At 40.2% G+C, this 1,153,433-nt stretch overlaps 24 protein-coding genes and 3 long non-coding RNA genes across 36 annotated transcripts; 16 read left to right on the top strand and 11 right to left on the bottom strand.

The window, feature by feature from the left end:
* Positions 1-114,369: 114,369 nt before the first annotated feature.
* LOC131677622 (uncharacterized) lies at positions 114,370-116,628 on the bottom strand. 3 transcript variants are annotated; one of them, XM_058957518.1, is made up of 4 exons: positions 116,362-116,628; positions 115,438-116,289; positions 114,903-115,381; positions 114,370-114,583 (listed from the first exon to the last, which is right to left on the bottom strand). In XM_058957518.1, exons 2-4 carry the CDS (start codon positions 116,269-116,271, stop codon positions 114,370-114,372), a joined length of 1,527 nt encoding a protein of 508 aa, XP_058813501.1. In that variant the 5' UTR covers positions 116,272-116,289; positions 116,362-116,628. The 3 variants fall into 3 exon arrangements, with proteins under 3 accessions (XP_058813501.1, XP_058813500.1, XP_058813502.1); XM_058957517.1 differs by having other exon boundaries at positions 115,438-116,628; XM_058957519.1 differs by having other exon boundaries at positions 114,557-114,600; positions 115,438-116,628.
* A 1,600-nt stretch (positions 116,629-118,228) lies between these two features.
* Positions 118,229-119,817, top strand: LOC131677623 (NF-kappa-B-repressing factor-like). Its single transcript, XM_058957521.1, has 3 exons — positions 118,229-118,981; positions 119,044-119,471; positions 119,557-119,817. Exons 1-3 carry the CDS (start codon positions 118,298-118,300, stop codon positions 119,744-119,746), a joined length of 1,302 nt encoding a protein of 433 aa, XP_058813504.1. The 5' UTR covers positions 118,229-118,297; the 3' UTR covers positions 119,747-119,817.
* Positions 119,590-121,004, bottom strand: LOC131677625 (uncharacterized). Its single transcript, XM_058957523.1, has 3 exons — positions 120,632-121,004; positions 119,819-120,578; positions 119,590-119,726 (listed from the first exon to the last, which is right to left on the bottom strand). Exons 1-2 carry the CDS (start codon positions 120,852-120,854, stop codon positions 119,821-119,823), a joined length of 981 nt encoding a protein of 326 aa, XP_058813506.1. The 5' UTR covers positions 120,855-121,004; the 3' UTR covers positions 119,590-119,726; positions 119,819-119,820.
* Positions 121,005-125,732: 4,728 nt separating this feature from the next.
* LOC131677619 (serine-rich adhesin for platelets-like) lies at positions 125,733-128,337 on the bottom strand. The gene is made up of 2 exons (XM_058957515.1): positions 127,866-128,337; positions 125,733-127,744 (listed from the first exon to the last, which is right to left on the bottom strand). The coding sequence occupies exons 1-2, from the start codon at positions 127,940-127,942 to the stop codon at positions 126,262-126,264; spliced, it is 1,560 nt and encodes a 519-aa protein (XP_058813498.1). The 5' UTR covers positions 127,943-128,337; the 3' UTR covers positions 125,733-126,261.
* Positions 128,338-137,328: 8,991 nt separating this feature from the next.
* Positions 137,329-151,241, top strand: LOC131677618 (uncharacterized). Its single transcript, XM_058957514.1, has 2 exons — positions 137,329-137,572; positions 150,358-151,241. Exons 1-2 carry the CDS (start codon positions 137,457-137,459, stop codon positions 150,662-150,664), a joined length of 423 nt encoding a protein of 140 aa, XP_058813497.1. The 5' UTR covers positions 137,329-137,456; the 3' UTR covers positions 150,665-151,241.
* Positions 151,242-161,761: 10,520 nt separating this feature from the next.
* LOC131677617 (myeloperoxidase) lies at positions 161,762-165,267 on the bottom strand. Its single transcript, XM_058957513.1, has 6 exons — positions 164,804-165,267; positions 164,575-164,728; positions 164,359-164,501; positions 162,967-164,297; positions 162,355-162,910; positions 161,762-162,293 (listed from the first exon to the last, which is right to left on the bottom strand). The coding sequence occupies exons 2-6, from the start codon at positions 164,724-164,726 to the stop codon at positions 161,929-161,931; spliced, it is 2,547 nt and encodes an 848-aa protein (XP_058813496.1). The 5' UTR covers positions 164,727-164,728; positions 164,804-165,267; the 3' UTR covers positions 161,762-161,928.
* An 8,173-nt stretch (positions 165,268-173,440) lies between these two features.
* LOC131677616 (nuclear pore complex protein Nup133) lies at positions 173,441-177,444 on the top strand. Its single transcript, XM_058957512.1, has 5 exons — positions 173,441-173,727; positions 173,789-174,482; positions 174,557-176,366; positions 176,426-176,964; positions 177,025-177,444. The coding sequence occupies exons 1-5, from the start codon at positions 173,582-173,584 to the stop codon at positions 177,382-177,384; spliced, it is 3,549 nt and encodes a 1,182-aa protein (XP_058813495.1). The 5' UTR covers positions 173,441-173,581; the 3' UTR covers positions 177,385-177,444.
* Positions 177,445-188,861: 11,417 nt separating this feature from the next.
* Positions 188,862-192,860, bottom strand: LOC131677615 (NKAP family protein CG6066-like). Of its 2 annotated transcripts, XM_058957511.1 has the most exons (6): positions 191,823-192,860; positions 191,618-191,762; positions 190,886-191,488; positions 190,736-190,806; positions 190,539-190,667; positions 188,862-189,800 (listed from the first exon to the last, which is right to left on the bottom strand). In XM_058957511.1, the coding sequence occupies exons 1-6, from the start codon at positions 192,669-192,671 to the stop codon at positions 189,657-189,659; spliced, it is 1,941 nt and encodes a 646-aa protein (XP_058813494.1). In that variant the 5' UTR covers positions 192,672-192,860; the 3' UTR covers positions 188,862-189,656. The 2 variants fall into 2 exon arrangements, with proteins under 2 accessions (XP_058813494.1, XP_058813493.1); XM_058957510.1 differs by having other exon boundaries at positions 190,886-191,762; positions 191,823-192,859.
* Positions 192,861-200,783: 7,923 nt separating this feature from the next.
* On the top strand, positions 200,784-222,855 carry LOC131677614 (attractin). Its single transcript, XM_058957509.1, has 6 exons — positions 200,784-201,441; positions 208,840-212,001; positions 212,062-212,188; positions 212,251-212,337; positions 212,406-212,487; positions 220,923-222,855. Exons 1-6 carry the CDS (start codon positions 201,158-201,160, stop codon positions 221,075-221,077), a joined length of 3,897 nt encoding a protein of 1,298 aa, XP_058813492.1. The 5' UTR covers positions 200,784-201,157; the 3' UTR covers positions 221,078-222,855.
* A 6,993-nt stretch (positions 222,856-229,848) lies between these two features.
* LOC131677612 (uncharacterized) lies at positions 229,849-232,400 on the top strand. The gene is made up of 2 exons (XM_058957506.1): positions 229,849-230,824; positions 230,885-232,400. The coding sequence occupies exons 1-2, from the start codon at positions 230,158-230,160 to the stop codon at positions 231,640-231,642; spliced, it is 1,425 nt and encodes a 474-aa protein (XP_058813489.1). The 5' UTR covers positions 229,849-230,157; the 3' UTR covers positions 231,643-232,400.
* Positions 232,401-232,494: 94 nt separating this feature from the next.
* On the top strand, positions 232,495-234,442 carry LOC131677613 (uncharacterized). Its single transcript, XM_058957507.1, has 2 exons — positions 232,495-232,510; positions 232,781-234,442. Exon 2 carries the CDS (start codon positions 232,829-232,831, stop codon positions 233,462-233,464), a length of 636 nt encoding a protein of 211 aa, XP_058813490.1. The 5' UTR covers positions 232,495-232,510; positions 232,781-232,828; the 3' UTR covers positions 233,465-234,442.
* Positions 234,443-248,403: 13,961 nt separating this feature from the next.
* Positions 248,404-411,249, bottom strand: LOC131677609 (E3 ubiquitin-protein ligase RNF19B-like). 2 transcript variants are annotated; one of them, XM_058957501.1, is made up of 9 exons: positions 410,861-411,249; positions 328,610-329,588; positions 313,333-313,999; positions 311,712-311,993; positions 311,550-311,647; positions 250,811-250,979; positions 250,509-250,683; positions 250,128-250,440; positions 248,404-250,070 (listed from the first exon to the last, which is right to left on the bottom strand). In XM_058957501.1, the coding sequence occupies exons 2-9, from the start codon at positions 328,820-328,822 to the stop codon at positions 249,507-249,509; spliced, it is 2,481 nt and encodes an 826-aa protein (XP_058813484.1). In that variant the 5' UTR covers positions 328,823-329,588; positions 410,861-411,249; the 3' UTR covers positions 248,404-249,506. The 2 variants fall into 2 exon arrangements, with proteins under 2 accessions (XP_058813484.1, XP_058813485.1); XM_058957502.1 differs by having other exon boundaries at positions 313,360-313,999; positions 410,861-411,248.
* LOC131677610 (uncharacterized oxidoreductase dhs-27-like) lies at positions 274,069-296,333 on the top strand. Of its 3 annotated transcripts, none has more exons than XM_058957503.1 (7): positions 274,069-274,122; positions 294,193-294,345; positions 294,406-294,612; positions 294,686-294,871; positions 294,936-295,064; positions 295,119-295,591; positions 295,654-296,333. In XM_058957503.1, the coding sequence occupies exons 1-7, from the start codon at positions 274,084-274,086 to the stop codon at positions 295,793-295,795; spliced, it is 1,329 nt and encodes a 442-aa protein (XP_058813486.1). In that variant the 5' UTR covers positions 274,069-274,083; the 3' UTR covers positions 295,796-296,333. The 3 variants fall into 3 exon arrangements, with proteins under 3 accessions (XP_058813486.1, XP_058813487.1, XP_058813488.1); XM_058957504.1 differs by lacking the exon at positions 274,069-274,122 and adding an exon at positions 284,904-285,047; XM_058957505.1 differs by lacking the exon at positions 274,069-274,122 and adding an exon at positions 286,984-287,423.
* A 6,339-nt stretch (positions 411,250-417,588) lies between the features above and the next one.
* On the bottom strand, positions 417,589-420,078 carry LOC131677608 (zinc finger protein 32-like). Its single transcript, XM_058957500.1, has 4 exons — positions 419,878-420,078; positions 418,628-419,250; positions 418,479-418,562; positions 417,589-418,411 (listed from the first exon to the last, which is right to left on the bottom strand). The coding sequence occupies exons 1-4, from the start codon at positions 419,898-419,900 to the stop codon at positions 417,897-417,899; spliced, it is 1,245 nt and encodes a 414-aa protein (XP_058813483.1). The 5' UTR covers positions 419,901-420,078; the 3' UTR covers positions 417,589-417,896.
* Positions 420,079-424,896: 4,818 nt separating this feature from the next.
* On the bottom strand, positions 424,897-1,017,542 carry LOC131677603 (uncharacterized). 2 transcript variants are annotated; one of them, XM_058957497.1, is made up of 8 exons: positions 1,016,320-1,017,542; positions 923,544-923,656; positions 892,928-893,139; positions 814,721-814,856; positions 784,601-784,734; positions 498,840-498,914; positions 495,573-495,699; positions 424,897-428,629 (listed from the first exon to the last, which is right to left on the bottom strand). In XM_058957497.1, exons 2-8 carry the CDS (start codon positions 923,608-923,610, stop codon positions 428,466-428,468), a joined length of 915 nt encoding a protein of 304 aa, XP_058813480.1. In that variant the 5' UTR covers positions 923,611-923,656; positions 1,016,320-1,017,542; the 3' UTR covers positions 424,897-428,465. The 2 variants fall into 2 exon arrangements, with proteins under 2 accessions (XP_058813480.1, XP_058813479.1); XM_058957496.1 differs by having other exon boundaries at positions 1,016,336-1,017,542.
* On the top strand, positions 512,649-513,432 carry LOC131677606 (uncharacterized). Its single transcript, XR_009303401.1, has 3 exons — positions 512,649-512,742; positions 512,798-512,944; positions 513,003-513,432. It is a non-coding gene; the product is annotated as an uncharacterized LOC131677606 (long non-coding RNA).
* LOC131677605 (uncharacterized) lies at positions 520,573-521,497 on the bottom strand. The gene is made up of 3 exons (XR_009303400.1): positions 521,378-521,497; positions 520,955-521,194; positions 520,573-520,879 (listed from the first exon to the last, which is right to left on the bottom strand). It is a non-coding gene; the product is annotated as an uncharacterized LOC131677605 (long non-coding RNA).
* On the top strand, positions 697,119-770,896 carry LOC131677604 (uncharacterized). Its single transcript, XM_058957499.1, has 2 exons — positions 697,119-697,270; positions 769,730-770,896. Exons 1-2 carry the CDS (start codon positions 697,256-697,258, stop codon positions 770,327-770,329), a joined length of 615 nt encoding a protein of 204 aa, XP_058813482.1. The 5' UTR covers positions 697,119-697,255; the 3' UTR covers positions 770,330-770,896.
* LOC131677600 (uncharacterized) lies at positions 784,884-798,800 on the top strand. The gene is made up of 7 exons (XM_058957494.1): positions 784,884-785,210; positions 785,309-785,466; positions 796,152-796,220; positions 796,336-796,434; positions 796,497-796,657; positions 796,807-796,912; positions 797,186-798,800. Exons 1-7 carry the CDS (start codon positions 785,126-785,128, stop codon positions 798,722-798,724), a joined length of 2,217 nt encoding a protein of 738 aa, XP_058813477.1. The 5' UTR covers positions 784,884-785,125; the 3' UTR covers positions 798,725-798,800.
* LOC131677602 (alkaline phosphatase-like) lies at positions 825,311-842,175 on the top strand. The gene is made up of 3 exons (XM_058957495.1): positions 825,311-825,719; positions 825,782-826,463; positions 841,505-842,175. The coding sequence occupies exons 1-3, from the start codon at positions 825,336-825,338 to the stop codon at positions 842,116-842,118; spliced, it is 1,680 nt and encodes a 559-aa protein (XP_058813478.1). The 5' UTR covers positions 825,311-825,335; the 3' UTR covers positions 842,119-842,175.
* On the top strand, positions 1,009,578-1,010,009 carry LOC131677607 (uncharacterized). Of its 2 annotated transcripts, none has more exons than XR_009303403.1 (3): positions 1,009,578-1,009,690; positions 1,009,752-1,009,823; positions 1,009,880-1,010,009. It is a non-coding gene; the product is annotated as an uncharacterized LOC131677607 (long non-coding RNA). The 2 variants fall into 2 exon arrangements; XR_009303402.1 differs by having other exon boundaries at positions 1,009,578-1,009,695.
* A 75,112-nt stretch (positions 1,017,543-1,092,654) lies between the features above and the next one.
* LOC131677599 (cyclin-dependent kinase 2) lies at positions 1,092,655-1,094,571 on the top strand. 2 transcript variants are annotated; one of them, XM_058957492.1, is made up of 2 exons: positions 1,092,655-1,092,951; positions 1,093,352-1,094,571. In XM_058957492.1, exons 1-2 carry the CDS (start codon positions 1,092,818-1,092,820, stop codon positions 1,094,145-1,094,147), a joined length of 930 nt encoding a protein of 309 aa, XP_058813475.1. In that variant the 5' UTR covers positions 1,092,655-1,092,817; the 3' UTR covers positions 1,094,148-1,094,571. The 2 variants fall into 2 exon arrangements, with proteins under 2 accessions (XP_058813475.1, XP_058813476.1); XM_058957493.1 differs by having other exon boundaries at positions 1,093,382-1,094,568.
* Positions 1,094,572-1,094,669: 98 nt separating this feature from the next.
* LOC131677597 (heat shock protein 70 B2) lies at positions 1,094,670-1,096,972 on the bottom strand. Its single transcript, XM_058957490.1, has one exon. It carries the CDS (start codon positions 1,096,771-1,096,773, stop codon positions 1,094,848-1,094,850), a length of 1,926 nt encoding a protein of 641 aa, XP_058813473.1. The 5' UTR covers positions 1,096,774-1,096,972; the 3' UTR covers positions 1,094,670-1,094,847.
* A 3,429-nt stretch (positions 1,096,973-1,100,401) lies between these two features.
* Positions 1,100,402-1,102,498, top strand: LOC131677598 (heat shock protein 70 B2-like). The gene has a single exon (XM_058957491.1). The coding sequence runs from the start codon at positions 1,100,411-1,100,413 to the stop codon at positions 1,102,334-1,102,336; it is 1,926 nt and encodes a 641-aa protein (XP_058813474.1). The 5' UTR covers positions 1,100,402-1,100,410; the 3' UTR covers positions 1,102,337-1,102,498.
* An 18,049-nt stretch (positions 1,102,499-1,120,547) lies between these two features.
* On the bottom strand, positions 1,120,548-1,122,783 carry LOC131677596 (heat shock protein 70 A1-like). The gene has a single exon (XM_058957489.1). The coding sequence runs from the start codon at positions 1,122,570-1,122,572 to the stop codon at positions 1,120,647-1,120,649; it is 1,926 nt and encodes a 641-aa protein (XP_058813472.1). The 5' UTR covers positions 1,122,573-1,122,783; the 3' UTR covers positions 1,120,548-1,120,646.
* A 7,866-nt stretch (positions 1,122,784-1,130,649) lies between these two features.
* Positions 1,130,650-1,132,907, top strand: LOC131677595 (heat shock protein 70 A1-like). The gene has a single exon (XM_058957488.1). It carries the CDS (start codon positions 1,130,841-1,130,843, stop codon positions 1,132,755-1,132,757), a length of 1,917 nt encoding a protein of 638 aa, XP_058813471.1. The 5' UTR covers positions 1,130,650-1,130,840; the 3' UTR covers positions 1,132,758-1,132,907.
* Positions 1,132,908-1,146,599: 13,692 nt separating this feature from the next.
* Positions 1,146,600-1,148,679, top strand: LOC131677594 (heat shock protein 70 B2-like). The gene has a single exon (XM_058957487.1). The coding sequence runs from the start codon at positions 1,146,609-1,146,611 to the stop codon at positions 1,148,532-1,148,534; it is 1,926 nt and encodes a 641-aa protein (XP_058813470.1). The 5' UTR covers positions 1,146,600-1,146,608; the 3' UTR covers positions 1,148,535-1,148,679.
* The last annotated feature ends 4,754 nt before the right edge of the window (positions 1,148,680-1,153,433 follow it).

Below are 1,153,433 nucleotides of genomic sequence, written 5' to 3'. Positions count from 1 at the left end.
ACGTGCGTCGTTGGTTGCGCTCCTTAGGTCAAAGTGGTTGCGACTTCTTTTTCGGTGAATATTTTATGACATGGCCACACCTGGTTGATGGCTGCTACCAGCACTACCCTACGGTATATACTACAATACGGACTTGATGGAAGTAAAATAAATTCTAAAGACCAATCCAGTCAGCTCGGTTTTGTGTGGAGGTGTTCCGAGCAAAGATCACAAACCATCACGTCCGTAGTATGAAACTTCGGTTCGTCTCATCTTTCCACGCACCGCCCGCGCAGGACGATCGTAGCTGCAAGTCACTGTCTGGACGTGTTTGTTATCCCGTACTCGAAGGCGGCGAGACGTGACTTTTTTGGACAAGTTATAGTTACTCTCAGTTGGACGAAGAAAAACGTTCAACTTTTGAAAAAAGAATGAAAGCACATCCCATAATTTGATTTATGATGTCGTTAAACTCGCCGCTGGAGAAGCTACCACTTCTTTCGTCGAGTCGTTGAAAGGTTCAGGTCAGGACTGGGTGGGTGACATTCCTGGGCAACGAAATTGGAATGTGTTTGAATGATTTTGGGACGTTGTCCGATAAGTAATAACTACCGAGAAGGTGATGAAGCTTATCAAACACCCACAAAAATACAACGCGAATAAATCAATGAAGAGTTTTATATCATAAGATTCTAACTATTTTGATGAATCAAACATTCGAGCCTATTAATGATCTATATTATCAAACAAAATGGTTATTAAAGAAACAGAAGAGTGAAATATACCAAGTTCAACACCTACCTAATGTTCAAAGAAGATATCCGTGCCACCATTCAGCCATTGTTCAGATATCTGTACACAGCAATCAACTGTTCTACAGCTGTAAACAGATTGACTCTCGCTCCTTTGAATTCCTGACTAATCCGCGAGCATTCCGCAAATAGTTCTACTCAGAACATTCCTCGGACGGTATTTTATTGCACTTAATCCTACACAGAACGGCAATTCAAGAACCGTGCGTTTGTTTCTCTTTGCTTTGCCCCATCTACCTGATCCCGTACTGGCGTTACAGCTTTAATCCACTTAACCAACAGATTCAGCGGTGAATTGAAATTTTCTGAATTCACTACCCCGCCGCAGGAATGACACTTTGATTAACATCCTTTCTTTCACCAATGATTTTCTTCGCAATATCCGAGAAATATGCGCGCCAATCGATACTTTGAACCACTCCTTGATGCAATCGCTTCGTTGATTTTCTCTATGGCCTATCGCTTGTTTTTGCCCCACGGGACAGGAAATCCCACACAAGCAAATATGTCATCCATTAGGCGAATAACTTTCTTCCACATGCGACCAACCACCGACACGATTGTTGACACACTTTTGCTTTGAACTTCCTCGCAACCTCCGATCACTCTCACTGGCTACCTGAGGATGTCGTTATTTTTGACACTTCCTTTTCGGGCTCTGCTCCGCCGATCGAACACTTTCTTTCGCCTGGGGACACAGCCTCACTCAGCACATTTCTAAGCAGGTCAAATCTCACTTCGAACACCCTAAACGAACCGGGAAACACCTGTCGTCTCGAGTTGACTTAGCACTTGTTTCGACAGAAACACCAGCGGCAACCTCACCAAGTAACTATAGGTACCGCTTCATTCACTTCCAGCAGTCGCAGTTGATAATCTTCACGGTTGTTACAAATTGCTACCTAACCCACCAAACCTTTGCAGTGTTCACATGTTCCCTAAAGTTGACATGAAACAGGTTGTTTGTATTCGACAGGTTCCCTTCTTCTTCCGGAAAATGTACACTATATACGCGCGACCACAACTGACACAAGGCTCCACGACCCGAACCGTATTCAAGCTCAAACCAGACTGAAAGGCGATTCGACAACCTGGCGGCAAACCACAGCAGACCAGTTTTCTTTACTCTCACCATTCATGGCAGTTAGTTTGGATGGCGCACCGCAGCGGTAGCGGCAGTTCGCTGGTGACTTCAATCATGCTGCACTCGCTCTTCGTGTCTTTCTCTCTTCTGATGGCTCGTTCAGGTAACTATTACCAGTGATGCCAGGGGGATAATTGCGCTATACTTTGATTAAAATAAATTAGCTCTTTACGAGACTAGGACAAGCTAGAAAATAGTTGGAAATTATTACTTACTGTGGATACTTATGGGTCATTCCATGACAGATTTGCAACCACAATTTTGATTCCTTTCTTGCATTCTTTAGCAAAAAATAATTGACACGTATTTTTTTTGTTTTGGCTGAATATCATATTTTTTTCAAGTTATTAGTTTTTGAACTTTTGAAGTTCATAAAATTGCACATTTTTCAACAACTGATAACTGGAAAACGATTCGGTATATGGAAAAAAATAATAAATAATAAATAATAAAAGATGCGTTTCCAAATGAGTTTACCAAAAAAATTCACAAAAAAATATTTTTTGATATATAACTTATGAAATTTGCAATTATTTGAGACAAATTGAATTTTTTTAAGTTGGACCAAATTATTTTTACTTATTATTTTCTTTGAATATTAAGAATCATGTTAAAAAGTTTGTGTAAGAATTTGGGAGCGGATATCAAAATACTTTGCGACATATTACAATTATAAACATAAAATAAGGCAATTTAACACTAAACGCCCAGTGATAAGCCTTTTATAATTGAAATATCTCGTAAAATACTTCGAGTTCTATTCTGAAATTTTCACATAATCTTCTTAATACACTTATTATATTAAAAAAATGTTTTTAAGGCGATTTAAAAAATGCTTCTAACACTTGGATACCACCAAAAAAGTCTTAAATTTGCATTCCCTGTCAGATTTGCAACTACAATTTTAGTTCCCTCCATTTTTTTGAATTTGATATGCTTTCCAAGTTATAAGTTTTGGAACTTATAACATAAATTTAATAATTTCATAAATTTAATAAAATTGAACATTTTTCAAATAACAAATAACAAAAGTTGCATTTTCGCATGATCTCACGGATTTTTTTTTTAAATATTTGTTCTGCAAATGTTAGACGCAAATAATTTTTTAGGGCTGCACCAAAAAAAAATTGTTTTAGCTATTTCAAATAATTTATATTTATATTGAGATTGTGCGTGTAATTGTATCGAGATTGTGTGAAAATTTCAGAATGGAACTCGAAGTATTTTACGAGATATTTCAATTATAAAAGGCTTATCACTGGGCGTTTAGTGCTAAATTGCCTTATTTTAAGTTTATAATTGTAATATCTCGTAAAGTATTTGGATATACACTTTCAAATTTTTACACAATCTTTTTAAAATGATTCTTAATATTTAAAGAAAATAATAAGTAAAAAAATTGGTCCAACTTTAAAAAATTCAATTTGTTTCAAATAATTGCAAATTTCATAAGTTATATAACAAAAAAAAATTTTGTGAAACTTTTTCGGTAAACTTATTTGAAAACGCAACTTTTTCTATTTAATATTTTTTTCATATATCGAATCGTTTCCGAGTTATGGTAAACTTCAAACGTTCAAAAACTAATAACTTGAAAAAAATATCATACTCTGCCAAAACAAAAAAAATACGTGTCATTTATTTTTAGCTAAAGAATGTAAGACAAAAAATTGGAAGGAATTAAAACAAGAGTCCCCTGGGACGGGGACTCTTGTTTTACACAGCTCAGACAAACGATAACATAATTCATCGGGAGAAATCTATGCCGCATCGGCACAGCACTATCATCGACATTTGCTTGAAATTATTTTGCAAGCGGATTTTTTCCTGCAAAATAACATCAACATTGGAAGGGAAAAAGAAGATTGTCTTCGCATGTCCCGTCCCAGACCAAAACCATCTGGAAGGCTTGTTAGCATCAAATATATTTAAATGTACCAGGACATCGCTACCCGCATAAATCTATACCATATGCCAACCATTGCATCAAACGTTTGAAAACTATTTTCAATATGATTCGTTCAACAATAGATTAACCATTGCCTAGTATAATATCGAACATAACCAGAATCGTTTTTCCATACTTCAACCATACAATCAACGGGTTGTTAAGAACAGTCGCTATACCAAAATGTACTGCTTTCCATATACATTTTGACAACATACCATTCAAGAACCATGCAGAGTATGGTGGCATGCATATTTTGGGTCTAGCGATAGATAAAATTCACATTTCAATTCTATCGATTGGTGAATGATGACGATTACGTCATCTTCTGAAGAAAGCTCTCGTTGGACTGACGCTTTATCTAATTGAGCTATTGCCGTAACATTGTAAGTCGAGGATTTTTGACCATCATAAACTACAGATTTTTGGAGCAGAGTAAACAGATATACGAATAACAACCCGTATAAATAAATACCATTCTAGAAATCCTCGGAACCATTTCCAAACTATTCATATAATACTCACCATATTGGAAATACTACTGATATATGCCACCATTATAATTGAACTGTTATACTACCCATTTTAGTTACCATTTCCAATACTTTCCGTGTATCCTATATTGAAGATTTGTATACTACATTGTACTTTTGTGCCAGAGATTAATATTGCTCTAGTGGGCTTTCCCGCATATTTGGCGACCATTCCTGTACGATCACCGAAATGGTATTTGGACTTCAAAAAACTATTCCCTGAAGTTTCCTCTTATAATTTACGAAACGATAAACCAACGCTACCGTTAATCATATTGACTATTCCACTTATGGTCAGCGCTACTTGTACCATTTACCGAATAGGTCGTTAAGTAACGTTACCATTCAAAAATGCCGATTTCCTCGAACAAATTTTAGGGCATATTATAAGAGGAATGGTGATCTTATAATCCATTTTTGTGGTACTACATTGCTATTGGATTATATATAACAAGCTACATTAAACATTCTGCCATAAACTTTTCTTTACCATGCTACACGATTAGTATAATCTCACACTATACACAATTGATTTTCTTTACAATATGACAAATCGTGACGCAAAAGAAACATACCATACCACAAATCGTTTCGATCATTTGGTGTATTGTGACCACAGATAACCATTTCGCGAATAGTACAGTTATGGTTTTCTAGTGGAACTATGCTATGGGCAAAACATGATGTGTGTGTATATAATAAACTACTTTATCGACACTGTCAAATGCGGCAGATGTAAAAAGATCTTTATAAATGTTTGTTTGTTTCTGATTCACCCAAGAGCCTCTTCCCCCTCATCAGATCGAATAACATTTTTATTCTATCGCTTTATGGTGATCTGTGATTGGATTGCATTCGTCCTTCCATGTTAGGTAGTTGACATCTTGTGGTGGTGGTACTGCCGCTTTTACCAATTGAGCTATTTCTGTAATCTTGTGGAACGTATTTTGGTCTTCATAATAATCTAGGCACAAGTGGTTTTGGGAAGAGGGTAAATCGACATGCTGTATCCTTATAAGCTATTCATGATTAGGAATGACCATGATAACAAGAGCTAAAAATAACGGACAATATCGCATATTGTTGGAACATTATTCAGATTTTTTCTTAATCTTTCTTTACTTGGTTTAAGAGAAGGTTTGGGAGTCTTTCGGTGATGTTGAGCGGGGGTATTTGTTTATATAATTTATAAACGGTTGAATCTGGATGGTTAGGCAAATCGAGAATCTAAATGATACATGCGATATTCGAATTGACCGCGTCTCTGCTAGTCCTGATAGGTGTCGCAGCTTCCAGTAGCTGTGTACTTACGATGCTGAAAAGACTACGAAAAAGGTAATACATCCACATTGATCGACTTGAGGAAAAGGTATAAGCTCGGTATTAGAGAAAAGGATTTCTAAAATTAGCCATTCTATATAAATCAATCCTAAATTTGTGAGGCTATTTCCTATTAACAGAACTTCTAAAACGCCAGTGTTACGATGTCATATATTCTGTCATTTACGAGAAATGACAATTACCATTTTGCTGAATGCTCTTTTAAACAATATCTTTGCTATCTTTCAGTTGGATTTATAGAATTGTTGCTCTAGATGAAATATGAATTGATCTAATCGACCTTTGCTGAGTAAAACATTATTAACAGCCTTGTGGATTTAATTCACCTTTTACAGAAAGGTATGAAGCTTGAGCTTTGGTCCAAGAACGAAACCTGTATGCCAAAAATCAAATTTTGACTAATCTTGTTTCTCGATAATTTTTTTTTATCCTGCCTAAACAATCTGATTTCTACTTGGTAAGAAAAAATAATAAAAAAGTAAAGCACTTTAGTCGTGGATAAATTATTGAATTTATTTTCCAATAAATATGTGCAATAAACAAAGATTCGTTATTTCATTTTAACAACACATTCAATTTAACATGAAGGATTACTGAAAACTGTAACCAAACGATTTGACTTGAGGTAAACATTATGGTAATCTTGTATGGAGATTTTAACTATACACGTTTTTCTTTAAAGGAAACCTTTCAGAACCATATGACAACGACTACTATCATTGTGGCTTCAATGTAAATCGTTTCGACATATTTTTTATAGTCCAGCCGAAGCGCTTCAATTCTTTTTTAACATACAATATTATATTATAACCATTCTCTATATTGTAGCAATAATTCGTATCTTCATTCTATAATTTCATATAATTTTACAAAAAGAAGCATTTATGGTAATATCATAAATAGACCTTAACGTATATGGTTACCATAGCATTTATGGTTTTTGTATAATATGGAGGATTCCAGATAAAGTTTTTATTTATGCGGGGTCTTATAATTCAGCCACACTTCTCAGAGTTAGAATCAATCTCAACATTCCAATGCAATCATTGGTCGTGTTTCTGCTCAGCGCTACGATGAAACTCATCACAAGATTTTTGTGGAATTCTATGCAAGAGTCGGATGGTATGCTGCCCAGGATTTCGATAGATTCTAGTGGTATTCTTAACATTATTCTGAAGAAAAGCTTCTTAAAACCTAGTGGAATCCATCTTAAATTGGCATTCTTCTGAAAATTCATGCGGTGTTTTGTGCACCTTGATCTAGATTCTGATATTCAACATTGTGATAAAATTCTGCTCAGAATTTTTAGGTTAACTAGCTCATGAAATCCTGCTCAGAATCTGATGGTATCTTTATCAGTATGTTGATATAGCAGGTTGCCTCAAAAATATTAGGTTTCATAAAAATTCTGAGAAGGATTACATTGACAGATCAGAATTTAATAGAAGAATAGTAAGTGTGCAGTGCGGTGAGACTCCAGTTTTAGTGCCACAAGCAATAGTATACAATTTTTTTTTCAATTCGTTTATTTGATAAGGCAGGTTTGCGTTAGCTTAAAGGTGCCAATTTTGTTTTGTTTTACATTTTAAATTACTTAAAACTAGGGGCTTACATATTGATTTTTGAAATTAAACTAAGGCTAATTTATAGCTATACATATACACAAGGGGGTAGTATAATTTTCGTAAGATTAGAGGGGTCATTTAGTTTTTATGGCAATATGGTTTGACATTTTTAGCAATGAGATTATTGGAGCAAATAATGTTTAACTAAGGGGGAAAATTTTTACGACTATCTTAAAAGTAGAAATAATTAGAGGGCGTGATTAAATTTTGTAAAGATTCGGAGACATTAATTAGAGTTATTTTATGTGGTAGTAGAGTTGGGCATTTTCAACGAGATCATATAATATAATAGTTAAAACTAGAAAAGGCAAGAAGAGCTAAATGCTTCATGAAGATATTTGGGGGGAAGGGGGGGGGGGGGGAAGGGGTGTTACTTCTGTGTATAAGAGTCAGGGGAAGTAGGGTGGACAAACATGGCAGGGGGAGAACATTATTTCAGTTTCAGACTTCGGGAGATCAACGGATGGATTACAGAATCAGGGTGGTCTTCATCAGGAAGAATCATGTACTGGGACGCCGGGTGGTCGTTCTCGAGATGGCAGGGGTTTCTCCAGACGATTTCGTAGTGCGGCTCAGATGTTGATCGGCTACATTTCGAGTTGTGCGTGTGATGTTCGTGCTTTAGGTCCCGTGTTTGTTGGCTCATTCGACAGGGATGTTTTGTGTCGCCTTGGAGTCGCATCAAACCATCGTTGCACGCCCAGACTATGTGCTCTATATCGTGATAACCGTCGCCACAAGCGCAGATACCACTCTCCACGAGCCCAATACGTCGGAGATGTGCATCCAGCGTGTAATGGTTCGCCATGAGTCGGGACATCACACGAATGAAGTCACGACCCACATCCATCCCCTTGAACCAAGGTTTCGTCGATACCTTAGGGACTATCGAATGTAGCCACCTTCCTAGCTCCCCATTGCTCCACGAGGTTTGCCAACTTTCGAGGGTTCTCTGATGAGTAATACTGAAAAATTCGTGGAAGCAAATTGGTCTTTCAAAAACGTCACCTTCAATGGCACCCACCTTAGCTAAGGAGTCCGCCTTCTCATTGCCCGGAATGGAGCAATGAGAAGGGACCCACACCAAGGTAATCTGGAAAGATTTGTCAGATAAAGCACTCAGTAGCTCCCGTATTTTCCCCAAAAAATACGAGGAATGCTTTCCATGTTTCATCGAGCGAATAGCGTCAATAGAACTCAGACTATCCGAGACGATGAAGTAATGGTCTGCGGGTAATGTGTCAATGACTCCAAGGGTATACTGAATAGCAGCTAGTTCTGCGGCGTAAACTGAAGCAGGGTCACTGAGTTTGTAGGAGGCGGTGAACTTTTGATTGAAAATACCGAAGCCAGTGGACCCTTCGAGGTTTGATCCGTCAGTATAAAACATCTTAGAACAGTCGACTTCTCGGAATTTATTATAAAAAATATTTGGAACCACTTGTGGGCGTATATGGTCCGGAATTCCAATAATCTCATCTTTCATGGATGTGTCGAAGAAAACAGTAGATTCAGAAGTATCTATGAAATGCACACGGTTGGGATTGTAAGAAGAAGGATTAATATTTTGCGCCATGTAGTCAAAGTACAGGGACATAAAACGGGTCTGAGAATTGAGCTCAACAAGCCTTTCGAAATTTTCAATCACCAACGGGTTCAAGATATCGCATCGAATGAGCAATCGATATGAGAGTTCCCAAAATCGATTTTTCAGCGGGAGAACGCCCGACAGGACTTCGAGACTCATCGTATGGGTCGACTGCATGCACCCTAAGGCGATACGCAAACAACGATACTGAATTCTTTCGAGTTTGATGAAATGTATGTTCGCGGCGGATCGAAAGCAGAAGCATCCGTATTCCAGTACCGACAGTATCGTTGTTTGATACAACCTAATTAGGTCTCCTGGGTGGGCACCCCACCACGTTCCGGTTATTGTACGAAGAAAGTTGATCCTTTGCTGGCATTTCTGTTTCAGATACCGAATATGGCATCCCCAAGTACCTTTCGAGTCGAACCAGACCCCTAGATATTTTACTGTGAAGACCTGAGCTATAGTTTGACCCATTAATAGAAGCTGTAGTTGTGCTGGTTCACGCTTCCTAGAAAATACAACTAGCTCAGTTTTCTCCGTGGAGAATTCGATACCCAGCTTAATAGCCCATGCAGACAAATTGTCCAAGCTATTCTGTAATGGTCCTTGTAGATCGACAGCTTTGGGTCCCGTAACAGACACCACGCCATCGTCTGCAAGTTGTCTTAACGTGCAGGAATTGTCAAGACATTCATCAATGTCGTTGACGTAGAAATTGTATAACAGGGGGCTTAGACATGAGCCCTGGGGAAGGCCCATGTAGCTAAATCGTGATGTCGATAAGTCACCATGCGAAAAATGCATGTGCTTTTCCGACAACAAGTTTAGTAAAAAGTTGTTTAAAGTCGCTGAAAGACCATGCTGGTGCAGCTTCTCTGAAAGAATGTTGATAGAAACTGAATCAAAAGCCCCCTTTATATCTAGGAACACTGATGCCATCTGCTCTTTACTAGCATAGGCCATTTGAATTTCGGTTGAGAGCAACGCAAGACAATCATTCGTCCCTTTGCCTTTGCGAAAGCCAAATTGTGTATCTGACAGTAAGCCATTTGCTTCGACCCAATTGTCGAGGCGGGATAGGATCATTTTCTCGAACAACTTCCGGATACAAGATAGCATTGCGATCGGTCGATACGAATTGTGGTCGGAGGCTGGTTTTCCTGGTTTTTGGATGGCGATGACCTTCACTTGCCTCCAATCGTGTGGGACAATGTTAGCCTCAAGAAACTTATTAAATAAGTTCAACAAGCGTCTCTTGGCAGAGTCTGGCAGATTCTTCAACAAGTTGAATTTGATTCTGTCTAACCCTGGGGCGTTATTGTTGCATGATAAGAGAGCAAGTGAGAACTCCACCATCGAAAAAGGTGTTTCGTTCGCGTTATCGTGACGGGACGCGGCGCGGTAGATCTTCTGTGCCGGAGCGGAATCCGGACAAACCTTCTTGGCGAAATCGAATATCCAACGGTTTGAATATTCCACGCTCTCATTAGTACTGTTTCGATTTCGCATACGTCGGGCTGTTCCCCAAAGAGTGCTCATCGATGTTTCTCTCGTTAATCCGTCGACGAACCGGCGCCAATAACCGCGTTTTTTGGCTTTCATCAAACTCTTCATTCGCTTGTCTAACGTCGCGTACTGTCGAAAACTAGCGGGTAACCCGTCGTTCCGGAAGGTCTTAAACGCGGCGGCCTTCTCTGCGTACACGTCTGAGCACTCTTTATCCCACCAGGGATTGGGAGAACGTTTTTGTATGTTCGCGCCGGGTACTGGCTTAGTCTGAGCTTGATTCGCGCTGTCGAGAATCAAGCCAGCCAAAAAGCTGTACTCTTCCTCCGGAGGAAGTTCTTGAGTAGATTCGATGTTGTCGGATATCGCGGCAGCATAGCTCTTCCAATCGATATTTCGTGTGAGGTCATACGAAATATTGATTGTTTCCAATGGCCTTGAGCCGTTATTGATTGAGACTACGATCGGCAGATGGTCGCTACCGTGGGGATCAGGATACCTTCCACGCGCATTCTAACTTTAGCGAGGTCGAGCAAAGGGATAAATCTAATGCGCTTGGGCGCGCTGGTGGGGGAGGAATCCGTGTCATTTCACCCGTGTTTAGAATTGTCATGTTGAAGTTGTCGCAAATATTGTGAATTAAAGAGGAACGGTTATCATCATAAAGGCAACCCCATTCCGTACCGTGAGAGTTAAAGTCGCCTAAAACTAGTCGCGGTGCAGGCAGGGATTCTATGATGTCATGTAGCCGGCGATGCCCAATCGCGGTGTTGGGGGGAATATATATGGAAGCTATGCAAAGATCTTTGCCTTTGGTTGTTACTTGACAAGCGACAACTTCAATACCTGTTATCGAGGGAAGGTTAATTCTGTAGAAGGAATAGCGCTTTTTGATCCCCAAAAGCACTCCTCCATAGGGGGTGTCTCGATCCAGGCGAATAATATTAAAGTCGTGGAAGTTGAGATCTATGTCGGAAGTTAACCAAGTTTCACATAATGCAAATGCATCGCAACTCAAATTATTTATTAAAATTTTGAAGGAATCGATTTTCGGAATGATACTTCTGCAATTCCACTGTAGAACAGTGATCAAATCCGTGACCTCGTTCGATGAGTTAGCCATCGAAGGATACAATCGCTGAAAGGAGGGGCCATTTAGCAGTCAACTGCTTCAAAAATGTTCTTACTGTAGGGAGAAAAGCTAACATAAGACTTTTAATAGGATCAGTTATATTGAATGTTTTTATTATCCAGTCCACAATGTCCGAGAGTTTGATAATTCCAGTGCCGCGATTATTCTCGAACTGAAACAGAGGAACACTTGGGATTTTTGATGTTCCGGGAAGTGCTGGGAACTCCTTCTCTGAGTTTAATCCTCCGAGACCAGGAGCTAATTGCTTCGGTTTGGTTGCAACACTTCCAATAGATGTGACTTTCTGAGTCCCGTCAAGGGATACCTTCTGGCCTTTACAACGAACTTTAGGAGAGGAAATGTTCCTCCTCTTCCTATAACTTCTAGGCGCCCTAGTAGATGTTCCCTCTTGTGGGTCATCAGCCTCGCCCTCGTTAGGAGGCAAGTGAGCATAGATGTTTGTTGAGGTTGGTGGTGTAGCTTTCTTTAGCATTTCTGCAAAAGAACGTTCGGATCGTCCAGCAAGGGAACGTTTTAGTTTATCCCCGCGTAGTTTGTACGCGGGACATGCCGAGATATCATGCAGATTCTCTGCACAGTAAGGACACTTCTCAGCATTCTTACTGCACGAATCATCTAGATGATTCTCCCCGCATTTTCCACAGCGGGCCTTATTGCTACAATGGGTGGCTGTGTGACCCAATTGTTTACACTTTGTGCAATTCATGACCCGCGGCACAAACAGACGCACAGGCAGACGAACCTTGTGCAAGAGGACGTAATTTGGCAAAGCGGTACCAGCGAAGGTCAACCGATAAGAGTTTGATTGGGGGTACGTTTTTGAACCATCCCCCGCAACTACTACTGAGTGCAAATGCTTGCACTCGAGTATTTTCACTGGCTGAAGTAAGCGGTCTCTGAAACGGCCAACCCCGTACTGCAGCAGATCCTCGCATGTCAAACTGTCATCGGTGACAACGCCTTCAGACTGTACTTTCACAGCTGGAATATACACGTGATAGTCCTTCGTAAAGTGCTCGCAGCAAGCAATATCGTTTGCCTGCTTTGAGTTAGTCAGCACGACCCTCAGCCTGTCTGAGCGGACCTTTTTTATTTCGATCACAGCCGAGAACCGTTCCGTTAGGTCTTTTGAAATCTGTAATAGATTCAGCGATTTTGTTTTGGGCCGAAAGAAGACCACAAAGGGACCGGTCGAGAGCTCTGGATATTGTTTGGGTCGGGGGAGAGCCTTAGGAGTCGACTCGATTTCCATTTGGCCATCCGGGGAGGAAGCCATCGACACCGTCAACGCACGGGGTCAGCACCCGCGCAGACGGGAAAAAGCCGTAAATGTATCAAAAAGGTAGATTTCACTTATCTGTATACTCGTTTCCCACGACGCACCAGTCCAGCTTAAATAGCTGGTTATTGTTCAATCCTCGCTTTACGAACAAAAGGTTGAGGAATGTGGCCTAACGGTTAACACACGCACAAAAGAAAATAAAAGTCCAAACCGAAGAGGCAGAGAATGGCAAAATAACCTTGAACGCGGATTACTGCACTGTTCTTTTTCCAACAGACCGAAAACAAAACACTTCTATCTCGATCGAGCGATGCGTAGAGGAATAGTATACAATTCTTCAATGTAGAATACACGGTAGATATTGGAAATAACAGTTACCATTTAATAGTTTAATAGTTAAAATATAATGATGGAATATATCAGTAGCATTCCTAATATCGTGAGTATTATATGAATAGTTTGGAAATAGTTCAAAAGGTTTCTGGAATGGTATTTACTTATATTGGTTGTTACTTTATATTTCTGTTCAAGTTGAGACACGTTCAATTCCATAAAACATCAAGAGAGTATCCCGTGAATCTGAATTCGATAATTTCATGTATATTATGTATGTATGTATGTATGATGTGTAACTTTCTTATATCATTAACGCTGCAAAACTAGCAACGCTGCTTAAATTTAAAGTTCCCTACGTGGTTGCGAGAGAGCTCGCTTCGAAGCGTTTCCGCGAGAGGGTAAACATAACCCAGAACAACAACACACCGAAACAAACCGGTTTTTGTGCAACTTTCTTTTGCTTCGGTCACGTCACCTCACCATCTTTGCTTTGCTTTGCTCAGCATTTATGCTCTTTTGTTTACCTTCCGTCGTGGTATGAGTTCGCCTGTATAGCATCGCGCCCATCGCACACCTGTACGATCGAATCAACAACGGTAGAACGAAATAATTAACGAAAAAGTGAACGCAAGCGCTGGGGGGACTTGTGGACGAGTCTCATTATTAGCACGACAAAGGTTAATTTGAAAGGCACAAAATGACCGATGATTTTATACTTATTTCTCATTAGCTAAATGATCTCATATAACATAACCTTGCAAACCATAATCGATTGGTATCCATCATTTTGTACCGACTCGAACCGGTGAGATACGGTTCTCTCCAATAGTAGCTCTAATTGAACAATCCGAGGCATACCTACATCGTACGCTAATCTGAATGTGAGCACATTCGTCAACTAAAGCGGAGAGAAAACCGGTTTCGGAGCTGTACAAACTTAGGGATCTTGAGAAACCGCAAGAATTTAGACTGAGAAGCTCAGATATTGGCAGGTCCACCGGATTAAGATTTGGTCTGCACGGGCTATTATAACTAGCGGATGATAAATTTGGGACGAAGTGCATAATAGTGCAAGCAAACGACGAAAAATAAAAGCAGTGCTTATTGACTACAGGGAAGGGTTATTTTATAGCGGAGCAAAAGTCTGAGATTCAGATATTTGCCACCAATGCCCACACGATCTAATGTTAATTTTATGCTTGCGTATGGTAAAAATGTCAATATCAGTCAGCGAACGGTTGTATTCTGCTACTACCCTATACAAACGGTTGGTTTCAAAATCGTCTTTCGTTAGACCAACTTTGGACGACTTCCAAATAACCGTTCATCGGACTTCCATCATTGGACCCAAGTTTAACCCTTTGCGAAGCGATTTTTTTTCATTGTAAATGCTGTTATTTTTAGCTTTAAATAGGTTTTCGGGGTCGCTGATTCTGATTCTGACATCGAAAATGTAAAATTCAAAATGGCGGATTCAATATGGCGACTGTGGTTGGCTAAATTTCATGTTTTTTATATTGGCCTAAAACGTCTTACAATGGGGTTTCCGGGGTCGCTGATTCTCACGCCGAAAATGTAGAATTCAAAATGGCGGATCCAATATGGCGACCCCGTTATACTGAGTGTAACAAAATTTGCAAATTTCGTAAGCAATGGTTACCATTTTGTAGGCTCCAATTTTCGAATTCTGGCATCAGAATCGTAATCAGCGACCCCAAAAACTCTCGTAAATCGAGTTTTATGCTCATTGTAACAAAATTAACAAATCTCACCCTCTTGAATTTTCAAATTCTGTTATCAGAATCGTAATCAGCGACCTCAAAAACCACATAATCTATTTTTATGCTAGTTATCCCTGTCTATCAGAATCTTTTATAGACCAACATAACAATAAACTCCATTTTTGAATATTTTGATTTTTTTTAAACTGACCTACGAAAAATTCTGCAAAAAAATTATTATTTAGTTCAATGATTGAGATACCTAGGACTTTTAGTTCAGACTCACCCGATTTTCTTGTATAAAAAGCTAGATTCTCGAGTTGTAATTGTTTATAACTAAAAAGTAATTAACCAATTCACATAATTTTTTGTACTAGCTGTACTTTTTACAACCCTAAGAGTTGATTAAAAGAAAGAATTCGTATTTATATGTTAACGCTAACTAGAAATCCAATAAAAACATAGAAGTAGGTGGGACGTATACGTCCCACTGCGTAACAAAAGGTTAATGAATTTGAAACAATTTTTTAGGCTTCTCAGTGGATACATACAGTAAAACGGTATCAGACATATCTAAGTTCGGCGAAAGATGCAACGGCGTAAACAGGAACAAACAAAAAAAACTGCCAAAAAACAACAAGCTGAGTAATGTCACTTTCAGTTGGAGCTGAGTATGATTCTAGCTCAAATGAAGCGTACCCCAACAAACAACGAAAACGGTACTGCCGGAAGTGATCCGGAAAAGGAAAGTACCAGCAGGTGAAGGACTAGTTAAATAACCAGAGGATGAGTGATATGAACAACCCGCGCGGAGATCCGCACGTTGCACATCGGGTAACTGCACCGGAAGGCTAGGCTACACAGGACCGTATTTTTTCGTCCAACTTGTCGAAATTGGCAAGAACCTGGCAAAAGTTCGTCTGCGCTGTCCAAAGGCTATACACGCTTTCTTGATTTTGAAATCAATGTGAGCAGGCCAATTCATGGAATCCAATGTGTGCAATATTGTTTAATATGTATATGTGAAAAGATAATGAGGTTTTTACGCGCAGCAAACCCGAAGGTTGGAAATCCAAGCTCAATGAGTTTCTTTAACAAGCCATCGGCTACCAAGTTTCATAACAAAGGCGATAGAACGCAATCATGAGGACAACCGCATATACTCAACTTCCACATGTCTGCCTGCCTTGGTGACGAGCAAAGATTGCGGTTACTAAGCATTGCGTTTATCTAACCGGAGATACATGCAGATATCCCATGACCGCGCGTCGCTTCTAGAATAGACTGGAAGGACACATTGTCAAGAGCACCCTCAATATCTAGGAAGACACTCAAGCTAGATTGCTTAAGCGAGAAGGCTTTCTAAATGTTGTAAACAACATCGTGAAGCAGAGTGATCGAGGATTTCCCATACTGATATGCATGTTGCATTTTGTGCAGTGGATATTCAACTAAACCAACGTTACTGATGTGATGATCGATTATTCGTTCCAAATTTTTCAGAAGGCCTAAAACTCTTGGCTTCTTCATAGCTTGAGCCCCCCTTTCAATATAAATCTAACAGTTATTTCTCGCTATGCTTTCGGGATATACCAGGTAACAAGACTGCAAAGCATAATCTTTTTCAACATATGTTTGAGAATTTCAAATCTCTAGCAGTAGCACAGGAAGTATTCCATTTTTTCCGGGCGATACTACCCACTTGACCGATTCAGTGGTAGCCATTGTGCGTGCTAACGCCTACGAGCCCAACTCACCAGAATGAGATGTGTAAACATTGTTCAGCTCAGCATCGATGCAATCTGAAAAGTGTGCGTCGAAGAGACAATTAAGAACATCTTTTTTGTAAGTCACATAAACACCATCTCTGGTTTTTAAGAAGTTCATCTGAAAATGTTTCGATTTCGAGAGAATTTCATTTAATCCGCTTGCCTCGTTCAGACTAGAGATATTAGTGACCGACAGAGTTGCCAGTCTTCTTGATACATAGTTTTCGCTTTTACACAAAATAAATTTTAACTTTAGCTTTCTTGCCACATTCTGAATCGAAATGTAGGTTCGATGCTTGAATTTGTGTACTTCCTGATCATCTTCGGATCTGCGGATACAGAAAAATGTGTGGTTACGATCTATTTACCGATCCATCGATTTAAAACTTTGTGTTTTCGAAGTGAGCCTCCAAAATTATCTTACACACTTTTTCTTATTCCGAGCCGTCACTGTAACCAATTGACCAATATTAACACATTACACATTAGTCTATAAATTAAATTCAGTCAAATGTCAAGCCATTGAGTGTCCATTTGTTTTGAATATTCTTCGTATACAGTATACACCGTTACAGAAAACCACTAAAGTAAATCAATAGCTGTCTTATGAGTCGACAACCTTAAGTAAAAGTCGAGTTGCGGTACCGTTTCCTTAATTCTTTTCCGATGATTTTTCCTATCTCCAATCAATGCATCAACGAAGGTGGTCCTTCTTCGAGACAGCGTAAGATTTCAGACCCACAAATTCACTCAGGTCAGTACGAATGCCTTAAATGGGTCATTCAGCAAAGTCATAAATTGTTTTCGCAAAAAAAGTGTCATTTGCTCCTAGCTCACGCATCACGTTTGCCTTTCTTGTACCTTTTCTTTTAGTGTGTATGGACACACACACATGCCAAAACCTGCACAAATCACCGGGCTGCTCAATGAAGGAGAAAAAAACATGAATGAACCGTTTTTTGCCCTTGTTTTGCTGGATTATGCAACGCGCGACGCGTTCGATTGGATCGCAGACCGCGAAACGTGCTAACTGAAGCTTGTATATTTGGTCGGCCGTATGACAACGTGATCCAAGTGTCAACATCGAGACAATTCAAAAGTGTTGCTGCAGCTCTCTAAATATTTATAACATATATGAAAAACCCAAATATTTCAGAACTTTAATTTGCATGAATAATTTGCATGTAAATATAACTATATGTAAAAAGTACTGTAACAATATCCGCCGTCACACGGGCATTCTGAAAAATTAGATGGCCATACGGAAAATAAAGATTAAGTTCACAATAAGAAATAATACTGTTCGATTATTTCTTCGAACAAAGCTTATGAAATACCTTTTACTTATTATGTTCAACACCCCTTTCGCCTTTATGTGATTATATTTTTAATCTACAAAAATATCGCACTAATGGGGACTTCTGACGAACTCTAACTATGGCGTTTACTGCCACTTTTCTTACTGTCATTTCAACATTCCGGATTTCTCGTTGGTTGTGTTATGGCCAACGTTGACAGATGGTTTTGTATGACATCGGAATAATTTTAAATTACACCGATATGAAGCTAGAGGCAGACCACTGATGACGCATTTAAAAAAAAACAGAATATAACTTTCCATCAAAAACTATGTATTTTGCGTTGCGTGTAAAACGTCAAAACCCTGCAAGAACCCTAAGAGAAGAGGAGACAATCGCGTAGCTAATTTGACCCATTTGTTCCACTCCTAACCTCAATATTGAACCAGCTTCTGATTGGTCGTTTTGCCAGTCAAGAGCGTTTATAATATTTACAAACGGGATGAAAAACAGTGTTGCTGAATCTATTCCAGCTCCTTTCCAAAAAGGAGGATAAAATTAAGAGGAGCAAAAAGCCTGTTGTCGTCTCTTCTCTAAGCAAGAGACTAGCTCTACATCCAACAAAGCATCGCTCGAGTAAGACGTTTGTTGCACAAGTTTTTCCGGCGAGGGAGTGCAAAGTTGACGCAAAATGGAAATGAAATAATTCTTTTTTTTCAAATTGGTTGCAAATTTGTTATATATTCCTAGAGTGATCTGCCCCAAGGTATGAAACTTCTGTCTGCAAACCAAAGGTTACACACAAGTTAGTTTAGTTTTAATATGTAACATAAATTCACTGAACTCAAAACGTCCATTGGATCACTTCTTCTCACGACCATCCAAGATACAGGAGGTCTCCGCGTTTCGTTTGCAAAATGGGTAGTGCTTTTTCGGTCACCAATCGGCATGACAGTTATGGGATTATTCGCTTGAACCTGTTATGCTGTGCAGCTCTCGCTCCATTCACTTGATCCCAATATATCCGATGGCGGTGTTCGAAAGGGTCTTCGAGCTAAAGTTTCTTACGGGTAAACTGAACTACAGGTAGGCTACACTTTATGCATCGGTTTTGCTGTCGATGAATAGTGGCGTGACTGATGGGCTCGGCGGAACCAGTACTGCGATGGGTTACCGCAGTTGACCAATGAGTGACTAACCGTAGCCTATTGCATTTCACCAGAACAAAAGCCGTATTGTACTGCACGATTAATTACAATCTGTCACCGGACCGGGTGAGAAGTGCCTACAAAATGCAAAATAAGTAGTGCTTGACTTCGACACCGCGGCATAGTTGTCGTTGGGGTCAATTTTCGTTCCGCGTGCCGGCATGTCGAATGCCGAACGAGTGATGTAACCACGTGCCAGTCAGTAGCGTTAGGTAGCACACCGGCGACAATGGTCTCCCCTGACGCATAGACAAAGATGAATGTATTTATTTTGGGGGTCCGTAAAAGGCTTCGAGTGGATTGGCCTGTTGTTCCTCACGGCGGCGTCGGCATAGTGACCTAGATTTTTAGCGATCGCATTGTCCAGATGTGGGCAGAGATGGTGCACAGTAGAAGAAATGAAAACAAAAAAAAAACTTCCACACGAGGAATAGACAATAAACGGTGTACTTCGTTTCCCTTCGCTATGCTTCCTCGCCGGGGTCTGTGGTCGAGGTTTGGTCTGAAATCAATTTTCCCATTGTTCGCGTTGTTCCGTGTACCTACTTCGAAGCCTTTTAAACTCTACGATGGACGATGAGTTGCTGCTGCAACAGCGAAGAGCTACTGGCAATAGGGAAAACAGTGCGAACAATAAACGATGATAATAGTGATAATTATCATCTCGAGGTATTGAGGTGTGAATATTTACAAGTTTCGCAATTAACAAATTTTTTGCAATCGCAAATTGTGCACTAATTTTCGAGTTAAAGTTTCGCGCTTTTAAAAAAGAGGTCGTTAAACTTATTGAACACGTGCATTGACGCATTAATTTTCTGATTCAATGTTTGTTTAGTTTTAGAGCGTTCATATAGTCTTCCAGAAAGATTTTTTTCCTGAAACGAAAATACTACCATGTGATACCTGAGCGTTTCATTAAACTATAAGTAGTAAACTGAATAATCATCTCTGGAATTGTCGATGGATTGATTGGCAATCAGTGATCTAGACCTGCGAATTGTAATTAAGTAACCATTTCAATAGATGTTTAACCTCTGACATATCACGATTGTAACGTTTTATATGGGAAATTCCAGTGTGACCTTACTAATAAACCTATAACTCCGGAACCAAAAGTCAGAACTAAATGAAAGTTAAAAGCCGTCCATGGGAATACTGTATCCTTTATTTGTAATTTTTTCCAGTCTCATCAGGGCTGTTTTAATGCTCTTTACAAAAAACACCCACAATACACTAAGTGCAAGGGTTTAGACAAGATAACGATCGTAGTAGAACTAAAGGATGCACAGATCGAGCAGTGCAAATTGGATGCTCCGACGACTATCCGGATTTGCAAATCTTATGGAGCAACTCAAACGGCCGCGATTCGACTACCGGTGGCCGTAGCTAACAAACTTGCGGCAACCGGGAAGATAATAGTCGGTCTCCGCGAGTCATCAAGCGGATGGAGCTTCAGATGCTTTGACCTCGAACATCAGGCAAGAAACTGCAGAGGCCCGGACAGATCTGATCTGAGTAGAAAATATGGCGAGAAGGGACATATTGCTAGAGACTGCATAAAGCAACCGAAGTGCTTGCTCCGCCTAAATTAGGGCGGCAAGGACGACATGACGGGAGGCTTGTTATGTCCAAAGTATAAAAAGGCAAAGGCAGGCCAACAATGATGGAGATAACACAGCTTAATCTCAATCATTGCGACATCGTACAGCAACTGTTGTGGCAGTCAACAACAGAAACGAAGTGCGACGTTGCAATTATTGCAGACTTGTATCGAGTTCCTCACGATAACGGCAACTGGGTGGTGGATAGTGCAGGGATTGCGGCAATCCAAGTAATGGGCAGTTTCCCTGTTCAAGAGGTGGTGGATAACACACACGAAGGTTTCGTGATCGCTAAGATGTATTCGTCTGTAGCTGCTATGCTCCCCCAAGATGGACTCCAGAACAGTACAATGGACGCACTAACCGTCTCGTTAGTCGGACGAACACCGGTTGTTATAAGAGGAGACTTGAACGCTTGGGCCGTAGAAAGGAGTATCAGGCTGACGAGCATAAGAGGTTACAGATTGTTGGAAACCTTGGCGAAGCTGGATGTAAGACTGCAACGAAGGTTCCGCGAAGTAATGGGCAGTTTCCTTGTTCAAAAGGTGGTGGATAACACACACGACGGTTTCATGATCGCCACGATCAACGATATATTCGTCTGTAGCTGCCATGCTCCCTCAAGATAGACACCAGCACAGTACAATGGAGGCACTAACCGTCTCGTTAGACGGACGAACGCCATTTGAGCCAATATATTCTGATTCCTGATTGGGCCGTATCAGGCGAGAGGTTACAGATTGTTGGAAGCCTTGGTGAAGCTGGATGTAAGACTGTGCAACGAAGGTTCCGCTACCACATTCCGTAAAGACGATCGAGAATCCATCATCGACATAACGTTCGGTAGTCCTTCGCTGATGGATGACTTGAATTGGCGAGTTAGTGCGCAGTACACACATAGTGACCACCAAACGATCCACTACACCATTGGTCGGCGAAAATTTACGGTAACGCCGAGAGTGAGGACTGGCGAGCGGAAGGTGAAAATATAGGACTTCGACAAGGATTTTTTGTGGGAGCATTTCGTGCTGACAGCGTCACTCCAATTTCGAGTACCGATAAGTTATCGGAAACAGTAGCGAGGGCATGTGATGTAACAATGCCGACGAAACTGGAGCCAAGGAACTACCGGCATCCGGCGTACTGGTGGAACGAACAGCTCAGCATCCTCTGGGTTGCCTGCCTAAAAGCAAGACAACGCATTCAGAGAGCATGATCTGAGGCAGTCAGAGAGGAGTATAAGGTAGCATTCCGGGCGGTCAGGGTCACTTATAAACGCGATATAGTGCTAAGAAAGTCCACCTGCTTTGCAGAGAAGTAGACGTTAAGCCCTGGTACAATGCATACCGTGGCGTTATGGCCAGGATCAAAGGTCCATTGACGCCAGTCAAAATATGCGCCGACAAACTGAAAAATATCGTGGAGGGTCTTTTTTCGAAGCACGACCCAACCGCATGACTGCTTACATCATACGTTGATGCAGACGGTGAAAATGCTATCGCAGTGGCAGGTCGGGTTCTGAAAAGGGATATCGACGGTGGACGCCATTCGCACAGTCATCGCGAGCGCGGAGAGAAAAGAGAAAGTGTAAACGTCATTGCGTCGTGGTAACGAAAGACGTCATGAAACGCTAGCTGGGAGGCGATCGCCGTATCGCTGCACAGAATGCGGGTTCCGGACTACCTGTGCAAGGTTCTGAAAAGTTACTTCTAGTGGTTACGACTATACTCTCCGAGCTGCAGAGGTAGTGGCGAAGGCTCCAACAAAGTAGCGCCATGGGCTAGAACGCCGTCGTGGAACCACAAATCGGGTTTCAGGAAAAATTCCACCGCTGGGGTACTCTCCGATGGTGTAGACTACATTTACCGCCGGGGACCGGGGGGAGTAGTACGCGACGTAGCACCGGGTTCAGGCCGTCGGGGCGCCGGCGAACCAGACGTCAGAAGTCGTGAGTAGGCTAAATCCACTGCCGGGGATTAGACCGAGTAGAGCGCGCCGAATAGCTAGCAGTGGGTCGCCAATGAACCGCAAAATACGCTGCATCCGGAATCTCTGGATGGACCTCAGCACCTACTGGTTGGCCCGTTGAGTATGCTAGGTCCACCGCCGGGGACTCGACCGAGTAGCCAAAGCTAAATGGCTCACAGTAACGAACATCGGTATCGGGAGCAATCAACCGCTGGGAAATTCACGATAAGGTAGATTCGCCGCCGTGGACTACCCGACAGTATCGTGACGAAAAGAGGAGCTAATTGGCTCACGAAACAAACACTGGTAACGAAAGAAATTCCGTTGTCAGGGAACTCTCATTCGAAGTAGGATAATATCTGAGTTGATCTCTATAAAGCTGGGAACTATATAGCTCAAGGAAGCGGGTATCGGTATCGGGGAACTATCGGTCGGAGTAGGTTGAGTTCAGCGTTGGGTACTATCCAAATAGATCGTGATAAGGCCGGAGCCGAATGACTCATGGAAACATGAGCTAAATGGCTCGAGGAGTCAGCACTACTAAACGGCGTACGGGGACGTGAGCTAAACGGCACGGCGGCGTAATAGATGGAGACAAGAATAAAGAGATAAATCGAGAGTTAAATCAAAGCTCATAGGTCGAGCCAATCCATGAATTAAGTGAGGCTCCGAGATAGAGCAGAAGAAAGAGGTGCGACGAAAGCACCACCCCCCCCCCCCCCCCCCCCGGAAGTAATACCTTGACGTAGTTCCGTGGGGAAGAAGGGCGTGAAAAGTAAGGATTGCTTTTCGTGGTTAGGCACGAACGCGAGTTGTGAGTCCCACATAGTGCACAAACAGACATTTACCGATCTTGTCGAACTGAGTCGAATGGTATAAGAGACTCAGCCCTCCGGGCCACGGCTAAGAGGTCGGTTTTCAGAGTGATTGCATAGCCTTGCTATAGGAGAAAGGCAAGAACCTTAAATTTTCGTCAGTTTCAGAAATAAATTTATATTGCAAGTAAATTGAATTAAATTTAAACACACCTAGGTACAAATTGAAATGTTAAATGCAGTTACGATCAGAACACGCAATAGTATTGTTTCGGTACGCCGAATTACACACGAAGAAGACTTTTACTGTAGGTAAGCTAACAATTAAAACCTAGAGAAGAATTCACAATAAATTAAAATTTCAGCTTAAAGCTCACTGCATCAATAAACCGAGTTTGCTAAGGAGAAGTTCGATCCTTCGTTACCGTAACAATCTTACTAGCGAATTCAATTACCGATCCTCAGTCCTTATATAAGATTCAACAGTCCAACAGTCATCATTACTCTCAGGCAAGACCAGGTGTATTCCCAACGCACATAAAATGCCTTGAGTATTAGTTCCCTAGTTTGTCAAATAAAACTAAACAAACAAAAAAGTAGTTTACTCAGTCCAAGTAAATATCAGCCCGATTGCATCACCCTACGCGGACATGTTCCGTGACAATGCCATCAAATTAACGAACATTCAAAAATGCATTCGACAAAAAATGTGCCATTTTGAAAATAATGAAATCAAATGGGCCCTACAAATTGGGTGAAATTTCGATGCAAAATCAATTTTTTGATAGTATTTGGCATTGCAAAATCAAATTCAGATCCCATCTATGGGTTTCGTTTTTATCCCCTATATTTAAAAAAAATACTACGGACGACCCAATTGACCGATTTTAACGAACTAACCAGCAACAAAATTGTCGTAAGGAACGCAATTTTTGGAAAAAAGTTCTTTAAAATACTTTGAAAACATTAAAAAAATCATTGAAATACAAGAAATTTACATTTTCCAATGAATTTAAAAAAAATCTTCCATAAACTCTATCTTGCACTAATTGCAACCGATTGATGTATAAGTATGTACATGTCATCGCTTTGCATTCAAAGTTATACAAATGTTTCCTCGGCGGCACGGTGTTAAGCAATAGGTGTGGCCACGGTTTGCTGGTGTTGGCAACCAAAAATGTGTAAACAATCCAGAAGGTGGACGTCATACCGTTCACACGATTTAATGGGAGCGGAACGAACGGTTTGACGAAAGCAAATCGATTTATTCTGTGGTCACTCACACCACTAAGCACTAAATCTTCAATACGACGCAGTGCCAAAAGTAGTAGGGTGATGAGCCCATTTTCGCTATGTTTCTATTATCACCTTACCCATTTAAAGCCGTTGATTAGAGTAGTGTCTACCATCTTTGTTCCACTCATTGATTCAAATGGTAGCGCAACAATAGGGGCACTCGATTCGAGTTTTCGTTGCGCTCAAACACGAGAATTACACTGTTTTCAGCGTATTTGTGTTATTATATTGGTTCTTAACAACGAAGCAAAGTTGTTGATGTCCATTTTTACGCATTCCATTGATTGTAGGCCGAGGAATTAATGAATCAGTGAGGCACCCTGCTTAGTATGGTGAAAATAGGCACTTTACCCTACTTAATTAGTTACTTTAAGTACCATTAGATGGATTCCATGAGAAAACGGTCGACCGCAAAATATGACCATCGTCGATTCGAACGAAACATTACATTTGTGTTCGGTTTATGAATCTCCATGATTTTTTTCTGGCAATTTCAATATTCTGATACAAGAGCAATTTTTCAAAAGGGCGTAGACGTTTCTACGGGCAAAAATTGCATTTTTTTTTGTTCGATTACACTATTTTATACAGTAAAACTATCTGAGAACGAAATACAGGTAATGAATACTTCTGCACGAAAAAAATATATACTGAAAAAAGGTTGTGTTATTTTCACAAAAATTTATGATAAAAATTCAAATTGCAAAAAAAAACCATTTTTACTATTTTTTTTATATTTTGTCAACAAAAATCTAAAGAGAAAAGAAACATTTTGAATGTAATTTCATGATGGAGAAATTATCAACAAAAAAGTTTTTCTAGCAATAACTTTATACATGTTTTTAAATTTCATACTAATTTACATACAAAACTGTAATTTTATTACAGAATATAATTCCAAGTATCATTTTAAATCAAAATGCATTTAACAAATATCTTCCAAAATGCGATAGTTTTCGAGATATTTGCAATTTTGCTCAAACAAAAACAATTAGTCAATGTAATTATGTCCTTTTTAAAAGTTATTCGCGTTACCCCATCACAAATTGTCAAAAGTCTAATGTTTATCATTTTAAAGACATAAAAGAAGCTTTTTCAGTGTATTTGGATCATGGAGAAACTTTTAATAAAAAAGTTTTCATTACAACTTTTGACAAATTTTTATAATTCATACTATTTGCAGTCAAAAGTACAATTTTATTTTTGAATATGATTGTTTTATTACGACCTTTTCAGAAGTTATTCACGTTTCTCTATCGACAACAATTAGTTTTTCGTAAGACCCATAACATTTCCTATAACTTTCCCATTGACATCAAGACCTGATCAAGATGTGCCTGTACGTCGCTCGGCACAATTTGTTAATTTTACTTCGCTAACGCTGTTTAAAGTGTAGTTACCTTCTATACATGTTATACTGATTGCTATTCGTTCGATTGACTCACCGACTGCAGTTTTACGCCAAATTGCCGATCGTCGGAAAAATAGATTATTTCTTTACAATTCCATCAACCAACGAACGCGCGTTATAGCTAGCAGAAACAACCCAGTCAAAAAGGGCAAGTTGCTGGCTAACGGGGGGCTATTTGCCAACTCGGATGCGCTAATTGCCCTTCAATTATCCAGCAAATTGCTGACAATTAGGTGGTATTTCAAATGCAACATTTGGGCGATTTGCCGCCGTCATTTTTTTGCCGCCCAACCCGCCCTTAAATCGCCCACGGAACGCGCCATTTAATCGCCCCTAATTGCCTAATATGAAAATTAAAAATAATACTTATTTTCGGATTCATTATCTACTCACATATACTTACCAGTATACTAGGTAATCACCATAAGAAGAATCAACGGTGAAATTGGTATTGCACACCAAAACTTATCACAATCTGACGTTCATCAAGACTTTAGGTCAGAGATTTTGTTCCACTATATTTACACACGATTCCACAATTTCTCACATTCGTTGGCTAAATGAAGTGCACTAGACAAACAAAATACAAGCGAGAACAAGCCAATTGTTTAAAAAAACTATTTTAAGCTTAAGCCTAACATGAACCGCCATGTTTGAAATACGCAAAAACAACCAAGTCCTTTTCAGCCGCCCGAAAATTTGAAATCGCCTTTAAATCGCATTCGCGAATTGCATTTGTTCCTAGGGGCAATTAGCGCAGGCGAGTGGAGTTAAACGTCAAACTGTTTAAATCGCCTGACCATGTTCGTCCGCATTTTTTTTGACAGGGAAACAAACGATAGACAGTGCTAGAAGATGCAACAAACATCGCAATATTTTTTGGATGAGTACTCCATACGCGGATATAATAAGCGATGTTCAGAATTTTGGAGCATTCCGCGATAAAAGACAGGCTATATCTGATGCTGATTGTTTTGTTCCTATACGTGCTGTTTCTGTTGCTGTGCACACAAAATCGCAAACGGATGAAAACAATTCGAATTATCTCGAAGAGATTAGCAAACTGAAACAACAGATTGCAGACATTCAATCGTTGCTGAGATTTCCCGATTCCGTCCCGACGCTACATCTGCACTGGAAAATTCTCCAGATCTGTCGTCTTCAATGTCATCAACCAAACTATTGCAAGGCACCAGTATCGTATCAAAATTTACGCACTCTTCGACGAAGAAAAATTCTGTTTCATCTCGCTGCTGGCTTTTCTTCACACGAATAAAAAACACTGTTAGTGAAAACGAAATCACCGCTATGGTTGCGGAGGCATTGGGGAGTGATGATGTCATCGTAAAAAGGTTGGTGCCTGAGTGGAAGGATGTGGCATCAATGCCTTTCATCTCCTTCAAGGTGGGAGTCGACTCGAAGCTAAAACGGATTGCATTGGCTCCAACTACTTGGCCTCACGGAATTTGTTTCCGGGAATTTCATGAGCAGTTCAGCGTTTGGAGTCCATGATGACGATTGTTCCATGTTTCAGTTTTGTTAATGTGATTAGAGTTGAATCGAGCTTATCTTTTATTTGTTCTTTTGTAATGTGTACCTAATTAATTTTGTGTATTGTAATTGTATCAAATTTAGGTTAAGTAATAGTCTGTATGGTGACTCACACCAAAGACGAAACAAATAAACATATCAAGACGATATTGTAAACCGTTTGAAAGCTATACAAAAACAATCAAAATATGATTCAACCATAGGATCTGGTGATTAAACTACATAGTTGATTTCGTGAACTGAACGATTTACGAAAACCGTGACGAAGTTCCTGAAATTATGAATAATAAACCTCGTATTCATGAAACTATTTGTATTTTCAAAAATAATATATACATGGCGTTACATTAGAATGGTTGGTCGGGTTACTGTTGTTGTTCCCTGGAAATGTTTAGTTTTTGTTGTGATTCTTGTTCATGATTTGGGAATACACAGTCGACAGTCAAACGTTGTTCATGATTTCAAGAGCTTATTCGCGATTCTTGTGAATTCTCATGACGTTAGCGAGATTAAAGTTCATGATTTCAAGATCTTAGTCGCGATGTTCGTAATTTCCATTCACGTTATCGTGATATTTTAGTCATGAGTAGAGTGCTTCATGTTCACGATTTCAGGATCTTTGTCACGATTTAAAATATTTTCGGCACGAGTTGTGTGATTTAAGTTCATGATTTCAGGATCTTAGTCGCGATTTTTGTAATTTCTGTTCATGTTATCGTGATATTTTAGTGGTGAATAGATCAATTCATGTTCATGATTTCAGGATCTTGGTCACGATTTTAGATATTTTTGTCACTAGTTGTGTGATTTGTGTTCATGATTTCAAGATCTTAGTCACGATTTTCGTAATTTCTGTTCATGTTATCATGATATTTTATTACTTTCAAAGAGTAGTGTAACTAATGTTCATAATATCAGCAGTTTTATCATGGTACACGTAAATTCTCTTAGCCTTATCGTGATCTATTACCTTTTCGTTACTAATGGTTTTTTTACTCGGAATAACGTGACAATATGAACTGGATCATTAAAATAAGACTCATTCGCGATATCTGGTTCTGTAAACTATATCACGCATACTATTTTGGGTTCTCAGAGCAGTTTTCGTTTTCTGTCCAGACATCACAATGAACCTTATCAAATAAATAACGATGTTCGAGGTTCTTAAAGTTTTTTTTTATATCTACTGCTCGTACCTATTACTGGTCGCTAATAGCTGGGTATTTCAAAAAAAGTGCATGGAACAAAAATGATTCCACGAATAATACTCCAACTTTTGTAATAGAGTTTACGTAAAAATTTCATTGCCATGTTGCATGAAATTGTAAATGATTAGGGACATCTTCTAAATATTACAAGCACGCCTATAGATACTAGATACATCGTAAATCATGTACTGGGAACCATGAACCAGTTCACGAATACATGAATAATATTTTATGATTTCGTGAACTTTTTCACGAAAACGAATGATAACTTTTGACTATTAAACTTGGTATCATGAATCAGTTCACGAATATATGAATAATATTTCATGATTTCGTGAACTATTTCACGAGCACGGATATTGGATCGTAACTAACATATTACGAATCATGAACCAGTTCACGAATACATGAATAATATTTCATGATTTCATAAACTATTTCACGAGTACGGATATTGCATCGTGACTAGTATGTTAGGAATCATGAACCAGTTCACGAATACATGAATAATATTTCATGATTTCGTGAACTATTTCATGAAAACGAATAGTAAGTTGTGACTATTATACTAGGTATCACGAACCGGTTCACGAATACATGAATAATATTTCATGATGTCATGATATTTGATGATTTTGTGAACCATTTCACGAGCACGGATATTGGATCGTGACTAATATATTAGGGATCGTGAATTAGTTCTCGAGGATTGAATGGATTCATGAATAAAATTCCTAATTTCGTGAAATAGTTCACGAAAAAATAGCCAGAATATTTTGATTTTGTGAACTATTGTTCCTATAACTATGAAAAAAAATCATGAGTCAACCTTTGGTTTTATGAATAATGTTCATAAAGTTGTGAACTAGTTCTTGGCGGAAACCGTGACTGAAGTTCACAAAAACACAATCAAATATTTCCACTAATGAAAGCGTTATGCGGGAGTTAACGAAGGGAAATTGAACATAATTATAAAAGCCATGATTTTTGGTCATGGTCCTGTTTTCGTAACGTAAAAACGCGATTGTTCCAGAATTCATGGCACTTTATTCACGATTTTGGGAACAATTTTTTTCCGTGTAGTATTTAAAAAAAACAAAAGGGTTAAAAAGGTCAAATGTCCATATTAGGGCCAAAAAAATCCATCCATCCATAATTGCCATTTCCCCTAGTTTGGGTGATCCGTTTTAGAAATTTTGACTCAGCTGCATAACCAAGATGGTTTACTTTCTAAGACAGCACTGTGAATGGATCACCTAATAAAAATAGGTGATGAGGAACGCGAACGAAAATTGTTGATCACCGCCCAATATGAAAAGGGGGCTTCGAGAAGTGAAAAAATTATGTTTTAAAATGCCCAATTGGTCATCAAGGGTTCGAAAGATCAAGTTATCTCAGTAGCTCTCTCGTCACGTTGATGAGAGTGTGCAGGTACTAAAATACATCACAATAGTCACAGTAGAAGAACGCAGTGATCTCACACATAACAGAAGGTAAAAATTAAAGCACCATTTTTCTTTATTTTCACACAGCGAACTACTCAATAATTGGAGAGGCCTTTAAATCTATTGGCTCTACACAACCAGTACATTAGGGCTGTACTGCCATATCCGCAAACGTAAGTAAAGAGAAAGAGTCAACACTGGTACCGTTGATTTTACTGCTGCGCCGGAAGGAAAATCATCCATCGGTTTAGTGCTATTATGGGAAACTGATTCCTTCCTGATTTCGTGGTATGCAATCTCAGTAAGTTTCAGCAGCTCGGGCAGTAAATACAGCGAGCGGTCCTAGTATGCCCAACGGGATAGAAAGCAAGTGAAAGAATAATTGTTGGTTATTAAATTAGATAATTGACGCAGTAGCAACGCCGCGACGGATCGTATTATGCATGAGTGATGGCGAAGGGCGGAGTCTTTCCGTGCTATTTTAGAAGGCGCCTGGCCGGAATTTGGCGCTCGGAGAGAAAGATTGATTGACCTAACACAATGATTATGGCGATTTATTACTTGTCAAAATGATTACTCCACGAAACGATACGGGAGTCAGGGAATCAGTAGCGTGTTGATGCACCACTTGACCGTTGGTAGCTGGTCAACGTTTTGCCGATCCTGATCTTCAATATAGGTAATTGTATTATAGAAGATAGTAATTTTGCAACAGTAGGGGGAGTGCGATTGTTATTAGTTTGGTAGTAAATTATAGGAATCACAAATTATAAATTTTGAATTCGAACAAAAATAGGCGACACTCAATTATGCTATTATTGTCCAAGCTACAATGTACCTAGTTACTCTGCACAATTCTCTAGAACCATCCCAATAATAAATTTTTGAAACATAAACTACGTGTGTAGATTATAGGCCCACCTAATCAAGTCTTTGGCTTTGAGACACGACAAAAACCTGAATCCCTCTACTTGTAACTAAATGCACTGTGGCAGCTCGGTTGCCAAAAGTGGGCAAAAGCAATTTAGCTATTCAGCTTGGTCTCGTCTCACTAATTCAACTGGAGTTAATCTAATTCACCTTATTGGTGAAATCCAAGGAATCGACGAACACAGCGAAACCCTTTAGGCCAAACTATGCGGTGCAGCAGGTTTCGTTCTCGCAGATTCGAGATTCCTTTTTCCGCCGTTGCTCCTCCGAGCGCTTTGCAGCCCGCGAATGGCAGCTCACTGTAATGGATTGGATTGGTATGGTGTCACAGCTTGTTACGGATTTGGCTCGGAATTGCATCGCTCCGGTACATATATGCAAATTCAACATGGCGAAAGAATGCAAACACACTGCATGCATGCAAACTATGTGCCGCACTGGGTTGGGGATGTTAATTTCAAAAGTTTATTAATGTTGCTAGTTCAATTTAAAAAAAAATTAAATTAGTTCGAACCCACCATTATAACTAAATAGGTTTAATCAGTTTGTTGAGAACTAAAACATTTTAGTTAGCTACCTATCTGCAATCCTGAACATCCCGAGCTCTGTAGGGCTTTTGATGCACTCAACAGTAGCAACTCTGGCTGTGTAACCAGATTAGAGAAGGTATCAAATGCAATTACCGTTGTTGCTCCCATCAGGTGGCCATTTTGGGGAGAGCTTCGAGTGTTTGCGCGAGTAACAACAGCAGCGTCGCGGAAAATGCCCCATGTATACCTACCGTCCGTTACCTCGACCACCAGCCAGATCCTGCCGTTCGGAGATGACATACCAATGATTGCGCTGTTTCGGTCTCCTCAGAGCAGCAGCAGCTCAAGTAGTACTCAACGCATGCATGGCGTAATAATTATAACAGGTTTTTGATATGTACCGAGCGAAACGAAGCTTACACGGTAGTAATTAATTTGTCAACTTTAACACTTAACCAGTTCACACTGAGATGAACGGTGCGATCGGGTCGTGGTGGATGAGGACGATTTATTATGGGTTGAGTGCGTTTGGGGCTAATTAAGGTATGGTAGTGGAAAGCATCGTGTGAAGATGCCTGGAGTGATGTAACGTAAGTATGTTACGAAGGCACTGCCCGAGGGTTATGATGGTGAAAGTTTCAAATAACTGCGGGGTACTATATGTTCGAACATTTGCGGCACAGCTCTCGAGTAGGATGCAGAAACTAGCATGACTGGAGGTGACATAGGAAATGATGTTTGGTAGACTAGAGCGAGTTTTCGCAGAATTCAGCTGATCAATAATCATCTATTTAATTAAATTTTTAACATCGAAAACAATATCCCTTTTACATTTTTTATAAAAAAAGTAGTAGTTTGCATGATGTTGTTTGTGAGAAGTTGGCTGGTGTAGGGGGTGACAGAGAGAGAGAAAGAGAGAGAGCATGTGTCCGTAAACTAAAGCATTTGATTGAGGTACTCACCCAAATAACCAATAAGCATTATAACCTAGCCTAATATCTGCTTTAAATCCACATATAAAGAAGTCTCAAAAAAGAGCCGTGAAGCCCTAAATACTGATGTAATGCTGGTATTAAGCAAGAAAATACGAAATATAGTGCTATTACTATGCAGAGATTGACAGCTCGTTTTTGCAGCAATAATGCTATTATATAGCACCAGCGTACAGATGTCAAATTTGAAAGCCTAGTATTGGCACTACTAATGCTATTAGAAAGCTTCAGTTGGCTGTCATTGCCCGCCGTGGTTTTAATACCATTTCTTATGTTTCCTTTATGTATGATTAGCAAAAAGGAAAAATTCTAAAATATAATGTTCTGTTTAAAGCCGTAATGCTTTGTAACAAATATCCGTGATGGGTTTTCGTTCTCACATGATATGAATATTTTACGAAAATTACCTTTAGTAAGTCTCGAACCTTTAGTCTTGCCTTGTTCTTCACGGTAAGTGCGCTACGTTTGCTGACTGGACTATATTGCATATGTTCGATTGAAATGAAATATGCTGAAAATAATCTTCAAGAAGAGTTGCATAGCGAATAAACCCACAATATCATTATATCGGCTTTCTATTTGCTCTATAATGGCACTAAATGCACATGTAAAGCTTACATGCTTTAAAGATCCTTGAAGCATGTTCGCGTTATATCAGCTTTATATGCGCATATAGAGCAAGTGATAATGCTATATTTCCGCTGTGCATTTATGCATTATTGATGGTAATATAGAGCTTTATTGCATCGTTAATACTGTTGTGGAATTTCAATGCAACATTAGTGCAAATGTATAGCCAATATAGTGCAATGGCTTAATGCATATGGTTACTAGGGCAGTTCATTTAGCAGGAATTTTAACTTTTTGTACCTTGTACATTGTTGGGTACAGCGTTATCTCGCCAATGTCGGGCGTATCGTAGACCTCCTTCTTTGTCGATCTTGGGTGGCGTCCCTCCAGTTCCCCTGTACGTTCAGGGATCTCAGGTCCTCTTCCACTGCGTATAGCCAACGTGTTCGTGTCCTCCCACGAAGTCGGCGTCCTCTTCCTGGCTTCCTGCTGAATATTGTTTTCGCAATTCTTTCTTCCGACATTCGTACCACATAACCAGCCCATTGCAGTCTACCGTAATTTATCTGTTTAACAAAATCCGCAGTTTTGTATACTTGGTACAACTCATTATTCATTCGTCTATGCCACATTCCTTTTTCAGATATCTCGCCGAATATTGTCGGCAGCACTTTACGCTCGAAGACTCCGAATGCTCTCCTAGCTGCTTTCCTCGATGTCCACACTTCATGGCCATAAAGTGCGATAGGGAGGATCAGTGTCTTGTATAAAGCACATTTTGTTGGCATTTGCAGGTTGCGAAACATAAGCTGGCTACGTAGACTGTAAAAGGCCTTGTTGGCAGCTGCAACACTCCTTTTTACCTCACGGGAAACATCGTTGTCACAAGTCACAAGTGCACCAAGATAAACAAATTCTTCGACCACTTCAAACACGTCACCATCAAGCACTACATCGGAATACATACCATCTAGAACTCATTACCTGCGACCATGTACTTTGTTTTGGCTGAGCTGATGACTACGCCTATCCTCGCTGTCTCCCTCTTAAAAGGCACGAAGGTATCTTCCGCTGCTCTACGATCGATTCCAATTACATCAATATTGTCCGCAAAACCAAGAAGTATGTGCGACCTTGTTATGATTGTTCCGTTCCTTTGCACGCCATCTCTCCCGGTAGCTACTTCAAGAGCAATATTGAACAGCAAATTGGCCTTGCTTCAGTCCATCGCATACTCCAAATACCATCCGATTTTGAGCCATCCAACGCCGCACGTATCAGTCTAATCAGTTTCGCCGGAAAACCATGTTCTGACATAATCTGCCATAGCTCATTTCTTTTCACTAAGTCGTACGCCGCCTTAAAATCAATGAACAAATGGTGGGTCTGCAAGTTGTACTCCCGGAATTTATCTAGGATCATCCGCAGGCTGAACATCTAATTCGTCGTTGATTAGTCTGCTAAACAGAATACGCAACAGTATTTTGTACGCCGAGCTCAGGACGGGACAGTATTTTGTACGCCGAGTTTCCCCTGTAATTGGCGCTCTCCAGCCTGTTCCCCTTTTCTTGTAGATATGGCAAATGAGTCTATCCAGCCAACAAAAAGGTAATTCTTACTGCCACGTGCACGCCAACATTACGCGGTTAGCGACCCAGGAGCCCTGTGCTCAAGAATCAGCACTACCTGAAAAGAACTCAAAGTAATCGATGCGATGGCTTCGTACAATCTGGAAAGTGTGTCAAAAAGACAGTTGAGTACTACATCTTCATTAGACAAGGTTTCACCATCAGCAGTTCTAATCAAACTGATATGAAAGTCTTTCGCTTTCGAAAGTAACTTATTTAATCTACTAGTCTCATAGAGACTTGAGACATTTGTGCAGAGGCTTTTCCAACCACTTTGCTCAGAGGATCGAAGGGCATTTCTGAATGCTTTGCGAGCTAACTTAAATGCCTCTGACCTGTCCCTGCGTCTGCGATTCAAATCTCTTCTACATAACTTTTTTAGTCGAACAAGTTCAGTATTCCACCAATGTGTTCCTCTAGAAGCAGTCGTAACTCGAAGCGGACAGGCCTCTTGGTATGCTGCTAGGTTACTCGCAGACGAGTTGAACTTGCTTTAGGCTTACTCGCAGCCGAGTTGAACTACTTGTGAGTTTAACTTTCCTACTGTTTGTTTTTGTTATTGTGCTGTTATTTTTCCCACCCTTCCAATTCTACTTCCTTCCTCCTTCTTCTCCTTTCCTTCCGCTCAGTAAATGATGAAAAGACACAGCAAGGCACACATCCCCGACTACATACGGGGAACGTGCCATTTGAGCCAATATATTCTGATTCCTGATTCTTAAAGCACGACACTCCGTGTGCGACTGGCATATTTTAGTACTGCCAACCATTCAGTCCTCGGCACGGAGAACACCTTGGCTGGAGGACTCCCATTCTTGACTGAGTTACTTCAACCCGCCGGTTGCCACACGGCCTCTAGGCTGATTTTGTCCGGAGATAATAGACGGTTATCAACCTCCTAGTGGACCACAGCCTTTAGACACACGGAAGGTAGAAAATGAAGCGCAGCAGATCAGCGTTCGCATTTTAGCACGAAGCTCAAAAACGTATAGCATTTCGGGGATCCAAACTTTCGCTTCGTTGCAGATACCGCAGACGTTTTTGGTTTCCAGTTTGCAGGAAAAGTATACTTACCTGGCTGGACTACCTCTCGATATCAGTTCAAGACTTCTGATTGGCCTGGACTACGCCAATTTTGGGCACGTAATCAAAAATCGTGAAGAAAGGCGAAACGAAGCAACCGACGTCAATATCCGCTTAGGGTGCACGATATACGACAATCATACCGGTAACGGATACACCGGCGAACACGTAAACTTTCACGGTGTAGGAAGATGTGAGTGTAGACTGGAGAATGATGACGATCTTCGCAAAGCGATGAAATCTTACTACACGCTGGATAGCACGGGAGTCATCAAAACCAAACAGGCTGCTTCTTTCTAAGGAAGATAACCGGGCAAAGTCACTGTTAGAATCCCCAACCCGTCCACTGCATAACCACTTCGCATTCAGCCTGCTCTGGAGATACGATCACGTTCGACTTCCGGACAGTGAAACGATTGCTTTCAACAGATGGAAATGTCTCGAAAACCATTTCAGCAAGGATACAGTATTAGTCGAGGCTCTTGGGCAAAAGATCCAAGAACATGTCAAGTGGGAGTATGCGGTAACACCAGGGAGAAGATTCACCAAGAGGGTATGAAAGACGAAGACCAACATCGCCACCGCTTCTTCTGAAAAGGTACCAACGAGGCCAGTATCTACGTTACTTTCTGTGCATGTTGTTCACCGAGCACTGCATAACATCAAGAACATGAATGCAAGTCGGTTCAAGCAGGACCATCAAGAAGCGGTCGATGCAATCATCAAGCAACACTGCATTGATGATATGCTCGTGAGCACTGAGACGGAGAAAAATGCACAGGAAGTCAAAAAGATTCACTAGCGAGCGGGGTTTGAAATTCGAAACTAGATATCAAACTCCGCTACGGTTATGGCAAAACTGAAACAGACAACACAGGAGGAGAAGAACCTAAATATAAATGACGAAGCTACTACAGAAAAGGTGCTCGGAATGTGATTAAATAGGACGACAGACCGATTCACTTTCCAAATATCCTCCCGTTACGATGAAAATCTGCTCTTCAGTTGAACAAACGCGAAGTTCTCCGCACATTATCAATGTGCGGAGAACTTCGCGTTTGTTCGACAGAAGAGCAGAGGTGTGCGATCCATTGGATTTAATTGCATACCTGTTGATGTTTTCGAAGGTTCTTCTGCAAGAAATATGGAGAACATCGGTCAACTGGGATACACCTATAGAAGACACGCAGTTCGAGAAATGATTAAGGCGGAGGTGGAGATGCACATATTTGTGGATGCAATTGAGAACGGTTTCGCGGCAGTCGTCTATCTTTGATTCCGCTCACGATTGAAAGCTTTGGTAGGAGCGAAAACGAGAGTAGCGCCATAGAAATTCCTGTCCATCTAGAAGTTCAAGCGACAAGCAGCCTTACTTGGCGTCTGATTGGCGGATACAATAATGGCATCACTGTCCATCACGGTTGGCAAGCGGTACTTCTGGACAGATTCCAAGGATGTGTTATACTGGCTGAGATCTGCCCACCTGTGATATAACCCATTCATTGTGTTTCGCGTCAGTGAAATTTTGGATTCGATTAAAGTTGGCGTTTGATCCCGACTAAGCAGAACGTCGCCGATGAAGGGACGAAGTAGACACGTATTCCCAATCTATCGCCGGACAGTCGCTGGTTCCGGGGACCTGAAGTACGAACACGTCTGGCCTCCGCTTCCTAGGTTCGGGAAACCGACGACAATAGAGCTTCGTCCACATCTACTTGTTCATATTGGAATTATGGATCCTATTAAAAAGCCGCTAGAATATTCTAGATGGGTCACCCTTCTCCGTTGCACGGTTGTCGTCTTCCGGTACGTCGACAACTTTCACGAGATAAGAACAACGTGTCTTTGAACCGGCAACGTGTCGGAAGTCTGTATCGATGAGATCGCCGTGCTAGTCGCAAATAACCCTGCGAGAGATCAGTGGACGAAGATGATTGAGAACAATCCGCTGATCCGTTGCACTTTCCTCGACGAGAATGGAGTTACTCGTGCCCAAGGTCGAACAAAAGCCTATACATTTACCGAACCCGTTATTCTTCCTCATAACCATTGCATGACACAGCTGATTATTGCCGACATTCATGAACGTTTCAACCACCAAACCCACTTCACAATCATATGCGAAGTTCTATAACGCTACCGTATTCCTCATTTGAAAGCCACCTACCATGCGGTCCGGAGAGAGTGTCAGCAGTGGTGCAGAAACGATCGAGCAAAACCGCAACCTCAAGCGTTGGCTGATCTTCCACATTATTGTCTGACCGCTTTCATGCGGTCTGCTCACCTACTTGGGGGTGGACTATTTCGGCACGATTCTGGTTATGGCTGGACGACACTTGGAGAAAAGGTGGGGAGTTCTCGCCACTCAGGCAACCACTCGCGCCCTCCATCTGCAGATCACGCACACACTGACTACCGACTCTTGCGTAATGGCAATTCGAAACGTCATGGATAGGAGGGGAGTGCCGGCTGTCATCTACAGCGATTCCGGAACTAACTTCCAAGCTACAAGCAAGATGCTCAAGCAGGCGATCAAGCAGCTCGAACGTCTGATCCGCAGCGTGAAGCTGAATTTAGCCAAGCTACAATCCAGTAGACTACCTACCGGCTAAGTGACCGCGTTGATCGAGGCCAGTGGTGCAAATTTTCATTTTCAAGTGCCAATCCCTTAATCATTCACTTTCAAGTTGGCGGGATTTTCGTAACCAAACCGTACGTCTTCATTTCAAATTGATGCTTTTTCATTCATCAACCAAAGCTGTCATCTGCTCTGTAGAGGCCAGTTTAGGTTAAATGTTGGCATATTTTGCGTTTTCAAGCTTACATGAACAGTAAGAAGTATGTTCAGAGTAGTTTTGCTTGAAAAACCTAGTCAATATCCCAGTACAGAGATATTCACAGGGTCAATGAAAACGAAAATGAATGGAAAATGATTGAGCAGCTCGGCTGTTTGAATGAATGATGCAAGCGAAAAACTGCGAATTGAACACAGTAGGGCATGATTTGAGATTTGTTCTTCCTTCAAGTTCAAAACAACCTGGTGAAAATTTGCAGCTCTGATCGAGGCAGAAGACATTGTCAACTCGCGACTACTGACCGAAATTCATCGTGGATAACGACGAATCGCCGTGCTAACACCTACCTGTTTTCTGTTAGGATCAGTAAACGGTCGGAGGTCGTAGGTTCTCTTCGAGGACAGTCCGGTACGTAGATGGAACTGTTAGACTCAATCACCACAGATCATGGCGGACTTATTCTGGAAACAGTGGATTCGTGACTATCTACCCATGATCACACTCGATTTCTGCACCATCAAGACTTTTTAATCAGGTTTACCAGTGCAGCCGGTTTAAAAGTTAAGTTTTGGTGAAGAAATCAGCCTAAAATTGACTTATTTGGTTTTTGGCGTAAGTACCAATAGCTTATTTAAGACTTTATTTGTGGTATCCAAAGGGGAAAACTGATCGAAATGGTGAGTGAAGCGAAAGCAATTTTGTGAGAAAACAAATTTCCTCAAAGGCAGAGACTGACTACGACCCAATTGTTTTCGCTTCACTCACCATTTCGATCGATTTTCTCCGTTGGATACCACCAAAAAAGTCAAAAAGAAATGATAAAATTTATATTCATTATTCATATTCCAATTTTTATTGTTATTTTTGCTGTTTTTATTGCCAAAAATCTGACAGATTCCGAAGACAATTTTTTCGGTAAATTGGTGGTACGAAAATTAACAAAGCAGTTGAATTAGCCATTTTTAGTTGAAACGGTCAAGACAAAAATCAAAAACGAAAATATTCATTTTTTCGATTGCGAGATTTTCTGTGTGATAAGCGTGAAAAAATCCCCAAAGAATCAAATGATTTCACACTCACATGACGCCTGCGCCTCTCCAACGAGCTGCGGTAGCAAAATCACTTCCAATTACTTCAACTGAGCATTCCACGCATTGATCACGTCTCGTAAAACGGCACTAAATATATTACATACCATACTTTCCACGGGTACAAGCGCGAAAATGTCTGGCCATTACACAGTTGCTGCAAATGTCATGTGCGCCCAACTGTAAATGTAAAATGTCTTCCAAATTGCCCGATCATGAGTAAGTATAACAATGTAACACCCATGTGTAACGGCTTTGGCAAGTGGCGGCAACGCATTTCACAGTTCCATAACCGTCACTATAACTCAGAAAAAAGTTAATAATCATGATGTAATTTACATATTAATTGGCAATTTATGCTTGACGATTCCATCTCGCGTATTTTTTCTTTCATTCAAAACTAGCTGTCTGACGGCGAGCACGCAGCAAATCCAAACATGGCAGATTATCCACTAGCTAAGACTCACGCTAACGCGTGTGCACACCAGAATGTGCTCGCGGCCTGATATTGATCTGCAAGTACAAAACTAGACCAGAACAGGTTCCGATTCGGCGAAACTCGGTAAGCGGCTTATTTCAAATATATTTGTTGAAACTCAAACTCACACACGTTCGGCTTAGCCGTTAAGAAGTTCTAATGTTTATAATTACCTGCTCGGAGGGTAGGCTTGAAAATCAGCAAGAGCTTGAAAGCGACAGGTCCAGCAGTGGTGTATCGCCTTGACACCATTCCTTTACTTTTCAACGCCTCGTGACACTGGACTGCGGGCGGAGATCGAGCCAATTCGATACGGGAATCGGAATTGCGGCAAGTATGTTTATTTGGAACATGGGCATGGTTGGTGCTGTCGACACACTTCCAGAACTGAAATTATTGTTACACTCTGGTGCTAGCTGTTTTTTTTCCAATGTTGCCCTAAAGCAGGGAACCGTCGTAGTGCGTGGTGCTCGAGAAAAAAATTCATAGGCGTGTTGCAACAGTTTATTTACAGCCTAGAACTTCAAACAGTTACAATGTAAGGCAAAAAAGGCCCTTTATTGATCGGTAATTTGAGCATCGCCGAAGAGTTGCTTCATCTCAATAAAGTTGCAGTGCTGTGAGGCATATTTCGGACCGTCTACCATTTACTAGTGTTTAAAACGATATTCAAACTGGATCCCCCGGCGCGGAAATGTGTTGCAGCCAGTGAGCTCTTAATATGTCCATTAAAGAGAGCAGGGCGATCGTCGAACGACGATAAACAGGTCCACGTTAAGGCCATATACCCATACTTGAAAGGCGTTTCCCATGTCATGAAAACATGACATAGAGCACTGGCTCTCGCTGATCTGGAAAATCCGATGTAAGGCCTTCACACCATCACCACTTCTTGAATGTGCGAATGCATGTTGAATCGGTTTGAACTCTCGTATGGCAGGACGTAGCGCCGCCGATCGGGTATTACGTTTGACCATTCTACCAGGTCCTAGAGTTATTGTTAATGTACATATAACGATGCCTCAACAATGCTACTAGAAGAATTAGGTGTTCAAACAAAATAGCAGCAAAGTCGAGCTATGTGAACTAGTTGTTACAAGCAGTCGCATCCATTAGACATGTACTTCCATCGGCATACTCAGTATACATTGCCTTTACCTGATGATATATCATAAGGTCTTTGATAGAAGTAGATAGGAAGACCGTCTTAAGACGGTAGTAGGAGTAGGCACACGCCATCTATTTTTTTCCGCTTGCATTAGACCAGTCACGATATATCTCGAAGTTTACGACAAGTGATGTGAATTACGGTCTCCAATATGTTTATGTCGCATTACATTTTGCTTTGTAGAACAGTTGGAATCTGAGAGCCAAAGGCATCGACCATAGTCTCCGAGCAGTATTTTTTGCAATTAGTTGCCCAAATGGTGCAGTGAAGGATGTAATAATCAAACATTTGTCAACTTCAACGTGAAGCATTTTTCCATTGCGCATTGAAACACACCCAAGAACTCACCCCACTACGCCACGGAACAACAGAGCAAAATTTTGCTCACACATCGTAAAAATCCGAACACCTAGCTCGCGAAATGGTTGAATGTGAGATGTATTCTATTCGCGTCATCGAAGGTACGGTGTCGCCATCTACAAAAGTTGTGCCTGTGGGTGATGCAAATGTAAATAAATGATGTTAATTTTTCGTCAGTTGTCAAATGGACCATTTTCAAATTTTCAAGAATATTGAATTAAGTAAATAAGTGAAAGGGGTTAAATAAACTTCCGCTAAACCTTTCTACTAAGCCACCAAACCTTTGTCAAAACTTATTCGCAGTAAATATGAAATAAGATTTCACGTTTTAGCATAGATTTTCCTCTTGGTTAATCGCAAATTGTGATTTTTAATATACAAATATATTGAAACGTGATTTTAATGGTATGAGCCAATAGAGCTTCAGTCCAATAAAGCATAACGGATATAGTTTGGTAGTTTTTTGCTAGAGAACGTGAAGAAAAGTTCTTATAAACTGGTCGAATTTCACTGAAAGAATAACTATTAAAGACACTCGTGGTGCTGAACAGAAGTATGAAAATCTGCCCAGCCAAAAACTACCAAGATAGCGTTCAACTGCTCAAAATCCACCCGTGTTTCTTTCAAGCAAACTATATGCAAGTATGTAGTCCTAAAATCTTATTCGCCATTACTGTGATATCCTCTTCGTGGTTAAGACATCCGTCTGCGGGGTTAAAAACTGCAGAAAACCACCCGAATAGAAATATACAGTAACAAAACCATGGTTTTCACTGTGACAGTACAGTAATTTTACAATAATTTACAGTAAATTCTAGTGTTTGGCTACAATACAAAAACAATAAACTTTAACGTTTCTACAGTAATTTCCAATGTAAAATCGACTTTTACAGTAAAAAAGGAGGTGGTTATGTAACTTAACATTAAAAAAATCGATTTATTTTCCATGCATTTCTTTCTCTAAAACATTAAAATTTATTGTGAATTTATTGTATCAATTTTTTGCTGAACGCTAAAGTTGATTGTTACATTAAATTTTATTGTAAATTTACTGCGAGAACACTGCGTCCAACAATGTTGAAACAGTGATAACTATAATATTTATTGTTTTATGATTGTTTGTAGGGTAAATGCTATTGTAAAATTCTATCCGGGCTGCACATCAGTATATTTTTCATTTTGTTCAATATAACTTGTATTTTTTACACGTTTACCATAACTTGGATACACATTACTTTTCAATCTGTGAATAAAATTTTGGGTGAAAAAGCGAATTTTCAATGCTTTTTATCATTTTGAAAACTTATTTGTTTTTTGCGTTACAAAAATGCGTCATGTTGAGGACGCAAAATAAACATATTCTACGACATTTTTTACTCGTTTCTTTACCAAATTAGCTCGTTTGATGATTTTTGTTTTGATTTGTACTAACAATTTCATATATTTATGAAAAAACCGTTGAAAAGGGCACGTTTAAAATTATTCATTTTCCATTTGTTTACATGAACTTCATGCACACAAGCTGTCAAACTCAGCTTCGTAGTGACGAATTGTACATCACTGACTAAAACAGATCGAACGCAATACTGAGATGCAGTTCTGTTTTTAGCACTTTTTGGTACACATTTAGAACAGCTCAACTATTCTGTTTTGAGTTTTCCGCAATTTGAAACACTAATAGAACACTGTTTCATGTATTTTCCATAGGTCTGTGTAACGACCGACAACAGAAAAAAAACAATATTTTTCACACTAGTGATAAACAATAACAAAATCGAGGAATCAATGTTTAAAACAGATGGCTAAATCATCGCATTGGGAACACTGTGTTCCAGATGTATTTTTTACAGGTTCAAATTATCAGACGGCTTGTCATTTTGTCACAGATTTACATCACAGCATTGCGAACAGTCTCAGGTACCAAAAGTTGAACTATGTTCGAAGTTCACATGACAACTTGCCAACATGTTTTCTACATCCTTCGCGGTTGCACAAAAACAATTGTTTTTGTCATTATTTTTGTCAAAAGGTACATAAAAACATGACAACGCAACACAATTTTCTACCTTTCGGACACATTTTAAGCTCCCCGCTAGTTTTGAGTCATCTTCGATTCGCGGCTTTTTTTCGTGTAAATACCAGAGGTGTCCGACAGAGAATGACATTTACTTCGTTGTGTAATTTATTGACAATCAGGGCGTATCTCGAATCAAGTCATGTATGAAATAAAGCAGTGCTCTTCGCTACACAAAAAAAAACAGATGCCTCAGAGTTTGCGTGAATCGTTGACGACTAAAAAGTCTAAGTAAAGAAATAATTTACCGCGAAAAAACTTCCACAGAAAAAAATTATTTCAGCTATCCTCCTTCGATAGAGGTAATATCCTCGGGCGACAATTCGGAATTAAGCTAACCGGCGGTCGAGTGCGCAATTAAATGTTGGCAGTTTCTCATCATCAAGGACCCAGCAGGTTTTTCTTTTGGCGTGTCGCGCTTGCCCGAATGCTAAGTCGTAAAAAGTGAAACGAAAATTAGCTACCAGTTGTTTGCATTTTTGTCCTAATCACATCGTTCCGTAAAGTGTCAACGGTGCCTCGGGCTGACCGAAAACTGCACAGTGAGACATCCAATGGTAAAATACTCGCCGGTTTAACAGCTAACAGTATCGTGTTAAATGCCACTGTAAGGTTGCCATAACATTTTTGTTGTAACTAGGACATACATATTTGTGAGAAATGCATAAAATGTAAAATGACATTGCCTCAGTGTGGAGTTTATGGAAAGCGCAACTCTTCCAGAAGAGCTTGACTGAGTCGAATCTTGCGTTTTGTTTTAGACAACATAGGTACGAAAGAGACGCAAAACTCAAAAGTACCTAAATTTAAGTTATAAGAACTTGTTCTTTGGTACCTAAATTTAAGTTATAAGAACTTTCTTTGCTTATCAAATTGTATGGCTGGTCGTCATTTTGAAACCGATTTACAACAGCTCGTTTTAAATATTTCACAGTTTGAAACACAAGTAGAACACTGATTCAAACATTTTTCATTGGTATGGCTGACGACTGACAACAGGGAAACTACAAGTATCATATAAACGATAAACAATAACAAGATCTGAAAAACAAGGTTTAGAACGGATGGTTGGACCCCGGAGAACAGACGTTCATCTCGGGCGTAAAAGTTGTGTAAAAATTAACGGCTTATTCAAAGGTAGTTGGCTGGTGATTTTGACTAAAACGACAATTGATCACATAGAGATTTCAAAATCCTTGAAAAAGCTATGCCGCTAGCTGACATAGACTAGTATAGCGGAGTTTACACAAGGTTTATCAATATATTTGTTCGATCATGGATGTTCGTTCTCTATTGTTAAAGCGTCGCACTTCCCGAATAGAAATATACAGTGATAAAACCATAATTTTCACTGTGCCAGTAACGTAATTTTACAATAATTTACAGTAAAATCCAATGTTATGCTACCATACAGAAACAATTTAACGTTTCAACAATAAATTTCCATGTCTTTATTAGACTTTCACAGTAAAAAGGGAAGTAGTTATGTATCTTAACATTGAAAAAATCTATGATTATCCATACATTTTTTTTCTCAGAAACCGTGAAAATTGATATAAAATTTACTGCATCATTTTTTCGCTGGACAGTAAAATATATTGTTACCTCAGGTTTTATTGTTAATCTACTGCGAGAACTGTACGTCGAAAATGTTGAAACAGTATTGCACAGTTCACACTAAATCGAACTGTACAGTTTGAAAGCGTGATGAATCAAAAGTGTGATCAAAAGTGAAAACTGCCAAAAACAAACTTCTTCTTACCTTTGCTATCGCGTAGGTTGGCATGGTAGCCAGTCTTGCGGTTTTGCCTTTCTCAATAGAAAGGTATTGCAATTGCTCTGAAAACCGACTTTTTAACGGAGGCCCGGAGGGCCGAGTGACATATACCATTCGATTCAGTTCGTCGAGTTCGGCAAATGTCTGTGTGTGTATGTATGTGTGTGTGTATGTATGTGTGTGTGTATGTGCGTCTGTGTGTGTGTACGCGAACACAATCTCACTCACTTTTCTCAGAGATGGATGAACCGATTTTTACAAACTTAGTCCCAAATGAAAGGTGCAACGTTCCCATAGGCTGCTATTGAATTTCTAATGGATCCGACTTCCGGTTCCGGAATTACAGGGTGGTGAGCACGATCACGCAGAAAATGTCGATTTTAATAAATTCTGCAATGAATGTATAAAGGTGAAAATTTTTCCAAAATATGACCACAACTGCTTCGATTTGTAGTATTAGGTCACTAACATCCATTCAAAGTCTATTTGGCCACATTGGCCACCATCATCGGTTCCGGAAGCCCCGGCGGAAGTATCTAAATTCAGAATAACAGTCACATCGGTTTCTCGAAGATGGCTAGACCGATTCGACTAAACTTGGTCTCAAATGAAAGGTATTGCGTCCCCGTAAATGGCTATTAAATTTCATCCCGATCCGACTTCCGGTTCCGGAGTTACAGGCTGTGGCGTGCGATCACATAGCAAATTGTGATTCAAACCGATACTCCGATAAAAGCAAAAAAGGTAAAAATTTCGCTAAAATGTCTCTCAAACAACTTAAATTTGCTGTTCTAGGTCACCAACAGCCAAACAAACTTTCGTTGACTACATTGACCACCATAGACGGTTCCGGAAGTGCCCGGGAAAAGCGGCCATCTTTCAAAATTTACGAACTCACATCAGTTTCCCGGAAATGGTTTGGCCGATTTTCACAAACTTAGTTCCAAATGATAGCTATAATATCCCCACAGATGTGTATAAAATTTCATACGGATCGCTTATATGGGCATGGAAATATAGACTAAATCGTCACGTCACATATGAAATTCCCATATAAGCCGGAACTCAAATTTTTTTTCAAAGGGGGGACCCCATGAAATTTCAGAAATCGAATTCGTATTTTTGATGACAAACGTCTTTAAAATGCATGAAACGTCGAGATTTTATGTTATTTCGAAATTATTTTTTTTTAGATCGACTTTTTGGGACCTTTTTTCAGTTCAATATTACCGTGGCTGTTTTTTCTTTTTCAAAATTTTAGATCTCGAATAATGATTTATTTTCCTGTATATAGTTGTCATGTGATGTATAATAATAAAATGTAATATTTGCATTTAAAAGTTTTTAATGAATATAAACAACGCACACATTCTCGTGATTCATGATTGAGAAAGGCACAATTGCACCGCTAGGTGGATTAAAATAGGTTTTTATAATATATTTGATCGAAAAAGTTAACAGTTTGTCGATTTCATATCATTTTATTTGGCAGCCGCGAAAAAAGTCTGTTAAGGAAGTGCATCAAAAATCCAACTTTCAAAGCAATAATCAATAATAACCAGAGATCCTACAATTGTTCGAACATGACGAAGCTTGATTCAGCTAGATCACGAAACGAGAATATAAAATGCGGGTCGCTCAAAGATATGATGCCATTTAACAAAAACTAACAAAATGTAAACAGATCAGTATTGTGTTACTATGTTTTAATTGCCGCAAGGTTCTACTGTATCGATTTTGTTGGCTATTTTCGGCAAATTTGAGATTAAGAGAAACGAAAGCAATGAAATTGAAAGACAGATAGGTATTCTAGAGCGAATCAGTTATAAACTTAGAACGGAAAACTAGAACTAGGCAGGCTCATATGGGCATGATCGAAAGGAAATGTGAAGAATTCTTTGCCTTCTGCAGAGTAGGAGTTGGGCATTGCACCCAAGTCTACCGCATGGTCTATGGTAGAACATAACTCATCATCATGTTTTACCGCCGGCGCTCTACTACCATAGTAGGCACATTGCCTAATGTAGCAATATGTTGCATTGTTCTCCAAGGAGAAAATTCTACCAAAACCATTTCATGCATGAATGGAACAAAACCCAACTTTAGTAAGTTAAGGAATTTGTGTTTCGGCTTAGTTTCATCAGAATCTACTACTGACCTAGCACCAGAGAAGCAAACAGAATTTCTTCTCTTGCGAGATGTCGAAATGGAGTGATGGTGTATTTGCAAATAAATACAATGTTACCATTCTTTTATTAGCGTATATCCGGTACTAAGTCAGCGCCAGATTCTGATGAGCTAAAGTCCTAACGCTACTTTCTAAAGATAGGCTTTATACCATTTAATCACACTGAGCCAAAAAATCATATACATTTGAAGTGAAAAAGCACGTAAATATTATAAATTATCAATCACATTAGATTCATGTGCAGCAATTGCGATGCATTTATTAAAATCAGCGAAATTAAATGAATTTCTTTCCATCAAAATAGAAATTCGTAATGCATTTTGCGTTGCGTGTAAGACGTCAAAACTCTACCAAAAAACAGCCCTACATTCAACAAAACATCGAACAAAGGGGATCAGCAAAGGACGATTGTTAAACAACTTCGAGGGAGTGCAAAGTTGATGCAAAAATGGAAAATAAATGCATTTTTTCTAATTTGATGCAAATTTCTTATACATTCCTAGAGTGATCTGCCCCTAGATCACGACCGGAGATATTCGAACACTTTATTGCAGATATAAACGTAAATTCAATCGAGTAGGGTGATGAGCCTATTATCGCTTTGTTTCTATTTTCACGCTACCCATTTGAAGCCGTTGGTTAGAGCAGTGTCTGCCATCTTTGTTTAACGCATTGAGTCAAATGGTAGCGCAATAATAGGGGCACTCGATTCGTGTTTTCGTTGCGCTCAAACACGAGAATTTCACTGTGTTCAGCGCATGTATGTTATTATCTTGGTACTTAACAACGAAGCAAAGCTATTGATGCCAATTTGCACTCATTCCATTGTTTGTAGGCCGAGTAATTAATGAATCAGTGGGGAGCTCTCCTTAGTATGGTGAAAATAGGCACTTCACCCTATATACAAGAAGAGTAATATCAATAAAACGAAATTGCATTTCAGAATGCGAAAATAGAAACAAACTGTAAGCATTATAGGAACAAACGAAAACTGCGACGAAGTTTGCTTATTTTCTCAAAACTCTCTACACAAAGTATGCATCGTAGGAGAAACAGTTTTATTTGAAGATAATTATGCGATTAATTATAAACAAATATGTAAATATAATATGCATTACATTAAAATCCAATGCCTACACTCAAAAAATAAATCATGTTACTTCTACGTGAATTCATATGTGATTCTCATCCACTGCTCTTTTCACGTAAACTCTATAGGGTGGTCCGGTATATTAGAGTCAGTTTCAATATCTGATTCATCATGTAAAAGTTAAATGATTTTTACATAATTTGCAACAAAAACTCACGTAGAATTAATATGAAGCCGAACATAATAATAACATGAAATGAAACGTGATTATTACATGAATACAAATGTAATAATTATATAACACGAAACGTAGAAATTACATGAAGCCAAACGTAGCAATTACATGAAACAGCATGTACATTTAATGAAGGTTTTTAATATTTAGTTTATTATTTCAATGGAGATGTTTTCGATTATTTTTCGTTGTAAGTAATGAAAGCAGCATATAATAAATGAAGAGAAATCGTATTTATTATCTTTAAACTTTAAATCTTGTGTGCTGCCTCCTGGGATTTTAGCTTTTCCACAATAAACTCTCCAACTTCGTCGTGCGATTCGATGAGCACCTGGATGTGTGTATAACAGAATATTCACGATAGGTCACGGGCGCGTAGATTCCGCGAATGACTACATCGATCGACCACTTCCCGCACCACGGTAAACAGCTTCCTTTGATTCCGTTTAATTCACCCATTACTGCGAGAGCTTAAATAGTGAAAAACGCGACATATGAAAATTTATGTCCACTTTTGTTCACAGCCTACTTCAATCTCTTTGAGTAATATTTCTGAAATTTATGCAAAAACATACTTATTACATTTTGAACGACATGAAATTATATAACAAGTAAGTTATACTTACAGCGACGTACTTGCAAAAATTTATGTGCTGCATTCAACAAATTCTTAATCACATTGTCATTTCATTTTTTCACATAGAAAATGTACGTAAACTGGGCTTCGATTACAATATTCGCATCACTTGAAGATTATGTGTCAATCACATAAAGCCTACATGGTTCCATATGATGATTATAGGAATCACATGATGTATGTTGGAATTCAAAAAATATCCATTTACGTGGTTTTTCACATGAATTTAAAGTGATTTATTTTTTGAGTGCACATATTTATTCTCCGTCCCCCACATTTTTTAATTACATTAGAAAAGCATATGAATGCTATTTTAAATGCAGCTAATAAACACATGAAATTCACATAGAAAAATATATGGATTTAATCTAAAAAGTATCTGACATTCCGATGAAAAGTATATGAAATTCATTTGACATATACATGCAGTGGACACTGATTTAAATTATGTTGACAGCTAAATTTTCTGTGTGTAACATGTAATATTTACGTAAAAAGTATTTAGGAAAATATTTATGTTGATGTTTTTGCATGTGATCGGTAAGTGATATTTTTTGCAGTGCATAAAATGGAGCAAAACATCATTTTCTGTCATGTATTGTCTATCTCGAGATAATCTAGCATTTCGTCGAATTCTTGCTATATGGGATACACACGAGTGCGATCGAAACAAAAACAAACGTCAAAACGTTTTCTCACTTGCACTGATGCGAACTAGATGGGCGCGTAACTCAACGCACGAGGTGGTGGTGCATGGCTGGACAGTCGCAATGTGGATTTAAGAAAAGATTCGCAATATGCATTTCGGAATAAAATTCTCGACAAACATATGATTACGGCTGAAAAGCCAACTGTCAAAGTTCTCTTTGAACGGAAGTTCCGGCCAAACCGTTACTCGCCAATCACAGATGTTGGTAGTAAACAAAAGAGAAAAGTTTTCTCTTTCATTAACTGCTGTGAACTGTGTTCGACCAGTAACAGTTTGTCTGGAATTTCCTATCTACTATCAGGCTTTTAAGCCGTAATCATATGTTTGTCGAGAATTATCCTTGAAATTGTTTTTTTTCGTATCTTCTTACACAATATGCTAGATAAAGCCATTGTCTGTCGAAAGGTACTGAAGTACTTGTGGAAAATTACAAAATAACACCGTAATAATCGAAAGAGTATGTAAACAAAGAAAAGCTCTCATTTGCAGTTTCGCTGTTGACGATGAAAGTTGAGTGAGAAGAATGCATGCCTCACAATTGCGCCAATCAATTTTCGATTATGTCCGTTACCGAACAAAACGTGAATGTTCGGATGGCACATAAGAACCGTCGCAGTACCTGCAAATGCTAATCAAAATCTCGTTTCGTGATTGCTTATATCATCGAAGAATACATTTTGCCGTTGGTTATGCTATAAGTGTTCATAGACCAAATTATGTTCTGAAAACAATTTCTATTCAGTTGCTTCAATATCAAAATTCAACTTTCATGTGTTTCTAGTGAAAACTATAGCTTGCGTATGAACCATTCTGAGATAAGTATCGGATGTTTTCCGAATCCAATATCTTTATCTTCACTTTCAATATTCTAACCAAAGCGGGAGTTCAATAGATTTCAACATAGACAACGAACCCTCAGCTCGAACTTGCTGCTACTTGCCTGGAAATACCACCAGTGTAATATCCCCACTTCACGAATACTTCGGAACATGTGTTCACCTGTTCAGCTCGCATGTCTCTTCAACGAAAAACGATGAACAATCGAGAGCCTCTAGTCGAATGTTTCATCACGATTTTCTACAAAAATTTCTCAACCGAAAACATCGTCAATCGAACCCAACCGGGGCAACAGGCTTATAAGATTAAGTGCAAAAACTCGCCCCACTCGGCAGAACGTTTGAGAGGGAAAAGCCAAACCTCTCGCCGTTCGTGCTTGTTCATCTATCGCCGGCCCCGAAGCGATGGTGCTCTCGTCGGAGGCGGGTATGGAAAAATTCACATGATCAAAATGATCATAGGCACCTGAGCTGCTGCCGCACACCACACCGTACCAGCACTCGAGCGTGGAAAATCGCGAATTATGTAGAGATGCTTTGCCGAAGAAGCGCTCATAACTGGCAATAGCTGCTTAACATTTCACGATCGATTGTTTGCGGGTTCAGCGTACGAAGCCAGTCCAAAAAGGATGAACACTTGAATGTTAATGAGAAATGTTTGGATATGGATGGTACATTGAAATTGACACGGTCGACGATTTGTGTTTGGATTCAATTACGTTGAACGGCAAAGATCACTCTTATTTTCTACATACATGTCCCATGGGTCAGATCTATATCAATGAATACTATCATGAACATGGTCTAATCTGCTACAAACCAAACACGTGAACGGTTCGATGGAAATGTTTCAGGACTCTCGCACTTTCCTACTCAATTTTTACCAGACAGTTTAAAACGCAAGATTTACAGCACTCACAAAAAAACCATATCACCCTACTCGCAAATAAATTTCAATTAAACGTCGGAGGTATAACTCATGCCCGTCTCCCGAAAGATCAGGTAAGCGACCGCTTCCATTCAGCCGAACGAACTCCAGTATGTACCAGTCATTGATTTCACCACCTGACCACCCGACCTACGGAGCAGTGCAGTGCCCGCTCAAAACCAGGGCGAAAATATGTTAATTCAACACAATCTTCGAACCTCGATCTTATCGATTGGCTGCAAACGCGCCAAAACTAATCTAGGCGCAAAATTTATGATCTTTCCCGGGCGACGATACAACCCATGTTTACCTGCGGCTACCAATACGGTTCCGCGAAGGTTGAATTGAAATATACGACCAGTTTTGGTGCGAAATGGCGAAATAATTCCATCACTCGATAGGCCAAAAAATCTGAGGCGGATTCCGCACGGATTCGTGCCGAAGCACGGCCACATTTTTTTTCCTTTGGAACTACATCGACCCACCACAGCCGATTTGTTGCAGAAAGAGTAAACGAGTGAGCAGGGGCGAGCTGAATGGATTCGATTAAGAAATTAATTAGCGGCTGATATCAGATGACGATCTTTTTTCCCAAGCGCGACTTGGACGTACTAAATAAGCTATCTAATTTGAAACAAAAATCAATTAACGCGAGGTAAGATATGACAGGAAGTCGATAGTAGCACGTGTGTTCCTCATTCGGTTTAGTATAAGGTTTTAATTTGGAAACTGCGCTCGGGCTGGGCAAACCGTGAGGTAAACTGGTTATTGACGTATTTTATTTGGCAAATGTTTTCCTTGTATGCAGATGCATGAAACCTTAATTAGTCCCCCCTCAAATATCAATCTGTATTCCTAATTGAAGTTAGTCTCAAAGTTGTCACCATGCTCATTTTCTAACCGCGCCTCAAAAAAAAGATAATCATTTTGTCCTGACTGATATGATATGAGCAAAGCAAAGTTTATTCGACGTGAAAGAAAAACGTCATATCACGCAAACGTCACTATCGGATGCCGTATGAGTCACACACAACATGACCTTCCCACATCTGTAACCTGTCACTTCCATTTATTAACATTGACACCTACAAAGCTAGCATTACCAACTCATTCAACTCAAGCGGATCCCACAATCAAGACCAAACGGAACCAACGCCTCGCTTCCAAAGTAACTGCTCTGCCGGTTTTCCAGTCAATGTCACCAGTACTTACTACTGTAACGAAACACTCAGCTACTACCGCTTCTCCAGTAAAAATGACCATACCGACCAAAAAACTGCATAAACTTTGTACCACTGATTTATAGCGTGGTTGGGTTGACAAAAGTACCTACCCCTAGTGTGTAGAAGTTTTTTGCTTCTCAGCCGAAAATAAGTGCTACTAAGTGGTCAGTAAACAGCTTGTTGCTAAAGAGTGACTGTTACAATGGCGTTTGGGGTAAGTTAACCGCCTGTCCCATAGACTTACCTTACTTAGATTGAGCACCGAAAGCCTTCTTCTCGAGAGGACACCTACTGAGGGGAAAATCCCTGACCTCCAACATAAAAGCTTTTGAGACACCATACACTAACTGACTGATGGTGGCTGTTGCAGCAGTAATCGGTTGGAATATGTTTAGTGCTTTTTTATAATTTATGTTGCATCATTGAAGTATGCGTGTTTGGTGTGTGATTGCGTCATTTTAAGCATTTTAAGCATTCTACCTAACTTAAAGCGTGTGGAGTTTACGAACATCACATGGCCTGTGAAATTGCTTGTGCTGTGGGTTTCGAATAGCTCCCAAACGTAGGCAATAATACTAGAAAAAATTATCTTTGCGTGTAATACGTAGAATCAAATCCAACTACAAGCTTCAACCAAGCTCTAATAATCAAGGCCTTCTGACGCCCTTGGCGGAGTCTCGGTTAGGCACCCCTTTGGTGTTTACTGGTTTTCGAATAATAATTTAGTGTGTTCTTGGAAATGGTAAACTTATTGTGACATCTGCTATGACTTCTTTTTACATAGTTTATAAAAGAAATAAAGATTTCAAGGCTCTGTTAGGGCAAACGTGCTTGGCAGGGGCCAACTCGGCCAACAACACGCTACGGGCCGGCGCAGGTAAAATGAAAAGATTGAAACTTGTGAAATTTGGCTACGCTACTAGCCTGTAAGTGTTGGCCAGCCCCAGCTGTGAGCCACACCACACATCCATGATAGAACAAAAATATTTAAAAAACGTGTGTAAACATTTGAATTGATATACGATAAACACTAGCGCCGCCACACCAACCTATCCCAACCATCCGTCAAATCCATTCCGGAACTGGTTCGAAATCCTGAATGGATTCAGTATGGAATTTTGCTCAAAGAAAACAACCGATTCAGACTCTATCAGTTGATGTATTTGAGCTGGAATTCATGCTGGAAGTCCGAACCAGTTCCGGACTAGTTTGACTGAGTAGAGGAATATCCGCTGTCAATTCAGTCGAACTCAGCCACAAAAAACATGACGACAGTAGTGCACCTGGTTTGAATATCCCAACTACCTTCGAAACCGTTAGAGATTTTTACACAAGTTGAATCTGTGTGTGAGCAGTGTTGAGACTCCCTGAAACCAATACCCCAGGGTCGGCACGCTTATCCGGGAGTTTTGCTGGTAGCAAGTAAATGCCTGATTAGCCGATGCAAACTCTAACTTTATTATCCTCACTTTCCCTTTTTCTTCTATATCTTCCACTTTCCACTTCTTAATTCTATCTGACCTTTTTCACTGCTTTACCACCTGACTCTCCTCCTACTATCGAACTCCCGATCTCCTTTTCGCCGCGTCTACGTCCTTTACCGTCCGCTAGACTGGAACCGATGAAGTGGTGGCGATTCGTTGGGTTCCACTAAGGTTGGTTGCAGCCTTGGTCCCAGGCTATCTGTCGTGGGCAAGCCGAAATACCCGGAACAATGGCGTGGCGTAATGTAATGGCGTACCACCTAGGTACTGCGCGTCCTATGAATTTTAAATCAAAACTGCGGGGTACTGTGGGTAACAGAACACGAAGCGTTTAGTAACCTGACGAGATATTCGTGGTTTTTATGGAGAATGACGATATCTTGGAACTTTACCTGTTGTCCACTTATTATTTTCGGGATAGAAATTTAACTTTTTATAAATTTTAGCTCCAAGAGCTGCTCTTTTCACCAACTTTACTGTTCGACGCTTTCCGGGTAAGTGATCGACCTTTCCCGTGATGATTGGTCGAAGCGAGCTAGAGCAAACTCACTCATTCCCCTTTGGCCAATTCTATTACCCCCGTCTGCGGTATATAACGCGACGCCCAATCAGATTGATCGCCACCCCACACGGTCCTTCGCCTACCGCCACCCTCTTTTAGTCAATGACATCTGGTGGTGGGTTTTGAAAGCTGTGATGGTTGGATGCTGATGGTAGTGTCTATCAACTGTGAGTCTAGTGGAAGATCGGTTCACAGCAAGCACATCAAACGAACACAAACATTTCCTGCTTCATATTTTAAAACTTATTCGACTATTTAAAAAACGCGGTAGTATCAACAATCTTCAAGGTAGAGTCTGTGGTATTATAGAGTCCCGTACAGAGGAATGCGCAACACTGCACGAGTTACACAGTGGAGTGAATTGAAAACCTACTGTTTCGTGGCTCATAGCACTTTATTCATGATACTATTCCAAGTAATTTATTTTACATTGGTACAAAAAGTATAATAAACTAAATTCAGTGTCTTGTTTAGGCGATTGAAATTTTTTGCCATGATATTATTTTTCTCAACACTAATACCACAGAGAACAGACGTCCATCTTCAGCATTCAACTTGTGTAAAATCTCTAACGATTTCGGAGGTAGTTGGCAACGCTACCCACTGAGACGTCCAAAAAAATTGTTTCAAAATCGTTCAACACGAGTCCAACGATGGACGTTTGTTGAACGGTTATTTGGACGTTGTCCAGTTTGGTCCAACGAACGTCATTCATTGGACAATTTTGAAACCAACCATTCTTAGAGGGTATCCAAACCAGGTGCGCTACTGTCATGTTTTTTTGTGGCTGAGTTCGACAGTAATGACAGTGGTTATTCCTCTACCCAGTCAAGCTAGTCCGGAACCGGTTCGGACTTCCAGCATGAATTCCAGCTCAAATGCATCAACCGATAGAGTCGGAATCGGTTGTTTTCTTTGAGCAAGATTACATACTGAATCCATTCAGGATTTCGAACCGGTTCCGAAATGGATTTGACGGATAGTTGGGATAGATTGATGTGGCGGCGCTAGTGTTTATCGTATATTAAATCAAATGTTTACACACGTTATTCTTATAAAAGAAATGTATAGAATTCGCTTTTTAAATATTTTTGTTCGATCTTGGACATCTGTTCTCTGTGCTAATACTTTTATTGCATGTTCTCCGAAAGAAGAATGTTTTTTACTTTGCACGATAGGTAGCCATCTGACTGTTCGATAGGTAGATTTGGCTTCACTCTGTGCGGGCCTTTATATTTGTTTATTTACATAAACAACGCCTTTGGTTCAAGGAAGAGACTTCCGACGCTTACAAGCCTTGTCAGCGAATATACCGCGGTGAATATGAAGTTAAGTGTCAATAAAACAATCCAACCGGTACGTAATCCATTACAATGTTTAGGTTTAGACTTTAGGTTCGAAGAATGAACAATTTAAATATAATATAATTCCACTGACACAAACTGGATGAACTGGACGCTAGGTATTTGAAGGTGGACGGAGGAGTTTTCCGAGAGAATGTACGAGCAGATCGGTTAACTGAGCAGACGGTTTATTAGAGAACTCTACCTGATTTCACGGAGCTCGTTCGAGTTTGACTGTTGCTCAATTAATGGTAATTCCAGCCGCAAATCTTCAACAGTATTGCGAATCTTTTCTTAAATCCACATTGCGACTTTTCAGCCATGCGCCACCGGACCGTGCGTTGAATTACGCGCCCATCTATTTTGCATCAGTGCGAGTGAGAAAACGTTTTGACGTTTGTTTTTGTTTCGATCGCACTCGAGTGATTCCCATATAGCAACAACTCGACGACATGCTAGATTATCTCGAGATTGATCTCGAGTGTACATTGTTTTCTTTTGTTAACCACTACTGCTACTTGCTGATGACATTTCAAGCGATTTTGACGTTGTCGGTGGCAAAACGATGTTGCCTATGGTTAAACTCTGTATGTAGAGATATGAAAGTCAGTTACCTGGGTAAAAGGAATTTAGAGCTTTTTTATTTGGATCCACCAGGTAACTGACTTCCCTAACTCTACATACAGAGTTTGACAATAGGCAACATCGTTTTGCCACCGGTCGATGGGGGTCAGTTTGACAATGTCAAAATCGCTTGAAATGTCATCAGCAAGCAGCAGTAGCAGTTAACAAAAGAAAAGAAAACAATGTACACTTTCGCTGATTTGATGCCTACTAAAGTGCTCCTCGCCCGTATTTAGTACAAATTTCGGTCATTTTGTTACAAACAAAATTCTTATGTTGACTTGACCATAATATGACGTCATGTCACCCTCTTGGGATCCACGCAAACGATCGAAACATAAACAGAAACGATAATAAAACGTCAATACACGACTATGAGCAGGCCTCATTCGTGTTTCGACTTACATAACTAGAAACAAGTATTTTAATATACAAGTATTTCGACATAGATCTTTCATTAGGGCTTAAATCGCAAATGTAAACAAACAGCGTTTTCGCTATTATGACATTATGCGACAAAAATACTTCAAGATTGAGGTGAAAATTAGTTAAAATGGTTTTTAGTTCGATTTATAATTAAAGAAAACAAAACGGCGAAACATGCATTTTCTTCGAGTTTTCGACTTAGGCCCTTATTCTCGTATGGAATATAAAGGCTAAATTTACATTTTTTTACAGAATCGCGCATACGGTTATTGTTCACAAAATTATTCTTTAAACGGCGGTTCTATTATATAAATGATAAGCAATATCTACTATGATCATGTCTACTCGATAGTTGTTGCACATAAACATTCGAATATTTCGATATTTTCATGTAATTCGAAGAAAAGATGCACGCGCCCTTTCATTTACATTCGATTTCTATGCGCCCATTTGCTGAGCCCTATTAAAAAGTATACTGTCAAGCTCGCCCATTTACCCAGCCCTACCCAGCAAGACAGAGTCAGTTTAGCCCATTTACCGCGCCCTTCTGAAAATTATGTACACAGTTTAGCCCTTCCGCAAATGGTGGTTGCTGAAGGGCGAAATCACGACTGGGATGCGAATTGGGCGTAAGCATTTTTTTCTACCCACTAAAAGCACATAGGAATTAAATTCCTTGTTATATTGTCATAAGGTTTAACCAAAGATGCTTCCGGAAAAACATGGTCATAAAGTCATGAATACCTACAATAAAAACTACATTTAGAAAAGCATCGCCGAATATTGAAACTGATTTTTCTCCATTTGAGTACATTGCGACTTAGGCCCTAATGAAAGATCTGTGTCGATTTGTGTATACAGTGTGTGCTGTTTCTGTGCGGAAAGTTAGCGTCGGCTTCGCAGTCCCGAAAACCTGGCTATTCAAAGACATATTCACTTTATCTTGCCCTGATTCGCTTCATTTTTTTAAATCTCCCCTAATTTCTGTCTCTTTCTTCGAATTCTACTATTTTTACTTTTCGAATGCGATTCGTCGTCGAAAACTCTGGCTTCCGTACAAAACCATACACATTGAACTCGGTCCGAACAGATCTTTCGGATCAAAGATAATGTGAACAGACACTGAAGAAGTCGTCAAGAAGTTGACGAAATACGTAGGGTAGACGAGCCCTTATTCATCTCATTAGTCAGGATATCACACTATTTCGTTGATAACTCGACTTAGAGTTAGTGGATTGCGCTTAAATAGGTATCATCATCTTTGCTTCGTTCCTAAGAAGTAGTACAGTTTAAAAAAATTTCCTGGGAAATGTAAAATACTCGCGTTTGAGCGAAGCCAAAAGTCGAGCACAACGTACCCTTGTTCATCCTACCATTTGAGCTAATGCGTTGAATAGAGATAGCAGATACTGCTCTAACTAATGTGTTCAAATGGGTGAGATGAATAGAGGTGCTAAGATGAATTAGGGAGCAGTTACCCTATATCTTAATTTAATAAATACAACCTGGTGGAATACAAAAGAAAAACTTTCTCTTTATTTTATATTTAAAAGTAATCCGCTAGGTATTCTAAAATTTTGAAAGGACTGACAAAGAAATATTCAGCCGTGACAGATATCTCGAAAGTTGTTTTACATTTTTTTGTAATGAAATTATGTTTTTGTTTGTTGTTTATTGATGTTCTCCGGAGTTCGTCCGAAAGTACCGTGATATTTGCGCAGGAAGAGGCCGCCTTGGGGTTAAGTACTTTGTTCGACAAGCCGCGGGAAATCTCTCCACAACCCGGCATAGTGTGGCGGAGGACCTGCTGGTGCTTTTCATCTGGTTTGCTGCGACGTTAGATGCCGTCGTATAGCACAACATCCTTGATGAAGAATATCAACGCTTGCTCCTGGACAGGGTCGTCCGTGAGCATGTCTCTGATCGATCGCGGCATGTCGTATTGTCGTAGGTTTTCGGGTTCCTTACAGTTGGATCTGCTCGAGAGTGCGTGTTACAAGGGATGCGTTTTGGGAGAGGGTTGTTGACTATTCTGTATACGTGGTTCAACCTGGTGTGATCGCCGTGAAACTGACCTCTGTGAAGTTGGCCGGAAAATTCGCGGAAATTCGATAAACTAAATTTTAATCGTTTGGTGGTCGTTTGGTGGTGATTGGTAGTCGGTTTTTAACGTTTGGTGGTGGGCGGGTAATTAATAAAAAAATATTAAAAAATTAACGTGAAGTTGGCCGGAATAAAATGAAACATCATTATTTCACTACCAAATCTATTCAGATCGATAGGAAATCGTTTGGTGGTCACGAATATGCAATTTTTTTGGTTTGGTGGTGAATAGTTAGTTAGTTATTCGCAAAAACAACAAATCGAAACTAACAACCAAGCATCTCCATTAAAATTCTTATTGGAGGAAGCGCATGGTGTTTCGTATTTTCAAAGCTTTACAACACGTGCTTTCACAAACTGTTTGTAATGCTAAATTTTCTTTATATTCAAAAGCATATATACCACCGTTGTTTGCATATTCATCCCGTTCCAATATCACAGAATATGTGTCAATTATGCGTTTCGTAAATTGACTGTCTACGCGAGGGTCAAAGGACTGAGTCGTGTTATTGCATCCGCGGTTATAACGTCCGAATGGAGTGCGTCGCAACGTATGGGACATTATGACGCACAGGCATGTATTATAATATCCGAAAGTAAGAATGTGTCAAAAGATCCGAAATCGTTCTTGTTGCAAGTCCGAAACGATACTGCGTCAGTATGTCTGGGATCCTATAATGCATATAAATGTTATGATGTAAAGTTATTGTGTTGCAAGGTCTGGGAATAAATGGCAAACTCATAGTTTCGAATGTAATGTTACATAAGAACTGCGTAATAACACGGGGATGTTTCATAAAGTCTGTGACGTTATGAAAACGAATATGCGTCATGAAGTGCTGGACTGTATGGCACATATGATTTAAGGATCGTATTTCGTTATCAAAATCCTGGACACTGTATCGTACTTTTACACAGCAATAAATATGAATTTTATGTTAGACGTCATTCCAAACTTGATACAAATTACCAAACCATTATTCACAAAATGACGAGACTTGCATGCGCAGTTGCATAAAATTCCAATTATTTTCATTTAAAGTAAAACTGCGAGATTTTAGAAATAAAGCGATATGGTAAATCAAATCAATCGTTAAACTATATCATTTTTTATGATCGTATATATCAGGGTTACACTGAGCGACTATATTCGTAAATCTGGCACATATAGGTTTCGTTCAAACACAAATATAAGCAATTCTCCAGGTAAAGTTTCTATTTTAATTGCGAGTATTTTATAAATACCACGAAACGACTTTGGGAGGCTTAGTACGAATCGGGCTTATTAATCGAACGATTTTTTTGATGGAATATTTGAGAAAGTTTCTAATATTGTGCTAGAGAGCGCCATTTTGAAACAAATGTATTCCAAATAATTAGATTTTTGTTAGTAATAACACTTAATTAAAACAAGTAAATTATCATTTTTATGGATCCGCTGTATAGTATCTTTCATCATATATCTTTCTTTAAGTGAGACTATCAACGATGTTTGCTTAATCGGTGTCTGAATTGTAAAATATGCGTTGGTCAAATTCGGACCTGATACGAGATCGCAAAAAAACCGTTTGAGGGGATAGTGTGCGAAATCGGTCAAGCTTTCAAGAAAACATTAGTTATTGCAAATCGATTGACAGATTTCAATGTTACACTTCAAAAAATTATGAATCTTATCGTTGACGTAATTTCAAACATGACACAATTTAGCAAAACGTAATTCACGAAGTGACGAAATATAACCGTGTTCCATTTAATCTTACATGAAAGCTGTATTTTTCATGCGCAGTGCTATAAAATTAAACTTGTCAACATTTAAAGCAATCACCGTATGTGGAGTAAGATTTCGTGATTTAGGAAAGTCATCATCATGTAAAATGAAAATCGAACATAAAACTATGTCATTTTTATTCTCGAATATGTCAGGGTCAGGTGATGAAAATACACACGATTTTTTTAGGTATGTAGCTCGTAACTCCATTTTTAGATGATTTGGGTCAGCTCCTACTTTTATTGTATATTTACTATAAAGTTTCACATATCGAAGAGAACTTTTCACTTCCGGACCAATTGATCAGACTTTCGCAAAAAAAACAAATATATTAAAATCTGTTGACATGGTCGAATCACTCAGTCCCCCTACAAATTGTTTGTATGTATTCAGATGAAATTGTTATTTAAATTAATTGATTGTTAATTCAAATCTACTTAATAAATAATTAGATTGTTTGATGAAATGCACGAAAAACTTCGTTATATCTATCGTTCGTAATATACACGAGAAATGTTTGGGTATTTTATCAAAGAATTCGTACAATTAACGAAATCGATTCATTATCGACCAACGAAATTTTTGTTGTACTATTTACGAGCTACTACTACTAAACTAACTTCAAAACTCAATTTTGATAAATTTTACGATAGAGTTTTCGTGAACATTACGAATAACATTCACACTATTAGCGCAAAAGATTCGGAGTCGACCCATTTTTTCTTCAAATGATCTTATTGCAAACCATGGAAATAGTTTTAACAATAATTATTAACTGGCCCATTCTAGTACCAAAAAAATAGTAAGCATTTTCCGACACAATCTATTTTTGCTATTCTCATATAGAAAGGCTATGCAATTGCATAATTTATTGAACTAAATTTTAATCGATTGCTGGTTGTTTGATGGTGATTGGTAGTCTGTTTTTAACGTTTAGTAGTCAGCGGTTAATTAATAAAAAATATTAAAAAATTAACGTGAAGTTGGCCGGAATAAAATGAAACATCATTATCTACCAAATCTATTCAGATCGATATGAAATCGTTTGGTGGTCACGAATATGCAATTTTTTTGGTTTGGTGGTGAATAGTTAGTTAGTTATTCGCAAAAACAACAAAGCGAAACTAACAACCAAGCATCTCCATTGAAATCCTTATCGGTGGAAGCGCATGGTGTTTCGTATTTTCAAAGTTTTACAACACGTGCTTTCACAAACTGTTTGTAATGTTAAATTTTCTTTATATTCAAAAGCATATATACCGGCGTTGTTTGTATATTCGTCCCATCCCAATATCACAGAATATGTGCCAATTATGCGTTCCGTAAATTGACTGTCTATGCGAGGGAAAGGACTGAGTCGTGTCATTTCATCCGCGGTCATAACGTCCGAATGGAGTGCGTCGCAACGTACGGGACATTATGACGCACAAGCATGTATTATAATATCCGAAAGTAAGAATGCGTCAAAAGATCCGAAATCGTTCTTGTTGCAAGTTCGATACGATACTGAGTCAGTATGTCCGGGACCCTTAATGCATATGAATAATTGGATGTTATGATGTAAAGTTATTGTGTTATAAGGTCTGGGAATAAATAACGCACTTACAGTTTCGAATTTTATGTTGCATAGGAACTGCGTAATAACATAAGAATGTTTCATAAAGTCTGTGACGAAACGATTTCTCATGACACAAATGTAATTGCTAAACGGTCGTCTATATGTCAAATAAGAATCAAACTCAATTTTTTCCATCAATTCCCCCAAAAAAATTACAGTGATTCTATTTTTTTTTGTATAAATGCCACCACTGATTGATTGTGAAATTTAATTATCGTGATATTTTCAATTCAATTTTATTACCCTCTGGAAGTCGCTGATGTTCGAAGACGATTTTGCTAGAGTTTCTGAACATGGTGTATTCAGTGAAATAGTATGTACGTATGGCTGCTGATGGGATAATAAGGGAAAGTTAGTTCGATTTATTTTTTAACACTCTGCACTCATTAGCACCGAAACATCTGGTTGTTGAAAATTTACTTTATATTAGCTCTGTCATGGCTAAAAATAATGGTGTGGATATTAGAAAAAAATTAGCTATAATCAAACATTTGTGGCTGATCGGGAGTCTATCGTTGCATCTCTAGAGAAGATAACACTTGGGCTCGCGTAAATTCTGTTGCTTTTCACAAGCCATTTTTTCTCAATAACTAATGCGTACATTGTTTATTGCGTAAACATCCAACTCTGCGAATAAGACATTTTGTGTAGTATTATAAAGAGATGATCATTTTTACGAACAGTTTTGCAGTTTAATCCAATTTCAAATTGATTAATATACAATGTTTACAAACTGTCAAATATATGCTGGATTTATAATTTTGTTTTAAGTTGGAGTGGACTCATAAATAACTTTAAGTAAACATTGTATTTCGATCATAGATTTGCATTTTATGTGAACTTTGTACAACAGAATATAATTTTTGCTTGCACTATTTGTAATTTTGATTTAGTCTGTCATTATTTGTAATTTATTTTTTTTACGGCGCCGGTGGTTGAGTGGTAAGAGTGACCGCCACTCATTCCAGTTGTCCTGGATTCAATTCCAGCCGCAGTCGTTGACATTTTTCTGAGGTGAAAAAATATGTGGTCACGACTTCCTTCGGAAGGTAAGTAAAGCCGTTGGTCCCCGGTCCATGAGTTGATGGATCGATATCTAGTCCAGATAGTGAAGTCACCTCTCTGGTGTCGGTGTAGAAGAACTAGAATCCAACTTCTATCCTTACTAACAGAGTATCCTCCTCCCGTGATACTTATGGAGTGCGCAGTAGTATATACGGCCTCTAGCAAAAGCAAGTATCGGACTAACCATTCCTTCCCTTTCCTTCTGCGATCTACGTTCGGGCCTGGCCGGCACCGGTATTGATCAATACCGCAAATGTTAGGATAACCAGGAGTTGCACATTGAAAGATGTTTTCGCTACTCCCAAACATAATTATCTACTAATTCTCTGTGCAACTTCAGCTAGTCCAGATCGATAACGGAGAAGCAGCCAGGGGTGATCGCACAAGCTCAAGCTTATTATTTGTAATTTATTTTAAGCAATATGAAATACGATTGCTGGTTTGCTGAGATATCGCGAATTATTTCTGGTCCATTCTAGTACTACAAACAAGGTCTTTTTTCTTTTTTTTTTATTTCGACTATGTTAGTCACATTTTCTTTTTTACGTTTCAACGACATTCAATTAGCTAGAGATTACTGGGTAGGGAAAGTTATGAAACTTAGAGCCATAGTACTCAAGTGAGAGCAAGGATGTGAAGTGAACAGATCGGAAAACTAGAAGTGGCAGGGTCATTAGAACAGGCTTATTATCGTAAGAGCTTAATTTTTGCTTTCTGTTAATGAGGGTCGAGCTTAGGCAGAATAACTACGAATCACCCAAGTTCACTAACATGTGTCCTGATAAAGGTAGACGTATCTATCTTTACCGTGACAACATTGCTCTCAATTGAGTACTATTGCTCTAAGTTTCATAACTTTCCCTACCCAGTAATCTCTAGCTAATTGAATGTCGTTAAAACGTAACAAACAAGGTCTGCATTTTTAAACAAAATCGATTTTTGTCATTCTCATATAGAAAGGTTATATAATTGCAAAATAAATTGAATTAAATTTTAATCGATTCATGGTCGATTGGTCGTGATTGGTAGTCGATTTTTAACGTTTGGTGGTCAGTGGGTAGTTAAAAAAAATATTTAAAAATTAGCGTGAAGTTGGCCGGAATAAAAACGAAACATCATTTTCTTACTACAAAATCTATTTAGATCGACAGGAAATCGTTTGGTGGTCACGAATGTGACATTTTTTTGGTTTGGTGGCGAATAGGTAGTTAATTATTCGCGAAAACAACAACGCGAAACAAACAACCAAGCATCTCCATTGAAGTCCTCCTTGGAGGAGGCGCATGGTGTTCTATATTGTTCTAAGTTTCACAATACGCGCTTTCACATACTGTTTAAATTCGTTACACTTATATAAAATTTAGTCACTTATTCGTCGACACCTCCTCTATACTCAATACAGTTTGCCAATTTATTCTACATAGTCTAAGTTTAACTTCTTCAAAGTCGGTTTTATGGTATTCTGGCACTTCCTCATACTCGTCGTCCGGGGAAGAGTTTTGATGAAAGAAACTTGAACATTCGATTGTTGTATGAAATACTTTTTTTCCATAATGGAGTTAAAGATGTATTAACACAGAAGTGAGTAAGAGGCCTAAATATGAATTTTGTTTATTTTTTACATGGTTCATTTGGTGCAAGCAAAATTCTGATATTTTGTCAAATAAGTGAAGTGTTTCATTTTCGCCTACGACTGGGAGTATCATATATTCGTTTCAATGTCTACGATGAAGTTAATGTTAGGTTGATTAAAGTCGCTCTTAATATGCAGTTTTACTTCAGGTTTCATGTTTGACATGACAGTTTTTACAGTTTTACAAAACAGCTCGAATAATTTTTAGGTGGAAAATACACAGAGGCGAGTATGTGTACTTCTCCTGATATTACTGCTTTTGCCCATATATGTTCAAATTCTATGTGTTTCGTGGTTTCTATTTCTTTTGAAGAAAAATCTGCATTTATGGCTATGAGGACTCCTCCTCCAGACTTTTTCTGACAAAGAGACAAATTACGGTCATGCCGAAATACATTAAATTGATTTCCAAAATTTTCTTCGCTTCTTACGCTTTCATCCCAGCTATTTTCCGTTCCAAGAATTATATTAAAAGAGGAAGAAATTATTTTTTGATGGATTTCTTTAATTTTCGCTGGGTTTTTCATTCGATTAAAATTTCAGCAATAGACTAAAATTTTAATAGAAGTCTGTTGGGGATGCGAAGAAGTTTTGGGAATATATAAATTACTTACATTTATGTTTTCTTCCTCTATAGCAGGCGTCGTTACTTGCGAAAATCGACATTCTAAATTTATGCGTAGCTTCGCGGAGTTGTTGAAGGCGGCGAGTTCTTTCGCTTGACAAAATTTTTCCATAGGAGTCATTGTCTGTTGCTGCTTCGTCTGAATTCAGCTCATATTCCTGATAGACTTCGATGAATATGCGCCGGAGATGGTCAGGAGCGGTCTGTAGTCCTTCGGACGCGAGCGTCATTTTGATACTGGTCGGCGTCATTCCTCCCACGCAAATACAGGCGTACAATGTTCATTATTTTTGGTTCGCAAAGTCTGGCCTTTAAGAAGCGTTTCCATATTTTTTTGGTTCCAATGAAGCGCCAGCCAGATGTAATTTCAGAGTCGATTTCCGCCACTGATTGTGGTTGTTGCGGTAAGGCGTCTAGCTCTTCAACGAGACTAGCATGGAATTCTGACATTTGTTTTCTTTCAATGAAGGTTTCGGTTGGCAAGGTCTTCATCCGCCTAAAAAGTCTTACGCTGCGATGCTACATGGTGATTTGCTATTTCGTATTTCTTCTATATGTGATTCCATGATGTCAATTTTGGACTCTATATAAGTAAAGGCCTTTTCGAAGCGTTGTTTGACGCTTTGTTGATGTCAGCCAAAAGAGAGTCATTGTCATGCTCATTTAGAAGTGATGACATACGATTGATAATTTTAGTAGCGGAATTGCAGGTCGTAATGTTGGAGTATTTTATGTCAGACAATCTACACGTTTAGTAATTGTTTCGCTTCCCGAGTAGCTGATCTTACAGGACATTTCCAAATCAATATCAACACAATTCGTCTGCAGTCGTTTTTACCGTGTATCTATAGCGGAACGATTTTTTGGTTCTACTCTGGGCGAGATGAGAAGGTAGACTGACCTTAACTAACTGTTGAATAAAATGGTTAATTTTTATATTTTTGTATTGTTATAGCACGTACTAGTATTTTCCCTCTAAAAATGCATTGTGTTGAGATAGAACGGTGATTTTGGGTCTCACCAAAGATGCGTGTGATGTCTATAAGAACCCAATTATAATGTGCGAAATAAAGAAATCAAATCAGTTCAGCTCATGCGACAGCAGCAGTGCTCAATTGCCTACTGTACTCACAGTTATGTTATTTGCGTCTGATTACTGTGTTCTGTGTTTATATTGTTGTCACGTCCCACATATTCTCACAGTTTACTTATGTAAATAGAAAATCTTTTTGATTTGATAATTTTAAACGAGAATTTTGAGCTGCATCTGCTACCTTCTCATTTTGCTTACAACAAAAGCCAAAAACTGCTCCACCGCCACCAGCAAGTAAATCAATCCATGTGTTGCTTTGTCTGCACAGTAGAAGCAAAATATTATATTCCAAGCTACTGTGTCGAAAAAAAGAGTGACGATTACAAGCAGAAAGTGGCTTATTGCGGTCAAAATATATTCATATTTACTTTTTGAGACGTTCCTTAAGATCTATTGTTAAAAGTACAAATGGAGCTGAAGATGGCCAATGTTTACGCCATACAATTTCACCATGTTAGACATAGCGTGCTGATTATGTTCCAGATCATCAATGAAAGCGTTTGTTTCGCGAAACGAAATATATCCGCTCACTGTTTGAATACAAATTCTAAATCCCTCCGTGGGTTGGAAGCATTATTCCTGCTATTGTAGCACCTGCAGATCCTTTTTTCCTTACCCCTAACCTTACCACTTCCCCAATCCTTCCCATCAGGGAAATGATGAAAAAACGATTCATGGCAAGGCACAGATCTCCGATCTACATGGGGAATGTGCCATTTGAGCCAGACGCTGCTGATTCCTGAATACCGACAAATTTAAAAACTTATAACTATGGCAATTTTACCCTATTTTGATATCGCGGAATAAGAAGCTGTCGAAATTCGCCGGTCTGGCACGCTATCTGTAGATGTGGCAATATGAGTCAACCGGAGTCTAATAGAAACCACGGACTCACGAGTTTCCCATGGCTGAAGAGATACTAACTCATATTACACTAGAGGACTTAGGTTTAAAAGGGCCCGGCAGTAATACAAGCCTTGGGGCCTGACGCGGCTCTCGACGGCCTTGGCAACGAATCAAACGATTCAAAGTAGTTCACGTCACAATGCAAGCGACGGTTGTTGTTTCATATGCTTTACCGACATTTGAAAACATTTTCTTAGATAATTAGTACGATATTCAACTGAATGAATAACATGGATATTTGAATGAATATTTTTTCTATTCACTGCTAGTCGCATCAGGTTCATTTACAGCCGTCAAAAAAGAGCTTCGATTATTTTTAATTCTGATTAGTAATATAATTGTAGATGAATAAAAAGAATTATCTTACATCTCTAGTATTATAATTCGTCTAAGGATAAACTCACAATATCATAATAGGGTAGTAAGGGACACTATACACGAAATGTGGAGAGTGCGGCATCGCGCCTGACGCTGGAACTCTCATATTCATGTTCTAAAAATTTATAACACTGTTTGCTATACTCCGGTCTTCCATAGAGCTGAAAGGGTTATTAGGGTTTATTAAAATCAATCCTGCATCAATATTCAATATTTGATGAAATCATTTTTATCAATTACGACAAGTTTCGAAAATACTGTGAAATGGTTTTTGTCAAGAAAAAAACTACAGGGGCGAGCTGTAGACGAAGGACTATACTACTTAATGTAAAATATTTATTTTCTTAGAACATTTATAGTAATAATAAATCAAACATATTTCTTACGTATGGTTTAATCACAACCAATCAACATCGAATATTAGATATTGAACCAAACCTTCTTGGTTATCAGGTCATTTCATTTGTAGTAGGTGATCGAATCCGATTAAACTTATTTAAGAAGATCTGAAGAAAGAAGACAGAAAACTGTGACCGAACTAATATCTGGAACTAAATCTTTATAGCATAAGATTAGCTTGTAAAAACTTTTCCATTGTGTGTGGTAAAAACCCGGACCAGTGAAGAAAAATCAAATTTTAGACAATATAATCACATTTCATGTATAGACCAAGCATTCAAATTATATTTTGTCATTATTGTAACTTTCCTAAAGTACGCATACAAATATAGCGAATGCAGTCGTCTTAACAGTTATGTGTCCAACAAAAACAACACCTTTAACAGGCCAACGAGGGTACCCGGGTACCCACAAATTGAAATGCTCATAACTATGGCTTCCCTCAACCGATTTGGACACTTTTAGATATTTTGCATTCAGGAACTCATCCACTTTTTGATTCTGTACAATAGAACCGGAATAATGGATCTGGTTTTTGGTAATCCGAATTTCCTGGAGTATTGTTCCAGTACTAGGATATGATTTGTAAATTTGATTAATGTACTAGCAATATGTGTATCAAAACTCTTCAAATTGTCTCGGAAGTCTGTTTTTTTTGTTACGGGACCCTATGGCAATTTGAAAAATGGAAATGGAATGGAATGGCCACTCACGGCCCCGCGGGAACCTGCTCCGGAATGTCCGTTCCGGGGACAAATCACCAAATGGTTACAAAATCACGAGATACAGCCTACTGATGCAATTCCAAGAATTTTGATACCATTATTGCTAGTATTCCAAATTGCAAATAATACCTCAGCACTGGAACCTGCTTCCGGAAACCCAGGTTCCCGGGAATCGAATGAAGTAACCCGATTCATTTTTACCAAGGCCAAAAGTGGATGAGTTCCTGAATCCAAAACGGCCAAAAGTATCGAAATCGGTTGGATATTACGTTAGTTACGGGCATTTAGTTTTTTAGTTTAGTGTTACGTAGTAAAAAATGCAGGAGCCCCTTCTCACTTCCACCCTTACTATATCAACAATATTATTAACCCAAAAGCTTGACTTAGTGAAGTTCTAAGATGTCACAAAGTTTAAATTTCCAGCTATGGATAAAACATAAAAATTTAATTAATTGAAACTTACAAAGGTACCCGGGTACCGCATCGGACACACAACGGTTAATTATATATCGAAACTATAATTATACAAAAATCGAAAACAATTTTATATATGGACAAGATGCGTTTTTGCAACGTTTTGCCTTTCTCAATAGAAAGGTATTGCAATTGCTCTGAAAACCGACTTTTTAACGGAGGCCCAGTGGGCCAAGTGACACATACTATTCGATTCAGTTCGTCGAGTTCGGCAAATGTCTGTGCGTGTGTATGTATGTGTGCATGTATGTATGTGTGTATGTGCGTCTGTGTGTATGTGACCAAAAATGTCACTCATTTTTCTCAGAGATGGCTGAACCGATTTTGACAAACTTAGTCTCAAATGAAAGGTGCAACGTTCCCATAGGCTGCTATTGAATTTCTAATGGACCCGACTTACGGTTCCGGAATTACAGGGTGATGAGTACGAACACGCAGAAAATGTCGATTTTAATAAATTCTGTAATGAATGTATAAAGGTGAAAAAATTTCCAAAATATGACCACAACAGCTTCGATTTGTAGAATTAGGTCACTAATATCCATTCAAAGTCTATTTTGCCACATTGGCCACCATCATCGGTTCCGGAAGCCCCGGCGAAAGTATCTAAATTCAGAATAACAGTCACATCAATTTCTCGGAGATGGCTGGACCGATTCAACTAAACTATCTCTCAAATAAAAGGTATTGCGTCCCCGTAAATAGCTGTTTAATTTCATCCCGATCCGACTTCCGGTTCCGGAGTTACAGGTTGTGGCGTGCGATCACATAGCAAATTGTGATTCAAACCGATACTCCGATGAAAGCAAAAAAGGTAAAAATTTCGCTAAAATGTCTCTCAAACAACTTCAATTTGCTGTTCTAGGTCATCGACGGCCAACCAAACTTTCGTTGACTACATTGACCACCATAGACGGTTCCGGAAGTGCCCGGGAAAAGCGGCCATCTTTCAAAATTTACGAACTCACATCAGTTTCCCAGGAATGGTTGGGCCGATTTTCACAAACTTAGTCCCAAATGGTAGCTGTAATATCCCCACAGATATCTGTAAAATTTCGTACGGATCGCTTATATGGGTCCGGAAATATAGACTAAACCGTCCGGTCACATATGAAATTACCATATAAGCCGGAACTCAAATTTTTTTTCAAGGGGGGGACCTCATGAAATTTCAGAAATCGAATTCGAATTCGTATTTTTGATGCCAAACATCTTTAAAATGCGTGAATCGTCGAGATTTTATGTTATCTCGAAAAAAAATTTTTTTTATAAAGATAGACTTTTTGGGACTGCCGATTTCGCACCTTTTTTCAGTTCAATATTACCGTGGCTGTTTTTTCTTTTTCAAAATTTTACAACTCGAATAATGATTTATTTTCCTGTATATAGTTGTCATGTGATGTATAATAATAAAATGTAATATATGCATTTAAAAACTTTTAATGAATATAAACAACGCACACATTCTCGTGATTCATGATTGAGAAAGGCACAATTGCACCGCTAGGTGGATTAAAATAGGTTTTTTCAGTTCAATATTGTGTTTTTTGGAAAAAAAAAATCGCGAATGGCGCAAAACAAACTACAGTAAGATTCCGTTTTTGGCACGTTCCGTTTTTGGCATGCTCCCTTTTTGGCAAACTCCGATTTTGGCAACAAATGGGTTCCGTTTTTGGCAACATTTTTGTTGGTCATAACAAGTCTTTTAGAAATGTGCAAAAGATATTTTTTGTATCAATTTATATCACATTTGACTTCATTTCCAAACATGGGAGTCATATTAACCCTCAAAGGAGCAAATCAATTTTTTTTTTAATATTGTGAAAATTGTCTCATAGCTTCAATACATTACTGTGATAATTTTGAGATGTTTTTCGTAATGTTGTTGTAAAACAGTGTTATGTATTTAAGGGTTACCTATATTTTACACTATACGTGTTTTATTTAATCATTACAATAAGTGTAGAGATTCATTATTTATGTAGGGGAATGTGTTCGGTTGTCGGAAAACTTCTGTTTTTGGCTCACAACATTACTCCAATTAAACAATATATGGGAATAAGCATACCAATAGAAAGCTAGAGGCCTTATCTAATAACTTATCGAAAAATTTAATTTCATTTGTCAACTTAAAAAAAGTTATTAACAATTTAGTAAAATGATAACTGTTTATTATATTGAAAAATGTGGTCGGTTGTAGGCACCCTAAAAAAATTACTAAAAATGGAAAAATATGAATGATGATCATCACGATTCAAAGGGAAAAGGAAATTTATTCAGTTCAATACCCATCAAAGGCATTATGAACATCATTCTTCATCAGAACCACAATATGTGTATGTGTAAAACTAGGGCGAATATTACGCACTGCTAAGGCACTGATGGATCGCATTCACTGCCATTGAGTTAGTTTCAGGCACTCCAGTTGTTTACCAAGGCTTCAGACAGATCAGATAGAAGTCAGTCAAAACGGGAGGGGAACTACAGGGTAACCCCGACCCCCGCCAAATTATCTGTTCGTGACAATCTGGTATATACGGTGCTACCTAGCAGTGAAAACACGACCAGGTGGGCTTTCTTCATGTAAATGTAAAACGCTAAACCGGAAGTCGCCTTCCTGGTTTTCAGAATGGTGCCAAAGACCGATCTCTGGTGTCTATTCGTAAAGCCCGTTCCAAAATATGATTAGGTTATTGATACCATTTGCCACAAAAAATTGGGTGCCAACAACCGACCATGTTTAGGTAATGTTTGGGGATTTTAGTAACCTTTTTGAAAACTGATCAAAAGAAAACTTGTGGCGAATATTTCGGTGCTATTCAATGTTGAATCACAAAATAGAATAAATTCACATCGTAAATATTCAATGCTCATACTGTTTCGATCGATTTACTTCTTTCTGTAACACTAAGCAAATCATCAAAAAAAAATTTGAGTAGAGTTTCACTTGTTCAAAAAATGTATTGGTTGTAGAACAGAACATTCGAGTCTGCTTCAGCAATCGGCAAAAAACGATCGCGCTAATATATAACACAAATAATGTATTTCAGAATGTCCATATCTGGTTTCTGTCAAAAGCTACATAGAGGTGCCGGCAACCGACGACTTTTCCCTATAATATGGACAAGTTGCAAGTGATTTTTACAACAAAAATGGTTTTCTTCAAACCTAAATATCTTCAAGCATTGCAGTTCGATTTTCAATCTATCAATTCCATTTGAAAGATCAACTATAGGTTAGTTATGGAGAAGCAATAAATTTAGTAATTTTTTAAAAGAACTGTGTTTTTTAAACAAAATTGTTCAATAAGAAAGAAGACATAACAGCCCCAGGAGCGAAATCAACACTACCATTCAGTGAATTGTTCAAGTTCTGACGTTCAGTGGGCCGAAGAAAAGCGATTCGAATTAAATGCTATTTTACATATTCGTAATGAGGGGAATTGCACTCGAGAAGTGAGCGAAGATTGTGAGAATTCTACAGGACGGTACAGTGGGCAGAATGCTACTTTCGACGTTCAAATCCTCTAGCGCCCTGGGTGTGTATCCTGAGGGATTTATGTCTTCGGAGAGGTGTCTTGGATGAAAATGAGCATTACTTTGACAACTGACTGATAAACGTTTGCTTGCCTTATGACTGAACTACAATTCGGAAAACTGCAGAAAGGACTAGACACAGCAGTGATTTAAATTAGATTACTTTATAAATTACTTGATAAATTTATTCTCAGTTCTAAATATTATATTTGAATTCGAAAACAAGAAAATATTTGCATATATTTTAGTTTACTCAAAAATTCTCTAGCGAAGTAGGAACTATTTAACTTAATTATATTTTTTCCTCATTTCATTTGTCTGCAAAAGGCCCACCTTGCCCCACTTTTTCTCTTCGTGGTTATAAAGTTAAAGGTTTTTACTAGTCACAAACAAAATTCCACCAAATTGCCGCCATCTTCCGCTTCGTGGATTATTAAAAATTTTGTGGAACATATTTTTTTAATATTTTTGATGAAAACAACCTTAAAATGTCATTATAACATTTATCACTCAGCATTTTTATTATTGTATATTTTCGAAGATTTAGGAATAAACATTTATTTCTATATTATATTTTTCATAAACAAATGTTAAAATTCATTTTCTCGAGTATTTTTTTAAATGTCATGTAGCACCATCTACATAGGTTATAAAGTATAAATGTCTTCAGTACATGTGTTAGAAATATCAAAACAAACAACTTTGCCGAAGAAAGTTTTTTGATAGAACACCTCTATCAAAAGATAGAACTGATCTAGATCTGTTTCTACTTATCTAGATTAAAACCAAAGTTGTCAAAATAATGATCATTTCCATCTAAGATGTTTTGCTAAAGACACTGATCCTCCAGGATATATACCCAGGGCGGTAGAGGTTTTGAGCGTCGAAAGCTTGTCCCACTGTACGACGTCTGAATTTGATAAAATCATGAATAAAATTGAATTTGCATATTTTTTCTTTCATCCCATTTCATTTCTCATGATTAAAAATCCTTGCAACATTTTTGAAGTCGTAAATTGAAAATCCAAACTATAAAAATAAGGTTCCATTTTTGGCACGGTTCCGGTTTTGGCAACTGAAAAAAATAAAATTGTTGCCAAAAACGGAATCCTACTGTATAAACATATCAAAAAACTATTTCCATGGTTGCAATAAAACCATTTGAAGAAAAAATGAGTTGAAAGCTGTAGAAGTGAATTCGAAGTTATACCTATTTGTTTTAAACTTAATTTCAAATCGCAAAATGAAAAGTTCTCTTCGATATGTGGAACTTTATAGTGAATATACAATAAAAAGTAAGAGCTGGCCCAAATCACCTTAAAATGGAATTATGAACTAAGCGAAAACAGTTGTTGGTCTTATCCAAAGAAAGATATATGATGGAAGATATTATCCAGCAGATCTATAAACAATTGGAATTAAGTTAAACATAAAATTTCTATTCTTTCTGATTATAAGTACGTTACAGTGTCCAGAATGTCGATTGCGAAATGCGATCCAAAAATTCTTGTGCGTCATACAATTCAGTACCTCTTGACGTACAATTCAGTACCTCTTGACGTATATTATTTATATTCGTTTTCATAATGTTACAAACTTTATGAAGCATCCTCGATTGACACGCTTTGATCTGGGGCGTTATGACGCAGTTCCGATGCATCAATTTATTCGAAACAATGAGTGTTCCATTTATTCCCGGACTTTACGACGCAATAAGTTTGTATCATAACATCTAATTATTTATAGGGGAACCCGGAGCTATTAAGATCGTGGGGGTAGCCTCGATTTCTCAGAAAATCGTATGACTTTCTTAAAAAATTGACGGTCTGAATTGCCCCATAGGGAGGTCCGAATTACCCCTACAATGTAAAAGGATGGAAAAATGTAGAGTTTTGCAAATCGTCGCCTAGCGCTGCCGTGAAGGAATGAAAATGAACTTTAATAGCATAAAAATGTAGCTGAGGTTTCAAACTAACATTTAGGACCTGGGACCGATAAATTTTTTCACGTCTATCCACCTAAAAGGGTGATTAGCTTAGGTAGGTCCGAATAGCCCCGGGTTCCCCAATGCATTGTAGCTACCTGAACACTATGATGCAATATCATTTCGAACACATTCTTACTTTCGGATATTATAATACACTTTTGTGCGTCATAATGTCCTGGACGTTGTGACGCACTCCATTTAGACGTTATGATCGCGGATGTTATGGCACGACTCAGTCCTTTGACCCTCACGTAGACAGTCGATTTACGGAACGCATAATTGCCACATGTTCTGTGGTATTCCTTATATACATGGGACGAATATGCAAACAACGCCGGTACACATGGTTTTGCATGTATATATAAACATAGGGTGCTTACAGAGTGGCTGCGAGAAACTGATGCTGGTACGAGAAGCAGGTACTGGTACTGACAGTATGATGCGAGATGCGAGACACCTGCTTGCATTATATCAAATGGAGCCTGTCAGAGTAAAAGCAGGCAGTCGGCGCAGATCCGCTCGGCTTTCACTCTGCATTATTCCTTTGGTATTGTTTCTCGCATCTCGCCTCTTAATGTCAGCTTCAGCACCAGCTCAGCTCCTCACCACCACTCTGTAAGCAGCCTTAAGCATTGTATTCTGGTTGCAGTTGAAAACTGTCAAATCAAACCAACGACAATCGTATTTTATCTAGTTCTAAACAGTGGAATCCCGGCGGAAGTCGTGCGCTGTATTCGAATAATGATGCACTGTACAGCGCACTACTTCCGACATCATGGATTAGCACTGAAGTAGAGAAAAAACGATTATCGCTGGTTGCATTTTCCAGATTTCAACCGTAACGATCATAAACCGTGTTTCGTTTTTATTCCGGCCAACTTCACGTTAATTTTTAAATATTTTTTTTAACTACCCACTGACCACCAAACGTTAAAAATCGACTACCAATCACGATCAAACGACCATGAGCAAAAATGGCTTGTGAAAAGCAACAGCATTTACGCGAGCCCAAGTGTTATCTTCTCTAGAGATGCAACGATAGACTCCCGATCAGCCACAAATGTTTGATTATTGCTAATTTTTTTCTAATATCCACACCATTATTTTTAGCCATGACAGAGCTAATATAAAGTAAATTTTCAACAACCAGATGTTTCGGTGCTAATGAGTGCAGAGTGTTAAAAAATAAATCGAACTAACTTTCCCTTATTATCCCATCAGCAGCCATACGTACAAACTATTTCACTGAATACACCATGTTCAGAAACTCTAGCAAAATCGTCTTCGAACATCAGCGACTTCCAGAGGGTAATAAAATTGAATTGAAAATATCACGATAATTAAATTTCACAATCAATCAGTGGTGGCATTTATACAAAAAAAAATAGAATCACTGTAATTTTTTTGGGGGAATTGATGGAAAAAATTGAGTTTGATTCTTATTTGACATATAGACGACCGTTTAGCAATTACATTTGTGTCATGAGAAATCGTTTCGTCACAGACTTTATGAAACATTCTTATGTTATTACGCAGTTCCTATGCAACATAAAATTCGAAACTGTAAGTGCGTTATTTATTCCCAGACCTTATAACACAATAACTTTACATCATAACATCCAATTATTCATATGCATTAAGGGTCCCGGACATACTGACTCAGTATCGTATCGAACTTGCAACAAGAACGATTTCGGATCTTTTGACGCATTCTTACTTTCAGATATTATAATACATGCTTGTGCGTCATAATGTCCCGTACGTTGCAACGCACTCCATTCGGACGTTATGACCGCGGATGAAATGACACGACTCAGTCCTTTCCCTCGCATAGACAGTCAATTTACGGAACGCATAATTGGCACATATTCTGTGATATTGGGATGGGACGAATATACAAACAACGCCGGTATATATGCTTTTGAATATAAAGAAAATTTAACATTACAAACAGTTTGTGAAAGCACGTGTTGTAAAACTTTGAAAATACGAAACACCATGCGCTTCCACCGATAAGGATTTCAATGGAGATGCTTGGTTGTTAGTTTCGCTTTGTTGTTTTTGCGAATAACTAACTATTCACCACCAAACCAAAAAAATTGCATATTCGTGACCACCAAACGATTTCATATCGATCTGAATAGATTTGGTAGTGAAATAATGATGTTTCATTTTATTCCGGCCAACTTCACGTTAATTTTTTAATATTTTTTATTAATTAACCGCTGACTACTAAACGTTAAAAACAGACTACCAATCACCACCAAACAACCAGCAATCGATTAAAATTTAGTTCAATAAATTATGCAATTGCATAGCCTTTCTATATGAGAATAGCAAAAATAGATTGTATCGGAAAATGCTTACTATTTTTTTGGTACTAGAATGGGCCAGTTAATAATTATTGTTAAAACTACTTCCATGGTTTGCAATAAGATCATTTGAAGAAAAAATGGGTCGACTCCGAATCTTTTGCGCTAATAGTGTGAATGTTATTCGTAATGTTCACGAAAACTCTATCGTAAAATTTATCAAAATTGAGTTTTGAAGTTAGTTTAGTAGTAGTAGCTCGTAAATAGTACAACAAAAATTTCGTTGGTCGATAACGAATCGATTTCGTTAATTGTACGAATTCTTTGATAAAATACCCAAACATTTCTCGTGTATATTACGAACGATAGATATAACGAAGTTTTTCGTGCATTTCATCAAACAATCTAATTATTTATTAAGTAGATTTGAATTAACAATCAATTAATTTAAATAACAATTTCATCTGAATACATACAAACAATTTGTAGGGGGACTGAGTGATTCGACCATGTCAACAAATTTTAATATATTTGTTTTTTTTGCGAAAGTCTGATCAATTGGTCCGGAAATGAAAAGTTCTCTTCGATATGTGAAACTTTATAGTAAATATACAATAAAAGTAGGAGCTGACCCAAATCATCTAAAAATGGAGTTACGAGCTACATACCTAAAAAAATCGTGTGTATTTTCATCACCTGACCCTGACATATTCGAGAATAAAAATGACATAGTTTTATGTTCGATTTTCATTTTACATGATGATGACTTTCCTAAATCACGAAATCTTACTCCACATACGGTGATTGTTTTAAATGTTGACAAGTTTAATTTTATAGCACTGCGCATGAAAAATACAGCTTTCATGTAAGATTAAATGGAACACGGTTATATTTCGTCACTTCGTGAATTACGTTTTGCTAAATTGTGTCATGTTTGAAATTACGTCAACGATAAGATTCATAATTTTTTGAAGTGTAACATTGAAATCTGTCAATCGATTTGCAATAACTAATGTTTTCTTGAAAGCTTGACCGATTTCGCACACTATCCCCTCAAACGGTTTTTTTGCGATCTCGTAACAGGTCCGAATTTGACCAACGCATATTCTACAAATCAGACACCGATTAAGCAAACATAGTTGATAGTCTCACTTAAAGAAAGATATATGATGAAAGATACTATACAGCGGATCCATAAAAATGATAATTTACTTGTTTTAATTAAGTGTCATTACTAACAAAAATCTAATTATTTGGAATACATTTGTTTCAAAATAGCGCTCTCTAGCACAATATTAGAAACTTTCTCAAATATTCCATCAAAAAAATCGTTCGATTAATAAGCCCGATTCGTACTAAGCCTCCCAAAGTCGTTTCGTGGTATTTATAAAATACTTGCAATTAAAATAGAAACTTTACCTGGAGAATTGCTTATATTTGTGTTTGAACGAAACCTATATGTGCCAGATTTACGAGTATAGTCGCTCAGTGTAACCCTGATATATACGATCATAAAAAATGATATAGTTTAACGATTGATTTGATTTACCATATCGCTTTGTTTCTAAAATCTCGCAGTTTTACTTTAAATAAAAATAATTGGAATTTTATGCAACTGCGCATGCAAGTCTCGTCATTTTGTGAATAATGGTTTGGTAATTTGTATCAAGTTTGGAATGACGTCTAACATAAAATTCATATTTATTGCTGTGTAAAAGTACGATACAGTGTCCAGGATTTTGATAACGAAATATGATCCTTAAATCATATGTGTCATACAGTCCAGTACTTCATGACGCATATTCGTTTTCATAACGTCATAGACTTTATGAAACATCCCCGTGTTATTACGCAGTTCTTATGTAACATTACATTCGAAACTATGAGTTTGCCATTTATTCCCAGACCTTGCAACACAATAACTTTACATCATAACATTCATATGCATTATAGGATCCCAGACATACTGACGCAGTATCGTTTCGGACTTGCAACAAGAACGATTTCGGATCTTTTGACACATTCTTACTTTCGGATATTATAATACATGCCTGTGCGTCATAATGTCCCGTACGTTGCGACGCACTCCATTCGGACGTTATAACCGCGGATGCAATAACACGACTCAGTCCTTTGACCCTCGCGTAGACAGTCAATTTACGGAACGCATAATTGACACATATTCTGTGATATTGGGACGGGACGAATATGCAAACAACGGTGGTATATATGCTTTTGAATATAAAGAAAATTTAGCATTACAAACAGATTGTGAAAGCACGTGTTGTAAAGCTTTGAAAATACGAAACACCATGCGCTTCCACCGATAAGAATTTTAATGGAGATGCTTGGTTGTTAGTTTCGATTTGTTGTTTTTGCGAATAACTAACTAACTATTCACCACCAAACCAAAAAAATTGCATATTCGTGACCACCAAACGATTTCATATCGATCTGAATAGATTTGGTAGTGAAATAATGATGTTTCATTTTATTCCGGCCAACTTCACGTTAATTTTTTAATATTTTTTTTATTAATTACCCGCCCACCACCAAACGTTAAAAACCGACTACCAATCACCACCAAACGACCACCAAACGATTAAAATTTAGTTCATCGAATTTCCGCGAATTTTCCGGCCAACTTCACAGAGGTGTGAAACTGGGAGCGGATCTGCTGCTCTCTCTCTCTGTTTGTTGCGGTCGGTTCATATGTCGGGTGTTCCTTTGATTTTTTGCGTGTGGCCGCGGTAATTTCGCCAGTGATTGATGAAACTGGTTGAGCTCTCGAATGATGTCGGTTGATATTGTTTCCACTGAGAGTCGGGCACGGGACCGCCTACCGAGGGAAGCCAATCGATCTGCGTCGATATTCCCTTTTATTCCGCTGTGGCCTGGGACCCAGTAGATGGACAGTAGTGGGTCGCGATAGGTTTCAATGGCCAATACGAAAGAGTGCTTCGATGTCCCACTCTCGATGTCATTTAACACGGTGAGCGAGTCAGTGAAGATGACTGTTGGGAAGTCGGTGGGTCTTTTACTGCAACGACGGCTGCCTCTACGAAGAAGTCTGAGTACGAGGAGGGCTAGTGAAAGGAGAGCCAGCCCAGTAACTGATCCCCACTCCCACCCCATAGTCGGTCTTGGATCCATCAGTGAATATTTCAAGGTGGGATGAATATTTTCAGTTGACTAGTTGTTGATTGTGCGCTTCGATCCAGTTAGGGGGTCGCCTGATTTGACGACCTATGATAGGCTGTAGTCAATGTTGCGGTTCGGGTCGTTCCAGGCACGATGTCTCACCCAGTGTAGGCGAGCGGTAGGGGAGGATTCGCCTTACAGGTTAATTTGATTCCGTAATATATCCTGCTGGGGCTTACGCTGATTGCGTTTTTTGTAGTTTTTTACGGTGGCGGGAGCAATAGGTTATTCGGACCATCCGCTCTCAGCTCTTGCAATCCCTCTTTTCTTGTTTGGTACAAAAGTCGCTTTCCTCGAGCACTTTCGGTTCTTTCCGGAAGAGTATCTGAACCCGGTTACGCGACCCGGCATGGCGTTGGCTGGGTGAAAGGATCCGCAGCAGTGAGTGATCGCATACTTAGAAGTGACGATCTGGAAGCCGGTGGCAAGAGTCCTTCGTTCGAACGGTGCGTTAGTGGTGGCTTGCAGGAATCCGAGTACGTAGGATTGTTTTTTCCAAGGCGACTATGCTTATGTCATCCGCGTAGACGAACACGTAGATTCCTTTGTCCTCCCAGATTTTTTTCGCCGCCGATGTATACCTGGAATCGCCAGACCTTTAGATAACTTTGAATGTAGAATCTGAGATTTCCGTTGATGCCCAATCGGTGCAGCTCTCGCAGTATTCCTTCGCTTAGCATCGTGTTGTAAGCATTCGCCACGTCTATGATAGCAATGTCGGCAAATAAGTTTTTCGCCCTCGCTTTTCCAATCAGTTCCCCGAGGGATCTCAGGTGGATTCCAGTCCAGATTCTTTTCCAGAAAGTTAATTTGCAGTTATTAATAATCTGCCTTCTCCCAGCCACGTAGTCAGCCATCGGTTGACCATTCTCTCTAGAATATTTGCGGTTCACGAACGAAGGTTTATGGAACGGAAGTCGTTCGGGGACCGTGTGCCTTTACTGTTTTTGGGGAATAGCATGATGTAGGTAAGTGTCAAGATGTTTGGGAAGGTCCCATCTTCCCAGATCCTATTGAAGGCATCGTGGAGTGCCCGTTTCCCGTCTGGGGATAGGTGTCACAACATTAAGTACCCTACTCGATCGGGGCCAACCGACTTTCCGCGGGTTGTCTTGAATGTGGCGGAAGTAATTTCCGTCCCGGAGAAGAATTTGTTATATTCCCCTATAGCAGCGGTTCTCAACATTTTTTGTATCACGGACCCCTTATAAATTGCCCTGGGTTGCTGCGAACCCCCACGGATAAATAGTTTTCAGTTTGTTAGAAAACAATACTTGAAATTCCAATCTGCACTCGGAAAATATATTTTTCTTCGCGGGCCCCCAGCAATAACTTCGCGGCACCCTAGGGGTCCGCGGACCCCAGGTTGAGAATCACTGCCCTATAGAGTCTGGTGTCACGGATAGCGATTGGAAATGATTGCCGATTCTGCCTGCGTTTTTTTCGCGGGGCTCGGGGATGCTTATATCAATATTGTCAATGAGAAACCGTTTTGTTGCAGTTTACCGCTGAAAGCGTTCACCCGCCTCCAGAGCTCAGGTGTCGGGGAATCTGGATGTATGCCGTCCAGGAAGTTGGACCAGCTGATTTACTTGGCTTCTTGGATGGTTTGCCTAGCTAGATTGCGAAAACTCCTGAACTCAGCTGCTCTTTCATCACGCATGGGGTGATCACGGGGAGTTTTCGTACAAAGCGTAATGTTTTCCTGCATGTCCTAATAGCGGAGGCGACATCTGGGTTCCACCGGTGTATGGCACGGCGGGGCGGTAGTTTGATTGATACTTAGTTCTGCGGCTTGGATGATCAGCTCGAAGAACTCTACCGGGGTATAGGTGCGGTCCCGTTCAAAATTGAACTGGAGAGCTGTTTCGAACTTCAGAATTCCAAAACCAGTACTGGAATAGATTTATCTGGGAAGAGTCTGTAGCTTCAAGCAGAGAGTATAGGGAGAAAATCGAATAGTGTGAAACCAAAAATACCTTATTGAGCAGACCAATCGTGCAAAGTATTGCTTGTGGCACTAAAAACTGGATTCTAACTGCACTGCGCACTTACCATTTTTCCATTAAATTCTTCTCATAGACCGGTTAGTTCGACTGGTCTGTCTATGAAAGTACCATCTCTATCACTTGAAATGCATGTTTTTTGACAACTCGCAGTTTTGAGATCACTCGCACTTTAAAAGTGCGGAGTCCAGGTTGGTGGGAAGTGCGCAATAAATAAACACAACTTCCCGGTCAGCGTGGCAAGCAGAAAGTTAGCAAAAGTTGAGCAAAGCGAAATTGATGCTGGCAGAGTTTCTGCGATCATTTTGCGCGATTTGTGCGAGAATTCTGGCAACGAATTCGCTCAAATGCAACAACCGTTTCTGACAGAAGCGGTTAAACCAACCGATGCTGCTCACTTTTATCCAGAATCGAGCCAGAAATGTACGGCCAAGATCTCTGCACGTTTCTTGCCACATATTTGTCAGATGTTTTGCTCGATTCGTGCTAAATTCTACCAGGTAGAAATTGCCAGGATCTTTGCACAGTTTATGTCCGAGTTATGCCTGGGTTTAGCTCGGTTCGTGTCAAAATTTGCCAGAAAACGCGAGCGAAACCGAGTTCATCTTAGCTCAACTAACCCGACAGGATACGATCAGAAATCCGACAGGGCTGCCAAACCAAGCCTTACAGAAATTTAGCAGAGCGGTCTCTGTGAGAAAATTTGCTCACTGGGTTGTGCTTCATTTGAAAGAAAGATGTATCCCAGTGAACAAAAAGGCGGCTAGGCGGGTTTAAATACGTGCTGGCAGGCGGTACGCTATTGAAACCTTATTCTAGGCTTCCCGCCGTAACTTACCGTTTGGTATAAAAATAGTGTAAGATTGTACATTTATCGAAATAGAAGTTTACAAATATTCCACAGTGAAATATGTTCGCAGTGGATATTTCATTTGTCCACCGGGAATGTAAACGCGACGATGGATGGAATCGATGCGGAGTGGTGAATATAAATGTCATCGCTGTTCACGGTGAACGCTCGCCTTCGAATACCATATTGCATTCTGACAAACTGTAAACTGCCAGTTGAGCATGAAATCATTGTTCATTGAAACTGTTCATGACGTCGTTTACCGTGAACAACACTTGTTCACGTTCATTTTCACGGAGAGTCTAAATAGTGCTTTAAGCGGTGGACGACGTCGTGAACAGTTTCATCAGCGAACAAAGATTCCACACTCAACTGGCAGTTTATAGCAGAGATGCCAAATACTTTTTTCAAATGCCTGCAAAAAATAATTTTTAAAGTCTGGGAAGTACCAAAAATACCTAAAGTAAATAAAGCTGTAATTTGAAGCTAGTGTAACCAAAAATCTGTAAATATCTGCAACCAAAATAAAAAAAAACTATAATTATCTGCAACCAAATTAAAAAATCTGAAAATATCTGCGTCATCGAAAATATCTGCAGATGAAATTAAAAGTCTGGGAATTTGCAGACATGTCTGAAAATCTGGCATCTCTGGTTTACAGTTTGTCAGAATGCAATCTGGTATTCGGAGGCGAACGTTCACCATGAACAGCGATGACATTTGTATTCACCACTCCGCATCGATTCCACCCAAGACGGTTACAGGTGTGCACATTTGTTTCTGTGTGTGAGTGCGGTTGTCATTTTTCTTTGATGAAGCCGAAAAAACAAGAGGATATGAAGAAGAAAAGCACAAACAAATGACGTAGTGGGCCTTTCTGTTGCCATAAGTTTTCTTTCGGTTCGGTCATAGTTAATTTATTCGGTTTTTTCGAAGTAAAAAGTGTCCCTAAGTGTTCGAATAGGCAGATCCGAGGTGAAGCTCGGTTTTTTCTCACTTTTCATCGTGCGTCAAAGAATCAGGATGCTCGTTCGTTCACTTCAAGGGCCCCGGCCGCCATGCTTAATTTTGCAAGTATTAAACTAATACACTCAAAAGTGTCAAATGTTCCCACCTTTCTCCCATCTTGGATTCCACCCATCGTCGCGTTTACACCAACCCTCCCGCAACTTGACGTTTAGCCTAAGTTGCTTGAAACCACCGTGTTTCGAGTGATGTCGCCACCATAGAACGCCGTCCACTAATTGTGATACTGTAAATTTCTATGCAAGAAAATTATTCCGTGACGTCTTTTACGACTTGTTTTCCTTATTTACATTCGGAAGAGGTAATCAAGATGATCATTTCAAAACAGCGTAATAATTTAATATAAACACAAGTTAATTCGTAATTTTGGAGTTTCATAAAAGGATTACAAATTGTGCCGAATGTAAAATGCATGATTTGATTTGAGTACGCTTCTAGTGTGAACTTTTTCTTCTCCCGTCGCCCTCGAAACATCTTTCGCATATGACAATTTTCGAAAGTTTGCCGTTAATCCTTAAATACATTTAGTTTTGTGATTATCATTTTTCACTTCGCCTTTAACAAGGCGGGATTGACTTCGATTGTTTATTTCTGACAGCATAGCATCTAACTGATAGGCGCTGCGACATTTACGGTGCAAAGGTTTCCACGAAATTCAAAAGTGGTGACAGCTCATTTATTATCGGAGGGAGAAAAACAGTCCAGTACCATTGTGTGTGTTGTTTACATTACAATACAAATATTACTACCTAATACCTTAAGACTAAATGAAGGTGCTCACTAACTAGTATAAGCGCCGCTGGTTTGTATGCTGATGATTCCAAAAAATCATGAATCATTTAAAAATAATGCATCGGAATAAAGATGCATTATTTTTATAACAAAACAACACTAAACCCCCAAAAAGTCTTCAAAATTAATTATTAATTAAGTAAAAAAATCTGAACAAGAAAATTTTCGCTGTGAAGAAGTTTACGCTTTTTTTTAGAAATTGCTCTTGAATAAAGTTTGAACCGCCATTTTAGACCCACAGACCCAAAAAAAGTGGTTTCAACGATTTGTATAGGAGCTGTCAAGTTGTTCCCCCTCTGGTTTACACTCACGGTGAACAAGTGAAATGTCCACTGTGAACATATTTCAATGTGAAATATTTGAAATGATCGAAGAATATGAATATTATTATATTGATTCAGTTATATTTAATAATTAATCATGGATTCGCTGAGTATATTAATATAGTATCGCTTAGTTCAATTTTCATCAATGTCTATGCGCTAATAAGTGAAATATTGGAAAAAAATATTTTGGCGCACATCAAGTTCACGTTCATTTTTACCGAGGGTATAAATGGGCCTTTCTTCAGTTCGGCTTTCGATCAAAAATTTAGTGTGTACCTGGAAATGGCTGATTTATTTTATGACTGGATGCTCAATTATTTTATTAGAGCAAATCAATATTCCAGCCGCCCTTTGCGGAAGCCAACAGCACGCTAACTAGTCTGATCATAATCCGTTCGTCTTACATAGCTCTAAACAGAAATCACGAGTTTCAGTAAAGTTTTGACCCTGTAACGTGTAAGCTAAACAATGACTGCAAACTTTATTGAAACAGAAATTCAAAATTCCGTAACATGACTGTAGTTCCAAGATTTAACATTTTTCCGAGAAATATATTAGATTGCATTTCAATCAACTATTAAGATAACATTTCAATCAACCATTGTAAACGAACGATGCCATCAAATTAATTAAACAAGTTCCCTTCAAAGCGAAATATAATAACAGCATCTGCGAATTATTTACAATGTGTATATGTACCCAAACGATGTCAAGCTAAAACATGCTGACAATGGTATGCTAACTTGTTTTCATTGTGAATAAACTGAAAATTGACACGCTATTTTTCCCAATAACCATTGCCACCAGACGAACTGGATCCTTGCAACTCGATTCGGCGCTTGCTGCAGCGAAATATAGGGCACAACATGAAACCGCTAAGAGTATCTCAGAAATGAAAGCGAAAATTGCATCCCGAACCGGTTGGGCAAGATAAGGAGTTCCAGAAGAAAAACGAATTACACAACGACTACGCTTTTTGGCGCCTGTGGTATTTCTGCTAAGAAATGTAGCTAAATTTGAAACACTGCCACGGTGCCATGATCACGTGCAACAAGACGTGCGTGTTTCGTAATATTGATGGAAATTATGAAACATACCATATCAGATTAGTTTTGCTTTTGGTTTGGTCACTCAATTTCTGCTGTTGTTTAGTATTCACCAACACAAGTTAGAAACCCTTAATTAGAATCTAGCTTGTTCTAACAAAAGGTACACGAGGAGATTAAATTAATGCAAGATAAATCACGTTGCAAAAATAGAAATTGAAAATCGTGATGTTATCATTCAAATTCAAAGTAAATATTAAGATGATTGATTCTGCATAATTCAAATATTCACAAAACGTCAATATCTGAGAGTTGAACGATATTTCACATCTCCTACGCAATGCCCAATCCATCACGACCAGTAGTGCCTTCAGACCACCCACACTTCAGCACTTAAGTACACTTGTTCTTCAAAATGTCGCGACTTCTTCCACCAGCCGGTAAGCTCTTTACCATCGGCAAATCCCACACACCAAGGTGAGACATTTCCGTGCGCGAAACCACAACATAAACAAAACAAAAAAATCCTCCACTCATGGTAGGTGAAGTATCATTCATAATAAAAGAAACAGACAGCGCAATGGAAATCAATCAACATCAGCGCACTTCCCAGGCACCGAGCAATAAACGGCTACGTGGCGGCAAGTTCTTACGGATCGCGAAAACCCGTCCTACCGGCTCATTTGTCAAGGCATTTAGCGTCCCTTGCGCGCTTTTTTCGGACCTGAGCCCCGTTCTAGCTCTCGACGGGCTTTTAATTAACTTACATGCCACCATTATATTGATTGAGCTCGGTGGTCATTTGCATTCCCGCCACAGAGTCTAGTCCGCGGGTTCTGACAATCTTTCGATCGTCATCGTGCGCAGCGGAGCGCTAATAGCTGCGATAAATTGATTGCGAGTAAATAAGAAAATCACAATTATCATCCGACGTGTTTTTTAGTCACCACGTGGAAGAAAATGCCCTACGAAAGACCGTTCTACACCCTCGGCGGGTATGAAGTTGGCTGTAAATATATGCAAATATTATTCTATGTTGCGTAACTAATACAACTAAGATAATAATGACATAAAACTATATTCAAATAACACTTCAAATCTATACCAATTAAAAATATTTTTCATGCTAAACTGCACCTTTTCACGTCACGCTAAAGTAGTCTAATTCATGTAAGAGTGAAATTTTCCGTCCCTTTTATTATTTTTTCAAGAGATCTTCTTACAAAAATGTTAAACATTGGAGAAATGAAATGGATTTGATGGCAAGATGGCAGCAGGAATAGAACAATACGGAGAAGGGAAGGTGGACCTACCAACTCATCACAAACCTATCGAAGCAACGTGCAGGGAGCTACTTGAACCGAACATCAACCCGGATAATGTCGCCTACAGAATGACAAGCGATGTAAACACGTGGAACGCAGATCATGACCAGCTTACTGCGAAAATGGCGTGATGAACAGCGAGCGACGGTTTCGGGTGAGCAATCACCGCCGGGAAAACTCCGAGGAGTAGGCTAGATTCACCGCTAAGGATTAGCCAGCGCATCAGACGCCACGCCGCCCGGAATCGCCGGATCGGCCACGGCACCCTACCGGTTGGCCCGATAGCAATATTGTGAAAAACAAAGAAGAATCGGAATCGGGAGAATGCTAGATTCACCGCCGTGGAGTAGACTGAGTAGACCGCGACGAGACACTACCAGTCGCGGGTCTTCGAGGGACCAGCGAACCGGACGCCCTGCTACACCGAAATCGACGAACTGACCTCGGCACCTAGTTGATTGACCCGATTCGAAAGAACTTCTCTAGCCGGGGAACTTTCCATCGGTGATGGCCAGGTCCATCATCGAGTAGTTCGCGTTCAACTCGGGAGCTCAGCGAGGAAGTGGTACTACAAGGGAGAAGAAAACAATTGTATCTATTCAAGGTGGCGCCGGTATTCGATCAGCCTCTAAACAATTCAAGGTTCCACTGGAAACATTACCTGCTCGTGTGAAAGGAAAGTGCTCGTCATCAATGAAAGCGCATCAGATATTTCACATGAGTTAACAATATAATAATTTCTGTGTTGTTGGAGTAGATAATCGAAAAAGAGAGAGAAAAGGAATCCTTAATAAATGCTCCGAAGTGCAAGTTCAACATTACCTTCCGCGTGTTCATGATTTGCCACTTCCTCATTTTCTCGAATCCAAAGAAAATGGTTAGAAATTGTTAATAAATGAATAGGTATGTCTGTAGTCTTCTGGAAGGTCAGTAAATTTTAGCTATGCGGATAAAAGTGACAATCATGAATTGGGAGAAATTCTGGTGATACACTTAAACAAGCATACATTCAACACACGATGTAGTATGGGGGAGGAAACTAAAGGCGTTGTTTATGTTGTCCTCTTCACGCAAAATTTTATTTATGCATCGATATCATACTTTTCTATCTGCCTCTCGTTTCTTCTGCTGAAAATTTCATGCATTGGACATATTCGGTCTATCCACTCATTGAACGCTTACTAGAAGTACAGCATGAAAATGCATAAAAATCACAGCAGAAGAAAAGAGATGGGAATAGAAAGTATGCTAACCATGCATATTTTTGTTTCTCAGTGTATATATGTCCTTTATATGTCATCTATATATTCTCTAGTGTAGCGTAAATCAATGCGTTTCCGAGTTGCATTATTGAGTATTATGTGAAATATTTCATGAACGGAATTCGTTAACCATTCAATAAAACTACAAGGCTCTAACTGCTACACAATATTCCTGGTTGCCAAAACTAACACCCAAATAACCTGGAATCCCGTGCAGCCAAATTTACTGTTCTTCTCTCCGCGTGTTTTTTTTAATTTAACACATCGTCATCGAAATGAAAAAAATATTTTTGACCAGGATTGTTGATAACAGGCAACGCAGATTACAGCAGATACTACGCGCAAATTATACTTGCAAGCCATTATTTTGAAAAACTTTAAAAAATAGAAAATAAAAAAATAAAGATCATAGTAAATGAGAAAGAACATTTTTCCTACTTCAAAATTAAATCAATTTAATTGAATAAATGAACAAAAACGATTACATGATATTAATACAAGGTATTGCTTGTGGCACTGGATACTAACCGCACAGCGCACTTACCATTCTTCTTATCCTTATTCTTGTCATAGACTGGTTAGTTCGACTGGTCTGTCTATGAAAGTACCAACTCTATCACTTGAAATACATGTGTTTTGACAGTTCGCAGTTTTGAGATCACTCGCACTTTGAAAGTGCGGAGTCCAGGTTGGTGGGAAGTGCGCAATACTTCAGTCTATTCTCAACCACCAAAGGCATCAATCACAATACCAGTGTGCTCTCTGCTGCTACCCAAGCCAGCGCAAACAGTTGCTTTTTCTTGTGTTCATTATGTGAAGAACAAAGAGAACCGTTACTATTATTCTTGTGTGGTGATCTATCAAGATGACTGAGTCTGATCAACAAAATGTGATTCTTCGGGCTAACACGGTTGCCATTGACTTCCGGTCTTTCCGCATAAGACCAAGTATTGGTGATGTGGACCATTTGCTGAAGGTGAAGATGCAGCTTCGGTCAGACACGCGGTGCCGATAACGTTCAACAAATTCGCACAGGCGAAAAGATTCATTTCGCAAAACAACTTGAAACACGTGCTGGATTGTGACACCGCTAAGATTCCTGTGTACTGAGTTCTACAAGATGACGACACGAGTGAACTCATGATGAATGAAGTTCATGTTTGACAATAAGGCAATCCATTAGACGTTTGTTTGACATTCAGCGGTGGGTTCTGTCAACAAGTCTACTCCTGCGAACAGACAAACTCGTCCGACAAACATCTTTCGTTAGTCCGATTCGTTTGATGTTGGATCGAATCAACGGTATTGTCGGATGTCGCACCCCTCGGAGTAACGTCAGAAGAGGTAAACTAGAAATAATCAGCTGATCAGAAACGTCTCATGAATTGCCTAATTCTCGGTGGTTTGTTTACCTTGTCAGTTGCGTGAGTGCGAGTGCAACGGGTGCTCATCTGTTACATTCGAGTTCACGTAACTTTCATGTAAACAAACCACCGAGAATTGTCAAACGAAGTTCATCCGGCTCATTTTGTGGGGTTATGTCGGTTGGTGTAAAACCTAATATGGATAACGTCAAATTACATGATTTGGCACCACGTACTTGCAAAGTGGCCATTAAAAGGTTCATGTCGTATTTCGAAGAAGTGGAATCCATTACGGAGGACACGTGCAGGAACTACTTTCCAGGTATTGCAAATGGTGTTTTTGTGGTGAGAATGCGGGTAGACCAACCCATTCCCTCCTACCTTCAGGAATCAGAATATATTGGCTCAATAGGCACGTCCCCCTCCTACCTTACTCTGCAGTACAAAACAGAAGGGGGTGATACCATTATACAGCGAACTCTTTGTACACATCAAGGACAAACTAACACGTGCCAGTTCTGTGAACAAACGGCACATTACGGACAACCCTGTCCAGAAACCGCTAAGAAAAGCTCATCTACAGAAAGAAATGCCAACACTCAGTCTCCAATATCATTCCCTGAGCCACAAACAGCTGCCAAATTTGTGGCTGCTGTTCAAGCAGTAATGACAACTGCGAAAGCCGCGTCAAGTACCACAAACTCAACAGATAATACCATCAATGAGGGAGCAACTATCAATGACGGAGGGTTTACGCTCGTGACCCGAAAGGGAACGAAGTTAGGAACTACATCTGATCGGGAACATCAAGGCAGTAACCCCGATGATGACCCGGACATGTGCTACGACGACAGAAATATGAATGACCCCCAGGATACAGTTGACGTGGATGCAAATATTTCCCCGACACGAAAACGGATCTCCGCGCGCAATGGCAAGTTGCGCGTACGGGATCGGATAGGTTAATATTGTATTAATTGTTATTTTTTACATCATGTAAATATATAAAAGAATCACGGCTCCGTGAAGCTAACGCCATGAGCCGTGCCAAATAAACGAATTAAAAAAATGGTACTTAGGTAGTAAAAACAACTGGTATTTAACTCATTTCCACTGACAGCACGAAACCAGACGAAACGCTAAATGCATCCTTGCACTGGGGTACAAATCTACCCCACGCCAACTTTTACTCCTGCTTCCACGAAGGCCAAAAGTAAACTGGATTTACCACCTTTTCCTACACTTACTATGTATGAACTCTTAATTGAATTATGGTTTGGGTCCCAGATCAGTAAATGCCGAATTCTCGTTTTCACATGGCTCCAAAGATGGCGTAGGGTACATTTGTACCTCAGTGCAACATTCTAGGGTTAACAATGTGACTTATTTCTTTAACGAAAAACAAAGGAAATCGTTACTTTTATTTTTGACGTGATTATCCATCGCAACGAAATTTGGCGCTTCGGCCAAACGCAGTAGCCGCTGATTGTTTTTGTGGGAAGTTATTAAGAAAACGTACACAAAGATGAAATTTCAGTGCATTTTTGCAATTTGTCACGTGATTCTTGCAACTTGCTCATATGATTGCGCAACTTTTACTTTTCTCACTTGAATGAATTGATTGATCAAAGATGCAAAAACAAACCAGTCCTTAAACAACTATGACAAACAAGTATCCCGCCGGCCCGGCAATGTCCCCTTGCACTTGTAACGCCAAAAACAATCCGCCCGAGCCATAGATCCAGATGACATTTACGGCTAAAGAAATGCTGTCTGTCGTAGATGGGAATCTTCTAATCAATTGATAGTTCTGCTTTGGTTTGCTATAATCACACTTTGAAACAAGTAATTCTTTACGACAAACAACCGAGATAACGGTACCTGACCGAGAAAATCTCATCATCTGCGCTAACCGCGGGTATAGCGGGCGGAAAGTCTTCACCAACTAAGCAGTTTGCTCCCCCACGGAAGTTGATGGATTGAAACATATTTCTAGAACAGCTGATCCGGCAATTTCAGCGTGGTAAAGGTATTCCATCTTTGCAATAAATAATGTGATAGTCATCTTCAAGGGTGGCGGCGGCGATTGCACGGTTGGGAACTGATGTGGCTAATGATTGTTATTATCGACTGTGGTAGCAGATTACTTCTTTGGTCTGCCGGTTTCGGTTAATTTCGCGCTTGAAAGGATGGTGAAAAACTCATCAATCTTCTCGCTTTTGAGACCAGATCAGAGCCATGCGAAATAGATCGAGATTCGAGTAGAACCTTTGATTATACAATCTAGACAAAACGTTACAAACTTGCGGCGATCTTATTACTATGTAGTCATTTCCGATAAACTTAACTCATCAAATACAAACCAGTACACCCACCAAGATTAAACAGTGCTGGGAATGGGTAAATTGCTTTCCGAGTCTGCACTAAATTGCTTCGTCTGTTTTATACTTTCACCATTATCAGCTCTTCTCTAGAATCTGTGGTTTGTTTCACGTTGCTCGATGTGACCCAGTCCGTTAACTGTAAACACTCAACCTATCGTTGGTAAATTCACCCAACATCTGAAACAGATGTTAATCGAACCATTATGATTAGCAGAGGTACAAAAAAAAACAAGACTAACCTCAAAAAATTGATGTGTGGTCTCGCATTTTTGTTGATAATGGCAACCGTTCATAGAAACCACAACAACAGACCAATTGGTTCCGTAAAACCTCTCAGCTGATCGGATATCGAAGTCTTTCAAAGCGAAGACCTTTCCCAAATGGTGGTGGATTGGCGTTGAATAGCGCAACACGCCGAAGATATAAGACCCAAGCGCGAAATTAGTTTCAACGTGTAATTTAGCAAGGGCGAAAATTACCCCCGGCCCGGACAAAACCTGGCAATTTCGAGTGGCACTGCAACATTTGAATATATACGCCAAGTCGATTATTATTAGCCTGGGCAGCATGCCGCCGGCCACTATTGGTGTGAAAATTGATCTTTTTGCTAGGAAAAACGATGGCGATGGAATTAAGATCACATTTCACAGCAAAATAACTTGCAAATGGCCCGATTGGTGATCAAATTATAAAAAAGCGAAAAGTTCAGAAAGACTATTATTAGCAACTGGTGCACCAGATGTTTAGATTAGATGTTAGATTGAGGGCACTTAGCCTGTGATCTACGGCCTATGTGCTCTTTTTATTAGTCACTGGAGGCATGGGTCGCGTGTGTAATTTTACACTCGCCCATAGGTCAGATTGAATGGCCTATTGCATAATTGATACTTTTTTCAGCTCGGGTTATCTTTTTCACAATTTAGTGTACGGTACAAAATTGTCTCGTCTAATCTAAAGAGACTAGAATAACAAAGAGACGCCATGTTCCGTTTGGAATTCCAATTTTACTGTCAATGTCATTCCAAACGAACAAGAGAGTTGTCAATCGTAAATGTTTAGCATTATATGGCATTGTTTTTAAGGAAGTATTGTTACGAAATTCATTAAAATTACTAAAGATTTTAAAGATAAAAATTATATCCTCAAACCAAATTTGTTACAATACCATCGTGTTTAGAAACGCCTAATGTCGTTTTCGCTTGAAGCGAAACTGAGTCAGTTTCTAACCCCAACTGCTGTCAAAATGTATGAACTGACAGCGGTTGGGGTTAGAACCTGACTCAGTTTCGGGTTCAAGCGAAAACGCCATAAGAGAAAAGAGCTTGGTTTGATGGGAGCACGAAATTCAGCATGAGGGTAACGAATACCAAATGATGCAAATAATAAATTTTGGCCTAATATGGTTTTGCTGCTGCAAAATACGATTCCTGCGAATATAACTATGTTTTAGCTGGTCGAGGAACGCAGTAGACCAGGGGTGGCATTGCGCATCTCGAAACGAAAGGTTTATTGTATGCAAGCTTGTATGAAAAAGTCGATTCGAAATGGTTCCATTATGTCGCCCCAGAAGTCGCATCGGATTTTTGTACTGGTTAGAAGAAACAAACGGAATAACAACAAACAAGTTTGGGGAGGCTTGCACATTTGCAGTGTTGCCTGTGACCTGTAGCCTGGTTGCTAGTTGAATTGCTTTCACTGAATTAAGATGGCGTCTCTTTGTTATTCTAGTCTCTTTAGTCTAATCTAAGTGAGTTTGCACTATAATTCCTATATTCATAGCTAGGCGCATACAAAAGCCGAAACTGGTAGCTCTTATGTCAGAAATAAAACACTGGCATCTCATGCAAATGTTCAAGCTCTAGCCGAAAGTTTTCATTGTAATCGTCGGGAGCAATTTCTTACATGAACGTATAGCCAAAAGAATCGGTAGATATGATGAGTATAATAATTGTGCAAACATCTCTCGTTGTCAAAAATATATTTTTCTTTTAGATTCTTTGTGCTCGATAATACAAGGAAACACTAAAATATTTATTTTCGAAATCGCATGGATCTAAAAAAGAAACCGTTGTGTGACGTCATACTTGATTGGTCCCGGAAAAGGCGTTGGTAATGTTATAAAGGCTCGCACAGAGTGAAGCTAAATCTAGCTATCGAACAGTCAGATGGCTACCTATCGTGCAAAGTAAACAAACAAAAACTGTGGGTGCCAGGAACAAAGACGTTGGCATCATTTTAGGCAGTGTTGCGCATTCCTCTGTATGGAACTCTATAATACCACAGACTCTAGTTCCAGCCTCTGACATGTTTAATTGGCTTCGCTAAGTGTTTCTGCCTAACTATGAAAATAAGGACTAAAGCTCATTCGTACAGTGACTCTCGGAGCAATAAGTAAATTTTTCCAGTCCGTGCAGTGTATAGCGATAACGAATAGTCCTAATCCGCTTGCAAGGTTATAGGGCTTTTTTCGCCTCTTTGAGATTTTTGACTTTTTTCTTCTTTTGCATGCGCGTTAACCATTAATTGATCAGCAGAGCAGTAACAGTTTTTCGTCTCTCGTGAAGCTGCCCGGAGACCGTTATCCAAGATAAGTATTATATTACGTTCCCCTTTATTGGTTGTCCTACTAACGTGCAGTGGGCCATAGGCCCGCGCAAAAATGACTTCCCTTGACTGTAGTTTACCTTAAGGTGAGATGGATGTCGAAACAAAATCGGCTCCCCGGCTCAAGGTTTAGCCGTGGCCACCAAAAAATATTTGAATGTATTGGTGATTACTCGAATTCTGACGGAACGATATTCCACCGCGACAGAAATATCGAAAACACACCCTGATAAGCTTCGAGTGGTGGTAAATTGTTTGACACAGGCAAATGATATTGCTGGCTACGGGCCCTTTACGAACGAGTAAAGGATATATGTTTCAGCTAATCAGGTTGATGTTTGTGGGATCGTCTCCGATTCGAAATTGAATTGCGGGGATCAACTGGGTTGGCTATTTCACTGAATTAAGATTGCGTTTTTTTCTCCAGCCAGTGATCTTCACTGGAATGCAAACATTTGTATTCAGCATCAGTCGCAGTTGACGGATAAAGTTCGTATGCCAACTCAGACTCCTATCTGGTGACCTTCGCTGAGCTTGCTCTACCTAACAACCTCATTTTTGACAAGTTTCCTGCTTGCTTTTTTGTGCCGCCTCCCATTGTAGCAATAAGTCTCTGCTCTGGGGGAAAGACATGGTCTCTTGACATGTCCCGCATACAAACAGCACGAGGAGAAACTTAAGCATTTTCTTCAGGGACGATCCAAGCAAAGACAGCTACGCCACCGGTCTCTACGAATATCTATACTATCTTATCTACTGACGTAGGCTACTGTGACGAACTCCTGCAGAGAACATCATGTGCCTAAAAGCAATAGACAAAAGAGGAGCATCTCCTCTACTAAGCTTCGTTGTAAAGGCCACAAGGTCTCTTCAAGGTTCTCCAAAAATAACTATTATAGGAAGCACTCATGCAAACCTGAAGCAAGTAGCTCCCGAGCACTCGAAAGGCTTGTTAAAATTCCTACACCCGATTTATGTCCTTGAACTTCGACTGCATGGCCCACAATATCAATCCTTCTTCCTAACCATGTCAATCTCTTTCATGTTTCTAATTCAACTGTATTCTTCGACACATCCATAAAAGAAGAATCCGTGGAATCCGAAATCACATACGCCTGTTCGAGAACATCTTTCATAATAATTTCGAGAAGTCTACTGCAACAAAGTGTTTTATACCGACGGGTCTGTATCAACGGCTACACTGACTTCGGTATAGTCCATTACAACCTCACCGCCGCATTCAAACTCAATGATTCTGCTTCAGTGTACGTCACAGAACTCGATACTATTTAGTATACTCTTGGGATTATTGATACTTTGTCCACCGATCATTACTTTAGTGTCTCAGCTCAACAGAGACTCTCCGTTCGATGAAGCCTAGAGAGAACATTCTATATTTTCTGGAGAAAATATGAGAGGTCATGTGTGATTTACCTGTAGGATCGTACAAGATTACCTTAGTTTGGGTTCCCTTGCAATGCTCCATCGCAGGTAATGAAGTAACGGACTCATTAACCAAGGCTGGCATTGTAGTGAGTCCCATCTACGAAATACCTATCTGTTTCAATGAATTTTTCAATATCTCTCGTCAAAGGGTTCTAGAAAGTTTTTTTTTTGGCAGACATCTTAGAGCAATAGAGAGCTAATATAGTGGTTACACTCTATTATACCGAAGGTATCACCGAAACCTTGGTTCAGAGAAATGGATGTGGGTCGGGATTTCATTCGTGTTTCGACTCATGTCCAATCACCAATCACCTTAGCTGCTCATCTCCAACGTATTGGGTTTGCGAATAATGCTATCTGCGCTTGTAGCGATGGTTATCACTATATCGAACATATTATCTGAGCATGCGCCAAGTATTGTTCTACCCGATATCAGCTATTGGATTCCCTGTGGGCCCGTGGAATAATCCAATGTCTCGGTTCGAGATATACTGCCAAGCCGCGATCTCCTCTATGTGTCCCTCGTATACACCTTCCTACTACTACGAAATCGTCCGGTGGAACCCCTGCCACCTCGAGGAGGACAACCCGGCGTTCCAGTATATGATGCTTTCTGATGAAGGCCGTTCGAGTCTGTAATCCATGCCGTTATTCTCCCGATGCCTGAAACTAAATGTTTATTTTCTCCCCCTACGCAGTCGTGCTACCAGTTCAGTAGCCCCAGCCCTACGTCCGGAGGTCGTGAGGGGGGCTCCCTGAAAAGCTTCGGGTTTCTAGCATGCAATCGGGTACATCACGTCCCTGCAATATGCCAGTACGCTTGGCACGTGAGGCTGACAGTTTGCGGTTGTACTATCAAAATATCAGAGGGCTAAGGGCGAAAATTGAGGACTTTTATTTAGTTGCTCTTGACGGTTACTACGATATTTACGTTCTGACAGAAACTTGGCTTGATGATCGACGCAGCTCTTCAGGGATTCTTATGCGGTTTATCGTGCAGATCGAGGCACTCGTAACAGCATCCTTACTTCTGGACGAGATGGCTTTTCATGGACTAAATCAAGTAAGCAGAATTTTCAACCATCAATCACGTTTTCTTGACCTTGTCTTCGTCAATAGGAATGCTTTGCTTGAGTGTTCTGTGATTGAAGCTTCCAGTGTGATCGTTCCTTTGGATAACTATCATCCCGCTTTAGAAATATCGATTACCGTCATTAGATCACCTCCATATAAAGAAGCTTTAGCTATGAATCGTCGTAATTTTCGCAAAACTGATCTAGTAGCACTACGCCGCTTCCTATTGCTGATCGACTAGAGTGTACTACGTAATCAAGTGGATAACTACTCCTTGATTGTGTCGAAAAATCCGTGCCAAAATATTAATCTCTCAGGAAGCCTCCCTGGTGTAACGCCATGCTTCGGAATCTGAAACGCATCCGTGCCAAAACTTTACGTGCGTACAAAAATCGACGATGCCCTATTCTCAAACGCTTTGTCGCAATAGTCAGTAATGAGTACCGCAGTTACAAAGGATATGTGAACCGCATCCAACAAAACTTACGACGAAATCCGAAGGGTTTCTGGACTTTTGTTAATACGAAGAGAAGAGGAAACGGTTCTTCCGTCTAGGATGGTCTACAATGGCGAAGTAGCGACTACGACATCGACAAAATGCTCTCTATTTGCCAGCTACTTTTCGAGTGTGTTCACGACTGATGCGCCATCTGCCATAGAGCTTCACAACGCCCCCGGTGATGTTCCCGTTGGTGCGGTGGATATGGATGTATTCACCATTTCAGAACAATCGGTTCTCTCTGCAATACAAAAAATGAAATCGTCTTATGCTGCAGGACTATGTGCTACGCCTTCAGCTGTTTTGAAAAAAATGTTCCAATATTTTAACGATCCCACTGACGCACCTATTCAATGTGTCACCTAAGCAGGAAAAAATACCCGATGATTGGATGTGTTCAGTCAAGTTTGCGGTATACACGAAAGGTGACAAAAACTACATCGAGAACTACCGCGGAATCACTTCGGTGAGAGTCGAGTCAACAATTTTCGGATTCTTCCCTGGTCGATCGGTTGAGACAAATCGAGTTAGCATCACATCATTTTAAATAGAAAAAATATCCAAGAAACTCCAGGTGGACACGGTCTACACAGTTCGTGAATCATTCTAACGCGTGAAGGGAAACTGTTTTTCGATGATGACTTGAAAATATTTCTTGTCATAAGAAATGAAACCGATTGCCGTAAGTTACAGTGTATCATTGATACATTTTACGATTGGTGTCAAAGAAATGTGTTGGTTGTTAGTGTTTGCGAAATATTTTGTCATCAGCTTTCATCGTACAAGGGACTCGGCTGGAATTGAACCCAGGTCAACCGGGGTGAGTGGCGGTTATGCTTACCACTCAACCACCGGCGCCGTCGATTCACCCTTTAGTCCGATAACTACTCAAGGGGTTTCAAATGAATGCGATGTGTCCAACCACCTGTTTGGCTATCTGAGACGTCGTCCCACCCAAAAAACATGATCGATTTCGGACCGCACCGCACCACCAACAGGCAAAATAAGAAAGATCGATGTGAATCAAAATCCGCCAGATCACAAATGGGTATATCGAATATCATTCTATGGTACAAAAAGGGCATACAAAAACCATCATTACAAGAAGTAATTACACTTCCTTTAGCAACATGTGTAACTGTGTACCAATGATTAAGCGAAACATGAACGACTTCCATGCAGTCTGACCCCGTCAGAATTGATGAAGTTATCGAAGCAATGTGTAGCAGCACCGTTCTGACCGGCCGCGGGCATCTAAAAGGTCAACAATGAAATGGAAAGCAATAAACCGGACCGCTAATAATATTTATGATTATCTCCGGTAACAACGCACCGTTCGAGAAAATTGACTTGTTACTTGCTGGCCAACCAGTCGGCGAAAATTCAAAGCAACAACAATACCAAAAAAGCAAAAGTGTGCTAAAAGGTTGAATTGATTTATACCACCGAAGGAAGCTCAATCATAAAACATATTCCACGGACAAACAGACGTAACAGCTCGAAGACAATTCTAAAAAAATCATCGCCCACGGTATACTAGCGACATCTGTTGAACACATTGCACAAAATGTGATTCTGGCAACCATGGGAAATAATTATTTTATCAATCGAAGTCCTGGCAACAATGCCCACAACGCAAGATAGTAGATGAAAGGTAGGAGCATTGTTGCAGTTGTTAAATTTGAAGAGCGAAATAGAAAAATCGCCTATGTCCATAGCATAGTGATTGCAATTGACAAATTTAAAGAATGCAGAGCTACGTCTGCATTTTTAAAACCAAACACAACCATTTATTGTTACGGGAAATTAGACAACGCAAAAATTGTTTTTCTTTACGTGTGAAGAAATCTATTCTTATCGTTAATTGGTCGTATGATTGATTTTTGTTTCTATTTACTCTTCTTTGCCGTCGCTCTTTTGGAATCCCGCAGAAATCAGGAGCTCAATTATTTATCAGGCTGGTGTTTAGTTTTACTATAAGAACAAGGTTATGTAGCCTATTTTTAAAAAGTTGGGTGTATTATCGAGGTTATCATTGGATCAAGATCGCGGAGACACAACTCCTAAAATTTCCTTGCTAATATCAAGATCAATTCGCGCATCAACGATTTCATTTTTAGTTTTCCGTAAATGAAAACTCAATATGTAGGCTATGGGAGAATTTAATTTTATAAAATTGTAAACTGATGGTTCACCATGATGATGCTGCATAGAAATACATGGCACTACTTTCCCTTTCAACGAAATCTTTACTTCTATCTTGAGTGCTCGTATGTATACTCGATGTGTCTGCTACGGAACTGTATCCTGACGCAACCTAAATATGTAGTTATTATCATTCATAATAATGCCACGACTTGATGTTTTATCGCTTGTTGGGTTTCGATTGGATCATTAAATTTATCTAGATTGAATATGGTCTGAGCGTATCTTTAGTTTTCGTAGCTCCTGCACCCCGCCAACGTTGAAATTCTCCGTCAGTTCCGGGGACCGACAAATTCGAATCTATTGCATACTTCCGGGTAGATTCGGTACAACGAACCAGTTCATCACTGTCGTCAGTTTTCTACGATAAAACCAATAAAATAAACGAATATGAAGAAGAAAAAATATAAACAAATAACGTAGTGGGCTTTTATGTGGCCAGAGGTTTTGATTCGGTTCAGTCATAATTATTTTTGTCAGTAGTTTTGAGATAAAAAAAGTGTCACTAAGTGTTCGAATCGGAAGATCCCTGCTGAAGTTCGGCCTTTTCTCTCAGTTTCATCTTGCGCCAAAGAATCAGGATGCTCGTTTATTTATATTATGGGTCGCGGACGCCATGTTCAATTTGACGTGTATAAAACTAATTCATTCAAAAGTGATGAATGTTTCCACCTTTCTTTCCCTTCATCTTGGTTTTCGGGTGCGTGCGGTAACGAAGTGACGCATTATGGCTATGTGTCAAAATCGCTTCACAAGCGCCACGCTCGGTAAGATGGCGCATTCTTCATAATTTAAATCGACCGTTTTTTTGTGGGCGATGAAAATTCATCTCGTGTTACGTCTGTTTGTCTGTGCATATTCCATTGAAAGAAAAACCCGCGAAAGGGACCCTCTGCGATGGATTAAACCGATAAAAGGTCTGTCTGCCGGATGACGGTTAACATTTCTTAACTTGAGTTGACTGTACGTGCAAAACTGTAAAGTGCGCAAAGAACTTCGAACGGCGATGGCGAGAATTAGACTCCCGATCAATTTGTCGATAAGACAATCAAAATGCTTCTTGATGAATGGGTATAGGATTCACACCGTTCGGTTTTACCCCGTCCAACCAGGTGCCGATCGGTTATTAAGATTGCACCTCGTGCCCATCTCCTTGCCGCGAGATACAGACAAAATACCGTTAGAACGTCTTAAAACCGATCGACTGCACAGTGGATATCACAATTATTGTGGAGAGATTGAATTTAAGATATCGATCGCTTCGTAATAGAAAAAAACTCGGACCGAGTTTTAGATGAACTGTCGATTAGCTACCTATTTGCTACCATCGTGAAGATGTTAGTTTACAAACAATCCCGGTTGCACTATTCAGAAATCGGTTCGGAGTTTCAAACAAGTCCAGCTCAAAAACATCTACCGATTCCAACTTCAATGGTTTCAAAATCAATCGTTGTATTGGAGCTGTGTAACCCAAAATCATTCAACATTCTGAGCCGACTGCCAACTGGTTTGACCGGGCTGCATTTCAGGATAAAAAAATTTAACTGATCTCAATGAAATATATATTGGTAAATCATCGCTCAGGTTTTACATATTAATATCTCGGGATCTAATTTGAATCTGGGATGTCACATTAGGTATCTGGGACAGAAATGCAGGTACTGTGTATGTAGTTTTGTTGATTAAGCTATTTCGTAGCGACCTTGGATAATCGTTAATCTTTAGATGGTTTTCCATTATGTTGACTTTATCCGATTTGTTGAGGTTTGTGGATAGTCTTTCAAATCTGTTGATGAAGTTTTTAGCAACGTTTATTTTTTGCTGATATGAATGATATGAGTGGAAATTTAGAAAACGTCCACTTGCTATTGGTTTGGAATACCATTCGGTGCGTATTTCTTGATTTTCCTTGCGCACTAATAGCATATCGAGGTACGGGAGCTTACGATTTTCTTCTTATTCGTAGGTGAATTGTATATGTTTGTCGTAGCTGTTGAAGGTATGATGAACGTGTTTCAGTTGGTTAAGCGGTATGGCCATTATAAAATCGTCCACATATTTTTTGAGCACTGGTGGTTTGAAACAAAGTTTTGAAGTGGTTTCATTTAGAAGTCCTTCTAAGACCAGGTCAGCTAGAACAGGAGATAGGGGATTTCCCATGGCGGTGCCAAATGTTTGCCGATAGTAATTGTTGTCGAACTTAAAGTAGCTGGAATCGATGCAAAATTCAACGATTTCCAAGAATAGGTCCAGATTGATGTTGGTGTGTTGTTTAATGTTGTTCCAGTTGTAGATGATGTGTGTCACCAATGCTTTTGGTATACACGTGAAAAGCGAAACTACGTCGAACGAAACTAGTACGTAGTCTGGAGGTAGCGTTATTGAGTTGATGTATTCGCAGAAAGTAAAAAAGTCCTTTGTGTTATATGTCGTAGAGATGGAGTTTTGTAGAATTCGTCCAATGAATTTTGAGAGGTGGTATGATGGTGCGGTCATGTTGGGAACGACCGGTCGGAGGGGTAATCCAGGTTTATGTGCTTTGGGCTGCCCATATATTCTTGGGCAAGAAGCTTTGTATGTTGTAAGTTGGCTTGCAGTTCGATAGTCTATGAGCTTTAGTTGTTTGAGTCTTTGAACAAGATTGTTATTCTGTTTTTGAAATTTTGAAGTTGGATCACGGTCTATCTTGAGATATGTTACAGGGTCGCTGAGTAATTTTAACATCTTGGTTTGGTAGTCTGCGGTGGTCATAACTACTGTTTTGTTTCCTTTGTCTGACTGGAGCACTGTTAAATTTGGATTCTCTTTTGGAAAGGTACGTGTTGTTTTGGTAGCTGAATGGCAAAAACGTTCGAGGGGATTATTGATAGTAGGTTTTTGCAGTAGACGGTGAATGTAATTTTGCATGCTGTTCACGATCATGCATCGGTTGTTGTTCTGAATGTTTTAGTTTTGGTTTAGCTGAAGAACTGCTTCGATATCGGCAATGAGATGGAACATTGGTGTTTCGTTGATATGTTTGTATGGTAAAGCGAATTTTGGACCTAAGCTTAGAATGACAGCTGCTTCATGAAGTATCTGCACAGATAACAGACATTTAGGCTAGAACAAAATTTCTTCAAAAACCTGTGTAAACTTTCAAATTGATATACGTTGAAAATCCTTGTTTCACTATTGCCATCTGCGCAACTGTTTGCTACACGTGTTTGACAGCTGCACTCTAACTGCATTGTAGTGATCACTGCGCCATCTGCAAACGTTTGCCAAACATGTTTCAGATGTCTGATTTATTCGGAATTTCAGCAGCGGGTATTTACACACGATTCAAATCGAGCCTAAACGTCTGTTATCTGTGGTATCTGTATCTGTGTTCCGTTGTGAATGGCATTTTCTTTTAATTGTGGGGTTGAGGTGTCGGCGGTTATCTTTTGTAATATTGCATCGAATTTCTTTTTCGTGGTTGAACATCGCGCTTTAAGGTTAGATAGATAGATAGATAGATAAATAGAAGAAAATAGAAGATTTCGAGAAATCGGTATCTTCACTGAAAAGATTATTTTAACTTAAGGTCCACCCATAAATATCGTAGTATTATTTTTGGGGAGGAAAGAGTCTTGCATTTTGTGATGATGTGTGACGATAGGAGGGTAGGGGGTCATGTCATGCTACGTAGCTTTTTTAAGCGGGAATAGGAGTTGGCCTCATGTCATGACAATCTTACCCGTTTCATCTAACCGCTAAGAACCACCTGTTAATGCATTACTTGTAAATAAAGAGAGAAGCCAATTTTCAATTCGTAAGCGTATCGTTATATATGATTCCAAAATCTAAACATAAGTAAATTATTTGGTTCATATACTGGATGGGTTTTTGTTTTATTTAAACTTTCAAGCTTTTCTAATTACAGTGAAAAATTCTTGAACATGTGCGCAGTTAAAAATGAATGAATTTTTTTTTCTTTTCTAATTCTGGACCAATAAACACTCAACCTTAGGGAGGAAGGGTAACCGTCAAGCTACGTCTTTACCAGAGGGTGTTTAGAGGCTTGTGACGATATGCTACAATGGGGGAGGGAGTATTAAAACCACTCAAAAAATGCTACGTCATTTATGGATGCAGCCACAATGATCCTACTTGTCATATAATTAGTTGCTTTTCAGTATATCAATGGTATCATCGACACTTTTCCCACAGAACATTATTTTATCATTTCGGGCAGCCTTAACTCCGTTCAATGATGTCCAGGAAGCATTTCTGGTATTTACTGGGGGAAAATAGGAGAATGAGGAGAACATCGGTTCACCACTCCAAATGCGGCTAATGCTGTCCAATATCGCCCGCTTGGCTACCGGCGGAGAATGTTGCAGTAAGGGATAGGCAACGTCGTCCAGTCCGTTAAACTTACCGTGTACCGATTTCATTGCCGCACGAAGTTCACTTCCGGTGAAAGGCCGGTTGTACACTTGCCCTGAATCGGAATCGAAGCGAACGGAGTTACTCTCAGCCCTTTGTTTGATGCGTAGGAACGCAGGTGGAAGGGCAGCGTCTGTAGACAGGGAAGCGAAGTGCCTGCCTAGCTCGTTACCGAAAGTCGTGGGATCGAGCGTCGCGCACGGCAGCCCGATTTAAGATGCCGGTGATTTGGTACGGGGTGTACGACTCCTTCCGATCTATTAGGTCGTCATCGGTAGCTCCTCGTAGCGGGTCCAGTCTGCCCAATCGTAAAACCACCGTCTTCGGCAAGTTGTTGAAGGTGGTGTCTGATTGTACGCAACCTGGATTGGGAAGTGGTCGCTGTTGCATGCTTCGGCAAGGACAGTCCCGAGTAGATAAGGCGTCGATGGTGGATTCTGTCTGTCCGCGGAGAAAAGTCGAACTGCCATCGTTAAAAACCACGGCGTCGTTGTTTTCGACTACTTGCACGCGAGCCCCACATGGTATGGTGCCCGTTCACATCTCCCACGATGATGAATGGTATTTCAACTTGCCCACTGAGCCGCTGAAGTTTGTTGACCACATTCCAAGTACTGCCAGAGATGTACAGGTATATAACAATGCACTGGATATGCGATCCTCCTGGATCATGGTTTGGTGTCCAAACCATGATGCTGGGTTCATCTGATCCTGGATGTGCGTCTCTTGCCGCGCCAAGCAGATGGGCTGCGTCTGTTCAATGATCCTTTACAGGTCACCCAAGCATCCTCGCAGACCATTGGTGTTCCACTGGATGGCTAGTGTTGTTGCTTTTATCGTCGGAGCAAGGGAGTGGAGACCCATAACCGCCGACGGCGTTGTTGTGAATGTCTGTTGAAGATATACGAGCAGCAGATGGCTCTGGACTTAGTGTACCATACGACGAGCTTACCCGGGGAGAGGCCGGATCTCCCGCACCAGCAGCCGCCGGGGGAGGGGGGGCACGCTAAAAGGCGGAACGTTCCCGGTCAGGACCAGCATGGGAAAGCGGACGCTCGTGGTGACGCCGGTCAGATTTTTATTGGTCTTCGGTGGGGGAATTGATACTCTCGTCTTAGTAACGATTAGTTTGCTGCTGCTGCTGGGTGGTTGTCTGTTTGCTGAGTGCTTCCATGCTATAAACCTTTCCACTGGCTGTACCAGTGAGCGAAAGTTTGTCGGCAGGTTGATTTCGATTGGGGTTAAGCGTGTTGGTACTTACCCGGGTGGTGCACGGGCCTCCCGCACCAGTAGCCGCCGGGAGTGTATCGCTACAAGGTAGTACTGCCCCGATTAGGGCCGGCACGGGGATGTGGGAAGAATGCTAATTAGTGTATTAAAGATACTTCCCTGAGGGGTTTCCAATGGTCGATAGCCGCCGGGGGGGAGGGCATCGGACGTGTCCGAAACTGCCCTGGCCGTGATCGATACAGGTAGGCTTCGTTTTATATTACAGTCGAATTTTATGTTGTTTGTTGTCATCCCAATTACCATCCTGTTGTTGGTTCAGTTGTTCGGAAATATCGAGGGACACTTGAGCGACCGAAAAAAAGTCACAAGAACAGAATATGCTTCGTAAAACCCGTTTCAAATATATTAAAATATAAAAACCGGATATAAACTTCAAGTATAAAAATCGGACAAGGACTCTCTTTTGTAACAGTCGGATAAAAAAACCTTCAGTTTAAAAACCGGAAAAAAACATTTCCGATTCATACAAAAAAAAATTTTAGCCGACTTTTAATCACGATATACGTATGCTTCTACGCATAATTTATTTATTTTTAAGCGGATTTTATACTGATGGTTCAACCTTGCCGACTTTTACGGATGAGAAGTTTTTAAGCGATTTTTATGCTGAAGGATCTCTGTCAGATTTTTACACTTGAAGTTTATTTCCGTTTTTTATATTCTAATATGTTTGAAACGGGTTTTACGAAGCATGTTCTGTCCTTGCGACTTTTATTTTCGGTCGCTCACTTGGGGCACGGGGTTTGGTAGTGCTTCGGTGTCCGAGATGTTCCAAGTTCCGACTGATGAAGGGTTGTTGTTGCGGGAGCTCGATAGGGTTACCCTTTGTGTTTTTGGTGGAGTTGGGTCTGTGAATTTTTTTTACCCATCATCTGATTTTTTAGTTGCTTGCGTTCGTCACGTAGTCTGGAGTCTCGCAGAGTCACGGTGCTCGTACTGGCTTTGTTGGTATTTTCCTGCTCTCTCTTTGCTCCAGTGTGTTGGTTTTGATTTTAACCCATTCATGCCCATGTTGTTTGTGGACAACGTTTTTAAACAGCTATAATTTTTGATTGGGGCAAGATTTGCTCACAAAAACAAGTAAGGCTAATAAACTAGACTTTTGCCTTTCATTTCAGTATTAACAGTTACAAGGATCATCTCTAGAACTGAAGTTATTGTAATTAGTCTGCTTGGATTCCGATGGAGCAGTGCTGCCAGGGGCAGTTTACGTTGATGACGGAAAATGATTTTTTCATATATCTTCGTTATGTAGCAATATTTTTGAAAACTGATAAAACCTATCAATTTAGACTGTCTTTGGCTACATTTTCCACGCATGTGGACTTTTGTAAATATTCTAGAAAAATTGTATTGAGCATTGGAAGGTGAAAATTGAACAGCTTCTAGCACTGCGAGGGTAGCACCTATCTTTATGAAAAAAGGTTTTTCGTGTCTATTGACCCCACCGTTTTCAAGGAAAAATAGTCGTGGAACCCTATCTGCACTAGAAAAAAGTTGGGCATGAAAGGGTTAAATCAGCAATTTTAATTCTCACTTTAATTTTCATTAAATGAAATTAAAGCGATATGCATCATAGAACTGCAACTAGAACGCTGCAAACACAGGAAATATGCACACCAATATTGCTTCAGTCGTCTAATATCATCGCTAGCTCGTAATTCCACTGAATCGAACAATGAAAAGTAAATATGGTTAATAGTGTATTTTCATTTGCCCACCATGAAGGGACTTTCAATCTCAAAACGAAAACGAGTAGGCGAAGGAAATAATTAAATTGAATTAACACGCATGCTTTGTCGTAAGCTGTAAAATGAGACAATTTCGTTTTCACAATGTTCTGCTGGTTTAGAAAGTAGCCTCGCTGTCTCGTCATTTCCGGCTGATTTTGGTAAATAAAAAAGCGTCAAAACTGCAGCCAAACGAGCATGATGATATTGTGAGGGGAAGTAAAGAGGAAAGCCCATGCAAAGCTTACGTGATCTTCCGTGATGCCAGTAAATATTCAGGGTTGCTAGTTTCAATGTTTTTGTCACCGCAAGTCTGTGTATAATGATCTGTAATTAGAATGAAGTACTAAGAAGCACCACGTTTCCTGTTCAAACCCCAACTGTAAAAAAATGGAGATGCTGGGTAACCGACTCAGACGGAAGCTCTGGTTCCTAGGCCGACCATCTGGTAGTGCCAAGTTTATCGCTGACTGAATCAAGGTGATGGATCCGTGTCGCTATTTATGTGTATCTCTTGGATGGCAAGGCAGACGGGCGCAGAGTGGGCAGTGTTGCATTGGAGGTCTCCTACACAGAAAAAAATATTTTGTAAATAAGTTTATTTTCATGCACATATTTGGAGCATGAATATAAATGTAAAATTAATTTCCACCACAAATACACACGAATTGTCGTGCTTTCTTCAATGAATTTAATTAGAATTTTACACGAGGATTGAAAATTACAGTTTCTTTAAACGGAAAACCAATGCCCTTCAATGTATTTTTACTAGAAAACTGCTGTAAAATGAGTGACATGTAATATTACACGAATGAAAGTGTAAAATTGTCTGCTGTTTGATGCTTCAATTGATTTTAACGTAATTTTCAATCAAATTTTTGATTCAATCGTTGTATGTTTACATTCGTATTGATTTACATGTTGTTTAAATTTCCATTTTTTGGTGTGTAGGTTTGCTCTCAAGCCGTTGGTATTCCGTTGGATGGCCAGTGTGCAGTTTCTTCCGACCGGTAGTGAGGTTGGACTGGAGCTAAAGCTATTCCTGGTTAAACTGCTGCTGGATACCATTTGTCTTGTGAAAGTTAGTAGGACAAGTGGTGATGAATTCGCCGCGGGCGTGCGTTCAGAGGGTCTTTGGCTTTTTGCTAGTGTTTCTGTGGAAAGGGTAGAGGGGGCAGCAGTTGGGTTTTGAGGTTATATGGCATACCCGGGAAAGGTCCGGGTTCCCCGTGCCGGCAACCTTCGAGGACTCATCGGATGTCTCTGACACATCCCGAATCAGAGACGACACGGGGAAGTTTTTTTGCTGTACATTGAACAGGTTTCGTTGCAATCATTTTTGGGTCTGATGGTTTCTTCATAGACTTTGCTGATGCGGCTGGTTTTGTGCAGTAGGATCCTGAAGGAAGGTGCGACAGATGGTTCCGATCGGGTTACAGGATTAGTGGAACTTACCTGAGAAGGCCCCGGATTCCCCGCGCCGGCAATAACGGAGACATCCCCGGGAATTCAGGGATGTCTCCGTTATTTCCCGAGTCGGGCGACATAAGAAAAGAGGCTTTTTTGCTGCACGGTGAGCATGAATTGTTGTAAGCTATTTTGGGATTGACGTCTTCTTCAGAGACTGAGGTTTGGTGTTAATTAGGCTGATTTTGTATCATGGTACCCTGTAGGACGGTAGAATCTGACAGATAATACCGGTTGTTTTACGGGGTGGTAGAACTTACCCGAGAAAGCCTCAGATTACCCGCGCCGGCAACCGTAGGACTAATCGAGTATCTCCGGTACATCCCGAGCCAGGAGTGCGCAGGGAAATGGTCTTTTTCCCACACAGTCACAGTCAGTCAGTGCTGTCCCACTGTGTTTCCGAGTGCATGGACTCTGCAGATGCGGAACCGAACTGGGTACCAGGAACCACCGACAATTGGTGTAGCTCTTATCCGGTCGCTTGGGGGTCGATTTTACGGTACTAGGTTGGTTATTTATTCTTAGCCGAAGCAGCACGTCTTGGCTGAAAAGATTTGGGGGCAGTCAGTTGATGACTGTTGCATTTTGCCTGAAGGAACTTGCCTGGGTAAAACCCGGGTTCGCGCAGACAGCCTCCGGGTTCGCGCAGACAGCCTCTGGGGTCCATTAGGCGAACCCGGAACGTCTCCGGTCAGGGTCGAGGGGGTGGGTTGTTTGTTTGGTTTCGTCTATTGAATGTTGTGGATATTGTTGTTTTCTGACTGCCGGGTTGTGTTGTTGGGTTTATTGGGAGATGAGGTTCGAGTATTCAACGTCCGGTGGAAGTTCTTGGCATACAACAATCTATGCCAAGTGATGCTGTTAAGCTGGAGCGAGACGGACATGGTAGAGTCCATGACTGGCGAAAGCAGTGTTATGTAGGGGAGTGGTTTTGGGGTTAGGGCATCTAGATTTGTCAGTACCAGTTTTCCTAGTGTATTTCTCTTTCTCTCCTCGACAAATTTGGGACCCTTCCTACTGCGGGTCGAGTGTCCTTTTCCGCAGTTGATGGAGAAGCTACGATTGCTGCAGGGAGTTCTGGCTGCATTCAAACAGACGACGGAGTTGGGGCAAAATTGGCTGCCGTACTCGAAGCGACCGCACTTGAAGCACAGACTAACAGACATAACACTATGAGGGAATTCCCTCAAAAAACATCGATCCGACAATTTTCCCAGAACACTAGCTCCACCTTTTATTCACAGTCCCAAACACTCATTTACTGGTGGGTTACCCCTCAGGTTTGGCAACAATTTTTCACTAGTGGTCTATCCCCCATATGCTTGTTCATATATCAGCGGCGCCATAATTTCAAATGTGGCCACAGTCCCAACTACAAATATTTTTAAACTGACCGTTAAAGCGGGCGAAGCTTTCTTTTTGAGTGTTATGTCTGTTAGTCTGTGCTTGAAGCACATCATCGGCGTGAGAAAATCGGGGCGGACGCTAGTACGCAGCACGCCGATGAACACGTTTTCCGAGAGATGGGAGCCAGAGAAGGACAGGATAACCAGTGGTGTATTGATTAGTTTACCATCAAGCATTTCTGTTATAGGTCGAACATTCGTATCCCCCCAAGCCTTGAACTCATCCAGGAGTCTGGTTTCTTTGGTATCAGGGTCGTAGATGACACCCTGCACCATGTTATGGGTTGGATGGGAGATAACGTCCACATTTTGGCTTCTAAGCACATATCTGGATCCACTTGGCTCTTTCGTTGCACTCACCAGGTTTCTTGGGTCGGTTACTACCTGTACCGACTTCATAATTAGGAAGAGATCAGCTAGGAGGCATTTCCTAGCTCTTTGATGGCACGCAGTGATGGCGCATGCTCGTCTATTACGTCCCCGGAATTCATGTAGCCGAGAAGAGATCGACTAAGGGGGTTCCACGCCCCAATCGGGGGAAGGGGTATGGCATTTTGCATGGACGAGCTTGTATTCACTACCAGTTACCCAAGTATTAGTCCATAGCGTTCGTCACAACACTCTCATACAGGCCGCACACCGATTCGACTCTGAGGTTCGCTTACACGCGTACAAATTACCGACGGTCGGCAATTCAATGGAGGCGCAAGTTTTTCACAAGGTGGTTTGAAAATTCGTTTTTGGGGGAGACGCAAGTTTTTAACTTAATTTGAAAATTTGATTTGATAAAGACGCGGTCGCGTTCTGTGATTTGAAACTAAAATTTCTGCGCACCTGTGACCAGTTACAATTTTCGATGTCCAAATTTCTTGCGGGAAAGCTGTAGTATGCTTGGAATGTCGCTGATTTAGGTTGGGAACGTCCCTTTGGGGGATCCGCTGTGGGAACACTACTCGCGCGAACTAGCGCCGACGTAGCGAAATACTACGGTGGTCAGTTCCGGATGGCAGATGCCAAGATCGAGAGAAAGATCCAGGTGGCGTAGGCCGAGCGCTTATTTTTCGGGCGATCACGGGCCAGAGCAAAAAAAATAAACTCAACCGATCACTCCGAGTGATTGATACGAACTGGGCTTTCGATACTTTGCTCTCAAAACAAAACTCAGTGAGATCCAGAATGGTCTCGATTAACGAAAATTATTCCGAGTTGTCGAATGACCTAGTTAATTCAGTGTAATACTTAAAAGTGGATGTGGATGATTTTTTCTTTTGCATCCTACACTTTTAAATAATTTTATAAGTTTGTAATATGAGAAATATTTCTTTACGGACAACCAAAAAATGTCTTGTCTAGAATTTCGGAACCAGTGACAACCAGTCTTAGACGTGGTCTACAAATGAAAAGTAAACACTAAACTAAAATTCAACGAGCATATAGCATTAAACAGCCAAAGCATACAGAGTTCTCGGTTGCGTTCTACAACGTCCCTAATAATGCTCAATGGCCGATTTAAAAAAAAGAAAAATCCAATCATCACAGAGTTCAAAGTTCTTCGCACAAAATACCAGACCCGTCGAATGCAATCTCCACGCCTTTTCCGAAACAGAATAGTGCCAATTGTGACAAAACTTGAACCTACAATCCTTATATTCGAAATACGATACCTTAATCCAATATGCGTTTTCAAAACAAGGCCCAATTAGAACACTGAAACAAAAATATTCATTTTCTATCTAGAGCACAGCTCTAGTACTTTATTGTGTCTTTCTAGCTCCTCATCCGGTGGTTCCACCGTATACAGTGTGCTGTAAATTGGATGCCCTTCCACCAAAATTTTTATCAACAGTTCATGGGGTGACATTCGATGTTTCATCAGAACGAACTGGTAGTGTTCGTAGTCGTAGGTAATCGTAGTGCACTGTAGCTCTAGATCGGTTGCTATTCTGGAATGGAAGCGAAACTGGGTAGAAATATCACAAGGAGATCTATACTACAGTGCCTCTTTCCGGGAAAACGCGGTATTTTAGCCTACAGGTCAGATAACTTTATTTCTTACTGAATAAATGCTAAATAAGAGTATGATAGATTGATTGTGATCATTTTACGAAAGCATGTTTTCTGAAGAATCGTTTGGATATTATAACCATGTTAAATAAAGCAAATGTAAACTCTTCCGAACGATACTACAGGGAAAAGCTACTTGCAAAATGACAATCATTTCAACACAGCACCATCGTAATCGTTAACAAATAGATCACTTACTTGACGAGTAAAGCTCTCTCCGTTTCGGTAAACTCAGACGAAAATATCAAATCATACCCTAGTCGTTTTGTTTTGAAATTCCTCAGCAAATCTTTATAGAAGCCAACGTCAATGCGAAAGGGCACCTTGGTTAAATCTAGACCAGCTAGCAATGCATTATTATTTGACGGTGTTTGTGATCCATGTCCACCAGACGTTTGTGACCTTAGGGACAGTTGCGGTAATCCTAATCCCCGCCTGCCTCGCTTGGCTTGCACTTCTATAGGATCCACAATACCGATCTGATGTTTACCTAGGGGGCCACCGCCCCAACCGAGCTTTTTCAGTAAACGATAACCGACGTTATCTTCCTTGAGCTGATCCTTTGCCACGGGAGGCTGCAGTGATCGACTATCGAATGGATTGCCGTTCATATCTAGATCTTCACCCACCTCCAATCGTTCCACGTTGCAACTGTCCCAGCAACGATTAGGATTCACCTGAAATTTTATGAAATTGTGTTAGTGCTTGCAGTTTACAGTAACCTAAAAGTTACCTTGATTTTATAACACTTTCTCCTAAGTAATTTTAACAATTCCTCGCGACATTTATGTCGCGCCTTTTTTAGCGGCCCTACAACTTTAGACAGTAAGAATCCGGCCACTGAACATGTTGCCTCCCAAAGCTTATGCTCATTGCGCCACACATCGAACTCGAACCACCCGCAGCCCAGTTTCTCAAATTCTCTTCCACTTTCCTCTATGTTATCATCCAGTAGAATGAAGTTTTGAAATATATCTTGAAGCGTTGTAACCGGAAACACTGGGCTTAGTAACACTGCAGCTTGTTCCTTTCGTTCGATCGCTTTCAGACCTACGGACCGTTGATTTATCCAATCGAAAGCAGCTTCCGAGGCGGGAACGGTAACCCTCTTTGCTGTAGTACTCTTAAATGAGCGATACTCTTTCGCAATTGATTTTCCTAGCAACGCGAGTTGCGCCATTAGCTCTTCGCAATAAACTGCACCGAAGACTTCCACATTAACAAACGAATGTGCCAGAGCAAGGAGTTCAGCCTCCGGAATTTTGTCTTTATATTGCACCATAAAGTTTCGACGCAGCTCCCAGTGAATATCTGGCTCAAATGGATTCCGGTATTTGTCGACATTCCAATCGCATATCAGTTTGATAGGTGTTTCGCCATTCGGTACCATCGGGTCCGCAAGAGAACCTACACCCTCCACCGACAGAATCTGTTGATCGGAAGCGGAAGACACTGACACGATGTCCACGTTGTTGTCGTCCTCGCCATCCAGGGGAATCGTTTCACAAATCAACAGCACATCCTTATCCTCGAGTGAAAGAGATTCCCGCTTGATAAAATCGGTCATTTTCGAATTAAAATCTGCCTATCACAAAAATTTAAAAGCGAAATGGTTTTTTCAATAAAGTTCCTCGTTTTGGACTGAATAATGAAAAACCTTCTTTAGTTCAATCTTGTGTGAGAAATTTCGAAAATATCACTAAATGTAAACAGCGGCAGGGATGCCAGGTTAAATCTGTGCCCAGCCTCCCGGTCAAACCGTTCGGAATTAGGCAATCCATAGGTCTGTTCCAGTACCAGGAGAAACTGGAAGTACTCCGGAGAAAATCGTTCCTGTACTCTCTTCTTCTCCTTTTTCTTCTTCAGGTAGCAAACCGGAGTAAAAAGGAGCAAAGATTTTTTGCTCCTGTTTACTCCGGAGTGACTTCCGTCAAAGACTCCATATTAAGAAGACTGATATCTCTTTCCTTCCTCCATACAAACGAAGAGCGACAGAGGTTCCAGCGCCTCTACTGGAGGAAGGTAGGAAGCTTAATGTAAAAGTGTATATGTGTGTGTGCATCACTATGGAAAGTACCACCTTTACTCGCAAGTGGCGTTACTGTTACTGTCTCCAGATTCTGGACAGAGTTGCCAGTCTTCTTGATATGCAGTCTTCGCTTCCGTGTACTGGAACAAACCTCATGTTTCTTTTTTTACTTCTTCTGGCGTTACCCGCTACTTGCAAAATGACACTACCATTGCATCATTATACTCATGGCAACTCTGCCGTCATTTGAAATAACTTCGCATCCCAGTAAAGTTCAGCCGGAAATGAACTGGAATTCTGGCAGGTTCCTGTTCGTATTCCGGCTCCAGTGACACAACCGATTCTAACTACAATCGGTTGTGTTACTGGAGCCGGAATACGAACTGGACCCAGCCAGAATTTCGAATCATTTCCGACTGAGCTTAACTGATGGGATAATGCATATGAAGCAAAGCAAAGAGAATAGGGAAAGAGACGAAGAGTGAAAATCAGTCAAAACGGCAACACGCCCTTTATGATGATTTCAACACTAGAATTTTGGCAACCGCTTCTATAGGCAGCACTTTAAATGACTCCTATTATATTTTGAAAACAAACCGTATGTCGATCGATGGATTTGTTTATCAAACGATGTGCATTTCGAAACAAAGAGATGAAATAATTCTAAAGCTTATTTTTACTCATACATATACTCTAGAATGCACCTTACAATCACGATTGAACTAAATTCTGATGAAAATTCAAATTTCTTTTTTGATAGAAGTACAATACTTATCTCCTCCAACTCAGGCATGAGTAATGTTTATTTACATTGCACGATTGGTCTGCTCAATAAGGTATTTTTGGCTTCACACTATTCGTCTCTTTCCCTATTCTCTTTGAAGCAAAGCACGCTGTGCTACAAAGCATTAATTTTCGAACCCCAGCTCGACCGGAATGACATTTGCTGTGTGCTTTCCCTCTAAAGAACGGTTGGTTTCAAAATCGTCCAATGAAGGACGTTCGTTGGACCAATTTGGACGACGTCCAAATAACCGTTCAACAAACGTCCATCCAAGGTGATTAGAGCTCTAAGGTGATTCGTCTTTGGCAGTAACTAGGTGAGGAGTGAGGTAAGCGTGCAGCAAGCTGCGGGGAAAAAATGACAGCGAACAACTTTGTTTACATACTGAAATCCACGCAAACATGCAAGGGGATGTAGTAAAAAATGTTGTTAGCTGTCGTTTCTAGAACCAACATGATCGGCGATTTCGAGGATCGTATCATCTGAGAATAAAAGCTCCTTGCGTTCATCGTTGGACCCGTGTTGAACGATTTTGAAATAATTTTTTGGACGCCTCGATCAGTGGGTTCTTTACTATTGCTGATCTGTTTGCAAAACAGCTGGTCAGAAACAATAAACAAAGAGCGCAGCAAATGTCATTCCGATTGATCCAGGGCTGGGAAAATAACGCTATGTAACACAGCGTGTTTTTCTTCATAGCTGTCATTTTGTGGTTTACGGATTGTGTTGTTTCAGATTGTCTAATAAAAGAAACCAAGAATCTTTAGTGAAAATTTAATAATGTCCAAACGTAAACATGCTCCGGAAAATACCGAACCGAAGCCCAGTCTGGATTGGAACATCAACGACTACCGAACGCGCTACGAGCCGGAAGAACATTGGGACCTTCGGCGCATTTTCATGGAGCGACATCAGCACTGTATTCCGGAGGACGAACTTGTCTGTTTGGCCCAAGTGTTTGTCAATGTAGAATTACTACACTGTCGCTATCCTCCAGAAACGATGGAACGTCTCAAGGAACTGTCGGAGGGGGTCGCCAATGAGTATCGAGCTTCCAGAAGAAATAAACTGCAGCGAACGTTCGTTTCGGCTTCGAATGCTGCTGCATCCAAAGTACAGCGAAAAGGACCGGAAGATCAGGTTTCTCACAGCGGTACTCAACTGAGAACAGAATACTCAAGAAAATTTAAGCGCGTGCAACAGATGCTAAGCATGGAAGATGTTTACAATAATATTGTGCTAATGAACAACGACTATGAACAGACGAAATTGGAATTTAATCGCTTCAATACAATGCAGATGCAGCTTCACATGTCGAGAAATGCAGACGGAAGAATCTTGGGCCAAATAAAGGTGGGAACGATTGTACTGGCTGAAGCGATAGGCGATGCGGATAAGCCGGTTAGAAAAGATGTAAAGACCTCATTCCTGAAAAAGATGGATAAACATTGCTACAAAATTGTTGTAAGAAGTTTTTTGTCCACAACTTAATTTCAAAAACCTTCTAACGTTTGTTTCTCTTTCAGCGAAAAAAGCAATCCGTCAATCTAGACAACAAAAGCGTCGAACGTAAGGAAATCGACGGAACAGTAGACCACCGGGGAATAAAGATAGTTGATGATTTCAAGGAAAAGAAAATCGATGAAAGCAATTTGGGATTTAAGTTGCTTCAGAAGCTTGGTTGGAGTGGAGGTTCATTAGGATCTAGGAATGAGGGAATAGTTGATCCCATCAATTGTCAGATCAAGATAGGACGTCGAGGACTTGGTGGTGCATCTGCTGAAACGACGAAACAAAACAAGCAAACCGGCAAAATTGATACCCGAAACGAAACCTATGAAATTGATATCAACTTCTATCGGAGAACTATGCAGAATTTTCGAGACAATGGCTTTGAATACGACTTAGTATTCAGCAATGAATTTACTAAGGAAGAACGCGCATTATTTCACAGGTACAATTGCAACTGAACTACTGAATGATTCAAATGTCCATACTCGGATGTGCACAATCTAACCCTACTGCTTGTTCTTTTTTAGTATGGCTCTGAAGTTGCAATTAAAGACGCGCAGCTTTGGCAGTGATAAAGATGGAACCAGGCAATTTGTTTTACTTGGACGTAAAATGGCACCACACGACTTACTAGAGCGCATCCTTGTAGAAAAAGACCCCATTTTTTGTGAAATGTACAGCGTAGCAGCACCCGGATCTGAGAAAAAGAGTGATTAGATCGTTTCATATATTAAAAATGTGTTTAAGGATAGTCCATAAATATACATTAGTCGTACTCTTCACAGTTACCTTCAACTTTTCTTGGCATTTAGATCCAGCATTTCTCTCCTAATTTTTTTTAACACCTTTCTGATCAATCTATTTTTCTTCTCATTTTCAGTGATATCAACCGTAGGTATCTCTGTAGGAGAAACCACCTCAACATCCGTATCAGTTCCAACCGATTCTGCACCAGCAGGTTCCATCATGGAAAATGTTTCATTCTTTAGCTGATCATATTGTTCATCTCGTTCAACTATCGTTTCAATCGTTTCATGTTTAATCTTCATTTCACATTCTCCATTCGTCAAGTTCAACGGGAGAACCTCCTCCATATAATCTTCCATAAGTCGTTCAATAGGAATAGACACGATTGGTATTGCTGGGGTACTTTGGTAGTCTTTTCCGTTCTCCCGAAACGTTTTAATTAAAGAGTCGTTGATCTGCCAACGTTCACGCCAGGTGAGAAACTCTTCTAGTTTTGTTAGACATCGCTCACACGCAAAACTGTTGTACTCAGTCTTGAAAGGTAATTGTATGCCAGCTATTTCTTTAATAAGCCATTTTAAACGATTGCTCGACGGTGATGGTAGTGAATACAGTGCTTTCATTGGGGCATTGTTCTTTAGACATAGACGACAGAAAGGTTTTTCCATGTCCAGCAGGAGGTTACTACTATCTACAAGTTCAACTTTTGGCTCTAGTAAATTTAGGGAACTTTCAATTGTATCTAAACAGAGGCTTGGAACCCAGTCGATATCAGCAAAATCATATGGACTCGCTGGTCGTCCTGTAATGAGTTACTAATAAAATAAAAGAAACAAAGCGGATTATGATACAAACCTTTGACGAAATGTTTCCTGCAAATCCAGAGCGATCTTGTGTCCGATGTAGAATAGATCTTGCAGTTCAATACTTTCAACCAAAGCTGAAACCGTTGTCGCAACAAAGCGTTGCCATTTTTCCGTATGAAAGGAAACATACGGTTCCTCAAATCGGAGCGCTCGTTAATTTTTGTTTTACAACCAGACACACAACAAGAGATTGGAAAGTGAATTCGATTCATGGGTTGCTCGCGAAAGTTTAACAGGTACAACAAAGTATAGTCCTCAAGTAAAAGATTTCTTTTATTTGAGGCGCTCCGCTCTTCTAATAAAACAATAAAACAAAATTACAAATTTGACAGCTACTGACGATTCTATGTCGAAACCGTTCACAGGTTGCACTGGAAGCAAAGTCTACAGAAAAGAGATTATAATTATAGACTGGTTTTACTAAAAAAATTCGCCCTTATGAGAAGTCGTTTAATTGAAACACAAAGTGCGTTTTAGTTTTAGAGATTTAGCGTCAAGCCGGCGCTAGTGTATTCCGACAAAAAGTTAGTGTCGGTTTCTGGTGAGACGAAATCGAAACGCACCCATGACTTTATCACAGAGAACAGACATCTATGATCGAATAAAAATATTAAAAAAAACGTGTGTAAACATTTGAATTAATATACGATAAACATTAGCGCCGCCATATCAACTTATCCCAACTATCCTTCACATTACAGACACTTTATACACGCTTATCCTCAGCTACTCATTGCACCTAAAACCCTCATGCTCGTTTGGTTGCACTTTTTGACAGTCCGTCCCAGTTAAACTCATTCCGGAACCGGTTCGGATTTCTGAATGGAGTATGGATTCCAAATCAAATGCAACAACCGATTCCGACTCAGAATCGGTTGTTGCGATTGATTTGGAATCCATAATAACTCCATTCAGGATTCCGAATCATATTCCGAATGGTTTGACCGGGGTTTAGCTGCAATTTTTGACACTTCGTTAGTCTGTGTACACGCTTATCCTCAGCTACTCATTGCAACTAAAACGCTTTTACTCATAAATGAGTAAAATTTGTTTAATAGTTCAATAGGATAGAGATCGAAGTAGGTCATCTCCATCCGATATCGGTACTACATCATTCCGACTACTCTCACCTACTTTTACTGATTTTTGACAAGGTACGGTTTTTGTCAGAAACGCGTAAAATCTACTCTTTTGTGAAAAAGCCGTCCCTTGTCAAAAATGAATAGAAATAGGTGAGGCTATTCGGAATGATGTAGTGCCTATGTCGGATGGAGATGACCTACTTCGATCAGACATCATATTGAACTTTCAAACAAATTTTACTCATTTTTGAGTAAAGGCGTTTTAGTTGCAATGAGTAGCTGAGGATAAGCGTGTAGTCTGTTATATAAAGTGTCTGTCTGTACTTCAAATCCATTCCGGAACTGGTTCGAAATCCTGAATGGAATCAGCATGGAATCTTGCTCAAATGCATCAACCGATTCCGACTCTATCGGTTGATGCATTTGAGCTGGAATTCATACTGGAAGTCCGAACCGCTTCTGGATTAGTTTGGCTGGGTAGAGGAATAACCGCTGTCAATTCAGTCGAACTCAGCCACAAAAGAACATGACCACACCCGGTCAGCGTGGCAAGCAGAAAGTTAGCAAAAGTTGAGCAAAGCGAAATTAATTCTAGCAGAGTTTCTGCCAGTATTTTGCGCGATTTGTGCGAGAATTCTGGCAAAGAATTCGCTCAAATGCAACAACCGTTTCTTACAGAAGCGGTTAAACTAATCGATGGTGCTCACTTTTAGCCAGAATACTGCCAGGAATGTACGGTCAGGATTTCTGTACGCTTCCTGCCACAACTTTGTCAGATGTTTTGCTCGATTCGTGCTCAAATTCTACCAGGTGGAAATTGCCAGGATCTTTACACGGTTTATTTCCGAGTTGTGCTAGAGTATTGGTCAGTTCCTGTCAGAATTTGCCAGAAAACGCGAGCGAAACCGAGTTCGCCCTAGTTCAGATAACCCGACAGGATGCGCGCAAAAATCCGACAGGGCTGCTAAACTAAGACTGACAAATATCTAGCAGCACTGCCTGTCTCTGCCAGAAAATTTGGTGACTGGAGGTAGGTCAATTTAATGTATCCCCTGAACTTCAAGCAAATTGCTGGCAATTAGGGGGCTATTTCAAATGTAACATTTGGGCGATTTGCCGCCGTCATTTTTTTGCCGCTCAACCCGCCCTTTAATCGCCCCCAAATCGCCCACTGAATGCGCCATTTGATCGCCCTTAATGGCCCAACAAAAAATAACAAATAATTCTTATTTTCGGATTCATTATCTACTCACATGTACTTACCAGTATACTAGGTAATCACTACCAAACCATAGGAAGAATCAATGGCGAAATTAGTATTGCACACCAAAACTTATCACAATCTGACGTTCATTAAGACTTTAGGTCAGAGATCTTGTTCTACTATACTTACACATGATTCCACAATTTCCAACGTTCGTTGGCTAAATGAAGTGCACTAGACAAAGTACAAGTGAGAACACGCCAATTGTTCAAAAAACAATTTTAAGCTTATAAGCCAAACATGAACCGCCATGTTAGAAAAACGCGAAAAACAACCAAGTCAATTTCAACCGCCAGAAAATTTGTCTAAATATTGAAATTGTCTTTTAATCGCATTCGCAAATTGCATTTGTTCCAATTAGAGGGCAATTAGAACAGGCGAGTTGAGTCAAACTTCAAACTTTTTAAATCGCCTGACCATGTTCGTTCGCATTTTTTTTTTGACAGGGCAATGGCACCAAAGACATCTCCACTGGATTGTCAAGTGCAGACAGCTTCGGGAGACAGATTGGGCATAGAAGCCATGTTCCGAGCAACGTACACTACACTAGTGCGACTCATTCTCAAGCCGTATTCAAACCGAAGCGACCAGTTTCATACAACATGGAAGCCGTTGTCTAAGACGAACTGAAGCGACTGGAAGATTTGGGCACATCACTCCAGTCACCTATGCGAATTGGGCAGCACCCATCGTGGTGGTGCGCAAACCGGACCGCTCCGTTCGTTTGTGCAGATTTTTCTACTGGATTGAATAGTGCGCTCGAGTCCCCATTTCAACTCCCGAAAGACATTTTCAATCGGACAGCAAATTGTAAGATGGTTAACCACATCGACCTGTCCTGTCGACGAAGAAAGTAGAAAGCTTATTACGATCAATACCCGCAAGGAGCTCTATCTTTTCAACCGGCTTTCCTTTGGGGTCAAAGGCGCTCCCGGCGCTTTCTAACAAATCATGGATAGTTGTGTCTGATTCAAACGTGTGAATTCTCGCCCGCATCGCACACTAGTTTTCCCGAAGTTTAACTCCAGCCAAGTCCCGCCACAGCCAGACCGAGAAAGAAGCCATGGGTCTCATGTACGCGGTCACAAAATTCCACAAAATGATCTACGGAAGGCATTTCGTTCTTCAGACCGATCACAAGCCGTTGTTAGCGATTTTCGGTTCAAAGCGTAGTATTCCACCATATACATCCAACCGCCTGCAACCATGCTTATGTACGACTTCCGTATCGAGTACATTTCCACTGACCTTTTTGGACATGCAGATAATTAACTCGCATGTTAAACCCGATAAGGAACACATCATTGCATCGATTGAAATGGAAACAGTTATCTGCAGCATTATCTACCAGTCCATCGAGCCTCTCCCTGTGTCGTTTAAGACGATATCCACCGAGACCAGCAAGGAATGGACGTTGTAGAAAGTCGTGGAGTTCGTACATAAAGAATGTCCAAGTAACGCAAAAGTTCTCTCCGGAACACCAGAGGTTCAGCAGTTATTTGCGCGGCGGAACTCGCTGCACTTGACGCAAACGGTACGGTGAACGGATTGTCATCTCGAAGATACTACAACAGAAAGTCCTCGAGCAACTACACAGAGGGCACCCTGGCATCGATCGGATGCGATCATTAGCACGCAATTTTGGTTATTGACCAAACATCGATGATCAAATCACAGTCCTTGTGCGCGCTTGTCAAGAATGTGTCTCAGTTGCGAAGGCTGACCAAGCTGGAACCGTAGCCACCTGAGAAACTTTACCAGCGAGTACACGGGGACTTTGCTGGTCCTATTAACGACACCTACTTCCTACTAGTTGTGGACTCATTATCCAAGTGGCCGGAAATCATTCCGACCAAACGCATTACCACGGCTGCTTTCGAATCTTCGCAAAATATTCGGAAGATTTGGGCCGGATGCTGGAAGTTTTCGTGACGGACAAAGGCCCGCAAGTCACCAGTGACACTTTTGAAGAGTTCTGCGAGGCAAATTGAATCATTCATTCCAAAACGGAACCATTTCACCCCTAAAACAATGGGCAGGTGGGACGTTTTGTTGACACTCTCAAGAGGACTGTCAAGAAACTTCAAGCAGGAGGGGAAGAACTTGGGCGAGGTACTCTACATCTTTCTCAGCTGCTACAGACCAACGCCCTGTCGGAGTGCACCTGATGGAAAATCACCTACTGAAATCCTTCTTGGCCGCAAGACAAAATGTATGCTCAAGTGCACCAAGGTAACAACTCATGCTGGGTCTCTGGGAAGATCCTGGACCGCAAAGAACAAGTCATGTATAATGTGTGGCTCCCAGATTGGCAACGAATAATCGCCTAACACAGCAATCAGCTGTGAAAACGCTACGACGACTGCAATGGAGAACCAGATAAGGCAGAGCAGACTATTCCTCTTGATATTCTGTTAGGCGCTTGGGGTATTAAGCTGTCTGAAGATGCCACTACCTCGGTATCAGCGCCACCGCCAGCTGAACCAGAAAAATTGAACGATTTGCAGTGAAAGATCTTACGAGAGCTCCTCGAGCCGGCTAGCCAGCAACGTCGTGCACGGGATCCTATCAGACGTCAGACAACCACAGCCGGCTGAACACGAAACTGTATTTTTAGATAGATGTATTTTTAAATAAAGTGTTTGTTACGATAACACCTCGTTTACTTTCACATGATAAAATATTTAACATACGATTGGTTTGGTTTCGGCTTTATTCTGAATTACAGGCAAAATTTCGACATTGAATTCTAGCAACACTTCCCGAAATCAAAAGTACATGTGTTCTGAGCATTGGAAACGAGCTGTAGTAGTTTTTGAAGCTTAAAAAGCACACCCGTTTTTCTTTGGGGGCGATGATCAATGCTTCCTAATAGAGCAGTGTGTAGAAGCTATGGAGACGCATGGCATTTTTTGGTTGTATCGTTGTTTCATGTTTCATGAGTTTCGCACTTCCCCTAGGTGTATATAGTGCAAAATGAATAGCACTTACCTGTTCTACTGAGAATGCACAAGCATTGTTACCCATTTACGATTATCAGACCAATTGTTATCCTCAAAACGTATTTGAGAGATAGATCAATGTTTTAAATAGATATTATTTTATTGAACATTTTATGCTAGTAAATATATTAGATATCTTGATCTGAATTTTGCATATAATTTGCAATAAATAATGAATCTTTCATCGAAACTAACAGATAACAATGACTGGTTTTTTGGAAACATCGGAACGATGCACTCCGAATACTGGTCGTGTTCGCCCCTTCGGCACTCAGTGGTCTATCCTTAACATAAGCAACAGCACACTCGACAGAATGCAAAGAACGCTGCTAGTGATGACACTTGCAGCTCCCGGTGCAACCTCCGTAGTTGATACACTTACACCGCTTGTTGTAGTCACAGTCGAAGGCGTGGTAGACGTAGGAACAACGATTGTGGTCGTGCGTATTTCGGTTGTCGACGAGCTTGTTGTATCTCCGGATGTTGAACTGACCGCACTGGTTGTTGTTGGACGTGGTGCGGAAGTCGTCGAAGTTGTGGTACCTTCGGGGCTTGAACCAACCGTAGTGGTTGTGATAGTTTCGGTGCTTACAGAACTATCTGTAGAGAGTGGCTTAACTGTTGATGTTCCAGAATTTTCAGTCGAGCCACCCGTAGAGGGTTGCTCGATTGGCGGTGTTCCCGAATTTGCAGTCGAACCACTACCTGTAGTCGTACTTGATTCACTGGCAGTCGTATCAGTGGAACTAGTGCTATCAGAAGTGACTGTAAAAGCTTCAGTGGTGGTCGAACTTTCATCAGTTGAGGACAATTCGGTCGACATGGAATGTTCGGAATCAGTCGTTACCTTTATATCTGTGGTAGTCGTTATAGTTTCTTCGCTACCAGTGGTAGTCATGGGACTTTCGTCGCCCGTCGATCCAGTTGGTATTTCCGAAGCATCGGTCGATGTATAGTCTGTAGTCGAACTAACTCCACTGATTGTAGTATCTTCCGGGTTGGTACTATCCGAAGGGTTTGTACTAGTTTCTATGATGGGGGAATTCTCGTCAGTTATTTTGGTCGTCGTGGAGGATTCGGAATCTGTAGTTATCACCAAACCAGTAGTTGTAATATGATTCTCGTTCGTAGTAATCTCTGGTTCCGCGTTTGTGGTACTTTCGACATTTGTTGCTGCTGTCGAAGCAGCGGTTGAGGAATATTCTGTATTCGAACCATCTTCACTAATTGTAGTAACTGCTAAGTCTGTTGTACTAACTGCGGAAGTGGTGATAGTAATGTCTGGTTCTGCGGTTGTAACACTTTCGACATTAGTTAATTCTGTTTCATCCGAATCAGTTACTGTTATCGAAGCAGTGGTTGATGAATATTCTGTGTTTGAACCATCTTCACTAAATGTAGTAGCTTCTAAATTGATTGTACTAACTTCAAAAAGCGTTGAAGCGGTGATAGAGCTCATAGTTTCACTCTCTTCATTAGTTATCACTTGTGGCTCCCCGGTTACATCGTTTGTTCCACTCACATCTTCCGCGAAATCTATAATGATTACCGGATGTAAACTAGCTGATTCTTCGTCGGCCGATGCATCATTTTCAGCCATAATTCGCCCATCAACACCCATAATTTCGTTTTCCGCCACATCAACCAATTCCGTCGCGTTTTGCTGCTGTGCGTCGTTATCTATCAAATTACTAAGCCGTGATTGGTCGATGCCGGAGTCCGTGAAATCCACTTTATTCACCACTACTATAGGCCTGTGAATGAACGATAGAAGTAAAACACTCAACTTAATCAATAATTATTTGTAATTATTTGTAATAATTTTTGTTCTAACAATATTCAATCATCAAGTTTTCAATTTTAAACAAAACGTACTTTTCATGGTACAGAGGACTACTGCAGACTAGAACTGCCAGGGTTAGGTAACTTGTAGTACACACTAGAATCTTCATCGTTCACAGCAAAGTGGAAAATATGATCACAGTTCGGTTCAAACCATTCGGTTTTAGATGTGACACTCGCGAAATGTTACTGCCCGTATCGTTCAGTACCAACTGAACCTCAGCCTATATCAAACGAACCCTTATTAACTGAACTGATGCGACTTTAAACACTTCCTCCACGTCGCCTCCGGCTCCTTCACTGTTATTAGTTGCCTATCCTGACCAATTCATAACACCCCCATATAGTCATCAATGCAGCACTTGTCACACCATTCCACTGAGTGCAAATGTCGAGCTTCGATTTCCTGTTCAAGTAGGTATATGTTCCCGGTACCTGGGCTGGATTCAAGCGTACCAGGCGGCGTCCAATCTCTTTACTGCATATCGACTGTTATCAGGTAGAGAAGACAATCTGACCCTTCAGCTCCAATCCCACTGCCATCAATGGGGAAAACCGATAGCAGTTGTTCATTGAAGAAGGACTTTAACAGTGATTCATATCGGCATGAATGAGGTGACTGACAATGCTGGCGGAGGTTAGCTCTTTGTTGCTTATCAAAGTCTCCATTCTACCTTTGCCGCCAATTTGCCACTTCGGCACAGGTAGTCGACAACTGGCGCTGATCAAATAAAAGGTAAAGACGGGTCCATGAACAGTTTTACAACCGGCCGGCACCAAGAGTGTTGAAACTCGAAAATGCTACCCGGCTGGAACGATAATAATTGTGCGTAGAGAAGGGTCCTCAGCTGGCGGTCGTTCAGAACGGATGAAACATTCACAGAGACAGCCTACAAAGTACAATGGCACATTTGAATCGTTGTATGGGGTATAGATATAGTTCCCAGCTGACACAATCATATAATCAATATCTAACTGTAATTTACATTCATTATGCGATCGATTGCGGTTGTATTGACTGTGGAAATGATGATAGCAAATCAGACGTTCTAGCCACGTGGCTAGACAATTAATGTATCATACTGTGTGGCTGGCACATATGAAATTCCTTTGCCAATTTATGTATCCAATTGGGCAACATCGTACCTGTAGGATTTGGGAATGAGCTGATTCAATGGGGAATTTGGATTGTACATAATAAATGCCATCGTGTGCTACCCTGACTTAATGTGAATATGAGGATTATGTTTTCTTGTGAAAAGAAGGTTATTGTTGTTGGAGGGAAAAAATGTAAATTTTTTATTCCAACATTTTTTTACTAAAGCATATTTAGCCGACTTCGATTTCAATAATTTTGTTTTTAAATTATTCAGGTAATATACAACTATACTTTCGCGTGACAAATTTAAGGTTCAACTGAGAACGCCTCAATCTTGGAAAACGAAAAAGTAGTTTTTTTCGCACGCCGTTGGAAAAATCTTTATGAAAATGAAATGGATACTTTACCAATTCGAGGAATTGGTAAAGTATCCATTACATGAAGATTTTTCCTACGGTATGAAAATAAACTGCTTTTTCGTTTTCCAAGATGGCCGCTTTTCCAAGCTTTCTCAGGTGAACCTTAAGAAAATTCGTTTTGATCCATTTTGATTGGCTCTAATATGTCAATGAATGACACAAAATTGAAAAAAATGACAAATCGTAGCATAAATTTTGCAATTTGCATAATAAAAATCTGTCACGGGAAAACGTTGCGATACGTTTACTGAATAAGTTAAAAAATATTGAAATCGGACTAATACTTTGATGAAAAGTTTTATTTGGCAGCAGTTTCAATATGAATATAATCAATTACATTTCAATGTCGCCAGTGATTTTTTCTTGTCTTCAAAATTGAAATCTATAAATCAAAACATCCCAACAAACAATTTTGTTGGAAAATGGCTCGAACAGTCATTGTTCAGCCTATTCTCGCGGATCAAAAGCTTGTTCAGATTTCATTGTTTGTTGGGATATAGCTTCAAATTAAAAATTATAAATCTATTCAGTAGATTCCTTGAAATGTATTCCCCAAAAAAAGGCACAATTTTGGGCCTCGAGGGTAAGCTCATGCGATTATAACCTCTACAACTAAAATAAATAAAAAAAGTTCCTTAATCGAACTTTGAGAATTCGATTATGGTTTAAAAATAGAAAAAAAGCAGGAGTATCATTGTCAGTAAATATAAAGCATATACTAGAACTTAATGTTGCATTAATTGCATAATATTGCAAATTTAAAAACGAACAAATTTAATCACCAGTATGCGAGCGATTCCGAGTCCTGATCTATGAAGACACATGAATACACTACTTTATTGAATATGTGTACTGTGTAGGGGAAGATGGGGTAAAACGCACCCCCTAAGTAAATATGATCATAACTCATCTATAGAACATCAATTGGGAGAATTTAATTAATGATATCGTTTAGCCAACATTTTACTCTGTAGTCACCATCATAACAGTTTGCAAAATATCAAAAACGTGAAAATAATTCAATTCTTCAAAATCATTCAAAATTATCTTTTGAAAAATAAGCGGGGCAAAACGCACCTGTGCGGGACAAAATGCACCACAACAACGGGGCATAATGCACTACAACAACGTGGCAGAATGCACCGCAACAACGGGGCATAATGCTCGGCGAACAAGCAAGTAGTTATTTGTTTTCTGACGGGATTTCACAAAAGTGTACCTTTAAATAGCCTTAGGTTATGCAATTAGCATGTTTTCAGAACGATTTTTCTGCTTTCGATTAAAAAATCAGCAAAATCAAAGAAGAGGGCATTTTGCCCCCGATGGAGCAGAGGTATAAATTTAGCAAAAAGTGAACTATTTAGTAGATTTTTCATATATAGTGCGACAGTATAATGAGCAACGGTATAAATAGAACTGGAATGCACTGATATAATAATAAAATATCATTTATAAGAGCTGCAAATCCTTGTTGCACGAGCCACAATAATTACATGAGAAGAGCACGTTATTGTTTTTTGTTTATTTCTCGAGTTGCTATTGATGTACGGTTATCAAACTTTGACAGTGTAAGTTAACTATGACGGACTTCCGACTGGTGTTACCCCTTTTTAGAAATTTTCAGTAGTTTTTGATATAAACAAGGGGTGCATTTTGCCCCGGGGGTGCATTTTACCCCATCTTCCCCTACATTGGAAAAATAAACATTGTATCTCTGGTTCCCACTACTGATCATCGAAGACCCAAACCAAGCCGAGTCGTTTAAAGTGAGCAACCATTCACCCCAGAAACGTGGGCAAAACCGGTATAGGAGATGATGTCCGGTTTCGGGCGAAAACTCTGGTCATGCCCGAAGTGGATATAAAAGACATCTTAGACAGCAACACCGCCTAGTGCCGGTCAACAAAACGAACAAAGGCCGGTCAAAACCAAGTCAAGTTTGAATTTTGTTCAAATTACCATATTAGGAACAATTTTGGACGTTAAATGTGATTATAATAATTTCGACATTCAAAATGTCTTACGTTTGTTATCACTAGGACATCTGACAACAAGCTTCTGTAGTTATTTCTAAAGCACGGGCGGACTATACTAGATTTGCGCATACAGAAAGGTGGAGGTTAGCTAGAAATTTCTGTGTACGATGAGATTGAGTTATGTTAGAGAAGTTTTTTCTTTTGATTTGTTTTCAAAAAGTTGCGAGATATATAACTCTATTCTTGGTATTCACTGCAAACGTAATAAGCCAACTAACTAAGAGGCTGTTTTGAATATATAAAGAGTATTCAGCACATACACTCAGGTTCGATAGATTGGAGAAAACAATTGCGAGTCAAGTAACGACACGTTCGGGAGTGATGCAATTTTGACAGATCTATAATGTAAAACTGTAAATTTTAAAAGTAGAACTTACTCTCCCAGCACCAGTTTGAGTGGGTGTTTTATTTAGTTAAAAATTCGTATTTTAAATATTCTATGCCTTAAAATTAAAAAAAATTAGGTTTCCCCAGTTTATCCAGGGTGAGTCCCTGTCCTGCTCTATGCAAGCCTGTAGCATGCGGTTGGCAAGGTTGGCCCCCGCCAAGGACACCAACCTCAAGGGGGGGGGACGCTGAAATCATGATCTGCTCTATAAAATAAGTGAGGATTCATCATAAAATAAGCCAGAATGATGTTCCATTTCCAAGTACTCACTAAATTATTGTTCGAAAGCCAAACGGAAAAAGAGAATGTAAACGCCAAAACTAATGCCGTTCTTGCTTGTGGCGAAACTGAGTGAGGTTCTAATCCCAACTTTTGTCAAAGTATATAAACTGACAGCGTGTTTGGAAGTCGAGTCGAGTTTCGAGGTAAAGCTAAAACGGCATCATTAAACTCATTTTCCTTTTGTTTTAGGAGCAGTAAAGATGTTCTCACATAAGCATCGTCAGAGCGATACTCTTCCTGAGCCAAGAGAGTATAATGATTTGTCGTGGAGAGTGGCATAACTCTTTTTAATTTTTCTGCAAAACAGTACTTAGAGCATGTTTCAAGATGCTACAAATTCCTCGAGCGTTGTTTGTACACAGAACATGGACTCTTCCCAAAATAGGCATATTTTTCAGCATTCCCAATGCAAGAATTATCCTCATGATTATCTGCACAATTCTCACACCGAGCTTTATTACAACAATTGCCCATTTGCTTGTGTTTAGTGCAATGCCACAATGCATGACGAGCGGTGCGAGTTTGAAGGGACACACAATTTAGTCTCGTCCAGTACGATTCTTATCTTCGTTCACCGGAGTAAAGCGACCTTGAAACATGACAAACTCGAATCAGTGACCCCGCCGTCGATCTTAACTTTTTGAGCGGATACGTAAACGCGGTATCTCTTAATACGAACCTCGTCGCCACTAACGTCATTTGCTTGCTTCAGATATCACAATTGTAAGCTTATCTGGGCGAACTTTCTGGAAATCTGTCACTCTTGAATGTGTTATCTCGAGCTGCTCAGGGTGGGAAAAGTATGCTTACTTGTGGTGCATATGGATGTCACACACCATCAGATACACTCATTTAGAGAGTGACCCATTTGCGTCCGGCAATGGCACAGACAATGCAACCAGACGAAGACCAGCAAACGGGTGTACGTACGTGGGGGATGCTCAAAAGCTACGACCTGATAAATCTTTTTGACCGACAACCAAAGACGAGCGCTGGCGACTTCTTTCGAGTCCGAAATCCGAGCAAGAGGGAAACGTGGTGCATTTGCCAATTCAAGGCTCAGTGCTTATACAGTACAATTCTCACTGGTTTAAAAACATCTTAACGTTATTTATTAACTAAATTTCCCTGAGTGTCGTCACTTGCTACTTGCGGTTTTTATCGGTTGTAGACGGAAACCGGCAGAATCATCTGTCAACGTTGCATGCACGCCCGGTGGATCTTGACGGTAGCGGTTGCTGTTTAGTGGCGGCGATATACGGCGGTCTTATGCGGAACCGATGCTGTTGGATCAGGACACACGCCGTGAATTCGGGGGTCCACAGATGACGCCGGAATCGGAAAGGGGGACCGAGTGCTTCAGGACCCGATGTTAGATGTAGTGATGGTCCTTCCTATTACCGGGAGTCCATTCGACCGGTTGTTTGGTTGCCGATTCACAGGGTTGCCAGCCGTTTCCTTCTGGCCGGTTCTGTGGTTGATTTTCGACACGTGGCGTTGAAGACGAAGTCGAAATGGTCCGGTGCTTCGGACCTCGGTCCGTTCTATCGTCCTGCGAAGGATTAATCTCCAGATGGCAATCTAGAGCCAAGAATAAAAGGCCCTCTGGGGACCTACCCAGAGGTATTAGCAACATAATCATACAACCATGTGGTAACCGCTACCAACTTCACGTCGACTTTTTATAAACAAATTTTACCTTTTTACCGGTATTTTAATTGGTTTGTGAACCGTCTTCGAATGCTTCCGATTTCACTTTCGTACTCCTAGATATAAATTAATTACTCTAAGTCAAAATCACATTTTATCCTAACATTTTACTGCTACCCTTTTTAATTTTATTTTTTAACTTCACTAACACGATATTTTTATTTATTTATGTTTTACTCTTGACTCTCTATTTACTGTAACTAAACAAAAAACATTAAATAAATAAATCTACACCACATTTCAAAAGCTAACAAAAAATTACTTTAATAAACTTAAACACTCCGCGCGCACTTTTAATTTAGTTAGAGGTGAGATACGAAAAGAAGGATCAGTGTCTGGAGCTGAGCATAGAACGGTATCCTGTTTGTAAGTCGGCACCGGAGATGAACCGAACACCTCCGAAGTTTGACAGCTCGGCTATATCCGCCTGCAAACTCTTTTTCTGGTTGCTCTACCCGTGGAGTGTAGCGGCGGCTAAATGAGATAGGTACCGCTGTAAACAAGTACTGTGAAATGATATGTGGGTACCATTTGGGTGGCAGTGGAGCTCGAAGCAGGAAAAGGCAGAGTTGGATATGGATACTGGGAGGGCAAAATACTGAACCGCTCGAGGATTGTTATTTATTGTGGCGGAGCCATCAATTACTCATCGTAACCGGCGGTTACAAATGTGTCTGCAAATTCTCTCAAAATCTTCAGAATACTTGGCGGATTATCTTTCTTTCGAAAGAAGCTCAGGTATAGTCCGACCAAGTTCGGTGTATATGTTTTTTAAAGAGAAGCAATGACATGTAGCGCAAAGGTTATAGAGTATAAGTGTCTTTGGTGCATATGCTAAAAGTATCAAAACAAACGACTATGCCGAAGAACGTTTTTTAGCAGGCCTCTGCCAAAAGATAGAACTGATCTAGATTAGTTTCAACATAACTAAATTAAAACCCAAGTTGACAAAACAATCCTCATTTTCATCAAAGATACTTTGCTGAAAACACTAATCCTCCTAGATTAGTGGGCTAGAGGTTTTGAGCGTCGAATGTGACATTCTACCTCACTGTGCGTCGGCGCACACTATTGCCACGCCACAGCAAAGAAAATACATGATGCGCCAATCGACACCGGGTTCTCCTGTGCCGCTTGAATTTTAAATCTTCCCCGATTCATGTAAAAGCTCCTACCTAGTACAAATTCTTAAAAGATGTAGAAATTCTGACATATGTAATTACCATTGAATTACCATTATGTATTGTATCCCTAAACTCTGAAGCAATCGTTAATAAAAAAAAATTTAAGGCATTTGATCGTACTGACATACCCCTCTACTAAAATATCTCGAATCTTATTTTGCTAATCGTCAACAAATAGCTGGATGCAAAGGTAAGAAATCAAACCCCTTTCAAGTCAAGTAATTTTATTCGTGAATGACGTTTAATTCATTCTTGAAAACGTAAAAGTTCATAAACATATGTTCTATAGTAGGAGTACCAAAAACCTTTTGCAACTGAACTTAAAAAAATGTAATGTAATAGCTTTTAGTAGGAATCGAAATACTAATCACTAATTTATCAACAATATGAACTTGTTTAGGTATCTAAAATATTGGCAGCAAAAATGCAACAAGATTAGGATGTATCTTGAAACTACGCTAAATTCTGAGTCAGATTTATGTGATCCATGAGAGGACATCTCAAAAATTAAAAAACGTATGAATACCTGTAAATTGCATGATGCTACAATTTATTAATTGCTTTTTATTGATGCAGAACAAACGTAAATTATTTCTGCACGAAAAGCTAGCATTTGTAAATTAACACAATCTTCTTTCCAATGAACTCAAAACTATGCTAATCGGTCATGTAATTCTTGCGATATTACCATTTGAAGCTCGAAGAAAAGAAATTGTGGATTGAATTGAACACTAATCCTACTAGTTTTTTGGGTTTTATTTATCATCGTGCCTATTTGTTTTTTCATCCCAGTGAGTCTGGGTTCAATCCCAGCATTCCCATACAATTAGTGTACCTTCCCTATCCGTATAGATTACTTTCTCTCTCCCTTCCTTTCTCTCACAGTTCTATCTATATGTGAAGCTAAATTTGCCCGCATCAAATTCACGACTCGGTTCACGGCCTTTCTAGTCGGTATAAATTCAGTACATTAATCTGTGCAATGAAACGAACTTGAAAAGTTCATCGACAAAATTTCAAAATTTTGCTGCTGATCCCAAATCAACCCTTTCCCCCCAGCTGAACCACGTACTCGTCTCGACAATGTCTACAGAGAAGATAGGACAAACAGCATTAGCTCAGAGTCAACAAAAATTACATCACCCAAACTAGAGCAAAAGCAGCTTCCTTCTTCATTCCATTATTGCGGTCATGCTGTGATTGCAATGAGGGTTCGATTGGATTATGCATTCGAGAGCACATGGTTTTGGGCACAACACAATGTTCTAACGTCAAATATGTCTATTCAAGAATTGCTTTCATTATTGAGCGATTCAATCTCGGTCTGAGAATGTCGATTTTGCTTTAAAATAGGAGCTGATGCTGCGTTAATGGCGGAACATTCCGTTTCGACCCTTGCTTTATTACGGGCTGATATTAGACACTTGCGCTTCACTGGTGGGTGACGATCTATGGAACCGGGAAACTACGCTGGTGTTTCCTAGCTGCGCAAGCCAACAGTTTGCTTTACTATGCATCCTGACCTTTCTTTGCTGTTTCTAGGAAGCTGATGCGCGACACTTCACGTGATTCCGATATTTTTTCAGCAATGCGGGTCCAAGTGCGGGAAAATACTAACAATTTTAGAACGATATCAGTTTATTACTGTTCTTGTTCACCAAATTAAGAAGTACGCCGTTAAAATGTGCATTCAAACATCTGTCCGGTTTGGAACCGGTGAAAATAATTGCAAGGATTATTCTGATTTTTATTTATTTCCAGTTATCAACCTTGTTGCTCAAAACAAATTGCAATACAGAAATCTTTCTGATATAGACGATGTTTAAGATTGTTCGAATTTTCTGTAGGGTTCCTACAAATAATTGTTTCTTCAGCAGAGGCGAAGGTCACACATTAGCATATTGCAATACTGATATCGATGTTCGCGTATCTTTGTATTTGATAGAAAACACTTACAAATTACGTACCTACGCTTGATTTCTGGAGATTTATCTAATGCACATGCCGCTATCTATCGCGGAACTCATTTACATATGGAGCAGGTAGCACCTGCGTAAGCCGAACTCCACCACTGAATTGTTTGTAGTAAACAAACCAATCTCCTGTCTTATCAGTTTCAGTTGAGTCACACCCATCGTAGCATCCATGCGTGCCAATTTGCCCGCCCGGGGCCGAATAGATGACGGCATGGCCGGGAAAGCCACCGACTACTACTTCTACTATGTGATTGTGTGTTTGAGCTCTATGAGAGAGAGATACCTCTCGGAGAACTAGCTTGTGTTCTGAAGGAAGCTGTGATCTATCGGTGTCTCTCGTCTGTTGTTCTATCTCTCATTCGATTGAACTGATAGGGATCGCGCTATAAATTGTCCTGTTCGGTGTAGTTCTCGCAACCACAAGTGTTCTAACCGTCAAAGCTATCGTTTCACGTCCTGTGCGCGTGCGTGAGCGTTTGTGATTTTGTTTGGTTTCCTTTGGACAAGTTTGAAGTGATCACAGAAACAAAATGACCGTCAACGAAAAAACCCGACTGCTGCCTAAGGAGTATCAGAAATCCCATGTCATTCCGATTCCCCAGGAAGATCTGAACAACAATACCACCACGAGTCTAATCAGTGAATTGTAAGTGTTCTTTCGTCATGGAGGTCTTGTCCCCCCGCCATGATTAGCGAAGTTTGGCTCAGCAACACGAGCTGGGTTTTAGTGCGTGCAGATTTAGGGTCACGTTGTGGGGTCGTAGCCCATTTCGGAAAGTTTTAAGCATTTGTTCGGGTGATTAGAGGACAGACATAATAATTCGAATGCGCATTATTTTGTCTAGTGATTAGAGCGCTTACTTTCTTGTATTTATGACGTTGTTTGCACTGTCACAGCTTCGTTGCGGTTTTTAGATCGTTCCTATCAGTAGTGTTATAACCAACACATTCAAGACATGGTTTATATTCCAAACATTGAGTAGAAATAAAGTACAAGATGGTACATTGGGAATTCCTATTGTGGAGAATTGCAATACAGTGATTCAGTGCCGTAAAATCATTTCATTTTTGTCAATCTTTTATTAAAAATTCATTTATTTTTAAGTGCTTTCACATTCCACCCGGATTCAATACTTTGAAAGATATTTTTGAATATTTAATTATAAAAATTGATTAAACCGTAGAGGGAATTATCAACACCTCGACAATAATACACACACTCATTCACTGGTGTGTATTGTATACGTAACAAATATAAACTATACGATGAATTTAACACATATTGTTTCACAGCAAGTTTGTTCTCTGTTAGATCTAATTTTAGAGATGCAACATTGTAGTTTAGCGCTTCTTTAACCCTGATGTATCATTTTGTTAATTATTGTAACTAAATAGGCTTAAATTCACCATGAAGAATGTGGTCCATAGTATGTTTGGTATATTGGTACACTGCAATAGACCTAATTCCAGTCGTATACTTTTGCGAAATCCTGTATTTTTTTAAAATCAAGAGTGATATTATTCGGTAGTTCCAGTGATAATTAATTATTTCTTAAAAGTGTTTGCTGCAATGTTGAATAAAGGCAAATCACCTTCTACTCGCTATTAGTTAGTTCTCCTTTTCCAACATCTAACGAAAGGCAGACAAGAGACGACTAAATTCATATTTGCCATTGCTGCAAACCTATTTGCAGTAATTGAAAGAATGGAAAAATTCCGCTCTCAATTAATAGTCCTCGGGTAGACTTTCTCAGCTCAGGTCGATCATTGGAGATTTTTAATGTAGCTTCCACTTTATATGCTTCATACAAATACTGAAAAATTGAACTTAATCTACTACAGCTTTCAGTTATTAATAAATATGTGATTTTTATTAGTATTTGAAGTGTTTTATTGTGGTTTTATTAGATTAAAAAATTTTAAGCTCCCAAATTATTTCGTAATAAATTGTCCATAGTAATTAGTTTTACCTAACGAAAACGTTGGAATATTAAATACCTCAAAACAAGATGGTAAACTCTTAGACTTTTGGGTTTAACTTTTGCTAAAATATAACCTCAATATTCTGAAAATCTTAATAAAGAATTTATTTCGCCGCAAACTATCTCCATGCATGCATCATAGCCGTGCAAAGTAACAGAGAGTATCAACGAATTATATAGAACCATGGTCCTGGGCTTTCCTAGACTGCGCAAAAAGTAGGACGTCCATTTAGCGGGGATACGTGATCCCCTGAATAAATCGCATAAAATGAACATATTTTTATATCTTTTGCGTTGTAATCATTAGGAGTGAGTCATCTTTTTACTTTGAATCCTTTAATTAGCTAGAAATATGGGATAACTTTATTTTAGAGCCAGATTACTAGAGGCAGAGCAAGAGTACGAAGAAAAAACTTTAGATACAAAAATTCATTAAGTTTTTTGTAGCACTTTTTTGAAAAATTTAATTTTGCGAGATTATCCATAAAATTACTATGTTTTATGAAACTGTTCTTGGGGCCAAAAAAGCCTGTCTCAAAGAATCTCACAAAAGCTTCATAAAACGAAATCTTACAATTTTGTAGTCGTGAACATTGATTTGACAGAATGCGTTCGAGCGACTAGTACGGTTGCAGTCAAAATCTAGTACTGCTCGAATGTTTCGTCGAAAGAGTTACAAAATGCCGCAATTCAGTCAACCCGGCTTGAAAATAATTCGAATCAGGAATATCGATTCGAAGTGCTTACTGCTTCTTTAGATAATCTTAAGACACTTTTTACACTTTCAGCTGCAGACCAGCTGCTGCTACTTTGTATACAGCCTAAAAACCCTGTGTGTGTCTGTTCTTTTTTATACAGTGCTTTTCATAATGATAAAACCACCCATGAAAGTCAAGACACAGACTAACAGATATAATACCCAAAAACAATGCTTCGTCCGCTTTCAAGGACATTTTAAATATATTTTAGTTGGGACTGTGGACTCATCTGCTTTGATGGTGCAACTGGCAGATGCACAAGTATGTGGGGGATAGATTACTAGTGAAAAATTGCTCCCAAGCCCCAATAGCAAATGAGTGTTTAGGCTGCGTATAAAAGGTGGAGCAAGTGCTCTGGCGTTTCGACATTTTTTGGAGAAATTTGCTCGAGATGCGAGGGAGATGCACAATTTGATTATACATGAAATTAAATTGCAAATTAGGAGTAGGAGATCCAGATCTCATTTATTTCATTGCAAAACAGAATGCATACAGCACTTTTTAAATAAAAATGTCACGCGAAAATATTAAAAGGTTACCATTATGAAAAACACTAAAGCACTCCTCACTCTTTTACTGTCCTTTTTCCTCACGGAACTACATCAAAGTATTTACCCTTATACTTGTTTACGACGAATACGATATTCGTTCTAAAGTGATTCGAACAAACAGTAAGCCTACTTGATTTTGCCACAGAGAACAGACGTCCATCTTCAGCATTCAACTTGTGTAAAATCTCTAACGGTTTCGAAAGTAGTTTGGATATCTAAACCAGGTACGCTACTGTCGTCATGTTTTTTTGTGGCTGAGTGCGACAGAATTGACAGCGGTTATTCCTCTACCCAGTCAAACTAGTCCGGAACCGATTCGGACTTCCAGCATGAATTCTAGCTCAAATGCGTCAACCGATAGAGTCGGAATCGGTTGTTTTCTTTGAGCTAGATTCCATGCAGAATCCATCCAGGATTTCAAACCGGTTCCGGAATCGATTTGACGGATAGTTGGGATAGGTTGGTGTGGCGGCGCTAGTGTTTTTAATATATTAATTCAAATGTTTACACACGTTTTTTAAATATTTTTGTTCGATCATGGATGTCTGTTCTCTGTGATTTTGCTGTTGTAAACGGAAATACAAACCGCTTTCGAACGAATCTCGCATTCGTCGTAAACAAGTATAAGCGTGATTTCTTGGTGGGAGGGTCTTGATATGCTTTCATCGCATCTCTTCTTCTGCTCACGACATTTCCGTTTCTATCTCGGAACCTCGCTTGGTCCATAAAATGGTTCGACCTTTGATCCATGAAATGGCCATTTATCTCCCGATTCTTCTCTTGCTTACCGTCTCTATCTATTACGTTTAGATCCTCTGCGTACTTGAGCCAATTATCCCCGAGCTTCACTCAGACATTCCCCAGCGGCAAATTATCGAAAGCCGTCTAGCTCCAGTTTCCGTGAGGCACATAGCTACCAGCATTATCAAGATCTCCTCGGATAGTCCCCGGCGATGAACTCACCCAACTCCAACTGCGACTTTCCAGCGACAGATTTTCTCTTGGTACCAATATCTGTTTCGTGCGCCAATTAGCTCCCAGCTTTGTCACGGTATGCTCAGATAGTCCCCGGTGGTGAATCTATCCTACTCTGACTGTGATTTCACCGGCGATGGATTTCTGCCGATACCGATCCTCGTTTTCGTGAGCCATTTAGCTCCCGGTTTCGTCGCGATTTGCTCGATCTAGTCCCCAGCGGTGGATCTAGCCTACTCAATGGGTTAGCTGGTAGGTACCGAGGTCTGTCCAGCGATTCCAGGGCGAACGTGGCTTCCGGTTTACTGACACCACAACTACCCGCCGCATGCTGTACGACACGACTTACTCGCTCTAGTCCCCGGAGATGGATCTAGCATACTCCCGCGTTACCAAGTAGGGTGTCGAGAAGGCTCCGGCGACTCCAGGTTGAGCGGTGCCCGGTGCCTCGACGATCCACATCCGGTGCTCGAGCTAGTCCCCGGTGGTGGATTTATCGAACTCCATGGCGACCGGTATGATGCATTGGTCATTAGTTTGTCAATCTCTTCTCCATTTCCTCTGCTGTTTCACTAATATATGCGCGACTACTCTACTAGCGGAATTCCACATCCTTCCTCTTTTACGACATACTCTGCGCTTTCAGCCGGCAACTCGCTTCGCACTTCCTCGAATCTGAGGCAGTCGAAGACCACGCGCTCTAGTTTTTCCTCCACACCATCGCACTCAAGGCAGTAGAATGAAGATGCGAGATAGATGCTTTTGCGGGTGTCCAATCTCCTCAATAGGCAAACCGGTAGGGTGCCGAGGTCGGTTTGGCGATTCCGGCAGAGCTTGGCATCCGGTTCGCTGGTGACCCGAGCTAGGTGCTACGTCGTGTACTACTCAACTGGTCCCCGGCGGTGGATCTAGTCTACTTTAACGGAACGTTCACCGCTGACGGAATTTCTCCCAAAACCGATTTGTTGTTTCACGGCGGTGCTGCTTTGTTGATCACGTCGCAACTTTCTCTGTAGCTCGGAGTGTATAAGTGTGTGTGTTTGTCTGTGTGTGAACGTGAGAAAAGGATTTAAATCGAGCAGAACTCGACAATCGACGAGAACATTTCAAATGGGCCTATAAACAAAACCTAAACAATTCCGGTTAATACTTACTTCAAATAGACACTAACAAAGCTTTATACACACCTTAAATAAGCCGATTCTGAAGCCTGGCTGTTGGCGAAATAATAGATTATCAAAAAGGCACGTAAGCAAAATTACTTGTTTTGTTTATGTTCCCTTTCTCTTCCCATCAAAAATTAACGGTTCATATACACCAAACACCAAAACGGATAAAATTGAATACTTTACGCTGACGTCACAAATCAACTAAGTGTTCATTTTTGTCAGTTCGCTTGTACTGTTTCAAGGACTTTTCAAGAAAAACAAGGACAAATTCTTTACGATTTGCTTCGAGCGAATCTAGTCGTCCACAATTTTTTCTAAGTCCATGTAAACAATACAAGCACAGAGAACAGACATCCATGATCGAACAAAAATATTTAAAAAACGTGTGTAAACATTTGAATTAATATACGATAAACACTAGCGTCGCCACACCAACCTATCCAAACTATCCGTCAAATCCATTCCGGAACCGGTTCGAAATCCTGGATGGATTCAGTATGGAATTTTGCTCAAAGAAAACAACCGATTTCGACTCTATCGGTTGATGCATTTGAGCTGGAATTCATGCTGAAAGTCCGAATCGGTTCCGGACTAGTTTGACTGGGTAGAGGAATAACCGCTGTCAATTCTGTCGAACTCAGGCACAAAAAAACATGACGACAGTAGCGCACCTGGTTTGGATATCCCAACTACCTTCGAAATTCTACACAAGTTGAATGCTGAAGATGGACGTCTGTTCTCTGTGATACAAGCGAAATGTCAAGAAAAGTGTGGTTAACTGTGTCAGTAAAGAACCAAATTATTTATGGGCCCTTTTCTTAATGTACAAGACTATACTTGAAAAGGATACAAAAACAACCCAACACCGAGAAAGGGATCAAAATAAACGTCACATAATTATTTGCTGTAAGCAAAGGGGTTCATCCGCATGAACTATAAGCTAACGTCTCACCGAAAAGGGATTATGGGAGAGGGCACAAAACCAGTGCGATGTTTCAAAAGGGACCAAAACATTTATCTGCAAAAATCGTTCAAAATACAATTCTTTTATTAAATCTGACAGATTATTCGGAAAAAAATTGTTTATTTAACACGGCATTACGTTGTTTGGTTCTTAAATCAAGCTCCTGATCATAAATGGGAATATAAAGTACGAGGTAATTTTTCAGATGCCATTTTCTCAACTCGATGACCATCTTTGCCTATTATATCTAGATATTGCATATACTCGTTGAATATACACCGCATTTCGAATGAATCTTGTTTTGGTTTCCAATATTTTCAATCTTAATATAATCGTTCTTGCATGTGTTGAACTACGCTTTAAAAATTACGAGATTCGTCAAACTCTTTCACGGTGGTCATGTTCAATAGAGCATCACGAAAAAAAATGACGAATACATTGCGATGTATTAAAAGATTAACGTAACCCGGAAGATGATACGTACGCAATGTCTATCAAAAGCTGTTGACGACTTCTTCGTTGCAGTGATGCAGGGGAGTGTGGGGCATAATGAACATATCATGAGAGTTTAGTACTTCAACTGTATAAAGAATTGTGGTTTATATTTAGGCTCGATTTAAGATACTTTTAAATGGCCACAGATGGAGAGTATTACGGTATCCAAGGACTGTGAACCTGCTCAACTAATGATGGATGACTTGCTTTTTATAAAAAAAAATCCTGTGAAAACTTTGGTAATTGTTATTCAAACATCGAACTGACTCGTATTTGAAATTGGGGCACCACATTTTAGCCTCATTCGCATAGTACAAGTGGAAGAGAGAAGATCTTAGCAAATACTTATCTGTCCTTCGTTGTTGGTTCTTTCAAACGTAACTGAGCTTTATCCAAGTTGGGTAGAAAACTCACTAGAACAAGACGCTTCTTGGCATACTGTATCTTAACTTCCCACAAAATAACGTAAAGTTTTAATTGAAATGATTTAATTTCAGCGTAAATGTATTTTAAATAACTTTATTACCAAGTAGTCTATAAGATTATTAAGCGTTTCACTAACATTTCACTTCATTTCTTTTTGTCAAAATACGCGTATCTGTCCAAGTGACGTTGACAGCACCGGTGAACTTCGTCTCTTTTTTAATTCAAGTGTTACACTCTCACTTCGCCTCTCAAGACTGCTGCCGATATCTAGTTTAAGGTGGAAGGATCAACATTGCCGTAGACTGCAAATTGATCCGATTTTGCAGTAAAAATATATTCTAATATAAAGTTATGTCTTGCCTCTCTTTCTCGCATATGCTTAAAATAGAAAAATACCAAAAAAATAGGTTACAGCAAAAATTAAATAACTTGGTCGAGGAACCTCCAATCAATAAGCCACCTTCAACAAAGCTTTCCGCAATAAAACTACACGATCTTAAGTCTGAGATATGCAACGTTACTGTAGAATTTTTTAATTAATTTTCAGTTTTTATATCCGATGTTCCATATATACTACTGTGAGCCAATTATCGCCGAGCTTCACTCAGACATTCCTCAGCGTCAAATTATCGAAAACCGTCTAGCTCCAGTTTCCGTGATGCACATAGCTACCAGCATTATCAAGATCTCCTCGGATAGTCCCCGGCGAAGAACTCACCCAACTCCAACTGCGAGTTTCTGGCGACGTATTTTCTCTTGGTACCAATATCTGTTTCGTGTGCCAATTAGCTCCCAGCTTTGGTGAATCCATCCTACTCTGACTGTGAATTCTCCGGCGGTGGATTTCTGCCGATACCGATTTTCGTGAGCCATTTAGCTCCCTGTTTCGGCGCGATCTGCTCGATCTAGTCCCCAGCGATAGTTCTAGCCTACTCAACCGGTCAGTCGGTGGGTCTGCCCAGCAATTCTTTGATGAGCGTGATGTCCGGTTTATTGGCGCCCCAACGACCTGCTGCAGGCTGTTCGACTCGACCTACTCGCTCTAGTCCCCGGAGATGGATCTAGCCTACTCCCGCGTTACCAAGTAGGATGTCGAGAATGCTCCGACGATTCCAGGTTTAGCGGTGTCCGGTACACCGGCGCCTCGACGATCCACATCAGGTGCATCGGCGCGAACTGCTCGAGCTAGTCCCCGGTGGTGGATTTATCGAACTCCATGGCGACCGGTATGATGCATTGGTCATTAGTTTATTAATCTCTTCTCCATTTCCTCTGCTGTTTCACTAATATAGCGCGACTACTCTACTGGCGGTATTCCACATCCTTTCTCTTGTACGACATACTCTGCGCTTTCAGCCGGCAACTCGCTTCGCACTTCCTCGAATCTGAGGCAGTCGAAGACCACACGCTCCAGTTTTTCCTCCACACCATCGTACTCCAGGCAGTAGAATGAAGATGCGAGATAGATGCTTTTGCGGGTGTCCAATCTCCTCAATAGGCAAACCGGTAGGGTGCCGAGGTCGGTTTGGCGATTCCGGCAGAGCCTGGCATCCGGTTCGCTGGTGACCCGAGCTAGGTGCTACGTCGTGTACTACTCAACTGGTCCTCGGCGGTGGATCTAGTCTACTTTAACGGAACGTTCACCGCTGACGGAATTTCTCCCAAAACCGATTTGTTGCTTCACGGCGGTGCTGCTTTGTTGATCACGTCGCAACTTTCTCTGTAGCTTGGAGTGTATACGTGTGTGTGTTTGTCTGTGTGTGAACGTGAGAAAAAGATTTGAATCGAGCAGAACTCGACAATCGACGAGAACATTTCAAATGGGCCCATAAACAAAACGTAAACAATTCCGGTTAATACTTACTTCAAATGGACACTAACAAAGCTTTATACACACTTTAAATAAGCCGATTCTAAAGCCTGGCTGTTGGCGAAATAATAGATTATCGGAAAGGCACGTAAGCAAAATTACTTGTTTTGTTTATGTTCCCTTTCTCTTCCCATCAAAAATTAACGGTTCATATACACCAAACACCAAAACGGATAAAATTGAATACTTTACGCTGACGTCACAAATCAACTTAGTGTTCATTTTTGACAGTACGCTTGTACTGTTTCTAAAAAAATTCTTTACGATTTGCTTTGAGCGAATCTAGTCCTCCACAAATTTTTCTAAGCCCATGTAAAGAATACAAGCACAGAGAACAGACATCCATGATCGAACAAAAATATTTAAAAAACGTGTGTAAACATTTGAATTAATATACGATAAACACTAGCGCCGCCACACCAACCTATCCAAACTATCCGTCAAATCCATTTCGGAACCGGTTCGAAATCCTGGATGGATTCAGTATGGAATCTTGCTCAAAGAAAACATCCGATTCCGACTCTATCAGTTGACGCATTTGAGCTGGAATTCATGCTGGAAGTCCGAATCGGTTCCGGACTAGTTTGACTGGGTAGAGGAATAACCGCTGTCAATTCTGTCGAACTCAGCCACAAAAACATGACGACAGTAGCGCACCTGGTTTGGATATCCCAACTACCTTCGAAACCATTAGAGATTCTACACAAGTTGAATGCTGAAGATGAACGTCTGTTCTCTGTGATACAAACGAACTGTCAAGAAAAGTGAGGTTAACTGTGTCAGTAAAGAACCAAATTGTTAATGGGCCCTTTTCTTAATGAACAAGACTATACTTGAAAAGGATACAAAAACAACCCAACACCGAGAAAGGGATAAAAATAAACGTCACATAATCATTTGCTGTAAGCAAAGGGGTTCATCCGCATGAACTATAAGCTAACGTCTCACCGAAAAGGGATTATGGGAGAGGGCACAAAACCAGTGCGATGTTTCAAAAGGGACCAAAACATTTATCTGCAAAAATCGTTCAAAATACAATTCTTTTATTAAATCTGACAGATTATTCGGAAAAAAATTGTTTATTTAACACGGCATTACGTTGTTTGGTTCTTAAATCAAGCTCCTGATCATAAATGGGAATATAAAGTACGAGGTAATTTTTCAGATGCCATTTTCTCAACTCGATGACCATCTTTGCCTATTATATCTAGATATTGCATATACTCGTTGAATATACACCGCATTTCGAATGAATCTTGTTTTGGTTTCCAATATTTTCAATCTTAATATAATCGTTCTTGCATGTGTTGAACTACGCTTTAAAAATTACGAGATTCGTCAAACTCTTTCACGGTGGTCATGTTCAATAGAGCATCACGAAAAAAAAATGACGAATACATTGCGATGTATTAAAAGATTAACGTAACCCGGAAGATGATACGTACGCAATGTCTATCAAAAGCTGTTGACGACTTCTTCGTTGCAGTGATGCAGGGGAGTGTGGGGCATAATGAACATATCATGAGAGTTTAGTACTTCAACTGTATAAAGAATTGTGGTTTATATTTAGGCTCGATTTAAGATACTTTTAAATGGCCACAGATGGAGAGTATTACGGTATCCAAGGACTGTGAACCTGCTCAACTAATGATGGATGACTTGCTTTTTATAAAAAAAAATCCTGTGAAAACTTTGGTAATTGTTATTCAAACATCGAACTGACTCGTATTTGAAATTGGGGCACCACATTTTAGCCTCATTCGCATAGTACAAGTGGAAGAGAGAAGATCTTAGCAAATACTTATCTGTCCTTCGTTGTTGGTTCTTTCAAACGTAACTGAGCTTTATCCAAGTTGGGTAGAAAACTCACTAGAACAAGACGCTTCTTGGCATACTGTATCTTAACTTCCCACAAAATAACGTAAAGTTTTAATTGAAATGATTTAATTTCAGCGTAAATTTATTTTAAATAACTTTATTACCAAGTAGTCTATAAGATTATTAAGCGTTTCACTAACATTTCACTTCATTTCTTTTTGTCAAAATACGCGTATCTGTCCAAGTGACGTTGACAGCACCGGTGAACTTCGTCTCTTTTTTAATTCAAGTGTTACACTCTCACTTCGCCTCTCAAGACTGCTGCCGATATCTAGTTTAAGGTGGAAGGATCAACATTGCCGTAGACTGCAAATTGATCCGATTTTGCAGTAAAAATATATTCTAATATAAAGTTATGTCTTGCCTCTCTTTCTCGCATATGCTTAAAATAGAAAAATACCAAAAAAATAGGTTACAGCAAAAATTAAATAACTTGGTCGAGGAACCTCCAATCAATAAGCCACCTTCAACAAAGCTTTCCGCAATAAAACTACACGATCTTAAGTCTGAGATATGCAACGTTACTGTAGAATTTTTTAATTAATTTTCAGTTTTTATATCCGATGTTCCATATATATTACTGTGGAAACTTGAAAATTCTTGTAAGTGAACTAGAGCTATCGGAGCTCATATTGGTGATACTGATTGTGGATCGAATTACCATTTAAATTAACATTATTCCGAAAAAAATGTCAAAATAGTTTTCATTCTAGTACATAGTCGCCATATTACCCCACCTTTCTTTGCACTATGAATGAATTGAATATAGACTGTTTATTGGGGTTTATTACGCTGTCTTGTTTGTTTGTTCGCAGATTATATTTGCGTCTAGAAATAACCCTAACCAAGGATGAAAGTATGTCAATGTGTTCAAAATTGTGATTAGTTGCAGTTGAATATTACCATACTAAGACTAACACACTGCCGACTCAAGCGACTTTGCTTGCTTTGACATTTTTGTCATGGATACATTCAATTGGATGTCGAGTGGATGTTATTTTTTTTTTTGTAGGAACGAGACGGGTTATCTAATTTGTTTAACTAAGAAAGATTATTAAAACATTATTACCTCATAAAACATTATTAGGAAAGCTTTTCAGTTGAAGAGTACTTAGTGGATCTTGAGTTTGTAGTGAGCTAAAAGTACAGTTTCAACACTAGTTAAGTAGGTATCTAGTCATACACTTGATTTGAGGCAAAAGTCTCTCGTCCACATGTAACCGGTTCAGTTCAACGAAGCAAATCAATACTACAAACAAACTCACGAATGCATGTTGACATTATTGTGACAAATTTAAAAGGGTGCAGCAATTACCTTTTTCTCTTATCTATATAGTTTAAGTGAATACATGTTATCGCTGAAAATGAAAGCATTTTCGTTCCTTATTGTAGGGTGTATGTATTTAGATAACCCTTTAGCTTTGGCTAAGAATTTCAATGTTTCGCCAAACGTACACAAACTACTCAAGTGTTTCATAATTGTTCATCCAACTAGTATTGTGTAACATTTCTAAAGTAGTTGCTAATCTTTCAGAAAATAAAGCGACGGGCGTGGGTTCTAGACGCCGTTTCTTCTCGGTAGATTTAAAGACGATATTACACGCTCAGGAGTAAATAGCTGGTCAATAACCCGGGCATACTATTTTCTGCTATCATACCAAAACTAGGTCTTAATTGTTTAGTTATTTTTTTCTTCCTAAAGCCTCTTAAAACCTCAATGAGGCAAAATACTTTATTTTAGTATCTTCTATGTATTCCAGGGATTTTTACTAATAATCAATCAATACCTTACTGTAGTATTTTTTCTGGCATGAATACATGAATGAGCTATACTATTATTATTGAATATCTCCCTACAGGAAATTTTTGCATTTGGAAGTTCAGAAAATGTTTTATTGTTATTCTGGTATCATAATAACTTATTTCATTATCAACTAGTTATTCGTAGAACATCGACTCTTTCATATAAGCCACACCTAAATCAGTGGCAACTTTCATAGCAACGGCTATTAAAGAGATACCGAGCCAACTCTGCTTTCTCGGCGACAAAGCATGAAAATACTTGCATTGACGCTGAAACCGTTTTGTTGGCAGGCAAGGACAAACTGTTGTGTTTTGTTAATGAACTTGCGAACCACCGTTGCCTTCGCGCGAACGGAGCACTGAGGTCAAGTTCGGCGCCATGACTCGAGTGCTTTGGACCGTTCGCCGCGTAGTTTCTGTGGCTCATCAACGCTGATAATAACACGCACGAGTTTGGCCGCTTCCTCATTCGACGCTTTATCTGCTCGCCTATTCGCAAACACGTGAATCCATTTTGCGTTTCGCTTAGTAACCTTATCAAATTTCACTCTACCTTACAGTGACTCGTACGCGCTAACGAAAGATGAGCTGGCGAAATACATTGACGACCCATTCTGGAACCGAGTAAGGCACATTTGCTTCTCCCTCTACTGGCTGCTGTGTCTGGTAGCGTTGGTGATCTCCTGTTACATTGCCGTGTCAGCATTGGGCAGCGAGTTTTGTGACGACACCACCAACGGATCATCGCACACGGATAACCTAACGAATGCGCCCAGCGCGATAATAAGCGGTACCACACCCATCGAAATCGTCTCCAGTGCTGGCAGTCCAGGCGTTATCGTTCCCCTGCTTAGCCAGCCGTCCTGAAACTAAAACCTGCCCGCAAAAGTGACTCGATAGCTGTGATTGAACTAATCCTAATTCTAAGCTAGTGACAAGATTAGTACTATGAGAAAATATTTATTCAAACTAAATCGCATCCACCTCACACCTGACGACGCCATTCAGGCGCATCTCATCGGATCATCTGGAGTGACATTCCGATTACATTACTAAGCTAATAGAGAAAAAACAATCATTGATAGCCGATCGAATGCATCACATGGCCCCTGCACTTGCTTATCAGATTACCTTTTCGCATGGTTGAGAGTTGAAATATAAGCTTTTACATTGTCGCGAAGCACTCGCACCGGGGCCGCGTCCTGCGTTGATAGGGACCAAAGGCAGCCGGTTCGAAGCGCATTTCGACACGTAAACATGTGGTCGGCAAGGACCGATTAGCTAAGATGTTTCTCTTTGGAATAAAAACTGATGTAATATAGGGGAGAAATTTCCTCAGACTTGTTGCCGTTGATGTTTGTCCCGCGATCGTAAAATAGGTTCTATTGATTAGAGTGGCCTTTGCCGTGTAAGCAAGTAATAAAAGTTGTTAAATATTTATGTAGTCCAATGGTAGTTTCTATTTGTGAATATCCCTGAGTACGATCTTCGCGCGTATTTTCTCTCCACTGACTAGTTGACAAAAGGCAAAGGAAAACAAAACGCTCCGGAGGATCATGCGACCCACTTTGTTTACGTGGTTTAATCTAATTAAATTCTATAATGATTCCGTTTTCTATTTCTCTGAAAACAACTTCGTTACGAAAGATTTGTAAGTATTGAAAAATGATGACCAATGACATTTCGAAACTCGAATAATCGTAAGTTTGGCCAGCTTCTTGACGAATCTATTTGGAATATTTATTTTGACACAAACGTAACTGGGTTTATTACAGACGGAATGACCAGTGATCTGAATGGTGTTTTATCTGAATATCCGCAGCATATAATACAACAAATCTTTTCGCTCGTTGACGGCCTCTCAAGAGAAAAATTTAAACCTTTATAAGTAATCTAACCTGTCTATAGTTTTCGGAGCAGTAAAAGATGATTATCCATGTGGGCACACATGGAGATAATCAGGGTTACGCTCCTCGCAAGTAGCAATTCTCGACAAACATATGATTACGGCCTAAAAGCCAGCTGTCAAAATCCACTTTGAATGGAAATTCCGGACAAACCGTTACACGCCAATCACAGATTTTGGTAGTAAATGAAAGAGAAAAGTTTTCTCTTTCATACACTGTTGTTAACTGTGTTCGACTAGTAGCGGTTTGTATGGAATTTCCATTCAAAGTGGATTTTGACAGTTGGCTTTTAGGCCGTAATCATATGTTTGTCGAGAATTAAAGTTTTATAACATGCTACAAGCGCAATCTATGTTTTAAGAGGCTCTTTAACCCTCATTTTTTTCAAATTTTCTGAAAATTGTCTAACAGTTTTAATACGTTACTATGATAATTTTGAGATGGTTTTCGCAATGTTGTTTTAAAACAACATTGCGCATTTAAAGGTTAAGAGTGCCTTAAAACCACAATTGTTACTTGGGCTGAGTCAAGTGAGCATAATGATTTGTGGTCGTGAGTGGCGTAGCTCTTTTTAGTATTTCTGTAAAAGAATACTAGAAGCACTTTTTAGGGGAATGCTTCACATTAGTCGGACACTTTTTGTACGCGGGGATGGTTATGTGGACTCTCCTGCCAAAGGTTACCTGATACGAATTTTGGGAGGACACACCATTTTGTCCCGTCCAGTGTAATTACCATTCAAAATCTTTGCTCACCACAGTAAGGGATGTTAGAAACAACCCCGTGCTTCAGTAGATCAACGCATGACAAACTCGAATCAGTGACTACACTGTCGATTTCAACTTTGTGAGCGGGCATGTAGACGTGATCGTCCTTTATAAAAGACAGAATATCACAATTCTGTCCTTATCTGGGCTAAATATCTGTTACCGCTGAATAAGTCGTAGCTTTGTTTTACTTGCATGTGCAAAAAGATTGGTGGATAATGTCTGGGACATAACTGGAATGTCGAGATGGTACTTGGACTGATGATTCAAATTTATATGCACCGTAATGAGCAATTCACAAGCAAGGTAACAGTTCCTAAAAAGAGTCTCCTCAATATAAAAAAATTTCCTATAATGTCATGAAATATCGAAATCTGGAGGAATTTCGAAAAAATGCCTTTCAGCGACAATATTTTTTTTTAATTGAGATACGACCTGAGTTTAGAAATGCAGCTTTTAATTTTGTGTATGTCTTAGATATGCATAAAACGTCGAAATATGGTGACAATTCGAAAAAAATGATATTTTTATCGATAATTCAAAAATTTCAGAGGAGAAATTTTTCAAAAATCACTAGGTGATACAAAATCCGACGTTTCATACTTATACTTACATACTCATACTTTTTGCCTCAAAAAGAAATTAAAAGCTTCCTTTCCAAACTTCAATATTTTCCAAGTCCCATAAAGGCTATCCACAAATAAAATTCGAGATGACACTAAATCTTGACCTTTTTGACCATCAAAGCTATTTTGCATTAAAACTACGAATTTTTTTGAATATTCAAGGACTTGTTAGTGTTTTTTCACGGGTGAAAACTTTCGCAAAATTAACCGCTAAGTCCAACTCTTTCATCATGTCTAATTGAGCTAAAGTTTTGCATAGAGACTTTTTTTTGAGATGTCTGGTTATAAAATTCGATTACTTTTTCCTGTAGGTGCCATTGGCACCCTAATATGCAGTCTCCTGAATAGATGCTCACATAAAACGCGTGGCAGTCAAACACGAACGAACTTCGGTCTAATCTTTCAGAAATAAGCTCCTTCGGTATTTTACAAGCTCTCAATCATCAGGAATAAATATAGCTGTTGTTGAATGGTTGAACCGCAGAGGCGGGTCATACAGTCTTCCGGAATAATCCTCCGTCCGCGGCCTTTAAATACCTAGGGTCTACTGATTTCTCAGTCTCCCGAAAAAAATACTCAGTCCGTCGCCTTCAAACACCTAACTTCGAATGATATTAGAGACAAATCTGCAGTCAACTTATATTTAAAATTTCACAAAACTATAGTGCTCTGTTGGTGTTCCATACTGATGATTTTGCCCGAAATATGCTAAAAAATCCATTCTTTGAACCTGATGTCTTTCAAGTACATTAAAATATAGATTACTTTTCAGTTAGATCGTCCTACAGATACTTAACTTCACATTCACTGCGACATATTCGCTGACAATGCTGCTAGCGTAGACAAAAGACGCAAGGGACGCAACGCTGAGCCTCCGACAAGAGCGACAGAAGATCACGCTACGACTCTGGTTAAACCATCGTATCCAGTGTTGCCATATTATATTCTGTAACTGTAGTGAAAACATCTTTCCTATGCGTGCTATGTTTTGAGAAAATCTGTACCAAAATATGCACAAATATATAATATTTAATTAATTTGACCATTTTATACATCCCCTTTACAAACTTGCTTAATTGTTCCGTCAGTAGTAATTATTGAATGAAAAACCTATTTTAATCCACCTAGCGGTGCAATTGTGCCTTTCTCAATCATGAATCACGAGAATGTGTGCGTTGTTTATATTCATTAAAAACTTTTAAATGCATATATTACATTTTATTATTATACATCACATGACAACCATATACAGGAAAGTTCGAGTTCTAAAATTTTGTAAAAGAAAAAACAGCCACGGTAATATTGAACTGAAAAAAGGTGCGAAATCGGCAAAGTCCCAAAAAGTCCCCAAAATATAGCATAGTCCCAAAAAGTCGATTTTCATAAATAAAATTTTTTCGAGATAACATAAAATCTCGACGTTTCATGCATTTTAAAGATGTTTGGCATCAAAAATACGAATTCGATTTCTGAAATTTTTTGAAAAAAATTAGAGTTCCGGCTTATATGGGAATTTCATGTGTGACCGGACCGTTCAGTCTATATTTCAGGAACCATACAAGCGGTTCGTGCGAAATTTTACAGATATCTGTGGGGATAATATAGCTATCATTTGGGACTAAGTTTGTGAAAATCGGCCCAACCATTTCCGAGAAACTGATATGAGTTTGCTAGTTATGAAAGATGGCCGCTTTTCCCGGGCACTTCCGGAACCGTCTATGGTGGTCAATGTAGTCAACGAAAGTTTGTTTGGCCGTCGGTGACCTAGAACTGCAAAGTTAAGTTATTTGAGAGACATTTTAGCGAAATTTTTACCTTTTTTGCTTCCATCGGGGTATCGGTTTGAATCACAATTTGCTATGTGATCGCACGCCACAACCCGTAACTCCGGAACCGGAAGTCGGTTGGGGATAAAATTTAATAGCCATTTACGGGGACGCAACATCTTTCATTTGAGACTAAGTTTGGTTGATTCGGTCTAGCCACCTCCGAGAAACCGATGTGACTGTTAGTCTGAATTTGGATACTTCCGCCGGGGCTTCCGGAACCGATGATGGTGGCCAATGTGACCAAAGAGACTTTGAATGGCTGTTAATGACCTAGTACTACAAATCGAAGCAGTTGTGGTCACATTTTGGAAAAATTTTCGCCATTATACATTCATTGCAGAATTTCTTAAAATCGACATTTTCTGCGTGATCGTACTCATCACCCTGTAATTCCGGAACCGGAAGTCGGATCCATTAGAAATTCAATAGCAGCCTATGGGAACGTTGCACCTTTCATTTGGGACTAAGTTTGTAAAAATCGGTTCATCCATCTCTGAGAAAAGTGAGTGAGATTGTGTTCGCGTACACACACACACACACACAGACGCACATACACACACACATACATACACACACACAGACATTTGCCGAACTCGACGAACTGAATCGAATGGTATATGTCACTCGGCCCTCCGGGCCTCCGTTAAAAAGTCGGTTTTCAGAGCAATTGCAATACCTTTCTATTGAGAAAGGCAAAAAGATGGATAGATAATAATATAGATATAGGATAGATATAAAAGTCAATGTTTGTATGTATATGATTTATGGACTCTCAAACGGCTTAACCGATTGCCGTCATAATGTATACATAGCTGGCAATTGTTATGAAGTGTGTTTGTGTGCTATTGGTTGGGGGTTATCTGCCCGCCAGATGGCGCTTCGGAACAAATTGTGTTTTCCTCCTATTACGTTGAAAGTTGCAGCAACGCGCAATGGGTATTAGCTAGTATTTGATAAAAGTGTAGTAGCTTAGCTTAGCTTAAGTAGACTGCCCGTACATAGTTGCACTTCGTGATTGACCGAATGAGTGAAAACGCACAATGAACCAAAAAATGATGAGAGGAGCAAATCATTCTAACTGTGCATGTTTCACTGACTCAAAACTTTCATAAAAATGTTCAGTAACGACACCGGCCACGACCAATGCCGTCCGAGAAAGGGAAGGAATGTTAGTTCGACACTCACTGTTGATGGAGACCGAGACTACCTCTGCATCTCCACGAGCATCGCGGGAAAGGAATTATGTTAGTAGGAAAGGAAAGAGATCAGGAGGTATGTCTTGGTATACAATATGATCTTAGCTATATGCACGAAAATCGTTCGCGATCGATTTCCGTTCGTTCAGCTTGACCTCCGGATAGCCGGCCATCGGGAATATTGCTTCTTATCTATAATTGAATGATCATTCCAGATTTTTTTGTTTTCGATAATCATGAATTTGAACTTCACGTTAAATAGCCAGAAAATGTCTTAAAACGTACTTAATTGGATTTTTTACAAATATTTTTGACAAAAGGAAAACTAGCAAAAGGAAAATATGTAGTCTCGAAAAAATTAATCGAGCGTAGTAAACAAACCGAAGCATCAAAAAACTAGATTTTATTTGTGAAAAGAATATGAAATTGTTCTGAACGGCCTGAAACAAGCATTAACTGTACCGAAAGCTTTAATTTGTATGACGGATACAATAAAATACATATACATAAAATACAATATACAATAAAAGATCCGCGCGTCGTTCGTGCCCCTTCCCTGTCAGCATACAACCCACATATCTTCACTAATATCGCTTCCGCCCAAAGCGGAACTGAGCCAGGATCCAACCCCAACCGCTATCAAAATGTATGCACGACCCAGCCCAGGGTTCAAGCAAAAATAGCAATAATATGGGATCATGTTGCACAATAATACAGCTTTGCCAGCCTATATTTGATAAAAGTGTATTGAGTTGAATAAGTAATCCACGAGGGACAAACACTAAATCATCAATAAGAGACAGTGTCAAAGGTCGAAGTTATGTATCGTGAAGACACATAATTACGCGCGGTTAAAAATTCCTCGCACTCTGAACTATTTGTCAAATTGCAAAAGCAGGTTCGTTAAAATAATTGAACCGAAATCTTGGTAGACGAAGCGCTGTAACATTCGAACTATTTCTCGTATCTCTATAAAAATTTGGGAAAATATTCTCAAAGAGTTTTATTTTCAGATAAAGTAATATTTTTTTTTGGAAAGCAAAAAGGTACCTATGTAACCCCTTAAGACCATAATGTAGACAGTATAAATAATTTGAAGTGATACGGTTGATTTTCAGTTTCAAACTTGTAAACACCAAAATAAACAAAATAAAAAGAGTGTGTAAATAACAATTCACAACACCTACACGGTGAGCGCACTTGTAGATAAGTATTATCACTTAAAAATAATAGTGCGCGGAAAAAGGTGCACTAAATTTTGGCGAACTTAATCTCGATCATATAAATTGTAGTCACTCGTGGCCAATAAGAAAAACATATAATATAAAACATATCTGGAAAAGTACCAAACCAGTCTTGAAACATCGAGCCGGAGTTTTGGTAAATTCGAACTAACCCAAGGAGATAAAAGAGTACATGTACTTATCACATACTATGTCTTTGGTTTGATTCGAATCCTCTGAAACTGCTGCTTCCAACGGTTACTGGTATCAATTTATGAGCATTCTGGAATTAACAATATAGATGAGACATTAATCCGCCCAGTATCCAAGGAAGGAGGTTGTTCTCTCATTAATAATCTGCGATAAGCAACATTTCAATACGTGGTCAGATAAACAAAAGGTTTCAAATGGAACAAATTATGGATGTTTCATACTGAGTTGATAAAACTTTAATATGATTCGACTACAGAACCTTCTGAAGCGACAATATCCCAAAAATCGTTTTTGATAAAAGTTTTCACACCACCAAACGTAAATCTTAAGATAATACGAAAGGATAACTATCGTTTGTTGCGACTAGTCTATCAGCAATATTTCAATGAGGTTACAATGAAGTGAGATTGAATAAAAAGCGAGTTAAAGAAGAGCAGATAAAAACGAGCAAGTAAAAAAAACGTTTGACAAAGAACTGAAAGAAATGGAACTGAAGTGTAAAAACCAATCCAATCTAAAACTAATGATGTAAATGTAATGAATTAATCCATAATGCGTACACATAGCAAAAAACCTGTTTTAATCCACCTAGCGGTGCAATTGTCCCTTTCTCAATCATGAACACGAGAATGTTTACGTTGTTTATATTCATTAAAAGCTTTCAAATGCATATATTACATTTTATTGTTATACATGACATGGCAAATATACAAAAAAAGAAATCATTATGTTCTAAAATTCTGTAAAAGAAAAAACAACCACGTTAATATTGAACTGAAAAAGGTGCGAAATCGGCAGTCCCAAAAAGTCGATTTTCATAAAAAAAAATTTCGTGATAGCATAAAATCTCGATGTTTCGTGGTTTTTAAAGATGTTTGGCATCAAAAATACGAATTCGATTTGTGAAATTTCATGGGGTTCCCCCATCGTAAACAAAATTTGAGTTCCGGCTTATATGGGAATTTCATATGTGACCGGACGGTTTAGTCTATATTTCCGGACCCATATAAGCGATCCGTACGAAATTTTATAGACATCTGTGGGGATATTATAGCTATCATTTGGAACTAAGTTTGTGAAAATCGGCCCAACCATTTCCGGGAAACTGATGTGAGTTCGTCAATTTTGAAAGATGGCCGCTTTTCCCGGGCACTTCCGGAGCCGTCTATGGTGGTCAATGTAGTCAACGAAAGTTTGTTTGGCCGTCGGTGACCTAGAACTGCAAATTTAAGTTATTTGAGAGACATTTTAGGGAAATTTTTACCTCTTTTGCTTTCATCGGAGTATCGGTTTTAATCACCATTTGCTATGTGATCGCACGCCACAACCCGTAACTCCGGAACCGGAAACCGGTTCAGGATAAAATTTAATAGCCATTTACGGAGACGCAACATCGTTCATTTGAGACTAAGTTTGGTTGATTCGGTCTAGCCATCTCCGTGAAACCGATGTAACTGTTATTCTGAATTTGGATACTTCCGCCGGGGCTTCCGGAACCGATGATGGTGGCTAATGTGACCAAAAAGACTTTGAATGGCTGTGACCTGGTACTACAAAGCGAAGCAGTTGTGGTCACATTTTGGAAAAAATTTCACCATTATATATTAATTGCAGAATTTATTAAAATCGACATTTTCTACGTGATCGTACTGATTACCCTGTAATTCCGCAACCAGAAGCCGGATCAATTAGAAATTCAATAGTACACACAGACGCACATACACACACACATACATATATGTCACCCGGCCCTCCGGGCCTCCGTTAAAAAGTCGGTTTTCAGAGCAATTGCAATACTCTTCTATTGAGAAAGACAAAACAACCAAAAGAATAGGTTCTTTACTGTGGTTAAATAGAAATGATCTTCACCGCGGTTACCTAAATCTACCTTATTCAAACGTTACCCTAAAATTGAGTAAAAGTTCAATTTCAGGTAGTTTTTCGTATTCTTGAACGATACGTTAATAAAAAAAACCAATAGATGTAGATGAGTTTCTACAATTGTTGGATTCCTGTTATATAATGCGCTTCGCGGAATTCGATTACCGCATGATGTGTGGAGTTTGGTACAACAACACATTTTTCATTTTTGCAATTATTGTATGATGTAATCAGTATAATGAAAGGAATCCCATCTGGCCCCACCAATGTAGAAGACTTTAACATGCGTATGGTAGCTAGTAGGCATCTTCAAAGCATTGTATCAAATCCATATTAAATTTACCAAACGGCGAATAAGATTTGTAAACAAACTTTTATTTTGATGGTTTCTCTTAATTTACTATAATTTCAAAGCAGAAAACAATTGAAATTACTTCTACGAAGGGTAAAAATTTACCTTAACGCATATTTTTCATGAAATTCCACTCTGCAGCAGACTAATGAGGAAACAAGTTTGTTTACAAAAACAGTTTCGGCCTTTTGACGAATTAATATTGAAATGGTAATAGCGACCCTTCAGTGATCCGCGAAATACCACAAAACAGCATTTAATAAAAATACAGACGTTAGGGAGATTGAGTGTTTTCAACAGAAAAAAATCCCCGAAATTTCTCTAGTTTGTTCAGCAGCTTGTCGACCTTGTGACTAATTTGTCGGGTAAAACCTTATGTTACAATTTTGGAATCGCATTCAATCACACTAGTTTTAAAATATTTCCTTAGGACATCATGTTAGATGAGCAAAGTTTGCCAAGCCGCCTAGTCGAAAAATATATCAAGGTGAAGTTAAGGTTGCACAGAGAATGCGCAAAATTCGCAAACGAAAAAAGCAGTTTTTTTCCACACCGTATGTCAGATCTTCATAAAAATCAATCAGCGTATGTAGAATGTTGTTACAGTACTGCTGATTGATTTTTATGATGATCTGACATACGGTGTGGAAAAAACTGCTTTTTTCGTTTGCGAATTTTGCGCATTCTCTGTGCAACCTTAAAGAAAACCGTAAAAACACAAATCAGTACACTGCGCAAATTGTTCGGTGTTGCAAAAAATAGCCGCTGACCAGTCTAGTGTCGGGTTTTCGACGTGGCTGTGCACTTGTACAGGATCGATTTTTTTTCTCGTCTTCCATCTATTTTTCCAAAATAATTCGCTATCAAACAAATCAAAATCCGACCACTATAACGCTGCTATAGAATAAATAAAGTGTTCGGACTCTACCTTAAACGATGTTTAGTGCAGACACTTTGTACACAGACTAGCGAAATATCAAAAAATGTAGCTAAACGAACTGTCAAAAACTGCAGCCAAACGATCAGCATGAGGGAGGGTAACCCCCAACTAGCGCGTGTGAAATAATTTGCATAGAACTCTATGGTATACGACATTGCCATTATTGGCCTTTATCGCACTACAGGGGGCATTATGCTCGAAGTAAAGTAGGTGAACTGTTGTCCACGCTGAAGATTTTTATTTCAAGGCTATTAGTCAGAATTTCTTGGAATTAAAATCGCACTTGTGGCGTGTGCAGTACATTTACTTAAATTCCAACTGATGCAATAAAAAGATTGCTATCTAACGCGACAGGAAAATGATTCCCATCAATTGGTTTACTTCTGATAAGCGTTAATACTGTGTTGCGTTTTAATGACAGGATAGTCTATCTATCCTATAGACATACATACAGTTTTATTTGAACCATCCCGACATCTGTACAGTTCAAGGGCGTCAACAAAAATTCATCATTTCTGGTGAAACGAATAATAAAAACTGCAATTTATAATGTGTCCGCCAAGCACTCGTCAAAACAGGTGCAAAATAATCCACGCCCGAAAGCCTAATAATGCATCTACCTGTTGAAAATTTTAGCCTACTATCGACAGACTAGCATTACACCAATCAGTACGTCATAGGCCGAAAGAGAATATCAACTTATCATTTGTGCGGTAGCAATATACCGCATCAAGAATACCAATCGTTGGTGACGATTACTCAAACCATAAATAATTGAGTAATATCACCTGAAAGGTAGAACGTAGAAAGGTGCACTTTACAGACAATGACAGATTAGCATGAATTTATAATTCCATGCTGTCCTGCGGAACCATGAAACACTACAACCACCGCTGAACTGAACCCACCCGTGAGAGAAAAATACGTAAAAATCCAAACTCCTGATCACTCATTCAACATTACTCGTAAATATTCTTTTTTTGACAATTCGATCAAACCACGGAAATTCTCATTCCCCCGAAAAAAATCCTTTAATGTAAATACACTCGTAAACACTTTTAATATAAACTATTGCCTAATCCCGTTGCAGGACGATTCCATGTTTAGATCTTATTGTACTGCTGCTCCAGACACATTTTCACTGATAAGAAGCTAGCGAAAATCTCTTATCCCTGGTGTGTCTTATTTTAAACATGACTAAACAACTGTCTCGGCAGCTACAGTTGGGGTGACCGACGCTACCGTTACCGTGCCGGAAGTTGAAGTAGTCTCTTCCGTCATATTCCGCGTCGTCGTCGTGAATCCATCGGAAGAAACGCTTGGTTTCGGTTGCACTACGGATACACCGAAATTAGGCGTTGCGAGCTTTACCCGTCCCGAAAAAAGATTTTTCCTATCCCGAAACACCTCGAAATCGAACGTATCCAGCTCGGCACACGGCAGACGCGGATTGGTTTCCTCGTGGTACTTTCGCATCAGGTAGACCGGTGAACGACTGATGGCGTCCGAGTTGCGGCATATTACGCTGGATAGTCGTGTGTTGTAGATCTGTTGAAGTTGGTCTGTTAAAATAAAAACTGTGTGTTAAAACCAGAAACTGTTTTATTCTGCATGCTCCAGTACCCCTGGTAAATCGCTGCGGACCCTTTTTACGCTCATACCAGAACGAGTCACCTTGCTTCAAACGCACAAACTGATCCCCTAGCAGGCAAGTGAGCAGTGGTCCAACAATTCCTCCCTTAACTGGCGGTTCACTAAGAGCACCCGAGTACACGTCAACATCTTCCGGTTGATCGTAAATCCTTCGCATTTGGCTCAGGGAACCTGGATCAACAGCCTCGGTGAATTGAGCCCAAGTATCCACCGGAGGAAGTCGGCAATGTTTTCTCCAATGAGGGTACGATGGAAGGCCATGGTCCCGTCCACGTTGAATATTCAGTGATACCAAGTCCAAGCCACAGGGCCGATCGTGCAGCAAGTCCTGGGATTTCTCAAACAGGTGCTCCGTGAGTTCGGTGGTGAAATATTGATCATACTTTCCCAGCGGTGTACTCATAGCCCCACCAATCGCGTCGTCTAATCCAGTTCTACCGTACAGAGAGTACGGATTAAAAAGCATCTTGTGTAACTCAATACCTGATGGTGATGACGAAGGATCCAATGTTTTTTTCATCAAACCCTATAGAAAAGGAACACTCTAATCAAAACCCAAACATTTATCAAATCTATACTCACTGGTAGCAGCGTGTGGGCAAATCGGAAGGCCGCTGCCGCGAACACGTTCGCTATTGTCGGGTCAACCGTCGAATTGTAAGTATCACGATCATTTTCCGGATCTGGCATGGTGCCCATTTTTGCACTGTTCTCTTCTCCAATAATCACCGAAACAAACTCATTGTAGGTTATATGTTGCATTTGCGCTGCCAATATTCGCCGTGCCTCCTGAAAAAGTCGCTCATCATCCCAATCCGGATTGACTTTCTTCAATTCGCCGGTCAAATTGTTATGATGTCTAGCCCAGATTAGATGCATTGAAGTGAGGTGAAGATTTTCATTTGCCCTGGCGTCACCAGACTCAAAACAATACTTTCCCAGAGCATTCATTTGTGCCTCGTTACAGCCATCGGCTGGATCTGCCGAAATCGGTAGCAATTCTCGATTGTCCTGTGTTCTCAACATGCGAAGTTGCCCATCTACTCCACTACGAAGTTGTTCGACTTTGGCGTCATCTGAACCGTACACGACCGATCCATCGATGAATGCCGTAGCCTGATTCAGTTGCTGACGGGGTCCGAAATGGCCGGTCGGGGCCGGAATCGAACGTACAAAGTTCATACAGGTAACATTGTAGTCATGATAGTACGGATCACCTGGACCAAGAGGCACCGGGTAACATTCCGGATGGCGTGGTTGGCTTAGATCACAACACTCGATGGCTTTGCCACCAACTCCTTGATTCAATGCCGTTGTTGTTATGTCATGGTCCATAAATTGACCCCAAACCGCGAGCATGACAGTAAAATTAGGATCATTGTGGTATGAAGGTCGATGGATTTCCAAGGAAACCTGACGAGCGCTGGGAAGATCCTTCCCGGTAACCGTAGCCCGAGGACTGGAAACACCGTCAGCGTAATCTGGCGTCAGCTGACGCCGGAACGGCAGCATCGTCACCCCGTAAAGGAAGGGAAATTTCTTATTATTACAGGTTCCGTTGTTAGTTCGATATTTTGAATTGAAGTTACACGTTTGAGTGCCGTTCTGATGCGGAATTTTGGTGGACGGACCCTTGCCAATGCTCCACCGTCGATGTCGTTTCTTCACATTGAACTTTTTGGCTATGGCCTTGGTAGCTTTGTTTTCCACATATCCAACCTTTGAGGCTAACCGAGCTGCAATTGTCGTACCGACTGCCCGTTGGTGACGATATGTCGGTGAATTGATTGGAGGTGCCGTCAAAGCTTCCTCGAGCAGTTCTTTATCCCCCAATGCTCTTTCACCCTCGGAGATCGCATCAGCTACGTCCTGATCGGTCACATTCGGTGCGTCCCATGGCGGGATCGGTTCGTCTGTAATAACAGACGGAAAATTTACTATTCAGAAGTTTACAAATACAAATGTTGCAATTACCGGATATTGGAAAGCTAATGAGATTAAGCAATTCCGGGAAATCCGCTGTCGTCGTCTCATTTGTGCTGTTGGATGTGTTAGGCTTCAGATCCGTTAGAATAATATAACTAAGACTTATTGTGATTGCGATTACGAAAGCTCCCCTAGAAGTCACAATTTTGTTGTTGATTTTTTTCGATCCAGATAGGCAATTGACACAGGACTTAGTTTACTTACAAAATGGCGGAGCAGATCCAACACTGAAAGTTTTTCACCTGACGCTCGCGTAGCGTCTCGTGCCCTTTGATGTGATGCACGTACGATGAAGATTCTTCCGTATCCAGCCGGGCCGGTGGAACCGATGTGAGAGGTGTCCTTTCATCGGTCATTTCTGAAAATAGGAAAATCCTTGGTCAGTACACTACACAACCAGATCAATGACCTTATTAAGGTAAACTGAGGAAACCTTTAAAGTTCCAAATAGTAAATCGCGCAATTTTCACTGTTAAAGTGTAACTCTTCGTATTTCAAGTAATTTAAAAACGACACTTTTAGCACATCTTTTCAATGGTGCACCGTAATTCAATATGTTTTATCCAATCCCAAAGGTTGTACATCTGGCAGAGAATTTACTGATTCGTAGTGACGAACACACTGTGCGGAGTTGTCGAATGCTGAGCAATGACTGAATAAGAAACCGCTAATAAACTGGTCTGGAGTGTGGTTTCTCCAATATTGGAAGCGACATTCGATATCACGTTCTCTTCACTACGCATTCCGACAGTCTAATGTATCCACACAGACCTTTCATTGCTCGGAAGTAAAATAGAACTTGTACGGTTTTTTCCGCTCCGGCTACGCATATCCTTACTTACAGCAGGATAACCGACTGCAGAGGGGTGGTTCGTGAAAGAAATAAAAATACTCTTGTGGCCATTCTTTTGTGAACATTAGGAAAGCAAAGTCCACTCAGATGTGATACATTATATCTACAATGTGCATAGTCCACGTACCACCCACCCAATGAAAACTTGTACGGATTCATCGCAACGAGATTGTTGCTTTATTTGTTGCAAGAAGGTTGAGCTGCATGAATGCAGTATTTCGGTTCTTTTCAGTATGCCTGATGAACGAATACGGGACAAATATGCGATCATGAGTAGTATAAGGAAAACAAAATCAATTAATGGCTTCTTTCAGCTTGATGTGATCACCGCGTGGCTACAACGCACGTGCTTCTAGCTGTGCACATGGTCGATGAAAATTCGCCAACGTACAAATTGAGTGCCAATATGCGGTGCTTGCACTCAACATATTTAGTTGTATTCAAGTTTAAGAGATGTTTAGGAACTGTCATACAGATCGCTGCGAGAACTAAAAAAGCTCACGCAATTTTAAATAGTTAATTTCGTTGGAAACGAGCCTGATGAAAATTATTGGTATCCAGCGATGCCAGCTTTGCAGACATATCTGATTTTTACAAGTCTTACAGTCATGCCGCTGAATCCTGGCATCTATAGATGCATACAGAATTTTGAAATAACATAATAGGCTGTCCATCAATTTTGTTGGAATATGGCATTGATTCAATTTTGTGTGCCAAAAATCGTACCAACGCATAGTGAGGCAAACTGAAAAAGACGGTCAAAAGTCTTTCCAGAGTTTCACAGATGTTTTCATGCTTTGATGTCTTCAGGAAAGTTTCCTAGGATTACATCTTACATCGCCATTTCCGCTCGCAACATCCGGATCAAGTTCTTTTGAACTGGTTGTTATAACAAGAGTCCTCAACGAGGAAAAAAGATTTTTTTCCAAAAAAGCAGTTACTGTTGATGAACATCTCGTGTTGGATGCATATCACCACCTCCCATTATGCTGTTTTGAATGAGAGCGTATGAAGCAACTTTGGATCCATTGAATATTGCGGTTGGAATGACCACAAATCGAGCAAATATTAAAATCCGCCTAAAATATGCAGCAAAGAGAATTCGGGAAACTTTGGCTGCGGAAATGAAAAATAAATTGATGAGTCTCAAAATTGATTCAGCTTTTCATCAAAATCGCCACGTTTTCGGAAGCAACGTGCAATATGTACTTCGTGACAAAGTTATTGTTCGAACATTAGATGAGTTAATTTAATTATTTCGGTTACTTGTAAAAAAATCCTTAAACCCAATGAAAATATTGAATGCAATTGAGCACCAAAATAAAACAAGCTAATGATGAGTAGATAGACGAATATACGAAGACCATTTATTTCTAAATACTATAATTGATTCGTTCAGTGGGCTCCTTGCATGTAATTGGGTCATTAAATGAGAAAAAAAATCTTGTTTTATTACATACATCGATAAAGCTGATTTTCGTGATTGCAACAATGTTTTTTTTTCCAACTCAGGAAACGTGAAAATAAAATTTAAATTTGAAATAAAGAAATATGTTGGCAGTCTGGAGTTGACACTATCAGAATCATTTGACATATCGAATTTCACGACAAATGATGCCCTGTCAGAAAAAATGAATACATGTTTTCCCGGTTTTCAGGGTTATTTAATTTGACATAAACTCCATTATATAGTTTTTTTTTTCATTTTGGGTGTTGTCTTGATAGGCCAGATGTAAACAATCGCAGTTTTCCTATGTATGGTTGCTAAGTTTACATAAGATTTATTTTAAAAAACAAAAAAAAATCGTGTTGACGTATTATAACGATTTTTTTTTTTTGAAATAATTGAAATAATGAAATAATATTGTGTATATTGGACCTAAAATTTATCGAATGGAACTGAAAACTATATATATAGCTTAATGACCCAATTACAATAAAAAGCATGAGGCATGAGCAGATATATCGTGTATGTAGAGCTTGAGCTTGTGCGACCACCTCTGGCTGCTACTCCGTTATCGATCGGGACTAGCTGAAGTTGCACAGGGAATCAGTAGATAATTATGCTTGGGAGCAGCGAAACATCTTTCAATGTGCAACTCCTGGTAATCCTAAAGTGTTTCTGATCAATACCGGCGCCGGCCAGGCCCGAACGTAGATCGCGGAATGAAAGGGAAGGAATTGTTAGTCCGATACTTGCTTTTGCTAGAGGCCGTATATACTACTGCGCACTCCACAAGTATCACGGGAGGAGGATATTTTTGTTAGTAGAGTATAGAAGATGGATATACTTCTTCTTTACCGACACCAGAGAGGTGATTCCACTACCTGGACTAGATATCGATCCACCAATTTCATGGACCGGGGACCAACGGCTTTACTTCCCTTCCGAAAGAAGACGTGACCACAGATTTTTTCACCTCAGTAAAATCTCAACAACCTCGGCTGGAATTGAACCCAGGCCAACTGGAATGAGTGGCGGTCACGCTTACCACTCAACCACCGGCGCCGTCATGTAGGGTGATGAGCCTATTTTCACCATACTAAGCAAGGTGCTTCACTAATTCGGTAATTTCTTGCCTTACAATCAATGGAATGCGTAAAAATTGACATGAACCGCTTTGCTTCGTTGTTAAGAACCAACATAATAACACAAATGCGTTGAAAACAGTAAAATTCTCGTGTTTGAGCACAATGAAAACTCGAATCGAGTGCCCCTATTGTTGCGCTACCATTTGACTCAATGCGTTGAACAAAGATGGCAGACACTGCTCTAACCAACGGCTTCAAATGGGTAGGGTGATAATAGAAACATGGTGCAAATAGGCTCATCACCCTATATATCGTTTATGTAGAACTGTAGGAAAATTAGATTTTTCTTTAAACTTGTTATTCGGTTCGGAAACCTTTTGGTGATTAAAAGCCGTGGAATTACATGAAAATATAACAGAGTTTAAATACTGCTTCTGTCACATATGACTTCTATAATAATCATTGCTTCACAGGCGATGACTCGACGTCACTTTTGGGAATGATTTGAGATAGTAGCGCCGCATTCGGAAATCGATAGATATTGTTAAATTTACAATTAATACTTTAAATGGGCTAAAGCGATGTTCATAAACAAATTCATTATACCGCTAAAGAGCGTAATTTCGTAAAGTAACGATAATATTTTAACTGTACAGATAGATTAATAAATGCACAAATGGTAAAATAAATACTTCAACATGATACAGAAGAAATAAAGACAGTGAGTAGTAGGTCACGCTAGCCGTTAAACGATAAGCTTGCGTATGTAAAAATTAAAAATCCTACCTCTTGAGCAATGTTGCCCTTGTACTTCTAACCATAAATCTATCCATGTATTACCTCTACAAAGAACCAATTGAACGATTCAATGATCGAATATGATGATTGAATCAAGATTAGACTCATCGAGTGACTCGCAAACCAAAACAATAATATTCCAATCTGATTCACTCACATCGAAACTCATTCTTAGAATATATTGAGAGAATGAGAGGCTCTCCGATTTAGAATGAACGGGAGTCAATAGAATGCTGCACAGTTGCTTTCGCGAATGAGCTTTCCGACAAGCTCAGTATATGCTTCCTGGCATTCACTTCGTGAGACAAACACGGCGATTGGTAGCATGAGGTATATCAGAAGATGATTGCAGTGGAACGCACTTAATTTTTTCCACAGAATCTCAGCTTTTTTCACATCTTTTGCCGAAATCTCAACAGCTGAAATCTCAGCAAACAATTTTTTAGCTGAGATCTCAGTAAAAGTGACGTTTGATAGCTGAGTCTCGGAAAATACTTCACCGAAAATCAGCAAACAAATCTCATTTTACTGAAATATCAGTTTTTAAGTTTGCTAACCACACAGCTGTTGAGAAATTGCCGAGTCGAATTGAGTGTGAATGAATTTCGAATATATTTTTCCCAAACCTGGTTGGAGGTAATGTAACAGAAGAACCGAGGTTTGCTTGGTGATGTCAAAACACTGTAACGTGTAAAAATATTTTGTATTATCTGGCAACACCAATCAAATATATTCTGTAACATTTACGATCGCAGCAGTTTTTGAAATATGAGAGATGAACATTGAAAACCAACAAATCAATTCCAAAGTGAGGGAGGGGAAAAGCTATGAGAATCACACATTCATTTTTTTCTTGAATAGAAAGTCACTATGAAAACGAATGATTGACGAAATCTTCAAAAGTGAATATGAATCATGGTAACCTTGTGTGAAATGAGTGCAATGAATTTGAAATTTCGCACTACTTGTAAATGGTGGCGCTAGTAAGCATAAAAGAAAACGCGTTCTTATTCCAAACTTTGGTCGAGTGACACATTTTGTTAAATTACTTCTCTTCGCGTGAGTTCATTATATTTTTAAAGTTGTGTTAATCGAAGATACCATTGTAACCATTTCGAATAACTGTTTCACCAATAAAATTGAAGTAATTGTATCGCATGATTTTGTAATAGTATCTATTTATTGTTATAATTATTTACCTTACGAAAAAGTTTATGCCAGCAGTTCGCACTAACGAGTGGGCGTTTTTAGTCGATAACCAATATTCCTTTTTTATCGCCATTTATAGACGTCATCCAATATTTTAAATTATTGACGATGACATGGCGTGCAATCCGGAAAACACTGACCTGCTACTGCTAACTAACATATCGATGATTACCACGGAGATGTACAGCTTGAATGTTGTCCTTTTACCACCAAACGTTGGCAAATCTAGCAACATGCACCTACTATTACACGACGGAAAACGGATGTGGTCGTTCCAAGGCAGTTTTATAAGAGCAAATCATACAAAGCTTCTCTGAACACGCTCCAACCGATTACTTTGGACGGTGTTGTATGGCGCCCGTATTCCGTATTTGTACAGCATACTCTAAGGTGCTCCGGACCAGTGCGCAGTATATTGATTTAAGTGCGTAGAAATCCACAAAATGAACTGTGTTCCGTTTCAAAAAGCCCAGTGTTACAAAAGCCTTCGCCATTGTTGCAGTGATGTGATCGGCGAAACAAACACTCCCAAATCGCGAATAGAATCCACCCTCTCGGTGACACAGACTTGAAGGGTATATTCGCAACGCCTTACAATTGCCAAGCATCTGAAACTTATCACCTTACATTCGTCGACGTTGATCTGCATGCCGTTTAGTAAGCACCGTTCCTCTATATTGTCTATATTATCTTAAGGGGGTCTTCTACTCGCGAGACCTGAAATTGAGCACTTTTTTGGGAATAAATTGTAAAGCATCTACTGAATGGAATTAGAAACTTTTTTTTTATTTTGAAGATACATGTGTTTTTAATTTTACTTTTGAAGATGAAAATAAAAATCTCTCGCGACCTTGAAGCTTCATTGTTGTCGTTGATGTTGAAACTGCATGGGTCCCGCTTAAGTAAAGTTGTGGTAAATTGGGTAATCTGTAATCAGAAAACTCATATTTTTATAAGCATAGTCACGTTGGCTATGTTAATACGAGAGGGATTTCTTTTATTTTATAATTTGTAAAAGTTATGTAACGATTTGTGAAAATTTCCAATATTTACCTTATTTATTGGCCTATTAGATACCATAAAATGGAACAAATTGACATTTTGTAAATCCTTCTCGACCAAACATAGCGATATGTTTTCTGAACAATTGGAGAAAAAATTATTGAAGTCGGACCAGTACTTCTATGAAAAGTCATACTTGACCGCTTAAAAAACACGCGGGTAAACGCGTTTAAAGGTAAAATACGGTGTATAACTCGATTGTAGTACCTTACTAGTTAATCTGCTATACCGGGTCCATAGAGCTCACCTTCATCATCACGAAAATGTTCTTGGTTGTCCACATTTTGCTCTCTCTGTTGAATTCGGGCCTGTTTTGCCGCGCTACCCACTTTGTGTTCAGAACAAGTTATACGTTCACTGTCGAGTCGAGTAGCACATCTTTCAGCTTCAGTCCCCAAGGTAATTCCCATCACCTCTATAGCTTGTAATATCGATGAAAATTCTTGGTTGAAGATGCTGACTGCCAAATAATTCACAACATTGACCGCCTGCCTGCCAAAATTGGTGCATGTAGTTTGGCGCTAAGGAAAAGATTTCACTATTCAGAGACTCATTGATGTTTTGGGTGTGAGCTCCTAAGCATCTTTCGAATAAATCATTAGATGATAGACTTTCGTAGATCCTGACATGTTCGAATGTTTCTAAAGTTCTTTTTACTTCAGCCTGACGCCACTTGCACTTGTCCCCGTCGAGTGAACACTTTGAGTGAATTTTCGTTCGATGGTGAGCAGTGTTCGAGGGAAGCCCAGATTGCATTTCGCATATGTTCTAAAGAATTTGAGTTTCTCCGAATCGCCAGCCCATAAAATATTATTACCTAGCTGATTGATTTGTCCCTCAACTGTCCCTTTCATTTCCCACAGATACCTTTCTTTTCTTTCTTCGGTTTTCGTAATCTCGTTCTCATACGCTTCTCAACATGTCCGACGCATTCTTTCTTCCGTACGATAATCTCGTTCCAAAAAAATCAAGAAACCATTCAAAGACGCTCACATATACATAAACTGTAAAGAATGGACCGGTGAATTCTTTAAACAATGATTTTGCCATAGACAAGCGCCATCATGGTGCCGCTGCGCTCAGTATCTCAGAAACGAACGGAGATGGGTACCTTTCGATTCCCAGAAACATGCCAAGGGATATGATTTTCACCAACTCATTTCTGTGGCGTATTCTCAGATACATATAGATTGAAATTAAACAAAGAAAAAAAACGATTTTTTGAAATCATGAGAATAGAAGACCCCCTTAAATCACAACAGAGTAGAGTCCTGAGGCAATTGAACGAAAGATTTTCAGATCATAGGCGTAGAGTAGTTTTCCTTGATGCGACCATGCGGGTACAGAGATCGTTGATGAATAGGAGAAAGATAAGTGGCCCTAGGTGACTTCCTTGAGGCACACCGGTTGACGTTTCGAACGTGCTTGAACGTGTGGTACCGACTCTAACGAAAGCGGATCGTTCGGAGAGGTAGGAATGTAGCCATCTGGTTACCCATCCAGGAAAACCCAATCGTTTCAAAACGGCAATGTTGTAGGGCACTTTGTCGAATGCTTTCGCGAAATCAAAATATATTGCGTCCACTTGTTGGCGCTTCTTGATAGCTGGAACTAGAAAACTTGTGTACGTCATCAAGTTTAAAGTTTTTTTTTACAAATCCGTGCTCTCATTCGTCAATTATGTTGGAAGATGCAACACACATCGCATTATACATAAACTTTTGCAGAACTTTAGCCAGATATTTTAATTACGAGATTCCACTGTAATGTTCGATATTGTGGATGTTTCCAGCTTTGTGAATGGGAACTATAGCAGTTTATTTCCATACACATGGGTACTTTTTCCGAGATTGAGAGCTAGAAAATTATGCTTATGATGCAGAGAGTGCTTGGGCACAATGTTTTATAAACACAGGAGGTAAGCAATCGGGACCAGGCCCTTGCAACGGAACAACATTGGACAGAGCACTGAATACATCGGCATCATTTACGCTAGGACTAGGAAGGTTGATAATATATGTTGGCAATGTTTCAAGGTACTGTTGCGGTGGATTGCCAGGAGGGCTGGTAAACGCAAGCAAAAACCACAACAGTTTCGGGGCGAAGCAAAAACGCCATGAAAGGGCAAAATAACTCTGTTACGTCTCGTCACTGACAGGAAAGTTATTTTTAATTATTTTTGATTAAATTGAATTTGCGTTTCGACTTCGGTTCATCAGAATCTGACGCTAACTTAGTGACAGGACTAAGGTCACTCTTCATTTTCTACTGTGCCACCAAGTATCGAAAGCAGAAATTTTCTCTCAAACACACCGAGCACTCGATAGTCTACTTCCATTAACTACTGTGCTTCAACATACATGTCCCATGGCCATACTGTGATATGTATGGAGTAAGTTTTTTGTGCGTATCAGCGTCATATATGTACTGGACAGCTAAAGTCATGCTTTCATATATACTGATATTTTGTTAGTTTTTTTATGAACCCCACCGTGAGCGCTGTGAGCTTATACGCGTGACGCATTTTTTGTTTTGGCCTCACTTTCTGCCATTTGGCATACAATATTCCTAACCTCAAAATTTATAACTTGCGTCTTGCATTTGATTAGAAACACCGCTCAGTCGAATGTCAAAAAGATAACAACAAACGTTGTCGGTGGTGATCCTGGTGTTTTCGACAGTTACATTAGCTTTATAATATAAAACAGTGTTATAGAAACAAGCGACGATCAGGCGAGTGATTAAATACATACTAAAATGGATAAATCATTTGGTTCGATCTTTGGACCACCAAAAAATGGTAACGTTTCCCGGTCACGTCAATCGCTTGGCGGATCGTTGTTTTCCGCAAGCGGTCGTAAGTCTACTATTCCCGGTGGACCATCAGGTCGCAAAGGTTCTACGTAAGTAAACTCCAAACCATATTTCGAGAATATAAAACGATTATTTTAAATTTTCATCCAGCCGATATAGTTTATCAACTCGCTCGAATATTTCCACTCTGCAAGTGGTGGCTAAGTCTGAGTACAACATTCTTGAATGCTACGGTTTACCACTCCCCATCCAAGTGAACGAAATCCTCACATTCTCAGAACGAAATGCACCAGTTTCCATCAACTACAGTGCCAATGGATGGGCTTGGCTCGTACATGGGCGTCGCTTGATGATATGGCAATACCGGGAGAGCCAATCTAAAGCAATGGGCATGGGAACACTATCGGGTGACAGTTTTCCAACACCTCGCCGAGCGCTAGCCAGTCAGTGTCGTCAGCTGACGTTACCTCATTGTGATATCGGTCATAAAGCTACCCTCATTTCGGTATTCATCTCGGAGGGTCATCAAATGGCGTCCTGTTTGGCTGTGTCTCCTGCCGGTGATGTACGCTATTGGCCCTCGATAGCGCACGATGGTTCATCGATCGACGAATGTAACATACTCGAAGGACAAGAATTTGAGGAACTGGTTGGCCAAAGTGGCGGTAACTATTTACTGGTAACGACCACTTGTAGCTTAGTACATCTGCAGATTCAACTGCAAGGTGGACGACAGACGATCGTTTCCCGATTAGTTAAACCACCATCCGGGTTTTTTGGAGGCATCAGCAAGAGATTCGCTTCCATTATTATTGGTATGCATAGCAGTCAGGAGCGAGAAAATGTGAGTATGGGAATTAAAATCCGTAATCTTCGTCGGTTATGCGGTGTAACTATTTCATATTGTAACATTCACAGAAACTGGTCAAGATAAGCAGCGAGAAGGTGTCCAACCAAGAATGGCACATCACGGTTCTGGCGGACAAATGGATACAGCGGTGGGCGTTCGGTCCGGGCGGTACTAACGAGCGTTTCCTATGTGAAGATGCGGAAATAATTCGCAAAATACGGGATTTCTTCACGTACAAATTGTGGAGCGGGATCCGTGATAGTAGCGAAATCGAAATATGGACATTGGATATGCAGCCGACGGATCACGGAGTGATCTTGTTAGCGGCTGCTTGTAATTTACAACGCTCACCCCAGGTTCACTACGCACTGCTGACTTTTATTTTCGAAGGCGATGGGATGGCGCTGAAAGAAAATGCAATGATGAAGAACAAAGGATTCTACAACCGTGATCGTGAGGACGAATATCTTGGGTTCAAGTTTGTGGCGCATCGAGCAATTGCCTACGTCTACAGCGACAAAGTTATTTTCCCAGTCTTGTTGGATAGAATAGTTAGTAGTTCCGCTAATAGTGAAAGTAGCAGTCCTTCGGAGGAGCAGGAAAAAATCGAGTTCAACGTACAAGATGACAGTATTTTGGCTGCTAACTGCTTCCATAACATGACGCTCTTTTTTACTAAGATCCATGGGATGGTCATCGTGACGCCGTCGGATTTTGAACCCAACAGTGAAGTGTTCAATTCATCTGTTTCTTCGGATATCTTCAATCCAAACATTTCTGTAAATGATTCTGCCTTTATCAGTCAGTCGATTTTTGCTCCAGCTACAACCAATGCTGGTAGTTTGATCCTATACGATTTAGACCCGGAAGAAATTAGCAGCGGCGATAAAGATAACGCTAACCAGCTGAAAGCTGCCTTCATTTATCATATCAAACGAAATATTTCTGCATCAAATGATATTATCAATGTAATCCTGCAGAGTATAGAGGAAAAACCGTTCGATGGGGAGTTGGACCAACTCGTGCTGAAAATTGCGGAAGATCTTGTAGAAGACATTCCAGCGGCTGACCCTCGCTGGGAGGCAATTCCAAAACACGCCCTCGGATCGTCTACATCCATGCAAATTATACAGCAACTTCGCGAGAAGAATATCGCTCTGACTCAGTTCCTTGAGTTTCTCCATGCCTCAACATTGTGGGACAAATTGAATGGAATCAGTTCTGGAGACACCGTTCGTCCGACCGCTCATCTGTTGTCTGACATTGCGGAAAAAATTGTTGCTACTATTGCTATTAAGTGTCTTCATAACAGTCATTCGCGCATAATCGATGAGGCCATTGATTTAGTGCTTGCGGAGGGCAACCGGTCACCCCCATCCCCAAATCTGACAAACCAGGATCTGTTTTACGTCCAGGTTAACCAGATGCACGAGATCTTTAAAGTGTTTGCCGAACTTGTAGAGAACTACGTCAAAATGGAACTCACTACTACTCAGGTGCAGTCTGCTTTGGTTGAGGTTAATACAATTGTGATAACCGTCCTGCAAGAGGTAATGAAATTCCGCGAATCGAAAACTGATATGTTTGTCGTTCGGAATGAACCACATCGATATGAGTATGTTCCGTGGACAGCGTCATCGGGAAAGTACGGGTTGAAGGACGTGCTGCTACATATGATCGGCAATACTCTTAAGTATGGCATTAAAGGCAGTGGGGAGCCAGAATTTCGCATCAAACACTACAAACAGATGACTGAACTCGTGGACTTTGTACTCGATGGGAGGAAAAAATATTTGGAGAGTGTCAATGACGAAGGCAAACGGACGGTTCTACAGCAGCAGTACGAGTCACAAAGGAGTGATTTGATTTTCCCTTTAGGTAAGCGGCTGTCATTCTTCTTTGCAATTTTGTTTAAGCGTTCTCATTTCCATTTTCAGTGGACGCCGAACAGTACGAGCTGGCAGCCAAACTAGCCGAAAAATATCTCGACTTCCAAATTTTGGTAGCAATTTGCGATAAAACCAACAACCAGACAAGGTTGGACGAGTACATCGAGCGCTATAAAGAGCTGGACTTTTCTCAATTCGCTATCAGCTGGCATATGCGGCAGAACAAACAGGGAGACATTTTTCAGCGATTTAAGGGGAATCAAGCGGAATTGGCGCGTTTCCTATCCGATCATCCTTCACTTGCGTGGATCCAACTAGTCTTCAATGGTGAGTTGGTGCAGGCAGCGGAAGTGCTTCTAGCGCTGGCGCAAAACGAAAAAGAACTTCTAAATCGCAAACGAGTAATGCTGTCCCTCTCTAAGCTATGTGCCTTAGCTGCAGAGGGAGATTTTAGTGCTCAGATTGCGGAAATCAACTCCGAATCACGATTGCTCGATTTGCAAGAACAGATTCCAGTAGAGATTTTAAACATCTATGGTTACGACATTAAAAATGCCAAGGTCCTAACGCCGGAAGAAATTGTCGATGTACGTTTTTCTTTTCTCTAAACATCGCATCAAAATTACATGTTGCTTTATTCATTGCAGCTCTTCATTGCCGATGAGTACCACAAATCTACTGAGGCCGAATTTCGCAAAGCATTGGAGTTATTGGATTTCGTTGAAGAGCCAATGGAAGTGCGGCACAAGATCTGGTGTTCCGCAATTTTGCGGGATAACTGGGAAAACTACAACCGAAACGCCCCGCTAGATACGATGCAGAATATGATGTTCTTCCGGTTAATTGATCTGTGTTATATTTTGGATGGGGAATTGGAGAACTTCCTGCCGCCAGTGGAAAACTTTCTAACGGCTACAGAACTGGGAGAACTCGCCGAAAACAAATCGTTTCAGTATTTGATCAAGCTAGGGTATGAGCACATTTACGACTCGTACAAGAAAAAGTAGATTTTTTTAGTCGCGAAGGAACCATGGTGGGTATTTCAGTTTGTTCAATTTTATTTAAAAAAAAAATATTAAACACATTTCTTTGGATGGTACTCATTTTAAAAGAAATCCTGAAAGGCAAAACATAATCAAAATCAAGGATGGTTTACTCATTGGAAAAGTTATCCTTCGAAAAAAATACTGAAAATTCAGCAAAAATTAAGTCTGTCTTTTTTAATCCCGGTTTAATCGGTTCACCAGGCAATTCGCTACCGCATCGGTCAACGGAACCCTGCTGCAGCACGGAGAAGGATGACCGGCGAGCGAAAGTGGAAGACGAAACCTCTTCGTTTAGGTACTTCGACCGAACGGCGGGACCGAGAACGTGGATGCGGCTGACCTACCAAGAAAGATTGTGGCGGGTGGCAATATCGGAGCCAGATAGAGAAGAGTGCAAGGCAGCGTTTCGGGACGCTAGGGTCTCTTTGAAACGGGAGATCAGACTTAGCAAGTCAGATTGCCACAAGGATCTGTGCGACAAGTAGATGCCAAACCCTGGGGCGACGCGTACGGAGTCGTCATGGCGAAAATGAAGGGCTCGACTACGCCAGCCGAAATGTGTCCGGGTGACCTGAAAATAATCGTCGAGGATCTTTTCCCGCATCACGATCCTGCTACAACCAGCGACGCCGTGCGGCGAAGAAGAAGGAGCAAACGCGGACGATCGGAAATTGACTAACAATGAGCTCGCATAAGCATCGAAACGCCTGAGATGAATGAAAGCCCTCGGTCGGGATGAAATACCCACCTAATGGTGAAAGCTACGATTCTGGCGTATCCGGACATGTTCAGGATGATGATGCAGAAGTGTTTAAATGACGGCAACTTTCCCGAAATGTGGAAGGTACAAAAGCTGATATTGCTGCCGAAGCCAGGGAAGCCACTGGGCGACCCGGCCTCGTATAGGCTTATAAGTCTACTGGATACACTCGGAAAACTCCTGGAAAGAATCATCCTTAACAGTTTGACGAAATGCACGGAGGGTGAGCGCGGACTGTCCAAGATGTAGTTCGGATTCCGCAAAGGAGCATCGACAGTGGATGCGATTCGAAGTGCTCGAGAGTGCTGAGAAGACATCTAAACAAGCGAAGAGTAGATCGATACTGAAGAGTGCATTCAACAGCGTCAGCTGGAAAGCCAGCGCTGCACAGAATTAGAGTTCCCGACTATCTATGCCAGATCCTGCTACTTCCAGAGCAGTGTGCTGCTGTACGGGATGAACGAAGGGCAGAAGTCAATGCGAGTCACAGTGGACGTTTCTCAGGGCTCCATTGTCGGTCCAACTCTTTGCAACGGCATGTACGATGGGGTCTTTACACTGCGGCTGCCCAGGAAAGTGAAAATCTGAGTTTCGCGGACGACGTATCACTAACGGCGATGGGTAAGACACTTGAAGAAGTGGAGGTGTCGGTGACGGAGACAATAGACGCGATCGAGAGCTGGATGAACAGGATCAAGCTGCAAATAGCTCACCACAAGAAGTGTTGTTGGTCTGCAGCTGCAAAGCGGATGCAGATCGACGTCAGAGACCATCGAAGCATGCACTGCAGCAATTGGGAGTAAAAATCAAAGACAGGTTGAGCTTCAACAACCACGTCAACTACGCCTGCAAAAAGTCGATGAAGGCAATGAACGCAATAGTGAAAATCAGGCCAAACGTCGGTGGTCCGAGAAGCAGCACGAGACGTCTGCTATCTGCTGTCTTGTTATCGATACTCCGATATGGGGTGCTGCGCTGACAACCAAGCGAAACCGTGAAAAGCTGAACAGGACATTCCGGCTGATGGCCGCACGAATCGCGAGTGCTTACAGAACAATCACCCTTATTCTTGTTTACGACGAATGCGATATTCGTTCGAAAGAGGTTTGTATTCCCGTTTACGACAGCAAAATCAAATGAGCATACTATTCGTTCGAATCGCTTTCGAACGAATATCGCATTCGTCGTAAACAAGAATAAGGGTGAATATCGTTTGGCAATACGCGTCAACGTCGGGATGATCCCCACCTGCTTCACTCTGGCTGAGGACGTGGAATGCTACCAGCGGAGAAATGCACGTAATGCAAGGAGACTAGTCCGAGCGGACTCGTTGACTAAGTGGCAGCAGGTGTGGGACAACGTGAGGAAAGGAAGGTGGACCCACCGACTCATCCCAAATGTATCGGCTTGGGTGCATAGGAAGCATGGAGAGGTGAACTTCGATTTAACGCAGTTTTTATCCGAATACGGATGTTTCCGGATGCACTTGCATAGGTTTGGACATGCTTCATCACCCCTTTGCCCGGAGTGTTTTTTTACAATGGAGAATACATTTACGTACTAGCCCAGTACATGTGCTATTAGCAGATGCCAAGCTACCACACGGGGTGTACTGGGGGTGTGTCGGGCTCGAATGGTGATGCTGCCATTAATACCGACTAAACTCCATTGGGCTCCGCTATCGTTCCCCCCAGGAACTACCTCTCGGTATTACTTCTGGGGGGATGGCTGTACTTGATGTACTCATTCACTCTCGCTCACGCGTTAATACGTCCTGTATGAGGCTTACTTGGGTGCTCTCTCTCTCTCTCTCTCTGTCGCACCTTGATTCACTCTCTAACACACCACATGAGGCTTACTTTTGTGCTCACCTTTTTCGTTCCTTGCGAGGCTGAGTTGTGTGCTCACCTTTTTCATTCCTTGCTAGGCTTAGTTTTGTGCTAGCCTCTAACGTACCATGTGAGGCTGACTTGGATGCTCACCCTATCATCTGGTTCACTCTCGATCGTACCACTCTATTATACCCCTGTCGCTCCCCCTATAATCCCATAGGGACATTTTTCTTAGACCCCACTTCTGACATACCATACGAGGCTTACTTGGATGCTCACCGTTTTCATACCTTGTGAGGCTGACTTTTGTGCTCACCCTTAACATACCGTGTGAGACTGACTTGAATGCTCACCCTTTCTTTCCTTTGCCACGCCACGAGGAATCGATAGCTAAGTCCCAACATACTACGCTACGACCCTCCCATCTTGGCATGAGGCAGTCCACATATACACACGCTCTTCTACCTTGCTTCGGGGTGGCTGGGTTTACCCCTTACGCGGTTGCCAGTCACTGCGCCAAACCTGCCTCAGCATGAACTCACTTTTCTGCGCTCGACCTTTTTCGCTCCAACTAACCAATCACTAGTTAGTCGTGCCCGTCGTCTGTTGCTCGGTGCGCCAAATTAGCTGTAGCCTACAGGCAATCTGGGTGGTTGCAGTCGAGACTGCGTTCTACTTCTCTACCGATTGACACATCCGCTGAATAAGGGTATCAGGGGTTGTGTCCCAGCCACAGACGTCAAGCATTGCTCTTCTTTCGGCGTCGAGCCGAGGACATACGAACAGTATGTGTTCGGCAGTTTCGTCTACACCTGGGCAGGCTGGGACCTCCGCGTGCTCGAACCTGTGGAGGTACCGTCGGAAGCAGCCATGGCCTGACAGGAATTGTGTCAGATGGAAGTGAACTTCCCCATGGGGTCTGCCCACCCAGCTCGATATGTTAGGTATCAGGCGGTGGGTCCACCTACCTTTCGAGGAGTTATCCCATTCACGCTGCCATCTGGCGACCGAGGTCACCCTGGTGCGCTCGCGGGCTCCTCTATTTCTACGTAGCTCGAAGCACTCCTCATCTTCCCGAATGACCAGCCCGACTGGCATCATGCTCACTATCATGCAGGATGCATCGTGTGATACCGTGCGGTAGGCAGATATCACTTTGTGGCACATCACGCGGTAGGTGCGCTCCAGTAGGTAACTGGTTACCCTCAGTGCTCTTGACCATGACGGGCCGCCGTACCTGAGGATAGATTCGACAACGCCTGCCAGTAACCTAGGTCTACTGGCGCACACCTTTGAGCTGTTGGACATTCCTCGATAGTGCCGCAACAGCAGTCGACGCTCTCTTGCATGTATAGTCGACGTGGCTGCCAAAGGTCAGCTTGTCGTCTATAATGACTCCGAGAGACTTCAGACTCCGCTGTGAGGTGATCACGACTTCTCCCACATGGATAACTGCATTTTGCGCCAACTTGCGGTTGTTGACGATAACTACCTCCGTCTTATGCTGAGCGAGCTCCAGGCCTCTCGCGCTCATCCATTCCTCCACCGTATTGATCGCGTGTTCTGCAGTTAGTTCTACCTCAGGGATTGACTCCTCGTAGACCTCCAAGGTTACGTCGTCGGCAAAGCCGACGATCTTGACCCCAGGAGGGAACTTCAGTCTCAGAACCCCATCATACATGAGGTTCCATAGCACCAGGCCTAAGATCGAGCCCTGCGGGACTCCGGCGGTAATCAGAACCATTTTCTGACCGGCATCGTCGTATGGCAGTACGCGGTTCTGGAAGTAGCTTTCCAGGATCCGGTGCAGACCCACCGGTAGGCTAAGCCGGTGTAACGAGAGCGCGATGGCATCCCAGCTTGCGCTGTTGAATGCGTTCTTCACGTCAAATGTCACTAATGCACAGTATCGAATGCCTCGCCTTTTTCGTTGGGTCGCTATCTCGGCAGTCTTTATCACTGAGTTGATAGCGTCCACTGCGGACTTACCCTTCCGAAAGCCAAACTGGTTGCTTGACAGGCCGTCCGTACCTTCTGCGTACCGGGTTAGCCTGTTGAGGATGATCCTCTCAAGCAATTTGCCAGTCGTGTCGATCAGACAGATTGGTTTGTGCGCCGATGGGTTGCCTGGCGGCTTCCCGGGCTTCGGAAACAACACCAATTTCTGCCTTTTCCATCCATCGGGAAAACGGCACTCGTCAAGACATCTCTGCATAGCTAGCCTGAACATGTTCGGGTTCGCTATGATCGCTACCTTGAGAGCGCTGTTTGGAACTCCATCCGGCCCTGGAGCTCTGTTCATTGCTAGGGATTTAGCCACTGCGAGTAGTTCTTCATTCGCCACCGGAGCCACCATTTCGGCCATGCCCGCTCTGTCTCGTAGTGCAGGTGGGCAGGGGCTTGTGGCTCGAGACGGGAAGAGTACTTCGATAATCGTCACCAACCGATCCGGAGACCGTTCTGGGGGTGAAGAGCCCCCTTTGGTCTTGGCCATCACGATTCTGTAGGCGTCACCCCACGGATTCGCGTTGGCACTCTAACACAGGTTGTCGAAACACGCTCTCTTGCTGCTTTTAATGGCCTTGTTAAGGGCCAATTTCGCAGCTCGAGTGTGTGAACGGGCAAGAGACACCGAAGCACGTGGTCTGCGAATATCCTTGGTTCGAAGGAATTCGTAGGGGTATGCCTGGTGTGACAGTGGACAATATCATCGAAGAGATGTGACACCACGAGCATAGCTGGAACGCTGTCAACAGAGTGGTTACGAATATACTTTCCGAGCTGCAGAGAAAGTAGCGAAAGGACTAACAAAGTAGCTAATTGACTAGAAAGTTGCCATGAAAACACAAATCAGGAGTCAAATGAAATTCCGCCGCCGCGGAACTCTTCATCGGTGCAGACTAGATCCACCACCGGGCCAGTTGAACAGTATGCGACGTAGCACCGAGTTCGAGTCGTCGGAGCGCCAGTGACCCGAACGTGAGGCTTCACCGGAATCGCTGGACCGACCTTGACACTCTACCGGGTAGCTCGTGAGTAGACTAGATCCACCGCCGGGGAATAGGTCGAGTAGACCGCGTCGAGTAGCTAGTAGTGGGTCGTTGGGGCACCAGTGAACCGGAAGCTGCGCTCCACTCGGAATCGCTGGATGTCTCTCAACACCTACTGGTTGGCCTGCTGAGTAGGCTAGCTCTACCGCCGGGGACTAGACCGAGTAGACGAAACGGGAAGCTAAATAGCTCACGGAAACGAACATCGGTATCGGGAGCAATCAACCGCCGGGGAATTGGCGGTAAGGTAGATTGGCCGCCGTGGACTACCCGACAGAATCGTGACGAAAAGGGGAGCTAATTGGTTCACGGAACAAATACCGGTACCCAGAGAAATTCCGCTGCCGGGGAACTCAGTCGGAGTAGGATAAAATCCGAGTTGATCTCGATAATGATGGGAGCTAAATGGCTCAAGGAAGCGGGTATCGGTGTCGGGAGAAATTCCTCCGTCGAAGAACTCTCAGAGTGGGGTGAGTTCACTATCCAAATAGATCGCGATAAGTCCAGGTGCTGAGCTCACGGAAACATGAGCTAAATGGCTCAAAGAACCAGCACCCAAACAGCTCTGGAGGGCGAGAGCTAGACGACGACGTAATAGACGGAGACAAGAAGAAAATGAAGAGTCGAGAGTTAAATCAAAGCTCAAAGTTCCACGCATTTCATGAACCAAGTGAGGATCCGAGAAGGAGGTATGACGAAAGCACAACGAACCCCCCCCCCCTCCCTCACGAAGTAATATCTTAACGTAGTTCCGTGTGGAAGAAGGGCGTAAAGAGTAAGGAGTGTTTTTAGTGGTTAGGCACGAACGTGAGGCGTGAATCCCACACAGTGCTAATACACCACTCATACGCACACAGCACTGGGGGCATCAGGAACAGGACGGTCACGAGTTCAGGGGCTTAACGACACCCGACAACGACAACGGAGGGAGTGGGCGTAGCGTATTGGTAAATCGATTGCCTTGTACGCAGCGCACCTGGGTTCGAGTCCCGACCCCGCCACATAGGGTTAGAAATTTTTCCTAAGAGATTTTTCTAACCCGAAGAGGCGAATGACCTTAAGGTTAAAACCTCTATAATTGAAATAAAAAAAAAAAACGACAACGGAGAGGACACGGATCAAGGATTGGTACTAGGTTCGGATGGACCATTCTCGATTTTACGCTAATCCAGCTCTGAACACTACTCCCCAAGAAGGATAGTGTTAGCCCTAGCATGGCCTCCCTGCTTCGTAGATAGTCATGGGATCACAAGAGGCGACTATATACAACGAGCGGCCCGGAGGTGGGACAAAAAATAGAGAAAAACAAAAAAACTCACACATACGGAGGTGGTTTGATGAGGTCACCACCACCAGCAGCAGCTAAAGTTAATTAGCAAGAACAGGAAGAGGAGAAGCAGCAGCAGCAACAACAACAGCCAGCGCAGAGCGGGATGAGTTATACCTCACAGAAGCCAAAAGTAGTGTCGGCGAAGTACTTTGTGGAAAAGCTCCATAGTGTATGCCGTGAAGGGGTATGACACGGCAACACGAAAAGCTGATGTAGCTATCTTCCTAATCTCCCCGAAGTACGGAAATAAGAAGCAGATGGGTGTGGAGAACACTCCAGTTTCCGTGACTCCAAAGAGGACAAGAACCTCGCTAGGAGACGGAAGACCAGGTCCACGAGGTAGACGCTCGAGGACGCTGTTGTTACCGAAGGAAAGGACAACAAGAAGAAAACTGGAGTACCGTTGTAGGTCGCAAGAAGAAACACGGGAAACAGCAAAAGCAGAAGGAAGAGCGAAAAGTGGAGCAGAAGAGAAAAAGGAAACCTCCGACTCGCCAGAAGGCGTTAAAGGGAGAAGCAGTGGTCGTCAAAGCCAATGACGCGACGACGTATGCAGCTGGAGGACCTGGAGCTGAATGATTTGGGGGAAAACATGATAAGAATCATACGTACCCAAAAAGGCGAAATGCTCTGCGAGTTGAAGAAGGATCCCACGATTAGCAACTCGACCTTGCAGGAGACTATTACCAAAACAATGGGTGAAAAGGCAGAAGTTAAAGCCTCAAACCTGGAAGTGGTGATTGTGCCAAGGATCTTGATGAAATCACGAAGGAGGACGAACTGAGAGGTGCACTGAAGTAGCAGTGTAATCTGGGCGAAGTGCACCTGACGATCCGGTTAAAAAAAGGGCTACGGAAGAACTCAGACAACGATGATTCGTTTATCGGTAGATAGATTCGGGATGTACTGGAAATGCGGAGAGACGGGCCATCTTGCGAGAGACTTTACGCAGAGGTCGAAGTGTTTGCTTTGCACTCCAGCGGACGAAAACGACCATCAGACTGGTGGCAATAAATACCCTGCCTACAAGAAGTGGACTACATATCAACGGTAGTGGAGATAAACCCAGATAAATCGGAAATACTGCGACACCGCACAGCAACTGTTGAGGCAGTCTACGATAGCAACTATGTGTGAAGTCGCTTTGATCGCAGAGCCGTATCAAGTTCCCCTGATAAAGATAACTGGGTGACAAGTTATGAACAGAATCCCTATTCAAGAAGTGGTAGAACGCTCATACGAGGGTTTCGTGATCGCCAAAATCAACGGCGTCTTCGTGTGTAGCTATTACGCTCCTCCAAGTTGGACAGTAGAGTAGTTCAGCCTAATGCTGGAGCAGTTCACCGAGCAGTTGATCGGTCGAAAACCGGTAGTCATTTGTGGTGACTTCAACGCCTGAACTGTGGAGTGGGGCAGTAGAATAACCAATACAAGAGAATGTATCCGCCAGGAAGCTCTAGCGAAGTACGATTGTGCAAAAAATGTTCTTTTAGCACATTTCGGAGAGACGGGAGGGAGTCTATCATCGACGTCACATTCTGTAGTCCTTGATTAATGGCGAACATGGATTGGTGAATATGCGAAACGTGACCACCAAGTGATTCGATACCGTATCGGTCAGGCAGATGCTGCAGCACGGAGCAGGATGACCGGCTAGAGAAAGACGAAAGCCTCCAACAAAGACCTCTTCGATGAGGAACTTCGACTTGAGGATTGTGGCGGGTGGGGATGCCACAATGCCGAGAAAACTGGGACTACACAATAGATGGCGTTCAGCTTACTGGTGGAACGAAACGCTTAGTACGCTACACGTTACTAGTCTCAGAGCCAGAAGGCGGGCTCAGAGAGCAATATCGGAGCCAGATAGAGAAGAGCGTAATGCAGCGTTTCAGGCTGCTTTAAAACCAATCCCCGGGGTGACGCATACCGAGTCGTGATGGCCAAAATGAAGGACTTGATGACGCTAGCCGAAATGTGCCCGAGTAAACTGAAGATAATCGTCGAGGGTCTTTTCCCGAAGCACGTTCCAACTATCTGGCCACCAACACTGTACGGCGAAGAAGTTGGAGCAAACGCGGACGATCGGCAAGTGACTAATGAAGAGCTCACAGAAGCATCAAAGCGCCTGAAAACGAAGAAAGCCCCCGAAACCATGCATTCGAATACGATTCTATCACATTTACCCGAATGACATTCGCCCGAAAGACATTTGCCCGAATGTCACATAAACCCGAATGTCATTCACCCGAAAGACATCACCCGAATTCCATCCAACGAAGGGCCCTATTCTCACAGTCACGTCACGTAGTGACTAGAATAAAATTTTCTTCTAGTCACCAAGTGACGTGACTGTGAGAATAAGGCCCGAAATGTAAATTGAAAAAATTGATTTTTTTAAGCTGAAATACAATTTTTATTACATTTAATACCTTTCGTGTGTTTTTTGTTAGATCTTTTAGCTGTTGGTTCCGCTTGCAGCGTACGTAAAACGTCCGTAGTTTTTCTCTTCTAGCTGCTTTTAAATTTGGACTAGTTCTTCTTAAATCTTCGAGCGCCATTGGAATATCTTGATGAGCCAAAAAGCCAAGGCAACAATTTGTTTGTAAATGATTTGTTTTCGGTGAGCTTTCGAATATTTTGTCTGATGACCAAGTTGTTTAAGTTTTCTGTAAAAAAAACTTTGGTTTAGATGGAAGAAGCATCCGTGAAGGGTAGCACCGGCGAAAACTATTCTAGCAACGTTTATCACAGCTGTCTCGAAATACAATATTATGTAGTGGGGGTCAAATTCACAGCGACATTTACCAGCTATTTCTATTACCGTGTGTCTATTTGTGTCGTTGTAAAAATCAGAATAACACCTTAATCAAAGACAACGGAGCAGGTGGTGTGGACTATTGCTCTCAGCCGACAGCAACCGGGTAATCAGAGCAATTCCAATTAATACCCAGAGTCGGTGACGGGAATGATGCGGAATGCATCAATGATTATGACGAAGGTATGCTCAAAACACCCGGCATCAAATTCCTTTTGAGATTTAGCTGGCGGTGGTTTAAACGATGGACTTAAACTGATCCCACGTGTTTTCCGAACTCGCAATGGTGGTGTTGATATGGAGCATGATGAAGATGGACGCATGGTGATGTTTGAATTTTAATGGCACTAATATGAGTAACACGGTGCGATATGCAATTCTTTGTTTGTAAAACTCCGAAAAATCGATTCACTAACCGACATTTTATGAACTGAATAAAGCAACGAAAGCTAAGAGAATGGCTATAAAAGCCTGCTTGCTTGTTGGACACTAGTATTGTGTGGTATTCTTTTTCTTTTGTTGGAATTGAAACAATAGTAAATGATCTTATCAGCAGCATGGATTTGATTTTATATTATGTTTGCGTGAATGCGGTATCCGGGTTAATTACATTCGGGCAAGTGAACTATTCAGGTTTATGGCATTCGGATGAATGGTCCATTCTGATTAATGACATTCGGGTGAATGGCCTATTCGGATAAATAGCCTTCGGGCGAACGTTATTCGGGTAAAAGACTTTCGGGCGAATGATATTCGGGTGAATGTGATGAAAGTTCTGTGATAAAATTCTCTTATTATTGGAGTAGCATCCCAAACAGATATCTGTACAGATGGGACCCTCCGTTCTGATTCTTATAGCTTCATTACAGGATATCAAATATATACATATCGAAAGATAATAATTTTGACTAATGTTCAGCATGTACTCGACGAGCAATGTAAAATGACTGAAATCTTAACTAACAAGAAGGCATCCATCAGCACACACATCCATCTAAAAAAGTACGCGAGCTTTGTTTTTGCTTATATTTGGGAAATTATATATTTTGATTATCGGTTTAGTCCACGTGAATGAAGCTTCTTCAAAGCAACTAGGAACGTTAAAATATTAATGACAACATGTTCTTGATTACGCAAAACTAAAACGAAGTACACAATGAACAAAACTAGAAACTGAAACTACCTTCATCCATTGGATACTACATCATTCTAGCGTTATTTGAGTATGCAAAAAAAAATTCAAAGCAGACGTCAGGGTATCCCTTTGCATCATTCCGTTACCAGATGCACGCTCCGTTGGGCTACCAGATATCAGGATCTACCGCAATCTGGGATCTCTTCAATCTATCCAATATCTAAGCACAAAATTTGGTACACTAAAGCTGAACGACACATGGGCGTTCTGAATTTCTATGTTAATGGATAGAAATAAATTTAATTTTGATAATTGAAAAATGACTCAAAAGTGACCATTGTGTCACTATGAACGGATCTATATCTATTTGATTTCAGTAGAGCAGTGAAATTCGATTAATGGAGGCATGTCATCCTCCAGTCCTGTAACTCAAAAGGGGCGAATATGTAAGACGAAAAATTAAAATCAAAATTATGCAAGACGGACCTAAACCCAAAAATGGCATTCTGAACAAAGTTTTTGTTTTAATTCACACTATAGTACACCTCGTGTGTAACTTTTTATTGGTTGACTGATTAAAATTGTTGATTATTTTCCACTTATTTAACGCCATCTATGATTTCACTACCAAGTTAGTGCTATTCTAGTTTTTGTTGAATTTAAACCAACTATTTTGGCAATAGTTGTAGTATGCAGATAATACAATTCGTACTGGGAACCTCAAAAATTACTTCTTAACATCATGTGTTGTAAAACAATAAATCAGTTAAATTTGTAATTTAGAAATAGTGCATAATCGGAGTAACTTCAACTGTACGGATTAGAAATTTAAATATAAAATATATAAATTATAACTTACGCTTTTCTGCTGACGATTGATTTTATCTTAAACTATATTAATAACTCGCACAAATTGCAGTCTTCCCTATTACTCCAATCTCGTATTCTTCTTTTTAAGTTTTGCACATTGATTCATGGATACTTTTCCTTTTCAGTACGTTCTAAAACATATTATAGAACTAGTTTCATATACAATTCAATTTAACCAACCACCATCACACTTCTAATTGGGGCCAAACTTCCCCCACCGGCACTGCCTTCATATAAATTACATGACCATATTTTCAACACGCGAATCCACAAACAGAAGCACTTGAATCGGTTTGTCCGATGGCATCGTACCGTACCGCGCCGAACTTAAATGCAGTCGCGCAAGACTGAACGAAACCTTCAGCGAATTTCGAGCGGGGAACATACACGCATTCAAATAGTAACCGTTCCGGCTGGGAAGCTCGGAAAAATTTACTACGATCACGTAACCGCTGTTGTAGAAGACACGATCGCATTCCCGCTGGATGTTGCGAGGCGCCTTTTCGCGATCGCTTTCTTCACATACGCCGTGATCAGGTTCTGGATTTTCACGGGGTTTATTTCGCCTGAGCGACTGTGACAGATCTGGAAGGGAAGAAAGAATTCTCTGCGTTATCCATTGGGGTAAACATGTAAATCAGTTATTAAAGTTCCTACCAAATTCATATTTGAAATTTTGAAGAAGTTGGAAAAAATTAGTAATACTAAAAAGTAACCAATGGTTTTATGTTGCTATAAGCCTTGTCGGATCAGCATCGCGTCGATCTTACGATGGAGATAACTTAAATGAAACGGTGTCAATCGTTGCGTCGTTCGGACAACACAACACAGAAGCAGCCACTAGTATCTAAAACACGAACTCGTACAACTTATATTGTTCGTATCCCCTCTCTACTCAAGATATTCTGAATAAGTTTAAGCTTGAATTCACGGGCAAATTCTAATAAAACATTTTATTTCACGAAAAGATTTTCAGCTGCGATCAAAAAATGGATGATACAGAGAACAAAACTCTGATTTTCCCACGTTACTTGTGGCTGATTTGTCCTTAAAAATGCAATTAATTTCAAAGGCACTTGTCTGAGAGTGCAACATATTATGTAAGTTATGGTGTTGGGGAGACCCTAATAACAAAATAGGCTGGAAAAGGCTACTAAGTACTGGGATACGAACTGCAGGTACAAAAATTGAATGGGACATTATAAATTATAATTCAACAATTTACGGCATAACAATAAATAATAAAAAAAATCTCAAATAGAACAACAAAATGCCTTCGTGTTAACAAAATAAGCTAAAAAAGCGTAATTTTCGTCTTCTCACCTTGGGAACGGACTTCTTCATGATGTCCTTGTATTCGTCTTTGTTGAGGCGCTTCTTGTTAAAATGTGGCTTGAGGAAGTGCTTCACTTCCTCGATTATCCGATCCTGGCGTTGCAATTTCGCAATGAGCTATAGAAAAGTAAATAATGAAATAACATTTCCGGCCGAACCGATGCGGCATTTCCTATTTTTCCTACCTTCTCTTTAATCTGCAAATCAACGGCAGAGCTCGGCATGTCGTCCAACATTTCCATCGTAACTTTTTGAGCTGTGGCAAACAGAACAATAAAAACGAGACGTTTATCATTTACGACCCAGATATACCCGGACATATGTATCACACTTACGTTTGTACATTTCATCGACCAACGCAACCGCCTCGTTGGGCCTTCTCAGGTCGCCGTACAGCGTATTTTTGTCATCACCAAACACCCTCCGCAGATTGTCCACCGTTAGAGCAATGGTTTTTGGCTGATAATAGTTGCTGCCGTTGGCCGAGTGTCCACCAGCACCCTCCACCGGCGGGTCAAACATGTGATCATCACAGTCGCTAGATCGTGGTGAATAGGGCGAAATATCACCATCGTCCATGTCTTCTCCGAATGGTAGGATGGTTGTCCCTTCCAATGCCATTGCACCAGAGGTTATCGTAGCGTTTGCCATTTGATGGCCTGACTTCTTATTCGGCGAAGGTCGATAACCTTTGTGAGGAGTTAGCCTGAGATATTGTGCCCGGGGCGATAAATGATCCATTGGAGATGACGGATGCAAGTCTAAGATGCCATCATCGTAATGCTCCCTGGTTGCACTGTTGAGATCGTCCGATGTTTGCGAGATCGACAATCGCGCTTCTTTTGTTTGCCGCTGGTGTAGATGATGACCCGAACGGAGTCGATGATGACGATGATGTTCTGGATAGCTCACTGTTGATATGCTGCCCAGATTGTTTCCTGAAGTGGGTGATTGAGTGGAAGATTTGGTTGGATCAAACGGATTATACGATTCGGGCGATTTGGGCGCCGGCTCTGGCGGTGTGTTTGGACCGACCAAATCGGCAACATTTTTTGTCTTTTTCTTACTATTTATTTCCTCATCGCTAAGCACAATAACTTCCCTGGGGCTGGATATGACCTGCTTGCCTGGAGATCGTTCGAGATCAATGATAGCCACAGGTTTTATGTTTTCATCAAGTTTACGTTTCTTACGTTGGCTTGTAGATGGATGCTGTAAAAAGGATTAAAACGATACATTCAAGCAAGATTTGCTTTTTCAGACCGAGCTTACCTCAGATGACAACTGTTCTACCTTTAACTTTAGTTCCGATTTCGATTTTTTCCGGCTGGATTTCTTTTTCTTCGATCGCTTATGAGCTCTCTCGGGTTCCCTTTCGTTATCCTGTTCTCCCTCGCCAAAACTGACGCTGACGAGAATATTTTTTCCAGAAGAGAAAATGTCCTTTGATTGGTTCACATCATTATCCGGCGGACAGATCCGTCCTTCCAAAATTTCTTTCTTGCGTTTCTTGTCCTTTTTTCGTTGTCGACGTTCCTTTTCTCGCTTCTTTTTTTCCTTCTTCCGTTTCTTACGTTTACTATGCTTTTTCTTGTCATCTTTCTCTTCAGTACTCTGACTGGATAGTTCATCATAATCGGGACTAACATACGCATCACTATCATCCACTCTCTCAAATAAGCTACTTCCAGAACTAATATTACTTAGTGCCGTGCTGGAGCTGCGATCTCGGGTATCAGAGTCGGAGTCGCGCGATTCCGACCGTTTACGGGCCCTTCCCCGCGAATTTCGCGGTGAAGAGATATCCTTTTCCATTGATGAACTTATCGATTTGATCTCACTGGAAGACCTATACCGACGTTCCGAATAGTGGTCGCGCTCGTAACGGTACGATGGTGAATGATATTGGTATCGATTATCCTCGTGTGAGTCGTACACAGGATGGAACCGATTATGTGGAGGCTCGTACCTTGCCGAATGCCATCCTCGACGGTTATATTCGAAATCATAGCGCCTATCGTGCATATATCGACCAAATCCACGACGACCGCCTCTGAATCGACCGTATGAACCTCTTCCACGGTAATCAGGCCGGCCGCGCGAAAACCGCATCATCCGCATTTTGTGCGTGGGGGTTTTAAGTAAATCAAACTTTAATTCTTAGAAAAACTTCCACTTTTTATTACTTAAGAGCTAACCAAACTAATTTTCTTTCGGATGTTTTTGTTTTGAAATGGCTGTCCGTACAGAAATTTGATGCGCTTCACTTTTGCACTTATGCTGCCATGAAAGCAGTGCTGCCATTTATATCGTTTTATCTGTAATCTATATACACGGTTAAATAAAACAACCTGCAGAAAAGTTCTTTTAACTTACTTTTGAGTTGTGCGTCGCTTTCGCACTTATTAGTGTTGTCAAAAACAAAAAGAGAGATTCGACTCAGTCGAGGTCTTCCGTGGAGGAAGGTACTTTTGAGTTGTTTGGGGTGAACTCAAAATTAGGTAAATTCAACTTAAATTTGAGTATAAAAAACCTATCAATGAGTTGTAATTTTTGCCGTGGTTAAATGGAAACTACCTTCAACACGGTTTACCTAATTTTAAGTTCCCCACGATACCACGAGATTGAGTCAAAGGAACTCAATTTTAGGTAGTTTTTCGTTTCCGTGTACAGATATTTCTCGGCAAACATGTCAAATGGTCCTAAGTGCAAATGAGAGCCTCCACAGAAAATAATATTCTTGTGAACATTACAATAAATCTGTTTTCAAATTTACTATGGATCAAAATGGTAAAAATAATGGAAAATTAATTCAACACAACCACTTAATATGAAAAAGGACTATGCATCAATTGAAATTCTATGGTGTTGCTGACTATATGAATTATTTAAACCAACTATACTTTTGTGTTAAAATTCACTTAATTTCCGGTAGTATTTATTATGCGTGTTATTATCGTCCCGTCATTTTCTTGTTAAAAGGGTAAATTTTACCATGATTATGGTAAAATTAAATGCAATGTACAGACAAATTTCAGCTGATTATGATTTCCCTTTAAATGTACTCGAAACATAGTATTTCTAAGTGTCAAGAGAATGTTGACGTGCGCCATTTCGATCTAATTAACTTGTTTTTGTTTTTCGTCGCAACAAGTTTATTTGTATTGCTTATTTTATTGTGAGAACGATTTTTTTACAAAATAAATATAATTTAACATCCACAATCGCATGTCCGGAAAACATTACTGGTAAGTCTAGTGGTAAGTTTAAAATGAAATTTTGATAGTGTTATGACAAACTGTCGATGTAATAGGGATCTTTAGGAGTGTGCGGGTTAAGGCATATTCTGATGCAGATTAGTACCGTGAGTTAATATCTCAGTCCTTTTTCAATTTTTTGGCCCGAAACTATTGAAAAAAACATTTTTTAGTTTGTTTCCTTTTAGGACAATAACACATCCAAACCCATGCGACTTGCACGACTCTATAGGTTGCCTTATCAGATCTACCATAGTTTGCAGATGAAACTTGGGATGGCAGGCTGCTAGCGGATTAAAAAAGTACCAGATCATGCTGTGTGGGGTGCTGTCCCAGTTAACAATGAGGCGAACGAGATATTTGCTATGTCATTCAGTAGGACAACTGTCAGTTTGCCGGTTGAATTTAATTTGGTATTTTTTAAATTTAAAATCATAAAAGAATAATTAAGGTTTAAGAATGATATGAGTGTACTCGTAAGGACACCCGCTATCAATACATATGAAAAACTAGCACAATTTTTCCAAATTAAAGATCCCTATTGATTCTTTTAGGATGACCATAAACCAGACTAGTTGAATTCTGTGTGGAATTAATTTGAGCTCAAGCTTCATCATAATCATCCGTAAGTACTTGTAAATAAAGTATATTTTCTAAAAAACTAGACCCCTCAATGCATTCATAACTATTAGCAGAACGACGCACTTATTTGTGACATTATATTTGTTAGGTATAGCAAAATCTTACAGTAAAAAGTATATCGTGTATGGTAAAATTTACTATGAACTCAAATCATCCCGGGAGAATATTAGTTCTCAACTTGACTACTTTCATAGTAAAAACGAATACCATACGATGAGATGAATATACTGCAAACATAGTGAAAACTACAGAAACCAAAGATATATTAATATGGTAGAAATGATTGTTTACGTGGTTGCAGCGAAATCATAATATTATCAGCTGAAAATTGTGGGTACAATGTAATTAATGTAACCATCTAAAATAGTAATTTCAACCGTAACTTTATTTGTGTGTCTGTTTACTTTGTCTTTCGGTTATCACGGCGTAATCTTAAAACTTTTCAGTATTGTTTCAGGATATATTGAAAAACTCTGATTTCGAGTAGCTTATTCTGCTAAGAGTTGAGTAATAAACGTATAAACTGCCGAGTTATTAGCGAACGAGAAAATAAACAAAGAGAAACTGTCATTTGCACTTAGGACCATTTGACATGTTTGGCTAGATTTGTGAAATTTGAGCGTACAAAGGGGACACGAGCTGAAATATTGACAATAAACCAAATTTTGGTTAATGTATTGATGGTGTAAGGGGATTTTAGTAAAGTTTCTATACAATTAAAATGGGATAACCGTATTCAAGCAGTCAATATTTTTATTGACAATATTCTTGCCCCGTGGAGGGTCCGCTATAGATCTGGTACAGATTGCAGATTTATTACTGATATCCTAGCTAATATCCAAAATACAATTGGGTCATTAAGCTTTATACAGTTTTCCATTCCATTCGATAAATTTTAGGTCCAATATACATAATACAACATCATTTCAAAAAAAAAAATCGTTATGATACGTAAAAACTATTTTTTTGTTTTTTAAAATAAATCTTATATAAGCTTGGCAACCATACATAGGAAAACTGCGGTTGTTTACATCTGGCCTATCAAGACAACACCCAAAATGAAAAAAACTATATTCATTGTATGGTGTTTATCAGAGTTTTTAATGGTAGAGTTGCGTAAAGAGGATTGGCAACATTGGATCAATCATTGGTTTTTTATTAATTTTGGCAACCTTTTATTTTTAGTTAAAATTCACATGACTTCTCCCGAACGTTTTAGTTAGAAGTGAATTTTGTGCATTTCATTATTTAAAAATGAAGTGTTCAGTTTTATTTTGTAAAAATCAATACGATAAAAAGCATCGTATAAAGAATTCAAGCTTTTTCCGGTTCCCGTCTGATCCGCAACTAAGATCGAAATGGATTGATTTTTGCCGCTTGCCCTCAGATTGGGAAGTGACAGAAAACAGACGAATTTGCTGTATAAGATAAATTTAAATAAGTACATATATATATATATATATATATATATATATATATATATATATATATATATATATATATATATATATATATATATATATATATATATATATATATATATATATATATATATATATATATATATATATATATATATATATATATATATATATATATATATATATATATATATATATATATATATATATATATATATATACAATTGGAATGCATACCCAAATTTGTGAAAATTTTAGCTGCACTTTAACTATGAAAAAGACCTTTATATTTCCACTGTCGGTGGAAGATTATTAACACTACCCAGAGCTGTTCCGGTGTTTGAAATAGTACCAAACTTAAATATCATTTCACACGACGACGATGATTTTCTTGTGAGTGTGGTCATATTGCCGAATGAATTTGTCATTTTTACAATTTATATGCCACTTCAGGATTCCAACAATAACATTGCTACTCAAGCAGTACCGGGGTTTGTGGCTGCAAATTCAATTGCTATAGAGGGCAGATCCAATGAGCCAATTGAATCGTCTGTCTGTTCAGTCGTAAAGGTAGAGTCCATGTCAGAAGAACAACAAAAGCTGGCATATCCACGGTAACAATCAGGATTCAATAGACATTCCGCAGAAAATAGTGGCACGTCGTTAATTTCTTTTTGTTTCAGGCTCGTTCGAACTATCCGTCGACTACGACGGAAAAATGAACAAAAGAATAAAACTAGTTTAAAATAATATTAATATTAGATAATTGCATTTTTCTCATAATTATAATCACATTATCACGATACTCCCCACGCATTCGAGCATTATTATTCTTGGTGTCCGATAGGTAGACATTTTGAGTGTTCGATAGGTAGATTTGCTTCAGTCTTTGCGCAACTGTTCTTTATAAACTGTGGTGTTTATGTCAAATAAAAATAACCCTGCGGGAAGACTGGGAAAACATGTGTTCATTTTTTCTGACAGGGCATCAGTTGTCGTGAAATTCGAAATGTCAAATCCATCTGATAGTGTCAAATCCAGACTGTCAACATATTTCTTCATTTTAAATTAAAATTTTATTTTCACGTTTCCTGAGTTGCATTGTTGCAATCACGAAATCAGCTTTATCGATGTTTGTAATAAAAAAGAGTTTTTTTTCTCATTTAATGACCCAATTATTTGTTATGATAAATTCATAAAAACTCTAAACATTTTTGTCAAACCTGTAACCATTTTTGTAGTGATTATTTTCCCCATAATTAATTATAGTATATGACAATTAATTTAAGGGAAATTTGAATCAACTTTTTAAGGATTTCATTCAAAGTAAAATTGCGATATAAGAAAACTCAGAACAAACCAGCGAAGAAAGAACAGGAGTTTTGGCAACGTATTCCGTGACTTCGTATATGGCAACACGCCCAATGTTATCAGTTTTACACGGAGACGAAAAACTATCTAAAATTGAGTGCATTTTGAATCTATTGAGATATCTGACGTTTAAAATACGACTGAAATCTCGCATTTTTATTGAGATATCTGACGTTTAAAATACGCACACTGAGATCTCGCATTTTTATACTACCGCCCTCCCCTTAAGCCCACAAGCGATTTGTTTTCCTCCCAATTCGCAGTGCAAATGATTTGTTTTCCTCCCAATTTAAACGTCAAAACGGCACAATACTAACGCATCTGGATAAGTCCAGACACCGCCCAGGCTTGCTAAATGTACTGGAGAATGACATAAATCAGCAGACAGTCGTGCAGTACAACTGCCGGCAGCTGCCGACCGCAAATTTCTATGACAGCTGCGACTGAAAATGTCATGGATCTCATCACATTTGAAGACTTTTTATCAATAGGTCCAATCTGAAAAAGAGAGCCTCTCTTTGTTTACTTTCTCTTCCGCGAATCTCTCGGTCACCTTTCTGATTTCCTTTCAACTCTATGCATAATAAGCTAGTAAAAACCTTGGTCTTTCGAAACATACTGATAAATGTTTAAACAGTTTTATGGTTTCGCAGTAATAAGAGAAAGCGAAAAAAGAGGGCTCTCATTTGCAGATTGGATCTAATGAAAAAAGTCTCCAATTTTTATTCGGGAATGTTATGTTCGTTTTCTTTTATAACTTCTCTTTTTCTCCCGAGTCCAAGACAGACACGCTGTGGTAAACAGCTACCCTTTCTTCATGCTGTGACCGGTGAGCTACACAGTTCGGTTTTCGCTAGGCGTTCAGTCCAGTGAACTGTTTACCATAACAATAGAGAACATTCGTCGTCCGGTACTCATTTTGTAGAAAAGCTTAAAAAACATTGAATATTCATCGTAAGTGCTACTTTTACTGAAAAAAGTCTTATGAGTAGCGTCGTATGATTCTTGGGCCCGCAAAAGACCTATTTGAAAGGTCCTATAATTTTCAAAAGGGCACATCATACTAACGGGCTTAAAATATATTAGCTTAACTATTTCATATTTAAGTATTATTTACTTGAAGAGGGTAGTCCTTACACACAGAAAAAAAGTTGTTAAAAATAAAAGTTTTTCACTTTTAGCATAAAACAACCAACGCATATTCTTAGTTTAAAAATAAAACTTTTGTTTTGAGTACTATTCTTCATTTGCCTAAAAGGAAAACTTTTACTTTGATTATTATTCTTGATTAATTTAAAAGTTTTACTTTCAGCCTAATAGTTGGCGTTGGTTGTTTTTTGCTAAGAGTGGAACACTCTTACTTTTACCAATATTATTTTTCTGTGTGTAGGCTATATTGACATAATTGCTCCATCAAAACATATATTTGTTCTCAATGGGTTTGTTTTAACTTGATGAAACTTTAACCTCGTTTTTTTTACTTCGAGCTGAATATCACTAATAAGCTTTTGAATAAGTGCTCTTGATTTTATATTTCCGTGGCAGATCACTTGTGATGCATTTTTAAAAATCAACGATATTATATGCATTTATTTCCATCAATATAGAAATTCAGAATGCATATCGCGTTGCGCCTACGGCGTCAAAGCCCAGCAACAAACTAGCTCCCTTGGTAGAAATTTTCACTTACTGTTTAGGCTATTATCCAGCTAAATTATTTGTTGGGTAGTATCATCTGTTGAGATAAACTACTAGTAAGCTATTTCTCTATGACTTCAGAAATGCTTCGATCCTTTGGCCGTCTACATGTCAAGTCACCTGATCAAGAGCTTAGGTTATGCGCTGCGGCGAACAATCGCAAAAATCCAATTTTTCACAGAAGTTGGGTATGTTTCTTTTTGCTACAATCTTTGCCCATACTTTATGCACCCACAAAGGTGTTGACTCACAATTGGCAGAATAGGGGTCGCCATATGTGCTTTGCAAATATTTCTCCTTGTATTTTCGTTCACAGCACCATTATGCTCTTTTCGCTGCACTTTGTGACGGTTAGTTTGGTACTTCGCTAGACTAGAGTCTTTCGCATTACCTTATTCTACAAACTGAATATTCTAGTTGCAGTTGAAAATCGAAATAGTGAACTTGCGCCTTTCGATTTTTCTCCTATTTTCAGCGTGCGCAACTAAAGCGCAACTGGTGTAGATGATGCGCAAGTTGATTCTCTAACATGTATACAAGATGCGCATTAGTTGCCCATAAAGTATCAGAAAGTACATTAAGTACTGCAAAGATTTTAAAAAAGTCCGCGTCAAATTCATTGTACTTTAATTACTGAAACGATTTTAAGTAAAGAGCCTTCGTACTTTAAATACGCAAAATATTTTAATTACCGTCAAGATGTACTTTAAATATTTTTAGTACGTACCAATCGACATTAATTACATTAAGTACCATATTAAGTACAACAGAAGTATTTTTAAATACTTTCATTACTTACTTTAATTATATTCAAACAACGTTGGAATTTTCAATACGACCCACGCAAACCTGCTAGTGCTTACCCCTCGGTATATGGTTTTATCGTGTCGATTATTTTCAATCAGAGTTAAAAATTTCAAATTCATTGAATGAAAATTGATCATATTCAGCCGCATTCATTTTCAATATTTAGTGACGCAGCTGAAAACGTCAAATGAACAAACCGCCCATTCATCCATGCAGATTTTCATTCGGCTCCGATTATTACACGAAGCGACCGTGCAGCAACGAATCAAACGCATCAAAGTAGGCCCTGGCACAATGCAAGTGATGATGATTGTTGTTTCATATGCTTTATCGGCATTTGAAAACATTTTCCTAGATAATTGGTGTAAAGAATATATTGTACGATATTCAACTGAATGAATAAGATGGATAGTTGAATAACTACTAGAGAGAGCAAAGCGCTACTGTCTCCATGTATTCACGGACTGAAACATGGGGTCTCACTCTAGCATGTTGTATACTATTACTTTGACATATACGTACCCGGGGCAATAGGTGCCAAACTAATGGACCTAGCATATGTGAAAGCGAAATGATAAATTTTCAGTGTTAGCAGCGACATGCGACCTCTAGTAGTTATAATCTCTTTTGTCGCAACAGATTCATTTTCAGCCGTCAAAAAAGAGCTTCGATTAACTCTGTTTTCAATGATAAATTGGGTTGTTTTTTTTTCGTGTACATATACACTTTTCCCAAATTAAGTAAATTTAGTTACATTTTACTCAATATTTCAAATGTAATATGTCCAAATACATAAATACATTTTATAAAATTGAATAATTTTTGTAGTTTTATCAAGTAATAATTTTATTAAATAATTTAATTAAATTAGATGGAATAAAACTATTATTTTTGTTGAACATCCAATAATTTTTTTCTGTGTATGGTTTGCAATACTGTCAGAAAAATAGAAGAAAACAAATCGCAAGAAAGAGAACAAAAGAAAACCAATAAAACGTCACACAAGAGAGAGGACAAATGCGACTGTCAAAAGAAACCATCAGCTAGCAGTAGTAGAAGTTGGAAGGAGCCTGTGGAAAAAGTGTGTAATCGTGATCTAGATTTAAATTATTTTTGCATTTGGTCATGAAAATATCCACTGTAGGTGTGATGTGATCAGAAAACTCTATCCCACGGTTCTGAAAATCCATTGGTCAGTGAACGAAAAGACAGAGAAAATGCTCTGCGCTGGAAAATCTGGAGCGAAATCTGCTCGCTGATATTTTTTCCTTCCGTCAAGCTGTAAAGTGAAAAGCTGCTGTCTGGTGATTTTTTTTTATTTGTTTCTGGTCATCGGGTGGAGGGGAACTGCAGGGAAAATCTTGCATTTTCGCGATTGTGTGTGATCCTGTTGACGAAACATACCCAGAAGATGTTCCAGATCTTCAAGTGCGAGTGGAAGCACCAACAAAGCAAATGTCCGCTACTGCTAGGGAGTGTTCTGCTGCGACTCTCGCTAGCCCTGGTGCTGATTCAGTTTTGTATGCTGACAGCGGCAGGCGGAATCAACTCCGGGCTGGCCACCGGGAACACATCGTTCGGGGGCAAATGTTCCGAAATCCGATGTATGAACGGTGGCAGCTGTAAGAATGGAACCTGCGTTTGTCCGGATGGATGGCAGGGCTCCGAGTGCCAGTTTTGTGGCGGAAAAGTTAGGTAAGTTCGAGCGAAACCTGTTTTATGTTATTTTGTGCCAAATCAATTTGCAGTGAATGTTGCTTTCAACTTTCTATTAGTGGAGAAAAGTTCTACTGAAAATTGTCTGTTATAAAAGCAATTTATCGATAGCTAAATGGTTGTAAATATGTATTTTTGTGACAAGTGTCTGACAGGTTTTTTTACATGAACATGAGTTCGAGAGAAAGCTCATCTTTGCATGCAAATATGATTACCTATTTCGAAACACTTCAGGTGATAGGCTAAAACTGCGAATACCCAAAGACACCTTATATCTTTTTTTTCGATTATAGAGGTTTTCACCTTAAGGTCATTCGCCTCTTCGGGTTAGAAAAATCTCTTGCCTTATATCTTACTAATCCATAATACTAGTAATTTTATAATTTCAGTACTACATATGGGTTGTACGTCATTTCCCGGAATACAGTTCCCCAATACCATATCTTGGGAAACTATTCCACGAAATGTACCATTTCCCGGAAAATAAAAACACAGCTCGCAGACCAACCTTATTTTGAGAAGACCTATCTGAGCTAAATGCGTTCTAGAAAATTTTACCTACATTAGAACATGAAAAGTTATTTAAAAATATTTTCAGAATTTTATTGATGTTAAAGCGTTACACAATTGTCCAATTGTTAACAAATTGCGAAATTTTTATTGGCCTAAAATGTGTTTTTGGGACTTCGAAAAGATATACCAAATATTTAAGGCAAACAAAACACCTTAATGTTAAAATTTTCAATTCAGTCGCATCGTCGTCTTAGGTAAATCCTACGCGTACTAAAAACTAAAAAATACGTTTTCGTTTTTTTTTTTTCGAAAATCACTTTTTGAGCTGGCCAGAAATATAACAAATCTTTTTCGATCGTTTTGTAATGTTCACAGTAGGTCCATTCAATATTATTCCAGCGACGAACGAAAAATTTCTTTTATGTCATGGGTTTTTACCTTTCTGATGTAAAAAAAGGCTATGCAATCGCTGTAAAAATCGACTTTTTAACCAAGGCTCGGAGAGCCGAGTGTCATATACCATTCGACTCAGTTCGTCGAGATCGGAAAATATCTGTGTGCATGTATGGGTGTGTCATTTAAACTCACAATTTTCTCAGAGATGGCTAAACCGAATTACACAAACTTAGTTTGAAATGAAAGGTACAACGCTCCCATAAGCTGCTATTGAATTTTTAGTTGATCCGACGTCCGGTTCCGGAGTAACGGGTTGAAGAGTGTGATCAGACAGCAAATTCCCATATAAACTGGTAACACCATGATGTCTAAATGATGTTATACATATTAAAATAAGTGCAACATTACTTGGATTTGCAGGTTTAGATCACTTATGACCAATCAAAGTAGATTTGACCTCATTGGTCATCTATGACGGTTCTCGATGCCACCGGGGATCTCACCAAGTTCCTAAGCTAATATCAAGCCTATTTCCCAGCGAATTCTTTACCGATTTTTACAAACTTGATTCCAAATTAAAGATACAGTGATACCCTTGATTGCTGAATTTCATTCGGTTCTGACTCTTGGTTCCGGAGTTACAGGTTGGTTAGTAAGGTCACAGTGAAATTTCCCATATAAACCGCTACAATCGTAATAGCTCATAGGCTAAAAATTGAAATGGTCACCAAATTTCTATTATTATTTTGCAGTATTGACAGACCCCTTCTTTACATTTAAAATTTTCTAAACGGCATTTTGATTTCGCGAAACGTTTACACTTAGCGAACCCAGCTTTTAGCGACTGCAGCCTACGACTTGGTGCATATCGGTCCGTCCCGCGAGGCAAACTTTGCAAAATCGGACGACTGCCAATTAAACACCGATCTTCAGGAGGAAGACAAAATTTTGCGCATGTGTGTCTCAAAAAGTGAAAAGTGTGTGATGTCCTCTAATTTGTCTACTTCTAAAAAATGTTCTCCTTCCAGCGCGTTTGAGTCCTCGGTCTCTATACTAAACAAATTTAGAATTGAAACCGCCGTTTGTCTTGTTTCTATTCTTCTCTGTAATGACCAGATAAATGGTATATACCAAAGAGAGAGAGGAACAAAAAGAAGCGCAAATTGTTTTTTTACCTAATATAATTATAAGTTTATTTACCTCATAGCCCTATCCTATCCTATCCTCTGTTAATCTAAACTTTAAACACTATGTACAAAAATAGATCCTAATATCCTACTGACGTCACTGACTTTTGGTACTAGTCCGAAGCTTGGCTGGTGCGTCGTATTACGTTAACGATGATGTCGTATGGTGATAGAATAGTTGTATCACCCTCTAGTCAGCAACCCTTGGTCGCCGAAGAAATATGCCGCTCGTACTTACGGGTCGATTCGGTGATCGGCTGGTGGTCCGGACGACTAGTTATCGGACCTCGTGGCAGCCACAAAATGGCCGTTACAGCTGGAAGATCGGTCTCACTGGTGGTGGAAATCGATTGTCCCAACAAAATGGCCGCCGCTGCCTCTTGGCTTCTGACTTTTTGTTCTTCCAATAGGACCTTGGACACACTACGCCGGTTCGTACTCGTACGGTCGCGTTAGCGATGGTCGAGGACGTCAAAGCCTAGTTATCCCTACGGGGACCTTTTGCATGGACTGACCCTGCTGTGAACGAGAAATCGGAACTCGTTCCGATAGTTAGAAAAAGGCCCGCTGACGAACGAACCTGTCATAGTTGATTAGCACATGTGACGCCTCCTAACCTCCACTCCAGCCTCATTATTTTAATTAGAGTCTAAATTTACCTTTTTCTGTCCGATATCCGAACACAATGCAAATCACTCTGCTTCCTAGATTTTAACGTACACTGATCAAATAAAAAATTTTAATCATCATTTAATATAACTAACCTTACTACTAGTAGATTTAAGTATTTTTCACACGTTATTGTTAATCGAACAATCGTATTATTACTCTCCTAAGCTTTTACTTTTAGAGTCCGGGTCCACTAATACTTTGGTTCAAATTCACGGGCAAAAGAGATCGATTCTTCCTAAGCCAAGCGTATTTAACATCGAGTATGTGGGAAACGAGTTTTGACGGAAAACAACGAAAATTTCCGACAAAACCAACATATTTTGACAAGTCGTTTTACTGCTTGGCAACACTTTCACAGGTGACTCCATCGCTGGGCGAGGGTCAGCGATGCCAGATTTACAGACATGTCCGTATTTTACAAACTTTTGATGTCTCCTACAGACGTAGCCAGAGATCTACAGACTTTTAAAAGGGTAATAGTGTATAGTAAAATTGCACTAGAATAACTGTTTTCGAATACGAGTGATTCCTTCACAATAGAATTCTACTTTCAATCTATTTTTAAAGTAAAATTTTAGTGTAACTAAAATTTACACAACCATCTACAGACTTACAGACATTTTAGTTATTCTTCTACAGACATTTCAAAAAAACATGTGGTATCGCTGGCGCGGGTACATATCTCCGTGCTCAAACCGCTGTGAAGTTAGCATAAAAGAAGGTGTAAGTGAAACGGTGTAATTGTTGAGTTCCTATTTACTCTTCTCAGCGTAACGGAGAGAGAGAGAGAGAGCGTGACACTCATCAAATGCTGTCAGTTCGGGTTGTATAGATGAAGGTGTAACTCACGTACGAGTATCGTGGGGGACATTAGGGAGAAGCGGACTTGTGGTGGTGTCAACAAGTAGTACTTTTGGAACCTATTGGTTACAAATCTTATAACAGAATTTGAAAATCTGGTAGTTGTAATGATGTACACTAGGAAAATATGCTGAGTAGTGACAATATTTTTTATGTCGTTTTCGCTTGAAGCAGAAACTAACTCAGTTTCGGACTTAACTGCTGTCAAACCGTTTGTTTGAAGCCAGTTTCCAACCTAGGTTATGCGCCACTGAACTGAAAACCGGGTTGGGTTCCAATCTGAACTATATTTCGGGTTCGCTCACACCACCGCTGTTTGGCGAGAACCCAGCTCAGTTTCATTAAAAACGTTCGTTTGAAGCAACTAACCTGGGTTAGTTTCTAGGTTCTCAATCGAAAACGACATAAGTTTCAGAGAAACAATATCCCTTTATTAGGCACACACAAAACGAATCTTTGGGAGCGGAAATTCATCTGTTTTTTCGTTCTCGAACTATGAGCGAACAGCTCCCAAATGATGCATTAGTGTTCAACCAACCTCATGCTAGTGCAATACAATATCGTACCCCATAGTTACACGCTGTTGGCCACATAGTGCAAAGATAACTTGAATAACACATACCAACGTCCCATGCTGCCCCATTTGTAATCGCTGCTGCAATGATAAGTTTATATTTACCATTTTACTAATCAACGAGTGTATGTCGTCATGGTACGGTAGTAAAATGGTGCTATTAAGGAATAAAAGTTTGTCGGCTCTAATCTAGATATGTGATAGTAAAACTTTTTTTACTATAAGTTTCAGGTTATGAGCTATTTATAGCAGCTGAGAAAGTGAAACAAAACAAAGAGCAGTGCAGCAGCAATGACGATGAGATTGCTTGTGGTGGGTGGATGGGGGGAATGCATGGTGTAGAAGAAAGATGCGAACCCAAATACTAACAAAGTTTCTTTGTGCGTGAGTGTGTGTCATCGATTTTTTTCCTGACCGTTGCGCTTATCTCGAACTGTGCGCGAACACCTCAATGTTCAAAAAGCATTGCTTTTGGGAAGGAGATTGTGAGCCCAAAAATAGAAAATCTGAGCGCGCCGTTTTGGGTGTACTTGAGAGTTATTGGCATCTCCTCTCGGAGACGACCAATCTTCCAAACGACTCAATCTGCTCGAACCGAATGCGCCCTTCAACCACTTTTTTTTTATTATAGAGGTTTTAACCTTAAGGTCATTCGCCTCTTCGGGTTAGAAAAATCTCTTATGAAAAATTTCCAACCCTATGTGCGGGGTCGGGACTCGAACCCAGGTGCGCTGCGTACAAGGCAATCGATTTACCAATACACAACGCCCACCCCCCCTTCAACCACTGAGCATTCAACTCAAACATATCACACCTATCTGTGGAAGCGATTTGTAATTGGTCGAGTGAAACAATCAACATTTTCGTCAGTCCTACACTTCCACCTGGAACCAGCCAGCATACCCAAGGTCGACAGCTAGCAGGAACCACATATATCTGCACCCATGCGAAGAGATCATTTCACTTGTAAGTAGGACCACTCATAAACAAACCATGCCATGAACACATCCGCACCAACGAGAATGGATGATGCCAGACGAAGGCCGCAGGTCAAACACCAAACTCGTCCCATCTCGGTAAAAAATAAACTTGTGCCTGTCTCCAACTCTTTGAAAGCCCCATTTAATCAGAGATCACTACTGGTTGATAAAAAGTAACATCAGTGGTTGTCTACGCAGACCAAGCAATACGTATTTTCCCTGCATATTAAAATTTCCGCTGTCAGTTCCTAGCTTATCAAACTAAACAAGCAAAATTAATATACTTTGTGCAGTAGCTTGTCAGTTTAGCACTACCCGGGGGAAGTTGACCGTATACCCATTGCTATATTGGTGATGCGATGTAATATCTGAACCGGAATATTATTTGACGATATCTAAAAATCCTATGAAAAACATTGCCCAACATTATTGATTTTCAACTATCACAACTTAAATTTTGATTAAAAACATTTTTCCTAAAATTGGAAAGTACACGAGTTTGACACATTGGTAGACCAACTTCATTTGCATTGCAGATTTCCAATGCGATTTATTTTCAGTTGCCGTTACTAAATGTCTATTATTTTTTTTTTTGCATTTTTAATAAATTACTTAAAGGTTTCGCTCACGTCACTCTGAAACCCCTGTCCATGTAACATGCAATATCGAATTGATTCCGACACGGAAAAACGCTTGGCACATCGACATAGATTTTTCATAAGGGCTTAAATCGCAAATGTAAACAAACTGCGTTTTCGCTATTATAACATTATGCGACAAAAATACTACAAGATTAAGGTGAAAATTAGTTAAAATGGTTTTTAGTTCAATTTATAATTAAAGAAAACAAAACGGCGAAACATGCACTTTCTTCGAGATTTCGACTTAGGCCCTTCTTCTCATATGGAATATAAAGGCTAAACTTACATTCTTAGACAGAAGCGGGCGTACGGTTATTATTCACAAATAAATGAATAAACGGCGGTTCTATTATAGAAATGATAAGCAATATCTACTATGATCACGTCTACTCGATAGTTGTTGCACATAAACATTCGAATATTTCGATATTTTCATGAAATTTGAAGAAAAGATTCACGCGCCCTTTCATTTACATTGGGTTTCTATGCGCCCATTTGCTGAGCCCTAATAAAAAGTATACTGTTAAGCTCGCCCATTTACCCAGCCCTACCCAGCAAGACAGAGTCAGCTTAGCCCATTTACCGCGCCCTTCTGAAAATTATGTTCACGGTTTAGCCCTTTCGCAAATGGTGGTTGCTGAAGGGCGAAATCACGACTGGGATGCAAATTGGGCGTAAGCATTTTTTTAGTTTCTACCCACTAAAAGCACATAGGAATTAAATTCTTTGTTATATTGTCATAAGGTTTAACCAAAGATGCTTCCGGAAAAACTTGGTCATAAAGGCTCGGGCTAAATGCATGCCTAAAAAATGTTGTTTTTCGCTCTGGAAGTGTGAATATATTGTGCGTATCCAATTGTTACGTGCATGTATTCGTGCGGGACATATTGTGCATGGAGGCGATCTCATAATATTTGTATAATATCAGGCATTCTGGAAATGGGTCGTTGGATGTCTAATAGAGACTTTCATCTCGAGGGCTAAACATGTTTGCAACTTTAGATAAAACAAATATGTCAATGAAAAACTGCAAACAATTTTCCGACAATTTTCTTCCATAAAAGCACTGCCGGTTAATGGATGGATTGTAAGCATAACACTTTATTTTAATGTTTATGATCGCGTCGTATGACATACAAATCTAGGCCGTATACATTAAATAATCGCGAAAAAATTGATCTAATGTCGTGAACAAATCGAAGCTACAGGAGGAAGCTATCGATTTTATTTATGAAAAGAATATGAAATAATTTTGAGCGGCCCAAAGCAAGCAAAAAATACTATCACAGATCCCACTAATCTTCACTAATACCGCTTCTATTCCAAACGAAACTGAGTTAGTCTAGAACCCCAACTACTGTCAAAATGTATGAACGGATAGTGGTTGGTTCCAAAATCCGGGTTCAAGCAAAAACGGCACAAGGCGGCTTTCGAGTTGTTTCGGAATCTATTTTTCAAAAACGAGCTAAAAAAACTCCGCCTACAGTTTATACGTATCCAGAAACCAATCAATTTTACTAACCTATTATTCTCGGCCACTTGGCACGTTACAGGTTGACTGACCCGTCCGGGAGTATTCACGACGGGCTGGGCAACTACTCGATCGGAGTCAAGTGCAGTTGGCTGATCGATGCCCGAGATCACAATAGCATCGCGGATAAGCTGTCACCGGTGGGTAGCGGGAAACCGTCGGTGATCCGGTTGCACCTGGAGGAGTTCGCGACCGAGTGCGGATGGGATCATCTGTACGTGTACGATGGGGACAGCGTGGAGTCGCCGCTGTTGGCGGTATTCAGTGGACTGATGTATCGGAAGAATTTTAGCATCCGAAGGGTGCCGGAAGTGTTTGCGCACAGCGGATCGGCGCTGTTACATTTCTTCAGTGACGATGCGTACAACATGTCTGGTTTTAACATAAGTTATCAGGTTAACGCGTGCCCCACAGTTGACACGGCGCTCAACTGCTCTGGCCACGGGGTGTGCGTCTACGGGGAGTGCAACTGTGATCCGGGCTGGAATGGACCGGCTTGTAGTGTACCTCGTTGTCCGAACAATTGTTCGGCGCATTTGGGCAGAGGTGCTTGTAATGTAATCCAACAGCGGTGCATCTGTGCTAAGGGGTATGATGGGAATGATTGTTCGCAGGTGAGATCGCACGGTGTTTGGACAACAATCGATTCGGAAGATACGATTGGGTTCGCACCACCAGGTAGTGCATCACATGGAGCAGCCGTGTTTCGGGATACATTCTACATAATTGCTGGTGAAAGTTATGGAAAGGCAAAATCCCAGATGTATATGTACGACTTTAACGGAAAGGTTTGGGAAACGGCCCATACGGACTCGAAGACAACACCAGATTTACGGTATGGAGCTTCGACGGTGATGTATGGTGATAAAATATTTCTGTACGGAGGTGTGGTAGAAGAAAAAGGAGTGTGCGGTGAGTTGTGGGCTTTTGACGTGAGCGCAAAGATTTGGGAGAATATCACGGTTAAGGCAGATCAGTGCAATGAAACGTACGCTATGTGTGGTCCTTTAAAATCCGCAGGACATACGGCTACCTTGATATCTAACTTTGAAGCGGGAAAGAAAGGTCACTCTCAAAGAATGGTGGTCATCTTTGGTCATTCTCCTCAGTTTGGCTACCTAAACACGGTGCAGGAATACAACTTCGGTACTCGTGAGTGGAAAATAGTTAAAACAAAAGGATACCCAGTAAAAGGTGGGTACGGACACTCTGCTGCCTATGATCCGCTTAAGGAGCGAATATATGTCTATGGTGGGATTGTTTCGGAAAGCGATAGCACACAACTGTTGAGCAATAAATTGTACAGCTACGAACCGCACAGTCGAGTCTGGACATTAGAGGCAGCAGCTCCGACTGCCAGATTTTTGCACACCGCCAGCTTCATAAGCCCCGGTTTGATGATGGTTTTCGGAGGTAACACTCACAACGACACTTCCCATAGCTTCGGAGCCAAGTGCTACAGCAAAGATCTAATGGTGTACGATATTCTGTGCGATTCGTGGCATATCCAACAAATGCCCCAAGATCTGCGGGCAGATTTAGCTCGCTTTGGACATTCTGCTATTCTATTCGAAGAATCTCTTTATATCTACGGTGGATTTGATGGACAAATGATTAACGATATGTTGAAATACACGCCTGGAAACTGCAGAGCAATGAACCGGTCGGATCAATGTCTACACAGCCGACCAGGTTACAAATGCATCTGGGATATTCAGAAGAGCAAATGCGTTCCCATTTTGGACGTCGATAAAGGGGCGCTGTTTAGTAGGGACCAAATCAACTACGAGTTTTGTCCTCAAGAGAGTAGGCTGGTTATGACACGACAGGCCCTACAAGACTATGAACTGTGTAATCAGTTGAACAGCTGCCAGAGTTGTGTGTCCACTTCGTACGGCTGCATGTTCTGCGGGATGGGTAGTGGGAAGGGCATTTGTGCGAAAGAGAAGTGCCCAGATGTGTCTTACACCTTCAGGGCAGATTTTTATCCGACTCGTAAACTGAAAGATTGTCCGGAAAATGACGAAAAGTTTTGTGAGCAACTGCACGGATGTCACGCATGTTCGGCGTACAAATTTTGTCATTGGGATTACGAGCATAGCAAATGTCACTACGTGGGGAATAAGACTGGTAGTAGTGAGATTTTGAATGATGCGCTGCCATGTCCACCGGCATGTTCAGTGCTGACGACTTGCGGTAACTGTACACAGGAAGAGTGTATCTGGTGTCAGAACGAACAACGGTGTGTAGACAAGAATGCTTACACTGCAAGCTTCCCCTACGGACAATGTCGCGAATGGACAACTGGTTCTAACAAATGTCGAGCCGCGAGCTCTGGCAAAAGCCAATGTGGATTTTACAAGACATGTGCTCAGTGTCGAGATGATCCAGCCTGTGGTTGGTGCGACGACGGTTCGATGACGGGTCTGGGACGTTGTCTTCCCGGGGGAGATAGTGGAGCTCACGAAGAAATGGAATGTCCAGCAACTAGGTGGCACTTTACCCATTGTCCCAGCTGTCAATGTAACGGTCACAGTACTTGTCCGGACTCTAAAACCTGTAAACAACCCTGTAAGGATCCAATGATTGGACAGAATTGCGAAAAATGCAAGCCAGGCTTTTGGGGTAACCCTGTGAATGGAGGCACTTGCCAGAAATGTGATTGCAATGGTCAAGCACAGTACTGCCACAGCGAAACGGGTAAATGCTTTTGCAGCACTAAGGGACTTGCTGGGGATCACTGCGAAAAGTGTGACGCCACCAACCATTATCACGGTGACCCAAGCCGCGGTTCTTGCTACTATGATCTCACCATCGACTACCAGTTCACGTTCAATCTATCCAAGAAGGAAGACCGTCACTTCACACAAATTAATTTCCGAAACTCTCCAATTAAATCGGACATTGATGCTGATTTTAGCATAACGTGCTCGGTGGCATCAAAGATGAACATCACAATCCGGACGGCAGGTGGTCCGGAGAAGCCTCTGTTTTCTGCTGTCAACTGTTCCACTTTCCGGTACCGATTTTCCAAAGCGGAACATCATTTTGGCATCGAGGACAACGTCACACTCACCACGTTCTACGTATATGTGTACGACTTCCAACCACCGCTGTGGATCCAGATTGCATTCTCGCAGTATCCAAAGCTGAATCTGCAGCAATTCTTCATAACGTTTTCAACGTAAGTTTACCTAATTTGTCAGCTAGTTTAGATAACGCAGCATTCAAATATTACTTTTAGATGCTTCCTGCTACTACTGTTGATGGCGGCCATCTTGTGGAAAATCAAGCAACGGTACGACATGTTCCGTCGGCGGCAGCGATTGTTTGTCGAGATGGAACAGATGGCATCGAGACCGTTTTCTCAGGTGAGAGATTGCTGTGGCATCTAATACAAGACTAATCTGTGATTGATCCATTTTTGTTCTAGGTTCTCGTTGAGATTGAAAGCAAAGAATACAATGAGCTGTCGCCGGCCGTAGAGAATATTACTAGTGCTCCTAGGAAACGAAAAAAGGTACTCATTGTCCACACAAGCACCTATTTCTTACGCTACAACTAATTACCTATTATATTTCGTCGTAGGATTCACCAAGTCCAATCGCACTGGAGCCTTGTGAAGGTAACAGGGCGGCAGTGCTCTCGCTTCTAGTCCGGCTGCCGACAGGTAAGCTAATCTAAATTCATTCTATTCGGGGAAAAGTTCAACAGTAACTGACTGTTAATAATGGGTGGGATTTGGTAAGAGGAAAATGACTATAAGCTTTTATTCCATTTCTGCCATTATTGCATTGCACATGCTGCTCAGTATTTCAGGGATAGCTGTGTTCCATGTGTATACTGCCTCTCTGCACATAATTGTCCCATGTGTATAGGCGATCCAATAGCACATGAAACAGTTATGCTTATAGCGATAGTATAGGGAATCCCATAGCACATGCCCCATCCATTGTGTATCGAAAAGGGACTTCTCCAGACCATTAGGTTTTGCAGCTTTTCGAAGAGTTCATCAAGGAAATTGTTCGTCATGACATCGGCATCTTGCAGCGTCTTGCCCTTTAACAGGAATGCGAAGCCGCTCGTAAACTGTACAAGTTCACAATCTTGTCCAGAAAGTTCGTTTTAGTATTCTCTCAAAGGGTTTAACAGGATGGACAACAGTGGGCAGCCTTGATGGCGGCCTTCGCTTACTTCGTTGCATCTCTACTCTTATCCATCGGTGAAACGATTTTCCGATTGCTTAGGTTCTCATGCAGCCATGGGGTGCTCCTAGCATTGCCGGGGTAGAAAAAAGCACTCATATGTCCAGCGAGTTATTACCTTTTGCACATCGAGAAACGTATCTCTGGAATCCATTTCGTTCTTTTTTATGATTCCTTTATTGTTAGTGGTATACTGCCTCTAGAAGCATAATTGTCCCATGTGTATAGGGATTCCAACGTTTGACATAATCGGTCTTCTTATTTCTTGCCACAAATGAAGCCTGCTCCACAGCCTCCTCAAATAGTTCAACAATATCTGTTGGTTAATAGAATGAATTGTGATCGATTTCTTCGGATATCAGAGTCTCGTGTCCTATCTCGATCTTCCATTGAATGCTTCCGAGCTCTTCAACTAGAACTATCGTGTTACGTTGCGGAAATGATAAATCACGACAAAAAATATTTAAACCTGCCCTACACGTTTCGTTGCCTGTGCGATCATTGTATGTTTGCTGCATTTATCTGAAACCGAACAGTGATTTTGATGTGTGCAACGTTAATCAAACCATTCTTGACCAATCCAGTCACAGAAGCATTGGTCACTGGCTGTTTGTATCAAACCAGCACCCTCGATTCAGTTTTTGTCAAAGACACGGATGTGTTCGAATTTATTGAGCCTTCGACAACTATTTCCAAGGTAGATCCTCACTATGAAGTCTTCGTTTTTAGATTTGGTACGCACAGGTACAAACGATAGAAATATTTTTGCTACAACTAACGACGATTTTTGTTGGGGAGAAATAGACATCCCTACCAACTACTCACCAACACTACCGCGATGAGCTTACTAGTGGTAGTGCAGCTGTCACCCGTCGATGCTAGAACAACCGGATACACATAACCTGCCAGTCAGTCAGTACGGGAACGCGTGTAATGCGGTTAGACTTATTGTTAATAAATTTTACACTATATACGCGAACGGAGGTCTTAGTGGAATGTACGTACTACGTAAAGCGGAGCAGTGATGATTTGCGGTGATTATTCAACAGGGTTAAACGACGCACTGCAGCCGCACAAGTATCCTCTCCCGTTACCGCAAGACATCTTAGCAAAACTGGAAAATTGTAAGGTGTTTGGACAAATTGATCTCTCTGATGCAGTTCTACAGGTTGAAGTGCATGAAGAATCCCGAGAAATGCTTACTATCAATACGCATAAGGGGCTCTACCGATATAACCGACTTACGCCGGGAGTTAAAGCAGCGCCGGGCGCTTTCCAGCAGCTAGTGGACACCATACTAGCGCAATTGGAGGTCACATCAGGCTATCTTGACGATGTTGTAGTTGGTGGTGTAGACCAAGAGGATCATCGGCGGAATCTTGTAAAAGTTCTCCGTAGACTACAAGAATATGGATTCACCGTCAAAACGGAGAAGTGTTCGTTTGGCCAGCAGCAAATCAAATACGTTGGTCACTTTATCGATAAACACGGCCTACGTCCGGATCCGGCCAAAATAAAAGCGATCCGTGACATGCCAGCTCCAATGAACGTTTCAAGAGTGTGTTCCTTCCTAGGGGCAATTAATTATTATGGCAAATTTGTCCCTAGCATGCGAACGCTTAGGCACAAAGAACAGACATCCATGATCGAGCGAAAATATTTAAAAAAGGGGGTAAACATTTGAATTAATATACGAAAAACACTAGCGCCGCCACACCAACCTATCCCAACTATCCGTCAAATCGATTCCGGAACCGGTTCGAAATCCTGGATGGATTCAGCATGGAATCTAGCTCAAAGAAAACAACCGATTCCGACTCTATCGGTTGACGCATTTGAGCTGGAATTCATGCTGGAAGTCCGAATCGGTTCCGGACTAGTTTGACTGGGTAGAGAAATAACCGCTGTCAATTCTGTCGAACTCAGCTACAAAAAAACATGACAGTAGCGCACCTGGTTTAGATATCCAAACTACCTTCGAAACCGTTAGAGATTTTACACAAGTTGAATGCTGCAGATGGACGTCTGTTCTCTGTGGCTTAGGTATCCACTCGATGATCTGCTCAAGAATGGAAAGAAGTTTGTGTTGTCTTGCTACTTACGCACTATAATCCGGCACTCGAAATCATTGTTTCGGCGGATGCATCTTCCATCGGAGTCGGAGCCACGATAACCAACAAATTCCCGGACGGATCTATCAAAGTTGTCCAGCATGCATCCAGAGCGTTAACTTCAGCTGAGCAAGCATAAAGCCAACCAGATCGCGAAAGACTTGTGATAATATTCGCCGTAACAAAATTCCATAAGATGGTTTTCGGTCGAAAATTTACGTTGCAGACGGATAACGCTCCGTTACTTCGGATCTTCGCGTCAAAAAAAGGAATTCCCGTCTACACAGCCAATCGACTACAACGCTGGGTGATACAGCTGCTGATGTATGACTTCAAGATCGTTTACGTCAACACAGATAAATTCGGAAATGCAAATATACTGTCGCGGCTGATTGAGCACCATGTCAAGCCGGAACAGGACTTTGTGGTGGCTAGCGTTGTGCGGGAAAAGAATGTCATTGCTCTAGAAACAAGTTCGATCGATGCGCTCCCACTCAGCTTCAAGATGATTCAACATGCAACGCATTACGATCCAGATCTCGAAAAAATCTACCGCTTAATACAAGAAGGTTGGATCAAAATCCACTGTCGCACGTCGGGAGAACAAATGCTTCTACGATCGCCGAGATTCTATATCGACCGTACAAGGTTGCATCATGTTCGGTGAGCGACTGGTAATCCCGTCGAGTTTCCGAAAGCGTTGTCTGCATCATCTTCACCGAGGTCATCCAGGAATGCAGCGTATGAAAGCAATTGCGCGTAGCTATGTCTACTGGCTGTCGCTAGATGTAGATATCGTGACTCACGTCAGTTCCTGCCATCATTGCGCAGCAGTAGCTAAGAGCCCACCAAGGTCTGCATAGCTGTCGTGGCCAACACCAACATATCCGTGGCAGCATGTGCACATAGACTATACTGGACCGATTGAAGGAGAATATTTTCTGCTGAGCGTCGATGCCTACTCCAAGTCGTCGCTGTTGTGCTATCTTATGACTAACGCCATTTTGGGGTAAACTGAGTTAGATATGCCACATTACTCGTCTAACGAATCTCTACAAGATGGCGCTTCCAGAATTTTGAAATTTTACTTGGTTACTGAAATATAGCGATAAAAGTGATTAGAAATTGTGAGTTTTTTGCTTCAAATCATTATATCTTGGGGTTGGCTCAAGTTATAATAAAAATTTAGTTGCTTTTATGTGTAAAATGTCGTAGGAACACAATGGCATAATAATTTTCAAAAGAAAAATACATGTGTTGGGATAAAAACGCAGTTTTAGCTTTAAATTGGAAATATTGCCTATTTGGCAACACTGCAACTAAAAATAACTATTTTTTCTAGATTTCCTGACTCATTTCCTTCAAAATGCATCTAACCGATTGTTTATAGACCAAATGAAGCCAAAGATATGAATAAAAGTTAATAATTGATGGTTTTTTCTATGGAAAATTTTCCATGCACGGTTATGACACGCCATACAAATTTTGTCATAAATACATACATACATGTGTACATAAATACACGTGTCTATGACACGTGTGAGTGCGACTTTTGTTTATATTTTTAGTGAAAACTCGCAATATAGTCAACCGATCTTCGTAATATTTGAGAGATCAGTACAGAATAGGTAGAAGCATCAATTGTCTTCTCTGAATTGTTTCTACCATTTATAAGTTTCATGATATTCAATCTCAAACTTTAAAAATCGTTTTTCTCGAAATGTGCAAAATGGCGCTTGTCATAAGATAGCACAACAGCGACGAAGTGGGTTGAAATTGTCAAAACCAAATTAACTACTGCTTTCACTACCATCAACATGCTTCGAAGCTTGTTTACCCGTCTCGGTATGCCTGAAACATCGGTTAGCGACAATGGTCCACAGTTCGCCAGGGCCCAATTCGACAAGTTCAGCTTAGAGAATAGTGTCAACCACATTACTACAGCACCGTACCACCCACAATCGAACGGGCAAGCAGAAAGATTTGTGGACACCCTTAAAAGATCAGTAAAGAAAATTAGAGGAAGGAGCCATCCAGGAAGCATTAGACATATTTCTGATAACCGTTCGCCGAATCCAGCTACACCGAAAGGTAAATCGCTATAGGAAGCAATGTTTGGGCGCAAGATCCGCACCAGCCTAGACTTGCTGCGTCCGTCAACCGTTCCTGCCGTTGAACTCGTGCCATCGGTGACAAGCCGTCAGCGAAGCCAGTTAAGAGCGATGTAATGTTTCCGTTGGACATCACTACGTCACCGCTGCCACCTGTGTTTTCGTCAGTAACCGCCGAATCACCGTCAACAGTGTTTGGAGTACCGTCCGAGCAGTCCACACCGTTGCAACCTGCAGTGCTATCCGCAGCACCTGCGCGAGTGTGGGTGTCTCCAGAAGCAGATATGTCATCAGCGCCTTCGTCTGAGTCTACATCATCCTCCAGTTCAAGCTCTGTACCGTCATCGTCATTAGAATTCCTATCAGCCAATGAAAACCCTACAGCTGTCCGGGAACCTCGTCGCTCTTCTCGTTCTAGAAGACTGCCGATTCGGTTTGTTCCTTACCATCTGTATTGAGGAGGGAGATGTCGGGGAGAAATGGACATCCCTACCATCTACTCACCAACACTACCGCGCTGAGCTGACTGGTGCTCACCCGTCGAGGCTAGAACAGCCGGATAAACATAACCTGTACGAAACCGCGTGCAATGCGGTTAGACTTATTGTTAACAAATTTTAATTCGTAATTTTATATATTACGTCGCGTGTTTCATTCGTCAGACATATATCTCGGTCAATTTCGATGAAGTTTGCGTGATATACTGGATGGAAATTATTTGAATCAGACCGCTGCGGCATTTAACGAGTGGTAGGAAATAAGATTACTAGCTTCCGTGGTGGAACTTCGAGCTTGGTCGCCTACTCAACGTACTCCGGAAGCAACGAAAGTGGTACTTCGAGGACCTTCGACAACAAAACTTCATCGTTAAGTTGAGCCGCAATACGAAACAGTGTATTCCTTGAGTATCTGAACTAAGCCCAAATCAGCCTTCGAAATAATTCCTTGTCGTTCTGGGCGTTTGAAAATAGCATAAAACGTTTTGGGAATATTCCAGATAATGTTTTTCTTCGAGACACTAGTTCACAGTTCGCTGCCGACTCAGTGGATCTTTCTGCAGATAACTAAATGTATGCACTAGCCCTCCTCCAGTAATTCCATCGCAAGAGTACATAGAAACATTGTCATCGCATAACATCAATCTCTCCCTTCCCAACGTTAGTGACGCCCATATATTGAACGCTCCGTTCAGTGTCCAAGGGATCAGGTCAGGATTGCTTACCTCCACAACATTACTTTCAATCGCTCAATCACGGAAAATGTTTTCCCAGATGTATGGAAAGAAGTTGTTATAGTGTAAATTCATAAGGCTGGAAATACTCATAATATTGAAAACTACAAGTAATCTCTCTGCTGAACTGTCTGGCTAAAGTCGCAGAAAATTTGTTTACAGTGCGATATGCGCTGCGTCTTCAAACATACGTAACGAATGTTAGGACGGATTTGCAAAAGAACACTCGGTCACAAGTTGTCTGGTTACAACAATCGAAAAGCGTCAACAAGTTGATGCGATATAGTTTAATTTCGCGAAATCATTTGACCTACGCCTTACCTGTCCATTCGAACTGTTTCGTTAAAGTTGGCTCCAGTGGTATTTGAAAAGCCAAGAGGCATCCCTCAAGGAAGTCATTTAAGGTCACTTATTTTTCTCTTATTTATCAACGATCTCTGTACCCGCATCAAATCTATTTTACGCTTATGATCTGACAATCCTTCGTTCAGTTGCCCCATGACTCGACTGTGCTCTGCTCCAAGATGATAGTTAAAGTTGAAGGGTGGTGCTTGCTGAATGATTTGCAATGGGTAACTAATCCGCGGTATCTTGTATGTATTTTTGGTGCTCCGTGCTGTTTTCGTGTTCTGTCTGGACATCACACTTAACCTTATCAAATTAATAATTATGTTCGAGCACAGATATTGATAGTAAACAAAATAGAAAAGTGTTCTCTTTCATTAGCTGCTGCGAACTCTATTCGTCCTATAATTATTTATCCAGAATTTCCCCTTACAAGAGAGAATTTTAACGGCTAACTTATACGCCCATAATAAGTTTATTGAGAAATAGTTTTATTTTGTGTACTGCTTGTACCATGTAAGTAGGGGTTTCTCCACCACTTGGGTTCTTATTTGCCCGGCAGACCCTAATTAACAGGGCGGCCAAGGTGCTTCCAAATAAATTTCGGTTTTTCGTAACACAAACAAGAAAGGTAAACAAACAACAAAAATTTACCATGTTTATCCACCCACTATCCCCCTATCGACGTTGACGACGTATCGCCTGATCGCCGATACGTCGCCAACGTCGATAGGGGGGTCTACTCGCCGTAAACGATCCCGGAAGTCACCGTGTTGCACCTTTGCCCGCCCTGCTTCGATATCCTTGACGGTTGACTGTGGAGGAGAGTTGACTTGTGCGACTGATTCTCCACAGTGAGAACGATACTAGTGTCACTTGGGTCCTTTTTATTTAGCCGGGAAAGTGAGCGGCTCCTTGGCAATTAGCTTCCGTTATCCGACGACCTAATTAGCTTCCGTTATCCGACGACCCAACACCACCAAAGCCACGGGCCGGCACTTTCGACGGGAATCTACACTCGCACTTACTATTTATTATGATGGCGGGAAAATGTGCAACAATTTTCTGGACGTTCTGGTCTACGATGGCCGCCTCCCACCTCAACCAAAATCAAACTCTAACCGCCTCGTCGCATAGCGTGTGTGGCATGATTTACCAAGTCATCGAGCACGTTGTTTGGACGCGTCCAGAATGTTATGGTGCTAGGTGCCGGCCAGAAGATTCCTTAAGAGTCCGAGGTAGACCACCCAATGTCCTTATTCGTGATATCTTGGCCAGCTGGGATCTGCCGTATATGTCGCCAACCTTTTTTTTCTTTAAAGATAAATATACTGAAATGGGATTCAGTATCTGGGATCTAGAGTCAATTACTTCTCAAAGGTTAAGAATTTTCGGTTTCTCGCATATACCAGCTGTAGATTTCATGCATCTTTTTTTGCATTCAGCGTGAGCTAACGTCGACGCTAGGCATAACAATGCTTGCACGGTTCTCTCTTTTTCGCGTACAGCTAAAAAATACTGTTCCCTCCGCTTGCCGTCAAATATAAAAAGAGTCGATGTTCGTTCTTTTGTATATAAAGAATAATGTACCAATCCAATAAAGCCGTGATTTCAATTATTCGCAATTATTTAAAAAAAATTGTGACTGAATTGATCACTATCTTGGCCATAAACATGTTGTGTCATAACTTGGTAAGTCCAGTATAAACAAAAAAAAACTGATTCATGTTTCAAAGACAAAATATGACGAATTCCTGATATGAAACTGAAAAGTATTGAGTGAACTGACAAATTGCCCCAAGGCTCCAGCTCAGCTCTTTATTAATACGAGAAAGTGAAACTAACTTCAAGGTAACGAATCGCTACAGGAATTATTTTGGAGCCAATATAAAAATTCTAATTTCACAAGCCATGAATGCTGAAAAAATTTGTATTCTGGGGGGGGGGGGGGGTCAAACTCAAAATCTACGGGCAAAAGTGACCATCATGCCCGGAACCCGAACTAAACCCGAGTCACAAGCGCATCGGATGTCCCTCCTAACGCTTAAATTTGGCCTATTGACAGTTTCATCGTCACTAATAACTTCCATCCCATCCCGCAGGTGGCCTCCAACACGCTCCTCCTGGTCAATCGGCAGGTCTTGCCGTAGCAAGTGCATTAGTAACGTTAGGTAACCCGCGACGGCCATCGATAGAGCATCCGAAGGAACCTAAGAGTAAACGTAAGCAGAGCCAACATCCCGATAGTTGTATATAGAGACGGTAAGCAGACAAAATATTATACAATGCTGCAAAAAGAAGGGTAAAGAGCGAGAGAGAAATCAAACATCAGAAGCAAGTAACTATTAATTAATTATAAATACCTAAACAAATCAACATTGTAAACGACTTTGATGATCACTAACTACGATAGGGTAAAGGACGGAACAGTTGGAGAAGAAACCAGAAACGCAGTAGAATATGTAAGTTTCAAAACGGTGTTATTGTGGATAGGCTATCGTATTTTAGGAGGCGCTACCGATCTCTACGATAGAAGGAATCAAACTGCAGGAATGGTAGTTTTCGTTTTGTAATGGGTAACGTAATTTAATTTTACACACTAACTGTTTGTGAATAGTAGGATATAAAGGGAGTACGGAAAAGCAATTTCACTGATAGTCTTTCCCTTTGTGAGGGAATACCGGCTAAATTGAGGGAATATCATTCGCGTTTTTTTTTCGTGTCGAATTATAGTAAGTTCTCGATTACTTGAAATTTAATCTGCAGCATAATTATTTCTGACTTTGTTCGTACTATTGTTATCATTGTTTTGTTTCTACATTTTAGAAAGCTATCAAGGTTTCCCGTGACTACCACGGTTTACAAAACTGAAAAACAAATACGTCTTTCTTTGTATTCGATTGAAAAGTGCTCTGCTGGGTTACTATGTATCACTACTAATAATAACATTAAGTTATCTTCGCGTTTGCTATTTCAACAATTAACGTGTGTTCAACCTACAAACCTAAACGTATAGAACTGATGGTAAGACTTTTGTTTCTGCTTTAGTATCATGAGTTACACATAGTTTGCGCAAATATTTCCAACTGCATTTTTCTACCACGCGATATAGCAAAAATAAGTCACTTGTGGGCAGGTACAAAATACTCAACGTTCCGTAAACCTACTATATTTTTTGATATCCTGTCAAAGTCTTCAACTTGCTAACAAAAATTCTACTTCCATTGTTGGTGTTACGAAAGTACCGTATGATGGCATTTGTAAAGCTTATCAACTTTTCGGTTCAAACGAAATTTAAATTTAAATCTTCGAAATAACCCCGGTAAGTCCAACCGGAAAATGAGCCGGAGTTCTGGCTGGAGCCAGCCAGAATGCCGACACATATTCCGGTTAGACTTACTGAGAATGGATGTCCACGGCCTTCGCCAGCAGAAGGAGAAAGGGAGAGAGAGAGAAAGGAAACAAAGGAGAAAGTGAACAACGCCTCAGCAAATGCGGTTTTGGATTTAAATGTGATGATTAGATATTAGTATTACACTCAAATAAATGCGGCTGCATAGAAAGCAGCAGCTTAAAAACAGGAAAAAGTTATTGCCTCGTACAAAGGCTTTTTGTAAATTGGCCTCGGATGTCTATAACCAAATGGTTTTACGAAGAATTCCAAAACGGATACGATGTGCTTGCTGAATAGGTGAAATGGCAGGGTAAGAAGAGCAATGAAATGGAAAATCAAACTACAGCATCACAATACTATTATAATTATAGAACCTTCAACACATGGAAATACAATTGTTCAGTGGCAAGGCATTGAGAAATACATAGCTCGTAGGTAGCTCATGGATAAGATACGTCTGAAGCTTGGATCGTAAGGTCCAGACTCATTTGCGGCTTCCGGGAATCCGCAAATGGTGTGTGAAAGTAGATCACCGGTAGAATTTGTAAAAACAGGAAAGTAATTTGATGAAAAACACACACAGTGAGAAAAAAGTATTTTATGGCATTTGTTGCAATAATAAAAACTGACGAAATCAGAAAGGTTGCAAACTCTTTCCGTTCTAGGATATCACTGCGCCCGAAGCCGGTTACTAGTCTTAGCTGAAAAAGAAAAAAAATCCGTTATCGTGGTAATGATCACTCTAGCCATTATCGCTGTGGTGTATTTGTTTCTGCAGTGACTAAAATAAGAAGCATTTACAGTGGCGACGGGGAGAATAAGTCAAAGTTCATTTCAAGTCGTGGATATAGGTGAAGTGCCTATTTTGGCCCTATTAGGGAGGGTGCCTAATTATTTCATTCATTACTCGACCAACAATCTATGGAATGCTTATGAATTCGCATCAACTTGGAGGTGACACAGTTAAGCATCACGTCGACAACGGAAACGAAGTGCGATGTTGCAATGATTACCGCGCCGTATCGAATCCCTATTGATAATGGTAAGTAACCCATACAGAACGTGGTCTCAAACTCATACGGCGGTTTCGTGATTGCCAAAACTAATGGGATCTTTATGTGCAGCTGCTACGCACCCCCTAGAAGGACGGTAGTGCAGTGCTAGATGGGCTTACTAGAGAGCTGGCCAGAAGAAGACTGGTAGTCATCGGAGGAGACTTCAAAGCTTGGGCAGTGGAATGGGAAAGCAGACATACCGATACAAGGGAATATAACCTGTTGAAAGCTCTAGCCAAGCTGCATGTTATATTATGTAAAGAGGGCACCAGCACAACTTTTCGCCGAAATGGACGGGAATCCATCATTGACTTTACCTTTTGTAGTCCGTCGTTAATGGGAAACATTAACTGGAGAGTTTGCGCAGACTGCACGCATAGTCCCCACCTGACAATCCGGTATAGTTTTAGTAAACGATACCAAGAGGCAATACAGAGAAATAGAGCCCACGAACAGAAGGGAATGGTGAGGTCATTCGATCTCTTTGTGGAAATACTTCAGGCAGCGAGCGACACCTCTGGCATGAACGCATGAAGCGGACAGAAAGGAGCGTAATATAGTATTCCGTGCTGCAAGGGTCGCATTGAAAAGTGAGATAAAGCGAATCAAATTGATCTGCGTTAAACAGTTCCGCCAAGGTGCTTTAAAAACGACGCATGTCGTGTGACGATCGTGAAGATCAGAGGGCCCATGACGCCTCTGGAAATATGCCCTGATAAACTGAAGGTTATCGTAGAACTGCTCTCTCCGGAGCACGATCCAATGATATGTTCGATTATACCGTATGACGAGGTAGAGTGGGACCACTCCAAAGTGATACAAGTCTCCAACGAGAAATCCGCCGCATTGGCAAAGGTTTTAAAGGCAAAGAAAGCGGCCGGACCAGATGGAATCCCCAACATTGCACTGGGAGCGACAATTCAGACACTCCCGAATATGTTCAGAAAATTGTTCCCTGTCAAATAAAAGATACAGAAGAATGCTACTCTCTAAACCAGGTAAGTCCTTCCCGCCCCCTCGAGGATCCATCGTCGTATAGACCAATATGCCTACCGGGCACGCACGGGGAACTCTTGGAGAAGATTGTCCTTAACAGGCTGACAACATTTATGGAAAGCGGTAATGGTTTGTCGAAAAATCAGTTCCGTTTCCGGAAGGGCAAGTCTACGCTGGACGCCATTCGGACTGTGATCGAGAGAGCCGATATGGCGCACACGCAGCAAAGACGAGGAAATCGATACTGTGGCGTGATAACGATAAATGTCAAAAACGCGTTCAATAGCGCAAGCAGGGAATCCATTGCGGAATCACTACACAAAAATAGGGTTCTTAGCTACCTGTGTAGAATTCTAATGAGTTATTTCCAGGACAGGGTCCTGATCTTTGAGACAAACTGGGGACAGAAATCGGTTAGAACTACAGCAGGAGCTCTCTCATGGGCCCAACGCTTTGAAACGGCATATATTCCGGCGTGCTGACGCTTAAGCTGTGTAAAGATCGTCGAGTTCGCGGACGACATCGTAGTAACAGTACTAGGAGAGATGGAAATGTTAGCGATGGGGGCGATCGACATAATTGGAAACTGGATGCAAAAAGTTGCAGAGAGCCCACTACAAAACGGATGTGCTATTGGTCGTGCCGAACAGAAATTATAACAATCGGAGAATGTCGTAGTCCCAAAGTAGGCGCTGAAATAGCTGGACGTAATGATCGATGACCGTCTGAACTTCAACACCCATTTCGAATGTTGACTATGCCTGCAAAAAGGCGGAGGCCCTATCTGTGGTGTGACGCTGAGATAGCGGAATCGAGTAAAGCTGACTAGTACGTTCAGGCTCATGGCCATGTGGGTCGCGAATGCGTATAGAATTATCTCATCAATGGCGGTCTGTGATATCGCTGGAATTATCCCTATCGGCATTATCCTAGTGGAAGATAACTAATATTATAAGCGAAAGGGGGCCAGGGGAATACGGAAAACATCAGGTTGACTCGATGGCCAAATTGCAGCAAGATTGGGACTCGTCGGAAAAAGGAAGGTGGATTCATAGACTCATACGGGAACGAACACTAATTACGTAAGGCTTTTTTTTAGAACTTTTCAACCTTCACCTCCCCCCCTCCCTCCCCAGATAAGAGTTCGTAAGATTTTGGTGAACTCCCCCTCCCCTTACATAAGATCATGATTTGTGTAATTAAAAATCATTGCTAAATCATTAAATTATACGATAGCGAAAACGATACTTATGGAAATATTAAGAGAAAATTTAGGTCAAAATTTAACTATACTCATCTGCAGTAATTTTATTTGCATCCTAATCTTGCCCAGTAGAAATTTCAGATTATTTTTTGAAGATATTCAGCAACTTTGAGGAGAAATTTTGGTTTTTACCAAATTTTCCTCCTTAGGGTGAAATATAGCATAGTGCTTTCGCATAGGCCTGCTAAGCCAAGACAAGTTTCGGTTTCACTGTGTCTCATCGGCATAAACAGAACTTCTGCTCGAACGGGACATCACGTTTGATCAGTCGTTCGATTGAAACACAAAGTGTGTTTTAGTTTTAAGGGATTTGCGTCAAGCCGGCGCTAATCTATTCCGACAATCAGTTAGTGTTGGTTTCTGATGAGGCGAAGCCGAAACGCAACACAGTATGAAATAAGGATTTGTGCCCTCCTGTACAAAGACTGGTTTTTACCAACAAATTTTCACCCTTGCGAGAAATTTTGGTTTTTACCAAATTTTCCTCCTTAGGGTGAAATATAGCATAGAACTTTGATACGGTCAACATAATTTGCTTCGCTATATTCCACTTTCTTTGAATCTATTTCCTTGCGATGTAGAACTCAAAAAAAAAATTTTACCTCTTCTGGTGTGAATTTATTCTGAGTTCCAACTATAAGGGTATCAACACTTCTCAACTTGTAAGACAGATTGTGACTCCAGTTCTTGATCAGAACAATGTACCATCAAGAGTCAAGAAATTGCTGTAACTGCTCCAAAACCATCGACAGTTAAGCCGCTCATCACGTTGGCAACAATCAACAATATTCCATAATTAATTTAACAATCATATTCTGTCGCAGCAAAACACTTCAATTCGAGGTCCGCCTTTCCTTGACCATGATGGACAATGTACACTTCATGGCACAAATAAGAAATAGTTTCATTTCTTATGAAAATAATATTTTTCTTATTGATTTCATTTTTCATGCATGTTTTATGATATTACGTAAGAAAGGACGAACCCTCCCTCGACCTGGGTAAATAGGAGGCATGGTGAAGTAACCTTCTATCTGACGCAGTTCCTGCCTGGTCATGGTTGTTTGAAACAGTACCTACATCGGTTCGGACACGCGGTGTCGCCCTTTTGTCCGGAGTGTATAAACGTCGTGGAAACACCGAAGCATGTGTCCTTCAAATGATCGAAGCTCGAAGCGACACGCTTAAAACGAGAGGACCGATTGTCAATCCGGATAATGTCGTCTACAGAATGACGTAAAGTCGTAAACAACTGGAACGCGATCAACAAAGTGATGACGTAGATCATGACCGCCTTACATATCCGTAATGAACAGTGAGCGACGGTTTCGAGAGAGCAATCAACGCCGGAGTAGGCTAGACCTACCGCCGGGGTTTAGTCAAGTAGACTACGACAGAGCACCGGGGAACTCTCCGCCAGTGTAGACTAGGTGCACCGCCGAGGGACCAGTTGAGTAGTACGCGACGTAGTACCGGGTTCGGGTCTTCGGGGCAGCAGTGAATCGGACGTCAGGCTTCGGCGGACCAACCTCGATACCCTACCGGGTGGCTCGTGATCCATCACCACCGCTAGCAGCAGCGTTACCAACATTTTTCTCAAAAAGACGGGTTCTTGAAAAAAAAAAAAACTGGAAGAAACTGGATGCTCGGAAAATAAACCTAATTTATCTATGTAATGTTTAAGTCAACGATTCAATGAACGTAATTTTACGTAAACGCGTATGTTGCATACCGGTTACTGAACAACCGACAATGTTTGATATTGCTGTCGAAATTTTAAAAAAATATTAAAACATTCGAATTTGATTGTAATTGTTATAGTTACATTCGAATTTTATTGTTTGGAAGGTTTCAATCTACATATGTGCAAAATCCTAAATTTGAAACCATTTTCGTAAACTCGCGGATGCGCTTAAACCGTTCTTACGATAAAGAATAAAATTTTAGCGCAAGCGAAATCAGCCAACAAAACGTCGGCCTACCTCTATAGCAACCAGCTGAGTTCATCAAAACATTTGACACGATGTACTGCCTTTATGTTTGAGTAAAATTCATTTGAAATTGAATAAAAATGTACATTCTCGAACCGTTTTGCTCACAAGTGGGTATAAGAATAGTTCAGGTGAGTGTTACGTTGGATTAAAAGCTTTTTCTGGGGTACTCGCCATTTTCCCATTGCTCGCTTGAAAATTGGATGAATCAAGTTACAATCTGGTGAAAAAACTAAATAAATGAATATTAAAAAAACTGGATAGAACTGGCTCAAATTAAAAAAAAAACTCGAAGATTTCCCGGACTGTCTGTTTGACTGGATGTTGTAAAAAACTGGAAGCATCCAGTTTAAACTGGAAGGTTGGCATCGCTGACTCAAACTGCTAGTCCTTGGGGCAACAGTTAATCAGAACATATGCTCCACCCGGAATCGCTGGATAGACCTCAGCACCTACTGGTTGGCTCGTTGAGTAGGCTTAGGTGCACCGCCGGGGACTAGATCGGGTAGCGGGGAGCTAAATAGCTCACGGAAACGAACAACGGTATCGGGAGAAATCTACCACCCGAGAATTCACAGTAGATTCACCGCCGTGGGCTATTCGATTGTGCCGTTGACAAAAGTGGGCGCTAATTGGCTCACGAAACAGACATCGGTACCGAGAGAAATTCCGCTGCCAGAAAGCTCTCAGTTCGAGTAGGGTAGTTAACCGCCTGATTATATCCCAGTATATAGCGATAAAGCTAGGAGCTGAATGGATCAAGGAAGCAGGTATCGGTGTCGGGAGAAATTCCTTCACCAAAGAACTCTCAGTCAGAGTAGGGTGAGTTCATCGCCGGGGACTCTCCGAGTAGATCGTGATAAGGCTGGGAGCTGTAAGACTCACGGAAACAGGAGCTAAATGACTCAAAGAATCAGCAACTAAACAGCTCACTAAGACGAGAGCTAAATGGCGACGTAATAGATGGTGACGAAAAACATGATAAGAGTCGAGAGTTAACTTAAAGGTCCCGCCGCAGGATAGGTTTCCTGTGGAACGTTGATGAAAAAGGGGGATTTTTTGGAGCAGGAATCAGGGTCAAACACGACAGAGATTTGAAAATAAGTTTCAACTTTTGGATTGATTTGTTTTTTAGATTAGTTACTATGCGCTCGAGGTTTATTTTGCGAGGTACAATAACACAATTTGCTCGACTATTAGAGCTGTCATTGTCTGTCACTTGAAAATGTTACCCACAAGAATTTCGCTAAACTACCCCATAGAAAATTGCGGGTACTTCGAGATCGTCCGATTAATCGAACTACTAAGTTGGACTTCGTCGGTGACAAATTTTTGTCTGCTTAGTAAACGCTAGATTTAATTTGTGTAAATCTGGTTCCAGTTTTAAACTACCAACTAATCTACCGATCTACTAATTTCAATAGATTTCGTCGGTCATTTAATCGGTTGTCGCGTCAGCAGATGCCCATGTAAAACTCTCATAAGAATTAGTTGGATATGAAATTTTCGTGTTCCACTCGCCAGTAACTGATTATGAAAAAAAAATCAACTTACGATATATGTAAACTAATAAAAAAATTGGCGTTAGTAAGACATTAAATCCAAACAGCTTACACAACTTGTGTGAACGCCAAAAGCAACTGGCTGGTACCGAGTGGCCCGGTTGGCCAAACACAGAAGCTCTGGCTCACTGACGATTATAGGGAACTCCTGTTTTATGGAATTAGGGCCAAACGCCTGTGAATATGCAGCCTTTATTTTTCCCAAAAGAGAAAATATGGATGTATCTATTTGCGCTTAAGGGCACAGAACCTAACTTAAATAAATTGGATTTGAATGTTCATAACATATCTAATTCCGTCTTTCATTAGGTATAATATAACAATGAGAATCACTGAAATTACATTATACCAAATACAAATACAAATTTGTATTTGATTGTACGTTTTTATTCGGGTTATTATTGTGCCTTGCAGGATAATCGCTTGATATGCGATTATATGAAGGCTCAACTGAGATAGGCGCGTGACAGCCGCCTATATAAATTTATAGGCAGCTTTTTCCTTGCAGCTTTCGAAAAGCACACAGCTGGCAGAAAAATAAAGCTCCACTGAAATCTGCTTGCGGAACAATTGCGGCTATATTTGATGCGCCTTTCAGACGCCCGCAATGTGAGATTTTATTATAAGAGCGACAATATGAGAGTGAAAAGAAACGTTTTTGTGTGCGCGGTGAGCGCGATATCTCATCCCGCCGATTCCCGCCCAGCTTAATCCTACCAGAAAAGAAAATGTTTACGACGCCTATGCTAATTCCGTCCGTCATCGTCAACAAACATCGTTGACGTTTGCGATACGAAGTGGAGAAAAAAGTCTGCAGACGAGTGGTCTTTCAAGTGCGTGTGTGATTTCAGGAATGAAGTTAGTCACTGTTGTAAAATTCACTAGAAGTTACATCGCCAAATTGGCTTTAGTTCAGAGAATATAAAAAGGCAGATATAAAGTTATTAGCATCTCTGTGTTTACCGAAACCGAAGTCCGTGAATATTCCGTTGTATCCAAACTGGGGCTATCCATAATACGCATACGTCGTAATAACGGGAATCTGTACCCAAAGCAACAGAGCAAGACAAATGAAATGCCGTTCCAAGTATCGTCCACGAGCGTAATAATAACCATGTTGGTTTTAGTCCAGTTATCGCCGTTTATATGGGCGGCCTCTGCCGGCGTGATACCAGCTGCTCCGTCCGCGAAAGAAGTCAGCGGGAGTGATTCGGCCGTCAGTGATTTGCTGGATGAAAATAAACTGGAATTTCTAAAATCTTGCGATAAGAGTTCAGACAAGGAAGAACTCGTTTGCGAGGTTTATCGCAATCTTACGTTTGCATTGGGAAAACGGGCAGGAAAACCTGTGACGGCAGAGACCATTAAAAAGGTTCTCGAGGAAAAAGATGCTTTGGAAGAGGAACATTTTTGTGATAATCTTTCCACGGTACTGCGAGCCGTAGGAACAAAGGAAGCTGCGGTAGGACGCGACCTGGTGGCCCAACAGCAGCAACGAAACATGCGGGAACCGCTGACAAAAGATAACGTCTGTAAAATTTTGTGTTTATCTCTAACAGAAGAAAATTGGTCAACGGTTGTTAAACCAATCTGTCGAGTGATACTGTGGGGTTTTCAACAGCTTTTGCTCACAGATTCGACAAAAGGAAATGATCCAGTTGTTCCGCCGCTAATGCCAGTACCGGTTGGCATCGAGAAATCCCCTGAAAAAAATGTTACGCTGGAGAACCCGAACATGAAACGTAAGAGTGGCTCATATATTTGTTAATAATAATTTTATCCGATATTTTGTTTCATTTTAGCACCAGTTAACGTCACGAAACCTACTGTGCGACCTGGCTTGAGTGAAGCTAACCCGAAGTTGCCAGTAGCAATAGGTGAAGAGAAAGCACAGAAAGCAGAACCGGATGTTCAGAGTCCGACTGTCCCGAAATCTCCCACCGGTGGTGAACTGAAACAGTCAGTTGATCCCTCAAAAAAATTAGAAAATATCGAAGATGACCAGGATCAACTATTTGATGACCAAGACAAGGTCAACGAGAAGAACCTACAGGATATAAATGGTTCAGTGAAAACGGATCCATTCCAAGACGGCGCACAAGCTGGGGAAGCAATAGATGATGAAAATACGAATTACGACAATGACGAAGAAGGATTTCAAGAACAGGTGGAACTTCCAAAGGAAGATTCTGTAAAAATACCGGAGCTTCCCGCGGAAACTCAGGCAGCAAGCAAACAAGAATCGAACAGTAACATTTTAGCAGAAGTGCAAAGAGAGAAGTTCCGCGAGGATCCTTTCTTCGAGGAAACGGATTCAAATTTCTTTTCGTATTTTTTGTTCGTGATGTTTGCGTGCATCATGTGCTATGTGGCGTACCATAACAAAACGAAAATATTTGCGCTTGTACTAGAAGGTCGAAGAAGCAACTCCGGGCGGGGAGGTTTCAGCAAAGATAGGAAACACACAGCAGCATATCGAAAGCTGGATTCAAATTTGGAAGAAGCAATAACATCCAATACAGTGGCGAGCAGCCGATCGACGTCACAAATCATTTATTAGGGACTACGACAGTAAAACATAGCATAAAGGGAGTATTTGTTCAGTAGCTTTAGCTTCGGCACTTGATTGGCCGAAAGTTTTGTCCTTTTCATTGTTTTAAAACTGCAAAATGCCATCATATCAATAGGTCATCATATTGATTCCAGGTTTAGTATAAACCTTTTAGATACACTGGAAATCAAGAGTTCTGCACGTGCAATCATCACATAGATCGACTGATCACGTTACATTTTGATCCTTTTGCACATTCAGATCAATTTCACATGACTCATGTACTAAGTAGAAGCTTACGAAGCGATTTATTTATTTGGTTGTTTTATCAAGCACCGTTAGGTTGCTGCACAATCGCAATACACCCACATCTTGAGGGAGGTCGAAGAAATTAAGCTCGGCAGTTGCTTGCTCTGAAAAAGGTCGCCTGTCTTGTTAATTTAGCTGTAAACATAATGGCCAGCTAAACGCGATTACTGTATAACATACCTACACGAGATAATAATTAGGACAAGCATCATTAAAGGAAACGAATTGTTCAGTTAAATTAGGTTGTTTTCGGCAATGGTAGACGAATGAGAATGTATATAGCACCACCCCTTGTTGATTAGGCCAGACAGAACCGTATAGAGCAAAGGGCGAGTTCCATGTTTTCCTAATCTGGCAAACCTTAACTTATAGATATTGAAACAATGAATTTATAAGTTAGCGAAGGAGCGAAACACGTGGAACAATTTTTTCTTACAAAATAAAGTTTGCGAAACACATCACGCTGTTATATGGACAAAAGAAATTCCACGTCGATGTTATAGTTATTTAGTTATTTTTATGAGCATTAACTCATTCGAGTTCGGGTTATAAACAGTGTGTCAACGCGGTTAGTGTACCTGAATAAAGAAAACTCGTTTTACTCGTGTATTACGCCGAGAATCCGTGGGAAATTTTCCCACACGACAGTTCGTTATCAAGACTATCTGCTCCAACCGGAGTGAAGTGGAAAAATTAGTGCCTGTGGATAAAATAAGCCATAACAAACTCTGCCTATTCGCGCTTTGTTCACCATAACAAAGCTTGGTGTATCCCGAGAGGCAAGCGACGCCATACAAAAGAATTTTAACGTGTTCTTTTGTATGGCGTCGCGTCGCAGTGGATAAAAGTGGCCGAACAAAACAAGTGAGAAGAACCAAATAGGGCCATGGCGCCCCACGGCGCCAGTGGCGGAATCCATGCTATGAGTGGGAAGGGGTTCCCAGCGTTGGGTTTGATTCCCCAACGAACGGAAGGACGCTACCTTGTCATCCAGCGCATGGATGATGGCAAAACGTTGGAAAAAGTTTCACCGTTTCTGATTGACAAGGTCATCAGAAATTGCTGTGGCGAGGTGACCAGCGTGAAACGGATTAAAGATGGCAAACTACCGGTTCATACTAAAACGGACAAACAAGCCGACAAATTACTAAAACTTAAAAGTATGACGAGTGAAATAAACATCACTGTCGTGGAACATGAAAGCTTGAATTCGTGTCGGATAGTTATAACATGCCGGGACTGGCAAGACGAGAACGACGACGAGATTCTGGAGAACCTTCGCGAGCAAGGGGTTACATCATTGTATAGGATTATGCGAAAACAAGGAGAAATTAAGGTCAAAACAGCAACTTTCGTGCTAACGACCTCAAAAGCTACAATGCCAGAGGACATCAAGGTAGGGTTTCAGAAGGTAGCTACGCGACCGTACTATCCATCGACCGATGCGATGCTTTCAATGCTTGCAGTATGGCCACTTGGGGAAAGATTGCAAGCAAGAAAAAGTGTGCGTGAACTGCAGTGAAAAATATCATGGGGATAAGTGTGATAGACCAGCTCGATGCGCGAACTGCGAACAAGCCCATGCCACTACGAGCGTCGAGTGCCCGACATGGCAACGTGAAAACGATATCGTGCGAACAAAAATAGACAACGGGATTTCGTACTATGAGGCGAAGAAAATCGTGGACAGTAGACAACAACCAGAACGACGTTTCGCAAATGTAGTAGCTTCTGGAATCGGCGGATGCAAGTGCAGATGCAGTTGTGGTATAGCGCAGACACAACCAGCCACACCCGTCGAATTGAAACAAAACATCGAACAGACACAATCCCGCAACGTAGAGTCAACACAAATTACAACACCGAACCTCAAGCCGCAACCTCCAGTAACAACATCAAAACCGAGTCGTGACGAGAAAACGCCAAAGGAAACCAGCGATTGCAACAAAGCAAAACCAGGATCATCAAAACAGTATGGCACGCGACATCAAACAAGTGGAAAAGAAGAGCAAATCGACCCATCATCACCGTCCCCAAAACCAAAACGGTTGAAGAAAGAATTCGTATATCAAATCAGCAGCGACGACAAACTTGAACAAAGCCAGCAGAAACGTGGAAGAGGAAGACCCAAAAAACTCCAACCAAAGGAGATCTGCACGGAAAGTTCAGAACCTGAGTATAGCGAAATGGAGATCTGATTCGCAAACCCCTCGCAACCCGCCTTCATCATGCAAAAAAAACCAACGCATCAATGTCAAACGTGAAAACAAGCAACCTAGCAATCATCTCATGGAATATCCAAGGTCTCCGTGCGAAAAAGCCCGAAATCAACCTTATGATCAAAGAACAGCAACCTTTCATAATATGCCTCCAAGAGACTATGTGCTCTACCGATATCCAAGCAAATATCAGTGGATTCAACACCCGAGCAGAAGAAAATAACTGCGGAATACTAAATTTAGGTATCAATACCAACGACTGTTTACCACAATATGGTATTAATGAGCTCTACATAGGAGGTAAAATACCAAACAAAAATAACACAGAAATGTTCTACACATAACTATTTGATAATGAAACGAGTTATTATAATACCTGAATAATAATGAAACATTTTTCAACCTTCCAATAATAAAATTCACGCTATGGAGGTATTCAATAAGGTATTGGTTTGGTACTTGTAAAAATAACTGGAATACATAATTAATACTAAAATAAAGTATTATACCTCATTGAGGTATTAAGCAGGTATTGAAAAATGTTTCTTCAATACCTGCTTAATACCTCAATGAGGTATAATAGTCAATTAATACTAAGTTTTGGTATGAATACCAAAAAATAGTATACTCGTGTTATTACTAGTTTCAATGATCGATCAAGTACCAAAACCCATGCTTCTTGTCGGTGATATAAACGCGCATCACCCGCTCTGGGGGTCAAGCAGTATTAACAGGCGAGGGAGAGTGATCGAACAAGTAATCGACGATTGCGAATTAACGGTGCTTAACAACGGGGATTTTACTTACATCAACCACGCTAGCGGTAACGGATCTTGCATTGACATTGCTTGTTGCTCACCTGAGTTAGCAGGTCGACTAGAATTTAACGTACTGGAAGACAGCCATAGCAGCGATCACCTACCACTGTCGATAGCGATCCCAGAATCTCAACAAAAAAAACAACAGTATGCACCCAGATGGAGAATAAACGAAGCGGATTGGAGTACATACCAAAGCTCCGTGATTGAAAATTGAAGAAAATTGAAATCGCAAAACAAGACAGTATTAAATAAAAATCTATTGGTGGACGAGTTTAGAAGGGCACACCAGACTGCCAGGGAAGTGATCAACGAAGCACAACGAACGTCGTGGAAAGAATTTGTCGGAAGCTTCAACGTGCATACGACCTCTGCGGAGCTATGGAGAAACGTTCGCAACATGCAAGGTAAAGCCAGCCAAACGCGCATAAACGCCATTAAGGTCGGTAGAGAAACAGCGAAAAATGATTGTGAAATAGCCGAGGCGCTGGCAACCCATTTTGAAACAGTATCCAGCATCAATAACTACACCCCGGAGTTTCAGTCCTACAAAAAAACGGTAGAAGCAACACCATTGATTATCCCAGACCAACAGAATACCGACCATAACAAACCATTTACTTTATACGAGCTAGAAGAGGCTCTCGAAGGAACTCGCGGTTCGTCACCAGGTCTCGACACTGTTCACTACAAAATGATTTCCATGCTCCCTCACGACTGCAAAATAACACTATTATCAGCGTATAACCGACTATGGGCTGAATCTTCATACCCAGACGACTGGACCCGGTCGATTGTGGTACCGATCTATAAAGGTAGAGGCGAAAGGACAAACCCAGGGAACTACAGGCCAATCTTCTTAAACAGCTGCCTAGCAAAAGTATTCGAGCGCATGATAAATAACAGGCTGATACACATCCTGGAGGCAAAGGAACTTCTGTACGAGCATCAGTACGCCTTTCAGAAAGAAAGAACAACAGCCGATCATTTAGGTGAAATTGATATAACAATACGAGAAGCCTTAAGCAGAAACGAATTCGTACAAGCAGTCTTTTTGGGCATTAAAAAGGCCTACGACACAACGTGGCGCAGATTAGTGCTCGAAAAATTACGCAGCTGGAACATTGGAGGAGAGATGTTACGATATCTGGATCAATCTCTGCGGAAAAGGAGTTTCAGAGTTCGAACAAACGGACAGACATCAAGCGAGAAAAAGATGGAAACAGGACTGTGTCAGGGATCCGTACTCAGCGTAACCCTATTCCTCATAGCAATAGACACAATCAAAGAGAACCTACCACCAGGAGTCAAGCTGCTACTCTACGCCGATGATGTTGTCCTTATAGCATCAGGAACAGACCAAAAAGGAGCAACCGCAAAACTAAGAAAAGCTCTCTTCGAAATCCATAAATGGCAGGATAGCTCTGGATATCGCATTTCAGCAGAAAAAAAGCGTTACCGTTGTGTTTAGGAGACAAAAAACAAAAAGAGTGAACGAAGCGAATAAGTTGCGATTAAACAACCAAACAATTCCACGAAGAAACCATCATCGATGTCTGGGAACAGTCCTAGATGAATGTCTACTATTCAAAGTACATGCGGAAGAATTAAAAGCATCCGTCCAGTAACGATTACAAGTACTACAGAGTGTGGCCAGAAGGAACTGGGGCGGCGACAGAGCTACACTAATAAAAATTTACCGAGCGTGTATATTGGAAAAACTCCTGTACGCAGCACCGATAGTAGCAGCAATGAACGACGCAATCTTAAAAATACTGGAAACAGTTCACAATCGTGGACTTCGTGCAATATGCGGAGGTTTCTACACAAGTCCAATAGTAAGTCTCCAAGTGGAAACATGCATCCCAGGACTCCGGACACTGCTAGACCAAAGAACCGCGATCTTCACAGCGAAAAAGATTGCCAAAGAAAACTATATTGCAGATCAACCAACTGGTGCCACAGTCAGAATTGAATCACCTTCAGAATCTGAAAACTACAACGATAGTTCAAGCAACTTTAGCTCCAGAGAATTATGGGATCAGAGACCAGCGCGGACCCTAAATACGGTCCTGACCAGGGGAATGGACATTCTCAACGATCTAGCCATTGACATACCACCAATAAGCGTTTTTTCGAACCCAAATTGCCCTCCGTGGAATAGATCGAAACTGCCAGTCAACAAGTTCCTTGTGTCTTGCTTGAGGAACGGGGCATCGCCTGCAGAACTACGAGCGCAATTTACAAGCAGAGTAGCGACACGATATCGCTTTTACCGTGCAATTTATACCGACGGATCGAAACGAGGCACCAGATGTGGATACAGCATGGTCAGCAGAGAAACAGTCATTAGAAAACGGATCAACAACACGTGCAGCATATTCGCAGCTGAAAGTCTAGCAATACAAGAAGCATTGTCATGGGTGGCAAGTCAGGAACGGGTGGGGGCTTACCTTATATGTACCGACTCGCTCAGTGTTATTACCGCATTAGAGACATACAAAATAAAAAGCAAGTGGCGGGATGACATAGCAACGATTTATCGACAGGCAACACTCAACGGAACAGCTGTACAATTCTGCTGGGTACCAAGTCACAGCGGTATTGAAGGTAACGAGAGAGCTGATAAGGAAGCAAAGGTAGCATTAGAGCAGCAAGACATGTTAACCCTGGCGGTTGACGCTCAAGATATCGTTTAGAGAAACTCAGCGATACACTCAATCCTTTTTCATGGATACGTGTAGCATAAAAATAATTTACTGTATTCCGAATTTCGATCTGGGTTTTGGTGGTGAGCTACTGCTTCGTGATTTTTTATGAAACCTGCAATTCCAAGCCAGAACTCATAGAGACAAGGAAAAGTATAACACGGTTGTTAGGAGAGTTAAAACCTGAGCAATAGTTAGACCAAATTCTTAGAAGCTGTAGTTGTGCCGGTTCACGCTTCCTGAAAATACGACTAGCTTAGTTTTCTCCATGGAGAATTCGATACCCAGTTGGAGGGCACCAGCAGACTAATTGTCCAAGTTGTCTTGCAATGGTCCTTGCAAATCGACAGTTTTGGGACCTGTAATAGAGACCACACCGAGGGGCCAGCACTATCAGGCTCGAGTGCGTCGTATTGAAAATACCGACGTATTTTGAATGTAATTAAAGTAATTAATGAAAGTATTCAAAAATACTTCTGGGGCCCCATTCTCACAGTCACGTCACCCAGTGACAAGAAGAAAATTTTGCTCTAGTCACTACGTGACGTGACTGTAAGAATAGGGCCCTGTTGTACTTAATAAGATACTCAATGTAATTAATGTCGATGTGCAAGTATTTAAAGTACATATTAGCAATAATTAAAATCTTTTACGTATTTAAACTACGAATGCGATGTACTTAAAATCTTTTCTGTAATTAAATTACAATGATTATAACACGTACTTTCAAAATATTTGCTGTAATTAATGTACTTCATGGTACTTAAAGTAACTTACTATGTACGACTTTTGCACTGCGTCGTATTGAAGATTTAGTGCTTGCCCCTCGGACCACACCATCAGGAATTGACAAGACATTTGCCAATGTAATTCACGGAAAAGTTGTAGAGAAGGGGGCTTAGATATGAGCCCTTGTGCTTGTGTTTTTCTGACAAAATTTTTAGAAAAAAGCTGTTTAAAATCGGTAAAAAACCATGCTGGTGCAGCTTCTCAGAAAGAATGTTGACGTGAACTGACTCAAAAGCCCCTTTAATATTCAAGAAAACTGATGCTATCTGCTTTTTGGTAGCATAGGCCATTTGATTTTCTGTTGAGGACAACGCAAGACAATCGTTCGTCCCTTTGCCTTTGCGAAAGCCAAATTGTGTATCTGACAGTAAGGCAATTGCTTCGAACCAATTGTCGAAGTGGCATATGATCATTTGTTCGAACAACTTTCAGATACAGGACAGCATAGCGATCGGTCGATACGAATTGTGGTCGGAGGTCGGTTTTCCTAGTTGTTGGATGGCGATGACCTTCACTTACCTCCAGTGTTATCCACAAGAAACTTACTAAATAAATTCAACAACGTCTGGCCAATTCTTCAACAAGTTGAATTCAATTTATGTGTGCCCCTGGGGCTTTATTGTTACATGATAAAAGGGTAAGTGAGAACTCCACCATCCAAAAAAGGTGTTTCATTTGCGCTATAGTAGGGTAGATCGCTATAGTAGGGAAGCCGTACTGTTCCTCCGGAGGAAGCTCTTGCATGGACTCGATTATGCCGGATATCGCCGACGCGTAGCTCTCCCAATCAATATTTCGTGTAAGGCCATACGAAACATTGATTGTATTCGGTCGCCCCGAGCCGTTAGAAAAAGTAATTACGATTGGCAGATGGTTGCTGCCGTGGGGTTCAGCGATTACTTTCCACATACAATCCAACCGCAGCGATGTCATTCAGGGGAGCAAGTCGCGCAGGGGGAGCCGGAATCCGTGCCATTTCACCCGTGTTCGTATTGAAGTTGTCGCAAGGGTCGTGGAGTGAGGCAGATCGATTATCGTCATGAAGGCAACCCCATACTGTACCGTGGGAGTTGAAATCACCTAAAACTACCCTCGGTGCGGGGAGGAGTTCCGCAATATCGCAAAGGCATCGGGGGATAACTGGCGCTAGGGGGAATGCAGGTAGAAGCAATGCAATCTTTGTCTGTAATTTTAATTTGGCAAGCGACAACTTCAATGCCTGGTGTCGAGGGGAGGTTGATTCGATTGAAAGTATAGCACTTTTGATCCCCAAAAGTACTCCTACGTAAGAGTCTTCTCGATCCAAGCGAAGAATCACCCTTATTCTTGTTTACGACGAATGCGAGATTCGTTCGAAAGTGGTTTGTATTCCCGTTTACGACAGCAAAATCAAATGGGCTTACTATTCGTTCGAATCACTTCCGAGCGACTCTCGCATTCGTCGTAAACAAGAATGAGGGTGAATATTGAAATCGTCAAAATTGAGATTTATTCCTGAAGTAAGCCATGTTTCGCATAATGCAAATGCATCGCATTTAAAGTTATTTAGCAAAATTTAAAAAAAATAATGAAAAGCTAAGCTTATTAGGATGCTTTTAAGAGGGTTAGAAATAATATTGAAAGCTGTAAAAATACGGCCCACAATGTCAGAGAATTTAAGTCAGCGCTGGTTTTTTTCTCTGGTTGAGATATGGCAACACTTGGGTTGTTGATGTCCCAGGAAGTGCTGGGAACTACTTTTCCGAGCTCAGGTTTCTGAGACCAGAAGTTACGTGCTTCAATTTTGGTTGTGTGTCCCAGCTGTTTGCAATTTGTGCAGTTCATAGCCCGCGGTATAAAAAGGTGAACAGGTAGACGAACCTTGTCAAAGAGGAGATAGTTAGGTAGAGCCGAACCGGGAAAGGTCACCTGATAAGAGTCTGAGTTGACGTAAGTCCTCTTCCCGTCAGCTGCGACTGATACTGAATGCAAACGTTTGCTCTCTAGCATCTTCACTGGCTGGAGCATGGGGTCTTTAAAACAGTCAACTCCATGTGTCAGCAGATCAGCGCAATTCAAACTCGGATCGGAGACTACCCCGGAACATTCAACCCTATTTGTTGGTACATATATCCTATATTCCTTCGTAAAGGCTCGTAGCCAGCAAATATTATTTGTCTGGTTTTAGCTATTTACCCCCACCCGAAGCTTATCAGGGTGTATTTTCGATATTTCTGTCACGGACGAATATCGTTCCGTCAGAACTCGAGAAATCTTCAATAAATTCTAAAACTTTTTATCTTTGATTCGGAAGAGGATCACGTAAAGTTCGGTGGTCGAGTATGGGCAAACCTTGAGCCGGTGGAGCCGATTTTGTTTTGACATTCATCTCACCTTCAGGAACCAGGAATCATAATATATTGGCTTAAATGACACGTTCTCCGGATGTAGTCGGGGATTTGTGCCTTGCCGTGTGTTTTCATCATTTCCTGAGCGGAAGGAAAGGAGAAGGAGGTGTGGGAAAGTAGAATTGAGCGACCGAAAATAAAAGTCGCAAGGACAGAGCACGCTTCGTAAAACCCGATTTCAAATATATTAGAATATAAAAACCGGATACAAATTTCAAGTATGAAAATCGGACTGGAATTCCTTTGTAAGAGTCGGGTAAAAAAACCTTCAGTAAGAAACCGGAAAGAAATACATCCGATTCTTACAAAGTAGTTTTTGTTAGCCGACTTTTAATCTTGAACATCAAGATATACGGATGTTCCTACGAGCGATTTATTTATTTTTAAACGATTTTTATACTGGAGGTTCACCCTTGCCGAGTTTTATGGGTGAGAACTTTTTAAGCGATTCTTATGCTGAAGTTTATTTCCGATTTTTATATTCTAATATGTTTGAAACGGGTTTTTGCGAAGCATGTTCTGTCCTTGCGACTTTTAATTTCGATCGCTCAATTGAAAGGGTGGGAAAAATAACATCACAAATCAAACAGCAGGGAAATTGATCTCACAAGTAGTTCAAATCGCCTGCGAGTAAGCCTAAAGCTCTTTACCATATTGGATAAGAAACTTTAGTATGTCTCTGAGTTTCAGTCGTCCATACACGGTGTCGTCTATGTAAGGACGACCGAAAGCTCGAAATCGAAATTGTGCTACTGCTAGGCAGTTGCATATCAGATGGTTCCGTAGTCGGATTCACAAAGATGAAAATGACTCAGCGCGCTGAATAGTTGCCATGTGATAATTAAGTTTGCAGTAGCCGGTTAAAGCTCTGGTTAGCATGCCGCAGTGGAGTTTTGAAAAATGTAGCAGATTTTTCGAAATCACTAGGTACGATATTTCCAAAAACAATTATTGATTGGCGACACGTTTGCAGGTTGGGTGTATTAAATAATTACAATATGTAAAATAAAATCGAATAAAAATAACTATTATGAAGTATCCTTCGGGTCTCGCCCACGCAACTTTCTATTACGCGGAGAGATCTTCTTTCGCGGCGAGGTACCATTTGTCTGCTCGCCTAGTGCATCTTGTGGATCGATTAATTTTCTTTTGTTTCCGTTGATGTCATCGTCGTCTATGGTGTTTACATGTGTGGGCAATTGGCTGTGATGCATTCTACTCAGCATATTCAAGGTTGCAGTATTTGCATGTAGGAGTCTGCCCTTCGTGGCTGCATAGTGTGGTCTGTTTGAGGTTCATTCTAGAGAATGAGTATAATTCCAAGATGCTGATGCTCGATAGGAAATTGCCAAGGAAACCACCAGTCTAGTACTCTCATAGAGGAAGCTGTCGCCAACAAACTAGGAGCCATGGGCGAGTCAGATCCGTTGATCGTATCCTGGATGGAAGACATCAAACGGTACGAGAATTGTTCGCGTCGTGTCAGTTAGATGCTGTCAGCACAAGGATCAAAGGAGAAGTTTCGTTTGGAGAACGTACACACAGTCTCTAAGTTAGTGCAGCCGAAGCAGGACGCACAATTTTAGGAGGTGGCCAAGCAATACTCACATCGGGCAAATGTCAGTGTAACTGACTATGCTGAAGAACAACCCACGATGATCGGTCTGGATAACCTCCACAGTAAATCTCATTGAATTCGGAGTTACTCAAAGGATCGGATATACTGGTACCACTGAGAACTGACATACAAGTAAAGTTTTCAACTTGTGTAAGAAATAAAACTGTCGCTTTGAAATGAAAACAGCAAGTAGCAACTTGCCACTGGCCGGCGCTTCGATCGGCCAGCCATCGCTATACGGGGCTTGTGTGCAAACTTGGATACAATGGTGACTCACGCATGCGAACCTGTATGCGAGGGTGATTTTCAACGTATTTTCATTTAAATGATTACACAGGTTTTTCGGGAAAGTTTGTTCTAGCTTATATGTCTGTTCTCTGTGCTGGTACTGCTTTTAAGAGCGATCTGTCACTTCCGTGAAAACCCATTAAAGAGATGTACCTAGTTCGTATACGAGAGGAGGACAAATAGGCGCAGAGGCTTCTGTTCAGAGAGACCGTAACCGACGCACCGCAGGTTTATGTTATGGATGTGGCCACCTTCGGTTCCACATGGCTCCACATTTCTGATAGTTCCGCGCAGTTCGTATAGAATCCGGAAGCAGCGGATGCGATTATAAGGCGGCACTATGTGGACGACTACTATGACAGCGTAGATACCGTCGATGAAGCGATCAAGTGAGTCAACGAGATAAAGTTTATTCATTCGCAAGAGAGTTTCCACATACGAAACAGGGTTTCAAAATCGACAGATTTTCTAAAAGCGTTGGGTGAACGGACCGTGGAAACCGGCGTACATTTTAACCGTGACAAAGGTACAGACTATGAACGCGATCTGGGCCTCGTTTGGGAGCCGGTAGAGAACGTTTTCTGCTTTGCCGTTGCTTCGAAAGCGGTTTTGTGGAGTTCTTCAAGAAAAGAAACGTCCGACCGAAGGAATTGTATTGTATGTCGTGATGGCACAGTTTGACCCAGCGGGATTTCTCATTCCAGTCACCATCCTCGGGAAAATGCTAGTCTTAGACTTGTGGCGAACAGGGTGTCGCTGGGATGATTCAATCGATGATTTGTAGTTTAAAAAATAGTTGCGCTGGTCAAATATGTTGATGTACGCGTAAAGTTGCCACGTAGCTATTTCGGCAATGCTCGGTCAGACGAAATCAAACACGTGCAAATCCACATATTTGCGGACGCCAAAGAAGCAGCGTACGAATGCGTGGCATACTTTCGTGCGGTAGTTCGAGGTGAAGTCGTATGTGCATTGGTGATGAGTCGCGCTAAAGTGGCTCCTATAAAGCAATTATCAATTCCTCGGTTGTAGCTCTTGGCAACTGGTCTGGCAACGCCTTACAAGAATGGTGCAAGAAAATCACAACATCAAGACAAAAAAGCAAGTAATTTGGGTCGATGCAGCAACTGTTTTGTCTTGGATCCAATCGGTGCAGCGCAGATACAAGCAGTTTGTCGGATTTCGGAATGGCGAGATCTTAAGTACTACGAAGCTGTCAGAGTGGCGTTGGCTGCCGACAAGGTTCAACTTGGCGGACCAGATCACGAAGTGGGGCAATATACGAACCGGAAGTCCTTGGGTGTAGGGGCTTCAACTCATGCATCATGAGGAAGAAGCGTGGCCGAAAAGAGCTCTGCCACCAGAAAAAATGACGGAAAAACTTGGAGTCCACCTGTCGTTGCACAACGTGATTGTCGCGGATGCCATTGTGAATGCCGAGCGGTTTTCGAAATGGACTATGCTCGCGAGAACAATGACGCGTGTCTACCGCCACAGATCACCAGAAGAGCATTCTGTTGTTAGTTCAGAAGAAGCAAATCGTTCCAACATCGGTGCGTATTCCCCTGCAACAGGAGGAGTATCTGAAGGCGGAAGGGAGTCACAGGTCGACGAAGTAAAAATATTGCTGAGAAATCGAGATCGTTCCGTCAGTGAGTGGCTCGAGAAGTCTAGTCCATTGTTTAAGTTAACGCCGCTGATTGACGAGCGTGGGTTGATAAGGGTGGAGGGAAGAAACGAGCGTATGGAATTTCTTTCATTTAATATAAGGTTTCCGGTGAAATTACGTGGTAATCACGCAGTCATGAAGCTGGTAGTCAAACAGTACACCGAAAAGTTTGGACACGGGTTTCGAGAAACGGTAAAAAATGAGCCAAACCAGCATTTTTATATTCCGGGAAACCAAGCGTTGGGTCGAAAGGTGTTGTCATCGTGTATGTGGTACAAAGTGCACCGAAATCGTTCTCAATTTCCAAGTATACTTCCACTTCCTGTACAACGGATCACTCCGAACCTTCGCCTATTCAGTCACGTTGGGGTCGTTTATCTGGGGCCTTTTGAGGTAGCCATCGGACGTCGTACGGAGAAGCGGTGGATTGCACGAGCTTTGTCACTCGCGCAGTGCATTTGGAGGAGCACATGGGTTAACGACACATGCGTGTTTATAATAGTGATCCGACGATATAGCTGCCATCGAGAACCGCCGACTGAATTGTTCTCGGACAACAGAACGAATCTGCGAGGAGCTAGCAGGGATATACTGAAGACTATTCGCAGCAACGATGAAGATTGTGCTGAAGAAAACACGACGGCCCGGACCAAGTGGACATTCAACCCTCCCCATATGGGAGGGAACGATTGGTTCGCTCATTGAGGGAAGCGTTGATTGCACTCGATGACGGAAAGCGGCTAACGAATGAAGTCCTTCAGACTGGCTTTACGGGATGCTTACAAGCGGTCGCAGCAACAGGCTAACGAGATGTGGAAACACTGGATTAAGGGGTACGTTCCACCGGTCAGCCGGAGAACTAAGTGGATCAGCGAATTGAGACCACTGAAACCAGGGGATTTGATGTAGGTCACTGAAGGCACGAGCCGGAAATGCTGTATCCATTGTGTAGTCGAGGAGCCAATCGTGTCTGGCTATGGGAGGATCCGTCAGGCGTGGGTTCGAACCAGGACTGGTAGGTTTAAACGAGCAACAGCGAGACTAGGTGTGTTGTAAGTCCAGGGTAAATCTGAGTCGGATGTGAATCGTGAGCCAGATTCACGGGTCGGGGAAAATGTTAGGCACACTGTCTCATTGCCGTGTGAGTATCTCTCTCGAAGTATTTCAGCCGAGAATTGACCCATTGGTTTCTGTTCCCATGTCGTAAGAGGCGACTAACAACAGATGTGGTCTATTATCTTTCTCCTGACTAAATCAGCCTAGAGGCCGTGTGGCATCCGGCGGGTTGAAGTATCTCAGCCAAGAATTGATCCACTGGGTTTCAGATCCCATGTCGTAAGAGGCGACTGAAAACAGCCCAAGTAGCAATTGAAGTTTTATAGCACGCTACAAGTGCAATCTAAGTTTTATGAGTGGTTATAAAACTATCATAAAACCACAATTGTTACTAGGGAGGAGTCCTCGAGTCGAAGTCCTTGCTGTGTTAAGCGAATCTCTTACATAGATTCAAATGATGGTCATATCACTAATGCCCACTTTGGGGTTCGTTATAGGCGACTATAAGCCTATACCAAACACGATTATCTTATAGTAGCTGTACAATAAGTGCCGGTGATAAAATGTGCAATGCTCTGATCGACCATGGTTCGAGTAGCCCGCCTTTTGCATTACTTCATAGGTTCAAGAACCGTATTTCCACGAAGGACACTTCTAGGTTGGAAAGCTACTTAACTCCGTCTTCGTAGCTAACACCAAAATGGCGGCGCTGAATGCCTCGTGCATGTGAACTTGTGAAGTGCTATCGACGCATATCTTTTACCCGATCTCAAACTCGTTATATTTGTGCCGCATAATGAATCATCACCTTCTGATGCTTTTAAAAGGGTTCTATCATACTGTGGCAGAAATTGGTTTCCACTCATAATCGGCAGTGATGCAAATACCCACCACATAATTTGAGGCAGTTCAGATATCAATGTGAGAGGCACCGAATTGATGGACTGTTTAAGCAGCACAAATGTGCATATACTTAATGTAGCAAATCACTCAACATTTGCACGATCTGGCAGAGAAGAGGTGTTAGATGTAACTCTCTGCTCTAACTGTACTACGCATGAGTTGGCAAACTGGATCGCACCCAACGACCTCGAACCGTCGTTATCTGATCATAAGTCTTTGACCATTAGAACGCCTAGATGTAGCAACCTCTTGCGGTCCTACTGTGTGATAATTCAATTTTGAATAAGTGGTAGAAAAAATTGGATTTAATTGTGTGGACTGTATTAGATTGTAAATTCCCACTCGTTTTGATGAAACCGTTGATGCGTGTAGATCCTTTTTGGATTTTCGGGGAATCGAAAATTTAGTCACTTCCCACAACATCAGGTGTGAATACTGGTAGTTGCAAGAAACATGCTCCTTCTAAATCCTAAAAAATGGAAAACAGATTTATCAAAATCAAAGAAAAGCAGCACAACCGCAGAGGTGTTCTTTTCAACAATGCTTCAGTTCACTGTATAGAGTCTACGAGTCTCAATACTTATCGAGTGCAAGAAAGGTTGGAAAAAGGTCACTTTTCGATTGCGCTGAAGGATGATCTGTTAAAAGATCTTCACGGGTGTCTCCTTTCAATCCCTTTTAACTCATTCATCCCCAGTTTCAGTGAGTTTAGCTAGGTATGGTATTGTTTGGTTCTCTCCGGATAACGAACAAAGCTGTACCTGGTTGAAATAGAAATTGGAGGAGATAAGTGAGAAGGCAGGGGACTTCCCTTTTATTATCGAACCATATAGTTTTCACTAGAATAAGGCATTCTTTCACATTCCGTGGAGTACCAAGGAATTTTTGAAGAGTACTGATGTTTTGATGATGCTAGAATTCCATAATTCTGGTTCGTGGGCAGTTTGCTGGGAAGTTCTCAGAACCAAGTCGCTTACAGAGAAAATACAGCAGTATCGACGACCGTTCTCTAGCATTTCTAGCGAAAAAGGGTTATAAACTGAACTATCGCTTTCAAATGTCACAACGATAGTTTATAAACCTACATCGGTTTAAGCCGAATTTGAATGACATTATCGGAGGTGTTGTCGTTCTGTTATCTCAATATCCCCTTGGGGTGTTGATATATCAGCTCATCGAGAAGTGTCTTTATTCCCTTGGGAGTGAAGAACACTTTCGTATTGTCTACCACTTCCCCAATCCTGCCCATCAGGGAAATGACGAAAAGACAAATCATGGCAAGGCACAAATCTCCGATCAACATGGGTAACGTGCCATTTGAGCCGGTCGCTACTGATTCCTGAAGGCATTAAGACAGCTAGGGTTCATCTACTGGATAGCAAAAAACTTTAGTGACTTATAGGAGCTTAAATCGCTGTATTAGTCCTTGGTTCGCTACAGTTCTGCATAATCATAGACATAATCGAGACTGTCCAGCACCGGTTCATGTGCTTTGCTCTTCGAATCTCCCATGAAAAAACAGATTCCAGCTACCGAATTAGGAAAACCGTTGCCAGTTTACAAACTTCGACACTCTCAGTATCCGGACGGAAGGCTCCCGAGCCATTTGTCTTGGAACTACTGACTGCTAGATTGGACTGCTCTGCAATTCTCAAACACCCGAATCTTCAAGCCAATGCTCGAGCTCTACGCAAGAACTCTCACCTGCAACTACTTTCCCCGAGAACCAACTCAGTGTGTTTTCAACCGCATTCAACTTCCTTTAAACGAGAAATGATTAAAGGTAAGTCTTCATCCGACCTTAAAGGTAACTAATCTATGTAAGCATCGTTGGAGCCAAGGGACCTGTTGGTGTATAATACTTTATAAAACTGTATATAGAAACAAATAAATAGACCATACATGCAATGAAACTAGGGGGTGAAGCCCTGGGAAATTTCGTCATCCTACAGCGTAGTATCCAAAAGAAGGACCGTCATCATCTTCATAATCAAACCAGCCGACAGTTCAATCCAAGAGAGTACTTGTATTGTATCACTTATTAATTCATTTAACTTGGGATTTCGTAGTCTGTCGTGGTCCGTTCACTGTTCGGTTGTCCGCGCACTTTTCACTAGGTCACTAAATAGAAAACAAAGCAAAACGTACAAACAAAACATGTTCTCCTATCCTCGATATATTTCAGTACTTAACACTGCTTTTGATGCCAACATTTGATTGTTCGCGTTAGACCGCGACTAACAGTATTCTACTATGTTCCGAATTACGTTATTGATTAAATTATGAGGGGTTTCCATTTTAGATTCTAGTTTCCCATGTGGAATAATGCATCAGTTACTTGTTGCGACATAGATTATACATTAGTTCCATTTTATGTATTTGGGCTAGTAGGTTATAAACGTCCCAAATAACGCCATCAGGATTACTTACAAATTCAATCAATCGGTTCATTACTTCGTAACCTAAATTCATATCAACCTCTGCTCATGGTGCTTGTACGTTTTTGGTTTTTCCCTTTTCTTTTTGTTGGGTTGTCTACTAGCAGTCTTTTTCAATCAACGTGTTCTCCAGTCATTGTAATGTTTGCTTGTTCGCCGCTAAATGTAATCAGTTGCCATCTAAATACAAGTTCTGTTTTGTAAGTATACTAACTCGATTCTTGCCTGCATATAATCGTGTCACTGTCTACACTGACACTGATCTTTCTACTACGTACATATTCCTGTTTGATATATTATGTTCTCATTTAGCTGCCCTACAATGTGATGAAAATACAACTGCCCTCAGTCACGCTCGGACACTTCTAAGAGACCCATTCCCATACCGTAAAAGATTGACATTCTGGAAAAAAGAAAGAACGCCGGCATGGAAAGGGATCCAAGCTGCTAATTTTTGGTACTTGTGTGTTCGCATGACCTATGAATTAATCTGATTGTATTTCAAGTACCTAGTCGTAGGAAATAGGTAGCAATAATGAAATAGTACAATAATTAGCGGGTTCAAAAATTCAGAACTACCCATAAATGACCAACTTATTTATCGGTTTTGAATTACTTGCAAGTTACACTTGCCAATTTAAAGCGAGTGCTTCCATAACACCTTAGTACTCTTACGTTTGAGAAAACTCCCCCGGCTGAACATCCCCCAGACCGACTCCGGTGCTGGTTTGTGCGAAAAACAGATTCCTCAGAATATGGGTTCTCGATTTTGGTTCCCTTCGTGTTTCGTCCAGTTTCGGTGAAGCTTTTCGCTCTACACTACCCACCGGTGGTTGCGGTTTAGGCGACAGTGTCACCGAGGAAGACGACTGTTGCTCCTGTTGATCCTGTTCCTCCAGTTCCTGTTCGAGGCTCACATTTTCCGGTATATTATATGAACCGGAGTTACTTTCCATTGAGAGAGTCCTGTGCTGATGTACCACCGATCCCAGTTTTGGAATACGTGTACCAAATGCATTGATTCGTTGATGTTTGGTGGCTGAAGTAACGGAGTTTGCCGTACTACTTGAGCCACCGGCCGGGTTTGTTCCGACGGCGCTGTGACTGTGATGGCTGGTACTAGTGGTATTGTGCGATGATGATAGGCTGGTCGAGTCGAAATCATCTCTAAAGGAGCGTTCCGAGCTGCGGAAAGATCGACCACTGCCTAGGCTAGCCTTGTCAGCTGCGGTGTCCTGCAGAGAAAAAAATCATCAATATCTATATTCATATCTCAACTATTTCTACCTCACCTGATCCAAAGGGACGGTGTACCAGATATCACAGGAGTCTTTTTTGCTACCACCGGTACCACCTACAGTACTGCCGTCTATTACATAGCATACAGTACTATCGAAGCGCACCCTCTCTGAGGTTCCGTCTTCGGACGCACTGAAACATGCCGAATCTGTTGCCATCTGGTGTGCCCGATAGCTAAGTATCGACCCGGCCAGTGCCTTCGTCGATGCTGTGTCGTTCAATGTGTTGCCGGATTTTTCACTCACACATGTCACAGCGGAAGCCGTCTCCGAAGTGCCAATGTCAGCCTGTACTTCCAGGCGATGGCTGCAATGGAAAACGTTGTGTTGTTAATTTTATTCAATTTTTAAGACTAGAGGAAGCTTACGACTTACCCAGTTATACTACCAGCGAGAGCAGTTGTCGATTCCCGAGTCGATGGATTCGTTGCTACGCCAAAATTTGAATGCTGGCTGCTCACTCCCAGATGGCTACCGCTAGTTACACTTAGACTAACCTCCCCTATACTGGTAGCACCGATGCGGGATACGGCATCCACACTCGTTGCGTCTGCAAGGGGTGCACAAGCACGACAAGCATTAGTTTGCTGCTGGTTTGTACAACATTATACTCAATAGATTTTGGCAAGCTGCCGGAAAAGTGAGAGTGCCTAAAATTTAAAGTTAATATTAATTACCACCATGGTTCCGTGAACCGTTGTCTTCTTCCTCGTCGAACTCGAACTTGGTCCCCTCACCGCAGCCAGCGCGGCATAAGGAAACGGGTACTACTCCATACACGTAGAACAGCAGCGTCGGAACCCCGATGGCGACAGCCAGTCCCGCCAGCACTGGTGATACGATTACCTGAAATTGTGTAAGGAGACTCGTTAAAATTATGTCTGCTAATGATTAATTTATTTAATGTTTAATCTGGCGAACTTTTCCTAGGAGGAGATGAGTTTCAATAATTTATCACATCTCCACCCGCCTATCTGCATCCAAGGAAAAATATATAAATTAGGCTGTAGCATATGATGCAGCATGGATGACAAGTAATGCCATTAGTTTTTGAAAACAACGTAACTGCAAATGAGGGCTGTTTCGATAATTACGGCGTCATTACAAATCCAAGTAAATCAATAGGGCCCCTTACACTTTTAATGATCGTGTACGGTGAGTAACGATGGAATTCTCATACAATTCCAGTAATGACACTACTTAGTAATGACACTTTTATAGCGCGGGCCCCTTATAGGTTTCCAGGGCTATTTTGGTTTTGTCTAGCATATTATGCGAAGAGGTAAGGAGTAAGCGTAAAAGCGAACCCAGTTTTTTTTATTCCATGGTTATTTTTTTACATAGCATGTTACAAAAATATTTTAAGGCTATCATATTTTCAAAATAGTTATTTGGCTAAAGCTAACTCTATATTAAAAATGACCTTTTTTAGCTTCTTCTATTTAATTGAGATCTTTTATTCGAATACATTTATTTACATGATTTTCAGCTGTTGCATTTATTGGTATAAGCCTAGGATGAGCAAATCAAGTTAATAATGAAAAAGAAAGTAAACTATCATTTGTAGTTACGTTGTTTTCAAAAGGTATGGTAGAATTATGAACCTATACACGCGAATTTTTCAAAACGTTGTACATTATTCATGCTTCAGTCGGAACTAAATTAGGTACATTTTTCCCGATGATAAGCTCCCCTCTTTCAATAGCGTACGTGCCCCAGGCTGCGGGTGAATATAGGGTGCGCTAAATAGGTCATCCTTGGGATGAAGCTCAATCATCTGAGCCGCAAACAAGCTCAAGAAAATTCAGTCTTGAAGTTAGGAATAGAGCATACATATTACACCGGTACATACACGGTTACTGTTCGGAACACCGTTCAATCGAGAACAGTAATGAGCTTCTCAAATTCTATAACATTGGGTAATGTATCTATTATGGCAGTAGAGCGTATTGTGACCCTATTGCGCACCATTTGGTTTCGAACCAAGCATAGCGACAATATCTATTTAGCAAAAAAAAGTGAGCAAGAATAAGTTCAAGTAATATTCTAGAATTTTGGTTAAAAATCATTATCATCTTGAACTATCTGCTAATTCACCTTATTCATATAGTGAACCGAAGCAGGACGCAACGACGCTTAGCAAACCTACAAGTACGATCGCTCAATTATCGCCTCATAGCTCGTTATTCCGCAACAAATATATTAATTCGTCACAAAAGAACCCGTTAAACGCTAGGATAGTACTGTAGTGTTATAATCAGGCAACTGGCGTCCCTATCTCTACATACAGCGTTTGACAATTGGCGATTTGCGGCAAAGCCAAAATTAGTCATGCGACACCTATGATTCAGCTCATGAACTGGCAAAGTGATACAGTTTGCTTTTTTTTCACCCGTAAGTGAGTCGTAGCTTACAACAAAATCTTAATTATCTTCTCGGAAAAAGCTTACCACTGCCAAAATATGAATGAAACGAGTAAGAAATTTAGTTTTATTTGCAATTATTCTGAAATTACAGCCATTTGCAACTATTACACTCATACATTTCTTCGAAATGTAATCGGGGTATTATTGTGGTGATAAAAAATCGTTTCATAAATAAAGTTCCAACTCGAAACCGAGACCAAATCAGTACCAATGTCAAACTCCTTCATATTTTGAACTACGTAGGAGATTCAGTGAAGACTATCGGAGAGAAGGATCGGCTGTGCATGATACAAAGTTGACACTTTCCTATTAGCCGGATATATTCTTTCCTCGCCTGATCTGGAGAGTTTCATGAATTTTCACCATCTCATGAAGGTTTAGCTTAACTTAGGACGAACGGGAAATGCTGTTGCGGCGGCTACGGTGCTCAACAAATTACATTTCGAAACAGCGCGCATATAGCTCTGCGAATAATATTAGAAACCACTATGTTTTACACTCTTTTCGCAAGATATTTACTCATCATCTTATAAAATGATGGTTTTCCTTCTTTTTCATAAACAATTATCAATAAATTGATCGGTAATTTGGTGTTTAAAAGTCATTTTTTACCAATGTTTACAGAAAATATATGCACTATGACAGAACAGAATCAAATCAGTAACACTTTCCTTCCAGCGCTATCTGCGAGCGGTTTCAACGTAGAATCGCCAATAGGCAACATCGATTTTCCACCGATCGATGGGAGTCAGTTTGACAACGTCATAATCACTTGAAATGTCATCAATAAACAGCAGTTGCAGTTAACAAAAGAAAACAATGCACACTTATTTTGATTTAATGCAAACAAAAGCTCTCGTTCGTATTAAGAACCGTTTACCGTGCACGACCCATCTACCGATCAATTAACAGCGATTTCTACTTCCAACGCTCTTTAAAAAACAATGTTAAAAGGCATTTCATTCGATCTTCGTTTTCAACTAGAATATTGAATCAACTATTAAGAAAAAATACGCAAATTTGTAAATGAATTGGCAGACAGTGCAAAATAGCCGAAAAGCCCAACAATTCTAGAGTGCCATTCACCGATCACTACAAGTAATAGATATCCATTTGCCGAAAATTCTAAGTTTATATTTTTTTATTGCCGACAAATTAGGTCCAAACATGTGTTGCGGACTTTTTTCATTTGGTTTCGGTATAATTCACTTAGAAATATTGTCCTTACACAGTTTTATTAACAATTGGCTTTGAGTTAACAGAAAAAAGCGGTAAAAGGCAACGGATTTAATACAGCATTCAAATATAATTATTTGGAAAAATATGATAAGATGAATAATGAAAGTGTATATAATATTGATGTTCTACGTACTATTTCCATATTTCACTTTATTAATAATTTCTAAATTCCGTGCAATATTCGAATCAAAACAATTTCGCCGTCAAATTGATCGGTAAATGGAGGCCTATCGGTGGATGGGCTCTGCACGGTATTTCGTTCCAAACAATGCTCTTATGTTGACTACGATAATATGACGTCATGTCACCCTCTTGGTTATAATATATGATTCAGTTATACGTTAGTTCCATTTCACCATGTTTGCTTCACATAGATTACCACAATCAAAACAGTCTTTCTGCATCTAACACACAGAAAAGAATCAGCAGTGCGGCCAGACTAAAACAAACTTCAAAATATATTCCAATGCAATTTCAGGTTAAGTAATCAATTATTTCAAGTTATTCAACTGATTGCTGATTGCAGAAATTTTTTTTTTCATCTGTGCATTAAATTCGGCTCGTGACAATGCAATGATTGATGTAAAAGCTGAATCTAGTCATTACCAGTGGTTAGTCTTTGCATGGACATATCCTACGAGCGCCATTCTGGGACTTCTTCTATAACAGCTGATGAGATTCTTTCGTTGTGTGTGATGTTTATGTTTGTTTTAATCGGGTGCAAACACTAGAATGATTCGTTTTACAAATCATGCGATAGCGTCCATGATCGGGATACCTAGTTGAAAATTGTTCGGCGCGAAGAAAGTAGGGTAGAGTTATGAACCGGTCCGGAACCGCCGAATGAGTTGATAGCAATTTCTTCCGCACTTGTCTCCTGTGAATTTGGTGTGGATAGTTTACCATACATTGAAACTGTTTGGACTAAGATTACCACGTCGATGAAAAGCTGCTTTATCGGTGCTATTTACATTCCAATCAGAGTTAAAAATAATCGAAGCTCTTTGTTGACGGTTGAAAATGAACCTGATGCGACTCGCGGTGAATAGAAAAATTTTTCATTCAAATATCCATAATATTCATTCAGTTGAATATCGTACAATATATTCATTTCGCTATTTATCTAGGAAAATGTTTCCAAATGCCGGTAAAGCATATGAAACAACAATCATCATCGCTTTCATTGTGCCAGGGTCTACTTTGGTGCATTTGATTCGTTGCTGCACGGGCGCTTCGTGTAATAATCGGAGACGAATGAAAATCTGCATGGATGAATGGGCGGTTTGTTCGTTTGACGTTTTCAGCTGCGTCACTGAATATTGAAAATGAATGCGGCTGAATATGATCAATTTTCATTCAATGAATTTGAATATTTTTAACTCTGATTCCAATACTTTGTAGCTCCATTTAGACTCTATAGAACGCATTTTTTCTCAGGCAAATGCAAACGATACGTTGATAGTCTTTGGTTTCAACCAACCAGGACTTATGTGGGTAGCTTTTGGGCGTGTATACGCTTACCCTAGCCCATCATCCTCGCTAACTAATCCTGCCAGCCGTTTACTACTGGACGGGATGGCTTTCCGCGGATTAAATCAAGCAAGCGCGATCTCCAGCCACCAATCTTGTTTTCTCGACCTCGTCTTCGTGACTGGGATTGCACTGCCTGAGTGTTCTGTGAGTGAGGCTACTAGTGTGAATGTTCCTTTGGATAACTATCATCCCGCTTTGGAAATAACCATTTCTACCAGTAGCACCCTACAATACGAAAAAGCTTTAGTTGTGAATCAACACAATTTTCGCAAGACTGATCAGTTACATTGGGCCGCTCCCTGATGCTGATCGACTGGAGTGTACTACATGATCATGTGGATGTATATGCTGCCGTTAACCTTTACAACCGACTACTGCTCGACTAGGTTGAAACATCCATGCCGAAATGTCTGATGCCATACTTTGGAATACTCGTGCCAAAGCTCTTCGTGCGTACACAAATCGATGCCCTTTTTTAAGCGCTTTTTGCAATAGCCAGTACTGAGTATCGCAGGTACAATAAACTGCTGTAGAAAGGATATGTGAACCGCATCCAACAAAACTTACGAAGTAATCCGAAAGACTTCTGGTCTTTCGTTAACACGATAAGAAAAGAAACTTGCCTTCCATCTAAGCGGTTTTACAATGACGAAATAGTGACTACGACTGTGGCAAAATGCTCACTATTTGCCAGTTACTTCTGGAGTATTTTCACGACTGATGTGCCATCTGCTATCGAGCTCGAAAATGCGGCTCGTGATGTTCCCGTTGATGCTGTAGACATGGATGTATGCATAATTTCTCACTGCAATTCGGAAAACTGAATCGTCGTTTGCTCCAGGTCTAAGTGCTAGCCTTCAGCAGTTCTGCAAACATGTTCCGATATTTCAGCGATCCCACCGGCACACCTTTTCAATGTGTCACTTTAGTCGCAAAAATTTCATGATGATTGGAAGTCTTCGGTTCTGTTTCCAGTGTACAAAAAGGTGACAAATGCCACATCGAAAATCATCGTGGAATAACTTCATTGTGAGTTCAAAGTCGAAGGTTTTCGAATCGCTCATCAACGAGGCACTGTTCTCAACTTACCGACACTACATTAGCACTTGTCAGCACTGTTTCTTCTCCGGTCGATCGGTGGAGACGAAACTCGTCTCTTTCGCGTCCTTCTGCACAGAACAAATGTCCAAACAACTGCAGGTGGACACGATTTACACAGATCTTATGGCTCCGTTTGACACTGTTAACTATGAGATACTGTCAACGAAGCTTGATAAACTTGGATACACAGCCCGATTCTGCGGTTGGCTTCGATCATACCTTGTTCACCGTGAACTTGTTGTTCAAATTGGTGGCAATGTATCTGAATCATTTTCCAACCACTCTGGAGATCCTCAAGTTAATACGATTATTCCGCCACTGTTTTCACTATTCGTGAATGATATGGTTTTCGACTTAATGCGTGGAGAGAAAGGAAAAATTAAGACATTTTCGCTACATTAATATTATATAAGATGTTCAACAAACAGTACACTTATACTTTATTCTGAGAATAATATAGCTGCATTTAAAAGTTGCCTAAAAATTGCATAGAGCCATTTTCATATATGAACATATTCGGTAGCTTTTTACATACAAGTATATATAAAAAAGACATCAAATTCGCTGCTAATAATGCTTAGAATTTATTAAGCTATGATTTATTTCAATAGAGAGACAATTGGTCTTATTGTCATCATTAAATATTCGTGCTTGCAATCTGTGTTAGGAACTTTGATCTTAGGTCCACAATTAATAAAGCCTTTACAAACATTGTACATCATCTAATTTGTTATTATTAGGCTTCGCAATTTCATCATTGTCACATTTTGTTTTGTGACAATCTTCCCGCTGATATAAATAACATGTATGTGTGACCTTTACCACAACGACACCTATTTGCCGAGTCACCAAATAGCACACATAAATTCCACATGAGTGCCCTAACTATCCAAGGTGCGGAAAACTCGCTCACCGCCATGAGCGTACATGAATTTGTTTCCTTATACATCGTCGGGGGTTTACGCTCTCGTTAAAAAGATACAGACCCACACAACTCGTTCCGCATCACACCGTATCCGATTACGAAGAGAGAGAGAATCGGAAATCGCAAAATTTTTTAACGCGTTCCGCATTGCCGATGCAGTGAGGTAATGAGTGCCATCGAACATATTCGGCAGCGAACATGTTCGTTCGGAAAAATGATCCAAATCTTCGTGCGCAATCCTGAAACTGAACGATTGAAATATATGGCTGGCCCGAAAATATCGGTAGAAGTCAGTGTTCGCCTGGACACCGCACGGAGTGGCAATTTCTGCTGTGTAGGTTCAACTCGCAGTCATTTCCTTGCTGCGTGTTAATTTTATCATGCGCTATACGTGTTATCGCTCGAGTTGAACTCTACCATTGTATGTACTTGTGATATAGACAAGATGTGTGGTAATGTACATTGGTTTAGATTTGTTTGGATTTAGTTTAATTTTCAATGTTCAGGTTCGTTCGGCTCCTTCCATGCGCTACATTCGAGAGGAAACTTAGATTTGTCTTCTTTTCTATGCCAATCAATAATCTCGAAAGTTGTGCGTTTTATAGCGTATCATTGCGCGAATATAGCTCACTACTTCCGGTGATATGCATTTGCATAAAATTGACAAAATATCGATTGTCGCTGATCAATTTTCTTGGTTTTAACTGTACTGATAATATCTTTTGCTTCAATCATATATCATAGAATATTATCCACGTTTAGGTGGTGGCTTGAGACGAAGCTGGCCCAGGTTATAACTCAAATTGATGTCAAAATAAATTAAGTGTTAACAGTTTCGGTTGAAACCTGACTCAGTTTCGGGATCAAACAAAAACGCATTCGTGCTAGGGCATACGAGTCCGTCGCATAAAGTTCATACCTTTTTGTGTGCATGAAATTAGGTGTGGATAAACAGATAGAAAGGGAATCATATGTATCAACTAATAACAATATAATACAATATAATAAATAAATCGAAATTTTAAAAACAGTTTACCAAACGAAATTTTCACTGAAATGCTGTTAAGTTTATTAAGTTTCTTGGAACTAATAATTGGAATGTGGATTGCGTGAAATTTAGTAACAAGGATCACCGTTCTGGCGTAGTAACTATTGGTGTTTGTTTCAGGCAAGATTTGTTCACAAAATGGATAAGGCTAGTAACTAGGACTATAACCATTCATTTATGTGCTTACAATTGTATTATCTATAGCACTACAGTTATTGATATTATTCTGAAAGGATTTCGCTGGAGCAGTGCTGCCGGGAAAATTTGCAGTTAGCAGTGAAAATGAAATTTGTAGATATTTTCGTTGTATTACATTATTATTGAAAACTGATAAAAACACATAAATGTAGACTATCTTTGTCTATCTTTCCTGTGCTATGGGTTATTGAACAATTAAGCAGGCCATAGCACTATGATAGAAGCATCACTCTTGATAATCAGAGGTTTTTAGTGTTTCTCGATACAAACAAATAAAAAAAAAGTTTAGCATGAAAGGTTTCGAGTGATCGGTGTGAATGAATTTGTTTATAGACATCATTCAAAAACCGGGGATGGAAAACGTGTGCAATTTTCGTAGCCATATATTTTTCCAATCATAATAACTGGCCAACAAGTTTTCGATCCGCCTCAAATTGTTTAAAATCACAGTATTTTCAAATCGATTGGAATTTCTGAATCGGACAAGATCTGTTGAGTTTGAATCTAATATTAATAGTCGACCCCATGTTATATAATACTTTCAGAGAAACTTGGTTTAATCTCACGGTATAAAGATACTTTCCTACGATTCAAATTTGAAAAAATGTTACATGGTTAATTTTACGAAGATGCGAATTTTAATCCAGGTCGCAATTCTATGATTGTGAGTATTGTGTGAATTATATTAGAATTTAAACTAAACTGTTCTCATTAAGTTCAGACCCAAAAAATGTGAAAAGCCTGCAGGCAGCACAGAAAAGCTGTTAGCAAAACTTGGAGTCTCAAACCGAATTACATCTTTGAGTTTATATAAAAAATTATATGTTTAATAATGTTCTTGTGTGGTGTCAGATGGAAGAAGTGATGACAATCCTGTAAAAGCTTAGCTATCTGCTGAGAATGGTGTTCATTGTGATAACTGGGGTACTTACGCCACAGAACTGCGTAGAACTGAAGAACTTATAAATACAGTAATGTTTCGATTATATCACTATGTGTTTATATCAATACTCGTTTATATCACCCTCGATTATATCACGGGTTTGCCTCGATTATATCACGCTTTTTGATAAACAGACAAGGCACACTACGTTTTGATCCAATTAAGCCACATGTTGTGTCCTGGCATTTGTTTTAGGATTTTTTACAACTGATTTGCTTATTTACATGTAGGGTAATGAGCCTATTATTGGATTTCGGACTATTTCGTTAAGGGTTTATATATGATGAGGTCAGTCAAAAAGTCGAGCTTTTTTATTTTTTTATCTTAAAGTATAGATTCTTAAGAAAGTATCTGAATTTTTTAGAGGTCTAAGCATTAGAAGCAAACTAATAGCGCTGTTTCATCTTGTCCCTTTACATGAACGGAGGGCGTGGCGCGAAACTTTAAACGTGAATTATCTTGAAATCATGTTTTACCAAAAGCGTTGTTGTAATGTCTAGGAGTGCTGAAATACCTTTCGGCCGATTCCAATTTTAGTTTTAAATTCCTATTTGCTGTGTCCTTGAGGGACCATCTGGTGTATTGGGTAAACAAAACGACTTCTTTTTATTCGGTTAATTGTTAGTTATCTGCAGGAAAATCTAACAAAATAATGAGAAAACCAAAATACGCACGATATGGTAGGTATGCCGAGATATGCATTTTCTCTTAACTTGATTACCTTTTCTTTTGAAAGGACAACATCAACAATTGGAGATGGGACTATTTCTATGGATGTTGAAACAACGGGAACTGAATCGTACTGAACTGAATTAAAGGCATTTTAGCCTTCTGCTTCAACAGGCTTCACAGCAGATTCTCAGTTCACCAAATATTACGTGGCTAGTGCTACGATCCCACTGAGACTCCTTCCCGATAGAGACTCGAATATTTGACGACTGGCTTATGAGACCAATGCTACACCCTCTAAACCGCCGCACCAGGGCAGGTTCCGCTAAAATAATAAAATTTCCATTTCGCTCAATGTGCCATAGCATCAACATTTTCCATCCGATGTTAGTTATATTAGGTTTAAAATTAACGTAAATATATTATTTGTCATCTTAGATTCTAAAAGGTCCGAAAAAAAAATTGTTTTTCGGTAAAAAAAATCATTTAAAAATGAGTAACTTTTAAAAATGATCAAAAATGCACTTTTTTAAACTTTGGTCGCTTGCAGCGCTAAAAATTTTACATATGGTCGGTGTTAAGTCAGACCGGACTAAGTTGCAAAACATCAACCAATCAGTTAATTATAGCACTGGATAAAGAATTTCTTCATCTACATTCCACTTTTACCAGATTTGAAATATCAAACAATAAACAATTATTATGTAAAGGATGCTGCGATTCAAACTTTAAACGCGTTTTTCTCGAAATCAATGCACTGTCACTTAGTCCGGTCTGACCTAACACCGACCATATAATCGACACATATTATATGTTTTTGGAAAGGGCATCTCGGCACATTTCAACATGCATATTGACAAAATTAATTGAATGATTTTGACAAGAAATATTGACTAAAAACTACAAAAAGTGCTCAAAAACGAGTTTTTTGAGAAAATCCCAAAATCGCTTCTTTGAACAAAAAAAATGAATATTGGTTTCGTGTTCAGCGACCCAAAATTAGTCTAAAAAATACTTTTTCTTAAAGCTTCATTTTTCTTGTAAACTAGTGTAATAGAAACATGGCAGAAATAGGCTCATTACCCTACTATGATTTATTCTTTTTGACTAACTTTAACTTTTTATTACTTTTTGTTTATAGAAATATATGGGTTAATGCTTGAATGTAATGTGTTTGTTTTGAATATATCACGCTAAAATACAGACCGACCGTGATATAATCGAAACATTACTGTACTATTTTTACAGTCTTCGGCTATCTTTTCCAAGCAACTGGATTTTTGCAAAGATTCTAGGGGAATTCTATTGTGCTTCGGAAAGTAAACATTGAGTAGTAGCTTATTACTGAAATATAAGCACATACCACAGAGAACAGACGTCCATCTTTAGCGTTCAACTTGTGTAAAAATCACTAACGTTGTCGAAGCTAATTGGGATATCTCCACCCGGTGCGTTACTGTCGTCATGTTTTTAGTGGCCGAGTTCGATAGATTGAAAATCGAATTGTAATACCTGAAGATATTTAGGTTTGAAGAAAACCATTTTTGTTGTAAAAATCACTTTCAACTGTACAAACAAAAGGTTCTTTTGAAAATTTTCTCCAAAAATAGTCTTATTATCCAGTGTAGCGCATTACTCTGTATTTGACTCCTAAAGTGCACAGACTCTGGGTCTTACTATAAAAATTGATTCCGTCAGACACTAATTACACTGTTACCAGTTATATTATACATAAATAATTCATTTCTATGCATTGTAATCAATAAATATAAGACGTATAGCATAAAATATAGTTAACACTTAAATGCATAACGCTGTTTTAAAACAAAATTACGCAAAACAACTCAAAATTATCACAGAAATGTATTGAAACTATGAAACAATTTTCACAAAATTAAAAAAAAATATTTGCGCCTTTAAGGGTTAATATGACTCCCAAGTTTGGAAATAAAGTAAAATGTGATATCAATTGACGCAAAAATTTCTTATTGCCCATTTTTAAAAGACCTATTATGTACAACAATAATAATGCCAAAAAACGGAACCCATTTGTTGCCAAAATCTGAGTGTACCGAAAAGGGAGCATGCAAAAATCGGAACGTGCCAAAAACGGAATCTTACTGTACTATCATTGAACAGCCTCCAAGAAACATAAAAAACACATATCGTCAATACTTCCTCCATTCCATTACACGTTGAATAATCTTGTCAATACGCTGCAGTATTAACAAAACAACTGAACGTGTAAGGACCGCTAATATGGAACACAAACAAGATGCTGAATCAAACATTCTTCACTAGTATATATGATGATTGACAGCAAGAAAAACAAAAAGCACCACAAAAAGGATAAGCAATCAAAACATCGGGAAAACAATATTTAGAACAGATGGATAAATCGTCGTACCCGGAACATCACGTTCCAGATCCATTCTTGACCGCTCATAATTCCGAATTAGATCCACATGACATCACTCTGAACAGTCTAGTGAAAGAAACCGATTCCACGCACCCCGGCTTGGCCACAAAGTCAACTTACTGTACTATCATACTACAAATAATGCAAAACATCAAACTGTCTTGAAAACAAAAACTCCAAAGTCTGTTAATGATTAGCGGCTCTTAAGCGTTCAATAATCCATTGTGGTATGACAAAGTTGGATTGATGTGCATTAAAAATATTGAACGCGTAAAGTCCGCTATTCATTTATACCTATGTGGAATATCAACGATATACAACGGGACAATATGCTCGCTTTGTAAATTATAAACACGCACATGCACTCGACTGCCACTACACCACTCCAACGATACAAAACACCACAGCAGCGTCAATGCAAACAATCGCTAGCACCGCTCCCGCTCGCATGCGGTGGGAATTGAATCGATTTTCGATTTAGGCGAACATAGATCGCGATCCAAATTTTTGAGGAAGAATCGCATTGCCGAACGGATCCGCTCATCACTGTTCGGATACAATTCCGAACAAGTATCGGAAAGAATCTAAATCGCAGCGATCCAAGGTGAGCGTAAGAGAGAAAAAATACGAACATGTGAGATACCATATTCACTTGGCTTTGGCCGATCGGGCGCTCAACAGATGCACACACTCATAAACAAGAAAAACAGAATAAAGCATCGGAGGTAGGTGAGTGCGCAGGAGCCTTGAGTGAGCGTAAAACGATGCGATTCTTCCTATCCTTGACTATCACAACCCGAGCAAATTTAGAATGGCATCTAACACCACACAACCCCCTTGAAAAGATCATAAATATGGTATGTACCAAATTTCATAACCATCAAAACATCATACAATGGTCTCATTAACCAATCAATAGATCAAAATATGGTTTTATATGGGATCTACCAGACCATGGCGATTCAAAGGTTGAACCCATTTGAAAGACCTGTCAAACAGCATGAGCACGGCGGTATTATGGGCCAATTATAATACTATAATATAATATCTTATGTTTTGGGTTGCCAAATTCTCCAGAAAATTTCATTTTTGATTTTCAACTTTCACTTCTCCAAATAGTTGCACTTTTTTAATAATCTCAAAATTCTATTTTATAACGTTTCTAGACCATTCTTTCGACTTTTAGAATCATTTGATTTTTTTCAAATCGGTTGAAAATTTGCAAAGTTATAGTAATTTTTGTGAAAAAAGTCAAAACCGCGTTTTTATCACTTTTTTCAAGCTAATTTATGTATCAAAGATTCAATCAGATCCGTACTTTCACCTACACAGCTGTTTTCGTAATTGAAAACGAAGAAAATGATATACATTTCTTTTGTTTGCATTTTTACCCGCGACAATTGCGATCAAACACGTAGGATACGTTTGTACCCCAGTGCAACGTTCTAAGGTAAAAAAAGTAAGTGTAACGTTCTAGGGTTTGATGGTCATTCACCGTAGATCGAACATCTCGGAACATATCCAGAGTTGCGAAGTCTTTCTTGCTCCTTGTGATGGTACCCAAACTAGTTGAACTGAATATTTCATTGTACCGAAATTTGCATATGTCCAAGGTGTAATACTGTCCTTTAGATGGAACTTTTTTATCGCGAGTGACCTCACAGTTACAGACGAGACGGGAAATTTCCCCCATAATACACTGTATGATGCCAATTGCAGCGGGCCGTGATTCTGATTGTGATATCGAGTGTACGGTTCAGATGTGAGGGCGTTGAGACTTCACAATCGCGTAGAAACGAGCGTTTATATGTTGGCACTTACGATAGCGTTTATAAATTTAGAAGTGCTAAAACGATCATTTGATTTCCGGGGTTTTATTGTTTATATGTTGGCACTTACGATAGCGTTTATAAATTTAGAAGTGCTAAAACGATCATTTGATTTCCGGGGTTTTATTGTTTACGTGGTCATGGGCGTTGGTTTCCGTGGATGATCGCGAGGTGTTCGAGCGTTTGTTTTTTCGCGTTTATAAATGCGATTGTATAACTTTGTGGACATTTGCATATTCACGTGGGTTTTTTAATGTTCTCGCGAACCGCGAGTCTTGTGTTTATTTTTGATTGTACGGTTCAGTGAATCTCCCCATATCTCTAGAGTTACCGGCAATGTCGCTCTGAAACTTGTTGTCTAGTTTATATGAGCGTATTTTTTGAGCTAGTGGTCTAACTGAAGACATGGACCTAGATTGTTAGGACCGAGGCTTGGGGTTTCCGTACATGACCGATTCATGCTCATCTGGGAACATGCGTTTGTGCAATAGAACTTTAAAGCGCGACTATAACTTCGTAGATATAAAACGCGTTAATTTAAGGTGTATCATGTAAACGATCAAATCATACTAAATTTTTGCGAATGGTTAAAAAAGTTTCTATGTTATAGGCTTAAACTTTTGCTTTTTTTCGTTAAGAAATATTCGTTCGTTTGAGAGATATTAACACGCAAAATAGACATCAGGTGGCGTCCCGGATTGCAAGAGAACGGCTTGATCGTTTTTCATGATATTTATATCAAATTAAAGGTACCGCCAAGCTCTCGAATGTAAACATAAAAATGTAAAAAATATTGTTTTTATTATTTTGGGTTAAAAACAATAAAAAAAATTTATTATATTTTAGCCGAAAACAGTGATATTTTTATTTTTCAGGTGCATTGAAGGACTTGAAATTATCTTTAATTTGATATCAATATCATGAAAGTCGATCGAGCCGTTTTCTTGCAATCCGGGACGCAATTACTTGTTCGCGTTTGTGGTTAATGTTATATTATCGCGCAGAGTCCGAACGTTCGTATGTTAAAGGGTTTGATCGCGCAAAAGTGTATGTCGCGTGTATATAACTTCGCGTGTACCAATTTGTTGGTATAGCAGTGTAGCCGGTTGCATATGCACAACGGCGTTTGAATGTTCACACGAACTGCTATTTCGAGTGTATGCTTTCAGATCTAGAAGAAAATGAGTTGGACTAAAGGTAGGGGCTTCTAGACATGACCGATTCATGATCACGTAGGAACGGACGTGGCATAATCGCACTTGAGACTGGGCTTATGAATTCGTAAGTGCTAACATATGGACTTGATCACCGGAGCGTTTTATGTATACTCAGGCAACAAAATACAGAGAATTTCACAGGAATATCGCACATTTTTAGGCCACAAGTAACACATATGTAAATCATTAGATTATGTTATGAAACGACATTTATTTGGTATAATAGGTTTGCTATGATTTCATGTTCCATAAGGTATTTTTGATTTTTCATAAGACAATGTTATACATTTCTCTTATGTTTATGAGAATTATAAGATGCTCGTATGAAATTCAAACGACTGGCATATATAATACATTATAAAATGTTAAGAAAATCATAAAAATATTATGTTTTCATATTAATCTTATGAAAACATAGTTTTGCTATTTTTATGCATCATAATTCTTATAAATTTCACTAAACGTTTTATCTAAGTGCAGGCTTAGAGAACATATGGTATAGGTATGCGCGGATGATCCTGATTGAATCTTTGCGTGCAGGTTTGTAATATCGCGAAGGCCACAAACGTTTCTCTGTGCTTATATCGTGTATGCTAGCGTGTGTATAACTTCACGTGTTTAGTTTTAAATTTACGGTGCGGATGGAGGAAGACAATGGAGTTTCTAACTATGGTGCCCTGAGAGTTGTTGTCTAGTGTAGTGATTCTTAACCTGGGGTGCGCAGGGGGGCATGAGGTCGTTGCTGGGGGTCCGTGAAGAAAAATATATTTTCAGAGCTCAATTTGAAATTTCAAGTCTTGTTTCCAAATAAACTGATAGTAACATATTGATAGTATACAAAATCGATGTTCATCCGTGGGGATCCGCAGCAGCCCAGGACGATTTCTAAGGCGTCGGTAGTACGAAAAAGGTTGAGATCCGCTAGTCTAGTGTATAGTTCCGCATTTTAGAGTGGGAGCTCCCGGTCGAGCACGATGCATGATTGTGCGAGAGCGTTGTTTATTGGTGGTTGATAACGCGCTTCTAAATTCGTATGTGCTGACACGTCGACTTAATTTCCGAGACGTTTTTTTCTGATAGCGATATCTTGGGGTTTGCTATGCATGAATGATCGCGCTTGCGACGGGTTTATAATATCGCGAAACGCTCGAGCGTTTGTATGTTATTGTACGCATTTTTTTATCGGGTGTTTCGCGTTTCTTTAACCATGTGGTTGTTTGCATATTCCCGTGTGCTTTTTGAGTGTCGCATAGAGAGAAAAAAACACATTAAATAGACTCATTCAGGAAAGATTAGATGGACGTACAACTTGTATACTACAATATATTAGACAAACACGTTACATTTTTCGGACCCTACTTTCTCTCGATGCATACACTACATTGCACATGACCAACCAACCGATGCCGAGTTTCTTCAAACTGTATGTTCACGCGGAAACGCCATTCGACACAGTTTATCTACCATTTGTTCGACTCGAGCCTTACAAGACACTCTCACATCAAGGATCCCGGAGTCATCATGGTCATCATTACTCATTTAAAATAAAAAAATGCAATTTTTCACGAAAATTCCGCCATTTCATGAGTAAAAAAACCCTTGATTGAAAAATCTTTATCTCGAAAACTCAACGCAGGGGTTAGGTATGTTATACATAGAATCTATATGCAGAGTTTAAAATATATCGGTTAAGTAGTTTTTGAACGGCAGTGTACACCGCAAATCGTGTTTTATCCTGAGACGTTCTACAAAATCTTCGTCACCGAGTCGCTTGTTGATATTTGTGCATAGAAAAATTACAGAATGTGCAAAAAATCTTCGCTTCACCCAAATTTCTAAAAAAATCACAAAAAAATGTTTTTTTTTCGCGCTGAAACCCTTAACCCTCCTTAACTTTTGCGTCCCTGCAATGCTTTTCACTCATCAATTTAGGTGCCTAATTCGCTCTAGTTTTCGTAATTGTCAACGGATTTCAGCCAAGCCGCTTGCAAACGAGCGGGAGCTCATCCAACTTTTTAGGCTGTATATATTGGTCAGGTTGGATAACAGGTTCCGGATTCGTACAGAAATTCCGTGGGGTCTGTCCGATGGTCATTTATGCTATTTTCATTACTTTTTCAACGTCTAACTTTAAATTAGGCATTATCATAGTCACTTTGGGATCGTAATGGCCATATCCGGGTATCATGGCACCGGTTCTGGGGGACCTAGTGAATCCGAAATGCGCCATAGAACCCCCCCCCTCTTATGGCACATCAAATTACAGCAGTTTGATGATCTATGAACAAAGCAATCACTTTTTGGGTCATTTAGACACACGGCGATACTTATTTGGTCCGAAGAACCGTATTACGGAATAACCAGAGCCGGTCATAAATTGTCCCCATGTGACCAGATGACTTCAAACTTGATCACAATGTCCATGATCATCAAACTGATGTAATTTGATGTGTCGCATGACAGATACATTTACCAAAAATGTGTGGTCCAAAGAATCGGATTACAGAATATCCAAAACCAAAATTTTTTTTATATTCAATAATTTAGAATCCATTTTTCCATGAAATTTAACGAGCTTTTCTATACACTTTTCAATTCTTTGACATATTAGAAGTTGGATTACACAACTTTGTAACTGTTTAAACAACACACTTAAAAATATTTACATCTCACAAGACGCACATAAAAGGAGCGTCCCAATTCACTTGAATTTACGTACAAGAACATGTAAAAATAAGCTTTGTTCACAATTCTCCATCTCCATTCAACCGAGTTCTACATCAAAAGAAACACAATATTTTATTTCGCATGTCAAAACATGTAAAATTCCTTTATTAGACAACAAAATACGTCGCAGTGTTGTTCACGTTAAATGTAATTTTCTTTTTTTTTCTAAGTGTGAATACCATATCGAGAAAATATTGCGAGACATAAATAAAACGAAACGAAAATGTGCTTCTGGTTTACAAGTCCTTAAAATTGTCTTAATGGGAAATGCTTATCATTACCATACACCAAATGAAGAAATTTTCTTACACCCAATTTATCTTATGTGAAACCAACGTTCATAGTGATTAAATGAGGCGGGATTAACAATGCAATAAAATGCTCGCTGGCCAGTCAAACAGTGAATAACCAATCAGAGCTCAGAATGATAGCTTGCCTAAAAAATTTTCGTTATAGTAATAGTTATAATGAAATCAGTTAAACAATTGTGAATATGTCCGATCAGACTGTGCAAAAATCTAGTTATTCCGTTCTGTATAACGGCAGTTATAACGATTACAAATTCGAGAACAAGTACGGACTAGAGGTGTGCGCCGATGCATTTTTAATCGGCGGCGGCGTAAGCGACATATTTGGCCGGCGGCGGCGTTGGCGGCGTCATGCCGTTGGACCCTATGGCGCGCCGGCGTGTGTCGGCGTGACGAATATTGACGCCTATGTAACTAAAAACAATTCTTGGCAGTAAAATTCCTTTCCCAAATTGGTAACAGACTTCGCAGCACATACAAACAGACGTTACCAGCTTGAAGAAAATTCTAAAAAAAATCATCGCTCACAATGTTTTAGCGACATCTGTTGAACACATTGCACAAAATGGAATTCTCGCAATCATATCAAGTAATTTTTTTTTTCAACTGAAGCTCCAATAGTGCCCACCTAGGGCAGATCACTTTCAGAATGTATTACAAATTTGCTTCAAATTAGAAAAAAAAAGGCATTTAATTTCCATTTTTGCAACAACTTTGCACTCCTTCGCAGAAAAGATTGTTTAACAATCGTCCTACGCTGATCCACTTTGTTAGATGTTTTGTTGAATGTAGGGCTGGTTTTTTGTAGGGTTTTGACGTCTTACACGCAACGCAGAATGCATTATGAATTTCTATTTTTATGGAAAGAAATGCATTTAATTTCGCTGATGCGTCACAAGTGCCCACCCTGCTTGCCAAATGCAAGATAATAAATGAATGGCGAGACTATTTTTACAGTTGCAAAATTTAAAGAACGAAATAGAAAAATTGTCGATGTCGCATACTACGACTTCGCATGAAATAATGATTGCAATGGACAAATTTAATGAATGCAGAGTAACGACTGTATTTCAATGACCCATAATAATTATTTATTGTTCTATGTTTGGGAAATTAAAACGGTAAAATAGTTTTTGTTTTGTTTGAGGAAATTAATTCTTGTTGTTGTTTCATTGTTTTTTGTTTCATTTTAGTCTGCTTTACCGTCGATCTTTAAGAATCCCACAGATATCGGGTACCCTAACACGAGGCGTTACTAATGGCATTAATGGCATTACTGCACAGAAATGTCACTTTTAATGGTCATGTAAGGATAGAGATGGGCGAAACAGTTCACTTCGAAGAACCATTCCCGACTGAACAGTTCTGTAAAAAGAACTAGTTCAGATGAACCGTTCTTCCGTTCAGCTGATAATTTACTTGCATCTAGCGAATGTCTCTCAAAACATTCGATTCTTGGAGAGGAACCAAACAGATGCTTCCCAAACTATTATACCCCTGTATGCTTAACAAGTTCATCAAGGGTAGCGATTTCTTCATGATGTATAACTAGAGAAATAGAGAATGTGATGAATCGTTCTTCGCCGGTTCCATTCTGGGAGAGCACAGAGAGCGGTTTGTGGGACGGCAAGTCGGTTCATTTTCATTCGTTCGCCTAAAAATCGGTCCGAGAAATTCGCCAAACGGCTTTAGGTCAGGTTCAGTTCATTCGCTTTGAAGAGAATTGAGAACTACCGTTCTTTTAAAAAGAACTTCCGTTCGCTCATTCTCTTCGAAGAACCAGTTCACTTGAACCGTTCGCGAACGAATGGCCCATCTCTAGTAAGGACCTTTCAAAGTATACACATTACTTCATTTTCTTGGTTGGCATTTACTTTTACTTCTTGTAAGTACAAAATATCGCATACGATTCCGCGGCACCACATTTTCTTTCATCTTAAGATTTGATTCTATCTAGAGTGCAAAGTATGCTCGATGTGCTGAAGTCATACAGATCTACACCATAACGAAACCTAAATATACAGTTACTATCATTCATAATAATTCCACGACTTGATGTTGGGTTGAAACTGATCACTAAACAAGTCTGATTGAAAATGGTCTGAGCGTATCTCTAGTTTTCGTAGCACCTGCACTCCGCCAATTGCTCCAGCAGATCCGGGGACCAACAAATTCGAATCCATTGCATACATCTAGTCAGATTCGATACACCGAATCAATTAAATTACTAACATCCTATTAAGAGCTTACTCGGCGATCGGCATCGTGTTGTAACTTAAGAAATAATTGTGAACAACTCCCGCCTTGGGCACTTCGACAAGAATGAATTGTTTTGGTTTGCATGAGATTAAAAAGACGGTAACGTTTTTGGGTGGGTGCGAAAACTAAGTAACGCATTTAGCTCTGTGTCAAAATCTCTTCACTAACACCACGCTCGCATTTTTTGTAATTTAAAACGACCGTTTTTTCTACGAGTAATGAAAATTCATCTCGTGTTACGTCTTTTTTGTCTGTGATACCGCATTGATGCAACTGACACTGAAAATCTTTCCTGAGTGGAGCTAGATCACACGATGAATAATTTTTGAGACCAGAAATCTTACCCTCCGCATCGCCACATCAGTGCACCAGCGTCGCGAAAAGTCAAGATCATTCTGTCCAACTATTCTTCGAGAATTTTTTTTAAAAATAGGTCATGATTCAATCAATGATAAGTAAACCTCGCATTGAAAATAATTTTTGTGTTTTCAAAAAACTAGTTCACGCAAAAAAGATGGCATTATACTCAAATGTTTAGTAGGTGGTTGTGTCTGAATATGCTTAATATTTTTATGATTCTAGTTCATAACTTGATGATACATTGATTTGTATTAACTTTATTGACTAAAAAAGTCAAGAATTGAATGATGTGCAACGATTTTCGTAAGTTCTCTTCGTGTTAACGTGATATTTTAGTCTTGAGTTTATCGTCGGATTTTTTACACAGAGTCACGTGTCTTATAGTTTTCTTAATTATTTCACGGACTTGAATTGTGGCTAAGTAATGTATTTTTGATGCTTAGCGCAGTTTCATTTAATTCCGAACATTACACTGAATCTTAACAAAAGAATAACAGGGTTACAGGTCCTGGTAGTTTCCTTGTATCTAATGCTCGCGCCTATGAGACTGGTTGCTAGCATTTGTACACAATTTCTCACATAGAAATTTCAAAACCAAAGAGCAGAGCGAATAATCCATGAATAATACTCTGAGTTCCTTGAAATTGTTTTCGTAAGTATATTAAGATTATGTGGAAAATTAATTACTTTATGAACTATATCATGAACAGTTTCACGAGCTCGACGGGTAATCGTGTCTAGCATACTAGGAATCATGAATCGGTTAAAAAATCGATGAATAATACACTGTATTTCAGTGAAATTGATTACGTGCAAAGATTAAGATCAGTCACATTATCGTAAATTTCATTACTTATATCTTGAAAGTGGAAGGGTTTTTTATTTTGTGGACATTTCCACGCGCACGAATGGTGAATTGTAACTTATATGCTCGCAATCATAACCAGTTGACGATGCAAGAATGGATCCATGAATTGTATTCCGAGTGTCGTGTAATGATTTGCGAGAAAATATCAAGACTTTGTTAATTGTGTGATCTAATTCATAACCACTAATACCAAATAAACATCAATATGTGATTAATCATGAATCAGTTAACGTCGGATATACGGACAATAGACAATGTTTCTAGATTTGTGGTTAAAATTATTATGGGAAAAAGCGTCGGCGGCGCGCCGCCGGTCTACCTTCCGGCGTCGGCGTTTGTTAAAATTTACCGGCGGCGGCGGCGTGGCGCGGCGGCGCACAGGTCTAAGTACGGACACAGAATTTTGAATCGAGACCCCCTATATTGAACAGTTAGAAGTATTTTACTTCACAAAAAATATGATGATATATGATCATTCGACATAATCGTTCCAACTTCCGCAGTTTTTCATTATCACTTTTTACTATAATTTTGGGTAGTCACTGCTGTTTTAATTATTTGGTGTTGAGTGTTAATAACTCTTCCGCATTGCAAATATGCAAGTAAATGAATTCAATCAAAAAGTCGCGTGAATAGATTATTTACCTAGTGGTAAGATATCGAATGAATTACCATTGAACGAGATCAAAGTAAATGCTGATGTGTTTCCATAAAATTATCATCCGAGGGAGACGCATGGTAATCGAACATTTGCTGTTGTAATCCTAAACGCTAAATTCGAGTATGTAGATACATTAGACACAAACGAGGTCACGGTAGGAATCCGAAACCTTCCCGTGGGACCGAATGCACCCCTGCACCGCACAGTCCCGGTCATGTTTCTTCCACTACTCACTAAATATGCACCCCACTTTGCTACCTTGATTGCTTTATGTACTACACGTGTTTTCCACAGTACGGCACACGGTGACAGTGCAATATGAGACATGTTACAAAATATTGTGGATAGCTTCAGCTGTCGACCCAGCCGACCCATTAGCCAGAAGCAAAAACCGAAAGGAGAGGGTAGACTCCGTTGGGAGCTACCAGGATAGACGTGATAAAATGAAAGCTCCCCAGCAGCACTAGTTTTAGTACTCTTACGGTGAATGTAAAATTTAGAATTACTGCAGCACATTAAAGTTTAAGGATCTAACTCACTTTAAAGTTGTAGAATCTGGTATTTTTTTCGTTGAACTGTCTAACACTACAACCAATGATAGAAAAGAAGTAATTGTGAATCCAAACATTGCTGTTTACCTAAAACTATGGGAATTCTTTCAATGTGGAAGAATATAGCCCTGAGAGGTAGTTGACTTTCGAGTTGAAATGATTATTCAATCATGCTGGTTGGAAAGCTCACCCCATCTCCACACAACGCTTATGCAAACAACGTCTGCCTTCCTTGGGTGGAGAAGTTTTCAAATGATTACATTGGTCAAGTTTTGAACAATGAATCAAATGAAGTTTTTCCATATCCTTCGTCATATAGGAAAGAATCTATTCTGTATTCATACATATGTATTCTTAAACGAATCCGTACATTCGCGATGATTCCACTCGTTAACTTGTTCGAAACAAGGGCTAGACAGCACTCAACGGGTCTGTATTCCACCAGTTTGCATCGCTCGTCGAGTGGTTTGTTATTCACTTTAAACGATGCTAGATATTAGTACATGGAAACAGAGCACAACCGACTGCAAGCAAATCGTAGACCGTCCGCTGCTGTATGATTGGGGAGAACAAAATCGGAAAAAGGCTCATTAGTTCATTGAAGAATCACGAACAAGATATTTGAGATGTGGTGGTATATATACTATTATGGATTGAGTTACATACAAAATGCTGGTTTGGTTGGTATGCCGTAATAATAAACTAAAGGTAAATTTGAGACGCTCTACAGTGCATCCATCATTGAGTGTTCTTCGGAAGAGCATCAACTATCCCGGAGCAACAAGCACCAGGGTCAAATATGATCCAATATTCATATCTATATCGTCCTGCAACCTAAGTGCTGAACTTTTGTTTGTTTCAACTTCAACGGTACTAGTCTTTGGTACCAGACTACACTCCTCAACTGCTGCTCCTGGGGGCTTGCCGACCAATGAAGAACCGAACTCGAATGGGCAAATTAGTTCATTTCCGGTTGCTGAAAATGAATGTTAGTCCAGGCATAGAACGGAATCGGAATGAAAGCACGTTACATATTCGTTGCATGTTTATAGCTTTTGACAGGTCGAGTGATTCTATTTTATTTTAAAACAAGGGTAGCGGCGTAAAGGATTGTAATTGAAAATTAATGCGGATCAATCTCTACGTCAACGACTGTTTTGCACAAAAAATTAGCTGTCGCAAAAAAAAATCGCTGAATGAACTGTTTAGAAATCTTCACATTTCATTACTTGGAACGAACGATTTTTCCTACATCATAATTCACCCCACAGGACCAATATAATCCTGTCGCAAAGTGCATTTATCGTAGAATCTGCTTAGCGAAGAAGCAGCAACCGCCAGCCTTTAGCCTTGCCCTATCCTGCGAGGAGCTCCATTTATCATTCACGTGCTGCTGCCGGTGCGATGATGACTTGGCTAAACACAACCGACCGTTTTACCGTTCCGTCATCACTGGGCTTTGGTTTACTGTATGCATAAACCGTACACGAGCACGAATGAATTTATCGAAAGCAACCGAAACGTGAGAGAGTTCTGAAAAAAATGAAACATGCAGAGTTCTCGTTCGCTCTCTTGCTCGAAAAAAGAATCAAAATATTTTGCGCATACGGCCAGGGTCAAGCGGTTCAGGTGACCTATAGCTTTCAGCAGGTTTGAGCAGATTATTCTATTGAGAGAGTCTCTCGGGATGTTAAGCTGTACGACGATTGATAATTAAGGTATATTCACTCACAATAACTTTCGTTCGATAATTTTCAATACTTGTTTTATCACTCGTTCCCTGAAACACTTGTCTCGAATCTAAACTAGTACGAAAACCAACGAATTTATCAACAAATTTATTTGTTGATTCGTTTATTTGATACGGCTCAATCAGAGAGCTTAACGAAACCGTGTGGCTTTTAAATTTTAATAGCAAATGCATAATAAAAATAAATATTCTGTGTCTCCACTGACTTCTTCACATGCAACTTGCCGTAATGCGTTCGGAGATTCTTTTCCGCGACGGTATATCACTATCGATACTGTCATCACATATTCATTTAGATCTGAGCATGTCGTCGCTGTTGTGCTATCTTATGACAAACGCCATTTTGGGGTAAACTGAGTTAGATATGCCACATTACTTGTTTGAAAATTCTCTACAAAGTGGCGTATTCAGAATTTTGAAATTCTACTTGGTTACTTAGATATAGCGAGAAACGTGATGAGAAATTGTGAGTTTTTTGCTTCAAATCACTGTATCTAGGGATTTGCTCAAGTTATATTGAAGTTTTATATGTTTTTATGTGTGAAAATGTCTGAGGAACGCAATGGCATAAACATTTTCAAAAGGAAATTACACGAGTTGTGAGAAAAACACAGTTTTAGTTTTAAACTGGAAATAAAGCATATTTGGCAACACTGAAATCAAAAATAACAATTTTTTCTAGATTCCTCGACTCATTTCCTTCAAAATGCATTTCACCGATTGTTTATAGACCATATGAACGCAAAGATATGAATAAAAGTTAAAAATTGATGATTTTTTTCTATGGAAAATTTTCCATGCACGATTATGACACGTCATACAAATTTTGTCATCAATACACGCCTATGACACGTGTGAGTGCGACTTTTGTTTACATTCATAGTAAAAACTCGCAACATAGTCAACCGATCTTCGTAATATTTGAGAGATTAATGCAGAATAGATAGAAGCATCAATTGTCTTCTTTGGATTGTTTATACCATTTATAAGTTTCAAGATATTCAATCTCAAACTTTAAAAATCGTTTTTCTCGAAATGTGCTAAATGGCGCTTGTCATAAGATAGCACAACAGCGACGTGTAATACTACCGAAGTAACCATAAGCATTAAGTCGTTTCACAATATTGGCTATATACTTTTTTTCGGGAGTTGTCCTACTGGAGCTACAGAGCTAGGTTCTCGGAAGAGCTCCCCGTCAGAATCACATACTACAATTGCAGACCATACAGGCAATGGCGCCCACACTGCTTTAGGCAAATTGTAGCGGGCCGTGATTCTAAATGTGATATTCATTGTACGGTTCAAATATGTGCGGCCGTATGGACTTCGCGATCGCGTGTATCATCGCGAAGGACTCGAGCATTTGTACATTAACGTGTTTGATCGTGTGTGCGTTTGTATGTCGCGTGTGCTAACGTGTATTGGGATTTTTAATTGTAAAACCCCAGGGCGGTGGATTGCACTGGTGTTGCATTTTCTAGCAGAGGAGCAGGCCACTAGACGTGTTTCATTGCCACTTCTGCTAGAAAGTGCAAACCTAGTGCAATGCCCCAATGAAAAACGACATATGTAACTTCGTGCGTATAAATTTTATTTTATAATCATGTGCCTTTCGCATATTCGCGTGTGTTCTTGGATGATCGCGCGCGGACCGTGAATCTCATACTTTATTTTTGGTGTACGGCTCAAATGCTAGAAGAAAGTGAGATGTTCCATATCACTAGAATTCCATGTCGCCATGGAACGCGTTGTCTAGTGGATAAGAGCTTTATTTTTTGATTGGTCCTACTGAATGTATGGACGTAAGTTACTAGGACAGAGGATAATGGTTTCCGGACGTTACCGATTCATGATCGCGCGAAAACGGATGTTTGTAGGTTCGCGTTTGAGACAGCGTTTGAAACTTCGTAAGTGCTGAAACGTTCACCTTATTACCGGGGTGTTATCAAGTTCGTACGATCGCGGACGTAGGTGTGCGTTATTAATCGCAAAGGGCTCAAGTGAACGTATGTTAACGTGTTTGTCACACGTAATCGCGTGCATGTGACTTCGCGTATACAAAACTGGATTTTGTACCCGTGTGTTCATTCATATATTCACGTGCGTTCTTGGATGGTCACGCGGACCTTCATTCTGATGTTTAGTTTTCGGTGTACAATTTGCATTCTCACAGGGAGTGAATTACCCGAGGGACAAGCACTAAATCTTCAATACGACGCAGTGCCAAAGGTCTTACATAATTAGTTACTTTAAGTATCATTAAGCATAAGCATAAGCATAAGAGATCGCCCGTAGTTGCTACTCCGTTATTGACCAGAACCAAATTAGGTTGCAAAATGTTCATTGGAACAACATGCTTGGGAATAACATGATGAGCCACATTGTACAATCTATTCTGATCCCTGCATGCTGATCAATACCGACGCCGGCCACGTCCGAATGCAGATCTTCTGGGAAAGGAAGGAATGTTAGTCCGATACATGTTGCTACTAGAGACCGAGGAATCCTCTGCATCTCCACATGTATCACGGGAAGGGGAGAGTTGTTAGTAAGTGTGCCAATAGCGTTATCATGTAATAATTGCTCTGGGCAGCCGACTGCCGAGAATTTGGGAAATTTATCATTTGTTGTATTAATACGATTAGCAAAATAAGCAACTTGAACTCCGGATAGCCGGCTATAAGGAGCACTGCTTATATTTTTTAATAATATTCAATCACACAACGAATTTTTTCGTGGTTTCTATCGTGTCGGTGCTGATTTTACCCGGCGATCGTTTGAATAAAATGAGGAATCTTATACAGAAGGTTCATCAGAATTTTCCACAGGTATCGCGGAGTTGGTGGTTTGGAAGGGAATAAGGTCTAGGATTCGCTCCAAGCAAGCGATGCGACCTGCATAGCATAGTTTATTAGGTAGTAGTTCAGTTAGTTTTCGAGAACACGATCGCTCGAAAAATAAGATCTACCGAGAGTATCCTATGTTTTCTAAACAAAAGCAATTTCACATCCACACAGCCGATCGTGGGAGTATTGCCTAGAACAGCTAATCTTATCTGTGTAATGGGCCGGATCACTATTTATTGCGACATTATTTAGACTAGTTTCGCTATTCCTTCTCTACGATATATTATTTGGGTTGCAAACTACCGAGTGATAAAACGTTATACAGACAGAGAGTTATGATAGCTCTAGATGTTATAAATCAACGAAAGTATTTATTTTTAATATCGGATTGTTTGTGAAATACACGCATACGAACGATTATATCGAACATTGAAAGGAAATACAGAGGATCGTTAACCTGATGCACGGGCTTGTTACCAATAACGGAACTTGAAATTAGATTCATTAAAACCGATGCGGCGAATTTTCAGTACGTATTACCCGCGATCATCGATACTAGTCAAATTAAAGTCTTATTGGCGCTGATTTCCGGACAACTTTTACGGTATTGTTTTCTCGGCTAGATCGCATACTCTCATTCTGCTACTATCGGCAGAAGGCTGATAGCTCCCAGTCGTCGCCGGTCTAAGGACCAAATGTCATCAATAGACTTAGACTCGCGTGGAGGCACGCGATAGAATTGAAAGCTAAGTAATGAAAATGACAGCAAAACACTTATTCTTCGTGTTGACATAACTGAAGGTAATTGCCAACCGGTCCCCGATCTCTCTCGCGAATTGTCAATGCTCAAACATTATACATGATTGAAGTCATCATTCCACTCAATTAAGGCCATGTGTTTTCCCAAAGCACATTGAATGCTCTGTGAATCAGTTCCCCCGTTGGTAAAACAAATCCTAAAGAAACATAAAAATTAGTTTGCTCAGTCCAAAGAAAAGTTTGCCGACCGGCAGGCACGTGTTCCCTTACAGCGCCATCACATCAACGAACACCCAAAATTTACATGCGACAAAATATCTGCAATCCCGAATATTAAAGAATCAAAAGCTCTACTCATTCGCAAAAAAATAAGAAAGTAAAAAAAAATAGTTGAATATCCAAAGCGGCTCCAAAGATGAATGACGCCTATGAAACACCCAATAAAAAATAGGTGACAAGGGACGCGGACGAAATTAGCTGAGCACCGACTGGCTGGTTTGCCACCTATTTTTCGGGCGAAGAATTTTGGGGCGACACCTGGTAGTCGCTAATCGCTGGTGAAACGCCAATTATTTGAATGTCAATTTTTCTTATTGCCATATTTTTTCACTTTTCGGATCGAATTTTTTTCTCTGAAAAACCATTTTTTACTATTTTTACAATGTACACTGTGTTTCTAGATGTTTTCTGTACACTTTTATTGTCCTTGCATCGGGAATCGACGGCCCGTAATGCGAGGAAAAGAAATTTTTCATTTGCCGGAATTCAATTTTCACAAACTGTCACCACTCGCGTCTGTCGAAAATATGCCGAAAAATGCTTTTATAAACCACTTCACTTTATATAATCGTTAAATTGCACCGTTATTAACACTTTTGACAACCGGGAGACAGTAAACTGTGCCAAAAATGATGAAAATTAACCGACTCGAAGGGAGCTCTACGAGAGTCAACCGCTCGCGACGAAGATACACACTCGAATCCAATTAGTTACTTTAAGTATCATTAAGTACCATAAAGTACATTAAGTACCGCAAAGATTTAAAAAAGTACGCGAAAAATTCATTGTACTTGAATTACAGAAAAGATTTGAAGTACAGCGCCTTCGTACTTTAAATACGCAAAATATTTCAATTATCGCCAAGATGTACGTTAAATACTTAAGTACATACACATCGACATTAATTACATTGAGTACCTTATTAAGTACAACAGAAGTATTTTAAATACTTTCATTATATACTTTAATTATATTCACGATACTTTGGTATTTTCAATACGACGCACTCAAACCTGCTAGTGCTTGCCCCTCCAAATTACCCCATATCACTAGAATTCCCGGTCATGTCACCATGGAACGTGTTGTCCAGTGGATATGAGAGCTTTCTTTTTTTTAATTGATCCAATTGATGGCATGGACGTAGTCTTCTGATACCAAGGATAGAAACCTGCGGAAGTGACCGATTCATGATCGTTCAAGCGCGGGAGTTTTTAGATTCACGTTTGAAAATTTATAGGAGCGGAGACATTCACCTTATCACCGGGATGTAATCATGTTTGCGATATCGCGGGTGTAGGTGCCGTGGATGGTCGCGAAGGGCTGAAGCATTTGTATATTAACGTGTTTGTCACGTGTATGTGATTTCGCGTGTATAATTACGATTTTATAATCATGTGGCGTGTATTCTTGATTGATCGCGCGCGTGACCGTGCTTAATTTTTAGTGTATGGTACAGATGGTAGAAGAGAGTCAGTTTCCCCATATCACTAGAGTTGCAGGTCATGTCACCAATGAACGTGTTGTCTAGTGAATATGACCGTCACTTTTTTGATTGGTTCAACTAAAGGCATTAGTCGGGACCGAGGTTAGACTTCCGGACGTAACCCCATGATTGCGCGAGTGGTAGGTTAATGCTTGAGACCGCATTTGGAAGTTTATAGGTGCTACGTTTACTTAACTATCGGGGTGTTTTCATATTGGCGAAATCGTTGGCGTAACTATGTGTAGATGATTGAAATTGAATAGGCGCGTTTGTGGCCAGGTTTGTGTTATTGCGAAGGCCACGATCGTTCGTACGTTTGTACATATATGAGTATAGTAGAGATATACCAATAAAAGGAATCATAACATGCCGATAAAGAAAAAAAAAGATGCAAAGAGCTTAAATAGAAGTGTATAAATTGACCGATACTAATTCGGTATATATGAGTACTGGTAAAGCAAACTAATAGATATACAAGAGAAACAGACTGATGAAGTAGAATAGAAAAACACATGTAACATACAATCAAACTACTTTAACTCGTCTAAATGCAGTAAATGTTGTTTATTCAGCATTAACGACAATTGCATTGTGTTAGGCTTTCATCATGCTCTGCTGGCCGGGAATGGATGATTCACGTGCGTCGGTTAATTCATTGTACCTTAATTTATCCAATCCGACCTTCCCGAATGAAAAGAATCGAATGCACAAATTGAACACCGGAAGTATTTGCCCCTATTCTATCATATACGCCAGTTCTGCATCCACCCAATAGTTGTATACTCAGACGAACACATACACAGATAGACATACGACTAGTACATAACAATTGTACACTAGCACGAAAAGCTACAATTATTATAAAACGACAACTAATAGGTTTCTACTTACGTATTTTTTAAATTAATTTGATCATTAAATTAATTTAATTAGTCTATGCATGATGACGAAGTCGACCGATAAATGGACACACAATGATTCTCACTGTGAGCCCCGTCCACGAATACCGCCATCAAGCTGTTGAACAATGTTTGCAAACATGGCACACAGCAAAAATCAATCCACGTCGACCCGCCAGTCGGCCACGTCACCGCGCACAGACTAGTAGTTGAGTGTTAGTAGCGCAGGTGTAGAGTACAAGCCCTCTCGGTCTCCTCGAAGTACTACTATCGAGGCGTAATGCAATAACCATCTTAAAGCAATTGTCTGTCAGAGGTTCTGTAGCACTGACGCACGCCATATGCTTGATGATATTTGCAATACCGTAAAACCCCTCAATCTAGCGAGGGATCTTTTATTCATCATCAGCATTGACTCATTCGCTTTGTGCGCTTGGGTTCAATGTTTGAGGCGAATGTGTAGGTAGGTATATCTAATTTGTTAGCAGGGTTGCCATATTTACAGATTTTTCTGTAATGTCACAGATTTTTTTCATAATTTTTGATCACAGATTTTTTTCACAGATGGCAGATTTTTGGCATTTTGATGAAAATTTCAAAGATTTTGGAAATATGATTTTTCAGTTTTTTCGGAAATTTATCACAGACTTTCACAGATTTTTTTCCTGCTTCAGTTAACACAGATGGTAAAAAGATATTTTTGACCGAAACACAGATTTCAATGTGGCATCCCTGTTTGTTAGCGGTTGTATGCGTAAACTGCACGATAGCAATCGGTGATTTCGTTGCGCAAAGACGAAAACTTTCTTAGCAACAAATTTACGCGGATCGATGTAAAGCCCAACGAAAGTTTATTATTTACGTTCGATCAATTCATTGATTCATTTCCACTTCAAGTGATTCATTTCCACTTAGTCTATCCTATTTTGATTCTGCTAATAGGTACTTACTGCAAAGCCTATTTATGAATGAATACACTGCCACTCGAAAAACTGTTGCAAAAACGCATCTAAATCCATATATAAAATTGTTTTCGATTCTTGTATATTTATAGTTTCGATATATGATTAAGACCACTGCATTCGCTACATTTGTACGTGTACTTTAGGAAAGTTACAATTATGGCAAAATATAACTAAGCTCGGTCTATTCATGAAATGTGATTATATTGTCAAAAATTTGATTTTTCTTTTTTGGTTTTTTACCACACACAATCGAAAAGTTTTTACAATATTTAAAAGCTGATCTTGTGCTATAAAGATTTAGTTCCAGATATTAGTTAGGTCACGGTTTTCTGTCTTCTTTCTTCAGATTTTCTCAAATAAGTTTAATCAGGTTCGATCACCTACTACAAATGAAATGACCTGATAACCAAGAAGGTTTGGTTCAATATGTAACATTCAATGTTGTTAGGTTGTGCTTAAACTATACGTAAGAAATATATTTGATTTACTATTACTCTAAATCTACTAAGAAAATGAATATTTTACATTAAGTAATATAGTCCTACGTCTACAGTTCGTGCAACCACATAGGGCTGCCCCCTGTAGTTTTTTGAAAGTTAAAATTTTTAAAAATTCATAACTTATGAACCGCTGCACCAATTTTTATCGGATATAGATCAAATGAAAGGTGTTTAAGTATAGTTTCAAGAAAAAACGGCAAATTTTGGAAAATATTGGGTCTTGAAGGTCTTGAAATTATCATTCTTATTTTCACTTTCAGCGAGGCCTTAACTGCTCCATACTTTTACATTTTTATTTGAAAGATCAACAATTCTACACAACATATCCAAACATATTAAGCCGCTAATTCTAGAGATTTCTCCGACGACAATTCTTTGAAAATAAAAAATCTATGTATGCACCCCACATGCATGGAAACGATGAAACCGCATGGTTCCAGCGAGTCACAGCAGCTGTGAATAAAGAAATCCATGAGTTACTTACAAACTGGGTGCAACATTCGTTTCCACCTGAGGGCTGTCCATTAACAACGTAGAAAAATTTCGGTGCAGCGGTTCAAAAGTAATGAATGTTTAAAAAATTCTACTTTTAAAAAATGACGATTTTTAGGATCAGCCTAACATAGAAAGAGACCCCTAATGAATATTGTTCGGTAAGGAACGATTCTACCAAATATTACAGAATTTTGAGAGATCGTATAACTTTTTTTCAAGGAATTGCCTATGAAATAATGGTTGGGTATAGATGATTACCATGTTTAAAGAATTTTAGTACATGGTATGTGTCATCTTTTATCAAGAAAATATTGGTTTTACATTTCACCACATACAGGGTATCAACACCAACATTTCAAGAGAAAGAGATAGCAATTAAGTGCCTTCTACAAAGCTGTAAAAAAATCATTTTCCAGTAATTCTTGTGAGCATGTCCAATGTCCATTTTATATCTCTTTTTCTTTAACAGTTACTATGTACTATGGAACCAATATTTAGTGGTCAAAAGATGACTCATATCATGTACTGAAATAGTTCCAAACATACTATTCCGGTAAGACAAACCATTACTTCGCAACAAAATTAAGTTCATGGAACTGGAAACTGACTCAGACATCACTTCATTAAAATAACTTTAATAACTTCTCCTAAGAAGGTTGGACTGATTTGCAGTCTTCGACAAAGTTATAGGCAATGAAATTATCATTCTTATTTTCACCTTCACATTGCCCAAAATGGTAGAATGTGGCACTCTATCTAAGTTTTCGTTGCATGTTAAAATGAGTATTTTGCTATGTTCATGTCATTTTTAGTAATCTATTGGTTCTTTGGAACGAAGCAAATATGGTCGGTGTTAAGTCAGACCGGACTAAGTCGCAAAACATCAAAAAATGAGATAATTATAGCATTGGATAAAGAATTTCGTCAGCTACATTCAACTCTTGCCGGATTTAAAATATGTAACAATAAACAAGAATTACGGCAAAAATTTATTTTCAATCATAATGTAAAGGATGCTACGATTCAAACTTTAAACTCGTTTTTCTCGAAATCAATATTTTGTCACTTAGTCCGGTCTGACTTAACACCGACCATATATTGATACTTATTCTTAGGCATTTCGTCGATTGAAGGCTGCACCCTTTCTAGTAGGTCTAAAATAGATTTATTAGCATTTATTGGAATACAAATACGGCCTATTTTTGATCAAGGAGAATAAACTTAAAAATTTTACCTTATGCAATTCCCACAACGGACGCTCTGCACCGCAAAAGAAATCCCAATCAAAACCAAAAGTGACACACCGCGTACCAGATGCTGTTGGCTGGCAGAAAATGAACCTCTCACGCTCTCTGTAGCATAGCTTCTGTACTCTCTCGCAGACAGTACGGCGTATAACCAACCATATAGCATCCACGGGAAAGCCATCATGACTATCCCGCATATATCTGGCTGGCCTACCCAACCATGAAAGGTTTACAACATGTGGGAGAGATGGTAGTGTTCATGTTCATGTTTAGTCAGTTGCAGCTGTAACCTTGTCGTGTTTGGACGTGCTTCTCGTGCCCTAACATTGGTGTTAGGATCAGAAAAAGTAATCCAACGTTTCTACAAAATTGATTGTTTCGTCGGTCGTCGGGTGGCAGAGAGAAAAAAGGTGTGTGTGTGCTAGTGTTCAGGAGCTGGGAGTCAGGTGAAAAATACGGCAGCCTGTCACCCCCGGGGGGAATGAGTCCCCACCCACAGTAATTGGGTTGATGCAATCGGATATTCCGACATAGGTTTCGTGCGGTGCTAACCACAATGAGGTTACATGTGTTTTTGATGGTTCGACTGAGTCGAACTGCAGTCGGAGCGTAGCTGTGCGTACGTTTAGAAAGGGCGCGGCGTCGTAGCAACTGTTGGGATTCTTCTCTCATATTCTGCCATAAATGCTTTCGAAGAAAGCGATCCATATGTTGTGACAGCATAACTAACGGCTATCCGTGCGTGCGATTTCAGCACGGACTGCGGTACTGAAGGAGTCTACCGAAGTCGCAATATTCAACCAACCTCTCGGAAGAAGAAAGCGAAGACAGGACCCAGACGTCGCCAGTTAGTACCAGGGATAATTACTTTTCTGTTCCTGCTAGAGATAATCGGATTTGATCAAAGTATGCCCGGGTGGATAGGGATGATTAAAAACGGTATTAGGCTTGAAAGTTCGCTGTGGGGATCGATCAACATGACAAATGTGCATCTCGCTCTCCCCGAAACCAGTATTGACTGTTGGGCGTATTTCCTCCAGTTTTGTCACCCTTTTGGAGCGGAATGGCACAGAACAGAGGACTTTCTCGGAAAGGCCCTACGCGTGTTACTAGCGATGTAGTGGAACAAGGGTGGCAGGAAGGAGGCGACAGCTCGGCGGCGATGGGGCAGTTCAATCATTTGTCTAGACGACGATGACGAATCGACTGGCTCCGCAGTAAATTTTACGAGTACACAACGTACGTGAGAGTTTACGCGAAAAAGGCTCTTTTATTACCTAGGGCGTAGGGATGCTGGGATGGTACGCTGTTGGCGGGTTGGGGATTCTTTTCGCGAAGGAAGGGGTTTTCGCGGTCGAAGACAAAGAACGAGAGCAGCTCTGGGTGTGTGCATGACCTTGTTCGTTATTTACTTACTGTAGTCATTTTTTTGATCGGTGGAACAGGGCTGGTGTGTTTTGGTTGCTTTTCCAGCATTGATGTTGTGACAAACATCTCGAATTAGCTTTTTTTAAATTTAAGCATTGCGATCAGAATAATTGCCAAGTTTGGGCGTTACATGGGATAATTCCAAATGTTATCAAATTATTCGAGAAAACATCTCATACTAGTAGTTTTTAATAGAAATTTTATTTGTGAAATACTCGTTACGACTTAGTATATAAAACATAGTGATCACAATTTACACCTAAACCGAAAACAATTTCCGGTTGAAAAAAAAACATAACTCATAACTCACCCGTCTGTCCGTGCCCGCTGAATTTTCTATATTTTATTGCCGTATACAGTTCCAGACCGTTCCGATGCGTCCATCATCATTATAGCTGTTCGCATTTATCGCTACTCCACCCTGATGTTGTATTTTCAATTCAATTCCAGTTCTTTCAGCACCCAGTAGTCCAATTTATCTTATTCGTTCTTTGTCTCATAAAGCCTGCATTTTTGTTTCGAACATCGAGCCAATTCACAGGCCTTGGTCTGTGTCTGAATGTATGTGTATGTACCGGGTAGAAACGATTTTTTAATAAATATAGCGGAAATGCCGCACTTATTTCATGGATATAAAGAGCCTCCCATTCTTCCGACCAACCACCCGCGGGTGGCTGCAGTCAGCATTTCCTTCATTCATGAGGCTACTAGGCATGCACAGGTTGAGAGGTGTGTCAATAGATCAGCGAACCGTAACCGGCTCTGTTTTCGACGGAGTGCAGCGGAAAAGCGATACAACTGGGAACACAACATGTTTACGGTGCCGAGGAATGAGCAGATCCGCTTTAAAGAGTGTCAGGGAATGGGTCGGAAAAGTACATAAGTGAAATTTGGAAAGAAAAGCGGATTCAGTGAATAGTAGTGCACAAATGTAAAAAACTGTCCCTTTGCAAGGTAAAATAAGGGAACAAAAAGCACAAACAACCATTGGATACAGGGCAGAGACTGTCTGTTTTCGGAGGTACAACAATGAGCGGATTGGGCAAAATAAATAGTGAGAGCGAATAGTGAGAATGTACGGATTCGGTTGAAGGGGGCTGGCTGGAAAAGGAGTTTTCAATCGACCTTGACCCATATCAAGAGAAGAGTTTGTGCCAAGCTGTTTGTCGCATTCAAGAGCGACGGTGCTGCCTTATAGTTCTGGCAAACATTGAACTAACTAGGTTATCCGGAGCATATATAAAATAAAACTGGATCCTGAAGAATATAACAGTGAAGTAATCTAGTGTTTGCGTTGTTTGAGATGGGTTTTTCCCATTTTCTTACAAAAGTGATTTTTCGATTTGAATTAAAACTAGGTAAATTGAAACGTCAACGAGAAAAGCCAATATAACATAATCAACATAAATATTCAAGGAATATAATTATGTCAGATACCACAAGCTTCGCATATCTCTAGTATTGCATTGAATTCTACAAAAAATATCCACCGATTATGTCAGAAACATAACCGTTAGTCTTTCAGTTTATGCGAATTCAATAGTTCTCCCGAGCAAAGTCAAACAACAAAATTACAGCAAATAGACAACATATTTTGATATCAGGCATCAAATTGAAATCTTATTTTGACATCGGTTTAAACTTTTCCAGAAAATCATCACCAAACGCGATAGTCTGAATATTATGTTATTACCTACAATTTCGTTGTAGGCTGCAAAACTGATCCAACTTCGTCAGAAGATATTTCGACAAACATACGATTAGGGCTCAAAAGCCAAATGTCAAAATTCACTTTGAGGAGAAATTCTGGAGAAACCGTTATTAACCAAGCACAGCAGTCAACGAAAGAGAAAACTTTTTAACGGTTCGTCCGGAATTTCTCCCCAAAGAGAATTTTGACAGTTGGCTTTTGAGCCCTAATCATATGTTTGTAGAGGTAATATTTTCTCTTTTCGAAAGTTGCACCAGTGGTACTGTAGAGCCTGATGGTTCCCCCGTCAGAATCTCTCACTACAATTGCAGACGAGACGGGAAATGTTACCCACTAAAACACTGCCTAATGACAATTGCACCGGATCATAAGTCTGATTGTGATATTATGATTTTGATACGATTCAAATGTGCGGTTTTAAGAATGAGCGTTCATTTGTACGCGCTTGGGACCACGTTAGATTGCAAGTGCTATAGCATCGGGGCGTGTATGTCTTTGAGAAATCTTGGGCGTAGTTGTTCGTGGATGATCGCGATTGCATGTTCGGCTTGGGTATAATCGCGAATGAACCGAGCGTTTATAAGTTAACGTATTCGATTACATGGGCGGTTCTATGTTGCATGGATGTTTTTATGTCGTGTATGTAACTTCGCGTATATACATTCAATTTTATACCCGTGTGTCCATTCGCATATTCGAGTGTGTTATTGGATGATCGTACGGACCATGAACCTGATACTTAATTTCCAATGAACGGTTTCGGATGCAAGAAAGGAGTGACGTCTCCCATATCACTAGAGCTCCTGGTCATGTCACCTTGGAACGTGTTGTTTAGTGGATATGAGCGTCGTTTTTTTCTGAATGGTCCACCTGAAGACATGGACCTAAGCTGCTAGGGCCGAGAGTAGGGACTTTCGATTGTAATCGATTCATGATCGCGCGAGCACAAGAGTTTGTAGGTTCTCTTTTGAGAACGCGTTTGTAAATTTATAAATGCTAAAGCGTTCACTTAGTTACCGGGGTGTTATCCTATTTGCGAGTTTACGTAGATGTGCGTGGATAATCGTGAAGGGCTCGAGCGATTGTATGTTAGCGTGTTTGTGGCGTGTGCGGACATTAGGGCATCGCAATTTTTTTTTTGTATTCTCATAATGTGACACATGTCAAAGTAAGTTCAGATGCCAAATTTCACATCATTTGGCAAATTCTAGACCCCCGCCCACTTTGCTTGAAATTATTTGAAATTGGTGCTATGGGAAAACATGGAGGAAAATATATTAAATGAAGTAGCAATCAGAAAATTACAATTCATACCTTTTTTAAAGGACATAACCTAAGCATTTTTTTCGTGCACGCGGAGTATATTAAAAGATCGTAACATTACACAAAGGATCCATTGTTGTCCTGCCTTCAAAGTAATAAAACAAAATAACTTTCGGTTTGAGTACTTTACAGCAGACGCTCCCCTTAATTTGATCTGCCCACATTAATTTCAAACCATTAACAAGTTAATAATATAGTTATTATTTGGTTTAAGAGAAGAAGGCTTATTCAGAAACAAAATTAATTGTGTTTGTCGCATTAGTGGACATTTTCCATTTTTTAAGTGATCAATAAAATATTCAAGCTTTGATGCAGACGACTGCAAATAATTTTCAGGCTTTTACCAGAGCCAGAGATGTTAGTATAACGACATTCAATTAGCTAGAGATTACTGAGTAGGGAAAGTTATGAAAATTTAGAGCCATCCCGATCAGAAACACATAACAAAAATATTTCAAAACTACATTGTTACTTGTTATAAATTTCTGTTACTTTAACTACTAACGAGACCTAACACAATAACACAATTTGTTACAAAAATTATGTTTTGTTATAATATTGTCATTTCATTCTGATCGGGATAGTACTCAAGTAAGAGCAAGGATATGAAATATATAGAACGGAAAACAGGCAGGGTAATTGACGATTAGATTTTTTAGCTGAATTGTACGAATTTGTTTGCACTTTGCTACGCACTTACTTAAAAAAATCTACACATTTTGTCAAGATCGGAGCAATTTGAGTTACAGCTATTCACAACCTCTAAACCACTCATAGTTTGAAGTTGGTCAAGGTTGAACACATGTTCTAACTGTATGGATTCCTGCGCAATTAAAGCAGCTGTAGTCAACTAAATTCACAAGAACCATGCTTTTTTTAAATGCGATAATTACTAGTAACTTTGGGGGAGTCTGATCCAGGTTTTTCATATCCTTTTGTCGTGATTACGACTTACCTTTCAATATAGAAGCCCCTGTTAAATAGCACGGAAGAAATTGGAGGGAAAGTTTTTGGACGCTAGTAACTTTCAGTTGACTGAACGGAATTACTTTGTATTTGCACTAATCAGTTAGAAAAATAATCACGAATTTTGCATTAAATTTTGAAGTATGTATGACTCTATGGATAACGCAAAGCTGACGCGGAAACCCCGAAATTTGGTAGTCTGTATGAGGCCGAGCCGTCAATATAGTGCTCCTATATTGATAGTCAATCCCAAATCGAATATTGGGAAGTTCTAGTCCTGCATGAATTTTTGTACTAAGTGCTTCATTCATCGTTCGCTAGTCGAATGAGAAGCATGTGGACGCACGATCAGATGGTGTGATAAGAAGAAGGCAATCAGAATTATCGTCGCTCATATATTGTTGCGCATATTATTTCTGTTAACCGGCCTTATTCTGCAATTATGGCGGATCGCTTTTAGAAGGAATATGATATTTATTCTCAATAACGACAAATCAAAATAAAACAGGTGTCGAATTCGATCCAAATCACATTCGTTTATACAACAATTATACCATTTTGTCGAAAATATTTTAGGTTGTAATATTTCAAAATAACTCGGAGAGCTAGGAATATTTTCAAGTAAGAGCAGCTTATTAATGAAATATTTAGGTGGACAGTACTTGAGAAGATTCCTAGAATTTGCAAATAAAAACAAGAAATATGTGCGATAAACTACTTCTCATGAAAACGAGCGCTAATTTCAAAAATCTGATTGGTTGCAATGGCCACAGCTGCAGAATCCCTGCTAGATCAACATATGGGCAAAGTTATCCGCAAAAACAAATTTATATTTCTTGAGAACATCCTAGCAACTCCTAGCAGCATAAACTTCTGTCTCGGAAGCTGTTTCCAATTTGACACTTTTCAACGACCATAAGGATGTATCCGTTTGATTAGGTCAGCGCATGATCATAGTTTTTGCATCCGCATTTAGGTTTCGCTATACGATCCGGCTCTGAAATCTTTCCGAATGCACATATTTCGAACTGTACAGCATGGAGATTGTTGACCAAAATCATATTCGACGCCTGGATTACACATTCCTGGAAACAGACGTTCCTTGTTTCAGAGCTGCACAGACGGTGTGATCAAGCTTTAGAGGCAGAGTACACCAATGCAATAATTTTATGCTATTCTTGGGACGCCCCAAGCATAACATAAGGATTTGTATATTGGGCAGGAGTCTCAACAGTTACAGGTTCGAATCCTGCCTCTGGGATGATTTCTTTCACATAATTGCTTTCGTTTAAGTCACCATTTCAATCTGTTGAATGCCATAAAAAATCTTAAATAAGGTATTAACACTTACTACTTTAAAACCCAAAAATAATAATGATTTGTTTAACTTCGATCCTCGTACCCGACCATGTCGTGATTTCATTACTTTTGGGCAGAATTATTCCCTTTTTTACATCGCGTGGTAATTCAAAAATACCAACCATGTTAAAAAAAATTTGCATGGGGTTGCAAAATACAAACTTTGTGAACGGATTGCTGTTTAAAACATCGTTAATCGCTAACTTTACCGGTCAAACTACGGACCGAACATTGATGCGCCAATTGAATGGCTGGCGTCCAAAAGGCATTTCACATTTGCATTTTTCACAGAAAATGGAAAAAAAGCCTCATTTCCAAATTAGCATTGTTTTTATTGTAAAAATACACGTTTTTATTAGCAGTTTTTTTTATTTCGATTTTAAGGTCATTCGCCTCTTCGGGTCCAAAAAACTTATGAAAAAAATTTTAACCCTATGTGCGGGGCGTGACTCGAACCCAGGTGCGCTGCGTACAAGGCAATCGATTTACCAACTACGCTACGCCCATCCCTTATTAGTAGTTCATTGATTCATGTTGTCTAGGAAAAATTAAAGCGTTACATGTACTAATTTTCAACCCGGGGGTACACAGTGTTCAAAGGGGCTAACCCACAATTCACCCGTCCTTTCCTTATCTTTCGTTTTAGAGTTATGGTGTCTTCGGCAAAGTTGTTGTGTGACATCTAGCGCTTTTTTTGATCATTTTATATTATTTCGGAATTCAGTCGTTAGGACGGCCCTGTTATCAACTTTTCAATGGAACGAGATAGAAAGATGGTGTCTACGTCTGAAGATACCAACTTTGTAGTTTTGCACAATTTTGGAAACATAATCTGTAATGTATCCGTTTGGTTAGTTGTGTGAAAACTTTAGCTTAATATAATAATACTTAACCGCAAATGATTTTTTTTTAATATTTTATTCAGCAATATGGTACATTCGTTGGGCTATGCTTATTTTGCCGAAAATTTCCAATAAATGAAACAATAATCGTAAACCCATAATCTGTACAAAAGACCTTTATGTACGCAATAACATATTAAAAAGTCATTATACCAGACAACAGCTCTGCTTTATTGTAATTAATCATTCTTTATAATAAGTGCTAATAGATGAAATGGTCTGAATTATTTATGGAATTTGTGTTTCGACTTCGTCTCATCAGAATCCGACATTATTAGCTTTTTAGCTAGCGCCGGATTGATGCTAGCTCCAAAAAACGAAAATATTATTTGTACTTCTTTGCATACCCCTAGTCCTGCGTGGAGTTCTGATAAGGCTGATGAGAATGAATGAAATCGAAGCTTGGTTTTGCTTAGCAAGCCAATGCAATTTGCATTATGCTATATTTCCCCTAAGCGGAGAAAAATTTAGGCAGAAGCTATTTTTTCTCCATTAAGGAGAAAATTATTTAAAGCCTTTGCGAGTGAAGTGCACAAAACCAAAAGCAAACTGAAACTAGAACTGCAACGAGCAGCGAAAAGTAAAATAATACTTAATTCAGTTTTGATATACATTTTTATTCACGTTCCCGTTTTCGCAGTGTAAAAAACATGAGCATGAATGTCCCAGAATTCAAGATCGTAGGACCACATTTTTTCGTGCACAAGGTTTTTTGTAATTAACACCTTTTTTGAATATGTGTGAAAAGGCTATGGCGTCGATCGAAAAGAGGGGACACCTATAAAAACTAATTTTAAATAGATATTTCAAAGTAATATCAATAAATCAGTAAATCACAAAAACCTGCATCAACTCTGACACTAATAGGGTTATTATGTCTAAAAACTCACTGGCTTTCTATCAAATAAATCAGAAAGAACCACCATAAGGGTCATCATCTACAGAACTCCCACTTGACACATGCACCTGACATTCCAACAAAAAAGCTACATTTGCTGATTTTCCCCATTCTCTCTGCATAATACAAAACAAAAAAAGGAACAACGAAACCACCTGTGATAAATTATTCATAAATTCGCCTGATTGAAAATGTGATGGTAGTTGTCCTTCCCTGTCAGCTGTGACCAGACGGGCATATGAGGCAAGACAAAACAAAATAATATGTTTGAAGCGTTCCAGGGCACCAGCAGGTAATAGTTTATAAACAATGAGTGGTTCTTTATGTGAATCTTTGATGAAAATATACCGCCATTAAATGAATTCCATGAATGAGTTGATATCCCATTGAATATATGATACAGTCTTAGTGCAGCCATTTTCTGTACATTGGGCAGTTAGAAGAATATGCACATAGTCGAACAAATTGCCTAACGATTGGCGAAAAGACTTGTTTGCCAGTGAAAAATTTATGCGTTAATGACAGCCGAGACCACTTCTTAACAACTGTAAACGAATTATTGTTCGCTATTTATCGTTACCATTGAACAGAAAAAAAAGTGACACAAGCACTGCAACTTCCTCAAAGGGAACCGAACGACCTGTGACATTTTTTTTATTATCTTGAAAGACATTGCCGTCACCGCGCCGCATCCAATATCAAAGGGAAACACAAAAAGGTTATTGGACTACGATGACGTCCCTCCCTCTACACGCGGTAGGGCGACGTCAGTCGACACAGCGAGTCAGTGAACCGGTAAATTTCTTCTAGAAATGCTTCGTTTATTTTCCGCTGTAGCATCCGAGCGCGGTACGCTGCTCGTCGTCGATTGCTGCCTATTCGATATTGATCATAATGGACCAATAGAAGAAACCGTGCGGACCTTTCGCCGTAATAAACTGTTTTGCGTGCTATGCCTTTGCTTTCAGATTGCTACCAACGTTCAACCGACACGCAGCGGCAGCAGGATGTCCGACACGGAGGAAGACTCGGCAAGCTCCGACAGCTGGCCCATTAACGAGGACTGGCTGGTTGAGGTACTGAAGAAACATCACGAGGTGCGGTCCGGAATCAAGATTACGGTGGGTGAAATTAATGACGACGACTACGGATTTGATTAATGAGGGTGCTTTTATTTGCAGGATTTCAAGGTGAAACAAGGCTGCCAGGATGGGGTGAACAATCTAAGCGACATACTGGCGGTTTCGGTGGTGTACGAATTTGGAAACGTTCAACCGGAGACGATGAGTTTGGATATTGTGATAAAACTGTTGCCTCAGGATCCTTTTAGTAGGTTCTTTGTAACCGAGGCGCAGTTTGATTTGAGGGAGATCAAATTTTACACGAGTGTAAGCAAAATTGGTTTCAGGGAAAATCATTACATAATAGGGAAAAAATAAACAAATTCAATCTTCATTTCAGATACTACCCGATCTGCTGGCCTTTCAGGAGTTGAGTATCGCCAAAAACTATGGCTCCGGTATGCTGGTGTCGGTTCCAACCTGTTTCTACACTCAATATGCACCGGCCATTACGGCCTCGCAGGGTAGTCCAGAGCCTCCGGAAAGTATTCTTGTGCTCGAGGATATGCGATCTCTTGGGTATAAGGTTCGTTAGAAAGACACCAGAAAAGACAATCAACAAACATTTGATAAGTATGGTTTTTTTCCAGGGAGCCAACTTTTCCTCCGGTCTTACGGTTAGCCAAACCGAAGCTGCTATTCGGGCTGTCGTTGCGATCCACGTACTTTCGTTGGGTATAAAAATTAAGAAGAAAGTTGATGTGAATGAGAAATATCCGGTACGCATATAACTAGACCACGAATAACCTCGTTAATATCGCACTTCGTTGCAGTTTCTTTTCCAAACAACACGCGCCACTGAGAGCTACCAGCAGCTTGTCGAACAGGGAATGCCACAGCTGACCAAGTTCCTAGAGTCAAAGTCCGGTTACGCGAACGAACTCAAGGCACTGAATAAAATCCGCCCCAAGACCAAGGAACTGATCGAAACATTGCTGCAGCCAATCGAACCGATGGGACTGATCACGCATACGGACTTCTGGTGCAACAATCTACTGTTTCGTGCCGAAAGTGATGGAACCGACAGCTGTATCATTCTGGACTGGCAGATGGTGACCTACAGTCGACCAACGAACGATCTTGCGCTGCTGCTGATTTCTTCCATTCCGTCCAACATTCGGCGACAGCACAGCACAAGGCTGTTGGATTTGTACTACAACCTGCTCAAGTCCAACTGTCGAAAGCTGGATATTGATATCGAAGCCGATCTGGGCTACAGCCGTAACAAAATGGAACTGGAGTATCGGTAATTAGAAGATGTTTCCCGAAAACAGCTTGAATTTACCGAAGTATGTTTTCTCGTTCCAGACAATCGCAACTATTAGCACTTTTACTTTGCATTGGATCGATCGACATTGCTATTGGAAACCCGGTGGCCGAGCAGCGCCTGTTGGATGTTTTGCGTGACTTTAACGACGAGGGTGTGTTAAGCTTAAACGAATGTCTCTAATCGTGTTTATTGCGTTAGGAAACAAGTGAGCTTCAAAATAATCAACTTTTCGTGGAAAATTAAACAAACAGTGCTCGTTCTGGTTGTCGGTAAGATGAAGAAAACCAGAGAGATGGAGTACGAATCCAATCGCAGAAATAGTTGGTACTAGACCGAGGTGACAATTTTAATCTCAAATTCTATCTAGACTAAAATGTTCTAGGAAATCGTTACATTACTATTTGATATGCAAAAAAAAACTATGCTTGTAACTAGAACCCAATAGCAGCTCAGTGAGTGAATCCAGTCAATCATTGACGAATCGTTAATATGCCTTTTTGCTAGCCGAAACATGCATATAATAAGCCTCGTCAGCGTGTAAAGTTGGTTTCAGCTCGGTGTTACATAAAATTGCAGAAAGAAAGCTTTCAACTATCACCCGGTCCACACTAGAGAATAGATTTGCGATGCGCTTGGTGCGCACGATGAAAAACGCTACAACATACCATTTTCCACTGAGAAAGAGAGACGTGATTTTATGATTACAGGATAGAGTTTACTGCGGCAGTTGAAGTTAATTTATTGCACTTAAAAGAATGCCCTAGACGGAAATCCATACTATCTATAACTGAATCTAACTAATACACACAGATACAAAAGAATGTGATGTTGGGAGTACCTACAAGTGCATCGAAATTTTCTAAAAAAAAATGGTTCGAATCTTTCAGACTGACGGTAGCAATGAACCAATCATACAAGAAGATCGCGCTCAACTAGATAACAGAACTCAGTTTTAATCATAGCTGGTGTCTTGTTGTTTACGGCAAATGGAAGATTGGGTGGAAAGTCATTTCAACGCAAGCAAACTCATTTGGTTATGCCGTCGTCACCCGATCAGAATGAAATAACAAGATTGTAACAGAACACAATTTTTGTAACATATTGTGTTATAAATTAGGTCTCGTTAGTTGTTAAAATAACAGAAATTTATAACAAGTAACAATGCGAGATATAATTTTGAAATATTTCTGTTATGTGTTTCTGATCGGGCAGTGCAATGATCGCAGGGCTTACACTAAGAATTTTTCGTGGTCTTGACATGAAGAGGCTCGAAAAACTAGTACTAGTTCGACAAGAACAGGAAATGTCTGTATGCGTTTGTATGTATACATGTATGTATACATGTATGTTGGGGTGGGACAAAAAATAGATCCTTGCATTGAGCAATTTTTTGAGCATTATTTGGGTCCTAGACAGTGTTTCAAATAAACCACACATTTCACACCAAGGAGTTTGTTTCCAAAGGAGCGGTGGAAACCAATCATTGTTATGCACGTTTCTGGGAGTGAGTAAAAAAATCAAAGCAATCCAAGTGGGTTTTGACTCTTAGGTTTTCACTCCTGGTTTTGGCTCCTCCTGTCCACTCCGGTTTGTGATTCTTGTTCTGTCGCCGCTTATAGACCGAATTTAATTTCAAACTTTGCTAACAGGTCTTCAAGATTTGTATGTAATTTCTCAATTATCCCAGCAGTAGGTACAGGGTGCGCCAGCTGGATGTATCCTTTTACCACATTGAACAACTTCGCAATTTTTAGCCGTTTTCACAAGCAAACAAGTTTTTTAGGATATTTTATGCCATTTAAACCAGGTTTATTATACAACGTAGATTATATAACCACCCCCATTTGATACACAAAAAGCAGCTCTTTTGCGGGCATTTTGCATGACATTGGACAGCATATCGGGCTTAATCGCAGCAATTTCATCTCGTATATTAGCTTTGTGTTCGTTTGCTAGAATACACTTTACTTTTCAAGTAACCCCACAGAAAAATATCTGGCACCGTTAAATCCGGAGAATGAGGAGGCCATTCCAAATCATCATTTTTCGAGACAACGCGTCCTGGGAATTTTATCTGCAAGAACTTGATTGTGGTGTGGCATTGTGCCCCGTCTTCTTGAAAATATAAGTTTTTCAGACCTTTTTTCTGCATTTGTGGACAGACAAAGTGCGCCAAAATCCAACGGTAGCGCCCGTTGTCGATGGTCTCTCTTTGAAAAAATAAGGACCGACGCTTGTTTTGGAGCACACTCCGGCCAAAACAGTTACTTTCTGGTCGTGCGGTTTGATGTATAACGTGTGGGTTCTGTGTCCCCCAAATTCGAAAATTTTGTTTATTTAATCCGCCGGAAAGGGTGAAGTGAGCCTGCCATATTTTTTTACGATAAACACGCATAGTTTTCACTATTGAACGATCGTTTTCAATGTAAAGCGCTACGATTTCAGCGCGTTCTTTTGATATAAATCGACTTATAGCTAAAATGGCACTCCTTCGAGGTCTATCGAAAAGAAGCTTTCGCCATGAACTGTACCAAGGATCTGTTTTGCTTTTGTGCTTGATAAAATGAAAATTGAAAATCATAATTGTGCTCGGGCTTTTAAACTGTATGCTGCAATTATAATCTAGTAACCTGTTTTCACTCATTGGCGGTTTTCACTCCTCAGGAGCCAAAAAACCATGAGTGATGAAATCATGGATTTTATTGATTTGTCAAACTATGGTTTTTTCAACGCATGCTGATTGGAGTGATTTTTGAAACACTGGTCCTAGAACAACTGTGCAAATTCTTCATAAGAGTTTTAAGGGATATGAGGCTTCTTTTGTACACAATAAGAGAAAGTTAAAAATTTTGTATATAATACGACCGTCAGAAGCTTCGAGAACTGAAATTTTCATCAATCGTCAGAGGATCGATCGGTTTTTGCTAAGTAACTTTTTTCACAAGCGTCAGATCGTTTCGCAATCTTATCTTAGAGACTTTCTTCCCATGATAAATTTCTTTAAAAAATCATACATTGATTCATTTTTAGGATGAAATGGTCGACTCTTGGAAGAATTATTTTGCGATTCGATTACCCGGTCGAAGTCCCATGTACATTTTAAACCGTAGCACAGTGGGTAAAATGTATCATAAACGCGACTTTAGTCAATAGCGTGATAGAACGCTAAGTGCGTCTGTCGAAAAGGTACACTCCTTATGTAAAAATGTCTGGAGAATCGATTGCATGTATTTAAAATGACCACAAAGCTCGTTATCAGGCTTGTTTTGCCCTGATTCCCCTTCTTGTTGGTGATTATTTTCATTATCGGCTACATCTCGGAAGAAAACTGAATGCGGGCTACCATAGATAATATCTCTTACACAAAAAAGTCCAAAGATTCTATAGAAGATAGCAGGATCGTCTGCATAAAACGTTAATCCATTTCACCCCAACCCGATCAGATAACAAGATTATAACAGTACGCAATTTTCGTAACATGTTGTGTAATAAATTTGGTCTCGTTAGTAGTTTGAAATCACAGAAAATTGTAAAAGTAACAGCGGGAGCTATAGTTTTATAAAATTTTTGTTATGTATTTCTGATCGAGAATCCTCCCCAAATATTGGGTTTTTAGTTTAACTTTACTCAACATCTCGGAAGCAGGCTTAGTGTCGCTGATCAAAAGTAGTGTTTCTTATGCAAAAAAGTCCAAGAAAACGAGTGAAGATAGATAGAATGACCACACGGTGAACCCGGTTTACCTCATTTTTCCCAAACTGACAAGGGAAATTAAATGTATCAAAATATTTCGGAAAGAGTCTACATGCAGTTGATCAATAGTTGTATTGCTCATGTAAAAGGATCGTGGGAATGGATTGCAGATAATCAGAATGGCCGCATGAAATGTGTGAACCCGTTTTACCCCGTATTCTTCCTACAATTCAAGATTAAAGTTAAACCAGGTTTCACATTGAGTGAAGAGGTCGAATGCGGCTCATCCAAAGTAGTTATTATTATGTAAACAAGCCCGGGGAATGAATTGAAGATAGTTTGAGGGACCGCATGAAACTTATATATCCATTTTACCCCAAATTCTCATATCGCAAGTGTGAAGTGAAATTGGGCCCTTCATTTCTGAAATAAGCTGAGTGCGACCGATCAAATGTATCAGTTTTTCGGGGAATCGGTTAAAGATAAATAAAATGGCTGCACAAGCCATATGTACCCGCTTCACCCCAGTTCCCAAAACTCAAGTTTGAAGTTCATCATTTAAAAAAAAGGCAGAGTGCGGCATAACAAAAGTAATATTTCTTATTTACATCTTAACCCAAACAATTGATTACAGATAGTTGAAATTATCGTACGATTCTTCTCATATCGTGTTTTCAGTTAAACCAGATTACGTTTCGGAAACAGGCTAAACGCGATTTTTTGTACAGTAGAAGTACATTTAACTTCACACTTGAGTTATGAGAGGACCATAAGGTAAAACTGGTACACATGTTTCGTGTGGACATTCTAGCTACCTTCAATTGATTCCCTGGACTATTCAACATGAAAAATTACTTTTTATTAGCCGCTTTCAGTCTCTTTCTGAAATATGGGGTAAGTATAATTTCACACTTGTATAAAGGAAAGAATTGGGGTAAAACGGGTTGACTCGTTTTGTGCAGTCAATCCAATCCATGTTCAATCGATTCCCTGGACAGTTTTACGTAAAAAAACTACATACAATACATACGTTATGTGAAGAATTAGGGTAAAACAGTTATACGCGTTTTGTGCGGTCATTTCAGCTATCTTCAATCGATTTCTCGGATTTTTTTTACATAATAATTCCTACTTTTGAAGGGCTGCATTCAGCCTCTTTCCGAGAAGCACCGCTAGGTTTTGCTTCCCACTTGAGCTATCATAATAATTGGGATAAAACGGGTACACACGCTTCGTGCGGTTATTCTAACTTTCTTCAATAGATTCCCAGATTTTTTTCATAAGAATTACTGAAATGTTGAGTAAGGTATAGTTCCACCCTCGTATTATGTGAAGAATCGGGGTAAAACGGATACAAACGTTTCGTGCAGTCATTCTTACTATCCCCAGATTATTCTACACAAGAATTGCTACACTTCATCAGTCGCATTCAGCCTCTTTCCGAGAAGCACAACCAGATTTAACTTCACGCTTCAATAATAAGAAGAATTGGGGTAAAACGGGTATACACGACTCATGCGGTCATTCAAACTATCTCCAATCGATTTCTTGTACGGAATTTGTACGTAAGAACTACTGCTTTTCATAAACCGCATTCAGCTTCGTTCCGAAAAGTACAGCCAGGTTTGGCTTCACACTTGAGTTATGGGAGGAATTTGGGGTAAAACGGGTATACATGCTTTGTACGGCCATTCTAACTATCCTCAATCGATTCACTGGACTATTTAACAAAAAAATACATGTTATCAGCCGTTTTAAGCTTTTTTTTTTTCTGAAATGTGGAGTACACACTAAATTTTTTCGCCGAATGTCAGCAAAAGTTTACTGAATTTTTATCAGCTGAAAGTTTCAGCAATACAACATGCCGAAAAATCGGCAATTTGAATTAAACCTGCTTGACTGATTCGCTTTACTGAAAATTCAGTTATTCAAATTGTCAAATTGACAGCGCAATTGGCGAATTCTCAGTATTCCGGGCTGGATTGCTGTAAATCCGGTAATTTCGCTGTCAATTTGACAATTTGAATTACTGAATTTTCAGCAAAGCGAATCTGTCAAACAGATTCAATTCAAAACTTGTATTGCTGAAACTTTCAGCAGATGAAAATTCAGCAAAATTTTGCTGAAATCGACAACCAAATTTTGGTGTGTAAGGTATATCTTTGCACTTGTATTAGGTGAAGAATAGGGGTAAAACGGATACCAACGTTTCGACCGTACGAAACGAATGAATTCTAAATATCTTCAATCGATTCCCCGATTTTTTACACAAAAATTACTACTTTTCATCAGCCACATTCAGCTTTTTCCAAGAAGCACAGTCAGGTTTAACTTCATACTTGAGATATGGGGAGAGTTGGAGTAAAACGGGTACACGCGTTTCGCGCGGTCATTCTATTTTTCTTCAATCGATTACCCAGAATGTTTTTGCATGATAAATATTACTGATCAGCCGTATTCAACCTCTTTCTGAAATATAAAGCCAGATCTAACTTTATACTTGAGTTATGGAAAATTGGGGTAAAACCAGTACACACATTTTAGGCAGTCAGTCTAATTATATTCAAACGATAACCTGGAGTTTTATAAATAAGAATTACTACTTTTGATCAGCCGTATATAGCCAGGATTAAATGTAAACTTTAGTTGGGAAGGATTGGGATAAAATGGGTATATACATTTCAAGAGATTAATCTGATTATCTTCAATCGAGGCTTTTCTACAAAAGAAACACTAGTTTTATCAGCCTTAACTTTCTTCCGAGTTGAAATAGAGAAAGTTGCCCGGAGCAAAATTTTATTTCTTTCATATAATCGTGTCCCACTATAATGTATGTATATTTGTATATGTCAAATAATCTCAGTCGTATTTCTCAGAGATGGATGGGCTGATTTCAACAATACAGTGAAGACTCGTTTTTATCAGCCCCTTGGCGAATTTTAAGCTGATAAAAAGGGACATATATTTTTCCTATTCTTTTTAATAAACCAAAGCTCTTAAAATATTCTTCTTTGGTCCTAAGATATAGCCTCGCAACCTTTTCTGATTATTTACTTTAAGTTCCCCTTAAGGGGGTCTGACAGCGCAAAATTAAAAAAAAAACAATATTTTTATTTTTGCATTTTTCGGATCTCCAAGATATGAAATATGTGCCCAAGAAAGGATTTACTCGAATTCAGCGCGAATTCGAAAATCGGGTCTCCACTGTATTATATTCAAATAAAAGGTTAACATTGCCATAGGCTGCCCAAACTTAGTTCCGAATGAAAGGTATATTTTCCTAATTAGCTGCAGCCGAATTTTATTTGGATCGGAGCTCTGGTTTCAGAGTTATGAGTTATAGTGCGGTTACACATGAAATTCTCTGAAGCTTTTGCTTTTCTTATATAGAAGGAGTATGCAATCGCTCGGAAAATCGACTGTTTAACCCTCAAACCGGCGGGCTAAAATAATGGCATTAAGAAGCAATGCCCCTAATAAGACCCGGTGGAATTCAAAACCTCTTTTTGTCATTTTGTCATAGAGAGATTGAAACCCTGAATACGCACGATCATTTCTATTTCTAATTACAAGTTCAGGTGCGCGACGTGTGGTATACATCGTATAGCTTTAACGAGACTGCAAAATCAAAAATACTATGACAGCTATTAACCCCTTCTATGTATAGAATGATTTTTATTTTTCGTGTTATTGCAAAGGGAAAGCTTGGATGCTTTCTTCATTTAAGTGATTAGTTTTTGTGCAAACAAATTTAAAACCTATATTATTGTATTACGCGGCGTATAATAAAATTTTGTGAAATATTGCACAATAATGAACGATCTTGTTTGTTTTGCCAAGTCGTTGCAGTATATAGAAAAATCCTGCTTAGATGGAATTAAGAAAATAACCATTGTTCTGAATAATACGAGAGGTAATCATTCTGGAAGCAGCCACATTTGCACATTCGTTCAATGAAAAATTATAAAATTTACCATTCTTTATTTCATGAGCTGTTCTTCAAGGCAAATATTTTCTTCTTCAACAATTACAATAAACATGTAGTTTATCTGTATCTAAATACAAATGCGATTGATTTGAAACAAGGGTGTTGAACCTATTTTAGTCATGTTTCTATTGTTACTATACCGCGAAAATGATTTTTAAGTAATATATTAACATGCCTATTATGCCTAATGTCCATTATACCTAACGCATGTTATGCCTAACGTCCGCTATGCCTAATGTCTTCATGTTTAACATCCATTATACCTAATGGAGTACACCCCTCTGAGACCCCCTTACTTTTTGAAGGGTTCACGGAGGTCCGGTTTACCATTCGACTCAGTTCTTCGAAATCGGAAATGTCTGTGTGTACCTTTGCGTTCAAAAAGACACTGAAAAAGATTACTCAGTGAGTATGGTTGGGGAACCACCCTTGACCCACTAAAACAACTACTCTTACCGCCGAACCTGAATTCTCCCCGGCACTACCTTACGGAATTACTTCGGAGAGGAGTTAGACATCCTTGCATTCAATTACAATTCATTTTTGCTTTGTGAACTGGTTCTTGATTTATTATATATCAACCACGTATTTAAAAGATATTTCCAACGATTTTCGCTTTCATGAGATTTTTCATAGTGCAAGCGACTCAAACACCATGGTGTTGAACATCACGTGAATTGTGTATTGCATAAAAATCAATTCATGAAACCAATTTTGCTCAATGTACTTATATCTGACGCATAGTATATTAAGCTAGTTCATATATTATGCATTTATCAGCATGCGCATTGGTATGCGAAATATTTCATAATTTGCGGAATATTATTCATGGATCATTTTATTTCTTGTGAACTGGCTCATGATTGCATTCGTGCTCGTGAAACAGTTTTCACGTTATAAAAATGTTTCATCTTTCAAGGGTCCAGCTGCTAGTGTCCATTTATATGGTCGAGGGGCAGATATAGAAAAATTTTAGGAACTAGAGGAGTATCGTTGTACATTTGATAAGATTCAGTATGATGTCCGGAAACAAGACGAGAACTGTGCTGAGCACCAAAATACATGGCATAGTCACAATTCGTGTTCGTGAAATAGTTCACGATACCATAAGATACTGTTAATTGATAACACACTTTCATATTCCAATTCACATTATTATGTAACCCCGCGAAAAAAATCAAGAACATATCACGATAACACAAAATTTCGAAAATTCAAATAATAGTATTAACATCATGATTAAGCTGACCAACTCTGTCGAAAAGATCCGTACAGTATGCGAACCATCTACCTGTGTGTGGTGAACAATACGCTTCGTTGCTGAAAGGTGTCCGGATTTTTTCGTCAGATTTGGTCAGCCTAATCATGATCAAAAGTCAAAATCGATAGTATGTTCTAGAACAAAATATTACGAGAACGCGCAATTTACAAAATCGTGGTAAAGATATTGAACTTAATCACATTAATCCGCTTCAAAAGCCCAATATTCAGCTCATAAATAAAATATCAGGATAATGTAATGAGAAACTACGAAAATCGTGAAATCATGAGCCACATTACATCTGCGTGAAAAAACCAAGAATGAACTCACATTTAAAATATTACGATAATACGAAGAAAAATTATGAAAATCATGACTAAGCTTGTAAACTCATCAAGATGAATCAAATTAATCTGTCAGGAAACACGGATAGTAAACTCTGTATAAAATATCACGATAACGCACTAAGAAATTACGAACATCATGGTAAGGTTCTTGAAATCGTGAGCATGAATTACATTGCTCCGTGTCAGAAATCAGAATATATTGGCTTAAATGGCACGTTCCTCGTATGTAGTCGGGGAATTGTGCCTTGCCGTGTGTTTTCATCATTTTCTGAGCGGAAGGAAAGGAGAAGGAGGAGTGGGAAAGTAGAATTGGAAGATTGGGAAAAATAACAGCAAAAAAACAAAAACAAACAGCAGGTAAGTTAATCTCACAAGTAGGTCAACTCGCCTGCGAGTAAGCCTATAGCTCTTTACCGCATTGGATAAGAAACTTTTGTATTTTGTAACTCTGAGTTTCAGTCGTCCAAACATGGTGTCTTCTATGTAAGGACGGCCGAAAACTCGAAATTGCGCTATTGCGCTACTGCTGGGCAGTTGCATATCAGATGATATGCAACTGCCCAGCAGTAGCATATCATCTGATGATATGCGGTTCCGTAGACGGATTCACAAAGATCACATGGAAAAGCTCTGCGCGCTGAATAGTTGTCATGTGATAATTGAGTTTGCAGTGGCCGGCTTAAGCCCTGGTCAGCATGCCCCAGTGGAGCTTCGAAAAATGTAAGAGATTTTTCGAAATCACTGAGCACGGTTGTTCTAGAAACGCCTTTGTTTGGCGACACGTTTGTAGATTTCTCCAAAAAATACGGTGCTTGGACGAAGCCCAGGACCGCATTTTTCCCTTATCCAACTTGTCGAAATTGACAGGGCGGGCTCAGGACCAACGAAGTCAATCGCTGAACCTGCCCTGGCCAATTTGTCAGCCCATTCATTTCCAGTAATACCCAAGGGGTGAGTCGCTTAGCACAAATCGAATTGTGCTCACAAACAAATAGCGTAGTAGCTTGCGCCGCAATGTGCCACGATGTGCCACGGTGTGCCATGGTGTTCAGTAAAACAAAAGCAATGGTTGCTATGAGTATTCAACTACACTTTGTTGACAGTTTTTGAGTTGTCAAAAGTGTGCCTCATTGTGCCACACATTGTGGTAACGAGTGAAATGATCGTGTATTACTGTGAATCGTAATCTTATATCGTGTTATCGTAGGTGATACAATGTGTATGGCACATTGTTCTAAGCGACTCACCCCTTGGTAATACCGGAATGTCCGGGCACCCAGACAAGGTAGTGTTGACAATGCTTAGTTCTTCGATTGGGTTCGGCACGCGATCACTAACTGACCGTGATTTGTCTGAGCTAAGGGCCTCGATTGCAGCCTGATTATCGGAGCAGAAGTTTATAACTTTGCCGGACAAACTCAGTTGAAGGACCGATTGTACCCCGAGCATAATCGCAAAGATTTCTGCGTGGAATACACTACAGTATCTACCCAGTGACTGAGATTGTTCCAATCTTATTTCACGACGGTAGACACCAGCACGTCCCTCCATCAGAGAACCGTCAGTGTAACAGACCACTTGCGTTTGTTGTTGTCTTCCCCTATATCCAGACAACAACTCCTCTCGAGAGAGAATCTTCACATGGAATGTCCTGTAAGGAAAACTACTTGTGAGTGTAATATCACTGGGAGTAAGAATATCTTCACCCCATATAACCATTTGCACCCACAATCGCGTATGATTGATAGCAAGACCAACATGGTTACTGTTCCAAAGCCCAGTAACCTGCAGTCTGTATGCACATGATAGTGCTTCTTGTTTGAGGTGTATGTGTAATGGTTTGATATTTAGAAGTGCCTCAAGAGCAGCAGTCGGAGTTGTGCTAAAAGCACCAGTCAACGCCATGAGCGCCATTCTTTGTAGATGACTGGACTGTCATCACCTCCCCCCTCTGCCACCACACAAGGCGTCCGTATGACAATATTAGACGTACAAATCGTCAAAAATCGAAGAAAGAAGTAAAACATCCGGTAAACCAGAGCGAAAATCTCATTACTCTGCCAGAAAAATCCGATAGTAAACTCACGAATATCACGATAGGCTTCATAACTCACTACAAACAATCGACTGGGAGACTTTCTTGAACTTCGCGATCGATGTAGATGCTGCCGTAGAAAAACTCTCACTTGTGTAAAAACAGCTTTTCAGTATACATGTGCCTGCACCTCGTCCCCGAACAAAACCACCATGGTCCAACAACCGTCTACGTAAACTGAAAAGATTGCGAGCCGCTGCGCTTCGACATTACACTATTCGAAGAAACCCAATCACAAAAAGGGAGTTCACTATAGTCAGTAACAGCTACAAAACATATAACCGCTTTCTCTACTCAAAACACGTAGCACAAATCCAATCGAACCTAAAACGAAACCCAAAACAGTTTTGGTCCTTTGTAAATGGGAAAAGTAAAGAAAATGGGCTTCCTTCCAGTATGTTCCTCGCAGGTGAAACGTCCAATACTCCCAGCGGTATCTGTAATTTGTTCGCAAAACATTTCTCGAGTGTGTTTAAAAATGAATCGGCTAGCTCAACTCAGGTGGACTGTGGCCTTCAAGATGTCCCTCGCGATGTAATCAATTTTGGAAACATTCAATTTACTGACGAAGACATTATGGCTGCCATAAGCAAGTTAAAGTCCTCTACATCGGTGGGGCCAGATGGGATTCCTTCCATTATACTGAAAAAATGCGCAAGCGCATTGTGTACACCTTTACGACTAATCTTCAACCAATCACTGTCGCAATCAGTGTTTCCCTGTGTTGGAAAAAATCAGTAATGTTTCCCGTTTTTAAAAAAGGTGATAAGCAAAATGTTGCGAACTATCGTGGTATAACCTCGCTCTGCGCTGGATCAAAGTTGTTTGAGATCCTAGTAGGAAATATGCTCTTTCGTGAGACCAAAGCATACATATCGAAGGACCAACATGGTTTTTTTTGCAGGCAGGTCAACAACCACCAATCTAGCCCAATTTACATCGTACTGTATTAAAAACATCGAAGATAGATCACAAGTAGACACTATATACACTGATCTGCATCGAACTTCAGCGACATCTAGATGCTTTCTGTAACTAGTGTAATCGCAACTTGTTGGCTCTCAGTGTGTCCAAATGCTCTATAATATCTTTCACGCGCAGAAAAAATCCAATTCTCTGGAGCTACAACATCGCCGGCCAATTGCTAGAGAGAGTGTCAGTTATCAGAGACCTTGGTGTACTCCTGGACTCGCAACTGACATTCAGAAACCATTACTCTCACGTTATAGCACAGGGAAATAGAAACCTTGGCTTCATAATAAGAATCGCCAACGAGTTTACTGATCCATATTGTCTGCGGGCATTGTATTTTTCACTTGTTCGGTCTGTCCTGGAAGCTTCCGCAGCCATTTGGTGTCCTTATACGAGCATTTGGACTAACAAGTGAAGCAGTACAAGCAAGATTCCTCCGCTTTGCTCTTAGAACTTTGCCGTGGCGTAACCCAACAGAGCTACCACCATACATTGATCGCTGTCGTCTGCTCGATATGGAAACTCTGGCAAAAAGGCGAAATACATCCAGAGCGATATTTGTTGGGAAAATATTGACTGGCCAAATGGATGCCCCAGATATTCTCTCACAAATCAACATTAACGTACCCCCCAGAAACCTTAGATCACGTAACTTTTTAAGACTAGACTTTCAGCGCACCGAGTACGGTCAGAACGAACCCATAAGGGCGATGTGTAATGTTTTCAATAGTGTGTATGACCATTTCGATTTTTATGTTTCTAGTGATGTTTTCACGAATAGACTTAGGAGATTGACTTAACTTATAAGATTATGTGAAAATATTTCTGTAATGTTATTGAAATGCTGTATACCTTGTATGTAATATTGTTAATTTGTAATGTCAGTTCATTGTTATTGTAGGAAAAACATGCGAAAAGATTATGGGTTTTTACGCGCATTCGAGGTCTGCTTCTGAAGTGAACCTTGAAATGGGCTTTTCTCATACAACAACATTAACTTTCATGTAGACCAACATGGGTCAGATGAAAAATGGAAATAAATAAATAAATAGATAATGTGCATAGTAATAACGAAAGTTGTGGCAAACTTTCTAAAAACATGTTTATGTTTGGTTTCTTTCTAAAAACATGTTTACGTTATATACGAGTTTCTTGAACATTTTCTTAATTTTGCCACATTTTTTTAATAAGTGTCAAGATTTTGGGCAAGATCAGGAAATGTTAAAAATTATATTTTAGGGGAACTTAAAGCCTGCTTACTAAAATAAGCACTTATTAGTTAAAAACGAAGCAAAACTGTGAAATTCATTCATTTTTGTGAAGAATGAGAATTGTTGAGTTTCTTTGGGTTAACTTATTGAACCGTCTCGATCTCAACTTTTTAGGGCTTGTTACAGAATTTATGAGGATTTCATTCATTCATATACACCTTTAAATATGTACGTCTGACAAGATGGAAATGAAATCCTCATAAATTCTGTAACAAGCCCTAAAAAGTTGAGATCGAGACAGTTCAATAAGTTGACCCAAAGAAAATCAACAATTCTCATTCTACACAAAAAAGTATGGATTTCACAGTTTTGCTTCGTTTTTAACTAATAAGTGCTTGTTTTAGTAAGCAGGCTTTAAGTTCCCTCAAAATATAATTTTTAACATTTCCTGTTCTTGCCCAAAATCTTGACACTCATTAAAAATGTGGCAAAATTAAGAAAATGTTCAAGATACTCCTATATAACGTACGAAACGCGAGCCGCACCAAAACACAATATTCAGACTACCAAAAGTACACAATTACCTTTGATTTAACATAATAATATTTCATATCAATATGCTATATCCGAAGATATTTGGATTTTACTAAAAGTATTTTTTATTTGTAAGGTGAAATTCATTTTTTACCTCTTACTCGAAAACTGTACTGCAAATTTTTTCGGATTCACCACACAATTTTACATTGAAAATGAACACCAGCTTATTGAGTTCAGAAATACTGTAAGCTAGTGTTATCAAACAGAAAAAATACGTTGCAATGTTGTTTACGTCAAATGTAATTTCTATTTTTCCAAATTGTGTAGTTGATAGAAATCGGTGTATCTCCAAATTGTGAACTATATTCATAAAAAAAACTTAACATATTCAGGGAATTACCAGCCAAATATTATAGTGTAACGCCATGTATTTTTTGAGCCAACTAATCTTGTAAAAAAGATCTTCATGATTTCGTGAACTTGGTACCGATTTTCATAACAGTTCATTTTACGAAATCGTGATTATTTGCATAAATTTACGAACAGATTTTTTACAATTAATAGAAAGTTAGAGTTGAAAAGATTTTGCGAAACCTGCTTCTTTTCTATGAGCTAGTATAAAAAACGGAAAAAAATTGGTGGCAAAGTGAACGACAAATTTGCCAGGCGTGGTTCTTCGAACATGTTTGTTGGACCAGAACTATTTCTAGCAATATCTACCTTTATTATCAAACTAGAACTTTCGGCTTAGGCAAGAGACCAGCCACTAAATACCGGTGTAACAAGCAAGGAAATTCATGTATACAGATACGAGAATCAAAAAATGAATGGATCTAAAACGAAAAGACTTACGTATAATCACAGGTCTATTTACAGGACAAGAAAATTGACGCAAGTCAAGATGACATTTGTCGATTCTGTTACTACGAGCCCGAAAACTCAGAACATATTCTCTGCCATTGTGCAGTATTATTTCTTCGAAGGAAGGATCCTATGATGCCTTGCGAGGTATGGCATACCTGTGTCAAACGGATCCTCAGCTGCATTAATAATGTAGTCCCCGGTTGGGACGACACATGTAGACAAACAAACAACACGCTTCCAAATGTAACGAATTCGAGCGATTTGTAACATGTAGAGCAAACAGGGGCATCCACAAAAGATAACCTGAATGGTGGTCGCAATGGCAAAGCTTCCCCTAACAGTAAAAAAGCAGAACATCTTAAAAATGCAAAATTACGCTATCGGGTGGATAAGAACGTTATAGTATAAAAGCGACAGAGTTAAAAACTCGGTAAAACATGGAACTATAAGTTTTTCAATGTTTGGGAAGGTTCCAATGTAAATTCTTATGTTTTACACCGAACTCTAAACGCAATACACATCAATTAATCTATAATCTTTCAATCAATCCCGCTTGTGCCATGCTACTTGTTATCTTTCGAAGTGCCGACAAGCTCCATTAGGCTAACAATGCATCGTTATCGTTTCTTGTACAACGTACAGAATAAAAAAAAACAAATTATCTGAGAGAAATTACCGACTCTGCACTGCCAATTTGAGTAAGAATGAACAAAAACACACTTCGTTGAGTAAAATTAATTAAAAAATAATTAGCGAACACAGAACGTTTAATTAACACACTCAATGCAAAACTTTCAGTCAACAACCGTTCTCTGCGACTACAGTCCATGCACGCAATCAATCGCGGAACCGAACTTTTTACGGTACACTAATTACTCATATCCATTTTCCGTCTTCATTACCGTTCAGTCAGATCACAAACTCGTATATAGACAGATGGGAGCAATACATCATGAGCCTACTTACCGACGCCGTTACACCTCCCAGCACGGCAAAGTTCCGCTTGTGTTTTCCGGCAGCTTTGTACCGTGTGTGTATTTTTCGGCCAACCCAGACCGGAATTCCTAAAATGATGAATTGTCAAAATTATTACAAATTTGCGAAAAGGAGTAAGTTTTGTGCACTAACCTATGATCATGGCAGGCACGGCAATCCCGGCAACTAGAGCAATCCCGAGTGGTGCCCCCACCAGGGTACCCAGCTGCCACAGTAGCTTCTTTTTCCGGGACCAGGGCTTCTTGCCCCAGAAGGTACAGCCGGACGGGCTGAGATAGTGCAGATCGCTAATCTCCTTCATGCAGAGCCAGCAGAACTCGGATCCGCAGATGGCACAGACCATGTGGTTGCAGGACCCGTCGTCCATTTTGACAATCAGGACCTGACAGCGCGGACATGGCTTGATGTCGTCCTCTGCAAGAGAAAGGTGTACGAGGGGTAACCAATTATATAGATGCATATCGAGAGGCAACGCTGCAAAGGCGAACCAATACACCGAGTTATGGTTGGTGAGATGATTGATAACTTTTGAGTTTGAAAATAACCGATATCGGTGGATGCGTGCGTAGGGGGGAAACCAAATTGTGGAAAGGTCAATGAATGATAGGTTGACAGTATGAGCAGGATGCACAGTAAGCGAAGAGCGTTGGGACCGGAAGCTGTGCGGTTTCTATATCGAAAGGTGTGTTATCTAAAAATCTGATTCGCGTTCATATGTGTGCGAGGCAATCATTTTGTCGGTGAATAAAGTGGGGTGTCAATGGGGTGCAATATCTACCCAGCAGCTAATGAAACCAATTCAGAATTTACCAACGAAGTGGGGGCTCTCTCGTTTATATCACTCCACGGTTTGGAAAGCTTGCGCAGTGAGACGGGATAAATGATAATTGAGTCATTTGAAAGGCAATTGTCTTAATCGTCTCGAGTTAGTACCGTATTGAGCAGGGTTTATGCCGGGTTTTTCTGTAGGAACTGGCTTCAATCTGTACGTGCGTCATTCCAGTAGGTGTGTCAATGAAAAACATATTGAGACGGTCGTAAATCAAATGAGGCTGAATGATTCAAATTATTCCAGTTGAGGACCAATAATAAAAAACTGGAATCGTGAGATACGATGCTCAGTAGATGTTTCTATATCCTAGTTCCCCGGGAATAAGACATCGGAGGAAGAAGCAGGAAAAGAGGAATTACGTTGATATATGCATAAAGAATAACATTTTGCATTACGTACGAACTGAGAATAATTTGAATTTTTTTGCATATTGGCTTCTCGCTAAGCTGTTCAGTGTGCCGTGCATGAATGGTGGGTTCGGTTCGATTAACGGTAATTCACCGGTAAGCTTTTAATATTTTTTAAAAATATTTTACATTTCTAACGCCATTTCATTCATTTTTTTCGGTTACTTCATAAAATGTTGTAAATCATGTTTACATCTCCCATATAAGCGAGTTGATGCTTGTCACTTGGAATGGAATGTGTTGATGAATTATATAATCAAACAGATTAACGGAAACTGCTTAGTTAGGACAAAATGCCAGCCAAGTTCTAGAACATATTTTAAATCACGGCGCAATCGGGAAAAAGTATGAAGACAAACAAGGAAAACGTGATGTGACCAAACAGACCCCGTTCAACCCAGTTCCGTTATCTAAATCAATCTAACCAAAAACAGACATGCCTCACACAATGCAATGAAGCCAAAACCAAACCGCAGCGCCACAGAAAACTCAAACAGAAAACAACAACTCTTACTGTGTTGTGAATTTTGGTCTATACTACCGGACGGTGCCCTGGTGGGACTCTGCCTGGACGCTCGGGCAGCATCGCACGTCTGATCCGGGTGCCACTCTGCCTTGCAGTGGTAGCAGAACTGGACATCACAACCGGGCCGTTCGCAGCGTATCCGCGGGCAAGATGCGCATCCATTGGCAATGACCGCGTAACTGCAGTCCGGTCCAGGACACCAGCGGGAGTCCGGATCCGCTAGCAGTACACGACGCACCATAAAGTCTTCGTATTTGGTTATGGCAGAGGGAAACGCCTTCAGCAGCGCTTGTATATCAGTCGGGTGCATCGATTCCGGACACTGCGGGCAGCTGATGTCCGTTCGGCTTTCGGAGATTTCAATCATCAGGTAGTTCTCCAGGCAGCCTCGGCAGGCGTAATGTCGGCAGTTCAGCAGGGAGCAAAATTCCTCCCCGGCTGGCACAGTGTCGTAGCAGAGGGGGCATTCCTCTGGGGAGGAGGTGGATTTGGCAGCTGAGCTGGAGGTGCCACCTGATGCGGATCCGGAAGTGCTTTTGCTCTGTAGACTATTCGATGACTTATAGCTATTTGGTGTCAGTTTGGCGGTGGAGATGCCCCGGTCCAGATTGCCCGGCGAGTTGGCCGAATGTTGCGAAGTGGAATCGAGATTGTGCTGTTGGGGAGATAAAAGAGAAAAACGGAAACACGTATTAATATTAATTGTTGTTGTTGTTTGTTTTATTTATGTGACTAATATTAATTGATTCAAGGCTCTAACTGCACGAATTAAGGTGAACAAAAATAAGCGAAGCGGCAAATTCCGACTAAATGGTGTGATGTGGCCGATTGAACATTAAAAATACCATTAGTCGAAACTTAGATAACAGATTTATTGCAGTAGTGCGTCGAAAACAGCACGACTGTGGGGTCACATTGTACGTGCGAATGCTCAACAGAACAGTTCACTCAAATTTGGTTGGGTTATTCAGTTTCACATACGACTGAGTATTGTACCGCGACAATATCCCATAGAGAGAAAGCCGAAAAACCACCCGAGTTTACGGCCTACTTATCACTCATATACCACCCAGGTCTGTTCCATTCCAACCATAAAACTGGTACGAAATGATCATCTCCACACCCGCAGAGACCAATTAACGATATACCACGTGCCAATAGCTCGTCTATTCCAGTGAATATGGCTCGGCAAATGTAATTAACTGGACCATTAATTTGTCACAATCAATGAGTGCCGTGCGCGCGCTTTCTAGGCATCTAGGCATTGTCCACGAACAAAGCAAATAAATAAACATTCCAATACAGGGCGCTCGCTCGTGGGATGCACCGGAGAAATAAACAAATAAATGTGGAACGATGTTTACACTGATTCGAAGCTAACTCCCCATTTTCGTATTAAATACCATATACAAAGGAGAGTCTTTAACCTGAAGGGTTTGAATCGGAATAATGTAACTTTTTATGTGAGGAGAGTTCTGTTTGTCTGTGACTGAAACGTGTTCACAACCAAAAGTTTTTTTTGCTCAGTTTACCGGTTGATTTGGTTCTGACTAATCGCTTGAAAAAATAATAGGGTTACAGTTAGATACAGTATTGCATTGATTTTGTACTTTTCAAGTAACCTAGTATAGGCTGTTGCATCAAACGAACCCTCAAAATGTTGATGTATGAAAAAATCCATTTTTGTTGGATTTACTGCGCCAAAAAATTAGCTATGCTATTATTTTTAAGCAGCAGATTTTCTAAATTTAATAGAAAGAAGAAAAATAAACTTTTTCAACGGTATGTTCCTTTATTAGAAATACATTGCGGTTCATCGTTAACAATATGGAAATAACATTTTTTCATGAAAAATAACACTTCTATACAGGAACGCTTTTATTTCAATCAATGTAGACAGAAGATTGAATTCCGCGTCTAATGACGTTCTAATTAAAACATTGGTTTGAAAAATACCAGTGTTATTCAGTTTTTTTTTCCAAATTATAAACTTGCTTGTCTGAACTCTTAAGAGGTTAGTGAGGTATTGTCGCGCACGATAGGATTCTATAAATATATCGTTCGGTATTTTAGCCAAATTAAACCTCAAACTTTATACACATGCTTTTGAATATAAACGAAAAAGAGTAAAAAACTGTGCTTTAAAAATTTTATGAGACGGTCCTCTCGAAAGTTCATGCGAGTAGTTTCTAATTTGGGAAAAATGAACAACTTTGGCATTTCTTAACCAATTTTGATAATTAACAGGTCGTTAGATGCGAAAATAAATGTTTTCTATGTTTTCGTTATTAAAACAATGACGGTCTTCTATAAAGCTGTTAAACAATTGTTTTGAGAATGTTTCTACGGAGATGTAGAACTTGGAAGGGGTACTCTGTCAGAATCACTCACTGTAATTGCAGAGGAGACGGGAAATATCACCCACTAAAACTCTGCTTAAGGCGAATTCCAGCGGGCCTAATATATGATTGTGATATTGAGTGTACCGTTCTGTTGTGCGAGCGTAGTACTTAACGATCGCGTAGGAATGAGCGTTTATTTGTTCGGGGTTGAGACCGCGTTGATCAAATTATAAATGCTATAGCGTTCACTAAATCATGTGTTTGCGAAATCTTGATCGTAGTTGTGCGTGGATGATTGCGATTACATGTTCCTTGTGTATCATCGCGGGAGGCTCGAGCGTTGGTATGTTAAAGTGATCGATCGCGTAGGCGTTTGTATGTTTATGAACTTTGCGCGTATAAATTCGATTTTATAGCCGCAATTTGCATATTTGCGTGTTCTTGATTGATCACACAGTTGAGCATCCAATGCAACAAACCTAATCAAAATTATTTTGAAGGTTTTTTGCCTAACAAAACACTTATAACTTAACAAAAAGTGTATTAGAGGCTTCTACAAAAATTGTTCGTATCAATCCACCTTGAGATGATATTTAACTTTTCTCGTTGTTGAATTCATATTTTTGGATAAGATATACGAATAATCAAAATGGTTCTGAAATGAAATCTGTACGGAAGTTTTCGTAAGAATTCATGACGTGGCTCAGGTCGACAAAAGCACCGTGAATATCCGAATAAACTGGTTCAATTTGCACATTCTCTACGTAGTTTGGAGATTAGGCGTCGTGTCTCAAAACTTTTATGAGTGTTTTGTACAATAAAATTATTCTAAAATAAAAATCAGCATTTTGGTAAATGCGGGACATTTTCTGGGATATTCTAACGTGCAGGACACGAGCATGAAATCCGGGACGTCTCGATACATTAGATCAGCTTATAAAATAACAAGACTGCGAAGGAGTATGTTTTCGATTTGAGATATGTTCTTGTATTAAATTGCGGATTTTTAGTGCTTCGGATGGGCTGTTTGTAACTTTCTTGAACACGAGGCAGTAGCATTCCCAGAAGCCCGTCGTCGGAGTTAGCTCTTTTCAGTAACGTAAGTTAGTTCATCAATGGAATTTTAAATTTGGCGACACTTACTGTGTTCGCTTAAAATTTTTGAAATATTTGAAAGTTCGACCAATTCTCTAAAGTGCAGATTTAGTCCAAGACGCTAATCGAATTAAACTACTTAGTAAACGTTTTTGTGTGTTAAGGAAACATTCCTTCTTATAACTGGTGTGGGGGAATAAAACACGAAAACTGCTTGCTTCCAATTACTACTTGGAATCATTTGATCTTTTCTCAATAATGCTTTCTGATTTGCAGGACAGAAAGGATTAATGGCATTAAGTGCTTCATCTTTTTGTAATATAACCCGCAAAACGACCTTTCTGAATATTCCTCCATGAAATCACAAAGAATCTTTCTTGTAACTATAGTAACAGTTCCGCCTTATTGTGAAAAATATAGATTTTGATGATAATAGCCTAATATCTTCAAAGTGGTTTAAAATATGAAATCACCAACATTCGGTAGGTCTTTGTTGCACCATTATAACAAGGAACAACTGGTCTTTCATATGATATATTTCATTCAACCGGAAAATCAACTTATTCAATTTTAAGTGAACTTGAAAATTTTAATTCTTATATTTAGTACGTATGTGCCAATGATGCTCGGTAAATATAAAGGCAATTTATTTGAATTAAAAATACGTAATATGATTCTACAAGCCTTGTTTTACAACTCAAAAGGCTGTTTTGAATTAATATCGCTTCAGACCATCCTGAACTTTTAAATGAAATTTAAATTATTTGAGAATGAAATGTATCACAAAATGGCTAAAGTTTGTCGATGAGTACCTCTTGTAAAGTGGGTAAACACAATTAAAACCCAGTAATTTGTCAAACGATTAACAAATCATCACATTACGCAATAAAACTACATATAATAATGTTAAATTAAATTGAGATTTTTGAGTTTGGTTCAGGTTTTGAACTAATTTACTTCTATGTGAATCGCGTGGATCTGCTGCTTAGTTTGCAATCTACGGCTCGAATGCTGTTTGGAGAAAGTGGATTCTCTCATAACACTAGAATTCCCGGTTATGTCGCTATGAAACGTGTTGTTGTCTATTGGACATGAGCGTCATTTATTATATTGGTTTATTGGACTTAGGCTCCTAGGACCGAGTATAGGGACTTCCGGACGTAACCGATTCAAGATCACGCGAGCAAGGGCGTTTATAGATTTACGCTTACGACCGCGTTTGTAAATTTAAGTGTAAGTGCTAAATAGGCCACTTAATTACTGGGACGAGAACATGTTTGCGAGATCGTGGGCGTGGGTGTACATAGATGATCGCGAAGAGATCAGGCGTTTGTATGTTAACGTGCTGAATGATAAAAAAAATGATTTTCCCCAAACAACTAAAGTTCCCGGTCATGTTGCCATGGACGAGTTGTTGGTATGGACCTAGGCTGATAGGACTTCCGGTTTGTATTATCGCGTGGCCGAAATTTTAACATACGTTTTCTTTTCAGGATGGTGCAAATAATGGTATGTACCCAGGTTTGAGGCTTCTAGGCACACGTGATCCACGATCGTGTGGAAACTGACTTTTGTATAATTGTAGTTGAAATTGCATTTTTTAAATTCGTAGTTTCGAACAGGTTCACTTAATCATTGGGACGTTTTATGTTGGTGAGATTCCGGGATAATAATGGTCATTTTCTAAACGACTTACCGCAAAAACTAGAGGAACCCGAGCACAATCGGACAACGATCAAAGTCAGAAAATAGATAACAGTGAGAAATCATCAGAAATCTATTATGCACCCAGATAATAGTTCGCAAATGCGGTCTCTAACCTTTCCCCGATACCACAATTCCAAAAATTGCACACCTGCAGCGGCAAAAAACAACGGGTGCAGATGATAGAAGAAAGTAAGATCTTTCATATCACTAGAGTTGATGGTCAAATCGCCATGGAACGTGTTGTCTAGTGCAGTGGTACTCAACCTTGATCATACCACGGACCCCTTAGAAATCACAATGGGTTGCCGCAGACCCCCACTGATAAATATCGTTTTGTATGCTATCAAAATGTTATTTTCAGTTTACCAAGAAGCAAGACCTGAAATTTCAATATTTTTCTTCGCGGACACCCAGCAACGACTTCGGGTCCACGGACCTCAGGTTGAGAATCACTGGTCTAGTGGGTATGAGCTTTGTTTTTTGATTGGTACTACTGAATGTATGGACCTAAGTTACTAGGATAGAGGGTAATGGTTTCCGGACGTGACCGATTCATGATCGCGCGAAAACGGACGTTTGATGTTTGCGTTTGAGAAAGAGTTTGAGACAGCGTTTGAAGCTTCGTAAGTGCTAAAACGTTCACCTTATTGCCGGGGTGTTATCAAGTTTGCGCGATCGCGGGCGTTGTTAATTGTGAAGGGCTTAAGCGTTCGTATGTTAACGTGTTTGTCACGTGTGCTCGCGTGCATGTAACTTCGCGCGTACAAAACGTGCGTGCGTTCTTGGATGGTCACGCGGACCTTCATTCCGATAGTTAGTTTTCGGTGTACAATTCATATTCTGACAGGGAGTGAGTTACCCCATATCACTAGAGCTCCCGTTCATGTTGCCATAGAACGTGTTGTCCAGTGGATGTGAGAGCTTTCTATTTTTAATTGGTCCAATTGAAGGCATGGACCTAGTCTGCTGATACCAAGGATAGAAACTTCCGGAAGTGATGGATTCATGATAGTGCGAGCGCGGGAGTTTTTAGGTTCACGCTTGAAACCGCGTTTAAAAAATTATAGGAGCTGAGACTTTCACCTTATCACCGGGATGTTATCATGTTTACGAGATCGCGGGTGTAGGTGCGTGGATGGTCGCGAAGGGCTCAAGCATTTGTATATTAACATGTTCGTCACGTGTATGTGACTTCGTGTGTATAATTTCGATTTTATAATCATGCAGAGTGTATTCTTGAATGATCACGCGCGTACCGTGAATCTGATGCTTAATTTTTAGTGTATGGTACCGATGGTAAAAGAGTCAGTTTCCCCATATCACTAGAGTTCCAGGTCATGTCACCATGGCACATGATGTCTAGTAAATATGAGCGTAACTTTTTTGATTGGTTCAACTGAAGGCATTGGTCTAGACTGCTAGGACTGAGGTTAGACTTCCGGATGTGACTGTTTCATGATCGCGTGAGTGGCTGTTTAATGCTTAAGACCGCGTTTGGAAGTTTACAGGTGCTACGTTTACTTAATTACTGGGGTGTTTTCATGTTGGCGAAATAGCGGGTGTGTGTGGATTATTGCAATTGCATGGTCGCTTTTGTGACCAGGGGCGACATTATGGAACCATTTAGAATCGACTTTTTCATACAAGCTTGCATACAATAAACCTTTCGTTTCGAGTTGCGTAATGTCACCCCAGGTTTGCGTTACCGCGAAAGCCACGAGCGTTTGTATCTATATGCATATAGATAGAATAGTAGAGATATACTTTTAAAAGGAATCATAACATGCCGAACAAAGAAAAAAAGATGCAATGAGCTTGATTAGAAGTGTATAAATTGGCCGATATTATTTTGGTATACATCAGTAATGGAAAAGCAAACTAATAGCTGTTCCCAAAAAGCAGACTTGTGAAGTAGAATAGAAAAACACACTTTTAACATGCAATCAAACTCGTCTAAATGCAGCAAATGTTGTATATTCATCATTAACAACAATTACATACTGTTAGACTTTCATCAGGCTATGCTGGTCAGGAATGAATGATTCGCGTGCGTTGATAAATTCATTGTACCCTAATTTATCCAATCCGACTTTCCCGAATGAATAGAACCAAATGCACAAATTGAACACTGGAAGTATTAGCCACTATTCTATCATCCAACCTCTGACCCAACTGTCATAAATACTCAGACGAACACATACACAGATAGACATACGACTAGCACATAACAATAGCACACTAGTACGACAAACTACGATTATTACAAAACGACAATTAATAGGTTTCTACTTATGTATTTTGTAACGTGCTCCAATGGGGGTCAATTTAATTTATAATTTATTTCCCACTCAAACAGCACAATAACAACACAACAGGTACCTAACACATTAAAACGCCTTATAGTTTTCAACCAAAGTACTCAGCTTTAGCGCCATCCTATATAAATAGAATGCCAAGTCTCAATATAGTTTTGCCCAGCTGCTAGTGGCCAGTCGTAGGTTCGAGCAGCAGATATAAGAAAACTATTAGGATCTCGAACATCGTTATTCATTTGACAAGGTTCAACGTGATGTCCGGAAAGAAAACAAATCTGCTCTAAGCGTCATAAATACATTACAATTTATTAAATTAATTTGATTATTAAATTAATTTAATTAGTCTATGTACGATGACGAAGTTGACCGATAAATGGACACACAATGACTCCCACTGTGAGCCCTGTCCACGAATACCGCCATCAAATTGTGGAACAATGTTTGCAAACATGGCACACAGCAAAAGTTAATCCACGTCGACTCGCCAGTCGGTCTCCTCGAAGCACCACTATCGAGGCGTAATGCAATAACCATCTTAACGCATGCACGCAATATGCTTGATGATGTTTGCAATACCGTCAAACTCCTCAACCCTGGGGGAGGGGGGAATTTGTGCTACTTAGGCATTCAAACCTATACCACATATATGATTCTATAACATTTCCCTGAAAACCATTCTTCAGAAAATAATATGCCGCAACTTTTTCCCCAGAAACATATTTTCCAAAAAATTAGCAAATTTGAAGACTTTTTTTTCATTAGGTCCAATCTGCAAATGAGAGCCCTCTTTTTAGCTTTCTCTTTCGCTTATTACTGCGAAACCATAAAACTTTTGAAACATTTATCAGTATGTTTCGAAAGACCAAGTTTTTTACTAGCTTATTATGCATTCCGTACGCTTTTTACGAATTTCGTGCTGTTCCAGTCTATTGTGAGGTTGTGGGCTATAGTGTGTGTGTTGCTACACTGAAGTCGTTGGCTCTTCCGTGGGCTATAGTGTGTGTGTTGCTACACTGAAGTCGTTGGCTCTTCCGTGGTCAACAGCATGTTTATGTTCTCGAATGCGGGCTTTGAGTTTTCGGCGGGTTTGACCTACATATACTACGGGGCAATCTTTGCAGGGGATTTGGTAGATTCCCAATTTTTGATCGGTTGGAACCTTGTCTTTCAGGTTACACAAGAGGTCTTACAACGTGTTACCACTTTTGTATGCGACTTGGTAACCATGCTGTTTTAGGACGGTTTGCACGGAGTTAGTAATTTTGGGGTAAAACGGCAAGCAGATCCTTGGTTCTTGTTTCTTATCCGGCTCTAACGTTGTCGCGTTTTGTCTGTGCTTTTTCTTTTTGTTTCCTTAGAATTTTGTCCACAAATCCTATTTCATACCCGTTCAATTCAGCAGCTTTGTATATTTTATCCCGCTCGGCCTTAAAGTCTTCATTTTCCATCGGTACATTGAACAGACGATGGGCCATGGAATGGAAGGCTGCTTGTTTTTGAGCGCCGAAATGGTTAGAATCGGAAGTTATATATCTGTCTGTGGATGCCGGTTTACGGTAAATCCCGAATTTTAGTTTGTTGTCTGCTTTTCTAGTTATCATCAGGTCTAGGAACAGCAATTTTCCTTCTATTTCCTTCTCTACCGTAAACTTGTTTGTGCTGTGACGGGAGTTCAATAGGTCTAGGGTCTGGGCTAAATAGCGTTCTTTCACGGCTCCGAAAATATCGTCCACGTAGCATCTCCAAAGTCGAGGGAAGAGCTTCTCTTTGCCTAAAGCTACCTCGAAATCGCTCAAGAAAACGTCTGCTAGTAGCGGCAAAAGCTTGCTGCCCATGCTAAGACCAAACGTTTGCTTGTAGAACTTCCCTCTAAACATGAAAAAGTTCTGTTTCATGCAACACTCTGCCACTGACAGGTATGCTTCGACCTTGATAGGGTAATACGCGGTTTCGCTCCAGATGTCGTCGAAGACTTTCCAAGCCTTCAGCTACTGGTACGCTTGGGAATAAAGCAGTCACATCAAACGATACCAGTACTTCCCCTCACCTGGCCTCAAAATCTTTCAGTTGCTCCACCAGGTCTATGCTGTTTTTTACACTTTTTCCATGGGTCACGGGGTACTTCTTCATTTCATCCACCAGCCGTCTTCTCGATGAACGCGCAAATGTTGGATGAGATTAGTCACATAGACACTGGGATTTTAACATAGATGTTGATGATACATTTACTGTGTTGATAGAAACATATTTCTTCAATTTATTTCATCCTTCTACCTAAACAACGTAAGGCCATTGCAAATCTTTTTTAAAAATTATGTCACCCCCCCTTCAAAATCGCTGAAAAAAATCAGGGGGCAAATAATTTTTTTAAAATAACCAAAATTCAAAAAATTTTCACGTTTTATAGAACAACAATAACTTCCATAGAGTTTTGCTTTTCGTAACTGAAAACTATTATGGTAGTTTTAGAAATTACCATCCCATGATAATTTTTATTTTGACCATTCTCGGGTAAATGTGAAGTTTAAATGAGATCATCGATCCAGTCCAACATCAAATGAAACGTTTGCTGGTCGCGGAAGGAAGGGCCCATCTGTGTATTATCAAACAAACATCTCATGGAAAGGCTAATACAGACCGACTTCTGAATCGATTCCATTTTAAACGCAACAGTCGATAGAGACAGAATCGATCGTTGCATTCGAAAATAATTTCGATAAAGAAACAATCTGAATTCAAATCAGACTCCTGGAGATTTATATGTGGTTCAATATTCAATATACATGAGCTTTACCGAAAGGTTTTTGACATTTAAAGATTTCATATGGGATCGTAGTATTCATACCGTATTTCCGCAGCCATATGTACGATTCTTATGAACTTGATCAGATCAAAATCTGCTACCAAACCTTCCATTTAAGGCTAAGCTTGTGAAAATCGAATAAGCCGTTTTCCAAGAAGCCGAAGAGACATTAATTCTGAAATATTCCAAGAACCAGAAACATGCAAAATTTTCGAGATAGACGCTGGAATCAAAAGAACTTTGTCTGGCATTCAGCGATCAAGAATGCTCTAGCAAAGCTAAATATAGATCTTACAAATAGTGGTATCATCGGCACTTACCGCAGGAAGAACCGGGAATCCATTATCGATGTCAATTTCTGTAGCCTTGGAGTAACCGGAAAGATGGACTGAAAAGTGTGCGAGGATATATCCACAGCGCCCACCAAGCGATTTGGTACAGCGTTGATAACAGGACTATGAACTACACATGAATATGAATATGTAGGAGATATATAAACGAGGGAAGATGGAAAACAGCGATTTTTCACAGGAACGTGTCCGTCGAAGAACTTGAATTTGAGGGTATCTTCAACCTAAATGCGAACGAGTTCACGGTACTACTAACAAAGGCGTGTAATGCGACCATACCAAGGGATGGGAAACTGAGAAACGGTCGCCGAGTGCAATACGACGATTATCGATCTACTTATAAGTTGCCTCCGAGCTTGTAGAAGAAGTCGGAGATCACTTTGGTTTCTCATCTCGCTCAGTTCAGAAGCTAGAAATCGCTCCGCTGCAATAGCAGGGCAAGTAATCAAATTTACCCGCGCGACGTTTGGCAAAAATTGATTCCTTCTGCCTAGTGTGTGATACGTGAACAATGAGTGACAATGCCAAGCAAAAGTATATCATGATGCGGGCAAACTGTGTTGCTGTTGACTACACGAAATATCCGGTAATACCATCAATTCATGAAGGGGAGCAAATGTTGAAGGTGAACTTGAAGTTCAACGTAGCTTGCGTACTTTATGCGGTGCAATTCCACCATTTGCGTCATGCGGTACTGAATATGTTAAAAAATATTAGTCAAGCAGAATCATTCGCTTCCCAGAACAACATGAAACACGTCATCGAATGTAATGACATTTTATACAGTATCCCAACGTATATAGATGTTGACAGTATTGAAATAAAGATACATGACCTGGCACCACGTACTAGTTCCTTCGCTATCAAACAAATCCTGTCAAAATACGGAGAGGTGAATAGTGTTAAGGAAGATAGTTGGAGGAACTTCTTCCCAAGACTCCGCAACGGAGTTCGTGAGAATGCGTCCGACAAAACCTATTCCCTCTTACTTGACTTTCACATGCAAATCACCTCATGGTGTTGAATATTCCCAACGAACACTAGTAACGCACCCAGGACAGATTCCTACCTGTCAATATTGTGATCATCCGCTACACCAAGGGGAAACCTTGCGCAGAGAATGCCAAAGAAATTCCACCTGATACGACCAAAGCCGGTACACAATCATCGTATGTTAAACCACAACCAGTTGGTAAACCAACGACTGCAGACCGGGCATTCACAAGCACCAGCTCAACAACGATCGGCCCCAGTACCACTAAACCAACTGCCATTACCAACATCGAAGTAACAACGATTACAGCAAATGTTTCCAAACCAACAACCAACACCATCAATAAGGAATCTAATACCGATGAAGAAGGATTTACAATAGCGACCCGTAATCCGACGATGAGCAAGATGAATGCAGTACCGATGATGACATGGACGTAAACGAAAACGCGAGAGAAGACGGACCAAATGACCCCCAAGGTGCACTCCACGGCTCAGTTGTGCTAACGCATTGAGCCGTGTTAAATATATTTAAAATTAAAACAGAAGTCAGAAAGCTCAAGGGAAGCGAGCTGCAAGAACCGCTCTCAACAAAGCAGTCAAGCTGTACAAGAAAGCCTTGCCACGAAGCCAACGCGAATTTCCTTAAGAGAGACCTACAAAGTTGGCATAACAAAGATAAAAGGCACAGCTGCACCACCTGAAAGGTGCCCGGAAACGATGGAGGTCACTATCGAAAGGTTTTCCCCACAACATGAATCTATTTTCGCCGTACAGTGAGGATGATCACAAAGATAAAGATCGATTTACCAACAAACAGCTTATCGAGATGGCGAAAGTCATAAAAGTGAAGTGATACATGAGAGCCCGGATATGTTCAAAACGATCCGATAATTGGAAGCGACAAAAGCTGATGTTGCTTCTGATGCCGGGACAACATGGAGATCTTTCAGCGTAGTCAATATATCCCTTAGAGAGAAGGAGTAATCCTGAACAAGCTAACGAAGTACGCGGACCGTGAGAACGGCATCTCATGTAATTCGGCTTCCTTATAGGCAGGTCTACAGTGAAATCCATCCAAACGATTGTGTGAGCTTTGGAGACAGCAGAGATAAGGATATCGTTTTTGCGTGGTGGTTCCCTTAGACGTGAAGAATGCTTCAATAGTACTAGCTGGGAAGCAATCGCCCATTCGCTGTACAGCATGAGTAACTCTCCAGGATATTATAGAGCTACTTTCAGTACCGAACACTGATCTACGAGACAGACAAGGGAGAATCACAACTACAACTGACGTTACTCGACTCGACGCTGTGGAACGCAGTGTACGATGGAGTATTGAAGCTGAACCTTCCCAGAGATACAACGATTTTCGGCTTCACGGATGATGTGGTGTTCCAAGTAATCGGACAATCGCTAGAAGAGGAGACACTCGACACGGAGACGATTGCCCATCATAAAACAGATGTGGGGATGACTAGCAGCCGAAAGACAGCGCGGTCGGAAAATATATCATCGATTTGAACTTTTAAAGTTACGATGATTATGTTAAGGGGAAGGCTGTGAGAGCAACCACAGCTTTGCTTGAGGCGCCAGTGTATTGGGCACCACGAACCAGCTGGAATCGCCGGACCGAAGCATGTGAGCAGACTAGTTTCACTGTCAGGGACAAGATCGAGTAGGTCGAGTGAAGCACCAGCGGTGGGTCGTCGAGTTTTCAACGAACCGGAAGCAGCGAACCAGAAGCTACGCTCCATCCGGTATCGCCGAACCGTCCTCGCCAAGTACTGGTTGGCCCTTTGAGTAGGATTTATGGACTATGCGAGAAGATTGCGACAAAACTGGGAGCTAAATGACTCACGCAACAGGCATCGGTATCGGGAGAACTTCCGACGAGGAATTGAGATGGTTCGCGAAAACAGGAACTAAATGGTTCACAGAAACGGGAGCCAAATGGCTAACGGAAGTTCACCACTGCGATTAGCCGGATATGTGTTCGGAGCTAAACCGCTCTAATGTATCATTTTGTCTTAAGACTGAATCAGCCTCTCCACGATATAACACTTCGATGCAGTCTCGTGGAACAAAAGGAAGAGAATTAAGGACTATTAGTAGCGGTTACGCACAAAAGTGAATCCCACCTAGAGCCAATGCACTTTTGAAGCTATTCAACCATACTATAAAACATACAGACATTTTCAGATTTTGACGAACTGAATCTAGTGGTATATGACACTCGACACTCCGGGTGTAGTTTAAAAAGTCGAATTTCAGAGTGATTGCACAGTGTTCCTTATATGAAAAAGGCAAAAAATGAACTGATGATTGCTATACATTTCATAAATCCGTACGACTATCAAATGAATTTAACTGATGTGGTTACCTACTGCGCAACAAGATGGAGAAAAATGCAAAGATTTCGAAGATGTACACGGAACCGAGTCGAATTACTATCATGTACCAAACAAACAAATCTACAAGTCTTCAAGCACAAGCGATAAACCAAAGCTGATGTTTCCACTAGAGTTCGAAAAAGTATAGTATGCACAGGATGTACGTTCGCCAGGCTACTGTATACGAAATACGCAATAGAAAAAAATATCAGAGAAAACCATATCTGAGATGAATAATTCCATTGACGCACACTTTACCTTTGGATTCATTCCAGAATGTTTTCCAAAAGTCCATAAGTGAAATGTTGCAATCCTGTTTCTGTACATTGTTATCAAGCAGGTTCACCTTTGACCGATTTTCATGCCTTGTGTGTACAATCGGTCCATGTGCCGCCACAACGGAACGAAAACTATTCAAGCAACCAAAAGTTAATACCTTAAAGTACTCTTAAATGTTTACATTAAGTTCTTAGAGAACTTTCAAGCTTTTATTGGGAATTTAAAAATTGCACTGTTGGGAAAATTTTTTAAAACGAAAACTTTAGCATCCCTTTCCTATGTGAACTTTTGATTGATTCAGTAATGTTTGCTTGAATTTTTCTAGTAAAACAAATAGCTCAACCCCGCTATACGAAATCACCCTGCGGAAACGTCCACGAGAACAATCGAAAGAAAATGCAAAAAGAAAAAAATGTGTTTATTAAAATAAATATTTATTTTTTGTTTGCCCCCCCCCCCCCTTCAGAAAAAAATTTGTACTTGGACATAATTTTTAAAAAAGATTTGTAATGGCCTAATAACATTTTTATAAAAATTTCTAGTAAGTCCCAGTTGATGACAAAGTTGTTAAGTACATTCTGGACAAATTTTCATTCGGAATGGTTTTTTAATTTGAGTGAAATAGCGATCTGTATGAGCGGAGATGTAAAACAATACATTTTCCCATACAAAATTTAAACGCAATGCGCAGATACGGGGTGCAATTTCCATAGTCATTTAGAACCACAGAAGCAACCCGAAAAGTGCTGTGTTAAAAAACGGCACGTGTCACTCTAATGGCCATGTTCAATCTCAATTTTCCACCAAATTTAGTTTCTCACAAATGCTTATTACCTATTACGCTCACGTTCATGGACGGTTCTTCGCTAGTACCGTTTATGACCGACCACAAAAAGTTTTCAGTGGTTTAGGTGCAATAATAAATCATTATTTCCAATATCTCAACCGTCGAAAATAAGCACAATTCTGCATACACATTCAGGCTTACCTTATGACCACCACCGCTAGACGATCCGCTCTTGTCATATTTGCTCCCACTACCGCTGGGACCTCCGCCGGTGCCACCACTACCACTTCCCTTCTCCACATCACACAGCCGCTGTCCAAGCGGTGGACTACCACGTGCAGCTCGTGCTCCCTGTAACAGCAAACGCCTCAGCGAGAAATCGAAATTAAACGAATTTCGACTCGTTCGGCGCATTTTGGGCCCCTTATCCTGCTGCACTACACAATCATTTATAATACTGCGCTTGATTTGAACATTCGTACTTGTTTCATCCGCTGATCTGTATTGACACTTTCACTGTCTTGACGTTCGACCAAATCTTCTCTCTGCCCCACACACACATTCACTTCTTATATTTAACGATAGCTGCGCCTATTATTTTGACTATTTCGACGTGCTTCAGATAACTCACTATCAACAATAGCTGCATCAAAGGCCTTTCCAGCAGGGTGGAACTTTAGATCTCTCTCTCCGCCTGATCACTACTTGTGCGAATCGAAGTACCTATCTGTGCTACACTAACGACTGCCCGTCATCGAAGCAGAAGGTAAAATGCGCGAATTATGATAATCACTTTTTCTGCACAGTAGCAATGACCTTGGTGGTGCCCACTGCTGAATTCGATATACACTCAGCAATTCGATTCGACAGCATGCGGTGCGTACTACTGTTACACTGTGGTGGTAACATCGGAAACTGCTAACATCGACAATTAATCCTACTTTACACGGTATTCTTCTCGCTTCTGATTGTGACAGAAATACGCGAATAAATGCAGATTATCACACACGGCGGTTTGGGTTGATGTATATATTTCTTCTTTATTTCGATGCTGCTGGTTTATCGATGCACGACTCTAAAACGCGTGCACGTACACATATGTAAACGGTTTGAGCAGCTACAACAGCAGCTGCTGGCAGCAACCTGCAAATGCTTCCGTCGAGGCAGTACGATGAGATCCCTGAAACGATGAAAAAGAGAATGATGCGATTTTTAGATTGATTGAAATAATATCTTAAACTTATGTGATCGAATGTAATATTTTTTATTGTTGAACTTGTGAGCAAAGTTGTCCGAAATTCGTGCTTTAGGTGAAGCAAAGGTAAAAACGCACCTCATGAAAAAAAAATCAAAATGCAACAACAGCGACGGTAGTGAAATGATAACAGTTGAAAACAAAGACAAGCTATACTGCGTCAATAAATTTATTACATCTCTTCAAAACTCACGATTGTTTTTATTTTCGTTGTGCTATCGGTGTTTCATGGAAATCTCCAATCACGCAGGATTCGAAAAGGAAGGAATTGTTATGTCTTGCACCAATCCATAAATAAATTTTAAGCCATAAATAGATTTTTTTGCGACGTTGAGGCCAACAATACAAATTGCATGTGTTCAGAAGCAGGGTCATCGACAGACCAAAACAAAAAAATTAGACCAGCGCACAGTGGTTTTAAATGCCGTTTTCGTGGTCAAAATTGATGATGTCTAAACCGTTAGCTTTAGGGGTATACTACGTTTGGAAAAGTTTTGCCTTTGTGATAGCGCTTCTACATGAAAACATAGTTCAGTGATTAATACACCTATAATTGAAATACAAAATTTATTTTCCATAATAATTTCTATTTCTCGATAAACATGTGAAAAGGGCATAACGGAAATGAGTCTCTCTGTGTTTACTTTTTCTTTCGATTATTATGACGTCATCATAAAATTTTCCTATATTGTTTCAACAAATATCGAAAGACTTTGAAGTCGTCTAGCATATTATGCTAAAAGTTAAGAAGCAAGCGTAAATGTAGCCTTGTTATTGACGGAAGAGAAAGTAAACAAAGAGAAGATCTCATTTGCGTTATGCCCTTTTCACATGTTTATTTCGATTTTATACCACGGCAATGACATTTTATTTTGAGCATACCACGCAGGGAGTTTTGGTTCAACTAACAATTCTACCGTTATAGGAAAGTAGAAAGCTAGTACTTTCAGTATCTTATGATGTTGTTTGCTCCTTTAAGGGTCATTTAAGTAGAAAGCAACTCTAAAATTATCGAAAATTTTGGAATATCTTTTTACTTTCAACAGATAGGAGAATACGTTTGTTTTCAAAAATATGTTTTTTTAAGGGGATGTTTTCATACAAAATTTAAAAAAAATAGATTTTTTTCTTTGCATTTTTTGAAAGGTATAAGTGTCTACTATATTGTGTTAAACGGGTTTTTAGATCCGCACACCAAACAAGTTTCTACAGGCCATTGTTCGAAGCGGTGTCCAGTGTTGCTGAACTCGTAAAAATAACTCTTATATTTCTCATTCGCGTGTTCTCATTGCGCCCAACACTCGTATCCGAGTGTTCTCCATACATGCTTTTCTTTCGTTCGCTCCCCAGCCGGGTAGAATTTCTGCGAGTTCCAGTCGGCCAAAAGCCACTCAAATTGCACATATTGAAACCCACTCCTTCGTTCGCACCCACCCACTGGCGCTCACTCCTACTGCTGCTACCACTCGTCCATGCTCTCACTCGCCTAAGCTCCCACTCGCCCATGCTCCCACTCGTCCGTACTTCCACTCGTAGCCACTCGCGCTCTTTAACCCACTCGTATCCACACGCACTCTTAAAGGCGTTCGCCTTCACTCGCACGCTTGCAGTTGCTAGCGCTCTCGCTCCGTCTCGCATTTCGTTCTTCGTTGGTAGACCAAGAATGCTGCAAATGAATTTATTCGGATATTTTATACGCACAATACGTCTGGCTTTCGTCACCGGTACAGCACGTCAGGGAATGTTTCGACGTACGGAAAGAGTGAACGAGAGACGCATTCAACTTAACTTGATGGAACGATGACGTGGCGTTGGCGGACATTTACGTTGATGGAAGCTGATGTATCGTCTGGATTGAGGTTGATATGACACTGGTATAGCGTAAAAGGAAATGGCGCGGGAAATTCTCGATTCATCGGTTCACTTGTTGTACAATGAAGTCATAAACGCATCCGAATGAAATGCGGTCGCATTGAAACGCAAAAATACCTATATTGAAGTTTGAGATTTTTTGGGGAATAATGAAATGACAGGAACATCCAGTTTTTATTGTCAAATACCGTGAAGGCACATAATTCCGCGCAGTTTAGCATTCCGCGCACTCTGAGCTATTTGTCAAATTGCAGAAGCGAGCTTGTTAAAATAATTGAACATGGTATACACATATGCTGCTTATGTTTATATATAGTAATTAGCTTTTTGTCATTAGGGTTAGCATATTGCCTGTTGACAATGAAAAAATGAGGTTTTATGCCTACTGGAGAAGAGGCGAAAATGAGCTTCACTCCAGCGGGCTTTTCCCTGCTCCACAAATAAACAAATCCATACCGACTGAGAAAAAAATATTTTTTTTTCTGGTGGCTCATATACCTGCAAAATAATAAAATAGAACGCTCGTCCTTGTGGCCGCCATGTTTGCATATTTCCTAAGCGATTGCGTTAAGACCATAATGTAGACAGTAAATGACTGTATGATTTTCATTTTCAAACTTGTAAACATCAAAATAAAAAGAGTGTGTTGAATTACAATTCATAAGACCAAAATGGCGGGCACATTTATAAATAGGTATTATCTAGGGTATTATCGCTGAAATTACAGTGCGCGGAAAAAGGTGCACTAAATTTAGGCAAACCCAATTCCGCTTATAAAAATTGCAGTCTCAGCCAACAAGAACATATAATACACTCTAGAAAACGTCAAAAACCATTGCTTATGGGCCGGCAAGGACATTTGGTCGGTGTTAAGTCAGACCGGACTAGGTCGCAAAACTTCAAAAAATTAGATAATGAAAATACTGGATAAAGAATTGCTTCAGCTACATTCAACTTTTGCCAGATTTGAAATATGTAACCATAAACAAGAATCATGGCAAAAAATAATTATAACGTAGAGGATGCTGCAATTCAAAATTTAAACTCGTTTTTCTCGAAATCAATATTTTGTCACATAGTCCAGTCTGGCTTAACACCGACCATTTCATCTAAAAAGCTGCGAAAACTCCGGGAAGGTAATGGATAAAAGGTTTCTTTCAGCGACATTCAAACATATCTGGAAGAGTACCAAACCTGTCTTCAAACATTGAGCCGGAGTTATGAAAGATTCGAACTAAACCAGGGAGATAAAAGAGTACATGTACCTGACCCATACTCTTTTATGTTTTTGGTTTAGTACGAATCTTCCAAAACTTCTGCTTCCAACGGTTACTGGAAGAAATTTGATTACAGAACCTGCTGAACCGGTAACATCGCAAAATCCTTTGATAAAACTTGTCACAAACCAGCAAACGTAAATTCCAATACAATATGAAAGGATAATTATCGTTTGTTGCGAGTAGTCTATCAGCAATATTTCGATGAGGTTACAAGGAAGAAAAAATTGTTGAAATAAATTTACAAAGAAAAAAGAGAAGTGAGATTGAATAAAAAGCTACAGAACAGATAAAAACGAGCAAGTAAAAAAACTTTTGACGAAGAACAGAAAGAAAGGGAACTGCAGTGTAAAAACCAATCCAATCTAAAACTAATGATGTAAATGTAATGAATTAATCCACAATTCGAACACATAGCAAAAAGAAACAATTCAAACGATAGATTCTTTACCGTGGTTCAATGGAAATTATATTCACCGCAGTTACCTAAGTAAACCTTATTCAAATGATACCCTAAAATTGAGTAAAAATTCTATTCAGGTAGTTTTTCGTATTCTTGAACAATACGTTAATAAAAAATCTTCTCGATTTAGATGAGGTTCCACTTTTGTTGGAATCCTACTAAATAATGTTCTGCGCGGAATTTGAAGAACCTGTGCGCGGAATTTCAATCAGTGCAATATATGATGCGCGGAATTTGGTGCAACAACACATCTTTCATTTTTGTAATTTTGTGTAATTCTGTTTAAATTCTCCTGTTATTATAATTTTGCATAGAAACATAATAAAATTGCTAGCCAGTGAGACTTATTGCATAACTCTAACAATTTGGATTGATTTTTCATAACGAATTTAGCTTTACTCATGCCTTAGGTGCGCGGAATTATGTAGCTTCACGTTATGTCACTGAAAGAATATATGCATAAATCGCTAAGAATTTGTTTTGTGAAGATAATTTTCGTAAAATATCCAATTGAATAGTTGCTACAAGAGTGAAACTAATTTTCATAAAAAAATTGAAAATTTTAGTGGTGAGCTGTTTGAAATAAAATTCATTTTGCCAGATCGATCCCTTAATTAAAAAAAATTGGTATACAAATATCGATCATAAAAGATCGAATAATTAGAAATTATTTATAATTGAACACGATAACTTTTCTAAGATGAACGAAAATAAATTCGTGCAAACAACGAAACTGTTAGTAATACACACAAACCTTTTGTTAAATAACACCATTTCGTTTAATTCACGAAAAATAATTTTGATATCGTACAATGTACACTTAATATGCAAAATACAAAAAAAAAAATTGAAATTTGTGAATGAAATGACCGAAATCTACTATTTACAATGCACGAAAATACTTCGTTGCAGAAAATGACGAATGAACTCGTGCATTGCACGATAATTTTTTCCATTTGCGAATTTATATTTTCAGTGTATAATTTCTGAATTAGTTGATTTTTTTATCATTACAAAATTCAGAATGGCGGCTCGCGTCGACCCCTGCACATCATCTTTGAACTTCAAATCCGCGGACTGTTTCATTTCACAAGATTTATAAAATCTTTATAACTTATACTGCCTATGATCGCAAGTCAGTCCCATAAAGATAGGACATCCCTTAGAAAACGGGACAAATATGCAATCATGGGTAGTATACATCTATGACCATTTCTGGTACATTTTGCATTAATATGAATCGGATCAAGACCTGTGCTTGATATTCGGATTGAATACATGGTTTCGAGATAAACGCATTTAATGCGGTTCACTACAAAAATTCAAATCCATTAACAAACGTTGGCTTCTAGAGAATATGTCGACATAGATTTTTCATTAGGGCTTAAATCGCAAATGTAAACAAACTGCGTTTTCGCTATTATGACATTATGCGACAAACATACTACAAGATTGAGGTGAAAATTAGTTAAAATGGTTTTTAGTTCGATTTATAATTAAAGAAAACTAAACGGCGAAACGTGCATTTTCTTCGAGATTTCGACTTAGGCCCTTCTTATCATATGGAATATAAAGGCTAAACTTACATTTTTTGACAGAACCGGGCGTACGGTTGTTATTCACAAAATTATTCTTTAAACGGCGGTTCTATTATATAAATGATAAGCAATATCTACTATGATCATGTCTACTCGATAGTTGTTGCACATAAACATTCGAATATTTCGATATGTTCATGTAATTCGAAGAAAAGATTCACGCGCCCTTTCATTTACATTGGGTTTCTATGCGCCCATTTGCTGAGCCCTATTAAAAAGTATACTGTCAAGCTCGCCCATTTTCCCAGCCCTACCCAGCAAGACAAAGTCAGTTTAGCCCATTTACCGCGCCCTTCTGAAAATTATGTACACAGTTTAGCCCTTCCGCAAATGGTGGTTGCTGAAGGGCGAAATCACGACTGGGATGCAAATTGGGCGTAAGCATTTTTTTAGTTTCTACCCACTAAAAGCACATAGGAATTAAATTTTTTGTTATATTGCCATAAGGTTTAACCAAAGATGCTTCCGGAAAAACATGGTCATAAAGTAATTTATACCTACAATAAAAACTACATTTAGAAAAGCATCGCCGAATATTGAAACTGATTTTTCTCCATTTGAGTACATTGCGACTTAGGCCCTAATGAAAGATCTGTGTCGATGTATGTAGGAGATCGACTACCGTCATAAAGTGAATTTCTAAACATAAGCACTTAATTTGTTGAAAAGTTCGTGACCAATTCCAACATACGCTATCTGTCCTCCAAATTACGACGGACTCAGAGCAAATCTATCAGCTGTAAGAAAAGTACAGCGTGCGTTATATACTCTAAAGCATTCGTTCACAGTCCTAAATTGATACAGCCAGCAGACTATGTTAGAAGAAATCTCCAGTGAATGATTTTGCGCACTTTCCACTAAGCTGAACGCTGCACTTTAAAAGCTGCTACTGAAAACTGCGAGCTGCCAAAACACATGTATTTGAAGTTATAGAGATGGTACTCTCATAGACAGGCCAGCCGAACTAACCAGTCTTCGAGATAAATTGATTAGTAGAATGTTAAGTGCGTAATACGGTTCGAATCGAGTTTTTGTGCCACAAGTAATACTAACATTGAAATAGTAATTTTTACTTGCTCGTCAACTTCTCACGCTGGCTTTTCCCAGATAACGAATTAACTAGGGTCCGGGTTTGTTTTGCCGACTGGTATTTTCCAGGGTTGTTAATCGATAATTAATCGTCATCGTCGATAACGTTAACCACCCATCAACGTCATCGGAAACTCCGTTAACGATACTGTATCGTCGAATTCATCGTCATCGACGATAATTCATCGGTGGTTATCGCGATACATTTTGCGTTACTTTCCCATTTATTGGAGTTGAAGTTGATTCGGTTCACTTTCAATTGTTTAGAAATAAATAACTATTGAAGGACATGTTGTTGGCAGTTGAAAATCAATAGTTTTGGACGTTTTCTATACACGGGGGTGGTCCGACGATGCGTCAAAATGGATTTTTTTGTCAACTTTTCGGGAGTGTTTTATATTGAAGGGAAAGTTATTGACAGTTGACAATCAATAGTTTTGGACATTTTCAATACACAGGGGGTTCGACGATGTGTCAGAATGTATTTTGTTCAACTTTTGGGGAAAGTTTATCATATTGAAGAAGCTATTGGTAAGTGAAAATTAATAGTTTTGGGCATTTTCAATGTACCGTCGGTGCGTCAAAATCGAATCTTTTTCAACTTTCCGTGAACTTTTTATACTAAAGGGCAGGTTGTTGGCAGTTGAAAATCGATAGTTTTGGACATTTTCAATTCACAGAAGAATTCACCAATGCACAACGTTTCCAAAGTGGCAAAAAGGTGAAATTCCTTGAACCACGAAAAAACATTTTTAGCTATAGTGTCTTCAGCAAAGTTTAGTTATGTTTTTTGCATTTAAAAAGTATTAGTTGGGTGATTAATCCCTCTAAAGCTGAAAAGCAAGTTTTTGTTTGGTCATTTATGAAAATAAAAAAAAACTTTATTTTACAAAGTTGTTGAGAATATCCTTCGCTGAAGAGACTATGTCGATTTTAATATACATTTGTGGATATTTCTTTGATATACCCTTGAAAATTGCCTTTTTTCAAAATATCTTTCCTGGTAATTTTGTAGAATTTCAAAATGTTCCAAGATTTTGTTTTGCATAAGAAAAAAAATACAGAATTTTAGTAATGTAAGTTTATTTGTATCTCTTCCAACTTAGAAGTTATCGAACGTTTTAGTGTCCAAAAAGCAATATTTTGGTATGGAAGTCGCAAATTTCCGCAGACGAATCTATTTTAACACGAGACTGTAAAACAAACACTATCAAAACCGTTTGGTGGGCTCTAGCCTACGTTCAAGTCAAATTCGAGTAAACTCCTTCTTTAGCATATTTTTCTTATCTTAGATGTAAAAAATACAAAAATAAAAATACTGCACTGTAAGACCTCCTTAAGGGAAATTTTTACTAAATGATCAGAACGGGACAAAATTACTTTCAGTTTGAGCACTTTATAGCAGACGCCCCTTAAAAGACAAGTTTTATTTAAGACACCACACTTATAATTTGATCACATATTTTTAAAAAAAATATGAAAAACAATATATTTAATTTGTTCTTTAAATACGACCGGCATAAATTTGTATAGACAGATAACGTATGTATGCAATGACAATTTAATGCGAACGCGCGCACTGTCAGTTTAGTTAGTTTTTGCTTGCGCTGTTTTAGGATTTCATCAGAATGCCGTACCTGATCCCTTCGCTCCTTTACGAGCGCTCCCAGTTGCTAAAAGAGTGTATACGTGCTGTTCTAATAAACATCTTCAGAGTTGTAAAGAGTGCTTAGCACACGGGAGTGGGTGGTATCCAGCAAAAACTCGCAGTTGATGAGTCCCGTCATGGGAACCCACTCGTCGTTAGAGCTGATATCTAGCGAGCCGACAAGAGTGCGAGTGACACACGAGCTTATAGCGAAGGCAGATAACTCACATGAATCAAACATAATTGCCGCTCGTGCTGTCACATATTTGAGAGTTCTTCGAAAACGTGTAGACAGCAGTAGGGAGCATACAATGTGAGTCTCGCGCTCGCAGGCGAACGAGGAGGATGTGTTGGCTTCTCGCTCTTTTAGCAACACTGGCGGTGTCCTGGCCGCCATGGGACGCTCTCGGCTCGAGATACGCGCCACAGGTAGAAAACTTTTTATGGCTTTATGTACGTTCCCAGAATACATCGCGTTGCACTGCACATGTGTACAGGTCTCGAGAACGTATTTCACGGCTTGATTTGCAGAGGGTGCCTACTGCCGCGGTTAGTATTCCGGTGCTTTCTATGCAAACCTGTCACGTGCTCGTATTTTGTCTCTCGCAAACACGCCGAATTTGATGGAAAAGGGCACTCGCGGCAGTAAAAGGCGCAGTAGTCGACCCCTATCGAAGGCATTTAACCCTTGTGAAGGCAAGCTAAAATCCTAACATAAGAGGGCCTCTCAGGCCCGTTTAAATTCAAGCTCCTTTTTGCCTTTCTCATATAGAAAGGTTATGTAATCGGTCGAAATTTCGGCTTTTTAACCGAGACCCGCAAGGCCAAATCTCTTATACCATTCAACTCAGTTCGTCGAGATCGTAAAATGTCTGTACGTGTGTGTATGTGTGTATGTATGTATGTATGTATGTGGCAAACAATATCACCGATTTTTCTCAGAGATGGCTGGACCGATTTGCACAAATTTAGTCTCAAATGAAAGGTACAGCCTTCTCATCAGTCGCCATTGATTTTTTTTTATTGATCCGACTTTTGGTTCTGGAGTTACGGGTTGAAGAGTACGATCATACAGCAAATTTCCATATAAACTGGTACCACCATGATGTCCAAATGATGCAATATATATTAAAATGTGTGCAATATTACTTGGCTTTGCATGTCTCTATCATTAATGACCCACCGAAGGCGCTTTGACCACATTGGCCAGCTATGACGGTTCTTGATGCTCCGGGGGAACTTACCAAGTTCCTAAGATAATGTCATACCTATTTCTCAACGAATTCTTTAATGATTTTTACAAACTTGAAAGGTACAGCATTCCCATTGGCTTCTGTTGAATTTCTAATTGATCCGACTTCCGGTTCCGGAATTACAGGATGATGAGTACGAACACGCAGCATATAAGGCGATGGAATAAAAAGGTGAAATTTTTTTTTCCAAAAGGTGAGAATTCGGAAGATCACGTCGACCGTCGATTGGTTCTGAGCTCCATTTCGTGTGAACACAACCAATAAATATTTCTGGGTTGGTATTAGTTTCTTCTGATGCATAACCGGAGTACATATACAGATTCCTCTTCCGAGTCTGCATCAGATTCATCGTCGGAAGCAATATCATTCGCTTCTTCTTCTTCGCTTTGCAAATCAGTTTCGGAATCGGCTGCTGTTGAATTTGCTCGAATTTCTTCTATTATTTCAAATTCCTTGAGACGATTGAGAACATCGGCAGATCGTCTTATTGCAATTTCAATTTTTGATGCTTCTAGATTCTACAATTTGAATAATTACGATAACTATAAAACATAAAATAGACAACAAAAATAGACAATAACGACAAAGTTAGGTTATCTCGTATCCAAATAATTGTCAAGTAGTGGGTGAAATAAAAGTATTTACCCAAAAAAATATGATACACGTCATTATCGTATGCTATTTTTTCTTATTAGAAAAGGTAAAAAGATAAAATCAATCAAAACTTGAAAAAAATACCTGCTAATATGAAGATGAACTCATCAAAATGTTTTTTTAGATAAATATTAATGTATAAAACCCGTGGTATTCCTAGTAAATATTGCCTTTTTGTGCATGTAAAAAAATCAAACATAGCTGCGCATCACTCCATAGATAAAAATTTCACAATTCTTCATTTCTGTTATAGATTTCAAAGCTACTTCTCAAAATTTCCATGCCCAAGCTTATACTGCATACATATTTTTTGTAACTAAAAAATTGTAACGTGCCGGGCCTCTGAGACCCGCGTGCCTTTTTGAGGGTTAAGGGCATCAGTTTACCGCCGAAACCTACACCGAATAAGTGAACACGGCCGCGAAGAAGTTGAAAACTTTGAGTTACGAGGACATTGAACTTCACCAGGGCATCAGTTATGTGAATTTCAATTTCGTCACTATCTTCAGCTTGTTAAGTGAATACTTAGCTTGCAAGTCCTGCGGCGGAGACGTGACATTCAACCGTGTATCTTGAGCAGAATTAGCCTTCAAACACGTGGTGAAGTGCCAGTGAAACACGCGGTATGTGGGTTCGAGTCCCACTATCGGCAGTTCATATGAAGTAAACCACCGCTTCATGTTCGCGATGCAAATGCTGGTGGTCGGGCTCCAAGGGTTGAAGATTTTTTGCGGATTGATGGACATACCATGTACTTTTAGTAACAACAGCTGTAGTTTTCTAACAATGCATCAAACGGCAGCAAAATCAGTTTTTGAAGTAATTCAGAAGAAGGCCAGGGACGAGGAAATGACACTGAATACTGAAACTGCTATTGAAGCAACACACTTGAGCGTTTCTGGAGATGGTTCTTGGAAGAAACAAGGGTTTTGGTTTCTTTTGGGATCTTTGGATTCTGTCAATTTTGCGCTAACTGGACGTCGCAGAAAGGAACGGCAGAACACAACAAATGGCTGTACTCGAAAGCAGCGCTGAGAATCATCATGGCAATACAGGGAAAATCGAGGTGGACGCTATGATAAAACTGTTCGCGCGTTTCGAAGAATTGCTGGTCGTGAAATATGCCAATTACTTCGGTGATGGTGACTCGAAAGCCTTCAAAGCTCTCTTAAACATGGACTTATACGAAGACGTCACTCTGCTAAAAAGGAATGCGTGGGTCATGTGCAAAAGAGGATGGACAGACGACTACGAGCGGTGAAGAAAGGAACCAAGGGACTCGGTAGAAAAGACGCGGGTAAGCTGACGGAGAAGCGGGCCATGTGCAAGAGTAAGGCACCCGACTCTGCATCGAACATGAAGGATGCTATAGGGGCAACAACTATTTTCCACAGGTGTTCAACTGACAAGGATATAAAGCAGCATATGAAGTGTCCAGAAGGTGTCAACAGCTGGAGCAAGCGGCGCGCGGCGGAGGCGAAAGAACGTTCAAAGTGCCATCAAACTCGTGTACGAGGCTCTTTCCGCCGATGATTTGCATCAGCGGTGCACTGGAGGAAATACCCAGAATTTCAATGAATGTTTCAGCGGGTGTGTGTGGACACTGGTTTCGAAATATTTGCATTCTGCTTCTCAAACCATGGAAAGTGTCACTGGTACAGCCGCAAACTTGTTCAATGGAGGAAGTTCGTCAGTGTTGTAAACTGTGAACGCGCTGGGAGTTCCTGTTGGGTCTGAAGCAGCCCATTTCGTCCAGACTTCTGATAATCAAGGTCTGCAAGCTGCCGAACGCAGGGTGTCTGGCTACGCGAGGGCGGCTTATCTGTAGAAGAAAACTCGAGTCATTTGTCTCTATGAGCAATTCCAGGTGGAGGAAGGACTGATATACGGACCTGGCATCGCAGACTACTCGTGAGTTAACAAACAATCACAGTAAACGATGAATAAAGAAAATTTTTGGTTAAAATTGTTAGTCACATTGTAGTCCGCCATATTGGATCGACCATTTTGAATTTCGAAAAACTGACTTCAGATTCGTAATCAGCGATGTCCGAAACCCATAATTCCATGTGTAAATCATCGAAAGTGATCTCAAAACATCAATCGCGTTTATCTCAAAACATGATTTTTTTTTAAACTGCGTGCAATCTCGTTTGAAAACGGTTCAATTTCATCTTTTAACCTCTCGAAAGAAAACCTTTTTCATTGGAGGAATGAACTATAAAATCTACAAATTCTTTGTATTCACTATTTTTAGTGAAACCTAAACTGGGAAAAAGTCAAATTTTTAAGTATTTTACTCGTTCTTAGGCCATTACTCCAATAAATTTAGTTTACAGTAGAGCCTTATTATTAGTTTTGTGTTTCAGATCGATCCGGAGGGAGCAGACTGTACGCACTTTTGGAATTCCACACGCACCTGACCTTAGACAGAACGTCACCACGGGCGCCATTACGTTTTTTCGTCAGAAAAAAATTGTAAATGAGATCGAAAATATAAGCTTTTTGAATCCTAAAACTGTTTCCTTCTATGTTTTTTCATGGGCCCACAAATTCTAAAATTTGGTTATTTTTTGGTCATTTCAATGAGAACCTTCCCTTAATACAGCAAACAACTTTGTAGAAGATACAAAGAACGTAACAGAATGGCGAAAAAAATAATCATAATAAAAACAAATTTAAAGGGGTTTTCCATAATTAAGGGTCATAACATGAGAAGTCTTAAACCTAGATATACAATGTCCTCGTCAATGTTATTGGCAACAACATAAGCTACAACTTCACCGAAGACACAAAGTCTGTATCTAAATTAGTGTGGACAATAGATTTTGTATTTCCCCTGTAAGTGAATTAATCACTGAACTTTGTATTCCTGTAGAAGCACTATTATAAACGCAACAACTTCTTCGAACAAACAATACTTTTTAACTGAACGATTTGGACGCCAGTAATTTCAGCACGAAAACAGCGTTTTAAATCACTGTGCAGTGTCAGGAATTTGTTAACCTTGAAGCCAATCAATCGCGTTCCATTCCCACATGCTACAATTCGTTAATTATCGCCTCGAATGAGGCAAAGCCAAACAACAATTCTACACTTCAATAGTCAATGGCAGTTTGCGGTGAGTTTTTGAGATTCTGATAGCATCAGTCGAAAAACCTCAAACACTTTTCGCACGAGCAATAAGTATGTGGTAAGCGTTGGATGTCCTTGAGTTTTGTACATTTTTGTTTGTTGATAACATCATCGATTGTCTTTGAAGCTAGCCTTCTCACGTACGTGTGATACTTCTTCGTTCGTGGTAATAACAATAACGCATTTGCATAGCCTTGGGTCAAACCAATTCAATGTATATTATCTTCATTTCAATAGTTTCTTGTCACGATACGAAAACAACTGAATCGGAATATAATTAGCTTCCCATGCATATTATCCTATGTGCTTATAATATTCCTATTCCTATGAATAATATTGTACAGAGTGCCCTCTGGAATTTGAAAATTTTTATATACGTTAAATATAATTTTTCCTTAGCTGAAACTATTCCTACCAGCTCTGCTCAAACAGGAAGTAACTAGACCAATCACAATAACTTCAGTTCAACGGATTATATTATTAACAGTTAGTGCTCAAATAAAAAAATATAGTCCCAGTTATTACTCTTTGCGAGCAAAACTTGCATAAGCCAATAGTTATAGCGGTCTATAAAAGTTGTTGTTTATCAAGAACACGGGTACGGAGTGGTTTACCAGATTAGGACCGGGGAGATAGTCGGATTCGTGGGAGAGTCTGTGTCAGTAAGTACCACTAAGCCTACCATCCTGTGCATAACCCGTTCCAAAGCAAACGGTGTCGGAGTGAAGCCTGCCGCAACCGTAACCACTTTCTAAACATGTTAATGGAAAACGTCGTCTTATGGCTTGTGTGTACTTTCAACATTCGTTCAGGTAGTAATTGTACACTTGTTACTTTTCTTCTCAGATGAACTACCTCACCGCTCCACCGGTTAGGTCGTTCATTATCTGTCAAAGTTGTTTTATAGTGTGAGTTTCTGCTATCGGTATTATGCGTTATCTGACAGGGAGTACAACGATGACGCCATCGATATGAAAGTTCCAATGGTGGTGGTAGTCGAGTTCTTTTATCTTGTAGATTTATTTACGAACATGGTTTTGCAATATACAGCCTCTGACCATATAATTATATTTGAACTAAGAAAGTGAGTTTCAATTTAATTTTGTTGTTTTATTGAGATGTTTCGCAACAGAACTCCTGTTTTCTTACTTATGAATTGGCACACGCACACCCACAAACATAGATGGCAGCAGTGTGAAATACGAAAGCGTAAAAACCTACGAAAACGTAAATAATCAAACACAGTGTAATTGTCAAATCTTAAAAAATACACATTAGATCGTAAATAAACAATAAGTAACCTTCGAAGGATGTCCTTTGTTGATGCTTTGACATGTCATGATAACACTTTTTTGATTTGTGACAAAAATAGAATGGATAAACGACGTGATATTTTTTTTCGAGAGTTGTCCTACTGGAACAGCTCCAGCTGTAGAGCTAAATTATCGAAAGGGCCCCCCGTTAGAATCACACACTTCAATTGCAGACGTGACAGTCATTGGCACCCACTAGAACACTACTTTAGACCAATTGCAGCGGGCCGTGATATTCATTGTACGGTTCAGGTGTGCATGGGCGTAGGGACTTCGCGAGCGCGTGTATCATCGCAAAGTGTTCGAGCATTTGTACGTTAACGTGTTCGATCGCGTTTGTATATCGCGTGTGCTAACGTATACGCGGCTTTCCGTGCATGAATTCTAATTTATAATTGTGTGTTTCTCACATATTCGTGTGTGTTCTTGGATGATCGCACGCGGACTGTGAATTTAATACTTAATTTTCGATGTACGTTTCAATTGATACAAGAAAATGAAATCTTCCATATCATTAGAGCTGCCGGCCACATCGTCATGGACCGTGTTGTCTAGTGGATATGAGCTTTATTTTTTGATTGATTCAACTGAATGTATGGACCTAAGTTGATAGGACGGAGGGTAATTATTTCCGGACCGGTTTGAGACCGCGTTTGAAACTTCGTAAGTGCTGAACGCCTTATTACCGTTATGGTGTTATCAAGTTTGCGCGATCGCGGGCATAGGTATGCATTGTTGATCGCGAAGGTCTTAAGCGTACATATGTTAACGTGTTTATCGCGTGTGCTCGCGTGCATGTGATTTCGCGTGTACAAAACTCGATTTTGTAACCGTGCGGCCATTCACATATTCGCGTGCGTTTTTGGATGGTCACGCGGACCGTCATCGTGATATTTAGATTTCGGTGTACAATACACATTCTAACAGGGAGTGAGTTACTCCATATCACTAAAGTTCCCGGTCATGTCGCCAGGGAACGTGCTTTCCAGTGGATATTAGAGCTTTCTTTTTTTAATTGGTCCAATTGAAGGTATGGACCTAGTCTACTGATACCAAGGATAGAAACTTCCGGAAGTGACCGATTCATGATCGTGCCAGCACGGGAGTTTTTAGGTTCACGTTTTAGACCGCGTTAGAGAATTTTTAAGAGCTGAGACTTTCACCTTATCCGGTGATTTCGATGTTATCATGTTTGCGATGTCACGTATATGGTCAAGGCTTCTGTCTGTCACGTTACATTTTTACGCATATTTTATAAGATAAGTCAGCAAATACGATAAAATCAGATTCTATCCCAACTGCACATTATTAAGGTCACTAAACCGCACATTTTTTCTACAGAAAGTTATTTTCTATCATGAACGGTTTTCGTGTTATTGTCATTTTAATACGTCTGTCACGTTACACAATTTTCGCAGTGAGTTTGTTTCCCGACTAAATTCAAAAAGTCTGTTCCGTTGGCCCCCAAATTTGCATGGACACAGTTTTAAATTGAAGCTTGGAAAACAAGGAAGAGTTTGAAATATAGTTTTCCTGAAGAAAAACTTTGTTTTCGATTTTATGGAGTATTCTCAATGATCTGTCACGTTACAACTAGAATCTGTCACGTTACAGTTCTATATTTTTAATAAAGCAAGCATATCGAGACAGTCGTGCACAAATCATCCTTGATCTGGGAACTGAGTATTAACAAGAAATTTCATGTTTATTTAGAAAAGCATATTGGTTTTGATGAACAAACGTGAATAACCATTGAAAAGGTCGTAATTTCACGAAGTAATATATTATGTCGAAAAAAAATCTAAAATAGCTTAAAACATCTGCATTTCGAAGCACAATTTTTCATGAGAATTTTGAATTGAAAAACCATTTTGAAATACATTCTATAAGTAAATTATTTAAAGAAAAAAATTAAATTAAAATAGAAAAATTAAAATTTAAACATTAAAAGAATTTTTGAAATATGTTAAAACCTTTTATTGTTATTTTCTCCACGATGCAATTATATTTTAACAATTTTTATTTGCAATCAAATCTTAAACGTGTTATGTTTTTGCGTTTGGTATCTGTGAGTTATTTATTAAAAGGGCGTATGTAATAGTGATATTTTTGTTGAAGAAGAAATCAAAATATTTCGGAAATTTTTTCTTAAGAGCATTTTGCTTCGAAATTATATTTAGTATTAGTACTGTATAAGAAAATTGTATTTATGATTGGCAAATACTAAGAAATTTAGAAACATACTTGTAGTTAAAAATGCTTCCTTACTAATAACTTTCTAATAATGTAATTACAGTTTCTTTAATTTTAGGTTTTCGCTAACAAAAAAATCATTGTTTTTTGTAATTGTATTTCTAACATTTTTTTGTTTTCTTATTGAAAAATTTAACCAAAAAATATTCACATAGAAGAATTGATTCCCTAGAACTCGCTATCATATAGTTTTGCTACACCAATGGCGATTTTCGAACAATATATTTTGAAAGTAGTGCATTCAAGGTCTGATACGCCCTTTTTAAAATATTACTCTTGAATAAAAATTGTTTGTTTAATAATGCAAAATATTTAGTCTCCCATAAAGATGAAACGTAAAAGGTATCATTAGAATCGAAGATGGTCACCATTTTTGACATAATTGAATCAAACTAGATGGAATTGCTTCACAGCAGAAAACATCTGTCACGTTACATAAGATCAACTGTGTTTTCTCAAAAATGAATAAAACTTTAAGGTTTTCACAATACAATTTCAAAAAGTAGACTCAAAGGAGTAAGAAAAAATATAGATTAGACATTGTATGCATGCTTTTAGTGTGGTCCACAAAACTTTTTCGAATTTTTGATCTGTCACGTTACAAGTTATATGGTTTCCATTACTTCACGATTGAAAATAAGCATTTTTCCATATTCATCTCAATTTTTCAAGCAATATCATCAAATTTAAATTAGACTGCGATGAACAAATGTGATTCCAGGAAAAAAGTTGAAAATATGGATTTTGTGTACATTTTTACCTCCTTAAGATCTTTTAGTCATTTTCAGGTCATGCAAGTAGCATCAACAAACTTTTATAAATAACAGACATGGATTATTTTTTTCTGGGCTCGCCATTTATATTTTTTAATATTAGAGGTTATATACATACGGAAAACAAACAGTTTGACGCAACATTCGATAAAAAAAGGTGCTACAACGATCACTTAACTACCGGGGTGTTATAATGTTGGTGAAATCGTGGGCATGTATGTAGACGATTACAATTGCTTGGTTGCGTTCGTGACCAGGTTTGTGTCATCGCGAAAGTCTCGAGCGTTTGTATGTTTGTACCTATATGAGTAAAGATAGAGTACAGTATAGATAGCAATAAAAGGAATCATAACAGGCCGAATAGACAAAAAAAAATACAAAGAGATTGATTAGAAGTGTATAAATTTACCGATACTATTTTGGTATACATCAGTAATGGAAAAGCAAACTAATAGAAATATAAAAGAAACAGACTAATGAGGCAGAAGAGAAGAACACATGTTACATGCAATCAATCTACTGTAACTCGTCTAAATGCAGCAAATGATGCTTATTTACCATTAACGACAATTGCATTCTGTTAGTTTCATCATGCTATGATGACCGGGAATGGATGATTCGTGTTCGACGGGAAATTGTATCTTAATTTATTCAATGCGACCTTCCCGAGTAAATAGAATCGAATGCACAAAATTAAACACAGGAAGTATTACCTACTATTCTATCATATACGCCAGTTCTGCATCCATTCCCTGCCTCAACTGTAAGAAATACTCAGACGAACGCATACACAGATAGACATATGACTAACACATAACAATTGTACACCAGTTCTTAAAACACACAAATATTACAAAACTACAACTATTAGGTTTCTACTTATATATTTAATGAATTAGGTGAATTATTAATTTATTAAATTAGCCTGTGCACGATGACGAGGTCAGCCGATAAATGGACATACAATGATTCCCACTGTGAGCCCCCTCCACCAACACTGCCATTAAGCTGTGGAACAATGTCATCAACCCCGGGTCACAGCAAAAGTCAATCCATGTCGGCCCGCCAGCCGGCCACGTCAGCGAGCACAGGCTAGTGGTTGAGCGTTAGTATAGGCTGGTGCAGAGTATGAAAAAACATAAAACATAAAAAGGCCCATAAGCCCTCTCGTTCTCCTCGCTGCGCTACTATCAAGGCGTAATGCAATAACCATCTTCAAGCAATTGTATGTCAGAGATTCTGTAGCACCTATGCATGCAATATGCTTGATGATATTTGCAATACCGTCAAACCCCTCAACCTAAGGGAGGGTATTTAAAAAGTTGCAGATTAATATTGTGAACATAACCTACAAAGAAATGCTGGCTCTAAAATGATATATAGGGCCTCAAATAGGTTTTGTCCCACCTTTTTGATTCGTTATATGGGACTGTTCGTTTCGCCGACCACATACAATATAATCGTAGTTTGTCGAACAAATTAATGGATATTCATATATAAATAGGCAATAAAGTATGAAAAGCAAAGGAGTATAGCATGTTTTGCTAGATTCGATGGAATCACGGACTATACAATCGTCCTTTCGGGAATATTATTTGATTACAGAATAATGAAATAAGGGTGGCATAATTTATTCGTTTAAATTTTCTGTTTATATATTATTCGAATTTTCATGATACATATTCAATTAACATAATAAAATAATATCGATGTTCATAAAATTTGATCTAACTGTTTAGTAGAGACTCCATTAGCGAAAATATAAAAAAAATTATAACGATTATATGGTGACCCTGGGCTATTAAGACCGTGGGGGTAATTCGGACTACCTCGATTTCGCAGAAAATCGTAAGATTTTCTGACCGTCGTACGTATTCGAAAAACATTAATTTTGACAGCTGAATCTCATTCTTCAGCTTTTTAAAAAGGATATACAACGTGTTTCATTATTTTGCCTTCCTCAAAACAATAATCATTATGGTGGTAAAATCGTGATTAAAGCAACAAATAAAAATGAAAATAACAGGTGTCCTGAAAAGTTTGAGTCTTCTATTTTATGGAATGATTTTTGTTTGGACGAAAACACAGATATTTTCAAGACGTTCACCACTTTTGTGGGAAATCGTACGTGGGCTTTTCGGACCCCCTATTCCATCAATCGCCGTTCAGCGGCTTGCGGCTACGCACAAGATCGCGCACGCCGCGATAACGAAAATACATGATGCGCCAATCGACAGCTGTGGCTAACCAGGGGTGGCATTACGCATCTCGAAACGAAAGGTTTATTGTATGCAAGCTTGTATGAAAAAATCAATTCGAAAAGGTTCCATAATGTCGCCTAAGATTAAGTTGTTGTAACGTAAATATTTTTTTGCCTCTTAAGGAGTTTATCCAATAAATATTTCATAGGTAAACAGTTACCCTTGTAAAAAAATAAAAAAAATGACGGTCCGTAGGGAGGTCCGAATTACCCCTACGTTGTAAAAGGATGTAAAACGTACAGTTTTGCGAATCATCGCCTAGCGCTGCCATGGAGCGGTGCAAATGAACTTTTAAGGTACCAAAATGTAGCTCAAATTAACAATTACGACTTTTGACAGATAAATTCTTTCTCGTCTATCCACCTAAAAGGACGATTTGCTTAGATAGGTGAATAATAATACGAATACGAAAAGGGAAACATCTTGAAAATGTGATTTGTAATCAAGTATGAAGCATCCGGAATTTTTATTATGTTATATTTTCTTCATATATGACGAACAATGCTTGCAAAGCCTCTTTCTGATAACATAGGACTCCGCCTAAAGCCGTAAAACTTCTCAAGACGTTTATTTTTTTTTCTAAATGACGAAAGGCTTCCTTTAAAAGCTACTTCCGTAATATAATTTTGAAGCTACACATTATATCTGCCGACAGCATGTCGAAAAATTCCCTTCATCATCCCCAACCGACCGAGCAACTAGGACACCAAAAATGACATGCTGCCGGAAATGTTTTGAGTCTTACCGCGCCGATCTTCAGAGATGACAACCGAAGTTTATCCCCTTCCTCGCCCCTTGCCAGCTCGCTACACAACGAGCAGATGTCTTGGTCTGAGCAGAAACAGCGCGGGGGTAGTCTCATAAGTATAATTATTTTCAACGAACTGCTCTGCTCTGCAGCAAATTGCTTCCTTCATTTGCGCTGGTACGTATTCCGAACGAGCTTCTACTAAAGGCACTGTACGTGTATATTGCATTACTATTTCAGGGTCATAACGTCGCTACCGCTACAACATACCTGCCACGTAAAACGCCAGCCCGTTCATACGCCCCTGTGGGTCTCTGGTCTGTGCTGTGACTTAGTTTCCGCGTTCGAGTATTTAATTTCACCTCATCATCTTCGAGCGCGCATCCGTTTTGTAGCGTGAAACTGCCATCGCTGGTGGCAGTGCCACTGCCAGGGTGTACGACTCGGTAATAGGAAAACGAGCACTTTGAGGGTCACATGCAGGGTGCTAGTCTGTTCAGAGTGGGACATCAGACTGGTGACATTTTTGTTCTCGTATTTTTTCATTCCTGATTCTCATTGAATGTTTTGAAGACTAATTGTTAAATTTGTACGCATCTCGGTTGAAAACTCTATCTCGGTTGAAAACTCTATCTCGGAGTGATGGTCTACTGACCTAAAGTGACAACCGGTGCCATCGAACTTCTCGAGGACACTGTCCGATAGGTACCCTGTAGTAAGTGCACAGTTTAACATCAATACAAGTGCACTTCATCATGAATCTTTGCGGAAAGGTTGCTCGCTGCTGGCTCTCGCGACCATAAAATACCGCAGTGGGAACCAGGTGTATATGTTTGGAACTAGACTTTCGATGCATATGCAGTGCTGCGCCGCCGACACTTCAGCAAAACTTGACACAGTTGTTTGGCGGCTATTTATCCGGCGACACGAGCGGCATTTCTAAATAAAAGCTCTATCGAGTGGTTTCGAGCCAATGGACAACTGTGTGCTGATCGGCGGCTGTAGTCCGAGAATCGAGAGGCGAGATCGGAGAAAAAAACTAGATCTTCTCCACGGTCCCCCTGTTGACTACGTACATCTGGTTTCAGCGCAAATAGCTTCTAGCGATTGTTCGTGGTCACCAGCCGCACGACAGGTGCCGTTGGTGAATGCCTGCATAACCTGCTAGCAAACGTCGCCTGTAAGGTAGTTAGGTGGCTAAGATAGAAACGGGGGAGATTATTGCGTGTTTGCGAATAAGTCACAAGGACTACCGTGCGTCGTCTGCGTACAAACTGGGTCTTTCTAAGGTGTTGCCGTTGGCAATGATTTGGTTGATAGAAATAATAAGCTATTTTCTGGGTTGTTCCACGCTGATTGAAGTTGAATGTTGAGTCGCTACCAACATGTAGATGACAAGTTGTTTATTACTGCATTGGTGGTCCATAATAGACGCTTGTTCCAGTATTTAAATAAATAATAACAGAGAAACCCGATCAGAAATCAACATCAAAATTATATCAAAATAAGATATTATATCATGGAAAAATATATATCTCTGTTTGCTATAAAATATAGCTGGATAGTTGTTAAAATATCAAGTTTTTATACCAAGAAAATGCATCGGTTATATCTTATTATATCTCAGTCTATTTTGATATCAAGTCTTTTTGTTGAGTCATGGTTTGATATAATAATTATATCAAACAGACGGATATTTAAGATAGTGTATATCTAATTGAGGACAGTAATTATATCTGAAAATATCAGAATTGTATCACATAAATCCAAATATTTTTTTTTTGTTTTTAATTAATAAATCAAATAATTTCTTGTTAATAATTCTCATTAGTACAATTTGCATTTAATTTCACTGTGTTACTAATTTGATTATTATTATTACCGTCGCAGCTACTTGATAGAAGTTGTTCTAACTTAGAACTCCCAGTTAGTTCAGCGTACTTTTATAATTTGTTAATTTTTTTCTGGGGCGTTCCTGTTTTGCGCTTTACATTCTTAGTATATTCAAAATGCTTATTCCTTTTCTTTCGCAAGTTCCAGTCTTTTATACTCTTCTTTAATAGCTTGCCTGCAATTTATATACATTTAGCTTCCATTCCTCTTCAGGATTTACAGAGTGCTGCTCTTTTGGCTTGTCGTATGCCGAAACCGGTCTAATCAAATCTCTAAAGCTACTTGCTGCTTCGTGGGCCTACAGCGGAACATTTTCTCTGTTGTGTTCTGTAATCAGCGAGTAACTTTACAAATTCTCTTATGTATTTACATTCCAACCTATGACAAGACAAGACTACCAGTAATGCGATTTGGAGCCAGTACTTGGGACGATTCATTTCTAATGGCATCATTATAGCTTCGTAAAACTATCTTGGAAAGATATTATTTTGTTGTTCTTAGTATGTTGAAAAGACAATATGGTTGATATAAATATGATATATTATATGATATCATTATTGACAAATCAAAACATGATATAATTTAAATTTTTTTATAATTTGTTCCAAGCGACATATATCAAAATTATATGATCATATGATATAAATATCAAATCGAGCAATAATTTTGATACATTTTTGATATGGCTTTCTGATCGGGAACCTTCATGCAAACCATAGATTCCTTCGTATTTGTGTCATTTATAAACGAAGAAATTCCACGTACCCTTGTGGAAACTTTGCATAGTTGTTTCTATTTAAAAAAAAAATTGCATGAAAATGTTTTCAAACGTTTTCGAAATACCAAATATCTCTTTTATGATTTATCCAGACCCAAAATATACGAAGTTGCAACAACTATTATGGATTGTTGTATCGACTTCGTCTTATCAGTAATTGGCAGACATACTTGATCACCCAAATAAACGCTAAGACCTACGCTACGTATATTGCCGAAATATGTGATGAAATCGATCTTCTCCTGGATCGCGTTGCTGGAAAATTAAAATTATAAGATATAATAGCGGGTACCGTTCAGAGGCGACGCGTGGTTCCGCCGTCAACCTGTTCAATACCATAAAATCCCTCAAATTCGACGATTCTAACATCGAACGAATAGTACCAACGAAAGATGTTCGGCGGACGGGTTTTTCTGATCGCAGGAGTTGAGCAAAACAAATTTGTTGTCAAAACCCATCGGTGAATTATAAAACAAACAAACAATGGTCCCACAGAAAAAAGCAAAAAAGATATATTACATCCGTATAGGCAACCACTTACTTCGTATTGAAAATGATTTCTCACTTTAATTTCAACACATGGTATTATTGAATACTCATAAGTCATGTTACGATTCGAATTAACCTCCAATGTAGAATCTTATTTTCTACACCGAGAATTATTCCTTCTTCTGTATAAGATAGGTTGAAACATTTATTAACCTGTTTGAAATCATCTATTAATTCTACCAAACAGGAGAGAAATTTAAATGTTCCATATGCAATTCCAAAAAAATCATTTTCCTCGCAAAGTGTCGTAAGAGACTTTTAACATTTTTGCAATAGAACGCGAAACGATTCGAATGGAATCCATTATGTTCATTTACATTTTCAGTAGACATGTTATCAATGTGTAAATGCGAAGAACAAACAATTTCTACGAAGCAGAAAGATGGTTCATTACTTTCGTTGAACCAACCAAATCCATACGTGCTTATAACTAATATGCCCCAAGAGCAGAAACATCTGGTTGGACTACCCAAGAAAATAAGCGTTCGACCGACAGCTGTGAACGTATGGCACAACTGCGAAGCGTGTTGGAAAATTAAAAAGCGCGCTCGTTTCGCACACAGACCTCTAACGAGCAAATGGACATCGCTACAATGCACGCTGGTTCAATATTTGATTTGAACCGGTGCAAAAGAGAATAGAAAAAAACCGTCGCCCATGGCTCTCAGGCTGCTGTTGCAGCCATCACCCATGCTGCTGCTGCTGCTCCATCCAAAGCGTGCGGTGAGAGTACGAGATGCGTGCATGTTTGAGGATGAACTGGTAAAACCATTTTCTGAAATTTTACTGGAGACCGGTTGGTTTTTCGTTCGAATCTGAATAACTTTAGTGTTTTACTTTTCCCTTCATTGAAAATATTTTGCAGGGTTCTACAGTTAATTTAAACTTGAAATGAGTTTCGGTTTGTCTGATTTGGCTTTCCTGTTCAATGAACAGGTTGAACGTACCGACGCGTCACCTCTGGTACCGTTATATTCATTAGAACGTGTATTCAACATTCTACAGCACCGTTGCAACGTATGCAAATTGTATGCGTATTGGATGCTTCGTGTGTTGACTGATGTTCAAAAACAAGCAGGTGCCAAATTAGGTATGAAATTCTTGTTTCCGAATCAAAAGAGAAAGCTTGTTGGCAAACGCTTACACTCAATTGATGATGTTATGATTGAAAAAGAAACCCAATTTAAAGGGTTTGACGCCAGGTACTGGGTAAATCATGTCAAATGATCCACTGATATCCTACTAATTCACCGGTTTGTATGAAAATGAAATTCGTCTTATCAGTAGGTGGCAGATCGACTTGGTCACCAGCCAAATGCTAAATCCGGGCTGCAAGCTACTGATGAGACGAAAACCACTATAGAAAAGTGGTAGCAATCAGAACTCCTGTGCTTGCGGGACATCATACGTGTTTTCCATTTAGTGTCCATTTGGTCTGCTAGCGACGAAATCGAAACATAAATCCATGACTCATAAAGTATTAAACTGTCAAAAGTATCTGTTCGCTGAACATATGGAAAGACTAAATAATTTACGTTACAAATAATCTGCAATTATTTTTAAATTTATTAATTTATTCAACACAGTTCAATACGTTAGCTTGGGTCTTCTTTTTTACAATTTGTGAAATGCAAAAATATATGTGAATGCAAAAACTATATTTTTGTCCATTGCATCCATCAGACGCAGTGCTACTGTATTTTTTCTAGGCGGCGAAATGTTTTCAGTGTAGCTCACTGCAGCTTGAGATTCGGATGAGTTTTGCATCTTATGTAAACTCTTAAAAAATTTAATTTTTCTAAGGTTCTTAAATATTTGAATTAGCAAAATATCTGAATGTTTTTATGTGCCATAATTCAACTTTCAAGTGAAAGAATTTTCTATGATCGCTTCTGTAAATGATTACTAAAAACTATTATTTTATATTACATTAAAAAAGCTTGATGTTTTGGACACGTTTACGATTTTAGGTTTTTCAAATCAAAAGATTGCTGTTAAAAGAGAATGTTAACTGAAAAACATTTTTCAACACATTATATACAGGCTGGCTGATATGAAGTATTTGGAAGCCTACACCGTTTTTACGTTCAAATATTTTTTAATCGTTTAACCCTAGAACGTTGCACTAAGGGTACAAATGTACCCCGCGCCTTCTTTAGAGCCGTGTGAAGACGAGAATTCGGCATTTGTCGACCTGGGACCCTAACCATAATTCAATTTAGAGTTCCTAGTAAGAGTAGGAAAAGGTGGTATAGCCAGTTTGCTTATAGCTTTCGTGGGAGCAGGTGTCAAAGTTGGCGTGGGGTACATTTGTACCCCAGTGTATGGTTGCCGTTAGTGTTTCGTCAGGTTTCCTTCTGTCCGTGCAAATGTGACTCGTGACAATACCAGTTTAGATATTGGTTGTTTTATTACATTAGTAACAATCAGTGTTATATAATCGTTTTCAATCATTTATTCAATTAATTTAATTTTGAAGTAGAAAAAAAATCGTTCCCATTTTTGCTAATTTTTATTGTTTTATTGTTTATTTTTTATAGTTTTTCAAAAAGTGACTCGCAAGTATAATTTTCGCACAGTAACTGCTATAACAGTAACGTTGAGTGTTACCAAAAATATTTTTTTTCATTTAGAAATATTTTTTTTCATTTCAATCTTCATCTCATTTCGTGGTATTTTTCAAATCCCGATTTTTAACTTTTACTCTTCCAGATAATTGCACTTTTTTAAAAATATCGAAATTCCATTTTATTCCGTTTCTAGGCCACTCTTTCAACTTTTAGAATCCTTTGATTTTTTTTAAATCGGCTAAAAATTCGCAGTTATGGTAATTTTTGTGCAAAAAGTCAAATCCGCGATTTTTTCACTTTTATTTTGTTCAAACCAATTTATGTATCATTGATTCAACAAATTCCGTACTTTCACTTACACAGCTGTTTTCGCCATTAAAAAACGAAGAAAATGATGTATTTTACATTTCTTTTGCTTGCGTTTTTACCTGTAAAAATTGCAATTAAATGCGTGGAGTACATTTGTACCCCAGTGCAACGTTCTAGGGTGGAAAACGCAAGTGCAACGTTCTAGGGTTAAAGGTAAAGATTATATAGAAATAATCATAACTTGAGAATATATTCACTTTAGCTCGACATGACCTCTTTTTACCTTGATTATGGTCCTGAGACGGCCAAAAAGCGAATTGCAATCTGTTCCCAACATCGTGAATAAAGTTCTATGCATTCTGGAATAGTCACGTTATTACGTTACGAAAACAGGATCATGAATAAAAATCATGTGTTTTACGATTATGATCAGATACCACTCAGTAACGCTTACATATTTGATTTTGCTTTGTGAACTTCAGTCACGGTTTCCACCATGCCATCACAAAATCGATTTTCTGCACGTGAACTAATTCACAACTTTATGAACATTATTCACAAAACCAAAAATTGACCCGTGATTTTATTCATATATTTATGAAAATTATTCAGAGTTCGACTATACGACGTGAACTGGTTCTTTATTACATTTTGAACATGATTTGGTTTTCGTGGCTATGAATTAATTCACAAAATCAAAACATTTTCTCTTGAGCTATTTCACGAAATTAGGAATATTATTCATGAACTCTTTAAATCATCGTGAACTAGTTTATGTTTCCTACTGTATTATTAGTCACTATTCAACATCTGTGATCGTGAAATAGTTCACAAAATCATGGAATAGGGACTATTTCGAGATACTACTGTGCCCGGTTGACATGCTTGAAGTTTTGAGGAACTGTGACCCGGCTGATGGATTGTTGATTACGGTGCAAATCATTAGATTTAATTCCCAGTCCAAGTACCGCCACGACATTCCGGTTATGCCTCATACATTATCCATCTATCTTTTTGCACATGCGAGTGAAACTAAGTTGTATTTATGATCTATTGCTGATCGGTAGCATCCAGTCATACATCGAAAGCAGATAGGTGACGACATCCCAAGCAACACGGTATGTTGATAAGCTGTTTTTACAACACCAATGTCAAACATTAAATTGTGAAAATATTCGTGCAGCAAGCGTTATTCAACAGTTATGCAATTAAAAAAGCGCAGGAGGTGGAGCTTATAGGCAACATGTTCATTTGTTCCGAATGACGTAGCAAGAATCATAATAACAACAAAGATTGTTGCAACAATGCTAGCGATTGCTTTGAAAATAACTTTGTCGAAATGAAATGAAACTTAATGTGTTTTATGAAATTGTTATGCAAACAAAGCATAAATATTACGTCCGCAATCAAATATGATAATATTATTAATATGGGTGAAAATGTATAACCAATAAAAGTGAATCGAGTAATTTTAGAAAATACTTTGATATTTTTAAAGGGCCTTCAAACAACGTTGATATAAACTCAATAAATTTTATTCTTATTTTGTGAATTATTTATCGTACGCAAAGCACTGTGTTCAAATATGCTTTTTTCGAGAGTAATCAAAAATTTGAAGCATATTATTGATGAAAATTTTGGGTTCTAATCTAAAAATCTAAACATATTAACTTTTCGTCAGCAAATTTTTTAGAGAAATAATTCATTCTATCAATAAATATGGCGGTTGTTTTTATTTCTACTATGCTACAAACTCAAGTTGAGTAAAAGTTTTATAAGTGTATCCAGAATAAAGTTTGCTCACAAGTTGAATAATAATCTCATCTCCAGTTTTCGCGATGATGCTTGCAACAAAATTGATTTAGCTGTGCAGTAGAGTCACAAACACGTTGCAAAAAACATCCATAATATGTGTCAAAGTTGGTTGTTTCAGAAAACATTAGAAATACAAATAAATAACTAAGATGTAACGTGCAACAGCTGTGTTTCACACATGCAACAGTAGTGTTTTTTGCAATTTTGTTGTCATTGTAATGCAACAAATAACTTTTGTTGTTTTTCTAGAACATGTTGCAAATGCTGCTTGGGATGTTTGCTTTACCATTATCTGACTTGTCCTTCAATTTGTCATAAAGGGCGAACACGAAATTATTGCGACACATTCAACAGGGTATAACTTTTTTACCATTCGGGAAAAATCAACCAAATTTTGCACACTTTCTCATTGATGTGTATTATTTACATGCTGTCAAACTCGAAGTCGTGTTTTTCGATTCAACGAAAATGGAGGTGAACCAACGCGAGTCGAGAGAACAAATTCTTTCCAAACACATGGAATTTTCTGACCTGTCGCACCGGCAGTTGGGAAAACATTCACCATTCAACCGTCTCCAGAGTGTTGAAGCGGTCCCAGGAGCGGTTGACGTTGGACCACGGCAAAGGAGCTGGAAGAAAACCGGGACCGGAGAACAAAAAGACGGAGTGAAAGGTGAAGCGGATGATTAAAGCAAATCCCAACGTCTCAAGCCGTGATTTGGCTAAAAATGCACAAATCCCCAACTATGTACGGGGAACGTGCCATTTGAGCCAATATATTCTGATTCCTGATTCTCCTGATTAAAGCAAATCCCAACGTCTCAAGCCGTGATTTGGCTAAAAAGATCGGCATGTCGCAGAGCTACGTCCAGAATGCAAAGAAGAGAGCTGGACTACATACATACAAGGCACAGAACTTCCCAAACCACGATGAGCGTTGCCGACGGCTAAAACTCGGGCATGGAAGCTCTACGAGAAGATGCTGACAAAATATGGCTGCTGTGTGATGGACGACGAAACGTATATAAAAGCCGATTTTAAGCAAATTCCGGGGTTGGAGTTTTTCACCGGCAAGAGCAAGTTCTATGTGGACGACAAATCTAAGAAGAAGAAAATGTCGAAGTTCGCCTCCAAATATCTCATTTGGCAGGCCATCTGCTCTTGCGGACTGAGAGTGAGCCTTTCGTGACAAAGGGCACAGTAAATGGCGAGATCTACAAATCTGAGTGCCTCGAGAAGCACCTTTTGCCGTTCTTGCAGCAGCACGACGAAGCTTCGCTATTTTGACCAGATTTGGCATCATGCCACTATTCTAAAAGTGTCCTGGAGTGGTATGAGGCCAATTCTGTCCATTTTGTTTCAAAGGGCAATGATGAAGCGGGAACTTCGGAAGAGCAAGAAGACAGTCAAAGACGAGAAGGACATGTTAAGAAAATAGAAGAAAAAAAACTGAGAAACTGGTACCGGATGACACTGTAAAGACTTTGATGGAGGGCATCAAGCGAAAATGCGTTCAATTTTACACTCAAGGCTCCATCGATTAACTTTTCTTTTGATTTTTGAAGTAAATATATGTATGAAACTACCCTAAAATTTTGGTTTGATTTTAAACGTTATAAGAAAATTGGCATGACATTTTCGGTGTCGCAATAATTTCGTGTTCGCCCTTTATCTCTCATAGTTTCTATAATTTCCTTTGTATTTTGATGTTCTGTATAATGCAAGCAAAAAACGTTACTGGCGACAAGCTTTTCATGAAGGACTATCGCGTCTACATGTCCGCTCACAAAATTGAGATCGATGGTGTAGTCACAGATTCGAGTTTGTCATGTGTGGATTTACTGAAGCACGGGGTTGACTAATGTAAGGACCCCTCGCTCCAGTGAGCGAAGATTTTCTCAATGGCAATCGGGACAAAATGCTGTATCCTTTCGAACTCGAATTGGGCTGGCTTTTGGTGGGACTGCTTCACGTCTAATTATGTCTTCTTCGGCAAGGATCCAGTTTGTATTGTACGTTATGCATTGCAGTATTGCGACAGATACAAGCAAATGATAACAAAAATTGTCGGTGTGAAGTGAAAAGTGTGTCTATTGTGGGGAGAGCCCCCATGATCTATTATCATGCACCGTGTACTCCTCACGAAAAATCATTATGCTTTCTTGGCCCAGGAAGGATATGAACCTGATGAAATTAGATTTCTTGTAAAAGCTTAGATGTAGACTTAGATGCTCTTTAGAAGCCGCCGAACATACCAGTTCGAGGAAACTCCGACGCAAAACCGAAACAAACAGCTCCCGTCTTGGAAACTCGAAATCAAACAAGAAGTTTCCAAAGCGTCCAGAAACACCAAAGATCTCATGTGAAACCAGAAATTCAAATTAATGCTGGATTGGTTTGTCCTATGTTGGGCAGCGGCAATTTCGTGATATTACGGAAATCTTCCGGCTTCGAGGAGTCCATGACCCCATATCTATCCCTCAATTCAATATCAATTCTTTAAAAGGGCTAATGAGAATTATTCCGTTGTCGAGTTAAATTTCATGAAAGACACATATGAATCAACATCTTTATCCTTGGTAGAATCAACTTCAAATGTCTTCTGTGTTATTGAAATTATAACAAATTAAGAGAAATCAGCAAAACAAAAGTTTGTTTACAAATCTTATTAGCCCTATTCAAATGTTGATATGGAGTTTTTTAATTTATATGAAACTGAGAAAACGAGCGATAAAATTCGCTATTTCTTTAATTTAAACCATTTTTTTTCGCAATTTCTTTATTTCGACGTTACTACAGATGACATTTTTATATCGTGAAACTCAAACCCGTTCGTTGTTGTTCCTTTCATCCACTTTACATTTGAAAATAACACCAGTTCGACTTTCTAATAATTATTTAGTGCGTACCTGAAAATGGCATTCCTATCCTGACTAGTTTTACAAAAGCAGATGCGCCCCCTAGGGTTGTTGCCCTTGGTGAGGGTCAACCCGACCAACTGCATACTGCGGGTCTACTGGAGAAAAGCATTTTCATCCATTTTAAAAACCCTTATGGAGCGCTACCGGCTGTTTCCGAATAACAAATTGCTGAAATAGTTTGCGAGTTGCTTGGAACGAACATTACGGTTTTACGGAAACTGGCTCCAGAACCCGAGAAGTTGGAGTCTATGTTTGTTACAAAAATTCTGCTTCATCCCAATCTACATAGCGAAGAGGATTTTTTTCCGAGTTCTAAGATGGAAGCGTTCTCCGGGATAGTAATAAGTTTTAGTTCAATCCGTAAATTATCCATTATTCTAGTGTCTGTGTGTGTTAAGATTAGCCTGTATAGCGTAAAATGCAGATGTTCCGAATAGCAAAATCGGTATGGTGTATTTAGGCCCCCTTATGTACACAGCGTGGTCTAAACATGAGGAGGGCCTTGCACCAGGGTCACGAAGAATGTAATAGCACGTGCTAGCCAAAGTCCTCCCAAAATAAAGTCCTAGCATGCGACATAATTGTTACTAGTTAACGAGTCTAAGTTCCAGAATGTACAACAAATTGGGAAGTCAATCTGTTACTCCCGGCAAACCTGTCTATCGGTCAGTGTATTTTTTTTTATCACGGAAGCACATTACTGAGAACCAATGCTTATTCGTTTTAACTGCAATTACTTGAAGTACGAATAAAATTCGTTTGAAAAAGTTATCCATCAATTCTCAGGTTAAGAGTTATTATCACGTTACGGTTGACTGCTTTGTTTCCACTTTCTGTAGAATTTGTCACGCACACGAAACATTTTCTCCCGCGGTCATGCACTATTATTAACACACACCAGCCTCAGAGCATAGCATCGAACAGCAGCAACGCTTATCGCATAGTGAATTCCAAACCAACGTCGGTTCGCGCTGTTCCTTGCAACAGAACGGCCCTAGGATAGGTACATAGAGCCTGTTAGTAAATCTCGACATTGGCATTGAATTCGATTTGTAATGTTTTTATAGCAGTCGACCAACCAACAAACCAAGTGATCGGCCGTGCAGGGCAACTTAGTGATAAACGCTTACACACGCATGTTGGTATGTGACCTTGGAATGCTAACACATCTCGTGCCATACGGAGTACAGTACATACTGGTTTGCACTGTGGAAGGGGAACGACCAGTGTAACCGATTACTAATTTAAAGATTACCGATGGATGGGAAAAGGGCACCCGCGACGACCTTAGCGTTAACCTTTTCGTGTAATGTACAATTGCTGCTAGTCGCGCCAACTCGTTTGTAACACATTAGATTGGAATCAATTGTTTGCTTATGGCTTTGACTAACGCGCGACTTGATCGTTACGGTAGCCGGTTACGAATTTGAATATTCATTGGAAACTTGTGAGTTTTGGTCGTTTGCACTGATCAGGGGTAGCGGTACTCTTCGGAATCGAAAGTGTAACCGGTTAAAATTCACAGTAAGTGTGCTCCATATTAATCTCATTCAGCCAGTCACAAATCAAGCCTTGTTGTTTGTTTGAATGTGCACTGATTATTGCTAGTTGTTTTATTAAAAAAAAGAATCGAAACACGAATGACCTCGCTGACCCCGTCAGTCCGTCTAGCTGAGATTGATGCTAGCGCAGAATTAAGACGTCGGTGGCTTATCTGCGATTTTGCCTACGTGATCGGTTCTGTGTAGCATACTGGGTCTGCTTGGTATTTAGTGTGAGATAGCAAAAGTAGGTTAGATTAGCGACCGATGAACAGTAGCTGGGAAACTGGATTAGGTCGAAGTTATATCTATTTTTAAGGCAATTAATCATTTTAGAAATTCGTAAATTCTTCATCAAATTGAAATGTAGCATCAGTTCTTATCAGGGCAACAATGTATAATTATTAATTATTACTGAGCAAGTTAGTACCGAGATTTGGGCTTCTGTAGTACTTCTATGCCACCACTCTCTTCAAGAGTCTCTATATAAATTTGCAACATTTGCAGCAAAAGCGATCAAATTGGAAACAGTTATTAGCAAAATCCTACCAAGTTTCCTTGTCTGGAAAATTCATAAATTATTCAGAAACATAATAATCGAATTAGTAAAGAGAAAACCTGGTTTAAACATAACTCTTGCATTGGAAACTTTATCAACTATCTGCAGGAGCATTACCAATTAACTAAATGTTAGAAGTCTATTTATCTCTGCCATAATCAAATGCGACCGCAATATTATGACCGTTCGCGCTCATAACCTCACAAACAAGTAATTTTCGCACAACGTCCGGGGAGTACGAGATTTCTCATACCGCGCACGTCATAAGTTGTAATCACCTATTGGTAACAATGTAACGTTCACCCCGCAACCTGATTGATTGACTGACTGACTGACTCAATGCGATAGCGAAGTAGGAAATGAGTAGCAGAACTATTAACGCCATGAATAGAAAGCAAACAAATGATGGCATCGCAAATCCCACGGAGAGTGGCAATTTGCTCGATTTACGCCGGTTTATTCAACTGACCGATTATAAAACGGAATGCATGGAATGCTACGGAGCGGCTGCGTTGGGACACAGGGGAGGAGTTCAAAACAAAAGTGGAAACTGCGTAAGGCACAATAGAGAAATTCCATGGCGAATCTGTTAACGAGTAGGCATTACCCTATTCGATTTTGATGAATATTGGTACAAGCCTTCGATATGAAAAAATGATGTATTTTCAACAGTTTACAGATCATCTTGACCCAAAACTGACCTTTGAAAAGGGCGCTGTTATTTCTCAGATGAATTACTATGCTCGTTTCCAGGTTTGCAATGTGCTCGTATATTTTCAATTGAGGAAGATTTGAAATCCCTATATAAGAGTTTAAATTGATAAGATAAATGGCACGGTGCTACAAAATAAAAGTAATTGAATGTACTTTTAAAGTGATATAGCAAAGGTTGTAGGTCTGGTCAAATACAATACAAAACCATGTTTGATCAATTTAATATACCCTCAAAATCTTGATTTATAGCAACAAAACGATTTTTCGGAACTTTCAGCACTAAAATTTTTTTTACGCAGTCATTTTTCAACCGATTTTAAATTTTTTGAGCGCTTTGGAAAGAAGGGAAAGAAGAAGAAATAACCTTTCCAACGATATACTACGTTATGTTCTTTTGTAGAAAGTAATATGCGGTTTTGGGACGACAATATGAAATTTACCGTTATTTTGCTATTTTTTCATTGAAAATATGAAAATTGCTCAACATCTTCATTAGAAAGCGTTTTTGTTTTAATAAAAAATAAGGAGAACATTTAATTCCGTATCCAATGACCTATTTATGATTAAAATCTGTTGAAAATTGCAGTTACTAATTTTTTTCCAAATTAGGAATTTGCTCTCATGAACTTTTAAGGGGACGGTTTCATATAAAATTTTCAAAAAACGATTTTTTTCGCTCGATTACATATACATTCAAAAGTATGTGTGTGAATTTTGAACATGAAATTAGATAAAATAACGGAAGATAAAATAATAGCTTCTAACCGTGCGAGACAATACCTCACTAACCCCTTACGAGTTCATGTTATAATTTTTTATCCATCCTTATTATACTTTTTTGGCGGGATTGGGTCTAAGCTGGTTCCCTAGTGTGTGTGCTTGTAGTACAAGGTAAATGTGCACTCGACTACCCTTCGTACACGCTAAGTATTTGCTTTTCATTAGCTGCAATGAAACCACTCGAAAAAGATCACCTTGAGTCCAGTCCGTTCACTCCACGAACGCGACGAATCAAAAGAATCAGTATCAGTTAGAGTACTATTTTGTGTTCGACGAAAAATCCCATTTGAATTATATACCTACACTAACAAACGCACAAGCCCTCAGCACACCGCGAAATTCGCTGAACGTCTAGCAGATGGCTTTGAACCCAATACCAACGGGTTTTAAACACCTTCAGTTAATCATTACAGTACCAGCGCACAACCAGGCCAATACCCCCAGCCGTATACAAAACAAAAAGCAGCAGTTGTGCGCAATTTTCGGCACCGAAAGTGTGGCCCGGTGCTAGCCAAAGTGGCGAAAGCTACATCAGCTGCCACGCCACACCACGGTTCTACAAATGCTTGACCAGAGCACTTTTATTTTTGAAGAATTGATCTCAAACTAACACGCACACACACATGTATCCTACCGGTGGTGCTTAGCACGCGGTAAAATATCAAGTTTGTTTTTAATGATGCAATATTACAGCATCCGTCTCTAGAGAGTGAAACGTTGAATGTTAAGAAAATTTAAACGCTTCGCGTTCGATAACCACCGTTCGCAGCGGGTGTTCTGCAGACCAATAAACGCGCCAGTTCAATACCGTGAAGGATACCAACAAAATCAACACACGCACATGGCGAAATCACTGACAAGAAGCGGTCGTGCAACAAAACAAAAAAAAACAATTTCTGCCAGATGAGTGGCGTAATAGTTGTCACTCTGTTGTCTGTTACAGGTTTCAAGTTGCGGTCACTGAATTAATTTTTTTTTGTGTGTTCTTTTTGCGTAACCCAACAACTGGCCAAAGCTTTTAGCATGACATGAAATATGCACACAAATAACGGTAGTCCCGTCTTCCGTGCGGGGTTTTGGGGGGAAAGATTTTTGGTAGATTGCGAACCATATTCGATTTGCTTACAGGCGCGCTCGCGACTGGATTAATGAATGTTTTTTTGCTTAGGTTTGATGGTTTTCGGTTTACGTTGACAAGTGGAAATTTATTGTCATGGTGGAGTGATTCGCCGTAAAACCATTTCGTTCGAAGAATTTGGAAACTGACGATCGATTTGTTTCAATAGTGTCTTTCTGCAGTTAATACTGAAGTGACGGCAAGGTAACGAAAGGAATAATAAATAAGGTCGTAAATGTTGCCACTATCTAAATGATCTGACAGAATGGGTTAACCCAAAATTGAGGTCTTTAGTATGAAACCAAAACCTTAAAACCTAGGAAATTTTCTCACCAGAATTAAGCTTTATTTCTCTTAATGCGGTTAGATGCAAGATAAAAAACGCTTTTAATCCACCTAACAGTGTGATGGGACATTTCTTATAACTCTTATCACTCTCTTCGGATATTACATCGTTTGAGAACATTTAGAACTTGATGCTTCGCGATGTTTTTGATAACACATACTACATGGGATAGATCTCAAACCAAATCAATGGGAAAGCGAAAAAACGGCCCATAAACTAGACATACAAACGAATTATTGCTAATGCTCTGTTAATAAAATATCTAAATTCTTTAATCAATGCATTGTAGTGGGAAAACTGAATTTTCCTAAAGGGGTTATATATTGTACTGTGCCAAAAAATCGATTTTTTTTTAATCGACTTGAAGTTTATACTTTACTCAAATTTCCAACGTGACTGAGAACTAAGAAATCAACACTTTTTCTTGAGAAAAGCGATACTAGCATTGACACCATTCAAAGAAAATCAACAGTGAATATTTCCAGACTTGGTTTTATTTCCGTTTTAAGAACTATTGTGTTTTTTACATCCTAGATTGCATGATTCAGTGATCGAAACCCAAAACTTCATGAAGTATTTAAAATTATTAAATTAAAATTTGTGCTTGCTATTGAAATTGACAAAATGATAGTATCGCCCCTTTGACGATTGTTTACTTTTTCGGTCCCACTTATCAGCATTGAAGTATCGCCCTTACGTTTTTTTACAATACCAATTTTACAATTGGTGGGGGTTTGGTGAAAATCGATCTTACTGTCCAAACGGCATAATTCCGAAACCGTAATATTTGAAGTTTTAAAATTATGCAGAATTAATTTTTCAGACAATAGTAACAGAGTTCGTGCCTTTAGCGAATTTGTTGAGACTTTATTGTAGTCATGAAAATTAACCTGAGAAAATTCACCATAAATACTTCTTGGACGATATACCGTCAAAATTATTTTATCAAATGATGCGCTGTTTAATGTTTGTAAAACTCATCGAAGATACTAAACCTCCGAAATTGGCGGTTTCAAAATGATGCTATCTTGACCTTAAATTACTGTTTTTGAATATTTTACCTATACATATAATTGGTCATACAACAAAAATCAAATGCTCATCAAAATCGATCAGAACCTGCTAGAGTCGAATGGAATGCGTCATTTTGCATAAATTTCTCTCTACATTCGGAAATTGTTATCCTCGTTATTAATCATATTACGTTTTCGTCTCAACTCGACGCATTCCCAAAATAAAAACCTGTTTTAATCCACCTAATGGTGCAATTGTGCTTGTCTCATTTGTCCAGACTACGATTCCATGGCTGGTTATGTTCAATACAATGGTGGAAATGAATATTACATGTTCAGCACGATTTGCACATACATACAACGGATCGACAGCCACGATCTTGAGATACTATGTGATACTGAAACATCGCTTGAAACCAGCGGCGGATCAAGGAGAAAGATCCGGGAGATCCAGGTCCTGCCGAAAATTTTCAACTTGTTAAGAAATTTTAAACTAGTTTTAATTTTAAAGTAGCAACCCTTCACTGCATACTCCCTCCGGGCCGGTATGATTGACGATTTTTAGAGTGATTGCATAACCTTTCTATATGAGAAAGGCAAAAATGTACCAAAGTCCAAAAAATCAATTTTTGTCAAACAGCTCAATGTTTCATGCATTTTAAAGTCATTTGGCATCAAAAATACAAATTTGATTTTGAAAATTTTTCATTTCAGTTTATATGGAAATTTGCTGTGTGATTGCACTCTTCAACTCGTAACTCCGGAATCGGAAGTCCCATCAATTAAAAAATCAATAGCTGCCGATGGGAAGGTTGTAGCTTTCATTTGAGACTAACTTTGTGCAAATCGGTCCAGCCATCTCTGAGAAACAGAGGTCACATTTTTTCCACATACACACATACATACACACACAGACATTTTCCGATCTCGACGAACTCAGTCGATTGGCATATGACACTCGGCTCTCCGGGTCGGGATTAGATTGACGAATTTTAGAGTGAATGAGAAAGGCAAAAACATTTTTAGCAAATGTTGAAAGTTATGCATCTTTTTGATGAGCAGTTCTATGTTTCATAAACGTTAAATCAATTTTAACTTCGCTTCCTATTAAATAAAGACCCTTATTACAGTACATCTCTACAAAAACGAGCTCAATTTTTAAAATAAATCTGAGGATTATGATTGATTACAGAACTCTAGAATATTTTTTTTAAATCTGAGGATTATGATTGATTATAGAACTCTGGAATTTTCTATTGGAATGTTTTCAGGCAGGAATTTGATATTGATGCAATTAGACAACTGTGAAATCAAGACCAATAGATCAGTTACATATCAGGATCACATTCCGACAATTTATCAAAAGTCCTCATGATGTTTACAACAACAGGTTATCAATCTACGGATCAGATAATTGTTATTGTAAAATTGAATTAAATCAGTCTGCATCAATAAATTTTCAACTTCAACCCAATATTTTTTTTGGGTGTGGCGGAGGGGGGGGGGGTTGTATGGTGTTAAACCCCAAAACCTTCTCTTGGCTACGCCGTTGCTTGTAGTTATTTATTTCGCTTTTCATTTTCCGATATGTTTCAGATCGATCCGATGGTCATAAGTTAGAAAAATTGCAGTCAGAAGGTTCGCACAAATGAACATTTTTGCACTGATAAGTTATCAAGTTCCTTCCAGACAACTTGGAAGTGTTCGGTGATTATTTCTAGCGGTTGTAGATAGAAAAATGAAATACAAAATTCGTTTTATCGTAATAATGTTTGGCTTATTTCAATGGATTATTGCTATATTGAACAATAAATAGGCGACAAAAGGTAATCCACAAACAACAATCCATAACTTTTAAAGTATTCAAAATAGATATTTGAAGTCTTCAGTAAAGTTATTCGCAAAAGTAAGAGCTACAAATTTGCTGAAGACATCATTTCGATATAATCACTTCCAAGAAAATTTGTGAAAATATCTCACTCATAGGGGGATTAATCAGCAAAAGCACAATACCAAAAGAAAGGGCAAATTACCTCCATTAAATTTTCCGAAGATACTATTTACCTAAAATTAGCCGTTTTGGCGTTAATAATAGATTACATGTTTTTGGTCATATTTCTGGCAATTGGAAATGATAAAAATCTTTCGTCCGCATTTAATTATAAATATCTCTTTTGATAATAGTCCGATTTCAACAATCTATAGCTTGTTCGAAAGGTATTCGTTAAAGCTGTCTAAAAACATATAAATTGTTAATCTATATTGTCAGTTTCGGCAGATAATTTGAAAAAATTGCAAAAAACGCCATTTTTACGCATTCAAACATTCATATCTTGGAAACTAAACATCAGAATCAAAAACAAATTAATAGCGTTCATACTGTTTTTTAGTTCTTTCATTTAAAATTGGTTTGGACAAGATCGGTTCAGCCATTGCTGAGAAACACGAATGAGAATTTGTCCGTTACATACACACACACACACACACACACACACAGACACACACACAGACATTGTCCCAAATCGTCGAGCTGAGTCGATTGGTATATAAGACTCGGCCCTCCGGGCCTCGGAAAAAATCTTGAAAGTTTGAGCGAATTCTATACGTTTCTTTTATAAGAAATGTAAAACTGAGTGAAATTTCGCTACTCGAAACGCAAAATTCAATTTGTTTTAACTATGTTAAATCTCCATATTTTTGCCCAAATATTTGAAAGTTTCATATTCACATTGCACAGTGGTCCAGGAAGCGAAACTATGAGGAAAATGTTTTTGAGAGGCACCCCTAGGTTATGTTATGGAAATCACTCTAAAATGAGAACGATTTGAGATACAAATTTGACATCTTCAACAAAGTTGTTCACAATTGATTGCTTTAGAGCATTGCAAAAGCAAGTATCGTCCTATCTCAACTAACGCTTCAAAAAAATTGATAAATATTTCTAATACATAAAATATCTAATTCTAATAATGAAAACGTGAACAACTGTTTCCTGCAAATTTCGCTTCCTGGATCATTGTGCATTGCTTGGTTGCTAAAATTTTGCTATGATGATTTGTGCAGGACATTGCCATTTAACCCTTTAATGTCCAACTTTTTTCTGCTCAATTTTTACCTTCCGATGCGCAACGCAATTCTCCAAGAATTTATCCAATCCAAATTAGTTCAATTAATTGGAAAAGGTAGTCGAAGTCAGTCGAGAAATTGATAGGCCTTATAAGATTTCAATAATCTTTTAACACAACGAAGATAAACAAAAAAAATATTTATCACCATCAACATAAACTTCTCATACAAGTTGCAAATTATGTTAGCAAATCCTGTCCAAATAAAAAATATAGATGTTCAAAATCGTTGTTGTTTATAAACAGCATGGTCATGAAGTGGTTAAGCATACAGTAGAGTGGGGACAAGTGTGCCTGTTTTTTGCGAGCTCGTGCGATGCAATTTTTGCACTGATTTTGACATACAAGTACTCGTTGGAAAGGATATTCATATGGTAACGTTTTGGCAATAAAGATTTTATGCATGGCTAAATGCTTCTCAAGCTAAATTCAATAAGGCGAAGATACTCATTTTCGATGTTTTTAAAATCTAAGGGAAATATAGGTAATTATATTCGAGGTTAAATAAAACAATGTATATACCTAGAAAAACAGCAGTTCAATTTTTATTTGAAGAGTATGAATACTGCAGATTATTTAAAAATGAATAACTCGTATAATAAATGCAATCCATTAACGTTATTCAGGTAAGAAAATGAGGACGTGGCTAATGATGTGAAAAATAATGAAACCGCGGAAGGAAAGGTTGACAAAACATGTGTTTTCAGCACCTGTGTCTGGTTTTGTATTTGCCAATGACTTCTTCGATGTCATCGTCGTCGCCAGAGTGTAGAATTGAAGTTGTGCATTGCGGCTCACGTGGTGTGTAACGATCACGTATGCGCTTCGGAGCATTTTTATTCCTTTTACTTCTTTTTTCAAACATGTTTTATCGATTATCTACTTCAACAACACCTTAAACGATTATATTGTTAACTCACGCGAAATATATGAAGCGCTTTCATTGAAGACGGGCACTTTCCTTTCACACGATCACGTAATGTTTCGAATGGAATCTTGAATTGTTCAGAGGTTGATCGAATTGCCGGCGCCAACTTGAACAGATGCAATTACTTTCTTTATGTCCTCTTCATTTGGTTCTGGCGTTTTTCGCACGAAATTACGCACCATTTTCCTGTCAAAATAATTCAAATTAATATTATAGTAGTAACATATAGGACCCCCAAACGGCTGACTTAGCGTGTCCCCAAGTGTATGTTTCATGTTGATGTCCGTACTTTTCAAAAACAAAAATATCGAAAAACCAACAACCTACTCGTGTTCAGCATAATTTTTAGGTAAGAAAAAGCTTACTTGACGTTTTTTACATTGATTAAATGTACTGTACTGAGGACGAAAGTGTATGCGTTTTCGCAAAACAACACGCGAAAATATAAATGACGCCGTAATTAATACAGCTGATTCACGACCAATGCAATTACACAGCAAAGATAATGCCCTATACCTATTGTACCCCCATACCTGTTTGACCACATTCTCTCTATTCTTTGAAAAAAGTTTGTAATATCGTGAAAAAGTAGGAGTATGGCCCGGGAAATTCAAAGCAAACGTCACGTTGAAACAGTGGATTGGAAACATAATTGAAAGGTGTTGAGGTCGATCAAGAGCAACTCAGAAATCTCAAATCGAGATGTCGCCAAAAATACGATACTAGCCGTAATAGCGACCGGAGGACATATCTGTGGGAAGGTTATCGTTCATTCTGAGTCTCTAAACAACCGAACCTGACGATGAAGCAGAACAATCAATTCACTTGGACTTTTCGGTTGTATCCACCAACGGAGAAAACAGATGGAAATGGTGAGTTAAACGAAGGCAATTATGTGAAAAATCACCCCAGGGGAAGAATTTGAACCTGCAACCCTTGGGACTCAGCACTAATGCACAAACATGCATATCCCTGGGCTATGATGACGTCCCACATGACTATCGCATTGGCAACAGTGATCGTACAACTGTCTCTAAAGCGAAATCACTCACAATTGCCGCTACCACCCAACACATTAGATCTATTTAAATTCCCCACTAGTTACCAATTAACGTCTTGTGGCTGATTTCAGTTCCATACCCATCGGACTTAGGTGGGTGATAGAGCTAATGTTGGGTAGTAGCGGCGGTTCTATGTGATCTCACTTTAGAGGTAGTGGTGCGATTACTGACGCCAATGCGATAATCATCTGTTTTTACTGGTACGTCATCATAGCCCAGAGATAGCATAAGGATTTGTGCATTGGGCGGGAGTCCCCAGGGTTGCTGATTCGAATCCTGCCTCTAGTTATTTTTTTCACATAATATTTTCGTTTAACTTACCATTTCAATCTGTTTTCCCGCTTGGATACCATCAAAAATGTCTGCAAATGCAAAATCTAATGGTCAGAACACGCGGCTGAAAGTTGTACGGCTGAGTTATGATGAAGAACAGAAAATGCCTTCACATGAAAGAAGGCATACATATGCCAATATCAAATTCAGACAGGTTCCCGAACAAAGGTTTCATTTGGTCACAGCGCGGGGTGCCAATTCAAATTTGTTCTGACCATGAGCATGATGACCTTACAATTCATAGTTGCTACTCCATGATTGACCAGCATGAGCAAAGTTGTCCTTACAGTAATCGGGGAAGGAAAAGAATATTAGTGTAACAAACGTTATTATGGCGACCGTGTATAGCTCTGCATCTGCATGTTGGAAGTTTTTATTAGGATGGGGTATAGATTTACACAAATCTGGATTCACCTTGACAAATCATACGAACTGTGAAACTCTCAGAAGTGTTATCATGTATTTATTGCTCTGGGCAGCCAGCTGCCGAGAATTCATAGTACATTTATTGTTTGTTAAATTTATTTGTAAACGCTCGGTTTGTAAAAAAGCAACTTCAGCTCGACAGCCAACAGTCAGGAGTGTTGACTATATTTAATTGAATCAAAAGGTATGTGAATGACTGTTTATTCCTTGTTTCTTTATTCCGGCGAAACGCGACATTCGAAGAAAAACACAATATAATGGTATGCTCTCGAGACATTTGTTAAAATAGATATGCTGGTACCTAAGTAATTGAAGATTTCGCTATATAACTATAATCTATCGTGTGGTTACTTTGGTATTAACACCTGAAATGACCAGCTTTGAATGCCAAATGGTCGGTGTTAAGTCAGACTGGACCACGCCGCAAAACCTTTAAAACTGATATAAAGATAGTACAGGATCAAGAATTTCATCAGCTATATTCGACTTTCACCAGATTTGAAGTATGTTACAATTAGCAAGAATCAAGGCACATTTCAAAGTATAACGTAAAGGATGCGGCGATTCTTTCAAACTTTAAACTCGTTTTTCTCGAAATCAATACTATGTCAGTCTGGTCTGACTCAACACCGACCATGTATACAACCAGTGATGTACCGATGGGAAAAATTCCATCTTCCCGGGTTTTTATTTTTGGGTTTTAACTGGGTTTTTTCCCAAATCATTTCAACCAGGACGAAATATGGGTTTTTTTTCGTTTTATCGAATGTATGATGTTCATTTAATGTTTTTTAACCTTTCGACAGTCGCGCTAGTGCACTGAGTGCATGCTGCTCTGAAAATCTAGCGAAATCGTCTTAGGGCACCAGCGGCTGCTCGTTCAGTGGGCCATAAGCGCGACTTCCGGAGGATTAAAGAATCTTGCATTTATATTTGAGAGACCGAAAATAAAAGTCGCAAGGATAAAACATACTTTGTAGAACCCACTCCAGATATCTTAGCATGTAAAAATCGAATATAAACATCAAGCGTAAAAATCGGACAGAGATCCTTGAGCATGAGAATCGCTTAGAATATTCTCACCCGAAAAAGTCCGCAAGTATGAACCTTCAGTATAATTCGCTCACAGGAAATTCCGTACAACGTTTCATTCAAGATTAAAAGTTGGAAAAAGAAAAGTCCTTTGTAAGAACCGGATATACTTTTTTACGGTTTTTATTCTATAGGACATAATCGAAAAGCACCTCTCCGATTTTGAAACTTGAAGTTCAAATCCAATTTTCACATTCTAGTATATTTATAACGGGTTTTACGAAGCAATTTGTTCCTGCGACTTTGATTTCGGTCCATTCCATATTCCAATTTGTTTCATATAATACTGAGAACAATAGTCATTTTTACTCTGACTAGTGAAAATTAGAATAATCATGTGATACCAAAACTACTTTGATTCTGCTTGTTACTCATTTTAGGGGTTGCTATACTTTTAGCGAAATAAGATAGGTATTCACACAAAATTTAGAAAATACCTATTTAGTTCGGTGAAAAGTAAAAGTGAGTAATATGCAAAAAAGGGAGTGGCCTTGACATTCGTCTTTAGTATGAACAGTAATCAGAACTCTCACAAATCGCAATCCAAATTCTTTCGGCATCAACTACATCAGAAACAGTAGAAAAAATGTTTAATACGTTTAGGTGGATTCACAGTAAGAAACGCAACCGACTTAGCCCAAAACGAGTTGAAAAGTTTTATCACTTATGTAACCACAATGTTTGTAAAAAAATGTTGGATCACCGCTATAACAATCATTCAATCGAGGAAAGCCATTCAGAATGCATATACATGCAAAACTTTATGACAATAATGCTCAAAAAAATTAAAAATGTTTGGATAACAATACATTAACCCATTATTGCCCAACCTACTATATATAGTAGGTGATAAGGATAACTCCTGTTACTCATTCAATAACGCAGAACAGACATTATCAATGAGTTAATATTGTTCATATACTCTTGCAGAAAGCGTTTAGAGAAGTTAGAGTGGTTAAACCGGTGTTTATGTCTTCTTTTTATTCAATTTTCCCTTAAGGGGTTACACATTTTTGCCAGGATTAAAAAAATCGAATTTTTGATAATTAAATATTCTGAAACTATACACGCTGAGGAAAATTTTCTCAAAATTTCATTAAGATCGGAATACTACAACTTGAGTTACATCTCTTCATAGACCGCTACCCATTGACCACTCGTAGGCGGTGCGTAGTGTTTGATATGCTAGGCTGTTGACTCGCTGCACCGACAGTAAAACTCGATTATCTCGGAGTTGTATTTTATTGAAAAGTTCATTTGCGGCGATCACGATATCTCAGGAACCAAATAATCAATCAATCTGAAATTTTCACTGGTTGTTCCTTATTATATCAGCTACTTTGAGTACAAAAATAATTTTACTGGAATGGCCACATTATTTTTTTCCGATCGGAAAACTCAATTTGTGATACGCGTGAAAAATAAGTTGGGCAATAATGGGTTAATGTTCAATTACTAAAATATCAAAAAATTGCAAAAAAAAACCCAATCTTCCCGCGAAAAAACCGATTTAACCGGAAAAAAAACCTTGGGTTTTTCCCCAAAATTATAAAAACCCGATTTGGTACATCACTGTATACAACCGATGACATGGGGGCGGGTTTGTTACGCTAATTACTAGAACAAGATTGAACACAGTAAGAACGAAAAGAAACTAATTTAATTTTAAAACATACAATATACTCAGAAAATGCAGCAGATGCAAGCAACAAAAAATGGACTGAAGGCTTTACAACAGTCATCATTCCACTCAGACAAGAGCATGCGTATTTCCCGCGCATACAAAATGCCCAGTGGATTAGTTCCCTACTCGGTCAAATAAGCACGAAACAAACAAAGGAATTAGTTTGCTCAGTCCAAAGCAATGTCAGCTCGATTGGCATCGCACGCCTGATATGCCAAATAACATTTAAAATTATATAGCACAAAATGTGTGCAATTATGAATATAATAAACTGAAGCCTACTTTGCAATAAAATAAGATAAAAAATGGTCACATTATCGCTGTCATGCTGTCTGATGACAAACGCTAGTTCGGGGTAAACTGAGTTAGATATGCCACATTACTTGATTGAAAAATCTCTACAAAATAGCGTTTTTAGAATTTCGAAATTCCGCTTGGTTATCTGAAGTATCGAAAAACGTGATGAGAAATTGCGAATTTTATATTTCAAATCACTTTTTAATTTTTAAAATAAAAGTGAAAAATGCACTTTTACTTTTAAACTGAAAATATTGTATATTTGGCAACACTGTAACCAAAAAATAATACTTTTTCTAGACTCCTTGTCCAATTTTCTTTAAAATGCATCTCACCGACTAGCTCAAATCATATGAATGAATAAAAAAATAATAATTGATGCATTTTTGTATAGAAAATTTTCCATGCACAATTGACACATCGTAAAAATTTTGTCACAATACACATTTATGACACGTGTGAGTGCGACCTTTGTTCACATTTTCAGCAAATACTCTCAATACAGTCTTCGTAAAAGTTGAAAGATTAATACAGAATAGATAGAAGCATCAATTGTTTTATCTGAATTGTTTCTATGATTTATAAGTTTCAAGAAATCTCAAATTTTAAAAATAGTTTTTTCTCGAAATATGCTAAATGGCACTTGTCATAAGATGGCACAACAGTGACGACAAAGTCTTATAAAATAGATGATTAGGAACGCAAACGAAAATAGCTGGCCACCTAGTCTCTCTCTAGCAAATATAAACTTGTTCTCACTGATAAACTCGGTCGAAAACTAATGATCTGGCAAGGAATTGGCAGCTGCAGACGCTAACACTCAAAAAGATAAAAGGTCTCAGAGACCCGACGGGTTTCAATTCTTGAGTTTTAATGAACTTACAATACTCTGGCTCTTAGGGCCTATGCTCCTTGAAGCCTCAATTTTAGCTAGCTTTTTTAGGGTTAATAACGCATCTAAAGGGTGTGTGGAATCAAATTGCCTTACAAGAAAATTCACCCTTTCAACCGATCGTTTTCAAATTCTCAGGGAATGAACTACGACATATTGGTAAACTTTTCCCTTGTTCCTCTTAGTTTATTTATTGACGATATCAAAATACCTTCCTCTTAACACTGCTCATAAGGTCTTGTAGAACGTTTAGCCCTACTTGTTTTTGTGTGGAAATCCATTTTCCCTAGTTTCCGCTTCCGATTCCTTAGGATGCTTCCGGAGTGCCTGATTCATGATGCACCATCTCAATTGTTCGCAATTCCAGTGCGTTCGGTAGATTAAGCTCCTTTTTTCTTAGTCTTGTACCACTACAAAACACCTTGCGGGTAATGGCACGAGGCCAAAACCGACCAGAAAAGCATAGGGTCGTCCAGAGATCTTGGAAGTGCTTTTGGAGGTATTCATTCAAGTACACCTACCCATCGACCGTTCCGGTTATAACGAACGGGATGGTTCGCTTCCAACACGAGCAAAGTGCCTGCCTGTATTTTTTTTTTGGCAAACTTAAACATCTTCTGCTTTCTAACTTCTTCAGATGTCGAACTTATGACAAGCAGTGAAGAAAGGGAGCCCAGGAAGTCTTGTCATCCGTGACGAAATACTGCGGTTTCGTCAACAGTTTATTGTTTATTGAGTTTCCGCGCACGTGATCTACTTACTGTATTCTGCAAATCATCGCATCCAGCGTCCCGAATGAGATGTTCAAGCATTATCTACTACAGTTCGTTTCGTTTCACTGCATCGTACCCTTGTTTGAAATCCATAAACATATGATGAGTCAGCATGACGTATTCCCGAATTTTATCCAGGATATGCTGAAAGGGTAAACCTTTGGTTTATCGTTGATTGTTCTTCTCGAAACCCGCTTCGGAATTCAGCTAACCCCTGTTCCCTTCCACTCAAATCATCCCGACCCCGTAGTAGATTACTTCACTCTCGACATTTAGAAGCTCGGTCGGGATTCAACCTTCCCAAACGGCTGCCAAAATTAGGCTGCGATTCAGTTAGTAATAACAATTGCAAATACTACGCCCCGAACCTCCAATTCAACAACCAGCACTATTAGCAAGTAAGCGAATACGTAAGTCTGTCGTATTTGGTCACTCGTGGCCCATAAATGTAAGAAACAAGGAAGAATCTGATCATGAAAAGCAAGAGACAGTAGTGTTCTACTCATAAGGCAGCAGGCAAGGGAACAAATTTAAAACCAACCCCTTTGAATATCTGAACATCCTACGTTAATGTTTCGGGTTCAAATAAGCTTGAATTCATTGGTATTTATCAAACATTTTTTCTATGAATGAGTTAGAAAATATTTTTGTCACGATGTTACAATTCTCTTTATTTCTGAACGAAATGCTTTTGCTCATTATCCGTTACTGTTTACAGTCGAAGCACCACGAAGTCATGCATCTCCATACAGAATATTCCCTCGTCTGGTACTGACCCGCTCTGAGTCAACAATTTGTTTTGATTTGTAAACAATTGGCACTAATGACATAGACTTGCTTTGGAATAACACTTTGCATCGTACCCGTCGTCGATATTTGCATTTTTACTAGCGCCGACTATTCAGTTCCACCATACCACCAATCCTCTATCCACCCGTTATCGATATCATGCGGTAGGAAATCGAGTGGCGTTCCAGTGTGCAGTTTACTGACCAGAAATAAAAATAGAAACAGCGGTAATTTTCCACATATTACGATTCTGCTATGGCGCCATCTAGAAGCGACTTTCGAATGGCCACAACATTTTAAGCTAATTGATAAATACTCCAGCTAGGTTGAATCAAACAGTTGCTGAGTTCGAATTGAAACTTCTACTTTTTGTTACTTTTCGAGTGAATCAGAGTTATAGATTTTGTTATTTGACACGGATTGGGTCGAATCGCACGGACACTGTATGTGGGAGCGCCGCCGAGCAGTGCCAATTGAAGTAATGTAGGGTAGACGGCTCTTAGCCTATCTCAGTCTTCATATTCATTCTATCAACTTGAACCCATTAGTTAGAAACGGGTTTGCTATTTATGTGCAATGAATTTGCATAACTGGAAAGATGAAAAAGGGGATTTCATTCACATTTTCGCTTCGCTAAAACACGAGCATTTTTCGTTTTTCACTTCAGTGTTGTTACTGAGCTGCTTCTTAGAAGCGAAAATGTTAATACTGATTTAAGACCAAATCGATTATTGGAAGCCGAGCAATCAATTAAACATTGAGGAACCCTAACTAACAATGAATGAGTAATGGATCCTCTGTCATATATACAAATATTTTACTGTTTATTTTGCTGACTGCAACATGGAGGTATACATTTAGAATGATGAGTCATAAAAAACAGATTCACTTGAATTGCTCGTACGCGGTAATCCGATAGAAAAATTGCCCACCTTGGCACTCTGAGCTGTGTATCAACGGGATCCGTAGGTAGAGTCCCTGAATACATCATACGACCGTCGTAATCCAAGCTATTATTCAACACCACAATCTGCATACTAGTCTGGTTAATGTAGGAGCTGAGGTATCACCACATCAGCACTCTAGCTAAGCCTGCGAATCAAGAATTGTGAATTTACTTCAAGCGTAGACGACGACATTGACATCGTGTGTTGTATTGGACCGGGATTTATTCGAAATTCAAACGGTACCAAGAAACACATTCGGTTGTCGGGTGGAGCCACTCTGCGTCAGCGGTATAATTGGCAAATATTGGACCGGTCGGATACAGGCAGTTTTGGCCAAAGTTGATGCCAAGCGTGTCCTCAAGGCCACGCACTTTACATGTAGACGCTAATCAGCAAATTTGCGGTTCGAGTTGCGCACCCCGTGGATTCCTGGAACATGCCGGGTGTCGTGGTCGATTGTTTTGTCAATGTTGCGACCATTCGAATTGTTGGGAATCGATTCGTGTGAATTAGGCCGTGGAAAGTGTGAGGAAAGTGTAAAATTACAACCTAGATTAAAGTTTCCACGAATGCAGCAGTTTTGGTGGCTGTAAAGCTATATGTAGATCCAGTTCATGCGTATTTGGGCGTGATTTTGCTACATAATATCGGATGTGTTTAAACGTTTAGAACTATGAACACGTTTAAACTGTTCTATATTTATAGCGCTGCTAATTAGTTTTGTGATAATTAAAAAATGCTAATAGAGTTAATACTAATCCTAGAAACGCGGAAATATTGCAGGAAGATGATTGACGACAAAGTTAGTTTGAGAAACTTCGTTAAGTGGACAAAACAGTCAACCAAATCGATACGCAAATGAAAGCACAAAACTGAACGATAATGCAGAAGAATTCAAAAAAACTATAATTATCCCGTTTACACAAATACTTTTTTCGTGTATTTCGTTTATTTGACGCAATACGGTAGCTTAAAGGAGCCGTGGGTCTTTGAAATATTTACACCACATAAAAATTAAAAAAATAAAAATAAATATTGAGTGTACGTTGAATCTCGTTGCACAAGAAATATTTATCTCGAGCGCTATTATTGTTAAAGTTGGTACTCACGATCAGATGTTTTTCTTTGCAGCAGCATTCAGCACCCCAAAATCAACTGTCAACACCATTGGCGAGGAAGCTAATATCAACGACGGCGGGTTTACGCTGGTGTCCCATAAGTGAGGGTTACGGGATACCAGCCTAAACCCGCCGTCATTGATATTAACTTTCTCGCCCATGGTGCTGACAGTTGATTTTGGGGTGCTGGATGCTGCTTTTGTAGTTGTCATTAAGGCTTGAACCAGCACCACAAATTTGGCAATTGTGTTTTGTTCAGTTATTGGTACTGAATGCTTTGGATTGGTTTGTCGTGGATAAAGGGGCAATCAGTTGCGATGCATTCTCCTTGGCGTCCTCTGCGCGAGGTTTTCCATGGTGTGCCGTCTGATTACAGTACTTATCCGTAGAAATTTGTCCTTCACGGGTGCTTAGCGTGGATTTTTTAATAATAATTCTGTGAGTCTTAATTATATAGTTAAGTAGGAGGGAATAGGTTATTCAAACGTCAAACTCGTAACAAGAACACCGTTAGGAATATGCAGGAAGATTTTTATTCAAGTATCAGGTGTAACGTATTCTGCATCTTCGTATTGCGACATGCATTTTGCCATTGGCTCAGGTGGGATTTGTCTATCACGTGTTTCAGGTTGAATCATTTAGCTTGGCCTAACATTTTGAATGATATCAGTACTACATTGCCTAGGTAATGATATGGAAGATAGTTGACTTCCGTAAACTCAATTTTCTTCTTTTAAAAAATCAACTCCACGAACAAACAATCGTTTTGGAAAAAAATGAAGACAGCGACCGTGGTATTTGTTGGAACAGCGTTTTTTGTCCTCTTCACTCGTGACGACAAGAATATAAACAATATACAATAATATCTTCGAAAAAGATGTTTATAATGATGAAATGCACATTTTTATCCATGATATGAGCGTCTAAAACTTATTTTAGGGTGATGCAACTGGAGCTGTAGAGCTGAATAGTCGAAAGGGCTCCCTGTCAGAATCACTCACTTTATTGGCAGAAAACACGGGAAATTTCACCCACTTAAACCTAGCTTAAGGTTAATTGCAGCCGGCCGTCATTCTGATTGTAATATTTACTGTACGGTTCAGATATCGAGATGTGGAGACTTCATGATCGCATGGCAACGAGCGCGCTTGAGATTGCGTTTGTAAATTAAATAGTGCCAAAACATTCACTTAGCACAGGTGTGCGTGGATGATGGCGAAGGGTTCGAGCGTTTGCATGTTAACTTGTTTCATCTGCTAGGCATTTGTATGTCGCGTGTGCTAGTGTGTATGTAACTTCGTGTGTATAAATAAGATTGTAAACCGTGTGAATATTTGCATATGCGCGTAAATTGTATGTCCTCGTAGACGATAAGTTCAATGTTAAATTTTAAGTGTATTGTTCAGATTCAAGAAGATAGTGAGTTTCCTCATATCGCTAGACTTCACGACAATGCAGCCCCTGAAACTTGTTATCTAGTGTATAGAAGCATTATTTTTTATTGAAAGTGGTCCATCGAATGCTGCTAGGGCCGACGCATAATGTTTTGTTCTTGCCAAAATCGTGCGATCTAATAATTACGCCCAAAGCGTTAAATTTGGGTCAATGCCATCTGGAATGGTGGACCTTGTGGACATTATACGCCCTATTCATACGGTGTTATCATTTTAATGATTAATCTCTCCAAAAGTGACATAAATTAAGATAATATCTTCAGCAAAGTTATACAGCTTTTGCCGACAATTTTGCTGAAGACACAATGTCTTTAACTTTAGTATCTTCAATATTATTGCTTTTTGTTTTGTATGACCCCTTAAAAACCAATTCTTTAATAGAACTTATACCATCCAGACAAGTGCGATATAATTCTTAAGAAGGTTCATATAATAAAAAGGGACAACTTTCTATATTACAACATTGGCTTGACTTGTGTGTTTTCGAAGTAATTCGACAATTTTTGAAAAATAGAGTGATTCAAACAATCATTGGTTGTTTTCGTTGAAACAGCTGAGATTAGGTTTTAGGAATACTAATACAAGCAAGGTCTATAATTTGCTTTTACGATTTTAATGATTAATCCTCCTAAAAGTGCGGTGAGATTCGTTAATATTTTTTTGTAGAAGAAATGAGCTGACGTCTTCGGAAAAGATATGGAGTTATCTTAAGTTCTTTAAAAAAATTATCCCCTTACATTTGAATGACCCCCAATAATATTTTTTAAATATCTTTCGATATATTCGATAATATTATTCCAATTGTCAAAATACACAACTTTTATTGACACATTTTTTTTTGTCTCGAATATTTTTCAAGATATTGGACAATAGTTTCTTTTCAAATCGTGTCTATAACTCTGGACTGGACAAATGAAACTCATTGCATGTTATAGTACTGATATAGCGCTTCTAATTGCAGCTTTAGTTGGATGCCCGGTTTTGTCCATTCAGTAATTATTACTATTGAAACTTTCGCTTCAAGTAAGAGCAAGGATGTCAAATATACAGATCGGAAAACTAGAGGTGATAGGGTTCTTAAAAAGAGGCTTAAAATCTTACAGACTAATCTTTTGTCTTCTGCTGGCAGGAGTCGAGCTTTAGTACGAAACGCCCAAGCATGTTGGTAAACTTGAGCGAGTCATAGTAATGCTGTCTAAGGTCGACTCTTGCCAGCAGAAGACAAAAGATAGGTCCGTAAAATTTAAAGCCTGTTTCTATCATCATCTAATCATCTCACCTAATCTGTCACTTCTAGTTTTTCGATCTGTATAATCTACATCCTTGTTCTTACTTGGAAAAAAAACTTTCGCTAATAAACTTCAAAGCACAGTAAACTTTTATGGAATGATATGTATCTTAACAAGACGAAAAAATTTCATAAACATGCTGAAACTTTATCTATCATATTAGAAGATTAATTTCAAAACAAGTTTTTAAGGGTCATTCACAAACAACGGTCTTTGACATCAAGTGTACTATAAATAGAATTTTTTGGTCTTCACTTCATTTTGTTTTTTGTACCATTAAAACAAAATGTGTATCAAATATCTAACTTCAGGGGGCAACTATCACCAAAATAAAGATCTTAGATAAAATATTCACGAATGATCGCAGTAATCTGAACCGTTTTTGCGTGAATAATTAATCGCAGGTTTTTGGAAAAAAAACATTGTGCGACGATAGGCACTTCCAGGCGTCACCCTGTCATTATCGCGTGGAAACGGGCGTTTCTATGTTCGCGCTTGAGACAACAGACGCCTCTTTTCTCCGGATATTGCTCAGTGTGACTGTTATCTGTCTCATATCCAAGAATATGGCTTGCTATCAAGCGCATGAAAATAGAAAAAGAGGTGCTTTTAGAGTGTTCCGCGCCAAATACTGTAGACCGGGGTATTTCGACCAGTCGTAGCTATTTTGTAGATCGCTAATTTTTTGAAAAAAGATTGTCCGTTTTATGTGTACAAAAACTGCGAAAAACTTCTAGCAAAACTAATAGAATCAAGTCAGTTTTATTTATTTCCATACACGCTGTTGTTCTAAATTTTTATATTTTTTAAGAACTTGCAAATTTTAAAAACAATTTTTCATAAGACTAGATAGCATTTTTCCCGAAATACTCCAAACTTCAATTTGCCATATTTTTTTATAATCGACACTCCGACGTGTTTACACGGATCAAATTCTTTGTTATATGGTGAACCACGGGAATAAAACTAATTTAGCAGTTGAAAATGTTCTTTTTTTCTAATATAATATTTGGACTTTAGTAAACGTATTTATTTTTTAAAGTTGAAATTGAGCTTTTCGCTCTAACTCGGAAACTGCTCTACTTCCTATTTTAACTTCATTTTCGGATTTGAAGCACGATTTTACAATGGAAATAACCACCAGCTTATTGAATTCCGAAATGCTGTAAACTAGTATTATTTTTTGCGGGAAGTCGACTTTTTCGAAGGTTAGCTTTTTAAGTGGTTCTTATGCCATTTCGCCGAATGTCATTTCGCCGAGAGGGTTGTTTTGCTGAATTAAGTTGTAATTAAATAATTGTTTACCAAAAGATGGAGAATATTAAAAAAACGGGCGGGCATAGCGTAGTTGGTAAATCGATTGCCTTGTACGCGGCTCACCTTGGTTCGATTCCCAACCCCGAACATAGGGTTAGAGATTTTTTGTGGCAAGATTTCTTTAACCCGAAAAATAGGCAAATGACCCTAAGCTGAAAACCTCTATGATAAAAAATATTAAGGGTGAGTCGATACTTTAAATTAATCAGGTTGATAAAATATAAAATCAATGTTCAAGTCATGCCAATGATTACGTAGCATATAAAAACAACTAAGATTTTTAAAATTGAACTAGTCGCAAACCAGTCGGTACATTATTTTTAAAGTATAAGTTTAACTGCTAAATAATCGTGTCACCTAATAAGGCTATGCAAAAACACTTTTATTCGTGTGTTGTCCGACATCACTCCGCTCCGTCGAAGCTAAATTAATTCAAACCCCTAAGTTTAATCAAGCCGTGCAAGCGAGTGGATGACAGGTTTGCTTGCGTGGGGCCGCCGTTTCTGATGGCAGGGCACGGGCACTTCATCCAGTGGATCCTCAGCGGCGTGCTTCGATTCCTGGGCATCGGTTATGCTGCTAAGCCGCATCACACTGGCTTTACCGTATATCCTATTCCAAGTAAGTGCAAGCATTAATCTTTTGTATCCTTTTAGGTATAGAAATAGCATCAATATTACATTAAACCCTATTTCAGTTTGTGCAATACAATGATAGTGAATAATTTTTTTTCCTGTTTTGTCTATCTTAACGGAAAAGTAAAAAGAAGGAAATGTACAACAAATACTGCACAGAAAATATTTTTCCTTTCCGTTTATGATTACTTTAAAATCTCTTACCATAATAGTCATTAACGCAATAATGTTTAATAATGTTTATAACTATTTTGATGGTACAATTAAAAGTAACTATGCTCATATTATCTATTTAGTAAAATAGCATTCGGCGAAATAGCCTATTCAGCAGAATGATTTTTGGGGAAACGGCATTCGACGAGATGGTAATCGGTGAAATAACCCGCCCCGAAATAACAAGCCAACTACTTGAACCAGTCAAAGTAGTGGTTTTCCACCTTTTTTCACCTCATGCGCCCCTTTCTGAAAACTGGTCATCAACATGTAGGGGAGAGAGGGTAACAATGAAACACATTTTTTCTACAATTTAATTTTAATAATAATACATGTTATTTGTGTAATCAAAAGTGATACATAGTACCACTATGTTGTTAACTAATACATATATTTTTTGCAGCTGGTAAAATTCACGGGAAATAACATTTTTTGGATAATAAACAGTTGGTGGTAAAATGTATCAGTGTGCCCCATGGGTAGGAACTATGAAACACGATGTCGTCTATAGTGAAATATTCTACTTATAAATTTTATTCTTTTGTTTTGACGAAGAATGATCCTAACGCTTTGAATTAAAGTTATATTGAGGCGAAAATCGTTTGTTTACGAAAGAATCTACTATATCATCGCGTAACATCGAACCACCATATATGCATATTAGCTCCAATCCTGAAATAAGAGACAATTTCTACAAAATTTGGCCAAATTTACTAATTTTGCACTATATGAGTAGTATTTACTGTGGAAAATCGGAACCCATTGACATTTTAAGACAGACCACAAAAACAAACAAAAATCACTGTTCCCCATACGCCATCGTTTCACAGTTACCCAATGGGTCTATTCATGAAAATTGTGAAATCACACAGAACCATGAGTAGTTACCAAAAAACTTTGTTCGCGGCAAATGTTGAGCATAAAATTTGCTATAAATAGCAATAGACTAAACATTTATTCAATGAATGGTAATTCATAAAGATGGAATAATGTTTATCATTGCAAATTTACTCTGGCTATCACAAAACAAACAAATATCCATTAAAAGAGATAGAGTTATCAGATCTCTTCCAAAATATAGCAACACGTGTAAAGAATTAGAAATTGTGAAATATGAGGGAATTAGACGATTCCGATCATGCATTGTGATTTTATTGCGAATGTTTCATAGTTCCTGCTGATCCACTGTTACCCTCTCTCCCCTACCCTCTTCTGAAAACCGCTTACCAGCATTACGCTGTCAAAAAATAAATTATTTTTAATTTGTTTACGAGAAAAAAAAAACAACTAAATGAATATTATCCTTTTTCTGTTACTGAACACTATCAGGCAGCATCATAATTCTTATTACACTGAAAAAGTATATAAAGGTTCCGATTGAAAACCATGGCGTTAAAGTGATGCATTCAGTAGAGAATCTGGATAAATTCGTCGATAGCGGAGCAGATACTGCTCATATAATGAAATTGAAGAGCTCCAGCCTAAGGTCGAGTTACCTGGAAATCTTAAATTAGTTCGGTCATGATCCGACACAACCCCGACCATTATACAATAAGTAACTAACTATTCAAAAGGGCAATAAGAGAAAACACCTTGTAGATCATTCATCATCCATCATGTAAATTATTTCGATTACATCAGGTTGAAGTAATGCTATAGCAGGTTTAGAACACTCACGAACACTTTGCCTTTGACAAAGTGTCGGCCACAAGATGCTGTTGTTTTGCTTCTCATTTCCCGTCAGCAACGCGGTAAACCCGCCTCGCGGGGGCTTCCCAAGCAGAATCGTTCTGATCGAATATGCATACAAAGAGTTGTTGATTTTTTTTTTCTCGCTCCGGCATCATGCTATAGAGTTGAGTGCGCACACAACATCTCAGAAAGGAATTTGCATTTAATCATAGTCCACCAGTTTTGCCAATACTTGGATTACCGCGACTGAGTAATTAACGTGTGTAAAATCGCTGTTGTTAATTTGTTGTGATAATGCGCCTGCATCCAAGATACGAACGTTAAAGCCTAGCGAGCCCCACCGGTAGCTATTGATTCGGCTGGGTGGCCATCACCGGTACAACAAAACAAACTGTTTCACAATAACTCATGACGGAGCATTGTGGTACCAGAATTCCATCACTTACGTGTATGTACGCATACTGCTTGTAGTGGACCAATCAGATACTTTGCTCGAATTCACACACGTTAGTTATCTAATGAGGCATTCACTGGAATAAAACTAACCTAGTTCTACGCAGTGGCCTCTCTTTGATTCGATTTCTCATACGCACAGATTAACACGTAAGCGAGGGAAACGAGCCAACAATGATCGACTCGTATTAAACCATCAGGAATCAAAATGTTGGTTCATACAATCGTGAACCATCAACTAACGGACATCGGTTGAGCCGCCATACAACGACCTACAACTAAAGTGTTTTACAAAGAGAGGACTCAATGCCCATTCCGTATGGCTTCTCCACTGGAACGCGACGCCGCCGTCCGATGACTTAAGTTGATTGATGTAATCAATCGAATCCACCGGTGGTGAGTGGGGCGAGGATGGCAAAGAAAGCTAGCGCGTAGTAGTCACACTCACTTGGCTACCACCGCAATGCACAGTAGTCGCAATGGTACCAAAACGTGCGTTTAATTAATTGTGCTCTAGGAGTTGATTTTAGCGATTTGGTGTGTTAGAAACACTTTTTCAGAATGGAAGCCCCCTTCTTTTTATGTATACTGAATTGTGATTAATCCACCTAAAAGTGAGATAGAAAATTTATTTCCACTAACTTTTAAGATAGAGACACGATGTCAATGACAAAGTTATAGTAAATTCTACTGCAAGAAAACTTGTTGAACATGCAAACTCTCCAAAATGTAATGGTGTTGAGATGAAGCACATTGTTTGTGGGAGGCACCCAAAACATCATTTTTTTATTATAACTTTTTTCTGAGATTTTTGCAATTCTTCAAATGTTCTATGAAGTTGTTGAAATTAAGAAATTGCAGATATTTGTCGAAGACGTCAACATTTTTTATTTCAAAACTTAAGAGTTATTAAAAAAAATGGGTTTAAAATACCACCATTTTGAATGATAATTACAAAGAGATGTGGAAATATGTGGAAGACATTTCGATTCTATGAGAAAGACAGTGACAAGTACTATAAGAAAAAATACTACTTACAACGGGCATCCACCGGCCTGTATATAAAAATTACCTTCCGGCAATGCATGTTTTTCATTTTGTAACAAAATAATTACGACATTTTAAGCATAACTTTTTATAGCAATTGTTTCTATGTGTTATTCTATTCTACGAATATTCTAAAAAATCTTTGGAAATGTCAAAGTACACATATGAATCCAAAACTCTCAGCTCTGTAGTCTCCAACTTACGAATTATTCCTAAACTAGCACAACAACAAAAGTGATCAACTAAAAAATGCGCAAAAAATTTTGGCTGTCTTTACAAGAATAAAAACCATTACAAACAGTATTAGGGTTCCTGCGCCCTAATTCATCTTAGCTCCTCTATTCATCCCACCCATTGGAACTCATTAGTTAGAGAAGTATTTGCTCTCTCTATTCAATGCATTAGCTCAAAAATTCTAACTGTACTGCTTCTTAGGAACGAAGGAAAGATGGTGATACTTACTTAAGCGCAATCCAGTCACTCTAAGTCGATTTATCAACGAAATATTGTGACATCCCGACTAATGAGATGGATAAGGGCTAGTCTACCCTATATGCCGTTTTCATGAAACGATTACGTGACCGGAATTGTCAATAATTCTTTTGCAAGCACGCATTGAATGATTAAATATTTGAAATTAACCCTCAAAAAGGCAAGCGAAAATTGTGACTTCATAAAGCGTCGCTTCTAAGACCCAATGAAACCAAGATCCTCTTTTTTGTCGTTTTACCAGTGAGAGAATCGAAAGCCCGAAAATGCTCGATCATTTGTATTTCGAATCACAAATTCATTGAAACTAGGGAACTGTAACTAGCCGAGCCTCTGAGACCCCTTGCCTTTTTGAGGGTTAAAATTTGACAGAGATGTAATATATAGGTGAAAATATTTTTCTAAAGATTTTCTGGCAAGTCGGATCCTAAGTAGCAACTCTGACTACACAGTCGTTTCGTGAAAATGATATCTAATACTCTTTGCTATGGTTCATACTCATGAAAATACAGTAAACCTTTTTAGACGTCTCTAGTGTTCACTTTCCAAATCCTGTTAATTTATGAATAGTTTCAGATAACAGAAATTCAAAGTTCACGATTTATATGTGTATTTATTACTCTCAATGATTTTTTAGAATATTCTTTTTTTTTTTTTTTTTTTCGAGAGTTGTCCTACTGGAGCTGTAGAGCTAGGTTCTCGGAAGGGCTCCCCGTCAGAATCACATACTACAATTTGCAGACGAGACAGGCAATGTCGCCCAATAAAACACTGCAATAGGCCAATTGTAGCGGGCCGTGATTCTGAATGTGATATTCATTGTACGGTTCAGGCATGTGCGGGCGTAGGGAATCGCGTGTATCATCGCGAAGGGCTCGAACATTTGTACGTTAATGTGCTCGATCGCGTGTGCGTTTGTATGTCGCGTGTGCTAACGTGTAACTTCGCGTGCATAAATTCTATTTCATAACCGTGTGCCTTTCGCATATTCGCGTGTGTTCTAGAATAATCGCGCGCGGACCGTGAATCTGATACTTAATTTTTTGTGTACGGTTCAGATTCCAGAAGGAAGTGGGTTCTTCCATATCATTAGAGTTCCCAATCATGTCGTCGTAGAACGCGTGGCCTAGTGGATATGAGCTTTATTTTTTTTTTTTTTTTGATTGGTCCAACTGAATGTATAGACCTAAATTGCTAGAATGAAAGTTAAAGATTTCCGGACGTGACCGATTCATGATCGCGCATTTGCGGGTTGGCGTTTGAGATCGCGTTTGTAACTTCGTAAGTACTAAAACGTTCACACAATTGCCGCAGTGTTATCAAGTTTACGCGATCGCGGGCATAGGTGTGCGTAGATGATCGCGAAGGGCTTAAGCGTTCGTTTGTTGACGTGTTTGTCGCGTGTATGTGACTTCGCATGTATAAATTCGATTTTGAAACCCTGCGGCGATTTATATATTCGCGGACCGTCATTCTGATCTTTAGTTTTCGGTGTACGGATCACATTCTGACAGGGAGAGAGTTACCCCATATCACTAGAGTTTCCGGTCATGTCGCCATGGAACGTTTTGTCTAGTGGATATGGGAGTTATTTTTCAATTTTATTATTTTTTTATTAATTAACAAGGACCTAGATTGTTTGTACCGAGGATAGATACTTCCGGACGATCCCGATTCATGATGGCGCGAGCGCGGGAGTTTGTAGGTTGACACGCTGAGATTTTCACCTTATCACCGGGGTGTAATCATGTTTGCGAGTTCGTATGTTGCTTGGAAAATCGCGAGGGGCTCCAACGTTTGTGCGCTGACGTGATTTTGTAACGTATGTTCTTGAATGGTTGCGCGAACCGTGAGTCTGATATTAAATTTTCAGTGCGCGGTTTGAATTCTGGCAGAGAGTGGGATCGTTTATATCGATAGGGTTCCCGGTCATGTCGCCATGAGACGTGTTGTCTAATAGGTATGGGCGTATTTTCTTAAATGGTCCAGCTGAAGGCATGGACCTAGGCTTCTAGGATCAAGGATAGACTTTCGGACATGACCGATTCGTAATCGCGTGCACGATGGCATTTTTGTAGGTTCCCGCTGAGACCGCGTTTGAGAATGTGTGAGTGTTAAGACGTTCACTATCACCATCTTTGTTGACCCAGCTGAAGGCGGATGTAGAATGGCAGTATAGGACTCGAAAAGAAGAAATAAAAGACAATATATGAGAGACGTAATAGATTAGATAGGTACAAGATACAGCTGAAGTTATGATCATCACATGAGACATACATTAGTACTTCAAACACTACTAATACTTGAATAGCCAATCACCACACATAGCACATCCTTTCTCAATTATCTATTTGTTACTGGTTGATTGTTGGTTATGAGCTGGTGAATAGAGGAAAGGTATAGAACAGACAAAAGGCTCATATCAGCCCTCCCGGCCTCCCCGACACACCACTATCGAGGCGTATTGTAATCAACATCTTGAAGCGGGCTTCTTATATAAATCAAATCCTCAGTAGTCATAATGTTTGGTGGAATATTAACATGAGAACTAATTAACCTCTAGTAGTAGAACTTGGTGCAAATAAAAACTAAAAAGAGCGAAGGTCCTTATATTTAGATAACTCTATTGAATATATTGTGGCTTGATGATGTTTACAATACCGTCAATCCCATCAACCTGCGAGAGGGCTCAATGATTTTTTAGAATATTCAATACAAAAAAAAATCGCTAAAAAATTTATGCTGAAAAAGTTGTACTTATTTTGTTACAAAATGCAAAACATACATTGCCGGAAAGTATTTTTTGTATACAGGCCGGTGGATGCCCGTTGTAAGTAGTATTTTTTTCTTATAGTACTTGTCACTGTCTTTCTCATAGAATCGAAATATCTTCCACATATTTCCACATCTCTTAGTAATTGTCATTCAAAATGGCGGTATTTTAAACCCACTTTATTTAATAACTCTTAAGTTTTGAAATAAAAAATGTTGACGTCTTCGACAAATATCTGCAATTTCTTAATTTCAACAACTTCATAGAATTTTGAAGAATTGCAAAAATCTCAGAAAAAAGTTATAATGAAAAAATGATGTTTTGGGTGCCTCCCACAAACAATGTGCTTTATCTCAACACCATTACATTTTGGAGAGTTTGCATGTTCAACAAGTTTTCTCGCAGTAGAATTTACTATAACTTTGTCATTAACATCGTGCCTCTATCTTAAAAGTTAGTGAAAATAAATTTTCTATCTCAGTTTTAGGTGGATTAATCACAATTCAATATACATCAAAAGAAGGGGACTTCCACTCTTAAAAAGTGTTTCTAACACACCAAATCGCTAAAATCAACTCCTAGAGCACCATTAATTAAACGCACGTTTTGGTACCATTGCGACCACTGTGCAATGGCGAGTGTGTTGTGTAGATGCAGACATAAATATAGCAACACAAGCAATCTACAAATTAAAACAAACACGTTATCTAGGAGTGATTACAAAGCGCACTCGAGAGGGAGAACGTGAAACAGAGGGTGAACCCTTGGAGTTGTGGAGTTGAACGTGTTTTTTTGCCACATGCCATTCGGATCGAATGACGCATGTATTGGCGATTGCTAAATCGGGCAACAAAACAGGCATCATTTGTTGTCTGGTCGTTTCGAGAGTAATCTTTCGTAAACTAATACTACGTTGAGTGTTCTTATCGCAGGTTTTTAACTTTCAGTATATAACCTTGGAATGCGAATTCTCTGAACCCGTGGGGTATTTTTCTGGACCATTGTGATTTGTTGTCGAATCATTTCATGTTGACCGCACTTGTTAGCGGTAAAATCGAGTAAGATAATTCCGCACTTGTTTCGAACAGTCCAAACGTGGCTCTATCTCGACAACTATGTTCGTCGACTTAGTTGCGAACCTATCAACTGTTAAAATCCAACAGTTAAGACACTGTGGCAGAGTACGCGTTAGCATAGTTTATCTCTAAACCATACAAAATGTTTATTGAACTGTGTAAGAAGCCAAACACTCGAATCATTTGATAATCATTATTCTGAGCATGGGTTCCGTCGTTTCATTTTTTTATTTCTGTTTTTCAAAAGCCGTCATCCCACTGCTAAAAATACGCTGAAGTCCAGGCGTCCGAGGATTGTAGGGCAATCCACCCTGGCAGACAGTAAGTCCGAGACGAACAGGGCTCGAAAGCAGTCCCTTCGAATGCCTAGCGTGTCGAGCTGTATTAACTGACAACGGTTTTCGAAGCTCGGCAGCTGGAATCTGTTTTGTCCAGGAAGATATCGGAGTGCAAAGCGTATGAACCGACGTTGGACGGCTTCGATTTTGTTAACGCCGTTCTGGTAGTACGAATTCCAAACAGCAGAACAATATTCAAGTGTTGCACATTAGTGATTCTAAACAGTATACGTCTCTGAAGTTTTCCGCTATTCGGAAGAGGGACCTAATCTGTCTTGATGCCTTATCCACGATATATGATGTATTTGGTTTGAACGTTAGTGCCGAATCCATGATGACTCCGAGATCTTCGACGTGAGAGTGTCTTGGAATACTCGATGCGAATAAATGGTAATTAAACTAAATCGGATGGCGTTTTCGCGTAAACGTAACGATTGAGCATTTATTCGGGTTTAAAACCATTCTGTTTAGGTTACACCACGTACTGAAGCTCTCCATTTCACTCTGAAGAAACTCGGAATCGGATTTATCCCGTATTTGTCCAAAAATATTCCTGTCGTTGGCGAAAGGAAGGCGGGGTGTAATTTGATATTGACGTCATTTAAGTAGAGGGGGAATATTACTGGACCGAGATGGCTTCCGTGTGGAATGCCGCATGTAGCGAAGAATGGTATACATATACAATCCTTAATGCTGATATGGAATTGCCTTCTATCGAGGTAGGAACGAAACCAGCGCAGGAGTTGTCCATGAATACCGAGTTTGTCCAGCTTCGTTATTGCGATATCATGATTGATTTTGTTGAAGGCCGCAGACAGATCCATGTAAATAGCAACGGTTTGTAATTCGTCAGCGAAATGTTTAAATGTTTAAAAAGGTGTTTTATCAGCCGCTGCGTCTGGTTTTGTACTTGTGAATGACATTTTCGGCGTCCTCGTTGTCGCCAGACTGTGGAATGGAAGTTGTGAGTTCCGGCTCACGTGGCTGCTTAGCTGTTGGACGAACAATTTTGAAAATAAAAACCCAGTTGACGCGAAGCTTTTGAGATGATCAACCAGCGTTGTGAATCGAACATCAGCTTTGCATCCAACTGCACTCCCAAATGGCACACCTGATCGACGTCAAAACGATGCCGCTAATGCTGTAACCGAACGTAACCGGCCATGGAATTCGATGAAACGTTATCACTTGGCATTTGGCCACGTTAATGACAAGCTTATTCTTGCAGCACCAATCAATAAACAGTTGCAGCAGACCTTGTAAACGCCAACAATCCTCTGCCGTGCGAACTAGGAGGCACAGTTTCAAATCATCTGCGTAAACTAATTTGCAACCAGCTCCCAAAAGCAATGCGATATCGTTAAAAAATATTGCGAATAGAAAGGGTCCTAAGTTACTGCCTTGCGGAACACCTGATTTATTCGAGAACTGCGATGATATGCTATCATTCAATTTTACTTGTAAAACTCTTCCAGAAAGATATGATTCCAACCAGGCCACGAGTTGAGAAGACATTCCCAGACGAGAAAACTTGCAAACAAGTATCCTGTGATCAATTTTGTCGAACGCTGCTTTTAGATCGGCATATATGACATCCATCTGTGCTTTGACCTCCATGCCCGCGATGCACTTGGATGTGAAACTCAGCAAGTTTTTGTTGCGACTGATCTTCTTGGCATTAATCCATGCTGATCGAACGAGATGTAATTCTTTGCACAATCTAACATGGCAGCAATTATCTCAAAAAGTTTCGAGGATGCAGAAAGACTGTTTATTTCACGATAATTTGCCGCATTCCGCCGATCGCCATCTTTAAAAATAGGACACATGTATGACTGCTTCCATACGCGAGGGAATTTAGCTTGCTCAAATGATCTATTGAAAATCCTACTCAATGGACCTGCCAAAGCAGTGACAATCACAATAGTATTCATCCAGACGGTATCTTTCGTTTCCTGTATTTCAACCATTTTCACAACGACAACTTTAATATACTGTTTGTACAGTACATAAACAACACAGCGGTAGGTACAAACGCTTTCTTCACTGATAGTTATAGCGCATCATTTTTTTGCCTCTGCTCTGGACAAGATGAGAAGGTAACAAAACTTCTTGTCTTGCGGGACATCACGCATGATTTTTACACAAGTTGTGTCTCAATTTTTTGCACCTAGCGTCAATCCGGCGCTAAGTTAGTGTTGGATTCTGATGAGAGGATCTCGAAATGCAACTCCATAACAAATTAGAAGGTAGAAATTTGAAAAGAGATGCTTCACGTGTTTATTCCCAACAGGTCAGATCAGATATAGAATGTGTTAGTTTCATTGCATAAAAAATTCTTTGAAGACCCCCTGTAATTTCAATGACATGGCTGTTTGTACTTCATTTTTTTAGGGTATACTGAGCCCAACTGATAAATTTTATAGCTCTGTAACTGGCTAAGAACAATAACACGTCCTTGAGTTATAACTTCCTATCCCTCGCCTATGTATGCGGAGTTCAAAATTCGGATTCGCACATAACAGATGATATGATGTTTCGTAATCGTTTGCAAAAAAGTAAACGCAAGCTAGAAAGTATTCATGTGAGATTTTCAGATTCACGTGCGGTCGTTTTTGATATTTCAATCTTCACTAATGGTTGGAATGCTCGAATACAGTTCAAGAGCGAATCTTGCACTTTATCCAACTAATCGACTATGGAAGGGCTGATCATGAAGTAATGATATCAGTTACCGCGTCTGCTCTAGCCAATTCGTTCGACTAGTCATTTCCAGTAATACCAGAATGATCGGTTATCCATAAAAGATAGATGGTATTTGGCTGATTCTTCGATATGAGCTTGCCATGCGGTTAAACATTTCGCTTGCTAATCTACCGAAGCCGCCTAAATAGTTTCTTTTGCTGAAGATTCTCTGGTAAAGTACCGATTTTAATCTAAAGTTTTATTTGAAACGGCTCAATGCGTTAGCACAACTGAGCCGTGGGTCTTCTATTTTTTCTTTTTTATAATAAGTAAAAATAAAAAAATATATTCTAAGAATGTCGGTCTGTCAGATCTTGTTGACGCAGTTTGCTGCTGCGTGTTGAGATCCTTTTCCTTGGCGGTGAAGCCGCTTGGGGGTCATTCAGTCTGCCTTCTCTCGCGTTCCCGTCCATGTCATCATCGGTACTGCTTTCTTGCTGTTCACGATCAGTGGTTCTTATTTGTTTCTTGTTCTTATGGGTCGCTGTTGTAAATCCGTCTTCATCGGTATTTGTTTCTTTATTGGCGGTACTAGTTGTTGGCGTGGGAGCGGTTGTCGTGGTCGTTGTACCTGCATTATTAATTGGATCGTTGTTTTTGGTTTATCTGAAGGTGTCGGTGGCTGCTTGTTAGAGTTGGCTGTAGTAGATGAGCTTTGACTAGTTGCTTCGGCGCATGTTTTTCCGTAGTGGGCTGTATGGTTACAGAATTGGCATGTTGGGGTCTGCCCGGGATGTGTGATTAGCGTTGTTTGCTTATAGGTCACGCCATCCTTCGATGAATTGCATTCGATACTCATGTAAGAAGGCATTGGTTTAGTCACTCCCATCCTCACAATACGAACGCCGTTGGGAATGCCAGTGAAAAAATTCTCCAGGTGTCATTCGTGTTGCATGTTGTTCTTTGCAATGAAGTTTTCGGCCTGTGCTAAGCTTCTAAACGTGATCAAAACACAGTTTGTTACGCGATGTAGCTGAATGTACGTAACTTCAGTGAGATTAAGCTCCATTTTCACTTTAACTAATTGTTCCACTTCCTGAACTGTGGTTCTAACACGAGTTTTATTAAAGTCGATCGAAATCGTGTTATCCCGCAGCACGGGTACTTTTGTTTCATTTGGCAAACTCATTTCACTCCGCAGCCGGGGGCAATGATACAATTTGTTGTGCACTGATATAGAACAAAAGCTGGCTTGATTCCCAGATGCCTATAGCCTGCTATAGCGCAGCGATTTTTTTTGCTTCTGCTTTGTGCGAGGTCAGAAGATAGACTCTTTAGATTTGGTTCACGGCAGTAGATACCAGCATTGGCTCGATTTCAAAAGGATGTCAATATAACAAACTTCATATACTTCAAGTTGTCGCGGCATTATATTGAAGAGCACTGGGAACACACGTATACTCGCTCTAAGTAACAATTAACCATTTAAATCGTGTATCTCTTATTGCAGGATCTATTGGGTTATTGTTTCAATGCACACTAATCTAAACGGCGGTATTACTGAATTACTGATAAATTCAGTGAAAAATATTGCGGGCTTCAGCAAATTTTTCGAAAATTTACTGAAGATCGCTAAAAAATGAAAACTTTACCACAATTTTTTAAACAATTTGCTGACAGCTCCGTAAAAATATCATTTTACTGTGCATGTCGTCAAAAGAAATTACTGAACAACTTTTGGCTGGCTTAGTGTGTAGCTATTCAAAACGATACAATATTAATCTCCAATATCTGTTGATTCTGTTAATCGATTTCTTCGCTCTATGATAAATTTAGTTGGTCGGGGTTTACAGCATGAAGAAGGGTTATAATTGGTATTAGTAGCTTGAAATAATTCTGGCAAAATGTTAGAGTTGTGCGAAAGTGCGTTGACTCCCTACTCCCATCGGTTATTATGTATGAGATATTTCACGTGGATTTGTTATGAAAGGCTCTTTTCTTCAAAACTTAAAAAACATAGTACGTTAATGCTGGAGATTTAAAAGTTCTACTCAAACCAATATCGATCAGAACAGTACACATTTTATCTCCAGCACAGGTTGTAGAATTATTTTCTAGAAGAGATCAAACACAAACACGAGCTCTGATCCTCTTTAGCCTTGAAAGGTTGTCGAGGGTGGTTACCATTCTGCATTCATTTGAACTTACGATTTACGAATGTACTAATGTCCACTGTGTCGGAGATTGACTAGACACAGCAAGGGTAAGAATCGTCATACTCTTAAATTAGTTATGGAATTTGCGTTTCGACTTCGCCCTCTCAGAATTCGACAGTAACTTAGCGAGTGACGCTAGCTCCAAAAACGACAACACAATTTGTGTTTCAAAGCAAACCCCCTGTCCTGCGTAATGTCCCCCGCAAGAAGAGGAGTTAAACTGATAAGAATTAAAGAAATATGAAACTAGGTTTGGCTTAGCACGCCAATGCAATACCCACTATGCTATATTGCTCCCCAAAGAAATTTATGTAACAAACCATTTTTCTCCACTAAGGAGAAAATTATTTAACCCATTATAACCCAGCTATGTTAAAACTTTTGGTTATTTATACAATACTTCGTGAAGCGTCATATTATGCCCAAATAAGTATGGGAAAAATAAAATAATCACTTCGGAACGTTTTGTTGCGGAAAAAACCAACGTATGAAATTTCATACGCTGGGCTGATAGGGTATCAAAAAATCATTACAGAGAAAATTCGTGTAATACTCTTCTATTTAGCAGGAAATCGAATAATATATTCAACCTTGCGAGATCATTCATTTATCAGCTTTTTTTAATGATTTTAACACTTCCCCCCTCTCTCGTACCATTTCGTCTCATGATAGGTTCGTTGGATCAAACCATCTTTCCCTTAAACTTTGTGATTATTTTAAGACAAAGAACATTTAATTACGAGAATTTACATAAAAACATATTCTGGTTAGAAGCAAGCATAATTTGCAACGTATTAAGAATTTGATACCTTTGAATGCACAGATTCAACGTTAAAATCGGCGAGAATGTTGTAAATTCCCTCCGGGTCCTAAAGAGGAAATAATTTCGCCTTAGAAAAAAAAGATATCGGTTCAGCCCAGCGTATGAAATTTCATACCTTGAACTACCAGCAGAATTTTCGCAATTGTTTCGCCAATTTCTTCCATTTTTTCGCACTGAGTCACATCTTTTACACTTCTCGTGGCCATTTATTCTCAATCAGAAACAAGAGTTGGTGATTTATAAGAGAAATTTAATAATATGTATTGTTCATATTTAGGTTCGCATTTTGTCCAACTTTGATATTCAAAAACACAATTAAATTTTATAAAAATAGATGATTTAGCATACACATTATAAATTATTGGGTATTAATTAACGTTCAACGAAGACTAGAAGTTTGAAGACGCGTTTATTGTATAACAAGAATGGTTCAGAAATGTGTTGTTTTTGCGTATGAAATTTCATACGCTAGGACATGATGGGTTAAAACCACATGTGCGCGTGAAGGGCACAAAATCTATAACTAGTTATGGAATTACGTTTCTATTTTGTCTCATCAGTATTCGCAACCAACTTTAAACAGGAGTAACAGGAAATTATTTCTCCTATCGGATATTTTTTCGTTCCCGTCAATTTTTTCAACAACAGAATCGAAACGTATTTTTTCTTCAATTTTCCTTTTATTCTGGTGTATTTGCTTCATTTGTGTCGAGAAAAGAGCAATTCTCGGTTTTTTTGCGCGCTGAGCAAATTTGAAAACTGTGCTATATTCTTGCACATTCGAATCTGTGGTGTTTAGCTGTCTTCATAATAATATACACAGCTTAGTGAAAACGTCAGCATCGGTATTGGTCTGATAGTGGTTTGCAGTCAGACTAGCCATCCGGATCATCATCGATGCCATCTTCGTCAACTTCATCTGAGATTTTTTATTGTTGCGGTATCCCATCTAAGCGGAATGCTCGGCAAAAGTAGCATAATGGTGGTTCCTGAAGCCTGCACCTGTTACAGACCAGCCAAGTGAATTTGGTGAGATCAATCTAATTTATAATTAATTTAATAAACCATTTAGTTGAATATTACATAAATCACTCCAAACCCAATCCCATTTTTCTTCACTACTAACCAATTCTAACATCCGTTATGCCTATGGATTGCGTGGGTTTCCCGCATCTTCTTAAGTAGGTATTCAACTAACATTTCCTTCCCGTTGGCGATCGTAAGGACATGGCCAGGTGTGCAGTGAACTATACTACTGTATAAAATGATTTCACGCTCGTTTTTGCTATGCTAGGTTTTGTATCATTCACGTGGAAGTGTGGTTTGAAGCAATTTTCTACTTAGTAGAGAAAACAAAGATTATCTATTTTTTCATCTTAGGGACAAATATAGGATATTGGATCATACTCCTCCCTTGCAACCATTCAGCCATGGACACGGACTTCAGTTTTTAGTCGTCTTTAACGGCATGGGAACAGGACTCCAGTGGATAAAATCTTGGTTCAGATGCATCAACCTGTAGGACGCCATGCATTCTCTAGAACTGGTTTTGTCCGGAGAAAGATAATATACTGTTATTCACCGCTTTTATTGGGCACCTTTCCATTAGACAGTCCCTTTTCACTGCATTTTGTGCCAAAAACAAAACTTACCAACAAGTGTAAAGTTCAACGCGATTGTTGAAATAAATTCCTTCAACGCCAAATCAATTTGTTTCGAATTTGAATCCACCGTAGCTCGTGCAGCCGCTTATTTGCACCTCAGCACTTTAAAAACGTTACTTTTCTGCCGGTTTTTACCCGCCTGTGCGAACGACTAGTCAACTAGCGACATGCAAGCGAGCAATCGAGCGAATGCATTTTATGTAAATATACGTGATTTGAATTTCTTCCCGTTCCTCCCTGCCCGGCATGGTTGTCTTTTCGCTTGACCAGGCTGTTATTAGCATGATAAACAGTACACTTTTATTGCACTAACCCTCTCCCACTTTCGACCCTATGCACCAGCAACCAACTACAGACGTTTAAACGATGTCCAATACGATTGTTACAATTACTGTTAAATTATATATTTTCTGTGCGTTTCGCAAAAATTTCGCGAACATCCCCGCTGCTGGTGCGTGTGAACCAGCCTGGAATTTCTTTTGTTGGTACCACTTTCCCATGACATGCTCTCGTGGTATTTATTAACGTGGAAAAAGCCTGCGTCTCCGTGGATCACATTATGATCTTTTTAACCTACTGCCTTACTATCAGTGCAGTGCAACTATTCATCGTTGAGCATGAGAAAGAAACATTCATCATCAGTCCCCGAGTTTTCCCTTCGGTTCCATTTTCCACTTACTACAAACGCGACGTGCCGCGAAAACAAGAAACCAATCCAATTTAAGCAAAGCTTCTTAGTTGCCGTCATTCCCGGCACCTCCTCGCCTATATGGCAGGTATGTACTGCATCAGTTAATGGCCTTGCAGTGTAACGAGAAACGCGTGCTTCCCAATAAACATCATGTATATAAAAATAGTTATTTGGAGTGTGCAACCTTGGTGTTTTTCTTCTTCTTATTTTCTCACTCAGTCTGCTTCCCATCCGTCATCGTCGTCGTTTCCTTTTGGGCGAAAAAAACTGCTTTCGAGTAGATGGTAGAACTAACCTTCCAGCATAAACCTACACAGCAACGGATTACAACGCTAACTCTCCCTGACTACTTGGTTTGATGAGGTGTGAAACTGTAGATAATGTAGAACAGAACATAATCCACATCAAAGCAGCGATTAGTGAGATATTCCGAAAGGGCGAATTGGTTTCCGGTGGAACCGCTGAGTCGGGCGGAATCGACATTCGAGCCACAGTTTAATCTAGAAATGGTAGTAAAATTATACTTGAGTTTGGTTATTAAGAGGTGACAAAATACTAGATGTTGGGCCCTATTCTCACAGTCACGTCAATTGGTGACTATAAGGAATTTTGCTTCAAGTCACTAGGTGACGTGACTCTGAGATAGGGCCCGTCGTGTCAAAATGTAATGGATGCGCTGCTTGAGCATAGTTTACTTCGCCGATAGTAGACCTTACAGAGTTGCCACTCCTTCGGGTTTGACCCGAAGACTTCGGTTTTTAAGGGCGATCTTTGGACCTCTGTGCCTTACATCTATTGCTCCGGGTCCGGTGAAACAACAGATAATTTAAACTGTTTTAGTTCTATTTTTTTTTTCAAAGACTATAAAAAAGTGTAAACTATCATCACCTCTTGGGTTAAGGAGTTATTTGCTCGACTAAACTTTTATTTCAAGGTAGTTAATATCAATATGCTAAGAACTATTTCGGAATTCGTATGAGAAACAAATTATTTTGCCCTTCATTTTAGAAAAAAGGCGCACAAAATGGTTTAAAAAAGTTAAATCCCATCAATTTCAGTAAAACACCTCACTGTTGCTGATATCTGCAGCTGCTGCTTGATAGGATGGTCTAATTCAACCGGCCGGGTCAACATCTAACGATATCTTCTCGTTCTAACATTTGCAACTCCTTTATCGGTTCTTAAATATTGGCCACGGATGTGAGCTTTGCTCCTTTGCTGGATTGTGGCGAAAAACTGGATTCCTCGTTCCCCATACAAACTCTTGGAAGACACCGCAGTGTGATTCCCAGGCAGTGCTGATATCATGCTTCTCTGCTCTTCCTGTTAGCTATGTTGAAGGGCAATGCTCGTTCGGCCTATCCACCACAGCGAGAGTGGCTGGTGCTTTTGTATTTTTTTGTCTATTGGGGCTTTAACCTAGAGGTCATTCGCCCTTAGATAAAGATACTTTTACATTGATGTTAATAACATGTTATTACATGTCATTTTTTTGGTTTTGTTGAATTGTTGTTGGGGGGATTTGGATGATGTTCCGTTAATCTGGGTCGCGAAAAACCTTTCTAGCACCCGTCCGGGGTGTGGCAGAGGACCCACTGAAGGTTGTTTTCAGCTTGGATGTTTGCTGTCTGAAGTGTTTTGGTCTTTTGGGCTGCGATGAACCCAGCCCTTAATGATAGGGGAAGGTAGTGTTGTGCGCGGAGATCGCCGAATTCAACACAGTTTACGAGAATGTGTGCGACGGTATTTCTAGTGCTACAGGTCTCGCATACTGGGGGGGTCTACTCTCGTGAACGTGTGCGAGTGGATGGTCCGGGTATGTTCGGTTCTTAGTCTCGATAGTATTTTTTTTGTTTTTTCGGACTTCTCTGTCGGTCCAATTGATGATATCACCTTTAATTTTTTGGGTGTGTCCGGTAGATGCTCTCCAGTGCCTTGTGAAATGTTGGACCGTTTTGTTGTTGAAGGTTGTTGCCACGTCCTCAGCTGGGGTCTCTTGTGGTTGGTGCCTGGTGCTGGTTCGGCCTAGTGCTGCTAGTCTATCTGTAGCTTCATTTCCGGGGAATGCCGCAGTGGGCCGGCACCCAGCATATCGTCACCTCTCGGTCGCTGTATTTTTGGATGGCTTAGATGAAAGGTTGCTTGCTGTTTCCTGCTCGGAGTGCGGTTACTATCGAAAGGGAATCGGTGAATATCACCGTTGGTTGATTTGGTTCTCTCGATGCTAGGCTAAGTGCGACGGCTGCTGCATCGGCTGAATAAATCGAGCATCCTGTTGGTATGCGGAGGGTTGTTTCTTTTTCTCGGGTTTTTATACCGATTCCGACTCCTGTGGCTGTTTATACACAAAGAATATCGGTTGGTGTAAATGTGTTGATGTATGCGGTATTTTGTGTTTACGCTTTCTTTGAAGCTTGCTCTGGCGGCTTCTTGGGGAAGGCCAGCTTGATGGAGGCTGGTGTCGGTGCCTGGGACGTTGTCGTTATACCAGGGGTTCTTTCGCGTGGTGTGTAGTCTGGAAATTTGTGGTAACTCCTCTCCAGTGTAGTTCTTTTGCTATTTGTAGTATCGTGCAGTCTTGGCCGGTGGTTTTTCGAGGTAGCAGAGGGCTCGGCGGAAGATAGTGATGGCGCCTTGCCAGAGGAAGGGCAGTTGTCCAGCTTATACGCAGGCGGCGTTGGCAGGAGTGCCTGGCACATGGTTGGATGCTAGCCTAATGGAGCGGTTGCACGTTGGGGCCAGGGTGGTGATGAGGTTGTTGCGGCGGAGTCCAGTGGCTTCAATTCCATAGAAAACCCGACTCTATATCAGAGCCTTGTTGATGTTGATTCCGGTGATCCTATTCTATTTGAGGTGGCCGCAGCTGATCGATCGCACTAGCCGTAGGCGGCTCTCGCAGTTCCTTTTGACGTGACGAATATGGGGTAGGAAGGTCAGCTTACAGTCAAAGGACACGCCGAGAATCCTGGGTTCATTTATGAAGGGTATAGTGGAGCCGGCCGGTATGATGGGAGTTCCGGTTGGTTGGTGCATACCGTTACAGCAGTGGGAGATAGATCACTTGGTTGGTGACAGGATGAAGCCCACTGATGTGGCCCATCTCTCGATGGCATTGGCGGCAGCTTGTGCTTTTCGTCGGGTGAGCTGAATGCTCTTACCGACGACGACGATGACGATATCATCTGCATAAACGAAAATGTAGACGTTCTTTGGAAGGTTCCGGAATACTGTGTTCATGCTGATTAAAAACAGCGTCACCGCGAGGACAGAGCCCTGGGGGACCCCGTTGGTTTCCGTGAAGAGGTTGGATATCGTGCCTCTTATGCAGACGCGGAAGTTCCTGTTCTGCTGATAGTTTTGGATGACTAGACCCATGTTGTCGGTGATCCCCCAGTCTGTCAGCTGCTTCAGGACGTCGCTCCGCCAGACGGTGTTGAAGGCTTTGGAGATATCGATGGTAAGGACGTCCACATGGTGAGTGCCGACAGGTGGGATCTTGTACCGGCGAATTGTCTGTGGTCCAGTAGACTGTTTTCCTCCAGGAATGTGGATAGTCTTCTGTTGACTAGTCGCTCTAGAGATTTCCCTATTCAGGAGAGTATGCTGATAGGGCGAAAGTCGCTAGCCTTCCTTTTCCCGGTGCATCTTTTTGAGATGTGGATGATTAGAGCTTCTTTCCATTCGCTTGGCAAGGTGCCGTTGCTCCATATTTGGTTGAATAGGTCAAGTAGGCACCTTTTGCCAATAGGCGAGAGGTGTCGAAGGAGTAACTGATACCGTCTGTTCCGGTGGATTTGCCCTTTCCAGCGGCGATTGCGAAGGACAGCTCCAGTCCTGTAAAGGGACGGTTGGATGCTTCTATATCTCCTGTGGGAAAGTTGGCCGGGGGAGTTTCTAGTGCTGTCCATCTGTTGAGAAAGGAGGGATGGAGGGCAGAGTCCGCTGATAGGGACGCGAAATAATGGCCGAGGTTTTCCGCTATCTCCCGGGGGTCCGATAAGGGTGTGCCGTTGACTTCTAAGGTAAAGCCTTCCTGCCTCCTTTTACCATTTAAGGCGTTTACTTTCCTCCAAAGTTCGGATGTGCTATTATCTGGGGAGATTCCGTCTAGAATGTTTTGCCAGCTGGTGGTTTTGGCTTTTTGAATCGCGGTCTTTGCGATGTTCCTTTTTTGTCGGAAATGGTTGGCTTTTGCCTCTCTGTTTGGATCGTCAGGTGTAGTTTTAATGAAGGAGCGGAGGGCGGCTTGCCGCTGGATTGCGACATATTTTTTGCTGCTGCTCGGGAGATTATATCCTCGAATTCGCCTACTGTGTACTGCAACTGGGGATCAAGATCTTCGACTGATTCTTGGAAAGTTTCCCAGTTGGCCTGATTCGTCAGCCATGTTGTCGGTGATCCCCCAGTCTGTCAGCTGCTTCAGGACGTCGCTCCGCCAGACGGTGTTGAAGGCTTTGGAGATATCGATGGTAAGGACGTCCACATGGTGAGTGCCGACAGGTGGGATCGCGGTCCTCGCGATGTTCCTTTTTTGTCGGAAATGGTTGGCTTTTGCCTCTCTGTTTGGATCGTCAGGTGTAGTTTTAATGAAGGAGCGGAGGGCGGCTTGCCGCTGGATTGCGACATACTTTTTGCAGCTGATCGGGAGATTATATCCTCGAATTCGCCTACTGTGTACTGCAACTGGGGATCAAGATCTTCGACTGATTCTTGGAAAGTTTCCCAGTTGGCCTGATTCGTCAGCCATCGTCGTCGACGGGTGGTTGGTGGGGGTTGACGGTTGAAGTTCAGTTGTATAGGTAGGTGGTCGCTGCTGCCGGAATCGCGTTTCACCGTCCATGCTTTTGTATTCTTTGCGATTAGCCGGGAAAGTGAAATTGTATACCAAACTAATCCTACAAAACAGTTACAAATGCGAAAAATTTACAATGTGAGCTTTTTTTGGTAATAACCAGAGTTGAATTGATACCCTGGCTAGTTTCAGAAGGAATTAATGAGGGCATATTCATCACTTTTAACTCATTGGGTAATAAAAAGCGATAAACGTCGAGCAATCGCTTTGATTTACATTTCTGTTTGATTCCAGCGAATACTCATATGTCCCTTGAAGTCCACTACCGGGTCATTAAAATCCTTCCCAGAGGTGGTAACCCTAGCCATTCCAAACGATTATCAAGTAATGTTGTTGTATTCCGAAGTAACCAAATAATCTTTAAAAATCCAATCAGAATTTTAAATTATAACTTCATTTCATCAACAAATCACGCAGTGTAGTTCCACTAGTCTTTTTATCTAATTAACATTCCTTATTTATAGATAGAGAATGCCTGATGTTACACTATATCGAAAATCCAAACATTATCGAGTTGAATTCCGAAAATGCTTCGCCACATTTTATAGTGTAGATCATCGATTGATTTGCTGCCGTTATCGACTCGCGCGCTTATCCGATTGAACAAAACTATCCGGGCGAACGCCGCACCGAACGGTTGCATCATCACACCGTACTTTTACTCTCTACACAAAACTAACCGGTGGCGTGGCGATTTAGGTACGTGCAAATATATGGCTAAATAAATGACGACTGCACGTAATTTCTGCAGACACCTTTCACTGACTGACCCCCGTCCTTTCCGCTTGTTTTGTTTTCCTCACGCTCTGAAGCTCTGCGAAAATATCGAGTATCCCTGTGATCGGTGTGACGACTTGGGTCACTTTTGCATTCAACGCCATGCTGCCATATGCCAGTCGGAGAAGAAAAGATTTGCGATAAACAGGCGCAACTTGCGTAAGCTGTTGCAGTACCGCAGCGCAGGAATCATGCGCAGAATTAGTTTTGAACTTTATTATGACTCCAATCGGTCGGCTGCAATGGATTGGTCATGGGCGGTGGGGAGGTACCTGTGCACCGCCTGGCTTATGACGGAATCCGTTGCACAGGTACACACAATCAAGTGCGCCAATGGATGGTATGGTTAGACAATTGTGTGTGGTAAATGGTTTTGAAGTTTTAGCGGTTGAAATGCGTGGCAAATGAAACACTGATTGATGTGTTGTAGATTGTGGTAAGTACGATGTAGAAATGGTGCTATCCGAGGTGCAACTGCTTTTCGTTTAATTCACAACACTTTTATTGATCGCACATTTAGGATCTGTGTCGGTGGAAATCAGTTTATAGATGCATTAATACGAATGCATAGGGTAGTGGAGATTGGAACATGTTGTTCTATGGCGCTTCTTAACATTTTGATCTACGGATTCTATAATATGAAACCTATTTTGTACGCTTGTACGCCGGCCTTCAGTCTTCTAGGAAGGAAATCTTAAATTTTCATTTATTCGGAGCAGATGATCCGATTTGATAAATCAGAACTGTGATGGACTCCGTCCTAACAAGAATTTGGGAGCGTCACAGATTTCAGTCAGTCAAATTTCCACACCATCTAGCAATTCTTTCAAACCCTACAAATCCTTCGTATAATATTCTTCCAATAACGTTGTGGCAGTTTTCGGGAAGATAACGATGAAGGATAAGGAATGTGCTTGCCATAATAGATTCTGGCACCCAGAAATAATCCTAAGGACGAAACATCGGTTGATGTGGGCTTTTCGACCATAGCTTTCGTCTCATCCGGATCTGTTCGAGGACCGGCATGGTCTACAATGTGCCCTAGGTACTTTGCAGACTGAGTGTAGAAGCGATATTTTTCTGAATTTGAACGAAAAACGCTGCAAGACTTCTTCCAAGTTACGGTCATGTTCTTCTGAGGTTCTTCTACTGACTAAAATATGGTTTTAATAATACTTCAGGTACTTCAGTCAGCATGATGCCGATTACCTGTTGGAAGGCTATATGGAGCCGATCGGACTCCAGGTGAAATTCGATTGAATTGATATAATCCTATATGCGTATTATAAAAATTTTCTTGATTCCTCAGCAATATTTAAAAGCAAATGCCATATCCACAATACTGTACACTTTTCCTCCTGCCCAATAAGGGAAAATTTCATCTGGTGTTGGCAACGGGTACTGAATATCATTGAATGTCCCGTTGAATGATCCCCACAAATTCGCGCCGATTTATCCGCTTTTCGCACAACTACTGTTGGGGCTGCAAATTCGGAGTTGTTGATCGGCGTTATGACACCTTGTTTTTCGAGGCGATCTAGTTCCTGGTCGACAAACTGCAGCGATCCATACGCAACTGGGCGCTTGGGACGGAATATTGGAAGTTTTTTGCTTCACATTTAACTGTACCTCAACCCTCCCTCTAAGAACGGTTGGTTTCAAAATCGTCCAATGAAGGACGTTCGTTGGACCAATTTGGACAACGTCCAAATAACCGTTCAACGAACGTCCATCGTTGGACCCGTGTTGAACGATTTTGAAACAATTTTTTGGACGTCTCAGTGGGCTCGAACAGACGCTGCCCGGTAGAGCTCAGCCGGAATCGAACTGGAATTCTGGCTGGTTCCAGTTCGTACACGGGCTCCAGTGACACAACCGATTCTAACTAGAATCGGTTGTGTCACTGGAGCCGGAATACGAACTGGAACCAGCCAGAATTCCGGTTCATTTCCGGCTGAGCTTAACTGGGTGGGTTCATTTGAAAATAGCTTTGCGTATTTTTACTTCAGTTGTGTTTGAAATAGTCGAACGTGCCGAACTCCGTGCCGTTAATAACTTGGTTTCGTAAACTATTCAGTATGCAAGTCGAGCAATGGACATATAACTTGAGTTTTATCAAGTTATTAAAATAAAGAATGGCTGACTTTCCGCAAAAACCATTCCCCACCCCCATTCCACAGAAACTAAAATACCGAAGTGTTTTCCCCAGAAAAAACTATTCTTCAGAAAACCATATCCAGAATGAACATTGGTGCATAAGTTCATTCCACAGTTATAACCATTTCCCATACAAATTAGTTAACCTCACATTGCTTGGCTGTCAGAAATGTTTACATGGGCTTAGAAAATTTTTGGTGGACGACTCGATTCACTCGAAGCAAATCGGAAGGAATGTTTTCTAAGTCCATGTAAACAGTACAAGCGAACTGTCAAGAAAAGTGAGGTTAACTGTGTCAGTAAAGAACCTAATATTCACAAGATGTTTGGCAATATTAGGCAATCCATTAGAAGTTTGTTTGACAATTCAACCGTGGATTCTGTCAACAGGTCTACTTCTGCGAACAGAAAAAAAACTCGTCCGACAAACATCTTTCGTTAGTCCGATTCGTTTGATGTTGGACGTCGCACCCCTCGGAGTAACGTCAGAAGAAGCAAACAAGAAATAATCAGCTGATCAGAAACGTCTCATAGATTGCCTAATTCAGTGATGAATTTTATTAGCAATAAGGTGACCATAACAGACGAGTAAAAACCCAGGACAATCTAAAAGGGAGTCGCCAGAATGTATTTTAAATACTAAATACTCGTCATTGAAGTAAAGTAGAAACATCAGCGGTTCCAAGTAGCCTCCCTGAGCCATTATTGGCGTAGAAGTAAATGTCTGACAATCTACAATGAAAACCATTACCTCTTGATCTGTGAGCTAGGACCGAAACAAATGCACAAACTACTAATTTTTCCAAATTTCTCCATTTTAGTAATTGTCATCGTGATTTACGCTATCAAAAGCGGCAGAGTGTAAGTAATATCAGTTTGAGCACTACGTTCCATAGTACCAATTATGTAGGATGTTTGACATCTCTGAAGTGGTTCCATAATCAACAACTCGAAACAGCGCTCAATTAAGTTCTCTCATGATAGTAATATATGGGAGGTACTTTTAGAATGTGAAATAAATCGTTTCAGCACAACAATGTAACCAACAGGTAGGATTAAAGTGCCCCCTATTTGGATTGCTTTATTTTTCTGCAAACCTACGCTGCAACAATTCCAAAAGTAACATGACCTCGCCGAAAAGTCTGCTCACGTAATGTGCCAACTCTGTAGAACCCCTATCTTCCGTAGCTTACACCGTAACCGTTCTTCCGGTTGCCAAGGGTTATAGAACAATAAAAATTATTTTACCATCATGCGATGTGGCGCAGGCTTCAACCGGCACAGCGACAAGCGTAACAAGTAGGCGGACGGCCTCCATCTGCAGCCCAATGCGAAATGTCAAGAGCTTGCGGAAGAGCGTAAACAATGAGAATAGAAGGGAACTTTTCTTTGTATGATACGGGTGGGGGTGGTTCGGAAGCCACGGCGTTTCAGCTGGTTTCCTGTAAGAGTAATCAAAGAAACCAGATCAATCCTTGAAACTTGTGGTGACGAATTAATCAATTACAGTTTTGAAGCTGTCATATCTGGAGGATACGACAGGCACGGGAAAAGCTTGTTCTTGACATAAACGATGCTGCTGGTGTTGACAGCAAAAAAATATAGACCATTTCTGACCATATCTCTCAAATGCTTCACATTCCGAGCATTTGTGATGGATTTCTAGTAATATTTCCTTATTCACTTTCCCATTCATTTCGAACTGCGCTGTTCTGGCCAACTTGAGTCATATATTTCTCCATCTTTCTTTTGCATTCATCACAGCAACCGAGCCGATCTGTCAAATCCTATGATTATTCTTCGTTCCCCGCGAGCAATTCCCGTGATAAAACAATTTATATCAACATACCAGTTCAAAACTCAGCATCAGCCACCGGAAATGGTATCTCCGTTCCCAAAATTACACTGTTCCAAATATCACTAAAAATAGCTAGACACTTCCAAAGCTTCTTCGCTACAAAAAGCTGCCACGGAACAGTAAAAAAATCTCACTCACACGCACCGACCCAGTCGATTCAGCTCCTGGAACGGCTCTAAAAACTCCGGCTTGGGAGAACACACGAAACGTACCGGGGCCAACAACTTTCGGCGATGCGGTCCAGAAGAATCCAGTGGACCACTAGCATCCGCAGCTGGCCATGGACGGGCACTCGAAACTACGGATTATGCACAAACACGACCGACCGACCGAACACGACAACGACTACACGATTGCAAAGCACAAACTGAAACTGAAACCCATCGAAAAGGGGGAGAGAAAACCACTCGCTACTCGCTCGAGTTCGCATCGCACAGTATACGGTTGATGGTGGTGTGCGTTTGCGGATAACGCAAGAAGCAGAAAGAATCCACGATTATCTGACACATCAAAATAGTGAATTCGGAGGTAGCGGTGTTACGGTACAGCCCGGAAAAATACTCCGGAATTTTAAATGATTTTTTTCCGGTTTCCTAATCAAAATAACAACCGATTTCTACTCTAAACGAGCAGAAATATTGACAGTGAACCAATTATTGATCAACATATTGATCGTGTAAGCACATTTTGAAAATATTGAATCCGTAGAATTCAAATGGGACTGATGTATTGAAGCAGTTTTGGTAATATTTTTATTACCAATATTCTAGAGATACGAAAGGGCTGCCTGGAAGTGTTGTCGGAATTAGTGACGTCTGATTTTTGCAAATAATCGATTATCCGTTAATAGAGTAATTTCGGAGAGCTTGGGGACCGTTCATAAACCAAGTAGACCGAAATTTGAGAATTTTTAACCCCCCCCTCCCCCTGCCCCTAGTAGACTTTTACCAAATCCCCCCCCCCCCACTACAAAAGTCTACGTAGACTTTTATTTTTTTTTATTCGCGGGAAATGAAATTACAAAGAAGCACATTATAATGTTCAATTAAAAATTAGCGTTCAGATTTATTTCAAGCTTTTTAAATATTAAAGAAAGGTTTTTCACATTGGTTTTTTGTCTATGATTGATCAAATCCATTAATACCCATTCAAGGTGCTTTCCAACGTTTGTGTAGCGGAATACTTCTTTTCAAGGTTAGTCACTCAAATATATGTAAAAAGATATATTGCTATAACTAGCTTAAATTTTGGCCGAAGTGCGACCTACACCAACAATGCAGAATTGCTAAACACTTTTTGAGCCTTACTGGTGCATTCAACATAGTTAAATTATAAGAAACAATTACAAATCAATACTGTCGATGTGTACTCTTGTCTAGACTAAAATAATAAACCAAACATGCATTTCACTTTTCGTGAACAAATTTCAATATTTCTAAGATAATAAGATAATCTAAATTGCCTTATTTGATTAAGGGAACGAAGCTATTTAAATCTTCCCAAAAATATTTATATTTCTTATGTAATTAATAGCCGTATCACCTTAGAGTATTATCGTAAAGTATCAAAGTTTAACTCCGATTATTTTCGAAGATAAATATAGTAGAGCCGGTTTGCACGGAGTTGCATAGGGTCAAGATGTAAAATTTAACGGGTGTTTAAAGATTTTGAAATCAGTGTAAATGATTGCAAGAGAAAATGATTAACTCGAGTAAACACTTTGCTGTAGAAGTTTAACTACACTACTGCTTTAAGCACCGAAATTAATAAATAAAAAAAAGTTAATCTACTTATTGTTAAAAATCGGGTGTTTTGTTGTTATAATGCTTAACTTTGACCATTTTTTTAACTTTTTATGGTTCATGCATTTAATGGTCCATGCATGTCTGCTAACTATGGGTGGCTCAGATGATTTCACAGTCAAAATCTTCCGTCGAGAGGAATTTTGGGCGATCGTCTTTAGAACTGTCATTTTGTATTATTTCTAGATCAAAACTATATCAAAATATACGCAAGAAACAACAACGTGTGAGGTTGTCCAAAAAAAATCGTGGGTTCTGGTTTGAGTGGTCGCTTCACAAGTAGTTACCTCAATAGTGTACTAGCTTTGAAGTTTCTGCATAAAGACTGAATAGACCGATATTTTGAATACAACTCTCTTTAGATCCCATTCATAATTAGTAATACGAGAATAACAAAAAATAAAAGTCGTAGACTTTTTCAAAGACCCCCCCTCCCCCCTCGTAGACAAACGTAGACTTTTGCCAGACCCCCTCCGTCCCCCCTATGAGTCTACGTGGTTTATGAACGGCCCCTTGATAAATTGTTTCGATTAATCCACAGACTAGCAGACATAACACTCGAAAACAATGCTTAGCCCGCTTTAACGGTCACTTTAAATATATTTGTAGTTGGGACTTTGGCCGCATATGACGATAGACCACTAGTGAACAAATGTTCCCAACCCTAAGGGGTAACCCGCCGTGAAAAAAGGTGGAGCTAATGTTCTGAGAAAATTGCCAGATCGATATTTTTTAAGGGAATTTCCTCATAGTGTTATGCCTGTTAGTCTGTGATTAATCGACCAAGATAATCGATTAGGCACTGAATTTGTTTTTATTCTGCCAACCTTCCAGATTTATCTGGATTCTTCCAGATTTTCAAGCCTCGTCCAGACATACAGATTTATGTTTGTCTGACCCAGATTTCAGCGAATTTGTCCAGATTTATCCAGACAATTTGAAAAATAACAAAATAAGTTTCAAGAACTCTTCTTTGATTCATAAACCACTTTTTGAAAAAGCTGGAAACACAACATACCACAGTTTTTTCGCTGAAAGTCAACAATTTTTTTGCCGAATTGTATCAGCTAGAAGTTCCAGCAGTGTAAGATTCTGGAAACTCTGAGATTCAAATTTAATCAATGTGCTCTATGCTGAAAATCAAGCATTTGACATTTCCAGATTAGCAGCCTAATCACCGAATTTTTAGTAAGCCGATATATTTACTAATATACAAACATGTTTCATTAGTAAAATGTAACAAATATAGCACATCGGTAAGGATTTTTTCCTTACCGATGTGCTATATTTTTTACCTTTTCCAGACAATTCCAGACTTTTTAAAAAAAATATTTGCAGATTTTTTGGGAAAACACTTGTCATCCCTGTACCACAGAGAACAGACATCCATGATCGAACAAAAATATTTAAAAAACGTGTGTAAACATTTGAATTAATATACGAAAAACACACCAACCTATCCCAACTATCCGTCAAATCGATTCCGGAACCGGTTCGAAATCCTGAATGGATTCAGCATGGAATCTAGCTCAAAGAAAACAACCGATTCCGACTCTATCGGGGGACGCATTTCAGCTGGAATTCATGCTGGAAATCCGAATCGGTTCCGGACTAGTTTGACTGGGTAGAGGAATAACCGCTGTCAATTCTGTCGCACTCAGCCACAAAAAACATGACGACAGTAGCGCACCTGGTTTAGATATCCAAACTACCTTCGAAACCGTTAGAGATTTTACATAAGTTGAATGCTGAAGATGGACGTCTGTTCTCTGTGCCTGTGCGCTTCATGGATTTTGTAAAATTTAATCGAGCAAAAAAATGCATCACTACAGTTGAAAACATAGGTTTGTTCCAGTATTAGGAGAAATTGGAAGTATTCTGGAGTGAACAGGGGGGAAATCTTTCTTGCATTCTCTTCTTCTTCTTTTTTTTTTGGTAACCGTTGACAGTTTTGAGCGCATGTCGACCGCTACCCGGTCAATCCATTCGGAATTTGATTCGGAATCCTGAATGGAATCCATAATGACTCCATTCTGAAATCCGAACCGGTTCCGGAATGAGTTTAATTGGGTACCACCCGGTCAAACCATTCGGAATTTGATTCGGAATCCTGAATGAAGTCAGTATGGATTCCAAATCAAATGCAACAACCGATTCTGAGTCGGAATCGGTTGTTGCATTTGATTTGGAATCTATAATGACTCCATTCAGAAATCCGAACCGGTTCCGGAATGAGTTTAACTGAGCAGCTGCTGATCGAAATCTTTATCCGCACTGCGGTACACACTTAAAATCCATACCATTAAAATACCAGTAGGTAATTTTAATTTGCTGTCCTTATTTCACCGCCGGAAAACAAGCGAGAGGGAATGATTTTTTTACTCAAAATTAATGGGATGAAGTTTAGTCGACTTTGGGGAATATCTCATTATTTTTGGGTAAATTTGGACTCCCTCTTTTTCGTTGGAGGAAGTAGGATGCACAGATTTAAAATTACCAACTGCTAGGTAATGCAAGTTTTCTGTGTAGGCGCAAACGTTCGTTAAGTTGAAGAATTTTTCGTTGATTGGAACGTGGTCAATTTGGTTCTCACTTTCTCAGTCTGTTGACGAGGTTATCCCTACACTGAGAAACAAAAATATGCATAGTTAGCATACTTTCTTTTCACGTCTCTTTTCTTCTGCTATGACTTTTATGCATTTTCATGCATATACTTCTAGTAAGCATTCAATGAGTGGATAGACCGAATATGTCCAATGCATAAAATTTACAGCAGAAGAAACGAGAGGCAGATAGAAAAGTATGCTATCGATGCATAAATAAAATTCTGCGTGTAGGTGCACTTGCACCACAGACTAACCGACATAACGCTCGAAAATAATGCTTCGCCCACTTTAACGGTCATTTTAAATATATTTGTAGTTGGGACTATGGCCACTTTTGAAATTATGGCGCCACTGACATATGAACAAGCATATGGGGGATAGACAACTAGTGAAAAATTGTTCCTAAGCCTGAGGGGTAACCCATTAGCAAATACGTGTTTTAGACCGTGAATAAAAGGTGGAGCTAGTGCTCTGGGAAAATTACCGGATCGATATTTTTTAAGGGAATTCCCTCATAGTGTTATATCTGTTGGTCTGCGCTTGCACTACCTTTGCAGGGAAAGACTACCATTCATCGAGAGGCTCGCAGGACCCATATTATTGGCTCGAATCAAAACTCGTCGAAATGCCAATTGACGATAGGTTTATCCGGAGTGTTTATTTGTGTTTACATTTTGCTAGCGTTGCCAATTTTATTTTGTGTCCACCACCAAATGTGGCTACGCCACATCGCTTTTGCGCGTGCTGTCCGACTTCGCTACCGCTCAGTCGGACTTAAACTAGGGATAACCCCTATGTTTGAGTAAGCCGGGCAAACGAGTGGATCACAGGTTCGCTTGCTTCCGACGGCGGATCGGTGGCCATCTCGCCCGGCGGAGCCTCAGCGGCTTTGCGCCGCTTCAGTTCCTAGGCCTCTATTATGCGGCTAAGCCGCATCCAAATGGTACCCCTTAAACACTCTAACTAGAATCGGTTGTGTTACAGGAGCCGGAATACGACTTAGAACCAGCCAGCATTCCGGCTGAACTTAACTGGGAAGTTTAGTAAAATTTAATCTGGAAAGAAAAATTTTCTGGCAACGCTCCAGCACCCCGTTGAATTCTAACGATTTCGCCACCTGGGCGCCAGGTTGAATGAACTTTGTTTACTTTCGACAAGTTTTGATTCGAGCCAACAACATCCAACCGTTTGTCGCAACGTTGGTCATTGTTATTCTTAAAGGTATGCGGGCTGGGCTGTTTAGTTCGATCGTCGTACATTGATTTCCGAAGTTTCCGAACTATCAGGGCATTAAGGTTGCACAGAGAATGCGTAAAATTCGCAAACGAAAAAAGCAGTTTTTTTCCACACCGTATGTCAGATCTTCATAAAAATCAATCAGCAGTACAGTAACAACATTCTACCAAAGAGAATAGTGAAAGAGACGAAGAGTGAAAACGGCAACACTCCCTTTATGATGATTTCAACACTAGAATTTTGGCAACCGCTTCTACAGGCAGCACTTTAAATGACTCCTATTATATTTTGAAAACAAACCGTATGTCGATCGATGGATTTGTTTATCAAACGATGTGCATTTTGAAACAAAGAGATGAAATAATTCTAAAGCTTATTTTTACTCATACATATACTCTAGAATGCACCTTACAATCACGATTGAACTAAATTCTGACGAAAATTCAAATTTCTTTTTTGATAGAAGTTCAATACTTATCTCCTCCAACTCAGGCATGAGTAATGTTTATTTACATTGCACGATTGGTCTGCTCAATAAGGTATTTTTGGCTTCACACTATTCGTCTCTTTCCCTATTCTCTTTGCATTCTACATACGCTGATTGATTTTTATGAAGATCTGACATACGGTGTGGAAAAAAACTGCTTTTTTCGTTTGCGAATTTTACGCATTCTCTGTGCAACCTTAAGATCGCTGATAACAAACTCGGGAAGCAGTGCACGTTGATGATGCTGTAGTTGAAGAAAAGACCTTAGATCCTTACTACACAAGTTCTGCTGTTCGCATGTCACTTGATCATACGTTTGCACATCTTGCACAGCACTATAAAATCGGTTCTTAGCGCCCACTTTTTCGCACCTTCTGTCCCATCAAGCGAAGTCCCAGCAAAATAGCACAACATCGAAGTTGCTAGTCTTGTAGAATTCACTCGAAATCCGGGAAGCCAAATGATTTGCAGGTTAATGTTCCAATTGTGGTGCTTTTTTCGACGTGTAGGACCTTGCCGATTGTTCCGGCCCGTAGTTCTTGATTTTGCTTGTCAAATAAGTAAAAAAATGAGAAGTTATTCTGAAACTTTAGGTCATACTTTATTTTTATAGAAAAAAGACTTTACAATGGCTTAAAGAAGATCCACACGGTATATCAGCGTCAATTAACGAAACAGAACGTCAACGTCACGTCGGGATAAGTTTGATGCGTTTCTTTTGTGTGAATTCACACGTTCCACACATCGTGATGTTGATGTTGTGTGTAAACGTCTCCATATGAACCGCGCGTTACTTAATTTTTGAAATTCCGTTGACGTGCTGTACCGGCGATGGAAGACTGACGGATCTATAAATGTTACTTTATACTTTAACAATTTAGGAACGAGAGTTTTTTTCAGCTTCCGCAAATCGCTTCTTCGTCCGTCTCCAGATCTCCCAAACCACTGTCGAACCGTTTGTGTTTGTTGCTCATGTGGTACACGACGCTCTGCTGATGCTTGAATGTTTGGCTGCAGATTTTACACGAGTACACCTTTTCCTTCGCTTCGCCCTTGGAAGCCTTGCATTTGTGCATATAGGTATACTTTTTACCACAATCGCGACAATCGAACAGTTTCCCGGTGGCATGCAACTTCTCGTGCAGCCGGAAACTTTTTGCCGATCGGTAGACCTTGCCACATATTCGGCATTTGTGCTCGGGCAGCACGCCGACTTCGCGTCCTCGGTATACCGTTATCTGGTTGTGCTGGGTTCGCAGGTGCACCGTCAGATTGTAGGATTGAGTGAACCCTCGGTCGCAGTATTCGCACACGTACGGAGTTTCGCGGGTGTGCACCCGGATGTGTATCTTAAGCGTCACCGATTGAGTGAATGTTTTCGGACAGTGTGGACAAGCGTAAGGGCGTTCACCTGTTTGGGAAACAGAAAAATTATTCATTTTTTAGATCCAATGCCGTGTGTGTGTTACCACAATTACCTGTGTGAGTCCGCAGGTGCAGAGTAAGTTTTGAGTTTTCGCAAAATCCTTTTCCACAAAATTTACATTTGAAGGGCTTTTCTCCTGTAACAGTGAACAGTAAATAATTAGAATTTGCGGGAAAGAAAATGAGTAAAACTTTAACCTACCCGTATGCCATCGAATATGCGTCGTCATCAGACACTTGTCCGCAAACCCCTTATTACAATAAGGACATCGGTGCCGAATGGGTAATGAACGATCCTTCTTCAGCGGCAAATCATCAGGTCCCTTTTTTCGCTTCGAAGCATTTTGTGTCATCTTACGATCCGGATCCATAAAATCGACGAAAACGCTCTGCAAATCACCCATTTCAACTTTTTCCTCTCCCATCCCGCTGATAACGTAAACCTCTCCATTCTCCCCCTTGATGCGCATTTCGGTTTCCGGTTCCAAGGGAAAAAGTGGGAATTCATCGACATCTTCCACTGCGTTTCCGGCATCCGATCGCTCATCGTCCGCGTCCTCGGGTACCAACTCCGGTTCCACTTTGATGTCAACCTCTTCCGCGTTGGGCCGAATCTGAAAGCAGCTCTCGGGAATAAGAAGCTGCTGTATAAGCGTTCGGCGGCATTTGTCACATGTGATGTAACTAGATTGCACTAGCGAAGCGATGGGGGAGTTTAGCTTCGTCAGGGCGCATCTGATTTGTACTTTCCGTTCTTCCGTAACGGCAAGCACGTGTCGAAAGGGTCCTGTGCATAGGCCAGCGCAGAAACTACACCGGCCGGCGCTGTGGGAGGAATGAGTGTTTTCAGTTTCTGTTCAATATATATATATATATATATATATATATATATATATATATATATATATATATATATATATATATATATATATATATATATATATATATATATATATATATATATATATATATATATATATATATATATATATATATATATATATATATATATATATATATATATATATATATATATATATATATATATATATATATATATATATATATATATATATATATATATATATATATATATATATATATATATATATATATATCTGAAGACGATTTTAATTAACATATTTATTTTGGTTGTACATTTGGGAGTGTTTGGCCTTAACCGAATAGTGAACATCGCCTTGGAAACGTATTAAGTCGATAATATCGACGACGGCTGTTTTATAAGTAATTAGGTACTACAAGATGTACTGAAAACCGCGGCGACATTGCAAGGGACCCACGGAACATTATGAGCCCAAGACAAGGATTATTTCAATTTACACGAAAGTAAGCTATGACACCTAAGCGCAGCCCGACTGTCATGGCGTTCAATGGTGTGAAATTGACTTTTTTATTTGACAGCATCCAAAACACTGGTAGGTGCATACTTACAAAGCATTTCCAAAAACATCCATTTCCACTAGATATAATTTCACTCTTCTCAATCACTGGATAATCTCAGCTAAAGTTCAACATAATTTACGGTATGAAATAAATCAAAATATCTCGAGAAACAATACTATAAATCGGCTGTTTCGCGAATCAGCAGGGGTTTTCTGGTCGGACAGATTTTATTTGTTTACCCGTCGGTTGACATTGACAACCAGACTCAGAGACTAAACAGCTGTCACATCTTGAGGTGCCAGATGATTTAGTTGAATATCTATTATTATTCAAACATGTTTTTTATCTGTATACAGCATGATGATTTTATTTAATAATGTTAGCGCAAACCACGGCCGATATGTACGTATCTAAATAATTATTTTTTGCAATTAGCCTGTGCACGCAAACGAAGTCGACCAGCAAGTCGACATAATTTGACTTTTACTGTGAGCCGTGTTTACAAACATTGCTTCACAGCTAAATGGCAGTGTTGGTAAACACGGCTCACAGTAAAAGTCATTTCGATCGTGAACCGACAAATGGGCGAAACTAACAAATGTACACAAACAGAGATTTGATTAATATCTGAAAGAGGAGTAAAAATACTTTATAAAAAATATAAAAATTCATTTATAAATATTCCACACTTCATGAAAATCAATAAAAAACAAAACGGCGCATCCGACTTTCAACTGTAAACAAAATGCCAGGCGGGTTACGCCTCTGCATTTCTAAGGTAGTGTATACAGGCGAAATTGACAGCATCATTGTTTACAAGGTCCGTAAATAGAATCGCCCTAAACAAAAACCAAGTGCTTGTTACGCCCAGGGGGAATAATAAATTTTCCCCTCCAGCGAGCACGGCGAAAGCCACATTTGGTTTTTGTTTTTTGGCGACACTGCAGGGCGAAATTGAGAGTCGTCAAAACAAGAGGGCGACTCGAAAATGGCCTAATCAACATTTCATAACAACACTCGGCGAAATAATCTGTTTTCAATTTTATCAACGAAAATGTTATTATATAAAACATTTTAGTTATGCTTCCGAAAACTAGTATTGTTTCAAAGTGTTTCAATACATTTGAAAGCGCAGTATGCAAACACTGTTAAAATACGATTTAATTTTCTGAACCGAATTTTCAAAGCTATTTTTCTCGATTCGATATCATTGCGACTTCGGCCCTTTGGTCGATTCATGATTGATTTTTATGTCGACTTCGACGGCGTGCACAGGCTAATATCTCTATACATCTTCATCGTGTTTTTAAAATCAGTATAAGCATCTGTATCTGCGTCAAAGTCTTGTTAAAAACATTTGTTTAAATGGCAGCTCTGTATATGCGGTACCATTTGAGCTTAACGAGAAACCGCTGTAACTAAAAAGTGCAAGTCCCCTCCAGTTTAGCTCAACCGAAAATGAACTGGAATTCTGGCTGGTTCCAGTTCGTATTCCAGCTCCAGTGACACAACCGATTCAAGTTAGAATCGCCCTCTAAGAACGGTTGGTTTCAAAATCGTCCAATGAAGGACGTTCGTTGGACCAATTTGGACAACGTCCAAATAACCGTTCAATAAACGTCCATCGTTGGACCCGTGTTGAACGATTTTGAAACATATTTTTGGACGTCTCAGTGGGCGGTTGTGTCACTGGAGCCGGAATACAAACTCGAACCAGCCAGAATTACAGTTCATTTCCGGCTGAATTTTACTGGGCCACTGAGTAGCAGAGTGGCCAGATCTACCAATTTATCGGTATGCCTACCGATTTTGGGTTTCCCTACCGATTCACAGACGACCAGGGGAAAACTACCGATACCCACTGAGAAGCCCACAAAATTGTTGTCCAACGCGCGCAGGGATACCAGGTAGATTTTTCAAATGTCTTAGCATTTTACAAAAAAATGTCTTCATTTGTCTTCAATGGCCAGGATTCTGAATCGGTTATTGATTTTGAACTAGAATTCTGCCAGAAATCACTCAGACGTCCGAAAAAAATTGTCTTCAAAATGAAAAACTCATCTTCACAACATTTCAAATGTCTTCAACATGAAGACAAACCTTCAAATCTGGCATCTCTGAACGCGCGTCTGTTTAACGGTTATTTGGGCAACGTTCAACCACAGAGAACAGACATCCATGATCGAACAGAAATGCACGTGTGTAAACGTGTGTAAACATTTGAATTTATATACGGTAAACACTAGCGCCGCCACATCAACTTATCCCAACTACCCGTCAAATCCATTCCGGAACCGGTTCGAAATCCTGAATGGATTCAGTATGGAATCTTGCTCAAAGAAAACAACCGATTCCGACTCTATCGGTTGATGCATTTGAGCTGGAATTCATACTGGAAGTCCGAACCGGCTCCGGACTAGTTTAACTGAGTAGAGGTATAACCGCTGTCAATTCAGTCAAACTCAGCCACAAAAAAGCATGACGACAGTAGCGCACCTGGTTTAGATATTCCAACTACTTTCGAAACCGCTCGGGATTTTTACACAAGTTGAATGCTGAAAATGGACGTCTGTTCTCTGTGGTTCAACGTTGGTCCAACCAACATCCTTCATTGGCCGATTTTGATACCAACCGCCCACTGAGACGTCCAAATTGTTTCAAAATCGTTCAACACGGGTCCAACGATGGACGTTTGTTGAACGGTTATTTGGACGTTGTCCAAATTGGTTCAACGAACGTCCTTTATTGGACGATTTTGAATCCAACCGCTCTTAGAGGGCGTTCTTATTGCTACCGTATGGTATGTTCTTATTCCTACCGAAAATTACCGATTTTCATTGATTTTGAGCACAGCCTAAACCAACATTAATTCACAGAGAACAGACATCCATGATCCAACAAAAATATTTAAAAAACGTGTGTAAACATTTGAATTATTATACGATAAACACTAGCGCCGCCACACCAACCTAACCCAACTATTCCTCAAATCCATTCCGGAACCGGTTTGAAATCCTGAATGGATTCAGTATGGACTCTTGCTCAAAGAAACCAACCGATTCCTACTCTATCGGTTGATGCATCTGAGCTGGAAGTCCGAATCGATTCCGGACTAGTTTGACTCTGGGACGGGACATGCGGATAGATGTTTTCTTTTCCCTTTTTCATTCTTTGTTTCTAACTTGGCTCACATACGCTCTCATTCTGGTTCACATATTGCTCATAAGCTTTCACATTCTGGCTCACACTGGTTCAAAGTGACGTTTTATAGCTGGATCAATTTGACACTCGTTTTTTCCTATTCGCATGTCCCGTTCCAGGTTTGACTAGTGATGTCTTTTTTTACTCGATTAACGCAAATAATCGATTAATTTCTAAAATAATCGAAAAATCAATAATCGATTACAAGCTTTCGGTATAATCGAGCAAATCGAGTAGCTTATATCAATTAATCGAGAGCATAATTAATGAAAGGTGGCATTGAAAACGAAAGTCGCAGAGCATAAAAATATGACCAGACTTCTCCAAATTTTTCAAAATGTGTCGAGCGACCTTTTTTATTTTGGTTGACAAACTAGGATTTACTAAGTAATCGATTATTGATTTTAATCGATTGTTTTTGTCGATTAATCGAATGAATTAATCAATCTCTCAAATATTATTCGATTAACGGATAATCGACTATTTGCAAAAATCAGACATCACTAGGTTTGACTGGGTAGAGGAATAACCGCTGTCAATTCTGTCGAACTCAGCCACAAAAAACATGACGACAGTAGCGCACCTGGTTTGGATATCCCAACTACCTTCGAAACCGTTAGAGATTTTAAACAAGTTGAATGCTGAAGATGGACGTCTGTTCTTTGTGGCATGGCTATGTATCAGTAGTAGTAGTAGTAGTGATTCAGTACTCGATTCCCATGAATTGTATAACTGCATTTTTGTGAAATAATGGAAATAATGAATTGAATTTCGTATTTAGTTTCATTTAAAAATCATATAAGAATAGTCGAGGTTTAAAAGCAAAATAAGTGTGCTCGTAAGGACACGCGCTATCGATGTACATGAAAAGCTAATAGAATTTTTCCAAATTCAAGTTTCCTCTTATTCTTCAGGGGAAACGTATACCGAGAACCAAACTGATATAGTGCCAACCAGACTAGCACCTAATTGCCAAACTGGCATCTGACGATGAAAGTGGATGAAAGCTCGAGTCCCCAGTCCCCGGGATTCAATTAGGTGTTCTTCAAATCCTTTCGAAGCGACGATGTCTTTCGAAATTTATTAAATCAAGTCATATACAAAGAGGGGGTAAACAAACTGAAACAAATTCCACATTAATGGTTGTTGCAGGATCCAATCCTTTCCCATTAGTTTATCTAGCAATAAATTTTGAAGTGGAAATTATAAATTAAAGAACGAGTTCCTATTGTGCTATGGTGTGTGTATTGTATCGTTAACCCTTAAACGCGTTGACAGTGAAAAACCTAATTTTAACTATGGTGCCTTGAATTATTGAACATTGTTAAAACCAAGAAGGTGACGTACGTTAAATTATCGTAGTCAACATACTCAACATAAAAACGTTTGTAAACAAATGAAATAAACAAAAAAAAATCAAAACAAGTCGTTGTTGGGGGTTTTTGTTGAATAGTTCAGGATGTTTGAGATCTCAAGATTTTAATCATACTATGAATACAATTTTGGACTAATGTTGGACGACGTCCGTTCAACAGACGTCCATCGTATGGGCCGGTGTTGAACTTCTCAGTGGATTGCTTATTACCCGATGAGACGTCCAAAAAATTGTTTCAAATCGTTCAACACGGATCCAACGAACGACGTCTGTTGACCGGTTATTTTGACGTCGTTCAACGTTCGTCCAACGAACGTCCTTCATTGGACGATTTTGAAACCAGGACGGCTGTTTGGAAGTATGGGGTATGGGGGTAATAATAGAGTAATTTAAATAATCAATAAAAGTAGTGGTCATTTCTGATAAATAGGATTAGTAGATGGATTTTTCTTTTCTGTTCTAATAAAAATGAAGTGAAAAGGTTAGCAGTAGCAATATATTGACTAGATTTCTTACCTTTGGTAGTTTTTTTTTCGTCTGTCTAAACTCGCAGCAAAAAATGTTTATTTTTATATGTATATATACAGTTCTTAGCTGGACAGTATGTGTCTATTGTTTCTGTTGCCACATCATTTATGTTGTTTGCTACATACAATCTCACACTAATATCGCTTTTTTGCAGCGGATTTTGCCCCCCTAGTTTTGCTTTCTTTTGATTTTGACACCTATTAAGTTTGTAGTTATCGAACAACAATCTGCGTTGTTGTTCTACCGATCTTCATTTCTGTTTTCCATATATTTCGCACTTGTATTTCCACCTAGATTGACTCAACTCAATTGACATTCGAAACGCGCTCATATTTTGTATCCAGCTTTTCACGTGCCATAATGGCGGTCTAAATTGTCTAAAGATTAAGTCATCCTACGTTAGTCCAATGCATTGGATGTTTATTCAATGAACGCCCGACATCTTCAACTAGGCGTTGCTGTCAAGCTGGCGTAAACGATTATTGTCAAAAAGGGCAATTAAACGTATTACCAACTGAACAATTTAGACCGCCATTATGGCACGTAAAAAACTGGATAGTTATTGATGCAGTACAACGGAATTTCACTTTACTTGTTTCGAGGTAGGAATTACGCTGGAATAGAACACCGTTGAAATAGACATGAATATTTCTGACTGATTCAAGCCAGATTCCAGTTCACATTTAACAACCGATTCAGACAGAATTTCGGTTATGTCAAAATGTGCGCAGAATCCTTATCACGAAATTTAATTGAATTGCAGCTAAACAGCAACAGGTAAACTAAAAATTTATCTTTGTTTCAGTTAGAATCATATAACACTGATCAACTTCGAAATTTGTTTCTAAAAGTTTCGATCAAGATTTGAATCAACATTCAAATTTGGTAACCGGAAAATATAAACGGACTGGGTTATTTCTACAGACTACATACACATACTAGCAAAGTGTCAAAAGTTGCAGCCAAACGAGCATACGGGTTTTGCGAGGGGAAGTAAAAGAAGAAGCCCACGCAAAGCTGCCCACTGAGACGTCCAAAAAATTGTTTCAAAAGCGTTCAACACGGGTCCAAGGATGGGCGTTTGTTGAACGGTTATTTGGACGTTGTTTAAATTGGTCCAACGAATGTCCTTTATTGGATGATTTTGAAACCAACCGTTCTTAGAGGGTGCCCATTGAGAAGCTCCAAAAATTGTTTCAAAATTGTTCAACACGGGTCCAACGATGGACGTATGCTGAAAGGTTATTTGTACGTCATCCAACGTTGGTCCAACGAACGTCCTCCATTGGACGGTTTTTAAACCAACCGTTCTTAGGGGATTATGGGATCATCCGTGATGCCAGATTACATTCATTGTTGCAAGTTTTACTGTTTTTGTCTCCGCATATATGTGTATAAAGTGTCTGTAGCAGGGATACCAGGCATATTTTTCAAATGTCTTCACATTTCATGAAAAAATGTCTTCATTTGTCTGCACCGACCAGGATTCTGAATCGGTTTTAGATTTTGAGCCAGAATTCTGCCAGAAATCGATCAGACAACCGAAACAAATTTGTCTTCAAAATGAAAAACCCGTCTTCACTATAGTTACTATATTCATAGTTAGGCGGAGACACTGAGCGGAGCCAATTGAACATGTCAAATGGTGGAGCCAATCGAGCATTACCAGCCCCCTGCTAGGCAGCCATTTTGTCCTAGCCAACATCTGCCTTTGTTAAAATCTAAACAACCCAATGGTATTGCACGGGCGACGTGGGCCTAGATGCAGCTAGGCCCATCAGATGTTGACTACTGTCAAAGTCCGTATATCTCCATAGCGGATGACAGGAGTGACACCCTCCTGAGCATTACGTCACATAACATGTTCTCTTTGGATGTATATGGAAAAGGTATTGTGATTATGGTCATAATTATTTTACTCTTTTCATGTGTTATCGAGTGTAGAGAAACGAAAAGAACAAGATTTTTTTTGTAACACAAAGAGATATTCGCACAAGTATGAAATCATATCATCAGATCTTCGAATTGGTTTTCCATTCGTACATGTGAAGTTCTAACTCACGACGACAATGAAATCATTAAGCTAGAGCTTGAACATTGGCATGGGTTGCCAGTGCTTTCTTCCTGGAATAAGAGCTGCCAGTTTTCCGGCTTTTGTGTCCGCCTATCTCTATATATAGGAACTCTAGTCGTCACAGCCTTTCAAATGTCTTCAAAATGAAGACATGTCTTCACATCTGGCATCGCTGGTCTGTAGTTATTTATATTTCTTGTGAACTGCTCCGAACAACGTACAATAAGATATTGTATTGCAAAGCGCTTCCAATGCGATGATTTAGGCTGTTCGCAATGCTGTTATGTAAATCTGTTTCACAAAGACAAACTGTGTTATGTGACATATATTGTTTTTTTTCTGCTGTCTGTCGTCACACATACTAGTGAAAAATATTTGACACGTTTTTCAAATTGCGGCAAATTAAAAAAAAAAATAGTCGAGCTGCTCGAAATCTGTTCCAAAAAAGTGCTCGAAAAATATAACTGCATCTTAGAATTGCGATGGATCTGTTTTAGTCAATGATGTAAAATAGAACAGCTCATATAGAATACATCAGTGCTGCACGGTACGGGGCCGTCATTGAAACGGATCGGATAGGTGTAAATAGCGCTTAAAAGTTTCGCTTGTTACTGAATGAGATGGGTACAATTCGCGCATTGGGACTAACTCTCAACAAATTGCTTAATACGGAACAATCAGTTGATCGATTGCGAAATCCGTTTCGAAATATTTCGATAAAGGTTCGAATTAAATCTGACTGCGGCAATTGTCGAATTATCCGAAAATTGATTCAGAAGCCTGAATGCCGTCTGTCTGGATTCCAGCTAAAATGCGAAACTCGGTTGTTGTGTTTGAGACGGATTTCTGACGGAACTGTTTTTAATTCAAAACCAATGATTTATTTGGAACTGGTTGAAGAAACTGTCATTTTTTCATGGTCAAGAACTTTACTTAAAATTCATCAGGATTATCTATTCATGTTTAATTGATTTCGGGATTATAATAACCTATAGCGAAATAAACGCGCCTCGAATGTCTAAACAGAGTATGATGAATTCCCATGCAGGTTGACCAACTCCTGAATACCAACAGGGGCAGGACGAGATTCCCTTTATACTTTCGCATCCAGCATTACCATTGGGCTAAACACGAATAACAAATCTTCATTATCCTAGCTTAATATCGATACAATTACAACCTTCTACGTTCAGCATCTTGTTTTTCCTTATTATTGAATCCCATCGACAATGGGAAAGATTTCGAGAAAAAAATGGTGAAAATTTAACCAAGAATCCATGATTTCTATGTCTATTTTTACACCGTCCAATTATTTTTTTGATTCGTTCTCTTTAAGCATTTTTCGGATCATTTTATTTTTTGAAGCGCAGATACAAAAGTCACACAGTGCTGAAGAAGAAAAAGTTACAGTGGACAGACGTGGAGCGTTTTCGGTTACGGCACGACCGGAACTGGTTGCTACCATCTGGAACTATCTTGCACCGGCCGATGTGGTTGATGATGAAGATGGCGCTGATCTAGCCGGGTCAACGATGAACTCAGCAGCACCATTACGAGCGTTGCGAGGCCACTGCACCAGTAGAACAGTGGTTGCGGCCGGGACGATCCATTCGGGGATGTCACTGAAAGAGGTGGAAGAAAAAGAAAGAGAAAAAGGTAAAATTATCGTTCGCTTCCGGTCGTCGTGGTCGAGGTAAGGTGTGTACTGGTTTCAGTCTGGCATGCAGTTATGCCAGTAAGTTGACTCAGAAGTATTGAGTAAGACATTTTGTGCCCAGAAATAGATGATTTAAATTATTAAAAAAAATCAGGAAATATATCGCGATGAAAACAAATATTTTATTATTATTACTATTTGTTCATTGTCATAGCTCTATGCATTTGCTTGACTGAGTCACAAATCTTTTATGTTTTTACAATCCAATTGAAATTAATACTTGATCGTTAATTGAACTGAACATATTGCTGCTGCTTGATGAGCTCCATCAATAACCTTGATCCTATCATTTTGCGGGGTTAACTGTCGAAGATGTTAACCTATTCTCAGGCAAGACCGATGGTGTCAAACAAGGGCGCGTTTTTTGATCGTCGTGAAGATTTAAGGGTTGTATTGTTCGCTGGTTGGGCCACACCCTCTGTCCAACTAACGAATTTGATTCGCTAGTTGGACCGAAAATTCATCTGCTCACATCTCTAATTAATGTCAGTATGTTTGTTAAAATGAATTTGACACGAGATTTTGACATTCAGATGCTTTTTAGTTGGACAATGGTTGAAAAAGGACCAACCAGCGAATCACGGCTGTATAAAGCACCTGAATGTCAAAATATCATGTCAAATTCATTTTGACAATCAAACTGACAATAATTAGGGATGTGAACAGATGCATTTTCGGTCCAATTAGCGAATCAACACCGTATACATTGTGATATTTAGAAAGCTAAGCTTTATCGATGTAAGTAATGAGAGATAAACTTTATTCTTTAGTTAATGACCTAATTTTAAAAAGTTATTTTTTGTCATTTTACAATCAAAAATAAAAAAGTATTTTTTGCATATCAGTTGCATAGGAAGACAGTATAAACGGCAAGTGGTGTAGAATCCGCTCTCGTCGGCATGCTACTAATATACGAGTATATGTTACTAGTAGTAGAAACAGGATTGAATCAATTGGGAGTATCCTGAGGGACCGACTTCCTCCCTCCACCAATTTTTTTAAAAATTTTTGAGAAATTTCAAATTAGTTCTAATTTTAAATGAGCTTCAATTTCAAAATCATCCGAAACCATTTTTTCACTATTTTTTATTAAAAGAGGTTATTACGTATTACATATTACATTTTAGAAGTCACCCATCCCCAACCACCATATTTTTTTCTACCCAGCCTCTGTGTCAACCGAAAAATTATATATTGTTTCCCGGAGAAGGACCATTCATTTCGCGTGAAGCAACCTAATCTCACTGAGCATATCAACATGGTTCTCTATACCACACCACCCGTTCCGAACAGACCAGACTCGGGAGACATTTCCCATTGCACAGGCAAACAGAAGAATTACAAGAGCAAATACAAGAAAATCTTTGCTCGTTTATTTCGAGTAAATTCACTGCTACACGGCAAGGACCGTGTACGTTTCGGTATGCTTTTGTTCGTATGCATAGTTCTTTCTGTGCGGTAGCGCCCCTTCTTTTCGCCACAAAGTGGCAAACTGTGCCGTTCCCCCGGGAAGTAGCTGTACGTGAATGTTCTATTGGAAACAATGGAAATTGTCAAATAAATTGTATTCCTCGTCGGGAACGAGTACAGCAAACATTCGAATCCTCATGGGAAACTTTGTCCGAGTGCTGGTTCTTATCAGAGAATGATAATGTATTAATTTGCAGTCGGGATTTAGGGTTTGCCGTATCAGAGTTTAATGTTTTTAATGGAATAAAACATTGGATCTTTTTTGAAGTTGACTACTTCTAGCCAGAGAGGTGACTCCCACTATCTGGACTAGATATCGATGCATTAACACATGGACCGGGACCAACGGCTTTATTTCCCTTCCGAAGGAGGGAGTGACCACAGAACTTTTTCACCTCAGAAAAATCTCAACGACTTCCGCTGGGGTTGAACCAAGACCAACTGGGGTGAGTGGCGATCACGCTTACCACTCAACCACCGGCGCCGTCCCAATAGAGCACGAGAGTTGTCAATGTCGTTTCAGAAGAATTCGAAGCGGTTTACTTCGGATCGAGTGCTTTTGACAGGTCTCTTGCTCGATTGCAATGACATTGATAGATAGTTCTAGTTCTGTAGCTCAAAGGGGGCTGTTTGTCAAGCGATTTCCGGGGCATCTACCTACTCCAAAACGAAGTCGCGAGAATTACACCAAAATTCGCGCCACTGCCGCCGCTGTTCCGTGGAATTCAAGCCATTCTTCAGTAAAATTAGAATAGTTACTGATGAGCGGGAACAGTTCTAGGTTTATCTGAGCCGCCTCAATCCGAGCCATACAGCGGAGGAAATTGCCGCTACGAGCCTAGAATGCCTAGAAATAAGCAACACACTCCAAGCAATCTTGTAGGTCAAGAAGGATGCTGATCTCACGAAACTTAATCTTGATTCCTTCCGAGTCGAGCATCCGAGTGAACAGAGGGATGTGGCACTCAGAGTGTGTACTAGGCCTTGAGTGCTGGTTCGCAATTCAATTTCGACCGGCAAAAATTGAGCTTTTTGATGAAAGGGAGAGTGGAGGGCTAGGGGCAGATCACTCTAGAAATGTATAACAAATTTGCATCAAATTAGAAAAAAAATGCATTTATTTTCCATTTTTGCATCAACTTGGCACTCCCTCGCAGAAAATTTTGTTTAACAAACGTCCTACGCTGATTCACTTTGTTCGACGTTTTGTTGAATGTAGGGTTGATATTTTTTGTAGGGTTTTGACATCTTACACTCAACGCAAAATACATTACGAATTTCTATTTTGATGGAAAGAAATGAAATTTAAGTTAGCTGATTTTTAAAAATGCATCACAAGTGATCTGCTCCTACCCAGTAAAGTTCAGCCGGAAATGAACTGGAATTCTGGCTGGTTCCAGTTCGTATTCCGGCTCCAGTGCAACAACCGATTCTAACTAGAATCGGTTGTGTCATTGGAGCCGGAATACGAACTGGAACCAGCCAGAATCCCGGTTCATTTCCGGCTGAGCTTAACTGGGTAGGTTGAGGGTCACTCACAAAAAAGACAGGATAGATTTCGTCAGTAGGTTACATCGGTTACCGCTTGTATCATGGAAGCCCCCTGCCACAGTCTATCTACTGTAGCAAGCGTTCATCAGTCGTCCCGGTACTGTGCGAGGGAGTGGAGAAAGGCTCTTCCAAACTTTCTGCTGAAGTAAGCATCCATCTATTTCGTAACATCCAGCACTGAAATGTGCTTCGATTTCAGTTTACCGTCGATTGTGCAAACTTCATATTAATAGCAGCCTAACCGGTCCTGTGGTGGAGTAGGGACAAAGGGTCTTCCGGGAACGTACAACTGATGACTGACAACAACAAAAATAGGTGTCAACTAAGTAATAAATAAGAACAAAATCGAGGAAACAATATTTAGAACAGATGGCTGAAGCATTTAAATGGGAACACCGTGCTCTAGATGTATTTTTGACAGTTCCAAATATACGACTGCTTATTTGGAAACAGTTTTACATCGCAGCAAAACCGTCCTGAAGAAAATGTTCATAGTTTTTTTTTTGTAAAGTGCTCGGATATCCCAGAATACTGAACGTGATGATATTTTTTTCGAATTTCATAAATTACGATTGAGATTATTATTTACTTAATTTGACAAAAAGCTTACTTGAATATCTTCAAGTAAGTCTTTTTTTTTTTTTTCAAATTAAGTAAATAATAATTTAAATCGTAATTCGATGACAATTTACGGCCCAAGTTAGTTGAGGAAAACTAGAATTCATTTATTTAACTACCGACATATTTTTTAACATTATTTGTTGACTATTCAGATGAGTACAAGTTTTTTTTATCAATTAAGAGCAGTGCTGGATAACCAATTAGACAATCTAACAGGGTTACTCGCCAATATAAATGCTTGTATGAGCTTGCATTTCTTTGGCATATTCCTGATTATCATATGCAGGGCAGGCGGTCTGGCCTGGTCTCGTTATCAGACCGCCTTCCGTAATGATTTGAGTAGTCATACTGAAGCGATAATGTTAGACTCCAAACAATTTAGTTTCAATAGAAGAGCTTCAATCTCTAAATGATTATTTATTGAAGTAATGTGAGTAGAACTATAGAGAAAGAGTGTAAATCCGAAAAACAAATAGCGAAACATGAAGAGTAATCGTGCCAAATAGATAATTAAAGTAAGTATTGTTTGGTTTCCGGAAGAGACTCTAATCTGGCGGAGTAACAACGGCTAACAATTAAACTGAAACTGAGGAGCGTTTAATGCCGGTATTTTTCTTTTTAAAGTATTTCAAGCTCTTTTCCCCTCCAGCAAGCAGTACTCTGCTTATCAACGAAGAAAACGAGTCGAACCGTACCCACTAAGAAACCCCTATCTCAGCGCGCACACAACAATTCCAACAACCTCTCCTTCGAACAAGTTGGCCTGATATGGAACTCATCCATAAAACTTAAACAGCAGGCAGCGCAAGGCTGCCGCAGTAAAAGAATAAATACCGCGATAAAAATGTCGCCGGAGTAGACCTGCATCAAAAGTTTCTCCCCGGGGAAGGGCTGACGAAGCCGCGAAGAAGAGCTCCGGACGACAGCATTTTATAACGGAATCCTAAACCTCGGATGAGCACAATATCCGACACACATGCGAACGGCTTCCACACAGCGGCGGCCCCCGAGGGGGCGCATTTATTACATTCAGAAGTGGGTGGCGTAAAAAACAACAACTCCGATCAGCAGTTTCTTTACGTGACTTGGCACGTTCCTGAGAAGGGATTGGCAGAGCATTGCTGGCAATGTTTTGAGATGCCAGTAGCAAGTTGTTTTGACAAATGTGTCCAATAATCGGAACTTTTCCTACTGCTGTCAGCTGAACAACCAAGTGCCTCCATAGTATTTTGAAGCCAAAGAAGGGCTTTGTTGTGAATGATCAAGCGTTTCCATTGATTTCAGCATGTTTGGACGATAAACAGAACAAACATGACTAAATTAGTAATACAATATTGGTTCAGTTCTGGATTTCACTTATAGATTATTTTATGCAGCCATGCACCCGAATCAACAATCCAATCCCGACATCCCTGGTCGAGGCTTAAATCAGACGACACACCTAGTCAGTCGGGAATCGGAACAAGACAAATCAACGCGGTAGTGCTGCTTCCTTCGGGAGAAGTGACGGCAGTAAAATGCTATACTGATCCTTTTAAGGGTATCTGTTCCGTTCACAAACATCGTCGTGATCTGACTCGCTGATGTCTCTGCCGGGGCTCGTAAGTAGGTACTAGTGGTAGCAGTCGGCGAGAAGCCATGGATTCCGAATGTATGTACATAGAGAGAAGATGAAAGACAGAGAAAAATAAACTCGACTAACTATAAGTAGTTCGACAGTTGAGGTAATGCAAACTCGGCGAGGAAGAAAGACACGTCGAAGCACGGCGGTATGTGCAGTTCATGTATGCATAGCGAATTATACACCGACTTTCTTCTTCTCCGATTTTGAAACAATTTTTTGGACGTCTCAGTGGGTGGGTGGGCAGAGGAATAACCGCTGTCGATTCTGTCGAACTCAGCCACAAAAAAAACATGACGACAGTAGCGCATCTGGTTTGGATATCCAAACTACCTTCGAAACCGTTAGAGATTTTACACAAGTTGAATGCTGAAGATGGATGTCTGTTCTCTGTGATTATGCCATGAAAAATTGAAGTACGTGACATGCGATTTTTTATTTTGCTCTTCGAATTTAGCAACTGCCACTATGCCCCTACCTTTCATCTACTATCTTGCAGTTGACAAGTGGTGTGGGCATTGTTGCCAGTACTTCGGTTAAAAAAAATTGTCCCATGGTTGCCAGAATCACATTTTGTGCAATGTGTTCAACGGATGTCGCTAGTATACCGTGGGCGATGATTTTTTTAAAATTTTCTTCGAGCTGATACGTCTGTTTGTCTGTGGATAAACTTTATTCTTTAGTTAATGACCTAATTTTAAAAAGTTTTTTTTGTCATTTTACAATCAAAAATAAAAAAGAAGTATTTTTTGCATATCAGTTGCATAGGAAGACAGTATAAACGGCAAGTGGTTTAGAATCCGCTCTCGTCGGCATGCTACTAATATACGAGTATATGCTACTAGTAGTAGAAACAGGATTGGATCAATTGGGAGCATCCTGGGGGTCCGACTTCCCCCCTCCACCATTTTTTTTAAATTGTTGAGAAATTTCAAATTAGTTCTAATTTTAAATGAGCTTCAATTTCAAAATCGTCCGAAACCATTTTTTCACAGATTTTTATTAAAAGAGGTTATTATGTATTACATATTACATTTTAGAAGTCACCCATTCCCAACAACCATAATTTTTTGTACCCAGCCTCTGTGTCAACCGAAAAATTATATATTGTTTCCCGGAGAAGGACCATTCATTTCGCGTGAAGCAACCTAATCTCACTGAGCATATCAACATGGTTCTCTATACCACACCACCCGTTCCGAACAGACCAGACTCGGGAGACATTTCCCATTGCACAGGCAAACAGAAGAATTACAAGAGCAAATACAAGAAAATCTTTGCTCGTTTATTTCGAGTAAATTCACTGCTACACGGCAAGGACCGTGTACGTTTCGGTATGCTTTTGTTCGTATGCATAGTTCTTTCTGTGCGGTAGCGCCCCTTCTTTTCGCCACAAAGTGGCAAACTGTGCCGTTCCCCCGGGAAGTAGCTGTACGTGAATGTTCTATTGGAAACAATGGAAATTGTCAAATAAATTGTATTCCTCGTCGGGAACGAGTACAGCAAACATTCGAATCCTCATGGGAAACTTTGTCCGAGTGCTGGTTCTTATCAGAGAATGATAATGTATTAATTTGCAGTCGGGATTTAGGGTTTGCCGTATCAGAGTTTAATGTTTTTAATGGAATAAAACATTGGATCTTTTTTGAAGTTGACTACTTCTAGCCAGAGAGGTGACTCCCACTATCTGGACTAGATATCGATGCATTAACACATGGACCGGGACCAACGGCTTTATTTCCCTTCCGAAGGAGGGAGTGACCACAGAACTTTTTCACCTCAGAAAAATCTCAACGACTTCCGCTGGGGTTGAACCAAGACCAACTGGGGTGAGTGGCGATCACGCTTACCACTCAACCACCGGCGCCGTCCCAATAGAGCACGAGAGTTGTCAATGTCGTTTCAGAAGAATTCGAAGCGGTTTACTTCGGATCGAGTGCTTTTGACAGGTCTCTTGCTCGATTGCAATGACATTGATAGATAGTTCTAGTTCTGTAGCTCAAAGGGGGCTGTTTGTCAAGCGATTTCCGGGGCATCTACCTACTCCAAAACGAAGTCGCGAGAATTACACCAAAATTCGCGCCACTGCCGCCGCTGTTCCGTGGAATTCAAGCCATTCTTCAGTAAAATTAGAATAGTTACTGATGAGCGGGAACAGTTCTAGGTTTATCTGAGCCGCCTCAATCCGAGCCATACAGCGGAGGAAATTGCCGCTACGAGCCTAGAATGCCTAGAAATAAGCAACACACTCCAAGCAATCTTGTAGGTCAAGAAGGATGCTGATCTCACGAAACTTAATCTTGATTCCTTCCGAGTCGAGCATCCGAGTGAACAGAGGGATGTGGCACTCAGAGTGTGTACTAGGCCTTGAGTGCTGGTTCGCAATTCAATTTCGACCGGCAAAAATTGAGCTTTTTGATGAAAGGGAGAGTGGAGGGCTAGGGGCAGATCACTCTAGAAATGTATAACAAATTTGCATCAAATTAGAAAAAAAATGCATTTATTTTCCATTTTTGCATCAACTTGGCACTCCCTCGCAGAAAATTTTGTTTAACAAACGTCCTACGCTGATTCACTTTGTTCGACGTTTTGTTGAATGTAGGGTTGATATTTTTTGTAGGGTTTTGACATCTTACACTCAACGCAAAATACATTACGAATTTCTATTTTGATGGAAAGAAATGAAATTTAAGTTAGCTGATTTTTAAAAATGCATCACAAGTGATCTGCTCCTACCCAGTAAAGTTCAGCCGGAAATGAACTGGAATTCTGGCTGGTTCCAGTTCGTATTCCGGCTCCAGTGCAACAACCGATTCTAACTAGAATCGGTTGTGTCATTGGAGCCGGAATACGAACTGGAACCAGCCAGAATCCCGGTTCATTTCCGGCTGAGCTTAACTGGGTAGGTTGAGGGTCACTCACAAAAAAGACAGGATAGATTTCGTCAGTAGGTTACATCGGTTACCGCTTGTATCATGGAAGCCCCCTGCCACAGTCTATCTACTGTAGCAAGCGTTCATCAGTCGTCCCGGTACTGTGCGAGGGAGTGGAGAAAGGCTCTTCCAAACTTTCTGCTGAAGTAAGCATCCATCTATTTCGTAACATCCAGCACTGAAATGTGCTTCGATTTCAGTTTACCGTCGATTGTGCAAACTTCATATTAATAGCAGCCTAACCGGTCCTGTGGTGGAGTAGGGACAAAGGGTCTTCCGGGAACGTACAACTGATGACTGACAACAACAAAAATAGGTGTCAACTAAGTAATAAATAAGAACAAAATCGAGGAAACAATATTTAGAACAGATGGCTGAAGCATTTAAATGGGAACACCGTGCTCTAGATGTATTTTTGACAGTTCCAAATATACGACTGCTTATTTGGAAACAGTTTTACATCGCAGCAAAACCGTCCTGAAGAAAATGTTCATAGTTTTTTTTTTGTAAAGTGCTCGGATATCCCAGAATACTGAACGTGATGATATTTTTTTCGAATTTCATAAATTACGATTGAGATTATTATTTACTTAATTTGACAAAAAGCTTACTTGAATATCTTCAAGTAAGTCTTTTTTTTTTTTTTTCAAATTAAGTAAATAATAATTTAAATCGTAATTCGATGACAATTTACGGCCCAAGTTAGTTGAGGAAAACTAGAATTCATTTATTTAACTACCGACATATTTTTTAACATTATTTGTTGACTATTCAGATGAGTACAAGTTTTTTTTATCAATTAAGAGCAGTGCTGGATAACCAATTAGACAATCTAACAGGGTTACTCGCCAATATAAATGCTTGTATGAGCTTGCATTTCTTTGGCATATTCCTGATTATCATATGCAGGGCAGGCGGTCTGGCCTGGTCTCGTTATCAGACCGCCTTCCGTAATGATTTGAGTAGTCATACTGAAGCGATAATGTTAGACTCCAAACAATTTAGTTTCAATAGAAGAGCTTCAATCTCTAAATGATTATTTATTGAAGTAATGTGAGTAGAACTATAGAGAAAGAGTGTAAATCCGAAAAACAAATAGCGAAACATGAAGAGTAATCGTGCCAAATAGATAATTAAAGTAAGTATTGTTTGGTTTCCGGAAGAGACTCTAATCTGGCGGAGTAACAACGGCTAACAATTAAACTGAAACTGAGGAGCGTTTAATGCCGGTATTTTTCTTTTTAAAGTATTTCAAGCTCTTTTCCCCTCCAGCAAGCAGTACTCTGCTTATCAACGAAGAAAACGAGTCGAACCGTACCCACTAAGAAACCCCTATCTCAGCGCGCACACAACAATTCCAACAACCTCTCCTTCGAACAAGTTGGCCTGATATGGAACTCATCCATAAAACTTAAACAGCAGGCAGCGCAAGGCTGCCGCAGTAAAAGAATAAATACCGCGATAAAAATGTCGCCGGAGTAGACCTGCATCAAAAGTTTCTCCCCGGGGAAGGGCTGACGAAGCCGCGAAGAAGAGCTCCGGACGACAGCATTTTATAACGGAATCCTAAACCTCGGATGAGCACAATATCCAACACACATGCGAACGGCTTCCACACAGCGGCGGCCCCCGAGCGGGCGCATTTATTACATTCAGAAGTGGGTGGCGTAAAGAACAACAACTCCGATCAGCAGTTTCTTTACGTGACTTGGCACGTTCCTGAGAAGGGATTGGCAGAGCATTGCTGGCAATGTTTTGAGATGCCAGTAGCAAGTTGTTTTGACAAATGTGTCCAATAATTGGAACTTTTTCTACCGCTGTCAGCTGAACAACCAAGTGCCTCCATAGTATTTTGAAGCCAAAGGAGGGCTTTGTTGTGGATGACCAAGCGTTTCCATTGATTTCAGCATGGACGATAAACAGAACAAACATGACTAAATTAGTAATACAATATTGGTTCAGTTCTGGATTTCACTTATAGATTATTTTATGCAGCCATGCACCTGAATCAACAATCCAATCCCGACATCCCTGGTCGAGGCTTAAATCAGACGACACACCACATAGTCAGTCGGGAATCGGAACAAGACAAATCAACGCGGTGGTGCCTGGAAGCCCCTTCGGGAGAAGTGACGGCAGTAAAATGCTATACTGATCCTTTTAAGGGTATCTGTTCCGTTCACAAACATCGTCGTGATCTGACTCGCTGATGTCTCTGCCGGGGCTCGTAAGTAGGTACTAGTGGTAGCAGTCGGCGAGAAGCCATGGATTCCGAATGTATGTACATAGAGAGAAGATGAAAGACAGAGAAAAATAAACTCGACTAACTATAAGTAGTTCGACAGTTGAGGTAATGCAAACTCGGCGAGGAAGAAAGACATGTCGAAGCACGGCGGTATGTGCAGTTCATGTATGCATAGCGAATTATACACCGACTTTCTTCTTCTCCGAGCAGAAGAACATTTCTTGAGCGTTTTTTCAAAACGTCATATCTGCAATGAGTTACTCTCTGTTTATACTTTCTCTTTCGATTTTTACGGCGTCACTATAACACTTTTCACTTATTTTACAGTACAGATCGAAAGACGGCGGTTTTAGCTAGCATATTATGCAAAGAGCTGAGGGATAAATGTTAAAGTGACCGAATTATTAACAGAAGAGAAAGTAAACAAAGAGAGTAACTCATTGCAGATATGACGTTTTGAAAAAACGCTCAAGATTTCAGCTAACGGTGGAAGTGGGGGTGAGAGATATACCTCAAACCGTTGCCGCGACCGGGGGAGGCTTATTGTCTTGTGCGGTGCATTACATAGTTGAGTTGATACTTGCTCGTTATGAAGAAATAGCATTTTTCTTAGGGATAATCCGGTTTTATTTTGTTTCAGGTGTAGGTACCTAATGAGGACAGTCGTGCTTGACGAGAAAGAATGTTAACAACCGCAGAGTTGTATTTGCACCTATTTTCGGTTGAATAATAACATGCACAGCTCGGATGAATGAAGCGCATCACATCATACTAGCCTGACGTTCATCTTCAGCATTCAACTTATGTAAAAATCCCCAACAGTTTCGAAGGTACTTGGGATATGTAAACCAGGTGCGCTACTGTCGTCATGTTTTTTTGTGGCTGCCCCATAAAAAGTCCTCATTTTTCCACACGCTCATTCAAAACTACTCAAAATTTGAGTTCAGAGCACTCAATTTCAAAAGTAATAGCAATATGTCAAAAAAGAAGTTTTAATTTGAGTAGAACTAACTCATCCCTGGAGTAATCATTAAATGTTCAAACTTCTGAGTGAAAAAACTACTTACTCTCAAAAAGTGTGTGGAATCAGGCGTCGACTTAAACTAAAAAAGAGTTTGCAATTTAAGACACTGATTGTTCATAAAACTAGAAGGTAAGTTTGGTTTCGCTTGTTTTCAATTCTAACTACTGAGAGTTATGTTTCTTTAGTTTCTGCAGTTTCCACAAGATGCCAATCGGCATGAAATAGATGCAGAAAAAGACCCTCAGATTAAATTTCCGGACATCGTATAAACGCCTAGACAACGGACTGGAGGATCAGGTAAATTACATTTGAAATACCAATTCATATTTTTGCAGCTTTATTAAAAATGCGGAATGATTATTTTCCGAATTTGACTATTGAGTAAAATGTACTCAAATTTGACATTTATGTCCCAAACTCAAAACTGAATAAACTAGGAAAACTCAATTTTTGACTAGGTGCACTTTTTATGAAATTGAGTGGCTGGCAACTCAAATTTGAGTTGTTATCAATGAGCGTGCACCGATTAAATCGGCTTGCGTCGGCGTAATCGGCTGACTATGCAATCAATGGGAGTTTAATATAGGAGTCTGCCGACGCGACAACCGATTAAATATGACCGACGAAGTCTACTAGAAACTACTAAATCGGTCGACCAGTTGGTCACAGAGAACAGACGTCCATCTTCAGCATTCAACTTGTGTAAAAATCCTTAACGGTTTCCAAGGTAGTTGGGATAACTAAACCAGGTGCGCTACTGTCGTCATGTTTTTTAGTGGCTGAGTTCGACTGAATTGACAGCGGTTATTCCTCTACCCAGTCAAATTAGTCCGGAACCGGTTCGGACTTCCAGTATGAATTCCAGCTCAAATGTATCAACCGATAGAGTCGGAATTGGTTGTTTTCTTTGAGTAAGATTCCATACTGAATCCATTCAGAATTTCGAACCGGTTTCGGAATGGATATGACGGATGGTTGGGATAAGTTGGTTTGGCGGCGCTAGTGTTTATCGTATATTAATTTAAATGTTTACACACGTTTTTTAAATATTTTTGTTCGATCATGGATGTCTGTTCTCTGTGAGTTGGTAGTTTCAAACTGGAACCAGATTTACACAGATTAAATTTGGCGATAATATGCTGACGGATATTGTTTACCGACGAAATCTAACTTAGTCGGTTAACTAATCGGTCGACCTCGAAGCACTCCATTTAGTCGGTCGACTGGGAAATTTCACAACTGTCAAATTTTCTATATATATGGGGTGAGCTCGACTGAATTGACAGCGCCCAGTTCAGCCGGAAATGAACCGGAATTCTGGCTGGTTCTAGTTCGTATTCCGGTTCCAGTGACACAACCGATTCTAGTTGAATTTTACTGGGCGGTTATTCCTTTATCCAGTCAAACTTTGCTCGATTCGTGCTAAATTCTACCAGGTAGGAATTTCCAGGATCTTTGCACAGTTTATGTCCGAGTTATGCCAGGGTTTAGCTCGATTCCTGTCAAAACTTGCCAGAAAACGCGAGCGAAACCGAGTTCGCCCTAGCTCAACTAACCCGACAGGATACGCGCAGAAATCAGACAGGGCTGCCAAACCAAGACTTACACAAAAACTAGCGTTCTCTGCCAGAAAATTTGCTCACTGGGAGATACAGAACACTAGGTAAGGATTGTCGCTGGTGTTTCCATTGTTTTCGCCTCGGAACATGTTTGTTTTTGTTTTAGTGTTTCGGATTCTCCTCGTCAGTAACTAGCACCAACTGGGTGTCTAGTTAGACGATGTATCTAAGCTAGTACCCAAATTAGCACTAGTTAGACACTAAAATCCAAAAAGACACACGTCTTGCGTGAACACTTAACAACTGGCTTATACCGAGTGATGTCTCGATAGTAAGCACAGAAGTTCTGTTTGCCGACGAAGAATATGAACCGAAACTGTCTTATGGTTTGAAGACCCAAACGCCTGAAATTATGCAAATTCCCAAATGGGAAAATTTTGGACGATACCAAATTTTTTGTGCATAAGGACACATACAGGTCTTCAAACCATAAGACAGTTTCGGTTCATATTCTTCGTCGGCAAACAGAACTTCTGTGCTTAATATCGAGACATCACTCGGTATAAGCCAGTTGTTAAGTGTTCACGCAAGACGTGTGACTTTTTGGATTTTAGTGTCTAACTAGTGCTAATTTGGGTACTAGCTTAGATACATCGTCTAACTAGACACCCAGTTGGTGCTAGTTACTGACGAGGAGAATCCGAAACACTAAAACAAAAACCGTACGTTATGTAAGGTATGTGTCCTTATGCACAAAAAATTTGGTATCGTCCAAAATTTTCCCATTTGGGAATTTGCATGTTTGTTTTGCTTTCGGTATATATCTGTCAAGTTATCGAAAGTCTCTAGTAAAAGTCTTTGGTCCGCACTTTTGGTACACGGAGAAAAATATGGCCTGCTTGTAACCACAAACCGTTTAGTTGAACTTCGAATTAGTAAAATGCAGAGTTTGCCTTTCTTCAATTCAGTCTCGTTTATTCTGCTGTGATTTTTATACATTCAAGATCGAAAACGGCCAATGCATAAAATTTACAGCAGAATAAATGAGAGGCAAACAGAAAAATTACGTGATATCTGCTATGAAACAAATTTCTATGTGTCATACTATTATAATTTCATTAGTTTTCACATGATATCTATGCGTGACAGGTAATTTGTATGTGCTACTACAAGTTGCAAAAAAATATGTGTGAAATCAATATATTCAATATAAAGAATTTTCTCGGTGTACATTTTCGACTGTTATTGTTATGAAATGGAATAGTTTGTATATACCGCACAAGGAAATGAAAATTCATTAAAATTCAGTACAGATTTATGTGGTTTTCGTTTGAAGCGAAACTGAGTCAGTTCCTAACCCCAACTGCTGTCAAAATGTATGAACTGACAGCAGTTGGGGTTAGAACCTGACTCAGTTTCAGGTTCAAGCGAAATCGCCATTAGACAATTTGTACATTTTAATTCGTGAAAAAACATCAACCAAGAATGGCCATTGTTTTGCTGCCTAAAGAAACAAAAACGATTAGTCGCTATGAAACAATGATAGAGGATTATTTTTTTGCTTTTTTTATTTGGCCCATTTGACAGGTATATCCCGGAATCAAAACAATGATGTTCCAACCACTGATGCCAGCGACAATCCTAATTTAGTGTTCTGTATCTACTGATTTGACAGATAGTTGGGATAAGTTGATGTGGCGGCGCTAGTGTTTATTGTATATTAATTCACACACGTTTACACACGTTTTGCCTTTCTTATATAGAAAGGTTAAGCAATTGCTCCAAAAACCGACTTTCTAACCGAAGCCCGGAGGGCCGAGTCTCATATAACATTCGACTCAATTCGCCGAGATCGCAAAATATCTGTGTGTATGTATGTGTGTATGTATGTATGTATGTATGTATGTATGTATGTATGTATGTATGTATGTATGTATGTATGTATGTATGTATGTATGTATGTATGTATGTATGTATGTATGTATGTATGTATGTATGTATGTATGTATGTATGTATGTATGTATGTATGTATGTATGTATGTATGTATGTATGTATGTATGTATGTATGTATGTATGTATGTATGTATGTATGTATGTATGTATGTATGTATGTATGTATGTATGTATGTATGTATGTATGTATGTATGTATGTATGTATGTATGTATGTATGTATGTATGTATGTATGTATGTATGTATGTATGTATGTATGTATGTATGTATGTATGTATGTATGTATGTATGTATGTATGTATGTATGTATGTATGTATGTATGTATGTATGTATGTATGTATGTATGTGTGTTTCTATTGAATTTCATTTTCAACCGACATCTTGTTCCGGATTACGAGTTGAAGAGTATGGTTACGAAACAAAATTTGTTGATTTGTCCACATCGGTTTCTCGGAATTTTGTGAACCGATTTTGACAAACTTAATTTTAAATGAAATGTCCATCAGCTGCTGTTGAATTTTGTGTGGATCAGAAGTTCTGGTTCCTGAATTACAGGGTGATACGTACGATCACGCAGCAAATCCCGATTCTAACGAATCCTTCGATGAATGTAAAAAGGTGATTTTTTTTCCAAAATGTAAACACAACTGTTGAATTTGTAGATCTAGGTCACCAACAGTCATTCAAAGTCTCTTTGGCCACACTGGCCACCATCGACGGATCCTGAAGTATCCAAATTCAGAATAACGGTTATATTGGTTTCTCGAAAATGGCTAGACCGATTTGATCAACTTAGTCTCAAATGAAAGGTGTTGCGTCCCCAGAAACTGATATTAATTCCATCTCCATCCGACTTCCGGCTCCGGAGTTACGGGTTGTGGAGTGCGATCACATAGAAAACTCCGATTCAAACCGATACCGCGATGAATGCAAAAACGTGCTCTTATATATACTTACCAAGTGTAATAAGAATGAAAGACATTTCCATAATGTTATATTGTACGAACCAGCTATTATATCATAGTTTGGAGAAATGAGAAAGGCACAATTGCACCTCTAGGTGGATTAAAACAGGTTTTTTTTAAATATTTTTGTTCGATCATAGATATCTCTCGCGTATTTTTTGTAAACGGCCAATAAGCATACTGTTAAATTTCACTTTGAGAGAAAATTCCGGACAAACCGTAACTCACCAAGAGTGGACGTTGGCATTTTATAAAAGAGAAAAATTTTTTCTTTCGTTTACTGCTGTCACTAATAATCGGCGATTTATCGTTTGGCCAAAATTTCCTCTCAAAGTGAATTTTGACAGAGTGCTTATTGGCCCTTTTCAAAAAATACGCGTGATCTGTTCTCTGCACGGATACGAAAAACTACCAAAAGTTGAGGGTATCATGGAATAAGGTAAAATTAGGTAAACCGTGTTGAAGGTAGTTTCCCTTTAACCACGGCAAAAATCACAACTCATTGACAGGTTTTGACGTAGGACTACGTCTTTGTTTTCGATATGGGGGTGCACTCTGCAAATTCTCAAAAAATGGTATGTAACGAAAAGTGGTCCAATTTTAAACGCATATAATTCAGCCATCTCACGATAAATTTTCAAATTTTTTGCACAAATCGCCCCGAAATACTTCTAAGAATAGATTCCAATAGATAAACCCAAAGGTTTTTGATATCATAGCATTAAAAAATTAAATAATATACAACCTTGTCAAAATATCGCGCACAACACACAGAAGATAGCGCTTCCCAAGCCCTGTACGACGGATTGGTGTACCTAGCGCGCAACGCTTCTATGAATGACGTCATCATCGACTATTTAAAGAACGGACTTGGCCAGACACGCTCAGTTCCCTGTTGAACGGCTGGCGAAGCAGATCACTGCGCTGTGATTTTTACAGCCAGTGTAGCTGAGCTAGAAGTCCGTTACACTGGCTGTGAAGGTACGCCACCCTGTGCCGTCCAACAGGCGACCGCTCCAACTGCTTCCTAAATGCCGCTGTAATGTTGCCAGTAAATTTGTGGTTTAACTAGCACATGTATTTGATATTTGCGCTTGAAATTATGTAATGTAGTGGTAGTAATAAGCTTCCCATTTTGGTTTAAACCGCAAGGACAGTTTTTAAAACAGGATTTGATTAATTAGTTTAGCTCATCTAAGCAATTTTATCAATTCTGTAATTTAAAAGTAATTTTACGGAACTTGGTGAATTTGGCCCCACTTGCAACTGGTATAATCAACCTGCACAAAGTGTTGCATAACGCAGGGCTGTTTTTTGGAACAAAATCATTCAGCCCTTCGCTATGCAAAATCACGATATTATGACAGATGGGTTAAGCGCGGCCGTCCCTTTCAATCGGGAAAGGCCGCGTGAAATTTTGGTGAAACGCGCTAATAGTGTCGTGGTGGTACTAGTTGTCTCTTTCGCTCTACCCATCATCATCAGCGTTGACTCATTTTGCATTGTGCGCTTGGGTTCAATGTTTGGAGCGAATGTGTTGGTTGGTGGGGGAACTGGCGGTAAAATGAACACGTTAAGCAAAGTCATTATTTTCTAACTAATAAGTGAATGAGATATTACAATCACCTTATGTTTCTTGTTAGACATGTTTTGTACATATCTGGTAAAAATACTTCGTCATAAATACATTTTTTCAAACATGATTCTTGATTTCTAAACATGTCCAAAAATGAGACATGTTTATAGCGAATGGGTAAAATGAACATGGCTTCTGGTGACCTGCAAAATGTCCTGTATGTATGCAATGCGCAGCGTTGGAAAGCATTTTCCGATCAATGCTAATATCCCAACAAATCATGAGCTTTGCATACACACAGGGAATTTTGCAGGCAAAAAAAAATATCACGGAAGAATTGAATTTTCATGACGTTTAATTCAATTTTACAATCCTGTGGCATCGAAACACATATAACTTGGGGTTATCCATGGGTGTTTGAAATTTTAGGATCTGTTTGAGAGCAACTAAAATGCTTGTTCTATACATGAGATGTGATTATATTGTCTAAAATTTGATTTTTCTTCACCGGTCCGGGTGTTTTTCCCCACACACTAAGTACTAAGAAAATAAATATTTTACATTAAGTAGTATAGTCCTACGCAGTGGCGTAGCCAGAAATTTGGTTTGGAGGGGGTTTTGACGAAAATATTAGATTTTTCAAAAATGTTGGCGGGTCTATTGATGACATTTAATCTGTAGGCCGCGATCGACTGGGTACTACCGTGTTCTGCAGTAATAGCGAAATGGGATGGTGTGAACGGGCATGGGCGCTATAACCCTACCGTAGGCAGAACTTAGTACCTATCGCAGGTGTCAGTTATGTTGGGTGGCGGACTACGAGACAGGTTAGGTCAAGTTCAACGAGTGGCCCAAAACACCACTTCACTAACAAGCTCATGCAACTCACTCGCAACTTCGAAACCGTAGCATTGGAGGAGCTTTAATAGACGGGGCAGAAGGTGTGGAAATGCGGGGATCGAGCGACGGCACAAGAGCTGGGCAAAATACGCCAACGCGTGATCAAGTGGCAGACGATCAGCGAATGGATGTGTGTAGTGTGGATCAAAGGCCATTTCATCAACTAGAGCATTATCAATGTGCACTGACCTCACGAAGCCGAGAAAGATGCATTTTATGCGCAGCTGGAGCATGTCTATGATAGCTGCCTAAGGCGGAATGTTAAGCTCGTCATCGGTGACATAAACATCCTGATAGACCGGGGGCATTGTATAAACCGGTTATCGCACAGGATAGTCTGTACACTTTATAAATAATGTGCAGAAATTCTCACGATTGATAAGTATATTATGATTAACACCTAAATAGCGAAGCAGTAGACGACAAGAGTATCGCAAGAATCAGCTTGGAGACGCGCGCAGTCGACGACAGATTCCGGATCTACCTAAGATTCATGAAAAAATTGGACGGTTGAACCGCTGGCAATGATCAACTGTCATGTGAGCTACTCAAACACAGAGTAGAGGAATTGGCTAGAGCACTCCACTGGGTGCCTTTGAAGATCTGGAAGGAGGAGATTTCACCGAAGTATAGGATGTAGGGAGCAGTATGTCCCATCTATAAAAATGGTGTTAAGCGGGATTTTTGCAACTAATTACCGATTAATCACATTACTGAACTGCTCTTGTATGCAAAGGTGACGTAAACGCCATCCAGTATATTTTTCAGGAAATCAATTTACAATCTTGCATGGTGCGCGTAAAAGCATGCTTTTGCCACTTTGCTTCTCGCATTTCAACAGGTTTTTTTTTTCATTTGAAGTCGTTTGCACTGAAAGCTGCGAATTTTCGTAGTGAACTTAAAAATATGAAAAAGTTAAATTGGACCAAAGAGGCGTTCAAGTCACTTTTGCATACTAGGATAGTAAACGTCATCTACAAGGTGTTCTCCCAAATTCTTTGTTGCCGCCTATAACCGTTAGTAAGGGAATTCTTAGTGCAATATGGCCTATAATGCACAAATACGGGTTGCCTTCATATCTTCAACCAAGCTATTTGCAAAAACATTCTTGAAAACTTTGCTGAAGACACTAAGTCTCGAACTAAATTTGATTGGAATTAGTAATGCATCCAACTGGATAAATTAATCAATAAAATTATGCTGCTAAATACTAAACCTCAAAAAGCTGAGAGTTTCCAAGTTATGGAATCTTGGCGCCATTAAATTCGAAACCCAAATGTACATAATAAATAGCGAAAAACGTGAAAAAATTTCAATTTTTTTATTACCAATCTTAGCTAGTGGCACTTTATATAAATGCACATAAAAACCGATTCTGGCCTGTTAGAGACAAGCGTAAAACGCCATTTTTCATCAGTTTCCATGTAGGCGTTTTCATTGAGCTATTTTGCTTGACATTTACATGATTTATCAACTATAGGATCCTCACTAAAATATTAGTTACAAGATCCCATTCTCACAATTTACAAAAAGTCCCCATAACGTTTAAAACATTAGGCTCTCAATGTAATGAACAGATAACAAACTTCCAAAATTATTATTTAAATATTTAAGAAACTAGTCAGCATCAAACTTTTTTTTCTTCAATTCAAATATTTTGGTTTGGAGGGGGTTTTAACCCCCAAAACCCCCCCTTGGCTACGCCACTGGTCCTACGTCTACAGTTCGTGCAACCCCATAGGGCTGCCCCTTGTAGTTTTTTATACTGAACCTTGAGTTAAATATTCCTAACTTTAAGTTGAATCTACCTAATTTTGAGTTTACCTCAAATAACTCAAAAGTACCTTATTCCATGGAAGACCTCGACTAAGTCGAATCTCTCTCTTTGTTTTTGACAACATTAATAAGTGCAAAAGCGACGCAAAACTCAAAACTACTTAAATTTAAGTTAAAAGAACTAATTCTGTGGGTTGTTTTATTTTTCCGTGTGTGGTTTAATGGCTGTGTGGGTAAACTAGAAAAACTCTAGTAAGAGAACTGCGGAGAGAAAAACAGCATTTTTGGCAACGTATGCCCCGGCATTGTACGGCAACACGTCCAATGTTATAAGGATAGGCAATGTTCGATTGGATTCGTTTTTTGACAGCTAAACGCGAATCCAATCGATCCAAAATGGAGTCTCCGCAGTTCTCTTTCTAGAGTTTTTCTAGGGTAAACATAAATCCATTCAGGATTTCAAACCGGTTCCAAAATGAATTAGATGGATAGTTGGGATAAGTTGGTGCGGCGGCGCTAGTGTTTTATCGGATATTAATTCAAATGTTTACACACGTTTTATTAATATATTTGTTCGCAGTGTTATGTAAAACAGTCGACCGAAGCGAAGTTTGTATTAGGGGACGATGGGGAGTTGTGAACACCGTCGATATCCGCTATGCTATAAATGATAAAGATGTGGTAACTGCTGTTGAATGTTTCAATTTACATGACGACACTTTCTCATTGACAAATGCATCATTAACTAATGTTCTTCATGTTAAGGTTACCAAACAATAAGCACGTAAGTCTGTAAGTCAAAGTTTTTTTTGTAGATCCTGTCATTCTAGACACCATCCGTTATTGCACGATCAAGCTGCACCTTCTAATATTTCTCGACTCCAGCCGTCACAACAGACATTTCTGAACTGCAACCTAATTCATCTACGTCAGTGAACGTGGGGACCCCTAAACCAGCGCATCTATCTCTCCATTCAATCCTGGAAACAATTGCACTTCAAGTTGACAAGCATGATTGAGAAACTCCAGTCAGAGCACTTCTTGATTCTGCCTTGATGTCCAATTTCATCACCAAGAAACTCTTGCCATTTGTCTAAGCCCAGTGAATATCGCAGTAGCCGGAATGGTGTCAAATAAATAAAGCGCAAGTCTAACGGTCACTAAAAAATCGAGAACAAGCGCAGTTTCTACCACACCCGAAGTCCTCGTCATGAGGAATCCCACTGCTAATCTTCCAACGATGCTCATCGAAACTTCTTCGTGGAAAATGCCGAACGTCTCTTTTGATGATCCGCGTTTCAATTTGTCAGGAATGATTAACATTATCATCGGTGGCAAGTTCTACCTCCAAATTCATACTGGAAATCGCGACGATCTACCACTGCTGGTTGATACTTTTCACGGGTGGAAAGTTTCAGACAAGGTGTGAACCTCTTACGCTCACGCTTCACCGGCTTACTGAAAGCCGTCGATAATAGTTCAATGTAGTCCGCTGCAGAAAGAAGTTGCGAAGAAATGTTTGCTAGTACCACCACTCGTTCCGAAGATCCGCAAGTCACTCTCGGCGATTCGCGCGGGATCGCTACTCGCCAGTTAATTCACGTGGTGTTTGATGCCTCATGCAAGACTACCACCGTGTTTTCGCTCAACGATTCGCTTACCCTTGGATCAGTGGTGTAACAGGATCTGCTCTCGATCCAGATACGTTTCCGCACTCATTCTGTGGCCATTGTTGCAAGTATCGAAAAGATGTACTGCCAGATCGAAGTGCATCCCGATAATCAGAGCCTTCAATGCATCCTATGGTGCGTCAATCCAACGGACCCACTCGAAACCCACGAACTTCGCACCTTCACATGCGGAACAGCTTCAGCTCCATACCTCGCAACACGAACGCTGCAGAAGCTGGTACAGGAGGAAGGTGATTTATATCCAGTAACAGCTGAGGCACGTTAATGATTTACTTTCTGGTGCAGATACAAGCTGCCGTCCAAAAACGCGTTCAGCTATCGGCGATGTAAGATTCATCCGGCCTTCCGATCAAAAAATGGGCATCAAGCATCGCGGAGGCTCAAGATGCTGTTGGAAGACTTTGCTATTAAAACACTACACGATCTACAAGATGACCAGTCGGTGTCAACGCTCGAACTCATCTGGGACACAAAGATATGCTTCGATTAAATGTCCCACGACGATTCTCACAAAACGTATGGTGATATCATACATAGCCAAAATCTTGGACCTGTTAGACCTTATTGGTCCAGTCACTGCGACTGTTTCATGCAGAGACTGTGCAAGTTGAAGTCCAATGATAAGAAATCCTATGAATGGGACAAATGGTTTGTTGCACTACCAACCGCTTTCAGTGTCGAGCTTCACTTCTTCTGCGACTCATCGGATTGCGCCTATGGTGCTTGCTGCTTTGTTCGTTCTGAGAAAACGGACGTTGTCAAAGTCCAGTTACTGACATTGAAGTCGAAGGTGACTCCGACTACCACAAAGCACTCCATCGCCAGACTTGAGTTATGTGCAGCTGTATTGGCTCTTAAGATAACTGTATTGGCAATTTGTATCAAAAGATAACGCATGTCATCGAAATCCCATCGAAAATATTCTTCTGGTCCGAATCGACTGTTTTTCAGTAGCTTAAATTGTTGGAAGACGTTTGTAGTCAATCGCGTCTCCACCATACAAAGCTCTACGGAAGGAACCCTGCAAGTGAATTATCCCGCGGTCTACAGTTAGCAGAACTTCTAGCAAGATCAAGATGGTGGAATGGATCAGTTTTATGAGCTCTTGCTCCATGCCATTGGCCACACTCAGTTGTTCCAGAAGATGAAGTGTGCCGTCATAGAAGAATCTCGGAGGGTCGATCTAGTTGCATTAGCTACATCCACGGGGTAATTTCGCTGATCACTTGTTTACCCGATTCTTCTCGTACACAAAGCTGCGTCGTGTGGTAGCGTATTGTCTGAAGTAGGTACATCCGGTCACTAGTAGCCACGACCCAACAATCCACCGGTGAATCACCACAGATGAGTTAACAGTAGCAGACTGACATGCTTAGCTCAAGCTCAGATTTACTCAAAGGAGTTAGCAGCTCTAAATTCACCATCTAGCCGCAAGGAAACCATGAAGTCATCTCCACTAAGATGGTTGAAGTCCTAGGAGCAGATCACTCTAGGAATGTATAACAAATTTGCATCAAATTAGAAAAAAAAAATGCTGTTAATTTTCATTTTTGCACAAGTATCTGCTACGCCGCCATGATTTCAAAGCCAACGTCAAAAACGTCGCGTTAGGGTCGATCCACAATAAACAGAATCGATTTCATTCGACACAATTTTGTGATAGTCGAGTTCGTTTAATTTGTTGTTGCACCATGGTGCAAAGTTTTTGTGGTTCACCGACAAGTTCAAAACAACACATTTCTTCAATTAGCTGCTCCAATATTTTAGCTTTTTAAAAAATGTCTAAAAATTGAGCCGTACGGTATCTGACTAGTGAAAATCGAGCTTCGAACAATTTGAACTGTCAGTGGGGTCAGAAAGAAAAGTTTGTATAACAAACATCCTAAATACGCTGATTCTTTTTGTTCGACGTTTTGTTGAGTGTAGGGCTAGTTTTTGTAGGCCCAGTAAAGTTCAGCCGGAAATGAACTGGAATTCTGGCTGGTTCCTGTTCGTATTCCAACTCCAGTGACACAACCGATTCTAACTAGAATCGGTTGTGTCACTGAAGCCGGAATACGAACTGAAACCAGCCAGAATTCCGGTTCATTTCCGGCTGAGCTTAACTGGGGGGTTTTGACGTCTTACACCCAACGCAAAATACATTGCACGCAACGCAAAATGCATTATGAATCGAGTTATAAATATTTATTTTGATGGAGCAAAATGCATTTGATTTCGCCCCGAGGTTCCAGAGAACACTAAGCATCCGATCGTCATTTCCGCTAAGCACCACTGGCCGAACTGATAGCCAACCATCACTACAAGATTCTTCTCCATACTGGTCCACAATTGAAGCTGTCAACAATTCGATAGAAATACCCGGGTCGTCGCACATATCATCGGTGTATCAAATGTTCCAGACAGAATCCAATTCTCGTCCAACAAGCAACAGCTGATTTGCCCATATCAAGAGTAACGCCAGCACCTCCATTCTCAATTAGAGGCGTTGACTATTGTGGGCAATTGTTTATGAAGTTCCCAGTACGTAATTGGTCCCCAACCAAAGCATTATCATTGTTATTTTTATCTGATTTGTTATGAAAACCGCCCAGATTCAATTGGTCTCTGCTTTGTCGACACCAGCTTTCTTAGCAGCACTACGTCGATTCGTCGCTCATCGAGGTCGTATCTGTGAACTCCACTCCGACAATGGCACCACATTCAAAGGAGCAGCCAACAAATTCCACTGCATCTATGAAATGTTGAAAACAATTGAAAGTGACAGGATTCAAATCTTGAATTGGTGTAGTGAAAACCTAGATCCAGCGGAAATTTATATCGTCTCGTGCCTCACACTTCGGAGGACTTTGGGAGGCTGTGGTAAAGTTCGGCAAGCATCACGAGAGATCGGTCACTTTAGCAGAAACCAGGAAGATATGCTAACCCTTCTGGCACGAATCGAAATGTGTCTCAACTCAAGACCTTCGACCCTGATCCCAACTGCTTCTCTTGATCTCGAAGCGCGTAATTCAAGAGCATTTCCTTGTTGGCTCCAACTTACAAGCTATACCAGAAATGAGCCTGACTACCACTCCAGATATCGGTCTGGATCATTGGCACCCAGAAGCTATTCCATCGTATATGGGCTTCTTGCTTTCAAGAATATCTCGCACAGCTTTTGTTTCGAGCAATGCAGGGGATGCAAGTCTGCAGTTCCAATTGAATTGGGGAGAATCATAATCATCAAGTACGATAACTTTCTACCAGCGAAATGGCCTCTCGGTACGAACATTCAGCTTCATTTAACCGACGACAGAGTCGTCCGCATCGTCCCTATGAAGACTACAGTAGTTGATAACGTGGTGAGACCAGTCGCTAAGATTGCGCTGTTGTCCGCCTACTCTTTCGGAGCTAATCATCGTAAAAACACCGAGAGATGCAGAAACTTCAAAGACCAGTAGAGTAGTCTGAAACTAACTCGATGCGCTTCTGGACTACGGTCAGGTTTCTGCGATAAATAGATGAAAGGTCCTGCTACGGAAACATCGTGTTCTCCAAGGTCATCTCCTTGAAGTCAAATCTCCTTGAAGTCAAATAATATTATCGCGTTTTCAAGTCAAGAAAACAAGATCATGCGCAAAAATCATGTGTTTTATAAATATCTTGTATTTCTCTTCACTAGTTCCTGCATAACAGGCTGTTGGTGGTATGCAACGGGGAAAAAAGATCGATCGGTGAGTGAAGCGAAAGCAGTTATGTGAAAAAAATCCCCTCCCCCAGAAGCAGGATTCGAACCTGCAGCTTTTGAGATTCCGGCCAAATGCACAAACCCTTATGCTATCCCTGGGATATGATATGGTTTGGGGCTGGTGGGATTGGGGCTTCAAAAAATTCCATGTGTCAAAATTGATTAAACACTTCATTTTCAGATATCTTAACAATTGTTTGCAATTTTGCGTAACTTCATATGGAGAGGATCCACTGTGTGCAGATACAAACTCTGCCAATTCCGTCGTCGTTTTTCCCACAAGATGAATGCAGGAACGGCGTACGTACTTTCGAAGATAATAGCTTCATTTAATTAAAATTAACAAGAACAATTTATTACCGTCTTTCGCCACAACTACAACCTCCCATTCGCTGCTGCTATCCAACATCAATAAGCTCTCGGTACCTTGCTGGATTCCACAGACTATGACTGGGAATGATTCTAATTATGGTGAATGGTTTTCTCACACTGCATTAAATTATCTACCTACACAGGACAGAGAAAAGGAGTTTACTCATTTCACAAAGCAGCGGGAAAATTTCTTGGTCTTAAACTGCTCCATTTCACACCGAACACCGCCACGTTTTGCAGTTCTACTGGTGGTGGGAGCGGTCCTCTATAGATGAAAAAGGCCCACCGACTGTAGACTGTAGAGCATCTCGAAAGGGCCCCTTACGGCGTGGAACCAAATCTCTTCACTGTAACAAGCCAAGTTGGTTAATTTATGGACCATAATTGCACATGTTAGCAGGCTACGCGCGGATGCTTCACTAGCGGTTCTGTCTGGTGTAGTGTGGCAGCAAGTGAACACGACGGTAGTGACATTGGGCTGTAAATTTCTTCCCGGAATCGGGTCAGGAAAAGGGAAAGTTAGATGCTCTTCTCTCTATAGCTGCATACATAGCGAGTCCCGTCGGGCGTTTCTTGTCTTAGCATGGATCCTTTTCATGGCAGTTGCAAACTTGGTGACACACCACTGTTACACAACAAAGACAGTAAATTAGTGGCAAAGTAACAGTAGAAGACCCGAGCTAGAGACATAGTCTTTGTGCCTTGTGAGTGTCGCGATGAACGAGGTGATTTCTTGATACTGCAATGAGCTTCGAGGCTTTATTGTCAATGGAAAGGTAAATATGCATTCGCTGCGAAGATCGTTAGCGGTTTCTGGTAAATTTTTCGTTCTACGTGTACATAAAAAGGAAATAAATCACTGCAATCTGTCGAACTTCTGCCAGTGTCCATATTTGATGCGAGTGAAGTGAAATGATAGAGGTACTGAATCTGTTGTGAAGAAAAGTCTTTGTTCTCATGTTTTGGAACATTTTCGCGACATTTCGAACTCAACATTTCAAGATTTTCGACGTGGGTGTTCAGCATTTATTTGGTTCTCTTTCTCCTATGTAGCGTAATTTGTTTAATACTCTACTACCGCACCACTGAAAGGCGTGTAGTTTCCAAACAAATCGCAATGCAATCCAACCGGTCCAGTCCAAAAATCCAGAGCAACGACCGGTTTCTGCCAGTATTCCGCCAGAAACCAGCCAGGATTCCGACAGAATCCAGGCAGAATCGCCGAATTCTCTCACATATGAACAGAACTGAAGCATACTGAAAAACTGTACAGCTACCTAAATTCGTCATTCCACCGTTTATTTACTTTTGTTGCAATAAGGATTTAAAACTGCAATGTTGTTACGTTTAAAGTGGTTAAAGGGTAATCATAAGTGCAATAATGCTGTGTTAGACGGGAGTGTGTAGCACGCTGTTGAAAAAGACAAGAGGGCGTGAATGCAGCCTACCCGCGATGGGTTGTCAGTCGCGGGATGACGGCAGCACTGGAGTTGTCAAACAAAAAATCGCATGGGTCAGAAAAAGTTATAGCCGGTTGAGGGCGGACGTGTGGCGAGAGTGGCCAAAGATAGAAAAACGGGATGGTTCAGAATTTTCTGGGAGCCAGCACGAGACCGAAAATTGAACAAGTCGAAAGAGTCCCGGAATGAGGAAGCTGCAGATGTGCGCTCTGAACAAGAGTATCCCTGTGTCCGGGAATAGAGGTCGAAGAAGCCACGTCTATTGGGCAGTAAGTCTGGACAAATATCTTCCTTTCCTCTTGCAGTTTGCTTCGGCTTTCGTGTTTGGGTCAGCTAGCCTTTTTCTAGTTTTACAATGTGCACTATCATTAAGAAGATAATGGAATCTTACCCAAAGAATGTATGATTTTGGATTTAGCATAAGCTGCAACGGTAAAGACCAAAAACAGTAGGCTTAATGACCGAATTGTCCATTTGATGAAAACATGCTGGAAAACATCTAGTTGGAATAAAGCCCTAGGCCAAAATTGATCATACGACTACTGAAGTAACAAATATTTGTGTTGTGAGAAAAACCATATCTTTTTCCTCGGAAATGTTTACCCGTCGGGCAAATGAGAAAAAAGATGATTTCACTTCCGAAGTCAACTACACTCGCCTCGCTGCTCTTCAGAATTCCATAAACAACCCAGACAGTTCATTACGTATGTTAATGGGCCACTTTCGGAAGCATTTTCCCCATCAACAATTTTACAACGTCTCGTATCCACAAACCAGCCGCGTCGACCCCAGGGAAAGTGGGGCTGAAAATGAGCGTCGCAACGTTTGGCTGCAGTCAGCCAAAAGTGCTCATTTTCAAGCGAATGTCCTTTTTTATTACTTCATCGTTTGCCGACTCATCCCCATTTCATTTTTTTTTCATTTTCTTTTGCCCTCGCCCAGTGCAGAACCAAATAGATTTACGAGGAACCTTCATATTTCTTCTTTTTCCCCCTCGATGAGGAACGACATTACATTCGCGTTCCAGCGTCCGGGCGAAGAAAAATCACTACCATAAAAGAAAGGTGACTTCCCTCTTCTGCTTGACTGTTTGAATTAAATCTCAGGACGATGATTCTCCATTTATGTTGTCTATGACCCTGTCCTAGCAAACAGACCCTGTGTGGATTGTCGAAGGAGACTTGACTGTAATCCTCGAACTGATGAGCTGGTGTAGTGGACGTATTATTCTCTGTTAATGTCGATCCGTAGACAATACGGCTCTATAATACGGAGTCATCAAACTTTCCTTTGAAAGATTCGATACAGTCGTCACGAGTTGGTGATTTATTTTATGCTTGAACTATATCTTGAATGAAAATCCAACTGTCAATTAAATAAACAAACCATCTTTGGGAGAACGTTGAATTTAGCCAGAGATGCCAGCTACTTTTTTCAAATGTCTGCAATAATAATTTTAAAAGTCTGGGAAGAACAAAAAAATGTCAGGAAAGCTAGTGTAACCAAAAGCCTTTATATTCAAAAATCTGTAAATATCTGCAACCAAACTAAAAAATCTGCAAATATCTGCAACCAAACTTAAAAATCTGCAAATATCTGCGTCATCGAAAAAATCTGCAGCTTTTTTTTTTTTTTTTCAATTTGTTTATTTGATAAGGCACGTATGCGTTAGCTTAAAGGTGCCATTTTTTCATTGTTTTACATTTTGAATTTCTTAAAACTAGGGGGTTACACATTTCAATATTATTTTGTTTTATATAATAAAACTAAAAAAAAAAACTACAGCTAACTTATACATATAAAAGAGGGTATAATATAATATTCGTAAGATTTGGGGGACGGGTCATTTGTGTGTTCTTTGTATAGTAATTCACTTTATGATTTTTAGAAGGGAGATTGTAGAAAAAATAATTATTAACTAAGCGGAACATTTTACAAGCTTATTAACTAGAGATAACTAGAAAGAGTGGTTCAAGATTAAGGGGAATTAATTAGGACTATTTTAAAGTAGTGGTACTGTTGCGCATTTCTTAACGAGATTAAATATTGTTCAACTAAAACTAGATGATAGGGGGGCACATAAATTTTGGGAAGATATTCAAGGGGAGAAGGGGGTGAAGTCATACATCTGTGTATCAGAGACATGGGAGGGTAGGTGGACAAGGCTGAAGGGGGGGGGGGGTGAGATATAAACTTTCAGTTTCCGGCATCAGGAATTAACGGCCAGGATTACAGATTCGAATGGATTGATCAACTAACACTAGAAGATAGGGGGGCACATAAGTTTTGGGAAGATATTCAAGGGGAGAAGGGGGTGAAGACATACATCTGTGTATCAGAGACATGGGAGAGAGGGTGGACAAGACTGAACGGGGGGGGGGATATAAACTTCAGTTTCCGGCATCAGGAATCAACGGCCAGGATTACACATTCGAACGGATGTATCAAGTATTGGGACGCCGGGCGGTTTTCCTCGAGCCGGCAGGGGTTCCTCCAGACGATTTCGTAGTACGGCTCAGATACGGATCGGGAACACACCGCGCTGCGCGTGTGATGTTGTACTGTAGATCTCGTGTTGTTGGTTCATTCGACAGATGTTTTGTCTCGTCTTGTAGTCGTATCAAACCATCGTTGGGGTACGGTAGGCGGAAGAGGGCACTTCTGGGAATGATAAGAGAAAAGATAGGGGCATTTAAATTTGGATATTGATGGTTTTGAGGAACGTGTATATAAGGGACATGTAGAGAATATCGCGGCTTGCTAGTACATCTCGAACCGGGACATTGGGTGATCTTCCTCGGGCCCGAAGGGAATCGAATAGTTGAGATCTGGCAGAACAGTACTCGGCGCATGCCCAGACAACATGTTCGATTTCGTGATAACCGTTGCCACAAGCGCAGATACCGCTATCCACGAGCCCAATACGCCGGAGATGTGCGTCCAGCGTGTAGTGATTGGACATGAGCCGAGACATCACGCGAATGAAATCCCGACCCACATCCATCCCTCTGAACCAAGGTTTCGTCGATACCTTAGGGATTATCGAATGTAGCCACCTTCCCAGTTCACCATTGCTCCATGATGTTTGCCAACTTTCGAGGGTTCTCTGATGAGTAATACTGAAAAATTCGCTGAAGCTAATTGGTCTTTCATATATATCACCTTGCAAAGCGCCCGCCTTAGCTAAAGAGTCCGCTTCTTCATTACCTGGAATGGAGCAATGCGAGGGAACCCAAACTAAGGTAATCTTGTACGATCTTGCAGACAAAGCACGCAGGCGCTCCCAGATTTTCCCCAGAAAATATGGAATGTGCTTTCTAGGTTTCATTGAACGGAGAGCCTCGATTGAGCTGAGGCTATCCGAGACAATAAAGTAATGATCGGTGGGCAAAGTATCAATGATCCCAAGGGTATACTGAATAGCAGCAAGTTCTGCGACGTAAACTGAAGCAGGATCATTGAGTTTGAATGAGGCGGTGAGGTTTTGATTGAATATACCGAAGCCAGTGGAGCCGTCGAGGCTTGACCCGTCGGTGTAAAACATCTTGTTGCAGTCGACTTCTCGAAATTTACTATGAAAGATGCTTGGGATCACTTGCGGACGTATGTGATCCGGGATTCCACGAATCTCGTCTTTCATGGATGTGTCGAAGAATACAGTTGAATCAGAAGCATGAAAGAGATTGACACGGTTGGGATAGTATGAAGAAGGATTGATATTTTGTGCCATGTAATCGAAGTACAAGGACATAAATCGGGTTTGAGAATTGAGCTCGATAAGCCTTTCGAAATTTGCAATTACTAACGGGTTCAAGATATCGCATCGGATGAGCAATCGATAGGAGAGTTCCCAAAATCGATTTTTCAGCGGAAGGACGCCCGCCAGCACTTCTAAACTCATCGTATGTGTCGAGTGCATACAACCCAAAGCAATACGCAAACAACAATATTGAATTCGCTCTAGTTTGATGAAATGTATGTTCGCAGCGGAGCGGAAACAGAAACTCCCGTACTCCATCACCGACAATATTGTTGTTTGGTACAGCCTGATCAGGTCTCCTGGGTGGGCACCCCACCATGTTCCGGTTATTGTACGGAGAAAGTTGATCCTTTGCTGGCACTTCTGTTTCAGATACCTAATGTGACATCCCCAGGTTCCTTTAGAGTCGAACCAGACCCCGAGATATTTGAAAGTTGAAACCTGAGCAATAGTTTGACCCATTAATTGAAGCTGTAGTTGCGCTGGTTCACGCTTCCTTGAAAATACGACTAGCTCAGTTTTCTCCGTGGAGAACTCGATACCTAGCTGGAGGGCCCAAGCAGACAAATTGTCCAAGGTATCTTGCATTGGTCCTTGCAGATCGACGGCTTTGGGACCTGTAATAGAGACCACACCGTCATCTGCAAGCTGCCTTAGCGTGCAGGAATTGACAAGACATTCGTCAATGTCATTCACGTAAAAGTTATAGAGAAGGGGGCTTAGACATGAGCCCTGGGGAAGACCCATGTAGCTAATTCGTGATGTCGATAAATCACCATGCGAAAAATGCATATGTTTTTCAGACAGCAAGTTTAGCAAAAAGTTGTTTAGAGTCGGTGAAAGACCATGCTGGTGCAGCTTCTCAGAAAGAATTTTGATAGAAACTGAGTCAAAAGCCCCCTTTATATCTAGGAAAACTGATGCCATCTGCTCTTTGCTAGCATAAGCCATTTGAATTTCTGTTGAGAGCAACGCAAGACAATCGTTCGTCCCTTTGCCTTTGCGGAAACCAAATTGTGTATCTGACAGTAAGCCATTTGCTTCAACCCAATTATCGAGGCGAAACAAGATCATTTTCTCGAACAACTTTCGGATACAGGACAGCATCGCAATCGGTCGATACGAGTTGTGGTCGGAGGCTGGTTTTCCTGGTTTTTGAATGGCAATGACCTTCACTTGCCTCCAGTCATGAGGGACAATATTACCCTCAAGAAACTTATTAAATAAATTCAATAAGCGTCTCTTGGCAGAGTCTGGCAGATTCTTTAACAAGTTAAATTTGATTCTGTCTGGCCCTGGGGCTTTATTGTTACATGATAAGAGAGCAAGTGAGAACTCCACCATCGAAAACGGTGTTTCGTTCGCGTTATTGTGAGGGGACGCGGCGCGGTAGATCTTCTGTGCCGGGGCGGAATCCGGACAAACCTTCTTGGCAAAATCGAATATCCAACGGTTTGAATATTCCACGCTCTCATTGGTACTGTTTCGGTTTCGTAAGCGCCGGGCCGTACTCCAAAGAGTGCTCATCGATGTTTCTCTCGTTAGTCCGTCGACGAACCGGCGCCAGTAGCTACGTTTTTTGGCTTTTATCAAACTCTTCATGCGCGTTTCCGCCATCGCGTACTGTCGGTAGCTAGCTGGCAGCCCGTCGTCCCGGAAGGTCTTATACGCAGCGGCCTTCTCCGCGTACACGTCTGAGCACTCTTTGTCCCACCATGGATTGGGAGGACGCCCGCGTGAATTCGCGTCTGGTACGCGTTTAGTCTGAGCTTGAATCGCGGTATCGAGAATCAAGCCAGCCAGGAACCCGTACTCTTCCTCCGGAGGAAGCTCTTGTGTCGATTCTACTTTTTCGGATATCGCGGACGCGTAGCTCTTCCAATCAATATTTCGTGTGAGGTCATACGAAACATTGATTGTATTCGGTGGCCCTGAACCGTTAGCAATATTAATTACGATTGGCAGATGGTCGCTGCCGTGGGGATCAGAGACTACCTTCCACATGCAATCTAACCGCAGCGATGTCGAGCAGAGGGACAGATCTAAGGCGCTCGGTCGCGCTGGAGGGCCAGGAATCCGTGTCATTTCACCCGTATTCAAAATAGTCATATTGAAGTTGTCGCAAAGCTCATGGAGTAGGGTAGATCGATTATCGTCATGAAGGCAACCCCATGCCGTGCCGTGGGAGTTAAAGTCACCTAAAACTAGCCTCGGTGCGGGGAGGAGTTCCGCAATATCGCAAAGCCGTCGGTGGCTAACTGAGGCTCTAGGGGGGATGTAGGTGGAAGCAATGCAAAGTTCTTTGCCTTTAATTCTGGTTTGGCAAGCGACAACTTCAATGCCTGGTGTCGAGTGGAGGTCGATCCGATTGAAAGAATAGCACTTTTTGATCCCCAAAAGTACTCCTCCGTAAGAGTCTTCTCGATCCAAGCGAATAATATTAAAATCGTGGAAGTGTAGGGTTATTTCTGAAGTGAGCCATGTCTCGCATAGGGCAAATGCATCGCATTTCAAATTATTTAGTAAGATTTTAAACGAATCGATTTTCGGGATAATGCTTCTGCAATTCCACTGTAGAACAGTGATTAAATCCTTGACCTCGTTCGATGAATTAGCCATCGAAGGATACAATCGCTGAAAGGAGGGGCCATTTCGCAGTGAACTGCATCAAGAATGTTTTTACTGCGGGGAGAAAGCTTATCAAGATACTTTTAAGGGGGTCAGAAATGTTTAACGCTGTAAGAATACGGTCCACAATGTCAGAGAAATTTATTAAGCCAGCACTGTTTTCTTTCTCTGGCTGAGATATGGGAACACTTGGGGTTTTTGATGTTCCTGGAAGTGCTGGGAACTCCTTTTCTGAGCTCAGGTTACTGAGACCGGGAGCGACTTGCTTCGGTTTTGCACCAGTACTTCCTTGAGTAGTTATTTTAGGGGGACCATGAAGAGACACCTTCTGGCCTTTACGACGAAGCTTGGAAGAGGAAATGTTCTTCCTTTTTCTACTACTTCTAGGCACAGCAGAAGATGTTCCCTCCTGGGGTTCATCACAGTCGCCTTCGTCAGTAGACAAGTTGGTAAAGATGTTCGCAGAGACAGGTGGCGTAGCTATCTTAAGCATTTCTGCAAAAGATCGCTTAGAGCGTCCCTGAAGGGAACGCTTAAGATTTTCCTCGCGCTGTTTGTACGCGGGACATGAAAGGAGATCATGTGGGTTTCCCCCACAGTAGAGGCACTTTTCGACATCTCTACCACAGGAATCATCCGCATGATTCCCACCGCATTTCCCACAGCGGGCTTTATTGCTACAATGGGAGGCTGTGTGTCCCAATTGTTTGCAATTAGTACAGTTCATGACCCGCGGCACAAAGAGGCGAACAGGTAGACGAACCTTGTCAAAAAGGAGGTAATTAGGCAGGGCAGAGCCGGCGAAGGTCACCCGATAAGAGTCTGAGTTGACGTATGTTTTCTTCCCGTCAGCTGCGACTGATGCTGAATGCAAACGTTTGCATTCCAGTATCTTCACTGGCTTAAGCATGGGGTCTTTGAAACAGCCAGTCCCATATTTTAGCAGGTCCTCGCAATTCAGACTCGAATCGGAAACGACCCCACTGACTTCAACCCTGCTAGCTGGAATATACACCCTGTACTCCCTCGTAAAGGGCTCGTATCCAGCAATATCGTTTGCCTGAGTTGAACTGTTAACCACCACCCGAAGCTTATCAGGCCGAATTTTCGATATTTCTGTCACGGCCGAATACCGGTCTGTCAGAACGCGAGAAATCTGCAACAGATTCAAACACTTTTTTTCTTTGGTCCGGAAGAAGATCACAAATGGCCCGGTGGCCGAGCTCGGATATACTTTGAGCCGTGGAGCCGATTTTATTTCGACGTCCATCTCACCTTGAGATGAACCGCCGTCAGGGGAAGTCATTTTTGCACGGGCCTATTGCCCAGTGCACGTTATTAAGACAACCAAGAAGGGGAAACGAAAACTAAAACTTAGCTTGTGTATGTAACGGTATCCAGACGGCTTACTAGAAGAACACTGTTTCACTTCACTGGCCGGCTAACGGTACTCAGAAACAGAAACACAAAAGAAGGGAAAAAATACTGAAACCTCAACTAGGCGCAGAGTGTGTAAATAACCTTGAACGCAGATTAACACTATTTGTCGCTATAGAGTGTACGGACCGATGACAAAAGACTTCTATCTCGACTGAGTGCTCGATAACGAATGAAAAATCTGCAGCTTGAATTAAAAGTCTGCGAATTTGCAGACTTGTCTGCAAATCTGGCATCTCTGAATTTAGCAGCATTTTTGACAGTTATCCCAGCAAAAACAGGGATCAAGGTAGTTCAATGGAAGGTGTGGTCGTGGTAATTCTATTTCACAGAAAAAAAATTTATTTGATATTTTGCGTACAAAAAAGTGATACAAAAGTTCGAAGTTAGATTTATAACGTCAGCTGTATCGGAAAAATAAAAAACCGCATATGGCCTAATGATCCAATTGGTTAGCCCACTTTTCATGAAGGAGGCTGTCCTCGACTACTACCGAGATTAAATTTAGGCTGCTTCAGTACACAACACTCTGTGATGATTATGGTTTAGGCTAGGCCCGAAGCATCATTGCTAGCGCCAAAGGCAAGAATCGTTATGAAATCTGCTAGTGATGTTAACTTCATTCAAATTGTGAAAATCACAACACCCCCAACGTTCCCAACTACACTGCCGGCATCCTTTTAATTTGCTTAAATACTACGCTCGGATGAATGAATCGCAGAAATCGCGAACCCGTCCGCTAGAATTCGCAGCGCAAATGGAAAGCTTGCTATGCGTCTGGTGTAACGACATCCGACCAGTTAAGGGGAGTAAGGGGGTGAGACGTACCCTTAGGGTGCAATGAATAATTTTCATAATCAAGGAAACTAGATTATTAGGTAGTAATAACCCAACGATTCCAGTTCCAGCACGCATAACTTATAATGCATCGGGAAAGCGCTTGTTGAGCCATCCCCTCATGTCGAGGACGGTTCGTTTACGCAAAGATGTGATTTGATGTGGAAAATTCAGTTTGCTTCCTCCGGCGGCTGCTTGGGAGGAAGGAAAACATTTCTGCACGATACGATGAGTTTTCCATTGCCCATCATCATCGTCGGCTGCTGCGTTCGCGTTGCTGGGAACCGATGTGAAAAGGGCTCCCCACTGCAGTTGCATATCGGTGCGGTCGGTTAACAGCCATGAGGCTAGGTTTCTTCACACTGCATATGTATAGATAGTGGTGGATATTTTATAAGTGACGACCGTGCCGTTTCTATCATCTGCCCTGGTGGGTCACGGGGAAAAGTTGGTCCATTCGCCGGTTCAGTCCGGCTAGTCCGAATGATTCTGTTGGGCTTTAACTTTGGCTTTCAGCGACGTGCAACAGATGCTTTCTCATACTCCCGGATTCCCGGATGGTAGAATCATGCTCGTTTCGGATATGTCTCGGTTACGGAAGTGGCAACAACTTTCCGCGTTGTTGAACATCAATTTTCACACGCGGCTTTGTATGCGGATGCGGAATGGATCCGTGACGTTTCAGAAATTTGCCAATGGGAGATTTGTTAGGGCAGTCAGAGAAGGGGGAACTCGTCATTTAATTACACAATATTTGGAAAACTTTACAGGGTAGTCCTCTTAGTGGTCAGTAGGAATGTAGCACTAGCCTTGTAATTGTCCTATATACTAAGAATCGGTTACAAAGTCTCTCTAAACTTAAGGTCAGGTTTCGCAACGTTTTCTGAATCGAGCTCGAGTTTGGAGAGACCTTCTTGGTAAAGGTCCAGCAGTTCGACGCATTCTTTAGTGTTGTTTCGGTTGTGCGCACGTTTGGTCTTGTCCCTGAAATCGCTTATCGATGATTCGCGCGTTAACCTTTTGACGAACCGGCACAAGTAACTCCGTTTTTAGTTTCTGTACGCGGATGTCTTTTGCACACACTTCGGACCACTCATTGGCCCATCAAGGGGTAGGAGTCTGCCGCGGGTGTTCACATCGGGTACTCGTTTCGTATGAGCTTGAATCACGGTGTCGAGCCAGCCAAAAACTGGTATTCTTTTTCCAAAGGAAGTTCGTGTTGTGGAAGTTCATCCTTGTTTAAAAAGGTAATACTGAAAATGTCGCAAGGATCTGGGATTAATGTCGATCGATTATCAACGTAGTGGGAGTGGGAGTTGGGATATCCTAGAACCAGTGGGGGTGCCTGTAGAAAATCCGAAATATTACTAGGCGTTTCGTACCCCACAAAGGCTAGTAGAAATTTGGATAGAAGCAAGATATTATTTGGCGTAAACTTGAACTTGACAAGCGATGCCCACTGTCGAGAGAAGTTTGAAAGGATAGAACTCTGTAAGCCTCTAAGGTTCGAACGAGTCTTTTCGATCCAAGTGAACAACATTAAAATCGGTTAAAGATAGCCATATTTCACATTGCGTCACATTTCACATTCATAAAAATATTAAAATAATCGATTTTCGGGAGATTACTATTGTAATGTCACTGTAAAAAAGTGAACAAATACATGACCTCGTTCGCTGAATTAGCAATCGAAAGATAAGATAACCACAGTCAATTGAATTAAAAAAGGTTATCAAAAGGCTTTCAAAAGGATTAGTAACGTTGACAGTTGTGAAAATCCGGTCCATGATGTATATTACGTCAGGGTAACAATTTTGCACTGGGTAAAAATATGCCTCTTTTTATGTATACACTCCGCAGAGTGTATTTGTTTACATAATAACGGTCAGCGTGGCAAGCAGAAAGTTAGCAAAAGTTGAGCAAAGCGAAATTGATCCTGGCAGAGTTTCTGCGAGCATTTTGCGCGATTTGTGCGAGAATTCTGGCAACGAATTCGCTCAAATGCAACAACCGTTTCTGATAGAAGCGGTTAAATCAACCGATGCTGCTCACTTTTATCCAGAACCGAGCCAGAAATGTACGGCCAAGATCTCTGCACGCTTCCTGCCACATCTTTGTCAGATGTTTTGCTCGATTCGTGCTAAATTCTACCAGGTAGGAATTAAACTAATAATTAAATTTTTTGGTCTTTTGGCTTATTTAGGACTGGTGGTATCCAACTTGGAAAAACGATCGGAAATGGTGAGTGAAGCTAAGCAATCATGTGAAAAAAAATTCCACCCCCAGAGGCGAGACTCGAACTCGCAACCTTTGAGACTCCGGCCCAATGCACTAACCCTTATGCTATCCCTAGGTATGGTGACATCCCAGAAAGAACATATGATTATCCCATTGGCGACGGTGATCGTACCCTGCCTGCAAAGCGAGGAATCACACACAACGGCAGCTGATCACCCCAGTGAGGCAAAAAGAGAGGCTATGCGAGACGAACGATAGAATGAACAGAAAAAAGAAAAAGAAAACATCTATCGGCAAGTCCCGTCCCAGGGGCGGACAAAGGTTCCCCTTGGGAAGGGCACTGCGGTGACTTCCGGGATTGCTTGCGGCTAGCATGTCGTTCCTGCAATAATTCGCCGCCATCGAAAATATCCAACAAATGAGCCTAGTTAACCTTGCTAGCTAAAACCCAAGGATCGCTACCGGGACAGCGCACGAAACGATGAAAGAGAACGCGGTCGTTGGCATTCCGGTCAGTCGGAAGGAATTACCCGCCGATCTAGCTTCAATAGCATCCATCGACAGAAGTATTTGAAAGCAGAGAAGAGTAACAGTGGAGAATAAATGCGATAAATGGTTGGTTTGTTGATTTGTTTGTTTGCTTACGAAAATCCGTAATTCAGGTTGAAGTATCTTGGCCGCCCTGTTAAACAGGGTCTGCCGGGAAGGTAAATAGAATACAAGTTGTGGGAAAACGCCTGCTTACAGATGTCAATAAAATAAATTACATCAGTCTCGCACAAGGCTGGGCCTTTTGTAAACGGGGAAGTTTGGGGTTTTTAGAGTTTCTAAACGTGCTGGGTACTCCTTGATGGATCTGATATTTCCAAATCTAGTAGCCACTAGTTTCGGCTTCAAGGCAGAACTTCCATGTATGTTTGTTTACTTTGCACAATACGTATCCGCTGACATGTTCGATTGGTAGATATGCGTTCACTATCGGAGCACCTTTAAACTAAAGAGGCTGAATAGCAGCCCTTACGCGTTCAATTTTTTTTCCAATGCTAGAATATTAGCATGAATATTGAACGCGTAATGGCAAAAAATTGGATTGACGATGTGTATTTGTAAGTAGGGGCACAGATAACAGACGTTTAGGCTCGATTTGAATCGTGTGTAAATACCAGCTACTGAGATTCCGAATAAATCAGACGTCTGAAACACGTTTAGCAAACGTTTGTAGATGGCGCAGTGATCGATACAATGCAGTTAGAGTGCAGCTGTCAAACACGTATAGCAAACAGTTGCGCAGATGGTAATAGTGAAACACGGATTTCTAACGTTTATCAATTTGAAAGTTTACACAGGTTTTTGAAATTTTTTTGTTCTAGCCTAAATGTCTGTTATCTGTGGTAGGGGTTTCCCCACTAGTCGGTTTCTGATTTGCCCGGCAGACTCTTTGGCCTAGGTGCTCATCCCGGAATTTAGAATTTTCGTATGTAAACAAACAAAAACAGAAAAACAAATACACTAAATTCTACCGTGTTTATCAACGGCCGTGTTCCTATTTAGATTGTTTTCCTGACGTCTGTTCTAAACCGTAGTCCGTCATTTTCTAACTCGTTCACGATGGCTACCTTCCATCTTCCGTGTAAACAAACCATCAACCGCATCGCCGCATAGCTGCCATAACCGATGCCCCCAGTACATTTTTTCACAGCAAGAGGAGAGTGGTAACCTATCTAAATCCTATGTTAATTATACAAGTTCACGCAACAAAAATTATCTAATATAATCTATCTGCACGAACAACATTATTCACAATGGCGAATGACCCACAGAGGTTAAAGCCACAAATAAACAACAACATTGCTGTTGTCGTTTATTTGTGGCTTTAACCTCTGTGGGTGTGGGTCATTATTGACAAATGCGAAAATGAATAACAATTTACAACTGAACGTGAACGGTAAAAAAAAAGTGGAGCCAGACAGAATAGGGAGAGAGACGAAGAGTGAAAATCAGTCAAAACGGCAACACTCCCTTTATGATGTATTAAATATAAACATGGAATGTCCCAAAGAGAATAGGAAAAGAGACGAATAGTGTGAAGCCAAAAATACCTTATTGAGCAGACCAATCGTGCAATGTAAATAAACATTACTCATGCCTGAGTTGGAGGAGATAAGTATTGTAAACCTATCAAAAAAAAATTTGAATTTTCGTCAGAATTTAGTGCAATCGTGATTGTAAGGTGCATTCTAGAGTCTATGTATGAGTAAAAACAAGTTTTAGAATTATTTCATCTCTTTGTTTCGAAATGCACATCGTTTGATATACAAATTCAACGATCGACAAAAGGTTTGTTTTCAAAATATAATAGGAGTCATTTAAAGTGCTGCCTTTGGAAACGGTTGCCAAATTCTAGTGTTGAAATCATCGTAAAGGGAGTGTTGCCGTTTTGACTGATTTTCACTCTGCGTCTCTTTCACTATTCTCTTTGGAATGTCCGATGATTTGAAATGCACCATGAAAAAATTTATTGCCCCAAAATTCACATTTTGACAGGTTCAGTGTTCGATGAAATCAAAACAAAACATTTCCAGCAGCATAACTGGAGGACCAAAGTAAAATAAAAACATACACATTGTTGCCAGAATTATTGTAAGATTCGAACATAGAATATGCAGAGTGACCAGTTATATCAAATTAGTCGAAATTCGAGCAAAATTGGATTGAGATTAGATAGATTTGTTGTAATTTCTTCGATTTTTTTGCGATGTCCGATTTGTTAGAAAATTGTTTAAATTTTCTAAAATTACCGAAAAACCGAATTCCTGCAAAAATGAACGGAATATAACAAGTTAATTCCGAGGTTACGCTCCCCTCGGTCGTTACTTTAAACTATAGACACTTTATACACCGACTAGCGAATTGTCAAAAATTGCGGCCAAACGGACTGTTAAAAAGTGCAGCCAAACGAGCATGAGGGTTTTGAGAGGGGAAGTGCAAGAGGAAGCCCATGCAAAGCTTATGTGAGCTTCCGTGATGCCAGTTTACATTCATGGTTGCTAGTTTTACTGTTTTTCTCTCCGTTGGTCTGTTATATAAAGTGTCTGTATTTAAACATAAACAACGCCTTTGGTAATGACCAATATATGAATTTTTTTATGAGATCTGTGTTTTCATGGGTTAATCGCATTTCAAACACTATCAAAACCAGAATCACACTACTTTACAGTAAACGGCAAGTTACGGCGGGTAGTCTAGAACATACTTTCAGTAGCCTACCGATCGCCAGAATCAAGCTTATACCGCCTAGCCGCCTTTTCGTTTACTGGGATACTTTAAGTGATAGTGTGCAAAACGAATTTATTTTAAAATGTGATCACGTTTTGCCTTTCTTCTATAGAAAGGCTATCCAGCTTTTTACATGCCATAATGGCGGTCTAAATTGTTCAGTTCGTAATACGTTTAATGGCCCTTTTTTGACAATAATCGTTTACGTCATCCGCCCAGCGAGATTAAGTCATCCTACGTTAGTCCAATGCGTTGGATGTTAGTCAATGAACGCCCGACACCTTTAACTGAGCGTTGCTGTCAAGCTGGCGTAAACGGTTATTGTCAAAAAAGGGCAATTAAACGTATTACGAACTGAACAATTTAGACCGCCATTATGGCACGTAAAAAGCTGGATTGAATCACTCTGGAAACCGATTTTTTGCGTAAACTTTATGATAGATGTTTCTTGATTTTGAAGATTACTTTTAATATTGCTGGGTTTCTTATTATGCCATCATTGAAATTGACTCGAATATTTGAACAAAAACAAGCTCCACAACAACGGAAAACACATATTGAAAGAAAATGACACAAGAGCAAAATGTTGAATAACATTCTCACCACCGCAAGCAACTATATACCAACCGGTTTGGTGAAAAACAAGCTCCGAAAATTAATTTAAAGTTCAAATAGCTTACGTGCTGATGAAAGTTGCGGCGAAATAAATTTGATTATGCTCTATACCTCTGCGTTGCCTCGATCTCTTGCCCATTCTATTTCTGACTGGCGACCGGGAAAAGCGAAAGTTTTCTCGAATCGTGTCGAAGCCGCGCACTGGCTGGCAACCCCCCGGCAGCGTTGGCGGCAGGCAGAACATTCACTGTTCGGTGGAGTTACCTTTCAGCTGGCTACAGCGCGGTTCGAGATGGTTCAGGTGTGTGACACTTTGTGTGGAAGCTGAGGACGGAAAAAATGATGGCAGGTAAAAGTTTATCGATCAAAAATTTTCCAGCTGCAAAAGGCTGCCCTCAAAACGGCTGTTTTTTGTTTTGACTACGCTGAGCGTCCGCGATGATGGAATTGGTCCAACGAGAGAATAATGGATCCGGATACGGAGGGAGTAATGTGGGAGTGGAAAAGTTGCTCGTTTCGCTTCATTATCGTGCTAGTTAGGAAAGTAAACAAATGGCTGCCTCCAGGAGATTTGAGGAACAATTATTAAATATTTGAAATGAAAAGTTTCTGTTGGGTCGAGTTTGATTTGCATTTCAGCGAACGCTAATCGCGTTTTTGTTAGATACCTACTTTCCCAACGTTGAAATTCAAAAGTTAGAAATGCAAAAGCTTTTATTTCTACCAAAAAGCCGGTTCGTTCGATTCGTTATCAAATTGAATTGCTACAATTTGGTTAACCTAAGCATTCATTCGTTGTTGATTACTCAACGCTGAAAATAAATCCCCCATTCAAACAATTCTACACTAACTGACGGCCCTGTCGAAAGCAGAGATAATAACATCTAATCTTGATACTGGATTTCTTCATTTCTTTCGGCGCTTAGTCACCATCAGACATCATCCATCTGTTGCTCCAACCGCGATCAAACAGCTAATCCCACCTCGAAATAAATCTCATCCATTTTCCGGAAGCTTGCTGGAAGCAGCACTGAGTGTCAGAAGCAACACTCTCCCCCTCAGCTCTGATTGATAGTGGTCATTAGGGGGCGTAATGGCGAGCGCTTACTTCATCTGGCACTTTCCAACCCTCGAGAAGGTGTAGAACGGAGTCAAAAACAGTATCCAGAAAAAAAGTCAAAACTTGTTTCCCGCCTCCAGGGTTGAGGGCATATAGCATGACGCTTCCAAAAATACAGTCAATTAAATTAAATTTAAGAGTTTGCTGACTGCGTCTATAGCTAGGTATGGGGAGATTAGCGTGATTTAATAGGTTGGGCTCGAATAACATTGCACAGTGTCGAAGAACCCGACCAGCCATTCCATAGGCACCTTATTACAAGTGGTTGCGGTTCGAGTTATCTGAAAACTACTTTTTAGTATTTTCTTAAAACTAATAGAATCAACTAGAGAATTTCTTAAAACATGAAATACAATTTGGTAATTTAATTTTTAATAGGGATAATGAAATTTAATTATTTAAAACTAAGGCGGAACATTTTCAATTTCTGTTAAATTTACCTACAGTTTATTCGTCTTGTGGAACTCGAGAAATAAGTGACTATAATAATTATTGGAATTTGGTGCTATAGACTTTCAAATATCACTAAAAGCGTGATTTTGAAGAACAATTTCATTGTCTAAAATTTTGTAGAAAACTATAAATCAAGTAAGTTATCAAAATTTTATCAGTTTTTAGATTCGCTCGTGCCTACTGAAATCCGACATCCAAATACATTTTCATTTATTTTGTCCTAATTGAACAGTATGTGAACAGAATTTGAGTGTAGAAAAAGTCCCACCTTTTAGCGGAAAAATATCCCTCTAAGAACGGTTGGTTTCAAAATCGTCCAATGAAGGACGTTCGTTGGACCAATTAGGACAACGTCCAAATAACCGTTCAACAAACGTCCATCGTTGGACCCGTGTTGAACGATTTTGAAACAATTTTTTGGACGTCTCAGTGGGATTCCAGATTGTATCGGTTTTTGAATCCCAACGATATCTTATGAACCAGAGAAGAGTAGGAGACATTTGTGCGAACTTGGCGTCTTGTAAAAACATTTGGCTTAAATTTAAATCTTTCTGTTTAAACAAACTCGATTAGATATTGTTACGTTTTAAGTGGGTAAAGGGTAATCATAAGTGTAATAATGAGGTGTTAGACGGGAGTGTGTAGCACGCAGTGGAAAAAGACAGGAGCCCAGTTAAGCTCAGTCGGAAATGAACCGGAAACCTGGCTGGTTCCAGTTAGTATACCGGCTCCAGTGACAGAACCGATTCTAGTTAGAATCGGTTGTGTCACTGGAGCCGGAATACGAACTGGAACCAGCCAGAATTCCAGTTCATTTCCGGCTGAGCTTAACTGGGGAGCGTGAACGCACCCCACCCGCCATGGCCCAGTTAAGCTCAGCCGGAAATGAACCGGAATTCCGGCTGGTTCCAGTTCGCATTCCGGCTCCAGTGACACAACCGATTCTAGTTAGAATCGGTTGTGTCACTGGAGCCGGAATACGAACTGGAACCAGCCGGAATTCCGGTTCATTTCCGGCTGAGCTTTACTGGGGGGTTGACATTGGCGGGATGCAGGGATGCCATTATGCCAGATTTATCTAGCACAGCCAGAGTTTTTTGCAGCTTCCAGACAAAAAGACAAACCAGCTCCCTGTCAAGGACGACGTCTCTGTACAGCCAGCATCACTGCCATGAAAGGCAAAACATTGATTTTGAACCGAATGATTAGAAGCTGTATTTAGTTACAAAATGTCGATTTTCTGAATGAAATCACAGAGAACAGACGTCCATCTTCAGCATTCAACTTGTGTAAAATCTCTAACGGTTTCGAAGGTAGTTGGGATATTCAAACCAGGTGCGCTACTGTCGTCATGTTTTTTGTGGCTGAGTTCGACAGAATTGACAGCGGTTATTCCTCTACCCAGTCAAACTAGTACGGAACCGGTTCGGATTTCCAGCATGAATTCCAGCTTAAATGCATCAATCGATAGAGTCGGAATCGGTTGTTTTCTTTGAGTAAGATTCCATAGTGAATCCATTCAGGATTTCGAACCGGTTCTGGAATGGATTTGACGGATAGTTGGGATAGGTTGGTGTGGCGGCGCTAGTGTTTATCGTATATTAATTCAAATGTTTACACACATTTTTTAAATATCTTTGTTCGATCATGGATGTCTGTTCTCTGTGATGATATGATATTAAATCATCCCACAAGATGCAAAACGTCGTGTGGAATGCTTGAATATCGAGCATAGTGCCGAACATAATTCTTTGTTTGGGGCTTTATAGCTATAACGCCCCATATATGTCGGTCGCTGTCAAACTCCATATGATGGTATAGGGTTGCCAGGGGGCTGAGACAAACCTCTTATTCTGCCAGATTTTTAAATTAAAAAAAAGTGTTTGCACACACATTTTGGATTTTTTTTCCAAATTTATCAAAAATCGATTGATAAATTTAGATGACTTTGAGGTCGTGGTTAAAAGACAGATTTTGCCAGACATTTTTAGTTGATCAGCCAGATATTCTTTGAAAAATAGTGGCAGCCCCGGCTGGATGACGGCAGCAGTAGAGCTGTCAAACGAAAAACCGCATGGATCAGAAAAAGTTATAGCCGGTTGAGAGCAGACCCGGTCAAACCATTCGGAATTTGATTCGGAATCCTGAATGAAGTCAGTATGGATTCTAAGACGTCCAAAAAATTGTTTCAAAATCCTTCAACACGGGTCCAACGATGGACGTTTGTTGAACGGTTATTTGGACGTTGTCCAAATTGGTCCAACGAACGTCCTTCATTGGACGATTTTGAAACCAACCGTTCTTAGAGGGTTCCTCCTCTGAGACGTCCAAAAAATTGTTTCAAAATCGTTCAACACGGGTCCAACGATGGACGTTCGTTGAACGGTTATTTGGACGTTGTCCAAATTGGTCCAACGAACGCCCTTCATTGGACGATTTTGAAACCAACCGTTCTTAGAGGGTGGCCACCCACTGAGACGTCCAAAAAATTGTTTCAAAATCGTTCAACACGGGTCCAACGATGGACGTTCGTTGAACGGTTATTTGGACGATGTCGAAATTGGTCCAACGAACGTCCTTCATTGGACAATTTTGAAACCAACCGTTCTTAGAGGACAAGGACAGAAAAACCGCATGGTTCGGAGGTTTTTGGAAGTCACCAACCCAGTTAAACTCATTCCGGAACCGGTTCGGATTTCTGAATGGAGTCATTATGGATTCCAAATCAAATGCAACAACCGATTCCGACTCAGAATTTAGAGTGCATTGTTTACACTATATTTTTATTGCTGTCAGTTTTTCGAAAATTGGAAATAATGGCTTCACCCAGCGTCGTCGCGAATTGAATTTTCCGGAAAATCTGGAAAATCTTTTATCGGGACATCGGAAAACAACTCGGAATCGTGCTGTCAACGGTGAGTCGTGTGATTTAAAAAAATGCAGAAGGCTCCAAATTGTTACGAACGGTAAAATACGGTGGGAAAGTCACGAACCCGGAAATTGTACACCGAAGCCTCATTGTCTCATCATGGATGATGAGACTTACGTATGGGCGGACTTCCAGCAGCTTCAGGGGCTACTGTTCCTCACCGCACAGAACAAGTTTGATATTTCGGTGGAAGTGAGGTAGCAGAATCTTTCAAAGTTTGCCAATACATACATGATTTAGCAAGCGATCTATTCATGTAGCAAACGGAGTGCGCCGTTTGTGACTACCGGGGCTGTAAACTGGGAGATCTACGAGTGTCTACAAAAGTTTGCTTCCTCTGTTGAAGCCTCACAAGAGCCCTACGATCTTCTGGCCGGATCTAGCTTCGTACCACTATTTAAATATTGTCCTGGAGTGGTACGAAGCCAACAGGGTCACTTTCGTACCCAAGGACATAACCCCCCTCTACGCAGCGGATCTAAGGCTCATCGAAAAATCCTGGGAAATTATGAAGCAGGCACTACAGAAGCATCCCAAGGACGTGAAATCTGAGGAAGACATGAAGAAAAAGTGGGTTTCCGTACAGAAGAAGATGCAGATAGATGTTATACAAAACCTAATGAATGGAGTTAAGCGTAAGGTGCAAGTGTACGGTTATGGTATTGAAGTTGAATGAAACAAATATACCAAAAACTTACTAACGGGTTATATTGTATTGTCTGAAAATGTGAAAAGGATTGGTCCACTAGGTAATTTTTCAACAGCGTTTTTACCGCGATGCAATTTGACGTGGGAAACCATTTAATTATGCGATATAAATTTGTCAAGTAATCAGCGTGTATTGTATTGTCTATAAAATACAGCGAAATTCATAAGAATTATGATTATCTTAACATTTTATAAGGTATTTCATATGTCAGTCATTTGAATTCATACGACCATCCTATGATTCTCATAAACATAAGAGAAAAATCGTAGATGCCTTATGGAAAATAAAATCATAGCAAACAAATTTGACAAAATAAATGCTGTTTCATAAGATAATCCTACGATTTACATAGGTGCTACTTGTGGCTAAAATATACGATGTTCTTAAGAAATTTGTTATATTTTTAGCCAGAGTGTAATAATAGGTTTGTTCCAGTACACGGAAGCCACTCCGGAGTAAACAGGAGCAAAAAATACTCGCTCCTTTTCACTCCGGTTTGCTACCAGAAGAAGAAAAAAGAAGAAGATACTGCAGGAACGATTTTCTCCAGAGTACTTCCAGTTGCTCCTGATACTGGAACAAACCTAATATGGCCAGGGACTGTATCTTGTTTATTCGGTGCAAAATTCTTTGCATGAATACATTCATTGTTTGATTAATATAATATGTATATATGCGATATGTACATATTGGCATTTGCTCAACGATTGAGATCAATAACGGAGCAAAACTCTAGGTAAACAATGATTCCGGTACGTAGTAGCTGTTAATATCATAGTCAGTACAGGCGGGAGCTATTTCTGCAGGATCTATAAAACTTTATCCTTGGTTTAACGAAGAGAAAACTTGTAAGCACAAAACAAGTAACACGGAAGTTTCAAAATAACGCTGATGACTACGCTCCTGAACTGGTAGGTAGCTCAAATATTCGGAAAATTCCCCGTTCGGAACCGTCGACGCTGTTGGCGGCGGAACGTTTCAAGGTTTCAACTTGCTGCAACTGGCAGTCTTTGGCTCTCGCCAGCCAAAGGATAAGAGTGCTTCCTGTGGCGTTATCCCCCGTCCCAGACGGGGCTGCATTGTTAGTTATTGAGAATGAATTGTAGTGATCCTTGGATAATCAGGTTCGGAAACAATCACGTCGGTGTGTGTGCCTAGTCGCTGCTGTTGCTTCTGCTGAACGATATTGTTGACCAATCGAACGGATGGCAGTGCAAGGTTCCGGTGGTTTAAGGAGATCGGGCGGGAGATGGTGCATAATAACACACAAACAAAGTTGCTAGAGTGAAGTTTGAGGGTTTAATTAAAGTTATTTCTATGCACTGGTGGATATTAGGTACGCTACTGTGCTGGCTGGTGGGAGGCCGGTGGCATGCTGAATTATTTATTAGTTGTGTCGACTCAACAAGCATGAAATAATTATCCATATTGAATATAGCTAACCATAAAATAGCAGCGCATGATGTGCATACTATGTACACTTGATTGGAACCTACTCAGTTGGTCACACGTCAGATTGACGATATTTTGCTCAGTTGATTATCTGTAGAGTTCTTTCCGATCTGTAACTGTATTAGTATAATTTTTGATTGTTTTCCTTCACCTGTCATAACGTTCTGATAGAAGCAGGATTATTTTTGATATTTGTTGTGTCCAATCCGGAATATCGTATGCGTGATATTGTTTCCATCATCATTCAAATATTGCTCCCGTACAACCTATCCATCAATAAATTTTTTGCATATACCATGTATGTATGCTATAACTCATGCCATTATAAGCCTTGAATAAAAGAAAACGATTTCGTGGTAGCAGTGTCCCGGTGAATCGTAAGAACGAATTTAGACCGAGAAAAGAAAGGACAACTATTTGCGATATCTACAGATCGTCCATCAGATTCCGAGAGTTTTCACTGCCGCTATGTAAAGTTTGTTTTATGGTGGCTAACAACCGGGCTCAAAAAAGGCCCACAATCGGGAACGAGGAGACTTTGCCGATGATATCCCTTGTTCTTCTACTTGTAAGTATAGATTACCCACTGCTTGGGTTTTAATATGTATTTGTCTGGCAGACCCTAGATGACAGGGCGGCCTAGGTGCTTCTAACAAGATTTTCAGATTTTCGTAAAACAACATAAAAAGGAGAAAACAAACTAACTCAGTTAAGCTCAGCCGGAAATGAACCGGAATTCTGGCTGGTTCCAGTTCGTATCGATTGTGTCACTGGAGGCCGTGGACGTGCTGGAACCAGCCAGAATTCCTGTTCGTTTCCGGCTGAACTTTACTGGGAATTTTTACCGTCCTGGTAAAGTTCAGCCGGAAATGAACTGGAATTCTGGCTGGGTCCAGTTCGTACACGGGCTCCAGTGACACAACCGATTCTAACTAGAATCGGTTGTGTCACTGGAGCCGAAATACGAGCTGGAACCAGCCAGAATTCCGGTAAATTTCGGCTGGATGTTGTTGGCTCGAATCAAAACTTGTCGAAAGTAAACAAAGTTCCCCTCTAAGAACGGTTGGTTTCAAAATCGTCCAATGACGGACGTTCGTTGGACCAATTTGGACAACGTCCAAATAACCGTTCAACGAACGTCCATCGTTGGACCCGTGTTGAACGATTTTGAAACAAATTTTTGGACGTCTCAGTGGGTCATTTCATATCGTCAACCTGGCGCCCAGGTGGTGAAATCAACGGGGTGCTGGAGCGTTGCCAAAAAAAATTATTTCCGGATTAAATTTTACTAAACTTCCCAGTTTAACTCAGCCGGAATGCTGGCTGGTTCTAATACGTACTCCGGCTCCTGTGACACAACCGATTCAAGTTAGAATGTTGAAGGGGTACCATTTCGATGCGGCTTAGCCGCATAACAGAGACCTAGGAACCGAAGCGGCGCAAAGCCGTTGAGATCCGCCGGGCGAGGTGGCCACCGACCCGCCGTCGGAAGCAAGCGAACCTGTGATCCACTTGTTTGCCCGGCTTACTCAACCATAGGGACTATCCCTAGTTTAAGTCCGACTGAACGGTAGCGAAGTCGGACAGCACGCGCAGAAGCGATGTGGCGTAGCCACATTGGGTGCTGGACCCAAAATAAAATTGGCAACGCTGGCAAAATGTAAACACAAATGAACACTCCGGATGAACCTATCTTCAATTGACATTTCGACGAGTTTTGATTCGAGCCAATAATATGGGCCCTAAATTTCCGGCTGAGCTTAACTGGGGTATATTCATTTACGATTCTCGACAAACATATGATTACGGCGTAAAATCCAACTGTTAAAATTATCTTTAAAAGGAAATTCCGGACAAACCGTTACTGACTGAAGACAGCTCACAGCAGTTAAGGCTCAAGTTACCTCAAGGCTTGGTAGTATGCGTAAGAAAAATTGTGTTCAGCTTTGCCACCAGATTATCTATTTAAACCTTTTCAAAACTCTAAAAGAAGAATATCAGTCGATTTATTAGATCATCACGATTCAATTCATGCAAAATACCTGCTGGAAAAACCATCGGCTTAGCTGGATGGTGCTTTTGAAAAAGTGGCTGTGATTTTTTATCACACTACCACACCGAGCTGGGGTACGCAACACAACTGCGCAATGAAAAAACCACAGCCACTTTTTCAAAAGCACCATTTAGCTAAGCCGATGGCTTTTCCGGCAGGTATTTTACATCAATTGAATCGTGATGATCTAATAAATCGACTGATATTCTTCTTTTAGAGTTTTAAAAAGGTTTAAATGGATAATCTGGTGGCAAAGCTGAACACAAATTTTCCTACGCACACTACCAAGCGTTCAATTCTAACACATGCTTAAAAAAGGTAACTTGAACCTTAATAAAAGAGAAAACTTCTTTTATTCATTACCAACTTCTCCCAGTAAAGTTCAGCCGGAAATGAACTGGAATTCCGGCTGGTTCCAGTTCGTATTCCGGCTCCAGTGACACAACCGATTCTAACTAGAATCGGTTGTGTCACTGGAGCCGGAATACGAACTGGAACCAGCCAGAATTTCGGTTCATTTCCGGCTGAGCTTAACTGGGCTGTGATTAGCGAGTAATGTTTTGTCTAGAATTTCCACTCAACGTTAATTTTGGCATATACTCCCTAATCATGTTTGTCGAGAATTTTCTCAATACTACTGCTGTTGAATCGTCGCTTACTCAATTCTACGAGCGGCGGAAAGGCGAATGGATTTTCCAGCTTCCGACCGGCAACGGCGGAGTCCTCGTGATATTACTGTCGGCCGTTATGGCCGCGGTCCTTGACAATTAGCTAGGGAGCTCACTCACCGTGAATGGCCGTAGTTTCCTGCTTCAGGAGGAACCATTGTCTGCCCTACTTCGTTTCTCTTAGCGATTAAATTTTGAGGAGAATTAAGCTCGTTCGATTGATCCTCGAGAACAGTGAGAACGGCACTGGCGTCACTTGGGTTTGTTTTATTTAACCAGGGATGGGAGTTGGCTTCCAATTTTGGCGACCCTACACCTGAAGGAAAGAATACCTGAACACCGTTTTTTTTCGACGGAAAAATCCTTCCTCACAGTACTTCACAGAAAAAAAATATGGCGGCGGTAAAACTGTGAGTTAAAACACTACGTAAACTTATGCCGATTTCGGTTTTAGATCAGAGTCGCCCTAGGTTCGCTCTAATATTTACAAAATCCATACAAAAGTGACAGCTCAGAGCGAACCTAGAGCGACTCCGCTCTAAAAACGAAATCAGCATTAATTTTCCGAAAAGAAAAATATCCAAGGTAACTAGCAAGGCGCGTGTTACCTCTATCCTATTGAGGAAAAAACTTCTTCCCCTTCATGATACTCCGGCATGTTCTATTCAGGTAATCAGCGAAACCACAATTCTGTCTTGTTTCTTCTCGATCCGTGAAAAGTTCGTTGGTAGACATTCGGAAAAATAATGTCAACAAAATAGAGCAACGCTTCTATATCGGAGTAAAAAAGTTTATTTATTGCTGAACTTCTTTTTTTCTTTCGCTGGGCATCCTGTGAATGCCGTAGTGTTATTTTTTGCACTTTCAAAGTTGTTTCACAGATAACAGACGTTTAGTCTAGAACAAAATTTCTTCAAAAACCTGTGTAAACTTTCAAATTGATAAACGTTGGAAATCCGTATTTCACTATTGCCATCTGCGCAACTGTTTGCTACACGTGTTTGACAGCTGCACTCTAACTGCATTGTATCGACTACTGCGCCATCTGAAAACGTTTGCCAAACGTGTTTCCGATGTCGGATTTATGCGGAATTTCAGTAGCGGGTATTTACACACGATTCAAATCGAGCCTAAACGTCTGTTATCTGTGGTTGTTTGTTATAGCCGTTCCATTTCCATTTTGTCGCCATTGTTGTTGCCTACTCAACTTTTCCCATGCTCTACCGAGCACTTAGCAACTATACACTTAGTACAAATGCAACGAGTTTAACTGGTTGTAGCTTTTAGTCGTTTTTGGTACTTTACTTTCAATATTTCTATAGAAATATTTTCCAAAGATAGAGATTTTTAATTGAACTGTCCAAAGTCTCTCTCAAATTCACCAAAACTACCGAAACATCGCAGAATTGGTTCGTCAATCGAACATGCCATGCTTATGTCGTTTTAAGCCGATTCATACCAAAGGCGTTGTTTACTTATGTAAAGGCTCGCACAGAATGAAGCCAAATCTACAAATCGAACATGTCACCAGCTACCTCCCGGTAAAACCATTCGGAATTTGATTCGGAATCCTGAATGGAGTCATTATGGATTCCAAATCAAATGCAACAACCGATTGAGTCGGAATCGGTTGTTGCATTTGATTTGGAATCCATAATGACTCCATTCAGAAATCCGAACTGGTTCCGGAATGAGTTTAACTGGGCTATCGTGCAAAGTAAACATATATACTTCTTTAGCTATGTCCTCATGCGTGCTCGCAAGGGGAGTATTGTTATTGGCAGGGAAAATATTACAATAATTGGAGTGAAAAACTATTCTGGTTGCAGTTGAAAATCGAAGAATTGACTTGCGCCTTTCGTTTTTTCCCCTATTTGCAGAGTGGGCAACTAAAGCGCATCTTGTGTAGATGTTAGAGAATCAACTTGCGCATCATCTACACTAGTTGTTTGGCATTATACTCTTTTTGATCTGATTTGATTTGTTTGAAATTGATCGCAAAAACGATAAAATAATCTAAATTTTACCCAAACATTTGAAACATTTGAAAAGGGTCTAACTGCCAAACGTAAACCTTGAGAAAAAGGCAAAAGAGGTTTTGGTCGAATTCATTATAATTCTATTTAAAAATTTAATGCTTTTTTACTTAGTTTGATTGCGCATATTGTTTACATCAGACACTCCCCTGAATTCATTGAGTACGTATTTCACTGCCTTTATAATCCTTTTGGAATCAGTTACAATAATCCTTTATAATCATTTTATAATAAGTGTATTGATAGCAGGGCCGGCGGAAAGCGTGGGTAGTATGGGTAGTACTACCCACTCGAAAATAACCCACTCGAAATTTTGAACCATTTCAAAACATTTAGATGCGCAACGCATGTATCTCGCACTACACACATTTGAAAACATCGATGTACCACAATTCCATTTGCATAAACGAACGTGATTTAATGTGAATGTGATGTAAGCGTGTGCATTGCGAAAAGGAAAACAATCCTTACTAATGGACCCCTCTCCCTATGCTTTCTACCCACTCGGGCATAAAGTGTTTCGCCGCCTCTGATTGCTAGTTAGGACTTTTATATCAGCCCTTTTATAATTTGTTATAAAATCATTATCAAAATTCTTCATAATCCATTGTTGCGTTATGTTTATGTACATGGCCAGATTGATAGTTTTTACCTGGGACGGGAGGTGTGGATACGAAAAAACCTAATGTCAATTGGAGCCAAGGGCACCGTCAAATGCAGTCAGGGGGAACTGTCATATGTAGAAGAAGAAAGAGTGGCTATGCAAAACAAGAGATAAAATGAACAGAAAACAAAAAGAAAAACGCTTTTAATCCACCTAACAGTGTGATGAGACATTTCTTATAATTCTTATCACTCTCTTCGGATATTATATCGTTTGAGAGCATTTAGAACTTGATACTTCGCGATGTTTTTGATAACACATACTACATGGGATAGTGGCAGGACTCAGAGAATCGCTCAAATCAGCATAGGACAACATCAGTGCTAGAAATCTCAAACCAAATCAATGGGAAAGCTAAAAAATGGTCCATAAAATAGACATACAAACGAATTATTGCTAATGCTCTGTTAATAAAATATCTAAATTCCTCAATAAATGCATTGTGGTGGGAAAACTGAATTTTCCTATAGGGGTTATATATTGTACTGAGCCAAAAAAATCGAATTTTTTTTTGAATCGATTTGAAGTTTATACTTTACTCAAATTTCCAACGCGACTGAGAACTAAGAAATCAACGCTTTTTCTTGAAAAAAATACTAGCGATACTAGCAGTGACACCATTCAAAGAAAATCAACAGTGAATATTTCCAGACTTGGTTTTATTTCCTATTTAAGAACTATTGTGTTTTTTACATCCTAGATTGCATGATTCAGTGATCGAAACCCAAAACTTCATGAAGTATTTGAAATTATTAAATTAAAATTTGTGTTTGATATTGAAATTGACAAAATGATAGGTTCCCCTTTGGCGATTGTTTACTTTTTCGGTTCCACCTATTAGCATTGAAGTATCGCCCATACGTTTTTTACAATACCAATTTTACAATTGTTGGGGGTTTGGTGAAAATCGATCATACTGTCCAAACGGCATAATTCCGAAACCGTAATTTTTGAAGTTTTAAAATTATGCAGAATTAATTTTTCAGAAAATAGTAACAGAGTTCGTGTCTTTAGCGAATTTGTTGAGACTTTATTGTAGTCATGAATATTAACCTAAGAAAATTCACCATAAATACTTCTTGGACGATATACCGTCAAAATTATTTTATCAAATGATGCGCTGTTTAATGTTTGTAAAATTCATCGAAGATACTAAACCTCTGAAATTGGCGGTTTCAAAATGATGTTATCTTGACCTTAAATTACTGTTTTTGAACATTTGACCTATACATATAATTGGTCATACAACAAAAATCAAATTCTCATCAAAATCGATCAGGACCTGCTAGATTCGAATGGAAATCGTCAGTTTTCATAAATTTCTCTCTACATTCGGAAAGAGCCTCGTTATTAATCATATTACATTTTCGTCTCAACTCGACGCATTCCCAAAATAAAAACCTGTTTTAATCCACCTAGTGGTGCAATTGTGTTTTTCTCATTTGTCTAGACTACGATTCCATGGCTGGTTATGTTCAATACAATGGTGGAAATGAATATTACATGTTCAGTACGATTTGCACATACGTACAATGGATCGACAGCCACGATCTTGAGATACTATGTGATACTGAAAAATCGATGGAAACCAGCGGCGGATCATGGAGAAAGATCCGGGAGGTCCGGGTCCTGCCGAAAATTTTCAACTTGTTAAAAATTTTTAAACTAGTTTTAATTTTAAAGTAGCAACCCCTCACTGCATACTCGCTCCGGGCCGGTATGATTGACGATTTTTAGAGTGATTGCATAACCTTTCTATATGAGAAAGGCAAAAAGTCCAAAAAAATCAATTTTTGTCAAACATTATTTTTTTCGAGTTTACATCAAATCTCAATGTTTCATGCATTTTAAAGTCATTTGGCATCAAAAAAAAAAATTGATTTTGAAAATTTTTCACTTCAGTTTATATGGGAATTTGCTGTGTGATTGCACTCTTTAACTCGTAACTCCGGAACCGGAAGTCCAATCAATAAAAAATTGAATTACAGCCAATGGGAAATTTGTACCTTTCATTTGAGACTAACTTTGTGCAAATCGATCCAGCCATCTCTGATTAACAGTGGTCACATTTTTTTCCACATACACACATACATACACACACAGACATTTTTCGATCTCGACGAACTGAGTCGATTGGCATATGACACTCGGCCCTCCGGGTAGGGATTTGATTGACGAATTTTAGAGTGAATGAGAAAGGCAAAAACATTTTTAGAAAATGTTGAAAGTTATGCATTTTTTGGTGAGCAGTTCTATGTTTCATAGACATTAAATCAATTTTATCTTCGCTTCCTATTAAATAAAGACCCTTATTACAGTACATCTCTACAAAAACGAGACCAATTTGAAAATAAATCTGAGGATTATGATTGATTACAGAACTCTGGAATTTTCTATTGGAATGTTTTCAGGCAGAAATTTGATATTGATGCTATTAGACAACTGTGAAATCAAGACCAGTAGATCAGTTACATTTCAGGAGGACCCCATTCCGACAATTTATCAAAAGTCCTCATGATGTTTACAACAACAGGTCAATCAGCGGATCAGATAATTGTTATTGTAATATTGAATTAAATCAGTCTGCATCAATAAATTTTCAACTTCAATCCAATTTTTTTTTGGGGTGTGGTGGGGGGGGGGGTTGTATGGTGTTAAACCCCAAAACTTTCTCTTGGCTACGCCGTTGCTTGGAGTTATTTATTTCGCTTTTCATTTTCCGATATGTTTCAGATCGATCCGATGGTCATAAGTTAAAAAAATTGCAGTCAGAAGGTTCGCACAAATGAACATTTTTGCACTGATAAGGTATCAAGTTCCTTCACGACAACTTGGAAGTGTACGGTGATTATTTCTAGCGGTTGTAGATAGAAAAATGAAATACAAAATTCGTTTTATCGCAATAATATTTGGCTTATTTCAATGGATTATTACTATATTGAACAATAAATAGGCGACAAAGAGTAATCCACAAACAACAAGCCATAACTTTTAAAGTATTCAAAATAGATATTTAAAATCTTTAGTAAAGTTATTCGCAAAAGTAAGAGCTACAAATTTGCTGAAGACATCATTTCGATATAATCACTTCCAAGAGAATTTGTGAAAATATCTCACTCATAGGGGGATTAATCAGCAAAAGCATAATACCAAAAGAAAGGGCATATTACCTCCACTAAATTCTCCGAAGATACTATTGACCTAAAATAAGCCGTTTTGGCGTTAATAATAGATTACATGTTTTTGGTCATATTTCTGGCTATGGGAAATGATAAAATTCTGTCGTCCGCATTTAATGTTAAATATCTCTTTTGATAATAGTCCGGTTTCAACAATCTATAGCTTGTTCGAAAGGAATTCGTTGAAGCTGTCTAAAGACATATAAATTGTTAATCTATATTGTCAATTTCGGCAGATAATTTAAAAAAAAAACTGCAAAAAACGCCATTTTTACGCATTCAAACATTCATGGAAATTAAACATCAGAATCAAAAACAAATTAATAGCGTTCATACTGTTTTTTAGTTCTTTCATTTAAAATTGGTTTGGATAAGATCGGTTCAGCCATTGCTGAGAAACACGAATGATAATTTGTCCGTTACATACACACACACAGACACACACACACATACACAGACATTGTCCCAAATCGTCAAGCTGGGTCGATTGGTATATACGACTCGGCCCTCCGGGCCTCGGAAAAAATCTTGAAAGTTTGAGCGAATTCTATACATTTCTTTTATAAGAAATGTAAAAATCTATCCACAGGTTCTGTCCCAGGATTTTAATAGAGAACATGAAAATTCGATTTGTTTGCATTTGGCAGTAGGTCTTTTTAAATGTTTGGCTAGAAATTCCTTACTTCTTCAATGAATCATATATAAGAAAAGTAAAAATGTTAAATATAACGGAACAATGTATGATGCCGACATCAAAGAAAAAATTACAGCTGAGCGACCTTGTTTGGAAAGTGCTAACATTTGGCAGCGAACCAAACCAAGTTTCTCATACTATGATCGAATCAACAAAAATTCCAAGACCATGTAAACAATCTCTCTGAACTGTCAAAAAAGTGTGGTTAAACATTATCATGCAATGTTCTCCACCGAGAGGTTCACTTTAGTTTGTTTATTTATGTCGTTTTCGATTGAGAACCTAGAAACTAACCCAGGTTAGTTGCTTCAAACGAACGTTTTTAATGAAACTAATGGCGATTTCGCTTGAACCTGAAACAGGTTCTAACCCCAACTGCTGTCAGTTCATACATTTTGACAGCAGTTGGGGTTAGGAACTGACTCAGTTTCGCTTCAAACGAAAACCACATAAGTTGGGTTCTCGCCAAACAGCGGTGGTGTGAGCGAACCCGAAATATATTTCACACAGCGAACCCGAAATATATAACACACATTTTGAGTCCCACCATTCTTGCGAAGGTGAAATAAACACTCAACATTCTTGCATTTTTCAAATTTAAAAAAATCATTATTAAATCTCTAAAAAATCTCATTTCAACGGAAATATTCTTAAAAATATGTAGTCTTTTAAATAAAAATAAGAAAAAAGGGAGTTAGGTCGGACGAGAAAGGTCTATTGTTTGGGCAATAGCGAGCCATTGATTTTTATCGTTTATCGATTTGAAAGTTTATACTAGTTTTTAAATGATTTTTGCCTAAATGTCTGTTAGCTTTGAGTATCCATAAGTTGAACTTATTGCGTGCGAGCATTAGCTTTCAGATGTTTTGACAGTTCAAATCAAAATAAAACACGTTGGTTGAGTGCTTCCAGTAAACTTGTTTTTTCTCTATTGAAGTCTAGGGTAGTGTTATGACGAATACATTAAAATGTTTTTCGCAATATTGTTTTCAAATACATTTCGCATTTAATCATTTAATATGGTCGAGACTCGGGTTCTTCCACATGTTACCTATAGAACAAATTTACCGAATTGGCAATATTGCTGCAGTTGGTTTGATGTTGCTCCTTTCGTTTTTAAGGAGCCTACAAAAATTGGCCGTCCCAACCAATGGTGTGCTGCTTCCGTGCTTCTCCAATCAAAGGAAAGGCTTAGGAGAACGGGTAAGCACAACCAACTCCTAACAACAAAACTTTATTTTTCCTTGAAGCGTTCGGTGTTTATCAACTATCCTATTATTTGTCGATTCAGAAAGGATGTAGACGGAAAAGTTTGATAAAGCACTTTAACGAGCAATCTCAGACGAGCAGTACTCCCATGTTGGCAAGGGGGAAATTACGTTTCGATGCAAACGTGGGGCGGGGGTATCCTTAAAAGGTTAGCTTATTCAAACACAAAAGTGCGCAAAATGTCTTCTGCAGTTAGTCGCCTCACTCACGAGAATAAAGAACCGAACTTAGTTTCCTATTTTCCAACACATTTCTATACGCTCGTAATAGGCGAAACCTTCCTGTGCGCTTAACGGCATTTTTGTTTAATAACGGTGACCGGTGACAAGCATTGCTGATAGGGAACCAGTGTTGCCAATTTTGCAAATGTCTGTATATATTGTTTTAAGAGAGTTTTTCAAAACTGTGTCACTGCCTTCATTGATGTTCTTAAACGTTTGTTTTTGCATATGAGGGATGAACTTTCTCGAAATCTGGGAAAAATTTAATTAGGTCGTAAATAACCATAATAGAGCCCTACGACGGCATCACTATAAAATTTTCTATTTATGTTTCAGAACATTGAAAGACAACGATTTTGATAAGCATATTATACAAAGAGCACAGGGGTGAATGATTTGGGTAGACAAGCAAATTAAGTAAAAATAGCTACTCTCTACCTCTGGTCTAACTTGAAATTCAAGTGTGTTTGTTTGGCCGAAAGGGCTTTGAGAGGGATTGAAAATAGGGTTTACCATTTTCAAGTTTGGCCAGGTGTTTACGGGAATCTTCCACTGTGGAATTGAAAATATTTTATCTTCAAAAAAAACTTTGAAAACCTTCAAAGGTTTTTCTTGTATTAAATTGTGCCGTTGTGTTTAGAATATGCGACAACCAGTACCACAGAGACCAAACGTTCACCTCAAGCGTTTAAATTATTTTGTCTTAATTATAGATGCGTTAGTTAAAAAAATTAATGGAATATCAGGTTCGCTACAGAGTTTGACAGCTGATAGATATTTAATAAAAACATATTCCTCTAGTTGCGACATGCAGATATACTGCTAGTGTTTTAACGGGTAAGTATTCGTTCGAATATTTTCACAAACATTATGAACTAGTTCGAATATGATTGTCTGTTTTCTTTACCCTCTTACTTCTTGTGCGGGTCGCTGGTATGACAAACAAGGAAACCTACTAAGGTTCCAATTGCTTATAAACGTTTTCATTTGCATAGCCATGTTCTGGTAGCGGGAAAGCTTTGCATCGCCTGGCATGGTACTTCCGAAAATTTGGCCTCCATATGACAAGCATCGCAAGTGTATTCGCCATACCCAGCTTAAAGCTAACGGTCCTCATATTACTGCCTGGCAGCACGTCGGTCGTCGTCCATGAATCCTCCCTCTCTCTCTCTCTCTCTCTCTCTCTCTCTCTCTCTCTCTCTCTCTCTCTCTCTCTCTCTCTCTCAATATGATGTGTTGTTTACTTTTCGCCGACAGCCCAATTTGCCACGGGGGAACCATTTCCGAAACAATAATGTCAATTACCTGTACTCCCACTGAGACTCTAAATGAACAGCTCGGTGAACGTGAACGCGTAGATGGCGCCAGGGGTGAAATGTGTGTAAGGAAAACCTTTTCCATGCCGTCATCAATCTTGTTCACACTGTGTCCCGCCTTCTGGGCCACTGTGTTTTCCCCACAGTGGTTCTCTGGGCGGGATGAAAAATGTGTCGATCGAAGTTGTTCTTTTCGATACTGATACATTGCCGGTGTGTGCCGGTATGGCGGCGTGTGTCGGTTCCAGGTATTTGCGGAAACTCGCTGCGAACGGGATCAGTGCGAAAGACATTAGCTTCAATCGAGTGCAGTTTCAACTACCGAACCTCCCACACAAAGCGAAGTCTGACGATTTGATACTGGACCTTATGTGTGTATTGATTTTTGGAAAGTTATCACATATGTGTGCCTCGAGTATGTGTGGAGGAAGAAGAGAGGTCAATTCTGAAAGTGTTGCCTATTGGAAAAGGTGAATTCGGGTGGTTTATGGTTAAATTTGTTGACATAGGCGAACGTGCTGGGATAGAGCTCCAACTTGAAATTGAATCAATTACCGAAAATGTCAACAGGGAGAGTTTGATGACTTCAAACTTGTTATCGTCACTATCTAGACTATAAAGGCTCTCTTTCTTCTGTTCAATTTGGTTATGTTTATTCATTAGAAGACAATAATTTTATTTGGAAAAGAGTAGTCATCCTCTAGGGAGAGATATGCGAAGACGTCATATTGAGCCTGCGAAACTGTCAAGTTTTTGAGTCAGCCGATAAAAACGAGCCATTATTTGGTAGCACTGCTAGCTTTAAACAATGGAATGAAAGGTTCCCAATTTGTCTTTTTTCCTCCGCACATCTCTGACCATGAGGATAACTAGAAAAAAGTAATTACTGTATTTACCATATGTATAGCAACACTGCCAAACAATGGCGTGCGCAACATTTTCTTTTAAGGAAAGGGGGGCTAACTCTAGTTACAGTGTAGCAATGAGGAAGAAGAAGACACATGACGTATCCAAACGAGCATGAAATTTGACATATTCACAATAGAAATACGTCAAATTTCATTCTCGTTTGGATACGTCATGTGTCTTCTTCCTCATGGCTACACTCTAACTAGAGTGCTCTAGGGATATCAGCTCAAATACTTCCAGTTTTGTCCAGTAGTTTTCATTATCAATTAGATTTTTGGTTGAAGTTTCGATACCAAAAGAGTTATTTTACTTATATTTTACTATTTTATTTTCCGTTGACATCTCTTGCTTCTGTCCGCCTATCACTGATGCCAGAGAGGATTACACCATCTGAACCATAAATATAGTCAACACATGGACCAACGGATTCACTTTTCTTCCTAAGTAAGACGCAAAAAAGAATTTTTCACCTCAGTTAATCTCAACGACCTCGTTTAGGATTGAATCCTGACCTACTGGGGTGAGTGGTGGTCACGCTTACTACTCAACCACAACCCGCCTTTAGTAATTTTGCTTAGTTATTGAAATAAGTTCAGAAATTCATTATTTCGTTCAGATTCTGGTTCGTCATAGAAGATAACCTAAGCTCCCGATTTGCTCACGAACTACTCAGTCTAGTCCCCAAAGATAAACCTAGCCTACTTCGACGAAGTGTTCCCCGGCAGAAGTTCTCCTGAAACCGAGCCAACCAGTCAGGTGCCAGTTGGCTGGTGCACCAACGATCCGCGATTGGTGGTGTCTCGTCGCGGTTTACTCAGTCTGGACCCCGGCGGCGAATTTAACTTACGCCGATGTAGAGTTCCCTGGCGAAAAAAGTCCTCCCGATACCGATTCTTCTTTGGTTTTTGCTATATTGCTATCGGGCCAACCGGTAGGGTGCCGTGGTGCGTCCGGCGATTCCGGGTGGAGCGTGGTGTCCGGTTCGCTGGCGTCGCGACGACCCATACCCTGCGCTCTGTCTCAGTTTACTCGACTAACTATGGCGCTCGATCTAGCCTGCTCCTGTGAAGAGTGCTCTCCCAAAATCGTTGCTCGCTGTTCATCACACCATTTCCGCTGTTAGTCGGTCACGATCTGCGTCACCACACTGTTGACCGCATTCCACGTGTTTACGCTGCTTCTCATTCTGTAGACTACATTATCCGGGTTAATGTTTGGTCCTTCCGTTTCAAGCATTTCCCTGCGCTTCGTTTCGATCCTCGGACATTCGAAGACCTCATGCTCCGGTGTCTCCTAGAATCCGGGCACAATGGTAACGTTGCGTACCCGAATCGATTAAGATACTCCCTGAAGTAGCCGTGGCCCGACAGGAGCTGTGTCAGGTGGAAGTTTACTTCTCCGTGCTTTCTATTAACCAACATCGCCAGTTGTATGATGACCCGGTAGGTCCAACTTCCCTTCCCGTATTGTCCCATTTCTGGTGCCACCACGCCATCGAGTCGATTCACAGCATCTTCCTCACATTTATGATGTTTCTCCGATTGTAGCACTCGATATCCTCCGCCAGGATGATGCAGGTGGGGATATTGCCGGCGATAACATACTGCATCCGACGATATTGTTCTTTATGCGATCGCGACTCGGGTGGCCATCAGTCGGAACGTCCTATTCAGCTTTCCGCGGTTCCGCTTGGTTTTCAGTACAACACGCCAGGCGGGAGCCCCATATCCTACTATCGACGACGTAATACTAGATAGCAGTCGTTTCGTGCATTCGTTGCCTTCGCCGAGTTTTCACAAGTTCCAATGAACCACACTCCAATGAATCATATGTCGTCCGCGAAACCCACGATTTTAACTTTCCTGGCCAGCCGCAGTGTCAAGACCCTATCGTACATCTCGTTCCACAGAGTTGAACCGAGAATGGAGCCCTGAGGGAAATCCGCTGTCACTCGCATTGACCTCTGCCGTTCGTTCGTCTCGTATAGCAGCACTCTGCTCTGGAAGTAGCTCTTCATGATCCGGTCTTGATAGCCCTTATTCTGTATAGCATTACGGTAGCCCCTGCTGGCACTTTTAAATGCATTCTTCACATCTATCGTGACCACAGTGCAGTATCGATCTCTTCTTCGCATCCGTTTAGATGGCTTCTCCGTACATTCTACCAGTAGCCGAATTTCATCCACTGTCGATGCTTCCTTGCGGAATCCGAACTGCATCTTGGACAGCCTGCGCTCACCCTCCGTGCACTTCGTCAACCTGTTAAAGATGTTTCTTTCCAGGACTTTTCCGAGTGTATCCAGCAAACATATATGGCTATACGAGACCGGATCGCTCGGTGGCTTCTCTGGCTTCGGCAGTAACACCAGCTTCTGTGCCTTCCACATTTCGGGGAAATTGACCTTATCTAGACACTGCTGCAGTACCATCCTGAACATGTCCGGGTATAGCAGGATCGATTATCTTCAGCTTGCTCGGGCACATTTCTGCTGGCGTCGACGGGCTCTTCATTTTCGCCATCACGACTCGCCGCCCCAGGGATTGGTATCTACTTCTCGGCACAGCTCCTTATTGCAATCTGACTTGCTTAGCTTGATCTCCCGTTTTAAAGCGGCCCTAGCTTCCCGAAACGCTGGCTCCTCTCAATTTGGCTGCGATACTGTTCTCTGAGCTCGCCTTCTGGCTCTGAGACAAGCAGTGCGTAGTGTACTGAGCGTCTCGTTCCACCAGTACGCTTAGCGCCGTCTAATGCGTGGCTCCAGTTTTCCCGCCTCAACGAAGAGGATTGTTTGTCGAGAAACAATCTGTGAGTTGCACATGTTTTACGAGGTCTATTAAAACAATTTCACGGTGTTCCTAAAATTGTTATTAACAAAAAAATGACCATAAATTTTTCATACGTCATTCGAAAGGTACAGTATCCAAGCATCTTCTCAGTGAATTTTAAAATGATCCATCGAGGGATTCGAGATAAATTACAATTTGAAATTTTATGACACGTTTCATAAGGCTACCAGCAAACACCCACGGGTTTGGTCCTATCTCTACAAACAAATTTTTTTTGTCTACTTATTTAGTACATGGCATTCGAAAGATATAGTAATCAAGTATATCCCCTGCAAGTTTGAAAATATTTCATTGACGGAATCGAAATTTATAACGGTTTGGATGTGGTATGCGGTCATAGATGGGTTTTCTACCAGACTTCAAGCGTGAATCCATGTTTGTCCAGTGACTATTTGGATCTTTTATACGTGTCGCGGTTTTTAAAGGAAAACATTACCATTTAATTACATAAATATAATGTACAAAAGGTGTTATTTATATGGTGCACTTAAAAAATATGAAAATAGGGTTGTCTACCAAACGTTAAATATAATGTGAAAACTAAAAAAAATGAATAAAAGTTGGAATGTTTACTTCAAAAGGCCATATCTCAATGGTTTGTTGACCGATCCTAATTATTTTTTTCATTATTGAACAGGTAAACGTTTCATTGTTAATTTACATTAAGAAGAATATAAAACAGAGTCAATAAATAGGCGATATAGTTGATCTCAACTATATGTATTATCATTATTTAGTAAATATTTTTGGTTTAAAAATAGCTGCCTATCCATTATTATATACTAGTTGATTGCAATTGCTGTATAAACATCTGAATGTCAAATTCTCATGATAAGTTCAATTCGACAATAAAACTGACAATAATTAGAGATATGAGCAGATGAACTTTTACTAATAACATCCCCTTTGACCAGTTTTAACATCTGTCAACCCAACCAGCGATTGTACAAAATTTCCAACAAAAACCTATCATAACATAAATTGATCTGAATCAGCATATACCTTCATATTTTTTTAAATTTATGGTTTTATTTTTCCATCATTTGTAGTTTGCGTTCGTTGCATTCAACTAATGTATAGGTCATCGTTTTGAATACAAAGATATTCACTAGTGATAATACATATAATTGAGGATAATTAGGTTGTCTATTGTTTGAAGCAGGCAACTCTATTTTATATTCTTCTTAATGAAAATTAACGATGAAACGTCTACTTGTTCAATAATGAAAAAATAATTAGAATCGGTCAACAAACCATTGAGATATGGCCTTTTGAAGTAAACATTCCGACTTTTATCCATTTTTTTAATTTACTCATTATATTTAACGTTTGATAGACAACCCTATTTTCATATTTTTTCAGTGTACCATATAAATAACACCTTTTGTACATTATATTTATGTAATTAAATGGTAAGGTTTTCCTTTAAAAACCGCGACACGTATAAAAGATCCAAATAGTCACTGGACAAACATGGATTCACGCTTGAAGTCTGGTAGAAAACCCATCTATGACCGCATACCACATCCAAACCGTTATAAATTTCGATTCCGTCAATGAAATATTTTCAAACTTGCAGGGGATATACTTGATTACTATATCTTTCGAATGCCATGTACTAAATAAGTAGACAAAAAAAATTTGTTTGTAGAGATAGGACCAAACCCGTGGGTGTTTGCTGGTAGCCTTATGAAACGTGTCATAAAACTTCAAATTGCAATTTCTCTCGAATCCCTCGATGGATCATTTTGAAATTCACTGAGAAGATGCTTGGATACTGTATCTTTCGAATGCCGTATGACAAATTTATGGTCATTTTTTTGTTAATAACGGTTTTAGGAACACCGTGATTTAAGATAGATAGTGTCTGAATTACATTTGTTTTACGTATGTTTTTAAAACTTAATTTATATGAGAATTTCAAATAGATGTTTCAAAATATTAGGAGGGGTTATAGGTCCCTTCAGACCTCCCTTATGCACGCCAGTGTAAATAATTCACAACCGAAACTGTACCTCGTTATTCGTCAATTTCACGCCCCTGAACCTTAAACCGTGTCGTATGATTTAACTGCTGCCACTCCACTTACCTCGCTCGGGGATAGGCTCCTTCCGGCTGCTTTCCAGTGGTGCTTGGGATACTTCCGAGTAGATTGTGCCTACCTCGGCCAAACATCGCAGAATCAGCTGTCCGGTGGAATAGTGCGATGGTAACAGCTGCGGGAAAAAACAGGAAGGTGATTTCAGTCAGTATAGGTGGTTGCTATTCACTAAGGAAAAGGGGTCTTTGGCACCGGATTTCGGAAGGGTCGGGTAAATTTCTTATAGTGAAGAAAAGTATTTCAATTAAAAGCAGGAAAGTTTTACACGAAATACGTTTTTTGCTCCGCTAATACTCTTTGGTGCTAATGGCAAAAATGTGCTGCAAACAGTCGAACTTTTTGGGTGATAGAAAATCAATCGTGTTTTCTCTTCAACGAGGAAAAATCTTGAAAGTTTCACTTCCGTTGAATTGTTTCGTTTTCATTCGACAAACCTGTATACATTTGTCAGTAAAGAAAAACAATTCCGTTAGTTTACCACTGGCCGGGGCAGCAATCAAGCGAAAGCCAGTAAATTTTAAGCATCGCAAAACAGCATCATTGTTTGGACTAGGGTTTGACCTGAAGACTAGGGTGATCTCCCGGTTTAACAGAAATTTCTCCAGGGTGGCGAGAGGACGAATAGTTTTATCTTTTACAGTAATGAATTTATTTGTTTCAAACAAGCTCTTCCGATATTAACACCGGCTGCTTATGCGGACCCATATTAGGCGCTTTACTGAAACAGTTAACCTGTTCTTCTTCTTCCAATTCTGTTTATTTTCCGTCGGCCTATTTCCGCTACGAGGCCAAACACCGACGCCAGAGATGTGACACTCCCACTATCTGGATTGGATATCGACCCATCAACTCATGGACCGGGGACCAACGGCTTTACTTCCCTTCCGAAGGAAGGCGTGACCTCAGATTTTTCTCACCTCTGAAAAATTTCAACGACCTCGACTGGGATTGAACCCAGACCAACTGGGGTGGGTGGCGGTCACGCTTACTACCCAACCATCGGCGCCGTCTACAGTTAACCCAAGGGGCGAGTCGCTTAGAACAATGTGCCATACACACTGAATCACCTACGATAACACGATATAAGATAACGATTCACAATAATACACGATCATTTCACTCATTACCACGATGTGTGGCACAATGAGGCACACTTCTGACAACTCAAAAACTGTCAACAAAGTGTAGTTAAATAATCATAGCAACCATTGCATTTGTTTCACTGAACACCGTGGCACAACGTGGCACATCGCGGCACGTTGCGGCACCAGCTACCACGCTGTTTGTTTGTGAACACAATTCGATTTGTGCTAAGCGACTCACCCCTTGAGTTAACCTCACTTTTCTTGACAGTTCGATTGTACTGTTTACATGGAATGGAAAAATGTGTGGATGACTAGATTCGCTCGAAGCAAATCGTAAAGAATTGTTCTAAACAGTACAAGCGAACTGTCAAAAATGAACACTTAGTTCATTTGTGACGTCACCGTAAAGTATTCAATTGTTGACTCCAATCAAAAATCGTCGAAATGTCAATTGACAATAGGTTCATCCGGTGCAGAGATGCCAGGTACTTTTGTGTCATATCGGCTGGATGTTTTTGGCTCGAATCAAAACTTGTCGAAAGTAAACAAAGTTCATTCCGTAGCTGGCGAAATCGTTAGAATTCAACGGGGCGCTGGAGCGCAACCAGAAAATTTGTATATCCCAGATCAAATTTTAGGAAACTTCCCAGTTAAGCTCAGCTAGAATGCTGACTGGTTCCAACTAGCGTTCCGGCTCCGGTTGTGTCACTGGAGCCGGAATACGATTTAGAACCAGCGAGAATTCTGGTTCATTTCCGGTTGAACTTTACTGGGTTCCGGTAACCAACCGATATCCTTCAGGAACCTCTGTTTAAGAAGTACCAATAGTCGCATAACCGAGGCCTAGGAACTGAAGCGGCGCAAAGCCGCTAAGGATTGCCCGGCCACTGGTCACTGACCCGCCGTCGAAAGCAAGCAAACCTGTGATCCATTAGTTGGCCAAGCTCCATTTTCTTCAGAGTAAGTCCGGATTCGCTATCGTCGACTCCGAGCCGGAATTGGCGGTTTTATAGGAAATGCTGTATGTAGAGGCCTAGGTTTCCTCGGAGTCCCTAGCGGTCAAGCTACCGAAGTATGGCCTCTCGCCATACGGTGTTGTATGTCTTATCAATATCAAAGGCGGCAATGTCAATTATTGGCTATTCGCTCGAAGGTTTTACCGATGGGCTGGAAGTCTTTGGCCAGCAACTCACCCCAAAATAGTACTCCGTCTTCGAAACCTGTTCCAGTATCCCAATTTATACATATTACTTCTCAGAATTCGTTATCTATATCATGCAGTCTACAAAAATCTGCGAAGAATTCAAATATCTGGAAAATATCTGCAGTCTGAAAAAAGCTGCAGTGTAATTTAAAAATTTGCAGACATATCTGCAAACCTGGTTTTCCTGATCCCGAGTGTTCATTTGTGTTTCCATTTTGATAGCGTTGCCAATTTTACTTTTATCTTACAACCCAATGTGGCTACGCCACTTCGCTTTGCCGCGTCCTTCTAAACTAGGGATGACCCCTATGTTTGAGTAAGCTAAGCAAATGAGAGAAACACAGGTTATTCGGTTACTTCATTACGTAGATGTTATTCTCGTCTATCGACTGGATTATGACGAACATTAAAAACATGTTATCTCTCTAGAAGACGAAAGGAATATTTCGCTGTGACTTTCCCTCTTTTATAAAAATTTGTCACGTTTTAGAACATAATATCTTCGATCTATTTCTCTTTCTTGCTACAAATTCATTAAAAATTGGTTTTAATTCCATTTTCTATGTTTCTTCTGAGTTGAGTTTTCTTACAATAGTATTTCAACTGCAAAAAAGGGAAATAACGAAATTGTGATCAGATTACGATTGATATCCTATTTTTATATCGCGTTGTTTTGATGACATCTCCGTTAAAATACCAATTCTATTTCCATCACATTACTTTTCGTGTGATAAAGTTGGCACCACCCTTTGACACATCAGTAATAGTGCCCGCCGCTAGATGACATCATCTTAATCATAAAGTGGAGGTTAGTGGCGTAAAATAAAACGTGAACACCGCGGTGGTCTGATTGTTTTGTCCGTAACCGTATAATCCGAAACCTTCCTCCGTCCACCATTTAAAAAATAAGAAATAATGACCTTCATGCCCAACCCTGTGAGCCATAAAACCCACTGTCAAACTCACCTGAATGTTGAGATCTCTCGAAGCCCAATGCAGACCGTCATGCGTTGGATGCAGCACCGTAGGCTCAGTTCCGACCTGTAACGAGAAACCGGAAAACAGGAAAATTGATTACTTTTGCGATAAAATGAAGGGACATGACCTTCCACCCATCACAACCACATCGTAAGAGCGCCTATGATTGATTGTGATTGGGCGAATGATGGCCGTGTCGATGCAGTTTTACTGGTTCCGAAAACGGTGGCGCCGTTGTTGTTGTTGTTGTTGTCGTTTTTGGTATCAATAGTTTACGACTTTTGCCGATTATGATGACGGCGTGTATCGGGCGTACGGTAGTAAAAAAATTAATCAATTTGACGGTTTCTGAGTGACAGTCATTGTTACAATCCCGCGGCAGTAAGTATGTGCCATTACCGAAATGTGGCTCGAGTCGTCGTAAATTAGCTTTTATCTTCCCCGTGGTGTCATAGCGTTTTCTTTTTTTACCACTCTGTCTTCGATTTTTATTGACAGCAGAGAAGATCTCAAAGATAAGGGAAACAAATATTTGTCGATGAGATGTTTTATTTGACGTGATAAAAAATAGGTAGTGGTTGAGCTGGAGCAAGACTGGATTCGCTCATTGAATCTTGGCCGGTTCTTCTTGATATCCAGCGCTTCCCTTGTCATAAGGGAGGTATGTTTTGGCTCGTGTGTAATACTGAGATTGATAATGAAAGGCAAAATCATCCTACTGGATAGATGGCGTAAACGACTGTTGTCAAAGTATTACGAACAAAACTCTGCGTGTGGTAATGGCCGAATGGGAGGATGCACGACTCTTACCGGGCTCGTGGAGTATTCAAGACGGCGAAGGCCGCCATTATGATATGTACTAGTCTGAATCGAAAACAATGCGTGAAGACTTGAGCATACCAGTACTATTTTCAACTTGTGTAAGAAATTAAACTGTTGCTTTGAAATGAGAGCAGCAAGTAGCCACTTGCCACTGGTCGGCGCTTTGATCGGCCAGCAATTACTATACAGAACTTGTATGCAAACTTGGATACAATGGTGATTCACCCATGCGAACCTGTAAGCGATGGTGATTTCCAACGTATTTTCATTTAAATGTTTACACAGGTTTTTCGGGAAAGTTTGTTCTAGCTTATATGTCTGTTCTCTGTGATAGTATGCATCAGAGCTGGTCAATATTAAAATCAGTGAAAGCATACTTCTATAGGTTCAATTTTTTTGTTTGAGGAAACTTTGCCGCTGCGATCACTATTCAGGTTATCTTTTGTGGCTGCTCCTGTTTGTTCTACATGTTACTAATTACCCGAATCGAATGTAGTTGGAAGCGAGTTGTTTGAACATTATTAATGAAGCTGAGGATCCGTTTGGGGCAGGTATGTCATACCTCGTGAGGCGTCTTAAGATGCCTTCCGAAGTATCGCTCCCTTCGAAGCAATAGTACTGCACAATAGCAGAGAATATGTGTTTTGGGCTCGTAGTTACAGAATCGACAAATGTCATCTTGACTTTTGCCAACTTTTTTCAGATGATACTTGGACCATGTCCCGTAAATAAACCTGTATACGTAAATCTTTTCCTTTTTAGATCCATTAGTTTTCTGGCTCTCATTGTATCTGGATGTATGAATTTCTTAGCTTGTCAAGCGCCTTCTACGTTACGCCAGTCGTATCGTTTCAAAACTCGGGCCAGTTTTAAAAATTTCTGCTTAGATATTTTCCCAGTTTTGAATGCGAATTACTATCGTTGTACTGCATGAGATCGGAAATATGTGCACGTGTTTTGTGTTAAATTTCGCAAAATGTACTACTACTATAAATAAAGCTAAAACGGATTTTCCAAATATCTTTCGAAAACGACGAGAAAAATACGCTATTTGCAAGCCTGCGTTTTATCACATACGGAAAGGTTATTTATGCAGGTCCCGCATTTTCATTTTATATAAGTCGTCGCTCATAAGCCAAACGAGTAACATGTTGACTGTATTGTCCGGACGGTGCAGTAAGCGGTAGACGCAAGAGATTTTCGGCAATGTTGGTATTTGTACACATTCGAAACAAAGTGACTCAATCAAATGCGGGTAGTTTACAAATAGAGGTACCGCGTGCACGTTTCAATCATTCGTTGCTCAAATTCCAAACGAACAACATCATAACTATATCGTCCGAACGGCACAATCGTTCTTGAACATGCAGGGAACGGGTGCTTGTTTTAACGGTTTAACTGTATGCGTTGATATCGCCTAGGCCAAAAATCCCTATCGTTTGCTATGGGGTTTCGGTAGTGGTGACATTGACACAGTTGGGCCGTGTGAGACTTGCAATCGTTTCCTTGCTGTGTGCAAGGTTTATAGTGTGCTCTTCACCCTGATGTGGGATTTGAAACTTTGTATATACACGAGATTTCTTTGGTACAGACAGAATTTTTTACAGCTTCCTCACCAAAAAGATAAATCTCTCATCATGCCAGATGTTTAAATTATTGAAGTTGTTACACCAAAATTATCATATAACTAAAACAGTAGTATATATTTTTGGAAACTTCGGTTCCAAACGTAAATAAGAATTTTTTCTAGATTTTCTCGTCGCTTCAATATTTCTCTATGGTGAATTCGGGCTGTCACTAAGCCTCCTGGTGGCCGGGCGCCTAGAGACTTTAAACATATTACATCGTGCGCGCGTCTCAAAAAATCTTGTATCGAACTCCTATACCTACTAACAAATATCCTCCTCCATCGATACTTGTGGAGTGTGCAGTAGTATATACGGCCTCTAGCAGAAGCAAGTATCGGACTAACATACCTTCCCTATCCTTCCGCGATCTATGTTCGTGCCTGACTGGCGCCGGTATTGATCAATAAACACTTTGGGATTACCAGGAGTCGCCCATTGAGAGATGTTTTGTTACTTCCAAGCATAATTATCTACTGATTCCCTGTGCAACTTCAGCTAGTCCAGATTAATAATGGAGTAGCACTCAGACGTGGTCGCACAAGCTCAGGCTCAAGTATATATTTTGGGAAATTTTGGATGTATTTTCCCAAGTTTAAGAAAAACCAATTGATGTACATTCTGCGAAGACTAAATTGTATGTAAAAATTCGATGTTATTGAGGTCGCTGTCAAGTGACAGATTTCGCCAGACATTTTTAGTTGTATACTGCCAGGTTTTTGTTTGAAAAAATGTGGTAACCCTGTGTACATCAACGAGTATGGAAATGCGATAGGTTCGGGTTGTATACACCAAGAAAAATTTGCATTGAATTTCCATAAGAACGACCTAAACATAAGGGTTATAAAAGGAATTCATAAGTTTGTCTTACGATTTCAAGGTGAAATGTTCCAAAATCATTTCTTATTTATGGGGGTGGGCGTAGCGTAGTTGGTAAATCGATTGACTTGTACGCAGCGCACCTGGGTTCGAGTCCCGACCCCGCACATAGAGTTAGAAGTTTTTCAGAAGAGATTTTTCTAACCCGAAGAGGCGAATGACCTTAAGGTTAAAACCTCTATAATCGAATTAAAAAAATCTTATTTATGAAATTTATTTTGTAGTATATAAAACTATTATAAAATTGTTGACATTTTTAACTAGAAAATATGGTAGAAATGTATTTTTTTATAAAACAGTCTTATGAAATTATAAACAATTTTCAAAAGAATGCCATTGGTTTTTTTGTTAAGGATATTTTGTGTTAAGGATATTTTGTGTGGTTAAATAAAAATTGGGGCATGCATGACATTTCCCGCGCGTTTTTTTAATATTACCAAATCAACTGTCAAAATGTGGCAGTGGTCGTCCGTTTCCCTTATCACATATTTTTATAAAGTGATTTATCAGCAGTACTATCTGTGACAATGAACCACCTCGGTTATGCAACTAGTTTTTTTCGATACAAATAATTAAGCAGGCTTCATATCGTTAATTTCTGAATTGTACATATTTGGTCTTATGTTATTTTAAATGTTCATTGGTTTGATGGCATTGTAAGGGAACACCTATCCGCCGGTAGATGCCAGTCGAGGTGACATTTACCTGAGAAAACTAATTTCTTTGTTTGTTTAGTGTTTATTTGACCAACTAGAAAACTAATCCACTGGGTATTTAATGCGCGTGGGGAATACGCATGGTTTTGTCTGAGTGAATGATCACTTCTGAATTATGTATGGGGGTTAAGAATTGACAGCTCGTTCTGTCATATTCATTGGCTTACTTTTAGTCCAATGAAACAATAACATTAATTTGCTTTGTATTTTGGGATAAACAAACCAAGTGTAGATTTCATCAGAAGATTGATGACAAAACTCTTTCAACTCTTTGAAATTCTTAAACGTATATTTTGGAGCGGAGTCAAAAGCCTGTCTTATGAAATGCATAAGTTGGACTTCCATGGAGTGCATGAATAAAGATAAATGAATTTATACGGCCTCTAGCAGAAGCAAGTATCGGACTAACATACCTTCCCTATCCTTCCGCGATCTATGTTCGGGCCTGACTGGCGCCGGTATCTATCAATAAACACTTTGGGATTACCAGGAGTCGCCCATTGAGAGATGTTTTGTTACTTCCAAGCATAATTATCTACTGATTCCCTGTGCAACTTCAGCTAGTCCAGATTAATAATGGAGTAGCACTCAGACGTGGTCGCACAAGCTCAGGCTCAAGTATATATTTTGGGAAACTTTGGATGTATTTACCCAAGTTTAAGAAAAACCAATTGATGCACATTCTGCGAAGACTAAATTGTATGTAAAAATTCGGTGTTATTGAGGTCGCTGTCAAGTGACAGATTTCGCCAGACATTTTTAGTTGTATACAGTATAATGCCAGGTTTTTATTTGAAAAAATGTGGTAACCCTGTGTACATCAACGAGTATGGAAATGGGTTGTATACATCAAGAAAAATTTGCATTGAATTTCTATTAGAACGACCTATGATTTTTAAACATAAGGATTATAAAAGGAATTCATAAGTTTGTCTTACGATTTCAAGTAGAAATGTTCCAAAATCATTTCTTATTTATGGGGGTGGGCGTAGCGTAGTTGGTAAATCGATTGACTTGTACGCAGCGCACCTGGGCTCGAGTCCCGACCCCGCACATAGGGTTAGAAGTTTTTCACACGAGATTTTTCTAACCCGAAGAGGTGAATGACCTTAAGGTTAAAACCTCTATAATCGAAATAAAAAATCTTATTTATGAAACTTATTTTGTAGTATATAAAATTATTAGAAAATTGTTGACATTTTTAACTAGAAAATATGGTAAAAATGTATTTTTTTATAAAACAGTCTTATGAAATTATAAACAATTTTCAAAAGAATGCCATTGGTTTTTAGTTAAGGATATTTTGTGTGGTTATATAAAAATTGGGGCATGCATGACATTTCCCGCGCGTTTTTTTAATATTACCAAATCAACTGTCAAAATGTGGCAGTGGTCAGCTGTTTTCCTCCGTTTCCCTTATCATATATTTTTATAAAGTGATTTATCAGCAGTATTATCTGTGACAATGAACCATTTCGGTTAAGCAACTAGTTTTTTTTCGATCTTAATTTAATACAAATAATTAAGCAGTCTTCATATCGTTAAATTCTGAATTGTACATATTTGGTCTTATGTTATTTTAAATGTTCATTGGTTTGATGGCATTGTAAGGGAACACGTATCCGCCGGTAGATGCCAATCGAGGTGACATTTACCTGAGAAAACTAATTTGTTTGTTTAGTGTTTATTTGACCAACTAGAAAACTAATCCACTGGGTATTTAATGCGCGTGGGGAATACGCATGGTTTTGTCTGAGTGAATGATCACTTCTGAATTATGTATGGGGGTTAAGAATTGACAGCTCGTTCTGTCATATTCATTGGCTTACTTTTAGTCCAATGAAACAATAACATTAATTTGCTTTGTATTTTGGGATAAACAAACCAAGTGTAGATTTCATCAGAAGATTGATGACAAAACTCTTTCAACTCTTTGAAATTCTTAAACGTATATTTTGGAGCGGAGTCAAAAGCCTGTCTTATGAAATGCATAAGTTGGACTTCCATGGAGTGCATGAATAAAGATAAATGAATTTTCATAAGCCTGTTTATGGCATTCTGAAGCGCTCAATGGAATCGTCATTAGGCTAGGTGCTTTTTCCTCAGTGTACACTCGATGATTTGTGTTGTGTTGTGTTGGTTTGGATTGAGTTCAACGCTGTACCGTGCGACGTGTGTTGCTTGTAAGTTGCGTCGGGAAAAATTTATTTATTTTTCTGCTTGTATGTATGGTCTAGGGGCAGATCACTTGTGATGCATTTTTAAAAAGTAGCTAAATTAAATGCATTTCTTTCCATCAAAATAGAAATTCATAATGTATTTTGCGTTGCGTGCAATATATTTTGCGTTGCGTGTAAGACGTCAAAACCCTACAAAAAATTAGCCCTACATTCAACAAAACGTCGAACAAAGTGAATCAGCGTAGGACGTTTGTTCGACAAACTTTTCTGCAAGGGAGTGCAAAGTTGATGCAAAAATGGCATTTTTTCTAATTTGATGCAAATTTGTTATACATTTCTAGAGTGGTCTGCCCCTAGATGTGGGTTGGGTTGATACGGGTGAAATTATTATGATAATATGTTTTTTGCCGAAGGATGATGAACCTATTGACACATACGTTTCATATTTTGAATATGCGTGATGCTTTTTCATCTCTGAAATATCTCTCAAAATGCTGTTATAGGTGTTTCTGACACACGGGCGGACTGAACTGGATTTGCGCCTGCTAAATGGTGGATGTTGGTTGTAGATTTTTGTAGAGGAGGTGATTTCGCTATGTTTAAGTAGTTTCAGTTTCTTTCACAAAGTGGCGAAGCTAATCTGTAGCTATTCTTGGTGATCAACCCAAAAGTAATGCCATCTGATCAAAGTAAAGTAGTGATTAGTTATTATTATTACAGGTTTCCAAATATTAGTATTTTATATCAATCAGTTTCCTTAAACTGTATTCAACAGCGTTGTTTTTAATATAGAAGTTTAAAAGTAGAATTGGAAGTAAGGTAAGGTGTTGTGCTTGGTTTTTAGAATTTTGTTATATTGCAAATTGTAAGATATGGAAGTAGGATAGTAGGATATAACGTGACGTAGCGTGCTTCACTGAAGACTATATGAGCGACCGAAAATAAAAGTTGCAAGGATAGAATATGCTTCGTAAAACCCGTTTCAAATGTTGCAGAATATAAAAATGGGACATAAACTTCAAGCGTAAAAATCGGACAGAGATTCTTCAGTCTAAGAATCGCTTAAAAATGTTCACCCGCAAAACTCGGTAGGAATGAGCCTCCAGTATGAAATCCGGTTAAAAATAAATAAATCGTTTTTAGGAGCATCCGTATAGCGTGATGTTCAAGATTAAAAATCGGCTAACTAAAACTACTTTGTAACAATCGGACATATTTACTTCCGGTTTTTATGATGAAAGTTTTTTATCCGACTCATGCCGAGGAAAGTCCCAGTCCGATTCATATGCTCGAAGTTTATATCCGGTTTTTATATTCTAGTATATTTGAAACGGATTTTACGAAGCATGTTTTGTCATTGCGACTTTTATTTTCGGTTGCTCATATAGTCTCTACTCGATAGTTTAGATAGATTGAGATTCATTCGCGAATTGTGTTGCACGGGGCTATATTAACGATGTCGGCTTTGTCCTAACTTTTTAATTGTTTACTAATTATCAAGCCAATTTTCTATGATTTCACAACAATCAACCATCAAAAGAATGAAGAAAGTGTACATGAACCTTACAGAGATAATTGTGTCACCAAACCAAACTTCTGATGTCAGTGAAAAAATTTAAAAAAATAAATTAGAAGGAATTTACGTTTTGTGCTCACTTGTTCAGCAGATAGGATCGCAGTCAAGCAGGTTTGCTAGAATTGTTTTCAACAGATAATCATAAATTAACCGATGGCAATATTATTGAAATGTTTAGAAAATCAACAAAGAATTATTCTGCTGTCAAAATTAGTCTCCACAACTTCATTTTCTGTGCGTTCAGAAACTTTTAAATCACTATCATAACTGCTTCATATACAAAATCCCATCAGATGACTGACTGTAACAGCGTCGCCGGGAAATGAAGGCATCCGGCTCACTTTACGGTCCATTTACGAACTATGATAAGTGGTTCCGGCGTTTTTGCACGACCCCCTCCCTCCTAGGTCGGTGCTGTAGGAGTTACAAGATTGACCGAGGAAGATAAACTTATGCATACACACATTTTTGCTGCCGAAAGTACAATTTACCAGGGCTCTCCATGTGAAAAAATAAATCTATATCCTTCAACTGAAAAAGAAACTATCCGACGACGACGACGGCCCGAGGGAGAAACCACACGCGTCGCTTGTCGAGTACTTTCGTTGTCGGAAATGGGAAACTTCTTCAACGAAGCCCTCCGCTTCACTGTGGCTCGCATATATCAAAGTGAATTTGGAAGCTTTTTCGCCCCGTGCGGTAGTGGGAAAGAGGAAACTTGTTTTGGATGCGAAACTTCCCAATTTCGAGACAATTTCCCATTAGCTTCCATCCATTCCATCAGGATTTCAGACTTTCGTCACACGCGCACGCAAGAATGCAAATTGATGCCGAAATGTTATTTTTCAATTTGATAAATTTCATGTGATGTATCATCACACATCCCGTCACACACACACGCACATAAGGACGTTTTTGTCAATGCCGGATCTAGCGAGCCCAGCGGGAAAGGAATTTCCGGCATTATTGCTTCACGGCTCGCGGCAACCATGATGACAGATGAAGGTCTGCTAAATATGCTGCAGAAAGAAGCAAATAAAAGCATCATGGATGATGGAAGATTAATGGCGAACGACGCCTCGCATTTCATTTGGAATCACAGACGCGCGCGCACGCGGGATTTGTTTGGTCCATACTTATAATAAAGGCGGTTTGATAAATTTGATAAATATCTTCACATAATGAAAGGATTCCAGTTTCTTATTCATCGTTCTAGAGGCTGCTTTTGTGTGGGGTCTATGCTGCCCATATAGATTTTTGTTAAAAATGAGTTATCTGTTGGAATACCAAAACATGGTTGTCCCATAGACTCGCGTTTACATTCGCTGTGAAAATGTCCACCCCGAACATATGCCACCGTTAAATACGCCAAAACATGGGGGAATATGGATTTTTCGTAATGAATCGATTACCCTGTAATAAGCTTTCATTTAATTTTGGTTTTGTCACACTGTATACGGTGGAAAAAGAAATATTTCTCGATAAACATATGATTACAGCTTAAAAACCAACTGTAAAAATTCTCTTTGAAAGGAAATTCCGGACAAACCGTTACTCACCAATCACAGATGCTGGTAGTAAACAAAAGAGAAAAGTTAACTGCTGTAAAGTGTGTTTGGTCAGTAACGGTTTGTTCGGAATTTTCTTTCAAATAGAATTTTGACAGTTGGCCTTTGAGCCGTAATCATATGTTTGTCGAGATTTGAATAAATATTCGTGTTCGAGTCGAGTTCACGTTCATTGATTACCGCATCCCTGCGGTATCAGAACATAAATCCTTCAGCGGACTTGACAAACTGCAACCACCTGTTTGGATAAGACCTGCTTCATTCCGCGCAAACTGCGAGGTGGGTAGGCATAAAATCAGCAGCACCTAGGCAAAAGTGTGAATTGACATTCAAATTGTGTGATTACCGTTTTCGGTTGATCTCCATCCATCGAGCAGCGCTCGTCTTTGTTACCGGGACCATCACGGTTCATGGGACCCGGAAAGAGGTAGAGTGCAATATTTAAACAGAAAGAAAGAAAGTGACTTACAACAAAGGATGGAACCGAGGCAGCCCGGCCCTTTGCTGCGTGATGGAGCACAATTTTCTGCTTTCTCACGCTGACGTTCCTTTTCTTGTGTCACGCAAGCACACCGTCCGAAGTGACAGACCGTAGTGTGATACTGATAGAAGTCATTATGAGTATTTTTCTTTACTGTTTTTGTGTGGGTTCTGTAGAGTTTTGGTTATTACTCGTGATGAGTAGGTCTAGTTGGTGGTTGAGACAAGCTTTTCTTCGTTTCTATTAGACATATGGCGCTATCTCTAAGTGTGTACGTCAAGTAATGTGAACTACATTTTCTCATGTGTTTATGTTGCATAACATTTTGTTTTGTATAAGTTGTGAGCGATATTGTGTTTTCGAGCATACTAAGTAAGTTTTCATAATCTTGAAAGTTATTTTCTAAATACTTATTTTTTGCCTTTCTCAATAGAAAGGTATTGCAATTGCTCTGAAAACCGACTTTTTAACGGAGGCCCGGAGGGCCGAGTGACATATACCATTCGATTCAGTTCGTCGAGTTCGGCAAATGTCTGTGCGTGTGTATGCATGTATGTGCGTCTGTGTGTGTATGTGACTAAAAATGTCACTCATTTTTCTCAGAGATGGCTGAACCGATTTTGACAAACTTAGTCTCAAATGAAAGATACAACGTTCCCATAGCCTGCTATTGAATTTCTGATGGATTCGACTTCCGGTTCCGGAATTACAGGGTGGTGAGCACGATCACGCAGAAAATGTCGATTTTAATAAATTCTGCAATGAATGTATAAAGGTGAAACTTTTTCCAAAATATGACCACAACTGCTTCGATTTGTAGTATTAGGTCACTAACATCCATTCAAAGTCTCTTTGGCCACATTGGCCACCATCATCGGTTCTGAAAGCCCCGGCGGAAGTATCCAAATTCAGAATAACATTCACATCGGTTTCTCGGAGATGGCTAGACCGATTCAACCAAACTTAGTCTCAAATGAAAGGTATTGCGCCCCCGTAAATGGCTATTAAATTTCATCCCGATCCGACTTCCAGTTCTGGAGTTACGGGTTGTGGCGTGCGATCACATAGCAAATTGCGATTCAAACCGATACTCCGATGAAAGCAAACAAGGTAAAAATGTCGCTAAAATGTCTCTCAAACAACTGAAATTTGTAGTTCTCGGTCACCGACGGCCAACCAAACTTTCGTTGACTACATTGACCATCACAGACGGTTCCGGAAGTACCCGGGAAAAACATCTTTCAAAATTAACGAACTCACATCAGTTTCCCGGAAATGGTTGGGCCGATTTTCACAAACTTAGTCCCAAATGATAACTATAATATCCCCACAGATGTCCATAAAATTTTGTACGGATCGGTTATTTGGTTCCGGAAATATAGACTAAACCGTCCGGTCACATATGAAATTCCCATGTAAGCCGGATCTCAAAATTTTTTTTCAAAGGGAGGAGGGACCCCATGAAATTTCAGAAATCGAATTCGTATTTTTGATGCCAAACATCTTTAAAATGCATGAAACGTTGTTACCATTTGGGCCCTTTACCCCATAGACCAGTTGCAAAAAGCGAGAGCAAAACGCGAGCAAGAGAGTTTGCCATACTGCTGTTCGACACGAACGTAGGCAGTAATAGATACGCTATAATACTGCGTATAACAGTTAGGAGGCTTAACCATACTCTCAAATATGTGTCTTGGATAATGAAAGTATATAACGTTTATTTTATATATAAATATTTCATATAATGTTTAATGTGATTAGGAGGAAAATTAAAATAAAGCACGCGTAAATTATTTTTAAACGGTCTAAATAAATACTTAAGCTTTAATATGTAACACATGAACACAAAACATCAAATTACACACACGTTAGGAAAACCGGAAACGCTCGGGATTGGAAAACACTGGGAAAGCAGGAAATAAAGCCAAACGGGAGAGGAAAATTGCGAGTGAGAGGGAAGCTACTGGGTTAGGATAGAAAGAATATGCGAATCACTTTTGCTAAAGACTTCAAGAAAGGCAGACATCAAAGTTAAAAAAAGTAAGAAGATAGACAGTTGGAAATATTTTTATACCGTAAAGTTATAGTGGAACAAATAGAGGAGTGATAGAAAGTTAATTAAATAAATCCCGAGAAGGAATCAGGTATGAAATAAAAATAAGAGCTTTCCCAGTAGCAAACCTATAAGATTTCCCTCCCTCGTCAATATTATCCGCTTGCAGGACCCATTATATTATATTAGATCCTAAAGCCATCGGAGTGGCTTATAGTCCGAAGCGTGGTGTCCCTTGAACGGCCCGTCATTGATAGTGGCACCAGCATCGCTAAAGCCCGTCAAAAGTGCCCATGAGCACACTGAACTAGCCACGAGGTTCCATCGAGACCTCCGGGTCATCAGCAGGTAGCTGAGTCCAGCCAGAGTGCCCTTGAATCGCCGGCCTGTCGCCGAAGATCAACCGCAGTGATCGCCTATCGACGCACTCGCCAGAAAGTGGCATCGCTGGTCGCATCGGACCCCGCCACCCAACAGCCCACGTGTACCATCGCCACACCAACAGCAGACCATCGCAGCAGCATCCCGTCGTCGTAGCCATCGCAACAGCAGCCGACCGTTTCCCGCTTCGTCCCAGCGTTCGCCGGCCGGCCTTGTATACACCTACACTCACACACAAAAATTGTAAGTTACAATAAATAATTAAAAAAAAGTGAAAAGACCGTGTTTGTCTTCCGATTGGATAGAGTGACATTGAGCCGACCCTGAAGCCTCCGTGCCTCAAGCGCGAGCTAGCCAAGAAAAGAGGCCTTCGGAGCCCACCCCAAACGGTCCCCGTGGCTTGACCAGGGACTAGGGGCAATATAAGCCGCGACCCTTCTGGTCCGGCCAGTAACAATTGGCGCCCAACTAACAGTCAAAACCAATCAGAAGTTCAAAACTAATGTGCTGAAGATAGGGAAAATAAGATTTTTGCGCTAGGGAACGCTCGTTTGCTCGTTTGCTTATACTGGTGGATGGAAAAGGTGTTTAAGTGGTAATACGAGATCATTAGGGGAACCGAATTAGCTTGAGATCAATTCTACCTACTAGTGCGCGTACAACCACAAAAGATAGAATCTGTATTCGTAGATTTACCAAATAGCGGAAACATTGCAGTTTCGTTAAATTGTGATAATTTTTTCTCTTTAATGGGTCTTGATTCAACGAAGTAATTCAAACAGTGCAGAGATTTTCTTTATTCATATGAAGTTTAACTCAAATATCTTAAAATACATACTCACCATTATCAGATACATTGATTGTCTTTATTTCGCCTAAAGTTCTGTTGGAAATGGACTTGCATATGTTGTATAAAAGTTTAAACGTGGCTCACTTGTCAATCGATGAAGTAGAGCACGAATTGTCGATTAGAAATATTAGCCGTGTTCTTAAATCCACCAGCAACTCATCGATATTTTGATGACTTTTTGTTGCGGGAGAGTAAAGCGACGCGCTGTGACACCAGTGTGCAACATAAACAAAGCTTGATTATGTTGCGCGAGAGAGAGATCATCACATCAGACAGCTCAACAATCCACCGTACGGTGCCGGCTGATGTTTTGCTCAACGATTGAGCATGGAGAGCTGGGAGATTATTTCCGCTCACACAAAAGACGTCAGTTCAGGGATGCCATGTGCACGGAGATTAATCTGTATTGCACGGATTTTTAAAACTGTACACATTTCCAATTCTCTGGTGTAATGCACAAACTAGAACAGATTTCTCAAGTTTTTTACCTCGTACTACAATAACAAACTAAAAACCTTTCTATATGAGGAAGGCAAAAGGGGTCGCAACTTCTTGTTTTCAGATAAACTTACGTTTTACCTAAGCACAGATTTTGACATCATTATATATGCTGCACACAGATTAAAAAAAATACTATTTGGCATCTCTGCGTCAGTTGTTTTTGTATGTGCAAAGTGGTAGTGTCGTGAAAAATTCTACATATTTACAATTAAAATATAGACAAAGTTTCTTGCTTTGATAAAACAATGCATCTTAAAATGTAAGATACGTTACTTTTTACCTTTTATCTAAACTAAAGAAACCATATTTGTTAGATTCCTGAATAAGCTTAACTCGGCTGAAAACAAGCCGGCTGAATTCGTCCGGTACTCGTTCTATAATTCGTACCTGATGATGGTTCCTCATGAACATCCGTATTCATCGTGCTGCTGTATGGATCCCAAAACTGATATTTTGTTAAGGTAGTGATGATTTTTGAGTAAAACCTCGCAAAGCTGATACGGTTTTCCCTTCGAGCAGCTGAAACCCCGGAAGATCAAGGAACCTATAAACTAGAAGGCATATAGCGACGCAAATATCCAGAGCTGCTGGGCGATCAGTTCTAAATAAAAGCCTTACGTTCAGGCCGAATTGGTGCACTATTGCAAAATGTATCAATATTTTGCGCTGCCTCTGCCGATAGATGCATAGTTCAAGTAATCAACTTAATCAACTCGAATATTATGCAGTTCACGACCATTAACCCGAAGTACGGTATGCCGATGTAGATTTCTAATACCGTTCAGCGCCGTTTAGTTTGTGATGACGACTTCGAAGTCCTTTCGAATACTTCTGGTGACGGTTTATCGGTGCGAATGCAGTTTCATTTTGACGACAGCCAAAAACAGTCTATACACAGTAGCTAAATGAAAAAGATAAAAATAATTTCGTTTTTAAAAGATTCAATAAACACGAGTCACTGAAAATGCACGGAACATTTATTGTGAATCGAAGTCCATAGCATCCTTGCGTTGGTGTTTTATAGGATGATAAGGAAAATAATTTGTATATTGATGGTTTTTACGATGGTGTGGTGGTGACATATAGGGGAGGTCGCGGCTTGCCAGCACATCTTTCAAGGGTTCTCTGATGAGTAATACTGAAAAATTCGCTGAAGCAAATTGGTCTTTCATAAACGTCACCTTCTAGGGCACCCACATTAGCTAAGGAGTCAACCTTCTTATTGCACGGAATGGAGCAATGAGAAGGGACTCACACCAAGGTAATCTGGAAAGATTTGTCAGATAAAGCACTCAGTAGCTCCCACCAGATCAGAAGGGCATAACTGATTTATAACACCTGGAGTTAGTTATTTCAAAAATATTTTGAAACAGAGCCTGTTATAAATCCGGCTGGTTAGTTGTTAAAATAACAAAAAATAAAACAAAAACCTGGTTAATGATAACAAAATTGTAACAAAATTTGATATGATTTTATCAAATTTAAAACTAAATGAGATATATTTTTTTCCAAACGTATATACGTCCTCTGTAAGAGAATTGTATTAGATATAATCATCTAATGACAGTGACCTAGTAATAAACGATCAATTCATAAATTGATGGTCTCATAATAGATCATGTTATAATATTGATAGTACAGAAAATCGTCCGCAATCCACTTTCAATTCAGTTTTCTGAATATAACTTTTGATTGAAAATACCGAAGCCAGTGGACCCTTCGAAGTTTGATCCGTCAGTGTAAACATCTTAGAACAGTCGACTTCTCGGAATTGATTATAAAAAATGTTTGGAACCACTTGCGGGCGTATGTGGTCCGGAATTCCACAAATCTCGTGTCATGGATGTGTCGAAGAAAAGAATAGATTCAGAAGTATTTATGAAATGTACATGCTTGGGATTGTAAGAAGAAGGTTTAATATTCTGCGCCATGTAGTTAAAGTACAGGGACACTAAACGGGTCTGAGAATTGAGCTCGATTGTGCTGGTTCACACTTCCTAGAAAATAGAACTAGGGACCATTCATAAATTATGTAACGCGTTTAGGGGGGGGGGAGGGGGTACGAGAAGTTGTGACATGTTGTGACATATGGGGCAGGGGGAGTAAGGTAGATCGTTACTTAACATGTTTTAACTGAACAAAAAAATTTTTTTCGAGGAATTTGTTACGTAATAGGGCAGGGAGGATAGAGAAATTTGTGAAAATTTGTTACAAGGGGAGAGGGGGGCAATTTTCGCGTTACGTAACTAGCTCAGTTTTCTCCGTGAAGAATTCGATACTCACTTTAACAGTCCAAGCAGACAAATTGTCCAAGGTATTCTGTAATGGTCCTTGTAGATCGACAGCTTTGGGTCCCATAACAGACACCACGACTTAACGTGCACGAATTGCCTAGAAATTTATTAGTTGACATAGAAATTGTATAACAGGGGCCTTAGACATGAACCCAGGAAAAGGCCCATGTAGCTAAATCCTGATGTCGGTAAGTCACCATGCGAAAAATGCATCGATACATGACATCAAGTTTAGTAAAAAGTTGTTTAAAGTCACTGAAAGACCATGCTGGTGCAGCTTCTCTGAACGAATATAGATAGAAACTGAATCAAAAGCCCCCTAATATCTAGGAACACTAATGCCACCTGCTCTTTGCCTGCATATGCCATTTGAATTTAGGTTGAGAGCAACGCAAGACAATCGTTCGTCCCTATGCCTTTGCGAAAGCCAAATTGTGTATCTGACAGTAAGCCATTTGCTTCGACCCAATTGTCGAGGCGGGATAGAATCATTTTCTCGAACAACTTCCGGATACAGGACAGCATTACGATCAGACGATACGAATTGTGGTCGGAGGCTGGTTTTCCTGGTTTTTGGATGGCGATGACCTTTCCCTTGTTTCCAATCGTGTGGGACATTGTTACCCTCAAGAAACTTCAACAAGCGTCTCTTGGCAGAGTCTGGCAGATTCTTCAATAAGTTTAAATTGATTCTGTGTGGCCCTGGACCTTTATTGTTACACGACAAGAGAGCAAGTGAGAACTCCACCATCGAAAAATTTTTTAAAGGGTTGTGTACAAGACACGACCGCAGTTACATTGAAAATGCAGCATTATTAACCCTTAAAGTCGCAAATATATTTTTTCCATTATATATTCGTCCTAATAAGGACAGTTTGCTAATAACTATGTTTTGGGATACGGGACGAGAATCCTTTGAAACAATTCGAACCATGTCGCGCTGGCAATTCGTTTCTGCTGCATACACACAGACGAACATTCCTCTTTCGGAGCTAATGTCAAATGAGCACTTTGTAACACAAGGCGATCTCTTTTATTAACTTTTTGGTGCAGACGGATCCTTTTGTGCGACAAATAAAAATATTTTCATCATTTTTTTTGGTGTGGCTTAGTCGCAGGGTTGCCACATTCACTGATTACCTTAAAGGATTAGAAAAACTATCATTTCATTCATTTTCCATTATTTATTTGTCCTAATATGGACGGTTTGCTAATAACTATGTTTTGGGATACGTTACGAGAATCCTATAGAACCTGCACGGATGATACGCACGGTATAAACCAGCAATTCGCCATCTCGCTTCTGTTCCGCCATCGTCGTTTGAAGCTGCGAAAAAAAACCTTCCAGCGCACGCAGACAAACGTTCACCTTGCGTAGCTCGTGATCTAATGAAAGATATAACAGCTATCCCACAAGCAACAATAGCGATAATCCAACTGGTTCTGCCAGCAGAGCAGCCATCATGGCAATTAAGGAATTCGGCCAAAAACATTTCTTTTATATCAAACGATGAATTGTGTAGGACGCTTTTGAATGTCGAGATGAGGTAGTGTGCTAATAAAATACACAGATAACAATTTTTTACTGGCAATTTTTTGAATCGATTGGTGTTCAAATCATGAAAATCCATCAATAATTAACAAAACGTAAGCGAAAACATTGCCTGTTTTCTTACATTTTCCCAATGTTTTTACAATAATACGAATTTTTCAATAGTATACAGTTGAAATACTAATTTATAGTTGCAATTAATTTTTAAGTTGGACTTCTCTGAATCTATTAGTATTTAAATGACGAAAATCCATCAACAATTGACAGCGATACAGTTGTTTAAAATTATGCCACATTTTTGTGACGCAGTTCGAAATCAGATTTTAGTATTACACCTAGCCCCAGCCCCATATAGTAGAGTAAACTATTTTCAATGCGGCGTGGTAGATATTCGCAAACACCGGGCCGTGCTCCAAAGAGTGCTCATCGATGTTTCTCTCGTTAGTCCGTCAACGAACCGGCACCAGTAACTACGTTTCTTGGCTTTCATCAAACTCTTTATTCGCGTTTCTAACGTCGCATATTGTCGATAGCTAGGTTACCCGCTATCGTCCCGAAAGGTCTTATACGCAGCGGCTTTCTCCGCGTACACGTCTGAGCACTCTTTGTCCCACCACGGATAAGGAGAACGTTTTTGTATGTTCGCGCTGGGTACTGGCTTAGTCAGAGCATGATTCGCGCTGTTGAGAATCAAGCCAGCAAAAAAGCTGTACTCTTCCTCCGGAGGCAGTTCTTGGGAAGATTCGATGTTGTCGGATATTGCCGCAGCATAGCTCTTCCAATCGATACTTCGTGTGAGGTCATACAAAATATTGCCTGATTTCAATGGCCTTTAACCGTTATTGATTGAGATTACGATCGTTAGATGGTCGCCGCCGTGGGGATCAGAGATTGCCTTCCACGTGCAATTTAACCGCAGCGATGTTGAGCTGAGGGACAAGTCTAAGGCGCTCAGGCGCGCTGGAGGGGCAGGATTCCGTTCCGTGTCCTTTCACCCGTGTTTAAAAATGTCAAATTGAAGTTATCGCAAAGATCGTGAATTAAGGAAGACCGATTATCATCATAGAGGTAACCCCATGCTGTACCGCGAGAGTTCAAGTGTCCTAAAACTAGTCGCGGTGCTGCTGGCAGGGATTCTATGATGTCTTGTAGCCGTCGGTGTCCAACCGCGGTGTGGGGGAAATATATATATATATATATATATATATATATATATATATATATATATATATATATATATATATATATATATATATATATATATATATATATATATATATATATATATATATATATATATATATATATATATATATATATATATATATATATATATATATATATATATATATATATATATATATATATATATATATATATATATATATATATATATATATATATGTGTGACCAAAAAAGTCACTCATTTTTGTCAGAGATGGCTGAACCGATTTTGACAAACTTAGTCTCAAATGAAAGGTACAACGTTCCCATAGGCTGCTATTGAATTTCTAATGGATCCGACTTCCGGTTCTGGAATTACACCCAGGTAACCAATAAGCATGCAAAATGCGTCTTAACGGCTACCTGATAGGCATTTAAGTTGTTTTAAATGCTATTTAAAAGTTGCTTTTGGCAAAATATACGGCCACTCTACTGCTGTGCCAAGAAAATGCTGTTTTACTGCTGTTGTGCATTCAGCATGCTGAATACTGGCAAGAAGCTTTTTAACAGTTTTTTGAATGCTGATTAACAATAGATATGCATAAAGGATGCAAATATACTGCAAGAAGCATCCGAAATGCAAATGATATGCTATTTTACTGCACACACTAATGCTTGTTGGTTACCTGGGCAGGGTGATGAGTACGAACACGCAGAAAATGTCGATTTTAATAAATTGTGGAAAATACGGTGAGAATGATGTGGATGATTCGTGCAGTAAGAATGCTGAGAAGTGTCCTTACTGTGCAGAGAATCTGCATGATATCTCGGCATGTCCCGCGTACAAACTACGCGAGGATAAACTAAAACGCTCCTGGTCTCGGAGGATTAAGAGACCATCCATAAATGACGTAGCATTTTTTGAGCGATTTTTAACACCCCCCTCCCCCATCGTAGCATTTCGTCACAAGCTTCTAAATACCCCCCCTGGTAATTACGTAGCTTGACGGTAACTCTACCCCCCTCCTTGTTACCGCAAAATTTAAAAAAAAACTAAAAAACGATGATAGTTATTCCCCTTTAAAAAGCTACGTAGCATGACAAGACCCCCTACCCCCCTGTCGTCGCACATCATCACAAAATACAAAACACCCCCCTCCCCCATTTAATGCTACGTCATTTATGGATGATCCCTAAGCTCAGAGAAGGCGTTCCCAGCACTTCCAGGAATATCAAAAATCCCAAGCATTCCTTTGTTTCAATTCGAGAATAATCACAGCACTGGAATTATCAAACTCTCGGACAAAGTGGACTGGATAATAAAAATTTTTCTTATTGCTGATCCTATTAAAAGTCTTATGTTAGCTTTTCACCCTACAGTAAGAACATTTTTGAAGCAGTTGACTGCTAAATGGCCCCTCCTTTCAGCGTATTCTTCGATGGCTAACTCATCGAACGAGGTCACGGATTTGATCACTGTTCTACAGTGGAATTGCGATTCCTTCAAATTTTAATAAATAGTTTGAGTTGCGATGCATTTGCATTATGTAACACTTGGTTAACTTCCGATATAGATCTTAATTTCCACGACTTTAATATTATACGCCTGGATTGAGACACTCCCTATGGATGAATGCTTTTGGGGATCAAAAAGCGCTATTCCTCCTACCGAATTAACCTTCTCTTGATAACAGGTATTGAAGTTGTCAAGTAACAAGCAAAGACAAATATATATATATATATATATATATATATATATATATATATATATATATATATATATATATATATATATATATATATATATATATATATATATATATATATATATATATATATATATATATATATATATATATATATATATATATATATATATATATATATATATATATATATATATATATATATATATATATATATATATATATATATATATACACAGACGCACATACACACACATACATACATACACACGTACAGACATTTGCCGAACTCGACGAACTGAATCGATTGGTATATGACACTCGGCTCTCCGGGCCTCCGTAAAAAAGTCGGTTTTCAGAGTAATTGCAATACCTTTCTATTGAGAAAGGCAAAAAACTATCTCAAAAACTTGACGTAGGGGTTAGGTATTTTTTACATGGAATATGTATGCAAAATCTGAAAGAAATCGGTTAAGTAGTTTTTGAATGGCAGGTAACACCGTAAATCATGTTTTTTTCAGAGACGTTCTACAAAATGCTTCGAGTTGTTCGTCGATATTTTTGCATACAAAAATTACAGCTTGTTTTTGAAATGATATACTATATGCTACAAAATTTTTCATAAATTTGCTTCACGTAAAATTATAAAAAAAATCGCAAGTGTTTTTTTTTTCACGCTGAAACCTTTAACCCCCCCCCCCCCTCTTAAAACGAGAAGCTTATGTAGCTCGCTCTTATACGAATATTTGGTTGCTTGGGTTATGCAATCACTCTGAACATGCATGTAATGGCCAACATATTCGGAAAATTTATGTGTATATGTCAAACAAAATCGCTATTGTGATCCAATAAATAATACAAACTAGACATTCAAACAGGTTAGCTGCTCAAATGCCTGAGAATAGAAACCACTATCGAACCCTTATTCAGTTGTCGTGAAAAAACTGTCAATTCTTGAGCGTTTTTTCAAAACGTCATATCTGCAATGAGTTACTCTCTTTGTTTACTTTCTCTTTCGATTTTTACGGCGTCACTATAACACTTTTCACTTATTTTACAGTACAGATCGAAAGACGGTGGTTTTAACTAGCATATTATGCAAAGAGCTGATGATGATAAATGTTAAAGTGCCCGAATTACTAACAGAAGAGAAAGTAAACAAAGAGAATAACTCATTGCAGATATGACGTTTTGAAAAAACGCTCAAGAATTATGATGGGATGATATGATAAAACAATAACGGCCAATTTCTTCACTGGATGAAAACCGGTTTTTTGCTGAAAACCAGTTTTCAGATTGCTGGTGATCAATTACTTTATAACCGGTTTTCAACGAAAACCGGTTATCATCTAGGTAAGTCAGGTTTTTTAAAACATTCTATTTATTTAGATGATCGCCTAAGTAAGTGTTCGTAATGAATTGACCCTGTAATACGTGGCCAACGGCTTAGCGGTTTGCCTCGCCTCCAGACAGCATGCATTTCATAGATCAATCTCCTGATCGTCCGCATAGATGAGGTTACGATGTGTGGCAGAAAATAGTGACGTGAATAATGTTACAGATTAATGTTTTTTCAGCGTGTCGATAGTGTTCTTCTAGCATATTTCCGACCAAATAAATGACGAGTTCATCGCTAGTTTACGATCCATCTTGATTGTCTTACAAGTTAGAATACATCATCTGAAATTTGAGAAATTTAGTTATACCAATGCTGCATATTCCTGAATTTTAATTTATTCCAGGATATGTATATACCTGAGGGTAACGAAGAATTTTCAAATGAATATCACGACAGGACGGAGTTGAATTCGTTACTCTTGACAAGAGCTTACGGACCGATAAATCGAAGCGGTGTCAAAGCCAGCTGTAGCAATTTTTCTATAAGTCGTTCGTAACGACAACCTTCATGTCGGTATCCTGACCGTTAATCGTCCAGGAAACAAGTTTAGGTAGTAAAACGACCGCGAACATTCTTTGCGGATGATCTGAATTGTTCTATGATAAAAGGAGAATCTTATGTGGTTTTCGTTTGAAGCGAAACTGAGTCAGTTCCTAACCCCAACTGCTGTCAAAATGTATGAACTGACAGCAGTTGGGGTTAGAACCTGACTCAGTTTCAGGTTCAAGCGAAATCGCCATTAGACATCGATTGGGAAAATTTATATCGATAATACTCACCAGTTTTCGTCTCGATGCCATTTTCGCTTTAGTCATTTTTTTATTGATTTACTCGATTTGTTTTTCTTCAGCCACTAGTCAAATAAAAAAAAAAAAGGTTCCGTTGATATTGACAGATAGATATATGGAACAGGGCTGCCACTTTGAAATCCGCAATCCATTTAAAAAATCTTACTATTCGTGATGATTCGAGTAGAATAATATCTGTGAATTTCTGTGTTAAGTTTCTTAGATACAAATATGGGAATTTTTATAAAAGCTTACGAAAATATTAAAAATCTGTCATATGTGGAATTGAATCTCTATCAAGTATGATTAAATTAATCTGTGATGATGAGCAAAAATCTGCGCTTGTGGCAACCCTGGCGCTACAAAATTTAAATACTCTTTACCTCTTTCTTTACCATTCAAAGGTGAGATGATATGGGTGTCGCAGCTCTCCAACATGAAATGTTGCATCCGATGTTTTGTATCACAACAGAGCGCTAGTTTTCTCTTTCGCTCAAAAAAAATTTCCCGGCGGCCATGTTTAACTCAACAATTTGGTCATCGATGACCAATTGTTGAGCAATGTTGAATTCCAAAACACGCCTATTGTTTTTGCGTTAGATGAACATGAGAGCATAAAGAGAAGGAAATTGAAAGATCGTATGAGGGAAGAAAAAGAGATGAACACTTTCACGGTAGCTTACTCTCCTAGCTGGAGAGAAGTTGCGCATGAAATTTCACTCGTGCATTCGAAAACGTTGATTATTAAGGGCTTATTAGAAAACCCGAGAACTGATTTACGCCAAAGAGAAAAGCTTAAGACTCGGCTGATTCACTACAGAGTGCGAAATTTTCTGCTCGCCCGTGCTCCGGAAGCTCGAAGGCACCAGATAGAAATTATAAACATTAGCAGGCAAATTTCAGAAACATTTGAGAAGCATTTTCAGGATATTATCGATCCTTTCGATGATCGAAAGGAACCAGACCAGCTAGAAAACGATATAAGTCAAGCCATACAGGAAGTAAGAAGTGAAATTGAAGTTTTGAATGAAACCGTCTGGGGAAAAGAGGGAGAACTGGGAGAAAATGAGAATGAAGCAAGTGGGGGAGTTGTAGAAAATACATTAGAAAGGAAAAAGCGAGAAATGGAGGGATCTGTGTTCAGATCAAAAGAAATTTTGGATGAGCTGTCGTTGTACGAACAAGGTAGTAAAGAAATAGCGATCGATATGGTCAAGCATTTGAAAGCTTTCGTTGCAACGACTACTGAACAAGAAAAGCAACGTAGAGAAAGAGAGATATTGCTAGAAGAGAGAATGATTAGGGAAGCAAAAGATAATATGGAGAGGAAAAAACGACTTGAAACATTGCTTTTAAATCTTAATGAAAAATTGAAAATTAACCCACAAATGCCAAAAGTAGATGAATCCGCCTCACTTAAGACGTCTGATGATATGAATCCTATTGATGATTTTGTGGACGAAATGAGTGGGAAAGATAAACTACTGAAAAAGCAAGGGAAAAAACTAAAGGTTTCGTCAGATTCTGATGATGATAACGTAAATGAAAGCTTCGATGAAATAAAATTAAAAGGAAACAAGAAAAATCGTAAACAGAGTGATGGCAAAATGCGTAATACGTTGCCTCGCAGGAAATACGAAAGTAAGAGGAAAAGCTCATCCTCAGACATATCTGAAGAATGGTCACGTACTGAAAGCTCGCAATCGAGAAGCAGTACTTCTGAATCACCAAACCGTTTTAGAAGAAGGGATAGAAGTAGACAAAATAAAAGAGGTCGGACTTCTTTGAAACGAGTACCGATTTCAGACTGGAAGTTAAAGTACGAGGGCAAAGACAACGGTCGAAAATTATCGGAATTCTTAAAAGAAATTAAAATGAGGTCTAGGGCAGAAGAAATTTCGGATCGAGAGCTTTTCAGGGGGGCAATTCATTTGTTTGCTGGGAGAGCCAAAGATTGGTTTATCGATGCTTCGGATAATAGAGAATTCCGCAATTGGTCCGAATTGAAGCGAGAACTGAAGAGAGAATTTCTCCCGCCAGATCTCGACTTTCAATTGGAATTCCAAGCAACAAACCGTAGGCAAGTGCGAGGTGAAAGATTTGTCGACTATTTTCATGACATGGTCAAACTATTTCAGTCCATGACTCGTCCAATTTCGGAACGAAGAAAATTCGAAATTATTTGGAGGAACATGCGATTTGACTATAAAAATGCAGGAGCAGGGATTAAATCCTTGGCAAAACTTAAACGATATGGCAGGCTTGTCGATGAGAACAACTGGCACAGCTTTCAGCGTTCTTTCGACAACCCAAATAAACCACGGAGCAACCAAGTCAATGAAATTTCCGCAGGGACTCAAACCGCGGGAAATTCTAATAAAAATATGAAAAGCGCAGCAAACAAAGATAAATTTTATAAAAATGAGCTAAAACCTACTGCCAAATCTACTGAGACAACCGACAAGGGCAAGGGGGAACAAAGCGCGAGAAAAGAACCTATGGAGGGGTCAAGCAAAGGTACACTTCAACAACTTGTCGAACAGTACAAACGCCCCTCAATAGGTACCTGCTATAACTGTAGAGAAACAGGCCATCACTATGGGGAGTGCTCTCAAAACCGACGAAAGTTCTGTCGAATTTGTGGATTCCCAGATGTGCTCACGAAAACTTGCCCAAGGTGTCCAAAAAACGAAGAGAGTTCAGCTTAATGGGGGAAGCTGACGAGATAATCTCAAAAGCCCCCAACATTTCAAATATCACGACTAATCTGCTTGAGAATGGTTTCGAGCCAGTGTCGGATTCTGATTATACTGCCGACCAAAACGTCGAAGAACTTTTTGTCAGGATCGATGGAGACGCACGCCCGTTTGTAAAAGTTGATGTACTAGGCAAACAAATCATCGGTCTCTTAGACAGCGGGGCTCAGCGAACCGTGCTTGGTATCGGTTCAGAGAAACTTATAAAAGATTTAAGATTGAAAGTATATACGTCTGAAATTTCTTTAAAAACAGCATCGGGAGCATCTGTAGAAATACAAGGGTATGTAAATTTACCTATCACTTTTAACGACCAGTGTCACATCATTCCAGCTCTGGTAGCTCCGAAGCTAAAGCGTAGACTAATTCTAGGCTACGAAGATTTTTGGCATGCTTTTAAACTACAACCTTCGTTGTTGACAGAAGCTTACGAACTGAGTAATTCTGTTGAAGAGAGTGGTTTAGAAGAGAAAGTCGAGCAGGAACTCACGATCGAGCAGAGAGAGAAACTGGAAGAAGTGAAGGGGTTGTTCAAAGTTGCGGTGGAAGGGGGAATGCTTGATATCACCCCAATGATATCGCACAAAATTGAAATTAAAGAGGAGTATTTGAAAACTCCACCAGTCCGTATAAACCCTTATCCAACTTCTCCCGAAATGCAAATTAAAATAAATAAGGAATTAGATAAAATGATTCAACAAAATGTGATTGAGAAAAGTAAAGGTGAATGGGCCTTAAGTACTGTTCCCGTTCTGAAACCCACCGGGGAGGTACGATTATGCTTAGACGCGCGTCGTCTGAATGAACGCACGAGAAGGGATGCCTATCCTCTCCCGCACCAGGATCGTATACTGAGTAGATTGGGATCGAGTAAGTATTTGTCAACGATTGACCTTACCAAGGCATTCCTGCAAATACCACTTGATCCAAACTCGCGTAAGTATACGGCGTTCTCGGTGTTGGGGAGAGGACTGTTCCAGTTCACCAGGCTGCCCTTTGGACTCGTCAATAGCCCTGCTACCTTGGCTAGGCTGATGGACGAGGTCTTGGGGTATGGGGAGCTGGAACCGAATGTATTTGTTTACCTCGACGATATTGTGGTGGTAAGCAGTACATTCGAGGCACACCTTCAAATGCTTCGTGAGGTTGCAAGTCGATTAAAAAGAGCTAATTTATCGATCAACATAGAAAAATCGAAGTTCTGTGTAAAGGAACTAGCATATCTCGGATATATCCTCTCATCTGAAGGACTTAGACCAAACCCGGAGAGGATTGAGGCGATTGTGAATTACGAGCGGCCGTCGTCGATCCGATCTCTCCGTCGGTTTCTTGGCATGGCCAATTATTATAGGCGGTTTATACCTCACTTTAGTGAATACACCGCGCCTCTGACAAATCTTCTACGGAAGAAACCTAAAATGATAAAATGGAACGAATCAGCGGAGCAAGCCTTCATGCGCATCAAAGAATGCCTGATAACCGCTCCAGTTCTATCTAATCCAAATTTCGACCTACCGTTCCAGATCCAAAGCGATGCTAGTGACACAGCTGTCGCGGCGATCCTAGCTCAAGAGCATGATGATGGAGAGAGGGTGGTAGCGTATTTCTCCCAAAAACTTTCTCATGCGCAGCAAGCTTATGCTGCATCCGAGAAAGAAGGGCTCGCGGTGATCTTGGCCATTGAGAAATTTCGGCCCTATATTGAGGGTACCCGTTTTGTCGTCGTGACTGATGCTTCGGCTCTCACACACATCATGAAGGGAAAATGGAGGACGTCTTCAAGGTTGAGTCGTTGGAGCATTGAGCTTCAAGCATACGATCTGGAGATCCGCCACAGACGTGGGAGGGACAACGTCATTCCAGATGCACTCTCGCGGGCAGTTGCAACCATTGATGTGGTTGAGACGCAAGATAGCTGGTACTTGAACCTCTATGAAAATGTAAATAAATCGCCAGACGATCATCTAGATTTCAAAATAGAAAATAACATTTTGTATAAATTTATTCCTACGCAGACAGAATCGCTAGATTATCGATTCGAGTGGAAAGTATGTGTACCCGAGACATCCCGAGAAAAGATATTAAGAACCGAACATGAAGAGGCGTTTCATATCGGATATGAAAAACTTCTTGAAAAAGTGAAAAGGAAATATTTTTGGCCAAGGTTAGCAGCTACTGTTAAAAGGTTTGTGGAGCGATGTACTACTTGTCGAGAGTGCAAGCCCACGAATACCTCTCAGCACCCTGAGATGGGGAAACAAAGAATTTCGACAAAGCCATTTCAAATATTAGCCCTTGACTTTATACAGTCACTACCACGTTCAAAAGCAGGCAATATGCACTTGCTGGTACTAATGGACGTTTTTTCGAAATGGACAATGTTATTTCCAATGAAAAAGATAAGCACAGATTTAGTGATTAAAACTTTACAGGAACAGTGGTTTCGCAGGTATTCTGTACCAGAAATCCTGATTTCCGATAACGCTAGCACGTTCCTAAGTAAAAATTTTAAGCAGTTCCTGGATAGCTACAAGATTGTTCATTGGGCCAATGCCCGCCACCACAGCCAAGCGAACCCAGTAGAACGATTGAATAGGAGCATTAATGCATGCATCCGAACATATGTAAGGTCGGATCAGCGTACATGGGATACGAAAATCTCCGAAGTGGAGTTTACCATCAACAATACCCTTCACTCGTCTACAGGTTTTTCACCCTACCGTGTACTGTTCGGTCATGAGATCGTTGCAAGTGGCGAGGAACATCGACTCGATGTAGTCACCAATGAACTCTCCGATCGAGAAAGATTAGAACAAAAATTAAACATAGACAAGGCTATTTACAATACGGTTGTTAAAAATTTAGAAAAGGCTCATGAGAAGAGTAACAAAAATTATAACCTTCGCTTCAAAAAACCGGCCCCTGTCTACTTGGTTGGTCAGAAGGTTTATCGGAAGAGTTTTGCACAATCAGCAGCTGGGGAAAATTTTAATGCAAAACTCGGCCCTGCTTACATCCCTTGTAAGATCATTTCCAAGCGAGGAACAAATTCCTATGAGCTTGAAGATGAGCTGGGGAAGAACTTGGGGATCTTTTCGGCGGCCGATCTTAAGCCAGGAATCCCGGACTAAGCAGTATCGATTTTCTCGCTCAGTTCTCATGTAAATTTTGTAAATAAATTCGACAAATAATTATAAGTTTGTCGTTATGAGTTAGCTAGATATAATTAGTAAAAAAATGTACAGTTCAGTCAGTCTCAGTCCACGTCAAATTTCAAGGTCAAAGTTCGTGAATCAAATGAAGTCCAATTGTCCTGTTATGAACCGTTTGTACTGTACAATAACCGTAGTCCAATAGGTTTCCACCAATAAATACTAAGCAATCTTCCTAAACTGTAATTGGCGAATTTGGAATAACACCGATCAAGGAAAACTAAACGCAAAAATGATCATTTCTAAATTTTGCGTAGCAGATTTTCTAAACCGGTTTACTCTGCGTTACAATTTTAGGGTTTTTTGCTTAATGAAAATTATTATTGTCCACAAATTTTCACAAATTAGCATAAAACAGTTAACACTATTCGCCCCAATCCACTTGGCAAAATTCACTAAAAAGATTTTCACAACTGCACCCAAGCTACTTTCGGTAGCCATGACAGTCCACATTTGAGTAACAGCTTCATTTGATCAAATTCACCGTTGTGGATCAAGAGTAGATCAAATGTCTCTCTCCCTCTGAACGATAGATATGGTTTAGATTACCGGGAGAAGAGAAGATCGATTAAAGAGATCCGCGATAGGGTAAATGGTCGAAAATGGTTAATTTTAAGAAACCAAAATTAACTATTTGATAAATCGACATGCAGATGATTTCTTTTTAGGAAAATCCGTTAGCTTAAAAGAAGCCACTCAACCCTGGGCAGGGTTAATCTCAAGAGTTAAAAAAAAATAATGACGATTATTTTTTTTAAGGGGGAGTGTGGGGTAGTGTTACCATTTGGGCCCTTTACCCCATAGACCAGTTGCAAAAAGCGAGAGCAAAACGCGAGCAAGAGAGTTTGCCATACTGCTGTTCGACACGAACGTAGGCAGTAATAGATACGCTATAATACTGCGTATAACAGTTAGGAGGCTTAACCATACTCTCAAATATGTGTCTTGGATAATGAAAGTATATAACGTTTATTTTATATATAAATATTTCATATAATGTTTAATGTGATTAGGAGGAAAATTAAAATAAAGCGCGCGTAAATTATTTTTAAACGGTCTAAATAAATACTTAAGCTTTAATATGTAACACATGAACACAAAACATCAAATTACACACACGTTAAGAAAACCGGAAACGCTCGGGATTGGAAAACACTGGGAAAGCAGGAAATAAAGCCAAACGGGAGAGGAAAATTGCGAGTGAGAGGGAAGCTACTGGGTTAGGATAGAAAGAATATGCGAATCACTTTTGCTAAAGACTTCAAGAAAGGCAGACATCAAAGTTAAAAAAAGTAAGAAGATAGACAGTTGGAAATATTTTTATACCGTAAAGTTATAGTGGAACAAATAGAGGAGTGATAGAAAGTTAATTAAATAAATCCCGAGAAGGAATCAGGTATGAAATAAAAATAAGAGCTTTCCCAGTAGCAAACCTATAAGATTTCCCTCCCTCGTCAATATTATCCGCTTGCAGGACCCATTATATTATATTAGATCCTAAAGCCATCGGAGTGGCTTATAGTCCGAAGCGTGGTGTCCCTTGAACGGCCCGTCATTGATAGTGGCACCAGCATCGCTAAAGCCCGTCAAAAGTGCCCATGAGCACACTGAACTAGCCACGAGGTTCCATCGAGACCTCCGGGTCATCAGCAGGTAGCTGAGTCCAGCCAGAGTGCCCTTGAATCGCCGGCCTGTCGCCGAAGATCAACCGCAGTGATCGCCTATCGACGCACTCGCCAGAAAGTGGCATCGCTGGTCGCATCGGACCCCGCCACCCAACAGCCCACGTGTACCATCGCCACACCAACAGCAGACCATCGCAGCAGCATCCCGTCGTCGTAGCCATCGCAACAGCAGCCGACCGTTTCCCGCTTCGTCCCAGCGTTCGCCGGCCGGCCTTGTATACACCTACACTCACACACAAAAATTGTAAGTTACAATAAATAATTAAAAAAAAGTGAAAAGACCGTGTTTGTCTTCCGATTGGATAGAGTGACATTGAGCCGACCCTGAAGCCTCCGTGCCTCAAGCTCGAGCTAGCCAAGAAAAGAGGCCTTCGGAGCCCACCCCAAACGGTCCCCGTGGCTTGACCAGGGACTAGGGGCAATATAAGCCGCGACCCTTCTGGTCCGGCCAGTAACAACGTCGAGATTTTATGTTATCTCGAAAATTTTTTTTTATGAAAATCGACTTTTTGGGACGATTTCGCTCCTTTTTTCAATTCAATATTACCGTGGCTGGTTTTTCTTTTGCAAAAATTTAGAACTCGAATAATGATTTCTTTTCTTGTATATAGTTGTCAAGTCATGTATAATAAAATTGTAATGTATACATTTGAAAGCTTTTAATAAATATAAGCAACTAAAAAATTCTCGTGTTCATGATTGAGAAAGGCACAATTGCACCGCTAGGTGGATCAAAACAGGTTTTTATTGATTAAATATGCGGTTGAAGTAAGTTGGCGGTGATGCACGCGGGGCAATTGCCGGTACTATTTACAGTGCAAAAATAGTCTTAACATATTTCTATTTCTAGTTTTCACTCCTAAGCTAGAAAATCTTTTTCTTGTGTAACGAATCAATTTTTATTTTGAATATATTTCTATTTTTAAGGCGTAAAAAGAAAATCAACAATTTAAAAAAATAATACCATTTTGCAACAAAACAGATTTTTTTAAAATCGTTCCTTCACGAAGGGTGTCCAGGAATTTACAAATGAGAAATTGTTTTTTCATTAGACGCGGTAAAAAACTACAACGAATACAAAAGGCTCATTTACAGAAGTTATTCGAGCTGTCAAAATATGGCTACTTTTCATCCATTTTGCAATAACTAGATGAGGTCAAGCCCAGAGATGATGTTTATAGAGATGCGCGAAAACTGAAGCCAAAAGTTCCAATCAAACCCAAAAAAACGGTCCCAATTGAGCATTGTAAACATTGTCATATTGTAAGCTATTTCAACACAAAAGAACGAATACCTTAAAACACGTACTAAAATATTTGCAAAATAGTATCACAAAATAATATACCAAGAACAGAAAATCGCGAATTTACCCTATCTTTTCAGACTCAACTAGATATATCCCCTTAAGGGGTTGTATACAAAGTTGAAACTCAAAAAATCGGAACAAAATTATTGAATATTCTGAAAGTACATGCTTTTGAAAGTATCTGCAAAATTTCATCCAGATCGGAGCACTATATTTCAAATTACAGCTATTTGTAGCGAGCAGGTTCTTCCACGAATGAAGTTAACACACAACTTTAAACACAGTTAGCTCGGAATGAATTTTTTTGAAAAGTACCGTTGCGGTGAAAGTGATATCTCAAATAAAAATTTAATAAAAAAAATCGATTCTTTGCAATAAATTTTTGTTTAAAATTTGGAACACCAAAAAACTCAATTTTTTTATCAACATGTTTTTTTGCAAGAAATTTTTTTTTATTGGGTAACCGATCCGTTCATGTACACCACAATACATTTTTCTTCTATAATCTTTTTAGTTTTTGGATTTCAGTTGAGCACTTCGGCTTAGAGAGCGTTCACCGCAAACCTCTGCCAAAAAAACACGCTTCGGGGATGGGCCATAACTCCGACAACCTTGATTTTTTTTTTAAATTCAACTTAGATTTTCTATCTTCGACAGTACTATCAACGAACTGTCTCTCGCTTTTTCAAATAAAATTTGCATAAAGCACTTAAAAAAAATCATGAACTTAGCTCGCTTTTTCACCACAATTTTGTATATAACCCCTTAACACATTGGTGTTTTTTACTGTTCCAGCGAAATGTATTTTCGCCGAGTTTTGGGCAACTATGATCACATGATTCATCGGACAGCTTCTGACATCCACAAAGGGATCTAACAAAAATGAACCGCAAAATAGCATTTCATGAAAATGAAATTTTTCTTTTCGCCGAGTCTCTTCTGGTTGATAAACCTTTGATTAAATTGCACCACTCCGGCTGGTTCCGTTGGCTTTGCCCGGTAAGAAGAAAAAAGGCACCATTCAGCTGGCGGTGGCGGTAAAGCTAGAACCTTCAAGCCATTTTTACCGCGAAAGATGTATTCATTCGGTTTTTGTTTGTTAGTCTCCGTCGTCGGTCGGTCGGTCAGAGGGAGAGACAGTGGGGTCGTTTTGCAACTTTAGCGAACTCTCGGCACAATATTTTTGCCGCTCGAGCCGTTCGCACCGGTTCGTGTCAGAAATTTCTATTCACATATTTTCCCACTACTACCGTTTTCGGGAAAGAAGTTTACTCATTCTCTGTTCCTCTCCCCGTTCGTCCTGCTGGTTTGCCGCGGCAAATATTCGCTACAATTTTTGTATGGGTCTTTTGCTTGGGTTCCATCTCAATAACGTGTGGGGGCAGCGGCAAAAGCAGGAGGAAATTCGCTGAAACGGATTTATACGATATTTTTTGCGGTAACCATAGTATCCCCCGCCCTCCAATTTCGCATTCGTCAGAGCAAATGCAACCTTTGCTGGCACACATAAAACACACACAAAATCATTCATGTCATACATTGCTTTCGTGTAAGGTACCTCGGCTGCAGGCAGCGCTGCTACTCGGATATGAGTGGGCTCAGTTGAAGAATAGTCAAATTTAAAGAGATTGTCTCGGAAAATAAAAATTGAAACTTTATTTTTAACTAATTTCAATTCCTTTCACTCGCTGCGATCTTAGATATTTTGTGATTTTTGCTCTAGTCACATGCACCGAGCAAAATTTACATTGAATTTCCATAAAAACGTCTTATGACTTTCAGACATAAGGATTTTAAATGGATTTTATAAGTCTGTCTTATGATTTGGAGGGGAAATTTTCCAAATCCATCTCTTATTATTTTCATAAGACAGTCTTATGAAATTTATGAAAATGTCCGATTGAACGCCATAGGTGCCCATTTATGAAAATTGCTGACATTTATAAGCAGAAAATATAATAGAAATAATAATTTTCATAGAACAGTCTTATGAAATTCATCACAATGTTCGAATGAATGCCATAAGTTTTTTATTTATGGATATTATTGTGCATTTACATAAAAAATAGAACATGGTTGACATTTCTCGATCGTTTTTAGTAGACAAAAAACCAACGGTAAAAACAACCTTGAGAGGATATTAGGTTTTACACCAACCGACATAACCCCACAAAATGAGCCGGGTGAACTTCGTTTGACAATGCTCGGTGGTTTGTTTACATGGGAGTTACGTGAGTTTGAATGTAACAGATGGACACCAGTTGCACTCGAACTCACGCAACTGACAAAGTAAACAAACCACCGAGATTGTCAAACATGAACGTCATTTATCATGAGTTCATTAGTGTGCTCATCTTGTAGAACTCAATTCGGGACAAATGAACCGCCAAGTGTAGATCCCTTCAGAAGATTGAAGAGAAAACTCTCATTAAATATTAAAATTTGTAAATTTGCTTCGTCAAAATTTCCTGGGAAACTGGGCTTAGACAACTGGGAAACTGTACTTGACAACTGAAGGATAAGGAATGTTACTTCTCAAATGATTTTGATAATTAGAAAATATGCGCCATACACTAATTATATGCACAACTTATTTCATTTCAAATAATCGGATATCTTCTGTAAAAATCATAGCCACGTAAACTGATTTAATGCTCACAGTAATCTATTGAACAACATAAAAAACAATTATTTAAAATTTTGTTGCAATTTGACTAAAAAATCTCACTGCCAGCTACAACGTCCACATCTCATGGCTGTACAGATCAACAGGGAGTATCGGGAGTATCAGCAATTTGAACAACCCTTGTTCCGTAGAATACCTATTCGCCGCTACAATAGGCCTTTCTACGCTCATGGTTATCATCGTTATACTCTCTCTCTCTCTCTCTCTCTCTCTCTCTCTCTCTCTCTCTCTCTCTCTCTCTCTCTCCAAATGTTCCGCTTTTGTTATAATATAAGCAGAGTTAAAAATATTCAATTTCATTGAATGAAAATTGATCATATTCAGCAACATTCATTTTCAATATTCAGTGACGCAGCTGAAAACGTCAAACGAACAAACCGCCCATTCATCCATGCACATTTTCATTCGTCTCCGATTATTACACGAAGCGACCGTGCAGAACCGAATCAAACGCATCAAATTAGGCCCTGGCACAATGTATGTGATGTTGATTGTTGTTTCATATGCTTTACCGGTATTTCAAAACATTTACCTTGATAATTAGTGAAATGAATATATTGTACGATATTCAACTGAATGAATAACATGAATATTTGAATGAATATTTTTTCTATTCACCGCGAGTCGCATCAGGTTTATTTTCAGCCGTCAAAATAGAGCTTCGATTATTTGTAACTCTGAATATAAGTACTACACGCATATTCGAAACGTAAACCGGTGTACCTCAAGGAAGTCACCTGTGACCACTTATATGCCGATGACATGAAACGTCTTATGGAAATAAGTATCTAATTCCAATAAATAGCAATCTGTTTGGAAAACCAACTTTCATACGAATGCAAAATTATTCGAGATTTGAGAGATATGGTAGAAACAAATCCAACATTTGTGGAACATTACAATACAATAATAAATAACACTACCCAAGTAACCAATGAACATTATAACGTAGCCTAATATCTGCTTTAGATCCACATATAAAGCTGTCTTAAAGAACCGTGAAGCCCTAAATACTAATATAATGCTGATACTATGCCAGAAAAGGCGAAATAGAATGCTATTACTGTGCAGAAATTGAAAGCTCGTTACTGCAGTACTAATACTATTATATAGCACCAGCGTGCAAATGTCAAATTTGAAAGCTCAATATTTTCACTACTAATGCTATTAAAAAGCTTCGGTTGGCTGTCATTGTCCGCCATAGTTTTTAAACCATTTCTTATGTTTCCTTTTGGTATGATGAGCAAAAATTTTAAATAAAATATTCGGTTTAAAACCGCAATTGACTCTCTTCTAATGCATTGTAATGAATATCTTTAATGGGGTTTCGTTCTCACATGATATGAATGTTTTACGAAAATTACCTTTAGTAAGTCTCGAACTGAGGTACCTTGCCTCGTCCTTCACGGTAAGTGCGCTGCGTTTGCTCCCTGGACTATATTGCATATGATCGATTGAAATGAAATATGCCGAATATAATCTTCAAGAAGAGTTGCATAACAAATAAACCCACAGCATTACAATAGCATTATATTGCTCTATAATGGCACTAAATGCACTTGCAAAGATCCTTGAAGCATGTACGCGTTATATCAGCTTTATATACTCAGTGAGAGTGATAATGTTATATGTCGGCTGAGCAGTTATGCATTATTGATGCTTATATAGAGCTTTATTACATTGTTAATGCTGTAATAGAGCTTCAATACAACATAAGTGCAAATGTATAGCCAATATAGTGCAATGGCTTAATGCTTATGGTTACTTGGGTAGTAACAATTTAGGTTTGTTTTGGTTGTTTTATAGTCACGCGTAAAACTTAAATTGCACTTGTAGCGTGCTATTGTTACTTGAGAAAGCTAATGGTATGCTGCAGTGGGATAATATATTCGTAGATTTGCTACACATTTGTTGTGTAACTTTTGTAAAATTTAGGAATTTATCGTGCATATGAAAATCATTCATACAAGAATGGTTCTTTATTTATTTTTAATTCGAGTTTTTCGTGAAATATACGAAACTACTTTTGACGAGCACCTTATTATAAAAATGATTTTTTTACGAAGAACCAACAAGGACATTGATTGGGGCATGAGAGTCGCAACAAATAGTTTTTGGACCACAACCAGATAGGTGTCATTACCTCGAAACTGATCCTTCGCATACAGAGGCCAGCCTGCTGGGCACAAGTCACGTGAAAGTAGCATAGCAGGGAGATTGCAACTGCACTGAAAGCACAATCCCATTCTCTTCGAATTACCGACACGGAAATTCCGATGCTTCGATGGATTTCTAACATGTGAATTCCGTCTGACATTCGGAACCTGACGCCTAAAATCCGGCATTGGGAATCCCACTTTGAAAATATGACGGTATTCCGATATCGGAAATTCAACGTCATAAATTAGATGTTGGAAAACCGACGCACAGAGGAGTAAGTGGAAAAAATTCCTGGCTAATATCCAAAACATTTTTCTTCGATTTTTGATTTAGTTATTTTTTTGTATATAACTAAAAGTATCCTGCGTAATGTGGAAGAATTAGGAGCATGTCTAAAAGTGCTAAAGAATTTTTGCATTGATGCAAAATTGTTATATATTAGCCGTTTTTTAATAATTTTTCATTATATATCCAGCAATATCGCTTCCTAATGATGAAGACTGTATTAAATAAGAAAATATTAGTACAAACGTAGTTGAACACAACCATTTGTATAACATCAGCTTAAAAGTAACTGAAAATAGTAGTGTGACTGTGTATTACACCAACTTTAGAAATATATTTTTTAGCGTTTTATTCCAAATTCGAATGATAAAAAAGTTACATTAAACAGATTCGCAAAGTCAATATTATAAAAAAAGATTCCAGCTATCCAAAAAACATTCAAACTAATCTGATCTTGTCTGATTCACAAATTCCAAGCGATTTCAAAATATTGCAATTTTTGCTTACTTGAGGTGCATGGAAACGCTGTAGGGCCAAATACTATGTTTGGAGAAATGTATCTATGAATATGTGCATATGCGATCCCTTTGCTTCTCCTTTCTCATTGATCATCTATCTATGCAACTGAAAACTCAAATGAATTCATCAGATCAGAACGATATTACTAGTATTCGAAAGAATATAGAAAATTGACTGCCGCACTGGTAGGTGGATAGATGCCAAATTGTTCCAAAAACTAGTTATTGCCTATTGTTAGCTCATATTAAGGCATAAGCAGTATTAAATAATTTTGGCCAGAATTTGACCCCAGTTACTCCTCTGTACGACGTAGAAAATCCGATGTCAGAAATCTGACATCGAGATTCTAGCTTCAAAAATCCGGTGTCGGAATTCTGATGTCAGAAATTCCGACGTGGATACATCGGATTAGGACAACGGGTTTTCAACATCGGGTTTTCGACATAGGAATTCCGACATCGGATTTCTGACCAGGGTTGCCACAAATTTTCGAAGAAAATCTGACAGCTCAACTACAAATGTCTGGCAAAATCTGTCACTCGACAACGACCCTAAAATCATCGAAATTTGACGTATATTTTGATCTTCATACAACGTGTATTACTCAAATATGACCCGAATTTCCAAAATTTGTGTGTAACAACTTCTATAAATTAAAAATCTGCTAGGATACGGATAGCTTTGACTTAATGCTGGAAGCTTAAAAAAATTCTGCCTGTTCCAGATAAATCTGGCATAATGGTATCCGCTGGGATGTAACGTAGAATTAGAATTCAGAATATCTGGAAAAATCTGGCAAATTTTTTTAAAAATCTGGTAAAACGTCTGGCTTGAATGAATATCTGTTCAGTTGTGAAAAATCTGGAATATCCCAGATATATGTGTTATAGCGTTCACTAAATTATCGAGGCGTTTTGTGTTTACGAAATCATGGGCGTAGTTGTGCGTGTATGATCGCGATTGCATGTTCGTCATTGTGTATCAAAGCGAAAGGCGCGGACGTTTGTAGTGTTCGATCGCGTAGACGTTTGTATGTCGCGTGGGCGTTTGTAAGTCGCTTGGAAGTTTGTATGTCGCGTTTATGTAACTTCACGTGTATAAATTCGATTTTATAACTGTGTGGCCATTTGCATATTCGCATGTGCTCTTGAATGATCGCGAGCGGACCGCGAATCAGATTTTTAATTTTTACTGTGTGGTTCAGATCCTAAAAGAGTGAAAATTTCCGTATATCACTAGAGTTCCCGGTCTTGTCGCTATGGAACGTGTTGTTTTGTGAATATGAGCGCCATTCTTTTGACGGGGGGTAGAGACTTCCGGACGGGAACGATTCATGATCGCGCAAGCGGTGGGTTAATGCTTGAGACCGCGAATGAAACTTTTTAGGTGCTAAGACGTTCATTTCATTATCATGGTTTTTTAAATTGTCAGCGATATCGCTAGTGTGAGTAGCTGTGAATGATTGCAATTGCATGTTCGCGTTTGTGACCAGAATTGTTTTATCGCGAACATCATGAGCGTTTGTACATTTGGAATGGGAGAAATTGTGAGTGTATATGAGAGAATATGCAGTTGATTGTGTTAGTGAGCGTTAGAACGAATCTAACATAATATATAGTAATAACGGGAATAATCGCATGCCGAATTAACAAAAAAGATGCAAAGAGTTTAAGTAGAAGCGTATAAATTGACTGATATTATTTTTGGTATACATGGGTAGTGAAAAAGCAAACTAATAGAAGTACAACAAAAGAACAGACCAATGAAGTAAAAAAACACATGTATCATGCAATCAAACTATTTGAACTCGCCTAAATGCCAACAAATGATATTTATTAACCATTAACGACAATTGCATTATGTTCGAATTTTATCATGGTATGCTAACCGGGAGTGGATGATTCACGTGAATCGACCTTAATTTATCCAATCCGATCCTCCCGAATGAGTCGAATCGAATACACGAATTGAATAACGGAAAAATTGTTCGTATTGGAATGTGACCGCGAAGGCTCAAAACTCCGGAAGTATAATATGGGTATAATTAAAGTTCTAATATACGACCTACCGAGCGGAATTTCCATTAGGAGCACATTAGGCCTAGGCATTTGTAAACATCTATGCTAAAAAGGTTTCAATATACCTAGCACTTCGATAAACCGCAAAGGAGGAAAAATTTCTGCAAAAAACAGACTTCAATATAAAATGAAAGGAATTTAGCTCTGCCCTCTCCGAAAGTTTGCTTCATAAGTCAGGCTGCAGCAACATCAGGGTTACAACTAATTTTAAAAATTTAAATTAGTTCGCTTTGGTTAAGTCTGAACAAATGACGATTTCGGCTGTTTATTACAACCCTAAATTTCTATAAGTGAGCATGTGTGTTGTACACAGGTCGAAAAAATCTTCTGATTTTACATCTCGTCGTTACCACTAATTTGTTTTCAAGAACATGAAGCAACATGTTGTTGCTAGTATTTTTTTTAATTTTACAGAGATCGAGCGAGATACATTTTACCGGATAAAACAAGTATGTAGTCACGATTCAATATCGCTTACTTTTTCTTAAGTGTGTATATACTACTTCCGGCATGAAGAAGAATTGCAATTCAACGCAGCAATCACGGCCAGGAAAACACTACCAGCACCGCCATCGTCGGTAGGTTATCGACTACCGGCGAAAAAAGTTACGAACTTTAGAAACCAATTTCACCAAACTGTCCTCGTGTCTGTCCTCGTACGGTTCGCTTCCCCCACTGCCGAGCCATTGAAGTGATGCCAGTGGCGTCGCCAAAGTTGGTGACATTATGTGAATAGACCAACATTTTGGAATTATTCCGAGCGTTGTAAGTTTTTTATATCCGACTATTGATTGACCTTGTGAAAATTCAATACTTATTTCCAGTTTTTCTATTCTAGTTGCCAAAACTGCGAAGCTACTCGCGACTGGTCTTCCACCACCAACTTGCGACGTCACTGTGTTAATATGTCGATGTACGAGAAACTACTTAAGGTATGTACAGATGCAGAGGATGGGGTGCTTGCAGTATTGCATTCAAGCTTCCTTAACTCTTTCTAGTGTCCCAGCAGAGGACTACCGCACGGATAACTTTTTTCCAATTTCTAAATTTACTTTTTTGGCGCAGCGGTGTCAAGGTGCATCTTGTTCTCACCGTTGTTAAGCAGTCCTGACTCCCGGTTTCTCCTTCGCTTTATTCTGCTCCAAAGCAATCCAATCGGTTTGAACTTTTCGCACATCTGTTTAAGTACCTTCAATTGGCTGAGATGAAAGTGCTTCAACCTGATATTGGGTTTTCCTTCCGTGCCGAGTTCGAAACTGTTAGTGTGGAGTAGGTGAGTAATATTCAACCTCAAATTAACTATCAAACCGCACATTTTCACTACATCGAAACCGGTCTGTTGGTGCAGGCAGCAGCCGAACGGATTGATGGTTTCGTTCCTCCATCTGTCTATCCAGGTTCGTATCTCGATCCATGGTTTCGGATTGCTGATGGTGGCGTGAAAAAGTTTCCAGCTTTCCAGTCGAAAAAAAAATCGAACCGGAAGCAGGTTTTCCATTACAACCTGGAACGTGTAAGAGGTAGACGGGTGGAGGGAACTACATACATATGGTCATGAGAAATCGGTGCGGTTATGGTCAAGCGAATCAAATCGATGGCAAAATGACTGGCTCCCGTTTACCGCACACGTCTGCATGCTGACGGATTGAATCTGATTCTGCTTCATATCCGGTAAGTGTATGGTATGGGATTTTCGTTACGGATACGTGAGTTTCTCTGCTGGGTCAGATTTTGATTTCTGAATGATTGAGTTCAGTTCGCCAGAAATTTGATTCAGCTGAAATACTCTATGATTGCTGGTGAGGTTGATGGAATGTAATGATCGAAGTGGGCATACAGGTTGAAAAAAACAGCCAGAAATAAGCTAGAAAGAGGATGATTCAAGCTATTTCAAAACTACTGTAGCCAACCTGCTCATGTTGTTTGAAAGCAACAACGTTTTTAAGAGGTTGCCACTTTTGTTTTTAGCGTGATTTTCTCACAAAATTAAGATAGGATAGTAACTAGTTATCCTCCAGGGCGAGATATGCAGAGACGCCATGTTGAGCCAACGAATGTATTGGGGGGCAGCTGCGATTGTGTGTGATCTTGTTTTAGAGGCAGGGTACGATTAGAAAAAAACTCTAGCAAGAGAACTGCAGAGAGAAAAACAGCATTTTTGGCAACATATGCCACGGCATTGTATGGCAACACTTCCAATGTTATAAGGATGGGCAATGTTCGATTGGATTCGTTTTTTGACAGCTAAACGCGAATCCAATCGATCCAAAATGGAGTCTCCGCAGTTCTCTGTCTAGAGTTTTTCTAGGTACGACCACTCTTACCAATGCGATAATCATGTGTTCTTTCTGGAACGTCATTATATTCTAGGAATAGCATAAGTGTTTGTGCATTAGGCCGTATTCCCAAGGGTTGCCGGTTGGAATCCTGCCTCGGGGATTTTTTTGAAATAATTACTTTCGCTTAACTAACCTTTTCGATCTGTTTTCCCCGTTGCATACCACCAAAAAGACGAAAAATAATTTTATTGGCTAAAACTTTGTCACAAAAACAGTGCACTTCACTACATCGGTGCACATCAATCGAAAATTCCAAAAGAAAAACAAAAGTGAATCGCTGGGGCGAATCTATCCGCCTTACTGGCAGAAGTGCGACGAATTTTGGCAGAGCCATTTTGAAAAAATTGACAGCTGCAGGAATCTTGACGGATTTTTGCCAGCAGCCAGAATTTCTGCCAAGCGAGTGCACCAACCGACAGAACCCTACAAAATAAACCGGATGAACTTCTCGATAGTTCGTTTACATGGATGCGACAATTAGGTTTTTTACTGACACAGTTAACCTCACTTATCTTGACAGGTCACTAGTACTGTTTACATGGACTTAGAAAAAAAATTGTGGATGACTAGATTCACTCGAAGTAAATCACAAAAAAACTTCTAAGACCATGTAAACAGTACAAGCGAACTGTCAACTCGAGTTCATTTGTGGCGTTACACAGTGGTCAAAATGTGTAAATTCATGCCTTTAATTATTTAGCGGGAAAACTATAAGGTTTTGTGTTTAGGTGACTTCGGAAAAGTTGTTGGAGCTACCAGGGCGGATTTTCGGAAGTAGACTGCCATGTTCCAAAATACAGTGTAAAGACATTTCTGAAATCAAACTTTTTACTGGTAGCAGATAGACAGTTTCAGTCTTCGGCAAAGTTGTAGAGAATATTATTTTTAGCAAATCTTTCATAAGAACTGACTCTCTAACTATAGCCGTTCCAATGTTATGCGGTGTTTTCATTAGGACTTCCTTCAAAATTGTTTTTTTCATGATAACTCTTGTCGTATTTATTTCTCCACAAATATGTGTTCCGAAATGTTTTAGATATTACAAAAATGCACAACTTTGTTGAATATTTCAAGACGATATTATGTTTTTGGAGAGAGTTACAGCTTTTTTTTATGATTAATATTATCAAACTAGCCAGTTTTCTCAAAAAGTTGCAAAAATATGCAGATGAAATATTGTTATTTTTGTGAGTATATGAGTTTTTTCGGCGACACTCCGATGCTTGGTGCTCATGGGAGGCGTTACACAAATATACAAACTCATTCCGAAGAAGCGTTTATCTGTTACGTAACTAAAGAAAAAAATTAAAACATTTAAAAAGTTTTCAAATGCTGAAAAAATCACTTACATTTTCTGATCACGCGGTGCGGTGTAATTAATTTGAATGATGTATTCAAATATAGCGGGTAAGTGCAAACTGATAATTACCATGTATATTTGTTTGGTGTATTGTAAACTGTGAAAGCAACGCAACATTTGATTTAGGCAATTTCGTTATCTGTCATTGATTAGACGTTTTCTTTCTATTGTATGCTCGTACATTTGTCGCTGCTATTTAATGTTCTGTGAATTAGACATTTGAATATAGCATCTTAATGTTTTAAATACCCTGATGTACCTATTTGTTATTCAACATAAATTTTCTTTTTTTGTGTAGTCGAAATCAGTAAACGTCAGCTGTTTCAGCTTTAAAAAAACCCAAAAGTAAAAAATCACATGAGATCTGCCAGGCAATTTTCAAAGCTTATCGCGTAGTTCCTGATGATATGCCATATGTTGCAAGCGAAGCTGAAAGAATTGCCTCGACTGTCTGCAAATATTTCAATAAGTTATGGCTTAGATATCATCGAAGTGAATCTATTGTTCTGAAATACAATACCGATTACTTCAATAGTTCGTTCAGACTACCCGGATACATTTTAAGTAAAATAAATACAAAGCCTATTGAAACTTGTCGAGGAAGAAAAAACTTCGAGAGTCAGTGGATTTATCAGCAGCTTTGGTTGTTAAAGAGGCAACGCAAACAACTCCCACTCGGGCTTCTAAAATGCAACGTTCATGGAAGAAAGCACAAAAATCCGATACACTGGAGCTGAAGCATTGTCCTTGATCGTCGAATGCAATCTTACGAAAGCGAATTATATAAAAATTCAGAAAAGTGCAAAAGTACGAAATGTAATATATAATATATAAGGTAGCAATTCATCTGACAATGCCAGTCCAGACGAGTCAGCAGGAGAAATTTAAACTGTCGTTATCTTAATGAATTTTGTTTATGTTTACCTTATTTTTAAATATTCAATATAACACATATGATCGCCCCGATTACTAGCACTTTCATTCGATCATAACATCTTAGGATACTATCGGATACAAACCATTCCCTCAGGATTTTGTAGGGGATTTATGATAGTTTAAAAATAACAATATTTCATCTGCATATTTTTGCAACTTTTTGAGAAAACTGGCTATGAAGTTTGATAATATTAATCATAAAAAAAACTGTAACTTTCTCCAAAAACATAATATCGTCTTGAAATATCCAACAAAGTTGTGCATTTTTGTAATATCTAAATCATTTCGGAACACATATTTGTGGAGAAATAAATACGACAAGAGTTATCATGAAAAAACCAATTTTGAAGGGGGTCCTAATGAAAACACCACATAACATTGGAACGGCTATAGTTAGAGAGTCAGTTCTTATGAAAGATTTGCTAAAAATAATATTCTCTACAACTTTGCCGAAGACTGAAACTGTCTATCTGCTACCAGTAAAAAGTTAAATTTCAGAAATGTCTTTACACTGTATTTTGGAACATGGCTGTCTACTTCCGAAAATCCGCCCTGGTAGCTCCAACAACTTTTCCGAAGTCACCAAAACACAAAACCTTATAGTTTTCCCGCTAAATAATTAAAGGCATGAATTTACACATTTTGACCACTGTGCGTTAGTGTAATGTATTCAATTCTCGGTGGTTTGTTTACATGAGAGTTACAGTTAAGTGAATTCATTCGTGTCAGCTTGTAGAATTCAATTGAGAATCTCAGTGATTGAGATTTTAAGATGACAAGATGACGACACGAACGAACTCATGACGAATGAAGTTTATGTTTGACAATTCTGGGTGATTTGTTTACTTCGTCAGTAACGACACTGAATCCCTCTGGATAAAGCCTCGCCTTCTCTATCGTTTGTTTACCATTTATCTGTCAGTGGCATTCCAATCAAGCCCGAGGCCTGTGAAAAGCACTCAATCCGAAGAAAATCGCTTCGAATCTTTCTGGAACGAGTGCCATTGACAGGTCTCGTGCTCGATTGAAATGACGCTGACAGATAAATGGTAAACAAACGATAGACGTGTCGAATCTTTATCCAAAGATATTCAGCATCGTTACTGTCAATGACCCTCGATAGAGCATTCGAAGCGATATTCCTTTGCTTTTGACAGGTGTCGTGCTCGATTGGAGTTGCACTGACAGATAAAAGGTAAGCGAAGGTGAGTCTTTATCTATAGGTATTCAGTGTCTATTCGTCAGTTGCATGAGCTCGAGTGTAACGGATGTTCATCTGTTACATTCGAACTCACGTTACTCCCATGTCAACGAACAACCGATAATTGTCAAACGAAGTTCATCTGGCTGATTTTGCAGGGTTATATTGAGTTCTACACATTCCATTTTGTTCTACCGAATCCTGTTTTTTCGCAACTTTTATTGAGTTTTACACAGCCGAGCACTCAGCTAACAAAGCTTTTACCGCGATCTCAGTAGACGTTCGTTTTGCTGAAACTCGAAATAAATATCGCTGAAAATCGGTAAATTATAAGCCGCTTTCCCGATCAGAAACACATAACAGAAATATTTCTAAACTATATCTCACGTTGTTACTTGTTATAAATTTCTGTTATTTTAACTACTAACGAGACTTAATTTATAACGCAATATGTTACAAAAATTGTGTTCTGTTATAATTTTGTTCTTTCATTCTGATCGGGTTCTGAGCAATCAGTTGAAAAAGTTTACTAACTGTTCAGCCGTGCAGAAATTACCGAACTGAATTGAGTGTGTACAAGATGATGACACGAATGAACTCATGATGAATGAAGTTCATATTTCTTGGGTTTTTTCTAAAAGACATCTAAAATGAGCGACTCTCATTGTTTACTTTCTCTTCTGTTAACCCTAGAACGGTTTTGAGGGGAAACATTTGTACCCCAGAGCTTTATTGTAATCCCTGTGATTCCGTTACGGTTTTTTTTAACTGCAAGCAATCTTTATCATAGATCAATTTGATTATTAAACTTCCATTAAAGCAGGTGCAACCTATTTGTTTCACTTGACCAACAGAACAGTGCCCACTTTAATTTTGTCTGGGGTACAAATGTACCCCAAAAAACCGTTTACGATAGTGATTTTTCATGTGTACATAATTCCGAAATAGTATTATATATTTTATTAAATATTTCGATACATAGTAAGCGAGAAACTTGTGTAAAATTGTGCAAACTTCAACATTGCTGAACAATAGAATCTGTTATTTGATATAATAAAGCTACTATAGCAAAGTATCTAGAAAATGCGCTTGGATCGTTATCGTAATGTTTGCTTTTGCGGATTAAAGAGACAAAACACATTCGTGAATATGGTTTGCATAAATAATATGCACTACGCACCACTCGATTCGTCATCTTCTGTAACCCAGGCTCTGGAACATACTTTATATACCCTTACAATGCACCGGCTCTACCTGTACCTTCAACGCCTTATTGTTTTATCACCGTGACTGCATATTGCTGAATTTTTACTGTTTTTATTGGCGTTTGGTGTTAAAAAAGGCATCGGAATATCTACACTTTTTTACCGGTTTGTAAACAATTTACTACTTATTCAAAAGGCAGTTTAATAATCTTCACAACGCCGTATAGATGGTCAAAATCGGTTAGAAACTACTGGAGATATAGCAATATTAAGGAAAAAAGGGAACATTAACGTATTATAAAGACTTCTTCCATAAAAAATGAAATATATCATAATAAAATAGACAAAACACGAATATTTTTGAACAGGCTAATTTACGAATGATTTTATAATAACACTATCCAATTTAATTATAAATTCAATAAAAAATTAGGCATGTTAGAGCGACTTTAGTTCTGGGGTACGAATGCACCCCACAAAACCGTTTTCCTATAGAAAAAGTCATGAAATTGTTGTAGGGTGAATAATTCGGTCGTTCTAACATGTATTCATCAACTCTTTGCATAATATGCTAGTCGAAACCACCGTCTTTCGATCTGTACTGCAAAATAAGTGAAAAGTGCTATAATGACACCGTAAAAATCGGAAGAGAAAGTAAATAACTCATTGTAGATGTCGTTTTCAATAGAAGGTCTAGTTTGACAATTCTAGGTGGTTTGTTTACTTTGTCAGTTGAGTCTTGCGGGAGTTCGAGCGCAGTGGGTGCTCATCCGTTACATTAAAACTCACGTAACTCCCATGTAAACAAACCACTGAGAATTGGGTCATTAAGCTATATATAGTTTTCCGTTCCATTCGATAAATTTTAGGTCCAATATACATAATATAACATTATTTCACAAAAAAATTCGTAGTAATACGAAAAAAACGATTTTTTTGTTTTTTAAAATATATCTTATGTAAACTTGGCAACCACACATAGGAAAACTGCGGTTGTTTACATCTGGCCTATCAAGACAACACCCAAGTTGAAAAAACTATATGCATTGGATGGTGTTATGTCAAATAAAAATAACCCTGCGGGAAAACCGGGAAAACATCTATTCATTTTTTCTGACAGCGCATCATTTGTCGTGAAATTCGATATGTCAAATGCTTCTGATAGTGTCAAATCCAGACTGTCAACATATTTCTTTATTTTAAATTTAAATTTTATTTTGACGTTTCCTGAGTTGGAAAAAACATTGTTGCAAAGCGGTCTCTGCCAGAAAATTTGATGACTGGGTGGGTTTGTCTTCCTGTGGGGTCTATTTTGGTCCTCGTTCTGAAGCACTCCCTTTAATCAAATGTTGTCGAAGTTGTCACTCGGAAACAAGATTTAATTAAACTAACTACGTTGAATCCCTCTGGATAAAGAGTCGCCACGTCTATTGTTTGTTTACCATTTAACTGTCAGTGTCATTCCAATCGAGCACGAGACCTGTCAATGGCCCTCGTTCCAGAAGGATTCGAAAAGATTTTCGGACTAAGTGTTTTTGACAAGTCTCGTGCTCGATTGGAATAACACTGACAGATAAATAAGAAGAATAAGATAGATATGGCGAGTCTTTATCCAGAGGGATTCAGCGTCTTTAAATTAAACCACTGAGAATGAGAACTGACATACAAGTAAAGTTTTTGACTTGTGTAAGAAATAAAACTGTCGCTTTGAAATGACAACAACAAGTAACAACTTGCCACTGGCCGGCGCTTCGATCGACCAGCTTTCGCTATACGGGACTTGTGTGCAAACTTGGATACAATGGTGACTCACGCATGCGAACCTGCATGCGATGGTGATTTTCAACGTATTTGCATTCAAATGTTTACACAGGTTTTCCAGGAAAGTCTGTTCTCTGTGATTAAACTACTTGAGATGAAAAGGAATTACAACAAATCTCGGCAAACATATGATTAGGGCTTATACTTCAACTGTCAAAATTCACTTTGAGTGTAAATTCTGGACAAACGGTTACTCTCAAATCACAGATGTTGATGGTAAACAAAAGAGAAAAGTTTTCTCTTTCTTTACGTGCAACCACAGAGAACAGACGTCCATCTTCAGCATTCAACTTGTGTAAAATCTCTAACGGTTTCGAAGGTAGTTGGGATATTCAAACCAGGTGCGCTACTGTCGTCATGTTTTTTGTGGCTGAGTTCGACAGAATTGACAGCGGTTATTCCTCTACCCAATCAAACTAGTACGGAACCGGTTCGGATTTCCAGCATGAATTCCAGCTTAAATGCATCAATCGATAGAGTCGGAATCGGTTGTTTTCTTTGAGTAAGATTCCATAGTGAATCCATTCAGGATTTCGAACCGGTTCTGGAATGGATTTGACGGATAGTTGGGATAGGTTGGTGTGGCGGCGCTAGTGTTTATCGTATATTAATTCAAATGTTTACACACGTTTTTTAAATATCTTTGTTCGATCATGGATGTCTGTTCTCTGTGGTACAACTATGATCTGTGTTCAGCCAGCAACGGTTCGTCCGGAATTTCCACTCAAAGAGAATTTTGACAGTTGGGTTTTACGCCGTAATCATATGTTTGTCGAGATATGTTGGATTCAAATACTCTTGTTAAAATGATTTCTGAGTATACCGAATTACCGAACGTTCTGTTATAAATCCAATTACCGAATTGATTACCGAACGTTCAGCTGTTGAAAATTCGGTAAAAAATTACCGAATTCTGCGAAATTTTCTAAGTGTGTAGCGATGAGTTGCTAGATTTATGAATTCGTTACCGCCCGAGGCATGGATTGCTATTTCTCGCACCCGACCAGTCCCCTTGCGGTTGCTGTGTTCTGATGGAGTCGGCCAAATGCCGTTCAACTAGGTATATAATGCATTAGTTCGTGTGCTCTTATCAGATCTAATTTGACAACAGAACTAACATTAAATGACTGGTTGAAATGCACATTCACTTGAAAGAGTACCATCGCACTGAAAGCAGCCAGGGATTAAGTGTATGTACTTTGTTTCTCCCGGGATTCATAGTCTAAAGCAGTCTAAAGGGAAACAGCGACGGGATCGAATCCATCCGTACGAAAGTGAATACACATGTACTGGCACTGTTGAAGCGTTTAGTTTACCAGCCGCACCTCATTCGACATGCTTAGAATTGGAATTCATTGCAACGTAGCTTATTGTGAAGAAAGAAGTAGTTTCCTGTACCGATACCCCAATTGAAATATCACGATACAGGAGAGCGCCAGCACAAAGCCCATTCATTCTATACTGGGAAGTTCGACTGCTCGAGAGCTTAAACGTATAGAGAAGGATTAACGGTAATTCAAACTGAAAACAATGTTCTGTATTGGCCGTTTAAAAAGACTGTGCTTTCAGAATGTCGCACCAAATCGATTCGGAAAGGTTTTCCTTTTGATTGTTTCGATTTCATCCATCGTGTCTAGCAACTGAATATTAGTGAGTCAAATCCAGGCCCCTGCTAGGCAGCCATTTTGTCCTAGCCAACATCTGCCTTTGTTGTAATCAAAACAACCCAATGCTATTGCACGGGCGACATGGGCCTAGAGCCGGCTAGGCCCACATATGTTGACTACTGTCAAAGTCTGTATATCTCAATAGCGGATGACAGGAGTGACACCCTCCTGGTCAAATCCCGTTGTAAAAAAATGTGAAGCAACATTCCCGTCTGAATCTCTCCCTTATAACTCTACTAATGGCTGTTGTTCATTGTTACCGTTTCGAATCACACCGGTCAAAGATTGCTAATTGATGGTTCATGTTGGCCTAGATTTCGCCAGCTCCCAGTTAGCAGTCAGTAAGATAGAAACAAGCTGCAGTACAACGCTGCTCTGACAGCAGTGAGCTGGATTTGCCAGAGAGCAGAACGGTGTGTTGGGCGAGCTAATATTAGACCATTCCATTGTTTTCTGGGCAATCGTGAACATGTGTGAAAGTGTCTAAATATGTGTTTGTGCCACTCACTGGACTCGGCAATTTTATTCGATTCTACCATTATTGGTATATAAACATGTTGGTGTCTTTTGGAGTCAGCTATCTCCATGCAACACTTCAGATTAAATCCATATTAAATTTGCAAAAGGGCGAATAAGATTTGTAAACAAACTTTTATTTTGATGATTTCTCTTAATTTACTATAATTTCAAAGCAGAAAACAATTGAAATTACTTCTACGAACGGTAAAAATTTACATTAACGCATATTTTTCATGAAATTCCACTCTGCAGCAGACTAATGAGCGAAACAAGTTTGTTTACAAAAAACAGTTTCGCCCTTTTGACGAATTATTATTGAAATGATATTATTAAAATAGGAGAAGCCGATTCGAAAAATTCTTTCGCTTTCACATGCATATATAACTTCTGTACGCCTTATTTGTTACCAAGTGAAACCTAATTTATCGATTGTAGGCTTAGTAATTGCCTGTGGCACGATCCCTCGAAACTAATAAATTTCCATAAGTAAAGTAAAACGGTTATGAGTGTACCTACCCATTATACTAACAACCCAGGAACTCAATCGCTTTATTTATTCCCAAATAATCGGACTAACACGATCAACTATCGGCAATGTATCGCGATCGATCGACAGCAAATCGAGGATAGTACTTAATTTGAAAAACGAGTTATTACCATCGCCCTAAATTTCATCAACCGCCAGCCCTGTCATTTGCCGATACATACAATATCCGTCCGCAGCTGTGTTCGCGATTAGTTGTATTAGTTAGGTGAATGTTCGATTTCACAAAAGCCGCCAAAGGGGGGAAGGTGTTACGTTGTGCTTTCACCACAGCGCCTCACTCCGATGGTGTGCTAGTTTGGATGCTTAATTTTAATCAGAATTTAAATTGCAAAGAGATATATAGATTCGCGGGAATTATCGATAATTCATGTATATGTAGGTGCTACGGGTGATTGCGTCGGTTGCCAGGTGGTTTGAATGCATGAGGTTCCACGCTTATGATCAATCGAAATTTGATGATATTAGCCACGTTTAGAACTAATGGTAAATTTAGTAGAACATTACAGCCGAAGAGTGCTATAGGCACTCTATTTATTATTCGATAATCTACAGCGGCACTGTTCGACTCGCTGTCTAAAATTAGGTTAATTTGCAATTCTGTGTGATTTCATGATGATGAGAAAATCAGACATTCCATGAAAATGTTTAGCCTCACTTTTATGACACTTCAGAGAGTTGTTTTATATGAATATGGAAAATGTTTCTCTTTCGACCACACTTTGTGGCACGTAGTTCGAATCTCTTTCAAAAACTAACATCTCCTAAACAAGCTCATTGATCTGCCGTTTTTTCCTTCGATGTCCTCATCATGCAATGTTCTAATAAACGGACAGGCCGCGCAGGTTGATAACGCTAGTCATCCTCTTGGGAGAGATATGCGAAGACGCCATATTGAACCAGCGAAACTGTCAAGTTTCTGTGCCTACAATCATTTGGCGGCACTGCAAGCTTTTAACAATGGAATCAAAGGTTCCCAATTTGTCTGATTTTTACTCCGCACATATCTGACTATGAGAGTAACTACTATAAATACTGCAGCGAGCTCCTTAAAAGGAACATCGTTCCACTGGGTGCTCAATGCAGTTATTTTCTTTGTATTCTAACAATAAAATCTTTATTATACCGGTTACTTTCACGTATATTTTTTTGTCTTTTGTATTCTCAGCGTATTTGCGAATAGTTTTTCTCTTCTTGTGTTGCCTTTTTTGTCACTGAGAAATGATGTGTCCACTACCAGGGGGCTCTTTGGGCGAGCCTTTTGGTGTGTAGGTTAGAGGCGGGCTTAAAAAAACTAGATAACGCAACTTAGATAAGGTAACTGGTATTATAGTTCGTCGTTGTTGTGCTGTCTTATGACAAGCGTCATTTAGCAGATTTCGAGAAAAACGATTTTTAAAGTTTTAGTTTGTACAAATACAAATTTGTATTTGGTTTGTATATCTTGAAACTTATAATTGATAGAAACAAGTCAGAGAAGACAATTGATGCTTCTATCTATTCTGAATTAATCTCTCAAATATTGCGAAGAGCGGTTGACTGTATTGAGAATTTTTGCTAAAAATGTAAACAAAGGTTGCACTCACACGTGTTATAAGTGTGTATTGATGACAGTATTTCTATGACATGTCATAATTGTGATTGGAAACTTTTCTATACAAATAAAGCATCCTTTATTAACTTTCATTCATATCATCGGTTTTATTTGGTCTAAAAACAATCGGTAAGATGTATTTTCCAGAAAATTGGTCAATGAATCTAGACAAATTAGTCAACTTTTAGTTACAGTGTTGCCAAACACACAATATTTCCAGTTTACAAGTAAAACAGCATATTTCTCGCAATACATGTGTTTCAACGCTTTTTCTTGAAAAGGGCGATACTAGCAGTGACACCATACAAAGAAAATCAACAGTGAATATTTCCAGACTTGGTTTTATTTCCTATTTAAGAACTATTGTGTTTTTTTCATCCTAGATTGCATGATTCAGTGATCGAAACCCAAAACTTCATAAAGTATTTGAAATTATTAAATTAAAATTTATTTTTGCTATTGAAATTGACAAAATGATAGTATCGCCCCTTTGGCGATTGTTTACTTTTTCGGTCCCACCTATCAGCATTGAAGTATCGCCGTTACGTTTTTTTACAATAACTACCCTCTTACACCACCGATTTCGTCCGGGTTTTTTTTCAATAGCGATCATTGTTACTATTTACAGCTGGTATCAGCTTGATAATCCTAAAAAAATATGAAAAAAACAGTTTCGCCTCTAAACTGCTAGCAAAAAAAGTATCGCCCTGTTTGTTTGCATGGAGCGTGGAGGGCGAACCTTTAAATAAACAAACAAAAATACAGTTTCGCCCGTTGTATTTTTTGCTGTAGTTTAAGAAAGCAATATCGTAGAATCCAAATTTTTGGGTCAATTTGATGCGTTTCAAAGCCCTCATTCGCGTGTATGAATAAAGTCTTATGTTTACATTTGTAAGTATCGCCCTTTTCACAAAAAAGCGTCGATTTTTATTATTATGCCATTGAGTTTCTAGCATATTTTTACACATAAAGACATCTAAAACTTCAATATAACTTGAGCCATTCACATTTTGTGAATCGTGTCCAACAAATGTCGCTAATATACCGTGTGCGATGATTTTTTTTAGATTTTTTTTCAAACTTTTACGTCTGTTTGTCTGTGCTGTTACCATTTAGTAGCTTTAGTGATAGTTATTAAATAAATAAACCAATTAAACAAAAAACATCAGACTTATATTAAAGTTGGATTGTACACCATTTGCATACATTAGGACATTTACCCCAATTTAGCTCCTTTAGGAAGTATAAGCAATAAAACAATAATTTTAGATATTACTTCAAACACCTTAAGAAACGTAATCCTTTATAACTCTTCTGATTGCATACTTTCATAAATTATCGAATAATCTTTAAACAGATATGGAAGCCTTGAAATTATTTGTTTTACCATGAAATACAAATTGTGCTAATATCTACGAACAACAGAACTGCATTATTTCCATTCAGTAAATTTCAACAAATCAAAATCACCCTGATTTAAGGTTGAACAGAGAAACGGACATAAATCCAAAACAAAAAAAGCAGTTTTTTCCATACCTTTTGTTGGATCTTCGTGAAAATCAATCAACTTATGTAGAATTTGGTTACAGTACTGCTGATTGATTTTCATGAAGATCTAACAAACGGTGTGAAAAAACTGCTTTTTTCGTTTTCGATTTTTGTCCGTTCCTCTGTTCAACCTTAATCAGAACTAAGGAATACCCTAAGTCAGCGTTTCTCAACCTGGGGTCCACAGACACCTAGGGGGCCGCGAAATCGTTACCAGGGGTCTGCGAAGAAAAATATGTTTTCCGAGTGGATATTGAATTTTTTTTTGACTGATACTAATAATTGATAACATACAGGGTGCGCCATCTGGATGTATCCTAATTCAAAATTGAACAACACCGCCATTTTCCATCCGATTTTGACAGATAAACACAATTTAGAAACGTCATTTGGTGCCATTTCAGCTATGAGTTGATTTACACAAAAAGAACGCGCTGAAATCGTAGCGCTTTACATTGAAACCGATTGCTCAATAGTTGAAACTGTGCGAGCTAATCGTAAAAAATATGACAGGCATTCGGCGCCTACAAACAAGACAATCCGTAATTTGGTGCAGAATTTCTTTGAGTACGGGTCTGTAGCAACTCCCCAGATTCCTATTTTCAACAAGTCGGGGCATCTTGTCAAACCGTGTCAAGCACGGCAGTCTTAAAATTGGAGAAAAATTCTTATGAAATACAATTTGGGACGTTCAAAAGTTTCATTTTGTTAATGACTGAATTTCTAATATTTTCACTCTAAGCTTATCCGCATACAGGGTGCCAAAACTTATTGCCTATGGCTGGGTGGCCCACTTACCAGTAATGTGGTCAGGACCAGTAGCACAAAACAGCAGACGGATGAACCTTCTCAACGAGGAGATAGTTAGGTAAAGCCGACCCAGTAAAGGTCAGCCGATGTGAGTTTGAGTTGGCATTAGCTGTGACTGATATTGAATACAATCGTTTACATTTTCACTGGCTGAAGTATGGGGTGATTAAATCAGCCAACCCCGTGCTTCAGCAGATTAGCGCAAACCAAACTCGGTGATCACGCCGACGATCTCAACTTCCTTTGTTGGTACTTACACGCGGTACACCTGCGAAAAAGTGTCGTCGCTAGTAATGTGAATTATTTTAGAACGGTTACCAAGAAGGGCTAATTAGAGGGACCCTTTGATACAACTACAGTCGAATATCGTTGTATCAGCGCTTTTTTCATGTTTCTTCTTTGATACAAGGAATATAATTTCAAGTCGGAGAATCGTTTTTATTCCAACATCCGTTTAGACGTGAGGGGAATCTTAGCTATGGAAAGTCATTTTTGAACGGGCCTAGAGAAGAGAAACAGAAATGAAGGAGTTGGAAATAGGAATGAAAGAGAGACAGGTTCAAAGCGAGTTTGCTGGATTGAATAAGAAGACGGTCAGACCTTATAATTTTTTGGGTAACTTCAGAATAATATAGAGTTTTGTTTGATATACTCCAGTGCACTTTTTTAAATTTTATGTTACGTGCATTATCTGTTGGTTTTCTACAACCCTGTTTTGTAAGTGATCCGTTTAAATGTATTTTGTACAAAGTAAATTACCCTGATATTTCATCTGTTGTTAGCTGTTCAGTATCCACTCGCACTGACTGCCTATTACCGTCGCCAGAGAGGTGACTCCACCATCCGTACCTAAAAAATCGAGCCATTAACAGCAGGGATCAACAGCTGACTTGATAAAAAAAAATTACCTCAGAAGATTGCAACGACCTGGGATAGAACCCGGGCCCACTGAGCGAGAAGCAGTCACGTTTACCACTCAAACATCGGCGCTCAGAGGCCCAAAAAGACAGGCCTGGTAACCGTGGTCGTGTCTTGCTATCAATCCTTTAATTTTTTTCCATCCAACCTATTGGGGTCGTTTTGACGAATTTAATGCCGTCAAAATGCCAACAAACAAAGAAGGGCTGGTAAAGCTGTATTATTGTGTCACTTGACGTCTCTCAACCGGTTATTCACCTTTGATACAGAACACCTATCTCTACCGCCTCGCGGTACTAGTTGGGTTACGAGCAACCTTAGTGAAGATCGGGTACCCAAACCCGGTGGTATCCTCAGTAGTATGCTGAAAGAGAAGAGAGAATCGGGTGAGCGCCGCTTCCTACGTCAAGGGGCGGCTACAACCCAACTAAGGAGCTACGAACAAGAAGAATTATGGCCATGCGATCGCCCGAGGACACCCCAACAACTGGTGGTTATGATATGGGGCACAATGCGAACGACCCGAGACTGAAGGGGGAAAGCGGGCTTCCAGGAGGGACGAGTCCTAAGAGTTACCGCTACGAACGGATGAAGAGAGCAGCCACACTGCAAGGAACGAAGGATCATGTGGACGACGGAGATTAACAAATTTGTTATGCACGCCTAGTTTCATTGCACAGCGCTTAAGACTGACTTGAATGGACGACCTCAGATACTCGAGTTGTTCGGTGACGCGTACCCAGAATTTGCCGGACTTCTGAATCGGAACGCGATGAACGCAAGCCGTAGAACAATCATCCGCTACAATATGCTCACACCAGCGAAAATCGATTTGAATCAGCAGGAACGTTCAGTAAGGTTGAGCGCGTCATAATGTCTCTAAGGTTACACTGGCTCCACGAAACGACGACAACAAAGTCGGATATTCAGCGATAACGAGCGAGCGTTCTATAGCCAAATCAGCAACGAGAAGCCAGATATCGGCTTTTGGGCTGGTATTTGGGAGACCTCTGTACAACATCCCGAAGGGCAACCGTGGCTATGGCACGAGGAGGAATGAACTGGCGAAGAAATTGACGAGATGTCTGCTGTCCCCGTCGAAACCAATGAGGTCGCGCAATATCTTAGGAATTGGGCGCACGTTTGGTTCAACAAGCTGACCGTTGTATATCCTACGATGGCTGCACCATCGTTACCACCCAAGTAACAATTGAGGTTTTATAGCACGCTACAAGTGCAATATAAGTTTTATCAGTGGCTACAAAACTATCATAAAACCACAATTGTTGCTAGGGTATAAACGTTTGGGCCCATTGTGAGCAGATTAGCATCCTGAGAAGCAGAAGGGATGCAAGAAAATTACACCTGGCTGCAAAGATCAAGCCAGCATTGATGCCGCTTTTGGTGCATCCATACTGACTCAATGAAATGACTGGATGTAGTCATCAAACTAGTCGAAAGAATTAGTGGCGACATCGGTATGGAGTTTGGTCTAGAGACATACCGAGCTGTTCAGCTATTATGAGGGCGGGATCGACGAAGGTGGGATGATTTGGGATATGCTCGTGGCGAATCATATAAGTATCTCGGGATTCGCCACACCGACATAAAGCTCCGAGATAAATTCTTGAGTCGATTGAACTGTGTCTTAAAGTCTTTCCTGAACGATGGGAATAAGGTCAGAGTAATCGACCCAGTTGCTGTGCCCGTGTTGACCTATAGTTTCGGCCTCATTGAATGGAGCCGGACTGATCTTGAGAGAAGTTTAAGGAAAGCGTTTAGACAAGCAGGAATACGCCATCCTCATTCAGCGCTCCGGAGATTCACACTACCACGGAATGAAGGGGGCAAGGATTAGTCGGCAGCCAGCCAATATGCGTAGCGCAGGTGCGACAACTACAAGGATACTTTGTGGAAAATGCCAACCGACATGGAGTTTATCAAACAGTTTGTGCTGCGGACCGTAATTATAGTGCACTTTACCAAACGCAAGCGAACTTCAATCTTAACTCAATATGCTGACAGGGGAGGAGAAGATTGAAAAGCGGTAGCAGAAAGCTGTGTACGGTATTCATTCCCACCAGTTGGAGCAGCCATACACCAACAAGGCTGCATAGAACTTGTGGTTCAAGCATTCTTCGGTGATCCAGGCCGACATGATAACCATCCAGGACAGGATAATACCGACGAGTAATTTCCGAAAGGATGTTTGGCACCAAGATGTTGAGGACATAGGCCGGATGTGTCATTCGCCACACGAGGCTATCGACCACATTATGGCAGGCAGTCGCATACCGGCTAACACAGCCGAGCATCACAACAGCGTTTCGAAGATTTTGCACCAGCAGTCATAGTCTTTTGGAAGTGATTGTGATTGATTTTGCACCAGCTGCAACATGGTCTTTTGGAAGTGATTGTGCCGATTCGTTACCTGATAGTTCTTGTTCTGCAAAATGCCCTTTTCAAGCTGTGCTGGAATCGCACTGTTCTGTCGGTCCAATTCCTGGAGCACAACCGCCCAGATTTACATGGCTATGACAAGCGTCGACGCCAAGTCACCATAATCGACGTTGCCGTTCCACTGGACCACAATCTGGAAGATAATCACGGTGGAAACATCCCAGATATCGCCAATTGGTTGTAGAGTTGTTGAAGTCCGAAAATTGTTCCTGTTGTTCTTTCGTCGACTGTTGTCGTTCCGAAGGTGTTGCGAAAGGAGCTGAAGTTGGAGAAGGAGTTAGCTGCTGTCCAGAAGTCGTTGATACTCAGCACCTGCGCGATCTTTCGAGAGTTTCTGGTGCAGGACGATATGCTTTGTGTTAAATTTTGAAATATTTGTGTTGTGTATCTGGTATTTAGATCGATATTTTAACGTTGAACAAATAAATATTTGGGAATACCGTAAATAAAACAGAAAATAAACAGGCGAGTGATAGGTCAAAGCATTAACCCTAGAACGTTGCACTGGGGTAAAAATGTACCCCACGCCTTCTTTGCAGCCGTGTGAAAACGGGAATTCGGCATTTACCGACCTGGGACCCTAACCATAATTCAATTTAGAGTTCCTAGTAAGAGTAGGAAAAGGTGGTAGCCTTTGTGGAAGCAGGTGTCCAAGTTGGCGTGGGGTACATTTGTACCCCAGTGTACGGTAGCCGTTAGTGTTTCGTCAGGTTTCGTGCTGTTAGTGGAAATGTGATTCGTGACATACCAGTTTAAATACTTGTTGTTTTACTACGTAAGTAACAATCCGTATTATATAATCGTTTTTAATCATTTATTTAATTTAATATTGAAACGGAACAAAAAATCGTTCTCATTTTTGCTGATTTTTATTGTTTTATTGTTTATTTTTTATAGTTTTTCAAAGCAATGGCTCGCAAGTATAATTTGCGCACAATAACTGCAGTAACAGTAACGTTGCGTATTATCAATGTATTACTGGTCAGAAATGTTTTTTTTCATTTCAACTTCCACCCCATTTCGTGGTATTTTCCAAAACACGATTTTTAAACTTTCACTCCTCAAAATAATTGCACTTTTTCAAAAATATCGAAGTTCCATTTTTTTACCGTTACAAGACCATTCTTTCAGCTTTTAGAATCATTTGATTTTTTTCAAATCGGTTGAAAATTCGCAAAGTTATAGTAATTTTTTTATAAAAAGTCCAAGCCGCGTTTTTTGGTTCAAACCAATTTATGTATCATTGATTCAATAAATTAGTTACTTTCACTTACACAGCTGTTTTCGCAATTAAAAAACGAAGAAAATGGTGCATTATACATTTCTTTTGTTTGCATTTCTACCTGCGAAAATTGCGATCAAATGCGTGGGGTACATTTATACCCCAGTGCAACGTTCTAGGGTGGAAAACGCAAGTGCGACGTTCTAGGGTTAATAAATAATAAATGCATTCGAAATGAAGCAAGTCGCCAGTTTATCAGCGACGTACATATTATTTTAATTTAAACGTACAATATCTCCTTTAAATGGGGCATGAATAATGTTTATTTACATTGTTCGATTGGTCTGTTCAATAAGGTATTTTGACTTCGCACTACTCGTTTTTCTTCCTATACTCAATTTATCATAAACATAGAGAACTGCGATTATAGAGGGTGATCAGACTGATGAAGGTACATAACGAGTCTTCGGTATCTTCGTATCAATCTATCAAATTGTGGGAATCTAGAATCTAGAAGCCCCTATATTGAAAGATAAGTCGTTAGTCACGACAAAAATGTTCGGATCTTGAGATACTAAGTCTATTAGACACTATTCCACATTCTCCTGCACAAGACTTATTCATAGCGTACACACTCTAGTCTAAAGAGCAATATTTGCCAATGAGTTTGCTGATTACTCTGAAGCTAGTTTCTGTCGATTCCGGAATATTTAAAGCTTGAAACCAGCACACATAATACACATTCATCTGGCACTTCCTTCGATAAATCCCCAATGTTTGAATTGTAATCCATTCAGTCGAGATATGATTTCTATACATGTGTTGTCTAGTGTCTACCTTCTACATTTCATTCTTCGAAGTATGCAGCAAATTGCTCTTTTCATCATATCTATTGTGACCGAAACAACAGCAGTAGGTAGTTAGGTCTGGGAGGTGGTCAGTATCTGTTAAGGGATTTTAATTTTACAAGCAAAGAGTGAACTGAGCGCAGTTATTTGTAAATTCAATTGATTTAAATTAAGAAGCATTAAGGTACCTAACTAACCAGTTGTGCTTTCTCAGAGTGGCACGTTGTAGCATTGAAAACTATGTACGAATATTCAAATCTTTTTATCCACATTGCATTGTACGGACAGGTGTAAATTTTCATCAGCATTGCATTGGTTGACAAGCGAAATTGTTTGTTTTGAAACCTATCCGGTTGGCACCACAGTAAATATGTCGGATTTAGTTCAAGCCGCCTACGAAAGAATTAAGATGAAGTATTTGGTACTCAATATTAGCATCACGGTGACAAACAGAAAATAGAAGATCAGCCATAGTGATTTGTTATTCACTTCGCGTCGAAATTTAGGTCGAAACCACATTGATTTTATTTTCTTGTCATGCCCAGCGTATTGTCTCGTCAGATTGGGCCATGACACCGATGAACACGAACAAGAGATGGGTCGATACGAAAAGGTCGTATATCCTTGGGTTTGAATAAATAAACAAAGATGCCATCGTTGTAGGTAGGATAAGTGCAGAAAAGCATGTCACATGTAAAAATTGAAGATTTTTTTGCTGCTATTATGAATAGTTTGTAATTAAATTAATTATGGAAATTGCGTTTCGACTTCGTCTCATCAGAATCTAACTTAATGACAGCACTAAGCTAGCGCCGGATTGAATAGCTAGCTTCAAAAGCGAAAACACAATTTATGTTTCTGAGCCAATCCCTAATCCTGCGTGATGTTACGAAAGAAAAGAATTTCTGATTAAGCTGATGGGAATTAATGAACTCGAAACTTGGTTTGGCCACTGAGAACTGACGTACAAGTAAAGTTTTCAATGTGTGTAAGAAATAAAACTTTGAAATGCCGCTAGCAAGTAACAACTTGTCACTAGCTGTCGCTACGATCGCTCAGCAAACGCTATACGGGCGTTGCGCGCAAACTTGGATACAATGGAGATTCATGCGTGCGAACCTGTATGCGATGATGAATTAAGAATTAATAATTTTTTTAAATTTTCGTACAGACTGAAATACTATACTAACTTAAACCTATTTTCAATTTGAACATTTCTCTACTTAAGTTAAAGTCAAAATGATGAAAAACGCTATTGAAGAGCTGACAGCAAACATCTACTGGGTTATTCTGGCCGTACTGCGTGCGATGAGTAGAGCGCCGAAAGAAGTCCATTCTCCGCAGAGACCTACCACGAACGTTGAAGTCCAGCTTAGCGAGAAGCAGAGGGCAGTCAATGTTGTCAGCGAGAAGATCGAACACAAAAAGTCGCTGCAGAAAAACTCTCCTGTTTCGTAGCGTAGGCAGGTTGATAAGAGCACAACGATGCTCATACGGTGGTAGTTCAAATCGATTTCGCCAGGGAAGCCGTCGAAGGGCATACCGGACGAAACTCTTTTGCACCCGTTCTATGCGATTAATGTGTACGGTGTGATACGGGGCCCAAACTATAACTCCATACTCTAGAATGCTGCGTACCAGACTGATGTACAGTGCCTTCAGGCAGTAGACGTCGTTGAAATCTTGGGTGTTTCGTTTGATGAGTCCTAGTACTGCAAAGGCTTTAGCAGTAACTGCATTGAAGTGTTCGATGAAACGTAGCTTACGGTCAAGTATAACACCAAGGTCCTTGATTGATGATGATTTTAACGTATTTTCATTTAAATGTTTACACAGGTTTTTCAAGAAAGTTTGTTCTAACTTGTTCTCTGTGGTTTGGCTTAGTTCCTTAGTGGAGAAAAATAGTTTTCACCTGAAATTTTTCCTCCGCTAAGGGAAATAGAGCGAAGTGCATATTGCATTGGCTTGCTAGCCCAAACCAAACTTAAAATTCCATATTTCTCATCAGTTTAAGCGGAGGTTTTCATTCAATTGACCAAAAAGTAATCAAAATCTGGATTTTTAATGTGGGCCGATGAAAAAACATAGAAGGAAACAGTTTTAGGATTCAAAAAGCTTATATTTTCGCCCTTTTTACATTTTTTTTTTTCAAGACTAAAGGTTAGGTGCGCGTAGAATTCCAAAACTGCGTACAACCTGCTGCCTCAGAATCGATCTGAAATACAAAACTCTGGCAGGAGTCAAACAAAATTGTACATTCCTGGCAGCATTCTTGCTGAAACTGAGCACTACCGGTTTGCTGCCAGAATTCTGATAAAAGCACACAAATTCTATTCAAAACCAATTGTGCTAAATGTGTAGAAAATCATACATATATTGTTTATTTTCCCGATCGTAATACTAGAATTCTTGACGTTTTTAATGAACTTGAAACAAGATGCCGTAGCTTCACGAATTGTTAAGCTTGGTGATTTACTTTCATTGGCCAAAATGTTTCATTTATATTTCTCGAGGAAAAAGGACCAATGATTTATCGATTACAAACTTTACACAACAAGAAAATCAAAACATTTTTAGGGAGGAAAAGAGCCGGTTGCTAAAAACAACAACTTCCATCTAAATTTATAATAAGATTTATGTAACTTTGCTGACGGTTTCCAGTTAGGGATAAACTTATTCTCTATTAATAGTTTTCTTTATCCACATTTTGGAATACGCTTTTTCTAAATGTTGTTCTAACCGTATTGACGGCATTTAGAACACATGTAACGAAACACGCTTTTCTCTTGAAACTTTTTCGTTTCGTTGTTCGTGGTACTCGGACAGAGAAGGCATACTAGCGCCACAATAAAATCGGTGGTACATATATGAAACAAGTACTATCTGTCAAGTTGTCCCTGGGTTGATAGGGCTGAACAAAATTCTTTGTTTGGGGCTTTATAGCTAGGGTGGAGACTTTGACCCGGAGATTTTCACTGACCGGTGGAGAGGGGGGGGGGGGGTGGATTTTGGGTGGAACTAGACAGAAATTGGGATCAATGCGATTGCTCGACATTTTAGAGTAGTTTAATTGCTTTTTATTACTACGTTAGAATAAAGCTGTAAATTGTTCACGTTTGAGAACGATTTTGTCAGTTTAATCAGGTGTAGTATTTCAGTTCCCCGACTAAGTGCTAAGAATATAAAAGCACCAGCTACTCTCGCTGTGGAGGATAAATGGAACGAGCTTCTTCTCCACATCTAACAAGAAAAGGCGAGCAAAGGAGGCAGGGCAGTGGTATCGCATGGGAAGCACTTTACCAAAAGTTAAGGGTCGCTGCAGGAGTAGCAACAACACCAGAAGAAATCGTGTGATGTTGCTCTTGCCAGTTGGATTAGAACAAATCTGCCATACCTTGATGATAAGCACCACTAACAGTGAAGTGATTTGGTAAAATTGCAGCAAAATAACTTTTTGCCTTTCTCATATAGAAAGGTTATGCAATCACTCTGAAAAACGTCAACCTAATCCCGGCCCGGAGGGCCGAGTGTCATATCCCATTTTTACACCATTTTGAGCGACTTAGTGGGATGCAACATTTCAATTGTAGCATATAGCGAAATATTACTTTCCTTAATTTGGGGTAAATTTAATTTATTGTTCTTTTTCATTGCTTTGTGAACGAAATCAACAATATTTGGTGAACTCATCCTCGCTACCTTGAAACGAAGTGTTAGTCGGACAAAATAAATCTGAACCAAAGTAATAGTTAGCTTAGACTTATTAAATATTTTGTAAACAATAAAATAATTCCACAAAAATTGAAATTATGCTTCTTCCTACCAAACCCGGAGAAATTGATGTAAAACCCGGAGGCCCGGAAATCGCTCCCGAAAACCGGAGTCTCCGGGTCAAACCCGGAGGGGTGGCAACCCTATTTATAGCTGTAACGTTCCATATATGTAAGTCGCTGTCAAACTCCGTATGTCGGTATAGGGTTGTCAGGAGGCTGGTTATCATTTATTATTTTCTCTATCGAACACTCTTTCCCTCTCGTTTTGTAAGTAGTAGTGGGGACAAATTCCCGATAGCCCATCGGAGTAAAACAAACACAAAAATACTTCTACGGAAAACGACGCGAAACTTGAGAAATCTTCTCGGATCAAATTCACTACACGGGAAAGCTAATCAACATAAAATACAAATATTTCAGGTAACATTGAATAACAAGAAAACCTTTCATTAAACAGATTAATTTACGGTATTTTGTTTTTAACCTAGGTTTCATTAATTAAAAGGTTTACATGTTTCCGGTTCCTTTCCTCTCCTTTAGCTTTTCCTTTTTATCTACCTAAGTGCGGTCAAAATTTTCTGCTAGTGGATAAAGTTGCGCCTTGCAGTATAAATGCGCGCTCGACTTTAGCTTTCGAGGGGCAAAGAAAGTTTTCGACGGTTTTTAGTGTTGTGTGTGTGTGTGTGTGTGTGTGTGTGTGTGTGTGTGTGTATTTACGTGCACAAATCAAAGATCTATTTTTACTCACGATCTCGTTTTTCTGGAACAGTGTCGATCTAGCAGAGCTACATCTCAGTTGGGTGCCGACTGGTATTGCGTCTTCGGCACTGGCTTCCTATCGCAAAACAATAGCAGCGATTGTGACGAACGGCGTCTACGATGGCGTCGCAAAGATTACACTATTTAGACTTTTGCCTGCCGGGTGTTGAATTTGGCCGACTTTTTGACGATGAAGATGGCCGTCGCTCGAACGAAGCGCGTTGATGGATTTGCTGCTTCCTTCTGACCTTTTACCACCCGCTCGGACGTGCCTGGCAGGATTCCCCCCAGATAGCAGGCAGCGAAATAAAAACTCTGGCAGAGTTTCTGGGGGTCTGGCTGGCAGAGCGCTGCCCAGCCGGCCGGCTCAAATGCAACAACCGTTTCTGGCAGAATTTTTCGCCTTACGGTTATTAACGGTTTTTTCTGCCGGATTTCTGCCAGGCTCGCACCGGCAGGACCGGTTTTGTACCGCTTCAGGTTTTGCTTGTATTTTTTCTTAATTTTTTTTTAATTTTATGTAAATTTATAATAAAAACATGTCTGGAGACATGAAATCCATATTACTTACCTTGTTTGAAACCAAAATCTTTGTTTCTTCCTATTTTTTTCATCTGCCAAAACTATCCTTCTTGGAAAAATATCAATATGGCGAAAATGAAACAACGATAAACAAAACAGAATCGGTGAGGCGAATCTGCCTGCCATAACTGGAAGGAGTATAGCTGAATTCTGGCAGCGCCATTTTGATAATTTTGACAGCTGCCGGAATCCTGACGGATTTTTGCTGGCTGCCCGTTTTTCTTCCAAGCGGGCAAAAGCGTCTGGAACTTTCGAAGCCGGAGCGTGGGGTCAGCAGGGTGCGGACGGCGTGCCGAGCGTATACCCAGTTAAGCTCAGCCGGAAATGAACCGTAATTCTGGTTGGTTTCAGTTCGCATTTCGACTCCAGTGACACAACCGATTCTAGTTAGAATAGGTTGTGTCACTGAAGCCGGAATACGAACAAGAATCAGCCAGAATTCCAGTTGATTTCCGGCTGAGCTTTACTGGATAACAGCCCTTACACGTTCAATATTTTTGTCAATACTAGAGAGTTTTGACAAAAGTATTGTACGTGTAATGTAAAAAAGTTGTATTGACGATGTGCATTTCAAATGGGATTGACGAATTGAAGCAATACCGTCAATACTGTGTATTGACAAAAATATTTAACGATGCTTTTGCGTCGCTAGAACGCGGATGGTGGAAAAATGTCGAAACTTGACAATAAAAGAAAAGAAGCAGTCGATCGGCTATTCAACGGTTTGAAGCTTTTTATCACACAACTTTTTTTAATTTAAACCTTACCTTCTTTTTACACACAAGTTTGCACTAAGTTTTTTTGACCGCACAGTTCTTCACTGACCGCACTAGCTATGCCTAACGGAAAGGAACTTTTTTTTAATAAATTTAATCTTTGAAGACTTTTCACATTTTTAAACACTAAAAATACTAAACGATACATTCAACGACCATTTCTCTCGCTTGAATTTAAAGATATCTCTTTCCTCTTAACTCATTTGTATCTAGCCATTTCATTCCCATGCGCATTTGGGTCTTGGTTAGACGGAATATTTTAGTGAGCGTAGTGTACGAAAAATGTCAAAAATTAAGAATAAAATGAACATCAAAGTTTGTAGACTCCCGAACGGCTAAACCGATTTCCGTAAAAATTTATACATAGTAGGCATTTGTTATGGAGAGTGTTTGTGTGCTATTGGTTGGGGATTATCTGCCCGCCAGATGGCGCTTCGGAACAAATTGTGGTTTCTTCCTATTTCGTAGGAAGTCACAGCAACGCGCGATGGGTATTAGCTAGATTGCTATATTGATGGAATATGCTCTAAAATCATAGTTTGCGTACAATTGCTCAACGAGCAATGCATCAATGGCGGCCGTCGTAGGCAAAGTTCCCCTACGAAATTGTTTAACAAAACACTTTACTGGGGACGTGAGTGCTCCTATTCCAGTTCTACTTTGAAACTCCTATATAAAAAACCCGCTACTGAACAAGCTTTCAGTGTTTGCTAATGCATTCCTTATATTGAGTTTTGTTGTGTGCCTATCCAAATTCTATAAAGAAAAGCATAATTTGTCGCAAGCAACGCATTGCATACCGTTCCGTCTTATCTCAATAGTTTCCATGCCAACAAACAGAGGAACAACGATACAATAGGACAAAGGTTAGTTAACTGCACTTTTCATCCGACAGATGGAAACAGATAGCATCGGATTTGGGAGCACGAAGCTATAAGAGTGACACGCTGCTCTATGATGTCGTGAGATATTCTAGTGTCGGTGTATTTTTCTGCATGGAAAGCATCCGCTTGAAACGCACTCGTATACCTAAGCAAATTCATTCAGTTCGTACAACGGTAGCACAATGATTCGGCTTGAAACCAACCAAGTACTTTATTTGCTTCCGAAGTTACACCCACCTGCGCGCCATGCGGATAACACAACCCAAAAGAACGACAGTGGGGCATACACGCAAGTAATCCACTCAGTGACAGAGTGACCAGATTTGTAGAAATGGAACATTTCCACCGAAATTGAACCTTAATCATCAGCCACATATGCTTTTGCACTCAAACACTTGCGGTATGTGTGTTCATTAAGACAGTCTGACTAGAAACGAGTTCCAGCGGAAGAAGATAAATTAGGTTTTTACAAGAAGCATGACGGCAGCAACGAGGAAAAGCTCCATTTAGTATTCATCTTCTGGTTAAGAGCCCTGAAGAGGTTTTTTTTCTTATCTTCGGCAACTGGTAAGGGTGGGGTGGAGCGTAAGATTGTTTTTTAATCGGAAGCCTTGAGCTTTTCAAGCGCTTCTACCCATATTGCATTTAAAAAACTTAGTTCTACTAGCTAGCTAATACGACGAGAGTCAATCTTCTCCCGGCTCCGTGTTCCCCATGGCAACCGGGTTGCTAATTAGCAACCATTACACAACCGCTTCTTGCATTCGTTCGATATATGGTGTTAAGTTTTGTGGCGTAAGGCCAAAAATGTCTCTACCCTCATGTTTGGGTTGGATTCCGGGAAAATTGCACTGTCTCCGTCTGGACTGGTCTGGCAGCGACGGTGGTGGCGGCGTCTGCTGCAGTTCATTGCTGTATATGGTCTAGATCCTGGCAGCTCCATACGACTGCGGAACCGTGATGCCGGCAGTGTTGTCAGATTTACAGCAAATCGAAACCTGTGTGTGGAGTAAACATGAAATATGTACGAAAAAATCTATTATGGAATTTCATCATGAATCGAGTCAAGTTAATAAAAGAGTAAAAGTTTTTCAAGCGGGTCACCCAAAATAGGTGATCGCAATTTCGTGTGAATTGGGCTCTGCCAAACCTCTAAAAAGCCATGGCTCCGTAAGCAGCTCCGACGAAGCGAGTGCGCCGTTTCTGCTAAGATCCTAAGATTCTAGTAATCTAAGATCTTAGCAATAAAAGCACCCTAGCCCAATCGGAGTGCCAACCGACATATCGACGCCAGTAACATCCTGATTATGGCATATTGGGCACCCCAGTAACAATTTAGGTTTTATGGTGGTTTTATAGCCACTCATAAAATCTGTATTGCACTTGTAGCGTGCTATAAAACTTCAATTGTTGCTTGGGCGTGATGAACGTCAACGGACAAGACACGGATCATGATTTGACGACTTGAAATGGCGAGTAGGCTGCCAGCACGGCTGCCTCCGTCCTGACAAAACCCTGACAGGTCTCCGGGTACGCTCAAAACTCGTCACCATTTAGTTTGTGGTACTAGGTTCGGTTGGAGCATTCCCGATTTAAAGCCAATCCGGCTCTGTACACTACTCCCCATGAAGTATTGTGTCAACCCTAGCATGACCTCCCTGCTTCATAGATAATCATGGGATCACAATCACAATCTTAAGAGGCGACTATGTAAAACGAGTGAAGATAGCGACCCGAAGTTGGGACCCAAAAAAATGGAGAAACACATTGAAACTCATACATACGGAGTAGGCGCGGCAAATCAGTCTGCCAGAGGTGGTTTTATGAGCGCACCACCACCAGCAGCAGCTGAAGTTATTCAGCAAGAATAAGAGGAGGGGAAGCGGCAGCAATAATAGCCAGAGCAGATAAAGATGTGTATGCCAAAAGTAGTGGCAGCGAAGTACTTGGTGGAGGAGCTCCACAAGTTTGTGGATGCGAGAAACAATGTCCGTAAGGACATTAAGGAGATGATTCTCAGAATCCGAAAGACGTTATTGTCTGCCGTGAATGAGTACGACATGGCAACGTGGAGAGCTGATGTAGCTGAGCGAGCATTGGTGTTACTATCTATCTAGCCTCCCAGAAGCAGGGGAAGGAGAGGCAGTTTGGAGTGGAGAACACGTCAGTTTCCGTGACTTCTGCAGGGAGAATGCTGGAGTACCGTTGTAGGTCTAAAGGAGAAACATGGGAAACAATAAAAGCAGAAGAAAGAGCAAAAAGTGGAGCAGAAAAAAAGGTAAACCTTCGGTTCGACGGAAGGCACCAAAGAGAGAAGCCGTGCTCGTCAAAATCATTGACGCGACGACGTGTGCAGCGCTGCTCAAGAAGGTCAGAGAGGACCCGGGGCTGAACGATTTGGGAGAAAATGGCGTACCCAAAAAGGCGAGATGTTCTTAAAATTGAAGAAGGATCCCACGACTAGTAGCTCGATCTTGCAGAAGGCTATTACCAAATCGATGGGTGAAAAGGCAGAAGCTAAAGCCTTAAACCCGGAGATGGTGATTGTGTGCATGGACCTTAATGAAATCACGACGGTAGACGAGCTGAGGGGTGCGCTGAAGCAGCAGTGTAACCTGGGCGAGGTGCAAATGACGATCCGGTTAAAGAAGGGGACGGAGGAACTCAAACAGCGATGATACGTTTACCGGCAACCGCTGCCGATAAGGCACTGGAGGTAGGCAATGTTACGGTTGGATGGCCGAGGTGCCCATTGAGAGCCGCCCCTCGAGTGAATAAATAAGCGGAGAAGAGCTTTAAGTAGTTGAGCTTTGGACATAAGGCAGGGGCTTTCAAAGGCCCGGATTGATCCGGGATGTGCTGGGACTGCGGGAAGATGCCGAAGTGCTTGCTTTGCACCTCCGCGGGCGGAAACGATCGTCAGACGGGAAGCTTTAAATTCCCTGCCTGTAAGGAGGTGACTGCAGGCCAACGGTAACGGAGATAACCCAGATAAATCCGAATCATTGTAACACCGCACAGCATCTGTTGCGGCAGTCCGCGACAGAAACAATATGTGATGTCGCTTTGATTGCTGAGCTGTACCAAGTTTCCCTTGATAACGGTAGCTTTGTGGCGGATAGATCGGGAATGGTTGCGATACAAGTTATGGGCAGATTCCCCATTCAATAACTGGTAGAACGCTTAAACGCTTCGTGATCGCCAAAATCAAAGGCGTCTTCGTGTGCAGCTATTACACTTCTCCTAGGTGAGCAGTCGATCGGTCGGAAGCCGGTAGTCATTGGTGGTGACTTCAACGCCTGGGCTGTGGCAGGGGGCAGTAGAGTAATAAACACTAGAGGGTCTATCCTGCAGGAAGCTCTAGCGAAACTAGACGTACGATTGTGCAATGAAGGTGACATTCTGTAGTCCTTTATTGACAGTGAAAATGGGTTGGAGAGTATGGGAAACGCATACGCATAGCGACCTCCAGGCGATTCGCTACCGTATTGGTCAACGGAACACTGCCTGCAGTACGGAGAAGGATGACCGATGAGCGAAAGTGGAAGATGAAAGTCTTCAACCAAGACCTCTTCGTTGGGGCACTTCGACCGAACGGTGGCACCGAGAACGTGGATGCGGCTGACTTAACACGTAGGATTGTGGCGGCTTGCGACGCCACAGTGCCGCGTAAACTGGAACCACGCAATAGACGGCGACCAGCTTACTGGTGGAACGTGACGCTTAATACGCTACACACTGTTTGTCTCAGAGCCAGAAGGCGGGCTTAGAGAGCAATATCGGAACCAGATCGCAATGCATCGTTATGGGAAGCTATGGCCGACACTTCGGAACGTGTTTTACAATGGGATATTAACACTGAGGCTGCCCAGCAAAGTAAAAATCGTGGGTTTCGCGGACGATGTGTCATTAACGGTGACGAAGACAATAGACGCGATTGAGAGCTGGATGAACGGGATCAAGACGGGAGTGTTATTGGTTAGAAACTGCAAAGAGATGCAGTTGATGCAGATCGATGTCGGAGAGCAAGTGATTGCATCAAAGCGTGCACTGAAGCAATTGGGAGTAATAATCGACGTTCAATCGTTTCAACAACCACGTCAACTACGCCTGCGAAAAGTAGGCGAAGGCAACGAACACAATAGCGAGAATTATGCCAAACGTCGGCGGTCCGAGAAACAGCACGAGACGTTTGCTATCTACTGTTTCGTCATTGATACCCCGATATGGGGTCCCTGCCTGGTCGTAAGAGTCGCGAGTGTTTACAGAACAATATCGTTGGAGGCAGAATGCGTTATCGCCGGGATGATCCCAATCTGCATCACTCTGGCTGAGGACGTGGAATGCTACCAGCGAAGAAATGCACGTATTGCAAGGAGACTGGTCCGAGCGAACTCGTTGGCTAAGCGGCAGCAGAAGTGGAATAGCGCGGAGAAAGGAAGATTAACCCACTGACTCATCCCAAATGTCTCGACTTGGGTGCATAGGAAGTATGAAGAGATGAGCTTCCATTTGACGCAGTTTTTGTCCGGGTATGGATGCTTCCAGAAGTACTTGCATCGGTTTGGACATGCTTCGTCACCCTTTTGCCCGGAGTGTGTGAATGAGCAAGAGACACCGGAACACGTGGTCTTTGAATGCCTTAGGTTCGAAGAAGTTCGTAGGAGTATGCCTGGTGTGACAGTGGACAATATCGTTGAAAAGATGTGGCGCGACGAGTATACCTAGGACGCTGTCAACAGAGTGGTTACGAGTATACTCTCCGAGCTGCAGAGGAAGTGGCGAAGGGACCAACAAAGTAGCGCCATTGGCTAGAAAGCCCCTGTGAAACCACAAATCGGGATTCGTGAAATTCTGCCGCCGGGAACTCTCCGACGGTGCAGACTAGGCCCACCGCCGGGGACCAATCGAGTAGTACGCGACGTAGTACCGGGTTCGGGTCGTAAGTGCACCAGTGAACCAGAAGTCAGGCTTCGACAGGATCGTTGGACCGACCTCGACATCCTGCCGGGTAGCTCGTAAGTAGGCTAGATCCACCGTCGGGGACTAGATCGAGACGAAGCGGGAAGCTAAATGGCTCACGGAAATGAACATCGGTATCGGGAGAAATCTACCGCTCGGCTTCGAGAGAGCCTCTCTCGCCGGGAAATTCACCGTCGGAGTAGGCTAGATCCGTCGTCGAGGACCAGACCGTATAGTTCGAAAACAAGTAAGAGCGGGAGCTGAATGGCTCATCGAAGAGGTTGAGCGACATGGAACGAAAGGGAGCGAAAGGGCTTAAGAAATTGTGGTGTTAAAACCAAAGAAGAATCGGTATCGGGAGAACTTCCTGCGCCGGGGAGCTATCCGTCGGCGTAAGCTAGATTCACCGCTGGGACTGGACCTGAACTGAGTAGACTGCGACTAGACACCACCAGTATTCCACCAGAATCGCCAAACTGACCTTGACACCTTGCTGGTTGGCTCAGTTTCAAAAGAATTTCTCTAGCTGGGGAATTCTCCGTTGGAGTAGGCTAGGTCAACCGTCGGGGACTAGACCGAGTAGTTCGCGAACAAGTCGGGAGCTCTACGAGTAAACGGCGATGAATGGTGCGAGAAGGGAGTTGTGGTGCTAACTGGCACAATGGAACCGTGCCGTGGTGCTGAATGGCACAAGGGAGCCTAAGGGTTCGGTGAATTAGACAATCTGAAGTTTGTCGCCCAGATTGTCTTCGTAGGGGAGGAGCACTAAGCTTTCCGACTGCCATGCAGAAATTGCCAGTCTGCGTGGATGGTGGAGAACTGATGGTGTGCTGAGGAGTGGTGTTGTAACCCTGCTGAAAGAACGAACTACTAATTAGTTGAGTAAGAGGAGGTGCTATGCACATAAAAACCCCTGCCAGGGAGGAATCACGTTCTGGGCAAGAGCAAGAGTGGTTTTTATCGGGTCGGGTGATGGCAGCCCAAACCCGTTCGCTGAGACATTATGGTTTTTGTAAATTTTTTCCCGTTTCTCGGCTTCCTTGAAATTTTTTTAATGCTTTCTAAAAAGCATAGAGACACTGTCCCATATTGTCGAGATGAGTCGATTGGTAAATAGACCTTTTTTGATATTTCAAATTTCCCTTACTTCCTATGAACACCGTCAGATTAAACCTCAGTTATCGCTACCACACATGGATTAGACGATATCTTGTAACCGTTGTTTGTGAGCTTATTTCAAGATATTTTTTTTCGCATGGATCTGACAACACTGCATTTGCTACGATGGATATGCGCACGGTCTCAAAATTCTGCCTACCCGATATGTCGGCTGGGATGTTGATGGTGGGTAACCTACTGCGGGAATTATTCACGCCTTGTATGTCCGGAATCTCACCCGTTGGCAATGTTTTCCATGTGGGGAGGTGAAGCATCCAAGCATGTAAAAGCGATCAAGCGGTAATTAACTTAAATGCTTACGGCTCCAAATGGGTAGAAGCTGAAAAATGTATGAGATTTTCGTGGTGACGACAGACAGAGGGCTATACGGTGTCGTGTGTACTGAATTGTCGGATTTAAAAATTGGCTTGCTTGGCTCTCCCGTCGCAGGCATTGTCTTTGTGGGTTTCGTGAGTGTAATTTATATGTGATTTTTCAACGACCTCCGTATGAGGCATTATATAGCAAATTTATACACTTTCAATTAGATGCTAGTTCATGTTCAGCAACTTGTTTCACGAGTGAGTCAGATTTAGACATTGAACTTATTCAGTCTGCACTACGAAAGCCTGCATATTCAGTAATCGAGTAACATTATTTGCGATGTAAAACTTGTTTAATCGAATCTAGAAATAAGGTTAAAATGCATTAATTTCAGCCAATTCAAAACACGACGCGTCTACATGTCTTCTGTACAGTGTATTCTTCTCGAAACTGAAGTACGAAGATCGTGTCTGAGTTGCGATTTAGATGTAATAATGCTACATCAACCGTCAATAAATTCAGCCTTTCAGACTTATTGATCTTTTTCAATGCCTCGATACAACGGTTCGACAACTCCATCTTCTATTATTTATAGTGCAGAATATAAACAACTTCTTCCGTCAGTATGAATATGCGGCCACAAAAAAGTTCTTGATGCGGCACTCCGAAAGCGGAAACAAATTTATCGTTCACCGGGTCACCGGACCAGTAAAAAATAAGTCTCTTCCTTATTAGGCTATCTTTCGTAGCGTAAAGACGTCGCCGACGTACTACATCCTCATAAAACACAGGTCACATAAAATCGTTCTCTGCCAATAGCGTTTGTCAGCCCAACCCCGCTGATGGAAATGGAGTTTTCCGCCCTCTTCTGCATACCATACCAACCATGTGTATACTACACGAGCGACAAAGACAATCCCACGTATCGGTTGTAGGTGGAGTAAACCACGTAAAAGCGATTGATGATAGAGCAAACAACCGTTTCCACCTGCTATCCGGGTGGCGAGGAGAACCGTTCCAGCCATGCTCCAAGCAAGCTACATCGCATCGTGGACTGAGCGGAAATTACATGCATAAATATGCACAGGAAATATTTTGATACTTTTAAATGCCTCTCTTCTGAAGCTGCCGTGGTGTAGAAGACTCGATATTTTCTTCTGTCGTTTCCTCCATCCGATCATTCAGATATGAGTGCATAACTGTGGTACAGTCTGCGGAAGCTGTGGAGAGAGAGACACATGCTTTTATCGAAGACAACGTCAGTTTCGGTTGTAGGATGGTGCAACAATATTCAAGCACGAAATGGTTCAAATTGAATAAAATGTGAGGATTTCAAAATAAGACGTAGTGCTATGGAATTTTCAAATAAAACAAATGTTTTCTAACATATGGTTATCTTTGCTACAGGCATTTTGATTTGTTAGAAGCTTTGTCTTTACTCATTCTTGGGAAAGTCCACATCAACATCACCCTTTCATGCGGAATCTCGAAGCCGCCCGGTAGAGAATACGATAGGACCGGGATGGAAAGGTGAACAACTGTGTAGCTTCGGTTGTCACATTTATCTCTAACGGGAAGATGTGAAGGAAAACACGCGCTGCCTTACTTCTTTCTGATTGGTTAGTGGTGTAAATATTTCCCCTTTCGGGCCCGGTCGCCATGCTTGTTTTTCCCACGTGCTCACAAGATTCATTTCGATAAGTCGGTTTAATTGATATTATGTCTCGCTGGCACGGTCGCCATGAGTGATTCGCTAGCACGAAACCAACACACTCGAAAACGACAAATGTTACCACCTTTCTATTCCATCATCTTGGGTAGGAGGTACGTTCGATGTTTGAATTCCACATTATGTGACATTCAACCGAACAGCACACCAACTGAAGACGGGTCGTTCTGTCTCCCATCATCGATTGTCGCTTCACCGGAAGCGGTCCGCTATGACAACTGCATCGAACAAGGAAGAAAATGTTCATGACACAAAAGGCGAAAAAAGGGAAGTACATTTGCCTCTGAAATATTTGCTTCGCCAGGCGCGGCGTAACGAAAGTTGAATCATTTTTTCCACTGAAACACGCGAATCATTGCCAGAACATTGTTTTGAAATTACCTGCAGCCACTTTCGCCGTACGATTCGTGGGACAAAAAAATAACAACAGTGCACAGACAGCCGGCTTGATATAATGCCAATTTTGCCTAACTATGTTTACGCTGGCTTTTACCAAACGACATTCGGGAGGTTCATTCAGATATGCGCCGACAAAGTCGTTTCGGTTCATGCCACACGAGGGATTCCAACCTCAACGCACATGTTGGTATACAACTGGTGCTGCTACAATCTACAGTTAGCGCACTTAAAATCCACATACGTGCACGGGTGTTGGGGGCTACACGCAAAACAAAATTCGTTCATGTTATCGAGATTTTCTGATCGAATGATTATGAAAATCGTACCGAAAAAGTCGAGGTCTCCAACGAAAACCCCATAAATCACGAATCGAATTGGATCGGAATTATTTCATATTTGTGATTCTGGTTCATGTTATGTAGGCACATTTATTCATTTATTTTCTTTCAGAGCATCCTAAAAAGTGGCGCGATCAAAAATTGGTCAACTAACAATGTGTGAAGTTTGTATTAAAAAATTAAATCTTGTTTTTTGCAGGTTCAATTCATATAGAAAGAAGGAAAAACAATTTCACCCAAGCTTCCTTTTAATCAACTGTGAATTGCCGGGCCTTTCGTTTGACTCCTTCGATTAAGTATTGCACAACCTACTTGGTTCTCGTCGCATAACGTCAGTTTGTCTTGAACTTTGACACGCTGGAAGTTGTCTTTCATCTTTTATAGGGGTTCTGTCGGAGGATCACTTAATATCTTTCTATTGAGCGGAGCTCTGGCGTTGGGCACCACTTGGGTCCTGTTCACGGCATACCACTTCAATCAAACAATAGGCTTCATGTTACACACATTCATTTTTAAAGTAAGGAAGGGGAAGTTTTTTAATGCACGATGGAAGAAATTACGTTAAGTTAAAGTTGACCAATTTTTGATCGAAACACCCTTTACAACATATAAACAAATACACTTTAATCTGCCGATAAGATTACAATTAGGCAATCCATAAGACGTTTGTTTGACAATTCAGCAATTCAGGTTCTGGCAACAAGTCTACTCCTGCGAACAGGAAAACTCGTCCGACGAATGTCTTTCGTTAGTCCGATTCGTTTGATGTTGGATCGAATCAACGATATTGTCGGACGTCGCACCCCTCGGAGTAACGTCAGAGAAAGTAAACAAGAAATAATCAGCTGATCAGAAACGTCTCATGGATTGCCTAATTAAGTAATTTTACTACAAATCTCGTTCCTGGAGGTTAAAGATAAGTTAACATTAACAACCAACCAAATTGTAATCAAAATTACTGAAACTGTACCGCGTACGTTGTCAAGATTCAGAAACCATGAGTATTACATAGGCTTTTCATTATCATTCCGGCAAGAGCAATTATAAAAACACGATTCAAGCACTCGGCCCTGTTTTAATAACGTAAAAAAACTTGAGTATTCCAAGTGTCACAGCAAATTGTTTATGAATCTGGGAACACATTTTTTTCATGTGCACCAATTATAGTAACTATATTCATAGTTAGGCGGAGACACTGAACGGAGCCAATTGCACATTTCAAATGCTGGAGTCAATCTAGCATGACATCACATAACATTTTCTCTTCGGATGTATATGGAAAAGGAATTGTGATTATGGTGATTATTATTTTACTCTTTCCTTGTGTTATTGAGCATAGAGAAACGAAAATAAACAATTTTTTTTCTGTAACACTAAGAGATATTCGCACAAGTATGAAACCACAGCATACCTTCGAATTTGTTTCGCTATACGTACATGTAAAGTTCTTACTCATGACGTCAACAACGAAATTATTAAGCTATAGCTTGAACATTTGCACGCGATAGCAGTTTTTTCTTCCAGAAATAAGAGCTGCCAGTTTTCCGGCTTTTGTGTCCGTCTAACTATGAATATAGTAACTATAGTACCAATAGGATACACGTTGTCATTCTCTTTTCGGCTCTGGTGCACATGATGTCGCGACAATGCAGACAACTTGACAATTGACAATTCAATTCATTCGAATTGTTTGTACCTTCGAACTTCAAATGGCGATATCTCAAGAACTACGAGGCCGATTGAGGTAGTTTTGGGTTCTTTGGAAATATGAATGAATATGCTAATCTATAGATGTAATGCTTTTGTGCAGAAACCAAAAACGTTTGCTCTAAATCAAGAAAAGACGATTTAGAAATTGATTGTCATATCAGTAATTTATGTTTATGCATCTTACAATTTTTGAGATGGTCTCCCATGGGTCAGTTATCATGAATCTGACTCAAAATTTAGTGTAGTTTCAAGATATATAGGACTCACCTTGCGCCGAAGTGTTCATATCTATTAGGGTGGGGCAAAATGATCGTTTTTTCAGCACAGCACTTTTTTGGTTCCTTTTGGGGTCCCAAATAACTGTACAAAATTTGGGGTCGATTGGTTTTGACCCGGCGTAGCGCATTGCGTTTGAAATTAGTATGGAAATTTGTATAGGAAACCCTGCTTTTTTGCATTTTCAATTCTACAGACTGCAATCATTCCTGTGGTATACCCACAATTAGATAAAAGTGCAGTCCAGGATATGCTGAACAACTTTGCCGAAGGATGTATGGTATGGTATGGTGTTCAGGCTTTTGAATAATTCATCCAAAAGTGCCAATGTGGTAAATCTAAAATATATTTTGTTATGTTGGTGTGTTATATAAAATATCATTGGTACACCCGCTGGGTTGGTAAAAAAAAAGATTTTTGACATTTGTTTCGATCTATCAAACTGTGAACAGCTATAACTTGTTTTAGAGACATTCTAATACCATACATCCTTTGGCAAAGTTGTTCAGCATATCCTGGACTACACTTCTATCTAATTGTTGGCATACTGCAGGAATGATTGCAGTCTGAGGAATTAAAAATGCAAAAAAGTAGGTTTTCCCATACCACTATCCATACAAATTTCAAACGCAATGCGCTACGCCGGGTCAAAACCAAACGACCCCAAATTTTGCACAGTTATTTGGAACCCCAAAAGGAACCATCAAAGTGCTGTGCTCGGTTGATGTGGTTATGATTACGTTTTTTCCATATAACAATGCCCCACCCTAATATCTATGTTTTTGAAAATACCCATATGGAGACGCCGAGTAGCTCATAAATCTTCTTACAAATTAATTGCCTAAACAACATCATATTACTAAAAAAATAGTGATTTTTACTAGTTTTGTCAACCATTTCTGCTATCCGATGTGGTTGGCTACTATTATTAACCCTTTAACGACCAACTCTTTCAAATAGGTTAAAATAAAAATAGTCGAAAGAAAGAATTCTGGAATTTCAAAACAGACAGCAGAAATGGATTCAGTGACTCAAAATTAGTTAAAACCCCAGTTTTTAGCCATATAAACCAATTTTTATATTTTTGTCACAATTTTGTATGGAGAGGTGCCACTGTGCGCTGTCAATGTGAACGGTTGACAAGTATGTTGCTTCGCCCTTGCTTCAGGAATGCCTGGGTCTGGGCAGTCTGATTGATTTATCTCGATATCGGCTTCTGCTTTCCTACACCGTGTTAAACATCCATTTTTTATGAGAACAAGGTAAAATAGAACAAACAATTTTCTGTTCAGTAAGTAAAGATTAACGTTTCGATTTACTTTTTTCCTTTTTTTATTTGGACTAATATGTAGTCATATTTTCATTTTTACTTTTTAACGACATTCAATTACCTAGAGATAACTGGATTACAGTAATCTTTAGCTAATTGAATGTCGTGTAAAAGAAGAAAAAAAAGAAATTTTGACTATATAGTAGTAAAAAAAGAGAAAAAAAGTCGCTGTAGACATAGCCACCACCACCTTACATACTGTAACAAACCCGCTACCACTACATACGCAGTGGCATTAGTCTAATAAAAATCTATCCCAGCATTCGAAAGGTAAAACAAAGATGATCAGCAGCATTTCATTGATGCTAATCGACGACAGGGTTTCAGTTGTGATCATATTTGGCTTCTCCTTTGTCGGTTCTCACGGTAAAGAGGGACAAGTGTGTCATTACCAGGAGACATGTTGGTAGACGTGAGTAATTCGTAGATATGCTGTCTAAGCTCGACTCCTGCCAACAGAAGACACAAGATTAGCCTGTAAGATATTAAAGCTGTTTCTAATGACACTGCCAATTCTAGTTTTCCGATCTGCATATTTCACATCCTAGCTTTCACCTGAGTACTATGGCTCCAAATTTTTTAGGCGCACTATGGCTTCAAATTTAGTCTGCTCAGTATGTGGCAGCCAATTTGATCACCACGTGGACGTTGTATCCAATACGGAACACTACTTGTGTTCATAAACAAACCCATAAGCACAGAAGCTCTGATTACTGTTAAAATCCCAGTTAAATGGATTCATGGCTATTTCACACTAGCTATTTCGTTGCATTTCGGTGTACTTTCATGGCACGAAGCGTCATCCGTGGCCAGCCGTTTGCTTGTGAACTAAATATTAGTGTTGCTTTTTGGATTCGACGTCAAAGTGTTGGTCAAGTTTGCTACCATACAATGAGTCAAAATATTAATTCTAACAATTACCAAAAGTAAAAGGTATGGGCCAATTTCCACAACTTTGAAACTTTTCAAATTGGTCCTGATACTGCGTCAGTGACGGAGCATTTTGTTCCCCCCCTTTTACCAAAAAAAATGATAAGACAGCAAAATCGATGAATAAGATGGAAATATAGTATGCAAGTATTAACAGAACACAGCTTGTCAATTTTTTGTAAAGGTTGATTCCTATGTCTTCAAGGTTTGTGGAACTGTTGGAAATGAGTAGTGTGTGGCGTGCCCTGTGGTGAAAAAATGAAGAGTAAATCGCCGCTTGTTCACATTTAATTTAAGCTACATGGAAACGTACGGTACTTTATCGAAAATGTCTATCCTGAAGTACCAGGCGTCTCCTTGTATGTTTCTTATTATTATATCAATCAGAAAGAGTTGAAAAACGCTACTTTTTTCCACTGATGAGGATGAACATGCTGCGAGGGCTGAGAGGAAGAAAATCGAATGAACATTGTATAATCACTCTTTCAAATAAAAATAAGGAAAATGATTCTAATTGGTTTAGGCAACAGTTATAATATCTTCCATTTGAAATACTTATATCATATACATACATTTTGTCATGTTTGAACAGTGAATGTGTTTTTACTCGAAATTTATTTAAGAGCTACATTTTTACACAATGGTCGTTTTTTATTCACTTCGTTTATTTAATAAGGCACGTTTGCGTCAGCTTAAAGGTGCCATTTTTTAAATTTTACATTTTGAATTTCTTAAAAATAGTTTTTGAATAATTATTTTTTTATGATGAAACTAAAAAAATTTTACAGCTAATTAATACAAAAAAAAGAGGGGATAAAATAATATTAGTAAGATTGGGAGGAGGGGGATGGCATTTTGTGTGTTTTTGTATAATAATGAACTTCAGGATTTTTGGCACGGAGATTATTGGAGCAATTCATTATTAACTAAGCGGAACATTTTACAAACATATTAAACCTAGGATTAACTAGAGGGAGTGATTCAATTTTATTAAGATTAGGGGGGTTTAAATTTTTAAGTAGTGGTACTGAACAATTAAAACTAGAAAAGACAGGGGCAAACAAGTTCTGGGAAGATATTCAGGGGAAAGATGGGGGGACAGCTTTAGCGTGCAGGAATTGACAAAACATTCGTCAATGTCATTCACGGAAAAGCTGTAGAGAAGGGGGCTAAGGCATGGGTTTTCACGTAGCAAATTCGTGATGATGATAAATCACCATGCGAAAAATGCATGTGTTTTTTCAGACAACAAGTTAGACAAAAAGTTGTTCAGAGTCGGTGAAAGACCATGTTGATGCAGGTTCTCAGAAAAAAATTTGATAGAAAATCAATCAAAAGCCTAAGGGGGCTTTTGATTGATTTTCTATCAAATTTTCAAATCCAAGAAAACTGATGTCATCTACTTTTTCCTAGCATAGGCCATTTGTATTTCTGTGTAGAGCAACGCAACGTTCGTCCCTTTGCGAAAGCCAAATTGTGTATCTGACAGTGAGCCATTTGCTTCGATTCAATTGTTGAGGCGAAACAAGATCATTTTCTCTCGTACAACTTTCGGATACAGAACAGCATTTCAATCGGTCGATACGAATTGTGATCGGAGGCTGGTTTTCCTGGTTTTTGGATGGCGATGACCTTCACTTGTCTCCAACCATGAGAGACAACGTTACCCTCAAGAAACTTATTAAATAAATTTAACAATCGTCTCTTGGCAGAGTCGGGCAGATTCTTTAACAAGTTAAATTTGATTCTGTCTGACCTGGGACTTTATTTTTCCATGGTAAGAGAGCAAGTAAGAAATCTGCCATCGAAAGCGGAGCTTCGTTCGCGTTATTGTGAGGGGGCGCAGCGCGGTGGATCTTCTGTCGGTAGCTGGCTGGTAGCCCGTCGTCCGGAAGGTCTTATACGGGGTGGCCTTCTACGCGTGCACGGCTGAGCACTCTTTGTCCCACCATGGGTTGGGAGGACGCATGCGAGAGTTCGCGTCTGGTACGCGTTTAGTATTGGAGCTAGTATTGTGGTATTGAGAATCAAGCCAGTCAGGAATCCGTACTCTTCCTCCTTTTTGATGTTCCTGGAAGTGCTGGGAACTCCTTTTCTGAGCTCAGATTTCTGATACCGGGAGCAACTTGCTTAGGTTTTGCACCAGTACTACCTTGAGTAGTTATTTTAAGGGGGCCATGAAGAGACACCTTCTGGCCAGTAGAAAAGTTGGTATAGATGTTCGTAGAGGCCGGTGGCTAAGCTATCTTAATCATTTTTGCAAAAGATCGCTTAGAACGTCCCTGAAGGGGACGCTTAAGATTCTCCGCGCGCTGTTTGAACGCGGGACATGTCGGAAGGTCATGTGGGTTTCCCCCACCGTAGAGACACTTTTCGACATCCCTTCCATAGGAATCATCCGCATGATTCCCACCGCATTTCCCATAACAGGCCTTATTGCTACAATGGGAGGCTGTGTGTCCCAATTGTTTGCAATTAGTACAGTTCATGACCCGCGGCACAAAGAGGCGAACAGGTACACGAACCTCGTCAAAGAGGAGGTAGTTGGGTTGACAAAAACGGTTAAGGTCATCCGATAAGAGTCCGACGTATGTTTTCTTCCTGTCAGCTGGGACTGATGCTGAATCCAAATGTTTTCACTCCAGTATCTCCACTGGCTTAAGCATGAGGTCTTTGAAGTAGCCAGTCCCATGTTTCAGCAGGCCCTCGCAACTCAGACTCGAATCGGAAACGACCCCACAGACTTCAACCCTGTTAGCTGGAATATACACTTTGTACTCCTTCGTAAAAGGACCTTAGCCTTTGGTCCGGAAGAAGATCAAGAAGGGCCTGGCGGCCGAGCTTGGATATAATTTGAGCCGGGGAGCCGATATTGTTTCGACGTCCATCTCACCTTGAGATGAACCGCCTTCAGGGGAAGTCATTTTTGCACAGGCCTATTGCCCAGTGCACGTTAGTAGGGGAACCAAAAAGGGGAAACATAAAATAATACTTGTCTATGTAACGGTATCCAGACGGCTTACTAGAAGAACACTGATTCACTGGTCACTGGCCGGCTAACGGTACTCAGAAACAGAAACACTAGAGAAGGGAAAACATACTGAAACCTCGACAAGGTGGAGGGTGCGCAAGATAACCTTGAACGCGGATTAGCACTATTCTTTGTCGCTATACATTGCACGGACTGGCAACAAAACACTTGTGTCTCAAAGGCCTTTTTTCATAAAGATAGGTGCTTTCCTCGCAGTGCTAGAAGCTGCGCAATTTTTACCTTTCAATGTTCAATACAATTCTCTCAGAATATTTACAATTGTCCACTTGCGTAGAAAATGTAGCCAAAAATATTCTAAATTGATGAGTTTTATCAGTTTTCAATAATATTGTGAACAAAACGAAGATATATGGAAAATTCATTTTCCGTCGTCAACGTTAACTGGCCCTGGCAGCACTACCTCAGTGGCATCCAATCCGACTAAGATATTGATCTTCAGTTATAGAGCTAATTCTTGTAACGGTAACTTGTAATTGCTCAAATGAAAGGCAATGTCACATTTCTTAGCCTTACTTGTTGTTGTGAGCAAACCTTGTTTCAATCAAAAGTTATAGCTGTTTGAAAACGTTGTCGTCCACAAACAACATGGACATGAAGGGGTTAATTAAACGAAAACAGTATCAGCAATCCAGAACTAAAAGAACAACTGCGTAAATGCGAACCCGCACGTAGGGGAAGATAGGGTAAAACGCACCCCCTAAGGAAATATGATCATAACTCAGCTGTAGAATATCAATTGGGAGAATTTAATTAATGATATCGTTTAGCCAACATTTTCCTCTGTAACCACAATCATAACGCTTTGCAAAATATTCAAAAACATGAAAAATATTCAATTCGTTAAAACCATTAAAAAATACCTTTTGAAAAATAAGCGGGGCAAAACGCACCTGATCGGGGGCAAAATGCTCCACAACAACGGGGCTTAATGCAATACAAGTTGTAATTTACTGCGTCACTGAATATTGAAAATGAATGCGGCTGAATATTGTCAATTTTCATTCAATGAATTTGAATATTTTTAACTCTGATTACAACAACGGGGCAGGATGCACCGCAACAACGGGGCAGAATACTTGGTGAACAAGCCGGTAGTTTTGTTTTCTGACGAGATATCACAAAAGTGTGTCATTAAATAGCCTTAGGTTATGCAATTAGTAGGTGTTCAGAACGATTTTTCTGTTTTCGATTGATAAATCAGCAAAATCAAAGAAGAGGGCATTTTGCCCCCGATGGAGCAGAGATATAAATTTAGCAAAAATTGAACTATTTAGTAGATTTTTCATATATAGTGTGACAGAAAAGTGAAAAACGGTATAAATAGAACTAGAATGCACTGATATAATAGTAAAACAGCTCAAGCAACCAAAAGTTCGTATAAGGAAGCTGCACAAGCTTCTCGTTTTAAGTAATTTTGCTATACGTTTTATGTTCTAATAGCGGTTTAAGCAGCTTTAAAGTTCCATTAAAGCTTAAAGCATTAAAGTTCCATTAAAGCTTAAGCAGCTCGAAAGTTCGCTAGAAACTTTATATGACCTTTAAAGTATGCTTTTTAAGTATTATCCGAACTTCTGGTTGCTTGGGAGCATTTATAAGAGCTGAAAATCCTTGTTGCACGAGCTACAATAATTACATGAGAAGAGCACGTTATTTTTTTTGTTTATTTCTCGAGCTGCTCTTGACAGTGTATGTTTACTATGACACACTTCGGACTGGTGTTACCCTTTTCTAGAAATTTTCAGAAGTTTTCGATATAAGCAAGGGGTGCATTTTGCTCCGGGGGTGCGTTTTACCCCATCTTCCCCTAAATGTTAGAACGGTACAAGTATGACGCTCAAACTAGTCATCCATCCCGTTTTCCATTCCTATCAATTCCACTAGAAGCAGGGATAGTCTTCAGATGGCACCACCGCCGCCACATGCCATGATTATGTACTAAATGCGAATATTATTTGATATAATCTTTTACGATTATTTCCATACTATAAATATGTTTATGACTTTATAACAAACTCTCGGAGCCAACTTTCTTTCGCCGGCTAGTGCTTCCCGGGTGGATAATGGGTCTGGATAGCGGTGATAGTGTATTGCTATTTTTCCATGAACTCAGTGTTTCGAACAGCGTGCGAGCCGAGCTGGCATGGGAGATGAAAGAGTTGCTATTGTTGCTTGCCATGGTATGCCGAGCTCATGTTTAAATTTTAATTTTAAATTTTTGTCCGGAACAAGTATGTATTGTTTTCCACTTTCTCCGCACTTACACGAATACACACGTACGAACAAACGAGAGGCGATGAGTTCATCGTTTTGTGATGAGCTGTTGGCATGCGATCCGAGCACGTGGATGCACCTAAAACTACAACAACAGAAATCTCATTGCTTATTCAAAATAATTTATTTAAATATCTCGTTTAACTTGTCGAATGTCGATGTAATTATTCAAAACTGTTACGTAAATGTAAAATCAAAATAATCATGATGAAGCATCCAGATTGTTTCACAATTCTGTTTGATTTTGGGTGCAACAGCAGACAATTTTTGCTGCAACACGGGCGATTAAAAATACCACCGCCGCAATAAGTGGGTGGGTGATTTTTTTTCCAAAATATGTTCCACCAACGCAACGAACTAACGAGGGGGAAGAGATTATTGCATTGCGGGTCCGTAATTGGCAACCTATAACCCACCGCCATCGAGCACCGCATATCCGTTGACAGATTGGATGGTTTTATTGAAAAAATAGTAAGTTTTTTTTTAATATCGTAATATTTTTCACCAAGTGCAAATTGGCGAATGGGCTTATCACAGCATTCAAGCGAATATTAAGTAACGCTAAAAGGGGTTTTAATGAGGTGGTTTTCATAATCAATTAAAACAGGCACGGGGATAGAGTGTCGAGGATAAATGTTCAAACACGGCAGGATCTGTGCTTGCACTTCGGGGAATTACAGAATATATTCAATTAAAATAGCGTTGAATTATTTGTGGAAGTGACATTAATCCGCTTCCAACTGAAGTCGGAAATGTATTATTGGAAACATATGTATTGCAAGTGAAATGATATACAATGATGAAAAGATGTAGGTTGTTACAGTTACTGTGAATCAGTGACCTACCATTCGTCCCGATGTTATATTATAGTCAACGCAAAATTATCAGTTCCTGGAACCATTTTGGACATTTATATCTCATTTTACTATAATGGCCGTATTTTTGTGTAGGCGTTTCTGTTATAATTTAATTACTTAGTACAATAAAATTTTTCTTTTTATTATTGGGTTTCTTGCAAAACATTTATTTAGCGATCAACGTTTAGAATGCATCATCAGAGCAAAATAAGTAAAAATAGCTTTATATTCAAGATAGTAAAAATACTATGATACTTTGGCATAAAATTGACCTACTTTGCCTTGAACATTCCAGAACATCTAGCGAGTAATGGCACACGGCCAAATTGAGCCATAGAAGCCTAGGACCATCTTGAGACCCTCGTGACAGTAGACGTATTTGGAGTAATTCTTCCAAGTACATCTGCTTATTGACTGTTTCGATTGTAACGAACGGGGTACTCCGCTTTCCATCCGAGCAAATTACCTGCCAAACAATATATTTTTTGGCAAACTTAGACATTTTCTGTTTTCCAACTTCCTTGGGAACGACGAACTTATGACGAGCAATGAAGAAAAGGCGCACAGAAAACTTCCGGAAATCTGCATTCACATAAGCCATCACGATTCGGTATCTTTTGGACCTAGTACGTGTGTAGTCTTTAATGTCTCTTCTATTCAGAGTCTATGTTTTAAATGGGGCGGGTCATTTCGCCGAAGGTCATGGGACATTGCAATATAATGTCATATGAGCACAAATGCTCGGAAAAACGACAGTTCAGTGAGCTTGTTTACATGGTCTTAGAATTTAAAAGCAATTCGAACCAAGTTTCGTACTGGGTGGAATCAAACATTTTCTAAATCGATGTAAACAAACTCTCTGAACAGTCAGAAACGTGAGGTTATATATGTTCATGCAATGTTCTATTTCGCTGAATGTTATTTTACTAAATGTGTAATTGTAGTAACATAGTTATTTTAAATGGGACCATCAGAACACTTATAAATCTTTGTATTGCGTTTATAACCATAAAAATGCAGCTAAATCATTGACATGACTTAAACATTGATTCTATATTTTATCATAATAGATCTTTGAATGAGACTAAATTTAAATACTGACTCACCCTTAATATGATTTAACCATTGAAATTGTTTCCGACGGCGGGTCGGCTGTTAAAACTACCATTTATTGATAGCTATTGAAATTACTTTTGGCCAACAATGTCAATTAAAATTAATTTTGGTGAAATGACCCTCGGCGAAATGACCTTCGGCGGAATGATTTTCGGCGAAATGACCCAGACCCATTTTAAAGAGTCGCGCCGACTATCTGTTACCGATCAACCGTTACCAGTGATTTTAGCCTACTTTTCGGGGTAACTTTGATCAGCGAAATGAGAGATTACGCTCGAAATGTGTAAATTGCATATCCGTAGGCAATTTCATGGCCCGATATTGTGTCGTCTCGTAAGAAAACAAAATTGCTTAGAAGGATACAGTCGACTTTTATGGAACTCTTTCGGTAAAATAGTCAAAATTAAATAGTTAACAACAAAAATCTCGAATTTTTAAAATGAATAATTGGACAAAAATATTTACGGTTTCCAAAAAAGTGATCAGTTTAGTTGAAGCTAATGGAATTCATTAATATACAAAGAATATTTAACTTTGAACAGATTGAAACAAGAGTTGTATCATTTTCAATTTGAATTTGTGTTCATGAAACTTACATTAAATGACGAAAAAATCGTTGCCGATAGATGCTAAATATGTTTAGTATATAATTTGAATTTTTCAATGATTTTGTTAGAGGGAATCATCTTATCGTACGTTACTGGAAAGTCTCATTTAGTAAAATTTACCCCGGTGATCAAAGATACCCCATTTTACGGTATTGTAGAAGATAGAAGATAGTAGCTGTTGCTTCCTCTAACGTTTACCACCTTCTTACTAATCAGCTCAGCTACAGCTGCAGCTACGAAATGTATTTTATAATATAGTCATATAGTTGGGTTATGTGGCACCTACAATTTTTAGTGATGTATTCTAATCAGTCCAACTGATATCCTGTTAATATCTAGCTAATTAATGCACTGCAAGGTTAATTTTATTTCTCAGCCTGGTTCTAGAATAGGTTAGGTTTAAGTAGATATAAGAATTAATATTAGTATTTCATGCACTTTTTAAATCAACCTTTACCTAAAATCTCTCACATCAATTAATTAATTTAGCTTTATGAATTCACTTCAACTGTAGCTTTAAGTATAATATTTAAGTAATTTTAACTAGATTTCAACACAAGGAGCACACATGCCTATAGCAGACCGAGTCGTTCCCGCTGTTACGCTATATTCCTCTCAATCCAGCGTACAAAATAGTGTTGATGCCCATCCATCGATGACGTTTCTAACTGAACGAATTTTACAACAGTTGATCGTTTATATTTGTATTCGCGACTACGAAGCTGGGTCTGACAGCTCATGTGCGTGAAGTCGGATGTAAACAAATGAGTAGAAAAAGTAACATTTTTTTATGTTCCGTTTTCAACTAGTTTTTCATTATTAATCAAAATGGTACGTTCAAAACTATCAAATAAGTATTAAATATGCTGATTTGATTGAGAATCAATAAATAATTGCTCTATGAGATGTTTATTTTATCGCCTAAAATTAAGTCATTTTTGTGAGTCATGAAACAAGTAAGTTTTCAAAAGCCATAATATGAATGAAAATCCACTTTTTGGTTGAACATTTATATCGTGTATTATAGAGTGATATGTTTAGAGTTCGTTGTATTTTTTTATTTAATGCATTAATGTAGTATAATAAAAGAATGATTTTTCTGTTACCATACTTATATCACCAGGAGCGTTGACATATGTCTCCGAACAACTTATCAGAACACAGAAGATTGGAAATGGAAATGGTAAATGCTCGAGTATTCGTGAGTACTGAATAACATACCATATTTAACTAAAAATTCAATGTCACTTCGAAAAAATCATCAGTACTTTGCCCAGGTGCAGCTAAATATGTTTATTTTTAAATGTACTGTGGTAATCGATTCACGCAAAAAACCCAAGAAGACATCTACAGCAGCTGACCATCGTATTGCAATTTTAGCGAAATCTGATCCATTCGCGTCATCCAAGACCAATTCAGCACACATTGGAAAAGTGGTAGGTCCGGGAACAGTTCGCTGTAGGCCGTAAAATTTCCATCTTCCAGAAAGAATTGCTAAGAAGGTTCCACTATTTCGAAGCCAAAGCCTTTGAAGAAAAATGCAATTTGCTTTTCAACAGCGTTAATGGGCCTGCTTCAGAAGGAATCAAAAAATGGCGACATATCCTTCGTAGGGACGAATCAAAGGTAAACCTGTTTTCCTCCGATGCACAACGAAACGTCAAACGTCCAAAGTGCAAACAGTTTGATCTGCGACACACGCAAAATATGGTAAAGCACGGAGGCGAGAACAATGAGGCTTGGGGCTTGCTTTTCGTGAAATGGCGCAGGTCCTATTCTTTGCAACGCCACTATAATGGCAAGATTCGAATGCAAGGCTAAAGGATGGCCATCCTAAAGGATGTCATGCAGTCCTATGCCAAAGATAGCGTACCTTTACATGACAGTTTCATGAAGATATTGACCAAAAACACACATCGAAGTATGTAAAGGCATGATTACGGGATAATAAAGTGACTATAATTTCGGACCATGCCAATCTCCTGTCATCAATCCAGTACACTGATAGAATATATTCGTAAATCGCCAGGAATTTGTTTCGTGCAGACAATTTTCATAAAATATACGAATTTTTTCGTACATATGATGAATCGTTCGTAGTTCTATTGAAACATTTTTATTTTTTGTTACGAATTTTTCGTGAATACCACGAAACGACTTTCGTTGGCTTATTACGAAACAGCTTCATTCGGCAAACGAATTGTTTGCTGCTATATACGAACATCTTTGTAATATTTACGAGTACTATTCGTCAAACCGTCAACGTCAAAATTTTTTTATTGAACAATTTATAAAAAGAGCAAGTTAACGCGCATCACTAGCTTTAACTTTTTAAATATACGATCAAATATATTCGTCACCGAACCTATCCACCGCCTTCTTCCCGGCGGCTCAAACAATCTAGTGGCTTCCACCCTTCTTCCCAGTCACTCGCTGGAAGTCATCCATCTTAGTCGTTGCAATCGGTGACCCGATGAAAGCCAAATGATCGATAATGGTCGTCTCGTCACCAGAATGGTTATCCTTCACGAACAGCTGCATATCTGCACGTTTAGAAATTTAACGAAGTGCAACGGAATCGGCGATCCCGACACAAGATCCTTCTGCCCCAGTACCAGATCCTGCACAGAAACTTGCGATTCGGCCATATCGAAATCGATGGTGCTTGGTTGATTGATAAAGATTCTCACCTTTTTTCGGCCCGTGAGACACCAGATGACCACCGCTGGAACTGAGCGCATTCACCATAGGGTGGTCGTTCGATTCGTTCAAACATTCGCACTGGTTCTTCTGGATGAAGGTGTTCAAGTCCAACATTCCATGACCGTAATCTTCTCCAGATTCATACAAGCTGGCGACGTAATGTTTCTGTATTTTGGCTTCAAGTCCATTAATGTCTGCACCCTGCACCCTGTCAATCTTTGTTCTGGCTCGGTAGAAAATAAACATTGGCATGGTCGACATGCCCTGGGACGGTGCCGTTTCGGTACATCTGTCGACGTCCACCTTGAACCAATTCGATATGTTTCGGCACGGTCCACACCAAGCTACGGTAAAATCCACAACGACCAATTTTCCTCCTGCTGCGGCTAGTTCGGTTTGGAAGTGAGCTTCATCGGTGATTGCTTTAACAGCCATGTTGTATGGTTTCTTGCGCTGCTATCGGTTAGATGAAGATTCTAGTTATAGGGCCACTATTTTACCCGGAGAAATTACCTACTTAATTACTTTTAACGTTATGCACTTTACTCATCACAAAATTTAATTAATCGAGAATGACGAGAGATGAACGATGAAAGATGATTACGAAAACTTCTCTTAGATGAACGAAATGAATTCGTGCGACCAACGGGATTGTTCGTAATATACACAAATGTTTATTAAAATAAGCAAAACATTTCGTTTCATTCACGAAAAATAATGTCGTTTTCAACGATAACATTCGTGCAATGTACACTAAATAAGTAAAATTTACGAAAACTTTCGTTCATCAAGCGGCCATTTCTTCACACCACAGTAAAATCGATTTGGCCACATCGATTTTTTTTTAAATTAAAAAAAAATCGAAGTTGTCAAACATCGATCCCAAAAGATCGACTGAAAACAATAAGAGGCTAACAAATACGAAAACTTTTCTAAAATAAACGAAATGAATTCGTGCGACCAACGAAGTCGTTCGTAATATATACAAACATTTATTGAAACAAACGAATCATTTCGTTTCATTCGTGCCATGTACACTAGATAAGTAAAATTTACTAAAACTTGTGTTCATCAAGCGTCCATTTCATCACACCACAATCTTTCTAGTCCTCAATACAGGTAAGCAGGTTGAAATAAAATCGATTTTGCCAGATCGATTCTTTTAGTTAAAAAAATCGTTGTCGTCAAACATCGATCCTAAAATATCGATTGCAAAAATAATGAATACGAAAACTTTCCTAAGATGAACGAAATAAATTCGTGTGAGTAATGAAATCGTTCATATTATACACAAACGTTTATTAAAATAAACGAAACATTTCGTTTCATTCACGAAAAATAGTGTCGTTATCAACATTCGTGCAGTGTACATTAAACGTGTAAAATTTACGAAAGCCGTCGTTCATCAAGCGGCCATTCTTTTTCATGAAATGAACGAAACCGACTAGTTACAATGCACGAAAGTACTTCGTTGTAGAAAACAACGAATGAATTCGTGCATTGCATGATCGATTTCATTATATTTACGGAGTTATATTATCAGTGTAGAAAATTTACGGAATGTACACACCTAGAAAAAATCGTGTAAATTTACATCTTCTGACCCTGACATATACGAGCATCAAAAATAACTTAGTTTTACGTTTGGTTTTAATTTTACATGACGTTGATTTTTGTAAATCGTGTAATTTTACTCAACATATGGCGTTTGTTTTCAATGGCAGTAAGTGTAATTTTATGTCATTGCGCATGTAAAGTATATGTTTCATGTAAAATTAAATGGAACACGGTAATATTTCGTCATCTCGAGAATTACGGGTTGTTAAATTGTGTCATGTTTGCAATTACGTCAATGATAAAATTCATAATTTTTTGGTGTGTACTTAAAAAGAAGTTATTCGATCGAAATTTCACAAATAAGGATCGTTTGTGGGAAGCAGCTTAAAAGGAATGCTACCCCATACTAAAGGAAATTTATCAGCGTTTGAATGACTCAATGTCAAGACAAATGGATAAAATTTGTTTGAATAAGGGAGCTTACACAGGTTACTAGTTGTTAAAAATGTTGAAGTCTTAAAATCATTGGATTTGAAAAATTACAATACACCTATTTCATTGACCAGGTATTTTTTGGATTTCATGGAGAAAGAGAGTTACGACAAAGCATAACATTTAATTTTCAAATAAAAGTGTTCTTTTTCATATTTACGATTGTGCCTAACTATAAAATATTTGAATATACCTATTTTATTGACCAGCAGTGTATGTGCTAAATTTGCTAAATAGTTTGAAGGAGGTATATTTTAATGTATATTTGAAATACCTACATACGCTGAAAAATTAAATGCAATACAGTAAAGACGATAAATTTAAATAAAAAACAATAAGAAATAGTAAAATAAACAGGCAACTAAAATCTTTTATTCGCCAATATCGGATTTGACAAATTAACAATTGCGCAAGCAATGATGATAAGCTCATCTAAAACAGGCAAGAATCGAGAATGGTCCTTAGAATTAAATAAAGTAAAAATCCGTATTCGTTTTATAGCTCGCTCGACGTGTACTCTTGCTGCGGCTATAGAAATATTCAAAGTTGCATCCATCCTACTTAATTGTTTTTGAGGGGCATTTAAACATGAAACCCTTGTCCGTCATTACTGCTTGGCCTGGCTTAAACCGGTCCAGAACCTTCTCATCCAGAACGATTTGCTTATCAGATGTTTACCTCCATATCCAGCACTATCAAAGGATATGGTTCCACCAGGCGTTACACCAACCAAGTATTTCGCAGTTTCACGAGATTTGTAGTGTGAATAAGTGTTGATTCTGCAATGCAGACATTTTGGTTTCATTATTGGGATTTCAGTGCAGTCTAGCACAGCGATAACATCTTCAAAATCAGGCCTAAAATAATGTGGCATGTTCTTCAAGATTTGTTCTTCAGATGGCCAATATATGAAAGGTTTAATGGCAGCACTTATAAAAGGTAAAGTTATTTGAAAACAAGAAGAAACCGTTTGAGCATGCATACAAAATAAAACAGATATGCAGCGGAAGGATACATTAGTTTTCAACTTTATGAAAACGATCAGTTTTTCTTCTTCTACGGTAACTGAAGAACGAGACCTATTACGATACTGCTTCAGAGCAGTTACAGCTTTTACAATTGATGCCAGCATCACTCGTGATTTCAGTCCTGTCCAGGTCAATAGATCGTCATCAGTTCCAAAGAAGATCGCAGGTTTTTGCCTTTCAGATGCTCTAATTCGGTTTTATCTACTTGAACTGCTTTGTCCATCATGATAGATATTGTTGTACCTGTTGAATCGTTACATCTTTCATCGGTACTGATGTCAATGGATGCAATCGCCTCCTCGTGTTTCCTTTTATTACACGTTCGATTAACAACACGCTCCGCACAATGCTCCATCAGCTTTTTTTTCTTTTCTAAAGTGGGACCTACAGGCAAATTCGTGTCGGGAAGGGCCGAAGGTCTCAAAATTAAAAAGCTTCGCGGCTGTAAATTTAAGATCGATAAATATACATATAAATTTATTTGTGTATAGGTAAATAAATAATGCATACGAACTTGGTAGAAAGAAATTTGACACAGTAAGAAGACGCATACACGGGAAGTTTTTGATGGTTCGATCTTCAACCGGAGCCGTTGAACTCAATCCAAGTATCGTTTTCTATCAGCTTTTGCTGGGAAAGAATGAAATAATATTCCCGGTCGATATCTCTGCTTACAACCAGGAACAACACACACCGTTCGGCATGTCGGTTTCGTATCTTTGTTATTCCTTATAGCACTACGGCCGTCGTCCTCAAGTATTAAATTTTTATAACAATCCGAGCAGCTTTTGAGGTCCATTCTCCACGAGATCTAATATGGTTTTCAAATGTGTTTTATTAGCGATACGATATACTGGTTTGTTATTATAGATCAACAATTAGGACGTGGTTTCATTCAAAAAAATCAATTTGAAAATGTATATTTGGAATATCTATGTAAAACCAGGTAATGCATTCCGATTTTTTATTGCAAACAGACAGCCAATGGCAAAGAACCACGCACGCTTTAATAAAACTTACCGAAAGTTAGTTTAACAACTTTCATTTACTTTATGAAGCGAATATTGCCGAGAGTTAATAAACAATACATCCGAAAGTTGGTGAAAAATCACCATCGTTTGTTTACATACACTTCACTCACAGTTGAAACTTTAATAGATGGCGGTACTGTACCTTTGATGAGGCGAATTAGTTGTATCAGGGTTACATCGTGGCATCGCAACAGTAGCTAAATGGTAAGTTAGCTTATGATTTTTTGCAAGAAAGAACACCCCACCTCCTCTATATTCCTCTAATCAAATAATCAACGAACGAATGCACGCTGCACATATCTACATAGGACATTAATAACGTCACCCGTCTGTGATGGTGATAAGACTGACGTTTCCGGAAAAAGAAGGAGAAATGTATGAGATAGAAAGGGTAGAAGAGAGGAATCAGGCAAGATAGCGAGAGTGTGGGCACAGGTGTGGGAATCGAACAGTGACAGCAGGAGATGTTGTGTATGTGTCTGATCGGTCACTCGTGCCGCCAGCCTGCTGTATTGCGAGAACTTCTGTCTGGAACCAAGGGAGAACGCATCCTACCTTGAGGGAAGAAAAGATCTCCAACGGCGGAGGCAACTCACAGACGAACGGGTTAAGCCGATCAATACGAAAGCCGGCGAGCTTCGTGCTGGTGGCCAACGTTGTGTCACACGCTACGGACGGACGTTTACCACAGCTTTGGAGGTGAGGACTCTGGTAAGGTCCAGCGAGTATTCTCCGGCTCGCTAGAGTTCAATGTCCGTTACGTTGTCGCCCCGTGAAAGAGCACGTGGGACGTCGGCAGACAACAGCAGAAGAACCTAATACCACCAGCCCTGATACATCGTGACCCTGCGATCAAGATTGTGGGCCGGAAACATTGTTCCAGATATTGGAAAAAAACTCGGAAAAAATTCGCGAAGGTAGGAGTGTGGCAAGTACCCTCTTCTCGCCTGAAGCTCATGAGCTCTAGATTGGCCGCAACGGACCCCTTTCCCCTTCCGTTCACCTCTCCTTTCTTTAGTCATTATGTAAATTATAAATAAATATGTGAATTTGTGTTTCGTATCACTCTTTTATAGATAAAAGTCCTGGTTTCCTTTTTTTGACCGCGCCGGTGGTTGAGTGGTAAGCGTGACCGCCACTCATTCCAATTCCTAGCCGAGCTCGTTGAGATTTTTCTGAGGTAAAAAGATGGGTGGGTAATGTCTGCGACATAACCGGAGAGATGTAGAATACATAAGGAACACGTTCTTCAAATATGTTGATATTCATTGGAATTTTCGGACAAAAGGTGATTTGGGCGAGGAATATTTCAAATTATTCTTTACAAAAATGATGGTGGTCCTGACAAGGACCGTTTTTGTTGGCGTTGTTGGCCTTGGTGGGGGAGATGCGCTGGCTTCGATTTTCGTTGGATGCTTCTGACTTCTTACTATTTCCGGGCTAAGCTGTTGTCCAGGAGGTGATTCTGACATGATTGGTGTAGGTGTAGGTCGTCAACCGGTTATAATTTTTCAAGCGTTGTTTACATTTGAAATTAAACCACTGGATCAATTAAAAAAAGTATTGGTCTGTGATATGAAAAGTACGAAATATATCTTCGGGTTTCTGCATTGACGTTTTTGACAAATACAAGATCAATGCATGTGCCTGCAAGTGTAGTTGCTTGTGATGGATCAGAGATCAAACGAAGCTTAAGACATTCATTCATAAAATAAACAAATTTCAAATTCTCTTGTTTTGAAACATCTATGTTGAAGTCGCCTGAAACGACCATTGGAACATTCTGATTTCTAGATTAAATATTCTACATTAAAAGATGGGTGGGTAATGTCTGCGACATAACTGGAGTGTCGTAGCTACACTTGTGACGTTAATCCAAATCTAATGATATGCAACGAAATTACGTTTGCATGTGAAATTTTCAAATGATTCGTTATAATTATGGTTAAAAATTCTAATTGGGAATTCTTTTCCATCACCAACTATTTTTCTTTTTTTCGAATCTACAGCATTCTTTGAAAATATGGTTGAAATGTTATTGATGAAAAACTGAAAATGCGTTTGGCAACACTGCTCACTAAATGGATGGTGGGAAGACGCACATTCGTTTTGATTATGCTAGTATTAGTAGCAGAAAAGAATGAAAAGGAACATGGCCCGAAAACGAGCAAGCGAGAGAGCGATAGTAGTTCGTATTCGCTCTACTAAACTAAAAAAAGATGGGTGGGTAATGTCTGTTACATAACCGGAGCATCGTGACTTCACTTCGAGACGTTAATTTAAATCTAATATTTATGTGTAATAGCAACATGCAATTGTGGCAACACTGGCCATGGGATGGTGGGGAACACGCACATTCGTTTTAGTTATGATGTATTAGCAGCAGAAAGGAATGGAAAAGCAGTGCGCGAAAACGAGCGAGAGGATAATTTAAATTCTCTTTCTATCCACATATCGTATTTCTAACCTACTTGCTGAAAATTGTTAAACACCTCAAATGGATATTTCAGTTTAACTCTTATTAGAACACAATTAATTGGTCCTGAAAAGAACCGTTTATTGTTTTATTGCGGGAGCATAATTCAGACGCACTCCCCGCGACACGGTGAGCCAGTTTAATATATTTGGCCTGAAAGTTATGCGTTTGGTGCAGTATTTTGCATTCTCGAACAAACCAGGCGCCCTATTTTGCATTCTCGAACCAGTAGGCATCGTTGGCTTCTCGGGGCATCATTACGACTGAGCTTTGTAAGCGTAGCTCGACTTTGCAGTCCTGTACAATCTCACGAACCAAACGCTGGAACGATAGCCTATAGATTAGTTGCCCTTTAGTTGGGGCGAAATTCTTGCAGGGCGACAGTTCCGATGAGTCACCAGTAGCTGGGGCACTTTTTCGGACCGTCGTCATTGCCAACTGCTTTACTTCGGTGGACTGGCTGCTTGCTAGTACTTGAACGTTGCTCTTTAGTTAGGGCGAAATACTGGCATGGCGACAGTTCCTGTAGCTGGGGCACTTTTTCGGCCTTCGTCATTGCCAACTGCTTTCCTCCGGTGGACTGGCTGCTTGCTAGTACTTGAACGAATACGAATGATGAGAAAAACCGACCGACTGATATTTATATAATCGCGCTAATATGCACTACTATCGCTTTCTCGCTCGTTCTCGTGCCGTGCATGAGCCTTTCCTTTCCGTTTGGCTTATAATGGCCTAACCAAAGGAATATGCCGTCTTTCCCCCACCAACTGCTCTCGTCAAGCAACCCAATGCGAATAATCATAAAACAAACATGTAGTGGACCTATATATGAACTTTTCATTATTTTATTGTTCGGTTGGTCCACCGTTTTGACGGCTCTGTGCGGGATGGGCTGAAAATTTTCACTTTTCCAAGTCGTTTTCGAAAGATTTTTCAAAACACAATTTTTTGTTATTAGTGCATGTTATACATACTTCAAATTTTAATACAGCATAGAGGAACATATTTTCAACAAATTGGCCTAAAAATCAAATCATTCTGTTAAGTATGATAAAAGTTATTAACGTTCAAAATCTGACGCGGCGCCGCAGCCGATATTTTGAAACGGGACCCCTATATTGAAAGCTTAAATGTATTCTACATTAAAAATCGATTTTTCAAGCTGAAAAAATCGATTTTGAAAAATTCGCATCGACATCTCCCATTCCTAATTGGGATAAGCCTTTGTATTTATACTTACACCGAGCAAAAAGCATCATAGAATTTCATAAGTCTCGGCATATGAACCACCTTTCTGACGATGCCATTGAACGCTTTAGAATGCCATAGGCAGGCTTATGAATTCATTTATCTTTAATCATGCACTCCATAGACGTACAAATAATGCATTTCATAAAACAGTCTTATGACTTCGCTCCAATATATGCGTTTAAGAATTTCAAAGGTTTTTCTCGTGAAACCCATATGAGATCTGTTATTGATTCTATAAAATTATATTTTGTTTTTCATAAACGTCACTTTTGTGAAAAGTTCATAATTTTTTCTTATGAATTCAGTACTGGCCTGGACGGCCAACCAGGAGCTAATAGTTTCAGGACAGCACTTTTCGGTTACCGCTGCTTGAAACGAAAGAAGTGAGATTTTTAGTCAAATTTCAACAAAATTTTAAATATGTAATTATTTTTCATGTTATTTAATAAATTACTGTGAGCATTAAATCAGTTTACATGGTTATGATTTTTACAGAAGATATCCGATTATTTGAAATGGAAAAAATTGTGCATATAATCTGTGTCTGACGCGTATTTTATAATTATCAAAATCGTTTGTCAAGTCTAAGCCCAGTATCCCTGGAAATTTTGACGAAGCGTGGCTCATTATGAACAAATTTTAATATTTAATGAGAGTTTTCTCTTCAATCTTCTGGTGGGATCTACATTTGGCGGTTAATTTGGTCCGAATTGAGTTCTACAAGATGACCACACGAATGAACTCATGATGAATGCCGTTCATGTTTGACAATTATCGGAGGTTTGTTTACTTTGTCAGTTGCATGAGTTTGAGTGCAACGGGTGCCCATCTGTTACATTCAAACTCACGTAACTCCCATGTAAACAAACCACCGAGAATTGTTAAACGAAATTCATTCGGCCCAATTTGTGGGGTTATATCGGTTGGTGTAAAATCTAATATCCTCTCAAGGTTGATTTTTACTGTTGATTTTTCTACTAAAAATGCTCAAAAAATGTCAGCCATGTTCTATTATTTATATAAATGCACAATAATATCCATAAATATCCATACTTATGGCATTCATTCGAACATTGTGATGAATTTCATAAGACTTCTATGGATATCATTATTTCTCCTATGTTTTCTGCTTATAAATGTCAGCAATTTTTATAAATGGGTTCCTATGGCGTTCTTTCGGACATTTTCATAAATTTCATAAGACTGTCTTATGAAACTAATAAGAGATGGATTTGGAAAATTTCCCCTCCAAATCATAAGACAGACTTATAAAATCCATTTAAAATCCTTATGTCTGAAAGTCATAAGACATTTTTATGGAAATTCAATGTGAATTTTGCTCGGTGTAGGTGCATAGACCTTAACATGAACATTTAGAGCTATAGCACTCAAGTCTGAGCAAGGATGTGAAATATACAGATCGAAAAACTAGAATACCTATACTATACGTATTTTTCCACAGCTCAATAGCATTTTTATTTTTTTTTTTCAAGACATGGAGAGGTCAATTATTTCACAGTTTTCATTACAATGACGCATCCTCGAGCGGCATCTGCCGTGTTAGTTATTATTACTTAAATTCCCATCTTTTTCATTGGACCTAACTCCAATCGAAACCCTTGACATCGAAATCACCATCTGCGCCCGGACAAAGGAGTCACCGGGCAACTGTCACCGTCTTACACGCCATTTACTGCACCGCACCGAAGCACGAAAGCGTCGCTGCGCTCTAGGTCACACACACAGCCATTGCTATAGGGCTGCTTGCGGTGGTGGGTGACTCGTTGGAAGTCCCTCACTGTCTGCCGCCTTTTGTGATCACAGCAAGACGTTTCCCTTGAAATGGTTTCTTTATTCAAATTGCACTTATGAATAATATATGAAGTCGAGCGTCTTTTCTGCGATCTCGATCTCAATATCTCTTTCAGGAATCTAACAGAAAGAAAAAATCCAACCTTTGTGCTTTTGCCAACCCCATCATCATAAAGATCCGTGGAATACAGGGTCCGGTATGAAAATTCATAATCCGTATTCCACCAGTCAGCCATCCGGCGTTCAATCCGAAATTGACTGTGTGCTGGATGGCACTTACATCCTACATGTTTAGGAATCGTTTTCTTCGGTTTTCCAGATGGAAGCCAAAAGTTGTCCGAGGTACCAGTTATCCGAACAACAACCGGGCCGAAAAGTGCCTCAGGCTCCGAAATTAGTGTGTTACCAGGATATCGATAAATAGCACCAAATCGAGACGAAAAACCTATTGATAAAAGGATAATAATAGGCGATGGCTGATGCTTGGAGAAATAGGGTAGCTTTACCAGCAATGACGAAACCTTGAGGAGGTTTATTTTGCGATAAATCTAAATTGGAATCTTTCGATTAAATATAGGAATGATATGACTTAGATCTGACGGAAATGGAATCTTTCCATTGCCCATTGCCAATCCACCATCGAAGACCTGTTGACGAACAGCACGTGTATCTTGTCACCCGAATGATTTGATGATAGAGTCTGGAACGTTCATAGCCCGGTCCTACCAGCCGGCATCAATTATCAACATTTGCGACTCAAGGACAAATAAATACGCATGGAAGCAGTTGTTCACACGAAAGACCCCCAGCTCGAGTACGAATGATACACTCGGGTATCGATTCACATATCTCCAGGAAAATCCACGGTGCACATATACGCACATCACCGCAGCACAGCAGAGGCAGTGATTAGACATTTGCATTAACCGAAGAGCAAACTTTCTGCGCGCGATATGTAAACTTAATTAGTTGCTGAAGTCGGGCAGAAGCACCACAGACAGAATGGCAATCGGGATGCATCGCCGCGCTACACACGGAGCGAATCGACGGTATCAAACCGACTTGATAAGGATGGTTGCTGTTGCTGCTGCTGCTGCTGCCGCCGCTACTACTATGGCCTCTAATTAATTGAGCTGGGCTGGTTGTATGTACGATGAGTGTGTGTGTGTGCCGGTACATACAACAGATTCGCAGTGCCAAGCTCGCCTGAATGTTCTTTCATAGTTTGTTTACACTCGGAGGCATTCGAAGGCTGGCGCAATCGAGCTGGTAAACCGCCACTGCATTGCAAATTTCAACAGCTTTCATCAGTCATGCGTTAATTTGATGTATTGAAGCATTGATTCGATGCTGGAATGCGAGAAGATGCCGTTTCCAATATTGGAAATATCTCACATTATTAGAGAGCTGTTTGCAATTATTTGAATTCTGAAATTGAAACCAAGCCAAAATATTCTATTTAGTGTTCATAGATGTGTTACAAGCCGCTAACTTTGAAACTATGTCGTAGGTTGCAATTCTGTTTGTCACAGCATCCACCCACGATTTTAACGTACAGTTGGCAAAAATACATATGATCTTTTTTTTGCAAATTGTGTAGATTGAAATTTAAAAAAACTCATAAGTGTTTTTGAATTCCAGGCTCTAGAAAAAATTATTTTGATTCGTATTTTACTAAATAATTCGAAATTTTGCAATCTGTAGATGGGTTTTAAAAAACGCTTTTAATCCACCTAACAGTGTGATGAGACATTTCTTATAACTCTTATCACTCTCTTCGGATATTATATCGTTTGAGAACATTTAGAACTTGATGCTTCGCGATGTTTTTGAATACACATACTACATGGGATAGTGGCAGGACTCAAAGAATCGCTCAAATCAGCATAGGACAACATCAGTGCTAGAAATGTCAAACCAAATCAATGGGAAAGCAAAAAAATGGCCCATAAAATAGACATACCATCGAATTATTGTTAATGCTCTGTTAATAAAATATCTGAATTGTGGTGGGAAAACTGAATTTTCCTAAAGGGGTTATTTATTAATCATTCGCATGTATGAAAAAAGCCTTATGTTTACATTTGTAAGTATCGCCCTTTTAACAAAAAAGCGTTGAAATGAAATCGCAGCTCCTGATATCACGCTATCTCTGAAGTGCATGCCTGCATAGTTCTAAATTTTACTTCGACATCGACTTTTTCTAAAGGTGGCTTCCCAGTAGTATCCTTGATTTGAATTATTATCGCTAATCCTAATGCCAAAGAACAAATAAAAACCTCTCAAAAACGAACCGTTTGGGGAAATCTGGAATTACTGGAATTTTCATTTTCACGAAACTTTTCGATAGCCTTCCGTCACTTGCGTTAATGCACTGGGTTCACAGTGCTCCGAAAATCTAGCGAAATCGTCTTAGGGCACCAGCGGGTCTAATTCAGAGCTATTTGCGCGGCGAGTTAAATCTGTAAAGAACACTAAAAATTAATTTCTATTCCATAATTTTCAGTTCAGCAATTCGAGAGATCGTGCTCACCGCAAGCCATGAAAAATAGACTATGTTGTGAAGCGATGGTCACTATTTATTAAAAAATCAAGGTTAAATAAAAAATAAAACTATTAAAAAATTTCAAATAGTTTATAATTTTCACAAACTTATTAGGAAAAATTGTTTAATAAGTTTTCGTAATATTGTGTAGGAAAAAAGCTGAAAATTTTAGTATTTTCTCTATCTGCAACATATAAACCCTTAAGTATACCAATTAATTGGTATACGAATTGGAATAGGTTCGCCAAATTTTGGAAGACGTCTATAAAATAACCCCTTGAAAGCTACCTAAAAATTGTTGTAGATCGATGCAATAAAAAAATCATATTTGGCAATTCATATTTGGCTGATAAAATTGGGGTGTCAATGTATTATAATAGATATTAAGCATTCGAAGAAGTTTCTTGTGAACGAGTGTAGAATGACTTTGTTTCTACGGTCAGCGGTGTAGCCAGAAATTCGGTTTGGTGGGGGTTTGGTGAAAATCGATCATACTGTCCAAACGGCATAATTCCGAAACCATAATTTTTAAAGTTTTAAAATTATGCAGAATTATTTTCCAGAAAATAGTTACAAGGTTCGTGTCTTTAGCGAATTTGTTGAGACTTTATTGTAGTCATGAATAAAACCTGCGAAAATTCACCATAAATACTTCTTGGACGATACACCGTCAAAATTATTTTATCAAATGATGCGCTGTTTAACGTTTGTAAAACTCATTGAAGATACTAAACCTCCGAAATTGGCGGTTTCATAATGATGCTATCTTGACCTTAAATTACTGTTTTTAAACATTTGACCTATACATATAATTGGTCATACAACAAAAATCAAATGCTCATCAAAATCGATCAGAACCTGCTAGAGTCGAATGGAAATCGTCATTTTTCATAAATTTCTCTCTACATTCGGAAAGTGTTATCCTCGTTATTAATCATATTACGTTTTCGTCTCAACTCGACGCATTCCCAAAATAAAAACCTGTTTTAATCCACCTAGTGGTGCAATTGTGCTTGTCTCATTTGTCCAGACTACGATTACATGGCTGGTTATGTTCAATACGATGGTGGAAATGAATATTACATGTTCAGTACGATTTGCACATACATACAATGGATCGACAGCCACGATCTTGAGAAACTATGTGATACTGAAACATCGCTTGAAACCAGCAGTGGATCATGGAGAATGATCCGGGAGGTCCACGTCCTGCCGAAATTTTTCAACTTAAGAAATTTTAAACTAGTTTTAATTTTAAAGTAGCAACCCCTCATTGCATACCCCCCTCGGGCCGGTATGATTGACGATTTTTAGAGTGATTGCATAATCTTTCTATATGAGAAAGGCAAAAATGTACCAAAGTCCAAAAAAGTCAATTTTTGCCAAGCATCTCAATGTTTCATGCATTTTAAAGGCATTTGGCATCAAAACTACAAATTTGATTTTGAAAATTTTTCATTTCAGTTTATATGGGAATTTGCTGTGTGATTGCACTCTTCAACTCGTAACTTCGAAACCGGAAGTCCAATCAATAAAAAATTCAGTAGCAGCCGATGGGAAGGTTGTACCTTTCATTTGAGACTAACTTTGTGCAAATCGATCCAGCCATCTCTGAGAAACAGAGGTCACATTTTTTTCCACATACACACAGACATTTTCCGATCTCGACGAACTCAGTCGATTTGCATATGACACTCGGCCCTCCGGGTCGGGATTAGATTGACGAATTTTAGAGTGAATGAGAAAGGCAAAAACATTTTTAGCAAATGTTGAAAGTTATGCATTTTTTTGGTGAACAATTCTATGTTTCATAGACATTAAATCAATTTTAACTTCGCTTCCTATTGAATAAAGACCCTTATTACAGTACATCTCTACAAAAACGAGATTAATTTGAAAATAAATCTGAGGATTATGATTGATTACAGAACTCTGGAATTTTCTATTGGAATGTTTTCAGGCAGGAATTTGATATTGATGCTATTAGACAACTGTGAATTCAAGACCTATAGATCAGTTACATATCAGGACCCCATTCCGACAATTTATCAAAAGTCCTCATGATGTTTACAACAACAGGTTATCAATCTACGGATCAGATAATTGTTATTGTAAAATTGAATTAAATCAGTCTGCATCAATAAATTTTCAACTTCAATCCAATATTTTTTTGGGTGTGGTGGAGGGGGGAGGGGGGTTGTATGGTGTTAAACCCCAAAACCTTCTCTTGGTTACGCCGTTGCTTGTAGTTATTTATTTCGCTTTTCATTTTCCGATATGTTTCAGATCGATCCGATGGTCATAAGTTAGAAAAATTGCAGTCAGAAGGTTCGCACAAATGAACATGTTTGCACTGATAAGTTATCAAGTTCCTTCCAGACAACTTGGAAGTGTTCGGTGATTATTTCTAGCGGTTGTAGATAGAAAAATGAAATACAAAATTCGTTTTATGGAAATAATGTTTGGCTTATTTCAATGGATTATTTCTATATTGAACAATAAATAGGCGACAAAGAGTAATCCACAAACAACAAGCCATAACTTTTAAAGTATTCAAAATAGATATTTGAAGTCTTCAGTAAAGTTATTCGCAAAAGTAAGAGCTACAAATTTGTAGAAGTCATCATTTCGATATAATCACTTCCAAGAAAATTTGTGAAAATATCTCACTCATAGGGAGATTAATCAGCAAAAGCACAATACCAAAAGAAAGGGCATATTATCTTCATCAAATTCTCCGAAGATACTATTTACCTAAAATAAGCCGTTTTGGCGCTAATAATAAATTACATGTTTTTGGTAATATTTCTGGCAATGGGAAATGATAAAAATCTTTCGTCCGCATTTAATTATAAATATCTCTTTTGATAATAGTCCGATTTCAACAATCTATAGCTTGTTCGAAAGGTATTCGTTAAAGCTGTCTAAAAACATATAAATTGTTAATCTGTATTGTCAATTTCGGCAGATAATTCAAAAAAACTGCAAAAAACGCCATTTTTACGCATTCAAACATTCATATCTTGAAAACTAAACATCAGAATCAAAAACAAATTAATAGCGTTCATACTGTTTTTTAGTTCTTTCATTTAAAATTGGTTTGGATAAGATCGGTTCAGCCATTGCTGAGAAACACGAATGAGAATTTGTCCGTTACATACACACACACACAGACACACACACACACACAGACATTGTCCCAAATCGTCGAGCTGAGTCGATTGGTATATAAGACTCGGCCCTCCGGGCCTCGGAAAAAATCTTGAAAGTTTGAGCGAATTCTATACATTTCTTTTATAAGAAATGTAAAAACAGTGGTTTATTATTTTTTTGCTTAAGCAAATACGGTTAAAATAAAATCATTAATCTAATTGCAATTTCTGATCTTTTCAGAACGATGTGTGACTACTATTTCTACTTATTTTAATCCGTAGTAAATGAATCACGAAAGAAAGGGACGGGCATAGCGGGCATAGTTGGTAAATCGATTGCCTTGTGAGCAGCTCATCAGGGTTCGATTCCCAACCCCGCACATAGGGCTAGAGATGTTTCTAAAAGAGATTTTTCTAACCCGCAACCAGACAAATGATCCTAAGGTTAAAACCTCTATAATCAAAATAAAAAAAAATCACGAAAGTATCTATTAGAACGAAGAAGAAAACTCAGCAACCTTCTTTTAGAGTGCTTAATTGGTCACATAGGACTCGAGGAACGAATTTTGAATAACTTTACAAATTATTTTTTTCTATTTTCCAAAAAACCTGTTTTAGTGTTTTCTCCATTCGCACTTTTTTCATACATTGATTATTAGGTCTCTCTCATTTTATAAAAAGTAATCATTTTTTCTATTTTTTCGTTATAATTTTTTATTTTGTGAATTTTTCTGTTTTCCATTTATCAGTTTTGAAATTTATGGTTTTCTTTTTTATGTTTTTTTTTAAATTCTTAAATTTGTCTTTATTATTGTGTTTCATTACCTTTAGCATTTTCCTTTTTTGCCCATTTAAACAATTTCAAATTTTGTGTTTTCATTTTATCATAGGAACCTTTTCCCCATTATTTTATTTTGGTTATTTTGTGTATATTTTCTGTTTTGTATTTTACCTAATTTTTAGCTTCACTTTATATGAATTTATTTATTATTACACCCATTTATTTGATTAATTTTCTCTATTTTTTCTTTATTGTAATATTCTATTTTTTCTCATTTCGTCCATATTTTATTTTTCATTGTGCACAGTGGCACGACTTAAAACAAAAGGTGGAATAAAGTCCAAACTTTGCCGTATCGGTTCAAATAGGACGATTTTATGTATTTTGGTACGCTGAATTCGTTTTTGATATTAAAACATTTGAAAAATAAGCGTTTACTATTCATTAGGGTGCTTCAAAAATATTTTTTTTTTCGAAATCGTTCTTAAAATTTGTGTATATTATTTTTTCTATCCTTAATCGTTTTTGATATCAACACATGTAAAAAGAATTTTCATTATACGTTAGGGTGGCTCAAAAATTTATTTTGTTGTGATGGTTCAAAAATTTTTTGAAAGAAGTTTTTGTGCGATGAATTTCTATTTTGATCATAAAAATAGAAATTAACTTTGCTACTTATTAGAGTGGCTCAAAAGTAAGTATTTTGTCTTTTATAATGATTTTTTTCAATAGTAATTTTGGAATTTATTTTCCATACTGAAACGAATTAATTGACATCTCATTATGGGGCTTCAGAAATCACTATTTTGTTTTTACGGGTCAAATAAGATGTGTTCGATTAATTTTGGAACATTTAATTCATTGGTGGGTTACTTGATATGAAAGCTACATTTTCTATCATTTTCAAAACAAACATTTTGTGCGCCTTAGTGGAATGTTTAATTACATTCACTAATCAACAAGATGGCTAACGATTTTTTTCGTAGGTGTGTTTTAAGTTACTTAGATTGATTATTTCATATCTTAAACGAAAATAAATCCAAAACCTTTTTTTCGTGTACATGGTTCATTTAAAAATAATGTTATTTTATTTGGATAATATCGCATACCCTTAAGCTATATCAGTGCTATGCAAATTCGGATCAAAACAGTTTCACTAAATGAGTAGAACTCATCTGTTTTCACTCTATTTGACAGTTATTGCGCAAGTTAGCAAGGAATGGTTCCAGAAACATTTTATAACCTATATCAGACGGTTGAAAGTATTTACTGTTTTCCAAACATTCTTAATACCTCTACCATCTAAAAAACCCACTAGGCTCCTTACTTTTGATCACTAGTATAACCCTTGTAGATCATGCTCTCTATGCTGTTTGAAAGTTGTGCATGTATTCGTGTCGTTATTCTAGCTATAAAGTGATTATTCAAATTCAATATCAGTAATAACCATGCGTCTCCATTCACAGTTTTTTTTTAAATTTTGACTGCTTATCGCAAGTTTTCGCAAAACTAGCATATACTCATTTTAAAGAGAAAATTAAAAGCTTTCGAATGAGTATAGTGTGATCGCGGGCATTCACGGGCGTCGATGTTGTTATCGCATTAGAAGTTCGAATTCAATAAAAAATCATGACAAACAGTTATCTAAACAGTAACTAAACCAACTTATTTTGGCGATTTAACGATGTAATTTTATCACACGGATAATTTTGGTGAAGTAATGCAATGCATAAAATCAACCATTTCTTTGAAAAACGAACATAACCGGACGTAGTTCCTATGGTCAAATTATGCAAAAAACAATTGAATTATGCTCTTTAAAAAGCTGCCAAAAATTCATTTTACGTAAAAATCACTTAAAATCTCGCAAAAATGGCTTTGATGGCTCAGCTGATAGAAAAAAAATACTTGCGAGAATATCGCATAACATTCATATATGGACTTAAGTCCGGGCTCGTCCCACTGTGCGTTGACCCGTTTTTCATTATTTTAACCATTTGGCAATATTTTTCTATTTCTTAATTTTAATATCGTTTAATTTGACTGTTTCAATTATTTAATCTGTTTTGTTTTGCTATATATTCATATTTTTTTAATATTTTCAAATCCAACTTTCCCATTGTCTTTACACTTTGCCTTGGCTAATAAGCCTAGAATAAAGAGCCGTTACTCGCTCGTTAACTACTGGAAAACAATAGGTTGCAGCACCTGAAGAACCTGAGAGTATGGTCGAAAACTGTTTCTCCTTCTCTGATAGTAAACTAAACAAAAGCAACAAAAGTCTTCTCTATTCTGGCTTGCTCTGAAGAGTGTAGTAAACAAGCGGTTTCTAATGACGTTTTTGCTTGAACCTGAAACTGAGTCAGCTTCTAACCCCAACCGCTGACAGTTCATTCATTTTGACAGCAGTTGTAACAGGCGTAAAAAAACTCCGAAATCAACGATAAATACATGATGAGCGAAGAATTTATCCTCGACACCGCAAATTCGAACAATCAAATAATAGTCCTAACCACCCTAAGTACTTTTGCTTACATTGATGGATCGACCAGCAAAGAAAACCATTTTGATCGCACCAAACAAACAAATTTTTAATTACAATGGTTGCAAAAAGCATTTGTTTTGTAATCCTGATCCACGACCTAATGATTTATGAACATAATGAAACAATCTCACCGGAAAATCCATGTTACATTTGGAGCAATATTTTGTAGTCGATACTCTGTCTTCTGTCCAATCGCTCTTAGGTCAATGTTCCTCTTCTTTGATCCATGCAGTCGGCAGCGACAGGATGTCAAGCTTCAAATCAAACATCGATCCATCCTCTGGCCTCAAGTGTACTAACCTTCTTTAGGTTAGGTTTTTTGTAACGAATAAGGTGTTGACGGGTCATATTGACCCCGATTTCGAACTTAGTTTTAAGACACATTTTCAACCAAATCTATCTGAGCTGGTACTTCAATTGTTTGTTAGAGCTTAAATTTTCAGTTTCTGGTAAATATTACCGTTTTTGACTGGGTTGGTCTGTGGGAATTGGTGCCGAATGAGGTTATGTTTGGCATCCATAGATGTATGACCAGTTATACTGATGTTCCAGATCTTCCGGAATCGTAATCCGGGACATCCAAGATCGATCGCATCATGTCTAAATTTAATATATACATTCTCATTTTTGTTTTGTTTGTGTTTATAATTAGGATTCTGTCAATAAACTTGCGATTTATGATGATGGTCCTGTATACATCTATGGATGCCAAACATGACCTTATTCGGCACCGATTCCCACAGACCAACCCAGTCAAAAATGGTAATATTTACCAAAAACTGAAAATTTAAATTCTAACAAACAATTAAATTACCAGTTCATATAGATTTGGTTGAAAATGTGTGTTTAAAACTGTGTTCGAAATCGGGGTCAATGTGACCCGCTAACACCTTATTCGTAACTTTTTTGTACAGCCCTTCACTGCCCATAAAAGCATAAGAGTCCCATATGGAAAATCAGCAAGCCGAGAAAAACGCTGTTCAAGATTTACAGTTTCATTAAGCTTTATGGATGGGACAACCATATTTGGTATTTTATCGATATTTTAAACCAACCTGGTTATTTTGCATTGTGATTTCTGTGGTGATACAGAATACAATCCAACAGATAACTCAAATTCGACAAAAATCCATACTCTCATGCTTTTATGGGCAGTTCAGGAATGAGCTAATATTTAAAACTCTATTGAAAATCGTTGCTCTCTATGAAAGAGGAAAAGTCAAGAAATTCTACACTTCTAGGTGCAAAACACCTAAAGAAGGTTAAATAACGACAACCGTCAACACATGTTGACACTGATCACTCCCTGTTGCACTACTTGTGCACATGCAACACTTCTTTGAAATTATAAAAAGAACGAATAGCAATCAACAAACATTAATTTGCAGAAACAATTAGTGAAAAATTGACGTGAGCGAAAAACAAAATTCGCGTCCGACGCGAAATTCACCACGTGCAGTATAATTCAAAAGTTCTTTTTAGATTACAGAATTGATAAAAATTGGTTAAATGAGTTAAACTTATCAATCAAATTCTGTTTTAAAAACTGTCCTTGCGTTTAAACCAAAATGAGAGGCTTATTGCTACCCCTACATTACTCAATTTCAAGCGCAAATAGCAAATACAAGTGCTAGTTACACCAAAAAAATTTAGGAAGCAATTGGTGCGGTGTGTACGTGTCAGTGAATCTTTCAATAAAAGTAATGACTTTTGCTGATTGTCGACAACTTCTCCTGAGTGAGAATCTTCGGAACCCTTCTTCCCACTAAATCTGTTCAACACACTTCGAATTTCTCCTGTAAGTTCTTTATGCATGGCTTCGGATCCAGAATCCTCGGCGATGCTTCGGGCAACCCTAAGCGCGTAATGTTTCAGACGAGAAATACACCTCTCATCTGGACCCTTCTCCAACTTCCTTCTCAAACCATCGATTATGCTAGAGACGCGATCGAACTCTTGTTCGATAGTAAACCGCGACGGATAATCCCGATTTTCCCTCACATCTTCGTAAAAAAGGTTTCGCAATAGTCGGTATTTGGCTTCCGAATCAGTTTTTGTTTCCTCAACCTTACCACGAATCATGAGCTCATAATCTACTTCCTCATTGGTTAAGTAGTCGGCTCCCGGAAACTTAGAAGCCATTGTATATATCTGAATATTTAAAAAATTATGAATGATATAGAAAATGCACAAAAATGTGGTAATGATAAAAATACAACCTTATCTCTAATTAATGTTCCCGTATAACGACATCAACACTCGAATATTCCTCAGAATCCCCAAAATATTTCTGTATCCTCAATAAATTTCTCAAAAATATGCCTGATGATATTTCTCCAAAATAAACGGTCTCCAAAATATGTTACATTACCCTAAATATTACATAAATTACAAAAAAAAGGAGTTTGTCTTCACATCTCGCCCTGAGCAGAAGCAAAAAATCGTCCCGCGCAAGTGAAACAGTCAATTCCACCTAAAAATCAATCGGTGCCTATCACACAAGCAGTCCATATAACAATAGCCTATACCTACTGTGCGATATAGTGATGAGTGACGGTGCCCAGCAAAAAGCAACCCAGATGCGGCCGAACTGTGTTGCTGTTGATTTTTCAAAATGCCCCGTAAGACCAGCCATTCGGGAAGTGGAACAGTTATTAAAAGTGCAGATGGAACTCAATCTGGCTGAAGTGAAAACCCTACAAATGCATCATATCAAACATTGCGTGCTGATTTCGTTCAACAACATTAACCAAGCTGAGTCATTCGCCTCGCGAAACAACATGCAGCACACCGCCGAATGCGTCAATGTTAAATATAGCATTCCCGTATACATCGAGAACGGCGCTGTAGAAGTTCGGGTTCATGATTTGGCTACGCGTACCCCTGACAGTAGAGGTGTGCGCCGATGCATTTTTAATCGGCGGCGGCGTAAGCGACATTTTTGGCCGGCGGCGGCGGCGGCGGCGTTGGCGGCGTCACGCCGTTGGACCTTATCGGCGGCGGCGCGTGTCGGCGTGACGAAAATTGACGCCTATGTAATTAAAAAAAATTCTTGACAGTACAATTCCTTTCCCAAATTTACGGTTTCTATTGTAACACACTTCACAGCACATACAAACAAACGTTACAGCTTAAAGAAAATCTAAAAAAAATCATCCCCCACTATGTACTAGCGACATCTGTTGAACACATTGCACAAAATGTAATTCTCGCAACCATAACAATTTTTTTTTTTTTTTGCAGTCTCTACGCATCGCTCGATCGAGATAGAAGTGTTTTGTTTTCGGTCTGTTGGAAAAAGAACAGTGCAGTAATCCGCGTTCAAGGTTATTTTGCCATTCTCTGCCTCTTCGAGGTTTGGACTTTTATTCTTTTGTGCGTGTGTTAATCGTTAGGCCACATTCCTCAACCTTTTGTTCGTAAAGCGAGGATTGAACAATAACCAGCTATTTAAGCTGGACTGGTACGTCGTGGGAAACGAGTATACAGATAAGTGAAATCTACCTTTTTGATACATTTACGGCTTTTTCCCGTCTGCGCGGGTGCTGACCCCGTGCGTTGACGGTGTCGATGGCTTCCTCCCCGGATGGCCAAATGGAGATCGAATCGACTCCTAAGGCTCTCCCCCGACCCAAACAATATCCAGAGCTCTCGACCGGTCCCTTTGTGGTCTTCTTTCGGCCCAAAACAAAATCGCTGAATCTATTACAGATTTCAAAAGACCTAACGGAACGGTTCTCGGCTGTGATCGAAATAAAAAAGGTCCGCTCAGACAGGCTGAGGGTCGTGCTGACTAACTCAAAGCAGGCAAACGATATTGCTTGCTGCGAGCACTTTACGAAGGACTATCACGTGTATATTCCAGCTGTGAAAGTACAGTCTGAAGGCGTTGTCACCGATGACAGTTTGACATGCGAGGATCTGCTGCAGTACGGGGTTGGCCGTTTCAGAGACCGCTTACTTCAGCCAGTGAAAATACTCGAGTGCAAGCGTTTGCACTCAGTAGTAGTTGCGGGGGATGGTTCAAAAACGTACCCCCAATCAAACTCTTATCGGTTGACCTTCGCTGGTACCGCTTTGCCAAATTACGTCCTCTTGCACAAGGTTCGTCTGCCTGTGCGTCTGTTTGTGCCGCGGGTCATGAATTGCACAAAGTGTAAACAATTGGGTCACACAGCCACCCATTGTAGCAATAAGGCCCGCTGTGGAAAATGCGGGGAGAATCATCTAGATGATTCGTGCAGTAAGAATGCTGAGAAGTGTCCTTACTGTGCAGAGAATCTGCATGATATCTCGGCATGTCCCGCGTACAAACTACGCGGGGATAAACTAAAACGTTCCCTTGCTGGACGATCCGAACGTTCTTTTGCAGAAATACTAAAGAAAGCTACACCACCAACCTCAACAAACATCTATGCTCACTTGCCTCCTAACGAGGGCGAGGCTGATGACCCACAAGAGGGAACATCTACTAGGGCGCCTAGAAGTTATAGGAAGAGGAGGAACATTTCCTCTCCTAAAGTTCGTTGTAAAGGCCAGAAGGTATCCCTTGACGGGACTCAGAAAGTCACATCTATTGGAAGTGTTGCAACCAAACCGAAGCAATTAGCTCCTGGTCTCGGAGGATTAAACTCAGAGAAGGAGTTCCCAGCACTTCCCGGAACATCAAAAATCCCAAGTGTTCCTCTGTTTCAGTTCGAGAATAATCGCGGCACTGGAATTATCAAACTCTCGGACATTGTGGACTGGATAATAAAAACTTTCAATATAACTGATCCTATTAAAAGTCTTATGTTAGCTTTTCTCCCTACAGTGAGAACATTTTTGAAGCAGTTGACTGCTAAATGGCCCCTCCTCTCAGCGATTGTATCCTTCGATGGCTAACTCATCGAACGAGGTCACGGATTTGATCACTGTTCTACAGTGGAATTGCAGAAGTATCATCCCGAAAATCGATTCCTTCAAAATTTTAATAAATAATTTGAGTTGCGATGCATTTGCATTATGTGAAACTTGGTTAACTTCCGACATAGATCTCAACTTCCACGACTTTAATATTATTCGCCTGGATCGAGACACCCCCTATGGAGGAGTGCTTTTGGGGATCAAAAAGCGCTATTCCTTCTACAGAATTAACCTTCCCTCGATAACAGGTATTGAAGTTGTCGCTTGTCAAGTAACAACCAAAGGCAAAGATCTTTGCATAGCTTCCATATATATTCCCCCCAACACCGCGATTGGGCATCGCCGGCTACATGACATCATAGAATCCTTGTCTGCACCGCGACTAGTTTTAGGCGACTTTAACTCTCACGGTACGGAATGGGGTTGCCTTTTGTGATGATAACCGTTCCTCTTTAATTCACAATATTTGCGACAACTTCAACATGACAATTCTAAACACGGGTGAAATGACACGGATTCCTCCCCCACCAGCGCGCCCAAGCGCATTAGATTTATCCCTTTGCTCGACCTCGCTAAAGTTAGAATGCGCGTGGAAGGTAATCCCTGATCCCCACGGTAGCGACCATCTGCCGATCATAGTCTCAATCAATAACGGCTCAAGGCCATTGGAAACAATCAATATTTCGTATGACCTCACACGAAATATCGATTGGAAGAGCTATGCTGCCGCGATATCCGACAACATCGAATCTACTCAAGAACTTCCTCCGGAGGAAGAGTACAGCTTTTTGGCTGGCTTGATTCTCGACAGCGCGAATCAAGCTCAGACTAAGCCAGTACCCGGCGCGAACATACAAAAACGTTCTCCCAATCCCTGGTGGGATAAAGAGTGCTCAGATGTGTACGCAGAGAAGGCCGCCGCGTTTAAGACCTTCCGGAACGACGGGTTACCCGCTAGTTTTCGACAGTACGCGACGTTAGACAAGCGAATGAAGAGTTTGATGAAAGCCAAAAAACGCGGTTATTGGCGCCGGTTCGTCGACGGATTAACGAGAGAAACATCGATGAGCACTCTTTGGGGAACAGCCCGACGTATGCGAAATCGAAACAGTACTAATGAGAGCGTGGAATATTCAAACCGTTGGATATTCGATTTCGCCAAGAAGGTTTGTCCGGATTCCGCCCCGGCACAGAAGATCTACCGCGCCGCGTCCCGTCACGATAACGCGAACGAAACACCTTTTTCGATGGTGGAGTTCTCACTTGCTCTCTTGTCGTGTAACAATAAAGCTCCAGGGCCAGACAGAATCAAATTCAACTTGTTGAAGAATCTGCCAGACTCTGCCAAGAGACGCTTGTTGAACTTATTTAATAAGTTTCTTGAGGCTAACATTGTCCCACACGATTGGAGGCAAGTGAAGGTCATCGCCATCCAAAAACCAGGAAAACCAGCCTCCGACCACAATTCGTATCGACCGATCGCAATGCTATCTTGTATCCGGAAGTTGTTCGAGAAAATGATCCTATCCCGCCTCGACAATTGGGTCGAAGCAAATGGCTTACTGTCAGATACACAATTTGGCTTTCGCAAAGGCAAAGGGACGAATGATTGTCTTGCGTTGCTCTCAACCGAAATTCAAATGGCCTATGCTAGTAAAGAGCAGATGGCATCAGTGTTCCTAGATATAAAGGGGGCTTTTGATTCAGTTTCTATCAACATTCTTTCAGAGAAGCTGCACCAGCATGGTCTTTCAGCGACTTTAAACAACTTTTTACTAAACTTGTTGTCGGAAAAGCACATGCATTTTTCGCATGGTGACTTATCGACATCACGATTTAGCTACATGGGCCTTCCCCAGGGCTCATGTCTAAGCCCCCTGTTATACAATTTCTACGTCAACGACATTGATGAATGTCTTGACAATTCCTGCACGTTAAGACAACTTGCAGACGATGGCGTGGTGTCTGTTACGGGACCCAAAGCTGTCGATCTACAAGGACCATTACAGAATACCTTGGACAATTTGTCTGCATGGGCTATTAAGCTGGGTATCGAATTCTCCACGGAGAAAACTGAGCTAGTTGTATTTTCTAGGAAGCGTGAACCAGCACAACTACAGCTTCTATTAATGGGTCAAACTATAGCTCAGGTCTTCACAGTAAAATATCTAGGGGTCTGGTTCGACTCGAAAGGTACTTGGGGATGCCATATTCGGTATCTGAAACAGAAATGCCAGCAAAGGATCAACTTTCTTCGTACAATAACCGGAACGTGGTGGGGTGCCCACCCAGGAGACCTAATTAGGTTGTATCAAACAACGATACTGTCGGTACTGGAATACGGATGCTTCTGCTTTCGATCCGCCGCGAACATACATTTCATCAAACTCGAAAGAATTCAGTATCGTTGCTTGCGTATCGCCTTAGGGTGCATGCAGTCGACCCATACGATGAGTCTCGAAGTCCTGTCGGGCGTTCTCCCGCTGAAAAATCGATTTTGGGAACTCTCATATCGATTGCTCATTCGATGCGATATCTTGAACCCGTTGGTGATTGAAAATTTCGAAAGGCTTGTTGAGCTCAATTCTCAGACCCGTTTTATGTCCCTGTACTTTGACTACATGGCGCAAAATATTAATCCTTCTTCTTACAATCCCAACCGTGTGCATTTCATAAATACTTCTGAATCTACTGTTTTCTTCGACACATCCATGAAAGATGAGATTATTGGAATTCCGGACCACATACGCCCACAAGTGGTTCCAAATATTTTTTATAATAAATTTCGAGAAGTCGACTGTTCTAAGATGTTTTATACTGACGGATCAAACCTCGAAGGGTCCACTGGCTTCGGTATTTTCAATCAAAAGTTCACCGCCTCCTACAAACTCAGTGACCCTGCTTCAGTTTACGCCGCAGAACTACCTGCTATTCAGTATACCCTTGGAGTCATTGACACATTACCCGCAGACCATTACTTCATCGTCTCGGATAGTCTGAGTTCTATTGACGCTATTCGCTCGATGAAACATGGAAAGCATTCCTCGTATTTTTTGGGGAAAATACGGGAGCTACTGAGTGCTTTATCTGACAAATCTTTCCAGATTACCTTGGTGTGGGTCCCTTCTCATTGCTCCATTCCGGGCAATGAGAAGGCGGACTCCTTAGCTAAGGTGGGTGCCATTGAAGGTGACGTTTTTGAAAGACCAATTTGCTTCCACGAATTTTTCAGTATTACTCATCAGAGAACCCTCGAAAGTTGGCAAACCTCGTGGAGCAATGGGGAGCTAGGAAGGTGGCTACATTCGATAGTCCCTAAGGTATCGACGAAACCTTGGTTCAAGGGGATGGATGTGGGTCGTGACTTCATTCGTGTGATGTCCCGACTCATGGCGAACCATTACACGCTGGATGCACATCTCCGACGTATTGGGCTCGTGGAGAGTGGTATCTGCGCTTGTGGCGACGGTTATCACGATATAGAGCACATAGTCTGGGCGTGCACCGAGTACAGTTCCGCCAGGTCTCGGCTTATGGACACCCTCCGGGCCCGAGGAAGACCACCCAACGTCCCGGTTCGAGATGTGTTGGCAAGCCGCGATGTCCTCTATATGTCCCTTATATACACCTTCATAAAAACCATCAATATCCAACTTTAACTGCCCCTTTTTCCTTATCATTCTCAGAAGCGCTCTCTTCCACCTGTACCATACACCCACGATGGTTTGATGCGACTCCAAGGCGACACAAAACATCCCTGTCGAATGAGCCAACAAACACGGGACCTAAAGCACGAACATCACACGCACAACTCGAAATGTAGCCGATCAACATCTGAGCCGCACTACGAAATCGTCTGGAGAAACCCCTGCCATCTCGAGAACGACCACCCGGCGTCCCAGTACATGATTCTTCCTGATGAAGACCACCCTGATTCTGTAATCCATCCGTTGATCTCCCGATGTCTGAAACTGAAATAATGTTCTCCCCTTGCCATGTTTGTCCACCCTACTTCCCCTGACTCTTATACACAGAAGTAACACCCCTTCCCCCCCCCCCCCAAATATCTTCATGAAGCATTTAGCTCTTCTTGCCTTTTCTAGTTTTAACTATTATATTATATGATCTCGTTGAAAATGCCCAACTCTACTACCACATAAAATAACTCTAATTAATGTCTCCGAATCTTTACAAAATTTAATCACGCCCTCTAATTATTTCTACTTTTAAGATAGTCGTAAAAATTTTCCCCCTTAGTTAAACATTATTTGCTCCAATAATCTCATTGCTAAAAATGTCAAACCGTATTGCCATAAAAACTAAATGACCCCTCTAATCTTACGAAAATTATACTACCCCCTTGTGTATATGTATAGCTATAAATTAGCCTTAGTTTAATTTCAAAAATCAATATGTAAGCCCCTAGTTTTAAGTAATTTAAAATGTAAAACAAAACAAAATTGGCACCTTTAAGCTAACGCAAACCTGCCTTATCAAATAAACGAATTGAAAAAAAAAAACAAATTTTTTTTCAACTGAAGCTCCAATAGTGCCCACCCTGCTTGCCAAATGCAAGATAATAAATGAAAGGTGGAACTATTTTTACAGTTGTAAAATTTGAAGAACGAAATAGAAAAATTGTCGATGTCGCATACTACGACTTCGCATGAAATAATGATTACAATGGACAAATTTGAAGAATGCAGAGTAACGACTGTATTTCAATGACCCGTAATAATTATTTATTGTTAAATTAAGCAACGGTAAAACAGTTTTTGTTTTGTTTGAGGAAATTAATTGTTGTTGTCGTTTCATTGTTTTTTGTTTCTATTTAGTCATCTTTACCGTAAGCCCGGAGACAATTGACAGCTCCCATATATTGAATTCATAAGCAAATTTTGGGATAATTTGGTGATGTCATGGCGGCTCGAATGGAGCAAAATTTGAAAAAGGCGCATCCCATTTATTATTTTGTTTTATTTATTATTTATTATTATTTTTATTATCTGTGGAAAATAATCAATTTAAGCATTTCTACCATTTCTTTTTGCTGCTAGAATTCTGATAAAAACACAAATTCTATTCAAAACGAATTGTTAAGCTTGGTGGTGATGTACTTTCATTGGCCAAAATGTTTTTCATTTACATTTCTCGAGATAAAAAGCACCAATGATTTAACGATTTCAAACTTCACACAACAAGAAAACCAAAACACGGTTAGGAAGGAAGAGAGCCGGTTGTTAAAAACAACGACTTCCAGCTAAATATTTAATAAGATTTATGTAACTTTGCTGACGGTTTTCAGTTAGGGATGAATTTATTCTCTAATAATAGTTTTTTTTATTCATATTTTGGAATAAGCCTTTTCTAAATGTTGTTATTGTCGCATTGATGGCATTCATAACACACGTAACGAAACACGCTTTTCTCTTGAAACTTTTTCGTTTCGCTGTTCGTGGTACTCATACAGAGAAGGCATCCCGCATAAATGTATACCATATGCCAACAATTGCATCAATCATTTCAAAACCATTTTCAATATGGTTCGTTCAACAATAGATTAACCATTGCCTAGTATAATATCGAACATAACCAGTGTCGTTTTTCCATACTCGACCGTACAAACAACGGGTTGTTAAGAACAGTCACTATACCAAAATGTGCTGTTTTCCGTATACATTTTGACAACATACCATTCAAGAACCATACAGATTATGGTGGCATGCATATTTTAGGTCTAGCGATGGATAAAATACTAGCTGGAGAAAAAATGTCTTCCCCTTTACATTTCAATTCTATCGATTGATGAAATATTATTTTGCTCTCGCCATCTGCTGAAGAATGCTTCGTCGACACTAAGTGGACTGACACTTTATCCAATTGAGCTATCTCCGTAATATTGTAAGACGAGAATTTTTGACCATCTTAAACTACAGATTTTTGTGAGCAGGGTAAACAGATATACGAATAATAAAGCCCACCAGAGCAATACTAACCTCTGACGCCAAAGGACAATGTAGTATACAAATCTCCAATATAGGATACACGGAAGGTATTGGAAATGGTAACTAAAATGGGTATGGTAGTATAACAGTTCAATTATAATGGTGAAATATATCAGTAGTATTCCCAATATGGTGAGCATTATACAAATGGTTTGGAAATGGTTCCGAAGATTTCTGGAATGGTATTTATTTATACGGGATACTAGCGACACCATCAAATCGGTGGTGCATATATAAAACAAGCACTATCTGTCAAGTTGTCTCTGGGTTGTTTATCGTCGCTCTTTTAGAATCCCGCAGATATCAGGTACCCTAACACGAGGCGTTATTATTGGCTTTACTGCGCAGAAATGTCACTTTTAATGATCGTGTAAGGACACCTTTCAAGGTAGACACATTACTGCATTTTCCAGGCTGGTGTTTACTTTTACTTCTTGTAAGTACAAAATCGCCACGATGATAAGGAATACGATTCCCTGACACTACATTTTCTTACAGCGTACGATCTGCTTCTATCATGAGTGTAAAGTATGCTTGATGTGCTGGAATCATACAGATCTACAGCCTGACGAAACCGGTGGTAATAGAGGCAATAAAATATTATTGTAAGAAACCCGTGACCAAACGCCATCTCTCATTCCTGACGAAACCTAAATATACAGTTACTATCAATCATAATCATTCCACGACTTGACGTGTTAGCTCCTGTTAGGTTGAAACTGAAAGTCTGATTGAAAATGGTCTGAGCGTATCTCAAGTTTTCGTAGCACCTGCACCCCGCCAATTTCTCCAGCAGTTCCGGGGACCAACAAATTCTAATCCATTGCATACATTCGATACACCGAACCAATTAAATTACTAACATCCTGTTATGTGCTTACTCACTGATCGGCATCGTGTTGTAACTTAAGAAATGGTTGCGAACAACTCGCACCTTGGGCACTTCTACAAGAATGAATTTCACATTTCCGGCCCATATTGTTTGTTTTGGTTTGCATGAGATTAAAAAGACCGTAGCGTTTTCGGGTGGGTGCGGAAACTAAGTAACGCATTCAGCTCTGTGTCAAAATCTCTTCACTAATGCCACCGATTTGTAATTGAAATCGACCGTTTTTTTCTACAAGTGATGAAAATTCATCTCGTGTTACGTCTTATTTGTCTGTGATACCGGGCTGGTGCAACTTACACTGAAAATCTTTCTTGAGTGGGGCTAGATCTTGTCGCGAAAAGACAAGATCACTTTGCTCAACTATTCTTCGAGAAAATTTTTTTAAAATAGGTCACGATTCAATCAATTATAAACAAACCTCGCATTGAAAATAATTTTTGTGTTTTCACAAAACTAGTTTAAGCGAAAAAAAGATGACATTATACTCAAATGTTTAGTAGGTGGTTGTGTCTGAATATGTTAAATATTTTTATGATTCTAATTCATAGCTCGATGAAACATTGATTTGTATTAACTTTATTGACTAAAACAGTCAAGAATTGAACGACGTGCAACGATTTTCGTAAATTCTCGTCGAGTTATCGTGATATTTTAGTCTTGAGCTTACCGTTGGATTTTTTACACAGAGTCACGTGCCTTATAGTTTTCTAAATAATTTCACAGACATGAATTGTGGCTAGGTAATGTATTTTGCTCAGAGCAGTTTCATTTAATTCCGAACATTTCTCTGAATTTTAACAAAGGAATAACAGGGTTACAGGTCCTAGTAATGTCTTTGTATCTAATGCTCGTGCCTATGAGACTGGCTGCTAGCAGTTGTACACAATAGCTCACATAGAAATTTCAAGCAGAGCGAATAATCCATGAATAATAGTCTGAGTTCCTTGTAATTGTTTACGCAAGTATAATAAGAATATGTGGAAAATTAATTACTTCATGAATTACATCATGAACAGTTTCACGAGCTCGACTGGTGAATCGTGTGTAGCATATCAGGAATTAAGAATCGGTTAAAAAATCAATGAATAATACACTGCGTTCCAGTGAAATTGATTACGTGCAAAGATTAGGATCAGGCACATAATCGTAAATTTCAGGCACATATAACTTTAAAGTGGAAGTTTTTTTTTTTTAAATTTGTGGACCATTTCACGCACACGAATGGTGAATCGAAACTTATATGCTCACAATCATAACCAGTTGACGAAACAAGAATGGATCTTTGAATTATATAACGAGTGTCGTGTAATGGTTTTCGAGAAAATATCAAGATTATTTCAATTTTGTAATCCAATTGACGACCACTAATACCAAATAATGATCAAGATGTGATAAATCATGAATCAGTTAACGTCGTATATTCGGTCCATAGACAATGTTCCTAGGTTTGTGGATAAAATTATGAGTCAACAATTTTAGAGTTCACGAATTGTCGGCGCGGGAAAAATGCATCGGCGGCGCGCCGCCGATCTACCGTTTGGCGTCGGCGAACGTTAAAAATTACCGGCGGCGGCGGCGTGGCGCGGCGGCGCACAGGTCTACCTGACGGCGCGATTAAAAAATACTTGCAAGCCAATGACCAAGCCAATTCCCTCTTACTGACCAAGCCAATTCCCTCTTACTTAAGCTTCACAGTGTTAGGAAGGGACGATGCTCTCATTCAACAGACATCAGTAGTCACGTACCCAGGGCAAATTCCTACGTGCCAGTTCTGCACGAAGAAGCTGCACCTCGGAAAACCTTGCGTAGAAACTGTTAAGGAAAACTCAAATCCAACTGAAATCAGCACACAACCATCTTACGCTAAACCACTAACAGCTGCAAAACCAACATCTATGGATCAAGCACCAACAACCAGCAACAACAACAACGAAACGAATGCCGATAACGAACATACTAAAACGACCCTTAAGAGTAAAACACAAACTGGAACATCCGACTGCGAGCAGCAGGAAAGTAGTACGGATGAGGACATGGACGTGAACGATAACGCGAAAGAAGCCAAACGAAATGAACCTCAACTTGGAGTGGACAACACTGGCAATATTTCGCCCCCTAGAAAAAGGATCTCAACACGCAGCAGAAAGCTGCGCCTGAACGAGACCAAAAATTTAACGTAGCTGTTTTTTTATTTATTGTAAAAAACAAACAATCGGTCTCGTCGAGCTACCGCATTTGGGCCTAAATAAATTTATTAATCATAAAAAAAATAAATTACAAAAATGAAACTAGACTAAATATGTGCATAAGAACGAAAATAAATGACGAAAACAATCATAACTTCAACAACATTCTCCAAATTATTCTTAAACTTCCGAAAAAAATCCTGCAGTTGGGTGCCAATTCGTAGCCAGCCCTGGTCGATCCCTAGCAAGCGTGCAGCTTATGCGCCACTTCCCGTTGGAAGACTGCACGCCAAAATTTGTTTGCCCGGATGAGACTCTTCTTAGGACGAGTCCAGACAGGCTTATCAAACATTAACTGCCAAAAGTGGGGTAGTCGACTCTATTATCAACTAGCAGCAATCATCAGAAAACCTAATCACCCTCAGAGAATACGCGGTGAGAAATTCCCCATACCTAACTTATCATCACTGGAACTGCAGCCACTCACCACCAGGTGGCACAAACATGCTGAAAGCGAAGCTTTCATCACTCATCAAATTCCGCCAAGCGGAAGACAGCGAACCAAAACGAAAACTACAGAACGAAGTGACGTAACCATACTTAAACGAGACTAAAACCTTGAGGGAGTACGTTTACACTAAACAACATTTATTTATGCTACAGGCGGAAAGATTTTCGTTTCTATTGCATATTTATATTTTTCCACTTTTAAAATTCTAGGCCTATCTTCTGTTTCTGTGTGCGTGTTCTCTCCCTAATTATGCTCATTGACCATATCGTGCTAATTTGTCCTTTCCAAAATTTTGTGACGTCACCTCACGGCTCCAGCGCTCAACTGCTATCCCGTATAAATAAATACCTTTCCAAAAAGCTTCGGAACCATTTCCAAACTATTCATATAATACTCACCATATTGTAATACTACTGATATACTCCTACATTATAATTCAACTATTAAACTACCATACCCATTTTAGTTACCATTTCTAATATCATCCGTGTATCCTATATTGAAGATTTGTATACTGCATTATACTTCTGTGCCAGAGGTTATTATTGCTCTAGCGATCTTTCTTATAGGTACATCTGTTTACCCTGCTCCAAAAACCTAGTGATTAACATGATCAAAAATCCTCTTCCTACAATATTACGGCGATAGCTCAGTTGGATAAGGCGTCAGTACACTTAGTGCCTACGAAAATTGCTTCAGAAGATGACGTGTAACACAATTCAACCTCTTCAATCGATAGAATTGAAATGTTGGAAGAGAAGCGATTTCTTTTCTCCACCTAATATTTTATGCATCGCTAGATCTAAAATATGCATGTTACCATAAATTATATGGTTCTTAAATGGTATATTGTCAAAATGTATACGGAAAAAAGTACATTTTGGTATGGTGACCGTCAGAGTCGAAAAATGTTTTTTTCGTTTACCAAAATCCGACGAAAATGACGAGCGAGCGATGCTACTTTCTAAACCACTAGAACATTACGAAACCGAAAATGAGACAACGGCCTACGACAAAGCATGCGGGTAAATTCAATTTCATTTTTTCCTCCACACATTCGTTTTCGCTTCGAAATTGAGAACGACATTAGTCTCTTCGCCTAGCACATAGCGCTGACCAAACAAAAAGAAACTAGTAACGATATTTATTTGTCGTTGTTCGATTTGGGAGAATAGCAAGCTAGCGATGATATTGGACGACTGAAGGGGCAGTGGTGTGCGTATTTCCTGTGTTTGCGGCGTTCTAGTTGCATTTTATGATGCACATTGCTATAATTTCATTTAATGAAAATTAAAATAAATATCAAAACTACTGATTTGAAATTAAAACGAGATTGAATTTTCGTATTGTCATAGGAAAACGAAAGTCACTACTTCTGCTACTCGCATTCATAGAATCGAAAGAAGAAGGAGCGTTGTCTTCATTGTTTCCCTTTCTGTGAATTTAGTAACGAAGGAGGCAGCGAAAAGACGAAGGTGAATTCAGTGAATTTCATCGTTCATTGAATGGGTATGAGAATTTTCGGCCCTGGTGACCGTTCTTAACAACCCGTTGTTTGTATGGTCGAGTATGGAAAATCGATAATGGTTATGTTCGATATTATACCAAGCAATGGTTAATCTATTGTCGAACGAACCATATTGAAAATGGTTTTTAAACGTTTGATGCAATAGTTGGCATATGGTACACATATATGCGGGATCGCTTTGCACCCGGGTGGCTTAATTTATCAAAGGGGTTGTGTGTGGCAAGATCGGTTTTGTTATCCACCAAGGCCCATCCACCAAGAGACATCACTTCTACCCAACTATAGGCGTAATTGTATCTATTTCTGACATTGAGTAGCTCGAAACAAACCGGTTTTTGTATAAAAATGCTGATATGGAGAAGTCGTTTCGATTTAAATTTGAAATGTGACTCCAGTATTATGAATTATGGCTAAAACAGAATTGGTGTGATTTTACCTCGATTTGATTCGACCCAACCATACAAAATCCTGGAGGATAGGGCTCTGAAGTAAATTCTAGATACAAGCGATGTGTAGAACAGATCCTTATGATCCTGGCAACGTGTCCTGATGCAGCTAGTCAAGGCCATTTATATGTGGAGTGACCTCAGGAGTCAATCAAAATGATTTTTTTCGATTTTTATTAACCCAAGCACAAAAAATCCTGGAGAATTGGACTCTGAAGTAAATTCTAGATACAACCAATATACAGAACAGATCCTTATGATCCTGGCAACATGTCCTGATGCAGCTAGTCAAGGCCATTTATATGTGGAGTGACCTCAGGAGTCAATCAAAATGATTTTTTTCGATTTTTATTAACCCAAGCACAAAAAATCCTGGAGAATGGGACTCTGAAGTAAATTCTAGATACAACCAATATACAGAACAGATCCTTATGATCCTGGCAACGTGTCCTGATGCAGCTAGTCAAGGCCATTTATATGTGGAGTGACCTCAGGAGTCAATCAAAATGATTTTTTTCGATTTTTATTAACCCAAGCACAAAAAATCCTGGAGGATGGGACTCTGAAGTAAATTCTAGATACAACCAATATACAGAACATATCTTCAGCATACCTACCGCATAACGAATCATCTCCTTCTGATGATTTCAAAAGCATTGTATCATATTGTAGCAGAAATGGGCTTCCGCTCATTATCGGCAGTGATGCGAATGCTCATCACATCATTTGGGGCAGCTCAGACATCAATCTGAGAGGCTCTGAACTGATGGAGTACATAAGTAGTACAAATCTCCATATTCTGAATGTGGGAAACCGACCAACTTTTGCGAGGTCTGGGAGGGAGGAGGTGTTAGACATAACACTTTGCTCTGATAGAATTTTGCATGAACTGGGAAATTGGCAGGTTCCAAATGAAACTGAACCGTCTCTATCCGATCATAAATATATATTTTTCGAGCATTTTGATGTCACCTTCAATGTGGTGACCTATCGTAATCCTAAATCTACAAACTGGGACCTCTTTTTGGAAAACTTGGCGACTAAATTTCATGGATATTTTCCAACAATTAGTCAACTAGACGACTTAGATGACGTCGTGGATACGACAAACTCATTCATATTAGCATCCTACGAAGAAGCTTGTCCACTTCGTACTGTTAAATCGACTAGGGGAACCCCTTGGTGGAGGGCTGAGCTTGAAAGAATGAAGAAAGTTATGAGAAGAGCTTGGAATCGGCGTCAGCGTGATGACTCCAGGGCTTTCAGGTCAGCTCGTAGTGCATATAAGAAATGTCTTAGATCTGCAGAACGGGCTGGCTGGCAAAGCCTATGCACTAATGTCTCTAGTCTGAACGAGGCTAGCAGATTAAATAAAATTCTCTCCAAATCGAATGATTTTCAGATGAACTCCTTGGAAACCAGAGATGGTGTTTATGTGACGGACGAAAAAGATGTTCTTAATTGTCTCTTCGACACACACTTTCCAGGCTGTATCGATCCGGAGTTGATCAACGTTCACAGATCTCATTCTGGTGATTCGGACTCGTGGGCGTTAGCACGCACATTGGTTTCCACTGAATCGGTCAAGTGGGCAGTTGACAGCTTTGCTCCATACAAATCACCCGGAAAGATGGGATACTTCCCGTGCTACTGCAAAAGGGATTTGATATTCTTAAACATGTCTTGAAAAAGATTTTGCTTTCCAGTCTTGCTACCGGGTATATCCCGAAAGCATGGCGAGAAATAACTGTTAGATTTATTCCCAAAGGGGGGCGCTCAAGCTATGAAGAAGCCAAGAGTTTTAGGCCAATCAGCTTAAGTTCTTTTCTTCTGAAAGCTTTGGAACGGATAATCGATCATCACATCAGGAACGTTAGTTTAGTTGAATATCCACTGCACAAAATGCAACATGCATATCAGTGTGGGAAATCCACGATCACTCTGCTTCACGATGTTGTTTACAACATTGAGAAAGCCTTCTCGCTCAAGCAATCTAGCTTGGGTGTATTCCTAGATATTGAGGGTGCTTTTGACAATGTGTCCTTCCAGTCTATTCTGGAAGCGACGCGCGGTCATGGGATACCTGCATGTATCTCAGGTTGGATAAACGCAATGCTTAGTAACCGCATGCTTTGCTCGTCAAGGATCTGTTCTGTATATTGGTTGTATCTAGAATTTACTTCAGAGTCCCATTCTCCAGGATTTTTTGTGCTTGGGTTAATAAAAATCGAAAAAAATCATTTTGATTGACTCCTGAGGTCACTCCACCTATAAATGGCCTTGACTAGCTGCATCAGGACACGTTGCCAGGATCATAAGGATCTGTTCTGTATATTGGTTGTATCTAGAATTTACTTCAGAGTCCCATCCTCCAGGATTTTTTGTGCTTGGGTTAATAAAAATCGAAAAAAATCATTTTGATTTGATTGACTCCTGAGGTCACTCCACATATAAATGGCCTTGACTAGCTGCATCAGGACACGTTGCCAGGATCATAAGGATCTGTTATGTATATTGGTTGTATCTAGAATTTATTTCAGAGTCCCATCCTCCAGGATTTTTTGTGCTTGGGTTAATAAAAATCGAAAAAAATCATTTTGATTGACTCCTGAGGTCACTCCACCTATAAATGGCCTTGACTAGCTGCATCAGGACACGTTGCCAGGATCATAAGGATCTGTTCTGTATATTGGTTGTATCTAGAATTTACTTCAGAGTCCCATTCTCCAGGATTTTTTGTGCTTGGGTTAATAAAAATCGAAAAAAATCATTTTGATTGACTCCTGAGGTCACTCCACATATAAATGGCCTTGACTAGCTGCATCAGGACATGTTGCCAGGATCATAAGGATCTGTTCTGTATATTGGTTGTATCTAGAATTTACTTCAGAGTCCCATTCTCCAGGATTTTTTGTGCTTGGGTTAATAAAAATCGAAAAAAATCATTTTGATTGACTCCTGAGGTCACTCCACCTATAAATGGCCTTGACTAGCTGCATCAGGACACGTTGCCAGGATCATAAGGATCTGTTCTGTATATTGGTTGTATCTAGAATTTACTTCAGAGTCCCATCCTCCAGGATTTTTTGTGCTTGGGTTAATAAAAATCGAAAAAAATCATTTTGATTGACTCCTGAGGTCACTCCACCTATAAATGGCCTTGACTAGCTGCATCAGGACACGTTGCCAGGATCATAAGGATCTGTTCTGTATATTGGTTGTATCTAGAATTTACTTCAGAGTCCCATCCTCCAGGATTTTTTGTGCTTGGGTTAATAAAAATCGAAAAAAATCATTTTGATTTGATTGACTCCTGAGGTCACTCCACATATAAATGGCCTTGACTAGCTGCATCAGGACACGTTGCCAGGATCATAAGGATCTGTTATGTATATTGGTTGTATCTAGAATTTATTTCAGAGTCCCATCCTCCAGGATTTTTTGTGCTTGGGTTAATAAAAATCGAAAAAAATCATTTTGATTGACTCCTGAGGTCACTCCACCTATAAATGGCCTTGACTAGCTGCATCAGGACACGTTGCCAGGATCATAAGGATCTGTTCTGTATATTGGTTGTATCTAGAATTTACTTCAGAGTCCCATTCTCCAGGATTTTTTGTGCTTGGGTTAATAAAAATCGAAAAAAATCATTTTGATTGACTCCTGAGGTCACTCCACATATAAATGGCCTTGACTAGCTGCATCAGGACATGTTGCCAGGATCATAAGGATCTGTTCTGTATATTGGTTGTATCTAGAATTTACTTCAGAGTCCCATTCTCCAGGATTTTTTGTGCTTGGGTTAATAAAAATCGAAAAAAATCATTTTGATTGACTCCTGAGGTCACTCCACCTATAAATGGCCTTGACTAGCTGCATCAGGACACGTTGCCAGGATCATAAGGATCTGTTCTGTATATTGGTTGTATCTAGAATTTACTTCAGAGTCCCATCCTCCAGGATTTTTTGTGCTTGGGTTAATAAAAATCGAAAAAAATCATTTTGATTGACTCCTGAGGTCACTCCACCTATAAATGGCCTTGACTAGCTGCATCAGGACACGTTGCCAGGATCATAAGGATCTGTTCTGTATATTGGTTGTATCTAGAATTTACTTCAGAGTCCCATCCTCCAGGATTTTTTGTGCTTGGGTTAATAAAAATCGAAAAAAATCATTTTGATTTGATTGACTCCTGAGGTCACTCCACATATAAATGGCCTTGACTAGCTGCATCAGGACACGTTGCCAGGATCATAAGGATCTGTTATGTATATTGGTTGTATCTAGAATTTATTTCAGAGTCCCATCCTCCAGGATTTTTTGTGCTTGGGTTAATAAAAATCGAAAAAAAATCATTTTGATTGACTCCTGAGGTCACTCCACATATAAATGGCCTTGACTAGCTATATAAGGACTCGTTGGCAGGATCATAAGGATATGTTCTGTATATTGGTTGTATCTAGAATTTACTTCAGAGTCCCATCCTCCAGGATTTTTTGTGCTTGGGTTAATAAAAATCGAAAAAAATCATTTTGATTGACTCCTGAGGTCACTCCACATATAAATGGCCTTGACTAGCTGCATCAGGACATGTTGCCAGGATCATAAGGATCTGTTCTGTATATTGGTTGTATCTAGAATTTACTTCAGAGTCCAATTCTCCAGGATTTTTTGTGCTTGGGTTAATAAAAATCGAAAAAAATCATTTTGATTGACTCCTGAGGTCACTCCACATATAAATGGCCTTGACTAGCTGCATCAGGACACGTTGCCAGGATCATAAGGATCTGTTCTACACATCGCTTGTATCTAGAATTTACTTCAGAGCCCTATCCTCCAGGATTTTGTATGGTTGGGTCGAATCAAATCGAGGTAAAATCACACCAATTCTGTTTTAGCCATAATTCATAATACTGGAGTCACATTTCAAATTTAAATCGAAACGACTTCTCCATATCAGCATTTTTATACAAAAACCGGTTTGTTTCGAGCTACTCAATGTCAGAAATAGATACAATTACGCCTATAGTTGGGTAGAAGTGATGTCTCTTGGTGGATGGGCCTTGGTGGATAACTAATCGTACTAAAAATTTAGAACAATTTTGCTTGGAGGATGAAACTTGGTGGATAACAAAACCGATCTGACGGAAACGGACCGTTCTTCCTCCCGGTGGCGTGAGGGTGCCGGGTTCGAATTCGTCCTGCGTTTGGACCTGTGCACGTGTGATTTTTTTCCTCTCTCCTTCTTCTTGTTCGTAGAAGCTGTGCGAAATAAAAAATGCCGTCTGGCTATTGCACAACGGGGTCATTAGCACATGTGGGCGTCAATGGCATGGAACTTTGAGCACATTTACCTTTTCTACTATTTCTCCTGCACACACTTTCCTACGCACGCACTATCTACTCAACTTTAAACTTGACCTGAGATGGGAGAGCAAAGAATTAGACCAATTCACAGTACTATCACGTCACATTAATTACTTTGGACAAGCTAAACCGGACAAAACTACGCGCACTTTCACTATGTTTGGCGGACTGGGACGAAATGGACTAGCAGCGTTAAGCCTCAGATTAGGGAAGGTAATTTCGTACGAACTTACAAGAAGTGCGTATTTTCCCGCAAATTTCTTCGGGCAAGTTCGGAAATCAACGACCCTACTAGCTGTTTTATTCTGTCAGCTAACCTTTGGCTCTATCTGTTCCTTTCCATCATGCATTCCAAGCGAAGGATCGTCATGGTTTTCGTCTTCAGGAGAATCTCAACAGGCAATTTAATTTCTTCCCCTCGCGGAGAGGAGTATTTGCTAGGGTGTTGCGCAAGAGTCGATCAACGGTAGGTTGTCTAACGCTTGGTGCAAACAAATCAGACTGGTTCTACTAAATTTGAAAAATATTGCTGAATATGACATGACCGCTACACTATTTCAGCAATCTCCCCTATCCAAATCCCTGATACAGTTGCTACTCCGATGTTGGCATTAATTCGCGTTTTGATTGTTTTCCCCAAGTATAATACAACAGGCAAATTAGAAGGTATTTCCTCTAGTTATAATTCAATTCAATAATTATTGCTTTTCAAAACAAATGCCTGGTCCGTAAAAATGTTTGTAATTGCTCCTCTTCTAGTTTTAATAATTGAATATCGAAATGCATTTCTAGTTCGAAGATAGTTTGAGACCTGCAGAATTGTCATTCTAGTTTTGAAATAATTTCAAATTGTATCCTCAATTGTAAGAAATCATGTAACACAAAAAATAAATAGATTGAATTTAAGCGACAGTCAACAGCACTATTCGCAAATATGCATGCACGAGGCATTTCACGTGAATTTGTTTTGTTGTCTTTTTTCGAATGCAACTAAGGCGCAATGAAATCAAGACTCCTCAAAACTCTCATTTTGCTCAATGAACTAAAATCTTTCTCCACCGAATCACCAAATGGTATTTTGAAAAGACACAGTTCTGTATTACTGAATGTTTAATTATAGCAATGCTCTTTGTTCTCTAATTAACCCTCAGGTCTTTCAGGCCCGGCGAGTTACAACTCCACAATTCTAGTTTCAATTAAGTTGTAATAATAGAAGTTGCAATGATCCAGTGTTTTCGGAATGGTAATTCTCTGGCTGGTAAGCTGATTTCAGCTTGCCTTTTTAAGGGTTGAAACTACAAAAATTTAAAATTAGATTTTACTCTCCCCAGCACTAGTTGAGCGGGTGTTCTTTTTAGTTTAAAACTCAAGCCACGTCATATCTCAAACGTTACTGGACTAGATTTCATTTAAAACTGTACTACCAACGAAACGAATGAATGGTTCAATTTGTGTGGCTTTCACTAGAACTCCCATACGACTTAGACAGCATAAAACGCTGCAATTTGCCGCGGATGTCCGGCTTCATTTTTGCGCTGAGCTAACGATGCTTCCGGAATGCAGTTTGCTTATTTTTTCAAGCTGAGTTCATTGGGCAAATTTTGCATGGTTTTATATGGACAGTTTTTGTTATAATTTACTTGCAAAACACGCCGTTGTTAATATTCTAAATTAAAGTCACATATTTGCAATGAAAACGGAAATTACAAAAAAAAAACAAAAAAACATGAATAAAATTAATCCCAAAAGTTGTACAAAAACCAATGGAAAATATTTTCCATAAACATTAGCCAATTGAATGGATGCAATTCCACGGTTTAATTTACCGAATTAATACTAACGATTATGCTTCCAATTGAATTGAATTGAAAAAAAATAATCAGCATCAATCACATCATTACATTCATCGGCTCAAGACTCACTTCACCTCGTCCCGGGCATCCCTTCCCAGCGCGCGAAGCGAAAATTCAGCGATCCATTAACAAATTGGGCCAGCCTCCTGGGAATGAGTGTGGAAAGCTGCTCGCATTTTTCCGAAGGGCCAATTTCAATTTCAATTTCGCAGCTCGTAGTCCCAATCGATTATGAACGGCGACGCACCGTCCATGTCAAATTGGCGCACTTCCGCCAGGAGGGGCCGCCGTATGGAAAACGGGAAACGTGCTGCGAATATGATTGCAACGTGCGTATAAGAACTTTCGGGTGATGGGGAGAAGAAGAGGCGCCGCTAGACAGTTGCCAGGGGCATTTTTTTTTTTCGATTGTCCCTCTAAACACTAGAGGATTTTCGTAATGAAAGTTGAATCGAATTGGAAAATTCCTAATCAACATTCATTGTTGTGCTTCCGATTTACTCAAACGTAGTTCTAACACATGGATTTTACGTCAACCTAACATAAACTCACAAAAGGAACCAGATGAATCAATTCTCAGTGTTTTGCCTTTCTCATATAGAAAGGTTATGTCATCACTCCAGAAATCGTTAACCTAATCCCGGCCCGGAGGTCCGAGTTTCATATACCATTCGACTCAGTATGTCTAGATCGGAAAACTGTCCGCGTGTTTTTAAATTGTAAAGGTTATCCCACATTCCATCAGAAGTATAGTTCAGAGTGTATTGTTCACACTATCGCCGTCAGTTTTTTGAAAATTGGAAAAAATGGTGTCACCCGAAAAGCAACGCCGTGAATTGATTTCGCGCAAGCACCTGGAAAATGCTTAACTCTCTCATCGGGACATCGAACAACAACTCGGAATCGTACAGTAAACGGTGAGTCGTGTGATTAAACGTTACTACCAAACTCTGAGCATCGAACGGAAGGAGAAATGCGGTCAGAATGGATGTTCTATTAGTGATCAGAATCACAAGCGTGTCCTTCGCTCAGAGAGCCAAGGACCGGAAGGAACTGCATTAGTACAAAGTGCTGAAGGCTCCAAATCGTGACGAACGGCAAAATAAGGTGGGAAAGTCACAGGTCCAGGAACAGTACACCCATATACTGACGAAGCCTCACTGTCTCATCATGGATGATGAGACTTACGTCAAGGCAGACTTCCGGGGTCTTCACCACTCAGCACAAGTTTGATATTCCCGAGGAAGTAAGGAAGCAGCAACTTTCAAAGTTTCATGATTTGGCAAACGATCTGCTCATGTGGTAAACGGAGTGCGTCATTCGTGACTACCGGGACGTTAAACGGGGAGGTCTAACTCAAGAAGTGCCTACCGAAGCGTCTGCTTGCTCTGTTGAAGCATCACGAGGGCCCTACGATCTTCTGGCCAGAGCTAGCTTCTTGCAGCTATTCAAATGTTGTCCTGCATTGGTACGAAGCCAACGGGGTCAGTTTTGTACTCAAGGACATAACAGCTCCCCCCCACAATGCCAGGCTTGCTGTGTATTGGCTATGTGTGGGACTCACGACTCACTTCTGTGCTTAACCACTTAAACACGCCTCACCTGTTTCTCTAGCTCACGAGATTTCGGCAGCTTATTCGGAACCTCACTTGATCCATGAACCATTTAACCCTTCTCTTGCTTTTCGTCTTCCTCTATTATGTCGCCATTTAGCTCTCGTCATAGTGAACCGTTTAGTAGCTGATTTCATGAGCCATTTACCTCCTAGTTCTGCGAGTCATTCAGTCCCCAGGCTTATCACTCGCATAATCCCCGTCAGCCTCAGCCAAAATAGAATACACCCTACTGTAGTGTGTATTCCCTATCCCGATTCCGATGCTGTTCTCGTGAGCCATTTAGCTCTCCGCTTCGTCCCGGTCTACTAGATCTAGTCCTCGGCCTATTCAACGGACCAGCCAGTAGGTACTGAGGTTTGTCCAGCAGTTCCGGGTGGAGCATAGTTTCCGGTTCACTGGCGCCCACTGCTAGCTGTTTTATGCGATCAACTCGCTCCAAACCCCAGAGGTGGATCTTTCATACTCACGAGCTACCCGACAGGGTGTCAAGGTCAGTCCGGCGATTCCGCTGAAGCCTGGCGCCTGGTTCGCTGGAACCCCGACGACCCGAACCCAGTGCTTCGTCGCGCATTACTCAACTGTTCCCCGGTGGTGGACCTAATGTACACCGGCGGAGAGTTCGCCGGCGACGGAATTTTTCTCGAGCCCGATTTGTTGTTTTACGGAGGCCTTTTAGTCGGCGGCGCTACTTTATTGGTTCCTTTACCACTGTAGTTCGGAGAGTATACTCGACACTACTCTGTTGACCGTATCCCGGATATCCTCATCGTGGCATATATTTTCGACGAAATTGTTGACTATCACGCTGGGCATACCCCTTCAAATTTCTTCGAAACTAGGGCATTCGAAGACCACGTGTTCTGGCGTCTCTTGTATGTTCAGATACTTCGGGAAGGGGGTGACGAAGCATGCCCAAACCGATGCAGATACATCCGGAAGAAACCTTGCCTGGACAAAACTGCGTGAAATGTAAGTTCACCTCTGCCATTTAGGATAAGTCGTTAGGGCCACCTTCCTTTCTCTTCGTTGTCCCACTCTTGCTGCCACTTAGCCCACGAGTCTGCTTTGACCAGTCTCCTTGCATTTCTACTATTCCTCCGCTGGTAGCATTCCATGTCTTCAACCAAAGTGATGCAGATGGGAATTATCCCGGCAATGAGGCATATCGCCTCTGACGACATCGTCGTTCTGTACGATTTCGCGACACGAATAGCTGTTAGGCGAAATGTGCTTATCAACTTCGTCCGGTTCTGCTTTGAGTTTAGCACAGCAGCCCAGGCCGGTACGCCATACCTCAGTATTGATGATGAAACACCCGCCAGGAGACGTCTTGTTTAGCATCTTGCTCCTCCGATGTTCGGCATAATCCGTTAGTTGTTCTCGCAGCCTTCTCCCATACATAGCCGACATGGCTGTTGTAATCCAACCGATCGTCGACTATAACACCCAGGTGCTTCAGCACACGCATCGATGGTGTTGAGTGTCCCCCGATGCTGATCAAGACGCGCAGAATTTCTTTAAGTTGTTGGCCAGCACTACCTCCGTCTTGTAGTGAGCCAGCTGCAACTTGAAATCAACCATCCAGCTTTCCATGATGCTTATTGTTTCTGCCGAACACATTTCCACTTCCTCAAGAACCTCACCGGTCAGAACAACGACATCTGCAAAACTGACGATCTCGAATCCGCTGGGAAGTTGCAGCTATAACACTAACACTTATATTCCAGAGCGTTGGGTCGAGTATGGGGCCCTGAGGAACTCCCGCCGTGACCCCTGCCTCATGTTCGTCTCATAGCCCAGTACTCGGTTCTGAACCTGGCCCAAATAGTCCGGGACCCGCATTCTATGTAGTACTAAGGCGATAGCCGCTCAGCTGGCACTGTTGAAGGTCTTTGGTTCAATGCTTCCTCCGCGCTCGCTATGACTGTGCGGATGGCGTCCACCGTCGAGATCTATATCCGAAATCTGAACTGCCTCTGCGATAATCCATTCTCACGTTCAGCGTAGTTCGTCAGCCTGTTGAGAATGATCCTTTTCTGAAGTTTACCATGAGTATCCAGCAGGTATGTAGGTCGATACGCTGCTGGATCTCCTGGTGGCTTCGCTGATTTTGGCAGTAATACCAGCTTCAGGATCGTCTGTAGAACTATCCTGACTATATCTGGGAACGCCAGGATCGCAGTCTTCAGTCTTCATGTTGAAGATACTGTCCGGACCGGGAGCTTTCTTCACTTGCAGATCATATACCACTATAAGAAGTTCGGCGTTGGTGACTCGATTGTCACCAGCATTTCCACCGTCTAGACAATATGGCGCATTGTGACAATAATCTTTTCCCCTCCCTCGCACTAAGGTGTAGTTTTTTCTGTTGATGCATTCAAAATCTCTTTGTTCAAAAGTGGATGCAAAGGACGTGTTGGTCTTCCTAAGCAAGTGTATTTTCTTTTTCCGATATAAGGATCCACGGGGTTACGCCATGGTTATGTTTTAAGAGTAAAGCGATGGAATCTTGCTTGCACGGCTTAAAGTCTGTTAATCCAAATCCCCGCGAAAGGACTCTAAACAACAGAAACTGAAGCTTCCAGAACAGACCGAACAGGTGAAAAATATTGCGCACGCAGGCAATATGGATCAGTGAACTCTTTGGCAATTCTTTTAATGAAACTGAAGATTCTAAATAGAATATTAACATTTGCTGTAACATAAGAATAGTGATCTCTGGAAGACGTCTGAGACTCTAGAAAAACACCAAGGTCTCTGACGACTCTCAGACTCAGAAATAACGTAACTCCAGAGGATTGGCTTTTTTTCTAGGTATTAAATAGTTCACCGAGCACTGACATACATAATCAACAAATTTCCATTACACCAATCACATAAATCATCTAGATGTCGCATTCTATGTAGTACTAAGGCGATAGCCGCTCAGCTGGCACTGTTGAAGGTCTTTGGTTCAATGCTTCCTCCGCGCTCGCTATGACTGTGCGGATGGCGTCCACCGTCGAGATCTATATCCGAAATCTGAACTGCCTCTGCGATAATCCATTCTCACGTTCAGCGTAGTTCGTCAGCCTGTTGAGAATGATCCTTTTCTGAAGTTTACCATGAGTATCCAGCAGGTATGTAGGTCGATACGCTGCTGGATCTCCTGGTGGCTTCGCTGATTTTGGCAGTAATACCAGCTTCAGGATCGTCTGTAGAACTATCCTGACTATATCTGGGAACGCCAGGATCGCAGTCTTCAGTCTTCATGTTGAAGATACTGTCCGGACCGGGAGCTTTCTTCACTTGCAGATCATATACCACTATAAGAAGTTCGGCGTTGGTGACTCGATTGTCACCAGCATTTCCACCGTCTAGACAATATGGCGCATTGTGACAATAATCTTTTCCCCTCCCTCGCACTAAGGTGTAGTTTTTTCTGTTGATGCATTCAAAATCTCTTTGTTCAAAAGTGGATGCAAAGGACGTGTTGGTCTTCCTAAGCAAGTGTATTTTCTTTTTCCGATATAAGGATCCACGGGGTTACGCCATGGTTATGTTTTAAGAGTAAAGCGATGGAATCTTGCTTGCACGGCTTAAAGTCTGTTAATCCAAATCCCCGCGAAAGGACTCTAAACAACAGAAACTGAAGCTTCCAGAACAGACCGAACAGGTGAAAAATATTGCGCACGCAGGCAATATGGATCAGTGAACTCTTTGGCAATTCTTTTAATGAAACTGAAGATTCTAAATAGAATATTAACATTTGCTGTAACATAAGAATAGTGATCTCTGGAAGACGTCTGAGACTCTAGAAAAACACCAAGGTCTCTGACGACTCTCAGACTCAGAAATAACGTAACTCCAGAGGATTGGCTTTTTTTCTAGGTATTAAATAGTTCACCGAGCACTGACATACATAATCAACAAATTTCCATTACACCAATCACATAAATCATCTAGATGTCGGTGAAGTGTAAATAATCTGCTGTGGGTCGTAGAGTAAGAAACTGTTTTAGATCGTGAGTGTATATGAGTATGCATCCTGGTGTGATAACATAGGAAACATCATTGAAGGATAGAGAGAATAGCAAAGGTCCGAGGTTACTTCCTTGGGACACACATGACATATTAATAACACTGTATGATTCATTATTCTTAAGCTTTACAGATAGGCGAGATATGATTTGATCCATCCGGTAAAGTCAGATGTAGCACCCAGTAGTTTGATCTTTGCAAGTAGAAGTAGTAGATCTACACGGTCGAACCTAATTTTTTGGAAATTTCGGCTTACCTATATCTGGCTTGGATAACTGTATAGATAAAAGATGTATTCAGTAAAGTTGCTCAAAAAAGATTTTTTTTTTCAAAAATGGGAACTCCTTTTGAGGAGAAGTTAAGACACCAATCCTAAAACAAATACCATTTGCTGATTGCTGTAGGTCAAGGTCAGAAAGTATGTATGAACGTCTTTTTTCCAAACTGGGGTCTACTGTGCGACGTTTCATAATGGCTCACGCGGCTTGGTTCGACAGAAACAGACCGATGCAAAGGTGTGTAAACTAGGGTAAAGAGCCTATTGAAGCGTTAGCCCGGCTTCATTGGGAAAATTCTCGGAAACTGGCGGGCTGGTTTGTGGTATGACACTTTACTCTTTTTTGTCCTAAACAGGGCGAAATTGTTCCACAAAGTTCACTCAGCTAGTTTAGGAACACTCAAAGGACTACTGAATGTATGATGGAAAGGAAGCGTGCGCAAGCGAGACGAACAGATGCGTGCGTTGCTGCTGCGGTGTGCTAACAGCAGTCAGTGTTGCTGGTTTACCCGATGATTCTAGACATTTCTGTTATTGGTTCGTGGCATTTCGTGATGACGGAGGAATGTTCTGGAATATACCGGAGCTGGTGCGAATAGAGCCAGTTTTGAATCTATTAGGGAGGGTGCCACACTATTTCATTAATTACTCAACTTACAACGGTGGAATGCATTTAACCCATTCATGCCCATGTTGTTTGTGGACAACAACGTTTTAAACAGGTATAACTTTTGATTGAGGCAAGATTTTCTCACAAAACCAAGTGTGACTATTGCCTTTCGTTTGAGTATTAACAGTTGTAAAGATCAGCACTAGAACTGAAGTTATCATAATTAGTCTGACTGGGTTCCGGTGGAGCAGTGCTGCCAGGGACAGTTTACGTTGACGACGGAAAATAATTGTTTCATATTTCTTTGTTATGTTGCAATATTATTAAAAACTGATAAAACTTATTAATTTAGACTGTCTTTGGCTAAATTTTCCACGCAATTGAACTATTGTAAATATTCTAGGAGAACTGTAGGGAGCATCGGAAGGTAAAAATTGAGCAGCCTCTAGCACTGCGGCGGAGACACCCATCTCTATGAAAAAAACCTTTTCGTGTTTCTTGACTTCACCGTTTTCAACGAAAAATAGTTTTGAAACCATAAATGCAATAGAAAAAGTTGGACATGAAAGGGTTAAATTGGCATGAAATCTTCGCTTAATTCTTAAGAACCAATAAAAGACAACGGTTGGTCGTGTTCGAGCGCACAAAAAACTCGAATCGAGCGCCTCAACTATCGCCCTGCCATTTGAGCCACTGTGAGATGGCATCCACTGCTCTGACCTACACGGCTTCCAATGAATAATTTGTTGACTACACGTGTCGTACAGGAAAACCTCACACTGGACTGGTTGGTTAAGTGTCTATGTAAAAGGCCACCAATTTCCGCTGCCTAAATGTATAGTTGATATTTTTCTGTTTTGTACACTCTATACCGGGCGCAGGCTAAATGCTGCTAAGACCAATCGACCGACCCCCTTCTGCAGGCGCATTCTCATCAGCAGTGCTGGGCACGTTTCGGCTTCAGTTTGATTTACGACTTTGCGTTGATTAAGTTCTCCTGATGGCAGTATGTACGTATTTGCTCACAGGCCGCGACTGGTGTTGACTTGCATGCAAGTTGGTGCGCCTAGCTCAGTGCCACCTGGTAAACATCTGCAGCATCAGACTCGTCTCTTCGCATATTTATACATTGTCTTTGCGGATAGACATTACCCGGTTTCGGTTGGGATATGTTCGAAGGACTGACAAAATGAATGAGATGAAGGGGGGGGGGGGCAATTCTTTCTTTGCAGAAGTTATTTATGTGACTACAGAGGCGTTGGTGACACTTTTTCACTTGGCGAAATTTCATTATCTACGGTTCATCTGCATGCGATTCGTTCGTCAGTTCCGTTTGAAGAGGCGGTTTTCGTGTTGGTTCCAAAATGGAATCACGTTTCAATGGATTTATCATTGACCAAAATAATAATTTTGAAGGGTAGAAAGATGTTTGTATCGGGCAAAAATTAAGCATTTCAAACAATATGAGGTAAAAAATGAGTGGGTAATGTCAGAGACATAACCGCAGTGAAGTAGAATACACTTTAGTCTTTCAATTTGAATGCAGCAAATATTTTTTATGTTTCGATAGATTGTATTAAAATCGGATAAACCTCGTTGAACTATCGCAACGTTTTAATAGGGTTTCGGCAGGGACGAGGGTGACCAGCTTTTTTCGAATGATGTTCGAACTATATAACTATATTCGAATTCTACTGGTATAAATGATTTTAATAAATCTCAATTTCATTGTAAATGCTGCCAATAATTTTAATGATAATTCACAATATGTTTCATCGGTATAGTTACGTACCTTTCACTGCAAACACTACATTCCAGATGACCAACACGGTTTCATGCCGACAAACCTGCTCTCGTTCACAACATATGTAATGGATGGATTTGCTGACGGATTGCAAACTGATGCTGTTTACATGGATCTATCTGCGGCCTTCGACAAAATCAACTATGATATCGCAATAGCGAAGCTGGACAAACTCGCCATTCATGGACAACTTCTGCGCTGGTTTCGTTCCTATCTCAATGGAAGGCAACTCCAAATCAGCATTAAGGACTGTCTATCTGCACCATTCTTCGCTACATCCGGCATACCACAAGGAAGCCATCTCGGTCCAGTAATATTCCTCCTCTACCTTAATGACGTCAATATCACATTACAAGGACCCCGCCTTTCTTTCGCCGACGACATGCAAATTTTTCAACAAATACGGGATAAAACCGATGCCGAGTTTCTTCAAAGGGAACTGGACAGCTTTAGTACGTGGTGTAATCTAAACAGAATGGTTTTAAACCCGAGCAAATGCTCAATCGTTACGTTCACGCGGAAACGGCATCCGACTCAGTTTAACTACCATTTTTTCGGCTCGAGCATTCTAAGACACTCTCACATCAAAGATCTCGGAGTCATCATGGATTCGGCACTAAATTCAAACCACACACGTCATACATCGTGGATAAGGCATCACGACAGCTTGGGTTCATCTTCCGAACAGCGAAAAACTTCATAGACGTATATTGTCTTAAATCGCTTTACTGCGCGTTGGTCTGCTCAACGTTAGAATATTGTTAAGCTGTTTGGAATCCGTACTACCAAAACGGGATTGTCATAATCGAGGCTGTCCAACGCAGGTTCATACGCTTCGCCCTTTGTCATCCCCCATGGCGAAACAGATTTCAGCTGCCGAGCTATGAAAACCGTTGCCAGCTAATACACCTCGCTACAAGACCAGAGCATTATGGAATCAACTTTATCTAATTGTACACGCTCTTAGCTGACGTGATTTTTGCAAACAGATTATTGACACTGCTTAGTCTACTAATTGAGTATAATCCGTAGATTAAATCGAAAAACTCTAAAACCTTCTTCCTTTCCTGGTATTTCGAAATTGAACATTTTATACGCCTTAATCGAAAGTTTCATCGAATACATTTCTCGCAATCGAAAGCGGTCCTCAAAACAATAACATAGTACTATGCTATATTTCCCACTAAGAGGAAAAAAGTTGGATGAACACCAAAATTTCTCACCAGGGCGAATATTTTTGGTCAAACCAGTTTTTGTACGTGAAGGTCACAAATCCTAATTTAATAAAGTCATGGGTGCGTTTCGACTTCGTCTCATCAGAAACCGACACTAGCTTATGTTCGGGATAGATTAGCGCCGACTTGGCGCTGAGTCGCTACAACGAAAACACACTGGTCCCGTCGGAGCAGAAGTTCTGTTTAGTTCTGCCGATGAGATACAGTGAAGTCGAAACTTGTTTTGGCTTAGCAGGCCAATGCGAAAGCACTATCCTATATTTCCCCCTATTTTCGCATTGGCCTGCTAAACCAAGACAAGTTTCGGCCATAAGCGGCTTCAGCTGGTTGACAAAGGAAGGGCACGTCTTTCTGAAAAAATATTGCTTACGGACGATTTAAAATACATTTAGAAGCGTAGACTCATTTCTCATTTATTTTTCATTCTTGTGACAATTTGTTGCAAAATTCTATCGACACCATCAGCAAATCGACCAAAACAATATCGGACAATATGAATCATAAAATTGACGAACGGCTATCACACCTCGAGAACGAACTGCTTTCCGCTAAATGTTCTGAGCCGTACCCTCTCGTCAATTCTGACCAATTGGAGGAATTGAAGGAAGAAGTGAAAGCTATTTCCATTGCAATCTCCAACATGACAATACCAGAAAATGGCATGAATCAATCAAAATCCCTGGCTGAAGAATTAGCGGAAAAATCACACGCTACAGTAATCCAACAGAAAATAGATCATACGTCTCCAGGCTGGCGATTTTTGGGCGATAAATGGCAATGGAAGCAGGATTGGACAAAATATGACGCCAAACAACGCATTCGACGACTTCAGGAGAAAGCTGCTGATAAGGCAAGGCGCAACCGAAAACGTCGTAAGCAGTCAAGTCAACGTGACAACGATCGCGCTAACAATCATCATCATAACGACAGTGGTAAGACGTCAGACAAATTACTACTTGCCACGGCGAAAAAACAATTTTCCGTTCCTCCCACAAACACCGAACATCCGATTGCAGGTCTTGCAATACCAGCGGTAAAAACAAATTTCATAAACTTTAAAAAAGGTGACACCATCAACCCGTACCGTTCAGCTAACGAAAACATTCAACCCAAACAAATGAAAGTGACACCTACCAGCGGCGAAAATAGTTTAAACACATTGGCAACCACATCTCAACATTCGAACACAGACAGCCAATTTGAACTGGACCCCTTGCACCCTCCAATCGTACGCCTCACGTCACAATCAACGAATGGCGACGGTCGCTTTTTAAAGGCCAGACTTCGCGAACCAAAAATAATGAACATTGTACGCCTATACCTGGCATATATGAAGGACCAACACCCATCTACTTGCGTGGAAGGAATGACGCTGACCAGCATCAAAATGACGCTCGCATCCGAAGGACTACCGACCACTCCTGACCATCTCCTGCGCATTTTCATCGAAGTCTATCAGGAATATGGGCTAAACCCAGACGAAGCAGCAGCAGACCTTGACTCTTATGGAAAATTTTTATCAAGCGAAAGAACCAGGCGCCTTCAACAACTCCGCGAAGCTACGCATAAATTTGGAACGTCGAATTTTCGGAAGTAACGACGCCCTCTATAGAGGAAGAATATATAACTGTAAGTAATTTAAATATTCCAAAAACTTCTTCGCATCCACAACAGAATTCGACTGAAATTTTGGTCTATTGCCAAAATTTTAATCGAATGAAAAGCCCAGCCAAAATGAAAGAAATCCAACAAAAACTAATTTCATCTTCTTTTAATATAATTCTTGGAACAGAAAGTAGCTGGGATGAAAGCGTAAGAAGCGAAGAAATTTTTGGAAATCAATTTAATGTATTTCGGCATGACCGTAATTTGTCTCTTTGTAATAAAAAGTCTGGAGGAGGAGTCATTATAGCCATAAACGCAGACTTTCCTTCAGAAGAAATAGAAACCATTAAACATATAGAATTTGAACATATATGGGCAAAAGCAGTAATATCAGGAGAAGTGCACATATTCTCCTCTGTGTACTTTCCACCTGAAAATGCTCACAAAAAATCATTTGAACTATTTTTTCAAACTGTAGAATCTATCATGTCAAACATGGAACCTGAAGTAAAACTGCATATTTATGGCGACTTTAATCAACGTAACACCAACTTCATCGTAGACATTGAAAACGAATCTATCTTACTCCCTGTCGTAGGCGAAAATGAAACACTTCAATACTTCTTTGACAAAATATCTGAATTTGGCCTGCACCAAATCAACCATGTAAAAAATAAACAAAATTCATATTTAGACCTCTTATTCACGAACTGCACTGAAGACTTCTGTGTTAATGCATCTTTAACTCCATTATGGAAAAATGAAGTATTTCACACAGCAATCGAATATTCAATTTTTATTCATCAAAACTCTTCCCCGAACGACTTGGAGTATGAGGAAGTGCCGGAATACCAAAAAACTGACTTCGAAGAAGTCAAACGTAGACTATGTAGAATAAATTGGCAAACTGTATTGAGTATAGAAGGAAATGTCAACGAAGCAGTGACTAAATTCTATTTAATTGTAACGAATTTAATCTCTGGAACAGTACCAGTAAAAAGAAGAAGAAGAACTCATGGCGGCCAGCAGCCTGTATGGTTCAACCAACATCTGAAAAATTTAAAAAATAGAAAGCAAAAGGCACATAAAATTTACAAGAAAGAACATAGCATTACAAATCGGCAAAACTATCTGGATATTTGCTCCCAACTCGACATAGCCATTAACACTGCACATGAAGAATATAATCGTAAAATCGAGACTGAAATCAAGACCTATCCAAAGAATTTCTTCAATTACGTGAAAACGAAATTGAAAAGTAGCAACTTTCCATCCCAAATGCATTTTGACGGACATGTAGGAAATAACAATACTGAAATTTGCAATTTATTTGGAAAATTCTTTCAAGAAGTCTATACTTCATATTCCGAAACAGACCGCGACCGCGACTACTTTTCATTTATACCTGAATTTTCAAATGACATTGCCGTCCACGAACTATCTGAATACGAAATTACCACTGCACTAAAAAACTTAGACGCATCAAAAGGACCTGGGCCGGACGGAATAGCACCAATATTTTTAAAAAATCTAGCAGAAGAATTCACTCTACCACTACTACATATTTTCAACATGTCACTGAAAAATGGAACATTCCCAGAAATATGGAAATCATCCTTTTTAGTGCCAATTTTTAAATCAGGCGCTAAATCGGACATCCGAAACCATCGTGGGATTGCCATTATATCATGCATTCCAAAATTATTCGAAAAACTAGTAAATGACAAAATATTTCAGCAAATCAAAAATCAAATAACAAGCAAGCAGCATGGCTTTTATAAAGGCCGCTCAACAACATCAAACCTTTTAGAATTTGTAACATTTACTGTAAATGCAATGGACAATGGCAACCATGTGGAAACACTCTACACTGACTTTAGTAAAGCATTTGACCGTATTGACATACCTTTATTACTCTTCAAACTGCAAAAATATGGCATAGAAAATAAACTATTGAAATGGCTCGAATCATATTTAACGAAACGTCAACAAACAGTTCGCTTTCAGAATATACTCTCGGAACCAATTTCTGTCACCTCTGGTGTACCCCAGGGTTCCCACTTAGGCCCTCTTCTTTTTATTTTGTACATTAATGACATTACCTTTATACTCAAACATCTTAAAGTGCTTATATATGCAGATGACATGAAACTTTTCATGGAAATAAGAAATGTCAAAGACACTGAAATATTCCAAAACGAAATAAATATATTCCACACGTGGTGTAGCAAAAGTCTACTCCAACTTAATGTAAAGAAATGCAACTCAATAACCTTCAGCAGAAAAATTTCAAATGTTCCCATAGACATACACTTAGGCAATCAACTTGTAGAAAAATGCAAAATTATACGAGATTTAGGCGTAATCTTAGACTCCAAGCTCACATTTGTTGAACATTATAATACAATAATAAATAAAGCAAATAGTATGCTGGGCTTTATTAAACGTTTCACCTACAATTTTGAAGACCCTTACACAATAAAATCATTATACAATACATATGTCAGGCCAATTTTGGAATATTGCAGCATAGTATGGAACCCATACACTGCCCTGTACGAAGAACGCATTGAATCAGTCCAAAAACAATTTATTTTGTACGCGCTTCGTAAACTAAACTGGACGACATTTCCCCTTCCATCGTATAAAGCACGTTGCATGCTCATTAATATACAAACACTCAAAGAACGCCGCGAATTTGCCATGCTTTACTTTATCAACGACATTATTTCTCAACGTGTACAATCCGCATCATTACTTTCGCAAATAAAATTTTATGTACCTAGCCGACAACTAAGAACTCGTAATTTATTCCAAGAACAATCTTTTAAGACAAACTATGCTAAAAATAGCCCCATCAATAGAATGATGCGTCATTATAATGAAAATTGTGTAATAATTGACCTTTCCATGTCTAGAAAACAAATCAAATCTGAACTAAACCGTAGAAATAATGTATAGTATATAAGTAAATATTGTAAAACCATTCTATGTAGTCTACATATGCTTGACGAAAAAATAAATAAATTACAACGGTTAATATTTGGGGATGGGCAACTGGTAAATCAAACACCAGGTTTGAATGAAATCACTATTTTTTATAGTTCGTTAATTCGATACGGCTCATTGCGATGTCTCAACGTAGCCGAGGGTCTTTTATGTATTTACAAAATATAACCTGAACAAAACCAAATGTTCTTGAGTGTTTGTCGAATTTCGTACATGCTACTTTCTATAGCTTCTTTCGCGGTGGGGAAACACTTGTCTGGTCGCCAGCTGCATCTAGAGGTTCATTTATTTTTCTTTGATCATTCATGTCAAGATGGGAAATCCGTTCGCGAACGGTCTAGGAAAACTGGTTCTTTAAATAAAAAGAGTGGAATGGAGTTTCTTTTCAAGCAGATGCCAATAAACTAACTCACCGTCCCGCAAACTATCCTAAATTCTCTCTTAATTTGGAACTGGACGAAGAACCATATTCAAGAAGAATAAAAATATTTCACATTCTCTATTTCTGCAATTTCATTATAAACAACTGGCCAACCTTCAACGAACCTGTGTAATAGTTCAGCTGGCAAACGCTCAACGAGAGCTTTCGCTCCGAAATTATACTGCATGTGCCTCCCGGCCTTTCCAGATCAGACTGTTTCGACAATCATTCGCTATATTCAATCAAAAATTCAACTAAACGGAAAAATGGTTCATGTGATCTAGTTCTTTTTACAGAACTAGTCTGCTAATCTCTAATCGGTAATGCCGTGTTCAGGCTCACGATTAAATGTTTTTCGTTGCCTTTTGAACGCATAGGTCACTGAACCCGCACTGTAGGTGTTGGCTGTTGATGTTGGGGTGCTTGATGCTGCGTTTTCAGTTGAACAGTTGGCAACCCTATGTGGTGCAGGTGATGGTAGTTGGATTGATTTGCCGTAGATGTGTCGGCAATCGGCTGTGATGCATTCTCCAGACCATCTTCCGCGCAAGGGTTTTGCAGTGTGTACCGTCTAATTACAGTACTTGCACACAAGGGTGGCAAAAAATCAATACTGAGGCTCGTTTTTCGATTTCGATCAGCTCCAAGAGCAGATATAATCGACTGATTCCTTCAACCCTAAAGTGAGGCTCACTTACTGATGGACTTCCCGCCCATCACTGAACGATAGAAAATAACGATCATAGAGGGATAGAATTAATACATCGCACACGCATCGCTTGTCGTGCCATCAGTAGATGAGTTGTAAATGTATGGCTCAGTGATAGAAAGATGAGCGATGTTATAAGATACTATTTTTGAGCATCTGATGTAGATCTGATTCTCATAATGATGGAATTTTATTATAGAATGAGATGTATGTACAATGGATGACGAAAAGAGAAGGGAAATAGATGTTTACCGCCATTTTCAAATTCAAGATGGCGACTTCCAGTTACGCAAAATCGCCAACAATCCTATTAATATGAATATTTTTGGAATGCGGTTGATGAGTACACGACGGAAATCGATGTTTGGTGTCGTTTTGAAATTCAAGATGGCGACTTCCGGTTACGCTAAATCCTCTATAATCTCATCAATATGGGTATTTTTGGAATGGGGTTGATGAGCACACGACGGAAATCGATGTTTGGTGTCGTTTTGAAATTCAAGATGGCGACTACCGGTTACGTAAAATCGTCAACAACCCCTTCAATATGGGTATTTTCGGAATGCGGTTGATGAGTACACGACGGAAATCGATGTTTGGTGTCGTTTTGAAATTGAAGATGGCGACTTCCGATTACGCAAAATCCTCTTTAATCCCATCAATATGGGTATTTTTGGAATAGGGCTGGTGAGTACACGACGGAAATCGATGTTTGGTGTCGTTTAGAAATTCAAGATGGCGACTTCCGGTTAAGAAAAATGGTCTACAACTCTAAAACAATTTCATTTGCAAAAAAAACTTAAGAATAAAGTAATAAGAAATAATTATGAGACAAGGAACTAAAAGGAAATAAATAAAGAATATGATTTAAGCAAAACCGCAATCTTGAATTTCAAAATGGCGCCAGACAGCGATTTCAGTCGTACACTCATTGACTCCATTCCAAAAATGTTGAGCATTAAGAGTCACTACAGCGAATACTTGTTTTATCAGTCGCTGTGTTTATTTTAGACCGACGAAATGGGGACACAGTTAAACTTCGATATACATCTCGGTTTAAAAATTGTACGTTATATCGAAGCATGCAAAATTCTCACAGAATTGTTATCTATGGTACTTTATTTTGTAGAATTTTGATAACGAGTAACTAATTTGGAAATCTTACCCACATAGCAGTGTGAAACAGCTTTTCTCTTAAGAATATTATAGTGGTTCCATGAAAAAGATGTCACAATTACTTTTCTTACTTACAATAATTTTTTTTTATTTTGAATATATTTTATATAATTTTAACCTTAAGGTCATTCGCTTCTTCGGGTTTGAAAAATCTCATATAAGAAATTTCTAACCCTATGTGCGGAGTCGAGAATCGAACCCAGGTGCGCTGCTTACAAGACAATCGATTTACCAACTACGCTACGCCCACCCCCAGTTATAAGAATTAACTTTATTGAAAATTTTCTTATTTTGACTCATTTCCTAATAATTAAATCATTAGTCATTATTATTATGTCTGGGTTTGTAAAGTGTTTCTTAATATTCCCACAGCTTGCACCTCATCAAATAAAAGCAATACATGAACTTATATCATTAGAATGGACTATAAAGATCCACTTGTATCCACGATTCAAGAAATTTTGAAAACATATTTCAGTCCGCTAACCGGTTTCTTAAATACCCCAAACCGGTCGTAAAACGTGCACAGTAACTAAAATTATGATCTCTCACGCTTATTAATTTGATGTGACACATAATAGGATTCGAAAACACTTTTCGATTCTAGTAACCAGATTCAGAAGTTTCAAAAACCAGCAGTAAAATTTTGATAAAAATCGCTGGATTCCTAGGGTACGTCATTTCATGCGTCACATGATGGCAAAATCAATGCAAAACAGACAAAACAATCATGAGTCCAGCGACCTGAATTCAGGAATATCCGAAATCGGAGTTAAATGTGTCCGCATTACTTTCAATATGATTCGTAGATCATGTGGTTGAAGTAATTTGATGACCCAAATGTTGAGAATGATAAAAAGATTCTGTAGTCCGAAAAACCGAATTCGGGAGATTCAGGAAGCGATTGTATTTGATATTATTCATTTCAGTTTTCAGTTAGAACTTACAGATCTTGTATTATTTATTGAGATACGTGGTTGGTTTTAATAAATTACGATCATACGCAAATGAAATTGGAAAAAATCGCTCTTTTAGCTTTCACTGAGGAAACCAATTGCGAACATGCTCATTAGAAGCCAAATTAATACGTTTTAAGATTGTGTGTAACATATTGAATTCTTAAATATGGAATACATGCGTTATTGATGAGAAATTGGGACCTGAAAAATAAATTAAAAAATAAGTACGTTATATCGAGTGACGCTATATCGAGGGTAACATACCCCGATATCGAAAATTACCTGTATTGGACAAATTGGGACACATTTTTTCTATCCTTTTCATTAACCATATAACCTATACTGATTATTTGGTATACATTTCTCTAAAGGGGGTATTCCAGTGCAAAATTTAAAAAAATGATCTTTTTATTTTTGCATATTTTGCATCTTTAAGACAAGAAAAGAAAGATTCAGAAAAAGGTTTACTTGAATTTAATCTAGTTAGGCTCATAGAGCTCATAATTTTTTCTATACAGTGTTGGGTAAAACATGTGCAAACATGTACTTTAATGTCATAACTATAATTATAATTAATATTATAACTATTTGTAGCTTTCAAGGAATTGTATGTGTTATTAGCGTCATGATGGCAGAATAACATTTGTTTAAAACTTTTTGTTGTGAAACATAATCTTTTCCGTATGTTTTTGTACTATTTCACAAAAAAAACCCAAACGGAAAGGAAAAGTTACACTTGTTTTGTCCAAAGAAAAAATGCACTTCGCATAATTTTTTTCAGTGTGCCGTCGTTAACGAATTTTTTGCCCATATAACGATATGGAATCAAATTAGAACTCTGAAGCACCAATTGTGCAGCTTTACTTTGCTTCGGTTCGGTTCAAGAACGATTAAGTTAACTGACGCGATCTAATAAAGTTCGGTATTTGTTACACATGTTTTATCCAACACTGTATAAGGCTAACAATCGGGTCAAAACGCTGATAAAACCGGGGGTAGACAAAATTTGGGGCTGATAAAATCGGGCCTTCACTGCATCTTGAATTTCAAAATAAATCCGAATCTTAGGTTGCAAAACCGGAAGTCGCCATTTTGAATTTCAAAACGACACAAAACATCGATTTCCGTCGTGTACTCATCAACCGCATTCCAAAAATACCCATGTAAATGGGGTTGTTGACGATTTCACGTAACCGGATGTCGCCATCTTGAATTGCAAAACGACACCAAACATCGATTTCCGTCGTGTACTCATCAACCGCATTCCAAAAATACCAATATTGATGAAGTTATAGAGGATTTTGCGTAACCGGAACTCGCCATCTTGAATTTCAAAACGACACCAAATATCGATATCCGTCGTGTACTCATCAACCCCATTCCAAAAATACCCATATTGATGGGGTTGTTGACGATTTTACGTAACCGGAAGTCGCCATCTTGAATTTCAAAACGACACTAACCATTGATTTCCGTCGTGTACTCATCAACCCCATTCCAAAAATACCCATATTGATGGGGTTGTTGACGATTTTACGCAACCGGAAGTCGCCATCTTGAATTTCAAAACGACACCAAACTTCGATTTCCGTCGTGTACTCATCAACCCCATTCCAAAAATACCCATATTGATGGGGTTGTTGACGATTTTACGTAACCGGAAGTCGCCATCTTGAATTTCAAAATGGCCACTATACATCGATTTCCGTCGTGTACTCATCAACCCCATTCCAAAAATACCCATATTGATGGGATTATAGAGGATTTTGCGTAACCGGAAGTCGCCATCTTGAATTTCAAAACGACACCAAACATTGATTTCCGTCGTGTACTCATCAACCCCATTCCAAAAATATTCATATTAATAGGATTGTTGGCGATTTTGCGTAACTGGAAGTCGCCATCTTGAATTTGAAAATGGCGGTAAACATCTATTTCCCTTCTCTTTTCGTCACCCATTGTACATACATCTCATTCTATAATAAAATTCCATCATTATGAGAATCAGATCTACATCAGATGCTCAAAAATAGTATCTTATAACATCGCTCATCTTTCTATCACTGAGCCATACATTTACAACTCATCTACTGATGGCACGACAAGCGATGCGTGTGCGATGTATTAATTCTATCCCTCTATGATCGTTATTTTCTATCGCTCAGTGATGGGCGTGAAGTCCATCAGTAAGTGAGCCTCATTTTTAGCGATGAGGAAAAAACCGATTATTGCCACCCTTGCTTGCACATAGAAATCTGCCCATCATGGATGCATAGCGTGACTTGTTTAATTATAATTCCGTTGTGTTTGAATGTGTAGTCAAGAGGGAGTAGACCTGCATTATCACCACAAGAACATCATTAGCCATATTCGGGAAAAAGTTTCTTCAAGTATCAGGTGAAACGGATTCTACATCTCTAAATTATTACGTAGTCGTTGATAGCTCATACAACCTTACCTCTATACTGCCATTTTCAATATACACGAGAATCTTAATTCCAATACTGTAACTTTCAGTCACATATTTTAAGTTGCTCTCTAAAAGGAATATTTCTGTTTGGTCTAGTATGGATACTACCATTTCATTCCATTGATTTCGGGCAGATTCGCAATGCAAATGCGCTAGAAATTAGAAAGTTTGAGCTCATCTCAGCCAGCTTTTTAAAGCTTTTTATTGATTGTAAACAGTTTTGCTCGGTCTATTTATTTCACTGTTTTTTATTAACATGGTACCGAGTTATTCTTCAAGTAGTTAAGGAGAAAACAAAAATAGCTGTGAACAAATACTCGAAAAACCTTCATAGTCAACTTGGGAACTAGCAATAATGTTAGATCATTCAGAATGCACTGTGACTCGAGTGATTAAAAAGTACAAGGAAACCTCGGATAGTGTCCAATGGGAAATAGACAGAAAGAATGAACCGGAAACGGCGACACAATTCACCTTTTATTGCACACACTGGGAAAAGATATGTCCTCAAGCAGGAATTGAATCTGCGATCATTTTGGTTCTTGTCAAGTTACACGTTAAAGCTCTACGTTAGATATATCAAATAGAAATAATTTCATTAAAAGTTTTGCATGGTACCGAATATACCGGTACCTACTTATTTTTATTCCGTACCAATATTTCAGTACCAAAAAAGATCGAAAACCAAACTTTGCGTATTGCTTGCACAAATTCAAAATTGCTTTTATTACCAAATTTAATTAATTAGCTTTTACTTGGTTAAAAAAAGTATTACAAAAAATAAACTGATCACTTTGTTGATCACTTCTAGATTATTGCCATATGGAAGTAGGTAAATGCAAATATATTTTTACCAAAACATCTGGTCGAAAAGAGGGGGGGGGGGGCACGTGCTCCTGCGTGCCCCTCCCTGGAGCCACCAGTGGTTTCGGCTTCACTGTGTCTTATCGGCATAAACAGAACTTCTGCACGGACGTGACATCACGTTTGACCAGTCGTTCGATTGAAACACAAATTTTGTTTTTGTTTTAGGGATTTTGCGTCAAGCCAGTGCTAATCTATTCCGACAATAAGTTAGTGTCGGTTTCTGATGAGACGAAGTGAGCGATATCGGTTTCCGGTTGCAGTTATTGAACAAACACTGGCGCGAAATCTTCAAGAGGTGGTGATCCTAATGGATCCGCTTCACGAATATTGTTTTCGCTGAAAAGAATTCTACAGCGTTAAAGCTGTATTGAATGTATTTTTTTTTTTTGAAATTCATCTATAAATCACATCACGGGTGTTTTGGCTGGAACATAACCCAACTTTATATTAAGCCACCTGTGCAGGAATCCATCCTCTCCTCACATTTACGGCATTTTTCTTACCGGTAGTAGATTTTTTTGTGTGAAACTTACTTGCAGGTCAAATTTCTGGATCGAAATGATGGTCGCTAACACTCACGCTCACACCTTTGCCAGTGTATGAGAGCTGTACTTCGGATCGAGTTCCTACCCGTTTTTACGCCAAAACAGTAGTACCGCCGGAACGCAACGAGAAAACGTCGGAAATACCCTACGGATCGCACAAGACCAACGACGGAAATACTCACTACACCCGAAATAATCAATTTTAGGCATTTTAAGTGACAACGCAGCGCAGAATTCCATATATGGCCTAGTAGAACACCGAAACTGCCTGATCCAAATCGTTTCCATCCAGCATATCACGCCAATTGACTGCACCAATGGCCTATGAGACTTCATCCAGGTTGCATCGAGTAAAATCAAAATTGAGGTCGTCATTAGTTGTACCAGAATCGTCGCCGTCGTTAGAACACGCGTTAAATCTTTAAACGAAGGGCTTATGGTGTAAGTTTGTCTTACTTAGAATGAATTATTTTATTCAATATTTAGTTTTTATATGCATGACGATTGCCATGCATACATCAATACATAGTACATAGGGTCATAGCGTTAGACGCCTGGAGTGACAATTTGCTGCGCCGTATCCATGTGCCTTGCACGTCATCAAATGTGCAGCGTCGACAATAGACCTCGGTGATCGACCGCTCGAGTTGGTCACCGGTGTGCTGTGCGAATAAAGTTCGATTGAGTACAGTCGAACTTTATATAGCACGGTATAATTTAATTAGTGGGACGTCACACCTATCCCCTACAGAAAATGATGAGACTTCAGGTGAAATCATTTTATGCACTCCAGATGCCTATAAAATCATATCTTAGTTTTATAATATTTTTTTTCCATTTTTTTCTTCTTTTCTTCTTTTTTTACTTTTTTTTTTGTTTCTAAATAATTAAATTTTACACTTCTCGGCAAGTGCTGAAAATAATGCAATCGTTCCCTTCCTTTTACTGGGATGAAAATATATGATTTTCTGTATATAATATTTTGTAGGTTTTAGTTGTTTTCAAGGTCTTACCACTAATGATACGCATTGGCAGGCTTAATGTTTTTACCGTTTCACTCAGTTTCTTGTTTTTTTTGAGCTAGTATCATGCTGCTGGTTAGGCTTATTCTAATTTTATTAATTCAAGGTAACCACAGTAGTCTTATCAAATCATAATAAAATTAGATTTGTAGTTATTTAATCACTCTATTTTTATGCACAGTTTGTTCTTCTTTTGTCTCACAATGTTCTATTACAATGTTGGGATGTAGGATGTTTTTTATAATAAATGGACCTGAATATACTGGATCTAATTTCCTTCTGTTCTCTATTTTTAACCAAACTTTGTCGTTAATTTTTACATTTAATGGATTTGTTTGATCGGCTTGATCTTTTATTCTCATAACTTTGTTTTTATTTAGTAATCCTCGAGCTTTGGAAACTGTTTGTTGAATTTTGAATTTTAGTTCCGAATAATAATGTTCATGATTGTAGACTGGATCTATAGTGTCTGCATTTTTCAAATATAATGGAAAGTTAACTGGTTTTCCAAATACAAGTTCAAAAGGAGCAAATTTTATATCTGAATGGGGTGAAGTATTGTAACAAAAGGCATAGTATGAAATAAATGAGTCCCAATCATTGCGCTCTTCATTAATGAAATGTCTTAAGTATTCATTAAGAAAACGATGATTTCGTTCTAAGCTACCAACTGTTTGAGGATGGTAAGCAGTTGCAAAATTATGATCTATTTTTAATATTTTACATACATTTTCAAAAATTTCATTCTTATACTCAGTTCCCATATCTGTTTTTATTGCAGATGGACAACCGTATATAAGTACAAAACTTTCGATGAATGCTTTCGCTACTGTTATAGCTTGCTTATCCACTAAAGGTGTGATAATTACATATTTGGATAAATCGCATTGCAAAGTGAGTGCATAACGATTTCCATTATTTGTTTTGGTAAATGGACCTACCGTGTCGATTGATATCAAATCGAACACTTTAGCAGGTGTTGTTGTGTGAATAAATTTTTCACTTGTTTTCATTTTGTGTTTATTTTGTTTACATAGAATGCATTGTTTGACATAATTGGTTATTGTGGACTTCATATTCGTCCAATAATAGTTTCTTCGCAATTTCATCAATAGTTTATTTATACCTACATGTCCTCCCAAGAGAGTATTGTGGTTTTCAGCTATGATGTTTTGAATATCTATTTTATTTTTTATCACTGCAGCTTTTTTATATAGTATTATACAGACGTCTTTTAATGTTTCGTTGCAGCTTTCTTTAAATTTTTGAACGTTCATTTTTTTGAATATAATGCTGCTTAATTCTAGCGCTAGTTTCTTTATTGACATTTTCTTGGCCATTTCATTTATTTGCTTTAACGCATTTTGAACATCTATAACATTTTTTTTGTAAGTAAGTTGCACTGATGCTAACTCTTTTTTCTTTGTTTTTGATGTGATTTTTATTGATATTATCGAATGGCGCATTTCAAAGACCAATTTTGGTAAACTGAAAGCGTCTATATTGTTGACAGATTCATAAGCCCTGAGGTGATCAGTCTCAGTAGCATTATCAACTGTTATTTTGTTTTGGTCGACTTTCCCAGTTCTAGACCTAGTTTGAACTGGCAGGACAAGTAGTACTTCAGAATTGATAGTTACGCGTGAAAGAGCATCAGGTACCGTATTATTTTTGCCTTTCACGTATTCGATATCAAATGAGAAGTCTTCTAAATCCGTTCTCATCCTTGTTAATTTGGAGGATGGTTCTTTCATCGAAAATAAATATATAAGAGGTCGGTGATCAGTTTTCACTAAAAAGCGTCTTCCATATAAATATGGTCGAAAATGTTTGATTGCCCAGTGGATGGCTGTTAATTCTTGTTCTATAGTAGACTTATTACTTTCTCCTTTGGTGAACATTCTACTAGCGTATGCAACAGGTAGTTCAGCATCGCCATGTAATTGAGATAACACAGCTCCGCATGCTAATTTAGATGCGTCTGTGCTTAAAATAAATTGTTTATTGAAGTCCGGAAATTGTAAAATTCTTGGTGACATAAGCTCTTGTTTTAATTTTTCAAACGCATTTTTACACTCTTCACTCCACTTGAAGACTGCATTCTTTTTCAGAATTGCATTCAATGGAGCGGTTATATCAGAAAAGTAAGGTATGAACCTTCTGTAATAATTACAAAATGCGACAAAACGTCGTACTTCGTCCGCATTTTGGGGTACCGGATATTTTTCAATCACGGAGAATTTTTCCTTGTCAGGTTGAATTCCTTCGGCGGATATATGATGTCCTAAATAAGTAGCATCTGCACAGAAGAAATGACATTTAGCAGGATTTAGCTTGAGATTAAATTGTTGGAGTTTGGTGAACACTCTTTCTAAATTTTTCAAATGGTGGTCAATAGAACATCCAATGACAATAATATCATCGATGTACAGAAAAGCACATTCCGGAGGAAGACCGCTTAAAGCTATAGTCATCATCCTTTGAAAACTATTGGGCGAGATTGACAGTCCAAATGGAAGTCTGTTAAACTCATAATGCCCTTGATGTGTGGAGAAGGCTGTTAACTTTTTTGAGTTTTTGTCTAGTTCGATTTGATGAAATCCTGACATCAAATCAAGAGTCGAAAAATATTTCGCTCTCCCAAGTTGGTCCAGAATATCATCTATTCTAGTTAGAGGAAATTTGTCGGCTATAATTTTTTTGTTAAGTTGACGAAAATCACAGACTAAACGATGCTTTTGATCTTTAGTATTGGATTTTTTCGGTACTAACAAAATTGGTGTGTTATAAGGTGACGTGGAGTCTTGAATAATTCCTTTCTCGAGTAAATCATTAACTTGTTTCGTTATTTCAGCTCTGTGAACTTCAGGAGTTCTGTAGTTTTTTATGTATACTGGTGTGTTGTCGGTAGTATTTATATTTTGTTTATAAAAGTTATTGCAGGTTAGCATATCACCTTGCAAAGAGAAAATATTATTAAATTTTTTGCATAATTCTATTAATTTGCCTTTGGCTTCAGCATTTACACCATCAATATTTAATTCTTTCATGAGATTTGTATTTCGGTTTTCCTGGTCAACATCTTTGAACGTATACATTGTATATTGTTGTAGAGGGATTATCTGTTTAGTAAAATTTTTATCAATTATTACTGCTTTATTAGTTGTGTTAATGAATTTAGCTATTGCATGTTCTGAATTAACGATAGCGTTTCCGCAAAATACTCCGGGTTGAACTTCACATGACAGTAAAACGTTATCTTCTTTGGTGCTCTTCGTATTTATTTGTCTATAAACCTCACAGCGAGGTGGTAGGACAATTGTATCTTCACAAGTGTCTTCAATTATTATTTCAATTGGACCAAGGCTAGTAGCGCATGTTAATGTCCAAGTGTCATAATCAATATTACAATGATATTTGGTGAGAAAGTCTCGACCTAAAATACCATCTGTCGGAATTGGAAATTCGTCATTCACTATATGAAATTTATGTAATAGCGATACACCATCGCTAGTATACAGTTCTGTAGTCATAGAACCTTTAGTTTCAGTTTTGATATTGTTTATTCCCGTAATCAAGCATTTGTCAGTTATTGTGATAAATTCGTCTTGGTTTAATTTATTGGGTTTCAGAATCGATATCTCTGCTCCCGTATCTATCAAAAATGTACAAGTATAATTTGAAATTTTTGGTTTTAAATTGATAAAATTAGTTGGTTTGGTATGAATATTGAAAATGTATCTGGTCAATGGTTCCTTATTTGGGATAATGGGACTGCTTGTTGTGTTTGCTGTTGTTGTTCTTGCGGGTTGCTTATACCCCCAACATGCTGAGCATGTTGATTCTGCTGCTGCTGCTGCTGTGGCTGTTGAGGGCCTTGCCAGTTTTCCGCATCGTTGTAAAATATTTGATTATGTTGACGAGTATTTCCACCCCGTGTGTAACTTTGTCCGCGGTTATTCTGGATTCCGCGGCCTCTATTTCCATTTTGGTGTCCCCGATAATTGTAGTTATTTTGATTGAAAGGGCGGTTTTAGTAATATCCAATATTTAGTCTCCTGGCCATCTTGCCACACCGCGTGCTGCTCTAACGTATTTATTATATTTATTAGCGGATCTCCGCTTACCGTAGGATTTTTACTTGTACGCGACCCCATTTTTTTAACTGTCACTGGTTGAGTGGGTAGCGGTCGGACGGCTGAATCTCGGTTAACTTGGCTAATGCTTAATAGTCACGTACTCATTCTCGATAATAGTAAGGTTCGTTCACTTGGTCGTAACTTAGCATCAGGTCACTTAATTCACTTGGTCGTAGTTTAACGGAATGGCGTATCTCACAATTTGGCTAGTTCTCATTCTTTTGGTTACTTTTCTTAGCACACTGGACGAATTTTCCACCACTGGCACTCCTCACTTTTATTTGTATAAGTTCTTCTGGAGTTATTGGCAGTTGCTGTGCGATCACTACTAATCAGTTGGGTCTTTAGATCTCCATTTTCACTTAACACACGCGAGAACGGAACGAGCTGTTAGGATTCGCGGATCTACAGTACAAGTGCGGGTTCGTGCCGCTGGTAATCACTGCTCGGATACGAGCCACGGTCTGCCATGTAAGCTTGTCTTACTTAGAATGAATTATTTTATTCAATATTTAGTTTTTATATGCATGACGATTGCCATGCATACATCAATACATAGTACATAGGGTCATAGCGTTAGACGCCTGGAGTGACAATTTGCTGCGCCGTATCCATGTGCCTTGCACGTCATCAAATGTGCAGCGTCGACAATAGACCTCGGTGATCGACCGCTCGAGTTGGTCACCGGTGTGCTGTGCGAATAAAGTTCGATTGAGTACAGTCGAACTTTATATAGCACGGTATAATTTAATTAGTGGGACGTCACAATGGTGTGAGGGTCTACCTTAAGTATAGATGTCGGAGGCTTGATCGGTTTGAACACGTTCGTTGACACGTTGACCGGAGGAGTGAATATTATACAAGTCAGGATTATTTTTTGACCCCAGATAAATGCAGCAAATAAAGAACGACCGACCTGGCAGGGAAACGCGTTCCAAACATTTACATCTAGGCATTTTTAGTTCAGTCGCAGCCAGATTTTTCTTTATCGCAATAAGAACACCACCTCCGTGGCGTAGGTGGCCGGTAGAAGAGCTACGATCGGAACGATTAATAGCGTAGTTCGTCGTATGCTCGGAATGTAATACATAATTGCGTAGCCAGGTTTCGGTGAGAACAATAATGTCGTGATAGCAGGAGATAAGAGCAAGCAAGAAAGTCTGAGTTTTTGTTCTCATTCCACGGACGCTCTGGTAGTAGACGGACAGGAAATCTTCAGAGGTCAAGTGTGTGATAAATGCTGCAATTGGCAACTTTTGCGCCATGACCAGTATAACATAATTTTTTGCAAAAGAAGTCAAATTTTCATTAGGGGTTTGGGATTTAAAAATACAGTTGCTCTCGGAGATGCTACGAGAATAAAATTAATATGAATTTTATGAGAAATCTTTTATCTCACTACTAGGTGATCTGTGTGTTCATATATCACCCCATCTACTTCACGGCTGAACGCAATGCTTAATCCATCAACTCTGGACAAATTTCCATTTTTAAGTGAACCTACACTTCTTTTTTTTCTTCGAGGGAAACTTACATATTAATTTTTGAAAAATAGTTAATTTAATATTGAGTTAATTCAAAAATGTTTTCGGAAGACTAAGAGAAACGAAAGCAATGAAATTGAAAGATGAATCAGTTATAAGCTTAGAACGGAAAACTAGGACTAGGCAAGCTCATATTGATATAATCAAAAGAAAATGTGAAGAATCCTTTGCCTTCTGTTGGTAGGAGTTGGAAGTCCCACCCAAGTATACCGAATGGTCGTTGATAAAATATAACTCATCATCATGTTTTACCACAGGCGCAGGCAACTGTTGTGGTAGCCGGCCCCCTGGTTTGTAGTACTGGGTAGGTTATACACAGCAATACGTACAAGCAGTTTACGGTGTAGGGAATATTGATGACGGGACAAGCTGTCATTTCTGAACAGATAGATAGAAGAAAGGCTAACAATTGGAATAGTGCTACTTAAACCTACAATTTGTTGAATCTAATTATTATTAACTATTACTCAATGCTAAATTCAGTATCACAGGATCGCTTAAAACTACCTTCAGATACGTAAGTAAACCTAAATATACAAATATCGCCTTAATCTAACATGCAAATGGTATGTACAGGTGATTGAATATCAGGAACACCTACACGTGGTGTAGACCGATTAAAGATAGTTGAGATCAAGTTTAGTGTAGACATGCATGTTTAAAATATAAAGAAGTTAACAGTGTTCTCGAAACTTCTAATCGCAGATTAGCAAAAACCCGGCGAACGCGATTTGCTGAACTTTTTTAAGAGCCTTTTTGAGGCTGCAGGAGAAAAAACAAAATTTCTAAGACTATATATTACACAATGAAATTAAAATTTAATGAAATATACTATTCTAGCTTTAACCTACCAACTAAAAAAGGCTGCTCTAAGGATTGTTGACCCATTATTGCCCAACCTACTATATGTAGTAGGCGCTAAGAATAACTCCTATTACTCAAGTAATAACGCAGAACAGGCATTATCAACGAGTTAATATTGTTCATATACTCTTGCAGAATATGTTTAGAGAAGTTAGAGTGGTTAAACCGGTGGTTATGTTTTGTTTTTAATCAATTTTCCCTTAAGGGGTTACACATTTTTGTTAGGATGTAAAAAATCGAATTTTTGTAAATTAGATATTCTGAAACTACATACGCTAAGGAAAATTTTCTCAAAGTTTCATTAACATCGGAATACTACAACTTGAGTTACAGCTATTCATAGACCGCTACCCATTGACCACTCGTAGGCGGTGCGTAGTGTTTGATACGCTAGACTGTTGACTCGCTGCACCGACAGTAAAACTCGATTATCTCGGAGTTGTATTTTGTTGAAAAGTTCATCCGCGGCGATCACGATATCTCAGGAACCGTTTAACCGATCAATCTTAAATTTTCACTGGTTGTTCCTTATTATATCAGCTACTTTGAGTACAAAAATAATTTTACTGGAATGACCACATCATTTTTTTTCGATCGGAAAACACAGTTTGTGTTGAGCGTGAAAAATAAGTTGGGCAATAATGGGTTAATCCTTACATCCGAACATACTGAAAGAAATTTTCGGATCTAACCTCAAATATGGCTGATGACAAGGCATCAGCGGAAGCGGTCGGTCGAAGCTGCATCCACTGCGACGATGATGATTCCGAAGAAAATCATCCATGAAAAGCGACTCGAAATGGAGCGCTTAATTGTACAAAAGCGAAAGGCACAGCGAATGGAAATGCTGGCGAATGAGAAGAAACTGATGGAGCAGCAGTTAGCTGACGAACGAGAGTTCTTGGAGCAACAGAAAAAAAAACTCCGAGTTAACTTCCAGCGAGCTCGTGAAGAGCTATTTTACCTGCCCGAAGGCGACCAAGAAGAAGGCGCTATCGAAAGAGAAGGACCCGGATGTGGATAGAGTCCATTCCAACGGATCCACGAGGGGCTTACCCAAAGGACCTGCGACGGGCCGGATGCAATCCATCGGAAACCGAAGCAAATGACGCAAATAAAAATAAATTAGAATTCCCAATACCCAAACAAGTGCCCGGGGATTTGTACGGTCGGAAATCGGTCACAGTCGATCGTAAGCAACTGTCGCTAATGTTACACGGGTCGGGGTGGAATTGAACTGGCAATTTCCACCAAAGTAAGTTTTCCCATAATCAAAAGGGGAACGCATTTCTACGGTCGTTGTTGCTCGAAAACGAGGAAGAGGAACAAGACTCGATATTGCAGCAGGAATTAACGGAGGAGGAAGAAACCGTTCTTCGTAATCTTGTAAATCGCCGAAGACAAAACCGAACGGGGTTTCAGCGAGCAGGACCAGCTAGAGGACCCACTCCGAAATAGCTAGCCGCGCGACATGCAGCGTCAAAACACCTTCCCATCTTCAAGGGGGAAGCGGAAGTTTGGCCGCTCTTCATAAGTTGCTATGAAAATACTACAGCAGCTTGTGGATTCACCAATACAGACAACCTGAAGAGATTCCAGGACAGCCTTCAGGGTCTGGCGAAAGAAGCTGTGCAGAGTCGCTTATTACTGCCAGAGTCGGTTTCCGAGGTAATCGAGGACCTCTGCAAGCTGCTCGGCTATCCGGAAAAGCTACTGAACTCGCTGGTAGCTAAAGTCCGTAGAACTCCAGGACCAAGTCTGGACTGATGTGAAAGTTTCCTCTACTTCGGGATCACTGTCAAACAGTTATGTGATCATCTCGAAGCCACTGGACTACATGATCATCTGAGTAATCCGATGCTGGTCCAGGAGCTGGTTAGTAAGCTACCGTCCGAGTATAAACTGGACTGGGTACGCTTCAAGCGGGGGACTCCGCTTAGACTGTTTACTGATTTCATCAACGAAATCGTATCAGAAGTATCGGAAGTGACCGAATTTAGTGGCCTAGAAGCAAAGGGGCAGAGAGAGGTTGGAAAACCTAAGGGAAAGAAGGTGTACACACCCATTCAGCACAAATCGTCCAGCCGTACATAGCTCATTCCACGTCGGCTCCCAAGGGAAAAAGGCCGTGTGTCGTTTGCAAGAGAACGGACCACGAAGTGCGATTTTGCGACGACTTTGAGAAACTAACACTACGAGATCGTCTGAAGTTAGTAGAGAAGTATAAGCTCTGTATATTATGCCTGTGTGACCACGGCCGAACTCACTGCACGTTCAATGTTCGATGTAACATAGACCATTGCAAAGGTGGGCATCATCCATTGCTCCATCGCACTGAAGAGCTCGTCCAGGTGGCTGATGTCGAATGCAACACTCATCTTCACTCAAACCGTTCAGTCCTTTTTCGTATATTACCGATAACTTTGCATAATGGCAAGTCGTCTTTAAATTTGATCGCTTTCTTGGACGAAGGCGCATGCAACATTGCTGGAGAGCACAATAGCAGATGTATAATACTGACGGTGTTCCAGAACCATTGGTAGTTCACTGGACGGCGAATGTGAAGCGCCATGAGGACCAATCTCGACGGTTGGACTTGTTGATCTCCAGGAGAGGATCAAACACTAAACACCATCTGAAGGGTGTTCGTACGGTAAAGAATTTTATGCTGCCAATACAGAGCATTAAGATTCAGGACCTGGTGAATCGTTTTGAGCATCTGAAAGGTTTGTCTGTAAACGACTACGACGCCGATGCGCCGCAAATAATTATTGGTCTGGACAATTTACACTTGTTCGCGCCATTGGAGTCACGAGTAGGTGGGGTTAGAGAACCGATTGCCGTCCGATACGCGCTAGGCTGGACAGTGTACGGACCAGATAAACCGGTGTCATCGGTAAAAGCATTCGTGAACCACCACATCACTCAAACCGCGAGCAACCAAGAGTTGCACGAGATGCTCGGAGCACAATATGCATTGGAAGACCTCTCTACATCGATGGTACCCCTTCCTGAATCCGACGAAGATAAACGGGCGCGTGATATTCTGCAGAAAACAACCGTTCGAGTAGGGATCGATCTGAGACGGGACTGCTCTGGAAAAATGATGTTCCTGACTTTCCAGACAGTTACCCGATGGCGGTGCGTCGCTTGAAGGCGTTGGAGAAGCGGCTTTCCAGAAATCCGGAACTGCAGCAAAACGCTTTCCAGCAAATCGTGGAGTATCAGCGCAAAGGGTACTGCCACAAGGCAACAAAAGCAGAGTTGGTCGAGACAGCGACGAATATGGTCTGGTACTTACCGCTTAACGTGGTGCTATATCCAAAGAAGCCTGATAAAGTCCGGTTGGTGTGGGACGCTGCTGCCACAGTCGACGGGAAATCACTCAACTCGAACTTATTGAAAGGTTTCGATTTACTCACTTTCCTGCCGGCGGTTATATGCAAATTTAGGGAGCAAAGTGTTGCCTTCGGCGGTGACTTACGCGAAATGTACCACCAGCTGCGCATACGAGAGGCGGATAAACAGGCTCAGCGCTTTCTGTTTCGTTTCGAGTCCAGTCGCCCTCCCGATGTTAACGTAATAGACGTAGCAACTTTCGGGTCAACCAGCTCTCCGTGCTCGGCACAATTTGTTAAAAATTTAAATGCCGAGGAGTATGCAGGACAGTTTCCAGATGCAGCTAAGGCTATCGTGGAACACCATTATGTCGACGACTATTACGACAGTGTCGACTCAGAAGAAGAAGCCGTACGGCGTGCCAAAGAGGTGCACTTCATCCACTCGAAGGCCGGCTTCGAAATTAGGAATGGGGCATCGAATTCGGAAAAGGTTCTACGGAAATTAAAAGAACCGAACCAGGAGCGAACGATACACTTTCACCAGGACAAGGTCACCGATCGGGAACGAGTACTAGGTCTCATCTGGGACACGAAATGGGATGTGCTGTCTTTCGAGATCCCGGCACAGGACGAAGCAATAAGTTCCGGTATGCGTCCGACCAAGCGTCAAATCCTGAGTATCGTCATGGGTCTTTTCGACTCGTTGGGTTTGCTTACTCCATTCACCGTGCAGGGCAAAATGTTGGTTCAAGCTCTTTGGCGCACCGGGTGTGATTGGGATGAGCCTATCGACGATGATTCCTATGCCAAGTGGAAGCAGTGGACTGAGATGCTACCCGAAATAGAACGAGTACGAATACCACGGTCTTATTTTGGGAATCTTCAATCAGACAGTTACGGCTAGATCCAGTTGCACATGTTTTGTGACGCTGGTGAGAATGCATATGGTTGCGTAGGTTATCTGCGAATAGTCGTCGACCAAGAGGTAAGCTGTTCATTAGTAATGGCTCGATCTAAAGTTGCTCCACTAAAGTAGCTAACGATACCGCGACTGGAGCTGCAGGCCGCGGTGCTAGCAGCACAAAAAATACATCGAGTTTTCATCTGGAGCGACTCGCAGACAGTTCTGTCGTGGATACGGTCGGATCAACGAAAGTATAAACAGTTCGTCGGTTGTCGGATCGGGGAAATACTGAGCTTGTCAAACCTGTCAGATTGAAGACGTCGAAACTGAACATCGCTGACTGTTTGACCAAGTGGGGACGTATGCCCTCCATGGAGCCTGGAAGTTCCTGGCTCAGAGGACAAGAATTCATTTACCAAGCACCGGAAACGTGGCCACAGCAAGTCTTTCCTCCACCAAACACGATGACAAAAATGCGGGCGGTTTTTCTCTTCCACGACATAGTGCTGACCGGACCTTTCATCGACGTCAGTCGAATTTCCAAATGGAATGTACTCATCAGAATGGTAGCTTGTCCATACCGTTTCATCTCCAATTGCCGAAGAAAATGCGGTGGTAAATCTATCGAACCCCTTGAGTCTACGGCGAATCAAGGAAGGCTGATTCGGGGATCGCTAACAGCAACCAGAGTTGGACTACAGCAGGGAGAATATCGGAGAGCCGAAGAAGCTCTGTTCCAGATGGCTCAAAATGAGGCATTCGGAGACGAAATAAAAACTCCGAAAAAATCAGGAATTGGAACAAGACCAATGGATACCCTTAGAGAGATCGAGTCCAATATGACGCTACTGTTGGACTTTTCCGAAGTTCTACGGCTCGAGGGACGAACCGCAGATGCCGCAGATGTTTTTGCCGTTCGATCTGCGATTCCCTATAGTACTACCCAAAGATAACGCAGTGACGGAAAGACTGGTACAAAATTTTCTGGCAAAGCGGGGTCATGCCTTCAGGGAGATGGTAAAGAACAAGATTAAGCAACGGTTCGTGATTCCTAAGCTCAGCTCCGCCATCGCTAATGTGGAGAAACATTGTGTTTGATGTAAGGTCCACAAGAATCGGCCAAGGCTCACACCATTCCAGCGACCGTTTACATTCGTGGGGGCCGACTATTTGGGGCCGGTAGAAGTTACGATCGGACGGCGCGCGGAAAAAAGGTGGATTGTCGTTTTCACGTGCTTGGTCGTTCGTGCCATTCACTTAAAGGTGGCTCACAGCCTCAATACCCAGTTGTGCTTGATGGCCATCAGGCGCTTTACTTGTCGCCGAGGACCGGTTGCAGAATACTTCTCGGACAACGGGACCAATTTCCGTGCGGCGAGCAAAGAAATCCAGCAGCTGTACCGTGTCGTACAGAAGACGCGCGTTGAAGAGCTGACGGTGGCATTTTAATCCCCCTGCTGCTCCCCATATCGGTAACGGAGAAAAATAGTTTTTACCTAAACTGTTCTCCACTAAGAAGAAATACAGCATACTGTATCTTGCATTGGCTTGCTAAGCCAAACCAAATGTTTCGATATCATTAGTTCTTATAAGCTTAAAATGAGCTCCTTTTCTTGCGGGACAACACTATGCCTCAGTTATTTGGAGCTAGCGTCAATCCGCCTCTAGCTTAGTCCTGTCACTAAGTTAGTGTTAGATTCTGATGAAACGAAGTCGAAACGCAAATCCCATAACTAATTTGCAAATTCTTTAACCTTCTTACAAACAATATTAAGAATATCTAGGAAATTTGCATCATGAATTGTTTTCTCGACCATTTTCCGCATTTCCCCAGAGAAAATCTGTACACTTCATCCTATACGCCAACCACAGGCTCCAAAGCCAGTCGAAACAAAATTCCGCCTCGGTTTGAAGGTGATTAAAGTAGGCCCCATCACCACCATTTTTCGTGTTATAAAACCAAAACTTCTCAACTCAATTTCCCCAATCGTACGAACAATCGCGCAATCTGAACTCGAGCAAACGGCGCCCTAGCCCCGGCAATAACTAGCCCATTTCGCCGTCAAGTGGTCACTTTAGCCAGTCGGCATTACTATTCATGTTGCACCGAAAATTTAATTCCCACTCGAATTTTCAGTCCCGTCCGAGTTCGAGTGCTCTATCCAGGGCCACAGTTGTCGTTCAGGCTGGCATGGGTGGCATTTGGGACCGGTCAGTTCTGGTTAGTTACGCTCAATTGTTTCGCGGGACAACTTTTTTTAACCCTCCCGATCGGGAAGCACTTTCTCTCTGTCTCGCTCGCTCTAGGTTTCATGGGGTGGGGTTATTGCAGCAACTACAATCGCCACCGAAACAGGCGGCAGCAAGTCAAACCATATATTTAGCATATAGACGAACTTTGCACTCATGCTGACATGGGCCTTGGTTGGGTCCCAGTCAGTACGCTTCACCCGGATGTTAGTGTGGTTCACGTTTCGATCGTACCGGTATAGTTGAAATATCCATATTACAATCTTTTCATACAGTAACTAAATCCAAAAACTTAATTACAATGAAAAATGTTGATCACCTTGATACCACTATCAATTGTATCCACAACAGATACAAACATACATATATTTCGCAGCACTATTCACTTGTGATCATGACATTAGTGTCACTTTTCCAAATAGTGCTACAAAATACGCATATCTACTAATAGTGGAATCAAGATGGTACCAACTAGCTTCATTGCTTTATTTGCAAAATTTGAATAGAATTGAAAAAAAAAACTTAAAGTCACCCTATCGGGCACACACGGTTCGTATACACTGAACGAATTACTAATGGGCTCTTGCCTCTTCCACACTCTATTATACAACTATCGAAATGTTTGTACGAGGAAATCGGAGGGATACCGAGGATGGCGTACGTGCGAATGAGATACAAACTTGTTCATGATACAGTAGGGGTGATCCATTTTCGACGATGGAAGATTAGAAACAAAACAGCGGTGGCTAATCCGACTTGGGGGTAGACGCTTCTTAATTCTTCTCAGCCCTTACCCATTTAACCCATTAGTTAGAGTAGCTTCTATTTTTATTCAACGCATTGGATTAGATGGATGGAAAGAGGGGCATTTTTTTGATTCGCTAAGCACGAGGTTTTTAAAATTTTAAACTTTTCTGCTCCTGAGAAACGAAACAAATCTCGACAAACATATGATTAAGGTTCAAAAGCCAACTGTCAAAATTCTCTTTGGAGAGATCCGGCCATGCTTGGTTAATAGCGGTTTCTCCAGAATTTTTCCGCAAAGTGAATTTTGACATTTGGCTTTTGAGTCCCAATCATATGTTTGTCGAGAAATGCACTGAAACCAACTTTAGTGCATGTTTGAACATCCCAACAGCAAAGCTGCAGTGAACCATTCGTAGCTATGTTTATCACTTTTCGATGTGATTTACATCGTAAAAGTTTTTCGTTATGTTGCTCATGCTGGTACTCTTTCCAGTGTATTGCACAATGTTTCGTTATTTCATTAATGAGTCTATTTGGGAATTCTACTCCCTCCCCCGTCCGCCCTGCACAATAAACAAAGTTGGTTTGGGGATTGCACGGATGTTTTGACCGAGCGCTCGGCGCCCTCCCGGGAATAAGGACGGATGACGGATCAGCATCAGCACCAACCAGCGCCACTTCCAGTTTTTGGCTTCTACCCCGTTCGTTTGCCCCTCTCTTCCCTGAGTGGGGCACGACAATGACATTTAATAGAGTGTGCATGTGGCGGGAAACCCGAATGCAGATAATCAATACGCAATTAGCTGTGACAAATTAGCATTGAAGAGCGGAGCGGTGGAAGCGTCGGAGGACCATCCAACTCTATTCATTGCCGGTCGATCGCACACCACCTGAGTGCCCGAGCCGACTATGTAGCTATTATAGTTAAGCCCTGTCAATTGCGGTTTCGCGGCTCCTGAATAGGGACGGCCAATCCACCGAAAGATAAGCGAAGTGAGGGTTTAATGTTTGCCGCACTGTTTATAAGCTCAAAGTACGTTCAAACTTTGTTGCGGTTTTGGGGTCATGTGTGTGTGTGGGGAATATTATCATATTCGATAAAGTGGTTTTGATTGTGCGGGGTTTGAAAATTATTGCGCGAAACTAGAGTCGATAACTTGCCAAATCCCACAGTTTGAGTGGGAAAATCGTGATTCTAATCATGAAGTTGATGGGTTTATTTTTAAAATAATTGTGCAGCCTATCAAATTCAAGCAGTGTGTACGTCTGGTTTTCATTTAAAGGGTTATAGAAGTTTTTCTTTCATCGCAAACTTCGATTTAATTCAGTTGGCATGTTTCGAAATATTGATCTTTTAAGTGTTAAGAATACAGGTCGGACTCGATTATCTGGGGATTTAAAAAAAATCTCACCCTGGATAATCGAATCAAACTTTTTTTTGTGTTATTTAATGAATTTGAGCTTCAATCGCGAAGAAATTGGAAAAAAATGGTCAGGGAAAATTTTCATATTATGGTAAATGTTAATGTACCTATTTTGGTCATGGTCAATTTTCCAGATTTTCAAGGTGTGATTGGTATTTTCAATTGGTTTTCATTTATTATTTACGTTGAGAACGAGTCAACGGTATATATTAGTTGTTTATAGCTATTTTCTGCTAGAATTCCAGGATGAACTTTTTAATAAGGTGCGTCTTTTACAATACAGATCAAGCTCGATTAGATTTTCCGGGGAAACTGATTCGATCATCCTGGTGTTCAAAAAAATCAAATTTCAACTAGAATGGCTGATTATAGTGATCATTGCGGTCAATACAACCTTTTTTTTCGGGAGCTCCAGGGTTAACCTTCCTACAAATTTTTGGCCAGCCTCAAAAATATGTATTATGTATGGGTTATTCCGTACAAAGCGAAAAAAAACAAAAACTTGTTATAGATCTTCACGAATTGGAACCAGTTTTGGAGAAATTGTTCGTCCAGAGCCAATATATAATAACCTTAATTATTGTGTCGTTTGAACTACCCCTCGGTCCATGGGACCGAGGGGTAGTTTTAACAAGATGTTTAATAAAATATTTTTCTTCGGATTATATCTTGGACTATTAGCACTAGAATCAATCAGCGAAATGATTTTTGAGGGATTTGTTCAAAGAATCCAGAAAAATACTAGTTTTTAACGGAAATATTGTCGAATATGCACCTTTTAAGTTAAAAGTATATTTTTCTCGAAATTCGCGTAATATCGGTTTACTATAAGCCTGGTTGCCACATAAAATGTCATTATACCTACTTTTCTCGGTCGGTTTCTGACACTCTCTTGGGATAATGATCATATGCTTCTTATGATTCTGTTTGGATACTTTCCAGGATTTTGATCGAAGTTTTCTTAGCATTCCAATGCACTATGGGCAGGCGTGTGCCGAAAAATCAAAACAATATCTTTAATATGGCCTTTTTTAATCATTTTCATTCATACATACGCAAAGAAAATGCCTTCATATCTCCGCAAAATATGGTGTTCGGCTAGGTAGTATAGACGCTCAAAGTTCAAAATTATGAAAAAAAACACAATAGCGTTCTGTAAAAATGCTGCATTTCTCTTATCATTTAAATAAACCATGTGTACTAGACCTCTCCACATTTTGAAAAAGTTTTGAAATATACATGGGTCAGCTCAAATTTTTGTTCTTAGGTGTGAATTTAAGAACTTTCGCCAAAAATTGCTTCATTTGGACATGATTTAGAGGTGTCTCCAATCAAAAATCGTGTTTTTGCTATGTTTCCATAGGAAGATCACTTACATTCTGATTTAATAGGCCCTACATGCCCACATATCATCAAAGGTTGTTCCTTAGACATAGCTTAACATGTTTTAACAGTTGAACATAGCTCTATTCGCAATAGAAAATTTGTTAACTGGATTTTTATATAGAAAAGAATACAAAAACCAAGAAAAAATTCTATTAATTTTCCTTGGTTTTGATATACTTTTCTATATGAAAATCCAGTTAACAAATTTTCTATTGCGACTAGAGCTATGTTCACTTGTTAAAACATGTTAAGATATGTCTAAGGAACAACCTTTGATGATATGTGGGCATGTAGGGCATATTAAATCAGAGTGTAAGTGATCTTCCTATGGAAACATAGTAAAAACACGATTTTTGATTGGAGACACCTCTAAATCATGTCCAAATGAAGCAATTTTTGGCGAAAGTTCTTAAATTCACACCTAGAACAAAAATTTGAGCTGACCCATGTATATTTCAAAACTTTTTCAAAATGTGGAGAGGTCTAATGTGTACAAATATATCATTGGAAAGGAACTATTGGAGCCCATAGTACTATGTAAATTGCAAGTTTTTCGTGTTTCGTGACGCCAACAGTTTTAAGCAAAATAGTTTTGGAGCCCAGTATTCGGTAGAAAAAAGTTTGTCGAGAAATGGTTATCATGATTCTGGCAAGAGGACCGGCAGTTACTGCGGAGGCGATTTCAATTCTTGGGTAGCTCAAGCAAAGATGGATGTTAAGCTATGTAAAGAGGGCACCGGCAGTATTTCTCGCTGAGGCGGCCGGGAACCCATCATACACGTAACATTTGGTAGTTCTTTGCTGGTGACAAACATAAGTAGGAGAACTTGCAACGACTACACGCGTAGTGATCACTTGATAACCCGGTACGACATTGGTCAAATAAATTATATTACAAGGACAAGGACAAGGATTCAGTACTCTGATCTCTCTTCAAATGTCAAATCTCTTTGTGGAGGCATAATGCGCCCTCTTCTAACAAGAATGAGAGTTAAAAGAATCTGTAGCTGTGATATGTGACACTACCACGAAATTTAAACTGGAACCAAGAAATAGATGACCCCCTACTTACTTACTTACTTTATTGTTTTCTAGTATACGAGTAATCGAATCATTTACCCCGGAAAATCGAAGCCCCGGGTAATCGAGCTTGATCTGTATTGTAAAAGACACACATTATTAAAAAGTGTATTCTGGAATTCTTGCTATAAACAACCTATATATACTGTTAACTCGTTTCCAATATAAATAATAAAAGAAAACCAACTGAAAATACAAATCACACCTTGAAATTCTGAAAAATTGACTATGACCAAAATAGGTACGTTAACATTTACTTTAATACAAAAATTTACCCTGAATATTTTTTTCCAATTTCATCGCGATTGAAGCTCAAATTCATAAAATAACACAAAAAAAGTTTGATTCGATTATCCCGGGTGAGATGTTTTTTTTGAAATCCCCGGATAATCGAGTCCGACCTGTACTTGAAACCGGTTGAAGAAATTCGAAAAAAATTGACAAAATTACAGCTGTGTGTACCAACCCACTGAGAAATCCAAAAAATAGTTCCAACGATGATCGCCTGTTGGACGGTTATTTCGACATCATCCAACGTTGGTCCGACGAACGTCCAACTTTGGACGATTTTGAACCGTTCGTAAGGTGTAAGCGCGTAAGTTAGCGATATCATATCGTGGCAATTTTCAGCTTCCTGGGATTCGAGAAATCAATTTCCCGAGAATACAGCATAAATATCGATATAATGATATAATTCATTAATGTAACGAATATGCTTTGAAAACCTGATTTGTAGAATTGTGTATATTTTAACAAAATATTATCCGTGAGCAGTAGTCAGTAGATGTATATTTCGAGGACTATTAATAATTTATCAAATATGTTGACACCAGAAGTGGGAAAACCCGGTTGATCACCTGTGCGGTATACCAAATCACCACACGTGTTTTCCTTTTATTTACAGCGTTTGCGGTTTTGCTCTTGGTTGTGTTCAGCCGAAGCAAGAAAAACTAAAAAAAAAGCTTTGTTTACACAGCACCCCGGTTCAGGGTTACCACATATACGGAATAATCTGTATTCATATAGATTTTCTAGCCCTTTTGGACTAAGTATCTGTATTACAGATGCACAGATTTTTTGGTCGAAACAGTTTTATACAGATAATTGAGATATGGTGATACACAAACGGTTGTAGAGAAATATGGGTTTTAGTTTCAGTGAAACTTTTACACCATGCTGAAACACCCACTCTGAAATTAGATCAATATTTTTTATTTACGTTCATTTTTGAGGTTGAAAGCTGGAGAGCTTAGTTGTATAAATCAGTCATGCTGGATTGTGCTCCCAGGAATGCTAAGTTTAATATGTTGAAACTTAATCACAATGTCCTTGTTAAAAAACGACTCCTTCATTTTGAAGATGAACTGTTGCCGTTGTGTGAGATTTTATAGGGAATGAGGAATTTTCAACAGTATATTGCAGAAATTCTATTTCATCAATATAATAATTCTTTTTGGTGCCTTTTTCAGGCATTAATTTACTTAAAAAATATTAATTACACTTGGGTGCTTCTAATTTCTTTCAGAAGAATAGTTGAGCTCTTAAAAAATGATTACTATTCGGTGATTAATATAGCAAAGATCAATGAGATAATATCTAATGAATCAAACTTAACAGATTTTTGAAAAAGGAGAAATACAGAACAAAAAATGCATATTTGGTTTTTGGTAACCCTGCTCTATTTTAGTATTGGTTTTCGTTTGCCGGCCCGGGGCAGGAGTATAGAGTTCTATGGAATTCATTTTACACACAAACTCACTACTCGGGGGGTTTTCCTCTATCTGTCATATAATAAATACGCCGAGCCCCTCTGGATAAAACTCGCCATCCCTTTCGTTTATTTGTTATATATCTGTCAGTGTCATTCCAATCGAGCACGAGTCCAGAACAAGATTCTGCTGTATAAGGATTTTAAATTTTTTCTTATTTTGATGATTTGATACAATAATCAAATCCAATTAACGTGACATAAGTTCTAAAAAAACTTAGGTCTTACGGCTTTTATTCTATAATTTCTATTGTTGTGAAATTTAGCGCACCCCACAGATTTTTAAAAAATCACTTTTCGACACGACGCACGACGCAAATTTGTATTTGGAATATTCTACTTACTCAGCAATCGGGGGTTTGCACAGTGTTTTAAAACGTCGTTTTCGTGCTCAAAATTAATAGCGTCTAAACCGTTGACTTTAGAGGTATAGTTTGTTCGGAGAAGTTGTTGTTCTTATGATTGCGCATCCACAGAAGTATACCGTCTAGTGATTAATTCACCTATAAGTGATATACGAAATTTATTTTCCGAACTAATTAAGATAGAGACTTTGTGTCTTCGACAAAGTTGTAGTAATTGCTATTACAAAAGAAATTGCTGAAGACATCATATATCTAGCCTTAATAGTTTACGAGTTATGGAACATACTACATGGAAGACCCCTTAAAATTAGTTTTTTCATTGTAACTTTTTTAGATATTCTCGTATCTTCTTGGAATTCTCCACAAAGTTGTTTGCGGTATCGAAACACATATTTTTGCCGAACATAGTAAATTCCTATCTGTTGAATTTAAAAAGATATTCCAAATTTTACGATTTTTTTGGGGTAACTTCCACCTTAAATAATTCGTTAAGGAGCAAAAAGGAGCAAACAACATCATAACATACTGAAAATACTAGCTTTTTACTTCCATATAGTGGCCCGATTGTTAGTCGACGCGATTCTCCCCGAGAGTTATGTTCAATACAATATGCCATCGCAGTGGTATAAAATGAAATATTCAAGCGTACTTCGACAAACAGCTTCATGTTTTATGGTAAATTGCATAGAACACGTTCGCCTATAATATGCAATGCATATGGTTTGCCTTTCAAAAATCAAAGTATAGTTTTAGATGTGTTTAATAAACAGATAAATAAATTTATTTTTAATAATCGTTTTCTCCGTCATCTTCAAAGCTTTCTTCTTCTCTAGAAAAGCTTTGGCGTCTTCTTAAAATCGTTTTATACTTTTTTAGCCATCCCCGAGCTTCAGTCACGACAGGATCCACATTGTGAACAGGTAACGTTAATCAAGCTCCACTATAAATGTCACGAAAGACATTAATAAACCTTCTGGTGGGATTTCCATCGTTTATTCAAGCTTACCAGTATCCACTGATTGTTTAAATTTCACGTGACACACTTCTCGAACGCACGATATGCTACGTTTCGTACTTTGATCTTGATTGTGGTCAAAGTTCCCTTTTCCTTTTTTGGATATCTATGAATATGTTTTATGCAATTTACCATAAAACATGAAGCTGTTTGTCGAAGTGCGCTTGAATATTTCATTTTATACCACTGCGATGGCATATTGTATTGAACATAACACTCGGGGAGAATCGCGTCGACTAACAATCGGGCCACTATATGGAAGCAAAAAGCTATTACTTTCAGTATGTTATGATGTTGTTTGCTCCTTTTTGCTCCTTAACGAATTATTTAAGGTGGAAGTTACCCAAAAAAAAATCGTAAAATTTGGAATATCTTTTTTAATTCAACAGATAGGAATTTACTATGTTCAGCAAAAATATGTGTTTCGATACCGCAAACAACTTTGTAGAAGATTCCAAGAAGATACGAGAACGTCTAAAAAAGTTATCATGAAAAAACTAATTTTAAGGGGTCTTCCATATAATATGTTCCATAACTCGTAAACTATTAAGGCTAGATATATGATGTCTTCAGCAATTTCTTTTGTAATGGCATTTGCTACAGTTTTGCCGAAGACACAAAGTCCCTATCTTAATTAGTTCGGAAAATAAATTTCGTATATCACCTATAGGTGAATTAATCACTAAACTGTATACTTCTGTGGATGCGCAATCATAAGAACGACAACTTCTCCGAACAAACTATACCTCTAAAGTCAACGGTTTAGACGCTATTAATTTTGAGCACGAAAACGACGTTTTAAAACACTGTGGTTTGGTAGACTTTGTTCGAACTAGCTCTTACCTGTAATAAAAGAGAAAAACGAGAATTCAATAAGTAGTACTAATCGTGAGATTCTATATATATATATATATATATATATATATATATATATATATATATATATATATATATATATATATATATATATATATATATATATATATATATATATATATATATATATATATATATATATATATATATATATATATATATATATATATATATATATATATATATATATATATATATATATATATATATATATATATATATATATATATATATATATATATATATATATATATATATATATATATATATATATATATATATATATATATATATATATATATATATATATATATATATATGATACATGAAATGTATATATATTATATATATTTCATGTATCACTTTAATAACCTTAACTGTACTGTATATTTAAGACCATAGTGTTGAATATTTTATTCACGCTTCAAAATTTCCAAGCGAGAGCATCAAACTCTTCAATCAACGTCAGAGATTCCAACAGCTGCATTTGCAATTTCATTCAGCAGATTACCCCCCCATAGTTGCGCATGAAGGATCCGTCAACACCATACACCATTTCGCTGGCAGCAAAGATGAGCTGATGGTCGATTGAATCATTTTCCTCATAACCTCACATTCCCATGAAGTAGAATCCACGTTCTGGCTGTGAACTTTTGTTGCAGTTGTTGAGTTTTATTGGCTAACTATTTTGGTTGAATGAAGTGATTTAGCCATCAGCCGGGGAGTAGCAGCTTGGATGCTGTGATATACTGTTATTTACTTCGCTACAGTTTGAGGTTATAAAATCGATTGATACAAAAACGAATCGAAATACTACGGATGTATATCATCTTGGTTGCGCATTTCTCCCCGAATCGCTCCCGGGTAATGAATAATGGTGTAAAATTTATTATTTGCTTTTGCTGCGATCAAGGGCATCATCAATCAGTCAAAATGGGTCTGTTTTCAACAGGCTACTATTTCTCCGATAGGGTGGTAGGTACAAACTATTGAATTCTGTGGAATCCAACTCGAATGATTCGAATTTTGGAAATAACGAGCCGGTTCTTCTCAGTAAATGTTATAACACATTAATTTCATACTAATACATAATATTGTTTTAGTTATTTCGAAAAATTAATTTGTTCCATCGAACTATTCCATTAGAAAGTATAAAATAGCAAGCTTTACAAGCAATTCAACTGTTTATGTATCTTGGACTTGGAGTGAAAAACGTCAAAAATATACTTTTGTGCAAAATGTCTCAATATGGACAAGAGTGAATTTAAAATGTTAAGTAGATAATCCGATCAAGTAAGTACACTCAAGTTTTTTTTACGCGGTTTTTTTTTGCGCGGTATTTTTTTACGCGGTTTTTTTTAACGCGGATTTTGAAATTTACGCGGTTTTCATTTACGCGGATTTTGAAATTTACGCGGTTTTCATTTACGCGGATTTTGAAATTTACGCGGTTTTCATTTACGCGGATTTTGAAATTTACGCGGTTTTCATTTACGCGGTTTACGAAATTTACGCGGTTTTCATTTACGCGGATTTTGGAATTTACGCGGTATCCATCAATGAGGTTCCCTTTATCGCGGATTCTTAAATTTAAGTGGTCTTCATTTACGCGGATTTTGAAATTTACGCGGTTTTCATTTACGCGGATTTTGAAATTTACGCGGTTTTCATTTACGCGGATTTTGAAATTTACGCGGTTTTCATTTACGCGGATTTTGAAATTTACGCGGTTTTCATTTACGCGGATTTTGAAATTTACGCGGTTTTCATTTACGCGGTTTTCATTTACGCGGCTCGTATCCCCCGCGTAAAAAAAAACCTGAGTGTAATACATTACATATGTTAAATCAGAGCGGATTAAGGCACAAAATTTTAAAACAATAATTTTAAAACAATAAGATAACTTGTTCAGTTACATTCGACTTTAAGCTGAGAAATCAGATCTATCTGAATGTATTCAACGTCTGGAATGTGCAGGGTAATTAACCCAATTTTGGCACTACTAAAGCGAACAGCTGAATTAAAGATTTATTTCTACATGTAATATCAATAACTTCATACCTAAATGTTTAAAGTGTTTAAAGCATAAGCAAGCAAATTTTGTCATGTCTATGCACATCGTCATAGTAATACCACAGACTAACAGACATAACACTCGAAAACAATGCTTCGTCCGTCATTTTAAATAAATTTGTAGTTAGGACTGTGGCCACATTTGCAATTATGGAAATTTGATGTGTGATCGTACTCTTCAACCCGTAAATCCGGCACCAAATGAAATTCAATAGCAGTCTATGACGATGTTACCCAAGCAGCCATAAGTGTTATCCCGCATAAATGTATACCATATGCCAACAATTGCATCAATCATTTCAAAACCATTTTCAATATGGTTCGTTCAACAATAGATTAACCATTGCCTAGTATAATATCGAACATAACCAGTGTCGTTTTTCCATACTCGACCGTACAAACAACGGGTTGTTAAGAACAGTCACTATACCAAAATGTGCTGTTTTCCGTATACATTTTGACAACATACCATTCAAGAACCATACAGATTATGGTGGCATGCATATTTTAGGTCTAGCGATGGATAAAATACTAGCTGGAGAAAAAAATGTCTTCCCCTTTCAATTCTATCGATTGATGAAATATTATTTTGCTCTCGCCATCTGCTGAAGAATGCTTCGTCGACACTAAGTGGACTGACACTTTATCCAATTGAGCTATCTCCGTAATATTGTAAGACGAGAATTTTTGACCATCTTAAACTACAGATTTTTGTGAGCAGGGTAAACAGATATACGAATAACAAAGCCCACCAGAGCAATACTAACCTCTGACGCCAAAGGACAATGTAGTATACAAATCTCCAATATAGGATACACGGAAGGTATTGGAAATGGTAACTAAAATGGGTATGGTAGTATAACAGTTCAATTATAATGGTGAAATATATCAGTAGTATTCCCAATATGGTGAGCATTATACAAATGGTTTGGAAATGGTTCCGAAGATTTCTGGAATGGTATTTATTTATACGGGATGCTATTGCACATTTGCACTAATATCACAATAAAATCGCTTTTCAGCATACAATACAATACAATCAAGCTCTATATTTGCATCGTTTATGCATACAGGCTCAGTCGAAATGTGGAATTATCGACAGCTTTTTATACGTAATTAAAGCTGATATAATGCATACATGCTCAGTCGTCCCGGCCCTGCGTTCGGAGGTCGTGAGGGGGTCTTCCGAACTCCCTTCTGAGGTGAGTATTTTGCTTTAAATGACGATCTGCTCCCTGAAAACCTTTTGGTTTTGTAGCATGCCACGTGGCGCTGAGGATTTGCGGCTATACTACCAAAACGTCAGAGGGCTAAGGACGAAAATCGAGGACTTGTACTTGGCTGCTCTTGACGGCGACTACGATATTTATGTTCTTACGGAAACTTAGCTTGATGATCGTATTACATCGATGCAGCTTTTCGGGATTCTTATGCGGTTTATCGTGCGGATCGAAGCGCACATAACAGTGCTCATGGTCACGGCGGGGGAGTTTTGATCGCTGTTGCTTCCGCAGTAGCCTCCTGTGAATTTGGTGTGGATAGTTCACCAAGCATTGAAGTTGTTTAGACGAAGATTACTACGCAGACGAAGAACTACTTTATTGGAGCTGTTTACATTCCTACAGAAAAGCGACTTGACTGCATTATTACGCAGCTCCATCATATAGAATACGCTTCTTCTCAGGCAGATGCAAACGATGTGATAATAGTTCTTGGTGATTTCAACCAACCAGGACTGATGTGGGTTTCTTCTGGACGTGGATACGCTTACCCTAACCCGTTATCATCGACAACAAATCCTGCCAGGCGCTTACTTCTGGACGGGATGGCTTTTCACGGACTAAATCAAGTAAGCACGATTTCCAACCATCAATCCCGTTTTCTTGACCTTGTGTTCGTCAGTGAGAATGCTTTGCCTGAGTGTTCTGTGAGTGAAGCTTCCAGTGTGATCGTTCCTTTGGATAACTATCATCCCGCATTAGAGATATCCATTTCCATCATTAGTTTACCACAATATGAAGAAGTTTTAGCTGTGAATCGTCGTAATTTTCGCAAAACTGATTTAGCAGCACTACGTCGCACCCAATCGCTGATTGACTGGGGTGTACTACTTGATCAAGTTGATGTAGATGCTGCGGTTGATTTCTATAATCGATTACTCCTTGACCGTGTCGAAACATCCGTTCCAAATTATCAACCTCCCAGGAAGCCTCCCTGGTTGAACGCAATGCTTCGGAATCTGAAACGCATCCGTGCCAAAGCCCTACGTCCGTACACAAATCGACGATGCCCTATTCTCGAACGCTTTTTCGCAATAGTCACTATTGAGTACCGCTATTACAATAAATTGCTGTACAAATGATATGTGAACCACATCTAACCAAACTTACGACGATATCCGTAGGGCTTCTGGACTTTTGTTGATACAATATACGAAGAGAAAGGAAACGGGTCTTCCGTCTAGGATGGTCTACAATGGCGAAGTAGCGACTACAACGGTGGAAAAATGCTCCCTAATTGCCAGCTACTTCTCAAGTGTCTTCACGACTGATGTGCCATCTGCCATCGAGCTTGAAAACGCGACCCATGATGTTCCCATTGGTGCAGTGGATATGGATGTATTCACTATTTCAGTACAATCGGTTCTCTCTGCAATACGGAAAACAAAATCGTCTTATGCTCCAGGACAAAGTGCTATGCCGTCTGCTGTTCTGAATAAATGTTCCGATATCTTAGCGATCCCACTGACGCACCTTTTCAATGTGTCGCTTCAGCAGCAAAAATTTCCCGATGATTGGAAGTTTTCAGTTATGTTTCCGGTACACAAGAAAAATGACATAAGCAACATCGTGAACTACCGGGGAATCACTCACACTCTCAGCGAGAGTTGAGTCAAAAATCTTCGAAGCGCTTATCAACGAAGTGCTGTTTTTTGCTAGTAAACATTACATAAGCCCTTGTCAGTACGGATTCTTCCCTGGTCGATCGGCAGAGACGAATTTAGTTAGCTTCACATCGTTTTGCATTGAAAACATATCCAGGAAACTCCAGGTGGACACGGTCTACACAGATCTTAAGGCCGCTTTCGACGCAGTTAACCATGAGATACTGCTTGCAAAGCTTGATAAACTAGGATGTACCTCGAGATTCTGCCACTGGCTTGTTCACCGCGAGTGCGTCGTGCAAATTGGTGACAACGTGTCTGAATCCTTTTATAATAATTCCGGAGTTCCCCAAGGTAGTAAACTAGGTCCATTACTATTTTCATTGTTTGTGAATGATGCGGTCTTTGTTCTAATGCGTGGAGGGAAACTGTTTTTCGCCGATAACTTGAATATATTTCTTGTGATAAGGAATGAAGCCGATTGCCGTGAGTTACAGTGTCTCATTGATACATTTTACAATTGGTGACAAAGAAACATGTTGATCCTTTGTGTTACGAAATGTTTTGTCATCAGTTTCCATCGTACAAGAGACATGCTTAATTTAAACTACAACATTGCCGGAACTCAGCTGCAATGCGTTGACCACGTAAAAGATTTAGGTGTTATTCTCAATGAAAGGCTAACTTATACCGAACCCCTGTCAGCGACTATCGACAAAGCAATTCGACTTCTAGGTTTTATGTTCAAAATTTCTAGCGAATTCAGGGATCCTCTGTATTTCAAGGCTTTATATTGCTCACTGGTGCAAACATTTGCAAACATCGTCTGGTGCCCTTATCATGCAACGTGGAGTGAAAGGATTGAAGCTGTCCAGCGCAAATTTATACAATATGCTTTACGTCAATTGCCTTGGAATGATCCGTTGAACCTGCCACCATATGAGAACCGTTGCAGACTATTAGGACTACATGCTTTGTAAGAACGTAGGCTGAGTATGATGTTCCCGATCTCCTTTGACAAATCAACCTCTACGCCCCATCCCGTGTTCTTCGCCCTCGAACATTACTACACAGGCAGGGTACGGTCACTGTCGCCAATGCGACAATCATGTGTTCTTCCAGGGACGTCATCATAGCCCAGGGTTGTGCATCGGGTTGGGGTCCCAAGGTTGCAGGTTCGAATCCTGCCTCTGGGGTAATTTTTTTTACATAATTTCTTTCGTTTAACTCATCATTCCTATTCGTTTTCTTCATGAATACTTATGGCAGTTCAATTAGTATTTTATGATTTTGTGAACTACACAGAAGACCTGTTTTTATCAGCCCCATTACTGAAATTTTGGTTGACAAAATGGGGGCAATAACATAACATATTTATTTATTTATACCGAAGCTGTTAAAATATTCAACGTTAGTCCGTATGCATTGTCTCATAATCCTGGCTGGTTAAAGAAATCGGGTCGAAAAGCTGACAAAATTAGGGGCTGATAAAAACGGGTTTTCACTGTATTTCACGAGCACATATTGTGAGCTAAAACTCATTTACTAAGAATCATGGACCAGTTCACATATCCATGAATATTTTATAATTTTGTGAACTATTTCACTAGCATAATATATTAAAACATCATGGATTAGTTCAGGAGGATTGAAATGATTCATGAATAATATTCCGAGTTTCGTGTGATACTTCACGAGAAAATATTCTGATTATTTTTATTTTATGAACTAATTCACAGCCACAAAAACATGGTCATGATCAAGCTGTAATAAATCATTAATCAGTGCACGTCGTATAGTAGAACTCTGAATAATGTCACTAAATTTATGAATAACATCACGAGTCAACTTTTGGTTTATGAATAATGTTCATGAAGTTGTGAACTAGTTCACGAACAGAAAATCAATTTGGTAATGGCGGCAACCGTGACTGAAGTTCACAAAACAAAAACAAATATCTCCACTTATTAAAGCGTTATGCAGATGCTACTGAAAATGGAAAATTGAATATTACTACAAAACACTGTTTTCGTAACGTAGAAACGTAATTGTTTCAGAATGCATGGCACTTTATTCACGTTTTTGGGTTTTTTTTTCTCGAAAAAAGTTTCATTCGGAAAGAATCTTTAAAGTTTTTATCGTTTCCTTTATAGAGGTTTTAGGCTTAGACTCATTTGCCTGTTTTTGGGTTAGGAAAATCTGTTTGCAAAAATTTCTAACTCAATGTGCGGGGTTGGGAATTGAACCAAGGTGAACTGCGTACAAGGTAGTCGATTTACCAACTATGCTACGCTCGCCCCTTTTAAAGTTTAATCATTTTTTACCTCTTTTTTAAGGTAAAACGATTTATTTTTTACAGTTGTCACTAGTTTCTACGAATGGGGTGAATCAATGATGTCAAATTAGTTTTCTTACGCAGCCTTTCTAGAAGCTTTTGAAGATGTTAACTAACATGTCTCCAACCCGCAAACAACGTGTGAATATGTGTGCGGGATGCGGGAACCGCTCGAAAGGAAATCCGATGGTGCCGATGGAACCCAGATACGGGCCGAGTATCTCCTCAAAGGAAAGACAAATAATTATCGCATCGTTTTGATGCACGCCTTGGATGTTTAAAACATGGTGAATGAATTGGTTGCCACCCTCGTGGTTGAGTGTACTGAATTACGTAGGTTCGTAACCATATACGCACCGAATGGGGGTGTTGGGGCTTGATTGTACCGTAAAGCTGATTGGAAGGAATTTACGAGGTAATTACATATGCGAAAGGTATGCGAACATGGCGTCGTGTCGTGAATGTCGGCTGAGTAAGTTGATGGAGGTATAACTTTGGGTGGGATATTTGCGGTTGAACCGATGTGCGAAGAAAGCTCGTTATGTTTGGTGCCTCGCGACTGCTTATGTAATTGACTGCCAGCGAAGTGGTTGAGGTCGAATTAGAATATCTAATTCACTTCGATATCTCCTTGCACCGCGGAATACGCTGTTAATCGAAGTTTTACTACTTTCGAAACGTTCGCCTCGTGAGATGTACATGACAAAAGCGTCATAATACGCCTGAATTTACATTTATGATCATGTAGAAATATGTGTTAGTTACGATTCTCCAGTTTATTCACACGAGTTTGCGATAAAAGTGACAACATAATTATTTTTTTTTACTGTAAATGAAGTTTCTAGACAGAAAAATGTGTCGCGCCGATGTTTACATCAAAGTGTGTACAACAAATCAACAATGACTTTTCAAAAGCGCTAATAGAACTTGTAAAAAAACTGATTCACTGATTCAATTTAATTCGCAATAATTTCAATGCAGATAACAGTTGCAAGTAAGTTTGTTTACAAAATTTCCGCTTGGCCCGTTTGGAGAATTAATATTGAACCGATATAATGGTTTCGTTCCATGCTCGACTGGTAGTTGAACAAAAAACTGGTTTAATCCATTTGATACTACAATTTTCACATTCTGTTCACCGCGTACTGACCGCCAGTAGGTCAATGTCAAAACCCCCTAAACTTTTCGACTGTTTGTAACTTTATAGCTGCTGTCGGTTTTAATTCAATAAACACCGTATACTGTAGCACACCCACGAAAAACCATTGTGAATTTTCACAGTAGAAATAATTGTTTTAACCCTCACCAGCAAGCCGGCTGCCTCTACTACACAGACCAACTGGCACTGGTTCTATTAATTCATCCCCTCGATCACGTTCGGCCATTACGTATATTTTAACGGGTGCTCGTACAAAAGTGACTGCCAATAGCTGTCTCATCGTGGCTGCTCGCATTGTCGGATATACAATAGCGTTTTACTTGTGCACGTTGTTTGCCATCGCATCGATAAATGGACGAACGTGATGCGCCGCTCCTCTCGGTTCTGATGGGCGTTTGAGGTTCGGTCGGCCGTCACGGCCGTCACACGCACGCACAGATCGTCATCGATGACATAAATGACGCGACTGCTGCACGATTGGTCGACATGCGTTTTTGCCTACCGAAAATCGTTTGCAGCGAGAAAGTATGACTGCCGATTGTGGACAGTCGATTGTTTTAGATTCAAAGGCTGACTTTGGAGGTGGCAAAGTTGATAGCGAAAATATTTTTATGAATATCTAGAAAAACTCTAGTAAGAGAACTGCGGAGAGAAAAACAGCATTTTTGGCAACGTATACCCCGGCATTGTATGGCAACACGTCCAATGTTATAAGGATAGGCAATGTTCGATTGGATTCGTTTTTTGACAGCTAAACGCGAATCCAATCGATCCAAAATGGAGTCTCCGCAGTTCTCTTTCTAGAGTTTTTCTATGAATATCTTTTATAATTGTTAAAATTAGTCAAGGGGGAAAATCAAAGGCGGCAAACATCGGGCTTTTTACTTAATCACAAACAATGTTCTGCATAGGTACATCGTCGCTGTTGTGCTATCTTATGACAAGCGCCATTTAGCACATTTCGAGAAAAACGATTTTTAAAGTTTGAGATTGAATATTTTGAAACTTATAAATGGTATAAACAATCCAAAGAAGACAATTGATGCTTCTATCCATTCTGCATTAATCTCTCAAATATTACGAATATCGGTTGACTATGTTGCGAGTTTTTACTATGAATGTAAACAAAAGTCGCACTCACACGTGTCATAGGCGTGTATTGATGACAAAATTTGTATGACGTGTCATAATCGTGCATGGAAAATTTTCCATAGAAAAAAATAACCATTTTTTACTTTTATTCATATCTTTGCGTTCATATGGTCTATAAACAATCGGTGAAATGCATTTTGAAGGAAATGAGTCAGGGAATCTAAAAAAAATGTTATTTTTGATTACAGTGTTGCCAAATATGCCTTATTTCCAGTTTAAAACTAAAACTGTGTTTTTCTCACAACTCGTGCAATTTTCCTTTAAAAATGTTTATGCCATTGTGTTCCTCAGACATTTTCACACATAAAAACATCTAAAACTTCAATATAACTTGAGCAAATCCCTAGATAAAGTGATTTGAAGCAAAAAACTCACAATTTCTCATCATGTTTCTCGCTATATCTAAGTAACCAAGTAGAATTTCAAAATTCTAAAAAAGCCACGTTGTAGAGATTTTTCAAACAAGTAATGTGGCATATCTAACTCAGTTTACCCCAAAATGGCGTTTGTCATAAGATAGCACAACAGCGACGACATGCCAGCATTGCTTCTGAGCGATTAGAAAAGAACTTGAATGGTGAGAAAAACATTGCCCAAGCAGAGGGTGTTAATGAACAGTGATTATTTTTTTAAACGAAAGACACTGGTCGTATGCGACGCGGCATACCCTTTTATTGTCGCGCAGCAATAATAAAAGGGTAATAATACGCAAAAATACTTTGCGAGATATTACAAATATAACATTAAAATAAGGAAATTTTCTGCTAAACGCCCTGTAATGGGCCAGTCATAATTTAAATATCTCGTAAAGTACTTCGAGATCTAAAATTTTTACACAATCTTTTCAATATAATTATAAATATATTCAAATTTTTGTTTAAATTTAATTTTTTTAAAAATTTGTTTCTAATATTTGCAGAATAGGGGAACATGGGGAGACTTGACCAGGTTTTCAGCTAAAACTGCATAAATCTCTAAAAAAGCCTTCAATCCCTCAAAAGTCATTCAGATATAATGCACAAAGCTATTGCGCGTCTTCATGATTTTTTGCAGAATTTTTAATTTAATTTTTGAAAAGTTACCAAAGTTTTTCTGTGATCGTTTTTTCTGGTCAAGTCTCCCCATTGCGGGGAGACTTGACCAATCCGTGGGGAGACTTGACCAAGAGAATTTTGAAAAATCATTACAAAAAATAATGGCATAAAACATACTGTAATTATTTTTTTCCTATTGTCCAGATCCTTAGGTAGCAGTAAAAAATATAAAAGAGTTGCACTTGATAAATTTTGATTTATTTTAATGCATTTCTTTTTAAGGATTAACTGTACTGCTTGCATTGCATGTTCACACGTCACGAAATCAGTCCTACTATTGCTAACTTTGTTTACAAATATTAAAATATTAAGACTTATGTTTGGGGTGGGATTTTTTTATGGCGTGATTAACATTAACAGTAGATACCAAAGCATAATAAATATCAGGAATTTTGTATCTTTCTTCAGCTGATTGCTACTTGGTCAAGTCTCCCCATAAAATCTTGGTCAAGTCTCCCCAACATTAGTTATTGCGTTCAATATCATGCAAATTCTAGTAATAACTATTCCAATGTTCCAGTTTATGTTAAATCATTTTACTGCTTCACAAGGATTAAGATGGTATATTAGTACATCAATAGTAATTAGTAGTCGAGTAGATATGTCCATACAAAGTTTGATAAAAAATTACATCATTTAATGCAAATTTATTAATCACGTAATATTTTCTGCAAGGAAAGGATTTTTCACTCCAAACTTTTAAAATTACCTTAAGGGATCGAAACAAGTATAAAAAAATTTTTGAATAAAATTTAAGAATCGAATAGAAGACGCCATAGCCGAAAATAGAATTTTGCGCTTGGTCAAGTCTCCCCATGTTCCCCTACATAACACAAATAGCAAAACAGCCACATTTTTTTGATGAGCCCTTTTCGAAAATGCAACTTTTATTATTTAATATAATTTTCTATACATCAAAGAGGCGATGGTCGGCGATTTTCGTCCTAGTTCCTTATCATAAACAGTGCTTTGAAAATGAACCACCTTGGTTATGCAACTGTTTTTCCGATCTTATTCTATTGCAAATAATTAAGTAGTCTTCATTTTCTTATATTCACAAGTGCACATATTTTGACAATATGTAATTTTAAATGTTCTTTGATTTGATGGCATTGTGATGGAACACATATCCGCCGGTTGATGGCAATCGAGCTGACACTTCTTTGGACAGATCAATCTAATTTCTTTGTTTTGTGTTTATTTGACCAACTAGGAAACTAATCCACTTAGAATTTTATGTGCGTTGGGAATACGCACGCTCTTGTCTGAGTGAAATGATGACTGTTGAATCATGTATGAGGGTTGAGAAATGACAATTCGCTAGAAAAACCGTAAGTCAGTTACGAATTTGCGGTAGTCATATCAGCTTTTGGCATGCTCCCTTTTTGGCACACTCTGATTTTGGCATCAAATGTGTTCCGTTTTTGGCAACATTCTCGTTGTACATAATAAGTCTTTTAAAAAATGTGCAATAGATATTTTATGTATCAATTGATATCATATTTGACTTTATTTCTAAACACAAGAGTGATATTAACCCTTAAAGGCGCGAATATTTTTTTTTCAAATTTTTGTGAAAATTGTTTCATAGATTCAATACATTACTGTGATAATTTTGAGATGTTTTTCGTAATGTTCTTTTAAAACAGCATTGTGCATTTGAGGGTTAACTATATTTTAACTATTCGTGTTGTCTTAAATGATTGTAACAAGTATAGAAATGTATTTTTTATGTACAATATAACTAGTAACAGTGTAACTAGTGTCTGGAATCAATTTTTATAGTAAGACCTAGATTCTATGTACTTTAGGAGTCAAGTACAAAGGAATACGCTGTATTGCATAATAAGACAAAATTTTCAATAGAACCTTAGTAGCATTGCGAGCTTTTCTCTGTTCACTTTCTATTTCGATTATTATAATATTACTACAAAACTTCCTAAATTTCCAGTACATATCGAAGGCTGACCATACCCAAGTAACATTTGAAGTCTTATAGCACACTGTAAGTGTATTCCAAGTTTTAAGAGCGACTTCAAGAGTGCCATAAAACCTGTATTGTTACTTGTGTAGTGCGTCTCAAAGCCGTATTCAGGAATACGAAACTAATGACCGACAAATAGTTTATTTTAGCTTTATGATGTCTTTGGCAAATTTGTTAGAATTTTGTTGGCGATTTTTTCATATGAATGGAATTAGGGTGGTCCATATGGTTAGGGTGTTCAAAGTATCGATTGTTTAGATGTGTGAAATTTACCAGCGCTATTCTATTTAAGGTAAGGCGGCTGTTGAAAAATCGCGTTGCTTATATTGTCTTTTGATGTATTAAGGGGAGCGTCTGGTGTAAAGTGCTCAAAACGAAAGTTACTTTGTTTTACGATTTTGAAGGCCAGGCAACAATAGATCTTTTGTGTAATGTTAGGATTGCTTTATACTTTCATTGTGTATGAAAAAAAATATTTGCAGTCACACAGAACCACACATACGCGCGTTCCAAGAGTAGACGTCCAACCATTTCCAAATCAAGGAACGCCGTGGCGAACACGATAACTCTTGATAAAATTGTCTGATATGGGAAATTCAAAAAGTTTTGTAAAGCTTGGACTTGTAGTTAGTTGATGAACCACAAAAAATAGAAAAAAGTTCGAGTTTCGGAAAATGGTTTCATGAAAACCAAAAAATCTCATATTTTATTGTAACGTTCGTTCATTTTTCTTAAAAATAATAGTGAGAAATTTTTTTTTAGTCAGTTTTCTGTGGTTCATCGACAGGCTACACATATTGGGCATCTTCATAAAAAATCAAGTCCGTTCGTTGATTAGTTTTTGATTATCGTGTTCGCCAATTTGAAAAACACGGATCGAGAAAAACGCCATTAAAGGGTGTCCCACATCAAATTGCATCACGGAAAAAAACGCTGTAGAAATTGACCCATTAGGTATTTTCGCTTGAAAATTTGGGTAGAAGTAGTTTACTGTTACTGTTTACTGTATTTTCATCGCAGTCAGTTTTTCGAAAATTGTTGCCAATAGATTGAAATCTGAGTGTGTTATAGCAAATACGCGCGAGGAATGCATGGCTGTTTTAAACAAAAGAAGTTCAGCGTGGCCACCGAGATTGCGTGAAACCTTTCTAACCTTACTAACAATAAAATGGATAAACAAGAAGTTGATTATTTTTGCCCTCTACACCAGACGCCCCCCTTAAGAGACGGCGTCGATGGTTGAGTGGTAAGCGAGACCGCCACTCATTCCAATTTGCCTGGGTTCCATTCCAGCCGAGGTCGTTGAGATTTTGAATTTTTTTGAGATGAAAAAATCTGTGGTCACATCTTCCTTCGGAAGGGAAGTAAAGCCGTTGGTCCCCGGTCTATGAGTTGAAGTCACCTCTCTGGCGCCGGTAAAGAAGAAGTGATCCAACTTCTATACTCTTACTAACAAAAATATCCTCCTTCTGCGATATTTGTGGAGTGCGCAGTAGTATATGCGGCCTCTAGCAAAAGCAAGTATCGGACTAACCATTTCTTCCCTTTCCTTTCGCGATCTACGTTCGTGCCTGGCCGGCGCCGGTGTTCATCAATACTTTAGGATCACCAGGAGTTGCACATTGAAAGATGTTTTTGGGATAAGTATTTTCCTCGAGCGAATATTTGACAAAATCTATGGCTTTATCGTATTATGTAACGCCCCTTGGAAGAATAGTTGTTAAACTACGTATTCGAACGGCTATATTTCTACTGGTGATCGCACACCTGCAGACTTTGATCAATTAAGGTATATCCTGTTTCATTTCCCGACACCAAACCTAACCTGCGGCACCTGTGGATGATGCGGAGAATTCCTCGTCACAAGTGTTGAACTAACAGTCCTTCCCAACCCGAGATTGACCTGCATGGGCGTGGCCATCAGCGTTATTGATCATACTATAATCTTATTCACTTTAGGTTGCACGTTGAGTATAATATACTACTCCCAAGTATCATACAATTGGTTCAACATGCAATTTCAACAGGCATTGATCAATCACGGGAAACTCAAGGGTGGTCAACTAAGCTAAGCTCTACCTGCGTAGTTAAAAGCCATTTGTGACATAGTCCGAACAATAAACCTATGTTATGGGATATAGTAACCATTAGAGGTGATGCTTTTGTATTGTTCCTACAATATGAACTTACATTTTATTCAATGAATATAACAATAGTTCTACAATATCCCCAATAGTAACAAAGAATTGAATGGTTTAATTATAGAGAAACAATATCCAGCTTTTTCCTATCGTTTTGGCAGCGTCGATAAAGTAGTTTCTACACGCTTCTGTTGATTTGTTCATTTTAACACCGAATTATGTTTTCACAATAAGTGTTATTGTCGAATTATAGTAAACTAGGGTTAGCATTGTCCGTATAATAATAGAAAACAAACAAACAATTTCCAGTATTGTTCATCAAAAACATACCTTGGGTTTTTATTTGTATAGTTTTTCGCTACAAAACTATATTTGAGCCATACGAAAAATGGTAAAAACAACGGAACTAAGCGACTATTTGTGGTAATGTACACTAGAGTGACAGGAAAAAATGACCCCTATCGGCCTACCCCTGAGTCGATTCCCAGTCGCACAAGAAGTACTTGCTCCAAATTTGAAGCGAATCGGACAAGTTTAGCTACTGGACCAACGTGCCTGAAGTTTGTATGAAATTTTTCGATAATTTATATGGAGAAAACCCACTAACACGCCTTTTTGCCGCTAGGTGGCACTGTATGCATCGTATTATCACTGTAAGTGAAAATAAGAAAGATAATTTAATTGTGTACAACTTTGTCGAAGACTTCTAGTCAATCCGTCTTTGTTAAAAGAAGTTATCAAACTTTTAACGAAGCGATGTCTGAGTCAGTTTTCTATGGGGCCTAGTTGTGCATGGTTGTGTATCAGTACTCGATTCCCACGAACTAATCATTTTTGTGAAATAACCGTTAGATTTAGCTCAATAGTATGTTCAGAAGAGTTGTAGTAAATAATACGAGTCATGTTTTGGTTAAAAAAATTTAGTTCCACACGATACCGCATAGAGGGCGCCAACACTAACTGTTCAAAGGAAAGAGATAGATATTAGATATCTTCTACAAACTTATAGAGCAGAATTTTTTCAATAATTCTTCAGATCATTTCGATGTTCTATCTCTTTTCTATGAAAAGTTAGTGCTGGCGCCCTCTATGCGTTCACAGTTGGAACTAAAAATTTTCAACCAAAACATGACTCGAATTATTTACTACAATTCTTCTATACATACTATTGAGCTAAATCTAACGGTTATTTCTCAAAAATGTATAGTTCGTGAGAATCCAGTACTGATACACAACCTTGCACAACCAGGCCCCATAGAAAACTGACTTAGACATCACTTCGTTAAAAGTTTAATAACTTCTTTTAACAAAGCCGGATTGACAAGCAGTCTTCGACAAAGTTGTAGACAATTAAATTATCTTTCTTATTTTTACTTACAGTGATAACACGATGCATACAGTGCATCTAGCGGCAAAAATGCGAATTAGTGAGTTTTCTCCATGTAAATTATCGAAAAATCCCATACAAACTTCAGGCACGATGGTCCGGTAGCTAGACTTGTCCGATTTCCTTCAAATTTGGTGTAAGTACTCCTTGTCAGGGGTCCCTGAATCAGGGGTGGGCCAATTGAATTTTCAAAAATTCATTATTTTTCTGGGCAGTCTAATAGTCCACGAAAGCAATGTTCGGAAAAATCTTCGTTTTTTGTATTGTATCATAACCTAACGCCATATTCCCCAATTTGTTATCCGACTGAAAACAATACCTTAAATGGCGGAAACAATTTACGGTACGGTGTGTTTATTGTCGAATCACAATATGACAAATTGAGAAAAACCAATAAGGCAAATTATCTATCTATGGTTCTCATTTATGCGGGTAAGCCTAAACATTTTTCACTCTTGTAAAGGTCGCAACCAAAACTGTAATGTAGCAGCAGAGTACGAGAAACACAGCCTAATAAACTCGAATCTCTGCATTGCACTATCCGATGTATCTTTTTATGTCGTTTTTGCTTGAGGCAGAAACTAACTCAGTTTCGGACCTAATTGCTGTCAAACCGTTTATTTCACGCCAGTTTCTAACCTAGGTTACACGGTTAAAATAAAGTACCCAATAATGAGTATCAGAAATACCCATTTTGTTATTCAACTTCAGATGTCATGAATTGGGTACTTTTTCGAATTCTGGGTAAAATATTACCCATTTCAATATTGGTGTGCAACAAGAAGAATAGGTAAAATATTACTCACAAATGGTCGAAAAAACACTTAGCAGTTTTCTTAGTTTAGGTTTCTGGAGAAGACAACATTGCAAAGGCGCATTAAACTGTTGTCCATTCAATTGATGGTTCTCCTGCATGGAATGGCACAAGCCAGATCTAGTTACGTTATTCATCCTGCTGCGCGGGTCGGTTAACAAGGATCTTGAGATACGTCTACAACACGCTTAAATATTCAAAAATATACCATGAATTTTTATTGAAATTAGAGGGCAACGGAGCGAATTTCGATGGTAATGAAACGTGCCATCAAACACAAAATTGTATTTGGTGCCGTATCGATTCCAGCCCTGCCGCGGGTGTTATTCCGAATTTTGAAAGAGGAGTAGAAGGTCTAACTCAAGTGCAAGCTGGGACTAAGTGCGACGTTTAGACAGGTTCAGGAAAAGTTATTATAATAATGAAGTGGATAGAAGCATGATATAGAGATATTAGAGGCATAATAAAGAGATATTTTTTTATTTTTTTGCAATGTACTCAAAAGTGGGTATATTTCTACCCATTTTCAAATTATTTAAATATATCAAACTGGGTAAATTATTACCCAGTTTTTGGCGTATACAAGTGATACCCATTCTTGGGTATGCGATGCATACTCAATAAATGAGTTTTCCCAGTTTTGTCGGAGATGAGTGTTATAATACGCATTAATGGGTACTTTTTTAACCGAGTATGCACCACTGAACTGAAAACCGAGTTGAGTTCCAACCTGAAAAATATTTCGGGTTCGCTCACACCAGCTGTTTTGCGAGAACCCAACTCAGTTCAATTAAAAACGTTTGTTTGAAGCAACCACTGGGTTAGTGTTTAGGTTCCTAATCGAAAATGACATCCATCTCTCAATAGTCCAGCGATATTTTTTCAACTTCCTTTTCATACATGGAAATTGCACATGGAACAACAAGTCATTGATGTGTACACACGGTTAAAATAAAATACCCATTAATGAGTACCATAAGTATCCATTTTCTAATTCGACTCCAGTTGTCATGAATTGGGTACTTTTTTGAATTAGAAACTGAGTAAAATATTATCCACCTTCATCTTGCTACCGTACAAGAAAAATCTACTACCCATAAATGGTTGAATAAGACTTTGCTATTTTTAGACCGAACTGATTTAATGGAATTAAAATGTATAGTTGGGTAAATTGTAACCCTATCGGAATCCAGCGGGAAAAGCCAGGTTGACATGAACTGGTGAGTATTGATAGTGCCAAAAGAAATGAGCCTCCATACTCATTAAATTGTTTGTTCTTCCAAATGGCCATTGTTAGGAATGTTCAATCCCGTTGTTTTCTACGACCAGCTTCGAATAGCTCCGGAAACCCCTAGAATGACCAACCACAAGCAGCAGCTTCTGCTTGCGAAGGTTACTAATATGTGTCCGTATAACTATAACACCCCGTCGAAATATCTGTCATTGGTTGTGTTGATTCTGAAGAATATTGTGGCCATCTGAATGCGGATTAATGAGCAACGATAAACGAAAGATTTAAGAAGCTCAATGAATAAAAAATGAGAATATTCGATAAATTATATGTATAGTTTGCTCATTGTTTGAATTCTAATGATTTGTAACAAAATTTCTTCCGTTCTATAAGTACTCAACGATGGGTAAATTTCTACTCATTTTCAGTTCCAAGTAGTAGATAAATATGGGTAGAAAAATACCCATTTTCTGACGTATACTGATAATATTCAATAGTGGGTATATGATGTTTATCCAGTAAATGAGTTTTCCCAGTTTTGTCGGAGATGGGTAGTGTAAAACTCATTAATGGGTACTTTATTTTAACCGTGCATGACATATGAATGAGCTGTACTCTGTTGGAAAAAAATCTGGCACCCTGCGATATTCTTCAAGATTATGGTAGCTGTCAGCATTTTCGTAATAGTGCTGTCAGGATTCTGTTAGAGAAATTATAGGCGTCTTCTCAGCTTAAATCATCTGTCAATTCATTCTTCCATCTTGCTTGAAACCCGTGGATGTGTTTCCATTCCATAAAAAGTGAAATAGGCAAGAAATCAATAACTATGGTGAAATAACTTCTTTTACAATTAAATTAGTTATTGACTTTGCGTTCCGACTTCGTCTCATCAGATTCCGACACTAACTTAGTTAACGGATTAAGCTAACGCTGGATTGACGCTAGTTCAAAAAAACGGAGACACAATTTGTATTCCTGAACAAAATCCCTTTCTTGAGCATGTGCGACCACCCCTGGCTGCTACTCCGTTATCGATCTGGACTAGCTGAAGTTGCACAGAGAGTAAGTAGATAATTATGCTTGGGAGTAGCGAAACAATGTGCAACTCCTGGTAATCCTAAAGTATTGATCAATACCGGCTCCGGCCAGGCCCGAGCGTAGATCGCGGAAGGAAAGGGAAGGAATGGTTAGTCCGATACTTCCTTTTGCTAGAGGCCGCATATACTACTGCGCACTCCACAAGTATCACAGAAGGAGGATATCTTTTGTTAGTAAGAGTATAGAAGTTGGATCACTTCTTCTTTACCGACGCCAGAGAGGTGACTTCACTATTTGGACTAGATATCTATCCACCAAACTCATAGACCGGGGACCAGCGGCTTTACTTCCCTTCCGAAGGAAGACGTGACCACAGATTTTTTCACCTCAGAAAAATCTCAACGACCTCGGCTAGAATTGAACCCAGGCAAATTGGAATGAGTTGCGGTCACGCTTACCACTCAACCAGCGGCACCGTCTCCTGAACAAACCCCCTTTCTGATGAGACGAAGTCGAAACGCGAATTCAATAACTAATTTAGTTATAGGTTTTGTGCATTTTACGCGCAAAGATGGTGAACAATTTTCTTCTTAATGGAGAGAAAATAGTTTTTACCAAAATTGTTCTCCAATAAGGAGAAATATAGCATAGTTCATTTACAACGTCAGGCTCAATGCAAGCAGTAGGACATGGAACAGTGAATCTGGCGCGTCTATCATCCTACATAACAGGGAGTATGGAACGTCGTGCTCAAACTCATATTATTTATACTTATATACCTGTCATTTCTGAAAGAGTGAATAACCATATAACAATCGCCAAAATGTAGAAATTTAGAGTTTTTGAGGTTACTTCGATCCTACCTCACAGATCGAGAGATAATGGTTGCTATTGCAGATTGCCAAGAACCAACACTTACTTCGGCGTTCAGGAATAGCCCAGGGAAGCTACTTGGAACCGTTGATGTTTCTGTATCTCTTCAATAACGTGTATTAAGCGCTGAAAATTCCTGATTTCAAAATATTTGATCTCATCCGCTCAATTGAGGATTTTAGATTTCTCAAACAACACCTTAAAATCTTCACTGATTGTTGTGTAGCACCGCGGGTGTGTGCGTGTAAATCCGAGGAAGGGATCGGATCGAATTCTCACGAAAAACATTCTGGTAGAGTTCTTCCTGCAAGCCCCCAGAAATGTCTTATGAGTTTCGAAGACCTGGGGAGACTTTTGCCAGGACCGTTCGAGCAAGTTGTAGAGTTATGAAGTGGGATCATCATCATTTTGTTTCGTATGACTTGATGAAGAGCAAAAGGGTGACAAGTGTGTTTTGGGTTGTTCAATTTCTTCACAACCCAGATGGCAACAAAGTTTGTTTTTGCGAACGACAAATGTCATTTTCTTCGAAAAAAAAAACAAGATTCACACATGGTCTGCCTACCTTCGTTCGAATTGATTCCAATGGTTCGACCGTTTGATTTGCAACTTGGTCATACAAACGTATAATAGCTTATTTATATTCAGGCGTCGGCACTTGTTTCAGTCGATTTTTTTTTCGCTCTAGTACCTGTTCATTCGAAACGTAACTTTTTCAATTTTGAATTTGGAACCTCATCAATCCAGGCCAGAAGGGGTTGGGTGTGTGCTTATCAAACGACACAAAAACATTGAAGTATGCAAGTGCACCACCCGCCACCGCCCAATGCAATGCGTGTGGGGTTATTTTTTTAACTCCGGTCGTGGGGACGATGCATGGAAATTAGTCGCCTGATATAAAAGCAAATTGGTTCCTGAAAAGAGCAGTCACTATCAATTGATCCCTGTCGTGTTCGATCTGCTATTTTATATAGATTTTTTTCCTCGTATCCTCGTCGGACCGTTTTCTATTCGCGCAGCAACTTCCGGGACGTCCATTTCTGTGAGTGGGTGTTTTTTAGCTCGGCTGAATCGGAATCATGAAATCGCTTCTGGTGAGTTTATTATCCAACTGTGGTGGAGAGTTTTTCCATTCATTATACCGAAAAAAATCTATCGCAAAAGAACCCGGTTTAATCAGTGATGGACTTCCAATACTATTCAGTAGTGCAAACCGTGTGCAGTGAACCGCATCGGAAAAACATCATAGGAGGCAAACTCCTGTGCTAGTGATGAACTAAAAAAATGTTGGTTTCCCAGCTACATTGAAGCGGAACCAATCGGACCACTGGAACGGATCCGGTGGAAGGCATACCTCCAAAAATCACATTCCATCGCTGCGGCGGACCACCGTACAAACATTAAACATGAAAATATCAATAAATAAAACTTGGAATCATTGAAAAATTCACCGTTCGTCCGCTGCTCGACTGCACTCCCGTGCGTGCGTTGGTCAGCCCAGTGGTGGACGTACAGGCGCCATGCCAGACCATCCACGCACAGTGGGACTTCTCGAGTGAATTTGATAAGCAAATACAATCAGCCGGAATCCTTTCGATGAAGTTATTTGGAATTTAATTTTCAGATCGTCTGGTTATGTACTACGCTATTAATAGTGCAAACGAAGATTCTCGATTATGGACAATCTAGTTCCGTGTCCCACGCACTGTTAGCCTCGGTTGTAAGCCAACAAATCAAAGTGGATTGGAATAGTGTTCGGCAGCACAGTTGATGGCGCTCAAATCCCCAGAATAACGAAAAAATATAAACTTTTTTTTAAGATACATCCTCGAACTCGGAAGCGGACTCCGGCGGAGAATTGTGTTTTGCTATTACGTCGGGAAGAGCGGCTAGAGCCAGGGGCAAAAAAAATCAACTATCGGAATGTGGCTGGTACAGCAGCAAAAAAATTAAACATATTGAAACGATTTTCTGCACCAGCGGTTACTTTTTCTCCGATCCAAACCGATGATGGAGTGCTTTTTGATCTCGTAGCGGAGCTGCTGGAAAGGGTTTTCATTTTTCTGGCGAACCAGTGTGTTAAGCTTTTTTTCATGTCCGATTGTCATTTATTGAAATCATAATTGAAATGTCAAAATCACAACTTGGGCGCACTTGCTCCAGTTTGGTCGTTGTTGAATGGGAATTAACTCGGTAAATTCATATCTTCAATATGTATGAACATAGTTTTGAGTGCTCAGATTTACAACTTCGGGAAATGAATCTGAAAATTAATTTTTTTCACACAATAGGCAGAAAAATCAGAAAAGCTTTATGTATTAATTAAATTTTTCAAATGTTGGAAAAAGGGGTTGGAAATACTGCACGAAACATCCCCAACGAATATTGTGTGGGTCACAGTTTATAAAATACAATTACGCAACGAGTTAAGCTAACCCGGATAGACTTTTACAATAGTATTTACTCTACAAACAATCATAAAACAATCAATATTATTGTTATTACTGTTTCAACATTGTTCGACGGAGAGTTCTTGAAGTAGATTTACAATCAAATTTCATGTAACAATCAATTCTACTATTAAAGAAAGAACTGATGCAGTAAATTCTCGTTAAATTTTACTGCTTTCGAGAAAAAAAAATGAATGAAGAAAAATAGATTTTTAATGTTAAGATACATAACCACTCCTCCTTTTTACTAAAAGCCGATTTTACATTGAAATTTACTGTAGAAACATTAAAGATTATTGTTTTTATATTTTAGCATAACACTAGAATTTACTGTAAATTATTGTAAAATTACTGTGCTGTCACAGTGAAAATCATGGTTTTGTTATTGTGCATTTCTATTCGGAAATTCAACCAACCCGGGGACAACTTGAATACCCGTTTGGACGTGGCAGATTTTCTTCCAGATAGCCGGCAGCGAAATAAAATTTCTGGGGGTCTGGCTAAGAGCACTCTAGTTAGAGTGTGGTCATGAGGAAGAAGACACATGACGTATCCAAACAAGCATGAAATTTGACTGCTACACAATAGAAATACGTCAAATGTCATGCTCGTTTGGATACGTCATGTGTCTTCTTCTTCCTCATGGCCAGACTCTAACTAGAGAGCTGTAGTCTGGATAGAAGAACTTTACCAGCCTGCCGGCTCAAATGCAGCAACCGTTTCTGGCAGAAATTTCGGGTTTTCCTGCCATATTTCTGCCAGGCACGCACCGGCAGGACCGGTTCTGTATCGCTACGGGCTTTTCTTGTATTTTCTCTCGTTATTTAAAATTTTGAATATATTTATAATAAAAACATGTCTTCAATAATTGGAGACATGAAATTCATTTTACTTACCGTGATTAAAACAAATTCTTTGTTTCTCCTTACATTTTTCATCTGCCAAAACTATCCTTCTTTGGAAGTTTGGGGGAAATGTGGCGACAATGAAACAAAGACTAACAAAGGAGAACCGGTAAGGCGAATTTGCCCGACATTATTAGCAGGAGTATAGCTGAATTCTGACAGCGCCCAATTTGATAATTTTGACAGCTGCCGGAATCCTGACAGATTTCTGCTGGCTGCACGATTTTATTTTAGGCGGGATAGTGCTTGTTTCATATATGTACCACTGACTTGATAATGGCGCTAGTATACCTTCTCAGTATGAGTATTTGTATTTGTATTTATATTTGTATTTAAACAATTTCAGTCCAACTGACACTGAGTCTTAATGAACTATAACTATTACTAAACTATACATAATTAACCTAAAGTGACAACAAACGGTTCCGAAACTGTGCAGAACTAATGACGAAGTCGAAGATGTCGGTAAAATCGTTGAAGCGACGGACCATTGCTAATATCAGGCTATTGGCAGCGTAGTTAGTGCTGCGTATTTCAGTCTGTAGCAGTGTTCGAGGACGAAGGACACGGGTTGATGCGTACAGGTTAATTTGCAATAGGAGATCGGGAACATCATATTCAGCCAGAAGAAGCTTAGATACGAAGATGGCTTGCGAGGCGTGTCTACGGTGTTTTAAGGTGTGTAGTCCTAATAATCGACAACGGTCTTCATATGTTGGCAAGTTCAGCGGATCATTTCAAGGCAATTGACGTAACGCATATCGTATGAATCTGCGCTGGACGGCTTCAATTCTTTGGCTCCAAGTTGCATGGTAGGGACACCATACGACGTTCGCAAATTCCAGCTGTGAGCGCACCAGTGAACAGTATAAAGCTTTGAAACATAAAGGATCCCGGAATTCACTGGATATTTTGAACATGAAACCTAGTAGACGATTAGCTTTGTCAATGATCGCTGAGAAGTGATGGAAGTACTTCATCTAGGATGACGCCCAAATCTTTTACATGGTCAAGGTGTTGCAACTGAGTTCCAGCGATGTTGTAGTTGAAAGTAAACATGTTCCTCGTTCGATGAAAGCTGATAACAAAGCATTTAGCAACACTAAGAACCATCATGTTGCTTTTACACCAGCTGTAGAAGGTATCAACGAGATACTGTAAATATTTTCAAGTCGTCAGCAAAGAACAGTTTTCCTCCACGCATCCAGATGAAAACCACATCATTCACGAACAGTGTAAACAGTAACGGACCAAGCGTACTACCTTGAGGAACTCCAGAATGGTTGGAAAAGGATACAGATACATTGTCACCAATTTTGACAACGACTTCACGGTGAATAAGGTATGATCGCAGCCAACGGCAGAATCGGGCAGTGCATCCAAGTTTAGCAAGCTTCGTTAATAAAATACTGTCATGGTTAACAGTGTCAAACGCAGCCTTTAGACCAGTGTAGATCGTGTCCACCTGCAGTTGTTTGGACATTTGTTCTGTGCAGAAGGACGTGAAAGAGACCAGGTTCGTCTCAACCGATCTACCGGGGAAAAAACCGTGCTGACAAGTGGTAATGTAGTGCCGGCAAGCTGAAAACAGCACCTCGTTGATGAGCGATTCGAAAACCTTCGACTCGACTCGCAATGAAGTAATACCACGGTAGTTTTTGATATTGGATTTGTCACCGTTTTTGAACACCGGGAACATCGACGAACACTTCCATTAATTAGGAAATTTATGCTGTTGAAGTGACATATTGAAAAGGTGTGCCAGTGGGATCGCTAAAATATCGGAACATTTTTTCAGTATAGCAGAGGGTATAGCACTTAGTCCTGGAGCAAACGTCGATTTAGTTTTCCGAATTGCGGAGATAACGGATTGTTCTGAAATTGTGAATACATCCATGTCCACAGCGTCAACAGAAACATCACGAACCGCATTTTCGAGCTCGATTACAGATGGCACATCAGTCGTGAAGACACCCGAGAAGTAACTGGCAAATACTGAGCATTTTGCCGCAGTCGTAGTCGCTATTTCGTCATTGTAAACCATCTTAGATGGGAGGCCAGTTTCTTTTCTTTTCGTGTTAACGAAATACCAAAAGCCTTTCGGATTTCTTCGTAAGTTTTGTTGAATTCGGTTCACATATCGTTTGTACAGCAGTTTATTGTAACAACGATACTCATTACTGGCTATTGCAAAGAGAAAAGGACATCGTCGATTAGTGTACGCTCGAAGAGCTTTGGCACGAGAGCGTTTTAGATTCCGAAGCATGGCGTTAGACCATGCAGGCTTTTTAGGAGGTTGGCATTTAGGCACGGATATTTCAACACAGTTGTAAAGGTCAACTGCAGCATCTACATCCACATGATCAAGTAGTACACTCCAGTCGATCAACAACAGGGAGCGGTGCAATGTAGCTAGATCAGTTTTGCGAAAATTACGACGATCCGCAACTAAAGCTAGTCCGTGGAAAGCCATCCCGTCCAGTAGTACACGGCTGGCAGGATTAGTTGTCGAGGATGACGGGCTAGGGTAAGCGTATCCACGCTCAGAGGTTACCCACATAATTCCTGGTTGGTTGAAATCACCAAGCACTATCATCGTATCGTTTGCATTTGCCTGAGAAGAAATGCATTCTATAGAGTCTAGATGGAGCTGCATAATATTGCAGTCAAGACGTTTTTCAGGAGGAATGTAAACAGCGCAAAAAGTAGCACTTCATCGATGTGGTAATCTTCGTCCAAACAGCTTCGATGCATGATGAACTATCCACACCAAATTCACAGGAGACAAGTGCAGAAGAAACAGCTATCAAAACTCCTCCGCCGCAACCGTGAATGCTGTTACTATGGCATCGATCCGCGCGATAAACCGTTTAACCATCCCCGAAGAGCTGCACAGATCTAAAACGATCATCAAGCCAAGTTTCTGTCAGAACGTAAATATCGTAGTCACCGTCAGCTGCAGCCAAGTACACGTCCTCGATTTTCGTACTTAGTCCTCTGACGTTTTGGTAGTACAACCGCAAACCGTCAACGCCAAACAGGTGTCCCGGCATATTATCCGAACGTAATGTACTCGATGGAAAGCTAGAAACCAAAAGGTTTTCAGGAAGCGGATCGTCATAAACAGCAAAATACTCGCCTGAGAAGGGAGTTCGGAAGACCCCCTCACGACCTCCGAACGCAGGGCCGGGACGACTGAGCTGGCCACTGGCTGGTAGCACGACTGCGTCGAAGCGCTCGAGGGCTTCCGTAATACTGTATAACGGGCATCCCGGTGATGGCAGCGCAGGATGAACTGGTTGATGCGGGTGCGGTGGTGTATACGAAATGAAGCTTTGTTCAAACAACGGCACAAGCAATGTGCTCGGTGACGTGCTGCAAACCAAAAGGTTTTCTTGACATGTCAATAAATTCCCGAAACAGTAGGCCTTCAGGCCAAGTAGAAGGATTAAGAGCTTGCTGCTTCAGTACTGGGTCGAGGCCAATTTTGAACGATACGTAGGACAGATTTGTTGTGTCCTTCCCCTTTGGAACCAATTTCATGATATCTGTTGTCACTTTAACGTTCAACCAGCGCAAGAGAATTTTTTGAACATCATTATCAGTGATCATCGGATGAAAGCCGGACAAATATAACCAGAATTTGTGTGGGGGGGCAACAGGAACAATTGAAGTAACCGACAGGTCACTAAGCACAATATCGTTTGTACTACGGTCAACAGTTGCACGAATAGGCTGTCCTTGATTCCCACGGCGACGCTTCACTCCTAGTCTGGGCCAAATAGGCGTATTCGATTGGTCGGTGGAGAGAACTGGTATGATATTCGAGTACCGCGAACAACGAAATGAAATATTTTCTACAGAAAAGCGTGTTTCGTTCTGCGTGTTATGAACGCCATCAATTCAGTTAGAACAACATTTAGAAAAAACGTATTCCAAAATGTGGATAAAGAAAATTATTATTCGAAAATAAATTTAACACTAACTGTAAAACGTCGGTAAAGTTACATAAATCTTATTATAAATTTAGGTGGAAGTCGTTGTTGTAGAAACCGACTCTAGAATATTTTGGTTTTCAACAAGCTTAACAATTCGTTAACCTATGACAACTTTTTTCCAATCAATTAGGAGCTTCAAAAATTATAGTATTTTAGTTTATAAACAAAATATGTAAGATTTTCTACCCATTTATAAAAATTGATTTTGGACAGAATTTGTGTGCGTTTTACCAGAATTCTGGCAGCAAACCGGTAGTACCCAGTTTTCGCAAGGATGCTGCCAGAAATGTACAATTATGCTCGACTTCTGCCAGAGCTTTGTGCGAATCTTGCAATAATTCTGTCCGGAATATATTGCGATAATTTTAGTACGGCTTCCATTAGAGTTTCAGTCGGTTCCAGTCTGACATAAACGTAACGGAACGGCTTCTGGGCTTCTACCGAAGGATTTGATGTCTGGGAAGATGTTGGTGTGATCCCGAAAATTTTCGGAAATACTAGAAGTTGTCTGTCAAATTCGAGCCAATATAAGTGGAAGTGGCTCGAATTTGAAAGACATCAATCTTATATTTCCCAAAAACGATTTGTTTTAATGTTTTTGTTGAACGAGGACAGTTTTAAATTTTAACAGCTAAATAAATTCTGTGATAGAAGTGTTTTAATTATTTAATTTTTAAAGCATGGAAAATAATTAATAAGATGTGCCTTTTTTAATGTTGTGCCATTCGAGCCGCCATGACATAACGAAATCACCACAAAATTTGCTTATGGGTTCAATGGGACATAGACTTTTCTACGGCTCATGTACGTAAACGTTACATGACACAAATAATATATCACTAGCTGGTGGAAAATAGTAAACAAAGACGGCAAAAGCAGATGAAATTGCTTTCAACTACGAAACTGCATTAGTATTCGTGAAACCGACCGACAAAAACTCAATTGTTAGATGACGTCATATGAGTAAAAATGCTGGAAAAAACTCGGTATCTTTTAAATAGTGAAGTGCAAATGCATTTAACTATAAGAAACATAGTGGAATTAAATGGAAGAAAACCTTTGAAATATTACGTACATTCCACTAAGACCTCCGTTCGCGTATATATTGTGAAAATGGAAACCAAGCCAAGTGAGCATAATAGATTTATTAGCCTTAGGAAAAAAACGCAGGTTTACATTTTCTTAGAAAGTGAAAAAAAATTCAATTGACCCCAACCTGTCATAAAGTCAAGTTGAAGACATCCGTGCCTTTAAGTGTAGTGTAAAAGATGGAAGCCGATTTCTTAAATAATAGTATAAAACGTTTATATAGTATATAAAATGTGACAACATTGGAGTGCTATAGCCTGCATTTGAAATTGGCTAAAGAACATCCAATGAATTTTTGTTTGTTCCTAACAAAAGTGAAAGCTGCGGAAAAGTGTGAATCGGAAAGAAAGAGAAAACTTTTGGACAAGAAGTTCGACAATTTAAGACTAAAATCCTACATTGACCGACCCAAACAGACAGTACACCTTTTAAATGACTTTGTGGTAAATCGTTCATCTCAGAGCTTTACCGAAGAACAATCGACTTTGTTAAATCAGGGACTTAACTATGCGATAGCATCAAGACCAAATTTTGAACAAGTAATCATTGACCTAGAGACAGGTATCAATAATGGCAACCTTCATTTTTCAACAATTAATGACGCTAGATCCACGACAACGGAAATAATTAAAGAAAATACTCCACAAAAATGACAAACAAAATAAATAACAATTATAATATAATTGAGGGAAAAGTTTTTATTTGAAGGCTGACAAGGGAAATAAAGTTGTAATAATGGAAAAAGAACAATATGACGCTGACATGACCCAAAAAATTATATCTGGCCCGTACAGGGCACAGAGAACGAACCCCCTCCCGGACATGATTAAACGTGTTGAAAAAACTCTTAAAGACTGTAAACTCCTCTTGGGTGAGAATCTCACTCGTTTCAAACCCCATCTTACCCCGAATAAAGGGACTCCCAAAAATTCACAAACCCGGAAATGAAATCAGGGAAATTATTTCATCAATAGGTGCCCCAACACAAAAAATTGCAAAATGGCTAGTACAAGAATTTCAAAATACGCCAAAAAAGTTTTCCTGCCGGTCCATCACCAATGCACACGAATTCACTCTCAAACTTCAAAACTCAGGTGAAATCAAAGACGATGAGATTATGGTCTCCTTTGACGTAACCGCACTATTCCCAAGTGTCCCTGTGAAAGATTCAATTAACCTACTAGAGGATTGGTTATTATAACAAAATAGCAACAGTCTATGGAAAAGCAAAGTAAGATCTTATATCCAACCTACTCGCCTTTGCATGGAAGAAAATTATTTCGCATTCCGGGGTGTCTTCAATAAACAAACCAAGGGTGCTCCGATGGGTAACCCACTCTCTCCATTTCTTTGTGAACTTTTTATGGCAAACTTAGAAGAATGTTTAAAAAAAGGTGAGCTACCAGAACGCTGGTGGCAATACGTTGACGATATCTTCTGTATTATCAAACGTAAAAATTTATCCCGGATGCTGGAAACCATTAACAACATACATAAAAATATCAATTTTACACATGAAGAAGAGAAAGATAACAATTTGCCCTTCCTTCGAACCATTCATATCAGCATAAAATGGCCGCTTTTCATCACATGGTCCATAGAATGCTTACTTTACCACTAGGGGAAGAAGCAAAAACTAAAGAAACTGAATTCATTTTCGAAACAGGTAAGCTCAACGGGTATCCAGAGCAAACCATCCAATCAATAATTAATAAAAAATCTAGAATGCTTCATAAGCCAAACCTCACAACCTTAACTCCAACAACTGAAAATTTAAAAAGGATAGCAGTAGATTTCAACCAGAATACGGCTTATCCACTTAGGAAAAAATTAAAAAAGTTTGGTGTAAATCTAGTTTTCAGTAGTAAAAATTACCAGCTAAAATCTATACTAGGATCCACAAAGGACCCGGTAGAAACACTGAGCAAATCGGGAATATACAAAATATCATGTTTACATTTTGATAAAGTTTATATTGGACAAACCAGGAGAACATTAAAAATTCGATTCAAAGAGCATATTGCGGAAATAGCAAAAGCTTCTAGAGAATCTGATAAAGATTTACCATTCCACTTCAAATCCAAGGTAGCGGAACACGCTTTTTCAGAAAAACATAACTATAGAAGATATTAAAATTCAGCGTCAAGTCTCTAATCCTTGGAAATTTGACGTAGCTGAAAGCCTGGAAATTTTCAAACATTCGTCTCCTTCCTTATTAAATCGAGACCAAGGTAACGGATATTCATGGCTCTTCGAAATTTTACCTTCATGCAAAAAACGGTCAGCTTCATGCATCTAGGTACCCACCGACCACAGCCTACCCGGTTCCCTAGATAAAACGACTTTACAATCCCGTAATTTCCTATAGACTGATACAAACACTGAAGAAAATTACAAGTAGTAATCGAAATACCTGTTAAATAGTGAAGTGCATTTAACTATGAAAAAACATAGTGGAATTAAATGGAAGAAAACCTTTGAAATATTACGTACATTCCACTAAGACCTCCGTTCGCGTATATATTGCTCGAAAAAACGACAGTTCAGCGAACTTGTATACATGGTGTTCGAATTTGAACCAAGTGTCTTGTAATGGGAGAAATTAAAGGTCCATGTAAACAAGCTCACTGAACTGGCAGAAAAGTGAGGTTATACATTTTCATGCAATGTTCTATATAAAGGAGCTATCAAGTTGTCCCCGGGTTGAATGCAACACTTCGAGTAAATGATACGATAGTACCAGAGTTGGATTCTGCATGTGCAACCTATGAGTTGGATTGCTTTAATTCTTTACGAAACCGTTCTTTATAAACTGTTAGTCAACTATTTCACGTTGATTGCTACGGTAGCATTATTGAATCGGACAAAAATGTATGAAATGTTCACATGATTTATTAGAACAAAATGAATATTGAAATATTCCTTGATAAAATTATTCCCACAAGCTTATACACTAGAGTAACCTTAAAATATACTCTTCTTCGACTCGATTTTTGGTCTGACTAGGAGCGTATGGTTCAAACTGGAACCACAGACCTACTAGACATGAGACTCGAGTTTACTGAAATGTCACAAAAACTAAACGGACTTTTCAAACTTTCTTTAATTAGGCTCATTACTTTTTGTGCTCGCCGCAAGAGACGCGCTACCATATGACATAATTGAGCAGTTTATGTCGTTTCTGCTTACCTAATAAAATAAAGCAATCTTAAAAGTGTTTTTATGGGAAATTAAAACCTGCATCATCGAAATTAAAACCTACATCGATTTTTTTTTATTTTAGAATTACACGTAGCCCCAGATAAAGCAGTTAGATATTTTCAATGTTAAAACGCGTTAATGTTTGATCGTAGCATCCTTTATGCTTGGTTCGAAACCAAAAGGATCACAATAGGCTCATTACCGTGTCTGTAACACAAACGGAAAACTTATTCTTCAATGGTTTCATTTCTGTCGCTGTGAATTCTTAGAATTCATCCTTACACAATCTCACGTATAGCTCCCGAGCGCATGTAGTGGAAGCGGTCATGATGAAAAACAATATATCGAATGTCATCCGTTTCTCTGTCGTGTCCTTCACCATACCAGTAGGAAACCGGACTCTACGGGTAGGGTGATCATCAGGCAGGAGAGCGTGATGGAATCTATGTGCGGCTCGCCCACATTCGGCTAACAATTTTCCGAGCTTGACAAGGGCCACTAACTGTTGAACGGAAGATTGTTCAGTCGGATAGTTGCAGTCGGAGTCAGCTAGTCTCCGATTTCGAAAGAATGCACTTTAGTAATACAGCCGCACACACACATACACACCCACACACACACACACAAAAACTCCCACTCAAACAATCAGTTGAGAGGTTCTGCTGTTGTGAAGCAACGGGTGAAGGATTCCAATTCTGAAATATTTTCCTCTTGCTTGAGTGGAGTGATTGATTTTCTTTACCAAGGATAAATGCGAATGAATATGGTTCTGATACGGTAGTATTTTTGCAACTCTGATTCGGCATTATGGTGTGTTCGGAACAGAGTGCACATTTTCCGAAAATTGTGGAAACAATATGAACCGCAACTATGCAGCCGGGTGGGATTTTGTAGGTGGTATCGCTTTATGGGAACCAATACGTTTCGTGCTCGATAAATTTCGAGTGGAATTAGGGTGATCTGTAGTGCACACTCGAGATGGTCCCAAGAAGCCAACGAAGCAATATATCCCATGAGAATCTGTTCAATGTATTTCACTTTCATGACTGGAAAGCATAATCATGATGATTGTTTATCTAAATTTTGAATCTGAAGCAAGTTCTGAATCGACATTCGTTCTAATGATTGAACCAACCACCCGCTTAAACTGATCAATGCGATAGAATATTTTGTTTATTTTCCACTTTTGCCAGTTACAGCAAAGTGTGTCATCAAAAAAAGCACAAACTGGCATGCACCGAATCGAACAGTGCTCTATTCAATGTGATTCCTTTGCAGCACCGAAAGGGAAAAGGTCGATTAAATTTGAGCTGCTTAGCAGAGGCTTAGGAGGGGATTACTTCAAAGTTTACTTGTATACTCTGTCGCTTCGGGTTGCTATTTTCCCAGTTGGCAACGGCATCGCTTTGCACGGGCGACGTTGTGGCACGTTCGGTATGAGACTTCAAAGAGCTCGACTATTTTCTTTTTGAATCTTTCAATTTTTGGAGCGTTCGTAGTTTCACTCTATTCACAAGTTAGTCGTCTTTGTGTCTGACTAGAACAAACTGGTATGTATGTACAATGGAAAACGCACTCGGTTCGGTTTATTCCTAAGCTCAAGAGGTCGGTCACGATGTAATAGATATGGCTCAGGAATCTACCGGCAGTCCGTTAGACGTCAAGCGTCGTTTAGTTGGTTGAAATTGCTGGTCCAGGAATGGAATACGTTGGATTTTTTCTTGCTTGTTTCGAATTGTATTAGTCGTTGGTGAAAGTATGCAGTATCGATTTGGGCTTACGATATGCTTGGAAAAGATTGCATCACATTCGCGACGGTTTTGTTTCAAGTTTACGTCAGAATGTTCCAGCTTCTGATTGGTTGATTTTGGCAACTTGTACCATAATATTACTAGTTGTGCTTATATGGTGACCCAATTTATATTTCGTCGCACCTTTTCCTTCTGCTCTATCTCGGAGCCTCACTTGGTTCATCAAATGGCTCGACCTTTGAGCTTTGATTTAACTCTCGACTCTTCCGTTGATTCTAGTCTCCATCTATTACGTCGCCGTTTAGCTCTCGCTCTCGTGACCCGCTTTTGTGCTGATTCTTTGAGCCATTTAGCTCTTGTATCCGTGAGTCATTCTGTTCCCGGCCTTATCACGATCTATTTGGATAGTCCCCGATGGTGAACTCACCCTACTATGGTGACGGCTGGCGTCCGGTTCACTGACGCCCCGACGACCCGAAACCGGTGCTACGTCGTGTACTGCTCAACTGGTCCCCGGCGGTGGGCCTAGTCTACACCGACGGAGAGTTCCCCGGTGGTAGAATTTCTCTCGAAACCCGATTTGTTGGTCACGACGACTTTCTAGCCGATGGCGCTACTTTACTGGTTCCTTCACCACTTTTTCTTAAACTCGGAGAGTATACCCGTAAGCACTCTGTTGTCAGCGTCCCAGATACGCTCGTTGTGGCACATCTCCTCGACGATATTGTCAACTGTCACATCAGGCATACCTCTTCGGACTTCTTCGAATTAAGCGCATTCGAAGACCACGTGTTCCAGTGTCTCTTGCATGTTCACACACTCCGGGCAAAGGGATGACGAATCGTGTTCAAACCGATGCAGGTACTTCCGGAAGCATCCATGCCCGAACGAAAACTGCGTCAAATGGAAGTTCACCTCTACATGCTTCCTATGTAACCAAGCCGACACATTTGGGATGAGTCGGTGGGTCCACCTTCCTTTTTTCGCGTTGTCCCACTCTTACCGCCATTTAGCCAACGAGTCCGTTCGGACCAGTCTCCTTACATTTCGTGTATTTCTCTGTTGGTAGCATTCCACGTACTCAGCCAGAGTGATGCAGATGGGAATCATGCCGGCAATGGCGCATACCGGCTCCGATGATATCGTTCTGTACGCACTCGCGAAACGAACAGCCATTGCGCAAAACGTGCTTGTCAACTTCGTCCGATTTCGCTTTGAGTTCAGCGCAGCAGTCCAGTAGTACACCATACCTCAGTATTGAGGATGGGACACCTCTTGCTCCTCCGTGATTCGGCATGATCCTTGCCAATGCCTTAGTTGTCCTTGCAGTCTCCTCACTTACATAGTCGACATGGCTTTTGAAAATTAACAGAACGTCGACCATCACACCCAGGTGCTTCAGCGCACGCATCGATGGGATTGATTTTCCTCCGACGCTGATCTCGACACGCTGGATTTTTTTACAGTTGCTGACCAGCACTACCTCGGTCTTGTGGTGAGCCAGCTGCAACTTGACATCAGCCATCCAGGTTTTCACGATGTCCACCGTTTCTGCCGCCAACATCTCCACCTCCTTAAGGATCTCGCCGGCTATCGTGAGGACAACATCATCTGCAAAGCCCACGACCCCGGCAGTTCCAGTGTTTACACTCCGTTGTACATTATATTCCATAGCGTTGAGTCGAGTATGGAGCCCTGAGGTATTCCCGCCGTGATCTTTATCGACTTCTACCTCATGTTCGTTTCGTGGAATAGTACTCGGTTCTGGAAGTAACTTTTCCGAACCTTGCACCCCGCCGTGATCTTTATCGACTTCTACCCCATGTTCGTTTCGTAGACCAGTACTCGGTTCTGGAAGTAACTTTTCCGAACCTTGCACAGATAGTCCGGAACTCGCATTCTGTGCAGCGCTACAGCGATCGCCCCCAGCTGGCACTGTTGAACGCGTTCTTCACGTCTATCGTTAACACGGCACAGTAGCGATTACCCCTCCTCTTTTGCTTCAATGCTTTCTCCGCGCTTGCTATGACGGTGCGGATGGCGTCGATATCCCTTAGCGGAACCCGAACTGCCTCTGCGATAATTCGTTCTCACTTACAGCGTAGGTCGTCAGCCAGTTGAGGATGACTCTTTCCAGAAGTTTACCAAGAGTGTCCAGCAGGCATATAGGCCGATACGATGCTGGATTTCCTGGTGGTTTCCCTGGTTTTGGCTGCAACACCAGGTTTTGGATCTTCCATTTATCCGGGAAGTAGTGGGGATACCATCCAGTCCGGGAGCTTTCTTCACTTTCAGCCCTTTTGCCACTATGAGGAGCTCGTCGTTGGAAACTCGATTATCATCAGCATTTCCAGCCACTGCTTCAACGTACGATGTAGGCGGCAATGCGTTTCGGTCGTGCTTCGGGAAAAGATCCTCCACAATAATTTTCAGTTTGTCAGCGCACATCTCAACTGGAGTCATTGGACCCTTGATCTTGGCCATAACGACACGGTAAGCATTGCCCCAGGGGTTAGCGTCTACTTCTCTGCACAGCTTCTTGTGGACTTGCTTAGTACTATCTCGCGTTTAGAAGCAACCCTGGTTGCCTGGAATGTTACCTTACACTCTTCTCTGACTGCCTCAGATCTTGCTCTCTGAACGCATCTTCTGGCTTTTAGGCAGGCAGCCCGGAGGATGCTGAATCTTTCGTTCCACCAGTACGCTGGACGCTGGTAGTTCCTCGGCTCCATTTTCCACGGCATTGTTACATCGTATGTCCTAGCTATTGTTTCCGACAGCTCGTCAGCACTCGGAATTGGAGCGACGCTGTCAGCACGACGTGCTTCTACAAAAAGGTCCTACAAAGTCCGCCGACCAATGGTGTAGTGGATCGCTTGGTGGTGTACTGCTCACTAACTTGCCAATTTACTGTTATCCATTAGCGACGCGCTGCAGAATGTTACGATGATGGATTCCTGGCCGTCTTTACGGAATGTGCTAGCGGAACCTTCGTTGCACAGCTTTACGTCCATATTCACCAGTGCTTCCAAAATGCTGTAAAGTCTTGCGATGGTCAGCCTGTTACCCTACTTCACGGCCTTAGCGTTAAAATCTCCTCCAATAACAATCGGCGTCCCGACTAACGAGTCAGTTAATCCGTCCATCCGTTGTACTGTTCTGGTATCCACCGTGGAGGCGCATAATAGCTACACACGAATACGCCATTGATACAGGCGATCACGAAGCCTTCGTATGTCTTATCCACCACCTCTTGGACAGGGAAACCACCCATTACTTGAATTGCAGCCATCCCTGCACTATCTACCACTCAGTTACCGTTATCGGAAGGAACACGATATTGCAACGTTGCACTTCGTTTCTGTTGTTGACTGCCACAACAGTTGCTGTGTCATGTCGCAATGATTGAGATTAAGCTAGGTTATCTCCATCGTTGTTGGCCTGCCTTCGCTTCTTTGTACGCAGAGCATTTGAAGCCGTCCATCGTGTGGTCATTTACGTCCTCCAATTTGCAGATGGCACCTTGGTTGCTTCGTGCAGTCTCAATCAACGTACTCCTTTCCTCCGCATTTTCTACACAGGGCTGACCTATCCAACCCCCTGCCAGTTTTTCGTCTGATGCCCGAACTCCAAGCACCTGAAGAATCGTTCCATCTGCTTGCTAAATTGCGGAGCGACTCCGTAAGTTTGTTCGCAACGACCGCTGACTGACAATCTAATCGCCGCCGTTTTAGTGCCTCCATATGATTTCCAACGTTGTTATCTGGCAGCTCCTTCAACTCGGGATCTTCTCTCACTTTCTTGAAAAGAGGGACGTAGGACGTCGTATCGTTCGCTTTGATGATCAGTGTATCACCCTTGTACCTCTCCCGAGAAGGTTTCCGTTTTTCTTTCTTCTTTTGTTGCTACTTCTTTTCTTCCTTTTGTTTCCGTTCCCTCTGCTTCGCCAGCTGGCTTCCAACGTGTTTTGCGGCTTCCATCAGAACTTTTTCGACCAGCTGTTACGGCCGATTTGATACTCGTCATTGCTCCTTCACCATGTTGTGCACATTGTGCTTGTCCTTCACGAACTCATAGAGCTCCTCCCGTCCGTCAAGTAAAACTTCCCAAGATGTGAGTAATTCTGGGTGGTGTCGCTCACTTAATCTCGAGGTGAGCGCTCGATTTGGTAACCCTATCAATATGTGTGTATGTGTGTGTTGTTGGGGAGCAGATAAAACTTTCAAAAAAGCATTGAGAATGCAGGAAAAAACGTAAATAACGTACTCAGCGGTTTGGGTAAGCCATCACACAACCCGCTAAAAACCGCTGCTCTTGCCCAGAACCCAATTCCTCCCCTGCACTACCTTACTGAATTTCTTCGTGGAGGAGTCGGAGAACCAGCTGTGAGTCGAGACATAGTGCTCTTCTACTACGAGGACAATCCGGGTGGCAACTTCAGCCTACTCCGACGCAGAATTCCCCGGCAAGAGAAGTTCTCTCGAAACCGAACCAACCAGCCAGGCGTCGAGGTCATTTCGGCAATTCGGGTGGAGCAGGGCGTCTGGTTCACTGGTGCCCCGACAACCCGCGACTGGTTGTGTCTCGTAGCGGTCTACTCAGTCTAGTTCCCGGCGGTGAATTTAGCTTACGCCAACGGAGAGTTCTCCGGCGAAGAAAGCTCTCCCGATACCGATTCCTCTTTGGTTTTAGCACCACAACTTCTTCAGCCCATCTTGAGCCATTTAGCACCGCAAATCCTTTAAGCCCTTTGGTTCCCCTCTCGTTCCATTTCGCTCCACTTCCCCAGTGAGCCATTCAGCTACCGCCCTTACTTGTTCGCGAACAACTCGATCTAGTCCCCGACAATGGATTTAGCTTACTCCGACGGAGAATCCCCCGACGAGAGAGGTTCTCTCGAAACCGAGCGGTAGATTTCTCCCGATACCGAAGTTCGTTTCCGTGAGCCATTTAGCTCCCCGCTTCGTCTCGATCTACTCGATCTAGTCCCCGGGGGTGGACCTAGCCTACTCAACTGAGGTCCATCCAGCAATTCGTGGTGTAGTTTACGATTCACTGGCGCCCCAACGACCCATTGCTGGCTGTACAACGCGGTCTACTCGGTCTAATCCCCGGCGGGGGATCTAGCCTACTCACGAGCTACCCGGTAAGGTGTCGAGGTCGGCACGGCGATTCCGGTGAAGCCTGACGTCCGGTGCACTGGCGACCTAAACCCGGTGCTACGTCGCATACTATTCAACTGGTCCCCGACGGTGGACCTAGTATACACCGTCGAAGAGTTCCTCGGCGGCGGAATTTCTCTCGAAAGCCATTTGTGTGTATGGGTGTGTGTCAAAAATGTGACTCATTTTTCTCAGAGAACCGGTTGTACCAATTCGCCCAAACTTAGTCTCAAATGAAAGGTACAACCTTCCCATCGGCTGCTATTAAGTTTTGCGTTGATCAGAATTCCGGTTCCGGTGTTGCGGATTTAAGAGTGCGACCACACTGAAATTTCCCATAGAAACTGGTAGCACTATGATATCAAAATGATTTAAAAACATTTTAAAATGGACGCAAAATAAAAATTATCGAGATTTGATGTAATCTCGAAAATAAAATCCAAAAAATTGACTTTTTTGGATTTTGGCACATTTTTGCATTTCTCATAGCACTCTGAAAATGGTGAATCCCGGCCAAAATTTGTTTTCGACTGACATAGGGTTTCTGGAGTTTAACAGCGGTAGGGAGTGGATCATTCGTGGGTTTTTCTCCCTCCTCACACACCCACCGCCGCATGTCAAAATTAGTTAGCAGGAAGACGACTTTGAACTAATGCTGATTAGGCTAACTATGATATTTTATTTTGTTTCAAGTGTGTCACCATCGACACGTAGCTCATCAGGTTCGTGGTTGGCGAGCCATTGTGTGTGGGTCCAAAGTGTACTAAGATTGTAATGCACATTTCCACGATTATATTGATTATTAGTAATAGTTTGGAGAAGTGAGAAAGACACAATTGCACCACTAGGTGGATTAAAACAGGTTTAAAACAATAGCATGTGAGCTTGCCTCAAAGTATGATGTTTCATTTAAACAGTTTAGTAGACCCAGTTTAAGGGAAGCTTTAACGGCAAACAACAATCTCAATCCACTCGGCCCAGAAAGCTCATTTTTTTTTCTTCGAGCGGCGATGGTTTCTCATTTCCAGTATACAGTAAATTAGCGCAAGTTTCGCTCCGAATATTGTTGTCGCAACTGACGATTGATACGTCCCAGATGCCAGAGTCTTTCCAAAAGCGTGAAATACGCGAGCGATGGCAAGGCGAGCTTCGACCTAGAACCGGATCCGTAGCCCACATGGCAAACTTTTGAGATGTAAGAAAAAAAACCGATTTAATCCACCTAGCAGTGAGATGAAACATTTCTTACACATTTCACTATTGGATTAGTTTGCAGAACTCACGAGAAGTATGCACCCAACTAGAGGTGGGATGAAAACAGTTCTAGTTTTCTAGTAGGGTTGGGAGTATCGGTTTTACCGTTACCGAAAACCGGTAAAACCGTCCAAATATTAAATACCGAAATACCGGTTTTGCAAGAATGAAAAACCGGTATTTTCGATATTTTTTAGCGAAAACTGTTTAAATAGTTTTTCATTGTTATAATGTTAATATTTTCACCTACTAATGTTAGAAGTAAGATCGCCTGTTTTGGGACACTTCAATGTTTTTGTATAAGCAGTGGAATGCAGCTCGATTCATCTTCAGCACATGGCTGTATTAAATTAGTGAATCAGTTTCCTTCCTTCGATCATTCTTGCTAATAGTAATAATGTTATTACGCGCGCGAATGTTAATTGCATAACAATCTGCATCATATTCAATCGTTTGTAGAGAGAGAAATCAACTCATATTTGTCGTTTCATTGGTTATAATAATACGATGAATATTATTTATATTTCGAAATCTTCAATTACACAGCTATTAGCATATTCAGCAGTCACATATCGCTTGAATCAACTAAACAACACTCACGACAATCAGTTGTCCGGAGTTGAAGTTGCATTTTTAACAATCTAAGAATCTGTTATAAATTCTCGGTGGATAGCTGCCCAGAGCAATGAATACATGATAACACTTCTCCAAGTTGCATTGACTTGTGCAATTATTTACCTCACCCCACTGACAAAATTCCTGCCCGTGGCAAACGTGGAGATGCAGAGGTTGGACACGGTCTCCATAACAAAATTTACGCCAACATTTCGTTCCTTCCCAGATGGCTGTAAGGACGCGGCAGACATCGCCATTGGCATTATACCGTACAGATCTCTCGATTGATGATGGATAGCTACTCCCAGGGTCCATTCGCAATTTTTTTGTGAAATTTTGCTTGTTCTGTTCAATTAAGGACTAGCAATTGCGAGTTTTACGGTCATCCTGCTCATGCTCAATTGGAAAAGGAAGCACAGAAACGCTGGTTTTCAAGACGAGGCGGAATTGAAACTTAAGCGGTTTCATATACGAAGTAGGACTGTTAAAATGGGTATTTTGAATACTGGGGACAAAATAGACAGATTAACCTGACCTATTACAAATCTAAAACGTTTTTGATGCGCTGGAGCTCAAACATTTTTTGAACATTATTTTCAGTATATGTTAAGGCATTTGTATAAGGAGAAAACAGCAATTTTAGTACAGTAATGGTTTGTCGAATCTCTTTTGTCTCTTTTTGTCTACTGCATTTAGCTAACCTGCTGTGCTTTTTGGTACAATAAGCGAGTTAGACAACATGAGGACATGCACACTTTTCATGCTGCGATCATCAGTGGTTCTCAAGTAACGTCTGTTGAGCGATTACTTTGTTAATAAAGTATGAATTGGCATCAAAGCAAGTTAAATGCGACTGCTTTGTAAATTCAATTTAATTTCGATTTTTTCTTTGTGATTACCGGTTTTTAGCGGTTTTACCGGTTTTTTTCATTTTCAATACCGAAAATACCGGTTTCTCAAAATCCCTCGGTTTTTCCAACCCTAGTTTCTAGTCTTGCACGAATAAAATCTCGAATAAATTATAGAAATCAACATAACGACCGAAATAAAAAAGTAAAGCAAAAAATGAAATACTAGGTTTTTAAATTCATAAAATGAGTAGAAAAATTAATGTAAATCAAAATTATAAAATACACGAATGAAATTAGATTAGGTTATCAAATAAAAACTAAGATTATATTTAGAAATAGTTATAAGAATAATAGAATAAATTGACTCATACTAACAAATTGAATGAAATAAAACAAATGACTGAACAAATGAATCAAATTAATCAAATCATTCAAATGATTCAAATGATTCAAATGAATCAAATGAATCAAATGAATCAAATGAATCAAATGAATCAAATGAATCAAATGAATCAAATGAATCAAATGAATCAAATGAATCAAATGAATCAAATGAATCAAATGAATCAAATAAATCAAATAAATCAAATGAATCAAATTAATCAAATGAATCATATTAATCAAATGAATCAAATGAATCAAATAAATCAAATGAATCACATGAATCAAATTATTCAAATGAATTAAACGAATCAAATTGATTTAATTCATCCAGTGAATACAATGAATCAAATTAATGAAATAGATAAAGTGAATAAAAAGAATGGATGAACAAAATGAATAAAGTAAAAAATAAATGAAATGCATAAATAAAACAAACGAATCAAATAAACAAAATGAGCTGAAGTGATAAAATGAATAAAAAGAAGAAAATGAGCAGAATATAATGCATTGATAAAAATGAAAAATTAAACAATGCTAAAAGGTTATAAATTAATATAAAGAAATAAATTGATCAAATAAATTATTTGGATGAAACGATTAAAACTGAAAAAGTAGTCAGATTATTAAAATGAAGAAACTGAACAAAATTAATAAACTGGAAAAAATGAATAAAATGCATACAAGGAAAACAATGAATAAAATAAGTTAAATGAATGATATGAGTAAAATGCACAAAAAGAATAAACTGATTAGAGTGAATCCAAAGAATGAAACGAATAAAATAAGTAAAATGAACGCAGATGAACAAAACGAATAAAAAGATTTGGAATGAAATAATTAATTAAAATGAAATGGTCATATATATGAAGCTAAAAACATTTTTGAATAAAAAAATGAATAAACCGGATTGTACGAATTTGAGAACCATTGCATCAGAAAGTTTTGAAATGTTTTTGAAAATCCCATCTTCTGAGAAAAGGCTAATAAATATGCAATGGACTTTCTAGGGCTTCCATCTTTTTTTGGTTTTATTCTTTTTGTTTTCATGCTTCTTTACTTGACGGCGTCGTTTTAAGATTATCTGGTGTTTCTACTTTATTGTTGGACCTTAATTAGTTATCAGGAACCTGGAACGTTCAATTTGCTTTGGAATTAGAAAGTTATTTTTTGATCACATATTCCCGAAAAAAAGATTTATGTACAGAATAGAATTTACTGGTCCAGTATTTTAACGCGCAATTGAATATAGTAAAGTGAGACAAGGTCACATGTGCTTTCAAGCCCCTTGCGCAGAGAACGACAGGGAGAATGCGATTCGTGAATGAGACAGGTAGATGTTTCAAAGTTTTTATTTGCATTGAAGTAAATAGTGTGAAATGTCTAGGCTATGTCGATAGCATAAAAGCCGTGCAATCAGTTGATTGCAATGCAGTCTCTTTCCATTCATCCTCATAGCTTTCATATTGTTTCGTTCCGAATTCTCGTGCAGGAAATATGGATAAATAAGTCATATACAGACCAATACTGTGAAAAAGAAATGGTTCAAACTACTCAGTATATCCAGATATGGACGACGATAAGTTAGAAGACACATTGTAATTGCATCCCCCATCGAGAGTGGGTACTTCGGGAGACTTCTTTTCCTGGATCTAATTTGTGGATATTTTTGGTCTTTGATCCGTTATTTTTGATGAAAGTTCGTACCAATACAACGAATGTGCAGCTGATACAACTCATGGTTCATTCGCCTGCGCCACGTTCCGTCTTCCATCTGCACGCCACCATATATGGTAAACAATACCTTTCGTTCGAGAACTCCAAGGGCGCGTTGGTCGTCCACGAGCATAGTCTAGGTCTCGTGACCGTAGAGGACCACCGATCTAATCAGCTTCTTGTAGATAATCAGCTTCGTGCGGCGGCGAATTTTGTTCGACCGGAGCGTCCTCCGGAGTCCACAGTAGGCACGATTTCCCGCCAAGATCCGTCTCTGAATTTCACTGCTGTTATCATTGTCGTCGGTTACCAGTGAGCCCAAATACATGAATTCGTCGACCATCTCGATTTTGTCACCGTCAATCCGAACTCGGGTGGGAGGTTCACATTGTCGTCTCTAGAACCTCTTCCTCTCATGCATTTTGTCTTCGAAACGTTGATGACAAGTTCAATCCTGCTGGCTTCAGCTTTCAGTCTTTGAGCATATGTTTCATTCAAAATTCAATAGAGATACGAATAGTGTAAATATCGCACGTGGAATGTCTCTTTTGAAAATTTTTATCGTCAAACTTTCATATTACCCAATTAAGCCAAATATTTTTCTGATATAGCCATGAATTTCCTTAATTATAGTGTAGATACAGGCTTTGAATACAATTGAATTAAAGTTGAGTTGATGTAGCGGCAGACAAAAAATAGTTTTGTTTTCTCAAACCTTCGCAATTACAATTAATAAATATTTCAGATTGGCAGAAGATCTTATCTTATCGCTAGATTTTTGGGCTTCAAACATACAGTTGCTTTCGGTGACGCCACAAGTATAATTATATTAGAAATCTTTTATCTCACTACTAGGTGAATTACTTGTTGATCTGTGTATTGATATATCATCCAACATTTACCTCATGATTGAACGCAATGCCTAATCCAAGGAATAAATACTAGAACTCAATGTTTCTTTATCAACACATTATTTTGTATTTGAAGTGAACTTATATATTGATTTTTGAGAAATAGTTCATTTATTATAAAGGTAATTCACAAAATGTTCTCAACATCGAATTCCTTGAATCACGTAGATGTGTTTTCATACCCCGATATTCAAAATCGGTTTAGTTTTGCCCCTAAAACACCAGTAAAGCAATACTCCTTATGAAACAATCTCTTTTTAATTAGTGGAAATTGGTAAGCGAGGACTAGAAATACAAAATGGTTAATATCTCCGCCGCTCGTGCACAGATTTAGACAACCTATAGCTTGCTAGAAAGGTATTTTTACAAGCTTTCTATTTATGTGCTGTTTGTGGGACAATAATGTAATGTTCGAAAGTTATTTGCAAAAATCCTGCTGTGTTTTGACAAAATCGCCCATATCTCAGAATGTAAACAACATATCGAAAATCAAAAATAATAGTGTCAAATGGCAACGTTAGGCCTTTCATTTGAAACGAATTTCATTAAGATCGGTTCAGCCATTGCTGAGATAATTACATGACATTTTGTACATACATACATACACACATACACACACACACACACACACATACAGACATTGTCTCAATTTGTCGAGCTGAGTCGATTGGTATATGAGACTCGGCCCTCCGGGCCTCGGAAAAAGTTTTCAAAATTTGAGCGAATCCTATACATTTCTTTTGTAAGAAATGTAATAAAAAAACAAAAAAAAATATTTTTGATGAAGTGTGAGAATCACATCCATCATCACTGCTTTCCGTATGAAAATTTTGTCCGCAGGAAAATCTGAAACCCGTTGACGTTGGGTTGAACAGGGGTAGGACGGACGCGATGGCAGGAGATCGACTGACTGCAGGAGATGGAAGCCGTCAGGCGCCCGACAAAAACGCATAAATTTCCCCACATTTTGTGGCTGTGTGTAACCTCCGGCGACAATCATCCAGAATCGATGGCAAGTGGTTGCACATATTTAGTGGGATGACGAGCACGATATGGTGCCACTTCACGACTGCTAGTCTGTTTTTTTGTCAGCTACGCTGATGTCGAGCTGGCAAGTGTAATCGCACTCGTGGAGCCACCGGGCTTAGCATATTTATCGACACAAAGACGGTTAAGATAGATGGTAACAATTTTTTTTTTAAATGTCGGGAATTTTTCGAAAAAAATAATGACAGGTCACTTTAATCAACGGTGTTTCTGGCCACCAAATCATTAAAATTATCCAACACTTTTCGCCCCCGATGGCAAGGATATTGACGCGTGCTACAATTACCCTGGATTACAGCAAGGTTTTTAACCGGACCAATTTAAAAAAAATCTCCGAACTCTTCCCAATGGCTGAACAAAATCAAAACAAAGCGAGCGCTTCCCCGTAGTAATAACGAACAAATTTTAAAGTCAATTTCCTTGAAATCCCGTGCGCTTCGACGTCAATTTAAAACCAAAATCTATCTAGCTCTACGATGGCGATGATGATCCCCATAGAATTCCCTATCCCGACTTTGGAACCCTATTGTCCTAGCACGATAGGATCCGATCCGCCAAAGGGGGGAGGTGTATCATATTCCCAAATAAATGAATAGGATAAGAAATCGATACACAGCGCGATAGCCGCTAACCAGAAATAGAGGAAAAACTTTCCCACATGTTCGACCATGTATGTGTATGCACTCTGTATGAAAGCAAACGATCGGACGATAAAAATATTGTTGGAGTCGTTTAGCAACAGGGCGAAACGGTGATGGCGAAGGATGGGTTGAGTATAGTCGTCTAGCTATCGACGACATTCAATATGTTATAGGATACCACGACGGTGCTAGTGCTTGTGCTTCCGAGGAAAAAAAACTCGACACTAACCAGTAGAAGGGTGATTCGATTTCCAAGCGGCAAAGGACAGGGATTTCAACTCCATCTCCATTGCTGGATTTCGTGGATTTACGAACAGCGAGCGGCCCAAATGGTTGGTATGAGAGTTGTTCTACACTGCCTGCTTTTTTGCACCGGAATGCCTCGCTCATGATGACAATTTTTCTTCCGGGGGTTTCAACTGAACCAACCAACGCCAACGAACCGACGAACGAACGAATAGTCAGGCCAAGTTAGTTTAACCACCTGGAAAGGGAATCGGTGTGGCAGAATTTGATGCATGTTAGAATACGGTGTTTTTTACGCGATGGCAATTTTTTAACCACGTGAAAGCGGATCCACGGTCATCGGGTTGTTTTTTGTGCAAAGCAAGCATGTTTTACCTATTGGTCGGAGTTTTCTTATTCCAATATATGTGCTAGGTTTAAAAATTAAACGATCGGTGTCGCTAATTAGCATGGCTACACTACACTGTTTGGATGAAAGTTGTAGATTAAATTTATTGGAATGTTACGGGCGATATGAAAATTACACTAGGGGTAGCTCATTTGTGATGCATTTATAAAAATCAACGAACTTAAGTGTATTTCTTTCCATCAAAAATGAAATTCATAATGAATTTTGGGTCGCGTGCAATGTATTTTGCGTTGCGTGTAAGACGACAAAAACCTACAAAAACATAGCTCTACATTCGACAAAACATCGAACAAAGTGGATCAGCGTAGGACGTTTGTTAAATAAACTTTTCTGAGAGGGAGTGCAAAGTTGATGCAAAAATGGAAATTAAATGCATTTTTTTTATTAATTTTATGCAAATTTATTATACATTTCTAGAAAAGGTCCTAGAAATTACATGTCTCTACTAATGGCGATTTCGCTTGAACCTGAAACTGAGTCAGGTTCTAACCCCAACCGCTGTCAGTTCATACATTTTGACAGCAGTTGGGGTTAGGAACTGACTCAATTTCGCCTCAAACAAAAACCACATAACTGGACCATTGACTTATTTGTCGTCTAGGACACCAACACAATTTTGATGTGTCACGGAAAACCGATTCATCACAATTTCAACTAAAAAATTAGTTGAGTTTTTGGTTTCGTCTAGTTAATATTTGGGCGAACTAAATTTTTGTTGAAAACAATAATCCAACGTTGTTGGTTTGATGCTGTCAGTTTCAGTCTGGACATGAACGTTTCAGCCTAGCACAAAACTTAAAAAGCCTACCTGAGCTGAAGCTTGAGAAGCTTGTCTCAGCTTGTAACGCTTGTTTTAGTTCAGACTCAATTGTATATGCCGTTACAGTACCTTTTTAGCCAAGACACATACGACTGGAATTCAACTAATCTCATTGTTGAATTAAACTGCTTCATCGTAAAATACAACATAGGATATTTCAAACGTTTTGTTTCACTGACCGACGGATGAAGGTATGGAATTAAATTGTTGAAATACTCTGTATGCCAGTAATTCACACGTAAATATAATGTAGAGTTATTTTTCTCATAATGTTATCTTTTTATAAACTGCACTCTTAAATGAAACGAAATAGCCAAAGCTATTTAAGGATTGTTGGTAATTGATTGATGATTTCAATTTTAGATGAAAGAAATAATTTTTATTTCTTTTCTATTTAGTCAGCCAGCACTGCAATAAAACTTATTACTGATTCCAGATCTAGTTTGGAATCTTAAAAGATGAAAAATAATTATCATATTGCATATTACATTTGTTAATAATTGAAATTTTACTATATAATCGACTAAATCCGAAATAGAATGATTTTGACAATTTTCGACAGTACTTTCAACTTTCAGTATACCTACATGTGTTGAAAAAAATGTCAATCAAAATCATTCCTTTATTGAAATGTTTCCAAAGAAAAACTAGGTAAAACCAAAATGAGGTCAGTTGAATTGCTGATTTTTGTGCACTGGTAGTTGCGTCCGGGCTAAAACAAGCTTTCCAAGCTGAGACAACTACCTACCTGCATAACCGTTATGTCCAGCGTGTATGAACATAGTTACTGTCGCTACCTTGATGTATTTCAGTAAGATGTGCATCTTGGCTACTTTGCTGTCATTTCGTACGATGTGCGTCTTGAATCAAAACCAATAATAATTTTTAATAACTATTATTTGAGAATCTCGCAAAATTAAGAGAAAATTTAGTTACGTTACTGTTAAAATCAACTAATTAGGAAAACAAGAATTTGTTTTGTTATTTTCTTCATCGAATGGTTTTCAGTGTAGACAACATACATATAACGCGATGTTTTCAATTCGCCATCTGATTTAACCTCATTTGGCAAAAATTCCACCTGATTTAACCTCAATCTCGCACAACACAACTGCACATGGATTAGGCAATATCGACACACAGATGCTCTGGTCTAGAAGTGTCATATAAACCTTACCATAGCTCACCGAGCTGAGGCTTTTAATTAGAAAGGTTAGAACAAGTCAAATTCTATGGACGAGCAAAGAAAATGCGATGCGATGTTATTGACATCAACTGTATAGGGCCCCTTACACGTACAATAAAAGTGTCATTACTAAGTAATGACATTACTAAAATTGTATGGAAAATCCATCATTACTCACCTTACACGATCATTAAAAGTGACATTACTGCTCAGTAATGACATTACTAGCACCCCGTGTAAGGGGCCCTTATAATATTTTTTTAGGGCGCATGAAACAAATTTTCAAATAATCTGGGGAAATCAAGCGAATTTGGTCTGATTCCTGATAGGTAACAAAGCACATAACTTTTTGATACAGGATAAAAATAAAAAAAATTGTTTTTGAGGAATTGTTTGCTTGAGAACAAAAATAATTGCTCAACAAAATTTCGCCCCATACTCTTGAAGCTACTAGCACACAGAACAGACATCCATGTTCGAAAAAATAAGTTAATAATAGGTTTGTTATAGTACACGGAAGTTACTCCGGAGAAAATGGGAGCTATAAATATCACAGTCTATAGAGAACAGTTGCGGAAAGAGTGAAGTCAAAAAAGCCTACCTATCGAGCACAATTGGAATCCATCTCTGATGCCTCTGCAGCAAAGTTGGATTCTAATTTTGCTCGATAGGTAGACTTTTTTTCGGCTTCACTTTCACACATCAATAAGCATGCTGTCAAAATTCACTTTGAGAGAAAATTCCGGACAAACTATAACTCGTTGAGAAGGGATGTTAACATTTTATGAAAGAGAAAAGTTTTCTTTTTCGTTTGTTGCTGTGATTTAAAATCAGCGTTTAATGGTTTGTCCAGAATTTCATCTCAAAATGAATTTTGACAGTATGCTTATTGGCCCTTCTCAAAAAACACGCGAGATGTAAAGTTCTTACTCACGAGTCACGACATCAACAATGAAACTACTAGAGCTTGAACATTTGCATGGGATGTTAGTGTTTTCTTCCTGAAATAAGAGCTGTCAGTTTTCCGGCTTTTATGAACTATGAATAAAGTAACTTTACTTATAGGCCAGTGCGAGGCTAGTATACGCTAGTTATTCTAATAGTCAGAGATAAGATAGGAAAAAACAGACAAATTGGGAACCTTTCGTTCCTTTGTTAGAAGCTAGCAGTGCTTCCAAATGATGACTGATTTGTATTGGCTGGCTCAAAAATTTGACAGTTTCGCTGGCTCAATATGGCGTCTTCACATATCTCTCCATAGAGAATGACTAGTGTACACTAACCCACTGTATTGCATGCACCTTCTACCAGAGTTCCCCGAACCTTATAAAATCTATGCTCTCGGTTATTTTATTATCCTGCGGTACGGTCAAGCGGCTGAACGATGTTATTCCTCCGTTTCTCCGGCCCCTCATTCGGGCGAACACAGGTTTTGTTCAATTAATTAGATATCCTCTAACGGGGATTTGCTGTATCGCCAATGCTCCCCCATTTTTATTTTCTCGCTTCATTCGCACACTGCTGAACCGTTTTGACGAATCTGACTTACTCGAACCCAAACAGCCAAAAAACAAATTGGCTTAAACTTGACGAAGGTCCACCGGACAGATTGGCTTTTCCGATTCAACTTCATCGGCAATGAATCAAACGAGAGGAACCACGTTGTGCTACCGGTTCGAGGTGGTGGAAAAGCTGTAATCTCAATAATTTCAACCGACAACGACCCGGTAATAGAGCAAACTGCCAATCCGACACAAATTGACAGTCCAAATTGGGCCGAAACAGATAAATCAACTACGAATGGGTGCTTCAGCGCCTTCTCTTCAGTTCAGTTCGGGTCGGAACTGACGACTCAATTAGGGAAGGAAAATGTAGCGGAAGTATCATTCAATGCAAGTGTTCTATCGTATAAGATGGGGATTTTAGCAGCGCTTCTATACGCTGCAGTCAATCTATACTTAAATGTGAAGCGCAGTAATCAACTTAAAGTTTCATTTTGTGGCAGTTTAACCCGCAAAGAGAGTAATAAAACCAATGAAAATTACCGCAAATTTGGTATGGGTGAAAAAAGGAACAAACAGTACGTGTTTATCTTCGTGAAAGGGATCACCCCATGTCGACATATACCCCTGCATATACAGCGGAAATCGGGTGGAAAAATATAATTGTTTTCTCCGCCTCTGGCGACCTGATGGACCGGAAAAAAGGTCCGTCAAATTATACGGTCGATATACCTAGTCAACAAATCGAGCATCGTAGCAAAAACGAGACATTGCTTCTGCACGATTTGACGGTATCTCGGACGTTATGGCAGAAGGGCCAAGTAATTTGCGACATTTCAGGTTTTTTACTCGGGCCAGCGATCTAGAATGTGGTAATTAATTTTGTGCATGCTTTGTGAAATGATGCGTTGTGACGAATGTAGGGTAAGAATAGTCTATGATGGATGCTCCAAAGCAAGATGGAGAGAAAGGTGGGAACATTTGACACTTTTGAGTGTATTAGTATTATACTTGCAAAATTAAACATGGCGGCCGGGGCCCTTGAAGTAAACATAAACATCCGAACGAGCATCCTGATTTCTTGGCGCACGATGAAAAGTGAGAAAAGGCCGAGCTTCACCTAGGATCTATCGATTAGAACACTTATGAACACTTTTTACCTCGAAAAAACCGATTAAATTAACTATGACCGAACCGAAACCAAACTTGTGGCAACAGAAAGGCCCACTACGTCATTTGTTTGTGCTTTTCTTCTTCATATCCCCTTATTTTTCGGCTTCATCAAAGAAAAATGACAACCGCACTCACACACAGAAAAAATGTGCACACCTGTATCCGTCTTGGCTTCAAAGTATAACCACAGACTAACAGACATAACACTCGAAAACAATGCTTCGCTCGCTTTAACGGTAATTTTAAATATATCTGTAGTTGGAACTATGGCCACATTTGTAATTATGGCGCCACTGACATATGAACAAGCATATATGGGAAACAAATACAAGACGAGGCAATTGGCTTCTTATTTTCGGCTTTCTTGATTTTTTGTGCCCTGCTGAATAATTGATGACAGTTGACTGTGTGCGGCTAGCGATCGTGGCAGTGCAGCCCATTTCTTTTCCATATGTCGCTATAAAACACAGTGCCAGTTTTATTAACAAACATTTCGCCAAAATTTATCCGGTACTAATTAATTCAATTCATTCTGTCATATTACAGCATGTTTCTAGCAAATCTACACGCAGAATTTTATTTATGCATGGATAGTATACTTTTCTATCTGCCTCTCGTTTCTTCTACTGTAAATTTTATGCACTGGACATGTTCGGTCTATCCACTCATTGAATGCTTACTAGAAGTTTATGCATGAAAATGCATAAAAAATCACTGCAGAAGAAAAGAGACGGAAATAGAAGGTATGCTACACAGATAAAAATATTTTGTAATTTTAAGTTTATTTCCATGCACATATTTGGAGCATGAATATAAATGTAAAATTAAGTTCCACCACAAATACACACGACTTGTCGTGCTTTCTTCAACGAATTTTATTATAATTTTACACGTGGATTAAAAATTACAGTTTCTTTAAACGGAAAACCAATGCACTTCAATGTATTTTTACTCGAATATTGTTGTAAAATGAATGACATGTAATATTACACCAATGAAAGTGTAAAATTGTATGCTGTTTGATGCACCAATTGATTTTAACGTAATTTTCAGTCAAATTTTGGAATCTTTTTTGATTTACACGTTGTTTAAATTTCATTATTTTTTGGTGTTTAACTGTGCATATTTTTGTTTCTCAGTGTAGCTTGCATAAAATTATTTCAGAGTGGGTAAAATAAGCACCAAATATTTCTTAACCGAAAAAATGACCTGTTTTGTCATTTTCTTGGAGTATGTTGACTTTCACTAGCGGGGTTGAATAAATTAGAATACGGATAGTGTTGTTCATAAATCCATTCGCTTCACCCTTTACTCGTCTTGCCATTTGAACGAATCGTTACAGATCAGTCTGCAGATACACACTATTTATTTAATAGATTAACATAAAAACGTAGGATCACTGGATAATGACTCGACATATCTATATTTTGTTTTTTTATACATAGGTCCGTGATATTCCAACTATACACGAGAATAGTCAATGTTCTCCTTCAAATAGAATTCGAAGAGATTTTGTTTGATACAAACGCTATTGACAGGTCGGAAGGAAACTAATATATAAACGGTAAAAAAATTATTGATATGTCGAGTCTTTATTCAAATATTCAACGTTATATAATGAATTGAATTTCCCCGATACATAATTGACGAATTCAAATTATTTTATTAGGCAACTCCCAGTCAAAAAGGGCAAGTTGCTGGCTAACGGGGGGCTATTTGCCAACTCGGATGCGCTACTTGCCCTTCAATTTGCCAGCAAATTGCTGGCAATTAGGGGGCTATTTCAAATGCAACATTTGGGCGATTTGCCGTCGTCATTTTTTTGTTTATTTGTTTATTTGTTGTACCGTCACCAACAGACCCCTTGGCCCCAATGGTGGTTACTTAAACTAATTACATTTCAGAATACGAATTATTTTAGTTTTTATCGAATTCCTTGTCAGGTTGAAGTCAAACGCCGTCGCCACACTGTTAAACACACGCTGGAGTCCGGTAACAGCGCCCTGGCGCCCATAGTTAGTTCTCCTGAATGGGACTCGCAGAAGAGAGTTATTGCGCAGAGCTCGAACGCGAGCTTGAAGATCGAGGCGTCCGAGGATTGTAGGGCAATCCACCCTGGCAGACAGTAAGTCCGAGACGAACAGGGCTCGAGAGCAGTCCCTCCGGATGCTTAGAGTATCGAGCTGTATTAACTGACAACGGTTTTCGTAGCTCGGCAGCTGAAATCTGTTTTGCCAAGGAAGATGTCGGAGTGCAAAGCGTATGAACCGGCGTTGGACGGCCTCGATTCTGTCGACACCGTTCTGGTAGTAAGGGTTCCAAACAGCAGAACAATATTCCAGTGTTGAGCGAACCAGCGCACAATAGAGAGATTTTAAACAGTATACGTTCTTAAAGTTTTTCGCTATTCGGAAGATGAACCCAAGCTGTCTTGAAGCCTTATCCACAATGGATGATGTATGTGGTTTGAACGTTAGTGCCGAATCCATGATGACTCCGAGATCCTTGACGTTAGAGTGTCTTGGAATACTCGAGTCGAAGAGATGGTAGTTAAACTGAATCGGATGGCGTTTCCGCGTGAACGTAACGATTGAGCATTTGCTCGGGTTTAAAACCATTCTGTTTAGATCACACCACGTACTAAAGCTGTCCAATTCCCTCTGAAGAAGCTCGGCATCGGTTTTATCCCGTATTTGTTGAAAAATTTTTATGTCGTCGGCAAAAGAAAGGCGGGGTCCTTGTAATTTGATGTTGACGTCATTAAAGTAGAGGAGGAATATCACTGGACCGAGATGGCTTCCTTGTGGGATGCCGGATGTAGCGAAGAATGGTGTAGATAGACAGTCCTTAATGCTGATTTGGAGTTGCCTTCCATCGAGGTAGGAACGAAACCAGCGCAGAAGTTGTCCATGAATACCGAGTTTGTCCAGCTTCGCTATTGCGATATCATGATTGATTTTGTCGAAGGCCGCAGATAGATCCATGTAAATAGCATCGGTTTGCAATCCGTCAGCGAATCCATCCATTGCATATGTTGTGAACGAAAGCAGGTTAGTCGTTGTCGATCGTTTAGGCATAAATCCGTGTTGATCGTCTGCAATGTAGTGTTTGCAGTGAAAGAAAAGAGGGTCTAAGACAACCAGCTCGAATAGTTTTGATACTGCACTTAAACACGAGATTCCTCGATAATTGTCAATGTTCGATTTGTTTCCTTTTTTGTGAACTGGAAACATGTGCGCTGCTTTCCAGCAGGAAGGGAATGTTCCAGTATTGAGTGATAGCACAAAGACTCGCCGAAGTGGTTCAAGAAGCCCGCTGATGCACTTTTTGACAAAAATCGAAGGAACGCCATCTGGACCCGGGGAACTAGATGCTTTCAGCTTGGAATTTGCTGCAAGAATGGCAGCATTATCGACACAAATTCGGTTGATGGTTCGTCCTAGAGAAGGAGTTAGATTTGAAGCGGCATCGACTTGTTGTGGGGAAAGGTTCTCGTCGGAAAAAACGCTTGAAAATTTGTCGGAAAACAATTGGCAAATTTCCTTAGTGTCGGTGCCTAAAACTCCATTTAATGACATACAAGATGGTAACCCGGATTCTTTTCGCTGCTCGTTCACATATTTCCAAAACGACTTGGGCTTGGATTTCAGTTGACGTTCGACGTTTCGCTGATATCTAAAAAGGCACGTCTGCTTTGCTGTTTGTATTCGTGGTTGAGTTGAAAGTAGTGGTTTCGTAATGCAAGTGTCTTATGCTTCGAGAACTTTTTAAATGCGGCTCGTTTGGCAGTTTTTAATCGTCTAAGCACTGTTGATTGCCAGGGAGGGTGTTGATTTGTGCTGACTGTTCGTTTTGGCACATGACGGTCGATTAGGTAGTTAAGAATATTAGAAAACGTCATCGCTGCTTCGTTCGCGTCATCATTGTTAAAATTTTCGTCCCAGTTTATATCCAACAGCGTGCTAACGATGCTGTCGTAGTCAGCGTTTTTAAAATCGTAGACGATAGAGCTTGAGACGTCTTCAAAACTCACTCCTAGGTTACCAGCGAGTACAAGATGTAGTGGGGGATGATGGCGCACATGCTGGACTAAAGGTGTCGGAGCGGCGCAGCAGTACGGAGCGTAGTCCCGGGCACTTACAAAGCAGAGGTCCAATGTACGTCCGTTCTCGTTGATGATATTATTAATTTGCCGAAGAGTTGCGCTACTGTAGTTGTCCAAGATACAACTGGCATTGTTGATAAGCACAGATTTTTCGATATCCAATCGTAGAAATCCATTACTTGCTGGGCACCAGGTCAAGCCAGGTAAGTTAAAGTCGCCCAGTATAACAATATCATCAGATGGGGCAGCGATCGAGGTGATGAAAGAAACGGAGGAAAGATGTACATCGATCAGGCTGTAATCACGAATTCGGTCAGGTGGAAAATACACGACACACAGGAAGAGATTGCGATCGGCAAGTTTCACTGATATCCACACTTGCTCGGAGCTCTCCCACCGCTCATCGTTGATCACTCGGGCTTTTATACCATGGCGAACGGCGATGAGTACACCACCACCTGATGTCTTGCGGCTGTTGAGGGCATTGCGATCACAGCGGAAGACATCAAATGTTGAACCAAACACCTGGTGAGACAGAGTACGGTTGTTGAGCCACGTCTCGGTTAAGGCGATGACGTCATAACAGCAGCCCGTGGTCGCGAGCAAATAGCTGTCCGTTGATGAATTTAAGCCACCAACATTCTGGTAGTAAATCTCGATGTTATTGGATGACGGATCAGGTTCTGCAGAGGGCGAATCAACTGCATCGCGCTCCAGAATGCAGCGATCAATTTTGCCGCCCAACCCGCCGTTAAATCGCCCCCAAATCGCCCACGGAACGCGCCTTTTAATCGCCCTTAATTGCCTAATATGAAAATTAAAAATAATACTTATTTTCGGATTCATTATCTACTCACATATACTTCCCAGTATACTAGGTAATCACCACCAAATTATAGGAAGAATCAATGGTGAAATTGGTATTGCACTCCAAAACTTACCACAATCTGACGTTCATTAATACTCTATCTCAGAGATCTTGTTCCACTATACTTACACACGATTCCACAATTTCCCACATTCTTTGGCTAAATGAAGTGTACTAGACAAACAAAGTACAAGGGAGAACACACCAATTGTACAAAAAACAATTTTAAGCTTAAGCCAAACATGAACCGCCATGTTTGAAAAACACGAAAAACAACCAAGTCCATTTCAGCCGCCAGAAAATTTGTCTAAGTAGGGTACCATACTAAGCAAGGTGCCGCACTAATTCGGTAATTTCTTGCCTTACAATCAATGGAATGCGTAAAAATTGACATCAACCGCTTTGCTTCGTTGTTAAGAACCAATATAATAACACAAATGCGTTGAAAACAGTAAAATTCTCGTATTTGAGCACAATGAAAACTCGAATCGAGTGCCCCTATTGTTGCGCTACCATTTGACTCAATGCGTTGAACAAAGATGGCAGACACTGCTCTAACCAACGGCTTCAAATGGGTAGGGTGATGATAGAAACATGGCGCAAATAGGCTCATCACCCTATTGAAATTGCCTTTAAATCGCATTCGCAAATTGCATTTGTTCCGAGGGGCAACTAGCACAGGCGAGTTGAGTAAAACGTCAAACTTTTTAAATCGCCTGACCATGTTCGTCCGCATTTTTTTGACAGGGCTTGCACTGATCATGATGCCAACTCTGCGAAATGAGCCCTGTGGTAACGAAAACAGTATCCCATCAGTCAAATTCGAAGACGTCAAATTGGCTCCACGCTGGTTCCAAAAATTGCTTACTAGGTCTTGTCTTGTTTTAGATGGGGGATAGATCATAACTCGACAAACATATGATGACGGCCTAAAAGCCAACTGTCAAAATCCACTTTGAGTTGAAATTCCGGACAAACCGTTACTAGCCGAACACAGTTCACAGCAGTTTATGAAAGAGAAAACTTTTCTCTTTCGTTTACTACCAACATCTGTGATTGGCGTGTAACGGTTTGTCCGGAATTTCCATTCAAAGTGGATTTTGACAGTTGGCTTTTAGGCCGTAATCATATGTTTGTCGAGATAAGTGAAAAATTGTTTTCGAACCTGAGGGGTAACCACCAATAAATGAGTGTTTGGGCCGTGAATAAAAAGAGGAGCTAGTGTTCTGAGAAAATTGCCGGATCGATATTTTAGTGTAATGTCTGTTAGGATTAAGAATCGAAGACAGGTGGGCTGCGTACTAGGCAATTAATTTACCAACTACGCTATACTGAGCATGGGTTCAAACACCATACAACCCCATAAAAATATCATGAATATGGTCCGTACAAATTTTACAACCACCAAAACATGAAATAGTCTCAAAAACCCATAAATGAACCAAAATATGGTTTTTAAGTGGGATCTCCCAAACCATGGTGATGATGTTTTCATGGGTTGAACCTATTCCAAACACTACCAAAACACCATGAAGTTGGACCATGAGCATGGACTTTGCGTTTGCTCGGGAAGCCCATCCCTCAGTAAAATTTTTATGGCCACAAGAGACGACAAACGCGAGTTAACTTGATTAAGTCCTAACCTCAATTTCTAATTCAAGACGTGATACTATTCATCCCGGTCAATCCGAGGTTTTTTGGTGAGCTTCGCAGAAACATGCCTAGTTTGTCTGCAGTGATCAAACATGGGCCAGAATGGTTTATAACCAACTTGCTGGAAAAAAGTTATATCTGTCAGCTTTTCGTAAAGGTGTCAACAGTGTTTACACATTTTTTCGCTGATAAAATAGCAATGAAACAAACGATATAGCAAGCGATCTTATAAGCTGTGAAATTTAAAGTTGTGTGACTTCTTCAACTATGGCATAGGAAATCCACCAGTAAGAATGTTTACAACGGCGAAGTTAACCGTTCACATGACAGTTCAAGATCAAGGTTATGTTTTGGCTCGATTTTGCAAGTTATTATGTTATTAATTTTAAATGCCTGCCAGAGTGCTGTATATTTAATATTAATTGGTTTCCGGAAGATGTTAATATGGGTTGAACAATAATGAGTTATTACCAATCATTATAAAGTGAAGGTGCTCAACAAATGCGTTTGGATTGAAATAGTTAGGTGAAATCAATATAAATATTGGATTATACAATACAACTACCTGCTCATGAACTGTAAAGCTGTTAAATAAAAGTTCTAAACCAGCGATTTTTATTCATGTAGTCAATGGAAATTTCATTGATTGTTTTTTTAATATTGCAGTAGAGGTTAAGAGTAAAATCACAGAGAACAGACATCCATGATCGAACAAAAATATTTAAAAAACGTGTGTAAACATTTGAATTAATATACTAAAAACACTAGCGCCGCCACACCAACCTATCCCAACTATCCGTCAAATCGATTCCGGAACCAGTTCGAAATCCTGGATGGATTCTGCATGGAATCTAGCTCAAAGAAAACAACCGATTCCGACTCTATCGGTTGACGCATTTGAGCTGGAATTCATGCTGGAAGTCCGAATCGGTTCCGGACTAGTTTGACTGGGTAGAGGAATAACCGCTGTCAATTCTGTCGCACTCAGCCACAAAAAACATGACGACAGTAGCGCACCTGGTTTAGATATCCAAACTACCTTCGAAACCGTTAGAGATTTTACACAAGTTGACTGCTGAAGATGGACGTCTGTTCTCTGTGGTAAAATTATCATTTGACTTGAAGCTTGAAGCGAAAGCCACGAAATTTACCTCAGTAGAAAAATTGCATCACTGCCTAAAAGTACGATCTCATTCCCTGGGGGGCGTTGGCCTATACAAACCAACAAATACAATAAATCCCCTTTGAACACAGATAATTTCTACAAATTGTTCACCTTCCGACCTAGTCCAGGCAGCATTTCATCTCGCTTCCGATTCTGTTCCTGGACGGACGACCGGTCTGAAATTCGAGATGGAACAGTTTCCCAACAAGAAGCTGACAGTCCTTTTTCTTGTTTACTTATTCCAAAAGGGATTGAAAGGGGGTGGGAAAAGAAAACGAAAGTAAAAATGCACTGGGACTGAGTCGGGTTTCCTCGGTGGGGCCAGGTTCAATTTAGTTTCGAGAATTTTTGTTAGTGGCGATAGATGTGTTATTTGGACCATTTTTGAGATTTCCGCACGTATCGATAGTACGAGTACAGTTAAATTATTTTTAAAACTGCTTTTTGCTGACGTTTTTAACAATTACTAATATTAACCCTAGAACGTTGCACTGGTGTACAAGTGTACCCCGCGCCTTCTTTGGAGCCGTGTGAAAACGAGAATTCGGCATTTACCGACCTGGGCCTAACCATAATTCATTTTAGAGTTTCTTGTAAGAATAGGAAAAGGGGGTATAGCCAGTTTACTTATAGCCTTCTTGGAAGCAGGTGTCAAAGTTGGCGTGGGGTACATTTGTACCCCAGTGTACGGTTGCCGTTAGCGTTTCGTCAGGTTTCGTGCTGTCAGTGAAAATGTGAATCGTGAGAATACCAGTTTAAATACCGATTGTTTTACTACTTAAGTACCAATTAGTATTATATAATCGTTTGTAATCATTTATTCAATAAATATTATTTAATTTTGAAGTAGAAAAAAAATTGTTCTCATTTTTGCAGATTTTTTTGTTTTATTGTTTAATTTTCATAGTTTTTCAAAACAATGGCTCGCAAGTATAATTTGGCACACATTAACTGCTGTAACAGTAACGTTGCGTGTTACTAATGTATTACTGGTCAGAAATATTTTTTTTCTCTTCAATTTCAAGCCCATTTCGTGGTATTTTGCAAAACCCGATTTTTTAACTTTCACTCTTCCAAATAATTGTGTTTTTTAAAAAATATCGAAATTCCATTTTTTGCCGTTTCTAGACCTTTCTTTCAGCTTTTAGAATCATTTGATTTTTTTTCAAATGTGTTGAAAATTCGCAAAGCTATAGTAATTTTTGTAAAGAAAATTAAAACTGCGATTTTTTCATTTTTTTTTGTTCAATCCAATTTTTGTATCATTGATTCAATAAACTTCGTACTTTCACTTACACAGCTGTTTTCGTAATTAAAAATGAATAAAATTATGTATTATACATTTCTTTTGTTTGCATTTTTACCTGCGAAAATTGCGATCAAACGCGAGGGGTAAATTTCTCGACAAACATATGATTACGGTCTAAACGCCAACTGTCAAAATCCACTTTGAATGGAAATTCCAGTCAAACCGTTACTAGTCGAACACAGTTCACAACAGTTTATGAAAGAGAAAACTTTTTTCTTTCGTTTACTACCAACATCTGTGATTGGCGTGTAACGGTTTGTCCGGAATTTCCATTCAAAGTGGATTGTGACAGTTGGCTTTTAGGCCATAATCATATGTTTGTCGAGATTTGTAGCGCAGTGCAACGTTCTAGGGTGGAAAACGCAAGTGCAACGTTCTAGGGTTAAATGTAAATGTACAAATTTTGTATTGCCCATCCTATGAATTTTAAGACTCTAGCGCGTGAAATTTTTGACAGCTAGTTTTCCTCACTCACTAATACTCATGCAGAATTTTGACAACAAAATATGTCGTGTCATTTTTTATCGATTAGCATTGGAAATTTCAATTAAGATTAGTAGATTAGTTAAAGAGAAGTAACCATAGTTGGTTTTATCATTGAACAACGCAAAACGGATGAAATCGTCCTCTTGCGGAATCGGCTTGGAGCTTCAAACAGGCGTTGCCACTCCACTTTCGTCGCATTTAAAAATCACTTCTCGTTTCTAAAAAATTTTCGCCAGCAGGCAACAACTGAGTGAATTGTTCGGCAGCACTTCTGGAGACCCACTTCCTTGCCGGAACTATGGCCCTTAAAATCCTGCAGCCAGCAACCAAGCAATCCTTCCGGCAATTTTCTGAGATAATCTGCTTTCTTGCTTTGTTGGTGATCAACATTTTCTGCTTTGCTGATATCCATCCCGGTATCGGACAAGCTTAAGCTGTATGCAATCATTTCAGATGACAATGAAGCAGCAGGAGAGTCATCGTAACGCAAAAGATCGTCCCGAGAATAGTTGATTATATTTAAACTATCTTCAGCTTCCGGATTCGAATCCGCGGGTTGTAAATCGTCCGTAATCATATGTTCTTTCAATCCGTGTTTACCGAGTATGAAAACGGTTCCGAAATAACATAATATCACATATTTTATTTAGCCTTTTGTTATAAAATTTTGAAAAATATCTAGCAGCAGCAGCAAATTGCAAACACAAAACAAAAAGAACTATCAGATAGGGTACGAGTATACAGAACGCATTTGTATATGTGTAGTGAGGGAAATGCACTGTGCAAATATTTTCAACGCAGGAGTCTTGTTAGGTGCAAAATGCGCAATATTCAACACAAAAAAACTGTTCACAGCATATCAGGGATGCCAGGCAATATTTTTTGAAATATTTGCGAAGTTTGTGTAAAAATCGGTGTTAAGAAAAACGTAACAGTTTGTCTCAAATCAAGTACTCACCACCTTTTAAAAATCTGTGCAGCACATTGAAAATCTATGTAACACGGATTTATCTGTGCCCCTGGCATCCCTGGTGTGTATCCATTGAAATATTCGTGCCCTTTTTTAACTGGAAACTGGAACTGGCGTGGCCCTTACACGCGCAATAAAGTGTCATTACTAAGTAAAGACATGACTGGAATTGCATAGAAATTCCGTCGTTACTCACCTTATACGATCATTAAAAGTGACATTACTCTGATATTACTCAGTAATGACATTAGGTTTGTTCCAGTACACGGAAGTCACTCCGGAGCAAGAAGGAGCAAAAAATCTTTGCTCCTTTTTACTCCGGTTTGCTACCAGAAGAAGAAAAACGTTTTTAATCCACCTAACAGTGTGATGAGACATTTCTTATAACTCTTATCACTCTCTTCGGATACTATATCGTTTGAGAACATTTAGAACTTGATGCTTCGCGATTTTTTGATAACACATACTACATGGGTTAGTGGCAGGACTCAGAGAATCGCTCAAATCAGCATAGGACAACATCAGTGCTAGAAATCTCAAACCAAATCAATGGGAAAGCGAAAAAATCGACTTTTTCTAAAGGTGACTTCCCAGTAGTATCCTTGATTTGAATTATTATCGCTAATCCTAATGCCAAAGAACAAATAAAAACCTCACGAAAACGAACCGTTTGGGAAAATCATCATCATTACTGGAATTTTCATTTTCACGAAACTTTTCGATAACCTTCCGTCACTTGCGTTAATGCATTGGATGCACAGTGCTCTGAAAATCTAGCGAAATCGTCTTAGAGCACCAGCGGGTCTATAAAGAATACTAAAAATTAATTTCTATTCCATAATTTTCAGTTCAGCAATTCGAGAGATTGTGTTCACCGCAAGCCATTAAAAATAGACTACGTTGTGAAGCGATGGTCACTATTTATTAAAAAATCACGGTTAAATAAAAAATAAAACTATTAAAAAATTTCAAATAGTTTATAATTTTCACAAACTTATTAGGATTTTTTTTTAATTAGCTTTTGTAATATTGTGTAGGAAAAAAACTGAAAATTTCAGTATTTTCTCTATCTGCAACATATAAACCCTTAAGTATACCAATTAATTGGTATACGAATTGGAATAGGTTCGCCAAATTTTGGAAGAAGTCTATAAAATAACCCCTTAAAAACTACCTAAAAATTGTTGTAGTTCGATGCAATAAAAAAATCTCCAAAAAAGAAATGTACCTATTAATGTGAAACACAGCGAATAATGCATACAATAAAGACCCATTTTTATGAGTCTCATGGTGTATTTTAGAATGACAAAATGGGGACATTGACTAAATCGGGCAATTTTTTTTTCTTTATAATAACCTGAAGCTGTTAAAATATTCTTCTCGTCCCTTGATGTAGTCTGATAACTATTTTTGATTATGATGAACTTTTTATTTTCGCATATTTCGCATATCTTCATGATAAGGAAAACATGCTCAAGAAAGGATTTTCTCGAATTCAGTCTTGTTCGTCTGCTAGAGCCCATCAAACATATGTTCATATTTGGCTGATAAAATCGGGGTTTCAATATGTTATAATAGATATTCAGCATTCGAAGAAGTTTCTTTTGAACGAGTGTAGAACGACTTTGTTTCTACTTACTTGAAATCAGCGGCGTAGCCAGAAATTCGGTTTGGTGAAAATCGATCATACTGTCCAAACGGCATAATTCCGAAACCGTAATTTTTGAAGTTTTAAAATTATGCAGAATTAATTATGCAGAGTTCGTGTCTTTAGCGAATTTGTTGAGACTTTATTGTAGTCATGAATATTAACCTGATAAAATTCACCATAAATACTTCTTGGACGATATACCGTCAAAATTATTTTATCAAATGATGCGCTGTTTAACGTTTGTAAAACTCATCGAAGATACTAAACCTCCGAAATGGGCGGTTTCAAAATGATGCTATCTTGACCTTAAATTACTGTTTTTAAACATTTGACCTATACATATAATTGGTCATACAACAAAAATCAAATACTCATCAAAATCGATCAGGACCTGCTAGAATCGAATGGAAATCGTCATTTTTCATAAATTTCTCTCTACATTCGGAAAGTGTTATCCTCGTTATTAATCATATCACATTTTCGTCTCAACTCGACGCATTCCCAAAAAACCTGTTTTAATCCACCTAGTGGTGCAATTGTGCTTGTCTCATTTGTCCAGACTACGATTTCATGGCTGGGTTCTACATACACACATACACACACATACATACACACACAGACATTTTTCGATCTCGACTAAATTAGTCGATTGGCATATGACACTCGGCCCTCCGGATCGGAATTAAATTGACGAATTTTAGAGTGAATGAGAAAGGCAAAAACATTTTTAGCAAATGTTGAAAGTTATGCATTTTTCTTGGTGAGCTGTTCTATGTTTCATAGACCTTAAATCAATTTTAACTTCACTTCCTATTAAATAAAGACCCTTATTACAGTACATCTCTACAAAAGCGAGCTCAATTTGAAAAGAAATCTGAGGATTATGATTGATTACAGAACTCTGGAATTTTCTATTGGAATGTTTTCAGGCAGGAATTTGATATTGATGCAATTAGACAACTGTGAAATCAAGACCAATAGATCAGTTACATATCAGGACCCCTTTCCGACAATTTATCAAAATTCCTCATGATGTTTACAACAACAGGTTATCAATCTACGGATCAGATAATTGTTATTGTAATATTGAATTAAATCAGTGAGCATCAATAAATTTTCAACTTCAATCCAATATTTTTTTTGGGTGTGGTGGGGGGTGGGGGTTGGATTGTGTTGAACCCCAAAACCTTCTCTTGGCTACGCCGTTGCTTGGAGTTATTTATTTCGCTTTTCATTTTCCGATATGTTTCAGATCGATCCGATGGTCATGAGTTAGAAAAATTGCAGTCAGAAGGTTCGCACAAATGAACATTTTTGCACTGATAAGTTATCAACTTCCTTCCAGACAACTTGGAAGTGTTCGGTGATTATTTCTAGCGGTTGTAGATAGTAAAATGAAATACAAAATTCGTTTTATCGAAGTAATGTTTAGCCTATTTCAATGGATTATTACTATATTGAACAATAAATAGGCGACGAAGAGTAATCAACAAACAACAAGCCATAACTTTTAAAGTATTCAAAATAGATGTTTAAAGTCTTTAGTAAAGTTATTTGCAAAAGTAAGAGCTACAAATTTGCTGAAGACATCATTTCGATATAATGACTTCCAAGAAAATTTGTGAAAATATCTCACTCATAGGGAGATTAATCGGCAAAAGCACAATACCAAAAGAAAGGGCATATTACCTCCATTAAATTCTCCAAAGATACTATTGACCTAAAATAAGCCGTTTCGGCGTTAATAATAGATTACATGTTTTTGGTCATATTTCTGGCAATGGGAAATGATAAAAATCTTTCGTCCGCATTTAATGTTAAATATCTCTTTTGATAATCGTCCGATTTCAACAATCTATAGCTTGTTCGAAAGGTATTCGTTAAAGCTGTCTAAAAACATATAAAGTGTTAATCTATATTGTCAATTTCGGCAGATAATTCAAAAAAACTGCAAAAAACGCCATTTTTACGCATTCAAACATTCATATCTTGGAAACTAAACATCAGAATCAAAAACAAATTAATAGCGTTCATACTGTTTTTTAGTTCTTTCATTTAAAATTGGTTTGGATAAGATCGGTTCAGCCATTGCTGAGAAACACGATTGAGAATTTGTCCGTTACATACACACACAGACACACACACAGACATTGTCCCAAATCGTCGAGCTGAGTCGATTGGTATTTAAGACTCGGCCCTCCGGGCCTCGGAAAAAATCTTGAAAGTTTGAGCGAATTCTATACATTTCTTTTATAAGAAATGTAAAAAGAGAAGAAGAGAGTACAGGAACGATTTTCTCCGGAGTACTTCCAGTTTCTCCTGGTACTGGAACAGACCTATTATTAACGCCTCGTGTACACACTTAAAATCCATTACCTACCAGTAGGTAATTTTAATTTTCTGTCCTTATTTCACTGCCGGAAAACAAGGGAGAGGGAATGATTTTTTTACTCAAAATTAATGGGATGAAGTTTAGTCGGCTTTGGTGAATATCTCCTTATTTTTGGGTAAATTTGGACTCCCTCTCTTTCGTTTTTCGTTGGAGGAAGTGGGATGCACAGATTTAAGATTACCTACTGCTAGGTAATGCAAGTTTTCTGTGTAAGGGAAAAACATTCACAGTATCTATGAATTCGTTTCGTCATACGTGTATAGACTTTTCTACGGCTCGTGTACGTACACGTCACATGACACAAACACTACATCATTAGCTGGTGGAAAATAATAAACAAAGACGGGAAAAGCAAATGGGATTGTTTTCAACCAGGAAGCTGCAGAAGTGTTCGTGAGACCGGGCGACAAGAACTCAATGTAAAGGGACCCTTACACGCGCAATAAAAGTGTCATTACTGAGTAGTGTCATTACTGGAATTGTATGGGAATTCCATCATTACTCGGCTTACACGTTCATTAAAAGTGACATTACTGCTCAGTAATGACATTACTAACGCCTCGTGTACGGGGCCCTATACAGTTGGCATGACATTCCTTTTGTAATGACACTTTTAATGCTCGTGTGACGGCCCCTAATAAATGCATAAGTTGCCTGCGCTTTATTTTTGAAATGAGAGCTGCTAATTTTCCGCAGCAAAACTCTGCCTAACAATCAATATAGCAACTATAACCGGAATGGCACGAATGTGGCGCTGCCTTGTAAACGGACGTAGATGAATAGTAATAATAATAGTAGTAGTAGCTGTGGTAGTAGTAGTGCTAATAGTAGTTTCAAAGTCAGCAAGTAACCGAAGCATCTTCCGAACGAAAATTTATTGTGATAGCTTTAGTGCGTCGTACTCGGTCCGACATCTACTCAATTGTCCCTTCAGGGTTAAATTGCCACTGCTGACCGAAGCAACAGACAGCGTCTTTCACTTCTATTTTTAGGTCTTCATCTGCTTGCATACACCTTCCTCGACATTCTCTCCCGAAGGTGGTCGCCGTACTGCTGCGAAGGCAAGCCCAGCGAAAAAAAGCACACCACCTAAAACGACGATAAAACTAACACGTGATGAAATTTTCGCTCAAGTATAATCGGACAGACTTTGGCCAAATCAGTCCCCTATCCAGCCGGGGACCGGGGTTCCACTTGATGCTATTTTGGTTCCCCAATACATTGTACAAAAAAAAAAGATTTCGAAGACAATGTGTTCAGAGGACAACAAAACGGACGCGATAATTCAATATTGATGGGATCCCGTTTCTCTTTTGTGCGTGTCCGCACCGGATGTGCACTGTTGTTTTCTACTTGTGTCGGTAAAGAATAGAAACGAGGAAGAAAACAGTATATTTCCGGAGTGGGAAATTCCAACAAATAGAATGGTACGGAAGGTTCGGGTAGCTCGCCGCCTACGTGTTTGATCGAGCGAGCAGAAATTTGATAGGTCCAAGCAAGCGGCAAAACTGAATTGCAGGAAATTGTTGGGTGGTGCGTGAAAAATAAAGAACCAAGCAAATAAATTATGCGGGGACTAATAGCCCTAGTAATCGGGGTAAAATGTACTTCGAGAAAAACTATTCTAGATGTTTATTTAACAAAGCTGTTGAATTCAAGAGCATCATTATTGAAAATGTTACAGATATATTCGATCATAACAACTCAACTATTGTTCTACCATACCTTTTATCTACCATTTCCAATATCTTCCGTGTATTCTCTATTGAACTATACTACATTGTATTTTTGTATCAGAAGTTGATATTGTTCTGGTGGTCTTTGTCATTTGTATACAGCTTTTTACGTGCCATAATGGCGGTCTAAATTGTTCAGTTCGTAATACGTTTAATTGCCCTTTTTTGACAATAATCGTTTACGCCAGCTTGACGGCAACGCCCAGTTGAAGATGTCGGGCGTTCATTAAATAAACGTCCAACGCACTGGACTAACGTAGAGTTAATCTCATTGGGCGGTTGACGTAAACGATTACTGTCAAAAAAGGCCATTAAACGTATTACGAACTGAACAATTTAGGCCGTCATTATGGCACGTAAAAAGCTACATACCTGTTTACCTTACTCCAAAAACTATAATACCATAATCGATAAACCTCGTCTTACAATATTGCGGCGGTAGCTCAATTGGAAAAAAACGACAGCCCACTGAGTGTGAACGAAGCTTTTTTTCCAGAGCCGTAGAAATCTAGGGGCCAGTCTAGACTAATCGCCCTGATAGTAGCTGAACAGATCGGCATTTCGTCGCTGTTGTGCTATCTTATGACAAGCGCCATTTAGCACATTTCGAGAAAAACGATTTTTAAAGTTTGACATTGAATATCTTGAAACTTATAAATGGTATAAACAATCCAAAAAAGACAATTGATGCTTCTATCTATTCTGTACTAATCTCTCAAATATTTCAAAGATCGATTGACTATGTTGCGAGTTTTTACTATGAATGTAAACAAAAGTCGCACTCACACATGTCATAGGCATGTATTGATGACAAAATTTGTATGACGTGTCATAATCGTGCATGGAAGTTTTTCCATAGGAAAAAATCATCAATTTTTTACTTTTATTCGTATCTTTGGGTTCATTTGGTCTATAAACAATCGGTGAGATGCATTTTAAAGGAAATGAGTCAGGGAATCTAGAAAAAATAATTATTTTTGGTTACAGTGTTGCCAAATATGCTATATTTTCAGTTTAAATCATAAACTGTGTTTTTCTCACAACTCTTGTATTTTTCTATTGAAAATTTTTATGCCATTGTGTTCCTCAGACATTTTTACACATAAAAAGATTTTAAAACTTCAATATAACTTGAGCAAATCCCTAGATACAGTGATTTGAAGCAAAAAACTTACAATTTATCATCATGTTTCTTGCTATATCTAAGCAACCAAATAGAATTTCAAAATTCTGAAAATGCCACTTTGTAGAGACTTTTCAGACAAGTAATGTGGCATATCTAACTCAGTTTACCCCAAAATGGCGTTTGTCATAAGATAGCACAACAGCGACGATTTCTCTAGACCAAACGCCCTGCCTATGTCGCCACTAATTCTTTTGGCTAGTTTGATGACTACACCCAGTCGTTCTGTCGAGTCAGCATAGATCTTGATATCGTCCACGTTGAAAGTATGGGACGTATCTTCCGGTGAGCTTTCTCTGTACCTGTCATGCGGTGATAGTCATTGAGATGTCCTACTGAGCGGGATAAAAGAATCGTCTTAGAAGATCCCCCTCAAGTTGCGAAGCATTCTAGACCGTAACACGTCTTTCCACTTCTGAGCTGAGCAGTTTTGTCGTTACTCTCTCCATTACCTGCCGTAGGAACCTTAGACTACAGGATCAACTTTATACATCTTTAATACCTTGATGAGGAGCGCACTCGCTATGGAGTTGTTTGTCTTCTTGTAATCGATATAAGGTTCCGTTGGTTACACACTACTTCTCCAACAATGACTGCATCGAGGGTGGCTTGATCTTTTCAGTCTTGTGTGTTTTTTTTACATCCCTTCTGCTCCTCGGTCAGGATGCTATTCTTCTCATAGTGGGCCCTTACGTATGTAGTGATGAAGGTGCTCATGATCTTGTGCAGACTTGTTAGACAGGTAATTGGTATGTCCTTGGCGATGAGAATCGTGGTACCACGGATGATGAAATCCAGCGATAAATGGGGTTCGCGTAACGCCCAATTTCTAAGATACTGCGTACCTACGCGTATATCATTGGTTTCGACGGAGACAGCTGACATCTCGTCGATTTCTTCGCCTGCTCCTTTATCCTCGCGCCTAAGCCACTGTTGCCCTTCGCGAGATTGTACGGGAACCTCCCAAATACTGCTTTAAAAGCGATAACATCGCTGATATCCGGTAGACCTTCACTGAAATTGGGCTTCTTGTGGCTGATTTGGTCATAGAAGTGATAGTGTAACGCCTTAGCCATTTTGATAAGACACTCCGTTACTGTATTAGTGTGTCGAGTTTTTTCGTCAGCTGGCGTCAGATGGCTTCATCCATATTAAAGACCAAATCACGTAGGAGCTGCCGACCAAGGGGTGGGTCTTCCTTGTTTTTATTTTGTAACAAGCGAGACGATGAAGAAAGGAAGTTTAGAACAGCGTGGAAAAGGTCATATGAGCAAGCTTAGAGTTTGCTGACGACGTAACCCTTTGTGTTCCACCGCAGGAGTCAGGAACGTCTTGAGTACTGTGGCTCTAAATATAAGAAATATTTTTTTTCCAGTCCTTTGCTTTAAATATACGTTAAGTTTAATAAAAAAAATTGCCCCTCGCGCAAAACAGGATTGCTACGGCGCTGCCTTTTTCAGAACAAAACAAAACTTTATCCATCGATAGAATTGAAAATGTGCAAGGGTTGATTCTTCGTGGGATTTTTATTCTCCCCCATAATATTTTAGGCATCGCTAGCTATAAAATATGCATGTCACCAAATACTGTAAGGTTCTTGAACGCTTTGTTGTCAAAATGTATATGGAAAAAAATCATATTTTGGTATGTTTCTTAACAACTACACCAAGAGTAATTGGTCCAGCTTGAAACTACCCAAAATATGGTTGACGTTCAAATTCGAATTTTCGCTGAATTAAAATTAAACATTTTTTGTTACAAACCAAAGATTAAAGTTGACCTAAACGATTATTTAATTTAATCTCAACTCATATAATCATATCGTTTTAAGATTAAAAAGGATTCAACATAAAAAAATATTTATTTTCTACCATAATGGAATTTGTTCCAACCAGAATTGAGATTGTTAGACGTTAGTCATTCCCAATCAGTTTCAACTAAATGTAAGTATTAATCAATATAAATAATAGATATAAACAACCATTTTTTTTTTGGTTAGATGAATACCAAAGGCGTTGTTTATGTTTAAAGGTTCGACCAGAGTCAAGACAAATCAACCTATCGAACAGTCAGATGGCTACCTATCGTGCAAAGTAAACAAACATTCTTCATTCGGAGAACATGCAAGAAAAAAACCTAAACCTAAACCTTTTGTTCCTCCAAATCATTATCCTTCCGGGACCATTTTTTGGTATTACTCCAGGAGTGATTGTCATCTCACTTGCTGTGCAACCTTCTTGGTATAACTAACTTGCCCAGGCCTGCCGCAAATAACGTCACCTGTCGAGACGCGAACCGATCCAGAGATGTCTTCTTGCCGATACATCCCAATTATCTACTAGTTGGTGCTGAGAGCTTTCTGGCGGCGGAATTTCTCCCGATGTCGTTTTCATGAGCCATTCATTTCTCAGCCAGTCTGGCGTAGAGAAAAGCTACGGTGACATTTCTTTACACAATGATATCCCAATTTTATCCGAGTTCGTGTTGTTCGTTCGTGATTTTTTCTCCTTAGCTGCTGTTGCCAGCTCGCTGACCGACCTTTACTGTGTAATTGTTCTATTCACAACTTTTTACATTTTAACGACATTCAATTAGCTAGATATTACTGGGTAGGGAAAGTTATGAAAATTAGAGCCATAGTACTCAAGTGAGAGCAAGGATATGAAGTAAACAGATCGGAAAACTAGAAGTGGCAGGATCATTAGAACAGGCTTAATATCGTACGGGCTTAACTTTTGTCTTCTGCTGATGAGGGTCGAGCTTAGGCAGCATAACTACGAATCACCCGAGTTCACCTTTTCACAACTATTGTTAATATCGAAACTTGTCGAGACGTGAACTGATCCAGCGATGCCGACCAACTAGACTTATATCCTTTTTATTTATTTATTTATAGTTAATATCAACAGACATAGTGTGGTCCTAATGATAATTTCATAATATATTTAAAAAATCAGACTTTGATCTGCAACGTGGAATGTGAAGGTCAAACTCGGATGACACTCTGTTGAAAGTCCGCTGCAAACCAATGATGGCACCGTTAACTCCATAGTTAGTCCGGCGAAGAGCTAATCGGAGGAATATAGGAACCCCAAGCAGCGTGGTGCCTTTGGGACAATATAGCTGATATGCTGCTTAAACGTCAGTTGTTCATCGAGAAAAACTGGTTTCTAGAATGACCGAACTCAAATGACATTGTGTATCAAAATGGCTCGCAGTATAAAACTTTTATTTCTAATCAGGACGTTAAAAAAATTTCAAAACTCTCATGGGATGGATTTGAACCCCCAAAACCCTGCCCTTGCGCACGGACCTGAAAGGAGATGTAACATAACGTATTAATACCTACTTAATTAGTTGTAAGCTCACCTATTATTGTATACACTTCGTACACAATAAAGTTCACGTTCAGTTTAACACGAACCTTACACCCCTCTTCCAATCCAAATAGCAATCTCTATAAAGCAAATCAAAATCAACCCATTCACCGTCCTATTCCACGATCCAACTGCTCCGTGTGTAACTCTATTTGACACCTTAGAAATCTGTCCTCACAAGCACCGGATCAGAAATAACAAATGAATTCAATTATCCGGCACGTTTCAGCTGGAATACGAATACTCGGCACTCATTTGAAGCAATCGAACGGGAGTGTACAAAAGAACCCATCGCTTGAAATTCGAATCGTCACTAATCAAATATGTCGCTTTTTTGTCTGCCATCTACCCTCCACCTGTGTATGTGTGTTTGTGTGTATACACCTCAGCTCTGAAATCAAATCCCATTGCATCCGTTTTTCCGACGTTTTTCACCTCGCTCTCTCTCTCTCTCTCTCTCTCTCTCTCTCTCTCTCAAGTCTGTTCGATGGAAAGGCTAGCTTTCCGACCCAGACCACCCAGGGCAGCAGGTAAACCAAGCACCGAGAAGCGCAAATAAAAGTTACTTGATTTGTGTTGCAATTGTTATGCAAAAGTGTGCGATTTCTCCCGTGGATCCGGTTTACGATCCCGGTGCGGAAGTGTTGCGGCACTAGCATTGGCCGACCGTGGAGGGAAGGTGTAGCAACCCCGCAATAAATCTCATCTGATTGCAATTTCGGAACAAGTGGTGTCGGTGAGGTCTCCTCGGATTGTTCGGGCTGGAGAAAGGGCGTACCAAAATGTAGAAAAATAGAGAGAGAGAGAGAGAGAGAGAGAGAGAGAGAGAGAGAGAGAGAGAGAGAGAGAGAGAGAGAGAGAGAGAGAGAGAGAGAGAGAGAGAGAGAGAGAGAGGATTAAGAATGCAATTGTGCCAGCTCGCAATTTATGGCACCGTAAGTGAAGATCGATCGGTCGGAAAGGTGCTGATTAAATGCACAATGAGCGGTAGGAAATTAATCAGAGACACTGCGGGGATGAGGTGGGGATATCCCGGAATCGCAATCATCCCCTGGCGACTATCATCGGAGTCGGATGAACCGAGCTGTGAATTGTTCTCACGGAGCGTCGTCGGTGAGTGGCGCAGAGACCCGACAGACACGTACTGGGATGTAATCAATGCTGACATTTTACCGTCTTGAATATGATGAATTTTAATGATGATGAATCCCGAAAGTAGAAAGAGAGGACTTTTAGCATCTGCTGACGTGATCAGTTTCGCAGATCAAATACGTGCTCGGTGAGGTGACAGCAATCGCATTCGTGTATTGCATTCATGCTTATCTTTGCTGTCAGCATCCGTGTTTCGATAGTGATTGAAACATATCTTTGGATGTGTTGAGTCAAAGGTAGTTCTACATCCTGATTCACAGCTCACAGCACACCAATAGTCGATTATCTTCAAATTTATTGAAATAATTAATTAAATCCAATGATCGAATGTAATTCTTTCATTGCCTTGTCCATTAATGCATTGCTTGCAGATTGCACACATGTCTTGATTTTAGACCAAAATTCAAATGAAAATATGTTTAAAATGATTGTGAAGGGAGAGTGGGATGCATCTTGACCAACCAATTTTGTATTCTTTCGGTACATCATAATAAGAGATAGCCCAAGGTTATGCAATTTCATGGCATTCTTCTTTGTATTGGTATAAGAAATTTTTCTGCCGACAAATGTTGAGCGGCTTACACGTTCAATATTTTTGTCAATACACAGTATTGATGATATTGCTTCAATACGTCAATTTGAAATGCACATCGTCAATACTACTTTTTTCCATTACACGTACAATGCTTTTGTCAATACTCTCTGGTTTTGACAAAAATATCGAACGTGTACGGGCCGCTTTACATAACCAGTATAGCATGGCAACAATTATTATCTATCCCGAGGTAAACTAGCGTTTCGTCGAATTGTTGCTTTGCTATATGTGTCGCACATGGACGAAACAAAAGTATACGTCAAATCGTTTAATCACTGATGCAAAGCGAACGGGCGCGTAATTTGGCGCACGGTTCTGTGACGCATGACTGAAATGCCTCAATGTGGATTTTAGAAAAGAGTCGCCATATTATGAAATAAAAATATATAGTTCACTTTTGCATGTCATAAAAGACACCACATTAGTACCTAAGAGAAGAGACGACAACAGGCTTCTTGCCAGAGATGCCAGATTTGAAGATTTATCTTCATTTTAAAGACATGATTTCTGGCAGAATTCTGGCTCAAAATCAATAACCGATTCAGAATCCTGTCCGATGAAGACAAATGAAGACATTTTTTTATTAAATGTGAAGACATTTGAGCAATATTCCTGGTACCCCTGCTTCTTGCTCTTCTTATTTTTCTGTACTATTCCCTGCCGTAAATCTACAGACAACAAGCGTTCACCGTTGCTAGATTTCTTTTAAATGGTTTTCATAATTGCTGAAAATAATTGTAGCTAAAAGATTGCACATTTACGAAGAATTCATAATACTAATAGTATTTTAAAAAAAAATTATGCTTGTCTCTTTTAACGATACACGTAGCTTTATCGTCATTCAGGGACTTTTATTCTTTGTTTAAATGTTGATGTTTATGAAACATAGCCAGAATAGATTCAGCAGCACTGTTTTTATCCTGCTTGTAAATATTATGAACGCTCTTGCCCAGTAAAGTTCAGCCGGAAATGAGCCGGAATTGCGGCTGGTTCCAGTTAGAATACCGGCTCCGGTGACAACCGATTCTAACTAGAACTAGATCGGTCTGAACTTCGATACCCAAACTCTCGATCACCTTGGTGGCAAGGTATGGTGTAACGGAATGTTTGATCTTGCGATTAACCGCTATTGCGATTCCTCCGCCCAATCCAACAATTCGATCAAATCGATGAATAACAAAATTAGAGTTACTCTTCAATTTAATATTTGGTTTTAAAAAAGTTTTGGTTACAACGGCTACACATTATGTATCCTCAAGAAGTTTAAAAATTCGTCTTCGTACGTTTTTGATGAACGAGCATTCCAATTTAATAAATTGGAATGGTTATTTAAAGCCATTATTAAACATTAATTTCATTACAATTAGCGATTTCCCACCCAGTTTGAAAAGTTTCAAACATAGAGGTAGAATTTAGCATAGCAATCGTCATAGACAACATAGATTCTTGCAAGAATTGTAATTTTTTCTTCCGTTGCGCTACCTAGATCCATTGAACTAAAGGAAGCGTCGGGTGCAAACGAGATTGAAGGCGTGGCAGCGGTAGCCGTTATCTTAGCCTTGTTACCTACCACTGACGCATAAGATGACACACAATTGTAGGATGGTGTGACGGAGATAGGTAGAGAAGATGTTGATTTGTTTGGACTTGTTTTCTTGAAGTGTACCTGAATAAGCAGGTAATTTTTTATCTGTTGTTTTTTGTTGCCTAGAACGAGAATTTATAATTTTTTTCTCGGACAGGACAAGCCCAGAAATTCGATTTGTGGTTTTCGCTACAATTAGCTCATTTGAAACTTTTTGTGGTTTTTTTCACCGGATAAGTATCTTTTGTGTGCGATTTATCACTACAGATCATATATTTGGAATCCAAATGACAATTTTTTGTGCCGTGCCCAAAGCCTTGACATATACGACACTGGGTCAGATTTTGAATTCTACTCCCATGTCGTCTGTAATGTTCCCACTTTACTCGCACGTGGAACATAAAACGTGCTTTTCTAATACTTTCAAATTATTAACCTCATTACGGTTAAAATGAATTAAATATAGCTACTGGATAATTCCAGAGCGTACTGGCGTGTTATCGCCCCTAGCCTTTCTCTTCATAAGAATAATTTGTGAAGGAGAAAAGCCTAAATTTTTAATTCGTTGGATATTTCATCCAAACTTTGACCTTGAGGTAGCCCTTTCAAGGCAGCCTTGAATGGTCTAGCTGTCTTGAAATAATATGAATAAAATTTATATAACTTCTCCGTAAGATACTGGAGTAGTCGGTTGTGGCCAATCAATTCCTCCGAAGTAACTCGACATTCTGCTCTTCGGCCAATCTGAAAAGAGACTTTCACGTCCGGAAGGAACGTCGAAAGCTCAGTTCGAAAGGCTTTGAAGTCGAAGATCATCACTGTTATCGGCGGAGGTGATAGCTTTTTCTTCTCATTGGCATTATGTTCAATGCAATGCGAGGAAATATTTAGAAATTTCGTCAGCTTCACATTCGGATGAAACATCAAATGAGTTGCTGCAATCAATTGAATTTTCGGGTGGAGAAGTTACCCTTTTCCGATTATTTTTAATATTTGGCGCGCGGCCGTTCTGGGAGGACCCAGACATGTTGGAAGAATTAAATATTTCTGCAGGATAAATTATTCTTGGAAAATGTTTCCACTGTCGACGAAACGACTGTTGCTTCAGTTCCCTTGTGCCATTTAGTAGCACTTCATCGTTCAGCTTCCGACTGGTTCGCGAACTACTCGGTCTAATCCCCGACGATGGATCTAGCCTACTCCGACGAAGAGTTCCCCGGCGAGAGAAGTTCGAAAGCGAGCCAACCAGCCAGGTGCCGAGGTCGGTTCGGTGATTCCGATAGAGTAGGGCGTCCGGCGACTGATGGTATCTCGTCGCTGTCTACACAGTCTAGTTCCCGGCGGTGGATCTGACTGTACGCTGACGGAGAGTTCCCCGGCGAAAGAAGTTCTCCCGATACTAATATTTATTTGGTTTGGTTCTTGAGCCCTTCTGTGTGCAGTGCCATTGATGGGCCTGACATACTCCGACAGAGAGTTCCCCGGTGAGAGAAATTCTCCCGAAACCGAGCCAATGAGCTAGGTGCCGAGGTCATTTTTTTGCGATTCCGGTGAAGCTGGGCGTCCGGTTCACTGAGGCCCCGATGACCCGCGACTGGTGGTGTCTCGTCGCGGTCTACTCAGTCTAGTCCCCAGCGGTGAATCTAGCTTACGCTGACGGGGAGTTCCCTGGCGAAAAAAGTTTTCCCAATACCGATTCATCATTGGTTTTCGCTATGTTTCTATCGGAACAACCGGTGGGGTACCGTGGTCGATCTGGCGATTCCGGATGGAGTGTGACGTCCGGTTCGCTGGCGTTTTGACGACTCATACTCGGTGCTCTGTTGCAGTCTACTAGGCTAGCCCACGGCGGTGGATCTAGCTTATTCCTGCGGAGAGTTCCCTGGCGGTGATTGCTCTCTAGCTTATTCCTGCGGAGAGTTTCCTGGCGGTGAGGTTGCTCGATGTTGATCATGCCGTTTCCGCTGTAAGACGGTCATGATCTACATCAGCGGCTCTCAACCTTTTTTGTACCACGGACCCCTTAGAAATCACCCTGGGTTGCTGCGTACCCCCACGGATAAACATCGATTTTGTATACTATCAATATGTTATTTTTAGTTTGTTAGGAAACAAGGCTTGAAATTTCAATATGCACTCGGAAACTATAGTTTCCTTTGCGGACCCCCAGCAACGACTTCACAGAATCACTGATCTACATCATCTGTTGACTGCGTTCCATGTCTTTACGTCGCTTGTCATTCTGTAGGCTACAATATACGGGTTGATGTTCGGTCCTCCCGTTTTAAGTAGCTCCGTGCACGTCACTTCAAACCTCGGACATTCAAAGACTCGACACTCCGGGCACAGTGGTGACGTTGCGTACCCTAACCGATGAAGATACTTCCTGAAGCAGCCATGGTTCGATAGGAGCTGTTCCAGGTGGAAGGTAATCTATCCGTGCTCTCCATTGACCGAAGTCGACAGGTTTGTATGAGCCGGTACGACTATTTTCCTTTCGCCGTATTGTCTCATTCCTGCTGCCACATCACCAGCGATAACGCCTACTGCCTCCGGTACGCAAGCACAACTCGTACGACCACCAGCCGGAACGTTCTGTTCAGTTTTTCGCAGTTCCGCTTGGTTTTCAGCGCCGCACCCCAGGCAGGAGCCCCATATCGCAGTATCGATGACGAAACACTAGATAATAGACCGACTTTTCGCAGGTGTTATCTACGTGGTGTTAAAGCTCAACCAGTCGTCGATTATCACTCCCAATTTCTTTAGTGCACGTATATGTAATCACATGCCCTTCGACGGTGATCTGTACCCACTTCTTCTGTGCAGCGCTACGGCATTGGTCTATTCGAGGCTGGATGGCCGGGTGACTTCCCTGACCTTAGTAGCAAAATCAGCTTCTGTACCTTCCGCATTTCGGGGAAATTGCCACCATCTAAAGACTACAGAAATAGCATCCTGAATACGGCCGGATACGCCAGGATCGCAGCTTCCATCGCCACGGTTGGTATTCCATCCGGACCGAAGGTTTTCTTTGATTTTAGTCACATCGACGTTTCTTTGAGCTCGTCGTTATTCGCTTGCCACTCGGCTGTGTTAGCTCCTTCTGCTTCGCCGTACGGTGTCGGTGACCAGGTAGTTGAATCGTGCTTCGGGAAGAGACTCTCAACCATTATTTTTAGCTTACCTGGGCATATTTCAGCTGGTGTCGACAGGCCCTCATCTTCGTCATGACGACTCAGTACGCGTCCTCCAGAGATTGGCGTCTATTTCTCGGCACAGTTACTTATGGAAATTGGCTTGCTAAGCTTGATCTCCCGTTTTAAAGAGTCACTACCTTCTCGAAACGTCGCTCCTCTCTCACTCGCCGATCTTGCGCTTTGAGCCCGCCTTCTGGCTCTGAGACAAGCAGCTTGTAGAATACTGAGCTAAACATTTAACCGGTAAGCTGCGAGCCGCACAGTGGCGTGTCTACAAGCAAAAGTCGGACAAAACCTCAAATGTTACCTAATTTGGCTGAAAATCGCAATTTAAGCTAATTTTGAGGTGCTGAGCTCATTTTTGATGTCAAAAGTCGTAAAATATTAAATGCATTTTTCCATACAGTGTCATTGAACCTTTCTTATAACTTTCATGATAAATTTTCCGTTACTCTTCACCAATGTCAGCAATATCATAAAAAATGAAGAACACTACTTTAAATTCATTGTATAACGTGTTGGTTTACTGTATATTGTCTAACTATTTTACACAAAACACCATGCGCCTCCATATCAGCAACAAAGCTTCAAAATCTCCTTAAACCTTTTTGCGCACCTAGGTACAGAACGAGACCATGATATTCGAAAAGTAGAGGTTTTTTCCCATAGAATGTATACTATGTGACCGTTCCGAAATGATTCCGAAATTTGCACAGAATAAATTAGTGAAAAAAGTATTTTTGATCGGAACACCTCAAATATATTTAAATTAAAAATCATAGTTCTAAGCAAATCTACCAAATGTATTTTATTCAATAACCAAGTTCTTTCGTTCCTCTATACAATGAAACTAGTTGTGCTAAAATCGCACCAAAATCAAAAGAGTAACATGCATTTGAAGTGGTGGTTTCGGAAATGAAAATCATTAAAAAATCCAGACTTTTCTACGATTAAACTCATGTTAAAAATCGTGTTCTTATCCAATGATCATAAAATTTTGAATATACATCATTCAATACATGGGAAATTTAGGAAAAATATAAAATATCAATATTTCAAAAACAAAATTTTTTATGTTTTGGCCAGCCTCCAGCCACTGTGCGCCGTCTACTGCATGGCTCCAGTTTCGTGGCATTGTAGCGTCACAAGCCGTCACAATCGTTCCTGTTAGATCAGCCCCATCAACGTACTTGATTCCGCAGTTTTCCGAAGTGACTCAACAAAGAGGTTTTTGTTAAAGACTTTCGTCTTCCACCTCAGCTTGCCGGTTGTCCTTCTCCGTGCTGCACCAGGGTTCCATTGGCCGATGCGGTAGCGAAGCGCCTTGTGATTACTACGGGGATACTTCTCGCACACTCTCCAGTCCATGTTCGTCGTCAGTCAAGTACTACAGAATGTGGCGAAATTTCTCTTGGTACTGATATCCGTTTCGTGAACCAATAAGCTCCCAGTTTTCTCACGATACCAGTAGCCATTTAGCCCCTCGCTTCGCCACGATCTACTCATTGTAGTCCTCGGCGGTTGAGCTAGCCTGCACAACGAGCCGTCAGGTAGGTGTCGAGGTCTACCGCCAATTTTCACTACAATAAAAAAAAATTTCTCACAAGAAGTTTCTTTTGCAAATTAAACTTTAAGAATAACATTTAAAATATTAGACATATTTTTGTTGAACATATTCTATTTTTTCAAATTTCTTCAAAATATATCGGGGGGCGCTGTCACCAAACCGGGGACGATTTGTTCAAAAACACCATTAAAAAATTCATAATTGAATCGTTCAAGAACACGGCAGTAAAATGACGAACAAGCTAAAAATAGTTTTGAGATCGATGAAAAACTTAAAAACGCAGTTACCGCAAAGACATTTGTGGTAAACATCGTTTCTAGATAATTATAATTTCTAGATTATAATTTCAAGTATAGGCCACGCCTCCGTAAGGGAGCAAGATGAAAAACGCTATAACTTTGCGTCTACTGCTCCGATCTCTATAAAAATTTGAGATAACATTCTTAAGAACCTGAGCTTCACGGTAGAAGAATAAAACATTCGATTTTTGGTCGACTTCAACATATGTAGCCCCTTAATGATGTATTTTAGGAGTAAGGGCTGCCGTAAGGGGAATTTTTGGATACAGTGTATTTCAGCTCCCAAATACTGAATTTTTATCGCTTCATTTGATTGACCTCCCCTAAACTTTGTCGGAAGAGTATAAAATAAATCCCAGCGAATTGCCTCATTGTGAGGACTAAATAAAACATTCATTGTCATGTTATCAGCATTTAAATTCGCATTCAGTTTCATTTGAATAATGCACCCAGGGTAGTAAAAGAGCAGTTTATGTCCCAGACTAGCGAACAAGCAATGATCATCATTCTTTCCCCAAAGTTACATAATAATTTGAATCAATGACGAAACACGAAAACACGAAAACACAATGAAGCAAACAAACGCGGAATGGAAAGTTATTCAATCAAACAGTGTCAGGGCCATCAAGTGTCCCGAGTCTCACTAACCGCAGCATCGTGGCTTATCAATATGCATCAAACGTCGGTATGTACGTGCTTACGTGCATCCAACCACGCTCATTGCACATATTTCGAATCAATTGCAACAAATTTAGCCACCAGAATCGCGCGCGCCAGACAACAAAAAGCTGGGCTACATATTCATTTCAATGTTTTTTTTTTCGGCCGGCCGCATTTGTGTAAATATCCAATCAAGTTCCGATGTGTCTGCTGCGCGGACAATGGCAAACACCCCCCCCCCCCCCCCCCGCTTCAGCTATCCTATTCTTCACGCTTGCTCCCGCCGCCATGGCGAATGGCTCGCATTCATCTCGCGCTCTGTATTGACCCGACGGATGAAGCTGTCACCCCGTTTTGTTACTGGCTTCGTGTTCTGATTCCGGGTTTGCTTTGGATCCTAATGCAATGAGAAATATTCAATCGACCGTGGCGAAAATGGTTGCTCTTGGCAGCAGCGCTAATTGAAAAACCACCGAGCCAATCGGCCGATCGGTTCTGGCACTCAGCAGTGTTGCCATATTTGCAGTTTTTAGCGGGAGCTACTTTTTGTGCCGTTGGTGTGCAATCTGAATTAGCGGAACTGTATCTATCCTTTTGTGGTCCCAATTGCCTGAGCAAAATTTGGCAGCGATTGGTTGCTCCTTTGGTTTGCGCATTGCATTCAAAGTTTGTATGGGATTTTATATGAGGAAATCAATTATTTTGCATTTACGTTTATAAAGATCGCTATTTTACTCAATACGAAAAACCAGCTTTATAAAACTGTAGTTCAAACCTTATTTAACAACTTTGTCGAAGATGGTAAATAGCTACAAGTTTTCCAAGTCAAAACGATTTTAAAACTTATGGTTCAAACGAATTACAGAAATTCATTATTTCTCCCAACACTGCCAGTGCATTGCCAAAATCGATGTTTTAAACCTAAATAAAATGCAAACCTCATAAATATCAACTAGATATTTTCAACCATCATTTGCTCTGTTGTTCCAATTTATTCAAAGCTTATTGTCTTATATAGAACCAGGTTTTACAATACGTCCGCTTGGTTTGCCGAAATTTTCAGTATTGTTATATCGTTTCAAATAAGACAGTAACTGAGTCATTAAATAGTGGCACTCAAACACGTAAGGCTATTTCTTGAGCGTTTTTTCAAAACGTCATATCTGCAATGAGTTACTCTCTTTGTTTACTTTCTCTTTCGATTTTCACGGCGTCACTATAACACTTTTCACTTATTTCACAGTACAGATCGAAAGACGGTGGTTTTAACTAGCATATTATGCAAAGAGTTGAGGGATAAATGTTAAAGTGACCGAATTATTAACGGAAGAGAAAGTAAACAAAGAGAGTAACTCATTGCAGATATGACGTTTTGAAAAAACGCTCAAGATTTCTTGAGCGTTTTTTCAAAACGTCATATCTGCAATGAGTTACTCTCTGTTTATACTTTCTCTTTCGATTTTTACGGCGTCACTATAACACTTTTCACTTATTTTACAGTACAGATCGAAAGACGGTGGTTTTAACTAGCATATTATGCAAAGAGCTGAGGGATAAATGTTAAAGTGACCGAATTATTAACAGAAGAGAAAGTAAACAAAGACAGTAACTCATTGCAGATATGACGTTTTGAAAAAACGCTCAAGATTTTTTAATTCAGCGGTATAAACCTGCGCGGGACAATCTAACAAGGGGTTTAGGGAGTACAGAACTCCAAGCCCCCTGTTCTTCTCATTTTCTGACTAAGTCTATGTTATTTAGCAATTCATTCTGAACATTTCATTCAAAGGTACCAAGTCTCTGCGATGAATATATTCTTATTTATTTCAGTTTAAAATATCGGTATCGATGGTGTACTAGCTGTGTTGGAAGAAATAATAAATTTCTGCATTTGGTTCGAACCACAAGTTTTAAAATCGTTATAACTATTTTTTGAAAACACGTAGCCAGTTATCATCTTCGACAAAGCTGTTGAACAAGGTTTGAACTATAGTTTTATAAAGCTGGCTTTCCATACTGAGTGAAATAGTGATCTTTATTAATGTAAATGCAAAATAATCCATTTTCCAATATAAAACCCCATACAAACTTTGAGCGCAATGCGCAAATCCGGGTAATAACCAACCGCTCCCAAATTTTGCACAAGCATTTGAGACCACAAAGGAACTCGAAAAGTGCTGTGCTGAAAAATGTCATATGTCATATGAGCCACTCTAATGGACACCTTGCGTTTCTCACAAAATGGAAAAATTCAGTTGAATGGTACTGATACTATATGATTTCTGTAAGATTTCAAATGGTGCTGGAAGATACTACTATTATCTAAAACGCGAATTATCAGATATTTAAGCAAAACAATTTTTTCATGTAGAATACTTCTAACGTTTCGATATGGCCCCGTTTACAAATTTTCAGCCATAATTTTACCCCAATTTTCAAACGTGAATATCTGCTGTTGTACTGAACGAAAACATTAGATTTTTGCGCTCTTTGGTTCGAAAAATGTACAACAATTTTGTAACCAATTCTGTAGGATGTACAATAACTGAAGATAACGGAAATAATGGATTTTGTGAAAGTAGTTCCCAGCGCCATGATTGGACCATACAATTCGATTATATGCGAGCCAGACTAGTTTATGTTCGAACCTCCACCTCTTTGACGATGGAAGCAAACTGTATTTGTTCGTTGACTGACTCCTTTGGCTTCGAACGTAAACTGAACCAAGTACAAAACCGGAGGTCGTATGCGAGAGCGGCACCACTAGTGCTGTCGGCCGAATCCATCGTTTGCTGAGAAAGGGTCACCACGCTGAGCGTGTCGGTGCCGGAACACCCGTGTACCTGGTAGCAGTGATGGAATATTTTGTCGGCAAAGTATTTGAGCTGGCAGCAAATGCCCGTGATAACAAGTAGACCAAGACCATCCCCCGTCATCTGCAGCTGAGCATTCAAAATGACGAACAGCGGAACAAATTGTTCACCGGCATGATTATTTACCAGGATGGTGTTTTGCCAAATATCCAGGCTATTCTGCTAACAAAGAAGCCCGAAATTTGGTAATTCTCGGTTTGTATATACCTAAAGTAATGAGCCTATTGGCACACATGTTCCATATTTCGGATATACGTGGTTTGACGTAGAATACTTCTAATGTTTCGATATAGGGGCCCCGTTTCAAAATTGTCCACCAGACTATGACCCGTTTTTTGAACGTGAATAACTACCGTTTTACTGAATTAAATAACTAGATTTTGGACTATCTGATTTGAAATATTAATAACAATCTTGCTACTAATTCCGTAGAACGTACAGTTAATATAAATAACAAAAAACGAGGCAGATTTCTTTACGTTGTTACCCCAGTAACAATTGAGGTTTTATGGTAGTTGTAAAGCGACTCATAAAACGCAGATTGGACTTTTAGTGCTAATAAAACTTCAATTGTTACTTAGGTAGTGCTTTCTTTTTTCCTTCTTGTTTATTTGACACACCTCAACGCGTTAGCATAACTGAGCCGTGGGTCTTTTATGATTTTTACAATATGTAGAAATCAAAATTAATCCAGTATTCTGAAAAACTGTGCTAATAGTTTCCTGGTTCCTTTATCAATGATATTAAATATCTCTCTTCATTCAGGAACTTATCCGGATTTATGGAAAAAATCTACATCTTTCCCGTTTTCAAAAAAGGAGACAAAGGCGTTGTCTCGAACTATCTCGGAGTGGCTTCTTTATGTGCAGTATCTAAGCTATTTGAAAAGATTGTTCTGGATTTAATCACCCATAACTGCTCCGTTCACCTATCCGAGACCCAACACGGTTTCATGCCTAAACGATCAACTTTTGCTAACTTATTATCGTACACATCCTTCATCATCCGTTCCTTGCAAGCAAGACTACAAGTAGATGCCATATATACCGACTTTTCGGCAGCATTCGACAAGATCAACCACCAGATAACTGTTTCTAAACTAGACAGGTTTGGATTCGGCGGCTCTTTTTTTAATTGGATTCACATCTATCTGTACGTGAAATGGTTGTAAAAATTGGAGACTGCACGAACCCTCCATTTGCTGCCAGCTCTGGGGTTCCTCAGGGTAGTCATCTTGGACCTATCATATTCTTGGTCTAGTTCAACGAGTTGAATCTCTCGGTTAAATTAATGAAACTATCAATTACCGATGACTTTAAACTATTCCACCTTATTAAAACATACACCGTTGCTGAATTCTTACAGTCCCAGTTCGATATATTCATTAATTGGTGTCATGTCAACTGGATGCAACTGAATGCCTCTAAATGCTCAGTCATCTCTTTCACCCGTAAACATTCCATGATCAAATTCGACTCCAATGTTTCTCAGAGTGTTCTTTATCGTGAATCGTCCGTGAACGACTTGGGAGTTCTGCTAGATTCAAAACTGAATTTTAAAGAACACATAGAATACATCATTTCCAAACCTTCCAAACTTTTAGGATTTATTTTTTGTGTTACAAGAGAATTCGTTGATGTACACTGCTAAAAAGCGTTATATTGTGCTTTGGTTCGTTCTACGTTTGAATATGAAGCTGTTGTTTGGGAACCTTATTACCACAACGATATTCAACGTATTGAAGCTGTCCAACGCAAATTTGTCCGATTTGCACTTCGGCGACTTCCATAGAGAGACCCACTAAATCCCTCGTCCTACCCTGATCGCTGCAGGCTAATCGATCTCGATCTCCTATCTGTTCGTCGGGATGTTTCCACAGCAACATTCATCGCCGATATTCGAATCGACTGTCCTGATCTTCTCCAGTTATTGGATTTCGGCTTCCGTCGTCGTAGCCTTCGTTCCCATCCATTCTTTCGTCTTTCTGTTGCCAGAACCAATTATGGCCATAATGAGCCTTTCGCCAGTGTGTGTGTCGCTTATTCAACCGATGTTCCCACTGCTTTGACTTTCATCCTTTCCGTACCGTCACTAAGCGATTGTTTGTTAATTCCTTGTCATATATTCAGTAGTAAAATTATTGTGTTAGTTGTAGAAATAAACTGTGGAATGTATCATTTGGATGTTTGAAATCTATTGGTACAAAAGATGAGGAGGGTTTATGCCTGCTGGAGAAAGGGTTTGAATAAAACCTAGCTCCAGGGGGCTCCCTGCTCCAAACAAAATAACAAAAAACAGTCCATCGGGTCTTGTTGACGCAGCTTGCTGCTGTGTGTTGAGATCCTCTTTCTTGGTGGTGAAACATAAGGTACGTTATCTGCCGCACCTTGGGAGTCATTCGGTCCATCTTCTCTCGCGTTTTCATTCACGTCCATATCGTCATAGGTACTACATTGATGGAGCTCACGGTCGGATATTTTTGTTTGTTTCCTTTGCTTTTGGGTCGCTGTTGGAAATCCTTCTTTATCGGTATTTGATTCTTTATTGGTGGCGTTTCTTGTTGGTTTGGAGGTATTTGGTGTAATCGAATAAAGCGACTGAAAACCTCGAGTCAAGGTGTTTTCCGTGCCGAGGATTGAATAGCTAACAGGATTGAAATGTTCTCGTCGCTAAGGGAGTGCCGTGGGTTTTATCCTTGCTGTGTTACGCAAATCTCTGATACAGTGAACGTTTGTTTCTTCGCAAATCGTAGGATTCAAATGATGGTCAACGTACAGCAACTATAGATCTATCCCGCCTTGTGCAGGAAGGAAAAGCTTTCATAGCTTTGGTTCAATAATTGTATTTCCATAAAGGAAACTTCTATGTTGGAAAGCTTCGTAGCTTTCAATAAAAATTGCGGGAAAAACCCACATGAAATACTTCGTGCATGTATACGAATAGTCTTATATTCGATCTCACAATATTTGTGCTGTCACGGCCAAATGAGCTCGAATCGTCGTTATCGGACCATAAGTACATTGTCTTCGTCCATTTAAACTTCTCGCTAGATATCGTCACATATCCAAATCTACGAATTGGTACCTTTATGAAGTGGGATTGGCGACTAGATTTCATGGGTATCTTCCGACGATTGAATCTCCAAGTGATTTGGATGAGGTCGTGGATAAAACCAAGTCACTCATAGAAGCAGCGTACCAAGAGGCTTGTCCACTTCGAATTATGCTTGCTTCTAGATGAATATCTTGGTGGAATATTGAACGCAAGGCTTTCAAGTTGGCTCGCAAAACATACAGAAATGCTCTTCGATCCTCTGAGCGAAGGGGTTGAAAAACCCGCTGCACAAATCGAAAGACTTTCATGTCAGTTCCATTAGAACTGCTGATGGTGAATATTCGTCTGACGAAGATGTAGTACTCAGCCGTCTTTTTGCCACACACTTTTTCCAGGCTATACCGAGCCATCACTGACGACTGCCTCTGAGTTCTTTTTAGGCAATTTTGATACTTGGGCATTTGCTCGTAGAATTGTGACAGCCGAATCGATTAAATGGGCGATTGAAAGCTTTACTCCGTATAGGTCTCCGAGAAAGGATGGAATCATTCCAGTTCTACGACAAAGAGGATATGAAGACGTCAAGCATATTTTGAAAACAGTTCTTAATTGTAGTCTTGCAATAGGATACATTCCACTGTAAAATTCATTCCCAAAGGTGGCAAAGGCGTTACTTATCAGGAGGCAAAGAACTTTGGACCGATCAGTCTGACCTCCTGCCTTCTCAAAAAAGTGGAACGTTTAATCGACCGCTACATTCGGGTTATTAGTTTGGGCGAGCACCCGCTACATGCCATGCAACGTGCACAGCAGCGGGGGAAGTCTGCTACCACCCTGTTACACCATGCTGTGTACAACATTGAAAAAACTATTTTCGCAAAAGCAATAAAGTTTAGGAGTTTTTCTTGAAAATGAAGGTGCTTTTGGCAATGTGTCTTTCGAATCCTTTTTGAAAGCAGCACGAGGTCATGGAGTACCTGCATATAACATGAACTAGAGACAGGCAATGCTTAGCAACCGACATCTGCGCTCATCGTTAAGACAAGTAAAGATAAGGAAAATGAGTGTCTGTGGATATCTTCAAGATAGTGTGCTGTCACCACTTCTATGGAACCTTGTCGCCGATAGCTTGTTGAGGAAACTTAATGAGCTTGGGTTTCCGGTATTTGCATTAGCACACTTTTTGATTTGATTCAACAAACCTCATGTGTTGTAGAGTCGTCTTCATGTTGGACTATCAGGTAATCCATATAAAACATCAATGGTGTTTTTCACGTAACGAAGGATTACAACCGGAGCTGGTGCGTGGCAGTTCTCTGATTCTGAAATTATTGTCGAAGATCTAGTTAAGTACGTTGGGGTAATTTTTGACTCAAAACTAAATTTGATAGCTCCCCGACCAGGAGGAAATAACACAATTATAACTCATGCTGATATTTTGTTACGAAAAATTTCCTATCAAATTTTGTTATAAAGCAGAAACCGTTAGGTGTTAAAATAACAAAAATTCTAACAAAAAATTCTCTACGAATATCACATTTATAACAAACGTTGATAGCAATATAACACGATCATAACAACATGAGATAGCATAATTGACCCCAACATAGCTTAAATTACTTATTGTATAATATCAATGATTTTAGCGTGCACCTCTAAAAATAGAATACGAGAAAAATAAAGCATACATTAAGGCGCTTTTTAATTTGGGAGCAAAAAGCTTCATGCATCAAAAGCTTTTATAGCATTGCCAAATGATTGCATACCTGCTGGCTGATTGTTATTGTGAATATATGACACGCAGATTATTATTTGTCGATATTGCCGCTTTAAACCTCGTTTGATGGGGAAGTTTCCTTGAAGATAACACAGAGAGTAATATATATATATATATATATATATATATATATATATATATATATATATATATATATATATATATATATATATATATATATATATATATATATATATATATATATATATATATATATATATATATATATATATATATATATATATATATATATATATATATATATATATATATATATATATATATATAATATATATATATATATATATATATATATATATATATATATATATATATATATATATATATCAACATGAGATATAAATTTGATAGCTTTCTGGTATGATGTTCCGATCGGATCACATCGATTCCAGAATTAAGAAAAGCTTGCAATGTAGACGGGCTTTCGGATAAACTTGGGGACTTAAACCCAAGTACATTCAGTGGATCTCCACAACAATTGCTGAGCCAATACTGGCTTACGGGTGCCTATCTGCTGAGGATAGTCTTGATAGTGATGACTTATACGTTCACGACAATATCTACTCTGTTGTTTCTGAAACAAGAGGCACTTCTGCAGAATCTATGTGTAGGGAGTTGAAAGTCCAGAAGATGCTATAGTTTCTAACCCCGTGTGGTAAAGAGCTATAGGCTTTATCAGTAGGCTCCAGTGAAGAATCCAGATTGTTTATTGTTTTGTTTTGTGATTGTATTGTGTTGTCATTTCCTGTTTCACCCCTCTCGAAAAGTTTTTCTGGAACGGCTTCTGCCAGTGTTGAATCGGTTGTGTCACTGAAGCCGGAATACTAACTGGAACCTGCCGGAATTCCGTCTCATCTCCGACTGAACTTTATTGAGGACGTCGTGGTGGATTGGTTTGGTTTAAAATAATGATCACTTATTGTTGTGAATAATGATCACTTATTGTTGTGGCACAGCACAGTTTTCTCTGGCCGTACCCTGAACTTGTCAGTTAGCTTAGCATAAAATATGGAGGTGTAGAAGTAGATGGACAGGTAGTGTCATCGATTATGTGTACAGTAGTATGGCTGCACAGTCTCATTGATTGTTCGCTGTGATGCCAGAGTTAAGGTTATTGAATCGATAGATATAAGATGAAAAATAATTATAGGTAGTCGATATCCGAGCACCGCTGAAGGCGGTTGGTTCTGCGCTTAGTGATAAGTTTAAATAAAGAGAATAGTCAAAGTATCAAGTTCTTACTTACCTGTTACTAATCCATTACTTACCTGCTACCGTCGATATCATCCGACGAGTGACCTGCAATGAAAATGACACGGAAACTACGTACCTAAATTTGGATTCTCGACCCCCTGGCCAATCCCGGAAAGGACGAATCGCTCATCTACAGCGTAGGGCTTAATCATTGGACGCATCACTTATTTTTTCAATGAACTATTTAGAGTGTCCTGTAGTTGTGACGCGAAAATTCTACCAATTTACTCCAGTTATGGGGAAAGTTGGTGTTCGTCGGGAAGAAAGTATTCAAATAGAAATTGAACTTGCTCCAAGTGTCCTGACCCTAAGATGTTCTTTCAAAAAATCTGTAAGTTGGTTTACCCCAATCAGCGTTTTCAACAATATTTATTCCCAACATTTTAATTTATTTTCCTATTGGGTAATTACGTTATTGTCGAGCCAAAAAACGAGATACCTGAAGAACTCGTCTATCCATTACCTGACTGCATTTGCACGATATCAAACAACACAGCTCGCCAAATTGACTTACCTTCCCTAAATCAAACTCATACAATTTCCAGCAATTCGTCCGCATCAGTAGCGCGGCAGTGATTGCACTTTTCCGGGCGATCTCATTTCGCTTTCATGAGATTCACTACTAATTCACTTTCCGTCAGTTCGCTGGAGCACAAAACACAGATTGCACTGCACTGATTTCCGCACAGTTCCGAAGAAACAATTTGGAAAACGCTTCCACAGAGTAGCTCCACTTCGACTACATACCGTGTTCGACCGGAACGCCAGGCGGAAGTGGACTGTGATACACTCGCATCGCATAATTTTTCATAAATTAGTAATTGACTTTCAAATGCAACGACGAGCTGCAGAGTGGAATTTTATGTTCCGGAAGCAAAAGGTGTCCTGGTTTAAATAAATGAATTCGAATGACTTTTCAAATAATGGCGACGGTATGCTGTTTGTTCTGGCTCAGTTGCAGTGCAGGAGGGCTCCTAAAATAATGCGAACTTGGTAACCTTATCTGCTGCGTATTGTTTAAAAAGCAATTGAGTTTGATGTTTCAGTGAGATCATTTCGGAAAGTAGCTTGTAGTCTTTCTCGAATAAGAATGAGAAAGATGACATGTATAATGGAATAGTTCGGAGCAACTTCATGAAAACATCTTATATCATCGAAAATAAGCCCCTTCATACCGATGTTTATAAACAACATTTCGATTTACGTAAGACTTGGTCACAAAAACAAATTAGATTTACAATTGTCATTATCACCTTTCATTATCAATAACAGTTGTAAGTATTAGCCGTGGACCTGAAGTTATTGCAATTAGTGTGATTGGATTCTTGTTGAGCAATGCTACCAGGGACAATGTAAGGTAACGGCTAATGTAAGTAGGGGTTTACCCACTACTTGGGTTCTTGTTTGCCCGGCGGACTCTTCTTTTCAGGGCGGCCTAGGTGCTTCTACCAAGACTTTCGGATTTTCGTAACACAATAAAAAAGGGTAAACAAACAATTTCCAATTTACCGACTTTATTGTCCTCCACTTCACTGCTGCTGCTGGTGACTCACTGCTGCGGGCGGAAAGGCGGGTGGTTTCCTCCGACCGGCCGGGACTGCAACGGCAGAGTTCTCCCAGAATGTCGTTGGCTGCTCCGGCAGCGGTCCTTGGCTTTTAGCTAGTGAGGTGAGCTTTACTCGTTTGTTGGAACCTCCCTAGCGACGTTGGCGACGAATCGCCGGATCGTCCACTTGTCGTAATCGATCCCGGAAGTCACCGCAGTGCACTTCCCAGGGGGAACCTTTGTCCACCCTGCTTCGTTCTCCTTGTCAATTAGCTATAGAGGAGAGCTTGGTTCGTTAGACTTATCCTCTATTGAAAGAAACGGTCGATGTCTCGGTTCCTTTTCGTTTAGCCGGGGAAGCAAGTACACTCCTTGCCGTCGCACGCGCGCACTGAAACCTTTTCGAGTGGCGGAAAACTGTCTCGGAAAGAAAACTTGTAATGGACGTCTGTCGATTGCATTGGTTCGTCACTAACTCCTTGACGATGGCCGCCTTCCACACTCCACAAAACAAACAACAACAAAAACGCACCGCCGCATAGCTGTCATCGCTATGGCACAGCATAGTCAGACCACTTTTGCTGCGAAAGGAGAGCGGTAACCTAACTAAACCCTATGTTATTTATTTCCAAACACAAAACAAAAATTATTACATCTATCTGAACGCACAAATCCGATCACAAACGCGAAACTATACAAAAATTTACAAACTAAATGCGAACGGTATCGAACAGCGGTGAGCATAACTTTAATGTCGTTTTTGCTTGAAGCGAAACTGAGTCAGTTTCTAATAGAGCACTCTAGTTAGAGTGTGGCCAAGAGGCCATGACGTATCCAAACGAACATGGAATTTGACGTATACACAATATAAATACGTCAAATTTCATGTTCGTTTGGATACGTCATGGCCTCTTGGCCACACTCTATCTAGAGTGCTCTAGTTTCTAACCCCAACTGCTGTCAAAATGTATGAACTGACAGCGGTTGGGGTTAGAACCTGACTCAGCTTCGGGTTCAAGCGAAAACGCCATAAGTAAACAATACACTCTACGGAGTCTTTACTCAATAATAGGTATATTTCAACCCAGTGCAAAATTGTTACCCTGACGGGTTACACCATCAAGACTTAATAAACTTGGTAAAACCGGTCAATTTCCATTTTTTTGATTATCTTTTGCAGGCAATGAGACTATTTTTAAAATTCTATGAGAATTGCATTCAAGTAAAAATTGAGCAGCTTCTAGCACTGCATTAATAGCCCCTACCATGACCAAAACAAGGTTTTCGTGTTTCTTGACACCAACAGTGTCTAGTCTAGTTTTGGAAGCCTATTTGCGCTAGGAAAAGTTGGGCATGTAAGGGTTAATAAAATAGTGAGGTACCCTACCTAATGCGGCCAAAACAGAATCTTTACTTGGAAGTATTTCAGAGCGATATGAGAAAATATTATGAAAATTATTCTTGAAAAAAAAAAAACGGACTAGATTCTGTATGAAGCATCCTTCTAGAAAACTGTTCAAAAATCAGAAATACGTTTTTTGAAATAGTACACCGAATTAGTTTATAAGTAGCAACGGAATTGATTATGTGATCAGACACTATTTATGTCATCTTTATATGTTTATCATTCAAAACTTGATTTTAAAAACCTATAGATGATCATCTCTAGTCCACAAATATCAATTGCTCTGAATTTATCTCGACAAAATTTTACATTACCACAAAAAATATGCACTACAATCCGTCCTTCCATTCTTCTCACACTTCCAGATCCTTTCGGCATGCGTTGCATGCGCATTCGCCTTCCCGGAGCCACCACGGGGGCGCATTGTCCTGCCGGCAAAGCAGCTCCAGCTGCCCGAACACGAGTATGGCGCCCCCAAGCCCGAATACGGCCCACCTGCCCCGGAGTACGGTCCTCCAACACCGGTCTACGGGCCACCGGCCGCTGAGTATGGCCCCCCACCGGTACAGCAACTGGTCACCAAAAATGTCTACGTACACGTTCCGCCAGAGGAGCCAACCGAAATCATCAAGAGTGCCGTGCTGGAAGCTCCCATCCCGAAGAAACACTACAAGATCATCTTCATCAAGGCTCCAGCGCCACCGGCACCGATTCAGCAGCAGATCCCACCCCAACCACAGGACGAACACAAAACGCTGGTGTACGTGTTGGTCAAGAAACCCGAGGAACCTGCTCCGTTGGAGATTCCCCAGGCTGAACCAACCGAACCCAGCAAGCCGGAAGTTTACTTCATCAAGTACAAGACCAACGAGAACAAAGAACCAGCCAAGAGCTATGGGCCTCCAGCTAATGCCTATGGACCGCCTTCTCCTCCTTCGGGACCGGCACGTTACCAGCAGTTTTAAACCTATAAGCAGCGGTGTTAGATACGAATCAGGGTTATTGTTACTTGTTGTTTATTTTTTATTAGAACCATTATCTAAGATAAGATAGCATTTATTACTTATTCAGGTGAGTTTTCAACGTTCGATCGGAATTATAGAGCACCAACTCCCATCCCGTCCCTTGCACTATCCTTTCACTATGTTTTGTATATAGACCCACACTTCAATATCCTACCTTCCCGTCCGAAAATTCACCTGTTAAAAGCATCTATATCTATATCGCTATATCCTGGAAGAATACTGGCGTTTTTCTTCTAATCAAAACCTCTCCCATTCACGTTCCAACTTCCCAGCCAACCAAATCTAATGGGAAAAAAATCTTGACTGTGTAAATATTGATTCTGTCCCCCACTCCCATCGATTCAAACCATAAAAACACTTCCATTAGACGAGCATCCTTCCTATCCCTCTCATCCCACCAACCATATACAACAGTTGATTGAAACGTGACGAACACGTTAGAGTACCAGTAGCTTCACAATAGAGAAACAGAGAGAGAGAGAGAGAGAGAGAGAGAGAAATAAAAATCAGATAAAATAAAGATTTGTTGAGTCTAAATATGGCTTAATTTGATTTCTAAATCTTTTCACTTCCTGTCAGTCAATCGCTGCATATATCCGAACGATTGCAATCAAACCGCGATATCACCGACCGCGTGGAAGATAATGCTCCTCCGCAATGGAGGCACAGGTAGAAGAAACTTTTAATTTTACTTTTTTCACGTCGTGTTCTTCGTGGGACTGTCAACCTACTCTAGAACCGGCACTTGAGGATCTATTGGCACTCGAGAGAAACGATGAGAGATGCTTCTGGCTTGGTGGTGTCGACACGGCTATAAATGCGCCATTGAGAAACTGTAGGTATAAGTGATCGGAAGAGTTCGTAGAAAATGACAATATTAGTGCAAGTTTAAAAAGGGTATAAAAGTGCAGAAAGGCACAAAAATAGTGAACAAATTTTTCAAAAATATAATTTATTGAAATTATGACTTCTCGACAAACGTATGATTAGGGCAATAAAAGCCTATTGTCAAAATTTACCTTGAGGGTAAATTTTGGACAAAGTGTTAGCACAGACTAACAGACATAACACTGACAAACAAAGCTTCGCCAGCTTTAACGGTCATTTTAAATATATTTGTAGTGGGGACGGTGGCCACATTTGAAATTATGGCTCCGCTCACATATGAACAAGCATATGGAGGATAGACCATTAGTGAAAAATTGTTCCCAAACCTGAGGGAAAACCCACCAGTAAATGAGTGTTTGGGACCGTGAATAAAAGGTGCTGCTAGTGTTCTGGGAAAATTGTCGGATCGATGTTTTTTGAGGAAAATTCCCTCATAGCGTTATGTCTGTTATGAAGTGAAGTAGAATGCATTGTAGTCCATTAATACAAATTCTACAATCTTTACTATCTTCTGAAAGGTTTAATCAAAACCAGTTATTCGGTATTTCCAAATAAGTGGTTTTAAAACAGCCTTTCAGGAAATAGTAAAAATTGCTGTATTCATATTGTCAGACTACAGTGTATTGTACTTCACTTCGGTTATGTTTCTGACATTAGTCATGTTTTTGTTTTTTTATTGGAGCTAAAAAGCGCGTGTTTACGGATGAGAGAAAAGCCTGCTAATTAGAACACATTTGCTGTTTCTTAAGGCAAGAAAAAACCGACCAATTATTAATTTATTTGTGCGTTTAGCAGAGCTAAGACCGCCTATTAACTTTTGATTTGCTTATTTATAAACAGCTCATTATTAAACAGTTATTTTTCTCGCTTGAGCTTAAGCTTGTGCGATCACTCTTGGCTGCTACTCCGTTATCGATATGGACTAGCTGAAGTTGCACAGGGAATCAGCAGATAATTATGCTTGGGAGTAGCGGTACATCTTTCAATGTGCAACTTCTGGTAATCCTATTGTGTTTATTGATCAATACCGGTGCCGGCTAGGCCCGAACGTTGATCGCGGAAGGAAAGGGAAGAAATGGTTAGTCTGATCTTGCTTTTGCTAGAGGTTGTATATACTACTGCGCATTCCACAAGTATCACGGGAGGAGGATAATTGTTAGTAAGTATACGAGTTGGATTCTACTTCTTCCCGGAGACCAACGGCTTTACTTCCCTTCCGAAGGAAGACGAGACCACACATTTTTCATCTCAGAAAAATCTAAACGGCCTCGGCTGGAATTGAACCCAGGCCAACTGGAATGAATGGCAGCCACGCTTACCACTCAACCACCGGCACCGTCTATTAAACAGTGATTTTTGTCGCCAATCGAGAATGTTTTTCACTTTTTGAATGCGTGTGCTGTTGTTCAAGCTAGAAAATTCATGGGAAATAGCATTAACGAGGAATAAGAACCAATCATTCTTTACAAGATGACTTTGTTAGTCCTGAAAAGGAATGTTTTGGCAACATTGGGGACGCGCGAATTAATTTCTTGTCTGTAGTGATCTTCAGAGCAGCTTTCTTGGCAGGAGTGCTGGTCTTCTTTGGTTTAGGAATCTTCGGTTTGTTCGCTACAGCCTTTGATGATTTGGTGGCCTTCTGTTTAGTAGTAGCTGCAATCCCCTTTGCAGGGGCAGCTTTGGCCTTCTTTGTAGCCGGTTTCTTAGCAGCAGCCTTCGGCGTTTTGGCATTCATACCACTACCATCAGTGTTTGTTTTTCTTTTCTCTGGTGGTAGCCGATTTCTTCGGTTTCTTGTCGGGCTTTTTTGGCAACAGAATGGTCTGGATATTAGGCGCCACACCATCCTGGAAAATAGTCATGCCGCGGAGAGCAATTTGTTCAGCTCTTCGTCACGTTCAGAGAGCAAGATCTGAGGCAGTCAGTGAAGAGTGTAAGGAAACATTCCAGGCGGCCAGGGCCGCTTTTAAACGCGAGATAATGCTAAGTAAGTCCACCTTCTACAAGGAGCTGTGCAGAGAAGTAGACACTAACCCCTGGGGCAATACCTTGTCGTTTTGACCATGAAAATTATCGAGGAGGGTCTTTTCCCGAAGCACGACCTAACCGCATGGCCGGCTCCAGCGTACTTTGAAGCAGACGGTCGAAATATTGGTGACAATGGAGTTTCCAACGACGAGCTCTTTAAAGTGGCAAAAGGGCTGAAAGCGAAGAAAGCTCTCGGACCGGAAGGTATCCACGATGCGGCACTGAAGACTGCGATCCTGGCGTTTTAGGACATGTTCAGGATAGTCCTACAGAAATGCCTAGACGATGGCTGCTTCCCGGATAGATAGAAGATCCAGAAGCTGGTGTTGCTGCCATAACCAGGGAAATTACCACGAATCCAGCATATATGCCTGCTGGATAGACTTGGTAAGCTCCTGGATAGGGTTATCCTCAGCAGGCTGACGACTTACGCTGAAAGTGATAACGGACAATCGCAGCGGCAGTTCGGATTCCGGATAGGGACATCGACGGTGGTCGCCATCCGCACAATCATCGTAAGCACGGAGAAAGCATCAGATCAAAAGAGAAGGAGTAATCGCTACTGCGCCGTGGTAACGATAGACGCGAAGAACGCGTTCAATAGTCCTAGCTGGGGGTGATCGCTGGAGCGCTGCACAGAATGAGGATTCCGGACTATAGTACTGGTCTACGAAACGGAAATAGGTAGAGGTCGATTAGAGTCACGGCGGGAGTGCCTCAGGGCTCCATACTCGGCTCAACGCTTTGGAATATCATGTACAACGGAGTGTTAACACTGGAACTGCCCAGGGGAATTAAGATTATAAGCTTTGCAGATGATGTCCTGACGATAACAAGCGAGAACCCATGAGGAGGTGGAGCTGTCGACGGCAGAGACTGTAGGCAATGTGGAAACCTGAATGGCTAACGTCAAGTTGCAGCTGGCTGGCCACAAGACCAGCGTTTCGAGATCAGCGTCGGAGGATACTCTATCCCATCGATGCGTGCACTGAAGCACCTGGGTGTGATGGTCGAGTGCGTACAGAACGATATCGTCGGACACGGTATGCGTAATTGTAGGCATGATTCCAAGGGGTGATTCGCTTAGAACAATGTGCCATACACACTATACCACCTACGGTAACACGATATAAGATTACTATTCACAGTAATACACGATCATTTCGCTCGTTACCACAATTTGTGGCACAATGAGGCACACTTTTGACAACTCAAAAACTGTCAACAAAGTGTAGTTAAATAATCATAGCAACCATTGCTTTTGTTTTACTGAACACCATGGCACATCGGGGCACATCGAGGCACATATCAACACAAGCTACCACGCTGTTTGTTTGTGAGCACAATTCGATTTGTGCTTGAGAGGCGAGATGAGATGTATCTCATCTCATAGCGAAGAACACCCAATAGAGTCAGTGTGATCTTAAAGCTTGAACAAACCAGACGTGTTTAGCAGTCGTAGTTTCCGAAAGCCCTTAGCAACGATCCTCGGCCATAGCATACTGGCGACGAGAATAAAAAGAAACGTGGTACAATCACGGTGTAAGGAAAATTGGTTCAATAGTTTACTCGCGTGATAGTCGAGCAGTAAAAATTGGACGTTTGCGTTTTAATTGAAATCGTAAAAAACGCTATGGCAACGTCAGTAGAAGATGAAAATAAAATGGTCACTGTGACCGTAGACAAAAGGACAAAAGGGAAGTTTCCTGTGTATGTACCTGGGTTAAATGTGAACTCTTATCTACAAACAGTAGATATATTTTTTGCTTTGAATAGAACTCCAGACGACGAAAAGGCGTTGGAATTCATAACCAGTGTTGGTCAAGAGACGGCCAACCGAATAATTGGCAGTTTCAAACCGAATAGGATCGTTGATAAAACATACGCGCAAATAGTGGATAAGTTTAAAGTCTTACACGAAGAGAACAAAAATGTGTTTGCTGAACGGCATCGGTTGATAACGCGGAAACAAGAAGAGGGCGAGTCGCTGGACGATTTCGCTATAGATTTACAGAACATTGTTGAACATTGTAGTGTGAGCGTCGATACGGAAGCTACATTAGTGCAATCAGTATTCGTGGCAGGGATTCGGAATGAAAAAACAAGAGAGACTATGTTACGGGATGCAAACCATACGCTAAACCTAGCTCAACTACTAGAAAAAGCTAAAACAGTTGAGATAGCCGCCTTCGAGGCTCGAAAAATGTCTAAGCAAAGTTCCAGCATGGTTAATTATGTGGGTCAAAACAATTCAGTGCGTAACAGAAGTTTCATCAAACCAGGAAGGTTCCACGAAAGTGCATGTTCCGGGCAAGGACCGAAGGATATTTCGAGTCATCGAGGAAATTTTAAAGTTAGCAGCGACACGGTGTGCTACAATTGTTATAATAAAGGTCATTTGTCTTATAACTGCACGCTGCCCAAAGTTAAGAAGCCACGCCATGGATCTCCAATACCTAGAAATAATTCAGTGAGGAAGAGAGCTTTCGAAGAACGGATCAACCAATTATCAGCAGCCATGGAAGATCTCAAAATGAGTTTAGGCGACGAGAATCCTACAGGTGATGATCAGTCAGGGGAAGAACTGGACACCGAGGATGCCCAATCGAATTGGATTAACAATATATTGCTCGGTAAGTCAAACATTTCACCACCAGCTTTTGTGGAATTAAATGTGGAGGGTTAAAGCTTGTTGATGGAATGCGATACTGGTGCTAGTGCGACAATTTGTTCATTAGACACATATAAAGAAAAGTTTAATAAGTGTACACTACTACCAGATAGTCGAAGCTTTTTCGTTATCTCTGGCGAAACTGTAAACGTGGTGGGAAAGATAAGAGTTAAAGTGAAATTGAAAGCGAAAACACTAACTTTATCGATATTGGTGATCAAATCTCCTCGAAATTTTGTGTCTCTGTTAGGTCGAGACTGGCTAAGCGCAATCTGGCCTCAGTGGAGAGAAACGTTTAATCTTAATTCTCTCTGCGAAAGTAAAAGACAACAGTGGGTGAAGAAAAAAATGAAATGTTGAAAATTTGAAAACTCAGTACGCGCCGGCGTTCGATGAGGATCTAACAGAACCGATTAAAGGGGTCGAAGTAGACATCAGATAGGATAGGGGTTGTATGCCTACCGCAGATTACCGTTCGGGGTTAAACCGGCAGCCACAATTTTCCAATCCGTTATGGACTCTATTTTACGAGATATTGCAAAAGTCCAAACGTACATCGATGATATCTTAATTTGGGCTGATTCCGATGATGAGCTGTTAGATAAGATCAAAATAGTGTTAGGAAGGCTTATGCACCATAACGTTAAAATCAATGCCGAGAAATGTGAATGGTTTGTCTCCCAAGTGAAATATTTGGGTCACATTCTTTCGGAGGCGGGTGTGTCGCCAAATCCGGAGAAGGTGAATGCGGAAGCATTAGCTGTGGTATTTGCCATGGGAAAATTCTATAAATATGTCTTAGGACAGAAAATATCTATTATCACGGATCACAAACCATTACTGGGAATATTTAATAGCAAAACAGGGGGCCCGTCAGTAATTGCAACTAGGCTACAGAGGTATTTTTTACGATTATCTATATTTGATTACACTATCACTCATATGGCTGGAAAAGATAATTGTGTGGCAGACTGCTTGTCAAGATTACCTTTGGACCAAAATCTGAGTTCAGCCGACTTAGAAGAAAGTCAGCGTAGCTCTTTCATGGAACTCAATTATCTAGTAGACGACCAACATGTGAATCTCAACTCTAAAATTATAGGTCAAGAGTCAGCTAACGATTCTACTTTGTCAAAAGTATTAAATTTTGTACAAAATGGTTGGCCAAGTCATGTAAAAGATAAACAATTGAAAAACTTTTTCGGTAAAAGACATGAATTAAGCATAGAGTCAGATTGTTTAATTTTCGGTGAAAGAGTGGTTATTCCGACCGCCTTGAAAATTCCGTCTCTTCAATTGTTACATGCAAACCACCGTGGCATTCAAAAAATGAAACAAATCGCCAGAAGGTATTTATACTGGCCCAGTTTCGGATCAGACATCGAAAGCTACGTAGGTTCTTGCAAACAATGTCAAATTTTAGGAATAGATAGAACCCCAAGAGTGTACGGCAATTGGCCCGCTACATCTAAACCGTTTGAGCGTGTCCACATAGATTTTTTCCATAAATTTAATCGCACCTTTCTGATATTAGTTGATGCATACTCCAGGTGGATTGAGGTCCGCAGAATGGTTAAAACTAATGCAGATAACGTTGCACAAGAGCTGGATAACATTTTTTCTGTGTTTGGATTTGCATCAACTATTGTCAGCGACAATGGGCCTCCATTCAACAGCTTCCACTTCAAAAAATACTGTGAGTCTAGAAACTGCGAACACATTCTGTCGCCTCCCTACCACCCCGCCAGCAATGGGCTAGCAGAAAGGGCAGTACAAACCACAAAAGCGGTGTTGGGGAAACTAATAAAAGAGAACGATTCCTTTTCATCATTACAGATCGACAATGAAATCAAAAAAAATTTGCATCACCACCATCAACCACCAACTACCGAAGACAACATAATACCGAATGAACGAATTTTTGCTTTCCCACCTCGCACGAAGCTGTCTGCCCTAAGAGCGAATAATAAAACATTCCATTACGACGACAACGCTCAAAATACGCCAACAGTTTTCAAAACCAACAGTAAAATAATTTATACATATAAATCAAATGGTAGAGCTCTTAGCACAGAAGGTACCATATTAAAAAAATATCGAATCTAACTTATTTGATAGACGTAAATGGCGGTACCCGTAAAGCGCATAGAAATCAATTAAAACACATTCCCCAGAAACCATTCGTTCTGAAAAATTCTATCGCTCCGGAGTTAGCGGCAGAATACGATCTACAAAACGAAACAATCAGGTCAGAGATTAAAACAGAACATAAACATACACCATCAAGTGCATTGCCTAAACTAAAAACAAAACCAGTATTACGGCGATCTACTAGATATATAAAATCAAAGTACAAAAATCTTAATTTAGGGCAACTAGTTAAGAAGAAGAAATCCAAATGAAATAATTAATTAAGTTTATTTTTGAATACCCAAACATTGCATAATATTGAATTTAAAAAAAAGATGAATTATGAATTTAAGGAGGGAGATGAGAGGCGAGATGAGATGTATCTCATCTCATAGCGAAGAACACCCAATAGAGTCAGTGTGATCTTAAAGCTTGAACAAACCAGACGTGTTTAGCAGTCGTAGTTTCCGAAAGCCCTTAGCAACGATCCTCGGCCATAGCAGTGCTAAGCGACTCACCCCTTGCATGATTCCCATCTGCATCACCCTGGCTGGGGACGTGGAATGCTACCAACGGAGAAATGCACGTAACACAATGAGACTGGTCCGAGCGGACTCCTTGGCTAAAGGGCAGCAGGAGTGGGACAACGCGGAGACAGGAAGGTGGACCCACCGACTCATCCCAATTGTGTCGGCTTGGGTGTATAGGAAGCATGGAAAGGTGAACTTCCATTTGACGCAGTTTTTGTACGGATACGGATGCTTCCGGAAGTACTTGTATCGGTTTGGACATGCTTCGTCACTCTTTTCCCGGAGTGTGCAAACGTGCAAGAGACACCGGATCATGTGGTCTTCGAATGCCCTAGGTTCGAAGAGGTTCTTAGGGGTACTCGGTGTGACAGTCGACAATATCGTTGAAGAGATGTGCTACGACGAGCATACCTGGGACGCTACGAATAGAGTGGTTGCGTGCATACTCTCCTAACTTCAAAGGAACTGGCAAAGGTACCAACAAAGCAGCGCCATTGGCTAAAAAGTCGCTGTGAAGCCACAAAGCCACGGGTTTCGAGAGAAATTCCGCCGCCGGGGAACTCTCCGACGGTGTAGACTAGCTCCACCGCCGGGGACCAATTGAGTAGTACGCGACGTAGCGCCAGGTTTGGATCGCCGGGGCACCAGTGAACTGGACGTCAAGCTTCACCGAAATCACCGGACCGACCTCGATACCCTACCGGGTAGTTCTTAAGTAGGCTAGATCCACCGCCGGAGATTAGACCGAGTAGACCGCGTCGCACATCTAGCAGTGGGTCGTTGAGGCGCCACCGAATCGGAAGCTACGCTCCACCCGGAATTGCTGGATATACCTCAGCACCTACTGGCTGGCCCGTTGAGCAGGCTAGATCCACCGCTGGGGACTAGATCGAGTAAATCGGGATGAAGCGGGGAACGAAATGGCTCACGGAAACGAACATCGGTATCAGGAGAAATCTACCGCTCGGTTTCATGAGAATTTCTCTCGTCGGAAAATTCTCCGTCGGAGTAGGCTAGATACATTGCTGGGGATTAGACCGAGTAGTTCGCAAACAAGTAATGGCGAGAGCTGAATGGCTCATCGGAGAAGTAAAACGAAGTGGAACGAGAGGGGAACCAAAGGGCTTAAAGGAGTTGCGGTGCTAAATGGCACCGGACAGGGAGCCAAAGGGCTCAAGAAGTTGTGGCGCTAAAACCAAAGAAAAATCGGTATCGCAAGAACTTTCTTCGCCGGTGAACTCTCCGTTGACATAAGCTAGATTCACCGCCGGAAACTAGACTGAGGAGACCGCGACGAGATACCAACAGTCGCAGTTCGTCGGAGCACCAGCGAACCGGACCTCCTGCTCCACTGGAATCGCCGAAATGACATCGACACCTGGTTCGGGAGAACTTCTCTCGCCGGGAAATTCTCCGTCGGAGTAGGCTAGTTCCATCGTCGGGGACTAGACCGAGTAGTTCGCAAACAAGTCGGGAGCTCAACGAGTAAGTCGTGCAGGATGGTGCGAGAAAGGAGTTGCGGTGCTAAATGGCGCAAGGGAGTGATTCTGAATGACACAAGGGAGCCGAAGGGCTCGTTAAATTAGGCAATCTGAAGCTTGCCGCCCACATTGTCTTCCTTGGGGAAGAGAACTAAGTCTCGACCCACAGCAGGCTTTCCGACTGTCACCCAGAATTTGGCAGTCTGTATGTATGATGAAGATCTGGTGGTATGTCGAGGAGTGTGCTGTAACCCTACTGAAGGAACTAACAACTAAGTAGTTGAATTAGAGTGGGTGCTTTGCACATAAAACCCCTCCGAAGTAATGCCGTAAGGTAGTTCCAGGGAGTAATCGGGCTCTGGGCAAGAGCAGTGGTTTTTAGCAGGTCGGGTGCTGGGAAGCCCAAACCGGTTCCCTGAGTAGGGTTTTATAGATTTTTGCTGCATTCTCAGTGCGTTATTAAGTGTTTTTTCTGCTCTAAAACACACACACATAGACATTGTCCCAAATCGCCGAGTTGAGTCGATTGGTAGATGATTGAAAGTTTGAGCGAATTCTACACAATTCTTTTATAAGAAATATTGAATCGATAAAAGTTTGCAAATCTCGTCAAAAATTAAAAATAACTGAAGCGATTGATGTAAACAACTAATCGGTAAGAATGCACTGAACCAAAAAAAAGTTACCAATTCTAATGCAAAACTCGCATTAGTATCATGCGTATTTGCATATAAATCATACGAATCGTGTTTCGGTTGTAATATAATGTCCTAGATCAGCGATTCTCAATCTTTTTTGTTCCAAGGACCCCTTAGAAATCACCCTGAGTTATTGCGGACCCCACGGTTTAATATCGATATTGTATGCTATCAATATATTATTTTCAGTCTGCTAATAAAAAAATTGAAACTTCAATATCCACTCGGAAAAAATATTTCTCTTCGCGGACCCCCAGTAACGAGTGTACGGCCCACTAAGGGTCCGCAGACCCCAGTTTGAGAATCACTGTCCTAGATCATAAAGGCCCAAAACAGTGATCGTCACAACGCACAGTGGATCCACTCCATATAAAAGCTGGACAAAACCTCAAAAGTAGTTTAAAATGTCTGAAAATATCATCTAAGGGTAATTTTGGTGCGCTGAACTCGATTTTGATTAAAATGAAAATTAGACAGCCTAGGGTAGTTCTAAAAGTTTTTTTCAAATTTCGCAAAAGTGAATTTTATTAGCTTCTCAAAACAGATACTTCGTAAGTGAATAGAAACATTTTGATTTCCTAGGGTAGTCCTTAGTAACGAGTTAGCTAGGGTGGTTCCAATTTATTGAAATCTGGTGAATAAAAAATGATGTAATTTTATACATTTGTTTGTAGATCTTCAGTCCAATCTGAATATCATCGTAGAAAAAATCATCCCTTCATAGCTCTTTAAGAGATAATCCTCATGTACTAATTTAAAAACGTATGCATTTAGAATGGTTGTAAAAGATAGCATATCTTAAGGTGTTTGATAGAATGCCTTAATTTTTTGTTTTATTGGTTTATTTATTTACAGTTATCGCCAAAGCTATTAAAAGATGACAGGTTTATTTGATTATGATGAAGATCTCAAATCATGCCGTTTTATGCTCTATTCACAGTTGTGCAGCTGAGCCTCTCAATACTTTTCCATTGATTTTCAATTCCAATGATGAAATGAATATCTCTCCTTGTGGGTACTGACTTGGTTTTTCGTACGAAAATATCCTGAGCATACTTTGCACTGTATGTGTATGCTTTGAAATAGAGGCGTGAGCGTTTTTGTCCGAAACTCTCGTCAATTTGGAAGTGAATTATTTAGGGAGATTTTAAATTTGATTGTTGATTGCGATAGATTCAAGGGGGAGTTTGCACTTGAAAATAAATGTTGCATTACTGGCCAATAACTAAAATCGGGTAAAAAAGAACACTTCCCACACTCCCTACCAAAGAGATAGGATTCATGGAAAGATATAATAATAGTTGCAGTTAGTTTGCCTCGTTGGTTTCTATATATTTGAATTTTTCTATATTGCAGATAACTGTGAAAAAGTAGAAACACGAGTCATAGTTGCAAGACGGTTAAGGCATACTTATATTTGTATCGAGGAAATCGCCCCAAACCCTGAATTTACAAGCAGCGTTCAGAAAAAGAAATCCACCGGTGAATAATAATGCAAAACTTCATGAAATCAAGAAATACCATGCGTCTCCATGAAAAAACTAATATCACAAATGTCCAAATATCAACCTTCGGCGCAAAACGGCGCAAGATGGCACTATTATTTTTGAAAACTAGATAAAATTCTACGTCAGTTTTACTAGATGAGATCCTTTAACACGCTTTTACCGATAAAGAGATGACACTCTGAATATAAATAAGTCCGCGGTGAATAACATAGTTATATTGATTTTATTGGTAACTTTTTAAATACTCATTATTTCTCAAATTTAAATACACCATTGAATTCCTGAGGTGATTTTCTAGAAATTCCAATATGTGTTGTTAAATTATCATTGTAGTACCTATTAAAGCGAGATGAATTAGAATGAACAAAAACTTTTTGTCACTCAAATTCTTGCAGATTTTCAAGACCCTGTACGGTTCAAAAAAATGTAGCACTTATATTTTTTAACCGATTGACTCAAAAATTTGGCGAATACAGCTTTAGGTAATGTACATTTAGGAAAAAATATAAAAGGTACGAAAATCGACAACAAATTTTGGAGGTTTTGACCGACCCGGCCCCACTGTGCAACACCTGAAACAGTATGACGCACAAGAGTGCGTCATAACTTCCGGAAGTGAGAATGCATCAAAAAATCACTACTGTTAATGATTTTTGAATATAAAACAAAGAAAATTGATTCGTTCAAGTTGAACGTAATGTACAATGTCATATAAATAGACTGAGGAAAAAGAGCGAGAGAGACATGCGTCGCAATCGAGCTTTCAACAGGGAATGTAAACAATGTTGATGACATAAATGTAAAATCGGCTTATTAACTAACAGTATTGCTTTAGAGGTGAGCTCCCAGCATATTCTGAAATAAGTGTTATAACCCACTAATCAACCGAGTTTTTGGCGATGTTCTGGCGAACAATGACGAATTAATTGGGAATATTTAAATAGGATGTTTTGCCTATCCGCATACGTATGGTTGTGGAATAAAAGTAACAAAAATACACAATAATCATATATCCACAAACGTTGCAATCAAGATTGCCAAATTTTGGTATGTTAGTGGAATACTCCTCAGCAAACAAGTTTCATAAATCCAGCCCTCGATCCAATCGGAGAGCCTCCATTAACCGGCCACATTCTTCTCTTTCCAAGTACTTGCCTCCAAACAAACACTCAAATTAGCCGCGATACGTGTTGTAACCATAATTAATTTACAGCTATCAGATGCGAAGCACACTGCCAGCAGCAAACGCTCCGGCAAACAACTCACGATTAATCACGACCCTGTTGCGATGACTTTCAAGTCGGCCGGCATCCGGGATGTTCGCTGGCATGTCCCTGGTTTTCCGTTGCGATGAGGGTCGTTCTACAGTCTAGTAGTTTCGCGTTTCGCAAATTTATACCTACCTTGTTCTGTTCAGTCTGCTGTACCGAGGAAGATGAAACTTGCCGAGCCTCCAAAGAGGATAAAAGTTTTTTTAATTCGAACTCTGCACACCGCCACTCATCCACTTGGAGAGTGCTGTCTATGTGTTAATTAAAAAGAAATTATGTCCGGAACTAATGATACTCATAAATAACTTCACATACACAAATACAACGGGTCCAAGGAACAGGTAGGTCGCACTATAGCGTTGCTGGTGGTCAAAAATCCTATACTTTCACTAAGTCTATGTTGATACCTTCGTTATATAGGTAATACCGGTATGTGTAGTTTAAAGGTAAAATGTATACACTAGATTCTGTTGTTCGGACTGTGTAGGTTATGCTCTTATTGAGATGCGGTCATCAGTCCTAAGATTTATGCAGAACAGGCATTGATGCTCTCCCCAACGTTTCGACTAGTCAATCCTTGAAAATGACTCAGGCAATGCTTAATTGCTTAATGCATAAGCAGCAGACGAAAACACCAAATAACTACATAAAACAAAGCTGGAACAAAATACCATTTGATAATTAATCAAATAGTTAGTAAAAACTTTCAAAATTGGAAGCCAAAATATATCTTATAGCCACATTTCCGTATGGTATCTTCTCATTGTGCGCGCGTGGTAATGTTTGCAGTATAATTCCATTCTGTCGGCTGCTCGACAGACTCTCCATACTATGCTACTTCCTGAACTGAAACCAGCTAACTACCCACGGTATGTCATTATTAAACATCAGCGCGTAATAGCACAACGACTGAGCAGCAAACCTTGGTCAAGGCTGTTTCTACCGGTGCTGATTGTATAGATAGTAATTTATGCTCACATATTGCAGGAAGATTTCCTGTACATACCGTCATACTGTTCAGCAGAAAGGTTACGGTGGCTCCTGGTTTCGATGGCGGCGTCGAACAGTTGGCTCGCAGTATATCCCCCGGGTCGTATTTTGTGTGTTCCGTCCACAGGGTGGGTGGCGAGTGCGGTAGCTCTGCAACCAAAAAAAGACATAGAATGAGGTTAAGTTCTAGTCAGTAGTAAAAGTCAAAATTACGCTGATGTTCGCCACTCGGAAATGTTTCCCGTTTTAAAACATATTGCATCTCCCTTGGCAACGGTTTCCCGGTGAACGCCCACACACGCGCATATCGCTGCATGTCAAACCGCTCTCGAATCCAACCGCAACTATCGCACGAATCCGACGAAACCCCCAAACAACAAAGTAGTCGTTTTATCGATACTCACGAGACGCGACACCCATTTTTCACACCTTCTTGACGTTCCCGGCACGGCCAAAAGTTTCTTCCTGCTGGAAGAAAAACCAAGTGTTCCCTGCTTTCCTTTTTATTTTATTTTTATCCAATCGTCGCCAAAACGTCGGCATGGTGCTGCTGGCGGAAATCTACTGCCCGGAACAGATTGTGATACCGGAAAACTTCAACAACGTGCTCAAAGCGTACGCCAAAGGTAAGCCAACCAGGGGAGCAAAGTTTCCCGTCCAAGTTCTTCCCAGCCCAGTTCGCTCGCTCACTAACAGTTTCGGCGTGTTTTCCCCCTTCCCGTAGCTGTCATCCGTACGCAACCGTACGATTTATTGCGCTGGTCGGCCGCCTACTTTCGGTGTATGGCCCTGGAGCGAACACCCCCGGTGAAACCCCGCTACGAACCGGAAGCTCACCGGGGGAAGCTCACCACCGGTGCCCTGCGGACGCTAATCGATCAGGTAATTGTTATTGTTGTTGCTGTTGTTGTTTTGTGTTCAAGAGCAAAGTTGTTTCCGTTGATTATTTGTTTCGGGGGCTTGTTTTGATTTGTGTTTTCAAAGGAAAATAGGTTAATTGGATAGCAGGTTGGTTTCTTTAACTTTCTCACAGATTTACTGGTGGTATAAAATGCGCTAGTTAAACAATTATCTAGCAGAAGGTTGGGAAAAGTACAACGGATTATTGTTTGATTTATTGTGTTGTTAAAGTAGGCACACATTGCTACTATCTATTGTAGTTAGATATAAGCCACGGGAATTTAAACATTGAATCAAAACTTAACATCGTTTATCTGAATAAAACAAGCTTGTTCTACATAAATCAGTTAGGGCAGGTTAAGAAGTGGTTACAGTCGGGTCTTCCACTAGACGGCGCTAGCTTTCAGTGAATGTTTGGTTCACAAAAGTTTAATAATTTAAGAGATTTATGTTTTCTGGTAAAGATTAAATTGGATTTCACCCGCCATGCGGCGCTAGTTAGCATACATTTGTTTTGAATTTTAGTATCACAACATTATGGCAATTGAAAGAGTATTCAGCAACGTTTTGCTAATGATTAAGGACTACCCGAGACTGACAATTCAGTTTAGGATCGTACTATACGGCGCATCAAATGCTACACCACGACATCCTGATACACCCACTAAGCGGCGCTAGGGAAAATACAATGTCTAGAACATGATTTTTAAAGTTGAATAATTTAGAAAACTTTGACTTTTTTATATATAGATAGATAGATTAAATGCACTCGCTAGATGGAGCTAGTGAGTATGCATGTTTTTGGTCTGTCCTGAAAATTTGAAATTAAGGAAACGAGAAAATGTTTTCATTTTCTCGTTTTCTTAATTTCAAATTTTCTTGTTTTCTATAATAAAATGAGAAAGTTAGAAAATAAGAAAATAAGGAAGCAAGAAAATGAGAAAATATGGAAAAAATGTGGAAATAAAAAAACAAGAGAATAGGAAACTAAGAAAACAATAAAATAAGAAATTTAGACAATGAAAGAACAATAAAATAATAAAATAACAGAAGAAGAAGAAAAAACCAAATAAGGAAATTATTCCAGGATTAAACAGAAAACCAAAATAAAAGAAGAAGCAGGAATTCAGGAAGACAACAAAAATGGAACCGAATAATGCGAAAGTGAGCAAACATAAATAATAGAAAACAATCCCAGGAAAAAAAACAGAAAACAGGGAAAGAAGAAAATAAGACAATAATAAAATGAAATAATGCTAAAATATGAAAATTGGAAAACAGGAAAATAAAAAAACTATTTTAATCCACCTAGCGGTGCAATTGTGCCTTTCTCAATCATGAATCCCGAGAATGTGTGCGTTGTTTATATTCATTAAAAGCTTTTAAATGCATATATTACATTTTATTATTATACATCACATGATAACTATATACAGGAAAATAAATCATTATTCGAGTTCTGAAATTTTGAAAAATAAAAAACAGCTACGGTAATATTGAACTGAAAAAAGGTGTGAAATCGGCAAAGTCCCAAAAAGTCGATTTTCATAAAAAAAAAATTTCGATATAACATAAAATCTCGACGTTTCATGCATTTTAAAGATGTTTGGCATCAAAAGTACGAACTCGATTTCTGAAATTTCATGGAGTCCCCCCTTTGAAAAAAAATTGAGTTCCGGCTTATATGGGAATTTCATATGTGACCGGACGGTTTAGTTTATATTTCCGGACCCATATAAGCGATCCGTACGAAATTTTATAGACATCTGTGGGAATATTATAGATATCATTTGGGACTAAGTTTGTGAAAATCGGCCCTACCATTTCCGGGAAACTGATGTGAGTTCGTCAATTTTGAAGATGGCCGCTTTTCCCGGGCACTTCCGGAACCGTCTATGGTGGTCAATGTAGTCAATGAAAGTTTGGTTAGCCGTCGGTGACCTAGAACAGCAAATTGAAGTTGTTTTAGAGACAATTTAGCGAAATTTTTACCTATTTTGCTTTCATCGGAGTATTGGTTTGAATCGCAATTTGCTATGTGATCGCACGCCACAACCTGTAACTCCGGAACCGGAAGTCGAATCGGGATGAATTTAAATAGCCTTTTACGGGGACGCAATACCTTTCATTTGAGACCAAGTTTAGTTGAATCGGTCTAGCCATCTCCGAGAAACCGATGTGACTGTTATTCTGAATTTAGATACTTCCGCCGGGGCTTCCGGAACCGATGATGGTGGCCAATGTAGCCAAATAGACTTTGAATGGATGTTAGTGACCTAATACTACAAATCGAAGCAGTTGTGGTCATATTTTGGAAAAATTTTCGCCTTTATGCATTCATTGCAGAATTTATTAAAATCGACATTTTCTGCGTGTTCGTACTCATCACCCTATAATTCCGGAACCGGAAGTCCGATCCATTAGAAATTCAATAGCAGCCTATGGGAACGTTGCACCTTTCATTTGAGACTAAGTTTGTCAAAATCGGTTCAGCCATCTCTGAGAAAAATGAGTGACATTTTTGGTCACATACACACACAGACGCACATACACACACATACATACATACACACACACATACACATACAGACATTTGCCGAACTCGACGAACTGAATCGAATGGTATATGTCACTCAGCCCTCCGGGCCTCCGTTAAAAAGTCGGTTTTCAAAGCAATTGCAATACTTTTCTATTGAGAAAGGCAAAAAACAAGTAAATAAAAAATAAGAACAGGAAAAATTTAAAATTAGAAATCCGAAAAATAAAACATTGAGAAAGATAGAAACTAAGATTATAAAAAATTGCAAAATAAAAAATGACAATAAGAAATTTTAAATTTGGAAAATGAGAAAATATATATTAATAATAAAATTGTTAAACATAACAAGAAAATTAGAAAACGAAGCAATAAGGAAATATATGCAAATAGGAGAATAAAGAAATAGTAAAATATGACAATAAGAATATAACAAAATAAGAAAATAGGAAGCGAGGAAAGTGATAAAAAATGAACATAAAATTCAAAAATTTAAAACCATTAAGGGAACAAGCAAAATAGCAAAACAAAAAAAGAAAGAAATGGGAAAAAAGCTTTAAAATTAACGAATAAAAGGAAAATAATTAAAATCAGGAAAAAAATAAATGAAACAATACAGGATTTGCTAAAATTTAAAATAAATGCGAACACGAGAAGACAAGAAACTGAAAACGAATAATAAGAGAGTAAAAAACACCAAGAACATAGGAAAAAAAACAAAATAATTGAGTCAGGAAATAAGAAAATGTCAATAAGAAAATCAAAAAATAAAAAAATCAACCAGTAAAAAAAGAAAATGGAAAAGTTAAAAAATAAGAATATAAAAAAGTTAAAAAATAAGAATGTACAAAAATCAGGAAAGCAAGACAATGAAATAAAGCGAAAAAATGGAAAAATAAGATAATAAAGTTATGAAAAAACAATAAAATAGGAACATGTCCGAATAAAAAATAAAGGAATTTGAATATGAAAAATATGAAATAAGGAAATAAGAAAGCAATAAACAATATGAAAATTATCCATAAAAATACAAAAAATGCCAAAGCAGATTAATAAGAAAAGAAGAAGCTAGGAAAATAAGAAAAAATAAGTGAGAAAAAATAAGAAAATACGAAAATAAGAACACAAAGAAATAAAAAAAATAAGAGAATGTTAAATTAAGGAAATGAAAAAATAGGAAATAAGGAAAAAATATGGGAATTAAAATAAGGAAAGGAGAGAAAAAGAAAAAACAATTGAAAATTTAAATAAAAAGGAAACAAGGAAATAGGCCAATAAGATAATAAGAAAATAAGGAATTAAGAAAGAAAGTGAAAAAAGGACATAAAAGAAAATAGCGATACCAAATATAAGAATTAATAAAAATTAGAAAATGAGAAAAATTTGAATCTAAAGAAAATTTGGAAAAAAATAGATATCAAAAATCCTGAAAATTTGAGGGATAAGGAAACTAGGTAAGGAACAAGAAAATTTACAAAAATTAATAAAACACGAATTCAAAAAGTCGAGGAAAATAGAACTGAATACTAAGTAAGTAAACAGTAATATGAGAAGATAAATTATAAAAAAGAAAGAAGATAGGGAAATAAGAAACGGAATAATTAGAAAATAAGAAAATAGTCTAATCAGGAAATAGAAAGAAAGAGAAAATGAAATAAATAGAAAACTAAGAGCAGTTGCAAAATAAAAAAAAATGGAAAGACCAGAAACCGTACAGTAAAAAATCTGAATAAAAGAAAAAAGATGAAAATGTGCATTAAACATACAAGGAAAAATTCAAATGAGCGAAAAAATTTTAATCAGTAACCAACAAGAAATTAACAAAAATTTAAGAGAACACCATAAGAAAATAGAATAGAATAATAAAACAGAAAGAAAACAAGAAAATGGGAACAAAAACCAGAAATGTTAAAAAACAAAATATCAAAATAAGCAAATAAAAAATAGAAAGTAAAAAAATAAAACAAAAACGAAATAGAAAAACAAGAAAGTACGAACCTGAAAAAAATAAAGAGGAAAAAAGTTATTAAATAAGATAATAAGAAAATAATTTAACAAAAAATAAGATTAGAAATGAAGAGAAAAGAATAATAAAAAATAGGGTATAAGATACCCAGAAATATTGGGTGAAAACAACAATATAAAATCAAAATAAATTTGAAAAACGAGACAATGAGTATTAAACATAAGGAAAAAACGCTTTTAATCCACCTAACAGTGTGATGATACATTTCTTATAACTCTTATCGCTTTCTTCGGTTATTATATCGATTGAGAAAATTTAGAACTTGATGCTTCACGATGTTTTTGATACCACATACTACAAGGACACAGAGAATCGCTCAAATTAGCATAGGACAATATCAGTGCAAGAAATCTCAAATCAATTTAATGGAAAAGCGGAAAAATAGCCCATAAAATAGAAATACAAACGAATTATAGCTAATGATCTGTTAATAACATATATAAATTTTTCAATCAATGCATTGTGTTGGAAAAACTAAAATTTCCCTAAAGGGGTTATATATGTTGTGCTGAGTCAAAAAATTCGAAAACAAATTTTCGAATGGATTTGAAGGTCATACGTTCAATAGGGTTTACTCAAATTCCCAACGCGGCTGAGAACTAAGCACTGAAATTTTAGCTCTTGATATATCGCTACCTCTGAAGTGCATGCGTGCATAATTCAAACTTTACTTCGATAACATTACTTTACTTTACTTTTTCTAAAAATGACTTCCCAGTAGGATCTTTGATCTGAATTATTATCGCTAATCCTAATGCCAAAGAACAAATAAAAACTCTCGAAACCCGTTAGGGAAAATCATTATCATTACTGGATTTTTTTTCCACGAAACTTTTCGATAACCTTCCATCACTTCTATTAGAATTTTGACGTAGGACTACGTCTTTGTTTTCGATATGGGGGTGCACTCTGCAAATTCTACAAAAAAGGTATGTAACGAAAAGTGGTCCAATTTTAAACGCATATAATTCAGCCTTCTCACGATAAATTTTCAAATTTTTTGCACAAATCGCCCCGAAATACTTCTAAGAATAGATTCCAATAGATAAACCCAAAGATTTTTGATATCATGGCATTAAAAAATTAAGTAATATACAACCTTGTCAAAATATCGCGCATTTACACACAGAAGACAGCGCTTCCCAAGCCCTGTACGACGGATTGGTGTACCTAGCGTGCAACGCTTCTAAGAATGACGTCATCATCGACTATTTAAAGAACGGACTTGGCCAGACACGCTCAGTTCCCTGTTGAACGGTTGGTGAAGCAGATCACTGCGCTGTGTTTTTTACAGCCAGTGTAGCTGAGCTAGAAGTCCGTTACACTGGCTGTGGAGGGATGCTACCCTGTGTCGTCCAACAGGCGACCGCTCCAACTGCTTCCTAAATTCCGCTGTAATGTTGCCAGTAAATTTTTGGTTTAACTAGCACATGTATTTGCTATTTGCGCTTGAAATTAAGTAATGTAGTGGTAGTAATAAGCTTTCCATTTTGGTTTAAACGCAAGGGCAGTTTTTAAAACAGGTTTTGATTAATTAGTTTAGCTCATCTAAGCAATTTTATCAATTCTGTAAATTAAAAGGAATTTTACGGAACTTGCGTAAAATTTGGCCCCACTTGCAACTGGTATAATCAACCTGCACAAAGTGTTGCATAACGCAGGGCTGTTTTTTGGAACAAAATGTGTTATCATTCAGCCCTTCGCTATGCAAAATCACGATATTATGACAGATGGGCTAAGCGCGACCTTTTCTTTCAATCGGGAAAGGCCGCGTGGAATTTTGGTGAAATGCGCTAATAGTGTCGTGGTGGTACTAGTTGTCTCTTTCGCTCTACCCGTCATCATCAGCGTTGACTCATTTTGCATTGAACGCTTGGGTTCAATGTTTGGTGCGAATGTGTTGGTAGGTAGGGGAACTGGCGGTAAAATGAACACGTTAAGCAAAGTCATTATTGCGAATCTTTTCTAAAATCCACATCGTGACATTTCAGCCATGCGCCACCAAGCCGTGCGCCGAATTACGCGCAGGTTCACTTTGTATTAGTGCAAGCGAAAAACCGGTTTGACGTTTTTTTTTTGTTTCGTTCGCACTCATGTGTGTCACATATAGCAACAAATCGACGAAACGCTAGTTTATCTCAGGATAGACAATATTTTCTAACTAATAAGTGAATGAGATATTACAATCAACTTATGCTTCTTGTTAGACATGTTTTGTACATATCTGGTAAAAATACTTCGTCATAAACACATTTTTTCAAACATGATTCTTGATTTCTAAACATGTCCAAAAATGAGACATGTTTATAGCGAGTGGGTAAAATGAACATGTGGCGGTGGTAAAATGAACAGCTTCTGGTGGCCTGCAAAATGTCCTGTATGTATGCAATGCGCAGCGTTGGAAAGCATTTTCCGATCAATGCTAATATTCCAACAAATCATGAGCTTTGCATACACACAGGGCATTTTGCAGGCAAAAAAAAATTGTCATGGAAGAATTGAATTTTCATGACGTAATATTAACCATTTTACAATCCTGTGGCATCGAAACACATCTACAAATTTGGGGTTATCCATGGGTGTTTGAACTTTTAAGATCTGTTTGAGAGCTACTAGAAAGCTTGTTCTATACATGAGATGTGATTGTCTAAAATTTGATTTTTCTTCACCGGTCCGGGTGTTTTTTCTCACACACTAAGTACTAAGTAAATAAATATTTTACATTAAGTAGTATAGTCCTACGTCTACAGTTCGTGCAACCCCATGGGGCTGCCCCTTGTAGTTTTTTAAATGCTTTATAATTTACATAATCTTATTAGGAACAGTTGTTTAAGAAGCTTTTGTAATATTGTGTAGGAAAAGCTGAAAATTTGCGAATTTTCTCTATCTGCTACAACCCTTAGGTATACCAATTAATTTGGGTTACCCTTTTAACACAAAGTATCGCACGAATGGGAATAGGTTCGCCGAATTTTGGAAGAAGTTGATGAAATAATCCCTTGAAAACTACCTAAAAATGGGATGTACCTATTTCTGCGAATAATAAATACAGTAAAGAGCCGTTCTTATCATTTCCATGGTGTATTTTAGGCTGACAAAACGGGGACATTGAATCGCGACATTTTTCTCTCTTCCTAATAAACTGAAGCTGTTAAAATATTCTTCCCTTCTCTTGATGTAGTCTAATAACTATTTCTGATTATTTAATATAGTCTTCTAGCGCAAAAATTAAAAAAAATGATTGTTTTTAATTTTTGCATATTTGCATCTTTAAGATAAGGAAAACATGGTCAAGGAAGGATTTACTCAAATTCAGCCTTGTTTGTCTGCTAGAGCCCAACAAACATATTTTCATGTGAGACTTATAAAATTGGGGGCTGATCAAATCGGGTCTTCAATGTATTTATAATAGATAGGCAGTATTCGAAGAAGTTTCTTGTGGACGAGTGTAGAACGACTTTGCTTCTACTTACTTGGAGTCAGCGGCGTAGTCAGAAATTCGGTTTGGTGGGGATTTGGTGAAAATCTAACTTACTGTCCAAATGGCATAATTACGAAACCACCATCTTTGAAGTTTTAAAATTATGGAGAATCAGTTTTTCAAAAAATTGTAACAGAGTTAGCGAATTTGTTGAGACTTTCATTTAAAACAACTTTATTGTAGGCATGAATACTACGTATATGGAGTATATTGAGCTATAAAATGATATTTACGAAGTGTTCCTTAATCTAGTTTTCTTTCTATTGCGAGCTTCACAAACTCAAGCTTTGGATAAAATGTAAATTTTATCGTTTATAAACAATAGAAGAATTTTATTATAAACACTAAAATCATAAAAATTTGATTTAAAATTAAATAGAAATAGCCTAAAATATGTTAACACAATGTTAATTGAACACATGGAGCCTTTATGTCTTCAACGAAGTGGTTTATAATAGCACTCCCTAAAATTTTGCTGAAGACATTAAGTCTGGAACTAAATTTGTTTGAAGAGTAAATTAGCCATAAATACTTCTTGCAGGATTAAACGCCAAAATTATTTTATCAAATGACGTGCTGTTTAACGTTTGTAAAATTCATCGAAGATGCTAAACCTGCGAAATTGGCGGAACGGAAAACGCAATTTTTCATTAATACCCGTGCTTTTGGAATATGGTTTTCTTTTTATTAATTCTAGAACGTTTTCGTCTCAACTCGGCGCATTCCCAAATAAAAAACATTTTCAGCAAATGTTGGAATTAAAGCAATTACGGTTTCGTTTCCTATTAAAAAAAACCTAATCCATACTACAGTACACCTCTTCAAAACTGAACTCGATATGATAGGAAATTATAATTATGATCATGATTGATTTCAGAACTCTGGAATGAGTTTCTATTGGAATGTTTTTCGGCAAGTATTTGATTTCATATTGATGTTATTAGATAACTGTGAGATCAAGACCAACAGATCAGTTACAGATCAAGAGCGCATTCCCACAATTTTTCAAAGGTCCTCATGGTGTTTCAAACAATATGTTATCAATGTACTGATCAGATAATTATCATTGTAATATTGAATTAAATCAGTCAGTATCAATAATTTTTTAACCTCAATTATTTTTTTTTGGGTAACGGGGGGGGGGTGGTTAAACTTCAAAGCATCCTCATGGCTACACCACTGCTTGGAGTTATTCATTTCGCTTTTCATTTTCCGAGATATGTTTCAGATCGATCCGATGGTTATAAGTCAGAAGGTTCGCACAAATGAAAATTGTTTGGTGGTTATTCTAGCGGTTGTAGATAGAAAAATGAAATACGAAATTCGTTTTATCGAACTAATATTTGGCTCATATAAATTGATTGTTACTATATTGAACAATAAATAGGCGACAAAGGGTAATCCACAAACAACAAGCCACAACTTTTAAAGTATTCAAAATATGTATTTGATGTCTTCAGTCAAGTAATTCGCAAAAGTAAGAGCTACAAAATTGCTGTATTGAAATAATATACAATCACTTCCAATAAAATTTATGAAAATATCTCACTCTTAGGGGGATTGTTCAGTAAAATCACAATATTAAAAGAAAGGGCATATTGTATCCTTTGAGTTCTCCGAAGATACTATTAACCTAAAATTATCCGTTTTGGTGCCAATAATACATTGAATGTTTTGGTCTTTTTCTGGCTATGGGAAATGATGAAGATCTTTCGTTCGCATTTAATGTAAAATATCTCCTTTGATAATAGTCCGATTTCAACAATCTATAGTTCGTTCGAAAGGTATTTGTATAAGCTTTCCAAAAATATATAAATTGTCTGGTTACGTCGTCAATTTCAGCAGCAAATTTTGAAAAAATCAATCATGATCGTAATTATAATTTCCTATCATATCGAGTTCAGTTTTGAAGAGGGTACTGTAATATGGAATGTTTTTAAAAAACTGCAAAAAACGCGAAAAAAATCCTGAAAGTTTGAGCGAACTCTATACATTTCTTGTCTAAGAAATGTAAAAAAATATTTTGAGCATTTAATTCAATTTTAGTGATATTAAAACGCATGATCTTGTGCACAAAAAGGTTCTTTTATCGTTTAATTCGGTATTCATATCTACGTTATAAATTACCAGTTACTTGTCTTTGTATATTTTCCTTAACTTCCAATCCCACTGAGCGACTATTATTATAATTCCTACAAAAATTCGAATGCACCCAAAAAACCGATCCTTTTTTTATTATTTTCCTTCTGCTTTCCGGAAAACAATGTGCAATTTACCTACACTCAACACGTTTTATGGTTTGAGAACTCGACGAAGTTTCTTCTCAGGCAAAAATGACACTAAAAAGTTATGGAAGCAAACGGTCAGTTGACTCTTTCTTGTCTTTCACTCGAAAAAGGAGGAATTCGTGTTTCCTAAAATTAAATTAATTGTGTTAGTGTATTTTATTCGGTCAAATAATCTGCTAGTTATTCTTTTTCTAGTGGGATAAGTTCTCAAACCAGCAGGCTTGGTCGATTAGATGTTTAGACTAGCGTTCAGATTAGCGAATATCTCGAAAACTTTTGAACAATACTTCTACTGATTACTCATCTCAGCCATCATGACCCATATTTCTTTCACAGCTTGGAAAAGGCTTTTTCGTCCAGAAACGATATCTGTTCGAAAAATGGCAAGGACTGTGCCTACCGGAAGTAAGTGACTGTTCACCGCTCGTTGTCTCAAACCCATCTCTCTAACCCAAATTTCCACTTGAAACATGCTCACACTGCCCGGACCTACCAACCACACCACCAACCATCGCAACAGGAAGAACTATTGAACATTCTGTCTCTGCTGCGTACGCTTGACTGGACCCATTTGCACTGGCTGAAGATTGTGGCCATCTTCATCGGGCTGCTGAGTGACGTAGAACCATTCCTTAGTTTGTTAATGCACCGCCGCTCGTTTATTTGTTCTTTTGTTTGCAGAGCCTGGTCCGGACGGCCGAAATGATTTGTGAACTGCTGACCGAAGAACCGGAAGGTGGTCCCTCGCCGGTTCCCCTCTGGATGTTTAAGGAATGCTTTCTGACCGTGGCCCGGTTGGACTGCGGTTCGGTTCAAACGTTCGTCGACGGGCGAAAAGTTTTGTGAGTCACATTCATTTTTTTTTCGTCCGCCAAAGTTGGCTCAAAACTTTTATCCTTTATCCTGTGTACAACACAGACAGAAAGGAACTTCCCACAGCACCCATATTTTGTCTTGCACTTCCATAACGCTTTCCGCACTTTGTCGCCAGGGAGGACGGACGGCTGGAGGAGAAGCAACCGATGACTGAGATGCCAAAAGTTTTATCAACAATTTCATTTAAGAACGCCATCATCGACAAGTACAAGAGTTTCATGGTAAGTGCAGTCGATAATCGAGTTTTCGAACAAGGGAAAAAGGTATTTTACCCGGGGATTGATGGAGCTTTGTTTGACATAGTTGTTCGCTAAAGAAAGGACAGTTTTGTTTGTTGGAAATTGTACCGGATATTGAGTTCGATTTTCCAACTCGCTCGTACGGTAAATGTTTGAAGAATTTCGAATATGTGGTTTGTCATGAACATTGAAACGAAACAGCAATTTCATTCAAACTGAGTCATAATAATTAGCAACACTTCTCTACCTTCGCAGGGTATTGATGCCAAATCAGCCCCGACCGACGCCGAGCTACTCACCGGTGACGATCGTTTCTCGGAAATTTCCGAAATCCCATCCAAGTTGGACTCCGACTTCAAATTTGTCGGGGATGAAACTGACCCATACGAAGTAGCGCGCCGAGCTCCGGATTTCGACAGTGTTATTATTCTGCTGAGCGAACTACAGGAAGACAAACTGCATGCACATTTGAGTGCGGTCAGTATAGCTGAGGAAAAATTGGAACGAGCAAAGGAACGCTCTCAACGCTTGGACGATCTTAGGGAAAGTCTGCCGGAATACGACTATGAGAAACTAATGGAAGCCGAAAGGCAGCAACTGTTGAAGGATATGGGTCCTCCGTGGTTACTGTTGTATCTTTTTTCAAGATCGGCAAACCGCCATCAATCGTATAACTTTATCGAAGAAACTTCAGATGACGAATCTGCGAGCGGATATTCGGAAGACAGCTGTCTCGTGCGTGGGGCGGAGGATCTGGAGAGAAGTCCTGAACCGGAGGAGTCAAGGCACGATATTGAACGTCGACGGTCCAGCTATTCGATCCCAGCTTCTGTACGTTCAAGAATGAGTTCAATTCATTCTTCGGCTACTCGAATCGCCAATGAAGTTTTGTCCCGGATAATCTGCATGGTGGACGAAGCTATCATTGACGGGGAGTGCGAATTGTCGGTTCCGTCGATAGCTAGCTTTATCGAGCAAAAAAGCCATGAAACAACCAGCAGCATTAGCGAGCATGATTTTGCTACACTGCGGGAATTTTTGGAAGAAGCCGAAAAAAAGGAGCTTGAGGTGAAAGACTTGAATGAGTTGTACCATTTCTTTGTTGGCGAAAGTTTCAAAATGATGGGAGACGTTGATGAATTGCAACGGGATCGCAGTAAGGAAATTACATCCATTTTTGAATCGAGTGGAATTGAAGTCGATCATAATTTGCTGGACGCACAAATTGCCGAAAACATGATTCTGGGTTTGGTTCAACCGGAACAGCCCTCGGAAAGGGAAAAGGAACAGGGTCCATCATCATCACCTCAAACAAATCAGTCTTCGCCATTTCATGGATCATTAATACATGCCGTCAGCTCGGATCTACAAGCTGTACTTGAAGAACCGACTGAAGATATTACGGCGGCAGCAGCTACTGATGAGCAAGATGAGAAGGATGCCGATAAGACAAATAATGAGGCAACCGAGAAAGCAAAGGAAAATATATCGGCTGATGATAAGTTATCCGAAGGACCAGTTGAATCTAAATTGGCTCATCCTGGGGTAGCAACTCAAACCGATCCTTTCGGTAACAAATGTATGGAATTGATGCGACGCCAAACGCTTACCAGAAAATCGGAACTAACAATAGAGTACAGCTGCCGGATTGCTCCTATTCCAGGGATTGGATCGCCACTGTCCGAAGAAACAATTCAGACCTTCTTGGAATATCTCGCTAAAAGGGCCATTCATCAGCAGGGACTAATTTATCCGAGGAATTTCCGGGAACCACCTTGCCCAAAAATTACATGAACGATGAAGGAATATGCGTGCATGGTAACCAGATATAGATAGTTTTGCTTGCATTGTATCGTTTGAAATAAATCCAGTCAAGTATACAGGGTCTTTGGTTTATGGTTAAGAACCTCCCAAGGGGTAATAGAGGATCAGCTTGATCGATCAGCATTTGAACTCATTCTCTTTGTAAAACGACCAACTGAAATTGAAAGATAAGATCATTATAATGACAAGTGGACCCATTGCTCTCATTATTTCCAGAGCATTTGTTCAAAATGACATATTTATGATGAGTGACTCTCTCTGTTTACTTTCTCTTTCGATTTTTACGGCGTCACTATAGCACTTTTCACTTATTTTACAGTACAGATCGAAAGGCGGTCGTTTTGACTAGCATATTATGAAAAGAGTTGAGGGATATATGTTAAAGCGACTGACTTATTAGCAGATGAGAAAGTAAACAATAGGTTTGTTCCAGTACACGGAAGTCACTCCGGAATAAACAGAAGCAAAAAAATACTTGCTCCTTTTTACTCCGGTTTGCTACCAAAAGAAGAAAAAAGAGAAGACATGAGTACAGGAACGATTTTCTCCGGAGTTCTTCCAGTTTCTCCTGGAACAAACCTAATGAGAGTCACTCATTCTAAATATGTCTTTTTGGAAAAAGCCTCAAGATTACAGACACTCTATACACAGACTAGCCAACTATCAAAAATTTCAGCCAAACGTAGTGGCGTAGTAGCGGGGGGTTCGGGATCAAACTCCCCCTCACGAAATATTTAAAAGAATTGTAAAATATGAATATGCTTTACATAAATGTACTCAATACTTTAAATACTGAATACTAAATACTTCTCTAAGTTTCATTTGCAAAAGATATGTATCTTCTGAGAATATTTATATGTAGTCAAAATTGGCAACAGGTTTCGGCACCTACCGGCAAGGATGCAAAATGCCTACCTTTTCTGCGGCTGTAATTTTTCTGCCTACATTCTCGTTTCTCTTTCGTCGCTGCTGTCGTTCGCTATTGCAGAACGCCCAGCGCTGTACGGCAGTCTGTAAGCAAAGCAGTAACATGACAAAGAAATACTGCCCCCAGTACAGCCACCAGACGCGAGCGGTACAGCTTCTCTTTCCTTATTTTGCACTTTTTAATATTTTTCATCTATTCAATATATTCAATCACTAACGACAAAAATAAATGCGGAGAAAAGTGTACAAAGCGAGAGAACAAACTTTACTACGCCACACTCTCACCGAGCAGTCGGAGTACAGCAGCAAAACAAAAATGTATTCTACTGCTGTACGGGAAAATGTACTCGGTTTGGCTACCGTTCTGGCAAGAGCTGTAGTGATGCGTCGCTGTAGCGGGCTGTACGGCTTGTGCAAATGTAAATATATCGAAAAAAATGTAGTTTATCAGTACCTTTGGCATCCCTGCCTACCGGTCGGCTCGTTGTGGAGAATAGGACTACCGCCCAGGACTACAACGAGTAGATCACGGCGAAGCGGGGGGCTAAATCGTTCCTGGTATCGTGATAAAACTGAGAGCTAATTGGTTAACGAAACGGATATCGGTAGCGTGAGAAATTCCACCACATTCGGTAGTCCTTCACTGACGGCGAACATGGACTGTAGAGTGCGCGAGAAGCATCCACTGATAGTATAAATTCGTAAATATAATGAAATCGATCATGCAATGCACGAATTCATTCGTTGTTTTCTGCAACGAAGTATTTTCGTGCATTGTAAATAGTGGGTTTCGTTCATTTCATGAACACATTTTACACATTTAATGTACACTGCACAAATATTATCGTTGATAATTACATTATTTTTCGTGAATGAAACGAAATGTTTCGTTCATTTTAATAAGCGTTTGTGTATATTACGTTGGCGGCACGAACTCATTTCGTTTATTTTAGAAAGGTTTTCGTATATATTAGCCTCTTATTGTTTTCAGTCGATCTTTTGGGATCGATCTTTGACAACATCGATTTTTCTTAATTTAAAAAAATCGATGTGGCCAAATCGATTTTATTGTGGTACGAAGAAATGGCCGCTTGATGAACGAAAGTTTTCGTAAATTTTTCTTATTTAGTTTACATTGCGCGAATGTAATCATTGAAAACGACATTTTTCGTGAATGAAACGAAATGTTTCGTTTATTTTAATATACGTGTATATATATTACGAACGATTTTGTTGATCCCACGAATTCATTTCGTTCATCTTAGAAAAGTTTTCGTATTTATTAGCATACTATTTTTTTCAATCCATCTTTTAGGATCGATGTTTGCCAACAACGAGTTTTTTGAACAAAAGGATCGATCTGGTAAAATCGATTTTTCAACTTGCTCACCTCTATAGAGGTCTAGAAAGATTGTGTTATGAAGAAATGGACGCTTGATGAACAAAAGTTTTCGTAAATTTTACGTATTTAGTGTACATGGCACGAATGTTATCGTTGATAACGACATTATTTTTCGTGAATGAAACAAAATGATTCGTTTATTTCAATAAATGTTTGTGTATATTACTAACAACTTCATTGGTCGTACGAATGAATTTCGTTCATGTTAGAAAAGCTTTCGTATTTAATAGCATATTGTTTTGACTTTGCTCCGGCAGAGAAAAACTCAAATTTTTTCATTCAAAGCCAACGAGCAGTTCGCGATGGCTCAACTGAATCCGTACTGCTCCAGATTCTGGATCAAGCGAAAGAGGTTCAGGAAATCTTCCTGAAATCGGTGGACACGGATACGGCTACTAAATAATTAGACTGAGACCGTCGTGATGATCAACAATCATCCGACGTATAGCAACAATGACTCCATATTGAAGCTCTTTGGATGTTGACGGTTTGACGAATGATGCTCGTAAATATTAGAAAGATATTCGTATATAGCAGCGAACAATTCGTTTGCCGAATGAAGCTGTTTCGTAATAAGCCAACGAAAGTCGTTTCGTGGTTTTCACGAAAAACTAGCAATAAAAAATTAAAGTGTTTCAATAGAACTACGAACGATTCATTATATGTACGAAAAATTCGTAAATTTTATGAAAATTTTCTGTACGAATCTAATTCCTAGCGATTTACGAATATATTCTATCAGTGTCCCCATAACGTCCATCTCAGCCGGTTCCGCATTGGTCAACGGAACCCTGCTACTGCACGGAGATCGACGACCAGCAAGCTAAAGTGCAAGACGAAAGTCTTCAAACAAAGACCTCTTTCTTGAGTCATTTCGGCCGGACAACGGGATTAAGAACGCTGATGCGGCTGATCTAACAAGAAGGATTGTGACGTTACAATGCCGCGAAAACTGTAGTCACGCAGTAGACGGCGTCCAGCTTACTGGGTAAATGAGTCGTTCGGTACGCTACAAGCTGCTTGTCTCAGAGCCAGAAGGTGGGCTCAGAGAGCAAGATCGAAGAGTGCGAGGGAAGCGCAAAGCGAAGTTTTGGGAAGCTCAAGCTTTGCAAGCCAGTTTGCCATAAGGAGCTGTGCTGAGAAGTAGACGCTAATCCCTGGGGGAAACGTACCGAGTCGTGAAGGTGAAGATAAGGGCCCGTCGATGCCAGCTGAAATGTGCGCTGGAAATATAAAGATAATCGTTGAGAGTCTCTCCCGAAGCACTATCCAACTACCTGGTTTCCGACTCCGTACTGCTAAGAAGAAGAAGCAAACACAAACAAGTGGCAAGTGACTGACGACGAGCTCAAAGAAGCGTCGAGTCGACTACAATCAAAGAAACCCCCCGGTCCAGAAGGAATACCAAACGTGGCGCTGAAAGCAGTGCTTGTGGCATATCGGGACATGTTCAGGATGCTACTGCAGCAGTGTTTAGATGATGGAAATTTTCCCGAAATGTAGAAGGTACAGAAGCTGGTGTTGCTGTCAAAATCAGGGAAGTCACTGGGCCATTCAGCCTCGTATAGGTCAATGCCGCAGCGCTACACAGAAGAGAGAGACGGATCCTGAAAAGATGTTTCCAGCGTAGAGTACTGCTGTACGAGACGAACGAAGGGTAGAAGTCAACGCGAGTCGCAGCGGGCCTTCCTAAGAGCTCCATTCCACAGTGTTTTAAAACGTCGTTTTCGTGCTCAAAATTAATAGCGTCTAAACCGTTAACTTTAGAAGTATATTTTGTTCGGAAAAGTTGTTGCCCTCATGATTGCGCATCCACGGAAGTATATCGTTCAGTGATTAATTCACCTATAAGTAATATACGAAATATATTATCTGAACTAATCAAGATAGAACCATTATGTCTTCGGCAAAGTTGTAGCAAATGTTTCTACAAAATAGCTGAAGACACCACATATCTAGCTTTAATGATTTAAAAGTTGTGGAACATATTATATGCCAGACCCCTTAAAATTAGTTTTTTTTGTGATAACTTTTTTAGACATTCTCCTACCTTCTTGGAATCTTCCACGATGCGGTATCAAAACACATATTTTTGCCGAACAAAGTTAATTAGACGATATTAATTTTAAGCACGAAAACGACGTTTTAAAATACTGTGCATTCTCGGTCCAATCTTTGGAACGGGATGTACGATGGGGTCTTAATACTGCGGCTGCCCGGGAAAGTGAAAATCGTGCATTTTTTGGACGACGCGTCACTAACGGCGATGAGTGAGAAACTCGGAGAAGTGGAGGTGTCGGTGACGGAGACAATAGATGCGATCGAGAGCTTGATGAACGGGGTCAAGCTACAAATAGCTCACCACAAGATGGATGTGTTGTTGGTCAGCAACTGCAAAACGTTCCAGCGGATATAGATCACCAACCCACGTTGATTACACCTGCGAAATGTCGGTCTGTTATCTAGTGTTTCGTCATCGAAACTGCAATGTGGGGTTCTTGCCTGGGGTGCGGCGCTGAAAACCAAGTGGAACCGTGAAAAGCTGAACAGTTCCGGCTGGTGGTCGTATGAGTTGCGATTTGGTTTGAAGCGACGTGCAGTAAGCTACTTGAAACGGGAGGACCGGACATCAACCTTGATAATGTGGCCTACAGAATGACAAGCGACGTAAAGACGTGGAACACAGTCAACAAAGTTATGATGGAGATCATGACCGTCTTATAGCGAAAACGGCGTGATTAACATCGAGCAACGGTTTTGGGAGAGCAATCATCGCCAGGGAACTCTCCGCAGGAATAAGCTAGATCCACCACCGAGGCCTACTCGAGTAGACTACGACAGAGCACCGAGTACGGGTCGTCGAAACGCCAACGAACCGGACGTCACGCTCCATCCGGAATTGTCGGACCGACCACGGCACCCCACCGGTGATTCCGATAGAAATATAGCGAAAACCAAAGAAGAATCGGTATCGGGAGAACTTTTTTCGCCGGAGAACTCTCCGCCAGCATACAATCAGATTCACCGCCGGGAGCTATACTGAGTACACCGCGACGAGACACCACAAGTCGCACCGGGGCGAACAAGTTGGAAGCTCAACGAGGAAGTGGTACTAAATGGCACAAGGGAATTGAAGGGCTCAGTTACTTAGACAGTTTGCCGCCCAGTTTGTCCTCGTAGGGGAACAGCACTAATTCTAGACCCACAGCGGCATTATGGTGGTTATGGGAATACTTTCCATAAATAAAGTTTCAACTGGAAATCGAGACACAACCAGTAGAGTAAGGTGGGGTAAAAGTGCGCATAGGACTTTTGGAAGCACACAAGCGCTAGAACCTGGCAACTCTGTATGGATTTAGTGTATCATTAAGTCAACTAATCGCACATATAGGCATGAAAGGTTTGAATATAGTGGTTTGAAATTAAGGGGGAAGGACCATTTTTCGCTGATTTGATATTATTTTTTGAATTTTGGTAATCATAAATTAGCTGTTTGAATAAATCAGGATCTATAAAACTACAGTACCCTAAAAATTTTCAACATATGGGTCGTTGCGAGGTATATTTGATTTAATGAAAAAAAAATCAGTAATTTTCGTAACAATTGAATAAGTTAAAAAACTGACAGTGGGGTAAAAGTACGCATAGCATATCCTCCCCAAATCAAAAGACGCGAGTGAAGCTTTTTATATTAAAATTGAACTAATTCTTCCATGATTTAAAGCAGGGACCAGCATCTTCAATAACTGCGAGCTCACCAGTCAAATTACGACTGATATGAGCGGTTTAGGAACAAAAGTATCAGCATAACTGGTTCCAAGGAAAAATATAGAGTGCCGAAAGCTCAGAGTAATTAAAAAAGAACCAAAAAACTATGAATATGTAAATAAAGATGTATTTCCAATACAAATAGCATATTCGCAAGAATTCTTGTAGTGATCTACCCAACTATGACAAATAATGATGTTACCAGGGGTGACAGTTTGATCATGAACCACATTGTCTGAAAGATGAAACATCCAAGTTTTTTCAACATAATGGAAAACTGAACAGCATCAACCGAGGCAGAGGGAGGGATACTTTTTAGTTATGAAGGAAGAGTAAGAGGGGATGGATATCCTAAAATTGATTAGTTTAATTTATGGGCGGAAATAAATCGGCTATTTAAGCGGTGCGCACTTTTGCCCCGTGCTATGCGCACTCTTGCCCCGACCATGGGGCAAAAGTACGCATTTGAGTATTCATAAGAAAATAACTATTTCTCGGATCACAAGCAAAACCAAGAGATATCTAGTATTACGTTTTGAAGATGTGTGATGAGAGTAATAATTTGTAATCATGCCGATTTTCTAGTGCTTTTCTACCGATAGTTATTTTACGAAAACTGTTAGGTGCGCACTTTTGCCCCACCTTACTCTATTGGTGTTAAATTCCTTAATATTTTGGACTATGTAGGTGACTCTATCAAGCCTACCAGAGTGACGGATCGGTTTTGCATTATGCAAAGCATCAAAGGTTACGTAAAGAAATCTTCTCATCCAGGTAATAAGCTGGATAACACTACCTTGAAGATAACAAATAGTGTTTCTGAATGCATCCCTTGCTGCTCATGCTGCTCAGTGCAAACATATTTTGGCTAGTCTACTTCATCTGAACCGTTAGCTATAACGTTATACTATGTAATCTAGTTTTTTTTCTACTCACATATTTCAATTATTTCTGAACAAATTGTATATCTGTCTTGCACTAACACCAAACGAGAATGGGGATTTCCAAAAACAGAGAAATGTGCTCCTTGAGGCGCAAAAAAGTTACTAGGCATTGCTGTTCAAAAACACCAACTCGCCTTCTTCTCACTGAAACTCTCCAATGAGTCCGATATATTCTATCCATATTCTCGTGATCCGGAGAGTTCCATGAATTTACACCATCTCATAAAGGTTTTGATTGGCTTAGGAGGAATGGGAAATGATGTTGCGGTGGCCACGGTGCTCAACAAATTGCATATCCGAACCGCAGTACGTAGTCCGCGAATAATAGTAGAAATCACTATGTTTTACACCATTTTTGCAAGATATTAACTCACCATCTTCAAAATCGAGCGTTCTCGTAGGCAATTATCAACAAATCAAAATGTGATATGTTGTTGAAAATTTATTTTCTTATCAAAGTTTTCAACGTAGAATCGCCAATGGAAGAGACGTTTTAAGGACGATTCAGACGATACATCAGCTTCCGTCAATGTCAACGGAACGTCACCGTTCCGTCTGGATAAGTTTATTACTTTTCTCTTGTGCCCGTTCACACGTGCCGTACGTCAAAACGTTCCGTGCTGTTGATGTTGTGTGTGAATACCCAGGCCCGACGAGAGGTGTGTCAGGGGGGGGGGGGGCAACTACCTTCGAGCCCGGCTCAATTTTGGGGGCCCGCTTTTTAATTGAAAATAAAAGATGTGGGTAGAGATTGAAAGAAATGAAAATACTCATACATAACAATACTTAATTGTAATATTATATTTATTTGCCTCATTGAAAAAGCAGAGCGAATTTGAAAAAAAATCTTGAAGCTTGAACTAATTTTATGGATACTGCTTACTGCTATCAATGTTTCTTTAGTTACAATAACGGGTATAGTCATATCCTCAAAAAGATGTTTTGTGATGAGCACAATATTACTAGATTGAGTTCTCAAAAATATATTGTTACAAAATATATTTTGTTTCTATATAGTACATGACGAGAAATAGAGCCCATTAGAATAAACTAAATTGAGTCTTTGATTTAAATTAAAGGGTTAGATTTAATCAATAAATATATTTCTTTTATTCCAATAACAAGTGCTCGTTTCACACAAAAATGTATCAATGAATTAATTTATTTTCAAAAGAGGAAATTATTTAATTAAATTTGAATTTTTGAATACATCAACCAAAATATCCATTTAATCAGATAAGCAAGGTTTGTTGTCTGAGTTTAATCAAAATATTTATTGTTTATTTTAAACAAATCTGTGGGTGAAGGAAAACATGCTATAATTGCTTAAAAATGACTGAAATTGTTAACCCCTCCATGCCCATTAGAGTGGGATATGGTTATATGAAAAAAAACTACAAGGGGCAGCCCCATGGGGTTGCACGAACTGTAGACGTAGGACTATACTACTTAATGTAAAATATTTATTTACTTAGTACTTAGTGTGTGAGAAAAAACACCCGGACCGGTGAAGAAAAATCAAATTTTAGACAATCACATCTCATGTATAGAACAAGCTTTCTAGTTGCTCTCAAACAGATCCTAAAAGTTCAAACACCCATGGATAACCCCAAATTTGTAGATGTGTTTCGATGTCACAGGATTGTAAAATGGTTAATATTACGTCATGAAAATTCAATTCTTCCATGACAATTTTTTTTGCCTGCAAAATGCCCTGTGTGTATGCAAAGCTCATGATTTGTTGGAATATTAGCATTGATCGGAAAATGCTTTCCAACGCTGCGCATTGCATACATACAGGACATTTTGCAGGCCACCAGAAGCTGATCATTTTACCACCGCCACATGTTCATTTTACCCACTCGCTATAAACATGTCTCATTTTTGGACATGTTTAGAAATCAAGAATCATGTTTGAAAAAATGTGTTTATGACGAAGTATTTTTACCAGATATGTACAAAACATGTCTAACAAGAAGCATAAGGTGATTGTAATATCTCATTCACTTATTAGTTAGAAAATATTGTCTATCCTGAGATAAACTAGCGTTTCGTCGATTTGTTGCTATATGTGACACACATGAGTGCGAACGAAACAAAAAAAAACGTCAAACCGGTTTTTCGCTTGCACTAATACAAAGTGAACCTGCGCGTAATTCGGCGCACGGTTTGGTGGCGCATGGCTGAAATGTCACGATGTGGATTTTAGAAAAGATTCGCAATAATGACTTCGCTTAACGTGTTCATTTTACCGCCAGTTCCCCTACCTACCAACACATTCGCACCAAACATTGAACCCAAGCGTACAATGCAAAATGAGTCAACGCTGATGATGATGGGTAGAGCGAAAGAGACAACTAGTACCACCACGACACTATTAGCGCATTTCACCAAAATTCCACGCGGCCTTTCCCGATTGAAAGAAAAGGTCGCGCTTAGCCCATCTGTCATAATATCGTGATTTTGCACAGCGAAGGGCTGAATGATAACACATTTTGTTCCAAAAAACAGCCCTGCGTTATGCAACACTTTGTGCAGGTTGATTATACCAGTTGCAAGTGGGGCCAAATTTTACGCAAGTTCCGTAAAATTCCTTTTAATTTACAGAATTGATAAAATTGCTTAGATGAGCTAAACTAATTAATCAAAACCTGTTTTAAAAACTGCCCTTGCGTTTAAACCAAAATGGAAAGCTTATTACTACCACTACATTACTTAATTTCAAGCGCAAATAGCAAATACATGTGCTAGTTAAACCAAAAATTTACTGGCAACATTACAGCGGAATTTAGGAAGCAGTTGGAGCGGTCGCCTGTTGGACGACACAGGGTAGCGTCCCTCCACAGCCAGTGTAACGGACTTCTAGCTCAGCTACACTGGCTGTAAAAAACACAGCGCAGTGATCTGCTTCACCAACCGTTCAAAAGGGAACTGAGCGTGTCTGGCCAAGTCCGTTCTTTAAATAGTCGATGGTGACGTCATTCTTAGAAGCGTTGCACGCTAGGTACACCAATCCGTCGTACAGGGCTTGGGAAGCGCTGTCTTCTGTGTGTAAATGCGCGATATTTTGACAAGGTTGTATATTACTTAATTTTTTAATGCCATGATATCAAAAATCTTTGGGTTTATCTATTGGAATCTATTCTTAGAAGTATTTCGGGGCGATTTGTGCAAAAAATTTGAAAATTTATCGTGAGAAGGCTGAATTATATGCGTTTAAAATTGGACCACTTTTCGTTACATACCATTTTTGTAGAATTTGCAGAGTGCACCCCCATATCGAAAACGAAGACGTAGTCCTACGTCAAAAATCGCTCAGAGTAACTTTTTGAGTCCCATTTAGCTCCCAGAACAACTCTGCAAATGTTTAGTTCGATCGGTGAAACTATATTTTTGCGCCCACGGTTTAGTTTACATGGGATTTCGTATGGGGAAAATGTCTTTTGCAAATTAATTCTTCCAAGAGTCGCCCGTTACCTCCTAAAAATAAATTGATGTCTGATTTTTATAGGAAATTTGTCAAGGAAACAAAGTCTAGAAGACCACGAAACGATCTGATGCTTGTGGGAAAAGTTATTAAGAAAAAACCGATTGATGCTCTAAAGATTAATGAAAATTTTACTTTTCATAGCATCACTGCTGTTGACGTTCGAAATATATACAAAATCTTTAATTTTCTCTTATTATGTACAACAGAAGACTCAAAACTCTTGCGAAGTGGCCAAACAGTATAGATATATGATTTAGACACATTAAGAGAAGATCAAAACAAAATTGCATAGTTGGACAACCAACAACAGTGGTGCTAGAAAAAATGAATATTTTGTCAATCGTCAGAGCGTCAATTGGTTTCAGATTAATAACTTTTTTTCTCAAGCGTCAGATCGTTTCGTAGTTTTCGAGACTTTGTTTCTTTGTTAAATTTCCTACAAAAATCACATAACGGTATATTTTTAGGAAGCAATGGGCGACTCCTGGAGGAATTATTTTGTGAAAGTTAATTTTCCTATATAAAATCCCATGTAAACTTTAAACAGTGGGCGCAAAAATATAGTTTCAGGGATCAAGCTAAGAATTTGCTCAGGTGCTCTAGGACCCAAACGGTACCCAAAAGTTACTCGGAGCTGGAATCTATTTTTTGTCCCACCCTAATGCCCATGTTGTTTATAAACTACAACGTTTTTAAACAGCCACAACTTTCAGCTGACGCATTAAGGCCTGTCAAATAAACAAATTATATAAAAAATAGTTTGAATTGAAAGGTACAATTTGCCTAATGGCTATTCAAATGAGAAGTCATATATAGTAGGGCCCGGCGCGGCTCTCGACGGCGCTGTGAATGCCTCCATTTAACTGCATGTAACTTATCCTGACGGAACGGTGACGTTCCGTTGACGGAAGCTGATGCATCGTCTGAATCGTCCTTTAGTCGTTTGTGTTTCCTCTTTTTTTTAAGGAAACAAGAGTAACAAAACATATTCCTTTTACTCCGTTTTGCTACCAGAAGGAAAAAGAGAAGAAAAGAATACAGGGACGGTTTTCTCCCTATTTGGTTCGAAGTACTTCCAGTCTCTCCTGGTAGTGGAACAAACCTAATGACAGTTATGTTCGGCCTATACAGAAAAACATGTATTGGGGTGAATATTGAAATGCCTTAGTGAAAAATCGACATAAAATTACTTATACTGTGAGCCGTGTTTATAAACAATGCCTGCTTCTCACAATAAAAGTAATTTTATTTCGGTCTATCCGTTGTCAGGCTCGGGAGTAGGATCGGAAAAGATTATAACCAGTAGTAGGCACACTAACGGGATATTATCTGGCATTTTGCTCCCTCTAATAGTTATAATCTCTTTTGGTGGATTTCAACCTAGGGGCAGATCACTTGTGATGCATTTTGAAAAATCAGCGAAATTAAATGCATTTCTTTCCATCAAAATAGAAATTCAAAATGTATTTTGCGTTGCGTGCAATGTATTTTGCGTTTCGTGTAAGACGTCAAAACCCTACAAAAAACTAGCGTTATATTCAACATAACGTCGAACAAAGTGGATCAGCGTAGGACGATTGTTAAACAAACTTTTGTGCGAGGGAGTGCAAAGTTGATGAAAAAATGGAAATTAAATGCATTTTTTCTAATTTGATGCAAATTTGTTATACATTCCTAGAGTGATCTGCCCCTAGATTTCAACCCAAACTAAACCATTAGAATGAAAACAACAAAATCACACTCGTTTTGATTGATTTTTCGGACATAGTTCAGTCGTGATTCGCTGGTTTCGCAACACCCTCTGCCAACTAACGAATTTGATTTGCATATTTTGCCGTCCATTTGAGACTTGGTTCGAGAAAATCTGTGACTTTAATTGTAGAATATGCCCGGAATTCCGGACTTCCAGAATCGTCGATAGTGGACAATATATTCAAAGAATGTTTGATTGGCAAGCAGTTATCTAGATCTGCGATGAGAAGTAATTTGGTGACCATTTCAATAGTTTTTAGCCTCTGAGGTATTACGATTGTACCGATTTATATGGGAAATTCCAGTGTATCCTTTCTAACACCCCTGTAACTCCGGAAGCAAGAGTCAGAACCGAATGAAATTCAGCAGCAGTCAATAGTATTACTGTATCTTTCATTTGAAATCAAGTTTGTAAAAATCGGTAGAGAATTCGTTGGGGAATGGGTGTGATATTAGCTTAGGAACTTGGCGGGTTCCCCGGGGGTGTCATGAACCGTCATAGGTGGCCAAGGTGGTCAAAGCTGCTTTGATTGATCATTAGTGATCTAGACCCGCAAACTAGAGTAATGTTACATCAATTTTAATATGTTTTACATCATTTGAACATCATGGTGGTACCAGTTTATATGGGAATTTGCTGTGTGACCGCACTCTTCAACCTGTAACTCCGGAACCGGAAGTCGGATCAACTTCCGCAGCTTATGGGAGCGTTATACCTTTGAGATGAAACTAAGTTTGCGAAAATCGGTTCAGCCATCTCTGAGAAAATTGTGTGAGTTTAAATGACACACACACATACACACACACATACACACACAGACATTTTCCGATCTCGACGAACTGAATCGAATGGTGTATGACACTCGACCCTCCGGGCCTCTGTTAAAAAGTCGATTTTACAGTGATTGCATAGCCTTTCTTTATATGAGAAAGGCAAAAACATGACAACAGTAGCGCACCTGGTTTGGATATCCCAACTACCTTCGAAACCGTTAGAGATTTTACACAAGTTGAATGCTGAAGATGGATGTCTGTTCTCTGTGGAACAACCATCCTATATCATCGATGCTAGAAAATACTTTCGTCACCATTTGACTGGTACCAATAATGAAATCTAGTTGGCGCGTCGAGCGGATAAGTATCGCGTTTGAGAGCCAATCGAGACTGTACTGGTAACGTAAATCAACAGGAATTCGAATTTTGTCAGTAAATCTTTCAGCCATCCAGACCTCTGCTCTATTCCGTCATTATTCCTAGAACCTTTAGGTTTTGAAAATACTTACAATGGCATACAAAATAATACGAAATATCCCTTTTCCTCTTCGTGCTTTCCAACTGAACGCAATCATTCATATGGATCATTCAGCAATCAGTAACCTAGCGTAACAAAGCCCCGGGCAAATATCCATTTAGGTACATCCATCACATTCTGCACAACTCACATGTTCGGATGTCTCCGTCTACCAGAGTGAGAACGCCGTGTGTGAACGGCGAACAAGCCTACTTCCACTACGACTCATAACGAAGAATTGACGGGGGCTTATTTCCAACCTATCACTTCTGCTAATTACTAATAGGTACCAGAATGCGTTATTATGACCGTGCAAAATGTCACAGTCATTTCAATGTGCCTCAGTTTTAATTTCAGGTCGGTTTCGTCCCAAGAACGAACTGACCTGATGCGTTCCAATTTTCCCCGGACTTCTTTGCAAATAAGACGTACCAGACAACCGGACAGTTTCACAGAAGTCTACGGTAGCGACATCTGCTGCCACATACGTAGTCGGATCAACGAGTGCCGTCATTCGAATTAGGTAAGCTATACAAATAGTCTTCCCAGTATCACCCAGCACGAATTTGTGTTCGCATCTACGAACGTATGGGATCGAGTTTGTGTGTGAGCCGGAGAGTCTGTTTATAGAGATTCGTGAAATTATTACAGAAGTGTCACTTATATCCGCTTCAGCGAAGCTATCCACTTTCCGACATGGCACCACCACCGGTCGAAGTTTCCATCGAGCAAAATAATGACAATGGTATAGTAGCGCACATAGGAAAAGCGACTCGGAGCATCCGGTGCTGAAAATGATAAATTATTCCATGGTTGATAAATTAAGGACGTTTTCTCGTTTGCTGGCACCCTTACCGTTATTACCTCGGCCCAGGACGCTCCCGGGGGCTGCAAACTAAGAACAGAAGGCGATTTAATATACATTCTTCACATTAAATGCCGAATTAATGATGCTGACAGTTTAGAGCGCATCAACCTAACAGTGCTACTAAGTGGCTCTTCGCGGTGACGAGGCGCTTCATTTGAATTGTTAGTTCATCTGCTGACGGCGTTCGGAGCCGGAAATGCACACTTGAAATAGTTTAATGGTGCGCTTGATCAAGTTTATCACAAGGCACGATGAAAAAGCTGTGAAACTACTCTGTTCTGATCGAAGGAAAAGCAGAAGTGTAACCACGGCTAGCCTCCAAGTACAAGAACAACTCTTCAACCAATCTCTCGAAATAAAACTTAGTGGGCATAAGTTTCACAATAAATTTTATTTAAATTTTGTGGTTGTAGCTAACTGTGGCATAACCACATTTCACTACAGCTTTGCCAAATCTATCAAAATCTGAAGTCGATTGTAAATTGCAAACATTTTCGTCTGGCGTTTGCAGCAATAATTCACCGTTTTTTCGCTTTCCATCATCAACAGATTAGCGCCATATTTTTTCTCCATCAACAGTACAGCAGCCTATTAGCATTTTGAGTGCAGCTGAACATAAATTTTCTCTCCACAATTTAACAGGCCGTCAACGGCTAACGGCGAGATTACCTCCCATGTATAAATTCACAGACAACGGTACCGCACATCGCGTTAAGCGAACCAGTGAGTTGAAGAATACCTCCATGAAATAGGTAAACAAGGAAGTAGAATTCATTACTGTTATCTACAAGAGTAAAAGACGACATAGAACAATCGCCCTAATGCACCAAGACACCGTTAGAAATCAAAGTATGGATGAAGACAATAATTGATCAATTATTGATTAATTTCACTGATTTACCGCCATTACTCGACAAGCATAGTTTTAAGGAGTATACGCCAACTGTCAAGATTTATAAACCGTTGCTGTCCAAATATAGTTCACGGAATTTATGGCAGGAGAAAACTGTTCTCTTCCGTTTGCTACCAACAACGATCATTGGTAAATAGCGGTTTGCATGAAATTTTCCCCTCAAAGTGAAATTTTACGGTTGGTTTAGACGCCCTAATCATATGTTTGTCGAGATTTGCACTTAGCACTGCTACAACTGATGGCATGCCATGTCAATCGATACTGTCAACATATCCAGTTATCAACTTATCCGCTTGTCTGTGGTAGCGGAATCTCCCACAAACACGATGTAAATAAACGATATTTCGTCGGATTTTAGAACGCCTATACCAGCCAGCAGCCAAGAAAACGATCGAAGCCAGAGCAGCGCACCTTCAGTGAGCGAAACGGAACCAAAATCTAATTTAATTAATCACCGCCTCCGGTGTAGCTTCCAGTCACGACCAAAATATGATGTCTGTTTAGCAGGATACGAGGTGAGTAAGATAAAGCACAGTTGTAAAGTTTTACTAGGCGGTTCAACGCAGCTCCTTGGTCTGAGCGGAAGTAAAAAGTAAACGAATGTTACTTACCGACGACGGTGAGGAAGTTGGTGGCTACTCCAGTGTAGAACGAGGGAGCATCCGCCGTTACTTCGCAGGTGAAATTCCCGGACAGATTGAAGCCCACGTTGCGCAGGGTGACGTGTGTTGCGTTCGAAACGGTCATCTGGAAAGGGAAGATAGAGGTTTATGAGTACAATTGACCGCGTGTATTTTTTCCATGATAGCCCTCTTAAGCAGCGTTGCCAACATTTTTTCAAAAAAACTGGTACCTTTCTTAAAAAAAACTGGAAAAAACTGGATGCTCGAAAAAACCTACTTCACCCTTGCAATGTTTAAATCAACGATTCAATGAACGTAATTTTAAGTAAACACGTATGTTCCCTACCTTTTACTGAAAAGTCGGTGAGTCGGTTTTTTGATATTGTTGTCCAAATTAAAAAAAAATAGAACATTCGAATTTGATTGTAATTGTAATAGTTATAGTCGAATTTTACTGTTTTGAAAGTTTCAATGTACACATCCACAAAATCCTAAATTTAATACCATTTGCTAAACTTGAGGATGCGCTTAAACCTTTCTTACGATACCACTATAGCAATTAGCTGAGAATTCTATAAATGTTCATCAAAATATTTGACACAATGTACTGCCACCTTTATGTTTGAGTAAAATTCATTTGAAATCGAATCAAAATGTACATTCCCGAACCGTTTTACTCACAAGTGGTATAAAAAGAGTTCAGGTTACGGTGGATTAAAATCTTATTCTGGGGCACTCGGCATTATCCTATCGCTTGCTTGAAAATTCTATGAATCAAGTTACAATTTGCCGGAAAAAAACTAAATAAATGAATATTTAAAAAAAAACTGGAAAACTGGCTCAAATTTCAAAAAACTGGAAGATTTCTCCGATTGTCTGTTTGACTAGATGTTGTAAAAAAACAGGAAGAATCCAATTTAAACTGGAAGGTTGGCATCGCTGCTCTTAAATATTTCTGAAGTTTTCTATTTTTTCTGTTTTCTTTTAAATATCCGCCTTGACGTCAATCTATGTACACGGTTAAATAAAACAACCTGCAGAAAAGTTGTTTTAACTTACTTTTGAGTTGTGCTTCGCTTTCGCACTTATTAGTGTTGTCAAAAACAAAAAGAGAGATTCGACTCAGTCGAGGTCTTCCGTGGAGGAAGGTACTTTTGAGTTGTTTGGGTTGAACTCAAAATTAGGTAAATTCAACTTAAATTTGAGTATAAAAAACCTTTCAATGAGTTGTAATTTTTGCCGTGGTTAAATGGAAACTACCTTCAACACGGTTTACCTAATTTTAAGTTCCCCCACCATACCACGAGATTGAGTCAAAGGAACTCAATTTTAGGTAGTTTTTCGTTTCCGTGTACTATTCTTAACTCGATCGTACTGTTGGCGACTGGATGGTCTGTGACATAACCGGAGTGTCGTGACTATACTTAGGACTGCTATTTCCTAACTATTGAAATTCAATGAAATCGCGTTTGATTGAGAAATTTTCGAATTATTGTTAAAGATAATAACATATGGTGATTCGGAAAAGGACCGTTGATGTTTGCGTTGGTGATGATTGTTGTAAAAGTATCGCGTCAATTGGTAATTATTTTACCATGTGGTGTATATTGCAGATGACAAATTAACCACTGGATCAATCAAAGTATTAGTCTGTGATATAAAAAGTGCGATTTAGCGCTCAACCCCAGCCGCGAGCGCTACTAAGACTCCCTTAAACAATAACCTCAAGGTAGGAACGCTTATCGAAAATTTTCGCGGGTAGTAGGAAAATGCTTGAATGTGCCAACGCTAAAACATACGTCTACCTAACTTTTTTCGACGGGGCCGTCGTCTTGTCCAACGCACCATCCGCCGTCACCTTCTGCTTCACTGTCTGTTTCTGCATTCCGTTCGTCGTGTCGGCTGGTTCCTCTAGATTCCGACGATCTGCTTCGCTCGCAATGCGGGACCTTCCAAGCGTACGCCGATATTCGATCCGGCCTTCGTACGCCAGCGATTTTCGGCAATAGAGTACGCGCCCAAGAATGGCAGTCTCGCACGATGGATGGTTTTGTTTGGTTTTTATTAACCAGAAAAACGGGGTTCTAGTGGATGGGCTGTCGGAAACATTAGCGAGGGAGTACGGCGTATGAATGCTGAGGAAAATGGAACCGAGGAACTGCTGGAGTCCGTTGGCCTATTGGTGGAACAAAAAGTTCAGCATCCTCCACCCAGCTGCCTGCCTGAAGGCCAGAAGACGCGTGCAGAGAGCAAGATCTGAGGCATTCAAAGAATTGTGTAAGGTGACCTTCTGGGCGGCTACGGCCGCTTTTATACGCGAGATAGTGCTTAGTAAGTCTTCCTGCTACAAGAAGTTGTGCAGAGAAGTAGACCTTAACCCCTGGGGCAACGCTTACCGTGTCGTGATGGCTAAGATCAAGGGGCCAACGACGCCAGCTGAAAAGTTCGCTGACAAATTGAACGTCATCGTGCGTCGTTTTGAAAAGTTACTTTTAGAACCGAGTACTAGTCTACGAAACGAACTTGGGGAAGAGGTCGATTAGGGTCACGGTGCGAGTAAACTCATGGCTCCATATTTGGCCCAACGCGCTGAAATCTAATGTACGACGGAGTGTGAACACTGGAACTGCCCAAGGGAGCAGAAATTGTTGGCTTTGCAGATGACGTTGTCCTCACGATAACCGGCGAAACCCTTGAGGAGGTGGAAATGTTGACGGTACAGGCAATAGGCATCGTGGAAACCTGGAGTTGTAGCTGCCTCACTAAAAGACGAAGGCAGCGCTGATCAGCAACCGTAAAAAGCGCGTCGTGAGCCCCAGCGTCATGTCGTCGTGCCCCGACGCTGGGGTTCAATCTATCCCATCGATAAGTTCACTGAAGCACCTAGGTGTGATGGTCGACGATCGACTAAATTATAACAGCCATTTCGACTATGTATGTGAGAAGGCTTGCGAGGACAACTAACGCATTGACAACGCAGAATCATGGAGGAGCAAGATGCAGCACGAGACGTCTCCTGGCGGGTGTCTCATCCTCAATACTGAAGTATGGCGTACCGGCCTGGTCTGGTGCGCTGAACTCAAAGCGGAACCGGACGAAGTTGACAAGCACGTTTTGCCTAATGGCCTAATGGCTCGTGTTGCCAGTGCGTACAGAACGATATCGTCGAAGTAGGCTAGGTCCACCGCCGGGGACTAGATCGAGACGAAACAGGCAGCCAAATGGCATCTGTATCGAGTAGAAATCTACCGCCGGGAAATTCACAGTAGGGTAGATTCGCCGCCGAGGACTATACGACTATATCGTGACAAAATGGGAGCTAATTGGCTCACGAAACAAACTCCGGCACCGCGAGAAATCCTGCTGCCGGGGGACACTCAGTCTGAGTAGGATAGTTCACCGCCAGATAATATCCGAGTAGATATCGATAAAACTGGGAGAAAAATGGTTCAAGGAAGCGGGTATCGGTGTTGGGAGAAATTACTCCGTCGGTCAACTATCGATCGGTGTAGAGTTAGTTCACCGTCGGGGATTATCCGATTAGATTATTATAAGGCCGGGAGCTGAATGGCTCACGAAAACAGGAGCTAAATGGCTCCTGGAATTAGCATCTAAACGTCTCACGGAGACGAGAGCTAAAATGGCGACGTGAAGCAAGAGAAGCGTCGATAGCTAAATAATAGCTCAAAGGTCGAGCCATTTCATGAGCCAAGCGAGGCTCCGAGATGGAGCATAAGAAAAAGGTGCGACGAAAGCACAACGACGGCACGAGCGTGAGTCCCACACAGTGCCAATACAACAATACACTACAGGCCAGCCCTTGGAAGCATTTTAAACCTTACTGTAAAAAAACACATTTACTGAGCTCGACGAAGTAAGTCGAATAGTATAAGAGTTTCGGCCCTCCGGGCTTTGGTTACTGTTGCGTTTTTCAGAGTAAAAACATAACCTTCTATAGGAGAAAGGCAAAATATATGGGAAATTCACGTGTGATCGGTTCCTTCTACCCAACTCCGGAACCAATAATTCGTTCAAATGAAGCTCGGTAGCAATCAATGTGAATACTTAACCGTTCATTTAAGCTACAGGTGTGACTCTTTTATCGTAAATTGGCCATTTCTTCGGATCTTCCGGAATCCTCAATAGTTCCACAAGTGGTCACAGAGATTTTGATTTGCAATTAGTGATCAGGACCAACAATTTCAAGCAATTCAAAACTCATTTAAATTAGTTTTGCATCATTCAGATCAGCGATTCTCAACTTTTTTCGAACCATGGACCCCTCCTAAAATTACCCTGGTTTGTTGCGGACCCCCACGGTCTGTCACAAAAAAATGCTTGAAATTCCAGTATACACCAGGAAAAAAATTATTTACGGACCCCCGCATCTACTTGGCGGTCCTCAAAGGGCCCGCGGACCCCATGTTGTGAGTCACTGAATTAGATATAATGATGAAACCGGTTTATATGGAAACTTTGCATGTGACCGCATACTTTAACCCGTAACACAGGAACCAGAACTCCAATTCCAATGGAATTTAATATCAGTTAATAGGGATGCTGTAGCTTTCACTCGAGACTAAATTTGAGAAAATCGAGTCAGACATTTCAAAGAAGTAGATGTGAATTCAATTCAGGAACTTTGCCACTTTCTCAGAGCTTCCGGTTCCGCCGAAGGTGTCCAAAGTGGTTAATGTGAGTTTGAGTGGGTATCAGTTAGCTGAAACTGTGAATCCAAACAATTTAGAACACATTTTAAGAAGCTTTGTATATCTAAGATAACATGCTGATACCGATTTATATGGGAATTTCATGCGTGACCACACTCCTCAACCCGTAATTCCGGAACCGGGAGTCGGTTTATGGGAACGATATATCTTTCATTTGAGGCTAATTTTGAAGAAATAGGTTCGGCCACCTCAGAGTAACTGATGTGCACTTGTTGGTCACATACATACATACATACGCGCACACACATATGCACACAACGCCCCACCAAGGTGGCCAATAGAACAGTTCTACCAGATGATCGACAGGCTCTCGTCGGACCTCGTGGGCCGGAAACCGGTAGTAATAGCGGGAGACTTCAACGCTTGGGCAGTGGAGTGGGGCAGCCGCTGTACAAATAGCAGGGGTCAAGCGCTAATGGAAGCGTTTGCGAAACTCGATACTGTGCTAGCTAATGATGGCTCCGCTAGTACATTGCGTAGAAACGGAGTGGAGGCGTGGATTGATTTGACCTTTGCCAGCCCGAGTCTGGCTCCAGGCATGGAATGGAGGGTAGACGAAGGCTACACCCATAGCGATCATCTAGCAATCCGCTTTAAGATCAACTATGGTGTGCAGCATCCGAGGGCGGGAGATCCCTGTCAGGTACGCGGGTGGAAGTCCAATCACTTCGACAGCGAAGCTTTCACCGCGGCCCTGGGACTGGAGGCCAACACCGACAGTCTAAGCGGGGATGCGCTGGTAGCTGTTCTATCACGCGCGTGCGACGCCACTATGCCGAGAAAAACACTGCCAAGAAACGGTAGATGCCCGGTATACTGGTGGAGTGCCGAGATTGCAGCTCTACGGTCAGCCTGTCTCAGAGCTAGACGTAGGATGCAAAGAGCTCGCACCGAGGATGCAAGAGAGAACCGCCGTGAAGCGTTTCGAGCTGCGAAATTAGCCCTTAACAAGGCTATTAAAAGCAGCAAGAGAGCGTGTTTCGACAACCTGTGTGAGAGTGCCAACGCGAATCCGTGGGGTGACGCCTACCGGATTGTGATGGCCAAGACCAAAGGGGGCTCCTCACCCCCAGAACGGTCTCCGGACCGGTTGGCAACGATTATCGAAGTACTCTTCCCGTCTCGAGCCACAAGCCCCTGGCCACCTGCACTACGAGACAGTGCGGGCACGGTCGAAATGGTGGCTCCAGTGACGAACGAAGAACTACTCGCAGTGGCTAAATCCCTAGCAATGAACAAAGCTCCAGGGCCGGATGGAGTCCCGAACAACGCTCTCAAGGCAGCGATCATAGCGAACCCGAACATGTTCAGGCTAGCTATGCAGAGATGCCTTGACGAGTGCCGTTTCCCCGATAGATGGAAAAGGCAGAAACTGGTGCTGTTGCCGAAGCCCGGGAAGCCGCCAGGCGACCCATCGGCGTACAGACCAATCTGTCTGATAGACACGACTGGCAAACTGCTTGAGAGGATCATCCTCAACAGGCTCACCCCGTACGCGGAAGGTACGGACGTTCTGTCAAGCAACCAGTTTGGCTTTCGGAAGGGTAAGTCCACAGTGGACGCTCTCAACTCAGTGATAAATACTGCCGAGATAGCGATCCAACGAAAAAGGCGAGGTATTCGATACTGTGCGTTAGTGACACTTGACGTGAAGAATGCATTCAACAGCGCAAGCTGGGATGCCATCGCGCTCTCGTTACACCGGCTTAGCCTACCGGTGGGTCTGTACCGGATCCTGGAAAGTTACTTCCAAAACCGCGTACTGCTATACGAGACCGATGCCGGTCAGAAAAGGGTTCCGATTACCGCCGGAGTCCCGCAGGGCTCGATCCTAGGCCCGGTGCTATGGAACCTCATGTATGACGGGGTTCTGAGACTGAAGTTCCCTCCTGGGGTCAAGATCGTCGGCTTTGCCGACGACGTAACCTTGGAGGTCTACGGGGAGTCAATTCCTGAGGTAGAACTAACCGCAGAACACGCGATTAGCACGGTGGAGGAATGGATGAGCGCGAGAGGCCTGGAGCTAGCTCATCATAAGACGGAGGTAGTTATCGTCAACAACCGCAAGTCGGCACAACATGCAGTTATCCATGTGGGAGAAGTCGCGATCACTTCACAGCGAAGTCTGAAGTCTCTCGGAGTCATTATAGACGACAAGCTGACCTTCGGCAGCCATGTCGACTATACGTGCAAGAGAGCGTCGACTGCTGTTGCGGCACTATCGAGAATGATGTCCAACAGCTCAAAGGTGTGCGCCAGTAGACGTAGGTTACTGGCAGGCGTTGCCGTATCTATCCTCAGGTACGGCGGCCCGTCATGGTCAAGAGCACTGAGGGTAACCAGTTACCTACAGAAACTGGAGAGCACCTACCGCGTGATGTGCCTCAGAGTGATATCTGCCTACCGCACGGTATCACACGATGCATCCTGCGTGATAGCGAGCATGATGCCAGTCGGGCTGGTCATTCGGGAAGATGAGGAGTGCTTTGAGCTACGTGGAAATAGGGGAGCCCGCGAGCGCACCAGGGTGACCTCGGTCGCCAGATGGCAGCGTGAGTGGGACAACTCCTCGAAAGGTAGGTGGACCCACCGGCTGATACCTAGCATATCGAGCTGGGTGGGAAGACCCCATGGGGAAGTTCACTTCCACCTGACACAATTCCTGTCAGGCCATGGCTGTTTCCGTCAGTACCTCCACAGGTTCGGACACGCGGAGGTCCCAGTCTGCCCGGACTGCCCAGGTGTAGATGAAACTGCCGAGCACATACTGTTCGTATGTCATCGGTTCGACGTCGAAAGAAGAGCAATGCTTGACGTCTGTGGCTGGGACACAACCCCGGATACCCTTATTCAGCGGATGTGTCAAACGGTGGAGAAGTGGAACGCAGTCTCGGCTGCTACCATCCAGATTGCCAGTAGGCTACAGGTAATCTGGCGAACCGAGCAACAGACGGCGGGCACGGCTAACTAGTGATTGGTTAGTTGGAGCGAAAAAGGCCAAGCGCAAAATAAGAGAGTGAATGGTCTGTTCATGCCGAGGTAGGTTGGCACAGCGAATGGCAACCGCGTAAGGGGTAAACCCAGCCACCCCGAAGCAAGACAGAAGAGTGAGTGTATAGGCGTATAAGTGGACTGCCTCATGCCAAGACGGGAGGGTCGTAGCGTAGTATGTTGGAACTAAGCTATCGATGCCTCATGGCGTGGCAGAGGAGTGAAAGGGTGAGCATCCAAGTCAGTCTCACACTGCATGTTAAGGGTGAGCATAAAAGTCAGCCTCACAGGTTGGTAGAGGCTAGCACAAAAGTCAGCCTAGCAAGGAATGAAAAAGGTGAGCACAAAAGTCAGCCTCGCATGGATGGGTAGGGCGAGCACAAAAGTAAGCCTAGCAAGGAATGAGTAAGGTGAGCACACAAGTCAGCCTCGCATGGAACGTAAAAGGTGAGCACAAAAGTCAGCCTCATGTGGGAGTGTTTGAGAGTGAATCAAAGTGTGATTGAGAGAGCACCCAAGTAAGCCTCATACAGGATGTATGATCGCGCGAGTGAGAGTGAATGAGTACATTCAGTACAGCCATCCCCCCAGAAGTAATACCGAGAGGTAGTTCCTGGGAGGAATGATGGCGGAGCCCAATGGAGTTTAGTCGGTATTAATGGCTGGTCACCATTTGAGTCCGACACGCCCCCAGTGCACCCCGTGTGGTAGATTGGACCCTACCGTTAGCACGTGTACTGGGCTAGGACATAAAGGTCTTCTCCATTGTAAAAAAAAAAAAAAACACATATGCACACACAGACATTTTCCGAACTCGACGAACTGGCTTGAATGATTTAAGAGATTGGTAATGGTATGAGGTTAAGTCGGTTTTTAGAGTGATTGCATAGCCTTTCTATGGGAGAAAGGCAAAAAGGGATTTAAAAGAGACGGACAATTGAATTTTTGCTAATGCTTTGTAAATAAAATATCTAATCTCCTCCATCAAAGCATTATTTGCGCTGCATTACGTAAGCACAGTATACTTCGTAAATTGTAGACTGACGACTCTCATTCCCACACAGACTACTTGAGGAACAATATTTGGGAATAACAATTGTCCCAGTCAAACCGAAAAAAATGACGGGGGAGCCACCATCGCGGCCACGATCATCTTTACCGTAACTTGAGATATTAAAAAGGAAGTAGTACTTACTTAACGAAAAGCCCCAACTCAGTGACACTCCCATAAGTACCACGGATTGGGTAGTGGGTTGGTAGCAAGTCAGGATTCACTTCAAGCAAGCGATGTGACTGTGAATATAATTTCGTGTTGTAGAAGATTGGAATAAGCTTATGTCTGAACAGTTTACCGAATGATCAGAATAAGGATAACTGATTATCCAGATCCATCAGAACCAACTTGAACTCCGGACAGCTGACCACCGGGAGTGTGTTTACCATATTAAAATTTAATGTTCTAAGAATGCGTATATTTGTTAGGGTTCTAGATTTGATTTTTCATTATCCGTAATTATACTTAATATAGACAATTAGTTATGGTCAAGTAATGTAGGAAAATATTTCTTATTTTTGATATGGGGTTGTTTGTAGAATACGTGAATGCGAGCTATAATAAGGACCATCAAAGGAAAATACAACGGGTTGATAACCTAATGCACGGGCTTGTTAGCAATAATGGAACTTAAAATTAGACTTAAAAATGCAGACGCAACGGATCTTCATTATCTGTTGATCCGTAGCAATGGACTTAGACTCACTTGGAGGCATGAGATGAGAGACTGGTGAAAACCATGTTATCTCATCTTTGATGATCGCTCGTCCACAAAGTATTATTTATGAAAAAAACTATAACTAAATTTTATGTTGCGCTTAGCTTAAGTTTTAATTTTATATTGGCGATAGGAGCCATTAGGCCACGAATTAATTGTTTTTGTTCAAACAAAATTCTAAATTTCACGAACACCATCGGATTTTGGAAGTTATTTGTTGATTGCATTTTGATTTAAAATGATATTTAGAATCATATTTCAGAATAAGATTAGTTTTATCTGTCACATTGCATTAAATTTAAAAACTCGTTTAAAATTATCATCAGAAAAACTTTTTTACTAATAGTTTCACCATTCTGTAACTACATATAATTTTTCCTCTTTAGGCTTTTGTGGACCAAAGATATAAATTTTTTAATAATATTTTGTAATTTAATTTTTCAACAAAAAATTATTTTTTTTGTGAAAAATACATTTTTTAGTGTTGCTGTATAAAATATGACAATCGATTTTTTTAAATGCTGCATGCAAAAACTTCGATCTTATGCCGAAATGTTCTAATTACCGTAAGCAATCATAGAGATTAATGACCCGAACACAAATACAAAGGTTTATTCAAATCGAAGATGCTCTTATTTTATGGCCGGCACCTTTCTCATGCAATCTATTAGAAGCAAAGAATGCTCCTTAAAAAAACTCAAAACTTTAAATCTACGATATCGGTCTCATTCGGACCTGCCATCACTACTTATTGCACAGAACAAATGTATCTTCGGTTATCAGTCCGATGTGTTCAAAAAGTGAATTCAATTGTGGTAAATCCGAAGCAGCCAGCTGTCACTAATTACTGTAAGCCAATGCAGACCCGACGTAATCAAACAAAGACAATCTTATTCCAAATCTTAAAATCAAATCCCTTATCGGTCGTTGCTAATCGGAATCTGATTTGATAATATCTATCCAATGAAGGTCTTCCACGAAATGAATTTCTACTTTTCAGCGATAACAATTGCATTGATAGCGAATCCAGTAGCATTGTCTACCAGATGATTTTACGGTACCCAGCAATAGTCCCTTCCAGCAGGTCCAACACGATACACGATTCAAACGATGAACACTGTTCCGATAGTAAGTGCATTGTTCACTCTAGTCTTCCTACTAGAAATTCATTCTGCTCCGGAAAGGCCCAAAGTAAACCCGGAGCTAACCCCACCTCCTACGCCATATCCAACACATCCGATGGATGATCCCGAGTGGAAACCTCCTCAGGGACCACTTGCGGAATTGGACCAACAATTTTGGCTTAACAGTGGCCAGCAGCTGCTCGGCGAGCAGTTGTCCAAGAACCAGCTTGATCTGAACGTCGCAAAAAATGTAATCATCTTCATTGCCGATGGGATGTCCATTGCGACACAGACGGCTACCCGAATGTACATGGGCGGCGAGAACGAACAGCTCGCGTTTGAGCAGTTTCCGTACACTGGATTAGCTAAGGTAGGTAAAAGTGCCCGGTAAGCCATGGATCTAGTTATGGCAATATTTTTAATTTAACGTAGACCTACTGCATCAACTACCAAGTTTCCGACTCGGGTTGCACAGCATCAGCGATTCTAACAGGGGTAAAGAACAACTACGGCACTATCGCCGTCAGCGGACACGTACCGTTGATGAACTGCGAGAAAAGTTTAGTGGAGGAAAATCGACTTACTTCAATACTGAAGTATGCCCAGCAGGACGGTCGAGCGACGGGGGTTGTGACCAACACTCGGATAACGCATGCTACTCCGGCTGTTGCGTACGCTGTTTCTGGCGCACGCTACTGGGAGGATGATTCGGACATGCCCACCGCTTGTATTGATATAGCTAGGCAGTTGATCTTCGGGGAAATAGGTTCCAACTTGACGGTTGCTATGGGCGGTGGTTCCAGACATTTCTATCCGGCGGGAATGACAAACGTGCATGGTTTTGCCGGTATGAGGCAGGATGGTCGCGTACTGACGGATCAGTGGTTGCAGGCGGTAACTCAAAGGGGGGAAAGAGGATTGTACGTTCACGATAGGCAAGGTCTGGCGGGAGTGGACGCCAACAGTGTAGATCGTTTGCTGGGTCTGTTTGCCGGAAATCACATGAGCTACCGACTGGAGCATGCGGTGCGGGAACCAACACTTATGGAGATGACTTCGAAGGCGCTTGAGATGCTGGCGAAAAATAACCGTGGATACGTGCTGGTTGTGGAAGGTAGGTTTTAACATTAGTTTCCTTGGTACACCATTAGATAAAAAATGAATATTACATTTGGCGTCAACAAAATTGCGACGAATTTTTGTGTCTGATAATGGGGTTTTACATGTTCGGACATGTGAAATAACATATTGTGTCTCTTTTCTTATCAATCTCGGTTGAATGAACTGGAGCATTGGTGACAATGTAAATTTCGATATGTTCTTAAATGTAAATTCATGTGAATTACGACGCTCCTTTTATGAGCATCTTGCGAGTCGTAAAGAGACAAGTGTTAGCTTTCGATGTTTTTGTGCGATCGTGGTTTTTGATAATTTATCCAAACGCATTAATTAGGCTGCTAACTTGGACTGATTTTTTTAAGCTGTAGAGCCTTGATTTCCATTGCGACCATTTAAAGGAATATTGTGGTAAACTTGGACTGATACGATTTAATTAAGCACCACCATCGGAGTAATCAACTGTAACTATATTACATTTACTGTAGTTAACACAAATATTCATTTTATCAGCATTCTTTGTTGTCCCACAATATCGAATCCAACATACTATACACTGAAGTCTTTTTTATGCGGTTTTTTATGTGGATTTTCAAAGTTATGCGGTTTTTTATGCGAATTTTCAAAGTTATGCGATTCTTTTTATGCAGCTTCCTTTTAATTTCTAGGACATCACCTGAAGCGACTTTTATCGAAAGATAGATCCTCGTGAATGCACATGCTTAAACAAAAGACATAAAATGTTCATATTTTTATTTTAGCTTATAAATTACTAGTCTTTGGGTTAAGGATATGAGAAGCATTCTTGATGTAGTGAAAATAAAAACAGAAAATGACTGAATACCTTTTTACCTTTCTCATAATAAAACTTATGCAATCGGTCGGAATTTCGACTTTTTAACCGAGGCCCGCAGAGCCGAATCTCTTATACCATTCGACTCAGTTCGGCGAGATCGGAAAAAAGTCTCTGAGCGTGTATTTTTTTCCTTGGTGATAAAGCTTTTACGCCGACCGGCACACGTTCAGTAGTTAGACCATACTACCGATTTCGTCCATCGTGTGCCAGAATGAGGGACTCTGAACAGAGAAGATAACTCTGAACCCTATTCCTCTAAACTCCACCAAGAAGTCCGACATTTGCCTGATCTCCCGGATTCCATTTGAAATGACTACTTTGGGGGGAGGTGTGCTAATGCACTTCACTTGATTCCAGGTCTAGCTGGTCGTGCTAGATTTCGCTTGTCTCGTAACCGCCATATCAACCCTGCACAGCATGACATTCTACATACCTTCCTCTCTACGTTGACCAGTTGGATGTCGTGGTCGATCTGGCGATTCCGGTTGGAGGGTGGTTTCCGGTGCCACAACGACCAGGGTCTGTCGCGTTCGGTGCTACTCGGCGTAGTTCCCGACAGTGGAGCTAGCCTACCTCGGCGGAGAGTTCCCCGACGAAAGAATGTCTCCTGCAACCGTTGACGGACACGTTATTCTTCCTTAGATGCAGTCCGGCAGAATGCCGAGGTCAGTCCAGCGATTCCCGGTGGAGGATTGCGTCCGGTTCATTGGCGCCCCGATGATTCAAGCCGGCGATTCGCTACTGACTACTCGGAATAGTCCTCGACGGTGGATCTTTCCTACTCCGACGAAGAGTACCCCGGCAGTGGAAGATCTTCCGCAACCTATGCTATACGGGTAGATGCGGAGGGTGACTTCCAGTTCACAGGCGCCCCGACGAGCACCTGCCGGAGCTACTTCCCGATCTATTCGAACTAGTCCCCGACGGTGGGCCTAGTCTACTCCGACGGAGAAATTTCCCGTCGTTGAAATTTTCTCTCGAATCGTTATCGCGATGCTGGTCGGTAGTGCCGAGGGTCTTGGTTCGTGAGCGCGACCGTGGTGTCAGGCGGTCTGGCATCGTGGGAGTCACGGTTCCGACAGCATAAGTCATTAAGTGGCTTTACGCTTGTCTGGACATGCCGCAGACTCAGGTGATTCGCATTTAATGCCAAAAGATCCTGACTCCTGCGTTGCAGAAGAAAAAGAGTTAAGTAGCCGGGAAACTCTAAGCTTGATCATATGACCCTACTCCACGCTTTTCTCTAAACTTTCTTACTTCAAATCCTTGCTTTTCCTTGAGTACTATGGTTCTTAATATTCAAAAATATTTCACACCTTATGTGTTTTATGCGGATTTTCAAAGTTATGCGGTTTTTTATGCGGATTTTTTTTATGCGGTGCGTATCCCCCGCATAAAAAAAACTTCAGTGTACATTATAACAGTTGAAAACATCACACCGCAATTTCATATCTGTCCACAGAATTTAACATGTTTTAACCTGTAACATTAGAAGTCGCAACTCGGTTAACTGTAATAACTAAGTAAAGCTTCGGTGTGCCATTTTTCAACCAACCAACTGTGTGTTGGTATGGTCCAGTTTGTAAAGAAGTGTAGAGGAGACCGGGGCAAGATTTTGTGTTTTGATCTATTAGTCACATGACGTTACCTTTTCCTAATAACTAAATACACTACATTGAAAGTTTCAGTCATGGGACCCACCATAGAGAACTTCTTATTTGAAAATTGATTTCTGAAATTATTTGGATTCAATTTTGGGGGGCGAGATCGGGAAATGTCCGTGTGTGCATTTGCATTTTTATTGTGCAGAAAAAATCTTCACGAAGACCCTGATAAAATCGTGGAACAAGCTTGGGAAGCCACTCCCGACTTGCTAAAACAACTACTCTTACCTTCAAACCTAATTCCTCCCAGGAACCACCTTACAGAATTACTTCGGAACGGGGTTATTTTATGTGTATAACACCCACGCTAGTTTAACTACTTTGTAGTTAGCTCATTCAACAGGGTTATAGCACTACTCCTCGACACACCACTAGTTTTCGACCATCCACAAAAAGCAAGCCATTTCTGTATGGTAAGAATTAATGGTCTTCCCCTACGAGGACAATCTGGGGGCCAACTATAGAGTGTCCAATTTACTGAACCCTTTAGTGCTCTTATGTCATTCAGAACCACAATTTCATGAGCCATTTGCATCCCTGTTCAGTTCCATTTAGTACCGCAACTCCTTAAATCTCTTCGGCTCCCTTCTCGTGACATTTAGCACCACTTCCTCGCTGAACCATTCCGACTTGTTCGCGAACTACTCGGTCAAGTACCCGACGATAGACCCAGCCTACTACGACGGAGAATTCTCCGGCGAAAAAAGTTTTCCCGAAACCGAGCCAACAAGCCAGGTGTCAAGCTCAGTTCGGCGATTCCTGTTGATCAACGCGTCTAGTTCGCTGGTGCTCCGACGACCCGTGACTGGCGGTGTCTCATCGCTATCTACTCAGTATAGTCCCGGCGGTGAATCAAGCCGATGGAGAGCTCCCCGGCGAAAAATATTCTCCCGATACCGATTCTTCTTTGGTTTTCGCTCTATTTTTCTCGGGCCACCTGGTAGAGTGCCGTAGACGGTCTGGCGCTTCCGGGTGAAGTGTGACGACGACCCATAACCGGTGCTCTGTAGCGGTCTACTCGGCTAGTCCTCAGCGGTGGATCCGGCTTACTCCGGCGGAGAGATTCTAGAGGTGATTGCTCTCAAAAAAACCGTTACTCACTGTTCATCACGCCATTTCTGCTGTAAGGCGGTCATGATCTGTGTCACCACTCTGTTGATTGCGTTCCACGTATTTACATAGCATGTCATACTGTAAACGACAGTGTCCGGGTTGACGTCCAGCCCTGCCGTTTTAAGCATATCTCTGCATGTCGCTTTGAACCTCGGACATTCGAAGACCACATGCTCCGGTGTCTTCACGTCATTCTCCAGGAACAGCGGTGACATTGCGTGCTAGTTCCGATGAAGATACTTCCTAAAGCAGCGTGGCCCGATAGGAGCTGTGTCAGGTGGTAGTTCACCTCTCCGTACTTTTGATGGATTCACGTCGACAGGTTCGCAGGGAGCTGGTAGGCCCAACTTCCTTTCACCGTATTATCTCATTCTTGCTCATACGTCGCCATCGAATCGATCCTCACAATCTTCCTAGCGTTTCTGGTGTTTTTTCGATTGTAGCTCTCGATATCCTCTACCAGAGTGATGTGGATGGAAATCATCCCGGCGATAAGTCATACTACCTCCTATGATTGTTCTGTAAGCACTCGTGATTCGTGCGACCATCAGTCGAAACGTCCTGTTTTGTTTGGTTTTTAGCGCCGCCCCCAGTCCGGAACCCCGTATTGCAGTTTCGACGACGAAACACTAGATAGCAAGCGTCTCGTGCTGCTTCTCGAACTGGCGAAGTTTGGTATGCGTTCGTTGCCTTCGTCGACTTTTCGCAGGCGTAGTCGACACGGTTGTTGCATCTTAACCGGTCGTCGAATATCACTCCCAATTACGTCAGTGCATCCTTCTTTGCAGTCACGTGTCCTACGACGATGAACTGACTTTGCTAAACCGCTTTGCAGTTGCTGACCAACAACACCACCGGCTAATGGTGAGCTATCTGCAACTGGGCCGCTTTCATCCAGCTCTCGATCAGAGGTGGGTAAGAAAACCAACCGGTACGTACAGTCACTGGTATGGTGCTCAAAGTCTCAACACGTGTAAACGAGCGATCCACATCGTGTGCGGTTTTGATTTCGTTCACACGGTAAACGAAATGACAACCTTGACCGAGTGTCGGTTTTGAAAACCAAACCGAGTCACTCAGCACCGTTTACATGTGTGCACGATTTTCAACTCGTGTTAATGTATTCTAAACAGCGGTATCGGTTCGGCTTTAGAAAACCGAACCTGGTTTTTTTCTGTACGCGGTGCTTCGGTTGAAAGAAGAGGCAGTAAATTCATGTGCAGTGCTGCCGAATAAACAACTGAACAACTGAATTGAATAAAGTTAGTTGTTGAGAGTCGATGGGGCAATATCGAAATGTTAGGTTCTGGGCGATTGTTAACGTTTCACAATTGATGTTCTTTACCATATTAAAAACCAAGATAACGGACACGAAATTCAAAATGGCTATCTTTCTTGGCGAATAATCCGATGAAACCGATAAATGTATTGATTCGGGAAAGTCGTCGATGTTAATGTAACAATGTTGAAATTGAAATTAATGACTTCAAAGAAATCAATAAAAACAATGAAATCAATGCGATCAATGCAATCAATGCGATCATTCAAATCAATCAAATCATTGAAATTAATGCAATCAATACAATCAATTAAATCAATGAAAACAATGAAATCAATCAAATTGAAAACAATCAATCAAATCAATCAAATCAATCAAATCAATCAAATCAATCAAATCAATCAAATCAATCAAATCAATCAAATCAATCAAATCAATCAAATCAATCAAATCAATCAAATCAATCAAATCAATCAAATCAATCAAATCAATCAAATCAATCAAATCAATCAAATCAATCAAATCAATCAAATCAATCAAATCAATCAAATCAATCAAATCAATCAAATCAATCAAATCAATCAAATCAATCAAATCAATCAAATCAATCAAATCAATCAAATCAATCAAATCAATCAAATCAATCAAATCAATCAAATCAATCAAATCAATCAAATCAATCAAATCAATCAAATCAATCAAATCAATCAAATCAATCAAATCAATCAAATCAATCAAATCAATCAAATCAATCAAATCAATCAAATCAATCAAATCAATCAAATCAATCAAATCAATCAAATCAATCAAATCAATCAAATCAATCAAATCAATCAAATCAATCAAATCAATCAAATCAATCAAATCAATCAAATCAATCAAATCAATCAAATCAATCAAATCAATCAAATCAATCAAATCAATCAAATCAATCAAATCAATCAAATCAATCAAATCAATCAAATCAATCAAATCAATCAAATCAATCAAATCAATCAAATCAATCAAATCAATCAAATCAATCAAATCAATCAAATCAATCAAATCAATCAAATCAATCAAATCAATCAAATCAATCAAATCAATCAAATCAATCAAATCAATCAAATCAATCAAATCAATCAAATCAATCAAATCAATCAAATCAATCAAATCAATCAAATCAATCAAATCAATCAAATCAATCAAATCAATCAAATCAATCAAATCAATCAAATCAATCAAATCAATCAAATCAATCAAATCAATCAAATCAATCAAATCAATCAAATCAATCAAATCAATCAAATCAATCAAATCAATCAAATCAATCAAATCAATCAAATCAATCAAATCAATCAAATCAATCAAATCAATCAAATCAATCAAATCAATCAAATCAATCAAATCAATCAAATCAATCAAATCAATCAAATCAATCAAATCAATCAAATCAATCAAATCAATCAAATCAATCAAATCAATCAAATCAATCAAATCAATCAAATCAATCAAATCAATCAAATCAATCAAATCAATCAAATCAATCAAATCAATCAAATCAATCAAATCAATCAAATCAATCAAATCAATCAAATCAATCAAATCAATCAAATCAATCAAATCAATCAAATCAAACCAAAATATCCAACTAACCCCCGCCGTTCAGTTGGCGCAAACCCAGTGGGATCTGCTCGTTCTTTGAAAATACCTACAGAAGCATGTTGTCAGATGTCTTAGTGATAAAAACATTCGTTATATGGAACGTGTCTGCCAATAAAACAGAAAAGCAATATAAAGTTATCATCCTAGGTACAGACAAAAACATTTTGACAGAAGACCTGGCTGTAACTTCTGTAGATATCTTTAAACATTTTTTGAAACCTTCCATAAATCAATAACAAATTATATATCGTATCTAAATGTTATTGAAAGAAGAGAAAAAGCAACAATTCTCGCGGTATCATATAGTAATTCAAATAACCTTAAGATATAAAACCTCTTTCAAATGACCACCTTTTTCAAATGACATCCATATTGATGGTGGTTCTCACTATTTGTGGTAACCGGAAGTCGCCATCTTGGATTTAAAAATGGCGGTAATGGTCAATTTTCGATGTCTGCTGACCACACCCTTTCAAATGACACACATATTGATGATGGTGTGGTAACTAGAAAACGCCATCTTGGATTTCAAAATGGTGGTAATTGTCAATTATTGGTCTGCTGACCATATCCTTTCAAATGACATCCATATTGATGGTAGTTCTCACCAGTTTTCGATGTCTGCTGACCATATTCTTTTAAATGACACCCATATTGATGGTGGTTCTCACTATTTTATGGTAACAGGAAGTCGCCATCTTGGATTTCAAAATGGCGGTAATGGTCGATTTTCGGTTCTGCTGACCTATACGGATCCAAAATCTTACGATTTCTGTTCACAAGTCCGAATAAGAAATATTCTGAACATCTGTTATGAACCTATGTATTATTTTCGTACATCAAAAATGGGTTAATATTCTATACCATTCTTGCTCTGAAAATTTTGTCGAACAATTTTTGCGCTAAATGATATTTGACCCGCTTTTTCCTGAAGTTTTGATAAATATACCATTTCGGATCTAAGGGAATATTTTAACCTACTTTTGCTCTGAACAAAATTTTAATCCACTCTTGCTCTCAGTCTCTCATATAAAAATAGCAAAGGCTAATAAACTTCCTTTTTCTTTCAATTTTGGGCAGTTCCTCATACCAAACATACCCATATTGCAAAGTTCCTGATGATAAATCATCATGAAAATGCCGTAATATTGAGTTAAGGTAAGTCATTTATTTTCTTCCAAAATGACGAGGAACATTTTTGTTGTACATGGAAGATGTCTCAGAACAATTTTTCAATTACCGAAAAAATACCTGACATTATATCTAAAATAAATATGCACTGAATTTCTAATAAAAATGCTGGCAGCACTAGCATAGCCGATAAACATCAACCCGAATACACAACCGCAACACAGCCGAAGTTTGGTTTCGGTATTCTCGTGTTTCGTTCCATACTCGTGCACCGGTAAACGAAAATCAAAACCAAACCACGGTGCTGTGTAAACGAAACTCGGTTTGGTTTTCGTGTCTCGTTGAAACACAACCAGCGGTAAGACCGCACACGATGTAAAGGAAACACAAAATCGTGTGAAAATTTGGTTTACCGCACCGGTACTAAACCGGTTTTTTTCCCACCTCTGCTCTCGATCGCGTCTATTGTTTCCGTCGCACACCTCCATTTCCTTAAATATCTCAGCCATCTCCGTCACATCGTCCGCGAAATCCACTAATTTTACATTCCTGGGTAATCACTGTGTCAAGACCCCATCCCGTACATCCCGTTCTAAAAAGTTAGACCAAGAATGGATCCCTGAGGAACACCCGCTGTGACTCGTATTGATTTCTGCCCTTCGTTCGTCTCCTAAGTCAGCACTCTACTTTGCAAGTAGCTCTTCAGGATCTGGCATAGATATAGTGACCACAACGCAGTATCGATCATCTTTACGCATCTGTTTAGATGCCTTCTCGGCACTCTCGAGAATTGTCTGACTTGTCTCCACTGTCGACACACCTTCGCCAAATTCGAACTTCACCATGTGCAGTCCGCGCTTGCCCGTCGTCCATTTCGTGAGTCTGTTAAGGATGATACTGGATACACTCGGAAAACTCTTGGAAAGTTTTCCGAGTGTATTCTGCAGATATATAGGACTATACGAGGTCGGATCCCCGGGTGGCTTACCTGGCTTTGGTAGTAACATCAGCTCCTGTACCTTCCATATTTCTAGGAAGTTACCTTCATCCAAACACTTCTGCAGCACCATTCTGAATACGACTGGATATGCCATGATCGCAGCTTTCAGCGCCAAGTTTGGTATTATATCCGGACCGGTGGCTTTCAGTCGTTAGTCACTTGCCGATCGTCCGTGTTTGCTCCTGCCGTCCGATGTCGGTGGTCAGGTAGTTGGATCGTGCTTCGGGAAGACACAGAAGATCTTGTCTTCTTTGAAGGCATCGGAACTGACGTATTCTCCACTCCAACCAACTTCTCTTTTCCTACTTCGGGGGAGCTAAGAAAACGACAGCCGTTTCCAACGCCTACGCATGCTTAGCTATTTTATCCCCCAGTGTTGCCGTTTCTTACTCTCTACAGCATACACTAGTGCCTTTCGGACTCTGAGAACCATCTTCTTAATGTTCTTATGGATATGAACATTGTTTCTCACGTCCACAAACTCCATCAAACACTTCGCTGACACTACTTTCGGCTTCTGTGGGATTATACTCACCCTGCTCTACACTGGCTGTAGCTGCTGCGGCTAATCAGGCTGCTGATTCAACTCCTGCTGCTCTTGCTGAATAACTTCATCTGCTACTGCTGGTGGTGACCTCACCAAACCACCTCGGGTGAACGGATTAACCGCACCTATTCCGTGTGCATGTGTGTGTGTGGGTTTCTTATATGTTCTCCATTTCATTGGGTCTCAGCTTTGGGCCGCTATCTCCACTCGTTCTATGTGGTCGTCTCTTGTGATCCCATGGTTATCTATGCAAGCAAGGAGATGGTACTATCCTTCATGTGAATTAGTGCTCAAAGCCGGATCGACGTAAAATCGAGAATGCTCCATCCTAACTTAGTACCACAAACTATTGGTGACGAGTTTTGAACGTACCGGGAGACCTGCCGGGACGGAGGCAGCCGTACTGTTGGCCCACTTGCCATTTCAGGTCCGTGTCATCCTACTTTACTCAGGGAGTAGGACAGGAGTCGCCATCCAATTCGTGATCCGTGGCCTGTCCGCTAACGTACGCCATGACCAGCATGCCGTAATCAGGATGTTACTGGCGTTGATCCTGATGTTCCGGTTGGTAGTCCGGATGGGCTAGAATGCTTTTATGTGAAGATCTTTGGTCTTTGATAGGTTCTTAGCAGAATGATTTGAGCATCGTTTGATAAACATGGATAAGTGCTGCGCCAAATGCAGCCAAGCTGTCACTGGCATCGACTCGGTTATGTGTCGAGGATAATGTGTCGGCGTATTCCACATAGCATGTTCTAGTATGACATTGGCGCTGATAAGTTACTCTACGTCACATCGCAAAAATATCTATTGGATGTGTTATAAGTGCACAGATATGTTCGAAAACTCCCACTTTCAAACCGTAGCGAGCCAGATGGACGAAAAACAATATGCCCTTAACATACCTTACGGAGACTATATGAAACCTAAGTAATGGAATAAAGTCCAAGCCTTCTCTTCGAATCTACAGGAACGAGACACCAAACGTTCCCGTGGACCCAGTTATGCAGGCTGTAAACCAATTGACTGTCAGGCTGGCGCAAAGAAAATAAGGCCAGTCGGTAATATCGGTACCTCTCATTGAACCAAATGTGTGAAGGTATTTGTCTCGGACGTAACTAATCACGTAATATCCACAACGGTGAAATCAAATTTAGGATAGTACAATGTTCCTGAAGTTGTTAGATTGGTGACAAAGAGGACTGATACAAGTAATAGAACATTCATTATGTTTAAAATTGGTTTGAGGATGGCGTTCATAGTCATGTTTAGCTCGCACTCAATCATCAATCAATCTTCCCCGGGGTGTACCTACGAAAGCCGTCCGGAAGGCTCTAGCCCACTAACACTGAGCTACGATCACCGTGACGCCTATTATACGGGGCTACGGAAGCCTTCGAGTACTCCGACGCAGTCACGCTACTAGTTAGCGACATACCGCACCTGTACGCTCAACTCTGCAGCTAGTAGTATTCTATTTTTCAGTGGCAACCGTCAGATGTTTAGGATGCCGACTTGCACCTAGAGGGGACCCACCTCAACATCACCGGGAAGGCGAGTACTTCCATGGCAGCGGAGATTGAAGAGCCGGATCTTGAACAAACGTGTCGCTTTTGAAAGGCTGACCGCGAACAGTGACGGCAAAAAATCGGCTAAATTATGACGTCATGCGGCTGCGATTATTGCGCCTACTGAGCTTCGCATGTTGGGAGCTCACCAACTAACGGAAAAATTCGACGCACTAGGGAAGCAATTGAATGTTATTCCAAATACTAAGAAATTTCACTGATTCTTCGTAGCGAGGACAATAAAATCGGTTAAGTGATAACGAGCGAGCGTTCTATGAGCAAATCAGTCACGAAAAGCCCGATTTCAGCGAAGGTTTACCGGACATCGGCGGTGACACTAGCTTTTAAAACAGTATTTGGGAGGTTCCCGCCCCGTACAATATCCCGAAGGGTAGTTGACGAGATGGCTATCTCCGTCGAAACCAATTATGCATACGAAGCTAGGCAGTAGCTTAGGAATTAGTACCTGGACCAGATGGTGTCCAATTGTTTTGGTAAAATAACCGAACCTGAGCACCATCATCACCTGCAAAAATCAATTCATCAACGATGCAATCATTGTTGGACAAGCAGTGTGTAACCAACAGAACATTAGTATGGCCTATATCGATTGCAAGAAGGCAACGACTCCATACCGCACTCGTTCCTCATCAAGGTATTGGAGATATATAAAGTTGATCCTGCAGTGGTGAGGTTCCTGCGGCAGACGATAATGAGGTAGTTGACAACACTGCAGCTCAGAATAGGGGAAGACGTGTTGCGATCTAGAACGCTCCGCATCTTGAGGAGGCATTCTAAGGTGATTTTTTAAGTTCGCTTTAGTTTTGTTTGGCGATGATACTCAATCGAAACGGCTATGGCTATCAGATAAAGTAATCGAAAGGATTTGTGGCGATATTAGCCTTAATTTTGGTTTAGAGAAATGCCGATCTGTTCAGATACTTTTCGGGCGATTGGTCGACACTGATGGTTACAAGATCGACGAAGGCGAGATGATGCAGGACTTGGTTCGTAGCGAATCGTATAAGAATCTCGGATTCCAACAGCTTCTCGGGATTCACCACACCGACATTCAGCTTGAGCTCCGAGATAAGTTCTTGAGTCGAGTGAATTGTGTCTTGAAATCTTTCCTGTACGCGGCGAATAAGACCTCAGCAATGGAAATGTTTGTTGTTCCCGTGTTGACCGGCGTCATCAAATAAAGCTGGACTGACCTGGAAGATCATGAGAGATGATTGAAGACGGCGTTTAGACTAGCAGGAATGCGCCACACTCAATCGGCACTGGAGAGATTCACATTGCCACGGGATGAAGAGGGACAACGAATAGTCGACATCCAGGAACTATGAGTAGCGCAGGTGCCGCGAGAATATTTTGCCGAAAATGCTTATAGATAAGGAGTACACCAAGCAGTTTATGCTGCGGACCGCAACTATAGCGCACTTCACCTAGCGCGAGCGAACTACAATCTGCAGACTGCGGAGAAGAAGATTGCAGAGTGGAAGCAGGAAGCTGTGCAATACCAGATGGAGCAGCCCCGTCGACAAGGCTGCATCGATCCTGTGGCTTAAGCGAGGTAAACTCCCTTTAGTGATCGAGTCCGATGTCCGATGATAGCAACTCAGGACAGGATAATTCCGATGAGGAATTTAATGTGGTGTATTTGACACCAAGATGTCAAAGAAAAATGTCGGATGTGCAATTTGTCGCACGAGATCATCGAAAAAAAAATGTGCCGAACTATCGTTATCTGCCTATGCCTGTTCTGGAAAAATGCCCTTATTAAGCTGTACTGGGATCGCACTGTTCTATCGAACTGGTTTATGGCAAGGCTCGAGGTCGCGGTCCTACTGGATTACAATCTGATAGATACGCACGGTAGAAAAATTCCCAAATATCGCGCACTGCCCGGGTAGTTGACCGCCAACACATACATACGCTAGATCGTGTTGTGTTACGACAATCTGCGGCGGTCAAACTATGGGCTGATACCAATTAACAAAATATAAAACTATACAAATGGATCACTTTATTGCTTTTTTAGTAATCTTCTTATTTATTTCCTTTCTTACTAGTACCTATATAATACATGAGAAAAATGTGTGGCGCGACAGAAAACGCGTGGTAGGGCTATGCCTCCCGTTGCCCCTAGGTTGCTATGGCTCTTTTCGCTCAAGCCGCTAATTATAAGTCTAGAGACTGCTTATGTGTCTATTATCAAAATGTTCGAGGAATTCGTACGAAAATTCAACATTTCTCGCTGGTTTTCTCATCTTGCGATTACGACGTTATTGTTCTCACAGAAACCAAAGAATGATTGCATTTGACATGTTGTCTAATAATATCGACTGTCCATATATTGTCGCTCGGATCAATGTGTTTGAACCTACTCGCACTCTTAGAAACCGCTATCTTTTGCGGATTCCTAGCCACCGTACTATTTGTGGCTAAAAAATACTGTGGATGCATTTTTGTCACACATATCCCGATATGTCGCCCCTGGATTTTTATATACTGACACGATATAAGTTAGCTATCATGAATCGTTCAACAATTTAGACAGTAAGATTAAGTGTTATTAAATCAAAAGAAACAATTAATTTTTTTTAATGCACCTTGAAAATATGTTTCAAGTAGAAATTTTTGATCGTAACACCTTTTATTGATACGCAGTTTCAAAGTATTCTGCTTCAAAAATAAAATAATTTGTCTCACAAAATATCGTTTCCAACCTCACCATTTCCTAGGCAATGAGTTAAAAATTCTGAGCGTCGAAAAGTTTGCTCATAATAACCATTAATATTCCATTCATTTCAAAATAAATTTCTTTTTGAGCATTCAATACATCAGCCGATGCTTAAAAGGTATCTAACGTTTAAAATTTTTTCAAAGCGGCACATTTTAGTTGGATTCCCTCTCTTTCTTTTCTTACGGCGATTGCGGCACGTGCTCCAAATCTGGAGCAGAAGGAGAACAACCCAATCCATTCGTTTGCTGGACGATTTATGTTGTTGTTAAAAACTGTCCATCTATTCCAGTTCTGGCCACACCCGCTCCCCCATCACAGGAACTCCAGCCAGTCACAATGTCATTTTCCGAAGTGATTGATGCCGTGCTAGTTCTCCCAGCCCATTTCCATACTCCAACCACATCGGTAGACAGACGGATCCAGCCAGCCCGAATAAAGCGGAAGACAAACGGCACAGTCTGTTTGCTTTAAATGACAGTCTTTCGTGCCGGCGTGGATGGAAATCAATGGTCTTGAATGGTCTGTACGACTACTGACGGTGCAGTTGATGCAGTGCTTCAGTTGAATAATGATGTTACGTGTTTTATAAAGGTAGACTGGTAATTTTTGACGTTTTACCGTTCATTTGGCATTGTATTTATTTCGTCAAAATTGGCAATTTATTTACTTTTCCAATTTGTAAAAATTGATATGCGCTTCATTGACAGCCAAGCTCGTTTACACGGAACTGTCAAGCTTCGACAGAGTTACTAAACTAATCTCTTTAATAATCGTACCCTTGGCCAACATTTTGCTCTTTTTGTTACATTTTATATTTTAGAAAACTGTATATCTAAGCTTTCAGCTGTCAAAGCGTACCTTCGCCCAAAGAAATATTTTAGATTCCAACCAGGACTTGAAACCGAACCTGCCACAATCTCAAACAATGTTGAAAAAATGGATTCCGTACAGAAGATGTATTTTCCATGTGGCAACTGCAGCTGCAGGCATCGAGGACACTTGTGCTGCTTGAGTGACGTTCGCAGTCCTATATAGCTCTCTCTCTCTTGCCACCCTAGCAATAGAAAAGCCAACGCGTAAGAAATAGAGCAGTAGAATAAAATTCATTTCCTATTGATTTGCAGTGTCTTTTCCGGTGTGGTCTCCGCACCGCTGTCCCTCGGTTGGTCCCCAAAACTTACCATCTGTCATTTCCGGTGGAATGCAGTGTCCGAAATGCGACGAATCAATTTTTCAACCAGCAACGATCTGCCGGCAATGAAATGTGACAAGATGGAACTGATTTGTTCGGTTTTCATTTGAGTCGAATGTTGAGACAAAGTTGGAATGCTTTCAAATGGTATATAGTTCTGTGCTGATGCGGCGTTTCTTTAAACGAGTGTCATCTGTCGAAAGTTTCTATTTCCATTCTAAATTATGGTTATGGTTATGGTTAAAGATACCATTTTTCACATACCAATATAATTTGCATCTTATCTATCTTCACAGGAGGTCTCATCGATCATGCCCACCACGCCAACATGGCCCGGCTAGCACTAGACGAAACGGTTGAGTTCCACCGGGCTGTTCAGTACGCAGCCCGGAACACTGACGAGCGGGACACACTAATAGTGGTGACGGCTGACCATTCACACACTCTCACCATGGGTGGCTATCCGGTGCGGGGTAACAACATTCTGGCAACAGGTGATTTCTCTCGTTTGGACCAGATGCCTTTTTTTACGCTGACCTACGCTAATGGACCAAGCTATTTCGAACATTTTCCTCCCGATAGCAGCGGTCGCAGGAATCCTTTGCTGATGAGCTGGCAGAATCCGGTCTTTACGTATCCCGGAGCGGTTCCTTACGAGGACGAGACTCACGGTGGAGACGATGTTGCTGTTTTTGCTCGGGGACCTCATGGTCACCTATTCACCGGCTTATACGAACAACATTTGATTGGGCATTTGCTTTTGTACGCATCCTGTTTGGGGTCGGATGATCTGAGGAGATCAGATGCTTGCCTGGAACGGTTGCGGGGAACTGCCGGAATGCATAGTGCTTCATCGGTAGCGATAGCTATAATAACTCTCATAACTATCTATATGACGACCGATTCATAACATGAACTGAAGCTTTTCTATACACACTCAAATCGCTTGAAGGCTATTAAATATCAATTGAAACAAGATATCTTGTCAACGCGGTAATCGATCTCTGTGAAAGAAAAAAATCCCCCTTGCAGTTGATTACGAACCTCATCAGGCATGTTCCACCTGTTGCGTGCTTCCGCTCTGTATGGTTCCGACCCCTTCCGTGCGTGAACACAGCCAGGATAAGTATTGTTAACGGATAGACGTCAGATCCAACCAGCATCCATTCCGAATCCTACACACGAACCTTTGACCGGTTTTGGGTGGGTCTAATTTATTGCCAGGAGATTGAAAAATCCTTCAACCAATGACTTATTGCACTCGTACGGTTCACACCTGCTGACTGCTACTTCCATACAAGACAACACTTTTCTCTGGACAATGGCTAACCAACCACAAGTGCTTCGAAGCCAACTCTCCGATGGGAAGTGTGAAAGTAAAAGCCAATAAATCATTTTCTCGGCTACTGTTCGTTACGGTGGGCTGGATCGAACTAGTCGGCAATCGCTGGTGACGTGCTCTGGCAAAGTTTGGAAACAATAACTTCGACCACAGCATCACCTAATCCGACCGGGACTAGAACCGCTGTAGAAAAATAATTGATGCCGATCTGACAAGCGATATGATAGATTATTGGATCTTTAACCAAGCAGTGAGCTTTTCTACGAACATTCAGAAACCTTTCAGCTAATTTTATTTGTTATCACTAAATATAGCAACAAAGAAAAAGTTTGAATGAAATGCGTTAATCATTATAACCAATTATATTTATTATTGCGAGCTTTGTGGCTATGTGATAAATGAGGCGGCCCATTAACTATTAACGAAAATATCTTCTAAAAGCAAACATGTGGAATTCAAATGATTTCTGAAAAAAGAATGGCAAAACAAAAGACGATAAAACTCGATCTCTGCAGTAGTGCTCGGAACATGAATCCTCCTGTTTTCCACAGGGAATCAGAAAATTATGACTCAATAGCAATTTAGAAATTAAGTACTTCTAACATTTCAATACAGGGGTCCCGCTTCGAAAATTTCTTCTAGGAAAGTTTCCTAGTTTGCAAATGCGACTAACTTAAGTCATACAAAATGGAATCACTATGTTTTGCATTACTGGATCGGAAATATGAGCTGTATTCGATTAACACAGTAAACTATACGGAAACTATGAACAACGAGAAAAATGGATTTTGTGAAAGCAGTAATTATCTGCGTCATGATTGGTTCGTGCTATTCGACCCTTTTCAGTTTATAAATCATGGTTTTCAGAAAAACGCGTTGAAAATGTTAGGTAGAACATGACGTTAAGAAAAGCGTTCAGAAAAACGTTATGTAGAACATGGCGTGATAAAAATCCGTACACCCGAACACCGACTCGTATGATTTAGATGCAAATACGCATGATTGTAATGCGGATTTTGCATTAAAATTTGTACAATACTTATAACGTTATGGGCCTGGGACGAAAATGTATTACACGGCCAAAGAAACTGATACAATCCAACAACTGGGAATGTATTGGTGAATAGAACGTTGTGAGAGTAGTCGTACTGGAATGACACTGGAAAGAAAATCCTCACACGTACACATGTGCACTGCAAATCTAGGCATCGTTGTCCATTTCCAGATTTTTTTTTATTTTTTGGGGATTATGAAGTGTTCGTAGAGGAAAACCCTATATGACCACTATCTGTATCTCCGGAACCAAGAGACCGATCGGAATAGAAGTCGTATAACATGAATTGTAATCAAGTTTGTGGAACTCGATCCAGAATCTTTCTAAGGTAAGTTCTTCTGGCATCAAGAACTGCCCTAGTTGTCCATTGTGGCCAAAGAGTTATCACGACCGATAGATCCAAATAATGTTGAACCATTTTTGATCAGCTTTGCATCTAGATATTATGCTTGTACCAGTTTATATCCAAATTTACTGTGTGACCGCTCTCTTCATTCTGTAACTCCGAAGCAATTCACCGAATCAGAGAAAAATTAATAGCAGCCAATGAGAAGGTTGTACCTTTAATTTAAGACTAAGTTTGTGCAAATCGGTCCAACCATTCTACAGAAATGCCTGAACGAAGGTAACTTCCCGGATAGCTGGAAGATTCAGAAGCTGGTGTTGCTACCAGAACTAGGGATACCACCAGGAGATTCAGTATCGTGTAAGCCTACATGCCTGCTGGATACTCTTGGTAAACTCCGGAAAGATTCATTCTTTGTTAGGGGACACTTTGCCACTGCGACCACTATTCAGGTTAAATTTTGTGGCTAGGAAAAGGTCATCCTCAACAGGCTGATGAACTACGCTGAAAGTGAGAACGGACTATCCCAAAGGCAGTTCGGAGTCCGGAAAAGGATTTCACCTGTGGAAACCTTTTACACAGTCATCGCGAGCGCGGAGGAATCATTGAAAAAAAGAAATGGAATAATCGCTACTGTGCCGTGATAACGATCAGCGTGAAGAACGCGTTCAACAACCCCAGATGGTTATCGCCGTAGCACTTGTCCCGACGTGTAACCGGTGAGACCCTTGGAGAGGTGGAGATGATGACGGCAGAGACTGTAGACATCATCTGGCTGATGCCAAGTTGCAGCTGGCTCACCACAAGACGGAGATAGTGCTGGTCAGCTACCGTTAAAATATTCAGTGCGTCGTGATCATACACTCAATCCCATCGATCCATGTGCTGAAGTACCTGGGTGTGATGGTTGACGATCGGTTAAATTGCAACAGCAATGTCGACTACGTACCTGCGGAGACTGCGAGGGCAACTAACATATTGGCAAGGATCATGCCGAACATTGGAGGAGCAAAATGTAGTACGAGACGTCTCCTGGCTGGGGTCTCATCTTCAATACTGAGGCATGGCGTACTGGGCTGGGGTACTGCGATGAAAACTAAATGTGGAACCGAAAGAAGTTGACAAACACGTTTGGCGTAATTACTGTTCGTGTCACAAGTGCATGAAGAACGATATCGTCGGGGATGGTATATGTAATGGCCGGGATGATCCGGACTTGTTGACTAAGTGGCAGCAAAGGGTGGGACAACGCAGAGAAACGAAGGTAGACCCACCGACTCATCACAAATGTGTCGGTTTGGGTACATAGGAACCATTATGAGGTGAACTTCCATCTGACGCATTTTTTGTCCGGGCACGGATGCATCCGGAAATACCTGCATCGGTTTGAACATGCTTCGTCACAATCCATAGGTCCAAAGAAGTTCGAAGGGGTATGCCTGGTGTGACAGTTAACAATATCGTCGAAGAGATGTACCACCATGAGCATAACTGGGATGCTGTCAACAGAGTGGTTACTAGTATACTCTCCGGGCTGCAGAGAAAGTGTCGAAGGGATCAAAAAAAGTAGCGCCATTGGCTAGAAAGCCGACATGAAACCATAAATCAGGTTTCGGGAGAAATTCAGCCGACGGGGAGCTAGGTCCACCGCAGGAGACCAGTTGAGTAGTACGCGACGTAGCACCGGGTTCGGGTAATCGGGGCGGCAGTGAACCGGACGTCAAGCTTCATCAGAATCGCCGAACCGACCTCAACACCCTACCGGGTAGCTCATGAGTAGACTAGATCCACCGCCGGAGATTAGAGCGAGTAGACTTCGTCGAATAGCTAACAGTGGGTCGGTGGGGCACCAGTGAACGGAAACTGAGCTCCACCCGGAATCGTTAGACAGACCTCAACACCTACTGGCTGGCCCATTGAGTAAACTAGGTCCATCGCCTGGGAGTAGATCGGGACGAAGCAGGAAGCAAAATGGCTCACAGAAACGAACATCGGTATCGGGAGATATCTACCGCTGGAGAATTCACAGTATGGTAGATTCGCCGCCGTTGACTATCTGATTATATCGAGAAAAAATGGGAGCTAATTTGCTCATGAAACAAACATCGGTACCGAGAGAAATTCCCCTGCCGGGGAGCTGTCAGTAGGAGTAGGGTAGTTCACTACCAGATAATATCCGAGTAGATCTCGATAAAGCTGGTATAGCTGTTTGGAGAAATATATCCGTCGGAGAACTATCGGTTGGAGTACGGTAAGTTCACCGTAGGGGACTATCCAAGTAGATCGTGATAAGGTAGAGAGCTTAATGACTCACGGCAATAGGAACTGAAAGGCTCATGGAATCAGCATCTTAACAGCTCACTGGGACGAGAGCTAAATGGTGATATAGTCTGGGGCGTCTTGCTAGTATATGGTATATGTAGTATATAGATTTGGCATTGAGCTCTGCTAATCTTCTAAAAAAGCCGTAATTCCGAAAACAAAGCGAGTCTATATCGCTTCCGCTAAGATTCAAGAGTCTTAGCAATTAAAGCAACCTAGTCCAACCGACACATCAGGATCGACGCCAGTATCATCCTGATTACGGCATACAGGCCATGATGAACGTCAACGGACAGAACACGGATCACGAATTGGACGGCTACTTTGGGCTGACAGCGCGAACTGTTCTACACCCCCTAGTAAAATATGATGACACCGACCTAAAACGGCAAGGGGGCTAACAGTACAGCTGCCTCCGTCCCGCTAAAATCTTGGTAGATCTTCGATACGTTTAAAACTCGTCACGAATGTTGGTGGTACTAGGTTCGGATGGATCCGATTTTACGCCGATTCGAATCTGAATAACACGCTCCATGAAGAGTCAACCCTAGCAACCCTTTGACAACCCGCGACAAATCCGTTCGCCTGAGGTGTTATGCAGCAAGAGCAAGAGGAGGAGAAGCAACTGTATCAGCAGCGACAGTCAGGGCAGAGCGGAGGTCGTAAAACCCCACAAAAACCTAAAGTAGAGGCAGCGAAATATTTGGTGGAGGAGCTGCACAAGTCTTCGGACGTGAGAAAGATTACAAAACGACAACAAGAAGGACAGAGAGGATCCGGAGCTGAAGTAGGATTCTTTGATTACCAGCTCAACTATGCAGGTAAATATGACCAAATCACGGGTCCAAGTTAGGCAGAAGTTAAAGCCTTAAGCCGTGAGACAGTGATTGTGTACAAGGACCCAGATGAGATCACGACGGAAGATGAGCTGAGAGATGCACTGAAGCAACAGTGCAACCTGGGTGAGGTGCACATGACGATCCAGTTAAAGCAGGGGAATGGAGGAACGCAGACCGCGGTGATTCGTTTACCCGTAACCGCTGCTGACAAAGCGTTTGAGGTTGGCAAAGTTGCGGCCGGATGGTCGAGATGCCCACTAAGGGCTGTCCTACGAGTGAATATATAAGCGGAGAAATGCTTCAAGTGTTTGGGCTTCCAACATTAGGCTTGATCCAGGATCGGCTGGAAATACGAGAGATTGCAAGCAAAGACTGAAGTGTATGCTTTGTGCGCCAGAGGACGAAAATGACCATCAGACGGATGGCCTCAAATGTTCAGCCTACAAGAGGGCGGCTGCAGGTATTGGAGAGAACCCAGATAAATCTGATTGTCTATGACACCACACAGCAAATGTTGTGACAATCTATGACAGAAACTATGTGTGACGTCTCTTTGTTTGCAGAGCCCTATCATATCCTCCCTGATAACGGTAACTGGTTAGCGGATAAATTGGGAAGGGCTCCGATACAAGTTATCAGCAGATTCCCCATTTCAAGAAGTGGTATAACGCTCGTACCAAGGCTTCGTGATTGCCAAATATAACGGCGTCTTCGTGTGCAGCTGTTACGCGCCTCCAAGGTAAACGTTCCTCAGGGTTCCATTCTTGGTCCAACTCATTGGAACGGGATGTAGGATGAAGTCTTTACACTACTGCTGCCAAGGAAAGTAAAACTTGAGGGTTTCGCGAACGACGCATCACTAACGGTGATGGGTGAGACACTTGAGAAAGTGAAGGTGTTTGTAACGGAGACAATAAACGCGATCGAGAAATGGATGATCGGGGTCAAGATGCAGAAAGTTCACCATAAGACGAAGGTGTTGTTGGTCAGCAACTGAAAAGCGGTTCAGCGAATGCAGATCACAGTCGAAGGGCACGTGATTGTGTCGAAGCGTGCACTGGATCAATTGGGAGTGATAATCGACGACCAATTGAGCTTCAACAACCACGTCGATTACGCCTGCGAGAAATCGGCGATGGCAACGAACGCAATAGCGAGGATCATTCCAAACGTCGGCAGTCTGAGAAGCAACACGAAATGTCTGCTATCTAGTGATTCGTAATCGATGCTGCGATATTGGGTTCCCACCGTGGGTTCGGCGCTAAAAACCAAGCGGAACCACGATAAGCTGAACAGGATGTTCCGACTGTTCACCGTATGAGTCACACGCGCGTACACAGCAGTACTGATGGGGGATGTTTGTGTTATCGTTAGGACAATCCTCATCTGCATCACCCTGGCAGAGGATATCGAATGATACAATCGGAGAAAACCAGAAATATGAGGAAGATGGTGAGAATAGATTCAATGTCCAGGTGGCAGCTGATAAGGAAGGTTCCTCCCAAACCTGTCGACGTGGGTCTGTAGAAAGCATGGGAAGGTGAACTTCAACCTGACACAGCTCTTGTTGGGCCATGGCTGCTTCAGGAGATATCTTTATAGGTTCGAGCACGCAACGGCACCACTGCGCCCGGAGTGCGAGAACGTCGAGAGGACACCGAATGTCCGCGATACGAAGCGACACGCAGGGAGACGCTTGAAACGGGAGGACATTAAGCCGGATAAAGTCATCCACAAAATGACAAGCGACGTCAAAGTGTGGAACGCGGTAAACAGAATGGTGACGCAGATCATGACGCGGTGAACGGTTTCAGGAGAGCAATCACGACCAGGAAACTCTCCACCGGAGTAGGCTAGATCCACCGCCAGTCGAATCGCGACAGAGCACCGGGTATGGGTCGTCTGGGCGCCAGCGAATCCAACGCCACGATCCACCCGGAATCATTGAACCGAGCACGGCACCCTGCCGGTTGGTCCAAGGGAAATTTAGCGAAAACAAAAGATGAATCGGTATCGGGAGAACTTCTTTCGCCGGGGAATTCTTCATCGGAGTATACTAGATGTACCGTCAGGGACTATACTGAGTAGATCGCAACGAGACTAACCACCAGTTGCGGGTCGTTGGAGCACCAGAAAACCGAACACCTTGCTCCACCGGAATCGCTGGAATCGAACTCTCCGGTGAAATGGTGCTAAATGGCAGGAGAAAGGAGCCACAGAACTCAAAGGGGTTACGGTGCTAAATGGCTTCGGATAAGGATCAAAAGGGCTCAAGAAGTTGTGGTAATGAATGGCACATGAAAGCCAAGGAGCTAAACTAAAACTAGAAAATCTGGACATTGTCGCCTAGATTGTTCTCGTAAGGAGAAAACACTAATTCTCGACCCACAGCTAGCTTTCGCACTGCCATACAGAAATGGTCACTTTGTGTGAATGGCCGAAAACTGGTGGTGTGCCAAAGAGTGCTACTCTAACTCTGTTGTAGGAACTAACTACTAGAGTGGGTGCTGTGCACATAAAAAAAACCCTTCCCAAAGCAATGTCGTAAGGTAGTGTTGAGGTGGAACTAGGTTCGGTGGCAAGATTAGTTGTTTTAGGGGATCGTGGTAGCTGCCTCTCTTTATATGAGACAGGTAAAAAGCGTCACTCTTCATTTAGAGTTCTTGTAGTTACAAGTATACGGGAAATCGTATGGTTTTATTATGAAAATGTTAACCAACAAGTACAAGTGGAATTTCCAAGAAGAGAATCGGCGATGGATTTTCGAACACATAAGTCGTGTTTATTCAATGAAACACCAAACAACGCCATGCGCCTTGTTGAAACCTCCCTCACAATCCAGTTTTTGTAATTCCTATGAGGTAGAATGCTTAAAAGCACTTTTATTTTCAATTCGAACAAAAATAATTGAGTTTGAAAAATGACTAGTTTTCATGCCAAAGAACTTAACATTAGTATCGACATTTATCAAATTAGCGCGAGAATGATACAGTTTATCGTAAACGAAACAAACTATTGAGCATAGGTGAAAATCAACTCCGCTGTAAATGATTTCAACACCGTCAGAACGTTTATGACATCCCTTGAATGTATTGAAGAGGAAGCACCCTCCGCCCGGCCGATTTCACTAGGGCTCTTCAGCAAGCGTAACTCAAGCATCTATAATTGCCCTAAGGGCTCTTCTTCTCACGCGATGGTAAAGCAGCCAGCAGTCCATCAGCGTGCCGCAACCGGCAAATATCCCACTTTCACACTTTACGTGTCCCGCCCAGGCTCGTCCGTTCTGCCTCCGTGGGTTTCACATTTCGATCCGCGTCTTCGACCACAGACAGACCTTGCTGCCAATGCTGGCTCCGGGCGGCAGATCCTGGGATTCCTTCCATCGCAGCTTAATAAAGTGCTTCCGAGCAATGGGAGCCAAGCCGCGGAAGTTTTTTCTTGCCCACTTGTTGTCTCCATCATTCATTCGGATGGAATATCAAAGGCGGTGTGGTTGTCAGGAAGGTGGATTTTATTTCTGTGTTTATGAATAGTGCTAGAGTAGAAGATGATACAGAAGTTTTCGTTTGAAGCAGGTCGAATGTGGAATTATATCTCCAGCGGTGCAGATGCATCCTTCTCTTGAACATGAGCTTCAACTTCAACTTGGTATAAAATCACCAGATAATTTTTTTACCATTTAATGTTTTAATATTTTAACTTAAGCTGTTTTTCATTTGATCCGATATGGTTTTTCGACCATCATTGAAGGGGTAAAATCCACTTGTTAATGATAAGTTGAAACAATCCTCAAATACTTCCCATGCCAGAAAATTATAATTTCGAAACAAATAACTTGCTACACAAACTCAAACCTTTCGGAAAGTGTAGAGCACAAAACGTTCCCCATCAAAATGAAATGGATTATACTGCTCCAGTTCAAACCCCCACCCCCCACCCACAAAAAGGTGTCGACAATTAAATTCCCCCAAATTTGCTTCACGGATAATGGATGGGATGGCATGTTACTTACCCACATACAATTAGACAGAGACAGAGTGGAAAATAAACACAAACACGTCCGTCCGCCTGTTGCGGTTCAACCCCAATATTGCTCAATTTGAAGGCAAAGTGGATGAAATTTGTAGTTTTTATCGTTATGGTTATCGCAATGGTGCTGATCCCAACCGGATCTGCTGGTGAGGGACCATATCGGCACTCTAGGAAAATGGCTCAATGCGGAGGCGAACGGTTTCGTTCGTTGTCTAGTTGTGTGTGTGTCTGTTTCCGTTTGTGACTGTGTAGGTGTTCGTGTGCAAAGTGATAACATTTAAAGGCCATAGCCGGCGAGAGAAGGTCGGGTTCTGAATAATTTATATCGACAAAGATACTATTTAAACTGAAAAGTGGCTTCGACTTGATACCGTTTAATCAAATATTTAATATCAGGGGCTTTGTTTTACGGGAGGTTATAGGTTGTGTCTTAATGATATTTACGTTGCAATCAGAATGTTGAAATGACTTGGTCGAGTAAGGGTCGGGACTGGGGCGACCAACAAGATTCAATAGAGCTGTGTTCAAGGTTTAATGTGCAGTATCTAGTTCGGACAGAATTTTTTTTTATACGTTTATTTGACACGGCATTTGCAAAAGCTTTTTACGCCAGTTTCTTTTTTTACATAGCACGTTACAAAAATCCTTAAGACTAATTTTAACAATACTAGTAATTTGTCTAAAACTAACACTGAAATCACTTTATTGTTTGCTTTTTTCCTTACATTGTTGTATTTCATAATGATCTAGTATTTTCGGGTGTATATATTTACTTTTTTCTGTTATTGTCTAACTTAAAAACTGAATATTCAAGGACACTTTAATTGGTGAATGATTAGCCTTGGATGAGAGTATGAGGAGATGAATTTAATTAAATTTTGACAGACGCTGTTTTTAGAAAATGATAGATAAGTTCCATGTATAGAGGATCGCGATACGCCAGGATGTCTCTAACAGGAACATGGATTGGTCTTCCTCGGACTTGTAAAGAATCTACTAATTGTGATCTGGCTTCACGATATTCAGTGCAGGACCAAACAACATGCTCAATGTCATGGTAACCTTCTCCACAAGCACAATGATTACCCTCAGCGAGCCCAGTACGGGGGAGGTGCGCATCTAAAGTATAATGATTGGACATGAGCCTTGACATCACACGGATGAAGTCCCGACTTACATCCAATCCTTTGAACCATGCCTTCGTTGATACTTCAGGGATAATTGAGTGTAGCCATCGTCCCATATCTCCATTGTCCCAAGATGTTTGCCAACTAGCAAGTGTCCTCTGTCGAGATGCGCTAAAAAATTCATTGTAAGCGATGGGTCTTTCATATATTTCACCATCTAGTGCACCAATATTGGCTAAATTATCAGCTTTCTCATTGCCCGCAATAGAGCAATGGGCGGGGAGCCACACTAGGGTAAATTTATAACATTTTCTTGTTAGGTTACTCAGAGATTCTCGTATCTTCCCAAAAAAGAATGGATCTTGATTATCAATCCTCTTTGAGCGTAGAGCTGCAATTGTGCTGAGACTATCAGTGAGGATAAAGTATTGGTTCGGGGGTAAAGTATTAATTATTTGCAAACTATAGTGAACTGCTGCTAGTTCCGCTATATAAACAGAGGCGGGTTCTGCAAGTTTGAGAGAAATTGAAAAAATATTGTTGAAAATACCGAAACCAGTGGCCTCACTGATTCGTGACCCATCAGTGTAAAACATTTTAAGGCAGTCTATGTGTTGATATTTACTTGTGAATATTTTAGGGATCTCCCGCGAGCGTAGATGATCCGGAATTCCACGAATCTCTGCTTGCATAGACGTGTCGAAGAATAAAGTGAATTCAGGAGTATCTAGTATATTGACGCATGTGGGAACATACCTAGCAGGCGTTATTTCTTGTGACATGTGATTGAAATACACTGCCATGAATCTGGTTTGGGGTTGAAGCTCAACAAGTCTTTCAAAATTTTCAATTACCAGTGGGTTCATAACCTCACATCGAATAAGTAAACGAGAGGAGAGATCCCAGAATCGGTCTTTTAAAGGAAGAACTTCCGCTAGTACTTCAAGACTCATCGTATGGGTCGACTGCATGCAACCTAAGGCGATTCGTAAACATCGATACTGTATCCGTTCCAGTTTAATAATGTGAGTGTTCGCAGCTGAACGCAAACAGAAGCACCCATATTCCATTACTGAAAGTATTGTTGTTTGATACAATCTTATCATGTCACTTGGGTGAGAACCCCACCATGATCCAGTTATTGTTCGCAATTTATCCTTTGTTGGCATTTCGTTATTAGATACCTAATGTGGCCTCCCTATGTGCCTTTCGAATCGAACCAAACTCCAAGGTATTTAAAAGTCAGGACTTGGGCTATCGTTCTACCAACCAACTGAAGCTGAAGCTGAGCTGGATCACGCTTCCTTGAGAAAACGACCAACTCTGTTTTCTCCGTAGAGAAATCGATGCCCAGCTTTAAAGCCCAAATTGATAAATTATCCAAGCTATCTTGCAATGGTTGTTGTAAATTTATAGCTTTTGGTCCTGTGGCAGAAACCACCCCATCATCTGCAAGTTGTCTTAAAGTGCATGGGCTGACAATACAATTATCAATGTCATTCACTTAAAAATTATAGAGAAGGGGGCTTAGACAAGAGCCTTGTGGGAGGCCCATGTAACTTATTCTGAGTGTCGCCAAATCGCCATATGAAAAATGCATGTGCTTTTCTGACAATAAATTGTATAAATAATTATTTAATATCGGTGAAAGACCACATTGATGTAGTTTCTCCGAGAGAACATCAATGGAGACTGAGTCGAATGATCCTTTTATGTCTAATAACACAGACGCCATTTGTTCTTTTTTGCGTAAGCGAGTTGGATTTCTGACGAAAGTAGCGCCAGGCAATCATTCGTTCCCTTTCCTCTCCGAAAACCAAACTGGGTATCTGAGAGCAAGCCGTTCGCCTCAACCCAATTGTCGAGACGTCGAAGGATAATTTTTTCCAACAATTTCCTGATGCAGAATAGCATTGCAATCGGTCGATACGAGTTATGATCGGAAGCTGGTTTTCCCGGTTTTGGAATGGCAATAACTCTCACTTGTCTCCAGTCACGCGGGACAATGTTCTGCTCAAGAAACTTGTTGAATAAATTCAACAAGCGTCTTTTTGCTAGGTCAGGCAGATTCTTCACCAAGATGAATTTAATTCTGTCTAGTCCCGGAGCATTATTATTGCATGAGAGGAGTGTAATTGAAAATTCCATCATTGTCAAAGGCGAATCTATGAAATCGTTACTTGTGGGAGCATCGCGAATGATTTTCTGCGCAGGAGCAGAATCTGGACAAATTTTCTTGGCAAAATTAAATATCCAACGATTCGAAAAATCTTCGCTTTCATTAGTCACGTTTCGATTCCTCATTCTTCAAGCTGTATTCCAAAGAGTACTCATTGATGTTTCTCTTGACAAGCCATCGTCTCCAATAACTAGACTTTTTGGCACGACGTATACTGTCAAATTTGTTTTGCAAAATAAAGTAAGCTTCAAAGTTCTTACATATACCACCTTTCTGTTTCATGATTTCTTTGTAGGCAACTTGTTTAGCTTCATATGCATCAGAGCACTCTTTGTCCCACCAAGGATTAGGGGGCCGTTCATTTATTGTCGTTCCAGGATTGCATTTCGTTTGGGCTTGTTCTGCTGCTTCAATAATTAAACCCACTAGGAATTCATATTCTTCGGTAGGGGTAGCTCTTCCGTCGAAGCAAGAGAAGTGGAAATTAATGTTTCGTATGTTTTCCAATCAATATTTCGTGTTCAGTCATAAGGAACATTGATTGAATTCGTAAGGCCTAATTCACCGTTAATTGAAACAACGATTGGCAAATGATCGCTACCGTGAGGATCAGGTACAACCTTCCACGTGCAATCTAACCGAAGTGATGTCGAGCACAGAGATAGATCTAATGCACTTGGACGTGCAGGAGGTCTGGGGATGCGTGTTGTTTCGCCAGTATTTAAAACTGTCATATTAAATTCGTCACAAACATTGTATATCAAAGAGGATCGATTATCATTGTAGAGGGAACCCCACAATACTCCGTGCGAGTTGAAGTCGCCCAGTATCAGACGTGGAGCAGCCATGGATTCCACTACCTCAAAAATTTGAAGTTGTCCAATTTGAACTTTGGGAGGTATATATAGAAGCGATAGACATGTCTTTGCCTTTAATATTCGTTTGGACTGCTACAGCCTCAATGCCAGCAATCATGGGGATGGTAGAAAGAATAGCACTTTTTAATTCCTAGAAGCACTCCTCCATACGGGGTGTCTCGGTCTAGGCGAATAATATTGAAATCATTTAAGTTGAAATTAATGTTTGAGGTAAGCCATGTTTCACATAGAGCAAAAGCATCGCATTTCAAATTATGCAGTAAAATTTTTAAGGAATCAATTTTTGGTATGATACTTCTACAATTCCATTGTAAAACAGTGATGGAGTCTTTCACCTTAGGAGTTAAATTATCCATCGAAAGATATAATTGCTGCAGGGATGGGCCATTGAGCAATCAGCTGCTCTAAAAATGTTCTAATTGTTGGGAGGAAAGCTGAAAGTATACTCTTTAGTGGTTCAGAAATATTGAATGTGTTAAAAATCCAATCAACAATTTCAGAAAATTTCAATAATCCTACCCCCGGTTGAGGCTCAGAGGAAGTCGAAATTTTATTATTTCCAGTAATGGTGTTCTGTTTGGATTGTACATTTCCAAAACCGGGCGGAATTGACTTCGGTTTTGAATCGGAATTTTTCGGTTTTGGGCGTAGTTTATCTATTGGTGGAGAAATTTGAAGGCCCTTTCTTGGCAGCTTGGGAAAAGAAGACTGTTTTCTTTTTCTGGAATTTCCAGGTAAAACAAATGATGTACCTTCGCACGCTCCGTCAGAGTCAGACTGTTCCGAAAATAGAGATGTGTAAGTGTTTTCTAAGAAGATGGGTTTAGGGGTAGCATTTTTCAACATTTCTGCATAGGAGCGCTTAGACCTCTCCTTCAAGGATCGTTTAATTTTATCCTCGCGCAATTTATAAATGGGGCATGCAGGGAGCTCATGCGAGTTTTCTCCGCACATTAAAATTTTTTCTGGATTTTTATAGCATGTACCCTCTTGACGAGAACCCCCACATTTGCCACACCGTGCCTTATTGGAACAGTAAGTGGCTGTGTGGCCAAGCTGTTTACAATTAAGGCAATTCATTACACGAGGGATAAAAAGGCGAACAGGGAGACTTTTTATCTCCTTCGTGTGATACTGAATGCAATTGCTTGCATTCAAATATCTTTACGTCGTTAAGTATGGTGTCTTTGAAACGACCAACCCCATGCTTAATTAAGTCATCAACAGTCAAACTCGATTCGGTGATGACCCCATCAATTTCAATTTCCTTAGAAGGAATATACGCTCAATATTCACGCGTAAAAAGCTCGCAAGAAGCAATTGCATTGGCTTGTTTGAGACTACCACCGACAATGCGTATTTTATCTTTATTAACTTTGACGATCTCTTTTACATCCGAGAATCGCGAAGTCAAATCTTTCGAAATGTGGATGATATTTAGCGCCTTTGCTTTACGCCTAATAAATACAATTCATGGTCCCGTTGACGACTCTGGGTAAATTTTTATTCTAATCGGGTTTACATTTTCAGCAGAAGGCTTGGGAGGAGGGTCTGTTACTCGTTCTCCCATCTCGTCATCCATTATACCTAGCAAGAAAAACTATCACAAAAAGGATTGAAAAATATACATGTTATCTGCTCTCTCTGAGGTGACGAAGACACCGGTAGAACACACCTCGTGTGCCACGTTGTAAACTCGGTGCCCGTTGTTTGACAATGTGACACTTGCTGTCCTTCTTCGTCGCGTTGCTCCTTCAGTAGAGAAATAGACCACCACGGAAGACAAATGTGGCTACCTGTGGCTTGCTGCGAAAACTCCACTGTCGATGCGTCACTTTTCGGTGCCACTTGTTTTCCTTATTCGTCTACCTGTGACGCTTCCCCTCTCGTCGATTAGAATTACCCGACGACACCAATACAATATATTTTTTCTGTGTGTACAGGCACGATCACTGTCGATTTCTGCCACCGCGGTAGGCAAATTCGTCTACCCGCGGTTTTCTGTAAAAACACCACTTGTCGAGGATGCCGTTGACCACGCCTCCGACGTATCAACTGTCGACTCACACTTAACAAACTGGTCTCTCTCTCCCACAAAAAAACGCATACAGCGTCTCGCACTCCGTCGTTCTCTCGAGAACAAAACCTTCCACCTGGAGGCACAACCTTCTCAGCCGGTTGCAAAAACTGTTATGAATTCGGACAGAAATAGAAAGTAATCATCCGTAAAACATGTAGACCATCATTTGGCATTTTTAAACCTTTCCTCTTCTTTCGTAAACTAAGCTAGACTTTGACCAGATCCCTCCTGATAAAGCCAGTTAAGAATTCCACTTAAACATGAAAAAGATTAATTAAGATTTATTTTATTGGCTCGAACGAAAAATATAAAAACAAATAAAAGTGTATCAATAAATAATCCAAATTATTTTTACGCCCGCAATGGAATAAATCTTAGATTTATCTAATTAACCCTTTCATGCCCAACTTTTTTCTAGTGCATGCAGGGTTTCAAAACCATTTTTCCTTGAAAACCGTGAGGTCAAGAAACACGAAAAGCCTTTTTTCATAAAAATAGGTGCTTCCCTCGCAGTGCTAGAAGCTGCTAAATTTTTATCTTCCAATGCTCAATACAATTCTCCCAGAATATTTACACTAGTCCAATTGCGTGGAAAATGTAGCCAAAAACAGTCTAAATTGATAAATTTTATTAATTTGCAATAATATTGCAACATAACGAAGATATATGAAAAATTCATTTTCCGTCGTCAACGTAAACTGTTCCTGGCAGCACTGCTCCATCGGAATCCAATCAGACTAATTGCAATAACTTCAGTTCTATAGCTGGTCCTTAAAACTATTAATACTCAAATGAAAGGCTATAGTCACATTTATTAGCCTTACTTGTTTTTGTGAGCAAATTTTGCCTTAATCAAAAGTTATAGCTGTTTGAAAACGTTGTTGTCCACAAACAACATGGGCATGAATGGGTTAATAACTAATAAATATTGTGCCTTGCAGGATAATCGCTCGATTTGCGATTATATGGAAGCTCACTTCAGATAGGCGCTATATGAACCCATAGGAAACTTATTCCTTAGAGCTTTCGAGAAGCTCACAGCAGATAGAAAAAAAAAACAAACGATGCAAAAGAAGACCCTCTACATTTATTGGCAATAGGATTATCACTCCTTTAGATTGCTTATGTTCGACTGTTTCATTGTCTAGTGGCTCCAGTGAAATCGGCTGGCGCAGCAACCTCGGCTATATTTAATACGTTGGATTCGGAAAATTCAAGGAAAAATGGGCAACTGAATTTGAAATTTTGCACCACTGACAGAAATCCTCACTCTTAGAAAAAATGAAAATTACATTTGACGTAAACAACGTAACGACGTATTTTTCCATCCGATATTCGGATTTTACATGCTATGATATGTAAAATTAAATATTGTGATTCTTTTGATGTAAAACTTAGGCTGAATGACCTTGGAAAAGCCGAACAACTCACATTTTTACATGTAATTACATCAAAATTTATGTGAATTGGGACGCTCCTTTTATGTGCATCTGGCAAGACGTAAAGTTACATGACTTTTTTTTTGCTGTGCTCCTAAGGAAACCGTATGTCGTCGCTGTTGTACTATCTTATGACAAACGCCATTTTGGGGCAAACTGAGTTAGATATGCCACATTACTTGTCTGAAGAATCTCCACAAAGTGGCGTTTTCAGAATTTTGAAACTCTACTTGGTTACTAAGATATAGCGAGAAACATGCTGAGAAATCATAAGTTTCTTGCTTCTTGCTTTTTGTTTTGGGATTCGCTCAAGTTATATTGAAGTTTTAGATATTTTTATATGTAAAAATGTCTGGGGAACACAATGGCATAAAAATTTTCGAAAGAAAAATACACGAGTTGCGAGAACAACACAGTTTACGTTTTAAACTGGAAATATAGAATATTTGGCAACACTGTAACCAACAGTTACTACTTTTTATAGATTCCCTGATTCATTTCCGTCAAAATGCATCTAACCGATTGTGTATAGACCAAATTAAACCAAAAATAAGAATAAAAATAAAAATTTATGATTTTTTTCTATTGAAAATTTTCCATGCACGATTATGACACGTCATACAAATTTTCTTATCAATACACGTCTATGACACGTGTGAGTGCGACTTTTGTTTACATTCATAGTAAAAACTCGCAACATAGTCAACCGATCTTTGTAATATTTGAGAGCTTAATACAGAATAGATAGAAGCATCTATTTTCTTCTTTGGATTGTTTATACCATTTATAAATTTCAGATATTCATTCTCAAACTTTAAAAATAGTTTATCTCGAAATGTGCTAAATGACACCTGTCATAAGATAGCACAACAGCGACGATATATTTTCGGATTCTCATCCTACCCACTCGACATCCTACGCGGTTTATGAGTAGCCCCAACGCAGACTGGTTGATTAAGTCAATTCAGCTGAAAGTTCAAAAACCTTCCCGAAGTTTTCCTGTTTGCAAAGTCTTTCATCTATAAATCTTAGCTGGCATCCAGTACTTTATCACGCCCCCACATTTGCAACAGCTGACGGGAATGCCAACGAAAAGTAACCCAATACCACTGCAAGGGATGGGCAGTCATTGCTTCGTCCCTAAAAATTTTAACTTCTCATGCTCCCCGATAGGCTTCAGTAAATAGTGATCCTAAACCAAGGACGTCGCAAAGAAAGTTTTGTTTTTCTTCGAATACCGAAAGTTCGGTATTCGCTGCCGGCAGCAGTTTGACCAGCCGGTAGAAAAAGCGGAAATTCTCACCTCCTTCACCTAAAAAAGGGATTAAAGATCACGTGACGGCCTCTCACAAAAGTTTGGCATCGAGAGAACTCTACCGATTTATTAGGGTTTCCATTCCTGGGAGCGATTTGGTTTCTTAAAATTCCCGTTTTCCGGGAAAGATTACTTACTTTCCAGGTTTACCGAATATCAGAACAAAATTAATTTTTGGTCTAAAGTTTTCGTTAATGAGGTGACCAACGTTAAGAAGCAAAAAAGAGCTGCATTCCGATATTTTTTTCCAAAAACAAAGATAATTCCTTCCGTATAAATTAATACCATTCCAGAAATCTTGGGAACCATTACCAAACTATTCAGTGAGTATTATACTCACCATATTGGGAATACTACTGATATATTGCACCATTATAATTAAACTGTTATATTACCACACTCATTTTAGCTACCATTTCCAATACCGTCCGGGTATCCTGAATTGTAGATTTGTATACTAAATTTCACTTTTGTGTTAAAGGTTAACCCTTTATAAGGCCCATAGTTTGGTGCTATTAATGAATGTTATATTAATAGAAACACGGTTCTCTCACGGTGACCATATACCACAGACGCTGAGACAGTCACAATAGTCGATAAAATAAAATCACTCAGGCAGGCAATTGGTGAGGGAACAAACAAAACTGGCTCATTCAATGAGTTTCAACGTCGCAAATGCTTAGTGTGGAAGTTTACCGTGACTTAACTTTTTGTCGGTTCCGACAGCATGAAGTAACAAGTTACTTTACGCTTGTCCGGACATGCCGTAGACTCAGGTGATTCGCATTTCTAATGCCAAAAGACCCTGACTCCTACGGTAGCAGACAAACAGTTAAGTCGCCGGTGAGCTCTAAGCTTGCATATATGATCCTTCCACGCTTTTCTAAACTTTCTCCCTTCAACTCCTTGCTCTCCCTTGAGTACTATGGCTCTAAATATTGAAAAATATACTTCACCTTCCAGTCTCTTGCTAATTAAATGCCGTAACAACTTTTTTTTTGATTATAGAGGTTTTAACCTTAGGGTCATTCGCCTCTTGGCGGGTTAGAGAAATTTCTTTAGATAAATCTCTAACCCTATGTGCGGGGTTGGGAATTGAACCCAGGTGATCTGCGTACAAGGCAATCGATTTACCAACTACGCTATCTCCACCCCCCGTAACAACTTGAGAACTGACGTTGATTCTTTGTTCTTTGTAGAAAGAAGATACAACGTTTTACGTGGTTTTGCCATTCTCAAAACAAAAATCATTATAATGGAAAAATCGTGATTAAAGAAACAAATAAAAGGGAAAAAATAAAAGGTGAGTGTTTTGGAAAGCTTGAGGCTCATATTTTATTTTTGTTTGGGTGAAACCAGAGATATTTTCGAGACGCTTACCACTTTTGTGCGATATGAGCGTACGGGGCTATTCAGACCCCCTATTCCGTCAACCCTCGTCAGCGGCTGGCGACAACGCACACCATTGCACACGCCACAGCAAAGAAAATACATGGGCCGCCAATTGACGGCTGTGACATACCAAATTAAGTTTTTGTAAAGCAATTTTTTTGCTTCTTAAGGAGTGTCTCTTGTAACTAATTCATAGGTAAACATAATTCCATTGTAGACAAATTGAAGAAAAATGCCGGTCTGAATTGCCCCGTAGGGATGTCCGAATTACCCCTACATTGTAAAAGGAAAACCGTAGGGGAGAGAGGGTAACAGTGAAACGCATTTTTTCTACGATTTAAATTTGATGATAATACATGATATTTGGGTAGCCAAAAGTGGTACATAGTACCACTCTGTTATTAAGTAATACATATTTTTTTCCAACTGGTTAAACTCACGGGAAATAACTTTTTGTGGGTAATAAACAGGCGGTGGTAAAATGTACCATTGTACCCCATGGGTAGGAACTATGAAACACGACGTCGTCTATAGTGAAATATTCTATTTGTTAATTCTGTTCTTTTGTTTTGACGAAGAATTATCCTAACGCTTCAAATTAAAGTTATAATTAGGCGAAAATCACTTGTTTACGAAAGAAATCACTATATCATCGCGTAACATAGGACTACCCTATATGCATATTAGCTGCAATCCTTAAAGTAGCGACAATTTCTACAAAACTTGTCCAAATCTACCAATTTTGCACTACATGAGTAGTATTTACTGTGGAAAATCGGAACATTTTGAGACAGACCACAAAAACAAGAAAATTCCACTGTTCCCCATACGTCATCGTTTCACAGTTACCCAATGGGTCTATTCACGAAAATTGTAAAATTACACAGAACCATGACAAGTTACCAAAAAACTTTGTTCGCGGCAAATGTTGAGCATAAAATTTGCTATAAATAACAATGGACTAAATATTTATTCAATGGATGGTAACTCATAAAGATGGAATAATGTTTTTCATTGCAAATTTACTCTGGCTATAACAAAACAAACAAATATTCATTAAATGAGATGCAGTTATCAGATCTCTCTCAAAATACAACAACACTTGTAAAGAATTAGAAATTAGAAATATGAGGGAATGAGACGATTATGACCATGCATTATTATTTTATTGCGAATGTTTCATAGTTCCTTCTGATCCACTGTTACCCTCTCTCCCCTAGAGGTTTGCAAATCGTCGCCTAGCGCTGCCATTGAGTGGTGCAAATGAATTTTTTTTGGCACAAAAATGTAGCTGAGGCTTCAAACTAACAATTAGGACTTTTAACCGGCAACTTTTTTCACATCTATCCACCTAAAGGGGCGATTTTCTTAAGTAGGTCCGAATAGCCCCGGGTTCCCTACTGCTACCGCCTGTTAGAAAACGTCAGTCTTTGTAATGTTTGATGTTTTTCCAACGAGATTGGTGCAAATATAAAGACATATCGAGCTGGATCAGAAATTCAAAAAGAAATTAAGGCGGGTTTACTGGTTTTTTCTTGATTAACAGTAAATAACCCCTGGATTCTGAGGATAAGTTGAAAAATGAGACCACAGATTACAGACGTTCATTTATTTATTTTATTTTTTTCTTTGCCATTTTTACCACTCATAATCCAAATTTTCGGTTAATAATAGTTGTTTTTACAAATTTGCATCACCAACTTATAGGGTCTAGAGCATTTTTTTCAAAATCAAGCTAATTTTATTGTCCAAAAGGAAATCGCCGTATTTTTTTTCAAAAAATTCTTCACTAATCTGACACTTTTCACTTTATCTCAATAAAAAGTAATAAGAAGAGTTGCTAGACTCTTAACAAGTAGATTTCAGAAGATTGGAACACTTCTCGCTTCATATTCCTGCGGTTTGAATGAAACGAAAAGGTTGCAATATAGTTGCCACTGCCTTATAAAGGGTTAACATTGCTCTGGTGGTCTTTATTATTCGTATATCTGTTTACGATGCTCCAAAAACCTGTAGCCTAACATGATGAAAAATCCTTGTCTTACAATATTACGGTGATAGCTCAGTTGGATAAAGCGTCAGCGTTAGCGTCAGCGTCCATTTAATGTCAACGAAGCTCTCTTCAGAAGATGGCATGTCAAAATAAAACTTCATCAACCGATAGAATTGAAAGGGGAGAAAATTTGTTTCTCCACCTAATATTTTATGCATCGCTAGATCTAAAACATACATGCACCATAATCTGTATAGTTCTTGAATTGTGTGTTGTCTAAATGTATATGGAAAACAGCATATTTTGGTATGGTGACTGTTCTTAACAAACCGTTGTTTGTATGGTCGAGTATGGAAAAACCACACTGGTTATGTTCGATATTATACTAGGCAATGGTTAATCTATTGTTGAACGAACCATATTGAAAATGGTTTCTCAACGTTTGATTTAATGGTTGGCATATGGTACAAATTTATGCGGGCTAGCTTTTTGAAAATTTATACTAGTACACAGAGAGAACAGGGAGAGACGAAGAGTGAAAATCAGTCAAGACGGCAACACTCCCTTTATGATGATTTCAACACTAGCATTTTGGCAACCGCTTCCACAGGATGCACTTTAAATGACTCCTATTATATTTCGAAAACAAACCGTATGGAGATCGTTGGATTTGGTTAGCAAACGACATGCATTTCGAAGCAAAGAGATGAAATAATACTATTATTTACGATTTTATTATTATTTATTATGTTTATTACATTGCACGATTGGTCTGCTCAATAAGGTATTTTTGGATCCCCCAAAATGGCGCAGTTGGGGCTTATTTCGTGAAGATACTCATTATTTTAGTACGTAATTTGTGGATAAAGCGCAAAGTGAAAACAATGAAACCACCGAAATTTTCAATTTACGTAGTGTAAAAAACTGGAGATATTTCTTCTATTTAGGGTCGATTTCATTCACCCTCGCTTAGTTTAAAAGGTTTAAACGTACTGGTGAACCTAGTTTACAAGTTAAGCGAGGGTGAAAAAATCGGCCATTAGTATAAAAAACTGAAGATTTCCTGAAAATCTCTTATTTTTGGAATGAAATGTTGACATTACGTGATACAAAAAATGGTCATTTTTTTTTTTGGTGATATCCAACTGGGAAAACAAAGGTGTCACATTTTTGCTCTGCGAACAGGAATAAATACGTTAAGAGGTCGGATATTTAATGTTATACAAGTCTCAGTGTGGAAGCATTTGTCGTGATTTCTGGAAAATGGATCGGTTGGAGTGCGTGGATGCACTGAATTCACCAGGAGCATGCCCTGCCATTGAAGTACCCCCAGAAGTGAAGAGCGGATTAAGTCAAGCAACGCCACTGATACAATATAAGCTGAGTGAGCTGCCACGGATGGTTAGGAAGTGGCCCGAAGTCTGCAGATTGATGTGTTCAGTAACAGACTGAACGGACATACCGGTGAGATCGTTTAAGTTTTAATTAAATCGTTGAATGGTATTTTTGGCCCTCCGGTAGTCGCGTCATTGTCTGCGTTTCGACCGCATGAAGCTCTAGGGGAGGCTTTGCTAGAGCTTCTCAGTAATGCGACTTAAGTAGGGTTTATTTTCATTTGTCTAGTGTTCTCTTCGTTTTATTAGTTTTTTCTTGTTTTATTAATAATATAAAAATAATAATTTAATTCAATTCTCGACAAATATCTGATTGGGGCTTAAGGGCCAGATGTCGGAATTTACTTTCAGGGGAAGTTCTGAAGGAACCGCCAGTACCCAAGCACGGTGCATAGCAGTCAACGAAAGAGAAAACTTTTTTTCTTTCGTTTGCTCCCTGTGTTGGGCGATTGGCGGTTCATCCCCCAAAGTGAGTTTTGAAAGTTGAGCCCTAATAATAAACCTAATCATGTTTTTCGAGAATTTTAAGATAAAAGTGTAATGAGCGAGCATGCTTTATCCTAGGCTTTTTAGCCAGGGCAAGGTGTAAATACCTCTGTTCCATACCAAAGGACCAAAGGAGTGACATTAGCAAAGTCACTCCCAACGATTTATCATATTCCCTTTAAACGGAAACGGTTGGTACGGTTGTACTCGTTTCTTCCTCCTTTTAGGTTCGAAATGATTCGTTAATCAAATTATTCATTAATTGAATAATTTGGTTGCCGTTTAATTTTGAAACATCTTTAAACCCAACTCTGCACAGTAGGCCTGGCCGTTTTAATATCTGCGACATATGAACATATGCTTCAAATATTAATATTGACAAGAAAAACACTATAGAATAACTGTAATGTTTTCCAGGATGCTTTTCAATACTGGCTGTGTAAGGGTTAGAATAGAATAGAATAGATATCCAACTGGGAAAACAAATACCAGTTATGTGAAAAAAAAAATCCCCCCAGGGGCAGGATTCAACCTACAACCGTTGGGAATCCGGCCCAATGTACAAATTCTTATGCTATCTTTGGGCTATGATGACGTCCCAGGAAGAATAAATGATTATCGCATTGGCCATAGTGATTGTGCCCTGACTCTAAAGCGAGATCACACAGAACCATCCCCGCCGCCTAACATATTTTTATCTATTGAATTTCCCCACTAGATACCAAGGCCGGAATTTTTATTATCGTCTGATGCCGTCGTACTTTGGAGGGTGACAGAGCTAGTGGAAACTGTTGATTTCTGGTCGTTTGTCCAGTTAACAAAGGTACGACGGGCCAGTCTATCTATTGACCTCGCACAAAGCAGAAACAAAAGAAAATCACTACGCTGCAGGCACCACCGCAGCAAGCCACCGCTTTGCTCTATATTCAGTGCACAAACAATACAGTATCCCTTCGACTGTGCAGTGAAATGAGTCTATAAGCAAACAACGCTAATCACATATCCCTAGCAGACTTCAACATGTCCATTAGAGTGGGACATGGTTATATGAAAAAAATAAAATTTGGCTCCGAGTAACTTTTTGAGTCCCATTTAGCTCCCAGAAGAACTCTAAAAATTTTCAGCTCGATCGGTGAAACTATATTTTTGCGCCCGTGGTTTAAAGTTTACATGGGATTTCGTATGGGGAAATTGTTTTCTGCAAATTAATTCTTCCAAGAGTTGCCCCTTACCTCCTAAAAATAAATAGATGTCTGATTTTTATAGAAAATTTGTCCAGGAAACAAAGTCTAGAAGACTTCAAAACGATTTGATGCTTGTGGAAAAAGTTATTAAACAAAAACCGATTGATGTTTTGAAGATTGATGAAAATTTCACTTTTCATAGCATCACTGCTTCTGACAGTCTAATTATATACAAAAAGTTTCAACTTTCTTTTCTTATGTACAAAAGAAGCCTCAATTTATCCCTCCAAACCTTGCGAAGTGGCCAAATAGTGTAGATAAACGATTTAGACACATTAAGGGAGGATTAAAACAAAATTGCGTATAATTGGACAATCAACAGCAGTGGTGCTAGAAAAAATGAATATTTTATCAATCGTCAGAGCATCAATCAGTTTCTGCTTAATAACTTTTTTCTCAAGCGTCAGATCGTTTTGTGGTTTTCGAGACTTTGTTTCTTTGTTAAATTTCCTTTAAAAGTCATTTAAAGATTTATTTTTAGGAAGTAATGGGCGACTCCTGGAGGAATTATTTTGTAAAAGTTAATTTTCCCATACAAATTCCCATGTAAATTTTAAACAGTGGGCGCGAAAATATAGTTTCACCGATCGAGCTAGGAATTTGCACAGTTGTTCTAGGACCCAAATGGTACCTAAAAAGTTGCTCGGAGCTGGAATCTAATTTTTGTCCCACCCTAATGTCCATTCTCTATCTAAACAGCCCACTATGGAAAAAAACAAGCGTCGAAACAACTAGTCAAAACTAGAAAAATTCTAGAAAGAGAACTGCGGAGAGAAAAACAGCATTTTTGGCAACGTATGCCCCGGCGTTGTATGACAACACGTCCAATGTTATAAGGATAGGTAGTTTTCGATTGGATTCGTTTTTTGACAGCTAAACCCGAATGCAATCGATCCAAAATAGAGTCTCCGCATTTCTCTTTCTAGATTTTTTCTACTCAAAACTCATCTACTACAGCCAACTGCAACGCACCGACACTTGTAGGTAAATCGAAATCAACGACCCAAATAACCCTCTGGATAAATACTCGCCACCTTTATTGTTTGTTTACCAATTATCTGTCAGTGTCATTCCAATCTAGCACGAGACCTGTCAATGGCCCTCGTTCCAGAAGGATTCGAAGCTATTTTCTTCGGATTGAGTGCTTTTGACAGGTCTCGTGCTCGATTGGAATGACACTGACAGACAAATGGTAAACAAACAATAGAGATAGCGTGTCTTTATCCAGAGGGATTCAGCGTGTTTAGCTAAAACCAAAGGCGTAGTTTATGTTTAAAGGTTCGCCCAGAGTGAAGCCAAATCTACCAATCAAACAGTCAGATGGCTAAAAGTATTAGCGTTGATAAAAATAATGTCATGGCGAAATATTTCAGTCGACTGACCAATACACTGTATTCACTTTATTACACTTCACAGAAAAAATATTTTGTAATTTTAAGTTTATTTCCATGCACATATTTGGAGCATGAATATAAATGTAAAATTTAGTTCCACCACAAATACACACGACTTGTCGTGCTTCAACGAATTTAATTATAATTTTACACGTAGATTGAAAATTACAGTTACTTTAAACGGATAACCAATGCACTTCAATGTATTTTTACTCGATACTGCTGTAAAATGAATGACATGTAATATTATACGAATGAAAGTGAAAAATTATATGCTGTTTGATGCTCCAATTGATTTTAACGTAAAATTTCAATCAAATTTTTGATTCAATCTTTGTATGTTTACATTCGTATTGATTTACATGTCGTTTAAATTTCATTATTGTTTGGTGTATTATTTGCAGGCATTGTAATTCTCTCTCACTCACGCGAGAAGAAGCTTATCCGATGTTCAACTTTTCCGAGATAAGATGTCGAGTCGCAAAATTCTCCGTCTCCACAAATAGCGTGAGAGTGATTTTCCGGATAAAATTTATTTGACTTTTTCCTTCTCACCGGAGAAGGTGATAAAATTTTAATTTCGTGGAAATCAATTAAAACTTCAAAAATACAGTTAATTACAAAGAAAAGCGGCAAAGAAGTATGATAGACTTGGTTTTCGTGTTTTGGAATAACGACAGCAAAGCAGCGAACGCAAAAAGGATACCGTGATACACTCATTTTCCTGCTGTTTTTTTATCCGGAGAAAGAACACGTTGAATTTATCCGGAGAAGTTGTGTGAGTGCCAATAGCTTTTCGTGTGAAAATGTGAGTTTTTATTGTCGCAATAGTATAAACACATTTTAAACACATTATGAACACATGATACCACGTCGTCATATAAAAGCCGGTTACAAGCCATATAAAGCCATTTACAATGTTGTGGTTACCATATAAATGAATGTGATTCTTTTTAGTGATAAAAGCAACTGTCCGTTTATTTCATCAACTTAATCTACTTATACTTACTAATCCATGTAAACCTTAAAGCTAATTTTCCTATCAGATAGTTAACTTAATTCTAGCGGGCGGGGCTTCGAAAGCTCACGATGATTGCTTCTTACGTCTAAAGTTACTTCTATGGCTGTTTCGCCAGTGTGCGTATTTGTTTATCAAACGGGAGAGGCTAAGTGGAATAGTCAGTTCCCTCGCGATCGGATTATTTTCTCTCTGTTCTTTACTTCGGCATTTTGAGCTGTGCTAACTGTCTCTATGTGGGTCAATGCTATGTTTGTTGACATTCGCTGGCATGTGGCTTTGCTTGCAGAAGGCATGGTTTATTACGGTCAAGGGTTTGAGGTTTCGTTCTTGTTTTTGGGCTCAAGTTTGTGTTGATTTATTGTGTGCTAGAAACGTGGGTAAGTTTGTTTCTATGGCTTGTATGTAGATCAGTTTTCCGGTTTGGATGTGCGTCTGTTTACGACGTGTTAAAGATGCAGGTCTGTTTTAGAAATGTGTTTGGTTGATTATTACTGGCTGTGAAAAACATAGTTGTGTGGTACTGTACATGTTGTCCTTGTACGAAGTGGGTTTTTATGTCAATAGGGCTAAGTGTTATGCTTGGAATGCATGGTCTGAGGGTTTAATTTATTTTAGCTTTGTCAGTAATTTTGTGTGGCATGATTTTGTCATGTTCGATGTAAGATTTTCTGGTCGTGGGAAACTATCGGTTTAAGATGCGATGTAGCGTCGTAGGTTGGGTTCGATTAATATTATGTTTGGGGTATGGTAGGTATTGGCAGGCCCGACGAGAGGGGGTGTCAGGGGGGGCAACTACCCTGGGGCCCGGGTCTGTTTTGGGGGCCCGCATTTTTAACTGAATTAAATTTATTTTAATTTAATTGATGAAGTTTATTGTTTCTGTCGACACTGCAAATATATTACAATCAACTACTTCAACTTTAGCGGCATTAATTGGGTTCGCAATAATACATCATTTCTGTACCCAGACTCATCACACTCATCAACTAACACGTGTATCACTCAGCTACTCGACGGTTACAGCACCGCGGGGCTAGTTCAACTATGTGACGTCACTAATGACAACAACTGTATTTTGGATCTTTGCTTTGGAAGCCAGGAGCTCTCCGATCACTTTGCCGTTTGTCGTGCTCCAGCTCCTCTCGTTAAACTATGCCAACACCACCCTGCTCTTCATTGTTTTCTCCGAAAATGTGTACCTTGTACATTCGAAGATATCACTGAGAAACTGACATATGCCTATCGCAAGACAGATTTTCGAGGAATGCACCTTTTCTTGTCTCGTATCAATTGGAATGAAATCTTGCCACAATCTGATGCAAACGCAGCGGCTGAAATTGTTTCGAACGTACTGATTTATGCTATCGACCAGTTTACTCCTAAAAAACTCAATAATGGCTGTGAATATCCTCCATGGTCGAATCGTACACTAAAAAAGTTTAAATCGGCCAAAAGGTCAGCTCTAAAAAAGTTTTCGAAATACCGAACCGATATGCTAAAGAATCATTATATCTTCTTAAATCATTGTTACAAGAGACTTAATAAGTCTCTCTTCAATTCCTACCTTCATCGTATTCAGAGCCACCTTCGTAACAATCCAAAAAAGTTTTGGAATTACGTTAATGAACAGAGGCCTGAATCAGGTTTACCCACTTCTATGTCGCTGGGTGGTTTAGAAGCGACTTCATTGCCGGACATCTGTGAGTTATTTCGCCAACAATTCAACAGTGTTTTTACCAATGATACTCTTAATAATCAACAAGTCTCCGCAGCAGCCGACAACATTCCCCGTAGGACTAGTATTGGACCTCATTTCACGATATCTTCCGATATTGTACAAAAATCTTGCACAAAACTCAAGTGTTCTAACACTCCTGGACCTGACGGAATCCCATCATCTATCATTAAAAAATGCTCGTCGTCGCTTTGCCTACCTCTGTCCGTCGTTTTCAATATATCGTTAAGTTCCGGAGTGTTTCCTACCATCTGGAAATCATCTTACGTTTTTCCGGTTTATAAAAAAGGATCCAAAAGCGAAGTTCCCAATTACCGAGGAATCGCATCTTTATGTGCACTATCGAAATTATTGGAGCTCATCGTTCTCGAGTTTTTGACACATTGTTGTTCTAGATACATCTCAGAAACTCAACACGGTTTCATTCCCAGGCGATCTACTTGCACTAATTTAGTAGCCTACACCTCATTTATCGCTCGCTCGCTACAGGATCGATTGCAGGCTGATGCAATATACACCGATCTGTCGGCCGCCTTCAATAAAATCAACCAATGGCTTCGATCTTACTTGTCAGGCCGTAAAATGTCTGTTAAAATCGGGAATCATTTATCCTCATCCTTCGACGTAACGTCCGGCGTACCTCAAGGCAGCCATATCGGTCCTTATATTTTCCTTCTATGCATAAACGATCTGGATTCATTGATTAAGTGCTTCAAGGTGTCTTATGCCGATGATTATAAGTTATTCCATATAGTTAAAAGTTACTCTGATGCTTTGTTTTTGCAATCTCAGTTAGACATTTTCGCTAATTGGTGCATGACTAACAGGATGGTTTTGAATGCCTCGAAGTGTTCTGTGATTACGTTTGCACGAAAACGCTCCATCGTAACATTCGACAACACTATCTTGCAAAACAAATTAAAAAGAGAAACTACACTGAAAGATTTAGTGGTTCTTGTGGATTCAAAGCTTACATTTAAGGATCACATTGCTTTTATCTCGTCTAAGGCTTCACGTAATCTAGGAGTTATTTTTAGGGTTACTAAGCATTTCACTAACGTACAGTGCTTAAAAACGTTGTACTGCTCGCTCGTTCGTTCCACACTGGAATACGCCGCCGTTGTTTGGGCTCCTTTCTACAAGAACAGACATCAACGCATCGAGAGTATTGAGCGTAAATTTGTGCGTTTTGCGCTGCGCCACCTGCCTTGGAGCGATCCGTACAATCTGCCCAGATACGAAGATCGTTGCAACCTCATTGGTCTTGAAACACTGTCTTTGCGCCGCAATGTGACCAAAGCGTCTTTTGTCTCTGATCTGTTATTGTCTCGCATTGACTGCCCTGATTTACTCCGTCTTCTCAACATTGATATTCGCCTCCGAAACCTTCGTTCCTACTCTTTTGTCCGTCTTCCAGTGTCTCGTACTAATTATGGCAAAAATGAACCCGTCAGTAGCATGTGTAGAGTGTTCAATCAATGTTACAATGTCTTTGACTTCAATTTGTCTCGCACTTCTTTAAAAAAATTGTTTTCGCGCACCCTTTCCCAAACCTGATAGTGTTAGCCAATTTTTTATGTTAATGTTAATACTTTACCTATGTAAGATAGAGTTTAAGAAGTGTTTATTTTAAGCAGTATTTAGTGTTAGTCATTGTATCATTTGGTTTGTTTGTTAAATGTTGATACCTAAAAGATAGAGGTTTTGTGCCTACGGGAGAAGGAGCTTTTGAAAATCCACTCCCGCGGGTTTTTCCCTCTCAATAATAATAACTACGTTCCAATCGTTCCAATGGTTTTCTGAAGTACGTGAACGTAACCCAATTAGATTCATTTAACAGTGCAATAGAACCATTCTGGTTTCATTTATCGCAAGTGTTTGTCAAAGTGTACAGTATGAAGTTGTTTACAATTTATCATATTCTTAGCTAATGTTACTAATAAAAGTTGGATATTTTCGGAATGGGGTTGACGAGTAGATGACGAAAATCAATGAATGAAGCCACTTTGAAATCCAAGATGGCGAATTCCAGTTAAGACATCTCTATAACCTAAAATATTGACATTTTCGAAAAAAGATAATCATAGAATAGATATAGGTATATTGATTTGTGATGCGGATGATATGATTATAGAAAACTTCTCTGAACCAGAAGACGCTATATTGGCCTTCAAAAGGGCATCGCTCATCTACTCGGCAAACCCGCTTAAAAATACCCTCATAGTTTATACAGATATTGTTTGAAATAACTCCAAGGTACCATTTCTATCATCTACTCATTAAGCCCGTTTCAAAAATTCCCAAATTGTTAGGGTTATCGAGATTATTGTTCAATCGGAAGCAAGGATGCAAAATGCCTACCTTTTCTGCGGCTGTAATTTTTCTGCCTACATTCTCATTTCTCTCTCGATGCTGCTGTCATTCGCTAGTGCAGGACGCCCAGCGCTGTACGGCTGCCTGTGTGCAAAGCAGTATCATGACAAAAAACTACTGTCCCCAGTACAGCCACCAGACGCGAGCGGTACAGCTTCTCTTTCCTTATTTTACATTTTTTAATATTTTCAATCTTTTTAATATTTTTATTCAAAAATGACGACAATGATTGCGGCTCATTTACGCCACGGCCGGTATCAACGCTTTCGTGTGCGGGCCTCTCCCTTTGACTATGCAGAGAAAAATGTACAAAGCGAGAGAACAAACTTTACTACGCCACACTCTCACCGAGCAGTCGGAGTACAGCAGCAAAACAAAAATGTATTCTACTGCTGTACGGGAAAATGTACTAGCTTTGGCTACCGTTTTGGCAAGAGCTGTAGTGATGCGTCGCTGTAGCGGGCTGTACGGCTTGTGCAAATGTAAATATATCGAAAAAAATGTAGTTTATCGGTACCGTTGGCATCCCTGATCGGAAGTCTCCATCCTGGATTTCAAAAAGGTGCCAAATATCCATTTTCATCATGTACTTGTCAAGCCCGTTCCGGAAATACCCATATTGTTAGGGTTATCGATAATGTTGCTCAACCAACGAATTTTGATAAGAATGTGAAGCGAATTTTTTACGATCTAAATCCCAAAAAAACGAACTAATTCAATTTACGAACCCTTGGCTTGGTCCGTAAATAGAGGTTCCAGTGTACACATTTGATGCAGAAAAATGTGGGAATTGAACTAGATACTTATTCTACCTATTAGTATTCACCAAAAGTTGAAACTCTTTCTCTCACAACTCTCTGTCTCAGTCTTTCTAACAGCAGACTTCGCTGTTGGATCCCATTCATCGCATTCGGAATATTTTCTCTCTGAATGTTAGCGCAAATGTAACAACTGATTCCAAAACCGATTTTACCATGTTCAGAAACCAATAAAGAAAATTCGTTCAGGTCATAGTGACAACTGCAATAGCTGCATCCAGTGTCTCAAAATCATCAACATGTACCAACAATAAGAAACAAGGCAGCATCAGTGGTGCGAAATTTTACATTCAGTTGCCTATTTCTGATTAATTTGCTGAATTCAATATTCAGTTTCAATGCTTCCCTCATTCATTCACTTCCAAACTGACTGAAATTTTATGCAGAATCGAATGGTTGAGTGCAGAGGAAATATAAATTCATTCACAAACCAAAGCATTCATTTGTTATTATGTGGACAGTTTGAAGGCAGAAGTTCTTTTACATTTTCGAGCATAACTGAACTGCATAATCTATATCTGGTGCACTTTTGCTTGATGATCTCAGAGCGGACCGACGAGGAAAACAAACAAACCTTCGATTCATCGCGGCGGGCATAAATAGAATTTTATTTCTCTTTCAAGCTCACGAAGGGATGTCAATTTTTCTAAGCTCGGATTCTGAGCAGCATTAACGATGGTAGCATTAACGTGCGTCAAGGGAGCATGAACGATGGCGATATGGACTGTATGGCAATGTCGCAAAAAAGGTTTCCAATTGCAATGGCAAATCGGACGTCATTCTAATGGCCAGCCACAAACAAATATTCCTTTATTATTTTTATTTTTTTCATCTATTACTTATTTAAAATACTGACGACTCTGGTAAGCTAACGCATTGAATCGTATAAAATAAACAATTTTCATAAAAAATAGTTTAATTGAAACGGTTGCATTTGTATAGTTCCTCTAATCGATGTTGAAATAAGAAGTCATATATGGTACGGCCCGTCAGTACTTCGAACCCCGGGGCCCGGCGCGGCTCTCGACGGCCCTGGGTATTGGTATAGTACAGTAACAAACTATCCGGGCGCATTTACTAATATGAGTGATAAATGCAATGCCTGGTTATTTGTAACAAAGTAAAATGAATTACATGGCAGAGTATCATAAACATAGTACAATGAGTCACGAAACAGTAAGTTTTCAATTCACTCCGTATTAATTCACACCCCATAAAAATCCTCCCGATTTTACCTACGACGAAATCGGTTTTCGTCGGCGTCTAAACCAACGAAACAGTCGACGAAATTGGTCGACGTAACACGACAAAATCGGTGAATGCAAAACGATTAAATAGGCATTACTTGTATATAAAAAGGAACCTAGCCTACTTCGGGAATTTCTGAAAATAAGAAAAAAGGTATACTGTAATAAAATTATTTATGAGTTTTTTCTCGCTATCTAATATGAAGGAAGGTCGGTATTCCGAAATTGTAAATCGAAAGATTTTCCATTATGAGAGCAATTCAAAATATTACAATATTTGAAATTAAAATATTCGACCACTGGTTTCGTCAACATAATAATATGTCAATTAAATCATGTTTCTATGCTCCCAATCGATGTTTCAGTCGATTAAATCGAGTACCAGATTTACACAGATTAAATCTGCCGATTGATATGTTAATTCACAAATACATCCGATGAAATCCGATTTAGTCGGTGTATTAATAGGTCGTTTTCAAAGACACCCGATTTTGTCGGTCGAGTGTGCAATTTCGCAGCTGTCAAATTTTCTATGGGATAATGTTACTCGGATGAAGTCACTCAAAGTCACAGCACAGAGAACAGACATATAAGCTAGAACAAACTTTCCCGAAAAACCTGTGTAAACATTTAAATGAAAATACATTGAAAATCACCATCGCATTCAGGTTTGCATACGTGAGTCACCATTGCATCCAAGTTTGCATACAAGTCCCGTATAGCGATTGCTGGTCGATCGAAGCGCCGACCAGTGGCAAGTTGCTACTTGCTGTTATCATTTCAAAGCCACAGTTTTATTCCATACACAAGTTGGAAATTTTACTTATATGTCAGTTCTCAGTGGTTACAACAAAAACTGTGGGTGCCAGGAACCTAAGACAAGATGTGACCTAAGACCACAGAGAACAGGCATATAAGCTAGAACAAACATTCATGGAAAGCCGGTGTAAACATTTAAATAAAAATTCGTTGAATAATCGCCTTCGCATACGGGTTCGCATGCATGAATCACCATTGTATCCAAAGTTGCACGCAACATCCGTATAGCGTTTGCTGGTCGATCGTAGCGCCGGCTTGTGGCAAGTTGCTACCTGCTGGTAGCATTTAAAAACGACAGTTTCATTTCTTACACACATTGAAAACTTTACTTGTATGTCAGTTCTCAGTGGCTAAACCCATTGTTATGTAAGGTCGATAGTGTCAAACAAGGACGCGTATACATTTTCGTAAAAACTCATTTCCGTCCGTTGAAAGTTTAAGTAGGGATGGACGTATATATTGTTACATTTAGTTAGTTTAGCTCTATCGATCTATGTACTAAAATAATTTTATTCCTCATTAATAACAGTTGAAGCGAATCGTATTTTTTGTCATGAACAAATATTTGTTAGAAAATTCGTTCCCATCTTACCAATCAAATCTATTTTATTTTGCACTTGTAAAATCATATTTAAAATAAACTTTAATGCAATATTCTATATCCCGTGAGTCCAGGAAATTATTCTTCCATAATCTCCCGTTTCCCGGGAGTCCAATTCCCAGTAAAGTAGAAAACCTTATCCCTCTCCACTGTGCGTTGCTGCGACGATAAAGTGTTGGAAAAACGATAACATTGAAAAGACGTTGGATTTTCCTTCCATACTAGCAGGCCGCTAGGTACTGCTGACAATCATAAATCCTGGAACTGCTACGGTGATTATGCGATTCGGCTGAAGGTGAGGGTGAGCGATTGGGGAAAGTTGATCCCTCTCAACGACCCAGTCACCCGTTTGTTTCCTTTCCCTCAAGTTAATGACTGCTTCTTGAGCAGCTCTTGCCTGTTCCGTCTGCCAGTAAGAAAATTATTGATGCGAAGCGAAGAGGTTTGTGTTTGTACAAGTGGAAAGTTATAATCTTACTTTTGACACACTGATTGGAAATGGCAAGGCAATGGATCCATCGTCTGTCCCAGGAGTGACTCTTCGATGTTGAACCGATAATCAAAGTTTGATGGAAAGTAAAATGGTAATTAAAAATCTGAAGGTACGATGGGCAATGTTTGCATTCCAATTAAAATACCTTTGAAATTGTGATATCTTCACCGACATCACCGGCCAGCAAACTGATCACATTTATAAAGTACAAGTCAGTAAGGATACTCTAATTCGCTAGAAAAACAACCTTCACAAATTAACAGCGTAAATATTAATTATAGTATTCAGGATTCATGGAAACTATGTTTAGTAGGATTATGGCCCATACCGTTAAATATCGTACCGAGCATTCAGCTCGACCCAAATTAATTCCAACATTCATCACCTAGCTTGTTCCATGAAGTACACATTTCATCCGGCCGCACCGGCTCCCGACTCCCATGCAAATGGCTAGCAAATTGAATTTAAAGCCTTTGATCAAATATGTAATAAAATATATCCCTAGTCCATGCCAAACAAAGCGATACCTCCGGGCGTCCAACAGCTGGTCGTCTATCTGGCAGCCGTTTAGCCTTCCAAGCGCATATCGTATACCTACCGGGTCCTGCTGACCATCCTAACCCCGCGTACGCCTCACTATAATCTATCGCACCTCATCACGTCCACTTCCACGCAAATTGAGATACACGGAAATGCGTGCCGGACAGCCTTCTCGAGTCTTTCAGCTCTCAGCTCCGCTCCGGGTGGGCTGTGTTTGCTTAAAAGGAAATTAATTCCAATCTGCTACACCCGTTCTTCGCGGGCACATCCGTATCCCGTGGTTGGGGGAGGGGACAGCGGGAAACAACGGGCCGTGACGGAAGGAGCTAGTACCCATCAGCACTCAAAGATGGTGGAGTCGGCGGAGGTGGCGCATCGGCTCCGGACAACAGGCAGTTGTCAACAGACATATGCTTTCGTTGCTGCTAGCTGGTGTGAACTTAACCGGGCCGAGCTTCATGCGTGTGTGTGTGTAATGTGTATCCAAGGGATCGGTTCCATTATTGTAAGCTGTGATTCCAACGGGAAGAAAACACAGCTGAAACACGGAATTGTTTGCACTGAATCTGCTTGAGTATGGAGCTCTTGGGAAGAAATAATCTATACTTTCCGTCTATCTATCAGCTTAAATTACACGGTTTTACAGCGATATTGAATTTGTCAAGTACAATAGTAGGGTAGACGACCCCCTATTCATCTCAAAAGTCAGGATGTCACACTATATCGTTGATAACTCGGCCAACTGTCATGGATTGCACTTCAATAGGTTTTAATGCCTTTGCTTCGTTCCTAAGAAGTAATTCAATGAAAAATTTGGCCTGGAATATGTAAAATTAAAAAAAAAGTATTTTTTATTAAAAACATAATGATTGTTCCTCAAAAAACGTCAATTAATATTGGAGAACGTGCCCTGGTCAGCTGTACGACGCAACATATTCGCGATGCTCTCCCAAAAGCGCTGGACGGCACTGACGTCTATCTTCCGGATATAATTCCGGATTCTGATGGTCAACTGCTTCGTTTCCTTGGTACGCCAATTATTTTTGCACACTAGGGCACTGAGGGAGTCGAAAAAATCCTCAATGGGACGGCACTGGGTCAAGTTGGACAGGTTCATTTCTTTCGGCACGTATGGTATCTCTTTCTGCTCAAGATACTCCAGCGTCTTCTTGGCGTAATGGGAAGACGCCTTGTCCGGCTAGAAGATCGCATCCACATGGTACTCCTTTAAGAACGACAGAAGAATTTTCTCAAGACACTCCTCCTGGTACACTTGTTGATTTATGGCCAGACCGCTCGGCTTAAACCATGGCTTTGAAATCCCTCTGTCCGATATGGCGATATACAGCATAACTTTACTTTCAAATTTATGCTAAAACTTATATTTTACTACGGGGGTTGTGGCAGACTTATCGTTGGCATAGTAGCTGTCATTTCCTGGAATGTGGGCCTTCGAGAGCGGAAAGTAATTTTCGTCGTCCAGCACGAACGACGTCGCTCGGTAGTTCTTCGTCACCCACAGGCACTGCGATTTCACGATCGCTATCTGCTCGTCCACCTACTCGGGGGACCGAGGCTTCTTCCGACAGATGATGTCCTCCATCTTAAGGGTTCGATGAATCAAGGTATGGGAGTAGTGATATTTTCGGCCGGCGTTACGCAAACTCGTTCCGTCCTTCTTCTCTAGCAGCTTTTTCAACGCTACCTTATTCTTCGTCATTATCTTCGCTGGACGGCCGCTACCGGCCTTCCGCGCCACGCTCAGGGATGTCAGGATCCGGTAAACTATGCTCACGGGCACGTTTTCGTCTCGAAAGTGATCTACCGTAAACTTTTTTCCAAGATGACCATGCGTTTCGTAAAACCGCACAACACGCTCGCGGAGTGCTTGCTGTTTCGACGCCAATTATAACCAATTCATTAGTCGGAACTATCGTGTCTACATACCCGCTCTGAAAGTAGAAATCGAAAGCAAAGTCAACGAAGAAAGCTTGACATGTGTTCCGTTGAAGTACGTCATTGACTCGAGTATTGTATCGGTTCGTGTGCTTTACACACGGACAGCACGGGTACTATATATAACGAGAGCTACTCTTCATACGCCAGCACAGTCTCTCGCGATACCCGTGTGTTTGTAGTCCACGTTTCTCATCTAGATGGCATAAGGCATGTGTTCACTGTAGGGTGGATTCGCACTTCTTGTTCATTTGATGCTTCACAATCTAAGCCTTGCCCTTTACAAACAGACTTGCGGAGACGAAAGGAGTAATACTATCACTTATAAAAATGAATACCTTAAAACTGTCATCAAGGAAGATAGCATAAGCTTTGTATGGGCTTTTAAATATACTTCCCCTCACAGAACCTACGTGTTTTTGGCAGTTCTTTTTGAGCTTGTCGACTGAACTTATTGACACTTCGCGAGTCTGCAAATAAGAAATCGGTAGTTAATTATGACTACATAACACGTAATTAAGAGGCGGATTTTTAGGATATAGGAATTTTACAGCATGTATTGTACTGCCCATAATCCCAAGTCAGTCCCATGTTCTATGGGATTCCCTATCTACATGGGACTGACTTACGATTATGCACAGTGTATGTATTATCCAACGGTCAACAGGTTAAAGTTTCATCCTCACCTGAATAAAACCCAGGGAATCAGTTATGGCCTGGACACAATCAATATTCCCACTGAAGTAATTCTCTCCGCGCTCAGACCGCAAAATGTGATGGAGATTAGAAGAATAAGCAAGGTGACTAACGGTATCCAAACTAACACACCACTGCTAGTATTCTCATTTGCTAGATCTCACCTGCAGGAAACGATCTGAGGAAATGAGGAAATACTACTGAGGAAATACTACTCCTATGCAGTGCTTCCGGTCGCCTCGGCCATACAACTCATACGCTAACTACAACGCCCACCAACTCGAACCGAAAGCTCCCGGTCGACATCTGCTCGGAAGCCCCAGAGAAAAGCTGTCTGGCCGCCTTGATTACACGCAGGACAAAGAGAGAAATGCAAAGCAAACGACACAGCTGAGTTGTGCACAAGACCCGTCGGTACAGGACCTTTCCCTCGCTCCGGCAGACAGTGTAATCCACCGCCAACTAGACTAACTCCGATAACGAACAGAGCAGCCTAGACACCATCAAGCAGAAAGGACACGAACTACAAGCTTGTCAGCAACACGTCGGCAGTAACACTTCCATCCATAAGCTCGGTAGAGGGCCCCTCATGGCATACCGATAGCTAGAAAATTCGCCAAATAAACCCTGAAGTCCCAAGCACAGCGGACCCCTCGCTAAGCACCTTGAGGCTCCGGGGACGATCTGTCAGTCCGACGCCATCTCACAGAAGCCTGACGCGCCAAAGCCACAGCTCAGCCAGCAAAAACAAATGCGTAACCAGATCTTCTAGGGGAAAGGCCTTCTCCTTCGAACCTACCCTCGTCCGTGGATGTCTCATACCCATTCGATGAGCCTCCGGCGGCTACCAATGCAGGCCGGTCCCCACCCGAGTAAGTCTCCACACAATAATCCCTAACCAAGGCCAGATGAGTGCCCCGGGCTATTTTTCAGCCAATGATGCTGAACAAAACAACACAGCAGCGCACTATTCGACAATCATCCAGAGACCACTGGGAGAGAAAAACGACCCCAGGTCTCCTCGGTCCAACGCTCTGGAATACAATGTACAACGGAGTGCTAATACTGCAACTGCCCAGGGGAGTCAAGAGCGTCGGTTTTACAGATGACATTGTCCAGACGATCACCGGCGAGACCTTCCAGGAAGTGGAGATGTTGACGGCTTAGACAACAGAAATCGTGGAAACCAGGATGGCTGATGTCATGTTGCAGCTGGCTCACCACATGACAGAGGTAGCAACCAAAACAAAATCCAGCGTGTCATGATCAGCGTCGGCGGACACACAACTTCATCGATGTGTGCGCTGAGGCACCTGGACGTGATAATCGACGATCGGTTAAATTACAACAGCCATATCGACTATGTATGTGAGAAGGCTGCGAGGACAACTAACGTATGGGCAAGGATCATGCCGCACATCGGAGGAGCAATATGTACCACGAGACGTCTCCTGGCGGCTGACTGCTGCACTGAACTCAAAGCGGAACCGGACAAAGTTGACAAGCACGTTTCGCATGATGGCTGTTCGAGTCGCGAGCGCGTACAGAACGACATCATCGAAGCGGGATGATTCCCATCTGCATCACTCTGACTTAGGACGTGGAATGCTACCAACGGAGGAATTCACGAGATGCAAGGAGACTGGTCCGAGCGAACTCGTTGGGTAAGTCACAGCAAGAGTAGAACAACGCAGAAAAAGGAAGGTGGACCCACCTACCCATTCCAAACGCGTTAGTGTGGGTGCATAGGACAAAGTGAACTTTCATTTGACGCAGTTTTTGTCCTTGCACATATGCTTTCGAATTTACCTGCATCGGTTTGGACATGATTCGTCATCACTTTGCTCGGAGTGCGTAAACGTGCAAGAGAAACCGGAATAGTCAGTGCATTACATCCTAGGTTCAAAGAAATTCTAAAGGGTATGCCCGGCGAAGCAGTCTACAATAACGTCGAATAGATGTACCACGACGAGCATATCTGGGATACTGTCAACAGAGTGGTTACGAGTATACTCTTCGAGCTGCAGAGAAAGTGACGAAGGAACCAACAGAGTAACGCCGATGGCTAAAATTCAGTAGTAATTCCGCCGCCTGGGAATTCTCCATTGATGTAGAATAAGTCCACCGCCGAGAACCACTCGAGTAGTACGCGACGCAGCACCAAAATTACGCCGTCGGGGCGCCAGTGAACCAGACGTCAGGCTTCACCGGAATCGTCGAACCGACCTCGAAACCCTACCGGGTGGCTCATGAGTAGGCTAGATCGACCGCCGAGGATTGGAGCAAGTATATTGCGTCGAACAGCTAGCAGTGGGTCTTTGGGGTGCCAGTAAACCGAAAGCTACGCTCCACCAGGAATCAGCACCTACTGGCTGGACTATTTGAACGTTGAGTACGTTAGCTCCACCGCCTGGGACAATATCGAGTAGGTGGGACGAAGCAGGGAGCTAAATGACGAACATCGCTATCGAGACAAATCTACCGCCATGGAATCCACAATAGGGTAGATTCCCTGCCGTGGGCTATTCGACTATAACGTGAAAAAATGGGAGCTTATTAGCTCACGAAACAGACATTTCTAATGAGAGAAATTCCGCTGCCAGGGAACTCTTAGTCGGAATAGGGTAAATTCACCGCCGGATGACATCCGAGTAGATCTCGAGAAAGCTGGGAGCCAAATAATGCAAATGTCGAGGTCATGAACTAAAAAAGATTTCGAGATAGAGATGAAGAAAAAGGTGTAATGAAAGAACAACAGGGGCTCGTAGTAATACCTCGATGTAGTTCCGAAGGGCGAAAAAAGAGAAAGGAGTGTTTTAGTGGTTAGCCACGAAAGTGATTCGTGAGTCCCACACAATGCCAATACACTACAGGCCAGTAGACCCTCCGACCTGTGGATCCTGCCAGACTAGACTCACGACCGAACACCTGATCAGCTGCCAAGAGGTAAGTGATCTTCGTCTGCAGTATAACCTGCCCTTGTCCAATCGGGATGTTCTAGATAACGATTCAGTTCAAGAGGAGACTGCTGGTCTTCTTAAAGGATGCCAGAATCTTTGAGCTCATTTAAACATGGACCAACATTCCCCGTGGACCCTCCGCCACACTCTGGAAAGTAATGGAAAGGTTCCTCCGTGGCTCTGACATATCAAGGAGAATCAGCCAAACAATATTACAGTCGACTGCAAGGCACTGAAACCATAAGATTCTCAAGAACAACAACGAACAACCCTTCTCACGCTGTGGGCCTTCGCATCCACCCATCCAGGCAAACCCATAAACTACGACACATAGGAGGAGAAATCCGTAATACCCACTTGCGGAATACATCTCTGCGAGCCCACATACCACCGAGTCATCTTCCGAAATACAACAAAACAATAACAATAATGTATGAGCATGTTGTGAAAGCCTTAAACAAACAAATAAAAAGTTAGTTTGATTTTAATTTCCAGAGAAATTTCATAGATGGCTGCGGAAAAATTATGATTGGTGAAAATTTCTCATCGGCCAATTGCTCCGCCCAAACTTTCATTAAGGGTGAAATAGTTGAATATTTCATGTTGTAGGTAAAACAGCTTCTGGACGAACATCCACCGGCACGTTTCGGTTCAAGTTTTTTTGTTCGAGTGCTGGTGTGCAGGTCCAAATCACTGCCCTCGGGTCAAGTCAAACACCAGACTCAGATTCTTTCTCTATCGAAGCATAGTGCTGGCAGCAACGACGCCGACGACGACGACGGTCAACAAGCTTAATGAGGGTTAGTTTTGTCTTTCCCTTTCTTGCCGCTTTCTTTCTCTCTTTGTCTCTACCGTCCTGTACTCTGTGCAGTATGCCTTCCTTGATAAATCTGGACAAAATGTTCTTCGGTTCGTCCGCTCTGTCCTTTCTGCGGGCGCTGTGCTGCTGGTGGCTCTGGGGCAGCAAATACTGCCACCTTGAGTCGGATGGCCAAGGCAGTGAATGGAGAAGGAGATTTTCCCAGTGACTTTTTGCCCCGGCAGCAATCAACTGTATGTAAGGAGTAAGGATCATTAGTGTGCATGCTTCGGGGTAAAAGTTTTAGCTGCTGCTGCTACTAGTCATAGAGCAGCCAGGCAGAAGTAAAAGTTTACCACCAGCCAAAGGCGGACAGGCAAAGTTCGAAATTTGGTGTGGTGTCAATAATGAGAGTTGGTAAAGATTTTCGTCGGACTTGTCTAGATGCGATTAGAGCTCAGCTCGGAGCTAATCTAATATTCTGTTGATGAATTTGAATGGTTTCGGGTGAGGGTGCAGGTTTTTTTGAAAAACTTAAATTGTTCAGGAAATTGTTCGAATGCAAACTCTTCCAGTGTGAAAAATTTTCCAAGGAAACCGATTTCCTGTCGGATGCATCGATTTTCCGCACCAGTTCCATTTGGAAAATTGGGTTTCATTCGACATGTCTCTTGCAATAGCAAATTGGCACCGGTTCCTAGATGGCTTTGTGGATTAAAGGATAATACACCGAGAATCGTCCCGGCGCAGTTGTAACCTTAAAATATAAAGAGCTACTCAATTGCTAACTATAGTTGGGATTGAGAAGCAAATTCAGAAACCGGCATTTCCGAACGGTTTTTGGATTTCCCGGGAAATGTGTTTTTATAGGTTTGAATCTAATATCAATACTGTTCCCAAAGAGAGAGAGAGAAAGAGAGAGAGAGAGAGAGAGAGAGAGAGAGAGAGAGAGAGAGAGTAGGAATCACTGTACACTAAATGCTACATACCAAATTTTAATAACAATAAAATAAGCAAACAGTTTTTAAACAAATTCACAGGAAAAAACTAAAAATGCAATTTTTAAATCGTTCACTTTCTGCTTTAAAATTAGCCTTAATTCAACAGCTCACTTTACGACCTGTTAAAGGGAGCATAAAGTGATTGAAGCTTCATTTAATAGCTGCTTCTGCCATGCCAGTCAACCGGTCTTCTAAGTGGAAACGGTGAAACGCTGCAGGATACCGTACTGAGTGTAAACGAATGCAGCAAAATGGAAGATGTTCTCTTGAAACATAAGAATTATCTTTTGCTCCAAGTAGAATGCAGCAACATCGCCACCATCATCACCTTGCCAACCACGATAAACAAAAAACCACTGGTCCCAACCACCCCTACTCCAGGCCAGCAGTTAGTTAACTGCTCCCCCCAGCTGTAGATTTGTCGCACATACAAAGAACAAACCAAGAAGATGGTACTGAAATATAAACTAATTAACGTCAACGGCAAAGGCGTCTTTTTTATCTTCATTGCTAGTGTCTCACACTTCTGCACAGAAACTCACACACTTTTCTTTCTTTCAAGTGCCCGGAGCGTAATCTTTTCAACTTGCTTTCGGTCGCAGCTTGAATAGATGAGCTTTGTTTTCCAAGTCTCGATCAACAGCGCCCACCCACCCCATTGGCCACGGTAAGCAAGAGAGAAGGGGGTAACAAACACATCGTTAAAAGTTGAGCACTTCACCCTGCAAACCCAGTTCGTACCAACCCACCAAACACAGCCGCTAACATCCGAAGTAAAAAGTGAAGCGATGAGAAGATTGGAAATTGATAGCTCCGAGCAAAGAATTTTAGCACTGGTGCTGGCGTTCCGAAAGGAGGGTTATGTGCGGGAATTAATTGTGGAAGGTTTTACGAGTGCGAATAAAACACATAAAGTTCACACATACAAACTCCCCCCACTCTAAAAACTAATTGCAGGAGGTTTCGGAAAATGTCGAAATAAAATTCGTTATTATGAAGATGATCTATGACTTGGAGACGAACTTCGCACAAAAGGCTTCTTCTGATGGTTTTCTTACTCGCACATTTGGAAACTGGGTTGAATTTATTGTCGCGTGGGCATTGTTCTTATTTTTGTTGGACAGCAACCTACTCGTGAATACACTGACGTGGGACGCTTGTTTCGTCTGATTCTAAGTGGAGTGTCTCAAGCTGAGGTCACTCCTACCGGAAATTTCTCACCAATTAATCATAAGACCCTTCTAGAATGCATTATAAAAAAGCTTTTGTTCTAGTTTAAAGGCTTCCAGTATTTTAATGAATATAAAGCACTAGCATTTGGGAACGCCCGAAGCGTTGCTGGAAATTTGGCTTGGGTTTTTATTCAATTCATTTATTTGATAGGGCACGTTAAGCTTAAAGATGCCAATTTCTTTGTTTTACATTTTGAATATCCCGGTAAAGCGAAAAAATGCCCTTTAAAATAGGCGGACAATCTACTTATTGGGAATAGACTATTTCAGTTCTTCATTCAATGCATTATATATGGATAAACTGAATTTCCCTTTAGGGGTGCTGGCCCTAAAGATGGAAACAAAATTCACGCAATATATTTCGAATATCATCGAACTTACAATAGATAGATTTCGAATTAAACCATTATTATTAATCCTAATTTTTAGGAACGTGTCCAATGGAAAATAGACACTGAAAGCATCACCGAAATGGTGAGAATGAAGATACGGTGAAAATTTACCTTTTACATTTCATACAAAAGAAATGTATAGGATTTGCTCAAACTTTGAAAGCACTTTTCGAGGCCTGGAGGGCCGAGTCTCATATACCAATCGACTCAGCTCGACAAATTGGGACAATGTTTGTATGTTTTATTAAAGTGAAGTTTAAAAAGCTTCAAAAGCCTGGCCTGTAGTGTATTGGCACTGGGTGGGACTCACGACTCACGTTCATGCCTAACCACTAAAAACACTCCTTACTCTTTACGCCCTTCTTCCCCACGGAACTACGTCAAGGTATTACTTTGTGGGGAGGTTCGTTGTGCTTTCTTCGCATCTCTTTCTTCTGCTCTATCTCGGAGCCTCAATTGGTTCATTGAATGGCTCGACCTATGAGCTTTGATTCAACTCTCGATTCTTCTCCTACTTCTTGTCTCCATATATTACGTCACCGTTAGCTCTCGTCCCCGTGAGCCATTTAGGTGCTGATTCCATGAGCCATTTAGCTCATGATTCCGTGAGTGATTCAGCTCCCGGCCGTATCACGATCTACATAGATAGTGCCCAACGGAGAACTCACCCTACTCCGACCGATAGTTCCCCGACGGAGGAATTCCTCCCGACACCGATACCCGCTTCCTTGAGCCATTTAGCTCCCAGCTTTATCGAGATCAACTCAGATATTATCCTACTCCGACAGTTCCCAGACAACGGAATTTCTTTCGTTACCAGTGTTTGTTTCGTGAACCAATTACCACCCCTTTTGTCACGATTCTGTCGCGTAGTCCACGGCGGCGAATCTCCCCTACTGTAAATTCCCCGGCGGTAGATTTCTCCCGATACCGATGTACGTTTCGTCTACTCCATCTAGTCCCCGGCGGTGGACTTAACCTACTCAACAGGCCAGCCAGTAGGTGCTGAGGTTCATTCAGCAATTCCGGGTAAAGCGTAGCTTCTGGTTCACTGGTGACCCAACGACCCACTGCTAGCTATTCGACGTGGTCTACTCGGTCTAAATCCCCGGTGGTGGATCTAGCCTACTCGCGAGCTACCCGGTTGGGTATCGAGGTCGGTCCAGCGATTCCGGTGAAGCCTGACATCCGGTTCGCTGGCGCTCCGACTATCCGAACCCCGGCGGTGGACCTAGTCTACACTGTCCGAAAGTTCCCCGGCGACGGAATTTCTCCCAAAATCTGATTTGTGGTTTCACGGCGACACGAAAAGACATTAGGCCAAACGTGCTTGTCAACTTCGTACGGTTCCACTTTGAGTTTAGTGCAGCAGCCCAGGCCGGTACGCCATACCACAGTATTGAGGATAAGACACCCGGTAGGAGCCGTCTCGTGCTGCCTCTTGCTGCTCCGTGATTCGGCAAGATCCTTGCCAATACGTTAGTTGTCCTTGCAGCCTTCTCACATGCATAGTCGACATGGCTGTTGTAATTTAACCGATCGTCGACCATCACACCCAGGTGCTTCAGCGCACGCATCAATGCGACGGAGTGTCCCTGAGTGACACTGATCTCAAAACGCTGGGTTTTTTTTACAGTTGCTGAACAGTACTACTTCGGACTTGCGGCTACCCAGCTGCAACTTGACGTCAGCCATCCAGTTTTCCACGATGTCTATTATCTCTGCAGTCAACATCTCCACCTCATCAAGAATCTCGCCGGTTATCGTCAGGACAACATAATCTGCAAAGCCGAAGATCTCGACTCCCCTGAGCAGTTCCAGTGTTAACACTCTGTTTTACATTATATTCCAGAGCGTTGGGCCGAGCATGGAGCCCTGAGGTACTCCCGCCGTGACCCCAATCGATATCTTCCCCATGTTTGTTTCATAGACCAGTGTAGAACGCGTTCAACAGTGCCAGCTGGGAGGCGAGCGCCGTAGCGCTGTCCAGAATGCGAGTTACGAACTATCTGTGCAAGGTTCTGAAAAGTTACTTCCAGAACCGACCCAGGTTAGACAAGTTTCTGGAAGTATCTTTTCAGAACCTTGCACAGATAGTCCGGAACCCGCGTTCTGGACAGCGCTACAGCGATCGACCCCCAGCTGGCACTGTTGAACGCGCTCTGCACGTCTATCGTTACCACGGCGCAGCAGCGATTATCCCTTCTCTTTTGCTTCATTGCTTTCTCCACGCTAGTGATGACTGTGCGGATGGCGTCGATATCCCTTTGCGGAACCCGAATTGCCTCTGCGATAGTCCATCCTCACTTTCAGCGTAGGTCGTCAGCCTGTTGAGGATGACCCTTTCCAGAAGTTTACTAAGAGTATCCAGCAGGCATATAGGCCGATACGATGCTGGATTTCCTAGTGTTTTCCCTGGTTTTGGCAGCAACACAAGCTTCTAGATCTTCCATCTATCCGAGAAGTAGCCATCGTCCAGGTATTTCTGTGGGACTATCCTGAATATATCTGACTGTCGCGAGCATTTCCACCGTCTGGATTGACGCACTGTGTAGGCGGCCACGCGGTAGGGTCGTGCTTCGTGAAAAGACCCTTCACATTTCGATTGGCGGCGTTAGACCCTTTTTTTGCATTCCCCAGGGGTTAGCGTCTACTTCTCTGCATAGCTCATTGTAGCAGGTGGACTTGCTTAGGAAGGAGGTTCTAGAGACGACAATGTGAACCTCCCATACCGAGTTCGGACTGACGGCGACGAAATCGAGATGGTCGACGAATTCGTGTATTTGGGCTCACTGGTAACCGCCGACAATGATACCAGCTGAGAAATTCAGAAACGGATCTTGGCGGGAAATCGTGCCTACTTTGAACTCCGGAGGACGCTCGGAGGACGGTCGAACAAAATTCACCACCGCACGAAGACGGTGATTAGACCGGTGGTCCTTTACGGCCACGAGACCGGGACTATGCTCGTGGAGGACCAACGCGCCCTTGGAGCTTTCGAACGAAAGGTGTTGCGTACCATCTATGGTGGCGTGCAGATGGAAAATGGAACGTGGCACAGGCGAATAAACCATGAGTTGCATCGGCTGCTGGAAGAACCATCCATCGCGCATACCGCAAAAATGGAACGTTTGCGGTGGGCTGGATACGTCGTAAGAATGTCGGACGACGACCCGGTGAAGATGGTTCTTGAGGGCGACCCTACATGAACTAAAAGACGGGGCACACAGCGTCGTGGTGGAAAGAGGACGACCTGCGGGCCCTTCGAAGACTGTGAGGCTGGCGACAAGCAGCAATGGACCGAGTAGAGTGGAGACGGCTTCTGCATACAGCAAGAGACAACAAGGCTCTAGCCTGAACGGTAATGAACGCAATGAATGAGATTAAGCTGGGTTATCTCCATCGATGTTGGCCTGTCTTCGCCTTTAAGTAAGCAGGGCATGTGAAGCCGCCTGTCTTGTAGTCATTTTCGATCTCCTGCTTGCAGATGGTTGCTTCGTGCAATTTCTAGCAACGTGTCACTTTCCTCCGCATTTGCTACACAGTGTAGACCTGTCCGAGCCCTTGCAGTTCCTCGCCTGATGTCCGAGGTCCAAGCACCTAAAGCATCAGTCCATCTGCTTGATAACTCACGGAGCGACTCTGAACGATCACACTGATCATCCCACTTTTATCTTGCCGGTTTTCGCCAGTTTGTTGGCAATGACCACTGGTAGGCGAATCGCCGCCGTTTGAATTGCTCCATACGATTACCAAATCCACATAGTCGTCGGTACGTTTAGTTTGCATTGCTCAATCAGTGCACCCTTCAGTTCTTCGACGGTCTTTATCTCGTTTAGACCCTTGCAGTCGACTACGGTTTCCTGCGACAGAGCTCTCACGTTCGCTTCGCTGCCCAAGGATTTCCGCAACCAGCTCGCGTTAGCTCTTGACGGAAGGAACCTTCTTCAGCTTAAAGATCATCTCGCCTTTCTGAGTGCAGCAGCGTAAGGCGTCGTATCGATCACTTCGATGATCAATGCACCGCCCATGTACCTCTCCCTAGAAGGCTTCCGTTTCTCTTTTATCTATTGTTCCCTCTTCTTTTCCTCCTTTTGCTTCCTTTACCTCCGCTTCGCCTGTGTGCTTCCCACGATGCGCCAACCATGGTCTTTCCCAACGTTTCTCTGGTTGCTGGAGCCCTCCAGCTCGCTCTTCTGCTTTCTCGGGTCCTCTTGCTCCCCCGGCGTGTCCCTTATTCTTTTCACCGAACGAGTATTGGGACTCTTCGGTGTAACTTCGGTTTCTACCGTCGCTTGTTCTGTCGCGTGTCGCGTGAGGTCATGGTAGGGTTGGCACTATCCTTCATGGGGAGTAGTGTTCAGAGCCAGATCGACGTAAAATCGGGAATGCTCCAACCGAACCTACTACCACCAACTAAATTGTGGTGAGTTTTGAAGGTACCCGGAGACCTGCCAGGATTTTGTTGGGATGGAGCCAGCCGTGCTGTTAGTCATTTCAAGTCGGTGTCATCCTTCCTTACTCAGGGAGTAGAATAGCACGCCTGTCAGCCCAAAGTTGCCGTCTAATTCGTGATCCGTGTTCTGTCCATTGACGGTCGCCATGAAATTGTCAAACCATTTTTGCTGAAGTTACAGTTATTTCTATATTTATATAGAAAGGTTCATTATTGAACTATAGAGGCTTTTCCTACTTACGGAAGGAGAAATTGTTTCATAACTTTCGAACGTATTTGAACCTGTCTGTTGCCACATGATCTCTAGGATTGTTTTGTCACCAAGAATTTGTGTATTACTGCGTAACACTTCTGAACAGATGTGTAAATTGGGAAAAAAAACTCGCCAAACAATCCGTATAAATCTATAGGACGAGAAATCAAAAGTCGAAAGTATATTTTTATGAATGAACAACTATTAAATCTTCAAACATAACCTCTACTCTGTCAGTTTTAATAATCCAAAATTTATAATTATGTCATCGAAATACAAAAAGATTGCCGTTGAAAGCGTTACGATTATTGCAAAAACTTAGTTTCACGAGGTCGTATCATTCAAGGTTTTCCCAAACAGCCAATAAAACCGCCCGTTCCCTACTTTCCCTATTTACTCTTTTTCAATAACCGTTCGTCGAGACTTTGTGACCAGGATCACAGCCTGGACCACGCTAAAAATGAGGTGAAAATAATATTCATTATAACGCCAACCTTCTTATTAGTACCGTCGGTTTATTTTTTCCCCCAAACTCATTTATAGAGCACATAGTTGCTCATAATGAGACGAAGTGACTGCCGAAAAGAAACCATCATAATCCGCACACGTTCACACCAAATCATCATCATCATCGCCATCATCCTCATCAACGACAACAACATCCACCGCTTAGTGAACGGAACCGGTATCTGCAGCCGGATGCTAGATGAAACCACCATCATAACAATTAAATTTAATTCTACCATCCTTTCCAGCAAGTGGCGTTGCAGTTATCCTTTCTAATTTTCACCAACGTTTTCTACCCCGTCAGCTGCGGATTGGTGGGTGGTGCCAGAAAGCAAAAAAAAACACACAATAAGTACGGGGAAAACTGGAAGGCTTCTCATTTCCGTCCGTTTTCTAGAAATCATAGCTTCCAGGCTAGATAAGCCACAGCTCAAACTGGCGCAAGCGGCGCACTCGCCGGTAGAGTTCCACGAAAGGGGGACAATAGAACAACCGACCGGTCGGAAACGCCATTAAAAACGAAGCCAATTGGTCGTTTTGCCCCTGGGGGCCGAAAGCAATTTTGCGGTGAATAAGAAGGAAGGATTCTTCCCCGGAAAAAGGCCCTATCTTGAAAGTTTCCTTTCCTTTCTCGGTGGTGCAGCGATGGAAGTTCTGGGCTTGCGGCGAGATGATGTTAACTGCCTGGCACAACTGGTCGCTTCTAATGAGTTTATGAAAGTTTCCATTGGATCTTGAAATTACCAGATGTTTACCCGCGTTATGGCAGAACAGAATAGTGAACTACGGTTGAATCTCGTTCACTTAAAAACTAACAGAAGTCAATTTTTTAAACTTCTTCGGATTTGAAACATTTTGCTCACTTAGTTTAAAGGAAAACAGAAGTTTGCGGAAATTCAGCGTTTTCCATCCTCTATAAATATAACACCTAGTGAAACAATTCAGATAACATGATAATACTTACGTCAACTTTGATTCCCGTAAAGGGAAAAATCTTCGCCGGAGGGTTCTCAAACGGTGAATACCGGTAAAACTCCAGCGTACCCCGGTACCACTTGACCGAGTAGAGCGGGGCACCCTCCATCTCGTACTGGCAGTGTAGCTGTGCTTCCTGACCCCGCCGAACCCAGGGCGGCTTGATGACCAGTGACAGATTCCGTAAGCCCGGGGTGGCAGCTGTAGGGGTTGAGATTGAGTAAAAGAAAAATAAAATTAATTCAGTTTCAGCAACAAAACCAACCCGAATACTAAATGATTCGATATGCCAGCAAAAGCCGGCAAAATAATGTTTATCTTTGCTTAATTTTTCCCACTCAATTCCGGTACCGAGCCGGTGGTGCGTGGGACGGCGTGATTCGTGAAGCGTGTAAAAGAAATTTCTTTCGGTTTGCATTCACGGTTTTATCCGGAGATCAGCCTGTCACAAAACTTCCGCCGGCGTCATTTTACGAAGAAGATGTACAATAGACCGGCACAAATATTGACGTTTTTCGGAATACTGATCACTCAAATGTTAATTGACTCCACAACCGAATGTTAAATATGAACGCGTTATGTAATTTCTTGTTCTAATTCACAATTATCATTTAAAAATTACATACCTACCTGCTAAAAAAATATGTGTATTTCACTTTGTCTTATATGTACGATCATGCAGGTCCGTAAAGAGAAATTACGGGCCGCAGGTCAAACCTAAGGGCCCCCTCCAACATTGTAAATCTTACGAACGCAGAAACGCGTACGCTCGAAATCTAATAGAAAAATAGTCCTCTGCTATTATGTATAGTGCATAGAAACTTTTTGACTATAGTAGACTATACTTAGTTCTGTTAATTCGATTCAATTTTTCATATAAAATTATTTTCCGTCGGTCTCTATCTACCTATCACCGACTAATAATTCATTTATTTAGTTTTTTGACGCAAGTGCCAATACCTTATTTAAGACTTTTTTGGTGGTATCCAACGGGGAAAACTGATCGAAATGGTTGAATGAAGTGAAAGCAATTATGTGAAAATATTTCCCCCAGAGGCGAGATTCGAACCCGCAACCGTAGAGACTCCGGCTATGCTATCCCTGGGATATAATGATGTCCCAGGAAGAAACGTATGATTATCGCACTAGCGATGGTGATCATTTCCTGCCTACAAAGCGAGATGACACACAACCGCAGCTAGCACCCAAAACATTTGATCTATTTAATTTCTCCACATTGGTCCGGAGTCTCAGAGGTTGCTGGTTCGAACCTCGCCTCTGAGGGAAATTTTTTTTCTCATAATTGCTTTCACTTCACTCACCATTTCGATCAGTTTTCCCCCGTTGGGTACACCAGAAAAGTCATTTCTTTTTCATAAGTCCATTAACGGGTTTTCAATAAAAAAAAATGAGAATACTTTCAGTCATGTAGTCAAAAAACAAACAAAAAATTCAGCGAATTTAGCATATTTTTATTAAAAACATAACGTTTATTCTTCAAAAAAACGTCAATGAATATTGGAAAAAGGGCCTTGGTCAGCCGTACGACGCAACTTAGACGCGATGCTCTCGCAAGAGCGTTCGACGGCACTGACGTCCATCTTCCGAATACAATTCCGGATCCTGGTGGTTAACTGCTTCGTATCCTTGGCCCGCCAATTATTTTTGTACACTAGGGCACTGAGGGAGCGGAAAAAATCTTCAATGGGACAGTACTGGGGCAAGTTGGTCGGGTTCCTTTCTTTCGGCACGTACGGTATCTTTTTCCGCTCTTCGAAATGAGAAGACGCCTTGTCCGACCAGAAGACGTACTTCCCATCCGCATGATGCTCGTTTAAAAACGGCAGAAGTATTTTCTCAAGACACTGCTCCTGGTACACTTGTTGATTGATGGACAGACCGGTCGGCTTGAACCACGGCTTTGATATCCCTCTGTCCGATATGCCGATGTACAGCATTTTTTTCAAATTTAAGCTTGAACTTATATTTTACATCGGGGGGTGTGGCCGACTTGTCGACAGTAGCTGTCATTTCCTGGAATGTGGGTCTTCGCGGGCGGAAAGTAACTTTCGTCGTCCAGCACTAACTACGTTCCGCTGTAGTTCTTCGTCATCCACCGGCATTGCGATTTCACTATCGCTATGTGCTCGTCCGTGTACTCGGGGGACCGAGTCTTCCTCTGACAGATGATGTCCTCCATCGGTTCGTTGAATCAAGGTATGGGAGCAGTGAAATTTTCGGCCGGCGCTATGCAAACTCGTTCCGTCCTTGCTATCGAACAGCTTTCTCAACGCTTCCTTCTTCTTCGTCATTATCTTCGCCGAACGGCCGCTACCGGCCTTCCGCTCCACGCTCAGCGATGCCGGGATCCGATAAACCCCACCCCGGGGAATAGCGGCCCATTTTTGAGTCGGACTTTGCCAGAGTACTTACAATCTGACGATATCATCGACAAACAGACACTGGTACTGAGAGCAAAAGCGTTGGATGGTGAGTTCGATGACCGACTGACGATAACCCGTTCACGATTTTGAAATCCGTACAACGTGTGTTGAGATGGGATCCGACAAGGGTGGTTTCGTCCACAAAAGAAGGTAGAGAAACCCGGTACGTCTTAAGGAAGGCCTCAAAAAAGGCACACGTTCCGCTGAGTTTGAACGAGCTCATCGACGAGCAAAAGGTTGATGAGGTCTCTTCTCGCACACTCAACATCAATCATAGTGTCCTTTACGATATTGATACCAAAGACATGAACAACGAAGAACTTCTTGACGAGCTGAAAGGTCAAGGAATCGTAGCAGTGCGTAGGATCACCAAGCTGCTCAACGGAGTAGTGAGCAATCCTCCTCTGGTGGTTCAACCCTCCCCGAATACATTTATCTCGGACTGGTACACACTAGCATCCGGCATTACTACTCATCTCCCATTCTGTGCTACCTCTGCGGCAAATTTGGGCACGGTACTAGGCTGGGCCCCAACCAGGAAACTTGACTGAGCTACAGCCTGAACCACCCATTAGATCGAGATCGTCCCGAAGTGCATAAACTGCAGCGGCAAGCACTCAATCATAGCCAAAAAGTTCCCTAAATACATGGAAGAGGAGACCATCATTAAAGCGAAAGTTTTCCAAAACCTTTCCTTCCCCGAAGCAAAAATTCTTATAGCACAAAAGCGCAGAGGACCAAGTTTCGACCAAGTTGAACAAACCCAAGAAGGCACGGAATAGAAAGACGACGAGAAGGATTCCACTAACGCTAGACTGAAGGCGGAGCTCGTTAAGCTAAAGGGGGAGAAGGACAATCCGTCAATTATGACCGGTACCACCTGGCAAAGGCCGTTCGCCAACTCAGAAATGCCAAGTAACAACTCAGCGAGGTAACGAAGGCAACTAGCGGGGTTAACACTACACCAAAGCAGAGCAGGGAAACGACTACAAACTAAATCCAACCATCACGACATCGACCGACTGTAAAGTACTTGCCGCGAAATAACAACGAAACCCCAGACTTTGTAACGAACGAAAGCAGCAAAGAAACAGTAGCCAAGCAGGTTACGGAGTAAATCCCGAGGCCCTATCAGAAACAAAACAGAGCCAGCACTATCGAAAACACAACGGACAACCCGAGCGAATACCCGCAACAACAGTCCTTCCCGGACATTTAAACATCTCAAACACCGAAACAACGCAAAATTCCATGCCCCAAGTGTTCTATTTAATGTCCGACAAGCTCTACAACGACTATAGCAACTGGGGATGCCAATAAAAATCAACGAACTCAACAGCAACATAAAAGAAAGCCCGCCTTTATCAACCCTGACCGGGGAAGTTCCGGATACGTCCGATGCACTCTCGGCGGCTGTTGACACAGGACCATTGGAGCTCCAACAGAGAAGTACCTTTAACATTCCCATTAGCATTCATTTTACGTATTCATCACCCACCACAGACCAACCAGACAGAAATCCAGGAAATCCACCAACGCAGCAATCCCAAACGACGGGAACCACGACCGCCTCCAGCATTCAGCATCTTCCTGGGCCCCAGAGTAGGCGATCTCCCCGCCTGATTTCAAAAACGACACCAGAATCAGAAAAATAAAGTAAGCAACTTCACTGTAACGAGAACCGGTTCAGGTCTCCCGATACCCTCTCTCTTCGCGGACCACCAGGAAGAACTCACAGCTGGGAAATTTCTACTCACCAACAGCAGCGAGTATGACCCGGCATCGTGGTTTGGACATCGGTATTCGTGGGACGCTGCTAGCGAGAATAACATCTAGCGGACGGTGGCCATTTGGGTCGATATACCGCCCCGACCGATATCTTTGGATATCGAACGAATAGCCGCCGCCCGAAGGATCGAATATCCAGTCCAGTGTACCGTAATATCTCTATATATTCCTGACGAAACTCGGAATGTGAGTTGCAAACTTCAGCGGTTCATTGACCAAGTTATGACCCTAGTCATCATCATGGGAGATGTAAATGGGCACCATACGATGCGGAGCTCGCGTCTAGGCAATAGGACAGGAAACGACATCGCCGAAGTAGTTGAAAACGTTTCCAACGACGGCAGTTCAACATTTATCCGCGGACAGACGGAATCCGCCATCGACCTCACTATCTACTCGGAAGTGCTGGCAGAATTTTGTGGGTGTTGTGCATTCCTAGGACAAGTAATAACCCTCCTCGACATGTAGTGCACTAATGGGTCAAGAGAGCCATCAGAGCATTGACGCTGTGAATTCTGAAGAAGGCTTCTATGGACGACCCGCCCCGAAACCAACGACCCACACCGGAACCACTGACTTCAGAAAGGCCAGAAACGAGGCCAGCAAAGCGATAGAGGAGATAAAACACACCAGGTGAAACAGATTTTTGAAAGGCATATCTCCAGACTCCTTGACATCAGAGCTCTTACGGAGAGTTAACGCTCTAAGCCGAAAGCGGCAGCACAGTGGCTACGCCATCACCGTTAACTGGTGCACGACGATCGATTCCACGACCATCACCTGATTCAGGTCAAGTATACAATCAGCCTTTCACTGGAAGCGAACTATGTACGGCATTAGAATTGGTACACGGCAATTGTGCGGGATTGGATGACGTTGGCTACCCTATACTTCGACATTTTTCGCCGATTGCCGAGCAGGCGATTTTGGTAGCAGGCGAGTATTAACCGCATCTGTTGCGGTGAACCGGTGCCCGCTTCATGGAAGGAAGCCCTAGCAAGATCCATCCCAAAGTGATGTCAGGAGAATAGAACGCCAGATGATTTCCGCTCAATCAATTTACTCCCCTGCTTTGCCAAGACGATGAAGTGAATGGTAAACAGACGACTGGTGGGCCTACTGGAGGAGCGCAAACTTTTGGATCATCACAAGTTCGCGTTTCGACGTGGGACAGGAACCAGTGCCTACCTCGCCAGCTGCGGAGAGGTGGTACGCCAATCCATAGCCGACGGCCTGTACGCCGACATCGCGATGCACGACGTTGCGAAGGCATATGATACCGTGTGGCGTCATGGAGTACTGCAACAGCTGGCCAACTGGGGGATCACCGAACACATGGGTCGCTTCTTAAGCCGGACTACCCGTCAGACCGTACATTCCGCGTAGGAGTCGGTAGTACCCAATCCGACACCTTTCTGGAGGACAACGGTGTCGTCCAGGCATCCGTTCTCGCTGTAACACTGTCCCTGGTGGCCATGAACTCTTTGTTTGTCAGCCTGCCGCCAGGGATATTTCGTCTACGCCGACGACATCGTGTTAGTCGCCACAGTAAGGACCATCCGACAAGACGCTGTAAGCGCGGTGAGCCGGTGGGCGTGGGTTTTAACATGGCACCAGCTAAAATCGTAATTATACACTACTGCAACAAAAACTACATTGCAACAAGGAAGCCGATCCTGCTTCCCTACCGTAAGGAACCGAAGATCCTAGGGATAAGCGTGGACCGTCAACTTACTTTCTTGCCACACTTCCAACGTATCAAAGCTGACTGCCGGAGCCGGTTGCGACTAGTTAAAACAATCAGCTCCCGGAACAAGCGCTGCAATCGTCACACTGCAATGAACGTTAGCCAGGCCGTAGTTCACTGAAACGGGGTTGAGCTGACATACAAAAATACGGAATGGCTCATCAACATTTTAAGCCAGCTATACCACGGAACAATTCTCGCTGCCTCTGGCCTGTTTCCTGCTGAGCAGGATTACCATATTCATAGATTTTTTTCATAATTTTTGGTCACAGATTCTTTTTCACAGATAACACATTTTTGGCGCTTTGATGAAAATTTCACTTTTTCTGCAACCGATCGCCCGTTTACACCGAGTTCGTGACCGGACCTGGCTCGCCCGCGGACCCAACCTGCACACAAGGCTGTCTTCAGAACAGAGGCCCGGCGCTGCTGGTAGTGATACCAGAGCCAAATACAATCGTCTGATGGTCACGAGGTATAACAATCATGCGCGGATTTTTACCGACGGCTCCAAGATTGGTGATGAGGTCCTTGTAGGAGTAGGCGGAATAGAGGAAGGGCTCTCCTTCTGCCTACCGGCACCATGCTCGATTTTCACAGCGGAGGCGTCATCTATCTCACTCACCATGGTCCAGAAATCGGAAGATACACCCATCGTCTTGCTGTCGGATTCTCTGTCAGTCTTCTTCGCCCTTGAGTCAAGAAAATCTGCCACCCCTTCATCCAGACTATCGAGGCCGAGTATGACCCACTCACAACAATCTGCTGGGTCCCCCAGTCAGATATATTAGGCAAGTTAAGGATAGCCGGAGGTTTCATGTGTCAATGGCGCAGCAATACCGGAAACCTCCAGCGGATCAAAGGCTTGCTCGCCCACTGGACAGGCTGGACCGACAGAGAGTACTGTCGCGGCTTAGAGTTTGGCATACAAAAGTCTCCCATGCCGACACCGACAGCTTTCCCTTGAAAAGTTAGTGTTGGCGCCGTCTATGCGGTAAAATGTGGAACTAAAATTTTCCAACCAAAACATAGCTCGTATTATGTACTACACTACACATACTATTCAGCTAAATCTAGCCATTTTCTCACAAAAATGTATAGTTGGTGGGAATCGAGTACCGATACACAACCATGCACTGCTAGGCCCCATGCAAAACTGACTCAGACATCACTTCGTTAAAAGTTTAATAACTTCTTTTAACAAAGCCGGATTCATTAACAGTATTCGACAAAGTTGTAGACAATTAAATTATCTTTCTTATTTTCACTTATAGTGATAGTACGATGCATACAGTGTCATCTAGCGGCTAAAATGCGAGTTAGTGGGGTTTCTCCATGTAAATTGTAGAAAAATTCCATACAAACTTCAGACACGTTGGTACGGTAGCTAGACTTGTCCGATTTACTTCAAATTTGGAGCAAGTACTCCTAGTGGGACTAGGAATCGACTTAGGGGTGGGCCGATAGAGTTTTCAAAAATTCATCATTTTTCTGGGCACTCTAGTGTACATATGGTTAAAATAGTTTGGTGCATAGAAGATATTTCAGATTTTGGAATGACACCTAGCCCCAGATGCTGGAGGAAGACATTTTTTGTCAAAATAGTACGGTAAACGGGGTGGGCGTAGCGTACTTGGTAAATCGATTGCCTTGTACGCAGCGCACCTGGGTTCGAGTCCCGAGTTTAATGAATGTAAAGTTTATAATTCATGATTTAGGAAGTTTTTGTCCTGCTCGTGGTGACGACTTCGAAACATAGCCTTGGAATGCAAAGTAAATGTCAATTTCCTTGCTTACAAAACTCAATCACCGCACTTTGCAGTAGATCTGACATTTGTGCCACTAAACATAAACTGATTCAAGTGAAAGTGGCTGCATTTGTTTTTACAGCACCAAGGTCTCAATTGACACAAGTGAGCTCATTTTAGCAGCCGACCATTTCGAACGTGTTTGAAAGCCCGACTACCACCGTCCTACACGTATTCATTTCCCATCGTTATAAACCAATAAAATTTATTTAACTATTATTCCAATATTTCACAGCTTCCGCCAGAATCATCAATTTCTGTGCCGTTGAAAATATGCTACTACTTAAAGTCAATATCTCCAGCATTTCCCATTTCCTTCCACAACATCTTTGACACTACCAAATAACGCGCTGACATAAGGTAAATCTGAACCATGACTGTCTACCAGCTCCCCCGCCTTCATAATCAACAGCATGACAAATTATCTCAACGCGTTATCCGCCGTCCATGCCTTGTTTCTTTGCACCCCAACCTCCATTTCCGTCAGTGCTTCTATCCTCCTTCCGGGCCAGGGAAATACCAATGAGGGAAAAACACCGACGAACGGCAACCATCTTCTTCATTATCTTTCGACTGCTGATTATTTCGCCATCATAATTTGGCAGCCCAACGATCTAGACCTGACCAGGCGGCGCAATGGCAAAGGGAGGCTTCTCAGCCCTGGTTTTAAATCCGCGCCCAGAGCGTCAAATTCATTTTATTCAAAAGTCATGTCGCGTTTATCCTGCTTTGTTTAACCTCTAGCCTAGCTTACGTTTGACGAGGACTTGAACAACCACTGGGAAATGAATCGAATCCAGGGCTGCTGCTGCGGGGCGGGTGGAATGATGCGGCCGGCAAATGTTCATAAAAGAAAAGGTCGAAGGTGGCAGCCATGCCCTTGAAGCGTGATGTTCGCGTTGTTTCGTGCCGGGTGACGGGTCCGGTGAATTTGTTAAATATTAAAATTTTTAGCTCAGCCAAATCCATAATCTGGTATGGAGGCACTTTTTCTTTGAGAGCAAGCTTGATCCCAGTTGAGATTATGACTTTTTTCCCGACTTACCACGTAAAATCAGGTTTACACTTCGGTTGACTTGGAATCGAAAAACTTTTCGGCGTTCCAGCTATTTGCAGGCAAACAGATTTATCCCATTTCCAGATCGAGCGTTGGAACGAGCCCCAAGCCATATGCTATGCGTCCTATATAACTATATTTTAACAAATTGCCAACTTTCTTCTGGCTTCTGTGTTGTCATTGTTTTGCAATGGTTCATTATTCCAATTTCATTATTCGTCGTCTACCATTCGTTGATTGGTCTGACAGAGCTTCGCTTCGTTGCCTTGTTGAAGCTTCCTTTAGGTGGACACTGTCGCAAAATAACAAGGTCGAAAAGATTACGTTCGAAACCAGTAAAGAACTACTACAAGAGGATGACTTATGAACAACTCATATTTGTTTTTCCTCAAGATTGAATCACTTGCTCAAACGAACTGCCGAAAGGGATTTCAAGCTGCCCCACACGTTGCTGACGTCTGCAGTTTCCCCTCGCCCTTTTCGTCCATTTATATATTTATTATTATTCTTTGCACCCCGAGGGCACTCCGAAGAAAAAACCTAAGCAGAAGATGATAAATTTCCCCACCAGCCCATCCGCAGTCGGAGCACAAAAGTCAAGAAAGCGCTCTTTTCTTGGAAAAAAGAGGGAACACGTACATCACGGAGCTCGATCCTGCTTCATTATGGATGTGTCCGAAGAGTCCATCCCACTGCCATGCCGCTGCGCTGACGTTTGGTCGGCTGGCCGAACCAGCACCGGGCCAGCTTGCACGCCACGGCACCGGATGGGTAGTCGTGTGCTGCTTCCGGGATTCCTTTTCTTATAGACCAAAATAATAAATTGTTTTGTATTCCTGCCCCTCACTTCCTCGCCGGTCGGTGCTTGCCGGTAGTGAGCGAAAGTTGTCTGCTAAGCGATTTTTTTCAGTTTGTATGTGACTCGAAACGTAGAATCGGTGGCTCATCAGTTGGTGTCGGCTTATTTGAAGGGATAAGGAGAAAAATTGATCCTTGGTTTTTAGGACAGTCATATGGGAGAGCGGGATTTTCCGAAATGTTTGGGTTTTTGGGGATTTAGTGGAATGATTAATATTTGCAAGCGATCCTAGAAATTGCTGGAGCTCAGTGTTTCAGGAATATGTTTTATACATTTCTGGTCAATATTATTTATACGAATACTCGTGACTGGTCCGATAGATAGATTCTTCGAAAGATAAAAGACAGGCTGAGATGAAAAGTGCATTAGTAGGTGCCAGATTAGACGTTTGCTGTCAATTTGTTTACATGGTATCTCCTAGCGGGTCGAAATCAACACTGGACTGGATGTTTAAAATATTGTGTGTCTATTGACTAATCCATGTGTTAGTGCGAGATTGAGGTTAAATCGGGTGGAATTTTTGCCAAATGTTGTTAATTCAGATGTCGAATTGTAAATATAGCGTTATATCTATGTTTTCACATAGACTTTTCTACGGCTCATGCACGTACACATGACACAAATACTGCATCACTAGCTGGGGAAAATAATAAACAAAGCAAATGGGATTGTTTTCAACCAAGAAACTGGACCGATCGTCGTCCTGTGGTTCTTTTCGCTTTCTTCCACGAATCTGGGAAGCGTCCACTTTCCCAGATTTGGTTTAGGCTATCGAGAAGGGCCCGTTTACCTCGAGCAGGAAGATGTCGCAACATCCGATTTCATCTAAGCCGGCGGATTTACCACGTGCACTGGGCAGTGCGTAGGCCAGTTGAGTTGGTGAAAATGGTTGTACTGTACTGAGTATTGTGATCTGGAGGAAACGCGATAGGAATGCTCGTTGTATTTATTTTGCGCCGACGGAAGGGTTCACAATACGTGTTAACCGAGGATAGTTCAGCGAAATATTGCCCTAGCTTATTGGCAATTTGCAGGGGGTCGTCAAGTGGGCCATTCGTGGTCAATATGTTGAAGCCGCTCCGCCTATGTTTCCCGCTAAAACACATGTAAACACGTCGCCATAACTCTGTAGTAGTCGAATCTGCATGGATCCCGTCGAGAAAATCAGACCAACTTATATCTTTGGCTTCACGAATAACTAAAGTTGCGGCGTGTGTTTCCCTCTCTGGGTGATTAAATGGAGTTTTCTTTAATTTTTGCAGGGCCTATTTTTGAGAGCTGTGTCTACTTCGGGACACCACCAGTAAACACCTTGCAGGAAGGTGTGCCGCTGGTCCTGGGAATGCTGTTTTCTGATACTTTGACGATAATGTCGGATAGTTCCTCCGGAGAAAAGATGTGGTCTCGGTGCGCAAGGGCTTTCGAAGTCCTCCTAGTTGGCTCGATCATGGAGCCATCTTCTTCGACGCGTGGTAGGAGAAGGTTGTTTGCGGAGGGTTATCAGAATGGGATAATGGTCGCTGCCGTGGGTGTCTGCCAAGGGTGGCAATAATCGGTTTTTTTCCTCATCGCTAAAAATGAGGCTCACTTACTGATGGACTTCCCGCCCATCACTGAACGATAGAAAATAACGATCATAGAGGGATAGAATTAATACATCGCTCACGCATCGCTTGTCGTGCCATCAGTAGATGAGTTGTAAATGTATGGCTCAGTGATAGAAAGATGAGCGATGTCATAAGATACTATTTTTGAGCATCTGATGTAGATCTGATTCTCATAATGATGGAATTTTATTATAGAATGAGATGTATGTACAATGGGTGACGAAAAGAGAAGGGAAATAGATGTTTACCGCCATTTTCAAATTCAAGATGGCGACTTCCAGTTACGCAAAATCGCCAACAATCCTATTAATATGAATATTTTTGGAATGGGGTTGATGAGTACACGACGGAAATCAATGTTTGGTGTCGTTTTGAAATTCAAGATGGCGGCTTCCGGTTACGCAAAATCCTCTATAATCCCATCAATATGGGTATTTTTGGAATGCGGTTGATGAGTACACGACGGAAATCGATGTTTTGTGTCGTTTTGAAATTCAAGATGGCGACTTCCGGTTGCGTAAAATCGTCAACAACCCCATCAATATGGGTATATTTGGAATGCGGTTGATGAGTACACGACGGAAATCGATGTTTAGTGGCCATTTTGAAATTCAAGATGGCGACTTCCGGTTACGTAAAATCGTCAACAACCCCATCAATATGGGTATTTTTGGAATGGGGTTGATGAGTACACGACGGAAATCAATGTTTGGTGTCGTTTTGAAATTCAAGATGGCGACTTCCGGTTACGCAAAATCCTCTATAATCCCATCAATATGGGTATTTTTGGAATGCGGTTGATGAGTACACGACGGAAATCGATGTTTTGTGTCGTTTTGAAATTCAAGATGGCGACTTCCGGTTGCGTAAAATCGTCAACAACCCCATCAATATGGGTATTTTTGGAATAGGGTTGATGAGTACACGACGTAAATCGATGTTTGGTGTCGTTTTGAAATTCAAGATGGCGACTTCCGGTTGCGTAAAATCGTCAACAACCCCATCAATATGGGTATATTTGGAATGCGGTTGATGAGTACACGACGGAAATCGATGTTTAGTGGCCATTTTTAAATTCAAGATGGCGACTTCCGGTTACGTAAAATCGTCAACAACCCCATCAATATGGGTATTTTTGGAATGCGGTTGATGAGTACACGACGGAAATCGATGTTTGGTGTCGTTTTGAAATTCAAGATGGCGACTTCCGGTTGCGTAAAATCGTCAACAACCCCATCAATATGGGTATTTTTGGAATGGGATTGATAAGTACACGACGGAAATCAATGGTTAGTGTCGTTTTGAAATTCAAGATGGCGACTTCCGGTTACGTAAAATCGTCAACAACCCCATCAATATGGGTATTTTTGGAATGGGGTTTATGAGTACACGACGGATATCGATGTTTGGTGTCGTTTTGAAATTCAAGATGGCGACATCCGGTTACGTGAAATCGTCAACAACCCCATCAACATGGGTATTTTTGGAATGCGGTTGATGAGTACACGACGGAAATCGATGTTTTGTGTCGTCTTTAAATTCAAAATGGCGACTTCCGGTTTTGCAACCCAAGATTCGGATTTATTTTGAAATTCAAGATGCAGTGAAGGCCCGATTTTATCAGCCCCAAATTTTGTCTACCCCCGGTTTTATCAGCGTTTTGACCCGATTGTCAGCCTTATACAGTGTTGGGTAAAACATGTGTAACAAATACCGAACTTTATTAGATCGCGTCAGTAAACTTAATTGTTCTTGAACCGAACCGAAGCAAAGTAAAGCTGCACAATTGGTGCTTCAGAGTTCTAATTTGATTCCATATCGTTATATGGGCAAAAAATTCGTTAACGACGGCACACTGAAAAAAATTATGCGAAGTGCATTTTTTCTTTGGACAAACAAGTGTAACTTTTCCTTTCCGCTTGGGTTTTTTTGTGAAATAGTACAAAAACATACGGAAAAGATAATGTTTCACAACAAAAAGTTTTAAACAAATGTTATTCTGCCATCATGACGCTAATAACACATACAATTCCTTGAAAACTACAAATAGTTATAATATTAATTATAATTATAGTTATGACATTAAAGTACATGTTTGCACATGTTTTACCCAACACTGTATAGAAAAAATTATGAGCTCTAAGAGCCTAACTAGATTAAATTCAAGTAAACCTTTTTCTGAATCTTTCTTTTCTTGTCTTAAAGATGCAAAATATGCAAAAATAAAAAGATCATTTTTTTAAATTTTGCACTGGAATACCCCCTTTAGAGAAATGTATACCAAATAATCAGAATAGGTTATAGAGGCTGCATCTTGGAACTATTGAAGAATATTTCAACATCTTTGGTTAATGAAAAGGATAGAAAAAATGTGTCCCAATTTGTCCAATACAGGTAATTTTCGATATCGGGGTATATTGCCCTCGATATAGCGTCACTCGATATAACGTACTTATTTTTTAATTTATTTTTCAGGTCCCAATTTCTCATCAATTACGCATGTATTCCATATTTTAAGAATTCAATATGTTACACACAATCTTAAAACGTATTAATTTGGCTTCTAATGAGCATGTTCGCAATTGGTTACTTCAGTGAAAGCTAAAAGGACGATTTTTTCCAATTTCATTTGCGTATGATCGTAATTTATTAAAACCAACCACGTATCTCAATAAATAATACAAGATCAGTAAGTTCTAACTCAAAACTCAAATGAATAATATCAGATACAATCGCTTCCTGAATCTCCCGAATTCGGTTTTTCGGACTACAGAATCTTTTTATCATTCTCAACATTTGGGTCATCAAATTACATCAACCACATGATTTACGAATCATATTGAAAGTAATGCGGACACATTTAACTCCGATTTCGGATATTCCTGAATACAGTTCGCTGGACTCATGATTGTTTTGTCTGTTTTGCATTGATTTTGCCATCATGTGACGCATGAAATGACGTACCCTAGGAATCCAGCGATTTTTATCAAAATTTTACTGCTGGTTTTTGAAACTCCTGAATCTGGTTACTAGAATCGAAAAGTGTTTTCGAATCCTATTATGTGTCACATCAAATTAATAAGCGTGAGAGATCATAATTTTAGTTACTGTGTACGTTTTACGACCGGTTTGGGGTATTTAAAAAACCGGTTAGCGGACTGAAATATGTTTTCAAAATTTCTTGAATCGTGGATACAAGTGGATCTTTATAGTCCATTCTAATGATATAAGTTCATGTATTGCTTTTATTTGATGAGGTGCAAGCTGTGGGAATATTAGGAAACACTTTACAAACCCAGACATAATAATAATGACTAATGATTTAATTATTAGGAAATGAGTCAAAATAAGAAAATTTTCAATAAAGTTAATTCTTATAACTGGGGGTGGGCGTAGCGTAGTTGGTAAATCGATTGTCTTGTAAGCAGCGCACCTGGGTTCGACTCTCGACTCCGCGCATAGGGTTAGAAATTTCTTATATGAGATTTTTCAAACCCGAAGAAGCGAAAGACCTTAAGTTTAAAATCTCTATAATCAAAATAAAAAAAATTATTGTAAGTAAGAAAAGTAATTGTGACATCTTTGTCATGGAACCACTATAATATTCTTAAGAGAAAAGCTGTTTCACACTGCTAGGTGGGTAAGATTTTCAAAATTAGTTACTCGTTATCAAAATTCTACAAAATAAAGTACCATAGATAACAATTCTGTGAGAATTTTGCATGCTTCGATATAACGTACAATTTTTAAACCGAGATGTATATCGAAGTTTAACTGTGTCCCCATTTCATCGGTCTAAAATAAACACAGCGGCTGATAAAACAAGTATTCGCTGTAGTGACTCTTAATGCTCAACATTTTTGGAATGGAGTCGATGAGTGTACGACTGAAATCGCTGTCTGGCGCCATTTTGAAATTCAAGATTGCGGTTTTGCTTAAATCATATTCTTTATTTATTTCCTTTTAGTTCCTTGTCTCATAATTATTTCTTATTACTTTATTCTTAAGTTTTTTATGCAAAAGAAATTGTTTTAGAGTTGTAGACCATTTTTCTTAACCGGAAGTCGCCATCTTGAATTTCTAAACGACACCAAACATCGATTTCCGTCGTGTACTCACCAGCCCCATTCCAAAAATACCCATATTGATGGGATTAAAGAGGATTTTGCGTAATCGGAAGTCGCCATCTTCAATTTCAAAACGACACCAAACTTCGATTTCCGTCGTGTACTCATCAACCGCATTCCGAAAATACCCATATTGAAGGGGTTGTTGACGATTTTACGTAACCGGAAGTCGCCATCTTGAATTTCAAAACGACACCAAACATCGATTTCCGTCGTGTACTCATCAACCCCATTCCAAAAATACCCATATTGATGGGATTATAGAGGATTTAGCGTAACCGGAAGTCGCCATCTTGAATTTCAAAACGACACCGAACATTGATTTCCGTCGTGTACTCATCAACCCCATTCCAAAAATACCCATATTGATGGGATTATAGAGGATTTTACGTAACCGGAAGTCGCCATCTTCAATTTCAAAACGACACCAAACTTCGATTTCCGTCGTGTACTCATCAACCCCATTCCAAAAATACCCATATTGATGGGATTATAGAGGATTTAGCGTAACCGGAAGTCGCCATCTTGAATTTCAAAACGACACCAAACATCGATTTCCGTCGTGTACTCATCAACCCCATTCCAAAAATACCCATATTGATGGGATTATAGAGGATTTTACGTAACCGGAAGTCGCCATCTTCAACTTCAAAACGACACCAAACTTCGATTTCCGTCGTGTACTCATCAACCGCATTCCAAAAATATTCATATTGATGGGATTATAGAGGATTTAGCGTAACCGGAAGTCGCCATCTTGAATTTCAAAACGACGCCAAACATCGATTTCCGTCGTGTACTCATCAACCGCATTCCAAAAATACCCATATTGATGGGATTATAGAGGATTTTGCGTAACCGGAAGTCGCCATCTTGAATTTCAAAACGACACCAAACATTGATTTCCGTCGTGTACTCATCAACCCCATTCCAAAAATATTCATATTAATAGGATTGTTGGCGATTTTGCGTAACTGGAAGTCGCCATCTTGAATTTGAAAATGGCGGTAAACATCTATTTCCCTTCTCTTTTCGTCACCCATTGTACATACATCTCATTCTATAATAAAATTCCATCATTATGAGAATCAGATCTACATCAGATGCTCAAAAATAGTATCTTATAACATCGCTCATCTTTCTATCACTGAGCCATACATTTACAACTCATCTACTGATGGCACGACAAGCGATGCGTGAGCGATGTATTAATTCTATCCCTCTATGATCGTTATTTTCTATCGTTCAGTGATGGGCGGGAAGTCCATCAGTAAGTGAGCCTCACTTTAGGGTTGAAGGAATCAGTCGATTATATCTGCTCTTGGAGCTGATCGAAATCGGAAAACGAGCCTCAGTATTGATTTTTTGCCACCCTTGGTGTCTGCAGATACTTGCCAGCTAAGTAGACCACCGATGTTCCTGGAAGTGATAGTGCTCGAGCATTAGTGAAGATTTCGCTGCAATCGTTGAGAAAAATAGCATCAAATGATTCAGTTACAGTTCAGAAGCTACATCGTTTCCTCTTTTGCTATCCACGCAGTGTGGTGCGTGTTGAAGTCTCCCATGATAAGAAATGGGCGTTCTAATTGGTTGTACAAATCACTGAGTATCCCTTTTAGATTGCTTGTTGCGCCTGATGGAAGGTAAACGGAGACCATGGTGATCGGAAATGGATTATGTAGTCTGACTGCCAAGGCTAGTAGCGTAGTTTTCAATGGTACGACGGAGGAAATACAGTCATACCAGGCATACCAGATATACTGTTCACCGAGCCGATCGCTAGGATCAAGATCATTCCGGATATGTGTCTCCTGTAGAGCCAAACATATGGGGTCTAGTCGGTTGATAAGCAGTTGTAGATCGCCCAGTTGATTGCGGATTCCATTTATGTTCTATTGAATCGAAAGACATTGGCTGTTAGGAGAAATACGTCTTGAGGAACTGACAGAAAACCCACCCGCAGTACCTATATCTGATGAGTTTGTTGGAGTAGAGGCTGGTATGGGGTCCGCGTTACGAATGGATGGTTTTGGTGCTGTCGGAGTAGTGTTTGTAGAACAGTTTGAACTGGGTTCGCCGAGGGAGAACATGTAGACATTGCAGAAATCGACCTGCCCAAAGCATACAATACTGTATGGCGAAACGGCGTCCTCGAACAACTTCGTGACTAGGGAATTCGAGGAAGTTTAGGTATTTACATCCAACAGTTTCTAACCAACCGACGATTCAGAGTTGCCATCGGTGATACGCTTTCCAATTTCTTTTCCGCAGATACCGGAGTTCCCCAAGGCTCAGTTTTGTCAGTAACGCTCTTCCTCATTGCAATGAACTCCATCTACCGATATCTGCCAAAAGGGATACATATCATCGTATAGGCCGATGATATCCTATTAGTGGTGGCCGGTCTCCACCCTAAACGCGTTCGGCGAAAATTGCAAGCCGCAGTTAATGCAATCGGTCGCTGGGCCGAGCAGAGCGGATTCAACGTATCGACGAGTAAAAGCGAAATTACACATCTCTGTGGGAGGCATCTTCGTGCCACTGACCGACCGGCCACCCTAAATGGTCATACACTACGCTACCGAAAGGAACCTGTCATACTAGGTGTTTCAATCAACCCTGCCGGCACTTTCGGACCATACTTTCGCAGGATTAAGAAGGGCTGAAAAGTCGTCGTAGATTGGTTCGTGCGATAAGTAACCGACACCGCAGGACTAATCGACACACAATCCTTAATATAAGTCAGAGCTTAATAACCAGCAAAATTCTATACGGAATCCGATTTGCTTGTACGCACGCTTTACTCGGTATACAACGGATCTATCCGTTCCGCTTCTAGTCTCCTACCCAGCTCACCTACGGAAGCTTCGTGCGTCGAATCGGGCCTGCTTCCATCCCCTGCCTCCAGCATCATCAAACGTGCTGTTGCGTTCTTAGAGAAAATCACTCGAAACGATTGTTTCTTGTTGAACACTACCAGAAACGTTTACAATTAGTTCACTGGAGAAGACTTACCAGAAATCGCCAAAATGCCTCGAGTTTTCCGACGAAACTGGTTCGACCGAGGTCCGAACATCAACCTTTACTTGTTTACTTGACTAAAAAGATCAAGGCTTGGGATCCACCTGGCGTAATTCTTTCGGAGTTCAACAAGGTAGCTATCAGGTCGGTTTCGGAGTACATGGTCTTAATATTGACTTCGCCCGCAAACTTCCAGCGAGCTGCTCAGCTTTCTCAGCTGAAGCAGCCGCTATCTTGTTAGCCACTCTCAAGAATCCCCCTGATATTCCAGTAGTCATCTTCTCTGACTCGTGTTTAGTTCTTACGTTTTTAGTTCTTACGTTCTTGACAAAGGGATATCCCGTCATCCCTTCGTCCAGGCAAATGAAGGCGCCTTGGATCCGCTAACCACGTAATGTTGGATCCCCGGACATAGCGGGATTAATGGCAACATCCAAGCCGACCGGCTGGCATGCCAAGGCTGCAAAATATATTTTACAAAAGAGGTCCCAAGAGCTGATATCCACCGTTTGATCGACGAAAAAATGATAGAACATTTCACGAATTACTGGCGAACCACCAGAGGACATTGTCGCAAAATTAAACCAACCATTGGAAAATGGACCGACAGAGAATTCCGCCTTGAACAACGTGTACTCTTCCGCCTTAGAACCGGACACACTAAAATAACCCACGCCCACCTCCTGACCGGCGGGGATCCACCGACATGTCATACCTGTCACTCCAGACTCACAGTTGAACACCTACTAATGGAATGCCGCGAGCTGGAGCAGCTCCGCCGATCCCGTGATATCGATTCGATTGAAGTCGCTCTGTCAAATGACCCAGGCCGAGAGGAAGCTCTTCTCAACTTTCTGAAGGACACCAACCGATTCAAACAGATCTGAAAGTTGTATCACCACACGATCTTCTAGTGAGCTCCAGCACAGCATTATTTTCCTTCAAACATACCCGTTGTTTACCTTCTTTTTTTACAGCATGGGAGACTCTTTCTGGAGATCGATTAATGGAAGTTCCTCCGACTGAAGTTTGAATGACGAAGACAAAAACAATAGCAATAGCATTTTTTGTAAAATCATTGTAATTATTTCGAAAAATTTGGTGAATGACCCTCGGGGTTAAAACCTAACAATAAACAACAGCAACAACCAAGAAACTGCATTAGTGTCCGTGAGACCAGCCGACAAGAACTCAGTTGCAACTGTGTTGCTGTTCTAGACGTCAAATAAGTCAATACAGTCGTGATTCGCTGGTTGGGCCAGAGCCTATGTCCAACTAACGAATTTGATTCGCTAATTGGACCGACTGGCAAATGTCAACAACTCTCCAAAGAAGACGTTAGTAGTGTAAAAAATTGTTGTCAAAGTAAATTTGACATGAGATTTTGGCATTCAGATGCTTTTTAGTTGGACAATGGTCCAACTAGCTGAGGTCCAACTAAAAATCAGTCCAGTTAGAGTGTCCAACCAGCGAATCCCGACTGTAGTATGACGTTTAGTATTGAGATATGTGGCGTTTAAAATACGCACACTGAGATCCCGCATTTTTATACTATCGCCCTCCCCTTAAGCCCAGAAGCGGTTTGTTTTCCTCCTAATTATCCGTGTAAACGATTTGTTTTCCTCTCAATTCAAACGTCAAAATGACAAAATACCAACGCAGTTGGATAAGTGAATGGTGCCTTGCGCAGGGTTGTATTTTTGTTTTAATGCTTGAAGGGTTGTCCAAATTTCATTCCGCATACACGCAGAATTTTATTCATGCATCGATAGCATACTTTTCTATCTGCAGTGATTTTTATACATTTTCATGCATATGCTTCTAGTAAGCATTCAATGAGTGGATAGACCGAATATGTTAAATGCATAAAATTAACAGCAGAAGAAACGAGAGGCAGATAGAAAAGTATGCTATCGATGCATAAATAAAATTCTGCGTGTACGCTACGTTAATAGTTTGGTCTAAACTTTCGTTGGATTTATCAATTGAAAAAATATTCTATTGCATACTTTAAAAATGAATTTAAACCTACATCTGTCCGGTTTCAGATCTGTTCGAGATTTAGGATACGTTCAATCCAAGTCTGATGGATTCTCTTGTATGAAATATGAAAATCCCACTTCCAACACTAAAATCGAAAGGACATTTCGAGCCCTTTGAATGATTTGCCAATTTTTCAACTGGTTTGCGTAACAAACGCGAGCCTGCAGTTTAAAAAAGGAGTTAAAACGTTTTGCATACTTTTATCGAATCCGTCTGATGCTGATTTATGACTATTCCTCGCGTTTTTTCCTTAAGTTATTGCTATTTCCAGCAGCTAGCAGCTCGATTTATTTTCCTTTCGTTTACATTTTTTTTCCTCTCCCTATTTGGCCAAACCGGGAGCTCTCCCGAGGCGCAGTGATTCCGGTAGGACACGGTCGCAAACTAGTTTGCAACTGTTAAGTGCTTTTCGCAGCGGATTTTCTGTGTGATGCCCGGAAACCGCCCCAGAGAAAGTAAGAGGCGAAAATTTATCGTCCAGTTACAACCAGTTTAGAGCGTCCTTGGCTGCTATCCTTCGGGGGGCATCTTCCGGCTGCCAAGGGGACACGACGAAAACTATTAATCTTATGCCGTTTAATTAGTTTTCGTTTTATTTATCAGCAGCTATTTTTTGGCGTGGCGAAATTTCGGAAGACTGCCGGTCCGTTGGTGAGGTTGATGTATAAATAAATTACTGGCGCGAACCGCCTGTCGGCTCTGCTTTGATAACGGTCTTATCGATAGTGAGGTCTGTCATTGTGGGATGGATAGGCTTTTCTAACAGAAAACTGAAAATCTGAGCACAAATATTCTCGAATCGATGTAACACTGACTGACTCCGTTGATATTTCTTTGGAAGTCTTGTCGGTCTATATAGTGAAATGTCAACGCTGACGACCATTAGGATATAGTTCCGAGAATAAAATTATTTAACTTACCAAGCTTGCCATAATGGTATTATGGCAACCCAGTAGTCGACAATCGGTTACAAGTGAGCTGTCTCAGAGTGAGATAAGGATCTTAACTAGAACATCCAAGAGCACTTTGTAAGCCGGGTTATGACATAGGATACGGACATCGTTGCAAGGGGTTGGGACATAAAGCCTAATGTTATCAATGCTGCAGCACCGCACGTAGAGAGCCGCACTACCCGCTAGGCTCAACGGTGATAAATGCCTACTGTCAGCGGTAAAAGGTCGTTACTGTGCCACATCCACGAAACACGATTTGTGAGACATGTGTCATAAAAACGAAAGCATTTGTCAGCAGAGTGCTGCTTGCGAGGTCTGTTGTCCATTTAGTTGACAGTGGGGTTCGGCTACAAGAAATAATGTGTACCTTTACTGTTGGTAAGATAAATGTCTAATTATAAGCCCATGTAGTCGTTAGAAGGTAAAATAATGTTAATAAAACTTTCCAAGGAGATCTCAAAAACCCTATCCTCTATAGCCCAAATTTTTCATCAACAACTCTTAATCTTGTAGGGATAGTCTGACAAATGCTCATCTCTTCGCGTCAAAAACTTGTTGGCCCAAACGTTGCACAAGATTTTGAAGCAGAATACTTCTAACGTTTCAATATGGGGATCCCGTTTCAAAATATCGGCTGTGGCAGTCGCATCCGATTTTGAGCGTTAATAACTTCCTTCATACTTAATAGAATTATTTGAGGTTTAAGGCAATTATATCGAAAATATGTTCCGCAATGTAGTATTAAAATTTGGAGTATGTATAACATGCAATAATACCGAAAATACTGTATTTTAAAAAACCTTTCAAAAGCTACCGAAAATGGTGAAAATTTTCAGCTCATCTCGGTCAGAGCCGTCAATATGGTGCACCAACCGAACACTTAATTGATGAAATATTTTAAATATATGTCTACTACAGATTTGTTTCTATCATCATTCGTATTTGGTTGCTTGGCGCGAACGGATGGCTGTACAATACCGAGAAATATTTGTGAGCTGTTCACGATGGTGGATGAATCAGTTTGTGTCGATACGTGCTACTATACAATGAAGTTGTAACTAGCGTGTGCTCTTTGGTATGTTTTCCTCTGGCAAGCGGTAGAACGATTGCGATTAACGATTAGATAAGCAGAGGTTGTTTCGTTGTGCAAAGGAGATGGTATTGGCTTATTGGATGCTGATATTATGATTTTCTGTTGATTTGATACAAGTTACTTCGGAAAGTTTATTTAAACGTTTATAGAGCATTTTTACACTACCAGGGGAAACTTAAAATACTCGGTCCTCGCTGTTAACACGAATGCTCCAATTTTTACTAATTTCTTAAAGGTTTTATTAAAATATGTTATTTCGGTGTTTCTAATGGAAATAGCGAAATAACAGTACAAGTATATCCGATTCTCTGCTGTTGCCAAATAAATTGTTTCACTCTCATTAAATGCTCTTTTCAGGGTTACCAAATGAGGATACATATGTTCGGATATTTTAGGTTTCGATGTACGTGTACCGATATTTCGATATTTCCATTACAAATAACGAAATAACTGGTTTTAATACAACCTATCAGAAGATAGTCAAAATAGTAGCATTCGTTTTAACAGCCTAAAGTGTATTCTACTTCACTCCGGCTACGTCTCTGACATTACCCACCCATCTTTTTTGAACACTGTTAAGGGGAAGGTAGATGCATTTGGCTATGGCTATGAAGTTGAATGAAACCAACATGGAAAAATATTAACAACATGTTTTATTCTGTTCCCTGAAAGTATGAAAACGAGCTGAATTTTAACGAATCTTTTCTAGTGATGCAATTTTATTCCGTATATCCTTTAGGTTACGTGACTGCACTGGCGGCTCCATGGAGGGGAAAGGTGGGGGTGGGAGGTAAGGCTACATCATTTCGACATGGGACACATTTAAATGCGTATATTTTTTTACCTTTCTTTCAATGAATAAACTATCTAAGATCGAAACAAAGAAAATTTTATTTTATTCCATGGAATTGACTGAATCAATTAATTCACCGTTATTTCTAAAAGAATTTTTTTTATGTTTATTATAGAGGTTTTAACCTTAGAGTCATTCGCCTCTTTTCGGATTAGAGAAATCTCTTTGGAAAAATATCTAACCCTATGTGCGGGGTTGGGAATCGAACCCAAGGTGAGCTGCGTACAAGGCAATCGATTTACCAACTACGCTATGCCCGTCCCCTTCTAAAAGAAATGCTGACACGTTTCAGTTCGTGCCAACAGCGAATGCACACTTTTTTTAGTCACGACATCGGTTAGTCGATTCCACCAGTTCTTCATTCGACCAATGTCGCTGGTAACTGTTCCCTTCGTCTTCAGCTTCAATATTTCTCTTTTGGACAGAACTGGTAACAATTAGGTGGATTCAGTTCGTTTGAGCTAAACTGACTTCTGTTATTCTATGATGTCCAACATGTAATTAGACCATCATGGAACTTAATGAAGTGTAAACCCCGTATGTTAAGTCACTCCCTTTTAAAAACATGCAGATTCATAGTTTTATCCGTCAAAAAAAGGCTGGTGTTCTCACCGAAGGAACAGATCTTTTGTCAATTTTTTTTCCGCGAACTTTTTCATGAAAACATACTTGAATCTTCTAGGAACCTTGCTGTGCGCAGGAGCCTTCTAGAATTTAAGCCCCGGGGCATTCATCGAGTCTCGTCAGTATCTCGTTGTACATTTTTTTTCGCCCAATCATAATTCAAAATGTTGGAATCAGGCTTGATTTTCCGAAAAACCTTCAACCGCAGTAAACGAGAATGGCAGGCAGGCGCTTGTAACCCTGGGTTCCAGTTTGTGGTCTTGATGACTTTGCCACAAGATGCGTTTTACCCTCTTTATACCACGCATGCCAAAAGAGTGTAAGGGACTCATCCACACGAAGAGAGACTACCCGCAGCCAGTCAGGTCATCACTACGGTTTGTCTTTATTCACAGCGGTTTAAGCTGGGAAAAAATAACACTCCCGATTTCGAGGTTGGTAGCAGGGATGCCATATTGAAATTTGTGTTTCGGCCAAAAAAATCTTTTTACCATCTGTGATGACTAAAACAGGAAAAAAAAATCTGTGAAAATCTGCGATAAATTTCCAACAAATCTGTGAAAAATCACAATATTTCCAAAAATTTTCAAAATGCCAAAAATCTGTCATCTGTGAAAAAGAATCTGTTATCAAAAATTGTGAAAAAAATGTGTGACATTACAGAAAAATCTGTGAATATGGTAACCCTGATTAGTAGCCAATTGATAAAAAAGGTCAACAGGAAAGCGGGGTGCCAGCTAAACGGGAGAAATGTCACAATTCGGGACGATTCGGCTTCGTTTCGGCCTCCTTCTCACAACATTCGCTTATTAGCTCGGCATATCGTGTTTTTCCTTCTTTTCAGTTTTGGACAACGAAACGGAGTAGAAGTGCGCGTCGAGATTTTTGAAGAAACGGTTCAAGTTAACCAAGTAAAATTGTGCGATTTGAAGTGGTTACGATTCTGTAGGAGATAGTTAAAAAGGAGTGCGGAAGAAAAGATAGTGCGCTAGTGACAATGATTAGTAAGGTATCATAGAAAAAGTAGTTATTAACCTAAATTACAAAACTTAATCTAAAATGTACGTAGTAAATCATTTAAAAAAAATCTCATGGCGTTAAACGATTACAAAGGAATGTATGGTAAAAATATAACTAGTACGGATTAGTGCCAGATAATCAAACAGATAAAGGTAATTAAGCTAATATAGACAGTACGGGGTCACAGGGAAGAATATGTTTGACGTCACATGTGCTAATCACGCTGGAAACAACAACAGACAACACTTCTTTCTAATATCCGAATTGGCCGAGAAGGCGAACATCGAGACTACCAGCGCAGAAGCCGATTAACGCACAATATCGTGGTGGTCTCATTCCGCAGGTGACGTGCCGAGCGGGCGCAGAGAAGGCAGTAGCAACGACCAGTCGGCGGATTTCCATGATGCCAGTTTACGCCAGTTTTCGACACAGTGGGCACGGTGTCTTTGTCGAACATTTTTTTTTTTTTTTAAATTCGGCATCAGCGAAACTTCAGAATACGAAAGATCGGACATTTCCCTCTCATTTGCAAACGACCGCAAAATAATCGGTCGGGGGGGCTAGAACAACTTTTCATTTCAAAGCTTTTTGTTTGAAAACTTATAGGTGCGTAGCTCATATTTATGATAATACTGTTGTACTAAAAGTTGCATACAACAGAAATGCCGTATTTTTTCGCAAAAACTTGTTCTACCAAATACACAGTGTGGGCCAATGAATCGGTAGACGGAGCCATCAACGGAACCCTGTTAAACATGATACCGCAAGTATAGCCTGTAACGTCAGTGTTAAATGGCCCTGTAGTCGTAATAAGTTGTAAAAGCATGAAAGTGTAGTAGGTCTCTTACAATTACTAGGCATCGAAAAGCGCAGCTTTTGAGCATCCCTAGTTGTGAGATTTGGTTGGAAGTTCTCTTTCAGATTGATTTCTATTAACTGGGTAAGCGTGTGTGAGCTCTCGCTTGATGAGTAATTATTCTCCTGGTGCGTAAATACTAACGGGTGAAAAGGTTTACGAGGGCTTATTGACCCTTCCCGAATTTAGGTTCGATACTCTAAGTGGTCAGAGGCTGCACGCTTAAAAAAGCTTGCAGGGACGAGCACCAATGTTCTAATTTTTTGGGTATCTGCATTTCATTGAACGAGCCTAAATTAGTGAAATGATAAAGTAACCGATTGAGAGGTGGTCCCGGCCTAGTAGATCACCAGAAAATTGTTATAAAAAAATCTGACTGGCATTTGTTTGACAAAAGGTACCTTGGCTTTCGCACTTTTTCTCAGTTCAACAATATATCAGGAGTCATACAAGGAGTCAATATAGGAACATTATTATATACGCTTTTATTTGCAGATTCAGAATTTAAATATGGTGTTGAGCGTACCCGACCAAAATGCGAAAACAAATTGAACACAACTTGATCCACAATACTATATTTCTAGTTAGTGGAGAAAAAGCTTGATTTTTTACACTCGTGCGGGACATCACACATAGACTTTTCTACGGCCCATGTACATACACGTCATATGACAGAAATACCACATTACAAGTTGCTGGACAATAATAAACAAAGACGGCAAAAACAAATGGGATTGTTTTCAACTAAGAAATTGCATTAGTGTGCGTGAGACCGGTCGACAAGAACTCAATGGGGTTTGCTCAGAAACACAGATAGTGTTTTCGTTTTCGGAGCCAGCGTCACTCCGGCGCTAGATTAGTTCTGTTACTAAGTTAGTGTCGAATTCTGATGAGACGAAGTCGAAAAGCATATTTCATAACTTATTGAACTACTTGACGTTGTGATGCTGCCGACACTGATTACTCTGGTTGATATTGTTTTGGTCGTTTCAACGGTTAAAATATTAAAATAGAGAACAAAAAAAATTCATGTGACATGAAACAGAAAATGATTTCTGCCATCGGTGAGAGCAAATTGTAAACTCAGAGATGGTGAAATATTTCGTTGGCAATAAAATTAGTATTCAATACACTGAAAAAACTTAACACGTTAACATCACGTGGAAATCTATTGAATTATTTCAATCCACAAACACATGAAATGCACACGGTTGCCACTTGGAGGTCAAGGCTCCGAAAATGGCAACCACAGGCGAAATTTTTTTTATCAAATTTTGCGTCACACTGTTTGTTTTCCGCATGTATATAACCTCTAATATTAAAAACTGTGAATGGTGATCCCAGAAAAAAATTCCATGTCTGTCATTTATAAAAGTTTGTTAGTGCTACTTGCCTGACCAGAAAATGACTAAAAGACCGTAAGGAGATAAAAAGATAAACAAAATCCATATTTTCAACTTTTTTCCTGAAACCACATTTTTCTAGTGTAGTCTAATTTAAATTTGATAATATTGCTTGAAAAATTGACATGAATATGGATTATTGCTTATTTTCAGTTGTAAAGTAATAAAAACCAAATAACTTGTAACGTGACAGATCAAAAATTCGAAAAAGTTTTGTAGACCACACCAACAGCATGCATACAATGTGTAACCTGCATTTTTTCTTACTACTTTGAGTCTACTTTTTGAAACTATATTGTGAAAACCTGGAAGTTTAATTCATTTTTAAGAAAACACAGTTGATCTTATGTAACGTGACAGAAGTTTTCTGCAGCAAAGCAATTTCATAAAGTTTGATTCAATTACGCCAAGAATTGTGATCATATTTGATTCTGATGAAACTTTTTACGTTTCATCTATATGGGAGCCTAAGTATTTAAATAATTTAATAAACAAACAATTTTAATTCAAGAGTAATATTTAAAAAGGGCGTATGAGATATTGAAAGCACTACTTTCAAAATATATTGTTCGAAAATCGCCATTTGTGCAGCAAAACTATATGATAGCGAGTTCTAGGGAATTAATTGTTTCTTTGTAAATATCTTTGGTGAAATTTTTTAACAAAAAAAAACAAGAAAATGTTAAAAACTACAACAAAATTGTTAAAAATACAAATACATTGTTAAAAAAACAAAAAAATAAAAATGCAATTACAGAAAAAAACAATGGTTTTTTTCTTTGTTAACGAAAGCCCAAAAACTGAAGAAAGTGTAATTACACTATTAGGAAGTCATTAGTAAGAAAGCATTTTTAACTTCAAGAATTCTTCTAAATTTCTTAGCAGACGTCCCATGCACATCGTCAAGTTTGTACCTATATACAAAATTTCGTGCACGCGTTCAACCTCGAACATGCTTCGTCGCGATGTACAGGTTCGCCTCGAACATCGAACTCAAGCGAACGATGTCCAAACTCTAGTTCAAACATTTGTGTATGTACACCGGGTGCGTACACGAGAACGATTCGCACAAGGCAAAAAGAGTCAACGCTAGTGATGATGATGAGTGAGAAAAGGAAAACTGATGCCACGAACCTGTGTGTACGCACACCGTGTACGTACACGGAGTTCGGTTATGCAGCCGAACATGTGCACGGCTTTAGGTACGAAATAGCATGTTCGAGTTCGTACACAAAATGTGAGTTGAATATGAGCACAGAACCAGAGCGAATATTGTGTACTATGTTCATTTGGGAAGATTATTTCTTAGTATTTGCCAGTCATAAAAATAATTTTCTTATACAATATTAATACTAAATGTCATTTCGAAGCAAAATGCTCTTAAGAAATTTTTTATTTGATTTGAAATATTTTGATATTTTTTTCAACAAAAATATCTAATAGTGAAAATACGCCCTTTTAATAAATTACTCACAAATACTAAAAGCAAAAAAAAAACAAAACACGTTTAAAATTTAATTGTAAATAAAAAAGTTTAAAATATAATTAAATCGTAGAGAAAATAACAATAAAAAGTTTTAACAAATTTCATGAAAAATTGTCCTTCATAATGCAGATGTTTATAAGTTATTTTAGATTTTTTTTCGACATATTTCGTGAAATTACGACCTTTTCAAAAGTTATTCACGTTTGTTCATCAAAACCGATATGTTTTTCAAAATAAACATGAAATTTCCCGTTAATACTCAGTTTCTAGATCAAGGATGATTTGTGTACAACTGTCGATATCCATGCTTCAATAAAAAATGCAGTACTGTAACGTGACAGATTCCGGTTATAACATGACAGATCATTGTGAATACTCCATAAAATCAAAAACAAAGTTTTTCTTCAGGAAAACTATATTTCAAACACTTCCTTGTTTTCCAAGCTTCAACTTAAAACTGTGTTCATGCAAATTTGGGGGTCAACGGAACAGACTTTTTTAATTTACCTGCAACCTCCAAACTAACTGCGAAAATTGTGTAACGTGACAGACTTATCAAAATGACAATAAAGTGAAAACGGTTCATGATAGAAAAAAACTTTCTGTAGAAAAAAAATGCGCTGTTTAATGACCTTAATAATGTGCAGTTGTGCTAGAATCTGGTTTTATCGTATTTGCTAACTTATCTTATGAAATATGCGTAAAAATGTAACGTGACAGACAGAAGCCTTGACCATATCCATTCGAGTGTGGAAAATATGGGTTTCAAATGAAATTCATGCGAACATGGTGTGAAAAGCACATCAACATCATACGAAATACCATTGACTAAAATTTCCAAATGAATTACTCGTGAATATCACATTGTTTTACTTGTAGATTTCATTGGCAGAATAATCGGTGAAATCAATTGTTTCACAATTTCTCACCTAGAGATGAACCGCCGTCAGGGAAAGTCATCTTTGCATGGGCCTATCGCCCACTGCACGTTAGTAAGAGAACCAAGAATGGAAAACGTAAACTAAAACTTAACTAGTGTATGTAACGGTATCCAGATGGCTTACTAGAAGAACTGCTTAACTGGTCACTGACCGGCTAACGGTACTCAGAAACAGAAACACAAAAGAAAGGGAAAAATACTGAAACCTCCACAAGGTGAAGAGTTCGCAAGATAACATTGAACGCGGATTAGCACTATTCTTTTTCGCAATAGACTGCACGGACTGGCAATAAAACACTTCTGTCTCGACTGAGCGCTCGAAAGCGAATGAAATAAATATGAACTGTTTTAAGAAATGAATTTCCAAACTTCGACGCTTCTAAATTTAATTTCTAAATCGTCCATAAGAAACATTTTGTCAGAAAGGCGTGGCCCCTTTATCAATCGGCTGGAGCCGCCTATGCGTGGCAGTTAGAATGGGGCAACTGGTCACAACTTAATTTTCTGTTTAATTATCAAGTTAGTTTTAGAGTGATGCCTGCTAGCGAAAAACCAACTGAAAAAGCAGTCAGTTTAAAAAGTGTCCAACCAGCCAATTCAAGACCAGAGGTATATGTAAATATAAATCAACTTCTGTCCGTTCATTAGAAGTTTACTTATTCATGGGGAAATAATAAGTGGGCCGGTACCGTATTGAATTCACATTCCTGCAGGTGTTTTTAAATACAAACCTAAAAACTTTGCCTGTACGAAAAAATTACCGGGAATACCTATTATTTGAAAATTAAACGATTTACGATGAAATAAGAAAAATAAAAATAATCTCTGTCAATGATACTACAAAACACCAGTGCCATCTGCAAAGTAGGTACTTACCGCAAATGTGCGCAACCAGCAGTGCAATTATAGCGCTCATAAAGACACACTTATCTTTATTGGCCATCACGATTGATTTTTGTTTCTTCTGTCCTCCTGTCTTCCAGCGTTACCTATTTGGCAGATTGAAGAGACAGAGAATTTAGTTAATTTACGACCCGTTTTCAGCTAGTACCAGAAAAAAAGACAAATTGATGCTGTCACCGTGGAAAAAAGCTCACGAACACGAATTAAGTACATAATAATATTTCATTGCTATATCACATGTATTATGAGAAAGCTTTTCATCATCGATGGGAAGTGATAAAAGCCTGCCGCGCTGCCACCGCCCGACCAGAGAAAAATCCGCAATGGAACATAAAAAAATATGAATAATTTGAAATCACAGGTCATAAATCTGGTCGAAAAGCGAGAATAGCGACGAGACGACGCGGCGAACGGTGGTGTACTAATGTAGTTTCTTGAAGACGGGGACTCTGCGACAAATGAATCGAATAAAACTGAATCGATAATGATGATCTAAGGGAAGACGATGATAGTAAAGATGATAATGATGGCGACAGTGAACAACGATCCTAAAGAAAACCGACCGGCTTTGAGCCAGGTATGAGTGATGCGATTTTCGTGTTTTGGCGACGATGAAGTTCGATGATTTCAATCGATGGATAGATTATAAAATATGCTGCAAAAATATGACAGTAGGCGCTAAGGTGAAGCGAAACTAGAATCAGAGTTAATTGAAGACTTTGCGGTGGTGCCACAATGACATTGCTTTACAAGAGTATATTCTCAGTATCAACTTAATGCATATACTTAATGTAGGAGATCGCTCAAAATTAGCACGATTTGGCTGGGAAGGTGTTAGATCTAACTCGCTGCCCCGAAAGCATTACCCTTGAGCTGGCCAACTGGCTCTTATCTAACAACTTGAACCGCCGTTACCTGGTCATAATTACATTGTCTTTGATCTTTTAAATGTCTCGCCAAATATCGTCACATATCATAATCCAATATTTACGAACTGGGACTCCTACGAACAGGGTTTGGCAAGTAGATTTTATCGGTATTTTCCTACGGGTTAATCTCCAAAAGACTTGGATGAGGTCGTGAATAAAACAAACTCACTCGTAGTAGCAGCATACCAAGAGGCTTGCCCGCTTCGATTTGCGCGTGTTTCGGGAGGAACTCTTTGGTGGAATGCCGAACTTGTTAGGCTCAAAAAATTATGTAGAAGAGCCTTGAATCGCAGACGCAGAGACGAATCGGAGGTATTCACGCAAAGCTTACAGAAATGTCGTTCGATCCTCTAAGTGAAGTGATTGGAGAAGCCTTTGCACATATGTCTAAAGTCTCAACCAGAGGGATTCCATGAGAAACCGGCCGACCGCAAAATATGACCATCGTCGATTCGAACGAAACTTTGCAGGTGTGTTCGCTGTATGAATCTCCATGATATTCTCTGGCAATTGGAATATTTTGATACAAGAGTAATTTTTCAAAAGAGCTTAAACGTTTCTACGTGTATGAATTTCAAAATTTGTTTGTTCGATTACTGTATTTTATACAGCAAAACTATCTGAGAACAAGTTACAGGGAATGAATACTTCTGTTCGAAAAAATATACACTTAAAAAAATGTTGTGTCATTTTCAAAAAAACAAAAATTTATGATAAAAATTTAAATTGCGAAAAAAACCCCAAAAACCTAAAGAGAAAAGAAACATTTTAATTGTGATTGCATGATGGAGAAAAAATCGGTAAAAAAGTTTTTCTAACAATAACTTCGTACATGTTTTTAAATTTCATACTAATTGACATACAAAATTGTAATTTTATTACAGAATATTTCTAATAATTCTAAGCACCATTTAAAATCAAAATGCATTTAACAAAAATCTTCCAAAATGCGATAGTTTTCGAGATATTTGAAAATTTGATACTTCAAAAACAATTAATTCGTGTAATTATGCTCTTTTTAAAAGTTATTCGCGTAACCCCATCAAAAAATGTCAAAAATTTAATGTTTATCGTTTTAAAGACGTCAAATAAACCTTTTTAGTGTATTTGGATCATGGAGAAGCTTTCAATAAAAAAGTTTTCCTAACAACAACTTTTGACATTTTTTTATAATTCTTACTATTTGCAGTCAAAAATACAATTTTCTTTTTGAATATGATTCTAAACGCCATTTTAAATCGAAATGCTCTTAACAAAAAATTTCTAAAATGTAGTAGTTCTCAAGATATTTTAACTTTTGTTTTAACAACACAATTATTTTGTTTTATTACGACCTTTTCATAAGTTAGTCGCGTTTCTCCATCAACAATAATAGGTTTTTCAAAAGGCCCGTAAACTTTCGTGCAACTTTCTCTTTGACATCAAGGCGATATTGTAAACCATTTGAAAGTTACATGAATGCAACCAAAATATATTTCAACCATAGGGTCTGTTGATTAAACTATATAGCTGAATCATATGTTGGTTGTTTTCATGTAACTTTAAAATGTTTCATAATATCGCCTTGATGTCAAAGAGAAAGTTGCAGGAAAGTTTACGGGCCTTTTGAAAAACCTATTATTGTTGATGGAGAAACGCGACTAACTTATGAAAAGGTCGTAATAGAACAAAATAATTGTATTGTTAAAACAAAAGTTAAAATAACATTTTTTTCAGTGTATATTTTTTTCGGACAGAAGTATTCATTCCCTGTAAGTTGTTCTCAGATAGTTTTGCTGTATAAAATACAGTAATCGAACAAAAAAAATTTGAAATTCATACACGTAGAAACGCTTACGCCCTTTTGATAAGTTGCTCTTGAGTCAAAATAATCTTATTACCTGTGGAAAATATTTAGTCTTGCATGACAGTGAAACGTGTAAAGTTTCATTGGAATCACGATTTTAAAGATTTTCGGACGGATCTTCGTGGAATTCCTCACCAGACAAGTATATCAAAAAATTTCCTTTCGAAATCAAAAGGCTTTCATATCAGTTTTATTAGAGCTATTGGTGAATACTTGTTTGACGAAGATGAAGTACTCAAATATCTTGTGGGACACACACTTTCCAGGCTGTACGAAGCCATCGCCAACGACTGTCGTTGAGTTCTTTTCAGTTCTGATTCTGAGGTATTTGGTCGTAAAATTATCACAACCGACACAATCAAAAAGGCGCTTAAAAGTTTTACTCCATGCAAGTCTACGGTAAAAGATGGAATCATTTCAGTTCTACTTCAATGAGGATATTAACACGTTAAGCTTATTTTTTTTAAAAAAAAGTTGTTACTTGTAGTCTTGCAACAGGACATATTCCATCAGCGTGGCAAGAAATGATAGCATAATTCGAAGCTATTTCGCAAAAGTAATCAAGTTTAGGAGTTTTTCTTGATATTGAAAGTGCTTTTGACAACGTGTCTTTTTAATCCATTTTGGAAGAAGCCCGAAGTGATGGAGTATCTTAATATATCACGAAAAGATTACACGCAATGCTTAGCAACCGACATCTGCAACATTTTGTAAATTAAGATTATGAAAACGAGTGTCTTCGGATGCCCTTAAGGTGGTGTACTATCACACACTTTTATGGAAACTTGTCGCCGATGGCTTCCTGAGGAAACTTAATGAGCTTGGATTTCCTACACATTGATTCGTCGACGATTATCATATAATGATCACCGGTATTTTCATTTGTACACTCTTCGGCTTGAGGCAGCAAGTTATTGAGCAATAGTGTGTTCATTAGAGTGACAGGAAAAAATGACCCCTATCGGCCCACCTCTCAGTCGATTCGAGGTCCCACTAGGAGTACTTGGACCAAATTTGAAGCAAATTGGACAAGTCCAGCTACCGGACCAACGTGCCTGAAGTTTGTATGGGATTTTTCGACAATTTACATGGAGAAAACGCACTAGCTCGCATTTTCGCCGTTAAGTGGCACTGTATGCATCGTATTATCACTATAAGTGAAAATAAGAAAGATAATTTAATTGTCTACAACTTTGTTGAAGACTGCTAGTGAATCCGGCTTTGCTAAAAGAAGTTATTAAACTTTTAACGAAGTGATGTCTGAGTCAGTTTTGCATGGGGCCTAGCAGTGCATGGATGTGTATCAGTACTCGATTCCCACGAGCTATACATTTTTGTGCAATAAAGGTTATGTTTATCTGAATAGTATGTTCAGAAGAATTGTAGCAAATGATACTAGTTATGTTTTGGTTAGAAAATTTTAGTTCCACCTGCGACCACATAGATGGCGCCAAAACTAACTTTTCAATGGAAAGAGATAGAAATTAAGTGTCTTCCACAAAGTTGTAGAACAGGCATTTTGCAATAATTCTTCCTAACATTTCGATGTTCTATCTCTTTTCCATGAAAAGTTAGTGTTGGCGCCCTCTATGCGGTCACATTTGGAACTAAATTTTTCTAACCAAAACATAACTCGTATTATGTGCTATAACTCTTCTGAACATACTATTTAGCTAAACCAAACGATTGTTTCTCAAAAATGTATAGTTCGTGGAAATCGAGTACTGATACACAACCATGCACTGCTAGGCCCCATGCAAAACTGACTCAGACATCACTTCGTTAAAAGTTTAATAACTTCTGTTAACAAAGCCGGATTCACTAGCAGTCTTCGACAAAGTTGTAGACAATTAAATTATCTTTCTTATTTCCACTTATAGTGATAATACGATGCATGTAGTGCCACATAGCGGCGAAAATGCGAGCTAGTGGGTTTTCTCCATGTAAATTGTCGAAAAATCCCATACAAACTTCAGGCACGTTGGTCCGGTAGCTAGATTTATCTGATTTGCTTCAAATTCAAAAATTCATTATTTTTCTGGGCAGTCTAGTGTTTATGTTGGACCATCAGTTAATCTAAACAACATAGCAATGGTGCTTTTAACGCAACGAAGCATTACAACCAGAGCTCGTCCATTGTAGTTCTTTGACTATGAATCAGGAATCAGTAGCGTCTGGCTCAAATGGCATGTTCCCCATGTTGATCGGATATTTGTGCCTTTAACCATGAAATTATCGTCGCAGATGAACTTAAGTACGTTGGGGTAATTCTTTACTTAAAACTCAAATGGTCTGCTCACATCGAATCAAGAGAGGTTGTATGGCCTACAGCCAATCCAGATGAGGTACAGGCAAATCATAGCAACTCAAACCCAAGTACATTCATTGGATCTACAATTGTTGAACCGATGATGCCATACAGGTGCGATGTGTGACGGCAGATGGGAAAAGTTACAACAATTCAGTGAAATTTAAACTATCTTCAGGGATTGATCCTGACTGCTGATCCAGAATATTTTGCCATCATATAAGGTAGTTAAAAAAGTTGGAGATTTTGAAGTCGGCTGTCTCAATCCTTAAAAAATCAAAACAAGGGTTTCTTACTACCCGACGTTTCGGCCTTTGGTGATGGCCTTTCTCAAGGGAAACTAAAATTTTTATTTGAAAGGAAAACATTGACATAAAAACATGACTACATGAAAATGACATGGTATAACCACCGACGAACCGACGTACCACGTGGAACAAAAAATGCCTCAGAAGGTGTCCTTATTGTTTAAATTAGAATACGTTGTTGCACTAGCGGCATCTGTATAATGGTTCGCGTGGTAGTCGATAAAACAGCAGTATGCAAAATCCAAAGTGTATTGATGTTGAACCAGCTATGCTCGAACGAACAAACGTTTCTTTTGTTCATGTTAAAGATCGTTTTTCCAGCTTTTATTACATTATGTATGCATGCATTTTCAATGAATTCTGAATACTATTTTGATGCATATTACCACTTGCGTATGTAGTGGGAATTGCACACCTTCTGTAATATCAATACACATATGGAGAAGCATGCCCTGATTCAAACTTGGCGGAGCAATCTGTCGTAATTTGACAGTAGCGATCGCGTCAATCGTTATTTTGTATTTTGTATTTTTATCTATCACGTCGGTTCGTTGGTAGTATAACATTGTGAACTTGTTTTTAGTCAAAAAGTCGCAGTCCGACCGTTCTGTGTCTGATGTATGTTTCTGGATGCACTCAGCATAGATTTATGCATCCAGAAACATACATCAGACATCCGACGGTCGGACAGCGGCTTTTTGACGAGAAACAATAACTTTAGTAAGTTTGCCATGTCATTTTCATGTAGTCATGTCTTTATGTCAATGTTTTCCTCTCTAATAAAAATTATAGTCTCCATTCTCAAGGGAGACTATAATTTTTATTAGAGAGGAAAACATTGACATAAAGACATGACTACATGAAAATGACATGGCAAACTTACTAAAGTTATAGTTTCTCGTCACTAAAGGTCGAAACGTCGGGTAGAGAGAAACTCTTGTTTCATGTGTCGTGATCTACATAACCTCAAATGTAGTTAATAAATCTATTGCCTTGCACGCAGCTCCCCAGGGTTCGATGCCGAACCCTACACATAGAGATACAGATTTCTCCAAAAAATATTTTTCTCATCCGAAAAAATTAGATAAATGATCCAAAAGTCAAAGCCTATATGTGGGTCCGGACCAGGGATGCCAAATCTTTTCAACATCTGTTGTGACTAGAACTGAAAAAAAATCTGTGAAAAACTGTGTAAAATTTAAAAAAAATCAGAATATTTACAAGATTTCATACAAATCTGTGAACTTTTCATCAAAAAGCCATCAAAAATTCGGAGCTGTGACTAAAATCGTTCAATAAATCTGTGAATATGAAGAAAAAATTACAGCCCTCGTCCAGACCACCTCCGAGATATTCCAGTTTATGAATAACGTATTATATTTAATTGTAATTTTAATTTGAAAATTCAGATCCCCCTCCTCATTTTTTTTTGCTCCCCTCATTTCAACTTATATGAGAAACATATTTTCAGATCAAACACATATACATTTCATATTCAAAGTGGAAAAAATACTCTTCTCTAGTGTTCTTATTTTAGTCCCCCTACATCGGCTTATTCCTGTTCTTCAGAACTTATTTTAAGACGTTCTTTCCAACGCGAAAACGAATTCCACTCAAACCGTCGTTTGATAGTCAAAAAAAACCCACCCGCAAACCATCGAAGGCGAATCGCAAAGCTGATTTTCATTTTAACACAAAAGCGTGTTTGCTATTTCCCAGGCACCAACATTTCAATGCCTTGCTTTCTTCGAAAAGGATGATTTACACCAACAAAAAAGAAGCTTCCAAACCGAACAGCAATCAAATAAATATTTCTTTCAAATGGTATTTATTGTGATCAGCAAATTTCTCGAATCAGAGCACATGGCGAAGCTTTCCCTTCATTGGTGGTTTCGTTTTCCGGACCATTTTTTTTTCTTTACTTCATTCTGTTGTCCTGTTGATTTTCCGGCTGCCTGCGTTCGCTCAGTTCACGTCCTCGCCATGCAGTAGGTATTAAATATTTTCTCTCCTCCCACGCCGACCAATCCTGTGCTGCTGCTCGTTTATTAGGATGGCCGAGGCGAGGTTGATGTGGAATGTGAATATCTGATTAAATTGCTCGTTCTCTGTTTGCTTCCGACAATCACGACCATGTTGCATTCATTTTTAAGCGAATGTTCCCGCACATTTGCGCGTTCGTAAATTAGGCAGTAAGGGTGCTTTATTGGGACAACAGGTGGAACAATCTGTCAGCAAAACAACCTATTGTGGTCCGACAATAATTGAAAGCTGCTGTTTGATTTATGGTGGTAAACATTTCGCCACAGTTGCTGTTAACATTTTCCCAGTAGGTAAGCGTATTTAGCAGAACCTTCATAAAATTTCGACGAAGCTGAATAGCACCAATAAAATAATTATCGCTAAGAGAAAATATTACATTTCTGTCGGTTTTTTCATTCATATTGTTTTTCCACACAATTTCTTGAAATGCTTGCATTAAAAAAACAATTTTCGGACAGATGGGAAAAACGCTTTTAATCCACCTAACAGTGTGATGAGACATTTCTTATAACTCTTATCACTCTCTTCGGATATTATATCGTTTGAGAACATTTAGAACTTGATGCTTCGCGATGTTTTTGATAACAAATACTACATGGGAAAGTGACAGGACTCAGAGAATCGCTCAAATCAGCATAGGACAACATCATTGCTAGAAATCTCAAATCAAATCAATGGGAAGCGAAAAAATGGCCCATAAAATAGACATAGCTACGAATTATTGTTAATGCTCTGTTAATAAAATATCTAAATTGTGCTGGGAAAACTGAATTTTCCTAAAGGGGTTATATATTGTACTGAGCCAAAAAAAATCGCATTTTTTTGAATAGATTTGAAGTTTATACTTTACTCAAATTACCAACGCGACTGAGAACTAAGAAATCAACGCTTTTTCTTGAAAAGGGCGATACTAGCAGTGACACCATTCAAAGAAAATCAACAGTGAATATTTCCAGACTTTTATTTCCTATTTAAGAACTATTGTGTTTTTTATATCCTAGATTGCATGATTCAGTGATCGAAACCCAAAACTTCATAAAGTATTTGAAATTATTAAATTAAAATTTGTTTTTGCTATTGAAATTTACAAAATGATAGTATCGCCCCTTTGGCGATTGTTTACTTTTTCGGTCCCATCTATCAGCATTGAAGTATCGTTCTTACGTTTTTTTACAATAACTACCGTTCTACACCACAGATTTCGTCCGGGTTTTTTTCAATAGCGATCATTGTTACTATTTACAGCTGGTATCAGCTTGATAATCCTCAAAAAAATACGAAAATGACAGTTTCGCTTCTAAACTGCTAGCAAAAAAAGTATCGCCCTGATTGTTTGCATGGAGCGTGGAGGGCGAAACTTTAAATAAACAAACAAAAATACAGTTTCGCCCGTTGTATTTTTTGCTGTAGTTTAAGAAAGCAATATCGTAGAATCCAAATTTTTAGGTTAATTGGTTGCGTTTCAAAGCCCTCATTCGCATGTATGAAAAAAGCCTTATGTTTACATTTGTAAGTATCGCCATTTTCACAAAAAAGGGTTGAAATGAAATCGCAGCTCCTGATATCACGCTATCTCTGAAGTGCATGCGTGCATAGTTCCAAATTTTACTTTGACATCGACTTTTTCTAAAGGTGACTTCCCAGTAGTATCCTTGATTTGAATTATTATCGCTAATCCTAATGCCAAAGAACAAAAGAAAACCTCTCGAAAACTAACCGTTTGGGAAAATCATCATCATTACTGGAATTTTCATTTTCACGAAACTTTTCGATAACCTTCCGTCACTTGCGTTAATGCACTGTGTGCACAGTGCTCTGAAAATCTAGCGAAATCGTCTTAGGGCACCAGCGGGTCTAATTCAGAGCTATCTGCGCGGCGAGTAAAGTAAAGAATACTAAAAAATAATTTCTATTCCATAATTTTCAGTTCAGCAATTCGAGAGATCGTGCTCACCGCAAGCCATGAAAAATAGACTACGTTGTGAAGCGATGGTCACTATTTATTAAAAAATCACGGTTAAATAAAAAAAAATTATACTATTAAAAAATTTCAAATAGTTTATAATTTTCACAAACTTATTAAGAAAAATTGTTTAATAATCTTTCGTAATATTGTGTAGGAAAAAAGCTGAAAATTTCAGTATTTTCTCTATCTGTAACATATTAACCCTTAAGTATACCAATTAATTGGTATACGAATTGGAATAGGTTCGCCAAATTTTGGAAGAAGTCTATAAAAAAACCCCTTGAAAATTACCTAAAAATTGTTGTAGTTCGATACAATAAAAAATCCCCAAAAATGAAATGTACCTATGTAAAACACAGTGAATAATACATACAATAAAGACCCATTTTTATCAGTCTCATGGTGTATTTTAGGCTGACAAAATGGGGACATTGACTAAATCGAGCAATTTTTTTTTCTTTATAATAAACTGAAGCTGTTAAAATATTCTTCCCGTCCCTTGATGTAGTCTGATAACTATTTCTGATTATGATGAACTTTTTATTTTTGCATATTTCCATCTTCATGATAAGGAAAACATGCTTAAGAAAGGATTTACTCGAATTCAGTCTTGTTCGTCTGCTAGAGCCCATCAAACATATGTTCATATTTGGCTGATTAAATCAGGGTTTCAATGTATTATAATAGATATTCAGCATTCGAAGAAGTTTCTCGTGAACGAGTGTAGAACGACTTTGTTTCTACTTACTTGAAGTCAGCGGCGTAGCCAAAAATTCGGTTTGGTGGGGGTTTGGTGAAAATCGATCATACTGTCCAAACGGCATAATTCCGAAACCGTAATTTTTGAAGTTTTAAAATTATGCAGAATTAATTTTTCAGAAAATCAGAGTTCGTGTCTAGCGAATTTGTTGAGAATTTATTATAGTCTTGAATATTAACCTGAGAAAAATCACCATAAATACTTCTTGGACGATATACCGTCAAAATTATTTTATCAAATGATGCGCTGTTTAACGTTTGTAAAACTCATCGAAGATACTAAACCTCCGAAGTTGGCGGTTTCAAAATGATGCTATCTTGACCTTAAATTACTGATTTTAAACATTTGACCTATACATATAATTGGTCATACAACAAAAATCAAATGCTCATCAAAATCGATCAGAACCTGCTAGAATCGAATGGACATCGTTATTTTTCATAAATTTCTCTCTACATTCGGAAAGTGTTATCCTCGTTATTAATCATATTACGTTTTCGTCTCAACTCGACGCATTCCCAAAAAAACCTGTCTTAATCCACCTAGTGGTGCAATTGTGCTTGTCTCATTTGTCCAGACTACAATTCCATGGCTGGTTATGTTCAATACAATGGTGGAAATGAATATTACATGTTCAGTACGATTTGCACATACATACAATGGATCGACAGCCACGATACTGAGATACTATGTGATACTGAAACATCGCTAGAAACCAGCGGCGGATTATGGAGAAAGGTCCGGGAGGTCCAGATCCTGCCGAAAATTTTCAACTTAAGAAATTTTAAACTAGTTTTAATTTTAAAGTAGCAACCCGTCACTGCATACTCCCTCCGGGCCGGTATGATTGTCGATTTTTAGAGTGATTGCATAACCTTTCTATATGAGAAAGACAAAAATGTACCAAAGTCCAAAAAAGTCAATTTTTGTCAAACATCTCAATGTTTCATGCATTTTAAAGTCATTTGGCATCAAAAATACAAATTTGATTTTGAAAATTTTTCATTTCAGTTTATATGGGAATTTGCTGTGTGATTGCACTCTTCAACTCGTAACTCCGGAACCGGAAGTCCAATCAATAAAAAAATCAATAGCAGCCGACGGGAAGGTTGTACCTTTCATTTGAGACTAACTTTGTGCAAATCGGTCCAGCCATCTCTGAGAAACAGAGGTCACATTTTTTCCACATACACACATACATACACACACAGACATTTTCCGATCTCGACGAACTCAGTCGATTGGCATATGACACTCGGCCCTCCGGGTCGGGATTAGATTGACGAATTTTAGAGTGAATGAGAAAGGCAAGAACATTTTTAGCAAATGTTGAAAGTTATGCATTTTGTTGGTAAGCAGTTCTATGTTTCATAGACATTAAATCAATTTTAACTTCTCTTCCTATTAAATAAAGACCCTTATTACAGTACATCTCTACAAAAACGAGATCAATTTGAAAATAAATCTGAGGACTATGATTGATTACAGAACTCTGTAATTTTCTATTGGAATGTTTTCAGGTAGGAGTTTGATATTGATGCTATTAGACAACTGTGAAATCAAGACCAATAGATCAGTTACATGTCAGGACCCCATTTCGACAATTTATCAAAAGTCCTCATGATGTTTACAACAACAGGTTATCAATCTACGGAACAGATAATTGTTATTGTAATATTGAATTAAATCAGTCTGCATCAATAAATTTTCAACTTTAATCCAATATTTTTTTTGGGTGTGGTGGGGGGGGGGGGGTGGGGGCTCGTTGTATGGTCTTAAACCCCAAAACCTTCTCTGGGCTACGCCGTTGCTTGGAGTTATTTATTTCGCTTTTCATTTTCCGATATGTTTCAGATCGATCCGATGGTCATTAGTTAGAAAAATTGCAGTCAGAAGGTTCGCACAAATGAACATTTTTGCACTGATAAGTTATCAAGTTCCTTCCAGACAACTTGGAAGTGTTCGGTGATTATTTCTAGCGGTTGTAGACAGAAAAATGAAATACAAAATTCGATTTGTCGTAATAATGTTTGGCTTATTTCAATGGATTATTTCTATATTGAACAATAAATAGGCGACAAAGAGTAATCCACAAACAACAAGCCATAACTTTTAAAGTATTCAAAATAGATATTTGAAGTCTTCAGTAAAGTTATTCGCAAAAGTAAGAGCTACAAATTTGCTGAAGGCATCATTTCGATATAATCACTTCCAAGAAAATTTGTGAAAACGTCTCACTCATAGGGGGATTAATCAGCAAAAGCACAATACCAAAAGAAAAGGCATATGTCCTCCATTAAATTCTCAGAAGATACTATTGACCTAAAATAAGCCGTTTTGGCGTTAATAATAGATTACATGTTTTTGGTCATATTTCTGGCAATGGGAAATGATAAAAATCTTTCGTCCGCATTTAATGTTAAATATCTCTTTTGATAATAGTCCGATTTCAACAATCTATAGCTTGTTCGAAAGGTATTCGTTAAAGCTGTCTAAAAACATATAAATTGTTAATCTATATTGTCAATTTCGGCAGATAATTCTAAAAAACTGCAAAAAATGCCATTTTTACGCATTCAAACATTCATATCTTGGAAACTAAACATCAGAATCAAAAACAAATTAATAGCGTTCATACTGTTTTTTAGTTCTTTCGTTTAAAATTGGTTTGGATAAGATCGGTTCAGCCATTGCTGAGAAACACGAATGAGAATTTGTCCGTTACATACACACACACACAGACACACACACACAGACATTGTCCCAAATCGTCGAGCTGAGTCGATTGGTATATAAGACTCGGCCCTCCGGGCCTCGGAAAAAATCTTGAAAGTTTGAGCGAATTCTATACATTTCTTTTATAAGAAATGTAAAAACGGTTCAATGTATCAAAACAAAACAAATTTGCATTAATTCCTCATATAACCTGGCACCCCGTGTCGTAAGCGAACGGATATAAAGTCAAAAAGGGTTAGTTGCTGGCTAACGGCTATTGGCCAACGCGGATCTGCTAATTGTCCTTCAATTTGTCGGCAAATCGGGGGCAATCTCAAATGCAACATTTGGGCGATTTGCCGCCTTCTTTTTTGTCGACCTACGCGCACTTGAAGCGCCCCCAAATATCTCACGGAACGCACCATTTAATCGCCCTTAATTCTCGACTAACATATGATAACGGCGTAAAAGCCAACTGTCAACATTCACTTTGAATGAAAATTTCGGACAAACGGTCACTCGCATATCACAGATTTTGGTAGTAAAGAAAAGGCAGAAGTTTTCTCTTGCAGTTAGTGCTGTGAACAGTGTTTGGCCAGTAACGGTTTGGCCGGAATTACCCTTTAGAGAGAATCTTGACTGTTGGTTTTTACGTCGTTATCATATGTTTGTCGAGAAATGTCTCTTGGAAAATATTAAACAATACCTACTTATTTTCGAATTCACCATGTACCCAAGTAAACTCATCAGCACACTAGGTAATCACCGCCAAACTCTTAAAAAAATTTAAATTAGAATTGTACACCAAAATTTATAAGCAATAATCTGACTTTCGTTAAGACTTTAGGTGAGTGGTTCTGTGGTACTTTATTTACATACAGTTTCCTTTATTCGTTGGCCAAATAAAGTGCACTAGACAAACAAAATACAAGCGAGAACACGCAAATAGTTCAAAAACAATTTTAAGCTTAAGCCAAACATGAACCGCCATGTTAGATAAATGCGAAAAAAAGGATTGAAATCGCCTTTAAACCGCATTCGCAAATTGCATTTGTTCCAAGGGGCAATTAGCATAGGCGAGTCCCCTACGATTGTCAATCTTAGCGGCACACTACACATTGTCCAATTTACTGAGCTCTTTGGCAAGTCAACACCACAACTTCTTAAGCTCTTAGGCTCTTTTGTTTTCGTGTCCATTCAGCTCCCGTCTTGTTCACTACTCGGTCTAATCCCCGTCGGTGAACCTAGCCTAATCCGACGGAGAATACCCAAGTGAAATAAGTTCTCCCGAAACCGAGCCAACCAGCCAGGTGCCAATGCCGCTTCGGCGATTCCAGTGGAGCAGGGCGTCCAATTTGCTGGTACCTCGACGACCCGTAGCTGGTGGCGTCTCGTCGCAATCTACGCAGCCTAATCCCCGGTGATGGATCTAGCTTACGCCGACGCGACGCAAAGTTCTCCGAGGAAGAAAGTTCGCTCAACACCGATTCTCCCACTATATTTCTCTCGGGCCAACTGGTAATGTCGATTCCGGAGTGATCGTGATATCCGATTCACTAGCGCCCCGACGACCCGTCCATGGTGCTCTGGTGCAGTCTACTCGACTAGTCCCTAGCGGTGAATTTAGCCCACTACGGCGGAGAGTTTCCCGGAGTTGATTGCTCTCCCGAAGTCGTGGCTCGCTGTTCATCTCGTCATTCCTGCTGCAAGGTGGTCATGATCTGCGTCACCACCCTGTAGACCGCGTTCCACGTGTTTACATAAAAGAGATTATAACTACTAGATGTCGCATGCCGCTGTTACACTGATGGTTTATTATTTCGCTCTTACATATGCTAGGCCCATTAGTTTGACACAAATTGCCCCGGGTACAAACATGTCAAAGTAATGGGATGCAAAATTCTAGAGCGAGACTCCATGTTTCAGTCCGTGATGACATGGAGACAGTGACGCTTTGCTCTCTCTAGTAGTTATAATCTCTTTTGTTTACATCGTTTATCTTTTGGTGGACGACATTATCCGTGTTGATGTCTAGCCCTACCGTTTCAAGCCTCTCGTTGCATGTCGCTTCGAAACTCGGACATTCGAAGGCCACATGCTCCGGTGCCTCCTCGACGTTCTCACAATGTAAGCACAACGGCGTCATTACGTGTCCGAATCGATGAAGTTACTTCCTGAAGTAGCAGTGGTCCAAGAGGAGCTGTGTCTGGTGGCAAGTCACCTCTCCCTGCTTTCTATGAACCCATGTCGACAGGTTTGGGATGAGTCGGTAAGTCCACCTTCCTTTCTACGTATTGTCCCATTCTTGCGGCCACCTCTTCATCGAATCGATTCTCACCATCTTCCTCGCGTTTTTTGGTGTTTCTCCTATTGTAGCACTCGATATTCTCAGCCAGGGTGATGCAAATGGGGATCATCCCGATGATTACACATACTGCCTTCGACGATATTGTTCTGTACGTGCTCGAGACTCATACGGCCATCAACCGGAACGTGCTGTTCAGCTTCTGGTGGTTCAGCTTGGATTACAGCGCCGCACTATAGGCAGGAAGCCCATATCGATGACGAAACACTAGATAGCAGACGTGTCGTGCTGTTTCTCTGACTGCCGACGTTTGGCCTGATCCTCGTATTTGTGTTCGTCGTCTTCGCTGATATTTCGCAGGCGTAGTCGACTCGTCCTCCGACGTCGATCTTAATCCGCTGAACCACTTTGCAGTTGCTGACCAACAACACATCCGTCTTGTAATGAGCTATTTGCAACTTGACCCCGTTCGTCCAGCTCTCGATCGCGCCTACTGTATCCGTTATCAACAACTCCACTTCCTCAAGTGTCTTACCCATCATTACCATTAGCGACACTTCGTCCGCGAAACCCATGATTTTCATTTTCCTGGGCAGCGAAAATGTTAAAATACCATCGTACATCCCGTTCCAAAGAATTAGACCGAGAATGAGCTCTGAGGAACGCCCGACGCGACAGGCACTGGCTCTTGCCCTTCGTTCGTCTCGTAGAGCAGCTCTCTGATCTGGAAATAGTTCTTCGGGATCTGGCTGAGATAGTCGGCAGCCCTCATGCTGTGCAGCGCTGTGGCGATGGCTCCTCAGATGGCGCTGGTAAATGCATTCTTTACATCTATGGTGATCACAGCACAGTATCGGTCTCCTATTCGCTTCTGTTTAGATGCCTTCTCGAGCACTGTCTGAATTGTCTTCACTGTCGATGCTCCTTTGCGGAATCCAAACTGCATCTTGAACAGTCCGCGCTCACGCTCTATGCATTTCGTTAGCCTGTTAAGAATGAATCTTTCCAGGTTTTTTCCGAGTGCATCCAGCAAACATATTGGACTGTGGCTTCCCTGGCTTTAGCAACAACAGCTTCTGTACCTTCCACATATCGTGGAAATTGACTTCATGTAGACATTTCTATAGCACCACCATGAACATATCCTGATATCCCAGCTTTTCGTGCCACGTTTGGTGTTTCATCCGGACAGGGAACTTTCTTAGATTTTAGTCGCATCGACGCTTCTACGTGCTCGTCGTTAGTCATAACTTGCTACTTCTGCTTCACAGTACGGTGTCGGTGACCAGGTAGTTGGATCGTGCTTCGGGAAGAAAACCTTAACGATTGTCTTAAGCTCGGTTCCACTGTCTGGCTGCAGTGCTTCAACGAAGTGATTTTTTGTGGAAGGATTTTGTCTTCCACTTTCGCTCGCCGGTTATCTTTCTCCGCACTGCAGTCTCCGAAATGTACTGACGGAACATTCTTTGCACAATTGTACGTCTAACTTCACGTAAGCTTCCTACAGCAGTGAATTTTCGAAATCCGACGTCGGAAATTCGACGTCGCAGATTAGATGTCGGAAATTCGAAGTCGGAAATCAGACTTCGAAAATTCGACGTCGGAAATTCTACGTCGGAAATTCGATGTCGGAAATTCGACGTCGGAAATCCGACATCGAATTTCTACGTCGGAAATTCTACGTCGGAAGCTTGTCATTCGAAAAGCACGCTATCGTTAGAGGAGTCTGTTTGTGAAGAACATTTCGCAACTAATACTTGCCAAAAAGAAGCTCAGTGATCGCAGAACTAGGAAATTCAAAGAAAGAATGAATGAATGAATACCCCAAGCTCGGGCATATGAAGCTGATTAATGATATTGCCGATTCTGATCGATCCTCTCCGTCCTATTATTTGCCTGACTATTGCGTCGTCCGAGCAGATAGCATCACTACTATACTCCGTGTGGTCTTCGATGCCTCGTGCTCCACAGACACAGGAGTGTCTTTAAACGACCTATTAATGGTCGGTCCACTCGTGGAGGATGACCTTCTTTCCATTATCTTGAGATTTCGTTAGCCACAGTTTGCTATCATCTGACGAACCAGCTAACAACCGTTACGAGTCTCCAGAGACTGGCTAAAGACGGTTCGGGAGAGTTTCCAGTAGCCGGACGAGACTTTTACATGGACGATATGCTTACCGGGGTCGATAACGTAGAAGGAGGTCAAGAACTCTGCAGGCAGTTGATTCATGTGACGAACTCTGCTGGATTTCAGCTCCGGATGTGGGCTTCAAATGAGCTCAAAACTCTTTTCTAATCTCCGAAGCACAGTGAAGAGTTACCAATTACCAAACGCGAGGTTCTGTCGGATATCGCACGGCTTTTTGACCCTCTAGGCTTAGTTTGACCAATCTTCATCCTAGCAGAACTGTTCATGCAAGAACTTTGGCTAGAAGGAAAGAGTTGGGTTGATGCGCTCTGCGACTCTTATCAACGTCATTGGTCAGTCACGCTCTTTCGTTAATGAAAACACCTCGATGGGTCGTGTCTACACCATCCTCAATTTGTTTGGAGCTATATGGTTTTTGCGAACCTTCGGAGAAGGCGAAGGCGTACGGCGCTTGCATTTACGTCCGTGCAGTCTCTTGCAGCGGCAGCATCCACGTTAACATACTGACCGCCAAATCTAAGGTGGCACCGATTGAAAAAACGAAAAAGGATTAAACTGGCTGTTTGACACGTCTGGAGCTTTCTGCCGCTCTTTTTCTAAGCAATCTCTTCGAAAAGGTTCAATCTAGCCTGAACCTTAAAGTTAGCAGTTTCTTCTGGGCTGATTCAACTATAGTCCTTGCCTGGCTCTCCGCCAATTCATCGCGTTGGAACTTTTGTGGCGAATAGGACCTCAGAAATCCAGCGAATCACAGTCAAAGGCGTCTGGGCACATGTTCCAGGTGCAGAAAACCCAGCAGATGTAATTTCGAGAGGAATGTCACCAACGCAGCTACACGATTTCGTTCTGTACGTACGCTCAGTCACTTGATGCCAACGATCATCGTCCACTTTCGGACCCGTGGAGGCCGGTTGCCTCCAATCTAGTTAAGTGTTGTTCTTTTTCTCATTTATTGTTTAAAAAGCCGTCTATATGTGTTTCAGCATGACGATCCAGTAAAGGTTTAGGAAGAAATCACCAAGTAGTAAATAGGAGACATTTTGTTAAAAATACGACTTTTTAATGGTGGCCGGCATATGTTCATTTCGTAGATTAGGGACAGAAATCAGCTCGAATCAGACACATACAGTTTACCCTTTCTCCTACTGTTTCCTTATCAGCAAATATTATAAAATATATGGTTCACTTCTGCATTTCTTAAAAGACACCACACTGGCGCCACCATGGCACAAAAGGTGACTAGTACACTGTAAATTTTGCGGTACGTAATGACAATTCTCAGTTCAACACAATACATTATAGTAGAGGTGGCGACATTTCTATATTAGGGACACTGAAAATAATCGAAACGATAAAACCATATGCAATTAAACATTACTTTCATGTGCGTTCTCATGTTAAAAAGTAAAAGAAATGATTTCCCTTTGAATTTCACATGAAAATTCATTAAAAAGCATTTCATGTGGTGTTTCCAATTAAATTTAAACAAATTCCACGTGAATACGTCATATTTATCTATTGAATGATCATTGCAATACTATTGAACTTTCCACATGACTTTCGCATGAAAAACATGTAGTGCATTTCTACATGTAAAACCATTGATTTCACCGATTCTTCTGCCAATGAAATCTATAAGTAAAACAATTTGATATTCAGGTGTAATTCATTTGAAAACTTTAGGTATTTCTTATGATGTTGATGTGCTTTTCACACCATGTTCGCAAGAATTTCATTTGAAAACCATATCTCCCACACTCGAATGAATATTCAAGTGGCAACGGTGTGTATTAAATGCGTTTGTGGATTGAAATAATTCAATAGATTTCCACATGATGTTAACGTGTTAAGTTTTTTCAGTGGAGAAAACTTTTTTGGATTTATTATCTTTCCAGCAGGAGAAAGCTATATGATTTCGTTCTAATGATCATATTTTAATACCCACATGAGATAACGATCATTGCGTAGTCTGACCAGTTCATTAAGAGGCACAGTTTACAGAAAAAAGGAAACAGAAAAATATTTCGTTGACGAAAATGCTGGAAATCTCATTCTCTGCTTACACTGCCCATAAACGCATAAGAGTGTAAATCTTCAATAGTGTTTTTCTCGGCTTGCTGTTTTTCAATATGAGACTCTTATGCATTTATGGGCAGTACATGCATTTGGGATAATTTTTTCTAACGCAGCTGGAGAAGATTCTGGTAGTTTAAAGCAGCATCCCTAAAATGCAGCTGATGCAAAAACAAATTACACCGATAAACCCACGATATATTTTACACTGAGCTCCAACTATTGATTCTTACTTTGCGCAGGCCTGGCAGTGTACTCAAGGTTTCAGACACACAAATACCAACACGTTAGAAAATGAACAATTTGCCCACGGCTTAAAGTGTAAACATTTGACGAGCGCGCGTCATAGAAATCGTCGGCGAAAACAATTACATGAAATTCCTATATTGTTTGCTACAAACGAATGATCGACACCTGATACATCACAAGGAAGCTATGCCGATGTCCAATACCTTTGCAGTGAACAGAAAATTACAGTGGGATATGTTTTCTATGGCATGCAGCTAAATTTCCGATTTACGCTAATAATCACATAGATGCACTGATCATCCACTGTGTCTAGTGTAATTATGGCGTAATTTACGTCAAGAATCCACTGCACACTATTTTTTCACCATAAGAGCTCAAATATTGTCAATTAACAACTTTCTAGAAATTCGTTTGTTTATCTCAACGATTTCTCTGATGTCACCGAAAACTGTCAATTTGCGGAGTAGCAAGCCTCGTTTCTGTGAGCCGTGCAATTTGCCCACCTTTCTCTTCTATACCTCTTGGGCGCGTTTGACATTTCAATCTACGGCGCACGCTAATCGCAGAATGATTATTTACTGAGATTAAAAACCTTTTTCGTCCACAGATGGCATTACATTTATGTCCTTTCCTTTGTGATTCGCATGGGATTTACAGGAGTGGACTATATTGTTAATATACAATATTTGCTATATTGTTAATATACAATATTTGTTATCAGGCTATCTCAGTATCCGATCGAACAGACCGATCGAGTTTCTACCTAGCTTCTCGATGATAAAACCAGATGGAAGCGAAACAAACGAGTCAGGCTCCAATAAACTATTTATAGCATCACATCGAATATCGTTGTTGTATGTTCAACGTAGCCAATAAATTATCGTGTCGTTTCTTACTCCAAAATCAAGAACACTGATTCTTAATCCGAAGGACTTGATCGCGGCATTACAGAAAGTGAAAAATATTCCATAAGAGGAGTAAAAGAAATTTTAGGAATCGAATTTGTATTTCTGATGCTCTGAAACTGCACGTTTTGATATTATTAAATGAAATCAACCAAAATCGACAGCTGGCTTTGCACCTTTTGTCCTTCCTCATATAAACAGGTTAATCAATCACCCTGAAAATCAACAATCTATTTTCGGCTTTGGAGATTCTAGAAATTTAAAAGGAGCGTAACTCAGCCTTGGAACGCTCCCACCTCTCACCCTTCATTCAAACACCACCCACGCGCCCATCCCGATCAGAATGAAATAACACGATTATAACAGAATGCAATTTTCGTAACATATTGTGTTATAAATAAGGTCTCGTTAGTAGTTAAAATAACAGAAATGTACAACAAGTAACAAAGCAAGATGTAGTTTTGAAATGTTTTGCCTTTCTCATATAAAGAAAGGCTATGCAATCACTGTAAAAATCTACTTTTTAACCGAGGGCCGAGTGTCATACACCATTCGATTCAGTTCGTCGAGATCGGCAAATGTCTCTGTGTTTTTTTTTTTTTTTTTTTTTTTACAATGGAGAAGACCTTTATGTCCTAGCCCAGTACACGTGCTAACGGTAGGGTCCAATCTACCACACGGGGTGCACTGGGGGCGTGTCGGACTCGAGTGGTGACCAGCCATTAATACCGACTAAACTCCATTGGGCTCCGCCATCATTCCTCCCAGGAACTACCTCTCGGTATTACTTCTGGGGGGATGGCTGTACTGAATGTACTCATTCACTCTCACTCACGCGATCATACATCCTGTATGAGGCTTACTTGGGTGCTCTCTAAATCGCACTTTGATTCACTCTCAAACACTCCCACATGAGGCTGACTTTTGTGCTCACCTTTTACGTTCCATGCGAGGCTGACCTGTGTGCTCACCTTACTCATTCCTTGCTAGGCTTACTTTTGTGCTCGCCCTACCCATCCATGTGAGGCTGACTTGGGTGCTCACCCTATCACCTGATTCACTCTCAATCGTGCCACTCTATTGTACCTTTGTCACTCCCTCTGGCATCCCATGTGGGACATTTTTCTTAGGCCCCACTTCTGACATACCATGCGAGGCTGACTTTTGTGCTCACCTTTTTCATTCCTTGCTAGGCTGACTTTTGTGCTAGCCTCTACCAACCTGTGAGGCTGACTTTTATGCTCACCCTTAACATGCAGTGTGAGACTGACTTGGATGCTCACCCTTTCACTCCTCTGCCACGCCATGAGGCATCGATAGCTTAGTTCCAACATACTACGCTACGACCCTCCCGTCTTGGCATGAGGCAGTCCACTTATACGCCTATACACTCACTCTTCTGTCTTGCTTCGGGGTGGCTGGGTTTACCCCTTACGCGGTTGCCATTCGCTGCGCCAACCTACCTCGGCATGAACAGACCATTCACTCTCTTATTTTGCGCTTGGCCTTTTTCGCTCCAGCTAACCAATCACTAGTTAGCCGTGCCCGCCGTCTGTTGCTCGGTTCGCCAGATTACCTGTAGCCTACTGGCAATCTGGATGGTAGCAGCCGAGACTGCGTTCCACTTCTCCACCGTTTGACACATCCGCTGGATAAGGGTATCCGGGGTTGTGTCCCAGCCACAGACGTCAAGCATTGCTCTTCTTTCGACGTCGAACCGATGACATACGAACAGTATGTGTGCGGCAGTTTCATCTACACCTGGGCAGTCCGGGCAGACTGGGACCTCCGCGTGCCCGAACCTGTGGAGGTACTGACGGAAACAGCCATGGCCTGACAGGAATTGTGTCAGGTGGAAGTGAACTTCCCCATGGGGTCTTCCCACCCAGCTCGATATGCTAGGTATCAGCCGGTGAGTCCACCTACCTTTCGAGGAGTTGTCCCACTCACGCTGCCATCTGGCGACCGAGGTCGCCCTGGTGCGCTCGCGGGCTCCCCTATTTCCACGTAGCTCAAAGCACTCCTCATCTTCCCGAATGACCAGCCCGACTGGCATCATGCTCGCTATCACGCAGGATGCATCGTGTGATACCGTGCGGTAGGCAGATATCACTCTGAGGCACATCACGCGGTAGGTGCTCTCCAGTTTCTGTAGGTAACTGGTTACCCTCAGTGCTCTTGACCATGACGGGCCGCCGTACCTGAGGATAGATACGGCAACGCCTGCCAGTAACCTACGTCTACTGGCGCACACCTTTGAGCTGTTGGACATCATTCTCGATAGTGCCGCAACAGCAGTCGACGCTCTCTTGCACGTATAGTCGACATGGCTGCCGAAGGTCAGCTTGTCGTCTATAATGACTCCGAGAGACTTCAGACTTCGCTGTGAAGTGATCGCGACTTCTCCCACATGGATAACTGCATGTTGTGCCGACTTGCGGTTGTTGACGATAACTACCTCCGTCTTATGATGAGCGAGCTCCAGGCCTCTCGCGCTCATCCATTCCTCCACCGTGCTAATCGCGTGTTCTGCGGTTAGTTCTACCTCAGGAATTGACTCCCCGTAGACCTCCAAGGTTACGTCGTCGGCAAAGCCGACGATCTTGACCCCAGGAGGGAACTTCAGTCTCAGAACCCCGTCATACATGAGGTTCCATAGCACCGGGCCTAGGATCGAGCCCTGCGGGACTCCGGCGGTAATCGGAACCCTTTTCTGACCGGCATCGGTCTCGTATAGCAGTACGCGGTTTTGGAAGTAACTTTCCAGGATCCGGTACAGACCCACCGGTAGGCTAAGCCGGTGTAACGAGAGCGCGATGGCATCCCAGCTTGCGCTGTTGAATGCATTCTTCACGTCAAGTGTCACTAACGCACAGTAACGAATACCTCGCCTTTTTCGTTGGATCGCTATCTCGGCAGTATTTATCACTGAGTTGAGAGCGTCCACTGTGGATTTACCCTTCCGAAAGCCAAACTGGTTGCTTGACAGACCGTCCGTACCTTCCGCGTACGGGGTGAGCCTGTTGAGGATGATCCTCTCAAGCAGTTTGCCAGTCGTGTCTATCAGACAGATTGGTCTGTACGCCGATGGGTCGCCTGGCGGCTTCCCGGGCTTCGGCAACAGCACCAGTTTCTGCCTTTTCCATCTATCGGGGAAACGGCACTCGTCAAGGCATCTCTGCATAGCTAGCCTGAACATGTTCGGGTTCGCTATGATCGCTGCCTTGAGAGCGTTGTTCGGGACTCCATCCGGCCCTGGAGCTTTGTTCATTGCTAGGGATTTAGCCACTGCGAGTAGTTCTTCGTTCGTCACTGGAGCCACCATTTCGACCGTGCCCGCACTGTCTCGTAGTGCAGGTGGCCAGGGGCTTGTGGCTCGAGACGGGAAGAGTACTTCGATAATCGTTGCCAACCGGTCCGGAGACCGTTCTGGGGGTGAGGAGCCCCCTTTGGTCTTGGCCATCACAATCCGGTAGGCGTCACCCCACGGATTCGCGTTGGCACTCTCACACAGGTTGTCGAAACACGCTCTCTTGCTGCTTTTAATAGCCTTGTTAAGGGCTAATTTCGCAGCTCGAAACGCTTCACGGCGGTTCTCTCTTGCATCCTCGGTGCGAGCTCTTTGCATCCTACGTCTAGCTCTGAGACAGGCTGACCGTAGAGCTGCAATCTCGGCACTCCACCAATATACCGGGCATCTACCGTTTCTTGGCAGTGTTTTTCTCGGCATAGTGGCGTCGCACGCGCGTGATAGAACAGCTACCAGCGCATCCCCGCTTAGACTGTCGGTGTTGGCCTCCAGTCCCAGGGCCGCGGTGAAAGCTTCGCTGTCGAAGTGATTGGACTTCCACCCGCGTACCTGACAGGGATCTCCCGCCCTCGGATGCTGCACACCATAGTTGATCTTAAAGCGGATTGCTAGATGATCGCTATGGGTGTAGCCTTCGTCTACCCTCCATTCCATGCCTGGAGCCAGACTCGGGCTGGCAAAGGTCAAATCAATCCACGCCTCCACTCCGTTTCTACGGAATGTACTAGCGGAGCCATCATTAGCTAGCACAGTATCGAGTTTCGCAAACGCTTCCATTTTGGCCGGCAAATGCCTGGGCAATGCGCAATACAGACCCGGTGGTTAGCCACAGTGGTCCTTAGCCTCTTGCCCAGGAACTCCTATCTCTACCTCCCCGCGGAACCGGCTGGGATACGAGTAGCCATAGGAATGTTCGGGTAGCCAACTCGTTGGGACTATGGTCGTATGCTGACAGGGAAGGGGGGCCGTGTAGTTGCCGGCATACAATAGCGCTACGGACCACCCGTTCCGGTGATATGGGCCCACCAAACGGGGTAACCCCAATTCCAAGGCGTGAAGCGATCCGTGCCGAGGGATGAATGATCGGGGGGGTGAAAATGATGCCCGATCGTTAACGGAGCCTGTGGGGTACCTGGGCACCCCCCACAGTAAGTGTCTCTTACCACGTTAATGCGGAGCTCTGGCGTGGCGGACCTATTTTCTCGCGCAACTCGTGGGTCTTAATATGAGTCTTTGCAATAACAATAAAAAAGTATGCGATAAGGAGGCGGAAGTGTTTACGGCGCTGAACCCCTTTGCCAAAGGGGGTCTGGCGAGGTCTCCCCCAACAGGGGCTGACAGCGGAGTGAAGGTGGCCGCAAATAACGGCACCAATGGTGAAATGGAGGTGGCAGGAGATGATACTACCAGCACGCTTGGCGGACCACTACCTGCGATGCAGGAAGTTGCCAAGCAGCTGGATAGCATCATCGAATTCACGAGCGGGAGGAGTAACATCAGTAAGGATCTAAAACAGAACCTGCTGGTGCTTCGTCAGGCTGTTCGAGTCGCAAGACAAGAACAAGTAGCCTACATGAAGAGGTGGACGGAAAGAGAGAAGGCCGACCGCGGTATCCAAACCGAGGCCTTCTCCTTCCATGGCGGAGCGACGATGGCGCAGGAGGCGATAGATTTCGCCTTATCGGCCACCAAACGCTTAATGGAGGGGGAGACTGCGAAGCGGCCTAGGCCTAAGGTAGGCACGCGCAGCAATGCCAAACGACGGGCAACCAACAAGGCCAAACGTCGCTTGGGTGGTGCGGATCCGGGTGCGAAGGATCCCGCAGGGCGGCGTCCCGAGAAGGCGACTTCCCAGCCAAAAAAGGCGAAAGCCGCCAATCGGGCGCGCACTGCGGAGCGACCTGGCACCAGCCTGCCGGCGCCATCGGTACAAGATGGCGAATGGCAGGTGGTTAGCAGGGAGCGGAAGTCCAACGCACCTCGACCCGCTAAGAAGAAGGCGAGGGATAGAGGAGAGGCCCTGTTGGTGAAAACCAACGGGGGCAGCTATGCGGATGTCCTAAAATCGATGCGGGCGGCTGAAAGCCTCTCGAATTTAGGACAGGATGTGCGAAGCGTCAGACGCACCAAAGATGGCGAAATGATCTTGGTGTTGAAGCGTGGATCACAATCCAATGGAGTAACGTATAGGAGGTTGGCCCAAGAGGTCTTGGGAAACGGCGCTCAGGTGAGGTCGTTGGGAGCGGAAGTGACTCTCCAGTGTAAGCAACTGGACGAGATCACAAACGCAGAGGACGTCGTCTCGGCCGTTAAGCAGCAGTGCGGCGTCGAGATCGATCAGAACTCTGTACGTATCAGGGAGCGGTTGCTTGGCACGCAGGTAGCTTACTTCAAGTTACCGGCCGCGGAAGCCAAGAAAGTAACCGACAAAGGGAAGTTGAAGATCGGATGGTCAGTATGCCCAGTTAGCATACTCCAGCCGCCTTCAGTGGACCGATGTTTTAAATGTCTGGAGCCAGGCCACAAGTCATACGACTGTAAGGGCCCAGACAGGAGCAAGTTGTGTCGTCGCTGCGGCGAGGAGGGACACAAGGCGCTGAAATGCGAGAGGGCACCCAAGTGTCTCATCTGCGCTAGCAAGAAGCAGGGCCGCAACCATGTTATGGGCGGACCTGCTTGTCCCTTCGGGGAGGCGGGAAAGAGGAAGTAATGGCAATCGTCACACAGCTGAATCTTAACCACTGCGCACCTGCTCAGCAGTTACTGTGGCAGTCGGTATTGGAGTCGGGGACAGATGTCGCCCTTCTATCCGACCCGTACAACGTCCCTGCCGACAACGGCAACTGGGTGGCGGACGGGTCTGGAATGGCGGCAATCTGTGCAACGGGTCGGTTCCCGGTCCAGGAGGTAGTACAGTCCTCTGCGGAGGGTGTCGCGATTGCCAAGATCAATGGTGTGTTCTATTGTAGCTGCTATGCCCCACCTATGTGGCCAATAGAACAGTTCAACCAGATGATCGATAGGCTCTCGTCTGACATGGTGGGACGAAAGCCGTTTGTCATAGCGGGTGACTTCAACGCTTGGGCGGTGGAGTGGGGCAGCCGCTATACAAATGGTAGGGGCCAAGCGCTTCTGGAGGCGCTTGCGAAACTCGACGCAGTGCTAGTCAATGATGGTTCCGCTAGCACATTCCGTAGGAATGGGGTCGAGTCGTGGATTGACGTAACGTTTGCCAGTCCAAGTTTGGTCCCAGACATGGACTGGAGGGTAGACGAAGGCTACACCCATAGTGATCACCTAGCAATACGCTTCAGGATCAACTTTGGTGTGCAGCATTCTAGGGCGGGTAATCCCTGTCAGGTACGCGGGTGGAAGACCAATCACTTCGACAGCGAAGTTTTCACCGCGGCCCTGGGACTGGAGGCCAACACCGACAGTCTAAGCGGGGATGCGCTGGTAGCTGTTCTATCACGCGCGTGCGACGCCACTATGCCGAGGAAGACCCTGCCAAGAAATGGCAGACGCTCGGTATATTGGTGGAGTGCCGAGATCGCAGCCCTACGGTCAGCTTGCCTACAAGCTAGACGTAGGATGCAGCGAGCCCGCACTGAGGAGGGTAGAGTGGAACGACGTGAAGTGTTTCGTGCTGCGAAATCGGCCCTTAACAAGGCCATCAAGCGCAGCAAGAGAGCGTGTTTTGACAAATTGTGCGAGGAGGCCAACGTGAATCCGTGGGGCGATGCCTATAGGATCGTGATGGCAAAGACCAAAGGGGGCTCCTCACCTCCTGAACGGTCGCCAGAACGGTTGGCGAGAATTATCGAAGTACTCTTCCCGTCCCGAACCATAAGTCCCTGGCCCCCAGCGCCGCAAGGCACGGCGGGTACGGACGACATGGTGGCCCCGGTGACGAACGAAGAGCTACTTGCAGTTGCTAATTCTCTAGCGGTGAATAAAGCTCCAGGGCCTGATGGAGTTCCAAACAGCGCTCTCAAGTCAGCAATCATGGCGAACCCGAACATGTTCAGGTTGGCTATGCAGAGATGCCTTGACGAGTGCCGTTTTCCGGATAGATGGAAAAGGCAGAAGCTGGTACTGTTGCCGAAGGCCGGGAAGCCGCCTGGCGACCCATCGGCGTACAGACCAATCTGTCTGATTGACACGACGGGCAAATTACTTGAGAGGATTATCCTCAACAGGCTAACTCCATACGCAGAAGGTATGGAGGGCCTGTCAAGTAATCAGTTCGGTTTTCGAAAGGGAAAGTCCACGGTGGACGCTATCAACTCAGTGGTAAGGACTGCCGAGATAGCGATCCAACGGAAGAGGCGGGGCATTCGATATTGCGCGTTAGTGACACTTGACGTGAAGAACGCATTCAACAGCGCAAGCTGGGATGCCATCGCGCTCTCGTTACACCGGCTTGGCCTGCCGGTGGGCCTGTACCGGATCTTGGAAAGCTACTTCCAGAACCGTGTACTATTATACGAGACCGATGCCGGTCAGCAAAGTGTTCTTATTACCGCAGGAGTTCCGCAAGGTTCAATCCTGGGCCCGGTACTATGGAACCTTATGTATGACGGGGTTCTGAGACTAAAGTTCCCTCCGGGTGTGAAAATCGTCGGTTTCGCCGACGATGTCACCCTGGCGGTCTACGGGGAGTCAATCTCAGAGGTAGAACTAACGGCGACACACGCGATAAGCATAGTAGCGGAATGGATGAGCGCGAGAGGCCTAGAGCTCGCCCATCACAAGACGGAGGTGGTTGTTGTCAATAACCGCAAGTCGGCACAACAAGCAGTTATCCAAGCGGGAGAAGTTGAGATAACTTCTAAGCGGAGTCTGAAGATTCTTGGGGCCATCATAGACGACAAGCTGACCTTCGGCAGTCATGTCGACTATGCGTGCAAGAAGGCTTCGGTGGCTGTTGCGGCATTATCGAGGATGATGTCCAACAGCTCCAAGGTGTGCGCCAGTAGACGCAGGCTACTGGCCGGTGTCGCCGTATCTATTCTTAGGTACGGTGGACCGTCCTGGGCGAGGGCACTGGGAGTAACCAGTTACCGTCGCAAATTGGAGAGCACCTATCGCTTGATGTGTCTCAGAGTGATATCTGCCTACCGCACGGTATCACATGATGCATCCTGCGTGATAGCGGGTATGATGCCAGTCGGGCTGGTCATCCGGGAAGACGAAGATTGTTTCGAATTGCGTGGCAATAGGGGAGTCCGTGAGCGTGCCAGGGTGACCTCGGTCGCCAGATGGCAACGCGAATGGGACAACTCGTCGAGAGGTAGGTGGACCCACCGGCTGATACCCAACATATCTAGCTGGGTGGGAAGACCCCATGGGGAAGTTCACTTCCATCTGACACAATTCCTGTCAGGCCATGGCTGTTTCCGACAGTACCTCCACAGGTTTGGGCACGCTGAGGCCCCAGTCTGCCCAGACTGCCCAGGTGTCGACGAAACTGCGGAGCACGTACTATTCGTATGTCCCCGCTTCGACGTCGAAAGAGGCGCTATGCTAGGCGTCTGCGGCTTGGACACAACCCCTGATACCCTTGTACAGGGGATGTGCCAAGCGGTAGAGAAGTGGAACGCAGTTTCGACTGCCACCACTCAGATTGCCTGCCGGCTGCAGAGAGCATGGAGCGCCGAGCAGCAGGCGAGGAGTTAGAGTGAGTGAATTGGCGGATGATAGACGAAGGTATGGTCTACCCATGCCAAGATGGGAGTGAGTGTGCGATAATGTAAGGCACGAGTGAGAGCGTACGCTAAGTACGGCCATCCCCCCAGAAGTAATGCCGAAAGGTAGTTCCTGGGGATGGATGGCGGAGCCCAATGGAGTTTAGTCGGTATTAATGGCTGGTCACCATTCGAGTCCGACACGCCCCCAGTGCACCCCGTGCGGTAGATTGGACCCTACCAATAGCACGTGTACTGGGTTAGGACATAAAGGTCTTCTCCATTGTTAAAAAAAAAAAAAAAAAAACGCTTCCATTAGCGCTTGACCCCTGCTATTTGTACAGCGGCTGCCCCACTCCACTGCCCAAGCGTTGAAGTCTCCCGCTATTACTACCGGTTTCCGGCCCACGAGGTCCGACGAGAGCCTGTCGATCATCTGGTAGAACTGTTCTATTGGCCACCTTGGTGGGGCGTAGCAGCTGCAATAGAACACACCATTGATCTTGGCAATCGCCACACCCTCGGCGGGCTGTTGCGGCACTATCGAGAATGATGTCCAACAGCTCAAAGGTGTGCGCCAGTAGACGTAGGTTACTGGCAGGCGTTGCCGTATCTATCCTCAGGTACGGCGGCCCGTCATGGTCAAGAGCACTGAGGGTAACCAGTTACCTACAGAAACTGGAGAGCACCTACCGCGTGATGTGCCTCAGAGTGATATCTGCCTACCGCACGGTATCACACGATGCATCCTGCGTGATAGCGAGCATGATGCCAGTCGGGCTGGTCATTCGGGAAGATGAGGAGTGCTTTGAGCTACGTGGAAATAGGGGAGCCCGCGAGCGCACCAGGGTGACCTCGGTCGCCAGATGGCAGCGTGAGTGGGACAACTCCTCGAAAGGTAGGTGGACCCACCGGCTGATACCTAGCATATCGAGCTGGGTGGGAAGACCCCATGGGGAAGTTCACTTCCACCTGACACAATTCCTGTCAGGCCATGGCTGTTTCCGTCAGTACCTCCACAGGTTCGGACACGCGGAGGTCCCAGTCTGCCCGGACTGCCCAGGTGTAGACGAAACTGCCGAACACATACTGTTCGTATGTCATCGGTTCGACGTCGAAAGAAGAGCAATGCTTGACGTCTGTGGCTGGGACACAACCCCGGATACCCTTATCCAGCGGATGTGTCAAACGGTGGAGAAGTGGAACGCAGTCTCGGCTGCTACCATCCAGATTGCCAGTAGGCTACAGGTAATCTGGCGAACCGAGCAACAGACGGCGGGCACGGCTAACTAGTGATTGGTTAGTTGGAGCGAAAAAGGCCAAGCGCAAAATAAGAGAGTGAATGGTCTGTTCATGCCGAGGTAGGTTGGCGCAGCGAATGGCAACCGCGTAAGGGGTAAACCCAGCCACCCCGAAGCAAGACAGAAGAGTGAGTGTATAGGCGTATAAGTGGACTGCCTCATGCCAAGACGGGAGGGTCGTAGCGTAGTATGTTGGAACTAAGCTATCGATGCCTCATGGCGTGGCAGAGGAGTGAAAGGGTGAGCATCCAAGTCAGTCCCACACTGCATGTTAAGGGTGAGCATAAAAGTCAGCCTCACAGGTTGGTAGAGGCTAGCACAAAAGTCAGCCTAGCAAGGAATGAAAAAGGTGAGCACAAAAGTCAGCCTCGCATGGTATGTCAGAAGTGGGGCCTAAGAAAAATGTCCCACATGGGATGCCAGAGGGAGTGACAAAGGTACAATAGAGTGGCACGATTGAGAGTGAATCAGGTGATAGGGTGAGCACCCAAGTCAGCCTCACATGTATGGGTAGGGCGAGCACAAAAGTAAGCCTAGCAAGGAATGAGTAAGGTGAGCACACAAGTCAGCCTCGCATGGAACGTAAAAGGTGAGCACAAAAGTCAGCCTCATGTGGGAGTGTTTGAGAGTGAATCAAAGTGTGATTGAGAGAGCACCCAAGTAAGCCTCATACAGGATGTATGATCGCGCGAGTGAGAGTGAATGAGTACACTTAGTACAGCCATCCCCCCAGAAGTAATACCGAGAGGTAGTTCCTGGGAGGAATGATGGCGGAGCCCAATGGAGTTTAGTCGGTATTAATGGCTGGTCACCATTCGAGTCCGACACGCCCCCAGTGCACCCCGTGTGGTAGATTGGACCCTACCGTTAGCACGTGTACTGGGCTAGGACATAAAGGTCTTCTCCATTGTAAAAAAAAAAAAAAAAAAAAAAAAAAAACACCCTCGGCGGAGGGGTGTATTACCTCTTGAACCGGGAACCTTCCCGTTGTACAGATTGCCACCATTCCAGACCCGTCCGACACCCAATTGCCGTTGCCGGCAGGGATGCTGTACGGGTCTGATAAGAGGGCGACATCTGTCCTCGACTCCGAGACCGACTGCCACAGCAGCTGCTGGGCTGCTGCACAATGGTTAAGATTTAGCTGTGTGACTCTCACGGCTACTTCTTATTTAACTCGCCGAAGGGACACGAAGGTCCGCCCATAGCATGTTTATGGGCTTGCTTCTTAGCGGTGCAGATAAGGCACTTATATGCCTTAGTGCACCCCCGCTCTTTATGCCCCTCCTCGCCGCATCGACGACATAGCTTGCTCCTGTCTAGGCCTTTGCATTCGTAAGCTTTATGGCCGGATTCTAGGCACCGATAGCACCTGTCCACTGAAGGCGGCTGGGGTATACTAATAGGGCATACCGACCAGCCGATCTTCAGCTTCCCTTTCTCGGTTACCTTTTTGGCATCCGCATTGAGTAGCCTGAGGTAGGCTACTTGGGTGCCAGAGGGTCCGTCCCTCAATCGCACAGAGGCCCGCTCGATTGTGACGCCGCAGTGCTCCTTGACGGCTGCGACGACGTCTTCTGCAGTCGCGAACTCGTCCAAGTGCTTGCACTGGAGAGTTGTTTCCGCACCTAGCGACCTAATTTGGGCGCCCTCGCCAAGGACCTCTTGAGCCAAGGCCTTATATATTGCATTTGATTGTGCGCCTCGCTTCAGCACCAGGAGCATCTCTCCCGTGTTGGTGCGTCTTACGCTACGCACATCCTGCCCAAGGGCCGAGAGGCTTTCGGCCGCCTTCATCGATTTAAGGACATCGGCGTATTTGTCCTTGTCGGTTTTTAACCACAAGGCTTCGCCTCTGTCCTTGGCCTTCCTCGCAGGCCGCGGTACCTCCGGTTTCGGTGCCGGCTTTTTCTTGGTAACCAGCGTCCAGGGGTTTGAGCCCCCCTGCCCCGGTTGTGCCGGGTTGCTGGTACCATCGCTCTCCACAGCGAGGTCACTCTCGCCCTCGCTTACCTCACCCAGGCGGCGTTTGACCTTGACGGTTGCACGCCGAGTGGTGTCGGTTTTGGCACCCTCTCCTGGCGACTTCCTAGGGCGCTTCGCATTCGATGCCGTCTTGCGATTGCCCTTTCCTTTTCCCTTCGAGGGGAACTCGGTCGCCGCTCCGATCGACGTGGCTGCTCCGTAGAAGGTAAAGGCCACTGTCTGTGAACCTCTATTGACCTTCTCTCTTTCCTCCCTATTGGAGGCCACTGTCTGGGTTTCTCTGTCGGGCCTCTCCCGACATTCCACCCTCTCAACATATGCCTGCTGTTCCTGTCTTGCGACACGAACAGCTTTCCGGAGCTCCAGAAGGCTCAACTTCAACTCCTTGGCTATGTTCTGCTTTGCGCTAGCGAAGTCGATTATAGCATCGAGTTGCTTCGCTACTTTGCGCATCGCAGCTATTGGCCCCTCCGATGCATTGGTAGGGGTATTGCCTACCGCTGCTGGGGGGTCACTGGTGCTTTCGGGTGCAGCACTCATCGCTCCACTACTCTCCCCACGGGGGGGAGACCTCGCCAAACCACCTCTTGCGAAGGGGTTTGGCACCTCCGTCTGTTTATTTTTATTTTTGTTTGCCTCCATGTATAGTCCCACGAGTAGCGCGAGAAATATATGTCCGCCACGCCAGAGCTCCGCATTAGCGTGGTAAGGGACGCTTACTGTGGGGGTTGCCCAGGTACCCCACAGGCTCCGTTAACGATCGAGCATCTTTTTCACCCCCTCGATCACTCATCCCTCGGCACGGGTCGCTTCACGCCTTGGAATTGGGGTTATGCCCTACCTTGCTTTACGTGGTGATCTCGGCCCGGATCATCACAACCATCCTCCTTTACCAGGGCTTTGGACCTGTAGCTCTGGATCTCAATAGTTCCATGTACGTATGTTATTACAGACATGCTACTATTGGGATCCGTCATTCGCTAGCGGAGTTAAATGTCTCTGTGTGTGTATGTATGTGTGTGTATGTGTGTGTGTCATTTAAACTCACACAATTTTCTCAGAGATGGCTGAAGCGATTTTCGCAAACTTAGTTTCATCTGAAAGGTATAACGCTCGCATAAGCTGCTATTGAATTTTTAGTTGATCCGACTTCCGGTTCCGGAGTTACGGGTTGAAGAGTGCGGTCACACAGCAAATTCCCATTTAAACAGGTACCACCATGATGTTCAAATGATGTAAAATATATTAAAATTGATGTAACATTACTCTAGTTTTCGGGTCTGGATCACTAATGATCAATTAAAGCAGCTTTGACCACATTGGCCACCTATGACGGTTCATGACGCCCCGGGGAACCCGCCAAGTTCCTACGCTAATATCACACCCATTCCCCAACGAATTCTCTACCGATTTTTACAAACTTGATTTCAAATGAAAGATACAGTAATACCATTGACTGCTGCTGAATTCCATTCGGTTCTGACTCTTGCTTTCGGAGTTACAGGGGTGTTAGTAAGGATACACTGGAATTTCCTATATAAATCGGTACAATCGAAATACCTCAGAGGCTAAAAACTATTGAAATGGTCACCAAATTACTTCTAATCGCAGATCTAGATAACTGATTGCCAATCAAACATTCTTTGAATATATTGTCCATTATCGACGATTCCGGAAGTCCGGAATTCCGAGTATATTCTACAATTAAAGTCACATCGGTTCTTCGGTGATGACTGAACCGATTTTCTCAAACCAAGTCTCAAATGGAAGGCAAAATATGCAGTTGAGTATTCCGTCACCGCCCCTCCCTCCCTCCCTGTCCCATATAACATTCGACTCAGTTCGCCGAGATCGCAAAATATCTGTGTGTATGTATGTGTGTATGTATGTATGTATGTATGTATGAATGTATGTATGTATGTATGTATGTATGTATGTATGTATGTATGTATGTATGTATGTATGTATGTATGTATGTATGTATGTATGTATGTATGTATGTATGTGTGTATGTGCGGATTTGTTAACAAAATGTCCACATCGGTTACTCGGAGATGGCTGAACCGATTTTTACAAACTAAGATTCAAATGAAAGGTATAATATTCCCATAGGTTGCTATTGAATTTCATTTTCAACCGACATCTTGTTCCGGATTACGAGTTGAAGAGTATGGTTACAAAACAAAATTTGTTGATTTGTCCACATCGGTTTCTCGGAATTTTCTGAACCGATTTTGACAAACTTGATTTTAAAAGAAAGGTCCATCAGCTGCTGTTGAATTTTGTGTGGATCCGAGTTCTGGTTCCTGAATTACAGGGTGATACGTACGATCACGCAGCAAATCCCGATTCTAACGAATTCTGCGATGAATGTAAAAAGGTGATTTTTTTCCAAAATGTAAACACAACTGTTGAATTTGTAGATCTAGGTCACCAACAGTCATTCAAAGTCTCTTTGGCCACACTGGCCACCATCGACGGATCCGGAAGCATCCAAATTCAGAATAACAGTTATACTGGTTTCTCGAAAATAGCAAGACCGATTTGGTCAACTTAGTCTCAAATGAACGGTGTTGCGTCCCTGGAAACTGATATTAAATTCCATCTCCATCCGACTTCCGGCTCCGGAGTTACGGGTTGTGGAGTGCGATCACATAGAAAACTCCGATTCAAACCGATACCGCAATGAATGCAAAAAGGTGCTCTTATATATACTTACCAAGTGTAATAAGAATGAAAAAATTTTCCATAATGTTATATTGTACGAACCAGCTATTAAATCATAGTTTGGAGAAATGAGAAAGGCACAATTGCACCTCTAGGTGGATTAAAACATGTTTTTGTTATGTGTTTCTGATCGGGATAGCACTCATTTCAGTTCCCCCTTCTTCCAACAACTCCAATCCCATCAGTATGTTGTTTGTAAAGTTTAATTGCTTGTAAAGTTTGCTGTTTTCTACTTTCTAATGGAAAAAGCTGATAACACAATTTAATTCATTCAAAATCACTAAAATAATAGTAGTGTAAAACTACAATGTTCGGGAAAGCAGCAAACTACCTCATGCATTGTTTAATTTCTATTCAAAATAACAAGCCATGGAATCAAAGCTTGGATAAGAGAGAGAGAAAGAGTGACTCAAAGGAACAAACAAGCATGCTTTCCAGTTAGATTTTTCATAGCCTACTAAGAACAATTGCTTTAAAAATAAATCGCCAATAGATGGCGCTTTAGCTACATACAAAGACAGTAAAATATGTCAAATCTAGTTGTACAATTTGACTTCAAAGAATGAAATCCCTCAAAACCATGCTTTGAACCAACTGTGAGCCGATAGCGTGATGATGGGTCATCAATGATACCTATAGTCGATGAAGCAGATTGATATACATACCTCCCACGGAATGCAGTCCCAGATGGTTTTCATCGAACCAATCGTGTGCTGCCCGCAGGTGACAGAGATAATCTTTGCTGGGATTCGCAATGACGTTATAGTTTCACACCTTTCAGTTCAACACGCTCATTCATAAAAACTCAAATTTGAGTTGCCAGCCACCCAATTTCATTAAAAGTGCACGTAGTCAAAAATTGAGTTTTTCTCTTTTACTCAGTTTTGAATTTGGGATAAAAATGTCAAAATTGAGTACATTTTACTCAAAAGGCAAAAACGAAAAATAATCATTCCGCATTTTAATAAAACTACAAATATATTCATTGTTATTTCTAATGTCATTTACCTGATGCTCCAGGCCGTTGTCCATGCGTTTACAATGACAGGAAATATAATCCGAGGGTCTTTCTCTACATCTACATCATGCCGATCGGCATCTTGAAGAAATTGCAGAAACTGCAAAAACACAACTGGAAGTTAGATTTGGAAACAAGAGAATTCAATGAAACCTACCTTCTAGTTTTATGAACGATCAGCTCTTATTTAAGTTTAAGTCGACATCTGACTCTGCACTTTTTAGAGAACAAGTAGTTTTTTCACTCAGAACTTTGAAAATTTAATGATTACTCAAGAGATGAGTTAGTTCTACTCAAATTAAAACTCATTTTTTGACATATTGCTATGACTTTTGAAATTGAGTGCTCCGAACTCAAATTTTGAGTAGTTCTGAATGAGCGTGAATGCGACCGTTCTGTGCTGCGAGTAGGGCTGATGGGTGCATAACTGCATAAACCAATCGCTAACAGTAGGTGTACAGGATGAAAAAGGACTATGAGTCCAGGGCTGTACTCGATTCCCAATCTATTTGTGGGTTGCTGTGTATGGGTAAATAGTATACTGTTATAAAAAACGGATGACTACAAAGAATTATACGAATAATCGAATATTTTTATATATTTTAGGTTCAAATTCATGTGAATGGTTTGAACGGAACTTCTCGGTGATCTGTATCTAAATGTTTACCAACACATCCCAGCATAAGCTTCTTTCAGTCGATTGAACACATCCCGAACCCATCAAACAGATGACTATCTCGCAGGTGTGAGCAAACATCAGTGCCGCCAATCTGTCCCGAGAGCACTTTTCTAACATCCCAGACACCCGATTGTAAAGCTTTCAGGTGCGGGGGCGGTACAAATATGGTTTACCATGTTTTCACAGCACGTTGCCACCTACATTTGCCCTCGATACGAGAAGCTGCAGCAGAACCACAGGAGGTAAATCAAACTTTGATGTGCCTATAAATGACCTGCGATATGCATGTTTGAACGACAGATAGGAACGGTTATACTTCTAAATCCACCTCCCAATAGAGAACTGGTCGTATCGTAAAAGTATAAATATTGTAAGAACATCCACTTTACTGAGCCAGAGAGGATTCATCCACAGTCACTGATACTAGCTTCAACAGCAGACCTGGAATGTTTTTCGGAGTATCCCTGTAACGACCATCTTCATCTTTGAGATTCAATCATGCTGATTAATTTAAGTTTTTTGTTTTTGATATAGTTCTCGACGAACATAGGATAAAGGCATTTTAACAAACAATAAAAAAATAGCCTGAAGTGAAACTTCGGACAAACCCTTATTGGCTAAGTACAGATTTCTCTTTCGTTTACTGCCAAAAGCTGTATTTGGCGGGTAAGGCTTCGTTCGAAATTTCTTCTCAAGGTATATTTTGACAGTTGGCACCCTTATCATAAGATAGTCTAGATTCCCATGATGTATTATCAAACTTTATTCAAAACACGTTGAAACCATTCATTCAAAGCCAATGGCAAGTAAGGGGTTAAAGCAAGACACCCCGCTGTACGTCACGAATGCCAAAATTGAAAACTGGAACAAGTGCTGTTCCCCATTTACACACACACACACACACACACACACAATCCGTTCCGAACGATCGTGATGTACATACACAGCCCTATTCGGCAGTACGTCTAATATATTGGCATCATTATCATTCCGGGTGTAACCCGGTGTCTATGGGCATGTTTTCAGGTCCATGTTCATTCTTTGCACCGATGCGATGCAGCCTATCGCCTCACTTTGCATGAGATGAATATCGACGACCATTTGCTCGACCGGCTCCGCTCGATGGTTTCCCGAAAACGGATGATGGAGTCTGTTTTGTTTCTTCGGTGGCAATTGGAAGGCAGTGAATGCTACGTGCTACGAACAGGTTGAACTGCAGCTCGTCAGCAGAGACCATGCTGTTAACTCGGGCACGTTCCGGGCTTCGTTTTGCATGCCTATAACCGGTAGTTAGATTGCTTGTAAAGTTCTAGCTGTGAGGAATAAAGCGAACCAGTCCAGCTCTTTTGTGAGTTGTTGTGATTGAGGAAGAAGGTAATTCATGCACGAGGTTGCTAATTATTGTGTCAATCACCTACGAAACATGCTATAATTACACCAGTTATTGTATTGAAGGAAGTGCTCCTCTGACAATATTCACTTGGAATCACTTACATGAATATTAAATGAAATTTCTAAATATGAATGATTAATACAAATATTGGCAAATATGACATAATGTAAAGTTTCAAAACCATTCTGCTTGACTACCATTACTTGCGGTGAGCCCATACTCATTTAGTTTGTTGCGTAAGCCAGACCTTCACAATGTCTTGCATAAATCCGATTCAGAAGCTTCAAGATGGTTGACAAGCGGAAAAAAAACTTGCGTTTGCATCGGTGACGGTGTGTGAAGAAGAGAGAGGAGATTAACAAACGTACACCCAAAATTCGACACGTATGTGTCTATTACTTTCCGATAAGATTCTTTTTCCCTATTCGATAATAGATAAGGCAAATGCACATTTGGATAATAAACCTCTTGTTACCGTCATTTGGCAACAGTACATATAATGGCTAATGATGTGGCCACCAAAAATAAGTCAGATAACCTTGAACCTTTTTTCGCCCTTTTTCCCCACGGAACCACATCACGACAATACTTCGTAGAGGAGGGGGAGGGTTTTTGCTTCCTTCGCACCTTTTCCTTTTGCCGTTTTCTGCAGCTATCTCGGAGCCTTGTTTGATCCATGAAATGACCCGACCTTTGAACCATTTAGCTGTGGAATTTTCTCTTACTTTTCGTCTTCTTCTATTAGGTCGCCATTTAGTTCAGGTCTCAGTGAGCCGTTTAAATGCTGATTTCCTGAGCCATTTAGCTCCTGTCTCCGTGAGTCATTCAGCGCTCAACCTTATCACAATCTACTCGGATAGTCCTCGACGGTGAACTCACCCTATTCCGACTGAGAGTTCCCCGACGGAGGTATTTGTCCCGGCACCGATACCCGATTTCTTGAGCCATTTAGCTCCCACCCTTATTGAAGATCTACTCTGTTATTATCCGGGGGTGGTTGGTTCCAATTTTTTCCACGATATGGTCAGATAATCCACGGCGGTGAATCGACCCTACTGTGAATTCCTTGGTGGTAGATTTCTTCGTCCCGATTTACTTGATCTAGTAACCGGCGGTGGACCTAGCCTATTAAACGGGCCAACCAGCAGATGCTGAGGTCTGCCCAGCAATTCCGAGTGGAGCGTAGCTTCCAGTTTACCTGCGCTAACAACCCACTGCTAACTATTCAACGCGTTCTACTCCCTCTAATCTTCAGCGGTGGATCTAGCCTACTCACGAGCAACCTGATAGGGTGTCGAGGTCGGTCCAGCGATTCCGGTAAGGCCTGACGCCCGGTTTACAGATGCCCCGTGGACCCGAACCCGGTGCTACGTCGCGTACTGCTCAACTGGTCCCCGGAGGTGGACCTAGTCTACACCGACGGAGAGTTCCCTGGCGGCGGAATTTCTCCCGAAACCCGATTTGTAGTTCCACGGCGATTTTCTAGCCGACGGTGCAACATTGTTGGTACTCGTTGGTACTCGTAACCATTCTGTTAACAGCATCCCAGATGCGCTCATCGTGGCACATCTCTTCGATCATATTGTTAACGCCACGCCGGGCATATCCCTTTGAACTTCTTCGAACCTGGGCATTCGAAGACCACGTGTTCCGGCGTCTCTTGCACGTTCACGCTGTCCAGGCAAAACGGTGACGAAGCATGTCCAAACCGATGCGGTACTTCCGGAAGCATCCGTTCCCGGACTAAAACTGTGTCAAATGGAAGTTCACCTCGCCATACTTCCTATGCACCCATACCAACACATTTGGGGTGAGACTGCGGGACCACCTTCCTTTCTCAGCGTTGTTTTACTCTTACTACCACTTAACCAACGAATCTACTCTGGCCAATCTCCGTGCATTTCGTGTATTCCTCCGCTGGTAGCATTCCACATCCAGCCAGAGTCATGCAAATGGTAATCATCGCGGCAATGACGCATACCGCCTCTGCCGACATTGTTATATACGCGCTCGCGACACGAAAAGTCATTAGGCAGAACGTGTTTGTCAACTTCGTGCGGATCCGCTTTGAATTCAGTGCAGTAGCGCAGGCCGGTACGCGATACCTCAGTATGGAGAATGAGACTCCCGCCAGGAGACGTCTCGTGCTGCATCTTACTCCTCCGATGTTCGGCATGATCCTTGCCAATACGTAAGTTGTCCTCGAAGCTTGAGTGTCCCCGACGCTGATTACGACATGTAGGATTTTTTGTCGGTTGCTGACCAGCATTACCTCTGTCTTGTAGTGAGCCAACTGCAACTTGACATCCAGGTTTCCACGATGCCCATTCCTCGTCGGTTATCGTCAGAACAACGTCATCTGCAAAGCCGACGATCTCTACTCCTCTGGGCAGTTGCAGTATTAACACGCCGTTGTACATTATGATCCAGAGCGTTGGGCCGAGTATGGAGTTCGCCCGCCGTCACCCTAATTGATCCCTGCCCTATATTCGTCCCGTACACCACTGTACTGTACTCGGTTCTGAAAGTAACTTTTCAATACTGTTACTTGGCGGATCAGAAGGACCCGCTATTACGTTGCCCCTAGTCCCTGGTCAGAGCCACGGGGGCCGTCTGGGGTGGACTACAAAGGTCTCTTTTGCTGGCTAGCACGAGCTTGAGGTTCGGAGGCTCAAGGTCGACTCACGGACATGGACATCAATCAAAGGATCAAAATGCACGGTCTTATCTTTTACACTTTTTTATTTTAATCTACTTACAATCGTGTGTATGTGTGGGTGTGTATAATGGTAAGCTGCTGGCCGGCCGGCGAATGCGGGATCGCGGTTGGAAACGGTGAACTCGTGGGTGGGAAATTCGTGGACGGTTGACTCGTGGACGGTGATTCGTGGACGGTGATTCGTGGACGGTGGACTCATAAAGGACTCGTCGTTGCTGCACCCAAAGGTGGGTTACTCGGACCAGGCGGGCCCCGCGTGCGGGCGACTTCTGGCTTTCTGGGGTTTCACCTCGCGGTGCTACCGCGCGTTCGTGGGGTATTCGCAAACCGTCGAGGTATCTCTCGGTTTCTCGTTGAGATGATCGCCTCGTACAATGAATTTTCGCTGATTGAGGCTACGCCGAAGACTCTGTGGAAAATCGCTGATCCCGGACAATAAGCCACTCCAATGGCTGCTGGGCACAACTTGCTGGGCCTTGATCCTGGGAAGGAACGAGAGAACTTGCTACGGACTACTGGGCTTACTTAGATTGTCTTCCTTTACCTTTCCTATGGTGTAGTAGGTTCTACCAATGCTACTTCTTCCTTTCAAAACCTTAACTTTTTATCTATAACTTTTTTAGTAATTTCTAACTCTTGTAGTTTAACTATCCGAACTCGTCGGTGGGATAATCGAAAGTGATTTTGCTAGTTGCGGTAGAGGCCCAGTAGTCTCAATCTCACTCTCTCTCTCTTTCATTTTCCCAACCCTTTCCCCTTCCAGTGCTCTTGTTCCGCGGCTTTCCCATCCGTTTGCAGTTTCCGCGATTTGTAGAATTTGTGTGTTTTGTGTATGTGTTGATACAATATTTATTTATTTTATAATATCAGACCGCTTAGTTTTATTTTTAGTGCTTCCTATTTTAATATATTTTAAATACAAACAATATAATATATACAATGTAACATTTAATCATGAAAGAGAAAATTGACGGGATTTTAGACGATAACTACACATACATATATTTATTACTTTTAGCTAGCCATAATATTGGTAACCACGATAGAGAGTAAATAAGTTCTCTCTATCTCCCACCACTCTTGCTTGCTCGTGATCGGTTTATAGGGCAAAAGTACCAGAACGGTAACAAAACCTTGCACCTGTTGAATTCGTTCTTCACGTCGTCCTGTTGAGGATGACCCTTTCCAGAAGTTTACCAAGAGCGGGCATATAGGCCGACTACACTACCTTCTGGATCTTCCATCTATTCGGGAAGTAGCCTTCGTCCAGGTATTTCTGTAGAACTTATCCTACATATGTCCGGAAAGATCAAGATCGCGATCTTCAGTGCCATGTTGAGGATACCGTTCGGACCGGAAGCTTTCTTCGCCACTACATAGAACTCGTCGTTGGAGACTCCGTTGACACCAGCATTTCCACCGTCTTTTTTTTACAATGGAGAATACATTTACGTACTAGCCCAGTACACGTGCTATTAGTAGATGCCAAGCTACCACACGGGGTGCACTGGGGGTGTGTCGGGCTCGAATGGTGACGCAGCCATTAATACCGACTAAACTCCATTGGGCTCCGCCATCGTTCCCCCCAGGGACTACCTCTCGGTATTACTTCTGGGGGGATGGCTATACTTGATGTACTCATTCACACTCGCTCACGCATTCATACGTCCTGTATGAGGCTTACTTGGGGTCTCTCTCTCTGTCACACCTCGATTCACTCTTTAACACTCCACATGAGGCTTACTTTTGTGCTCACCTTTTTCATTCCTTGCTAGGCTTACTTTTGTGCTAGCCTCTAACATACCATGTGAGGCTGACTTGGATGCTCACCCTATCACCTGGTTCACTCTCAATCGTACCACTCTATTACACCCCTGTCGCTCCCCCTGGCATCCCATGTGGGACATTTTTCTTAGGCCCCACTTCTGGCATACCATGTGAGGCTTACTTGGGTGCTCACCGTTTTCATACCTTGTGAGGTTGACTTTTGTGCTCACCTCTATATTTCTACCGTCTGCATCAACGTTAGCGGCATCAGGCACCTGAAACACTTCTCTGTTTGTTTAGTGGCTCTAGGGATCAACCGCAACGAGCACACCGACCGTCCGACTTTGATATTACACACTTAATTTTTTCTGCCGTATATCAGCTTTTTTCGCATCTTTTGCCGAAATCTCAACAGCTGAATTCTCAGCAAACAACTTTTTTGATGAGATCTCAGTAAAAGTGACGTTTGATAGCTGAGTCTCGGAAAATATTTCACCGAAAATCAGCAAACAAATCTCACTGAGACATCAGTTTTTAAATTAGCTGACTACACAGCTGTTGAGAAATTGCCGAGCTGAATTGAGTGTGTACCGGTCGATATACGCTGGTTGGCTTGGCTGCGGCTGGCGATAAGTTGATTGTGTGCCTTCCTCAACCTGTTTGACAACTGCTCATCCTCCTGGTTACATTGCTCTAGTGATGCGCTTCTCACATCGTTTTCCGTTGTGATTGCGTCCAGATTCCTGCACTCGATTACCGCTTCTTGAACTAAAACTCTCACGTTCCCTTCTCCTCCCACCGCTGCTGCCGTGAGCTCCCGATAGGTCGAGCTCTTGATCAATAGTTCCTTCTTCAGCTCGAACAGCATCTCCCCTTTCTGAATTCGCCTGGTTCTTACTACGTTCTCCACTCGTTTGGGATCCTCTCTAATTCTTTTAAGGATCACAGCGTACGACACACGGTCGTTTGCTTTGACGACTAGAGCGTCTCCACTACACCTCTCTTGGAAGGTCTTCTTTTTTCTTTTTCCTCTTTTCATCCTTTTTGTTATTTTTTCTCCTCTCTTCTACGGTTCTTCATTCACTTTCCATTTGTCGGCTATTTCGCTGTCTTTCACGATCCTTCCGGAGTTCTCCGGAGTATCTTTTCGGTGTGTCCGGTTCATTACAGTAACGCCACATGTTCGCATTCAGCTCCTGTTACGTCAGATTTGATGCTAATCACTAGATCCCTGATCTGTGCGTGCACATTGCTCTTGCTGTTTACATATTCGTAGAGCTCTGCGATTTTTGCCTTAGCTTCGTCACTTTAAGTAATCCAGACTGCTGGTCCTTTTGAGAAATGCTTGGTTTCGGCGTACGCACCTGAAACATTAGCTGTCATCGGCGTCCTATTTGTTTGTCACCGCTCGTGTTCGGTATGGCATCCCTTGGCCGCTCTCGATGCTGCTGGTGTTACGGTTGCATTTTCTGTTGCATTTGCTGTTGCACTTGGTCGTTTTGCAGGGTCTGCGGACTCGCTAGCCCACCTTTGGCGAATGGGTTCACCACACTTTTGTTATTTTTGGCTTCTTTCATGCTATTTGGGTGCCAATTATATACCGCTATCTACGCCCGTAGTAAGTAGATGCCTCTATATGATCCCATAGTTACCTTTGCCACCAGGGGGTTTACATGCAAGGGTTGACGCCGTCCTTCGTGAGGTACCGCAATAAGAGCCGTTTCGGCGCTCTTCAGGAACGTCCAACTGAACCTACTTCCACCGGATAAGGTGCCGGGTTTCGAACGTACTTGGAGACTTACCAAAGTTTTGACGCGACGGGGGGCAGCCAGTACCCCTAGGCCGCTCGCCGTTTCGGGGAAGTGTCAACCATCCTTACCAGGGTAGTGGAATGGCGTGGCTGTCGGTCCATGGATCAAATTCGATGAAATCCTTATTCACATCCGTGTTCTGCCACCAGTGTGCCGTAATTAGGATCTTATTGGTATCGATCTTAATGTTGTCCTAATGATCCGATTGACACTCCAGTTGTGTTATGGTGCTTTATGCCAAAGTCTTGGATAAAAACTTAGCGAAAGCGGCAACGGCTCGCTACAACTGAGCTGCTTTCGTTTTTATGTGGCATTTTATGGAGGTTTAGCAGAGCCTAACATTCCCACAATATGCTAGCAAGTCTCTCCAACTCGCGGTACGTCCGGGGCGGGGCGTGTTTAGCCCTTGAACTCCTGTCATCCTGCACATGCTACCCTCCGTTGTGTTTTTATATTTTTTATGGTAAGGTTTAAAAAGCTTCAAAAACCTGGCCTGTAGTGTATTGGCACTGTGTGCGACTCATGACTCACGTTCGTGCCTAACCACTAAAAACAATCCTTACTTTTCACGCCCTTTTTCCTCACGGAACTACGTCACGGTATTACTTCGTGGGGGAATCGTTGTGCTTTCGTCGCTACTCTTTCTTCTGCTCTATGTCGGAGCCTCACTTGGTTCATGGAATGGCTCGACCTATGAGCTTTGACTTAACTCTCGATTCTTCTCTTAGTGTATTCATCTATTACATCGCCGTTTAGCTCTCGTGCCCGTGAGCCGTTTAGGTGCTAATTCTTTAAGCCATTTAGCTTATGTGGCTTGGATAGTCTGGGACGTCGAACGTCAACACTTTTGCGGATTTTACAACACTTTCATTACTCTGTAGGGCGACACAGAGCCGTCTTAAGACCACTCGGGGCCCCTGGGCACAACTGAGCTGAGGGGCCCCTATAATTGAATAGGTATAAACTGCTGTAGAGTAGGATCATCTTTAGATTTCCACCACTATAGGTGGCATTGTGAATGACCAGGTATCGTTCAAAAACGGAAGATGATTTTGATAGATCTTAAAAAGATATTGAAAGTGGCAAAAGGCGAAACTCACTATATGCGGTTGTGGGAGTTCGAACTTAGGTGAGCTGCGTACAGTGTAATGAACTTACCAGCTGCGTTATTCCCCCCCAATATGATATAATCTGACCATCGTAGTTGTAAGACGTCGTTTGAGGCTGAGGAGTGCCTCCGTCAATAATGAGGAATAATGGAGTAAGACGGGTTAATCGTCAACACTACAATCTCGACGATTCATTCAACAATTCAATATACCAATGAAATTCAACTTATTAATAGATGACGATTACGTCATTTACAAAAGTTACATTGATTCGTACAATGTTGTTCTCAATTTCTTAGTGTTCCTGATATGATGCAGCTGGAAAAAGTCAATTACTAGCTTTACAAAAAAGCCGCATTAAACTACATTTATAGATGACAATATTGAATATTGCAGCCACTGAAATCAATCGATATTATGTCGAATCTAACTGCGAGATTCAAGGTTCATTCATTTTAGATATTCGCATTTTTCGTTGCACGTATAGAACGATTCTTAAAAATAGTGTCTCTTCATGCACGAATTGTTGGTGAGGTAGATTTTTGTTATATATTCTGACAGAAGTTTTGTGCTTTCTTTTATAGTGAACGGTTCTGAGAGGCGAAGATAGCAAATAGTAATACATATTAACATTTTCATATTCAACGAAATTAGTATCTCAATAACGGCGCTGCTAGTTAAGTGGCAAGTCTAGAGGTTTGATGGTAGAGTCGCCTCTCTGGTGTCGGTGAAAGAGACCGAAGGAAAAAAAATAAAGAATAACAATAATTAACCTTTCACTCGAACCTATTAATATAAACAACACAATTCATTTCAATAATTTACTACCACAACTTTGAAGAATTCATTTATAATCAGCCTTAAACATAAATTTACAGAAATGCAACTATCTACCACCGACGCTCATCAAAGACGAAAATCCTGATTCTGACGGCCTAAAATATTTTTGATAACGAGTGTCGTACAAAAATAACATTATTGGTACTGTACCAGACTACTACGGCATTGTGGAAAATGCCTATACCGGCCGCGAAAGTATCGTGAGACCTCAAGAAATCCAGGAGTCATTTTTAGAGGTTTTCATGTAGATTTGTCCATTCACAATCCCTGATGTGATGAAGAAATCAAAATTTGCCACATGCGCGGATCGCTTGCCAAACAAGAATTGTGTTCCGAATTTCGAAATCTTCTTCCACTTTATGTACAGCTTCCTTGTGCAAATTTTGCCACCTTACTGGTTGCCGCTCCTGCTTGGTGCCTTTCAAATTTTCTATACGTGTTATAGAAAACATTTCATGGTTTTTGCTTAAAATGAACTGAAACTTGAATCGAAATGTTGGATTGACGTTTTAATTGGTCCAATACCATCCTGGTCATGCAGTACCTCGTTGCCTACCGCTACCATCGCTCCGCTTCATTGCCTGATGCTCTTAAAACGTCACATGAGTTAAGGTGCAATGTGCCAATACGAGCATTATCACCCACACGCCAAAGAGTTATTAACTATTTTTTGGAACATAGCCTTCAGAGTGATTTTATATTCATCCTAAGTTGGGGGCCCCTAAAATCCCGGGGCCCCTGGCCTTGGCCCAGTGTGCCCATGCGTAAAGACGGTACTGGGGCGACATGGGTCGAGAAACTGATGGTGAGATCAAGGGTCTTCTGAAAGAAAGATACACGCACTATTTCGGTATAGAACTGAACGATTGCTGCATTTTGCTTGCTTCACTTTGGATTCTACAGGGTGTATGGTTCATGGTTAAGAACCTTTCGAGGGATGATTGACTGTCATATTTGGAGAAAAAAATCGTTCTACACACACCTTCAAATCTCAACCGTTACTAAGTTATTGATTTTTTGTGTTAGAAACTTAGTTGTCTAAAAATAACTAACTCAAAAAAACTACTTTGTATTTCAAATCTTTTGGATCCATTGGATAGGTGATTTTCCATTGAAAAAAATTTAAAACAATTTTAAACAATTTTGATCGATTTTTCGGTTATTTCGCGAAAATCTTAATAGTTAACATCACCATTTTAATAATTCAAATCTTTAGTCTTGAAGAGTTGCATAATTTGTTCCTTGACATGATACACTTATCTTTTCTTGTTTTCATGTGTTTGGGTTATTGAACTTGGATATTTTGATCTCATATTCACTTATACTAGCTCTTATTGAAAAAGAATGGCACTTATTGTACCTTTTCTTATTTTTATTCGAAAACCAGGAAAATTTTGCATAGAAAAAGGTATAAATACTTTTCAGTTAAGTGAATTTAGTATTCTTTTAGAAGTTAATTAGTTTAAAGTTAGTGTTATTATTAGCATTTTCGTTATTTTCTTAAAATAGTAAATAAGAAACAGCACCATTATTATTATGGAATTAATGCATCTCAGCAAGTTCTACTTCTCTTTCTTTGGCTCCATTCAATTATCTCTTTTAGTTTCGAAGCAAAACCATTTTTATCACCTCGTTTCATATGCAAAAATAGCTATTTCGAATCCATAACATTTGTGATGAGGTCATGCTGTGTTAACTATTAAATTGCAGTGAAATAAAAAGCGTTAGGGATAAAGTGTCAAATAACAAGCTGTAGAGAATATTAAGGGGCATCAAATGAACAATAGTGATGATAAATTTAGTTGATTAATAATTAGAATAATTACAAAACTCTCCAAAAATGCTAATTTTGAGTTATTTTACTAGTAAAAAGTCATTTAGTACACTTAACTAAAAGATATCTGTACATACATCGAAAGGAAATTTTAGCACTTGCAGGTCGATTACAGGAAAAAATTAGAAGTGAAATTACAAGGAAACGAGAAGAGATAGGAATATCATGTTGAAGAACAAATTAAAAACCGTCCTCAAACCCATCTTTTGGATAATAGATATTGCTATAATCATAATTCATTATATTGAGAAAAAACAAAAACCTCATCAAAAGCACAAACTTTGAACTACTTTACAACTAAAAGGTAATTAAAACTAATTAACTGAAAGATGTGAGAACACCATTTAATAGAAAATTTTCTCACCTTTCCAATGGAACTAAAATATTTAAAATACGAGGTATACTTTTCGAGTTAGAGGTATTTTAAGATAAATAAGTTTTTAACACAAAAAGTTCAATAACTCTGTAACGGTTGAGATTTGATGGTATGTGTACAACGATTTTTGCTCCAAATATGCCAGTCAATCACCCCTCGAGAGTCTTAATCATGAACCAAACACCCTGTATATTAGCTCAGAATTTGCTTATATTACTATTACACAATGATATTTTACATTTAAATTAGGGTGACTCAAAACAATAAATAATCATACGATTAACATATTGCTGGTTTTAACGTTTAAGAATTGGGATAAAATCCATTTGATTTAGTAAATTCATCCTAAATGTGACGTGGAAATCGTATGCACCGGCGCAAGCCGCTAAACGGTGATTGATGGAATTGGCGGTCCGAATATTCCCATACGCTCATTTCACACAAAAGTGGTGAGCGTCTTGACAATATCTGTGTTTCCACCCAAATAAAAATAATTACATCAAATAGGAGCCTCAAGCTTTCCACAACACTTACTTGTTATATTTTTTACTTTCACTTGTTACGTTAATCACGGTTTTACCAATAATAAGGATTTTTGTTTAGAAGATGGCAAAAAAATGAAACACGTTTTATCTCCTATCCAAAAAACTGCAGAATGAGATTCATCTGTTAAAATTAATTTTTCAGAATGACGCTTACACAAATATGTACGACAGCCAGAAAGTCTTACGATTTTCTGAGAAATCGAGAGGGTTTAAATTACCCCACGGTTCCCCTACCTAATGGTTTTTCCAGTTACAGCAATTTTAAAATGATACAATTTAATACCGAACACCCTTTAATAACATGAATAGGATTAAAATTGGCTCGATATCCCTTCCAAATGCCTGACTTCTCATATAATTTTTTTTTTTTCGAAACGAAAGTACACATGTACAAAAGATTGTAAATAGAATGTGTTGGTTAAAACTGACATTTCGCAATTTTCTGGTATTCGCACGATGCTTTAGAAAAAATGATTCAGCAAATATATAGGGGCGAGTATAACGTTTTAGAAATTTTTTCTAACCTGCAAGAGAGCGAATGAAAAAAATTGGTTTCACCGATTTTATAAACTGTTCATAAAAAATTCCCAAAACCAAATGAATAAAAAATTCGATTGAATCAACATTTGTTTTGCTCGGGAAGACACAATACCTAACCTTAAATATATTTTGTGTTTCGGATTTCCTCACCAGTACCTGCCACCAGCTTGGGACTAGTTAGATGATGAATCCCAACTAGCTTCAAAATTGTCCCTTGTTAGACGCTAAATTCAAATGGGTTTTTACATCAAAAGACGGTTTCAGATTTCGTAGCGGTGATCAGCTATTTTCGTCCGCGTCCCTTATCACTAATTTTTATAAAGTGATTCATCAGCAGTGCTATCTTTGAAAATGAACCACCTTGGTTATTTCCGATCTTTTTATAAATGCAAATAATTAAGCAATCTTCATTTCGTTATATTCTGAATTGCACATATTTTGTCGCATGTAATTTTAAATATACTTTCATTTGATGGCATTGTAAGGGAACACGTATCCGCCGGTTGATGCCAATCGAGCTGACATTTCTTTAGACTGAGCAAACTAATTTATTTGATTGTTTAGTGTTTATTTGACCAACTAGGAAACGAATCCACTGGGTCTTTAATGCGTGTGACAAATACGCATTGTTTTGTATGAGTGAATGGCTTTTGAATTATGTATAACGGTGGAGAATTGACAATTCGCAAGATCAATTCAAATTCAATTACCAATTTGCGGCAATCATTTCAGCACGAGGAACAAATGTTTTATGGTCATATTTAATGGTTTACTTTTAATCCATTAACTCATCAGTCAATTATACTGAGCTAAGAATAAATACGTACTATTTGGAAACGGGGGGTATTTGATTCGTGCATTATGTTAATATCGTTTAGGAACGCAGCATTTATATTTTTTTCTGTCTGAGAGTCATCAGTCTGCAATCTACGAAGTATACCGTGCTTACGCAACGCAACGCAACGCAAAAGACGGTTTCAGATTTCCTCATCAGCAAATTAAAACTTTTATGATTGCCTACGGAGTCATTACGCGAAATAGTGAATTATTTTCTGTGCTAGTTTGCATTCGTTATCTAACTGGCCCCAATTTGATGATAGTAACTGATGAGGAGAACTCGAAACGCAAAAATCTGCAATATGATCTCTGATATCACTTGGTATACTAAATTTCCAGTTTGATGGAGACGCATGGTACTTCAACGTTAATAAATTACTGCGTGTCTCCATTGATATTTTGCACCATAATCTCCTCCCTTTCGAATAGCCATTTTTAATCAATTTTGTAACTCCTTCCCGAACCCAACTGAAACACGATATTCTGCTGGGCAAAAGCGAACAAGGTTATCGAACCCCACTCCAGCATGTGTCGTGCAAATCTCACTCAAGTTGATTGATTCAACATGAGCTTGATTTATGTGTCACCGCCGCTGTCTGACGAGCAAAACTCGGTAAGATATTTCTGTCGCTCCATTTCGAATGGCGCCAAGCACCAGGTTCGTCGTTCCCGGTAGAACCAGACACCAGAGATTGGCTGTATGTATGCATGTTACTCGATTTCGGTTGTCGATGGATGCAGCGGAGCCAAAGTTTTTCGCGGATCACATAGCCTCCACGTGTACCGCGGATCACATAGCCTCCACCACAACCAGCGTCGTCATACCGCTCGCCAGGGCCATCAATCAGTGAAACAAATGCGATGGCGCGTGACCTACACCTTTGTTGGTCGGGTGTGATGTGGGATTATTTTTCGGCTCCTACGTACATATTTTGTTAGTGAGAAGTGCGTCCTTTCGTGCGGGAAGAGGACGGAAAAGTATTTCATGATTTGACATGGAGGTGAATGGCAGAATTTCTCACGAACTTTTTTTTTTTTTTTGAGAGAAAGTCGGTCGTCTGTCTCTGCACTGAATCGATTCTTTTTTGTGAGTGTATCGGTCATGTTTACAACAGATCTACACACAAGTAAATTTCATCGAAGATTTTATCAGTAACGTACGCATAAAAAATATGAATTTTATCATTGACGTCACTCCAAAACTGAGACAATTTTACAAACCATATTTCAAATTTACTTTCATGAGTAGTGCCATAAAACTACAACGTCATGTAAAATTAATATGTCGGGGTTACAGACGTAAACTTACACGATTTTTACTAGGTGTGTACTTGCTACGATATTTTCTAAGTGTGTACCTATCGAATTCCGCACGAACAAACATCGACGACATGCTCCCATGCAAATCATTCATGCAAATGCTGCGCCATACGATAACGCTGAATGTAGATCGTAATTGTATGTAGTAGCATAAGCGCAACAATTTACACCCAAATATTTAAGCCAATAATGCTTTGAACAGAGAAAGCAGACGCTGCTGAGATGCAATGGAAGCGTAATTGAAATGTTCTCAATTTCACTACGTATAATGCTATTCGTTCCTCTATATTCGACAACGGCGACGCCATCCATGACTGATTAGAGATCAAACAGAAATGTCCGTCAGTGAGGCAGCATCAGTCCAATTTGAAAAGTTTCAAAGCTATCGTGACAATATCGCCTCGCTACCGAAACCAATTCCGTGGTTTGGCAGATTTCTCATATCGGTCAATGACGAAGCATTCTTTTCTACCATTTACTAGGCCCGTAGTGCTTCGTTTTGATTCATCGACCAAAGCCCACTATTATTTCGTCAGTCGATGACGACAAAACCAATGAACCTGTCCCGCAGCTCGGTGGAACCAAATAAAACATCCTCTGTTCAATGACGACGACGACGTCATCAGCTCGGGATGATATTGAAGCTAGATTAGTTATCTGTATCCGATCAAACAGATTGTTCGACAAGTTCCAAATTTTCTTCCAACAAACGTGAAGTGATTAGTACCGGCTTCAGAAGCCGCTAAAGATAGTTCGATTCCCGTACGTCAGCTAAAGGGTTGAATCATTGCCGGAACGTGAGCATTTGAATTGCTTCACTGCTGCCAGGAAATGGCCGGAACGTGAGTGGCTCTCAACAAGTGCGCGGGTTTGGAAGATGGAATTAAATTGATGGGGGTTTTCTCTGCACCTGACTTGTTTCAGGCTACCTTTTTTCCCGGCAGATTTTATGAAGTTGATGACGTGTGGGAGCGATTTGGGAGAAAATATGTGCGACCATAATTTATTTTATGGCGTCAACGTGTACCATGTTGGTTCTACTAAATTACACTGGTTTTTAAAATGAATTCTTTTGGTTTCTACTCTTACTTATCTATTCACATTTTTATTTTCGGCATTGCACTACATCGGTGGTATACTTTTGGATATCAAGAAGAATCAAGAAATGGCGGACGTCATATACAAGCCAGACGACGCACAGTGGCGGGTCTTCAAACAAAAGTCGGACAAAACCTCAAATGTTACCTAAATTGGCTGAAAATCACAATTTAAGCTAATTTTGAGGTGCTGAGCTCATTTTTGATGTCAAAAGTCGTAAAATATTAAATGCATTTTTCCATACAGTGTCATTGAACCTTTCTTATAACTATTGTCCCGTTTTCATGATAGATTTTCCGTTACTGTTCACCAGTGTCAGCAATATCATAAAAACCGATTTAATCCACCTAGCAGTGAGATGAGACATTTCTTACACATATCACTGTTGGATCATTCATTAGTTTGCAGAACTCATGCGAAGTAGAAAATCAAAATTATAAAATACACGAATCAAATTATATTAGCTTAATTAATGAAAATTTAGACTATATTTAGAAATAAGTATAAGATTAATAGAATAAATTGAATCAAACAAACAAATTGAATGAAATAAATAAATGGAATGACTGAACCTGAAATTAATGAAATTAAAGATATGAACAAAATAAATCAAATGAATCAAATGAATCAAATGAATCAAATGAATCAAATGAATCAAATGAATCAAATGAATCAAATTAATCAGAATAATCAAATTAATCAAATTAATCAAAATAATAAAATTAATCAAAATAATCGAATTAATCAAATTAATCAAAATAATCAAAATAATCAAATTAATCAAATTAATCCAATTAATCAAATTATTCAAATTATTCAAATTATTCAAATTAATCAAATGAATCAAATGAATCAAATGAATCAAATGAATCAAATGAATCAAATGAATCAAATGAATCAAATGAATCAAATGAATCAAGTGAAGCAAATGAATCAAATGAATTAAATGAATCAATTTAATTTAAGGGTTCAAATGAATTAAATGAATGGAATGAAAAAAGAAAATAAAATGAATGGAATGAACAAAGAAAATAAAATGAATAAAAAATAAATTAAAAGAATAAATGAAACAAACGAACCAAATAAACAAAATGAAGTGATTGACAAAATGAATAAACAAGAAGAAAATATGCATTGATTGAAATGATAAATTAATCGATGTTGTAAGGTTATAAATTAATAGAAAAAATAAATTGTGTCAAAAGAACTATTTGGATGAAATGAATAAAACTGAAAAAAATAGTCAGGTTAATAAAATGTTCTTCATTTTAAACAAAATGTATGAACTGGAAAAATGAATAGAATGCATTGAATTAAAACAGTGAATAAAATAAGTGAAATGAATGATATGACTAAAATGCACGAAATGAATAAACTGATAAGAGTGAATCCAAATGATGAAACAAATAAAGTAGATTAAATGAACGCAGATGAACAAAACTAATAATAAGATGCTGAATGAAACAATTAATTAAAATGCAATGATCATTTAAAGTTAAAGTTAAAAAACATTTTTGAATATAATAATCCAGATTGTACGAATTTGAGAACCATTGCATCAGAAAGTTATGAAATGATTTTGAAAATTTTATCTTCAGAGAAAAGGCTAATTAATATACAATGGGATTTCTAGGGCTGCTATCCTTTTTTTGTTTTAGTCTTTTCGTTTTCACGCTTCTTTACTTGACTTCAAAGTTTGCTTTTTGGTCACATATTCCCGAAAAAAAATCGTGCAGAATAGAATTTGCTGGTTCAGTAATTTAACGCGCCGTTGATTAAAGTGAGACAAGGTCACATGACACATTCTTTCGTGCCGCTTACAACGATTTGACGAATCTTCATTCGCCAAATATGTCATAACTTTATCAAATGAACGCCTACATCAAAACTTATTACAGATTCGGAAAGTAGACAAAATCTCACGAAAGCCCTTTGAACAGAGAGCAAAAGATGGAGAATGCGATTCGTAAAAGAGACAAGTAGATATTTCAAAGTTTTCATTTGAATTAAAATAAATAATGTGAAGTGTCTAGGCTATGTCGATAGCATAAAAGGCGTGCATTCAATTTATTATAATGCAGTCCCTTTCCAGTCATCCTTATAGCTTGCATATTGTTTCGTTCGGAATTCTCGTTCAGGAAATATGGATAAATAAGCCCTGTACAATCCAATATTGTGAAAAAGAAATGGTTCAAACTGTCAGGAAGGCAAAAATGTAGTCAGATCAACTATCTGTCCAATGCATAAACTCTGATCGTAATCCTCGCTAATTTACTTGTACAATATGGAAAACTCGAACGAAACGTGTGCTGAATTATCCAATGCCTCACTACTAATTGTAACTTCCATTGAAACTTCAATTGAAGTGTACTCAGTATAGAGCAGATCGTCGCTGTTGTGCTATCTTATGACAAACGCCATTTTGGGGTAAACTGAGTTAGATATGCCACATTACTTGTTTGAAAAATCTCTACAAAGTGGCGTTTTCAGAATTTTGAAATTCTACTTGGTTACTTAGATATTGCGTTTTGAGTTTTTTGCTTAAAATCACTGTATCTAGGGATTTGCTCAAGTTATATTGAAGTTTTGGATGTTTTTATGCGTGAAAATGTCTGAGGAACACAATTACATAAACATTTTCAAAAGAAATTACACGAGTTGTGAGAAAAACACAGTTTTAGTTTTAAATTGGAAATAAAGGATATTTGGCAACACTGTAACTAAAAATAACTATTTTTTCTAGATGCCCTGACTCATTCCCTTCAAAATGCATTTCACCGATTGTTTATAGCCCATATGAACGCAAAGATATGAATAAAAGTTAAAAATTGATGATTTTTTTCTATGGAAAATTTTTCATGCACGATTATGACACGTTATACAAATTTTGTCATCAATACACGCCTATGACACGTGTGAGTGCGACTTTTATTTACATTCATAGTAAAAACTCGCAACATAGTCAAGCGATCTTCGTAATATTTGAGAGATTGATGAAGAATAGATAGAAGCATTAATTGTCTTCTTTGGAATGTTTATACCATTTATAAGTTTCAAGATATTCAATCTCAAACTTTAAAAATCGTTTTTCTCGAAATGTGCTAAATGGCGCTTGTCATAAGATAGCACAACAGCGACGAGATATGGACGACGATAAGTACTTGCAGCCCCCATTGAGAGTGGGGACTTTGGGAGACTTCTTTTCCCGGATCTAATTCGTGGATATTTTTGGGCTTTGATCCGTTATTTTTCATGAAAGTTCATACCAATACAATGTATGTGCATTTTCAATATCATCACAAAAAGGTGTTCTTAGTTTTCACATAACATATTTGAGCATATGTTTTATTCAAAATTCAATAGAGATACGAAGAGTTGAAATATCGCACGTGTCCCACCTCCCAGTTAAGCCACATATTTTTCTGAGAAAGCCATGAATTTCCTTTATTATAGTGTTTATACAAGCTTTGAATATAACTGAATTAAATTTGAGTTGATGTAGTTTTCGATGGTCACCTGTCTACCCATAGTGCAACGTTTCGAAACACCAATTTCACCTTGAAAATAGTTAGTTTTCCCATAAGGCAAATATTTTGCAAATTTTCTCGGACTACAAATATTTTATTTGACATGTAGAATGTATTATTAACCTTGTTTCCGCGAGTCTCTTGTACACTAAAATGCAAAGAAAATGATAGGGTAACAGACAAAAAATAGTTTTGTTTTCTCAAACCTTCACAATTACATCGCACACATGAAATTAGCTTGAATATTAATAAAGATTAGCAGAGAATCTTATCACACAACTTAGAAATGGATTGAGAAATAGCAAGATAGATGTGAGTCGTGACAGTTGCCACCAACATGAAGAAAGAGAGAGAGAGAGAGAGAGAGAGAGAGAGGTAGACAGAGAGATAGAGATAGAGAGGGAAAGAAAGAGAGAGTCAGATAGAGATGGGGAGGGCATGTGAGGAATGGCACATGATGGTTCATGCCGAGACCTTATTTTTATAGGTATATTATGCGATATATTGATTCCTTACATCCTTATTATAAATAATGTAAGTAGTAATTTTTGCGCCATAACCAATATAATCTAAATTTTGCAAAGAGCTAAATTTTTGCTAGAGTTTTGGGATTCAAAAATACAGTTTATTTCAGTGATGCCAGGAGAATAATAGTATGAGAAGTCTTTTATCTCACTACTAGGTGAATTACTTGATGATCTGTATAGTTATATATAATATTTACTTCACGATTGAACGCATCGCCTAATCCAAGGGACAAATACATGAACTCTAGAAAAAAATTCACTAGGAACGCATTATTTTGTTTTTGAAGTGAACTTACATATTGATTTTTGAGAAATTGTTCAATTATTATATAGGTAATTCACAATACGTTTTCAAAATCAAATTCCTTGAATCACGTACATGTGTTTTCATACCCCGATATTCAAAATCGGTTTAATTTTGCCCATAAAACACCAGTAAAGCAATACTCTATATGAAACGGTCTGCTTTTTAATTAGTGAAAATTGGTAAGCGAGGAATAGAAATACAAAATGTTTAATATCTCCGTCGCTCGTGAACGGATTTTGACAATGTATAGCTTGATAGAAAGGTATTTTTACAAGGTTTCTAATTATGCGCAGGTTGTGGGACCTTGTTGCTTTGTTTGAAAGTTATTTACTAAAAACCTGCAATGTTTTGACAAAATGACCTACATCCCAGAAAGTAAACAACATATCGAAAAACAAAAATAATAGTGTCAAATGGGCGCGTTAGGTCTTTCATTTGAAACTAGTTTCATTAAAATCGGTTCATCCATTGCTGAGATAATTACATGACATTTTGTACATACATACATACACACATACACACACACATACAGACATTGTCTCAATTTGTCGAGCTGAGTCGATTGGTATATGAGACTCGGCCTTCCGGGCCTCGGAAAAAGTTTTCAGAGTTTGAGCGAATCCTATACATTTCTTTTGTAAGAAATGTAAAAATGAAGAACGCTACTTTAAATCCATTGTATAGCGTGTTGATTTACTGTAGATTGTCTAACTATTTTACACAAAACACCATTCGCCTCCATATCAGCAAAAAAGCTTAAAAATCTCCATAAACCTTTTTGCGCACCTAGGCGCAGAACGAGACCATGATATTCGAAAAGTAGAGGTTATTCGCCATAGAATGTATACTATGTGACCGTTCCGAAATGATTTCGAAATTTGTACAGAATACATTAGTGAAAAAAGTATTTTTGATCTGACCACCTCAAACATATTTAAACTAAAAAGTCATAGTTCTAAGCAAATTTGCCAAATGTATTTTATTCACTCACCAAATTCTTTCGTTCCTCTACACAATGAAACTAGTTGTGCTAAAATCGGGCCAAAATCAAAAGAGCAACATGTATTTGAAGTGAACAGAGCAATTGTGGATTCGGAAATGAAATTCATTAAAAAGTCCGGACTTTGCTACGTTTAAACTCCTGTTAAAAATCGTGTTCTTATCCAATGATCATAAAATTTGGAATATACATCACTCAATACATTTAGGAAAAATATAAAATATCAATATTTCAAAAATAAATTTTTGAGGTTTTGGCCAGCCTCCAGCCACTGTGCGACGTAATCCACGGAATAAGAAACACTAACAATTTTTGCGCGATCGAAATAAAGACGGTTTTTTGTTTTGTCCCACTGAAAGTGTTTTTTCATCAATAGCTTTTTGCTATTTGCTGATTTTGTCATCCACACAGAAAAAAATATTTTGTAACTTTAAATTTATTTTCATGCACATAATTGGAGCATGAATAAAAATATAAAATCAAGCTCCACCACAAATTCGAACGACTTTTGATGCTTTCTTCAACGAATTTTACTATAATTGTACACGTTGATTGAAAATTACAGTTTCATTAAACTGATAACCAATGTACTTTAATGTATTTTTATTACAATATTGCTGTAAAATAAATGATATTCAATATCACATGAATAAAAGTGTAAAATTATGTGCATTTTAATGCTCCGATTGAGGGCATTAATTTTAACTTAATTTTCAATCAAATTTTTGAATCAAACTTTGTATGTTTACATTCGTATTATTTTACATTCCGTTTAAATTTATTTATTTTTTGGTGTGCAGTTGGACTTGGAGTAATCTGGATAACCTCATTTTCGCTTGCTAGTATGCCATAACTGCCGTAATTCATTTTCTTTACATTCCTACTCTATACCATGGCTCTAGGTCAATGTATAGATAGAACCCTCTAAAACCGTTTTGATGGTGAAAAACATGCCGAAAAAGACTAATCACCGAAGACTCTGTTTGCCCACTTCAAACCGTATCCATCGGACACAATCGGACTGATGGTGATCGCCTTCCGAACCAAAAACCTAACTCAACGATTTTCGGATGTTATCGAAAAGACAGAGTTTCGTTCGGACAAGCTAACAGTTGTAGTTCCAACTAATCTAAATAAGACAACTGTTATCGCTGGTGACGATCGGTTATGAAAAAGTGTCGCGGCTATATACCCGATCACTAAGTGGAGATCGCCGGAGTGGTCACCGATACGAATTTGACATGTACGAACCTGTTGGCATGTGGGATTGGCCACCTACGCCAGCCAGTGAAGATTTGGGTTGCATTCAGCATCAATGATGAAGGGTGAAACAAAATCTTATTTCTATTCAAATTCTCGTGACTTATTGTTTCTTATAACACGAGGAGTAACACACAAATTAATCCTTGAAAGAATATCGGGACAGTCAATATTGCTCGACAACATATCGAAAATGAACATTCTTTGCAAGATGTTCATTTACGACGTGACTCAAGCGTTGGTAAATTTAGCAGCATATTATATGGTGGCAAACGGATAGGGTTTCTAAAAGGAAAACTTCTTTGAACACACTCCAATCGATTGCTTTGCACGGCGTTGTACGCAGACCCGCCGAGAGAGGGGTGGGACGGGGTGTTTCCCCCCGGGCCCAGAGCTCTAGAGGGGCCCGGATTTTGAGCAGAATCGTTTATTTCGACAAATTTTATTTTGACAAACACTTATTTTAAAATAAAATTAAAATTCTAATGTCTTGTGCACGATGATAGCTTTTCTATCTAAAATTTTGAATAGCAGCAATTTTAAACTTCTTCGAACAAGAATTCTCGTTAATTGAAAAATAATTAAAACATGTTTTTGTTTTTAATGTGATATTTTTCTGATTTTTCAATTGGATTTTTTAACTTATAGTTTTTGAAGTGTATATATTAAACATTTTTCAATCGCTGATAACTTATAAACTATTGAATGTAAAGAAACAACATTTAAACTGAGAAAAATTGAGATTTTGGAATAGATACCTTAAAGATTTATTCAGTATTTCAGGTGAAAGGAATTTCAATACATCGAACGCATTTTTATTGCGAAAATCTGGATCAAAAACTCACATATCGTCCCTACAGAAATTACAAATAATCAGTTTCCAAAAAATAGACACTGGACCGCATTATTATGCAGAGCGTAGGATCGTTTTGAAACCAGCATGTCGCGCGACCCAACCACAAACCTTTTGGAAATTTGTCTAGTTTTTCATTTTATTTACTTTCTACTTTTTAGTTCTGTTCAATTCTCCCAAATCTCTGCCTATTTTCTACGTTTTTTTTTAAATTGTTTATGTATCTTCCATTTTTCTGTTTTACCTTTCTAACCTACACTTTTATTATTACCATATTTTTATTTTATTCTTCTGTTAACTTTTTCTTTTTTGTCTTCTGCATGATTGGCTGAAATTTTCCTTCCAATATTCATTTGGCTGCTTCAACACAGAAATTTTATATCCTTTATTTTGTCTTTATTCCATTAATTTTACTGCATCATATTTTAATATTTCACTTTTTGCGTATTTGTTCCATTTCCAATTGTTTCCTTTTATATATTGTCCATTTTTCTACATATATTCTATTTTTGCATGCATATAAGCTAGCTTACTTTTATAGTTCATCCCAATTTGTATCCCATTATTTCAAACTGTCTCAATTTTCCGCTTTGTTGATTAATTCCTGTTTTTTTCATTTCCGTCGTTTTGTTTGTTTAATTATATTTCACTTTATTATTTATTAATTGTTCTTTTAGATTTCCTTAAAATGTCCTTATTTCTATTTCTTATTCCTTTAAGTTTTTTTCTTCGTCTATTAACATAATTTGCTCCATTTCTCAAGTTTTTGCCTTTCTCATATAAAGAAATGCTATGCAATCACTGAAAAAATCGTCTTTTTATATTTTTTAATTGCTCAAATTTTTCCAATTTTTTAATTCTTTCCAAGTTTTGTTTTTTTTTCTATTCTCGTCTTTTCATTTTTTACGAACTATACTATTCTGAATTTTCTCCATTTTTGCACATTTTCTCTCTTTTAAACATTTTTTGTTTTGTTTCGATTAGATAGGTTTTATTTTTAGAGTAATTCGCCTCTTATTTGAGTTCGAATGATCTCTTTAGACAAATCTCTGACCCTATTTGCAGAGTTGGAATCCATCCCAGGTGAGCTGCGCACAAGGCAATCGATTCACAAACTACATTTTACCGCTATTAAACATTATTATTATTCTCGTTTCATGAAGTCTTTATTGATATTCATTGGTTTCATATCAAACTTTGTTTACTTTTTTGGAATTTTTTTCCTTCATGTTTTATTAGTGTTTTTTCCAACGTTTGTCGTTTTTTGTTATTTTTTAAATTGTTCATTCTTTAATTTTTTTCAATAGTCTTTCTAGTTTCATGTCTTTTTTTAATTCTTTTTGTTATGGTTTTTCTCGATTAGTATTTTTTATATTATGTGTTCATCATCTGCTGGATTTGCTATTTTATTATTTTATTCATTGTTAAAGCGTTTAATTATTCAATTTTTTTAATGTTTCCGATTTTCCATTGTTCTAGCTTAAATGAGGCATTCTCTTTTTTTATATTGCTACGTTTTGACTGATTTCTTAACTATCGCACTTTAACTAATATTTTTTCACTCTTTTTCATTTTTTAACTCAGCAGCTCATTTTTTTACTTAAAGAAGCTATTGTAGATTGCTTTTGTAAAAAGTAAACCGAGAATCAACTTGCCACTTTACGAATGTTATTTGCCAAAAGTTCCCAACACCACCGTTTGACGGGTTGAGAGTAATTACCAGTGAGTTCACAACAAAATTTCAGAGCCACGTTGAACTACTATCAGACAGCAACTTATCAATATTTTTTTCATTTTCAAATAGTCAAATAGTGGAAAAATTTATTATCTAAATTAAACTATAGTTTTTTCTCATTTTACACATTCAACATCATATTACAGATGGTAATGTTACGAAGAGGTTTTGATAATGGTATTTTGAATGTTCTACAACGAATTTCCCATAACTCGCGAAAAGCCGGAGTTGGGCAGCAGAGGAATAAGAACTTTTTTTTAGAATTTTTGCCCTTTTCTATATTTTTTTCATTTATTTTCTCCATCGAGAAGTTGTCCCATTTTATTCTTTTTTCTCTGAAATTTATTTCATTTTAATTCATTAACCGACCAGACCGAGTGTGTTTTCTTTTTTGCAGAGGTATAGAAAAAATTTAACCCCATTCGATGATTCGCTATGCAATTTCGTTTATTCTGGTCAATCACATTGCAGCATCTTCGAATTGTACGGTCATAAAGGCCATGCTTGTGTAGAGGAATTGACAAAATAACTTCAATAAATTAACAACCCTAAGTTTATTCAAATCTGGCTCTTTCACTGATATACTGTACAAAAACAACCAAAACTGGTGCATAACTATAAAATTTCTATGCACTATACATAACAGAGAACTATTCCTTCTAATGAAGCGAGGGGCTTAAACACTTGGATGGTCAAATAATCTACAGGGGTGGAGGCCCTTATGTTGGATCCCCCGGCCCCGAATTTTCTCTCTGCGGCCCTGGTTGTAAGGCGCCCATACTTGAACAGCGTACTCCAATATTCTGCGGACCAGTACGCAGTATATAGATTTCAGAGTGTAGAAATCCTCGACATCAGCAGCGCTTCGTTTCATAAAACCCAATGTTGCAAAAGCTTTAGCCGTTGTCGCTGTGATGTGGTCGGCAAAGCGAAGTTTTCTGTCAAATAACACTCCCAGGTCACGGATAGATTCCACGCTTTCGATGACACACGCATGAAGAGTATATTCGCAGCGCCTTAGAGTTGTCGAGCGCCCGAAACTGATCACCTTGCATTCATCGACGTTGATCTGCATTCCATTCAGCGAGCACCACTCTTCAATATTGACTATATCCTCTTGGAGCACAGCTGAATCGAGCCCCGAAGCAATTAAGCGAAATATTTACAGATCATCAGCGTAGAGCAGTTTTCCAGACTTGATGCGGGTGCAGAGATCGTTGATGAATAATATAAAGATAAGTGGCCCTAGGTGACTTCCTTGAGGGCCACCGGTTGACGTTTCAAATACACTTGAGCATGTGGTGCCGATTCTAACAAAAGCGGATCGTTCAGAAAGGTAAGATTGTAGCCATCTGGCTAACCACGGAGGAAATCCTAGTCGCTGCAATTTCATAACCGCAATGTTGGTCGGCACCTTGTCGAATGCTTTAGCGCAGCGGTTCTCAACCTTTCTCCCACAACGGACCCCTTAAAAATCACCCTGGGTTGCTGCGGACCTCACGGATAAACATCGATTTCGTATGCTATCAAAATGTTATTTTCAGTTTGTTAGGAAACAACACTTGAAATTTCAATATGCACTCGGAAAATATATTTTTCTTCGCGGACCCCCAGCAACAACTTCGCGGCCCCCTAGGGGTCCGCGGACCCCAGGTTGACAATCACTGCTTTAGCGAAATCAAAATAAATGGCAAAACAATAAAGGCTCTTTTGGAGAAATTCTCAAGAGAGAGCAGTTCGTATCAATCGCTCGGAGTGATCAGTTGAGTGTTTATCGCTGTAGCCCGGTTACGCTACCGGGGCCTTTTTTCGCTCGAGCTCAGCCTCCTAGACCTTATCGGCTCGGCCTCCGCCATCCGACGCTTTCGTCGTGCTACCGTGGTTATACCTTTACGTGAGTGCAGTGTCCCGTAACCCGGTCAGTAGTGTGAAACATTAGTGATACGGGTCCCACCTCTCGGCGGGCCTCCGCCAGTCGGAGGGACGGCTACGCCGCCAAAGGCCTCCCCCACCGACACTGATAAAAACCCAGGCCTACTAGGGCCTTTTTGTGAAAAAAAATTGTGCAGTGATAAAAGTGGCAAGTACCAGGAGCGCAGACTTTGAAGTAGGTGAACAACTCGCGCCTCCATTGAGTTTGAAAAGTTGAATCGGTGAACGGATTGCGCCTCCATTGCGCGAAAATTCAAACCCGGTAAAAAACCTTGCGTCCCCATCAGTGCGAACCGTGAGTGACTTATATGCGTGATAAGTGTCGAACCCCAAACGTGGAAGATCCAAATCGGACAACAGTGTCGGGCACCAGTTATCGGTACGAGAGCGAAGTGACGAACCTCAGACGGGTTTGAGACTCGGCGACCCTGTCTGGTGGTACAATACCTTTTTAGGTATACACATCAAGAGTCTAGTGTAAGGGGAAACCACCCACATAAGGGAGACCGTCCAACGCAGGATCACACAACTTTAAGGTAATTTCTGTTCAAAGAACACAATTTATTGAACAATTGACTTCAAGAGCGCAAACCAGTGGCCCCCGAGAGGGGGGCCATCACCTAGTCATTCAATCCCGTCCTACCTGAACTCTGGCGATGACATCGACCAACAAACACTACTACTGCGCGCGGCTAGAGATGAAAATGGGGTATGCGGGAAACTCCCTACTAACCCATTTCTCATTCATTCAACCCTGAAAAACGCCTTGGGAACGGAACCAACAAAATGAGTCTCGGCGGTTAAAGAAACAAGAGGGACCCAGTACGCTCTTCGAACTTCTTCACAGAGAACCCATGACCGACTGTTAAAAATCGATCAGCTAGCCGATGGACAGAAAATCGAAATAATCCCGCACCCATTCCTGAACAAAGTCCAAGGCCTACTTTACGATTTGGACACCATCAACATGGAAACATCGACCATCCTGGAACAGCTAAAGGGGCAAAGGGTCATAGAGGTTCGAAGGATCACCAAAAAAGTTAACGGTAGCCTCTCAAACACTCCGCTTCTGGTACTCTCCTTTTCTGGATCCCACCTACCGGAAACGATCTTCCTAGGTATGGTGCGCGTTAAAATTAGGCGATACTATCCAAGCCCGATGCAATGTTTCCGCTGTGGAAAATTCGGCCATGGGTCGAGGGTATGCAGTCAGAAAGAGGTGTGTCTCAACTGTAGCGGAGAACACGAAGTCAACAAAGAATCTCCTTGCAAAGCGGAGAGCAAATGTGTTATTTGCGGCGACAAGCATTCAGCCAGGGATCGATAGTGCCCATTTTAGATGAAGGAAGCGCAAATCATCAAACTTAAAATCGATGGAAATTTAACGTTCCCCGAGGCCAGAGCACTGGCCAATCAAAACAATATCCATAACTCCTTTGCAGACACTCTTAAAAGAAATCTCAGGCCCACAGTTGACGAAAGAGACCGAACCATAAACGCTCTGTTGGGGGAAGTCGCCAAGCTCAAGGAGCTGGTAGCAAAACGACCGACGACGGAAACCAAGGACACTGAGACCCAACGGCTGAAAGAAGAATTAATTTCCACAAAAAGAGAACAAAGAGCTACGAAACGAACTAGCGGCGCTAAGAAAAACCGTTGAGGAGTTGAAAAAGCACTTTATGGCCAAAAAGTCAGGCGAACACATCAAATCGATGGGGCCCCCAATAATCAACCGTGACCCGAGAGCAATGTCGATCGACAGAATGCAAAATATCCAGGCAACCCTAGCAACCTCAAGCACCGGTGAAAGAAGATCCAGCCGAAACAGTCAAAGCAGGCGACCCCCCTAACCGCATCGGAGCCCACTATCAAAAACTAGTCAACCGGAAATATTCAGGCCACCTTCAAATATTCACCGACGGATCCAAGGCCGACGATGGAGTGGGAGCGGAGATCAGTGGCCTGGAGAGCGGGCTCTCCTCGTGGTCAATCTTCTCAGCAAAGGCTGCCGCCTTGGCAGTAGCAATGGAAAAAAGACCCACCGACTCCCCGACGGTCATTTTCACCGACTCGCTCTCCGTGTTAACGGACATCGAAAGCGGAACATCGAAGCACCCTTTCGTACAGGCCATATTGAAGCCTATCGCGACCCACTCTTGTCCATCTGTTGGGTTCCAGGCCACAGCGGAATAAAAGGGAATGTTGACGCAGATCGTTTGGCCTCCCTCGGTAGGCGGACATGCGCCCAACTTCCGGCTGAAACACCAACAACCGATATCATTCGAGAATTCAACGCTAGCATCCAAACCAAGTTCATCAACCACTGGCGAAACTCCCGCGGCCATACGCAAAAAATCAAAGGCTCCCCCGACGTATGGATCGACCGCAACAACCAAATAGAGCAGAAGATCCTCTCTCGGCTTCGAGTCGGTCACACCAGATTGACCCACGCACATATGATAGCCAACAACCCCATTCCTAAATGCACCCCGTGCAACACACGCCTGACCGTCGAGCACATTCTGTGCAACTGTGAGGAACTCGAAAATCTACGACAACAATATAACATGCCGCGATCGATCAGAGACATCCTCTCGAACGACCCTGCCCAGGAGCACAAGCATTGCTATCCTTCATCAAGGATGCCGGACTATACGACGGCATCTAACGACGAAACCAGATGAAAACCGAACGCGGCCCTCCGCCACACTCCGCCGAGTTGTGGGGAGGTTTCCCGCGGCCCATCCACCAACCAACCCTGCGCAAATATCACGACAGCATCTGACGGAACTCTGGAGAACATTTAGAAATAAAAAACAACATAATCAAATGTATAACTTTACAAATCAAATGTATAACTTTATTCCTTTTATCAGCGAATGACCCGCCGTGGTTAAAGCTGCAATAAACAACTAACTCAAGAGAGAGCTATGTCACAACCAATTATTTCGCTCCCTTGCGTCTAGGTAAGTGCGAATCGAATGATTCTCAAAAAGACATCTTCTATTATGCCTAAAAGCTATACGAAGAGGAAAAATATTTCATTTCTTGAGATTTCTTGCAAAAAGAGTCGCACACTAATTACGTAATATAGTATGTGGGAGAAGGAATAAATTATTTGATTGAGACCGATGTCTTCTTCAACGACAAAGTGATGCAGTGATATTTCTAGAACAATAGAAAAAATTCTAGCAGTCATGATCAAAGTTGACGAAAAGTGCTGGTCCGACTCAATGCCACGGTCGATGACGTTAAATTTTATTCAATTTGATCGATTTTCGTGAGACAGAATATTTTCTGAAGTTGAATATGGAGCTTAGGCTTACGTACGTCGCCCATCTCCAGTATCATCACTTCCGCAATGCTCAAGCCGGAAGTTTTGTTTCGCAGAACAAACTAAAACACGTGGCTGAAAGTGACAACGTTGGAATAGAGATATCCCGGGTATATGATATATGACTATATGGAGGTAAGGCTACACGACCTTTCACCGTGTACTCCTCCTGAACTGATTGCAAAATGCATATCGCAACATGACGCATTTGATAATAAATAACGTAGAAAAATATGTATTACCCAAGTTTAATGTGTGCTAATTGTTTACTGAACTGAACTTAGCAATAAAACTAACCGAGAACTGTGCTTCTAAAGGCTTTCGTATGGCTTGTTTATAATAAAGTTTTTTAGAGCAGACAATAGCATGATAGAATTGATGAAATTATGCGTGGGAGCAAGGGGGACGAAACAATAATGGAAGAGGGGGAGAAGATCAAATTTAAGGGATGGAAATTAAAACACATCTTGATTCAGAATATTGTTATTTTTTCGTTAATTGATTGTTTTAAATAACTTTTAAACAGTAGTATTTGATATTATATGATACTTGAAAAAATGATAAAATCAAATTATTTATAGCAGTTCAACAATTTTACGTTTTTTTTTTAACAAATATTTAATAAAGGGGCAAACTATAGTACATCTACCCTTAATTCTTTCTACATACGACGCTCAACCGTGATAGTTTGTATTATTGCAATTATGTGTTGGCCACGCCAGGATTTATAGCACTCTCCAACGGAAAGCAGATCGATAAATTATGCTGAACGGTAGTAATTATGTGAAAAAATCGCAAAAGAGGCTTGATTCGACCTTGCAATATTTGGGTCTCCGGCCCAATGCAGTTTCCGTTGATGACATCCCAGGAATAACACATGATTATCGACACGATACACCCCCGCCTTTAAAACGAAATCATACAATTCATCGATTTTTTTTCACGCTAGATACTACAGACTCGAGTTTTGTACATGGCTGTCTCACTACATTTAGTTTATTGCCCATTGGACTTCGCTGGGAGAGAGGATTGTCGATATGCGAAAAATCTTAAATATGATATTGGCACTTACGTCAAAAATCAAAAAAGCAAATCAAAAGTAAAAAAGAAACCATACAGTTGCAAGTGTGTGTTCTTCTATTCCCTGTTATCACTGTCCGCCCTCTCTCCCCTATCGCTGAAATGGTTGCTGTTACTTCGTTGGTGGAATTGATCCATCTTGCCATTACATTATTGCCAATGCCAAATTGTTTTTCTGATCCTTATTTTTTTAATACCCCCTTTAATCATAATGAAATTCAATGGATCCTATCTATGTACCGAATTGTATTCCTAGCTTAAAAAAACTCAAAATTATTACTTTTACTTTTAGTATGAAAAAAAAAATTACAATTTGCATATTTTAAATTATAATCCCTTGCATTGCGAAATTTAAAGTGTTAAGGAGAAGAATTGACATCATCTAGCTAACGCAGAGTCCCGTTTCAAATAAACAAACTGAGTAAAAACAAACCTCCTCATATTTATCTAGGCTGTCTCCGCTTGAAGCATCAATCGAAAACGACCCATAATTTGTCAACCTTCGAATAAGTGTAACCGACAACACACACGACATCGACAAGCTCTCTACTCCCCGGGACGGCAATCGATTTCATCGGAATAAAGCTCCTGTTCCGGTTCAGAGTCCCAGTCCATTCGGAAAACAGATTTGTCGGAAGGGAATCATTGCGCCCATTTACACACTTCTAACCCCCGCAAGACCCAATTTCGGCTCGGATGTGGACTGAATCGGTAACTAAACCTGAATCTTCAGAGAACGTCTCCGATCCCAGCATACCGTCATTATTGGTTGACAGTTGGCTCATATGAACATAGCTTCGGGAAAAGTTGATGTTTTGATGTTGATGTTCTCTCGTACACCAGACGAAGCAATGTGGGGTTAACGAGTGTGAACTTCAGGGAAATGTTTTTCCAATTCTGTCAGCCATGGGTCGGCCTTGTTTTGCCTCTAGGAGATATTCAGCTGTTTTGGAGTTTTGTCGCCCCCAGATCGTCATTGGTTATAAGCAATGCGAAAATGGAATAGTTGAATGTGTGGGAACCAAGAACGCTCGTGTAATCAACCAGCATAGGTACCTACACGTTACGAGCTCGTATGGAGAAGGGTAATACCTGAACCTAATCAACTTGTTGATGTTGTACACCGTCCGTGAGTGGCAAAAACTTCTACATTGTAGAACTGAACAACTCATCTGTGGCTTTCAACGACAAATTAGAAACGGATTCAAACCGTTTTGGGCTCATAAATTCAGAAGCATTTTTTTCGTTCTTTTAATTCAACCGTCTCAGTGCGTTAGAAGGTGAGGATCCTTAAAATAAATTTTATCCTGTTTATGTCGTTGTTGATTTATACGGCCATGAGTCAAAAGTGTCCAATAAAAATGCATTTTTATTATGATGAAAGATCATACTTCGTACAAAACTAGATCAAATCATAGTTGCCCCCCCCCAACAAGAAAAATAAAAAAAAAATTTGACGCCGAATAAAAAGGAGACAATTTTTAGGAGTTTTTAGGATCTGTTGCTTTTATGATCTATTGCTTAGGTGACTTTATTTTTGCGTTAGTATCCTCTAATAATTGTCTTACAATTTATTATATCTCCAGTAATTTCTGCCCCTTCCTGCTTTACTTTTCACTTTACACTGGACCATAAAAAGATTATGTTTTTTATTTATTTATCACACACATCAACAGGCCGTACTCGGCCCCAATGATGGAAACCTAAACTAATTACATCTAAAAAACTGCAGGAATCGATTTCTTTATGATATCCGAGACAAATGAAAGTCGAACAGGTGCGACACACGATTGAAGAGGCGTTGTAGTCCCGTGATAGCGGCATTAGCTGTTTGAATAGTTCGTCGAAACGGCACTCTCAGAAGAACGTTTCCGCGTAACGTTCTGGACCTTGCTTGGATGTTAACTCGCTCTAGTAAATCTGGAGAATCGATGCGTCATGACAGAAGATCAGAGATGAATAAGGCTCTTGCAGTTTCTCTACGACGCTGGAGAGTATCGAGCTGGATGAGTTGACACCGACTCTCGTAGCTTGGTAGACGAACAGGATCGCGCCAAGGCAGGCGTCGAAGAGCATACCGTATAAATTTTCGTTGAACGCCTTCAATTCGATCGCTGCAGTTCATGTAATTCGGGTTCCAGACCGCCGAACAATACTCCAGCGCGGAGCGCACTAAAGAGCAGTATAGGCTTTTGAGACAATAAATGTCTGTAAAGGATTTAGCCGTACGGAAAATGAAGCCCAGGCTTCGCGATGCTTTACCAACAACATACGAAATGTGATTCTTAAATGTAAGTTTCGAATCTAACAGCACTCCAAGATCCTTAACGCAGCTCAACCGGGAAACAAGAGCTCCAGACAAGTTATATTCAAACTCAATAATGTTAGATGTTGTTATGTTAATAATGTTAATGTTAAAATCGATAGCGTACAAGATGCTTCATGGATCTACACTGTATTCACCGAAAAATTGTAATCGCACAGTAACCTTTCGTGGGACTGCTTTGCCTAATAATGTCTTGTTCGGCAAAGCTCGTCTGCCTGTTCCGCTATTTGTACCGCGCTCCCTGCATTTAACTAAAAACAAGTGTGACTCCGACGAAGAAGGACCCCTTATGAGGGCATCTGTTACAGCTCCTAAAAACATCCGGTAGATGAGATTCATGGTAAAGGCTAAAATTTTTCTCTTGAGAGACCGTTAAAAACAACAGTTCGAGAGTTTGAAGCAAACAACCCCTGGTCTTAGAAATTTGAGATCAACCAAGGAGTTTATAACGTTTCCAGCAACACCAAAAATCTTAAGTAGCTCAACTTTTCTACCAGACTTGAATTCTCAGAGTACGACATGGGGTTGTCCTCTCAATAATAACCGATCTGAGCACACTCCACGATGTTTGCTAAAGCTTGAAGGAAGTGACCTGATTAACTACCCTTGAACGTGGTCTGTCCCATTTATGTTTCTATGAAATTGAGGAAACAAACGATACAATGTGCAAAAATGTTCGCAATTTTTTTATTTATAATCTTTTCAGTTGACAGGCTCGTGCCCTGTAACTTAAATATATTCGTTATTCACAGTGGTGCATAAAGAGTCTGGCCGCTTAGATAACTCTACGAACTCTCTCCTATCAGATTCTCACGGATTCCCTAAGGCGAACCGATCATAATGTATCAAGCCATATATGATTACATATTGATTCCAATGTGTGGTCCAATCATAACATTTCCAACACAAACTGCATGTCACTCCTGAGTGCCCTGTCCACACCCCTACTTCAGAGTGTCCAGAGAGGATTAGAGAATGGGAGACATATAACCATAATTATTCGGTCGTGAATTGTGACTGCTTATACTGCGTCATTCTACTGACCTTTTTCGGGAAAATAGTCTAAATTTAATAGTTAGCAATAAAAATCTCGGATTTTTAAAAAAAATTATTTGACAAAAATATTTACGATTTCCAAAAAAGTGATCAGCTTAGTTGAAGTCGATTGATTTCCTAAATATACATGGAATTGTTTAAACAGATTAAAACGATTCATGAAAGTTGAATCGTTTTGCCTTTCTCATATAAAGAAAGGCTATGCAATCACTGTTAAAATCGACTTTTTAACCGAGGCCCGGAGGGCCGAGTGTCATACACCATTCGATTCAGTTCGTCGAGATCGGCAAATGTCTCTGTGTGTGTATGTATGTGTGTGTATGTGTGTGTGTCATTTAAACTCACACAATTTTCTCAGAGATGGCTGAACCGATTTTCGCAAACTTTAAAGGTATAACGCTCCCATAAGCTGCTATTGAATTTTTAGCTGATCCGACTTCCGGTTCCGGAGTTACGGGTTGAAGAGTGCGGTCACACAGCAAATTCCCATATAAACTGGTACCACCATGATGTTCAAATGATGTAAAACATATTAAAATTGATGTAACATTACTCTAGTTTGCGGGTCTGGATCACTAATGATCAATCAAAGCAGCTTTGACCACATTGGCCACCTATGGCGGTTCATGACGCCCCCGGGAACCCGCCAAGTTCCTAAGCTAATATCACACGCATTCCCCAACGAATTCTCTACCGATTTTTACAAACTTGATTTCAAATGAAAGATACAGTAATACCATTGACTGCTGCTGAATTTCATTCGGTTCTGACTCTTGCTTCCGGAGTTACAGGGGTGTTAGTAAGGATACACTGGAATTTCTTATATAAATCGGTACAATCGTAATACCTCAGAGGCTAAAAACTATTTAAATGGTCACCAAACTACTTCTAATCGCAGATCTAGATCACTGATTACCAATCAAACATTTTTTGAATATATTGTCCACTATCGACGATTCCGGAAGTCCGGAATTCCGAGCATATTCCACAATTAAAGTCACATGGGTTCTTCGATGATAACTGAACCGATTTTCTCAAACCAAGTCTCAAATGGAAGGCAAAATATGCAGTTGAGTATTGCGTCGCCGCCGCTCCCCCCCCCCCCTCCCGCCATGCCCTTACACCTCCCTCCTTCATCACTCCCCTCCCCTTGGACCACCCTCACACCCGCATTTCCTTCATCCACCCCGCATACCGAAATAAGATGAAGGATTTCTGACGCATCTTCCACTCCCACTCTACTAACCCTCCATTCCCTCCACTTTCAAACCCATTCCACCAACATTTCAAAATATAATCACATGAAGATAACATTGTAATCATGCTGATTAAGCTAATTAAATATTATTCTTTTGCCTTTCTCATATAGAAAGGTTATGCAATTACTCCAAGAACCGACTTTCTAACCAAGGCCCGGAGGGCCGAGCCTCATATAACATTCGACTCAGTTCGCTGAGATCGCAAAATATCTGTGTGTATGTATGTGTGAATGTGTGTATGTATGTATGTATGTATGTATGTGTGTATGTGCGGATTTGTTAACAAAATGTTCACATCGGTTTCTCGGAGATGGCTGAACCGATTTTTACAAACTAAGATTCAAATGAAAGGTATAATATTCCCATAGGTTGCTATTGAATTTCATTTTCAACCGACATCTTGTTCCGGATTACGAGTTGAAGAGTATGGTTAGAAAACAAAATTTGTTGATTTGTCCACATCGGTTTCTCGGAATTTTCTGAACCGATTTTGACAAACTTGTTTTTAAATGAAAGGTCCATCAGCTGCTGTTGAATTTTGTGTGGATCCGAGTTCTGGTTCCTGAATTACAGGGTGATACGTACGATCACGCAGCAAATCTCGATTCTAACGAATTCTGCGATGAATGTAAAAAGTAGGGTTGTGGTACCGGTAATACCGATACCGAAAATCCCGGGAATACCGACCCATTTTTGGTACCGTAATACCGGTACTGAAGAAAAACCAGTACCGGTATTTTCGGTACCATACAACTTTTTTTTTATGAAAAATAGGTGGACTCTCTAGGGGGACCTGTTTCAAAATATGACTTTTAATTATATTAATTACCTTCTGTAAGTTAAGCATTACTAGCTCACGTTGTACTGAACGGTATGTTTAAATTCCTTCTTTATTTTGTCGAAATTATTTCAACGATCTTGTACTAAATTTCAAAATATTAACATTTAGCGTAAGAGACGTAAAAATTTGCTATGATTTTTTTTATTAGCGACATTCTGATTGGGTTCCAATTTTCACTGGGTGGCACGTAATAAGACTATGGTCTAAGTCATGTCTTTGGTTTGCTCTTAAACCTTTATTTATAAAAGAACGAACAGCGATTTAGCAGCTAACAATTTTAGACTTGGTGAGCTACTCCAAATGGGGCGATTTGTAATTATTGGTGATAGGAAAATTCAGCAAAACTCCAAAGTTTACAGGAAAGCAAAGAGCCTTGGTATACAGGTCGAAAGCAATTTACAGAAAATCAAGAGAGGAAACCTGCTCGGATTTACTGCCATTCTCGCTTTGATTTACTGTTATTAATAGTATTTCTTACATTTACCATCTGTTGAAGTCGACAAAAGTTGCACAGCTTAGCAGTTTTTGATTTCATAGTGGCCTAGATTTCGAAATAAAAGAAGGTGCCGCATACGAAAAATATTTTCTGCTGAAATGAGTAATGCCATTCCGAATCAATTAAAAACAATAAACATGTTTTTTTGATCAGCACAAATCAATCATTTGAGAATAAGGTCATTAGTTTGAGCATTCAATTTCATTTTGGAGCTTTTTTCGAATTAAAAAAAAAATATTCGCGTACCGGTACTTTACCGGTACTACCGGTACTGAGGGCTTCAGTACCGTTGTACCGGTTCTCGCCAAAAAGGGTCGATACTGCGAACCCTAGTAAAAAGGTGAATTTTTTTTCCAAAATGTAAACACAACTGTTGAATTTGTAGGTCTAGGTCACCAACAGTCATTCAAAGTCTCTTTGGCCACACTGGCCACCATCGACGGATCCGGAAGCATCCAAATTCAGAATAACGGTTATATTGGTTTCTCGAAAATGGCTAGACCGATTTGATCAACTTAGTCTCAAATGAAAGGTGTTGCGTCCCCGGTAACTGAAATTAAATTCCATCTCTATCCGACTTCCGGCTCCGGAGTTACGGGTTGTGGAGTGCGATCACATAGAAAACTCCGATTCAAACCGATACCGCGATGAATGCAAAAAGGTGCTCTTATATATGCTTACCAAGTGTAATAAGAATGAAAGACATTTCCATAATGTTATATTGTACGAACCAGCTATTAAATCATAGTTTGGAGAAATGAGAAAGGCACAATTGCACCTCTAGGTGGATTAAAACAGGTTTTTATTGCAAAAACAGTTTAAGTAAAAGTACGGAATTTATTGAATCAATGATACATAAAATGGTTTAAACAAAAAAAAATCGCGGCTTCGACTTTTTTTTACAAAAATTACTATAACTTTGCGAATTTTCAACCAATTAGAAAAAAATCAAATGATTCTAAAAGTTGAAAGAATGGTCTAGAACTGGTATAAAATGGAATTCCAATATTTTGGAAAAAGTACAATTATTTGGAAGAGTGAAAGTTTAAAAATCGGATTTTGGAAAATACCACGAAATGTGGTGGAAATTGAAATAAACAAAATATATTTCTGACCAGTAGTACATTGGTAACACGTAATGCTACTGTTACTGTGCGCAAATTATACTTCCGAGCCATTGTTTTGAAAAACTATAAAAAATAAACAATAAAAATCAGCAAAAATGAGAACGATTTTTTTATACTTCCAAATTAAATTAAAGTAATTGAATAAATTTTAAAAAACGATTATATAACACTAATTGTTACTTACATAGTCAAACAACCAGTATTTAAACCGGTATTGTCACGAGTCACATATCCACTGACAGCACGAAACCTGACAAAACGCAAACGCAACCGTACACTATCAGAAAACTGGCTATACCACTTTTTCCTACTCTTACTTGGAACTCTAAATTGAATTATGGTTAGGGTCTCAGATCGGTAAATGCCGAATTCTCGTCTTCTAGCGGCTCCAAAGAAGGCGTGGGGTACATTTGTACCCCAGTGCAACGTTGTAGGGTTAATGATTAAAAGTCGTTGGACGTGGAATTCAAAGAACTTTCGAATTAATTATTATTAGAACAGGGACGTTTGATGGGAAAATGTTGAAACATTCACAAACTTTGCTTGAACATCGCAAAAAGTTGCAATTTTCATTTTGTTGTGCCAAAATTGGAAATGTCTGTTTTTCTTCTTTTCAGAAGTTTAAAACCTGAAAATCAACTGAAAGATGATCATGTAGCTGAATTTTGGTGCCAAAGTACTGGAAAATGTTTTTCTTTTTTTTTTGATCGATTAAGATTTTGTACAATAGTTTTCAAACATTGCATTTTATGAGACCTACAACCTATACAAGGTCACCTAAAAAGTTCAAAATCACTGTACCTATGCCGTGTGATCCGTGGTTTAAACAAGCAAACAATGGTCTGGATGAATCTGGTCCAGGAGGACATAATTAGAAAGAAAAAAACCCGGCAACTGTCGCTTAAGATTAGTAATTAGTCTTACTTTCTCCGATTTTTCCAGAATGAAATTGATTGTAATCCAAAATCTTCACCTGTTGAAGTTAGATGGCTAAGAAGCAGCCAGTTCAGTGTTTAAACACATCTTCGCATTACAGACCCGATTCGGTGACCACACCATCAATCTCCACTGCCCGAGCGGGTACGTAGACGCGCTATTTAAGCGTAAACTTTTCCCTATACTTTGGTTAGCATTATCAAAGTAATTCACTATAACAGTAATCTAATTTGCTCGAGTACGGGGTTACGGTAGAGTAATTAAGGTTATATATGTTGCATCGATCAAAAAATCCAAAAAATATAGTTTTATCTTAAAGTATATCGTCCTATGAATTATATGTGCAAATAGGAATGCATTTTCAATTCCGAAGAAGTACGCAAATAAACATAATGAAAAGAAAACAATTGCTTTTCTTCGCTAGCAGGGTATTCTTTGCAACAGCAAGAAAAATGAACTCGATCCACAGCATTGAACACTCGGTAGCAATCAAAACGTACAATGACAAGACAAAACAAGTGAAAACAAGTCGACATGATCAATTTAGATTTTTCGAAGGCAAAGTTTAGAACGCTCGGTTTCCCAGCATGGCTGGTGAGATGGCTTCATCGAACAACCTTTGTCAAGTTAAATGGTTCACACTCAAGGATTTTTATCGGTAGTATCGTAGGCCCACTCATATTTACGCTTTTCATAAACGACATCTGCTTACTTCTAAAATGTGAAACGCAATGAACGCTCATGGTTTAAAAATCTATAATCTCATCTCATCTGCAGATGCCTGTTATATTCTTCAAGAAGACATTAACGAACTGATTCGGTGGTACGAAGTACGAATGGCAACGTCAATAGATGCAAACTAATTTCACTCTCTCGTTGCCGAACTGTCGTCAGCGTCGAATACTCGATGATGGACAAATCTCTGGAACGTTTTGGGATAATCTGTGGTCTAACTGTGACGATCGATAATAAGTTGAGGTCCAAAGATCACATAGCTTTAACCACCGGGAAAGCCTTTTGCGTTCTTGGTATTATCGGTAGAGATACCATGCTTTTTGATCACTAGTATGTGTTAAGGGCTTTTTACTGTGCTCTAGTTCGCAGTATACTTCAGTACGCAATCTCCATGTGGGCTCCCTATCGTGCAACACAAGCTGCGCGTATGAAAAGAGTACAGAAAAACTTCGTACGCTACGCTCTACGAGGCTTACCATGGACTGACCCACTTAACCTCTCAAGCTACGCCGAACGATGTCAGCTTATCCGATTTGAACAACTTGCGGGCCGTCGAGTAAACCTGCAGCGTCTCTTCATATTCGACATGTTAATTGGCAACATCGATTTCCCTGCATTCCTACAGGGGATTAGCTTAAACATCCCGTACCATCAGTTTTGAAATCATCAGTTTTTACGAGTTCCTGCGCTTCGAACTAGCTATGTGTACAATAAACCTCCTACATTATAATATTTAACGAAGTTTACCCGCAGTACGATTTCAATATTTCAAGATGTTTTGCGTTGCGTTGCGTTGCGAAGCGTATTATTCTTCATTTATTGGCATACAATTACATGTAACAAAATATATGCAACTTTCAAAATAATAAAGTGAAGACTATTATTTATTTGCGGTAATGTTAAATCGGAAAAAAGTAGTTGTATAACGAAGGTAGCTAATTTTCAAAGACACACCAGGCGATAAGAAACGCAGACAAAAATAGCCGACTACTGCAAGTAAACTATCGACAAATTTCATACAAACTTCAATACTCCTCTAGATACTCCTGGTGAGACCAGAAATTGACTCAAATGTGTGTCATTTTTTTGTCACTCTAGCACATATATTGAAAAAAAAACATTTTTTTCATGTACAATATATTAGGTGTATGATTTTTTAGAAATATTTTGAATAGAAAATTGATTAAAATCACAAAAAGCCACTTATTGGATATATTGTTGTAGGTTCTCAATGTCACAATATCACAAAGTTTCATTCAATGTATAAATTAAAATGGCAAGACACGGCCAATGATACTCTACAATAAAAACACATAGCGCTATAATCACACAGCCGACGCTGTGCGCATAAGTGACAATTCCGTGAAAAGATGGAAAATTCAGGGAACGCTGAACCACAAACGGAGACCAAATTCGTAGCTACTGCTCGGGTAATGACGAGCGACCATCCACAAAAACTGCATTCAGTACCTTCAAAACAACAGCCACCACAATCAACTAGAAAGCCATGCCAAAGACTAGAGATTTACACTCATGACTCATGATAATGGGAACAAAAAATTAAAGGGTTGGCACAACCGCGGTGACATTGAAAATGCAACTTTTTCAAGAGCGTGCATGTCTTCAGTAAAAACAGGTTACGGCACATACTAGCTTCCCGAACAGAGTCTGACAACAAATTGAAAACTAAACTTGATGTTGTAATGTTCGGCAAATGATTACTCAGGTTGTTGTCGTTTTGGTCGTTTTAACGGTTAAAAGATCAAAATGGAGAGCAGCAAAATTGTCCTATGACATCAAACAGAAAACTAATTTTGCTATCAGTGAGAGTAAATTGAAAGCTCATTGAGATAGCTCATACAAACATACATAAACATGCCAGATGCCTTAGCGCCAAAACACATCACGTATATCCGAAATATAAAACGTGTGTGCCGCCAATAGGCTCACTACTCTACGTACATACAAACTACCAAAAACATTTGACGTCTCATTAACCGAACGCACATACAATCATAAAAATAAAATAAATTTGCTCCCTTTGTCCCATTCACAACGCAAACTCACAAGCGGCATACAAACACGTCGCACCCTGCAGTGTTCAAACCCAAGGACACCCTACCCACCCACTTTGCAAATCATCATGTACACACGACTCGAACTTATCGCATCGTCCGGGCATTATTGTCGAGGTCCGACTCGTGCGAATATCGAGCAAGGCCTGACGTAAACGAACACGCGGTACCTCTATAAATAGCCTCCCGTATCTGATTGAGTTGCTTAGATGCTCCCTATTGACGGCTCTGTCCAGGATAGATTGACTGATGTATGGGAGTTTTCACGTTTTCCGACACCTATTCATTTTTGCTTGTTTTTCAGTAGTATGCTATTGAAATACAAAAACAGTATAGCAATAAAACATAATTTCAGTTAATTCCGAATTGTTTGGTACAAGAAAGACGGAAATCCGTTCATAAATAACAAAGTTATTAGCGTTCAAAATAGTGACGCAAAAACCTAAGATCGTTGGATTTTAGAATGACATCCTGCCCCAGATAGTGCAGTAAGACATTTTCAATGTCAAAAACGTTCTAGTAGCACACCCACTGACGTTCTTCTAGGAAACAGCTACTCATCCTCCCCAACTGAGGCTGTGAATCTATTTGCTGATTTCTTTCGTGATGTGGTCAACAGCGACTGCATTACCACTTCGGAAGAGTATGTAGCAACGCTGCCATCGTACAACATAAATCTACCTCACCTGGTTGTTAGTGAGGCCGACGTCTTGAAAGCTCTGGTAACCGTTGATACGTCAAAAGGACCTAGTCCGGATCGCCTACCGATCTTCTCAATCACTTAATCTCAGAATATCATGCATGGATTTGCCATAAAACGATCTACACATATAACCTAACATATACTTTTTTGTTATTCGATTCGAATATTTCAAAAAAATTATTTAGATAGAGAATTAAAAACTAGTATAAGATCTTTGTATGTGATTTTACGTCAAAGACTAAACAATAATTCTCACGGTAAAGAGGGATAAGTCTCTCTTTGCCAGGAGACATGTTGGTAGACTTGAGTGATACGTAGTGATGCTGCCTATGTTCAACTTCTGCCAGCAGAAGACAAAAGATTAGCACGTTTTAAGCATTTTAGCCTATCCCTAATTTTAAGCCTATCCCTAATGACCCTGCCACTTCTAGTTTTCCCATTTGTGTATATTTCACATCCTTGCTCTCACTTGAGTACTATGGCTCTAAATTTGCATAACTTTTTCTACTCTGAAATCTCTAGCTAATTGAATTCTGCTGCTCCGTTTGCAGGACTCGTACTTGACAATATCTACCTCCATCATAAAAACGTACACCTCATTCTTTTCTTCAAAGTTGAATTCTCTCAATATTCTGTCTTGTTATAAAATGCTAAAACTGTATGACCCAAATCGACTGTATTATGGTAAAAAAAAACAATTAACCATTCTTGTATATCAATTTGTATTCCTAAATGTTAGTGTCAAGATTCTTCTTCTTAATTTGAATATAAAACAGATGGCTGGGTAATGTCAGAGACATAATTGAAGTGAAATACATTGTTAATTCGAATGCTGCAATTTTTACTAGCTGCTGAAAGGTTGTGTTACAACCAGTCATTTCGTTATTTCTAATGGAAATGCCAAAATATCGGTTCACGTCCAACGAAATCCAAAGTAATCAAATACATTCGAACATACGGAGTGACGTATTGGTAACCCTGAAAAGGGAATTTGTTGATAGTGAAACAATTCATTTTCCAGCAGCAGAAAATTCGATATACGTGTACCGTTACTTCGGTATTTCTATTATAAATACCGAAATAACTGGTTTTAATAAAACCGTAAGTGGATTCTTCTTCCCTCCGATTATGTCTCTGACATTACTTACCCATTTTTTATTTACTCGTTAGTCAATTTAGGCTAAAAACAAAACCACTGCAGCTTTCATTCTCGTCTACAATGCAATGAAAAGCCGGCCCTTATTTCGTTCAACGTGACTCCCTTCCCTCTTTCACCCATTATTCATGCGGATGAGGCACATTGATGAGAACATGGTTACCACATATACCGATTTCGGATTTATATTGGCAGAATTTTCGAATTTTGGAATATGTACGACATAGAATTTTGTGGAAAACAAATTGGTACACATTTTGGTAACCGGAAATTGGAAATAAAAAGAACCTATTAAATTCTTTATATACCGTTAACATGGTCCTTAATAGGGCCGATAAAAACAAAATTGTATTCAGCTATTCCAACCGGTACAACAATTCGAACTAAAAAATTTGCAAACATGACATTCCATTTATATGAGCCAACGATCGTAGATATGATATGGGGCTTCGCTAACAACGATATACTATGTGTCCCGTGCCAGTGGAATAGTACGGACTAATCATGGCGCAGATAACCACTACTTTCACAAAATACATTATTTTCGTTATTTACACCAGTCGTACATATCACGGAATCAAACATACGTGCACATATTTGCGATCAGATAGTGCAAAAAATTGAAACACTAGAAGTATTCTAGTTCAAAATAATTTGAAATTGCGGTCCCCCAATTTAAAGATATTTGGAATGTAAACCAATTAAATTGGCACCGCTAAGTAAACTGAACAAAAACATATATTGCAATGTTTAAAATATGCACTTTTCATTATATATTATCAATCAAACTACCTAAAAACCCACACTCACGGTATAACCGACAAGTTATACAAGTTAGTTTTCACTGAAATTCCCTACAACTTTCTAGATTCTTCAGACTATAGCATGGGACATCTTATCATAAATTTTCTATTTTTTGAAGTAGAATACTTCTAACGTTTCAATATGGGGTCCCGTTTCAAAAATTTCAGTTGAGAAATTTTCCCAGGTTTGAAATGCGAGTATCTTCCGTTCTACTGGACGAAATTGCAATATTTTTGCACTATCTGATCGGAAATTTGTGCACGTATTTCGTATTAAATTTCGTAATTAGTGCGACTACTATAAATAAACCAAAACTAGGATTTTTAAAAAATCCTTCGGAAACAGCGAGGAAAATGCGCAATTTGCCAGCATATCCCACGCAGAGCCGTCAAAAAGGGGCATGTAAGCATTTCATTACATACGGGAATATTATATATACAGGTCACGCGAGCTTGTTTTGTATCAGTAGGTGCTCGCTTACCACACGAGCAACATGTTCGTCCGGACGGTACAATGAGCGGTATCATGTTTGCGTTCCCGTATCAAGCGTCATCGCAAGGTTCTTCGTGATAAAATCCAGGGAATCACAAAATCCGCCATTCGGCGTCTGGCTTGTCGTGGTGGTGTAAAATGCATCTCCGATTTAATCTACGAATGCTGATGGTGTGCAGGAAAATGTCATCCGAGATGCCGTGACCTACACTGAACACGCCAAGCGCAAAACCGCAATGAATGTCGTCTATACTCTGAAGCGGCAGGGACGCACTTTGTATGGATTTGGAAGTTGAAAAGGTAGAACTCACTTGTATCATTATAAAAAAGGCCCTTTTCAGGGCCACCAAAATCATTTCAAAGAATAAGTTTGCATTTTCTGCTTCATGGACTGTTTCTCCTTGGAGAGCTATTTGGGTTAAACCCTAAATTATGATTTATTTCAGTACGCAAATTGCAAATATGGTCAGAAACAAACTGGAGTGAAGTGGAAAACATTTTTACTAGGCGCATTCAAAAAAGGTTTCAATTCTCAAACATTTTGCCAAGGTGCCGTATTACATTACTCTCTTTACCCTGAGTATTCGATAATCTCCGTATTGGAAACACAATTTCAATTTTGTTCTTTATCAAAAATATGTGGTCGACCAACGAAAGGGTGGAGCTACGAAGAACACATATTGAGGACAACACAAAAAAGGACGAGCTTACATTGTGCTGCAGTCAGGTATAAAAACTCAGCATGCTGTTGCCAGCGATGTCAGATCTACGGAAATCTCCGTAGATCTACGGATTTGGAGGTTTTCTACGGATCTACGGATCCGTAGATAAAATCTACGGAAATGCAATTTTTTCTACGGAAATCTACGGATTTATCTCAGCACTGAAAAAAATCCAAACGTTAATTCTATTTGCTTCAAACCGCTTAAAATTCATATGAAGAAGAAATGCTATTGTTATCACGCGCACACATACCTTCTATGTGTCAACTGTATAAACTATGTATGCACACACATAAGTTATATGTGCATATTGTTATAGAATGGGGTTTTATGTGGCTAATAGTTATGAAATGTGAATGTAAGATTAATATTTCTTGTAAATACACACATTAGGTTTATGTGCCAGCAAATAGTGTCTATATGCCTCCGTTAATTGCAAAAATCTATGTGTAAAATCAATAGGCATAACGTTTACTTTTTTTTGAGTGAGTGTACTTTTGAAGAAGATTGCCAATGATTGACAGTTATTTTTTCTATTGGAAAATCATCTTAACAAAATGGAGAATCCGCAAAACCACGTTGTGCGATAATAAATATCAGCGATCGAAAATTCAACTCGAGAATATAGACTCTGCTTTATAAAACGCCTTCCAAAAGTTATACCGCATTTCGGCGATAATGAGGAAATGGGGAAATTATATGTAGTTCAAATAATAAATCCAGTAAAAGTCGTATTGAATAGAATTTAATTTATTGTCTCATCTGCAAATGATAAATTGTTTATTTCATAGAATTCAAGCAACGTTTTCTCCTCTCTGTTGATGAATCGATATCTTGGATCCTGTTTTAACTGTTATAACTGTTTTAATTCGTATATTTGATTCGTGCACGTAGCCTGACAGCTGATTTGTCGATCGATTGGCGCTGGTTCAGGTAAAAGCGAAAAGGACACTGAGTATCGTGTCAGTTGTCTTTGATAGTTGGAAATATTGGTTGACCAACCTCGGCGCGGCCCGATGTTAATATGAATATCTGTGGCACTTTTTAAGACGAAATGCTATTAAGAAGCACAACTGGAAATCCCGAATGGCAAAACGCGATCCAAAATCAGCTGGGTATTTCTCCGATGTCATTGATGTCGCCTCTGACCATGTTCTGGTGATGTGTGGGATTTTTACTTGACCAAACTAGAAGGCGAATGCTTACAGCGGTTATACGTCGAAAAGGAGCGATATGGTCGTCCACATCGTACGAATGAGGGTACAACAAAAATGAGGAAAACTTTGCCATGAATGACACGTGAAAGCGATCAACAACACGAGAAGGAAAAACTTTTATTACTAAAGGAATTAGAGTTATCTAAATCTGTCCAGCAACCAACGTCACGTTAAAAGGGAATATGTGTATTGCCAGATATAACATTAATCTCATTCAGCTTCAATATGTTCGAAATTTGGCTCTGGTATGCATAGCTCGTACCTCACTAGATCAATTTATCTACAGTAACAGCATGACACATCTTTATGAACAGGATTAAGTTAAGATTAAGGTCCCCGTCTACAAGGAGGGCGGTGCGATCGACGGAAGACTACATGATTTGTCTCCTGGTAACCTGATGGCGTTATCCGTAGATTCATGTCGCAAGACGACGAAGTTGTCGCCGATAAAGACGTGTTCAGGAATTTGTTCCCCATTTCCTACACTGTCTGGGTTGTGAGAATGCGGATAGAACACTCCATTCCTTTCTTCGTGACCCTGGAAAATGTAACCAACTGGCACATATGGTCAGATGGTTGATTTCGAGAAAAACGAGTTTAAAGTTTGAATCGTAGCATCCTTTACATTATAATTGAAAATTAATTTTTGTCATAATTCTTGATTATTGTTACATATTCCAAATCTGGCAAAAGTCGAATATAGCTGACGAAATTTCCTATCCAGTGACATCATTATCTCATTTTTTTATGTTTTGCGACTTACTCCGGTCTGACTTAACACCGACCATATAACCAACAAACTGTTACGTTTCAATTCTACGAACAACTATGGAAAACAGTGGTATAAAATCTCTCTTTTGTTGCCCATTTCTGCTGCATTAACCGCAACCAGGATTCAGTTTCAACGCCTTATTCATTCTTTAATCTGTATCTTGACTGAAGTTTAAAGCAGAGTCTAAAGCCTTCAGCTCGGAGGCAATATTAATGCATTCACCCACCAAAACATTCATAGGTTATGTTGGATACTGGGCGCCCTGTCCGATCACTCGTAAATGCACCACGAGGGTTTAGATTGTCAGGTGCCGTCTCGGTTGACGTCCTACAAGCGGAAGCGGACAACTGTCATCATTCTCGTTGGAAACCAGAACGGAGTGGAGTTAAAACGTGTAGTAATAATTTATTAACGCATTTTTTACATATAAACTAAATTTGTTTCTACTTATAGTTAAATTGATTACTACTAAACTACTAAAACTAAATTGATTATAACCTAAAACTTACTTGCTACACTAAATTTGTAAGTACATATTGTTGAAGATTAAAACTTATTGAACTAATTAAAATATATTATAGCTTAAAGCTATTCGCACAAATTAACCTGGATTTATTGCGATTGCTAAAAAGAGTTAGTGTGCGGCAAACATCATTCGCCGTCCGGAACAGGTTATATATGAGCTCTGTGGAAATAAAAGCAGAAGGGTGCATCTGTTTCATTTTCGAGATAAAGTGAATTGTGTAATCTATGAAGTTGAATTTGAAGCGAAAATGAATGAACGCGCTGCCTCAAACGAACTAAGGACGAGGCAAACAACTGCAATATTCCCTCCAGCGCGGCTGGCATACATTGAATTTTCCATAACCAAAAAAATCTCGACTTCAACGCCGAAAGCTAAAACGCAAGCAGTGGTCCAACCAGCAACGACAGCTAAACCAGAATCTTATATTGAATCATCAACTATTACAGCCAGTACTTTTATAGCAACAAATAGCACCGCCAAACAAGATGCAAATGGTAGATAAAGATTCATCAAATTGCATCATGAAAAAAACGCTGCACAAAACAACACATCGGGATGTTTTCTCTTGAAAATGTGGGAAGAAGTAGTTTAGAAAGTATTTATTACATTGTGTTTTTATAGCTGTCAGAACGACGCTGAATCCCTCTGGATAAAGACTCGTCACGTCAATCGTTTGTTTACCATTTATCTGTCAGTGTCATTCCAATCGAGCACGAAACCTGTCAGTGTCATTCCAATCGAGCAGAAGGCTTGTCAAATGTTGCAATCTGATTAATGAATTTTGGAATCTATTGGAAATGCAGGCAGAATGGATGTTCTATTAGTGGTCAGAATCACAAGCGTGTACTGAAAGAGTTTAAGCGTAATCCAATGCTTCGGTCAGGGGTGTGCCTAAAAAGTTGAATCTGTCCAAGTCTTTGGTTCAGAGAGCCAAAGGCCGGGAGGAACAAAGTACAAAGTGCAGAAGGCTCCAAATCGTGACGAACGGAAAAATATGGTGGGAAAGTCATGGACGTGAAAACTGTACACCCAGATGCTGACGAAGCCGCATTATCTCATCATGGATAATAAGACTTGCGTCAAGGCGGACATTCTGTAGCTTCCGGGGCAACTATTCTTCACCACCCAGCACAAATTTGATGTTCCGGAGGAAGTAAGGAAGCAGAAACTTTCAAAGTTTGCCAATAAATACATGATTTGTCAAGCGATTTGCTTTTGAGGCAAACGGAGTAAGCCTTTCCTGACTACCGAGACTCTAAACGGGGAGATCTATCTCGAGGAGTGTCTTCAGAAGCCACTGTTTCCTCTGTTGAAATAACCCGAGGGTCATAGGATCTTCTGGCCGGATCTAGCTTCGAGCCACTATTCAAATGTTGTCCTGGAATGGTACGAAGCCAACGGGGCTACTTTCGTACTCAAGGAAATGAACCGGAACTAAGGCACATCGAAAAATTCAGCAGACACTACGGAAGCATCCCAAGGAGGTCAAATCTGAGGAAGACATGAAGAAAAAATGGGTTTCCGTACAGGAGAAGATGAAGCTAGATGTACAGAAACTAATGAAGGGAGCTAAGCGTAATGTGCGAGCGTAAGGTTGTGGTGTTGTAGTTGAATAAAATGAATATGCCAAAAACTTACTAATGGGTTATATTGCATTGTCTGAAAGTTTGAAAAGAATCGGACAAACTTGGTAATTTTTTACAGCGTTTTTTCCGTGGTGCAATTTGATGTGGGACATTTCGGAAGGTTTCACGACCGTAGTCAGCAAATCGAAGAAGCATACAAAGCCAACCGACCGTTAAATTCAAGGCAACTGCTGCGTTGTTAGCATGGACGAAGTGACGACCAAAGAAGCAGACTGAATGACCGTCAGGCATTGCTACAAATGCCCCCCACAAAAAAGCTCCGCGCGCAATAGCTAATTGCGCGCGATGGAAACACTACTAGCCTATTGAAAAAATCTTTATTTGTTGTAAATATATAAAAGGCTATGGCTCCGCATTGAATAGCGTCATATAAACGAACAATATAACAAAAATTTGGGATAGCACAATCACCAATAAGTATTACGAATAAGTGGCCAGATGGCAATAACAGAATCCTGTTCGAACATCTAAAAGTCGGGAGTGACAAGCAGGACGAAGCAATCCACTGCATGATCCTCAATATCGCATAACAATCCTCAATATCGCCTATGAATACCATGTTCTGTTTAAAAGACTGCGCCAGTTGGCTGAATCGGGTGACGCTGAATACCAAAACAGACGATTTACGACGGATCAGACGTTTACTCTGCGATATATCTTGGACAAATTTCGAAAATACGACAAGCGGACTGACCATCCGATTGTGAATTTCCAGGCAGCGTACGATTAAGTGAAACGAAACGAAAAGGGCAGATAACGATGGTTAAAAAAGAATAACCAGAGAAATATCTCACGTTAAATCGGTTGAAATCAAGCGATGGGATTTCAAATTTGTTGTTCCATATAACGCTCGAAGGTGCGATATAAATTTGTTGTGCAAAGGAACGGAACTAATATCACGATATCTCACAATTACTGGCATAAAAAATATTTTGAAAACTTGTATTCTTGCTGTAGAACTAACAAGAATGGTTCCTGAACGAACAACATGAGCGACGTTAGAACCCTCGACTAGACTGAACAATTCTATAGATATTGTCATATAAAATTTGAAGCTTTACAAGGACAATGTGGACTAAACAAATACTTTTCATCAATTGTGTAATATAATTCTAAGAAATTTTTCAGCATTGCTAATTTTTAGGTTACAAATAGGCCTTAACAGTGCGTCTTGAATAAGTCGGTTGGATTGCTATTTTAATATGCTTTTTACTGCTGTTGTGTATTGAAAATGCTGCCTACTAGTAAGAAGCATTTGTAGAGTACTAAACATCAATTCATTAATGAATATAACTTTAACTTGGAATTGAGTTTGGGCACACAATTCCTAAATGGGGTGAAAAACTTTATTGAGTTCTGCAAGATGACGACACGAATGAACTCTTGATGAATGAAGTTCACGTTTGACAATTCTCGGTGGTTTGTTTACTTTGTCAGTTGCGTGAGTTCGAGTGCAACGGGTGCTCATTAGAGTGGGACATGGTTATATGAAAAAAAAATAAAATTTCGCTCCGAGTAACTTTTTGGGTTTCATTTAGCTCCCAGAATAACACTGCAAATTTTAAGTTCGATTGGTGAAACTATATTTTTGCGCCCACGGTTTAAAATTTGGGGAAAAGGTCTTTTACAAATTAATTCTTTCAAGAGTCGCCCGTTACCTCCTAAAAATAAATAGAAGTCTGATTTTATTAGGAAATTTATCAAGGAAACAAAGTCTAGAAGACCACGAAACGATCTGATACTAGTGGAAAAAGTTATTAAGCAAAAACCGATTAATGCCCTGAAGATTAATGAAAATTTTACTTTTCATAGCAACTGCTGCTGACGGTCGAATTATATACAAAATCTTTAACTTTCTCTTATTATGTACAAAAGAAGACTCAATTTATCCCTCAAAACTCTTGCGAAGTGGCCAAATAGTATAGATAAATGATTTAGACACATTAAGAGGAGATCAAAACAAAATTGCATATAATTGGACAACCAACAGCAGTGGTGCTAGAAAAAAAAGAATATTTTATCAATCGTCAGAGCATCAATTGGTTTCAGCTTAATAACTTTTTCCTCAAGTGTCAGATCGTTTCGTAGTTTTCGAGACATTGATTCTTTGTTAAATTTTCTACAAAAGCCATATAACGGTTTATTTTTAGGAAGCAATGGGCGACTCCTAGAGGAACTATTTTGTGAAAGTTAATTTTCCCGTATAAAATCCCATGTAAATTTTAAACAGTGGGCGCAAAAATATAGTTTCAGGGATCGAGCTAAGAATTTGCACAGATGTTCTAGGACCCAAATGGCACTCAAAAAGTTGCTCGGATCTGGAATCTATTTTTTGTCCCACCCTAGTGCTCATCTGTCACATTCGAACTCACGTAACTCCTATGTAAACAAACCACCGAGAATTGTCAAACGAAGTTCACCATTTTGTGGGTTTATGCCGGTTGGTGTAAAACCTAATTTGCAATACTTTTGTTTCTTTGTTGAGTGCAGAGCAAATCTACGGATTTAATGTCGCGAGAATCTGGCATCGCTGGCTGTTGCTCACGCTCAGTTCGTTTCCAGCATCAGCATGCAGCAGTTCGTTTGCAGCATTTCCCGCAAAATTCAAACCGCCGTCCGTTTGCTGCTGTCAGAAGAGTTGACCAAGCATGCCGTCTCAGATGGCACCAAAACTGTTACCATATACACCAGCTTCAAGTAAATTCCGAACACTGTCCAAACAACAGGCCCTTTTCAGGGCCATCAATTTATCGACAAAGAATCGAATTGAAATTTTATTACAAGCATCAGAAAGTGGCTTGTCAAGAGCGTTGGATGGTAAGTGAGCCACTTGTGAACAATATCGTCGCTTTCAAGTAGAATGGCACAAAATAAAAAAGTTATTTGTGTGATTTGTAGACAGGTTAGTGTAATGATTCAATTTACAAAAATGTAGAATGTTCAATTACTGAAAATAACAGATTTTGTGAAAGCAGTGGTTGGTCCATACAATTCGATTCCAAGCGAGCCAAACTAGTTTTCGTTGGAAGGTCCATCTCTGACAATAGAAATAAACTATTTTATTTTGAATTCAACTACAACTTCCTTGAAAACAGCACAGCTAAAAAACTTTTGGGAAAAACGCGCAAACCTAAATTTTCCACCATAATAAAAACTAGTGCCCCCGCCGCACAGCATCATCAAGATTGATAGTTATTCAAGCCGGGTGGAAAGGGGGAGGGAGGTTGTAAGGCAATGGAAAATTTCATTTATAATAATAATACTTTATAATTGGCTGGTCCTGCAAACAACTTGTTGGTTTGTGGTTTATTTTGGGTCACAATTTAGGCCCGCTCGATTTCTGATAGCTGTGAATTTTTCGCAGGGCGACTGTTTCTGTTCGGTAGCGATGAGGCTCTTAACGCCAACCGTGACTGGTGCACTTTTACACGGCCTTCGTTGCCAACCAGCCCCCTGTCAAGGACGACGTCTCTGTACAGCCAACATCACTGCCATGAAAGGCAAAACATTGATTTTGAACCGAATGATTAGAAGCTGTATTTAGTTACAAAATGTCGATTAAATTAAATTATTAAATCATCCCACAAGAAGCAAAACGTCGTGTGAAATGCTTGAATATCGAGCATAGTGCCGAACATAATTCTTTGGGGCTTTATAGCTATAACGCCCCATATATGTCGGTCGCTGTCAAACTCCATATGATGGTATAGGGTTGCCAGGGGGCTGTTGCCAACTGCTTGCGGGGAGCCTTTCCTCCGGTGGACTTACGAGCGGTTTGTTTGGTACAGGCCATGTAGCGAAACATTCTGATCTGCTACTTCTCTGATGCTGGTAGTAGGACGACGGTCAAACGCTCGTTTGCGTGCCTTCATTCATAAAAGTTCAACAATATTTTCAAAGAATGTTGCAAATTGTCAACTTGATAATTCCAAAAATACTCCAAATAAACTATGAATGTGTTAAAGTCGACAAAATCGTATAGAAATTGCTTATTCCAGAGCAGAATTTACCGGTCTAAAGTGTATTCTACTTCACTCCGGTTATGTCTCTGACATTACCCACCCATCTTTTTTCCTTTGGGACCATTCATAAATTACGTAACGCTTTTAGGGGGGGGGGGGGGGGGTACAACAAGTTGTGACATTGGGGGAGGGGGTGTAAACTAGATCGTTACGTAACATGTTTTCATCGAAGAAAAAAAAATTTCTTGGAATTTGTTACGTAACAGGGGAGGGGGGAATGGAAAAATTTGTGACAATTTGTTACATAGGGGGAGGGGGGAGTCAATTTTGGGCAATTTTTGCGTTACGTAATTTATGAATGGTCCCTTTGAGAAAATATATATGTTGCATACCTACAGGCGTTTTCTCTCATGCCTCTGTGCTTGGCCAACCGAAACAGTTTCTTTGGACATTCGCATATGTTGTGTGAACTGTTTGGATTTAGTGTCAAACTGGCGCCAATTCGGTGTGTTACTTTGGATACATAGTCTTACTGACAGCAAGTTGGTGTCAGCTACTGATAGGTGGAACACGAAACATTCAAATCCAACTTTTGTTTATATGTGGAAATTGTACATGCGTTGAAAGTCACATTGGACTATGACGAAAAAAGCTACTTAAAGCCTAAAGACTGCGACTGCTAGTGGCATATTATAATGTCCCAATAACAGCAAAACTGACAAAAGTTAAATAATCTGTTTTGTTCCGTTCGGGAGAGTTCAGTGGAACACAATGAAATAGCGTAGGGTAAATAAACTCACCAATAACAACAAAACAAAAGTCAAGAAACTAGCGTAGTGAAGAAAAGCTCTAGAGCAAAGAAAATATCAAGAATCAAGATTACCAACCTCAACAAATACTCACCATCCGAGAAATACAAACAGCTCAGCAAGTGTATAAATTCTATATATCAGCTGAGAAACTGCTCTGCAAAGAAATGAGTTCAGCCCAGCCTTTCCGCAGTCTTTCCAAGGGGTGTTGCTTCTCAGAGCTCTTGTATGCAACAAATCCGTACAAAGTGCCAAACTACGCTGTTAATCCGAGCTATAAGCATCCATACCAAACTGCCCTTTTGTCTCAAGTTTGCCGGCTATTCTTCTACGTCTGCAAACGCTACCGGAACTGCCGTTTCGCCTTCGAGTCCACATTCACACCCTCACTTACACTATACACTTATTCAGAGACCGGAAAATCACTTTTCCCCCAATATTCACTCCCCTTGTGCTCGTTTTGCGATTTCCGTTTGCTTCTTAATCCGTACCATAAACTATCATCACATCGTTTTTCCCCCTCTTCTTCTACACTCCAGTCAGAACCAGCTCCAGTAGGCAAACAACAGCTGCTGAAGCTTTGGCTCAAGTAACGCCTAATTCCCGGTGCTAGAAGACTTTCTCGAAATTTGATATCCTCCTTAGGCAATGTACACACTGAGACGCACCGAGGGAAAGACTGTGGGTGAGAGAGTTAATCCTTCATCTTCACGTTCACATCCTCCCGCATGGCTGATCTCGGCAAACAGCAATTCCGAAAGCACAATGATAATCCGAAACTTTCTCCTTTTCCCTTAACAACTTTCGACTGTATCACTTTACGATAACGGGATCAAGTCTAACGATGAAACTAACTGCTTCGGGACGTGTTAATAATACATAATGCTGTCGTTGAGCCTCACTTCGCAGTTAAGTTGGAAACTAGCACTAGGTACCTGTGCTGCCATCAACAAAACAACACTACGTTTCTCCGAGAATGAGGCGAATCATCATTTCGATCACGTATACTCACGTAAGTGAGACAAGCGGATCCGACCGCGATAATACACTTTCGCACAAGTCTAACGCACTAATGAGGAACCCCCGTGGGAAAGCGACCGACCTACCGAAATAAATTGCTCCTCAGTGACAGCAGATTCACCTGCGTGAAACCCCGTGGACCATAAACTCACTCACGCTCCAAAGTCCATCAACCGACCGCGACCAAACGTGACAAGGAAAAAAGAATATTCCAATCAACCTACAGCAATGTTATCCTCCGGGTGTCAAACCACCAGGACCAATATCGCGTTCCGCACCGATCGAAGCAAATCCGTGAACTGAAACCGTGGAAACTCTCGTTCCGCACTTGAAGCCCACATCAGGGAAATCCTACATCCTCGTTCGTGTTTACGACCAGAAAATGAGAGAAGCACGCGTGTTGTCACTCTTCGGAGAGCGTTGCGTAGCACCCGGTTAGGACATCTAACCGGCAGCGGTTTCTGATGCATCCTTCCCCAGCTGAGAGGATGTTTGCAGATGAGATGGAGAGGAGGATGCTGGTCCTATGATGATGATGATGATGATGATAATGATGATGGTTGGCACAGTGGTTAAAATATGCTTAAAAACTTTTAAACCCAAACTAATCCATGCACGAGAAAATAGTTTTAGTAATTTGAGCTTATTGTTTATTTGGATTTGGATCGCTTTTGTGTAAAATCAGCTTAGTAAAATGCAGGAAAATTAAGTTATTTCAATTAAATGGCTGGTAAAAATCTCTAATTTGGTAATCAAATGAAGAATAATTCTTCTTTTGTTGCATAAACCGATGGAGTTCAACTCTTTGAATGTAAAAATGTATTTGACAAACTCTTAAAACTTCCGAGTAACTGGTAAATGATTTTCTACAAAAAGGTAAATACGTACTATCGGTTTTCTTAAACAATTATTCTAGCCAGATCGGTTAGCGTCTTTAACAGTTAATCCAGAAAAAGATAGGATAAAAACGTTTTTACACATCAATAACTTGCTATTTATGCAAAATTTGTTCACAAAAACAAGTATTCTGGGAACAAAATTTCTTTTTGGCCTTTCGCTATTTCGGTGTTTGGTGTGAGACATCTTAAAGCAGAAATTATTTTTATTAAGTACAACCGGTTTAGTTTATATTATTGTAAATTTACTTACAATTTTCGATTTCGAACCACAATCGTTTATGAATCGTAGTGAACTTCGTCGGCACTAACATGTGATAAGTGGCACTATCAGAGCTGCCATTTATACAGATCTCCAATAAACATTACAGATGTTTTAAAATTTTAAACGTTTTGCAGTCGTTTTATTAACAATTGCTATTTTTTCAATAAATTATTGTCAAAACAATTATTAAAACAATTGAGCCGTGAAATAAACACTACTTTAAAGTACTTATTTCAAATTAAAATTTCTAATTTTGAACAAAATTATCTGGCAGCTCTGCACCCAACTCAACCTCCCACACGGCTAGCTTCGATACCGGCCTACGCAATATCCCCCTCGCAGTCTGAACTATCTGTTACCGAATTCGTCCGTCTTCCGCAGTTACGACAACTTCGATTTTTCCGCGCATCCAGCCATTCCTACGGAATTCATCTGCTATGAGGACTAAATCTCCAACAGCCACGGGTTTCATTTCTCCGAATTACTTCATCCGCCTAGCCAGCATCGGAAGATATTCCCGTATCCAACTCATCCAAAAGACGTTCAGCTAATGTTGTATTTGGTTCCAAGAATTCTTTACGGTAGAGGCCGGATCACTGAAGGGTATTGCAGGCCGACGAACACCTGAAGAAATTCCCAACAGAAAATGATTTGGAGTCAGGGCTTCTACTACAGCAGTATCTAGCGGTAGGCAGGTGAGTGACCGGCTGTTCACTATACCCTCGGCTTCTACGGCTAGCGTCACTAACCATTCATGGTCCAGTTTCCGATCGTTGTTGTAAAATGTCTCCATTGCCGATTTTATTGATCGCACTATTTTTCCCATGCGCCCCCCCTCGTATGAGGTGCAGCTGGCTGGATAATTAAGACATATTTGGTATATGCGTTGGAAAACGTCGCTTCTAATTATCCGAGTTGAGTTCTTTCCGTAGCAGCCGTTCAGCACCTTGGAAGTTGATACCATTGTCGGGGTAGATTTCCGCTGGCGCTCCTCGGCGGCAGATGAATTGACGGATGCATTTGATGCAGGACGGTGTGGAAAGACTGCGTGCAACTTCCGCATGGACGATGTAACCTGCGTATGGTCACAGCCCTGCAAATATGAGATTCCCTTGCTCAACACCTCAGGGTCGGCATACGCTCGTGGTTAATCGTGGCCAAGAAACTCCTGATCTTTATCCTCAAGCAAGCATAACTTTATTTCCCTTCTTGTCGACTTTTTTATTCCGTTTCTCCCACGTACTTATTGTCTATCTCCTACCTTAGCACTTCTCTATTCTTGGGTTTTCTTCGGGCTCCTTTTCCACTCCAGTCGTTGTCGCTGCCACTCCACCGTACTCCACTGCTTTTCTCCGTTGACTCTGCGGTTCCACACGGAGTTCTACGGCTACAGTACGTCGCTCGCTACCGGTCGTCGACGAAGCCTCGAGTATGTTGATGAACTCGAGCTTCGACGTGGGGCTATATTCGTCGGTTATGCCCAGTTTCAAGTGTAAGTATTCGACGGACGGACACGGTAGGGCTTTCCAGGTTCACAGGGGTTTTAATACATAAACCATGGCTTCAAGCTACAGACCACGGGGTCCTGGCAGTCTGGATTCTCCGGTTAACTATCCACTTCCTTATTTCTGCTCTTCTACACGTCACTCTCTTTTGATTTAACACTCAGCTTCACTTCTCTTTACTTCGACTTTCACTCTTCTGGTTTGACTTGATAATTTTTCCTCGTTGATAGTTACCGGGCAATTGAACTCCGGTTTTGGTGGTTATTGACCTTATACCCTCGACCCTTTGATTCGCCAATGAATTCCACCAGTCCTCTATTATCGCCGACGGCCCAATGGTCGTCTATTTGCTGAATCCGGCACCTGGTGGTGGGTGACGGAAATTATGGCGAGTTTTACTTGTTGCGTTCTGGCCTTCTAACGGTGTTCAACTTCTAGACACTACACAGATCCTTTCTTGACATACACAGATTTAATAAACGTAAACTAAACGCGACAATCTCACAAATCTTGGGTTGAAACAAATCCACTGGTTACAACGGCACGGGCGGTTGGACAGGTGAACAGATAGATCCAGCATTTAACCGAACTCCTTCCTACTTTCACCAACAAGTATCTGAAAAAATCAATACCGGTATCGTGGAATGGTCGAATAAACGAGGACAAACGGGCCAAAGGCAGCGGCACCATTCGCGGAACCTTCGGAGTCGCCTTCCTTATTTTGCACCGCTGACAGACGGTCGTAACTTGCTTCACAACTTTCTTTAGTTGGAAGATGCTGTAGACCTGACGAATCTCGTTCACTACCGTTTCAGAGTTACCACGACGAAGGGCACGATGGAAATCGTCTACAACCAGCGTCGTCACCGAATGTTTTCTTGGGAGAATCACCGGGAACCTAGCATCGAACGACGTATGCGGTGAAGCTCCAATTCCACCGCCGACGCGTAGCACTCCGCACTCATCGAATGTTGGTATTATCTGCTACAAGCTGATGGATTTAGATAATTTTGATTGCCCTCTCGAAACTGTAATCATCTCATCCGGGTATTCCTGCCATTGCGCCAGCAATTCCTGCGCCTCTCCTCGACATCTACGCATTCAATTGTCCACGAAACGGTGTACGTATGCAACTGCACCTATCAGTTGTCGCCACGTCGAGAATCTAGGACCTTTTAATCACTCGTTGGTTGCTTCAGAGCATGGATTCTTACTCCACTTTATTGCAGAATATGCAGGGTTTAGCTTGCTAGGGTCCCAGTGCCATTTTGAGAGCTCTGTCGTCGTCAATATCACCCCTACTCAGCACGCTACGTACTGCGTGTACCGACGATGATCGGCGCGTAACCAGGCCAACACTGTGGCGGATCCACAAAAAATCGTTGCTTCACCTTAACACTGTGAATCTCCTGAATGTACGACATCAAACGGCTGCCCAGAACTGTTGGCTGTAGTTCCATGCGACGAATCTAGAGTGGCTTCAGTGGGACGACCTTCATTTTGGCCGCGACTATCGAGCGCTCTGCTTTGCCCTCCGTATTGATCACTCTCCAGTACGCGACGGAGAAAGTGACTTCACTTGCGTCAATGACAACGTGCAATTGAAGCTGATAATACAACAGAACATCCGCTTCCTTAAAGTACCGTGGGATCCGCAAGTCACTAATTTTAGGGAACAGACCGGTCACCCTGACCCAATGATCGAGTATCTCTTCTGTTACCTGTTCGTTCCACTGCAATTCAGCTCGCCACACATCCTAAAGGAGAATCTCTTCTATAATTTTCATTGAGAATAGCAACTCGTTCTATGAAGTCTGCCAGAACATGAACAAAACGCGATTGCCTCTGTCCACTGCGTTCAAGCATAGGCTTTTGCGAAGGTTAAAGGACGCCTCCTTCAATTCGCAAAGAACTCCAACGCTGTTCAACACCCAGGTCCTAAGATGAAATCCTCCCTTCTGGTGTAAAGTTGCCATTTCACATGACACTCGCTCGGTTTCTTTGTCATTCTCGAAGTTATCGAGATAATCATCCACATAGTGGCTTTTCAGAATTCCCTCTACTGCTCGTGCGAAATGGTCTGCGAATTCTTCAGCATTTGTATTTTCAACATGCTGCGCTGACGCCGGCGAACATGTGGATCCATATGTTGCCACATCCATAATGTAGGTTTCCACCGGTCCTCACGGGTCATTCCGGAATAAGTAACGTTGAGAATGACTCTAGACACTCCTACTGTATATTTGTATTTGTATTTGTATTTGTATAAAAAAAAGTCCAACTGACAATTTGTCTTAATGAACTATACTAAACTAAGGTAAACTAAACATAATTAAAATAGTGACAATACACGGAATCTTGACGGAATCGCAACAGAACTGCTAGAAGCGATGTAAGTAGATCCGGTCCTTTAAACAGCATAGAGTTGAGAGATATTTCATCCGCCTTTGCCGCTACGTAGGTAGGATTCCGGAACCACCGACGGCTTCATCCCTGCACAGTCTTTTTTTTACAATGGAGAAGACCTTTACGTCCTAGACCAGTACACGTGCTATTGGTAGGGTCCAATCTACCACACGGGGTGCACTGGGGGCGTGTCGGGCTCGAATGGTGACGCTGCCATTAATACCGACTAAACTCCATTGGGCTCCGCCATCATTCCTCCCAGGAACTACCTCTCGGTATTACTTCTGGGGGGATGGCTGTACTAAATGTACTCATTCACTCTCACTCACGCGTTCATACATCCTGTATGAGGCTTACTTGGGTGCTCTCTCAATCGCACTTTGATTCACTCTCAAACACTCCCACATGAGGCTGACTTTTGTGCTCACCTTTTTCGTTCGTTGCGAGGCTGACTTGTGTGCTCACCTTACTCTCCTTGCTAGGCTTACTTTTGTGCTCGCCCCACCCATACCATGTGAGGCTGACTTGGGTGCTCACCCTATCACCTGATTCACTCTCGATCGTGCCACTCTATTGTATCTCTGTCACTCCCCCTGGCATCCCATGTGGGACATTTTTCTTAGGCCCCACTTCTGACATACCATGCGAGGCTGACTTGTGTGCTCACCTTTTTCATTTCTTGCTAGGCTGACTTTTGTGCTAGCCTCTACCATACCATGTGAGGCTGACTTTTGTGCTCACCCTTAACATGCCGTGTGAGACTGACTTGGATGCTCACCCTTTCACTCCTCTGCCACGCCATGAGGCATCGATAGCTAAGTCCCAACATACTACGCTACGACCCTCCCGTCTTGGCATGAGGCAGTCCACATATACGCCTATACACTCACTCTTCTGTCTTGCTTCGGGGTGGCTCGGTTTACCCCTTACGCGGTTGCCAGTCGCTGCGCCAAACCTGCCTCGGCATGAACAGACCATTCACTCCCTTTTTTGCGCTTGGGCTTTTTCGCTCCAGCTAACCATTCACTAGTTAGCCGTGCCCATCGTCTGTTGCTCGGTTCGCCAGATTACCTGTAGCCTACTGGCAATCTGGATGGTAGCAGCCGAGACTGCGTTCCACTTCTCCACCGATTGACACATCCGCTGAATAAGGGTATGAAGGGTTGTGTCCCAGCCACAGACGTCAAGCATTGCTCTTCTTTCGACGTCGAACCGATGACATACGAATAGTATGTGTTCGGCAGTTTCGTCTACACCTGGGCAGTCCGGGCAGACTGGGACCTCCGCGTGTCCGAACCTGTGGAGGTACTGTCGGAAACAGCCATGGCCTGACAGGAATTGTGTCAGGTGGAAGTGAACTTCCCCATGGGGTCTTCCCACCCAGCTTGATATGCTAGGTATCAGCCGGTGGGTCCACCTACCTTTCGAGGAGTTGTCCCACTCACGCTGCCATCTGGCGACCGAGGTCACCCTGGTGCGCTCGCGGGCTCCCCTATTTCCACGTAGCTCGAAGCACTCCTCATCTTCCCGAATGACCAGCCCGACTGGCATCATGCTCGCTATCACGCAGGATGCATCGTGTGATACCGTGCGGTAGGCAGATATCACTCTGAGGCACATCACGCGGTAGGTGCTCTCCAGTTTCTGTAGGTAACTGGTTACCCTCAGTGCTCTTGACCATGACGGGCCGCCATACCTGAGGATAGATACGGCAACGCCTGCCAGTAACCTAAGTCTACTGGCGCACACCTTTGAGCTGTTGGACATCATTCTCGATAGAGCCGCAACAGCAATCGACGCTTTCTTGCATGTATAGTCGACATGGCTGCCGAAGGTCAGCTTGTCGTCTATAATGACTCCGAGAGACTTCAGACTTCGCTGTGAAGTGATCGCGACTTCTCCCACATGGATAACTGCATGTTGTGCCGACTTGCGGTTGTTGACGATAACTACCTCCGTCTTATGATGAGCGAGCTCCAGGCCTCTCGCGCTCATCCATTCCTCCACCGTGCTAATCGCGTGTTCTGCGGTTAGTTCTACCTCAGGAATTGACTCCCCGTAGACCTCCAAAGTTACGTCGTCGGCAAAGCCGACGATCTTGACCCCAGGAGGGAACTTCAGTCTCAGAACCCCGTCATCCCTGCATAGTCTATGTAAGTCCTAGTAACTGGCACACTCACAGGCATGGAAATTCAGTGAATGCGTGCCTTCCTTACCACTGCCGCCGAAAATGTCTGGTTTTCACTACAACAGGCTTGCTCTTCTTGCCTTCCTTCACTTGTAGCGGGACAGTGAGGCTAACATTGTTCACGCCTATCAACAGACGGGGAACTGCATTCGTCCCCTCCAGCGTACATCGTTACTCTGCTAACGGCCGTGACGACCCTGAGCCTGAAGTCCCCGAACACGTTAAGGTTGACCACCGTATATGATCCACCCATTGCATCTTAGTGTGCGCAGGCAGTTGCCCCAGTAACTTCATCAGCAACGTGGGATTGGATAGGTGCTCTTTTTGTCCTGTGGTTTCCAGGTGATCTCAGGCTGCGCACAGTCATGCCGCAGTCGAAACATTGCCACTTTCTATAGTAGAGCACTGATTAACAATTCAGGTCGTCCGTACAACAAACGAAGGGTACATGCGGTACTGATTCAGGAAGCAACAATCTACTTTCGACAGATTCATACGCGGGTCCTTTCAGGCAACGTTGAAGACGCGCGTGATTTTCGGCGCTAACGCACGCGCACGCTAACGAGATGAAGGAGCTAATGAATATTGGCCAGTCAGCTGGGTTGCCCGAAAACGTAGGTAGATCGCAGCGCATCACATGACGCACGGTTTACTACGAGGGGAAGGCAGTCCCAGCAGAGCGGAAACTGTTCCGATAGATAGAACCGGGTTTACTAGCGACGGGCCAAAAATCGGCGCATCCGCGGGTAGAGGAACTAATCCATGAATAATCGGATTTGCCGGTGGCTGTAGGCCAACATTTGTTCCAGAGAGCGAAACGGGTTTTGCTTCGAATGACAGTACTGTGGATCGAATGGCAGTACTGTTCAGTACCAGTACCAGAAGAAAATTAAATATCGACTATGTATCTTTAACGTCAGATGCATCGGAAAAGACCAAAAACATCATATGGTTTAATGACCCACTTGAACTATAACCTCACTTAGCTCGACAGATACATGCACATTTTGATGACTACCTAACACTGATGAAAATTTCATCGATAAAAGTAAAATTAGAGTAGAATCACAAAATTTAAAATTAAATTTTTCATTTGTTTATTTACTAATTTGAATGTTTATAAACATCGAATTTCAGGAAAACAAAAAAATCCGATGGCAATTCAATCCAGCAAGAAACTCAATCAACCTAATTGGTTGTCAGTTACAAAACGTCAATTGGAGGGTCAGTGAAATGCATTACTCTCCACTGGCGTCCACGGAATATGCACTCTCTGCCAAGAAAACCAAAATGCTCCGCACATCAACTGATACCTACTTGTTCGTCCGCGTGTTACAAGGTAAACAACATAATTTTCCCATATAACATACCAGTGTTAGAGAGAGAGGAACTCTCATCTCTTGATTTATTAAACCCAACGAGAACGCACACCACCGGAAGATGCTGCAATCTCCTATTTTCCCCCAACAGCCGACATATTCACGTATAGAAAACTCCCGAGAGTGCAAAGCGACCGAACTGTTAAATGACGAAAATGGTGATGATGATGATGATGATAATGACGCTCAAGTATAATATCTGCGAACTGCATTCGCCAACGCCGTTATTCCATCTGGTCTGGCTTGGCTCGGCATCGTCATCACCAGGAAAACAGGTGAGTGGGCCAAAGCATTAAATTAAGGCTTGTTTAATGTTTTCCGGGATTTTAGATAGGAACAACGGTGGTGCACTGGCGAGATACGATCCAAGGGATGCTTGGCCAAAGGGAAAAAAGTAAAGTGGAAAAGACCTTGCAGTCGGTTGATATATGAAAACGACCGATTTTTATCGCCGGAAATTGCCACTTTAATTGCATCGAATGGGAATTTGGTTGCGAAATGCTAACGCGTTGGTGGGAAACTATTTATTGTATGGTCTACAATAAAACAAGAATAACAGAAATAACAACAATACCAATCAAAACAACAGAAATTACAATTACAGCAACAACAGCTTTCTAATCATTCGTATCCGCATCTTCTTCGTCTTCTTTCATTATCTTCCTTAACTACAGAGTGTCCCACATTTATATGTTATCCTATTTTTTGGATATTATTTTTTTCTATTCAAACAAACTAAACCAAACTTTCTGAGTTTGCTTAATAATTTAAAAAATTTGGTGTGTGGTGGTGGTGGTGTTTATACGTTCTCCAAGAAAAAAATAATTTTCCTTAAAAATTGCTGCATTCAAATAACTATCAAGTATTATTAATTTGGAAGTCAATCGAAATAGCAAGGCTATCATCACTCTGAAATCGACTATTTAATTGAGGCCCGGAGGATTAAAAAGCTTTGAAAACCTGGCCTGTAATGTACTTTGAAAACCTGGCCTGTAATGTACTGGTGTATTGGCACTGTGTGGGACTCACGACTCACGTTCGTGCCTAACCGACAAAAACACTTTTTACTCTTTTTTCGTCCTTCTTCCCCACGGAACTACACCAAGGTATTACTTCGTGGTGGGCTCGTTGTACTTTCGTCGCACCTCTTTCTTCTGCCCTATCTCGGAGCCTCACTTGGTTAATGAAATGACTCGACCTTTGAGCTTTGAATTTACTCTCGACTCTCTCTTGCCTCCATCTATTACGCCATCATTTTAGCTCTCGTCCCCGTGAGCCGTTTAGATGCTGAATCCATGAGCCATTTAGCTCTTGTTTCCGTGAGTCTTTCACCTCCCGGCCTTATAACGATCTACTCGTCTGATCCCCGGCGGTGAACTCACCAAACTCCGACCGATATTTCCCCAGCAGTGAACTCACGATACTCCGACCGATAATTCCCCGACGGAGGAACTTCTACCGACAGCCATACCCGCTTCCTTGAGCCATTTAGCTTCCAACTTTATCGAGATTAACTTGGACATTATCCGGCGGTGAACGACCCTAGTCCGATGGAGAGTTCACCGGTAAGAGAATGTCTCTCGGTACCGGTGTTTGTTTTGTTAGCCGATTAGCTCCCATTTTCGTCACGATTCTGTCGGATAGTCCAAGTCGGCGAATCTACCCTACTGTGAATTCTCCGGCGGCAGATTTCTCCCGATACCGTGAGCCATTTTGCACCACTCTTCGTGCCGATCTACTCGATCTAGTCCCCGGCGGTGGACCTAGCCTACTCAACGCGCCAGCCAGTAGGTACTGAGGTCTAGTCAGCGATTCCGGGTGAAGCGTAGCTTCCGGCTTACTGCCCCGGCTGGCGTCGTCGAGCCCTTCATTTTCGCCATCACGACTCGGTACGCGTCGCCCCAGGGATTGGCGTCTACTTCTAGACACAGCTCCTAGTGGTAGTCTGACATGCTAAGTCTGATCTCCCGTTTTAAAGTAGCCCTAGCTTCCCGAAACGCTGCCTTGCGCTCTTCTCTATCTGAATACGATATTGTTCTCTGAGCCCGCCTTCTAGCTCTGAGACAAACAGCGCATAGCGTCTCGTTCCACCAGTAAGCTATTCGCCGTCTATTGCCTGGTTGCAGTTTTCGTACCATTGTGGCGTCACAAACCGCCACAACCCTTCTTGTTAGATCAGCCGCATCCCCGTTCTCGGTCTAGTGGTTTGACCGAAGTCCCTCAACGAAGAGGTCTTTGTTAAAGATTTTCATTTTCCACTTTCGCTCACCAGTCATCCTTCTCCGTACTGCAGCAGGGTTCCGTGGCCGATACAGTAGCGAATCGCCTGGTGGTCACCATGCGTATACGTTTCGCATACTGAAGGACTACAGAATATGACATCGATGATAGACTCCCTCCCGTTTCTCCGAAATGTACTAATAGAACCTTCATAGCACAATCGTACGTCTAACTTTGCTAGAGCTTCCTGCAGGATACACCATCTTGTGTTGGTTACTCTACTGCCTGACTCCACAGCCCGATCAACTGCTCAGTTAACTGCTCCAGCTTTAAACTGAACTGCTCTACTGTCCACCTTGAAGGAACGTCACAGCTGCATATGAACACGCCGTTAATTTTGGCGATCACGAAGCCCTCGTATAAGCGTTCTATCACTTTTTGAATGGGGATATGCTCATAACTTGTATCCGCAATCAGGGAGGACGTGGTACGGTTCTAAAATCAAAGCGACACCACACATTGTTCTTGTCGTAGGCTCCCAGAACAGTTGCTATGCGGTGTAACAATGATTCAGATTTATCTGGGTTATTTCCATTACGGTTGGCATGCAGTCGCCTTCTTATTGGCAGGGCATTTAAAGCCACCCGGCTGATGGTCGTTTCTGTCCACTGGGGTGCAAAGCAAGCACTTCGGCCTCTGCGTACAGTCTTTCGCAAGATGGTCCCTCTTCCCGCATTTCCAGCACATTCCGGATCTATCCGGGCCTTGCCAAATGTCCAAAGCCCAAACACTTGAAGCATTTCTACACTTGTTTATTCACTTGTGGGATGGCTCTCAACCGTAACTTTGCCTTCCTCCAGTGCCTTATCGGCAACGGTTATCGGTAAACGAATCATCGCTGTCTGAGTTCCTCCGTATCTCTGCTTAAGCCGGATCGTCATGTGCACCTCGCCTAGGTTACGCCGCTGCTTCAGTACGCCTCTCAGCTCCAGCGTCATATCGGCGATGCATCTCGCCTTTTTCAGTACGCCTGATTCTTATCACGTTTTCCCCTATATCCTTCAGCTCCGAGTCTTGTCTGACCTTCTTGAGCATCGCTGCATACTTCGCCGTGTCATTGGCTTTGAGGAGCACGGCTTCTCCTTTGGCGCCTTCTGACGAGCTGAAGGTTTTCCTGTTCTCTTCTGATCTACTTTTCGCTCTTCCTTCTGTTTTTCCTGTTTCCCTTGTTTATTCGTCCGGCGTACAATGGTACTACAGCTTTCTTCGTGTTGGGTGACATCCTTTCCGTCGGCAACAACAGCGTCTTCGAGTGTCTGCCTCTTAGGCCAGCCTGGTCTTCCGTCTCCTAGCGAGGTTCTTGTCCTCTTTTGAGTCGAGGAGACTGACGTGTTCTCCACTCCAATCTGCTTCTCCTTTCCCTTCTTTTGGGAGGGAGGGGGATGCTAGGAAGATAGTAGCCTTAGCCGACGCCAATGCTCGATCAGCTACATCAGCCCTCCGCGTTACCGAGTCATATTCATTCACGGCAGACAATAACGCCTTTCGGACACTAAGAATCATTACAGCCGCTGCTGCTGCTTCTCCTCCTCTTGTTCTTTCTGAATGAGCTCAGCTGCTGTTGGTGGTGGTGGCCTCAACAACCCACCTCTGGCGAACGGATTCGCCGTGCCTGCTCCGTATATGTTAGTTTCTTGTTTATTCTTCATTTTGTTGGGTTCCAACTCCGGGCCGCTATCTCCACTCGTTGAACATAGTCGCCTCTCGTAATCCCATGATTATCTATGAAGCAGGTCATAGAAGGGGTGACACTATCCTTCATGGGGAGTAGTATTCAGAGCTGGATCGGCGTAAAATCGTAAAAATGTACGTGTGTGTATTTGTATATAAGTTTATGTGTGTATTTGTATATATGTTTATATGTGAATGTATGTATGTGTGTATCTCATAATTTAGAGGTTAAATTGGCTCCACAGCGCGTCAATTTTCATTACGACGCAATTAAAAAAATAATGAAAAAATTGAACCAAATTCATCTATACAGTTTGTAAAACTTTAATCAAAGAATATAAATCCACTTACCTTTTTTATTCAATCACTTTAACAAAAAAAAGTATCCTGTGGTCGATTATCCACAAAAAATTATAAAAACAAACTTATTTTCGTTTGATCATCTCAATATAGACTAATAAAATGCTGTCATGCCACCATTATGATTATTTTCAATGCTCTACACGATATTAGTTTTCGTAGCGCTTCTGAGTTTCGATAACAAAAGGGAAGTCGGACTTACCCACACTGTCAAATTTTCCCCACCTTACCCTACCAGTTGTAATGCAGAATTCGTATTAAAATCATGCGTTATAGCATGTAAATCATGCGGATCGTGTTGGACAACTACCAGTCTTCAACAACAGGGTGTTGTTGTTGAAGAAAATCTGTTGGAACTGCTCGATTGTTCACTTTTGTTTTGTGTAGTGGTATCAAGCTCGATCTGTACTCACTGATCAGCTGTTTAAGCTCGCAGATGTTGGTTCACAGGCTCCAAATGTTTCACTGAACTGCGGAGCATCTATTATCTCGACTGGCGAAAGTCTCTGTCGAAGACTATGTTGATAAAGAATACGATTATCGGGGCATAAACTAGAGCATATCATCATTACATTTATGACATTTTTGTTTCCACATGGTGTGACAACGCCGTAAAGTAAAAAAATAATTGTTTTATTCAAGTTTGAATGAGGGTAGCACCTGTCGCGGTATATTAGTTGTGTCAAAAACGAACATGTCATTCAATCTGGATAGGCCATTGAACGACAGTTCAAGGTCAAACCGAAAGAAGCCAATTGCAGTTATTATTCTATTTCCACCTTTTCCCCACTAAGAATACTCGAACTGCGAAATGAAAATCCATTGCTCTACCAACTTTCCCTAAATTTCCATTCAAAAATGCGTTTCAAAAGCCATCTACACCAAATCATGTTCAACACATTAAAAGACGACATCAAGTACCGTTATATTAATACTTTGCTCGAAGAGCACCCGGCGGCGTCGTTTTGTGTCTCGTCCGGGCGTACTAATTTCGACCCGTGAACAACGGCGAAAAGGTTCGAGTACTGTTGTACCAAGCTGTCAATTTTCATGAAGACATCCCCTAGCAGTCATCGTACTGCTCTCGGCACTGCTAGCCGGAAAAAGGACGATTGCCAATTGTCACCCTTTATTTGAAACATGTTTTACTTTGTAACACCTTTCCCGAGCCTCCCACCAGTGCCGACCGCCAAAACAACCAACCGACATGGGAAGAATGCTCCCAAAGTGGTTGTAAATGAGAAAGAAAGAAGTTACGATGTCAGTGGTGTAAAATTAGCATGAGGGAGTTTACATAATGAGCTGAGCGGAAAGCAAAGTGGTTTGTCGTTGTTGCAAACCGGAAACTTTCCTTCCCGGGCCGGGCCGGGTGCTATAATGCGGCAAGAGACCGAACTTGATGCAAGCCGTCGTGCGGTAGTGACAGTGCTTGTAGGGTAAACGGGTCTAATACGCCCAACCCCCTTAAGCATGCATTGTACATACATGAACACTTCTACACACACATGATACTGTTATCAGGCATTTTAAAGTTTCAGATAAATTTGGAGTCCTGGAAATAGAAGTGTGGCGTTGTTCCCCGGTGGAGCATATTATACTCTCATACCCTATTCAAACGACAATTTTCAGTTGTCATACAATTATTGAATAATTTTTCTGCGTAGCTGATGGATGGACCTCTAGAACAATGGCTCTTTCAATTCGCAATTCGAATAAGTAAATGCAATGAATGTAATATAAATATTCACTCATTATCTTACAGTCTGCTACTAACGGCTTGCGAACATAAACAAAAATATTTTTGTTTCTGCACCACGCCTTTGATCGAATTGTTTGTTAAATCAGATGAAACGGGTAAATAAGACTGATTAAATTAATAACATTTCAAATGCGAGTGGCTACGATCGAGACCGCTCCCATAGTCAGCATTATCGAATTTACCAGGACGGGTGGTATCATTTCGGTTGAATTACGTGTTGTATATTCTGATTACACCTTTCCTACTTTATGGCACTAGGGTGCGAATATAGCTGTTAATTAGTTAAAAAGCTACAATTCTCAACCAAGCCCATTGCATTTTTTTTTGTAAGCGTAAAGTCGGATTTACGTAGCGATGCGAATCAGTGTGCTTTTTGTAGATTGAAAACTGATGATAATTACATTAGCAATAAGTAATTTTCCAGTAACCAAAAGTTCCGCATTGTGTGGCATAAATATGTACCTCTTCGTGGCCACAAAAAGCAGGGATGCCAGGTGATATTTTGAAAAATCTGTGTCTATCTGTGTTACGGAAAACGTACAAACTTGGCCGAAAACAAGATGTGGTGACCTTTTTTTACGTGAGGCAAAAGTAAGCGCGAGGTAAAAAATTCAGAAAAATTGTGCTAATCTGCGCATTGTAGAAGAAAGCTGTGGAAACCTGTGCATTAAAACAGAAAACTGTGGAAATCTGGGCAGTTTTTAAAATGTGATCAGCATATTGAAAATCTGTGAAACACAGATAAATCTGTGCAGCTGGCATCCCTGACAAAAAGTAAAGCAAAGCAAAGCCCCAGTGAGCAAATTTTCTGGCAGAGACCGTTCTGCTAGATTTCTGTTGGTTTGGTAGCCCTGTCAGATTTCTGCGCGTAGGGTTGCCACCCCTCCGGGTTTGACCCGGAGACTGCGGTTTTCGGGAGCGATCTCCGGGTTTTACGTCAATTTCTCCGGGTTTGGTGGGAAGAAGCATAGGTTCATTTTTTTGGAATTAATTGATTCTTTACAAAATATTTAAAAAGTCTAAATTAACTATTACCCTGGTTCAGATTTATTTTTCCCGACTAACCCTTCGTTTAAAGGTGGCGAAGAGTTCACCAAATATTGCTAATTTCTTTCACAAAGCAATGAAAATGAAAAAACAAATAAAATTTACTACAAATTAACCTTCCGGAAGTCGCGCTAGTACACTGAGTGCACGCTGCTCTGAAAATCTAGCGAAATCGTCTTAGGGGACCAGCGGCTGCTCGTTCGATAAGCCATATAGGCGACTTCCGGAGCGTTAAGGAAAGTAATATTTCGCTATATGCTACAATTGAAATTATTTACTACAATTTTACCAAATCATTTCACTCTTAGTGGTGCTTATCACCAGCTGAACTAAGGTCTGGCAGATTTGTTCTAATCCAACTGACTAGGTCAACATCAAACGAGTTCTTGCGGTGTTGTTGCTACTCCAGCAGCGATCCTCAACTGGGCTAGGGAGGTGAGTTTTGCCCTTTTGTTGCGAAATTAAAATTTGTTGGTGACGAATAACCGACACCACATAGTGTGATTTCGCAGCTCTGCCACCTTTGCTCTCCTTCTCCTGCTAATTGTGGAGGAGAGCAATGCTTGTTCGAACTCCACAGTGAGAGTAGCTGGGCTTTTGTATTCTTGGCACTTAGTCGGGGAAGTGAGATACTACACCACATTAAACTGATAAAACCGTCCTCAAGCGTGAAAAATTTACAGTTTTACTTTAACGTAGTAATAAAAAGCGATTAAAGTGCTCTAAAATGCCTAGCAATCGCTTTGATTCCAATTTCTGTCTCGTTCCACTCAAAATCCACCTCCCCCAGATCAGTTTAAATCTCCGGGTCAAAGCCTCTCCAGAGGTGGCAACCCTATCTGCGCGTATCCTGTCGGGTTAGTTGAGCTAAGGCGAACTCGGTTTCGCTCGCGTTTTCTGGAAAATTTTGACAGGAATCGAGCAAAACCCTGGCATAACTCGGACATAAACTGTGCAAAGATCGTGGCAATTCCTACCTGGTAGAATTTAGCACGAATCGAGCAAAAGAGCTGACAAAGATGTGGCAGGAAGCATGCAGAGATCTTGGCCGTACATTTCTGGCTCGATTCTGGATAAAAGTGAGCAGCATCGGTTGTTTTACCCGCTTCTGTCAGAAACGGTTGTTGCATTTGAGCGAATTCGTTGCCAGAATTCTCGCACAAATCGCGCAAAATGCTCGCAGAAACTCTGCCAGGATTAATTTCGCTTTGCTCAACTTTTGATAACTTTCTGCTTGCCACGCTGACCGTGGCCTTGGTACTACATTCAGTCGCGGAACTTAACCTTTTATCACAGATTAACGGATATAACACCTGAAAACAATGCTTCGCCCGCTTTAACGGTCATTATATATATATATATATATATATATATATATATATATATATATATATATATATATATATATATATATATATATATATATATATATATATATATATATATATATATATATATATATATATATATATATATATATATATATATATATATATATATATATATATATATATATATATATATATATATATATATATATTAGGGTGGGACAAAAAATAGATTCCAGCTCCGAGCAACTTTTTAGGTACCATTTGGATCCTAGAACGACAGTGCAAATTCTTAGCTCGATCGGTGAAACTATATTTTTGCGCCCACTGTTTAAAGTTTACATGGGATTTTGCATGGGAAAGTTAACTTTTACAAAATAATTCCTCCAGGAGTCGCCCATTACTTCCTAAAAATAAGTCGTTATGTGTCTTGTATAGGAAATTTAACAAATAAAAAAAGTCTCGAAAACCACGAAACGATCTGATGCTTGAGAAAAAAGTTATTAAGCAGAAACCGATTGATGCTCTGACGATTGATAAAATATTAATTTTTTCTAGCACCACTGCTGTTGGTTGTCCAATTATACGCAATTTTTTTTTAATCCTCTCTTAACGTATCTAAATCGTTTATCTATACTATTTGGCCACTTCGCAAAGTTTTGAGGGATAAATTGAGGCTTCTTTTGTACATAATAAGAGAAAGTTAATTTTTTTGTATATAATAAAACCGTCAGAAGCCGTTATGCTATGAAAAGTGAAATTTTTATCAATCGGTTTTTTCTTAATAACTTTTTTCCACAAGCATCAGATCGTTTTGTAGTCTTCTAGACTTTGTTTCCTTGACAAATTTTCTATAAAAATCAGACATCTGTTTATTTTTAGGAGATAACGGGCGACTCTTGGAAGAATTAATTTGCAAAAGACAATTTTCCCATACGAAATCCCATGTAAACTTTAAACCGTGGGCGCAAAAATATAGTTTCACCGATCGAGCTAAAAATTTGCAATGTTGTTCTGGGAGCTAAATGGGACCAAAAAAGTTACTCGGAGCCAAATTTTATTTTTTTCATATAACCATGTCCCACTCTAATATATATATATATATATATATATATATATATATATATATATATATATATATATATATATATATATATATATATATATATATATATATATATATATATATATATATATATATATATATATATATATATATATATATATATATATATATATATATAAATAATATAATATAAATAATATAAAATAAAATAGTTGGGACTGTAGCCGCATTTGAAATATGGCTCCACTGACATATGAACAAACATATGGGGGATAGATCACTAGTGGAAAATTACTCGCAAGTGTGAAGGCTAACACACTAGCAAATGAGTGTTTGGGGCCGTGAATAAAAGGTGGAGCTAGTGTTCCGAGAAAATTTGCCGGATCGATATTTTTTATGGGAATTTACTTATAGTGTTATGTCTGTTAGTCGTTCCTTTTATTTCGATAGTCTTCGCAACAAATTTTTAGTGTACAGGATATTAGAATTGATATTTTTAGAAATCTTTCCTGATTGGGACTCGAACATACGACGACTGGCTCATGAGATCAGTGTCGTGCCCTCTGAAACTTCAACGCAGAGAATGTTTTCGCATAAAATATGTACGGACACGGTATGTTGCTAGAATCCGTGATCTCCTTAATAATAAAAAACGAAAAATGAATAATCATTCAGAAATATAAAAAATGTTGCTGGTTATCGGTTCAGTAAGCCTAAAACCAACCCGGTATGAAAAAGTTTTTTATTTGTTTGTTTGAGAAAATCGGAATTTTTCCCTTCAGAACGGTATATCTCAGGATGCGCTCATATTATATTGGGACGATAAGTGTTTTTTATGTAAAAATGTCTGAGGAACGAGATGGCATTAAAATTTTAAAAATTAAAATATATGTATTGAGAGAAAAATTAACTTTTAATATTTAACTGAAAAAATTTCATAGTTGGCAGCACTGTAGGCAAAAAATAATATTTTTCTAGACTCCTTGAACAATTTTCTTCAAAAGCTATCTTGTGGTTTGATTCTAGAGTAAATAGAACCGGAGATATGATCAAGGGTTTTGGCAATTTTCCAAAACGGGGGGTGCTCCCATGACCCGAAGGGTGGTTCAATTGACACAAAAATTTGGGGTTTTATATATTGGCCCTAGATGAACAATTCCTCCAAATTTTGTTCAAATCCGTGAAGGTCGATTTCATGTTTGCATCTTTTTTTATCACTTCGCGTGGAATGACCCATATGTATGTTATCTAGGGTGATGAGCCTATTCGCGTCATGTTTCTATTATCACCCGACCCATTTGAGGCCGTTGGTTAGAGCAGTGTCTGCCATCTTTGTTCAACGCATTGAGTCAAATGGTAGCGCAACAATAGGGGCACTCGATTCGAGTTTTCATTGTGCTCAAACACGAGAATTTTACTGTTTTCAACGCATTTGTGTTATTACATTGGTTCTTAACAACGAAGCTAAGCGGTTAATGTCAATTTCTACGCATTCCATTGATCGTAAGGCAAGAAATTATCGAATTAGTGAGGCACCTTGCTTAGCATGGTGAAAATAGGCTCATCACCCTATACAAATTGCAACTGTGTTGGTTGCTACTTCCTGTTCCTTACGCGTCCGCTAGAAAACACTTTGTCAGCTAAGAAGCATTGCTCGTGAGAATTATTGATTATAGAAATTTATTGGATTAAAAAGTGTAAGGAAACTAATCTTTGAAGCTACAGTCAACAAATTTGACTTCGCTTTCAAGATTCCGAAACGATCCCAACAAAATCTTCAAAGTTATTCAACGGATTTAGGAACCCAGTGGTGGTTCCATTGGTCGGACGTCCAAAATTTCGGAATCGAGCCGATTCAATAGTGCAACATGTCAGCTGTCGAACAACATTGATGACATGGTTGAATGCGAAGGATGTTGCAATTGGTCCCATTACGAATGCGTAGGGTTTGACGATGGCCAGAAGCAGGAGCATTGGAAAAGCTCTACATGCACGGCGAAGAACACACAAGAGAACCATAATATTCCGCTTCCGCCAACTACGCTACCGAATCTAACCTATTTCGAACCAGCCGGTGTTGATCCACGTGCAGCTCAAATGAAACTTAACCTCAATCGTCTGGAGAAAGAACGAACATTGATGCAAAAGGAAATTAAATTGGATCTTTCCACTTACTGGAGCAGCAAAAATTACAGCTCAAAAAGGATGTGAGTAGGGCTAAGTACAACATTCTTCGAGCACATTGGAGCGGGAGCGACAACCGGTGGTGATGTACGGGTAGATGGTGCATGTCAGGAGAGGTGGCCGCTAGATCGAGTGTCGTTAGGCCATTTATATCCCACACAATAATCCCACCAGTACACAGGAGTATGCAATCCCTATTTGCAAATAAATGCCCCCGTGTCTTAAACTTCCTTCCTCTTTCCAAGTAGCTCGTCAGCAGGGATACCAGGTATTTTTTTCAGATGTGCACATTTTATAAAAAAAATTTCTCCATTTGTCTTCAACGGACAGAATTCTGAATCGGTTATGGATTTCGAGCCAGAATTCTGTCAGAAATCAGTCAGACATCCGAATAAATTTGTCCTCAAAATGAAAAATCTGTCTTCACAACATCTCAAATGTCTTCAAAATGAAGACAAATCTTCAAATCTGGCATCTCTGTTCGTCAGCTGGCAGAGAGACACGGGATGCCGAAAATTTTTCCTGCATTTAGCGAGCAACCTGAGGAATGGCCTTTGTTTTTAAGTGCGTATACAATTTCAACGGAAGCATGTGGTTACAATGATGTTGAGAATCTTAACCGCCTTCAGCGGTGCCTTAAAGGTAATGCATTGGAAGCTTTGCGAAATCGTTTATTACTGCCGTCGTCAGTTCCCTATGAGATGCAGTCGTTGCATCAGCCTAGGTGTGTTAAGTACCTTAACCGAAGCACAACAATATGAGTACGCTAGTCCATTTCGGTTTGGCTATACAGAGCCTTTGTGATCATTTGGAAGCGGCAGGACAGATTGCTCATCTGTCAAATCTGGTACTACTTCATGAACTGGTCGACAAGTTGCCCGCACACTTGAAATTGGATTGGGAGGTATTCAAACGGCAGTACCTGGCAGTAGACTTACGGTTGTTCGGGAGCTACATGAGTAACCTGGTTGCAGCAGCAGCAGACGTGACTCTTACTTTGAAGCCACAGGCAATCAGTTTCACGATGTATGACAAGAAAATTTTCACACCACCAGCGTAAAAGAGCAATCCACCGCTGGTCAGAAGGATTGAAACGTCGTTGAAAAACAGTGTGAACAACAAAGGACCCAGATTGCTTCCTTGGGGCACGCCGGAGCTCGGAGAAAACCCGGAAGATTCCGTCTAATCAATTTTTACACTTCAGTTATCTGTTCTATAAGTATAACATCTATGGTGCAGAATGGTTAACACACTAATTACTAGATGGCGTATGCCAGTGCACTTTATTAGTCGTCTACCATTCGACCGGCGACAGAGCATCCTATTTAGGGACGTTGCGATATTTTCGATACTAGTACGGAATCGATACTTCTGTTTCCGATACTCGATTTTTTGGTATCGATACTTCAAGCACGATACTTTACTCAAAGAGAATAGGGAAAGAGACGAATAGTGTGAAGCCAAAAATACCTTATTGAGCAGACCAATCGTGCAATGTAAATAAACATTACTCATGCCTGAGTTGGAGGAGATAAGTATTGTACATCTATTAAAAAAGAAATTTCAATTTTCGTCAGAATTTGGTTCAATCGTGATTGTGAGGTGCATTCTAGAGTATATGTATGAGTAAAAACAAGCTTTAGAATTATTTCATCTCTTTGTTTCGAAATGCGCATCGTTTGATAAACAAATCCAACGATCGACATACGGCTTGTTTTCAAAATATAATAGGAGTCATTTAAAGTACTGCCTGTGGAAGCGGTTGCCAAAATTCTAGTGTTGAAATCATCATAAAGGGAGTGTTGCCGTTTTGACTGATTTTCACTCTTCGTCTCTTTCCCTATTCTCTTTGACTTTACTGATATCGATACAATCTTTACAATATCGAAAAGAATCGAAAGAACCAGTAGTTGGAAGTACTCGATTCGGAATTCTGAATGATTTTAGAATTATTTCCGAGTGAAATGTGATTACCTATTCAGGCTAAACCATTGCGGAATCGGTTGTTGCATTTGAGTTGCTACAATAACTGGAGCACCAATCGCATTTGATGAAAAAATCGATTCCGAACATTACCTATTATTTGACAGTCCATGAGACTTTCTGATCAGCCAATTATTTATTGTTTATCTTTTCTGACATTCGACGTCTAACAGAATCGTCGACTGGATCCAACATCAAACGAATAAAACTAACAAAAGATATTTGTCGAACGGGTTTTTCTGTTCACAGGAGCAGAGCAAAACGTTAACTGTAGATTGTAGATTACCTAATTCACGGAATTAAGCCACTGTAAAAGTGCGGAATCGAATGGCGATACTTTCAAGTATCGATACAACGACCACGATTATATCGAAAGTATCAGTACTTACATTCGATACCAGTATCGATTCTAAGTATCGATGTATTTTAATATCGAATCGTCCCTAATCCTATTGCATTTTTAGCACCGCCCGATTGAATATCTATGAACAATGGTTGGACATAAAGGAAAATGCTAGTAAGAAAAAAAGTAAAAATCTCATTTCATGTTTTGTGGCCTGTATAAAAACTTGAAATAACTTGTGATGTCTATAACAATACCAACAAATTATTCTCTGGGATAGAAAGTCAAAGACTGCAGAAATTTGGAGAAATAATTGTTCTGATATATGCCCAATTGACGGGATGCCAGAAAAAAAAAACAATAATTTGGATTAGAAAACTGACTTGTTTAATTCTATTCCATCTCCATCTATTCAATGATAATACATACGTACGTAGTTCGTGTTATAAAAGCCACCCACCAAACCAGGACTCATGTTCACCGGCTTACTCTAACGACGACGTGTGAAGGCCCCAAGAAACATTCTACTCGTGTGTACCGGAAGGAAACTTTCTAGATTCCTGCTCAGATCAGCTTATCCCACACATCCTCTCCGTAGCACAATCCAGCAATACAGATAATGAACTGTTGTTTGAGGCAAAATAACTTGTTAAACACACTCCGGATCCTATCGGTAGCTGGATGCACCAACGTGCATCATAGCGGCAGCTGGCGGAATGCTTGCCGCTTGAGAATTTAGTCACTTGTTTGCCAGAATAGTTGCTGAGCTGACGCAGCTAAATAATTAACAAACCGCAGGAAGTGAAACAGCATTTTTCTGAAATTTTTAAACAAGTCATTCGGTTTGCTCATGGCGCCGTTCCGTGGCATTGCAGTTGCTGTTTTGGCGGCGACGAGAACGGGGGTCGGGTAATTTCTATGCAAATTCTTTTCCAGCAGAGAGGATTTGGTCTAACACTATTTGTCATGAGGTTTCCAGGAGGGACAACAAACTGAAGGGACAGCACTAAATTAGCAATGAGAACCGCCACATGCCGGACAGCAGAAATCGTTGACCCATCTCCGCCAAGTCAACACACGCGAGAGTATTGCTGGACAGCTTGCATGGTGATGACAACACTGAAATGTTTAATTCATTCCCGCGTGAGCTGGGATCGGGTCGGGTAGGGTCAGCAGCTATTTGTGGCCTGAGGGAAGATGGGATGAGTGTTTGTGTGTGTGGTTGATGAACCAACAGAGGGAACCCCATGCACTGATGACGCCGTTTTGAATAATACTGCGCAATGTGGGTAAGAATCGAGCAAAGCAAAATTAGAAAAGTGCAAATGAGAGCCACGATGTGGCTATTCGCCAATGTATTAAACATAAACTCTGCCAAAATTAAAAGCAAATAAAATCCCTAAATGAGTTGTTTTTACATTTTCCTGTGGATGTCGTTAACAGATAGGTTGATGGATCTATCGGGCAACTCTACAGACAGTGATGCGGGAAAGCTATTACAGCTGACCGTACTGAAAATAGTTATTATAGGTATATTGAAACGAGTTTCCAGCATTGAATGTTTTAGTTGAAGTAATTAATTATTTTTATCATTGTTCATTTATTTATTTGCATTGTTTTATTTAGTTATTTATTTATTGGTTGCTTCATTTATTTGTTTATTTATTAAATTAGTTATGGAATTTTCGTTTCGACTTAATCTCATCAGAATCCGACACTAACTTACTGACAGGGACATGACGTTGGACGTGTCTCAGTCTTTGGAGCGTAAATCCAGCGCTAGCTTTGTCATGTCACTAAGTTACTGTCAGGAATCAGAATATATTGGCTTAAATGGCACGTTCCCCGTATGTAGCCGGGGGTATGTGCCTGATTCTGAAGTTACTGTCGGATTCTGATGAGACAAAGTGTCATAACTAATTTAGTTATAGGTTTTTTGCCCTTCGCGCGCAAAGGATTTACCCAACTTTCTTCTTTGTGGATAAAAACTGATTTCCGCCCAAACTTTTTTCGTTGAGGAGCAATGCAGCATAATGTGTTTATTTATTCATTTATTTTTAATTTATTTATTTGTTTACTTTTTTGTTCATTTATTTAGTTTTTTATTTTATTTATTTATTTTTTATTTTTTTATTTATTTATTTATTTATTTATTTATTTATTTATTTATTTATTTATTTATTTATTTATTTATTTATTTAGTTATTTGTTTATACTAATTTTATCTATTTATTTAATTATTTTCTTAATTATTTATTGCTCCAGGACTGATTTCTGATTAAATGCGAAAAACAGTTCATTTCGAAGGACCATTCCCCATTAAATAGTGTGGTAATAAGAACTAGTTCATATCAATCGTTCTTCCGTTCAACTTATGTTACTTTTTTGTGTTTATTTTCCGTCAGTCTCTGTCCGCACTGAGTGCCAATCACCGATGCCAGAGTCGTGACTCCACCATCTAAACCCTAGGTTTGTCTGTACTTCCCTTCCACAGATTTTAAACCTCAAAAAATCTCAACGACCTCGACTGGGATTGAACCTATACCCACTGGAGTGAGTGGCGGTCACGCTTACCACTCAACCACTACTGATGCTATCAAGTGAATGGTTTTCAAAACATTCGAATCTGGTAACATGCAACATAATTTCTGAAAAGGAACCTGAATTGTTGCACATACGTTGAAGGTGTTGATGACGGGTAGTGAGTTGTTTTTGATAATATAGTGAATAGAATATGTTTATTTTTCTTATGTGTCGTTCTGCGCCATGTTCCATTTTGAGAGAGCATCGAGGATCGAGATACATTATAGTATAGGTGTTCATATTCGTCATGTTTGAGTGTGTTGGTTTGTTACTAGTGAAATTAATCATGGTGCCCGGGACCGCGGAACACAAACTCAACAAACCGAGCAATCGAAACGAATGGCAAATTCTCCGCCTTTTCTTTTTTAACGGGAATAGAATAGAGCACTCTAGTTAGAGTGTGGCCATGAGGAAGAAGAACACACTTGACGTATCCAAACGAGCATGAAATTTGACGTATTCACAATAGAAATACGTCACATTTCATTCTCGTTGGGATACGTCAAGTGTTTTCTTCTTTCTCATGCCATTGGCCACACTCTAACCAAAGACGATTTTTCAAATATGAAGACACGCGGAGAGAAAAACGGTGAATTTGGCTGCACGGTTTACCAAGTTGTTTTGTCACTAGTTTTGGCAACCAGTAGTTTTGTGTAAACAGCGAGTGACTTGTTGTTTTAATGAAAGCTTGACGAGTTTCTTTTGAGAAATATTTCGTAAAGTACTCAATCATGCAACTCGAAAGTGCATTGATTCACGTAACTGAGCCTGTGTGAATGCTTTTTCGTTGCACGAGAGAGGATATATCGAAAATACAGTTGATGAGTAATTGTAATGTTGTCGCACAGTTGGCAATTTGGTGATGCCACTCAAAATTAAAATCTATGACGAATATCACGGTAATAGGAGAAAACTAGTCGATGGGTTTATAATGTACAGACTTTGCATCTACCAGTTATACAAAATGATGGACTAGACAATCGATCAATGGCTTTGTAATGTTTAAAATGTGTTTAAATTTACTCGTACTTTATTTGCATCATGAAAGTTATTTAGAATGTATGTATATAAAGATTACACTCTTCGTATGTAAACATAACTACATGCATTTCTTTTTATTTCAATCTTAATACTCCCCACGAGTTACTTCTTAAATCCGCCATATTTGTTTACATTGCTCGTTTGGAACCGTTGTTTTGGGTTCGATTGGAACTTTTGGCTTAAGTCTTCGCGCATCTCTATACAATCATCTCTGACTGTAACTAGAGTGCTATAGAATAGAAAGGTCAATGGGATCTTCCGTGATACCAGTTTACATTCATGGTTGCTAGTTTTACTGTTTGTCTCGCGAGTCTGAGTATAAAGTGCCCGTAGTCAGACCGTCAGGTCATTTTTGGTTACAATATCGGTTGTCGCGAGCACAGTAGTGAGAATGAAGACGATCATGTAGTAGCGCTCTGGCATTAGTCACCAGTACAATGAGCGTACAGGGTACTTCCGAGAAAGAGAAAAGAGAAAGTGAGGGGCTATGTTTGGATATTCCTTGTTTTTAGGAAGAGCATAGGACATAGAACATATACCTTCCGAACGTTGGGTGATTTTCCTTCAGCCCGAAATAAATACAATAACTCAGGTCTGGCGCCACAATACAGTCGTGATTCGCTGGTTGGGCCACACCCTTTGTCCAACTAACGAATTTGATTCGATAGTTGGACCGAACATGTATCTGCTTACATCTCTAATTATATTCAGTTTGATTGTCAAAGTAAATTTGACACGATATTTTGACATTCAGATGCTTTTTAGTAGGACAATAGTACATCTAGCGGAGGTCCAACTAAAAGGCAGTCCAGTTAAAAAAATAATCAACCAGCGAATCACGACTGTATTTGGCTCACGTCCGGACAACATAATCGATGTCGTGATAACCATACCCGTAAGCGCAGAGACCGCTTTCCGCAAGTCCAATAAGCTGAAGATTGGACGATTTGTTAATACCGGAAACATCCCATGAATAAAATCCCGTCCCACATCGATTAATTTAAACCAATGTTCCGTCGACATCTTTAGAATAATATAGTGTAGCCAGCGACCAAGCTTCCAGTTTCTCAACGAGGTCTGCCAAATTTTCAGTGTCCTCTACAAATACAGCGAAATGCTCAAAATTTAGCTGGAGTGGATTAGTCTATGGTAGATATCACCGTCTAAGGCGCCCATCTTAACTCCGCTAGCGAATGACGGATCCCAATAGTAGCATGTCTGTAATAACATACGTACATGGAACTATTGAGATCCAGAGCTACAGGTCCAAAGCCCTGGTAAAGGAGGATGGTTGTGATGATCCGGGCCGAGATCACCACGTAAAGCAAGGTAGGGCATAACCCCAATTCCAAGGCGTGAAGCGACCCGTGCCGAGGGATGAGTGATCGAGGGGGTGAAAAAGATGCTCGATCGTTAACGGAGCCTGTGGGGTACCTGGGCAACCCCCACAGTAAGCGTCCCTTACCACGCTAATGCGGAGCTCTGGCGTGGCGGACATATATTTCTCGCGCTACTCGTGGGACTATACATGGAGGCAAATAAAAATAAAAATAAACAGACGGAGGTGCCAAATCCCTTCGCAAGAGGTGGTTTGGCGAGGTCTCCCCCCCGTGGGGAGAGTAGTGGAACGATGAGTGCTGCACTCGAAAGCACCAGTGACCCCCCAGCAGCGGTAGGCAATACCCCTACCAATGCATCGGAGGGGCCAATAGCTGCGATGCGCAAAGTAGCGAAGCAACTCGATGCTATAATCGACTTCGCTAGCGCAAAGCAGAACATAGCCAAGGAGTTGAAGTTGAGCCTTCTGGAGCTCCGGAAAGCTGTTCGTGTCGCAAGACAGGAACAGCAGGCATATGTTGAGAGGGTGGAATGTCGGGAGAGGCCCGACAGAGAAACCCAGACAGTGGCCTCCAATAGGGAGGAAAGAGAGAAGGTTAATAGAGGTTCACAGACAGTGGCCTTTACCTTCTACGGAGCAGCCACGTCGATCGGAGCGGCGACCGAGTTCCCCTCGAAGGGAAAGGGAAAGCGCAATCGCAAGACGGCATCGAATGCGAAGCGCCCTAGGAAGTCGCCAGGAGAGGGTGCCAAAACCGACACCACTCGGCGTGCAACCGTCAAGGCCAAACGCCGCCTGGGTGAGGTAAGCGAGGGCGAGAGTGACCTCGCTGTGGAGAGCGATGGTACCAGCAACCCGACACGACCGGGGCAGGGGGGCTCAAACCCCTGGACGCTGGTTACCAAGAAAAAGCCGGCACCGAAACCGGAGGTACCGCGGCCTGCGAGGAAGGCCAAGGACAGAGGCGAAGCCTTGTGGTTAAAAACCGACAAGGACAAATACGCCGATGTCCTTAAATCGATGAAGGCGGCCGAAAGCCTCTCGGCCCTTGGGCAGGATGTGCGTAGCGTAAGACGCACCAACACGGGAGAGATGCTCCTGGTGCTGAAGCGAGGCGCACAATCAAGTGCAATATATAAGGCCTTGGCTCAAGAGGTCCTTGGCGAGGGCGCCCAAATCAGGTCGCTAGGTGCGGAAACAACTCTCCAGTGCAAGCACTTGGACGAGTTCGCGACCGCAGAAGACGTCGTCGCAGCCGTCAAGGAGCACTGCGGCGTCACAATCGAGCGGGCCTCTGTGCGATTGAGGGACGGACCCTCTGGCACCCAAGTAGCCTACCTCAGGCTACTCAATGCGGATGCCAAAAAGGTAACCGAGAAAGGGAAGCTGAAGATCGGCTGGTCGGTATGCCCTATTAGTATACCCCAGCCGCCTTCAGTGGACAGGTGCTATCGGTGCCTAGAATCCGGCCATAAAGCTTACGAATGCAAAGGCCTAGACAGGAGTAAGCTATGTCGTCGATGCGGCGAGGAGGGGCATAAAGAGCGGGGGTGCACTAAGGCATATAAGTGCCTTATCTGCACCTCTAAGAAGCAAGCCCATAAACATGCTATGGGCGGACCTTCGTGTCCTTTCGGCGAGTTAAATAAGAAGAAGCCGTGAGAGTCACACAGCTAAATCTTAACCATTGTGCAGCAGCCCAACAGCTGCTGTGGCAGTCGGTCTCGGAGTCGATGACAGATGTCGCCCTATTATCAGACCCGTACAGCATCCCTGCCGGCAACGGCAATTGGGTGTCGGACGGGTCTGGAATGGTGGCAATCTGTACAACGGGAAGGTTCCCGGTTCAAGAGGTAATACACCCCTCCGCCGAGGGTGTGGCGATTGCCAAGATCAATGGTGTGTTCTATTGCAGCTGCTACGCCCCACCAAGGTGGCCAATAGAACAGTTCTACCAGATGATCGACAGGCTCTCGTCGGACCTCGTGGGCCGGAAACCGGTAGTAATAGCGGGAGACTTCAACGCTTGGGCAGTGGAGTGGGGCAGCCGCTGTACAAATAGCAGGGGTCAAGCGCTAATGGAAGCGTTTGCGAAACTCGATACTGTGCTAGCTAATGATGGCTCCGCTAGTACATTCCGTAGAAACGGAGTGGAGGCGTGGATTGATTTGACCTTTGCCAGCCCGAGTCTGGCTCCAGGCATGGAATGGAGGGTAGACGAAGGCTACACCCATAGTGATCATTTAGCAATCCGCTTTAAGATCAACTATGGTGTGCAGCATCCGAGGGCGGGAGATCCCTGTCAGGTACGCGGGTGGAAGTCCAATCACTTCGACAGCGAAGCTTTCACCGCGGCCCTGGGACTGGAGGCCAACACCGACAGTCTAAGCGGGGATGCGCTGGTAGCTGTTCTATCACGCGCGTGCGACGCCACTATGCCGAGAAAAACACTGCCAAGAAACGGTAGATGCCCGGTATACTGGTGGAGTGCCGAGATTGCAGCTCTACGGTCAGCCTGCCTCAGAGCTAGACGTAGGATGCAAAGAGCTCGCACCGAGGATGCAAGAGAGAACCGCCGTGAAGTGTTTCGAGCTGCGAAATTAGCCCTTAACAAGGCTATTAAAAGCAGCAAGAGAGCGTGTTTCGACAACCTGTGTGAGAGTGCCAACGCGAATCCGTGGGGTGACGCCTACCGGATTGTGATGGCCAAGACCAAAGGGGGCTCCTCACCCCCAGAACGGTCTCCGGACCGGTTGGCAACGATTATCGAAGTACTCTTCCCGTCTCGAGCCACAAGCCCCTGGCCACCTGCACTACGAGACAGTGCGGGCACGGTCGAAATGGTGGCTCCAGTGACGAACGAAGAACTACTCGCAGTGGCTAAATCCCTAGCAATGAACAAAGCTCCAGGGCCGGATGGAGTTCCGAACAACGCTCTCAAGGCAGCGATCATAGCGAACCCGAACATGTTCAGGCTAGCTATGCAGAGATGCCTTGACGAGTGCCGTTTCCCCGATAGATGGAAAAGGCAGAAACTGGTGCTGTTGCCGAAGCCCGGGAAGCCGCCAGGCGACCCATCGGCGTACAGACCAATCTGTCTGATAGACACGACTGGCAAACTGCTTGAGAGGATCATCCTCAACAGGCTCACCCCGTACGCGGAAGGTACGGACGGTCTGTCAAGCAACCAGTTTGGCTTTCGGAAGGGTAAGTCCACAGTGGACGCTCTCAACTCAGTGATAAATACTGCCGAGATAGCGATCCAACGAAAAAGGCGAGGTATTCGATACTGTGCGTTAGTGACACTTGACGTGAAGAACGCATTCAACAGCGCAAGCTGGGATGCCATCGCGCTCTCGTTACACCGGCTTAGCCTACCGGTGGGTCTGTACCGGATCCTGGAAAGTTACTTCCAAAACCGCGTACTGCTATACGAGACCGATGCCGGTCAGAAAAGGGTTCCGATTACCGCCGGAGTCCCGCAGGGCTCGATCCTAGGCCCGGTGCTATGGAACCTCATGTATGACGGGGTTCTGAGACTGAAGTTCCCTTCTGGGGTCAAGATCGTCGACGTAACCTTGGAGGTCTACGCAGAGTCAACATGAAGTTATCCATGTGGGAGAAGTCGCGATCACTTCACAGCGAAGTCTGAAGTCTCTCGGAGTCATTATAGACGACAAGCTGACCTTCGGCAGCCATGTCGACTATACGTGCAAGAGAGCGTCGACTGCTGTTGCGGCACTATCGAGAATGATGTCCAACAGCTCAAAGGTGTGCGCCAGTAGACGTAGGTTACTGGCAGGCGTTGCCGTATCTATCCTCAGGTACGGCGGCCCGTCATGGTCAAGAGCACTGAGGGTAACCAGTTACCTACAGAAACTGGAGAGCACCTACCGCGTGATGTGCCTCAGAGTGATATCTGCCTACCGCACGGTATCACACGATGCATCCTGCGTGATAGCGAGCATGATGCCAGTCGGGCTGGTCATTCGGGAAGATGAGGAGTGCTTTGAGCTACGTGGAAATAGGGGAGCCCGCGAGCGCACCAGGGTGACCTCGGTCGCCAGATGGCAGCGTGAGTGGGACAACTCCTCGAAAGGTAGGTGGACCCACCGGCTGATACCTAGCATATCGAGCTGGGTGGGAAGACCCCATGGGGAAGTTCACTTCCACCTGACACAATTCCTGTCAGGCCATGGCTGTTTCCGTCAGTACCTCCACAGGTTCGGACACGCGGAGGTCCCAGTCTGCCCGGACTGCCCAGGTGTAGATGAAACTGCCGAGCACATACTGTTCGTATGTCATCGGTTCGACGTCGAAAGAAGAGCAATGCTTGACGTCTGTGGCTGGGACACAACCCCGGATACCCTTATTCAGCGGATGTGTCAAACGGTGGAGAAGTGGAACGCAGTCTCGGCTGCTACCATCCAGATTGCCAGTAGGCTACAGGTAATCTGGCGAACCGAGCAACAGACGGCGGGCACGGCTAACTAGTGATTGGTTAGTTGGAGCGAAAAAGGCCAAGCGCAAAATAAGAGAGTAAATGGTCTGTTCATGCCGAGGTAGGTTGGCGCAGCGAATGGCAACCGCGTAAGGGGTAAACCCAGCCACCCCGAAGCAAGACAGAAGAGTGAGTGTATAGGCGTATAAGTGGACTGCCTCATGCCAAGACGGGAGGGTCGTAGCGTAGTATGTTGGAACTAAGCTATCGATGCCTCATGGCGTGGCAGAGGAGTGAAAGGGTGAGCATCCAAGTCAGTCCCACACTGCATGTTAAGGGTGAGCATAAAAGTCAGCCTCACAGGTTGGTAGAGGCTAGCACAAAAGTCAGCCTAGCAAGGAATGAAAAAGGTGAGCACAAAAGTCAGCCTCGCATGGTATGTCAGAAGTGGGGCCTAAGAAAAATGTCCCACATGGGATGCCAGAGGGAGTGACAAAGGTACAATAGAGTGGCACGATTGAGAGTGAATCAGGTGATAGGGTGAGCACCCAAGTCAGCCTCACATGGATGGGTAGGGCGAGCACAAAAGTAAGCCTAGCAAGGAATGAGTAAGGTGAGCACACAAGTCAGCCTCGCATGGAACGTAAAAGGTGAGCACAAAAGTCAGCCTCATGTGGGAGTGTTTGAGAGTGAATCAAAGTGTGATTGAGAGAGCACCCAAGTAAGCCTCATACAGGATGTATGATCGCGTGAGTGAGAGTGAATGAGTACATATAGTACAGCCATCCCCCCAGAAGTAATACCGAGAGGTAGTTCCTGGGAGGAATGATGGCGGAGCCCAATGGAGTTTAGTCGGTATTAATGGCTGGTCACCATTCGAGTCCGACACGCCCCCAGTGCACCCCGTGTGGTAGATTGGACCCTACCGTTAGCACGTGTACTGGGCTAGGACATAAAGGTCTTCTCCATGGTAAAAAAAAAAAAAAAGGCGCCCATCTTAGTTTAGGAATTAAAGTTCTCATTACCCGGAATGGAGCAATGCAAAGGGACCCATACTATGACAATCTGGTACGATTTTTCAGATAAAGTCCATATGGATTTCCGTATTTTCCTCAGAAAATACGTGGAACGCTTTTCAAGTTTCGCCGGACGGATCACCTCAATAGAACTAAGGCTGTCCGAAACGATGAGGTGGACAAAGTATCAATGATCCCGAAGGGTATACTGAATAGCGGTGAGCTCTGCAACGTAGACTGAAGCAGGATCATTAAGCTTGAGTGCAACGGACTGAAGCCGGAGGATCCGTCGAAATTTGATCCGTCAGTGTAGAACATTTTATTGAAGTCGTGGATTTTATTACAAATAATATTTGTGGATCACTTGCGTCAGGAGCGGATCCAGAAAAAAATTTCGGAGGGGGTCCAAAATTTCGATTCGATAGCCAGCTGATGAGCTCAGGTGGACAAATTGCCCATTGTCCAACTAAAAAGCATCTGCATGCCAACATGTCAAGTCAAATTTACTTTGATGAGCAATGGGACAATAATTAGAGATGTGACCAGATGCATTTACACTACTAACGTCTCCTTTTCAGAGTTTTTGACATGTTAGTCGGCCCAACTAGCGAATAAAAATCGTCAGTTGGACAAAGAGTGTGGCCCAACCAGCTAATCACGACTGTATTGAGCAGTCTCCGCTAATAGAGTTTTGTATTCTAACAATCGCTCTACCGAGTACTTTAATCGAGCCTTAAATTGAAATGTGTGCAGACATCTCACACTGACAATAACCTCAAACGTCAAATACTGTTCGAAAACGACAAAATCAAGATTCCCGTTTAGATGAAAGACAACGCCATCAAGGTACGACCCTTCAATGCCTCTCGCGCGAACAAAGCCCGAAAGTTTCTGGGCGAGTAATGCAACCATCAAAATTCAACCTACATCCGCGGTATTCGGGATCGTAACGAGCGAGATGCGAGAAGGTGATGCACTTTGTAACTGACATCAACTGCTGATATATCAAAACCAGCTGGAGGCATCCAACACTGTGCAGAACTCTCTCCCCGAGTAGCTTATTCACCGACAGCTGGCAGTCAGTATAGATAAGAATGGGACCTACCTCACCTCCTAGTTAGGTATGAGTAGCAGATTGCACATTTTTGCAGCTCGGTTTCAGCTTCCAGGCAAAAAAACGAGAATGTGTCGAAAATCGCTTCTCATCCCGTGTGACTTCGTGCTGCCGTCGCTTTGGTTTTCCAGCAAAATTGAATTTCGTTTCGTTTGCCTTTCCGACAGCAGTTCGGAGTGGGGAAAACTTTTCAATCGACCAACATTTAATTGACTCAATTCGTTGGTTGAACGAATGAACACATTCCCATCTCGGAATTTTGGATTCGTGGGATGCTATGGTGGAACTTCACTTAACTCGAAAAAAAAGTTTGCAAATAACGTCAGTCGAGTGTATCAAGCTATGTTTTCCATGAAAATGGAAAACTGAAAGTTTTCCATGCTAATAAAACAACGTATGTTTGTTGAATGGTGTTCGTCGATTAAGAATTGTATCATCGTTGTCTATGCATTCGTGTGTTTAATATTGCTTTATGTTGGAAAACTCCATTTTACCCAAAGGATAAATTTCTCGTCGGTATTAAAATGTGTCTACATAACCACATACATTCGTTCACACTTGGTTGAAAATTCATTATTGTTGTTTGGGTCTGTTCCCCAGATCCACGCTGCATCGACATTTTTATTTAACTCAGCATACGAGCACTCATCATGGCTTGCCAGCACGGCTGCATAGATTAAAATTATGTCCATTAAAAACTTTTCGATGGGGTCATCCACTACGCTTACTGGAGCCGCGTAGAGGAGAGCCGTCAACGACAAGAACGCAGGAAAAGTAGAAGTAAGTCGGATATGTTTGAATGAAAAAAATCTGAATTTCTTCTGCATACATCATAGGTTACACCAAACTTTTGAACGTCAGCATATTGCCAGCTGCTTTACCAGTCTTTTCAAAAGTACTCTTCACAATCGCCCAGTAACATTCATCAAGCTGAAGCTGAGGTGGATTGGATTAACATCTTTCCCAACGAAATCCATACCCTTACACGAGAGTCAATTGGGAGTTTGACGTAGTGCACCGACTCTAAATCCAGCCAAAACAGTACAGTACCCCGGGCTCTCATATAGAGGCAGCAAACTCTTCTGTAGAACCTCAGGTCGATAGATTTCCTCATTTTTAGTTCCGCTGCTGTAAAAAGTGGTAGACACCAAACCGAAAGAACATATTGCTTGCTGTACCGGGATTTTTTGGCCAAATTCTCCACCTGAATCGACATGTACATATCGCTGGACCTGGAAGGATCATTTGAGTCCTCAATCACGTAGGTTTCGTCGTTCAGCAAAATGAATGCATCCGATCGCTGCAAAACTCGCGAATATTTTGGTTGCAGTTGAAAACTGGAAAATCCAACTAGCGACAATCTTATTTTCTTTGGTTCTAAACAATGGAATCGCGTCGGAAGTATTGCGCTGTATTCGTACAATGATGCGCTATACTATTTCCAACGTCATGGATTTATTTATTTATTTATTTATTTATTTATTTATTTATTTATTTATTTATTTATTTATTTATTTATTTATTTATTTATTTATTTATTTATTTATTTATTTATTTATTTATTTATTTATTTATTTATTTATTTATTTATTTATTTATTTATTTATATATTTATTTATTTATTTATTTATTTATTTATTTATTTATTTATCACAACAGGCCGTACTCGGCCCCAATGATGGAAACTTAAACTAATTACATCTAAAAAACTGCAGGAATCGATTTCTTAATGATATTATATTCGAGACAAATGAAAGTCGAACAGGTGCGACACACGATTGAAGAGGCGTTGTAGTCCCGTGATAGCGGCATTAGCTGTTTGAATAGTTCGTCGAAACGGCACTCTCAGAAGAACGTTTCCGCGTAACGTTCTGGACCTTGCTTGGATGTTAACTCGCTCTAGTAAATCTGGAGAATCGATGCGTTCTGACAGAAGATCAGAGATTAATAAGGCTCTTGCAGTTTCTCTACGACGCTGGAGAGTATCGAGCTGGATGAGTTGACACCGACTCTCGTAGCTTGGTAGACGAACAGGATCGCGCCAAGGCAGGCGTCGAAGAGCATACCGTATAAATTTTCGTTGAACACCTTCAATTCGATCGCTGCTGTTCATGTAATTCGGGTTCCAGACCGCCGAACAATACTCCAGCGTAGAGCGCACTAAAGAGCAGTATAGGCTTTTGAGACAGTAAATGTCTGTAAAGGATTTAGCCGTACGGAAAATGAAGCCTAGGCTTCGCGATGCTTTACCAACAACATACGAAATGTGATTCTTAAATGTAAGTTTCGAATCTAACAGCACTCCAAGATCCTTAACGCAGCTCACCCGGGAAACAAGAGCTCCAGACAAGTTATATTCAAACTCAATGGGATCTTTTTTCTGGAGAACGATATCACAGAACATTTCGCCGGATTCAGAATCATTCGGTTGTTTTCACACCATCTGCTGAAAGTGTCGAATTGCTGCTGCAAATATTGTGCGTCCGTTCGGCTCCTAATTCTGTTGAAATTTTTTAGATCATCTGCATACGACAACCGTGTCCTTTCAGCTGATAGTTTACATCGTTGAAATAGAGAGTGAATATAAATGGTCCGAGATGACTTCCTTGCGGAATACCAGACGTTGCGGAGAACAGTTTGGAGTATGCATCACCTATGTTCACACTGAGTTGACGGCCAACGAGACAGGATTGAAACCATCGCAGGAGTGATCCACTGAAGCCAAGTTTTTCCAATTTAGCGACTGCGATATCGTGATTGATTTTGTCGAAAGCTGGAGATAAGTCAGATATAACATCAGTTTGTTGATTCGCATCGAACCCTTCGGACACAAAAGAGGTTAGAGATAGTAGATTCGTCGACGTAGATCGTAGGATTAGCACTAAACAAGAGAAAAAATGATTGTCACTGGTTGGATTTTCCAGCTTTCAACTGTTATGATAATACAATTTCACGGACACTGTTGCAGGGCGCTACTTTTGTTCTGCACTTTTCAGGCGATTTTTGTTCGTTATAGACACAGAGAACTTCAGCATTCAACTTGTGTAAAAATCCCTAACGGATTCCAAGGTAGTTGGGATATCTAAACCAGGTGCGCTACTACTGTAACAACGTATCTAATTTAAACAATTAGGACAACATTAGACGCATTTTTTGCTCCATGTGGCACGTCGGTTCGTCGGTGATTGTACGTCTGCGGAATAAGTTTCACAGTGACACAGATCATTTAAACAGCATCATAAGTACTTTCGACAAGCTATTTCAAAGGATTAAATTGGCTGACAGTTTTCCATATAACAGCAGGAGGAAAACAAACCCCCAAGCAGCATGATTGTACATGATCAACATACCCACACAATCAGGGCGGGTTGCTGGCGAGTTACACCCGGTCAAACCATTCGAAATTTGATTCGGAATCCTGAATGGAGTCAGTATGTCGGATTGAGTCGGAATCGGTTGTTGCATTTGAGTTGGAATCCGTTCTGACTCCATTCAGAAATCCGAACCGGTTCTGGAATGGGTTTAACTGGGAGCTGGTTGCCTAGAATGATTGCTTAATGATTGGTGCGTATCTTACATTCGTGTACGTACACAATGTACTCACACAACTGTTTGATTCGAGCATTGTACAACTATACACCGTTCGCTTGGGTTCAATGTTTGAGGCGAATGTGTTTATGAAGGCACACCTAAATTGTTTTGCGGTTGCAATGCATGCGTGTATGATAGAAATATGTACTTTCGTTGCGGAACTACTAAAACTTTCCTTAGCAACAAATTTACGCGAATCGATGGAAAGCGCAACGAAGGCTCATTGTTTTTGTTTGATCCATGCATTGACACAACATAATTTTTTTCCATCCAGCCTTTCATACTTTAATTCTGCTAATACATACTACAAAGCCTATTTATAAATGAAAAGTTTATACACTGTCACTAAACAAACTGTTGCAAGAAACGCGTTGAAATCCTTATATATATTTTTTTTAATTCTCGTATATTTCTTGTTTCAATATATAATTAAGAACACAGCATTCGCTACATTTATATGTATACTTTTGAAAACTGACAAAAAGCTTGTTCTATTCATGAAACTTTTTCTACAACTTGAATGTCAAGAATCGGTCCGGAGTTTTTACCGCACACAATCGAAATATCAGCACAACTTTTCCAGATTGAGATTCCCATATAGAGTTCTATAGCTCCAGATATTAGTTTGATTTTTGGTCGCAGTTTTTTGTCTTCTTTCTCGAGATCTCAAATAAGCTAAATCGGGTGCACCGCCTACTACAAATAAAATGACCTGATAAGCAAGAAGGTTTTGTTCAATATGTAACAATCGATGTTGACACTTAAACGAAAGAAACATATTTAAGATTATTATAATGCAAATATACTAAGATATGATATATTTCACATTAACTAGTGTAGTCCTACACACAGAAAAAAAATGTTGGTAAAAATAAGAGTTTTTCACTCTTAGCAAAAAAGAACCAACGCATACTCTTAGTTTGAAAATAAAACTTTTATTTTGAATACTATTCTTCATTAGCTTAAAAGGAAAACTTTTATTTTGATTATTATTCTTGATTAATTTAAAAGTTTTACTTTCAACCTGATAGTAGGCGTTAGTTGTTTTTTGCTAAGAGCGGAACACTCTTACTTTTACCAATATTTTTTTTCTGTGTGTACGTCTACAGTTCCTTGTAGTTTTTCTTCAATGTGATGCAAAATTAAAATGCCTTACACTGAGAAATAAAAATATGCATTGTTAGCATACTTTCTATTCCCGTCTCTTTTCTTCTGCTGTGATTTTTATGCATTTTCATGCATATACTTCTAGTAAGCATTCAATGAGTGGATAGACCGAATATGTCCAATGCATAAAATTTACAGCAGAAGAAACGAGGTAGATAGAAAAGTATGCTATCGATGTATAAATAAAATTCTGCGTGTAGATTATGCAATTATGTTGATAGTAAACCATTCGTGTGACAAACTGTATTGTCTGTCATTGTTGACATTTTGCTGGTGGAATTGTGGAGGACAATGATAAAGTATTTCATTTCTATGTCATTAGATTGTAGAGAATGCGGCAATGTTAAAATCAGCATCCATGTTGTAATTATTGCCCTATTCATGTGAGACCTTTACTAACAGGGTGGTGCTACTACTAAGACTTATAAATTTCCGTACACAAACAAACAAAAGGAAAAACGAATATATAAATTTACCGATTTTTATCCTCCACTTCCACTCTCCCTTCACTGCACTGCATTCTAGGTCTGCTACTGCTGGCGACGAGCGGTATCTTCCGGCCGACCGAGAAAACAACGGCCGCGTACTCCTTCGGTCGTTTCTTCGTCGGCTGCTACGGTCCTTGGCGTTTATCTAGGGAGGTGAGCTTGGCTCTTTTGTTGGAACCTCCCTAGCGACGCTGGCGAATCGCCGAATCGTCTACTCGCCGTAAACAATCCCAAAAGTCACCGCAGTACACATCCAGGAGGAACCATCCGCTCTGCTTCGTTCTCCTTGTCAGGTGCTATAAAGGAGAGCTTGGCTCGTTCAACTTACCATCTATAGCAAGAACGACCGATGTCGCAGTTCCTATTTGTTTATTCCCTACCACAGAGAACAGACGTCCATCTTCAGCATTCAACTTGTGTAAAATCTCTAACGGTAGTTGGGATATCCAAACAAGGTGGGCTACTGTCGTCATGTTTTTTTGTGGCTGAGTTCGACTGAATTAACAGCGGTTATTCCTCTACCCAGTCAAACTAGTCCGGAACCGATTCGGACTTCCAGCATGAATTCCAGCTCAAATGCATCAACCGATAGAGTCGGAATCGGTTGTTTTCTTTGAGCAAGATTCCATACTGAATCCATTCAGGATTTCGAACCGGCTCCGGAATGGATTTGACGGATAGTTGGGATAGGTCGGTGTGGCTGCGCTAGTGTTTATCATATATTAATTCAAATGTTTACACACGTTTTCCAAATATTTTTGTTCGATCATGGATGTCTGTTCTCTGTGCCCCTACTGACAAAGCGACACCGTCCGCTCCACTAGTGCCCGAATCGTGCGCCAGCAAGTTTGACGGTTTTAGTTTGTCATCGTATGCGCGTTGAAATCTTTTCCTAGTGGCGGGAAACTGTCTCGAAAAACCTTATTTCCGGATGTCTGTTGATGGTCATGGTTCGTCACTTTCTGATTTTCTACGATGACTGCCTTCCCTCTCGACCAAAAAAAAATACCAAAAAAAACGCACCACCGCATAGCTATTGTGAGTTGAATTATTATTAGAGGATAAAACAGCTATAGTACAGCATAAAAAACGCTGAATCCCTCTGGATAAAGACTCGACATGTCTATCGCTTGATTACCATTTAACTGTCAGTGTCATTCCAATCGAGCAAGAGACCTATCAATGGTCCTCGTTCCAGAAGGATTCAAAGCAATTTTCTTCGGATTGAGTACTTTTGACAGGTCTCGTACTCGATTGGAATGACACTGACAGTTAAATGATAAACAAACGATGGAGATGGCGAGTCTTTATCCAGAGGGATTAAGCGTCATTAGTACAGCATAGTCAGCACACTTTTGTAGCAAGAGAAGAGAGGATACCTATCTAAACTCTATGTTATGAATACACAAATGTTAAATGAAAGTTACTACATATATCTAGATCGACAAAACCGCTCACAAACGCGTAAACGAACAAAAATTTAAAGGTGAGCATTACGTTGCGAACAAAAAGGTGAGCATTACGTTGCGTGAACAAATACACTCTACGGAGCATCTACACAGAAATAGGTATATTTCCACTCTGCGCAAAATTGTTACCCTGACCTGACAGGTTACAATGTATAGATGTTCTAATTGCAGTTAAATGGCGAAATAGTGAACTAGCTCATTTATTTTCTCTCCTATTGTTTGTGTGCGCAACTAGTGTACATAGTGGCAAGTTGATTCTCTACAATTTATACAAAACACCTCTTGCTTACGAACCTACCCAGTAAAGTTCAGCCGGAAATGAACTGGAATTCTGGCTGGTTCCAGTTCGTACACGGGCTCCAGTGACACAACCGATTCTAACTAGAATCGGTCGTGTCATTGGAGCCGGAATACGAACTGGAACCAGCCAGAATTCCGGTTCATTTCCGGCTGAGCTTAACTGGGTACATTACGCCAACAAAATAGAAGCAAACGCCGAAGAAGAAGAATACACAATTACAACCCATAAGCAGAAATAACAAAAACACCCGACCGTGAACAGCAAGATACTAGTGCCGATGACAGCATGGGAGAGTACAATACTACGAGAGAAAGCAAACCGAACGACCTCCAAGATGCGGCGGACAACGCAGCCAATGCTTTGCCGCCAAGGAAAAGAAGCTGAACACGCAAAACAAACCACATCAACAAGAGCATAGAAAATAATGTTTGATTTTTTTATCATGACATGAAAATATAAAAGATCACCGGCTCAGTTATGCCAAAGATAACAGACGTTTAGGCTCGATTCGGAATGTGTGTAAATCCTCGCTACTGAAAATCCGAAGAAATCAGACGTCTGAAACACATTTGGTAAACGTTTGTGAGTGGCGCAATGATCGATGCAATGCAGTTGCAAACACGTGTAGCAAACAGTTACGTCAATGGCAATAGTGAAACACTGATTTCCAAAGTTTATCAATTTGAAAATTTACGCAGGTTTTTAAGGAAATTTCGTGATAGCCTAAATGTTTGTCTTCTGTGGTTATGCTATCGCATTAAGCCGTGTCAAACAGTGGCAGATCCAGGGGGAAGGTCTTGGAGGTCCGGACCACCCCCCCGAAATTTTTTAACTTCTTGAGAAATTTTGAAATAGTTTCTATTTTAAATTCATTCTAAGTTCAAAATCATTCCAAACCAGAACCGATTTTAATTGAATGAGGATATTACATATTGCGTATTGTACAATGAACATTTCAAAGTCGAAATTTTGAATCCCCTCCGAATTTTTTTTCTGGATCCGCTCCTGGTGTCAAATGAACAAAAAATACAAATTAGTCGCTTAGTTGTATAATTTAAACGTAATTCTTAAAATGAATCTTCATATATTTTCAACAGTCACGAACAAGCTAAAAATCTTCAAACGAAAAGTGTTTCACTGGTGACAGTTATCCCCTACAACACCGCAAAGATTCTCTGGAACGTGGAATGGGGAGACATGAGCGCAAAGTAGAAATCACAAACAACAGGAATCGCGTAATCCACATTAGGCGACTCGTCACAGACGATATTTACCCTGTTCAAAGCCGCACCCAGGAAAGGATAAAAAAAAAGTTGGCTGCAGTGCCGAGTGCGTACGTGTTCTGTTTTGCCCACGCTGAAGAGTTGAGTATAGATACTTACCATCTGATAACCGGACAGCGGGTGTGACGGAAATTCTTCTACACCTAGAAAAAAAAATCAAACTCGAACGTGGTAGCGTTAATATTTCTCATCACACGCAAAGTTCCATCCAAGGACAGTCCCTCGGATAATGTATGTGCTATTATAGGAGTAATTAATTTGCCTCGCGTGCTCAGAGCTTGGAGGCCATTAGCGAGATGTGCTGTTAATTTTCATAATTGGCTCTAATGAACACAAGCGTAAAGTATAGTACTCAGCCGTTGATCATTCCTTTGATATGAAAAGGTTCGCGATAAAGCCAACAGAAATGAGCAAATCATTTTAATGCATTTAATCCTGCGAGTCTAAAGCATTTTTTTATTCAAAATTCATCAAATCCGTGAAAATGTAAGCATTGGAAGAGATTCTTTTTTAGTTTTGTGGCACAGAATTTTTTTTATGCCGGATGTCGATATTAGTGATTATTTCAACCAGCCGAAAAATAGACTTGCTCCGATATTTACCAAATAGGTAAACCCAATTCCATAGTACCAGACAACCTATTCTGATTAGTTGCTTGTTTGTTTATTTGTTTTATGTATATTAATGCATTGTAAAGCCCCAATGATATCGCACCTAATCCTAATATTAAAACTAACAATCAGCTGCATTCGTTATGAGCACTTGGTTAAGAACAAGGAGTACTTGTGCTTTACGCCGCCATTCTGCTGGAGCCCGCATAGCACGTGTGAATAAAAGTGAATTGAACCTTCGTTGGCAGTTTGGATGACAATATACGGTTTTTGCTACTAGTAGGGGAATTGTGGGAAAAACCGACACTGTGGGTAAAACCGACACCCCACAACATTTCCTAGAAATCAAATTTTTATTCATTTCATAATGATACATTATTATTAGTACGTTTATTTAGAGCATTTGATGAAAAATTGGATTTACGTTAGTACGCCGAATGTCATAAAAATAAACAAAACATACGACAGCAGCGTTCATACTCGTCTGGATGTTAAATTTCGTTGGTAGATTTTAAGGTTTTAACCGAACAAAAGCTTTTCAAATCACCACATTTTTTAGTAGCTTTTATAAAAAATGTGCGCTGTTGGGGTAAAACCGACACCCTATGGTTAGGGTAAAACCGACACGCTGTTAAGATGGTTGTGTATACTTGCGATTCATTTCAAAATACTGGGGATCTTTGTGACACTTCAATTAGCCTATTAGAACACTATAGTATCAACAGAAATGCACAGAAATACTTTTATTCTGTTTATTTCTTGTAAGTCTCTTTAAAAATCAAAAATTTGAATTTTTGCTTATCTGATTCTATCGAAGCTGTTGCTATTTCTGCAAAAAGCTCACCAAACCGAATTTCTAGTGTTCTCTTGGTTTGTCATAGACGAACTTTATCACAATGAGACAATGATCTTATGTATACCACAATAGATCGTTGATGATCAGAGTCCGAAAAATCAAATCTGAAAAAGATAGTTTTACTAAGAAGTGTGTGTGTGTAACTTATAAGTGAATGAATCCAATTAGCAGAACGTAGAACGCTTGCAAATCTTCTCTTACGAAATAATATGACACTGGAGGTTTGCAACGATGTGCGCAAGGATTATTTGGAAATACTCATCAATAAATAATCCTATAGCATAAAATACTCTTATTTATAGTACTACGCTTTCGAACTTTCTTCCCCTCACTACATGATGAAGCAATAAAAAGCACATATTTGCATCATACATACTCACACTTTATTATTCACGCATATATCTCATTTTTAATAAAGATAAAGATTTTAATAAAGTGGAGAGAAAATAAATTAAAGGGGGTGTCGATCTTACCCCTATAGGGTGTCGGTTTTACCCGCAGTGCCTACAAAAAGTCACTTTGTTTTCCAAGTTTTACAACCAATAATTTTTAAAGAAATTAATTTTTTGAAGCGCTGAAAAAATTAAGTCTTGTTAAGAATTTTCTGAAGAAGAATTCTGCATAAAAACTATAATTTTATTGGTTTTGTGGCAACTTAGAAAAATTGTTAAGCTTAAGGTGTCGGTTTTAACCATAATTCCCCTATAATCGATGTGCATCGACAACAAAGCCGAAAGTTATGTGTTTAGTTTTCTGACCCCCCCTCCCCCGCCTCCTCTCTTTGCTTCACCATCCTTCATTCATCCGACTTGTTCGTAACAGTTCCCCTATTGAAATGATGTCCTGCATTCGGAAGCTGTTTGAGACGAATGTCCTGTTAATTCCTGTACGCCTAGCTTACATAGCTTACAGATGACGCACTTGTATCCGTAACAGGGCGCCCGCAGTCGGTATTCAAGGACCATAACAAGATACTTTAGCCAATTTGTCTGCTTGGGCTCCTCAGCTGGGTGTCGAGTTCCACGAAAAAATCGGAGTATGTCGTTTTGCTTGGAAGCGTGACTCTAATAAACATCGTATGATTTAACAATCCTAACGACCTGCTCAGAGTATGATCCAAACAATATGTGGAATAGTTGCACTATATGGGTAATAGTTCGCGTATAATTGTTTTATTAGGGGAGCCGCCGTAACTCCAGCTTCTTTTAATGGATGTAACGATCAATCAGGTCTTCACATTAAATTATCACTGAATTCGACCCTAAAGGTATCTACACCCAAAACGTACCCGGTAAGATTCGCTTACATTAATGCAATAAATACGAGCGAAAATTGCAAGCGTTCTGGTAATGTGCGAAAATTGCAAGAAGCTTCCTTGCATGCAATGCAAGAAACAGAAAAACCGAATTTTGCCTATGTATTAGCGATGTATGTGTATTGGTGACCAATATGCGTAAGAAAAAAAGGCTGTTGGCATTGAAAAATGTACCCCCGCACAAACAGATCGCTAAGCAATACTTTATCCACCCAACCATACTACCAGATAGTAATAAGTGGATAAAAGTCATATATAAACAGATGATTTCACGATTAATGAAAAAAGTAAAACACGCAACCAGATTTGAACTTAGGTCCTTGCGCTTCATAGCGCTAACTATAAGCACTGATCTGTCCTTACACATAAGAACAGGACGTTAAAACTCGTACAGTTGTCACATCCGCAATTTGATGCCGTCTCGTGTGTAATGAATAAACCACAAAACTGCGTTTGATGATGTTGGTGAGGAATGAATAAAAAGTAGACGGAAAATAAAAACTCGCCGTGCGTTGCTATACCAACCAGCATAGGCATGTAAATGTGGTGGTAATCCTTTGACAGTGTGTTGAAGAAACGTATGTACGTATAGCGAGAGATGAAGTGATTTTATATGCTTGCAACAATTGCAAGCGGCTTTAACTGCAAAATTGCAAGCGATGCTAACATTATTTGCAAGTGATTGTCGCTTGCAATCATTGCAAGAGATTTTTGTTTTGGGTGTAGGCATCTCACATTAGGTATCTGAAACAAAAAAAGTATTTCTTGACAAGTTTCGGCTAAAGCGACATACTCCGCTTCTATAGTTGACAACGTCACATTGCCCTGTCGGCGGCATGCCCAAGAAACAGGTTCTCCTGCATAGTAAATCACAAAACCAATAGTAGATTTGCGTCGGAAAACGCGACTACCTCTCCGTTCTGATCCTCGCCAAGATGCTCAGCTACTCGAATATTCGAGAAATTCATGCCTTGTTTTCACTCACTACAAGGAAATCGTCGACGTAGACGATAACGTACACCATCTTACCATTTATATCCGCCACAACAAGGATCAACAGAGCTTCCTGTGAAACCCAGTTTCTACAGCACATTCGAGAGCTTCCGGTTTCAGCACCGGGCTGATTGTTTTAACCCGTATATACTCCTCCTAAGGGATGATCCATAAATGACATAGCATTCTTTGAGTGATTTTTAACACCCCCCTCCCCCATCGTAGCATTTCGTCACAAACCTCTAAATACCCCCCGTGGTAATTACGTAGCCTGACGGTAACTCTGCCCCCCCTTTTCCCCGTAAATTTTTTAAAAATTCTATTCTATTCCCCTTTAAAAAAGCTACGTAGCATGACATGACCCCCTACCCCCCCTGTCGTCACACATCATCACAAAATACAAAACTCCCCCCTCCCCCATATAATGCTACGTCATTTATGGATGATCCCTAAGGTGACACACTAGGTCCTCCTTTCCCGGGACCACAGGCGGGTGCATGAAGATTTCCTCGTCGATATCCCCGTAGAGATCTAAGTGTTGCAGTAGTAGGTTCTTCCTTCCAGTCAACGTCAATAATACTCGAAGGATAGCATATTTGGTCACAGGAGCCAGTACCTCATCATAATCTTCACCATAGAGCTACATGTATCCTTGTGCCACAACTCGCGCTTGTGACGGATAACCTCATCTGCATCGTTCCGTTTCACCTTGAATATCTATACTGCCGTGATCAGTATAACAGTCCCATTTGCTATGGGTTTCCTATGCAGATGGGACAGCTATGCGTATCACGGCAGTATATACTGCCGACAACACGTTAGCCCTCAGAAAGCTTCACCAACTCCCAGGTTCCGTTCTGCTTATGCGACTGATGCTCACTGTCCATAGCAACCTTCCATAAATCTCGATCACCGCTAGATATTGCTTGCTTGTAGGTCGAAGGTTCCTCTATAGAATGCGTGGCCACACCACCGCGATTAGGACGACTGGACCGCCGGATACATTCGTGTTCTTCTTGCTGATCGTAGCATTCTTCTTCGTACATTGCGAGGGGATCATCAATAATATCAACATTGATCGAATCAAATAAATCTTCTTGTTCGCTTACATCGCTTCTGGCATCACCACCTTCGAGGTCCAGATTCATAGTTGGTTGATGCATCGGGCTCGACTGAAAGGGCCACGTGATCTCACTGCCGATAGAGTTATCACATAGCGTCTTCTCTTGAGACAATATATCTGACTTCCTCTGCACCTGCGACGATCCGTTACTTAGTTCCAGAAATCTGGCCTAGTGACTGACTGTGACTATCCGTTTCTATGTCCACAAATCGGTAGACTTTGCGATCTTCTGAGTATCCGATAAATGTCAATTTCGTAGTTTTGCTGTCAAATTTCCTTCTATTAACGTTTGGAATATTAACGTAGGCAAGACAACCGTACACCTAGCTCGGGCTTATGTCCGTATCACTTCTCGTACGGGTTGTACTAACGGACCGCTATGGAAGCCTGTTCTGCAAATATGTAGTGGTTAACACTGCCTCGCCCAGTACCTCTTGTCCAAACTAGCGTCTATAAGCATATTTTTCCTTTCGGCTACACCATTTTGTTGTGGTGTGTACGCTGTGGTGTATTGTGTTTTTGTACACTGATTTGGAGATCGGATCCATCGGATCGAATTATTCGCGGCTTTCGATCAAACGAATTTTCCACAAAACGAACATACTCCTTGATCCATTCTGTCGCAATAGGTATACGACAGTGAAGCGGCCGTAGTCGTCTATCATCGTCATGAAGTATCTCATGACTCACCACCAGACATCGTTGTTCGTATTGGTCCACAGATATCAGTGTGGATTATATCCAAAACCTGCAACGATTTTCTCTCCGCCGCCTTAGGAATTGGGTTTCACAACTTCCCCTTAAGACACAGCTCGCAAATTTCACGAATGCAACAGTCTGCAACATTGATCTCGACAGCTAAGTTTTCATTCGAAATTCTCGAAAACACACTTGGATCCCGATGACGAAAACGTCGGTGCCATTGGTGCTGACAGTTATGGTTATGCGTCTTACATTCAACCTTTCTAGATGCTTCTGCTATCTACAGTTTGTACAGACAGACAGAACGCTCACATGTTACCGCCACCTCTTCATTGCCGTCACGAATTTCACATCCATCGGTCTTAAAGACAGCTATGTATCCCCTGGATATTAACTTGTCCACCGCAATCAATCCGCTCATCAACGGTGGAACATACTGCACGTCGTTTAATTTCACGTCAACTACGTTACCATTTCCATTCGTACTGCGCACATGCCCATCTCCGGAGCCGGTCATCACAGTGACCTCCCCTTCGCTAAGGGTGCTTACAGAGTGGCGGCGAGAAGCTGAGCTGGGGCTGGTACTGACATTAGGGTGCGAGATGCGAGAAACCTGCTTGCAGCATATTAAATGGAGCCTGTCAGAGTAAAAGCGGGCAGTCGGCGCCGATCCGCTCGGCTTTCACTCTGACATCACCCATTTGGTTTGCAGCAAGCAGGTTTCTCGCATCTCGCATTCTAATGTCAGTTCCAGCGCCAGCTCAGCTTCTCGCCACCACTCTGTAAGCACCCTAACACAACATTCGGACCGATTTTCTTCGTTAACGATGAAAACATAATCTTTTTCCCTGGTCATATGACAACTGGCACCACTGTCTATGAACTATGGCTCGCGCTGGTCTGAGCCAGCCATAAAACACACACCACCACACTCCGCCTGCTTTACAAGACGGATACAGGTGTGCACATTTTTTTCTGTGTGTGAGTGCGGTTGTCATTTTTCTTTGATGAAGCCGAAAAAACAAGAGGATATGAAGAAGAAAAGCACAAACAAATGACGTAGTAGGCCTTTCTGTTGCCATAAGTTTTCTTTCAGTTCGGTCATAGTTAATTTAATCGGTTTTTTCGAAGTAAAAAGTGTCCCTAAGTGTTCTAATAGGTAGATCCGAGGTGAAGCTCGGCCTTTTCTCATTTTTTATCGTGCTTCAAAGAATCAGGATGCTCGTTCGTTCACTTCAAGGGCCCCGGCCGCCATGCTTAATTTTGCAAGTATTAAACTAATACACTCAAAAGTGTCAAATGTTCCCACCTTTCTCCCATCTTGTCTGCTTTACTTCAGGCTTCTTTTCTTCGTTACTTTTATTTGGCTGCCATAGTAAAACACAATTTGACTGAAAGTGACCCGGCTTGTCACAGTTATTAGGTTCTTTACTGACACAGTTAACCTCACTTTACTTGACTAGATTCGCTCGAAGAAAATCGCCAAGTATTTTTCTAATTCCATGTAAAGAACAGTACAAGCGAACTGTCAAAAATGAACACTCGAGTTCATTTGTGACGTTTCCGGAAAGTACCCCATAGAAAATTTTACAGTTTGACAGGGGGCGATTTAAGGGCGGGTAGAGCGGCTAAAAAATGACGGCGGCAAATCGCCCAAATGTTGCATTTGAAATAGCCCCCTAGTTGCCAGCAATTTGCTAGCAAATTGAAGGGCAATTAGCGCATCCGAGTTGGCAAATAGCCCCCGTTAGCCAGCAACTTGCCCTTTTTGACTGGGTACTGTTACTGTGCGCGAATTATACTTGCGAGCCATTGTTTTGAAAAACTATAAAAAATAAACAATAAAAATCAGCAAAAATGATTTTTTCTACTACCAAATTAAATTTAAAAAAAATAGAATAAATGATAAAAAAGATTATATAACACTAAGGGCATGTTCAGGAGTGTTTCAGTTATAGATTCACAATTTTGACAGATCTATAAAATAAAACTGAAACATTTGAAACTAGAACTTGCTGTCCCCAACGGTAGTTTTAGCGGGTGCTCTATTCAGTTTAAAATTCATTTCCCGCCATGCCTTTATCGTTACTTCATTCAAATTTATTTTTCCCCAGTCTATCGGGTCTAAGTGTCTGTGCTGAAAACTTTGCATGTATTTAAAACACAGTTCTATACCTGTTTTAAAATCAGCATCAAATAGAACGGCGTCGTATAACAGTTTTAAATTTTGAAACAATACTGTTCGAAATATTAAAACAAAACGCTCTGCTTCGGATGAGAATGTTTCAGTTCCAGTTGTACTTTGAAACTCCTATATAAAATAAAACGCTCCTGAGCATGCCCTAAACGTGTTTTAAAATCCAGTCTCCTAGCAACCCTATACCACAGATAACAGACGCTTGAGGCTAGAACAAAATTTCTTCAAAAACCTGTGTAAACTTTCAAATTGATATACGTTGAAAATCCGTGTTTCACTATTGCCATCTGCGCAACTGTTTGCTACACGTGTTTGACAGCTGCACTCTAACTGCATTCTAGTGATCACTGCGCCATCTGCAAACGTTTGCCAAACATGTTTCAGATGTCTGATTTATTCGGAATTTCACCAGCAGGTATTTACAAACGATTCAAATCGAGCCTAAACGTCTGTTATCTGTGCCTATACCAACATATGGAGTTTGACAGCGACCTACATATATGGGGCGTTATCAGCCCCGTGAAAACTGTTCGTTGCCTGAAGCTACCATTAAATGCTAGTAGCGCTAGCTACGCTTCAAATGTTCAAGGTCCGTTCATATGAACTGTACAACACTGTTTAAAAGTTGGATTCAAAACAAGTAATTAATAACAATATATGAAAATAACGCTTTCTCTTGCATCGCTTCAGCCCCACAAAATCCGAATGCTTTTATCACCTGAAGTCCAGTTAAACACATCAAACTGAAGTTTGTTTGCATTCGATAAGTCTCAGGTCGAGTTAACAACATTGGCTCGTAGCGATGTGAACGTTGCTTAAAGCGCGTTCGCTGTCATTTTTGGCAACTAGCCGAGCCAGGAAGCCAGCTTATGTTGGCTTCACTCATTTTTCAAAGAAACATCAAAACATTCACCCTCTTGGGCGTTATAGCTATAAAGCCCCAAACAAAGAATTTTGTTCGGTGCTATGCACAATATTGAAGCATTCCGCACGACGTTTTGTATCTTGCGGGATGATTGGATACCATATCATTCAGAAAATCGGCACTTAGTAACAAAATACAGCTTTTAGTGATTCGATCCAAAATTCGACACAGATCTTTCATTAGGGCCTAAGTCGCAATGTACTCAAATGGAGAAAAATCAGTTTCAATATTCGGCGAAGGTTTTCTAAATGTAGTTTTTATTGTAGGTATAAATTATAGACACTCATAGTAATAGACCAGCGAAGGTACTTTTATCGAGCCAAACGAACTGTCAAAATCAGGAGCCAAACGAGCATGACATCATTCAATGCAAACAAGCAGAACAAGTATTGCGATTTTAGTTAAAAAAAATATATTTTGTTATTCACAGTAGGCTTCACTTTTCGTGTTCGTATTAGTATTTCACATTGTTATTTAGAAAGATATTTATTGTGTTCAATATAACTACACAAAAAGCATTTTACTTATGCTCTTTTTCATCAACTTTGTGTTTCTGAAGAAATTGGATTTGTTTCTTTCTTTTCTCAATTTCTTGTTGCTCAGTACCAAACATATAACTTCTCTTTTGATTCATATATTGAACCACTTGAAAAATTATTTTGATAAAAACAGATGATCGAATACAGTCGAGCACGTTCGAGCTTGCACATTTTTGGGTGATGCCAGTTTAACATGCTTGTTTTTCTAGTTGCCAGTTTTGCGATTTTTATATCCGCGAGTCTATTACTATGAGTGTTTATAGTATAAATTACTTTATGACCTTTATGTTTTTCCGGAAGCATTTTTCGTTAAACCTTATAACAATATAACAAAGAATTTAATTCCTATGTGCTTTTAGTGGGTAGAAACTAAAAAAATGCTTACGCCCAATTTGCATCCCAGTCGTGATTTCGCCCTTCAGCAACCACCATTTGCGGAAGGGCTAAACCGTGTACATAATTTTCAGAAGGGCGCAGTAAATGGGCTAAACTGACTCTGTCTTGCTGGGTAGGGCTGGGTAAATGGGCGAGCTTGACAGTATACTTTTTAATAGGGCTCAGCAAATGGGCGCATAGAAACCCAATGTACAAGAAAGGGCGCGTGAATCTTTTCTACAAATTTCATGAAAATATCGAAATATTCGAATGTTTATGTGCAACAACTATCGAGTAGACATGATCATAGTAGATATTGCTTATCATTTATATAACAGAATCGCCGTTTATTCTTTTATTTGTGAATAATAACCGTACGCCCGCTTCTGTCTAAAAATGTAAGTTTGGCCTTTATATTCCATATGAGAAGAAGGGCCTAAGCCGAAATCTCGAAGAAAATGCATGTTTCGCTGTTTTGTTTTCTTTAATTATACATCGAACTAAAAACCATTTTAACTAATTTTCACCTCAATCTTGTAGTATTTTTGTTGCATAATGTCGTAATAGCGAAAACGCAGTTTGTTTACATTTGCGATTTAAGCCCTAATGAAAAATCTATGTCGAATTATTGTTTTGATTTTCATGGCAGTGATGCTGGCTGTACAGAGACGCCATTCTTGACAGGGGACTGATAAAACTTAAAATCAGCAAGAAATCCCGGTCAAAATTCGGACGAACATGGTCAGGCGATTTAAACAGTTTGACGTTTGACTCAATTCGCCTGTGCTAATTGCCCCTAGAAACAAATGCAATTTGCGAATGCGATTTAAAGGCAATTTCAACACTGTTTTTTGCGTTTTTCAAACATGGCGGTTCATGTTTGGCTTAAGTTTAAAATTGATTTGCCTTTCTCATATAGAAAGGTTATGCAATCACTCTGAAAAACGTCAACCTAATCCCGGCCGAAGGGCCGAGTGTCATATCCCATTCGACTCAGTTCGTCGAGATCGGAAAAAGTCTGTATGTGTGTGTATGTATGTATGAATGTGTGTGTATGTGTGTGTATGTGTGTATGTATGTGCGTATGTGTCAAATAATGTCACTCATTTTTCTCAGAGATGGCTGGACCGATTTGCCCAAACTTAGTCTCAAATGAAAGGTGCAACCTTCCCATCGGCTGCTATTGAATTTTGGATCGATCGGAATTCTGGTTCCGGAATTACGAGTTTCAGAGTGCGGCCACACAGAAATTTCTCATAAAAACTATAGGAAAAATTAAAAATAGAATTTTTATTTTTGATGCTAAATTTATTCAAGGTGCATAAAACGTCGAGATTTGATGCAAACACGAAAAAAATTTGACGAAGGTTCACTTTTTTGGATTTTGCACATTTTTGCCTTTCTTATATAGAAAGGTTATGCAATCACTCTGAAAAACGTCAACCTAATCCCGGCCAAATTTTTTTTTCGACTCGCATAAGGTTTCTGGATTTTAACAGGGGCGTAGTTGATGGTTTACGGAGAGGGGTTAAACCCCCCTCTACTGTTCACTCCCCTCCTTTAAAAATCTCCTTAAATCACCCCTCAGACCACCACCTCATACCCCTCCCTTTCAACCCCATCATCTTTAAACCACCACTATATTACAAAGCATACCAATTTAAGCTGGGGAGTCGTTCGTTCATGGGACTTTCGCCCTCCTCACATACCCATCCCCGCATGGCAAAATGAGTTTGCAAGCAGATAGCATTGATCTAATGCTGATTAGGCTAATGGAGTATGATATTTTTTTGTTTCAAGTGTTTCACCGTCGACACGTAGCTCATCAAGTTCGTGGCTGGCATGCCATTGTGTATAAGTGCAAAGTGTACTAAGAATGTAATGGACATTTCCACAATTATGTTGAACATAAAAAGCCTCCGTGCCATAGTTTAGAGAAATGAGAAAGGCACAATTGCACCGCTAGGTGGATTAAAACAGGTTTTTTTTTAAACAATTGGCGTATTCTCGCGTGTATTTTGTTTGTTTAGTGCACTTAATTTAGCCAACGAATGTGGGAAATTGTGGAATCGTGTGTAAGTATAGTGGAACAAGATCTCTGACCTAAAGTCTAAATGAAAGTCAGATTGTGGTAAGTTTTGGTGTGCAATACGAATTTCACCAACTATTCTTCCTATAGTTTGGTGGTGATTACCTAGTGTACTGATAAATTTATGTGAGTAGATAATGAATCCGAAAATATTTTTTTTTTTATTTTCATATCAGGCAATTAAGGGCGATTAAATGGCGCGTTCCCTAGGCGATCTGGGGGCGATTTAAGGGCGGGTAGAGCGGTAAAAAATGACGGCGGCAAATCCCCCAAATGTTGCATTTAAAATAGCCCCCTGATTGCAAATTGCTGACAAATTGTAGGGCAATTAGCGCGTCCGAGTTGGCAAATAGCCCCCCGCTAGCCAGCAACTTGCCTAAAAAAAAAACGGCGTCGTATAACAGTTTTAAATTTTTAAACAAAACTGTTCGAAATTATAAAACAAAACGCTCTGCTGGGGATGTGAATGTTTCAGTTCCAGTTCTTTGAAACTTCTATACAAAATAAAACGCTCCTGAACATGCCCTAATTGTTACTTAAGTAGTAAAACAAACAGTATTTAAACTGGTATTGTCACATTTCCACTGACAGCACGAAACCTGACAAAAAGCTAACGGCAACCGTACACTGGGGTATAAATGTACCCCACGCTAATTTTGACTCCTGCTTCCACAATGGCTATAAGCAAACTGGCTATACCACATTTTCCTACTCTTACTAGGAACTCTAAATTGAATTATGGCTAGGGTCCCAAGTCATTAAATGCCAAATTCTCGTATTCACACAGCTCCAAAGAAGGCGTGGGGTACATTTGTACTCCAGAGCAACGTTCTACACTCTCATTGAAAATAACTCAAAAGTGAGTGACCAGCCACTCAATTAGGTAATCCATTAGACGTTTGTTTGACAATTCAGTGGTAGGTTCTGTCAACAAGTCTGCTCCTGCGAACAGAAAAACTCGTCCGACAAGCATCTTTCGTTAGTCCGATTCGTTTGATGTTGGACCGAATCAACGATATTGTCGAACGTCGCACCCCTCGGATTAACGTCAGAAGAAATAAACAAGAAATAATCAGCTGATCAGAAACGTCTCATGGATTGCCTAATTCCATAAAAAGTGCACATGGTCAAAAATTGAGTTTACCTCACTTACTCAGTTTTGAGTTCGGGTACAAAATGTCAATTTTGAGTACTTTTTACGCAAATACAAAATATGAAATTTAACCTATCTGTATTTTTAATAATACTGACAAACGCATTAATCTGTATATAAAATTCCACTTACCTGCATCTTAAGTTGTTAATACGATGCTTATAAATTTATTCCAAGGTCCTTTCTCCACTTTCCTGTAAACAGGATCTCGTGCTACTGGATCTGCAAAATAATAAAGTATGTTATTTTAAAGAAGAAACCACACTTGTGAAAACTTACATTTTAGTTTTCCGAATGTCTCCTCGTTGATTCTTTTGCTGTTGAATCAACATTTGAATCTATTTTCAATTTTTTGTGTGCGGGCTGTTCCACTTCGTGCGCCAGTAAGTTTTTTTCACTCAAGTAGTTGATAATTTCATGGTTACTCAAGAGTTCAGTCAATTCTACTCAAATCGATAATCATTTTTTGACAGTTTGCGGTTTTTGGAATTGAGCAGTGGAAACTCAAATTTTGAGTAATTTTGTATGAGCTTTAAGGGTTAAGTAAATGGCAGACGGGTGCATTCTCGATTGGTCAGTCGCATCGCAATGGGCATGTCTGGGCGAATGTGTAACCATTATTGTCTTCGATATGAAGTCAACTTTTATCCAATATTACAATTCTTTTGCGAATGACAAAATTCACTAGCATAATTTTTCAAATTAAATACATACCACTTCTGCTTCACAAAACCCTTGAAATTAATATTCTCGTTTAGTCTAATATGAATAATGTCCTTGTAAATAACGTACTTAACAGTAATAATAACAAAAGTTTAATTTGGTCGCCAAATTGATTCCCATCAAATTGCTCGCCCTTCAATCAGTATAATGTTAATGACGTCCATTTAGAATCCAGAACCGGTGCAAGCTTAGCGTTAACCCCCGGTCAAAGTTGCGCACCTAATGATAATGAGTTGGCCGGACTGTATTGTCACAGACTCGCCGACGCGCCACATGGAACAGATTACAACAGATTTGCAGTTCACCATCCATACCGGACCATAATCGAGGACGTGCTAGAGTGCACTGATCATAATTACAGTTTGAGCTTGATCCAACAACTTTTTCCCGGCAAGTAGTTTTTTTTAAACTAATATACTCCATGAAACTATTTTCCGGGACATGCCATCGTCGGCGGCAATGGATGGTTTTTCATACTTCACTCGTGTCTGTACCCTTCCCCCAACAATAAAGAGTGGGTTCCATGGCAAAATGATGGATCCTACTGAACGATACTTGCATCGAAAACTTTATTCACCATTCTGCCGCCAGCCGAACGAGGTCTGGTGATGCGATGGTATGATGTTCCATTTCCTCCCACTATGCTGAGCTAAAATATAAATAAGCTTAGTTTCGGTCGGGTGTTGCTGATGGATCAAAAGTTTTGCTGTTCAACCGATGCCATCCGCCAGCCGGACCGGGTGCTTTATTCCTTGTGACAGTGGAACGGTGAGTGAAAAGCAACAGTTGTCGGAGAAATGCACTCAATCGGATGCCTGGACGTGGTGCTTTGTTCCGTGGCATGTAGATAACAAGCGCTGTGTGTTCCGGGGTTCTTCGGTGTTTCTGCATCTTTAAGCTTTTGGCAATGAGGGACGATTTTGTGCGGCGAGATGCGGACGGGAATTCACAATACAAATTAAACGAAAGTATCTAGAGAGTTCCACAGAACTCAAGTCCAAGTAAGAAACAAGAAAGAACGTCCCCATAGTACCCATAAATAAGAGCAATTAAAAATAATGGGGGAAAATTAAATTAAACATAAACCTTTTTGGAAAACAAAGGCATAACTGTCTCCGATTTCGTTGGTACATAAGAGTACAACAATCTAATGTGGTTATTATTTCTAGATGTGCTTTTTCTACCGAAACTCGGAGTAATCAGTTTCCCTCCCTGAGCATATGTATAACTATGGATAGCAGACTTTTTCCTCGGGTAAATCCTCTTAAGCACTTATTCCCACAGTTTACATGCTTCCAATGACCGGTCGAGGTGTCATAAAACAGGATCTACCGGAATTTAAAACACAATCCATGTGTGGAATGGCACGACCTGTACTAGCAGTGTAGCAAGAAGCCTCATTTGCGAATCTACCGAAAAGGATTGCGCCCAAAGCAGTCCGGATTATAAATGTTTGATGGGATGTATGATACGGCTGAATACGGCACGAATAATTAATTGATTGAAATTTTGAATAGAATCCTGGCAATGATTAATCTTCAAAAACTGGGATAAATAGTACAAACTTATCGCAGTAAAACTGAAATATCATCGCCGTGTTTTTCAATGCTATGTATAGGGGATCTATAGGGTAACAGTGAAACACATATTTTCTACTCGAATCTCGTCTTATCGGGAAAGTAGTATTGCGAATTTTATGCTCACACCGCATCTGCCATAGAATGGTTGTTGCGGTGGCTAACAAAAACAACACTGAACGCACTCTCTAGGATTGTGCGTAAGCTGCTCGGTTTGTTTATTTCCTGTCTCCCGTGCAGTTTGATGTGAGGATATTTATTTAGTTGCTTCAAAAATTTGCACGAATGGCTATCTACAGACGAAACGGCCAATATCACGAGTAATATTTTTATCGACAATCTCGAAATATCGACTAACGAGTTCACGAAAACAAATAAATTACAATAAATATCTCCGCATGGTTTATATTATTTATTATGTGTTTATTGAAACATCTTGATTATGGAATTACCACAAATGAATAAAACCCTTCGCGAAGCTCATCTCTCCGACTTTTGCTTCGTGACGCTAATTGTTGATATACGACTTTGAACTACCAAGCCCCCTCAACTTATACATGTTCAAAATGCAAATGGTCGTATTTTCCTAAATTTAAATCGAAATCGTTAGAAACATTAACAAGCGTCGTCTTACTTTATAATTAATAAACAGTTGTGAGTTTTCGCTTTTGATATAAAAATGGAAAAAGATGGGCGTTTTTTCCGTCCCTCTGTAAAAATTGTAAATGGCAGTTAGGAATGATCCATAAATGACGTAGCATTTTTTGAGTGATTTTTAACACCCCCCTCCCCCATCGTAGCGAAACCGAGACAATGCGTCTAATCACACATCGCACTGAGATTAAAAAGCACTCGAACTGTCTGAGAGTCACGGTACGAATGGATTCGTTATGCATTTATTCAAAGTACAAGTCATTCGATGTTTACACAGAACTCCTGGTTGCCAAAACTAGCAGACAAAATAACTATGTGACCCGTGCAGCCAAATTTACTGTTTTTCTCTTCGCGTGTCTTTATAAATATACAAAACCCTTTAGGCCGTGTCCTGAGTCGTTCTATCAATTTACCTTGACTTTCGCTTTATAATTGTGCAATACTTTTTGAATAGAATTGCAGGCAGTTGGGTGGGTTAATATTATTTTGGAGCATTAATGAAAGGGCTTTGAGCTTTGAATCAATTGTTTTCTTGGGAAAGATAGGCTTGGGTTTGAATCCGAAACTACCAATTCCTTGCCAGATTATCTGTTTCAAGGCCAATTTTTCGATGAAAACAAGCTTGAAATTGCTGGAGACCGAGTGCTGTAACAAAACTTTTATCCAGAGCCTGCATAAACAAGTTTTCAACATGGGTGTGCGCAAATTAAATTTTCCGTTCTCGTTTTACATCTAGCACAAATTTGTACTGACCGTTTCAAGATGAAACATGCACTACTGAAAAACGTGTATTTTCCGAACAAATCGCTGTCAGAACTTACTAAATCTGTCCACTAAATGTGCAGCTACAGAATATATAAAGTATACGGATTCTATCTAAGAGCCACAGGCTTTAACCTTAGCCTTGAAAGAAAGGCTAGCTGACCCACAAACGAAAAGCTAAGTAAAGTGCATGAGGAAAGGGAGAAATCTTTGCAGACTTACCGCTCAACCGTCGTGACCTACTCGCGTTTCTTTTCTGGGTACAGGGGTTCCGGTGTTCGGCCAGAACACATGATCATCTGCCACTTCCCAAACGATTCTGCTTAAGGCCGGCTGTAAGCAAGACACGAGAAATGCTCAGGGCGAAACACCGAGGGATATCGCCACCCGCAAGAATCTTGTTGAAATTAACAATTTCCTCAAAACTCCCATCTACGTTCAAATCTGTCAAATTTCAAAAAACTTCTCACTTCTTGAAGAAGTGATTATAACTACGGACTGAAACATTGGGTCTCGCTCTAGCATGTTGTATCCCATTACTTTGACATATGTGTACCCGGGGCAATAGGTGTCAAACTAATGGGCCTAGTATATGTGAGAGCGAGATGATAAATTTTCAGTGTTAACAGCGACATGCGACCTCTAGTAGTTATAACACAGACTAACAGACATAACACTTAAAATCAAAGCTTCGCCCGCTTTAACGGTCAGTTTAAATATATTTTGTAGTTGGGACTGTGCCCACATTTGAAATTATGGCGCCACTGACATATGAACAAGCATATGGGGGATAGACCACTAGTGAAAAACTGCTCCCAAACCTGAGGGGTAACCCACCACTAAATGAATGTTTGGGACCGTGAATAACAGGTGGTGCTAGTGTTCTAGGAAAATTGTCGGATCGATGGTTTTTTGAGGAAATTCCTTCATAGTGTTATGTCTGTTAGTCTGTGGTTATAATCTCTTTTCCGGAACGCCAACAACATAAACATGCACATGGGTTGCGCAATAACATACTTGGGTATCTAGTCGAATACTACCAAAATGACCATGTTTCCCTTCTTCGATCTTGTGAATATGCCGACGAAGTCAAGCGAAATCAGTTTCCACGGTAACCTGGCTGTTCTCAGCTTTCCCCATGTCAGGCATCTTTCGATGGTTCGGAGCTTTGCTAGCTTTGCATACCTTGCATGTGCGCTCCTGGCCGTTTATGTCCCATTTTCTGCAATCCAAGATGTGCTCCCGTGACTGAGTCGTGAAACATGCCTATCACTCCTGCTCGTTCGTCCTTTGGCACTACCTTTTTCCACTTGCACGCGACCTGTTCCAGCACTTCTTTGTATCGGCAGTTTTTAAATAATTTGTTGGTGACGATTCGGAAGTCCGGGAACTTGTCTGGTTGCTTCTCTACGCTTGCTGCTAGTCGGTTGTAACATCCATTGTCACTTGTGCTGATGGAGAAAGTCATCGATGCCACGATCCTCGACAGAGCGTCCGGAACCACGTTGCACGATCCCTTACGGTATTTGATTTCCGAGTCGAACGCATTTAATCGCAGTATCCATCTGGACATCAGTGATGTAGGATTCTTTATTGACCTCAGACATGACAACGCAGCATGGTCGCAAAATGCCGTGAACCTAACGCCCTCTACGTATCCGCGAAACTTCTCCATCGCTCGTATCACCGCACCGCTAAACATTCCCGTTCCGTGATGGAATAGTTCGTCTCGGAAGGTGTGAAACGCTATCGGATGTTCCACTCCATCCGTTTTCTGGGTTAAGGCGGCACCGATTGCGACGTCGCTTACATCCCATGCTATCTTGAAGGGTTTGGTATAATTCAGCATCACAAGGGCTGGTGCTGACACTATTTCAATTCCTGGCGGCAAAACTTCGACTTGTCCGGAGATATTGTGAGGTTCGCTAGTCGTAATCGCTCAGCTACCCTCCGCTGCATTACCAGATGCTCCTCGAAGCTCCGCGAGCAGATGATAATGTCATCGAGATAGTGAAACACTTGAGGTTCCAGATGTGCGATGAGATGTGTCATTAAGCGGGCTAGCGCATGGCTTGCGGTGCACAAACCGAACGGCACGACCTTAAACTGGAAATGGCGTCGAACGGGAACCGTAAAAGTTCTCGTTAGACGAGAGGCTTTCTCGAGCGGCATTTGCCAAAAGGCGTCCTTAAGATCGATCGAAGGTATGTAGCGGCATCCGCCGAGGTTTCTGATAATCGAAGCGATTTGCGGACTCGGATGTCCTTCGTTCACCATTATCGAGTTCAGGTGTCATGCATCCAGACAAACTCTGTACTGGCCTGTCTTTTCCTACACGGCTACCAGTGGATTGTTTTAAGGGGAAAACAGTGCTTCTTCAATGACACTTTAAACGAAACATGTCTTTGACCATAGTGGGTTATCTTTATTCGACTTTGATACTAACTCCAACTTGCCTCCGTCTAGGTTCAATCCCAAGGAACAATTTCTGCTGAAAAAACGTATATGCAAGATATTTTAATCAGCTTATGCTGATTAGCTGCGTTTTAAAATATTCAAGCTACTGCTCTTCAATGCTTAACCAGTTGAAATTGGAGAATTTATTCAGCATTTGCTGATTAGTGCTGTTGTAACAGCGTTTCTTCAGTCGCAGTTCTGTGTGGCTCATAACATTAGTTCAACTGTTTCTGATTAAGTAAGCTGAAAACAGGCTTTTTCCACACGCAAACAAAACTTGATCAGTACCTTGTTCAGCTTTTACAAGGAATTGCTGATTAAATCATTTTAAGCTGCAATTATTTAGTAATTGTTCAGCTTGTTGTAAAGCGCTTGAAAAGCTAATGGTAAAAATATTTTTTTCACCAACAATTGTCGGCATTTTTTCAATTAATTTAATCTTCTTTCCATTCGTAATTACTGGTTAACGGAGCTTAGGCCCCCAAAGTAAATCAGCACCACAAAACCTTACCTTCCAAGACGAAATTTTGCGAATCCATTTCCTTTTTCCAGCATTTGGATTCGAACCCAGGTACATTGTGTTACTACATTCGTCGCTCTTCCATCTAAGCCATATCGCCTTTCTACTAGCACATGAAAAATTGGTCATCATACCAATCAAGTAAGTATTCATATAGTCATATATTAATAGCTGAATTGCGGCAACATTGATATTTTTAATCAGCGTTGTGTTAATGGCAGTTCAAAACCGGCGCTGATCAACTGCTTTATAAGAGCCTCAAATACGTATATTCAAACAGGGGGTGCAACCTTAGAACAGGAGGTGCAACCTTACACCTCGGATGGTAACGTCATTATCTCGACAATTTTTTTCATCACAACGGAGCATTTTTTTCAAAACCTCGAATCATTTGGCATTAAAAGTCGTGATTTTATTCATCTACTGTGCTGCTGAAAGTTTTTTTTTATTTCGAACAGCTGCTGAAAGTTAATAAAATGAGTCAGTGTTATATCCACGATAAGGTAAGTGGATTGTTCTCAAAAATTTATGAATTTGCAGTCCAAATCTGATTTTGAATTAAGCATATAACAAAACGCAGTGCATGTTATATGTTCAGCGACTGTGATCTGTGGCTATTTCTAGCGAAATAATGTTTTATTTAACGTTAAAAATATGCTCGTTTTGGTACTGAATCAATAACTATTACTATAAATTGCACGATTAGCACTGTATTTTTAACACTAGTTACTAAAATGTCCCCTTGCGGTATGTTATCTGCATTTCAGACACCGGTCACTTTTTCTGCATTGTGCAAACCATGAAGCGAGTCGACCGGTTCTTTCAATAGTTCCACATCAATGGATCGATGGAAAATAATTGGAATTACTTATAAGAGATCCATCTCCAAATTGGAACAGATTAAAATGCGAAGTAAAACGAAAATATATGCCCACCTTTGACGAAGCTGAAACTGAGGCAGGCGGGTCACACTACCGATACATCAGATGTACAGCTGATCCCACCTACAAAGACGGTGAAGACCAAAGCGCGCCGCAAACTAGCAAGCATTGATTTAAACCACCTATTTGAGAACGAGGGTAAGTTGACATCATTTGCATGATAACACTTTTACAGTTCAGGTTCACTCATACTGGTCCTGAAACAAGACTGCGAATCTACTCAGTAAGTTCAGCCGAAAATGAGGCTGTTGGCTGGTTCTAGTTAGTATTCCGGTTCCGGTAATGAACGATTCTAATTAGAATCGTCGGTTGTGTCACAGGTGTCGGAATACTAAATGGAATCAGCTAGAATTCTGGCTCATTGTCCGGCTGAGCCATACTGGGTAGAATTCCTTTTACAAAAACATCAAGCGATTTTTCGATTTTTAATACGAGCCAGAGTATCGCTGGCAATGTTTACAAAGTGCATATGACAATTTTCAGCATGTTATTCAGCACGTATCAATTGAACAGAAGTAATCAGTTCTACTGAATGCAGTTTAATTCAGTATGTAGTTCAGAAAAAAATAGCACGCTGAACAGTATATTTTTGATTGAGTGGACTAACATTTTTTCAGAGTCTTATCAGCAATTTAATAGCATTTGTATTGAGGTACCTAAACCAGGTAGAAAAACATTTATTCAGCATATTGTTCAGGTATAACATACAATTTGAATAGCCGTGCTACAACTAGCCATAGGCACGTTTATTTTACCGATATTTCAACACATTTAATGATTTTGAATAACAGTGTTTTAATTTACTGATAAAACTAGTGTTCATAACATAGTTCAGCAATACTGTTTATTCAGCATAGGTTGCTTTTATTAGGCATTTATTCAGTAAATAGTCTTACAGTTGTTTCCAAATTGTTTCTTGGGATGTGTCCTTAATTTGCTCTTAGCAAATTTGGTAACTCTAGGCTAATAGTCAATTTCCTTCCAACAATGGAATATTTAAATAACATTTTCTCAATTTTTCATTGCAAACTATTGAAACGAGTGACAGTGATTCTCCGGAGACATCTCGATAATCGCGTGCTTTAGATTATGAGTTATGATTCACACTGCAATACAATTTTTCTGCGAGGCGCTTCTTCACTGTCACCTGCTCAATTTTCAGTATTTTGCAATTGAAAAAATATATTGTGGTATTATACAAAAATTAAATAAATATCGCTAAAACAATTTGTAAAAATGGTCTTTTTAACGAATTAACCTATCCCCTTGAATAACTAAAATTAATGATGCACAGACAATAGAATGGTATTTATATTACCTAAATCGACTGGCTGATTTCATGTTTATGAAATTAACTAGTTGATTTTACAAGAAATTCGCATTATTTTATTCTCTACTAGTCGATTCTTTTAACGCACAAAAATGTCAATTACTTCTCGCGCATCCAAATTAGATTGATTAGACTATTTTAGAAACCCTATTTCAAACTGATTTGCTTACTTCACTACCTCACGAATGTCAACTCAATTTCTAGTTCCACATTTGGAACAAAAGATTTACAGCAAACTACAAAGGTATCATCTCTTGTCAAATTAGTTCCAGAAATTCACTATTTGATTCCCTGTAAGAACCTGTACAAACTATGGGGGGTCGATCACATCTCTACTATACCAGTACTTTCATGGGAACGGGCATCAGCGGCAGATGGCGCGAGCACGTGATACAAATTTGATATATTATTGAAAGTCATCTACCATGCATACGGAATCGTTCCTTTTCAGGTTCCCGATTTTCTTTTCCACATCGCCCGCCCGTTATCTCACTAGAACACTGTGATCCATCGTTATTGTCTGAATTGCCAGAATTTCCGGATATGTCTAACGGTAGGTAGTGGGAAATAGTTCCGCCTGGCTGCTGTCTGGCCAAAGAAAGAGAAGAAAAAAAAACGCCAGTGAAAAGCTGGTCACAGATTAGATCAATTGCTTTTGTCGGGATGTTTTCCACTAGTCAACTGCGATGACGACCATGACTGTGGTGATTATATCGTTTTTGGCTTTTCTGCCCTTTTGATACCCGTTGCCGGATTGCGGGTACACAAGCTACGATAATTTCCACATAATTGCATCCAAAACACAATGATGCTATTGCCTAGCTGATACATATCTATCTCCGTCACTAATCGCTTTCGCTTTTGGCCAGCTTTCGAATGCGCATTTTAAATGGCACAACGGAAACGGAATAAAAATTCCACATCAGATTCCGAACGGGTTAAGATTACCCCCACACTAACCAGGGCAGCGGAATGATGACATTAAACTGGAAATCCGCAGCACGCTTTCACGACAAGCGCGTGAAATCTGCCCGAAATCCTTCGAGAGACGGCATATAGCATATAGCCATATCAGGATGAGATTTGAATCGTTTAACAGGGCAATCTGTGTTAGCAATTGGAAGGGGGACACTCGCCGATAGTTTGATGTTAGTCATCGGAGGATACCCAAACTAAGGAAATTGGTTAAAGGTTTTGTTGATCTCTAAAACCGGTAGCCAGTCCGGTGCGTTTCAAAGTTTCAAGCTCGGATTCGTGTGTTGAATGGATCGAATTTGAATAACAGCTTTGGGTTTTATTTTGATTCATATACCTAATTTCTCAGTTCTCTAATTTGGAAAATCTTTTCTGGGACCAACTTTGTAAAAACAAGTATGTATGCTTACTATAGCGACATGAAACATTTATGACCCACATTGCACAGTGCACAAGGAGGTTTTTTGATTGCACTAAAACTGTTGATGTTAGCCATATTGTTTTTAAAACCTTATCTTAAATACACAAGTGACCGCCAAGTCGTAAAATGGCATCTATTCGGTTCTATAGTCGCGTATAAAACAAGAGTAGCCGAGCTTCTAGGCATCATATTGCACGTGAGTGCAGCTCAAAAGCCACTTTCGGCGAAATATTCGGTCCCAGTTAAGCTCAGCCGGAAATGAACCGGAATTCTGGTTGGTTCCAGTTCGTATTCCGGCTCCAGTGACACAACCGATTCTAGTTAGAATCGGTTGTTGCACTGGAGCCGGAATACGAACTGGAACCAGCCAGAATTCCAGTTCATTTCCGGCTGAACTTTACTGGGGTTGATACACCGGCCTACCAGTGATGCCATATGATTTTGTGAAATGTATGTAGAAGAATAACTAAAATGTCTGTAAAAGTCTGTAGATGGTTGTGTAAATCCTAGTTATACTAGAAAATTCCTTTAAAACTAGATTGGAAATAGAATGCTATTGTGAAGGGATCATTTGTATTTGAATACAGTTATTCTGGTGCAATTGTGCTAAACACTGTAAGTAGGGGTTTGCCCACTACTCGGGTTCTTGTTTGCCGGGCGAACCCCTCTTTTCAGGGCGGCCTAGGTGCTTCTACCAAGACTTTCGGATTTCGTAACACAACAAAAAAAAAGTAAACAAACAATAAATTATAAAATTTACCGACTTTTATTCCCGCTACTCTCTCAACTGCTGCTGCTGCTGGTGATCTGCTACTGCTGGCGGAAAGGCGGGCGGCTTCTTCCGACCGGCCGGGTCAACAACGGCCGCGTTCTCCTTCGGTCGTATCTTCGTTGGCTGCTCCGGCAGCGGTCCTTGTCTTTTAGCTAGGGAGGTGAGCTTAGCTCCTTTGTTGAAACCTCCCTAGCGACGATGGCGAATTATCGCCGGATCTACTCGCTCCCCGCGAGAGATCCCAGAAGTCACCGCAGTGTACTTCCCAGGGAGCACCTTTGGCCACCCTGCTTCGCTCTCCTTGACGTTTAGCTGTGAAGGAGAGCTAGGCTCGTTCGGCTGATCCTTCACGGCGAGAGCGGAAAGGCGTCTTCTGGGTCCTTTATGGTTAACCGGGGAAGCGAGTGTCTCCTTAACGATTAGCATCCCAAATCGGCGACCCGACACCAGACTTTTTCCGAATGCCCGGACCACACACCGACACACTGACGGATTTCACTTGCCGTAACACGCGCGCACACTGAACTTTATAACGGTGGCGGGAAACTGTCCCGAAAAAAAGAAACAAATTTGGGACGTCTGTTCCTGGCTGTGGTCCGTCACTTTCTGCCTTATCTCGATGGCCGCCTTTTTCACTCCACCAAACAACCACCAAAAAACACACCGCCGCATAGCTGTCATTGCCATGGTACAGCATAGTTAGCAATCATACTTAAACCCTATGTTTCTTATATACAAATGTTCAACAAAAATTACTACACCTATCTGCACAAACAAAACCGTTCACAAACGAGAAAATGAACAAAAATTTACAACTTTAGTGTGAACGGTACAAAACAGCGGTGAGCATAAATTTTCGTAAACAATACACTCTACGGAGAGAGTACGCACGAAAGGGTATATTTCCACCCAGTGCTCAATTGTTACCCTGACGGGTTACAACACTATTACTCTTTTAAAAGTCTGTAGATGTCTGGCTATGTATGTAGGAAACTATCAAAAGACTGTAAAATATTAGCGCATTTGCTCTAAATTCCACGCAGCCTTTCCCGGTCGGAAGGAACGGTCGCACTCCATGAAACACCACGCTTAGCCAATCTGTCAAAATATCGCAAATTTGCATCAGGGATACCAGGTATCTTTTTCAAATGTCTTCACATTTTATAAAAAAATGTCTTCATTTGTCTTCAACGGCCCGAATTCTGAATCGGTTATTGATTTTGAGCCAGAATTCTGCCAGAAATCAGTCAGACATATGAATTAATTTGTCTTCAAAATGAAAAACACATCTTCACGACATTTCAAATGTCTTCAGAATGAAGACAAATCTTCAAATCTGGCATCTCTGCACTTGTCGCTGGAATAGTAGCTGTCATTTCCTGGAATGTGGGTCTTCGAGAGCGGAAAGTAACTTTCGTCGTTCAGCACGAACGACGTCCCGCGGTAGTTCTTCGTCATCCACCGGCACTGCGATTTCACGATCGCTATCTGCTCGTCCATGTACTCGGGGGACCGAGTCTTCTTCCGACAGATGTCCTCCATCTTGAGGGTTCGGTGAATCAAGTATGGAAGCAGTGATATTTTCGGCCGACATCACGCAAACTCGTTGCGTCCTTGCTGTCGAACAGCTTTTAAGGCTTCCTTCTTCTTCATTATCTTCGCCGGACGGCTGCTACCAGCCTTTCACTCCACGTTCAGGGATGTCGGTAAACTGTACTCACGGGCACGTTTCTCGAAAGTGGTCTACCGTAAACATTTTTCCACGATGACCATGCGTTTCGAAAAACCGAACCACACGCTCGCGTAGTGATTGCTGTTTCGACGCCACCTTTGATTGCCCCTACAGCTCAATGCGATTTTGGGTGCCAATTTGTCGCCAGATCTACCGTTTTATCGGTAGTAATACCGATTAAGGGCTTCCTTACCGATTCATCAAGTACCAGAAGAAAACTACCGATATTTTCTGATTCCAACCAAAAACTACCGGATTTCATTAATTACAACCTACACCTAGGGGCAGATCACTCTAGAAATGTATAACAAATTTGCATCAAATTAGAAAAAATGCATTTAATTTCCATTTTTTGCATCAACTTTGCACTCCCTCGTAGAAAAGTTTGTCAAACGTCCTACGCTGATTCACTTTGTTCGATGTTTTGTTGAATGTAGGGCTAATTTTTTGTAGGGTTTTAACGTCTTACACGCAAAGCAAAATACATTGCACGCAACGCAAAATACATTACGAATTTCTATTTTGATGGAAAGAAATGCATTTAATTTAGCTGATTTTTAAAAATGCATCACAAGTGATCTGCCCCTAGGCCTACACCAACTTTTTTTTCTTTGAGTTTGATCTGAAATCTCAGACGTTGGGGTGCTCTCTGTCCAATAATCAAAACTATTTTTTCGCTTTCTTCAAACGGTCATTTATCGTTTCCGTGTTCCAGTATTTTACAATTTTATATCAACACTACATTTTTGGAACAAAAATACGGCCTAAAGATAAACTTTCAGTGTGTCAACCGATGTTAAAGAATTCTATGTGGCCAACCCTGTTGACGTCTACGAATTTGACTGTTGTCGAAGACTGCATATCAAGAAGACTGGCAACTCTGTCCAGTATCTGGCGACATAAACAGTAACGCCACTTGCAGGTAAAGGGGGTACTCTCCATAGTGATGCAGAAACACATATATACTTTTACATTAATCTTCCTACTTTCCTCCAATAGAAGCGCTGTGACATCTGTCGCTTCCCGTTTGTATGGGGGAAGGAAAGAGATATCAGTAGGTTTGTTCCAGTACACGGTCACTCCGGAGTAAACAGGAGCACTTGCTCCTTTTTACTCCGATTAGCTATCAGAAGAAGAAAAAAGAGAAGAGTACAGGATCGATTTTTTCCGGAGTACTTCCACTTTCTCCTAGCACTGGAGCAAACCTACACGGAAACGAAAAACTACCTAAAATTAAGTTCCTTTGACTCAATCTCATGGTATCGTGGGGGAACTTAAAATTAAGTAAACCGTGTTGAAGGTAGTTTCCATTTAACCACGGCAAAAATTACAACTCATTGATAGGTTTTTTATACTCAAATTTAAGTTGAATTTACCTAATTTTGAGTTCACCCCAAACAACTCAAAAGTACCTTCCTCCACGGAAGACCTCGACTGAGTCGAATCTCTCTTTTTGTTTTTGACAACACTAATAAGTGCGAAAGCGACGCACAACTCAAAAATAAGTTAAAAGAACTTATTCTGCAAGTTGTTTTAGTTAACCGTGTAGTGTTCTTAATATCTTAAGATCTTCGCTGTTGTGCTACTTCCCGGTCAAACCATTCGGAATTTGATTCGGAATCCTGAATGGAGTCATTATGGATTCCAAATCAAATGCAACAACCGATCCTGAGTCGGAATCGGTTGTTGCATTTGATTTGGAATCCATAATGACTCCATTTAGAAATCCGAACCGGTTCCGGAATGAGTTTAACTGGGTTAGAGCACTCTAGTTACCCTCTAAGAACGGTTGGTTTCAAAATCGTCCAATGACGGACGTTCGTTGGACCAATTTGGACAACGTCCAAATAACCGTTCAACGAACGTCCATCGTTGGACCCGTGTTGAACGATTTTGAAACAAATTTTTGGACGTCTCAGTGGGTTAGAGTGTGGTCATGAGGCCATGACGTATCCAAACGAACATGCACGCTCATTAATAATAACTCAAAAGTGAGTAGCCAGCCACTCAATTTCACAAAAAGTGCACATAGTCAAAAGATGAGTTTTTGTTGTTTACTCAGTTTTGAGTTCGGGATGAAGATGCCAACTTTGAGTACTTTTTACTCAAAGGTCATATACGGGAAATTACCATTCCGTAAATCTAATAATACTAACAGAAAACTTCACTAACCTTAATCCATTGGCGTTATGGCTATGTCCAAAAATCTATTTCGAGATCTTTTCTCCACCTTCTTTCGTTCTGAACCGGAGCTCGTAGTAACGGCAGGAGCTACAAAAAAACGAAAGAATTTCATTTCAATACATCAACTAAGCTTATAGAAACTTACCTTTCAGTTTCTGAATGTTTTCTCGCCGTTTCTTTGTACTGCTAGGTCTTTTTAATTTTTGGTTAACGTCCCGTTCATGCAACTATACAAAGTTTTTTTTCACCCAACAGCTTAAAAATTTAATGACTACACATGAGTTGAGTTACTTCTACTCAAATCGAAACTCATTTTTTGACATATTGCTTCTGCTTTTGAAATTGAGTGGAAGCAACTCAAATTTTGAGTAGTTTTGAATGAGCGTGTGAAATTTGATGTATTCACCAAAGAGAATAGGGAAGGAGACGAAGAGTGAAAATCAGTCAAAACGGCAACACTCCCTTTATGATGATTTTAACACTAGAATTTTGGCAACCGCTTCCACAGGCAGCACTTTAAATGACTCCTATTATATTTTGAAAACAAACCGTACGTCGATCGTTGGATTTGTTTATCAAAAGATGTGCATTTCGAAACAAAGAGATGAAATAATTCTAAAGCTTGTTTTTACTCATACATATACTCTAGAATGCACCTTACAATCACGATTGAACTAAATTCTGACGAAAACTCAAATTTCTTTTTTGATAGATGTACAATACTTATCTCCTCTAACTCAGGCATGAGTAATGTTTATTTACATTGCACGATTGGTCTGCTCAATAAGGTATGTTTGGCTTCACACTATTCGTCTCTTGCCCTATTCTCTTTGGTATTCACAATAGAAAAACTTCGTATTCTGCTCGTTTGGATACGTCAAATTCGTGTTGGACACACTCTAACTAGAGTGCTCTAGTGCTACTGCTTTATTTAGCACTGGGCAATTTCGCAGTGTTGGCATCACAAACAGCAATATTTTATAAAATCGTTATCTAAGGCCTTTTCAACGCCGTGCAGAGATATGGTGGAGGTTTTGGAGAAAGATGTGTTCCTTTTAGCGGACTTTACACGAGACAAGAATATTGTCAATAAACTATTGACATGACTGCTTCAATACGTCAATCCCATTTGAATTCTACATAATCAATATTTTCATAAAATCCTTATACTAGAAAAACTCTAGAAAGAGAACTACGGAGACTCCATTTTGAATCGATTGGATTCGTGGTTAGCTGTCAAAAAAGGGACCCAATCGAACATTGTCTATCCTTATAACATTGAACGTGTTGCCATACAATGCCGTGACATACGTTGCCAAAAATGCTGTTTTTCTCTCCCCAGTTCTCTTACTAGAGTTTTTCTACCTTATACGATCAATATGTTGATCAAAAATTAGTTCATTGTCAATATTTCTGTTCGTGTAGGGTCCGCTTTAGAGGATATTGGTAACTCGAGTGAGTTGACCATATGTTTCGTCGGATAATCATGGAACAGCTGATGGTTACTTAACCAAATCTAAAGACGCTGAATCCCTCTGGATAAAGACTCGCCATCTCAATCTTATTCTTATTATTTATCTGTAAATGTCATTCCAATCGAGCACGAGACCTGTCAAAAGTCCTAAATCCGAAGAAAATCGCTTCGAATCCTTCTGGAACGAGGGCCGACGGCGCCGATGGTTGGGTGGTAAGCGTGACCGCCACCCACCCCAGTTGGTCTGGGTTCAATCCCAGTCGAGGTCGTTGAGATTTTTCAGAGGTGAGAAAAATCTGAGGTCACGCCTTCCTTCGGAAGGGAAGTAAAGCCGTTGGTCCCCGGTCCATGAGTTGATGGGTCGATATCCAATCCAGATAGTGGGAGTGTCACCTCTCTGGCGTCGGTGTTTGGCCTCGTAGCGGAAATAGGCCGACGGAAAATAAACAGAATTGGAAGAAGAAGAAGAATAAGGAACGAGGGCCATTGACAGGTCTCGTGTTCGATTGGAATGACACTGACAGATAAATGGTAAACAAACGATTGACGTGTCGAGCCTTTATCCAGAGGGATTCAGCGTCTTTAACCAAATCGTAAACGTTTCATGCGTTGATTTATTTCATGCAGTGCTTTGTTGTGTTTCAAGCCTACTCAACGATGGTACTGTTTATCACTTCGATCAATTTGAGGTTTGTCAGAGATATGGATCTGTGTTCGAGGTGAATCAGGTAGAGTAAATCTAGATAAATCTATGATGCGTTGTGCCAGGGGATTTTGCAAGAGTTTAAGTCCGCATTCGACCAATTTCTCCATCACTTCCGCTTCCTTCACGTCAACAAGGCCGTGTAGCAAGGCTTTCAGTGGTTTTGTGTCGGGTACATCGTGCTTGAAGTACTGGTAGTGCTTTGATTTAAGGTATTCCACTATCGTGTTGTAGTAGGTCATCAGTTTCACACTGAAGACGCATTGCTGTAAGGTGCACTTTTAACCATATGTAATCGTTATACCAGCCGGCCGCAGATTTGTCGGATTTCCGTGAACGAAGATTGGCGGGATTTTTTCTTCTATTCTGCCGTATTAGCTTGCTGTTTTTACTACTTTAGATTCCTATTTTGCATGTTTGTCAGTGGATTTCAGACATCACCATCGTTCAGTTTGAAAAATTTATTGTTCGAGAGCTTTTTCAAAATATTAATGATCAACTTTATCACTCGGAGATCGGAGATAGCACGTTGATCGACTATTATGTCTTCCATCGCGAAATTATGCAAAAACTTGCCAGCGATCCTATTTATCTAACTATTGAATCGAAAAAAAAATCACGCCAGCTAAAAATAATGAAAAAGTCAAAGACGTCTAAACTAAAGACGCTGAATTCCCTCTGGATAAAGACTCGCCAACTCTATCTTATTCTTATTTTTTATCAGTAAGTGTCATTCCAATCGAGCACGAGACCTGTCAAAAGCCCTCAATCCGAAGAAAATCGAGGGCCATTGACAGGTCTCGTGCTCGATTGGAATGACACTGGCAAATAAATGATAAACAAACGATTGACGTGTCGAGTCTTTATCCAGAGGGATTCAGCGTCGTTAGTCTAAACTAGTCACTTTATACACAGACTTGTGATGTATTAAAAAATGCAGCCAAACGAAGATGATGGTATTTGAGAGGGGAAGTAAAGGGGGAAGCCCATGCAAAGCTTACACAGAAAACTTGCATTACCTAGCAATAGGTAATCTTAAATCTGTGCATCCTACTTCCTCTAACGATAAACGAAAAAGAGGGAGTCCAAATTTACCCAAAAATAATGAGATATTCCCCAAAACCGACTAAACTTCATCCCATTAATTTTGAGTAAAAAAATCATTTCCTCTCCCTTGTTTTCCGGCAGTGAAATAAGGACAGCAAATTAAAATTACCTACTGGTAGGTAATGGATTTTAAGTGTGTATGGGATCTTCCGTGATGCCAGGAAATGTTAATGGTTGCTGTTTTTGTCTCCGCAAATCTGTGTATAAAGTGTCTGTAGTCTAAACAAGAAAAGCGCAAGACTAGGGGCAGATCACTCAAAGAATGTAGGTAACAAATTTGCATCAAATTGAAAAAAATGCATTTAATTTCCATTTTTGCATCAGCTTTGCACTGCCTCGCAAAAAAGTTTGTTTAACAAACTTCCTACGCTGATTCAATTTGTTCGACGTTTTGTTAAATGTAGGGTAGTTTTTCTGTAGGGTTTTGACGTGTTACACGCAACGCAAACAACATTGCACGCAACGCAAAATACATTATGAATTTTTATTTTGATGGAAATAAATGCATTTAATTTCGCTGATTTTTAAAAATGCATCATAAGTGATCTGCCCCTAGGCGCAAGACGACCACTAATGAACCGATGCTGATAAACAGATTTTTCAATTCGTTTAGTATAGTCACTATATTCTATTTAAGCAATACTTAAACCTTTTGAAGATACTTAAATTATCAAAATTCGTTATCGTCATTGAATAAATATAAATTTCTTTATAACAATATACACTGCTAAAAACCTAAATTTATGTATTCCACACACATGATAAGCATATGCACAAAAATGTGCTAAAATATAAATTGTATCAATCACACATACATTTGATGTGGAATCTGCCATGAAACAAATTTCTATGTGGCAAACTTTTATAATTTTGATGTACGCTACATGAATTTCGATAGTTTTCACATGATATTGATGTGTGACAGATGATTTTTTGTGCTGCTACTCGGCTGCTACAACCCAGTTAAACTCATTCCTGAACCGGTTCGGATTTCTGAATGGAGTCAGCAGAATGCAGAAAACAATATCGAAATTGATCGTAGAAACGTTGAATTTACAACAGTTTTATTTGTTAACAACAACTTTGCTTGTAACATCGATGTACTTATGATTTAGTCCTTCATGCCTCCAAAATCTACATCGGATCAACAATGTAAATCGATGTTTTTGATTTCAGAATGTATGGGAAAAGATCAATTTTTCATTGTTACATCCCTTAACAACCCCCCTTTTTCCATGTAAAAATCAGGTTTACAATGTAATTGGATGTAGAAACAACAAATGTGATTATATTTCCAATGTAACTTTTCCATAATAACATTGTTTTTCGTTGTAATGTAACAATAAAAAATGCTGTAATACTGTTGTGCATTTCTATTCGGGTGGATTCCAACTCAAATGCAACAACCGATTCCGACTCAATCGGTTATTGCATTGGAGCTAGAATCCATACTGACCATTCAGGATTCCGAATGGTTTGACCGGGAAATTGCAAAAAATCATGTGTGAAATCAATAAATTCAATATAGCGAATTTTATCAGTGTCGATTATCCACAAAATCATCTGGCAGCTCTGGCTATTATATCGTTATAACATTTTTTTTAACCGGGATGGATTTTTGGGTACCGCTGTTCAAAAATAACATCGCATATCGTATGACAGCTGAACGATTGCCTTTTGGCGCGAAACTTTCACTGCGACTGAACGATAATCCATCTTCATTCATATTCATGTTCTTTTATTTTTTACCGACACGATTTAACGCATACTTTTAGCTTGTGAGCCAAGGACACTCAACACAAAGCATAGGGAGGAACAATGGCCGTTAATAGTATACCGTTTGCAAAGTTTTAATGAGAACAATGCACAACATTGGCGACTATCAGCGAATCGAGAAGATCGGCGAGGGAACCTACGGTGTTGTTTACAAGGCGAAGGATATCAACACACAAAAATATGTTGCCCTCAAACGGATTCGGCTGGACAGGTGAGCGAATTTCAATATGAATGTTTAGTAATAGTCTACATTTGCGTGGGCGAATGACCACCCGGTTAAAGCCCTCAATAAACAAATTACATTTGCGTTTTTTTTTTCTTGAAATCTACGCTCAGCTCTTTTTTGTATTGTAACAGGACCTAATTGAATCACAAATCTTAAATATAATTGTATATAACTTCCTTGACCTGATTCAAAGTCTGTACTAACAGGTTATCGTGCTCAATAAAATTACAAATTATAATTGTAGTTTATTAAATACATACGGGAACCTTTTCGCTTTAACTTTTACAAGGTCAGGGAAGGTAATTGTATTGTAACGGGACCTATTTCAATCCTAAATCGAGAACATTGAGCGGATATAGTAGAGCTTAATAAAATTATTCCTCAGGTGCCTCAGTCACTTTAATATTATTTTCAGCGAAAGTGAAGGCGTCCCTTCAACCGCCATCCGGGAGATATCCTTACTGAAAGACCTGCAACATCACTCGATTGTGGAGCTGTTCGACGTGGCCGTCATGGATTCGAGCATCTACATGATCTTCGAGTATCTGGACATGGATCTGAAGAAACTACTGGATAAGTACAAACCGTCATTCACGCCTAAGCTGATCAAAAGCTACATGCATCAAATGTTGGACGCGATTGCCTTCTGTCATATGCACCGGATTTTGCATCGGGATCTAAAACCGCAAAATTTACTAGTGGATCGTGACGGTCACCTAAAGCTCGCCGATTTTGGCCTGGCGCGGTCGTTCAACTTCCCCATGCGTACGTACACCCACGAAGTAGTGACGCTGTGGTACCGTGCTCCGGAGATTTTGCTAGGCACGAAATTCTACGCCACCGGAGTGGACATCTGGAGTCTCGGATGTATCTTTGCGGAAATGATCCTAAGGCGACCACTGTTTCCGGGTGACAGTGAAATAGATCAACTGTACCGTATATTCCGCACCATGGGCACTCCTGACGAGAACAACTGGCCCGGAGTTTCACAACTGCCAGATTACAAGCAAACATTTCCCGGCTGGAGCGGCCAACCAGTTCCCGAGGAGATCGTACGGTGCAAGGCGCAAGATCTGTTCCGACAGCTGATGGTTTACGATCCTACCAAGCGAATCTCGGCACGGAATGCGATGGTGCTGCCGTACTTCGACGACGTGGAGCTGGTCGCACCGGGAATTTAGCGTCGTTCCGCGAGATTGGCTGACCAATTTGGTTGAAGCTTTATTAATGGAGTAAACATGAGCGCTTTTTTTAAGTTTTGACCATTTTTAGTACAATGTCTGATGTGTAAGTTATCCCAAAGTTTTTCTGTTCCTGTATTGAACCAGAGATACGCATTTCGCTTATGATCTGTTTACAAGCTCTGCCGATAATCGTCATCTAAATTATCTGCAGTGGAATATAATAATTAAAGTGGTAATGCGGAAAAAAGACGGAAAATTGTTTAATTTGTGATTACTTGATTAGTGAACTTGTTACAAATTGTAGTAATCCTATCTTGAAGAAATTTCTAAAAACTTCTATGATCGCCACCTATCCGGGAACTATTGCAGGTCTTGTCATGATTGTAAATACGGAAATAATCTTTTTGAACAAATAAATTTTGTTATAGTAATCCGAAATAATTGTTGAACAGAATTTCTTTCCTTTTCCTGGAAGAATGTATGTGAATGAAAACAAAAAATATCTTGTTTGTTGGTGTACTTAACTCATTTATTTTACTACTTGCTTACATTAATTGATTCAATCATCATTGGAACATACTAGATTTAATATTAATAATACTCATTTTCTGCTCGAAAAGAAGCACTACTCATACTATGGCCATCAATCATTCATCAGTCTTTTCAAAATAACTACTTAAGCTTTGTTTTCAATCTTTTAGTCAACCTCTTCTACCGTGGGCCCCGTTCGCCCTCCGAATCCACCAGCTTGCTGCCCACAGCTAGATGCACCTTCTGGACCTGCACCACCAGCGGCGCCTTGATGCAACCGAGTCATGATCGGACTGCAAACTCGGCTCAGTTCCTGCATTTTGTGCTCGAACTCGTCCTTATCAGCCATCGTATTTCCGTCCAGCCATCGGAGTGTCTCGTCACATTTGTTTCGAACGGTGCTCTTGTCCGACTCGCTCAGTTTTTCGCCGGCAGACTCCAACGACTGTTTCAGTTGGAAGCAATAACCTTCGAGCTGATTCCTGGCGGAGATTCGTTCTCGCTGTTTTTCATCTTCCTCGCGGAACTTCTCAGCTTCCGACAACATTCGATCGATATCCGCCTGACTGAGTCGACCTTTGTCATTCTTAATCGTGATGTTCTTCTCCTTACCGGTACTCTTCTCCTTAGCTGATACGTTAAGGATTCCATTTGCGTCCATATCGAATGTGACCTCGATCTGTGGAACACCTCTCGGAGCAGGTGGGATTCCTGATAGATCAAACTGTCCCAAACGGTTGTTGTCTTTGGTCATAGCTCGTTCTCCTTCAAACACCTGAATTGATACTCCAGGTTGGTTGTCTGCATAAGTTGAGAATGTCTGCGTCTGTTTACACGGGATTCTACTGTTCCGTTCGATTAGTTTAGTCATCACACCTCCCGCGGTTTCAATTCCCAGTGAAAGTGGAGCCACGTCAACAAGCAGCACATCTTGAATCTTTTCATCTTTATCGCCGTTGAGAATAGCAGCCTGGATTGCGGCACCATAAGCCACCGCTTCATCTGGGTTGATCGACAAGTTTAACGATTTTCCGCAGAAGAAATTCTGAAGCAACGATTGGACTTTTGGAATTCGTGTTGAGCCGCCAACTAGGACAATATCCTGGATTGCACTCTTGTCCATCTTCGCATCCGAAAGAGCTCTCTCCACTGGTTGCAGCGTCGAGCGGAACAAATCCGAACAAAGTTCCTCAAATCGTGCTCGGGAAATCTTTGTGTAGTAATCGATTCCATCTACCAGAGCGTCGATCTCGATTGTAGCCTCGGTGCTTGATGATAATGTACGCTTGGCTCGTTCGCACGCCGTTCTCAATCGTCTTAGTGCTCGTGGATTCGTCGAAGGATCTTTCTTGAATTTGCGTTTAAATTCATCTATGAAGTGTGATACCATACGATTATCAAAGTCCTCTCCTCCCAGATGTGTATCTCCGGCAGTGGATCGCACTTCGAACAATGATCCTTCATCAATGGTTAAGATAGAAACGTCGAATGTTCCGCCACCCAGGTCAAAAATCAAAACATTTCGCTCTCCCTTTAAGTTCTTGTCCAATCCGTAGGCCAATGCAGCTGCCGTCGGTTCATTAATAATTCGCATTACATTCAAACCGGCAATAGCCCCAGCATCCTTTGTAGCTTGTCTCTGAGAATCGTTGAAATAAGCTGGGACTGTAATGACCGCATTCCGAACACTTTGTCCCAGATAAGCTTCAGCCGTTTCTTTCATCTTCGTCAGAACCATTGAACTGATCTCTTCCGGTGCAAACCGCTTCCTTTCACCTTTGAACTCGACTTCGATCTTCGGTTTACTGCAATCGTTGACAACGGTGAACGGCCAATGCTTGATGTCAGCTTGAATCTTCGGATCGTTGAATTTGCGGCCAATCAATCGCTTAGCATCAAACACTGTGTTGCGTGGATTCATCGCAACCTGGTTCTTTGCAGCATCACCAATCAACCGCTCCGAGTCGGAAAAGGCTACATAACTGGGTGTTGTCCGGTTACCTTGGTCGTTGGCAATGATTTCCACTTTGCCATGCTGGAATACTCCCACGCAGGAGTACGTGGTACCCAGGTCAATACCGATTGCGGACATTTTCACTTGTTTTTATTTCTTCTTGAAACAGAAATTCAATTCGAATTTTACTTTTTTTAAACTCACTCACGTATTAATTTAATTCACACTCTGTGCTTAAATTGTAATAGTCGTTTTGAATTGAATACTTTTTGCGCGTTTAGCTCTCACTTTTGATGTGTTGTGTTCTCTTGCTTGAATTGTACTGATGCTGCGAACGCGCCTCGCCAAAATATATATGGAAAGCGAGCACTTCTAGAAAATTCGAGTGGCTTCGGCATTGCCTCTAGTACCTACTGTTCGTGTTCGGCTTTATGACAAGGGAGTGTGCATCATTGCTATCGGCGTTGTGTGTAGTGCGGTGACGAGAAATTTCGGTACAGTTCGATACAGTTGAACGCGACTTGCTTGGCCGGTCGCAAGAAGTTATGTTTGGCGAAGCGGCTATTTTCTAAAACAATATACAGAGAGACCGACCATGCTGTTATTTTTTGCACCAATTATCATATGATTGAATAATTATAATATTTACAACAATGGAGTGATATTCAAATATTATTAAATTTGACATATGAATGTCATTGAAACAAATAAATATGTTTGGTAATGGTTCAACCGAATACAATACATATTTGTATTTGGTTCAACATTGTTTAATGCAGTTATTCTAGAAATTCCGTTAAAAGTACATTTTACTGTCCCCCTAAAATTTGGTAGACTAAATTACTATGAATTGTTCTTGTTTCTGGGAAAAAATATCCAAAACAAGATATGTTATTTAAATGTCAGCTCAGTTTTTATAAACCAATTTTATGTTGAAATTGAGTGTAGACACATCTTAAGGCTAGAGTTATTTTTTCATCCGTTTTATATGGCGCAGACTTTTTGGTCCATAGCAGCCAAGTTTTCTATATTAACTGTGTTTGGAGTTTGGAATACGCTGGATTTCACTGCAACTGACTCATCATATGCATTGGGACACTAACAGGAGGGGTGACAAATCTCTTGGTAGTTCAACGCTCAATTGACCACGCTAATCAATGTTCAACTGTAAATATTTCTAGAACATACTTTCACATTTCTCTCGTTTGTTTGTTTAGATGGGGGTGGTAAAGGAAGAGATACGGTACATAACGAGGAAAATATGTAGGTTCTTTCTAGATCAGCCAGTCTTTTTTAACCCATTATAACCCAGCTATGTTAAAACTTTTGATAATTTATAAAATACTTCGTGAGCCCTCATATGCAGAATTAAGTATGGGAAAAAGAAAATAACCTCTTTGAAACGTTTTGTTGCCCAAAAAACTAACGTATGAAATTTTATACGCTGGGCTGATAGGGTATCAAAAAATCATCACAGAGAAATTTCGGCTAATATCCTTATATTTAGCATAAAATCGAATAAAATCTTCAACCTTGCGAGATCATTAATTTAGCAGCTTTTTCGAATGATTTTAAAACTTCTCTCCTCTTTCATACCGTTTCGTCGCATGATTCGTTCGTTGCATCAAACCATCTTTCCCTCAATCTTTGCAATTATTTTAAGCAAAAGAACATTCTCCTTTTTTACATAAAAATATTCTGGTTAGAACCAGGCATGATTTGCAACGTATTCAGCATTTGTTAACCTTGAATGCGCTGATTCAACGTTAAAATCAGGGAGAAAGTTGTGAATCCTCTTCGGGTCCTAAAGAGGAAATAATTTTGCCTTAGGATAAAAAGATATCGGTTCAGCCTAGCGTATGAAATTTCATACCTTGAACTACCAGCAGAATGTTCGCAATTGTTTCATCAATTTCTTCCATTTTTTCGCACTGAGCCACATCTTTCACACCTCTCATGGCCATTCGTTCTCAATCCAAAACAAGAATTATTGATTTAGAAGAGAAATTTAATAATATGTATTATTCATATTTTGGTTGGAATTTTGTCCAACATTGACATTCGAAAACACAATGAAATTTTATAAAAAATATTATTGAGCATACACATTATAAATTATAGGGTTCACAGAAGACCAGAAGTTTGAAAACGCCTTAATTGTATAACAAGTATGATCCAGAAATGTGTTGTTTTTGCGTATGAAATTTCATACGCTAGGACATAATGGGTTAATAAGTCCCTTCACGAATAGTAATAAGTTCCACAACCAAACAAATCGGAGGATAGTAGATTTTCAGCTCAGTATCTGGAGCAGGATTTCACAATGAATTTGATTTTTTTTAGTTTGTGTAAGATAGAAGTAAAATGAAGTATTTTGTCTGAACTACATAAAACTGGTGTACAAATAAAATGAAAAAGATTTGGGTTAAATATGTTTTGGTGTGCCTATTTCACTCGAAATGGCATTGGAATATTTATTTATGCCTTTTTGGAATTTTTTTGGAATTTTTTTGGAAATTGAAACCTCTCTTTGTTTACATTTGCATCTACTAATAATTCGGCTTCTTTGGCGGTTGCTTGCAAAACTTCGTATTATTTTGTTTTGTTTGTGTTGAAAAATATTGTAAAAAACTGTGTCTTTCTTTGTTTTTTCAGTGGCCTACGAAAATTTTTCCAAATATTGATTACTTTTTGGTTATTTGAATAAGAACCTCCCCTTAAACGTGCACAAAATATCAAAATCCATATTCTCTCTTGAATACATAAAAAAGACACGATTAATATCATTTCAATGATAGATTTTCAACAGAAGCTGTAGTCGCTTAGCATTTTGCTGATTTTCTAAGAACACTGAAATCAATATCGTATATATTTAAATATTAAAACCAATCATTTTCCAGTAATATTCTTAGATCATGGTTTTGGATAGTACATCATACGTATGAAGTTTCACAAGCAGCCGCAAAAAAGTAGCCAAATTATTAGTAGATGCAAATGTAAGCAAAGAGAGGTTACAATTTAATGTTACGATAATTAAAAATATATGCTATAAATAAAAATACCAATTTCATTCCGAATGAAACAGATACAACAAAACATTCAACCCAAATCTCTTTCCTTTGTGTGCCAATTTATGCAGTTAAAACGCCACAAAACAATTCATTACACAGTTAGAAATGTAATTCTATCTTACACCATCTAGAAAAATCACGTGTAATCGGGCTCCGTATACTGGAATGAAAACTAGATTGAAAATCTTTACCATCCTCCGATTGTTTTGGTCTGGCTGATCTAGAAAAAACCAGAAGTATATTTTTTATTGTGTTCCATGTCTTCTGCTTTACCCCCTTTATCAATAATAAAAACAAAAGAGAGAAATGTGTATGTATAGTGAGTTCGAGAAATGTTCCGAAATTTCTCGACACCACTACACACAACGCCGATAGCAATGACTCACACTCCCCTTCTCGCTAAGAGCCTTCTCGTAAAACCGAACACAAACAGTAGGTACTAGAAGCAATGCCGAAGCCACTCGAATTTTCTAGAAGTGCTCGCTTTCCATATATATTTTGCCGAGGCGCGTTCGCAGCATCAGTACAATTCAAGCAAGAGAACACAACACATCAAAAGCTAGCGCGCAAAAAGTATTCAATTCAAAACAACTACCTATTACGATTTAAACACCGAGTGTGAATTAAATTGATACGCGAGTGAATTTAAAAAAGGAAAATTCGAAGTAAATTTCTGTTTCAAGAAGAAATAAGAACAAGTGAAAATGTCCGCAATCGGTATTGACCTGGGTACCACGTACTCCTGCGTGGGAGTATTCCAGCATGGCAAAGTGGAAATCATTGCCAACGACCAAGGTAACCGGACAACACCCAGTTATGTGGCCTTTTCCGACTCGGAGCGGTTGATTGGTGATGCTGCAAAGAACCAGGTTGCGATGAATCCACGCAACACAGTGTTTGATGCTAAGCGATTGATTGGCCGTAAGTTCAACGATCCGAAGATTCAAGCTGACATCAAGCATTGGCCGTTCACCGTTGTCAACGATTGCAGTAAACCGAAGATCGACGTCGAGTTCAAAGGTGAAAGAAAGCGGTTTGCACCGGAAGAGATCAGTTCAATGGTGCTGACGAAGATGAAGGAAACGGCTGAAGCTTATCTTGGACAAAGTGTTCGGAATGCGGTCATTACAGTCCCAGCCTATTTCAACGATTCTCAGAGACAAGCTACAAAGGATGCTGGAGCGATTGCCGGTTTGAATGTAATGCGAATTATTAATGAACCGACGGCAGCTGCATTGGCCTACGGATTGGACAAAAACTTGAAGGGAGAGCGCAATGTTTTGATTTTTGACCTGGGTGGTGGAACTTTCGACGTCTCTATCTTAACCATTGACGAAGGATCATTGTTCGAAGTGCGATCCACTGCCGGAGATACTCACTTGGGTGGAGAGGACTTTGATAATCGTATGGTATCACATTTCATAGATGAATTTAAACGCAAATTCAAGAAAGATCCTTCGACGAATCCACGAGCACTAAGACGATTGAGAACGGCATGCGAACGAGCCAAGCGTACATTATCGTCAAGCACCGAGGCTACAATCGAGATCGACGCTCTGGTAGATGGAATCGATTACTACACAAAGATTTCCCGAGCACGATTTGAGGAACTGTGTTCGGATTTGTTCCGTTCGACGCTGCAACCAGTGGAGAGAGCTCTTTCGGATGCGAAGATGGACAAGAGTGCAATCCAGGATATTGTCCTAGTTGGCGGCTCAACACGAATTCCAAAAGTCCAATCGTTGCTTCAGAATTTCTTCTGCGGAAAATCGTTAAACTTGTCGATCAACCCAGATGAAGCGGTGGCTTATGGTGCCGCAATCCAGGCTGCTATTCTCAACGGCGATAAAGATGAAAAGATTCAAGATGTGCTGCTTGTTGACGTGGCTCCACTTTCGCTGGGAATTGAAACCGCGGGAGGTGTGATGACTAAGCTAATCGAACGGAACAGTCGAATCCCGTGTAAACAGACGCAGACATTCTCAACTTATGCAGACAACCAACCTGGAGTATCAATTCAGGTGTTTGAAGGAGAACGAGCTATGACCAAAGACAACAACCGTTTGGGACAGTTTGATCTGTCGGGAATTCCACCTGCTCCGAGAGGTGTTCCACAGATTGAGGTCACATTCGATATGGACGCAAATGGAATCCTTAACGTATCAGCTAAGGAGAAGAGTACCGGTAAGGAGAAGAACATCACGATTAAGAATGACAAGGGTCGACTCAGTCAGGCGGATATCGATCGAATGTTGTCGGAAGCTGAGAAGTTCCGCGAGGAAGATGAAAAACAGCGAGAACGAGTCTCCGCCAGGAATCAGCTCGAAGGTTATTGCTTCCAACTGAAACAGTCGTTGGAGTCTGCCGGCGAAAAACTGAGCGAGTCGGACAAGAGCACTGTTCGAAACAAATGTGACGAGACACTCCGATGGCTGGACGGAAATACGATGGCCGACAAGGACGAGTTCGAGCACAAAATGCAGGAACTGAGCCGAGTTTGCAGTCCGATCATGACTCGGTTGCATCAAGGCGCCGCTGGTGGTGCAGGTCCAGAAGGTGCATCTAGCTGTGGACAGCAAGCTGGTGGATTCGGAGGGCGAACGGGACCCACGGTGGAAGAAGTTGATTAAATGAACCTAAATAGTATTTATTATTCTACGTTATTCGTTTTAGAATATTAAATTATTATTGTTTAAAAATTTAAGTGAGTGTGAAGAAATGAATGAGTATTGCGTAGAGTGATGGTGAAAGTACAGTTCATTGTATTTATGATCTCGAAAATATATAGGTATATAGATTAATGACACAGAAAATATATTTTTCTAATTTTATCTTGAGAAAAATCCATCTATTTTCAATAGGTTTGGATTACGTTTATTGGTTTAGGAATGGAAATCGATCACGAAAATAGATGAAAAATTCATTTTCCTTTTGTGCTCGATTTGTCTACGAGAAGTGCCCAAACATTGAAAGCCAAAACAGATTTTTGGTAATTGTATGTACAATGCAAATTGTTTCGCTTTTCTTTCGATTCAATGATTACCGTTGATGATAGCGCCCTTTCGGACAAACTTAGCTAATGACGTGCGAATATCAATGGCCCTATTCTCACAGTCACGTCACTTAGTAATTTCACAGAGAACAGACATCCATGATCGAACAAAAATATTTAAAAAACGTGTGTAAACATTTGAATTAATATACGAAAAACACTAGCGCCGCCACACCAACCTATCCCAACTATCCGTCAAATCTATTCTGGAACCGGTTCGAAATCCTGGATGGATTCAGCATGGAATCTAGCTCAAAGAAAACAACCGATTCCGACTCTATCGGTTGACGCATTTGAGCTGGAATTCATGCTGGAAGTCCGAATCGGTTCCGGACTAGTTTGACTGGGTAGAGGAATAACCGCTGTCAATTCTGTCGCACTCAGCCACAAAAAAACATGACGACAGTAGCGCACCTGGTTTAGATATCCAAACTACCTTCGAAACCGTTAGAGATTTTACACAAGTTGAATGCTGAAGATGGACGTCTGTTCTCTGTGGTAATTTGTAATTTATTTATCAGCAGAACGAGAACTTGTCAGTTACATAAACTTTGTATCAAGTCAAGGAAAAATGGACATTTTAATTATTACTTTTCAGAAAAGTTGGTGGGTTAGGGTGTAGACATATTGTTAAGTTGAAGATTCGTTTAGTAGGCTCTATTGAGCGCCGCTTTGAAAGATGTCAGTGAATTTTGCTGCCTCACAGAAAGTGGTAACGAGTTCCAGGTGGACGCTCCATACACTAGGTCACTTTTTTGCAGGCTGGTGGTGTGATGTGGCATATTAAAAGATCTGGCTCGTTCGTTTCGTCCGATTGGGGCGTGATGCTTGCGCATCCGAGTATTGTGTGTCGCACTAGAAAAACTCTAGAAAGAGAACTGCGGAGACTCCATTTTGGATCGATTGGATTCGCGTTTAGCTGTCAAAAAACGAATCCAATCGAACATTGCCTATCCTTATAACATTGGACGTGTTGCCATACAATGCCGGGTCATACGTTGCCAAAAATACTGTTTTTCTCCGCAGTTCTCTTACTAGAGTTTTTCTATGTCGCACCAATCGGGTTGTGTCACGCCGTCGTAGCCCGTATACAAACCTCACTGACGACTTGCGGTACCACCGTACCTTCCTTGCAAAATATTATAGCCTTTGTCTTTTTGGGGTTGGGAAAAAGTTGGTTTTCTATCGCCCAATTTTGGATTGCGTTGAGGTCGGCGTTGATCAGCTGAACAAGTCTGTTAACATCGTCTTTATGACCAGATACGTATATTTGGAGATCGTCTGCATAGAGATGATATTCGCATTTAACGAGACTTGGTAGGCTGTTTATGTATAGCGAGAAAATAAGCGCACTTAGACACGAACCTTGCGGTGTTCCGTCTGTTAACATCCTAGCGGTCGTGGTGGTATTACCAAGATCTACTCGCTGGCTCCGTTGGTCCAGGAACGATGATATCAGCTTACATGCGGAGTTTGAAAAACCGAATTCCCTCTTAGTGACTAGAAAATAATGAACGCCCTGTACGGATGCTAACAACTCAAATATTTATTCACTCAAATATCATACTTTTGTGTGGTATTTCCTTTTTGTCTTTCTCAATAGAAAGGTATTGCAATTGCTCTGAAAACCGACTTTTTAACGGAGGCCCGAGTGACATATACCATTCGATTCAGTTCGTCGAGTTCGGCAAATGTATGTATGTGAATGAAATTCCCATATAAGCCGACACTCAAATTTTTTTCCAAAGGGGGGACCCCATGAAATTTCAGAAATCGAATTCGTATTTTTGATGCCAAACATCTTAAAAATGCATGAAACGTCGAGATTTTATGTTATCACGAAAAAAATTTGAAGATCGACTTTTTGGGTCCAGCATAGGACTTTTTGGGACTTTGCCGATTTCGCACCTTTTTGCCTTTCTCATATAAAGAAAGGCAATGCAATCACTGTATAAATCGATTTTTTAACCGAGGCCCGGAGGGCCGAGTGTCATATACCATTCGATTCAGTTCGTCGAGATCGGCAAATGTCTGTGTGTTTATGTGTGTGTCATTTAAACTCACAATTTTCTCAGAGATGGCCGAACCGATTTTCACAAACTTAATTTCAAACGTATAACGCTCCGATAAACTGCTATTGAATTTTTAGTTGAATGACTCCGGAGTTACGGATTGAAGAGTGCGGTCACACAGCAAATTCCCATATAAACTGGTATCACTTTGATGTACAAACGGTGCAATACGTATTAAAATGGGTCCAACATTACTTGAATTTGCTGGTCTAGATCACTAATGATCATTCAAAGCAGCTTCGACCACATTGGCCACCGATGACGGATCTTGAGGCTCCCGGGGAACTCGCCAAGTTCCTAAACTATAGGAAATGCCAGTGTAAGCTTACCAACCAACCTGAAACTTCGGAAGCAAAAGTCAGAGCCGAATGAAATTTAATAGCAGTTAATGGGATTACTGTATTTTAAATTTGAAATCAAGTTTGTAAAAATCGATCAAGAATTCGCTGGGAAATAGGTGTGAGGATATGATTTGTAAATTTTAATAATGTCCTAGCAATATGAGTATCAAAACTCTTCAAATTGTCTCGGAAGTCTATTTTTATTGTTACGGGACCCTATGGCAATTTGAAAAATGGAATTGGAATGGAATGGCCACTCACGGCCCCACGGGAACCTGCTCCGGAATGTCCGTTCCGGGGTTAAATCACCAAATGGTTCCAAAACCACGAGATACAGCCTACTGATGCAATTCCAAGAATTTTGATACCCATATTGCTAGTATTCCATTGAAATTCGCAAATAGTACCCCAGCACTGGAATCTGCTTCCGGAAACCCGGATTCCCGGGAACCGAGTGAAGTAACCCGACTCATTCTTACCAAGTCCAAAAGTGGATGAGTTCCTGAATCCAAAACGGCCAAAAGTATCGAAATCGGTTGGATATTACCTTAGTTATGGGCATTTTAGGTACCCACGTCGGCCTGTTACGTAGTAAAAAAAAATCAGGAGCCTCTCCTCACTCCCACCCTTACTATATCAACAATAATATCAACCCAAAAGCTTGACTTAGTGAAGTTGTAAGATGTCACAAAGTTTCAATTTCCAGCTATGGATGAAACATAGGAATTTAATTAATTGAAACTTAAAAAGGTACCCGGGTACCGTGTCGGACACACAACGGTTGATTAAACACAGACAGTCAAATGACTGGTTAAACAATCAAATGGAGGATATTTTGGCATGGTATAAGCACCATTTTTCAAAAAAAAAATGTGTTGAGAATAAATTCTTAAACAAATTCTTTCCAGATAATGGTGGGAATCATAATAACATTGGCGCACCGCGCACAGGTTAGATGCTGGTATCAACAAGAACAGCCGCCGAGGTCAAGATTGGCGATCCAGTCGATTGTCATAGAGTTGAATTACAAGCTGGATGCAGTTCGAACGACGAAACGTCCAGGGAATTTCCTGAGGTCCAGTTGTTGAATTTTTCTGAAATTTTCATTCGAATATTTAAATTTTAGTTCAGTTTAAATCTAATAGGCCCCAATTTGTAATAAATGTAATGTTTCGACACCCTTCCGAAAGAACAACATGATAATAGGAATCTTTCATATCCAGCAAAGAAAAAAACTTGGCGTTCCCAATCCGCGGTGAGATTTTCTCAAAAACTGGCAATGGATGGTTCAGTCGTTGGATTGCTTGATTGGCTCTGCGCATGTCAATACACAATCGTAAATCACCGTTATCTTTAAGGATTGGGACTAACGGGGACACCCAAGATGTAGGACGCTCGACCCGGTCTATTATGTCCTGTGTTAGAAGCTCCTCCAGTTTTGCCTTTACTTTGCCGAGGAGGGGGATTAGACATCTTCTAAGAGGTTGAATTACGGGAGCAACGCTTCTATCGATTGGTAATGTTAGCTCGACCCTTTTGATGTGAGGAAACTTAACTGGGCGTACGTGATTTACTTCCGCTGTGCAACTTGGTAGTCCAATTCGAAGAACTCCTAACTGTTGAGCAGTGATTTTCCCCAGCAAAGGTTGCTGCCCTTTCTCAATAACATAAAAGGTTGTCATTGTGTGCAACTCTTTTACTCCGGAGATCTCAATATTCGCATCAAAAACAGTGATTAACTTCAGAGGTATTTTGCCATAAGCCAGGAATCTTTTATTTGTTTCCGACCGAATATTGTAAGCTTTGACATTCTGTAGTTGCATCATTTTCCATGTTGCATTCATTTTCGTGTCGTCGATCAGGTTGGATTTCGATCCGGAGTCAATCAACATTTCGATTGTAGTTCCTCCGACGCAGCATTTTATTAAGTCGTCACCTGTCTCCCCTACATTATATACAGGTAGCTCTTCCTCCTGTTGTTCGTCACATTCCGACATTTCAATGTTCATAATATTTCTGGGTTTTTTGAAAACTGACGAGGGATTGTTTTCCCCAGTGAATGATGAGGTGCGTTTCCTTTGATGTGAGCCAGTGTATGACTTCATCCTTCCTGCTGCAGTCGATGATCTGCAGACCGACTTGAAATGGCCTAGTCCTTGGCAACGTATGCAAACTTGGTTTGTCGCTGGACACATAACTCCCGGTTTGTGTGGAGCATACCCACATCGTGAGCAGCGCAGTCCACCTCCCGTTGTTTCTGATTTATCAGGAAATCTCTCCGATGTTCGAACATACATTCTTAGTACGTCGGAAGTTGATGTGTTTAAAGTTTTACTCATTTTAGATGATTGGTACCGAATAGCCTGATGTGAGTTTACAATCTTAGTGCACTCTTCAAGTGTCAGATTTTGTTTTTCCAGCAACTTTTCTCTTAAATCATGCGGTGCAAATTGGATGATTTTGTCCACGACCGCTATTTGACGACTATCTAGCACAGTTCTTCCAAAGATACATTTTTCTGCTTTTTGTTGTACTCTCTCTAGAAATTTTTCAATCGGTTCCTCGCGTTCCGGAGTCATGGTCCAGAATAAGTAACGCTCAAAACATTCATGATGTTTTGGCGAAAAGTGCTCTTCTAGCTTAGTATTAGCCACAATATACGGATCAGTATTTCCATCCTCTTCCACATCAGCTCCGGGTATGCCATCAAACACCTGTTGCAATTCTAGTCCACCAATCGTTAATAGTTGGATTTTTTTAATCGCGCTGTCGACAATGCCAGCCGCAACCATTACGCGTTCGAAACCCCGAATCCATCCTGACCAAACACTACGCACTTCTGACGTAGGAAGATGTTTAAAACGGAATTGTGGCAGACTGTACGCTGCCGGATTGAACGTGGGTGCTGCTTGTAATAGCAACACCGGATTATTATTAGGCGGTGTTTCATTTCCGTCGTTCGACGCCATTCGTGGTTATAAATACTGAAAAAAAACAAGAAAATAACGAATACAATCTCTTGTCATATTCCGATCTACTCTCTTGGAATCGATTCTCTGAAAGTGATCAATGAATTGAATCATTGATAGTCACTAGAAATTTATCACAATTTCGCAAGTGGTCGATGAATTGAATCATTGACAACCACTTTTCCTTTTAAGTGGTCAATGAATTGAATCATTAACAGCCACTTACTACTCTAGAGCATTTTTCCAACGTTCATTTCTTCGTGAAACAACTTCAACCTTCTAGTCGCTAAATTGAGGTTATGTTTACTCTTTTCATGCCATGCCGAACAGTTTTATAGCGTGGGTTTTTCATTATAACCTACCTCGAACCGGCTCTTCCACCCGCTGATGCAGATATCGATGCTTTTCCGTTCAATGGGTTTCTCGTGAATTTCTAAACCAAACTAGCAATGAAAATACTAGGTTCGAGTGAAAAATAAAAAAATCCCGATCGTCGCCAATTATGTGGTAGCCGCTGCGAACGTAACGTATGACTGCCGACCTACTCGCGTGACGTGTATTGTAAGACTGACTAAACCGTGCTGCTAGTATCGAGGGCGATCATCATTACAGATGACAATGTGTGTGTAACATGTACCACACAGTTCAATATTGCCGTGGCTGTTTTTTTCTTTTACAAAATTTTAGAACTCGAATAATGATTTCTTTTCTTGTATATTTGTCATTGCATGTATAATAATAAAATGTAATATATGCATTTGAAAGCTTTTAATGAATATAAAAACGCAAACATTCTCGTGTTCATGATTGAGAAAGGCACAATTGCACCGCTAGGTGGATTAAAACAGGTTTTTTAATAGCGCATTACTGTCCCTAGTACAGAGTAATGCTTATTTCATTTTGTGTTTCCTTTTACTTTACAAATCTCCTGATGGAAGAACAATACAAAACTAATCCTTGAGTTTTTGTGTTTCCTGAACTTCTACTCTCGTGCCTTCCTGCTTCTCGGATTGTTAATAATTAGCTTTTCTAACGTGAATGGCGGTAATACCGGGCTGCTGTGATTCATCGAGAGCATGTCCCCCGACGGTCGATTCCCATCGTAAAGTTGCTGTAGTATGGCTGGACTGGGCATCATAGCCATGAACGAAGGATTTGTTTGCATCACTCGTTCAAGATCTGATTTGATGGAGTCTTCAACGAATCTCTGTTAGTGTCTGAATACTAACTCCAGAAAGAATTCCGAATCGTTATAAATGGAATTAGTGCATTTAACATACCTCGTGCTGTTCTTTAAATTAAAATAAATTCGCTCGCGCCCAGGTAGCACGTTCAACTTATGCCCGTAGTACGAATCTCTGTTACATAGTTCAATTGCTTTGTTTGTATCGCTTTCCGAGAGGAAATAGACCAGAAATTCTATCAGTAGATGTATCCTGTGATACTCGTTGGGCTCATGAAAATATACCATCCTCGTTAGCAGCCCTTTGTAGGCAAAGTAGGTGGAAACCTCTTCGTACCATTATTTCTCCACCCATTTGGCAAATTTTAAGTTTCTTATACATATACTGCACGCAGAAAGATCAGGCCTTTTTGAATCAACAAAAAGTTTTGTTGAATCTAAAACGTGGCGAATGACTGTTTCAAACTGAAATGGGCGTTTTTCAAAAGCATGTATTTAGTTTAGTTCAACAAATACTTCTGTTTACTTTTTAAATAGAAACATTGTTGAATCAAAATAAAATTTGTTAGATATAACTGATCACTTTGTTAAAAACCAACGGAATCTTTGTTTAATTTCAACTAAATTTGAGTTGTTCTCTCCTTTGGTTGATACAAAAGATTTGTTTTTGTTCCTTCAAACTTGTTTGTTCGGTTAAACTTAACATGATTTTGTTGTTTCAAACGAAATATTTGTTGAAACTACTGACAAACCAACAAATGAATTAGTTGGTAATTTCAACCAACAGTATTGGTTGAATCAAACCTGAATCTGGTTTGTCACTATATCAAACGGGAAAATTGTTATTTAGAAGCAAAATTTGTTTATTTTTACTAATTTTTTTTTCTGCGTGTGGATAGTAGGGTTCGAGCGGCCAATATGGTATATATTTAGTAGACTCGTCCGGCCAAAGACATTGTGGTGAATATTTTCCTGGTAGCAGAGCATCCATATTAGAAAAACTCTAGTAAAAGAACTACGGAGAGAAAAACAGCATTTTTGCAACGTATGCCCCGGCATTGTATGGCAACACGTCCAATGTTATAGGGATAGACAATGTTCGATTCGTTTTTTGACAGCTAAACGCGAATCCAATCGATCCAAAATGGAGTCTCCGCAATTCTCTTTCTAGAGTTTTTCTAATCCGTATCGTTATCGTTCAGCAGATCGAGACGTTTCTGAATCGGGTTAGTGAAGTCGGGTTCATCATCACTTTCATCCTTGCTACTGAAGACACCATCTTAATTCAGTGAAAACAATTCAACTAAAGAGACTAGAAAAACAAATAGACGCCATCTTAATTCAGTGAAAACAATTCAACTAGCAACCAGGTTATAGGTCACAAGCAACACTGCAAAGGTGCAAGCCTCACAAGACTTTGTTGTTATTTCGTTTGTTTCTTCTAGCCAATAAAAAAAACTGATGCTTCTTCTGGTTTGCTGAGTTTCTCAACCAGCTAAAACATAGTTACAGCCACAGGAATGGTATTTTGCAGCGGCAAAACCATATTAGGACAAATAATTCAATATTAATTCGTCAAAAGGGCGAAAGTGTTTTTTTTGTAAACAAACTTGTTTCGCTCATTAATCTGCTGCAGAGTGGAATTTCATGAAAAATGTGCGTTAATGTAAATATTTACCCTTCGTAGAAGTAATTCCAATTGTTTTCTGCTTTGAAATTATAGTAAATTAAGAGAAACCATCAAAATAAAAGTTTGTTTACAAATCTTATTCGCCCTTTTGCAAATTTAATATGGAATTAATTGTTTGCATTATTTAGTATTCGTTATCCTCGTGCTAAATTTCGTCCTCCCATGAAACCAAGCCATTTTCTCTTTAGCGTTTCTAAACACGATGGTATTGTAACAAACTTGGTTTGAGGATATAATTTTTATCTTTAAAATATTTAGAATTTTAATGAATTGCATATCAATACTTCCTTAAAAACAATGCCACATAATGCTAAAAATTTACGATTGACAACCCTCTTGTTCGTTTGGAATGACATTGACAGTTAAATTACGGAACATGGCGTCTCTTTGTTATTCTAGTCTCTTTAAGACAAACTTATGATTTTCATATAGGATACTTGTGGCGCAAAGTCATAAGCGATTCTTATGGATTTCAATAGTTATTTTAACTCGGTGTACGCATTAATGGGTACTTTATTTTGTTTATTTATTTTATTTATTTATACTGGTCTTCGATTTTCTCGTACAGACAGCTCCTTAATTAATAATAATTCTATGTTTAAAGGTAGCCTTAGTAAGGTTAAAATCATACTTGTCAGCTACATCATTAAAATTACGACCGTATACATTGAACGGATTGTTTTGTGAAAAAAGAGTACGATACATCGGTAACCGAAAGAAATCAGTTCGTCTGGTGGGTCTAGGTGGTACGTTGAATCGGAGCTGGCTCAGCAACTCCGGGCTATCTATATTGTTTCCCAGAAGATCGAACACGAAGAGCCGTTGCAGCATTATCCTCCGACTTGCAAGAGTTGGCAAACGTAGAATATTGCATCGATGTTCGTAGGACGGTAGACGAATAGGATCAGTCCAAGGTAGTAAACGCAGAGCGTAACGAACAAAGTGACGCTGAATTCGTTCGATGCGATTGATTTGAACAGCATGATAGGGTGCCCACACAAGCACGCCGTACTCCAGGATGCTACGAACGAGTGCACAAAAGAGCGTTTTTAGGCAATAAATATCGCTGAATTGCTGCGTGTTTCGTTTAATGAACCCCAGTACGGCATAGGCCTTGGCTGTAGTCATTGCAATGTGCTGCGCGAAATTTAGTTTGTTATCGATGAGAATGCCTAGGTCCATTATCGTATTAACTCGGTTGATACTGCTTTCTGCCATTCTATAATCAAATGTCAGGACGTGCCTGTTTCGACAGAACGATATCACATTGCACTTTTGCACATTTACTTCCATCCCGTTATGAGTACACCAATTTAGCAGCATATCAATATCGGTTTGAATAGCACAGCAATCGACTGCCCACGCAATTACACGGAAAAATTTCAGATCATCAGCAAACATATACTTAGGAGACTGTATAGCGGAGCATAAATCGTTTACGAATACAATAAACAGTAGCGGGCCCAAATGACTTCCCTGAGGCACACCCGACTCTATCACAAATGCACTACGCTCGGTGAGGTATGACATTATCCACCGTGTCAACCACTCAGGAAGTCCCATGCGCTCAAATTTGGCCACGATTAACAAATGAGGCACCTTATCGAACGCTTTTGCAAAATCAACGTAAACGGCATCAACCTGCTGACGTTTTCCAAGCGCGCTACTAAGTGACGAAACGTACGCCATAAGATTAGTACTCGTCGAACGTTTTTTCACAAATCCATGCTGCCACTCGGAAATGATGTGGTGAACCTTCGGGTACAGCAAATCGTGAACGAGGCTTTCAAAAATTTTCGGTAAGCAGCTCAAAATTGAAATGGTTCGATAATTTTCAACATCGTGGATGCTACCTGCCTTGTGGATCGGTGTAATAGATGCTGTCTTCCAGACACTCGGGAAAATTCCTTCGAACAATGACCTGTTGAAAATTATACTCGCAGGAACAGCCTACGTTACAGCACAGCTCTTGAAGAAGATAGGCGGTAAGCCATCCGGACCAGCACCCTTAGAACCATCAATAGACTGCAACTTCAGCTCCACATCACGCGGCGAGAAATTGAATAGCGACATATTCAAATCGAACAACGGCAGACTATTCATGTACAGCTGAAATGTGAATGGCAGCTGTACGCAGGCGACCTTCAAATCTACCTGTCTGGACCTGCGGATGAAGTAGATCGACTTGTACGTGCCATTAACGAAGATTTGGTTTCGATCGTCGACTGGGCCGAACGAAATCGCCTTTTCCCGAACCCAAAGAAAACGCAAGCGATAGTTTTCAGCAAAAATGGTTTAGTCGTACCAGAAGTAGAAATCACGTTCAGTGGCATAACAATCCCTCTCGGCAACCGTGTCACAAACCTCGGACTACACATGGATAACAAACTAACCTGGACATACCAAGTGAACGACATCGTGATGAAGGTCTACAACACGCTCAGGACTTTCAGAAGATTCACAACTGTGCTATCACTATCGACACGTCTTAAGCTTGTGCAAGCTGTCGTGGTTCCATTTTTCACCTATAGCGACGTTGTGTATTATCCCGGACTGTCAGCTGCTCTACGTAATGAGTTACACCGCTGCTTTAAATCAGCCATTCGTTTCGTGCATAACCTTCGTCGTCGCGACACAACAGCTGCAGTGAGGAACTCCATCCTGGGACACGACTTGCCGATCAACTACCGTCTTCGAGAATGCTTGTTCATGAAACAGGCGTATGAGAAGTCCCTACCTGGCTACATCATGCAGCACATACAACCTGGCCGACAGGAACGCTCCGCTAGTTTCATTGTCCCCAACCATACGACATACAGTGGCAAAAGTGTGCTAGTGCACGGGGTATCAAGCTGGAATGCACTTCCATTAGCCATCAAACAAGAGCATCGACAGGGCGCGTTTAAACATGCTATAATTAGGCTAAACTAAGCTTATTCTACATTTTAACTCAAATCTTATCTGCTCTAATCAAGTAACTTATATCCAAAGCATTTTTCCTTGTCCTGATACTAGGTGTAAACCAACAGAATACCGTATGCAATAAAATTACAATTACAATTCAAATATGCTTCAGACAAAGATGGTCGGTTATTACTTTGCACACTTTGAAAAAGGCGGCAGGATGTGCGTAGCGTAAGACGCACCAACACGGGAGAGATGCTTCTGGTGCTGAAGCGAGGCGCACAATCAAGTGCAGTATACAAGGCCTTGGCCCAAGAGGTCCTTGGTGAGGGCGCCCAAATCAGGTCGCTAGGTGCGGAAACAACTCTCCAGTGCAAGCACTTGGACGAGTTCACGACCGCAGAAGACGTCGTCGCAGCCGTCAAGGAGCACTGCGACGTCACAATCGAGCGGGCCTCTGTGCGATTGAGAGATGGACCCTCTGGCACCCAAGTAGCCTACCTCAGGCTACTGAAGGCGGCTGCCAAAAAGGTAACCGAGAAAGGGAAGCTGAAGATCGGCTGGTCGGTATGCCCTATTAGTATACCCCAGCCGCCTTCAGTGGATAGGTGCTATCGGTTCCTTGAATCCGGCCACAAAGCATACGAATGCAAAGGCATAGATAGAAGCAAACTATGTCGTCGCTGTGGCGAGGAGGGACATAAAGAGCGGGGGTGCACTAAGGCATACAAGTGCCTTATCTGCACCGCTAAGAAGCAAGCCCATAAACATGCTATGGACGGACCTTCGTGTCCCTTCGGCGAGTTAAATAAGAAGAAGCCGTGAGAGTCACACAGCTAAATCTTAACCATTGTGCAGCAGCCCAACAGCTGCTGTGGCAGTCGGTCTCGGAGTCGAGGACAGATGTCGCCCTCTTATCAGACCCGTACAGCATCCCTGCCGGCAACGGCAATTGGGTGTCGGACGGGTCTGGAATGGTGGCAATCTGTACAACGGGACGGTTCCCGGTTTAAGAGGTATTACACCCCTCCGCCGAGGGTGTGGCGATTGCCAAGATCAATGGTGTGTTCTATTGCAGCTGCTACGCCCCACCAAGGTGGCCAATAGAACAGTTCTACCAGATGATCGACAGGCTCTCGTCGGACCTAGTGGGCCGGAAACCGGTAGTAATAGCGGGAGACTTTAACGCTTGGGCAGTGGAGTGGGCAGCCGCTGTACAAATAGCAGGGGTCAAGCGCTAATGGAAGCGCTTGCGAAACTCGATACTGTGCTAGCTAATGATGGCTCCGCTAGTACATTCCGTAGAAACGGAGTGGAGGCGTGGATTGATGTGACCTTTGCCAGCCCGAGTCTGGCTCCAGGCATGGAATGGAGGGTAGACGAAGGCTACACCCATAGCGATCATTTAGCAATCCGCTTTAAGATCAACTATGGTGTGCAGCATCCGAGGGCGGGAGATCCCTGTCAGGTACGCGGGTGGAAGTCCAATCACTTCGACAGCGAAGTTTTCACCGCGGCCCTGGGACTGGAGGCCAACACCGACAGTCTAAGCGGGGATGCGCTGGTAGCTGTTCTATCACGCGCGTGCGACGCCACTATGCCGAGAAAAACACTGCCAAGAAACGGTAGATGCCCGGTATACTGGCGGAGTGCCGAGATTGCAGCTCTACAGTCAGCCTGTCTCAGAGCTAGACGTAGGATGCAAAGAGCTCGCACCGAGGATGCAAGGGAGAACCGCCGTGAAGTGTTTCGAGCTGCGAAATTAGCCCTTAACAAGGCTATTAAAAGCAGCAAGAGAGCGTGTTTCGACAACCTGTGTGAGAGTGCCAACGCGAATCCGTGGGGTGACGCCTACCGGATTGTGATGGCCAAGACCAAAGGGGGCTCCTCACCCCCAGAACGGTCTCCGGACCGGTTGGCAACGATTATCGAAGTACTCTTCCCGTCTCGAGCCACAAGCCCCTGGCCACCTGCACTACGAGACAGTGCGGGCACGGTCGAAATGGTGGCTCCAGTGACGAATGAAGAACTACTCGCAGTGGCTAAATCCCTAGCAATGAACAAAGCTCCAGGGCCGGATGGAGTTCCAAACAACGCTCTCAAGGCAGCGATCATAGCGAACCCGAACATGTTCAGGCTAGCTATGCAGAGATGCCTTGACGAGTGCCGTTTCCCCGATAGATGGAAAAGGCAGAAACTGGTGCTGTTGCCGAAGCCCGGGAAGCCGCCAGGCGACCCATCGGCGTACAGACCAATCTGTCTGATAGACACGACTGGCAAACTGCTTGAGAGGATCATCCTCAACAGGCTCACCCCGTACGCGGAAGGTACGGACGGTCTGTCAAGCAACCAGTTTGGCTTTCGGAAGGGTAAGTCCACAGTGGACGCTCTCAACGCAGTGATAAATACTGCCGAGATAGCGATCCAACGAAAAAGGCGAGGTATTCGATACTGTGCGTTAGTGACACTTGACGTGAAGAACGCATTTAACAGCGCAAGCTGGGATGCCATCGCGCTCTCGTTACACCGGCTTAGCCTACCGGTAGGTCTGTACCGGATCCTGGAAAGTTACTTCCAAAACCGCGTACTGATATACGAGACCGATGCCGGTCAGAAAAGGGTTCCGATTACCGCCGGAGTCCCGCAGGGCTCGATCCTAGGCCCGGTGCTATGGAACCTCATGTATGACGGGGTTCTGAGACTGAAGTTCCCTCCTGGAGGCAAGATCGTCGGCTTTGCCGACGACGTAACCTTGGAGGTCTACGGGGAGTCAATTCCTGAGGTAGAACTAACCGCAGAACACGCGATTAGCACGGTGGAGGAATGGATGAGCGCGAGAGGCCTGGAGCTCGCTCATCATAAGACGGAGGTAGTTATCGTCAACAACCGCAAGTCGGCACAACATGCAGTTATCCATGTGGGAGAAGTCGCGATCACTTCACAGCGAAGTCTGAAGTCTCTCGGAGTCATTATAGACGACAAGCTGACCTTCGGCAGCCATGTCGACTATACGTGCAAGAGAGCGTCGACTGCTGTTGCGGCACTATCGAGAATGATGTCCAACAGCTCAAAGGTGTGCGCCAGTAGACGTAGGTTACTGGCAGGCGTTGCCGTATCTATCCTCAGGTACGGCGGCCCGTCATGGTCAAGAGCACTGAGGGTAACCAGTTACCTACAGAAACTGGAGAGCACCTACCGCGTGATGTGCCTCAGAGTGATATCTACCTACCGCACGGTATCACACGATGCATCCTGCGTGATAGCGAGCATGATGCCAGTCGGGCTGGTCATTCGGGAAGATGAGGAGTGCTTTGAGCTACGTGGAAATAGGGGAGCCCGCGAGCGCACCAGGGTGACCTCGGTCGCCAGATGGCAGCGTGAGTGGGACAACTCCTCGAAAGGTAGGTGGACCCACCGGTTGATACCTAGCATATCGAGCTGGGTGGGAAGACCCCATGGGGAAGTTCACTTCCACCTGACACAATTCCTGTCAGGCCATGGCTGTTTCCGTCAGTACCTCTACAGGTTCGGGCACGCGGAGGTCCCAGTCTGCCCGGACTGCCCAGGTGTAGATGAAACTGCCGAACACATACTGTTCGTATGTCATCGGTTCGACGTCGAAAGAAGAGCAATGCTTGACGTCTGCGGCTGGGACACAACCCCGGATACCCTTATTCAGCGGATGTGTCAATCGGTGGAGAAGTGGAACGCAGTCTCGGCTGGTACCATCCAGATTACCAGTAGGCTACAGGTAATCTGGCGAACCGAGCAACAGACGACTGGCACGGCTAACTAGTGATTGGTTAGCTGGAGCGAAAAAGGCCAAGCGCAAAATAAGAGAGTGAATGGTCTGTTCATGCCGAGGCAGGTGGGCGCAGCGAATGGCAACCGCGTAAGGGGTAAACCCAGCCACCCCGAAGCAAGACAGAAAAGTGAGTGTATAGGCGTATAAGTGGACTGCCTCATGCCAAGACGGGAGGGTCGTAGCGTAGTATGTTGGAACTAAGCTATCGATGCCTCATGGCGTGGCAGAGGAGTGAAAGGGTGAGCATCCAAGTCAGTCTCACACAGCATGTTAAGGGTGAGCATAAAAGTCAGCCTCACAGGTTGGTAGAGGCTAGCACAAAAGTCAGCCTAGCAAGAAATGAAAAAGGTGAGCACAAAAGTCAGCCTCGCATGGTATGTCAGAAGTGGGGCATAAGAAAAATGTCCCACATGGGATACCAGAGGGAGTGACAAAGATACAATAGAGTGGCACGATTGAGAGTGAATCAGGTGATAGGGTGAGCACCCAAGTCAGCCTCACATGGTATGGGTAGGGCGAGCACAAAAGTAAGCCTAGCAAGGAATGAGTAAGGTGAGCACACAAGTCAGCCTCGCATGGAACGTAAAAGGTGAGCACAAAAGTCAGCCTCATGTGGGAGTGTTTGAGAGTGAATCAAAGTGCGATTGAGAGAGCACCCAAGTAAGCCTCATACAGGATGTATGAACGCGTGAGTGAGAGTGAATGAGTACATTTAGTACAGCCATCCCCCCAGAAGTAATACCGAGAGGTAATTCCTGGGAGGAATGATGGCGGAGCCCAATGGAGTTTAGTCGGTATTAATGGCTGGTCACCATTTGAATCCGACACGCCCCCAGTGCACCCCGTGCGGTAGATTGGACCCTACCAATAGCACGTGTACTGGGCTAGGACATAAAGGTCTTCTCCATTGTAAAAAAAAAAAAAACACTTTGAAAAAGGATGAGAATAGATTTGCCGATTCAATCGGGGACTCGGCAGTAATTGCGTTGTAACTAACACGTTGTGGGATTCCGGACGACTGCTTACGGCTTCTTACAAATGACCAAAATGAATTGAGGTCCTGCTTCAGGTTCTCCTCCGTGCGATGAATATAGCAACGAAAGCAATGCGCAAGCAAAGAGTTATATTCGCTCTCAATGGCATGCAGCTCAGCTTTGTGCCGATCATCAGATTCTCTCCAGCGAAAGTATCGTTTCCTAACCTTGCGAAGACGGTTCCGTAGATTCTGTAGCTTGTTATTCCACCAAGGCTGCTTTTTACCACGCGGACGACGAGGTCGCTTCACAGGAACAACATCACGAAATATAGCATACATTTTGTCATACATATTTGTCACAGCTTCATTCACTGCAACCTAGACTGCAACCAACAAGAAATTACTCCCAATGAACTTCGGCGAACAATGTGTTGAGCCTCTCGAAATCACAGCGGGTAAAATCAAAGCCAAGGGAATCAACAACAATACCAGGAACGTTTTGCTTAACAACGTCAAGCTCGAATAGCAAGATAAAAGGCCGGTGATGTTGGTCGATCGTCAGCAATGGTAAGTGTGGATGTTGTATTGTCGTCCTAAAAGAAGACAAACTAAAAATGTTTTTTTTTTTCAAAAGTTTCAGGCTTAAAAATAGAAAAAAGGAATGAGATATTGGGCCCTATCGTTCCGCCGAACGATCTTACGCCGCAGAAGGGGGTGCTGGGTCTAGTTAGAAGCGTCCTGCGGTACAAGCCACTTCTAATTCTAGACTAAGTATAGTTTGTGGCACCTGCGTTACAAATACCACACGCTATAGCTTATTTAGCCGGGAATTCCTCGTCCAGTTAGTATCGTTCTGCGTAACAAACCAATACTAATTCTGGTCGTAAGACAATTTGCTTCCCCGCTTGCGTTACAAACCAGGAAGTAATTTGACTTTGGATTTATCAAGGTGGAAAAACCAACGAAGAACTCCAGGGTCTGGACACGAAGTAAAGGATTTGTGACTGGAGTGAAGTACTACTCACGATTGCTCGATTTCAACTTGATTTTATTATACAATTTTTTGGGCTATATACCTACTTTCCTAAAGCTAGCTATTTACAAATAATCGATTTTTGGGCTCTATTCTCACAGTCACATCACCTAGTGACTAGAACAAGATTTCCCTCTAGTCACTAAGTGACGTGACTGTGAGAATAGGGCCCTTCGAATCGATTTTATTTGGATTTGTTTTGATACAAAATGTTAACAACGAATATTATTGTCAACTCTGCACAAATTTTTTATTATCCAAGCCACCGCGCGAAGGCAAATATCGATATAATTACCGTCTTCGAATGCGCTGTGACCGGCAGTGGCACCGAAAATGCCGATGAAGCATATATGACCCTTGCGTGAGCGCGCATTGACTTATCGTTGGGCGCACTCGAATGTAATTTGATTTTCCTTCTGCCTCTTTAGGTCAGAACGAACTGGGGCCCTATTCTCACAGTCACGTCACTTAGTGACTAGAACAAAATTTTCTTCTAGTCACTAAGTGACGTGACTGTGAGAATAGGGTCCATTAACTCACAGCACCAATCTGCATCAGAAAATGCCTTAAACCGCACACCCCTAAAGATCCCTATTATGTGTCAAGGAATGAAAATATAGTAGGCTCAGAATGAAATTGTACAGCTGTGGGAAGTGGACGTGCAAACAAACCTCTTATACCGATTAACATACACTGGAAATGAAAAAGCTGACAAATTCACAAACCAATATTTCTAGGTTCTATGTTCGAAGATAAATTATAACAAAATATAAGTTATCGAAATAATTTATTGATTATACTAAAAATTTGCTGTACGAGAAGGAAACCTATTTGATCTATAACATATCACAATCTTCAATGATTTTCAGTCTTTTGGAAATTATACTAAATTAAAACTTAATAGCAAATTTTCATTCAGTCAACCTCTTCTACCGTGGGCCCCGTTCGCCCTCCGAATCCACCAGCTTGCTGTCCACAGCTAGATGCACCTTCTGGACCTGCACCACCAGCGGCGCCTTGATGCAACCGAGTCATGATCGGACTGCAAACTCGGCTCAGTTCCTGCATTTTGTGCTCGAACTCGTCCTTATCAGCCATCGTATTTCCATCAAGCCATCGGAGTGTCTCGTCACATTTGTTTCGAACGGTGCTCTTGTCCGACTCGCTCAGTTTTTCGCCGGCAGACTCCAACGACTGTTTCAGTTGGAAGCAATAACCTTCGAGCTGATTCCTGGCGGTGACTCGTTCTCGCTGTTTTTCATCTTCCTCGCGGAACTTCTCAGCTTCCAACAACATCCGATCGATATCCGCCTGGCTGAGTCGGCCTTTGTCATTCTTAATCGTGATGTTCTTCTCCTTACCGGTACTCTTCTCCTTAGCTGACACGTTCAGGATTCCATTTGCGTCCATATCGAATGTGACCTCGATCTGTGGAACACCTCTCGGAGCAGGTGGAATTCCCGACAGATCAAACTGTCCCAAACGGTTGTTGTCTTTGGTCATAGCTCGTTCTCCTTCAAACACCTGAATTGATACTCCAGGTTGGTTGTCTGCATAAGTTGAGAATGTCTGCGTCTGTTTACACGGGATTCGACTGTTCCGTTCGATTAGCTTAGTCATCACACCTCCCGCGGTTTCAATTCCCAGCGAAAGTGGAGCCACGTCAACAAGCAGCACATCTTGAATCTTTTCATCTTTATCGCCGTTGAGAATAGCAGCCTGGATTGCGGCCCCATAAGCCACCGCTTCATCTGGGTTGATCGACAAGTTCAACGATTTTCCACAGAAGAAATTCTGAAGCAACGATTGGACCTTTGGAATGCGTGTTGAGCCGCCAACTAGTACAATATCCTGGATTGCACTCTTGTCCATCTTCGCATCTGCAAGAGCTCTCTCCACTGGTTGCAGCGTCGAGCGGAACAAATCCGAACAAAGTTCCTCAAATCGTGCTCGGGAAATCTTTGTGTAGTAATCGATTCCATCTACCAGAGCGTCGATCTCGATTGTAGCCTCGGTGCTTGATGATAATGTACGCTTGGCTCGTTCGCATGCTGTTCTCAGGCGTCGTAGTGCTCGTGGATTCGTCGAAGGATCTTTCTTGAATTTGCGTTTAAATTCATCTATGAAATGTGATACCATACGATTATCAAAGTCCTCTCCTCCCAGATGAGTATCTCCGGCAGTGGATCGCACTTCGAACAATGATCCTTCGTCAATGGTTAAGATAGAAACGTCGAATGTTCCGCCACCCAGGTCAAAAATCAAAACATTTCGCTCTCCCTTTAAGTTCTTGTCCAATCCGTAGGCCAATGCAGCTGCCGTCGGTTCATTAATAATTCGCATTACATTCAAACCGGCAATCGCTCCAGCATCCTTTGTAGCTTGTCTCTGAGAATCGTTGAAATAGGCTGGGACTGTAATGACCGCATTCCGAACACTTTGTCCAAGATAAGCTTCAGCCGTTTCCTTCATCTTCGTCAGCACCATTGAACTGATCTCTTCCGGTGCAAACCGCTTCCTTTCACCTTTGAACTCGACTTCGATCTTCGGTTTACTGCAATCGTTGACAACGGTGAACGGCCAATGCTTGATGTCAGCTTGAATCTTGGGATCGTTGAATTTGCGGCCAATCAATCGCTTAGCATCAAACACTGTGTTGCGTGGATTCATCGCAACCTGGTTCTTTGCAGCATCACCAATCAACCGCTCCGAGTCGGAAAAGGCTACATAACTGGGTGTTGTCCGGTTACCTTGGTCGTTGGCAATGATTTCCACTTTGCCATGCTGGAATACTCCCACGCAGGAGTACGTGGTACCCAGGTCAATACCGATTGCGGACATTTTCACTTGTTTTTATTTCTTCTTGAAACAGAAATTCAATTCGAATTTTACTTTTTTTAAACTCACTCACGTATTAATTTAATTCACTCTGTGCTTAAATTGTAATAGTCGTTTTGAATTGAATACTTTTTGCGCGTTTAGCTCTCACTTTTGATGTGTTGTGTTCTCTTGCTTGAATTGTACTGATGCTGCGAACGCGCCTCGCCAAAATATATATGGAAAGCGAGCACTTCTAGAAAATTCGAGTGGCTTCGGCATTGCTTCTAGTACCAACTGTTTGTGTTCGGTTTTACGAGAAGGGGTGTGAGTCATTACTATCGGCGTTGTGTGTAGTGGTGTCGAGAAATTTCGGTACAGTTCGATACAGTTGAACGCGACTTGCTTGGCCGGTCGCAAGAAGTTATAGGTTTGTTCCAGTACCAGGAGAAACTGGAAGTACTCCGGAGCAAACAGGGAGAAAAACGTTCCTGTATTATCTTCTTTCCTTTTTCTTCTTTTGGTAGCAAACCGGAGTGAAAAGGAGCAAGAATTTTTTGCTCCGGAGCAACAGGGAGTAACTTCCGTGTACTGGAACAAACCTTATGTTTGGCGAAGCGGCTATTTTCTAAAACAATATACAGAGAGACCGACCATGCTGTTATTTTTTGCACCAATTATCATATGATTGAATAATTATAATATTTACAACAATGGAGTGATATTCAAATATTACCAAATTTGACATATGAATGTCATTGAAACAAATAAATCTTGAGCGTTTTTTCAAAACGTCATATCTGCAATGAGTTACTCTCTGTTTACTTTCTCTTCTGTTAATAATTCGGTCACTTTAACATTTATCCCTCAGCTCTTTGCATAATATGCTAGCTAAAACCACCGTCTTTCGATCTGTACTGTAAAATAAGTGAAAAGTGTTATAGTGACGCCGTAAAAATCGAAAGAGAAAGTATAAACAGAGAGTAACTCATTGCAGATATGACGTTTTGAAAAAACGCTCAAGAAATATGTTTGGTAATGGTTCAACCGAATACAATACATATTTGTATTTGGTTCAACATTGTTTAATGCAGTTATTCTAGAAACTCCGTTAAAAGTACATTTTACTGTCCCCCTAAAATTTGGTAGACTAAATTACTATGAATTGTTCTTGTTTCTGGAAAAAAATATCCAAAACAAGATATGTTATTTAAATGTCAGCTCAGTTTTTATAAACCAATTTTATGTTGAAATTGAGTGATCTGTACTGTAAAATAAGTGAAAAGTGTTATAGTGACGCCGTAAAAATCGAAAGAGAAAGTATAAACAGAGAGTAACTCATTGCAGATATGACGTTTTGAAAAAACGCTCAAGAAATATGTTTGGTAATGGTTCAACCGAATACAATACATATTTGTATTTGGTTCAACATTGTTTAATGCAGTTATTCTAGAAACTCCGTTAAAAGTACATTTTACTGTCCCCCTAAAATTTGGTAGACTAAATTACTATGAATTGTTCTTGTTTCTGGAAAAAAATATCCAAAACAAGATATGTTATTTAAATGTCAGCTCAGTTTTTATAAACCAATTTTATGTTGAAATTGAGTGTAGACACATCTTAAGGCTAGAGTTATTTTTTCATCCGTTTTATATGGCGCAGACTTTTTGGTCCATAGCAGCCAAGTTTTCTATATTAACTGTGTTTGGAGTTTGGAATACGCTGGATTTCACTGCAACTGACTCATCATATGCATTGGGACACTAACAGGAGGGGTGACAAAACTCTTGGTAGTTCAACGCTCAATTGATCACGCTAATCAATGTTCAACTGTAAATATTTCTAGAACATACTTTCACATTTCTCTCGTTTGTTTGTTTAGATGGGGGTGGTAAAGGAAGAGATACGGTACATAACGAGGAAAATATGTAGGTTCTTTCTAGATCAGCCAGTCTTTTTTTAAACCAATTTTAACTCAGCTATGTTAAAACTTTTGATAATTTATAAAATACTTCATGAGCCCTCATATTATGCCGAATTAAGTATGAGAAAAAGAAAATAACCGCTTTGAAACGTTTTGTTGCAAAAAAAACTAACGTATGAAATTTCATACGCTGCGCTGATAGGGTATCGAAAAATCATTACATAGAAAATTCGATTAAAATATTTATATTCAGCATAAAATCGAATAATATCTTCAACCTTGCGAGATCATTCATTTAGCAGCTTTTTTGAATGATTTTAACACTTCTCTCCTCTTTCGTACCGTCTCGTCGCATGATTCGTTCGTTGCATTAAACCATCTTTCCCTCAAACTTAGTAATTATTTTAAGAAAAGGAACATTTCCTTACGAGAATTTACAAAAAATATATTCCGGGTGGAACCAGGTATGATTTGCTACGTATTCAGCATTTGTTAACCTTGAATGCGCTGATACAACGTTAAAATCATCGAGAAAGTTGTGAATCCTCTTCGGGTCTTAAAAAGGAAATAATTTTACCTCAGGAAAAACGATATCGGTTCAGCCTAGCGTATGAAATTTCATACCTTGAACTACCAGCAGAATTGTCGCAATTGTTTCACCAATGTCTTCCATTTTTTCGCACTGAGCCACATCTTTCACACCTCTCATGGCCATTCATGGGAAATTTAATAATATGTTTTGTTCATATTTTGGTTGTAATATTGTCCAACAACAACAACATTCGAAAACACAATGGAATTTTATAAAAATGTTTATTGAGCATACACATTATAAATTATAGAGTATTAATTAACGTTCACAGAAGACCAGAAGTTTGAAAACGCCTTAATTGTATAACAAGTATGATCCAGAAATGTGTTGCTTTTGAGTATGAAATTTCATACGCTAGGACATAATGGGTTAATAAGTCCTTCACGAATAGTAATAAGTTCCACAACCTAACAAATCGGAGGATAGCCTCTTCTTAAACGTGCACAAAATATCAAAATCCATATTCTCTCTTGAATACATAAAAAATACACGACTAATTTCATTACAATGATAGATGTTCAACAGAAGTTGTAGTCGCTTAGCATTTTGCTGATTTTCTAAGAACACTGAAAACTAATATCGTATATATTTAAATTTTAAAACTTCAATCATTTTCCACTAATATTCTTAGATCATGGTTTTGGTTCTAGAAATGTATAACAAATTTGCATCAAATTAGAAAAAATGCATTTAATTTTCATTTTTGCATCAACTTTGCACTCCCTCGCAGAAAAGTTTGTTTGACAAACGTCCTACGCTGATTCACTTTGTTCGACTTTTTGTTGAATGTAGGGCTAATTTTTTATAGGGTTTTGACGTCTTACACGCAACGCAAAATATATTGCACGCAACGCAAAATACATTATGAATTTCTATTTTGATAGAAATGCATTTAATTTAGCTGATTTTTAAAAATGCATCACAAGTACTCTGCCCCTAGTTTTGGATAGTACATCATACGTATAAAGTTTCACATGCAACCGCAAAAAGTAGCCGAATTATTAGTAGATGCAAATGTAAGCAAAGAGGTTCCAATTTAATGTTACGATAATTAAAAATGTATGCTATAAATAAAAATACCAATGTCATTCCGAATGAAACAGATGCAACAAAACATTCGACCCAACTCTCTTTCCTTTGTGTGCCAATTTATGCAGTTAAAACGCCACAAAACAATTCATTACACAGTTAGAAATGTAATTCTATCTTACACCATCTAGAAAAATCACGTGTAATCAGGCTCGGTATACTAAAATGAAAACTAGATTGAAAATCTTTACCATCCTCCGATTGTTTTGGTCTGGCTGATCTACAAAAAACCAGCATATTCCATATCATGAACCGACCAAAGGGCCGAAGACGCAATAATATCGAATCGAGAAAAATAGCTTTGAAAATTCGCTTCAGAAAATTAAATCGTATTTTAACAGTGTTTGCATACTGTGCTTTCAAATGTATTGAAACACTTCAAAACAATACTAGTTTTCGGAAGCATTACTAAAATATTTTATATAATAACGTTTTCGTTGATAAAATTGAAAAAAATATATTTCGCCGAGTGTTGTTATGAAATGTTGATTAGGCCATTTTTGAGTCGCCCTCTTATTTTGACCACTCACAATTTCGCCCTGCAGTGTCGCCAGAAAACAAAAACCAAATGTGGGCTCGCCGTGCTCGCCGGAGGAGAAAATTTGTTATTCCCCCGGGCGTATCAAGCGAGGGTCTGCCCCAAAGGGAAGAAGAGCGTGTCCGGATAAGAATAAGAAGAGTGGCAGATTTGACAAGCGCAAAACAGATTCAAGATAATCTGCATAAGGTGCATGCATGTGTGTACAATTATATTATTGGTGGCAAACGCCTTGAGAACCTCAAAAAGGCTGAAAGCACTAGTTTCTATTTTCAAAACATTGTTTTAATTAATTTCGATTTTAATAACTTCTTTTTTCTGGAAGTAAAGCCGTATTTACGCAATATAGATGTTGCCAATTGTAAAACCAAACCTCTCGCTTTACGTATGCCTATACCTTATCTGGTATCATCTTGGGTTTTCACGTCATTTGCAGTTTGACAAGACCAAAATCTGACAAGACCATAATTTGATGTTGGAACGGTCTATCCCTGAGAATCATCATAGGAAGGGCAACCCGGATAGAAGTTTACAATAGCATTTACCCTACAAACAATCATAAAACAATAAATATTATAGTTATTACTGTTTCAACATTGTTCGATGCCAAATTCTCACAGTAGATTTACAATAAAATTTCATGTAACAATAAATTTCACTGTTCAGCAAAAAACTGATACAGTGCATTCACATTAAATTTTACTGTTTTCGAGAAAAAAATGTATGGAGAAAAATTGATTTTTCGATGTTAAGATACATAAGCACCCCCCTTTTTCACCGTAAAAGTCTATTTTACATTGAATTTTACTGTAAAAACGTTAAAGTTGATTGTTTTTGTATTGTAGCATAACACTAAAACTTATTGTAAATTATTGTAAAATTACTGTACTGTCACAGTGAAAATCATGGTTTTGTTACTGTACATTTCTATTCAGGAATCCCTCGGTATTGGCGATTCTACGTTGAAACCGCTCGCAGATAGCGCTGGAAGGAAAGTGTTGCTGATTTTATTCTGTTCTGTCATAGTGCATATATTTTCTGTAAACATTGGTAAAAAATGACTTTTAAACACCAAATTACCGATCAATTTGTTGATAATGGTTTATGAAAATGAAGGAAAACCATCATTTTATAAGATGATGAGTAAACATCTTGCGAAAAGAGTGTAAAACATAGTGGTTTCTAATATTATTCGCAGAGCTATATACGCGCTGTTTCGAAATGTAATTTGTTGAACACCGTAGCCGCCGCAACAGCATTTCCCGTTCGTCCTAAGTTAAGCTAAACCTTCATGAGATGGTGTAAATTCATGAAACTCCAGAATTGTTCGGTGATTTGGTGTTTAAAAGTTATTTTTTACCAATGTTTACAGAAAATATATGCACTATGACAGAACAGAATGAAATCAGCAACACTTTGCTTCCTGCGCTATCTGTGAGCGGTTTCAACGTAGAATCGCCAATCAAGCAGTTGGTTTTTGTTTAGGGCAACTCTGTTTACGGGCTTTGTAATCAATGATGCTGTTAATTTCGCCCGTACACACTATCTTAGAAATGCAGAGGCGTAATCCGCATGGCGGCTTGTTTACAGTTGAAAGTCGGATCCGCCGTTTTGTTTTTTATTGATTCTCATGAAGTGTGGAACATTTATAAATGAGTTTTTATATTTATTATGAAGTATTTTTACTCCTCTTTAAGATATTACTCAAATCTCCGTTTGTGTACATTTATTATATAGGCCCATTTGTCGGTTCACGATCGAAGTATATTTTTTGTTGTGTTCCATGTCTTCTGCTTTACCCCCTATATCTAGGATAGGGTCCGCCAGCTCTGTCTTCTGTTTTAAACCAATTCTGAACCAGCTCGTGATTGGACGAAAGTGACATAGGCAAACCTTCGGCTTGGAAACTAAAAGTACTAAAGGGCTGCTTGGAAGTGTTGTCATATTGTGATATCAAACATAAAACGACGATTGTTAACCGTGTTGATTTTTTTGTTTTCTCGAGATACCGCTTTCTTTCTATAACATCCGTCTGTAATTATGAAGTGCAGGCATTATTTGGCAGACGAAATCAAACATCTTAGCCAGAACTGAAATTCCCGACAGATCCGGTAGCGCGGCTATCGTGGATTCTGTTCTGTGTGCGGAGTAATGCGGAAATGCCTCTTTTCGAAATCAACAGGCTGTGTATGAAAATATTTTGAACTTCATGTAAAAATTGTCTTTGTTCCAGTACCGAGTAAATTGAGCAAACAGGGAGAAAGTTATCCCGGAAGTCGCTTCTTGTTCTTCCTTTGGTATTATCGATACAGTTGAATTTTACAGTTTTCAACTGAATCGATCATCGGTGTAAATAGGAGAGTGTATTTTCTACTGCTGTTTTCTCCGAAACAATCACAAATAAAAAACTATAAATTCCTCCAAAACAAAAATTAAACCTTGCAGAAAAGTAGTTTTAGAATATTTAAAATAAATCCGAACAGAGAAAATTATTCTTGTGACAGAGGTTGCTTGACTCAGAAAGCAACTTACAAAAATGAAGAGGCGTGAAGATATTTTTCGTAATGTCCAACAACGAATATATATTATTTTGTTTTGCTGTATTCCGATGAAAAAAAAAACGTTATGATCGTTTCAATGCGGATATAAACATAGAATAATATAGAATATTTTAATCAGAACAAATATACGACCGAAACAAAACAAATATTTTGGCAACATTGGTCGAGTGGGGGTATGTCGTTTTCAACAGGGATTAGTAAAATATAAGAAGAAGCCAGCTGGCGGATCCTATCCTAGCCCTATATCAATAATAAAAACAAACGAGAGAAATCCATATCAACATTTGAATAGGGCTAATAAGATTTGTAAACAAACATTTCGATCATGAATCGACCAAAGGGCCGAAGTCGCAATGATATCGAATCGAGAAAAATAGCTTTGAAAATTCGGTTCAGAAAATTAAATCGTATTCTAACAGTGTTTGCATACTGCGCCTTCAAATGTATTGAAACACTTTGAAACAATACTAGTTTTCGGAAGCATAACTAAAATGTTTTGTATAATAACGTTTTCGTTGATAAAATTGAAAACAGGTTATTTCGCCGAGTGTTGTTATGAAATGTTGATTAGGCCATTTTTGAGTCGCCCTCTTGTTTTGACGACTCTCAATTTCGCCCTGCAGTGTCGCCAAAAAACAAAAATCAAATGTGGCTTTCGCCGTGCTCGCTGGAGGGGAAAATTTGTTATTCTTCCTGGGCGTAACAAGCACTTGGTTTTTGTTTAGGGCGATTCTGTTTACGGACCTTGTAAACAATGATGCTGTCAATTTCGCCTGTATACACTACCTTAGAAATGCAGAGGCGTAACCCGCCTGGCTTTTTTTACAGTCGAAAGTCGGATCCGCCGTTTTGTTTTTTATTGATTTTCATGAAGTGTGAAATATTTATAAATGAGTTTTTATATTTTTTATAAAGTATTTTTACTCCTCTTTCAGATATTAATCAAATCTCTGTTTGTGTACATTTGTTAATTTCGCCCATTTGTCGGTTCACGATCGATTTGTTTTGCTGCTCTTAATTTGTTATAATTTCAACACAAAAGACATTTGAAATCGATTCTACAAAGGGTAAAGATGTTGATTCATGTGTATCTTTCATGAAATTCAACTCGACAACGGAATAATGAGCGAAATAAGTTTGCTTACAAAAATCTCATTAGCCCTTTTGAAGAATTGATATTGAAATGTGTACGTATAGTGAGTTCGAGAAATGTTCCGAAATTTCTCGACACCACTACACACAACGCCGATAGCAATGACTCACACCGTGAGTCACACGCCCTTTCTCGTAAAACCGAACCGAACACGAACAGTAGGTACTAGACGCTGCGCCGAAGCCACTCGAATTTTCTAGAAGTACTCGCTTTCCATATATATTTTTTCCGAGGCGCGTTCGCAGCACCAGTACAATTCAAGCAAGAGAACACAACACATCAAAAGTGAGAGCTAAACGCGCAAAAAGTATTCAATTCGAAACGACTATTGCAATTAAAGCACAGAGTGTGAATTAAATTAATACGCGAGTGAGTTTAAAAAAAAGAAAATTCGAAGTGAATTTCTGTTTCAAGAAGAAATAAAAAACAGTGAAAATGTCCGCAATCGGTATTGACCTGGGTACAACGTACTCCTGCGTGGGAGTATTCCAGCATGGCAAAGTTGAAATCATTGCCAACGACCAAGGTAACCGGACAACACCCAGTTATGTGGCCTTTTCCGACTCCGAGAGGTTGATTGGTGATGCTGCAAAGAACCAGGTTGCGATGAACCCACGAAATACAGTGTTCGATGCTAAACGATTGATTGGCCGCAAATTCAATGACCCGAAGATTCAAGCTGACATCAAGCATTGGCCGTTCACCGTTGTCAACGATTGCAGTAAACCGAAGATCGAGGTCGAGTTCAAAGGTGAAAGGAAGCGGTTTGCACCGGAAGAAATCAGTTCAATGGTTCTGACGAAGATGAAGGAAACGGCTGAAGCTTATCTGGGACAAAGTGTTCGGAATGCGGTCATCACAGTCCCAGCTTATTTCAACGATTCTCAGAGACAAGCTACAAAGGATGCTGGGGCTATTGCCGGTTTGAATGTAATGCGAATTATTAATGAACCGACGGCAGCTGCATTGGCCTACGGATTGGACAAGAACTTAAAGGGAGAGCGAAATGTTTTGATTTTTGACCTGGGTGGCGGAACATTCGACGTTTCTATCTTAACCATTGATGAAGGATCATTGTTCGAAGTGCGATCCACTGCCGGAGATACACATCTGGGAGGAGAGGACTTTGATAATCGTATGGTATCACACTTCATAGATGAATTTAAACGCAAATTCAAGAAAGATCCTTCGACGAATCCACGAGCACTAAGACGATTGAGAACGGCGTGCGAACGAGCCAAGCGTACATTATCATCAAGCACCGAGGCTACAATCGAGATCGACGCTCTGGTAGATGGAATCGATTACTACACAAAGATTTCCCGAGCACGATTTGAGGAACTGTGTTCGGATTTGTTCCGCTCGACGCTGCAACCAGTGGAGAGAGCTCTTGCGGATGCAAAGATGGACAAGAGTGCAATCCAGGATATTGTCCTAGTTGGCGGCTCAACACGCATTCCGAAGGTGCAATCGTTGCTTCAGAATTTCTTCTGTGGAAAATCGTTAAACTTGTCGATCAACCCAGATGAAGCGGTGGCTTATGGTGCCGCAATCCAGGCTGCTATTCTCAACGGCGATAAAGATGAAAAGATTCAAGATGTGCTGCTTGTTGACGTGGCTCCACTTTCGCTGGGAATTGAAACCGCGGGAGGTGTGATGACTAAGCTAATCGAACGGAACAGTCGAATCCCGTGTAAACAGACGCAGACATTCTCAACTTATGCAGACAACCAACCTGGAGTATCAATTCAGGTGTTTGAAGGAGAACGAGCTATGACCAAAGACAACAACCGTTTGGGACAGTTTGATCTGTCGGGAATTCCACCTGCTCCGAGAGGTGTTCCACAGATCGAGGTCACATTCGATATGGACGCAAATGGAATCCTGAACGTGTCAGCTAAGGAGAAGAGTACCGGTAAGGAGAAGAACATCACGATTAAGAATGACAAAGGTCGACTCAGTCAGGCGGATATCGATCGAATGTTGTCGGAAGCTGAGAAGTTCCGCGAGGAAGATGAAAAACAGCGAGAACGAGTCACTGCCAGGAATCAGCTCGAAGGTTATTGCTTCCAACTGAAACAATCGTTGGAGTCAGCCGGTGAAAAACTGAGAGAGTCAGACAAGAGCACCGTTCGAAACAAATGTGACGAAACACTGCGATGGCTGGACGGAAATACGATGGCCGACAAGGACGAGTTTGAGCACAAAATGCAGGAACTGAGCCGAGTTTGCAGTCCAATCATGACTCGGTTGCATCAAGGTGGTGTAGGTCCAGAAGGTGCATCCAGCTGTGGACAGCAAGCTGGTGGATTTGGAGGGCGAACGGGGCCCACGGTGGAAGAAGTTGATTAAATGAAACTACATAGTATTTATCGTCCTACGTTATTCGTTTTAGAATATTTTAGTGAGTGTGATGAAATGAATGAGATTTGCGTCGAGTGGGAATGCACAGTTCATTGTATTTATGATCTCGAAAATATATAGATTATTGTTATAACAAAATCTTTATTTTTTTAATTAAATTTCGAGAAAAATCCATGTTTTGATATCCATCTTAACCCATTATAACCCAGCTATGTTAAAACTTTTGGTAATTTATAAAATACTAAAATACTTCGTGAGCTCTCCTATTAACCCGAATTAAGTATGGGAAAAAATAACCACTTTGCAACGTTTTGTTGCGAAAAAAACTAACGTATGAAATTTTATACGCTGCGCTGATAGGGTATCAAAAAATCACTACATAGAAAATTCGATTAAACTCTTTATATTCAGCATAAAATAATATCTTCAACCTTGCGAGATCATTCATTTAGCAGCTTTTTTGAATGATTTTAACACTACTCTCCTCTCTCGTGCCGTTTCGTCCCATGATTGGTTCGTTGCCTTAAACCATCTTTCCCTCAAACTTAGTAATTATTTTAAGAAAAAGAACATTTCCTTACGAGAATTTACAAAAAATATATTCCGGGTGGAACCAGGTATGATTTGCTACGTATTCAGCATTTGTTAACCTTGAATGCGCTGATACAACGTTAAAATCATCGAGAAAGTTGTGAATCCTCTTCGGGTCTTAACCCATTATGTCCTAGCGTATGAAATTTCATACGCAAAAACAACACATTTCTGGATCATACTTGTTATACAATAAAGCCGTTTTCAAACTTCTGGTCTTCTGTGAATGTTAACTAATACCCTATAGTTTATAATGTGTATGCTCAATAATCATTTTTTATTAAATTCCATTGTGTTTTCGAATGTCAAAGTTGGATAAAATTCAAACCAAAATGTGAACAATACATATTATTAATTTTCTCTTCTAAATCACTAATTCTTGTTTCGGATTGTGAACGAATGGCCATAAGAGATGTGAAAGATGTGGCTCAGTGCGAAAAAATGGATGAAATTGGTGAAACAATTGCAAACATTCTGCTGGTAGTTCAACGTATGAAATTTCATACGCTAGGCTGAACCGATATCTTTTTTCCCAAGGCAAAATTATTTCCTCTTTAGGATTAGGAGGAGATTTACAACTTTCACGCTGATTTTAAAGTTGAATCAGTACATTCAAGGCTAACAAATGCTTAATACGTAGCAAATCATACCTGGTTCTACCCGGAATATTTTTTATGTAAATTCTCGTAAGAAAATGTTCTTTTTCTTAAAATAATTACTAAGTTTGAGGGAAAGATGGTTTGATGCAACGAACCAATCATGAGACGAAACGGCACGAGAGGAGAGTAGTGTTAAAATCATTCAAAAAAGCTGCTAAATGAATGATCTCGCAAGGTTGAAGATATTATTCGATTTTATGCTGAGTATAAAGATTTTAGCCGAATTTTCTCTGTAATGATTTTTTGATACCCTATCAGCCCAGCGTATGAAATTTCATACGTTAGTTTTTTTCGCAACGAAACGGTCCAAAGTGGTTATTTTATTTTTCCCATACTTAATTCGGCATAATATGAGAGCTCACGAAGTATTTTATAAATTACCAACAGTTTTAACATAGCTGGGTTATAATGGGTTAAAGAGGAAATAATTTTACCTCAGGAAAAAAGATATCGGTTCAGCCTAGCGTATGAAATTTCATACCTTGAACTACCAGCAGAATTGTCGCAATTGTTTCACCAATTTCTTCCATTTTTTCGCACTGAGCCACATCTTTCACACCTCTCATGGCCATTCGTTCTCAATCCAAAACAAGAATTAGTGATTAGAAGATTAGAAGAGAAATTTAATAATAGGATAAGGTGGGGCAAATCCGACCGTTGGGTAAACCCGACCCCCTCTGTTATCGAAAATCAGAAGCACTACGCGATCTAATGTCAATGTTGTCGTGTAGAGCATCGAAAATAATCGTAATGGTGGTATGACAGCAATTTTATAGTTTACATTAAGATGCTCAAACGATTGTAAGTGTGTTTTTACAACTTTTGATTTGATTTTTGTGCATCTTTGACTACAGGATATTTCTGATTGTTAAAGTGATTGAATAAAAAATGTAAGTGGATTTCAAAGTCCAACAAAGTGCATAGATGAATTTAGTCCAACTTTTTTAATATTTTTTGTGAATTGCATCGTAATGAAAAATGACGCGGTGGGGCAAATCCTACCTCTAAATAGTGGGGTAAATCCGACCGCTTTTTTCGCTAAGAAAACGTTTATTTATTAAATTGAAAAATATTTTTATTGTTATTACTTATTATTTTTGCGCAATGGTTCATAATTACAAACGAAGGACACAAAAACGTGATGAATATAGTTTTCGTCGAGCAATTGCTCCGATGCCAATGGGAATATCTTTCCGTGGTACTGCTCGTTATTTTGACATTCCAAGATTGACATTGAATTCCATTTTCTTCATGTTACAATGTAATAACATAACATTCATTCATTGATCATTGAAAAGGCATAAAATTTGGGTAATGTATGTACTAAATCAACCAAAAACATAGGCAGTAGGGTTTACCCCACCATTTTTGAAAACAGAAAAAATGAACGTTTTCGTAAAACGCTAATATCTCAAAATTGTCCCAAGATACGAATGAAATGCTATGCATAGAAAGTTGCCCAGAAGTCTAATCTTTAATTTAATATATAATACGACTTGATCCGATGCAAAATTATTATTGTGCAGCCAAAACCATTTACTAGGTCGGATTTGCCCCACCTTACCCTATGTATTGTTCATATTTTGGTTGGAATTTTGTCCCACATTGGCATTCGAAAACACAATGGAATTTTATAAAAATGATTATTGAGCATACACATTATAAATTATAGGGTTCACAGAAGACCAGAAGTTTGAAAACGCCTTAATTGTATAACAAGTATGATCCAGAAATGTGTTGTTTTTGCGTATGACATTTCATACGCTAGGACATAATGGGTTAATAAATCCTTCACGAATAGTAATAAGTTTCACAACCAAACAAATCGGAGGATAGTAGATTTTCAGTTCAATATCTCGAGCAGGATTTCATAATGAATTTGATTTTTTTAGTTTGTGTAAGATAGAACTAAAATGAAGTATTTTGTCTGAACTACATAAAACTGGTGTACAAATAAAATGAAAAAGATTTGGATTAAATATGTTTTGCCTATTTCACTCGAAATGACATTAGAATCTTTATTTATGCCATATATTTTTAATTATCGTAATATCAAATACAAATTAAATACGCCAAGGTCCCATACAAAAGGGTCTTCACTTTTTGGTCACGAAACAAACAAATTACGCTACCCAATAAATCTGTTTCGCCATGACAGGTATCAAATACAGAAAAATGTTTAAACTGGCAACGCTCATTGATCACAGTATGCTATTGATTTTGTAATTTTAGTTTGTTTACAAAGTCATAATAAAATCGTCAAAGGGAGAAAAAAAATTAATTGTCGTTTCGTTGTAATATTTTTGAAATCTGTCAGAGAAGTCTTTTCCATCACAGTCGGTAGCGGGAACTATCGGTCTAGCTTAGCTCAATATCGTTGCGAAAGAGCGTTTAGTTTTAAAGAATTCACTAAGGATGCACTCGGCCTGTGATGTATAGGAAACCCTTTTCAGCCCCAGTTCCGCGGATAGAATTGTGGGCATGGTGTGCAAAGTTTGCAGAACGGATCTCAAATCAGGATAAATTCACAACATTGTAGCACCGCATCACATAAAACACTTCGAACGGGTTCATCGGGCCGCAGGCTGTATGCCCGATTAGCAGGTTGAGGAGCAGTTGGTCAGTAGGTTAGGAACTGATAGAAGAACAAAGTTGACCAGTTTCGGGCAGTACCCTTTCGCAGCGGCTTCTATCTGACAGGTACGTTGCAAAGTGTTGCAATATGGGCCGAAGAGTGCTATCAAAGTTCAGTATCGAGTAGTAACGAAGAGTATCGAAAACGAATTCGATAATCTGTTCTCTCTGCTCAACGTGTTGGATGTCTTTCCGGCTACGTTTTCAACGACAATGTAGTGACGATTACACAGCGAGAGCTTGTCTGGGAAGTGACCTACAACAAGGATGCAGAGCATAAAGATCGCTTCGGTGAAATAATTCAACAGATAAGAATTGCGTGTACCTAAGCAGATAATAAAATTAACGTCAGCCAACAGAAATGGTCCCTGGTGTGCCCATAGGGAGGTGCTTCAGTATGAGGTAACTCCGAATTTATTTAGAAAACTTATACCGTTTTCTATGGTGCAGTTTTGCACTTTCGAGCAGTAGTGCAAGAAAACTGGGTGTTCCATTGAAACTTCTGCTCGAAAGGGCATCACAAGTACATACCAGTGAACTTTCATCGAAAACGGTGATAATAAGCCGTATGAATAAAAACTAGCATTTGCTCAGCTTCTTGAGATTCGAGCAGCTGCGTTGAGCATTTACTCAGCTCCCGGACCGGACGGTATCCCCAACGTGGCACTGAAGACCGCGATCCTGGCGTTTCCGGACATGTTAAGAATAGTTCTACAGAAATACCTGGACGATAGATTTATATCCCGGAAAGATGGAAGATCCATAAGCTGGAGTTGCTGCCAAAACCAGGGAAACCACCAGGAGCATCAGCATCGTATTGGTCTATATGCCTGCTGGATGCTCTTGGTAAACTTCTGAAAAGGGGTAATCGCTACTGCGCCGTGGTAACGATCGACGTTAAGAACGCGTTCAATAGTACCAGCTGGATGGCGAATGCCGTAGCGCTGCACAGAATGCGGGTTCCGGACTATCTGTGCAAGGTTCTGAAAGGTTACCTTTAGAATCGAATACAGGTCTACGAAACGAACGTGAGGCAGAGGTTGATTAGGGTCATGGTGGGAGTACCTCAGGGCTCCAAACTTGGCCCATCGCTCTGGAATATTATGTAGAACGGAGTGTTCACACTGGAACTACTCAGGGGAATTGAGACTGTCGGCTTTGCATATGACGTCCTGATGATAACCGGCGAGACCCTCGGAAAGGTGGACATGTTGACGGCAGACAATAGGCAGTGTTGAAACCTGGATGGCTGTCGCGAAGTTGCAGCTGTTTCATCACAAGACGGAGATAGAGCTGGTCAGCAACCATAAAAAAATCCAGCGTGTCGTGATCAGCGTTTAGGGACAATCAATCCGATCGATGCGTGCGTTGAAGCACCTGGGTGTGATGGTCGACGATCGGTTAAATTACAACAGCCATGTCGACTATGTATGTGAGAAAACTGCGAGGACAACTAATGCATTGTTTAGGATCATGCCGAATAACGGAGGAGCGAGCTTCAGCACGGGACGTCTCCTCGTGGGGTATGGCGTATCGGCCTAGACTGCGTGCTGAACTCAAAGCGGAACCGGACGAAGTTGACAAGTACGTTTCGCCTAATGGCTGTTCGTGTCGCGAGTGCGTACAGAACGATATCGTCAGAGGCGGTATGCGTAATTGACGGGATGATCTCCATCTGCATCACTTTGAGTAAGCACGCCAAATTCTACCAGCAGGAAATGCTAAGTGACAGCAAGAGTGAGACAATGCGGAGAAAGGAAGGTGGACCCACCGACTCATCCCAAATGTGTCGGCTTGGGTGCATAGGAAACATAGAGTGGTGAACTTCCATTTGACGCAGTTTTGTCCGGGCGCGGATGCTCCCAGAAGTATCTGCATCGGTTTGGACATACTTCGTCACCTTTTTGCCCGGAGTGTGTGAACGTGCAAGAGACACTAGAAGAAGTGGTCTTCGAATGCCCCAGGTTCGAAGAAGTTCATGGGGGTATGTCCGGTGTGACTGTTGACAATACCGTCAAAGAGATGTGCCAAGACGAACATATTTGGGATGCTGTCAACAGAGCGTTTACGAGTATACTCTCCGAGCTGTAGAGAAATTAGCGAAGGGACCAACAAAGCAGCACCATCGGCTAGAAAGCCGTCGTAAAACCACAAATCGGAGAAATTTTGCTGCCGGAGAACTCTCCATCTGTGTAGACTAGGTCGACCAGGGGACCAGCTGAGTTGTATGCGACGTAGCACCGGGTTCGGGTTGTCGGGCGCCAGATAACTGAACATCAGGCTTTACCGGAATCGCCGGACCGACCTCGACACCCTACAGGGTAGCTCGTGGGTGAGCTAGATCCACCACCGGGAGTTAGAGCGAGTAGACCGCGTCAAATAGCTAACAGTGGGTCGTTGGGGAAGGGGCAATGAACCGGAAGCAACGCTCCACCCGGAATCACTGGACACACCTCAGCACCTACTGGCTGTCTCGTTGAGTAGGCTAGGTCCATCGCTGGAGAGTAGATCGGGACAAAGCGGGGAGCTAAATGGTTCACAGAAACAAACAAGCTGGTAAACAGCCAGTTTTGCACAATTTCATCGAAGTACGCTGTCACTCTGACAGTGTGCCTTTGTCGGTGTACCTGGGTTATAAAATGTGTCCACGAAAAATTGTTAGAGCATGCCGTATTAACATATTTGTATTTGGTAATATTCAAGAGGGTGACGTGACGTCATATTTTCGTAGCCAACATAAGAACTTTGCTTGTAACAAAATGAACGAAATTAATTTTTAATACGAACGAGGAGCACTTTGGTTTACTTCAAATCAGTTAAAGTGTACATTGTTTTCTTTTGTTTACTGTTACTATTGTTTGTTGATGACGCTTTAAGCGAATTTTGACGTTGTCAAACTGATCCCCATGGATCGGTGGAAAAACGATGTTGCCTATTGTCAAACTTTGTATGTAGGGATAGGGATGCCAGTTACCTGGTAATATTAAATTGGAACCTTTCTTTGTTTACATTTGCATCTACTAATAATTCGGCTTCTTTTGCGGTTGCTTGTAAAACTTCGTACTATTTTATTTTATGTGTTGAAAAATATTGTAAAAAACTGTGTCCTTCTTTGTTTTTTCATTGGCCCACGAAAAATTTTCCAAATATTGATTACTTTTTGGTTATTTGAATATGAACCTCCCCTTAAACGTGCACAAAATATCAAAATACATATTCTCTCTTGAATACATAAAAAAGACACGATTAATTTCTTTTCACTGATCTATTTTCAACAGAAGCTGTAGTCGCTTAGCATTTTGCTGATTTTCTAAGAACACTGAAAATTAATATCGTATATATTTAAATTTTAAATCTTCAATCATTTTCCACTAATATTCTTATAGCGGTAAGCTTGAATCTAGTTGGTACCGCCACACGGTACTATCTTTGATTTTAGGCCTGAGTTTAGTCCGGCCTAAGACGTTAGTACCTGTCATTGCAGAAATGGCTGCATCCTGAAGCCAAATGAAAACAGTGTAAAAGGCCGCCATGTTCCTCTTGCATACATCTCAATAATTTGAATCAACTTTTCGAACTTTATGTGCAATATTATGGCCCATGTTGCACACAAACCATATGAGGGCAAGTAAGCAAGTTTTATCCCGTACGAAAAACAGGTGTAATCGAATTTTAAAAGCATTTTTTTCAATATTCTTTATCGTCCTATATCTAGAAGGTGCTACACGCTCATTTCAAAACGCCACATCGAAGAGTTATATTGCAGGTTAGCAGAAGTCGAATCAAACTGACGGACGAAATTTTATAATTGGATTCAGAGATGAAAATTGTTTTCGTTCGTTAGTTTACCTATGGCTATCAAAATGAGTGAAGTTTAATTTGCTCACAATTTTTTAGTTATTTTTACATGGGGAAAAGAATATATAATCGCAATTTGTTCCCTTTTCTAGTTGTATCTTCTCACAAAGAACACCATAAGCAAGTGGAAGTTTATTTATATTTTTACTGCTTTTGAAAGAGTTCAAAACTAAGATTGAATAAAAAATTGTAAATGAAGCCATGCCATATAGCCTAAGTAACACTTTTAAATATGACGGCAAACAAACTGTTACAAATATTCTCATTTTGATCGTTATTTAAATGTTATCGGAGCTTGCTTGTATTGTTTCGTAATTTATAATTTTCTAGCATATCTTGTACTATTTGCATTTCCGCTGTAGTGCAAATTTTAGTTTAATTCTTTATGATAGAACAGATACGCACAGGGTATGAAAGAGCTGTGAAAGCTGAGACTAGACAGATGACTTGGCAAAATGACGCAAAAAGTTGAATACGGAAAAATCGCTTGAATCGTGTCGGAACTTAAGGGGGTGCAAAGATTCTTTGTCTTTTCAGTCATGCGCCACATCGAAATCTTGTTTTGCGGTATATACCATAACTCAAAATCTACTGGACAAACGTTGAGACATTTGCACACTTGTTTTCACAGCATTTCACAAGTAATTAAGGGAGCTTTTATTTTTTGGTCGATTTTCGATTTTTTCGTAGTACTTTGAAACCAAAATCCGATTATTGCTAAAACAACGATTAACATGTTATTGTAAAATAATAATATTTAGCAGTTTGCAAAAAGCTCTTGTAGTTGCCTGGGCAATGATGTGAAGAAGAAGAAGAATTGTGCATAATTCAGAACGATTGGTCCAAGAAATTTTGTCTGCATCCAGTACCAGGTTCAATTTGTAAATTTATAATTATCAATTCATTATCAGACAGATGGCAGACTATAGGAAGTAACTAATTATAATTTTTATTAATTAAAATTACTGGACTTTTGGTATTTCAGGCATAATTGGATAATCGTGCTGATAATTTGAATTACTTCATTTTCAGCAAAGTAGGTCTGCCAAATTCTATATGCATGGTTAGTAGACTAGTTGGGTAGGATGGTATAATAAGCCCCACCAGCCTAAAATTTCAGATTTCTATTCCATGGACGACATAATTATCTGAAGCAAATAAATAATTTTTATGGCATTTTTCATGTGTTGCAGAACAGCAACTGATACAAACTTTTCAAAAGATGTAAGCTTCCACTCTTTTTCTATAAGCATTTGATTTAATTTGGAACAGTCAGATTTGGCTGAACTGACAAACTACTAAGTGTAATGTTAGAGAAGCTCTTCAAGCCCTTGGAGAGGCTAGCGCCTAACAATACAACTCTATAACGTTCTCGATAGTATACACCATTATTAGCAAAATAACGTTTTAGTCAATTATGGATCTTAAATAATAAATTGTTTAAGCGGTTACTCCACTGTACAATTTTAAAACCATTGATTTTTTATTTATTAGTCTAAAATGTGCTTTAGGATGTAAAAAATGATATCCCAAAACATGGAGAACGAAAACAATTCAAAAATATAATTTTCAATTTTGCCGCAACGCCTCTTATGTATAACCCATGTGTACTGCAAACTTTAACAGCGTTTTTCTCGAAACCACTGGCCGGAAATGTAACTCGAGCAAATGATTTTTGGTCGCTTTGAAATTTTCACAGTATATTCAAAATTGATTTTTCTCGTCAGGTACGCAGGATTAAATTGTTTATTGCTTACCTTTTTTATTGAATAACGATTTTGTATAGATTTTCATGACATTCTCTATGTTTTTTCACTCAAAACTACGCCATTTCGCTTAAAACCAAAATATCGAAAAAATCCTACGTACATCGCTATTGACATAAGCAATCAGAAAAACTTTAGTTTTTGGCGCCAGGTCAAAAATCACGGGAGATAGATTTTCGACCGTGGACCCCTTCCAAAAAAACGCGCATGACGTGAAAATGCTGCAGAGCCGCCATCTTGTGATGAAATTGCTCGAAGAAATTATTTTATTTGATACAATACTTATGTTATAAATCCCATTCAACAAGATGTCGATTCACCATTTTATTGAGCAATAAAAAAATTCTCGAAATAATCAGACTATTAAATAGCATAAACAGTGAATTTTAAATTAACTTTATTGTACAGTTTTTTAACATAGCCGTGTATTGCTAATCAGAACGCAGCATCATGTTACCGGAAGAAGACAAAAATATGCAAAAAATTGTCATGCTTCTCTTGCATACATTTCGTTATTTTCAATCCTCTCTTCGACTTTCTTCTGGATAAATATGGCTTTCTTTGCTCGCAATAAAGATGACAATAAATAAGCCAGTTTATCAGGTAGGAAAGACAAGCACTGTCGAACTACACTAATAAAATAAAATACCAATTAATGCGTAGAAAACTACGCATTTTCAATAAAAGTGGAATAACCCATTTAGTGGGTAAAGAGTTCATATCCATAAATGAATACAGCTTTTGTACGTCAACCTGGGTATGTTTTACCCTTTATTTTTCGCAGACCTGTTACAACAAATCGCGTGAAAAATATCCATTCATGAAAATCGCGCCAGAATGAAAAATTCTTTCAATAGAATTATTTCTGAATTAAAAAAAAAACATAAAATAACATTCATTTCACATTATTGTCTCCTTAACTACTTAACAAAATAAAACCGCCAACTGGATATATTTTTAATGGCTGGATCCTTTGGCTGCTCTAAAAATGCCAAACGCATATTTGCAACATCCTCAGTAGTTTAAACATGCAGGCCGGTAATTTGCAGCTTCCGCTACGAACCTTAGTTTGCAGGTTAACTCGCTTAAAATAATTCTTAATGACTTTTAACTCATTATTAAGATCAGTATATCCATTGACATTATCTCATCGAGTAGTTGTGAAATGAATAAAAAGCACCAATGGTTATAAGCAATAAAATACCCATTTTTTGACAGCTCATAAAATGTGTAAAGTTTTTTTACCGTGTTTATCTACCCGCATTTTTTTTATTTCCTCGTTCTTTCCTTCTCTCTACACGCTTGATTCCAATTGCACATCAAAGGGTTACAGTAGAGCACGTTTAGATAAATTGAGATCTATTCAATCAATTCAGATTAAAGTTGTTTTTGTGAATTAGAAACAGAACTACAATAAGAATTGTTTTGATTCTTTTCTTTTTGCTTATCTAGCGGGAATAAGCGGGACCATTTAATTCGTTAATATAAATCGATAACATATTTTCACGAATGATTGCCCATATATCTATTGTATCACTCATCAAAGAAAGTAAATAACGAAAGAAAATTATTGTTTTTAGGGGATAGATCCAAACAAATGACAATTGGATATAGATCGTAAAATGCAATATTTTATGAATTTACTTACACTGGTCGTTAGCAAATTGAATCAGAATGTTAACAGCTTAGAAATTAACTCCACAAATACCCTAAGCTAAGAGTAAATAATAGATTTTAAATATGTGCAATGTTCCAATAAGAATAAAATCACATAAAACTTCTGAATACAAAATGTTTTGAAATTTACTGTGAACACAACGGTGATCAATATATTTATTTCGATTTTTGGCATAAATCGTTCCAATTTGCATTGATGCATTATAGAAATATATCTATATTCTGTCTGCCACAGTGCAAAAAAAACGCTCAAGAATATAAATGATCATTCTGTCAAAGTTTAATTTTCTGTTTGATCTTTGTTTTCTTTTTATTTAAACCTCGCTGAAAAACGTGTATAATTTTAATTCGCAGACCTTCATTGATAATTGATCTTTATTCCAAACTTGTGAAAATTCACTTGAAACGAAAATAAATGTTCTCCCCCACGTCGATAGGTATCATGTTCAATTAGAATGACACTCACAGTTCATTTTAAATTCAAATTGAAATATTTTAACCAATTATTTAATCAAAGTATGAAATCCCGACAAACATATAATTCCAGCTTAAAAGCCAACTGTCAAAATTCTCTTTGAAAGGGAATTCCGGACAAACCGTTACTCACCAATCACAGATGTAAACAAAAGAGAGAAAAAATTCTCTTCCATTAACTGCTATGAACTGTGTTTAACCAGCGACGGTTTGTCCGGAATTTCCCTTCAAAGAGAATTTTGACAGTTGGGTTTTAACCAGTAATCATATTTTTGTCGAGAAATAACTATCATGGCACCAATTACAACCGATGGTTTAACCTACAGACACTTTATATAACAGACTAGCGGAGAGAAAAACAGTAAAACTAGCAACCAAAACCCTCATGCTCCTTTGGTTGCACTTTTTGACAGTCCGTTTGGCTGCAATTTTTGACACTTCGCTAGTCTGTGTATAAAGTGTCTGTAGTTTAGCCACCTCTAACTCGACGAGCGCCTATTCAAACTGAATAAAAACATCCATATGTATATCAATTTATTTTCTTTTGTGCATATTATGTCACTACAAAGTACTGCACATCATCGGCCAACTTTCAACTATCCAACACGTTAATGTTCTATGTTCAGAAACATATCGGCAACAAGTTGACAAAATTGTTCTCAAACCCTATGGAACGAGATATTTGACGAAGAAAAGCTATTTTACTGCAAGAAAATATCGGAATGAATTTACTTATTTTCTTTAACTTGAATTTGTTGTTTTTTAACATTGACGTGTAACGCAGATCAGAACGCAGCCATATATCGACACAGATCTTTCATTAGGGCCTAAGTCGCAATGTACTCAAATGGAGAAAAATCAGTTTCAATATTCGGCGATGCTTTTCTAAATGTAGTTTTCATTGTAGGTATAAATTACTTTATGACCATGTTTTCCCGGAAGCATCTTTGGTTAAACCTTATGACAATATAATAAAGAATTTAATTCCTATGTGCTTTTAGTGGGTAGAAACTAAAAAAATGCTTACGCCCAATTTGCATCCCAGTCGTGATTTCGCCCTTCAGCAACCACCATTTGCGGAAGGGCTTAACTGTGTACATAATTTTCAAAAGGGCGCGGTAAATGGGCTAATCTGACTCTGTCTTGCTGGGTAGGGCTGGGTAAATGGGCGAGCTTGACAGTATACTTTTTAGTAGGGCTCAGCAAATGGGCGCATAGAAACCCAATGTAAATGAAAGGGCGCGTGCATCTTTTCTTCGAATTACATGAAAATATCGAAATATTCGAATGTTTATGTGCAACAACTATCGAGTAGACATGATCATAGTAGATATTGCTTATCATTTATATAATAGAACCGCCGTTTAAAGAATAAATTTGTGAATAATAACCGTACGCCCGGTTCTGTACAAAAACTGTAAGTTTGGCCTTTATATTCCATATGAGAAGAAGGGCCTAAGTCGAAATCTCGAAGAAAATGCATGTTTCGCCGTTTTGTTTTCTTTAATTATAAATCGAACTAAAAACCATTTTAACTAATTTTCACCTCAATCTTGTAGTATTTTTGTCGCATAATGTCATAAGAGCGAAAACGCAGTTTGTTTACATTTGCGATTTAAGCCCTAATGAAAGATCTATGTCGATATGATTAAAGCTTACCAAATATTTTAGGCCGGTTTAAAAGTTAGTCCGGTTTAAAAACAGTTAGTACGGCTTTGTGCTTACGGCTATTAGATCATGGTTTTGGATAGTACATCATACGTATGAAGTTTCACAAGCAACCGCAAGAAGTAGCCGAATTAGTAGTAGATGTAATGGAATGTAAGCAAAGAGGTTCCAATTTCATGTGACGATAATTAAAAATATATGCTATAAATAAAAATACCAATGTCATTCCGAATGAAACAGATAAAACAAAACATTCGACCCAAATCTCTTTCCTTTGTGTGCCAATAATTTCCATATATATTTTGGCGAGGCGCGTTCGCAGCACCAGTACAATTCAAGCAAGAGAACACAACACATCAAAAGTGAGAGCTAAACGCGCAAAAAGTATTCAATTCGAAACGACTATTGCAATTTAAGCACAGAGTGTGAATTAAATAAATACGCGAGTGAGTTTAAAAAAAAGAAAATTCGAAGTGAATTTCTGTTTCAAGAAGAAATAAAAAACAGTGAAAATGTCCGCAATCGGTATTGACCTGGGTACCACGTACTCCTGCGTGGGAGTATTCCAGCATGGCAAAGTTGAAATCATTGCCAACGACCAAGGTAACCGGACAACACCCAGTTATGTGGCCTTTTCCGACTCCGAGAGGTTGATTGGTGATGCTGCAAAGAACCAGGTTGCGATGAACCCACGAAATACAGTGTTCGATGCTAAACGATTGATTGGCCGCAAATTCAACGATCCGAAGATTCAAGCTGACATCAAGCATTGGCCGTTCACCGTTGTCAACGATTGCAGTAAACCGAAGATCGAAGTCGAGTTCAAAGGTGAAAGAAAGCGGTTTGCACCGGAAGAAATCAGTTCAATGGTTCTGACGAAGATGAAAGAAACGGCTGAAGCTTATCTGGGACAAAGTGTTCGGAATGCGGTCATCACAGTCCCAGCTTATTTCAACGATTCTCAGAGACAAGCTACAAAGGATGCTGGGGCTATTGCCGGTTTGAATGTAATGCGAATTATTAATGAACCGACGGCAGCTGCATTGGCCTACGGATTGGACAAGAACTTAAAGGGAGAGCGAAATGTTTTGATTTTTGACCTGGGTGGCGGAACATTCGACGTTTCTATCTTAACCATTGATGAAGGATCATTGTTCGAAGTGCGATCCACTGCCGGAGATACACATCTGGGAGGAGAGGACTTCGATAATCGTATGGTATCACACTTCATAGATGAATTTAAACGCAAATTCAAGAAAGATCCTTCGACGAATCCACGAGCACTAAGACGATTGAGAACGGCGTGCGAACGAGCCAAGCGTACATTATCATCAAGCACCGAGGCTACAATCGAGATCGACGCTCTGGTAGATGGAATCGATTACTACACAAAGATTTCCCGAGCACGATTTGAGGAACTGTGTTCGGATTTGTTCCGCTCGACGCTGCAACCAGTGGAGAGAGCTCTTGCGGATGCAAAGATGGACAAGAGTGCAATCCAGGATATTGTCCTAGTTGGCGGCTCAACACGCATTCCAAAGGTCCAATCGTTGCTTCAGAATTTCTTCTGTGGAAAATCGTTAAACTTGTCGATCAACCCAGATGAAGCGGTGGCTTATGGTGCCGCAATCCAGGCTGCTATTCTCAACGGCGATAAAGATGAAAAGATTCAAGATGTGCTGCTTGTTGACGTGGCTCCACTTTCGCTGGGAATTGAAACCGCGGGAGGTGTGATGACTAAGCTAATCGAACGGAACAGTCGAATCCCGTGTAAACAGACGCAGACATTCTCAACTTATGCAGACAACCAACCTGGAGTATCAATTCAGGTGTTTGAAGGAGAACGAGCTATGACCAAAGACAACAACCGTTTGGGACAGTTTGATCTGTCGGGAATTCCACCTGCTCCGAGAGGTGTTCCACAGATTGAGGTCACATTCGATATGGACGCAAATGGAATCCTGAACGTGTCAGCTAAGGAGAAGAGTACTGGCAAGGAGAAGAACATCACGATTAAAAATGACAAAGGTCGGCTCAGTCAGGCGGATATCGATCGGATGTTGTCGGAAGCTGAGAAGTTCCGCGAGGAAGATGAAAAACAGCGAGAACGAGTCTCCGCCAGGAATCAGCTCGAAGGTTATTGCTTCCAACTGAAACAATCGTTGGAGTCAGCCGGCGAAAAACTGAGCGAGTCGGACAAGAGCACCGTTCGAAACAAATGTGACGAGACACTCCGATGGCTTGACGGAAATACGATGGCCGATAAGGACGAGTTTGAACACAAAATGCAGGAACTGAGCCGAATTTGCAGTCCGATCATGACTCGGTTGCATCAAGGCGCCGCTGGTGGTGCAGGTCCAGAAGGTGCATCCAGCTGTGGACAGCAAGCTGGTGGATTTGGAGGGCGAACGGGACCCACGGTGGAAGAGGTTGATTAATTGAAACTAAGTAGTACTTATCGTCCTACGTTATTCGTTTTAGAATATTTTAGTAAGCGTGATGAAATGAATGAGATTTGAGTCTAGTGGGAATGCATAGTTCATTGTATTTATGATCTCGAAAATATATAGATTATTGTTATAACAAAATCTTAATTTTTTTAAATTAAATTTCGAGAAAAATCCATGTTTTGATATCCATCTTAACCCAGCTATGTTAAATGCCCGAAATGTTCATTTGTAACGCTCGATCAATGCATACCTTGATACTTTGCTCAACGAATCGCTGCTTGGGTAAATTGGCGGTTCGTGGAAAATTTAATATTTCCACTGAGCAGGTGAACTATAAACCTGCTCAGTGGAAATATTAAATTTCCCACGACCCGCACACTTATCCAATTTCAAATATTTCGGATTATGAAACTGACTTCAATGTGCGAATTAAAAGCTATAGCTCAACAAATGATTCAGATTCATTAAAAATACTACCATAATCATAAAAAAAATCCGCGCTTCTATATAACTGGCTCGCGCCCAGGCAGCACGTCATGAGTCTCTGCCGCAATGTTTGATAGCTTTTTTTCGCAGCGCTTTCCGATAGAAAATAAACATTTCCAGCAAAAAAATTATCCTGATACTTTGAACGATCATGAAAATACGCCATTCTCGTTAGCAGTCCTTTTTCAGGTAAGCTAGTAAGAAACCTTTCATACTTTCTTTCTCCTTTCGGTAACTTACAAGTTTTCTACGAATACTGGATAGTATGACTCGAGCGGCTAAGATCATTATACTCTGTGTAGGCACTTTTGGCCCAGAGACATTCTGATGCGTATTTTCCGGCTAACCGAGCGCTCGTATCATCAGCCGAACTTGCCTGAATTTCAGTGCGTGTAGTGTTAGTAAAGTCGTCCACATCGCTTTGGTACAGACCCGTCCAGACTTTCCATCGTTCGTAAATTCGGCTTATGTCCGTAAAGAAATTTACAATTTCTTTAATCTAATATATAACATGCTATTGTCGCAAATAAACATAAAATTCACAACTAATAGTTAATGCGATTTTGTATCGTTTCCAACAGGGATCTAAAAATATACAAACAATTGCTGAATAATTCCGGATCATCACATCTTTTAAAAAATTTAATTGATATGAATGATAAGGGGTTGTTTATATTTACAGACTAATGACCTTTCTATTCCCGTTGAAAAAGAAAGGCGCTGAATTATTTCGTGAAGAAAACAAATAATTGCACTGCAAAAATCGATTGAGATTAGGTATTTCCTGATGAAAACAAACCAATTTCCTTTGACTTGAGTTTGCATCTGTGGTTGTAAATGAGCTGTCAGAAATCTCGAGGCTCGACCGGCTCGACGCGAAGCTCGTCAAAGTTTATAAATAGAGCCAGTTTGACCTGGAGAGCTGCCAGATGATTTGGTTCAAAATCTGCACTGTCGTAAAAAACCGATATACAACTGTGCTCTTCATTGGAAACGAGCCTTTTATACATTTGATGTGCGAATTAAATAGGCGCGTCCAATAATAAATCCAAAAAACGGCTAAAAATGTGTATTACCCAAGTTTAGACCGTTCGCATTGCTATGATGTAAATTTGTTTCAAGTCGTCGGATAATTTGGATCTGTCAAAATACTTCTAGAACACGGTGTTCCCAATGCGATGACTTAGGGCATGTTCAGGAGCGTTTTATTTTATATAGGAGTTTCAAAGTAGAACTGGAACTGAAATATTCACATTCCCAGCAGAGCGTTTTGTTTTATTATTTCGTACAGTTTTGTTTCAAAATTTAAAACTGTTATACGACGCCGTTCTATTTGTTGCTGATTTTAAAACACGTTTAGAACTGTGTTTTAAATACATGCAAAGTTTTCAGCAGGGACACTTAGAACAGATAGACTGGGGAAAAAAATTGAATGCAGTAACGCTGAAGGCATGGCGAGACATGAATTTTAAACTGAATAGAACACCCGCTAAAACTGCTGCTGGGGACAGAAAGTTCCAGTTTTAAAATTTCCAGTTTTATATTATAGAACTGTCAAAATTATAAATCTAAAACTGAAACTCTCCTGAACATGCTCTTAGGCACCTGTTCTAAATGTTGTTTATTTGATTTTGTTATTGTTTGTCACTTATCTAACACATAGTTTTTTCTGCTGTCAGTCGTCACACATGCTAATGAAAAAAAAATTAGAACAGTGATCTATTCGTGTTTCAAATTGTGGAAAATTTAAAACAGAATAGTCGAGCTGTTTCAAATCTGATCCAAAAATGTGCTCGAAAAATAAAACTGCATCTCAGAATTGCGATCGATCTGTTTTAGTCGGTGATTTAAAATAGAACAGCCCATATAGAATACATCAGCGTTGCGAACAGCCTTAATGTGTATTGATTGGCAACGGCAGCTGTAATTGTTTATTGCGCACTTCCCACCAACCTGGACTCCGCACTTTAAAAGTGCGAGTGATCTCAAAACTGCGAGCTGTCAAAAACATGTACTTCAAGTGATAGAGATGGTACTTTCATAGACAGACCAGTCGAACTAACCGGTCTATGAGAAGAATTTAATGGAAGAATGGTAAGTGCGCAGTGCGGTTAGAATCCAATTTTCTATGCCACAAGCAATATTAAATTGATAATAAACTGTGCTTCTAATGATTTAGGTTCATGAATGTTTTGTTCTCAACTAATTTTTTTCACTAAATGGCACAATTTTTTTTTCGAACGATTGATCGATTCCATAAGAAAGGCATTGTGATGAATTGCGCGCCGAATATTGTCACGCTTATATTGTGACTTGCAGGATAATCGCTCGATTTGCGTTAATAGCTCAATTCAGATAGGCGCGTGACAGCTGCCTATATGAATTCATAGGAAGCTTATTCCTTAGAGCATACGAAAGGCACATATCAGGTAGAAAAATAAATAAAAAATGCAAGAAAATACCCTCTACACTCATTTGCAATAGAGACTGCTTATGACTCCTATAGTTTGCTTATGTTCGACTGTCTCATAGTCTAGTGGCTCCAGTGAAATCTGCTGGCGCAGCAACTGAGGCTATATTTGAAGCGCCTTTCAGACGCGCGCAATGTGAGATTTTATTATTGTCGCGCTTATTCGTTTAGGAGCGTTTTATTTTATATAGGAGTTTCAAAGTAGAACTGGAACTGAAACATTCACATCTCCAGCAGGGCGTTTTATTTTATAATTCCGAACAGTTTTGTTTTAAAATATAAAACTGTTATACTACGCCGCTCTATTTGTTGCTGATTATAAAATACGTTTAGAACTGTGTTTTAAATACATGCGAAGTTTTCAGCACAGACACAGGCATGGTGAGGCATGAATTTTAAACCGAATAAAACATCCGCTATACTGCTGCTGGGGACAGCAAATTCTAGATTTTAAATTTCCAGTTTTGTATTATAAAACTGTCAAAATTATAAAGCTTGAACTGAAACACTCCTAAACATGCTCTTAAGTTGCTCGTTTGGAACAGTAGATACAGAACAGTAGATTAGGATTGTCGCTGGTGTTCCCATTGCTTTCCCCTCGGAACATGTTTGTTTTGCTTTCGTGATAAATATCTGTCAAGGTATCGAAAGTCTCTCTAGTAAAAGTCTTTGGTCTGCAATTTTGGCACACGCAGAAAAATATAGCCTGCTTGTAACCACAAATCGTTTAGTTGAACTTCAAATTAGTAAAGTGCAGAGTTTGCCTATTTTTCATTTTAGGTCTCGTTTATTCTGCTGTAATTTTTATGGATTCAAGACCGAAAAGTCCAACGCATAAAAATTACAGCAGAATAAACGAGAGACGAACAGAGAAATGATGTGAAATCTGCTATGAAAAAAATTTCGATGTGGCATAGTATTATAATTTCATTAGTTTTCACATGATATCTAGGCGTGACAGATAATGTTTATGTGCTACTACAAATTGGAAAAAATATGTGTGAAATCAATATATTCAATATAGCGAATTTTGTCGGTGTAAATTTTCGACTGTTATTGTTATGAAATGAAACAGTTTGTATATGCCGCACAAGGAAATGACAATTTATCAAGATTCAGTACAGGTTTAGACAATTTGTGCATTCTAATTAGTGAAAATACATCAGCCAAGAATGGCCATTATTTTGTTGGCTAAAAGACATAAAAATGATTGATCGTTAGGAAACGGCGATAGAGGATTATTGTTTTGCTTTATTTGGCCCATTTGACAGGTATATTCCGCAATCAAAAATAATATTCCTACTATCGATGCCAGCGACAATCATAATCTAGTAGTGTTCTGTATTTACTTTTGGAACCGTTGGTTTGGGTTCTATATAAGCACACAGAGAACAGACATATAAGCTAGAACAAACTTTCCCGAAAAACCTGTGTAAACATTTAAATGAAAATGCGTTGAAAATCACCATCGCATACAGGTTTGCATGCGTGAGTCACCATTGTATCCAAGTTTGCATACAAGTCCCGTATAGCGATTGCTGGCCGATCGAAGCGCCGACCAGTGGCAAGTTGCGCCTTGTTGTTGTCATTTCAAAGTGACAGTTTAATTTCTTACACAAGTTGAAAACTTTACTTGTATGTCAGTTCTCAGTGATAAGCATAATCTCTGGGTAAACCGTGTAGCCAAATTCACTGTTTTTCCTTCCGCGTATCTTTAAATTTAAAACGTCGTTTTTGGATTACGCCATAACAGATGGCCGAAAAGACGAGGAGGATTTGCGCCCACTTAAAAGATGTAACAATCGCTCAGCTTAAATTCTTAGTTGTCTTAGTATCCAGTACAATTCACACAAATCGTTGAATACAAAAAGATACCTGAAAACGGTACATGGAAACCAACACCTAAGGGTGCAACTATCTGTTATCTGATG

This window comes from Topomyia yanbarensis, chromosome 1 (assembly GCF_030247195.1).
Source record: "Topomyia yanbarensis strain Yona2022 chromosome 1, ASM3024719v1, whole genome shotgun sequence".
Classification (NCBI taxonomy): Eukaryota; Metazoa; Arthropoda; class Insecta; order Diptera; family Culicidae; genus Topomyia; species Topomyia yanbarensis.
The sequence above is the reverse complement of the archived record's forward strand: the minus strand, read 5'-3'. Positions and strand labels throughout refer to the sequence as shown.

Coding starts and splice junctions, on each gene's coding strand:
- LOC131677622 (XM_058957517.1), bottom strand. CDS start 116,271: ATGACCGATTTTATCAAGCGGGAATCTCTTTCACTCGAGGATAAGGAT. Junction 115,382..115,437: donor GAAAGTGTTATAAAATCAAG/GTAACTTTTAGG, acceptor ATAAAATTTCAG/GTGAATCCTAATCGTTGCTG. Junction 114,584..114,902: donor GAGAGAGCTTTACTCGTCAA/GTAAGTGATCTA, acceptor CTTCCATTCCAG/AATAGCAACCGATCTAGAGC.
- LOC131677623 (XM_058957521.1), top strand. CDS start 118,298: ATGTCCAAACGTAAACATGCTCCGGAAAATACCGAACCGAAGCCCAGT. Junction 118,982..119,043: donor AACATTGCTACAAAATTGTT/GTAAGAAGTTTT, acceptor TTTCTCTTTCAG/CGAAAAAAGCAATCCGTCAA. Junction 119,472..119,556: donor GAACGCGCATTATTTCACAG/GTACAATTGCAA, acceptor GTTCTTTTTTAG/TATGGCTCTGAAGTTGCAAT.
- LOC131677625 (XM_058957523.1), bottom strand. CDS start 120,854: ATGAATCGAATTCACTTTCCAATCTCTTGTTGTGTGTCTGGTTGTAAA. Junction 120,579..120,631: donor CAGGAAACATTTCGTCAAAG/GTTTGTATCATA, acceptor AACTCATTACAG/GACGACCAGCGAGTCCATAT.
- LOC131677619 (XM_058957515.1), bottom strand. CDS start 127,942: ATGAAGATTCTAGTGTGTACTACAAGTTACCTAACCCTGGCAGTTCTA. Junction 127,745..127,865: donor AGTCCTCTGTACCATGAAAA/GTACGTTTTGTT, acceptor GTTCATTCACAG/GCCTATAGTAGTGGTGAATA.
- LOC131677618 (XM_058957514.1), top strand. CDS start 137,457: ATGACCGTCAACGAAAAAACCCGACTGCTGCCTAAGGAGTATCAGAAA. Junction 137,573..150,357: donor ACGAGTCTAATCAGTGAATT/GTAAGTGTTCTT, acceptor TCTACCTTACAG/TGACTCGTACGCGCTAACGA.
- LOC131677617 (XM_058957513.1), bottom strand. CDS start 164,726: ATGACCGATGAAAGGACACCTCTCACATCGGTTCCACCGGCCCGGCTG. Junction 162,911..162,966: donor TTGCCCACACGCTGCTACCA/GTGAGTATAGAT, acceptor CCTTTTCTATAG/GGTTTGATGAAAAAAACATT. Junction 162,294..162,354: donor TCCGCAGCGATTTACCAGGG/GTACTGGAGCAT, acceptor TTATTTTAACAG/ACCAACTTCAACAGATCTAC.
- LOC131677616 (XM_058957512.1), top strand. CDS start 173,582: ATGGATAAATCATTTGGTTCGATCTTTGGACCACCAAAAAATGGTAAC. Junction 174,483..174,556: donor GCAGTCAGGAGCGAGAAAAT/GTGAGTATGGGA, acceptor TAACATTCACAG/AAACTGGTCAAGATAAGCAG. Junction 176,965..177,024: donor CGCCGGAAGAAATTGTCGAT/GTACGTTTTTCT, acceptor TATTCATTGCAG/CTCTTCATTGCCGATGAGTA.
- LOC131677615 (XM_058957510.1), bottom strand. CDS start 192,671: ATGCGGATGATGCGGTTTTCGCGCGGCCGGCCTGATTACCGTGGAAGA. Junction 191,763..191,822: donor TAGAACAGTTGTCATCTGAG/GTAAGCTCGGTC, acceptor TCCTTTTTACAG/CATCCATCTACAAGCCAACG. Junction 189,801..190,538: donor TGAAGAAGTCCGTTCCCAAG/GTGAGAAGACGA, acceptor CTTCCCTTCCAG/ATCTGTCACAGTCGCTCAGG.
- LOC131677614 (XM_058957509.1), top strand. CDS start 201,158: ATGTTCCAGATCTTCAAGTGCGAGTGGAAGCACCAACAAAGCAAATGT. Junction 212,338..212,405: donor CTCCTAGGAAACGAAAAAAG/GTACTCATTGTC, acceptor ATTTCGTCGTAG/GATTCACCAAGTCCAATCGC. Junction 212,488..220,922: donor TCTAGTCCGGCTGCCGACAG/GTAAGCTAATCT, acceptor CCCATCCCGCAG/GTGGCCTCCAACACGCTCCT.
- LOC131677612 (XM_058957506.1), top strand. CDS start 230,158: ATGCCGTTCCAAGTATCGTCCACGAGCGTAATAATAACCATGTTGGTT. Junction 230,825..230,884: donor GGAGAACCCGAACATGAAAC/GTAAGAGTGGCT, acceptor GTTTCATTTTAG/CACCAGTTAACGTCACGAAA.
- LOC131677613 (XM_058957507.1), top strand. CDS start 232,829: ATGGCGCCCCACGGCGCCAGTGGCGGAATCCATGCTATGAGTGGGAAG.
- LOC131677610 (XM_058957503.1), top strand. CDS start 274,084: ATGCTGGTTTGGTTGGTATGCCGTAATAATAAACTAAAG. Junction 294,613..294,685: donor AGATCAAATTTTACACGAGT/GTAAGCAAAATT, acceptor TCTTCATTTCAG/ATACTACCCGATCTGCTGGC. Junction 294,872..294,935: donor TGCGATCTCTTGGGTATAAG/GTTCGTTAGAAA, acceptor GTTTTTTTCCAG/GGAGCCAACTTTTCCTCCGG.
- LOC131677609 (XM_058957501.1), bottom strand. CDS start 328,822: ATGCGCCGAACGAGTCGAAATTCGTTTAATTTCGATTTCTCGCTGAGG. Junction 311,648..311,711: donor CGTGCCTGCCATGATCATAG/GTTAGTGCACAA, acceptor TCATCATTTTAG/GAATTCCGGTCTGGGTTGGC. Junction 250,441..250,508: donor CTCGCTGGTAGTATAACTGG/GTAAGTCGTAAG, acceptor TTTCCATTGCAG/CCATCGCCTGGAAGTACAGG.
- LOC131677608 (XM_058957500.1), bottom strand. CDS start 419,900: ATGGATGTTTTTGGAAATGCTTT. Junction 418,563..418,627: donor GCATATTCGATGGCATACGG/GTAGGTTAAAGT, acceptor TCACTGTTACAG/GAGAAAAGCCCTTCAAATGT. Junction 418,412..418,478: donor GCACCTGCGGACTCACACAG/GTAATTGTGGTA, acceptor TTTCCCAAACAG/GTGAACGCCCTTACGCTTGT.
- LOC131677600 (XM_058957494.1), top strand. CDS start 785,126: ATGGTGCTGCTGGCGGAAATCTACTGCCCGGAACAGATTGTGATACCG. Junction 785,467..796,151: donor TGCGGACGCTAATCGATCAG/GTAATTGTTATT, acceptor TTTCTTTCACAG/CTTGGAAAAGGCTTTTTCGT. Junction 796,435..796,496: donor TCATCGGGCTGCTGAGTGAC/GTAGAACCATTC, acceptor TTTTGTTTGCAG/AGCCTGGTCCGGACGGCCGA.
- LOC131677602 (XM_058957495.1), top strand. CDS start 825,336: ATGAACACTGTTCCGATAGTAAGTGCATTGTTCACTCTAGTCTTCCTA. Junction 825,720..825,781: donor CGTACACTGGATTAGCTAAG/GTAGGTAAAAGT, acceptor AATTTAACGTAG/ACCTACTGCATCAACTACCA. Junction 826,464..841,504: donor ATACGTGCTGGTTGTGGAAG/GTAGGTTTTAAC, acceptor CTATCTTCACAG/GAGGTCTCATCGATCATGCC.
- LOC131677603 (XM_058957497.1), bottom strand. CDS start 923,610: ATGGCCAATAAAGATAAGTGTGTCTTTATGAGCGCTATAATTGCACTG. Junction 784,735..814,720: donor CAACTTCCTCACCGTCGTCG/GTAAGTAACATT, acceptor TTTTGGTTGCAG/AGCTACCGCACTCGCCACCC. Junction 428,630..495,572: donor GGAGCCTATCCCCGAGCGAG/GTAAGTGGAGTG, acceptor CACCTCTTTCAG/TGACATCCCCGAATGGATCG.
- LOC131677599 (XM_058957492.1), top strand. CDS start 1,092,818: ATGAGAACAATGCACAACATTGGCGACTATCAGCGAATCGAGAAGATC. Junction 1,092,952..1,093,351: donor AAACGGATTCGGCTGGACAG/GTGAGCGAATTT, acceptor ATTATTCCTCAG/GTGCCTCAGTCACTTTAATA.
- LOC131677597 (XM_058957490.1), bottom strand. CDS start 1,096,773: ATGTCCGCAATCGGTATTGACCTGGGTACCACGTACTCCTGCGTGGGA.
- LOC131677598 (XM_058957491.1), top strand. CDS start 1,100,411: ATGTCCGCAATCGGTATTGACCTGGGTACCACGTACTCCTGCGTGGGA.
- LOC131677596 (XM_058957489.1), bottom strand. CDS start 1,122,572: ATGTCCGCAATCGGTATTGACCTGGGTACCACGTACTCCTGCGTGGGA.
- LOC131677595 (XM_058957488.1), top strand. CDS start 1,130,841: ATGTCCGCAATCGGTATTGACCTGGGTACAACGTACTCCTGCGTGGGA.
- LOC131677594 (XM_058957487.1), top strand. CDS start 1,146,609: ATGTCCGCAATCGGTATTGACCTGGGTACCACGTACTCCTGCGTGGGA.